The sequence below is a fragment of the Excalfactoria chinensis genome, chromosome 5, assembly GCF_039878825.1.
Source record: "Excalfactoria chinensis isolate bCotChi1 chromosome 5, bCotChi1.hap2, whole genome shotgun sequence".
Classification (NCBI taxonomy): domain Eukaryota; kingdom Metazoa; phylum Chordata; class Aves; order Galliformes; family Phasianidae; genus Excalfactoria; species Excalfactoria chinensis.
Window position 1 is genome coordinate 18356879 of NC_092829.1, and position 1119806 is coordinate 19476684.

A 1119806-nucleotide genomic window follows, 5' to 3' on the forward strand; every position below is an offset into this window, starting at 1 on the left:
ATATTCCCCCAGTTCTTTGCCCTACGCCAAGCTTCTGTGCTTTACGAGGGCCACACACCGCCCTTTCATGAGATGGAGCTTAGTGCTTCTGTGGTGTCTGCAACTAGCCTGCATTGAGAAATCTCTGATTTAGAGTATAAAGGAACCCCTATTTTCTTCATGAAGAACTAAAATCTGAAATCTGTCTCTTTGTCCCCCTCATACCACTCCCAGGGAGAAAAATAATGGAGCTTTCCCATGCAAAATTGTCTATAATTAATTGAGTTGGTCCAAAATAAATCAATTTTATTTATTTCTTTGTATAAGCTGTTTTTTTACTTAACAGCTATATCATGAGGGGAAAAAAAAAAAAAAAAAAAAAAAGAATGTTACTGATCCACCAATTCTGACATTTGCAAAGTGTTTTCTATCTATGGTGACTGAGGATTTTGTGTGCGCTCAGTATAATTTGCTGAAAGCCCAAATAGGACACACAGATATCTGTAATTTCCTGAAATGAGATGGCTATTTTAAACCAAGCTTGCCCCCAAGAGAACATTGTCAGAAATTTGAGAATCAGTAACATAGCTGCTTAGACGTCAGAAAAGGTAAAGCTGTGTAAAAATTAGGGATGTTGACTGAGCAGTTTTCACTGAATATAGAATTATAGTGGCATAAGAGGAGGTATGACAGTTAAATTAAAAAAATCCACCTGCTACCTTTCATGCTTCTACATGGTCATCAGCCATGGCATTCAGGTGCTTTATCATTGGTTTGACAGTTGCGGAAGACTGCCATTTCAGCAAAGAATGATATTCTTAAATCTGGAATAGCCACACTGATTTTTCTGGATTTACTTCAAATTCACACCTGCACATTTCTATGAGCAAGTGTGAATGCCCAAATCTTTTGATGAGAACTTCTTTTCTTCTGGTCTTTGGCTACACCTGAGCAGACCAGCTATCATGAGAAAGCACATAGCGCATAAATGAAAGAGCCAAACATTTGTTGTATGGACTGGTGCATGCAGAAGATCCCTGCTCTCAGAAAAACAGCCTGTGGCACTATTGCTAAGTGACTACCAGTGCCAGGGTTTGTGAAGGGTCTGTGGAGTACAAACTAATTATCTCCAGCAATTGTGTCTGCTTATTTCTCGCATGAATGGATAACATCTTCAGTGGAACTGGTCACATATCATCTCTCAGGTTTAAGGGCTGTTGATTGGATAGTGGATGTTTTGTGGCTATTCATAAAGAGGAAGAGTAAAAATATGGCCACTTTCACATTTTATAACTGAATCTGCAGTTCCAGGGTGATTACCTACTAAATACACTCTGAAATCTCTCCTAGTTTGCAGCAAGTGAGAAGTGCAAAGTACAGAGGATACAGAATAAATAAATGTCTCAGTGTTAACAAATGATTTAGGCACCTCTTTCCAAAATTAAAGCATCTCTCTCTCAGCTACTTTAAAGATATAGCCATACAAGCATTACAGTTAGTTTTGCACCCTCCAACTCTGGGCAGTTCAGTAGAACCTGATTCTGCAAGAGAGTGTGCTATGATTCAGTAGACTCCAAAGAGGCCTGAAGAAGCCTTCTAGAAAAGTTTTTTAGAAGTTCCAGGCAGTGAGTAATGTCCAAATCCTCAATCAAACTGTGGGAGTACAGGCTATAGCTTGAGTCTGCTGGTGGGTTCCTGCTTGTGTGCACTTAGAAGGAGACTGGGATCAAACGTCACTGCTGGAAGAGGATGGGAGGGAGGCTGAGCAGAAGACAAGAGGGAGTGGTAGGGCTCTGGATATCAAAGGCTCTCTTTACAGCTCAGGAAGAATTGCAGGTAGAGTCAGTGTTTTAAGAGGCCAGATGGCATAGCTGGAAAGAAAAAAAAAAAAAAAGCAAAACAGACAATCTTTCAGGCCTCTAAGCTCTTCTTGTAGGTTGAAAATGGAAGCAGCAGCCATCAAAGCTAAACATCCTTTGAATCTTATAGGACTAGATAGGAATCGGTTTTCTGGTGTTTAAAACAAAAAGATATCTATGAAGTGCCTAAGTAAGAAGGGCAGTTAAACTGTTGTCTTTGTGGAAAGAGAGGGGAACTCTGCAGTCCAGGAAACTTGGGAACTAATTTTGCATGTGGATATCTATACACATTTGCCTGCTTACTGAGGCTCTCCCTTCAGAGTAATGGCTAGAAGTGGGAAATGGAGTGATTGGAATGAAAAAAAGTGATATTAATGAGGTATCACATTTAAAAAGCCAAAACAAAGCTGAAGGATGGCAGTTTTTCATATCTGGCATAATGTACTGTTAGGAAAATACGGACAGTTACTTGACGTCTGGTTTTGTTTTTAAATCTATATAAGGGAGAACTACTTCATAGTACTTCATATTTCTGAGGATGTATTACTGAAGTCATGTAGTTGAGATCATCAAGACTTATCTCAGAAGGCTGGTGATAGTATAAAATAATTAGTATCAGTAGTATGTCATTTAGGAAAATGGGAAAAAGAATAAGAAAAGCTTCTGCCAATGTTGACTTCATTTTAAAAGAGTAAGGTGCTTCTGCAAGAATTTATATACTGTAAACCTACCTGTTTCAAACAGCCATTTCTCACTTCTCTCCCTCCCTTCTCTATTTTTGAATGACAGCTCCCAAGATCATTGCACTAAATCATATGAAAGACATTTCTCAAGGTGTCTGCCTTTTCTTCTTTTACAGTAAACTCATTTCTTCCAGAAGGAGAAACTGGGTTGTTTGAAGTAAGGAATCCTGTCTGTACTGGAGCCTGGTCTCCTCCGTGAACACCAAGTTCTGAACAAGACAGACATCTGGCTGCTGGGATACAGTCTAGGTTTGTCTTGTCCTGACTGCAAGCTGCTTTGGAACTCCCTGCTCTTTAGGTGGTTTCTGCTCCCTATCCCCACACACTTAACCTGTGCAGGGAAATATTTAGGTGGTGTTTGAGCACAGACCCCCGTGTTTTTCTTGTATATGTCCCTGCTTTGATTCTGCATGTTGCATTGATGGACAGTACTGCCTGTTATCTTTGTTGGAGGACTCTGATGACTTGTCACAAGAGGATGAGAGCACTAAAAGCCCTGAAGCTTTGAAGGTCAGTGAAAAAAAAAAAAAAAAAAAAAAAAAAAAAAAAAAAAGGAGAGAAAAAGCACCAGGATTTTTCTCTCTCCATCAGAACGAGCTTCTTATCAGAACACCATTATTTACTTGGACTGTTCATAATGCCTCCCCTAGCCTAAGCTTTGAAATTGATCTCTCTTTTTCAGGCTCACAGCAAATGATTCATCAGTATCTCAAACTGCTCCTTAGGCCAGAGCTTGGGACATCGAAAAGAGACAATGCAGAGGGGGTGGGAGATACTACCTTGAAGGAAGTGTCCTTCAGCTTTGACTCAGGTAAGTGGCCTTGTGTAATTCTTCTTTCTCTTCCTCTCTCTTCACCTTTCAGTGGTGGCTCTCACCGTGGAGCTGACAGCCAATGGTAATTCAGCACATGGGCTCTGTGCAGGGTGGGATCCCCTCTCCATATGGGGAAAGAGCCTCACTACAAAAGGTTATTAAGCAAATACAACACTGACCTTGTATCATGGAACAGCCATCAAAGGCAGCTCCAAAAATCATGGTATGTGGAGGAGTTCATCTGAAAAGAATTAAAATTATTTGTCATTCCCTGTATGAAAAATCAACCAGAGAAAAGTTATAGAAGGACTAAGATTGTGTGAAATTGTGAGTTGAACTAAAAGAAATATAAAGATGATGATAAACTGTTAGTACAGGTTGTAAATACACAATTGTTCCAATGTACTGTAAATATGCAATAAATATATGATAGAATTACACAAATGTGTATGCGGACCTAGGCTGCCTACTTCAGAACTTTATAAATGACACTTATGACAGTAAGTGTTGCAACTTCTGAGAGCTTTCAGGAATTCTTTATGCTAACATTCACACTTGTATAAAACGTCGTGTTATTTAAACACCTATATGCTCCTTATTCACAGATAAGTATGATTCACAGGCTTGCCAAAATCCTGTAGCCACCTAGGAGCGTAAGATTTCTAATTTTTCACTGAGAAATAATTACTGGACTGTGTCAAAGAAATAATCTAGACCAAGGCTAGGAACCCAGACTCATGGTGTTCAGCATAGGGCTTGTCAGGAAAATACTAATTTTACTAGAAAAAGTAGCTCCATCAACATGACATTTTCCAAACTCAAACTTATTTATCTGTCCCAGTATTCTCTTATGTAACTTATGGGAAATTGATCACTGTATTTTCTATCTATACTCTGCACAAAGCATAACATAGAACATGAGCTCAGGTTCAAGAAATTATCATAGCTGATCTCTTATCTGAGCTCCTAATTTCTCAGAGAAATCAATCTGGTGTTTCTCAAAAAGGCTCACCTTCAAAATGAGCCATACTCCTGACTTATAACATATGCAGGATGTATTTATTTACTTAAATCTATTTCAAGGTATATTAAGTTGGGTATTAATTAACTGTTGTCACTATATTCATAGTACAAAATGACAGTGTGAAGTAGAATGGGTAGTTGACTTGTCAAAGATCATAGATGTTATGTAGAGGTAGCAGGTCAGAGGCAAGACTTGGAGTTCTTGGCTGATAACACAAGATACAAGTATTTATCACAGGTATGGTTTAACAGCAACTTCAGTGAAGGGCTTTACTCCAAAAAACAAGCAACAAAAAAAGAAAAAAGAAAAAAAAACAAAAAAAAACCAACACCAAAACACACAAAATCAAAGTACAGTTATGGCTCATGTACTTGAAGTCTCAGGTCCTGTAAATGAGACAAGGTTGAAACATGAAAGATACTTATCTAGCTTTCTAAGGGTACAACAGAAAAATAGAAAAGAGGAGAAAAAAGATTGATCGGAAAAGTCAGTGAGCTTGACAAAAGGGTTAGGACTTGAGAAATGGATTAAAGATTAGGTTAGAGACTGATAGAACACAGGGGATGTCAGTGAAAGATACCAGTTAAGAGCTGGAAAAGGCAGCAAGCTGAGGACTTATCTCTCCTTTGGGTATAAAGGATTCAAAGCAGCTTGCCATTTCAAAATGCTGAAATTTGCAGATGACTGGGAATTATGAAGGCAGCAAGGAAAACTTGAGAAAAACAAGAAGAGGACTCAGGCCCAGATTTCTAATTCTTCAAAACTGTTTGGGTTTATTGTGAAATACATAAATTCAGGATTGTCTGATACGTGTCTGTGTTAATGGTCATTTTGTGATTAATAAGTAGAGAAATTCATCATGAGTTGGGAGCAGTTAAAAGCAGTTCTTCATTGTTATAACATTTCTCATGCAAACAGATACAAAAAATATTTCCTATGGTTTTTTTTTGTTTGTTTTGTTTGTTTGTTTGTTTGTTTGTTTTTCTGAATTGCATTACTTACCTTGTGAGTGATGTATAGTGACAGTTTGTATTAGGAACCACATAAAGTCTTGGCTGGTAAGAAAGATTTTCTGTATCTGATCAGAACTGAGGATTTAGGTCTTATAATCTCTCATGTTGAAAGCAGGACAAGACAGTGAAGTGATGTACTTTATAGGAAAAGTACCACAGGTCAGCTGGTGATTAAGCTTTTAAGGGTATAACAGTCAAGAGAAACTCTTTCTCAGTGTATTCTTTTGGGAATAAAAGTAACACTATCAAAATGAAGTAACTGACATGCAGGCCTGCTTCCATTCCAGGCTATCTAGGAAGTGTGGTTTGTGACCTCTAGTAATCACACTGGGAAAATGGATTAAGGTGAGATATAAGAGGAGAAATCTGACACAAAGTTTTTCACTATTTCTCCTCAGTAGTCCACCCTGCCCATCAGGGCTGTTCTTCTGCCCTTTGCTGAAAGCACAGGATAGCAGAGTAACTCCATCCAAGCATATGATGTAATTCTGTAAGCACTCTCTTATGTGTGTTTGATCTCAATCATGCAGTTCTTCCACCCAGTGACGCCAGTCTTGTTATTCCACACACACTGAAAAGCTAGCCCAATTTAAATATACCCCTGTTGTGATACTTTTATTTCTCAAATTCATCTTGAGTGTGTGGGAAGGAGTCACTGCAGCTTTTTGCTTTTCAGATGCAATCTGATCTCTCTCAAGACCTTCAGTCAGGACTTCCCATCAACAGATTTCAGTTTACTAATCAGTTCATCACTTGAGCTTCAGGCATTAACAATTTATGTAATCAGCCCTGATACCTAACTAGAATCTTTTAAAGGTTAGATTGCTATTGTTTGGCGAGTGAATGTCTGTTATTAGCTCAGGGTGCTTAAACCTTTCTGGACATTTTGTTTCCCTGTTGGACTAACATGGGTGTCTCTGTAAGCTGAAGCTTGGGGGTAGACAGACAAAAACGGCTGTTCATGGAGGCAGCTTGCATCCAGTCCCTTCCAGTTCTGGTTTCCCTAGGTTCAGTCACTCCAGTGCTCCTGCTCCTCAGGTTCAGCTTGTTGCTTGCAGATGCAGATTCTGACAACACTTAACAAACTCAGGCATGGTCCATTGACATCTGGCAGATGTTACATCTAGGCTCAGATGCTTGCCTGCACTTTAGGCATTGCTGTGCAGGGCCATTGCTAAAACTACACTACTAAGTCCACCTGGACTCAAGCTTTCTTGGAGTGGAAGCCGGTTTTTCAGTACTGTGCCCCCAGGCATGTGCAATAGAAATGATATTTCTGCATTGCCCAGAAAATGGAGAGCCACAGACCTATATGGAATGCTTTAAAGTTACAGAAATGCTCATAGGCTAGATGTTTACTATGTCCTCTTGTCTTCTCCTCTGAATTCCTGCCTACTTTTAGAAGTACCCGAGGTCCCATTGTGAAGTATTTTGGCCTGCTGTATTGGCTCTGAAGAGAGACAGAGAATTACACAACACTCAGCCATCCAGTTCCTAACATCTCCATTTTGACTACATACTGTAGTCCATATACTTAAAAAATGTTCCGGTCATAGAGTTCCGGCTCCCACCTGACCATTAGAGAAATTTGGAGAGGAGAAGCATCTAAACATAGTCTTAGCAAAATATTTAAACTGTCTTAGGTTCATTCAGATATTTTCTGATGGAGATGAAACATTCAGGAGCAGTATAGAAGCAAGATATTTATTCTAAAACTGATTGCTGGGTACAAGATCTTTTGTAAATCAAAAACAGTATCACAGCAATTGCAATATACCATGCTACAGGGAGGCTAAGGTTCTCCATCACTGATATTCAGGCAGACACAGGGGAAAAAAAAATCCTATTTGAGATTAGAATTTTAGCATGTGATGAACTTTTGACATATGTATAATTTTAATTAAAGGATGGAATGCAATACATGCTTGCATGTATAGAGTTTTTCTTTGGTACCGGGCCTTACTGTTAGAGATCCCAGGTATCTAGCTGCTAAGTGCCAAGATTAGTGAAAGCTGCTGAAGCCTGGCATCTCTATATTTCTGGGTGAGGGTAATTTAATCTAACATTCTAGTTCCTCTCTCCTCTAAAATAGTAATAAAGCCTCCACTTTTTTTATCATTAACTGATAACTGAGTGGAGGTATTCTTTTTATTTGTCTGTGAAAGTCATTAGGAGTTTAAGAGAAAGATTTATAAAGCATTGAGAGTTCATCCAACTTTTTTCCATATCTGAGAATTTTGCTGCTGCATTTGTCAGCACCAAATGCATTTCTGAAACCTCACTCTGTTCTCACTCACTCACAAGGTGCAGGACAAGTTGAAGTATTATGTTTGCTTCCTCTGCTTGACCACTGCATGTCCTCTGCATCTCTGAGCACTCTCTCCTGGGTCATGAAACATCAAATATATTTTGAAGGAAAAAGATAAAAGTCTGTCCTACATGGATTAAATACCTTTTCCTTCCTTTTCTCACTCCCTGCAGAATCTGAAACTGGGAAAGAGTGATCAGAAAGGACCCAGTCATACTTTAAGGGAGATTGTTTTCGTGTGTGCAAGGTAGGAGAAAGTACATTGGATGTGATTTTGAATAGGGGTCACTGAAAAATAGCAGCAGTGAACTGAGAAATTAGATTATTAATTAAATGAGAAAAATAAAAGGAGAGAGAGTAAATAACTGTTTGAATACATATGTGCTGATGCTGTGCTTTATCCAGTAGAAATGAATAGCTCCTTTGGAACAATAACAATCCATTGCAGATAAACATACAATTCAACAGCTTAAAAATGTGTATTATTTAGCTTGAGCACTAACAAACCATAGAGGTTGTGGAACAAAGTAGTCTGTCAAGGAAGGGATGTGTGTCTCTGGAAGCATGTGTGAATGCTCACACATCCTCTAAAGCAAACTCATTCACCAGTATATACAGTCTGCAAAGCTGAAGACGATTTCTTTTCTGTGAAGTACAACTGCTGTTGGCATTGCCTCAGGTCTTATGCATTTCTTCACATGTTCGCACTCAAACAAGTCAAGAGTTCATCAATACTTATGTGAACTGAGATACTGGGGGAGGTAGGGGGAGAAGGACTAATAAAGTGTATTCTACTTCAATTTTTCTTGAATCTAGTGGAGTGGAGCTCAGGCTTCCTAGGTACCACATAGAAACAGATCATTCCCATCTTGAGTAAAATCATTCTTATGGAAAGAGTTTGGTGTCATGTTAGGGAATATAGATAGTGTGAACTATTAAGTACTGTTTCTGGAAGCCATACATAATCCTGAATCAGTGTACAATTCAAATCCTTTCTGCTTCATGAGTGGTACTGCATATGCTGTTTTACTGGAACATTATTTTGGTTTTGAATTGACCTGTTCAAATCACTTAATTGAAAAGCATCTTCAGAGCCTGCAGTATCCACTGGATCTAGCATGGTGCTAGACCAAATACTGCATGCCTTTCTGACTCGACTGCAGAGAAGGTTGCTATTTATCCTGTCCTGTTGGTTACTGTGGGACCTGCTGGAAAAAGAGGAGGGATGTGACAACCTCTCTGATCTTCACAAAGAAGATGATTCCAAAGTGTCTGTGGAATGAACAGGAAAGTAGTGTGTATTTAGGCATTTAATGAAAAACAAAGCTTTTCCAGCAAATTAAGGACAGACACTGCCAAATCATGAAGCAAAGATGTAGCCAGGCTGAGCTTAAAGCCTTAGTGGGCTTGGAGTCTTCTCTAGTCCTTGACTATGACATAAAGAATTTGTACAAAGGAGCACCGAAGCAAAAATGGTCAGACTGTACAACAGCCCATCTCCCCCTTTGGCCACCTGTATGTCATGTAAGAAATACTGAAGAATAGACCTAATCAAACCAGAAATATTCATTTTCTTGGCCACTTCAACACACATATTTAAAGTATTACCATTGGCAATGTGACCAAATTCTGAAAACAGGGTTCAAGCTGGCAGAAAGGTAGAAGCCATTCAGGGTGCTGCTTCATTCTGATGCAGAGCAGCTCCTGCTGTTTGATCTTACTGTGCTTTATGAAAGCAAAACCTATTAAGTCTTTCTGACTATCAAATCTGTACTATCAGTCAGTGAGACAATGAATACTGCATTGTCCTAGCATCAATGCATCAGCAGTAGCAAAGGGGGAAACAAGGGAATGTGATTTTATATGTTTAGGATTCTTGCCCCAAGCAATTGAATTTGCTGTTACAATTCTTTTGCCCTAACAAAGCTTTGGACAACACCATGAATTTTCATTCTAATTTGTCACATTCCTTTTTCAGAGTTCATTCAATTATTTTCCCCATCAATTAAGATTTATGAATGTTTTCTATTATGTGATTATGTTTGTCAAGTAAATTATTCATTATTTTTCCCTCAGCCAGCAAATTATTTGTGAACCATCATTTTCCCCTTTGTTTTTGAACCTGCTTAGACTTCTAGAATGGTGATAGAGTTTATATGTTTGATAAATGTGCATCGTCCTTTCTCATAAATCTGTAAAATCTCCCAAAATGGTTTTTATGGGCTACAAGATTAATAGTTAAGTCTGGTTAAACTTAATAATGGACGCATCTAAGATTCCAGTAGTTATTGGCATGTATTGTGTTCAACAAAGATGAAGCACACTTTGATTTTGGGAGGCGTGTGGTAGATCAAAGGGTGGCCTTAAACACAGGAAATTGAACACTAGAGAAGGAGTGGACCTTGACTCTCACACTTGCCTAATAATTCGCTTACAACAAAACACTAGCCAAAAATGCTTTACATGGCTCCCTTCTAGAGAGCATTGAGTAAAAGAGATTGAGGTAGATGTTTACCAGCAATACTATGGTAGTTAAGGTGATCTCATGAGATTTAGTTTACATAATTTAAGTGGGGTAGGAAGTCTCTTACAAATGAATATCTACTAGACAAATCTACAAGATGACTGTCACTGGATTGTTAATAGCAATGAACCAAAACATCTTCCACCAGGAAATGATACCCTCAGGTATGACTGAATGTAAGAAAAATGGGAATATGGAAAAGACAGATCTGAGATGCAAAACTTGGCGTAAAAATTGGAGCAACTGTGAGAGTCCCAAGTCTAGGTTCTACTGCCAAGGAGCGGTTAATATGATTAAAGTGGACAAAACTGGATTAAGATGCAAAAGTATTCCCTGTGGCTTGTATTTTCTCCTATCACTGAGTTTTCTCCTATCACTGGTTTTCTGGGTTACATTTAAATGCAAGGCAGGCATGATTGCATTCTATGTTGTGCTGGTTATTGGCATCCTTCAAGGGTGAGGTACCAGTGCAGAATTATCATTCTTCCCAGTCATACCCACATCCCAGGTTGATAGCAGGGGAATTGTTTTGGTGTCTCTGTACCTCTCTGCAAGCAGGAGAGAATTCTCTGTCAGTGGTTTTGGGCTGGTTTGGCGCTGTTCCATGACTAAGTGGGGCAGAGGGACCTACAGACCCAGATCCTGGGAGGGGAAGAGGGGGAAAGGTAGAAGGAAGGGAGATGAGCCTAAAAACAAAACAGCAGCAATGAGCTAGGGGAGAAAACTAATTCATTCAATATGATATCAGAATGCAAGATAACACAATATAATACAATATAATTGGAATTGAAGAAAATAAACCAAATACAATGAGAGAGACTGTGTCCAAAAGCAAAGGCCTTACTCTAATGCTGAAGGCAAGATGGCTAGGAAGCATTAAAATAAAAAAGGCTAGTCTCGTGACTTTTAAGTTTTACCTTTCCCTCCAAATGGGAAACAGAAATGGAACAGTGACAGTCTTCTGGGATATATGGTTCTTCTAAGGAAAGTAGATCTGGAAATATTGACAATCCACAGAACTGGAGCATTAACTCTTTAAATCCCAGTGCACTACATAATAGTATGATGTGGAATACAAATAACAAAATTCATAAAACCATGACAATGTCTGAGAGAGAACTCTGCCATGTTTAAATCTCTTTTGCTTTGTCCATGCTGCAGCTCATTCTTAGATTTAGCTTGATATTCTGTACAAATTGTTATTTACTTGTGATCACCTGTGTAATATAAGATGTTGACACCCTGTCAGACCCTAAGGAACAAGTGCTTGGGTTGCATGGAACATGGTCATTACCAGCACTTAATTGCTGGCAGACTAAATTAGTGGGACCAAATTGGGAGGGGGATGTTACATCTCATTTGCATTTGACATCGTCGAACCATCAGGGAGGTAGTACAGTGCTAACCCAATGGCAACAAGGAGAAAAACGGCTTCAAGTTGGTCAGAACTGGAGCTAAATGAAAATGACTGGCATCAGCCATGCATATTCTGCATTTGATCTATGCATAAAGCAAGCCAGAAGCCCCATACATTTTCAATAACTTAGCTATTTCTATTGTTCTTGCTACAGCAATTGTTTTTCTGTTTCTTCCTGGTGATTTTTTATACTAGGCTGAGACTGTTTTTAACCTCTACAGCTATGGATTTTATCTCCAGTGCTCATATGAGAATGTTAAAAGAGTATGACATGGATGTGCATGTGTAAATCATCTGTAATCTTTAGCCTGCAATAGCAGAACTCTCTTATCTCAGGAAGAGGGAGGGGGAAATGAAATTGGATTTCTTGCTCCTCATGACAGTTTCTTTAACTGTAATGTGGTAGCCCCATCGGGTGTGATACAGCACAGCTAACCTAAGCTGCTTTTCTAATTGGGGGTAGCTGTCAGTTTCTCTTCTGATCTGAGCAATGTGAAAATATTTTCTATAAAATCTACACTTTCCTTTTCATTTATCATTCCTGACTTGCATTATGAAACTCTTCTCAATATTTGTGTCTCAAAAAACAAAAAAACAAAAAAAACACCAAAAAAACAAAAAAACAAAACAACAGACCAAAACAAAACCAACAACAACAACAAAACTCCAAGCAATTAAGAAAACAACTCCCACAGCTTTTTATGGGAACAACATAAAGAGGTTTTACTGCAACTGTGACCTTAGATTTCATCTGGAGAGAGATCAAGATCAGATAATGCACTTGAGAATGACAGAGAATTAGCCATGTATGGCATATCTTGAAAGCGTTGTAATGCATAGCAGAGACTCTGTTAACACCCACACTTTCAATGGCTCACAGCGTGCGCTGACATAATGGGAGCAATCAGATATTAGCAGAGGTGGCACATGAGACAGAGAAGCTGCAGCCCATCATCTTGCTTGTTGGAGGCAGCCTTCAGCCCACTACAATCTGCAGGGTTCTTAGCTTTCCTGCTTCCTGTGGTAGCAACTTTTGGGGCTTGTAGCTGTGGGGGATGAAGAAAATGCAGCTCAGTCTAGATATATGACCTAAATTAACCTATTCTCTTCCTTTAGGCTTCTTCTCAAATATCCCTGCTTTCAGTTGCATGGTGTGATACTGAAATAGTTGGCTTATCCTTTCTTTCATGCTATTTAATGAATGAGAGCCTTCCATCTTTTTACTGCTCTTTTTTTGTTGCTATAACAGAGATGAGTCTCATCCTTGTTTTCTGGTTAAATGCACTTTTAGTTGCTTCAATAAATGAACTTTAAATATATATAGTGAATGTTAATGTTACAGTTATGTAACATCACATGTAATAACAGAGATTCAAATTAAACGTTAGTAAAATAGGAACTTCAGCAGCTTGTCAAGCAGATATTTTAGCTTTAGCACTCCTCCCTCTGGGTTGGAACAGGGCTAATTGCTTATAGTAAACACTTGCGTTCAGCTGAACCTAGGGGTACTCAGCTTAGAAAGAGCCACCACAATTCAGAGCCTTACCAGCACAGGTGACAGATATTCAGTGATTCTAAAAGCCTCCTTTTAGAACAACAGCTAGAATATATTCCAGTGTCCTCTACCAAAGTTAAAGTCTTTATGTGCAGAGGTAGGGTTATTAGTAATGTTTTGTATTTCCACGATTATTCCACCCTACAAAGCACAGGGAAAGCATACAAGATGGTAATTAAACATGTTCTTTTCTTTCTTGGTACTCATACAGGGAAAAGGTCTCTGGAGCAACTGTTTTTGTTCTTTTCACAAATGAATAGTGAAATATGAGTTGGAATAGGAAGATGCCAGTTTCATTTTCTGACAAGAAAACATCTGAAACTAACAGTGGGCTGGTAAACTCAATCTGGCACTTGCTGTTTTTTCCTAACAAGTACTGAATTGTGAAAAGGGACAGCAAAGAACTGGAAAAAAAAAAAAAAAAAAAAAAAAAAGTAAAAAAAAAAAAGTTTCAAAATAAGAGAAAACATTGCTCAGTGAAAAAAAGCTAAAGAATCAGCATGTTTAGATTTATTTTTATTTTAAGCTTTAAGAAAATCTAGGAAAGCAGGGGATAAATGCCTACCTAAGGAGAAAATAGTTATTACCAAAAGGCTCTTATATTTAGCAGAGAAAACTTAAGACCAGGTGCATTCAATTTGGAAAGAAAACTCATTACTAAGCTTGAGGGCAGACTAACCAGGTATGAAGAGATCTTCCATCAAGTCTTCAGATGAGGACTGGAATCCTCCTGGAGAAGTTCTTGCTTTGTACAAGTAAGTGAGCAAAAATTGGTAGTGGGACGGGAACCTTGGTGTTTTATGCATAGACACTGATACTGTATTTGTATATTTGTACACACAAGCATATAGCAGAAGTGATGACTTTATGAGTCTTGATGTCTTTAGACTCTGAAGTAGAGAAAGTGTCGGGTAGCGGTTTCTGTGGCAGGATGAAGGTTGTATAGGAACTTTTTACACGAGACTTGTTGAAGATAGGTTGAAAGCAATTATAACTTCTGTTACTAATACTCTGTTAGGTACTAAAGCATTTATAAAATAATTTTAATATTTAACATAAGCATAGAGTGGTTTACTTTAGTAGGTGAAGGATTCTCTTGTAATGGAGCAACGATAGCAATTAAACTTTGTATTTCTATTATGTGCTCAAAATGTTTGTAAACTAGACAAAAGGTCTACAGTTGTTGCAAGGGTTTTCACATGTTATTATTGAAATCTGCTTGGGTTTTGAAAAGTTTGACGTAACCGTTTTCTCTTGGTGGATAAAACAGTGTAATTGTAATCAACTTTTTAAAGTATATTAAGGATCTGAAATACCAAACCAGTGGCTATACTATGCAAATGCATATATAAATTGTATAGTCAGGCAAATGTTCAAAAAAAGTGTTTTTGAAAGAAAATATATTTCCCATCTCTCCTTAATTTGTTGCTTGTAAGTGTTGGTAATAGCAGTAATGCAAGGTTTTTCTGGGTGAGAAGTTTTAGTTTATTAGTTTATTAATAAACAACTTTTTAGAATGTTATAAAATTCATTCCTGTAGTGTTACTTCTCTGCTTTGCCCATGTTCCCATTTCTTTGCTGAAATGAAATAAAAATGTTCAATTTATTTTATTCTGCAGAACTACAGTGTTTTGTATGATAATTTAACCATTTTCATGCTTTCTAAGGCTTTAGACGTGTTAATCTTTAAAAAAATCTTAGGGCCTAGTAATATTATAATGTAAAAGTGATGTTAACCAGCCTAAATAGGTTTAATGTGAAAGCATGCAGTATCTGTTATAATGACTTTTGTAGTTTTTATGCAACTAGTTAGAGGAAGATATCTAATTAATGAGCTGTTTTGGGTGGCTTGCTGAGTTGAATCTCCTCTGGTGCTGGTTGCAGCCTGGGCAGCAGCAGGAGGTGGTGTGTTGACATGCTCTACTCTTGTGAGTCTGCTGGCAGTGCTACATTCACTATGAGGGTTAGGGCTGCAGAAAAGGAAGGACAATTGGTGACCCCCAGGATCCTTCAAATGTGTAGTGATGCAGAGGATATCAGTTTATGTTAAAATAAGTTAACACAATGGTTGCAAGTAGCTAATATTGTACTGAACATTGTTAATTTGATGAGTATGACGTGAGTCATTTTAATTTGCAATGAATCATCTCCTTGCTGCCACATTCTCGCTCTGAAAAACAATGGCTATCTGGTAAATCACAGGAACTGAAGTGGCAGGTTCATCTGGTGGCTAACTTGGAATTTGCAGTACTTCCTATTCCTAACAAAACAGTTCTTAAGTAGGCTGGATAATTCATGTCAAACAGTACTGAGATACGTTTTAACTATTATTTATTCATAAAGAATCTATCTTCCTGAATCCTTTTTCTCTGTAATTGGTCTGTCATGTAGTAGGCAATGATGAGACCGTTGCTCTTTGGATGATCACTTCAGGAGTAATAATGGTATACTTCTTCACAAGTAAAGTATACATTCAATGAACAGCTCTTCTTATAAACCTGTTCCCTCCTCTGAATTATGTTCATCTACTTCATATTAATTTTGGAATAATTGCATCTACCTAATGAAAGGTAGTAAAAAATGAACACGATGTGTTTATCTAGGATTAAAGCATATGACCTGAATCCAGAGATTTTGTTCTAGACCTGCTTCTGATGCGACCTAATTGCAAGAATGCACTACCCAACCTCCCCACTGTTGTTTTAATGCCACTGTTTCTCCATGTATTAGACGAGTGATTACTCCAGCCTCCTTTCTCAAACACTTTGAAACTCTTAAAGTGGATTTCATCCCTTGTGATTTGTCCCTGTAGCTCATGTTTCATGTCATAATATCTGGGATTGAATTATGTGGATCAATCCTTTTCTAACAGCAGATCTTACTACTGTTTCTTATCACTTCTTGATATGGCTGAGCCCAAATTTGTGAACTGAAATCTGGAGACCAGTAACAAACTTGCCTCTTCAGACAGGTTTCTACTGTGTACGTTTCAAGGGAAACATGAAGATTTCTTGGTTAGAAAAATATCCTTGTACTTTGTGTACATCAGTGACTTCTGTTTTTGTAAAGAGCTTACAGTCTTGATTATGTGTGCACCAAGAAGACAATGACAGTGAAGTCACAGTTAGGAAAATAAATAAATAAATAAAAAGAAATTATTCAGTAAATTGGGCTTTTGGCTCAGGTTGGGGATGTTTACTTCAAAGGCTGAAAATAATAACAGAGCACCTGGGTCCAGTTTCCTGATAAGTTGCTACAGAACACTGCTCCTTCTGTGGGGCTGTTAGGTGTAATCAAATCAGACAGTCTTGCATGGAGCTGCTTCAGAATACTTCTGCAGAGCTACTGTCCTCCTGAAAAAAAATGTTTATGCGTCAAAATGTTCTGGAAGAGAAGCCTAGATGACAAATTCAAACCTAAAGGTATAGACCTCTCCCTGACTACCGTGTCTGCCCTGGGAAAACAAGCAGATCTTCTTTCCTGTTCTCTTCTGCTATTTTATTTTAGTAAATAGACTAGTAGTCAGAATGTTGTTCCTAATTGGACTGGACAGTAATAGCTTGTGATGCAAATTAGTAGCTCTGAGTGTCTCTGTGCAGCTCAGGGCAGCACGCTGCAGTGCTGGGCTGAGGGAGCTCCTGTTGCTAGCCATGCGCAACCAGAAGTGCAGAGCTGGGGCCAGAGGCAAGGTGCTGTGTGCCTGACGCTCAGCTGTGTGGCCAACGGTTGGGTGCCAGTTTGATCTGTGTGGATTAAGAGGCGTATGTTGTTTAAGTCTGTTGAATACTAATAACCTGATAGGCTTAGCGGCTTTGACTGTGAGCTGTAACCAGTGCATAGTAATAAGGATGTTGTCCGGTTCATCCTTTCAAAAGTCCAGTGCCTATACTTGTAAACAACCAAAAAACCAACGCCTCCCAAACTGTTAAGGTAGATCTGTTCTTAATACCTGCAGTATGCATCCCCAGGCTCTTCCTTATGGGCCCCTTGAATTTAGGCTGAGAACAACTATTCTGAGATCCACAGCCCAAACTCTTCTTGCTGTTCCTCAGTGGTCTCAGTGTTCTCCTTCTCTGCTCAGTGCCTGTGAGGCCATGCCTGTGTGTAGTTCTGAAATCTTCAATACAAAAGATATGTGGAGCTACAGAGGAAAGCCCAGCAAGGGGATGTGAAGGACAGTTTATGGAACTAGAGAATCATTCTCATGAGGAATGGCTGACAGAGCTGGAACTGTTCAGCCTGGAGAAGAGAAGGCCTAGGGGGGCCCCAGCAATGTGTACAAATACCTGCGGTGAGGGTTTAAAAAGAACTTTTTGGTGGCGTCCAGTGACTTGGCATGACAGGAGGGATAGGATAAAACAGCATCAGTTCATTTGTTTTCAGATAATACTTATGATATTGGGCTCTGTGTTCAGTTGAGGCAGATCCTACGCTGTGCCTGTTAGGCTCACAAGAGCATATGGACAGTAAGAGGATAATACTTATTATGAAAGGTAGTTCAGCAAAGATGAGTGAAGCTCATCTCTGTTTTAAAGGGAACTTTATTTGTTGACAAACAGTTAAAAGCAAAAATGCTTAATTTTGTTTTGGAGAGGTGGATTCTTCCCCAGACTTTCTTTGTTAGAGGAACATATTTTTAGACAAAAGACAACTTAAAAAAGTCTTCTATCTACAAGGTCACATTTGGCATTTCTGCAGAATGTTCGAGGACCCTTGTCAGATTTCCTCCCTTCAAACTCTCAGCTACTTTTAACCGTAAGATAATTTTGTCTCTAACTCATTTGTCACCATCCATGCCTGTTAAACTACCATGTAGCAACAGTTTGGTGTTAATCTCTGGCAGCACGTGCTGAGATCTTAATGCTGACACAGCTTTAAAGGGATAACCCAGCTACACAGCCGTAGCAAGATGTCTTTGGAGATTTATCTTGGATATGGAAAATAGGATAGGCTGGGAGTCTAATCTAACCTGTTTAGGGAATGGAAAAGAATTTGTGATTGAGAGAGGTACATATACAGGGATATAAGCATAGTTCTATATTTTAATGTGAATGAGTAAACAGTCAGTACTATAATAAATCTCCAAGGCATTTGATCCCAATAAACCATCTTAATCCTCAGGGCTATTCTGGCAGTGAGAGATAACTGCACAGAAGGAGAAATGTTCTTAGCATAAAACCCATATCTGTGTTTATTCTGCACGTTAGAGAGTTTCAGACTCTTCTCTCTTCCTCCTCAACGCTGATGTGCGCTTCATCTGCAGTCTGCCAGCTCCTTACTTTGCTAATAAGAGCCTTTTAATTTGGATATTTATTGTTGCCAGCAAGGGCCAAGACAAAAGAAAAATCAAAACATAGAGTAAGGCTTGGGCTGATGCTTCCCTGGTGGTATGCCCTCTGCTTCAATGATGTTTCTCTAGGGATAAGAGTCTCTATTTTTATTTTTTAATTAGCTATATATGTGAGCCTGTGCTATGTGGGAGAATGTATTTCTACACCTCTGCACTTAAAATGCCTCTGAGCTGAATGTTTTTGTGGCTATTGTCTCCTCATTGCTGCACTGTCTTCATTGTTGTCTGCATTGCAGACAGTGAGCTATGGCTCAGAAATGCACAGTCAGTAAAGTGCTGAAACTAATTTAATTTGTTGCCCTGACTGAAGACTGAATCACACTTTAATGGATGAGAGCAAGAGCACGTCCTATATCCAGAAATAGATATAGCTGGTCTTCAGGTTGTGTCACCACATCATATTTGCACCCCTCAACCAAAGACTCAGTTAAGGAGGATCACTGATGTACTGCAGTCTGCCTGCTATTAAAGACTGAGCCACATGCAAGGTGCTGTGATTTTTCCTTTTATTCTGACAGTCTTCAACTCAGCATTTGCCGCTCTATTATTTCAGTACTTGAGTCTAAGGACATTCCAGCCCAGAACATAATGTCTGATGGTGCTGGTCTGACACTGGTTCTCTTCTGGCCTAAACTGAGACAGAATTGAAACTGGGACTACTATTTATAGTTCAGAAATCTCCTGAATAAATATGAAAATTATTCCATCACTTTTGTTCATTGGTCAGTTAGTTTGTGAAATCTTCTTGGCTGGGTGGATGAACGGCTATTACATACTGGGCTTTGACTCAGCTCAGGATTGTAAATTAAAGCTGATTGTTGCCCCCCACAGGTGGATGATAGGGTTGAGGGGTTGCATAATATGAATTTTTCCTCTATTTTTTTCTGGAGTGTTTCTTAGAAAGGACAGTTATGTTTTCTGTATCTTGAGGTGTTTTAACACTCTTTAGCCCAGATGTTAGCATATGTTAATGTTAACATTAACACAACATGTTGTGTTGAGGGACATGGTTTAGTGGGAGCTATTAGTAATAGGTGAACGGTTGGACTGGATGATCTTTTAGGTCTTTTCCAACCTTGGTGATTCTATGATATAAATGTCATTAAAATAATACAAATTTACTTGACCCGTAGAATTTGGTTTATGCATTTGGTTTTGAGTACTTCAAGGGCTGGAAACGTGGTTTGAGTTCCTCTCATAGTTATGCAAATGACAATGTTGAGCAGGACAGCAAAAACATCAGCCTAGATGGGAACTGCTTGAAGTGTGGCAAAATAATCATTTTGCATAGAGTTAAGTTTAAATGTGAAACATCTATTTGTGTTTTTGGAACAGTCATCTCTAGCTTTGTTTGCTTTTGTATGGAAAGGGCTTGTAAGAATTTATATTAATGCTTTGAGATGTAACTACACAGGTGGCAGTGTCAGATGTCTTTTAGCATATGGGATACATTAGATGATACTGTTGGCCAGGATTTGTGTGGAATCCAAAAGGAAGATGTCACCAGTTTCCACACTTAAAGTTATGTAAGTTTGTTTACTCGGCTGTATAAATACTGGACCCCCATTCCAGTGAATTCGGAGCCTTTACTTATGAAGAAACACAAATAAGAGGTCTTACATGATGTCAGCAAAGGTTCTCAAAATCCTCACTGCAACTGGGGCTCCCCAGTGACTGCAGATATGGATGACGATAAAGTTTTAGGGCAGTTGGTAATCATAGAATTGTAGAATCATTATAGTTGCAAAAGACCTCTTAGATCATCTGGTTCAACCGGTGATGTATCTTTCTTAATCCCTATAGTTAATCATAAGTGTAGTAATGATTAGGTGCATTTCCACCTTCTGTTTTATTCTTGCTGTCCCTTTTCACTTATTGTTTTAGATGTATAGCAAAACATAGTGCTAGTATTATGTGTTATGTACTCATCTTACATGTGCATATTAATTGCAGTAGCCCAGTATGTTTAATGCAGTTGCCCAGCTGAAGGATTGGGTTTGCATTTGCCCAGAGAATTTATTGTGTTCCACTGTATGAGAAGACTGGCACAAGGTCAATGGGAAATAATAATACACAGTGATATCAGCTATAAAAACAAGAATATTAAATCTATTTATTGATCTTTTTCTATAGAAGAAATCTTGACGTTATTATCACTAAAAATTAGTTCTTTTGAGGGGCTCAGTAGTAGTTTTCTAGACACAGTATTAGCAAGTCTTAGGGAGTATAAACTGCCCTCCCTCCACAATTTCCCTTGTGCGTTACATTAGTTAACACTGTGAGTTAAATGGGGGGGGGGAAGGGGGGGGCACAGCATTTTAAAAGCAAAAGTTTCAGAGGATTACAGAATGAGCATGTGCTCTGTTAACTTTAGGGCAAGTTTTTCCATTAGCTTCAAAGAAAGGAAGTAGTATTAGGTTTGGAGTGCTTGTAATAGCTATAACCCAATTTATCCTGATAACGAGATCTTTGTTAGCTGGAATCTTGGCAACACTATGTGCTTCAGTGCAGATTGTGAAAGATAATCAACCTCACCTTCCACTGACCCAGGATTTGAAGAACTGTAGTATGATGAATAGTTTTAATTCTTATAATTATGTGTAATAACATTGTGTTGTTATTGACGTTATCATAATTGGTATAAAAATTGTTTATAGTGAAATATTACAGATTGAGGCTGTAATTTTCTGCAGGAATTTGCAGCCAATAAAGGATTTTGGTAGAATAGAAGTTGCTTTGGGTATTAAAATGAATTCAGATACATATGGCTTTACCAGTGTGTGTAGGTAAAAGTAAGTAGGCATTAAGAAGCAGTTGATAACCCAATACTTTCCATTCTAAAATGGTTCTTTCTTAATTTTAAAAGGGTTTGTTCTCTTTTTAGAAGTTCCTGTTTTTCTTTTATATGCTCTAAGTCTTTGAAAACTGACAGTCAGTGCTTTGTTTGGAAAAGCTAAAGTTAACGTGAGGACTGGATGTATTCTACCTCTGGCAGCACCACAGACAGTGTACTTTAGAGTCATGAGTAAAGAGAGCAGGAGTCTGGAAGCTTTGAGGGATAATCTTGTTATAACTATAGATACAGCCTCAGGCAGGACTCTGTCCTGTTTTCCACCCTTACACGGAAGAAATACAAGTGACAACTCACAGGATAACTATGGATGTAGATTAATGTCTGTGAATCTGGGAACTGATGGAATAAAACATCAAGCATTATATGATGCAGTGGAAATGTTGCCTAGAGAGTGCAAATAGACCTACTGAGTCTTGTTCTTTATGGCTAGGTGAGAGTGGGATTCAGGGTGAAAATGGTGCAAGTAACCTCTAGTCTATATGCAGATGGACAAAGAAGGCTTGATTTGAATTACACAAACTTTTGTATTGCTGACGCTTCTTATCTCTTACTTTCTTGGCTTTGGAAACAGAAGCCTGTAGTGTGCAGCCTGGAAGGCCAACTGTATCCTGGATTGAAGGGGTGGCCAGCAGGGAGAGGGAGGTGGTTGTTCCCTTCTGCTCTGCTCTTGTGATACTCCATCTTGAGTGCTGAGTCCAGGTTCAGACCCCCAGCATAAAAAAAGTCAGGGAACTGTTGGTGTGGGTCCAGAGAAAGGACACAAAGATGATCCAAAGACTGGAACACCTCTCCTATGAAGACAGTCTGGGGGAGATGGGCTTGTTCAGCATAGAAAAGAGAAAGTAGGAAGACCTTACTGTGGACTTCCAATACTTATGATCAGGAGGGAAACTGACCTTTTGCACAGTAGGATAGTGATAGGACTAGGGGGATGGTTTTGAACTAAGAGGGAAGTCAGGTTAGATGTTAAGGGAAAATTACTCAGAAGATGGTGAGGCACAGGAACAAGTTACCCAGAGAAGCTGTGGATGTCTCATCCTTGGAGACTTCAAGGCCAGGCTGGATGAGGCTCTGGGTAACTTGATCTAGTTCATGATTCTGTGCTTGGTAACCCTGAATACATCAGGGGGATTGGAACTAGCTGATTTTTGTGGTCCCTTCCAACCCAAACCATTCTATGAAACCAAAATCACAATCTTCACCTGCTGCTTCAGTAGGTGCCTTACTGAATGCTGCATGTGGGTGCTGTGTCTACCTTTCCATTTGCTCTTACAAATAACTGTCAGAAATTGTTCCTCAGAATGGACTTCCTCATACTCTGTGAATGATCCTCCCACTTTCTATCCCTCCACTAAAGATTTTTGTTACTACCACTTGCTTATTTTGGCTGCAAATTACTCTGCCAAACTGCGAAGTACTATCTGAACTGAGGAAATAATTTGAATATAATTACTGATGGTTTTCAGAACATTCATTTCTCCCATTTCCACTGTTGTTTTCATTATTTGTTTCAGTCTCATTTTGTGATCCAGTATTTTAACACTTTATGTAACTACTCTTGAAATCAAAGTAATTTTTCATAGCATACCAAAGTCTTTGGCAGGATTATTAAATATATTGATGTTTTATTAAATATCTTTTCCAGTGAGTTCATTTTTTTTGTGTACTTCAGCCAAAGCTGTTAGACATAGTGCCAAACTTACAAAACAGTGAAGAAAGAGTGTTTAAGTTTTTCCCAGATGCTTAGCTGTATGTTGAGGTTGCTCCTTGGTTGTCTTCTGTGAACAGATGGACAAGAGATAAATGGAGTGATAGATGAAAATTTTGAATGACTTCAAATTGTACTTGGTGGCAGAAGTAGAGGTTTGTGTTTCTGTTGGTTTTGTACAGAGCTTGGGATTGCACAGTTTCAAATGAATTTAAGCAAATAACATGCTCATACAGTTCTTTGCTTGCATGTTGAAGTGGACTTCTCTTTGGGTGATTTATGGCAGGCCTCTGAATTAAAGCCCTCTGAATTTGTCTCCGGTGGCAAGTAATATGGTAAACCATATGTTTACAGGGATCTTGTCCATCACTTACCTGCTGTACTTCATACAGTAAAAGCCCAAACAATTAACACTAGTTGTTTGACATTCTCTGACTATTACAAGTGAAATGACCTCAATTTTTACAGGTATTTGTGTAGCTGATGTTTCCTGTTTTCAGAAAGAATTATTCACTTAAATGCCTTTAAGCACTTTTTCGGGTGTATGCAGTTCAACACACTCTTGTGTGTGCATGCTCTGGTCCTCTCTCATGTTATCCATGTGAATGATCCATAAACATCAAGTCCCTGTAGACTAAAATGTTTACTGAATGTTTATGTTCAAATGGCACCGTATTTGTAGGTCAGTGAAACATGATGTGAACAGACTCTTGAGAGAATGCATTTGGAGACAGAAAATATTGCACTATGCAATGTGCATGATCCGAGGAGAAACTAGGGTGAGGTGAAACAAGTAATCTTGATGTAGTGTTCTGTGAAATTAGGTAAGTTTTAATTTTGTTTCTTAAACAGCCCGACAAAAATTGATACTCCTAATCGGTGGAAGTTTTCCAGTAACACTTAGTTAGGCAAGACCTCCCACTCCAACCTCCTACATTTATAATGATAGTTCTTGTTGGTAGTACTTTACTGCAATCATGGCAAGTTTCTCCTCAGAACCCAGGCAGGCAATAGTCTTTCTTCTCTTGTGAGTGTTTCTGGTCTCCTAAGGAGACTGAGTGATGCTGAGAGATGGATGCAAGACTTGCTGCCTTTTCCTCTCACTGCTTTAGCTTAAATGTGAGGCAGGGGTTTGTTCTGCCATGAAGTATTATCTTCTATGGACCATACCAACCTTAGCATCTAGAGACTTGGCATCATAGAATAGGAACAGCTACGCAGAACAGACTGCCCTGGGAAATGGTGGAGTCACTGTCCCTGGAGGTTTTCAAGAAATGTGGATGTGGCACTTAGAGACATGACTTAGCCAGCATTGTGGTGGTGGGTCAATGATTCGACTAGACTAAATCAGGCTCTTTTCTGTGGTGCCCAGAAAATAACAAGAAGAAATGGGTGTGCATCAAAGAACATCTCATCTGAACACAACCAAAAAGCTTGTTTACTGTGAGGGCTGTCAGACACCAAAGGGGTAGCCCAAAGAGGTTATTGAGTCTGTGGAAATATTCAAAGCATGACTAGACATGTTCCCTGAGGTCTCCAAAGCTGACTCAGATTTGGAGAAATAGAGCCTGAAGTAGGTGATCTTCCAGAAGTCCCTTTCATCCTCAACAATTCTGAGATTTTGTGATCAGCCAAAACTACACAATAAGCATACACTATTTATGCAAAAACAAAGCTTCCTTTCTAACATGTTCATTTAGCCCAGGTGATAAAATGTTTGCTACATGACAGAGAAAATCGGGAGTGGCTGTAGCCACAGGGTTGAGGTACTAAAGGCTGAAATGTATTGCTTTACATAACATTTCATAATTGTGTGAAGTATAATGGGTTTAAGACATTTTTTTATTTTATTTTTATTTTTATTTTTTTTTCCTCAGAACAATTGAACAGAGATTGTTGTTACAGTTAGACCTAGATCTTCCTCATGCCAAGCAACTGCTACAGTAGTGGGAATGTTATGTACCAGTCCTCACCAAGGACTGTCATGATTTTAGGAGAGGGACAAATGTGGAGACAAGTTTAGACAGGAACTTCTGGTTTAGAGCCTTGTGAGGATTCTGTAAGGTGTCAGAACGTGATTCATAAAAGAAACTGAATGTAGCTGAATGAAAAAGATATATATACATGAATATTCTCACCCAAGCAAACATTAGAACAAAAACATAATAAAACAAAAAAGAAAAAAAAAGGGGGAAAAAAAAAAAAAAGAGGAAATCTAAAACTACTCTTTTACCCACTCTGGTGATGATTGGTAGGTGGTATGAAGTAGACTCTAAAGTTGAATTTATGCATTGCAAAGGAAAGAATTAAGATTCATTGGATTAAAGAAAGAATAACAAGCATGATTTTGTAATCTAGTGATGAGACACTCATGGGGTACTTGCATTAGAGAATGCTTTTCATCTTTAGAGGGTTGGAATTTCCCTTAAAGTCTTTTGGAAATAAAAACCCAGCAACATCCAGGGCTTTGGGAAGAACATTTTATTGCTAAGCATATCTTTAAACAAAATGCAAATAAGAAAAGAAAAAGAATCAAAAAGGAAGAAGAAAAAGAACGGTGAAAAAAGCAATAACATCACAATAACTCAAATAAAAATTCTTAAGATTGTCCATAAAGCAACAGGGATATGGTAGAAGCCCACATACAGGAATGCACATGTTCCCAAAGCTGTCCAATAGAAACTTACACAAAAAAAGGAAAGTGTAATTGCTTTTTTCCTCTGAACTTAAAAAAGGAAACCAAAAAGGAAAGGAAGAAAGGAAATCATTTCACAAGACTCCAAGACTCCAAGAACAGCAATCTTTTACAGACATCAAGATATAATCAACTCTATATAGATTTGGCCAGTTAAATCATCTAAAATCGTGCTTTCATACCTTTTTAAAACCTGTCTTTTTTTTTTCATTTTAGTATAAAAAATAAAAAAGGAAAAAAAAGCTCAACCTCTCACGCACACGCACCACGCACACATACACACTGAAAATATTTGTTAACAAGAAAGCAGCTTCTCTAAGTGTTTGAGAAGGCTGTTTGTTTGAATTTAAGTTCCCATGTGCGTGTGTGTATTTGATGACACTTCTTCAAAGTCAAATATTCATGCGACTTATGAACACCAGCAAGAGTAGATTTCTAAACCTAAACAGCTGATTAGTTTTCATCTGTATACAGAAAAAGTGTGCATTTCTGATACTCCAGAGTTCTCAATCCATCTTGTTTTTTTGTTGGTTTTCTCTCTGTCTCTCTTTCTCCCTCATTTGGTTATTTTGTTTTGTTTTGTTTGTTGTTGTTGTTTTTTGCATGTGACAGGCATGACCATCACCATCTGGCTATTTTTCTGTAGAGTAAGATAATCCTCTTTACAGTAACTGGGAAAATGTAGAAACCAAACAACCAAATAAAATGAATTAAAAACAAAAGACATTCCCAATTTAACCATAAAACAGTATATACACCTTCAGGGTATTCGTATAGAAATTATACTAGCAAAAAAAATAGTAGTAAAATATGTAAACAAAATTTCAGATTTTTTTTTCTTGACACAGGTAACTGTGACGAAGGTAAAGTACACGCTTTCTTCACATTTTACGGTTGGCTTTTGTTTTCTGTTTCTTTTTACTTTGTTCTTCAAGACCATTCTTATTCCACATTAAGACCATAACAGAACCTCTGTTCCAGTCATCCCATCAAACATACCATGATAAATATATCTGTGTGTATATATATATTATATTATTAAATTCCTTTTTCTTTATTATTTTGTGTGTCACAGCAGCTTTATTTTCTTTTATATAAAAGAGAAGGAAAAGAGAGAATAGGGCAAATGGAAAGACAGAGATGATCTGTAATGCCAAGCTACAAAATTAAATTATTACATATGAAAAAAACGGTTTTATGTCAAAAAAGAAAAAACACTATACATTTTTGCATTCTTGTACAAGTGTTTAACTTTTCGTACATTTTATGGGTCTTATCACAAGTTGAACTCCAGTGGTGTCTTTCCGATCTCTTTATTAAACTGATTTATTATCATTTTTTTGCATGCATTGCAATCAGTCACAGAACTAGAACTCGGAGGAAAGCTCCTTTATTTTTGCATGGTATATTTAGCTCAGAATGACTAACTGTTTCTTAAGCATTCTTTTTCTGAGTCTTCAAATCCTCTTAACCATAGTTTGGCTGTGCTAATGCATACTAAGTGATATTCTCAAATAATTCCAATGATTCTGATCAGGACAGACCCAAACCCATTTATTCTTCAGTTCATTTGCAAATCCCGGAGGCAGATCCAAGGGGACCAGCTTTCCATGATAATTTTCTTCATCAGCACCCATCACACACTTTCACTGCATTGTTAGCAAATAACTTACTGCAAGACGACGGTTTCTAGAGACAACACAACCAGATATGTAGAGTAAACACCATGAGTAGCTTTTGAGTTCATATATGGCAATAGTCTCTCTTTATTTATTATGGATTTTTTTTTTTCTCCGAGATTTCTTCTCAACACATATCCCTGGTTCATGCTCCCCACCCCCACAACATTTTTCTCCACCCTTTCCTCCCACACCCAAAAGTAAACAAAATCAAAAATAAAACAACCCGAGAAACCAAACCAAAATCCAACAATCTCCAAAATCATTTATTCCCCTCCTCCAATCTCGAAAAATTATGTGTGCTGGACACAGCCAGATCAGTTTGTTTGATTTGTTTTTTGTTTTTGTTTTTTGTTGTTGTTGTTGTTCTTTAATAATGTTTGCATTCTTTTTCTTTCTTTCTTTTTTTTTTTCTTTTTTTTTTCTTTTTTTTTTTTTTTTAAATAACTAAACTGAAAAATTATTGATACAGTCAGGAATCACGAACATTGTTAAAGACTCACTTGGAGATATGAAACAAGTAAGCCATGAAGTCTTCTACTTTTGCAGAAAGTTCAGCGGAGGAGGAGATTTGGAGACATCCAAGTTCACTAACAGGGCAGAGCTGTATGCGCCATCTCCAGAACGCTAAGTGTGCTTTATAATACATTAGGGCAGAGTTTGCTGACTCCAAGTGATGACTGAGACATTAACAGTCACTGCTGATAATTTTTTTCCCAATACTTTTTCCCACAAATGATATCTCCTAATCTCGTTCACTGCAATGGTTTTGATAGTTAAATCTCATTAAGTATTTATATATTTATATATAAATAAGTATTCTTTTTTACACATAATACTCTTTGTCCTTGTTTTTCTGTTTCTTGTGGCCACTCTTTGAGCTCTGCTGCTTCTCCTTCATGAGCGTGCCGTTGCTCTGGGCAGAGTTGCTGATGTAGTTTCGCGTCTCGTCCACCTGATAGGACCCCTCGTCCCTGTTCCTGTACTTGTACATGGCGTACAGGAGGATGAGGATGCAGAGGGCGGCAGCAGCCACAATGCCGACGACCATCCCCGTTGTGCTGCTCGATTCACGGACCACCTCTGAGGCCCCCGGAACCCGTCTGATTCCTGGCTCCGTGGGGTTTGCTGTGGGCACATTACGGAACATGGGGGAAGTGATTAGCGGGCTCTTCAGCTTTGTGCTGTCTAGCTCATAGGCAGTGGGCAACGGAAGCAAGACTATGTCAGGCTGGGGTTTGAGCTCACGGTTATTCATTTTGCCAGCTGGCAATTTGGGTACCATCCCAGTCGAGGACGAAGCTGTGGAGCGGATCAGCTCAGGGGACAAAGACGTGGTAGTAGTCCTACCAGTTTCGGAGACTTTGTTAGGTCTAAAGTCCTTGGATTCCCACTTGGGTGCGTGTGCTTTGTAGCCACCTTCGAAGATTGAAGTGGAAAGACTCTTATCTGTTACCAAGGAGAAGGTGGTGTAAAAATCTTCATCATCAGTAGGGGGTAGGTTAGAGTCAAAGGTTTCCCCTGAGCCATACCCAGATATCACCAAGCCATCATCATCACAACCATCGCTGCCTTGGTCCGACAAGCAAGGTAACCCCGCCTCAGAGGTCATGGACAGGGAATCTTTGGTGGTCTCAATAATGGTGAGGAGGGGGCGAAAGGTAGGGGGAAGTGTAATGAAAGGTGCACGAGTAGCAATAGGAGGGATATCTAAAGGGTCTTCTACAAGTAGAGGAATAACTAATTCACCTCCTGGGATGGAAAAGAGAAGAAAAAAAAGAAGATTAGTACATGTTACTGATACAAGACACCATTTTCAATCTCTTAAGGGCAGTACAAGGACGTGGGCATTATTAATAAGTGTCAGGGGTCAGATTTCCTGCTCAGCTACACTACCAACAACTTTCCTGGGGGTTTCTTTGCTTCTTGCCTCCCACTCTACTTCTGGCATTGATCAATCGTGTGTTCTGTTTACTTTCACCCTAGCCTATGCTAGGTTTTTACAGTGAAACACTACATTTTTTGGAGACTCAATTTTTTGCTTTTGAAGATACTCTCAAGTGACTCTGTGGGCATCAATTTTTGGTACTGATCTTTCTTGAGCAATTGATTACAAGAGTGTTAAAATGAACAATTTCAGACCACCAATACATCTATGTTCTCAGAGAGATTTTAATGTTCATCTTACTGTTTTTTCCTCCTCTGGCCCTTTTCATTTAAGAGAACACTGGTATTTCTTCTCTGATTTTCAGGTGTGTTTTCCCCCAGTGGTATTTTCTAAGGCCTTTCCCTAAGGCCTTTCCCATTCATCCATTTCTTCTTGATTATTGCCTGGTTTTTAAATTGTGAGAACATTCATGAAAGTGAGGTATAGAATAAGAACCAGGTACTTACTAGGGTCCATGAAGGTACTGAGCTCTACTTGATGCTTGTTCATTTCTTTTTAATCTTACCTTTCAGTTCTGCATTAGACATACCCCTTGCCTTTTGTCTTCTTGAGCTATTAATGTCATATCATCTTGAGCTTTGGTTCTTCTTTATATCCCTTTAGTATAATTTGATTAAAACTTAAGAAAAGAATTAATTGTGATTGATGATGCAACTAAATAAGCATTCTGATGACCCAAATTAGTGCTTGAATCTGTACAGCAGAAATTGTCTTCATACCTGCCATTACTTTGTGATACACAGATATCAGTGCTATTTTTTCCCAGCAAGGTGGCTAGGTTCCTACAAGGGACTGAAAATGAGGTAGGTGCCTAACCTACTCTGGAAGTGTAATTTAGCTGTAGCTGTAATTTTTGTACCTTATCGAAGTATAACGTGAAATGAGAAAACCAGAGTGTCATTTCTAAGATGATTGGCTTCTGTGCAGAAATATTGTTATTCATAGTTGAGTAGTCTTGATTTGTCTATATATTGTAAAATGAGTGTATTATTTCCTCTTTTGAGCTTAGAAATAATTAACACTCCAGCGTTTTACTCTGATATGGAGGTATAATAATTCTTTCCTTTAATTCACTGAGTTGAGATTGCATAGTCTTCTGTTAACATGCAAGTTGCTGACATGTTTTTATGTCATTGCTTTTGAAAGTTTGTGTATAAATTTTCCCTTGGCCACTTCTCTTTGGTGAGTCAACTACTTAAGCTAGGTGTTGATTTAAATGTAACAGAAGATTTTCTTTGACACAATGAGTAGTCATCCAGATATGCTGGAATTAGCACAAGTCATATTTAAATATTTGTAGGAAAACTTTAGCTAATTTGTATTCACTGATTCCCGAAGAAAGAGATGCAAAAAGAATATTAGGTTCTAAATAAATAATTCCAGCTTTTACCTACATATTCATAATTGTTAATGAATGGTCTGGTATTGTTATGATGCTGAATGACAATAGGGTTTTGCTCTTTTCTACCTGCACTATATGTTACACACACTTGTTTCCCATTAAATACTGTCAGTAATGTCCATGGAATTTTTAAAAAGTCTGAAATCATAACCCATTCTAAATGTATTTGGAAAGCAGTATATTTGAACAAATCACACATTGAAGAGGATAGTAATACACTGAAAAAAAGGTACTTAAAAATTTGATTCAATCTGTATAGTTGAACTAGCAACACGGCTTATCCTTAATGAAAAACGGTGAGACAGTTTAATATATCAGTCAGAATTAACTCATAGATCCCACGGTAGAAATGAGGCCAAAATAAGGAATGTGCCATTTTACATATTCTACTAACATACCTACATGCAAAGTGATTTTTAAAACAAGATAAAAAGGGCCAATCTGAATATGCTGTTTGGTTTTTTGAACTTCCTCAGCATAGTCATACCATTTCTCTTACAGAAGAGATGCCAAAGAAATACATATAGCAAAAAAAGTAGAAAAGCAAAACGTATAGTCTGCCAAGTGGGTACATGGCATTTTGTTTTTGCACATCTGAGCTGTTTTCTGCTCAGTGCAAACTGGAGCATGTAATATGATTTAGATGTGTCCAGAAGCCCTATCCATGGTCAGAGCAGGGCATACGTAATCTATGCACAGAGGTGGTCTCAAGATAATCTTGGAGTACACCTCAGAGGGAAATATCATCTGTGAGTCTGCAAAAAAGATGAATAAAAATAGTATAATTTAATTGCTTATTACATCAACTTGCATGGATGTGTTATTTAAGTTCCTGAAAGGCAGGGATAAATAGTGTCCCCTTAAGTAACATTTTTCTTTTTTCTTTTTCTTTTTCTTTTTTTTTCTCTCTCTCTTTATTTATTATTTATTTATTTATTTATTTATTCAGATTCCTATTTTGCTGTTAAACAACAGTATTCATCTGTGAATTTCATGCACCATCTGTGACATCCAATTGGAAAAAAAAATGAGTTTGGCAGCTTTTAATTGTTCATCTAAGTCTTTGAAGTACCTCTGTTATATTATACTAGCAAATGACTTTAGTATGCAGCTCATCTGCCCCACACTGGGGCAATATTTTGGGTAGTTTTCTTCTAAAAATGAATAATTCCTGTCCTATTTACAATTAATTTCACCAGAAGATTCAGAAATGTCTCACAATTAGTTTGAAAATCTTTTTTTTCTCCTAGTAAGCCTTGAGCCTTGCCTTAAAAGCAGGTAATAGTTTTACAAGTAAGCTGTGGGATTTTGTTTGTTTGTTTTGGGTGTTGTTTTTATTATTATTATTATTATTATTTATTTGTTTTCAGTCAAGGACTTGAATCAGTGATAAAGACTGCTGCCATCATGGTCATCCTGAAATGTCACGGAAAGTTGATTGAGTTGCTAGGATAAGTGATGCACCACGTAGGTGAAGGAGAGCAGATCAAATCATTTTTTTCCTCTAGCAAGTCTGTTGGAATAACAGGACTGAATCAAGAATGAGTTTTAATTTCACACTGGATGGAAGAAGTAAAATACCCTTCATACCAGGAAGACTGGATGAACTTCAGCTTACAATTATTTAACCTCATCTCTAGTTTTATTCCTGTGACCAACAGCCATACTATTTTTGCTTAAAACTGTTAAAAGTCCTCAATTAGGAATCACTTCTTCATTATGTTCATTTGCTACATTTACTTAAGATAGCATACTTCAGGGCAGTGACTGGTAGACGGCTTTAACGGTCGGTAGTGATGGCTTGAATGTTTGTTTTTCCTTTGTTTGCAATGGAAAAAACTGTGGGACATGTTGGAGAAGGTAACTTGGAAAAAGCACTCTGTAAGTGTAAAATGTGGACACTGTTTTATTGGTATGTTAGGCACCTATGCAAAACTCACAGCAAGACAGAGTTTATATCTCTATTAGTATGCGTACACAATGAACACTTCTTGGGGTGTCTGGTTTATAGAGGAGTTAAAACATCCTTTAAGATGACATGTTAAAAATGCCTCTCCTTCTAAAAAAAGAAGAAAAAAAACGAAACTGTTATCTAAGGATGACAGCAAGTGTAAATTGTGAAAAACTCCACAGAAAGTGTGAGAAACATGATCACAAACATCTATGGAGGGGAACAAGTGCAAATTTTCTTACTTTGAAACAACTGTGTTACTGATACTGCATTTCTACTTGTAAGAAACACAAGAGGGAGTCTCATGACAGGCAGATGATGAGTGTGCATGCAGGGGGGGGGCATCTTTCATAGAGTGACAGATGAGACAGCAGGAAACTGCCTAGAGCCACTGAACCCTTTGATGGAGAATTGGTGCCTCTTGCCCAGGGCTCCAAGTTGCTTTAAAGGTAAGCTCTGAAAGCTTTAAAAGACAAAGTGCAACATCATTGCCAAGTCTCTTCGGAAAGGATTGCTGGACTCTGAAAGGTTTGCTGTGAAAGACAAGTGCTTTGAAGATTTGGGTCTCTGGAGAAAGCTAAGGAGAAGGCTCTAAAACACCTTACCTGATGACTGGAAAAGGGAAATACATCTGAGGCAGGTTTAATGTTTGATAATGCTATCAGAATTTTGGGCCTTAGATTAAAAACAAATATTCATATGAGATTTTGACTCTGTGGATGATATGGACTGTTCTCTGGTAGTTACAGGTTTCTTTCACCCCTTTTTACTGTTGGCTGTTCAGCACTAGTTAGTGGTATGCTGTCAGGGTTGCTTTTGAGTTCCAAAGATTTCACAGGGACTTTCCAGACTTCTGTTTTCTCTCCCAAGCAGGGAACAGATAATTCCCCGTAAGAAATATGTTTTTTAAAAGCTTGTTTTGTCAATAATTAAATGGAAGGGAAACAGATAAAACTGTTTCCTCTGCAACTATACAGATACAAAATTAAGTTGTCAATCAAAAACAGCATTGTGAAAATGCTACTGAACAGCAAAGGGACAGCAGCACTGTGAGAAGTGAGGTCTGTGAGGTGGGAAACCTTGTACCAAGCAGCCCCATGCTTCTCTTGGCTTTCTCAGTTCATGAAACAAACACAGCATGTATATTCCTTAAAAGGAGCCCTTAAATCTATCACATACACTATTTTCACAGAGTTGTGCTTTTCTTTAAACTATCAAGATCATTGGGAATATAAAAGGTCTACTTTAGCCTTGAAGCTGCCCTGCTTTTTGCTGTATGAGTATATTTATAGATATATAATTCATACCTCTGGGGTTGATCTCCAGTAAGAGTTCTCTGCCACTGGAAAACACAGTGTGTTAAAAATTTAATAGAAGCCTTATGAACTGTAAGGATGTTATGGGTGAATCATGAACGCAGAGGGCACTAAAAAAAGGGGAAAAATAGAAACTGAAAAACTGTAGCAGCTGCCAGCTTTCATCTTCACAGCCACAACTGCTTAACTAGAGACTCAGGAAGCAAACTGATAAGAGTATAATGGGTGCACAAAGATGAAATCTTGAGTGGTGTTGATAAGGGACACACCCCTAATGTCTCTTTCTTTTCCAGCTGTATTTGAAGAGCTTTTAAATTATATCCAAATTCTGCAGCCAAAGTTTGTCATTTGTATATTCTTCTTATGTTGCTCCTCTGAAATTTGACTGTTTTCAGTATGACATACTTGTCATAGAAAATAATTCCATACCTTTTCCCCTCTGAATCAAAGCAATATCAGTGCCAATAATTTCTTATTAAATTACTGAGTTCATAAAGTTCTCTCTAATGGTGTTTTACTTAACTCTCCTTTGAGCCCTCTGAGAATGAGAAGGGAAAAATATTCATAGGATGTTAACACAAAGCCTAGCAGATGAACCTTCTTAATATTATTTTCCACCCTTTGCAGACTGATTTAAGCGCAATTGACAGTCAGTAGTAGAGAGAGAAATATATTTCCCATAGTGGAATACTGCAACATTTCACCTTCTTTTCTTCTGCTGTGCTCAGAGTGATTAAAGGTGTATTTCTTGCAGTGGAGTTGATCATTTTTGCAGGCAGAATTTCCTATTTGGGTACCAGACACTGAGTTGCTTTGAACCAACTGGAACATGCTCTTGTCCACCTCCTATTATTAATTTGAACTCTCATGATTAATTGGTGACAGCTTCCTACTCAGTTAAATAATTTGTGCTGTTTTCAGCATCAGCTGTTGAAGGGACTTGAAAAGTTGAACCTAAGATACCCTCTAAGTACTTAGCACAGCATTAACATGCAGGAATGCTAAAAACGTGTGCTTTTAAAAGAATATAGCCTTTCTTACTTTTACCGAAAGCTCATTTTTGTTTAAAGAAATCAACCCAAGTCTCTTCTGAAAATTTCTGGACATAGTTTTCAGTAGGGAAGTATCTGCCAAATGTAATTTTTCTTGAAGATACTAGCAAGTTTGATACTAGTCATAATATGATGAGTGTGTTTACCTGGAAAGAGTACACTTGAGAGTATCAGTTGGATTGGGCATTAGGCAGATGGTCAGCAATCAAAAAATTAATAGAAATAAAACACTTCCATAAGAATAACATAAGAAAGATGTAGAACTGCAATAAGAAGACCTTGAGAGCTACTGAAATGCTTAAGAAGTCTCATCGGTTTTCCTTTAAAATGAAACCTACAGCATTGGGCTACATACAATTTAAGTATCTTGAAAGAAAGTAGCTTTACTGGTTTCTTTTTGGGAAGGGGGAAGGGGAAAGAAAGCTAGAGAGAGAGACTGATAAAGGAGTGAACTAGCACAGGTTCCTTTACCCCCTCCTATGCAGAATGCAATCCAGTAATAGACAATACACAAAGAGCACATAACACAAAAGCAAATAGAAATTGATTCAAAAATAAATAAGTGAACTTATATACTTTTTCCAAAACAAAATCATGTACTAGAAAAGAAAAAAGCCACAGCAACAAGATCAGAGAAAGGAAAAACATAAGTCAATCACTCTATCAGCAAAAAAAAGAAAAAAAAAAAAAAAAAAAAAAGTTAAAATCTAAAAGAACTGAAAAAAACGATGAAAATAAAAAAATACCTTTCTAGAAAACTAATCAAAAATACATAAAAATACTTAGAAAGCATACCACATTGATTTCATAACAGTCAACTTACATCAACAAATTGCCCGCATGTTTTTTGGCATGAAAAGAAAAATTTACAAAAGAAAGTTGTGTAAGAATGCTCTTGGACAAGTAGCATTGCCACATTCTTGTAACTTGCTTTTTTTTTTCGTTGTTGTTTCTTAAAAACTTTTTTTAGCAAAATGTTTATTATTTCTTTTTTAATATAATTGTTTTACAACAAAGGGCGATACAGGGAGGCAACAACACATACATCCACACCACATAACATGAAAAGAAAAAAATCTTGCACCTTACCAAATTCAAAGTTTTTTTTTTTTTTTTCTGCTGTTTTTGGTTGTAATGTTTTTGTTTTTTTTTTTTAATCTTATGTAAAGTTGTTAGCATATTACACTTGAAAAATCCTGTACATTTTACAGAATTTACTTCTGCTTGTTTGCATATCTATATATATAATGTTTTTTGAAAAGCAAAGTTTGTTGCTTTTTTTCTTTTTTTTGCCTTTTTGGTCAATTTGATATATATTTTTTTAAACATTTTCTTTTTTTCTATAATTTTTGTGTGTGTGTGTTTTAAGGAATGGATGACTGCACATAAAATTTTAACAATGCTAAAGAAAGGGGTGGTGGAGGGGAATTATGGGAAGAAAAAATGCCTAGGGTGGATGGAGTGGGGTTGTAAAAATCTATGAGTGTACTACACAGGAGATGAAGATGATGGGAGTGAATGTGTAAGTCAGTTGCCATGTCCATGTAAGGGCGGTACGGAGTGATCTAGCAGCATTAGAGCTTCTGGCTGTAAGGAAGGGATGGGCAATATACAAAAACAAATGAGCATATTCATGCCCATCAACAAAAAGAAAGAACAGAACTCTAACATTGACAATCTCACAAACCCTAAGCTGCAACTTCTTCAACATGCAAGTTACAAAAAATTAATAATTATAGTATTAATATTTACATTTTCATCAAATGTTCTCAAATTATAAAACAGTTTAAACTTTTCCCTACTAAAAATAGCAGTAAAAATACATAAACTAATAATAATAATAACCAGAGAGTAAAACAAACAAACAAAAAAAAACTAACAAAACAAGGAAATAAGTATTATGCATTGGAATTGGAACAACTTCATCTGTAGCTACCTACAGCTTCCATCTCTGAAGTCCATCATACTGATATGAGTACTCTCAGTAATATGAGACAATCATTTTTTGAGCACATCAAATCAATCACCGTTTCAAATGTAATGACCATGTTGGCACACCCCTGTCCCCACTCACAATTTAAATATCTTTTGCATTCAGATTCTGTGGAGAATCTCAAAAATACAGCTGTGGGATTCTGACAGTGAAGTAGTTCCTTATTTAAAGAGGGAATTAGAGGGAAAAATTGCAGAAAACAATTCATAACTCTTTTGTTTTTGTTTTTCATTATTAGATTAGAACAAACCAAATCTAAGATAGATAGAAATTCAACCATTGAAAAGAAATACATCAAACTATAACTATGTAGAGATATACTAAAAAAAAAAGCAAAAATGAAAATGCACTTTGTTCCCAGTAGGAAGGAAGATAAGAACAATTGTGGGGGTTTAAAATTTTATTTTTAAAGAAAAAAAATATTCCACACACTTTTAAAGATGAACGAACCAAATGCACACATTGAAAAGGAACAGACAAAGCAGTCTAGGGGCACTTTCATCACTTGGATATTTATTTTTCATTAAGAATTTGATTCCTTACCCTTCCCTCCCTCTGTCATTTAAATTTGTTTTCAGTTGTTGGCCAAAACCCCACCACCCTCCAGTGTTGCTTTTTTTTTTAATACATCTTTTATTTATCATCACTTCTTTTTAAAAATAAACATGGAGAGGAAATAAAAAAGAAAAAGAAAAAAAAAAAAGGACGTGCAGTCTGGATGTACGTCATAAATAGACATAGAAAAAGATAGAAGAAATTGGCTGAGATCGACAAATGGGTTATATAATAGCTTAATTTTACTGTAGGATGTTAATAATAATGCATGCTTAAAGTAAGTTGCATTTAGGGAAAGTAGAAAAACAGAACAGCAAGCAAGGAGTGGGGTGGGTAAAGGAGAGAGGCTGGCGGGTGGGGGGGATCATTCCATGCCTCTCCAGAAAGGGCAAAGCACATTCCAGTGGGTTCTCTGCATTTCTAGGAGAGGTCAGAAGGGGACAAGGGTCTTAAGCTATACAGGGACATTCTTTTTATCCTATGATACTGTATTTGAATAAAATGCTAAAACACATAAGAACTCCAGACTCCCAGTGTTATTTTGGACCTTATTGTCTAGTGTATTCCCATTTTTTTCCCATATTTTTTCTCCTGGATGGGGCTTACTATTCTAAATTCTAATCATCCTAAGTAGAGAGAGAAGAATTAATTCTTAGATATGTGCTCTATTCTGCTGGAAAAGGTGATTGCTGTAGTGCATATTTGGTCACAGTGGTGAGCAGTTGTTCAGACATGCTGCCCATGGCTACTGCTGGGAGCCCACTGCTGCTAATAGGATATCAGAATCTAGGTCAACTGAGCCACTTACTGAGGTAAGTATCAATTTGGTATGAACTGTCTGAAGGAACAAATTTGTTATTCGTGTGACAACTAAAAATTGCAAACTATACAATTAGTAGTATTTGGTAATAAGTCCACATGATTTTGGGTGAACAAACCTTCCAAAGTTACCATTAAGACTGAGTGATCAGTTGCTTCCATGATACAAGAGGATTTACAGTTCAAGAAGATACTGCTACTCAGTCTTATGACTCTTAATTGAACTCAATTTCCTACATCGGTCATCAGGTTCATTTCAGTTCCCCCATCTGATGTACCTATTTACTTTGTGCTAAAATCATCATGAAAGCAGAGTCCTTCTAAAAAGAAACTCATGGTCCTAGTAAAACAGTTTGTTTTTCTTGATGTTTTAGGAAAAGCCAAACATTTGGACCCCGTTCACACTGAATCTCTCCAGGAGATGGGAAAAATGGGCTGAAAGCTTTGTACATACATTTCCATCAGAAATACTCATGTGATCATTCCGTTATCTTAAAATCTTATACTTAAAGGCCACGCTACCACCAGTCAGTGGAAGTGGGTGGCTATCTTGAGTTTGAAATATCTGGAAAAAATGGGGCTATCTACCCTGTAAATATGGTCAGTGGTACTTTCCTTTAAACATGGAAGTAACAAACAGGATGTTTCAGTACCTATCAACATGAAGGGCAAAAGTACCTCTAAAGCAGATGAGAGATCAGTATTAATTCTGAGGAAAGTGAAATAAGCATAAATAACAAAAAATAAATAGCCCAGTTACTGAAAAGTGTCCAGTTCTGAGAGGAATTGTATGAGAATACCCTTAATTCCTACTTCAGAAGTGCTGAGGTTGTGCTGAACACCAGCACAGCTGGAATGTACTATGCCTGTACTGGAAGACTGCACTGGAACTATCTACTGCATCCTCTGGTAAGCATGTTAGGAAGGGAAGGAGTTCAACCAAAGAAGAGAAAACCTGGTCAAGGCAGTCTCAGGGACAGAACATGCAGGTTATAGGAAGCAAAACATTGGACTACATACTTCTGTGGATCTATTTGTGCATCAGAAAAGACTAGGTACACAGACCTCAGTTGGGATTTTTATTCGGTCAGATTTCAAAGTTAGTGTTCCTGGACACCACTTCCTACCAGGATTCTCAGCCTCTGGTTTAACTGTACTTAGGAAGCTTCACAAAGGGCATTTATGCTTTGAATTTTAATCAGTATTTGTCATGACTTGCAGCTGGATGTTCAGAACAGTGAAATAACCCCCTTCGGCATATTAGAACTGAATGCCTTCTCTTTGATGCAAAACAGACTGTAAGGCGTGGAGTATGGTTGCCAACTGTGCAGGCTATGTCAGTCCACTTAAGCAAATACTTATGCCCTATCTGATGATAAATGCCTAACTCATTGCATGAGGGACTGAAAAAGCCTTCTACTGCCTAGAAGATCAAAAGAATTAAAGAACCACAATTGGAACCAGAGACACTTAAAGAGATGACAAGATTTTGAAAAGGAAATCTTCATGTTTGTTAGACTCAAAAGAAGATCTGAACAATGTTAAGCAATTTTTTCCCACTTGGTCAATACATAAACTCTTGAACAGAAACATGGTGTTTTGGAAAATGTGGGTCCAGCAAATGCTGAACATAGAAAACTTCTCACGTCCTTTCAAAACTCTAGCACTTAATAGCCCAAAGTAGATGTTCTAATTTGGAAACTGAGTGCCAAATGTTCCCACATGAAGCCACACAGAGAATCATTCATTATTTAACATCTAGAAAATTAGTCCTCAGAAACCAAAAGTTAAAAAGTAGAACCAATACAGCACATTTGTATTTTCAGACTTTCAAGAGTTACAGGCCTCTTATAAGGCTTGGGACAAGACAGCAGAATTTTTCAAATGAAAAAGTCCATGTTCAAAAAAGGGAGGCATTTTTGTAACAAGTCTCTTGTTCAGCAGATTTAATTACACAATAGTTTTCTCAAATTTTGTTCTCAAGCTGCTTTTTCAAAAGCTACTGGTGAAGGTAACGATATTATCCTGTGTATTTCACATCAAGACTATAGATATAAACTAGGATCTTGGGCTGCATTACTGTCTCTGAGTTCAGGCTGATCTCTAAGTCTGCCACTGTCCTCAGGCTTCATCCAGCTGATGGATGAAAAACACCGGTACCAGATGCTTCTTCTTACCTAGTTGTCCAGCAGTACTGTCAATGCCTAGGATTCTCTACTGACCTATGAGCACAGAATGATATAATCAAAAGTCTCTACTTATTTGAGATATTTTTCTTTCCATATTTTTATATGCAAAAAATTGCAAAACTAGGATGAAGAGCATGCATTTCACCACAGGTCTTCCAAACTGTTGTTACCTTTGAGATTTTGCTTTCTGTATCAGGCAGCACCCTCTTGGGGTCATTTAGAGCCATACGCTTGGGCAAGGATTCTAATGACATACTTTTAAGTAGCCGATACTGTGAAAATATCAGTGAAAATAAAAGAGAACTTTCTCTGAACTCTAAATGTTCATTTTTTTTCTGGAAAAATTTTACTTACAAAATAGCAAGAAAGGCATTATTAGCTATGTATCTACTTTTAATCTCAGGATGTGTTGGCAGTATTTTCTCCTCTGGCTAGAATATAGTAAAAATATATGTTAAATAAATAGATAAGAGACAAAAATAACCCTGCAAAATTCTGCAATTCAGGTATATGTCTGTATACCAAGGAAGAGAAGAATCTTCCTAATTTTCAAGTATTTCTCCATAAAAGAAATACATACACACAGACTAAGAGACCAGTCGAGAACAAACTATGGCTATTTAAAAAATCAGTCAGTCTGTTGTATCATTTCCCTTTCACCAGCCATTTTTACTAGCAAAAACCTCCCTCACACTGAGCCTATGGGCATAGATGAAGCTACTAAAATAAGAAAGGTAATGTATGTTAAGAGAAAGTCTACATAGGCACCACTGACGAAGTGCCACACACCATCCTGTTTGGTTTTGTTTGTAAGAATTAATGAATGTGGCTTCTTTTATAGCAATGAGGAACTATAAATATATTAAATATGAAAACACAGGTATCAGAAGCTATGGAAATCAGCGGGCTAAACTGCCACAGCTCTTTGAGGTAAAGAATTTTTCAGGTGTTTACCGTAAGCTTATTATCTTTCCACATTCTGAACCAAGGAGTATTTTGATGCTTCCAGAGCTAAGCAGCTCATCCAATATCACTGGCCTGAATGCATTCTTTCTATGTAACTCTACTCAACCTTCTCTGCTCCTTCTCTTCCGCTCCTACGTCGCCTTCTCCACTCAGAAGTGTCTGCTTTTTTGAAAGACTGAAGATTGACATTTGTAATGAGCCCAGCTACGCTTTTCTATGTAAAGCTAAACTTAGTTCTGAAAGTTAGACACCAGGGAGTCTTTCTAAATCCTGAGGGATTTTACAACCACAAACTAAATTCTCATACTAACCAATTCTGTAGCAGAACTCCATCCAACAATCTGAGTGAGAGCAGGAACAGTTCACTGTCTACTACTTAAATCCTTGTAGCACGTGTTTCCTGTGTATTTATAGCATCACCTGAAAATGCATGTCATCGGTTTGCTAAAATGCTAGTGAATATTGTGCAACTACCAAATTCTTCCCTACAGTTATAACCCAAGAAATCTTAAACTGTCATACAATTTAATACTATCATTTGGAACTATATGGGAACTGTTGAGTCCCAGCCAGAACCACTGATTGAACACCTGGGAAAAAGACCCAGTAAACCCTGGGAGCAGGTGAAGGCATTTCATCTGCATGACTGGAAGGGCTGGAGCCTGTCTGCACCTCTCTTAGACCCCACTTAAAGATCTGGGGAAGGATCTCCATTTGGAAGTCCCTCCTTGGTGAAGCTTTCTCCTGTGAACCTGGAATTTTCTGACATGGGTGAACAATCTTCTTCACTTCCTTTATAGCGCTTCTCTGTTTTACAGGTCCTTCTGTCATCATGCCTCTGTTTACAACAGCCCTTTCCATCAAGTTGATCTAATTGCTACAGTATCCAGGCTGCTTCCAGTATCCAGGAAAAAAATCAACACAACTCTCAAGTATGCTGCTAAATGCTTCTAAATAGTACCTTCAACAACGTACACACTGGACTAAGGAAATGTGTGTTATAAGCTGTAGAAGAAAACAGGGATGTAACGAATGATGATAAATTCAGCTATCAGAAATGATAACAAATTCTATCTAATGACAATACACTATTTCCTTGGAAATCACAGAATCATAGAATTACCCAGGTTGGAAAAGACCTTGAAGATCATCAAGTCCAGTCACAGCCTAACCATAGTACCCTAACTCTAACAACCTTCTGCTAAATCATATCCCTAAGTACCACATCCAAACATCTCTTAAACACATCCAGGGATGGCGACTCAACCACCTCCTTGGGGAGCCTATTCCAGTGCTTAACTACATGTAGAAAAACAGGTACTCAGAGACTCAAAAGCACTTTTTACAAGGGATGGGTCCAGTGATACAGACCTGATCATAAAGTTATTCTGCATTGGGTTTTGGATGTCTAAGTATGTTCTTTCTGCTTTGGGTTGTCTTGATGTTATTTCCATATCAGAAGTGGGAAAAAAACACAAGCCCAAAATTGTATTTTTGTGCAAAATGCAATAAGGGAATTGATGAGGCTGGACAAAATCCTAAAGAATGCTGAGGAAAAAATGTTTAAGTGCCAGCTTCTGCAGTTACAATGAATTAGAAAAGAGGTACTAGAAAATTTTGACCTGCTGTTCTCCTCACTTGGACTCCAGAATTGAGGATAAGCCCCTCAGTCTCCTCAGCCAAGTACAGCTCAAAATGCTCCTCATAATCAATACAAGAATTGTCCCACAGTCAAACTTAAAAGGCTAAACTGAATTTTCCATTATCTATAAAATGGAGTAATACAGGTTACGCTAAGTCTATATAAAACCTTGTTACCTGTGGAAGAAGAAGGTTACCTTAGTATTGCTCTGAGACTGTTACTGATGAGAAGATAACTACCAAGCAGACTGCTTAAAGGTTCTACCGAATACCACTGCAAAATTGTAGAATATAGGTAGAATTGCTGATATAAAGTAGATATTATTAAAGCCACAACTCTTCCCCCAAAAAGCTAAAGAAGAGAATGTCAACAGTCTGAGCAGCATGTTAGGTGGTGTTCTCTCACATCAGTTCATAGACTGTGAGATGCTCTTTCCTTTTGATTGTACTAATGTTCAAAATCACCAGAATCCCCTTGAGACCTCAAGTAGGAATATTTGGAGAAAGAATAGCAATGATTAATAATCCATGCTTTGAAGTCAGTTTTACCAGGCAGTACTTGTCATTGCATCAAAACACAATGGTGCTAACTCTCGTATGAACTATCTAACTCTAAAACACTGCAGGGCAGCCCTTTGTAAAGCAGCTTTCAACATGTGAGCTAGTTCTGTCTATCATCTCGAAAAGACAAGAGGGAATACTACTGTGATCCAGGCATTTTGGGATGGAATTTTGGCAGGATTTTTTGTTTGTTTGTTTTTATGGGTAAGTTTAGTACTAGCTGGGAAGTGCAGAAGCATGAGGAGAGAGAGAGAGAGAGTTGTTTTTGCAAATTTCTTTTTTGAAAGTTCAGGATTACAGTGGTGAAAGGCTGCTGCAGGCAAGTTTGAATCCTCTTTTTCTACACAGTGAAAAACTGGAATAAACTCTGCAGCAATTCAGGAGCCAAAGCTTTAAGCTGTTTATCAGAGATTGCATTATAGAAAGAAAGTGGCTGGGAAGCGTGTTTGCTTTGTTTGCACAACAGATTGGATTAGAAGAGAAATACGTTGTTGCAAAAGTTAACCTTATTTAATATTGATTATAATGATCCTATTTGGGCATACTTCAGAAGGACATTAAAGATAGTATGTACATAAATAAAGCAGAGGAGCTGGACACCATAGACACTAAGGTCTTTATAAACAAAAATTCAGGATGACTGACTTCTGCTGCTGATTAATTCTACTCACCAGTAAGCTAGGTGGGTTGACATCCCCTCTCCCTTATCTGTACACCATGATAAGGTAAAATATATCCCACTCTAACAAATGTTTATTTGTTCTCTTTCTATCTAGAAATAATTTGGCTTTTTTTCATAAAGCAGCTAATATTCCTAGGCTGTTGCTGGTCAGATTGCTCTTGAATCACTATTTAAAGTGATATATAGTTACACACTTGACTGTATTCACCATTTGGCTTACTGCATTGACTGAAATATTTACATTTCAATTTTAAGGTTATTGTTAGGAAATTAGCTAAAAGAAGACTTTGCATAGCTATTAACTATCATGTCTCAGCTTCACAGTTCTGCAATTCACAGGGGCATAACAGTCATGAATACCTGTGAAATGAAAGTTAACTGCAAGCCAAGTCAAGTCTAATAGGATGGAACGTTAATTAATAGAAGCTAAAAAAAAACCCCCCCCACACACACAAAAAAAACCAACACAGAGAAAAATCCTTATCATATTCAGCTTTCCTCTGCTATGAAATAAGATATTTTACTATTAGATTTTAATAGGAAAGTCTATTACTTTCTCATAGACTCTAATTTCTTTTATCAGTATAAGGTACAAAATTTTCTCATGGAGAATTTTTTTTTGCTGATGAATTTATAATTCTTACTGCAAGTGATGGTCTTCAGCACAGTGAGAACAGAGACAGAATGGGAAGTGTTATGTTAAAAGAACAAACACTTTATTTGGGTAATTCTGCTATTGGCAAAACCTACAAATTTTAACTCTGTGAATGAATTAAAAAGCTATTTAAATACTTACCACAGTGCCTTGAGGTTTACTGGCATATTATGGTAGTAGTGAACAGCAGTATTTGAAGTTAGAAGAAAAGATTCACAATGTAAGACTCATTATAAACATCTGGGCCTGCTTGGCTACTTCTTTGCATTTTGAAAAAGGGTGCTAAACATGGACAGGCACATGGACCAACAGCGTTCTGAAGGAGAGCTGGCAATCTTACCAGTTATTGCCAGTGCCTGAACAATGCATACTGTGCTTTAATTGTAAATGTAAGGGCTTATTTCTACTACCTTCCACTGTAGTGAGTTAGTTATTCATCAAAATGGAAGCATGTCAGAAGCCAAATACTCAACTGTTTGCTTTCAATGACATGTTAAACAGATGCATGCAAAAGACTCTCTCCTCAATATTCAATTATGGTACCTCATTCCTAAATATGTGAATGCCCCATGCTTTGAAAATGTTGTCTTTGCCTTTTATTGGCTAATTACACTATGCAAGAAACTCCAAGCTTTCATTGCCACACTGCAACTCCATCTCAATTTCATATTATTACCTTATTTAAATTTCAGGTAATTTAGTAGTGGTAACAGCAGCAGAAAAATAGGGAAATAGGGAACTAATGCACAGCTGAGATATATAACTACAAAGAAAAGGAAGAATTCAGCACAAATGTACATGGCCTTGGAATAAGATAAAAGCTGCATGTGCTCTGTCTTCATAGGAATGGAGACAGTGCACAGGGTTAACTGGAGAAGAACTTCATTTCTGCTCTTTGACAGCTTTATCTTTCCCTTTTTTTTAAAAAAAAAAAAAAAAAAAAAAAAGCAATTCACTTTGAAAATTCTGCCATGGGGTTCCATGCTTATTATATCTCAGTGGATGCATTTTCAACTTAAAAGTATTTCATCTATTTCCAGCTTTAAAGATACTCTTCATACCAACTCACTGCCAACTCAGTTTTGGGATCTGAGCATCAAGTTCAGGTCTCCCATCATCACTACTCATAACTAAAGACTGTAGGTCAAAGCATGACCTCAACAGCCTCAGAGCTACCCTATTGCCTTCAGTAGATTTAAAGAAATATTACTGACTGAACTTGCAAATTGGATGTGTATAAGTTACTCCATCAATGTACCAATGAAGTGAGAAACAGACTAGAACCTAGCTTCAATCCTAGTGCCTCGTGGGCTCTGCAGGGACCAGAAGGATACAAAACCACTAAAGCCAGTGGAGCAGACTCTAAAAGCAAGCATTCATGTCAGTGAAGGAGAGAAAAGACTTTAATTGTTTGCTTATCTATAGCACTCAGGTATAGCCACAAGTGAAATAGCTCCTTTTCATTACAAAAACCCGTATTTGTTAAAGCAAAAAGAATAATTTCTTATTTTTATTTTTTTTTTCAGAAATATTTTCTCCTCTTTTGCAAATGCAATCTTTCTTTTCTTTTAACCTCAGTAATGCAATTTCCTCCTTCATCCTCTGTTACATATCCTACAAATCCTCCATGCATCTGTCAAACTTTCTGTGTATCTCCCAACTAAAGCTTGTTAGTGAATCGCCAAAGAAAGCACCTTTCTAAATTCTCTGATTTCAGTAACTATAAAGTCGTGACAACAGCATTCATCCTCCTCACTAAAGGTCTATTCTGATTTTTCAGTAACTGCAAAATATATTCAGTCTGAGATAAACAGTGCAACTGTACTAACTGTATATTTCTGGTTTAACACAATACCAGTCATTCCAGTTGGAGTGTTCTGTCAGATCTGACTGAGACAATCCAAGACATTATCAAGTGCAGAAATGAAAAGGGAAGTTGCAGTGGCTTACTTCAAAGACAGTTCATACTTCCTAAAAAAGCAGGCTTCATCTCTGCTCTCTTTTAGAACGTTAATAAGTAGAATATAAATGTGCCAACTGGGCTCAAAAAAATTAAATGAAAGTCAGAAGCTGCCTGGTCTCAGAAAATCAACAGGCATGTCCTATGTATTAAAGCCATGTAGAATAAAATAGAGCATTGTAATAAAATACAGTAAAAATGTGGATGATATGCACCTCGTAAGCACAAGATGAAGTAGTCAACAACTGAACTTTGAAATGCTTTGGCTATAGCCCTTACTGTATGTCACATCATACAGAAATAGTTTATTTTCATACCGTGATTTGAATCTGGATAAGTGATTTCTTTTTTTCCACCCCACAATATAGCAACTCAGCTAAATACTTTCTACCTTCATTAATCTCTGTAAAAATGGAATGTACTCAATGTTTCACAAGATCAGGCTGCCAGTTTTTCCAGCCATGTAGCTAATGCAAGTGATTATGCATGCATGTGTATACATACAGGAATTTACACACAATTTTTTTTACCATGAAAATATTTAATTTGCATCCAGATTCCAAACTGGAATCTGGATCAAATGCTGACTACTTTGTTTTCCACAACAAAATCAACATGACTTTCCTAATCACTCTAGACAAAAGGCTTGGAAAAGATTTTTAAACAAGTAAGGAATGCAGTGAAAAAGTTCTGCTCTTGGTATTTCACACTTATTATCTAACTTAATCTCTCTGGAATTCTTTCTGCAGACAGAATTTTGTTTTTTTCAATGCAGGAAGTGAATTTCACAATTCATTTCTTCAGATCTGATATTGAGGTCTGGTAAACTAACCTACAGCTGAAACTTAAGGGACTCACCTGCTACAGTTTCACTCTGATGACAGTGATTCTATGCATTGTTGCTAACTTCCATTGGCATTAAGGTAGAGAAAGTGTATAGTTTCTTACAGTAGGCTCACAGACCTGACATATGACATACAGTCCATCTCCTAGGGACCAATACAGAATATTACCAGCACTCTGCTTTAGAAGCTACTTGCTAGAAATATCTGAAATCTGTCACTGCATTCTGAAACTAAAGAATGATTTCTTTTCTATCTATGCTTATATTACATATATATGTATATTGTTAATATGTATTTGTATATATTTATACATACACATGTATACTTCCCTTAATTCTTATTTCCAGCCTCTTTCCCAGAGCTCCAGTCAGAGATGTAGAGCTCAGATTTCTTAGATTTTATAAAAGGAAGCTGAATTTTTCATCTCTTAATCCTCCATTGCAGAGAATCTCTTTCCTTCAAGCCAGACTCTATGTTTATTAAGCTTTCTAACTATTTTCCAAATTCGGGTGTATAAGCAGAGGCTTCACTGTAATGGAGCAGAGAGATAACAGTGCCTCTTTACACGGCTTTGTCACTGCTACCCCTGAAATGATGTATACAGCTCTATGCATTTCATTACTGGAAAAGAACAGCACAAGACAAACCGAAAGAGAAAACTGATAAAGAAGTGCTGTTAAACAAGGAACAATGATCATTGCTCTAAGCTCATGTCTGAAATCTTTAGCTTCACTGTAGCTAGTTCATTTGTCTTATTCTGCATTTGCTAAAATCTCTTTTATATAAGAAAATTAATGTGATGTGACATACCACAGTAAAAGCTGTCATTGCCCGAACATGACTGGATCCCCAGAAAAACGACCTCCTGGAGTGTGTATCTGACAGAAGGTTTAAGGAATCTGTAGGATCAAACTGCAACCTTTGTTTAAAAATGAAGGAGAGATTAATTGAGGTTTGAATGCAAAAGAAGAATTAAGACTCCAAGGCCTTATTTCAAGTCCTGTCATTCATACAGTCCTTAAGGGCTTGGTCCACAAATGGATTAACTATCTCTTGTCAGCATATAGATCTAAAATTTAGACCTCTGAAGCTGCACTAATATCCACAAAGCTCCTCTCACATGCTGGATAAAATATGGCAATAAAGCTACAAGAGATTGGACATCCAACATGCAACCATTCTTGGAATCAAGCTGCTGAAATATTTCTTAAATGCGTAAATGACATCAGAAATCAAATCACCAAAAATACAAGAAAGAAAACAATTGCTTTTATGGGAATTTTGAGGCAAAAACAGTAGGTAGCAACACTCACTGATATTCCAGTATAAACCTGGGCCTTCATAAAATGTGTTTTTCAAAGATGCTCAGATGCCTTTTGACTCATTTGGTGCTCAACTCCTTCAATCCACGATTATAAATTAGTAAGTATAAAAATGCTAAGAAAGTGTGACATGGAAAAACAAAACTGCTCAGGTTGCATAGGACACTGTAAACATTTCTATGTGAAGACAGTTTTCTCACACCAGGAACTCTAAGCCAGGCAGCTCATAAGAATTTCTTAAACTATCTATCTGAACTAGCAGCTTATGTTTAGACAACTGCCACCTACAAGACAGGCCAATAGAAAACTTGCAACATGCCATGAGGAAGCAAAGGTCAACTCAGAGGAAAAGGAAAAAATCTCCAGAAGAATAAATGAAGTAGAGATGTTTGATACTCATTTTTGCTAAGCTAACACTTTGTTTGTCATAGAAAGCACTATCTGAACCCACATTCTTCAGCAGAGAAGTGTTTAAATACCTTGAAAAAATGCAGGAAAACAAGCTATCTTTCCATGTTTCCTCACTTATAAGGTATAGAGGAAGCATTACTATGAACAAGTGAGCTAGACACACAAATGAGTGTTTTAATCTTTAAACAACCCTGCTATTAGAATAAAGGTGCTCCAGGCATAACATTTGCAGTTTGTTTCACCAGCTGCTTCTAAAAATATCGCATTAGTGAAGCCTTTTTTTTTTTTTTTTTTTTTCTTTTCCCCTCTCTCCCTCCAAAACCATTTTTGTTTGAATTTCCAGGGGAAAAATGATAGATATAAAAAACAACATATGCTGGAAAGATCACACAGCTTCGGGGATGGACTTTTACCATTGCAATTCAAAACATGACAAGCTATGAATGAAACAGCTGAAGATGCTAAAATATACTGGCCCGACTTCTTTGATAAATTTAATCAAAGGATTTATTCTTCTAAAACAATTGGTAGAGAACAAATGACAGATGTTTCCTATGGGGAAAAGAATGTTTTAATATTCTAGAGATCCTAGCAGGGGACAAAGAAAGTTAAAAAACTGAAAAGAATTTGTAAGAAACATCCTAAGTTAGTCAGTGGTGAAGGTTATTTGTCATATTTTAGACGTGACAAAAAAGAGACAAGAACAGTGAAATCCTCGCACAATCCACGTGACTACATATTTATAGGATACTGGATACTTCTGGGCACTCATCAGGGAAATGACTGTGTCCTGATACGTGCACATGTAGACAAGTCATGAGAAAGATCCATGAAAGGAAGGCATTACGGATTTGGAAATCTACACCAGAGTTACTGAATTAGAACCAAAAAACCCCTTCCACTGTTTCCACTTAGTTATGGGTAGTTTGTCACTATACTCTATTTTCCAGTTAACTCACAGTTCTGAAAATCATAGGAAGAACGTGTTGTACAGCAATATGCATATACGGATACCTTTTGTGAATTGTTTTGAGATTAAAACACGAAAAAGTTTCTTTTGCAGTGAAATACTTTGTTTGAATGTGATATTATTTTTTAAATTTCCTTTAAAAATAATTTTAATTAATTTGATTAAATTTAATACCTTTTTCATTTTAGAAGTCACATCATTTTCCTCATTTGAATTCAGAGTAAACTAGATGGTGGTTGCACAGTATTTTGTCAACATCAAATCTTCATGATTTACCAAAAAAAGAATTAGAGAAATACTTTTTTAACTACTCTTCTGGTCTTTGTACTCCATTTGGCTTTATATGATATGTTTAAACATGGAAGTAAACGGCTTCAGGGGAACCAAAAAATCTCTCAAAGCTCAAAAGTCATTAATCATTTCATGCTCAGAGCTCACTCACTCTACAACTATGTTGCACAGGTCACGGTGTTTTGTTCATGGGAGTCAACCCAGCAAAGCCCATCCTTCAGCTGCTAGAATAAGAATAAACCTGGTAGTATGCCCAACACGTAAAATTTTTTTTTTTTCCTTTTGATACCTACCTTAACAAGTTACAGAGCTATTTTTCGCTCTTTTTCTGCGTCAGATGTAAAATTTTGGAAGCCCTTAAGATTGCAAGCAGTAGTCACTAAAACTGGTATCTAAACTTACTCATACTCATTTCAGTACCAGGGGAGAAAGCAATATTGACATCCATTAGGAAGCACATGCATAAAACAAAAAACTATTAAGATCAAAATTGCTTTGCATGTCTTTTCTCTGGCAAAAACAGAACTGTTCCCCCTTTTAAATGCTTCTGTCATTCATTCTTTTCATATTGACACAGACCTAAAATTAGCGAAGGCACAAAAGCAATGGAATTTTCTTGTTGCTCAAAAAGAAGCCAGTTGTGAAATTTTGTATGCTTGGTGGTACAACAATTGTAGTTCCTACTGAATGCCAAAAGAGGAGCTGATGATCCTTAGAACACCACCCCAGGGAACCAAGTAACTTCAGCTTTCCTGAGACTCAGCAGAAGTCCAACAATGAATCCTTCTGTATGAACCATTTATAAGCTTTTAGTAACATATTTGTTAAAGCAATTAAAAATGTAGAATGAAATATTTTGTCAAATTAGTGGACATTTGAGACAAGAAATCAAGCCAGAGTAATTTTAATTTTTTTCTTCGCTTCCATCCCTGATTTCAAAACTGGCATGATCTTTGTCTTCTACTCCTCACATGACATTTAAGATAAGTAAGTATTAACACTTTGTATCACTCAAGAACTGGGATTCTCACCTATTTACAGATTAAATAAAGCACAGTTTTCTAGCTCTTGTGATTAATAAATCGGAAGTGAAACAAAGAGTCAGAATAAAGACAAGGTAATAAGACTTTTGATCTAATTATAAACTTGTGATCTACCTGGGTTAAAAATGGAAGTAGAATAGGTTTTCCTGCTCTGCTGAGATATCATTCCAGCTCTTGCTGTTCATGTGAACATCAATACTTCCAAGCTTCTAATGCAAAGGGCACCTTCAAGTCTAGGCATGATGACCAGAAGAAATACATAATAAAAGCCTTAAGGAGCAAAACTGTATTTCTGCCTATAGTATCAGTAAATGTTCAGAATGTTTTCTCTTTAACAGAATGCTATCCTAAACTCATAAATATTCACAAATATTATTTATCTTCCAGAAACCAGATAGCTCCTTCTGGTCTAAAGCTCATGAATCAGTTGCTACGGACATCTAAGGGTCTAAATACACATAACATTTGCCTTTGAGGCAAAATCTCCTCCTGAGTCATGTGCTACCTTTTCTCTTTCACTGAATTTGTCATTGCCTATTTTTTCCTTCTTTCCAATATATTTTATGAAGCTGAAAATCAAAGCTAACAGGGACAAAAAGCAAGTCCCAGCAGGTTGAAAATATCATATCTTAGTATTTTAGACATGTGTCAGCTTGATAACATAGGCACAGCACTAGAAGGACTGCCAGAATGTGACAGTGCACATGGCTTTGAGTTTAGAGAACATGCTTATAAAAAAGTCTGGAAGGCAGCAAGGGCAAGGTAGCCAGACTGTAGGTTTGATCCTGATCTCTTCCTGATCTTAGATAGAAAAGCAGGGATGCTTACACCAGCTAAATCAGACCAGAGAAACTGTGAAGCTTTTGAAGCAAATTTCTGACAAATTCAAATATGGAAGTTCTGATAGAAAAGATCTATATACTGCATAGTCTACTCATGATATTAACTTACGTAGCCTGAACGTGCTTCATTCCAATTGTAATTTCTAGAGGAAAAAGTTATATTTATTCAAAATGATACCATGCTGATAATCCCTGCTGATATATGATAAATATACCATGACAGACATAGATATATGATAAATGATACCATGCTGATAATATTTCCCTGATCTGGAAATATTTTTTTGTTTTTCTCACTTGCTTCCCTCGATTCTGCATTTCAGAGAATTCCTGTTATTTTTGTAGGTTTTAATCTATTTCATTAAAACACATAGTAATGTCATTTACCACAGCAATTGAGAATAGTAATAAAAACCTCAACAACAACCTTGTTTTCTTGTACATTCTTGCTAGTTAGCATTACAGTATCATTTTTCTGTATTGCACAGCAACCTGCACCTGAATATCAAAGTAAGTTCATTAAAATATTATGTCACCATCATTCCCTTTATCTCTACTGCATTTAGCTAAGCAGTATTTCATTTACTCTGTCTAGCAGGTAGGCAAATGAGCAGAGAAGGAACCAACAGCTGAGGGGGGAAAACCATGCCAGAGTTGAGGCTTTTTGTCATGGGCCTTAACACCTCGACCCCCAGCCCTCCCCCTTGCACAGTGAAAAATGGCACAGAGGAAATGCCCAGAAACAGAAGACAAGATATGAATTATTTAAAAGGCCCCTATAGACTCCACGGGATAAAAGGGAGCACAATAAGACTTGCAGCAGCAACACCCGCATTGGAGGAGCCTGTGGCTCTCTGCAGGCAGTACAGTGGCAACGTGTGGCAAACAGAAGCGGCCTTTCAGTGGGGCACTGCAGCTCACCCACAGCCCAGAGGTCAGCATCCTAATGATGGCAATTTTCATTAACTCACTACAATGCTTGGATGGGAAGGTTGCTCTGACCTCATGATGCAGACTAAAACTCTGACTGTGATGCACCAATAACACCTGCCACTTGAGCTAAACTTAAGTTTCTTTCACTATCAGGGTTTAGGAAGCCTGGTTGACTGTTCTGGTCTTTCTGACAGAGGGCAGCATTACACAGAAACATGTGATTGTGGATTCTATTGTAATTTTATAACCGTTGTTCCTTCTAAACAGTTTCCAAGAAAAAAGGTTTTAGATTTGGTAGGAATCGCAGTTGTGGAAAACACACAGAGATCTAAAATATAAATCTAGCAAGTTTTAAATGCTGATTCATTTTCACTGTAATTAATATCACTGAATAATGTCTCTCAAATTATATATAAGTTAAGAAAAGCAAAGAAGCCTAAGATGATTGGTTTTTACTGATGAAAGATAAGCTATCTATTAGTGTAAAATCAAACTAAATTCTAGCTAAGCAAAAGGTACATGTGAGTATGCTTTTTGTGACACCCTGCACATCATCTACAAGGCCTCTGTCTGCTTCTTCCCCCATTGAGCTCACGCCTATCCCAACGCTACTTGATGTATTCTCACATTCTAACATGGTTGCAGGAACAGAATTAAGGATACTGGGGAATTGTACAAGCCAAAGGATGCTTTTTTTCTAAAAAGGGTTCCAAGTCTAAGCAGACACTATCAAACTCAGCTTATCTTTTATTCTGCCTTACACACTGCCACACATTTATGATACTCATGGCAGAAGACACACTAGATGTCTTTCCAGACTTCAGCTTACACATGCTAACAGCAGCAAGGTGGTTTTTACCAGCATTGATATGGAGGAGATACTACAGAGTTACAAAGGAGAGGCTGAGCCTACAAAGATACACCATTTTTAGAATCTTACGTGCATCCTAGGTTTTCATATCCTAACTGCAAGTGAATTACAAATGATGGATTTCAGAAATACATTCACAGTGATATTCCACTCCCAAGACTGTCTTTTATGAAAAGATCCACAAACTTCTATTTAGAATATAGCCTGCATAGAGTTTTCTGGCACCTCAAGTACAGATAACAGGAGTTCTTACCCAATATACCCTCAAAATCTGGTTATGTATAAAAAATCACTTTAGTCTTTTGCCATTAAACCATTTATAAGAGTGAAATGATAAGTGTCTGAAAACCTTCCAGCTGCAAATTTCAACTTTTTTAGGTGAATGAATGCGAACGAACACCTTGTGATGTCCATTCCAACACCTTGGGCCAGTTCTAACAGCCTCATTCAAAGCTTGTGCCCCTTTGTGGACTTCCTGGGAAGGTTGGGAGGAAAAGAAGGGAAAGGGAAGAGGGAGAGGAACAATAGAGTGCTGGGGAGTTGAACACCAGCGTACAAACAGAGAACAGAATCACATAACGACACTGGACCAATGGACTTCAAAACACACTGACAAGACAGATGGACACAGACAAGACATAAGATTGCTACTAAGAAATTTAAAAAAAATAAAAGAGCAAAAAACCCATAAAATAATAAAGTAGATATACAACATTAAGGCTGCAAGAAACAGCCAGTGGTACTGGCATAACTCTTCCAAAAAGAAATTATTAGAATATAACTGAAAATGAAAATTAAAACGATATCCCCCTAAATCACACGCTATGGACTTGCTTGGTTAGCCTGAATGCGTAGCTCTGATGAAACACGAGATGGCATCATCACAGCCCATGCATGGATTAATGAAGGCCATGGTTAGTTAAACCAGCTAAACTACAGCATGCCACAAAAATGATCTTGCACTGACCCAGAAATAAAAGATACAACAGATATTCTGCATTGCAATAAAATTCTTTTTATGCCATCTGCAGTTTATAGGGTTTTTGTTTTTTGTTGCTGTTAGAGTACTTTTTCCAGGGAGAATGCTGGGATAAGGGAATTCTGTCTTTTTCATCTGGATACATCTCCTCAGAACTCAATTTGAAAAGAAAAAATATATATAAATAAATAAAAAAGGAGGAAAGGGAAAAGATAGGATAGAGATATTCAGAAGTTTTAAAAAAGGCAGTGAGAAAAGAGTAGAAAGAAAGGAGGGGGAGGAACCTTCATTCTTTTGCACACAACTTTCTCGGGGTGTCTAAAAATGTGGATTTCTTAAGGATGGCAAGAAAAGATTTTGTTGCCTTTATTAGTTTGCAGATCTATATCTCTTTCTTGAGATGATCAAATCATTGTTTTGTTGGAAGAACTCCAAAAGTACAAATCGAATACTATAGCAATGATTTCAAAAATTAAACAATAGCAGTATGGCACCATTAAGAGCCAAAAAAATGGGAAAGAAATAAAAAAGAAACTAAAATATCAATCACCAAAAATTCATGCGGCACAAGATGAGGTGAAACGACAGAAAATGTTCTTCAAATATATACAATGTATTCATCCATCTATATATACACAGAGTACATGTGTATATACTGATGGATATACCTGTATAATTTTTTTTATTCTCCCTGCCCCACCCTACCCAAGGCTAATTGGTAGATGAAACTATCAATTAAAAGTAAACAAATAAATAAAAGGAAGAAAGAAAAGGCTCCAACAAAAAAAGAAATTTACGTGCTTTGTTCATCAAGAAGTAACAGTATCATGCATCTGTCCACGCCAGCGGATGCCAGGGTTAGATGAAGGCATGAATTTCTGTGTAAACATGTGATTGGATGATAGGGGCTACTGCTGATATTGGTCATTTAGTACTTTAGTATATACATATATACATATGTAGGTATATATACACACACAGTATATAGTGCATATACAGATAAAATATCTTCATAGGTAGGGCCTTTGGAGTGTACGTAAGAGAAAAAGACCAATATACTGAAAACCAAACTCAATTCAAATTCCTAACATAAAAAGAAAATAAAACTTCCTGTAAATTGTCTGCATGATTAGTAAAACCTGTTTGTTCATTTGTTTGTTTTTTCCTGGCCATAAAGGTGTAGCTAGGAAATTCCACCAAACAAGTGTTGTTATTACACACTGGCAAGTGCCACAGAGCAAACTCCTTCCTTTGGACTTGTATGTCATTCAGTTGGCATTCAGTCTGGAAGATGAAAAGGCATCTTCTCAGCACACTTTGAGACATGCACCCAATTTTAAAGGGCATTCCTTGTTCACAGTATGAGAAATGGAACAGAACTCCATCTGCTTCACACATGGAGAGAATAGGGATAACTAAGCACTGAATTTGGAGACAGTGTTTCTCCAAATTGAGCAGTGAAAATTTCCGGGATGCTTCAAGAAGTCTGATAAAGATCATGGAGGTCAGGAGACAAATAAGCACATTTCTTGGCCTCTTCAGTCCAGGTTTCTCCACTATCAATATAGTGCTTTGTGAACTACATTAACTTCATGCAGAGGTTTGAAAGAGAGATTCTGCTTGCTTTCTGCAAACAAATCTGAGATCCTGGATGATCGCAGGTACCTTATTCTCCAGCTTACACGAGTGGGAGCTTGATCATTCTAACCCATAAATCAGAAGCCTGAAATGGATAGGTGTAGGCCAATAAATTACTGATAGACTCCATAACCAAAGGACACACATTTCTTTAGTGTAGGCATATGCTACACAGCACTGTGTAATTTCCAGTACAAAGTACTGTACTTTTTGGCCTACTCTATTGCTGTGTGCAGTATCTCATGGGAAAGGCTTCCTAAACTGCCAGCATTACGATGTATGCAGCCCTCTGGGAAACAAAATACACAGAATAAATTTGTCTGCTGGGAAAGTATTCACCTAAGAAATCATCAGTCAGATAGGAGGGAGAAACTGGCAACAAGATTGGGGAAGAGATGCAGCCTGCACCAAGCCAGGTAGCTGTGTTTAAGGGCCAACCTTACAGGTCTTTCATTCTCTGACAGCTGCCTAGTGATGAAACCACTGACACTGTGTTCAAAAGTTCAAACTCAGTACCCTGGCCTCAGCTTTGAGAAATCTGAAGATTTGATCGTCAGATCTTTGGAATATGCCAGAACAGATTTCTGTACTCATATCAGAGAAAAGCACCGTGTTTCTGGCACAGAAACCAGAAAGATTTCAAACATGTTTTGGGATAAATGACACTTCCCACAGAGGAAAACTGCTCTTGACTGTAAATAAAGGTTTCTTCAAGGTAGATGAACAGTTGGGTGCCCTTTATATCCTTTACAGTAAGTTATCCTGGTGAATCTCTAGATTTAAGGATATCTAGGCTTATCTGTGATAAGATGAATATCACACACTTTTTATCCCTAAAGCTGCAATGACTTCATTATATAAAGACAGAAGGTTTTTGGATTCACTGCTATCATTGCCACCACTTAAAATAATTCCTCATGCGCACATGTGCTTAAAGGGTATGCCTGCAAGCTGCATCAGTAAGGACAAGATTCCTGTTGCAGCTCCAGGGCTACAGAAATACCACCAGAAAGCAATTCTGGAAGCAGGATACAGGCCATAAACAGCCTGCTACAGTGAGTGACTTGAGGTAGCCAGGGAAATCCAGAGGGGAGAGGAGTGAAGAAATTGCCTCTATTCTATCTTCCTTTAAAGAGACGCAAATATGAAGATGTGTATCATATGTTTATTGTGATTCGGGGCTTGGATTCAACTGACAATCAGAGTTAAGTGGCAATAAGATCTAGCAAATGATTCTCATAAGATATTTAGCCTCAAAGAGAACATGTTTTTATGTCTTATGAACTATCTTTGAGTGTGTTGAAACCAAAGTCTTCGAAGAGACTCTGTAGGGTGCCATCTCTGATCCAGGACCAAGTCCAAAGTAATATATTGAGAACTTTTTATTCTGACTCATATGGATTCTGAACACTTTTGATTTGCAGGGCGGCATCTCAGCTGCCCTTGTCTTGGCTATAGCACAGCAGGATCGCAGTGATGTATCTCATATCTCACAGCTGCAGCACCAAGTTCAGTAACCTTTGCATTACTGGGCTGTAGCACTGAGGGTGATGGAAGGCCAAGTCCTGGTGTTTGGCAGAAACTCAAGAGCTTTTAAACTACACATTATCAGAGCAACAAAGAGGGGCCTGTGCTGGGTTGAGTCATTTCGTTTTCAATTTGCTGTAAAAGCAATCAGGCAAGCCAGAAGGCAGTGTAAAATACACTGACCTGTCAACTGAACAGGAGGAAGCAACTTCAAATGGGCCCAATTAAAAAAAAAACAACAGCAACAGACTCTCACACTAGAAAATACGGGCAAAATGATATGGCTCTTTTCTTTGCTCATTGTATATACATTTAAGTAGCAGACCTTGGCATATTGCCAGAATCCTGACTTGGTTGTTGAAGTGGAAAGGCAAATGTTAACTGCTCAGCCAAGCCAGCACCACTGGATTTTTATAAGCTGGCTCAGATTGCTTTAGTGCTCTCCTGTGGCACAGGCTGTGGGAGTGCTTCATTATCAAGTGCACTGCAGACACTGTTCTGCAATCCCTGCATGCAGTAGGAATGGTAAGAAAAAGACATTCAAAGAAACCTAAATGAAGAGCACCTCAGACCTGTCACTGTTCCTTCTCATCGTGATGGAATTAACTAAATTTACACTTAGAAGCAAAAGGGACCTCCATGTCCCTCTGCCTTCTGGCAACTTTTACACCCGTGCCTCTGAGAGCTGGGATCCTCAAAATCTGGAAGTGTAAATCTCATCAGCAAGGACCATCTGGGAGAATGTTTTTTACATATAATCAGGCTAACTTTAATTCTCAGTGCTACAGTAATTCCTGTGAAGAAATTCATAACTCAGTGGCTGATGAGAACCAAGCATCTGATGGAGGAGGAATAGGATGTTGTAAAAGAATACTTAGTAGCTTAGAAAAGTATCTTCAACAGATTTCCAGTGAATTATATTATTTTACATAGCAGTATTCAGATATCTGTAGGCACTTACAGCAGCTAACTGTAGTGCGTTGCAGGAGTTCTAAAATCAAGTCATTTGTAAATCCAGTTTGTACCTGTTTGTAGCATTAGATATCAGACTGTGTCAGGAGTCAGGTACTATTAGTACTGAAAACTTGGTACCCTGAAATTTCATGTTAAACATCCTGTTTTATCACATTTCTTCTTCAACTGATTTTTCCACTTACTGCATATGCTGAAAATAGTATTATTGCCATTTATAGCAATTGAAGTAACTGTGATTTCTGTGTTGCAACATAAGTAACAAAAATGTATGATTGGAGTCTGATAAAGGACCCACTTCCTCCTTTAATTGTAATTCTTGGCAATCAGAATAAAAAAAAAACCAACAACAAACAACAAAAACAAAACCTGACATCTCAAAATGATAGTGAAGCTTTAATGAAATGAGTCTTACCAACTAATTTGCAAATCATTGTGGTACATTAGCCCTCCTAGCATGGCCCTGTGAAACTCATGACTCACTTCAATGATAATCATTATGCTGGTATTTCACGACCGCCTTTATTTATAATTCTGGTACCAACACTATGCTTTACAATCCAGTAATAACTGGACTGCTCTTTTGCCGAGTGAGGAGTTAAAAACTCACAGAGATGGAAGTAGAGTGAAGTATCTGCTATCCTAGTCATCGTGTCACTCCCTTCCCTATTGAGAGTTCAAAGGCTGTTGCATGGTGGAAGTTCCCAGCTACAAAGCATTACCAATCTCAGATTACTGCAGAACCAAGTTCTACCAAAAAATGCAGGCATGGCATGACAAATTGAACAGAAATATGAAAGCTCTAGCCTTGGGTGAATTTTAGTGTTATTCTTGTATTAATTAAACGGCTTCAGGAAATTAGGGACAGAACATTTATAATGCATTCTGGGGATTTTTCTTAAAGCAAAATAAAATAAAATAAAAATCCCAAATAAATAATTAAAAAGAATAAAACAACAAGCAAAACGAAACAAACAAAAATAAAACACCTAAGCTATTTGTATGTTTCACTTTTAAGGACATAAGATTCTAAGCAAACTCCCTCTTTTTAAAAGATGTACACAGAAATTCGATGATGTCTGTTCTCTATTATAGAATGCTTAACTCATGGCAAGCCTCAAAAAAGACGACTTGAAAAAGCCTGTAAGAAATAAAATAGACTGCAGTTGCCTGCTGGATATCACATCATATATCTCACCAGAAAGAATAGCCATCAATTTATCAAAATGTATCTGAAAGGGAAGAAGTTGAGTCAGTTCCATACGGCCAGTCCTTCTGACTCTTTAATGGATACATTTTGAAGCATCATTGCAGATAACATGGCAAGAATTACTACTAATTTTGTTATGTCAGAACAATGTTTTTATGCTCCTCTATTTCTTTAGGCTCACAGAAAACAAAATTAGTATAAATATATTACCAGGTTAACTGCATTTAAAATCCCATGGACGAATGTATCCTTGCACAGTCCAAATTCAGTACAATTAATGAAGAGTAAATGGCATTAATATACCACAATTGTTTTATTTTTGTTTCCCTGCCCAGGTTTTCAAGCATTAACTCTCCCACACTTTATAAATCTTTATTATTTTCCTCATGCCACGTTAATATTTTTGATTTCCCAGTGTGTCAGTAAAGTGACTGCTACAAACATGTAAAGTATTAATTAGATAGAATCTCTTGGAAGAAGTACAGCTTTCTATGCAAACAACTTTATATTAACCAAACAGTGATGAAATATCTTTGTTTTGCTGTTGCCAAGTCCATGGGATCCGATGCTTGGCTGTATAATTTTTATTTTTATACAGTGTATATATACATAAGGATATATATATATACACATATACACACACATATATATACACATATATAATAATATATGTATACATTCACACACATATAAATATATGTATGCATTGTTTTTTGCAAATTAAATCAGAAAGCAAGCAAAAGAAGACTGACCTGACTTACCTGTACTGGGTTCACAATCAATGAAGTCTTCATCATCGCTAGAACATTCAGCGGATGAAACAATGTCATCTGTTGTCTGGCATGCAAAGGTCAGGAACAGAGGGAAAAGAACAGAGAAGAAAGGTATCAGATGCTTGCACATCAAGAGATTGTTTTAGAGGTGGCTAAGTACCCTACAAAAAATGTTTCACAATAGATAATTTCTAAAATATTTACTTTGCACCAAGATCTCCAGCTATGCCTGTGTAGCACAGAGCTGGATTCCCCTCCTAGAGGACTTGTGCTGCTGAATATTTCAGGTGGGCACAGGTGCAGCCTGCCATGTGGTTCCGGCTGGCAATGGATGGCACTGTGCTGCTGAGCACAGCAGGACAGTGGGTCCAACACCTGCTTGCTGGCACATGGCCCCAGCAGTCAGCAATGGGCCTGTCTGGAGCATGCTGGGCTCCTCGATAAGCACCAGAGCCACGTGGGGCCTGCCAGAAGGCACCCCCTGACAGCCAGGACAGATGAGGCATTCCCAGGATGAGAATGCTTCCTGCAAAGACAAACGTACAAGGTAGACACAGATAATACTCATCACCCTGGCAGCTAACAGAACTCTGCTGTGTTGTAAATGCATCACTCTCAGGCAGAGGTACTTTCTGCTCTGCTGATGCACCCCCTGGGATGGGAATCCTTTACATTTCCCCAGCTAGGACACATTTGTTGCATTGTAAAGAATTGCTTCACATTTCAGTTATGCCCAACCGACTTGCAGCCCAACCTGCCTGCCTGCCAGTGACCTGGGACCAGCCTGTCTGCGACTGAGCTGATGGCTGCTGAGCCAAGCCGTGACTGTTCGTGGCCCTAGCAAGTCTCATAACTTTTATTTGCATTTCCAGATGGTGATATTTTTCTATTTCTTTTTTCCTTTTCTTTTCTGTTTTCTTTTGTTTTTGTTTTTTTCCTTTTTACGTTGCGGCTGGTCTAATTAATGAGCAGCATGCTCTGCAGCATGTTAGAGAGAAATGTACTGATGTCTCCTCCCAGCAGCATCTCCTGCCTGTAATTGCTGCAATTAGTTGAATTAGTAGAGCAGACCATTAGGGAGAGAAGCTGTGGCAGCCTCTGGACACAGGTTGTAATGTTCCTGAAAACAGCACAAAATTATCCCAGCCCAGCAGTATCAGCAGCTCAGACCACAGCTTCTGCTGGAATTGCCTCCCTTTACACCTTTTCCCTGAAGAAAGCTGCACATTCTGCTGAGCAGCAGGACTGGTGGAATGATTCCTGGAAAAGAACAGACAAAAGGTCCCTCACCAGGCAAGGAGTATGGCTTAAGTCACAGTCCCTCAGGAGCAGGGTGGCTGTACTACATACAGTACATTATATCTCATTGCTCCAGGTGAATACTTCTGAGGATCTCACATCATAAAAAGCTTTTATGTTCTTACTCTAGAAAAAGACTCTCCAGATTTAAATAAGGTCCTCCTCCCAATCATATGACTGCTCTGTTGCCTTCAAAATGCTTTGTGTTGCCTCCTTTATTTACAAAACAAAGTGTTTTGAGGTCCCAATATTTTCTTCAGTCCCCTGTGGTCCCAATGCTAACAAGCTCCTCATTGTCCTGTACCAGGAGTACTTTATTTCTTTCTCTTTTTTAGGAAAAAAAATAAAAAAAATAGAAAAAAAATTAAAAAAATGGAACTGAGCAGCAGACAGCCAGAATGTTCACATCCAAACTGATGTGAACTTGATTTCAGTGACTTAAGAGTGAGACAAGAAACAGAACTATGATTGTTCAACTGTAAACAAAAATTACACAAACAGAGAATCCATAAAATCAGAGTCATAAAATAAGGGAATTCCTATTATATATATTACACACTACCTGCTTTGCACCAGCATTGTTGTGCAGCAGCATTCTGTAGGATGCAATCTTGCAGTAATCTCATGCTTAAATACTTCCACAGGGAGGCAAGATTAAAAGGAATTGAAGGTGACAGGTACAAAGTACAAAGTACAATTTCCTGCCTTATGCGTTAAGATCATTTTTTGGCAACTTCTCTAAGTCACAGAAAATGGAGGAAAGCTGTTGAAATTCCAGTGCTGAATTCTCTCTTAAAATGAAATGGCTTTAAAAGTTTCTCTGCTCAGCAAGAGGTCAAGAAAAGAGGAATGCACAAAATAAAAAATTTACTTTCCATAATTCTGGCTCTGTCACATACGTTTTATGAAGTACTATTAATCCCAATGAACAAAAGAATTTCTAAAAACAGTGATCACATCCTCCAACAGTGAAATGCAGACATCTCTGAGTAGAAAGATATCAATTTTTAATTGTAGCACTGTAAATTACTCTAGATTCTTAAGTCAACAGAAGAGTATCACAAGAAAATTTTTTAAGAAAGTCAAACATAGCTAGTGAATCCACAGATGTCTAAAACAACTTGTGTTAAGGAGTATTAAGGACAGCACTCTGAATAAAGAATGTTCTCCATTACCATCAGAAGACAGTACTAAGACACCAACAATATTTTTCTGATTTCCAGGTTGTATTTAGAGCATGTGGGTTTTGCCCTTAGCTGAAGATCTGACAATTCCCATACAGAATTTCATTGAAGAACAGCAATGATTTGCTTTAAACAGGAAGTGAACATAAAATTTTTATCAGTGTGTCACTGTCACTTACCAAGCGCTATGCCTACACATTTACCCACTTTACTTTCTCATATCTAAGGGCTTCATGCAATATTAACTTGAAATCAGATCCAATTGAATTGACAATCTGATTCAGTATTTGTAAAGAATAGAGAGTTCTTTTATAACTTTATTTTTACCCCCCCTTCATTATTAGAACAATCACTTCAAACCAGAGAGATAGACATATTAGAAAAAAGTGAGATTATATTTCTTCACACAACAAAAGATTTGTTTAAACTGAGGAACATCTTGTAAGGTTTAGATGCATTCTGAAAATGACTGGTCAAATTAAGGGTAAAAATACCCATCCACAGCTACTAAACACACCACATTTCACTTGGAAAGTCCCTGTACCACAGGCACTGAAGATCAAATAAGAATCTGTAGTCTACCTGACTTCAGCAAAGCCTTTGCATTATCTCCCACAGAATTCTCCAGGAGAAGCTGGCAGCCCATGACTTGGACAGGTACACTCTTTGCTGGGTAAAGAATTGGCTAGAGAGCCAGACACAGAGAGTGGTGGTGAATGGAGTTAAATCCAACTGGCAACTGGTCATTAGTGTTGTTCACCAAGGGTTGTTACTGAGGCTGGTTCAATATCTTTACTGATGACCTGGATGATGGGACTGAGTGCACCCTTAAATAAGTCTGCAGATGACACAAGTTGTGAGGAAGTATCAATCTGCCTGGGTGTAGGAAGGCCCTACAGAGGGATCTGAACAGGCTGGATAGCTGAGCTGAGGAATAAGTTCAGCAAGTCCAAGTGCTGGATCCTGCACTTTAGCCAAAACAACCCCAGTCAATGCTACAGACTTAGGGCAGAGTGGTTGAAAGATTGTGTAGAGGAAATGGATCTGGGGGTGTTGTCTAATACTCAGCTGAACATGAGCCAGCAGTGTGCCTAGGTGGCCTAGAATGCCAATGGCATCCTGGCCTGAATCAGAAGTAGCATGGTGATGCCTCAACCTTGAGTACTGTGTTCAGTTTTGGGCTTCGCTACAAGAAAGACAATGAGGCCCTGGAGTGAGTTCAGAGAAAGGCAACGGAGCTGGTGAGAAGTTTGAAGCACAAGTTTTATGAGGAGCAATTGATGGAACAAGGACTGTTTAGCTGGGAGAAGAGAAGGCTCAGGGGAGGTCTTATTGTTCTCTATGACTACATGAAGAGAGGTTATGGAGAAGTGGATGTTGGCCTCTTCTCCCATGTAACTAGCAACAGGACTAGAGGGAATCAACTCAAGTTTCATCAGGAGAGATTCAAATTGGGCCTTGGGAAAAACAACTTCTTTGAAAGAGTGGTCACATGCTGGAATGGGCTGCCCAGGGATGTGGTGGAATCACCGACCCTGGAGGTGTTCACAGAACATATATATGTTATATTGAGGGAACTGGTGTAGTGGGAAATACCAGTGATAGGCGGATGGTAGGCTTAGATTATCCTGGAGGTCTTTTCCAAACTCAGTGATTCTGATTCTACAAATAGAGAAGAGCACAGCCAAATTCAGACAAAATGTCAGCGTGTAATATGCACATCTCCCAACTTCAACCTGTATCTGTGTTTTCTTGCAACTAGTTCCACACTTGATTCCATCAATTAATTTGTCCCTACCTACCCACTGTAGGGTAGGTACAAATTAATAGCACTGTATGATATTTCCTCTGATATTCCAGTTTTCTTGGTCTGTGACTGTCTCATGCTACTGATTATGTATGTATAAATATGAGGGTTAAAAAAAGAGGAATCCCTGTAAAAGTGGAGTTAGACTAAAGGTCATTAATGAGATCTCTAGAAATCATGGAAGAGATAAATACTCCAAATCTGTCTTGCCATTTCCTGCCTTGTATTTTTCATCTCTGAATTTCATTACAATCCGTCAGCAACTGATTTTCTGTTCTCATCACATATTGGCTTGCCTTGCACAGATACCAACATCTGAATCATCCCAGAGGAATAAAGCTACTTTGAGAAGCAGCAGAAAATTCCTGACCACAGAAACAGAGATGAGGAAATCTCCATGAAACTGTAACTTCTTGTAACTGGAAACTGTACCTTTTCAAAGAGAATTTTCACTTGATTATTAAATTTCTTCTTCCACAAGATAGGACAAGCTAGTGAGCAGCAACCCCAGAAATCTCTCTACTATCATTTAATCTCATCAGAAATAGTTCACTGTGAGGCAATAAACAAAACCAACTATTCCATTTCTGGTTCTCTTTCACAGTTTTGAAAGTGAGCTGATTACACACATCCATTGGTCCAAGGGTAGGTAAATGGACTTATTTTTTATTGTCTGTCCAGTAATCTGTAGATGGTAAATGATAACCATTCTTATGTACAGGAGACAAGATACTAAAGAAAGTTTCCTGTGTGCTATGATGGAAACAATGTGTTTTCGTTGCAGAGGACACAAGAGAGAAAATATTTTCCAATTCTGTATATTAGCTGAATTCTATATTAAAAATAATAATTCATATGGTAGTATCTTAAAATATGTATTTATTTATTTATTTTTAAATCCCAGTTTTGAAATTACTTGGCCCTGTATTAAAGGCCATAAAACTAAAGACAGGTATTATAATAACTTTCAATAAAATCTCTCTCTGGCAGGAACTCTTTTTATTCCTTCCTTTGAAAGATTTTTTTATAGCATTTATATTATTATTATTTTTACTCTCCCTCTCTCTGGCGTTTAATGAAATTGCCTTGGAATAAAACCAGGGTAGGAGAAAGTGCTAAACTCTGAGACTACCCTTGAGGATTTATGAGCATATTTACCTTCAAATTCTTTCAATTTCACTGAATTGGTTCTCCATTCCTTTCAATGAATTATTAGTGCTGTAATCACCTCCTCCTAATTTTTCATTCTAAGGGCCTCTTCAATCATGGTGATAGTTCTACATCTTTGTTCATTAAATGGTACATACTGCTGTGGGATGTAAAGAGTAGAGGAAGTTGAGATGGCACGACAAGACCTGTTCAAGATGACTGCATTGTCGTTCAATCCTTCCAAGTGCTCCAAGTGCCAATTTATGTGTCAGATCCAAAACCTTTGCTCCTTTGTTCTATACAAAATGGCAGGTGCTGAATCTTCCCTTTTCCCAACTACAAAGTTTGTTTGACACCTTGCTCTTAGGGTGCACCATTATGTGAGAAAGATTAGGCTTACTGGGTAAAATAAGTCCTGTCACAGAACAGCTTTATGAAATTATAAATAACACACCCAAAAATGATGGAGCTCTCAGTTCTACTGGGAGAGAAATGACAAGGACCCATAAATTCAAACCCTGCAGACAAATTATTCTAGAAATACATACTTAGTTGTTGCTTCACCCTGTAAAGTAGGATTCACTTTTCCTAGTTGCCTTTTGCTTGAAACTCTTTTAGATACTACTTTCACTTCATTGCTACTGTTTGAAAAGTGACACTTAATGCTTTGTTGCAAGAGAATTTTAAATCCCTTTGCCACCAAGGAATCACAATTTACGATACTTCTTGAGATATGACCACCATAAACTGCCATGTAGAAATACCTTCCCAACACCAGGGAAATATAGTTGTATTTATGAGCAGTACATTTGCATTTCACACCTAAAGTGTAAAGAGGTGAAATTCAGCAATTTTTTCTTAAATCTGAATCCTTTTTCTACTCCCATACTGCCTTATTTCTTAAATATTTCAAGCTTATTATTGAATATGTACAAAGTATTATTTTTTGTGCATAACAGAATAAAGCATAGATGCTCTTCTATTCGGTCTTCTAGAAATCAAGGCACTTTCTGTCAAAAAAAAATCTCAAGATACTTTCTGCCATGTCAATGCAAGACAGAGGAAATATTTGTCTCATTAGGTCTATGCTCTAGCTCTAATATTCAACCTTTTCTACTCTGATAACTGGACTTCTCAAGGCATTTGTATCCTGTTCACACTACTTCAATTAAGAGAGAATCCTTCATCCATCTTTTTTACATCTTATGCTTATTTTTTACTTTCTACATAATCCTTACTTGCAAAATATCCTGGAGTTCATTACAGTAGACTTGAAGAACTCAGCCTGGTTGAATTAAAGCTACCACATACAGATAGAAAGAACCTGAATATTAAAGGAAAAATATAAAAATGTTACTCAAATCATAATGAAATATTACAAAAGCAGCTGCAAATTATGGCTGTATAAACTGTTACTGACCGTCCTGGATTTCTTATTGGTAGCTAGAGGGTATTAATCCTCTCCAGCTCATTAGAACCGGATAGTACTATGTACTTTCATGGATGACACAGCCACAAAGCTGTGCATGCCATTTTTATTCCACCCTCCCCACCCTGAGATGGTGCTAAGGTCATGTCTGTCTTCGCAGAAGCAATGTATTAGATAACATGAAACTAGTAATTTTTCTCCATGTAGCTTTTCTGAAGTGAAAACAAAAAGAAGGCCAAATATTTTGTTGGTTTAAATTGGCATTGATTTCAACTGATCTATAACAATTTACACCATTACACTCAATAAAAAGGTTGTGTACAATTCAGTGCTAAAAGACTCAAAGTAATTGAAGGCAACTCACAGAAGAACCACTGAAAAGATTAAAGTACTGGAGAGACGTATGCATGAGACAAGCTTAGTAGAACTAAACATCTGAGCTTACCTTAACAAAAACTATAGGTGTTTACAAGTGTGATAAAAATCAGGAAGATGAGCTATTTAGGGTGCTTCAGAAAAAGTAGCTAAGCCAAAAAAATTCTAAGAAGACTTTCAAGAAGAAAAATATCGACACTTCATAAGTGTGAAGTCTTCCCAGCAAAACATAAGAAAACCAACAGCAATGAGAGTAAGCAGTCATCCCAGACATTCAGATAAGAATATCATCAGTGTGTATGCTCTAGTGGAGGAGAGTTTGCCTCATCTATCTGTAGTCCAACCTAAAACAATCTAAATCAATCTGTCATCACTATGTAATAGAAACACATCATTACACATTTACTGCAATTCCAAAGCAGGTAGATAAGCTACCTAGCACAGCTTTCTGCTAGTTGCACTCATAGAAAGAAAATGCCACTGCTGTAGACCTGTTCAGACCATGGGAACAAATCCACCCCGACATTCTCAGGATCCTGTTTGGCTGGGAGCTAGGAGGTAACAAGGAAGCATGTACACCTCAACTGTAACCTGGCAAAAGTGCACTTCCTGATGGTGTGATCCTGTCTGGACATAAAAGCCGATGTGATTATGTGATTACATTACATCAATAAGCAGGGATTGTGAGAGCTACTCCTTAACAAAAATCAGTCATTTGTCCATTACTACAGCAGACAAGAGATTAAGTAACTAGTCAGTTAAATGAAAGTAAGCAAAAAATGATCCCCCCAGTTGTGTCTCAGTTCAGAGTCATGAGTGGTCATGGTTAAAAAGAGCCTTGAAAGCTGAATTAATCCATTGAAAACTGGAAGCCTGTCTCAACACAATCAAGTTCATTAAGACTGTAAATTCTGACTCTTTCTGATCAGTTTTGATGTCAAATTTCATGGACTTTGTTCTGTCCCTAAGCTGACTAATGATAGTGAAAAATCACGTTTCTGACTTTTGTCTCTATCTGCTGGCAATGGAAGGGTGATGATGTTATGAGGGGTATCAGCAGAGGCAGAAAGAGATGGGAGGACAAACAGATGAGAAAAAGAAGTGAGAAAGATTCATCCATCTCTTGTTATATGCACCCTTAAAGGGGAAAGAGAAGTATTTAACCACAGCAGCTTAACCCAGCTTCAATGTACCTTCCCAAAAGCTGAAGGAATGCAATGCTACATGGTGTTCTGCTGATAAGCAAATCCTTCTAAATCCTTTCAGTTTATTTCTTGGCCTAAAGAAAATTACATACCATTCAGAAGCAAATAAATGAATGAAATTTCATCTCCAGGAATCTAGATTGGATGCTTATTGATTGCATATGCATGCAGACACTTGCATTCCTTTCATCTTGATGTGGTAAGGATCAACTCTTAAGATTTGAAAGATTTTTGAACTGAACCATAAAATGTAAATTCTTGGCTTGGATACAAAAGATACAGTGTTGTCATGAGACAATAGACTTTATTCCCTCTTACTAACCTATTTCTCATTTTCACATTCATTTTCCTACTTTCAGAGAAGCACCTTGAAGATGAAAGTTGAGCCACCGAAGCCATTATCTGAGTATAGTGCTTCTCAGAGTAATCACACAGAAGGCATTTTCACACTGAGTGTCCTTTTTGTTATTTGATACACCTTGTCCCCCTTTTCTATTATATTATATTCCGTATTGTAACAAACTGAAATACAAGTTGCCAGCCCTCTGGTTTAAGCACAGCACTGGTTATATACAAGGTAGTAATGCAGGTGAAAATTCCAGAAGAAAGATACAACAGGTGAATATACTCCAACTAAAATAAATAAATAGCTTAATCAGTGAAACTAAGATACTATAGCTGAACACAAAATACCCACACTGAAATCTCTGAGAGCTGCTGAAAGGGCAAAAGTGCCAAAATTCAAGCACTTGGAGTTTCAGAAAATCACATCAATATAAACAGTGATGTTTCTCAATACTTGTCCAGGAATTTTCAAGTGGAAGATTTTTCACAAAAGCTGAATAATGATAGTCAGACTTACGTAGGTGAAGGGCAGCCTATTCTGCCAGCACAGACTTTAGCTTCTGATACACACAGTCTGATGTATTAACTTGAACTGCCACAGAAATAATTTTATTAATATGCTGGGCTATGATCTACACTATTTGGAGAACAAATGCTTTATCTACTCCACCAGAAGAAGGGCAGGGAAGACCTCTGGGGAGCAATAACTTCTTAAATTGCCCCAGCTCTAATCACCAAGGACACTGAATCTAAACCCTCATGCTGCTTGATTTTATATTCCTGATACTATCATAAATTCACTACTTGACATCAGGAAAATTGCCTCCTTTCCTCACACTTATGTTTATATTGCTATAAAATGGGGAGAAAACAATTTCTCTGTTTACTTGGTGCACAAATAGACTTTCAGTAAACATTTTACATTCTCAAAGCAAAGCCTAAGTAGAGAAAAATCCTTTACATTTAACAGAGGGAAGCCAGTGTTTCAGCAAGTGAGACTCCAATGATCTGAGATGAATCAGCTGCCCTTTGAAGACTCAGCCTCTAGTAAGAGTAAATGGGTTTTCTTTGCGTGGTAGCTTACACTTAATAACTGTGTCAGAAGAATATTTTTCATTTACACTTTGCTCCTTTGCTGGAAATCAATATGTCGTTTGCTGGCATTTTCTCCTGGATATCTTTATTTAGCTTGTCTTTCCTTCCTTGGAGGAGAGGCAGTTATATTTGATTTTGTTCTGTTATTGATTGGATCACTCTGAGCAAGAAATAAATAACTAAGTACATCACAGTAGCTTTAATGACAATCTCTTAAGCCTCAGAATCTGCCCACCATGTTGCACTCCCCCCTAACACATGATTTAAAATAAACAAAAACTGTAAAGGAAGATTACCATGTTTTTGCTACCAAGCAAAAACAACGCAATAGCAACAAATGCTATTTAACTGGCATTTCTATTTATGTTCTCATTAATAAAACCACATAAGTCCTGTTTCTATTTTTAAAGCAGTATTCTCATTGCCATATTACTCAATATTGGGATCGTACTATTCCTTATAAGTGAAGCTTAATGAGAAATTAGATACGTGAGAACTTCTCCTAGCAGACATCTTACATGCTGGAAAATCTGAGTGTGGTCACGCACCTATCACTCGTGGCAATTGATAGTAGGGGCTAAAAGTCTGCAACAGCCCCATCCGGACAAGTGATGTTGGAGTAGCAGATGCTGTGTTCTGGCTGCTCAGAAACTCCAGGCAGGCCCACAGCATCCCTCCCTGTAGAAACTAGACATGATGGATAAACCACAGTGGGAGATGAATTTTACAGGAGATGTATTACTAATGTTTGGAAAACTAACGGCACCTGAACAGTAGCCTGGAGTTTTGTTTAAACAGAAACTGAGTAAGTACTTTTATCCTATATGTTTTTCCTTTGAACTTCAGTTCAGCATTCCTAGACTCATACTGGACCATGATCCAGCGATCCCATCCACCAGCAGCTCCTGCATCCCACTGCAGACACAGGTGCACTGGGCTTAGAGTGCACAGTAATCTCTGCCATTTGTTTCAGCTGGGGTGTCCTCCTCCTCCTCCCCCATCTCTCTTTTAATTCCTGCTGCTCTTTCTTATACAGGTCACAGAAATCCAGCATACATAGTGGTAAATTCAGAAAGGAGTAAAAAACCCTGTTCTGTAGTCCAAATTCTGACGCTTAAATTCTAATGTGACAGAGTATGTTATCCGAAAAGTAACAGTGAACATAATCACTATGAATAAATGTGCCTTAAAACAGCTTTGGCAATTATCGTAAGTACCTCTGAGTCCAATAAGATAAGCATCTATCTTTGAATATTCACATTAATGCACTAGACTGCTCTTTCCAGGCAAATCTTCCTCTTTCTCTCCAAACATTAATAGATGCTTAGAAAATGGCATTTAAATGCTGCTACTCACAGAACACACATTTATCTCACAAGGGAAAGAAGATCACCACACACATTTAAACACAGAATAAATGTAACGCAGAATAAATAAATGCAGAATGAGATCTTGCCCAGTAGGTACACATCACCATCTAGAGTTGTTCTCTGAATAACATGATATATATGGAACAGTTTCAAAGGTGTATAGGCACTAAAGAACCTTTGGAGAAGTGTGTAAACAGTACACCAATTAAAAAAAAGTCCATAAATTGTTTTGGATTATAAAAAAAATAATCAAATTCATAAAGACAAAGGTCACAAAGAAGGCTGTGCTAGAATGTAGATTTCCTAGGATCAGTGATACCCCTTCAACCTGAAGTCCATTTTTCTTTTTCTAATATAGGATATAAGTTACTGACAGTAGCTAGCGTAGAAACACTTGCACACACAACTGTTAGCCTGTTAACATACTAAGATATTAACATTATCAAGGTGAATTCTAATAAAAATTAAGTTAAATGGCTCCATGCATTATTCCATCTGGGGCACCCTTGCCAAATACCCGATGCTTAAAAATAACTTTTTCCTGGCATTAGCAGCTTTTTCTCTCTTGTTGATATGGAAATAGACTTAACAGCTTTACTGTGGGGACAAGGACTGACTTCACACCACGTGTTAATGAAAATCAGCCAACAAATAAGTAGATAAATAATGCAGATCAGTGCTGCCACCAACAGAAAATGCAGAGGAAAACTTAGGGAAGTTAGAGGCAGATGTGATTTTTTTACTGATATTCTAAATAGTATCTACTGAAAGAGACAGTTCCTAAGACGAATGATTGAACAGACATGTCGTATTCCTACTAAAACTTATGGCTAGATCTCAAAAACCTACTGTTTAGTCACCAAAGGAAAGTTTATTTCAGCTCTACTCAGTACTTCATCAAACATACACCCATCAGCTTAAATATATTTGGTGATTGACGCAGCCAGATAAAATTTAACATCTGAGATACAACGTATGTCTCTGGGATCCCATTAAACTTGAACAGAATGTCACTTAAATACCACATCAAGTGGTCCAAGATGCAAATGGCTGTCATGCAAGAAAATTCTGCATTGGGTAGGCAGACTCCCATGCACAACAGGCATGGTGATCACTTATCCCTGCAGGGTTTCTCTGCAGCCCCCGCCTAATCAGAACATTTGCTCTCTGTGATGGATAAGAGGGCCATTTTCCTTGCTTATTTACTTAGCTCTCTATTGAGTTTGATTAACTGTAGTAAAGGCAAATCAATCTTTTGTGTTTGTGTAAAATAATAATAAAAAAAAAGGAACAAAGTTAGCTTTAATGGCCCAATAGATGCTCAGTTGGAATGCACTTACTGAGCAAGAGAGTTCAACAAAGGAATTCAGGCAGCTTTAAACACCACTGAGAACATGCAGAGCTCATCTATATTTCTACCTGTTTAAAGGAGAAAAAAAAAACAACAACAACAAACAAAAACAAAACAACAACAACAACAAAAAAACCCCACTCCACTGATGCAGCTTTAGATGTCTCTGCAAATCTATCAAGGCATCAAGCACTAGGAGGATCTTCTCTCACTCCCTTCAGCCTTCTATGGCCAAAGTTGGAACATGCTAGGAAACCAGTATCCAAAGAGACATTACCAGATGGAGAGGGCATGAAGCTCTAAAGCCATGAGAATACTTCCTCTGCTGTCAGTAAAGCCACTTCTAAATTTGGCTTTGTTCTGTTCTGTAATATTCCTGATATCAGTAACCTCTGGTCTGTATTGAAAGATCAAGTGAAATGCAAAAGAATGAAATGAAGTTTGTGCATTAATGAACTAGATTCACTTCATGGTAGCACTGTGAGAAAGTCTTTCTCTTGTACAGTCTAATCATGGTGTTGAATGGAGGAAACTATGCCTGACTTCATACATTACCCATTTGAAGCCTTTAGTAATACACATAAATATTCCATCCTTCTGGACTGATGATGGCCAAGCATTAGCCCACAGGAAACGTAACTTCAGTCAAAGGAACGCATAAAACATGACAGCTTAATCAAGACAGGGGCCAAAACATGATAAGATGCATTCTCCACATCCAAAACACTTCTGCTCCTACAACAGAAATAAATGTGTGCATAGAATCTTGCTGTTTGGGCCTCATAACAAGGAAAAAGAAGTAGAAAGAATTTTACCACCCTTGTTTTAAGAAGAAATTCGACATTCCCTCTCTGAAACAGCCATGGCAATAGCTTCAGGATGATGGTATCTCTCTTCCCAGGAATAAATCAGTTCACTATTTTTTAAATTCCTTTCTACGTCCTATCATTATTGTAGCTTCCAGAGACAATTCATGGAGCACTCTGGCATTAAAAGGTGATGCCTTCTGGCTTTTCTGACGCTAATTTTCAGATTTAGGGCTTATTCGTGCCAAGGAGCTTTACTGGCATTACAGCCACACTGTATCCAGGTTGGCAGAGCTGCTCTCCTCAGATTCAGCAATGCTGACAGGAGGGACTTTGCCAGCACAGTTACGCCACCTTTCAGTGTTGCAAGCTAAGCTGAACAAAAGTTGGTGTAGTTATAACCTGTTTCAGGTTCCAGACTGGCAGCAGCATTTAAAATCAAAGAATGTGCATTTTGGCACTCTGGAACACTGTAGTGGAGTTGGCAGAACTTCGTAGTAGAACAGTATTATTCTGAAATGCTTCAGATGGCAAAATAGTTGAAAAAAAAAATAAAAATAAAAATCTCTTAATTGACTCCACAGTTGTTACTAGGCATATAGATGCACTAACAAGAGTTAGGAGTTTGCAAGAAATGGATTGCAGATGATAGACTTTTTTTTTCCCCTTTTTTCCCCACTTTTTTTTTTCAATTCAGAGATCTTAAGGTCAGAAGGGACCATTATTTTTACCTAGTGCAACCTGCCCTTACATTTACAAGGAAGAGCTAGGTGCCAGGACACCTCTGCCACTGATTTGCAATGTTTCTTGACAGGGCAGCAAGCCTGCCAGCCCAGCACAGCTCACTCTTCAGACAAGGATGATGCACGTGCACCTCCTGGATGTAAATGTTAGCTGCTCTGAGAATACCTGAGGGAGAGTGCTGTGTAAAGTGCTGTGACTGTACCCAGTTTGTCATTCGCTGTAAGCTGCAAGACACACAGTCCAAGTTGATCTTTCATATGGTTGGCATAGTTTTGTGGGTATGGTGGAGATGGGCTGATTGCTTGACTAGACAATCTCAGAGTTCTTTTTCAACCTTAATGATTCTGTGATTCTATGATATGTAGTAAAACAAACTGTTACATGCCACTGAGGAAGGGGGAATCTAAGAAATAATCTCTCTTTCATGATTCTGAAATGGAAAAAGGATAAATGAATACTGGAAAAACTGCATATTCCTACACAGACAGATTCCTGCATAACAAGGAATAGAACTTCCCTCAATCTCTTTCAATAGGTGAAAAAAAACCTGCCTTGAAAATCTACAGAAACAAACCGCAGCAGAACTTGATGCCATTCATCACCAAAGGCAAATAACTCAGAAAAACAGCCCTGCCACAGTGCACTACCAGCACTCAAACCTTGCTTTCAGACAAAGCACAGCTTTTCCAACAGGTGCAGAGAAATGCTTTGTAACCTCTACACTATGCAGCTTTGAATTGCAGCACCTCATAGGTAGTGGAACAAATTGCCTGGCTGGTCCCAGGGTATTCCTTGTACCTAAGTCTCCCACTTACACACAATGCGCAAATGATCGAAACAAATGCTACAATCCGACACCATGGAGTTCTCGACAGCTGTCAACTCATTAAATTCTATTCACTGGCTTCCCACCTCCTTGCCAACGTATTACATAAATTGCTTTTTAGCTGGCAGCCTTTCCCTTTGCCTAAAACCAGTTTGCACTGAGCACGTTTGAGTCTGTTGTTTTGTAAAAAATGCGTTGATTCCCTTCCCTTTGGTGATTTGCCTTGCTCTGCAACAGTTTGAATGGGCTGCAGGATACTGTTTCATTATCAAGCTGCAACTGGAAATGAATATTTTATAGCAGCTGAACAAAGGTTTGGCTGTAAATGACTATATCATAATTAAACAAAAGAGAAAGAGAGAAAGACAAAAAGAAAAATGAATTTAATTAATGAAATACTGATGTAATTTACAGACAAAGGCCTTCCTATTTAGAAGAGCAATTCACATTCCAGAAATGTGAACGTTCAAAGAATTACAGAGAGTTGGAAGTTTACTACTTTCTTCTTTATTTATCTAGGGATGTTTAACAAATCACTTTTGCCTTTTATAAATGCCTGAAGGTATCTTTTGCATCCCACAGTACAAAGTCATTGATACAAGAGCCTGAAATACAAACACACACCTATCAAGACTGCCCATTAAGAATATGCAAAAGTAGAATGTAAGCATAGTCCTGCTAACTCAGGCTCTATCTTTGTTTCTCTCCTGGCACTGGCCAGTCATATGTGTTCATTGAAGAAAAAGGATAAAGGCAAGACTAACAGGCAGAAGTACTTTTCTGTCTTACTCGACATTTGCCAATTGGAATTGCATGTATAGGTTTAAGAAGCATTTACACCTGCTTTTTCATGCTTCACCAATTGCGTATTTCGTAATTCTTAAAGGGTTTTTCTACCACAAGCTGGCATAAAACCTGTCTGATCTCAGCCTGCTAGTGCTGCATTTCATTTCTTAATGTTTATTATCCCATAACCACAATTTCTTTGCACTATTTTGATTTTGGAAACTTCTGCTATCCCCGTTTCAGTTACCAGTTCTTCACCTTCTTCACTCTCACATCAGGTAAGAATGATTCCACCCTCCTGACTGTCCCTGTTAATCTCTTTTCTATGTATCATAGGTTAGTTTTTGAGAGGCAATACCCAAAACAGAGTGCAGCACAAAAGGCAAAGAAAACCTAGATTCACACAGTAGAACAATTTCCAAATTGTCTCTTTCCTAATAATTTTTAAATTCATTTTGTCATTTTGTCTTTTTGAATGTAAACATGTCCAAAAGTTATAAAATTTGGCCACCTGTCAGTATATAAACTCACTTTCAATGTTCAGTGTGATTAAGCATATACATAAAACAGTGACTGATGATGCATTTTCTCTGTTATGGCCTAATTTCCTAACATTTTAAACTTAATTCCAAATAACAGGATGGAATATATTGGTTCTTGCGATGCCCCAGAAGCACCCGCTCAATTGTGGGTTGCTCCAAAAGTAATGCCTCCTATTTATTTCCACATCCACAAATTTCAATACATGCAAGGACCAGAAGAACACCATTTGACAGAGCAAATTTTCAGCTACAAAGTGGTATTTTTCAATATAGGCACCAAGGCAACAAAACGTAATCAAATACTGGCGGTAAGATTCAACCTCTACTGTTATACCACCACCATCCACCCTTGACGTCATGGACCAACATAATAAAATAGGAGGTATTACTTTTAGAACAGACCTCCTATAAGGCAGTGGGGTCTACAAAAATGTGATAAAGCATTTGGGAGATGTTGGATTTTTCTGTTTTTCTATTCCAACAAGTGGGCACCTTTCTGGCACTGCAGAAGACTCATCAAATTCACATTCTCAGGAGACAGAAGTAACAGGCTGCAATGTGGCCTCACTTGAAACATGATGGAGTAATCCTTCCAATGCACATAAGATCAGTAATAGATGGAAGTCTCAGAATTTAAAGTAGAAATGTGAAATATATATCTCTATACTCTATACCTCCCACTAGGAGGGACATACTCTAGAATGTGCTTCTTAATTCTCCTCGTTCTTTTTGATGGTTAAAGCTTTTTATATCTTGTATGCTGTAAAGTGAATCAGGCTTAACAATAAAGTTAAAACACTGCCTGAACCTAATTAGTAGATGAGCATAGCCCTGAATTTTATAGAAAGCCACAGCTGTACTTTATAGCCCAGCAATGAGTGAAAATGGGAAAAGCTACAGCATTCATTTGCCCACAAGAATCTCTTCTCCTCATACCATTTTATTACTTTGGGTGATCACGACATTTTAATCTGGAGTGGACCTAAGGGAGCTGCATTGCAAATCACTCCTGAAATACTTTTAAGGAACTGCTTTGGTTCAAAGTTAGTAAGAACAAAGAGAAAGTGAAACAACAAATGCCGAACAACAGCCTTGGACAAAGCAGTTTTCAGAAACCCAGAACAGGAGCTACTGACTTTCATCAGGCCATCCATGATTTGGATAGCAAACATCAATAGGCAAATCTTTGCTGAAGGAAAAGAATGAAGTAAATAGGCAGGGCAAGTTTGGAAAGGAGATAGATACCTTTCACAGACTTCAATTACCTCCCTCCTTTTGCAAACCTAGCTAAGAGCTAAAGAAAAACTGCTACAGGGAGATTTCAGTCTCCATTTCCCAGTTTGTATTCCCACCTTCATCCCAGAGCTGTCAGAGCCTTTCTGCTCCGAGTATGCCTTGCACTATGTTGCAGTATTACTGAAGCTCATAGGCTATGCTCTCCCACTCCAGCATTACTCTTTTTTTCCTCTGCCATCCATTGTTCTCTGAGATACTCAGGAAAACTGAGTGGCTCTTTAGTACTTGTGACTACTGATCTCAACTCAAACACTGATTTTTTTACTTCTTCAAACTCCTCTTTTTTTCTTCGATAAGTTTACATGTGAATATACAATTGCTATTACCTGAATTTTAATAGTGATAATATTTACAGCCTTTAATCAGATCAAAGTCCCAGTATCTAGACACTGCAGTATGAGTGGGATGAAAGAGACCCCATTCTGAGTAGCACTATTTAGTCAAATATGCAACATATTTAGTACAGCTGACAGATGAGTAACAGCTCAGTTTTATGATCATTTGTGATGCTAAAGAATTAACTTCTGCTCCATACTGGCAGAAAACCAAATATCCTTTAAAAATTACTTCAGAAAAATAATTGCTTCAAATGTATCAGTTTTCAAATTACAATCTAAGCCTTTTTTTTTTTTTTTCTTTTTTTTTTCTTTTTAAATCTAAATGTGAGGCTCCTAGCCAGTATGTGCAGGACAGCAAAGCAGCCACAGGATGTCAGATGGTGCAGACCCTATAAAATGTCAGTCCTGTGAAAACAACCCATGCTTAACATCCACAGTGCTCAGTGGTTCAGACCAAGGGGATTTTCTCTTGGATCACCCTTCAGCTGGAGCACATGAACAATATCCTACAGCATTTCCTTCCCAGAACAGTATCCTGACTGGAGCTTGAGGTTATTAGAAAATGTCCCACACTCCCCCCCCAACCCATTATAGGGGATATATATGTGTGTGTGTGTGTATACATACACACACCTTCCTCTGCATCCCCCACCCTCTACCCATGCAGATACCTTGACATGAAGATAAAGTAATGGGATTAATGGCAGGAAAACAACTTTAGGAAATACTGACAACACTATTAACCGTGTGGAGGAAGTATGGACAGCACAACACTGTTCACCTGAACATAGATTCCTTAATCAGGTGAGACTGGAACATTTCTGAAGCAGCTAACAAAGGCTACTAAGGTGAAGAAAGCAGTTAGTGTAGCTTTAACGCTGAGACTATACCTTAATAACCTATAAAGTAACACTGCTAAAGATTATATACTTATGCTTGCAGGGCTTTATGACAAGAACAACTTCAGTAAAAAAAATAAATAAATGAGAGAGAGAACAAAAATGTAATTGCCTGCCTATCAGCTCCACTATCATAATTACTTTCAAACTCTGACATGGGTTGAATCAGATGAACACCAAATCAATTTTTGCAGCTAGCAATCAGTGCGTTCTTAGCTCATAAATTAAAATGTCACCAGGAGAATGAGTACAAAATAATGTCTGTTTCTCTACTTTACACTGCAGAAAGAGCAACTTCCTTCTTTTTCCTTCTGTTTGATTCAATAGCCCAGTGAATGTTGCTTGTATGTCCTTAAGCACTGTACAGTACATTACACTCATCTAATTCAAAATAGAATTGGCACAGCTGGATGCCACACATGAAAACAAGGGAAATTATACACTAGCTATAGAGTGGGGTAACAGTTACACCCCTGGGTATCCAGAGCCCTATTCTAGATGTGGGTAGATGGCAGCGTGAGTGTTTTTTCTTGCATCTGCACTTCATGAAATGTTGGGAATCTTCTGACTGCAGATGGCAGGGGAAAGAAATGCCCTAAGGCTCCACTCCACTGTCTTTCCCTTTATCCTACTCTGACCTGCCGTGAACCTCTTCAGGCTGAAGTGAGCAGAAAGCTCTCCAAAACAAGAAAAAATCTCACACCAAATATGAGCAGGTCAGTACCTAGTTACTGTTGCAATTTTCTTGTGGACTAAAATGAATGGATTAAACTGAACAATCAGTGATCTATGTTGAAATCTGAACCCTCCTAATAAAGTGCTTGATTTCATATAATCTTCTGGGCCTTATTTCTGAGTACGAGCATGAATGATTTCATGAGTTTTTCTGTGCCCAATACCCTGCCTGTCACTCTCTACTCTCTACTTCAGACCACAGACTGCTGCTGAGGGGCACAACTCCAGGCTGATGAGTTTATGTTGCATATAACTTGAGTCATCAAACTACCTCTTGTCCTCCATTTTAGGGACTTTCACACTCTATGAGTACTTTTTTACTTTAAGCACGTCACTTAATATTTTCCTAATGATTGAGATAGTTTGACTTCATGCAACATCACTAGCCAAGTTCCAAATCCACACTGATCTGAGTAGCTCTAATGCCATATTTGCTTTCCAAAAGAGAAAACTTCAAGCACGTTCCTCTCCCATCCAGCTGGAGAGAAGGTCTGAAGATCAATACAGGCTCCTTCAAAATTCTCCTCCAAGCCTTCAGCTCCTGATACTAGCAAACAGGGCAGCCAGCTGTACTAGCAAATCCAGCTAATCTTGTTTAAGGCAGTTCTGTAACAGGCAATGTCAGTACTGAGAATACTGCCTCAAGTGATATCTTCCAAGAGCTCAGGATTTCTCTCATGCTCTTTTGAGCCTTCTGAAGCAGAGCTATAAGCATACTGAAACCTGAATATAAAATACTTCCTTATTTATTAAAAATAGGAATGACTATTACTTCAACCCAACCAGCAGACAGCATACAGGATTTATGGAGTGATGCGTTCAGAAGAAGTCTCCTCTCTTCCTTGCAGTTGATTACTTAAGAAGAGAATTTTCACTCTAAATGGGATGGCTGACTCTTTATCTAATGATTGGGGTAATTTTACCTCATATGATGGGACCAGCCAAGCGAACAAAAGGTCTTATGTAGTATGTGTATCAATGAGTTGTCTGTAACTGTCTGCTGCATGTGTATTATTGCTCGGTTGCACTGCCTAAGAGCTGACAACTCATCACCTTGAAGCTTAGCAGAGCTGTATGACAGCAGGGCTCTGTACAGCATCTCTGTGATATTAATACAGTTCTAAAATGGCAGTAGGTGCAGACTCCTCATGTACACAAATCACAGGAAAACAAGAAGGAAACTCTGAACTCTTAAGAGCTACCACTCAGCTACTTTAGGACAACACTATAAACCTATCAATAAACTTATTCTCCTGGACACCTTCCTCCAGAAGAATCTCCTTTTGGTTAAGAACCCTTTTCTAATTTCCAGCCTCAGCTTATTCACAGCTAGGCAATGGCCATTCGTCCTTGAGCCATGCAGTGCTTTAGCTTAAATATATATTTTCCATACCTTCTCTTCGTAAGCACGATACAGTTTCAGAAAGCAATCATATCTCCTTTATTCCTTTAGTCTGCAAAGGTAAAAAAGCTAAATTCTAACATATTTCTTTTTCCTAAAACAGATTCTCATTCACAATTTCAGTCTAGAAATCCCACTCTGTACCTTCCTTGGGCATGAGAAGATGTACATTCAAACAGCACTGAACAAATTCAGGGAGATTAAAAAATATATTTTAGAGAACAATCCTGCTGGGATAAAATGGTGAGTATTTGTGTGATGAAATTTTTTAAGAAGTCTTTATTTTCACTGCTAAAGGAATGTTGCTAACTGTAGTCTACCAGACAGAAAGCCTATTTTGCTACCATTTTCAATTAGGTTGCCAGTGAGAAGTGAAAAGCTAGCTCTGTGGTTTAAATGGAATGAGAACCAAAGCTCAGCTCCACATACTCTTGAATGAATCCAAAGCAGAACATCTACAAAATGGCTGGAAAGAGGAATGTATGCACTGCATAAGCACAGAAGGAAGAGATCAAGTTGGAAAAAATAGGCAGTTAATTTTCAAACTGCCATCTTTTATCTCTGAAGAAACACAAGAGACAGAACTGATAACTGTCTTGATAAGTTATCGGTTATGATAACTACATTAGAGAGATGCAATACAGAGTAAGTAAGTCCTTAGAAATTCCAAACTTACTAACCAAATATAATGAATAACTGAGAAGGCCTCACTTTCCACTTCAATTCTGCTCTCCTTATCTACCATACTAACATTTAGAAAGTAATTATTGCTCTTGATGATTAGATTTTTTTCCTCTCTTGAAATAACTGATTTTTCTTTTGAAGTCTGCATTGCCCTGAAGGGAAAATCCATTTCTCAGCAGACTTTTTTCCTTTTTGCCTTGAAAGTCAAGGGGATTAGAAAAAGTAGAATAAAATGGGAGTAAAAAGCATGAGGGGGAATAGGAAGAGCAAGCAAGGAAAGAGGGATTTTTTTTTTATTTTTATTTTTTATTTCAGGCTCAGAAATGTCCCTAGGAATTTATGAAGAGAAAGACCTGAAAAGTGATGTGCTCATCTCACAAGGTATGGCACCCTGGGCTGAAATCCAGAAGTTCCTACATAGAGATGAATGAGCACTGCTGACAACTTATTGCTGGGATAAGGTCAAAATGAAGTTAGTATGACCAGACCAGGCACATTAGCACATGGCATCCTCATCATGCATTACATTTTAAGTTAAGAAATACAACAGCTGAGTTAGTTCTCCAAAGTGAAAAAAATACATCTTCTTCTATTGTCTGGCTAGCATGACCAAGTTAACATGCCCTGTAGGGAAGGGAATTCACACTGTAATAATAAAGGGAGACAGATTAATCTAGATAGTTGTATAATCATGTGAGCATAAAAATATTAAAGTATGTAACCCTAGTTACGATTATTAGATATTCATGCTTTTCCTAAGGTATACTTCATAATAAAAGGGAAAGTAAATAAAAATTAATATACTATAGGAGATACCACAAACAAAACATAGATCTATATGACTGTTTGTCCCTGAAACTTCTTCCATTAAAGTGGCATACTAATAAAATTGTAAATATTTTTGAGAATCAAAACCCACACATGGGAGTGTACTTAACCACCAGCTTGCCACCTCCAAAACCCTAGCATCAGAGCATATGAAGCCTAGCCTTCTAATGTACATGAACGTCATTATATGCAATATAATCACATCACGTGTGAGCACACCTCTGCACTGCTGCACTAGATATCACTGCTTCATACTGATTTTTCTAGAAAGCTAAGGTGAGCACCATTAAAGACAAAACAATGCAGAAACTTCAAAACATTATTCTGAAATAGTGGACAAAATGTCATATTTCAAACACATTTCCTTTTTCTCATTAAACACAAAGCCACAAACTCACCAAAAGTTATTTCCAGAAAATAAATAAACAATTTTTTAAAAAAGGAAAAATCAAACAAATGAGGCTTCCTAGAAGAGTAGAAACCGCCCATGGCTCTTAACTAAACTCCCTGACAGCCACTGAAGCAGCTACTCAAGGCAGAATATATTTCACACCAACAGGCTAGAAGAGGCTTCATCCAGCTCTGGATGAAGTGATTGTCTTATTTCAGAATATGAAGTATTTTTTCTTGGCAGTAAGCCATGCTGACTTTCACCTGCGAGATGCTATAAAGAAAGTTGCGCAGAAATAACCAGAAGTAAGAAAAACTACCAAGTTTGGGCTGTATAAGGATTAGCCATTCAGTGCACTCATATTTGCAAAGAAGCTTTATCAGTGGAATCCAAAACAAAATAAAGGTTTTAAGTTGCTAAAGAGGCTAAGCATATATTTCTTGGACATGTTGTTAGTACTTTGTATATCACCAGAAACTTTTGTCATTGGTGTCTTCTTTAATTTTAATAAAATGCTTATGAAATTAATAAAATGACTTGTTCCTCCCCTGTGCTGGGCCATTTGCATAATTATAAAAAGGGTTCATGGAAGAGAGTCAATCAGTTAATTCCCTTATGCAGATTAAAGATCTTTAAATTAAAATGGAAGGACTTGTGTGAAAACCATGCTAATGTAGCAGAAGATATCCCCAGTGAAAGTTCAGCCATCTGTCTGTATGTCAGGACATCTCTGTCTCACCTCACTTTCCCACTAGTGGCCTCTGAGTGGGTGGGAGGTTTATTAAAGATCTTTAATACAATGTTACTGTTGGGGCAGGGAAACAATGCCTTACTTACAATCATACTTCAGGCAAAGGTCAACTGGGTTGATCAAACACCCCTGTGCCTTGCCATACCAGGGCAAAATTGTGAAAAATGGATTTCCTGAAATTCTAGAAAGAATCTGATATCCAGAAAGGACTTTCTGTCACTGATCACTTTGCTTGGCATTCCTCTACTAAAAGCTGACCTTTTCTACACATCTTCTTTAATAACTCATGCTCTTTCCATAAGCTTTCCTTGCTCCAGGACCTTCAAGTAGCAGCCCTATAGAACAGCTTCTAAAAAGCAGGTATGAGAAGAAAATTACTCCAGATACTTGGTAGAATCTTTGGTTTTGTCTGCTAAAAGCAAAGAAAACAGATCTTTGGATTTCATAGATATAAACAGATGATGACCAACTTCAAAATAAGGATTTTATGCTTCCATGAGTACAGAGATGAAATACACACTGGTCCTTTATGAAAGTACCATATATTTCCTTGAGCTATGGAAAATACTAAAAACTGTGTACCAGAGGAGAAAGATCCCTGCTTTCTGCTGTGGCACCCTGACAGGAACCACGGAATGACTTTTCAGGAGCAGCTCTTGTACTGAAGGAATCACATTTTTGAGTCTTTTAGCAAAGCAAACCAAACTCTCTTCAATTTCAGGTGCCATCATCTCTTTGTTCCAGAATTTGGACAAAAAACAGGAGTCTGTAGGTCTGGAAAGTAAGTGTCTGTAACTGAGTACATCAGAACTGTCCCTATAGAGGCATCTGCAGCTCCAGCATTGCTCCAACCGCCTCTTTTGCAGCTGCTCCCAGCAGCAATGAGAACCCTCTGACTGCACCAAGTAGACATTCATTAAAATATGCATTTACTTAGATGATAATGGAATGTAACAATGTTAAAGAAAATCTGCTCTGGTATTTTAAAGAGAAGAAAAATGTATTTTCTTTTAGCCTGGGATGCTCTCGAACAAACAAGCACAAAAAAATAATAATAAAACTTTGAGAAACAGGAATAATCTCTTAACAGCTAATTGAGAGTATGAACTCATACTGGTCTGGGGATTAGCATCTCTCAGTTATACTAATACCATTACCAAACTACCCGAGTGAAAAAAATAAAAAAAATAAATTATATAAATAAGGTCCTGAAAAAGCTTTAAGTGGACTGTATATAATTCCAATCAGCCCACCGTAAGGTCTTCCTAGCAGTTACTCTACTTCCTACTATGAACTAGCAGGGAATGTGACCTGATTCCACTAAGAATCACATAATCATAGAATTGCTTAGGTTGGAAAAGACCTTCACAATCATTAAGTCCAACTGCAACCTAACCACACTACTGTAACTCTAACAACCAACCTCATAGATCCATAGAAAAAGCATAAGACTGGGAATCCTGAATAGCTGTCCTAAGGCCCGATGCTTTTCGTCCCTAGAGTTTATGTTGAGACTGTGGTGGGGTAGACCTCTCTTTGTCTGATCTCTGCTTTTAGGGAAAATCACATTATCACTCATATCTTAGTGGTCAAAATTCACAAGGGGATATTTTGGTGAATGAAACCATTTGAGACATAAGCAAAGGAAACCTGCTAAGTTTGACTGGGAGGTTTTCAGCTCCCACACTGTGCATATAGCCTTCAAAGTATTTGTGCTGTCATCCACATATCAGCATTTAAGAATAAAAAACAATATAATAATAATAATAAATTACTGTTTGCTTTCCTGTGATTCTGGATCTGACCAGTGTATAGAGATCAAAAGTTTAAACTGATCAAAAGTTTTGAATGCTATATTTGTGGTAGCCAATAAAAATCATGAGTTCATGCTCAGCAGTCTATAAGCTTTTTAATTATTATTAATACTAGTTGTTTTATTATGCGGTATTAGCAAGGTACACTCAAGCCTTTTCAGCACATTTTTACTTTAACAAAGCAATTACTTGAGTCAAAATCATTTATTAAATTGAGTAACTCCTAGTAAGAATTATATTTCTGACTTGAAGTCTTTGTTTTTCATATAGTAATGCATAATAACTTCTTGAAGAATTAGTAATCAATGTGTCACTCCTGTAAGTAATTATTTTACTTGAAACAAGTAATAAGTCTGTGTTCCCATTTGAGGGCACATGTAATTGTAACGTATTGTTAATTCTGCAGTCATTTGTATAGAATGAATATTCAACCTTACTAATCATGAGAAACAAACTATCTCTTGTGTATGTTCTCTTCAGAAAAAGAATAAAAAGAGGTAGCATACTGAGTATCTTTTTAAGTTTGAAACTTCTGAGAAAAACATTTATTGAAATGCACTCTGCATGTGGTGGTTGTGTACACTCTCTGCATGTTCTGTATTTTTCTCGACATTCTAAAAGAAAACTATAGGCCTAGTAGAGCTTGGAATCTGACATTCTTGTTTCTTTATGCTTGTCTCTTCCGTTGTACTCGCTGTCAGATCAGGAGTACAGCACAAGGCTCCCCTCTGCCTCAGTTTCTCCCCCTTTAGAATGATAAAAACTAAAACCATCTTAGGGGCAGAGAATATTGTCATCATGGTTTATTGTTTGTTAATCACTTTAAAATCAGTAATAGAAATTCTTAGAGAAGCACAGAGCATTACTTGTTTGTAAGAGGTAATAAATTAAGATGAAATATAATAAAACTTTGCAGCTGCAAGATATGTCTTCAGACACTTTTATATCACATTAGACCATGAAGTCATATTTTCAGATGCATGAAACAAAACAGATTTATTCCACTCTACACCACAGTATGAGGCAGGGCTTCCATCTTAGAGAACTTCAAGACTTGACTGGATGTAGCCCTGAGCAACCTGACATAATTAGTCTTGCTTTAGAAAGACAGCAAGTATAGTTCCTTACTACAGCACACTTTTAAGAGCCTTCCTGGGCTGGCCAGAACATTCAGCTCTTCACAAGTCTGAATCTCATATGAGTACTCAATTGGACAAGACAATGGTGAAAGCCTCGATCCAAGAACTTCACTTGGCAGCACAGTGCAAACAGACAAACCTCTGTTTTGAGCCAGCTCTGATCCCAAAGGTGATTACACACATTACTTCATGGCCATGCCTACGAAAATAAGTCTTGCCTCACAGCTGGAGTTTTTATGTGGGCATTGTCCTGTATTAATGCATCCAGATGGCCTCCCTGCTGCAGCTACCTCAGGGAGCGTGCACAGCTGTCTACACCTGGCCACATACACTGCCCAGAATGACTTCTACCATCACATCTATCCCAGACTCCAAAAGTACAGGTGCCACTGTTGTGTTTCTGTCATCAACTCTTCGAAGCCATGTGCTTTCAGCATTATCCTGGGGCTTTAATCATTTTCTGAGTGGAGAGAGAGAGCAGTAGCTACTCAGCCATCAGAGAAGTCTGTGATCACTCACGATGCACCTCCACCACAAGCCCAAGATGAGACCAGCTCTCCAAGCTGGACATTTGCATTATTCTTATTTTGTCTGTATGTGTGAAGTTTAATGTTTAGACTGTTAATTTGAGGGCAATAAGTAGCTTTTTGAGAAAACTAGTTTGTACACAGCTGCAATTAATCAGAGTGTGGAGAATAATGCAGCTGAGCCTAACACTCTGCTGAAACAGATGGCTGTGCTGCCCTTACACAGCCTGCATTCCTGTGGAGGTGAAGCCAAATTGCAGAACCCTGGGAATCTGAGCTTGCACATACCCTGACTCCCCCCACATCAGGCCTGTAATGGAAAAACTTGAATGATTTTCACCTGGAACCCTCCTGGGACTTGCAGCCATCACTTGAGAAGTTTAACAACCAGTGGTAGGAAAGAATGTAAAAAAACAAAAACAAAAAACAACCACAAAGAACTCATGGAACTTTTCCAGCCACGCAACTGAATTTAGCATCCTTCTTTCTGCCTGTCTTTCATATTCCACTTGATATCAAAACTGGCCTGGTATAAGACCAGGAACAACAGTTGTTGTGTACAACAAAGCAACCTGAGAAGTCAGAAGTCCTAGTGGTATGTACTGGTTTCCATCTGAATGCAATAACAAGTTAATTTTCACAAAGAAAGACTAATTGGGGTACACAGAGAAAAGTATAATGTTCTCCAGCTTCCAGAGTTCAGGACAGCTCCCTGCAAATCTTGGGGACTAACATGCAGCGTCAATGGAAAGGCTGATTTAATTGGAAACTGTGAGGGCTGGTGCCATGCAGAATTTATTTGCAATGAGAGAAAAAAAAAAAATCACCAGCACGACACAAGGCATACAATGGCTTACAAGAGGGCTATTTATTAGGTTACTGACCACTTGCCTGAAGCGCACCCAAGAGTTACCAGAAAGAGGTTTAGCAATCACCTTAAAAGTCTTGTGATTTAAGGCAAACAATGGGTGAAATGTGACTAGGCTTGTAATCTAAGCTTCTTTTAAATACAAAGATGCTCTTCTAAATAGTCACTAGAAAATTACTAATATCCTTAAGATATTATTACTAAAGTGGATCTTAAATACAAAAGAACAGTGACTGTGCAAATGTCATACCAATTATGAGTGCTTTTCCAAAGGTCAGCGTAAAAGGTCCTCTTTTGTGTGCCATTATATTAAGAACGATAGTCCCAAAAGAGACCAAGTAATCTCTCCTTTAATCTTGATTTCAAAGGTGCTTGCATCAATTTTCATGACTTGATTGAGAAACAAAAGGCAACAAAGAAGCCACATCCTGATGGATTGATGCAACCATGGGATGAGGATTCAACTCTGCTCCCCATTTTACTTTCCTGTGCAATGACACATGCTCCTGCAGCAATGCCACAAGAAGGGAAACACTTCAATTTGAGATTAAAAAGAAGAAAGGATGAGGAGTTGAAAACCTATCAAACTCCCTCAAACAAATCTAAATCTGATAATTTATGCCAGTCTTCTACTGTTCTATACCTTCCTGACTCAACAGCTTCAAGATTGCGGCTATTATCTTACAAAGGAGTGATGATAAAAAAGGACGCTCATAAATGGTTGCTTTTAGATGTTAGCTCTGCAGCAGACACTTGGGGAATTTTAGTTGCAGGGCAGAAAGATATCTGGATAGTTCTTTAAGGAGACAGGACTTGTGAACCTCAAAGCAGAAAAGTTTTTATGATTCTGCACAAGTCCTATGTACATTTCCTTATGCCCAAGACCTGGCCCTTCTGAAACGCAACAAGTAATTACAAAGTACAAGGATGATTCCAACAAAATTAGAGAGATCTTTTTTCCCCACTCCTTTACCCAATGAGCGTGTAAATGTATTTAATAGGTTGGTGTCATTGGCAGCTGTTGCAGACAAGGAAAATGCAACATCATTCCAAAATGAATCATAACAGTGGTGGTGAAAACAAAAACAAGGCCCAGAGTAAGATGACTGACACTTCCGAAGGTAAAGAGAGAGTTTGAGTTCTGGGCTGTAGGCAGTGACTGGCACATGGAACATCAGCTGAGAAACGAGGAGATTAGTAGGAGTTACCACAATACTCTAGCAATGACAAAAAGCCATGATGTTACAGATCCTATAGAACTAATTCATATTGTGCTGTTATCTAACTTCACTGAATACAAAGCTACAGATCAAGTGTTATTTAGTTATTTTAGTCAGAGACAGAAGCTCTAATTTCAGGTTTCCACTCCTGGTTCTGATATTAGACTTTATTGAACCACCACTACCATTGAACTTTAACATCTTTTATGATTTAGTCTCATAACTGATACTAAAGACTATTAACCTCACTTTCAGGAGGGGAACCAAGGAAGCAAGTAGCTATCTTCTGTAAGATAACATGGAAATTAATATCAGAGTCCATTCTCCTAAGACTCAGGTTTTGAATTGTCTTCGTTGCTTATATGCACTTAAATGGTCATAAGTCCAGCTAACTCTGGATAAAATAATATTTTTTTTCCAAGATGGGTAAGAAGGCTGCATTTTAAAGCCTTCTGAGTTGCTAGAATGAAGGGCACTACAAAAAAAAAATAAAAATCCAGTGCACCATGCAAATTACTGGCCTCATCTTGCAATAGGGAAACTCAATGATAAGAATACTGTATCATGCTATTCTTCAGATGAAATGCTCTTATTGTTTCTACTGTATATTTCTGCAGTGCTCAATTCCACAATAAGACTCTTTTTGTTTTCCAAGCTCCATGCCACAATTAAGAATCACCCTATATCATTTAACAAAAGAAGTTTTGCGTGGGTGACTGTGACCAGACAGCAAACAGTAGCAATAAAATAAATCTCCACATTTATTGCTATAATATACAAGTTTTCTTCTCTCCTAGAGCACTGACCAGGTTTATATTTTAGCCAAAGATAAAAAGTGAAGAATATACCACTGGGAGTTGTATACAAGCATTATGAAGCAACCTGATAAATCCTATTTGATTCACTGCACACTGATCAGAAGAACAATGAGAAAGAAACGTGAAATGTACTATTACGTTAAAAAGCAACAGCCTAATAGTGACCATACAGATTTCTCACTGCTTACATCAGCTCAGTTGAGGCTGAGCTCAATGCTGAACCTGTGATGCTCCACTTTTCTGTGACAGAAGTTCTCCCAAGAGAACTAGAAGAAAAAGAACCCTCAGGCGAAGCTGGCAGGAGTGTTGCTATCTGAGATGTACTTTTACAATAATAGAAGAAGACTGCTGCTACCAGCTTTTTAAACAGTTATGGGGAGCTAGCGTGTATCAGCCCAGCAGAACAAATTGCCTCATTAAGAGCTCTTTCCAGTAAAGCAATCATCACCCTCTGCCTACAATTTACATGAACTCTTCCTATCCACATCAGAGCTGAAAAGGAAATGGTGTGAAAGAGAAAAGCACTGATATGAAATAAAAGTTGCACAGAAGCCCTAGATCATATTCAAGTGCTTGCTGATCAATCCATGAACCCCCATTATCTCTCTGGTACAGAGTCTCCTTTATAGGGTTTACAATCTTTCTGCATTCTCCTATAAAAGAGAAAGACTGAGATTTTCCTGGAGGTGATCCTTCTGCCTTCACTTGCAGATGATATAAGGCTTTTTAAGGGCATATGCTAATATGATCTGATTATTTTTGTGCGTGCACATGGGAAGCTGTCTACTATGTATGCTAAGTCTAAGTGTGGAATTACGTACTTATTTCTCAGCACCTACAGTTTGCTTAATGAGATCACTACTTATGGGAAACAGTTTTCTGTACCTTAGTGCACTGATGGTTGTGGGTGAGGAACATGATACATAGAAGGGTATAGTACACAGACATGAGCACACGTATCTGTGAGAGATATCTACAGAAGACAGAATGACATGCCTGTGAACTTTTGGAGAACCAGTCTCTACTCTCTGGGCAAACTGTATGTGGTCATTTCAAGAGTATTGTAAGGAAATGTATGTGACTATTTCCCATCATGTACACAGAATATGCAAGAATGTGTAGTTTTTTTGGGAGGGTAAATTATGGAAAACTTTCCCAACATCACCAAAGCTCTTCCTTCCACAGGAATCGGGCAAGAAGCTGAGATGAGCTAGAACGCATGCCTCTAGCTACCTCACATCAAAAATTAAGCCTTCAGAGGCGTGTGCATATATTGACTTGCATTTCAAATGATTTTAATACCGTGTCTCCCCTGCAATTGAAAGGAAGGGCAACTTTTGCACTTTTGTTGCCCTTCCTTCTTAAGTTCCAAACTTCTGCTTGATTCTTGCAAACAATTGACTGCATAATGTCTCCCTTCTGTGACCAGCAGTCTGTGGGGCAAGTTCACAAACAATTCCTATCAGTCCCAGAGCAACTGAAAATCATCTGGAATATACAAAAAAGAGACAGAGATTGGAGTGGAAAGGAGTCCTTTTCAGCAGGGAGAAGACCTCAGAAAGAAAATAAAAAGATGAATAAACCTGCCATAGGCTTTTTCTTTATGGAGCAGTGGCACAGTTATTAGGAACTCGCAAAGAAGGCATGCTGGATATATGACTCTTAATACATCATCCATAATATACCACTGTGCAGAAGGCATACAACTCTTCAAACAGTTGTCAGAGGCAGAAATAAATAGAAAGTCTTAGTGGGAAAAAATGAGCAAAAGGATTACAAGAGAGCGTTTGGGTAGTACAAGTAGGAGTCAGATATCTATCCCTGAGAACCTGCTTTCATATATGCAACTTATCAGAAACATGAAAATTATTAAGCTTTTACTATTATTTTTCTCTTAATAGCTTGTGTGGCTTTTTATGGTTCATAAAATGTGACAGTTCAATAGCATGCACTAGAAAGAAAAGGCCACAAACACAAAGCTCTGCCAAACACACCTTCATCCACAACAGTGGCACCACCTTTATTCCAGACTACACTGAAATGTAGTCACAGTGTTCAGACACACTATACTTTTGAAACTGTTAATTTGACACACAGTCTCCCATTCTCAGTTATCCCAGACCTGAAAGCCCCACAAAAACTGCCAGTTGTTCTCACTGCCAATGTGCAACAACATACCTCCTCCTCTCTTCAATTCTGTCTTACTGCTCCAACAAAACAGAGTAGTCATTGCTTGTATTTCCCTGCAATATTTTAGGTCTGGGGTCAACTGCAGCATCCCACCTTATCCCAGTATCGATCTAAAGTTTATCTGCTAATGGATTTTGTTAGTTTTTAAAATCCATCCTTCTACATTCTCAGACAGATACAGTTTAGGCTTAACCAAAAAAGTTCAGCGTAATTCACACATATCAATACAAGTGTTTTGCAAGACATGGAAATGATATGTTCATGAATCTTAAACAATGACCAAAGGAACTTAGAAATCAGGAGTGGATAAGCTTAAAAATATCTGAGAGATGAGGCAGAAAGTGCACAGGGCAATATGAGCTACACTGGCTGGAGAGATGTGTCTAAATTGAGAACATCACCGGTAATTAATTTATACAGTTTCCTTTGGGAAAATGTATCAGCCTGGTGACTGCCTAATCAGGAGGCCTCAACTCAACTTCATCCAATAGAAATACAGAAAAAACTAAGTTGGAGGGTACTTCAGAAGGTCTCTAGTCCAACTCTTTGCTCAAAGTGTGACCAGCTTCAAAACTATAGCTGTTCATGACCACATCCAGCTGAGTTTCAAAAAGCTCTATATGTAAGCATCCCAGACTTGGAAGGGAAGATATCAACATATACAGATTAGTTTTCAACACACACAGGTGATGATGATGATGGCCATTTTAGGAATGTTCATGCGAGAAACAGTTGGTGTTTGTTATGCTGTTACTGTGTTGAGTGGGAGACACTGTTTTAAAATTATGTAGTAATACTTTGAAGTAAGTAATAGATTAAGTCTAAAAAAAATAAGTTACTCTGCTAAAACGTCTTTGCTATTTTTCTGGATAACATTCAGATGTTATCATTAATAAAAACCATATATAATAAACATAGATAATATCTAACAACCATCACCTACACTTTCATCACACCATTAGACCATGCTGCCTCCATGCTAACTAATAAGAATTGATTCTGAAATGAGAAGCTTGACAACCTTTCCTATTCTTTGTCCTCTAGCCTACCATTTCATATACGACAATTCACATAGGAACTGTTTAAAGAGTGTAGCACATCCTAGCCCAGATTTCTTTATAGGAAGCCTCATTCAGACCCTGGTCTGAAAGAGAAAATATAGCAATTTACAATGATGGATGATCTCAATAGCAGAATTCCACCTGACCTGCTGCTAAAAGCATGAAGCATATTACTGACTTGAGATAAGGTGGTTAGGATCAAATATATATTTTAAAAAAAAGAAAAAAATCCAGAGCCTTCAAATGAAGCTAAACTTGCACGTGAATCCAACATTTTCTGAGATTTAGAAAAAACATTTTTTATATTTCTTATGCATTGAGCAGTGCATATCAGAACTCTGGCTGAAACGACAAGTACCCTGTCACCAGCAAGATAAAATTTCCAATGATCAACCAAATTGTCAACACTTGTTCACTTTCCCTGCCCTACCTATCTATCATTCTCTCTCCCTTTCTGATTTTCTCCTCTGATAGTTTTCTTCCTGGCTTCATATTTCCCTCCCCCTCCACACAACCTTCTTCTCACTATTTCAATAAAACTACTGCACAATTCAATAATTTTCTCTTTCTTACATAATACCAACATGTCCTGAAAAAATACAAGTAATTTTCTGTGCCCTGAAAAGGAACTCATTTCTGACTGCAAGCATGGCAACTGGTAATCCTCAGATATGATACTCAAAAAAGAAAAATGAAGTCCTAGTATTAAAAGCACCAATAATATCAAAATCACAAATTGCATTTGTTTCTAACAGACATACAACCAAAATCAAGTACAAAACCTATTCAGTCTTAGAATACATCAGTTATTTCCTAGCTATGGAAAATACATAAATGAGATGTAAAACAAGACCTTGTTTTTTTCTTTTTTCCCCTACTAGCTCTATTCACTCTCATAATAGTGCTTGGAAGCCATCAGCCAGTTACTCTGAACAAAGATTTTTTTTAATTTTTTTTATTTTTTTTTTACATTTCTTTCTTCAGAACATATACTCTGGAATATACAAACCTTCAGTTTAGCTTTACAGAAAAGGCTGGGGCACTGAAGCAAGATTTGTCTTTTCAATAAGGGTGAGCGACATCTTCATATAATTAAGTCATTAATTCATTCTGCAGTTAAGCTTTATACACCTCATTTTTCAATGTAATATAAACAAGTTTTGTCGGTCGTTACTCAGACAGGTGTGATACATGCTGTGTCTCACAGATTTGCAGGCCAGAAAAATGGAAACTGGAACAGCAAAATTACTTATCTGCAAACATTTAGGAAACATTGTGAAATGTTTAATAACATACAAATACATTTCACATTTTTCACATTTTATTTTCTTTTGAAGTTAAATGTTTTTGTTCTTTACTCTTCTCCCCTTTCTTATCTTTTATACTTTATCAAAAAGAGCATCAAAGTATCAAGTGGGGAATGAAACAACTCATTTCTTTCCTAATTTCATAAACTAACTGCTGAAGAAATAGAACTTTCATTTCCCACAGATTTTATGATCTTGTTAATTTGAACCCTTCACAGCACAATCTGTTGTCCATGCCCAATGTGCTGTGCTTAGGGTAAGATGCTCCACTCAGCACAGTGATGGCTAGACTAATTTCTTGCTAATGTATAATCACATTCTGCAGTGTTATTAGTTGAGCTAATTCTGACCTCTAAAAGTCAAAATGCATATGCTTTTGCAACTCCATTAAAATAGCTTGAAAAGTTATTCTCCTTTAGCTTCTAGATACTGCCAACACACTTCTCCCAATGCACAAATAACTACTAGAGTCTGAATTCAAAACAGAAGCAGTTTCACTTAATTATCTTAATTGATTGCTTTGATTAGAGTACTTCATACTACAGGAGGAGCACCGACAAAGTCAGTTACTCTAACTCAACCAGGGCTGGCAATCTGTTTCACACTGCAAATTGTTTTACACAACCATAACTATAACTTCACCATCCTATATGCCTTCTTTCCACTGTGAAAATAAACTGAGATTTGAGCACCTTTGTACTCCCTATGCAAAAATTCACCAGATGAAATTAAAGAGATAAATAATTCATTCCATAACCTACCTGGAGATGCGTCATGCTGTTCCATGACTACAGTTAATGCTTCACATTCTTGGGTAACAAAGAATATTTCAATGTTTTTAGAGAAGCCTTACTTCTTTATTGGATAAGTACCTATAGAAGTCTGAACCAGAGATGCAATTCCTTATTCTGTTGCTTTTGCATTAAAATGGGGATTAACAAATGTAACTTCAGGTATTAAGCAGATTTGCACCTGCTCAAATCTGAACCAGCAGAGAACTCCTGTTCTGAAGTGCTGTGTGCAATTTCTGCACTTTACTACTCAGCTTTTGCACTCTGCAAAATTTAACTGAATATGAGAATTAAGGGAAATTAAGCCTGAAGAGACTAGAAAGACAAATATATAAACCTGCTAGGGATCTTTAAGTGAAAAAAAGTGCTGAGTAAATATGTTTTACTGCTACTTGAACAATTCTTAGTTGCTACTTGAATAATCCTTAACCCTTGAACAACAAATAGTTTACACTAATAACTTGCATTTGATACCCCTTCATTCTCAAGGATAGTAAAAAAAGAAAATGAATTAAACAAGTAAAAAAAAGCCCAAACAACTAGAAACAAAAACATTTTAGGCTAGCTTAGCTTCTCCCATGTAACTAGCGATAGAACTAGAGGGAAATGCCTCAAGTTGCACCAGGGGAGCAAAAGTGGGTTGCCTCTGTTGGTGCAGAATTTTTATGAGTAGGGTATGCAGGCTCTTGTTCATTACTGGTGAAAACCCATAGGTAATTTTGGTGACTACGCTGAAAAGCAGTCTTTACTGCCGGATAATTTCTCTACCAAACAGTGTTGTTATGCTCTTTGTATCTGTTCTAGTTTCCATATAAATAAACAGTAGACATTAGTTTTGGAGCAACCTACATACATTCCAAAGTAAAGGTGCCTATTCTACATAGCTCTGAAAGATAAAGCTATTTTTCTTTTTTATTGAGAAACTGATCATAGCACTACTAATGGTTAGTAGGAGCTTTTATAACATTCAGGTATACAGTCCCGCACGTATAGTGTAGCAAAACTACATAGTCTGGAGCTTGAGGGAAAAAAAAACCAACAACAACTGGACTCCAACAGAGTAAATTTGGAAACAAGAAACAATAAGGCCATGTGATGCTGCGAACTACCTTAGCTAATTTTCCCTGTTTCTCAACCACATAAAATAATCTGAACAGAGCTCTGGGCTGCCACAGTTAAACTGCATCATTCAGTGCCGATTTCCCCAAGTGAAGGAGCATAGGCCAAAAGGCGGTTTATTAGACTTGGGTTTAATAGCAGTCGGCGGTAGCCCAGAGTTAATGTTTGTAATATAACAGAACTAGGTTTGAAGAGGGATGTGAAGAAAAGAGAGTCTGCTTTGTGCTCTGTTGACCTGAGTGTGCAGAGCATGGTTTGCAGCAGTTCTGAATCATGTGAACAATTAATTGAAAATGAAGTCATGGAAGTAAAAGACAATAAAGTCACAATACTTCCTGGAGTAAGCCTCACTTACGACAAGCTCTACAATAAACGCAAAGGATGAAAGTTGGTATAGTGCAGTTGCTAGCAAGAATGCCAAGAAGAAATCTCTTGCAGAAAACAAGAAGGATGAAAGAATCTCTGCATCATGTCTGCAACATGAAGCTTTAATTAACATTTCACAAGCCCAGGCACATTTGAAATGTCAGTTTCTATTAATTATAGGAAACCTATGGGGTTTTGAACTCCAGATATGGCCATGACACAAAGAAGGGGCTACAATTAGGACAAAGCTGAAATAACATTAAGCTGCCTTTCCTTGTGGCCATGTGAATCACAACAAAAATAGAAGCAGTTTTTACTGTTGGTTTGGGTCACACTGGGGACAGCTATTGCTACTGGCAGGAGTAACTGGCTAGCTGATAGCATTGCTATAGTGGTTTAGCTGGCACAAATCACCACTTCCATCTCAGCAACAGCTTTATAAAAACACCACTGTTTGAAAATTTTTAGTGGGTTCAATTTCTTAACCAATTGCTTTCTTTAGAGATAAATATCTTTAGTGTTTTGGGGAACTGAGGCTCCTCATGACCCTTTTAGATACAAAGTAGATCTCAGGCAGTAGCACTGGAAGGACTGTATTTCAGCTTTTTTTTATCCTATTGCTAACTTAATCTTGCCTCTTCATAGCCAGTACAAGATAGTCCTGTACAATATGTTCAGCAATACTCAACACAGTCCAGATTTAAATATGCTAAGCAACAATGCTTTCAACTCTTTTCTGCAGGGATTGTTCCAGTTTACCATGCTCTGCTCTTCTGAAATTGCCTCCTACGTTCAGCCTAGACTTATCTAACCTTGACTACAGCCCAATGCTCCTATTTACGCAACCTTTATGCAGCACTGTGAAGAATTTACACTCTTTAAATGCTTAATGTCTATTACCACACTCATATTTCAGTATCATGCAGCAAACTAGACCTTTCCAGTTTGCATTATTTCTCCTCAGTTTGTATCATGTTTTAATTTTTTTCTTTTTTTCTGTTTAAGCATATGAAGTGGCATGCAGCAGCATAACAGGAGACAACTCCATTCAAAGTTGTTTAGAAATTCTTTCTTTGGTCCTGCCAAGCTCTGCAAACACCCTATCTGTAGGATGATCCATGGCCTACAAGTACAGCATCAGCTCACACAGGCTAGGAAATGTCTTGTTTCTGACATCATCTACAGCAGCAGCAGCCTACTTGATGAAACATCCCTATTTCCTTCTCAGATAACACTCACTGAAGGCTCTAATTCAGCTACTGCTGCACTAAGACATCAAAGGATTATAAATAAATAGTACAATGATTCCCTAATAGTTATATTTTTTGATTTTTTGTCTGTGTGAATCTTGCCTGACGCTGCATTCTCTCTGCAGCATCACTGTAAAGTTTAGTTGCGCATGGTTTAGCGAAGGCAGTTCATGAGTTAAGATTCAAACTGTGGTCACTATAGTAGTCACTTTGGAGCTAAATGCCCTTTTTCTCTGAACATGTTGTAGAGGCACTTCATAAAAATAATTATTTCTCAGTTCCCAATACACAAAGTACCTAGAAAGACCTCCACCTATCTTCACCAGAACTGTCAAGACCATTGCACTTCATGGTTGAAATACAGGAGTTTCCACTTCATTGCATGAAGTTTTGCGAGTTCAGGGCATTGTAACTTCTGAACTCTCTTATCACTTCAAGGATTAACAAATAAGAACACATTTAAGAACTAATAACAGGAAACAACATGGCAGCAAGAATAATTTTCACAGCATCAGGAGCAGCTGCATATTTGTACCAATGTGTGTATATATCACATATTTAAGTATGAGCCCAGAACTGCACAGAGGGGTTAGTAGAAAGTGGAAATGGATTTTCAAGCTTTCAATGTTGTAGATGCTTGATATGCTGAAGCCCTGCTTCCTTAACTGTCTGCAAGTCCTTGAATAGCAAATAAATGATCTATTCAAAGAATAGCCATAGTAGAACACTGCAATGAAGCTTAAGCTCTGTTTATGACTTTCAGACTAATTACATTCACTTTATTTATATCTGATGTATTTAAATGTAATGTATCTAGTATAATTTTTTATGCCTGCGTGCATACGTGAGTGAATGGGGAAGGAGCATGAAAAATTATGCATGTTGAATATGTGTAAGGATAAGCTCCTCCAGAGCTAATAAATGAAGTTTACAGATATATTTCAGCAAGCAACTGTAAGCAGAAGTGGGGATGAATGTGTGAAAGGTATAAAGAAAAGCAAAGGACAGGCATGTGAGTTGAAGTATAAATGTAAATAGAGGTTTTCCATTTGAATTAAGATCTTAGGTAGGCAGAAGCTTAGAAAAGCCATGGAATTATGTTCTTTTGTGAAGATTCCTTTTCAGAACAGTCCCTTAAGAAGCCTCTTCATTTTTGAATGATAGATTTGGGGGTTTCTTTTAATATCCTCACTCTTCCACAAAATATGTTGTGAAAATGATAATTATCTGTGAACCTGGCAAATTTGCCAATGAGAAAAACAGCTTTCAGCCCCACAGCCCATTTGGAGTGATAAAATATTGCTGTGGTCTTGCACTGGAAAGAACCAACTTCATTATCACTTTCAATGATGTATTTAACTTTACATTTCCTCAGTTCTGCCTGAAGGAAGAATGATACTCCTAATAAGCAATGAGCATTAAAGAAGCTACTTTCCCAAAGAGTTTAACGATAACTACACTATTTCTCCCTAAGATAACTATGAAACTAGTTACTTTCAATGTGCTTAAAACTGAGAAACTTGGTACTACTGGGTGCTGAATAGCACACTGGCTTGATTTTTTTTTTTTATACATCAGTATATTGGATTATTCCATGGAAGGATTCTGCAGTACACTTTGAAGGTAAAAGCACACTCTGTAAGTGATTTTTAAAAGAGTTTGTGGTCTTTTCTTTCATGTTTGTCAACAATGTAAATGACATCTGGATTAATTACTCATCTGCTGTGTATTTCACTGTTTCATCACATTAGTCATTTAACGACAGGAAAAACTTTAATTCTACCACAGACTACAACTTATCTTTGGTGCTCATTTTACAGCTGGTATTAGTGCTATGTATATGATTAGAAAAGTGAACAATTTTTTCAGCTCATGTCAATACACTGATGAGTATTCCTAGGTTCAAACCTCTCTTAAAATAGTTTCTTCAAATAGAATGTAATTATTATTATTTTCAAATAAATTATTGTATTCTAAGGAATAATGGGATTCATTCTGTCCCCAGTCATGTTTCAGTAAAATGGTAATTGTACTCCAGTACACTACCATTAACAAGATATACTACATTTAGCAATCCCTCAATGCTAACAAAGGTTGCCTGACTTGACAAACTCGCATTCTAAGCAGCAGACCTTTCTACCTGAAAAAGCAAGCCAAAAAAAAAAAAAAAAAAAATCAATCCTCTAATCTGATTTTACTATATGCCTTATACATTTTCATGCCAAGTTTAATGTCATCCTTAAGAAGACAGCAATTACTCAACCTGATCAGATGAGCAATCCATCATTCTACACCAGTACTAGGAGCTCCCAAGAGTGAAGAGAAGCAGCTGTCTCCAGAAGCCCACAACCACCATTTCAAGCAGCACTGGACTACAGTTACCAAATCTCTGCAATTCTACAGTGTCTTTCTGTTAATGCCTTAAAACAAATTCAAATCTTCTTCTAGGAATCCTACAAAATATTACTGAGGATTTTCTCATTAGTATGCACTTCTTTAATCCTCTTTTGAGCACCGATAAATTCTTTGGTTTAGGCTCTTTATGTAATTAATTTTACAGGTTTATTATCTTTTGAATACAACACATTTTCTTCTGTCTTCTTCAGATGCATCACCCCACAAATCCAATGAAATACTCCAGTCCTTGTATTTTTGGAAAGGACAAGTAAGAAGGTTCAATGTTTCCTTCCCAAACTATTCAGGAATTTTCACTGTGCCTTCATTCCTTTTTTTTTTTTTTTTTTTTTTTTTGCAGCAGTTGAAACTAACGCAGTATTTCCTGATGCAATGATGTCTTGTCATCTTGTCAACATCAGCAGCTGTTTTTTGAACTTGCTTTAGTTATACTATTTCATGATACTAAGAAGGATGATGCCACATCATTGGTGACAATATACCACTGTTTTATATAATGCCATGACCCACAGAATTTTCTAGCCCATTATTTCTGTATCACAGTGTAGTATTTGTTTTTTTGACTTCTGCTGTGCAATGAACAGATGTTTTCACTGAGCTGCAGGCAATGTCCCCAAGTTTTTTTTTTCCTCCCTGAATGGTTACAGTTAATTTAGAATCCAATAACGTGTACAGACAATTTAAATTATTCCCTGTAATAAGTATTACTTTGTCAACAAAGGTTTGCATGTCATGTTCTCTTCTGATCTTCAGGTGCATTTGAAATTTCTCAGTCTTCTCTAACACTGACTCCCATAAATAATTTCACATTGTCCGCAAATCTTGCAATTTCACTGCCTACTCCCTTTTTCACATCACTGATTAAATAACAGTGGTCCTCAAAGAGAAATTTGAGGCACTCTTCCATTAACCTTTAGCCCTTTTTCTATTAACCTGAAAATCAAGCAGTTATTTTTCCTTTCAGTTTTCTGTCCTTTGCCACTTTCAAATCAATGACAGACATTTACCTCTTATTCTCTGACAGCTTTGTTTCCTTACCATCTCTTAGAAAAAAAATGTAAAGACTAAAAGTCCTTTTCATTTGTTTCACTATAGCCACGGTAACAATGGCACAGAGCAAATAGTAAGTAGATTGAACAGGCACAGTTAACCCTGTTTCTCTTGTTTTTTCTACAGAAATGAAAAGCAAACTAACAAACAACCCTGCAAATAGTCTTTCTAAGGTCAGTTCCACTGAGTTGTATAAAACCTCATCAAAATCAGATACTTGTTTTCTGTTTCTGTGCTCAGCAATTCTGATGTGTGCATTTTTTGGTGGTGGGAGGATTGTTCAGGTACTCGATCCTCCATTCTATCAGAAGCCTTTTCTTAATTATCTAAGCACCTCTCCCTTTCAGTATTCTGACTTCCTGCAAAGAGCAGGTCTGGAGCACGCTTCCTTTACCATAGCTAGAATTGATTCTGAGAAATAACTAAGATAAGAGTACGTCACAGGACGCACACAAGTCAAAAAGTTATGTTGATGTTAAAATGGGGAACAATAAATAAAGATGTACAAACAGAGCTGCAGTTTATCTCACAAATGCAAGCCAGAATTGTACAATTGTTTCCTATTCAATATATTTAATATCAGTAAAACTTCCTCTTGAGCACTACAGAGCCTGTTACGATACAAGACAAATACCTGGAGACCATCAAGAAATCAGCAACAAGAACAACCAGAACTCTAGAAAACAGATCAGAAGAAAAAACACATTCTCTATTCATGAAGCTCTGACCTGGATATGGCAGCAACGTTGAAATATACAAAAGCATGCTGCAAAGATGACCACTTGCAATGTGGACGTGACAAGAATGAGCTTGACTCGAATGGATATTTCACAAACTAGGATAAACTTCCTGAAGGTTGAACACTACTAATAGTTTTTAGGAGGAAGTTGCAAAATCTTCATTTTTAGAACTTATTTTTTTTAAGATCTGTTTAGTAAAACATCTGTATGGATTGAACTTCATTGGTCTTATGAGCTTCTTTCCACTCTCACTGTATGCAATCTTCATTCAAAAAAAAAAAAACCACAAAAAAAACCCACAACAAAAAGAAGCACGACAAAAGAACAACTAAACAGCTTCAAGGAAAATCCTGAAGGAACAGAAACGCTCTTGTGCACATGGGAATAGGTCATGAGACTGAGGAAATAAGGTAGCACTGCATTAGTCAAAACGCTCATTTCAGTCCCCATTTTAAGCAGTGAGCAATAACTGAAATGACTACATACATCAGGGAGAGCACCATCTACTCAGAGTATGTGAGCTGAGTCACGTGCCTGGGAATCAACCTCTTGTGTGGCACTGATTCACTGTGCAGCCTTAGGCAAAATGTATTTGCTTTCCTCTCTGTGAAAGAAGAGTACACATCTACCTGAAAAGCACATCACAAGTACAGCATTGTAGGAGCCCTGATTGAAAAGGTTTGTTATCAAGGAAACTGAGAAAAAACATGTTTCTCATAACACATTTTCAGATAACTCAGGGGCAAGGGTATTGTTCTCTGCTACTTTTGCTGGTGCCTGCAAGGTGCTGGGTGTTTTGATCCTTTCAGGCAGGCTGTCAAAATGGCTGAAATCTTTCCATGTTTTTGTTGGAACTATTTCAGCAGATGGTCACTACTTACACTTTTAACTCATTTCTCTGTCTCTTGCTTGCCTGCATAGGGAGAACTATCACAGCTCTTTGTGCACTCCAAGGAAAGGCATTTTATAACTTCCCTCAGTGGAACTAATAGTTTCAATCCAAAAAAAGGTTGCTCTACAAAAGATTTCTATTCTGAAGTTCCTGAGCAATCCTAGCTCCCATGCCTCCTGCCTGACATTACACTTACTCACTGGAAGATCATTCCTCAGTGTACTTAATTTTTATCCAAATCTCAAAGTATCTTATGAATGTTAATATAACTGAACGATGTCCAAGGAGAGACACATATTTACACTTCACAACAGGAAAGTTAGGATTCCTAGTCACTAATTTAACACCATAAAGCTAAACTGGAACCAGGTTCTGATTAGTTTTATTTCTAGATGACTGCTCTCACAACTTATATGAGTTTTTATATATCCATATGTAGGCATCTGTAAAGCAGTAGTTTAGTTATGAAGATAAATAGAAGTGTATTAGTCCAATATCCCTTTGTAAGAATAAACTCCAAGTAATCTCAATTCCAAAAAATGCAAAGGGCAACCACATGTTTTAAACTACATACTTTAAAGAATAATAAACACTTAATCAGAATGGAGCCTTTAGAGGAAATAGAAAAGGTGTACAAGGTTGGCTAACAGTATTCCGAATGCGGTATTCCTTATTGAGAGAGCAAAGCCTGACATTCCTTTTTCTGGAAATCTCGCGTTCCTAATTTTGGTAGCTGCTCTCTTTGTTGACTACAGGACTGATCACTTTGATTTTCATACATGACTTATCTACTTTCTCTGTGCTTCAAAGCCATGCAGCCTGGAGGCATCTATTCTGGCCTCGGTCCAAGTCAGACTTCAATACTTAGTGGCAACTGGGGACATGTATAGTAAAGAACTCTAGTCCTCTGCTCTTGGATTTAATGGAAAAGGGTGAGCTTTCAGATACAAAAAATGAAACCCATGACAAGGCACAATATACATATACACAGAAAAGAACAAAAAATTGTGTTTTTGAAAGAATCTTAATAACAAACATTCCTGTTGCGTTCTGAAGCCACATCCTCCAATCTTCTACTAAGTGATTCATAACAATTTATAGTAGCCCAGCATTTGCCAAAGCAGATCAAAAACAAATTCCTCACGTACCGAGAGAGAACACCATCTTCTCTATCTTACTCTGTTTGATCACATAGTCTTGTTCAGAATCAGTACCCTAGACTCACAGCCAGCAATTACCATATAAATCTACATTATTACTCTGTTTACAGGCATTGTCACATATATTGCTTTATGATTAAGGAATTATGTTCTATATAAGAGAACTCTCATACCACACTACTGCAAACTCCAAGTGCTTTCCAACAGTGTATTAAAGACAATGATCATACAGCTGAAACAACTGTTTTACCTCATACTTTCACAGCCTAACCTATTCACCTGGGAAACATATTTTTCCCTCAGGAAGCAGGAAGATCAGAGCCCCTCTGATTGCAATAGTGATCCTGGGTCACTAGGAATAGAGACAGGTTAGAGAGAAGCAGGAATGCGCCAGGATTCAGGAAAAAAAGTGGCCACTAGCTATTACAAGAGATTGGAGATGGAAGTATTATTCCTTTTGGTGTTTTGCATCATTCACCAGATTGAATGAGAGAATTGTCAGGAAGCAAGGATCAGAGGAGGCGATCTGCACTTTCATGATTCACTGCAGATACAGAAATGCCCTACAACTCATTTTTACAAAATTCTGTTATAAACGCTGTTGATTCAGTAGCGGGTGGTTTCTTACACAGCATAAAATAGTGTTGCTTCAGGAATACATTAAGGCTAAAATACTTATGTGAATTCATATGCAAATTAGATGTGGCTTTCTGCTCCTGGAACATTGCTGAGTATTCCCCAATGTCAAAGACTTTGGGAGAGCCTGTTACGCTAGGATCAACCTACACATCAAAGCTCTGCTATTTCCACAGGGGATAGGAAAGTAAGCAGCTCTTTCTTCCTAGCCAGTAATTAATCATTTTCTGCTCCATAAGCTTCTGACTGGCAATATTATAAAAAACAGCAGGATGGCCATTTGATGGAAAATCATTCCCTCTCCTCTCCTGTGTATGACCACACTGACAGCTGCATAGATGAAATATATGAAAAACCTGTATAAGTTGCAGAGTTGAGAACACATTTTCTTCAACTCAGCTTTCAATAGCGTACTTCTAGCACAGGAAATATTCTAAGAACAACCCTTTTGAGCATCTTTAATTGAAAAAGTTTGGCAAGAGCACAGAACATGTCCCATGCAGCATGAACCTGGAGCATCTCTTATGACAAAAGGCTGAGAGACCTGGAACTGTTCAGCCTGGAGAAGAGAAGACTGAGGGGAGATCTTGCAAATATTTATCTAAAGGGAGCATATAAAAAAAAATGGGCCCAGGCTGTTTTCAGTGGTGCTAAGCAACAGGATAAGGGATAACGGGCACAAACTGGAACACAGGACATTTCACATGAACATAAGGAAAAATAATTTTACTTTGAGTGTGACAGAGTACTGGAACAGGCTGTGTAGAGAGGCTGTGGATTCTCCTACTCTGGAAATATTCAAAACCCACCTGGATGTTTTCCTGTGTAACCTACTATAGAAAACTTCTTTAGCAGGGGATTTGACTCAATCTCCAGAGGTCTCTTCCAACCCCTACAATGCTGTCATTCTGAATGAAATTCAGCAGTGCTGTAGACCAAAGACTTCTCATTGCAAGCAATCTTTCTTCAATCACTATGCCATAATCCCATTCCACAGGAATAATATCCTTTGTTAAAAGTATTTATTTCCCTAAAGCCATATACCCCTGGCTTCCACATTTAATACAAATGGTTCATTTACTGGATGCCATTTAATGGGACTGGTTCAATATCTGTTCTAGCCACGTTCTCAATATGTACACGTATGGGAAGTAGCAGTGAGAATATGTCAGTCATTAAGGTCCAGATTTTACCACTGCAAACAAAATGCTAGGTAATGATTTCACATTTAAAAGCTTTAACCCTCCTTTCTCAATCTGGGAGGCTTTTCAGGTTATAGGCTGTACAGACACTTAATGCTTCTTACTGGGATCTTTCATAAAAGGACAGAAGTTATCACTTCAAAACTTTAATACGTGAATATGCAAAATTATGACTGCTAGCATAACATATTCTGAGGAAAGCATCATATGCAAAAGTATGTATTAAATTCCATATACAGCAAATAATGAATTAGATTATCTGCTGTTTTTGACAGTTTTGGCTCAAAGACTGAATCAATTGCTATATTCTCTAATAAATTAAACCAAATAAACTCACCTACTACCACTGGATGTGATACTGTGCAATTGTCAGGCAAACAGAGGTTAAACCAGATGCTTTGTACAAAAGATTAACGTGATAGAAGGATAAAGGTAAAATGCTCACCGATATTGAAGATTTGCAGTAAACTCCACAGAAGAGCAATTTCCAGAGAAAGAACCACTGCCTTGGTGGCAGTCAGCCCTTAAATGAGATCTGGGAGAGATGGAGTCAAGCTCCACCCCTTCTGGTAGCACAGCTGAATTACCTTCACCTGTGCTCCTGCAGGTGACTCATTGCTTGCCTCAGGTGGTTAATCAGAGGTTCAGGCTGTGATCAACAGTTTCCCATATAGATACCCATATTATTTTACTAAAAATACCATACTCATAGTGTAGTGCTCTTCCCTAACATTCAGTTCATTAACTAGTAAATAAAATATTACTATTTCTCTATCATGTTTTCGTATCTATCTGCCTATAAAAGAAAAAGAAATCCTACGGAGTAACTTTGCTGTTCTCAGTTGTAAATGAAAAACCCTTGCATTATCAATGAAGTGCATAAATTAGAGGGAGAAAGGAAGAGAGACAGTGTGACAGGAAAAGTGTATGACTGATTGCAACACAATTTATTAGCTTCAAAGGTCAAGGCAGTCAGCATTTTTACTGGATCTGATACCTAGTGACATATACAATGCCTTGACCTGAAACAAACAAGTTATTGTGGCAGTGCTTCAATATATTTATGTAACTCCTAGGCTAATGTGATCATTCCTTCAAGTTCTAGTGTAGTACAGCTAGCTCTGTGCAATCACTGGTCCTAGCTGAAAATGCCAGGCAACAGACAGTACCATCAAATAAGTTCATCCAACCTTCAATTTCTTACCACTGGATCATCTTTGCCCCTTGGGTTGCTCTGGTGGCAAACATCCTCTACAGGCAGAAGGTGGCAGCAGGGGTTGTGCAAACCTACTTTCACTGCTAAGCAGCCACTAAGGAATTCACCTATTCATGCACCACAAACATTCCCTGCAGAGTTACTCCTTTCCTGGGGTACTTTGGGAATGATCTGGGATATTCACAACTGCAACTCTCTCTCTCTCTATTTATATATCTAAATATATAAATCAAACTAGGTGACCAGTAGCTTCTCAAGTGATTTACTTTCAGCTTCCATTCAAATTTTCAAGCCTGTGACTGTTCTTAAATTGAATAACTCGTTTAATAAAGAAGGATAGTTTAGGATATTGGAGTTGTCCAATTAATTCCACTAAAATTATAAAATTTCCTGTGGCAGTGGCTCAAATGCCAAGTTTAATGCCTGTAATGGAAGATGGCATCCCAGCTAAAACGACAGATGTTACAAAGGACTGACTTTTATGTTTAACCCACTTTTTTTTCTCAGGCTGCATAAGAATGTGATCAACTTGAATTTTCTAGATTGAGAATACAGACCTGAACGTAACTCCAACCTTAACCTTAGCAATTATTTTACTTAAGCCCAGTGAGAGTGATACAGGCAACCAGCCACCCTTTAGCTTCTCAAGTTGGGTTTCTGAGTCTCTTTCTTAGGGAAGGATTCCATGATGTTGCCAGAATACAAGCACTAGATCTCTGGCAGTTCTTAAATGCTTCAGCGTGTGGAAATACTCCAAAATGGAAAGATGAACTGTATGCCATGTCCAGTGCTTTGCATGAAAAGGGCAGATATTATCAATTTTCCTGTGCAGGTGAATGGTACTTTAGTGCCACACTTGACAACTGAAGGATCAATCTTATCAAACCATGGGTTAGCACTACCACCAGTTTCCAACAAATTGACCCAATGCTGCCTCACACCTGAACCACTGGTAGGTTTACTGAAAACTTCTACAGCTGAAGAAGGAAAGCAGTTAGAGCCAAGTGTACTAAATCAGCTGTAAATTATGGTACAATATAATACATACCCACCCACTTCACACAAACTATGAAGTCTAACAAATGACAATATCTGGATGTGTTTTGGAAATCTGGAAGCAATAAATATTGTCTCTTATTTATAGGCTTTTTCATTCCTTTCAAAAGCAGGTAAATTCTTGGAGGGGTTAAGAAAAAGCTATATACCACCAAAATGAATCATCTTTTATAATATTCCTTCCAACTCAGTGAACATAGTGGTGCTTACACACGCCAGCAATGCAGAAACTTGTCATCTAATAATAACCAAGGAAGTATTAGAAGTTGTTGTGATGCTCAAAGACTGAATCACCTTTAAGGTCCTTCCAGCTGGGGACAGTCTGTTTCTGAGACATGTGACTTGAAAGAGAGGAAATACAACATTCCAGCCTGAGGGTCCTTATGTATTCAGCAAAAATTAGGAAACCAAGAGGCAAAACTGTCTTGAGAGCATTGCTGTCAGGAGATGACAAAATTTGTTGGAGTTTCGAGTCTGCAGTGTTAAAGGAAAATTCCTTTCAACCTCTAAATAAAATGAATGCTTAACAGTGGGAAGATTTCACAGAAACTAAGACACAAACAAATTATCTCTGCATTAAAAAGTACTGCAAATATTAATTTAGGAAAAGCATTAATCCTTTCACTGTGTGGTGCAGATACCAGACATAAGAGCATGCAGTGGCTGATAAGAGGCAAATGGAACTCACTATGAAGTGACAGAAAGTCATTGTGAGACAGGAATGAAATAGTGAAGTTAAGAAATGACATTGAGTGAAAGTTCTCCCCCTTCTGATAAAAGTTTCAATGAGATATTTTAATCCAAACAGATAATATTTGGTAATATATCTTCATTTTCCAACACTGCCTCAAATATCAATCCAACATTTATGTTCAGTTTTGACATCCCAAACAGTTTCTAACAGCATTTGGTAGCTGCTAGTAACCATTAGGTACATGGATACGTTACACTTTTACATGGCTTGCAGAGGTATGTACAAGTATGTATGAGAAACAAACAAAAAAAAAAAAAAGTGAGAAAAAGTGTAATTTCAGCAACATAACTTGACTGTGGGCCTAAAGAGAATGATACCACATTTTGCTTGACAGAGAAAGTGCTCAGGATCTTTCCTAATTTTTTGTATCTCTAGCATGCAGCTAAGGCCACCCTTTTTCTTAATGTTCATTTTAATTAAACAAATGCAATGACTCAAAGAAGTGAATTCCAGGTCATCCTTTTAATCTAGTCTAGTTGATTTTTCTTTCTTTCTTTCTTTCTTTATTTGTTTTTTCAGGCCAATAGTCTTTTTGTGACTCCAGTCACAGAAAAGAGCTATCCACATTCTCTGCACTGGGAGAACTGTGTCAGGTAATATCCATGTAACCAGCTGCTTTTCTCCAGGTTTGTCCCAGAAATCCTAACCAGGTTGTGCTGGCTCTTGAAAGGCTCTGGAAGAACAAGGCTGGACAAGACTAGCAATCAGCATTCAGAAAAGAAGGAGAAAAGAAAGTTATTTTTTACATAACTCAGAATAGAATGCACTGCATGCACAGCTTGTCATCTGCTGTGGTGAGCTTCAAACCCAGCAGTGACAAAATGTGCATTTTCATTTATCTCTGTAGTAACAGGCTGAGGGAAGACAGCACCCATTTTACTATATGACCATGCTTGTGAACTAAGACAAGGGTATGTTCAATTTGCAAGTTAGTAAATGGAGTTCTATCAAGGGTAATATTCATTTCTACTGTGTCCAAAAATGAGCTCATCTCTTCTGACTGCTTGGTTCTTGTGCTCTAAATAAACAACTAGATAAAAAAATAAATACAAATAATTCCAAACAAGCTGCATCAGATATAAAGTAATAGTACTAATACAAGCAATCAATTAGTATTTTTTTCAGCCACGTCTGTAAACATTTTAGAAAAGAAGAATAAGGAAGTAACAACATCACATTTTATACTAGAAATACTAGGTGCACAGAGAGTTAAAACACATAGATTAATATGCTGAAATGCCAGGAAAAGTCTGGAAACAAAACGTTATTAAAGAGATCATAGTAACTAATGTCTGTAGTAGTCTTGACTAAGTGACTCATGTAAGGTTTTCCTGTAAGGACTACTATTATATAGTTCAGGCCTAGGGAGTTTAATCTGCTTTCCTATCCGCTACCCTGTACTAGAGGAGGAATACTTACTATCGGTCAGGCATATGTCAGTTAAAGAATGCAATGGGGCTGTTATCTCAGAAAAACAAAACAAAACAAAAACATAAACAGAAAGGGCAAGGGTTGTACTTTCTATCTCTGAACAGCAGGATATATTTAACATCTGAGAAGCGGGAGTAACCATGAAAATATACACAGGTAGGAATGAAGGACACAAGGTAGATTGCATGAAGGGTGAGAGAAGTGAGAAAAGAGTTTCAGTACTAGACATCTCCAGAGGCAGCTACTAGATAACTCCTATATAACTACTAGGTAACTGTTATAATCCTGAATGAGTTTAGAAGCATTCTTACTTTCAAATATAACTCAAAATTACATTTTACTGTTACACCTCTCTTTTTATGACTCAATTTCTAGGTGAATATTCAGAGGGCTTAAACGCATGCCTCTTGCTTTCCCAGCTACTTCAACTGATGAATGATCTCAAGCAATTCCAGGGGGCAGAATTCTGTTTTTGCTCTAGCACTCCAAGCATCAGCAATCAAGAATAAATGTAAGGCTTCCTCACCCTAGCTGCAAGTATCAGATCACAGTCTGTCTGCATCAAGAGCCCCTGAGACTGGACTCCTCAGCAGAAAGAAAGTCCTCTCCAGCAGGGAGCAGGCACTGAATGGAACAGACACAATTTTACAAATCCCACATTATTGTGTCTACCTATTTCCACAGTAATAAAAAATCCCTGATAGATGGACATTATTTCAAGAGAATAATGAAGCCTTGCTTTTCTAACAGAAAAGAAACAGGCCTTGGTTACACTAGGTATCACATATAACATAAGGCTTAGATTGTCATAAAGCAGCAGATGACAGCTACAAACTGGACCTTGAGCCTGTAATTTCTTCTTGAAGAAGAGAGCATAAAAAGAAAAGAAAGCAATTATACGGTAACAATTAGTTTAGAAGCTTGCTTTCTCATTATTCTTTTTATACATGGTTGTTTCTAATTCACATCAGTTTAATTTTTGTTTGAAAGAGGTTATTTTAATTTCTAGCTATCTGAAGACTTCAGTGCTCTATAGTCACAGTGACTACAATGAAGATATATGACTCAGCTTTGAAGTAAGCAGTTGTGGGGGAGTGAAAGCATTCTACGTAGAAGCATGTTGTTGAATGAAGGTTGACTTAACCTGCTTCTCCGCTATATACTGTGTTAGGCTGGCAGTCTTTATGGATGAGGATGGTTTAGTTTAGAAAAAGTGGAAGACTGAATTACAGAAAACATAAAATAATAGGTATAGTTGAGAGAGGTCTCGTTTATGCTGTGCTGTTAAAAAAAAAAAAAAAAAGACAAAAAAAAAAAAAAAAGCAACTGATTTTAAACAAATAAATGTCAATACTTTATATTTTGTGAAATGTACTGCTGCATTACCATGGCAAATTGCGTAATAAACATTCTGGGAGGATTAGGAGTTTTCATGAATAGTGCTTGCAGGATCCTTAGTCAGGATCATATTATGACGCAGTCAATCTTCACACTCTGGGAATCAGCAGTCAGGGATGGAATCCAAGAAAAACAGCATACATATGAGAAAGTAGGTGCACTGGCTAGGTAATAGTGTTCTCTTAAACCTCCTGCCCATTTCAGGATCTTAGCAACTGTCTGTTACATCACCAAAACTGGGAGTAGTCCTGCAAGGCAGATGCCTCCCATTGCCTCCAGGGAATAACTTAATCTCTGCACTTTGCAAACCTGCTAGAAGTGGGAAGGAAACAGCTTTTTCAAAGGGGAAAGGGATCCTGCAGGACTCCTAGCATTTGTGGGACTCAGAAAAACAATACCATATCCATGATTCTCTATCAGCAAGTTTTGTATTCAGATGAATTTACAATAAACAAAGGTGGAAGCACTGCAAAAGCAGCAGGGATTTGTGGAAGAGTTGCAAAAGAAATGCGAAAGACAGTGTGATGTGATGAAATGGCACAAGATGGGAGGAAAAAAGGAAACAGGAGAAAAAAAAAAGAAAAGAAAAGAAGCAAGCTGAGACAGAAAAGGTTAAGGCAAAGCCCTGACAGTCTAGCAATGGTACTGTGAATTCTTTGGGGGAAGACAGCTGCCACTGACAGCATGTAAATGCTCCACAGCAGAAAGGCTTCAGAAAGCACAGAGGAGGTCATTCAGAAGTGCAACACATCTCAGAAAGCCTTTTTTTAATTTAGAAGAAAAAATCCAGAGTTTGACACAAATGGTTTTTCTTTGATATGTTTTCCAGGTCTGAAGATAAAGACAACACAGAGGACTGGAAAGCACATGTGAACTCATCTTTTTACAGAAGCCTTGAACAGCACAGCAAGCATCTCAGCCTTAGCAGGAAGACCTGGCAGATATGCCATTTGAGGTGTATTTTAATCAGAAACATTGCTCTCCTGGGCAGGAAAATAATTAGGCTCACCCGACTTTTCTTTTTTAAAGAGATAGAAAGCCCCCAGAAGCCCAAAGATTTCAGCCTGGTACAGAAGGAGCAATGAATAAACCATTCTCATGGGATGCCAACTTGGTCTATGAGGTCAAAGCCACAGAACATTTTAATGAAAATCCTTGACAACTAATGAAAATCTTTCACTGGTTCAAGAAGGACTTCAAAGTGGGAGAGCTGCCACAGAAGAAATAGCACTCCCAGAAATAAGTTATTAGGTGAATACACCTAGCGAAATGCATACTCTGTTGAAGCAGTGCTGTATTCCATTGAAAGCTTTGGATATATATCTCCATTTGGCATTACAGAATATAATGCTATGCAGAGAAACTTCAACAAGGCATCCATCGCAGGGGCACTGAAATACTGTCAAATTAAGAAATAGCCTCATATATAGTAAAAAGCTCTGACAGACACTGCTTTTGACTCTGGAGATAGTGGTTTAAGATGAAAGCATCCCTAGCTGTTTACTCCACCCACCAGGCAGAGGTTAGAACCCTATCGGCAAGGGCAGTGAATAATGTGTGTCCCTACCTCCCTGTCTCCATTTTGGGAAGCAGCAAACAGTGCAACCAGCTACAGAGGCTAGCACTGAGCACAGCCTGTGACCTGAAGCAGCTCAGTGCAAGTGTATTTCCTGATCTGTCAGTTCTGCCAGGAGGCAGATTAAAGGAGAGAGTGGAGACTTCTGAATATAAAACTGCAGTATTTAGTACAGAAAGTCTTTGAGTCCCAAACATTTATGATTTGCTGTCTCACTGATTCTGCCACTGAAGCTGGCCACTTGTGCTGTCTTTACACTTGTGCCAATCTTAAATCCCAGTTCTGCTTCTGAAAATATATGCAATATAACTACTTAGCAATAAAATCATGTAAATCTGGAGTCACGTGTGAAATAGTTTGTCTGAACTAAAATTTTCTACTTCTCAATAATCACTGTTGCAAATTAGTATGGAAAAGGCTTTCCACTGCCTGAAAGGAGTTAATTTACACCTGATTCGGACATTGCTTCACTGTTGTCCAGACCTACCTCCCTTTTATTGGGAAACAAACACACAAAAAATATTAAAAAAATTTAAAAATTACTTGTTTCTGTGGAAGAAAACTGTTTGTGAAGGTTAAGAGGATACACAAGTACAGACAGAAAATTGAGGTGGAAAGGATTCTCTTATGTCAGAAGGGGCCACTGCTGAGGTGAGAAAGCCATCTTATTGAGATCATTTGACTATTCAGCAACCTTTTATAAAATTCACGATTTTTATTAAGAGGTGGTGCCCTGATGCAATGACAACTGAGTTAATTGTTTCTATATGTTTTTGCTCTTAGCCATATTGAACGCATCTTCACTGAACAGCACTGCTGGCTTAGTTATGCACTATTAAACAAGAATGAGGTGCTGTTGTATAATTAGCATTCCTCAGATACAGGTTTATAAGGTGCTTTGGAGAGAAATTTTGTTTATATTGTTTTCATTAATGTTAGCATACTCACACAATGCTCCAATAAGTTCCAGTTCATCTGTCCCAGAGGCTGAAAATTTTAGTCAAGGGGTTCTGAAATCCACACATTTATCTTGCTACAGAACAAAGAATCAAAGGTCTACTCGCTGCGATTTAGCTAAAGGGGCTGCTTTAGAAAATTCCCTCTAACTGCCGTCAACTGGATTACAAATTTCCCTAAATTACATGCAAGAAAGAAGGCAAATTCTGAGTTCAGAACAGGAATGACTGAATACCTGCGTAAATTTTGATGCCAAAGAAGGTCAATCAAGTTAAAGCTGATTTCACCAAAGCTGCCAGGTGGATTATAGCCCAAATGTCACTGCTTTGTCCAAACAAGAATTAGATCAGAAGAATTAAAATAGAGCAGAAAAGGCAACCAGAATAACACAATCCTGTTAAAAAGGAATCAGTATAAGAAAAGATAAAACATTGTCCAACTATGGATACCATATCAGAATTATAGGAGAGTCCATGCTTAACTCATCCATGTCTCTTTCAGAGTATATGTGAAAAACTTCCAGTAGCAAGCAGTTATGAACATACCCTTCTTCGGTTATGTGAACTTACTGCTATTGCTTGCTGTCACCTTTCCTTTGTTCATTAATGCTGTCACTTCATCAGAAAAGGCCACCAGACTTGTCAGGAACAATCTCGCTCTTACTGAAGCCATGTGGGATCACCTCCTTATTTCACAAGTGCCTTAACATCTCTTTCAGGAAAATCTTCTCCATGATCTTTCCAGGCACAGACATGAGGCTAATTGGCCTATAGTTCCCCAGGTTTACCCTTCTCCCTTTCCTAAAAGATGGGAGTAGCTTTTCTGTTTTCCTAGTCAACCAGAGACTTCACTTGACAGCCATAACTTTTCAAATATGATAAACAGTGGGTTGCCAGTTCCTTCTGGACCCTGCGATACACATCATTGGGACCCCACAGATTTGTACACATTTAGCCTTATGAGGCAGTCTTGGACTTGCTGTGCTCCTAGAGTTGGCGGGATTTTGCTCCCTCAACCCCAGCTTAGAAATTGAGGGACACAAGAGGCATGGGAAGCCTGACTGCCAGAGCAGACCAAGGCAAAGAACTTGTTGAGTACCTCAGACTTCTCCATGTCTAAAGAAATCAGGGCTCCCTTCTCATTTTTCATAGGCAAAGGAGTGTATACTCCCTATCTCTTCTGACCAATGTACCTAGAGAATCCCTTCCTGTTATTTTTCACATCCCTTGCCAAGTTCAATTCCATATGTGCTTTGGCTTTCCTGATAGCATCACTGCATGCCCAGACAGCATCCCCATATTTTTTCTAGGCTACCCATCCTTGCTTCCACTGCTTCCAGTTTTCCTTCTTATCCCTCAGTTTGACCAGCAGGTCCTTGCTCACCTATGCCAGTTTCCTGCCTCCTCTGCTTGATTTCATATGGTGGGGAATGGAGAGCTCTTGTGTTCTCAGATAAGTGTTCTTAAAGAGCTTCCAGCTCTGATTCATTTCTGCGTCCCTAAGGACAGTTTCCCAGGGAATCTCATGCAATAACCCCCTAAACAGCCACGATGGTTTTCATTAAAGAAATCTGACTTCAAGGAACAGTGATTATAGCCATTCCTAAGCTCTGATATCTTGGAAAATTTTGAACATAAAATCCATGTTAATGTATTTACTGTCATTTTTATTTATTTAAAAATAAAAAAGTTTTAAAAAGAGTCCAAAAGTTGTATTTTCTAGAACTTACACTCACTGTCAAATTTACAGTTCTACAGTAAAAGGGATCTCATAGAATCATAGAACATCCTAAGTTGAAAGAGACCTATAGGGATCATCAAATCCAACTCCCGGATCCATACAGGACATCCCACAGATCAAACCATATGACTGAGAACACTGTCCAGATGCTTCTTAAGCTCTAGTAAGTTCAGTGCCACGATCACTTCACTGGGAAGCCTGTTCCAGTGCACAACTGTCCTCTCAGTATAGAACCTTTTCCTGATATCCAGCCTGACCCTTCTTTTGTCATAGCTTCATGCCTTTCCCTCGAGTTCTATTGCTGGTCAGCAGAGAGAGGACATCAGCACTGATCCTCCACTCCCGCTTATGAAGAGCTGTAGGCCACAATGAAGCTCCTCCTCAGACATCTCTTCTCTGGGCTGAACAAACAAAGGGACCTCAGCTGCTTCTCATATGCCCTCCCTTCTAGACTCTTCCCCATCTTTGTAACCTTCACTTGGAGACACTGATGATTTTGTGTCCTTTTTGTACAGTGGCACCTAAAACTACACACAGTTCTCAGGGTAAGGTCACACCAGTGCAATGTAGAGTGGGACAGTCACTTCTCTCATAAGTTGGTAATGCAATGCTGGATGCACTCCTGGATACAGTGTGGCCTTCCTGGGCACACTGCTGACTCATGTTCAATTTGCTGTTGACCAAGATTCCTTTCACCAAGGCTGCTCTTCAGCATCTCATTTCCCAGTCTGTATGTACAGTCAGTGTCATATAAATAAAATTTACTGATAGGAAAAAAAAAAAAAAAAATCTGTCTTAAAGAGATGTAATTGACATGTATGTTGTTGATTTCCAGGTTAAGTACATAAGTGTTTTGAGCTAATAACTCACTTTTTCTCCTCAAAAACTTAGTTTGAATTTATAGACTATTAGATGGGCTACCAAGCTGAAAGACTCTCAGATGCCAAGGCAATATGCATGACAAGTATTGTAATTTGCCAGATGAAACTTGGCTGTACCTATGGATGCTACTAATCACTCCATATCTTTTCCATAATGCCCATTGAAAGTGATAATGTATGACTGCCTTATCACCGCCACAATTCACTGCCAGCACCAGGGTTGCTTCTCAGCTTCAGATGGTCAAAGAAGTAAGGAAGAAGAGCTAATAACAGAAAGAAGTTAAATGATAAGCAAGTGTAGAGTGTTGCACCTAGGTAGAAATAATTGCATGCACCAGTACAGGCTGGGGGAAGACCTGCTGGAGAGGAGCACTGCTGAGAGGGACCTGGGCGTCCTGGTGGACGACAGGTTGGCCATGAGCCAGCAGTGTGCCCTTGTAGCCAGAAAGGCCAATGGCATACTGGGGTGCATTAAAAAGAGTGTGGCCAGCAGCTCGAGGGAGGTGATCCTCCCCCTCTACTCTGCCCTGGTGAGGCCTCATCTGGAATACTGTGTCCAGTTCTGGGCTCCCCAGTACAAAAAAGACAGGGATCTCCTGGAAAGAGTCCAGCGGAGGGCCACAAAGATGGTGAAGGGTCTGGAGCATCTCCCCTACGAGGAGAGACTTAGGGAACTGGGTCTGTTTAGCCTTGAGAAAAGAAGGCTGAGAGGGGACTTGATCCAGGTTTATAAATACCTGAAGTGTGGGAGCCATAGTGGTGAGGCTCGTCTCTTTTCAGTAGTGCATGGGGACAGGACTAGGGGAAATGGGCTGAAACTTCAGCATAGGAAGTTCCGCACAAATGGGCGCAAGAACTTCTTTACAGTGAGGGTGAAGGAGCACTGGAACAGGCTGCCCAGGGAGGTGGTAGAGTCTCCTTCTCTGGAGATATTCAAGACCCGCCTGGATGCCTACCTGTGTGACGTGGTGTAGGGAGCCTGCTTTGGCAGGGGGGTTGGACTCGATGATCTCTAGAGGTCCCTTCCAACCCCTACAATTCTGTGATTCTGTGATCTCCAAATACTCCTGACCTTCAGCTACTGTTGTCAGTAAAAGAAGTCTGAATAGAAGACAATCAATCAATAAATTCAGAGTGACCAAGACTGACAGAAGCAGAGGAAGAGTCAACTTATGCCACTGTCTCCCTTTGTCTCTAGAATGATCTTTAGTGTTGTAAACAGCTATTTACATTGTCTGTTCTGTTCTGTCTGCAGCTCTCAAGGAATGTGATTGCACTGTCCTCCTTTCATCCGATTTCTTCCCTCACAGGAGAAGCTCTGATGCCATTTAATTTTCTAATCCTCTGGCAGCCTCTGATGTCCAGACTTCACTACTGCAACAGTAAGCAGAAGAGCACAAATTCCTGCCAAGACCTGCAGCAGAAGAGGTCCTCAACTTATGCAGAGAAAATAAGTGAGTAAGTGAATGGCAATTCAGATTCAGAATCTTAGCCAGGGAACTAGTTGGTATAGTAGAACAAACTGAAGTTTACTCCAATTGCTACACATCTCCTAAGGGTAAAGAAATATTGCAGATTGTGCTTGTTAGCAATCCACATCCAAAATCTTACCCCCCTTTCCAACCTTTTCCTTGCCTCCTCTCAGGGAACACATGGGGCAGGAGCTAACGCCATTTCCATAGCTTATGTTAAGGAAAGACAAAGTAAACAACTTGCAACCATTAACAGAGAGGCAGTCTGAGATTCACCAAGCCTTTTCAAAGCAGCCTGTAAGTTGTTCTTGGTTCTTGCCAGGTAACAAATGTTACAGCCAAACAACCAGAAATTTCCCTGTTACGCTTGAGTCCACAAGCAGAAGGACAATGTGTAATCAGCCATCTGAGCAAAGAATTATTCATCTTCAGGCAAGCAACAATGCCTTCCAATTAGTCTGATATGAGCTGGGAGAAGAAGCCCTCTACAAGCTCTCACCACTATTGATCTTTCTAAGCCATTGTGTCTAGGATTTGGACTCTAAACCTATTTGCAAGTCTTGAATCTACCCTATGAAGACAAGAGAACATTATGTCAACAGTGAAAAGTGATGAAAAAGAGAGCACTGAAATATGGAAATATGCTCCTATAGTATAGATACCAAGTCACTCTTTTAGTCTAATTGCATTTTTGGTACCTATCATAATAATGTCAGCAAGAGCAAGAATTATATTTTAAAAAAACAAGTGGCTACACTTGTTAAAACAAGTAAGAAAGAAATAAGGAGAGAGGAAATATGATCCTTAATCCCAAACAAATTATTACTATTATATGTGCTCCTTTCTGCATGTCATCTCAGTGGGAAAACAAAATAATGAATATGAAGCACACATGAAGCTTAGAGAAAGCATATAGCGAGTTCTTCAATAGCAAAAATTACATGTTGTGCACAGTTCAGTACCAGTGCCTATTTGGGTCATAGCTCATTCCTTAAGTCTGCTTTTTTAAGGTCTTGAAGAAGCAAGACAATTAAGATCCATTCCTTTTTACTCTGAAGACAGATGTTCTACTTACATCTAAGTGATACCAATTCAGAGCATTTTTTATTTTTTTTTTAATTTTATTTTTTTTTTTAAAGCATTACGTGCTTACCATGGTAGAGGCAACCACTGGGTGGCTTGAAACGTACACAGTACACCCGAAACACCATATTGGGTCTGGAGAGGCAAATCCTGTTGAAACATGACACCCCAGAAAGAACTGATAGTGGGATTCATATCAAAAATTCATTTGTGGATACCTGGGCCAGAAAGCATGGCATAGAGAGGGTTTATCATATTCCCTATCATGCACCAGTCTCTGGTAAGATCAAACGCTACAACAGGTTGTTAAAAACTACGTTGAAAGCACTGGGAGGTGGAACATTTAAGCAGCGGGAGAAGCATTTGGCAGAAGCCACCTGGCTGGTCAACACTAGAGGATCAGTCAGTCGAGATGGTCCTACACAATCCAGCTCCCTTCATACTGTAGAGGGAGATAATGTCCCTGTACTGGGAATTAAAGTGTTAATGTCCCAGTTCAGCACAGCAAAGAGAAGAAACTACATTCCCTAGAAGACTGTTCGCTGTGCTGATATCATTCCTGCACAGGGGGGAACAAATATAAGACGTTGGCGGGTCATCTGACACTCTCACACTTTCCTTCGGCTTTTCTCTTCATCGCTCTTCTCCTTTGTCTCTCTACACTGATGCCCGTCCCAACTGCACGCACTACTTCAGTATTACTGTAAGGCCTACAGCTTTCAGATACTCTTTCATTGTATTTGATTTATTAGCTTCAATTCCAATACCATATTTAGTAAATTTGTTTGTTTCTCCTCAGACTTTTGCCAGTTTTTTTTTTTGTTTGTTTGTTTGTTTTGTTGTTTTTTTTTTTTTTGTTTTTTTAAATTATTTTGGGGTTCCAGGTTTCCCTTTTCCAGAGGCATGGATTTTGTGGAATCCCTCTGCCCCACTAGTCACTGAACTGGGCCGAATCAGCCCGTAAACTGCCCATAAACTGACATAATCACAGCTCAGAAAAAAAATAAAATTCTGCTCTGTGCTGTGTGGATCTGTAGGATCAAAGCTAGAACTACAGGGTCATAGCACCACTATGATTGGATAATGCTAAGGACAGGGCAGGAGGGAGGGAGGGAGAATTTTCAAAGTATTACCCATATTATCAGTACAGTGCCTATAAACTTGTCTATGTGACAGAACAAGGACCGATGTATCCTTTTTTTATTTTTCTCTTTTTTTTTTCATTCCCCCTCTCCCCCAACATACAGGGAAAATAAAGAACAACCTAGAGAAGAGGCTTGTTGACAGCTTTTATGTGAAGGACCTGAACTTAGAAGCCAGTAGGTTCCTGGTTCAGGACCACTGCTGACAGCACTACAGCCTCTTGGTTTTCTAGGTAAAATGCCACAATCCCACAGCAGCTCAGTAGTTCACCACCTTCCTGCAAAATTCCTGTGTTCCACTTGCTAAGGCCTGAACTATTCATCTTCCTGTCATCAAATTTGCTCTGAACTCTCCTTCTTCCTGCTGTGTCAGTACATTAAGTTCTTCTAACAGGAGGAAAATATACTAAAGGCATAATAAACTGATAACGATAGTCTAAGAAACACATATTTCTTTCTCCATATTTCCCCTCATTTGATTAGTCTCCCAGCAAGAGCAGCATTAATCACTGGGGAAGTAGATGAAAGATAAAGACCAATTTGAATTTTGCTGTGTTCTACTGAGTATGTGAGTGTGTGCTCAGGCAGCAGGGAGGGAGGGAGGAAGATAATCTGTCATTTTGTATATTTATGCTGTTGGAGTTAGTCAGGACTGGTTCTCCATTGTTACCGCAGATTAAAATCATTCATGTCCTTACAGTTTCATTGGAGGTCATCTTTCAGAAAAGAAAAGGACACTATAATCAAGTTAAATTGAAACTATTTGAGCAAATTTCTCTATATAGCTTGGGCACTGAGAATATCACTTGAATCTTAGAAATACAGTATGTTTTTCTCCCTGCCTGACCTGACATCTTGTACATTAAAAGTGAGTTTTCCTGTTCCAAAGCAGTTAACAGAACAGAGCTGTAGAAAATGAGGGGAAGAGGTGGTTTTCACTTGGTGTTAGTAAAATGTATGACAGTTCAATCCAGCCTGACTGTGCACTGCTAGGGAAGAAACTACGGCTCCTCTAAGTGAAATGATTCCCTGCCAGTTTGGCAAAAAAGACTTCCATTTATCTGTAGTGAAGACAAAGAATGGCAGAAGGAGAGATTAAAAAGTGGAAGATTGGCTATTAAGCCATATGGATAAGAGTATATCTCTTTTCCAAATCTTCATCTAATCAAAATATAATTGCCCAAAGTATCATTCTACTGTTTGTGGCCATGCCACTCTCCACATTTAAGCTTTGTTGTTTCCTTCCCATATCTCTATGAGAAAGATATATCTTGTCCTTGTCTGGACCTTATTTCCTTTTCTATAACTCAATAGTTATAGAGTGAATGGAGAAAATTCATTTTGATACAATTAGCCACCAGGGTATTCCTAACATTCCCTATTCTCTGGCTCAGGACTCCTAAACAATTATCACTATGTCTAGAACTGTTCTTACTCACAATATTTTTTTAGGTATGCCCAATCCAAGACACAGCAAAAGAGGTAGCATAGCACCAGTAGAAAACCGCTAAGCAATAAGAGCAAAGAGGCAAAAAGACTAAATTTTCTCCAAAAGCACATTCTCAGAAAACACAAGGGGAGCATCTGCAACCCATGCAATACTGAGGAAACTGGAATACAAGTCCTCACCACTCAGGCTTTATTTTTCTGCTGAAATTTTGTAACAAACTGTAAACAAATTCTTATCTTTAAGATTATAATAGAAGTAATTTTTTGCAGTCAAAATGAGTCACATCCCACCATCTCTTAAACTGTCCAAAGGAAATGAAAAAGCAATGGTGGTTACATAGCTCATCTTCCTAATAGTTATTTTTATGGGACATACCATGATAGACATATCTTGTATTAGTGACAGTTAATCTACAGATGCGTCCACCTACCTACAGATGAAACTAGCAAAAATTTTTACTAGTTAACAACATCATAAAACCCAGTGCATTAATTAGGTGATTTCAGAAAGAGGATCTGTCACAACAGCTTAGAGGTTATTTTAAATTCAACACGGTCATCTATATGTTAGGTTAGGAAAAGTAAGTTAGGAAAGGTAAAAGGTACATTTACACCTCTCAGCCAGTCTTGAAAATAAATAAACAATCCAAATGGAACTATATGCACTGGAAGTTTTCTAGCAATGTCTGCAGCTTCTAGGCATTTTCCTTACATATAAAAATAGCAAGCAGAGCAGATATACTCTAAAAATTTGTGATCCAATCCTACAACTATATTTGAACTACAACCATTCATTCTATGTAATTTATTCCTAACCAGTTGCTTTTGCAGTATTGGGAGCCCTTATCACACACTGTTGCTGCACAACCACCCAAGAACAAAACACTTTTTCTATCCTGTCATTTTGCTTGTGATCAAATGAATAGTCAAATATAGTAGCTCTAATTCCTGAATACTGTATTAATCAGGTTTTGAAGACAATCTTCTATGTGACTTCTATGTGACTGCCCTTGGCAGGGCAAATGACATGTCTGAATGCACAAATGGATAATGTGCCTTGAAAAAAGTGATGTTATTTAAGAGTGCTTTCTGAAAAATGAATGACTGCCTGTCTTAAGCAGGTTCACATTAGTTTACTAGAGCTGCTGCTACAGCTTCTTATAATTTTATTACAGAAAAGAATGTGCATTTGGTCACCTGAAATCAAGGAAATATTTCAAGTAGCTCTTGATTAAGAATTTTTACCAGAGAAAAAATTAAAAAAACAATTGAAATTTCTAGGAAAGTGATAGCCTGGACCTCTTCCTCATACATTGGTCCAACATTTCATTTCAAAAATTCATAGTAGAAAAGAAATTAATTCCTGTTTCAAAACCAATTGATATTTTGCTGCAAGTCCCATACAACTGTACCAATCTGGATGTGTAAGACAATGTAAACTCAATCACTGTACAAATCAATCAGCTGACTCAGCCCTTTCTTATCCTGATTAACTAGAAAACATGGATTCTCAATAGGACCCATAGAGAAGTGGCTCAAGCAACTTGGCAAGACCAAAGAGTGACATTGTATTTGTCTCAGTTGACAGAAAAAGTCTAATTAGACCGACAAATCTGTGCTATTTTCCTTTGTGAGATACACAGCAAGAAAGGATTTAGCCTGTACCTGCATATTCTGGAAGGACATTAATCAAGATTATTGAAGCCTCCATCTAAAAATGAATTTAAGAGGCTGGAATGCCTAATGGTTAAAATCCAAAGTTGAGAAGCTTATTCTGAGACATCCAATGGGATGGACACTCTACAAGGGTAATGGGTAGAAATCCAATTCTTTATAGAGAACATTCTGCATACGATATATCATGTACTGTCATTTTATCACTTTAAGATCACAGATGAAAACACCCACAAATAATTCAATCTTATAAACTCCAAGAGACATTTGAACAGTTTGGCAAGCATTGTTATTGTTATCTTTAAGTACACGAAATTAAGACATGCACTAGGTCTTCAATAGGGTACATATTTTTTTGCTTCCTCATGGACAGCATAATCATAGAATCATAGAATCCTTGGAGTTGGAAGGGACCTCTGAAAGCCATCTAGTCCAACTCCCCTGCAATGAACAAGGACATCCACAGCTAGATCAGTTTGAATGGGGAGTTAAGCCAGATTCACCTTGAAAATTAATGGTTATTGCCACCTGACCACCCAGAAGCAGGTCTATGCTAAGTAGTGTGCTCATGCAGAATGAAAAGTACTGGGAGAACTTTGAACTCACAAAGTTTTCAATTGAAGTATAAAACATTATACTGCAAATAAATACAGGTAAATTGAGAATATAGAGATGAAAAATATGACAGTATTTATCAGCTTGTTAAACAGCTGCCTCAGAACATCATCAGCATAACCACTGAAAACGTTTTCAACTGTGGTTAAGGGAAGGTTTCAGTGACACTGGAATTATAACCCAGTGTTGCCTTGCAGATGGTAAACTGGAAGAAGAAAGACTCTTATGAACAAATTTAACAAGTGAGGGAAAAAATAAATAAATAAATAAATAAATAAATGCTGATCAGATGGAAAGGAAATGGGCTAAACTGAAAGGCCTTGAAAGTGAAGAAAAAATGTTTACTTCTGAGGAAAATAGAGAAGCTGGAGTAGGGTAATAACTAACTGCACATAGCCCTAGGTGGCTATATTTAACATTCTCCAAAGAACAAACTTGTTCTATTTGATTTTTCTACTGCTTAGATCTAAAGTTGTAAGCAGGCCTGACAATGGTGATGTCTAACACTAGCAAGATAAAATAACCATTAGCCATCTCAAAACCACAGCAGGAGATACTGCTCAAAAAGAAAATGACAATTTCTTCTTGCTTTTATTGCAGAAATAATGCAACGCAAGCTGACAGAATCAAATTCTACCAAAAGTAAGGAAGAAAGAAGAGCCGTTTGTGCCGTGACAGCAATAAAATGTCCCAGTATTGAAATGTAGAATGTTGTAATGGAGGTACATATTGACTTTTATCTTGCTTTCAGTGGGCAGCATGAAGTGTCAAAGAGTTATTGCTTTAATATCATCTAAGATGAGACCATTTGTTGTGGTGCATGTGTATCCAGGAAATCATTGCTCTAACCATGTTTTTAGAAGCACTTTGACACTTTATTAAATCTTCTCGATGCACTTTTGGCATACAGTGGTCTCCACAGGCCCACTGAACTACCACGTAGCTTAGGCAGGAAGCTTTCTGGAAGATTTCCTCATCAAATAAGGGAGGGTGATTTCCAGCTTCACTTAGACCACTAAGGTCCAGTACTACTCTCTGTTACATCCCTATAGCTAAACACAGTTCTGTTACCTTTATAAATCATAGAAAACCTCCAGTAAACTACAGTAGCAAGAGTAGGATCTGGTCAACATTTCATTCTTCTGAAGATGTAATCCTACAAAAATTCTCACTAAAATTTGAGTTAGCGTTCGAGGAGAATTCACAGTTTATGACAAACACGGAAGAAACCTAAAGTAATTTCTCTTTATTTGGCTGAAACTTTTAAAAACAATTACTGAGTGTTTGAGTTTCATAATTCAATCAGTCTCAGTCCTGCTACCAACTGGGTGCAGTGCCAAAGCTGTTGGGGTAACACTAAACCTTGGCTTGAAATTCATTTTTCTAATGCAGCAAAAATAACTCGCAGAACTGCAGAATGGTTGAGGTTGGAAAGGACTTCAATTTCCATCTGGTCCAATCCCAGCTTGAGCAGGGACATCAAGAGCAGACTTGGTGGCTTTTAAAGATCTCATTTTCAAGGATGGAGACTCAAAAGCTCTTGTACACTCTCACAGTGGAAAAATGCTTCCCTATGCTCAGATAGAACCTACAATGTATCAGTTTGTGCTGGTTGCCTCTTGTCCTATCACCAGGCACCACTGAAAAGAATCTGCACTGTCTTCTTTATATTCTCCATTTCTGTATTTGTACATATTGATAAGATCCCCCTTAAGCCTTCTCTTCTCCAGGCTGAATGGTTCCAGCTCTCTCAAACGTCCCTCATAAGTTAGACACATCAGTCCCTTAGTCAAATCAGAGGCCCTTTTCTAGGAACTACTCTCTAGTAGTTCTATATCTCTCTTGTGCTTTGGAACCCAGAATTGAACAGAGCACTCTGGGTGTGGCCTGACCTCTAATATAGTTAGAGGACAGTATTGTTTGTTCATGTCCTCAGTGACCAGTGCTAGGTTAAAAAGAGAATAGCCATATATACACAAACACAACCAGTAACTGATGAAATCTTCTGAAACAGTAGGAAATAAGTGTGTTACTTGCATGACTCCATATTTCAAAGTCCTTAATTTCATTAGGTTCTTCTGTTCCAAGCCGCAGAAATTGTTTCAGAGAAGGAGATGGAATCATTTGCATTTTTTTCCCTACCTATATGAAAATATATCTTTCTCTGGGGGTTTAATGAAGGCACTCTCTGGTCAACAATCACTAGATTGTGTCAAAAATCACTAGATAAGTGTCAATAAAAGCACATTGCTTCTATTTGATGAGGATCGTACATATATGAAGATTTTAGAACACGCATTTCATTCTAGTTGATAACATGATGGTATACTACTGAAATAAATCATTTTCAAATACTAATCCGCTATTCCAAACTGGTTACATACATTATTCTTTAACCAATACACACAAGAAGAGCAAATATAAGGTTCTTATTCCTAATCAATACCACTGTCCTGATATAGCCAAATAAGTACTACCACTGCATTTTTAGGTACAAACACAGTATATTGGTACAGTTAAGCCAGAAAATCTGAGATCTGTTTATCATAAGCACGTTTTTTACCAAAAATGCTGAAATTGCTCTCTGTTGCCACAACTGCATTTTGCAAGAAACTGATCTAGATGGTGTTTTCTTCGAATTTTCTAAGGGAAGACTGTAAAAGGAAAATGAAAAATGGCTCAACCAGGAAGTAATGCTCTACTTATTTTCTCTCCATTAGGAAGATCAGTGTTGCAGCAGTATATACTATCATAGTGATAAATAACCATACGCTCACCCCCCTGTAAGGTTTTGTAGCTCTCTTAACAATACATTTCACAGTATATCCAACTGTAGGAACATTTAAAATCTTGTTTTAATTTTCTTTGGAGCAATTTTACTTACCTAAATGAGGTTGCAGTCAAACAGAAATAAAACCTCTTATTATTACATTATTATAAATATGTGCAATTCATCGAGTTTGTTCTCCAACACAAGAGGACAGTGCATTGTGTGGTGACTTATCTTCACAATAACATTAAAATTTAGAGATATATGGAACATGATTCAGATAACAGTTCTAGTGAACTTAGAAGTGAGCAGAGAAATGATTAAGATGATTAAGCAGATTAATGATTAAGAACCCAAAGAAATGCAGAAGACCAACTGACTCACCTGGATGCTAGGTGGTGAACGATTTTTCCGGGTGGTCGTGGTGGCCATGGTAGTTGTGGTTTCCATGACAGTAGTAGACATTTCTGGTGGCATGGAGGTTGTGGGTGTTGTTCCCAAGATGGAAGGGACCTCCCCGACAAGTCGGACACTTCCATTGATTTTAATGTTAGGGTTGTTCTCTGCTGCCATGTTCAACACTTTCAAGCCATTGTAATAGAGACCGGAGAGTTGGCCTTGGAAGAGACGCCCTCTGTCTTTTCCTCCTATGGCTATTTGCGCCTGGGTGTTGAAGATCGTTAACTGTCGTCCTAGTGAAGGGGGGTGGAACAACATTATTGCTAGACATTTCCTTTACTTTGTACCTTACACTGAATCCTGGCCAGAAACAATAGACAACAAAGTTATAGATTCATTCTCAGTAGTGTTTATTAAGACTGTAGGGTAGAAATATAATATGAAAATGTATTGCCTATGAATCATTAATAATAGAGATTATCTTGAAAGCAAGAACACCTGAACCTCATCCATTCATAGCCAAAAATCCAGAGGAGCTTTGATTTGGTCAGAAGTTTAAACTCAATCCTTTAGAGTTGGACCAACCTTTAACTATTAAGAAGACTTCAACATGAGGCTTTTTTCCACTATCAATTCAAATCACAGCACCTGTCAAGCTTTAACGCATTAAAAAACCTTCCCTTTTGACTGGTCAGAGGGTGGGATTGTTTCATAAAGCCACTTTTAATAATGCAAAGTTGTTGAGAGGTTGCTTGAGGAGAGAACATCAGAAAAATTGGTGGTGGTCAACTGTGTTCATCATCATCTATACAAGGATTGTATATGAAACTTCAGATGGGCTTATTCATGATCTTCCACCTGAAATTTTTTGTTGTGAAGGCTCACAAAGCTAAAACCAGGGAAAAGCAAACACAAAACACAGTGATGTCTCTGAAAGAGCAAATTTTATGAAACAGTAAGGATAACAACTAAACTCCAGAAATCCTTACATGTGAATCCCGCTTATAGATGGTTACATTCAAGAGTAGGCAAGTTAAGTAGTTTATTCAAGGTCACATCTTGAGTATTAGGAGTGGACTGGTATCATATGTAACAAGAAATATACTTATTAAAAAATAAATCCTTATAACAATTGTCAATTCTGCTTTTTGCAGGCCACTTAAATCACATTTAGCTTGGTCTACGCTATAAATATTGCTTATGTCCCAGGCTGCATTAGACTGATTATGCTAAGAAATAAATTGCTTCATGCAGTGCAAAGGTAGTACCCATAATTTCACTCTTCCTCAGAATATTAGAGCCACACCAGCTGGAATCTATTGAATTACAAGAGAGACAGACTGGGCAGTGCTTTGAAGGATTATCAAAACAGCATCAAGACAATCACCATTCATATTTGTGTTTTCCTGCTTTTATGAAATCCGTACTATGTGTCCCCATCCCGTTCCCACTCCCCAGGTCTCACTCCTCCACTTCCTGACTAGAAGTGCACAAAGCCACCACTTAGCAAAGAAAGGAGTATAACCCACTGCTCATTTATTCACAGACAGTGGTTAAAGTAAATCAAAATACAAGGGGGAGCTCACCAATTTTGGTGGTCGTCGTGGCAGGTCTCGAAGTCAAGTGGTGATGCGGTGTTGCATCATCTTATGGTGACAGGATGGACCATGGGGAAGAGAATGGGGACAAGAGAAGAAATGTATCTGAAAGGAGTTCCTGTCCCCAGAGAGGGCCCTAGCTAACTGAGCAAAAGTATATGGAGAGGTGCAACATATGGACACATGTGGAGGTGAGCTGCACATCCCTTGTGCTCCTCACCCACAGATTTGTAAATGAAACACCAGCACTTGATCAGGGTGAAGGAACAGCACTGATGAAAAAATGAGAAATAAAAAAGGAGGGTGCCCTTCCCCTGGAAAATGTTTAAACACTTGACACAGCATTTTGCATCTATCTTAGGACGTTTTAAACTTACCAGAGGCTGTTTATGTATATCAAAGCAAAAACCATGCACTGGAGGCACAAATTCCCAGCATATAAAATCAGAGCAGTTTTTTTTTTTTTTTTTCCTCAGTCTCTTCTCTATGAGGAGAATAGTACTCAGTAAAAATATCCATCAAAATATACAGCTCTCTCAGACTAACTCCCCTCAAATCTAGAGGAAGTGGCACTGTACACTGCAGAAGGCCAAACTTGTCATATATTATGGCCTCAGAGACTGATTTACTTCCTAGTAGCTCTATCCTGTTGTACATTAGATTTTCTAATGGGTGCACTGTCAGTTCCTTACTTCAGCATCTTTTTTTTTTCCTCACATATTCTCTCACCCTAGAACTGCATTTCCTTCCATGCTGTCTCTGCACCTACACACCCAGACACTTCACTTGCATTGTTCCATCTTTCCCACTTCACTTATGTTACAGTGCCAAAAGATGGAGATGAGTTGGATACATAGCAGGGAATATAATCACCCATCTTCTTTGCTAATCTTGAAATGATACTCCTGAAAATGAAGGGAAAGTGCTGACCTTTCAAAACTTCCCATTTCCATTCATTTTCTCTCCTTGAACCAATACTGTCACTTTCTATCATCTTTCACCAAAGGGAAAAGGGGCGGGCAAGGGTGAGAAAGAATAATTTTTTACTGCTCCAGGAGGACAGCTCCCTAAACCAGGAAAAAAAAGGGGTTCCTTCCATTTTAATGCAGGATTACTACAAAGGATGCCATTCATGCCATTCACTCTAACCCAAGCCCACAGTCATATCTTTTGTTTGTCTTTAAAAATGAGAAATTAGTTCATTAAAAGTGTGTGTGTGTGGATGGGGGTGGTAGGGGAGAGAAATCACTTCTCTATTTCCAGGCTTTTTTCTTTTTTCCTGCATCTTCTAATGCTGACACTTTACACCAGGGAAATGGCCCCACTCCAGTAAAAACCAAAATTCTGATTGTGAATTTCAGCGTTGTCCTTGTTTGGTAAGCAGACTGCTAGTTCAGGACGATTCATGCACTGCATCATATAGTAAACACCGTAGACAACACTGGTACTAGAATTTTTTGCTAAAAGAACAATCACTTGATTGAGTTACCTACAATCTGTCATTCTTTCCTCTTCAATCTATGATGGTGTACACATGCATGAATAAAGACAAAAGGGAAATGCATATGGAATGAGAGAAAATTGTTGAGAAAATGTACACATAATTCTGCCACCACAGACCTCGACCTCTTCTAACCATTCTTTTGATTATGTGGTTCCGTAGCCCTCATTAAATGTGTAAGGGTTGCAAACTTATAGTCCATATTTTCTACAAAAAATTATTCCCACTGCTTAGTGCCACAGTACAGAGAAATGACAAGTGTATTCTGTTTCTCAGGTGTTCTGTAAATATTCTGTATAGTTCAAGTTCTCGTTTGTTTGTTTGCTCTCTCATTGACTTCTTCATTTGGAAAACTGAATACCAATAAGAAATTTCACAGAGAAATCTTATGAAATATAAGCTTTCTGTAATGATTTCAGGCCTGATTTTTCAAACTCTATTTCACATCAACAGTTCTTGCTTCAAAAGTGCAGTCTCATCAATGAGACTTCTCATGTAAGAGGAATTTGCAGAATTAAGGACTTCCAGAATCAGTCCTTTTGTTGAAATGCATCTGTGACTTTATCAACTCTTCACACTGCATAACAGGTAACACCTGAACCTTAGCAGGCAAGAGGTATTCTATTAATAAAATAACATGTTTTTATGATATCTGAAATTGAACAATTTAGATTTTTTATTTTTAACTCACAGTCTCAGTGAATTTAATAGTGTCTAACTGTTCACTTATTATTCATATAATTCAAGATTATAAATCTGTACCACTCTGAATACTGTAAGCAATTTATAAAATTAAAAAAAAAAACACAACTTCGACGTTAACAATGCCACTTCAAGAAGATGCTGCATTATATACATTCCATTATTATGAATTATATAATAGTGGTACCAAAATAATACCAAATCTATAGCATTAAAAAACTCAGTCAAAACATGTTTCATGTCACCTGACTCAAGCCAAGAACTAACAATGGAAGACAGTTTTTCTGCATGTTAATTCATCTATGAATCTGTCTATTCCTCCACCTATCAGTTCATCTTATTTGATTTTGATAGTGAGCTATGCTTCACTCATCATCTTTATACAGAAGGCATCCATGATTCAGCAAGTGTTGGATGGATGACCAGATGGATGAGCAGACTGGTGAACAGATAGGTAAATTCTTCATTCTGATTTCTTGGGTGCTGCATAATTTGCTGAAAATGTCTATCTACATTGGAATGAAGGAACGAAGATGTATTATCTGAGGTGTTGCACTGCATGATGCCATTTTCCTAATTAAAAATGTCAAGACTGAATTCCCTTTCATTCTGGAGAAATCATGCCTAGATGCATCTAGCCTAAAATCATTCAGTGCTTCAAGAGTGTCTGGATTCTCAAATATTGTCTTTCAGATCCTACCACATGTGTGATTGTCTTTTAACAAAGCAACAATATTCACAAAAGGTAGACTTCAGTTAAAATCTTTAGGATGGCTTACAAAGGGAAAGTATCTTGGCATGCTTATAAACTCAAACTTAGAGAAGCAGTGACACAAAAGAAATCAAAGAAAAAACTTGTAGAAAAACGAAAAGGAAAAAAAAAAAAAGATATGGAAGAAAAAATGGGTTCTCAAGCACATGAATAGCACCAAAGAATTCAACATGCATCATTTTTAATAAAATTGAGGCAATCACTGTCTTTAGTGTTAAAGGGACTTTAGCAATTCAAACTTACCCAGATTATACACTGTTTAATGTTAAGCTTTATTTATTTAATTTAGTTTGATCTTGTAAATTAACAGGGTAGCCCACTGAAACTCAATAAGCATTTTCTGTGTACCTGTATCTAAATATCTTCTTACTAGCCAGCAGAAATAAATTGTTCCATGAAACCACGGTGATTGAAACATATTTCTGCTTTAGTTAAACAATTTTCTTAGCTTTAGTTATAAGCGCATCAGTGTTGCAGCCCAAATCTGGAAAGTGGGCAACACTGCCAGCTGTCACTGAAATCAACAGGAATTGAGCATGCACAGCACTTTGAAGGATGAGATTCTTCACCAAAAAAAAAAATATTTTGACTGCAATTAGCCATATTTTTTATGGCCCTAACTTGATCCCTGCTGGCTTATTCAATTTTCTAATTCAGCTGTGGATAAAAGTTAAAAACAAAACATAGAATATATTTTTCTGATTTTACAGTATTTGATTTTCTCTCTTGGAAAATTTGGTAACACCCATAGACTAAGTCAACACAGAAAATGCAAGATATGAGTTCAAAGGTCACCCACTTTTATCAGCAGTACTTTCTTTAAAGGAAATCAGAGAAGACTGTGTTCTGTTTTCCAAGGCTTGAAGGAAAGAAACTAGCTCTGGTGATTTTTTAATTTAGATAACACATTTAGTTTAGAGGAAAATAACTTTCTTACTCTCCACAGTATTGCCAAGAGCCCAGCCTAAACGCTGCTGAAATCATTGAGAGTTATTATGTTATCTTCAACAAGTTTTGGAATGGGTTCCACATCCAAGATTTAGTCTTTCTCCAAACTCTTTATAAAAGAACATTACTGTTCCAACACAAGTCCCGTTTCAGCAGATCACTGAAGCGTATGTAAAATTCTCACTTAAGCCAATTGGACTTTTGCATATTGGTAAAACTTTTGTGGAACTGAGGCCAATTACTCCAGAGAAGCTCACAAAAGACAATAGTAGTACCTTAGACTATGCTAGGGAAGAATTTTAGCTCAAACATAAAAATGTATCATTTGAGTGTTGAATTGTACTCCACATAGAGAATAAAAATGACAGAACAATCATCTTTCTCTGTCTCCTCACTGTAGTTTAAAAGGAATTGTTAAAAAATGTTTTCTTTACAACATTTTTTAAAATTGTTTAGTTATTTGAAAACAATTAGAAAACACGTAGCCACAGTGGCTGGTCAGACTAATGAGAAAAAAAGAAATTTACAGGAAATGATTTAACAAGGTTTGAATATATATGTATTTTTTTTAAGAAAACTTTGATAATAAAGATGTGAATGTAGTTTAAAAACAAATCAAAACAGGAAGATCATGCAGTGGTGAAATTGCCATAATACATGTTGTTGCTCTTCTCCTTTCTTCATTTGGTTTTGTTAGAAAACGTCTCCTGAATTTTTGCTTGTTTGTCATTACTGTGATAGCAAGCTCAGAATTTTGTCCCTTTAACTGCATTTTAATAGCAATGTATTATAGCATGATTTATCAACATATGGCAGGTGGAAGCTGACACAAATTATAATGAAAATTAAAACAGTCATTTATGCAGCAGGCGATTATCATTTAAGAAACATTTATTTGCAGGCTTTAAAAATGAGGGTTTAGAATTGAATGGGTTTAAAATGAAAGTTTTAATGACTATTACCTTTTTCCTGCAGCCACTCCTCTACAGGCCGGTTATATTTGAAGGGGATTTTCTGTTTTACCATTTGGAACCGTTCACTATCAGTGTTGCCTTTAAAGTTTAAAAAACAGCTTAAAAACAATCTGAAAAGTCAATGCAATGGTTAAGACATCCTAGATTTTTTGTTTGTTTATGGCTTTATTTAGCTATAAATAAATAAGCACATGCGTGCATACATGATATATTTGAAAAGAAAGAGATTTATCTTTAGTAAGGTGGAGAATAGTTATACATTCAATTGCCTGAGGTTCTGGAAGGTCAAAGAAGTTAAATCCTATGAATAACATCTCTCCTTAATTTTCAGAGTATTTGCTTATGCAGATTGGTTAAAAGGCGTGTATAATTTGTCCAGGACATGAGACCTTGAGTGAACTCAGTGCCATGAGTTAAAACATTTTGAACAGATTCTAAATCTGATGGCAAAAGAATATAGCAGAATATGTAGAATATGTCAGTCACACAAGCATACAGATAGCAGCATTTTGATAAACATTCTTGCAGTAGTACCAGATATGTGTTAGGACTTGAAAGGTGGCAAAAAGAAAGAAAGAACTGAAGAAATTAAGAAGAAGAATTAATGGTGAAGAAATTAATGGTGAAAGGATGTAAAAGAATTAGATAAAACAAAACAAAAAACTCAAAAAGACTAAGAAGATAGAAAAAGGAAAGCAACAACTAAAAAGACGCAGAACTGTTAATTAAATATATGTGAGGACTTATGTCCAGTTACCAAAGACTTGGGCCATTTGCCAGAGAAAAACAGAAGCTTAGAAGCTAATGTGAAAGTGGAAATGATTACCTAAAGTATAAATTCTGGCAAGCGCAGTTCAGTTGTTTCACATTAATGGATAATTGCGTTATTCAGTAAAGTGTATTTTGAAGGATATCATATATCACTCACAGAGTGCACAATACAGATAGGGATAAGAGTTAAAGTTTTTGTTCAGATTCCCTAGATATTGAAAAAAAGCCAGGTACAGATCAGAAGGGTTGGTCTAATCTTTAGTAGAAAGGCACAATACGGTTTGATTATGTTACGAGTGATAAAAAACAAATGCCATCGTTCTGCTTCTGTTTTCTTCAGCTACAAGTCACTTTGTGACTCATTCTAATATTTGCTTCATGTTTTATTTTTTATAAAAGTTGTTTCATCAGGTAGTACAGGGTACCGTATACCACTTTATGGTGGTACACTACCATGAACAGATCCTGCACATCAGTGCTCTAACACACGTTTGGAATAGATGGTATTACAAGGATCACAAGTGCTCTGTGCAATCTGTAGTGCTTCTTTTGAAATCCCACAAATAAACAGTCTAACAGGGCTTTATATTAATCTGAATTTTGAAGCAGATGCTGCAATCTTTTTTCCAATGTAAAGACATCTTGAAGAAATATACATGTATATGTATATTTCCTTGACTACATGTTTATGAATAACAGCAGGATCCTTCATCTGGTCAGCAGCAGAGATTTTCAAACTGCAAGGATTATGACAGGTAATAGGGCTGGCTGTAGAAGGGAAAAGTGCAGTGAGTGGAAATTTCTCTGAAATAGAATATCTTATAAGAACAGGCCAGCAAGACTAAGGTAAAAAAAGGAAACGGGACAATGAAAAAGACATGACAGTTAAAAATGAATTTCTTGTAATAGAGTACTAGACCTTCAAGAAAGCCAGAAATGACAACTATTGCCCACCACATCTTTAAAGACTGTTTTAAAAAATCAGGTTTAATTTAATTTTATTATTATTATTAGGCAGATATATTCAGCAAGATTAATATATGTATAAAAATCATACCTTTAAAATCTATGAAAAACTGAAGGACATTAGAAAATTCAAATAGGTTTAAATTTCAACATTAGTATCTGAACTAATTTTTTTGTTTTGCTTTTAAATTTTATTTCATACGTTAGCGAGAATGAGTTTTAAATACATGTGCATGAGAACTTATTCACTGATGTACTCGGTTACAACAGAGTTAGAAAACAAGCTTTCCCTTTTCAAGAGCTTGGGTTGTTCAGCAAATACCATTAAACACATACAATTATTAATACTGATTTTGAGTTAAGCTTAAAAAAAAAATAAACACAGCATTTGATATGAGACTTCAGAAAGGAAATATCATGATTGCAACACGAAGTGATGTAAATATTCAACATGAAGTAAGTTCAGTAATGATCCTTTTGTGACCTCGGTGCAATGCCTTTCTAGAGCTATACGACACATATGCTCACATTTTTGAACAATCCTTTCACTCACGTTATCTGGACTCCCTTCCTTCCCTTTGAGTCCAGCTCTAATCTAAAGCCTTAATTCAGAAAGGAACACATAGGATAAAATCGGTCATTTCAGTTCAGTTTAGAAAATGTGCTTAATCCCAAAGTTCTTTTGCATTCAGAACCAGTGTTGGCCTCAAAGGCCTGCAGAACAGAATTAATTATAATAAAGCTGTGCCAATTGGTTTTGCTACTTGTGATTTACTAAATATTTTTCTGACCATAAATTCTAATTGTTTAAGTAATACCAGGAGAAATAGGAACTGGTCATTTAAGATAACCTCTGCCCTTTTTCTTTCTTCTGCAGGAAGAAATCCCGTACATTAATATAATCTGCTTCATTACTCAGTTTCATATATAACATCTCAAGCTCAGAAGTACATTCCTTCACATATTCCTCTCCTTTCTCATGCAAAATTCTCTAACACAATCTAATCTAGATGCTTGATGATCGAGGATAAAACAAGTCTATTATTCCAGTTAATACTCATATGCACAACTAAAAAAAAAGAAAAACACAAAACAACAGCTGTATCTCATAAGTTTATAGATACTGGAAATGCAAATATGCTGTAAAACCTCAATTTTCCAAAACATTGTTAAGTATCTAAATTCCTGTGACCTTAAGGTTTTTAATGGTAGCATTTTGAAATGTTCTTGATTCCTGAATCCTTTTTAACCTGAATATTCAAAATATCTCAAATACCACAAACATCCCTGATGACTAAGTATTTTGAAAGGGAATCAAACAAAAGCTCTGATTTATTTATTTTATTGTTGTTATTATTCCCCTGCCACAAGAAAACCTGGTACCTATATCATAAAATATAACCTGCTGGTTAAATACCATTGGTTGCCAGTCTTTTATCTTTTCATGGATGCTTCCACTTAACTGACTATACAGATACATAAATTAGATTTGCTTCTTGCTCTAGCTCCTGGTAACCTTCAATTAAGGTCAAACTGAAATGGGAAAAATCAACAGAACTTGCTTCTGCTAATTACTATTAACAGTTCACACAGGAAATGTTTTTGATTCAGAGTAGCATCTCAGGAGGAGATACTTAAAATTTTCTCCTGAGTAAAGAAGAATTATCTTCCAAGACCCTACAATGTTGGATGATGTTTTGCTTGTCCTTGCACGGTTCATGAAGGAAACAATTTTTTTTTTCACCTTAACACCTATTTCTAAACCAAAATGGATTCTTAAGCCAAAGAAATTAAGGGTGATTGAAGCTCTGAAAACCATTTCTTCTTGGCTCAGGTATCTATCACAATGATTTACTTCCTTTTGGTAAGAAAGAGAAAAGCCAAAAGGTTCCAGAAAATTGCACCACACAGAAAGGAAGTGCTTGCTTCCAGGTGTAACATTAATACAACCTGATGTGTTGTCAAGTCTGTAAAGATGCTAAGAAGAACATCCTAAGAAAACATTAATCTGTTCTAAATTATTGCCAAAGGCTGTTTTATGAAGAGAGAATACAAGCAACATTTCCTTCTTTGATTATAAGCTTTTAAAAACAATGAGAATGTTATCTAATGAGCAGTTAATAAAAGAAAGGCTATATGTTGTTACAAACAACTTAAGAAAATGCTTTGAGATTAGTGCTCAAGGTTTAAACTGATTCCATCTCACTTTGCCTTTTTTAGATGGAATTTCAGTGTAAGGAGGACTAGCAAATAGTTAGTGTTTGACTACTTTATTTGCACAGCAGCCTCTGATATCCTCTGAAACCATCTGAGATGTTACGGAGGCCCATAATCTCACTTTCTAAGATTTACATTCAATTAATTGACATCAGTGTGGGAAAGGGGGGCATGGTAGTTTGCCAAGTTGACCTTAAATACTGAAAAACTGAGCCAGTTCAATTCAGTCTGATGCCAAGTGCTCTGGAAAAGGAGGCTGATGTGCTTCATGGAGTAACTACCATTTAACTCTAATATTTAATAAAAGGCAGAGATTTTGCCATCCACAAAAGTTTCAGAAGCATGTCTGTGATAGGTACACACTGAACCTACTGAACCATTACTGTTGGTAGGCAGCTGCACTTACAAATTTACTGTATACTGAATTGCTCCATTTTCACATTTTCTTAAACACATATTTAGCTTTGAACTCTATGAAATAAAGATAACATTTGTTTATATTTTACATTCAGAGCTGCCTATTTTGTAGTATTAATACAAGGCCACACTGTGGCATATGTTATATAAAACAGGGAATGTTTTCATTAAAATTGTAACATGTAAAAAATATCTACTCACAACCGTTTTTATAAAACACTTGGAAAAAGTCCAAATCTGAAACCACAGATGTGACTTACACAGAAATGAAGCAAGAGGGCCAAGCAATTAAACAAAATAATTATAAGACTGATGATATGCAATCTGTCTTTGTAACTACCACAAATAGTCTCTCTACAAAGTCTTGCAAAGCTTTATTTTTTGCCTCGTGTAAGAAGGGACACTATAGAAAATTAATTCAAATTTTTGATTTTATTCTTTTTGTGTTACTGAAAAATAGCCAAGTCTTGATATTGTTTATTTTTATTTCAGGTCTCAGATATTTTGCAATTGACTTCTCATTTTATTTCTTGTCTTTGTTTTTCCCCTTAATCCTGGATGCCCTTGACTTATATCTTTAACTTGCTCAATTTGTTTGCCATGAGCCACACCTCTCTGTTCATTTCACTGTGGAATGGAGTTAAACATTGATCTTCACACTGCAGCTTTCCTCAGCTCACTGTCTTTATGACAAAAGACGAGATCTCAGTAGCATAAAAGTTACTCATTTGATCAGATGATTGTAGCTGCTTCTAAGTTCCTATCATCTCATTAAGAAGCTTTGTGCTGTTGCCATTCTGTTTTGGTTTATCTTCTCATTTACATTTTCATACATACCATTCCACTACGTCAGGTACTCAGATTTAATGTTAACTACAAAAATATTAAACAATTTTAAACTAAATAATTCTGGATTTATCTTTAAAAAACATAGGGTCCATGTTGAAAGCAAGGCAGCAAAGGCCACGCTCAATGGGAAATTCAGAGGCAAACTAGATTAGAATTTAAATGTCTGCCTACAAGGTGCAGTTAACATGGACCACTACAGCATTAATCAGACCAGAGAAGAGCTCACAATGTCATCTAAATCTGCCCCTCTGCCCCAGGAAAAATTCATAACATTCAATCTCTTAGATTAATCTTTCAGTCCTATATTGCATGACCAAGAACATAAATGCCTCAACTTGATATCTAACCCATAAGTACAACAGACGCAAAATGAAAAGAAAACTCAGCCCAGTGAATTTGGAAGGAGGTTAATCAAACTGTTTCAATGGTCCCAAAGAAAACTTAGTTTTGAGAAAACGTGACCTGGGCTTTATTTTCACATCAGATATTATAATGAATTGCTTCCTCTGAGATTATGGCCATGCAATAATTACAGTCTCCTTTAGCTTGCTCATGTTGGAGAATTGAACTAGGTTATGGTACAGAGAAGGCAGTTCCAGCTACAACCATTTTACAGATACGAAGAAATTTGAATGTATCTTCTCTGGCACATTCTGTAAGTAATGTACATATTGTTGTTTTTTTATGTCCATGACCCAGTTAAGCTCCATATCAGGCAACTAAGGCTAAAGTGACTAATAAAAAACAACTGAAACTATATATTGATCTTTCCATTTTAAACAAGGACAAATTTCATTTTGCACAAAGAGATATGAAACAGAGATTGGAATAAAGTCTGCTGTTATTGTCCCCACATCTCACTTCTTCAGTTTCTTAAGGAAAACACAGAATCTGATTTACATAGCCCTGTAGGACCAAGCAGTAAGAACAAAATGCCAAAACCACTTTATTTACACTGATATTTTAAAATCCATTAACTCTCATTTGTCTGAGTATTGTTTATCTTAGTTGTGGCTATGCAAGTCACACTGGAAAAACACTGGTGGAAAAACCAGCTGACAGGCATTCACACCAATTGACACTGGTGTTTAACACAGGAATGCGGATGTATGGCTTCCAGGGTACATCTATGAACAACTGCCTTATCATAGTGCATGGTCTGAGGAAAGAAATGCAATGCCCTTACTATACCTGCTTCACGAAGAGTTGGTGTCTCACTGTGGTGTTCCTAAAAACAAGTGCATTCAGGTAGATTGCTAGCTTAAGTCTGACACAGCCATCAGGGAGACAGTGCTAGGAATGTCCAAAATGGATTGTAAAGCTACCCAATTACAAATAACAGCAAGTTAAACAATTCAATTGGAGGGATCAAGTTCTCTAGGGTGAGCACAAGGAAATAACTAAAAGCAAGTAAAAGACTGATGAAAGAAGAAGGTTATTAAGAAGCTCTTCCTATGCAGATTACATACTAGGAAATGCTGGTCTCCTCAGGGAAATTCTTGAATTATTTAAAATTGTCTTCATAAACCCTAGAAGAGGATAGTGAGGAATACCAATTGATTATGCATTGGAATAAATAAGAGACTGAAAACATCTGCTTGGTCCTAATTGCTACAAATCAGCAAACTTTGCCTCTTCTTGAAATAACTTCTCCTGTTTCCTCCTGTTTGCATTAGCTTAGAAATAGGAAAGAATTCCAGGTCTCTGTAAGCCTTCTCAAAGACAGGTGCTATTCACAAAGCCCAGCCATGAACTAGAGGCACATCCAAATAGTGAAATAAAAAAACATAACTGAATAGCACAGTGCCAGAAGTAAGGTGGGTCAGTCAGAAAAGGTACTTGCAGGCTTTTTAGATACTCTTAACTTTTAGAACTTTTAAATCAATTGCCTTCTTGGAAATGACCTGAGTTACAGAAACTGCTACAGTAAAGGTCGTAGAGTTGAGAAAAAATGCAACTCAGTCTGTTATGCAGAGTGGATCTCACTGACTACAAATCTGTGGGGCTTAAGGAAAAATAGAAAAGATTTTGCAAGTCTGACACTGAAGCTTTCAGTCTACAGAGTGTTCCAGCTACTTACTAACCAATACTAAAAACACAATCCAGAAAGGTTTTTGTACTCAGTGCACAGCATGATAGTTTCCATTTGTAAGTCCCTGAGTTTAATGTAAAATGAGGCTTTATCCTAACTTTGCCTACTGGAAAACTAAGCCACAGAGCAGTAAAAGCATTGTCCAGATTCAGAGAGAATGACATCTATACAGTTAGGACTGGAATTTGGGAATTTCTGGCTTCCACTTCTATGCCTGGTCCTTTTAATTTCTGACTAGCTTTTCACACAGCTGCTCTGCTTTGATCCTTTGTCACATCACAAGATTTCAATGATTTTGTACTCTCCAGTGTCTTTAGAGAGCAGGGAGAAGGCTGATGTGGATGCATGAGCCCCTTCTGTCACTGAATGTCAGCTGTGTCAACCTGGGATTACAGCTGGCACTGTTCTTTCTGCAGGCAATAAGATCAGAACAGCACAAAGTTGTTGTTCAAGCCTCTTAGCCCTCAGGCCAGATGTTTGTTTGCTGACTCTGTGTGTATATTGGAGAGAGAGAAAGACAGGGACAGAGGGAGAGCTGGGAAAAGTGAGAGCAAAAAGAATGTTATACAGTTCCATGTGAGCAGAACTGAAACAGAACTAACCCAGGAGAGAAATGTAACTATATTAATGTCTGGGAGTTCATTGCGCTGTGCTATCTAGCAGAATTCCCACTATCCAGCAATCTTATTTAGCCTGATTCTCCATCTGAGAAATATTTAGAAATATTTATCCATCTTTCTCTGCACTGCACTATAGAGCTACATTTTATATATATAAAATCAGACGACTGAACCCCTAATAATTCATCTTGCTCTGGCAAACAAGAAATTCATCAAAAGTTTTTGATGATACTGCTCATGCTTAGTACCTGGGCATTCATACAGCCATAGAACACTTGACACAAACAGTTCACAGCATTTGAACATTCAGTCAGGACAATCATGTTTACATGAGCAATCACATACTTCAGTCTGGAATTATTAGCAAGACTATCAGGACATTGCTACATTTTTTGGGTGCAATTACTGTTTCTGGAAAACAATATGGTGATGACTTTATCAAGATGTATGCTGGATGTCAAAGAGATACAAGGGAAAATAACATGGCTTGGATCCCCCAGGGAAAGTTATACACCTGTTTTGCACCATAACATTTCTGGGACAATGACTCAAAGGCCTATAGTGACTATAAGAATGTAATCCCAGTATTTAGGGAAATCCCTCAGCCCAGAGCATTTATATCATATGCAAACATGATATAAATGGCTGATTTGGCTGTTCAATGTGCTCACAATATGGCACACTGTGATTGCAGCCATGATACACACATGTATTGTTTACTTGACCTCATGTTTCAGGTCACAAACTAAGCCTTAAAAGTATGATAAAACTTCTCAGAAATTCATATTTTGGGGCATATTTTCATTGTTGTCATAGTGGATGTGGATTTTCTATCATCTTCTGAAGTGTCAGCCACTTGTCTGCTCTGCAGCTCAAGAAGCTGATTAGATGTACAGAGGCTCTGGGAAAACAGAATAGAAATCATTCCAAATCCAGGACGATTGGATGGAAATGTCATTTGGACCATTCTACCAAATTTTCTTTTTCTTTATTTGGTATTCACCTGCAAATTGGACACAGGGGACATCTAGTCTGATCCAGGAAGCTGCAGGAAGAATGCTATACTAATTCAACTAACAAAGTGCAGCAAAATAATACGTATCCCTCTTCTTTAGGACTGCACTGCCAAAAAGTTTCCTCAAAGCATTAGTATTTTCTGACAGCATTTTCTTTATCCAGACTATAACCAAGATTTTGACTAGCTGAAATCTAGCAGTACTATTGTGCCGTATATTTACATTTTAGAAAATATATACATATATTCCTTTGTAACTGCTATACACCATTAGTAAAGAATACTGCATATAAATACTTCTTATTCTTCCACACATCTTTCCTATGTCTAAGGGACTCTCTGTGGGATCCTAAATGAGAATTAGGTTATCTGCATGAGAATACTATTGTATATGTGCATTTCCTTAGGTAAATTCTGCTCCTTCTCTCAGTCCTATCAATGTTAACTAATTCTGTACTAATTGATCTGCCTTGGTTAGCTTGCATTTCTTGATTAAAAAGAACCCCACAGAAAAAACAAAAAAAACAACAACATGCATCTCACTCTTTCTTGATGATAAGCTTATAGAAATACTGGTGCTTGATAACAAACCCTCATTTGGTCTTGAGGTATTTTGTGATGTTAAGGTTACATCTTCTGCAGACTGATTGAGTGCACATTCTAAAAGTCTGGAGCACCTTTAAGAACTGAAATTCTAACAGGTAGGATGAGTATTAAAAGTTGTAACATCATCAATTTTTTTCTTTTTCCCTTCTGTTTTTTCAATTCTCTGTCCTCAAAGACTGAATTTAGAAGACAGAAAAACCCTACAGTACTTTCACACAACTGTTTGGGCAATGTGGAAATGGATCACAATGTTATATTTCCTGTGGGAAAGCAAAAAACAAAGTACGTGGAAGTGAAACTGAGAGCATACTGGAAACATTTACATAACTTTTTGTGTCATCTCAGATGCTACCTTGTTATTAAGTATGGAAGCACCTGCATTAATGCATGTACATGAATTTTTCTGCACAAATTCCACAGCACATTTGTCTGTTGGTGTCTAAATATGTGTAGTCTTGATATGTCAGCAGATACAGGGGCACAAAACTGAGTGCTCATATCATGTAGCCATATTTATCTGCTTTCCTACTTTATATTATAGATTTTAAAGCCCTAAAGTGACAAGCAACAATCAAATTTTGATTTCATCAACTTGTCATGCTTTAATCATCCCTCTTGGCAGATCTTTCAACATATGTCAAAGTACTGCCTTCAAAATGTCCCTCTCCAAGTCTGTTTTATTAACCCTGACTTTTTATATGTTTTAGGCTCATTATGAAATGCAGTAAACCTGTCAAGGGTACTTTACATGCCATCTCCAACTCATGTTGATAGAAAGCATCTAAGAGCTCATTTAAGTCCCACAGAATGAACACAGTATGAAAAATAATACAAAAACAAAAAACAAAAACAACAACAACAAAAACCAAACAAAAAACACACACACAAAACCAAAAACACAAAGAAGCGTATGACTAGAACACTAGGGATCACATTCAACTCACAAGGCTCAAACAAAATTCAGTGCTCTTGTTCTAAACTCATTACCCACTCAGAGGGAATAGTAAAATATTAAGACCACAGTGGGATATGGAAGTGCCAGAAAGAAATCTTTTCAGCTCGAATATCAAATGCTAGTAAATATTAATCACACCAAATAGTAATGTTCAATATCCATGTTCTCCTTCATGGAAACAACTGAATTCAGCTAAGCTTCCTATTACCTTGATTTCAGTATCAGTGAGAAGGAGATCATAACAGTCCCAAACCTGACGGAGGGAATGGAAATCTTGAAGAGCACAAAAAGGCAGAAACTAGAGTTGAGGGTGGTAAAAAGTGGCTGGGATGAAGAGATGCCAAATTGCTTTGGAAGAGACAGAGGGAGTTTGGGGGAGGAAGAGCCAGGCTCAGTGAAGGACAGGAAACTACCTGTTTTCTCTATGGCTCAGCAACAAAATATCTGGAAACCACTCAAGCAGCAAGGATTGTAAGATGTTGCAATGACTCAGACATTTCACTTAGTTCTGCTTTCGGGTTTTCCTGTTAATGTCCCAATCAGCATTAAACTTGTCATTACTGAGCTCATGAGAACTAATAAAAATAATATTTGCATATCATTTCTACAGTCAGAAGACCTGTTAGTTGAAGAAAAGATACGCACTTTTAAATCCTCCATTAATCCTACTATTAGATCATCCAGAACTCTCTTACCATTCTTGGCTAATGCATCATAAATTAAATGGAGCAAGGATGGGAAATGTGATATTTCTTATTAGGGCAACTGGTGTATTTCTAAAATATAGGCCAGCTTGCAGAAACACAAAACATTAAAGAAAGCTGCTTTACAGTGGGAGAAAAAGGAAATGCCTCTCATAAAAAGACTCCTAGAACTTACATATTTAGAAGCAAGGCTGCTTTTTTCAGGAACCCAGCCTTGATTGCAATAGAAGTCTATTAAGGATACAACATACTACTTTCTCCATAATTAATCAAGGTACTCATGTTCTAGAAGATTTGCTCTGGATCGTATACTGGAGTGTTAGGTTAAGTTCAGATGGTCAGCAGCTACCGAAGTTCAGAATACAGCAGAGCTGGCTCAGTCCCTCTATTCAGCATAAAGCCCAGTACCCAGACAAGCATACACAAAGAATCTATATGCAACCTTGTGAGACCTCAAGTTTCAAGGACAAGATGAAGACTGATATATAAAATCAGCAGACGTGTCTGGGAGCTGTTTCATACAACTCCCCTCTATGCTTTACATCAAACAAATCCATGCTAAATTTTGTCTTTAACAACTACAACAATCACCGCATTATCTGAGGAAATTCCTCTTCATAACAAGCTCTTGTGTGCTTTGTGTAATTCCTTTACAAATAACCTTGAGCCTTGTGCATGTCCTCTTAATATCTCAGGAGAGGATCTCGCTTTTTCCTCCTCTCTTCCTCTCTTGCCTGCCCTCCCCCAGCCCCCAAATTATCTCTTGCTGTCTTCTGGGTGGTTATGTTTAATCTCAGGATTAGGCAGCAGTCTGCAGTTTGCCTGGAACATCTTATCAGCTTCCAAGAGACATTTACAGGGAGAAAAAGACTCCGGTTTTGATAGCAGTAATTGTATTTAGCTTGTAAGATACAAGGCTATTTATCTCAAGGCTGGAAAATCACAGAGGGAGAGATAGAAAATGTTGCTGATAAAAACTAAATAAAACCAAAAAGAATAAGGAAAAGAAAAGAAGCAGCTCCCTTCCTCAAAGTCCCTCCTCAAGTGGAGGGATGACATGGGTAAAGGACTTTACTGAACAAAACAATCATGCCACTTATAGAAGGAGATTGAGAATGTCAAGGGAAAGGTGATGAAATGCTTAAGTAGGACAAGAAATGACCTGGTTCAAAGAAGGCTCTGAACTCTAGTTTAGCAGTCATGTACTCAGGGAATTAGATTTGTAGAGACGTGAATAACCATTTTTTTTGAGATACAGACCACTAATATTCCATTTTAAAATAGCTCGTGCTGTGAATATCCAACATTTCTGAAAATTAAGTCAGTTTTTATTTTTCAAAGAAACTTACAACATACGCCCAATGAGAGGCACAGATGTCAATACAAGTTATCTTGCTTATTAAATGCCCTTTCCATTACACATTTGTAGTATTCAGCACCTTCTCCCCTAAACAGCTTAATCATCCTTTTCTCCCATCCCAAAAGCCTTGTTAAATTTCTGATGCTGATGTGACTCAAGTTCTATTTGGTCTACAGAACTACTGCATTTATAAAACCTCTGCAGTACTTTCAGGTCATACAGAAATAAGATCCAGACATTTTGAATTTTCTTAGGCTACAACCAACAATCCAATTTAGTACAATTTAAATAATACACATTAGGGCAGAGTTAATACCATCTCACTGAGAAATATTTAGCACTCTGTTGAAGTATACAGAGGCCTTTGATAGCAGGAACAAAAAACCAAACCAAAACCAAAACCAAAACAAAAACCTACCCACATTTCAAATATGAGAGGTGATAAGGTGAAATATAGTTTTAATATATATATATATATATATTTAAAAATATATGGCTGGACTTTTTTTCCAGAGCTTGTTTAATCACATTTCATTTAAACAAAATACAATTAATATTTTCTTTTGTTTTCATGAGTGTAAAAAACTGTTTGCTGAAAATCTTGAAGGAGCATGAAGTCATTCAGCCAGCTTTTTCCCCTCCCTCACATCCCCTCCCTAATACCAGCCGAGCAATTTCCAGTCTCTCCCCAGGTATATGAAAAGTATATCAGGACAAGAAAAACTTGATGGCTTTTATTTATAAGATAGGTAGGACCACTGTAATTTTAATGTGAGCTTCTGGAAAGCAATTTTTCTCAGACAACAGCAAGTAAGAAAGCCCTTTTATCACATAAACTACTAAAGCTGTATTTTAGTGAAGACTTTAAAATGACATAAGCCAGCCTTTCTAACAAAGGAAGTAATTTTATCTTTCCCCACTTCTTGACCAGTCATTTTCATGACCCTGTAGCCTCTTCTTCTGGACTACTTGCATGGTGAATAGTGTTGGTGAAATGACTCAGCTGAACAGAAAGTGAGAGTAGAAAACAGAAATTTAACTATTTAAGTAACATGAGCACAAGGAGTAATGAAAGAATGAACTTTGCTGTCCAGCTCCAACTGTAAACTGTGTTTCTGAGGTTTTCCTAGCACTCCCTACTTGCTGTGCTTTGGTTCACATACTAAAATGCTCTCAGGGAATGTGAAATGGATTCCTTTCAAATGAAATTAAAACGGAAGTTATGTTTCAGCTGTTTAGGGAATTCAGTCCTTGGGATTGGAGCTAGTCCAAAACCTCAGGCTGGCACCAGGGATCTTAGAGCCAAATTTTTGTTTTATAGGTATACTCTCATCAGGCCACAGTACTCACCAGAGCAGTCACAAAATCCCTGGAGTTCTGTTGCCAGAAGACAGCTATCCATATTCCTAAAATCCAACTTTCTCACAAAGGTGTACTTGATACAGAGAATTATGACATCTTTTTTGTACTTTTTGGTGCCAAAAGAACTGAAAACTAATGTCACTGGAAAGGGCAGAGATTCCTAAAAGAAGGCTAAGTGATCACTCAAGAGAATGATAAAGAAGAAAAATATAAAGTCTGTATTGAGAGAATGAACTAATGAATCTTTGTAAGGGCCCAACTGATAAATGATGTCCATCACATTTCTTTTTTTTTCTTTCAAATTATAAATCCAGGCTACAGTTCTCTTGGCAAAGTATGTGTTTCTTTAAATGCCAGCATATTTCTTCCTCTCACTTCCTTTCCTTTAATCTTCTCCCTTAAGATATAACTGCACTTAGACATTCTCTGGTTTCTTATTCTCTCTCATCATAAAGCTTTCCTTCACCTAGTTTTGTTTCTTTTTTGACTGCAGAAGATGTAGACAATGCGTGGATGGATGAACAGGAATACCAGGCTTCTTTCAACATACACTACAAATCTGGCAACATACAAAGAATTTAATTGCAGGCAGAGATAAAGAAAAGTCTGCCACTCAAGAACTAAAGAAAATTGAAGGACTGAGGTATTTCAGCTGTGCTTCAAGACAAAAGATTTGTTTTTAACCCTTCTGAGAACTGCTGATTTCCAAACTTCAGAATGCCTGAGTTAAATCCTTCTCACCATACTGCAAAGTGCCTCAAGTTTGAAGGGTTTTGCAAATCTTGAAACAAAAACATGTCACAGATTTCATTTGCTTAAACCAACTTTCCTATCTAACTCACTCTTATTCCAAAATGATACCTACTTTATCACCAAAAAGATGAATTTAAATTTAGAGTCATCTGTCAGGAACAACATAAAGAAGAAAATGGCCAAATACAATCTGTTATCTGGGATGTACACTAAGAGATGAAAGCAAGTGAGACAGCAGAAGAGAGACAGACCAGAATTCATATGTATTTGGTAACAAAATGCATACATACCCTGACTAAGAAATACATTGCAATGATCAGCTTGGTTATTTAAGCATCAAGGAATTGGTAATCAGTAGAAAATATAGATAAAGCCCATCTTCTTATTGCACAGTTGAGGGAGAGGAGAAAGGGGAAAATACAGATAAATCATAAACAGTTCAACAGTTAAGCCTGAACTAAGTCACAAAGATGAACAGCAAATAGGAGTCCCACTGTTAACACTGCTGCTTGCCATTACCCATTTTTCAAGAGTTCTGTCTCAGTTACCTGCACTGGATCACTGTTCAGAGTCTTACTGACCAGTAAGAGAAACTCTGTCAGAGTTTGAATGGTACTAAAACTGAGGGGTCATTTCTAAATCTGAGCCAACCTTAACTTCCAAGTTAATTCTCTCCTTTACAGTTTATCATAGAATACTTAGAGTTGGAAGGGATCTTTAAAAGTCACCTACTCCAACTCCACTGCAACAAACAGGGACACCACAGCTAGATCAGGTTGCCCAGGGCTGTAAAGTGCTTCTTCCTTATATCCAACCTAAATCGACCCTCTTTAAGCTTGAAACCATTTATCTGCATGTGCTCCTACAGGTCTGTGTCTCTCCTGTACTGAGGACTCCATATCTGGATGCAGTATTCCAGTTGAGGCCTCACCAGCACAGAGCAAAAAAGCAGGATCACTTCTCAACATACTGGCCACATTTCTTTTGGTGCAGCCCAGCATACAGTTGGCTTTCTGGGCTGCAAGGGCATACTTCTGGCTCATGTCCAGCTTCCCATCCACCAGTACACCTCCAGACCCACCCCCCACTGTCTTTTTTGTCAGGGCTATTAGCAATCCTTTCAACTCCCAGCTTGTATTGATAGTGAGGCAAAATGTAAGTATCAGAACTGTAGGTTTCCTTCTTTTTTGCTTCTCTTTCACTTCCTTGTCCTTTATTATGAAGCTGTAAAATACATCTCTGGAATCTTTCTCTCCGTTGTTTCTTTAATTTCAATTTAACTGAATACAGTGTTTTAAGGAAAGCCAATATTCTTTCTCTTTGCTCGTTTTATGAGCATCACACATTTATTTGCACTTTCCATTGAGCAAGTAATTATGAATTTAATTTATAATCCTTCAAGAACTAATAAAACTCAGAGAGGAGCATAGAAACATCATTAAGAATTCCACTCTGCTGCCACCACATGTGATGACAAAGAAACTTTTGCTAGTTTGACAAATTCATGAACACAGCTGCAACACCATGCAGAAAGTTATGCACACATTAAATTGTTCGTATTACAGACATCACAGCATGTCAAACATGTATGTGCCACAAATAAGTTTCTTTTTTAAAACACTACAAAAAATTGTCTCTTCCAGAATTGAATATTAATACACAAGCTGAATATGAGTTGCAATTTCAGTATTCTGTAGCTGAGACACACTAAATTAGTTCAGATCAGCTTAACCACAGATCTCACTCCGAAGCTGAGAGTCTGCAAATTTGTTTATTCTCTACATGAAAAATATTACATGAATGTTTGGTTTGCTCAGTTGTCTTCTAAACCATCAATTACGTAGAAAATTGAACTAATGAGGTGCAGCTTCTTGTAGCCATTCTCTCATTTAAGCTTTTCACAAAGAGACATTAAAAATATTTTTATATCTATCGATCATATAGGAATATTCAGGCTTTTAACACAAAGTGAGATCAAACCACAATCCTTTCGCCTGGAAGAATCAGGATAGTGCACTCTTCCATTGGCTATTTTCACTAGCCATGTTGGACTTGAATATATTTTTTTCTTTTTAAAAGTCTATTGTTCCTTCTGCCAGAATTTGGCCAAAATTTTTTAAAATTAACTGAAAAAATGAAGGATACAAACACACACAAAATAGGATCCCCAAAGCCCTATTTTCATGAGGACATGTTGAAAATACTACACCTATGAAGTGCCAGAAAGTGAAACACCTGCATGGAAAGGAAATGACGTCTGGTATATAAAGGTGTTCTTTTCCTTTGGGGTACAACTGCATATACTTAATTCTCGGCCAGACATAAGACCAGTGCTGATTCTATTAAACCATATACCTTCTAAAGAAAATGCAGGACTACTTTAATCAAGACAAACACAGAGGGTACTGAGGTATTCTCTGCATGTGATTTCTTTTCCCCCTTTTTTTTTTTTTTAAGAAAAAAACATCCCTGAAGCAATGGCTGAATGTTTTGTTTCTTTGCAGGAAGGACTTACTACAGCAAGTAATAAGAGAGCATATTCATGGGATTTTTATTGTCTATAATTGGTTGGCAATTGGTCAGAGGTATTTTACCATAAAACAACTGAAGAAAGGAGCAGAAGAAAGATGCTCAATTTGAGCACCTACAGCCACCCTACCTTTTCTTACCAACGGATAGTAGAGCTAGAATCTCACTCAGCCTGCTTGTCATTATTTTCTTAGAAAGCAATTGTTTCAATTATTAAAGTGTAATCGTTTGAATATACAGCATCAACACACTAAAAGAGAATTGCTGAATATGAAGTAATATCACTTGCAGTAAAAACTTCCCCATGCACTTTACGATTGAATAGAAGAGATGAAATTATCCCTTTGGAATAATTTATTAGTGTTTGAGGATATTGGGTATTCAGGGCTTGTGTCTATCAGTAATTTTTTTCCATCTTCTATTCCAGATCAGTAATGTATGATATAGAAAGAAAGAACTGGAAGTTGCTTACACTGAATACTTGGAAGCAACAAGATGATCATCATTTGACCTTAAACAACACAGTGTGAACAAGATGAATGTGGCTACACTTGGAAGCGTTTCCCTGTGTTTCTTCTGCTATTAGTAATTATCTCCATCACCACATCTCAGCTGTTTTATGCCCTGTCAACATTATGTACAGCAGCCTGTTTTTCACTGGGGGTGAGCTTAATCTTTTAACTTGGCAACATGGCTGTGTATCCCCAGTGGTGTGATAACACATAAGACAGTGATTCAAAAACCGCTTGTTCAGTATTCCTGGTGGGCCTGGGGTGATGACTTTCCAAGAGGTACTGAATTGCTGCACTGTATTTTGACCTAAAGTTAACTGAGAGTTGCCAGCTATGTCTAGATTTTGTGTCAACCCCTATTTAAGTGCAAACCTAAAAGAGAGTGAAAATCAGGTGATGAAAAATTGCAGCAAGCATAAGGTTCATTCAAGTATTTGCAACTTAGTTTCCCACATTCCTTACAGTTCAGCTGTGTCCCTACATAATCTGTATCTTGGGGGTAGCTAAATCCACCTCTTCTTCTTGCAAAGTGCATTCAAAGCTTTTCTCTCTTAACTAGCGAGAATATCACAAGTAGCAAAACCAAGTTTGTAGTCGAGGTGTTTTTTGTTTGTTTTTTCTTTTTGTTTTTACTCTCTGCAGAACCAAGAGTCACTTAGAGACCTCCATAATAGCAAAATCTATATGTATCATACCATACAGTTATAAAAGACCAACCCCATGTTTTCCAGAAGACAGAACTGGTCAGTTTGATACTGAGATGAAACCACAAAGATTGATATAGTAACCAGCCATTGTTAAATGTTATTTTGTAAATATGGGTAGACAGAAAAAACAGAAAAACAGAAAAAGCATGTACCTGTTGGATAGTGTTCATTCACTGGCCAACTGTCAACTTGAAGGGTAGCATTGCCGCCATTCCTGGTAAAGCGCACCACATGGTATTTGCCATCATTCACAGGTGTGCTTTCCTCTTTAATAGAGATATCCACCGTGCCAATATTGAAGACTACACCAATCTTGCCTTGTTCCTGAAATGAAAGAAAAAATGGGGAAAAAAAAAAAAAAAAAGCTTGCAAATTTCTTGTTCTTAGGAGAATGTTCCAGCCCTATAAATCTCTAATGGGTTCTTGTGCAGCTAGATAGCACTGAAGAATACACAGAAATATCATCATATCATAGTATTGTGCGAGTTGAAAGGGACCTTAGAGATCATCGAGTCCAACTCCCGGGATTCGAGCCCTCTGTGTAGCAGAGCGGCACTTCTACCCCCTGCTCCACAGCAGGGGATTCGAACCCGGGCCCCCTGGTGTTGCAAACGGGAATTCTACCGCTGCGCCACCGGAGGCACACAAATATCATTTTGAACTTAGTCAAGATACATTTTATTGGCTCTGCTTCAAGGCTAACATTGTCTTCCACACTCTTCTTTGCAGCTTTCACCTGAACATAGAGACTTGTTTGTTCTCTTCACTATTACAGAGTACAGTTAAGCAATCAGGCAGTAAAACCAAGGAGATGTGAATAGTTACTTGAACAACAGTTCCACTGATTAGTAGTTTCTTGTTCAATTGCTATCTGAAATACAGCCACATGCAGGTTGTATCCTAACTGTTTCACAAGCACAAAAACAAAATGGAACAAACAACCTCGCCCATAAAACAAATAACCATGGGAATCAGCAGAATGAATGCATTTACACAAAGGGCAGAATAAGAAATGAGCAAAAATGTACTAACCAGCTTTGGCCATTTGAGGGAAACTAATTGCTCCTAAACCAAATGGAAAATGCCCCAGACCTTCAAAGGACTGGAGTGACTGCATTCATATTTTTCTAATGAACTGTGAGAAATTCAACTAAACCTAGCTGAAGAAGGAGAAAGCATTTGCAACCTCCCCTTTAAGGAAAAGGAGAGAGTGTCTTTTACCATTCTCTTTTCCCAGGAGAAACACTCATAAAAGAGGCAAAGATAGCCCATGGGTGAGAGGAAAAACTGGGAAATAAAAAAGATTCTGGAAGCAGAGGACTACAGTCAGTGATACCCTCAAGCTGCTAGAAACAAGGGAAGTGAGCAAATTAGGGTTCTACCCTAAACAGAATGCCACTCACTCTCTCACAGTCATGGAAATACAGCCTTCCTAAAAGTAGCACAGCATTTTACTTCAACTGAAAAATGCAGAAAATTGTATAAAACACATCACTTGCACTAACTGAATGCCTTCTCCAGCTCTATGCAGTCCCTCTTCCAGCACTGTTTCTCACAACTTTCTGAGTTTTACAGAAGCATGACTTTACCAGATCTTGATATTCATACTTGGACTGACCAGGAGCTTGTCATGAAAATAGTTCTGTTCCAAACACCAGGATAGAACAAAACATAATGCTTTTAGTCTCCACCTTTCAGCCATCTTTTTATTAAACTGAAAGTCAAATAATTCAGACTGAAAGCATATAACTGTTCCCTGTGTGTAGAAAGCATTTTGTTTCAAAAACCAAGAGAACACCAGGCAGTAAGACAAATCCTACTCTGCACTGCATCTATATGGATCAATAGAAATCCTGTAGAAGAACACAGGACCCTTACTGATGCAAGAAAAAGAAAAAACATTATCGAGGTGAAAGGATGTATACGTGTCACTTAATTTTGGCAGATTTTTGAGAAATATTATAAGCAGTAGATCAACTATTGTTTTATACTTCTTGTTGCTGCTTCAAAATGTCAAACCTGATTCTCTAAATCCTCATTATGAACCTATGTATCCACAAAAAGCAATCCATATACAGGACAAAATAAATAGAAATTATTACTCTTAGGGGTCATGGTTTTTAAAAGAAGCAATTCTCACAGATACATAATTTATAAGGCTAAAAAGGACAAATGTTTTAATCTAGCCTGCTCTAAAATTTTATATGAGACTGTATATCTTGTCAGAATTGATCTTTTTTTAAACTAAGGAATATATTTTAGATCAACATGCAATTGTGATCTGAATATTAATAGCTGACGGAACAGTCATTACAGCTGAGTCTTTTCAGTTACTTCTTTGATAAGACTGGGCCAGTTCTGAACACAGTCAAAAAGGTAAGGGAAATGTCATGAACTGTAAAGAAATGAAACAGCATAGAAAAGGAAAATCTCTGTTAGAAGTTACTGGTCTACCTTTGACTTGAATTTTGGTATACAGTAAACAAAGCTTTACAAGCTCCCTCAGTAACAGTAACAGAAGAAATACAGAAGGTTCTAAAAAAATATCAAATCTGAAACTGTATGTATAAAACAAAAACATCATTATTATTTTAGTAACTGGAAGAACTACGAATATTCACTAAAATCATTTGGTAATAAAATTTCTTCAAAGGAAGTACATTCTGAGATAGTGCATAACTGAATTGTGCAACTCACTCTCACAGTATGTGTTGGATGTTTAAGATACATTCAGAAATATATAAATTCATGGGAGGAAAGTCAGTCATGAACTGTTGGACACAACAGTGTGAATATAATACCCTGTCCAGTAGGTCCTTAAAAGCAGATTGTAACTATTTATTTTAATTTTTACCATTTATGTTGAAAAGCTTCTAGCATCATGCTTCTATAAATGCCTTGGTAGACTGTGATCAAGTAAGAATTTTTTGAAGGTTGTTGCCAATTCTTAAGCATTTTATAAAGCAGGAAAATGCTGAAATTGGCAAAGTTTAATGATAACCCAATCTTTTCTACTGAAAGTTTTGAAGTGTGGCTTTGCTGAACATCTGCTGGGGTCAGGCTTGTGTATACAGCTCTGCCTTAGAGCAAGACAGTGCTAGAGCAGATGACAAAGTTCCAGCTTCATCTTTCTGGGATTGCCAACTGACCCCAACCCAGATAATTTGCCACTTGTCAGGAACTTTATACATCACTGCTTTTAGGTAACTAGTATACAATATAAATAAAATTAAGCTCAGGAATTTTTTTGAAAGCTGATATCATAAACAAAGCCTGAGACGTTTTGAAATTTTAACTTACTCAGAGAAGCAATCCAGTCAGTACACAGCTGAAAAGATTTGTTTCCTATTATTACTGCTGACCAGTTCTACCTTCAACAAGCCATTTGATTTGTCTTTCTAGATTACAAAGCCACTGGCTTACCATGCAGTACATTTGTATGGTATCTACCACAGTAGAACTCTGGTATCCAATGTGCCTCCAGATCTTGTAGTTGTACAAATATCAGATTATCTGATACATAATATCATCACAACCTTACCATGACTGGGACCCTTCCTAAGCTTGCCTAAGTTAATTTCTTCAAACTGGGGAACATGGGCATTTCCAGTTTCTTTTAAGAGAAGGCTTGTTTTTTGTGCTATTCAACACTCAAAGGATTTAATCCTTTCTTCCTCTGACCCATGAAAGTATTAGTGCACTGCTAGCTAATCACCTGGCATCAAAATACAATGTAAAATTTATACCAGTGTTTTCGGGTCACAAAATTGGAGGAAAATAATTGTTATTAGAAAGCGGGTGAAACCTTCAGCCATGAGACCATTATGTTTTCCTTGTGTAGGGATGTCACAATGCAAGTAAGGAAACAGAAATTAACAACATGATGAAAACAAGGCATTTCTTAAGTAAACAGAATGCAAAATGAATTATTAAAGCGATATCTGTCCATCATTTCACTGGAAAATACATACTTCAGATGGTTAATTTGTTCCCTAAGCTTATAATATGCATCGCAAAAGCCTGCCCTACATGATGGTATGAACTCCAACTTTAATTAGGATTAAACAGACTGCCTGTGTGTTTTCAAAATACTAATAGCATATTCTGGAAATTGTTGAGAAACAACACCTTTCAGATACGATGCTGGACTAGAGGAAAAAAAATCAGAAACCATTCTGAACGCTGATATCAGTTTTGATTTTTCTAAATGATCGAGACAATACACACCATGTGTTGTATTTTAATCTTAAATTAATCAAAGGCGTACCCCTTCTCCTGCATTGTGAAAGTCAGCTGATCAAAACAGGCCCTGTAGAGTCATGTAAAATTTCACTAGCTTCTAAAAATGTTATGTGCACTTAATGAGGAAAAGTCTGTAGTGGGAAGTCAGATTTTAGAAGGACACAAGAACAAGAAACCTGCACAGAAGCAGAGATCTTCCAGGATAAAACATCTCCATCCATCTCACAGTGTCTTTATTGGACTGTTAATCCACTGGGTAACACTGCCAAAAATTTACTCTGACAGAAGCTGAAGTGTCAGTTACAAAAATACAGTACAAAGATATGATACTTACCAGAAGCATAAAATAAACTGCATACTGTAACTACCAGGCTTCTTTATCACGAGACTCGATACAATTGTTTGATGTCTGAGGATGCAGCATCTATCACACACTCTGTAACAGCAATCAGAGCTGTCTGTCTCAATCCATAACCCATAGAAAATGAGCACTTGTCAGGACGATGGCATTAAGAAAGGACATTGCTGCCTGACAGGAAAGGTGATGAGAAAAATCAACTTGCCACCATCCAATTAGCCCAAGAAGAGAAGACACAGAAGTGCAAAGACTGAGGAAGATTTGGACATAATTAATCAATTTAAAATTTGTTTTGCCTAGAGCATGCTTGTAAATTCTATTTTAACCTCAGTCATTAACAGTATTGTAGGGTTTCAAAGAGTTCCAGAAGTGCATGCTTAAAAGTATTTAATTACACAGCACTATAATATCATTGTATTTTCCCTTTTCTGAGTGTTTATGTATTGATGTCTGATAGAGTTTAATGCATCCAGGGTCTATGCTGTATATTTCTTTAAAAAATAACATAAAAGATTTTGTCAACTATTTATAAAATCAACAGCATGTTGTAAACACAGCAGTATTCTTCTTTCCTAGACAAGAGCAGAGTTCTAAGGTTCAATACGCCTTTCCAAACAGACAAGATAATGAAGAAAATAAGGGTATATGTAGACACAAACAGTTCCTGGATTTTCTAAAATGTTATTTCTAGCTTTTCAAAGCTTACTTTTTTTAAGCTGCAAAATGATTTTAAAGAAGGTGTAGTGTGGCTAGACTCCAGCAGAAAGCTCTTCCAGTTTTGAATTGGGAGTAGAAAAGAGATAATATTATGCATGAACAGTATGTGAGCACTCCAGTATTCAACTGTACAAGTACTATATTTGTATTTCTAATGAAAATTTCCAAAACAATTATCTACAAAATTTACCAACTTTCTGTAACACAGCAGTACTTGGTACGGAACAGTGCAGTATTGGAAAGTAATGGCGATAGAGAAGATAGACTTCTTTTGAACACATCTCACAAAGACCACCAGTACTACCTGCATTTTGCATACTAGAAAGCAGAAATAAAAGTACTTGCCAAAACTTCACAGGAAACAGAAGTGACAGGAAGAGAAAAAATAATTAAAAGGCCCTCTAGTTCTTAAGCCAGTAACCTACCATTTACATTGGCATTACTACCACAGAATATTTCAAACATTCCGATTTTCTATGTGCACAGGATATACTACTAAGTCTATTCATGTAGAGTGCTCCCATTTTCCTTGGTACCTTTTATGTCTAGTTCAGTGAGTGTTTTTCCATGATACACTGTTGTGGGATCTCTGTGTCCAGAACTCTTTGGTGCTCATTTCTAGGCTGTTCAATCTGCCCTGGAAAGGGCACTTGGCTTTTTTATGTTCATCTTCACCAAAAGTCAATAGCTTGCTCCTGAATCTATGTGGGAGCAGTATTTTATACAAAGAGTGAATTTTCCTATAGACAAAAAATGTGAATTTTCATGAATCAAAATCAAGATGAACCTCTGGAAACCTCTGGAACCTCTATGATTTGCCATATGCATACAATTTTTGTTATAAAATTCACTTGCTGTAAAGCTGCTTAAAATGAGGTATCAGCCACACAGCCTTGCCAAGATTGTACTTCTCTGGTTAAATAAGAATTCCCGATGTCAAATTCAAACCTGACCAAACTATTTTCACATAAAGTTTAAGTATTCCCAGCACTTTTTTTTTTTTTTTTGACAAAGTAGGTGTGAAGAGAGTAGAGAGCTGATTAATGTCAGTTCCTATATATTTTTCATAGATTTTCTCCTCTTTACCTTCTAAAAAAAACAAACAAAAAAACCACAAATTACAAGATGTGATCGTCAATACAGTAAGGAAACTGCTTTTTTAGAGCTGTGCTGAGAGCCTAAACCTACTGCAACTACAGCTGCCCTTAGAAATTGTCTAGATTGTTCTACACTAAAATTGGTAAGAAAGAAATACAAGAGAATTAGATGTGAGGCTGCGACTCCTGATTTAGTTTCCTTCACTGCGTGACCAATCACTTGCTCACATTATTTTCTGTGGAATGAAGTTATGTTTCTTTAGGCCTGCAAGAAAAGATGAAGGACTACTTTCAGATCTCCTATTCATATATTGCTGTAGTTATCATTAAGAACACTGTGATAAAAATGTGTCAGGGCATGGGAGGTGAGATCAGTACAGAAAGTTATCACTCACGCATTGGGAAGCCTGTTTCTGTGAACAGAACTATTTCTTTGTATCTCATGTTGCAAGGATATCCTGTATCTGAAATAAAAATAGAAAAGGAATCTCAGAGATTCCTTTGGGGCAAGTGCTAGGCAGATGTTGGGAGAGCACGAAGTAACTGAGACCTAGACACAAGGATCACAAAATGACTTTGTAGTATGTTGGATAGGAGCAGATCACAGGTATCTATCTTATGACTAAGACAGAGTTTTTATGGGAGAAGACAAAGTTTTTATGAGAGAACTGAAACAGTCAATAGAATTATAGCTACTGGACTACTGTGATTTAGAATATACTGTTTGTACTTGCATACTGGAAGCAGAAATTTTCTTGCCTTTGTCCAGCGCTCTGTGGCTTGGCCACACTCTGTAAATATTACTCAAGCAGAAGAACAGTGCTCTCCTCACTCGCTATTTTGTCAGCATGCTAATGAAATTAATAGGACAATCCCTGACATTCGGGAGAAAGTTGTACAGGGGACCCAGATTTGAAAAAAGATTTTGCTTGATGCTGTATGCTCAGCACAAAATACCATAGCCTTGAGAAATCAAATTTTAAAGAGAAGCCATTTAGCTGAGAGAAATAAAAGATGTCCCTTATTTTATCTTTTTTTTTTTTTTTTTTTTTTTTTTTTTTTTTTTTTTCCTGTGAGAGGCTGGGGAGCGGGCCTGCAGTCATTCCTCCTTCCACACAAATTATCTACCCAGAGAGCTGATTGGAAGAGTCAATTAAATTGCAACAGGTTGATTGTGTGGAATACAAACTGAAGGAGAGATAATGGCAATGGATATCTCTGGCCAGCTATTACAGCTGTTGTCTGTGGCTGTTCTTCACAAAGATAGAGGACAGTACTGGCAGCAAATGGCATGAGAGTTCGGACTTGAAAGTCAAATAGAGCAGACTACTTATAAAAGGAAGTAACACCAAAGGAGTATGGTGGATAACAAACATGACAGACCAAACTATTGGCCACCTTCCAAGTTTCATCACCTCTATACCTTACTAAGATTTCTAGGATTCCATTTCCATTCCTACTATTTACCTTTTATTTCTGCCTGCAGCACAAAGGGAGTCAGGAAGGTTTAACTGATAAGGTCTAAGAGTCAGTAATCTTTCCATGAATTACTGATGCATCCAGACTACCTGGGTGGAAGTCTCATAAAATACTATGAATATTGCTTTGCCTTGAAAGCCTTACCATAACCATAATAATCAGATGCATCAGAAAACAGTCATTTGGGTGCTTCGGTTGGTGAGTAGGCGGGATATACAGAAGCGTAAGATGGAGGCAACTATCAGTTGTCCCTTGGCTAAGACTTCTGTTACAGCCTCAACAGTAAAGATATACCATTTTCCTGTATCCCAGGATTTGAAGAATCACAGGATGCTCTCTACATCACACAGTCATTCTGCCACTACTGCCATTAAGGCCAAAAGCTCAGTTTCTGGCAAAGCTGTGATCTAAGTTCCAAAATAGTACTGGTTTAATACAATTTCTTCTTCTCTTGAATGGTTTAAATACCGATCCTGTACAATCTTTCCTCTCATATGAACATAACAGTTTGGCCTATTTCTCCTCCCAGAAGATTCCCCCATTTTTTTCTATTTTTCTTTTTGACAACTTTAATCCTCTTCATGTGAGACCATCTCAGCTGCACTGAAAAACAGGAAAAGGTTTCTCTGGAGTCTGCAGGAAATTTCAGAATGTTTTGACCATCTCCAGATACAACTGATATTGTATCTATGTGATACAATTTCTGAATGTTTACATCAGAAGATGTGAGGCTGGATTTAATGACTCTCCTGTTGATAAGCTAATATCAAATGGGTCATTAAAAATGACTCATTTTCTCAACCTTAGAGATAGGTTTGTTTATGGCCATTCATAATAGTGTAAAAAGTCAGAATCCAGATCCCTTCAAATGCATCTGCTATACCTATGCCACAGATAGACTATGATCTTCAACTATCAACTAAAGAGCAACTATCAGCCAACTCACTAGAAACATTAACAATGCCAAATTGAAAATAAATACAGCAGAAATATAAGAATTTAACTCCTAGGGCTTTAAGAGACAAATAAAAGCATCTAAAGACAATAAACATCAGTATCCAAAATATATTATTCTGCAGTATAACAAAACATGATGAACCAACAAAAAAAAAAAAAAAAAAAAAAAAAAAAAAAGATAGATATGAACAGAACAGAAAAAGAAAATAAGGAAAGCTGGCATTTGTACCATGTATTTGTAACCATCTTATGTTCTATTTTTTCTCCTGATACAGAAGAAAGAAGAGTAGAAAAATACAACATAGGCTGTGCCTGCTTTCTGCAATATTCCTGTTAGTCTCAGTGGAATCTCATTGCTCCACTGAATAAACATCATTATCCATAAATTGCTTTGTATCTCATCACAATGTAAAATCATCGAAGACTTTACTTCAGAAAACGAATATCGCTTTTTGGGGGGAGTGAGTAATATGAATAAGTTTATGCAGATCAACCATACATCAGTTACGCTCTGGTAACATACAAGAGTGCACTACACGACGTAAGCGAAAGAAGCTCTAGGCAATACAAATAACACCAGTCTGCATGCAGGAGTAACCAATATTATAGCTTCAGGAGTGGATAAAACAAGCAGACTGTGGCTCTGTATCATGATATTGTAATGTTCTTTTTTCACACTAGAACACAAGTTAACTTAATTACAATCCCATAAACAGAGGGATACAAATGACAGTCCAATGCACAGCAAATTCCTAAGGCAGGGCTCTTAAAGTTTCAGAACTTCTTACCCTCAGATCTCACACACTAGCAGAGAATTGTCCCAGTGCTTGAAAGGAAACCATCCATCAATGATCAGAAGCTTCAGGGAGCACAACAGCTGTTTCAGTATTTCAGGGTTTTTTTGTAAGATAAATATCTGTCATGGTTTTGTAATTTTTGCTATTGGTTTTCCCCATCATAACATGATGTGGAACACAGTGAAGAACTACACGTCCCAGAGGACCTCACAGTCAGAGAGGGAAATACGTCACGGAAGTGGATCGCTCTCTCTCTCACTGCCTGGCAACAGGCATGGATGTGCTTCCAAGCTGTGCACCTTCAATATCAAAGTAGGCTTCTCGATCTTTGGAAACCTCTCTCTCTCTCTCTTATTTTACTTGATTTATTAGCCTCAGTTTCAATTAGATTGTATTATATTGTTTTACCTTTCATTCCGATAACATACTTAGTAAAGTAAGTTTTCTTCCTTAGATCGTTGCTGCTGCTCTGTTTGTTTCCTTGAGCCAAGCTCCCATCTCCCTACCTCCTTCCCCTTCCCATTTTTGGGATCAGGGGGCCCACGGGCCTACTACCCCCCTGTCACAGACATAGATCTAGATAACTCCGTGACAATATCTAAGATTTCAAAGAAAACAGATTATACTGTTTTATTGTGCTTGGTTTTCCTGTAGAGAAATGAAAGGCATATTACTCTTGCTTCCATTTTGTCTTTATTTTTTATCCTTCCCCTTCTTTCAAAGAAGATATGGAAAAAATTACAACATGAGAAATATTCTTATGATTTTAGTCATAAATTTTTTTATCCAATTTTCTAGAACAGAAACATAAAATCAGTTTCAGTGGAATATATTAAAACTTTAAACAAATGTCCAAATTGAGCCTTATTTTAATTTATTTATACCTTTTCTTCTCAATAAAGAGTGTGAGTTTCTCATCTGGAATTAGTAGCAGAGCAAGCCTCCTTGAACTGGTAACTAGCCTCTACTATTATCCTAAAATAAGACATACCATTATAACCTTTCTCAGCATTATGTACTTACTCAGAGCCCTCATGGCTATTTCTAAAGAGGTTAGCCTCACTTAATCTCCTGCCAAACTTTAGGCAGTGATATCTCAAAAGACAAATAAGAAAAACTACTATCACAAGAGATAACACTGCTGTCCTTCTAATAAAGACTCGTGTTGATGTTGAAGCAGGTGCTAAGCAGTAGCAAGGGAAAGTTATTGAGTATGTTCTGTTCTGGAGTTTGTTCAAAACCAGTGGAAGTGCAAATAGTGTACCTGGAAGAAAGAGCCTGGGCATACTCCAAATATGATACTAATTCTTCATAGGTTTTGCCCAGTTAGCAGGTTTATACAGTTTTCTGCTAGAACTCAACATTTTTATCTGCTACAACTACAGCAACGGAACAGGAAAAAGGTATCTTAAATGAAATTTTTCAAGTACTGCTATTCAGATACTACAGCTTTTTGGTGCTTTTAAAAATACATTTACCAATTCACTTTTACCACGACACACTTTCAAGTGACCTCATGTTAGATTGTTCGGGGTTTATTTTATTTTTAACATAGAATGTTAAATATTCAATGTAGTGTAATGATTCAGTATCACAGCCAGTGGTTAAAAGCTCTGCTTCAAGGTGATACTGGATACACATACTTTCTCAGTCTTAAGGAAAGTGTTTCTTCCTTTCTTTGTGAAACTGAGTAGGTGGTTTCAGGAAAAGGAAGCAGGGATGCCTTGTCCCCTTATATAGTAAATGCTTCATGAGGAGAATAATTTGAAATGGGAAAAAGCTTGAAAGAGGCTTTTTTGTTTTTGTGACAGAGGTTAATGGCAATGGCTGCACTTAAGAAAGAAAAGAAAAAAATGATGAAGGAATCAAAAAGCCAGCAGCTGTGTCTTGATCTGGATCAAAGTGATAGAGAGGGAGCTGTGCCAAGTATCTCCTGTGAAAATGTCTCCCAGTTTTCTGCATACTCAATTAGATTTAAGGAGCTCCACTGTGCATTACAGTGCATTCTAAAATCATTATTTTTTGAAGATTTGCTGTTTTACAACCATTATCAACTGGGCTGAGGCTCTTAATTCATTTACTGTAGACTACCAAATAGCTACAGAAGAACTGTGATCTTTTTGTACCTCTGTGGACTGCGTTCAACTGCTAACTAGAGAGGAAGAGCATTGTTTAATTCTGGCACTATCCCCTTGATAGTGATGTTTATCTGGAAACATTCTGGCTTAAAAACTGTTGCTTTAAATTGATTCTCTGAGTCTTAACACTATGAACTGTTGAGCACTGAGTATACTTCATTATTTTCTGAGATTTACCTGTGGCTTATTTGCAAAAGCCACCTTTCTATCACTGTATTAACACACAAATGGAACCTGCACTTAACCCTGCCACATTTGCTAACTGAGCACAAATCAAATATTTCCACTCTTCATTATCAAAAAGATGAACTATTTTCTGTCCAATTCAAACAGCACTTGTACATCCAGGTTAGCCATTTACCAGAACTGATATAAACCGCAGCATCAGGTCCTGACCACAAACACATCAGAACATTTCCCTGCTTTGACTTCAGATGACTGCAGATGTACACTTTTCTTGCTGTGACAGTCAACTTTGGGAAGAACATTCTGCAGGCCCATTTGTATATGTTGCTTTCTCTTTCAGGGCTTTACAGAAAGTAAATTATAGCATAACATAGGGAATTCTGTCTTGTACACTAGAGCTGCAACAGTGGTCTGAATTTCTCCTCACAAGGCTATCAAAAGGAAAAATAAGGGAAATAGCGGAGGAGATCAATCCACAAAAGCATCAACATTGTACACCAAACTACTACTGCTAGCACAGATCAGTGCCTCCTCTGTGTTTCTGAGATGGCTCAGAAAGAAAACAGATGCAATGACTCATGTTACTAAAGGTATGTTGCTCATAATCAGAGCCATTTCCTGGACTGTTAAATCAGCAACTTTCATGAGCACTGAATTAAATACATCTTAAGTGGTATTTCAGAATTACAGTTGGTTACATTTGGGCCTGCTGACCTTAATAACGTCATCTTAAGTATTTTCTTTTTAATTAAGGTAATGGCTAAATTCCGAGGATGAGTATTGTTTTTCACTTCATTAATTTTATTGTTAACTTGCAGAAGAGATATTGAAACAGATTAGCAAAGCAGAAAGACAGAAGGGACATCTCAGGTGGCCTGAACTGTACCACAGTATTCATGGGTCCAGAGTCCTAGTGCTAATCAAGCTCTGGGCACAGGAACCCCAGTCTCTAAATTGTTAAGCACCCACAGTTCAAAAACTGCCAATAGCTGATTTGGGTACTAATTACAGAAATAGTAAGAGTATGACAAGTGAAAAAAAGTTCCCTCACACTCTCATTTTGCACATCGCTCTTGCTCGCAGGATTTATTACATCTTAAAGGAAAATTCTCATTGAATCCACACCTGAAAACACTGGTAGCATATCACTGCCTTCTACTAAGAAGGTAAAGGGGGGCAGCTGGAAGACTATTTACTCTAGTAACCACAAAACCACAGATCATCTGCTTTTGTGAAAGGAATAATGGTTTAATAAATGAATTGCAGAGCTGCACATCAGAAGATCTTAATCCTACTCATTATGCTGGAAGGGACTTGCTTTGTGGCTTACAGGAAGCATAAAAACATCTGTGCCCCAATATCTTTATCTTTGATGTGAGAATAATTGTATTTTCATTAAACAGTTATAGACTTCTCAGAGATCTCAGAATTGGAGAAGTCTTGACAGCTGCAAACTTCATCCAAGAAATTCTGACCTCTTACCAAAATGCTTGCAAATGTGTTTGCAGGTTGAACAGCTCCTGATAGTGGGGCAGCTTGTTTCCCCGCAGCTGTTCTCAAGGGATACATATCACCATCGCATTTGTTGCAATGGCGATAATGATACCGTATGCACTAATGAAAGGCAAGTACACATTTCACTTCCTGTCAAGCTTGGTGCTTGGGCAACACTGCTTGCCAGCTGCCTCTGTCCACAGCTCAACCTGTAATTTAGTTAACAAAATCAGCCATTTCAGAGATCAATCATTATCCTGGCTGTCTTGATTCATTTACTGTTGCTGTCTGTGATAAACACAACAGGTTTCACAAACAAGGTATTTTTCAGTTGAAAAGGATCTAAAATAAACCAAAAAATCTGACATAAAGTTTTCAGATCCAGGTGTATGCTACAAAATCAGTTATTTTCCTAGGCAAATGAACTTCAGGGCTCAAGCAACATCAGTGGCCATAAAGAAACAATGTCTAACACTACTGACATTTCACCTTTCGTTTACATGACAGTTAAGGACAGAAGTCAAAACCTTACACTGACTCAGTTTTTCCCTCTTAATGGAATAGGTATATCAGAACAAAGCTCAGAGTTCAATAGTGCAAAATACAATACCGAGCACAAACCAGTTCACATCATGGTCTAAATCTTGAACTTCTCAAGCAACTACCCCTTTGTGTATATTTGACATTTGGTGTTGAATACTCTCTTAATTCAGTTTCCATTTATTCCACCCCTATCAACCAAAGGGGACTTCTCTTTTACAACCTCAAGTATTTGGACATCACAAGGAAGAGGAAGCAAAGAAGCTGTATTTTAGCCCTAAAGTCTTTGGAGTACTGTCAGAAGAGCCCTAATTCATTTTCAAGTGGCTACTTGAGTCTTTCATTGTCACTGCTGATGAGCTTGCGCTCCTTACACTGTGAATACAATCAGCTTAGGTTCTGAAGACTCTCCATCTAGTTTTAGATATCTGTAGTCATAACCTCACTACACAGACTTTTCCCACTTGGCTTCTTGCTGAAAATTCTAACTTCAAAAGAAAATTGAACCACAATTCAAATAAAGATACTGTATTGGAACAGAAAATGTAGAAAAGGCATGTTACCGGCCCTGGCTTTTCCACACAACAAAGAGTAATCATGTGCTACCATCTAATGGGAGCAGCATGCAGCTTACCCCATAAATAGCCGTTAAGAGCTGTGATAGTTACTGCAAGCTGCAGAAATTGTTGATATAATTAATTCTCTGAATAAAATACAAATGGCGGTGGTACTAAAAACGGCTACTTATGTACTTAATTTTTAAAAGCAAAATTGATTTTATAGAAAATTGTGCAATTTTTTATAAATTATCTTACAGAGTACAGACATTACAATACTGGAAAGTATCATATACTACCTCTTCTTCCCACTTCCTTCCTTCCTTTCATCCCCCCGACACACACAGGATTTATACAGTGCTCCTAAATATAAGAGATTTGCCTACCTTGTCATCCAAAGTAAATGAAGCAACTGTCACACATTATTAATATATGAAAATATAAAACCAATATTCATTCTATAAGTAATCAAATGTGCCAGGGTTTTTGCATTTACAAAGGCACAGCAACACTTACAAAACAAGTGTCAGCTGGAATTTCAAAAGGCTTTTTTAAAAAGCGTCTACTGAAAGACGCTATAAAAATTATAATAGGAGAAAAAGCTCTGTAAAAATTTAGAAACTGATAAAAAAAGACAGTAAACAGAAAGTCAGTCTAAAATTGTTGTTTTTGTTTCTCCATATGGCAAATAAAACAATGGAGAAGTTCTGTTTAAGAAGCCCTATCTCACATAATTACCGGTACTGTGGAAAAGGAGGTAAATAACTAAGAAACAAATCCACAGCTGGCATAAAATTATTTAAGTTATGTCTTAGTAGGAACCCTATGAAAACAGTATACACAATGGCAAACAAAATTTACTGCTGACAGATACATGGAAATGCATTCTGAAAATAACTAATAATCCATATCTGCTAATGAGTTCCAAATTAACTAGAAGCACCAAGGAAGAAGGCTCCATGCACATTTCTCAACCTGTCCAGGCCTGAACATGGAATATAATGATGGGACAAAGATCCCAAATGAGGGAAAAGCTCAGGCAGAAAACTTGAATATACTCTTAGATTTATTTTGGACAGGGTGGATCGTTTTTATTTTGTTTGTTTTTTGAAAATTCTCCTCCCGCTGTTCCCTACTGCTTGATATAAGATACTGCAGACACTGAACAAAGACAGAACACAAGTTGACATGGGATTAATAAATAAATAAATAAAAACAAAAGAGACAAACTAGGAAAAATATGTCCACAGGTAATATCTGCGTGTGAGGAGGCTGTAGCATCATCTACTCTGGAAATTTCAACACGTTCAGATGGATCTTGGCTAGCTGAACCAATTCTGAAGAATAATAATCATGCCTATGGCATTACAATGCAATCCAGTTTTGCCCCTGATAGTGCTTTGTCAAGGTGCGCACAGATGAGGTACATATTCAATCATCTTTCATTTTGCATTTGATTACAAAGGAGTCATTGCTCAGATTCGACTCATAGATTTTCCAGATTGTGACACATCTTTGATGGGTGGATGATTCACATGAAATCAACCAAAGCCATGCACAGGCTTACATCAGTGCTGGTAAGATGGCTCAAAGCACAGGGAAAATGTGTTTATTTCTCAGGGGATACCATTCACAGCAAGGCAAAAGACAAGCTTGCTTGGCTTTGTGGGCGATACAAACAATGGAGACAGCATTCACACCGCACAAAATGTTTTGTAACAACCTGTGAAGCAGAGAATGTGATCTGTCAGAGGAACGGATGGTGTAGGAGGAACAAACGATATTCTGAATTTTTCCCAGCATAAGCCTTGGATAAGCATATAAAAGACATGAAGCAGTAAAAGCATCTGAGAAATGGAGACTACAAAAAATGACTTCTCCAACTCACGGAGCTCCCAACTGACACAGTTTGACTAAAAAACCCAAACAGTAACAAAGAAAGAAATCCACACAAATGGGGCAGCAAACTCACTTCAGGACCTGATCTAATTAAAGCAGACACAGGGCTTCTCAGAACTAGGGTAGAAGACAAAGCCCAATGAACTCCCTTCTTCTTTTTTTTTTTTTTTTCCTTGTCTGGCCCTGTACAAGCATTTGCAGTTATGCAACTGTAATGGATCTTGAAAGTTACTAGAACAGGATCATTACATTTCTGTTTACCCCTTCTGGGATAAAAATAAGAGCAACATGCAACAATCAGGAATGACCTCAACACTCAAAATGAAGGAATATTATTAACAAAATCAGAACTGAACCACAAAGACTTTCTTGTTCCTGCACACTGTAAGAAGACAAAATTCAGATGTCAGAAAGAAAGAACACAAAGAAATGAAGGAAAGGATGAGTTTGAAATAGCTTTCAGAAAAATAGTCATTTTCAGATTCCTATTAATAACCGGAGAGATCAAATAATGTCAAGGGGTAGAGGATTAGTAAGCAGCCTAAACGTCCCTAATTTTACTTCTGTATCTAGTGATGTGCTGGATATACAACTCAGATCTGTTTAGGATGATCATGTTTTGGATGTCACCTACCCATCCACATCCCGCTCAGAAGAATGTATCTTTGGCATGATTTAAACTCAAAAAGATCTGATGACCTGGAAAAATTACGATATGAAGAAATAGGCTTGAAAGTAAATATGACTGTGAATGAGTTTAGTGGAGTAAGAAATAGGTTCAACCTATCTCTATATCAAAAAGGGAAGATGGGCTCTAACACATTGTCTTTTCTGCCCCTGCCTCCACAGCTTTATCCTAATAACTCTTTATTAAAGTACCAGGAGAAGACATTTCATATTTACTCCTTAAGATCAACCTGACAACTTGCCAGCTGTTTCTGTATTACTCTCCCACAACAATATGAGTAATCCAAGGAATGTTCTCACTGTCTGCCAGTAGAATGGTTACCTGCTGTTCATTCCTCCTAGCCTGTTCCCTGAGCAGGAGGTACCATCTCTTATGCTTCACATACTTTGCAAGCCATAAATTTAGATATAAGCACAATTTTATCCTCTAATTCATTCTAGAAGTTCTCATGCCAGGAAAACAGACTTCCAACCTCTTATTTCCAGCATCACTGCCCCAAACATATGATGGTCATTCTCAGTGTCATTACAATACCATGGCCTGAAGAAGAAATTTCTAAGTCAATTTCACTGTCTTCTTAAACAGGAGAACATAATTACTGAGCAACGAATAAGGGATAAAGGTAGTCAGCTTGGGGAAATATGCTCATCTCTTGGAGTGGATCCAGGGTAGGGCCACAAAGATGATTAGAGGGCTGGAGCGCTTCTCTTATGAAGAAAGGCTGAGGGAGCTGGGCTCATTTAGCTTGAAGAAGGCTCCAGGGAGACCTCATTGTGACCTTCCAGTACTTGAGGGGAGCTTACAAGTAGGAAGGGAACAGACTTTTTATACAATCTGATAATATTAGGATAAGGTGGAATGGTTTTAAGCTAAAACAGAAGAGATCTAATTAGATGTTAGGGGGAGATTTTTCACTCAGAGTGTGATGAGGCACCAGCATGAGCTGCGCAGAGAAGATGTCCCATCCCTGGAGGTTTTCAAGTTTGGATACGGCCCTGGACAGCCTGATTTAGTGTGTGACATCCCTGTACATCTCAGAGGGGTTGGAACTAAATGATCTTTAAAGTCCCTTCCAACATAAGCCATTCTATGATTTCATGATCTCTTATAAGCACATACTGGCATTCAAGCGTGAAAGGCAAGTGCAGAGGGCATCAAACACCTGTGGATCTTGTTCTTTCAGAAAATAAAACTTTTATAAAAAAAAAGTCTAAGAAAGTCACTACCTAGGACATGAGCCAATCCTTGTAGATATTGGTAACTTATCTTGCTTTGCATCACCTAAAGTCTCAAAGTCTGAAGAAAGTACATTTGGTATTCAAAATCAATAGCTGGAAGGACACTTGAAAAACAATGACATATACCCCAAATTCTCTGGTGTGTCTTGTAGGCTAACACTTGCTATATCCCCTTATATCAGCTTGATGAACGTTAAGAGACCAGAATGTGTGCAGTCTCATTCAATAAGTAATTCATTATCTTTTTTTCCCCTCACTCTTTAAAGAAAAGAAAAAAAAAATCTTTTTCCCATTGTTTGCTCCATTTACTATTTTCTGAGTAATTGTGTCTGTGCAGGTAATAGGCCTGAGGGATTTGCGTGCCCTTCTGGCAAATAACACAGGCATGTCCTAAAATGGAGAGCCAGACTCCCAGTGTGTTTGCCAGTGTCATAGAACTCGTCTTTTTTGGAATGCTACAAAACAGAAAGAGAAAATAGTGAAGAAGTTTGGCAGCATTTGCCAAATGTCATCTTCTGTCATATGCACACACTGATCTGGATAGTCGCTTGGGTGCAGCATAGAAAGCTATTAGCATCAGAACAAAAACAGGCATCCAATTTCCCCACCCACCCAGATGGAAGAAAATAAAGTACCTGACCAGTAATGGTTTTCAGAGAGAAAGGGATACAAAACAGGAAACAAAACAAGACAGACTTCAACAGCATCCTTTTTTTAGTGTGTATTTTTGTCCTCTCACTCTTTTACTGTCTAATCCATAAAAGAATCTAAATCTCATATAAAAAATACCACCTCTGTTCCTGGATGCACTTTAAAGGCAATGCAATATGAACAGAGGAAAGCACTGTAGTTAATAAAAAAGGACTTTCCTTTCTCATTCTTTCTAAGTACATAATATCTAGCACACCCAGTACATGGAGATAGATAATAGAAAAGAAGGAAGGCTCAGGATTGAAAATGCATAGCATAGGCTTCTTCAAGCTCCTCTGAAGCTTTTGACTATCTCTCTGGAGCTCCTTTGAAATAAGGTGATAATGTCAACGCTAATGATACTGATAACACTAACAGTAATAGTTTATCCTATGGCAAAATAAGAAGAGACCATCAAAAAAGTGGCCCTGCTGCCTTCAGTGACAGAACAGCAGTTGTAGCATAAAGCAAGCAACACAATGGGATGCAAGAAGGGTAATGCTCAGTTTCTCTTCAAACATGGCTTTATTAGCAGCAGATCAGATAAAGAAAGGATACTTGTGGAAGAGATGAGGAAATACAGACTGAGACGAAGTCTCAAGAGGGTAGAAGTAGAAAAGAGATGGATTAAACTACCCATCAACAGAGATGGCAGGAAATCTTTAGCTTTTATGTTCTCTTTAGAAGTTCTTTGAAGAAAACAGAATAACGTACTGTAATATTCCACAATGTTGTGAAATAATGTATTGGACCTCCATCAAAGTCCATAATACGTACAGTCTGTATTATTATTACTGTTTAATAAATCTTGCTATTCTACAAGCACACAGCCCCAAAACCAACACAAAGCAGTCTGAAACCAGGACATAGCAAAATGGCTATCAGTTAAATGCAGGCACAGCTGAAATTTGCAGTAAAAATTGTTGGAGCAATTTTGGGCTTTGGAATTAATTTGCTACCATGAAGTCAGTTCTCTCTATAAAATACTGGGAAGATGCCATAATAGGAAATAGAGGTTTCAATTGTAGGTGCCAAGTGATTACAGCTTAGTCTGAACTGGGCTAAGGAATCAGGGCTAGTGTACCTTCTGCTGTGAAAAACATGCACAGGTATTGGAAGAACATAAGCACAGTTAGAATGTCAGTTCTACCATCCGGTTATCCGGTTTTAATAGATTTGAATGCTAGTTTCAGGATCCTGGTAGCTCCAAGTATCTATGGCATCTGGAATTGTCTTTTCTTCTGCTCCTTTCCAACTTACCACACCTTGTTGGACAAAACAATACTGCAGCCAACACCACATTTTGTACCCAATGTTTATAAAACAATTTAAAATGAGATCCATATACATATTTTTACTATCAAGACTTGCTGTAGGAAAGTTAGTCAGCATTTCATACAAAAAAAAAAAAAAAAAAAAAAAGAGAGAGAGAGAGAGAAAAGAAAAAAGTAGTTGTGAGGGAAGAAAAATAGTTTAAGAAAATGCTAATAACAACCAAAAATGGGCTGACATTTACACGTTTCCAAAAGCTTGTTTAACCTGGGTAGGCAGCTTGTTAAGCAAACTCCATTCACAGAGCAAGAATCTGCAGATATCAGATGAGAACTGAGCCAAATTTAGTGATCTTACTTTTTAGAATGTATCTATTCCTTTCAGGAGCTCATTTTGATTTCAAGCCACTGTCCCAAAGATTTATCTTTGATAAGGCACAGTCGATGGTTCCAAAAAACTCTGTAGTAACTTTGAACATTTATGTCACCTAGTTTTTTAGCAGAGATAGATTCTCCATAGTTTTAACTAAGTATGAATATTTGAATTAAGCAAAGTTTTTCTCATTACCTTCCTGAGAAGGGTAGCTGCGAGAAATGAGAACATACTGTAAGTAAGAAGATGAAGTCTGACTGATGCCAAGATTATTAAACTGTGCAGGTTGCTGTCGAATGAAAACACAACCTACCTTCAAAGAAACCATTAATATGGACAATAAGTCATCCCTCTCCTTATATGGTGCCAGAAAACATAAAAAAAAAGAAAAAAGTTCTCACTGTGTGTAGGAGCAAATACTGTATGGGAGATAATGACAAGCACCAGAACCTCACACTGTGAATTGTAAACACTACCATATCCACAATATGTAAGCATTACTCACTGATGTATCTGGACAGATATCTCCACTGTTACTGAAATGAGATGGAACATTATAGTTCCTTAAAAGCAAATAGTAATGTGAAATATAAGTTTAAATCAGAAAAAAAAGTGCTTATTTTACCTTAGAATTGCAGAAATTAATTATAGCATAATCTAACACATATGTCAAGCAAATATATTACTCAGTGCTCTTGGTTTCCTAGCAATTCAGATCAGTGCTCCGCTCTAAGCCTCCCTGATACACAATGCATCTGCATCTGACCTGCGACAATGGGTGTCCAATCTTTGGCTTGCCTGAGTCACAATGAGTGAAGAGAAATTGCCTAGGCCTACATCTTTAATTTTTCTTATACTTTTTATTAAAAAAAAAAAACAACAACAAAAAACAAAAAACAACACAAAAACAAACAAACAAACAAACCTAGTGGGATATCTGACCTTGCTAAAATCACATAATAATGTTAAACATTTACAATCTTCTGGGGCTGCATTATTAGCTACCCAAGGATGCATGTGGCCCAGATGCAGCATGCTGGATAAATATCATTTAGGAATTCCTCATATAAGCACAAAATAAAATAAACTACCATTAGGTTTTGAGAAATACCAAGATCACAAGCAGGCACATGACATCTGCAGTTGTACATATACTTCAATGAGATACAGAAGAGATAAAAAAAATAATGGAACATATCAGGAGTATGTCACTCTGAACTGCCAACAATCTACTACAATACCAGAACTTCTTTGCATGGAAAGATGGGATTTCTCTATTTAGCCACTGAAAAACAGACACCTACTCAAACTTAGTTACCTAAAATCTTTCTATACTTAATAGTGATTAGTAACAATTTCAGAGTATCCTTTAATTTTGATGGTATGATCTCAATTGAACTGTCTATTCTTCTTTACTTGCTATAAACAGAACTCAGAAAACAGTAGGCTTAAAGTGCTTCAGACAGCTCAGATAAGTAACATGAATTTCACTTTACAAGCTAATCATTTTGCTTTCTACAGCTCTTTCCCATTATTTTAATCCCTGGGCTTTGTACCAAAACATGTTACAATTCAATAGGTCTTTGGCTTACTATTTTCAAAGAAAGATAAGATCTCAATTAATGTATTTACATGCCAGAAGGGAGGATGCACAGATGATGATGCCAAACTCTTTTCAGTGGTGTTCAGTGCCAGCACAAGAGATAATGGGCACAAACTGGAAGACAAGAGGTTCTGTCTAAACATCAGGAAGCACTTTGTCACTGTCCGCAATGGAACACAAGTTGTCCAGAGAAGCTATGGAGTCTCCTCCTTGGAGACCTTAAAGCCACTTGGACATGGGCCTAGGCACCCTGCTCTGGGTGTTCCTGCTCATGCAGGAGATAGACCAGATGGATTCAGAGGTCTCTAACACCCTCAGCCATGCTGCGAGTTTTGTGATCTCCCAATCCCCCAACTTTTGCCATCCTTTGTTATCCAATAACATTGCTTATTTACCTCAAGTGGCATCAGTTACATGTCCTCAAGATACTTTTTTTACTTCATTTTCCCCTATTTTTTTTTTAATTGTTCCAAATAAGTAAATACTTTTTAAAAATTGTCAAAATGACGATTCTAATAAATGTGTTGGGGGCTATGAACTACCCCAGTGAAAGAGAATCACTTATAGTAAGAGAGGGAGTTAACACATAGGTCTTGTCACTGAATCTGCCACGGTTCTGCTTTATCTCAGCAAACAAGTCTTTGAATCTATTGTGCATTCAATCCATCCTACATAAACAGGCATTACAGCACTCACCCACCTTGTTGTATTCTAAAAACAAAAAGATAATAAAATTGTGTAGTATTATAGCTATTTTCATATGACCATGTTTTTAAATCCCTCCTTTCCATATACTGTGTTCTCAATATATTTCAATGCAGCCAGCATCAAATTCCAAATAAAAATAGCGAATCTTTCTGAATCATTTTGGCAAAATCTTCCTAGAAGTGACTTTGAAAAGGCAAGATAAATTTTGATAACCTTTATCTTTTCCTGACTTCGAAACGTGCACTGGTACACACTTAATCCCTCCCTCACTTGTAAATGGAAACATATTTACAGCTAACATTTGATCACTTGCAGTTAGAAACTTCAAAACTCACCTTCCTAATATGTGCTTCTAATTAAATTTCAGTCCCTAACCACAGCTGCTGTGATTCATGCATTCCCTGTTAGGTTCAGTGTTAATTAATGAGGGCTCTTTAAATTCTCTGAACTGAGGTGTGGGAGGGAAACAGGGTGTATGCAAGACACTAGGATTTCTCACAGTTTGTTGTGGTGTATTGTGATGCCCCTTTGGGAGGGGGCTCAATTACAGCATGCATTCAAAACAGAATGAAAAAGGAGGTGGAGAACTGGGAACAAAAACCCACACGGTGTATTATTCATAAGCAAATATACAATTATGCAGTCTCATGAATTAGGGAACCGCACTTTTAAAGAAAGACAGAATCGTGTCAGATTGTTGTTTTGTGGTATATTGGTATGATATTCCCTTCTTCCAATGAAAATTGGAGAAAAAGTGGGATGTAGTCAACATGATCCGGAGGTGCCTGTGAAATTTAGAGTTAACTGCTGATGGATTCTGAGGTATTAAAAAAATTTATGGACTTTGGACTTCTACAATCCCTCTTGAGATTGCCAATCTAGACTGAAAATGAGACGAACCAGCATCTCTGCAGATAAGGAATTTCAAGGAATTTCCTTGAGTTTGTAATCATCAGGCTAAATAAGCAAAGCAGTTATTTCTGGCCTTCCTGTACATGAGTTCATAAATGATCATGGTTACTAATGGGTATGTGCTACACTCAGGCAGGCTACTTGAGACACCATGACTACTCTGTCATCAGTTAATTGGCTGCCAGTCAAAACACGGCTACTGCTCACAGTTTGTCCAAAACATTGATCTGAAGATGCTATAACTGGTTGCAGACAAGGATGAGCATTTGAGCTTTGTCATTTGTGCTTCAGTGGTTTGGTTTTTTGGGTAATTTTTTTTCCCCCTAGCTGCAGTATCTCCTTTAAAGCATCTCTCCACCTTAATGAGCGTTCTAAGCAATGCAGAAAAAACAGCAATTATAGCAGTGCACCATTACGAACTGAAAATAAGTACCTCACAGCCAAATGAAACATCAGAGGGGGTGTTAAGAAGAACACAAAGCAAATTCAGGAGGAAGAATTTGGCCTACATGTTCACAATGGCGCCTCTTAAAAAATATTATTTAGGAAACTTAACAGCCATGAATAGTTATAACCTAATGAACTAATGGTGGATAGAAAATAGCCATAAATTCTTTCAAAACCTAGATTTTTTTTTTCTATTAGTAGATAAACTGCATGGGGGAAATAAAATTAAAAACAATATCTATCCCAACCTAGATCTTACTGTCCCCTTGCTGCTGGTTTGGAAATCCCAGCTCAGGGACACTTGACTATTTCTTCTTAATGAGTACAATAATCTGATCATGACTTTTTGAGACAAGGTGAATCTGCCTCTGAGCTATGTACTTCATTTGCTTCAGGGCAAATTGCAGCTGTACATTGCATTTAGAAAGAAAAAAAAAAAAAAAAAAAAAAAAAAAGGGAAAAATAAGACAAGCAGTCTGAAAGCAAAGTTGTCCTGTTGTCATGGTCCAAGCAAAATCTATTCACTGCTTAGATCTAACCCTGAGACAACCTCAGGAGGAGCACTCGACAAACTTCTTCTAATTTTCCCCTAGGCAACGGTGGTTGCTCTATAAATATATCACAACAATTGATTTTTCTTACTGTACAGCCTCTTTCAGCCCACCAATTCTCAGTTCTGATTAATATCTTTTGGATTTTAATACATGGCCCTTGACTGATAAATCCAGAAATTGTAAACATACTGCCACTAGAGCTTTTTTACTGTTAGGGATAGCAAGTTGAAGGCAGCGCAGTGTAAGGACAGATGCTGGAGCCCTCATCATCTGAAGACCGATGTAAAGACAGGATGCTGTCTTCCGGCTATTGCCCTGCCTCTAAGGGGTAGCAGGTATTATCATTTCCTCTTTGGAAAATTTTGCCATTGGCAACCCCTTTCTTTCCCTCAAATGCCATTATAAAATGCCTAGCATTGTTTCTTAAATATAGAAATGATTTACTGACACTTGACATGGGAAAAAAAGGTTCAACTTGTTTTCCTCAACTTAATCAGAATGAGGTACCACTCCCAGCCTGATCACTTGGGAGAACAGTTTCTCTTCTAGCTATATTGAAGGCAGTGTCCAAAAACTGCATAATCACTAGTGATGTGTAGAATTGCTGGTCTGCGTTGATGAGCCCTAAATACTACATCAAATGACACCTCTTGGTGGAAGAGGAGCCAAGGTTTTGCAAACCAACTCCTACAATATGCTTGATGAATAGATTCAAAGTGGGAGTGTGTGTGTATTTTTATTTATTTTTTTAATGCTTTTGGGACAAACTGTAAAGTAAGCAAAGCAATTGGTATACTTATAACTTATCTGGTAAGTCTTGAATCTGCTATTACAGTTTTCTACATTTCAGATCTGTAATCTCTTGCTAGATTTTCCAAGAATTTGTTTGCATTCTGATTCTAACCCCCAGTATAGGCTGTGCTATGAGATGAGACTGCTCTTCTCTGAAATCTCTAAATCCTTAGATGCTATTACTATCAAATTGCAATATGGATCCATTCTTCTATGTGCCTCTTTGTCCTCCTCGTCTTTTGACCAGTACAGATCCACTGTCTTTCCAGCATTTAATTAGTTTCTGAAAATGTTATTATTTAACACATCTACATATTTCAGAGCTACAAGGAGTCTGGAAAGCAGAAAAGACTAAGTAGAAAGAAAACTAGATTAAAAACACTAGAGAATGCACATAAGAGATAATGTGTATGCTTCACTTTCATGCTACTGATTTTCTGAAACACTCTCAATTTTAAGCAATATGGATGACAAATAGTGAAGAAAACCACTTGCTTAATCTAGGCCAGTTTTGTTTTTCTCCACAAATGCAAAGGTTTTGTTGTCTACAGCGCACAGGAAGAAGATTCCTCCAACAAATCTGAGAGCATACAAAACTATGATGGAAGCAGAAAACCTTATAACATTTACACAGTATAGAATCAGAGAATGGTTTGGGTAGGAAGGGACCTTAAAGATCATATAGTTCCAACCTCCCTGCTATAAGCAGGGATACCTTCTGCTCAACCAGACTGCTCAAAGCCCCATCCAGCCTGACCTTGAATACTTCCAGGGAGAGGGCACCAACAACCTCACTGGACATCCCATTCCAGTGTCTCACCACCCTCACAGTAAAGAATTTCTTCCTAATCTACCTTCTTCCAGTTTAAAATAATTTTCCCTCATCCTGTCTCTACATACCCTTATAAAAACTCGCTCCCCAGCTTTCCTGAAGGCCCAGTACTATAGTGCTTACTTATTCCAGAAAATTATACAACAGATTTGAGGTTTATGGTAAAAGGGTAAAATCTGTGGCTGAAGGTGAAAAAAGTTGTTCCACCACAAACTGCCAAGTACTCATTTTGTTGCTTCCTCTAGGACCATTAATATAGCATTTCACAATGCTAGCATTTATTTCAAATAAACTGAAAATCCATTTAAAATAAATGGCAGCGCTCACAGACCTGAGTATATAACACTGCATTCCACTGTGCTTTTCCACAGCACTCAGCAGCAAGCCACAAGTCTCTTCTTTCTTTCTTAAAAGAGCCTTCCCCTATCATCCCACATCCCTTTGGTGTCACACAGCTTTTTTCACAAGAAGGGAAAGGTAGCATCAAGTCTGTTAGATTTCTTCTGAGGCAGTGAAAGCTGCTGAAAATGGCAAATCCCCTGAAAAGAGTCCCCTGGGCAACTGTTCTATTATCCCCCAAGACAAAGACAACAACAAAAAACGATGACTTTTTATGTAATTCAATTATTTCTACCTTTAAAGCCATATTAGGGAATGCTGTGCCACTGTTATGAAAGTGGCCATGAAATTTTCAGGACATGCGACTATTCTTCCCTGGGGATATGGCCATCTTGCCTTATATGATCTAATGGCCAGTGCAATTGTAGAGAGAGAAAAAAACACCTCTGATTAAAGAGGTCTCTAGAAAAGCCTAGAAAGTGTTCTAACACTTGTTTGAGGACAACTGTTGAATAGAATGTTTGCAATTCCTACAGTATTCTCCACAATGATGAAGAGCAACTGTGTGCCAGAAAAACTGAAAGAACAAATAAAATGTGTAAAAAGAAAATTGAAGCCTTGGCCTCCTTACAAAAATGCCAAAAGATAATGGAGTTTATTTATTTGGAATTTTTATATTTGGAGAAATTACTGCAGAAACAATACAAGGACTACCTAAGGAACAGTACAGTTGACTCTCCCTGCCAAATAATTCATGACACTTCCCTATTCAGACTTAAGGTTCTTACTTTGAAGGTCCTTACTGAGAAGAGGGATTGGATTTCAAGAAATAAAACACTGCTTCCTAGAGCTCAAAATGAACATGGCCAGGCCGTGCCACCATCTATGAAGACATTAAAAGCAGAAGGCTAAATGTTTTTCACCTTCAGTTTTAATGATGCATTGATGGTATGCAGAATCAAGTGGAATTATGGCTTCATCCCATGTATTGGTTTTTAATGTACAGATGGTAACAAATGTACAGAAGGTATAAGTGAATAAGTAAAGGAAAAACTCACCAATGGTGGTGCCTTGGCTGAAGAAGCTGGGGCAGTCCTCACTGGTGAGCGATCTCCAAGAGATACTGCTTCAGTGGGAGTCAGCCCTTAAATGAGGTCTCAGAGGGGATGGAGTCGAGCTCCACCCCTCCCGGGAGCACAGCTACATCACTCTCACTTGTGCTCCCACAGCTGACCCCATACTTGCCTCAGCTGATTAATCAGAGGTTCAGGCCGTGATTACCAATCTCCCATACAATCCCATAACTATTATTATTTTTTCCCCATTAGAATATAATGATTTGTAGTTTTATGAAGCCAGTACTTTTAGAACACTAAACAAGTACACATCAGAGATGTAATGGATGATACCTATTTTACTAGAATATTTTTCTTCCACAATCAATATTTCATGAAGATAATAATACTCTACCTTCAGCACAATACCCTGTATGAACTGAACGTTGACCACTTATAATCTTAAACAAAAAAGGCATTCAAGACTGCAACACATTCCCTGCAGTTGTTGACAATACAGCCATTCTTTTCCATACAAGATACCAAATAGTTATTAGAACGCTGATCCATAAACATTGCCAATCATGTAGTTCTCACTTCTTAGTAATGTAGAAATATACATACACACAAACACACACGTTGTGTATGCAGCAGATACAACTTCTTGTTTACAGAGATGTCCAGCAAACTTTATTCCATTCATACAAACTTCTACAGATTGAAAAGTACTAATTTTACCTACTGATCTCAGCTCTTACTCCTTGGTTTCCATACCTTCAAACAAGTCAAATTATATATATAAATGAGCAATTCAATATCTTCTCACTTATTAGTCAGGCTCCTAAAATCTATGTACAGTCTGCTAAAAAACAAATTCCTTTTAGAGTTTTTGTTGAGAGCAAAATTAAGCAAGGCAATAACACGTTTTTGGCTGAAATTAATGTTCATTTATTCATCGCTTTTTTTCACTCCTCTTCTGCTACAAGTCTGTTTTGCCTGTCTCCACTGACTACTAAAAGCTATGCAAATCTAACCATCACTTTACGCCTCAACACATTACAAACAAGACCATTAGACATCAAATCAAATCTTAAAGAACTAGCTGTTTCATTCATTGTGCCTTGAGATATTAGATAATAGTATTGAAGAGTTGATGATTAGCATGAGATTTAAAAACTAAGCATCCAGAACACAAAGACAAGCCTCTACAATTTCTTCAGCAATGTTTCTAGTCATGAGATATTCAATGAAGTACTTTACAAAACGTAATGGTAACTGGTCAGTAGACTCTTTTGAGAATTCTCACTTTATAGTATACGACAAACTACGCATTGCCATGGAAACATTTGTTCTTCCTGTCATTATAAAGATGTCTGAGAATGCATGGAAAACAAAGACAAACTAAAAATGCATCCCCTTTGTCAGTAAATACTGCTGGAAGATGTATAGAAAATGTTGCTGAAACAACTACTAGAGCAAGTTGTACAATGCAGGAGGTCTGCTTTACAGTTGGATGAAAGTACAGCTGTTTCTAACACCTTGGCTTATGAAACTTGATAGATTCTGTTTCAGTTCAATGAAATGTAGAAAGAACTACATTCCATGAGCTTGAAAGTTGTACTGGCAAAGATGCTTTTTCATAATAAATTATTTTTATAAGAGCAATGTTTATGGAAACACTGTGCAAGTGCAACCACTTCTGCAGTGGATGCTTTCACTGGAATAAAAAAAAGATTACAGGGTAAGGTTACAGTGATAGCACAGTATATGAAATTAATTCACTGGATCGCTGATAGGCAAGCCAGAAGCAGTCCACAAGTAACAGGATAAAAAAATATGTTTTTTATTTTACAAAAACAAGATCTTTAAATAGTAGAACCTTTACAGCACTGTGTAGTGAGATGAGCAGTGACTGAAAATCTTTCCTGTACAACACAGAGGTTTCCTGATTATCTCAGGGCAAAGTGCTTAAGAGGCTTTTGTACTTAATAATGAGTTATGTATTTCTCTCTTACAAAAAGACAAGTATTCCAAACTCACTAATCTTTTCTGTGACGACAAGTGGCTGACAGAAGTATGCAAACTAGAAAATATTCTGGGAAAAAAATAAATGCATAGTCTGTTCCTTCAAGGTAAAGGTGAGGTTTTAAGAAGAAGTGAGAAAGCAACTGGTTTTTGCAAGTAACTCAAACTATGGAGAGAACAACTTGAAAGGAGAAATTTGGAAATGCTTTTGTCATGTGACTTTTTTTAGATAAAAATATTTCACACACACAAAATTACCACATTAATTATGTTATCCACTTATCACACTTGAAAACAAACAAACAAACAAAAACAACAGAAAAATAAACAAGAATTTTGGAAGCAATTTTCTAAACTGTTAAAAATATTCCTAAGAAAGAGTGCAGTGAGTTTTGAGCTCATTTGTTAAAAACATAAAATGTAATACTTTCTAATTTTCTTGCATGAATAACTGATTGGCATCAGTGGAAGATGGAAATTTTATAGCTGAATTTCAATTAAAAAATCTGCATATTTGTAGATGAGCTTTAAAAGTAAGCATCATGATTTAGTAAGTACAGACAACAACACATTTCTCCTATTTGGATCTAAACATCGTTGCTGAGTATCTTTTTCAGCTATGACAGCCATTAAAATCAATTACCAAAGTAAGCTGAACTTAGAATCGAATTTCTGAATTTCTTTTTCACAGTGATTTATCAAGATTTTCAAAATGAAGCGTTTTTAACATAGTGCTCAATTGAGAGCAAAAAGGTTTGCTGATCCATCAGTGAAATAATTTTCAAAAAGAGTTTATTTTGCCTTTGCCTCATCCTTTTCAATTTCTATGTGCATTTTATCATTTACATAATGCTTTAGTACAATAATTTCTAAGTAAATGAATACACATATTAGGTGCATGAGCTCAACATTTTTTTACTGATAAGCATGCAAGATCAAGATATCTGGAGACCACTGCTCTAGTGTAAATAGTAGTTAAAGTCAGCAGTTAGAGTGACGTATGATCCATAGGACAGCATAGGATAGAGACTGGTTAGCAGAGTAAGTGAAAATACCATATAATAACACCCTCCAAAAAAGAATGATGGACTACATAGACAGCCTACAAAGAGCAGGAATTGGGTAAGCAACAGGTAAAGATTAGCCTGTGATGGAGCTAAGGAGGAGGATGGGTTAAAAGGCAGTAAGGATCAGCAGAGCAAATGGAGTAGTATCCTGTGGCATTTGCTTTATGAATTTGGAACCACAGACACTGGAATTTAGAACCATTCATACATCAGCTGTGAAATGCAGCTAAAGCTTTACTGCTGCTGAAATGCAATCCAATGAATGTCCTCTGCTTAGGTGACACAATAGCTTTATCTCTGCATATAAACATTGCAGTTGCTGCCAAGGAGAAATAAATAGATTCTCCTTTCTGAGCAATTGGAATCATATTTTTAAAAGCTTTCCACTGCCTCATTAGTAGGTCCTTGTGAGAGTGACTGAACCTAAAATAATGCCTTGTAAACTGCAGAATTCCATCAGTAAATCTATCAATCAAAGTTCCACTCATCATTCATCCCACACTTGTAGCAATACTCATTTCCAGATATGGGAAGTTGTCACACTTCTGCCTCACAGCTAGTTCTTGTTTTCAAGAACTAAAACTGCTCTTTACACACAACAGATCTTCTTACCGCAGTAAATAAATCATTGTTACGTGGCCTTCACTGATCTTCATGTTTCTTCATCATTCAAAGAGGGCAAAAATAACAAAGCTGTTTTATTGTGGTTTTTTGTTTGTTTGTTTGTTTGTTTTTTCCCCCCTGCAATCCCAATGTGACAACAAGAAAGCAAGGACAGAATCAACCCCAAAGGAAAAAAAGGTCGGAGAGGTAAGTACTGTTTGTAAGAACTCAGAAGTTTTACCTGAATACAACAGCATTTACATAAGGAGAATACTTTTGCTTGCTTTTTCCCATCTTGGCTATTCTTTAATACTGTAGGTGCAACACTAAACTCAGTTACACCACAGCAATTTCTGAGCGCAGCACATGCTTTGTACAGCAGGTGATATGTAATAAGATCTAAAAGCAGCTATATATGTTTATAAGCTCATCTTTTTTGCACTGTAAGAAAATCAGTAAATCCAGAACTACGCAATATAAAGTATGAATACAAAGAATTCAGAGGACATGTTTGGAAGCTACCATAGGATTAGATTTTGGTTGAAGTTGCTATGAGCAACAAGAAGAAAGCATAAGAACTATTGTTGTCATGACAATGTAAACTGAAAACATTACAGACTAACATGGTTCAAAACTTCAAAAGAATGAAGCAGAGGGGGCACTTAATTCTTAACTCCCATCTTTCACCAGTATACTCCTTTTCAACTCTCCAGAACAGCAGCTTTCCTGTTGGAACTAAAGTTGCATTTCCCTCAGCAGGATTTTCACATCACCCAAAATCTTGATAAAAATAATACTCCTTTATTAGTTTTGCCATGACAGTCTGCTTCCTCCTGATTTGTTGCAATCATCTCTGTGTAACATTGTGTAACATAAAAATACAGAGCTCAAGACAGGGAAGGACTGTTTTTGTCTTCTCATAATTGTTTCCACTGGGTGGTGTTACTAGTCCATACTTTGTCTGGCTTTGACCTGCCTCTTCAGTCCCACAGGCACGTTCATGCCTATCCAAGACCTACCATCTTGTCACTTAGCATATATCTACCTAGGTATTTTGTGACAAAAGAAGAGTGAACTCCAGACTTGCCTCTGCAAGACCACCTTTCTCACTGGAGCTAAAAGATCATTTCCATCAGCATCACAGGGCCTACACTCATTGAGTTACCATCAGTCTATTCAGAAATAAATAGTTACACCTGCAATAAACCATGAACTCACATGTCTACTAGGGTAGACAGTACAAAGAAAGTCCCTGGACACTTCATCTTGGTTTTCTTTGTTTGTTTTTATTATTTCTCAAACCATGCTTTGATTGCACAGATACTGGAGGTAGAAAAGGCTCCTTGTACTGCATATTGCCCAGTTTTATCCCTTTTTACAAGAGTTTTTCCTCTGATATTGTTCACGCTGCCATATTTAAATATTCAAAGATCAAAATCACCCTGGTTTACTCAAAATCACATAGCCAAAGGCAGGAATATTCCTCTCTGTATATGTTGTGTGCATCTTTGATTCATTTATCATAATTAAATCTACTTCATCTACTTCAAACAATTTTTCCTCAGAATTTGTAGTCTTCAGAGACGTTGATTATAAGTTATCAGTCAATATTTATAAATTTTTATTAGACAAAGCTTTCTGAGGAATGGCATCCTTATTCCCAAGATAGGAAACAGCATATCTCAAATACCATGGCAGTGCAGTTAAAGGTAAACCGGACATTACACTGACAAGCTTCTACTGGAAATATAGTTATCTTGTCACAGTACACCCTTAACTATTTTTCCAAAGATATACCTTTGTGAACACCACAAGAACCTATCAGCTGAATTACATAAATTCTTTTCTTGTAAACATCTAATAGGTATTTGAAATGATTCTAATAGTTAAACTTCCTTGTTTAGTATTCAGCACATTAACATTTCTGCTCTATGATTTGTTCATTAATGGCATTATAATAACTCAGCACCTTATGAGCTGCTCCAAACAACTACATTTTAACTAAATAATTCATAAATATTTATAATTAATAAATTAGAGAGCAGAAAGATCAATTGTTCTGCATGCTGTATGAAAAGTGTGTTCCATTAAAGCATCAACAGTGCTGTTGCCCAGGATATTAAAGAAGAAAGAACTGTGTATGGGTGGAAATGTAATGCCTTAATCTCAGTCTCTTCTTGTATACCCTTCATTTTGTACATTATTTATACTGATTTAAACCTATGTTTCTGTTAGATCTTTCCTGCTTACATTTAACACAACCTTGGTCCAGCCTTATGGCCAGCTTGTGTATAATATTTAGCCTTCATGCAGAACTCAGGGTGAAAGTTTTCTGCACTGTATATTCTAAAGCATTATATCTGAAATGGAACTCCTCAACTCCTCCTCACCCATTGCTATGGTATTCCTCCTGTAATTTTTCCTTACCCTTACAGGATTGTGAAAGTCAGAAAGAAGTACTTCTTCCACTCTCTCTAAGCCTCAGTAGAGCCGTGAGCTTCTCTAACTCTTTGGAAATGCTTCCCTCACTTCTCTTTGCCAGTTCTGCTAAAATTGCCTCTTATTCAGTTAATATAATCCCTTTTTTTTCCCTGCTTTTCTGATGGGTATTTTGGTCTTTTCAAGGACACTACAGAATGCTTTCCTTAAGGTTATCTTTGTGGTCTCTATCCTAACCACACTCTCTTCCAAAGTTCCGTTGCCAAGCTCTCTTTCTGAAAAATAAAGAAAATGATGCCAACTCCCTGCAAAAATTTCATTTTTAAGATTATTAAGGTTGTCCCTTTTATTTTTTCTCCTACCTAATCCTCTCTGTTTCATTTCTCCAATTTCAATGCAGCTTCCCATGATGTTACTATGTGCTTTGCATACACAGCATTGTCTTCTCTGCCATCCTAACATACAGAATTTGGCAGGACTCCTACCAGTAGAATCAACCTACTAACTGATTACTTGACCTGGTCAGGTTTTGAAGTCTATCATTTGGTATGAACAATAAACTGTATTAAATTCTGAATGTACAGAATATTGCATAAGATATTAGACTAAAAAAAAATAAAAATTGTTTTTACTGACTTCAGCTTTGCTATCCTGCACCAAATTATTTTCTATTTCACTTATTCAATACCTAAATTCTCTCTACCTGTGCTGAGTTGTAGTTTTTAACAGTCTCCAACCCCCAGATTTTTGCGTGCTACAAGTATGGAAGTCTATCACTGAAACATAGGCAACTCATGCATAATATATGACAGTTTGACAATAGACTACAATACTAAATGAAATTCATGGCAGGGAGCAAAGAGAATTCATTTAACTGAATTCAAAGAGATGATGATATTACTACCAGGCACAGATGTACTGGCATACCAAAAGTAATATACTTTTTATCTTGACAAACATGTTTGGATGACATGTGGACAAGTAGGTCAGCCAAGGAAGCACTGCAATGACTACAGCCTGTATTCACCCTTTTGACATCTACCTTCTTTATCAACCCCTCCAGCTATCTCTGCTGCTAATGTATGTGAGGCAGGGAGATGTTTCCGCATGCAATTCTGAAAGACCCAAGTAATTGAATTTAAACAAAGTAGAATATTTTTCCAATTATCTTTGTCATCAAGGAAACTATAAAAAAGAAAAGCTAAGAGATGCCTCCAACATGTGAACAATCACCTGCCATCAGTCACTATCATGGATTTTCTTCTGTCCCTGATCCTTTTGACTGACTGCAGTAGAATTAACCTATTAAATAATTAATTCCTATCTTTCTTGGCTCCTGAACAGCTGCAGCTCACCTTGAAGACATCTAATTTTGTTGCATGATAAGATTAAGCCCCTATGACCATTCATTTTCTCATCTATCACTTCCCAAAGATAACATGGTGTAAAAGCGTTTTTTACAAGAATCAATGACTCTATTTACTATTATTTATCTCCTATATTTTTCTTATAGAAACATAGGATTGCGGCTGTCTATTTCTCCCAGCTGACAACAACACAAAGAAAAACTTAGTATATTTAATTACAATTCAAAAAAGGAGGAATGGATAATGTCATTAAACAGTTCACACATTCTACTAATAACATAGTGTGTTTTACTACACTTTGCAAGGCCTGTAAGAACATACCAAAGCAAGAAAAATGTTATATTCTGGTTGAGATGTCTTTCTAACAAATGAGCAATAAATAGATGCAAGACAAAATCACTTATAATCATATCAGTGCAGAGCTGAATGTGTATTTAAAATATCTTGATTGGCATCTGTTATGGTCCTAGCACTGAAGCATTCACAAAATGAGAACAATACCAGGCATCGTCACCAGTACTGCTCTGAAATCAGGTTTATTTCATCTTCCATAGATCCTCAATTCTCCAGTGTTGTTAGGATACTCAAGTCTGTCCCTGCCTCATATATGGAATTAGAATTCATCAAAGTTATTTTGACTGAAGTTTAACAAAAACACTTGGCATCTCAATGATTAGTTACAAGAATGTAAAAGGCAGAGCTGCAAGACTCAAGAACTGCTGAGCTCGTCTAAAGATGGCTAAAGTAACATATTCATGGAAATAATCATGAAGTGAGGCAAGAGGACTAAGAACTTAAGCACATTAGGTTTTGCCTTGTCATGTAATAAAGGTGACAGACTCCTATATAATCTCCAGGTATCACTACAATACATCACAAATATCAAGAATGCAAATGTCAACTTGATGAAAGGTCACTCTTCAAATTACTGTTATTTCTTTCACATTCTTGGTGTAACTGTTACTCAGAATGATAGTTACATTTTTTATTTTTAGTTCTATTTAACACAACTCCTACAATTCTATTTGAGAAATATTCGTTCTACAGGCAAAGGACACAGTGGAAGTCAAATAACTGGTAAGGAAGCAGCAATAAAATTGGTTTTCTGAAACATGAATGGGTATTTAAAATACCTAGACATATCAACACTTACTGATCTTTTTTCCCTCGTGTTTGTTTTCCCTTTAGAAAGACAAGAAATAAACTCATTATGGTTCTGTCATACACATATTTTCCTCTCTTCCCAACATTCTTATTTCATGCTGTTACAGTTCCAGTAAATATCTGCATTTTTCTTATCTTTGCCACACCTACATTGTACAGTAAAAGCCTGCAGGCTGCAAAAGCAGTTGACTCTTTGCTAACAGCTTGCCTACAGATCACTATTTAGCAATGTGTGCCTTTCCACAGTATTTTGAACAAAATACACACTACTTAAGTGAATGACTTAATCCATGGAAAAAATAGGAAGAGGCTAGTTTCATGATAGCTTTTTAGAGTGTATTTTTGAAATCTCCTCATAAGAGCATGAAAACAGGATACAAACAATTATAGTTTGCAATCAAGTGTACCGTGAGCACTGACAACTCCTGAGTATTTTAAGAAATACTTATCAGAATTGCAGGGAGTGGAATAGGCCTCACAATCTGGTAATTCCTGTTACTTACAAGAGTGTCTTCCACACAGGGAAGATGTCTGCCTCTCTTCCTTCAGTCTTGAACTGTGTGGCACATTTTTTTCTTCTTTCCTACTTGCCTACTTATGCTATTGTCAATTATTCTCCTTACAAAAACTGAAATGAAATATATTTATTTCATATTGTATTTATGTACATGGTTCAATCTCTATCGGCTGTAGCGAGAACAGTCCAACTGTCTCATACTGTGTACAGCTGAAAAAAAAATTAGAGCAGTCTCTTTTTGATCAGAGGTTGACTTCTTTGGACAGAAATGTTCCAAGCTTATGTCTCAGAGATACTGTGACTGACACCACATGGCAATATAACAACAGGCAGGTGGTGACTGCATACAACTAAGAGGATTTATTCTGTGATTTCAGACTGAATGTTTCCAAAAATTATCATAATGCACAAATTCAATTTCACAGCATTAAGTTTACACATTTCTTACGTAACAATTTTATAGCAATACTCAAAGTAAATAGCATTCAGAGGTACACTGTGTATACTCACAGTATATACTTCTCAGTATACAGCCAATACAAACTTTTAGCAGTAAATGTTGCTTCTAATCCTATCTCCAAAATAGACTGCTTGCAGGAGCGTGTGTTACAAATAGGAATCACAGGGTAGCATGCATTTCACAGCACACTGAAGGACCAAATGCACCAAAATTCAAATGCCACCTAGTACTGAAGGTTTCTAAACTTTGGATACACCTCATCCAGTGTTGATGACAATACTGCTCTGGATTAGAGACTGTTTAAACCACCCTGTTTATCATCTCTTCTGAATTCAAAGGATTCAGTGACACCTTATAATTAGCAATAATTTTATTCCAAAGTAGTCTTCTTTACACTACCAGTTGGTTCATGCCACTCCAAGACATCATAGAAATAAAGAAATGCCAGGAAATCGTCTTTAGAGAGAAGCAAGATAGTATTTCTGGGAAAGGATAAATGTTGCTTACTTCGCAAATGACGCAAATGATACTGCATGTCATTCTCTTCATAGAACAAGTTAGTAAGGACCTCTGCTCATTTTTGCCATAAGAGAAAAAAAAAAAAAACAAACCACAAATAAAAACCCAACAATACATACATATATATATATATATATATATATATATGTATGCAAACAACACACCAAACACACCATTGTGGTATGGGAAAATGGTATCCACTACTTCCAGTACTTAATCTGAAGTAATTACACTGGAGTCAAATGAGTTGCTAAAGTGAAAATGCAAGAATAACGACTAATTTCAGGGTTGGCTAGCTCTTAAGAAATGACCATACTGCTGTTTGTGACAGTAGTGTCAAAACTACCAAATGGGACAGTAAATTGCCTTATTTTCTTTTGGCTAAGCCAGTATCTGTTAATTTAGCCCACATCCCAACCCAAATCAATTACTGTTTCTTCCTGTCCCTATACCATGATATGTATAATTCATTTACAGTGCTAGGACCCTTACCAACAAGCATTGCCATGTTAGCCAAGGTGTAGCCTATAGCCTTAATGTAATTCTTTCCCTTTTCTGTTTCCTACCTCCAGCCTATCATGCACTACACACAGCCCTTACTAGGAACTTACCCCAGACAAAATGATTCAGATGCAATTCAGAGATGGAGAAGCAGACATGTGACTAAACCCTACAGACCTTAATATTGAAATCCCATTATTTTATTAAGGAAAACGAATGCAGCCTTGTTGCTCTTTAATGTAACATTTTACTGGATACAGAAGAAGCAATTAGACTGCTGAAAATTGTTGCTAACCACCCCCACAACTCAATACTGACCATCATCCGCAGTGCAATATGTGATTAAGCTGATAATTTTGTGTACAATCCCTGTAATAAAACAGGAAAACAAACAAACAAAAAAACACAACAAAACCAAACACATTAAAAAAACTGGAGGAAAGACAAAGATTACATGGTATAGTTGTGGGCTTGCTTGCAAGAAACAAAACCGTGTTACAGAGAATTTATCAGCTATAACTATACCAAGCTACTTAACACAAAATAGTTCCTGCTGTGATGAAAGATTTTTGATATACTTACAGGAAACCTAATAACAACTGCATTAATACTAACATATACCAAGACAGACAAACATTATTCCCAGCAGAACTCTAACAAAAGGGGATTCCAGGCATTACAATTTTTGAGACTGTGTCATGAGATGGAATTTAGGTGGCTACAGAAGAAAAAACAAACAAAAACAGTTTAAAATTATATATCCTCTATAAATTGTCCTAATTAAATCAAACAAAAGAACTACATCAAAAAATATATCATGACTGAATAACAGAAGTGCCAACAGTAGCAATAGAAAGTGATCACAATACATGAAAGGAATAAACTCAAGGTCTGCCAAGCAGCAATGCACTGTATCATTGCATTGAAAGGGCCAGCTGCAATGAATTAAAATATAATAACAAATCCCAAGTATTTGCCCTGCAAATCAGAAAGGATCTTACTATTGGAAGGTTTTGGAGCAGTATACAGTGGAAGTTGTGAACTTTCCATTTAAGTATGCAGAAGTACAGCTGAAGTGAACAAAAGACAAATTGAAAAAAGCCAATAATTTCTGAACTACTTAGAACTGCAAGATCAGGACAGAAATACTAGGTCATTTCTAGAGAAACCAGAAAATGGTACTTTAGCTTGAAATTTATCCATGATAGTATGGTGCATTCAGATGTAAGTAGATCACATAACTAGAGGATTCTGGTTCCTTCTGAAAGTAAGATGTCCACTCTGAGAAACACATCTGTGAAAGACTATTCATAGCCACTCTGTACTCAAAACATTTTTGGAAGTCTGTACTAATTGGTCTCTCTGTTTACGCTCATAAATAAGTGAGCAGCATCTCTTCCACAGCCAGATGTCATATACACTTTCTCTCTATGGCTTCTGTTTGATTGAAATATTTATTTCAAATAGCTCAATTGCATTTATTTTACAAAAACAAACAAACAAACAGAACCCCCCCCCAAACAAACAAACAAACAAACAAAAAACCACAAAAAGAAAAAAACACACCAAACAAACTTGCCAAAAAAACAACTCTGAAAGGTGAAAATTTCTACCAGGATTTGTTTAATCCCTGGCAGTGTTCAAGAAGCGTCTAGATAGGGAGCTAGGAGATATGGTTTAGTGGTTTTCTGTAGGTATGGTAAGGGGAGGACAGTTGGACTAGCTCTTGTAGGTCCTTTCTAACCTTGTGATTCTATGATTCTATTTTTGTTAAATACTTCTTTAGATGTTCATTATAAGGCCCAAAGAAATATAAAATTAGCAGCTTCTCCCTACAGATAGCAGAAGTTTCCAGGTTCTCTGAGCTTTGCTGCTTCTATGTACTAAGAAAGAAAGAAGGAAAGAAGGAAACAGTTTCAGTGTTCTTGTATTAGGAATGTGTACATTTTATAGCTTAATAATTGAATGAACCTTTGTTGACAAAAGTTTAATAGAGTGTAGCAATTCTATGAATTTACTGATAGCCCCTAGCCAAACAGCTCTAGGTACTTTATGAATATTCATTACATAAATCTTACAAACATATTTTGAAGGAGGCATCAGGTCTATTTTTCAGAGAGGGAAACAGCAACACAGAAAAAGATTAAATTAAGAACTTTATAGGTAATATGTTCAAAACTGAAAACAGTTTTTCTAATTCCTAAATCCTGCACTTAATTACCAGCACATTGTTCACTGACACATCAAACTGTTATGCTTCTATATCACCTTTTCTCTGTAAGGTTGCACTGGAGTAATTCAACCAAGTAACACTGAAGCATTATAACATACCCTCCTTAACCTCTCCATTCTGTCTGCCTACTGTTGATTCATTCCTAATTTACAGATGTCTCTTTCTGCTTTTTGGCCTTCTGCTTGACAAGATGATATAACCCGTGATTTTTAGCAGACAGACTGACAAGAAACAATAGGAATGACCAAATATGCTTACCCGCATTTAATTAGCCTTCAACGTGACTGCTTCATGTGAGAGTGAGGAAGGTTCACAGAAGAGCTAAAGCATCAAAATAATCAGAACTCCTAATTTACTGCTGCCAGTGTCATGAAGGCCAGACACAGCCCTGAACTTAAAGGTCAGAATTTAGAAATGGTTAGACTGTAGGAAAGATCAAGTCCTACCATTTCCCTTTCTCTCTTTTTCTTTATTTAAAAAACAAACAAACAAACAAAAAACAAATCAAACAACAACAACAAAAAAACAGCTCTGTATCAAAGCCTCAGATAACCTGACTTCTCATACCACATTTCCAAAGAGCTATTCATATTTATAGACAGGGAAACTAAAGCCAGGGACAAGACAGCTGGGACATGCCCAGATGAACATACTGTAAAACAGTGGAAAGAAATATCAGCTCAGGAACACTTGCTTTCCTTTCCATTCCTGCTTAGACCACTAGCTTGCAGTGGATTTATAATACTAAAAAGTAGAAGTCAGATACTACATTGCATCCCTAAAACACACAATAAACAAAACTTGCATTTGTCAGGACCTGGAGTTTTCACTGATGTGCCCTATTTGTAGGCAAGTCTAGAGGGTAAATCAAGGTCAAGAACATTTCTGCATTAGAGCATGTTCAGCTTACCATGTGTTTTAGACGCTCTTAAGTTTTCCACTAAACATTTTCCTACATTAGAGATAGATTTCCAGAATGATTTGGATGGAGATTTGCCTAATGTTTTCAGCCACTGTTTAGAAAAGCCTTGAATGGTTTTCAAATTACTTCTCCCTCTTCAATTAATCTTAACGTACCAGTGTCTTTCTTCCCTGTACTCCCACTCTTTTCATTCCCCTACCACAACTACTCTGGTGTTGATTAGGTAGTAATGATGAAGAGAGTACATCTCCGCATTTCAGTTAGAGAATTTCACTTCAGGTAACAAAAAAACATTTGTTAATTTCTCTTTTGGGTGGATCTTGGAGACCTTCCAGGGCTCAAACAAAGAAAGCCTCACTGTTGACTTTTACAGCGTACAGCTGTTACAAAGCTTTATCTTAGATTTCAGGGATTTTTTGTTACCCATGTTAGTCAGTTCTTCCATCAGCTTGGCAAAATGCACTAGCAAGAACTCCTGAGAACATTCTTAGTGAGCGCCTCTTGTAACCAGGCTTGATGTCATAGTTGGCATCCTCTCCTTTTCAGTGCATGCCAGCAGCCAAAATGGTGCACACATGGTACCCTTCCCCCATCATCACCATCCACCTGCTACAGCATAAGGTGACTGCAACACAGGGCAGCAGGTGGACACACCAAAAGTCTGCCCCAACTAAAGGGGACCAGCATTGACATTGCAGCCAAGAAAAGGAATGCTATTGTCAGGGCAAAGAAGCAAGCAACCAAAATGCTGCACCCTGAAAACTCCTCCAGGCCACATCTGCTTCCACACATGCCAAAGATGGCAAATCTAAAGGAGTCACAGCATGGGCTCTGACAGCATTGCCAGGACATATATCACTGATGTCCGTTCTATATTTGCCTGTCCTCAGCTCACTGAAGTCATCCAACTGACTTCCTGCCTGTGATGCATGCTTCCTGCTGAATTCAATTGGACCCAAAGCGTGCCCCTGCTGAGCAGTACTGCATCAGCAGCACGCAGAAGAGCTGTGACAGCATAGTTCTTACCTGAGATAGGGAATTCTCATGTATGATGCATAAGGATAGCCATATGCTGGGAGGTTAAGCTCTATACTTGTCTGAAAGGTCTGACATATAGTTTCAGTGATGTGTTACAACAGTTAGCCTGCATAAGGCTCAAGTCTAAATGAACGAACAATCTATTTCTATTTCAATAATCACTGCCATCCAAGGACATTCCTTAGCTACAGTAAATACTTCATTACTGTCTGTCAGTAGGTAGGGCAAAATGATGCATCATGAATACAAGAGCCTGACTAACTGCTCAAGGCAAGGCATCACTAGCCCAGACATACACAACTTCCGCAGCCCTAACTAAGCCATTACCTGAGAAAGCCTTAAACAAGGCTATCTCAGAAGGGAGACAGTAAGCAAAATTGAATTCTGTATGGGAAAATGCAGTTGCTTCCATTTGTTGCAAAAATGTAGCAAAGTTTGTTGCCTTGTTATAGAAAACATTTTACCTGCATATTTAAAGTTATTTCATAGCAATATTAAATGCAGCTGATTAAAACTGATTTATGCAGATTTTATTTTTCAACACTAAATCTTCAAAGTAAGATACGAGAACTTTCACTTCATATTTTTCACAACAGTGTACTTTTTTCTCTTCTCTTACTCCTATGTCATTTTGTTACCATGCACTGGCAACATTAAAACTGTGTACTTTATACAATTCATGTTCACGGTTTACCTAGGTTTATCTTTACATTCTCACCTGCTTTTACTGCACGTTAAAAATGTGTTTTTGACTTTGCTGGTTACATCCTTTGGTCTCCTCATTTATCTCTCAAGATTAGTTGAAGAGTATTTGCAAAAATAAATGTTTCCTTTACAATTATTACAATTCTGCTGTGATTGTTTCTTGAGCACAGTCATGCTGTCACTGTGTCTTGAATTATTTGCTCTTTCTAGGAGTTCACAGAGATTCTGAATTAGAGATCAACACTGCAAAAGGTTTCAGGAAGCTGACACTGGATTAACACTGACTAGACTTCGAAATGAAAAACCTTACAAAGAAATTCAAGTTATTTTTACCAGGTTAAAGCAATGAAGATCTACAGGGAAGACAGTATTGAAGAGGCTTTACGTAACAGATGTACAGCTTTAGAACCTATACCTGTATTTCTCACCAGCAGTTCAGCATTCTGTTGCAGCAGCAAAATAACAGAAATGTAAAAGAATATATAAAGAATATATAAAGACCACATTTTACCCAGTAAATATGCATATATAACATGAATATATAACATCAATAGTGGAATTTTAACCATAAGCAATCTGACTACTTTGTTCCTCTGAACAGGAAGGAATAAAAGACTGGATCTCCCAGAGGAATAATTTGGATACACAAAAACTAATGTAAGCCATTTATCACCGTTCTGATGGTCTTTCCTATTGACTGTACTCCAGGTAGTGAAACATAACATGAAGATTAAGCCACACAAAGTCTTCCCTGGTACGAGGCAGATTTATTCATATAAAATGGTCCAACAAAAATAATAATTACTATATATATTTATATAACTATTATATTTTATTATATTATATATATTATACTATTATAATATATATATATGGATATATATTATTGGAGTTAAATTGCTGAAGAGAACAAAATATGAGATACCTATAAGAAGTACTGAAACTTCTGGCCTCAGGGTTACTAGTTCCAATTCTACATGTACAAAGAGAGGCTCAAAGTGATGGCTGTCTATCAGGTGTTCACTGGACTGCACAAAAACAGTAGGTGGATTTTAGTTCAGTTGCCAGTGGGCAGATACATCCATCTTACAGAATCAGTGAAGTAAGCAATAATCCCTTTCACTTGGTTTTGACACTTACAACAAAAAAAATCTGACATCAACCATCTCATGGATCACCAAGAAGCCAGTCAAACACATACAGAAAGCAGAGAATGTGAGAACTTTTCCAAATATTATTTCTGTGATATAATGCTATTCAAGCAACAAGAGATCATCACTGACTTTTACACAGTTGTTGCTAGCATTAAATTCAGCTAAAATACAAAGCAAAACTATAAAATCAAAATGACAATGAAATACTACAAAAAAAAAAAAAAAAAAAAAAAAAAAAAAGCAACAAAAACTCCCATAAACGTCTCAACTTCTGCTATTAAAAGTTGGTATTTGATAATGATTAACTCTTAGTCATTATGTCAGGGGAAAAAATGACAGGGTTTGATTTCTGCAATTAGTTTGTCTATTAAGGCAGATAAATCTATTACTTTGAATTAAAGTTAGGCACAAATTGCACACATCCCCACTAGCCTGAAGAATTTGATTCCTACTGCAATCCCCACTTTCTGGTTTCACTGAGCAACGAAGCTGCCTTTTCATTCTGCAGTGCTGAAACATAGATTCACTAAGGAAGCAAAAGTATCAGATTTGATTTGTTAGTTTGTAACACGGTTTCTAGAACTCATGAATCCTTCCCATTAAACAACTATCCATCATGTTGGAAGTGATTAACATCCAAAGTCAGATTTAAATCAGAATTGAAACTGCATTCCTATTAGTACAGCTAATTTTCTGTTTGATTGCCGATATGCCAGGTGTCTTCTATTGTTCAACGTAACTTAAAAAGTTTTAAAAAAATTGCAAGCATATGCTTTTCTTACTTCAATAATACTCTGGATTCAATTTTCTTTTAATGAGTGGGTGAGAGCAGTGGGAATTATAATAGTCTTGACCTTCCCCTCTGCGGAGGATGCTAATGCTGCAAAACAATCAATACACTAAGAAGAAAACCTAAAAAAATTAAGCCACATTTTTATCTTTCCTCCTCTAAGATTTTTATCCTGATGATATGCCAGGAAACTAATATTATATTAGACGAGTAACTCCTTCTATACAAAGTGAGTGCTACATTAGCAGTTGATGGTCTATAGGAATCAAGAGAGAACCCTCCAGAGAAGAGTGTGAATAGAGGCAGTTGGGGAAAGACCTGCACTGTTTTAATGAATACAAGAAATTAAGTTCCCAAAAGAACTGTTATCTACCAGAAACATAAAATTAGATCATACTACAATGTTCTAACACTGTAAATGTAGATAGAAACCTATGGGCTACTTTGAAAGGAGCAAAAAGCCTCACCTGTGTCTCAGCTGATCAGAATGAAGGGTGTATGAGCTTTATCCCTGTTTTGTATGTGGACAGGGTCTACACTTTGATTCTGACTCAAGTATAGAATCAGAGGTAGATTTTCTGTAGCCAGAATTTAGAAAGTCAGCTTTTGCAGAAGAATGGGAGGAGAGTGTTACCAGATCATGGACTATTCTCATAAGAAGAATACCGGGAAGTAGAACTTCTTGTTAATAGTACAGTATAGGGCACAGAGATGAGGTATCCATCAAATAAGCAAGTACTGTGAATAGTAGCCACAGAATATTCTGCACAATGATCTGAAGTCTTTTGCATTCAGCTAATTTTTGTAACATTAGTTTTGCCTGCCTCATATAGCAAGATAAAGTGATATAAACTTACTACTTTTAGTAATTTATTTCAGTGATTTATATCCTGAAGCCAAATGGGCACCTTCATCCAAATGAGAAAGAACCAATACTAGTCAGCAAACACCAGAAAGTTAAGCAAGTGTAACCTGTCTACACCAAAGGAGGTATAAGGATATCTCACACAGGCCTATTAGCATTCCTAGGATTTATAAATACAGTTCTTTAAAATACATAAATAAAAGAGTAAGAATATTTTTTGGGAGAAAAATGAAGGAACTACTTCAAGGGACAGAAATAATTCATGTTTGCCATAACACCTAATATAAATAGGTGTGTTTTGTCATGATTATCCATTATTAATTTAATATTTAATTATTCAGCACTTAAACAATTTGCGTCTTTGAGTACGTAACCACACAATTGGTTCAGCTGCTCCCTCCTTATATTTATTAATTTGTCAGTCTTGGCATTGGCAAGTTGTCAGGGCTAGGGACTAATTACTGTGTTCTATTTAGATACCTGGTATAATTTAACCTTACTACTTGTGTCCTGAAGACACTGCAGTATTAATGACAGATGACTGGGATAAACGTTGTCATCATCTGAAAATCCTACTTTATTCAAAGGGATCATAAATTGCCATATAAAAGGGGAAGCATTTTCGACAATGGATTTCTTGTCTTTCTTCTTATTATTTTTATTTATTGGTACAAAGAATGCCTAAAAGTTTTTATACATATAGTAGCTGGCCTCTTAACCCATTTTAAAACCCTGAGTCAAATTAACTGTCTTTCCTGGAAATAAATATAGCTTTATAGCCAATGTGCCAACTTAACTATGTTAATGGAACCACTTCTTCTGAAAACCAGTCTGGCATCCACACACCAAATACTCAATAGCATTTACTTGCTTTTTATTACAGCCTTCTGCCATGCTTTTGTTATTTTACTGTACAGTTCGAAGCAGCCCAATTTTGCCATCAGGGACTCATTAAGAGTGAGCAATTTGGTGCTTAATGAGTTGTTAACCCTGAGTAAATATATTAAAATAATAGAGGGATAAATTCAAATGGAATTGCATTGGGCTTGGTTGTTTTGTGTGGGTTTTTTTTTTTTTTTTTTGTTCAATAGTGTCTTCAATAGCAAGAGAAAGCAGCATTTAAAAAGTAATTTTCAGTAAAATGTATTCCAGATTGCTCACACTTAACTTTTAACACACTGCCAATCTTTCCTCAGTAAGTTCTCATCCTTTCATTTCCTGGAATTTCTTTTTGTTTTACGTAGGTTTTTTTAGCCATAGCATTAGCTCTGTGATGGAAGCGAGAAATTTTGGCTTAGTCTCAAACATAGCTTTTGAATGTCTGAATAATAATCTTCCTTATGTTGCAGTTCTACTCCAGTCAAAATCTGAAATAAAGTCTATGCATATTTAGAAAGGATCTACTCTTGTTTTGTCTCAGTTTGGATTTATAAGCAAAGCTATGCAAAACTAAAACATCAACACTCTGAGTTCTCTCTCCTGAAATTTTTTACTCCTAAGAACTGCTAAACCCCAAATTCTCTTAAGCTACTCCAGCTTCACTTATCCCCTAACAAGAGGCAACTACCATGCCCTACCATGTTCAAATAAACAAGGTCAACAGAAGAATAAAAACCAAGAACTGCTGGATGACTACAAGTCTTAATCCACTGAGTGATTCACTTAAGTGTCTGAACCGTTAAAAGGAACAGCATCTATGGCCAGTCCAAAATTACTATTGAGCAGGCAGGTACTGCTGTTCTGCATTATCAACTTTATCCAGGCACTGTAGGCCTTGAAGCCTGAAAGGAAGCAGACAAAGCCTCATTTTTCTAGTTATCACTTCCCCTTTCCTTTCCACTACATTCTTCTACTGCATTATAATGTTCCTATCTTGGGAAATACAACCAGAACTAAGAAGTTTCTTTGCTTTGTGAAGTAAAACTGCTTCTGCTTGTCAAAAATACAGTATATACATTACAGGCTTAGGGGTGAGAAGTACGAAAATTAGAAATACACCAAAAGAAAACTGAAGAAATACATTTGTGTTGCAGCCTTTGATGTTGAATCATAGGCAAGGCTGCTATGATGCGATTCTACCTCAAATGAGGATTTATATGTCAAGCATTTTTCATTAACTACAGTTCAGCTTCTCATAATTTCCAGCTTTGTCAAGTATCACACTACGGAGAAAGGCAAAGAAAGCAAGAGCTGCTTAGAACAACAGTGGAGCTTGATACAAATACTCAGAATTACATTTCATTGTACTGAAATGTAATTCAAACCTCCTAGGCATGACTCCTCGTGGTAGGTGGTAAGACATTTGTAATGAGTTACCTACTTGAAAAATTTTCAATGTAGTGAGAGAGACTCTACAAAATGAAAGTGTCACATAGAATTGTGGGCAAGCACTGCTGATTCATGCTTAACCTGTCTACTAGCACCTACAGTTCCTTTTCTGTGAGCTGCTTCAGGCTGCAGAATTCCTCATGGATCACTTCACAGCCTATGCTGCTGTATGTTATTCTATCCCAGGTAAAAAACCTTGTTTCCTTTGCTTCAACTCAGGCAGTTTCTGGTGGACTACTCTAGTTTGCCAAAACTCCTTTTGTATGGCAGCCTGAGTCATAGCACTTCAAATACTCCTCCATCATCTGTGACCACACAGAGGCTGGTGAAAATGCATAGCTAATAGATGGTGACTATGCTGAGAAACAGCATTTTGTAGCTGAGCCTTTGCTCTATCAAACAGTTTTAGTGTGCTCTTTGTAGCTTGTGTAATTTCCCTGGAAATAAATATGAGGCATTACTTCCGAGCAACCTACATACTTCCCTCATGTAGAAGAAGTAGAGAAATTAAAGAATCTTGGAACAGGTGCAAAAAAGGAAAATAGTAATTAATTTTACAGGTGGAATTATTCCTCAGTTCTAAAGTAAAACACTGATACTGTGTGTAACTTGAGAATATGGCTTTCATTGTTCACACGTATTAAGTATTAGTTGAGAGAGAACTTCAAAGTACTTAACATAATCTTGTAATATTATTTCTCAGACAGAACAAAAGAACAGCAGAGTTAAGAAAAAAGGGGAAAAAAAACAAACATTTAAGTTATCTTGTAGAATTAAGGTGGGGAAACAGAATACTCAATTCAGAGTTTGAAGCTACACAAGACTGATATCACTTCACTTGGGAAGAACTTTGAGTGATCTGAGCAAATGCAAAAGTCTGCTGCTTTACATCCATGCGAAGATGAATAGTGAGCTATTGCTTCAGTTTATAAAAAATGCTGCTAGGGAATTCAGTTACTTAAATTTAGAATTTTGATCACTTGTAATTTTAATATTTCTTACGCACTGTTTTGAAAACAAGATCTAAAATAATTGCTACCTTTATTGTGGCTTCACAGTGTAAAAAGAAAACTTTGAGGCTGCTCAGACATGCCAGCTGACACACTTTTCTCTAGAGCAGAAAAAGGAATGGGAGGGGTAAGAGTTCCTTCACCATTGTGGTAAATAATCAAATACAGTTACAAGAAGCAAGTGCAGCATCACATGCTAAACTGACTGTTCTGATCTATGTGTTGTTAATTCAGAATCAGATTCACAAATGGGAGCTGACGAGCAAGGGAAGTGTGTGAAGGAACTGCATGCTGTGGCAGATCCTTGCAGTGAAGACAACAAAAAATACATTCCATTCTCTCTAAAAGGTTTGCTAAATAGTTGATTAATGAAATGCAATCTCCTCAAACTCTGCTGGCTTGGTGTGGGCTGTATAACTTAACTGGCGGACCTAGTGTCATCATCTGATGCAATGCAGAGAGCAGCCCATGCCAACCTAGAGACAAAACAGAGAAAAGGGAGCAGAATGTGTGCAGTTTCTGATGGGAAACACTTTTCTTTCCACTGTTATACTCATTTAGGGAAGCTTGCTAATCTTATGAGATTCTATGGCCCATTCTAGATTTCTCTCATTGACACGAAGGCCCTTTTGTTTTCTGTGGACACTAAAGTACAAGTAAACCTGGAGCCAACTTTTAGCACTGTCATCTACCTCTGAAAGCTTAGCTTACCTATCCTCTGAAGTCAATCTTTTTTTGAGGAAAAAGGAATTAGCTTATTTGTTAAGCAGTTAGAAGTTTATGCTCCATCATAACAACAAAGTCTTCCTACCTTTTCCTTTACTCTTCTACAAGCAGAGTTAGCAACATTTTGATGTATAACACTGGGTTAGGCATAGACTGGTAAAACATCTTTTTTTAATGGGATAAAAATCAAGTATCTACTATTGATTCATCTATTAAATGTACTTAGTCCAGTACTACATAAGTGATATTTAACAATATTTCTTACAGAAAGTGGAATATGAGGTAGAGAGCAATGTTGACAAGTAAAGCAGAGAAGCAGTAACTTGTAATAGCAGAAAATTTTACTTACATATTATTACAAACAATCAGGAATTAGAAATGTTATAGATATTTAATCTACCTTTCTCCCAGCGCAAGACTGTCCACCTGCTACTAGCACCTTAGCTTCTCCATTACTAAGACAGGATAAGTGTTCCTCAGAGAAGACATGATGTTTATTAAGTATTCAGTTTATGAAGCATTTGGAAGTCTTTGGGTAAAAGAAATAACTAGAAATCTAGAATGTTTTAATTATTTAGTGCATTTCCTAATGCTTTGCCCTGTTTTATTTTATTGTTCTCATATCATTAGCAATACAAAAGAAAGTTGTAAAAATCCCAAATATGTAGCAAAAATAAAATAAAATAAAATAAAACAAAAAACAAACCACAGCAGCATTTATGCTTTTACATTCTCCATTTGCTCAATGTCAATAGCAGAGAGTTTATCCTCTTTAGCAATATCTACACTTTTCTATAATTGCAGTGCTTTCCTTCCTTTTACAACCTATTGAACACCCTACCAATTCTTTTCCCTTCTTGATGGTTACACTCAAAATGGGTTTTGAGAGAGGAAAATGGATGAATTCACATTTCCAGTGGAGTTTTAATTGCAAAGACTGAAAACAAGGGTATTGCAGCTATTTCTTGTACAATTTCAAAGACACAGTTTTCGTCTAAAATTCAATCCCAGGTAATTATTGCATACGAAGAAACTTGAATGATAAGAAACTGATTTCTGAGTAGCCAGTCTTCCCTGCCAAGCTTCCTTCTCCTGTGACATTGCTGATATTATGCTGCAGCAGGCCACAGAAAATTAAATGCCTGAAAAGTCAGACTACAAGTAGAAAATAACTGCATAAAAGTAAACAGTGCTTGGACATTCATCAGCTTTTCTAGGTAACTGACTGCCTCTTTATGATACCTTCACAGACATATGGCTGACATGACCTACAGCACACAAAAATACAGCGATGTATCCTACCTTCATCTCTCAGCCATCATCACTAAGGTAGCCGCTGCCCCACTACAGTCAGTATAAAAGTTTTAGAAGAGGTATGCAACACATTCACAACCATTGGTAGAATGAGAATAGTTTATGGACAATGGGAAGCTCACAGAAGAGCAAGTACAGGGATGCCAGCAATTTGAGATCAATGTTGAGGTACAGAAGTAAGTGAAAACAGTTTAACAGCCTAAGTACTGTGTTCTCTCCCAAAACAATTTTCATCTGCCTTTTTTGTTTTTTAAAAGGTTGGATGGGAATGATTATTTTGCAGGTAAAAAGGTTTGTTTTGACTAAATATAGCCAGACTGTGCTAGCTACATATATACAGTGTACATAAGCAATGCAGCAATAGGGCAGGTATATACAGCAACTTTGCAGCACTCTTTACTGTTCAGCCCAGTCTAGCCCTTCAACTGTAACGATTTATCTGTTCTAAAACTACTGTGAGTTATTACTTGCAGCCTCACTGCTGTGCCTCACTGTTGTTTCAACTTAAGGACTCAGATGCTACATTGCAATACTCCTAGTTGGACCTGCTTCTAGGGTGTCTTAATGCATTTAAGTCCTGACCTGCTATTCCAGTACTTAGAGTCATAGAATAGTAGGTACAGGAAGGGACATAAAAGTCATCTATTTCCAACACCTTGCTGTGGGCAGGGCTGCTCCTCACCAGCTCAGGCTGCTCAGGGCCACATCCAACCTTGAATTCCTCCAGGGATGGTTCATCCATAGCTTCTCTAGGAAGCCTGTGTCAGGGCTTCGCTACTCTGTGACTAAAGAATTTCTTCCTTAAATCTAATCTCAACTTAGTCTCTTTCAGTTTAAAAACATCATCACCATTACTGCTTGCCCTATCACCGCATGCCCTTGTAAATAAATAAATAGTCTCCATTTTTAAGTGCTAGAAGGCTGCAATGATGTCTCCCCAGAATCTTCTCTTTTCCAGGCTGAACAAGCCCAACTCTCTCAGTCTGTCTTCACAGAAGAGGTGCTCCAGACCTCTGATCCTCACTGGGGCCCTCCTATGGACCCCACTCCAACAGCTCCATGTTTTCTTATATTGGGGGCCTCAGAGCTGAATGCAGTTATGTGACATAAGAAAAAACAACAACAACAACAAAACAAACAAACAAACCCCAAAAAAACCACAAAACCCAAATGAACAAAACAGAACAACTAGGCTAACAAACTCCTCTGATCCCATTTGTCCTCCTTCACAGATGTATATCACAAGCACCACTACACATTATTCTCCCTTTATATGTCATGGACACATCTGTTTCTCACAGACCTGAGCACATGATTTGTAGTCAATTGCAATTCAACTTTGAGAATAAGTTGGGGAAAATACAGCTTCTGTTCTTTTTTCCCCCTTCCCCAAATAATAAAGCAGAAGTTATCCTTCTTCAAGCCAGGAAGAAATAAAAAGCAGAATCACTTAAAATACGCCCTCTTCTGATAAAATCATCTATAAAAGATAAGCACAGAGATACTTTCATCTAATGTGTCAGCAAATTAGCTGTTTATTTCTATAATTATCTAATTTTTAATACCTTTGCTAGAAAGAAGAGCCTGTAGAGATAGTTATGCCAAAAGTGTAGCTATACAGGGCAATGTAGTGCATACTGGAGAACCCCAAATCAAGGATATAGCACAGAGCCAAGTGAGTTCTGCAGATGCAATGATCAGCAGGGTCACAAGTGAGCTTAATTATTTCACAGAAATAGAAAGCTTATTTATGTGATCAACTGAAGTTTACAATTTTTGATGAATAAGAATGACAGGGAAATGGTAAGTACCTTTGAAAAATCAGCTGTCTTGCTGAACAAAATAGGAATAATACCATTCTATTAAATGATGCTGCAATGTTTATTTCATGGATGATTACCAAGCCTTTTCAAATCATTAGATCAAAAATGCACTATACTTATCAATTCTAAGACTTGACCTATTATCTATATGCCACAGTATATGAACCAGCCCAACACAGTAACACAGGTCAAAATAAAGCATAGATCAACTCAGATATATGTTCTTACCCACAATTATATCTCTTGAGCATATTATATATTCACCTTTTCTGATTAATTTATATCCAGGTATGTACTAAGATAATAACCATATCCTGATCAAAGTCAGATCTGTGATGAAGTTATAGGAAAAAAATAAAAATAAAAATCCAAACCTGCCTGCATGGGAAACACATAGACTTACAATGATTTGCGTAGTTTTTGTCAGTTAGCTTTTTCCACATCTACATACTGTCTTTCTGTGCAAGTTCATACACATCACTCTGCAGCATATGCTTATCTCTTTATGGCTGTCTATTTTCCTCCGTATGTCTTCTCATTTGTGGGAAGTCAGATCATATGCCTACATATGCTATACGAGTACTATCTTTCCCCATTTAAATTGTGAAGCCAGCATTAAGCTTTCATTAAAGTGAAGCCAGATTTTTTGATGGTGTCCTGTTAATCCAATTTTAGAGAAAACTCCCTGCATGCAGGCAATAGCAACCTATAAGATGGAATTCAGCCCTCATCTGCATCATTAATGTCTATTACAGACTGTTTAAATGCTAATATCAGAAAGAAATGTTAACAACAAAAATAATTAAAAAAGACATTTACATAGCATGGCTACACAGTCAAAATAAGAGAAACAAAGGCAGTTGAGAAATCATGCACATTTTTCCAGTGTTATTTAACACCTGTCTGCACTTAAGTCAATTTAACCTCCCCTATAGAAAATGCTCTTTAATATTCAATGCATGACAGATTCTACCCATGCAAAGGGAGAGAGTTGGTATTGTGAAAATCAGAATACACTGCATAACAGGAGGCCTGTGTTTCACCTAAATACACAGCAAGCAAACTGAAGGCTGAAGAGCTGTGCTTCTCTTCCCCATAAATTTCTCCAGAATGAAGAGGGTCAGGAGAGAGATAACTAAAGTAAAGCTAAAGGACAACACTGGCCCAAGAATAGATGACTCTAAAAAGTGCTAAAAACAAACTATGGGATCCAAATTAAAAAGTGTGTCTCCTCATTAAAGGATTTGGATTCTGTGACAGATTTTCGGTAACAAAGTAGAGTAAGAAATACAATAAGTCAAGAGACAAAGTTTATTACTAATGAAAACAATTTAATTACACAGCTACTTGCAACAGCAATGGCTTGGGTTTGGTGACCTACAAGGGCTTTTCCAGCATTAGGATCTATATTATAGTGAAAAGAAATTTAGCAACGGCAGCAAGAGAAGCCATTTATCGTGTCACCATCTAGATCACAGGACAATGTTGTAACTGAGCTCCCTGCTCTGACACATAACCCTGAAGTCTTGGTGAGCTTTTAGAAAATGAGCTCCCACCAATGACAGCCCCTTACAGGACAGGAACATGCTTGGTGATAACACCAGGGTTTGATCCCACGAGTTAGTAGAGATGCCAGTCATCATCAGGAAACTAACCGGGAAGATTTACTGGAAGACAGGAAGTATACTCTGTCATACCATTTATTTGCTATGAAAACTCATCAACTGGCCTGGCAAGCTATAATCTTCCTAGACAACTCAAAGTAACAGCAGGCTGACAGTACAGACTCCCTGTCAGAATAATGGCTATCATGCTATTATATGGCAGGCCATGTGAACCTGTCTGTCTTCATACTGGTGGCAGCTCAAGATCCTGCTGTGGGAAACCCATTTTCTCACACTTCCTATTTTAAAAGCCATTATCAACTAACATTCCCCTATTAACATCACTGCAATTGTACACTACAAATAGTGCTTGTATTCAAATAACACCCTCAATTACAGTGGGAACAATTTGAGCTTTCTGATGAGACTGAAATCCAGGTGGAAATTTTACATTTTTCATGTAATTATGTGTTTTCCCCAGTCTCTACTAAACATGGGAGATATACTTCGAAATTCCTGTTTAAGTAAGTTTAACAAAAATTACCATTTCAAGTTTTAATACGCTACCTGAGTGGAAGACAGCATCACCCAAGAACATTAATGTCTACTTTGACTAGAAAAGCCTACCAAGTAAATTTGAGACTGTGCAAATGGGAAGAAAATGTGAGAACATAAGTGTTACACAGCAGGACAGCAAGTTTTCAGGACAGTCTGAAAGTGAATAACCAGAGAGAAGGCTGTTCCAACAGTTTCATTTCCTAGTTGCAATAGCACTGGAGTAACAGCAAATGAGGGCTGCTTCAAAAATAATGCCTCCCATTTTATTATGTTGACCCATGAAATCAGAGGTGGATGTTGGTGGTACGGCAGTAGAGCCTGAACCTTCCCAGTAATATTCTGCTACATGTTGTTGCTCTGTGACCGACGTCAGCAGAGGGGCAATCTGACAAAATGGCATCTAACGTGGAAATGCATATGAAGTAAAAATTGCACTGAACTCCTCCATGCAGAAAAAAATGACATCCACTGGCATTCATCAATGCTTGCTAAACACTTATGGAGATTGAATGGTGGATGTGAACACAGAAGTGGGAAGTGGGTGGATGATGCATTTCAGCAGTGGCAACAGTGGGTAACCTGAGCAGGTGCAAATCCTTACAAGTACAGTATGCAGGCTCTTGTTCATCACAGGAAAAAATACACAGGTAATGGTGGTGACTTTGTTGAAAACCAGTGTTCTGTAGTTGAGCATTTGCTCTATTAAACAGTGTCATTTTGCTCTTTGCATCTCTTGTAGTAGCCATGGAAATAAATATGAGGTATTACTTTCAGAGTACACAAATTGCAGTTCTCTTACAGCACTATACTTACCTAAAACCTGTCTCCAATTTATGTCCCATGCTACTACTCAAGATCAGTGATGAAAAACAGAATATGTAGAGCCAACCATTTTGCTCCACTTCCTCCCCAAAGCTTATCAGTTTTTCCCCCCTCCCCAAACAAAAGGTTTCTGTTCAGACTGGATATTACTTTGTCCAAACCAAACTATATCAGAAAATGCTTGCTTAACTCTTAGAAGGAAAAGCTACTTTCTACTGGTTGATTGTTGTATTCCTCTGCATTACCTGTGACATGTACACAAATTAACTGATGCAAAGAAACAAAAACACCAGTCTTATTGAGTGTTTCATGTAACCAAGGGGACAATTTGCTCTGTCCATCCATGTTGGAGCACATGAAACACTCAGGGAGCACAGAGACAGTTTCCTTACCAGAAAGAAGAGAATAATGGAGGAAGCTCTGGCTGCAGAAAGACACCTCAAAGTCTATCCAGTCATATGAATGACCATCTCAAGGTGGCATTCTCTGTGCTGTACCGAATGGGTACCTTCAACAGGAAACCTTCACTTTTATCTGGTAGGCCAGCCAAAGAAAGTGATTTGTCTCATTTGCTTTCATCAAAAGTAAATCTTGCAAATACAGAATAATACCAAATCCCATGACTCCTGTAGAGCCCAAGAATATCCTAAAAGATGATTGTGTCAAAGGAAGACCCTTTATAATATTTATTAAATTGTATGCAGTACTTGAGAATAATAGTCCCTATTATGCAAGGCTTATAATTTAACGTTGCATTTGACATCTCCTTTGTATACCTCTGAAGCAAACAGGCTGTCTTTTCAGAATGGAACAACAGTTCTCATTTAATATATCTCATTGAAGCAAAACCACAATAGAAGGGATGAGTCTCCTTTGCACTACGTGCTGTGAAAAGATGTGTCATTTGCCTTTGCTGCAACAGCAAATGGAAAAATAACCAGCACAGCTTTCTGATCCCAACAGAATCTTTGTCTGCTAACTTCCACTTTTATGTAGTTGCAGGATGAAAGAAGAAGAAAGGAAAAATAGAGAAACAAGGAAATTCTTAGAAAATTTGAAAGCCAACACTTATCCTTCCAACTTCTGTTACTTCTTCATGCTAACTGGAAGACATTGATGGCATGAGTATATGCACACATGTAAATAGATTCCTTGCATAAGTGTAGAAGAAATCAATTTCAGGAGGGAAGCCAACTGAAAAGAACTCAACAAGCAAACTATGTCCATAAATAATCCCATAATGCTCTCAGCAACTCCCACAATGTTTGTTGGCCATCTTCCTCTGGTCAAGCAACACACAATTCTGGTAGAAAGCGACACTCACTGCAGAAGCAATAGGTTTAGGTCTGGCTGCTGCATAACGCCACCTGGGATACAATTTTCTTTCCCTAAGCTATGAAGTCAGGATGGCACAGAGCTAATTTAGAGGATGGTTACTGCACACCATTCACAACGTGAAACCATTTTCTTCCACTAATAGAAAAGAGAAAGACCCTGAACTAATGTAGTTTGTGGAAATAACTTTAGCTGCTTAACCCTACATCAACTGTAGTTTGCCTTTCAGTCAGAAAGGGGAAAAGAAATACATCATTAAATGATATTGGCATGCACACGACAGCTGGGAAAAAACAACAACAAAGCAAACAAACAAAACCCAAAACAATTTGTGGTGTTTTCTAGATTCTTTAATAGCACTGACAAACAAAGACAAAGCCAAGAACAGGCTTCTGCATGTCTACTATAAAGAAAATACACAGATCGATAAACTCAAAATATAACTTCATAAGTCAAAAAGGTAAGCATAGACAAGCACACATTATCACTATTCCAAGAGAAAGGAGAGCGCATAAAAACAGACTTTCACTTCCACACCAAACCTACAGATGATCATAGAGCTGAACTGCCAAGAATACAAGGATGCACAGGTTTTTGATGCCATATCCCACAGTTCACTTTGCTCTTTTTATCAAGGCTCCTTGAAGGGTAAACCTGGGGCGTTCACACTGCACTAGCTTCTGCATCTGTGCCAACCATAAACAAGCATTTGGATATGCAAGACCTGGAAAGACTGCCCTGTTAGATCTAAGGAACAGCATGAACTTTCAAACAGAACATTAAATACTCCCTGAAAAAACTCCCAGAAAACAGTATTTCCAGGACTACGCCAATGCCAAAGAGAGAACTCTGGAAAAGTGTTTGTCATATCCAGATAGCTCCAAATTTACATGTTACTTTATCATAGAGAGGAGACAAAAAACTCAGTGTATAAAAGGACAGGTCAAATTAAAAACAGATAACGATGACAACTTCCTGATGAAATACATTCTGGTGAGATTTCCGGTCTATGAGGCTCCTACAGATCCTTATATAAAAGACATTCACACAAGGCACAGTACACCAAAGCCTTCTCAGCTGTCACTGCTACAGCAGAATGGTATAGGAAAATACAGCCATAAATCAGCTAGGGAGCAGAGGCTACTTTTTGTTAGCACATCGTTATACTGGATCTATGACCTTTTCTCTGCTTCGGCTTTATTCAGTTCCCATGCTACATAGTATCCACCTCCACATCAGATTACTCACTTTAGATTTCACTGCCTTAAAGCTGGAGTTAGTGATCTTACTTTTTTCTTCAGTAACATAGTTAATACTAAGATGACAACAGCAGGTGCAACAGACACAGCTGAGATGTTATTTAAAGGACATGAGGCCCTATTATTCAGTTGTATTTGATAGAAGAAAAAATTACAAACAAGAACCATTCTAGATCGAATGACTGGAAACTGTAACACCCAGCCTCTCAGTCTCTTTCATATCTTCTATAGCAACCCAGAAGTGAGCAGGTTGTAATAAGAATTATCACACCTTGCACGTAATGCACCAAGGACAATGGCTTCTTCCATTACTATTTTTTTCCCTTCTCATGGAATTTGTATGTCACTGGGAGAGCAAATCATAGTGCTCCTTTATCATACCCCCTAGTTAAGTATCCTCCACTTCTCTCTGTCTTAGGTAGCTTAAAATGACATCTGACATCTTTTCTTTCTCCAAATATACAAGACTTTGTCTCTTTTTCCCTTCTTACTTTCTTCCACATCCCACATTCTTTATCTTGTTTTATTTAAAACTAATAAAGCTGTTATTCAGCAGCAACAATAAAAGAAATTTGATAAGACTCATCTATTGTTGAGACCATGCTGACCTGGATCTTTCGTTCTTCTATTTCTCTCCCCAGTGAGCTGCAGTAATAAGAGCTCAGCAACTCTAAAAGCAATCGATACAGAGATGATGTGGACAGTTACTAGCCTGGACAACTCAAAGGACTTCCAGTAAAATAACTTTAAAAAACAAACAAACAAACAAACAAAGGTCTAAGGCAGATGAGGAAGGCTGCAATGAAAGCATGAGAAGAGATATGCAAATTGGCACAACAGAAAGACAAGGATCCGCTGAAACAAGGACCAGACATGAGCTTGTTCCAGCAAATCTCCACTCTTCAGCTGTTCAGAAGTTAGATTCATGAAGTCTTTAGAAGAATGAGCAGGGTGCAACAGAAGGGCTAGCATTTGAACTAAAGATATGATAACTCAAAATCACATGAACTGCAGAGTAAAATGGGATTTTGCACTTGTTATAGGAATTTACACAGTGCCACTGACAGTATTTTCTCACAAGAAATTGTAATCCACAAGACAGGTATCGCAAATTTAGATTTTTAGCATGTTTTAATCTCTTCCTACTGGGGAAAAAAACATGCTTTGCTTGCTATGAAATTAAACTATACAGCAAGCTGAACTAGATGACAGCCAGACAGGCCTATACAAATTACAATTTCTCTATTCACAGAAACAAAAAGTACTTTTAAACATCTGGAATCATTTCAGTAGTACACTGAAATCACAAAGGCTAGAGATAACAGGCACATTTATACACAGACATAAGATGTCTCCATGGGTATACACTAGAATGCACAGCAGTCCTCAGATGTAGCAGTAGTGACCAAACTCATCTCTGGAATGACTCTACCTAAGTTACTCTATCCTCCTCACCTGAAATGCCATCAGACTGGGAGCAGGTCACTCAGTCAGTGACAGCTGGGTATATGTTCCAACTTCTTGGTGACAGTGCTGTAGGCCCTCCTGAGACCTCACCACCAGGAAACTGATTTTAAATACAAATGGACTTCCTGCACGCCAGTTACTTCATCTGGACCCTTTCAAGACTGGAGATGAGGGAATCAACTGCAGCTTAAAACAAAGTAGCTCTTTGAGGTCCCTACTTGGTATTTAGAGCAAGAGGAACTAAATTGTTTGCCTCTTCACCAGAGCCGTGCTAGTCTCACTACTGGAATCAAAAGCCAACATTCATTTGATATATTTACAAACTTGTAGTCATACTAAGACATACCTCAAGGACATTAACACAACCATTCCACTTCCCCTCTCTATTTTTCATCTCCAACTCGGAAAGCCTGCATCACCACAGCACACAGCTCGTAATTCAACACCACCCTTTCTCAAAGGGCAAGTCTGAATCTATTTCCTCAAGGAAGGCTGAAAGGGAGGAGCAGCACAGTAGTGGCAGCACCCCAAGGCTCTTCCATCAGTCTTCAGGATATTAATACAATCCCAGAGTTCTGAAAAAAGATAACCAAACCAAACATATATATATATATATATCCCCACAAAATATCACTAACAACAAAACGTACCAAACCATGTTCTTCATTTCACTAATGCTGCACTTCCAGCAGTCCCACTAACCTAAAATATTGCTTATTGAAAGGAATTGTTCTTTTCTGTACATGGGCTAAAAGAAAATTTTCACAGATCAAACTGTTTACATTTGTTTTGCCTGGCCAATTTCTTTCACTTTCCTGTCTTCCTCTTTTTATTTATATATACATTCCTCATTCCTACAGCTATCCAATTTCCTTTCCTTCCTTTTCCCCCTTATCTCCAGCAATGAGTGTCTGAGAAATCTGAAACTTCTCCCTCTCCTATCAAACCTGTACTGGATGCAGCAAACAAGATGTCCTGAGACTGAAGAGCAGCCCAGCGGAACCATCTATTGTAACTCATAGAGCCGCTCTGCCACATGGTGTTCTGCATCAAGCAGCTCTATGTTAACCTCCAGAGACCTCAGGGATTTCAGCCCAGGCTTCAGCAGCAGCAGGCAGAACATTTTGGGACTGGCTGACTCTAAAGTATTTACTTGGTCAGAGATTGGTAGAAAGAGCATAAGTACTTTTTGTCAGTGACAACAGAAAAGTGAAAAAAAAAAGAAAAAAGAAAAAAAAAAAGCCCACAATGTGGCATCTGCAAATGAGCTGAGGTTTAGAAAAGCTCATTCACATTGTAAGCACTTAAAATGTACTCACACTCTGGTATCCTCAGCTGCTTAAGATACTACTAACATCTGGGTAAGAGAACAGAGAAAGACAAACAGGGCAACACAGAGGAGTCTGTGGTGGGTTCAGAGCCTCCACCTCAGCATATCTCGCCTTGTTCCACAACTTCCATGAAGTTACATACAGGCTACACAGTGTATGCTCAGCTGTTGATAAGAGATCATAATATTGTTTGAGACCTGTAAAGTTCAGGAAGCAGTGACTAAAAGTGTAGACTTGCATGGTGTTACTGAAAGGGCAGAGGCTGGGTCAGGATTAATCTAAGACTATAGAGAAAAGTGAGGCCATGGAAGCTGTAGTACTGAGCTCTAAATGTGTTATTTCTGCCTATTCAATAACATCCACACAAGGTACCTGGAACTTCTGTTGCTAAGAAATCTCAGCAGTCATCACTGCTGCTGTGAAAGCACTAAGCTCACATGCCCGTACTGTGCCATAAGCACAGAGCTTGCCCCAAAGCAACTGTCCCCATAGGGACTGTGGTCACCATGGTTCCTGATATTCTGAGGTGGCAATAATCACACCCATTTTTGCAGCATGAACCCTTCTCCAGTAGGAACTGGACCAATCCAGTCACTCATGCATTGCTTTTTGAAATGGATAGCCATTAAACAGATGGCAGTGAGATGAAAATGCTACAGCTGACTACCCACTAGAGCTTAGTTGGCAGCCTTTAGAGAGTGCATCATTATCTATATAATCTCCAGTGCTTCTTCGAGACCATTCAATGGACAACAGCTTCTCTAAATGATGTTCCTTCCCTTTTGCTAAATCTCAGATGAAAAAGCAGTAGGAAAACTCCATTTATTTATTTATTCTACTTATTTTGTAAATGAGTGAATCATAGAGGTGGAGCTTTCTGTCTCAGGTCTGGATTATTGATGGAAAGGTTGATTAAGAGTTCTGGCTGGAGTGATAAACTCATATCAGAAAGTAAATCTACTGGAAAAGAAAAATCTATCATTCTTCGTCACAGCTTCAGAGGCTGAACTGGTAACTGTTATTTATTTTCCTAATAATGAGCAACCTAGAGACCTCCTCTGACCCCTTCTATCACCCCTCACAAAGTATCATGTTTATTCGTAAAGCAAAAATGTTCACCCTGATTCACCATGTCTCCCAGTTTCCCTCTTCCCTGCCTCGTTGTTTCCTTTGTTGGCTTTCTACGGTAAACTTTCATATATTACAAGTGCCACACACCTTGCCTACATCCTTCAGCCAAAGTCAGAGAAAAACACAACTAATGATGAATTCAATAAACTGTCAGGCCTACGGATGCTGTGAACTGGAACCTTCAAACCAGATTCCATTTCAAGTCTTCACAAACAGACTGCATAACCCCAAGTCTTATTATGAAACAGATCATAGGACCAGCCACAGAGTATCAACTGAAATCTTAAACTCTCGGTCCTTCTGTTTACAGAAAAATATTGTTGCACTTCTTTATTGGTCTTAATCACACATACTTTAATGGCAGGCACTTGTAGAGACAACTGAGCAGCTTAACTTCAGTCACTTGAAAACAATAGTCTAGTAGTATTGGCCAGTGTTTAGGGATTTATGACACTCAAAGCTCTCCCAACTAATCAACAGCCAGTGAACACCCAAAACTTTTTTAGGAAGTAAAATTTTATTCCATAATATTTCTACAGTATGATCTAATTGTGAGTAATGAATACATGACTACTAGTAGTTAAAATGTGACTACAGAGAACCAAAGCACATCAAAAGTTGCTGCATAACTTTTCATTCAGCCAGAAAATGAAGTTGTGCAATGTATGCACTTTGAAGCAAATCATCCGATTGTCCCCACTTACAAGGATTTGCTTCACATCAGAATAACCAAGCTGAAAGAAGTACACTTCATGTATTCCAATGATTGACAGTAATTCACTCCTCAGCACCAAATTAAAATCAGCCCAGAATAAGTCCATGTGGACAATTACATTATTTTCTCAGATACAACTCCTTCACTTCACAGTTATTCTCCCATAGTACTTTATAATGAAGACAAAACCATTGCTTACTCTTTTATTCCAGGAACCTGGCACAATTAAGCTGATGTGTAAAATCCCCCAGCCAAACACTAACTTCAAAAACACTAGCAAAGAAATTTACCACCTTCTCCCAATAAAAGCCTATCTTTTGGCATGCTATAACCACTGCTGTAGCTTCATCTCCCACAATATCATTATTGAACTGTGTCTCAAGAATCCAAGGCTTAGCACTGATACAACAAAGCTCCATAACCTTGAACCAAACAAACAGATGAGAAAGCTGGGAGAGAGACTATAGAAAGACAGAAAAAATAAAAATTACAGAGAGAAGTCAGGCTAGCAAGAATAAATTATTAAAAACTCAAAGATTCAAGACACGAAACGTCAACTCGGGAAGTTGAGAAATTCTAAAGAAACAAGCGGGGAGGCCTGCTACTATAATCAGAGACCAGTTTTAAATACGTCCACATAGCAAACATGATAGGCATCACCTTCTCCAGTCTGTTCCCTACATTCTCTAGACATAACTCATTCTGCTTCTAATGCACATGCAAGTATTTGTAAGAGACTGTACTGATGCATAAACAGGTATCCTTCAAGAAAGGATACACAGCTGCCAAAAGAGTAATTTAACGGTAGAAGTATCAAGGAGCTCATTACCTTCACAAACTATTGCCTATTTACTCTCATAATGGTCGCTACTACCCCTGCAGCTCTGTGCTCCCTGATGTACATTCACTCATGCTCAGGAAGCACATGCTTCACTCCATTGCAGCCTCTTACATTATGCTTACATCATAAGTTCAGTGAAGTAGGAAATATCTCCTGCTCTCTTTCCAGGATGGACAATGAGTTCATTTCATTATTAGGATTCCATTGCATTACAATACTACTTAGAAAAGTGAATAAAATTATCCGTGTGGCTCAGACGAGTCAGTGCTGCCTCATTAGAAACTTTCCAAAAAGAATAAAGTTTGGGCACTATCACTGAAATGTGAAAACTTGAATGGAATAAATACTTCCAAGACACTAATAATCATCCTGAAAGTCTTGCCAAGTGTATAAACATGAAGCTGCATGCTTTATGCTAGATTGCACCCAATCCAAGGTATATTCAGACTGCATTCATTTAAAGTATGTTTTAATTTGATTCTATGCTTTCATCATCTTGCAGGCACACTCTCACCTTCCCTAATCATCTTTTATTTCCTCTGCTGATCTCTGCATCTTCTAAAACTATTCTACACAGAAACTGTTAGTTTCATGTCTCCTTACACAATGCTTCCCTCAATACTCATTGTCATAAGCTGGTTTAAATGCACACTGCCCTTTATAGATCTTTTCTATTTCCGCCATTTCTTTATGATCAAACTCTCAACACTTCAAGTTGTTCTAATTTTGCCACTAGATTTTAAAAGGAAGATACATGTGGGTCCTTTATGATTGGCAGTCAGCATGTGAACTGAAGTGGAACTAGATGCTGGGAGAATTGAACACTTTGGAGCATGTACATATAGGATAAAATACCTTCAAAACATTTCATTGCTACCATGAGGTAGGAAGTAACAGAACACAACTTACTGAAGAAATCACAAAGATAGGAACCAGCATTAGCCAGAAAATAATGTTATTTCTATAATGTATGGACAGACTAATGGGAGGAGGAAGGTGAAACAACATCAGTAAGTTGAAAATGCTGGTGACAGCAGGGAATAGGTAAATCTGTTCTGACATAGCAAGAAGGAATCTAAACTTCTGTCTGGCAACTGTCTTTTTCTCCTTTGTTCCCCTTCACCCCAGTTTGCAGAGGCAAGGGAAAATATAGGGTCTATAACATTAGGCAATATGAATGGTACTTATTGTTTGTAGTTCTCTTGAAAAGACAGATCTGCTGAAGTAATAATGTTTGTCATTTTATATTTACAAAAACATCAAGGGATAAGCACATTCACTTTGTTCTAATTATATATATTGCTGTAAATATTTAAACTGTTGTAACAGAAAAGAGCGCAGGTCAGGACACAATTGGACAGTACAAAAATTAAATAAATATCACGGACTCAAGAACATACTGTAAAAGAAAAGGAAGAAATGAAGGAAAAAAAGGCACAGAAGGAAGAGCCAAGCATATGGGTCAGGGAAGAGACTGCTAAAAAAATCTGTGTTCTCTCCCTTTTTTTATCAGTCTCATGTTCCCTCCACCAATGAAGAACATAAGTTATGTCCTGTTGTCATAAATAAAGAGTTCACTGAGGGGAAAACTTCAAAATGCCACTCGTTACCTCCTCCACAAGTCTGGCTTTGTAGCTTAAGCCCACTTTTGCACTCTGCCTGCACAGAACTAAAGTCTATTATGCATCCTAGTATTCAATATCTTCTGTTATGAGAAAGATCAAGAATCATAACTGACTGGGGGACAAAAAACGGCGAACGGGAAGATGGGACTTGGAGCAGAGCTCTGCTGAGGAGTCCTGGTTGCTGAACGCTTTGCTCTAGCTCTCCTCTGATTTGTACCATAGGAAACAGTGTTGGTAATGCAAAATACTTAAGACTCTTTGTATTCCAACAGCAGATACATATTTAAACTTTCATCTGAAATAAGTGCTCCACAACATTTTGATGCATCCTGAAAGCAGAAGAAAGGGTAATTTCATCTCTGGGCAGGGGGAAATCAAGGTTTGAAGATGGGGAATTGAAAAAAAATCACTCATCTTCACTTACAGAATCATTTCTGTAAAAAATCAAGGTATTTTCTGTTTAAAGTACAGGTTCCTTGTATGAAAAGTATTTTAGCTTCCTAAATAAACTGCGATTCCCTAGGTGCTTAAAAATTGCAGAAGCCAAGCACCTATATAGGATCCTCTAATATTTCACAGTAATTAGTAACTTGGGTGTCTGTAGAACTCCCCAGGTTCACAACCAGGCAAGCTGTTAAGGAGTAATCATTATCCCGTAGTTCTGTGACTTTTTTAGGTAATTTGTTTAAAATGCCAGATTAAAAAGGATGTAGAAGCAGTCAGCTGGATGGGCACCTTTCAAGAGGCTAGACAGGTTTCCATTGGTAATGCATTGGTTTCTTTCAAAGACTTCTCCTCATCAGACGTACTCACATGGAAGAGTTTGCTTTTAGGGAATTAACATTTCCAATTAGAAAATCCTTGACCCTGAGCCAGCACTCATTAATCAGTATGTATTACTGACCACAGAGGACTAACACATCTGTGCACATTCCAACACACACTTCCTTCCCTCAAGCACTTGGATGTCCAAAACAGCGGGCTACAATATTTCAGAGAAGTACATGTGGCACAGCCTCAGGCATACTACACCTGCTGAAAGGGTTGGAGAACTGCCAAACACCTTTCTTTTGGAAAAAGAAAAAACCAAAAACCATTCACTTTAATATCTGCTAATTCCAGGAAGGAGGCTGTGTTTTTCTTGTTTTTTCTGAGTCTTTGCGCTTGCAGTGAACAGGAGGAAAGGATAAGTCAACCATCTGTGGGTGCTTCATAGAAAAATAAAATGCCTATTAGACGATGAAAATAAGAAGGGAAAAGAGGCAAAATAAACAGAATGCAATAACCTGAACTCACATTCTCTACAGTAGCCTTGTCTAAGCATTCCTGCTCAGACAACCTGGGAAGCCTCTGAAATGAAATCTAACATCAAAAGCTTTCAGAAAAAATTTACTTTTCCTTCCAAGCATTTTGTCCAACCTCTTTTCAGGGTAAGGGGATCCTACACCTCCCTACACATTTCCATGGTCCTGAATAGAACACTGCTTGGGGATCTGTCAGACATCAATGGTCAGATATATTAAAGGCATTTGCATTTGGCAGCTAAAGATACTGAGAAGCATGCTGTGGAATTTTAATATAATACATATGCACCTAATTGGAGATATTTAATTCTGTGATTAAATTCACTCAGCATCAACCTTAGAATTCATAACATGAGATGAACTGAATTTTTAAAGTCCCCTCCTTTCCTTCTATGCATTAAGGTATCTGTTCACATAAACATCACACTAAATACTGGCAAAAAAAATTAAAAAAAAAAATTATATATATAAAAACAGCCTTCCACCAAATATAGTCTCAAATCTCCTACCTTATTTGCATCTTAAGATTACAAGCATAAGACAATTCTTTCAGTACAAAACTAAGGCTCCAGACTAAGACAACAGAACGAATCAGCAAAAGAAAATGCAGCATCCTTCCCCATACCAAAAAGTGAAGTGACAGCCCTCCCTCTGGAGGCTGCCAGTAATGAATTTCTGTTTTAATTGAAGTTGCAGCCAACGCCTGAGCTCCAAATGGGCCTCCCTCTCTTTTCTCTCTCTTGGTGATGCTGTGCAGGAAAAAGCTTTTAAATCAGCCAGTGAACATAATGAACTTCAATTTCCCTTAGACAGGGGCAAAATTACAAACATACTCTTCACTTCCAGACAATTAATTAATTTGTTTACATGATTTCTTTGCTTTGTTTTACTTTCATGATTTTTTCCCTCCACTTCTTTGGGCTTTTTAACTCTCTAAGGTGTAGGATTAGCATCTGACCACTCGTCCTCTCTCAGGCTTCAAGAAACTAAATTGTAATGGAGCTGTTTGCAGAAAGGGAAAAGAAGTCTGTGCAATTACCTTCAGATTGACTGCTAACACCCAGTGACAGTGTTAAAGCACACATGCCCACTTAGCAGGTGACAGCACTTGCCCATCATTAGCAAGGTGCACACAGCTGTTGCTGCTTAGAAAGTGACTGGCCACTCACCAGCACAAAATGACACGTGTCTCAAACTGCTCCTGTCTGCAAAGACCACGGCTTGACTTTTTGAGATTAATGGAAATGACTTCCAGGGATAAAATCTTCCCACACCAGTGGGATGAAAAGCAGAAGGCAAGGAAGTAGTCAGCTGGAGCTGCATACAAGCTATCTCAGCTTTGCCTCCCTATGTTATACTCCCATTTCTAAGGAATAAGGAAACCAACCTGAAAAATACTTGAGAGAAGTAGCAGCAGGGAAAAGTACAGTGGAGATCATGGGTATAGAAATGCTGACAGATTTAAAATAGTGAATATGTATTATTTTCTTAAAGGAAAAATGTTTGTTTTAGATAATGCCATGGGCTAAATCCCTCTAGCAGTATCAATACTATCTACATTACCACAGTGGTGCTTATTTAATTTCATTTCTGCTACAAATATAAGCCAATGAATTTGACAACACATCTGTTATTTACTTGCACTCAACACTAAAGCATATTCATGGCATTCACTTTGCCAGTTTCAAATTTAACAGCTTCCCTTTTATTTATATCTACTTAGTGAAAAGTGCTTTGGTGACTTTCCATATACATGTGAGAAGTGCTGCACATGAAGCAACAGTAAAAGATACTCTTAGATATGGGTCATTACTGTACATATTCCTGATTACAAAGTTGGAAGCAGTGCAAGATGACTGTGTCCATTCATTTTAAACTTAACTGGTGCCTTTCCATAGCTCTAACATGCCAATCATCTCAACAGCTGCATGGAGACCCAGGAACTCATTTCACATGCTTTGGCTTACACCCAAAGAATTCACATCATGAAGTACTAGCTCATACCCACACCTTCCATTTTATGATGCAATTAAGGTTTTGTGTTAGAGTAAAATATAAGGGTGTAAGAAGCTGTGACTATGGTTAAAGGAAACACCTCTCAGAAATACTGCATTCCTTACAAGCACTGTGACTTGCGTTACAAATGCAGTGTGGGGAGGCAAGGAGCACATCTCGGTCACCGCAGAAGGACAATCTTAGCACAGGAGCGCTGATCGAGATTAGTGTCTCTCTCATGCTGCTGACACAGGGAGAACAGGGGTTGGAGCTGTGATGAGAGAGCACTACTAAATTGTTTTACTGTTATACTGCCCTGAGGTGACTTATCTGTCCCTTGTGGTCGTCTATCTTATGTCTCTAATATCATAAATTCTGTATTACAATTGCTATGGTCATGTAAGTTCTTGAACAGTTAGACAAATTACAGAATACCAATGAAGATGAAAATTCATAGAACAGTACAATAATGTAGATGTGAAATTACAGAAGAAAGATGACTTTTCCTCTCTGACCTCCAGCTCTGATTCTCTGCATTTTGATTGTACTGTGACTGGTACAAACAAATTCACTGACATTTAAAAAACCTACACAGTGATTACACGTTCACATAGAGTGACCTTTCTCCTTTGGTATTACTTGTAGTAGTTAACGGCAGACAGCTGATACCTTAAATAAAAGTTCACAAAGATATTAAAACAACTAAATAATTGTGCTATACTCAACAACAAGGCTCTCAAGCCAGTAGTCAAACATTATAGTTCCTACAGATTCAGGTATGGTCTGCTGCAACAAAAACATGAGTGCAAATTAAATACCATACTACAACAATCTGCAGTTCTAAAATAGCAGGTGTATACAGAACCACATACATCAATATACTTCAGAACAGCAGGTCTAGTGCACACAGCATGAGGTCTTTTAGAATCTATTGTACAGCTTTGCAGATAGAACAGCTTTGCAGAGAGAAAGAATAAACAGTGCAGGGAAACCTTCTGAGTGGAATCTGATACTGCAGCTAAACTGCAAATGTGTGTGTGGCAGGGGGCGCGTGGGTGATGGGGAAAGAACACAAGAAACACTCTTCCCTAGCTCTGCTTCCTAACCTGGAGAAACCTCATCAGCTCCAGTGTGAGATGCTCCATTTCTCCAGCTGCACAGTTCCACCATTTGCAGTGTTACTGCTGTTCCAAAGCTCAGTTCCAAAAAGGTGACTAAGTTATATCTACCTTGCTCTGCATGGGTGATTCTATCAAATAAACAAAGGTCCACTAGTTTCTAAATCATTACTCCATCAGTTTCATTTCATTTGAATTCTTAATAGCTTGCAAACATTGAACATTTTTATAAATAACACTCCAGTTTACAAAAATCATGTGCCGAAAGCACAGATGAGAACAGCACAAATGACAGGTTTTTCCATTACTGGATAATATTTTGTTTTGGATGCTGATGACTGATACCAGTTGAATAAGAATATTTTTTATTAAGTGAGTAATATAAGGTATTGATAAAGAACCACCTTTATCTGTATTACTTGGAGAAGGCTAAGAATTAAAATAATTCCCTCAATATTAAACTACCAAAACAGTAAAGTAATGTGCTATGAACCAAATAACTCCATGGACTATGTTACCAGCAAGAGTTCTCCCCATCTCACTATACCAAAACTCCATTTTTCACCACCACAGATTGCCATTTCACCAAGCTCTGTCAAAAGACTGAGCAAGATAGACTGATATCCAGAGGACTTCCCAAGAATTATGGCCATCATCTGTCCAGCCAAACACTTACACACAGATATTAGAAAAGGCATACCACAGAACACTTTGTAAATGATTAATAACAAAAAAGATTACAGAAGATTTTGTACACAGGGCATGAATTTTCAATTTGTTGCAGAACAAAACTTATATTTTCTGACTATCTCCACCAACTGATATGCAACTATTTTCTGCATTAAAAAGAAAGTATGAAGTACTGTAAAGCAGTTCCACTTATGGTTAGCTAGCCTTTGGCTTCACTATAGGGAAGAAAAAAGAAAAAGAAGAGGGAAAGGGAGGGAAGAGGGAAAGATATCTAAAGATAATGTCTGTGTCAAGTAAAACTGGACTTTCTCTTCAAGTTACTTTTACATCACACAAGTGAGCGAAGTGTTGAGCCAGTTAGTATAGTAAAAGTCTGTAAATGGCCATATATGCCACTGATTTATCTGTCATCACACCCATTTTATTATAATCACAGGATGGCTTAGGCTGGAAGGAACCAATGCCAGTATAGACAATGTGTTACATTTGGTCTTAGCTTAAATGCCCACAAGCAATTTTCAAGTGGAGCTAAAGGAAGCCTGGAAGAAGGAACATATGAAAGATCAGTTTAAGGCTTTATCGTTAGCTGAATGTCATTTACACACAAAAGGCTATTTTATTTAAATAATCTATCACTTTTAATTTGCCTTTCATATTCATTTTTCAGTTAAAACTGCATTCTAGTGTGACAGAAGCAGTCAGGGCAAGCATTGCAGAGTACACACGCAGTCTGGTATCAGACATTATTAATTCAGCCTACTACCTGTGCTTTTCCATTAGTTCAACTCTAGCCACACCTTTAACCACCTCTGCAGTGAGCCAAAGCAGTTTTACAAGTTTATCTCAAGTTTAGTTTTCTGCTCATATAAATAGTGTAGTCAAAGCTTTCAAGAACAGTACAGCTATTCAGTTCTTACACCATTTCTTTTATCATGTACACTTTGAGCTAGATCTTTGAGAAGCCCTTGGAGATACCCCAAATTGGTTTTAGTAACCATTTCTGGGGCAAGTATCATCAAAATCTTGTTCTTAGAGAGAGCTATAATTCAGTTTGGTGCCAATTACATTCTGGTAAGATCCTCAGTAGGATTCAAGGAAAGAACTGCAAGGCAACAATAAGCTAACACTTCAAAGGCACAGGCCACTATGCCCCTTTGCATTTGTGATATACCATAACATCTACCTTCAGAATCTGTTAAAATCATCATCTCCTGTGCACATACATGGCATACAGATTCTCTCTGCTTGGTGCAAATAATGTTTTTCTTAAGGATCCGCATGGCAGATTGAACCAGAAATACCTATTCTGCTGATAAAAGGAAAAGAGCTCTCTCCTGAGCCTTGATTAACACTGCTAGAAGAGAGAGTAGCCAGAGAGAAGCCAGAGTCCGTTCTCATTTTCACTGGTTTAAATCCAAGCTAAATCCTCTCATTTCATGGTAATTGCTAAAGGTCTGCACTACACAAACCTACAGGCCTATACTTCTTAACAACCATGTTTGAGAAGTGAGAAGCAAGGTTTCTTTAGGTATGTAAAGTTCATGAAACTTGGTTCAGCAGACACTGAAGAAGACTATGAGAACTGCATGAAGGATTTTTTTTTACAGAATCTTCAAAAGGTATTGAATGTTACCTATGTATTCCTTCACAGAAATGGAACAAAGCTGGTTTTCTGAAGTTTTACAGCACTGCTGATTGACCAGTGCTATTTTGGAGTATACCAGTGCATACTCCATAGAACTCAAGACTGCTTTCTGCTCATTTCATTATGGGCTTTCAACTGTGCACAAAAAAACAGGCAAGTCAGATCAGTCAGAAGCCAGGAGAATGGGCAGTTTCATTTCGAGATGACTAATGTTTATGTTACCAAAAGAGTAGTTTAAAAACAGTAAATTACCTAACTCCTGCAACTTCTATTAGGAGAACAAGCCACACCGTATGTGAAAGATATAGTTTAAGCAATACCTTCTTATTCTCTATACCAATTTGTTTACACTACTGGAAATGACAGAACCATACTCAACTGATGATCACCCTCCCCACCACCTTGCTTTGCATATTTTACTTCTACTGTATTGGAGAGAAATTGTAATCAGTTTGAATTCACAGAATTGAAGGGGTTAGAAGGGACCACTAATGATCATCTAAGTCCTACCTCCCTGCTAAAGCAGGTTCCCTACAGCAGGTCAGTTTCCTTATAAGTGTTCAGCCAGACAATATAAAAAGGAACAGCCAACAAAAAATACACTTAACAACATTTAAAAGCTCTCTAAAAATCAACACTGCTTAAGGACTTTAGAGAAATACTCCCAAGAAGAATTTTCATTGCATAATAGATACAGAATTAAATCAGCTATGGCTTTGGGAAAGTCAGAGCTAGTATGACTTGAGGACCAGGGTGGGTAACCGAAGTGGTCACACTGCAGTCTGTTTTGCTGAGGATTAAAACTGGGATTCTCAGCTCTCTATTAGTTCTAGAGACGAGGTTGAAGAATGTCCATTCAAATGAAGAAATAATGATAACAGGACAAAAGAAGACAAAGATTGACTGCCTGTTTCAGTAACTTTGTTAGTAACATTGAGTTATTTTTACTAAGTTTTGGGTTATAAAGAACACAAACAAGCAAGTTCCTCCGCCCAGATCTATAAGCAATAAGAAGCAATATACACGTAACAACTGTTGAGATGCATGTCAGTGGCTTGACTCATCAAATAAATGCAGCAAAACTCAACAGTATAATTTTCTCAAGGAAAAATAAATGTAACAACAACGCAGAATAAATTAATGCAGACAGGTGTAAAAGGAAACATGCAATTTCCCCCATCTTGTAACTCCTACTATAAGCACAGGATTTCAAAACTCATGCTCACAATCATTAAACCAACTTATTTTTCATTCACTGTCCCGTGCTGAGGAGGAAGGCTGAAATGAGACTAACTCCCTTGCTCACTGAAAACCAAACGTCTCTACTTCAGAGCCTCAGAATGAAATATATAACACTTTCTTACACCAGAATTCCTTCTCCAGTAAGTATCGCTTATGCTCACTCAAAAATTCCACCTTCTCTCATTTCACTGTGTGGCTCCACATTGATGTTTAGAATTGAAAATCTCTCTGACACTCAGCAAAAATCTCAGCAACTGTGAGCAATTTTTTTCTGCCTTAAGTCTGCTTTGTGTAGATGGACAAAACCTGAACCAAGACTATTTCATGTATCTTGGCCACAAAGTTCCAGACTTAGCAGATACCTCACACCTATAAGCAGAATTTACACTTATACATACAGAGCATTTTACATAGCACTCATGCTCTAGGTCCCTCTCTACTTTTTCTTCTCCTTCTGTCCCCACTATCTCATACACACACACACACACACACCATGCACAGGTAGAAATATTTACATGCATATTTACTCATGAATATGTGTATAGTAAGTATGCTTATTGGTTTAATTTGGGTTAATTAAATCTCAAAGTCCTTTTGTGTGACAGGTAAGGTAATTACTTGTGAGCCTTGCTTCTGAGATGTACTTCATTACAGTACAGAAGAAAGTAACTCCAAGCGGCTGCAGAGAAAACAAGCTATTGTTAAGATCGGTTGGAGCATTAAGATTTTGCTAGTTAGACAGCAGTATTATTAAATATCCATCTCTCAATAAGGGTGTTCCACCTGAAAGAATACACACATTCAGCAATTTTTCCTTGCTCCAACAGATTTATCTGCAGCAAGTACCTATTAGAACACTGGATGATTTTAGCACAACGTGGCAAAAGTCATTATAAATTATCTGGGCTTCTACCTTTGACTAACGCATTGTGTTGCTGGCACAGCATGAATGCCTAGATGGTTCCTCCTCATGATGTTGATTGTACTGATGCTGGAGGCAAAACAGTTCCATCTGTAGTGATTATATTTGGTACCGCATTGGGTAATGCAGAAAAAAATGGATTTATAAGCCTTTTAAACGCCCTGATATTCCAAATCATTTTATACAACAATATGTTTTTTGGTTGGAAGTGAAGTGACCGGACATGGTGAAAAAGATTCTAAAAATTCAAGAAAAGCCTGCTCAGACTCGGTGATAAAATCTATGTTGGTACAAGTTGCACCAACACCTGCTTTAATATTTGTTAAAGTATCAACATTGATCTGAATATGCCATTTGAGAATTTGTGCCTACTCTGATTCCCAAGTAACTGAAAACGCACTGCAGCAGCAGTGGTAACTACAACAAGAAAACTTCTCACTCGTTTATTGTTCAATTAGGTTGTGATCTTGCAAAGATCCCACGTAGGATAAGAAAGAAAAATGAAAAATAGGAGAGGTGGGCTTGTTTCATCAATACTAAAAACAAATACTGCAGTCCCAGGACATCCAAACAAATTATCAAACAAGTGTCCTTTCCTATAAGCACTCAAGTACATGTGAAATAATTCTGCACCCAGTCCTATAAGCCTTCAGATTTGCATTTGGTTTTGCTCATTTACTGATGTCACATGAAAATCTGGACTCAAATATCTTGAGCTGGGAGGAAGTCTGCTGATAGGTATGGCTTACATCATTATCCATAACGTATATATTCTGTATCCTACTACCATAGAGTATTGTTTAATGTATACATAATGGTATTCACTAGATACAGAGAGTTATTTTTGCCTACATGATTCATACAATTTGCAATATCTGCATAGATTCCTCTCACCCAAATGGCAAAGACCAGAACTTTCTGATAGAATAGTAGTCACCTTCACCATACACTGCTGTTTTCAGTGCAACACCCATGAAAAGTAGAGAATACACAAAATACAGATGGCTGTTGGTCTGCTAACACTTAGGATGGTATGACTTTCATAGATATCTTTTCAATATTACAACTGTAGGTGAAAAGAATCCACTATGCCCAGTTAACTGTACTTTATAAGAAAAGCTAGAAAACAACACTGATTTTACTTCACACAAGTATATGTTTTCCTTCAGGATCTCATGCACCTTCGTAAACAAAAAGATAAAATGCAGAATAAGAATAAAACAGACCAGTTGATGAAGTTCCTCTGAATTTAAGAGTTCATATTACAAAAGTTTAACAAGCCACTAACTTTTACAGTCTTCCAACAGCTGAAGATACAACACTAATCTCTGCTAACACTTCACAGCCATCTATAATTCTGCCACAAAGATTATTTTCCTAATCTGTCACTGTGACATGGCCACACGTCACAGTCTCTCAAGCTCTGCACTACTTCACAGATTTCTGTTCTCTGCTCAACTTGTATGAACTGTCTTTACTTTCATAGCTCAGCTTGCCTAATTTCTCTCTCTTAATTTAATAATTAAAAGAGGTCACCACAGATCCTTCAACAATCTACTGTGCTAGCTCTTAATCGCTAATAGTTCACTAACTCCCCCACCAGTTCACTAACTCCCCCATGACTTCTCTCAGCATTTTTCCCCAATTTCATTTAAGCTGTAGACTGTAAGGTAAAAAGACCAGTATCATCTTCTACATATGGACTTCTGGAACTCCTTTTGATGAAAACAGTTTCTTCTCTCTTAGAAATCAAGCATATTGAGAACAATGCATTCAGAATTTTACACATATAAACTTTTTAAAAATACATATATGATCACTAAGAATGGTTGGATTAGTTATAACTGAATGCCTCTGCTCCTAACAGCTGGGGCTTAGTCAGGAATGCAAACAAATGTGCAGGGAAATGGTCTCTCTGCTGCTGCCTACACTTAATTACTCTTCGCCATGAATCTATCATCCTGCATAATCTTAGTACATAAGAAAAGACAACACCATCCTCAGCTGGCAACAAAACAAGTCTCAAGGGCTTTAGCAAGGCTTTCAAACCTTCCCCAAGCTTGCAGAGAACAAGAGACTGGCTAGCTTTACTGACTGACTTGTGTTATATTAACATGATTTTCCTGTAAACCTTTTAGTAGTGGCATTTTTCAGGCATGCAGAAGGTTGGATTGAGATAAAGCTGTGCAGTGAGCGGGGTTCTCTGATACCAGGAGATTCTTGGATTCCACCCCTACCTCCACCAATGAATCCCTATGTGGCTTTCCTTTCACATGTAACACATCTGTGATTAATTTACTGTATCTGTAAAACGGGTATAATGGCGACTATCTAGCTTATCTCTTCCTGCACCTCAAACTGTGGTTTTCCAGGTAGCCACTTCTGCACAAATTTCACTCAGCCTTTCCTTCAGAGGCACAAACACAGGCTCCAAAGTTGATCACCACCCCACTTTTGTTTGCTTTTACAGAGGGATGCTTCTTTTCTGAAAGCATCTGTGCAAGCCAGCACTGTTGCACTCTACATTGCCAGTAAAGTGTTGTGAAATCTAACACATCTCATCTCTACTGTATGATTTTATGGCTCTGACTCATTTTTCACATACTGACTGAATAGAAACATTATTGTTTTCCTGACAGCACCTGCAAAGCTGTTCAGCTAAAAATAACCATTCAATACCTGTAAGGTCCTCATCAGTACAAAAAAAAGAAAAGAAAAAAAAAAAAGCCTATTCCATTCTTACGTAGCCCTCAGTGCAAAACAAAAACAAAAAACAACAAACACCACAAATGTACTTGCTTCCAAAGAAGGCACTAACAACACCAGCTCTAGGTTACAGCATCATCATCATCTTTTAACAAATGAGATACCTGTTGCCAAATGTGTGTTTGAAGAAAGAATATTCATAACCAAATGAGGGCAAAGGGAAGACAGACATTTATTATTACAGAAAATCACAAGACGGCTAGAGCCAACCCCCTGTTGTATTCAGGGCTGCCACCCAGCTGATTAAGCTGCTCAGGAGCCTATCCAACTTGGCCTTCATCACCTCCAGGGATAGAGCATCCATAGTTTCTCTGGGCAAACAGATCCAGCACCTCACCACCCTCTGAGTAAAAAAATTCTTCCTAGCATCTAATGTAAATTTACCCTCTTTTAGTTTAAAGCCATTCTCCCTTGTCCTACCAATATCAGACTGTGTAAAAATTTAGCCTCTCTCCTGCTTATATATGCACTTCAAGTACAAAAAAAACCTGTATTGAGGTCTCCCTAGACTTTCTCTAACCTGAAGAAGCCCAACTCTTTAAACCTTTCTTTTTAAAATAGGTGCTCTAGCCCTCTGATCATATTTGCGGTGCCCCTTTGTATCCATTTCACATATTTATTTTGTTGGGTGCCCCAGGTTTGGACAGGCAAGGATAGTAGAGAGGAAAAATACCCTCCCTTTTCCTGCTGGCCACTCCTCTCTTGACATGGCCCAGGATAAAACTGGCCTTCCAGGCTGGAAGCACATACTGCACAGGCTGGAATTCAGCTTTTCATTCACCAGAAACTGATGATCCATCTCTTCAGGGTTACTCTCAATGAATTCTTCTCCCAGTCTGCACACATAACTGGGACTTCCTTGACTCAAAAGTAACTCCCTGCACTTAACCTTGTTGAACCTCATTAGGTTCTCATGGGCCCACTTTTCAAGCCTGTCCAGATCCCTCTGGATGGCACCCCTTCCTCCTACTGTGTCAGCTGAACCCCTCAGCTTAGAGTCATCTGCAAACTTGCTAAAGGTGCACTTGATCCCCCATCTATGTCATTAATAAATATGTGGAAGAGCACTGGTCCCAAGATAGATCTCTGGTGGACACCAGCTCTGACTGGACTTCACCTGGACACAGGAGCTGTTGGCCATAACCTTCTGGCTGGAACCATACAACCACCTTTTTAACCACCTTTTTATCCATCAAATAGTCCAACTTTCAAATCCATATGCTCCCACTTTTCAAATATGATGCTGAGTGGTTTGGCAACCATATCAGGCAGTTCTTTCAGGATTCTGAGATGCAGGACATCTGGCCCGGCAGACTTGTACACATTCAGCCTCACAAGGTGGTCTTTGTTCTCCTACAGTAGGAGGCTGAAGGTGACAGTGTCCTGGATTACATTGTTACCAGTGACAAGGCACAGTATCACCACGGTTGAAATAATAGTCAATAGAGTAATGATCTGTGAATTCTTCATTGAAGAAAGTTCAGGGAGTAGTGAGAGACAACAGCAGGAGACACAAAATTGTGTAAAGAGCCAACAAATGAAATAAATGAAATATAAAGAAGGCACTAAATTAAAACTCCAAAGGGGAAGAAAAAAACAAACAAACAAACAAACAACAACCAATACGAAGACTTTTAAGTTACTGTTATAAAAAATAATAGTCACACCAGCACACAAGGAATAACCTAATAGTTTATCTTCAAAAACGTTCAACTAACCTCAGGCCATCTGTAAATGTACCACTATGAAAGTCTCATTTAACTGCTGCTTGTCACTTCTGTCTCCCTCTGTAATTCTGCTAATTACCAATGTGAAAAATACCCTCTGTATTCTCTCCAGTTTGTTATTGTGCTGTCAAACTTGCCTGATATATTTGATGGCATAATCCAATGTTTGAGATTTGACAAATGTTTCTGCAATATGAAATTACAACATAAAATGATACTGTCAAGCAACTTCTAAATGAGAACTACATTACAAGAATCAAAGCCTGAATGAGGGGTAAGTCAAATGGAAACAACAGATTTGTTTAGTACATTGAAGACTATTAATGAGGGGACTTCCTCCTAATAATGGTGCTTGACAATTCTCATTAAAATAACTTATTTCAAGCAATTATAATTTCAAAATCAAAAACATTTAGAAGTTTCTCATGCTGTATGTCTGTCTTACATCGTTTGCCTCATTAAATTTCAGCACCAACAAAATCTCTGCTCCTTGAATACTGTTCCTCTCTGAAGTCAGGATTAGCCTCTGCCACTTCCCAGACCACAGTATTTTTGTACTTCAAACACATATCTGTGAGAATGACTCATGCAATTGATTATCTCAACTCACTTTAGTGATTACCTAACACAAAGAACAGCACAATCTTGGGATGGTTTGTGGAATGAGGTGGTATCTTTTTATAAATAAAACTCCTATGGTAAGAGAAAAAGAAGCCACAGAGACATATAAGCCCCTTCTTCACCTCCCAAAGGAGGAAACATTGGTTTACTACTGCCTTCAGGAAGAAAATGTCATTTTCCCAGAAGCTTGCTGGCATTTGTCTACTAAGTAGTAAAAGTTACTGCCATACAAATCCTGCCTTGATCTTTAGGACAACATGGTGAAAACAAAAATAATGCTGCTCCCATCAGTTAGTATGCTAGTTCAAGTAGCAAAAGGAAGTGCTGTTATGACCAAAATTCCAGTCCTGTTATGACCTGGACACATCCATACTACGCCCTATGATAGAACCTCAGAGTTTTTTTAGCTTGTTTGGTTAAAGCCAAGGAAATTATGCACACAAAACAGTTATTTTTGTACAGTGAGTACTTACACAGTCATGTATTCAAACACAGTAAATAGATTTTACTAATCATTTTCACTCATCCTGTAGACCCTAGGATATGATTTGTAGCATAGAGCATTCACAGATGCAACTGAAAACAACAGGAGCTTCACTTGAATAGAGGAGATACTATCACACGCTATAACAGTTTCATAAAGGTAATAAATTTATCCCCAAATTCATGGATATTTTTCACTTTAAAATTTCGTAGTTCTAATAATGGTCCTCCAATACAGCTCTGTGCACTGATGGCGAGAGTAGATGTGGAGATATAATGTTAACAGGTATGGGTTTGATTCATTAGAGTAAGGATGCACTGGTATCCTTGCAAATATCAGTACATAACACTGAAGCATTATTCAGACTATTTCATTAGTAATTTATAAATATGAACAAACTTTGCCCCAGAAAGATTATGATTTCCATAAAGAGAAACTAGACTATAAATATAAATAATAACATTGTGTCAATATGCAAAGACAATAAATCCAAACAGTGCTATGTGATGTCTCGCTGAATGACCTTGCATCATGCTCATAAGTCAATAATGATGGCAATGGCACAGGGTGTCAGACTGAACCCTAATGTTGAATCAATAATCACTGCACTGGATCACAGCACTGAAACAGTCAGAGATCATTTTGCACTGTGATGCTGGATCACCCTGCACGATACTGCAAGGTCACTTGACATAAGTTCAGGGGTACCATGCCATGATATTGTATGAATATACATAGATGCTTTCCTGTGACAGCAAATCAGTATAGAGGAATGCTACATGGCTGCCATGACATTAATATTGATGAGAGAACTTGCATGTCGCAAGGCCACTGAAATTTTCCCTTTGCAGGACAAATTCAAGTGAGCATAAGTTGTAAATGGGCAAAGTTTTGCTAACAACAGCAAAGGCACCTCTTTTCCCAAGACCGCCCTTTCATATTTCTTCTCCAACTTGCATGGACAGCAGGTACTTCATTCTACTACACTTTTTAACTGCTCAGCCATTTGACTGAATGTGATTGACCTCACTACAACCCGTAGAGAGTAACAAGATTCAAAAGGAAACCACTGTGACAGGGAAATGGCCCAATTATGCTGAGACTGGCTTTTTCCTTAGAAAAACAGATTCAAAGCATAACACAAAAGAAAGCAGGCATCCAGTGATCGCAATTGAAGGAGAACAAGAACAAAAAGATGGCAATTATTTTAATCATCTTTCAAGAGGTGGCAATAGCATTTCTTATAATTGCAATGAGAAGCAGAAATGTCAATAGTTTCAACCAGCTTTTCTTTCAAGATGGAGCCTGAATCAGCTCTTCATTTAGGCTACCCAAATATCAACTTCTTCCCATTAAGCTGTACTTGGGTCAGCCTGTTCTGGTCTTAACTCAGCTTAGATGGAATTTTAGAACAATAATTGCTGTAAATTCACATCACTTTTCTGGGGGTGAATTTGTTTTGAGTTGTTGATATTATTTCCCACATATATCACTTCTTTCGTTTTATTTGTTACTAGCAATGATTGTTGCTAAAATAGATTTTTCTGATCTCCATTCCACTGGGTTCTATATTTAAACACAACGGAGGCTTATTATGTCAATGTAATCAAATATAACTGTTTTTTAAACCAACAGAGAAACAACCCAGCAAGACTAAATTGCAGATGGCACAACAATTGCTTTTTCTTTTGCCCTCATTTTCACTGCAACTGGAGAACAATAACTCAAGTTACCAGTGTAGACCCTGTAGTCCTCTGTTTTCTTCCTCTGCAGTGTGTAATAGGGGCATACTAGGTTGGAATAAGGGTCTTCTGCCTAAGATTTCAGTTTGAAACCAGCACACAAGCTAGTTAAGGTAATAAGGAGTGTAATTAAGTAATGAGACTCTGTAGATGAGGTATGTGGTTGGTCTTCATGATTTTGAAGGTCTTTTTCAAACTAGATGATTCTATAATTTTAGTGAATGTTTTGAAGAATATTCTGCTCAGCCAGAGAGCAAAAAATAGTAGTCAGAAACAAGAGAGCTCTTGGGTTAGACAAGGGAGCTCAACGGAAAGCACTTAATGTACTCAATGCACTACATCCTCTCTCATGCGGCATACAAAGACCTTCAGATTCCAGGATGAGTCATCTCCTACCTTTTCTTATTTACACAAATGCTGTGGTACTATAGGTGGACTGATCCAAAAAGCTGATGTAATAGAAGCGTGCGTAGTGAAGTTGGCACAAAGCAGTGAATTTTAAATAGCATTTTGCTCAGTCTCCCAGTACTGTGAATAACCTGGAGATCCCAGCACATCACTTCATCTTTCATTTTGACAGTTCAGTGTATCCCACCCCAAGTGCTTGACCTGAAAATGTAGACACATTTTAAATGAAACAGAAGGTTAATTACAAAGGCTGAAGCCATTAAAATGAAGGCTTATCAAATATTAATCAGTTTGTCCACTGTTCTCTTTTTCCCTATAAAAAAGTATTTATAAGACAGTGACAGATTTTTAGGATTGATGATGTTTCTTAGCAACTGTGTTCATTATCTGGTTGCATGATTACACTCAACTAGCAAAGTAGAAAAACATCAAATGTAATTTCAGACAAGATGCTACCTCAAATAAAGTTTAGGTGATGCAAAATGGAAAATTAATCCTTCAAAAACTTTCCCAGTTTCAGCGGGTTCTGTATCTAAATCACTGGGTCTTACCTATGAAGCACTGAAGCACATGGGCTTGGGTTTTTTAAATACTGTCTATGATGTTTATAAAGAAAAGTTGAAGCAACATTGGGTAAGTGTTTAAGCAAGCATCAGAGAAAGCAACAGATACATGCTAGGACAGTAAATAACTGGAAAGATCTTTGCCCACAGACAGTTATTTTTGAATAATTACAATCAGTGTTGAAAGCCATCAGAACATTAGCCCAGAAGTTTTCAAAATAATAAAGCAGAGATTCTATTAATTACTTTCACATATGTGAAAGCTATTTCCCTTGAAAAACAAATCCCTTATTGAGGAAAATGTTTAATTAAGTAGTATTAATAGAAACATGTCTTTGCAACAATTTATATTAAGATTTTATTACCATATTAAAGATTAAAGCCTATTCAGATGTGAAATCATTGCTTGTATGAAGTGGTAAAGTCCTCATAACTTGTTAGCAGTAGAGTAAGTGCAAAAGACCCATGAAACACAATGCAATCTGTCTTGAGTTGAAATGATGGTTACATCTGTCTTTTCTCATTCCTGAATTCTTCATTCCAGCTAAAAGTACAATATCTTTCAGCTGCCTTTTTTCAAAACTTAGTTTTCTTCCACCTTATTTGGTTTTTCTTTGTGGTATTACAGCTAAAATTTAAAACACAATTTAGATAATTATATATATACTACTTTGCATCAGATACCCTAGCACCTGTTTCCAATAAACAAATACACAATATTCGTATGAGTTTGCAATATGACAATTTCCCTGCCCTCAGATCATTATAAAAATAAACTGAACTCAAATCTAGCTAAACAGAAGTCCTTTTGAACACCATTCTTAGCCTATTTCAGAGAAATTTCTGTTCCTTTTTACACCAGAAATCTAGAGAACAAACTTTATCTAGTTCTATACTTTTGTAATTCACTACACGTTCTAATTTTTAGCTTTTATCCTTAGAAGACAGCTCTCCCTGAGGTTTCCACTGCTTGATTGTTCCAAGTACCCTGCCCTGTAGACTATCATCCAAGGTAAAGACTTAGATAAATTTTACAGAATATATATAAGATCAATATGATGGTTGGATATCTATTTAATCCTACTTTCAACTTCATATAAGTTGTTGCTTGCAATTTTTTGCTGATGTTTGGGACTGTTTTACACCTTAATTTCTCTTTGTATAAAGTCTTAGGAAAGCCTGGCCTATTTTAGGTATTAACTTACACCTCCTGAGAAATGTAACTCATGTTTTTGAGCACGTAAAGTGATATGGCACACTTATTCATTCTAAGGTAAGTCTGTCCAACCAAGGACATGAGTAACACAAATCTAACAACAAGAATTATAGAGGTTATTGCTGAGACCTTATCAATATCAAATCTTGAAATCTAATATTAATGTGAGTATTCTCAAAAGAATATTCTGCTCCTGAAAGCACTCTGATTATTTTTAATAGAAGAGTCAGACAAAGTTCGTATTACTACAATAAAACACCCTTTCACACCTTGAAGCAACACTAAAATAAAAGGTAATTCCAGGTCCTTTTGAGGACTTTGACGTTCTTTCAAACAAGCAAATGAGTTGTTGTTCCATGGCCTCAGCTAAATTCACCTAAAATTTGGTTTGCTGTTCACCCTCATAAGTATACATTTCCTATCCAAGCAAGCAATACATCTTTAACAAACAGATGACATGTAAAGAGAGAGGCAGGAACACACAGATCGTGAGAAGCAGCGCAACTCCAGACAGCATGAGACACAGTGATGAATCTTTGAAGACTAAATTTATCATCAATGAGACACAAACCTTTACTTACCTTGGCCTATTTTCCATCCTCATTATAAAAAACAAAACAAAACAAAACCAACACACTGAAAAAACAATAAAAACAACAAAACACCTTCAGACTCACTGCAGTTTTCAATGTCAAATTTAGCCAGTGCCACACTAGGTTAGCTCAGCTTTACTAACAAGGGCCTTAAAGAAATTTTACCCTTCTAATTGCACATAGTTGTGCCACTAACGCTTGGTGGTGGGTTGGCTCTGGTGGAATTCAAACACTTTACTAGCTGCTTATTTGTTTTCCCCCTTTGGCAAACAAGGGTATCAGATTTTAAGCCAGCAGTAAGAACAAGGAATCTCCATTTCACTCTCATGATTGACAAAAATACACTCCAAATGAAGAGAGTCAAGCACTATCAGGCATCTCACTAGAAAACAAAACAAAGCAACAATCTTAAAAGGGAGCACAACCTGTCAGACAAACACTCTGACCTGTTTGCCTGATTTCAGAAAGGGATAGGAAAGAGGCACAAAATTTGTTCTAGCTGAACTACAGCCCCTCCCAAAACACAATGGCATTAAAAATGAAGGACTTACTAAAAAGCACTGAACAACGTTCAGCAGCTAATCCTCTGAGCTCTAGCTAGTTTGAGTGTATTTCTCTGACCTGGCTTTGCTCTGGTGGTACAGGTGACCTCCAAAATCTCCAAACATCAACCTCTATCAGCAGTTTTGGGGAAAGAGCAACATACTCACCCTCCCAGAAGAAAGGTGGCTTTTGACATAGGAGAGCAAACACTAAAGTATGAGAGGCGAGAAGCTTCTATAAGAGCTTAAATCAATTTTTTTTATTTTTTTTTTTTCCCACTCTTTAGGGAAATAACTATCCCCTGAATGATCAGCGTCCACTGAAACCTTCATGGGTAAGTTCAAATGCCAGCAAGCACTGTGGAACATGCATCATTAATTGAATACTGTCACAGTTCCATGAACCCTGACTGAGAGATTTTGCACTCAAAATAATCCTGTAGAACTAAAAACTTGCCTCAGTAACTTCACTGTATTTAAGCTATTTAAGAATTAGAATTTGTCACTTTTTTTGAAGATCATATTTTATTCAAAGAAGGCAGTGAGAGTCAGGCACCATGTGCATCTCACTGTATCATCATCAGCTGTACCAGTTATCATCAGTCCTTTTGTTTCTTTGGTCATGATGTGTGTCACATCAAGATAATTAAAGAATTATAACAAAAGCCCTAATGCAATATGTAAATGAAGCAGGCAAAATAGCTCCCATTTCTACGTTTTGCCTACTTCCACATTTTAAATTAAAATTACTCTTCTATGCCTCTATAATACTATTACTTTCTCAGTTATCATGCCAATTCTGTAACCTACATTTTTCATTAAGTAAATGGAATTATTCTGCTAACAAGTAGCTTTTGTGACAGCAAGGGGATAGGAACAGGGCAAGTAGGAAATGCACTGGGCAGCTGCTAAGGGATGTTAAAACATGGCCAGACTAGATCAATATTGGGTGTGCGACTTCAAATTGCATGTAACAAAGTATTACCCTCCATCCCCAAAGAGTAGCAATCATCCTTCAGTGCTGCTGCTCACATTTCAAGAGATGTCTTTTCAATTATCTCAAAGGGCAGATTTACCATGCTTTATTCACAAGTTCAGAAGCCCATTAATAACTATTTCAGGAATCCTGCATATCATGTGATTTCCAGTCTGACACTTATCTTATAAACTGAGCCAGCATGTCTCCTAACATGTCAAAATGCTTATCATTTCCAAGACAGACAGTTGAAAGCCAGAGGACAACCCATCTTTCTTTTAACTCAGCATTATCTCTGAACACAATTGCCACTGAAAGTTGTACAAATGAGCAATCAAACACAACAGTGCATACATACGAAGTACTAACATCATGGTATGGGACAGCACATTGGAAGGGAACCTAAAGCATTTGATTAAGAGTTCTTTAAATTGACCACATAACTTCTGCATAAGGATTCTGAAACAAAGACAACTGAAACACCACTATAGTGCTTACTTATTCCCTCTCCTTAAAAGGAGAGGGGAATAAAACAATTAAAAACAGGCTCAAGGGTAGAGATAAAAACAGGAAGAACACTTATCAATTACTATCATGGGCAAAAGAAATTCAGTGTAGGAAGATTAATATAATGTATTGTCTGTTATTAACAGACTACAGAAGTGAGAAATTAGAGGTGACCTGAAAACACCAGAGGCAGCTGCTGATCACAGAGGTCACCTGCTACCAAAACCTCGCCTCTTAACCCTAGTACATCTACACAGCCAAGCATAAACCAAATATATATTATTAAGATACCCAAAGTAACTTGCACGTATCCATCTTGGACCAGATTAGAACTCAAATCAAAAAGGATTTTAAAACCAGTTTCACTTTAGAATCTGTATTAAGGGAGAAAATTTCACAATAAGACAGTCTGAACTATGTGAATGGAGTCTGCAGGAAAAAGGCAAAGTGACTAAAGAACATTTCATTTAAAAACCCCAAGGTAATTAACAATAATAATTACTGAAGAACTATATTCAATCTAGGTTCCCACATTTTAAGATTTAAAGAAATATTTGAGAAACCACAACATACCTCCCTTCTGCAAATAACAGACAAGAATGCAGAGTAGGGACTTGAAAATATCACCAACAATAAGAATTATGTTTATGCATTAAAAGAAGCAGAGACAATTCACATATGTAAGACAACAGATTTTTCAAAATAAACACAAGAAGAGAATTACTCAGTTTCACAACAAAATTTTATCATATCACGGGAAAATCTTTTCAGTATAACAAAACAATGCACTAAAATTGCTCTTGTAAAACCCTCTCAATGCTGTAAGGGTATAGAAAGAAGTTAGGTCTTAGTGGTAATTAAATGTGACAGTTTTATAAAACAAAAATGGTGCTGACAGTTCTCCACTCTACGTGATGTTGGGGGTCACTGAGTATAAACTTAGGCACTACACAAAGAAATCCATTCATGTCAAAATGACCTTTCCTACCCCAGCTCTTCAGTACACTTCTATACCACCACCCATAAAACACCACCTGAAATAAACCCACCTCTCCTTCCCTTGAAATCAACCCAGCTGTACAGCTTTAATACCTTTCAGCAGGTTCTCAATCATTTCCATATGTTGCCCAACTGATTACCTTAGCAGGTACAGAAAAGCTCTCATGTTGTGGAGGTGCACTTACTTCAGTGCTGCCCACCTGAATCACACCCAAAGATCACCGTACAGAGAGAAACAGTCTCTTGAAATATATTTAAGCTACAGCATCCCATATAAAAAAAGGTAACAAAAAATAAAATAAAAAAGAAGAACATTTTTAAAAAGCTATTTTAACTGTGCATTCAAAGCAGTCTCCAAGAAAATGTAGATTCTGTTTCCCTTAAAGAAGAGGAAACGCCTGTAAAGTTTGAGGATCATCCCTAACTTTAGTCAAAATTGTATAATAGAAGCATGTTACAGTTCTCCACAGAACTATATTTAAAGCTGAGCAGTATCACAGTAAAGGGTGTGATGCTAGAATTTTACACATCCAAGCACTGAAATTCTGTATATGCTATTAGTTTTCATATGAGATTATCTGGAAATGATAGAAGAGATAACAGAGTAAAGGAAGCTTGAATTGTCACAATATACACTTCTTTATCATACTTAATTATTTCTATTACACAGATTTCATAGAATGCACTCCTGACAACAGTAATTGACACGAATAAAAAATAAGCTAAAACTGGGACAATGTGCACGGAAAGTAAGTTTAGATACTCAGAGCTAGTAGTGTGCATAGTCATCAGCAGAGGCAAAAAAGCTCTCAGCAGATGCTTTACACTGGCCCAAATTGCACTAGTTATGAGGCAGTCTCTGTAGTCTGCAAATTGCTTAAACAAAGCATCAGAAATTTAAACGTAGAAGAGAAAAAAATAACAAACATATTTAAGAGAGCTTTCATACTACATAGGATTTACTTCAGCTGTGTTTGGGACTGTGTTTGCAGTCTTCCCATCCAACTTCTTTTGGGTAAGAAGAGGCAAATGCCCCTATCATGTATTTAATATAAATGCCCCTCAAACCAGCAGGAAGCTCCCAGTTCAATCAATTAACACTCCTAATTAACAAATGGGAGAGTTATTGTATTGGTCTTTAATGTACAGATGGTAACAAAATGTACAGAAGGTATAAGTGAATAAGTAAAGGAAAAACTCACCAATGGTGGTGCCTTGGCTGAAGAAGCTGGGGCAGTCCTCCCTGGTGAGCGATCTCCAAGAAATACTGCTTCAGTGGGAGTCAGCCCTTAAATGAGGTCTCAGAGGGGATGGAGTCAAGCTCCACCCCTCCCGGGAGCACAGCTACATCACTCTCACCTGTGCTCCCACAGCTGACCCCATACTTGCCTCAGCTGATTAATCAGAGGTTCAGGCTGTGATTACCAATCTCCCATACAGTTATATTAGCACAAATCATACTATTTCAGCCTATGATCTCAGCAACACAAAAGCTAAGCAAGTTCAGGACCCAGCATATTTGAATGAAGAGGAAAAAAATGAAAACAACACACCACACACCACGATGCCATAAAACTGGCCCTCAGCTGTTATGGGTAACAGCAGCTTTCCAAGGGTACTACCCTTTCCCAGCAGTAGGTACTGTCCCCCTGAGAGTGGTTCAAAAGAGGTACTGGGAAAGAGGCCTTACTGTTTTATAAAAAGAAGACCAATCAGAGATAATCATCTCCAATTCCAATGCTGCATCTTTAGTTACATCATCTAATCTCAATTTCCAGTTTTCTCATTTTATAAGGACGTTCATGTATACCTTTCAATCGCATACTGTGATCGTATAGATATTTTGAAATAAAATACACATGCATTTTTAATCATTATAACAACCATTAAGGCAGTGGTTTTGAACAAGAACCATGCCACCTCATGAAATGTGTGAGAAGTTGGATGCTGGAGTCCTAGCAAAACTAGTTCTGTGCACTCTCTCCTTTAAATTCTCTCCACAATGCCTTTTTAGAATGGAAAAGGTAGCATTCTTCATACATTTCCCATGTAGAACTGTGTTGGACTAGTTTTTCACGCTCTATAGAAGAGTTTATTTTTATCCTGTAACCAGCTGCACGCCACTGATTAATTTATCTTTTATCCAAGCTGTATTTTGAAATCCTTGGAAATTAAAGTTGTAATGCAAAAATGTTACACAATATTTGGATTAGATAAAGTTTACACTTTGTTAGTAAGATTCAACACTATGCTTTCTTTTAAGATGTTCTTCCTAGCAGCTTAATAGAGGAACAATTCATTTCACTGTAACAGATGTAGTACCAAGCAGTTGTTAACCTTTGATGAGAAGGTTACATCAGATACCAAGTAAGGGGTAAATTAAACTGACGATTGCCCTTGTTTAATTGCTTTTGAGTAGTACTCAGTATGTTTGAATACACTGTGAATTATTACCATACCCTGCTGCTATCCATTAACACCAAGATAAAGAATTTTTTTATTTTTTTTTATGCAGTCATAGAGAAGGTGATAAAGGCTTTAATTACAAGCAGATTTAATTTAGAATCTATTAGTGCAATTTATCCAAGCATACAAAAGGAATATATTTTTCTCTGAATTACTCAGTAGGTCTAGTGTTTCTTGTAAAGAAATAAGACCACCAGTTGTTAGTGTAGTCTTCAAATAGCAAAGACTTCTGCTTCCTTCACAATGAACACTAAAAACCTCAGACATTTTCTTCAAACGTTTGATATTTCAAGAAAAGAAATGCACTGGATCTTAACTCAATTTCTTCTTACTTGACTCAGCTTAAAATAAATAAAAGAAAACCATTTCACTATTGGTACTTAATTCTTCAGGAAAAAAGACAGCAACACAACATGCACAACAAAAAGAAACACATTAAGAAATCTATAAACTTTCTGAGCATCAAAAAAGACCTAATATTTTGTGGCTCATTGACACTCATTGACAAACTGTTTTACAAAATGAGAAAATCTTCAAATCTTAAAAAGCTCTCAAATGTTAAGGACTGCAAAAACAGTAAAGACAGTTCAGCTCAAGTTGTATTGAAATTACGATATATCATAAAGCCCAAGATGAAGTATTCCACAAACATTAAAAACAGGCTAAACAAGAATAACCATTTAGCAAAACACTGTATTTATTACTTTGCTTTTCATATAAAGAACAAGTGATAACCTAACATTTAATGTTATATAATCTCATACAGAGTCTCTGGATGGCTACTGTGGGAGACTGAGAACTGATCATTTAACAACTCAGTGATCCAAACAACCAGAACAAAACTTAAGTTATTGTCACAAATAAAACAGGTTTCAAAGCTTCATGATATATTTTAAATAGAAGTTGTATACTTAGGGAATAATGTCTCAGACATCAGCTATCTCGCAGATTTTTTTCTAATTAGGAGGGTTTGCTTTGGTTTGTTTTTTTGTTTCTGCACTTACACTGACATATTAGGGTCCACCTTTCCTAGATGCACTGCACTAAAATGAGCAAGTTTGTACTGAGGTGGTGTTGCTCATTATACCAAAGCATTATCTTAGGAATAGAAGCCAGCTTCTCAATGAAACAAAATAAGATAAAGCAGCAAACCCTTCTTCTTATGGAAAAACAAAAACAACATATTTAGTTAATCACACATTTAATCCACATTTTACAAAATCATTGATGCAACTTTCCAGTTAATCTCCCTTCCTATTCTTAGGTTTCTTCTCTCTTGTCAAACTAAACTCAAACTGGCCCGCAGAGCTTATGCCCAAAGATTCTTTTCTTTTTCTAATAAGGTGAACTTCTGGCCCAATTTGCATTTTTATCATTTTTGCTAATATTGCCCTTCCAGCTCTTTCTACAATATCTCAAATTAGTTTCACAACCTTCAGTAACAGTGAAAGCACTAGGATCTATGCATAAACTGTTTCTGAGTGAAGAGTTAATGAGTCCTCATATCAAAGCACTGAGCTTCCATGCTGCCTCAGTGGAACGAGGGATCTAAAATCTATCATCTTTATCCACAGGATATCGGTGTGCTATTTCCTGCACTACTGCATTCAACTACATACATCCATTCATACACATGGTGCAGCCACTGGCAACAAAGTAGGGACTTAACCTCAAAAGGACATTAAGATCACTTGATGAGGTATAGTGACAAGCTGTGCCAGCTGTAAACAGCATACCAGGGTGAAAAGCTCCTTAACCTTTAAAGGTTTACTCTTAACTCCTTGCCAGATACATAGAGACTGTTTCCCAAGAGCTAGTAGATAATACACAGACAGTTCCTATGCATAGTATAAACCTGTCCAAAAACATGAAAAATGATTTTTTTAACTCTCTTTTCAAAATAAAAGTAGAAGTAACAATAACATGTTTAAAAGCTGTTTTGGAAACTGTAGGTCAAATTAGTTTTACTTTATTTACTTGTATGTGCTCTAGGGAAAAGTAAATACAGCATGCACAAACACATGGGACTCCGTGGGTCCAATGAGTTTAGAGGACAGCATATGACTTGAAGGCACTTTTGGTCAGAATTCCTGAGTGTTTAAATAGAACAGTTTCATCAAATATAAGTAAATTGAAAACCCTAACAATATTCTACTCGCTGAAAAGTAGACAGTGGTGCATATCTCAGATTTGAGGCTCACTCAAATTGCTGCAGTTTGAAGAATTAATTGCGTGACATCCCTCCCTTCCCACAGGAGAACGGGAATGCAACAGGAAAAATGACTTGACTGACGAAAAAAAATGACATGGAATACTGATAAAACAAGGACACAGCTTCTGATGTGCATACTTCAGACTTGAGGCTCATTCAGATACAGCTTTTGACATGCAAAACAACAATGCAGACGTCTATTGAGTTTGCTGTGTCTTTCATTCAATAAACCCAATGTAAGAAAGTACGTTCATGTTATCTTAGCTGTATTTTTTAATGTGGATGAACTGGGTATGTGTGCATCTTTGTACACTTAAATATTTTTCAAGTACATAGTCAGGAACAGTGACCTTCTTCCAGTTAAAGATTACATGAAGCAGGCTCACCCTGGCCATTATGGATTCCAAGTAGGTCTTTGCTAATGTGTACATTTTCCAGCTATTCTGCTAATTAATTCATCTCCTAGGACACCATCTAATAATGACAAAAGGTACTTCAAATACTCTATCGTGGTAGACTATCAAATTAGTCACAAAAAGAATCCAACTAATTCATATGGAATATCAAGAACTTCATCTTTGCATAATGCACCACACCTTGATAGATCAACAAAAAAACTCAGCACAATTAAGATGCTAGTCTCAGCTGAAAATGACAGCCAACCTAATCAAAATAAAGAAGATATGGCATAACATTTATCTGTACCAATAATTACAATAGAAGACACTTGTAATGCACAGTGTAATCCTCAGAATATGTTTGCAATACAATAGCTCAAGCTATGTTCTAGCATTAAGTTATCCAACATTGTTAGGGGACAATACTCCAATACCAAACATTACAGTGCCAAAACGTGACCTAGTACACAGAGATAACTTCAAGAACTGGCAAACAAAGGCTTATTTTTAAAAAATATACGCAAATAAATGAAAGAGAAACCCTACTAAAACTTCATATCCCAAAATTAAACCAGAACAGTTTCAACTCCTTCATTCACTTCATTTGCTTTCTTGCCTGGAAGGTTAGCAGTCAAGCTTTCAAGTCTTTGTGCATATGTTAATCCCCAGGTTGCACCTATTAAAGATAATGCATTGAAAAGTCTGTGCCAGAGAACTCATCCATAATAGAAAGTTGCATTCAGGCAGATTTTATATGTGAATAATTATAGGAGACCTGCAGAGTAAACCCTCAGGTAAGTTGGGTTTTGTCTTGGTGGAAAATGTCTTCAGTCTGTTCTCTTAGACTTTCTAAGGATTGAGACAATGTAACATTTTGCTTGAAAACCCATCCTTAACCAGTAGGAGTCTAGCCATTCTCATACATGAGTTGCTTCTCTTTCTTAGTTATGCAAGCATGCATCACACAAGACATCTCCTGCACCTAGCTAGTTAGTAAACAATTCTTTGCTTCACTGAAGAAGCCCCTGTCTCACCTTATCTTTTGGTGATCTGTTGGCATGCCTCAGTGTCTGAACTCAATGCAAGACATTTTGCAACAAGCCTTAGGAGCTCATAATTTATTTAAAAAGACAGGAGGAATGTACACAGATCATTACTGTATCTTGAATAAAATGGCACATGATAAGCACTAAACTTCAGAAATGATGATAACCTTTGTATACTGATGCTCAACTACTTTTGGTATACTCAAAGCAGCATACCAAATTCAAAGACTTATTTTACACTGGTTTAAGGCCTGAAAAAGCAAGTGTAAAAGCCCTGTTCTGAACTCATAACTCTCTCCTTGTTTGTTCTCTGTAAAGACTTTTTTATGTTGTAAAAGCCACAAAATAGATGTTGTGGTAGCATCATGTGAAAGATCACACAGAAACATTCAACCATAACCCAAATGTGCAGACTTTTAAGTCTCCACTGTAGAATGCAATTTTCTGGTACATATTTGGACTTGGTTCTTTGAATGAATTGTCAGAAGAAAATCTTACAAGAAGGGATTTGAAGTTGCAACAACAAATTCCACATGGTACAGTTAAAGATGTTCACACTAACACCTCATGCTTCATATACAACATCAATCTGAAATGCATGCCACCCATTTTCCCAGCACTGCTGGCTTATTCTACATTGTAAATCAGGAGATAAACAAGTTTCAGAGGTTGTAATTGTTTGTCATATAATAGACAGTTTAGTTAATGAATTTCCACAATGTCTGAAGAAGTCATAATTTTAAAATGAATCCACACAGAACAATCATAAATTAAACAATATCCAAGTCTTCAATAATGATACCTTCTTTGCCTCTTTATCTCTCAGAAAGATTATAACGAATGCTTCAAAACAGTGTCAAAAAAACCAACCAACCAAACAAACAAAAAACCACATTTAAACTATTAAGAAATCTCTCTAGAATAACACAAGCTCCTTTAACAGCCTGGTACAATGTATAACATACAACCCATACTATGACTGGGTTGTTTTAATGCAGTAATGTACATTATAAAATGGCCACTAAGCAACTTTTCTGATCTATTATAATCAACAGAGCAGCTAAGGAAGAGTGAGAAGGCCAGAATTTAGTAAATACCATCCTTAAAAAATAATAATTTTTATAAATAAGAAGTCTAACTGGCATACTCAGAAAGGCCCCAAAAGAAGAAGCCTCTCCAGTACTCGTTCAAAAATATCCATCAGTCAAAATAAATAGAATAATTCCTCCCCAAAAGTCAATTTATTTTGTTAAACATACATAAAATGAGTTAACATCTGTTTTGCATGATTTAATACCTATTTTAATTCACTTATGTTTAACATAGTTTCATAACTTTTTCCTGATATACAAATATATTTCTGCTATATTTTTATCATCATTTGAACCACTGTCTTGTTGGTGTTTCTTTTTTTGTACTGGAAGACTGCCTAATGGAAGGACAAGGCTTGAAAAACAGAAGATGGACAGCATCTTTGAACATGACAGCACACAGCATGTTGTAATTTTCAGTTATCTAGGAAGACTGATCTCACGGAAAGCTTGCATATGTCTTGCAAAGTAAAATGTCATATGTGGTCTCACATTTCCGTTGCCAAGACACACCTTTCAGATTTCATCCTTTTCCAAAATAGTTTTGATGTTAACTCACTTCTGTGACTTTCAGTAATTTACATAAAATAATTAAATAATTATACATAAACTAAAAATAATGAACTAGAAATAACAAAGTTGTCTCAAAGATATTCAAGAAGCCAGTAGCAGTTTCAAAGATAAAAAACTTATCTACTGTATACAGTAGCATGAGGCTCAGACTATGTTTTCTATTTGAATATCGGTGTTGTCAACAACAGACATGGTAAGGGAGAATTACCAGACACAGAAATGCATAGCAGTATACCTTTGCTTTTCACAAACAACTGGCAAATCCTCCTAATCCATGATGACCATGAAAGAACAAGAGAAAGCTCAACTACTGCATTTGCTGCCAGTGAATATCTTTAGGCATAAAATTGGCCAAACTGTACCTGGAGTGGCCAAGAGAACTTTTAGCACTAATACCAACCACAGTTCATATCTTAGGTATCTATGTCTCTAGATCTCTGATTATGCTAAAGAGACAATCCATCAAAAAAAAAAAAAAAAAAAAAAAAAAAAAAAAAAAAATAGTAATTCAGTTTGACTCATTTGTAAGGAAGAGCTATTAACACTGAAGACCAAATGACAGAGAAAAGCCTGTGCACCTTTGTCAATGATGCTGAAAAACTCATTATGCACATATTCCCATTGTTAAAAGTTCTCAGTAAAAGAATAAAATTCCCTGTTGGTACTTGTGCGCATTTTCCCTCTTCCTTCTATAGAGCACCACCCTAAGAAGAGTCTGACTTTTCTCTGTAACACCCTAGAGGCCAGCCAAGAACAATAAGATGCTATCTTTTTTTCCCCCTAAGACCTAACAACCTCATATCTTTCTGCCTCTTCTCACATGTCTTGCATACTGTTTTTCAGTTAACTAACAACCTTTTACAGAAATTTTATATATTATATATAGCTAAAGAATACAGTTTCTTCTTGAGTCATGTCCAACCACTTTAGCTTGACAAGTTACAGAATTCCAGCCTAATAGTGCTTCAGTTTACAATATCTTCTACTTTTCAGTGTGTGGGTTTTAGTTTTTGTTTTGTTTTGTTTTTGTTCTGGAAAAAAAAGTAAACATTTCTTAAGGGGAAAAAAGAGAAAATGCCAGGCTTTGATCTTACTTTCATTCCAACACAAAACACAAATGGAACATTTGGAAAGAACACAAAAAGAGAATCCAAAACTGGTGACAGTGTAATGGTTCCAGGCCATGCTCCAATCATTTTAAACATCTGAGCTTTATAACAAAAAATCAAATTGAAACCATTTAAAATGCTGGCAATGAGTGTGAGCCTTATACTTTGCTTCAGAAACCTTCTGCAATATTCCTTGCATTTCTACAAGATTCTGAACATTGTATATTCTTCTGTACCAGATTAAGACCTTCAGTCATTCATGTTAGGTCTGTATATTGAACTGTGACATTCCTCATAGTTATTTACACCTTCTCTAATCTCCAGTGAAACATCAGTAACTCCCCAGCTCAATCAAACCCTGAAAATGTCACATCCTTCTTCCAACATGAATTAATGCATACAACAGTGGAAACAACCATCAAGCAACACAACCAGCTTTTACCTCTAGTAAATTTCTTAACTACTTAGTTAGAAAGGAAAATAAACCCAATAGTGTTTCGCCCCCAGCCCTCTCCCCACCTTATAAGGAAACACACACACACACACACACACACACACACACAAAAATGGCTGCAAAGTTACCTAGTCTTAGTCTCATTTTCTCACAGAAACCCCAACTTTCACTAAAGCCATCTTCATCCAAGATGTCCTTCATTAATATTTGCTCCCAAAAGAAAAATAATTCTGCCTTCTTGCAAAGCCATGCTATTTGGAACTACCCTGCAATAGCAAACATCAGTTGTATTGACTCCTTCCACACTAGGTAAGAATGTGGTCAGTTCTTACTTAACTTCCTCTGTGCGAAAAAATAATTCTTCCTCTATTTCATTCTTATCCTTCTGAGAAGAGCAATAATCCACCAAAAATTCAGACGTATTGGTGATAAAACATCTGTTTTTACAATTCTTGAATACATTCTATTGCTACTGAATGCCATATGCCTTCCCCTCAGTCTCCATTTTTCTGGCACCAAGATTTGGCTCCCTGTTGATCACATTCAGCAATTCTCACAAACCCTGAAGACTACCTAACCTAAGGCAGGTTAATTTGGTGAATATTGAAGATACAAAAAGGACTGAGAATGACATACGCTATTTCATCATAATAGTTTTCTTTAAACATATAGAGACGTGCAGGTTTGACATAGACGTTGGTTCAGCTATACTCACTATGTGCAGTTGCAGAAAATCACCAAGTCCGGGGGCACTGTCAATCCGTACAAGAATGCCATCCTTCACTGTTGTGCTGAAGCCCACAGCAAGACGGTCTGTCCTTGTGCTCGGTCTGTCATTAGCTGGCCAGGTGTACAAGATGAGGCCTCCACTCTTCCCAAATATGTATGTGGCACCAGCTAGAAAACAGAAAATTCGAAGAAAAAAGCATTAATGACACATTTCATCTATTTGTCAACTCTGGAAATAATTCCATGGCTTCTAAAAGGAATACGCACAAATATATGCTTTCATTAGTTAACTTTTTAAAAATCAAGATATTCCACTGATCAGGCTACTGATAGCACATCGAAGGAATCAGGAAAATCAAGTAGATGATGAAAATATACATTTACAGACTCTAGTTGGTAATAACTGAGGACAATGTACACTAAAATCTTATCTCTTTGGCAAATGACATTGTGAGCCCTCTGAAATTGATAATGTGCATTATAAGGTGCACAAAATAGTTATTTAGACTGCCCTCTCCTGCTTAAGACGTGCATTCTTCCTTCTATAAAGACACAAATTTTCCTTTGTGGAGCTACAACTCTGGAATGCTAGACTAGACTATTTTTCTGACAGAAAGAGATATGAAGGTAAAGTAGCTTTTTAAAAATCAGACAAAATATATCTGTTCCTCCACTATTAGGCTCACACTGTTAGACTCTGTAACTAAAACTCAATTTCTTCCTTATGGAAGGTGCATCTCTCACATGAGCACGGACAAAAGAATGCAAATACTTCCAGTAAGTAAACCAAATGTGGATGTATGTATTCAGAATATCCTAATGTTCCTACATGCATAACACTGGGAAAACCACAAGCAAATTAGCAGCCTTCTACTTTTGGTATAAATCACTCCAGGCATTTTTACTGTATGCAATCTGCTAAAGTATATTTCAGGTTCCTAATGAAAGGTATTTCAGTTCCTAAATAAAGGCAAGCAGTCTTTGAGATAAAGTGAATTGCTTATCAAGAATTAATGATTTCATTAGTGCTTAGTATCATCCCAGACAATGCCTGATAGTACAAGACTTGTGAAAGGTGAGGGAGGGAACAACACAAAAAATCAAAAACAAAAACAAACAAACAAACAAACAAAAAAAAAAAACAAAAAAAAAAACAAAAAACCACCCAAATCAGACATTGTTTCAGAAATTCTGGATTTAGTTTCATTTGGGGATTCAAAGAGAATATTTGGCCTCCTGGAAGCTGTCATGTCTTCAGCTGACAGCTGTTCACAGCTGAGGACTTTTTTTTTTCCCAAAACTTTTAAAGATTTTTGGATATCTAGGACAGGTGTTTCTCTTTACAGTTAGCCTGGAAATGTGTTCCTTCACCTTGTGTTTTGTTTTGTGCTTTTTAAATTTCTTTTTTCTGGTTTATTTTTCAGACAACAGCAAACCTTCACAAAGCTGAACACTGTCCTCCACATTCACAATGGCAATCTCAGCTCAGTAAGACACACAAGTGAGGAATTTCCACAGCAGATAAAGAAGCTGAGAAGCAGTATTCAGAAACCACTTTCTCACTTGTACTCAACACTCCAAGTTACAAGCAGGATTTTTATGACCCAGCCTCTGAGTCTCTTTGAAAACACAACTAAAATTGCCATCCTAGATAGAAAACTTCAGGTGGGTCAGAAATACATCTCAATGCCCCAGCTACCAACTGCACCCGAGTTTGTAAGCACTATAATAAAAGATCAGAAGCTACAAAATAGAAACTCAAACCACTCAGCTCTCACTTCAGAATCAGGTATGAGAAATGCAGGAAGTATGGGGAAACTAGGAACATTTTTTGGTCTGAGAGAAACCACGTCTAATGCTATTCTTTATCCCCCCAGGTGTATCAACCAGCAATGTGCATCAAGTAACCCTGAAGAGAACAAGTGTAGTTAGATGCAGAAAGAGGTTGTATTTTATATTCTGCACTTCATCTCTACACGCACTCATAAAGCTGCAGCTCCATTAAAGCTGAATATTACATCTTAGTGGAAATAACTGATACACTTTGCCCTAATTTAAAAGGCTTCTAGAAATCTCAACACACACCAGGACAGCAAAGACTCAAGCACATAGAAGGAAAACTTACAAATAGCATACTCAGAGTGAAAATGTATCCATGTTCTTGTAAACTGCATACCTACCATAACATACTATCAGTAAATTCAAACAAATATGTCCGAAATCATAGTGAAGTAAGAAATTTCCCTCAGTTCTGACTTAGAAGAACACAATGGCATGATGGAACTTTGAACACAACATTTCATTTTAAAAAAGGTTAATTCTACAGGCTGAACTCTATCTGTTGATTCAGCTTTAGACTCAGGATGGGGAACACATAACTTGCAAAATACATATAAAACATTTTTCTAAGTTTGTTTTACAATCCATCCCCCAGCTGTATATGTTAACTCATCAAATTAGTTGGCAATGACTGGTAATTATCTATAGCTTCTGCCATGGTCTGGGAAATCAACTGCCCACCACAATCTATGTTACAAATATCCTCCTTCAATTCATTAGCTTGTTCTGAAAGTTGTGCATTGCATTACAGACTAAAACGAGGCACAGCAGTTCATTAAGTAAAGCAAGATGAATTTATTTATTGCTAATGAATTCATGGATTAAGATTTGCTTTCCAAAACTCTTCTCACTTGAATTCCAAACAGGTCTATATACAAAGACAAACTTGAAAGACAGTTCTGTAGTATTTATAAAAAGACAGATGATTTTGTTGCCTCTCTAAGAGCCATTTGGATGCAGGTAGAGCATGTCAGAACTCCTGTGAATGCCAATTATAACCAATTATGTCTTCATAGGCCTGTCATGGGACATAACTGATTAAGAGAGCTCATTTTTCCCCCTCAAAGAAAAAAGACTTCATTTCTAGGCTTGTCTTGATGAAATTCAGTACTCGTGCACATAGCACAATCAGACACAACAACCGAAGGAATACTAGCCAAATTAACTTGATGACAGAAAGCTGATAGCTTGCAGTTGTTTCCTTACTCATAGAATGGTTTGGATTGGAAGGGACTTTTGAGATCTTCCAGTTCCACAACCCCCTGCTAGAGGGACCCCCTGCTAGGATGCCACCCTCTAGATCAGATTGCTCAAAGCCCCATCCAGCCTGGCCTAGAATGCTTCTAGGAAGGGAGCATTCACAGCCTCATTGGACCACCTGTTCCAGTGTTTCCCCACCCTCACAGTAAAGATGCCTTCCTGATATCTGATCTTAATCTACCCTCTTCCAATTTAAAGCCATTTCCCTTTTGTCCTGTCACTACATGCCCTTATAAAGAGTTCCTCCCCAGCTTTCCTGTAGGTCCCTGTGAGGTACTGAAAGGGAGGGGAAAATCTTTGATACTGTCCATATCAAAGTTACTTGCATGATAATAGTTGGCCTGGTTGGCTTATCTATGCATACCTGAATACACAACTATTTGCTGGGTACATCAATGTCCCCTCCCCTGAGGCTAGGCAGGATGTGCAGTGCCTTGTTTGGAAGCTGATGGTACCTTAACCTTACACCAAAAACATTTCCCCAGAAGTATGAACAGAATAGTTTGTCTAGTCTAAATACAAAGTACAGACATTAAGTAAAAACTGGAGAGGAAGGATAATCAGAGTTACTACTACAGAGCCATCACATTAGGAAAAAATATATATTCAAAAAATCCAGAGATTTTACTTGAATGCTTCTATTCTATATGTAGCAGCCGTGACTTTATGGAGTTTGAAACAAGATAACTGAACAAAACAAAAAGTAAAATTACAACTCTAGACTTCAGAAAGGGAGATTTCAACTTCATTACAGCATGACAAGGCCATAAAATCTCTGACTGGCCTTGTTTAAGCTGGAGCAAATGAGCAGGTTCGACTAGTTTACATACAGTCTTAAACCAATAATTATGTTTTCTTTGTTGCGCAGTACACAACTGTAGACTAATTAAGTAATAGTAGAGTTAAAAAAACAACTGAAATTACTGTCGGTTCAGCTTGAGATCCCCTTGCTGTACCTAAGCTTTGTTACACACTTCTTCATTATGCAAGGGCATGCATTTCTTTCCCCCAAAGGCATTCTCTACTTATGACTGACAATTGATAATACACTGTTAATGAGCATCTACTTGATATTTAGTTTTTCCTCATTGTTCCAGGCTTAGTTATATACCTCATTTAATAACCAACTCCAAAACTGCAACTACGCCCTGGAAACAGGGAATTCTGAAGGACTGATTAATTCTACGGTATTTGTCATTTCACTGTTTCCAATGAATTGCTTACACTTCATTAAAAAAAAAAAAAAAAAAAAAAAAAAAAAGTGCACAGAGTTATTTCCCTACTCAGTTATGATTAATCCCATTTCTCATAGTGCCCTGGGCCACATTCCCTGTACTAGGTGAAGAATATGCTCAGCTACTGTGCTGGGATGCTGCATGCAAAATTTAGAGGTCAGAGAATACAAGAACTAAGTAGGTTGCTCTGAAAGTAATGCTTCCTATTTATTTCCATGAAAACTATTACAGACACTACTACAAAGAGTCAATAACAATATTTGCTAGAGTGAATTTTCAGCTATAAAACACGTCTCAACAGTTAGCACCATTAGCTATTCACGGCATTTTTGCCAGCAATGAACAAGAGTCTGCATGACCCACTTAAAAAACACCTCTACACCAGTGGAGGTGACCTGCAGTCATCACTGTTGAAATACATCACCCCTTGTCTCACTGTGCTAAGATTTGTTGTTTGGTCTCCATAGATCTGCAGTCAGTGCGTGCTATTTCTTCCACATGGAGAAGTTTGGTGACACACCTTTGTTTCATGCATACTGCCATGTCAGATGATGTTTGTCAGTCAGCCTCTTTGCTGCCGTCACATGGCAATAGCATGTAATGGAATACCGTTAGGAAGGTTCAGCCTCTAACGCCATATCACCGGCTTCCACCTCTGATGTCATCAACCAACATAATAAAATAGGAGACATTAATTGCAGAGCAGCCCAGTTTAAGGCAAAAAGCTCACCACAGAAAATTTATAACAAGAATTATCAGTAGTTATAATGCATAGCAAGAAAAACCTCTCAGTGTGTTGTGTTAGGGCATATTTACTTGAAGTTTGTACAACCACCTTTAATTTTAAATAACTGATCACTTTTCTAATCATCACTCAATTTTCAAAACATATCTCAAGGAAGAGTATCCTTCAATCAGTGCAGAAGAACTGCAGCAGCTCTATCCTGCCTAGAATTAATCCTGTAAAGCAGTGGAGAACAAGTCTGCCACATTTACACATGATATAACTTCTCTTGTCCCTTAGGGATCCTGCAAACCTCCTGATGTTAAATAAAAATGTTCTCTATTTGCATCCACTAAGCCACTTTGTCAGCAGTCCATTTTCTGAGCTACAGCACAACTCCAACACACTCCTAACTTGCTGTGGCCGGGAAAATGCAATTTTGACAGATATTACAACCTGCAAACTAAGTGGCAACTGCACACTGGGATGCAAGTATGAGGTAAACAGACTATGAAAGTATAGTTCCAATTTTTAAAACCGGAAAGTACCTTTAGCATAAAATTTACTAATGGATTCAGGCCAATTTAAATGTTGTAATAACTATCAGAGTTAACAAAACAAAGTTTGCCAGGATCCCACTTTCCTTCAGTTTCAACAGTCTCAACTGGTATAATTTCATTTACATTTTTTGACAACTAACAAACTTCTAATTAATGATTCAAGCATAAGGAAATAAAGGCAACAAATAATTAAATGAATACTTCAGGAAAATTCCCTTCCTCCCCCTTCCCCAGACTAAAGTGCTGGTCTCTACAGGCCTTCCAAGTACCTTACACTCCACACCGCAGGGATGCCTGACTCTCTGTGACTTGATAACACACATGAAGAAACTGAAACCTAGACAAAAGCAGTATTCATCAGAACTAAAGTCTTGCCCCTCCTTCTCTGAAATGCCCTCTCTCTGGCACTTACTAGTCTCTCAGTGCCCTAGTTCATGTATTCCCCAGTCCTCGAGTTAAAAAGATCTACTAATGCTAACACCTGCTTAATAAGAATAAAAGGTGGTTAAAAAAGTTTACAGGGAGTTAATCATCATAATCTGGCTCACTTCACTGTTCTGTCACAAGATCCTCCATGGAAAAAAAATGAAGACAGACCCGATACCTCTTATTTAAGAACTGCTAAAATATTCTTTTATTTATTAAGGAGTTTTAAATTGCCCTTGAAGAAAGTAATCAAAGCCATGAAAAATGCAAAGCTTCCCGTCTCAAAAAAAGCAATCTTCTGTTCACAAAAAGAGTTCACATGAACAAGCTTTTTCCTTTCGGGACATTCACTTGTCTCTTGACTCCAAGACCCAGATTGCATACTATACCCATCTCATTTCTCATGTATTGACATGAAATACTTATTTCCACCTTTAAAATGTGAAGGGAGATGCTTCCATACAAAGAGGAGGAGGAGTTAGGAAATCTGCAAGACTAACACAAAATGGAAGCAGCAATTCAGATCATGCCTTCCCTCTTTCTTTGTCTTTTTTAATGACAGCAAATTAATATGAGTCACTTTCCTCTCAGTATGTGTGCATCAGCTAGCAATCGAATCAGACAGTATGCTGCTTCTTATTAGTTACACTGCATTAAAAAAGATGGGAAGAAAAGAGGGGGGAGGGAGTTTTCCTTTAACTACTAAACAGTCCAAGAAAGCTTACACTTTATGAATTCCACCTAAATTCAAGATAGTGGGAATACTGACTTTTCCCCTCCAATCTGAATTTGTGATGGGGATATTTGCCATCTCAAAAGGAATGTGAGAATTAGCTGCTGACTGAAATGGACCCAAGATGGCCAATAGCATATCAACTTAAACATAACAGATTACAAACAGGAAATAACCTTTGTAAATATTTTCATTTACATAAAAATGTGTGAACTAGTTCATTGTCATGTCTTCAGCATGACTACCATCTTAAGCAGACACCCAGGGAAAACTAAGAACAGAGCAAGCTACTTCCTTAAAGTACCCACCCACACCGAGTCCTTTTAGCAATTGATTCAGCCCACTGTGGTTTGTTTACACAGTAATCAGACCTCATTTCAAAGTACTTATCCAGGCTCCCCTTGAAAGTGCAGAAAGCTTTGTATTCAAAAAAATAGCTTACAAACCTTTACAGCACTCACATAATTCTGCCACTGATGTAGTGAATTGTACACCAGACAGCCATGTGCCCCATCAAAGAGCTTCTGACAACATCTTGTACTGTACTAAGAAGACTACAGCCAGTAGACAAAGTAAGTATTCCCCTTTAATCAGTGCTTGCTTGACTGCAACTAGTGTAACGAATACAGTTTTGAAGGCTCTAATAGAAGACAGAAATTGACGAACTGAAGTTCAGTGGGGTCTGAGGATGGGCAGGCAGTCAAAGAGGTCATCCAAGGAGATTTAGGATTCTCCATGCATGGAGTACTCAACATATGACAATGTGAAACCCCAAGCAATCTGACCCGACCTCACAGATTACCCTGTTCAGAACAAGGGCTTGAACTAAAGACTTTTTATGGTCTCTCTTCAACCTGTTAATCATATAAACAGTTACTTTCTTCATTTTTCATAGTTGCACTTTCTAAACAGACTGGTCGTACACTACTTCTCATACTGAATGACACAATAATCTGTCCCTGTGTTTATTCCCACAGTGTCAACCTTGCCTTGTAGACTGTTAGAACTCTTAGCCTTCAAGTCCTCTCTTTCAACAGAGACCAGTTGAGTCAACAAATTCAGCCCCCGCAGTTTTAAGCAGACATAACAGACATCACAATCTAGAAAAGGCTCACAAGGGCAATACCTCCAGGACTTCTTTGTGTACTGGAGCAAGAGAAAAAAATATCCTACTAAAAACATGCATTACTCATAGCGAATACAGAATTTGTATTAGAAGAGGACAAAAAAAAGCAAAAACCAAACCAAAACAACAACAACAAAACAGCAACAACAAGAAAAAACAGCAACAAAAAAGGAATGAGCCGAAAGAGATAAAAAAAAATTACCAATAATACATTTGAAAAATAAAATACAAAATTTGCTGAGTAAAAGTACACAGAAAACACTGACCAGTTACTCTGATTTTTGCAAGACTGGTCTAGGAGCACAGATATCGGGGACAAAAAGTCACCCGCTATCTGGAGAGAAACTTCATTAGGTCCAACTGTGACTAAATTCAGCAAAGGTAGATGGAAATACTTCTTAGTTGCATTCTGCTGCTGGAAGAGAAGCTGGGATCTGAATGCAATTTCTTAGTTCTTGGCATTTCCTAATAAAACAGCCCCACAGAGAGAATGTCCTTGGAGAAGCCCAGAGGGCAGTGTGCCAGAGGAGCTGAACTCAGAGACTGCTGTTAGCAGACAAAAGCGCAGTAGGATTCATAGCACATTTGGGGCCTGAAGTGAGAATAGGTATGTTAGTTTACTACAGTACCTTTAAAGAATCTGAATGATAAGAAAGTGCACTAGGTACAGCTCATGATGAATGGAAGCCCAAGTGTTACTACTGAGCACAGGCAATTCAGGCCTTCTCTAAAAAACTCTTTAGTTTTGATCCTTAAACTGTGTCTTATTGCATTAAACTATAAGGAGAAAACAGAAGTACAAACACAAGTTCTGTTTTCTCACTTTCATTTACTATTCTCATGAGTCTTTAGAAAGACAACATCTAGCTTGCAGACTACAAGGTTTTGCTTAATCATAGGTAAATCCTCATCCATCCTTACAAATCTGTTTACATTTTTACTGTCACAGGTAATAAATAAGTAAACAGAATTTACATTTATGGCTTCCACAGCAGAAGATCAAAACCAAAACTTTCAGGCTTGAATGCCAAAGAGGGCTGGACTCAAAATACTAGCTATGGGATATTTCCCAGAGCCACAGAAAGCAGCTGAATTACTTAAGTTAACAGCACAGCTGAGAATACGAAGCAGGTTTTCCAAGGTCTAACTTGCTGGCCATTAGCAATTCAGTTTAGATCAGAAGCATGCTACCAAAATTACTGAATTCCATTCTGAAAACCCACTCTCATGCTACTTATTATAGCAAACAAACCAGTTCTTTTCAGATAAATTTAACTGATCTGGTCTCCCAAGGAAACCTAAGCTCAGAGTTCTGAGCTTTTTAACTTCATATCAAATAGAACATCATCCCAACACAACTACTGGAAGGCCAGTAAGAGGAGAAATGTATGATTAGAAGCTTACCTCTCTCCCGTAGTCTCTCTAACCTTTCCCCAAGGTTGCATAGTTGGAGTGTTAAAGCTATCCAGAGCCAACAGCACAACACACAAACCTTTCCATAAACAATATGCATCTTCTCTTACAGTTTTTTGTTGTTGTTGTTGTTTTTGTTTTTGTTTTTTTTTCCTTTTCTCACTACCATGGAAAAACAGATACCAGTAGGAGAGGTGGATCTATGCGAGCATTATACAGGCAATCTCTCTAAAAGCTATTGTACCAAAGTAAAAGGCAAGTGTAATGGTTGTTTAATCATTCTCACCATGAAGTGCCAATTCTTTAGTCTCTTATGACATTCATGAATGATGCAGAGGGCTGGCATGATGAATGCAGAGCAATTCCAACTGACAGATACTTTCAGAGAATTTATATCCTTCCCACACTCCCAGGACAAAAGGACTCTTGAGCTGAGTTATCATTTGTTCCACGAGAGGATTTACAGTCTTGCCAGTAACTCCTTTCACCTTAGCCTATAAAACATTTATTTTGATATACTGATTGTGACCATTCAACAACAATTGTATCTGAAAAAAATCAGCTAGGGTGAGAAAAAGCACTGTGATTCTGAGTAACTTGCTCACCTTGACCTAGGACTTCAGTCCCCTCAACCAGTTTGCTTTGTCTTCGATATCAGCTCTTTCCCAGTATTCTCTGCTGTTCCCATTACAATTATAATATCACTCAAGGGAGACATCTAATATCCCATGGCTGACTACTTTTCTTTCAGAGTAAAATATGAAGTCTAGCCAAAAAAAAAAAAAAAAAAAAAAAAAAAAAAAAACACAACGACCACAGACCTTTTTTATTCCACTAGAAAGTAGCTTTGCAAGGCATCAGTTTTCACACTGCACTGAAGTGATCTATAACTTACAGCCATGAATCTTCAGTGGCAGAGCTGCACCCAGGCCTCATCTGGAGGAACAGGCTGATACAGGCACACAACACCACAACCCCAGGAGCACTAGACAGCTAAAATGTTCCTACTGCTACGATGAGCACATCATCAGATTGTGCAATGCATTTTGGCCTGCAAAAGGCCAACACTTCTTCCCTCTAGCAGAGGCTACCAAGGGCTCTTACAGCTTTGATATTCATCCACTATGAAAGTTTTTCTGACAGTATGTTTTCCTCAAAAGCTCAGCAGTTAAAATTTAGACTGTAGAACGCATCATCTCAGATGCCTAGAGTCCCTGGCCTCCAGTTGCATGGAACAATATTCTCACTTGTGTGGATTGAAAGGGTTCACTTGTGTATGGAAAGGGCTGTGGGATGCCCATGTTAATCTAATGGTAGCAGCAATTCCTCTGTGCTTCATTTTGAAAGTATTAGATGACTTCAGACACAAAAACAATAAGTTTCTATGAATATTACAAATAATACCCATAGCATCCTCACAGAAAAAATAAAAAATACAGTGTATCTCTTAAGAAGTTTTAATTCCACTTTTTGCTACATTTTTGCACCTGTATGTAGCAGTTGACCTTAAGTGCACTGGCACATCCTACTTTTGAAGGGAATTCTATAAAATAAAGATGAGGAATTTGAAACACCATTGAAATTAGTTTATCGTTACATTAAAAGGCAATGCATCACATCACCACATAATGCTATGGTAGACTACTAACATATGCTAGCCAAACACCTACCTAGGCAAGGAGAATGGACTCAGTTATCTACACAGCATTTGATGTGTATTACTAAGAAGCTTTAGAGAATTTAAATTAATAAGGCTGAGGAAGAAGCTAAAGCTGGGCATACACCACCTCTTACTCTCATAAAAAAAAAATGTTTCCTTCACTCAGATCATTTTAGTGCAACTCCATCACTGTTTCATGGTCAATTGCCAGCTGTAGTCCCAATAAAGCATATATATATTTCCTCCCAAATAAATGATCTAGTAACTAAGGAAAGAATGCTTTTCTGAGTTCACCTTCCAGATGCCAAAGGCATACAATTCTACAAAAAGTTCAGTTTTTCACTTCCTAAATATGGGAGAGAAGAAATCTCTCACAAATAATCCAGAAAAATAAATCCTAGTATATCTTTTACTCTCTCTTGTGCTGTAAATGCAAGCTATTGATCTTTCTCTTGCTTTCACGCCTTTCACACACTTCAGTAATACAAAAGGATTTTTTTCTTCATCCTTTCATCTCTAGTTCTGTATGACTCTTACGCTCTACATTAAGGGTAACTCATTCTTCCTCAAACTGCAACATTTGCATCCTGCAGAGCCCTACAGGTGACATAGAGCATGCAAGTAGCACATAATCACTTACCTCCTGACTTCTTTGAAGAGTGGAAAATAAAGAAAAAAAACTTTAAAAAGTACACAAAAAACCCAACACCCTACATGTTCCAACTTGATATCACTTACATTTTGTGTTCTAGGAACATCCTTCTGAATACAACATACAAATAGGATTTGGCCCAGGATAAAAAGTAACTTTCAGTATCTGCACTGAAGTTCAATTAGCAGCAATGAACAACACTGATGGTATCAAAAAACATAACTTCTTGCTCCTACTGAAAACAGAAATCATATGGGTTGCCTTCCTATAATTGCCTTGAAACAGAGAACCATAGGATAACTGGAGAAATATCTAGAAGGTGATGATGCCCTCCTTTCCACCAACTTGAAGTAGAACTAATAAGGTTGTTTAGGCACTTAGCCAGTTAAGTTGTGAATATCCCAAAGGAAGGACATCCAGCTACTTCTCCAGTGTTTAATCTCCCTAGTAATCAAAAACAATTTTCAATATTCCATTTTGTGTTTGTTGCTTCTTCTATTACTGCTGTGGGTCTCTAAGAAGAGTATTCTACAAACTCTTGTTCTGGCAGTTCAAGATAGCAGTACTACTCCTTCCCTCCCTGCTGTTCTCTTGCACTCTCTTCAGACCACATTCTCCAGCAACTTCATTGCAGGTTAGCAGCCTTCCACCAGACTTGCTCCATTGCCAGTATCCATCTGACACCGTGAAGCCCAAATTTGGGCACAGTATTTCAGATGTGGTCTCAAAAGCGCAGAGGGGAAAAATCCATCCCCTCAGTCAGCTGTCTGCAGTGTTATTAAGGCAGATCACTGTGAAGCTGGACACCTTTGCCACCAGGAAACATTGCTGACATATTCAAATTGTCATCCATCTTTTCCAAACAGCTGTCTTCCACTCATTTGGCACTAGCCTGTCCAGGTTCACGGGGATTCTCGACACCACATACAGAAACATTTGCTTCTATCAGACTTCACAGGGTCTTTGTGAAGTCTGATGATGATGGCTTTGACTTGAGACTGTTGAGGTCCCTCTGAATCACAGCTGTGCCCACTAGCTCATAAGCCTTTACCCATAAATTGGTATCACATGCAAGACAGTTGAAAGTGCCCTCTGTCACATCTAGAACATCAGTATACACATTAAACAGTGGCATCAGCATTGACCTTTGAAGGACACCAAAGTCATAGGCTGCCTGTTGGACTTATAAGCACAGACAACAGCTATTTCAGTTTCCCCGCACAATATTATCTACTTATCTATTCTGTCTCTACCTGTTTGGCTACAGGTATACTGCTGCAGAAAATATCAAAACCTCGATCAAGGCCAGATCAAGGCAGTACACAAAGCCTGTCTCGTTGTAGAAGGCAGTGAGGTTGATCAGTCACAGAAAACTTATGTTGGTTCTTCCATGTTAGTATTTTCTTTTTTATCTTCTAGGCTAATTCTCTCTGTAATCTTCCTAGGAGCTGAGGTTAAGTTGATTGACTTGCAGATCCCCAGTATCATCCTTCTGACCTTCCTTGAAGATATGATATTTCCCTTTTCCCCTCCTCAACCAAAATATATCCTTAGTAACATTTTCATTGTTTTGTTTTTCAACTGCTTTCTCTCTGCATCTCACAACTTCTCATTATATACACTTAAGATCAAAGCAGAACAGTAAAGCTCTTGGATCTTAGTATTTCCTCTATTACAGAAACAATTTCCTCTCTTAGAATGTACTATCCTCAATATTCCCATCAAAACGATCTCCCCTTGTGACAACTCAGAAAACCACTTTCATAGTATGGAAGTCTTACTTCATCTATTGAAGGACATGCAAACAAAGGGAAGCTCCTGCTTCAAGGTCTCACACTTAGTTCAAATAGCAGAACCTGCTCCTGAGCTTTGATTAGCTTTCACATACAACACATCAAACAGTTACCAATGTTCTACATATAACAATGCCCTAATTTTTTGCAAATCCACAGACTTGTCTTCCTTTTAGTGGAAAGGGCCTAGAAATCCAGTTTATTCATCTGACCTTTTCTCTTTCACTGTGACCACATCAAATGGTTTCTGATGTAGCACACTTGAAGCTATAGACTGGTTCTTCAGATTCAGGTATTCTCCAGATCCAGCTCAGCTTTGTTCCACATTTAGCAGAGAATAAGATTACTACAGAATTGTTTTGCTTTTCTGTAAGAAAATGCTGTTACAAGATACTCACAAAGCCTATGGGAGCTGTGGTTTCTACAGAGAAATTCTTTCAATGTGTCATTCTGACAACTGTATCTTCCCTACAGTACCACTAAAAATAGTGGAGTGTATATTTAGAAATATATATATACATATATCCAGAAAAAGCCAGTTTTCTTCTACAGACTTCAGTAGTGCAGGTTGCTATATGGTCTCATTTTCAATTGTTCAAAGGCTCAATGGCAATTCCAAAAGGTGCCTTCCACACATTGCAAATTTTGAAATACTGAAGGCATTTATTTCCTCCAGTGTGCACTTCCCCTGTCACTTTTGCTAATTCTCAAAAACATTCTCATTTAAATGGGAGTCCCTGTATTTTATTCTCTCTATTTTATCCTCCAGTGAAGCTACAGAATACTGACTTGGTAAAGCCACAATAACTTCCACCAAAGAACAAACATGAGGAAAGGGAGTAACGTTCTGACTTTGCAACAAATGTCTAAACAGAAAAATTCATCTCTGGCTAGCAACTAAAAAAGGCAAGTTTTCTTTTGTAACTAAATGTGCGTGTCCATTTGCAGTAATTCAAGATACTATCTTCTTGCAGCATTGTTCTTATTCAAATACAATACATTCTGTAACTTACTGAGGAAATAAGGAAAAAAAATCACTGGGAAACACAGGTTGCTACTGAGTTTTCTAGATCTTATGGGATATACAAAAAATTCTCCCATCAAACACACTTTTCTGTAACAATGCATTCCACAAGTACACAGGATGGATCATTCTTTCATTGCAATCTTCACATATTACTGTCAGAATAGATCTATATCACACAGGGAAGTGGTGTAATAGACCTTTTCTGACCAGTTATTTTGGCATTAGACATAGTCTACAGCAGTCAATTACAGTTATAGTAGAGAAAGTAGATTTTTTAAAAGAAAAAAAACAACAAAAACACAGCAGCTACACCACACAGTGAAAAAAAAAACAAAACAAACAAACCTAGAAACCAAACAAGACAAGCAATGCAACAGCTGCAAAATTCTATCCTTTGAGTTAGGTTTTTAACATTTGCTGCAAAAGAGTTGAAGACTGTCAAATTAACACAAGTTAATTAGCACTGCAATAGCTGTGGCTAAGCTACCTCAAGCAGTGTGTATAAATAATAATTTACAAAGAAACACACACAGATTGTTTGCAAGTGGATGCAAAAATAACTGCCTTGTGTCCTCACTGAAGATCAAGAAATCCAGATACTGAGCAACTATGACATTTCTGTATTCAGTCAGTGATGACTCACAAAAATGGAACTCTCTTAATCACTGATAAACAGAGTCAGTATCTAAAGAATGACAGTGAAAACAAAAAGAGAATTAGATTTTTTTGTTTGTTTTTACAGGACTCGTGATTGAATTCATGGTTTGTTTTAATTCTTTTCTTTCTAACAAAAACGAACAACAACAACAAAAACAATCACAACACAGCATAAACATAAATAAAAGCTTGCCATGTAAGTTTCCAAAAGCACAAGATTCAGATCCCATGGCAGTAGTAAATAAACATGCTTCCCCAGCAGAAATACATGAGCCACCTCCCAGACCAACCCTCAACAGCACATCAGCATCTTAAGTTCAAGAAAGCGTACCTCTAAAGTCATAGAACAAACCAAACTGAAAAGGACCCACAAAGCTTGAATTCAACTCCTGCAACAACTTCCACATTATCACTCAGCCCTTACTCTTGGATGAGGAGATTCATAACAATTTTATTTATTTATTTATTTTTTCATAAAAGGGGAAAGGCTAAAAAAGTGTCTTCTTTCAAACAAATGGCAAAAATTCACTTTTTCTTCTCCAGCAATATTGACCGTTTTCACACCTTTATCCCTCCTTCCACACTACCCTTTGTTTACAGAAAGACTAATTCCCAGTGTTCTCTTCTCTGGATCTTCTCCCATGACACACATACTTGATTCCCATGAGAAAATGCTTATGAAATGATGATTGAGGGTAAAGGGCTTTTAATAAGGCAGAACAATACTAGTTCACTCCAAGTCCTTGTTAAACATGCATACCACTTAAAGCTGGTCACTGCTTAAACTATATCAGTACAACCCAAACTTCTCTTAAAATATATCCTTTCTGGAACTCTTCAGGAACACTATCCCATTACCACACCTCTCATAATTTGTCTTTCTTCCTGCTTCTTACTATGATCATTTGCATATAGTTTCATGTTACAGAGTAGCACCTCCGGTATACCAACTGAAATTAGTCATTTCTTAGTCCAGCACTGTCCAAGGGGATCCTGATGTAACAAGTCTTTTAACTGCCACAAAGCATGGTCACCAGATTATATCAAAATGTTGAGATTTGAGGAGTATTCATTTTTCCTCATCCACTTGAGCTCAAATTATTAACATATCTAAATTTGCAAAGAAAGAATATAGGTATCTGCTTATAAACAATTATGTATATTATTCAGAACTAAGGGAACCACTGATGAGATTTTTAAAATCTCTATATTATATGTATTGCTCATCTAAGGGGAGTCTGAAAAACGTAGACAGTGAGAAAAGGGATAAACTTTCAAAGTGGCACCAAAGCCAAACAGCTAGAAATTATCAGCTGAAATCAGGATGGTAGATATGAAGAAATGATAGCTGAGAATCAAGGACAAAAAAATATACGCAATGAACACTCTCCATCAGTGGAAGTACTTTCCGGTTAAGTACTTGCAATGGCCTGACAGACCACTGTGCCATAATTTCTGATGTAACAAAACATTTTGCTTCTTGCCAACAGTGAGACACAATACTCCCTCACAGACCTTCACGTGACCTTCCTTCTCACTTCAAGGATGTAATGGCTAAGCCTACCATCAAATTTTCTATTCACTTTTCCAAGAGACACAGAGAAACTCTCCTGCAGAAGTGCCTAAGTGCCCTGAAAATCCAGTGCCAACACTTGTTCTTTCTGGAGACCAATGCATGTTCCTGTGTAACTACTGAAATTTTATACAAAACCTGTAACCATGGCATCCCAACACCATTCAGATGTGTATTTAAAGTATTTATTCTTTTCAAGAGCCAGTTCAAAGAACATCACCACTACTGTTTGTTTTTTCCTCCACCCTTCCACCTTCCCCCCCATCTGGAACCTTTTGCTTGGGGGCTTTTGTTTGACACTGGTATTAGTTTTACTGCTTTTTTTTTTTTTTTTTTTTCCCCCTCCCTACTGATGTCTGCCAGAGGCAGCACCACAGTGACTAAAAGACCTCCTGAGAGGATAACAAACCCTTAAAGTTTTCCTTCAGAGCAGTCTCCAGCTGTTGCTAACTTTATCCATTTATCTCTTCACAGCCTCAATTAGAGCAATTGCATCCTGGAACCAATTTCCTCCTCCCTCCTACTGAAAAGTCTTTGGTCCACTTGTCAATTGGCATCCGTGTTTCATTACTTTCTGGTAGCTCAAAGAACATCTTCCTTCCCCCGGCAAATTACTCCTAATCAATTCCTTCTCTAGTATCATCTCCTCAGCTCTTCCACACACAGGCACATACATAACCTTGCATGCTGGGAAGGGGCTAGGAACTCGGTGCATGGGATACCTTCCCAGGATTGCTGTTTGTTCTGGGAAAGCAGATGAGTTTCAGAGCTTCTCTCTATCCTTCTACAAAGTAGGGAAGAGAAATACTTCTATCTTTACAGGGTGCTTGAGAGACGTTTACAGAACAATGATTGATCACTTCAAATGCAAAGTATTTGGGCAAGGATCAAACAACCAAACACTGCATATTAGTCAACACTACAATATACTGATTGTTTGCCCACAATGGACTTCTTAATAGCAGTTTCCTAAATTTTAAATCAGTTGCTCTACCAGACAAATCCTTTGGATCAACTCCTATTCTTCATCCCCTTCTTACACCAATAAGCTGAAATACCCAATATTGCAGAACAGCTACATATTCTATATCCAGTAGGGAAAAAAACAAACTCACCACTTTGATGCATCATCTAGGGAACCTTAACCACATTAAGTGAACCAGGCTGCCTGATTCAAAGGCAGAAAAGACTGACATCATCATAAAGCGTGACTTGTATCAACAAAGACCATTATATCTTTCTTTTCTGACAGGTGGATGCTGTTGCATCCTGCTATTTCAATACTTCTTAATATCAAATCTATTATGTGGTTCTGTACTACTTCCCACACATCAGTTTAAAAGAAATGTGCTCTAAGGGAATTTATGTATGTCTTTCTGTGCACATGTCTCCTCTGTTTTGAAGCCGTTGGCTCTAATGCTGCCAGGAAGGAATCATAATTAGCTGTGAAAACACAAGTTTTTAATAGTTTGTCAGAGTGCCAAAACACATTGAAAGCACGTGTGAATGTAGATTCAGACTCATCAACTGTTTCCAAGGGATGCAGAACACACAAGGGCACATTGCAAAGATTTAAAGGTTGTTTTTGGTTTTTTTTGTTTGTTTGTTTGTTTTTTTTTTTTTTGCTAGTACATTTATAACTGCTGAAACTGAGTTGACACAGTTCTGAACAAGGATATCTGCCTTCAAGTTTATTACAATGGGAAGTAGCCACAAAGGTTTTAACTACACAGTTTCCAGTACTCTTGCTACTGAGGCATGAAGTGCTTGGGCTGAGAACTGAAGTTCACCTTTGAATTGTGTTCACTCCTGGTTGTCCCAGGTGAAGTTGTCAAGAAGTTGAGAAAAGTCATAAGTGAAAAATCAGCACTGTCAAACAGATGCCAGATGTACCACCTTTTGCCTCTGTTCTGTACAGAGACAGCACTAAGCCTTTAAGGGTCAATACATTGCCATGGAGTAGTTCTCCTTCTGTCTCCTCATCATCAGTAGGTTTTCCCTCTCTGTCCTGCAGAGCATGGAACTCCATTATAAACACAAAGGTCAGAATTAGAAACATTATTCCATAATCATATTTTTTCCAATGTGGAACTAAAAAAACACACCACTATTATACACTAAAATGAAAATATTTCTGGTCCCTTTGTCACAATAACTGAAAAAATAAGTTGCAACCCTTACTTTTCTTCTTATAAGTACCTCAGAGCCCATAGGATGTATGTTTTTTGTGTGTACTAGTAAGCATATGACAAGTGTAAATAATTACTACAGACTGACTGGATAAGCCATATATCAAAGTTCTAGTTGGGGAAATCACATGCTTTGTACTAATATCCCCAGAGACAGAAGCCTTTCTAAACAGTAAGTAGCATCTCATTTGGAATTAAAGGGAAAAGGTAATAATATAAAATAAATATAAAATCTATGTTGGCACACAAAGAAATAGCCTAAAACTATTCATTAAAGGGCAATGAATGACTCCCTGGAATCTGTAATAATAAATGTGTTTAGAAACAGAACCTGACCTTATAATTTAGATGAGGTATTCTGCTGTCTCTCCTTCCTACTCAGAAAAACAATTATCACAGATTATGATAATGAGATCTCATAATATAGTTACTCCAATAGACATACTATCACACACATGCACACAGCAACCTTGAATGAGATCACCCAAGAAAAAAACAACTAGCAAATAACAGACAAAGAATTTATGATTCCTTTCTGCTATATTTTCACTGACTCCAGACACCAAATATAGCTCCAACATCACATTGCAGCAGCCCCACAAAGTTTTAATACAGCAGTTTCCTCACCCAGAAACATTCTGTTAAAGTAAATTCCAATACAGCCCAAGATTTCACCTTGCACGTCTTTATTAAGAATACCTGCATGACACTGTCTCTATAAATCATGATATTATCTCCAACCTGTAATCATAACACTGTGCAATTTGTATTTTTATGTTTCACGGTGCTTAGGAAGAATAAATATCTTCATTTGACAGTCAGGGAAGAAGGAACTCAGTATTCCACAGTTCCAGAAGAACCTGCAATTCTAAGTAGGTTATGTAAGAACTGCAGAAACACAACACAACTTCAGCCCTACATGACTTACCAAGCACCACAAAGTCAGTGACACAGCAGAGAAAGAATTCAGAATTCCCAGCTAAAGAACAGGGATTCCAAAGGTGGCCCCAGAATGCAGTACGGGCTCATCTAAAATGGGTCTCAAAGAGCCATGTAACTGTAATTATGTAACATGTAATTTTTCAGCCACTTTGATGGGAGCCTATTTGATATCAGTAACAGCTTAGGATGAGAAAGAAGCATCAATGAGAGGTGACAAAGCCCTTTTCATGGAATCAAGTTTGCACAGAAGGGTCCCTAGTAAGAAACTATGAAGAATTACAAGTACTGAAAATAGGAGATGCAAAGAATACTGTCATTCCTTACGTCTTTTCCCTCTGAATATAATCAATAGGACCTCTGTTACTCCTTAACTAATCTCAGAAGCATCTTCAAATCACAGGAAGGAAAAAATTTCTCCTGTCCTACCAGGGACAAGAAACCTAAGCAAAGCTGCTGTTCGATATTTGAGGTCTGTCTTTGTTTAAAACACTATAATAGTATCACAGTGATGGGTTTTTTTTGTTTGTTTTTTCTTTTCTAAGAGAAAAACAAACATTCAACAACAAAGAGAAGGCTGGGGATGGGACAAAGCATACACACAAACAAACACTAAGACACTTGACATTTACGATTCAGCGGGCAGTACTTTGTTTGCTATAACTGCACTGAAGATCCCCCACCACTGCTCCCTGTGTCAGAGACTGGGAGATCTGAGATAGTTTTACACCCAAGGCAACTTGTCTTACTACATGAATCCATGTCAGGTAGTAATACAATTGCAGTCTCTCCATAAGAAGTAGCAGAAACTAGATGTTATTCAACAATTACAAAAATTGCAGTCAAAAACATGCTGCTCAACAGTAGAAAGGGTGCATACAAAAATGCACTGAACTGGAAACAGCACCACAGAGCCCTGCAGCAGAATGGTCAGGAACATCTAATTAGCTGCTGCTGAACTCAGTTACTTTAACTGAAATTTTTCCTTTTGGACTCATTTGTAGAGATTTTTAACAGAGTAAAAATCTTCCCCCCCCCTACCTAAAATCAGAGAAGAAAATGAATTTGTGGGATATTTACAAGAGATTACATTGGTGTATTTGTATAAGGGTTGTTCCATAAGTAACACCTCCTGTTTCATTACGTTGGTCTACAACATCAGAGGCATATGTTGCTGGTATGGCAGCAGAGGTTGAACCTCCCCACCAATATTTCATTACATTTTGTTGCTGTATGACAGATGGCAGCAGAGAGCCTGACAGAATGGCATCTGATGTGGAAGTGGAGGTAAATAAAGGCATGGCATCAAATTCCTCCATGCAGAAAAAATGGTACTCATTGACATTCATCAGCACTTGCTGAACATTTATGGAGAGCAAACAGTGGTTGTGAGCATCACAATGGGGTAAGTGGTGTTATTCAGCAGTAGCAACTGCAACAGTGGATTGCCTCTGGTTACCACAAGGTAAGTGTAATTTCTTCCTGTTGCTCAAGCCTCTATATGTGAAACCTCTAAGGTATGACAGATCAGTTTTGTGTTTATTTCAGTTGAGGGAAAAAAAAAAAACAACAACATTTGAAAACATTTCCATTGGTATTAAAGCCACAGAAGAGGAGACTTGTTACAAATCATCTAAAATTGATTCACAAATAGAGTTATTACTAAAATGTGCAGGAGTCTTATTACCAGTAACAGCAGTAAATAGTATATTCAACCACTTGTACACATAGCACTCACACAGCTCAAAGTATCTGAGATGGGAAGAATCACAAAATATATATGCCGTTCCATTTGATGGAAGCTTTACGTGATCATGTAAATCATTCTCATCTTCCTTATAACTTTCAAACATTACTAAACTGATTATCTGTGCCCAACAAAGCATAAGTTTGGGCCTCTTGGGGTTCTTCTGCAGCAACAGGCAGCATATGGGACCTTCAAGGAAAGAAGGGAGCTTGTGCAGTATGTACCCTCTCCAGGTGAGAAAGTCTTCAAGCTGTCGTCTAGAAGAGGAACTATATAGTTCTAAACAGTTCAGCTTACTTAAAAAGCCTGTGGAGCTTTGTAGAGCATTGTATGTACATACATACTGGGGGGAGGGAGGAGGGGGAGAAAAGCAGGAGTGTGATTCCCATACTCAGATTATTCTGATCAGATATAGACTTAAAAATACAAGCATCCTTCAGAACTCACCCTGGAATCCTCTGCTAGGAACATCAACAACAACATAATATTGCAACTTGGAGATATCCACCAAAAGCAAATTGATGAATTTTATTAATAATATATTTTCACACAATATAGAATGAGCAGTTCAAAAACTATAATCTGTTGAAATAAAGTATTCCTCACAATCCTTCTCTACAGCTCTCACTGCACACCATCACCCAAGTATTAAAATATTTCCAACAATATTGTTCTTACTAACATATTCACCACAAACAGACAGAAAAGCTTCAAATGACAAGTACAATACTAAGCCATATGAGCCATATGGGATTCTTACTAAAAGTTCTTCCTTCCCTACATAAACAGAGCTCTGATCCTGCTCATGACAAACTCAGCTGCAGACCTTTCAGAGATCCTCAGTGCATCAAGAGGCACTTAATGTTTCTCATCTGAGTCTTCTTTAAGGTCATCTATCACACCTTCATGTTACTTTACATACTGCGTTTTGAACATGTAAATTGAAACATGCTTTTTTTCTAATCCCTCAAGTTATAGAGATGCAAATCACAGAAGTATCGAAACTACAGTCTTTGATCCAAACCCTGTTGAAGTCTATGTGTACAATATAGGATCACTAATGCTTTGAAGGAATCTCAAATAAGCCTCCCATTTATGTTAGGGTTATTCTCCATGATAGAGTTATTTAAGGTAAAACGATACATATTTGAAAAACTCTGACAAGTACATTGATATAGAAAAGATAAAACCAAAAAGATTTGAGCTCATCTTCAACTGCTATTATTTCTCTCACCTATATTTAAGTAGCATCTGCCAATAGAAGACTTTAGCCAGGGGAATACAGCTGCTCACAGTACACTTCATGCTCAGCTCTGACTTAATTGTATATCATCAAACACCCCCCGACTATCACATTCAATAGCTGATGAACCTGCTGATGAACAAACTTTCTCAAGAGCACTATGAGAATTAAAATCCCCCAAAGAGAGTAATGATGGATATATATCTTCACACTCCTTGGGGAATACCATTGCCATTTGATATTTCAGCAAATGGGTATGGGTAATTCTATAAAGAAAATAATAAATAAAAATAAATAAAGCATATTTTACTGGGCTGAAAAAGATGTATTTACTGGCTTGGTACTAAATATTTCAGCTTCTTTAGTTGTATTCTAAAATACAATTCACATCATCTGATGCCCATTTTCTAAATTTCCTTTTAGTTTGCAATACCATAATATTTGAACATGTGCAAATTGGGGAGGAGGCACATAAGCTGAAAGCAGTTATTAACTTGGGACAGATGCAGCAGACAGGGGGTTGCTTGTAAATTGCAGTCATCGGTCTCCAACCTATGTAACCACATGGCATAGAGGAAAGGATACTGGAGGGAACACTGAAAGGGGGAAGTATTAAATAGAGAGTAGCTTCCCAGTAGGTAGAGCACAGGAGACATAACTGAGGGTGTAATCAAGATGCTTGCAATTTTCTCCCATTGTGTTTATGCAACATTTAGTTCAGAAACAATTTGATACATCTAGAGATAGGCAACATATTACAGAAACTAATATGTGATAAAGCATTTTGGGAAAAGGACTGCCTTGATCCTATTCTTCAGGTATACAGCAGTGCCAGGACCATAACAATTTTAAAACACACTTATATTTAACAAGGTTGTGACAAAAACTAAGACCTCTTTAAGAAGACCTGTCAGTGCCTTTAGATGGGAAATAGAGAAAAAACCTTGATCTATCTATCTACATATCTATATATATATATATACACACACACATACATGCACCCATTTAAGTAAACTGCTTCTAGATTAAGACTGCAGCCTAAACTTAATGTATACTCAGAACTGCTTAATATATTTACTTAGAAAAATAGCAGAGTAAAGAAAAGGCTATGCAATGAATTTAGACAAAAGGCTCATTGAACTAGTTACAGAACAAAGACTAGTTACAGAACAAAACCCACTGTGAAGGTTAAAAAAAAGAAAAGCCCACGGCAGTCCACTGAAGAACTTATCACAGCCAAGCAGTGCCCCAAGTACCCCAGCTCTCCTGTTGCAATCAAGACGCTATAAATAGAAGTCTTCCCATTTCACTAAGGGAAGGATCTTCTCTTCATCAAGTGATTTTCTGGAATAAAATCTAAGCCAAAAATGAAAGTTTCTTCCTTTCGTCTCACTGTTTCCAAAGAAACAATGATACAAATAATACAAAGTGAAGAAAAACCAGAAGACTTTAAAACCTACCTCCCCATACAGTCAACTGCATCACTTCCTTTCAGATCTATTTTTACATTGTTTTAATGAAGTGGATCATACCTCCTTTTAACATATTGTCTTCTATCTATATATATATTTTTTATCCAACCATAAGAATCTAGAATCACTTGAAAATTCATTAACACTGACATTTAAACAACATAAAGCCATTTCAATTCAATTAAGCAAACATAGCATGTTAACCTTCAGAAGTAGTAGTAGCCGCTCATTTTTATAGGCTGCTGTAAACAGATTTCTGGGCTTCAGAGCCAAGATCAATAAAGCTTCTGCAAACAATAATAATCTCACACACTCTGCATCGACAGCTGCTCAGAAAATATAGCCAGATTCTAAGTCTTAGTGATTGGGTGCTTTCCCAGTCTTTTCTTCTTGCTCTCTAACACTGGAGTGCAAGACCTGAGTGAATTCCTTCAAAGCATCTAAAAAAGGAGCTCCATATCCCAGAGCATGATTACCTACTGTGAGAAAATCTTAAAAGGGGAGGAAAAAAAACTTAACCCATGTGATTCATTACTAGAAGTACGATTCTACTACAGGATGAGTCCTGAGAGTCCATGTTTACTTCTTAGAAAATTGCCTTGTTTCTCAGAAAGATGGGATACAGACGGTATGAAGAGAAACTTGGAGACTTCCCCTGGTCTTCTTCTACACGCCACTGTAGAGTTGACACTAAAATTGAAACTGTACTCTCTGATTAGAAGAGAGACTAAGGATAAACTGAGTAGCCAACATGATGGGTTTGGAAGGTCTTTGCAATTCCTCAAAGGTCAATTTAACTTCTGTAATGAAAACACACAAAAAACTAACACCACAAAAATCGTCCTTGTGTGACAGTTCCCTACAACACCTGAGTTTCATCCTGGATATCAGGATATGAGACATAGTAACCTGACGTGGTGAGATAAAGCATTACTTAATCATACGATTCAGATAGGATACTTTGTCCATTGTTCTATTGAAAACATCTATGTTAACATCTATAACGTTACAGCAAAGCAATTTGTCTAGGACTTCTAGGTACAAGCCTGTGACGTCTATAGAATTTACTTCTCTCTTGCTGATGGAACGAGTGCAAGATTTACAGTTTATCACTTACAATGAAGTTTATACAGAATCTTATAAGGAACGTAAGTACTCCAGATACCAGCACAGTTGAAAAGATGGCACTAAGTTGTACAGCTGGCAGCGTTATTTCTGCTTTCAAGGGCATTCACCAAAACATGAGCCACACAAAATGTGAAAGCAAATGCATTAAATCTAATAAACATTATTTGGATAATTTCATAATATGTTGCCATTAATTATGGATTTGCAAGCCTACTTGGTTCTGGCTACCACTTTTGTTAGGTCTGAGATTATGAATCTAGACAACATTATAATAAGAATACATATTCTGAAATAAGAAAAGATGGATAAATATGAACTCAGCAATAGCATAATTATGAAGGAGTGCAGATGCAATTTTAAGGAATGAAAAAATTTTCAGTCCTATTGCATAGGACTCATCTGTCAGTGAATAAAGTTGACTAGAAGTGTACTGTCTAGACACGAAATTATAAGCTCACTTCTTCACTTGATGAAGGCAGTACATCATACCTCAAGTTTAGAGATCAAAGAATTAGTCTGTTGTCAATTAGTTTAGCATTACTAGACCTAGTCTAAATGGAGAAATCTGTCAGCATGAAAGAGCATGCTTTGTACTTTTTTTCTAGTAAAGACACTGAATTTCGTAATTCATTTGAGAACTCAAGTGGCTAGCATCTCAGTTTTCTGCCTTTGCATTGCAAAAATACGATTACTTTACCTTGGAGCCCGTGTGAACAGAGAAGATACTTCTTATCACATACTTGTTTCTATGTTATCTTCACTTATGGTTACACTATCATGAACAGCCAAATTAAATCTACACTTTGAAAAAAACAAGATTTAAAAGTCATCTTCCCTATCATCCCATAAAATCATGCTAATGATTAGAGACTAATTTGCATGAATCACACAACTTGACTCCTTGAGACATTCACCTAGGAAAGTCATCCATGAGTTGTAAGTGATTTCACCAAGTACCAGCAAAGAAAGCCTCACAGCACCTGCAGGCATATTACCATGGGGATAAAGCATTATTTGTAAATCATCATAGACAAGATAAAATGGAAGATAATAATAATAATAATAAAATCTCTGGTATAGTATGTTTTGCTTGAAAAAGCACAAATATTATACACCTATACTATTTACTTATTTTGAATTCCATTGTAATTCCTTTCTTTATTCTCCTTCAAACACAGTCAATGGGACATCAGCTCAATCAGAAAAAGAAAAAAAAAAAAAAAAAAAAAAAAAAAAAGAGTTCTAGCAAAAGGGATTTAAAGTCAGAGCAGAAGTATAAAAGAAGTGCATAAAACAATTCAAGGTTGATGTTTGCTCTGAGCAGCATTTTCTTAAATAAAGAAGCCATTAATAACATGCACCTTCTCACAATTGGTGATTTTTCTAGAACAGGATAAAGAAGTGTAAGGATTTCCTAGTGGTTTTCAAATCAGACATCAAGAGTAGGAACTACTGAAGTTATCACAGATGTTTTAACTGAATAGAATAGAAAGTTCAGAATGGATTATTTCCCATTCACTCTCCCCAAACATAATTTAGCAGACCGTTTTTCTCCAAACATATATTGTGAAAGCCACACAAAATGCATTTGATTATCTGAGACTTCCACATTTCCTGTGATTTCAATTGATTTCAGACTTGGTGCTTCACCAACAATGTATATATATACACACAGAAATAACAATTACCTCACCACTTCTCAGAGAAAAGCACTCCAATTTCCTCTTCACAAAGCATTGCTTATTACACTCAGCAATTCAGATCTTGCCTTCCCAAAAACATTCAGGGGTATTTTATGGGAGTAAAATGAGTTAACTAAACAAATTTAATTATCTATTTGCTATTTGGAAGTAGCAAAACGAACAGAAAAGTGCTCCTTTAAAAATACCTGCTGTCACTTTGCCTATCTTACATACAAACCAAATGTACCCAATTTTCATCATACTTAGAAGAGATACACAGTTTGTGCTAAACTAAGATCTAATAAGGAAGACTACTTACTATAAAGAGCTCCATGATTGTAGGTGAACCGCTAAGTCATGGCCTGAAACAGTGACCGAGTATCTTGTGAAGGGGCATAGCCAGCCCTGGGAACACAGATGTGAGCAATTCACCTGCATTACCAGAAGAGGTGGACTCTGCACCCAGCTCTTCCTAACTTCATTTAAAGGCCGGCAACCAAAAGGAGACAAATCTCCAAGTAGAGATGCTTCCCCTTTTGATTTTCTGGTGAGCCTTGTCTCTTAAAGAGAGTCAGCTGTTCCTTCTTTGCTACTAAAATTGTGACCTCTGCTTTTCTTGGGCGATCCAAAACTGGTTAAAGGCATCAGCTGCCTTCTATCCTTAGAATGACTTTGCATAGAAAAGACCATCAGTTTCCACAGAGCTTTATTTTTACCATCCCATGCAACTTTCTCAAAGGAAAAAATAGCTTTTATGTAATTTATCACATGGTATAAGAGACTCAGAAAAATGCCACATCATTCCAGTGCTCCCATTTCTTTCATCACATTGGCATTCACATCAGGAGCACTTAACTAATGTTCCAAACCTACAAAGCTAATGATGCATCTGCTTAAGAAAATGTTCAAGACAGCAAAGTTGCCAATCAGAAAGTGTTCTCCAAGCTTTCAGAGAAGAAATCTAAATCTAGGAATTCTATTCCTTCCTACTTTCTTTCTATACAAAAGCAAACACACAAGGAGTTGGTGGCTAAATAAAGAGACTTCACTTTAAATAGTCTTCTCCTCTTTCCACTACTCTGTTACAGCTTCATTAGTGGAAATTGGAAGAGTAGTAAACGGTGCTGTGGTTCTGCTCCAGAACATCATGATTACATGCTCTCACAACAACTGTCAAAGGAAAAATAAATACATTCACCCAAAAGGTACCAGCAAATAGGCAGCAGCGTGTGTGTATCATGTTGGATGCAGCAAGTAGTTAGCAGGACCAGTCAAGTGTATCAACTTTGGAACAGCTTTGTTCTTGGAGGGGGAAAGTTGTAGAAAGATGAAGAAACATCAGAGGAGGCACATGACAAAAACAGACACAATGAAAATAGTGAAGAATTGAGGGGATTGGAAGAAAACTAGTGCAGGCAATAAAATAAGAAATAAGTTCTTTCTATGTAGAAGGGGGATAAAGGGAGAAAAAATAATAACAGACACTCTGTTACAGTAGCGGACCATGAAAATAACTCTTTCCAGAAACACCTGTGTCAACATTTTATGGGCTGGTCTGGCCCAGTTCTGTGACAAGTGGGATGAAGGGATTTCACAAAATACACACTTTCAGAAAAGGGAAACAATGGACCCCAAAATAATTAAAAACAGTGGCAATGATCTGAGGAGAAACAAACTAATTTACTGAATATGGTATCAGAATGCAAGATAACACACTATAATACAATATAATTAGAACTGAAGTTAATAAATCAAATATAGTGAGAGAGTATCTGAAAGCTGTAGACCTTGCATCAATACTAAAGTGATGGGCACAGTTGGACAGGCAGCAGCGAGGAGAGATGAAGAAGAGTGAAGAAGAACCAGAGAGCCTGATCAGGTGACCTTGCCAGGAGTTCTATCTCCTCTCTGACTGCAAAGCCTCCTAGGGAATGTAGTTCTTCCTCTTTTCCAGCAGGCACCCAGAACTGGAGCATTAACACTTTAACTCCCAGTGCACTACATGACGTTATGATGTGGAATACCAGTAACCAAAATCATAAAACCATGACAACCTGCCTGCCCTTCCCAAGGAGAGGTCACACACTGATCTTCTAGATTTAGTAGAAATCTAAACAGCAAGTTCTCTAGAAATAATCACAGTTGTAAAAGGTCCACCTACAGCCACTAAGAAAGAAAATCACAGCCAGAGCACTCAAACAGTATTTCAGTATGCTTTAATGCCTCTTGGAAAAACTATTAAGTGTGCAAGTCTCTACAATGGGTTTGATGACTCACTAGGAAGTTGTTTGTTTCTTTTTTCTTTTTTTTTTTTTTAAAAACAATCTGCAGATGCTGCATATGCTTTCATGAGCTGCTGCTTGACTGCAAAACACACCACACAGGCTGCAGGTTGTTAATTTAATCATCTTGCCAACCAGATCTCCTTCAGAAAAAATCTTGAGGACATGCCGATGTACTATACAAAGTAAAGTTCTCAGTCAAGGCAGTGGGTCAAACTTTCAAGGACCTGCAGAGATTATGATTGATAATTATAACTGCTCGGGAAGTAAGACTTGAAGAAAAAGATTAAAGTAATTAGAACTTAGTTATTTCAGTTCATTGCTTTATCCATTCATCTCTAATCCATCTACTCTTAGATTAATCAATACCTAGATGTAAAACAGCTTCATACATACAGTAACCTTCAAAAATATTCTGATAGAACGAGAACTATTTAATCACATTCTACACACAAGAACATGACTATTTGCTGCAAACATTAAGAACGGTTATCAGCTGAAACAAAGTACTGAAATCAAAGCAGTGTATTTAGCATTAACACCAAATACAGCCTACCTGCAACATATCTGCTTTCCATTTTCTTTGTCAGGGTAAGAGTTTAATCTTTGCCCCCACATCCCCCTTCCTCATTTTTTGTTTTGTTTTGCTTCCATTGAGATTAATAGTTTGTAGACAGATGTTTTTTTTTTTTTCTTTTCAAGCTTACTATCCACTTACTGTCATGTCTAACTCCTAAGCACTGAAAAAGAGCAGAAAGAGACAGTTTCATTTTGGTTTTTCTGCTCTTTTTAAGCTTCCAAAATTAAACCTTCCCATCAGTCACCACTAGCTGCAATTATTTAGGTGAAATACGTAAGTTCAACAGGTAATTCTTCTCCCTGACTTTCATCCTCAGCTGTTGTTCAGCCCACTTCAACATTGCACTTTTTTTCTTTTTCATCCCAAAGTGGTTTATCCAAGAGGACTGTACTCCTAGCCCATATACAGATGTCATGACGGCCTTATCAGCAATACCACTCTCCACACAAAGCCTTTTGTCTCCGTGAAAGATAGTGTGACAAAATAGACCCTTACTCAGTGCACAAGGTCTGCCCTAACAATCACAGCTCCTACCTTTTCAGATTGGCTATACATCATATTGTTAAATTACACCTGAGCTCCAACTTCAGAAAAAAATATGCCAGTATAGAAAGCAGACAAGTCTTACTGTTGTGCTACTGGAAGAAACCATAAGTAAATAAAATCCACATGATGATAAAGATACACACAGTGTGTTTCCCACTAGCCATATATTTAAATATTTCAAACAACGATCACAGGCACTTCAAACTTCATCAAGAAACATGCTTCCATTTCTGAAGATGGAAAGAGGAGGAAATCTCAAGCACAAAATTAAAACCTGCTAGAAGCTTCAAAATGAATCTTGAAATCATCAGTGAAAGGAAGTGTTTATACTTCGTTAATGGATTATCCAGTGCACAGTCCCTTAGCATCGTAATGGTCACATAACAGGTAGTAACATTCTAGTACTTCCCTTGTGTTTATGATCCATAAATTCATATTTATAAGCTTTTGCTTCAGATCGTTTTGCACATGTTTCATGTTGCATCTGATCTTGGAATGCATTGGTCAGTTCTGAAAAATGGGATAACAATCTATGCAATCCAGAGGTCACAACTAATCAGACTTCCTAAGTTCTTGTAAAATTTCTCAACTCCTACTGTACCTATCAGACAATGAAGTGATAATAATTACAGTAATTACTGATGGAAACTACCCAAATTTAGCAACCTAGTGAAGTGCTATGAGACCTCTTGACAGAAAAGCTCAAAAGCAACTGCTGCTCACTGAAGCATTATCAAAATGTCTGAGGAGTATTGCACACGACAGGCAACAGGGAAGAAGGGCAGAGCAGCCAAACCACAACAGCCTGAAAAGCCACACAGTATCTCAGACCTGGGCAAGATAAAGCGAAGTAAAGAACAACCAGCTTTTAACTTCCTACCCACTGTGTGAATCCAGCTAGGAATAGTCCTCTCTCTGCAAGACATAAGCAAAAAGGGGATAAGCAGGAGGGCTCTGGCTGCTATATACTGGGACTGAACTGGCTGATAAACTGCAATGCCATAAGCTACTATCACAATTTTATTACTTTCATCATTAGAGGTGCTTGATCTGCCTACGCCAATCCTTTCACATCCTTCCTCCAAGGGAAAGATTGTAAAGAAAACTGAAAGAAGAAAGGGGAAAGAGACTCACTGCAGTTAAGGATTCAAAGCTGTTGAAGTACAAGTTATTTTTAAACACTGCTGTGATATTGGAATGTGCTAAAATGCTTAAAAGATGACATCATGAAATACACTGCCTCAGATTCTATAAAACAAAAGTACTTCCAACACATTAGTCAATGTGTTAACAGTTGAGCTTCAGGATTTATTTTTTTTTTCCCCTCTGAAAGACTGCTCTAATATTCAAACAAGAATATTAAATACTTCACTGAAGAGAAGTGTCCTAGGGCTCTTCATCTCCTGTTTATCACACTACTGTCTACTACATTGATTAGACTGCACCAGATGTTACTTTTACAACAGTGTTCACTCTGGCCTTCTACATATACAAGAATTGTCAGGCCAATTAGGACTAATGCAGCCAAAGCCCAAGTTGTGGTTGTTTGATTACTGCAGTCCTAAAGAAGGGACTCTGGTGATGCAACAGTTTCAAGAAAAAAAAAAACTTGATTTGAAAATTACTTGACAGACATTACTTCGTATTCAGAAAGAGATGTGGTTGATTTTCAGCTCTTTTACTTTGTGACCTTGAACTGGATACTAGAAGTCTTAGCATCCATATTACAGGATTTGAGAACCTTGGCAAAGAGATAAAAGATCCATAGAAAATTAAGGCCTATTTCTAGAGCACAGGTGACATGTTCTGTCAGTTCAGTAAAGGACACTAAAACTTAAGCACAATACCTCTACACATAGTCCAACTTCCCCCTTACCCCTTTACCTCAGGCTCCTTAGTTACCCCACAGAAAGATGCAAACTGACAGGCAGCCAGAGAAACTCAAGCAGCATTTAAGACCTAACACTTAATTTATATTTATTAAGTACACTGAGCAGATAGAGAGTGGCATTGGTTTGTCAGGTTCCACAGATCCCTGCCCCTCCTCTACAGTTACTTTAAAGACAATAAACTTTATAATGAAGTATCGATAACATCTTCCCATTTAGGCTAACCGGCTTATCGTGCGCTCCACCACAGAGTATGCTGTTTTAATTAGCAAGATGGATCTCAGAGCTGATACATTCTGCTGTGCTATAATTTCTGCCTTTACAGTAATTTTCTCCTGTTTTTCACACTATAATGTGCTATAAATCCTACTTAAGCTGCTGCACTGGCCTATTACTGCTCAGTCTATCTTTCTGGCCCCGCATTTTTGTAACAACTTCCATCCCACTCCATATACTCAGCTGTTCCAGGCCCTTCAGAGATGCATGCAGCGCTCATGGGCTCCCAAAGCCAGCCCTCTGCCTCCAGTGGGTTCAATGTGCCTGCCCCACCACTGCCTGGCTGAACCCAGCCCTCTTTCCACCCCTCTTGGATAGGGATAGTGAGAAGTAACACCAGTTCAGCTGATTTTGTACCAAGTGAAGTGACCTCTCCATCCAGTCTGCGTTTTTTTCTTCCATTTTCTTTCTTTGTCCTGCATCTCCTCTCCCTTGCTTAGCCTCAGCACACAAGTCACAGCACACAAACTTAGTTCCCAGCCTCCATTCTGTTGCCTCTCATCTGTGTCCCCATTCCTCCTTCTCTCCTTTTTTTAGTATACCCTTTCATTGCTTATTTTAACTTATATTCTGCAGTCCTTCCTAAAATACAGGCTTTTATACAGAAACTTTTATAACATCATCCATCAACTGATTTATTTGCACCCATCATATCCTACCAATACTCAATTAAATTTCAGTCACTAAAAAGATGGACCTTCTTTTCCCCCTCCCTTTTCCTACTGACCTCCTTATTTACTTTTTCTTCAGTCTCACTTTGAGTAGTTAAACATTTCTGTTATCTCCATACAACTGATGGGCCTGCACAAAATGGAAAGTTATCCATTCAGTTTCAGTTGTCTTTGTTTGGGTATGACATTAAGGCATCACACTTACATATGCCAGACTTAAAAACAAACAACAACAAAAAACAATCAATCAACCAAAAAACCAATTACTTGTACATGGGAGGATGGGATCATTCCCATCATTTACCCTCCCAAACAAGAAAAAAAAAAAAAAAAAAAAAAGCTCTACAAGGCAACAAATGTAGTCCAAAGGCATGAGACCATGCAATATGAAAGCAAACATTATTTAATGATGCTATCAGATTATTGATGCAGCTGATGAAGTGTTTTATGACTACTATAGACAGAGGACTGCAGGTACAGAAAGCGATAGAAAAACTTCCTTATTTGGTAGCACCCCTACACGCCTTAGATTTCAAGTGGCACTTCCAACTCCAACACTAGCTTTCTTAACAGAAACCTTCATAGGGAAGCAGAAAGCAAAAGTCACAGCAAAAGAACCGGGATCAACTAAGAACAATTTCTATAAAGAAACCTTACCTTACCTGGGAGATCTTCCACTACATTCTCTGTTGTCTCCTGTGCAGTTTCAATTTAATATGCACTAATTTTTACTTGCCTGAATGTCTGGTGAAGTATGGGTTGTAATTTTACCTTTTATTATTTATTATATATTACTTCTGATAAGACCAATTTTAAGGCTAGTAAAAGGTGATTTACTTCAGAAGGAGGGGGTAGCAAATATTAAAAAACAATAATTTCTATTAAGGAAACTAAATTATAAATTACAGTTCTCTTTAGACCACAATCACTTATGTCATGAAGCCACTTTCTGGAATTCCCTACTTGTATCTGTCAGGATATTCTTTCATTTTGTACAGTACAAATTCAGCAGTTGAATGAAAGTTTTCACATATTCAATACTTACAGGAATTCAATCACTAAGTGCCTTACACTGTACTCTCTATAGATAGTTTAGCATAACACATTTGATATAGTCATTACATGAATCTCAGCACCTCCACAAAAAAAAAGAATGAACCAGCCTCTCTTTGAACTGGAAAGAGTATTGAAATGAAGCCATGTTTTAGATGTACTTTCCCCTTTTACTCCTTGATCTATTTATAGTTTTACAACATGACTTCAAAACTCCCTGGCATAGGGATCATCTTTGTTTAGAGAGATACAATAAATCCAGTTTCTGAAAGTGTTATTTGAACTGCCACTGCTGTAATAAAAACATTATTATTATAAATTACAGTTTTTAATACATATAAAGAAGCATTCTACATCAGATCTACACTGCATTGACTCCAGTGTCTCATCTTTGATGTTAGTAAGTACCAGATAATTCACAGTATCTACTTTAACCCACTGGTTAATTCCTACTCATAGTATTGTTCCCCTCAAGCTAGAGATTTAGAACATCCTTCATTTTAAAGAGAACCAGAACTGCTCAGACGTGTCTCAGTTTCCATACTTCAAGACACTGACTTGCCTGAACATTTAATCATTTCTCCAGGCTATGTACATTAAAACCATAGAGTGCACATCTACAGCTGTGTTTATAGGGAATTAGCTGAGATCTCAGGTGCTCTCACAAAGGCTTTCCATCCACATGATGGAAGAACCATTCATTTTCAGCAAGACAAAAGAAACTTCAGAGGGTAAATCTTATGAGAATAGCGAAAGCTACAATTTTAGTTCACCTCCCTCAAATGGTTCATGTACTCTTGCTGCTGCTACCCTAGATGTTGCTGTACTTCAGTGATTAGTCACAACTCTACCTAGCACAGGCTGTTAACTAACAACAGAATTTCCAGGTATATTGGAAAACTGGAAAAAGCGTGCACCACCGGCATGCAGAATTCCTGTTGTTCAAATAAAAACCAAAAAAAAAGTTGCCACACATATACCTGTTCAGATGCATTTCTTACATTACAGACCACTGACAAATCCTATCATCTCCTTGATTTTACTCAAAACAGACCATCACCAGTAAATTTACTCAATTCCAACAGTACTACACAACACCAGCTCCCTAGTACACACAAATCGTAGATATTCAAGGGTATGATTATGTGAAAAATTGCCCCAGTGCTTCTCTGACAACATCCCTGCTGAGAAGTCTCCTGGAGCACTGAAAAGTTGTGAGGGATTTACATCTACTTTCTTTATCTTGCAAATAGCTCCCAGCCTCACTCAGCACTGCAAAAGGATGACATGCTAATGATTAGCCAAGGCCTAGTTAACTGTTTTAAAATTGATTCTATGCAGACTTGCCAAAATAAGTGGAACACGACATTTTATCCATAACCATTTGATCTCCATAAACATTCAGCAAGCATCAGTGAATGTCAATGGGTGTCATTTTTTTCCTGCATGGAGGAATTCAGTGCCACACCTTTGCTCCACACACAGTTCCATGTCAAACACCATTCTGTCAGACTGCCCCTCTGCTGCCATCTGTCACACATCAACAAAATGTAAAGTAGTATTGGTGGAAAAGTTCAACATCTACTGCCAGATCACCAACATCTGCCTCTGGTGTCATGGGCCAATAATAAACAGGACACAATTCTTTCATAGCAGCCCTCATAGAAACATATTAGGTACTGTAACATCAGGCATTTTGGAAACAAAACTATCCATAACAGTGTAAGGTAACAAATTCAAGAAAAACAGTAGGAAATAATGTGCAAATAAGACATCTATTTCAGCATCCTCTTGTTCCAAGAGCTGAGCAGTATCACTGAGGAAGCATACACTTCTTATAACAAAACCTAGAAAAAATACTAAAGACAAGTTTTCTACTCAATATGCATTTTAGAATACATTTCTCTCAATTACTGTATTTTGTGCATGCTGTAAACAACACTACACGTAGATACAGTTAAGACGCTGGTTAGCTGGAAGTATATTCTAGTTAATAACAGAGCTTACACTCTCAAGGTTGTATTAAGAAAAAAAATAAAAAATAATAAAAAAATAATAAAAAAAATAATAAAAAAAAACCACCACAAAACAAAAACAGGTAATATGTTTACAAGTTCTGTTTCACTGAATTTCCATGAAAAGGTTTCAGTCTCCTGGAACACACAAGTGCAGAGAAGCTATTTCTCAGTATGAAATTGTACATATTGTCTTTGGGCCACATGAGGAGGATATGCTGCTGGGACCATATGCTGAAGTTCAGATTAGGCTCCACAGAGCACAGACATGCCAGGCACCTGAGGTCAGAACTGCAGTATTGCAAAACTAAACATTGAAGTCTTTAACAGATTTGGACTTTTTTTAAAGCCCAAGATAAAACTTCCCATAATAGACTCCATTAGTTCACTGTTATTAATTTCCAGGTAAATAACAGTCAATTTCAATGTCCCCACATGCATATTAATTCAATAAACCATTTCACAGCTCTCATGAGCTACAGCTCTCTGCAAGTTAAATACCACCCAATTTTAAAACTCCACTATACCATATATACCTCAGCACAATTACTGCAGTTCGTTCTGTGACATAAGTCAAATGATGTCAGAAATCACTTTGCTTATGTAGCTGAATGTGCGTGCTTTACTTTTCTCTGTATTAAGTTTTATGGTCAATTTTAGTACCCATAATAATATTTAGTACTTATAGGCCACTTCAAATTTATAAACATTAACTAACCAAGAAATAAGAAGTGGGAGCTACCTGAGCAGACCTTGCCCTTTCTCTCACAGGCTACTGCAGGAAGTATAATGCACCTTTTCTGTTCCAGTTCAGTGCTCACTCCAAAATGTCTTACGTAAGTGTTGCAGTCTCAGAAGACGAAGCTCCTCTCTCGATGTCTTCCACATCCACCCAGACTTGGCAACATTGCCCCTTCTAGTCAGGGACAATCCTTTCTATCTCTCTCAGCCATCTTCTCCTACATTAATTTAAGCCTATCCTTCCTCAGATGCCATACTAAGATTCAAAGAGCTCATCTTCCTTGGCATCTTGTGCTCAAGTTTATCAGTCCACTCTGACACACATTTTCAGGGTACCTCACAACCCAGCTGTTTCTACTCTTAAAAACTAACACCAGAAATACACATTGCTTTCCTCTTTATTCCACCACTTCTACTTCTGCCTGCACACCCCTCCTTTTCTGCTCTTACTTTCAAGTTCAAGAAGACTGATTACATCAAGTTGCATGTGGTTACATGTAGTGGCTCACTATCCACAAAAGAGAGGGTGCCAGCCACTTGAAATTGCCATTTAAGCTTCCTGCTGAGCTTGCAGGCTTTCAGAGTCAAGGTGCTCTGAAACTTTGACAGACATCATGCTACCACTGAGTGTCTTATTTGTGTCTGTGCTTTGCATCAGGAATGTATGTCAGGTGCTCAGTCTGTGATGACCTCGTACCAAGCAGTGTGATGTGACTCACCAAGGCAGAGCTGATGGTCCTTCTCCTCAGCCCAGATAAGCAGATGTAAAATGTTAGAGTTAAGATACCTTCACAAGTAAATTATGCAACCACTGACTCAGGAACTCACTTCTGCAAGGATCCATTATCATTTGAAGAAATCTTAATCATCCTGGAGGTAAGAACTTCTCTTGCATTCTGCACTCTTCTAGACCAGAAAAAAAAACAGCTTGGTTTCTGCACCAGACTGACCAAGCAATCCACCATGCACAACTTGCTCATGGTGGTTCACTGTGACTGCAGCCCACTTTTGCTTCCCTGTTTCTTCTCTAACACCAGCATAAGATGCACTGCAACCAAACTGCAGCCTCTATGCAATAACACGATAAAAGTATCAGACAAGAGAAGGCTATATGCGATAATCCCAGGCAGGCCAGATTCCTGGCTAGGCCTCTACTCCCACAAGTAGCTAGAATTACCCAACAAAAAAAGCTTAAATGACACTTTGCATCAATTACACAACCAATCTCAATATCCTCTATGATACAGAAATCCAGAAAAGATTCAAATGCTGCAGATGAATTCTAATGGATGAAAATATTCAGAAAGAGCTACACAGTGATAAGCCAGGTACATTCATGAAGCCCTTTCTTGAGTGGTTGCTGAATGCAGTTATTTTGGCAGTAATCCGGGCAAATTATTTTTAAACAATAAATTGTTGTACTGATCATCCTTGTATAAGGCGACCAAGTCACCCTGATAGTGAGAGCAAGGGTGTCTCCGGACTGGTGAACCATTTAACATAAAAGAAGGTATCTTTCTCACCTATAGAAACATTGCAGGGAGGAAAAAGAAATGCATAGGTTGCACAAGATCTGAGGCAGAGGACAAAGAAAACAGAAGCAGCAGACCCCAGGAAAGCAGAAACCCTGGCTCAGCACATTGTGTATGTAACTGCTTGCAAAGATTTGAAGTGTGTAAAACAAAGTCAAATATTTCTTAAGTAATTCTCAAGTAGAAGAAATGGGGGAAAGGGAGGAAAAAAAAAAAAAAAAAAAAAAAAAAAAAAAAAAAAAGGTGAAATTAAGCACAGGAAATTGTAGCCTGAGTTTGAAAGTATTTCATTTGAAGGTTTCCTTGTTCAAGTGATTCAAGAAAGCATGCTGAAAAATCATTGAAAAGGATAATCCTGAACTGACCACTTAACATGTTCAGGCAAAAAACAACAACAAAAAACCCAGCCTTGCATAATTTTGTTACCTTCAGCATCAGACAGATGCCAGAATAGCACTCAATATTAAGCAACTGCTTCATACTGGCACCTTTGGAAATGAGCTTCAGAGCTTTAATTAAGCCAATACATCTTTGGCAGTGTCTATAACCTTTACATAGACACAGCAGTGAGAATCGTGCAATCATGAAACCTAAGCAGGAAAACAGATGGTCTCAAATAAAATAAAAACTTTGCCTGCAATTTGTTTTGCAACACTGTGTGAGGTCTCAAACTTGATAAATAAAATAGGAAGGAGCAGTACTGAAAAGTCCCTTGCCTGTGAGCTCCTGTGTTTAACATGGATTCATAGATTAAAATGAAATAGAAAATGCATAAAACCCAAAGCATCCAAGAACACATTGGCCTATATCAAAGAACTGAGATGTAGTTTATTATGATGGGGAAAACCCTCAGGACAGCAACGTGATAATTTTCATTAGTGCATTTCATTTTCATCAAGAAGAAAACAGCTGCAGACACAAGACAGAACCATCATGGGTCTTTGCAGGAACAGGCCACAAGTTCAGCTTGAACCACACAAGCAAAACTGGGCATGTCAGTAGTCAAGCTTTTCAAGGCCAGAATTTCAAATTAAACTCCTACAATTTTCTTAAGGAGACCATGCTCACATTTCAATGAACACTTTAATTCCTAGGTCCACTGAGAAAACTGTAAGAGTTAAATAGAGCCAAGGAGAAGAAGCTGTGCATGTGCAGAAGGAACTTAGAAGAGGGTGGGAGGAGCAAGGAGAAAGAAAATGTTACAGACAGATCAGAGACATCAGTAAGTAATCTATCCCACAACACAGCTTCCAAACATGTAGCATCAGCGTATCATTTATGAAAGCAGTGAACTCCATCAGTTTGGAAAAAGAAAACAATTAATGCCAAAGTCAACATCTGTGACATCTTGAAATATGATTCTGTGAACCACAGGAGTGTAACTTAATAGTTGAGCATTTTGAAGCTCTCTAAGGTTTATTCGAGCATTACAGGAGGAGCCTTTTAAATTTAAGCAAGTCATCCACAGCGTACAGACTGGTACTGTGACGTGCACCTGGGCTGCTGTTATAGAAGCTGTCACACTAACATGAACAAACACATACAAATTAAGGTGTCTCAGGAGGGTGCATGTTTTAAAATCTGAATGAATTACTCATTACTAGCAATGCATGAAAATGGAATCCATAGACAAAATGCAAATGAGACCAATAGTTAATGGCATTTATTCACCTTCAGCCTGCATAACTGTTGGTCTCAATAACAAGCGCTCTTCCCAAGATGCCCAGACATGACAAGCACTCCTTTGACACATTTCTCATAAAAGCAAGACAAAGAAAGACAGACAGATATAAGATGTTTACCCTGCATACTTTTTCCTCACTTTTGGGAAATCTTTGCTTTTTAATAAGCATTTTTATAAAAATACATATTACATATAAATTACATATATATTTATTTATTTTTTAAGAGATGCAGGGAGGATTCCAGAAGGCATGCAGAAGTCTACCATTAAGATGCCATACAGAAGTCTGTCTTCACAGTCATCGTAAATTCATGGACAGCTCAGAGTTTTCACATGAAACTGTTGTTGCCACTGACAAGGAGGAAGGAAGAAGGCAGGAAGTAAAGGAGATGGTACACAGGTGTTGCTAGTATTTCTATTCTTGAGCAGCAATAAAAGGGAGTAAAAACACAAGGACCTGTGATAATGAGTCATAACACAGGATTGCTGAAATCCTGGAACCTCAATACCACACCAGATGGCAGATTGAGTAGACTTGGGCTTCAGCTTCTCCCCTGGCAAAGGGCCACACACAGAGGTCACCCATAGAAACTGTCTCTAGAGCCAGTGAACTGCCTGCCCTCTTCCTCCTCCCACAATTGCCTCTGTATCCTGTTCTGACTTTACACACACAAATAGCACACTACCTTGCTCTTAATGAGCAACATATGAAAAAGAAAGTTATCAGTGAGGCTGAAAAGCATTCCAAAAGGGTTAGTGTAAATGAATCAGAGCCAGAGATCAGAACAGCAAATGATATGAACAGTTCAAACAAAAGAAATGAACTTACACCAGAGAATAAATAATTATTCAGTGCTGAACCAAGTATCTGACAAATCTAACATCCACCCAACCTGCATTCCTGAAGCATCCCTCATAACCAAGAAGCTTATACTGTCTTCCCACAGTCAAGGCAAGGAGCATCTCCTACACTATCCTTGTTCCAAGATTTAAAGCAACTGAAGGAACTGGGGCTGTTTAGTCCGGAGAAAAGGAGGCTGAGGGGAGACCTTATTGCTCTCTTCCAATATCTGAAAAGTGCTCAAAGCAAGAGTGGGGTTGGTCTCTTCTCACTGGTGACAGGATGAGGGGAAATGGCCTTAAGTCTCATCAGGCTAAGTTTAGGTGGGATATCAGAAAAAAACTTCTTTATAGAAAGGGTTGTTAAGCACTGGAATAGGCTCCTGGGGAAGGTGGTTGAGCCACGATCCCTGGATATGTTTAAGAACTGTTTGGACGTGGTGCTCAGGAACATGATTTAGCAGAAGGCTGATATGACATAAGGCAGTATGGTTAAGTTGTGGTTGGACTCAATGACCTTGAAGGTCTTTTCCAATCTAAGCAATTCTATGATTCTATGATCTAAAGTAACAAAAGCTAGACATCGATCTCATCTCTTTTGACTATGTAGTTCAGAAATCACTAAATTACTTATTTTTCAGAAGAAAGGTTCAGAATGAAAACTTTCAAGTTCTGACAAGAGCTGTGCACTGCATCTGTGCACTGAGTAGTTTCAGCATATACTTGGCCAGAATTAATCTGTGATCTGCTGACTGATTTCTTTACCATTCACCATGTATTACTGGCATGATTCATCAAAGGATACTTTATTTCTTATTGATGAGGTGCAAGACTTCCTGCTTACAAACTGCACATAAATATTCTCAGTTCTTCTCTGAATACTATTATTCTCTGCCCATCTAGTTGCTCATTAGTGCTCACAAGCAGATAAAAACCTGACCATTGGGTAGCATTAAAAACAAGTGCAAGATTTTCTTCCCATAGTGAAAGCACATTACTTCCTGAAAGACATCTTAAGTTTCTCTTTGTAGAAGTATGGCCCTCAAACACACCACCAGAAATATTTAAGTGAGGCTGATGTGCCTGTACTTGCTGAGCATTAATTTCAATTATAGTCCTGCTGGAACACCATGAAGCAAATAACTTCTCGTAGTTTAATAGGGATTGTCATATCATTAATTTATAAAGTGGCTATATGTTGTACTTAGCCCAAGAGCAACAAGTTTTTCCCTTCTACCCTAAAGATTACAGAAGCTGTAGATAGGAATTACTCACTACATATTTGTGCTCTACGCTTTGCTGATCTCTGATATTAGACAGAACTCACCCACAGCCTCCAATTAATATATATATTCTCACACCACCTATTCTAACCATTGAAATCTCTGATTTAGACACATTGCTCTTTTTACACCATCTTAAGTAACTCACCACAGGTTTGAAACCAAGCCAAAAAAAAGTTTTCTTTATGCTTCTCTGAAGGGTTCAAGAGACTGATTCCAAGATTCTGAGCATGCTTTCAATACCATTTCTGATATTGAGCAAGACTGGTGGACTAGATAACCTCCCAGGGATTCGTTCCAACCTAAATAATCCTGTCCTTCCACCAAAAAGGATGCAGTTTTATAAAATAACTTCAAAAGGAAGTTGAACTAGCAAAAAATCAGCTTCATTTTTCATTCTCAGCCCCCCTTTCTTCTTCCACTTAAAACAGAAGTCCAATTGACTACAATTCATCAGCATCTAAGAAAGCATCTGAACTGAGTAGTGAGCAAAAGCATAGCGCCATGCAAACCACACAATAAGGTATGCAAGCTTACACAGAAGATGATACAAACTTTCAGGGACTTAAGGAAGAGACATACTTGGTCATATTCTCTTAATTCTCAAAGTTGTGACCTTAAGACAGAGCATAATTTTTATATTTAGGGTTAAAATATGTAGACCCATTTAGTGTCTAGAACATACATTCACTCACCATTTCCAGATAAACTGTACTTACACATACTTGGTCCAAAAACCTCTTAGATTTTACTTAGTAGTCATATCAACAGTCTAAGCTACCTGTTGCTTACTTTCTTCCTCCCAACTCTTACTCCAACATAAAGAAAACCATGAAGTAAGATTCACCCAGCTGATATTTAGATTCCTTACAGCCTGTCAAGAGTGTTAAGAACTGTAGCTTGTAAGGAGCACTGGAAAGAAACTGCAGCTTTTAGACTAACATATTCATAGTTCTCATGTGCAGCTCATCTGTGCTGGGTAGTCAATCAAGCTACGATCCTGAGGTTCTGCAAGATGCACTGATCATGCCCTCTCTAGATTAACACCGCTATTGTGTATCAAACACCTCTTATCCACATCTTTCAAATACACAGATCTGTCTCCCCAGCCTCTAATCTATTGCTACTCTGGAAAATAATATTTAGGTAAAATTTAACCCAAGAAACACCATGTTTGTAAGGAGGCTAGGTCCTAAATGGGAATGTTAAGTGTCAGTCTGTGTTTTTTGTCACCTAAGGCAGTTTTAGCAGAATACTACTCATGATCTCTCAGAAGGTCCAATAAATGATTTGAAAGCTCTGGAAGAATTAGAAGTGATATGGATTGTCATCCACTTTTGGGCCAGGAGGGTTGGCTAGTATGTCCATATGGCATTACCAATGCATGCAAGAGGGGAAAGAAAAGGAGAAAAACAACAGAATGATAACCAAAACACAATACGTTCTATCACATTAATGAAAAGAATGTGAAACTCACGGTTTTCAATGGCAGGGATATGGAAAGCACCAAAGCAAATGGGTTCAGCTGCAGGGATTGCTTTTATTTTGAAAAATGCACTCCACCACAAAAACACTGAAAATAACTTTTGCTTTTCAAGCGTGTCCCAGTGACAGCAATACAAAAATAATTTAGGACTAACCATGTAATTATGTGCATTTATTTCAACCTTCCATTACCGCAGATAACAAGATGAATAGTGAAATATGAACTTTAACAATCCTATAATTATAGCCACTGAATCGTATGTCATTGAAAGAATTGTGCAAAACCCAGATGCAGAAGAATCAACGGGGTATATAAACAGAAATAAAACTGTAAAATAACCAAGTGATGAAGTAATGTGCAGTACTAAATAACTTCGCAGCATCTCTCACAACAGTACTTAACAAATATTTCAGTTGTTTTGATTTCTCCCCTCAGTTTGTTACCCTTTGCACAGCCATATACCGTTCGGAGGTTATTATTACAAGTAACCCAGCAGAAATTACTTTGATAACTGCTAACAACAATCAGTTTTAAGAAGAATTATGGGACTACTGCAGGATCTTTTGAGAATTCAGTTGGCACAAATGAGAGACAATTGAAGAAGCTATTGCAATTGACCAGAAATTGCCCCAACGCTTACCAGAATACAGAACCCTTGATATGTAGCAGCTGTCTGACTTTGAGAGGCTGAGTTTCAGCACTCACGTCAGCTATAAAGTCAGGACACCTGAAGGGCAGCTCTAGAGCCAAGCTACAGGGCCCTAAAGAAAGAAGATCATTCTCCAAGTGACTTTTCTGGCATTGAAGTTTGTACACAGCACAGACACCTAATTTATGGACATTCACTCAACACTCATTTTCTCTACAGCTAAGAATGACGAGGACAGTTTTTTTTTCTTTTCCCCAGCCAAGCTATCTTGTGATATACAGTAACCTGTATTTCAAGTAGTCTGAAGCTATTTCAGCCTACGGAAGAGGAAAAAACATTCAACCAGAATTTTAACCCTTATTAAGGCTTCTCAACCTCCTGTGAGCAGCCACTATTTCATTTAACCTACTGACTTCTAATTCAGTGGTACAGACTGATGCTATCAGATATTTCCAGCAAGGTCCCCCTTCATCGTACACACCTCAAGAAAAGAAAGCAGGAAGCAAAGCTAATACCTAAAAATGCAAAAAACAACAACAACAACAAAAAAAAAAAAAAACAACAAAACAACAAACAACCAAAAAAACCAACAACAACAAAAAAAAACACACAACAACAAAAACCAACAAGAACAACAACACACCCTCACATTCAAAATTCAAGTCCAGACCAGTACTCAACTATTTAGCCCAGTAACTGTACATTAAGAAATGGCAAACAACCTGCAACTATTGTCTATGAGGTTTGAAATAAAGACAACTAATTAATCTATTTATTCAAGATTATACCCCACAAGTAAGCAAACTACATAGCCCAGACACAGATCTCAGAAGCCACTGCTGTGTTCACATCTCTTATTCTCAAATACAGAAAAAAATCCATTGTTCATTTCCTCCTTGTTACTTGCCTCAAATAAGTAAGTTTCATCACACAACAATAACTCAAGTATCTTTCCAGTGCCAGGATCTCCACTTCTCCCTACTAAACAGGCTTTACTTCTGCCCACACTACCACTGAGTATCAGATAGAGGAAATAATGAAGCCATGACTTAACCTTCAACAGGCTGCAGCTGTGATGTTCTCCCCCTGCCACTTAAAGGCTTAAAAACATTTATGGAGTAGGGAGTGAAATGATCATGTAAATTAAGCATGTAAAAAAGTTACATGTGCGTTATTTTAAACTACTAATTCTTGGTGGGTTTTGTAGTCCCATACGCCTACACTTGACTGAGATTTACAGTGCATTATCAATACTGAGTAACCAGAGAACAGCATTAGGGACTTGTTTGCAATTTGTTTCACCAAGTTTTGTCAAAACTTATGGGAAAAGATCATTCTGCATACTTTAAGTATTATCTAGCAACTGAAAGTGTCTCCTTATTTCTCAAGCCTCAGAACTTTTGCTGTTATCATTAAAAATACACAGCCTTCAATTAGACACATGATCAGGATACATGCAATAAATAAATAATTTCCAGTGAAAAACAGAAGGAATTTTTATGTACACTCCTCCTGCATTTTATTTCCCGCTGTTTAATTACTCATCCTGTGTTAATTCAGCAGCCTCTAATCAAAGCAGCCTTTGTGGCCCCATTTAAGAATACCCTGCATTAGAGATCAAAGACCACTGGATCATCTTTTCCTCCTTCCTGTTGTACCTTCATGCTCATTTATCCCAGCTGCCACTGAAAGAGCAATCAGACTTCATGAGAGCTGACATTACATTTTTCCCATCTCCCATTAAAACATTTGAACACTTCTGTTTGATTATAAATGCTATTAGCAACAGCAGAAAGAAATTCAAGCATATTGGAGCAATTGGACGGATCAATAGAACGGGAAAGACAACAAAAGCAAGATGATGGAAGGACCAGCACCATAGAAAGGAAGGAAAGAAAACTGCTCACCTGTATAAGAAAATTTCAAGTTCACAGAAGAAAACTTCACCAAGAAGGGATCTCCAGAAAGAGATCCTTCCCAATGGCAATCAGCCCTGAAATGAGGTCTAAGAGAGGTGCAGTCTCCACCCCTTCCAGTCACACAGCTGTCCCTTCAGCACAATTTATTCAGTGGTAAAGTAGACTGCAGACAAATCTGGGGCTTGAACAATAGAGTAAAGCTATGATCAAAAGACCCCTAAGGGATGCACTTAAGCCAACTGACTAAGAGGGATAAGATGAGTGAAGATCAAATAACCACATTGTACACTATGAAGCCAAGATACTTTGAGAATTTCCAAGCGTTCAAAAATGCAACACGTTACCAAAAACCTGCATTTTTTCTGCCATATTTATACTTCTCTTTTTGTCACAATAGCAGCAGACATATTGTATATGTTATACTTTGTAGTTTTAGTAGTTAATGTGATTCAATATTTTATTTGGCCTACACCATACAAATGCAAGAGACATATGAACTACTGCATAGCTAGGTGCTCATAAGCTAATTAACACCATTGTTGGACTAAGCTATGACAAGTTGTGAAGCATATCTAGAAAGGGATGCAAAAGGAAAAACATACCCACACAAGGAGGAAGAGAAGATCAGATTAGGGTGGGAATTAGATAAGTGGGAATAGCATAGCAAGCATTTTACAGAATCATTGCTTTGTTGTCTGGGTGAGAGAAGGTTAAGAGAAAGGCAGAATCTGTTTCTGAGCTCCTGTTTATTTCAGCAGATAAACAAGTTTGGATTAAAGGGGAAAAAAATTGAGATGTCAGCATACTTCAAAAGCAGAGCATTTTACTCAGTACGGTTTCCATTAGCTGGATTGCTTCTAGCTGTCTCTCCTTCTCCCTAATACATTTCCTCACTGATTTCACTTGTAATGGTGTCAATGACAAAATTGAAGTTAGTGATAAAAGCATCATGGAATCGGCCTAATCTATACAGCATAGACACACTTTTCCTTAATTATAGCATGTATTACAGATGGGTAATTTTTTGCACAAAGCCAGGAAAATAAAAAAGGCTCAATATCTTTTTTTCCCCCCCCCCTCTTTCTCCCTCCTTTTTAACCTGTCCTTTTGAGGTAGAAAAAAGAAACTAAGTACAAAAATTACAATGTATGATCTGGATAGCAGAGAGGGGGAAAAAAAAAATAAGCCACAAAAAGACAAACAAAAAAAACTCTTGCATGTTATATTTAATGTTTACCAACAAAATCTGAGGCCAGATTCCATTTTGGTATAAAATGCCAGTAAAATGAGACAAATCAGAGTCATACAACATCCCAAGTTGGAAGGGACCCTCTAGGATCACCGAGTTCAACTTCTGGCTACACACAGGTCCAAAATTCAAATACTTTATCTGAGAGAACTGTCCAAATGCTTCTCATACTCCAGCAGCTTCAGGCTGTGACCACTGCCCTGGGATGTCAGTTCCATTGCCTGACCTTTCTCTGGGTGAATAACCTTCTAACACTCAACCTGACCATCCCCTGATGCAACTTCATGGCATTCCCTCAGATCCAAATAAATATGTAGATACAGACTACCGAATATTCTAAATTTGATTTTTTTTTTCTTTTTTTTTTTTTTTTATTTTCCCAATGTTTGAGAGCTGTTTTGTCTTGATATTTCTTTCTGCTTTCATCGCCACTCCTTTTTCTCTGTATACCTATTTTTGCTGTCACTTTATCTAGAAGAACAGTAGGAAGACATGATAATAGTCTCCAAGTACCTAAAGGCTGCTGCAAAGGATATAATAAGCTATTCCCCTGGTCAAGGATGGATAAGACAAGAAATAATGGACCTAAACTTCGGCAAAGGAGATTTAAGTTAGATATAAGGAAAGACTTTCCATTACTTAAGTACTGCAGCTCTGGAACAGACTGCCTGGGGAGTTTATTGAGTCTCTGTCATAGGAAGTCTACAAACAGCCTAGATCACCATCCATCAAGAATGACGAAGGTATAGTTTATCCTGCCTTGAGGCAAGAGGACAGATGAAATGATTTCTTAAAGTTTCTTCTTATCCTGAACTTCCGTGATCTCACAAGCTAAAAGGGCTAGATTTGGTCTGGTAGGTACTTGGAAGCCTGGTCATCTGAGATATTAGCTATGGAGTGATTTTTGAGAGTTCTTATCCCTCAAATCAGTATTTAGTCAGTGCCCTTACTAATGTACTGTACCACCTAAAGGGCCACTGATTCAGCAAAAAAGAACTTTCTTTTCCACTTTTCCTTTATTTGATGTCACAATGCTGCCAGAGTGGTCTCTTTTTTCCTGATTTTAATTTATTTATGTTGAATTATAAATCCTGGTTGTAAATTGAGGTATGAGCCACACCTGCCTGTTTGTGGTTTATCACCTCAATAAGTCCTTGATTTCTTTCAGTAAGTGCTTCAAGATGTGCACTGCACAGAGATCATCATCTAACAGGTGCTTCGATGTGGACAAAGCCAATGAGTAGCACAACTGAAGGTGCGGTCACAGATCCAGCAGAAACTGGAAGCCTGACAACATCACACACAATTGAAAATAAAGCAGGCAAAAATCCATTAGGCATAGGGCAGATGTGGAGAGAAATAAATCTGCATTTGCTTGATTGTTTTTGTCCCAGTTACTGGACGTGAGTTCTGAAGTCATATAAAGCATAACCCTGGAAACTTTACTCAGCCACATGAATTTTGCATGCAGTAGCTACTGATCAAAAAGCTATACTGAAAGTTCAATGAGACAAAATAACACAAGAAGATTTTAAGTATGGGAAATCACTTTGCTTGGAGGCTATGCATCTCTACTGCATTAAAAGAAAAAAAAAACAAAACAACAAAACAAAACAAAAAACACCTCTAATTACAGCTTGAAGCACCTGCTGGAGCAGCAAAAGGAGGAGATTCTCACCTTGCTGCAATATTTCTTATGTGCCTAGGTGCACTCACTTCATTTCGGTAAGCAAACCTGCAGCATAATAAAACAAACCACAGAAATGTTTCTCTTCAGATTTGGAAGGCAGATCATCCTTAACATCACAAAATCAAAATAGCCCAGTGTGAACAGATCAAAGTCACTATGGAAGAATGTCTAGGAATAAGTTCTTAAAAATGTTTTAAGAATCTGCTACATTTATTCCTTCATTTATTGCCATAGAGTACAACCTAATTTTGCACAGCCTTAAACAACCAAATCATACAAACCATTCTACAGACTGTCATTCAGTTTTTGGTAAGTTCTAGCTAAAATAAACACAGCAAGAGAGCAATAAAATTCCTATAGTTCTCAGCCACATTCCACAAACACAAGGACAGACACTAACCAGACAAGGCTAACCAGAACATTACTGAACACACAGACTCCAACACCATACCATTACTACGGTATCAAAGGTCCTATCTTGAGCTACACTGTGGGTAAACATATACAGAATATTGTTCATAGCAAGCACACTAGAAAGCTACTGTGTTAAAAAGCTCATCTCCACTGGTTGCATGGGAGTTACACAGGTGTAAAATCTGTGAGAGAAGAGTCAGTCAATCCTGGATGAGGACAGTAGGGAACCAGACTGTTATAACACAGTGGGACTCGCCCAGCATCTCACAGGGATGATGCCAGTGGTGCAAGATAGGATCACGTCTTTCTGTGCTGGAGGCACCAGAGCTGAAGCCAGTACTCCAAATGGGTTCTTGTGAGAATGCAGCAGAGGACACCTCTGTCTGGAATAAATGAGAATCTTGTTTCTACATTATAATTATTTTTCTATATATTTGGATTCTGTTTCATTTCATTACTGCTTTTTTTTTTCTAGTGATATCTATTGCCAATGACAGCAGTGAGAACGCTTGAGTTCATTTTATTTTCACCCTGGACTTGTCAGAAACCTGTTTTTGTGATAATATGAAGAATATTCAAGGCTCAAGCCAGAGCAACTTCCCCTTCCCTTGTTTACAGAACATAACTATAACATGTGCTTATATAAGGTGCCCATACAGTCATGAAGGGTATTCAAAGTAAATTGTACTATGTACTGTACGCAAGATAGCTACGTACCAATTAACTAGGATTAGATTAATAAATTGCCAGGATCTGCAAGCAAAGCCTATCAGCTAGAATACAAGCTGTACAGCTATTTGTATCTACTTGCAGTGTCCTTTCAGTAAGTAATAATCACCTCTTTGATTCCATATTTTCAACAGAAAACACCATGAATTACATTCTTATATCTTATATGTGGGAACACATTATTCAGTACTTTGATTACATCAATTCTAGATCAGACATCTACAGTTCTACAGATCTACACTGTGTCCCCACAGACAATAATACAGGGCAGGATTTAGTAGACTTAATTCTGCTTGCAGGATACAGAGATACCACATACAGCAATAAGCTTGGTCACTTTCTCATCCAGATTTCTTCCATTGCCACAAAGTCCCTATAAAAATTTTTCTTCTTGTGAAGGTTTCCAAATTTACCTTTCCAAATTGCCTAATACATAGAGTATGTTTTGGCTGGTCGACAGTTATTATTGAGAAATTTATATGAAAACAGAAGAAAAAGAAAAAATGACTGTGTACGAGAAGAAAAGAGAAAATGTCAAAGATGGTATGGGAAGAGTGAAAAATTGAGAGAGAAAAGATGAAAATAGGTCAAAGCAATTCGTAAGAAAAAAAAAATAGGAAGGGAGGGGAAGAAGAAAAGATAAAATACATTTACTACAGGTTGATATATAAAAAGAAACATATGCACCTCATTAGAATCACACATTCTGCCTGTTGACAATTCACAACAATACAACATCTCACTTCCATTATTCCTTTTCAATTTGCTAAACGTAGATGTCAAGACAAGAGATGCTAATGTATGGTATCAATATTTCCCTACAGCCAGGGAGCCCACTATCGGCACTGATAAACCTGTTCTAGGATACGTTTCTTATCCGAATATAAGGCAAAGAACAATTTAAAATTGTGCTGGATCGAGTAGATATCATTGTTGCAGCTTCCTTACAGCAAATGGAATAGCATTACAAACATATGTCAGAACCAAAACATCACCTTTGCCTCTTTGTAGATGGGTACTATTCTGCATTGGGAATCAGTATTAAAAGGCTATTGCTGACCCATGCCTGCTAAGATACCCCTCTACTTGTTTAAACACCAGTATTCTGTTCCAGCCTTATCCTTTCTTTGAACTCCAGAAATAGACAGGCAAGATTGTGCAATTTTTGGTAAATAAACCTTGTGAGGCCTGTGAATTACATCTAATGAGAACTGTTCTGTTGTTAACTCCTGGGAGCATAAATACCAGCTACTGACAGCTAGAGATCTATTCTAAGGCCAGCATTTCCACACCGAAGAAAACACGGTTAATTACAGCATTGCATTTGTTTTTGAAAAATTCAAGGGGAGTAATAAAAAGAGAATTAAGGATCATTAGTGAAAAAACTTCTTGACAGTGAGCTCTATCTGGCTATTAAATTCTTCCTCAAAGGAAAATCGTAGATGTCTTAGTCCATTGGTCATTTTAACCGAAAAGGATAAAAATCTAATAGAAGGTAATAGGACTTGATGCAATTCACCAAGAGCTTCAGAAATTAAACCTCAAGTCTCCTGAAGAGATGTTGTTTTTGAAGTAGGTTTCTACCAATGGTCTTAAAATTCATAGATAAAGATTATAATTAATAAATACGGGAAGTACCATATGAAATCATCATTAACACTATATGTATTCACAAACCACACCTGACAGAGCTTATAAGGTCAGTCTTCTTATCTCTAATTTACACACCAATATTCATGGAGCCTTCTACTTTATTATTTCAAGTCCATACTCTGAAATACCATTAATAACATTGAACTATACCAATAGATACTGGACATTCATGAATTTGGAACACTCGTGAGAAAAAACTGGTGCAGTTTTCTGTAAACTACCTCTTTGATTTACTAATGAATTCCATGCTCTGGATCAATAGATCCTCCTGAAGGCACTACTAAAGCACACAGAAAATAAAGATGAGGTGATTGGTGGTAACCAACATGGCTTCACCAAGTGGTGGCCCTTTATGATGGAGTTACCATGTCAGGAGATAAAGGAAGAGCAACTGACATCATCTACCTGGACTTGTGCAAAGCGTTTGACACTGTCTTGCATGACATCCTGGTCACTAAATTGGAGAAAAATGGATTTGATAGATGGACCCCTCACTGGATAAGGAATTGGCTGAATGGTCACACTCAGAGAGTTATGCTCAATGACTTGGTGTCCTAGTGGAGACTGATGACAAGTAGCACTCCTCGGGGATCAGTGCTGGGACTGGTGTTGTTTAACATCTTCGTAGGCCACAAGCACAGTGGGCTGGAGCCCAAAGAAGAAAATGGAGTTGTTGGAGCAGATCCATAGGAGGGCCATGAAGATGATCAGAGGGTTGGAGCATCTCCCCTACAAAGACAGGATGAGTGACCTGGGGCTTTTCAGCTTGAAGACATGAAGGCTCTGAGGAGACCTTATAGCAGCCTTCCAGAACCTGAATGGGGAGTAAAGGAAAGCTGAGGAGGGACTTTTTTTATAAGGGCATGTATCAACAGGACAAGGGGAAATCGTTTTAAACTGGAATAGGTTGCCCAACAAGGTTGTGAATGCTCTGTTTTCAGAAGCTTTCAAGACCAGGCTGAATGGGGCTTTGAGCAATCAGGTCTAGAAGGGTACTGTCCCTGCCTATAGAGATCTTTAAGATCCCTTCCAATCCAAACCATTCTATGATTCCAGGATAAACTCTGTGGCTCCTATAGGGGTAGGAGAACTTCTGGAGTTTGCTAAAATGGCTGCTTTTCTCTCACTAGTCAGTCCCTTTTATGGTCTGCAAAAAAATCACAACTCTTACGTGTTCCCTGAAGGTGATTTCCACTCACAGGAGAAAGGTTAAGATATAATTTCTATAAACTCCCGTTTAGCAAGACTATGAAAAAAATGCATGTAGTAGAGTATTTATGCTAGTCTCACATATGGGGAAAAGACTCTGCAAATAAACACCAGTACTTGGCATTTTCAATTCTGGAAATTGATCAAAATATTTTACAAGTTCATGTACCCAATCATTCCATTGAGGTTAATGTTATTTTAAAGGAATTATCCCTTAAACATAGGTGGTTATCTAACCTTAGGTAACAAACCATGGCACTGCATTCAACAAGCATTAGAGTTGTACAGAATCCTTGGTTTTCTTTTCAGTCCCCTTTATCCTCCCTCAAATCTCCTATGGGGACATAGAGAAATACCATTTCATTTCCCTATATTACTTCTTTTCTACAATGACTTATGGTAAAGAGTACCTCTACAACATATGAGCCCAAGTATTGTTGTGTGATGAGAAGAAAAAAGGCTTAGTCCACGAATGGAAGGGACAATGATTCAAATCCTAGGTTATTCATTATTTTGTCTATGAAAATAAGTACAACTTCTATACAGCTAGATAGATTAGTTAAAATTGCAGCCTGAATTTCCCTGATACCCAGCTGTTCTAGTTAATCTCTAAGGCTTTGAAATCCTTGCAGCACTTTTTTGTTCTGCTTATACCACAAGTTGTTAGAGCTGGTGAAGCTTTGGGAAAATCTCCCTCTTTTTCCTTTAACCTAAGAAAAGGTCTATAGCAGCGTACTGATGGGGTGAAAATATATATATATATATAACAACAACACCTGCAACAGTCCAGTTCACTCCTTGCTGTGGCATAATCCAAAGTCCTCTGAATTTCAAAGATTCTGTATGACGGCAGCGGGATGAGGATAAGCTTTTTTAAACTACAGTAGAAGCTGAAGCTGAGTCTACTGTGGAGAACTTGAGTCTGCACTTATCATTATGCGAGTTTGGGTCTGTATCAGTGCCCATCAGGTGTGCTTAGAGGTGTGCTTCAGGTACACCTTTAAGCAATAAAGGGTAATCACCAGTGCTTGAAATTGGCTGCCTTTTACTGATAAGCAGTACTTCGAACTGCATATATTTCAAACACACTAGTCCTTCCTGCAGAGGAAAAATGATCCTAGTAGAAGTCAGATTCACCTCACAAAGAAACAACAGAACTAGAGAAGGTGCAGGAATGTGCAAATTGAAAAAGGTTGATGTAAAAGGATAAAATAAATTGACAAAGATTTTTCAACTTGGAAGACATGATTAGGAAGATTTACGAGAGGAATAAACAATGTTATGAAAGACACAGATAAAATGAATAGGGAACAATTAGTAACTATTTCACAATAAGAAAGAGACACCATAAGAGCAAGCCAAAACTTTACAGAAAATAAATAGAAAGGCTTTTTCCACAGAATTCATAATTGCAGTTGTGATTTTGATTTTCCAGGATGGAATGTTGTTTTGTACCACAAAAACAAATAGACTGAAGAAGTCGTCAGAATCATTTACAGAAGAAAATTCCACTGATGATTTAAACTCAGAGATTTAAATAAAACTTCTGACCTTGGAAGATTTTTTGGAACATGGGAATATACTTCATGAAAATAAGGATATTTTTGCACCATTTTTACAATTTCTTTTCTAAGTACAGTGCTTTAATTTTGACAGCTGACAATGACCGTGATCAGGAACATGTAGCTGTGTATTACAGGTGATTAACACCAAAAAATCCACTTATTTAACTTACATAGTAGATGCATAAGCTTTTGGAGCAGAAGCTCTTGCAAGCAGTACTTAGTACTCTGGACTTCCAAGTAATCACCATGCAATATGAAACTGCAATAATAATGCAAAATATGAAATGCGTATTGAAACACAGTGTGGCAAAATACACCTTAAAAAAAAAAACAACAACCAACAATAAACACCATGATTAGACCACATTATATTTTTTACTTTGTTCTGCACTATGGACTAATAGTTCCACTTACTGTAATTTTAAGAATACCTAAGAGTTAAGAGGAAAGGACTACACTGTGCCACAGTATAATAGAATGCTTTTTTCTGCAAGGCCTTTCCCATAGCACTGACAGCATATTTTAAATATGAAACCAAAGTCATCATCATAAAAAGCTAAATAAATAAATAAATAGATTTGTGAGACAAAGCAGAAATGTCCTAGTTGTGGTCTATGGAGCACAAAGGTTACATACATTTCTTGGCTGTTTGGGAAGAATGGTTTCATCACAAAGTTCTCCCACAGTCTCCTAATCTTCAATTATGGAACTCTATTAAAAAGATAGAAATACATGTATTCCTACTCCAACTTTTCCTTGCAAGCAGTTGATACTGCTGTTGCCAGGATGTTGTGGGTTGAGGATCAGTGAGGAGAGGTCCCAAAAGATATTTAAAATACTGTACAATCTCTGTAAAAAAAAACAAAAACAAAAACAAAACAACAAAACAAAACAAAAAACATAACAGCATGTATAACTTGACTAAAACCTAAAAGGCCCAGTTTGGGAGTTTTCAGCTCAGCTGGTTTTAGTGCTGAACTTTCAGACCTAACTCAAACTGAGCTCAAGATCTAAACGTAACTACTTACATATAATTTTAAAAAGCTAATTCACTTTTGGCCGAAGTACTCTCAGGGTTTTGTGAAAATTACAATCCAGTACAAGGTATTTCCATTCCAGGATAAATGCTCTAAATAATACGGCTATATAATCTTCTATGTACCCACTAACAATCACAACTTTTGAACATGGCTGTATAGTTCTTACAACTCTCACATTCAGAGTTGCTTTTCTACTCCAAGATGAATGATTGATAGCTTTTCATTTAAAAAAGTTACAGACTAATAAATTCATAGATAAATACTTAGGCACATAATCACTGTACATTTGGTAAAGTAAAGCTTCAACTCGCCCGCTCCATGTAAAGAAACCAAGTACATAAAACAAACCACACTTGTACAAGTCTATAAACCACTACATGTCCTTCGCTTCCTTTCCCAGGATCCCAAGTTATGAATACAACTCTGAATCAAAATACCACAGTTCATTAGTACAATAAATAAATAAATAAAAGAGAGAAAAAAAAAAAAAAAAAAAAAAAAAAAAAAAAAAAAAAAAAGAGGCACAATTGACTATACAGATAGTTAACAAACAGCAGGCCAAAAGAATTTGAATTTATTCTGTCTGCCTACATTAGTCTAATTCACTCACCCCATCATGTAGCTATCAGGGGCTGTTCAGTGCAGAGGAGTCTGGCAGGGCCGTGTGTGATCAAAACCTAATGCTGCATAGTGACCATACTGGTAATGTCTCAAACTGGCAGCCATACCCAATAACTCATGGATCCCAACACCCTCTCTCTCTCTCTTCCACAGTTTGTACAACTGCCTGCCTCTAAGAATAGTTTTTTCCTGGTGCAGCCAGCCCCTTTTTCCAGGTGGAGATTAGCTGCAGTTATGATACCCTTCTAAACATTCAGTTGTAGGAACAGCAGAGATTGTAAAGGGTTTTAACAAACGCGGAGAACAGAGAGCTCCCAGTTGGCTACAGCCTATTAAAAGAGCAGCTCTGCACATAAGCAAATAAATAATAATACATTCACATAAATATAATAGATTTTTCTTCTCCATCTATGGTTCCTTCACTCCTGCAATTATTTCTGAGTGAAGTGAAATTGTAAATAGCTTTACCCACTAAATGATCTTGAGACTATTATTTCAGAAGTGCCACAGTGCAGCTTGGGGGCTTTTCCTGATCACTTTGTGCTCAGATGATTAGCTCAGAGCAAATTTTTGCAACTATGCTCACCAGGGCAAAAACACATTGTGAGGAATGACAAAGGCAGAATGTAAGTCACATCTGATAGAATATAAGTCACATTTGATTTTCAGCAGCAAAAGGCATTGGTCTAGGACTGCATAGATGCTGAAGGCCATGACAGAAGTGCTTGCAAGAGCTGATGTTGTGAACTAGAACAGTCAAAGCTGCAATTGTCCATAACGGACTAACAAATTTACAAACATCTCTTCAGCTCAGGAAAAAGATGACAGCCTGGACTGTGTGGAAGCCAAGGACAGTAGTGAGCACTGCATGTCAGAAATGAAGTGTACTGGAAATAGTGCCAACCAAATCCAGGTTGGGGCAGCACGGAAGAATGAGCAGACCTGGCAGAGCTGGGCAGTACCCCCTGCGTGGTGCCTGGATCTAGCTGGCAGTGCTCAACCTTCTCACTCATGAAAGTACAGTAGTAAATCCATCCATTTTGTGGCTTCTTTAGCAAGTCTCAATGCCATTTAACTTTCTAATGGAGGCATCAAGGAAACTGAGTGGTTGCCTACCTATGAATTCCTTCCAGAAGATGGTAGAGATAAACAAATGATTGAAGACATTCCTGTGGCTAAACTCATCTTCCACTTCATTTCCAAAGGTCCTCCGTGGAAATGTGATAGCAAAGCTGATCTGACATGAGAAATGTGCTGCCTTGGTCAGAAAGGAATGTTTTCTGTCCACTGTATTTCTATCAGATTTACAGATTCCCCTATTTTCTGCTATAAACTTATAACTCAAAAGAACTCAGAAGCCACAAAAAACCTACTTTGTAGTCACTATCTTGGTTGCTTTCTTAACAAAGGGAATCATTTGCACAATGCAGCACTTTGAAGAAAAAAATCATCGTAAGCTATTTCACAGGAGGAAGCATATGTTATTTTTTATAATGAAATTAATTGGGATTTAACTTTACCTTTTCTTTAGACTGAGAAGCAGTTTTGATTTTTATACGGTCCAATCATTGTTGTCTGGAAAGTATGTAATCCCCACTTAGAAAAGCAGACAGGTCACATGAGCTGCGAGATATACTGAAAACCATCCATGAGAGCAATCAATGTTTCTGAGAAATCTTTAAATATTATATGCCAAAGATTAGAATCTGCAGCACAACTGAAAGACCAGAGTACCTGTGAATGGGATGTATGACCTTCTTTGGCCACTCTAGCAATCACTTTCATATCTCAAGAATTTTGTCCCTACAGTTTAACATATCTCAGCAGTAATCCCTCTTTGTCATATATACACTACAGTGTGTGTGTGTATATATATGTGTGCATATGTGTGCGAGTGTGTATGTGTGTACATACAAGTGTTGCAAGATAGAATCAGAATTAATTAATCATATTCCATAAGGGTCCACATCACCTGAGATCAGTGTGAACCTCCAAGAAAGAGAACAAGCGTATCTGTGGAAAAAGAATTAACTTTGATTCTCATAATTGTGAGGATATACACAGCTTCATTTTGTTAACAGAATGTCTAGATGGTAACCTAAGTTGGCTCATTAGTTAATGATTAGTGTTACCCTGCTCATTACTTCTCTTCTTCATAACATACATGCAACACTGAGATAACTGCAGTAGTCAGGTCTGTACCCATTAGCCGATTTATCCAGTGTAAATAAATTGTCTGTTCAGGAGGCTCAATTACTGAGTTAAATCTTCAACAATAAGCAATAGTCAACTATTGGAAAAAACATAGACAGTGATGCAAGTGTTGGTCTCGCCCCTTACAGGGCTTGCAGTTACAAGTCAGTGCCTTACTAAATACAATCCACACTCAACCATCCCAGCAAATGCTTGAAGGAGATAGTGGGTTGAAGGCTAGGTTTACCCTAGTAGAATTGGTGTGGCAGCCTGTCAGATGGACTTGGGTTACTTCTAACTTCAGGGACCACAGAAAGCCTCTTCAAGTGGGTACTCTATTTCTTAAAGTTCTTCATGACCAAAGAAAGATCTTCATCTACACATAGCCCTATGGGAAGGAATAAATGTAAGGAAACCAGAAATGGTCTCTTTTACCTTCTATTTTGATAGAAAAATTAGGAAGTGGTAAGATTCAGCAGACACATTGCTTTTGTAAGAAACAGACAGTATAAATGCATGTGTTAAAATGGGTTTTTAAATGTATGTTGGCCTGAGGGAAACAGCTTTGCTCACATCTTTGTAAACAACTACTCACTTTCTCCTTGCCTCTTGACGTGGATGTTCATTGAGCTGTGAGGGGGGAAAAATATGCACGTCTGGGATGTGTTAAAGATCTGCAGCCTCATCAAAAGGTTCAGGTACATCTTTTGTCACTATGATGGGTACAGCTCATCTCAGCTTACAGTAAATTAAAGCCGATCTCAGCAGCTGAGACTACACTATGTCAAGGAACTAGGTGTGCAACAGAGCAGAAGATGCAATTGGAATAGCCATCATCCCAATAACAACACATCATCTGCTAACAAATGATTCCTCTGATCTTCAAGCTCATTGCTAGTTTATTCCAAAGCCTCATTTATTGAGGAATATCTTTAGATATCCTCTTGGATTTCTTATTTCATACTCAAAACCAAATACTAATTTTAGATCCACGCTGTGTGTTACATACTTTTAACATGGGACGCTTTCCCTAAAGCTTGAACAAGTTGTAGTGAGGGGGACAGTGTTCTTCCCTGCGTATAAATACCTAATGAATCAGTGAAATAGCAAGAACACAATTCATTAATTTTTATCAAGTCTCTACTTAGCATAAAAACAAAACAGTAGGTACACAGCCGTATCTACATCTAAACAATGCGTTCCCACAAGCAAACAGGGTGAAGATATTTCAGGACACTGAAGCCATCTCCTTAAAAACTTTCTTCCAGGAAAAAAAAAAAAACAGAAACCACTATTACTTTTGATATTTTTGAGTAAAAGATCAATAAAACTTTGTATTAAAAATGTGCCCAATTCTGTAATTGAATTATTCTAGATTCATCTTTAGTTACTGGATTGGGTTATATTTTGATCTGCAGATTAAGGATCCCTTTAGTGCTTAGTATTTTCTTCCCTGCTGTTGCCAGGTCACTTAAATTTTTCTTTACTAAGATAGTGTTTTAATACTGATGGATCAGTATTGCAAAAAAAAAAAAAAAAAAAAAAAAAAAAGTAAGGAGGAATTAAATTAATTAAGTTTTAATATAAAGTAAACATCTGCGAAAACAAATCCTGAAAATAAAAAATCCAGATTTTTCTTTCGACCTTGAGATTGCAATTTGCGTGTTTTCCAGATCCAGCCCAGCAATCTGAAATCACGCATGCTTGCATTTAGCCATGCCAGCAATGACGAATCTAGAGGGAATATTTAAAGCTGTCAACTTACATTAAAGCTATATTTGTCCTTCAAAACACAGATGATAACTGATGACTTCTTTATAGTCAATAACTTCTTAAATATAATAGTAATCAAAAGAAGCATCATGTTTAATCAGTTACTTACAAAAAAAAAAAAAATCTCCCATGCTCACCTTCTCTGGTAAGGTGAAAGCAGCAGCAATATAGGTAGGAACATATTATTTGAAGATTTACAGAACAAAGTAGCTATCCCAGGGCACCAATTCAAAAAAGTCAATGAGTTCTAACCAACTACAACAGTGCATTGCAAGAGCTTTAAGCTCACACTTCAAGTTTACCTTATGCTCGTACATTGTGCTTAATGGAGTCATAGAGAAAGAAAAGGATATTTTAGATGCTATCAACATTTTCTAAGTAAAATTGTTTCTACCCTAAGTAATCAAGTATTTCTCATTCTAATTTGTGTGACTTGGGAGTCCACAAATTCCCCTCTTTACTTCCCAAACTGTTCTACATCAGAATACATCTTCCATTTCAGTTTCTCCCACAGAATAAAAGGAAATGGAGGAAAACACAACAGTAGTTGCACAGGTGTTCCTACTTCACAACTGAAGAGAGAACAATTTTGTTTAAAATATTTTTGGCATTAAGAGTGAGTAAATTACCAAGAACTGAAATAATTCTGTTCTTTGGAAACAACTCCTTGCCTAAAGGCTGTTGGGTGGTGTTGTCTTTACGAACATGATTTGCAACATGACTTGATCAAACTGCAGCAAGATTAGTATTGGTACAGAGAGCTAGACTGTCACCCCAAAAATATCACAACCACAGTATAAATACAGCTTGTACTATAAAGGAGAGTTTAATAAAGATTCCTGGGAAAGCCATTTCCCAGTAAGTATACAAAGTTTCCTTCAGTTTTTCAGATGAATCTGTCTTTAAAGATGTCAGCAAACTATTTGCATTCTTTTTGAAGTGGGCTAGGTACTAGACTACAGCCAAATCTTATTCTTTCCACTAGAAACTGGAAAAAGTCACCTAACGTTGCACAAGTAAATAGTCATTTGATAACTATCACCACAGAAATGGACTGGCATTTACCGCTTTTATTCTACATTCTCCACTACTCCTATCTTGTTTTAAATACCAGCAGTTCCCATTGAACACAATATGGGAAAATGATGAATTGAGATAATAATTACCACTGTGTAGAAACCTATGACACTTACATATAGCAGGTTATCAGGTCAAAAAATACATCCCTTAAGCCAAATAAATTACGTATGCACCATACTCGAGGTAATCCATAAAGCAATTACTTCTTCTGCTCTTGTGCTTATCTGTGTTAATTTAGATAATGATAATTGATGATTTGCCACATCAAATGATTGAAATAAATCCATGAAGTTTTATCCTATCAATCTGCTCTTCTCAATTAAAGAAAGAACAGCATTAATCAAAATCAAATTTCCCAAGGAGAGCTTTTCTACCTAGTGTTGAACTGATAAGAGGGATCAAGAGGTCACAATCTGAAATTTACCTGGAGCTCTCAATAGAGCTGTTACCACTACTGCATCAACTGATAACACAGTTGGTGTGGTTTAACTGTAGTTTACACAGTGCAAATATATCTTAGAAATACAATAAACATGGTTTATTTCCATATGGTGGGTAAGTGCCCTGTACTAAGTGATAAATTAAAAAGATTAATCAAAGTACTAACTACAATAAAAGCAGCTAATTTAAGAAATTCAGCTCCATATTATCTATTTTTTATTGAACTTTAAAATCTTCCCTCTGCTTCAACTAATGATACCCCTTCAGATAAAGATAGGTTTCTTAACTCTATAATGGTTGAGAAAGAACAATTTATCCTCTAATTATGCATCTCAAATAGCATTTTCCTTGTGGACTGCAATTCCACACTTGCATACAGATCTCAGCCTGCCTAAGTGCAGGGCCGTCCACACAGCAGTCAGCTGTCAATCTCCTGCAGGTTAAAGAGGCTGTCAGCATGTCAGCAAAGGCAGAAGTAATTCCCAGTGTAAAGTAGAAGGAGGGAAGAACAGAAAGAGCAGACTGTTAAGGCCACAGAAAACACTCAAGTTTACAGAGCTTTTCCTATTACCTACAAGCCTTTCAAAACATATTCAAGAACTATTATTAAACAATAATAAAACATCCTTCAATTAATGAAAAACTCATCAAGTTCTTTTCAAGCAATCTGTCCTTTTTGCACTCCACACTTAACAAGTGGCATATGATGACAGTCAGCTCATTCAGGCTAATTCACTCCTGGAAAGCGGTGAGAATTCCAAAACTGGATTAAAAAGCCAAATCCTGCACTGCCATCCACTTGGTTGGTCTTTTTTACCTCCCCAGCATCTCCCTAACTGCAGGTTATGAATTTTCCCATTACAATTCAGCATGAGAAAGACAGAATGAGAGAAACATAAATCCGTACGGGACATAGACTTTGCTAGAAGAGGGCTTTAGAGAGACTGCTGTTGCAACTTCTTAAAATCCACAACATAGATTCATAGCATATCTTGATAAATACTTAAATTAGAACTCCTTACTACCATTAATGGGATAATAAGCTGGAGACAAATTCTCTCCTTTTGGGTTAGCATAACCTGGGACCAATAGGAAAGATTTTTATATTCATCCCAAGAAGCATTCAGCATCAGTTTTCCATACCTGTAGTACAAAAGCAGCACAAAAGGCATTTAGCTTGAATACAGACTACGTCTATACAAAAAAAGACATAACTACATTTCAGTCCTGTCTGTACTCAGTGTTGGCTTAAAATCAACCAGCTGCAGCTCCACAGATATATTACAGTGGTTCAGTGTGTAGGCATCCTCCCGCTCAGCTGGTCTCATTATCTGGGTCACAGTGCCAGGCTACCACAGCTCTGCAGCTTCTAGATTAGATCTTACTCATCTCTGAGCACTTAAATTCAGGCAGAGTGATTTCATACCTTTCTCCATCCATCCATTCTTTCCTACTCAGATCTGTCTGAAAAATTATCCAAGCTCTCTTAGAAAGTTGGTTTTTTGCCCCTTTTCTTCTTACCCATCTTGCTTTGAAAACTGTCCAAAATAAATTAATCAGTTTTAAGGGTTAAGAATCTTCCCCTCAACTCTTCAACAATCATTTACTGTGAAGGACTTTTCCATTCCTTTAATAAATCTTGAATGTCTTCCATCTAGCTCTCCCAGAAGAAATGCATCTTCATCAAAGAGGAGTGACCAGAAACATACACTAACACTTTGGGTCTAATCCATCTTTTCTATTAATTCAAATATTCAACACAATTTGACAGTATAACTGCACCAAATTCTTTCCAAATCAACAAAACTAATCAAGTTGCCTTTCTGAAAGAGCTAATCAGACAAGGAGAATATTCTCCACCTCCCTTAAAAGGTTTACTCATTCACAGTCACTTCAATGTTCTTTTTTGAGTAAATCAAACACAAGAGCATTCTGCTCTCAGAACCCCCTTCATGCTTTTTGCACTCCTGCTACAACGTATAAGATTATTGCAAAACCAATGCGGTTTGTCAGCCAGGATCTAACACCAGCCTCTGTCTCTCTTCTCTCTAGTGGCTCTTGAAATTCAACATGAAGATGCTTCAAGTGCTGCTGGAGGGAGGAAGGGCATAGCTATGTCATCCAAACCACATTCCGGATAATTGCTGAAGAATCCACAACAAATGACACAAAATAATCTCTTCATTACAAGATTTAACCATCTCCTCTCTGAAACGCGATTAAGTTCCATCCCTATTAAACAGACACTGCCAGGTATTTTTCATTACTTTGAATTATTTTTCCTCTGACCGTCTTGAGACTTCTTGTCTGCTGTGAAATTGAATCTGATTTTGGGCCATGTTTTAAGCCAAGCAAAGTCTGCAGCTCTGCTGGAGTCATTTCACACAACCTGAAAACCTTTACTTCCCTGCATAGATTTTATTTTTTACCCAAATCATTAAAGCCACAAAATAAAATATTTAAGTTAACTGCTTTATATTTGAGGTCAAATCCAGAGTACCAGCAGCAAACTTTATAAGCACAAAATTCCTCTCCTGACAGGCAAATTCCAGTTGAATAGAAGGAAAGATGTATTAAAAACGTACATGACCTAGTTACAAATTCCTCACTATTAGTTAAAATTCTCATTAAAAACAAACAAACAAAACAAAACCACAAAGTTTTTGATTTCAAATTCTGCAGTATTTGCATTTTTTTCCTATTCTATTTAGAAAGAAAGAAAGATGTTGTGGAATAATAGCTCTGCTCTGTCAGACTAAGATGGGCCAAGTGATGGATGAGTGGCTGGGGACACAGCACAGCCTATGAAATGCTAACTCGGGGAGCTGAATGTTATGTGCAATTTCATCAACGATATGTTTCATAACCCCAAATACCTTATCTCTTGTGTCTCAGTTTACCTGTCTGATAAACAATTATGATTCAGATTCCACTTAGGAATTTGAAATTCAGAAATAAAAAATGAAATCTAAATTCTGAACACTTATACATGAATATTTCATGTAAAATAACTTTAAAAAATAATAACAAACCCACAAAACTGCACTGAAATTTTGGAGATAGGATTTTCAGTGCTCCCATAACGCTTCAATACCAGTTCTCCTTAAGCTTCCTTCAGCTCTGCTGTATTTTACACAGCTATCTTCATGTTGTTTTATCTTTGCTTGGGTGGGTGGTAGTTTTTTTTCCCAGAATACAAGATTTCCTAGGTGTTTTTTACATTAACAAATGGCCTTTGAAGTAATCCAATATAATTTCAGCTTTTTTAATTCAATCTACTTTTTATCCTTGAAACAGTTTTTGACTTTGCAGAAGCCAGTACTGTAAATTGCCCTTAAGTGCTTAAGAATTAGTTCCAGACCGTATCTGGCATCCATTTGTCACATAAAGGCAGCAACTATAAGTTGTTTTTTTTTTTGTTGTTGTTGGTTTGTTGTTTTTTTTTTAGCAGCAACATCCAACATTCGTGTCTGAAAGCCAGTGGAGGACAGCCAAATGGCAACAAATTTTGTTTGACTATAACAAACAAAGTGAAAAATTCTGTAGCCAGCTAACTTAGCAAGCCAGACAGTTCCCATCACACACATCGGAAACCGTATCTGCTTGAAATTACTCAGTACTTCATCCGTGATTTGGCACATGCATATCATACTTTGATTATCAGCCTCTAGTTCTTGTTGAATTAATTTATACGCACATTAGAATACTCACATTAGAATCCCATCAGATTAAGATCAGCCCACAGATCTTCTGTGAACTAGATAAATGGACACAAGCCACTACTACTGCCCATACACAGGACTTCAGTTTGAATCTCAGAACAATTCAATTGGGAATGCTTCCACTGAACTAAACAAAACAATGGCAGAATAGGCTACTGCTTTCTGCCTCCAAGTACATGTGCCATCAAGTCTCATTTTCTAGATGTAAAACCATAGTACTTAATTATTAAGCACTTACATCTAAATTAAATGATTTCTTAAAAGTTTGACTTTCAAGATAGAAGAATTGTAGCTCCACTGCAGATGGAAACTGCACCCATAAGAGAAAAGAAAACATATGTTGATGTAATATTGTGATTTAACAATGCTTAATCATAAATAAGAGAATAACATAAGATTTGAAAAAGAAAGGTACACTAGCTTAATTAATGCACAGAGGGTGGAGTTGAGCACACTCATCCAGGAGGTGCTCTAGCTGAGCCACAGGGCTCAGAGTGAATCTCCTAACTTCATACACTCCTCCTCAGGGGAGCTAAGGTGCACCTGAATCCACTTCTAGCCCCAGACTTGGTCAACACTTTGTATCTAAAGGTGGAGGATGCTCTCCCATGGAGTCACAGGGTTCAGAGTGGATCCCCCTGCTTTTTTAAACCCTCGAACCACAGGTAAGGAACCTTGGTACATCTGACTCCTCTCCTAGTCCCAGACTTGGTTAAAGTTCAGTTTTGAAGGGATTTTACATGCACTATCAAAGATATAATCTTAGTGAAGATAAAGTTAAACTTGTCAAATCACTTGTCAAGAATCTGTACCCAGCAAAGTTTCTCTTGATTTCAAAGTGTAAGGATCTCTGCAGCAGGCGTGACCTCAAGAGGTGCCCCTACGTGAGGGCAGATTCTATCACACAGCCTGCTACCATGCTGAAGTAGCTCTTGGGCTGCTCACTATTTATGAGGTAAAATGGTTGACCCATAATCATAGCTTTGATGAATATTCAGTTGGCCTGCTATTGAACTGGTAGTGTCCGCTCTTTCAGATCCTAGTTTGAGATAGATCTGTGGTTATTATCTGTATCAGTAAGATCTTGAAAGCTACCAGTACTGTTCTCACTGCTTGGGCAATGCCTTGTGTGCAACAGCCAGGCCTAAGGAGGAAGTTGGTGGGGAAAACTACTCAATCATAAGTTCTCACTGATGACAATTATGGTCAAAGGCTTTTATGCTTAGATCATTAATGGCACCGAGCTACACAACTCTCTTAGTCACTTTTCCACTTTCTTCTGCTAGCAGATAGATATCTAGGCAGGTGCTAGAAACTGTTGCATGTGTGAAATAAATGGAGAAACGAGTTCCCTTACCATCCAAACCTCATACTCTTTCTATGCTGCCATAGCATCAATAATCCCCATGACAGCTGAGAAATCCATGAGAAAGCCTCCTAATTCTTTTTTAAGGGCCAGTTCTTCTAGACTAGAACGTTAATGTTTTCTGTATATGATTCTTGTTATCAGCCTCCTAAGTTCAGCTTGTTTCCTATTCCCACTTCTCACAACTTTCTTTGAAGATGAAAGGACAGAATTTTTTCTTCACTTTTCTCATGCAAAATAATTTGGCAGTACGAGGTATCAAACTGTCTGCCTTTAAAATGATTGTCTTTTGTAAAAGAGTGCTGAAAATCTTTTGAAAGAAAGGAAAATTTCCTTTACCCTATATTTGATGTGGTAAGTAAAGGTCTTCATTTGTGGGTAAGCAAAGAAAAAACTATCTTATTGAAGAAACTTCACATAATCAAATGTACAAGTACTACAAGTAGTACATTTAACCAGGAATGATTTTTTAGACAAACCTCTTGAAACTAAGCACACTAAGAATTGGTCCAAACCCTCTTGCATCCATACCACTTTCATTCTGAGGCCAATTTTCTAATATCTATAAGCACTCTTTTCAGACCACAGCCATGTTTGGAAAAGAACCAAATCTAACAAAATTACCAGCTCATAAGCAACGTGAATTCAGCCTGGGGTTTATGAAATCACTTCCGTGCCACATGTCCATCCATTCTTCCTCTGCCTCATTTGCTGAGCAAATGAAAAAAATCACTTTCCGTGAAAAAAGCAGCAGTAGTGAAATTATAGCTGTGAAGGTAACCTTAGCCCACTCTGATTCCTGCATGCAACAGACTGCTCATGGTGGCTGGGTACCAACCTCATTAACTTTGGCTTCCTAAAGCACTAGGACGCTACTCTGTTTCACCTGAGCCTTTCTTGTGTGTGTCTGGTGATTCTCTCTCTTCTACTCTGTGGGTATTAAACTGATAATGACGTTCAAAGGCTTGGTTCAATCAATAATTCTGTTTTTTTTTCCCTCCCTTCTGAAAAAGTATGCTAATTATTACAATACAAACTGGAGATCAGGACTCCTGTTTTCAGTGTCTCTGCTTCTTTGTCATGTTATCCACATGCTGCTGTCAAAAGAGTTAATACTTCCCTCCCTTCCCAGGAGCACCAGGAGGCCCAAGAAGTCCTGGGCTACAGCCAGAAGGCTGCATGGCACTTCCTTCCTTCTCTCTCCCAGCAGCTTCAACACAACAGAAGCACAAACGTGCCTAGCTCTAAATCTTCTACTTTCCTTGAAATCTAGTGGATGCTGGAAAGCCTCCCCTGCCTGTTTTTCTTACACAGGCTTCAGCATATTTGGACAAACTACTGGAAAATAGCTCTGGGAACCATGCCCCATCTCTACAAGGACACAGGTAGAAGGATGAGAAAGACACAGTTGAAAAGGCAAGTATGCATCACAACCACAGACAGGCTCAGGTTTGTGTCAAGTCCTGCTCTGGATTTCAAACTCCCACTGGAATTTGGAAGTACCACTTTTAAGAACTCAGAACCAGCTCAGAAAGAGAAACAGCAGTGCTAACAGGAGCAGGTAGCAAAGGTGGCCACTTGCTATTTTCTCAGGACTTTGAGGTAAAAGAACAAAACATGTACAGTAAATCCTACCTGGCAAAGAGAAGACAATATAGGCAGCAAACACTAGTGTCTCCTACAAAATGACCAAAAAACAACACAGAAGAAAAAAAAAATCATACAAAAAGACACTGCACTGCCAGCAAGAAAGGGCTGCTGCAGAAGACATCAGCAAAGAGACAGAAAATAAGACCCAGGGATTTTAGAGAGAACAAGATACTGGTACAGGAGCAGAGTTTCACTACAGTTCACACTAAACAACTGAGTCTTAATACCTACGTTTTTTTGATATTATTTGTGATAGAAGCTCTGTAGGAAAAAAAAAATAATAATCTGAAACATACAACATATACATATGATCACTGTCCTAAACACAGAATAGGTTAGACATCTGCCCAAGGTGGCATTCCCATCTAAAAGCTGCTTGTATTAGAAACCAGCTGTAATGAGATCTCCACTGACACTCTCATGCCATTCATCTCTCCAGTCATTATAAGACAATTGATAATGCACAGAAAATGAGGAAGGGCTAAAATACTAAATGCTCCTCCATGCTTTCAGTCAGTCATTACAGTATTTTCTGCCCAACTTTTCTACTTGAAAAGCCTCTGTGTGCTTTTGGGAGCCCTATAAACCACACAGCACCCTACAGATGTTTAACTTCCTCTAAATACTGCCCTTTTTTGGCTATGCCAGCCAAATGCAGGTCAGCCTGCATTCAGCACGTGATGGTCTAAATTCAGATATAACTGGCCAAGTTCAAGTGAGGTATATGCCAAGCTTTGCAAAAACTAAGATGATATGAACTTAAGAAAACGTAAATCGAGTCAACTTAAATCAAGGAAATGGGTTAAGACACAACCTTGCTGTAGAAATAGAAAGAAAAAAATGTATTTTGAGCATATATTGGAAAATGTCTGGGACACATTCATAACAGCATGATATCTCTCAAGGGCATTTTCTTAAAAATACACAGACTAGAACTAGCCACAGAGCAGCAGGCTGAGGAGGGAGCAACAGGAATTTGTGACAAAAAGGGAGAATGATCTAAAGCAGTCATTTGCTAGAAGGCTGAAAACAAATCTGTTCACAAGACTAACACCTGGATGGTATATAGTGGTCTATGCAATGCACACGCACCCTCAGATCTGATCAGTGTTAGAAATATTGATTTATTTGTGGAAATACAGCAATGCATTACGACAGCTGCTTATTACATGTTGCCTTAAGGGGGTGACTGACAATACAAAACTGCCCTATTTATAAATTTATAAATACTTATCTTAAATTCTATGAAAGAAGTCGCTGTGTTTGGGAAGTGCAATTTCACTACTTTTGAGGATTCTGTTACCTACTTCAAAGGTGGTCAATGGGATCCTGACTTTTTTCTAGCTATTGGATTACACACTGTACTGCAACTGTATTACTCATTTCAACCATCGGGTAGGATTTGGTAACTATGCCTTTGATACCCTCATGGTGGATAAAGCATGGCTCTGCTGTGTTACTTTTACATTTTACATTTGCTCTGTTACTCTGCTCATAGAATATTTCCTGACAAACACTGGGAACCTCTTTAATTGCCACACATGCCTCTGCTCTAGAAAAATCTATCCATATTCTTAGCACATTTCTTTCCCCGATGTGTCTTCATTTTGCATAGCTTTTCAGGCTCCTCTGTATCTCTATCTATTATTCCAGCTTCATAATCCTTCTGGGACTGAGAAGAGAATATGGCAATGTGTCTCACCTAAGTTTAGAACCAAATGTGGCACAAAGGGAACAAGAAAAGGTCAAATAGCATTTCACTGCTAGACTGCTGGCCTTCAATTGACCCAGGGCAGAATCAAAGGAAAGTGAATCACACCTGACAGTTTTTCAGAACCCTTCTGACGTGAGTTCTGTAGGCTGATCCAGTCCCCAATGATCAGATCAATCCAGCAGAAAGCATAAAAACCTACTGTTACCATACAAACACCAGGAAACCAAGGAGAAATGTAGTCCTTTGAGGAACACCTCAAGAGAGAATACTGAATCTACAACAGGGATTCTGCTTTGGGCCAGATAAGCCAGCTCTTTAAGGCAGGGTAAATGTAAATGGTGACCTTACATGACTGGTATTGTACAAATACACCGTAAATAAAAAGAAAAGCCTGATAGAAAGGCTGCCAGTTTAGTAGCGTACCCATATCAAATCAATTAAATAACATAACAACTCAGCATTTAATTCAGTCACAACACCATACTGAACATATCCAGAGTATCCTGCCTACACTAAAACTCTCTGAAGGCACTAGGAACAAACTAATTTTCTCTCAGCTGGAACCAAATACATGACAAGAAGAAAATAATATTGTTTTGTGGATGTTCTTTTGTTTTGTTTTTAATTGCTTATTACAAGAGTAGCCATGCAGTCCTGTTTAAATATTATCTTCTAAAACTGATAAAAGGCAATGAAAGGGGAAGTTCTTCAGATAGCAGGGGACTAGACAAAGCTCTTAATTACAATGTAATACCCAAGAATTTCAAGACCATATTTAAGCTCAAGAATTTAGTCCTTTATACTGATATTCATCCCCTTATGTCCCTTTAAAAAAAAAAAAAGTCTACACATCATAATTCTCTATCATGTTTTTAAAGAATTTTAAGAACATTTCATGCACCAGTTAGTTCAAAGATACTGCGATACATTAAAAGTTCAAAGCCACAGCTTCTCTCTTTCCTTTTACACAGCATTTTAAGAAGCAAAAGCTCAGCCAAGAGAAAGTTGTGTGCAATTTAATGCGCCTCTTTTACCAGGGTTTCTACTTGTTGCTCTTACCTCAGAACCACTGGACAAACACTGAGGAGAAAACAACACACAGTATTAATAGCAAAGAAACTGAGAGAGATCACATGCTTGAAGGAACATGGAAAACACAAACCAAGAATGCGACATCCACAGATGAGCATAGGTCAAGCACCTCAACCACCTGCACCTGCTCAGTGAGCACCAGCTGACAGCTACACAGCATCCTAAATGGTGCATCACCACAGCCGAGAGAACAGGAGCAGGTGGTGCAGCACTACCTCCAATTCATCATCTTAACCAGTGACATATAAAAGGCAGTGAAACATAAAGTGCTATTAGACCTGAAAAGCTGCCATAATTACAATAGTGCTGCTAACTAACCGTTCAGCCCCATGTTCTGAGTAATTAGGGCAACAGTTTACGACCAGCACTCGGTGGCATTAGCAAACGTAACAGGAGATTAAGCATGACAAGTAGGTTGGTAAAGAGGAGGAGGAGGAGCTGTAAATTATGGCTTTAAAGAATCACCTGTTAAAAAAAAGCACCACATGTTTCCTTCTAATCAAAAAGAAACAAGTTCCCCATATCTAATGAGGAGAAGGGATTCAAGACAATGATAAGATGCTGGGCTTCTACAAGAATGCTTTTGACATTTTTTTCCATCTCATATATGGGTTATATGATTTTATTCTGACAAGTCAGCAGGAGAAAGAAAAGTTCAGTAGACAGGCTTTTGGAAGATAAATTCTGTCTGCTTAAATGATTTGAGAAATTTGCTAGCTTATTTCCTGTTAGGATGAAAAGCCTGATGCTGTAAGTCACCTATGCTGCAGTTCTGTATGCAGCAGGAGGAGGCTGGGGGAGTTCAGTAGGGAAAGAAATACGAGGGAGAGAGTAGAAGTCTTTGTGCCCTCAAGTGCTAGGCCCACAGCAGCATGGATTCTGCAGTAGATGCAAGGGATAGATATTCATAACTCTTTCTCTCAGAGCCATGAAGTAATCTGCTCTGAATCCCAGCATAACTCTAGATGAGTTATGCCGTGTAAGTTAAGCTGCATGACTGCCTCGTTTTAATTTCCACTTGAAGTCCAATTGCTGTGTCTGAACCACAGTATTTCTTTTCTTAACCTTTTGAAGGGAGAAAGAAAAGTGATTTTTGGCTGAAAACTGCCGGCAATGATGACCCTCCTGCAGTGTAGGAAACCACTGTATTATTACTTCATCTTCATTCTTTAAGATGTATAGACTACTTTTAGTCTGTATTAGTCTAGCTTAAATGCCCAGCTGCATCACGCTTTTATTTTTAAGAATTTAACAGCCATCTATGATTAAATTGCTGCTCGCTATTTTAGGTAATTTTGATCATCACCCCACACATTCTCTTTTCTAGGTGGATATCTTTCATGTCTCACTAATGAGTAAATTTTCCAATCTTCTAATTAATCTTATATACAGGAGTTAACCCCCTCTGATATAATAGCAGATGAAAGCATGAGAAACTGATGGCAGTCACACTTGTGCCAAAACTAAGTATATTTATTTCTACTCAATAATACTCTCTTGTTTACATAGCCAGGGTGAGATTTAGTCCCTTGGTCATAGCATTATCCTGAGCGTTCATATTCATCTGAGTAACAGTCACAGTCCTAAAGTCTTCTGCAAAAATTGCTGCTTCCTAAAATACTCTGCAAGAAATGCCCTGCTTTCTTTGTTTTAAAACTGCTGCTTTTCAACACAGTGTTTTCAAACGTATCTTGCTCAACTGCCCTCAGTTTACAATCTGACTCAGTGTAACAGTGGCATATCTTCTCCAAATGTTTGGGGCGCTCTGTTTGAGCAATTCAAAGCCAGCCAGTCTGTGAAGAGGATTCACAAGACACCACTTACCTATGCACATACATATGCTTTTCTTCTCCAAACAGCTGCTGTTTGGAGAATAATGTACACCCTCATCCTTTCAGAAGATGCTGAAATGGCTAGCAGTGACATTGCGAAGAGGAAAGAAAATAAGCCAACTCTGCTGGATAAGGCATAAAGTAATGTTCATGCTGGGAGGCTGGCTCAGCAGAAGGGAACTGACAGATATGACATAGGAGGGAAGTGGGGGTGGCCCTTCTTCACATTTCACATAACCTTCCAGTGGAACTGGGTACCTCTCTACATCTTAAAAAGCAAACTAACACTGTCATGTAATTCCAGGTCCAGCATAGAGAATATGTGGCAAGGGAGTGTCAACCAGACTAGCACGGAGGCAGAAGCAATGGGTCTAAATAGCTTCCATTTTTTAGATAAGATTTGATTTTTTATGAAAAAACCCACAAAACCCCAAACTGTTTCTACCTTTCTGTTCCTATAACAAAAATAATCAGATTATCAAGAGCAAAAGCAGAAGCATTTTTCCTGCTAAAAAACACGTCCTTTTCTTATGGGGAGTTGAAGTATCCATAGCCTTATCCGACCTGCCACATAGGGATGTGTGCCACATAACAATATGCCCAGGGAAGCTGGCAAAGGTAATGACATTTCCTGGGAACTGTTGAAGTTGGATAAAGAAAAAGAGCACTCAGCCCTTCCACCTCTTTTAACTGTCACAGCGATGCACTGATCCCATAAAACAAGGCAAGGGGCTGCTGGAGAATTCACAGCTCTGATGTAGCTCATTTCCATCCTATAAGAGTTGGAGACCTAGAAGAAATACTGTTGCAAGCACAATAGCAAGACTGGAAAGGGAAAAAAAGCGTGCTTCTGGATTTGTAGCCATTTATTCTGAATCAATCAAGAGAATCCCAGGTAGGAGGATGAAGAACAGAGGTGCAAAATTAGCCTGCATTTAAATAACAGACATGTGGGTTTGGATCCCCCCCTACCTCTTGCTCTGTTTAAACAGCCCAGTGTTGCCTGTGAACAAAGCCTAAGAAGATTATGCTCTGTGAGGATAATCTCAGCTTTCTAACGCTGTCTTGGCTTCAGAAATACAGCATTCCAGTTTTCTCCCAGGGTCATTTCAATTCCTTTCCCATTAGCTCCTATATGCTTCTCCAGCTACCCCTGATTTCTGGGGTGAAATGTTTTTAATGTTATAATTATCAAGGCTTCTTGGATTTTCCTGCCATTCAGGCTTTACAGGGATGGATTCCCCACCTGAAGGTAACAAGATTAGGCAGCAAGGAACTTGCTCAGCAGTCCAGGCACCCCCAGAGCAGAACTGCAGTGTGTGGGGAGCCCAGAGTGCCTTGTGACCCTCTCGAATGCATTATTCCATATGAGCATTGGATTATGCAGAAAATACTCCAGTAGCTCAAATGTTGAGAAATGGTAATGATGTCATTCTGGAAGAATGTATGAGTATCAGTACAGATGGAGAGCATTTGCAAGGAAGATGAGTGAGAGCAGGAGACCTTCTGTTACCTGCCCCATGCAGTGCCAGGGCCAGCAAGCTGGCTCCACCTGCAGAAGGCTCACTGCTTTCTGTAGGCTGTGGGACATACTGCTGTCCTGGCCAACCTTTTCCTGCTCACAGGCTGATTTGTTTTCCTTCCCAGCTACAGGAAAGAAGGGTAGTGCAGAACAGCCTGGCCAGCAAGTGTGTGCGTTGAATTCAAGCACACTGAAGCCAGAAGACCAGTGTCAGTTTGTTTGGGGCCCAAATCTGGCTCTGCACCTTCCAGAACACTTCACAACATGCCGTGGTGCATTCTGGACTGCTTTTTAGCAGGATGCATCTGTAGGTAAACGAATGTTAGGGTTGTCTTACAGGAGTGAAGCGTAATGTGCCCTGGCTATAAACCCTGTGAGTATATTTTGGGGTACACCATGCCCTCATTTATACCTACTACTTCTGTACAGAATGTAAACACAACTATTGAGAAAAAATGATTAAAATGTGGGAGAAAAAAATAAAAATAAAATAAAATAGAAAGAAAGCAATACAAGGACCAACAGCAAAAAAATCCCTAGGAGTTGAAGCCTTCTCCTAAGACAGAGCCTGGAATACACAGAAGGAGTGCAAATCTCTTGACTTCCTTGTATCAAGACCACGGGATGGATCTCATCCAGTTCTTGCATATCATATCACATTAAATTGACTGAGAAATGCACTTTCTTTCTCCAATCTAATGTAGACTAGTCTATTCTATACTCGGTCTTTTTTGTGCTACCTTTAGGGATTCTTTCGGCAGTCAACACAGAAATTTGGCACTGACACGAAAGCAACATGCCAAATAACCAGCATCACATAAATAACTCATAAGTGCTCCTTGTGGCAACAAGTCCTATAGTGTCAACAATGAACAAATTCCTTTGACTTCTACAGATGTTTGTACTTGTGGGCCGACTGCCCCCCTGTCATGGGTGCAGGTAGATTTTAGGCTAACCTGTGACAGTACTGAATATGGATTGACTGAATCAGCCTACATACCACAGACTGCAGTGGAAGTAGAGTGATAGAGGAACAAAATGAACACGAACTAATATGAAGTTAACCTTCAGGCTTCAGAAAGATTGATAACAGCTAGCACAGTGCCTTATTCCATCTTACCACCACTGATTTGGAAGTACTGCATCAAAATTTCCCAGAGTCTTTCATATTAATGCTCAGGGTAAGAAATCCCAATTCTCAGTAAGGCTGCATAAATGCCAAAATTAAAAGTGCTGGGAAAAAAATGGGGGTTTAAAAAAAAAAAAAAAGAAAAGAAAAAGGAAAAAAAAAAAAAAAAAAAGCAGCAACAACCAAAGAACATATTCTAATGTGATTTCCTTTTCACTGACATATTGCAATGCACAGCCAACAGCACGCCTCCTACAGGAGAATCCCAAGGGCACTGCGTAAGGTTTCCTTCATTCCTTACAGAAATTGCCAAGAAATAACCTAAGTATTACAGTATCATTTCCTAAAACCTGTTGGAAAGCTCAGATAGATGGAATACAGTCTCTATAGTAAACAACATTCAATGAAAAGTACTCCATCAGGATGCACACAGTCTTCCTGAGGTGGCAGACAGTAGGTACACTCAGAACAGAGGACTGAAAGAGAGAAGAAGTATTGATGTGCTTCAGAAATTCTGTAAGAATATATTTTATCCCATCAGATCAGACAGCTGGCCTCGATTTTAAGATATGGACACCAAATTCTCTGGGTCCAGCCGGAAATGCAACCTGCCAGGTGAGTAGCCAGACAAACCATTCCTGTCTCTAAATGTCCTGAGGCTAGAGAATCAGTTTCCCTGATGCACAGGCTCCTGCTGATGGCAGTGCCTCTGTCATGGGTCAGCCCCTGATTGCAAACATTTCACTTCCTGCCCACAGAAATCAGATTTGAAAGCTTCGTGCCACATGTTAGAAACAATATACCAGTAATGTGAAGTTTGATGGCACTTGACGACATATGAAAAGAGTATGTAATTGTGTGTGGACGTGCATATGCACACCCCCAAGAGCCTGTATTTGCTGAGACTTGTGTCCCTCACAAACTCCATGGACAGAGGATCAAAGGAACACTGCCCCTGGCCAAGAAAGAAAAGAGGTACTAAAATGACAGCCACTTTGCATATTTTATGGGGTTTGTCTCCTTACATGTCCTTATACATCCACAAAGCTTTCTCACTGCTGCTTCAAAGTCCATCTTGTTTCTCTCAGCTGCTTAGGAAGTTTCATTCTTTCCTGTAACCCCTCCTTTGCACCTGCCCCTTTGTCCTTGGCATCAGCATGTCCTGACAGCAGCGTCAGTGGTGCTCTCCTGTCTTTCTCAAACACCTCTGCAACTACTAAATTCTTTGTGCTGTCTCTCACAAATACTTCTGCTTCTGCACAATCCACCCCAGGTAGACAGTAAGGCCAGCCCTTGCCAGGCTCCCTGTTTCCTCCAAGCCCCAGAGGAAGGAGCAAGCAGTAAGTCCTGGGGAGATTTCATGTTCCCAAGTTCATGTTTGCACCCTAACACTGTCCCAAATCCAAACTAGAGCAAGAACTGGGTACATGTCAACCCTCCCACTTAACACCCTAGTTTTCATGAATGGAAAACCTGGAAAAAAATGAGACAGTGGGAAGGTGATATATGGTCTAATTCTGGTTAAAGATTTAGATGATTGGAAGACATTCAGTCATCTTCATGGGGCAACACAGTACATGTGCAGTGGTAAAATAAACTATGATCTGACAGTCTTGATTTCCTGCTTGGAAAAAGAGATAACTGCACTTCCTTAATTAATCATGAGTATCAAGAACAAACAAAAAAATTTCTTGAAGCACACCATGCTGTAACAGCACAACTCACAGAAGCACTAAAGACCATAGACCTACTGTGACTATGGTAAGGCTCTGCTTAGTTGACAGAAGAAAGCTGATTGCTTCTCAAGTTAAAGAAAACCACCTTAAAGCTATACAACCCCCAGAACATATCTAATAATACTGGACAACCTCTTTCAAAACCCCTTTTGACCTCTCTTTTTTCCTCAACCAGTCATGCTAACAGAATTCAGCAGCTGAGTCTGGGTAAATAGTTTTGTATTCTCTACTAACACCAGTTGAACAAATTCTTCATTTCACCAGACTTCCTCAAGGCGTACCAGCTCTGCCTTTTTACTTCATACCAGAATTTGAAGTTTAGATGGTCTTCTGGGCTCCGAGAGGGTGAAAGGCTTGTCTATATGTCTAATATTTCAGGAGCAGAAAAAGCATCAGAAACTAAGATCATTTAGACTCTTGGACACTTAGTTCTCCAAGCCTTCGGTGGATCAGTAAATCATTCTTCATACCGGCCACATAAAGCCTTGCTGGTTCCTATGACAAATCATTCAGACAAAAGTAAAGGGACCAAAAAAAAAAGAAGTGTGGTGCTTTTCAGGAAGGACAAGCAAGATAAAATAGTAAATTTATTTAGGTTCTTTTTGTAAAGGACTGGTAATGTAGCAAATTACAGTTTCTAATCTATGCAGCACTGCAGCCTCATAGTAAAGGAAAAGTTTTAGTGAGCAAGCTGAATCCTTCTGGCAGGTTTATTCACTCATAAGGAATTCCTTTCATTATTTAGCACAAATAAAGATATACCTTTCTGAAAGACTTCTGCTGCTCATGCTGCTCACATTTATATTATAGAAGAACAGAGAGCTTGAGCCTCCTGCTAGTTCCACACCAGCGTGCAAGAGAGATTCTCCTGTGAAACTGCTGATTTTTCAGAAGAACGTTGGGTTTACATACAAAATTGGACTGATGGTCCATCAAATCTTGCCTTCTCTCTCTGAACTCCAGACAGGGAGTTAAAAGAGCTTGCAGCATGGGCTCATCCAGCAGCACTAGACACCACTGGGAGAGGTGAGAGACTCCTTCCTGACCTCTTCAGACTTGAAGCATGCAATTTGATTATCCCTCTGCTAGAGCCAGCATGAGCTGAGGTACATCCATGAGGGCAAGGAGTGATCTGGAATTTCAAACAGGAATTCTCTCCCTCTAATTCTACTTTGGGTTAAGAGGATACTCCTTTTATATGCCTTCCCTCTGCCTATTCTTGCTCTTCAGGGAATGGCAACACAAGCCTGCCACCATGCTCAGTTACCAAAAGGTTTGGAGCTAGGCTTCAAGCAAATGAGGCAAGGGTTAATTTATCTCTTGTTCTCTAAAAAGAAGACTGAACTAAATCAAGAGTCTTACACTAGCAGCCGTTACTCCACCAAGAGAATGCTGGGCTCCACTAGGATCTACTGCACAGTGGCAACAGGTATTATTAGGATACAGGCTTTGTTCAAAGAGCAAACTCTCTGAGTGACTTGCTGGCCCTTTAGTCACACCTTACTGAAGAGTTTGAAAACTAAATGCTGATCATTTGATGTCTCATCCTTCATAGCCCTAGCACTAACAGTTAGCTAAGAAGTCTATCTGTTCTCAAAGCCAAGTAATCTCTTTTTCAGTATCTCCTCTGCTTATAAACGTTAATAGTCAGTGCATCTTTTTCCCCAGATTTTGTCAATGCTAGGAAGTCTCAAAGTAGAAGTCTGTGCTCTGATTATGCCCAAGCCAAAAACTGCAAGTGCAGAAATCAGTAGGGGAAACTGCTACAAAATAAACAGATGAATAAGATATTCAACATTTTGCAACCTCATAAAAAGCTGAGCTGGAACAGAGGGGGCAGGAACAGAAGGGCTGAGTGCCAATCTGGATAGCTGAGGGGTCTGTTAACTTATACCCAAAAGATTTCTTCCTCCCTTAGGTTGCATCTAATAACACAAACTCCTGTCTAATGCCACTAATGCTATTATGCTGGAAAGCCCAAACCTAAGGAGGGAAAAGGCAGCATGTGGCAGCAGATGCCAGCAATCACACAAGATCAGAGGGAGAGTATGTCTCCAGGCTATAGGTATGAGATAAACGTTGACTTCATTTCCATCTGTATCCCCCATACTCTGCTACCGCCCTTCCCCCAACCCCCCCACCCCAAACCTCCCAGTGTCTTCTTTTCCAAAACTCTGCTCTATTCCCATTGAAATGATAATTGTTAATTTATTCTGCTTTCCTGGTTCCCATGCTAACCCAGAGCTTGTGCTGCTTGGTGTCTAAGCAGCTTGTCCTGGGGATATGGTTAAACCTGCCTTTGATCAGCATTTAATCCTTCAAGGTGCTCAAGGGGCTGGAGTTTAGTTTCTATGTGGAAGCAATTAGAAAAGATGGATAGGACGAAACAGGACTCTCACACCTCCCCCCCCCCCTTTTTTTTTTCCCCATATCTCCATCTCTCCTGCCTCAGAAAGAAGGGGATGCAAAACATTTATCATGGACTGACATGGCTGTTACAATGGAGAGAGATTTGCTCCATGGGTCTGGGCCAGATCTGATTAATGAGAGAAGTGGGGACTCTGGCCACCAGGAGCATCATCTGCCTACCTCCAGTAGCCCAGAGATCTGGGTTATATTGTTCTTCAGCTAAATGTAAGTGGCTTGTCAGGAAGAGAAGGTTATCCTTCCCTCTCCGCTCTTATCAAGAGGGGAAGTAGAGGTAGCATCGTTAACAGAGAAGCCAAGTTCTGCAAGGGAGTCTTTCAAAATAAATAAATAAAAAGCAATGCATAGTTCTTAGTTACAGCTAGATATGTTTGGCTAAATAAAGCCCCAACTGTAGGGCACAGCCATATGCAAGGACATGGAAACTGAAAAACAAGGGGAGGAGCTGGGAAGGAATTTGAGAAGGAACGACTAGATTGGATGAAAAATGACAAGTACTGCCAAATATTCCAGAGAAACCTACTATAACAGGATTCTGTTAATGATGTAGGACAGCACCTTTAGGACAAATCCACACACAAAATCACTGAAAATGAAAAGTGGTGCAAGGTCCACTGCACAGGATTTCCTTTCCTCAAAGAGGAAAACACAGCATCTGCTTTGGCAGTTTACAAGAATTTGGAATTTTAAAACAAAGATCAGCACTAATGACACCTTAGCTCCTGTAGACTCACTTGTCCTACATACTTTTGGTCTCAGAATCACAATTTAGAGGCCACAGACTGACATTTCCTGGATGTCGCTCATCACATACATCCTATCAGCTGAGTTCTTGGTGTAATCAAAATAAGATGCAATACAGTTTCTTATCTAGCTAAGGTATTTCTGGTGTGGTGATCAATGTAGCTATCTAGGAAATTTAACAGTAGAATACTGAAGTTGGTTATAGGTTATCAAGTGCTGTGGTAGCTTACTCAACTGAAGCTTAAAGGTGTAAAACTGAAAATATCCAGAACCACCATCTAAGAAGGATTTTGTCACTGTTAACATTTACTTACAGCTCAGTATAGTAAACTGGGGACATGTTATAGCTCCTGGATTCTGCTTGTTCTGCAACAGAACTGCTTTGTGCACCTGGATGAGATGCTTCCTCCCTCCAGGCCTCAGTAATCTTATGATACTTAGTTTCCTTATGAAACTCAATTTCCAATGAAATGGAATTAACAATACTGCCTATTTTTAGTATAACTGTTTTAGATGGCTCTAGACACACAAACAGATGTGAAACTGAGAATAAAAATAATTTATCTCATTTGCACTTACTTATAGTTACACTGTCACAAATCATTATACACCGGTATGTATTTCTGCTCTGTAACTGGAGACAGGAATTGGGATTTTAATCTGCCCTGGTCACATAATGAAGTGTGAGTCACTCACCTCTTGCATCCAGAAAAAAAATGCTTGAAACCATAGGTAATTTCAGAGAACTAAATAAACTTCACTGCTTGACCTCAGCCTCACAAATCTTAATGTCGCACAAAAGGATTCTCTTAAGCTGAATGAGTAGCAAAGAAATCGTAATCCCTTAACAGCTAAATAAGTGACTTGTTCAAATACCATGCAGGAGAAACATTTTTTATCAGGCATGGCAGAAATGAGAAATATGTCAGCCCCATCTATACATACTCTGAACTCTGTGAAACATATCTATCACACCTAAAACACGTGGGAAATACTGATGATACACAGTTAAAATGGTCTCAGGCAGAAGTAAAACTGATTCCAGGGGTAACACTGCAGCACCTCTGCTCTCTGCACTGCCATCTGTGCCCTGCTCCAAGGTTCAAAGCTGACCCAGGGTAGGAGAAGCCCCTTCTTTCCCTCTGTCTTTGCACAGTTCACACAAGTCCTGCAGCCTTACAAAAACTCCTGCTTTCACATCTGTTGTGCTGTGTAGCCCTAAAGAAAAGACTGCTGTGCTCTCCCTCCTCTGCAAATACAGAGCATTAAATTTGCTGCAGAAAAATAAACAAATAAATAAATCACTGTTACCCTCAGCACACCCGCAGAAAAATGAGAGATATTTGAAATAATGAGTTAAATCCACTCCAAAAGCGTGTCCAACTCCCCCTTACCTGAGCTTCAGCTTTTCTCTTTTTTTTTTTTTTCTCAGGCTTTTTCAGTATAGAAAACAAATAAATATATAAAGCGTGTAAAGGAGGAGAAAAAAAAGAAGAAGAAATAAAGAAAAAAGGAAAAAAGAAAAAAAAGGAAGCCAGCCAGCTGGCTCAGCAGGAGCTACATGCTGATGAGAGAAGTTTTGCTTTGGGGGTGCAGGGTGGGAGGAAATGAAGCAAATAAATGGTATTAATCTTTTAAACCTGAGAGTTTTAGCTACTGCATTAAAAAGTTGGCAGTGGTATCTTCTAATCCCAAAGCCCAAGTGCAGTGTATTATCCAGCAGACTGCATTCCCACACTTGACACCTCCCTAAAAGCTTTCCTGCATTTGTGCGAGTTTTATCAGCTACCTGGAGGACTGAAAGAGAACTCTCTCACTAATTCCCAACCTTAGAGCAATCCTGCTCTATCCCTTGCATAGCAAGGTGAAGAGGGCACTGACTTTAGAAAACCTTTGCTTGTTCAGTTACACCACTTTGCTTTGCTATTAGCACTGAATCAAACCTGAATTACTCAGTAGTTGCATCAAAAGAATTCAGTGGTGGTTTTATTCCATGCTTACTGCTTTACCCTTAGGTGTGACTGCCTCTGTCATGGGGCCTGAAAGCTGATGAACAGTTCACAAAAGCACAAGGGAACAGAGTAGGCCAGGAAATTAAGAGTACATCAGTATCCACATAAGCCGCAAGAAGAATTTAAGAAGCCAGGATAAAAATAAGAGAATTGAGACACAGCCAGAAACTAACATCCCAGAGTCTTGAGAACGCACTAGACAACTCCAGGGACAATGACTAAAGAGGATTTCCATTTTTTTTGCCTAATAACAAGAATGACTCCACAAGTGACAACCTGCTTGCGATAACTAAGAGTTGTAAGCTCGATGCTGAAACACCGTAAGGGCCATTTCAGATGAAATCTAGATCCATACAGTCCAGTGTGTGCCCACAACAGTAGCCATCTCCCACTGACAGGACAGTAAAACCTGCCATGAGAGAGAATTAATGCAGTTTAATAGAACTGATGTAGTTAGAAAAAGCAGGCATGATTTCAGCTGAACGGCTAGCCTGCCATAATTGTATCAGGTAATTTACTATCCTTGCTCAGGTACACACTAACACCATTACAGCCACAACAATACTATTAACTGCAATCTGCTCCGGTCAGATTTGAGAAGATTTGCTTTTGTACTTCTTAGGTCTCATCCTCATTTCTACAGATAAGCCTTGAAACAGCATTTTTCTTAGTAACAGTAAAAGACCTGTCATGCTGCCTTGTCAATGGTCCCAATGCAGCACAGCCCCCCAGCCCCACAGTGACCCATCTTCTGGGTCACAGTCAGACAGAACAAGGAAATACCAGTTTAAAGTAGAATTTAACATATTTTGTATACCTAACATTGATGCTTAATGATTCCAAATCCCCTGTTCCACTGTGAGTTCATCCATAAATGCAATATTTCTCCAGGTCTGTGAGGAACATTCCACCTGGCTTTTGATCTTTTTTGAGTTACAAAATAAGATTTCTTTATTAAGATCTGTGGGGAGGGACAAACTGTGTACTACGCTGTCTCACTGTAGCATTACAATTTATTCAATGTATTACTTTTCCAAATCACAGCTTCCTTTGGATTCTGTCATGGAATGGCTGACACACCGGATGGACCAGGGAAGAAATTAGATCATATGCAATCTGTTTCTCTCCCTCTCTTTCCTTTTTTTTTTTTTTTTTTTTTTTTAATAAGACACCTGAAGCAGATAAAGAACAGAGAGAGGGTGTCAGATGCCCACTGGGTATAAGCTGGCATAACTCTGCTACAGTCACTAAGTAGAATGAGTCAACATATTGATACCTACTGAGAAGTTATCCTTTGTATCTTAAAATATGAACACCAGAGTCAACGTGAAGCAAAATGGAGAGGGGCTATCACATCATCTGTTCATATTTTTGTCATAACGAATGTACAGCCTGCATATTTGCCAAAAAGAGACTGTCTGAGTCACAGAGAAGCTGTGGTCCCAGCCCACCCCAGTCGGTCCCCCTCCTCCACCTCCTGACCCAGGGCACTGCCCTGCTGCCACACGGATAAATGCAGCAAAAGTCTGCTGCACTAAAGAAGAAATAAAAATAACACTCTAAGCAGACTTCTAAAGCTCATTTCTCTACCTACAAAGATTTTATTCACAAGTTAAATGTGGACTCACATTCTGTTGTAACTGATATCAACACTAACCTGCAAGATCCTTGTTAAAGGCAGCAGACCAGGTCCAATTTATGTCGGTATAACGAGGATCAAAAACAGTATGCTCCTTTTGCATCTGAACTAACAGCATTTTGGGGCAGTAACATAATGTGCTAATTTTAAACACCTGATCTAGGCAAGGGGATTGGACTGGATGATCTATTAAGGCCCCTTCCAGTCCCTAACACTCTCTGATTCTATGTGATTCTGTGCTCTAACTGCAGAATGCTGCTCCTCCTCCCCTCCCAGCCCCTACTTCCTTTGGCAGCATTCTGGTGCAAATTTTCTTAGATAATATAGTTGCTTTTATGTCTTCAAACTAAAGGCTTCATAAATTGAAAAATGGTCTTTTAAAAACTGCAATATTTTTACTTTCCAACATTTTTTCATTTTTTGCAACATTTTAAATGCTAATTCCTTTATCAAAAATACTATTGGAACTGTTATCAAAATGGTTATAACTGTAGTAAAAACCCTTAGAACATGAAAAACATCCATTCCGAACCACGTGAAACAGCAAAAGCATCAAAACCTCTATATTTAAAGGATAAGTTGAAAAATGTTTTTCAGCACAGTGCTACAGAAAGGCAGTTAACTCTTTCCCTGCCATGCCCTCTCCATTTCTTCTTTTTCTGCAAATACAAGCACAGACGTGAGGCTGGCATTCATTCCCTCTCAAATATGGACATAACAGTCTAACTTTTCCACAGACTACCAGCCCACCAGCCTACTTACCTACAGACCTACCAACCAATGTTTCTGAAGTGCTAGCTATTTATGTGCCACAATTTTATGTACAAAGCATCAACTATATAGCTTATGGACACTTTTCACTCTTAAGCTTTACTTATGTATGCTTTGCTAGAAGATACTCAGACTGTTAAGGGCCATGACCACACAAAGACAAGAACTGCTGCTGCACACACACCTCAGTTGGTAACTGCTTGGGTCTCTTTCCAGGGCTTTTTAGGCTATATGAAGTAAGACCAATGAATAAGAATTGAGATACTATCTGCCTTTTACCTTCAACATGCCAGTGCTAGTGAATAACTGTATGGAAAATTAACAACTAAATAGGAGAAAATAAAACCTTTCTTGAGACATGAAATAAGATGTTTTAAAATTTCAATACAGTAGTACATAGCTGTCACAAAAGGCACTGCACTGTGATCCTTTCTATCCCTCTTGTTTAAATGCTCTCTGGGAGCACAGCCTCACAGAGGTTCAGTGCAACAATTAAAAGTGTTGTCATGTTTAATGGAGCCCATGATGGCTCTATTCCCTGCTAATCATTTGCTCTTGCCAGCATGGTAAAGTTGAGCAACCCAAATGTCTAGGACAGTAGTGTTAATGGAATAAGCAAAAAAAGTCAAGTGAGATGCTATCTGAGCCTGCCTGATGAGATTGCAGTCTGAAGACAACCCTGGTTTATCTCAGATGATGAACTATCGGGGATAAGCAGAATGCATCATGTCTATTTCCTCAAGACCTTGACTTGCTGGTGGTAGGGGAATATGAATAACATCTAGGCAGCTCAATATAGATTAAATATGGAACTAGATAAGATCATAATGTTAATGAATGTCCACTTTAAAAATACCCTCAAATACCTAGTCCAATAACCACACAATGCAGAGGATTATGTTTCCAGTATAAGCTTTTTGAGGAAAAGTAAATTAAAGGTAAAATCAAGGGCTCCATTCTATATATAATATGCACATAGGTCACTCAGAATGTAATGCCCCATATTTATTTCCATGGAAACTATAACAAATACGAAGAGCAAAACAGAACTATTTGATAAAGCTGAAAAAGGCTATATTTCAACAGTCGCTACCATTAGCTATGCATTTTTTGCCAGCAACGAACAAGAGCCTGCATGCCATATATATAAAAGTCTGTACCAGTGGGGGTGGCCCACTGTTGACGCTGATGAAACAACACCCCACCCTCCTCACTATGCTCACATCTACTGTTTGGTCTCCAGAAACATTCAGCAAGCATCATTGAAAGTCAATGAGGGCAATTATTTCCACACAAGGAATTCAATGGGACACTTTAACTTCCTACACACTCCCACCTCAGACACCATATAATCAGACTGCCCCTCTTCTACCCTTTGTCAGCATGGCAGCAATACATAATGAAATACTCTCGGGAAGATTCAACCACTACTGCCATACCACCAACATTTGCCTCAGACATTGTGGGCCAAGATAATAAAATAGGAGGCCTTACTTTCAAGACTGCTCTCAAATCTGAAGACAAATACCATTCTTTTTGTGTGCAGACTTACTTACAACAAAATGTGATTTCTGAATAGTCAAAATTATTATGTATCTCAAAAGGCTTTACAAATCTAGATGATTACTGTAATTCCCATAGAGATGAAGAAACTCATTTAACTAAGATTACAAAGACAGAAAATTGAATATCTAGAACAGATTCAGACTTACAGATATTTTAAAAATATTGGTACTATATATATATTGATATATATTATTATTATAAATATTGATATATACTATATGTATATATATAATATATACATATTGATATTTTAAAATATCAATATTAGGTGTAATGTGTAGATACATCTAAGGATTATTCATTTATGCAAATTTTACTATTATATTTGCCTGACTAAAGTATGGTAAAACATCACATTAACATATTATAACGTTTATCTTAAACAACATATTGCCTTAACAGTGAATTGTTTTTGCTTTGGCAGGGGGGTTGGACTCGATGATCTCTAGAGGTCCCTTCCAACCCCTATAATTCTGTGATTCTGTGATTCTGTTTGGACCTTATATTTATTTATGTTTATGCACTGGAAAAATATGGTATAGTATCTAGCAGTGAAGATGGGATTGAGCTACGACTCAGGCTTTTTCCAGTAGCAGCTTATATACTCTAAATTCCTGGTTCAGAATTAGTGTAGAAGTACACAGTGAAATACTCTCAGGATCAACAACTCTTGGAGAAACCCACAATCAGCAACTGGAAAAACCTACAGGATTGGGTTTATTTCATAGTGACAGTAAAAAAAATAACATTAACTTGTTATTGATACATGACACTGCTGAGCCTCTGAATGAATCCTCTCAGAATCCTGCTTACACCATTTTCACTTTAAAAATTCTTCTTCAATTAAAATTCTTCAATTAAAATCCTAACATCACTTTGCAACATGTGTTTAGTTCAAGGGTTAAAATACTGAGAATGATTCAAACCATTGGCTTGAGGAGCCCAGTCACCTACAAATAGTATTCATACATATTTCTCATTTCTTTCACTGCACAAGCCACACTGTATCAAGTAAAGAAGAAACAACAGCAACTATTTTGGGAGCCTTCTAAATGAATGAATGCTCACTAACCCAAGCTTTCAAAATGGTTTTAATGGCATAGATGTGTGCTTATGTTTGCATTTTTGTCCAAACCGTTTTATGACTAGCACGGGCTGAGAATTTTCCTCTGAAAGGTAATTCATCAGAACTCAGATATTTAAAGGAATTTTTCTAAATTCATTTTTCTAAAAAGTTTAGGCAGTTAACAATAAGGTTTCAAGTTTCATTAAAAACTTTTTGTTTACAAACATTAATTAATAAATAGTTAATGAAGTTTAAAAATGTCAAAGATTGAAATTCTTTTAGTGAATTTGTTACAATCATGAAAATTGAACAAGGTTTACCTGAAGTAGTCCAACTGGCACTGAATTACAAAATACAAAACAAAGATCAGATGTGAAAGAGCAACTGAATTATTTAAAGCTGCATGCAGGTTTAAACTAAAACTCTGATTTGAACATGGTTATGTTAAGAAATTGGTCAATTTGAGAGAACAGGTTACTGTTATGTTTAGATCAGCAGGGAGTGATACTAACAAAAGGAAAGACAATATGATCTTTCCCTTAGTGGGAGAGTGAGAGAACTAATTATTATCTATAGGACATAAAGCATTCACAGGCAACAAGATATAAGAAGAAATGTAACATACTATAAATCAATATTACCATACTGAGACCTTGATTTTTAGTCTAACAGAGTTACAAATCTTAGTTTCTAGGATCTTCTTTTGAAACTATTTTGAAGGATTCCCTTGAGGGTCCGGGTTGATAGATTAGAGTAGATACCTGTGAAAAATGTTTTTCCACTATTAACAGGCTGGTTCTATTTACTGAAGGTTTGAGCTAGCTTACCATGGTACAGGACAGTTTTCTGGACTCACTGGCTAAGATTCCATGAGGTCTTTTGCAGTGCTGGATGAAGGACACCATATTGTAGACCACAAGAGTTAAATGCAAGGCTTTGTTTGGTCTTACTGTGCCATGTTGTACTTTGGTGGCTGCACAAATCAGGCTGTCTGTGCCTTGGTTTCATTGAATTAATTTTATTTCTGGTAATTAATTCACAGTAAAACTATTGTGGAGGTAGACTGAGGGCTACAGACATTTTAGGAAAGGAATGAATTATGAAAAACAATTTAAAATTATTTTATTTTTTCCCATCATTTTCTGTTCAAGGTCCTCCACATGATTTTAAGTCAAGAGCAAATGTACACAGTGGGTATATTTCAGTATAGCAATTTTCTGTGAGATACTTGGATGTCTCGCATAGAGATAGAAGCTATCTATATCCCTTGAGAAGTAGATGTTGAAAGAAAATACTTGGACAAATTCTCTCTAAATTCCCTGGAATAGCAAGCTCAGTACTTTCAACATTTTCAATTTATCAGAGCTTGTCTCATTTCATAGAATCATAGAACATTCCCATTGATGTTCTAGGAAAGAGACCTACAAAGATTCTGGAGCATAGCTCCTGGCTCCACACAGGACCACCCAAAATTCAGACCATACATCTGAGAATACTGTCTAAACTCTTGTTGAACTTGGGCAGATCAAGGCTGTGACCACTCCCCTGGGGAGTCTGTTCCATGTTCCTAACACCCAACCTGACCTTCCCCTGACACAGATCCATTCCATTCCCTTGGGTCTTTTTGCTGTCACCAAAGAGCAGAGATCAGGGCTTTCCCTTCGTTCCCCACATGCAGAGCTGTATGCCACCATGAGGCCTCTACTCAGCTTACTTTTTACTGGGCTGGACAATCAAATGACCTCAGCCACTCCTCATGTCTTACCTTCTAGACCCTTTACTATCCTTTATGATCCTCTGACACATCTGACACATTTCACTGAGTGAAAAAAAAAAGAGAAATATTATATAGACTAGTTTGGAGGATAGCCCTTCATCTTCTGTAGCCTGCACAAATTACATCATAGATTACAACAACTGAGGGAAGTCCTTTCTGCCCAGTCCAGATGTTCCCTAGCATTAGCTTATTTATTTATTTATTGCTGCCGAGTCTGCCAATCTCTAGATAAACACAAGAGCTCTGTATTTTCACACACGGCTGGCAAAATGTACTCAAATGCTCTGCATACTACTACAGTTGAGGCTGAATCTGAGATCTGCAGATCACAGTTACTCATTTGGCCATGCAGGTACAGACTGTGCTGACAAGGGCACCTCTAGCCACCCGTGAGCACTGTGCTAACACACAAGATTCTGTTTTTGTGCCAAATGTATTCTGGATTGTAATGACAAAAATTATATGAGGCTGGTTATGCCTTCCAAACCTCTAGGAAATATACAAGTATTTCATTACTACTTCCAAGTTTACAGAATGAAGAGGTAGAGCTCTGCTTTAGCTATAGGAAAGATAGGGTCAAAATAGGACACATATTCAGAAGTTGATAACTTTCATATTCATTGCTTAGATCACTCTACTTCTGTCCCTATGGGATATTCTTATCTGAAAGAAGCTTTCTGGGAGGCTTACATTAGTTTAGAAGAAAACACTGAATAGAAAGGACTTAATTTTATGCACCATAGGCTGCAACTGAAACACAGTGAGTACATGGCAGCTGTTGTTTGAAAATGGACGCAACAGGCTTAACTTTATACAATTTAGAGGCAGAAGAGAAGACATTTCTGGCAGCATTTAGCAAGGCTAAGGTTGTTTATATTACACACAAGTTCACACAAATCCAGCTTTTCTGCAGAGCAATGCAAATTGTCTCTCTAACACATGCACACACATTGTATTTCCAATCCTCTGAACAAACTGATGTGAGTTTCTATTAGGAAGAGAAAGAGGTGTGACTGCCATTTACACAGATTTCCCAAAAGACATCTTATTCTTCTACCTGGAAACTCTGGCTGAGGAAGCTGGAGGGTTGTGTGCATGCGTTTGGCAATTCTAGCTTTGCTCATGCACAAGCTTCTGCTAAAATGCATGCGCAATGAATCAGATCTTCCAGGAATACCCAATGTACATATGTTTGCCCACAAACAATAAATGACAAGCAACTGCGACAAGCTGGAGTTGAAGTATACGTGTGGATTAACTGAGCAGAACACAGATGATGGTGAGCACTTCTTGGTAGCATGACACTACATATGTGCCTCCTTTCCCCATGACACTCTTTTGCAAGGAAATCCAAGGTAAAAATAGTCATGCCACAAAGCTAAAGTAATGTGAACAGCGCACAGGACAGAGCAGCACCAGAGGCAGGTTCTAGTGACAAGTTTGATTCTCTGTACAATCACATTCAGATATCCTAAACACTATTAACCACAGAAAACTACTAATTAGGAACCTCAATGGTCTGGAGTCATGCGACAAAAACAGTAACCCAAGGACTTCAGCAGAATTCAGATTGTTTAAATGTGGCAAAAGTTTCTGATTCAGAAAACTGCTTTGTCTATGCCCCATTTTCTCTTCTTAGAATAGGAAAAAAAAAAACCCAAAACTGGTTGCTTGCCCTCTATGAGTGTTATGATGCTGTAAGTTGCTATATTAAATGCTTTGAGATAACAATATAAAATAGCTAAGGAAAAATCTTCATAAGAAATAGACTCATTAATAAGAATGACAAGTGAAGTTATTATAACTGGATAAAATTGCAGTAAGTCTCCTTCTCTGTTCTTTACAGCACAGGATGATAATCATTTGTGAGGTCAACCTGGGAAAAAAAAAAACCAACCCTCCCTTGGGATATACAATTAAACACATCAAATAGATTATTTGCATCCATCTGTAGCATCTGGCACTGGCCACTGCCAGAGACGGAATACCAGACCAGATGGACCAATGTACATGGCAATTCTTATCATCTTGTGTGATTAATTTCTTCCTTCAGGTTGGTATGTCTCCTCTAATTGCATATCAACATCTAACCAAAATTGGTGCTGACGTATCATTGATTGTACTGTGAGTTTATCTGCAGCTCAGCATTCTGGGACAGTTTAGCCCCTTGCTTACATTAACTGTAATGCAGGATTTCTTTATCAGTGAATTTCTACATTTACTTGTACACTTTCCAAGTCTTGTCCTCAGAGATTACCAACAGAGTGCATGACTCAACTGTAATTTAAACCAAAAATCTTTTTTAGTTCCTGAATCTCTGCTACTCCAGCACTGTAGCCCACAAGACTGTAGACTGTAAGACTCCAAATGATTTTCTTACAGCTGCAGTCTTGTCTGTGAATTTATAGAGCCCAGACCTTCACAGCAGGATCCTAAAACCTTCCCACAAACTCTTTTGGAGTGACTGTGACAGTTCTGATCTTTCTTCAGTGAAACATCTTCCTTGCTCTCAGTGCCTCAGAATGAACCACAGAAAAACAGAAATCTCATATTTTACAAAATCCATCCACTGTGCTTTTATAATATGAATATCATATAAACAATTATAATTACTTAATTTTACATTTCTAAAAATTACATTTTTAATAATTATAAACAGAAACCAATAGCACTGCACCATAAAATGATGATGTTGCACTGTGAAATCACAGCAAGGTGATGATTTTCATTGCCATATTTTAAAGCTCTTGACTAAATAGTACTTATGCAAACCCGATCCAGTTCAGGTATATGGAGGCCAGAGACTGAAGCAGCTTGTCTAGAAAGTGCCCTTGAATCCAACAGGAAATCTGCAAAGGCTGTATAAAAGTGTTCATGTTGTATGCCTGCTTCAGCTGTGGAATGACTTAGAAGAATCAAATTGCTCCTTCAAATGCAACTGCTTTGTCTAAACTCAGTGTTCGGGGGAAATATTCTACACATACAGCCTCTAGCCTTTTCCTGAATCTATACTCAGCTTCCCTATGGACATGAATTACGCATAATTCTAAACCTCAACAGAAACGTAAAAGCCAGACACAGCTTCTGAAGTGAAGCAAGCTTCCCTGAGGAGAAATACTACAGATTTCCCTACGCGCACATGCAGGGGCGCTACAACAGAAGCATTTGTTCTCCAGAAACAGCACTTAAAGAGGACTGCTCCTATCTCCTGATATGTGGAGATGCTCCTGATACACTGGAGCATAGGCAGGGCAGGGGCAGTCTGGCCCCACTACTCCCTGCAGTGCAACCCAGACGCAACCTGGGCCCAGTGACCTGCTCAGTAACACAGGTGAAGTACTGTGTGGCTTTTCGAGACTGAGCAACAGCAGAAGCTGCCCCTTCACCCTCCACAGAAAACACTTTAAAAAACTTCTCTGACACCTTAGATCAGTTGGTAACAAATTAAATCTATTAATATCTTGTTCGAGATGTTGGCAATAAGACTTCTAAGAACTCAGATAACAGTTAATAAATAAATAAATAAGCTACGTGAGTGTTTCCACCATCACAGTAAGCTGGGTTTTATAAAAGTAATGCAATAGTGTGAAGTTTAGATCCAAGGTAAAATGAAAATCATGTGGCTAAAAGACCACCGTATAGTGACTATCAGGGCTCTGAAGGTCGAGGTGCAGAACCTACAGGCTTCTTCAAAGCACGCTAAACATCTTCAGCTCAGACCAACAAGGCAATCAGACTGCTGAGCTCTTAAACTCCTCTTTCATTTCCATTTCCTTAAGCTATTTCTTTCTCCAACTTCAAACTGTCTGCATCTTTTCTTGAGAACTACTTGGATTTTAGTGATTCTTCTGATAACCCTTGCCTCTTTTACTCCTGATTAAAAAAAAAAGAAAGAATGGGAATTGTACCCTTGACTGCTTTACACTTCAGTTTAATTTCCATCTTCCTCCTCTTCCCTCCCTGCTCTGTTCTTTCTTTTGCCAACTGAAATCACCTGGATAATTCAATTCACAATTTTTGATAAGATGAACAAATTGAACAGTTGCAGAGGTGACCTAACCTATGACAGAAGGAGAATGAACAGGGAACACTGAAAATAGAGGCTGGAACGATTTCTGGGTCTCTCCAGAAATTCCCTGAAGTTCTGGAATTGGTAAATGAAATCATCAATGACAGCTGAGGATCACCTGATCCCAGGAAGAAATAACTGAAAAAAAAACACCCACTTTATTCAACCATGCAGTCCAGGCATTTCCATATTTCTGGCACTCTACTCTTGGGGTGAGGATTAGTAATTCTCTGTAGAACTGCCTACATGAGAAGATGTAAGGTATAAGACCTTCTTAGGGTGCCACAGGGATGAAGTCCCAGCACTTCATGTAAAGTCAGAGCTGTAACACTGTGATGTTCCCAAGATTCAAAGGACAAAGCAGTCTGGCTGAAGTTTGAAAATCCCCTTCCTGTGTGTTGGGAGAAAACAATAACAATACAGTGCACTTCCCCTTCAGATTTATTCAGGGTTACGCCCGGATCACATCACATTTCTGCATTACAGCAGAGGGAAACTGAAACATTCTGAAATGTATGATACAGCCCTAATATTCACCATCCAGTACACTGAGGTAAAGCAACAGCAGAGCTAGAGAAAACTTGCAGGGGTTCTTGCCCTCAGTTCTGCCCACTGCTGCTGCCTAGGAAAAATGCCTTCAAACATTTTCCATCACAAAGTCAGATTTGTCTTCTGTGACATCAATGGCAAATAGCAGTTCTCCCCAAGGAATGTGAAAGGGCTCATGATTTCACCATTTCTGTAAAACAGCTATCAAGTATTAATCAGTCCAGTAGGGGAGGCTGCTCATTTTGCCAGTGTATTTTTGCCTAATGACTGGACAGGAAAAGTAGCCTGAGACTATGGCTTGCTAAGTAGAAAATAACCTGTCTGGAATAACAATTGTCTGAAATGAAATAAGCTTAAATATACACCACTGGCATTCATCTGGGCAGGATTTGCCACATGGATCTTTACTTACATGACATATCCTTTTCTTCCTAAGCCAGCAAACATCCATTCATTCTGAAGGACAAACACTCCTACCACCTTACTTTGTTCCAAGCTCCTGCAAGCCTGGCATGCTCACAGTGTAACATGTCAGAAAATCACCAGGTAAAGGGATGCTTGCAGGGCACAGATATTTCTTTTCCCTAAATATATATGAGCATAGCAAAATAATAATAACAGTAATAATAATAAATGAATAATAAAAAATGTTAGCTGTTTCTCTTCTTTAAGCCCTTGTTAGGTACTGACTATATTTCTCAAGGAAAATTAATTTCTTTGCCTTTTCCTTGCCTCTAATGAACTGCCTCTGAATGCATGAGGGCACAGGAAGGAGAGCAGACTGTGGTGAGATAATAAAAAGTGAAAAGGCATTCAAAGCCATCAGTATCTTGCAAACCTACACTGATAGAAATATGTTGGACTGCAGACAGGGGAGAGACATCAGGGAAACTTGGAATATCTTTGGCATTCATTATCTAACTGCAAAAAAACAGACAGCACTGAGGATGCAGCAGGTTATGCAGTCCTACAGAGGTTAAGGAGACAGATGACTCTAGATATAAGCCACATAAATTTAAGATTTCTCTATGTCCCGTCCAGGCCACCAGCATTTCTTAACACTGCACTCAGTGGTTATTAGTCCACAAACTCCTCTGTGAAATCCTAGGACAACATAATTATCAGCAGAATAATGAGAATGTGAGGAAAGTGTAACATAGGTAAGTAAAACAAGAATACACCTACTGCTTCCACTTTCACCTCACCAGGTACTAAAAGATCCACAGCATTATTAAGTCAGAAAATGTGTCCATATTTATGTGCTCATGACAGCTTCAGTAGTTTCAGGAGTGATATCATCTCAGATGATCACCATAATTCAAGGAAGTAAGAAAAGATGGAGTACAAGTAACTGAGACGTTTAACTCCAACAGATAAGTGGATTTCTGAGTGTTCAGACACATTTCCTTCCTTCCTTCCTTCCTTCCTTCCTTCCTTCCTTCCTTCCTTCCTTCCTTCCTTCCTTCCTTCCTTCCTTCCTTCCTTCCTTCCTTCCTTCCTTCCTTCCTTCCTTCCTTCCTTCCTTCCTTCCTTCCTTCCTTCCTTCCTTCCTTCCTTCCTTCCTTCCTTCCTTCCTTCCTTCCTTCCTTCCTTCCTTCCTTCCTTCCTTCCTTCCTTCCTTCCTTCCTTCCTTCCACAATTTTGTGTCAAAACTTATTTTATCAAACATGTTCTCTTGCCCTGCAGAAGGCAGGCAGATCTCATACCATTTTAGAATATCTGCTAGTACAATTACATGCTTAAGCCAGTGTTCCTGAATGACAAAATGAGCATTGCTGATATTTTTTTTATATTAATAAAATACTGAAGCTTTTGGCTTCCCTATAAACTTTAAGTATGCTCTGTAGCTAAGGAGAAACACTTTCAATGACCAGTGTCCTGGTTGTCTGCTGTGTTTTCTCCTTTAACCAGCCTGGAACAGCCTTTCCAATGCTATTCAGGAAATTTCCGTGCTCAGCTGCTTTGCCCTCATAGTATGGCTGGAAGCTTCACCAACAGGGGAGTGCATTTTTGCACTGAAACATCTGGTACTGAAACAGCAAACCTGCAGCACCAGCTAAATAGAAACATTTCCAGACATCGCATCACTGCACCGTCTCCACTGGCTGGGGTCATTAAGCAAAGCAGATGGAGTGGGAGCAGAAGGCTGCTGTAGCTGCAGGATCCAGCCAACACCAAGAGTCAGGAAAACACTCACCCAGCAGAGCAGCAGGTGAGCAGGGAACCAAAGGGTTCACCAAACAGGTCCCAGCAATCGACTGCTGGATCCAGCATGATGTTAAAGATCAAACTGTTAGACAATAAAAGCAAACTTCATCTCCTCTCCCAATCATTTCATCTGCTGGATGAAGATAAACTGGATCTGTTCTAAATCCATAACTGGTTCCAAGGATAGAATGGAGACTGATGCACTCCACAGCTGTTACATGGACTCTGACCTGGGGATAAGAAGCCCGGTGATACTCTTCTCCTAAGCTTTCCAGATAACAAAGCCTTTGCTGATTCTTTACCATGTGGTATTCGCAGAATAAGCAAGGACCTTTTTTTAGCAGCATCTTATGTCTTTCTGATTCATTCACTTTGTCCCTTGAGCTTCTGCAACACATGGACTGCTATAGTCTGTGAAATACTTTCTCCCCTCCTCCTCTCCATCATCAAGAATGCAAAGAGATGAAAGGTGCAAAAGTAAGGAGATGATAAAGTAAACCTTAGCACTGGCTCCATTTAGTAATATCCTTTATCAGCCTGCTATTTGTGCTTAGCAACCACTGTATCTCACACCAACTTCATTTTCATTTTAATATACCATACAGAAAAGCAGCCTAAATATACATCCCCAGATCTAAAGCGTATAATCTGTAAACTACAGGAACAGGCAGATCATTTCCATTAGTTTCTTATGTAGCAAAAACCACAATTTACAACCAAAGCATATAATTATATTCAAATTCTAAAAGACAGTGTCGGAAGTACTTTAAATTCATAGTTTGGGGGAAAGTCACTCAGGGGTATACGCAGTTATGTTTTAATGTGCAAAAACAACACAGGCGCATGCAAAGAGAGCACAAGAGAAGTAATTGGTGAGTGGCAAGGGAGCCATGGCAGATTGCTGCCCCTGGCTCCAGCAGCTGACTTCTTCAGAAGCACCAGCAGTGGCAACTGGTGCTGGAGCCCAGGCAGGCTGTGAGCCAAAGGGGAAGATGGTGCTGGGCCCAATGTCCAGAGCATGTGAGTGTCTTGTCTGTCATTCAAGCAGAGAACAATGCAGGCTGTTCTTTAACATCTAAAGCACAAGGGGAATATTAGGATTTCATATGCATCTGCAGCTCACTGCCAGGGATCTCAAAGCACCAACAATGCACTGGCACTGCTCACCTCACCTAGAGGAAGAACAGTCCTGTCCTTGTGCTATGAATGGAGAACACAAGCCACAGAGAAAGACCACAGAGATTCACCACGGTCACACACCAAACCTGAGCCACTGATCAGCAGTATGCAGTCTCATGTATACAGGTTACACAGAAGACAGGAAAATCTCCTTTTTCTTTTTAGTGCAAGTAACCTTTCACAATGGCCAAAGCCCAGCAGAACAATAGAAATACAAAACCAATATCTATCTGCCACACAGCATGAGGCTGGCATCCTGAGAAGCTGCACACAGAGCCAGTCTAAAGTCACAGCATACAGAAACAGAAAACACAAGGGCAGTCATCCACTGCACCTCCCAAACAAAACTTGTTTCTTGCACTTACAAGCTCCAGTTTTTTGTGCAGTTACCTCCTGTGTATCACACTGCCAAACTTCTCACCTCCAGCTGAAGACTGTCCTGTCCTCTTCAAGATTTGTGCCTTATGTTACCCAGGTGTTTTTTCCTGCTTTTGGTAAAACTTGTGTCAGGAATGAGAGGCTTCCAAGAGCACAGTGTGCAGTAACCTAGTGACCATCGTAACATTCTTCAAGCAGGTATTTTAATGCTACAACAAAAGATGAGGAAAAAAAAGAATAGAAGAAAAACTGGCCAATATCTTTAAGAAAATCGTCTTCTCCTTTTTCAAATGCAAGAACAGCATAAAAAGTACCATTCCCATCCTGCAGCGTTCTGACTGTGCAGCTTGAGTCACATATCCCAATATTCTTTACAACTTCAATGCCCATACAAAGTATACAGCAGGATCCTTCATCTGCCTTTGAAACACCATCACCTCTGCAGTAGAATGTGACATTTGCTTGACAAGTCAGGGCTGCATTATCCAAAGGCAGAAATAAAGTGAAGAAGGATTCTCACTTCAGTCTAAATTGAAACAAAACAAAACCAAAAACAACAAACAACCAAACAAAAACATAGAAGAAGAAAAAAATCCTGATCTGACTCAGGATTAAAATTCCCACTTATGCAAAAGGTACCACGAGGTACTGAGTAAGCACTCAGTATGTATCAGAAAGGTTCTCTGATCATTTCCCAAGTAACATCACTTTCAGTAGCACCAGTCTGAGCAGTGTTTCAAGGGGCACAGAAACACATATTAAATCAGTGTGACAGGGTTCAGCGGTAGCGTTAGGCTTCTCTTGTCCCAGAGCTCATAAGATCACTAGGATGTCACAGGATCGAGTACAGGTGAACAGACTTAAGCTTCAATTGTACAGAACACCACAAGCTGTTCCAGGTTGGGAACAGCTAATACACAGCACTCTCTGGGACAGAAGAATTAGAAGTCAAGGCACCCCATCTGTTTCATGCAAATCATCAGACAAATAGAAAACTCATTTTGAGGAAGCAGCCTTTGCATAACTGTGTAACTACCAAATCCTGTGCTTCCTCAGAAAAGCTCCCGGGAAGCAAAGATGAATTGTGGTCACTTAGCCAAGATACAAGGGACAGTGAATTTGGATGCTTACATTTCTGAGCAGTCAGCTTGAGGGAATTTGGAGACCTTACCTTTCTTTAAAAACACTAGTCATTGTTAATGGTTCTGAGGAAGAGAATCTAAATACTCAGGATACAAAATCACTTGTCTTCACAAAAATGTAGGCTTCACTGCTGTTATGGACCAGCTACAGAGAGCAGATTTCTGGCTTTTCACTTCTGCAGAACTGAACTGCAACCCTAATTTAAGCTCTGAATGAAGTTAATTTTATTGGATCACTGACTGTTCTGTATAGGATGATTTCTTCCCTTTTGTTAAAGCTACAGCCATTGCTCAAAGTAATCTCCTGATGATGGGAGAACATGGAAGGTCCTGCTTGGCACCTAGGAACAGGCAGTGCTGGGGATGGGGAATTAGTTTTCCATTGTACAATACAGGCAGGATTGGAGTAACAAAGACACCTCAGGAATAGGTCACTTTACAGAAGCAGAAAGGAGTAGCATATATGTACTGTAAAGAGAGTGCACAGGCACATTTATGTGTGGCTTTAATGCTGGTTTGCAGAATACCTCCCTGTTTCATGGAAACCCTCCTTGATTTGTCCAAGTGTTCATTCTCATGTGCTAATTTTAAAAATGACATAAGAGACAAAAATGCTTCACATAAGTGAGAGGACTTGTGAGAACTGACGAAGGCCTGCCAGTTACACCTACAAGATCTGGTGACTGCTCACAGCCAGTCCTCATCACAACCTTTCACTTTTTGCTGGGACTCATTCAACCGCCCAAGCAAGCCTCAGCTCTGCAAAAATCATAAGAGAAATGTTCCCCACATCCCCTATTTCTCCCACAGCTGCCCTCACACAGCCGTACTGTAGAGGCTGGGACAGGCTGCTTCACCTCTCTGCACCCCTGCACCCCTGCCCATGGAGGAGGGCCAGAGAAGATAGCTGGAGGAGGAAAGGAGAAATCAAATTAATTAATTCATCTCTAAGACAAAACACGCAAAAATCACTTTATTTTATCTGTCAACCCAGAGGCATGCATTATTCAGCAGCTGAGGCGATGAGGATGTGGAAAGAGGGGCTGTGAAGCCACTGCTGCAGGCTCTGGTACAGCAGCTGACCCAGTGGGGTGATGCAGAGCCAAAGGGAAAAGGAGAACACAGCACATGGGGACTTGCAATAAATACAGTCCAAAGTTTGTTCCATGCTGCTTTCATCCCTCTGCCCCAAAAGGTGCTCCAGGAAAAAAAAAAAAAAAAAAGAGGAATTATGGATTTCCCTTCCTTCTCTTAGGAAAGCAAGATTCTGTCAGTCTGGGAGAAGTCCTCTCATAGAAAACTGATTCCTTCTGACCCACAGAGTGGCTCTGCCTCTGTGGGTTTGCTACCTGCTGGCAGTGAGTTACAGCTGTCCAAATGTTTGCAAGTTGAAGATCAACCATCAGCAAGCAGTAGCCCAGTGGTTGCAGAATTAATTCTCCTTATGCCAGCACTGCAATAACTGCAAGTCTGTGCCCGCTCCTGTTCAAGCTAAACCACGAGGTTTTCTGCTGATTTCAAACAGACTCTAAACAAGAGTTCATTGCTGGGGAGACATTTACTTTTCCACTATTCTGGACACCACTGCACTGCTTTAAACAGATTCAGATCTACTAGATGTGTCAGGAAAAGAGCACAACACGATACAGCACTGAGTACCAGTAGTCATACTGCAGGGCTGGAAGGCAGTACTGGGGCGGGGGGGCTGAGCCTACTCCCTCTGTAGTCAGGGAGTATGGGGCCACCCAGTAGGGCAGGGCTTAGCCTTTATGTTTTATATCCCTGTAGCAAAGAAAAAGAATCAAAACCCAAGAAGCACAGAGACCGTATAGCCTCGCAGGGATCTGAGTCCTCAATACTGTCACAGAACCAAATTCCAAGGGCCTCTGTTGTGCAACAGAGAGAGGGAACACACAAATAAAACACGCGTGTGTTTACAGGACCAGCTGTCTATGTGGTCCTTTTTTTTCCCTCTCTCTCTCTTCCCCTTACTCATGGCCAAAGGCAGCTTCCATGCCAGCTCTGCTACACGGCATGATTAGGAAAGGAAAAAAAAACTCTCCTGCTGGCTTATGTGCTGGCCTGAGCTCCAGAGCTCTCTATTTCCCTTGATTCCTTACTGCAATGAGGACACAGAAAAATGCCTGTCTCTCGCTGAAGTTGATAACAGCTTTTGCACAGGTCTCTTAAATGAGGCTTTACTGGGCTTTCAGGGCGATGGAAAAGTCATCAAGGAGAAAAGAACCATCATTTCTTGACCAGGACACAGGCAATGGACTCTTCAGCAAACCATCACCTGCTGTTTTTGTCAGGGCTTGCCACTATCACATTTTGAAACATCCTTCTCTCCTCTCCTCACCAGTGACCTATGCACCAGCCTTCACCACCCCCTTTCAGCACAGAGCACTCAGCTAAAAAGGCACCCACACAGGGTCAGCATCAGAAGAACTGGTGTCAGCAGGGAGGGAGAAGACGCTCTGGCAGGAGAGGCACAGGGACAGGAGAGCACCAGAAGAGCAGGTGGGAATGCCGCATGGCATGTCTGCAGTGGGTGCTGGCAAGGGTGTGCCAGCAGGGCTGGATCAGGGTTATGGAGATGGTAAAACTAGGAGCATTGCAGCCAAGCCCTCAGATGACCAGAAGAGAAGCAGGAAGGGGTCAGATGGCACAGAACGGGATGGCCTTCGAAGGAACAAGCTGAGGTGTGCTGGGGAGTGCGTTAGCTCCGGAAAGGAGACAGGAGGACATACTGGAAGTCAGAAGTGAGCACCGGCAGAGTAAGCCCGAGACAGCAGGAGGTGCTCTGCAGAACTACTGGAGGGTGCAGGGAGCAGTGAGCACTGCAGGACAGGCTGCAGTGCCTGGCAGCATGGGAGTGAGAGCCTAGGGCAGTGCAGGACAGCCCTACACAGCAGAACCAAGGGCTCAGGACTGGCATGCTACTGGTCAGGGTGGAGGTGTGTGGCAAGCTCTGCAGGCAGACATGGCAGCATCCTGTCAGCATGTCCATTTCCTGCTTATGGAGTTTACCTTCTACCTAAAAAGCACACAAAACATTCAGGCCCCAATAATGGAAGGGAAGCAGTGCTATGCCAAACAGTAAGACCATCTGTTTTAAGTACCACCCATAAGAAGCTCAGTTAGCAGTTATTAATCATTAGCAGCACGAGCCCTGCCGGTTACAGCAATGCCCAAGGACCATGAGACAGCCCCCGCTGTGCCCAAGTGACAACTCAGCCTGCCCCTGCCCCAAAGGACTCCCAGCAGGAATAGCTACAGGAGATAGCAAGCAGGCTGGGAGGGAGAAGCTTGGTGATGGGATGATAGAAGATTTCATCCCCCTTTCCAGTCTATTGCTGCCTTTACACTCAGAGGCGGCCAAGCAGAGCTACTGCAGGTTCTCACTTGAGCCAGACCTGCCCTTGACCTGTACCACAGGGACGGCACAGGCCCTGGATAGCTAGCCTGTCAGAAGGAGCAGTAGGACAGAGGTCGGGGCAGCAGGAGGGGAGACAAGGAGGAGAAGGGGGACACAGGAGGGGGCCCCAGGACGACCCGGCCCAGGCCAGCTTCTCCTAGCGCAGGCAGGGGCAGCGCAGGTCCTGTATTGCTCGACATTCCAGGGGCAGGACGTTGGCAGGTCCCCCTCCCACGGCATCACCCAGATCCCCCTTTTCCTTCTCCCTTGCTGTCAGAGCTAAAGCCCGCTCCGGAATTTCCTGCCGCGGGTTTCCCGGGAATCCACTGCCGGGTTCCAAGCGGGGAGCACAGTGCAAAGGTAAACAGACGTCGCGTCTCTCTCTGCCCTCCCCAAGTCACCCCGTAACTTCGGGGAGGCAGACTGAGCGCATCGCATCATTCCCGGTTACCGGCCGGCACACAGCGGACGCACGAGGACGGTCAGGAACGAAGAGCCGCGAGCACAGAGCCGGGGAACTGCCGGTCCCCGGGGGACCCCCAGCCCCAGCGGGATGGACGCTGCCTCCCGGCCCGGCCCCCCGCCCTCCCGGGAAGTTGGATCGACAAGCGGCCCGACCCTAGCGCCTAGAGGGTTAATGGGGCCGGGGGACCTTCCTCCGAAGTCACCGACACCATCTGCAGGGTGCTCCCCGGACTGCTCTGCAAAAACGTTAGAGAGAAAGAAAGAAAGGAAGAGAGAGGGAACCCACCGTGTCCTCCTCGGAGGGAGACAGGGGAGCGGTAGATAGAGATAGGCACAGAGTGGTGCTTGCTGCCGTGGAAGTGATGCTCGTACTGAGCCTGAGATACAGACGAGGAAGAGGAGGCAGAAGAAGCCACGTTAGAGGAACTCCACACAGAGCTGACGATACATCCCCAAAAGAGGGAGCACATCCACAGGGTCCAGGCGGGGCGGCGTCCCGGGCAAATGCTGGGGTTTGTTCTCAGGTGCATGGTCAAGGCACGGGGCGCCTACAGCCGGGCAGTCTGAATTCCAGCCAGGGAGAGAGGATAAGGTTCATGATGCCAAGGGACCCATGCTAGCAGAGAGGAGAGCCGCTTCCGAGGCTCTGGGGCGTGCGTGTGTGCTCAAGAGGCAGAGAGACAGCGTGTGTCTGCTAGAGAGCGTGTGCGGGAGGGGAGGGAGGGGGAGGTAGGAGCACACAGCAGAACAGGATGCGCCGCTTCCAGGCTGGCTCTACAGTGCCGGGAGCCCCGCGGCCGTTCCGAGACTCCGGGAGAGCGCAGGAGCGCGGCACATGGCAGCGGGTCCCGGGGATCTCGCTGAGCGCTTCCTGCAGGTCCGCGGGGACTTTCCCTGCCTGGAACCCCTCACTGAGCTGAGGGGCGACTGGAAACGGAAAAAAAAACAAAGAAGAAAAAGCCAGAGACCCCAGGTAAATTTCTGATTATTATTATTTTTTTTCTTTTTTTTAATCCCGGTTCCAGGGGGTTTCTGTTGCTTCTCCACTAGCACTGTTGCAATGCAGAGTTGCTAGCCACGCGCGCGCTCATACACACACACACACAGAGAGAGAGAGATCTGGTTCGTTATCCTCCTATCACCGGATCCAGGCGACCGACGGCTGAAGCCGATTAACCCTGAGGAGCCGGGGAGAACAGCACCAAGGCTCCAGCACCAAGGCTCCAGCACCAAGGCTCCAGCACCAAGGCTCCAGCACCAAGGCTCCAGCACCAAGGCTCCAGGCGGGCGCGGAGCGGGGCCGGGGCTGCCGTGCCCGGCGCGGGGGCGGGCTGCTGGCGGCCGGCGCGCCAAGTGCGGGCAACTCGGCGGCGCAGGTGAAACGCAGCCGGGGCGGCCGAGGAAGCGGCTCCGCGAATGGGCCAGCCGTATGCAAATGTACCGGCCGCAGCCAGCCAATGAGGGAGGCGGCAGCACTCCGCAGAGGGACTGGCTCGCTCCGGGAGGGGGCGGGTCCGTCGGGAGACCCCGCCCCCACCATTCATGTGCCCGAGCCGTGCACATGCGGCCGGCGCCAGCGCCCACCCCGCCCGGTTGGTCCCGGGCGTCCACCGTAACTTAGCGCTTCCCTCGTGTTATGCGATTGGCTTTTAAATGCTCCTTCAACAACACCCTGAGTCCCCAGCCACGTATTTGAGAGCGAGAGATGCAGTCAAGAATCCGTAGCCCATAAATAAATAAATACACGGAGAGGCATCTCCGAGTAATGAAGTGCCTATCAACGTGCATGGCAAATTCTCCAGCCCCGGTGGGAAAGCCGGACACCAGCAGCGGAGGGACCTCCAGAGCTGGTATGAAGCGCCGGGAAAGGCAGCGACCCATCCTGCTCTGCCCCTGCTATCGATCGCTACCCCAGATGGAGGAACAGCTCCTGGCTGCCAGGTTCCCTGCCTCCTCCTCTAGATCCACGTCCGGGGGTGTGCACACATGCTTCAGAAACCTGCTTGACTCATAGCATGAGTACCTCTCTAAAACAAATTCCAGGTTCACGCCTTCGATTGCTATTCACAGAATCATAAATGTTGGAAAAGACCTCTAGGATCATCTAAGTAGTACAACCACCAACCCATCTCCAACATGTCTGTTAAACCATATCCCTCCATGTACAGTTCTTGAACACCTCCAGGGACTGAGAGTCCACCACCTCCCTAGGCAGACTGTTCCTACTACCACTCTTTCTGAGTTGAAATCGTTCCTAATATACAACCTGAACCCTTCCTGGTACGACTTAAGGCCATTCTCTTGTGTCCTGTTGGTGCAGCACATTGTGCTGTCAGCCCGAGTTCCATATCTGGAGCTTCCCAATGACCCTGATACACTCACAGCTTATTTACTAGAGATGTTCAGTTTAAGTGATCTAAACCAGTGGCTCAATCAGTCAAAAATATTTCAGTGTTTTTCTGAGCTTAAGGTGCTAAATCCGGAAAGCAAGAATATGACTTTCAAATTTATCCAACATCTGCCACCCAAGAGTCTGAGAGTGCTTTAAAATCTTTTATTAATGAGGTCATCCAGCAGCTTTAGGTATTACTTTGTTGTTCTGCAGATAAGAAAGCAGAGGCTCAGAGGTGTTAAGCCAATGAGTGCCTGATAGACATAGGAACTGAACAGAACAGGCCCCGGGATCCTCCGATCTGAACAGCACATCTCACTGGGATACACATCCAACTGATGGGTCAGGGTGGCAGACCTACAGTGCCCTGCAGCACCACAGTGTAGGGAAAGGGACAGCTTCATCTGTGCACAAGTGTTTCTGTCCCTGAGCTTTGCTGAGGACCCTGGAGTTGTCACCTTGCAGGTTGCAGGATATCCTGGAGCATCATGGCTTGGAGAGGAAGTCTCTCCCTTCTAACTGTACTGTTAAACTTTATCTCCCACCTCCTCTCCCAAGATGCCCTGAAAGGCTGCTGACCTCCACTTTTTGCCATTAGAGAAAAACACAGGAGAAGGTCATTCTTTGTCAACTAAGAGCAGCATCCCTGGGGCTCTCAGGTGCCATTTAAGTGTCCAACAGATCACATACTCTTCTCTACTTGCTTGAGCTCCTCATCACGTTTGCCACCTCCTGGGCTGCTGTGAGAGGACAGAGCCTTCAATGCTCAAAGCTCCAGCCCAAATCACTGCTCCTTTCATCTTTCACTTCGCTCACCCTTTCCCACATACAATTGTAACAGTGTCACCCACACTGCCACCAATCTTTCATACCAAGGCATCAGTTTACCTTCAGGGGATATGTGAAATAGCTGAGCATCATTTCAGACTGCCTGGCCTAAGCTATAACGTGCCTGGTAGTCCTGAACAGGAAAAGCAGAGCTGCAGTGTATTGTCCCTATGCTGGGGAGCCATCCTGTGTGAGTTCTACCTACTGACCTTCCTTTCCTACAAGCCACTGGGTAAACTGCCTTGGGCAAAAAGGAGAAAGGCCAAGAGAGCCAATCTGTACAACATAAAAATAAAAAAAATAAAACAGAAAAACTGTGAAGCTGGCTATAAATACATCACAGGGTTCTGGTGACACCATAAAGCACCGGAACTTCACTCTGCCTTGCTTTATGAGGTGCCACTGGATGTATTTACTGCCCTGTAATTCACAGGTGACGCATTCATTTAGCAGCACCACTGTGGGAAGAGGGCAGATTTCAACTCAGCTTTGCCCCTCGGGAGGTGAGGGGAAGTTTAGAGTCAGAAGTGAAATTTCAGCAACATTATTCCCAATAGGTTTACTTCAAAAGAGTCATAGTTACTTCCCTGCTAGTTACATTCATCTGGGTAAGGATAGCCTCTTTTTAAATGTAATGGTATCTTCAGAATTGAGATGGGCGCCTTCAAGGATGTTGGTTCCCATCCTAAGTTGCTCCCCATAGGTATGAGATAAGTAGTTTTATTTCTTATACAGTTGTGTTGTTTTTTTTTCTTTTACTACAAGAGCAGTGGGACGACATATTTCTGAGAGATGAGAAACAATAAACCAAATGTTTCTAGGTTTTAAAATCCCAGAAGGAGACCCAGTTGGCTTCAAGCTCTGGAAAACTTTGTACTCTACCTTATTTGTGTCAGCAAGTCTGATTCTATATATTATATTTCATATTAAATCTTTGTTATTTATTTTGCTACATTGAGAACTGAAAAAGCACCCAGCTCTACTCTAAAATCAGATCCAAAAGGAAATCTCCATTAGTTTTTAGCAGTACATGGTGCCTGCCAGGGAGATGGCTCCACGCCATAGAGGCTAATGAGGGACAACATCAGCCAGTGCAAGGCTTCATCATGAGGTTAAGAGAGTAAGGTCAGCAAGAACAGGCTGTGACCCAAAGCTTTTTTGTGACTCAGACTGGTTTTGTCAAGATTCAAAATACTTACTTTTTTTTTTTTTTTTTTTTTTTTAATGTACTTTTCCAAGAACAAGACAGAGGGTGAGAACAGGTTCTACTTACGATTCTAAAATAGAAACTTAAATAATATAAACCAGGAGATTGCCATGTGTAGAAAGCTTAGGAGTGGAATGCAGGCACCATTGTCCTTACAAAACTACCAAATACTGCTGAGGACAGCAGTGACCACAGACCCAAAACTTCTTGCCACTGTGGGCAGAACGAGCTGCGCTGGAGCAGACTCAGTGCCCCTGCCCACCAGAGCAGCACTACTGTGCTGTGCTTTTTCTGCATATAACCAACCAGCAGCAGTCTGACCAGCTCAGAGCAATCAGCTTTCAGGGCTTCCATGTTTTCCTTCAGCATGCAGTTAAGTCAAGTTACCTACAACAGCTGAGACATAAGCCTCTGTTACTAGTGACACAGGACAGGTCTAATTCCCTTTCCAGCTCAGCCCCCAGGGACCATGGTTTGCCATAAGCAACTAATACAGTAGCTTTGGAGCCTAGTTCCTCTCTCATTTATGTCAGGGTGAGTAAATTCAACAGATCCAGCGGACTGACATCAGCAAAGGGCAATCAGATGCTTGACATTCATTTGGAAGGAGAGAAATGCAAGTTGATTGCAACCTGTGAGCTTGGGCTAGCAGGAAGTTAGCCCAAAGCAATAATAACCACTGGGAGGCTCTGACAAGTTGAGGGACACAGATTCACTTCTGCCTAGAGTTCAGTCTGTGGGCCAAAAATCTTGAGAAGCTCAGATCTTTTCTGAAATTTTGCATCGACTGCCCAGTGTTGGTGGAAACAAGTAAGAACAAATGAGGGAGGAACATCTCATTTTCATAAGCATTAATCAATTGTAATTTGGAAAGAGGTAATGTTGGAATTTGCTAATGCAGACTGACAATAACAGGTTAGAATTGGCCCTGTTTAATAGATTAATGTACAAAGGACAGTTCAGTGTACTCAGCACTATGTAAACTGTAGAAGCAGACAGTCCCTTCCCTGGAGAGCTTACTGTCTTGCTGTAGAGGCCAGAACCAACATATGTTGGGCCAACTTTATGAGCAGGCAGTTATTTTCTGGTTCCAATATGCTATTCTATAAACATAAGAGAGTTGAAAGGTTTAGGTATTGGCAATAGTGACTTTACACAGGAGTGCCTATAGCAACTGCTTTTAGCCCCAAGATTATACATCTCCTTTCTGTCTTCTCCAGGTACACCCCTCAGATGTCTGCACATGGCCCCAGCAAGCCTCCCCTTCCCAAATGCTGCCATAGATTAGGATAAGATTCTTTTCATACTCCAGACCTTCAGCAAGATCAGTAACTATGAACATGCTTTGTGTTAAATGAAGGATATCTAGGTTTGGTTTACTTCAACCATCATAAAGATCGCTTCTATTCAAGTATCCAGCATGTCCCCTTTTATCTCACAAGGGCTTTAACCTCTGCACTTGAGTATTCTATTAAAGTGTGCTAAACAGGCTGTGCTCTGGCAGCAATGTGTTGAACACACTCATCTGACACAAGGAAAGCACTCTGACATGGCTGTAGAGCTTTCTGAAGAGCATCTACCCCTTTTACTTTTAGTACAGGCTAGGCTCAGTGACAGCTCTCAAATTTCCTCATGCAGAGAAACAGAAGCTACTTTTATTTCTTGGACCTGTTAAAGCAATGTGCCTTTCTATCAATGGTTTTACAAACTCAGAAAGGCTACAGAACTTCAAAGAATGTCCGAATTTGAAGAAATCAGGGTTGCCCACTGCTCCACCTTTGATAGCAATTCAACTACCAGTGTAAAAGAGTAGCCTGATGGATTTCATTTCCTGAAGCTTCTGTCACAGAGGTCACACTTAAGTACCACTACTACCTATGTTTCACTGAAGATACCATAATAAAATGGCAGTGACCTGTAGCATGTGCTGAGAACTGCACATCCATCATTCATAACAGCCCCTCTCACAGACAGGCAACTCTGCAGTTAGCCAGGTTTTATACTGAGCCAAATTCATCTCTAGCTTAACTCCTAGCAACAGATACTATGGATGCAAGTAGTTACTGTGTTCGTGGAAACAAAGGTATAGGTGTACCTTACTCTCCCTATGCCTGGAATTAGTGTTGGCCAGTAAGGCTAGCTGTCTGTTACCAGCCTAGGTGTGGACCTTGCCTGGGTTAACCCTGCTGCAATCCCTTTCTGCTGCTGATCCTCCCAGCAGCGAGAGGTCAGATACATAAGCAGAGTTCAAGAGAGAACACGTGACCTATCGTTGTCTTGACTCCACTATTCTTTAGGTCTAGATTTAGGTGTCCAAGGGATGCTGGTCCAGCACCTTCTGTGCTAGTGCTAAATATTAACACTGCAAAATTAACATTTATGGCATGAATTTTTAGTGTGGAAGAAAAGCACTGGGAAATTATTTCTGAAGAGCTCTGAATTCTAAAACTGAAATGGTACCTCAAAGGCTGAATTAGAAAGAGAAAAGAAATAGATGGAGCTAAAATTTCTGCTGTGATAAATAGGGAACTCTTTTAATTTTTACCCACGAGAACAGAAGGGAGACTTTTTATTTTTTTCTTTTACCCTCAAAGAAATCTTGTCTGGCACAGAAAAGCTGGAAAAACTGTTGCTTTTTGCTCCTCTAAACTGGCTTGTGTGCTAATGAAAAGCGAGCTCTCTAATAGACACTGCACAGGTTCCCCTTTGCTTCTTTCCTCTCTTCCACCTATCATCTTCCCTGGCTTTTGCCTGTAATCACCTGTTCATCTCACAGCAATAACTGCCAGGTGACTGGTGTTTGCTGTAGTCTTCCAACTGCTGAAAAAAAAAAGAGAAAAAAAAAAAAAAAAAAAAAAAAAAGAAAGATTTAAAAGAAAAGCAAAGAAAGATGTAGGGGGAAAATCCTTCAGTGATACAAGTGTCTCACTGCCAGCCAGACAAAAAGTGAAGCATCTCCTGTAGCCAAGCCTGCTCGTGTTGGAGCTGCTGATAGGTGTAATTTCCTAAGATGTATACCTTGTCAGTGTGCAGAAGATGAAGAAAAGAAGAAGGTCAGAGCAGCCAAAGCTTAAAAAAAAAATGGAAGGACAAAAGGAGACACTGTGAAGAATGATTCTTCTGCTTTTAACTCTGATAGAGCCCATGCTGCAAAGCCCATGTCAGACCAACTTGCTGGCTGTAGCAGTCGCTTGGCCTGTGAGATGGGCTCTTCCTTGTCCAGAGGAAGCAGCCATTGCTACCAATAATGCCTATGCTACATGATCATGTCATGGATATGCCACAGCCCAGGCATGGCACAGTATGTGTTCTAGCTGCTCTCAACCATGGTAGGAAAATAACTTTCCCTTCAAGCACCTAGGCTGATAACAGACAAGGCAGGCAGGAGCCTCTTAGTCTGCCTGCCTTAAGAGGCAGAAGCCTCTTAGTCCATCCCTCTGCTCCAAGGCAGAATAACCTTCACATTCTTGATGATGCTGTCTAACTTGAAATGAGGAAGAATCAATGCTTCTGGAAGCTCTCTGTACACGGTGCTGAACTTTCTTTGTCAGCAGAATTACTGTGGTTGTTTCTTTTTCTTTTCAGAAATCTTCTGTAGTTGAAGAAGTGAATTCTGACATCTAAAAATTAAAAATCTTCAACGAGCTAAAATCAACTTTCCTTGTGTCCAGAAAAAAATGTATGGAAATATTATAACAATAGGATAAAATCACAGAATCACAGAATGGCTTGGGTTGGAAGATTGTCAAGCTCCAACCCCCTGCCATGGACAGGGCTGCCCCCAGCTAGATCAGGCTGCCCAGGGCTCCATCCAACCTGGCCTTGAGCACCTCCAGGGATGGGGCATGATTAATAATATATCACAATACTTCTATGGTATGGCATTTCACTGAATTTTTGAGCAGCATGAATATCAAATGAGAAAACCATGTGTTTATTTGCCCATAGGAAGCACCCACGTAACATGAAGTTGCAACATAAAGAACAAGGTCAGTACATAGGTGGGACATCCTACTGAATGGACAAAAAGAATGGTGAGATGAGATGGGAAGGAGTGGAAAAAGGTGAAAGTGGTTGAGGATCCCACTTTTGAGAGGATGAATTTAGGATTAAACTTAAGTTTAGGATTAAACACCAGGCATGAAAACAGGAATTGGATAAGGAAGAAGACAAGCCAAGCATCACCACCAGCTTCTCTCATCCTTCTTCAACTAAGGCCATCAAGGACAGTACCTGTCAGTTCTAACAACAGAGAACTGGCTCTGTAGTACTGTGCAGTCACAGTTAATTTGAGCATAAGTGTTAAAGACTAACGTTTCTGTATATTAATTAATAATTTATGATAATGAATGATAACTGATCATTAGCACAAAGCATGCTGTTAAGGAATGAATTTAGTGGAGAATTTTTTAAAGTTTAAAACTTTCCCAATTTATCAGCCTTCAAAACATTCCCATCCTAGCAATCTGTAATGCCCTTATACACACACACATATTTTCAACTGCAATATCAGTCTGGTATTTATTGCCCTCTCATAGAAGAAAGACTATTTCCTTTCTCTTTGCAGATATCCTTTCAATATTTGAGAACTTCTTCCTTCTTCTGTATCTTCTCTCTACATAAAGAAATTTGTTTTAGTTCTCCTTAGAGATCCACGGTTCTTAGACCGTCATCATTATTACTGGTTTCCTAGAGACCTTTCTTAAATATATACATTTTTCTTGAAGAGCAAGACTTCCAGATGAAACCACCTGAGCACTGCATACTCCTGCATCTCACTAAACAAGAACAATGACCTCCTCCATCTCACCAAAGGTACTCCTGTCTGCATTACTTGTGGGATTTCTTTCCCACATGGAGGCCCATATTCACATCCTGCTAGCTAATTCTTGTTTTATAGTCTCTAACATTTAATATATTGACTCAGAATGGCTTGAGGAAGGAACCTCACAAATGCTTTAATTTTAACCCCCCTGCCGTGGGCTGCCCAGGGCCCTCTCCAGGGATTGCACAACTTCTCTGGGTAGCCTGTGCCAGTCCCTCATGGGTAAGCCCTAATCCTGGGATCAGCCTTTGCACTGAGATTTTTTAATAGGTTTTGCATCTCAGAAAATGCAGCATAGGTCACTGTGGCATGCTGGGATGGGATGGGTGGTAGTACAGTATCAAGTTCCCACTCCACACTGGTGCATTTCATGCCACCAAGGCCTAGCACTGGCTTCAGGACACCCAGCACAGCCACACAAATCAAACAGGTCAGAGCAAAATACAGCACATGTCCATTGGTGGCACCTGGTCAGAGGATTTACTGGGAGATCCAGTCTTTAGCAGAGAAGCCAAACAAAAGCACAACAGTGAGAACAGATGTAAGGAGCATGAAGTACTTTAAAAACACCTCACTTGCAAAGCACTTCCCCCCTTCTTCCATTCCCCAGTGCTTCAGGCTTCACTCCACCCCCACAAGCTCATCCAGAGTTGCAGGTCTCATGAGTCAACAATTCCCTTGCCTTGTCAGATAAACTACCCTGACTGTGATTCAAACACCAGTGTGCTAGTCACATGGATGCACAAAGGCTGTTTTCTCAAACACAACACTTTCCTTTATCCAGCTCCTTGTCTCTGAGAAATGTAAAGAGCTGAGGAGAGTAGGGGGAGGCACCCAACAGTAAAACAGCCCAATCGGAGCTCAAAGGCCAACACCAGAGCACCAGGAATACATAGGCTATAACCACCAAGCAACTGTGAAAATCATGAAGTGGAAATAAAGGAGGGGAACAGCAGCATGCTCCCTTACTGATAGGCTGTGTACAAGAGATAAGGCATAAACTGCTCCCAACACGGATGTGCTATTTATTGGACAGGACAGACAAAAACTCCAGCTACTCACTGTAAAGCGTCAAGGGAAAAACTAATTATAGGGATGCAGGGATTACGTTTCAACTAGTCAGACGCACACAAACACATGTGCATGCACATGTATTTCTGTTCCTCTCTCTCCTCTGGAGCCTCTTATCACTTTCTCACACTATTAATGAGGATAACTACAGAAAAACCAGAAAAGGGGAAAAACAAAGAAATACCTATGAGCTGCTCAGAGGGAGCTCACTTGAAGGATCACACTTTTTTTCCACTACTTCAGAACTTCTGTTGGTCATTCAAAAGCCATCTGCACTCTGTACCAATGCATCCTTGAAGACATCCCTTAAGGTTAAGTATGCATAGTTTACTCTAGATGCCACATTTCATCTCCTTCCCCTTTGCTTCCTTGTTCTCTTTTTATCAGTCACCAAAACAGAGCATTCAGCATAGCTGTCACTGACTCCTTCTGGGTACTGGCAGAAGGATGGTGGCTATCCTGGGGATAAAAGAAAACTGAGTGGTCTTCAGAATGACTAACTCTGAGTCACATTGTCGCTGTCTTCATCCCTGCGTTCTCATCTCCTCCTGCACAAAAATCAGAACATAGCTATTCTGTGACAACCCAAGCCACCAAAAACCCATAAAAGAGACAGACAACAGTATGTGATCAACAGAACACGCAGATATACAGGTGCTTGGTATAACACCTTTTCTTGCACTGACACTCAGTTGCTTCTTGCCTTCTACCAGCTCCTACACTGGATGTCATCCTCAGAAACTAGGCAGTAGGCAGATTAAAGGAGGACATCTGATATTCCTGTCTACTTAGAAAGAAGTTGTTCTGCAAACAGTGGAACTACAGAAATAAATGAGTGGGAAACTCAGTTTCATGTTTCCCCTTTATCACTGTAATAACCTCACCATATCACACTCCACTCTCCTCTTATTTTCTCTCTCTCTCCTGACATTCTCAGATTTGTGTTCTATTTTATTTCCCTGCAACACCTTCCCTTTTCCCTTCATGCCGTGTTCTTGCAGAGAAGAGATGACCTGTGCTGTGCACATTCAGAACCGTGAGCCCACCAGCTGGAATAGCAGCCCTGAGCCTCAGCAAGGATGAGGAAGGTGCTGTAGGAATTAAACTCTGGGTCTTTTTCCCACAGAGGGTGGTGATGGACTGGAACAGGCTGCCCAAGGAGGTTGTGGATGCCCTGGAGGCATTCAGGGCCAGGCTGGATCTGACTCTGGGCAGCCCGGTCTAGTGGCTGGTGACCCTGCACATAGCAGGGGGTTGGAACTAGATGATCATTGTGGTCCTTTTCAACCCAGACCATTCTATGGATCTATTATTCCTGTCAGTATTTGTTGGCCAGACAGTCAAGGAGACAATGGCTACACAAGGTTAAGTGCTACTTCCTTAGGTGACCATGCTAAAACAATGGTGTACTTGTGGATGCCCCCTCCCTGGAAATATCCAAGGCCAGGCTGGATGGGGCTCTGAGCAACCTTGTCTAGAGTGAGGTGTCCCTGTCTATAGCAGGGAGGTTGGAACTCAAAGGTCCCTTCCAACCCAAACCATTCTGTAATTCTATACTTCTGCTCTAGTGCACTATAGCCTTGGGTGATGTGATCACTTAAGTTATAATACGCCAACTTCTCACTAAGGGCAATACTGAAATAAACCTTTTGTAAAACAAGGACCAGAGCTAAACAATATGGCATGAAAGACAGTTAATTCAGCTGTACCATATATGTATGGTAACGAAGTACGTTTTAGTTAAAGGACTATAGAAAGAGCAGCAGCAGAAGGAAACCTTCAGAGGTGAGTAATTCTGTGCCACTTTGATCAAGTATTACTCTCCACTGCAAACAGGTTTCATTTAGTGCTTGTAACAAGACCCAGCCTGGATGGAGCTAAAACACAAGGAGACTGCCAGTCTTTCCCCATATGTAAACACTGCTCTGGTATCAGAGCCATGCACTAAACTGAAATTGCACGGAGAAAGAGAAATAAATTATCAAATCCATTTTGATGAGGTAGCAGGAAAGCATTTTGCAAAAGTAAATTCCAAAGCCAGTGTGACAGGGCACTTCCACTTTCTTCAGGGATAAATATGCTGAAAGAAATCTGTTCTTATCAGTTTAATATTTGATACGTCCTCGATGAGAGGAAAATTATTTTTGTCCCCCAGGGGTCTGTGCTGGGTCCAGTCTTGTTCAACATCTTCATCAACGACCTTGATGAGGGGATAGTGGCCACCCTCAGCAAGTTTGCTGATGACACGAAGCTGGGAGGATTGGCTGACACGCCTGAAGGCTGTGCAGCCATTCAGAGAGACCTGGACAGACTGGAGAGCTGGGCAGTAAGAAACCGGATGAGGTTTAACATAAGCAAGTGTAGAGTCTTGCATCTCGGTAGAAATAATTGCATACACCAGTACAGGTTGGGGGAAGACCTGCTGGAGAGGAGCTCTGCTGAGAGGGACCTGGGCGTCCTGGTGGACGACAGGTTGGCCATGAGCCAGCAGTGTGCCCTTGTAGCCAAAAAGGCCAATGGCATTCTGGGGTGCATTAAAAAGAGCGTAGCCAGCAGGTCAAGGGAGGTGATCCTCCCCCTCTACTCTGCCCTGGTGAGGCCTCATCTGGAATACTGTGTCCAGTTCTGGGCTCCCCAGTACAAAAAAGACAGGGATCTCTTGGAAAGAGTCCAGCGGAGGGCCACAAAGATGGTGAAGGGCCTGGACCATCTCCCCTACGAGGAGAGACTTAGGGAACTGGGTCTGTTTAGCCTTGAGAAAAGAAGGCTGAGAGGGGACTTGATCCAGGTTTATAAATACCTGAGGTGTGGGAGCTATAGTGGCGAGGCTGGTCTCTTTTCAGTAGTGCGTGGGGACAGGACTAGGGGCAATGGGCTGAAACTCCAGCATAGGAAGTTCCGCACGAATGTGCGCAAGAACTTCTTTACAGTGAGGGTGACGGAGCACTGGAACAGGCTGCCCAGGGAGGTGGTGGAGTCTCCTTCTCTGGAGATATTCAAGACTCGCCTGGACGCCTACCTGTGCGACGTGGTGTAGGGAGCCTGCTTTGGCAGGGGGGTTGGACTCGATGATCTCTAGAGGTCCCTTCCAACCCCTATAATTCTGTGATTCTGTGATTCTGTGAAAGTGCTAGGAGTCTCACTTCTTGGATTTAAGTAGGATTTTAAAAAGCCTGTAAGGAACAATCTTGCACATATGTCTGAGACAAAATTCAAGACAACATTTGTTTTCACAATATCACCATTTTTGTGAGCAGTGTTCTACTCTATTATTATATTATCAGCGCTACTTATTCCCTGCTGATCAGTAGTAATGAGAAGAAAATGGATCCTGTTTTTCAGCACCACATAAAAATCTGATAGGAAGGGAAAGAATTGCAGGAGCCATTTAGAGTAGGAGGAGCCAGAGATCCTCACTCTATGATCAGTGACATTTGATACTTGATTTTCCAAACAGAAACTGGTCAATTTTGAAAATGTGTCTTGTTTTCATTGTCAAAGAAACTTCCAAAAATCCAGTTTTCCTTTTTCTTAATTTGACTCAAGTGAACAATGTGCATTACATGCAGGGTAAGGGAAAAGGCAATTCCACTTCATTAAGAGAATTGAGATTTTGGTAGTCAAACTTATTAGTCAACCTAATTAAAAACTAACACTTTTCAAAGGAAAATATGAAAAGCAAGAATAGCCGTAACTATCCCCTGTGAGCCCCTTCATTAGGACAGACATGTGACATACAGGCATACAGTCTGGATCCTCTGATTCAGGCATTTCCTACTTTTCAGATAAAGCCCCTAACTCTGGCTGACAGTCACTCTTTCCAGTTTAATCTTACCAGCTAAGCTCACTCCCCATTGTTAGAGATCATTAAAAGCTATGAACTATACACCAGGCAAGAAGAGATTGACCTGACAGGTCTGAAGGGAGGGCATTCAGGGAATACATGAAATGCAGACTCGGATCCCTTTCCTGACAGGATGCAGCATTACAGCCTGGATCTGTAGTATCTGAGGAAAATCCCCAGTCCAGCCTCTAATACGTGGGTTCTATGAGACTCATTCCCAAAAACACTGCTGAGCTTTAGGGAACTTCTTAACAAAATTTTAATCTGAAGAAATATGTCCCTGAAAAGCTTCTTCAGCAAAAGGTCTTTTCTTGGAACGCGGTATTGCAACAAATCACACTCATCATAGGGTATTCTTGGGTCGCTATTTCCAGGCTGAAAATAATACATACCTAGATGTCAATACAGAACTTAGCATAGCCTAGGTTACATACGTCATGATAAAAAAATGTTTAAAGCATTAAAATCAGACTAGACAATGCACCAAGACTACGCCGGGCAAAAATCCCACACCATCCAAGTGGGAGAGTTGGTATTTAGCAAGTATTTTTACCTACATCCATCTCTGCTTTTCTCTCTCAGCCTCCCATTTCTGTAATTGCCCTTCCCATCCTGCACACGCACACACACAGGCTCACCCACTCACTCCCATTTGCCAAGAAGAGCATCCTACGTGGGACTCAGTCATTTGTTGTCCACGAAACTTCTGGTGTGTGTGTCTCTAAATAGCTGACATCTGGAGGAGCTAGATGCTACTTATACCCTCTTTAGCACAATCAGATGCTGCTAAGGAATGTGAACAAAATGTCTCATTTTTTAAATAGCTTATGTTACCTTCTCTACTTCTTCCTAGCAGCGGTTATGAGGATCCACAGTCCACTACACAAATTAGCTGGCTTTCAAAGTCATTACTCTTGTAGACATAAACAGACCAATATGAAAGTATGCACTGGTAACAATCCATCATTTCTGCTGCTTAGGACTCCTACAGTGTGCTCACTTGTTTTTTGGAAGAATGTATCACTCTCAAAACCTGCTGTAGTGACAGGAGTATAATGTGACATGAGTAGCCAAGGTAGAATTCAAGGCATTTAATTATTAGGCCCCCTCCTTCCTCTTCATTATCCAACACTCACGTCATTTTTATAGCACCCAAAACACACAGACTACAGCATTTTCTAACTACATAACGTGTTTCAACTACTGATGGTTACCGCCTCACAAACAAATCAGGAATCCACAATAACATGTAAGTCCTGTAATTAAAGACTGAAAGGAATGTAGAAAGGAAAAAAACATAATGTTTACTCCCAGCATGCCTCAACTCTGTATGCTTGATTTTGCGTCAAAATACAAAATCACTCAGAACAGGGCTGCTGGTGGCTTTTTTAATGTGTTCTCTCTCACACACATCTATTCAAGTGCGTGTGTAATCTGTACTGCAATGAATTATGCCTTCATTTAAAAAAATACAGATAGCACATAGATGGCTGAAGTCACCCAGGCAAAAGAAATACAAACAGCCAGCAAAGTGATGGGTAGCACAGATGCACCTAAATTGATTAAATTGCTGTTGCTAGAACACACACACTGCAATCTCTTTCCCTTCTGCATTATCCAGGGTACCCTGTTATTCTTCTCCACTCCTTCCAAAGTGCTCTTGTTAGCAGGCAGGGAGAATTAAGTTAAGTTGACTCGACAATATTAATGGATCTAATTCAACAGTGGCATGTTCAGAGAATGCCACCTGCCTTCTTTTTAAGCAGAAGATACTGAAACAACGCTTTGCCCAGCTGTTTCAAAAGCTAAAATTAGACACACCTGTTTTAGCAGTTGTTTCGGCAGCTGGACACTGAGATGTGGATCAATAAGATTTACTCACAGCTTTCTCCCCTCAGAGCCAACAGTGTGACTTCAGTGTTTAGTGAAATTTGTGTTGCCAGGAATAGTGTGCATGAATCAAGAGACCAGGGTGTTCTTCTTCTCCACTGCTATACCTTGCCACAGTGCAAGAAAAACTGCCTATTTGGTGGACTAGATGATCAAGACATAACACTGGTCTTGATCTAGTAGTATATGGGGACAAAATCTTGAACCACATATAAACCAATGCAGTGATAAGCCTGCAGGTATCATAAAACTACAGGCTTGTGAGGTCTGTACTCTTCCATTTGCTGCAAAGAGTTGTTAACCTGGGCAGCTAAAGCCAACAAGTGAATCCTGCCAACTTTTCCATTATTGATCCTAGAGTAATCCAGCTAATGTGCAAAAACCACTTCCCCAGCATCTAAACCTCAGTGCTCCCACCAGTTGTCTCCTCATTCAGTGAGCACCTCTGCTGTAGGAACATAATGCATATCAGAAACGGTAAATACTGAGCTGTTAGAGAAGAACTGACTGTAAAATTAAGGACAAATTAAACCAAATCTTAGTGAGATTATAGTTTAAGCATTAGCTAGAGCTACCATGTTTCTCTGTCTGACCAAGTTGCTTGAGAATCTCAGTACCTTCTCTTAAAAGGAAGACAAAATTTCCTAAAGTTGCTGTATTTCACAACCTAATTCTGTTTGCCTTCTTCCCCAAGGCAAAATCAGTTTATTCAGTGCTATCCAGAGTCACTTAATCCCAAGCCAGTGGCAACCCCTCTGGTATGACTGTGAGACCAAGCAGTAAAAGAAACTCCACGAATTTATGTTGCAACAGAGAACAAGATACATGAGACAATTCTCAAAGTTACAGCTCTCACGGAAATTTTAGAGGTGCCATAAATTTGTAGGTATGAATGCACTGAGTGTACAAAGTACTGTACAGTAAGTAAACATCGCCCAAATTATGTGCTTATCTGCACGCTCTCCTGGGATTTGCACCTGTGCGTTTTTGCAGAAAAGACACATGTACATTCATCCATATGAATATAGAAAGGTGTATGCACATCTAAAGATATTATCTGTAATGTAAAAAAATAATAATAATAATAATAATGCATGAAAGCATACAAGCATGCCCACACAGCTTGACAGCCAGGGGAGCAGATGCCTCAGGAGATGCTGCACACCATCCAATTCCAATCAACTACACCTCAGATTTTCCCTTTCCAGCTGAAGGAGAGAGGCAGACAACTTGGTTGTCAAATCCAGTTAAAAATGTTTGTTGAGAGCATTTCTGATGATATCTAAAGATGCTTGGAGAAGTGAGGCCATTACGGTCAAGCTGTACAAGTTGAATTCAAGAGCACTGAAGACAGAAAGAAGCAATGACACAAAGACTTTTCTCCTCTGTCTTTCTGGAAAATAATGAGCAAATCCTTCAGAGTGATTACTCTGTTACACCTGCTGGCCTCACTCTCAAGTCTGTATTAGAAGATGCTCCTATCTCCCATCAGATTAAATGCACCTAGCAAAAAGCCATCAGGGATTGGTACGATAATTATCTTTCCTCATTAGAAAGAAAGCCCTGGATCTGACTGAATATGACTCCTCCATCAAGCCCTTTGTGGGCTGTAATAGTGCTCAGCCAACATCAACAGGCACAACACTTCATGTGAAAAAGACAAAGCAACATATCAAGTGATCTTGTCTTTTTATTTGCTTTTTCTCCTCTAAGCCTGCTGAGTGAGGTGGGAAGGTGCCAAATTCCTTTTTAACTTGTATAAATGCATCTAAATGTCACAGAAGAACCTTGTTAAGTGAAAAGCTTTCCAAATGTTTTTTCTCTGACTAAAATGGATTGCTCTTTTTTTGTTGTTGTTGTTTTGTTATGTTTTGTTTTAATTTAAAAATTGCTCTCTCTCTCACTGCTCACTGTCCTTGGCTGTTTCCAGAGCCAGCGACCCACAGCAGAGCTCCCAGCATTCAGCTGCAGCAGCATCCACCAGGCAGGACATGGTTCTTCCCAGGGGAGTGGGAGGGCAAGAGGACACACATGAAAAGATGAGAAAATCCCACCAGGGTACAGACTGAAGGGACCTCTCTCACAGAACAGTAGGACTCTCTCCATTAAAACAAATAAATAAATAAAAGCTTGAAACATATTAATTGCTTGGGTTTTTTTTGGTTTGTTTTTGTTTTTGTTGTTGTTTCTTTTTAGCTAGGACATGCTGAGGAAGATGGGTGGTGTAGTAAATTGCTATGAGAGCTAAATACCAGCAGATGAGTGCAGACTGCTGGTTATTCTATAAAAGCAGAGTATTAGAAAGTTGCAGAGTTTATGCTCAACAGTCTCTATGAATCACCTCCTTCCCTTACAGCATAGCCATGGCTCTTGTATCATCCCAAAGGTCACTCCTTGTTTAGTCTGCCTCATTCCATAGTGTTCCCAGATTAAATAATAATAATTGTTCTATACTATCGATTCAATTTCTGATCTTACAAGAAAGATGTCAGAAGGAACATCAATTTTGTTCTGCAGCTAACTGTGGGGCTCAGAGAAAAGATCATATCCTATGGCCTGTTCAGCAAAACATGCTGCAAAATGGTGTCACTATGCAGAAGCAGAACTGTGTTAAAGCACTGCTATACCCTGCACCATCGTCAAGTGAGATGTGCAGCCCCAAGTCATAAAGGTGTTTAATCAGATAGAACTTGTTCTTCAAGTCATTATATCATCTTTGAGAACATAGGCTATCATGTACACTGCAACATAACCTGTAAGAGCAGAGTCAGATGCTGAATTTTCTAGGGCTGTTATTGCAGGAGAACCTCAGGTCATTGCAAAGCAGTCCTGCACACTATGCCACTGCAGTCTGTGTCACCCCTAGATCTGCTAGCACAGCTAGCTCAAGGGGGACTTCTACACTGGAAAAACAAAACCTCATAAATGTCATTTTCCTCATTTCCCACCTTCCACAGTGAGCCCACTCAGGCAGAAGTGGGGGCTGCTCCACTCCAGGCTGAAAGGCAGAAAGAAAGAACCCACCAGCACTGAAGGTCCTAGATTGGAAGCTGGTTCCAGTCTGGCCCATCCAGTGTAAAAATGTACATACATAACAACATTTGTTTTATTTGCCTGTCCTTTTGAATCTGAGAAAGGGAAGAGGGAAACAGATTGTTCATCTGTGTGCTTAAAGTACATCTGTAATAGCTAGAAAATTTCTATTCAGAAGTATTAAATGAGTAGATATACTAACACCACGTACTTGCAGGAGCTCAAATTTTCAGATACATATCAGACACCAGTGGCCACAAAATTAAATAATGCACTAGCAATAAGAAGACATCTCACATTTAAAAGCCAGCCAGAATTCTTGATCAGTGAACATTTCAAAATGTCTTTTCTACAGAGGCACATCCAGGTGTTTTCTAGGCAGATATAACAGAATGTTTCGTTACTGGAGCGGCATGTAACTGCTGTGATCAGTTAAATATGCATTTATTTGCCTTTGGAGTGAGGAAATGGAAAGTTAAAATTGAGTTACTTTGGGTCCCTGCTGCTAGTTACTGGCCTCCTCTAGTTAAAACTTAGCTAGGCAACAGTGTTCTCCTTTATGCTGCCTCAGCTTCCTTGGAACCCATCTTGCTCAGGAAGGTAACATATCTCTTCTGTCTTCCCTGTGACCAGCTGTCTTGTCCTTTTACTTTTTTCCTTCCCATGTCTCCATGTTCCATGGGCTACAGTGGGACAAGGATCAAGATTAGCACACACACAGCCCCACCTCTTCGCCTTGTGGCCTGCAGCATTTCTCAGTTCCAGGAATGTTCCCTTTTCATCACTATTGCCAGCCGGCACCTTATTTGCATAACAATGAACAACACAACCATGTTAACTCTCTAACTCTGCAATACCATAGTCTGCTGATGAGCCTGAGTAGTTTTAAACAAGGTTATGCTTTCTCTTGTGCCCTCTTGCAATCCTGGTGCTCTGCCAGGCAGCTGCAGAAGGGATGCTCTGAATGCTGAACATTCCCCGCATGGCAGCCCACTAGCAGCTCCGAGGTGAAGACACATCCAGGCTCCTGCAGCTAAAGTCTGGCTAAAAGAATGAGCCTTTCCACTGCCTTGAAAATGATGGATGAATGCAGAGGTTTTTCACAGCCTACAGCCGTGTGATCCCAAACACCGCCCCTGGAGCCCTGTGTGCAATATAAATTGCCACACAAAGAAACATAGAAACATACTCAATAGCACTGACCTTAAAGGTACCTAGAACAAGAGGTAATGGGAAAGGCAACATAACGCCACAGAATCAACCTTTGCTTGAAGGGTGTGTTTACGGGTATATCCACATATTAGATTCACTACTGGCACTTTCACAGATATGGCAAGAGATAAGACTGTCTCGTTCCTTTTGGACAGGATAAGAAGTTTTCCATTGGTTCAAGACTTCTTGAGAAACATAAATGTTTCTCTCACAGATCTCAAAAGGCAGTAAATTCTAGAAATGGTGAGAAAAGTCCTCCTTTTGGTACAGTTCTAAAGGGAATTCTAAAATTACATACATTTTCTTACCTAGGAATTAATCAGATCAAAAAAGCCTTCCGATGAGAGAGAAGTGTGGGTTTGTTTTTTTTTTCCTAATTGTCAAGACTGAAACCTGAAAGAAAAGTTGAGGTCACATCCAGCAGGAAAGGCTACATTACAAAAACTGGTGTAGTTCAACCTCAGCAGTACCCTTCCAATAGCAGCCATAAGAACTAAGAAAAAACAGATGTCAGATTCATGCAAAACACCAAAATACGCAGTGGTAGCAAGAAGATACCTCAGAATATCCTGCTCCAAAGCTAGAACCTTCTACATTGCAGAAGGTGTGATCTGGTCAGTTTCATTCAGGACAGTAGCAGAACACAAAATTTTATTCTACAGTCTAGGTGTGATCCTGACAATATAAGAAAACTCCATTCCAAAATGATGTTCAGCATCCAACTATTCCAAACAGTGCATATAAATCAATTGTTAATTATCTCCAATTTATGGAGAGCAGGACTGGGGGCAAAATGGACATTGGGGGAGCCCCAGCCATTACACCACTTTCACTGCACCCAGCCCATCCCACCAGGAGCAGCCACTATTACCTATAACACTGCTGATATCCAGGCATACATTACTGTATAACCTCAGCATAAAAGCAGTCCCTGGTTTTCATGGGTGTATGGTTTGATAAAGCCTCTAATTATGTGATCACACACCATTCTTTTTGTCATGACCTTTCTTTCACACAGTGCACAGGAAAAATAATGCCTGTTGAAGGTGCGCTTGTTTGATACTCTGATTTATCTTCATTGCTCAATTTGTAGTCCCTTTTCCTGCACACCGTACTAATCCTGCTCTGAAAAGTAGTTTATATCCAAATGGGCTTTTCTGTGGTGCCACTCAGAAAAGCACTGGACTGTTTTGCAAAAACTAATTACTTTGGACATCATCTTTCAGAGGTGATAGGCTCATTTTACAAATGTAGAACTCAGAAACAGAGGAATTAAATCAAAATGCCCACTAGTTTTGAATGCACAATTTCAGATCGCAAATTCTGATTACACAGCACCTCACACATTATAAGCACATTTCATGCAACTTGATTGCTTTTTCAGAGCACACTGTTGATTCCACCCAAGCTGTAGGATCTTCTGTCGAGGACCAGAAAACAAGAAACACAAAACTCATGGGTGGTTTGGGAAAAAGACCTGATTTTAGTAACACCTCCATCATGATACCATGACTCTGGGGAAAAAAACAACAGACAGAATAAAATGTCCCATAGTGCTTTACCTCCCTCCCTGGTGCAAATCCCTCTTCACTACAAACTGAAGATTTGTTAAATAAGGTAGAGTTTTAAGATTCAAACATAAACTTACATATATATTCATATAAGTAGATATAGTTATGTATAGATAGATGTATTTGTAAATGCATACATAGAAATGTATACATATACACAAAAAACAAACAGCCTTCTGTGAAACTTACTTAAACTTCCAGTGAGTTCTTTGATTTAATGAGATGCTATCATATCCACTGACATTTCTGTTTTACATTTTTTATTGAACAAATCTCGAACTGAAAACTAGATTTTCTTCAAATTCCCCTACCTGCATGATGCAAGGAAATGAAAACGCCTGTCAGCAAAAGTAATGTGTTTAATACCATGCCAGCCCTAAACATCAGTAGAGATTTCTGTGTATTGCAGATAATTCTATCACCAAGCCATATTGCTCTGTGATGTGCTTTTATCTTTGCTGTAGGATAATATCAATATTTCAAGCATGAGCAAAAGAATGTTTTATGAGATTGATGTGGGAAAATACAGTGACAAGTACATAAAAAAAGGGCAGAGAAAAATGCCAGATAGTCATCATAAATGCCTTCCATTCCCACCAGAATTTGTCTAGTTTATCCAACTCTAATCAACAGGTTGAGGTCCACTGAGGTCTCAGTGACTTTCATTATATTTTCAGCACCAAAGAAGAGCAGCAAGCAAAACAGGGCACATATAACGGAATGGGGTGGCTGTCCAATACATCCTAGCAGTCTGCACAACATTTACAGGCCAGAAATATGCTTTTTGTTAAGCTTTTAAATTAAAAAGCAGTGATTTGTAGAAGGAAATAGAATGAGAAAATATTGTATTAAGCCATTTGCTGTATTGCACATAAGCGCCTGGTAAGGACAGGATCGTGCAGGGCTATGGCAATGCAAATATGTTCAGAGGGACAATCTTTGCAAACCCAAGACAACTCCCCAGGTAGGCAGCTATTTGTACACCCAAATGAGAAGTTCTCCCTGTATGAATCTGGTGGGAGAATTTTCCATCTCTTGTCTATCTTTGAAAAGGACATGGCTCATCTGAGGAAAAACTGTGCTATGAACATGAACAAACAAAGTGGTTTTCCACAGTACAGCTACCTCTGCCCCACACTGGCAGAAGTTATAAACTAGTTGTATAAGTTGTGATTCTAAGTCTTTTGGCAAATCCTCCAACACAGACAATTTGTCAGATTGTTTCTTTCCTTTGGGGTTGCAATTCCTCCCTGTTCGACAACAGTGCTGATGACTATTACTTAACCCCTTTCCAGATTAACACTGCAGCTATTCAGCCAGACTAATATTTTCTTACAGTGTAGTGTTAGTTTGGTATCTCAGTATTTGGGTGTCCAACTAGCAAACCCTTACAAAAAGATGAGTTTCAGAAGACTGAAAACACTTTCTGCAACCAGTTTTTACACCTAATTTCCAATCATAAAAATCAAGGTAATCAAAACCACTACTTCTGTAAATCTTGACTGTTTTGATTAGGAGCAAAAGCAAATCTTGCAGCCCAATGTTTTCTAAAGTGCCCTCCAACTCTACTCTCCTCTTATCTCTCTGACTCAACATGCTGTCCCTGGGGACATTCTGCTAGTTTTTAGTTTATCTGGAACAGTGCTCATTTCAAAGCAAATTTAAATGAAATGCCTAAAAACCTCATAGAAAATAACTCTCATAATAAGCACTGTACCTTTTATGATGTTACATTATTACCAAGCAGTAAATTCATTTGTTTCCCCAAATCCCTTACCAACATCTTTTAAATACATAAATAAAAATGGGGAATTTCAGTAGATATTATTTCACAATACATGGATCTGAGACATTTTAATAAGAAATGCCCCTCCAGGCTAAAAGGTATGAATTGTACACCAAAGGGAATGGTTTAATAAACAGTTTAATGCTATCATCAAAACTGATGATAGCACGATGGATTTTATACATTTTAACATTTCTTCAGAGCTTCTTCAGGAAAAAAATGAGAGTAAGAATCATAGTTGTATATTAGCTAAGTGTCAGAAGTACCAATGAACCAGCCAGGTAGCACAGAGCTCCTACAGCATTTCCTCCATGACCAGAAAGTATTACCTGAACAGAAAAGATCCAGGGATTTCCTCTGAAAGCAACCCTTCTGCCCTCCAGGACCACTGTCTCTCCACCAGATCATATAGGATCACTCCCACCTACCACATCCTCACCTCATAGCCTACACTGTGTGTATTTTCAAAAGCTTTGCCACGTAGACAAGGTAAGACCTTTGGATAACAACATTCAAAACAGAAGCAGACTGGGTCTAAACTGCGCAGGCCCTAACAAGTGTTATTCCGTACATCACTGCTTTACCTTGCTTTTACATTCTTCTAATGAACAGGAAGGCCCTAGGGTCCTGTTAATAGTCAACAATAAAGACTGCTTGCACTTGTCAACAGAACAAAAATTAAAAACAAAACAAAAACCAACCAAACAAACAAAAGCCCTAGCAATGCAGTATTTCTCTACTTTACAATATGCTATTTGTTCTTATTTCTATACTTTTTAAGACTTTAAGACCCTTTAACACTTTCCACATGTTCACTGGGGGTAATATGTAGATCCATTCTGTGCCTGTCCTGTGGAGGAAAGGGATCTGGCTTCTTCCATGGCACATCATTATCTTCTTCAAGACTAAATAGTCACCTTCTAATAACCAGGCAACATTATCTGTGTCAGTGTTATGACATATGGAGAGTATAGGAGAACTGCCCAATTTTTTTTGTTCTTGAGTTCCTGGCAAAACAGCAGTTCCCCGTTCTCATCAGCCAAGCTAAGATCCACAACAGATCTACAGCAGTAGAAAAAAATCTAGGCTAAGATGGCATAGAAGAACACATGACAGAAATTTCCAAGCTGGCTACAGGCTTGAAGTGTGCACATGCCCCTTTCTTCTTCTAGAGAGCATGTTTCCTCCATGTCAGAAGAAAAATGCAGATTTCACAGGGCAAAACTTGAGTTTTTTCCTTTCATTTTTTTAAGAAACACAAGTTGATTTTGGTCTTAAAGCTATAGCTAAATCTATAAATCTATAATTAAACATATACTTGTGGATTCTCTTTGAGTGCTGAACAGGCAGAGTGCTTTTCCTCAGCTCGGCATTGCTGCTCTGTGATTATGTCACAACTGATCTTTAACTGTTCCATCTGTGGGTTATTCATTGCCTCTCCTCATGCTCGTCTGCTGGCTATTTATAAATTAAACTCCACTATCACAGCATTCAGTAGCTTCCCTAGAAGAGTCTAAATTTGCAGAATAAAATGCTGAAGTTGCACAAAAACTCCCTACATTGAAAAAAAAAAAATAAAATCTCAGAAACTGTGGATAATTGAAAGCATTTCTACTTGGGTCTATTCTAAGTATCTCCATTTGATGCAGCCATTCTGGGCTTTCAGGAGGTATGAGGGCACAATCTAGCTTACTGAGAAACATTTGCACATTCGATGAAGTCCTGGCTTGCAATATTTTGGAAAAGCAATTGCCACCAGTAGGTAGTTTAGCTTCCTGTAGCTTCGGAAAGCCTGTGAGAAAGTGTCTGGAAGCTGAAAATCCCTAGGCATCTTATAGCCATACTTTTCCAGAAATAAGCCCCACAGACCAGATCCTCAGGTACAAGTCAGCATATTCCCATTGCCTTTAAGAAGTCTTATTTACACCAGCTGAGGAATCTTTTATGTGTGTAGCCTGTAGCCTCCACAATTCTTCTCCTAAGAATAAAATGAGAATGATAAAAGCTAAATGTGTGTGAGGGCATGAAAAGGAAGCAAGTCCTGCTCGGTCTTATACTAGTAAAATTCTGAAAAAGGCAGAGCTTGGAACAGTTCCTTCAGGTACACAGAGCAAAACCTGGAGCCAAGGCAACCTTCAGAATTAGGAGCATGTCTTCTCATCTCTGCTAGACTCACTTTATGACCTTGTGGGTAAGCTGATTAACCTTTCTTTTCTACGTTTTTCTGACTGTAGTATGACTCCATACCTCCCATAGAGATTGTGGTGCTTAATTGACCAATATCTCTAGAATACCTGAAGTGCTTTGGATGAAATATGTTACGCAAGAGAAATAACTTAAGTCAATGGAGCTGTGACAACTGACACTAGCTGAGGATCTTCCCCTCAGTGTTTAACAGGATCAGAAGGCGGCTCAGCTGAAATGACAGAAAGCCAGAGACATTTGGTGGTAGTAATATCACAAATGAGTCAAAGGGTTTACTATTTGCTATGGTAATACACGGCATTTTTCATCTTCTAGTCACTCCAGTGGCATCCATTAATTTCAGACCTCCCCTTAAAGAGAGATCTATAAATAAGTTCTCCATTATAAGAAAAGTCAGGCAGATGGGTGACGTGACTTATCCTACAGAACAATTTTTGAGAAATCAAATTTGAACCCCTTGCTCCTAGGCCTATTCTCAGGTCTCCCTTTTCACCGCTCTTATTACATATATAATACCTTATCTTTCTGTGCCAGGGGTAAAAGTTCGTTTATTGCTCCTTTCTCCGTAAGCATCCCTGCCTAATTCCCTGCTAGATATTCTCCCATAGAATTCTCAAAGCCTGCATAGAAAAAGTGAAGGCAAGGGGAGTATTTCTGGGCTGAGAAGCTCTTCTTGTCCCAACAGCCCCTTTCCTCAGCTTCCAGGAAATAAGTAACAGTATTTGCCCTTGAAAATGGTTTTCCTTGCTCACTGTTAATCCCACACAACACCAAGAATTGCAACCACTGCTATCTTTCATCTCAGAAGCACTTCTTGCCGGAACATGCCAGGACAGTGTCTGTCACTTCAAACTGCCTACTGCTCATTTCATGAAGAAATTCATGATCTGCTTAAGCTGATGGGATAAATAATTGTTGTGGCTATGGTTCTGGAAGGCGCCTGATGCTGGAGGATGCAAGGCTGAGGTTATGTAACTGTGCTGGCCCAATCCAGCTGTTTTCAGGGAGCCCAGCTGCTCTGTGCTGCTTCCATCCCCATCTGCAATGGGTACCAGGCCTGGCTATTGGGTGCTTAGTCTGATTAATAGCCTCGAGGGGAGTCTCCACAGATTAGTTTCTATGTAGAAAGAATAAATGCATTTGAATCGGTACCCTACTTGAAAATGCAAAAATATTGTGTGCCTGGATGCTGCTGTGATAAAGCAGCATGGCAGATGGGAGAGTAACATGAAATGGGACAAATTATTCAACTGTTATAATGTTATCAATCTGCAACAATACAAGAGAATGCAGTTTACTTTATAATAAAGACTTCCGCTGCTGCTTACAACAAGCATGCTACAGCAATATTTGGGGTAATTACTCTTGAATGCTGGACTTTTTTTAATGCTGCATACTCTAGATTTACACTAATAGATCAGAAAGCAGAGCTCTGGATACATTAATTTTACTTAAACAATAGACTAAAACAGGATGAAGGAAAAAATGAACAACACTACCCAATCAAACCTCAGCACATACTTTTGATAACACCACAATGATCTACACTTGCACGTCTCATTTTCTGGCTATATTCCCTTTTTGCAGAGGGAAAGTAAAGTTGTTTTCTTTGTTCCATTAAAAACAAACAAAAAATTAATTGCAATAAAAGTGCAATATTTTTTTTTTCCGAATTAAGATTGCGATAGCAAGTAAAATGAATGTGTGTGATAATTACTTCTCTTATTTCTCTCCAAAACAGCAAGGTAAAGAATGTTGCATATTTGCACTTGTTGACACACCTGTACTTGGATGATGATATAACTCTTCTGGTTCATCTCTATTTTATATTTTAAACAGATAATATCAGACACAGAGACTGTAAAGTTCATAGAATTACAGAATGGCCTGGGTTGAAAAGGGCCACAATGATCATCTAGTTTCAACACCCTGCTACACGCAGGGTTACCAACCACCAGACCAGGCTGCCCAGAGCCAGATCCAGCCTGGCCTTGCATGCTCCAGGGACAGGGCATTCACAACCTCCTTAGGCAACCTGTTCCAGCATGTCACCACCCTCTGTGTGAAAAACTCTAGCCTGAGTTTAAGACCATTCCCCCCTGTCCTATTCCTATCCACCCTCATAAACAGCCATTCCCCCTCCTGTTTATACACTCCCTTCAAGTACTGGAAGGCCAATACTTGAGACTTGTTCTTCATACTCAGATGATATAGCAATTACAGTCAGCCAAAAGAAAATCTGTGAAAGAAGACAGAATTACTGGTGCCATCTCCAGCATTCTTTGCTTACAGAAGCCTAAGTATCGTTATCGTAACAAATTTTGTCATATTTCCAAAACTTTAGATGTTTAATTTGCATATTAAGTTCATATCACATTAAGTATCATCTGTTACAAAACAAAAGAAATCCAGGATAGAAGTTTAACTCTCAGAGCTAACAGAAATGGTTCATCTGGAAGGGACTCTGACACTGACTCCCTGTGGTAAATTTCTTGTGTTCCTCTACAGGGAGCTATTAGACTCAACTCACTAACACACTTACTTGTGATTTAAGACCATCAAACTGAAGATCTTAAAGGAAAAGCACCACAATCATAGACTTGTGTTAAATTATCTTAACTAAGTGAATGCTATGTTATCTTTAATTACAAGGCAGAAAAGGTAGGAAAGCAGATTCACACTATCTGATAACTCATGCACTGGGGCTAAGAATGACGACTAGATGAACAGATCCACAGCAGCTAAAACATCTGAGCTTTGTGCAAAACTACAAGTGAAAGCAATGGCATGTTTCACTTAAAGACTTGCTCAGAGCACATCTCCTAATGCTGTTTATCTAAAAAGCAGAAGAAAGAGAAGGTAGCAATTACTGCCGGGGAAAACATAGAAGATGACTGCTATGTGTGTGTCAGGCACTGGGGAAAATTACTACTTTGTCTTTAGCACAGAGATGAGATTCTGCAGCCAAACAGAAGCTCCACTGTAAATGCAAAGTCCAGCTACATTCAATATGAAAAGGTGACAAATTCAGATGGATCAGAAACAGGTTTGCTCACACAGTATTTCTGGCAGAGAAATTTTGCTGATAGTCTAGACTGCACACCCATTACTTAGAATGGGTGGTGGTGCCACCTCGCCTGGGGAGGTGTAGAAGGTTAGTGGTGGGAATTACCTGGGATGATGATGGGATAACAAGGGAGGTAATCTCAGTTGGCTCTTGGCTTTTTGAATGGCTCTAGATGAAAGATAGCTCTGTGTTGCCAAATGGAGAGCATACTTTTAAGTTTGGGGATTGATTCTGGGTTTCTCTTTTCCCTTGGTAGTATTCATCTGAAATTATGTGTAGTGATCCAGGTGGTATACCCCAAACAAACCAATGAGTTACTCGGCGTGTTATGAGTTATGAGGCTTTCCACTCTTAGGCCTGAGTTTCTCTACATGTCTGCTGGCTTGGAAGGAAAGACCTTAACAGTCAAAAATAAAAATAATAAAGAAACCCAGCACAAAAGCCCAGGGGAAATGGAGCTGGACTGTAATGAGAAAAAGGAATAAATAAATGGGAAGCAATGTGCAAGCAGCACTTATGTCTGTGTGAGGTTAATGCTAACCACTTACTCCAAGCTGAATAAATGCTGCCTGGGGATTGTGATTAAAGCAGGCAGCTCAGGGGAGGCAGGAGCTCCTCAAAGTTGGAGCTAGGAGGAAGCCCTGGGATCTTGGCAAAGCAGAGAGCATTTCTGAGCACCATCCCCATTTGACCAAAGGGAACAAGATGTTCGCAACAAGGGTGTAAGCACTTCACTCCATACTGCATCCATCTAATACAGTGCCATCGTGCCAGATCATGCAGAGTTGTCATGTCATTGTCACATTACCGTCATGTCATTGTCACATTACCATCAGGAAGTCACAGTGCGACTGGAGCTGTCATATGCCCTGCCCAAACTGACCACCCTGTGTAGGCAACAGCATGAAATGCCTCTTTACCACTTTGCAGTCCCGGCTCAGAGACAAATGAGCAGGCAGTCAAATGCAGATCAAAATCCTCTTCTGAATTAAATGCCTCTTGTAATACCTCTGCTTTCTCAGAAGCAGGTATTGGATAAGACTACTCAGGCATAGCCCAGAGACAGAAGAAGCAGACAAATTATTCATTTACTTGTTCTGATTCTTATTACATTCTACCTCCAGGTACGTAATCAGGCTTTTATTCACCTAACTGCTTTATCCTCTAACAAGCTATTCATCTGAAGAGTTTGCGCTGCAGGATTTCCCCTGTAAGGATCTTTCTTTGTTGTGTTCAAGATAGAATTCACTGCCTCAGTGCCATGCTTTTGCTCATTAAAAATAATTTCCCAGTGAGTTTGGTTTCAGAAGCTCTTCAGTCATATTAAAGGCCCTATTGCAGCATTAGCTCCAGAAAGCATGTTGAAGACCAGCAGGGAAAATGAAAGGAAGAGGAGAAAACAAGAAGCTGGAAGGACAAGACTTGTTGCTGACAAATGATAAGCAAGCCCAGATGTTCTACTGCCCACTGAGGCAGAGATTCCAGCAGCCCTGGGAAATGTGTTTCACCATACGATCAGACTATGTCCTCACAGGAGTTCTCCCCTGCTCCAGATTCAGCTCTCTGCATTTTCTCCTGCCTCACTCTCTTCCCTGCTCTTCCCTCCCCCTCTATGCCTTCTTTGCTTTTTTTTTCCTTTACTACTACAACTCCAGTGCTCCCTAGAGATGTTTTGGAGTTTGTTATCCAAACATCGACTCTTTCTAATTTTGTGGAAATTTAGTACAGGGAAAGTCTGTAGCTTACAGCAGCAAACTCACTAACACAAGCCAGTGAGATGGGATGTGCCAAGGTGAGTAAGTTTACATCAGCTCCTTCACTTTTACAGTAAGCAGCTCCCTCACCAGAAAGTTTTATACGGGTAGTTTGGGGAATGTCTGCCACAGCCTCCATGTTACAGTATGTAACACAAATTGACAGCTTTCACTGTATCTCTGTTTTCAAATAAATAAGAGAGATGGCACAGTCTGGTGGCAAAGAAAAATTATTTCAAGATACAAAGCATGTTAATCTCCCTCCTTTTGTGATTTGATCAGAGGTACCAGCTGATGATCTATTGCTAATATACAACATAAATAATGAGTCACATTATTCAATGAAGCATCAATTCAGACAAATAAAGGAAGCAGCAGTGTACTACTTTTCATCAAGTGGGCCAATTTCACATCCAGTATGAACTGGAAGCCTTCCTGAGGCTTTTCCTCTGTCAAATACAGCTCTGTTCAGAACCAAACCAAAACCAAACAGAACCACCAAAATACAGCAACTTGTAAGTCCCTTAGCATAGAAGTGCTGATTGCTTCAGGGGACTCAGGGTAGTATAATGCCATCTTCTTCCCTTCAATAAGTAGAACTGGAGAAGTGGGGCAGCCTGTCATGGCACTCCTGGACACAGAAAAACTAGTATGACTGGCCACTGTTCAGCCTAAGGGAATCACTAAAAGATATGAAAACAAATGGCTTTCCTTGCATTGAGAGGGAATATTGCTCTAACCCTAAGATGGAAGCTGCAGTGCCTGAGGTGAAACTGGGAGACATAAAACCACTGGCTTGTAGCACAGAGGGAGGCTTTCTAGACCTTCCCTATCTTTAGTCTTGCTGAACAGAGCTGCCCCGCTCACTGCAACCATGTAATCTACTAGGACTGCAAGGGAATATAAATTGGGGCCTCAAGGCCTGAGTGGCTCACATCACTGTTCACTAGCGCCTGTCTGCTTTGTTCCTGGGCTGCACCACAAGAAGCCTTTGATTCATCTCTAGCTTCCTGCTATGCTGGCATTGCTAGGTGAGAAGTGGCTCCTCCACCTGCACTGAAGCCCTCAGGAAATAGTGCAGTCTGGTTTATCTCAGATATCCACTGAACTGGTATAATTGGCTTGTTTCCCAATGAAGCAAGCAAGGAGAACCAAGTATCCAAAAACATTACTGAAAGCAGAAAATGTAAACAAAATCTAAGACTTGAAGTTAAAATTTTAGACACTCTCTTCCAAAATCTCATCTGTCATCTGTCAGCAGAACAGCTGGTGTGGGAGCACAGAACATACTGGGAGAACTGTCCTCAGACTGGTCCAAGGGATGGTGCTGGTAACGTTCAGAGAGAATCTTCCACCAGAAAGGGGAAACAGTAGATTTTCCATTCAACAAAACATGGAATTAAAGCAAAGAGAATATAAAATGCTGAAGTCAGAATCAAAGTGCAAGCAGAGGCTGAGCTGAGGGCATAAACAGACCTTCTAGATGCTTGGCCAGTACCTCTCTCTCCTAGAAGATGTGTTTTATAAAGCAGTTAAAAGAAAAATCTGCAGACTGTCCAATAGAACAGACATCCCCAGAACTGTGGAAAAATTTCAGAAGGAAAATGCTGTAAACACCTTTTCTTTAAACAAATAGGTAGTTCCAGCCCTTGTAAATGCGTGAATATATGATTACCCAGAAAGAAACAACCATGAATTTGTAGTATAAGCGTAAGAGACGGTCTCATAAGTCACTCTGAACTCTATCACTCTTACCTATTATTTACTGGTTGAAATACATGGTTTCTAGCTAGATTTGACAAGAACAAGTATGGTCAGCATGTGGAAATACAGAGGAAAGCACTGGGCACTGGCCAGGACTACAGTGCCTGACTTTTGCTTCCTGCAGCAGCACAGTAAGCACCACAGTCCCAATGGCTGGGACTCACTTGTCTTCACAGTAGCCTCTATCTGAGCAAGCCAGACCTCCTTCAAGGCTGTGGGGGCATTTTCCAAGGCTGGATTCAGCTGGCTTATTTTCTATGTCCATTTTTGAAAAAAGGCAGATACCAAACCCACATGGAACTTAGGCTGGAAATCTAAATTTAAATGTGTATCAACATTGTGTACATGCATACATCCTTAACTGAATGGTATGCCAGTTCTAAGATGAGAAACAGGGATTCAAACAACATCATGTAAAATTAATCAGTTAAATTGAAATTATACAGAAGGTCCCTTGTATCTTAAAAGGAGAAGCTTGTGTTCCACAAAGACCAGCAATGATAACACACTCCTTCAAATGCATTCCCTTGCATTATTGCACACTGCCAGAAGCAAGGTGGCACAGAATCTGCGCTGTGTTCTGCATGCATCAGGATGTTTGCCACCAAATCTAGAGTACAGTGGAGTAATTGCAGTCTGTCAACAATAAGGCTGGTTATTACATTAAAACCTGCAACAGCAAATTGAAATTAATTCCAACTGTTCGAATACCAGGACCCGGATTTAAGCTAATGTACATGAAAGTTAGTTTGACAAATCCAGCTTTATTGTTAGTTCAGTGAAAGAAAGGTCATTAGCAGTGACTAATCTGAACAGTCTCTTAGGGAAATATAGAACTTAATTACCCCGGTGTACTATTCAGTGACTTCCCTAGACATATACCACACACTGAAAGATACGTGACAGTGTGGGTGCTGTAAAGTTGTTGTCATCACGAGCTCAGGACAGCCATGTTCGTAATTAGTTTGATTCCTGTCTCCCTCTTTCCCAACACGCATTAGCACTATTCTATGGGAATAATACCATTAGAACAGACAGGGCAACCAGACCAACTCGATGCTTATCCTAAATGATGCATCACCTAGGCAGAACTCTAGCTAGGTCTACCCACTGGCATATTAACTAGTACAGGTCCACCACAAGTGGCCTGAGATGTGTTTCTGTACAGAGGATGTAACTGAGAGAAACATTAATTTCCTTACTCTCGATTCATGGTGAGTTTCTTACAAACTACAGCATGACAAAGACAGCAAACTGCAGCACGCATGGCTGCAACAAATGGCAACGTGGTTTTCAGTAAAGGAAGCTTAAGGAATACCTTCCTGCTGCAGAAATTTAAGAATTCTTCTCATGAATTACAGTATCACTATAATTCATTTAGTTTTGTTTCTTGCAGTTCTGCTTTTGAAAGGAGGCTGCAATAGATGCTACCTCAGCTGGATTAAGGGACTCACAGAGCAGCCAGACTTTTACCTTCTGTTGCTGAACACCATTTACCAAAGAAGACTGACATACAAATACTACCAAAATCAAACTTTTTTTAACAAAACAAAAAAGCTAATTTCTAATGTCTGTCAAATTCCATATTCTCCATTAAAATTTTTAGAGAAGAGCAATGAAACAACAACTTCCCTGTTCAGTTATATTTGTTTCTGTATCTTAAAGCAACAACTGCCAAATGTTTGCAACAAGATGCAACCAATTTCCTTTTCTGCTGCAGAATTTCGATCCGAATGCAATGTAACCTGTATTTTCAAATTCTTCCTGATCACAGCCTCTGATCAATTGATTTGGTAAAGCTTAAAAGGATCTGAAATATTCACCAAATTGCAAAGCACTTTGAAAGCTATGAAATAATAGTAATAATAATAAAAGAATGTTGTTTTCCAACAGGAATGTAATTGTGATTGATTTATCTTCCCCAGTTTTTCTTGGTCTGTGTTCATTCAATAAATAAAGCGTAAGTTTTGTACCATCATAAGGAAAGCAATAGTCTGGATCTCTTGTGAAAGCCAAGAAGTGAAATACCTTTGCCTTAACAACCAGTTCTACACCATTGTAGAGACCAAAAAGAGTTGAGAAATCTCTGCAAAACCTCTAAGAAAAAAGAACTGTAAAACAACGTGAATATTAACTTTAAACAAACTGCAGCTGCAGAAGTCAGAACATGTGATAACATAAAGGACAACTAGCCACAACAAGATGGGCTTGTGTATGATTTGCCTTTTTCTTCATAGCTAGAACATGTGAAATGCTAAAAAACCTCTACTGTCAATAACTGAAGACATTCCAGCATGTCTTTTCGCACTTTACAATCAGATCCACAAAAAAAGTTTCTGTAGCAGTGATCCCCATTTTGAAGATACTTCCATGTTCTAATAATTTAATCTCTAACAGATGAGCATTATGCAGCCATGTGGCAGTATTTGCCCCCCTGTCATGGGTGCAGGTAGATTTTAGGTTAAACCGTGACAACTCTGCATGGATAAGGCAGTATTCTGATGTACGGATGCTACAGGTTGGCCTTTCAAGACAGATAATCCTGGGCAACTCTGCAGCAGAAGTAGGATGAGTGCATCTACATCTGCCTACATCTCTCCATGTCTTATTCCTATGTGATGCCCACATGTTTGAGAGGAAAGTCTGCAGAGATAATGACTGCAATTTGGAAGGTCTCTCTGTATTTCCCTTTCCAAGCCTGCTTGCTGAGGAGGAACTGATTACAGAACAAGACTTCAGCTCAGGGTCCTTGTGAGCAGAGCTGCCTGCTCCCGAAGCTTAATTCCCTGCTTCTTGACCTTGGAACAGCAGGGACAAGGGAGTAGAGGGAACATAACCGACAGTTGTTGCAGTGAGGATGGCAAAGTGGCCTCAGGGCTTAGGACACAGATCTTGTCCTCAGCTCTATTTTCTGCTGGATGTCAGCTATGGACATCTCACAAAACCCTTCCTTGACTTTTTTTGTCTCTTAATGGGGATGATCAACTGCTTTGAGATATTCAGAAGGCAAGAAATGTAAGACATTCTTGCAGCATTTCATTATTAAATATAGGACTAGACAAACACCTCTGAATTTTATTATTCAGATAGATAAATATAGAGCTGGTTGCACTGAGTCCCTTCTGTGTTTTCCTTCAGTGAATGTTACAGCAAGTGACAAGCAATGTGGAATGAGAAAAAAAGAAAATAAACAACAAAACAAAAGAAAAAACAGAGAAAGAGGTAAAAGGAACAATTTTAAATTTGTATGAGAAACTGTTTACAGAAAATTAATTTTGACTGTGTTACCTTATTTGCATTTGAGGCCTGACTTTAAGAGCTACAGCTGTCTTATAGAAAAAAACACAATGTGATTTTACAGTAAAAGTAATAAAAAACTGATTCTAAAGTCTGCTGAACTCTCTCTTCTATATTCAAATCCCTGAGTAGCTTCCTCTTGTTTGACACCTGAAGAATCTCATTTCTCTTCAAGAAATTAGTGTTGTGTATAGCAAAATAAAATTGCATCACACACAGGAAACTAAAACCACATATTTGTACCAAATGGGCTATTACTGTTCAGGAGTCACCACTAAGGTACAAACTGAGCAGGGCAGTCAAATCCTAAAAGCTTAAGCAGAATAGTGTAAATGGGAGGAGAAGTGTCCATAAGGAAGATGAGAAGACAACATGTCTACAAAAAAAGGGTAAGGGAAGAGTATTTTTGCTGACTAACTCAGCCTTTCAACTGCACAGAGCCAGAAACATGGAGTCAACAGGAGGTCTTCCTTTCTGCCATAATTGCACACCTGCATCCTGATGAGCAAAGAAAGGCACAGAAAATTTCATCTCCAGACAAAAGAGAATCAAACTTCCAAGCAATATTCTTTTGGTTTTGGCCCCTCCACTTCATCTATGCTTACTGCTTATGACACAGAAGTAAATGGATGAACACATGGCTAATTTTTGGAGTCTCAAGATAACTCCAAAAGACCATTGTACACCGTGCAGGGAGATCTTTGCCTACTCTTCATTTTGAAATATCCCCACTAGGACTGACAGGAGATTTATAATTACTGCATACTAAGCAAAAGATCAACCTTCAAAGCAGTTTTATATCAATGAAGACAGATAGACATCAACATGCTGAGATGAGAGAAGACTATGTTGAAATAACTCAAGAAGCACTGCCCAGTTTTACCTCTCTTTTCTGGTTTGGGGTGACCTTATAGGTACTAAAATAACAGCAATAGAAAGGCTGTGAGAAGAGCCTAGAAGAAAAAGATGCATTAGTATAAAACATAATTTAGTACAGAATAGCCAGAAAATGACAAAAAGGTCATGAATGAATACAGAAGGACTCCTGTGTTTTATTCCTGGATCTGCTACATCTTTAACAGCTCACCTTCAGTACATCACTTACATGTTTTTGCACCTTCTATTCCTAGTTTATAAAAAGGATAAATATACTTTTTGAGGCATTTGGAGTACTTTAGGTAAGAAGTGTTGCACATAAGAAGGGTGTTAAAATTATTGTTATTCCATTGGGCTTACTCTTATCAACAATCAACTCAGAAGTCCAACTTCGGAATTCTGTAGATAGAACTTGACTATGATCTTGCAAATGCTCAGAAGGTATTTCTGAAAATAATATCCTCCTATGAAACTGTTGATGTAGACAATCTTCACAATAAATAACTAAATAGATAGATGGATAGATAGATAAATAAATAAATGAGCACCCTGCTATAAAGCTTTAAGAGCAAAGAGCCAGAACTGTAAATGCTCTTGAAATGACAGCTTGTTTGTTGCATTGCATTGGCATTTCATGATAACATTTTGCACTTTTATTCTTTACTGTGTCATTTGATTAGAATGAGCCTTTGTAAATCCAAACAGAAGCAAGTTTATAACAGTTAGTACTTCCAAATTAAAAGAAAAAAATCTTTATCACCTTACTGACAAAGATATGTGTATGTGTGTATATATATATATATACATATATATATATATATATATACTTAATATCTAAGCATTTCCATTCTATAGTTTTAATCAAGAAAACTCTATACCATGCTAACAACATTCTGATGGTTGTTACTGAAAGAAGCCAACTCCTACCTGACATCCTTAATGATTACTGAAGGGCTCTTTCTAAGCATCTTCCAACATTTTTACTGTATGAAAATATATAATAATATGTTTTTCTGTAATAATATGTAGTGACATATAATAGTACTGCAATATATAATATCAGAAATACAGCTAATACTTCTGACTTCTACTGTGCCATGGGAATCATTTGGAGATGTAGCATTTCCACAGAATATTGCAAAACAGTAAGATTTGTAGTAAGATAGTTAATAGAAATGGTAAAGACAAGCTTGGTATCAGAGCTGCTTTCCATTTATACATGGGGCCTCATCTAGTCAGCTAGAAAAGAACAGTCCCCTTCCATATTCTCTGATTAGCACATATTAGCAGCTGTACGAGAAAAGCATGGGCTTAGCACATTGTTCTGACTACACCAAGATCTACTCAGAGCTGCTAATAACAAACACATAATTCCTGTTCTGTATTACACAGATACTGCCTTCATCATTAGAGTTGCTGAGCATTTGAAGTGAAATGCTACCTTCTTCATTTCTTATGTTTCTCTTTTTAATGATAGGATTTCTTCCAGGCATTTTCTAAAGTAGCAAGTTTCCACAGACCAAGTGTTCATTATTGTCACAATTTCAGAAAGGTTGTTGCCACAGCATATTGTGTTGGTCAGAACTGTCACCTTTATCTGTGTTGTCCCTGACTGCTGACCACCTCTGCCTATCTTATTTTTAAAACAGAATCTCCTTGGGAAAAGGATCACATCTTTGTAACATTTACCCACAGACTAATATAAGGCAGCTGCAATACGAATAAAGAAAAAGTTGTCAAGAATGAACAGAAGAACAGAGGGCTTCACCGGCCAGTGATAGCAATGATCTTTAAAACCCAGAGACACCTGGCTTCATGTACTGTGCAAAGGGTTCAATTTCTCAATAATAAAGTTTGCATTTCAGCGTGAAGAGCTTTAGAACAAGCACTGCTGGCATTTGTCCATCTAGGAGGTACCAACAGTGTATTATATAAGGACCAAAGATAAAATTAGATTGAGAACAATGTGTAGCATCTTCTAGAGCACAATGACTCACATCCACACATGAGACTGTCAAGCTGGAACACAGTCACACAGAGTGTAAAAACAAGGGCACAGCTGAAAGTACATCTCTATATTCTTTTGTAGAAAAAAATGGAGAAGATGACAGAGCTAGAAACATGCAAGTGCTCTCTGGCTTATTGATTCCACAGGCCACAGAAATTCATAGATCATAGAAGATAAATAATATCCCCACCTTATTCCCCACACTCTGAAAACCACTATGCAGAAAGAATTCACAGAAGAAATGATGACAAAACAAAGATAAAGTATCCCTAAGAGAAGTCTCACAATAACCTGTTTGGAAGATGAAACCTATTCCTGTAAATGGCATGATATTTCCATGCTGCTTTCTTTGTATAGCTTGGCAAAGCCTGGAAAATGTGGGATTCTGTACAATTCTGCCGCTCAGGAAAAGCATATTATTCCCACTACAGTACACAAAAAGTGAGTAGAGATGAGTAGATCTGTTTGCAACCAACCCATCATTTTAACAAAGTAAGAAATATTGTTTAACCTCATTTCAGATCATCTTCCATCCCAGTAATTGTTGCAGAGCCTTTCTCATCAACAGTGCAATCAGAGTGTGGAAAGATCACGTTTACCTTCCAGTCTGACTTTAGCAACTTGAGTCCACAGCCACTGTTGTTTTTATAACTCATCAGAAAATAGTCCTTCAAACAATTGCCGAGTCCTGACTAATGTCAGTGCCTGCAGAAAATACTGTTAGGAACCACCTCCTGAGTACTGTCAACACCTTTCAGTGAACGTGTTCAAAAGATGTTTCCCAGCTTCTGTCAAGAACTATCAAAAGATGGGGTCCAGTCCACCATGCAATAGCTGGTCAAGAGCACCTCCTGGCAGATGTTGACTCCAGATAGACAAATCACTTGTCTTTATCTGTGATACCTAGGCTAGCAAAGAATGCCTAGAACATGAGAACTATGGCACTGCATACCAATAAATGAGAATTACTCATCCATTTTGTCCAAGTGTGAATTTAAAAAATTACCGAAACTATCACAACACATCAAGCATTTATTGATATGAGATTTACTCTGCATCATGTTCAGCTGAAATTTCCTTAAGATTTCTCTTTTTCCTCAATTGTACCTATTCAGATATGGCTCACTGTAAGTAACATTTCTCACTCCTCAGTTTGCAATAATTATCTCATCCATACTTAGTCACAAGTTGATTCAAGTTATACATATTTAGTTTGTTCATATAAATTCACATGCAACTGTTTGACTCCCTTAGGAGATGTGAAAAGCAAGCTGTGCTTTTACAGAAAAAAGAAGAGCGACAGATTGTCCTTCAATGTGTGTGTGTATATATATATACACACACACATACAGTGTATGTTCTGGCACATGGTAGGGTGTATTTACTGTATGAGGCCATATGCTTGAAGAATTAGAACAGAGAAAAAAAGCCAGTTTCTGAATGTTGTATGTCTACTTTACATATTGTCAAATAGATTCTAAATATATGGGAAACACAGTTCATGAAATTCACAACATAATCCATACAGGACATGCAATCTTTTACATGTGTTCAGGAGTCAGACTGGCAAGGAAATAAGGTGCAGCACTTCTCATCTGTATGAAGAATTACCACTGCTTCTATCCCTTTGCTTTCCAAAAAACCTCTCTCAAAGCTGAGTAAGCTAAGTGTAATGGAAGTATTAACACAGTCCTTGCATTATCTGGATTTACTGGACTACATTTTGATCAGCTCAGTGATCTCTGCACCACACTACATCAAATATGTAAGTATGTCCACAGTGAACACGTAGACTCACTCAATGGATAGAAACAATGGGAGTTAGGCAGCTTTCAACTTAACAGAAAATTGCATAAGACAAAGAATTGGCTGAGAGCTGTAAACTGAAGTGAGATCAATTCTGATGAGAAAGCGCGTTCACTATCTCCCACAGCAAGGCTGAATAATCACTTAAATAAACTACCAAGGAAACTGAAAAATCTTCCAACTTTTAATATCTTAAAGTCCAGACTGGATGTTCTTCTGCAGGTTTTTGCCTTACCAACACAAGATACAAGACAGTTCCAGTGCTATGAAATTCCATTGCCAGCTCTGTACTGAAGGTCAGATTCTTTCTGGCCTTAAAATCTAGGAACCCATTACAGCAATCTTGAATTTTATCAGCTAAAAAGTAAAAGAGAGTGTCTGTCCATAGGTTCTCTTTACATTTTTTCTCATTTTACTCACTCATTTTGTATATCCCCAGTTGCTACTGGAAAGAAGCTAAACTAATAGCAAAAATAACTGATTGAACACAAAGAAGAAACAAAGAACATTAAATGAAGCAAAATACTATGGAATAGTAGGTACAGAGTAAACAAGACTTTTCTGTGAATTAATTCTGTTAAAACCAACCTCAGGCTCCCCTCAACACCTATTAAAAATAGGAAACATTTTCCAGTTTTTAGTAATGCTGCAAAATGATCTGGCTTCTTTCAGATTTAGAAAATGTAGCTATACTTGTAATCAGAATAAATATAAATATTCACAAAAAGTAACTAACGTAACTAATATGCTTTCATACCTTTTGTTGCCTGTGGTTTTGCTGGATTAGACACTTCTTTTATGCCATTCTGTTATTAGGAGGGAGAATTGTCCATGTTATTTGACGTTTCCTCCATCCCACCAGTATTTGAGTGGAAAGAGAGGAGGCTAGTCCTTCAGCAGCAACAGTTTAAAAGTAACAGCCACAATAAATGCATTTATGTCTGTTTACCCATGTCAAGTCTTGCCTTGTAGACTTATCATTAAAACAAGACCTGGGGCAATCGCTGTTCTGGGGAAATTCAAGACAGGAACTTGATCTCCTCTTTAGGTTTCTTAGCTTTATAGATAATAGGACACACTCTTCTCTGCTGCATCTTCTCTGGAATCTTCTAACTGGATTACATAGTGCCATTGTAAATGACCAGCTCTCTGATTTTGTGAAGTTATTGTGTTAAATTAACAGTTGAGAATAATTCAAGCTACTAAAAGGCATTTTAGTCCAGCAAAGTGTGGCAATCAATGATTTCACACAGCATAAAATCATGATCTCTTAAAAAATGTTCCTAAACCACAGATGCCTTAATAGGTGATCTTACAAATAAGGTTCCTCAAAAATAAGATATTTGAAGCTCTGGTGCTTTCAGGGAAACCTCGTCTACTGCTGTGATGACACTGGAGATCACTTATACAATATATCTCCTAATATTTCAGTTAACTTCTGCCCACAGTGTACACTTCTGTAGTCTTGAAAGATGTAACTTCCCATTCTAATCTGGCCACTGATTCTTTATAAAGCACAATGCCTCTTCCAATTTCAGTACTGCAGTTTCTCTTGCTTTTAAGTAGGAGTACAGTGTTTTCAGTTTCTTCCTCAGAGGGCTTCTGAGGATTAATTCTCAGACCACTTGAAGTGTTTTGATATTCGTGTAGAAACTATGAATGACTAGCGGATGTTGTTAACACAAGAAAATTTCTAACATTTCAAATCTAACTTACTATGTGAAAGGAAGATAGAAAAACACCTCTTATTTTCTACATCAGATCTCAAATTGAGGATTGATTTTAACCTTCAAGTTTCTTTTAACTGTATCGGGCGGGGAAAGAAGATTGAAAGCAGGGGCTAGAAATGAACTGGAAATTCACACAGAACCTCTTCTCTGTCCTATTAATAACCACTTCAGATCCACGCAACTGACCGCTATTAACTACTAATAGAGCAATTTGCCCCACTGGTTTGAAGAGCTTTTCTCCCACTGTGCTGAGCAACCATGGTGTCCAGTCAGCCCGCGCATATGTGGGACTCAACACATAACATGAAACAAACAGCAACAGTGACAGGACAAAAGGGCCTCTGACAGAAAAAGATTGATGGTGGCAAACAGAGAAGTGTCACAAAGCCAACCTCACACTTGCCAAACTCCAAAGACACATTTGTCATCTGTGGCACTTTCTCCCTAGTGCAGGCTGCCTGTCAAAGGGACTAGTTCGAGTGTTCAGCAGGCGAGGAGACGTGGAGGTGAAGAAGTGAAGACATCATTCTTCATTACTCACTTCAGAAAGGGGGAAAGGAAAATAAGAAAGAGTCGACCACAGCGCAGTCTTGATTAATTACCAGACTTGGCAGTGACAATGAAAGCAAGAAAAGGGAGAATTTTATTGCTATATACACCGAGTGCAAACACAATTTCCCCAAGAACTACTAGATAAAAGAAGCAAGAATTAGCACCCACACATGAAGGCTGAAAACACAGACCTGCAGAGATGTCCAGCTCCCTGCACAGTTATTCTAGGTCTCAGGACTTTGTGGTGGACAAAACTCATGGACTGTCAGCAACTTTGGCATTCATTATAAACAAGATCTTACATATGGAGTTTATAATGCACAAGTCCCCATGTAGAGACAATGAGAGAAATTCTGAAGCATAAAACGGAAATGGCTAGAAAGAACATTAAAAAACATTTAATGTCTTATTCGCATACAACTCTGATGTTTTTACTCAGGCTGATCTCTTCCCTAATTTCAACAGACTTTTGTTTGAAAAACCTACTGTACAGCCAAAGTTGTCAATAACTCGTCTCTCCTTAGATATTATATAAAGCAATTTAGAGTGCAAATATGCTAGAAAAGATACTCATAACAAATACCATTATGGCTCTCATATCGTGTATAGTTAGTGTTCAAGAAAAAATATATATTTTTTTCCTTCCCTCATTGCAGACATGTAAACTCAGCCTGCGATCCAAAGTTTTCACCTTTCCAGCACATACATCATCTGAAATCAATTTTTGACTTTTTAAACAATTACATAAAATGTGTAAAACTTGAAGGAAGACATATATTTTTTTCTCCCAAAATTGTGCCAACTTTTGTAAGAGTGAAAAATACTTCAAATGTACCTTTATCTACATATCTCTCAGCTCCAAGTCTGCAGTCAGAATAGATTATGAATTGTTTTCATTATTATGTATTTGAGTAAAGGGGCTTGAAATCATATTCCACCAGATTTCAATCACAGTGGCAGTTACAGGAAACCACTTCTCCCATGTACATTAGTAGCAATATTGCTTTCAACAGTGACTGAGTGGGATGAGACCAACCAATGACAACCACAGGTAAATGACTGGTCATTTCCCCAGTACATAACAAAGCCCAAATATCTAGAGGTCTAGTGTTGGTAAATAGTCCTAAGTATGCATCTCTCTAGTACTAAAACTAAAGGACTCGAAAGACCTGGTCTGTGAACTATATCTTTTCACAACCCTGAAACAAGGAAAAATTTCCAAATTACATGATCTGGATGGAGGTAGCTTACCCACCAGTGTGGCCTCTCCTGTTCAACCCTTTCCTATCTATGAATGCAGAGAGACTGGACAACAGAAAATTACACAGGTATTCAATGCAACAACACTTTTTTTTCCAGGAAGAATTAGTCAGTTTCAGAGCAAAGGCAAACTTCTTTCTGAAGCTTTGTAAATCACTGCCCTCAGCACCATTTTCATGTAAAATTACAGTACCTGTTTTATTAGAATTTCTCACAAAGTGAAATCTGAGTGCAAAATCCTGAGAAGGATGTAAATTTTTGAGCATTTTTATAGCAATTTTAATTTTTCCTACTTCTAACTTAGAGCCTAAGGTGCAGAAAAGATGCAGTAATACTTGGAATCTTTCTTTTCTCTGACACATCTTGTTTACTGATCCCCTGCAAGGGAATCCAGTTCTTGAAAGACCACTCCACTTCAAATCCATTTCTCCTGGTTCCCAGTCCCTCCTTAGAAGTGAGGCCTCAGTGCAGCTCTGAAGATCATCATCATCTTGTCCTCCCTGCCATCAACCCCACTCTGAAAGCACCCAAATCTGTTCTCAAACAAAGAAAAAGAAATGCACCTTCAAATCCTGAATGGGTTTCCCTTAACTCTTCCCCACAGGTATCCATGCACTGCCCTTTCCACCTAAGTCTCCAAGTCACCAGCACAATCCTTCTTGCCATCCTGACAGTGAAGCTTCATAACACTTCATCTTACATCATAATACCATCAGCCTTTGTGAGTGACATCACAACTCATGGCTTGAACATACAGACTACCTTCAGTTTGAGTTTTGGACAAGATGTAGGAAGTTCTTCGTTTCTCTGATGCACTGTACATTCGTATATAACTTTCTCTATCAGCTGGAGTAATAATCTCTCAGCTGTGTCATAACTCCTCTCCCTGGATGCTGATTCTCTGTTAGTTCAAGCATTAAAACTAATCATTCAGTATTTTGAATTTGTACATAACATAATATATGGCTTCTGCCTCACCAATCTAAGGGTCTAAATCTCATTCTTGCTGTTACTGCAGAACACTGAGATGGACAAACCATGCAGGAGAACACTAGCCTGGAGGCTGTGTATATCTGTTGTATTCCTGTGCTCAGATAAAACAGACCAGACCTTTTTTACAGTGCTCAGTCAGTTGTCACTGTATAGCAAGGATGGGATTCCTATGGGTTTTATACATAGTTTGCTCCATAAGTAATGCCTCCTATTTATTTTCATGGAAACTACAGCAGATACAGAGTACAACCACACTAATTAATAGAGCAAATGCTCAGCTACAAAACACTATTGTTCAGCATAGTTACTACCATTAGCTATGTGTTCTCACCAGTGATGGACAAGAGCCTTCACACCTTGCTCATAAAAATGTGCACTGTGGAATGTGAACCACTGTCATTGCCACCCCTGCTGAAACACACCACCCATCGCCTCACTGTGCTTATGCTCACTGTTTCATCCACAAACCTTCAGCAAGTGTCAATGAATGTCAGTGAGTGCCATTTTTTCTGTATGGAGGAATTCAATGACACATATTTGCTCCATCCACATTTCCATTTCAGATGCCATTCTGTTGGACTGCCTCTCTGCTGCCATCTGTCACACAGTAACAACATATAATGAAATGCTGACAGGAAAGTTTAGCCTCTACTGCCATATCACTAACATCCACCTCTGGCATCATAAGCCAACATAATGAAATAGAAGGTATTTGTTTCAGAACAGTGCTTGTAGAAAAGGTTAAAAGTAATTTCATATCAGAAAGAACATATACAAACTTATGCAAAAATACCGAGTGGACCTTGGCTATCCCTTAGTCCTGGTGTTTAAACAGAATGCCCTCCCTGTACCATGCTTTCCTGCAGCTCTATCATGTAAACAGCACATAACTCTGTATTCTTTCTACCAGGTGCCAAACTCCAGGGGACATAGGGTGAAAGAGAAATGCATCCCCCTAGGCTCAATACCTGCAAAAGCAGCACCAAAGTCTTGCCATTTAGTGTGTGTTCAGGTGTATTTCCTCACTCTGCTTAGGCTGGTAAAATGTATGGATCAGATGCTTAACGCTTTTAACAGCCACCTAACAGTACAATCAATACTGCCAAATGCCATGGGTTATCCCTTGTTAATGCCTTCACATTAGGGGTGTCTCTGATTTAAGATACTTTTAATGGCTTCCAACATTTGATCTATACACTTCACTTGTCTAAACAGAAAGAAACAAACATCTTTTGACACTGTAAAAAACATACATGTGCTATGCAACTATAGAACAAGCAGAGTATGAACACTGGGTAGTGGCTGCAGATCAAAGTCACACTCATCGCTGTTCCTGGCTCTAATTAACAGACAAAATTGCAAAGATCTAGCATAGAAGTGGGAGTGAAAGTCGGGAAATCAGAGAATGAGAATAAGGAGGAGAGTAACTTTCATGTGACTTCTTACAATTAAGGAGTTATTTGGGGTGCCATAAATATGAGGACTGCAAGAAGGCTCTGACTTTTCCTATCTGGGGCTTGTGCAAAAATAAATAAAATAAAATAAAATAAAATAAAATAAAATAAAATAAAATAAAATAAAATAAAATAAAATAAAATAAAATAAAATAAAATAAAATAAAATAAAATAAAATAAACAGGTTTTCCTTCTCTGGAACTTGTGCAAAACCCACTCCCCTCCTGTCCCAATGCTGTATCACACAACATAAAGGTATTTCTATGGGATGACATATGGTAGTACCAAGTGAATACGCAACTACATGGGGACACTCATGGGCCTCCTGTGATGAGCTGATGGTGTGACTACTCAGCACAGGTACTCATTGTCCTACTGCATAACAAAGGGACAGAGCCAAAGAAATAACATACAGGAGATCCGGTTCCTCAGAATTACACAGTAGGTATTGCGTATACTCTGTTTTTGTGTGTGTGTGTGTATAAATATGTGTAGATACACACATGCACACAAGATATAGTCTCTAACATCCATAAACTAATTAGAGCCTTGACAGGTCTGTCTTGATCCAGCTAAACTTCACTCAAAACCTACATTTTCTACAGCTGCAGTTCCAGATTGCTACATTTGTGGCCACCTCCCAGCGAAAAGCATTCTTCTCTAAAGGTGACATATAGCATCCACATACCATACTGAGTTTTGTTATTATGACCGTATCATAGCATCCCATGTTTCTATTCCTGGGATCTCCAAGGAAATTCCTTTGCACATTCGTGCACTTTGTTAATGCTGGATTTTAGATTCCACTATGACAGATACCAGGCTTTCCATTTCCACAGGAAATTCCAGTTTCTACCCTCTGCTTTATCAACCAGCACAGACCTTGCACTGTGAAACAACTCTGATGAGCAGATGATAAGACACTGCTCCTCCCTGCAGTTTGGCCTACGTACTACTTTATATTAGATCAAAAATTGTATTCCATACACAGTGGCAGCCTTTTGCAATAGCTACTTCCCATTTAAATAAATCTTTCACACTCCACCTTTTCATCATGAACTATTCAGTAACACAGTGTTCCCTGCCCTGTGGAAAACAAGGGGACAGGAATCTGAGAGTCCCTTGCCTCCAAGGGAGTGGTAAGCTGTGCTCAAAAATGCACAGAGATTTCTTCTAATTTATTATCATCTGTAACTCAGTGGAAACTTCTGTTTCGCCTCTGACTCTATCAGCCTAATTTCTTTCCAGTCTGCACATTTCCAGTTCCCCTTCCCTTAAGGAAGGACACAGGACAGAGATGGTACAGAGGAGGAATAGGAAGGCAGCCCATGCTGCCTATTTTTCATAGCAGAAGAAATGTGTGCAGGGGATGGGGTAAGGTTCAAGCTATAATCCAATAATCACAGCTCAGGGAGAAAAGCTTGCACTTCGAGGAGTGCAACATCTTTGGAATGTGATTTTCACTTGATAACCATATTTTCTTTCATTTTCTCTTCCTTTGCCTGGTTTTCTCTCTCCATCCTGTAGCACATGGGAATATTTTCCTTCTGTTATTAAAGTGGAGTTTTTTCTCTCATGTTCTCACCAATGAAAGAAAAAAAAAAAGCAACATTCTCCTCAAATCCAGCTAGAGAATCTCAGGAAAGCAGCTAAGTTGGATGGAACAGGAGACAGAAATGGAGAGCTTCTGGCTCTGCTCTCCCCCTTGGGGATTTGCTGTGTGATTTTACGTTTTGCAGTAAAAGTCCCAGGGAGAGCTTTCAGGCTGCTGCTCTGTAGGCTTTGGAAGTAAGAACTGTATTTCCTATTTGCATAACTTCCCTCCTTCATTTTAATGTTTCAAAGCCTTTAGGACTCAGCATCATCATTACTTGCCCTGTGCAAAGGGGCTTGTGGGCAAGTACAGTGAATCCAGGAACAGAAGGGAGCAGCCTGCTATTGTGCTGCACTGACAGAAGTTCAGTCAGAGGGAGGGGAAGGAAGAGAAAACATTGCTGCCATCCATATGAATGACAAATACAGTCTGGTAGCAGGTAGCACAGGGTCTGAACTAGCGGTTGGGTAAATCCAGTTGTGCCGTACTGGTCACGTTATAGCACTTCTCCAAAGTTCAGTATCTCCATCTGTAAAACTGGCATGCACTGGCACTGTTCCACAAAGCACAAAGATCTACAGGCTGCCAGATAAGTGTTAATTATCATTAAAAACATGCTTCTGTCCTAACTCCTTCAGACACACATGCAGCAGCTTAGAAAGCGAACAGCACAATCTCAGTAACGATGATCACCCCAGCAGCAGCGGTATGCTTAGCTCTGTATAAATCAGGCCTGGCAGTTTGATGAGTTGCAAGGAAGGAGATATTATGTCTCAAGAGGAATGGACAAGTGCTGACAGCTCACCAAGACTTCCTCTACGCAGACATTAAGTAGCTTTCTGCAAATGCTCAAATTCCCCTGAGAGAAAAGAACAGTGGGGAGGGAGGAAAAGAAAAACATTTTGTAAACTTTTTTTCTCGATTGTTTTGACTTCTGCTGCTGCTCCATCCCTCTCCCTAGCTCTTTTTATTACAAATTAAATAATTACTGGGCTGTAGCCCAAAACACTGAAGATTTCACATCTTGTTTGGTCTAATTATATCAGCCGGCCTGACAAAATGGTTTCATCAATGGAATTGCATTGCAGGAGCTCTGGCTAATCAATTCTTTGACACTTAATTAAGAACTCTGCTGGTCTGTGAGGATTCAAGGAAGAGGGGGGAGATGTTGGGCAGTGGAGTGTCTGGATATGCATTGTAGAGCACAGGTTGTTAAAACTCCTGGCACAAATGGACCTCTAGTTCCTTCACTGCTCTTGCTCATCTTCCAGCCTTAATATCACACCTCACACTTTATTCGTCTCTAACCACTCACTTCAGGTTTTTGTGTTTTTTTATTACTTTAATCTCAGCCCTGCTACCAGTAATGGCTTCAGAACCTCTCTAGGGCCTTAGATCTACTTTCAGACAGATGTTTCCAAAGCAAGCTGCAGCTAGCTCTTCAAGCAGAAAGTGTACTGGACCTCACACACTAATTAGCCTGCAGTTCAGGCAGCATTTGGAGAGGAAACCTCCACAGAGAAGCCAGGCTGCCACCATGAGAGGAATCCCAGAGGGCCCATGTACTTCTCCTGAGTCAGCAGCTACCTTCTGTCCCAGTGTGCACATGTCGTGGGTTGCCTGCAGATTCTTGCCAGCTGCAAAGGAAAGCTTTCCTTTGAAACACACTGCTGCCAACGTGTGAGGTGGGTATCACCCAAAAGAACAATGTGTGGTCTATGTCTCCTGCAAGCTCACGTGGCTGTGTTTCTTCAGAATGCCCAGCAGTTTCAAAAGAAGAAACAGATAGCATCTGATCCAGCATAAATCTTGCAGTTCACTGCAAAGTTAACCCAATGACACATTCTGAATAACTTTATACCAGCCAGATAAATTTAATCTGGATCAGTTGGTGGCTGTGTGCTTTGATCTAGCCCCAGAGCAGAAAGTAAAACCTGGGAGCTGCTTAAAAGATACCATTTAAGAAAGTGGAATTAAAGAGAAATAAGATCAAATAACAGAAAACAACCAGCCTATCCAAGTGAAGTTTAAAGAAAGCACATGGGAGTTGCATCCCAATGGTATTTCAGTTGCCAAAGCTATGTTACCAGGCTATCTCCACAGCTTCCACTTGCTGCCCCTGTCATGGAAGGTCAGAGCTCAGATTATGCAAGAAATGTGAAAACAGAGGGCCTAACAAATGTATCATCTGCTGCTTTCCTGTAAGATAACAGAAAATCAGATTCAGGTCATCCTCATAATTGCAATGTCAACATTCAAATGAAAGTGAAACAACAGTTCACAAGAATTACTGCTTCTGCACAGAAAAAAAGCATGGTACATGGAACACTGAAACAACCACAAAAAGGGAAATGCAGCAGCACAGAGGAAGGGCTGTTCTCTCCAGATTACTAGTATCTGCAGGATTGTGTATCTAGGGCCCCTTATTGCACTTTTTAAAGATACTGAACAAGAGAGAAAAAGCAAGAGAACTAAGCAATAACAAATAAATATATGAACTTCTTTGGGAAAGTATGTGTATATACATATCAGACTGCAGAAATTTCCTGCTCAAGTCTAAGAAAAGGTGAGACACAAGGGAGAAAAAAATAAAATAAATGGAGACACTCTGGCATAGCCAGATTTTCATTAAAATACCTGGGTGGAAAAGTGGACGAGACCAAAAGAGAACAAGGTGGAAGGCCAAATCATTCACTCCAAAGAATGCAACCACCAACAGGTACTCCTTCACTCTTCTCCTATTTTAGAGGACCATGTGAGCAATTAATACCTTTCCATGTTGAACTCCCCAAATTTCACAGTTTAACTTAGAAATCTTTGGATGAAAGACAAGCATCAATAAGCTTTAACCTTTTAAAGTTTAGAATTAAAATTTGAGAATTGCCTTTCAGGTCCATCAAATAATCAGATGCTTGTTAGGAAAGGATTCAACTAACAGGAAATGAGAAAATTTACCAGCATTTTCTCAACATCTGAAACACAACAGTTCATAAACCTAAGTTATTCATTTTGTTAGGTGCATTCCTGGAACGAAAATCCACAAGAGTCCACGTAGAATGAAAAGAAAATCTATGTTAAAAAAAATAATAATCCAATAGCTAAGTGAAGCTTGTCTAACTTTTGTCATACGAGATTATAACACTGACACACATTCAGGAGACCTCTTGCATCCATTGTCACAAATGGAAATGCAAAATGCTTATGGTAGTTGAGTCAATGCATACACTCGATTTAAGCTACCAAAAACATTCTATAAAAAGCCAGCCATAGTGTTCTGAACCAATACAAAACTAGGAAAAAGAAAGCAAACATCTTCCTCCAGTTCTCTGCTTCTAAGAGGGTTAACATCATTTAAGCAGCATCAAGAAGAACTGGTCTAATTTTCTCTTTGTCAGCCTTTGTCACTGTCCTTCTCCCAGCCTCAACATTGTCTGTAGGAGATCTTTTCCCTTTGCACCTCATGCTAATAGGAAATGCTTTCCTATATTCCCTTCTCACTACCATCAAACTTTCCAATTCCCCCTTTATCCCCCAAGAAAGCACAATACCTAACACCTCCACTTCTTTATGCTTTCTTTCACTGTCATCAGTGAAGATGGGTCAATTTACACAATGGAAAACTTTATTTATACTAGAAAATAAACAAAATGATGAAAATAACAACTGAGAAGTTCTTTTATCCACTGCTATAACAGGTATGAGCTTGTCGCTTGAAACAAATTGTGACTTTAGAGAAGAACAAGCTGACTATCTGGATCAGCTAGTAACAAAAAAAAAGAGCACCTAAGAGCAAACAGAACATGAAACTAGTGAAAATGGAAACTGAAAATTAATTATGAACAGAATCATAAAGATAAAAAAAAACACTTTTATATAGCTCCATGTTGACTGCAGCCTTTTGGCGTTGCTTGACTGTCAGGAAGTTAATATTTTGTTGTAAGAAATGTGCAAATCCTTCACATTTGTAGTTTTCTAATTTTTGGTGGTGGGTTAAAAAAAAAAAAAAGAGAGAGAGAGAGAGAGAAAGGTCCATTTGCTTCTTCCCAAAGAATATGATTTCAAATTTCAATTAAAATGAAATGAGCAGCACGATTATCGCTATGGAGCAGGCGCCTGGTAGCGGCAATAGGCCTCTTTCACTGCCATGGCAACCGGCCCTCATTGTCACGGCTACCCTGGCACTGCACGTATTGTCAATGTGTGAGCCTGACTGATAATACACAATCAATACCCCATAAGCAGCAAACATCATTTTCAGTTTAGACGAAAGAAAAAAAGAATAGGGGGAAAAAAAAAAAAAAGAAAAAAAAAAAAAGAAAAAAGAAAGAAAAAAAAATGTCCGCAGAAAAGAAGAAGGAAAGAAGAACAGGGAAAGTGAGAAAAACAGAAGGAGAGAGAAGAAGAAGAAGGGATACCTAACTCTGGAGCACTTTTCCTGATGAGACCTGCAACTTTTTTTTCTATAAAACAAACAGCTGGAAAAATCCCACCATCATGTATGAGCACCAGCTAATAATATATGAAGTTATTGTTCACATCAACATTAGTAAGGCATTAGCAAAACACCACATGAACCAAGAGAATGCTTTTGCATGTAATCAACAGTAATTCTGATAATGTCAGTTTCTCAGGAAAGAGATGGCACTTACAGCCCAGAGCAGGAAGCTGTATAGATCACTGGGTTTTTGATCACTGAGCATAAAAACAAATAAATAAATAAAATGCTCAGGGAACAAAAAGAATATGAAGGCAAACGGGGAGTCTACTCTTCAAACATAGAGGAAAAAGTGAACCGTGATGTAAGGATGGAAGCAGGAGGATAAGCAAGGGAATAAAAAGTCTACTCAGCATTAATATCTTCTTTCAGACTATTTTTATGTAAAAAAGCATTTTTACATAATTCTACAAGAAACTACAATCCTACAAATTCTACAAGAAAGACATTTTGCTGGTATACAACAACTTCTGGGTTCTATAGCAATACAGAGGCAGATGATGGCATGATATGAAACTGATAAGTTTAGAATTTCAACACTAAGCACATAATAGAAAGTCTTCCTAATTCCCATGAAAGAGAAAAAATTCATAATAAATCTGCTACACAACAACAGAGAAGAAATCCCGAGGTGACTTGGCTAAGCATGGGCAGATGTCAAATCATCTCACTTTATGGTTTATCCTTTCTTAAAAATCAGCATTGCATCTACTGCACCTACAGAATCCAGGCATACACTTCTGCTGTACACTGGCATCTCTGCGCTGGTGTGCTCATCTGGGGTATCAGAGACAATGTTAATTAAAACAAACAAACAAAGAAACCTGAATGTGCATTCAAATAAAATATGGAAGTAAAAATATGCTCTTGAATGAGACTGTTTAGATAAGAGTTCCTACGACCAGCTGTACAATGCGGCTGTTGTTAATAGTTCAGCTTTCCTAAATAAGGGACTCCTGTAAATACACAGCAGCATAACTCCCAAATACAGCATCAATCAACCCCTATGTGAAGGATAAGCCAATCATATGGACATCCCAAGTCCAGGAAGAATTCTGAATTAGTACTTTAGTAGTATACTTTGCATTCGCATACAAAGAAATCTGACCAAAGAGAAGCTACCCAGAACAGCTTAAGCCCTTCTCTTTTAATTCCATGTCTGAGGGAAAAAAAATAAAAACAAAGGATGTAGGTCTGACTACACCTTATCTAAAGACAACCATTGGCACGTATCATGCAGCCCTGAATCTTTTATATGCCTTTATACGCCCTTTGCTCTTCTGAAACCATATGATAGCATCTTCATAAAACATGCACTCACTAAGGAAAGATTAACTGTAAGTTGCACCTTTATTTGTCAAATTCACACTGCATTACAGATAGGATAATTGGGCCCCAGTTGTCTAACGTTTATGGAACAAACCTCTGATAACAACGCACTGATTGACAGCTCCAGTTGCAGAACACAAACACAGTCTGTTGGATTGTAATGTTCTAACTGTTAATGCTAAAGGTAGAAAAACAAAATTAAGCAACAATAAAGGACATACTTGATTTAAAAAAGAAAAAAGCAAAAAAAAAGAAGAAAAAAAAAAAAAAAAAAAAAAAAAAGGAGTGACAGAGATAGATATTCTCCCTAGGGTTTCAGTGAGGCCTAATAACGTTATTCTAAAATAATATTTTCAGAAACTATAACCTCAGGCTTGCCAGGGATGTCTCTTATCAACTCCTACCATCTCAAGAACTACTTTCCAGATACTTAGTAAGCTTTCATTTTATTTTTCCTTTAAGGAATTGCTCTCCATCTTACCTTCTATCTCCCCTCCCGACCAATCCTACTAAATCACACAGTCTGAAAATGGATATAAACCCACAGTAGACGAAAGCAGCAATCTGTTCAGTTTTGGCTCTTTGTCAGATTATCTGATCTAGTCTGACTTTCAAGCTCTGTTTGAGACAATGTGTCAGCAGAAGCAATCAAAACCATTTTTGTTGACTGTATTCTTTTTAATAATTACAGCCTTTTATCACTTTTCTAAAGACAAATGATTAACAAGATCTAATTTGTTCTATAATTAGCAGAAAGAAATAAATTAAACAGTTGTTCTTTTTCTCCAAAAATAATTTTAAGAACATTTATCAAGTATATTACATAAATTTAGGATACATAAGTAATTACATAATGTGACCTTGTAGCTACCAAGGTTTGCAGTCATAGATGCCTTGTCTGAACAGCTCATTTCAGGACTAAGGCCTGATATACAGAAAAATCCTCTGTCCTGAGAAATGCAAGTATATGTTGCTTTTGGTATTTAGTTCTTGAAATACACTGAAGAATGCAACATTCCAGCTTTGCATATTTTACAAATGTTTGGAAATACAAAAAAAGTGAAAAGAAAATCTGCAGTACTTCAAAACTAACAACACTCCTGAGCCCTGACAGGATGCACACAGTACGTGGCAGGCTGAAAATACAGCTGGAAAGAACAGGACACACAGGAAAGACAGCAGTCTGACTGAAACACTGAAATCCTTTCTGTGAACTTTCTGTGTCCAAAATGAGATCCAGACTCTAATCTGAAAATGTATGGCTACTTATTTACTGTTTGTCCTACACAAAGTAGAAAGTGCAAGAGCCACACAGTGGAAAGTTAAGTTCCATATAGAACAGAGAGAAAATTTTGCCACCGATATGCTCAGTTGATAGCAAAGCCCCAATGAACCTCATAAATCATTTTCTATTACAAAGCCTACCTCTTCCAAAGTGATCTAACAGGCAGTTCATCTAAGCTGGCATAAGCAACACCCACCTGAAACAAGGAATCAGAGCCAGGGTTGAATGTGACTGGCTTCCTTGGGTATACAATCCCTCTTGTGCCTCATAACCTCGACCCTGTCCTTACAGCTTAGGGAAAGAGACTCCAGCATCCGATGGAGGTAATGATTTTAAGTCAAAGTTACAGCACAAGCTGCTTGTAGATGAGGCTACAAGTGATTGCAGGGGATGTTTGACAAAACCCATCTGATGGCTGGAAAGGCAAGCACACAGAAAACAGTCTGCTGCAGCAAATGCCTACAAGGCACTGAAGGGCATGAAATGCAAAGACTGCAGTGGGGGGAAATAGGAGATGTGGAAGGAAGCAATTCTTGATCTTTCAATTAGGAAGAAAAAGACACAAAGAAACACACCAGAGGAGTGTTGAGATGCACTTTTGTTTGGAAACAAATCCCCTGGAACAGCCTCCACAGACTGATGATGGAAACTGTGTGCCTTTCATAGTGATTTATAATTAGACTGGGTGTATCATTGGTGAAAATGACATAAAGAACAAGCCTGCAGCAAATGCCAAGGGAAGGACTGGATTGCGCAGGTGTCTTATGTCTAAGACACCTTTCACTTCACCTTTAAGTGCTTTCTAGTCTTTCTGTGTAAACTTGTTAATCCCACTATGCTGGCAAAAATCCAACTTAGTAATTAGTTTCTGCCTACCTTACATTTCTTCTTGTGGCTTTGATTTGTTATAGCATTCATTATCATATCTTGCCTTAAGTGAAGTATAATATTGTGCTGCCACATTCCACTCCAGAAGTAGTTGCTAACGCACACAGAAGTGGAATGTGGTGGCTGTTTAAAAGAACTCAGCAAACATGAAAACGTATGACAGCGAGTGGAGGAGGAGATCGCAGCCAATACAAATCTGCTGCAGAAACTAAGCAGAAAATAGCTCCTCAAATTGGAACTAGACCAGAACCCTGGATTTAACATATCTACAATTGTGAAAACTGACAGAAGATCTTTACAAACACCAACAGCCGGGAAATAGGCCTATGCTTTATCCCAAAAGGGCACTGGAATGAGTAGCACTTTGAAGGGCAAAGGACCTTCTACTGAAGTCATTACTATTACTTCCTGAAAGTAAACAAATAAACAAAAACAAATTGAAAAAAAACAAAACAAAACTGTTTTGGTTTTGGTTTGTTTTGAAATCTTCTCCTCAAGTCCTGAACAACTCTATGCAAAATCTGGTAAGGTCACAGCACAATACAGTGAAGCTGCAAGAAGTCAACTGATTTCTTTGGTAGACAACTCCCCTGTCCTGATTTTTTAGCACACGTAAATCATGGCAATCTATGAAACAACAAAAACCCACAGACCATTTGAAAAAGTAACTACAAACATTACAAATAAGATGTTGGGTTCTTTTCCTCTCAGCTTAATTATTCTGCAAAAACTTCGCAATTTAAGTTCCTAGTTGGTTTGTTTTTTTCCTGTTAGAAATTCACCCACTCTAACAGCACACAAGATTGCTTACTTTTAAAATGCAAATGCTCAAGAAAAACACAGAGCAGGAAAAAAAAAAAAAAAGAAAAGAAAAGAAAAGAAAAAGAAAAAAAAGGATTATTATTTCTTTTCTCTGTTCTTCCCAATGAAATAATTTGCATGTATACCACATGCAGAAGCAATCCCTGAGAAACCACAAACAAGGATCTCAGAAAGCAGAAAGCATGGGAGAGGAACTGGAGATGACAGTATTTTCTGACATCTATTACAGTTATTGTTCACTTTTTTTTTTTTTTTTTTTTTTGTGAGAATAGCATCGATACTGAAGAAATATGAACGATTTTTATTTTTTTTAACTGCAAAGCAAAAATAAATAACTGCATTAGTTAAATCCATTCTCACATCTTGAGAGGTTATTTATTTTCTCTGAGGGCTGATAAAAGTTCCCGATGACATGCTTTCTAATTTTAAAATCGCTCTCACTTCACAGTTCTGAAAAAGCTGATGTCAGGGAGTGAGTGGGTGGGTCTGTTTTAAGTGTGATTCACACATTAGATTCTCCTGTCAGCTCATACATATTCAGAAGTGCTATCCACAGGCCTTGAGGTTCACAGGGAGTCCAAGCAGGAAAGGGTCATTTTGAAGGAGCTAATTAAGATAGGGAGAAGAAAAAGAGGAAAGTTGTTACACCATCTTTGTGTGTGTGTGTGTCAGGCATGCAAATGATATGGGCCATATCTACGCTGCAGTAGAATATTTCCCACTTGCAAATAGGTTCTCCCTGTCCCTAGACCTGTCTCTCCTCAGCAATGTATGCCTCTCAGTAACGTAGAAGTAAAGCCAATTATTTCAAGGCCTTTTCCATAAACGGAACAATGTTTTCAAATGTGCCTGGGACTGCAGCACAGAACTACGTCTCAAGCCAAGGCCGGTTCGCAGTGTAACACTGGTGTAAGTCTTGTGCTTCTGAGGCAGCCTGATATAAAAAGATGTCCTGCTGACACACCATCTCCTCTGTACACATTTTTACATACTGTCTGTTTTTAAGGTGGGTCTGGACAGGGCATCTCTTTGCCAGGATAAATACTTCTGTGAAAAAAACAAAACAAAACAAAAGCAACACCATCCTGAGACCTTAGATACATTACAGGAAATAGGAAATTTTGAGATATCTGAGATTCAACTGGATGATGACATCAGTTGCCCAGATAGAACTCTAATGTGGGGCTACTTAACTCTTAAAACAAGTTGGCCTGGTTCTCAGATCAACAGAGTTGCTAGCAAAACTACATCTTTGTTTCTCCAAAGTCCTTTGCAAGGCAGAAGTGTTTTGTCTCCTCTCTGCATTGGACAAAGATGCTATGGAATGATCAGATGGAAAACCTGTGACATCACCACAGGAGAAAAGACAAGATTCACACGAGACAGCTTTACAAGATGAATCTGTATGATGGCTTGCTGGATGCAGATGTTTTCTGAGGCACTCTCTGACACTCATTCAATAGTATAACCCACAGCAAACAGCCTCATCACAAGGTCTCTGCAAATCCTGCTTTAGCCTAGGCAGCTGGCAAAGTGCAGTACGCATCCCTTGGTTTTCAGAAGTTAGTAAGCACAGCTGAGGTGGGGGAGGTAGGAAGGAGGCTGGGTGATGGGGAGGGAACGTATATGATACAGACACACACAACACTGTAATTAAGGGTAATTTCAGAAGCATTTACCTGTATTTCAGTGTCTAACAACTTTTCACTTGTGAATGCCGTAAATGCATCAGCTCTACAGACTGATTTCGTTTTTATGATGCTGGGATGGGAGGAGCAGAAAATTGAGTCGTTCTCAGAATTAATTACCTCCTCTGATTTGAGCAACATGCTCAACCAGAATCCAGACAATTTAACTCTTACTCAAAAGGTTTTAAGTGCATACACTGAAACAGAACTGAAATGGAACAATGCCTGGTATGTACATACATGGAGCTATTGAAGAGGCTCCCCTATCTGCAGAGCATAACCAAGCAGCAGTGTCACCATGTGGAAAACTCAGCAGTTTTGAAGGACTACACTGAAATGTTAACTTCACCTAATACAATCTTTAGTTAATAAATAAGGTACCATAAACCTCTCCTTTGCTCAGTCATCACCCTAAAAATCACTCCATGATTTCCACCTCTCCTGCTGTACTTTTGATCACCCCCATCCCTTTCCTTGGGACTGAAAATGGAGCTGGAAGTGCTCAAGTTATATTCCTAATTTCAAAACTATGCTAACTCAGGGTATGTTGTATCTTTTCTTTCCATGCCTGCTCCTGCTTCTTAAGGCAACAGCAATATCTTCCACCATTGTTGAGAGCTCTGAGAGCTGGAATTCAAAGGCAGAATCTGAATAATGAGTACCTTGGAGTAGTTCAGGATTAAAAACTTGTCAGGATAGCAGCATTGTAATAGAATTCCAAAGATCTGGTCAAACAAGCAGTACTAGCTTCACTTTACTATTTTCTTATTTTTTAAATTAGCTTAACAAGTATGCCCCAGGTCCTGACCCATGGTGTCAGTCTCAGTCATGTCAAGATCCGTAGGTTGCTCTGAAAATAATGCCTCCTAAAGATTTTTCTTGAGAAGGCCATAGCATGGCTACTGCAGCATGACAATACCTGCCTTGTTCCAGGGCAGCATGCAGAACTCATTCACGCATATATGCCATTTTCTTTACTTTGCATATATATTTTTTAACTTGGATTTTCATACATCTCTTCCCCCTCTCCCTCCCCACGCCCTGTTTTTCAGAGCAGTAGCAACAGTACACAGCTCCACTAAACACCATGTAGCTCACACATTCTTTACAAAAACAAAACGTAAGGTAATGAGAAGACTAAGGACGTTTATGACCCCCCACCTCTTTTACTCAGAAGTAGCAAAATCTTTCTGCAGCAGTGCTAATCTTTCATTGACAGCAGAGGGTACCACAATCAGCTGAGAAAACACCAAACAGGTACTTGAACTACATGGTAGAAGCAATTAATTCTGGGTTATTGTGTCTGCTTCTGAGGAACAGCTCAGCTGGGGCCCATGTGAATATCAGAGTGCCTGGAAGATTCTCCAGCTCTTTTCACACATAGGCAACCCTGTGTATGTGCCCCCCCACCATTCACTACATGGTGCTGTCCCTTTGGGACACAGGGTGATGAATACTCCCACAGCTTTATCTCAGTCCCATAGCATTCCCAGCAGTAAGCAAACAATTGTAGCAATAGGCAGAGCAGCAAACAGGAAGATGATACCTGATGGTGTATGCCAGTGAACTGTAAGCAAAGAGAGTCTTCTGTAAGGAGGATGCAACATTCAGGGTGGCCTCTTTCCTACTGAGCTAAATCAAGAAATGACATCAGCTTTTGACACACCTTGAACTAAAACATACAAGAGAGAAGATATAAAAGGGAAAGGAAGTAGAGTAAGTACTTTGCATTCACCTTTACTTTCATGAATTGATTTAACTGTTATGAACAAAATATCATAAGCAGCTGGTCCTTCACTGAAAAATATTAGTGGCTGGAAAAATCCTTCCAGACACTCTTTGGCAGAGCAAACCAGGTCCAGCAAAGCACACTAAAAATGCGATATCTTCAGATCTGGAAACCAGAGGATGGGTTGCACTTCTCCAAGCTCAAGCACACACCACCTGGGATAACAAAGCAGGGAGGAGCAGAAATTCACACTGTGTTTATAGGTACTAGCATCCCTCTTCAGAAGGTGATTTGGGATGTGAGTGACATCAGTGCTCAGAAACTCCCTGAAGGATCTCATTTCTCTCCACAAACAGTACTGAGTCAAAGCATCCCTGCACTGTGCTTCAGTTACTGAGTTGCATGAATACACTCCAAAAGGCACATGGATCAATCTTAGGCCCTGTGAGCTTATAGAGTGACAGTAAAAAAAAAGAAAAAAAGAAAAAAAAAAAAAAAAAAAAAAAAAAAAAAAAAAAGAAAGAGTAAACAGAACTCATTCTTCTCTGACTGATGGTTAATACCAGTCCCCAAGTCAGCACTTGCCCTCCTGCACAGCCTTCTCACTTCTTACAGGGATATTCATACAGTAGCCCCATAAACACACCAAGTGTCTCCTTACTGGAAAGAGGCCACTGTCTCCAAGATGCTGATTCTGCTCCACTGATTCTTCTGGTCCTGCAGAGAACTCCTACAAAGCAGCCCTTCGAGAACAGACATCTTACATAAAACCGCAGAGACCAACGAGCAGTGAATGCAAAGGCAGCAGCTGCTGGGATGGCTGGGTGTCTCTGATAGCACAGCAAGTACTGCAGCCTCTCACTGCTCTCTGTTTGGAACTGAAACGACCATTTGTAAATCATTTTTAATTGTCATGTTAAAGAGCAGAGAGTGCAGCAATCAGAGTGCTCCTGGTGCTGGAAGCCTGACATGGCCATCAGGCACGGATCAGCAGTCAGGAAAATGGAGGAGAGCTGCAGGCTTACATAAGCAGCACAGGCAACTGAGAGGCAAAGGAGGGTGAGAACAAGCCCCTTCCCCATCTCCTTCTGGAGTCTGTTTCTGTGAATTTCAATGGCAATGAGCTTTTTATGCCTTATATGAAGTTGTTCCATACAAAGACATCACTCAAAATTACCAGGAAATTTTTCACAGCAAAATGTCTACATTATCTGTAAATTCTCTTTTTTAAGCAACAGGAAATTGAGTCTTCAGTTCTTAATAGTTCACCTCTACCCTGACTAGAATGGAACAGGAGAGAGATTGCAGCTAAGGTTCACCAGCTCTTAATTTAAACAGTCCCTAGAAAACCTCACTAAGTAGATCTTCTTTCTAGAAGACAGAGTTCTCCAGGAAAAAAAAAAACACAATGGAAAGAAGACCAGCCACTCTGAAAGTATCTTTTCACAAGTCGTATAATGCATGGAGGAAGATTAATCAACATATAAGCTATGTTGACCTAGAAACGAGGGTTCAATTGCATCCCATTAATTTGCCTGCTTGTGGATATTTGTGAAACACCAAATACTGGCTTGTATCCTGTAAGTAGAAAAATATCTGTGCATAATAAAGAGTGTTCATTGATCTTCATAAGCTTCTCACAACATTACTTACTAAAAAAACAAAAAAAACAAAAAAAAAAACAAAAAAACAAAAAAAACAACTGTTATTTACTAAAAAAAAAAATAAACTAAAAAAAAAATAAAATAGTTGAAACTTATTTGCAGAGACCAAATACTCAGAATCCTTGTTCACTTCTGTCTTCTTTTGCTCTGAGATAGAATTCATTTTTTTCTAGTAGTTGGTAAGGTGCTGTGCTTTGGATTTAGCATAAAAATAATGTTATTAACACACTGATGTTTTAATTGTTACAGAGAACTACTTAGACTAAGTCAAGGATGATTTAGCTTCTTGTGCTGCCCTGCCAGAGAGGAGGCTGGGTGTGTACAAGAATCTAGCAGGGGAAACAGAACTAGAAGGGGTGACTCACATCAGCTGAAGAAATATTCCACATGACATGACATGACATGTGGTACCTCACATGACACGATTTCCCCTACAACACCTTTGTGTGGTACAGTCAACATGCCTGAGGGATGGGATGCCATTCAGAGAGACCTAGTGAGGCTCAATCAGTGGGCCTAGGAGAGCCAGATGATTTGACATAGCCAAGTGCAAGGACTTGCACCTCAGTCACAGCAACCCCTACTAGCAGTACGAGATGGAGTATGAAAGGATTGAGCACAGCCCTGCTGGACATGAGAAAGCAGTGTGCCCTCACAGCCCAGAAAGCCAACCACACTTTGGGCTGCATCAAAAGGAGCAGTCAGAAGGTCAAGGGAGGTGACTCAGCTCCTCCGCTCTGCACTGGTGGGACATCACCTGGGGTACCATGTCCAGTTGTGGAGTCCTCAGTACCGAAGAGACACGCACCTGTTGGAGCACCACAAAAATGATCCAAGGAATGGAAAATCTCCCCTGCATGGACAGGTTGAAACAGCTGTATCTGTTCAGCGTGGAAAAGGCTCTGCATTGACCTGATAGCAGCCTTTCTGTATCAAAAGTATTATAAGATAGAAGGGGACAGATTCTTTAACAGAATCTGCTGTGCTGTGATAGGACAAGGGGAAATTGTTTCAAATTAGAACAGGTGACATTTAGATTGGATATAAGAAAAGAGGTGTTTTGGGGTGTTTTTTTTTCTTCTTTTTAAACTCTAAGAGTAGTGAAGCACTGGAACAAGTTGCTCAGAGATGTGCTGGATGTCCCATCCTTTGAGACATTCAAGGTCAGGCTGCATGGGAGTTCAGAGCAACCTGATCTAGCTCTGGGCTTCCCTGTTTATTACAGGAGTATTGGAAGGGTCCGTTCCAACTCAAGCAATTCTATGATTCTATGGCATCAAGTTGAACAATAAAAGTTGGGGAACAAGCTGGGGACTTGCTGCAGAATGTGGATTAGCTGGGCATCAGCAAGTGGTGAGCAATTGCATTGTACATCCCTTTTTCTGTACATTCATTTATCATTACTATTATTTTCCTTTTGTTTTCTGCCCTATTAAACTGTCTTTATCTCAACTCACAAGTTTTACTTTCTCCTTCATTCCAATGAGGAAAGTGAGTGAATAGCTGTGTGCTGCTTAGCTCCTGCCAGGTTAAACCACAACCACCTCTCTGATCACTAGATTACTGCAAGAGGTAGCAAAGCACAAGCTGAAAGCAAGGAACCACCCTTCATTCTCCACAGACTATTGTAATAAGAAGTCCTGGGTGCAGCATCTCAGTAGGTATAATCATTATGCAAAACAGCAGGTAGCAGGAGAAAGGCAGAGAAAAAGGTTCTGCTTCACTGAGGATTCTTATTACTGCTTAAATACCGAAGATTAGATTTTCTTTCATTATTGCTCCCCAGGAGGCCACGGGCCTTGCAGCTCTAGGATGCTTAGTAATCTGACATAAGGGACACCTGTTTGTTTCCAACACATGGATTCACTCAGCAAATACTCCCTGGTTCTGCTGTGAACAGCAGAAATGCTATCCTTAGCACAGTCTGAGGGTGGAAGGCAGAAATGGCTAACTGTTGTCCATCAGTCTCCATGAAGTTGCTTGGGTTGCTGTTATCGTATTTATAGGTACATAAAGCTATTTTGGCAATCTACAGTAAGAAATATTGGTAACAGTCATAACCATGCCTACCTCTTCTACAGCAGCACGTCCCTGTTGCATCATCTGCTAGGCAGAAATTAGCACCAAGACAAGTGGATTTCATAATAAATAAATACATGCAAAATTGTAAATACGTATTGAATTTATCTATTATGAAAGCAGCAGAGAGAGGCTCTAGAATTTGGTTCATTATATTAAAGAACAAATCCAAAGCAAAGCTAAAGCAAGTCGAAAGCTTATCACTAAAGAATCTGTTTTCTGATACTCTGGCTGAAGCTCACCCAGCCTTAAGAAACACAGTTAATGCACACAGCAGTCATCGCCAGTTCCCAATGCCTATACATGTTTTCAGTGGCCTGGTGAAGAAACTTCCACTATTTGTAAAGGAAACTCCTTCAGAAACTTTGATCACTTGGATTTACCTTTTTCTCCTTCCTTTAACTCCTTAATTCCACCTGTGCTTTCACATCTAAACAATATGCAAACAGGCAAAAGACTGGAAAACTGTTTTGGAAGAACAGGTTTGGCTTTAGTCTTCATTTGAGCATAAAATGATTAAATTTTTTTTCTTAAGGATTCAAAAATACTGTTTGGGGTTTAGTTCATTTCAGTACCATGGTACTACATACTGCGTAACTCTCTACGGATAATAAACCTCAGGGTAGAAATAATAAAGTCACCAGAACTGTTAAGAATCTGTCCCAGTGGCAGAGCTTGACAGAGCCCACAGAGATAGGTAAGAATGAGCAGGCTATGGGAAGTGTGGGTTGTCCCCACACAATTCTACAGAACATTGACACTGAAGTGTACAGGTGACAAGTTAAGTGTTAGCTTTGTGAATTGCTTCACTTCTGATTACATTAGCAAGAATATCTAATTGTTCTTAGACTTGAAGTAGAACCTGGGGATAACACCGCCTACTTTCTTCCCAACTTCGGCCTGAAGTTCCCAAAACATTATTCTGACAGTATAACAAAATAAGAATAGCAAGAAGTCTTACACAAGTACCCAGAGAACTCTTGCTGCAAGTCCAATTAACAAATAAAAAAAGAGTCCAACAAATAAAGATAGATAAAGGATTTGCCTGTCACATTACTTCACCAGAATTTCCTCCAAAATTAAATGAACGACATGGGAAGTATGTCTGTGCCTTACATGTTGCTGGTCACAGTCCCAACCAGCATCTTAACACAACCTCATCTTCTCTGGTGGCTCTTTCTCGGTTGCAAGACTACGAATTTATAAGTGACAAAGCTGATAACCATAAGCACAGGAAAGCGTCCTCATCTATTGTGTTCAATACACCTAAGTCTGCCAGAGTCTACACCTTTGGATACACTGAGATGATTCAGGTTATTCTGCCTTCAGTATTCTCCTCTGTTCCACTCAAGGTCTTACAACAAAACAAGGGTGTACAAACACATCCATCAGACCATTAAGTTACTCAACCAATATTTAGTTTGTCTTTGGAATTGCTGAAGTTTTCTTATACTGCTGCTGTCCTTTCACCAAGAAGCATGGTATGAAAGTGACGAAAATGGTTTTGTTTTCAACACATTCAGTTCTGCGACTGTTCTAAGATGAAGATAAAATAAATACAGGGAGTAAAATGCAAAAAAAGAGGAGTACAAACAAAAGGATTAACTACAGAAGTGAGAAAAATAAACAAAGGGAGGCTCAAGATGCTCTTCAGCTCAAATATTTTTAAAATACAGCAAATATGTTCCTTAAATACCTTGATTTTGTGTATGAAGTTGGGGCTTGCAGGTTTACGCTTGAGGGGAAGAGGGAATGTTACCCCTCCCATTTGCAGTTTTCTTCAGTTCATTAAATGAAAGAAATTGATTTGGCGAAGCTAATTTTGTAATTAAAAAGCTTATCATGACTTTCTCTAATGAGTTAAGCAAACAGACAGTAATTCAGTGACAATATTTACACAGCGCACACTGGGGGATGTCTGTTTAGAAAATTAAATAATAGAAGAAAATGAAAGGAGGAGAGATGGGAAAGTGAGTAAAGGAGAAGAGGTCAATTCAAGACACAAGTTCATCCCATGATGTTGGTCCTCTGATGACATGTCCCTTTTCCCTTTGCCACACAGCAGTAAGAGGAAGAGAAGAATGTAAACGACCTATGTTATCCACCATATGTAATTAGGCTTTTTTTCACTTACTTGTATTTACTGTGCTCTCATCTCCAACTGGGACAATAGCCAACGCTCTGTTAAGGACTTCAGGGAACAGCCTTATACACACGCAAGGCCAAGAGCCACCTTTACAAGATACATCTGTTCCTCTAGGGCACCAGAAACCGCATGCATGCTGGCTGAGAGCATATGAGAAAATACAAGCTCTTGAGAAGTGAAATGCTTGACCCTACTTGCTTCAAAAGCCTTTACTATTGCAGTAGAGATGATACTTGGAACAAAAACTACCCCCTTTTATCCTTCAGAAAGCAAGTAAACATCATGAAGAATCTGTCTTAAGCAAAGCTTTGTGTACTGCAGGTTAAAAAGGAGATGGGAAACCCAGAATTTCCCTAAGGATTTCTATTCTCTTGGTCTACACCATTATGTGAACATACACCACTCTGGTTCTAGGAGAAATCTTCCCAGAGGAAAAAGAGGAACGTCTCTACTCCTGTGCTTCTCTTGTCCTCCAGAGTCTGCACTTCCACCATCTCCTCCTGCTCTGTGTAGCCACATATGAAATGTCTGGTAGCTTAAGAGTGGAGGGGAAATGAGCTCTGAAACAGTCCTTTTTAGTTTTCTGAGTTTTGCATGCTTACAAGGCTGTTCCATGTATGCTTTAAATGAAAAATGGCTCAGAAAAGATGAGTCCTAAAAAGGTGAGCAGAAGATCAATTAAATACACAGTGGCATAGAGGTAGGAAAACATGCAGGAGTTAAGCACCTAGTTGAAGGAGCTGGATGGAAGCTACTCATACCCCCAGCCAGAAGCTCACTCCCACAATGATGGCATGTGCCAAAGGATAAAATTTCTGACATGGATTGCACAGGCACAGGGCAAGGCAAGAAAGCCAAAATCAACAGTAATATCTGTGTGCAGCTATAACAGAGCTCAGCATCATTGATAATCCATAATCCCTCACCCTAGAAAGAAGACTTTAGTTATTTCTCTCTTACATCTATCTCTGACATGAGGGCATGATCACACAATCATTAATAGCAAACAGCCACACTGCCTAACAGTACTAATTTGATGCAGATCAGGCATCAGCCCACAGCTGCACTACTGTTAAATTAGTCAAAGAATATGATAGAGCATTTAGGCCAAACACTGTACAAGCTGGAGGTGAATAAACCTGATCCAGAGATATCAGAGATGTGCAAACAGTACAAGATCCAGAATAAAGTCTACTGGTACACAAAAAAAACCCTTTGAACAAATCTGCAAGGGCAGAATGAAATTATCAGTGCCACATGGTCCTTTTGTCTGTTTTATCTCAAATGTCCAAAAGTTGGATCAAATATGTCACTGGAACATTTTCATTACAGATGGCAGCAAGAGCCTCTTTGGGTACACAAGCACAGAATGTGTTAAGAGAGACCCAGAATTGCCCCCACTTGCTATGACTCACTGCCAAACATGTTGAGAGATTTAAAGTTTGTGAATTTCTGCGCTCCAGACTCAATTCCACAAGCTAACAAGCACCCCATGATTTAAAGGAGTTTTAGGGGTGCTCAGTTCACAACACTGGATAATTGTTTGTCAATGAACTGAGTAATTGGTTGCCAATGAGACTTCTCAGGAAATACTTTTTGGATTACACTCTCCAGCATACCTTCCTCTCCTCTCTTTTCTCTCCCTTCACCCATCCTTACCGTGTTTTTGAGTCCAGGAGCAGTCCATTAATGACAGCAAAGTTAGCCAGTGACAATTTGCTGACAAGAATGCAGATGAGCCCAAGAAGTTGCCTACCTCAGGCCTTCAGGCAAAGCTATGCCATTTCATTAGCTGGAATGGCAATGTGAAACTCCCACTGGTGTGCCACAGTAATATGTAATAAATGCCACCTTTATATGTAACAAAAAATCCCTGCAGATTATACTGCTAGATAACAATTCTGCTTCATACTTAAGTGAACAGCCTACATGGAATTTGGCAAGGCTTTTCCATCTCTTACCTCTGTAAGAAAGCAATTACTTTTTTTTTTCTTTTCTTTTCTTTTTCTTTCTTTTTTCTTTCCCTAAACAATTAGTAACTGCTTTGCTTTTGGGAGCCAGTGCACATCAGCCTGTATGGCTGTTCCCATAAGATGCAATCGGAGCTGCTCCAGTAGGCAGCATAGCTCACATGCTTAGACTACGAATATGAAGCAGAGGGTCTCCCTCAACTCCATCAGTGGCAGTCTTTGAGTTTAGGAAAAAAAAAAAATGCACCAGACATGTAGAACACCGCTATATCATCTTGAAAGGTCTTTTTTTTTAGTTATTTTTTGGGGGAGAAGTTAGAAATTCACCCTGGATTTCTTTTACTTGAAAAAAATTGTACCTGAGTACTTGCTACACAGTGAAAATTATCAGGTAATGACTTAAAGACCTGAGGGGCAAGCTGAAAAGAAGGAACAGTGGGAGAGCTATTGAGAGCGGCAGAAGTGAAAAAATGATCCATGCATCCCACCTTCCTCACAACTCACAGTGTCTTTTTTTCCTTTTTTTTAAATTGTGGGAAGTGAGGCTGTCGTGATGAGTCGAGAATGAGGTGGCTGTGAGGTTTCTCCAAGGAGTCTTTAACTACCCTCTGGGTATATTAGTGCCTGCCTGCAACACATGAAACACTTGAGTATTAGCTTAGCTCTCTTTCTCCAGCTAAAAGCATTAAATTGCAGATGCCAAGTGTTTTCTTCCCCTCATTCTCTTTCAAATTCCTGAAAGCTTAAGTAATTTTGTCATGACTCACATTATAAAAAAGAACAAGTGATGTGACTGCTCCCACTTACGCACATGTACAAAACAAATATTCTCTGTCCGCTCTACCTTTACTTGCTGGTGACTGCAGTCCTATCATCATAGCCATCTGTTTAAGCATCGACGCCAAGTTCTGCTCCGTGAAGTACTCTATTTTTTTCCCCTTCACATTGTGGAAAACTCACCCTCCTGACACCTCATCCCAAATGATCTTATAACACTCCCACTACATTCAATAGGCTCAATACATGGTATTAAATGAGAAGAATTTGGCAACAGAATGAGTAAAAGTCCTGAGCGCTCACAGAAAATACCCATTCTTGGATCACATAGACTGGACAAAAATCATGGTGCTGAAACATTGGAGAAACTGCAAACAAGCGCCTCCCAGGGTTTCATCCACAAACACTTATTTCCCAGAACACAGGTTTGATTTTACTAGACTTCTAATGAGCACCATTCACATAGTAACATAATTTGACTGCTATTATATTTTCTGTCTTCAGCAAATTCATCAGTTGTGGAAACAATTACAATCATTACCATTCTGCATTAATAACAGACTCTGAGATAACTAGAGATGTTTTACATCAGGTTCACAAGCCAAAGTCATCTCAGCTAAGAGAGTGGTTTGTTTCCCACCATACTGAAAGGAGTATCAGCTTCTGGAAAACAAGTTCCCCATCAACCTTCTTTGGAAAACCATCCTGCCCCTGCTCCTTTCAGCTCCCACGTCATAAAGTTACCATTTTTTCAGTCACAAAGGTACTGAATGCACGATCTAAACTGCAAACAATTTTATAAATGCATATGGGAATACACGTGGTTAATTTTCATTTGAATTTACTTTTCAAAAGTTACAACAAATGATGGAATTTAGCCATGTAGCTTAGGTATCATATTTGGGACAAATAACGAACAAAATTTTCCAAACTCAATAAAGCAAACTCCTTAAACAGGTTTATAATTAGAAAAAAGTTCTTAAGTAAACTGCTTACAAACTGCATCATTTTTGCAACTCCTTATGTGATTTCTTCTCCTTGTGAAACAGCAAAGCGCTATGATCACAAACCTTTGACTATATATAGCACCTTTGAAACTAGGAAGCAATGAAAATCCAGATTCTGGTGGCAAGTTTTCTGACTGATACCAATTCATGTAAGTTAAGAACGAGCCCCTGAGCTTCTAAATCCTTGCTAATAAATTCAAATGGCTTTAGATCTGTTCCCATTGCCAGCGTGTGAGCAGAAAGGGAACGCTACCAAAGGCGTCTACACAGCTACGTATTTATCATAATCAAATTTCAAGCTCCAGGTTCGCCAGACTTTCTGAAGGATTGAGAAATGGTTAAAAACCTATAGCATAACTTTCTAGCAGTTTGCCTTGCAGTACACACCTAGATGCAGCTGGGGAGCTTTCTCCTACTACATTCTACATACTGATACATCAGTGGAAACATGCAACAGCACAACTCTGCCTTCTCACCCACTCTCTCTTATGACTGATAAAGGTTTTACAACCTCTACTGAAGGCATAATTTCTAACACACTTTTGCAAAGCCTTTTGTCATCGACAGTATGTATAACATATGAAATAATAATGGCAAAAGCTAGATAAATCATTCACTGAGATTAAAATTCAGTTCAAAATAGGTCCTCTTCCCCCCCCCCCCCCCCCCCCCCCCTTCATGGACTGAACCAGATTTCTGTGAATGGATTTGTTGTTCAGAAACAAATGCCAAATAGTTCATTTGAGCACATTTCCGCCTCCAGAACATTTGCAAACTGCTTACTTCAATTATTCTCTATCCATAGCCTACAAGTGGTAGGATAGTATTGTTTCCAGTTCTTGGCAAGAGGAATAAAACTTTTTAAATGGGTGGACTGATAAGTAGTAAATGCTAAATCATTGTTCATAAATAGCATTCTAAGTTAGATGACTTCATGATTCCACACTCACATCAAAGTCCATTAAACTCATAAAACAGAGAAATGTTTTTACAATTATTTACAGGATACCACATACAGCAGAGGTTATATTCAATACTTCAAAAGTATTTACAAATTGCTTATTGTATTAAGCAGCAAATCTTAAAATCCAAGAGAGAGCTTTTTAATCTCTCAGGCAGAGATAGCATACTAAAGAATTCATCATTATCTTTCAGTGGGAAAGAGCATCCAAGAAAACTCAGTAATTTTAAAGCATCTTTAACACCTTTGCAATTTGGTAACCAACGCCGCCTTCTTTTCTTATTTTGCATGCTCTATACATATGTGAGCAGTTCCATCTTTCTCTCAAAGCTGTGATGCTAAGAATTCCCTCCCTCACCAATTTTTCCACTGCCTTCTAACTAACCACTGCAAAGTTCTCTTTGGTTAGAGCCAGACGTAATCATGACCATGAAGGGAGACAGCCAAAAATTTTTTGGTGTAAACCTTAAAAGCTAAAGGTTGGTTATTCTATCTCTGGGCCAGCAAAACGAAAGATGTACTATATAATCTAGTGAGTGGATAACAGCATAATGATGCGGGTGAGCTGTAGTATCACAGTGCTTACAGAGTGACATTCAGATGGCTTGACTGATGAGGTCCTTTTGTTACACTGAGTTTCATAGGGTGTGGCTGTGTCATGACTTTGCAACAGGGGATTTTGCCTTTTTTTAAGGTAAGGAATTGTGAAGAAGCTGTTTGAGCTGTCAGAAGTCAGAAATCAGACAGATAAAATAAGTACCACTCAAGCCATCTACAGTAACAGAATCTGTTCCTTCTGAGTCCCCTTTGCATTTTTACCTTAAACCTGCAGTAATAAATGTAAAAAAACAAACAACAAAAAAAAACCCCACAACACCATAGCCAATATCAGGAGAAAACAGACAAAAACCAAGACAGTGAAAGGCAACAAACTTCCTATGCTCCTGTGAGCCTAGCTATCCTATCCTCTGTTGCTCCTCAAATCCTTCCTCCTGTTTGCCAATACAGATGCAGCCCCTCATTCCTGTCATCAACATACACTTTTATTTAAAATAATAATTTTAAAAATAATAAAAAAATAATAAAATAAAAAAATAAAGGATGAAGAGCCAACTGGATTCCAGGTCTGATGGAATCATTGATTCAGTGCTAACTTCAAAGGGAATGTGCAAGGTGCTTATACCTGAGTGACATATCATTGCTCTCCTGTGCTCAGCATGTCCTGATGAATAATCATGGCAGCTTTTAAACAGACGCAAGGAATGCTGATCACAGTTTGTCTCTGAGTCAGTTGACATTTTTTATTTTATATAATAAAGCAAATGGGTGTGGGAGATACAGACAGAGAGCAAGTGCCAGCCCTTTCAGATCTCATTTAGTCTATACTACAAAGAAGCTGAACTTCATAACCCTGGACACCAAGAAGGGGCACATAACCCTCCTCTGCTAAACTGATCAATCTTAACACAGCTTAGGGAAAGGACAAAGAAAACTTACAGTCTTTAATGTGGATATCTGTGTCTCTGTATGCGTGATGAGATTAGAGGGAGGAAGCTGAAGGACTTGCAAGAAGTCAGCATGGGTGCACACACACACTTTTTCCTAGGTTAGGAGTTATTCTAATATCTGACAGAAATAACCTGGCAATCAGATTGGACACAACTGGTGAGAATATAAACAAGCTTTCCCTGCAACAACCCTTCCACAGTGCCCAAAAAGTTCTGTTATCCTTGTGATGGTCCTCCAACAAGTGATTTGGATTTAAGGACAGTGATGGAGAGTGAAATGCAGCAGGTTGACAGGAGGAGAGCAGGGAATGTCAGGCCTGCTGGAAGGTTTGATGTGCCACCACAGCTCCTTTGCATTTTAGGGTCATCAGGACCATGCTCCTGGGAGACAGGAGTCCTTGGTCTGGCTGGGTGTTTGAGGGCACAGTGACCACCAACGACCAAAATCCCTTTTCAGAGCTTTTGCCAAGCATAATATGAACTTGTGGAAGTTTTAGATACTGGTTTTCAATGAAAACTTCAAAGTCCTGATGCTACTGTTCCATAAAGATCGCCTTAGCCTCCATCCTCTTTCCATCTAGTTATTTCTATTGTATTTTGATACTGATTTTATTCATAGTACATCGGGTCATTTTTCCTTGTTTGTGTTGATGGATAGCTGCAATTCAAAAACTTGTTTCCTTCTAATTGCATTTTTATCAGAATAACCATCAACATCTTTCCACCCTGAGAGCAGGCCAGTGGTTTCACGCTTTTTCCCAATACCATTTGAGGGACATTCCACTAGAAAAAATACCTTCATTCTGTTAGAGAAAAGGACTTCTCTAACTAATCAACCTGTGCCAGACCTGACTTTCATCAACACAATAGCTGCCTACAGGATGACTTGCAATTTAGCACATGATTACCTATTTCCAGCAAATCCTCAGTCTTCACAGCCTAAGCAGTCTGTGCCGAGAAATGTTAAAAACATCAGCACACAAAGGGGAGGAGTGTGTGGACTGAGGAAAGGATATGGAAGTAGAGTAATTTACTAAAGAGAAAAAAAATGAAAAGAAAAATGGAAGAAATACAGAAGTGGAAAAACAATATGAGGAAAAGCAAAAGTTGGGATACAACTGAAGAAACACAAACCAGTCTCAGTGTTTCTTAGCTGCAGTTTAACTGACATGGCTCCAGTGCCTCAAAACTGTCAGCTTGGGTAATACATGCATCCAGCTCCTGGCCTTCCTCTGTTTCAGTGTAGGAAAGGTAGCAACAGGTCTATAACATGTTCCCTCCCAATAGGCATAGCACTGGCAGAAATTCATCATCGAACCATCTTATCCTGCTGAAGTCACTATACAGCGTGTAACTTCAGGACTGTGAGCTGCTGCTTGGTCTTAGAGCCATGGCCTCTTTGCACTTTACAGTTTGACATGCCTGATATACACATGTTATCAGATGATTTGCAAAACAGAGACTATGTAGAGGTGCACATACATGTGCATCTCCTTTTTGGTGCACCTTCACATTCAAAGCAAGACACCCTCTTCCAAGCACTTCAGGGCTCAAATTCATTGATAAAACTGTTATGCTTCCACTGTCACCTCTACATACAGTGGGACCTGCCAGCATAAGTTCAAATCAACCCCCCCCCCTTTTTTTTTTTGGCTGAAGCTCATCAGTGTTTAAAGCATCATAGAGCACTTCAAGTTTCACCCTAATGACCATCTCAAAAAGTAGGCAGTAGACTGAGAAACACCAGCACCATGTCAATCAGGAACCCCACAAAGAGCGCTCCCCTCAGCCACATTACAGTAACAGGAGTTTACCATGACCTTCAAGATGCCACTTCAGCTCCCTCCAGAGACTTAAGCAGCCTCTCTGCTATTAAGATGTGCCTTCATTTGTCAACAGAAAAGCTGCTAAATTGCCACCCTGAGCAAATTTACATAGAAATTACCAATGATGCTCTGCAAACAGTGGGGAGAATTACAGCAGAGCTGCCCAGCAGAAACACTCCGGAATACACAGCCTACTAATAGTCACTGCTCAGACAAAAAGAATGAAAATGATAAGAGGAAAATGCACTGGACTTGCATTCTGCACTGTGAGATCTGTTTGAGCTCTGAGTATACTAGACCCACAAGAACTTTCCCAGGGCAGGCAGCAGATATTGCTAATGTTTTCTCTCTATCTGCCAAATATTTCAAAGTTCCCTCAGCATATCTGTCCTATACAACTGCATCTTTTTACAAACCTGCAGAGAAAGCAACAGCCTAAAAAGCAGCAAATTGCTGTCCCATCCTAACAATGGATGTCTGGGTTTTCTGTCTGGTACTCTGAACTTTCTTCTGTCCCCGGCAGAGAAGCCCTGCTGCCACCTCTACTGTCTTCAAGGAGATTGTTCTCTCCCAGGCACACTGTTCAGCCTCTCCACATACCCTGAGTCTACACCACCTATCCTACAGACAAAGTAAGGGTCTGATTAGAGTGAAATGTTCTTTTTTTTAATTTTGTGATCTCCTTTCTAGGGCTCTTGATGTGATTACAAGGGGTCTTCATTAGCAAAATAGTAGAGATGTGCAATCTTAAGAGAATTCTTCTGTCACACCCAAGTTGTGGTTGCGTGCAGCCTCTGAAGCCCCATAAGAGGGATCAGGCAATCACTGAGGAAACACAAAGCTGCCACAATTGCTAGCCTTGACCAGCAGCACAGTTGGAACCCTGTGTATTTATTTGAATGGTATCACAATTCCTGAGCTGCCCAGACTCTGAGGGAGGATGTCTTCTGTTGTGCCTAAAAGTCTCAGTGTAGGGTCTTAGGAATGTAAATCTTCAGACAAACATCTTAGAGACTTAAAAGTGATCAAGTCTGAGGAAAAGTAATGGTTCTGGACCTTGTCTACCCAAAGAGGACTACTTCAGGAGACAAACTAAAGGATAAAAGAAGCATATTTACATTTCTTCAGGCAGCACACTGCAGTACAGACTGCTGGATCAGGATTATGGAGAAATCGAGAAGAATCAAACAACAACCTGTCTGTGAAGTAGGTTATCTGCACAGGTATGGTTCATACATGCAAGCACATACAAGAGAGGGAAAAAATCAGGTCATGGGGTATCTTATGCTTATGTGAACCTAACACAAAATGACTGTACAGAGAGGGAGAAAAATCCCATTTCAAATAATGATCAAAGCCATCACAGGGGAATGAGTGGCTTCCACTTCTTAAAGCAAACAGCCAGCTAATATTTATTCCATAATATAGACAAAACTCTGCCTTCTGTCAAGGGGAAGGGAATAAATTGTTTTCCCATAATGGTGTTTTCTTTTCAATCAATTTCCCTTCAAGCTTGATTTAAGAGGATGCTATGTCAGAACCTCAAGCAAATGGAAGAAATCTAAGACACTCCCCCATCAAAGAGGAAAATGATGATGCAGGCAAACTTGAAGAGCTCAGTCTGAACACCAGTGCTGCATATTGGTGCAGTCACACATTCCTCTGCCTCCTTCTCTTCAAGTAAAAGGTTTGCAGCAACAGAGCCAGCAATGAGGATGAAGGAGTTCAGAACACAAGTAGTAATAGGAACAGATATGTTGGAATGCTTAAGGACAGAGGACAAACAGAGAAACCATGATTATAGGTCATTTTGCTACACACACACACCCATTTATATGCTGCGTTTGCATAAAAGTAAATTTAAATCAAGAGCTTTATAGATATTATAACCTTATAACAAACACATGTGCATGTAAGAAAGAAGAAGAGTTCCACTTGGTAATACCCCAGGCTTCTAACAAAAGACGTGGGGAATGAGAAAGAGGAAGGCTACTCTCATGGCATTACAGGCATTTAGCTACTTGCAGAGTTAAGGCCATTGGGAACACCCCAGGCTCCAAAAAACTTCTGCCTTGTTAAAAATTGTGTGTAGTTTCTAGGGTTATGGACAGTCCCTTGCATTGGAAAAATCACAGTAGTTTCTATTTCAGAATGAAACTGATGTTGCAGAAGCTTTGCCATCTACTTCTTTTAAATGCAAATTGCTGGAAAGACTGCTTCCAGGAGGAAGGGAATTTAAAAAGAAAATGATTTTTAAGTCTCAGAAAGATTTTGACAATTTGACCCACATTTAGTATGAGCATTCAGAATAGTTCTGATAGCATCTGAACCAAAACACTCAGTCTCAAAATATCAAGTAACGTTTTACCAGATGCAGATCTGAAAAAGAGAGGATCCTTTACTTTCTCTCTCCAAGTTCATCCCAGGATACAGCTCCCACTTAAATAAATCAGCTTCTCAAAAGTCATGGGATTCTTACTGTCACATTTGAGGGAGGGGATTGGAGTTTAAATGTAATTCCATCCTATTTTCTTCATTTGGACTGTTGCTGTCTTGAGATAGGAGAACTTTGACTGTTTCAGCACAATGGTTTCCTCATGGCAGTACAGTAAGTAAAGAGCTAGCAAATGATTTGGGTGTTCAATGGACTTTGCAAGCAAGATTCTTAACGTTACTTAAGCAAAAGCTAATGAACACTTACAGCAATGACATTCCCATTTCCTACCTCTAATTCTCTCATCACTTATCCACAGGCACAAGATGCGTGCAACAAGCATTAGCATCACATCCATTCAAAACCAGAAGCACAAAGGTTGATCAGAATCACAGCTGCTGACTACTCTGGAGAAAGAAGGGGGCTCTGAGGGTATGCTGAACTAACATTCAGCATGGCCAAAGGACTAGCAATGAGAATCTGATCATACTTATGCACTTACATGCATACCTGTAAGTGCACCACCACAAAGAGAGCTTAACAGGAATCCTTTCATGGTTTTCTCCACAAATATAGGCCAAGATTTTCAAAAATAGATGTCCAAAGTTAGGCATTCCAAAACCCATATTTAAGCTTCTACAGAAATGGCCTCATTCTCAGTAGTGCTGCAATTGTCAAGAGCTGTAAGATGTTCAGAACTTGAAAATCAGGCCACATCTTTAGGCTCTTGGATCTGTTTTCAATAACCTAAGTTTAGGCATTTAAATTCTTGGCTCTAAAATATTATTATCCACACATGACCTATTATAACCCATCACAAATACATGACATTCTCAAAAGTGTATTGTACTAATTTCCCCAGATTTTCTGTTGCAGCTGAGAAGTGTATTGTCCAGCTCAGGAAGGATCCCAAAGCAGCTACTGCTCTTCTTCACCAGCTTCCACTGTGGTTTCTATGGCAGAAAAGTACTGAGACTGACAAAAGGGGCCACCAAACCATTATAGAAGATGTCCTAGCCCATATTCCCTTTCTCTATTCTCAGTCTCTAGATCATCAGGAGAAAGAATGGAATCAATGCAAGGCTGCACCAACCAAATTAAATAAGGGCTTTCTCAATAACAAACTAATCATCCATGTCCACTTATTTCACTGTTTGAATCTATGCAACAGAAGGGAAATGGGCTCTATACTCTACCTGTGCCAATCACTAAACATGTGAACAAGGTATACATGTTTTCATGAATGTTACCAAGTAGAATTTAGTAAAATCTTCTGAATCTCACAGTGGATTCTCCAGCTCAGGAAAGGTTAAATAACAGTTGGATATGATGGAGTTCCAGCAGGGCAACCATTTCTCCCTGTGTCAGATTTGGTAGAAGCAGAATAAAAAGTATATCCCAATATTTGACAGAAACATATTAAGGAACAGTTTATCACTGAAACAGCAAATATATAGAAGGTTATTATTTTTATTGCATTGATAAAACTTACTTTGTTTCCTTTGAACACCAGATCGTGGCATTATCTCCATGATGTACAATAACAAAATTCTTTGTATGAAATGAGGTCCTCAGAGTACTTTCTCCATACTTCAGCAGTATTTTTATGCAATTGCTACATCCGGTAGCTTCAGTGCTTATGAACTTGAGAAGACATCATATTCCACATGCTGCACCTGTACTCAACTATACTATCCTACACAGCTGGAACCACCCTCTGATGAATAGGCTAACTGGAAGCATAGAAAATTATCTTGAATGTGAGGTCATTCATCATATCTGACAACACCTTAATAAAACAGTAATGAAGGCAATCATATCTTTGTAGCTTCTTTCATACAAATGTTCCTCATTCTTTCCTACTGTTTAGCTTTTAAATGTATGCTGTCTGTATGCTTAAAAAGGGTCAAATTCTAAGATGTCCCAAAACAGTGGTATTCCATTAACATTTTTTTTTGTTTGTTTATTTTTGTTTTTTTAAAAGCAAGCTGTCATTACTTTAAACAAATAATCTGATCACAAATTCCATTTCTGGTACAGGTACAACCACTGTTTAATGGCACAAAACATCATCTAAGACCTCATAGAAATAAAGAAAAAGATCTCTTTGCAAAGACACAGCAAGGGTAAATTAACAAAGAAAATAAATCCAAACTGGCCGAGACATTTCAATATATTGTTTCAACGCTATCTCTAGGAGAACAAAACACCTACTAGATCACCCACAATCACAGGCATAATTCAGTTTAACCCTCAATATAACATTTGGGTATGACTGCTACCTACCAGGCATAATAACCCTACAGGGACTTTTGCTACTCCCTCTGCCCCACCAACTCTATTTGGTGAAGCCCCATTCCTCTGGGGGCTACTCCTTTAAACCATGAATATTTTCAACAGCACTATCTCTGTTGTAAGCAAATGCCTACATCATTCCTGAATACAAAGCAGAGATTGCTTACTCACTGTCTTCCAAGATGCTTCTGAGAGGCTAAGATTATTTGTTCAAGCACAGGACTGGTTATATGGCTTCCAAACCACACTGTTTACTCACTAACATGGCTAGATGTAAAGCAATTTCAAATATTTGTTTGCCAGCCGACAACCATGCAAATTTACCCTTAGGTCATGTGAACCAAAAATACTCCAGTGCAAAGGTGGTATCACTGAGCTCTTTATAGAAAAGAAGTCTTTTTCATCTACTATATAGCCCAATGACTCATGAACTAGAAATAAATTCCCAAAGTATAATACATGGGAAGTTAATTGAGCTCTAATCTCCTTTTTCTGTTTTGTTTTTTTTTTTGTCCAGAAAGTTCCCCCTTCACATATGTTGCTACAGATCTCTTTTTCAAGTATATTAGAAGGATCCTGCCAAGGAATATCTGAATGAGATGAAGGTGATGTTTTGGACACAAGAATAAGACACGTCAAGACAGGGCATTCATGTGAAATATCTGTCAAAGCATTAACAACGAGTTAGAAAGAAAGAGAAGTATGATACTGGAAACTGATAGTCTGATCAGAGATGGACAGAAATCACAGGAAGCACTTATGCGGAAATGAAAGAAAGAATTTTGCAGAGCCCTGGATGACAAATATGATTTAAGCATGAAATGTAAAGCAATTGGCTGCTGAGAAGAAAAAAATGGGAAGAAAGCATGATGGGCACAAAAAGGTTGCTATCTCAGCAGCCACTCAAGTAAGCTGTACTCAAGGAAATCCAAAGGAAGATGGTCAAAGCAACGATTGCAGTAGAAGGCAGAAGTATGAACAAAGCTTTTAGCTGGAAATTGGAAAGCCTACTACTGGCTACTGCTACAATTATTATCAGCTGTGTCAGAACAAGAACTGGGCAAGTCATAACAGGGGCCCAGTTACCTACTCCTTCCTCTGAGATGAGCCTCAGACCAGCAGAGGGCCAAAAAAAGGAAACCATGCATAGCTACAGACTCTGCTGAAGGGGTTCTACCCATCACTGACAAAGGATTCGCATTTCATGGCTTGTAGTTCTGAAAGAGTAAGCTGCCTATGAAGTTTAGCAGGTCTGCATGGCAGAAGGTCCCATGATGTAGCTATTCACACAGCAATGCCAGCCCCAGGTACTTCAGAGTAAGTGTTCATACTCATAAATCGACTCAATCTTGAAGGCTATCCTCAAGGAAGGAGGGGAGGGAGGGAAGGAAAAAGGAAAGAAAAACATTCCACTTAAAATTGCATAAGAAGTGCCAGAAAAGACAATGTCAAAAGCAGTAAGTGTAATTGGGGACCACAGAAAGCCATTTGGGATGAAGGCTCAAGACTCCTCTGCCATATATACTTCAATCTTTATATTGTAATAAACAAAATATTTTCCTTACTAGGAAATGCTTTTTCTGTTCCCTAAGTACTACGTTATCAACCTTGTGTTTACAACACTCGTTTTCGCCTTTCATTAGCTCTTATCATTTGCCCTGGGCTGCTGCAGGTACTTTCAGCTGCTAGGAGAGCCAGAGGCTTGCAGCAGCCTCAGTCACAGAGGATTTATGCTCTTCACTACAACCCCGTTATCCTGATAAACACTCTATCCTTCCTACTTCTCTTCAGAGTGCTGACTCTCTCTTCACAGAAAGAAAGAGCTACAGTAAAGAAGAGATATTTATCATTTGCTCCATTAGTTGGTAACTGCATTATTAAAAAAGACAAAAAAGACACTTCTAATATAAATTCCATCAAATTCCAACAAACGTACAGACAGTTGTTACAGATCAAAGCTGGTGAATACTGAAAACAAGTTAAGCTTTGAGTGGAATATGGTTCACTAGTGTTCAAATTTGCCTCATGGCTTATGCTACAGAGAAAGTACATCTCATGATAAATAAACAGGAGAAGAACGAACAGACATTTAGCTGTTTGTTGCATTACCAAGAATGTACTCCGGAGTTACTAGTAACAGATGCTCCAGTACAAGAATACTTCCAGTAGGTAGTTATTGAATACCTGGCCTATATATATTTCCTCCTTACTTGATGACTTGCTTTTATTTTAAAATACTGAAGTTTGTATTTCTTAAAAGGTTTTCTAACCAACTTTCATTTTTGAGAGATTGCTTAATACTTTCATGTTGTATTCCAGAGAAAAACTCTAAAGCAAGATTTTTAACCTCCACAACACTGCACAGCAGTAGGTTCCAGAAGCTGATCCTGTACAGGAAAACAGGGATTTCTTTACATTTCAACATGCCATTTCTTCGGGATCAACTGGAAATATGCAACAATTTGCTCTATCATAGCATTCTGCTACAACATACTGCTACTCTGCATTTAGGAAAGATGCACAATTACTAAATTACGGCATATCTTAACAAGTTAGAAGAAAGAAGAATAAATCTACCATCTCTCAAAAGAGGCTCAGAGCACACTGCAGAATGAAGCTAGTGCTGTGATTTCAGTATTCAATTAGAGAGGGAGATATGTTCAATTAAAAAGTGTGTTTTACACCAGATTAACATCACTTAGGTTACTGAAAGCACACCAAGCTCCAAAACTTATTTTTCAGGTAGGGGAGCTCTATTAAAAATCTGCTTGCCTTCTTTAACTTAATCCCATCTGAAAGGGCTAAAGATAAAACCTGTAGAAGAGTTTTCACTGTTGGATTTCTCAGCTCTCTAATTAGGTACTGCACTCCACAAAACATACGCTACAGAAAAGCAGCAGAAGAACTGGCAGATTGAGGCAGATTGAAAATGTCTTAATCCTTCCGACCTTTACCATAATTTTCCTTCTTCAACAGAATACACAGCTGACCTTTTCTACCAACTGACAGCACAGCTTATGGCAGATTTCCATTAACCAAAGATCTCTAAGTTCACAGCAGCTACTGCTGGTAATCCAGCTCAGTTCAGCAAGGATATTATAAAGCACAGCTCACTCAAACCTTGACTGTTGATTGATAACAGCTCCAGAAATTCACAATGGCTATGCTTGCATACCTGCTGTCTTTCCAGATGTGCACAGAGACAAAGTGCCTACAAGAAAGCCAAATGTTACAGATGTACCCAGAAGAAACAGGATTGAAGCATGAGCAGTGCATCAAACGTGTTCACCTGAATCATCAGCTGCTCTGGGTTGAGGGATATCTCACAGTTTGGCTACCTGCCTAACACAGAGAACATCATCCCCTGACATGACACTGGGAAAGTCACTAGACTTCTATGGCTCCACTCTTCATATGTGAAATAGGGGAGGATTGCATCTCCTTACTTCAGAGTGTTATGAAACCCTTGAAGACAGTGAATCATTTTCAGCTACTCTTGTAACAGGGTCCAGATGGAGATATTTGCAGAATATTTTAGGTGCACAGTTTATCATTTAAATATGGAAGGAAAACAAAATATGGTTGGATATGGTATAAAGGTTTTATTGAAATGAGTTGGATATGGGTATTATTCATGACTAGAAAAGCCCAGAGTGAATCATGAAGGTCATATCACCTGACTACCAGTAAAATCTTTATGCCCAATGGTACCATCTCTGTAAATGTCTCACTTTTATTGAGAAAACCAAACACTTGTGATAATTTTATATCTTTTCCACATCTTTTTAAATTGAATCTATTTTTAGAGCTCCAGCTGTAAAGCCAGACTCACTTAGTAACCATGTGTCCAACTACAAAGCTCGCTGAGGGAGCAAAAACAAAAAATAAAGTAATATTTTTATTCCAAAAATAACCTGAGCTCTTCTGCTTGCTTTCTCTCTCTCTCTCTTTTTTTTTTTTTTTTTCTTTTCCCAATTAGATTCAATGTAGTTGCCTAAAGCCAAGATTCCTTTCAGTACTTATCATATGTCTTGACAGAGAAAACCAGAAACTAAGCAGCTGGATGTTTCAGATCCATGTAACTGTAACGTAACTGTAACATACCTCTATGGTCAGCAAAGAAAAAGAAGCTGGGGTCTCCTGCAGAATCAAAGGCTGTAAAACACTGTGGTAAAAGAGAAGTTTTCCTCTACAAGTTCAGACAGTGGCTACAGTGCTAGTGGGGGAAAAGTATTTGTGACGTTGGAAATCCCTACTTACTCACTCCAACTTTCCTAGGGATTTCCGTGGGGGAGTGGGCTGCACAATCCCAGGGGATGATGTTCTGCAGCCTCTAAATTATGTTCCATATATTTGATCTGGCACAAGCAAAGCATAAGAATTCCATTGGTTTGACTTATATATTCCTATTGGAAAAAAGTATTTTCATTTCCCCTGCAGACTATATCCTTTATAGGATGACTGCTATATTTTGCATTTGTATTTTGCCCTTCAGTAAAGCAGCCACATTGTTCTGTGTTGTGATGACACAGAAAACACTGTTCATTAAGATTTACACAAATTAAAAACATCTACTCCCAGAACATGGCATTACAGGAAAGTGTTATTCCAGATTTTAATGGAACCAGAGCCACTACATATTTTACATTCATTTAATCTAGAACCCTACTGAGACTAGTAGCTTATTCTTCATTAAAATGGATTTATAATATGAGTGTCATGAAAAATTGCCCCTCGATTCAGAAAGAATTAAGAATGAACAATGTCACTCATGATCAAAATATAAAAAAAGACAAAATACTATGTAAGATGTTATACATATACATAGTCTTACGTTGTACACAGATAGCAAGTATATTTATTAGCAATTTTTCCTTCTTATTTTTCTCCATTTACTGTTCATGCAGAGAGGGTATTGCAAGTAAATTCAGGTAGGCAGAACTCATGGTTCTTTCAGAAAAAAGTAAGTTTTAGAGATCTTATTAAACAAACAAACAAACAAACAAAACTTGATTTCTCAATTGAATTTCAACTTCTTTTTCTTTCTTCCCCTCTCCCTTCCCAGCCCACAAAATCCTTGGAAAGCATCTACAAGACTGACCATTTTTTACTTAGCTAGTAGATTTGCATGCATTTCCTTTTTTTGTTTTTCAGACTCACTAAAAAATACTGAAGGCCCTATCGGACAGTGCTAATCAGGAAACAGACACCAAGGAAATCTATGATTATCTTCGACTGGTTTAAGATGATAGTTTCAAACCTTAATATGAATTTTCTAGACTAATGTAATAAAAGTAGTAAAAAGCTACAATCATGAGATGCCTAGGAATGACAAAAAAGCCTAAGCAAGAAAAATTCATAATGGAGAGCATTCACCACAAGGTGAGAAGATGCTATGGTATTATTATTTATTCCTTGTAATGTTTGTCATAGAACCTCAACATTGGATCATGACGTCTCATGTCTCAGAGGATAAGAATCTCATTACTGAAGACACTTTTAATACTAAAACACAGAAGAATGGGTTGGAAAAAAAAGCTGAGGTGGCCTGACCAACGTGCAGAGTAACATAAAGTAAGTTCTCGATTTCAGAACTCTGTGGTTGTAGCAGAAGTAGAAGATTTATGCATGCAGGGAAAAGGGCACTGCATTAGAGGGTCTTATATCTCTACAGAAGTATGATTATAGAGGTATGATCTTCCACTAGTAAAGTATATATTCAGGAAGGTAGGATAAATCTTACAAACACACTGAAACATCGCCAACAAATGCAGAGACAAGGTGACTTTGCTAAGCAAAGGCCACAGATTCAGGTTAAGACATTTTTTGTTTTTCTTTGACAGTTATCTGAATATACTACCAAAATCTGAAGCATCACTTAATCTTCAAGAAGCTCCTGCTCTGGGCTCTTCACTCTTTCCACTTCCCACATCTGAACTACTTCTCAGCAACAAAATGGTGAGATGCTACCTCAGCCCATCTCCCCATGATCATCTTGAAAACCCAGTTCTGGATTTGCCACAATCAATTATCTTATCTGCTGGCTAGAACCTTGGGCACTTTAGGCTCACTCTGCATTATGGAGAGAAAATCCTTTCCAGTGTCTGCCTCTGACAGTAATTCTCAATTGCAAGGGAAGATCAATGAGAAAGAATTCATCTTAACACCCCCATTGGAGGTGACAGATAAAGAGTTTGAACACTCCGTTATTTTCCCTAATCTGTTACTGATAATGCTCAGCATGACTCTGGCTGTCCCTGGGAAGAGCCTTAAAATAAAGCAAAGCTGCAACTGTGAGAAGTTGGACAAATCATTTTTTTTTTCTTTTTCCTGGAATATTTAGTTACAGCTGACAGAAGTTTGCAAACATCTCCCACTTACTCAGCAGTTTGGATGCGCATTGAAGTCATGCTCTTATAGTAAAGCCAAGGAAAAAAAAAAAAAAAAAAAAAAAAAAAAAAAAAAAAAAAAAAAAAAAAAAAAAAAAGATTAATAATCTTCCTTTGGTTTTGCATCAAATGCAAACTTTACAACTCACAAAGCTGTAACAACTGCATCTTCCCTCATACAGGGGACTCAGAATACAAACATGAGGTAACAATGAAGTTGAGAGGGGGAAATCACTACTTAAAACAAGCTGAGCATTAAAAATGTAGGGCTTTTTGTTTGTTTGTGGGTTTTTTCTTTTTCCAAATTTGTTTTAAAAGCATTAGTTAGCAACTAGTCAGCTGCTTGTTTGGCATTTGGATTCAAAGCCAAGCACCAATCTCTCTTTCAATTCACATTATTCTTGAGAACAGAAACAATAAGCAAGCTGAGGCGTAATGATTCTGCAGGTTGGGTCAGTCTGCTAGAACAAAGCAGGATGATTATTTTTGGAGCTACCCCAGTTTGAAACAGTAACTATACAGGGGGATAACTAGCAACAGTGAAGTAAGGACCTGCATAGGTAACTCATTCAAAGGATTTCACAGCCAGTTACTCCCTCATGGCTTCTTTCATTCAGCTAATGGTAAGATACCACTGCCCAAGAACAGGCAATGATCTGCAGACCCAAATCAGCTCACATCAGTCTTTGGCAGAGCTGCAGTGGAACTCCTGGGCTGAGGAGAAAAGACTGAGCCTCCAATCCAAGAGCATATAAACACCGCTACTTCTGGAGATACTTGCTTCAAATAAAATGTGTACTATGCAATGCATAAAAGGAACTGGAGATTGAAAATCCACCTCCACAGCTCTAAACTCTTTCTGTAACTATCAGTGAACAGAATTTTCTGCTAAAACCTAAGTACATGATAAGTACTGGCTTTCACCACTAGAGCTGAAAAGAACCTCCTGTAACTGTATTCAAGATGTGGAAGTAAATAGTACTAGATATGACAACACTCCACCAAGCAGAGTCTCAAAAATAAATAAATAAATAAATAAATACATAAATAAATAAAATTAAAAAAAATGCAGTGCTGTGATACCATCATCATCCAATCTCTCTTATCCAGACCTCATTACACAGACAATATTCTGGGGCACAGTTCATATTCTTTGTTACTCAACATCCTAACAGCCTTCTTTCATTTCCTCGCCCTCCACAGCCCCAAAGAGCAAGAGAAATGATAACCCATTAACTCAAGAAATGCTCAGATTTCAAGGTGATAAGCAGATGGAAGATTCTGAAGGCACACTAGATTAGTACCATGCACATATCTTTGGGCCATCTAGAAGAGGAATCTGCAATTATTCTATGACAATTTAATGAGCTTTTTAAAATTTTACCTAGCAACCCATTCCCCAAGCTGCAAAACAACGGTCTGAGAAATCTAAGCAGCAGACAAGTGAATGGTTAAAATCCTGCTTGTGACTTGCTGCAGACACTCTCCCTAGAAGTGTTTGAGCGTAATGGTTCTGCGTAGGAAGGAAAAAACTGTTGATATTTTAGTCAACTCCATATATTCTAGTTTGTTGGGGGCTGGGGGGCTAGTAAAATAAAAATAATTATGTGCAGTTAATGACTGTGGAGAAGTGGACTATTATAACCATTAAAAATAATGCTCGTGTAGATTGTCATCATCTGCAACATCTCTCAGCACGTGTGTGGGTTGAAGATGAGCACCATGGCCAGTAGGCAGGGTCTTATTTGGTATAGATGGGGGTGTACATTAAAACTTTAATGTGAATTAATCAGAATAACTTTTAAGTCATCCTAACTTTCCTAACTGCTTAATTGTTCCAGCTGTTAAGATTCCCAAAAGAAAGTTGTGTTCAGTATTCGAGAAATGCATTTTTTTGAACTAAACTGAGAATCACCAACTCAAAATTAGGCTAGGGTTTTTTTTCACCTACTGGTTGTCAGAGCAATAGTCAGAAATGTAACTTCGTGACAGCTCTGCATTTCACTTTCTGATAATCTCTTTCTCTTGAGGTTACATATTGATAGAATTCAAATTATGTAATTTAAGCTCTCTTGGGCACCTTCTAAATCCTCCATCTACGAACATAAGCACTGAGGAAATTCAACACAAAATGTTTATCCATTAGCATAACAGCAGGAAACAGAAGAGGTGAAAGGATTTTGCTTCACAATTATTTTTATTTGAGGTGTTCAAGGAAAATCCCCCTTTCTTACACTATTGCTTGTCCCACTAACATCTGAAGAGAAAAGCAGCACCATGGATTATGGAGTAGTCATGGCTTTTCCCTAGTAATTTATCCTTCTTTAACTACACCTTCCACTTCACTGTTCTGCTAATGCTTTCTAATGTTCTGGGGTGTGTCCATTCTAAAACGTAACATCCTGATTAGGTTCTTTTCCTGAGGATGCTGAGGGAGCCATTTCAATCACAGAAAGTTTTCTGAATGTATGGAGAATTAAAATATTACAGATATGTTTACATTTTCACTCCTACCATCTGAAAAAGGCTACACAGTGTTTCAAAAAAGTCTTCGCCATTTCATACAAAAGTGAAAACCTCAATTTAAAATTTACCTAAATTCTAAGAAGTTGGTAAAAGTAACACCTAAGCATTTCTTCAAAGTTTAGCTCAGTCATTCAGGGGAGAAAAAAAGACCAGTGCTTAGCTTCTTCCAAACCTCTGGTTTCTATTTGTATCAACAAACTTAAAAAATAATAAATAACAAAACAACTATTTGAAATTCTACCCTATATGCAACAATTTAAAAAGCTGTGTTTGCTTTCCAAACTTCTACTTCTCTATGGAATCATTATAGCTACACCTGTTTCACTTAGCTGTATTACCTTTTATGCCTGAAAGACTGTCCAACAAATGCATTTTATTTCCTAATTTGTTGAAGAGACAGACCATATTTACTTTCACCATTCAACTGATTGGGAAATACAGAGACATTACTCATGGCCAGGCAGAAGGGTTTAAAAATCATCTCTCTTGACTTTAATTATGGTCACTAAATACTCATCCTCTATTATTACAATTGACTCACAGGCACGTTCATGCTATTGAAACTGCCAATATATTTCTATATGACATACTCCATAAGCAGAGCACTGAACTTGCTTTAACAAACTCCTGCTACTCATCTTTGTTACCTTAGAACCATTTATATGGGGGTCTCACATGATCAGTTCTGTCAATATAGCAGTAACATGTACTACTACTCTAGAAATTTGTTGTTTTTTTTCTTCCTTAACAAAAATTAACATTCTGAACTATCACTGTGATGTTACTAAGCACAGGACTGGCACTAATAGAAAAGAGACCAACATATTCATTCTCTCCTATAATAACAAGGGCACAAGTGAACCTTTCTCTGCAGAGGTGAAAGTCTTCCAGACACTAAAATAATCCAGTCTGGCAGCTTTTGTCAGTTTTTATTTTTTATTTATTTTGTAATTTTAACTGAGATTGGTACTCGCAAAAATATCTCAGACTGACAACCTTGGAGATTACGTCCTTCATAACCTAAGTAACAGACAGAGTTCAAGCAGCAGCAACTCTTTGAACTCCGATCTATTTTCATTTCTGTCTTAAACATGCCCTTCGATTTTTAATTGACTATAGTGACATTTCTCTCCACTAGCAACATTCTTTATTTTTCTCTAGAATATACCTAAGGTAACTCTTTTCAGCCTTTTATTATTATTTTTATTATTATTTTAAATAAACCTGAATAACTCTCTTTAAATACAGATTGCCTCTTTGTAAATACATTTATTATTGTGTATGCCAAAGAAATCTAAAGGTTAAGTAATTGGTGGCCAAACATTTCAGTAGGGATATTAACTACCAGCTATATTAAACACAAGTATCATGTCAGTTATATTTTAATAGCTTTTTGCTTTGTCAGGAAGATTGTTCACTATAACCAAAACTCATACATGCAATGTGGAATAGAAGTCCATGAAAGAAAACAGGAAATTGACCTTTTTAAGAGGTTGGTCATCATATGCAAACCTGTACACATATCACCAGCTACCATATTGTTACGAAGCCACTTTTTGAGGCAGAACAAAATGTAATAATAGTAAAAGAAAATTCACAACCAACATCTGCAGGAGTCAAAAGAGAAGGAAGGTGAAAAGGATCATCTATCAAGTAGGCAATTAGTAATCTGCTAAAACCCAGGCCTGTTTATGCAAACATAGAAGCTAGTGTGCTGCAGCAGCCTGGATCGCAAAGCAACAGTTGTCAAGACCCAACCACTGAGGCAGACATTCAGGAATTCCACAGTAGGCAGCAATGAAGCAACTGTATCCTCACAAATAAGGTACCTTCCTAACTGCTAAACTTAATCTAAAGCACGAAGTTAAATACCTTTCAATTGCCCTGTTCCTTCTAACAAGACTATCCAAAGCTATAGTAATTATCTATATAAACATTATCTCTATCTGTAAATCGCTACACTCTCAGTCTCAACAACCTGAAGGTAAATTACACATTGTAAGACCTAGGTTTACTTTCCTACCATATCACAGATTTCTTGCACGTTATGCATACATAAAATCTTCAAAGACAATTAAAAAAAAATCCAAATCCTTCTTATTATTATTATAATAAAATTGTAAACAGATGACATGTCCTTTCTAATCTATTTGATCCTGTTCTCATGAAAGAGACAACTGCACCGTGCAGCTTTACTTATCTTTCCATCTCCAACACAGATTGTAAAAGCTTTCACTAATTGAGTAACAAGTATGCAGGTGTATAAGGAGCTGTAGTTGCTCTGGCACAAACTTTACCACAGAATTTTTAAGTAACTACAAAATACAATGTTGTATTAGAAACAACATTAAAAACATGCTTTTCTTTTTTAAACCAGGAGATAATATGACACTTAATATTTTAACGTTAACAACATCCACTGAAGACCTAGTAACATTCCTAAGCATCTGCAGGAAGAATGTAAGATGAATGGATGGAAGGAAAAAAAAGATGAAGAATAAGGGCTGCATTCAGAATATCTTTGACAAAGGAGTCCCAAAACCTAATGATGGACCGAAAGACTCAACATCCATTCAAAATACCACATTTTAAAACAGAGAATGCCCTCATTTAGGATTCAAATTTAGTTCCCTCCTACTTGGATCCTTGTGTCATCTTGTGTGCTTATGATAAATTATTTACACGAGAATTGCCAAGTCACCAAGCAAAAGCAGAGGAAACTGCTATTTATGTCAAAGGAACAAAGCCTGCTGCGTGTTGGTATTTTATTTATTTTTAAACAAAACATTCTGCTACATGAGTCAGATAATTCCAAGTAGGAGGACTGCACTCCAGCAGACTGTGGTGGAGCAGGTGGAGCCGCAGTGACAGCTTGGGCATATGCAGCAGCTGTCTTCTTGGGCTTGGAGAAACCAGTGCTACAAAAGCTGTTTTTGCAATCTTGCACTGCTAAAAACCCAGGGCTTCAAAAGCACTGCAATTTCTGAGCTCTTTTCTTGCAACTATCCATGACTGTCTTCCTTTTATACCCTCTTTTGTAAGATGGGAATAAATCTCACATATTTACCTCGCAGGCCAGTTGTAGGAGACTACTTCTGAGAGTAGGTGGCATATTTTGCAAATGGAAATTAGACTATTCCCTGGACACACAGCAGACTCAACAATGTAGAGACAGTATTCCTCAGGGGGAACTTAGTATATTTCAGCTAACTTATTTTCCATGCTTCCAGACTAGTGACTTTATTCTAGCTCTTTACTGCTATTGCTTTCCAGGTTAAAGTAGTGTCTTGTGGTAGATATGAGCAGACTGACATGTAAACTCAAGACACAGGTTTCTACAAGGCCTTATATTCTTCCACATTCATCAGGAAGCTTTTTTTCTAATATGGCAGAAAGTTTCTGGACTTAATCATCTGATTTATTCCATTTCCAGGATTATAGAAAGCCTGGGTCTGTTTGTTTGTCCTTTCAATTAAATTGGCATGAATAAGCAATAATGCCACTGATCTTAGTAAAGTCACATCAGTGTGAAAGAAAGCGTCAGGTCGATGGTGAGGCAATCAGTCCTTGCATTAATGTAGCCCCTTCAATGGATCAGCAAGTAATTTAAAATAAATAAATAATAGAATCAAGAGACAGCAAACCCAAATTTGTATAATGAGATCTTTGGGTTCGCTGCTGCTTGGAATATTACTCAATACAAACAAACAGTAGCCGCAGGTGCTCTCAAATAATCCCAGCATGCTCCCTAAAGGTTTGTTAGTGGACTGCTTGCCTGGGGGCCACTGGATCTATTACAGTCTTGCTATTGCTTCCTGCTGAAGAAATCCTTTCTGAGAGACACCAGCCTAGTAACAGGCAAGTCAAGTGAGAGTTCCAGGAAAACACTGTGGAAACCCCAGGAAGATGTGAGTATACTGCGCCTAGCCAGATGACAGATATTTGACAGCATGGATCACATCTTGTTTGTAATGTGCATGAGGGGCTTTTAATCAAGGTGGAAAGAAGCATCCTCTCTCTTTCCATGGCAAATTGCACAGCAATACACAAAACTAGTACTGGGGGATGAGGGAAGATCCCCAAGGGGAAGAGCAGTGATGAAATTGGTGTGATTGCTAGTGGCTTCTTGAGGTGTCTGAACAAGTAATTCAGAAAAACAAGCTTGTTAGAGGAAAACAGGAATGGCACCAATCTGCCATAATGAGCAGGCAGCTGAACAGTGCCTCTGTGCCACACTCCATTCCAGGTTTGTGCCACACGCTACAAAGACTGTGGTATGATACTGGACGCAAATGAACAGAGCCTAATGATTTTTTCTCTCTTCAGTCCCCTCAAGCGAGTATTAGTTTACAATAGGAATCACAAAAGACAAAAGCAATGCAGCAAATTGTGGGCAGGCTGGAGCAAGGTTCCCATCAGCTACACTGTACGGACTTTAATCTGCCAGTGGAAAGGAAATGGAAGACCGGACTCTTTAACCAACTGCTTTGGTCTTGACATAAGGCAGTAACTCACATGGGACAGGGAATTTCCAGTCACCTCCAGTCTATGCACATTTTTAAAAATAATCACAACACTCCAGAGTACCATCTAGCTAAAAAACACTGTTCAGGGAGTAAAAACCCTTGAGATGATGAAATATTCCTTTTACAAATGGGAACACAGAGTCACAGAGAGATTAAATGACTTCCCCAGTATTATAAAGCAAACCAATGATAAAATACAGAAAAGAATCAGATGTCCTGATGCCCACTTCTGTGCATAAATCACCAGGCCGGCCATAGTTTCTTCTGCAAGATCATCATTTCCTCCTTTCACATGCTATTTTACTGCCAGAGCAGGATTATTGTATATGCTGCATGGAGCAACATTTTTCCAAGTCTAATTCAAAACCTGTCAAGCCATGGAGTTTTTATTTTATTCCCGTGGGAAATGATTCCAAAGCTTGACAGTTCAAAGACACATCTCTGTGACAGGAAGTTTTCCAGGACACTTACATTAAATTTTCCTATTCTCTACTTGTAGTCACCTGAATACCTTCTCTCCTTCCACAGTATTTACAATCTTCAGCCGCTAGCGGAGTTACATTTCCCCTTCTTTCTTCCAGCTATCGCTTAAGCAATATAAAACTAATTTTTTTTCTCTACAAAACAATTCTTTCATCATTTTTACTTTGTTTCCCTGAACTCTGTCTACTTTTTTTCAATATCAGACCCTTATTTCTGTCTTTCTATAGTGTGTTCTTTGACTGCGGTTTGTACTTCTCTGTTGATGGGCCAAACTACAGCAATACAATGGACAGAGAGAGAGCTGAGGTCTGGAGTGAGAAAACAAGAGCTCTAGTGTTGATGAGCTACTGCTAATCTCCCAGAGGAATGCTTACAATCTTCTACTGGAACTGGATGGAATGGTATATTCTCCATTAGATTTGGGACAATTTAATCAAAGGTCAAAGAAAGATCTATCTGTTTCCTTGCAAGTCATTTTACTATTTTATCACACTGAGTCAGAAGAAACTGTCCTTAAATTCTAACATAATATTTTTGTTGTTGCTGCTTTGCTGCCTGCCTAAATCAGGCTAAAAAGATAAATGCCAATAGTGGACACCCTTGCTGTTTCCTCATAGTCAGAATTAAGCTTCCAAAAAAAGGCCATCTCAGCAGAAATATTCAACTGTGGGGCAGCCACATTAACATAAGGCACAGCAGGCAGAAATTACTGCTGCCTCTAATCTCCAAACATTCAGGAGCTGAACTACATTCAGCAGAATGACCTGTCCTACATGATGCATTAGCATTTTCACTCACTCTAACTCTCTTACATTTGCTCTCATACACAAACAGAGTCAGTCCCTTTTAGTGTACAGAGATTTATGCTTTCTGGGTAAAAAAAGGAAGGAAAAAAAAAAAAAAAAAAAAAAAAAAAAAGCATAATTTTAAATCATCCTTCTCCACCTTGAATAATATAATCAACACGTGGCTTTTTGAAGACCCTGGGACTCTCACTTTAGGTAAAGATGAGAAAAACAGAATAAATGGGACCTTCAATTAGAGTTTTACTATTGCCACTCAAAATGACTCAATTATCCTAATTGTTCTACTATGAAAGAGATGTGAAATAGTTAACAACTTGAACAAAAAATGGAAGTAGTCTGAGAGAAGAACAAACTCTTCATGTGGGGACAGCAACAGCAGTTCTGCTGAGTCAGCCAGCAGTGTGGCATGGCTACAGAGAAGATTTTTTTTGTTTTATATTTTATTTAAGGAGACTTTATACAGTTCTTTAAAATAACAAACAAACAAACAAAAACCACACACACACACAAAAAGAAAAAAACACAAAAAAGATACCAAACTCCATTCATTTCTTCCCCATAACTGGAATGAACTACTACCCCCCAAATTTAGGCTAGCTGATGTAATGAAAAGGAGAACAGTTTTTAATAGGAAAGTAGCAGCAATAAATAATCTAGCACCTATTATGGCAATAGGGGCATGCTGCTGACAGTGACTGATGGTTACTTCTTGGAAATCATCCTACACAAGATGACAGATCGAATCATTTCCAGCTCTATGCATAAGGCCACACATTCAAATACTATGTTCTAAACACCAGGCAATCACAACTGGATAACCCCCACCCCAAAGATTCCACCATATTAGCTATAAACATCTACAGTTTCTCATTACAGCTATCATTAACAAAGAAGAAATGTTGATACTAAGGATCGATACTACTTCAAATCTACGAATTGAATATCTGAAAAGCAGTAGTTACTCATTAGTAATCATACTCAGTGCATTCCATTTAGCATTCAACATTAGCAAAGTGCTGCTGCAGCAAAAAGAAGTGTTAACCACAAATTTCAGGGCCAAGAAAGATCTGGAAAACTTGCTTTGGAGAAATCTTTGCAGCTGCTCTAAAGCACCTTCAACAGCAGCAGATTAAATCTGCACAGGAAATTGATGACATTCAGTGCTAATTTAGCACTACCTTCCTATTAAACTCTCATATACTTCAGTTTCAAACTCACCACATTTCCACCAAAATAACCGGACATGAAAAAGTGAATATGACTACACTTAAAGTTAACATCATTAGGATTTGTAATTATATCACCTTGAAATGAACAAACACAGTCCTAACATCTCTGAGGAGCGCTGTTTATAGGTTGCCCACAAATTTATTCATCTCTTTAGGAAGCACTTGAAAAAATAAAAAATGCATCTATGAGGCATATTCCATTAAAACATGTCAGTGACTATGTCAAGCATCATCCAGTTCTCCTTGCATTGACAACACTCTTTTCATCTAAGCAAACGTGGCATTCTCAACCTTCAGGTCTATTGAGTTATGTCAGAAACATAACCACTGTCCCTGTGTCATCCATGTCAAAGATACCCCTTTCTTCCTCACTCTTCTTCCCCAGATCTAAGCCACTGAGCATAGAAAGGTTGTCTACTTCTTTTATGTCTCAACTGAGGAATCGATAAATGCTCTCAGCCTTTCTAACTTTATGTTTTTATTTGACAACAGTATACAACAAGAACAATCTATGTGACATGGTTACAGCAGTCTACTCTTTGGTGTATGATTGCATTACTGCAATTGAGCAAGACACCATAAAAGAGATTTAAACTAAGTTTTACCTTGCCTTTGCAATGAAAAGTGTGGAAACATTTAATTACAGCAATTCACCCAACATGATACTGTGTGATGTAGTATCTAAATCCTTCACCAGCTCAACTTCAAGGCAATACACGTACTCTATAGAAGAAAAAGGCATCCAACTCAGTGTTATCCTAAATGCTACAGCTACTATATTACCATCATTCAAGAAAACATTCTCTATTTCAACAAGCACTCTTACAATCCCTCTCATCCTTCCTCCTGATCTTTTATATGTACACTGTGCCGTGCTTACAGAGTTCCAGCCATAAAAAGAGAGGTAAATAATAAAATAATACACCTTAGTATAGTTTTGGGCTACTTTCCCAACAACAGACCTCAGGGCTGGCCTGAGACTCCCAGTTTGATTCACAGAAGCTACAAGACAGCTATGAATACTTGTAGATACTATTACCAATAACACTATTTCTACTACCTCCTTCAGAGCTGAAGTGCCCCAACCTTGTCACAAGCACTTTGGATCCAATGAGACTATTTCCCTTAAATGACTTTCGTGTCATTCATATCCCTCCACTTACAGAAAACTCAAAATCAAACCTAACAAATAAATAAATAATCAAAAGCCTCAGTAGTTGAATATACAACAGAGATCATACAAATACCACTAAAAGGGAGAAGCTCAAGATTGTCACAAGATGCAAAGATGCAAGATGCAAAGCTAAACCAACAGAGCTATGTCAAACATATTCAGCCTGGGCTGCCCAACAGGCTCCTGTGCCTGATAATTATGTATTTGGGCTGCATTGCCATAACGCTGGCTTATGGCAATCTCTTTTCTTAAAAAAAAGAAAAAAGAAAAATCAATCAAAGTGAGCTATGGCTCGACAGGTCTGCAGTAAAGCCCAGCCATGTAGAAAATGGAGCAGCAGCTGCACTATAGGATCAAAAAAACAGGGTGAGCAAACTCCATCATCAGGCACAATTATCTCCCTTGGGGGGAGGGGGGGGGAATGTGTGGGGGAAGGACGAAGGAAGAAAATAAGAACAGATATCCCTCATCCCCTAACGTCTAACAATACCAAGAGATTCGGTATTCTGGTGCAAGATGTCTTTACAGGTCTATTCTTCTTCCCCACATCCCCGCCACCCCCCCCCCCCTCCCCTACAAACAGATTTAGTTCAGTATTTTAAGAAAGCAGTAGGGAAAAGCATGCATAACAGCAAGAAGTCTAACTTGAGAGACTGCCCTCTACAGCATCTTCCACTCACAAGGCTCCTGGAGGAGTCATCCTGCCGAGTGTCAAAGTATAATAACTCTTGGCAAACACTGGTTTGCTATGCACATCATGGCATCAACATACAGTAGCGTCTCAGTCACATCACAGGAACAGGCCCAAAACAAATCTCCACAGTCAAATAAATTTCTAGAGTGTTTGGGAAGCACAAAATACACGCTATAATGCCTCAATTGAAAAGCACTCCTAATATTTGCACACACACTGTAATCAGTGTATTAGATATTAAATTCTCACTACAAGATGTTTCTCTGAATGCAGTAAATTAGTCAATAGACTAATTTTTCTACAGTTTTCTACAAGGACCCTACTAAATCCTTTGGAGAAAAGGATTTTTACTATGTCTCTATGATTAATGACAGCTTTACTAGCCAATAACAAGAAATTTGAATTCCTTTGAATTCAGACATTGTTTTCCAACAAATGTCACTTAATTACATAAGTATTTCATAATTTCCCAAGTTCATTTCTCACACTACGTCCTGCTCAATTTTATTTTTATTTTTCCTGCCCGTTTCAGTGCATGAAATCCCTGGCTGCAAACCCTAAGGCCTCAAGCTATAGGCAGCTCTAGAAAATGTCAAATCCTGTGTTTATGGAACGTGCCCACAAACTTTATGGCTGGAATGAACGCTGTACAGCATTTAAGTATATGTTTATTCCTATATATATTCATGATTTTAAAAAAGCTTCCTCCAGGCCTTAAGGAACTACTTACAGGCAAGAAGTCACAAGAAATCATGTTAACTCATGGTGTTTTAGTATCTGAGCAGTATAAATACACACCCTGTAAGTAGCTATGAGACAAAACAACCACAGTGCAGACCTCTGAATTTCTGAGGCTCCACAACAATTCTGCTCTTCCACAAAATGTTTGTCACTCTGTCTCCAGCCTTGACATACCTCTTTAGTCTTTTGGGGATTGTCTGTCCTCTGCATACTTAGGAGGAGGGAGAAACTGCAACAGAGCCAACTATAAAGAGTAGAGAATAATGAGCAGAGACAAAATAAATAAATAAATTAGAGCCTGTACAACAGGAAAGCATTAAGTAGTCTTTGCTATAACTCTGCGCTGCAGAGAAATCAAACTGACCCATTGCAGTAGTGGACAAGTATGAGAAGAAATCCAAGCTCTATGAGATACACAGCAGAAAAAGCATCTCTACTCAGACACTCAGTGCAAGCTCTTCAGTCACTCAAGGTGTGTTAATCACAAGGTTTATAGCTAAGAGATTTCACTGAATCTCATATCGCCTATGATACAATCATGGCACAAAACAGTATGGCTAAAACCTGTAGCTGCAGCAAAATTAAGTGCTGAATATAGAATGATAAAAAACACACAATAAACCTCGTAAGGATTTGTCATTTAATCTCAAGTCTCTTACACTTAAGGCAACTCAGTTGTCTTTATCAGTCTTACTTTAATACTCTGAAAGTTCATTTCAATTGCAACACTTGAACTGTGCTGATCAATCATAAAAACGCTGTAACATTGAACTGGACTCCAAAAATACCTTCAGATTTGTACACATCTGCAGATTTCTCAAAGTAAAGCTGAGCATTGCCCCGCTGTAGCCATGCCAAGATAATAAGGACTGTCCTTTGGCATTGTTAAGCCCTTCTTCTTCACAGAATCCCACTGAACAGAATCGACAGTTGCTGTGCCTGCAAGTATGCACACTACCAACTTCTCAGGAAGCACTGGCAGTTGGCCTTTGTGAGGCCACAGGAAGCCAGAATTGGCCTCCCGTGGCCTCTCTTTCACACTCCAGTGCAATTCAACTGAAGCAAAAGCCTGTGTTAGCTGCGCGTCAGCAAGTTGTGGGCTCACCAGAGCAACAGGTACATGGATAAATAATAGAAGCCAACATGTCTGAGAGCAACTGGAGAGAGAAAAAAAACAACAACAGACAAAGCAAAGAAAAACAGCAGCATGATAAATACATTAGCCAAGCTGAATTCAAGTGTCATCCATACACATCAGGCCACTGCACACAAATATGTGACAACAAGACACGCTCGAGTTTAACTCTTCCTTTAGGGGTACGGCAATGTGATAAATTATCATTTGCTTCTGGGAAAGCAACTCTCATAATTTCCCCCAAAATTCCATGACATGGGAGTGGGTAAAAATGTGGGGACATTTTATCTGTGCTTTCCTCTGACAACAGTGGGTCTTTTTCAATTAGGCGAACAATCACAACAGAAAACCAAGAGTGGTCTGTACTGCTTCCTTGTGTGCTGCAATGCTCAATTCCAGATGACCCAGAATGCGATGCCACTAAGAACTGTAAAGACCAGATCTTCAATAAGAAGATCTCAATGCCATTCCTACCATTTTCACTGCGTCAACATGAACACTGGCTATAATGTTCCATATCCCACACAAATCTGCCCTCAAAGTAACTTTGTGACATCTCATTTACTTATTAGCAAAGAAAAATGACTTCTGGATGCACATAAGATCTTAAAAGAATAAACTGAACATGTGCGAATCCCGTTCTGAAGAGAAACAGGTATAGAGAAGAACTCTGTGTAGAGCTTCATCTTCTCAAATTCTGAAACCATCACTTTAAAGATGTGGTGGGTCCATAAGATACACTGATTTACTTTAATTTCAGGCTAATGCAACGGGGTCACAGAATTGCTCTAAGGCTATACAGTATTGGTGGTGTGCCACATGGCACAATCCCTGATATTGGCTGAAGCAGCTGTTCTTGGCACACTGAAGGCCTGGGCATAATAAACTTGCTCACAGACGATGCCACCATTCAAATCCATTCCTCCCCCTTGAGCTGGGCAGCAGTATCCTTACCTTTTGGTAGAATATGGTTGGTGCACTGAGGTGCCAGGGGAAGGTGCTGCAGGAGGAAACAAGGAGACTGCTTGCCACAAGGGAGGATCAACATTGCTCTTTTCAATAGCACATGATAAGAGACAATGGGCTTCGAATCAGAGGCTCAGGAGAATTTAATCTTCATGCATGGAGATTTTCAAAATGCAACTAGATAAAGCCCTAAGCGCCCTGTCCTGATCTCATAAATGACCCTGCTTTGAACAGAAGGTTGAGTTAATGACCTCCCAAGGTCCCTCCTGACCTGAGTTATTCTGGAATTCTCTGAAAAGCAGGTTAATTCTACAGTTCAGTAGGCAGCAGAGAGGACACGGTGCATAAATCCACATTGCATACCTTTGCAAAAGCTCAAAATGTTTGACACAGATTCTGTAGTGTATACCACATATACCACCATTCTATTAACAATTACTGGAAAAAAAACAGAGTGATTAGAAATGAAAATAGAAATGCTGTGAATTACATAATGGTTTGCCCCAGACAGTCCGGTTCTATCTCAAGACCACTTCTACTTCATAGATCCACGTGAAAACCCATCACTAATACACTCAACACAGAGCTCCCACCAGCATAACAGAAACAACAGAAATGGCAATAATGCAAGAACACATATCCGGAAGATAGAGTCAATACTCTATATTCCATACTCTATATTGCCATATAATGGCTTTGTTTAGAAGGGACCTTTAAAGATTATTTAGCTCCAAACTTCCTGGACAGGGGCAAAGACGTCTTCCACCAGATCAGGTTGCCTAAAGCCCTATCCAAAACCAGTCTTGAACACCTCCAGAAACTGGGCAACCACAACTTCTCTGGACAACCTGCTCCAGTGCCTTACTGACCTCATTGTAAATAATTTCTTTCAAATATCTAATCTAAATAAAACCTCTTTTAGTTTTAAAGCCATTATCCACTTGTCCTATGACTACACATCAGCCTATACTCATGTTCTTAATACAACTGTTTGCAGGAGCTACTTAGGTGCTACCGTAGCAGATGTTCCATAAGAAAAAAAAAAATAACCACAGGCAGAAGAAAAGGTTTCATTCATGTTAAAATGTAACATTACAGATTTATTTTATTTATTTATTTTTTAACCCTGCTTTACCTCTACCTGCTGGATGAAAAGAAATTTCAAGGTCACCACTTACCACCAGCACAAAAACAGTACCAGTAAGTGCTGCAGTAGGAATCACGTTTTTACTGCTAAATTATCCAATTTCTGTAGTTTTCCTTGGCATCCCACATGATTTGGTTATTTTTGTAGCCTTTTCCTAGTAGAGGAATACTCCAGTGTTGAAAAGATGCACATGTCAAATGGCATACTGCATAGATGATGCAAATTTGGCTCAGCAAAGTGGAGACTAGATGAGAAAGAACAGATTCACTAAGAAACATTTGCTGAAGAAGATCCTGAAGAGCGTGGTATTAAAAGAATTTTTCGATTTGTGCTAAACAAGAGAGAGAGGGAATTAGACAAATGCATCATTTATTCTGAACCATCTTTAAACTTCAATATTCACTTAGCAGCCTTAAAATACGGTTTGAAAATAACAATAGCTATATGCAGTCTTTTTGCTAAATATGGGTAGAATTTGCCTAAGTGGCCCTAAAATACCTAGCCAGAGAGTTGAAAAAACAGAATGACTACTCTTCAGAGGGATGAATCTTAGTTTAGTATCCACAAAGTACCTAAAGCACATTTCCAAGCCAGATTTCAACGCTAAACTGTAGAATTCCATGTGTATAAACTATATGGAATTCACAGACCTCTGAACTCCTAATAGTGCTAAACAAAATTGTTAAAACTCTAAAAAGAATAAAAGAGTTAGTCTTTGCTTTCACACTTGCACTAGGTTGACATTCCTAGAGGAATTTGAGATCATAGCTAGGATCTCATTCCAGGAATTCTGACTCCTATACATGCATACTTTGACTATTATATCACACGCTTTCAGCCCTCATCACAGAAGCCACACACCCGATGTTTCCATTCTAACTATTCTCCCAAATTCTTCTCCAAAAAGCAAGACAGTTTGTTGTCAGTCTAACACTGAGTGAAATCTAACAAAACCATCTATGCTTAAGATAGCCACTGGCAATTTCCAATTATTCCCAGATAGCTTGGCATCTCTTCATAGTGTCATTTAATGTTATCAGATAATAGCTTGTTATTTCTCAAACAAACAGCTAGAATCTAATCCCCTTGCCCTAACTGAGCTTGTAGATATTGTCTTCTAGATCATGTCCTGAAAATTCTCCCTTGGGATTTTCCTGTCCAATGGAACTGGCTAAAAGGTATTAAATATACTCAGAATTCATCCAGGCACTTCACATTTTCTCCATGGAATGTTCTCATGTAAAATAACAGATGAGGTTTAATAAAAGCAAGTCTTGCACCTTGGAATAATTGCATGCACCAGTATAGGCTGGGGGATGACCTACTGGAGAGGAGCTCTGCAGAGAGGGACCTGGGTGTCCTGGTGGACATGGCTGGCCATGAGCCAGCAGTGTGCCCTTGTGGCCAAAAAGGCCAATGGCATACTGGGGTGCATTAAAAAGAGAGTGATCAGCAGGTTGAGGGAGGTGATCCTCCCCCTCTACTCTGCCCTGGTGAGGCCTCATCTGGAATACTGTGTCCAGTTCTGGGCTCCCCAGTACAAAAAAGACAGGGATCTCTTGGAAAGAGTCCAACGGAGAGCCACAAAGACGGTGAAGGGCCTGAAACATCTCCCCTATGAAGAAAGACTAAGTGAACTGGGTCTGTTTAGCCTTGAGAAAGGAAGACTGAGAGGGGACCTGATCCAGGTCTATAAACATCTGAGGTGTGGGGGGCAAAGCAGCGAGGCCAGACTCTTTTTAGCAGTGTGTGGAGACAGGAGAAGAGGAAACGGCCAGAAACTGGAGCATAGAAAGTTCCGCACAAAGGTGCGCAAGAACTTCTTTACAGTGAGGGTGATGGAGCACTGGAGCAGGCTGCCCAGGGAGGTGGTGGAGTCTCCTTCTCTGGAGATATTTAACACCCACCTGGACGCCTACCTGTGCAACATGGTGTAGGGAACCTGCTTTGGCAGGGTTGTTGGACTCAATGATCTCTGGAGGTCCCTTCCAACCCCTACAATTCTGTGAAACATTATGCAGTACAATTGATTATGCTGTTACCATCAAACCAATAGGGGAGCAGTCCCTTGGACCTGGAACATACTTCAATATGGAACTAGTTAGGAACAAGGAGAGGCAGAACAGTAGATGGGCATCAACCGAAGACACACACAGAAAAAGGAAACAGTTGATTCAGGAGACCAGTACTCAAGTTCTTTCACTGCTTAAACACCAGATACGACCCTTGCTCATCAAGGTGATATGCTAATTAAAACTGTCTGACAAGTTGCAGCTTCTGATGGGATATTTACACCCCTCTCCCCAAACATATCAGAAATAGCTCCCCATCACAGGAACCTTAACCAAGTGTCCATGATCTGTAAAGGCTGAAAGAAATTAACTCTTACATTTCAGTGGTGAAAGTGCAGAACAGGAAAAATGGGAAAACTGACTTTGTTTCTAGTTAACAAAGGATTTTTTTCATGATTATATCATGTAAGTCTCCAGGTGTCTCAGTCCATCACCTTTCCTAATGCTTTCTAGTTAAAATAAATAAATAAATAAAATATAAAACAAATGGAAAAGCATTTGAGGCTTCATCATCATATTCTGTAAACATTTGCAACACAGTGTTTGTATTTATCTTTTCATCCAATCCTGATGTGAGCTGCTTTTGTAGTTCTCCACAGATCTAACACTAACATCTCAGGGAAAACAAAACTACTTTAGAAGTTACTCAGAAACGTATGAATATAATGCAGGAATGCTATTCTCAACCTTGATTTTAGTTTCAGAGGTGAAACAAAGTACATTAATGCTGGACTGCTTAACAGTTCTCACGAAACCAGATTTTAGCATGAACTTGGAAAAAGACTTGGTTTGAACTCTCTCTTGCTTGTATTTGCATTTTGAAACTGAAATTTCCCCTTGAAACTCTCAATATGTTTCTGTTACCTTCAGGGAACAATAAGGGAGCCCTCCTGTGGATAATGCATCACATTTAAATTCTCATGACGGGCAAGTAAAGACTATGTAACCTAGGGGATAAAATGGCTCTATTTCAGAGCAAAGAGCGTGAGGTGGTAATCCACTGGAGGCTGTAGTTTAATTTAAACAGCTATTAACTTTGTTCCATTGGGGCAGTTACTGTTTAACTCATACCACTTTTCTGAAGCAAAAGAAACACAGCAAATAAGCCATCTTGGGCTACAAAAGGTACCTAAACCAGTCAAAACTCTTGCATACATGAGGTTTAACTTTAGGGAGAATATTCACGTGAGGGTAATCGCATTGTTTACATTAGTAAAGTGAAGTACTTGCTTAAGGTAATTGCTCAGCCAGGACTCTACAAGTTTTTTAGTATACATCACTACTTCCTTTACCTAAAGCACAATAAGCAACATAATGCTTCCTTCTGCCCTCCCAAAACAACAAAATACTGAGAAAGGGAGAACGCAAGGACCCAAAACCAAGTTAACTCTAATGTCAGCCCTGGATACTTTACCTGGACTCTTCTAGTTCACTGGTCTTAATCAGTAGCAGCAGGTTAAGTAGCGAAAGGGCCACATTCTTCCTTCATAAGACACTTTTTCATTGTAGGCCACTGGGTTCCAAGAATTTAATTTGGTGAAGACCAACAAAACAACCACTAAGTATTTGGCCCTTCTGGAAGTTCGATGCTGAAAAAATACACCTGATTTCTACCCTAGCCAATGCTAGAAAAATGTACGTTTACTTTAAAAGTTCTGTGTAATCTTACACCACAGGCTATAGGTGCTGAGTTCCATTATACCTACTGCAACCTAGAATTGCTCAGGACTCTACAGGATGAAGCCTATTCTCTAAAATTCATAGCTGCTGAGTACATTTGTGCTCTTCAAATTTATACCTAGTTAAGCTCAATCCATTTCTGTCATATGTTGGCACAATTCTACCAAAGTCAGTTTATTTCCAACCGCTTTTACCAGCATATCTTTCCAAAGGAGTGTGAGGTAGTAAAAAACCATAAACTAGGCCCATTAACCTCCCTGCAGAAAGATGATACTATGCAGTATTCACGATCCAACTTCATATATTTCCACTCTTTCTCTTTAAAGTTTTTCTTTAGAATCTGTTATGTTCATTCAAGGTCTCATGTGACAGCAATCAAAGATACTTTCTAGTATACTTACCTAGGTATACTTCAAATTCCTCATATGGTGCTTAGATGATCAGCTGTACCCATAACTGTGCCTACAACACAACTTTTTATACCTGTCATATAGCCTTGCATCCTCAGTGAAATATCTTGTGATGCAGGCCTTTGAAATCTCTAAACACACTGCAATAGCCTTGTAACAGGAGTTATGTAATTTCCTAAGCAATGTGGATTTGGCAGAGCTAATGGTATTACAAGAACCAGCATTATAACTGTTTATAACCAGCAACATCAAAAGGTTGCCAGTACAACTTAGCTAGGTATTTAGCTTCTTCAGGGACCGTCAAAGCCACAATACAGTTTATGATCCTCTGCTTCTAAAGAGTAAATTGTAGCTTCGCCTTATTTCCACGTTTAGGGACATGTTTTAATGGGGAAATATCAGTGGCAGGTAGATGGTTGGACCAGATGATCTCTGAGGTATTTTCCAACCTTGGTGATTCTATGACATCTGCTAGAATTCTGATCCTCTCTGCTACAGCTGCTCAGGGAAAGCACCTCAATGCTTTTGCTGGCTTTTTAACACTCTTGTGACCTTGTGTTATCACTGCTAGGCACCAGCCTCATGCATTCCCACCAGCCTGATCAGCCAAAGTCATGCTCAAGTAACACCTTTAAGAAGTACAGACCGCTAAATTAATCATAGAGGCAACAGTTAGATGGCAGAACAGGAGACAGAGTGCTTACCTTTCTTTTTCTGATCTTTAAACTCCCTCTTTCACTCTTGGATTAACTCCTGCTTTTATTTTTTAAATGGTTGCACTCAAAATGATGATCAAAGAGAACGACAAAATAACATGTTTCAGCTACAGGGCCTCCTTACTGTACAGGAATCATATAGGCTGGTTACTTTACCAAAGAGAGAGACAGCTTTTTGGTTTTATTGATTTTTGTTTGTTTGTTAACAAGCACTCCGGCAAGGAACTGAAAAATATTCAATGCAACTGAAACCACAGGGAGAAAATAATAATTACTTGTAGTCTTTTTTGGTCAGAACACAAATTAATGTTCAGGTCTAGCTAAAAATACTACACAGTTCTTGTTGACCAGAAAGAAACAAGGTTCTGGTTCTGCCTCCTGCTGAGGGAATTTTCTCAAACTTTTATTAAACTAGAGGTAAAATTCAGCAATCTTTGTTATCATTAGACTCCTCTACAAATAAAGGGCATGAAACATACTGAAGTTTTTGCCTTTGATCTGCTTTCAGAAAAACTGCACGCAGTAGAGGATTTCTGTACCTCAGCAGACAAGCAAATAAAGAACAAGAGGTGATAACATGCCTTATTTCTCAGCTAGTCTACCACAATTTCCGAATGCACAGATAAGAGTGAAAAAAAAAAAAAATTGTTTCATTTAATTAGATTAGTACCAAATTCATAATGCAAGATATGGTTAATATGGTTCGAAAGTCAATACACAATCAAAGGTCTCAGAATTTGATCTGTACAGAGCAAAAGAAATAACAGCACCAGAGATCCAACAGCCACACTAATACATATAACATTTCAGAAAAATGATGCATTTTTAGGTATGTCCTCCTCTAATGCAGAGAAAGCTTCCACAAAAGCTAAATGTAGAATGAGACATCAGACATCACTCACTGTCTAGATTAGAACATCTACATGGATCATGAGCCTGATCATTAGCAAAAAACAAATTAATCTGTCAAAAGAACAATGGTATAATGCATGCAGTCAAGAAAAGGAGTAACAGACTCAGAATTCTGGATTAATAGTAACTCATACACAAAGGAAGAAGTATTTTCTGTCAGAACATTCTTTCGAAATCCTAATGCACACAGATATGTGCAATACATTCCCATAAGGAAGGAAGTCTTGAACTAAGGAGAAGAAAGCTTGAAGAAGCAAAGAAAGTGCTTTAGCATGTATAATAACAGAAAGGACAAGATGTAAGAGAGGAGCTCTACTACAGTATTAGCTAAGTAGATCAGTGACAGGCCAAACAAATTGTCCTGCTATCCACACAAATTAAACATTCATATCCAGAAAATAAATGTGGATCTCACACAGTGGCAGGTCTCTTGAGGTTTTCTAACAACCCCCTATTTTTCGGTCAGTCAAAAGTTACAAAGCTCTCCTTAAATAGAAATTTTCGGAAAGAACCTACCATGGAATAGAATTTCAAGAACACCAGAAGTTCTTTCAATACCAAAAATAAATAATTTCAAGCTTTAAGATGAAACCGCATCTTGCTGCTTGCAGCAACAGTGACTCATCAAAACTCACCCTAACACAGCATCAGAAAGGAGAAAAGACAGAGGTTAAAAAGGCATGATACTAAGCTAGTTTTTTTGTGCTTTACGCCTGGAGGTAGATTTCAGTGACTAGCCTTCATAATATCTCTAGCTCCCACCCTTCACAGGAGTAGGAGCCAGGATCACTGCAGCCCTAGAGATGAGGAGACAGAAACACACAAGACAGAAAGGTGGAGAAAATAGAATAACAAGAAGCTTCATGGCTAAATTTGGAGTCTTTGCAGGGTTTAATGTATCTTCTTAGAAATCTTAATTGCACATCAATCTTCTTCAGCTGGAGAATGAGAGGTAAACGTGAGATTCCCCATCTTATCACAGAGGGCAAACTGGTGTTAAAAGAGGAGAAAAGAAGGACACACTCAGTCCAGACAGCATTTTCTGCCCTTTTACTAAGAAATGAGGAGCTTTTCCTTAGTGCTTGCCAACACAAGAAAATTACTGCAGAACAAATAAGAATGTGACTTAATAGCTTTCTGTCCATAACTCCCTTATTCTATACCTCGAGTTCTTTCTGGCAGTTAAGCTTAATCCACTTCTAACCTACACAAAGGCAGGGTGCCCACACAAGGAATTACTGCAGAGTAAGTATGTTAAGCTAACAAGACCTCAGTGCAAAGTTCTTCATCAGTCTTCAGTGCCAATGTCATTCTTGTTATTCACAGAGTTAGATTACCAAGGTAGGAAAAAGAATTGCAAGAATTTTTTCTTCCCATTCCTGTAATCAGAAGGCAGTCAGGAATGCCTGATACATACATCCAAGTCATGCAGTCACATTCAGAGTTGAGCATCCAAAATAATCCATGATGCAAGTGAAGTCCAGCCTACTCTACGTTTAGATAAACCACTCTCTTTAATGAACAGGTCTGCTTCATTTACTTGGCTCCAGAAGGAGCATCTAAATTTCCTATACAACTTGCTGTGTAAACATCTGTGCCAAGAAAACAACAGCAAAAAATGGTTTCTGTCAAAGCTTGTCAGATCTGGACTGGAGACTTATGTAATCAACAAGCAGCTTAATTAGTACATATGATCTTGTTTGTCTATCAAAATTAGTAAAGTCACTAGTGTTGAGATGAATGTCCCACACTCCAGTTCATGGGTCCCGCTCTCAGAGTCCACATTCTTAGAGACACACAAACATAGAAATGACACTACTTCTGTCCTTACCGAAAATATTTTGCTCTAAGGACAGACAGGAGTCAAATATACTGACAATACACACCCTCTGTCACTCCCCTCCCCCATCTCAAAACAAAGAGCAGTGATAAGCATTCCATTTTCACAATGCAGAAGAGTCACACTTTGAACTACACGCTTTATAACACAATAAACTTAAGTTTCTCTTAAGGTTTAGGGATATATAAAACATCATAGATATAAATGGCAATTGCCAGGATTAAAATTATGTCCAACCTTTTTGATGGGCATACAATGACACATGCTCAGATGTTTTCAGATTGTCTTTCCCTTTCTCATAAGAGGGTCAGAACACATCAGAAGAATCTAGTTTAGCTTCCCCTGTTGGTGTTATCGATTTCAAGATAAGAGATGTGCAGAAAGAAACAGACAAACTGTATCAATCCATTCCACTTTCTACTTAAGAATCATTTTTTCTTGCTCACTAACCCAGCTTTCTCACATTGAAATTCTGAACACCAAAAAATGGAGAAATCTCTTCTGCTTCCAAAAATAAGGTCACTTAAATTTTTGTTTTCTATTTAAAAAAAAAAAAAAAAAAAAAAAAAAAAAAAAAAAAAAAAGTGAAACCGAATCTATGAGCTCTTTTAGGGGACAGGAAGGCCTTGTTAATTTTTAAAACTAAACCCACATTTTAAATGTAAGTGGCACATTTCACATTTCAGGGTCTGGCATCTCACCATAATGTAAAACCTGCACTAGCAAGAAGATTAAGAAGAAAAAGCACACTTGTCTGCCCTGGTACTCAGCTGCCCTTAGGCAGGAGCCAGAAATAATCCCAGAGGCAGGGTGCAAATGAAACGTCTCGTCAGCTCACAGGCCTTAATGCTTTTTACCTTAAACATTTACATTAACAGATGGACCCCAGAAGCCCTATAAACTTGCTCCTGAGTTCATTTTCATGTCACTCCAGTCCCCATTTATCATCAGCTGAACAGCAGAATGTCATAAGGGGGTTGAGCCAGAACAGAGGAAAGAGACAAGCTGTATGAAATGATTGGTGTCACCTACGTACATGCATTTGACCTCAGTTAGAAGAGAGAGGGGAAAAAAAAGAAAGGAAAATGAAGGAAGAATGAGATGATTAGAAGATCCAGTGCCACAAGGAGTATGAAAAATAAAAAATTAAACTATCAGTCAATATAGTCCTCTTTTTTGCTGAGGAGATAAATACTCCTTTTTTAAAGAGGAGCTGTGGTTGTGTGCTGAGTGAATGCCCTGTGCTGGACCATTAATTCAATGAGAGGAGACCCATCCAGCTTAGGAAGTGGCATGACACAAGCAGACTGCTCATTCCTCTCAATAGTAGAGATGTAAAACTCTCAAATCAGTCCAGCATCCATATACACCACTTCAGCTTTTGATTAATTCCTAAGGCAATCTCTAAATTCTCATCTCCGTCACAAAGTGATATTGGTTTAACCATAGGAAGAACAGAAATCTGAGCTCTGTCCTGGTAGGCTAAAAGATAACAGCTCTTGAGCTCATCTGTAGATGGGGATCCCTGTAGCAATGAAATACATTTTAATTTGTGCCATTTTTTCTTGGTCAAATGTCAGAAAGAAACTGTCAGAACAAAAATGCCTGCCAAAACAAAAATCTCAAGTACAAGAGGAAAAAACACCAATCAATCCAGTTGAACTAAGTAAAGGATAAGAACACAAATAAATAGAAGCTGGCACAAACTGAAACTTCCTTATTCAGGGTTTGAAGGAGACAAGTAATAGAGCTTGATCTATATTCTCACAAGCTATAGGTACTCAAACTGTCCCAGATGGATAATATACCGACTCATCTAAGAACACTCCTCTGAAGTGGGGAAATATCAACTCCATCTTACAAGCAAGAAACTGAAGAACAGTGTCAAAATTGCCACCCTGCAAAGATTGTCTATAGTCAAAAAGAGAAGTTTACTGAGTTATTCAAATCTCTGGGTCGTGCCAGCAGCACTCAGCAATGCTCTGACCACACACCTGTTCATCTTCCTGTGCTCACAGGAGGTAGGGACTGGGGCGAGCTAGTAACAGTTTGCTTTGCTGTGACTATAAGCCACAGACAACCCATCCCTTTATCTGAGGGATAATGCTTTTGCTTATTAAAACAAAAGCTTATTCTATTTCCTTAAGTTGCACGAGGAAATATTGTTCACTGAACTATCCATAGATTTTATGCTGTAAATTTGAATACCTTACTTGCCATGGTTTGACCGTTGACAGCCCTGCACTAAAGCTTCATCTTCGTAAGAAAATCCCATAGTGTCAGATTACAAAATGATATTATACTGTTTGAATTACAGGGAGTTTGGTTATTCCCATAATCTTGAAATAGTCTTTCAGTCTGAGTCAGGATGTGAGGTAATCGTTAAAAACATCGTCTTCCACCAACAAGTAATGCTACTACTTCATATTGGTTCTTTAGTGGCAATTTGCTGTCACCCTGCAATACCAATAAAGTTTTACCAGAGTATCAAGGTGTGTTCTGCAACAAGTTTTTCTTGAGCTAAATTCAGGATCCTATCCATAAAAATTCAACTTTCTACTTATTACACTTCCATAGCACCTGATATACGTAAGTTTTCCATGACCTCTGCACTTCAGAGGTTGGTTAATAAAAAGCCAAACTTCATGAAACACAGACACAGAAAAATTGAATTCTTCAAAGGTCTGATACCTTTATGATTTATGATTGTCACACATTCCTTTCTTTTCCTAGACCACAACAGCATCTGCCTTGAGAAATATCTCTGCCTCTAAAATGAGCCAGCTTTATTCATGATATCCGTAACCTCTGATTTTCCCTTCTGCTTAGGTAAAAACACTGCTGGTATCCAGCAGTTTATGCAAGTCCCGGTTCCTAGAACAGACATAAGAACAGACATTGCTGGAACTGCATGAAGGGAGAACCCCCCACTCTTCATCCTTACAAAGTTCTACTTTTGTCGGTCATAACTGAGGGACTGACTTGAGAAAGGAGAAGGATAGCTTTGTAGAGACTGCCAGTTAGATAATAGACGGCTATAACTTTTGAATATTAATAACAACATTAAACAGGTTAGAAATTATACAAATAAATATAATTGGCCAAATAGAAACCTGGCTGTGACCTTTACCTTGGGCATTTTTAAATTCAATCAATCAGTTAATTATTGGGGCTTTTGTCAGAAGTCTCATTTAGGCTTTGACAGGGCAGAAGAATATTCTTATGGTTTCATGCTGTACATTATGAGGAAACATTGGGAATCTAGTAGAGAGATTGTCTTGACAAAGATATGAAAATAAAGCAAATATCATTAACTTCAGGATGCCATGGCCCAAACGTTCACTGCAACGACATACACTTTGGCAGTAAAAGTGCAAGACTGAATGTTGCTGCTTTCCTCCCACACTGAAAACCCAGTGAACATCTCACAGGGCTGCAGTGAAATGACATAAAGAAGGGCAGCTCCTTATCCTGATGGCAGCCATCAAAACCTTCTCTAACCTTTAGGCCAGCACAGTCACCATACAATTGAGCCAGCACCACTTGCAGAAATCTCCTCTGGTCTCATTCCAAGTTTCCTCTTTCCTCCATGCTTCTCCATATTCTATCAAACTAAGAAACTGGGAAAAGAACATGACCCCAGAACTGCAATACTGAACACTTGATAAATATGTTTTCTAAGTTATGTTTTGTAAGAAGAAAACTATAGAATGTATCCTACAAGTTTCAGCAAACTGCATTTCTTAAACACTCCAGTAATCTGCAAGAAACCAGACTTTTTCAGTAATTACCTAGCTAGGCTTCTACAGTCCTTTTCCACTAATTGTAGCCTGCACTGAGGAGTGGTACAGGCATTACAGTATGTACTGCAGCACCCAGGGTACTGGCTCTAGGTTAATTTCTAGGCTATTTGTACACCTCTAGAATACACATGTCAACATGCAACAATGCTGAAATCAGCTTTTGAGTGTGTATCCTGGGTAGTTATTTCCGTAGCTCTTCTTGGAGCAAAGGGCTTCATAACATGGAGCACATTAGCTGTCTATATTTGAAAGCATTGGACTTTGTAATGATGACTACCGCATGCCCTCTGTTGACTCCTTCCCTGAGCTATCCCCAGCAAGTTACTGCCATGAAGAATTCAAGTCCTGGAATGAAACAAATGCATGAGTAGAGCTCTGTTCTTTGCAGAAGGCTTGAGCACGCTCTTGCTTTTGTTTTCATGTCATTTTTAATCAACTGCAAATGAAAGAAATCTATGGTGTTTGCTAATGGGTGAGATCACAGTAGTGAATATTTCATTGCCATTAAGGCAAACTTTTGCTCAAGAATCTTTTCTACTCCTCCAGTGAGCAGTGATTTAAGCAAGAAACATTTATAGCACTGATGCTACAGAGAAAGGGAGAGAGAGCACAGTGAGCTAGGACTGCAAGTGATGGGTCCCAAGGGAGCTAAAACACAGATGTCAAAAAGCCATTTCAGAAATTGTACACAAAGTCACAGCTGTGCAGTGGGAAGGAAAACAGGTGGCACCAGCATCAGGGGCTGGCAGCACATGGAGATAAACACATTGCCTCATGCTGCACCACAACACTGTCAAGAGCTATCTTCAAAAAGGACACTTTAAAAGGGGCCTCTTCCAAAAGACCCCCTTGTCTGTGCACTGCTTCTGGAGAAGATGCAGAGGTTAAGCACTACTCTTCATATAAAGCACCCCCAGAGCACAGAGTACATTTGTCCATGATCTGTAAATTTACACAAGCTACCAAAGACTCATGAAGTCAGCTGGAATTAAGTGCCCCTCAGCAATATACTAAATCAGTCCCACACACTCCCTGGAGTCCTCTACTTAGAAGCAGCTGCTTTTCTACTGCTTTTGTTCAGTTTTGCACCTCGAGGTTGATTGAGGCCAGTTATCCCCTTCACTCAGAGTCAGGGAATCAAGGTCAAGAGACATCAGCTGAAGCAACATAGAAGCCAGAGCCATCTCACTGCCACTTTCTCACTGCTCACAAAAGTAGGCTGCTTCCTTAATCTCTAATCTGTTATTTTGCAGACAAATTATCTCTGTACAACTGATTTTGAAGACATGTGCAGCTTCTTCTTCAGTGGCTAGACCAGGACAATGTGATCCTGTTAGGATGAGAGGTCATGTAATTTACTGTCATAAATCAGTTTCTTTGGTTTGGGTTTCAAAGGTCAGAGCAGCTCCATCAGAGCCGCATCACAGAGGCAGTGGGGAGCTCCACCAGTTCACTGACATTTGACACCCTGCAATATTTTTCAAGTATGTTCTGAAAAAGAATGCCAATAAAAATGGCAGTGTAGATCTTGCTATTGATTCTTCCTGTGATTTCAGACTAAATCATCTGAACACATATTCAAAAGCCTAGTGCATCCATCTGCACTGTACTTTGCCTATTACATCACCATCCACAACACATTTCCTGTTTTGGGGACACAGCTGCCAGTATTGTGTATTCACACTAAACACACTGGAATGTCCACTCTGTCTCTTTTGCTTTGCAAAGGTCCTAAACCTAATCCTTTTGAGAACGATACAAGCATCATCCACGTAAGTAAAAACTGGGACTGGATCTGTGGCATGTGTTTTCATATGGCCCTTTCAAAAATCCTTGAATTCCAAAGATCTGAAGAGCAATAATGTTACGTTTTACGTCTGACTGTGTCAACCTGCAGAAAGTGCAGATTAGTGTACCCAACCACTTCTCACAATTATTGAGGAAGAGGTCATGTAAAGTACAGGGATAATACACAATTAAAGAAGCATATAAAAAACAAACAAACTGGGGAGTATAAAATTACCTCTGATAAGTTGGAACCTTGATGACCTCTGCTCTGTGGAGACAGTGATGGGACCTGAGGGAAGGGCATGGAGCTGCGCCAGGGAAGGACCAAGTGTGGGTTAAGAGGGTATTCTTCACCAGATGGCAGTGGGCATGCAATAGGCTCCCCAGGGCAGTGGGCATCGTCCCAAGCTGCCAGAGCTCAAGAAGCATTTCAGCACCACTCCCAGGCATTGGGTTTGGATTTTGGGTCATTCTCAGTGGAGCCAGGAGTTGGACTTGATGATCCTTGTGGGTCCCTTCCAATTCAAGATATTCTGTGGTTCAACCTTTTGTCCAACAGCTACCAGTATTTTGACAACAAAACTAAAAACTCAGTCTGATAGATATAAACACAGGAACATGCCTGGATTGAAATGTACTTAACAGTGTTATTTCTATCTTTTTCCCTTCCAGTAGCTCTGAGAGGTAGTCTAGGGGTACAACATGCATCTCATGGTCACCAGACACACCAAAATTCAACCCACAGCAGTTACACATGGAGACAACAAAAACTTAAAGAGTGTAAAGAAATCAGATTTTAGATAAAAAACATTCAGGGCTTGTATGGGGATCACAACAGGAAAAGTTTCAGAAGTAAAAACCTCTCTTTTCCCATAGGTCAGTTCCACTAACAGCATTTCCAGCTGTGCCTTGGCTTGCTCCAGCTACTGGAAGCCTTGCTTCACTGTGAACCATTCTTTGATGCCCACAAAGACAGCATAAAGTTTTGCTGTTAATTTAACTTACAAACATTCTAAGGTATAGGAAATAGAAAAAAAGAGTTAACATGTACAATTAATAATAACTGACTCTAGAGAAATTTTCCTTTCCTTTCTCACTGCTCAAGCAGTGAAAAAATAAGAAACAAAGTATGAACCTGACCAGCCCTGCACACAGGAAACAAACAAAACCCACATAGGTTGGATGTCTAATGTAACCTTACAAAGAAATCATGGACCCAGGAGAGTACCACACTATTAAGCTTGACTCCTTAGTAGATTCCTTGAAACTCTGAAAAAGGTCATTCAAGTACTTTGCAGGTAAATAAGACTAACAGATTATATTTTGCCCAAAGATAATTATGGGTTTGTAAAACATCAATACATACAGGGTGCAATTTGAATATCCCATTTGTTTTCTGAGGGCGATGTACAGTTTTGTTCAAGGTAAGCACCTCAGATCTATTATGAAAGGCATTGAGCACACAATTCTCTTTAGCATCAGTGGGATGTCAGATTCCTCCTGGTAACTGCAGGGGTAACAAGGCTGCTGAATAAACCTTCTTATTGTGGTTCACAAACTTAGGTTCCTCCTATGTGAAAATCCTGATCTTACATTGGTAAGAAAAAATACTTGGTAATAGCGAATACTTCCCAGCCTATGGTGGCTTTGGCTCAGCCTTGCTACATATGTTTTTCACTCATTTAGCCAACTGTGGTCACACTCACATTTGCAATCAAATAATGCTTGGCTCTACTAATTTTTATATCTCACAGTAGTCCATCTCAAAACACTCAGCAGGCTAAGCCCTAACTATTGATTACTCCTTAGCAGAAACTGCTACAGCCCTGTTTGCCCACAGGCCAGTGATATCAGATTTCCCTTGCCACCTGTCTACCAATTTCTTCCTCCCTAGACCCACTTTTTTTTTTTTTTTTTTTAAATGATCAATTAGTTAACTGTCTGGCAGAGCCAGCGCCCTCTCTGCTTCTAGTCAGAGGGGAGTTAGTGGGGAGGCTAACACACCAGATAGCCAAAATGGCTCTTCGTAAATCTAATTGAAACAAATGCTATTGACCCAGACACATTTGCAAGTAAATCTGGTTGGACCCCAATCACAGAGCATGTGTTTGACACCAAATTATGCTTAAGCGCTGCAGCAAGAAAAATGGGAGCGTGTGCTCTGGCAGATAGAGAGACAAAAGGAGGACTTAATTAAAGGACTGAAACATATGCCACCAAGCCCAGCAAATGAGATTCAGAGCTGAAAAGAAGAACTGCAGAGCTACCTCTTACTATAGGAATTCTAGCACAAAGGAGATTTGCTGCCTGAGAACGCTTGGTCACCGAGAAAGATCCTACACTGCTATGAAAAGGGCAACAACTACTGACAGAGGCAAAGGAAAAGTTAACTACATTGGAAAAGACCTGAAAATGTCATTTTGTCTCGTAATTAGGGATCTTCCAGTCCAAAAGTGAAAACGAGGAAAGCAGCCTGCAAACACTGCTTCCCGGAGCTACCTTCATAAAGGCCACAGCACTGCTAAAATCAGTGCAATGCAGCTACTAGCCCTGTCCTCACCCAGATAATAAGCAGCCAAGTACTACTGAAACTAACATGAAAGTCAGCAAAAACAACTGCAGCAGATCGTCAAATCTCCTGTACAATAGCCCCAAACAGCAAAAGGGAAGGGCAGGTCCCAATGGGAAGTTCTATTGCCACATCAGGGCTCCTGGAACCACAATATTTAACAGTCAGTACTTGCAACAATTCAAAAGAAATAAAAATATTATTATCTGTGTCACCTTGTGGGGGCCAGAAGATGGTATGATGTTCCTTAAAATGACCTTGTCCATTCCTATTGCAAACAAGTCAAGGCAGCTCAGGTTTTTATTTAGCTATGCTCACTTGGGATATTTATGAAAATCACCATCCTAATATATAATCTAGTTTAAACATCATGCTTTATGTTGGCACAGGGAAAGATAAGGGTCCCCAACTCTTCAGAAATTATCACATTCTGCATATCTTTCTGCCACGCTGAAACTTCATTTTTCATTATAAATACATGAATTGGAATTAGAAAATTGTTTCTAGCACCTGGTGGAGTACATGGGAGCAAAATATCATCTTTCTGAAGGTACTTAGGAGGAATACCTCATAGGCTGGCGTGTACCTAGGAGCTCTTCAAACCTGAATCCTCTGATGCAGCCTTCCTAGAAATCAGCACACTGTCTGCTGCTGCCAGCTGGGTTCCCACTGAAGCAAGGCAGGTGGGCTCACAGATCAGCAGGCAAGTTGCGCCTCTGATGGGTCTGACTGCCTCATTCATAAACACAGCAAGTGAAGCCAGCAGCAATGGCAAGGCCGGGGAGTAGAGGGATTTGATACAGTTCACAGACTGCAGTGCACAACATCCATCACAGCAACAAAGCCAGGCCTCAACTCTCCAAGCCTGGCTCACACAGCAGGGCAAGGGGTTTCTACGGCTGCCCAGCATTCTCATGCCTCTACTGCTTTCAATTCAAGCCCTGAATCCCCAGAGCAGGTAAGAGCAGCATCTGATGGAACAGAAAAAAATAGCAATATATAAACAAAAAAACCCACAAAAAACAAAACAAACAAAAAACCCCCCACAGTTTTCAAGCACAGAACCATGCTTCTCTCACTGTGACCTAGTGGAGCGCGTGGCTTCAGCCTTCCTACGCAATTCATATCTTTCTGCACTTGCTACTTCTCTCAGAAAAGTCTCAACAAATACTGACCACCCAGGACACATTTACAAGCATCTCTGAGATGTCTTGCCCTGCTCTTAAGGAGAACTGAGTGCCTAGCATTACTCTGAAAATGAAAAACGACACAGGCTATGGTGAATGTCCTACACAAATATTCATCAGCTCTGAATAGGAATCACAGTAAATGGCCCCTGGTAAAGGAGGGAGAAAGGAAAGAATCACAGATAAACATTTTTGTTTTCCACAGTGGTACTGGAGCACTAGAGAAGTGTGAGTTTACTCTTGTGAAACACAGTCATCAGTGAAATACTAGCAAGAATATGAGCTTATCAGGCAACAACCGGCACCCACCTACCATCCCCTGTTAGCATAACAGGTGCATACTCAGAAAGGAAAGAGCACAAAGACAGCAAAAAAATTACTATATTCAACAACTATAGAACTATTAAAAAAATGCTTACGTGGGAGTGCTTCACTCTTCTTTCACTGAAATGCTATACCTGGGTGAAACTGGAATATTTTCCCATGCACTAAATCATACAAATGTGATGAAGAATTCCATAAAGAAATTTAAAAAATAAAAATTTAGAAAAAATAAACTGTCATTATACAGTTGGAAATTTGGAAGGACAAAATCCTATTCTTGCTAAGAAATCTTTAGGAACTGAAACCATGCCTGTCATGCTTGATAAAAAGCTGCAACACCAGCCCCTGATACCTGTAGCCCTTGCCTCAGCACTGTGCCCTCAGTCAGAGCAGGTGGGAAGTAAAGTGCCTGCCACCTACTTACTGCATGGTAAGTAGCTCTTGGTCACTTCAAGCATCAGCAGAAGTCATAACCCAAAGCACACAACTGAAGATTCACAGTTAAGAAAGATAGAGAAAAACAAAAGAAAAAGGAATAGAAAGCAACTGAAAAGAGAAAGGAAAGCCAGGTTGTACACCTCATCAGGTGTAGACAATTGAGATTTTTAAAAACTGTATCTCTGATGTGGAAACCATCAAACAGGGGCCAACACAGGTCTCACGCAGCGTCTGCCCTTAAAGATGTCACAGCCCTCATCAGCTCTACTACCGTAATATTCCTCCTGGAGAGGGGAGCTCAGCTAACATTCTGCCAGTCATCCCAACAACTGCTGACAGCTGCAGCAAGCGTAGGAATGGGAAACTGATGCCTGCGCTCAAAGGATGCTGTCAAACTCAGATAATAAACCATGCTGCAAGTCAGCATTGCCTAAGCATGTGTAAATACCTACAGGATCCATACATACCCACACACACATTTACATATCCTTGGCTGTATCTGTTGTGATGAGAGCAAGACAGTGTTGAGGCTGCACAAATCAAACAAGCCTGGGGTGGTATCGTACCGCACAAAGTGAGCTTATCCACATGACAGCTGCACTAATCCCTTTGATCTGCAGTGACTGGGTTGCCTCATTGCTATCTTATATAATAACAGAAATTAAGATTAGCTACAGTAAACAGTAATATACCATGAAATACAGTCAGGGCTTGTTCAGTGGACATTACAAAGACAGAAATAGCACAGAACCTGGAGAGTAAGAAGACTGCCCTAGGTTTTAATATGAAATTACTAAGCAGTACCTACTGGATGCTGCTCATCTCTTGCCCTCAAACTCCGATTACCTTGCATTAGTTTTAAGCATGTTGCATGGCAGCAAAATCTGAGCCTCCACCATTCTCCCTTTGCGTCCAAGTCAGAGGAAACAACAGTTCTTGGAGATTTTCCGCTAGTCAAAGCTGCAGTATTGGTTTCCCATCAGACTTAATACCAGGGAAAACTTGGTTACCTGCCACAACCTACATACAAGTAAACTAACCTGAAGAACAGGGCAAAAATATTACCCTGTATTTCCAATGGCCACCTGAGTAAAAGCAGTAAGAAAACTACAGCAATGGGGAAACATAGTATGACAAAGGCATTTCAGCATTAATCTATACCAGTTTTTTAAAGTTCTCAGGAAAGGTTGGCACTTGGCAACATAACACTACTGAATATGCTTTTCTGCCATGTCAGTGATGAGGATGGGGGCTGCTGACTTCGGGAGATGCAGTTTGTTGTCTCCGAAACATTGAAAATACTCTACATTTTTAATGTCATTCACTTTTTTTTCTTCTTTTACCAAAGGAAAAGGATAAAAGATCTATACCCTTTACAATCCAGCCCAAAGATTAATGTTTTATAAAGTAATCCACAGTGTGTAAATCCATGGGTTTTGTTACTGCCTAGGGTATTATGAAGGCTGACAACCAAGTTATCAATTTATGGACTACACAGCTTTAAACCAGCTAAGCAGAAGTGTATTTCACCCAGGACAGAGCTAATTAAGCTTTCAGCACTTGAGCTGAAATTTGGTGAGATAGTGGTTTACCAAATATGAAAAGAAATCAAACCTCTTCCTCCCAGAAATGCTGAGGTTGTTATTTTCTTTTCTGTTTCTCAGAAGGCATGTGAAGCAGTTTATTCCCCAGCATCACCAGTTAGCCATGTCCCAGTACCACAACAAGCCGAACTTGGAATTTTCCAAAACAGAAGTCAGATCTCTTCTCTCAAGGCAAAATATTTGTTTATCTAAAGTCAGCTGTACACCAAAATAAGTCTCATTAAGAACAATGAAATTAAATTAGAAAATCCACACTGAAGTCATTCTGACCGATGAATCTGAGATGCTCTCTTTGGTTCAGTGAAGGCTGGACGGGACGCATTATCATGTGGGCCCAGACTTGGACTTCCTGGCTGAGTAGAAAACAAATCCTGAGTTACCTCCCAGGCAACATTTTGAGACAGATGATGTCACAGCTAAGCACAGTAATTGGCTTTTGGAAGAACAGGGCAAATTCAAATAGAAAATTAATACATCAACCAAACCACCTCACTGAGACTGTGGCCACTGACTGATGTTATTATGTCTGTTCTACTGAAATTAGCATAGTGAATTTGTTGCATCAGAAATGGCATAGTATAAGCACTCATCTGAAGGACAAGTATGTATATGTATAAGCCCTATACTTAGTCTATTTAAGGACTCCTAGAAATGTCTGCTATGTCTCCATAAGAGAGCCGCTGGGGCAGTACACAAAAACATGAAGCAGGGGATAGGATATATGCAGGTTGAATGGCTTTCTGGCAGTTTATTTTGTTGCTGCTTCTGTTCTTTTAACAAAGCTGTTTTCTCTAGAGGAGTCTCCGGATGGCAGAGCATCCCCTGAATCAAACTAGATGAAAGGTAGCTACAGAGTTTCCAGGAAAGCCTGGCCAGCTTCAAAGCCAAGATTTACCACGTTCAAAGACAAAGTACAGAACCAAGAACCTAGGAAGCGGAGTCATCAACAGTTTTCCTGGAGAAACTGGTTGAGCTGCCTTCCAGAAACAAATGTGTCAAAGCAGGATAAGTCATAGCTGGGACTGGAAATGAAAGATTCTGCAAAGAAACGGAAAGGGGATGTGAAGAGAGGAGATCTTGTTGCTTAGGTAAAATATTGATTCTAATACTTCTGACTTACAAAGCTCCAAGAACAATGCAGTGCAAACTGCAAACTACAAACTTTATCTTCAAGTACGCAGTGTTCAAAAGACCATGTACCAGCACTGCCTTTGAAGGAGCTTGCACTCTTTCCAACTCTGATAAGACTCAGCTCCCTGTCTCTGGCTACCTTGCACCTTGGAAAACAAAGCAGAGGAGGTATCACAGCTGCTGCCAAAAAGCTGATGCCACTCTATAGAGCATAGACAGTTGTCTTCAGAGCTCTTCCCAAAGAGCTGACCTTGACCACCACTGCAGGAGGAGATCTGTGACTGCATGGTCAAGCTGTGTTGCTAGAAAGAGGTATTTTTGTTGTATCCATTTACCTTTGCTTGCTCCTGGCAGCACTGGTAGGCTGTCAGGAGAAAGAAATGAGCTAATGTTTACCAGCAGCCCCTTGCCCGCTGCTGCCATCTGAACATGACAAGCTCTGTCATTTCTCATATGTGAAAAATCAGAATAATCATGTCCCTCCCCTCCAGGATGATATAACAGCATCTGCATAGATGGAGAAGAGCAGCAGCAATTCTGGTATTCAGTAAAGAATGCAATATACACATATTAAAAAAACATCAAAAAAATGCACCCTAACTTTTTTTTATATATACTAAAGGAAATGAAGTTGCACATGGAAATTGGCTTACTTTATTACTGAAGGGGCAGGGTGGGGAGAAATCAACTGAAACCCGGTCCCTCAACACTGGTCCTTTCAGTAGCTCTGCCTGCCTAAATCAGAACTTCACACCTGTCCCCTCCTTGCTTCTTTTTTTTTATCTTTCAGTCTGGAATAGATAGCATGGAGTGTCCAGAAAACTTATACCACACAAAGACCTGCTAGAATTCCACAGACCACCACCAAAAAAGAAACTTGCTGCCTCCTGTCAATGCCATTGCCAAGTTACTGCCTTCTCATGGTTTATATTCTCTCAAAGACCTTATCCACTCTAGTACCTATGAAGAGTCACTAGATCACTTGACAGGATAAAACATACTTCCACACAGATTAAAACTGTAGGAGGCCACTACCTTCTACATCCTGTACACTCCTCATCTGTTAAGCCACTCTTCTGTGGACCTGGTAAGACCATTAAAAATGCTGATGAATATATATGTTGAGAAGTATGATCACTCTGCAAGTTTATCAACGGTACCATGAAAATAATAACAGCAAGAAGAGAAGGCCATCAACAGTTGGCTTAAGAAGATACAGGAAGTGTTTTGCCAAAATTATCTTAAGTACATCTGGGCAACTGTTTTCACTGCTAGTTACCAAGAAACTGGCTCCTACATAACTAAACTTGCTACACTTCAGTGCATAGGCCATTTCAAGAAGCCATCAGAAGGGTCCCTGTGATATACTGAATAAAGTGTGCAAAATCTCTGAGCAAATCTGACACATGCAAGAAAGCAATCACAATAAGGGAGCTATGCTTGACCCAGAAACACCTTCATATTACATGTGCACATGTATATTTGTGTATATATGTTTGCACTTACCACAACATAATCCATTAAAAACTCACCTTTGCCGTCACCCCTCTCTCCTATCCTTTTGTTCAAATACATTACACATTGTGACTGTCCTCAGTGATACAATTTCACTTTGTTCATTTCAGAATTAGCACCATCAATAGCTATTATGGCAAGACCAATTTTCCCTGCAAGAATCTGGAACACCAACAGCCTAGAAGTTTGTCTTCAGCTGGGTTCTTAAGTTTGCAACAGCGCATTAAGAAGATAAAGAATAAATGAAGAGAAAAAAAATAGGACAAAAAAGATGAGTGGATACAAGGTGGTCAGCAGACAGACATCAGCAGAATGATGAGAGAGGAAGAGAGACATGAAAAATAGAAGAATGAGAGGAAAGTAGGAATAGAAGTTTATTTTTATATTACAAAACCTTTGATTGCTCTAATTACACCTAAAGGAAAACAAAACCTGTCTGCTGGTACCAAGTGCATGAATAATTAACTGGAAAGGAAGGAAGGCAGGAAAGCTACAAACCATCCAAACAGTCTTAAGTTATGGGCAGTTACTCAGAGAAGCAAGAAAGAACTTCTGGTTTGTGGTGGAAGGACTTTTTGTTGTGGTGATTGTTTTTCATTCTTCTCCCTTCTTGTAACTCAAGTGATCTGAAATGCCTTTTCCTTCCCTCTTTCCCCACTATTCTTGACCTATGTTAGGTCTACCTCAGAATGTGAAGCTTATGCTTTCTACTCTGGTGTAACATTTTCAGTGTAACCTGGCTCACTGTATAGAATGTTTTGGTAAGAGTGCATCATAAAAAAATAAAAATAAAAATCAAAGATGATTTACAGAAAATAGATGCTATTTTGCTTTGGAAAGAAAAACCATGCAGTAGAAGAAATCCTTCAGATGTACAGTATAATTTGAGACGTCAATAACCATTAAAAACATAGTTGTGCTCTTCAAATGTAGGGGTGTCACCCCCTGCCAGACTTAAGACAGGAAGGTTTTTGGTTCCAATATTTAAACCTACCTAGAGCTTCCGTAACATTTATTAAGAAAAGTATGAGGAAGTATTAAGAAAGAGCACTGATGTTTGTGTTCCCTCCCCCTCCATACCATCTTTTAATTCCAGAAGAAGAAGAAAAAAAAAAGTATCCTCAGTAGTTTTCTTTTGTTGGAACATCAAATGGAAATGAAGTGTCAGGATTAGGAACATATTTTAAAAGACAAATCAAATAACAGCGAGCAAAATTCTACACCTAACTAGACAAAGAAACAGTAAAGACTACAAAATGGTTTGATGATGTACAAATAGAATACAGAGTAGACAAATAGGTCACTGTGTCTTCTTAGGAATTAAAGAAGCAAATTAGCCTAAGATGACTGACAAAAGATCAGATCTTGTCTTTGGTAAAGACTTTATATCCAGTACAAACAAAAACAAAAAACAAACAAACAAAGAAAACAAAACCAAACAAAGCTTTCTGGAAATATAAGCAGAAAGTTGCAGAGAAACTAGAGCAGATATAAAATGGGCAGGTTCATTGAATTATTAAGCAGTATAGAGAGAACTTCAGATGATGAAGTATTAATCATTTTTTCATTTATTTTGCTGAACCATCAAAAAAGAAAAGAAAAAAAAAATCAATTCCAACAAAAAGGTACAAATAGGAACTAGCAAAGGTGCCACCTTTCCAATCTGAAGTGATGTCTTTGCTGATCCGTAGGAAGGAAAACATTTGTTTGCAATTAATCAAGAGATCAAAAAGAAATTCTGATTTGTATTTCCTGGCAGCCAGAACAATGCTGTTATCAGTCACTTGATGTTGGCAATGGGCTAGGGGCTAAATAAAGCAATTTTCAAATTATGGACTTTTAACAAAATAAACAAACATTTATTACACAGCAGGCAGGAAGAAAAGACTGAGAAAGAGTTCTCCCTACATCTATTTATTTATTTATTTCATCTCCAGAAATAAAAGCTTTTTGGAGTGCAGAAATGCAATTGCTACATGCACCGTGATGGATTAGCTCTGGTATACTGAAATAAATAGCCATTCATCTTACCACTCTCATCGGCACCGAGTGTACTGTGTACAGAACTAAGATGAAAAGCCTACAGACCTTAACCTGGGGCCACACACTGGGAACATTTACAAAACAATTTTGGTACCAGAGCTAACTCTGAATGGCATTTTTAAGACTCAAACTGATTCTATTTGAATCAGTCACTCTACCTTTCTTCTCTCCCTTCACTGATCTTCACACGGAGCCACAGACACCCATCTTGGAAGTACTGAGGGTTTATGCTCCTCTCAAGGCATTTCAGGTGTGCCTTTGTCTACTCCTGAAATATAGCATCACCCACTTTACCATCTCCAATTGCAGCTGCAGCATTTTGCTTACCTAGTTTTTAAAGCCTCTTCTAAAAAATGAAGATGGAAATAAAATTATTTTAAGTCTCCTGTCACATACAAAAGATTTATACTGCCTTAGTTTTACTGATTTAGGATATATTTCCAAAAAGAAAAACATCATTTGAGCATTTATGGCAAAAGAAAGAAGAGAATAAATTAGCCTTGCTTGGATCTGAACTTCTGGTTTCATTATGATTTCCCATTTGAGGCTTAGAGTGCTGAGCAATGAGTCTGAGTCCAGGGTTTCATTTTCATCCTCTCTTGGAGATGAATAGGCTTGAGAAGGTGCAGACCTTTAGAAGCTTATTCCAAGGTCTTCAAAAATATTTCAAGGACAGCATTCTCTGTGAAAGGAAATAAGGTGCACAAAAGAAAGGATTCCGCTGAACAGAAAGCTGAGAATGGATACTGAGCAACTCTACTGTAACACATTTTCTCCCTGGAGCACCCAGGATTGATTTGCTGTCCCAAAACAGACTGTCACTCTTACTGATCCCTGAGAAGAACAGCAGACACCCACTCCTAACTTGACCTCAGCAGACATCATTAAACACTTTCAGGACAGAACTGGGTATTTGTCAAAGCATTTTGCTCTCAATTTCCCACTAGCTTTTTATGGTTTAGGTGAAAGAATTTAGTGATTTTTCAGCAGTGCAGTGATTATAATCTTGGTGGAGACTCTACAGGCAGGAGCTTACTAACACCTGAGGAAGTTTGATTCCAAACTGCACATCTCCATCCACCTGAAACAGTTGAGAACTGCAATTGCCTCAGGATATTGATTATGTACTGTCTTGTACAGGTGGGTAGCATGTGCTTTTCTTCCTCATCAGTAAGTGTTCATCAGAAATTTCTCTTTCCTAAATTCTGTCTTCAGCAGCAATAGTACCAGGTGCAGTTTGGCCCATCCTCCCCCTCGCTGCCCTAGGAGAGGATGAGAAGGAGCTCAGATGCTACCATCAAGGGCTGAAGAAAGACACAGGAACTTCATAAACAGAAAACTTCCTCCCTAAGGCTGTAAAAGTTCTACAAATCCACACTGAGGAGCAGTACAAGACACCCTGTTTGACATGCAAAGCAATCAGGAAAAAGAGAGACCTCTGCCTGCAGAAAGAAATGGTAATGAGAAATAGCAACAGAGAAGGACCCATACACCAAGTGCTGTTAAAAAAAAAACATGTCTGTTTTCTACATCTTTCATTTCCAGACCCTGAAAAAGGTGGCAGAGCCCTATGGCCACAGGCAGCTCTCCACAGCAGGAAGAGCCTGGAGTCCACATCCCATGACTCCACTCTCCTGCCATTCAGAAATCCTACAACTCCAAAGTCATTAAATACTACAAATAATAATCCTAATATTCATTTGCTACTCCTTTTCTGCTGAAAAGAGGTTTTCAAAACAGGGTGGCATGAATCAGATGTAGACGACTATTTACATGTAGAAATGCTGCTTAGGACAGGCAGTTCTTGCTAAGCTTTGTTAGTATTATTTTAACCTTCAGCTATATGTTTGTTTGGAGGTCTCCACTGCATATCAGCTCCACTTTGCATATTCATATAGCGATAATTCTATTAGCACATTTCACTGTTGAAAGACAGCTCAATACCTGTACCACAGACGTTTAACAAACTGAACAAGCTCCCACCCACCCGCAAGCTGAAAGGCAGAAGCATTTCTAAAACTGGGAACCAAACACATGCTCAGCTGTTGCATCCCTTCTAAATGCTCTGATTACACAAGCTTTTGCTCAAAGGTGGTTCTGTGACCACCCCAGTAGCTGAGATCTGCTGAACAAATATTAGTGAAGCTTTCAGAAAGCAAATAATTAAAAATGCCATACAACCACAAAACCAAACTGATCATGTTTGTTCTTAGATATTTTCTTCAGTTTAGATGCTCTTTTCAAAAGAAGACATCACCTACCTTTGGGCTGAATAGCGGTGATTTTCTGCCACTAGATCAACTGGTTATAGACCCCAGTTTGGTCTCCAGATGGACCCACTACAGGCAAGTAATTTACCAATGAAAAGCTCAACACTCCCTCTACTTGTAACCTTCCTTCCAAGAAGACAATACCAGGACTTCTGGAAAGACAATGTTAATCCTTCCTTGAAAAGAAGAACTCCAAGTAGCTAAAACCCCTAGATTTAACACTCAGAATACTTTGGCCATATCTTGCAGTCATTTTCTCTCTCCTGTCTCACCAACATCTTACATATATCCTGGTACAGGAAACACCCTTGAATTCCACACGCCAAGAAAAAAAACCTTTCTTGCAAAGTAAGAGAGGCAACCTCTGTTGTTACAAGCATTAACAACACTATGGATTACTGATTGTACCTGTGTGTAATGAAGAGGATCACACAGCCAGAATATACTCCATGCAACAATAAGCTTTCCATTCACCTAGTAGCTTTTAATAGCTATCCAACATTCCTTTTATACAGTACCGAATGTAGCTTTGTTGTGCACTGTCACACATCTGTCTCATTTCAACCCAGAGGTGGATACAATGCTTGAGTACAGCTCATAAATCGCTTCAGGCTTCCTTCCAGTGAAAGTGCTAGACAAATGAGAGCTATTATTAGCACGGACAGTGCCAACCACCAGCACTTAGGGCTAGCACTTTTGCCTGTCAGAACAAGGTCCTCCCCCTGCCACACTAATACCACATCTATCTTATGATGGACAGAGGAGCAGCAAACACATCAAGTTATCATGCTGTCAGATTGAAACTCAATGTGATGACCATTCAAAAAGTTCACACATTTCCTGGGACCAAAACCATACCCACAAGCAACACTAAACGCACACAGAGTTGCCTCATTAAAAAGAGAAAAGATCTCAGAAAGATGAAAGTGCCAGACAGCTGCCAATAAGCATAAAATGAAGGGCGGGCAGATTCTACCTGTCAATTCTGAGGCAGCTGCTAAGGTGTAGGACATAACTTTAAGATGACAGCCATTGAAATTAGCCAGGTGTGGCCTTGCATTCCGAAAAGAACAGTGTTTCTTGTAGGTTTGCCTCCAGGTGTACAGTTCAGACTACCAAACAAATAGATTATAACCCACAGTAGAAAGAAGAATCCAAAGAAGATGAGAAGTCAACAAGAAGTTGTTTACAGCATTTCTCTGCCAGCAGCCACATGAAAATAAACTCCACAAAAAATCTATTCATGTTTCCTCACATAGCTTTTCATTAAGTTGAATTTCCAAAGGTTCATGACTAGGCAGACTAGCTTTTAAGATCTGGAACAGACATTAAGCATCACGTAACTCTTTTCATTGTATGAGCTGTCATGGTCCATATTATTCCTTTCCCACACAAAGCACCTCACAAAGAATTTATAGTAGTATTATCTCTCTAGATTACAACTGAGCAAATTGAAGATCAGATTACTGATTCGATTTTCAGGGATGCTTAAAAAAAATCTACATTGTACAAGAGACACAGACAGGACATTGAAATGCAAATCATAAGCAGGAAAAATCCCTTCAACAAGAACACACAGTACTTTTATCAGACTTCCTCATCCATTGATTTTCAAGAAAATTAAAGAATAAAATAAAATGAAGGAAAGCACCATTATTCTGTATGATGGATAACCAGGAACAAAAAGAGAAAGTAAACAGACATTCCAAGATTGGGTACAAAGTAAATGGAAGTGCTGATAATAAGTGATATTCCCTAAAATTTCTCTTGGGATCTGACTGGACAACGTTGCCTGTCTTCTCTTAAAAACAGAAAGGGAATTAGTACTTCTTGCATCAAACATAAATCAGAATATGTATTTTTGAATTGCAGTAAACAGTAGAAAAGACTTCAACCTGTGCTTTTGCAAATGCAATGGTTGGCTACTCAGTGATATATTGCAAGCCAGAATGGCTACTTTAGAAATGCCTGGTTCATTCACATTCTGTCACGAACCAGGAAAACAATTCAAATTTCTGACAGTTCTTGAAAGAACTAATTATTTAGAAAGGGACAAACAAAATATAACCCTAGCCAATGAAAGCCATTTTATGCATTTTCTTCATTACTGTTACCTTTTTAATGTTGGTCTGCTGGCCACCTCCATAATAAAAAAGTGAAAACGAAGTGTGAGGCATCGAAGCAGGATGACGCCTCAACTCCAACTGCTCCCTAGAATACACAGTCTCAAAAGGACACTTGCAGCCTTCCAGGTGCCACCAGATACTGAAAGTGTTCAGGAGACAGTGCTTCAGCTCTGGAACACATCCAAGCAAGACACAAAAACAAAGCTGAAGAGGAAGACAAAATCCAAGCAAAATCAGACTTCCAAGTCTCCAACTCAATATACATGTACATTAGTCAAATGGTAGTGACTGCATGTCAGGACCTGACAAAGCTAACCGCTAAACAAAGTGATAGAAACAAAGACAACCTAATACTATTTGTTAAGGACAGAAAAATAGATGTGAAGATTGTGCCCTACAAAGCTTTCAGTGAAATGCTTTTCTGCATATGGAGAGCTTTCAAGTTCCGTAATACTCATTTCTGTACAGCTTGCCTTCAGATTAGAGAAAGACTCAGAGAAGATATATCCCATTACCTCCTCCAAATACAATATCAGTTTTATTCTACCTGTCACTACTCCTTAAATCTTAAATTTTGAACAAAGGAAGTTGCCTTTTCATGCCTTGAAAATGAGAGTGACATTTGGCAAACCAGAATACTTCATGTAACCATAACAAACTTACTCTGCCTTCTGTGCTGCCTCTGCTAGGGAAGCCAAGCAAGCAAGCCATCAAACAAACAAGAATAAACAAACGCAAACATGCACACACACACAAAACACCAAAAAACAAACAAACAAGCAAAGGAATACAATTTTTTTTCTTAACTATTTATTTTTCTTAACTATTATTCTTTGAAGCCTCATGAAGCCATCTGAAGAGATGAAAAACAATGAGTGCAATAGCTAAAATTTGGATTTATCTACTGTAATTAGGAGTTGCTTTCTGCCATAAATACAGCAGCCAATCATTTTTTGTTGCTGGGCAAGCAAGCAGAACAAATGCAGCCAAAAGAGAACACCAGGTATGTACACTTGCAAAGTTACTCTTGACCTGCAACAAATACAACCAATGTTTTAGCCTCTTTATTGTTTCTCCATACTTTTTTATTGTCAGACAGTAACAAGGTTCACATCCCTCTCTAAGCCAATGCTTTTAGCTATTCAGGCCATTAGCAAATGATATTGAGAAGAGATTCCATAGTAACACACAAACAACAACTTTCAGCAGAAAGTTTCCACATCAATGAAGAATGCTCCATATAAGAGCTTAGAATAATTTAAGGAAGATAAGAGACCTCTGCAGGTCATCAGGTCCAAATCTCATCCTACAAGCATGACCAACTCAGATCAAATCCAGTCAAGCTTTGAATTATTCCAAGGATGGAGATTCCATCCATCCTCTGGACAACTTGTTTCAGTATTTGATTGCCCTCACTAAGAAAATTGTTCATCTTACTTAATTGAAATTTTTCGCACTGCAGCCTGAGCCCATTACCTAACGTCCTACCACTGGACACTATGAGAATATTCCAGCCCAGTCTTCTTTATATTCTTCCATTTCGAAAAGACAGCAGTTAGGCCCTTCTAGGTCCTTCCCTTCTTCAGAAGGAACATTCCTTATTCTTTATCTCCTTCATCTCCTAAACGTCTTGGCGACTCTCTGCTAGACAGAATTCCATTACAGAACTCTCATGTCTTTCTTGTAATTGGGAGTACTCTTAAGAGAGGGGAATAGTCACTTTCATTCAACTGTTGACTCTTGCTAGTACAGGCCTGTACACAGTTGGATTTTTCATTGCAAGGTCACCCTGATGACTAACACTCAACTTCTGTCAGCAGTTCCAGTTTCTTTTCTCCTGGTCTGCTTGCTACCTAGTTAGTGTTCAGACTGTACTTCTGCATGAGTCTGCTTCACAATGTAGCTACAAGACTTTACATTAGCTTTCAGAGAACTTCCACAGGGCTCCCACCAGCCTGTATCTTCAGCCATTCACAGTACTGTTGAATTTCAGCACTGCCATTTGGAATATCAGTTGCTCACCCAGTATTATCTGGTATTACCTGCAAATCTAAAGAGAAGGCTTGATTTATTTCAATCCTATTACCTCAGCTGCTAATGAAGACACTAATGGATATCAGTTTTGACTCTTTAGGAACATTGCTGTCCTATGCCCACATAACAGCTCTTTCCATGCACTGAAGTATTAGCTATCTGGGGAGGAGTCATCAGTTCTGTAATTAGGAGACAAACCCATTTGCTGAGAAGGTAGATCAGAGCGTAACTTTTCAGGAGAAGTAAGTGCAGCACAAAAGAGCTCCGCTTTGTAAGTTTATGAGTTATCAGAGACCAATGCCAGTTGCCTGGATACACATTCCTAAAACCCTAATGAAGCTCTTTCTGAAGAAGTAATGAGGAAATCTGGAGTCTGACAAGAGCCATTAATTATAGAGTTAATAAGAAGCCCCTCTGTTATTTGCTGAGCTCTGCAGCAGGGGTGCCCCTTTCTCAACCAACCTGAATAGGCTTCTGCTTAAAGTGAACACTTGCAGTCACAATACACTTAATACTATGAATAGAAAGCTTGCACTATTTCACAGATTTCAAATGATAATAAAATGTATTTGGTAACATCAGCATTCAAAAGTGCCTATGAGGCACAGTCATGGTGCTAGTTGCAATTATTGAAATTTAACTATTTCTAGAGCTTAAACTGATACTTTAAATACAGCATTCACATCCAAAATATTGGTACTACATTCTAGTGTCCACATGATTCAGAAACACCCCCAAAAAAGCTGTAACTTGTTTCTAATTAAGGCAGTTTATAAATAAACAATGAATTACACACTAACAATGTTAGTTGTTGTTTGAACAAATGAGGAAAACGAAGAATTAATCACAGGGTAACATGGTCAGCTACTGCCTTGCTTGTGAACTGCCTTTACTAGGAAAAAGATAGAAAGTTTCATAAAGCAGAAGCCTTCAGATTATATTCTGAAGGTCTGAAAAGAATGAACAGAATCTTTAATAAAAAGGGGGCTCCTGCACTTGGGATAGAGTTAGAGCTGGACTATAAAATTAAGTCAACCCCAAACCAAGTCTGAGTTCAGAACATTTACCACCATATATTAAACCAGCAATTGATGGACCAGTGATTTGGACTTCTAGTTATGTATTCTTACAGCTCACACATAGCAGGTAATTTATAGTGCCATTTCTGCTCTGAGAAAAGCAGAAGCAATCAAACTTGAATGACTGACATTGTGTCTTCATGACATGACTTCATGCCACCCATCATGACTGCTGGCTACAGAAGAGTGTTGAGCTCCTGAGCCCTGCACTCATGTTTTGCCAATTATCCATGGCTCACTGGTCAACGCCCATTGCATTCTCAGTTCCACAAAGGAAAATCTCCTGCATAATTATACTGATGGGAAATGACAGATTTGGAGAGCACATGCTTTCAGCCCAAGTTCTAACAACTAGCCCACTGAACTGTTCTTGAGATCTGCTCCAGGCTTTCCTGGATGAATTCTAAAAGGAATCTGAACCCTCATGCTGGAGAAGAGGCCCATAATTTAAGGTTTCTCTTCTAGCTCAGCTGAGTCCTCAGCAAATAATAGTGATCCTTCTTCCGAGCCTCTTTTAGAAATGGATGTATATAGGGAAGCCCTGTAGAAGAGGTTGATATGAAAGATACTGTCTCAAAAGGGAACATGCAAGCAGATTTGCCTGTCAGTGCTTTCTAAAACTGGGTCTTTGCAAATATACTAGACACAAAAACAAAGAATTGTGAAATGTGTTCTTCCTGGTCATATGTATCATACCTGGAAAAGGATACAACTGATCTTGGGTTCCTGGCTTGTCTATCAGTTGCGAGGCTGGCAACCTTAGCATAGTGTCACTTCTCACCTTGTGCCTCAGTTTTCTTGATCATGGTTATGTGAGTTCTAACATTTATATTTAGTTTTCCAGCAGTGTTAAGAAACATTTCACAATAAGCATGGAAAGGAAACATCTTCATATTGTGCTTCCCTGCAGAAAAGCCAGGAACGGCTTCAGTCCAGGTGTGTTGTCACAACACCCAGCATTAGTCCAAGGAGGTCTAACTCCCACAAGCCTCTGCCTAAAAGGCCTGTACAGAGATAAACCCTCAATAAGGGAAGTCACGAGATGTGCTGGCATGGAGCGGCTTGCTTTTTTCAAAGCCTTAGAGGAAGTGAAATGATGCACATGACAGAACACCTGAAAGGGGTAAGAACCTCACATTAGCTGGGTATCAGCCACACTGCACAGTTTGCAAAGCCAGAAGACTATCCTTCTATGTAGCTGCTTAGCTCCTCTCAGACATTGCAGAGCTGGGGAGAAACTGCTAGATCGAGCTCAGTGGGGATACAATGGCAACAGTAAAAAGCAACACAAATAATTCTGCTTTGGAAAAATGTAATTAAATAGTCTTCATCCTAGCCACTTTTTCTTGAGCTTTGCATCCTCTGTTCACAGACAAAAAAACAATTCTTAACACTAGATTAAGTTTTATGTCCATAAAATTTTACCCATAGAAAATAAACAGTTTGTCTGCTTTCTGCCTTTTCTTAATGCATTTTTATGCCTCTAGGTCTCTCCCTGTTTAGACTCTAGAGGCTGTAAAAAGTATTCAGAACACTGTTACCTGGATAAACACTCTATAAATTACAACTGATATTTATCAGCCTTGCGGCAATTTCACTACAATAGAAATAGTATAGGACTGTATTTAGGTACAAAAGATACAGTTAATAGATTAGTACACATAGATATCTAGAAAAAAATGCATGTTCTGCTATTCTACACAAAATACACATACACAACTTTAATTAACTTGTCCTGCATTTGGAATTCCACCAGGACACAAAGCATGCAGGATCATTAAACCCTATCATATTTTCAGCCCAGCCTGATATTTCACTACAGCCATTCAAATCAATTTACCCAACAGAGATATTTGTCCCTGGCCTGTCACCATAGCCCGTACCAAGCGTCCTGCACTTCTTTATCTTTTGGCAGGGCCATCATAAACAAGTGACACAGAGGGTGATATATTGGAACTCAAATAAGTTATAAATCCTCCATCCCTTCACCAGCCATCAGCCTGAGTGAATTTACTCCAGCCAACACTGGCAAAGACTCCCTAGCTGCTCGCAGGAAGAAGTCAGATCTAAGATGATATGTTCTTCAAGGTAAAGCTCTTCCTTGTTTTTAGGAAAGAAGGCATTGTAATGGGAAGGAAACGACAAACTGCATATCTCTGAAATGCACTGCAATGGGTCTAAATACTTCTGGAGCCTATCTCATGTATTCAGATGCTTCTCAAGTCTTTAAAAAAAAAAAAAAAAAAAAAAAAAAGGAACTAAGAATTCCTCCCATTGAAAATTTAGCTGATCATAACTATTACACTTAACAATTTTGCTTTAAGAGACTGCTATTTTAAAACACCAAGAGTGAAAAAGAAAAGAAGCCCACATCTGTTTGAGCAGTGCAGAACTGCTATCAGTTAAGATGGACAGGCACTGCAAATTACTTTACAGACTTGGAGGAACAATGGAAAATTTACATAGCACCACTCCACTCTCTTACAGCAGCTACCTGGGGTTTCTTGCAAGGTCTTAATGAATACCCCTAAGGATGGCACTGGCACACATTTCCTTTTTGTGTAGCAAAACTGATAATAATTGAAGAATAGAGTAGCCACTCAGATGGCTATTACAAGAATCCTTCAGGGGCAAGGCATGCAGCTGGTCTGGACTGGTTAAAACAACTTCATTGCTAAAGCATCCTATATTTTCTTTGCATGCAAATGACATTCCTTTCTCTCTTATTAACTGTAGATTAAAGCAGGTACAGCAGTGTATCACTGCCATGATTCTCTTTTTACGTCATTGGCAGATACCACAGCTGCTAAGCTCCTGGGCCTGCACTGCTTCCCTGCTGATTTCAGCAAGCAGTAGTACATACATCAGAACTTGAGGAACATTCACATGGCCAGATAGCTAAGGGGTATCTTTGCCATGTCAGGTCAGCCTCTGGATATGAACAGCTATATTTGTGCAGCTACTGCATTCTGCACTCTCTAAGAGACAAAGCTCTGGAAGTGTATACCAGTGAAGACAACAGCCTCAGCCTTTCTCATGGTGCAATATACATGATGCTCACCTGATGACAAGTTTGATTGCAAATTTGATATTAAAGAATCCTATTTTTCACTATATATGTGATGTAAAACAAACAAACAAACACATACTAGCTGGGTGATATAAGTAAAATGTACAAAGACCTTCCCACAAAGAAAAAAAATCTGTTTTCTTCAAGACCTAGAACTCATTTATGACAGTATGGTATAATCACAGCATTAAGGGTAAGTGTAAGGGGTGTGTTTTGTCTGAAGTATCTGCCAGACTGAGTAAAGCCATCGGGCAACTGTGGTGCATCAGAGAGCCATGGTCATCGACTAGATGAGCTACAAACTGATTCTGAAAGCTCTTAGTACATATTCTCCTATCTTGGTATACTAAGAAGAGTTCAGATATGGGTATTTATTCACACACCAGCATTTTCTTTACTTTGGGGTCACACAAGACTTAGGAGTGGTTAGGACAGAGGGAGTGATTCGATTCTCAGGTATGGCCAATCTGTTCCAACATGAAACATATGCTGCAAACTTCACCATGACCCACAGAAACAGCCTCTCAGTAATTAAAAAATAATTGCAGTTCAAAGCATAAGCCATCACTGCAACATGATAAACAACTTTTTGTTCAGATAACAGGCAAAGATTTATTCATTTAAATTCTAACTTCAGTTTGGAACAAGTTTAGGTCAGTATTTATAACAAAAGTTCCTTCCTTGTAATAAGTTCAGCTATGAGGCTTTCCAGCATTTATCAGTCACCCCATCCTGCCCTGCCATCCACTTCCCTGCCCTGCATCATCTCATGAAAGCGCATGTGCAGACACACAGATCCACATATACACGTTTGTCTCAGTCACTCAATACCATCATAAAGGCAGCAGTTTCTTCCATGCACACATCTCATTATCCATCCTTAGTATACATCTTCAGTAACACAATTTACTTCAATGTCACCAAGAGAAAGACACTCCTCTGGGACTATCATTACCATAAACCACAATCTGCTGCCAATTTATACATCCCTATCTACCTCTTGTTTTATCTTCTTTATAAATGATGACAGCGTTCTGCACCTCCAGTCTCATTACATTTTTACATCTTCAGGAATTTTCTTACTGCTTTGCCTCTTCCCCCCCATCAACATGCTTTACTCTTTGCTGTGCTCCACATTCCTGTATCTTTTAGTCCCCTCTGTTGTGATACTGTTGTCCTGTGGCTGTACAAAGGTAGTTCCTGGCCTGTTACAATTAAACAGATCTTTCAAGTCAACACTGAGCAGCGTCTTCAGAGGGCCTCTTGCTACTGCCAGATGTAGCAGGACAGACCACAGGAATGGCTCATCTGTGAATAAGACATGTCAAACCATAGCCCTGTAACAGCGCAACAGGTGAAAGGAACTCTTGTTGTTTAGAAGATTTTAAGATCTCTACAGCATGGACTGCTTCTACAGCTTAGCTGCATAGTCGTTGGGCTCTAACACAGTGGCATTAAAAATAAACCACAGTGACTTTTTTACTTAATGGTGACATTCCTCTGTGCTTAGCATTTCTTTCAGATTGGGCTGGAAGAAAGAGACTGGTCCATTTTGAATCCTTGATCACATGTATACAGTAAGGGGAAAGCAACACAGCTGTAAACAGCCACAAAGCTAAGAGGAAAGAACCCTAAGAAAAGCAGTATATTGCAGGAAAAGACCATTTTGCCACTTCAGGATTTCATTAATGCTGATGGAAAGCCTATGTATTAAAAAACATTATTACTGACTTTTGCTAAGACTTACTTTTAGCTTTTTTTCTTGTACTTCTTGAACTTGTACTTACTTATCACAGTACATAAAAACTAATAATGAAGTATAAAAGTATGTTAGAATTACTTTATAAAGGGTTATATGCCTAAACAGCCAGTTCCACAAACAGTTCCTCATTATCTGAAGAGCATTACACACAGGAAATGGCTTCCTGTTCTTTAGTTTGAGGTCATGCCAACTGTATTTTTGGCATAGGAAAACAGTATATATTCCCTTAAAATCTTTAAAACTCCACATATGGACATTCCACCCTTCAATGGGCCTTGATATTCAGTAGATTTTGTCTACTAGGAGGGAGTTACTTCTATACTTAAAAAATTGTATGCTTAGCATTTGATGGATGCCCCACTTGGACAGACCACAGAGTAGTTATCAAAGAAATCAAGTAAAGTGTCCACTGAGTTAAGCCCCATTTTCCTTCAACAGTTCAATGCTTTCCAATACTTCTTGCTATCTTCATGCATTCGGGACTTTAAATTCTTGGGAACCATTAATAGTTACACCATGTATTGCTTACTTATATCTGTCACTCCCTAAATTCTACTCATTTACATCTGTAAACAGTACATTAGCTGCTAGACAGTTCCTAATCAGTCTTCCTTTTCATTAGGATCCATGTTATCTGCTGAATACTCTTGTAAGAGGCTTCCTTTCTAATGAAGTGGTTTAAAAAGTAGCCTGTTTACTCCTGAACGGTTCAGGGATAAAATAAAGCACATCAGCTTACTTCCTTACTTTCACCTACCTCTCCCCATTCCCTTTAAAAAAAGAAAAGTTATCTTGCTGTGCTGCTGGGAAGAACTGGCTTGTTTCCATGGAATGAACCCAACATTAGAGTAACTTTCTGAGTGAGAAATCTCCTTATGACAGATTTCTTCACTGTATTCCCTTTCAAACAAGCCACGAGCCCCTAACATGCTGAATCCATTCTGTCTTCACTTGCTACCAAACTTGCTGAGAAAAGTGGTAATCACTTGATCAGTTGTGGAGAGGTGCGGGAAAAGAGTTTAACGTTTTTGTGCTCCACAAAGAAACAAACTCTGGATTTCACCAGGATGCCAAAGGACATGCAATCTAGGATCACATCTGCACTGCAGTCCTTGAACCTTTCACTTGTTCCAGTTTTGTTGTGTTTTTCCTCTCCCTTCCTTTTGCTTTCTTTTTACCTTTTTTCCTTTCAGACATACTGTCAACTTCCAGCGGAGACTGAATGCTCTTTCAGTTGATGACAAAGAACAAATCTTCTCACAGTAATTTATTCAACCAGATGTTCATCTGCCCTCTGCTTTTCTGCATCTACCTCTCCAACTCCTTCCAAACTCTGAATGGTCCCACAGCCCTTTGTACTTTTCCTTATCATGTATCTGAAACACAAGTAACTGATATGAACTGTCCACTTTGCTAACATGGGTTAGAGAAACAAGTACTATTGGTGGGCTTAGTCAACTAAACTTCTCATTCTACTAATAAGGGTGCTCAAAAGTTTAGTTCATAAGACAGCGACTAACTTTATGTATTTTTTATTTAAGAATTAGATGATTTAAGAATTTAGATGATTTACGCCCTGGAGAATGTTGAACTTTATTGAGTTGGACTAGTTCAAGTGTGCCTACTTATCTCCACTAAGTCTGTAGGGTGACCAAACCTGACCAAGGTTTGCTTGTCATGAAACAACTCTACCAGCCAAGCCATCACCACAGAACACCTCTGAAGAGAACAGCAGCAGCAGTACACAGCTGCTCACTGAAATGCTAGGAGAAATACAACATACACTAAAGTTTACAAACAAGCCTCCATTTAGACTTTTGCCAGACACACTGTTTTGCCTATTTCCCAAACAACGAATAAGGTTAAAAAAGGCAAGCCAGGAAAACCAGTAGCACAGTCAAGATACAAGCTATATATCCATGCAGTGATGAGAAAAACCTACAGAAACTTTTTTTAAAAGTCAATGCTGTGCTTTCTAAGCATGAACAAATGCCAATGCACGTACAATACTGGTCAAGAAAAATGAACTGAAACAGATGCAGAAAAAGACTACCAGGGGACTGATGAGCCTATCTGATGAAGGAATATTAAAAGAGCTTGGCTTGTTCAGCCCAGCTAAATAAATGTTGAGGAGGGATACATTTGCCGTGCGCAAATACCCGGGGGTAGAAATAGCTGAGGAGTGGAAATGACTATTTAACTAAAGGACAATAGTGGTATGAGAACAGATGGTTATAAACTGCCAAAGAATAAATTTAGGCTGGAAATTAGACAAAGGTTTCTAATCAGCAGGGCACTGAAGCTTTTAAACAGCCTTCACAGGGAATGGGCCAAAAAAAGCTGCTTTAATTGAGGGATAAAGCTTCTCATATTACTGAAAATGTACAATGAAATATGGTTCCCTATAAAACCACAGTACTGAAGGCAATGACTTCTGAGGTTCCTTACAGCCTTCTGCTTCTTGGCCTTTTACACTAAAATCCATTCATAGCACCATCAACACATCAAAAGTACCATCATGAAATAACCTGATTACCCAGAACAACAACATGAAGAATCATTCTGGCTGGACTCTGATGAAGGGTGAAGTATGACAGCTTCTCACAGGGGGATTTCTAGGGCAGGTAATTCTGGGAAGAAATCTGGACATTAATTTTTACATTGCCTTACTAATAAAGCCACAGAAAGAAGGCAAATACAGGCAGTACAGATAGGTTTTTTTAGAGCTTTTAAAACAGAACTATTGAAAAATCTTACAGTATTCCTAGTTAAGGAAAACTTCTCATCACATGCCCACATACCAGAAAGCCCTCTTGATGACTACAGTCACTGGAAGATGCACTCTGGCCACACAATCCCCTTATCAAAAGGCTATTGGTTATTGTCCTCATCGACTATTTTTACTAAACTTTTCCATAAAACTCAAGTATGGAGCTCAAGATGAAGATCATGGCTGAGAACTAATAAACAGTCCTCATTCCCTATCAACAGGTAAAGTCATTCGTAGGCTCACATAGATTTGCAAATGCTTTAAATTTCCAGTGTGCATATGACAAAAATATTACAGTAGTAGGAAAATAATTTTCATTGCTCTAAGAAGTATCTGTCCCATCTGCTTCATTTCTTAGTCATGGATGCATGCCTGAGGATGTCATGCAATTATTATTTTAGGATCACAAAAAAAGCTCTGCTAAAACAGGAATGGACCACAAAACCTTATGTCATCTAAGCAACTTCTTGATAGCCACTTGTATGCCACTCTGAGTAGATGATCTCAGGGATATTCTGATGAGAAGGCCATAGAGAAGCCTTTTGGACTAGTGCTCCTCAGAAATTGTGGGAACAGTTGAGATTGGGTATTTTTTTATTTTTTTATTTTTTTGGTAGATAATTCATTTCAGTGTTTCTTCAGAAAATCTTCATCAAATCAGTAAGAGGTAATGTGTGGTTTCCAGTCACACGTTCAGTCTCACTGGGGAAATTCAAAGAACTTCTAAGTATACAGAAATAACTCTAAACTGACTTCTTGTTTCAAAACTGACTGACTGAATCCACTGGTGACGGGAGGTTTTCAGCTGCATGCCTGATTAAATGCCACCTATCAGAATTCCTGGATAACAGAAATTAAATTTTAATGCCCTTAATCTAGTTGATATTTTTTTCATAAGTCCTTCCTTCCCCTCCTCTTTCTTCTGCGTTATAAATGACCAATTACCTAATCTGAGGTAATGCAGACTCTGGTCAAGGCTAATGAAGACACAGTGGGTGAAATCCTGTTTGCAGCACCAAGTCCCATTAGAAAAGATTAATCACCCTCTAACTTACAATCCCACATTTTGGCTCTAAACAGTAAGAAGGCAGAGGAAGAGGCATCCATCACATTAACCAAATAATGCAGCAAATGCCTGGCAGCTGATCAGCATACAGTGCCCTCCTGTCAGGAAGTGTGCAAGTGAAGAGCAGCAGCAACAGTTCTGTGAAGCTGTTCAGAGATCTACACAAGAAGTCAGGGAAGGGAATGACCCCCAAATGTGCTACAGATTGTACATCAGAAGAGAAGGCTGTGTCAGCCCTGAGCATGAAGTCCATCACATTGTGAGATTACCTTTTCAAAGAAGTCATAACACAGTTCCAACACAGCATGCTTAACCAGCTGAAGGAAACTGAAGAGTAATAGTCTTAAACCTGTGTAGAATGAAAGAAACCACCAGCTAGGCACTGTTATTATATACTAGCAGAGCTCAAGGAATAGCTCAGGCAATCACACTGTACTATATTATCTCTATATCTAAACAATATTCATAATTTCTCAATGTTCATCCATGAAACAACCTTTCTCCATTACTAAAGTTAGAACGCACACACACAAAAAGGACCAAAGGATTTATTCACTGTGTGAAGACCAAACCTTGAATGGCCATACCTTCTTCTAGAGCTGTTTGGAACTAACCCTCATGACAGCAAGTTAACCTATCTTCAGAGAAAGACAACTGATGTATTTTATGAACCTAGACAAAAAGGTTGATGGTGGGAAAATTGGAGACATTTGCCTTCTGGTTAATTACAGACTAATGCTGTGTCAACTACTAGAAGTCAAAGTAATGGAAAGGAAAAGGGAAGAGTCTGCATCTTCTGCCTTCCTATATTCAACACCAGGAAGCACTGTGCCACTAGAAACACAGCAGAGAGGTTTTTGTGTGGCTTGCTTTTAATTGCTGGATTCTTTGAGAGTTGTTTTAGAATTGCACTATTCACTGCTATTGTTGTTTAAATTTCCTTCATTTAAACAGTGACAAAATCTCTACTTCTCATTCAGAGATACTCCAGAAAACTGAGAAATATCTTAATTGTGACACAGAAGGATCAGTTCTTGATCCTCTTTTTATTTACAACACTGTGTAAAGATGTGTTGAATGCCCTGTCCTTGGAGACATACAAGGTCAGGTGGACCAAGCTGAGCAACCTGATCTAGCTGTAGGTGTATCAGTTCATTGCAAGGGAGTTTGACTAACTGACCTTTAAGGGTCTTTTCAACTCAAATTTTTCTTTGATTCCATGCCTCCAAACACCCTCTTTGCTGAACATTCTCAGTTTTCAAGGTCCTTCAGCACCCTTGCCCAAATAAGGGATGCTTTCTTATTCTTCATATGAAATAACTTACAAACAAACTCTACAGTGTCAGAGAAAAGCTGAAATGAGATCCCCCAAACTAATAGTACATATTGCAAGAGACTGAAAATACAGACATTTTCAGTTATGCTTAGTCATGATCAAGTTCAGCCTCTTCACAGAGGCTAGGAGAATAAGCTGACAACACTGAGCACTCTATTTAGTTTGCAAAGTAGGAAGATGTTCCTACGCAATCTAAACACAATGTTTTAAATAGTTTAAAGTTTTCATTTGCAAGCTTGAGAAAGACATGCTTTTAGGTTCACTTATAAAGCAGAAAGGTAGACAAGACAAGCAAGAGAACCTTCCTCTTGGAGGCTGCAAACTCAGGTGTTGACCCTTCACAACTGCCTTTTAGAGAAGAAAATCTTTGCTTAAACTTCCACCAATTCTAGAAGCCAAGTAGCATGTTAGGAGAAGATATGGAAGAAAAACAATATAGGGAGCTGAAGTGACAGACAGATTTAAAATGTAGTTTGATCTCTTTGCAAATATGAGGGGTACACGCAAAACTAACATTAGTACAAAAGGAACAACAAAACAAACTGATTCAGGTGTATGAAATTTCTTCTTGATGAAGCTTAAAAAAAACCAAACAACACAACGAAACTTAAAATCAGTCTTCAGAGACTCCTCTGTGCCACAAGAACTTCAAATTATTTTCTAAATTTTTCACCCTTTACTTCCCCCAGAATAAACTTATTTTTCTTCTTTTTCTCAAAGCCTAGTGAAAAGCAAGAGTTGATAAACATTGAGCTTGCTGTTCTATCAAGAATTAGTAATCAAATTCCAATGTGTGCATATTTAACTTCAAATATGTGGTTTGGGGTTCTCAAGCTATGCCTACCAAGAGAGTTGACAGGCAGCAACTCATAGTGGGCTCAAAAGAAGAATTAAAAGGACCCAAGACTGCACCTACTTATGATGCAAACCAGTATAACTCAGCTGAACTCACGGAATGAGCAATGACAAAGGAAATACTCTAACACATTGACTGTGGCAGCCCAGGAGAACATCTCTCAAATGCCCTATGACTACAAACGAGGGGAAATCTTAGAATTCGCTCTCTAAAGATACACAGAAAAGGGCTCTGTAACTTCAAACAGAAATCTATTTGTGAGCTAAGTGATGCCAAAAAAATCACACCAAGTTCACATTATAGAAAAAGCTTGGGTTTTCTCAGAGAGTCCACCACAGAACTCTGTCAGGTAAGATTTCGTGAATCAAATGGGAGAAGACAGCTTTACTGCCCAGGTCAAGGCATAGGAGGTTTGCTGGACTTTTTATGCTCTTCTTCTCCAGAGAAATGGTTATTTAACAGGTGTATAAAACAGAAGAGATTTCTCAGATGGATTAATCAGTGTTATTCAGAAATGTCTTTGAGGATTACTGCATTGTGCAGATTACTGCCTGAAACTATAGGACTTCTAGTGTCAAGAACCTTCCTACTGCAGTTAGCAAGAAATACTTCCACTGTAAGGTTTACAAATGTCATTCTAAGAACATAAAAGCTCAACTTTTGTTTTCCGAGAGAACTATTAGTATCAAGTCAAAGACTGCAAAGGGCAAATGTTTGAGAGCATGACCAGCAGCTCCATCAAAGTTTCCTATTGGATTCCTAATAAATAATGACTGCACTTTTCAGGATTCACTGAGTAACATTTACTTACCTGGGAAACACTGCAAAAATTTTACTCAGCTTTTGACCTCTTTTCTGTGACCAGAAGCCCTAATGAGAGCCAGAAGCAAGGAAAACAGTTCTTATGTCAAAGAATCTCAAGAATTCAAGATCTTCCAACTTCTCAAAATGTTCCCCAGCATAAGCTGCCAATTTGCCACCAAAGGGTAATAGTTGTTATTTTCTTACAACCTGAGCCAAGTTTCTACCAGAGGAAAGCATGCAATTAACGCTAATCTAAATAACTAGTCCCTGCTATCTTCCAAGTACCTTTTGAAAAGGAAAATCCCTGGGACATGAAACAGTCTCACTGTCACTTCTAGTTAGCAGGTCTCACATTGAAAAGATGTACAGTGCCACCACCAGCAAATGCCAAAGGGAACTTAGAGCCATTAAGAAAACTATGGAAAAAGAAAAAGAAAAAAGGAAGGGGATGGAAAAAATAAATAAATAAATAAATAAAATAAAAAATAAAAAATAATAATAATAAAAAAAAAAGCAGCAAACAAATGAGAAAAGAGAACTTTGCTCAGTATATAATAGTTTAAAACTCTGTCCGTGGAGAATTCAGTTTCTTCTGCTCTGTGCTCCCCTGCTGTTTAATCATGAGCTCTGTGGACACACAGCTGCTGCTCTGTGCAAGCCCTGGGCTGTCCTCAGGAAGCACATGGGAAAGACAAATACCTTATCCCTCACTCAGAATAACAAACCCTGAATTAGAGAGAAAACAGCAAGAGAGAGGAAGTCAGAGTTATGCCAGTAATAACAACATGAGCAGAATACTTAGCTCATTCGATTGTGTCCTATTTTACCCATACTCCTGCTTTCACATCCAAAATGCTTTCAAAATTCCCTCACATCTAAGAAGTCTTAAACATCCTTTCCAATACCCTGTGCCTTGAACCTGTAGCTACTACCAAGATAAGTCAATCCCAGGCAAGGTTCTGGGGAGGACTTGTAAAGAAATAAACAAGCAAGCAATGTGGCCCAGTCCTCCTTTTTTGCTGAATTTCCACAGTCAGTGTACACTGACAGAGATGTGATAAGAACAACTTCTCACCACTTCTACTGTACATCTGATTACATTCAGTACTATTTCTGAAGTTGCATATGCGTATTAAATTTTGAACCACAGATCAGAAAGAAGCTTTGAGAATTCGAACACTCACTAGCAACTTCAAAAACTTGCTAGAGATACCCCAACAAAAAGCTTCTCTTGCCCCAATGAAGATGTGTTACGTGACATTTACATGCCTCAGCTCATGGGAGTTAATAGCTACTGGCAGAAATTTCAGCTCACCTCCAGAAAGTGTCCTGAGCTAAGTAAGAAGAGATCTTTACACAAATGAAGTCATCAGTTTAATTTAGTCCCTTAAATTGAGTAAAACGTAGTAGTTATGAAATTCTAAAGAATCCTGCTGAAAGGTACTTAAAACAGAAAACTGCTAATGACTTGCCTTGGAGTTGAGTTGATCCAGATCAATCAGCTATAAGGAGTTAAAAAGTGGGAGTGCAAAGTGGAGGTAAAAAGAATATTTGATCTCTGCCTCATTTAGTTATGAAAGGATTTTGTACTTATTTCCTACCTGTCACCTCAACACCACGCATGGGGATTTCAGACTACAAATTATAAATAAGGTATTCACTCACAGTTCAGCATAACAAAAGTAAGTGCAAGTTCAAGGCACAGAAAATACTGAGAACAAAAGCAGGAGGACAAGTAAGGATAGACCTTTCTTCACAGAAGGCTGAGGCAATGAGAGGCTAAGCTGCAAAGACACTGAACATGTACCTGCAGTGCATGAATGTATGTGTGGTAATCAAGAAGCAAAACTGGCAGGCTCCAGAGACCTGTAATGGGTGAAGAAGCCTTTCATGTCAGGAACCTGTTTCAGTACAGAATGAAGCTGCTATGAAGAATAAATTGGAGTTCTCCATGACTTCATAATTTGCTAATGAGTCACTTCCATCAATTTCCACACTGACATTAAAATCATTTTAGCAACTCAAGGGAGGCTAATACCCTGGCCAGCTTATAAAAAGTGACTTCTCTTATTCCTTAAGAGACTCTATGTTGTAAGAAGCACAGCAGAAACACCATCAGCCCTTTCAAACAGTGGCATAAAATGCTCCCTCCTTGTTAGGGCAGAAGATTCAGACCAGTATTTTTTCACTCTAATTCTGAAAGCAGGAGAATAAAACACAAGAGCTCTCAACTCAACAGGAAAGCACGTGGTGGGAGAACTGCTAATGATTTTAAGTAACATGATCAGATAATTGCAGTTTCCAGAGCTGAAGCCAAACATTTTCCACATAACAAAAATAAATATATAAACACAGAAGTAGACAGACTCCTGTGAGGTGTAATCATCCTCACCACTTAGCAGGCTTTCAACAAGGAGTGACCACAGACAAGAAGATGCACTCTCAGCTCCACTGCTTGCTCATTAATGCAGCGGTTCCCAAACAACGGCACCCTGAAGTACCTTCCCGTGGCTTTCCTAAGCCCTCTCAAGTCATAGCAAAGCCACAGTAAACAGCAGGGAAGATGCAAATTGTAGAGGGCACAAAGCCTTAGCATGATTTTGAAAAGTCTATTCGAGGAATTAATTTCAAGAGGAGAAAAAGGCAACTGGACAGAAAGACATCCTTTTAGGTTTTTGCATTCCAAACATCCACCAAAGGCCTGGGAAAAGCTGAGGAAAGCATTCCTAAGTCTGGTGGGAACACAGCACCATCTCGTGGAGCAAAGGGAAGAACTACAATGAACAAGAAATAATGATTTCAGCACTTGAGACGTCCACACCTTGCCTTTTTGACAGCCTTCTAACAGGTTAACAAATCTCTCTATCAAATTTGTGCTTTAAAAAAAAGTTCTCTGCAGATCTATAAAGAACAAATGAACAACAAACAACTCTCTATTTTTATCTCTCAAACTCATCACTGTTAACATAAACACTGGGGCCTCTTCATAAATAGAGACGTGTGGGCAGATAACCATCTGTACTGAATGCTATTTGCCTGCAGGCCTAGCACAGCTGTGAGCACCTTTTTCTTGCAAGTCTGAGTCTCCTATGCTTAAGGTGGGCAAAGAAAACAGGTCTCTTAAAGTTATATTTGTCAGGAACTGAGACCTGTACTTCTTCGTAAAAGAAAAAGATATTTCCCATTTAGAAGAAAGGCCTAGAGAAAAATTTAGACAGGAAGCCATTCCATGCTTTCCCAATAGTTCCCAGGTCAGAACAACTAATCTGTCACAGCCTCACTTCTGTGCCAGGGAAGATCACGGAACAGATCTTCCCAGAAGTCAGTATGCTAAGGCATGCACAAGACAGGGAGGTGATGTGAGACAACCAGGTTCTCTGAAGGTAAGTCATGCCTAACCAACCTAGTGTCCTTTTATGATTGCAATACAGTGTCAGTCAACAAAGGAAAAGCCGCTGATGTCACCTACCTGGATTTTACATGGTCCCCTACAAAATCCTCATCTCTCAAGTGGAAAAATATGGATTTGATGAGAAGACTGCTCGATGGATGAGGAACTGGTGACAAGTTTGATCCACTGACCACTACTTTCTGGGTACAATGTCCAGATGGTGATCAGTGATGAGTGGTGTCCCTCAGGAATTACTATTGGGACCAATGCTCTTGAATACCATCATCAGTGACATCAACTGTGGGATCGAGCAAGTCTGCAGATAATCAAGCTGTATGGTGTGGTCAACACACCTAAGGGACACCTGTGACAATACACTCCTTGCCACCCCACACAACCTGGTTGTTATGCTCAAGACCTAGCACATACAGTGAAGTACAAAATATCTTGTCCTTGAGACTGATAACAATCAAGGTTTCACTGGAGACAGTTAATGACCACCATATTGTCTCAAACTGGGTGCTTGGAGACTGATAATAGGTGCTTAATCCAGTAGATCCAATTCTAAGTATGACTACAAGTCAGTCATATTACACCATAAATAGCAAGAAACCTAGTAACTTCTTTGAGTGTTCTTCTTGCAAGCAGTTGGCCACACACCAGAATCTTCCCTTGAGTAGGAACACCTTGGGAGGTTACTTAACACCTGTGCAGAGAGTAACCCAGGACATAGTAATGCTGCCCTGCTGACAGATCCTCAGTGAGCAATTTATTGTTTTTACACTATGTTAGCTTTGATATGATTTGATCTTAGATTTGTTATGCACCCTCTACCTTCTGTGAAGTAAACAGTCAATGATACCTAGCCATTTCAAATCTTGTTAAGTCACTGACACCATTGTTCAAATTACCATATTATGTCTATTTTATAATCAATAAGTATCTTTTCCACCTTTCTCTTACAAGTGAAGCATGCAGTGCTTTAATCTTCATCGATGACTAGAAGAGATGACATTCAGAGAGACCCAGACAGTCTCAAGCAGTGGGCGGAGGACAGTCATTAAGCTCAACAAAACCAATTGCAAAGTCTTGCACTTCGGTCATGACAACCCCTACTATCTGGGGGATGAAAAGATTGAGCACAGCAAGCACTGCTGCAAAAGACTTGATGGTACTTGTGGATGGTAAGCTGTACATTGGCCAGCAATGTGCCCAGAAAGTCAACTGTGATCTAGCTATGGGTATCCCTGTTCATCACATTTAAAGGTCCCTTCCAACACAAACGATTCTATGATTCTGTATTTGCTCCCAAACATGGAAGCCTGCTTACAGAGCATGTGAGAGTGACCTCACTTAACCTAGTTCATTCACATCTTTCTGATCACACATAAGAATTTCCTGGCACCAATGAAGGCAATATGAAAACTAGATTAGTTTCTCTTTCAGTGACTGAACTCAGACAGAAATTCATCTCTGCAACAGAAAGCATACAAGTACCATGACTTCTGAAGGAGGTTAGGGATCTTCACGGGATGATGGAATTGATCCCATACCTTGCTACATATCAAATGTCTCCAGTTTAGCAAATACTTTATTCTTATTTCACTCTGGTCTCTAGGATAAAATCTGTTGAAAATACAGGAAGCATTATGATTAACTGTCTATTCACTTTGAGTAACTCATATGAATTTACTATAGGTCTCTTGTGTGATATCTGGGATAAGTATGTTCTCTAGTATGTCTAATTTAAGCTTAAACCACCTGATCTTACGAATCTTCCATGTGTCAGAACCTTCAGTAGTAATTCCATATTCTAGTGAATCTCTGTTAGGATGCTTTCCTCTGAGACAAAAAAAAAAAAAAACAAAAAACAAAAACCACAAACTAGTTAGCATCCATAAGAATAATCTGCTTCAGCAGATGAGGTAAAGGATTTAGGCCTTCAGCCCTTTCTAGCCAGAGCTGGAGCAAAATAGAGAAAATGTGTTTACTTTTTCTTTCCTTTTTTATTCACAGTACAATCACTTAGACACATATACAATTTGTGTTTAAACAACAGAAAGAATAGATAGATCTGTCTCACCTCAGTTCTCAGAACAGAAGTGTGTTTCAGAAGTCAAACATTACACACCCATGGACTTCTCTCTCACGTGCACACACTCTGAAGACCAGATTTCCTCTTACCCCTTGTCAAGTACCTGGAGTGCTGACAGCAGTCTTCCTGCAGCCAGATTCACAGTTAGTGTTTCTGAGAACTACTCACTCACAAAATCTGAGGGCTCGTGATCTGCTCAGTTCATTTTGCACTGCAACACAAGCAACCCAAGTGCTACAAATACAAAGCAGAAAGCTTAGTCTTTACTGATGTCAGCAACAGATCTGCCTTCTGAAATATGTATTTAGCTTATATCTGATCCTTAATTTAAACCCTGGATCAAAGACACTTTACTGACAGCCTGCATTTCCAGGTGCAAGACACCTGACTGCTGAAGTCTCCAGTATTAAAAAGAAATGCCAATATTACCAATATTAGCCCTCTCTTCAGCATTTTGTGGTCTTCAGTTATGGGAATACCTGTGACAGATAAACTATTAAAGACACAGGTGCTTCTAAGGGACCTATAAACCATATGACGGATGGCTTTTAATATTGCTATCTATCTTCATCATCTGCCTGAGATCAGCAGGGCAGAGAAGTAACAGACAGAAGGTCATTTAGTGCAATTTGAAAAAGAAAAGAAGAAAAAAAATATGACAGATAGCTATGGGAAGACGGCAAACCTTGCACCAGCTTTGCTGTGGTCAAGCACTGCAATTACATTAAAAAAAAAGAAAGGAAGAAAAAAAAAAAAAAAAAAAAAAAGAGAGGAGAAACAGATTTCCAACCACACTTTGTTCAAAACCAACATGCTAGATTCCCTTTGAAAGAAAAGAAAAATCTCATATTTGGCAGGTGTATTATTAAATCCAATGTCTAGTCGAGACGCTCTGATCTTGACGTCAGTTATATTACCTCAGACAGTTTCTCAATGAACACAAAACCTCTCAGGTTGAGGCTAGAGGCATTCAGAGAAGTACACTACAAAGATCAACTGTCTTTCTGCTTTTCTGGTGCAAGAGCCATTTCTTTCTCTTGCTCCAGTCCCACTCAAGATTAAAATCAAGCACCCTGCTTGCAACAGAAAACACCCTGCAGGCACCTTCCAGGTGAAGGAGAGCACCTAGAGCACAAACTTACACTGTGCCCATCTTGAGCACAGGTCTGGGAAGAGCCAGAGGCAGTCACACAGCAGCACCGTGACTAAAGCACAGACCTATAGGAGGAGGGTGATCTAAGGTCAACGCTTTGAGACTAAGATTGTCTACTTTCTCAGGTATTTAGAGGTCTCCAATAGTTTTCAAAATACATTAATCATTTCCATTTGTTTAATCCTTTCTCATTTTTATCTGCTCAGAACTATTCTAAGATTTTTACCAAAACACACATATAGCTAACTGGACACTTCCCTCCAATAGAAGTCCTGTCATTTGATTACTGTTCCCTTTTTTCTCAGAAGGGCTTTTCCTTCCACAGAAATCTGTCACCCCTAAATTTCAAGAACACCACAAGGTACTGCTGTCAGTCCAATGCTCCACTCCCACAGATTGCCAACACCTCAAATATCAGCATGCAGTGAAACACCTCCACAAAAATAATCAAATTCACTAAAAAAATGTTCCTCCATGCACAGCTTGTTTCACAGGTACCTAAGCAGCCACTTTCAATCTGCCCCTCAGGGACCATTATTAAGATAACTGTAATTAAGGTTTTGCATCTAATCCCCAATGTTCCACAGCTGAGATTATTATACTAGCTCCTGGGTAACAAAATTGCAATGTAACAAAGATATATCCCCAAATACAGCTAAGCTCAGCTGGAGATCAATAGGTAGCCTTATTCCAATGACAGGCAATAATTAGTACATTAGACAGCCAGGATAACGAATGAGAATCTCATTCAGGATCTCTCATTCCTCCTTTGTTTTTCCTTTCAATATTTCTCTCCAAAACGTGAACAACAACAATGGGGCAAAAAAAACCACAACAGGATAAGCATGCAAAATTTCTCTTTCTTCCCATTCATTCCAGCCTTCTTCCTTGAAAGCCCAAAAGCTGGCAAGTAGAAAAAGATTTCCAGCACTACCTGCATATCTCTTTGCATGTTGGCACTCTCAGATATTTTTGCCCTGTAAATACTTTTATGATATATATTTGTACATGCTGTTTATTGTAAACTTAAAGGTAACTTTCAGCCTAAAGCATAAAACATATCACATGCATATTAAAATAATTTGGCCTATTTGCTATACTGACTCAGGGCATTCCAAGCCAGACACTGATCTCAGTGATATTGTCATAGACCTCAAGTTAACTCACTGAAATCAAAATAATTTTACTGCTACAAACAAAATCTAGTCCATGAAATACATAGACCAAATTCTTCATCTGCTTGTTCCCACCCACCCAATAACACTGACTCCTCTTTGCAAACTGTTTTCCACATGAGCAACCTTGGAAATGAACATGAACCACCTCGCAAAGTCCTCAGGAATAAGGAATTAGATGTTGTGATATCCGGGAAAGCATTATGTGAACACCATTCCATCTCATTTACATCAGTACACTTCCTTCACCACACATTAGACTTAGAAGAATGACTCAAAAGCACATACATTTAACTTGACTGAGTATTACGAAGATGAAAAACCCAGCTGAGACAACAAAACCAGAGTAGACTACCGCAAGCGAGAGCTTCCAGGCAGGAAATTAGACCTTACATGGAATTCAAATTTCCATAACCATGACCATGAGATGAAGAGGCAACAGTTAAAGAGAAATCACCTGTGCCTTCACCTTGGTAGGTGACTGGAGTATCTTGTTGCAGGTCAACAGTAGAACAGCTGCCAACAGATTAACAGGCTCCTGCAACAGTTTGTTTGTTTCTCTGCACTAATTCAAATATCATCTGCTGAGGTCAGGTGCCAAAACACCTCATGTCGATGAAACCTGGTATAAAATTCATCTAGAGTGCTGGGTGCTACAATGGAGTATAGGAGTTTAACAGCACTACATGAAACAGAATTAGCTTAAAATAACGGTTATGAAGCTCAGGGTGACTTTTGCATAGAAAACCTAATATTACATTAGCCATCAACTAATGTACATCAATTAGCCAAATTCAGTACTGTAACAACTTCTCTATACAAGCTGATTTAAGAAAAGAATCTTAAAAGAATGAAGTTGATGGTTGAAGCCTATTCCAGTGCTTCCCTGGAGCTTTTACACATACTGCTTCGCAAAGGAAATATGGACATATATAGGAGACTACATGGAACAAGCTGCATTTAAAATCAATCAAATCCTTGTTATGTTTGACAGCTTTAAATACTTTATTTACTAACTTGCACTTAGCAGAAATATATATGCTTGGAAGTCATCAGAGTAAATGGAGTATGGAGTGACAGAACCAAAACAGATATTCTTACTTTTTTGTACCAAATTTTGCTACTGCTGTCAACGTACATCATTGCCCTCTCAGAGATCATGCTCTGAATGTGCCATTATCTTAAGGAACAATTTCCAAGACCAGTGCAACAAAATACCCAGTATCACTCACTCAGCTGCTTATAACACAGAAGGGGACCAAAAAGTATCATAAAAAATACTGTTATCAATGAAAGACGAGATCAAAACAGAGCTGCATTATAGGAACATTCAGCATAGCTGCTGACCAGTGTCAGGAAAAGAATTAAGAAACTAGTGAAATTTCTCAAATGCTGATACTGAAGCTGTCATCACTGCCACCTGTAGCAAGTCTCCCTCCTGTCCTGTTGAAGTTTGTAGCATGGCTGGGCCATAGTTTATGTGCTGACAGCAGACAGGTGCGCACAGATACCAGTGACTGATTGCAGTTCTCATCCTAAATGTTCCTTCTGCCAAGCTGTTGAAGCAATCGTAATTAAATCACTCACCAGAGACCAAACTGCATTTTGGGGATCACAAAAGGATAAAGTTGGCTAGCTTTCACATTTGGAAAAAGAAAAAGGAAACAGTTTTCTGTCAGGGCACCTTGAAGAGGTGTTGAAAAGTGCAGAAGCAGTGATTTCTAAAAGCATCTGTCACTTTAACTCCCTCTTTCTCACCCAGCACAGGAACACCCAAACTCCTCCCTGATTTTAACAACAGTACCCATCCTAAATGCCTCCCAAAGGGCACCTGTGGCAAGAAAGCTCTAGAGCTGCAATCTGATTTCATCCTCACAGCTATTACTCAAGGGAGGTGAAATGCCTTTCAGTAAAAAGCAAAGCAACAAGCATTCTTAAGCCACCTAAAATGTTAAAGCAATTGCGGGATATTACCAAGCAACAGAAATGTCCAGGGTGCTTTAGTAAAAAGTTGAGACAGATCACTGCTCTAAAGATGCTACAAATCTTGGAGTTGCAGTGCAAATGAAAATAAAAAGCAGTAAGAGGGGTAAAAGCAGGGTTCACAACCCAAATCACACTAATACAATTTGCATCATGTACTGAAGTCTGCAGTTGCATTTCCCTCCCCTTTGAAGTAGGGGAGGGTAAGTTCAGTCAGAGACAGAAGACCCCAGAGGCTTAGGGTAGGGACTACAAATGAGCCATCAGCCAGAAAATGCAAGTTATAGTAGAGGGCACATAAAAGAGCACAGAGTAAGTGAGGTCATATCATGAGGAGGCAAGCAAAAAATTAGACAGGGTGCCTGACCTGCTGTGAAGAAGTATGATTCACTCAAGATAAATCAGAGGTGACTCTTGCTTAATGTAGGGTGCCTGTCTCTGTAGTATCAAAGGCAAATCCCTCAGTGTGCTATTTAAACAGCTGACTGGTTTAGCTGTGCATGACTAATGAAGTCTATACAGATTTATTTTCTACACAGTAGCAACCTCTTGCTCTCTGACTCAATAAGCGATAAGCTAGGCACATTAGAAATCATTGCATGGTAATCAAACACAAACAATGAAAAGGGTTTCTGTAAGTAAATTAAGCTGAGTATGTTGGCAGCATACAACGCTATGCAGCACTGTCAAAGTCTGTACAAAAATTGGCCCAGATGGCAGCAAAACCAAAATATTGATGAGAGGGAAGACTATCTCCCAAATAGGGATCTGAATTCCTCTGCAGAAATAGCTATAATTGCTTAGTGGAACAAACAACATAAGAGTAGAGCAGGAGTGGTTTGTATGGATGTCAGAATAAAGTTATCACCATAAAGAAACAGCTAATAATTTAGCTATTCACCCTATTGTAAGCAGTCCCTTCTAATGACTATTCTGTCATACTATTTAAGCAGAAATGAAGAAAGCTGGTTCTGCCACTACCTTTTGGCAAGGTAGTCTCCATGCTCCAGAAACATCAATCTACTTACATATTCATTCATTTATGTGGAGCAGGAGAAGGACATGAGAAGAAGAAGGATGGAAGTTACTCTAGCATCCCTGCCCCACATTAAAACATATGCATGGCAGTAAGGCCAGCTTCATTCTTCCTCATTTGATCCAAAATGTTCTGTGCTTTACTCAGACATGTTACTTCTAGATTTGATCTGTTTTGGTTTTTTGTTGTTCTTTTTTATTATTATTATTTTATATATACACCCTTCATTTCAAAGTCCAGAAAAAGATCTTTGATACTCACTCAGAGATATGATTTAGCAGTGGGTTGTTAGAGTTAGGGTAGTATGGTTAGGTTGCGGTTGGACTTGATGATCTTTAAGGTCCTTTCTGCCTGAGCAATTCAATAATTCTATGATTGTAAGCCTCACTGACTGCAATTACAGAACTGAAATTCACAAAAGTTACTCCTATGCTAGCGCTAAACATAGGAAGAATAAATTCACCATGACTTCCTTTCCTCCTCCAAATGTGATTCATCAAAGTACAAAAGGAGTATATAGACTATATATCACACAGAAAGGAATCTTAGGAGAAGAATGTAATCATGCAAAAAGAAGAACAGACCTGTTGCACCTCCTAACCAACTAAATGTATTATCTGTGTGCAGGAAAGGAAATATCACCTCTGACTGAACAGATGGAAACAAGAAAAAGATAAGGAATCTCTAAAGCTGGACAAGAGTTAAATAGATGACATCTCAGGTAATCTGGAGTCTGTAACGAATACTATTTCATTTGAGATCATGGTAAAGAACTTGCTTCAGTTAAGTAGATAGGATGGAACTCCCTCACATGAAAACATATAATTAATACGGTGGGCTAACTTCCAATTATGGTACCTCAGCTGCTCAGTTACACGCTGGTACAGTCTGCAACACTTTGGAACATTTTGGTTTGCTTGTTTTAGATTGCACAAGTTATCTACACTTGAACCACTTTTGATGAATCCAGTCTAAAGAACGTGTAACTTAATTAACATACAAATGCCTGCACATATCATCAAAACTACACCTAACATATGAGAACAGGAAGTAAAACTTCTCCCTCGCCATAATGCATAATACTTCACAACAAGTAGGCAACCAGAAACAGAACTTTCTCTTTAATGTCCTGATACAAAGCAAAGGCTCTAAAAAGAAAATACACAGAAAGGTTATACGCACGTTTTGAAGATCCTGGTTGAAGTCCCACTGTGTTTCAGGAATGCATATGACTTACCTTTCCAGACCATTTTAAAACCCACAACCTCCTGTCAGCATTTCTAAACCACCAGACAGCCAGACACTAGGAAGCTGGCTACTACCTTGCTCAAAAGTCACCTCCTCTCAAATCAAACTACTATCTCTGCTCTGCATGGTTTCTAACCATCAGTTCTAAAAAGCAACAAGGAATCTTCAAGTACAGCCACAGGAACCTGACTTGTCGACATCTGAGAGTCTGCTTTAAACCATTAACAACAGCATAACAAGGACACTCAAACATTCTGGAACTGTGAAGTACAACAGATTAGAGACAAAACTGTAGTATCTCTTGTTAGAGATTTCCATGGCACCTACTTAAATGCATTTATTTTACACCAATGTTTTATAAGGTGTTACACTTAGCAAGACTAAACTGAATGACTGAACTAGAGGGGTGTGGGAATGGAAAACTGGATGTCCAACAGCATTTCTAGATCCCCTCTCTCACACACCTCTTATTAAAAAAAAAAAACAAAAAAACAAAAAAACAAAAAAACAAAAAAACAAAAAAACAAAAGAAAAAAACAAACGTAAAACAAAAATGCAGACAATCAATGTCACATCCTGTTGCTCTGATATGAAATGTTTCTTCTAGACTCATCCATTCCAGATTCCAAATCAATCCAAAAACAGATCTGACACTGGAGCCTCTAGATCTGTGTCTGTAGTACCCTTCTTACACACCCAGTGCTACAGAACAGAGAGGGGCCTTTTCACTGTTTGAGACAAGTATACCATGAGAAAGGGGTGAGCAATTCAGGTAACATTTCAATTGATAAAAGACACACAGAAATGCAGGCTTTCTGGCCTTCAGCAGCAGGAACAAACTGTCAACACTTGTTAAACAGTTTGTCATTTTTGTCATCAATTCAGCCATATCTCAACCTCCCAGGAGAAGGGATGCAGGTATGACACTGCACTAATATCACACACCTCACTGTTATTTCTAATAAATTCCCTCATAAATCAAAAGCAGCAGCTTATGAAATGCAGGTGTTCAGACTTTTCTGGCCTTAAAGTTTCTGCATACAATAAGCCAAATTATTGATTACAATTATGCTTATTACAACGCCAACAGTGTGTGCTTCTTCATTCCATGTCTTGGAGCAAGGAAGGAAATGGGAACCAGCTATCTGCTTAAATAACAGAAGCAGGGAGAAAAGTGATCTGCTTCCTACAGACAGGAGCAAAGGTCTTACGAGGATGAGCAGGCAAGCACCTGAGGGCCGATCTCCTCCCCTCCAAAATAGGGCTTCAGGTGTTTGTTTGTATTTTAGCAAAGATCTTTGAAGTCATTGGCCAATAACCTAACATCCAATATTTTGGGAAGCATATCAGTATACCAGGAAGCAAAACACTGTTTCTACCAACCAATTTCAAAACATTTATCTTTGCACACAGACAATTTAGAACAGTGCTAAGGAGTTTTATATCAATGTCATTAATCTGCCAGAAAAGTTTGAATGAAAACATCAAAGCATAATTCAGCATAGAAGATACAGATATTTTGTATCTATGTTAATAGTATACATAGTGCACACAAATCATTCTTGGTTTCTCTAAACTAAGAATTCCATTAACATCAATAACCATTATTGATCTGGCTGTCAAACGCAAAAACAACCACCTCCAAAATATACTTGTATCAATATGTGTAATATTAAATATTAGACACTTTCATTTTAGCAATGAAAAAATAACTTGCTGCACACTTCAAGAAACCTTTCCAGGCAACAAAACTTGGATTCACCATTGGAAAGGCTTTATTTCCACCATGAGTAAAACTAATTGTGTGTTCTCTGTGCTCTAATCTATCAGGACTTGCTGCTCTGTGTAATCAAAAGGAAAAAAGTGACTTACGGTCATTACACTGGCTCCCAGAATACGAAGTCATGGAGCAATCACAGGTGAAGCCTTCCCACTGCTGATTACAGATACCCTGATTTGCACAGGAATCTTCCTGGCAGGTAGTGCTTGGTCCTGGAGAAGGGATGACAAGAACAGAGTGAAACAAAGTTGAAACAATAAGTTTAGTGAGGCCCACAACATTTCCAATTCATCACTACCACCAACGTTCTCATGCAGAACATAAAAAGCACTAAACAGTTTTCCATTCTTAGACACGCAACAAACTTGAGTAAGAGCACACAGACAATTGTACACTCCACAACAAAACAGCAAACTGTAACACACAAGAAATAAGAAGAGTGAACAGCAACATATTCCTGTTCAGGCAGGCCTAACTTCTACGTTCTGTGCTCACTCAAAGCAATATACAATGTAATATGATAATGTGCAAGGGTAACTGAATCACTGCCAGGTACATGTGCTTCCCCTGAAGCCCAATATTCCTTTGTTGCAGGAATACAGGCTAGGAAACCAGTCCACGAACAATGCCTTATCCTATCTAAAGAATTATTATGGAGGTTCCTCTGGAAACGTAATGTTACAGAACAAAACAAAACCAACCAACCAGCTCCATGAGACTTCTTTCTATACTGGACAGCTTTCCATACCCTCGAGATGATTTCCATACCCTCGAGAGATGCAGCCATCATAACAGAACAGAACCTCTAACAGAACACTCTTCCACTGTCTCTGATTTGGAGCTAACTCTTGCTAACCTAAACCATATAAAGTTGCAAAGGCATAACTAAGATAACAGCAAAGAGTGATCTTCATATCAGAGGGACTCCAAATGACAGCCTGTCATCCACAAATCGGTAGCCTGATAAAGCACAGATAACAAGAGCAGACAACAAAACCCCTGAGAAAAAAAAAAAGATCTACTTATCAAAAAGACACAGCAGCAGACAGAGTAACAATTTGTTACCGCACTTGAATAAAGTTATGCAGAATTATTCAATACTTCTCTTTCCCCCCACACCTATTCTTCCCACCCGAGTCATTTGCAAGCTGAATGAATCCCAGTGAATCATAGAATCACAAGGTTGGAAAGGACCTACAAGACCATCTAGCCCAACCGTCCTCCCATTACCATTGCTACCACAAGCCACTAAACCATATCTCATAGCTCCTCATCCAGACGCCTCTTGAACACTGCCAAGGATGGCGACTCCACCACCTCCCTGGGCAGCCATTCCAGTGCCTGACCACTCTCTGGGAGAAAAAGTTTTATCCTTATATCTGATCTAAACCTCCTCTGGTACAACTTGCGACCATTTCCTTGGGTCCTGTTTGTTGCCTGGGAGAAGAGGCCAAGCCCCTCCTCATCACAGCCTCCCTTCAGGAAGTTGCTGAGTACAATGAAGTCCCCCCTGAGCCTCCTCTTCTCCAGACTACATAATCCCAGCTCCCTCAGCTGCTCCTCATAAGATTTGTGCTCCAGACCTCTCACCAGTTTCACTGCCCTTCTCTGGACACCTTCCAGGGCCTCGATGTCTTTCTTGTAGTGAGGAGCCCAGTGGTCTCACTGGCACAGCATGAAGGGAATAGATCACCTCTAGGTTTACAACAGTGCTGACAGAATGTAGGGCATGGGCTGGTAGACACATGCATGTACTCAGTTCTCCCTTGCCTCTATACTTATAAATGACATGGATATAACCAGACACACAGATACTCATCATGCTAGGGTCTGACACTTACTCTAAAAGTACTATGACCCAAGAAAAGAAAGGATGAAATTTAAGAATCTGAGATAGAACACTAGTCGTCATTTTGTCTAAGATTTATCTGAGGATAAGAACTGATTGAAGAAGAAGAGCAGAACAACATTTTCAATGACAATGTTTCTTCTCTCTTCTGCACTTATGTGAGAACACTTTAATCAGTTATCTGATTATCTGGATATCTGATCAACTGCAGTTGATAATGGGCATCATCAGATTGGAGATATCTTCTGTCCAGGTGCCACAAGAGGAATACTAGAAATCAAGGAGTAAGCTTGCATGAAGCCTTAGTAACTGTGGCTTGAGGTGCTGCCAGACCATAGGGCCAAGGCATTTGAATTATGCCCACAAATATGGTTTCTGTATCACATTTTACAGAAAACAACTGTGAAGATGAAGCTATTTTCAAGTAAGTAAGTCAAAAAAATATCCATAAGCACCATCTGATGAGGAATTTTGAAAGGCTAACAACAAAAGAAAGCTTGAAGTCAGATCTGTTTGTGACAGCAGAGCACAGATCCTGGGTATTATGCTATGCCTCACTCCTCAGTACTACAGGCTATTTGCATGGTAAAAGCGTCTTTGTCTCAGAGAGTTGAGCTATCCCTGCTGCTTACAGTCCTTGCCTGGTGTCATAATCCCCCATCTGTAGCAATGGAATTTTGTTCAGAGCAACTAACAGGAATGTCACAGGGGATTAGGATTTTGGATTAAGGACCAAAAGTGACAGAAGCACAGGAGGGCTTATAAAATGAAGACTGTTACCACGCACATGCCCTTTAGTGCTAATTAACAAGGAAAGGAAGACAAACTGTAGCAATAGAATTGGTTCTAAAACACCAATACCATCAGAGTTCAAGCCCATTTTTATTGTCTTTGGTAACACTTTCAACATTCTAGAATTATTTTCAAAGCAAAGTTTCAGATTGAGCTTTTGCATAATGCTGGATTCATCCAATAAGTCACACTATGCAGTTAATTAACTAATGCATACTGACTTACATTTTCTCCTTGAATTTGCAACATTCTGACAAAACCTGCTAATTTCCCTGACTGCATTTTATTCAGAGATATTGCCTTTATTATCTGTTTGGAGCTGGGCTTGACATAGCCTCTTAATCCACTTTCTATTGGGCATGTGGCATGAGCAGGTAGTACATGCAGAATAAGAATGGAAAACTCCACCAGTACAGAAAATCAACCCTGCTACAGAAGTGTAACTTGTTCTGTCTCCTCCTGTAATGGCAAAGCAGAAATACCCAAAAATGTCATTTAATCATTACTTTTCCATCTTCAATGCCTGCTGAAAAAGCTCAGGACCTGATAATTTGCAGCATCTCAGATTTTCTTGGGAAAGCATTCAAAATCCTACTTTTCTTCCAAGTTACATAGCCAGATTTATGATATATCAGTTTTTGCTACTACACATGTTAAGAAAATCACCTTGGAAGAGAACAGTAGCCAAATTCACCTTCCATATTCTATTGGGAAAAAATTACTTTGCCTCTCTAGCTCTTTCTGGCACTTTCAGCTGTATTGTTGGTTTCTCTTGCTGAAACTAAAAAGTATTGAGTTCTACTGCTGTGCACCACCACAACTGTCATGTCTCATCCAACAGGTGGGCGCTCCTCCCTTGCAAGAGGAATCATTCCTAAGCTCTTCACAGTAAAAGGAACTTGAGGAACTCCAATCATAACTAGCAATAATCTTCAAGCTAAAGCAAACCATTCTAGGACATGCACTTAACTTCTTTCCTACACTAAAAATTCATTCCCACTAAAAGGAACTACTCGTGTTCACATTATTTCTTTAGTAAGAAGATCCACATTAGGCAAGGTTCAATGGTACTATGAGTCCATTTTTACTTTCTGAGTCCCTAAATTGTCTAAAGCTCTCACCTCTCTATCCTTCATCACTAAAGAGGATAGAGATTAGGAAGAGATATGAAAGTGACACACGCACAACATCTTTACTGCCTTAGCAAAAAAAGGTGCTTGATGCTTCTTAGTCTTATGGTTCATCACATGTAAATGACACAAAGGCCTGAAATCTCTATCACTACCAGCTAGACATTGTGATGGAAAATTCATACCCATGTTAAACCTATAATCTTCTCTTAACAGCAGCTCTCTCTCCCCTCTTTCATAATCAGTGATATTACAAATTTAATATATGGACTCAGTAAATACAGCTTTTAGAGAGAAATCATGGCTTGGAAATCAGAAGCATTGGGAGTTATAAAATTCTGTTCTACAACTTGTTCTTAAAGCAGTTCAAGGAGGAACCTAAGTGAAACATAATAAGTTTACCAGTTTCACAATATATACTAAAAGAGATCTTTTACTTTTTTTTTTTTTTTTTCCTCCCAGAGTAAAGAGTAAGCAAAACTGATGCCGTGAGTTAGCAACACAACACAGGGTTCTTGTGCCAGGAAGATTTTTTTATTGCTGTGATGATCAAAATGTCATATATATATACGCTAAGTCCAATGGGACAATCACTTCATTGGATGAGCTGCACTTCATATGCTGTACCTATCAAATACCAATGGAAACATGTTGAATTAAGGTCCAGTGCAAGATTGAGAAAGTCAGAACTTGTATCTTGAATCACGGGTAATAAAACACAAGAATATATTGAAGTGATTTTAAGTTAGCAGACTAGAACCAGAGAAAATTGAAAATTACAGCAATTTTCAAAGATGGCAAAGTCATCTCTTCAAGCTCTTTCAGTTTCTGATTTTGCTAAGAACTCGCTATTTCTTTCATCACCTAAAAAAGTTTAGGCATCTGGTAGGCTCCATATTTATGTTATACACTGTCAGAAATAACTTAAAAGCCAACATTGTACAGTTCTCAGAAAATACAGCATTTCACACAATGCCTCAAAATCAAACCTGAGCTCTCCATTTATTTCACACCATGTCCTCCTTTTCCAAGAATGTAGCTGGTCTAAAACTTTCAATGGGAACTTAAATGGGATAACAAGTAAGTAGGTGAAATGAAAGCACATTTACCCTATGATGACAGAAGAAGGGAACTGGCAGCATTAATGGCCACACTCAAAGGGTGGATTTACAAGCTGAAACTTGGTACCTGCTTATCTTGCATTCCCCTATTGTCACTCTCCAAGCAACTTAGAAGGTCTTGAAAAAAGTGCTCATACACATGCTGGTTGTCATGGTTTTATGATTTTTGATATTGGTATTCTATATCATAACATCGTGTAAAACACTAGGAGTTAAAGACTTAATGCCCCGCTTACATGAACCACCAATTTCCACCTGGCTCTCAGAAGATAATAACTACACACCCCAGAGGACTTCACATTTAGAGGGAAAAGATAAAGCTAGCAAGTCATGGGACTCACTTTCCCACTGCCTGACAGTGTGTGGGTGTGCTCTCCAGCCATTTCGCCTTCAATTCAGAGTAAGGAAGGCCTTTGGTTTTGGACGCTCTCTCATTTTATTTGATATATTAGCCTCAATTACAATTATATTGTATTATATTGAGTTATCTTGCATTCCGATATCATATTTAGTAAATCTACTTTCCTCCTTAGATCGTTACTGTTGTTCTGTTTTTAGGCCCAGCTCCCACCTCTCTACCCTTCCCACTTTTCCTTCCCCTTTTTGGACCAGTGGGCCTGCTGTTCTCCTGTCACAGGCACGGACAGATCTAGATAATTCCATTACACTGGTGAAGGATGGGAAAAATAAAACACCAGACACAACAAAAAGTCAACTGCATAAAGGAAGTATGCCTGGATCAGATATATAGGGAACAGGGAAGTAAACAACATTCAAGCACAGAAAATAAAAGACAAAAGGAAAGACTGAAAGTGCTGTATGTGAAGAAGAAAAATACAGTCAATTGGAAACACAGTTTTCGCCACTGCAAATTAAAGCAGTGCAGAAGTTGTGCTACCAGGGCTCATGGTCTGGTGGGTTTTGTGTTCCAAAATAGTCAAGATTATTTAGCAAAGGTTGGTTTCCTGAAAAGGCAATAATCCACATTATGTACTCAAAAGAAACATTTCCCCTCAGGTGTAAATATGAACAGGTCTCTTAATCTGAAATGAAGATATTCATATGCAATTAAGGACTCTATACCAAAATGAAATCAAGCAAGAATGAATCTCAACAGCTGCAACAAGCCTTTAGGCTCTGAGGGCTCCTAAACAAAAAAACAAATCTGGCTCTCAGAGCTCTTCTTCATGTTGCATCTACATCACTGGAAGTCAAAAACTGAGCAAAAACTCCCAGGCATGTGTTCTGAAATCTGAGAGACAGACAGGGAAAAGATTACAGTGACCATTGTCAGAGAGACCCAATAGTCACTGATGTTTAACCCAATCCCCAAATTCCCTGCCACATTTTGAGTGAATGGCACAGAATACCTCAGTCCTAGAGCTAGTTACTCCCCCACATACTTCCAGGATGTTATTTCACTTTATATTAGTCCCAATCTATGCACCTTTTATATTCTTTCAAATTTCATCCTTTCCACTTATATAAATAAACTTCAGAAATCTCCTATAAGCAGCACCTAATACTTTTCCAAATCCCTCACTTCCGTAATACAGAGTACTTCAATCTTCTACAGCTGGGAACAAGGCAAAGATGCCAGAAAAAAAGTGGTCACAATCAGAAGCTCCACATGCACAGAGCACAACACATCACACTAACTTCCACCTTCCTTTAGGCTACCAAATCATTCAGATTCAAAGTTTCACATGCAACCAAAAACTAAAATGATCTCAGACTGTCAATATTGTTACCTGTTGGGTAAGAGTGTGCCACTGCCTATTAACATGTGCACACTGACGAACCAAAATTGCCTTTGTTTCCCCCAATTTTACTTATTTTTTTGCCTTTTCTACTGAGTCATAGAAAACTAAAGTATGAAAAAAAATAACAGACAACATTCTGAAACAAAGATAATTGCTACCTATCAACTCCCGGAATATAATACAGGAATATTTTAAATGGCAAATTGCGTCTAATTCACTAGATCAGAACAGCAACACTGCCACATCTTCAAAATAAGCATACTGAATAGAAAAGGAGTTTATGGAGTCATTAGGGCAATGGAGTTTTGTTGTGATGAAAAAAACTATGCATTTTCTCTTGCAACAAAACCTTAGAATAAACCTGTGGCTTAGTTGCAAAATTTCATAGTGATTAAGCCAACATTAGAACAGATGTCATCTGCAGCTTCAGGCCTGTTGAACAGAGGGAGTGTGCAAAGCCCATCATGCCCTTACACCTAAATTGATATATTCCTTTTCCACTGAAGAGAAGGAACATTTTAAGCTTCCACAACATTTAGGAACAAATTAATTAGCTATAGTGTAGTCCCTAGATAAGCTGGGAAGTCTACTTTCACTGTCAAGTTTAAAGGGATAGAATTTCAACACCCTAGAAGATATCTCTCTTGAAGCTGTAGGATCAAAACACTATAAATTTCTAACAAGCAGGTTTCCTTCCTTACTTCTAAGGATCTAGGGCATTTGTATGTAACAGTACTGTTAATCCTTCCTTCATTACATGTCTCCTAAGAATTAGCCTTCAAACTGGTTTCCTGTCAGCATCTCATCTTTTCTGTGATTAAAGTAGTATGTTCTCAACTGCTACCTGGCCTCTCCAAGAGATTTCGCTGTCTTCCTCCCAGTTATCCCCACTTTTCTACTGAAGCTATTACCTGTCCTGTTAATGGTTTTTACTTGTGTTGCCTTGGTATTTTAACACTATCCACATAAACTTCAGCATTTTGGCAGCCTCCAATGTCACTGATTTCTCCCTTTTAACTTAACAGATAATAATAATAAATCAGTAAAAACTTCATGCGTAGATGAACATCATGAAGGAGCCCTAGTTTCCAATTTTTCATGAAGAAGACATCTAGTAGGAAGTTGTAAGAATGACCTTGAAGCAGTGTTAAAGAAGACATGTATAAAAGTATGTGTCAATCAGGCATGATCATTTCAGCCATTACTCATGTTTGATCAATAATGGCTCGTAAAATGACATCAAACTAATAAGGGAATACACAGTTAGTATATTATTTTGTAAGTTAAATTCCATGAGGATATCTCTGTGGGATTTGTTGTTGTTGTTTGGGGGTTTTCCCAAACTTGTTTGTTTTGGTTAGTTTTTCTTCCTTCCACATTCTAAGTTACAAAACTAGCTTTCATGGTCTAGTGTCACTCCTAAGAATCAATAGTATAGCTGTCTCTTCTACCTTGATGATCTTCTGCATCTGTAATACACAACTGCTTTTTGCCTGAACCATCATCAACCTTTTCAGGAAATCAAACTGTGCTCTTACAGATGTTCACAGAGATTGATACAGTCAAACCTCTCAGGTCAACAAATAACATCTTCATGTCTTTCTTCAACCCATATGTCACCTCCAAAGGTATTAGTTCGCCTTTCTCCTCTAATCTCAGAGGTGTGACTGTATCCAGCAAAAAGGCACCAAATGTTACATAAAAGCATCTTTCAGTCCAAACCAGTAATGGGGAAGAAGAACCTTCTCTACCTTGCAGGTCAGCTTTGGTCAACTCAACTTTGTTAGCAAAAACAAAAACAAACAAACAGAAAAAGCAAAAACAACAAACAACAGGTTAGTATAAAGATAGATAAATCAGGGTGCCATCACTTTAAATAAAAGTAATTAGTATAACACCATCACAAACAATGCGCATAATCAATACATGCAGGAAGGACAACACAAGCAGCAAGGACATGGAGGGACACGGCTACCTCTACACATCACCACTGTAACAAAAGCAAAAAACAAGCAACAAATAAAACCACACAAGAGGGAGGAAATGCATTTAATTCACACACAAGGTCATATAGTTTACAGAATAGGAAAAGAAAAACATCACATTTTTAACACCAATTTTTCTGCATCTACTGACACTTCAAGATTTTGCTTCATTTGAGAAATACTTAGAAACCATTTATGCAAAAAATCTACTTGACTTTCAGGACTAGTCAGAAATATTTTTATTTTGTTTCTACACCCAGACTCAAGAACTGAACATAAATCTGCTGTCTGTCATAAGAGCACAGATTGTCTTGGCTCTTTGGACAAAGTGGATTCACTGCCAGAAAGCCATGTGGGATTGATGCTTCTGGAAGTAGACAACCTCTGTTCAGTCCCAGAACTGAACTTAACAGCATATGAACAGTAACAGTAAAATAAATAAATAAATAAATAAATCAACAAGAAAGCTCTCCGCTCACAAACTGTTTTATACTCATGGATTTCAACATGCTTTTAAGAAAGCCTGCATCATTAGGTAAGGAGACCGCTCCTTAGGCTTTAAACCCATGCATCTTTGGCATCAGAGCAATCAACAGATATAACAGCAGTGCAAGCTCATTTCTTCCTACAGGTGAACATGATCTTGTTATCAGTAGCAAAATCATAACAAAAGAGAACAATGAAGCTAACAAGACTTAATGGAGATCAAATATAAACTTGCTGAAAATTGCAGAGTATAAAAAAAGTAAAGCAAAACAAAACAATACGACCATAGTCTTTCATTTGGCACAGACCTATTTTTATTTTATTTTTTTTTTAATTCTTATTTTTTTGCAAATGGACAGTCCATTTTATGAGAAAGTCAAGTAGATCTTTGGTTTCTAATACCTTGATCCTAAGCTATTTTGGTTTGTTTCTGTGTTTTTTTTCAGCATGGAAAAAGTATGAGGACAAAGATGGGAGTACAGGCAGCAAATCCTGAATCCCTTGCCAATGAAGATAACACATTTTTATTATACATCACAATGGGAACAATGAAACACCAACTTACTGACCTCTCATGGTTCAAAAGATGTAAGTTAAGAAGTACACACTCACTCCTTTGTAACACCCTGTTCTCAGGAAGTTCTAATATTAATTGCTGATACTGAAGAGAGATCGGTAGCTCTCATTTTCTCATTTTACATTTAAAACTCAATAAACTTCAACTGGCATGGACAGATGCAAATTTTATGTGCTTTGCATGAGGTTTAACAAGTTTGAACTGGGAAGAGTTTTCTCCCACTTCTCTATACATCTTCCTAGACACGCAGTCCAAGAGAGCAATTTGTTTGTAACAAAAAAGCACCTTTCCCACCTGCCCATTTCCTCATTTTCTTTGTAGCTAAGCAGGAACAAAGCTTACATTTATTCCCTAATTCCAGTAACAAAGTAACAATGGAATACAAAATCATAAAGAATAGGAGAACTGTCAAACTATCATGGAGTAAATGAATGTTCCTCTCCTAAACAAACTCCGATTCTACAGAGAAAAGTGAAGTATAACCAGATTGAAAGTTTCACTACTAAGTAGATGACAGGTAAAATCCTTTTTGACATTATCTTGCTGTGAGATTCTAAGCATGAGATTAGATTTTCTTTTTTTCTGCGCACTGCTTGAGACGCAAAATGTGTTTCTGATTATCCAGCTTGTGTCATTCGTGTTTCTCACACACTAGTGAATTCCAAAGGTTAACTACAATATTTCAAGGAAAGTAGCACAAGATTATTATTTTACTGCAGGATTTGGAAGAAGATTAAATAAGGACAAAAGTCCCAAAACATCTGGAGTAAAATCACCATCTGGTTAAGGAATAATAAATCTCCTTTGTTAGAAGCTGTTTTCAGTGGAACAGGTGAGGAAAGGAAGAAGACACATTTCTAAACACAAAGGAAACTGCTTTGTAAAAAGTAAATGTTCTTTAACCACTGTTGTGAGATGCTTTTGGCTTTCTTTTATGTGGAAAAAGAGGGAAATAATTTAGAATTTCAGATAGCTCCAGAGCCTGTAGTAAGCAGCATGAAGATGTACAAATAATGGCAAGGAAAACATAGAACAAATGGGAAATGAGCACAGAAAAGGAGAACCACCTCAGCTTCAAGGGATACCCTCTAACAGTTAGGGTAACATTCATTCTTCTGTGGAGTTTCATATGTCAACTTAATTTCCATCAGGAACTGTGATGAAAAAGCACTAAGTCACTTAGTCTTGACTTTTGAGGATGGAATAAATTCAGGTTCATCTATTCACTTACTACTAAGAGCAGGAAATGAGACAAACAGCAAAAGAAAATGATTTTATGAATCCTGAATCAAGAAAGAGATGACCTCAAGTTTGAGCTGATTTACTTTTTGGGAAGACTATAAGGTCATCTGGAATAACTTCCTCCATCCGCCAACTCTAGCCTACACTCTACAGTGCAGAAATCTTCTATCTCAAGCTCTCCTGCATCACTCATAGTGCATGTCTGACACAAATGGAAACTGTTAGAACAGGCACATGGTGAAATGGAGATATGGAGAATGCTGTAAATTCAGAAATGAAATAAAACAGTTGTCTGGTAACATTTTTATTACTATTACTGTAGCAAATCCTAAATGTGCTGGCAAAGAAAATGGCTTCCTTTCCAGCACTTCCCTTGGTACTGAGCACAGATGATTCAGTAAAAAAAAAGAAAAAAGAAAAAAAAGCAGGGGTGCCATATTGCACGAGTAAGTCCTAGCAGAATGAAAGCCATTATTCACCTCCTTATCTACTTTTTAGGCTTATAGCTGCCTCCAACTTGAATCTCATTCAAGTGCTTTAGAAGAGAAGGGAAACACTCCTGGCATTTTATGAGAGTGAAACAATCTCCATGTCTAGGCAGCTACTCTACAAGTACTAGATAGGTATGCAGACAAAATAAGTGCCACCTTGCATGATCACGCACTGACATTAAGTAGCACTGGATAATAGGACACTAAAGAACTGCACTGTGTACAAGAAGGAAATCCAATAGGTCTCATAATGGTGTCAAGTCTTCTGGGAAAGCATCAACATTCTGATCCAGAAGCACACACAGAACAGATTAATCTAATGAAAAGTCCTTGAAGGAGAAAGGCTACTGGCTATACAGCCAACCAAATAAGCTAGTTTTAAATAGAAGAATTACCAGAAATCACTAATATTAAGAGAGGAGCTTTCAGTGCACTGAAGTTAATCGGAAAAGACATTTTCAAAAACCCCAAATGGATTTTTTTTTCCCCTTGAACCTCGGAAGTAACACCACAGAAGAGATACATTTCTTCTTTTAGCAATGTAGCTTAGCAAAGCCACAAGTTCTCTTATACTAAGCTCACTTCCACAAGGAACAGTGTGGTTAACACTTAAAGGCAGCAGAAAGGCAGAGAGAACAGCATAAAGCAGTGCCAAACTTATCAATACTGTGAAAAGGGAGCTGACACTGAGTGTGCTCTTGTAACAGGACACAAAAATCTCATGAACTAAAGTATTACTGTGGGAGTGTGGCAGCAGGGTCAAAGCATGAGAGTTCCCAGCCAACCAGAAGGCACATAAACAACTAAGAGATTGGATTTAATTGCAATGCCAATTTGGTGTTTCTTGAGTACTCTAAGATGGCTCTAAGATGGCACTTTGAGTCCTAGGAAGGGACAGTCTTGACAAGCGTCAACATATCAATATGATGTAACCTGAAATCTTGACATGGTAAGGAAATAAAAGCAAGTTCATTTGGTAAAGTCCTGTTTGTGAAGACCAGTTAGGGAGACACATCTTAAACAAGTAAACTATAAATCTCTTCTGATAAAATCTATTTTCCTCTAGTTTTTTTCCACTTCATAAGGGATTAAATAGACAAGAGAAAAGTTGCAGATGAGAAGACTCAAAGACTCAGTCTCCCCATGGAATCACAAATGCATGGAAACACAAATGGATTGCAGCAAAGGATTTCTTGAAAAAAAAGCAAACTGATGAAACAGACAATAAAGTAGACAAATAGATACACAGAAGGCAGCAAAGTAAAGAAGAGTACGTGAGAGGGGAACTGCTCTGAAATCAGTCATACCTTCACATCCACGTTCAATCTGCCCACTGCGGTGCAGAGCATCATTGATTAGATCAGGCAGACGCCCATTCAAGTCCACAGATGCTAGACAGCCCTGAAATCCATCACGTGAGGCCACTAGCTTTGGGAGGTTGCTGTACATGCCTTGAGCTAGACCAGCAATGTAGAGATCACCTGCAGGAGAAAATGGTAAACATACAAGAAGAAAGTTACATAACTTTAAAATTGGCTTTCCACCACTCCCAACATTAGTGAGCCAAATATCTACTTAGGAAAGGTTAAAAGTAAAGTAGGATACTGTAAAGGCCCAGAAGTCATTTCTGGCTATTTAACATGCATACATGATGTCTGACTGGTGTCCATGAACTGCATCCAGCTACAACCAAATCTTAACCTAACCTAAAGAAAAATTTACTATTATCACTGGGAGCCCTCACACAACTCCGTGTTTTATGTCACGTTATTTTCATGTGAGACCAAAGTAATTAGGTATGTATCTTACTTGCATAGCCCTAACTTCATGCAAATGAACTGGGTATAGCATGCTCACTGGCTTTGCTCACTTGCTTTCCCTTCAACAACACTAGCAACCCATATACCACAACCCTGGGTCTCCAGCAGTTTTTAACAAATTCTGTATACATCCCACCCCCCCCTCCAATCATCCTGTTTTATCATCTATCACCCGTCAAATGCAAGACATGCTGTGCACAGTGGTACTTCTTCCTCTGCTCCTAACAAACAGAAACTTAACTGCACTTCATCAAGGAAAAACCCTCACAATGACCATCAGTTTCCAAGGAAAAAGAAACATCAAGAACTATACAACTATTTATCCTGATATGGAAACCACCGAACAGAGAAAGAGAAAAATGAATTTGAAAGAAAAAAAACAAAACAAAACAAAAAAACAAACAAACAAAAAAAAACCCATGTCCTGAAACCCATGTCTTCAAGCTTACTGGTTAAGCCCTGCTGAAATAAAGAGAGGGATGGGGATACGTCATTCTTGTAGAATTTACCTTTAAGATCCAGATTTTTGGCACCATTGATAACTTGAGTGACCATCTTAGTGTCCACCTTCAGACTGTGTGTGTTACTGTTATCTCTGGTGATGACAACATTGTGCCACTGGTTGTCATTAAGAGGACGGTCACTGTTGCCTTTAATAACATTGGGTCCATTCCCAAGGTCAAACACATAGTGTATGTAGCTGTAAACATAACAGGTACCAGTTAAAATTAAACAACTCCAGCACTGATAAAGTAAAACATGCAAGTTATGAAATAAAGTGTCTCTGGATTAGAAAGATCAAGTTAGCCAAAATTTAGTCTCCTGATTCTGAAAGGTACAGTTCTTTCTTTTCTACCATGTGTAAGGGTTTATATTTTGAGAGATGACATCTGAAGTAAAACAATTGTAATAATATTCCTCTTTTTCACAATGCTCTTTCATACCCACAAAAACTTCTGTCTGTGCTTGTAATTATTTTAAATATTGTTCAGATCAATTGACGTAGTGGAGAGGAATGCTAGACATACTTATTTAGGGCACATATTCCCCAGATTCTGAGTTTTGAATAACCCTCTTAAAAACTTAATTGGGAAACTCACTCAAAATATTGCACTAAAATTCACATGAGATCCTAGGCTTATTCAAACAGTTGGAAAACAATTAGCAAGTCTTTTTGGAAAAATATAGACTAACAAAGTTTGAAGTCATGAGACTGTTATCCTGAATTGTTTATACAGTTCAAACACTGAAATCCACCTGAGAATAAATACTCTTTTCAGAAAATAAAGACAGCAAAATTCAAACCTCAACAGAGACAGGAGCTCGTGACTTTTTTTTTTTTTTTTAATTGACTTATTAGTAGTCAATGTCCCACTTACAGAAACACATACAAAGTTAAAAATAGAATGGACTGAACCTTAGTTAAATTAAAATAAACAGGACTAGTTAAGTATGTTTGTGGAATTTGTGTTTGCAGACTTCACGTTTGCAGTGTCTAGATGAGTACAAGACAAATATTTACTCAACTAATAAATGCTTTTTTTTTTTTTTTCCTTTTTTAAAGCTATAGGCCTTGACAGAAGAATACACTGGCTCAAGAGCAAGCTCAGTTCACTCTTCTTGAGCATCACTAGAAGGAACACAAATTTGGCAGCCCACAAGATCTCTTTTTTCCTTCAATGGAAATGGCAGAAATGCAACAGGTCAGTTGAAGGGAAGGAGAGGAAAAAAAGAGAAGGAACAAACTCAGAGCCCTCAGCATATTTTCTACAAGGCTAACAATAAATAAATAAATGTAGGCATAATCAAATCAGAAGGACTTCAAACTTTATCACATACTGTAACTATGCCTTTCCCTAAATCACAGTGAGAAAGTCAATGGTAAAAATCAGGAATCTTAAGTTACAGTGTTTACATCCAACTGCTTTGTTATACACCTCAGACAATAGAGAAGTGTGAGGTTAATTTCCTTAAGCAAGATTTTAAACTTTATCTATCAAATGAAACCCTGGTAGAAAAAAGCAGAATGCTCACTTACCCCTTGACTAGTTCAACTGCGATGAAGTCATTACCATCACCACTGTTAAAGAGTATGAAACCGTCAGCTGAAGTGGTCTTGAACTGAAAGAAGAGGTGCATGGATGTATAAGCCTGCAAGGTGGCCAGACTCAGGTAGCTGCTCTTAGTCTTGAATGTCACAGGGTCAGCTATAATGTTGCGGAGACCAAAGCGTGCCTTCAGCTCACAATAGTCAATATCACCATTCTTGCACAGATCAATGTAGAGCATTCCATTGAACATGAGGCTCTGAAGGTGACCAATAAAGCTAGAAGGGATGACAGAAATGTAACGTTTCTCTGTCATGATCCCTGTCTCGATGTTGTGGAACTCCAAGCGGGTGTGATCACCAACCATTGTGCCTGAAAGACAGGAAGAGGCAGAAAGCCTAGACATCAGTAACAGATTATATGGAGTCCCTCACCCCTTAGTTTCCTGACTTACAACATTACTAAACTAATTCTACACAAAAAACAAATGACAGTCTTTGTGAAGTCACTTGAGTATACCAGTTCTGAAAACCTGGACAAAGAGCTTAAGACAGGACAGAAGGGTCATGAAAGTCACAAGATCATAGAATGGTTTGGATTGGAAAGGACCTTCAAGATCATCCAGTTCCAACCCCCCTGCTATAGGCAGGGACACTCCCCACTAGACCAACCTGTCCAAAGCCCAGCACAGCCTGGCTTTGAATGCCTCCAAGGAGGGGTCATCTACAACCTCTCTGGGCAACTTGTTCCAGTGTCTTATCACCCTCACAAATAAAGAATTTCTTCCTAATATCTAGTCTAAATCAACTCTCTTCCAGTTTAAAGTAATTTCTCCTCGTTCTGTCGCTGCATGCCCTTATAAAAAGTCCTTCCCTAGCTTTTCGTGTAGGCCCCATTCTGGAAGGCCACTCTAAGGTACCCCCAGAGCTCTCTCTTCTCCAGGCTGAAGTGTCCCAACTTTTACAGCCTGTTTTCATAGGGAAGGTGCCCCAGCCTTCTGATCAAGCATTCTTTTTACACAGTCATTGGCCCTTTAATATATAACAGGAACGATTTACCTCATCAACATTTATTCATGCTTAATTATTTTCTCCACATTCAACATACATCCATTATTCAAATTCTGCTACAAACATGCAGTTGACTGAAAGCAAGGTACACAAAACTAGGCCTTTGAAAGCTGGAATACACTGGGATAGGAAACACAAATACAGAGGGGAATTAGAAATTGAGTGAATGAGGTTGGAAGAGGTGAACTCCAAGAAGACGTAAGAAGTGGGAAAAACGAGACTGGCTTAAGAAAAATAGGACAGCAATGGCAGTACAGATAGGAGAAGTTAGGCAAAAGGCTGGAAAGGGCATGATATTACAGGACAGAGGTGCCTTGTCGTAGAAGACCATGGAATGAAAATCTGGTTATGTTCTGGTCTCATCAACTGTCAGTCCTGGAGTTCACCTCTCATTTGCTTCATTCTGGTCTGTACAGAGTATTTTAACTACTACTGCATTCAGCAGCTTGTCAGTTCAAGTGGTAGCAGACAAAGATTTCCAGCCTCTGCTGTGGAATTCAGGTTCTAATAAGACATTGTGCAGAGGAATATGCCTGCTGTACTTACACATCATTTACCACTGATATTCAGAGGTCAGTTACAGTGAGAAGGGAGGTGAAGGATGTAGAAGAGATTAAGCAACAAAATGCTGTCCAGAGGAACTGATGATGACTCTGCCTTAAGTTACCTGCAGGAAGCCAGTAAGTCAAAGACCATGGCACATTTTTCACAGGTGATCATTAATTGTGTAGATGTAATGATGTAATTCCTCCAGTAGCAGAACTGCACTAATAAAAACCCAATTTACAGGCTGGCTGAATAGTCATACATGTAAATGACTGAAAAATCATGTCAAAATTGCACTAAATACACCTAACTTTAAACTGATGCCTCTGAAATCTGTAAAAGGTTAAAAAAAAAAAAAAAAAAAAAAAGACTCTGACTCACTTTATAAAACAGACACAGGAATAAATCCAGGTATAACTTCTTAGTTCTATACAAACATATTGATGAGTAGCATACACAAGGGGGAAAAAAAAATCAACAGCTCTATATTAAGAACAAAATTTAATCGGCATGCATTGTTCCAAACAAGCAATAAGAAAGGTGGCAATCAATTAGGTTACTTATTTTTAATGGGGGCCTAATTTAGACTTCTGATCTATGCCTAAAGACAGCGTGAATCCAGTGGAAAAATCTATGTGACCACATCATTTAAGACTATATCATATATCCCAGAAAGTGGAGTGCAGATTGCGCAGAAAGTCTTAACTCTGTTTTTGACTTTTGACTTCATTGTGGTGATCTTCTTTTAATAGGTATTTTTAGCAGCAATGCATCTTTAATTATGTAACTCATGTACATATGCAGATCCTATTTTAGTATAGGATTGTATCATTATTTTTTATAAACTCAGTTTCACAAAAAATGGACTACAAAAAACAGATGGCATTTCTGGGGACTGAGTTGCAAATGCAGAGAGTGCCACCTCATGGTACTTGCTAAAAAAAAATCATATCCAGAGAAACTGTTCTCCTAATATGCAAAAGTAAACAGGAGGATGCATTTACCTTCATGTTTCACTAATTCAGTGTCACTTGAATAAAATTTCATTTTCCTCCAGGTTAGTGTTGATCAAGTCTCTGCCAATTGCTACAAGAATGCAATTTCATCTTTCACATTCTTCTCTGATTCTATGTCATTTTCCTGCAATCCCTTGTCTTTGGGCTTATTTCAAAATCCTGCTCCTGGCCTACCAGACAATCTCATTGCCACATTACTTACAATTAATTATATTCACACAGCAATTAAGAACTTTTTGCAGAGATAGGCAGCTCCAGAAACATATATCTTACAGTAGCTGTTCTTTCTCATTGCTTTCTGAGTAGAAGCTTGTAGAGAGGGCTCCAGCATTTGAGAGAACAGCGTTTGTCACAAGTAAATGAATATACTCTTATCAATGTTGCACTAGCCTTAATGTTCTTTGTCATCCTATTCTCAGTCTCCATACTGCTGGTGTTTTCCTTAAAATCCCAGTTTCTGCAGTTGTACACTGCCATGAGAATTTTTATACTCTTATTCAAAAAATGAAAAAGGTTTCTGTCTCTTAAAGCTGTGGAGAAACAGACCGTAAATATTACATATAAAGCTCTGCAATGAAAAAAGAGATCACTGTACAGTAGTTTGGTTATTTTTGTGCAAATCTCCTAACTTGAGACACAACTTTTCCTCCTCCCCTTCAACTCCATTTCTACAAAAAGAAGCTTAAGTTTGAAAATACCAGAGAATGCAAGAAAGAAAACATAAAAACAAGACTGCCACATTCCGTGTGTTAAAACAAGCAATATTCTGGTGAGTTAGGGTATCCCCTAAACTCTTGAAGAAAGCTGAGAGCAAAGTGCTCTATTTGCCCTTTCTTCTGGGTGACTCTAAGCCATGGGCACAAGAATTCTAAAAAGAACAGTAGAGACAGAAGTCCACATTCCCTATCATACCTATCAAATGCAGGTTTCACCATCCAGGAAAAGTCTGTTCAAAGAAAAGTTTTAGAAGGTTTTAGCTTTCGTTCCACAGCACAGGAAATTGTCATGCTTGCAGCTCAGGAATGAGGTGTACTAAGAGCCTATCTAAGCCTGGCAGAAGAGTATTTGATGTTCAGCACCTTTGTGCTTTTGGCTATGTACAAGCTCATTTGTCTCCTAAGCACATAATTCAGATATGATTATCATCTCAGAACCTTCTGGAACTGACTGGGAACAGTTCTTCTCACAGAGCTGAACAACAGTTTTCAGCATAGCACTATTAATTACACAGAAAGTGACGAGCATCAGGAAAAAAAGGAGAGAGACACTAGGACAGGGGGAATGGATATAAAGGCAGAGAAGAGACTGGGAGCAGAGATATGAAAACAACAACCAAGCCTACTTATACATTGCACTCACCCTCAGCAACGTCATCATCCACCATCAGTTTGAGGCTCTTTCCACGTCGAACTACCCGAACAGTGTGCCACTCATTGTCGTTGAGTTTCTGCCCCGCATAAAGAGTTTCAGGTCCCTTGCCTGCAGATGGTGATAGGTGCGACAGTTAAGATCAGACTCCAAATTAGTTCAGTATTTGCCCAATTGGAAAAGTCACCAAAATCAACCTGGTGCGATACAAACTAGGAGACTGGGTATGTGCATTATAGCCTGCAATCAACCCCCACAGTACACCTTCACAGCTCAAAGGGAGTGAGGGTCACAAATTTTTCTACTCAGAGAAGTGCCTTCCTCCTCAGAGCCCAGAGGTCACACACATTTTACAAGAGGTACGGGGCAATGCAATATTAGAAAAATGAGTTGAGACAGAAATAACTCTAGAGTGAATTAACCATTTGTAATTTTTTCTCTCTCAAAAGCCTTGATTTACAATAGTCACAAGGGATTCTTTTCAGAGTTAATTGCACTGGCCTCCCAACCCTTAAGTATCAAACACCAGGCTGTTTTCAGTCTTTCAGTCTCAAAAATAAAGAATTAACTCAAAAAAGAAAAAAAATAAAATAAAATAAAATTAGTAATAACACTACAGAAAGGCTATCAATACCACTCACCACCTGGCTGATTGCTCTAAGGTTGTTTCACAGAGCAGTCTGGCTGTACTTACACAGGGTGCTTACTTTGCCTTGAGTTATGTGTCAGTAAAAAAAGAGGAACCCATTTCTCTCCAAAAAGTATATCCACAGTTGTCCTTGCAAGCAATGCTCCTGGAAAAACAGCATTTGTGCTGCCCATACATATCTAGTTTTGCTGCTCACCCATCACGGGTGACAGGCAATTACTTAAAACATTAATTGTTCAGATTATAGGACTGGAACAGTTCACTCACGTCAAATGGTAAGTGAAGAATGGTGTGTGCTAAATTAAAAAAATGTCTGTGCTCATTTCAGTACAGTACTTAAGGTTTTTGACAGGTATATCAGAGAAATGCAGAACGAGGACAGCAGAACTTTTTGCTCATCAAGTTTGGGCTCACTGCTCAAGATGGCAAAAGAGGAAACCAGCAAGGAAATGCAAGATATATTAAACACATTAAGAGCAACAGGGCAGGGATGACATCAAGAACCAGTACTGCACTGGTAAAACTAAATGTCAGATATGCAGGTTATTTCCCATCGTTCATTTATATATATATATATAAAGTTTTCATGGGATGGGTTACTAAACAGTCCAATTTCACTGAGAAAATGAAATGCACACATCTTGGAGCAAAGCTCTGCACAAAGGGGATTCACCCACTATGGCGTGTGTTGTGGTGCACACTAATAGTTAAGAGTAGCATATTATACAGTGAAACAGAACTGAAGGGGTAGGAACCATATCCAGGGCCAACAGGCAGTCCAGAGTATGCATACTACCTTAATCAGCAACATTACTTAATAACTTCATCTTCTCAAGGGGGAATATGGGCAAAGCTTGCAGCTAAGATATAACATGCTAGGGGAATCATTCAGGAAGAAACAGCAACAGAATGAATGTTGTGTCATTCTCAATGCGAGATCATTCAGTTCACATGAATAAAAATGCAGTGATTCCCTTTCAAATAAATCCTATTTCTATCCAATTTTAACACAGAGCAAGAGGAAAAAAACCTGTCTTTCTACAGAGATCTGAAAAATGAAAAGTCACTCTCAATTTAAAAGGCTGGGAAGTCATACTGCAATTACAGAAAATACTTCTTTGACAGGAAACCCGTAACCCCTGCAGTTTCCCCATTTTGTGCCAAAGGCACACTGCACTATGAATGCAATCCTGGCAGCTAGATCTTTGCGAGAAACCTTACATTCTGTTAAATTAGGTGACTTAAAACTCTATTTGATAGTTTCAAAAAATTATGCTAGATTTACATTAGTGAGAATATATTTTTTCCCCCAAAGTCTGTACTACAAAAAGGATGCTCATAGATGACCTGTAAAATTAATGTATGCCTCAGAACATACCGAATCAGTTATCCTAGTTTTACACAGCCACATCTTAGGTCCAATTGACCTCCCAGTGTCTCTTAAGATGCCACCTGACCAGATAATACAGAGCTTCCTGCATGCTGCAGGAAGTTGCATGCTTCCTGCTGCATGCAACTGTGTTCTGCATGTCTCAGCAGCTCAAGGTGACTGACTGCTTTTCAATTCTAGCCTGACAAAGTGTGAACTGACAAAAAAGAGCTTGTTTGGCTTATCACTGCCACCTTAACGTCCACTGTAACACCCTGAAAACTGGAACAATTACAGAAGTTACCTAAGTAGATCCACAGAAAATGCATGAATTCAGAAATGAATTAATAGAAAGTTGTAAGCTTTCCAACTTTTTTTTCCAAAAGAAAAGGTTGCCTACAAATGAGATTGCTATCTAGTTAAGTTTGTGCTAATGAACTTGAAAATAAAGCACTAAGAGTGCAAACAAATCCATGTTTACTGGTCCCTGACTTGATCAGTCAGTTTAATATTAATCAGTCTAGAAAAATTCAAATAGGAGCTTCTAATACTTTGTGCATAAACCTCCATTTTGTACTCAATAATAAGCATGGGCTTCTTTTCATGGAGTTTCCCAAACAATAATGCATACAAAAAAACCACGTACTCATGAGAATGCTTGAGATCATTCATCGGTCATATCTGAAATTCAAAGGAGTGCTTACAAACAGTATTTTACTGCTGTTTAAAAATGCTTTGAAGACATTTATGCACCAAGTGGGTTGACCCAAAAAGTTGCAAAATCATGTCCCAGTTTTTCAAGACAGAGCACAAATGAATTGCTGCTCCCTGCATTAAATCCCACTAAATTCAAAGCAGTGCTAGCAACAGCATAAAGTGATTGCCACATCTGTATGCCAAACCTCATCCCACTGAGCAGGGTGACTACACATGCTGCTATTACACAGACATGTGGTCAGTTTTTAAGAGGATTTGAAGATTCCAAATTCAATAGTTGCAGATGTCAGGAAATGGGCCACAAAGTGGTGGGGATCCAGTTCTCTCCCTAAATACCCAGTTAGGCACTTATATGGTCTTACATCTAAACACAGAAACAAGTGCTTTGACAAAAGATATTTTTTTCCCACCTTTCAAGCTGTCTTGCATATCACCCTTCATCTACAGTAATAGGAGGCAGCAAAGCTGAAGGGTGATTGGTCAGATAAAGTCAAAGATGTGCATCTTCCCTGTGTGTATTGTTTATCAGAAAAGACAAGGAACCAAGAGAACAAGATAGCACTGTCATTAATTGGATGCCTGGCAAAACTATTTATAGCACTTTTGATGAGATGACAGCTGGGCATTAGGCAATTTTTGCATTTTATTTCATTTTTGAGTGAGAACAAGTAAGGTGCAACTTAACAGGAAAAAGAACCACAGAATTCCTACTTCCACAATGTCTTAACTATTAAGTTACCAGAGTATGATTCTTCTGAATCTAGAAAACACCTCCAGCCTTCTTAGCCCTTCCAGCACCCTAGTGGCATCTAAGAAATGGCATATTACTCAGAAACAATCATTACCTCCCATTTTTAAACTCACATGAGGCAGGCTAGTATGTACCCCTTCACTGCAATGGCAAACATTATCTAATCAGGAGAAAGAAATAACTCACATGTCCTCATACTCTTTGACAGAATTAGTCTGGCAGCAGATTGAGTTTCCTGAGCAAAGATTACTTAACTCAGATGCAGCAGCTCCTCCTCATGATCCCATGAATCCTTTGAAATCTAGTTAATATTCATATGCATATAGATCACATGAAATAAGTATTATACACTTTCAAACATGGAAAAACTCCATCCACTTTGCCCAGGATGTCCAAATCTTTATTTCTATGTCAAAGGTGCACTGCTACTAGTTAATAGCTTGGTCCCAATAGATAATAAGCATCAAGAAGAAGAATGTGATGAGTATGTGCAAACAGAAAGCAGTTCATGCCTTTTGAAAATTGCAAGTTGCTTTCCATCTGGCCCCCCAAACTCACTCATTCAGAGCAAACAACTAGGCTGCGGGATGCATTTAAAACAACAGCTCTGAAAACATCACTGTTACCCACCCTAAGTGGCTAACAGCATAAAAAACTCCCTCCTGTGAAAGGCAAAGGATTAATCCTCTCACTATTTTCTCTCAGTTGGATCAAAGAGCGTGCCTTCGCCCTCAGCGTAGGCTGTAATCATCTGATCCCTTTATATGATTAAAACAGACTTCATGAAACAAGGCTAGTTTCATTATTGCTCATCTTATCCTACACTACAGATGAGGTCAAACATATTAGAAGAGACAACCAGAAAGGACTCTGCCTGACTGATGAGAATAAGGAAGACTTCCTCATTACAATTACAACAACAAATAATTCTACAGGGGTAAACAATACTATTTAGAGAAGACCAACAGTAACAATAAAGAAATTTATCTCTTTTTTTTATTATTATTTCTTATTTTTATTTAAAATACTCAGCTGCCATTTAAGCTTTGCTCACTGTCAGGAAACATTTTTGCATATTTTATTCTTGGTTTAGGAATGCCAACAGCACCCTGAGGCAAGGATTTATATTCATTTTTTCCTCTTGCTCTGGGGAGAGGTGTTTAGGTTGTTTTCACTGATGTGCTAACAAAATGTGATTCACCATGAAAAACATGTGCGCAGGCTTGTGAAACATGAGGATGAATCATGGAAACAAGTTAGATTCCCTCAAAGCTTAAAGGAAACTAATCTACTAATCTAGATAGACTTTTAAAGAATATTTAGATGCGACTAATTAAACTGCAGAGTTTTCCGACTGAGGCACAGAAAAAGAATGTTATATAGAGACAAAAGAAAAAACTGGAAAGCTTCTGCAAGATTAACATTAAGCAATTATTATATCACTTGAAAACACCACATCAAGATGTAATGCTTTTATCTGCTCTTAACCAAAGCCAAAATTTTCCACCTGTTTCTCATCTACAAATAATATTAATATTTTAGAATATGTATTTAGCAATGTACCAGAAATGATTTTACATAATGTTTTGGAATGGGGCAGATATTTCATGTAGGCATTACCACACAAAACACAAATCTTTTTAAATCTACTATCTTTTCAAGTGACAGGCAGAAGATATTCTAGACCCAAAGATACTCAGCCAAAATTACTAGAGTTAAGTTTAAGCAAGGCAAAAAGCAATCAGAATAAACAAATGGGAGGACAAAGGAGCTGCTAAATGTTCACACAACTTCATGGCTTCTTGAGACAAAAAGACCTCCTAAAAAGGACAGGGTAAATGTTTAAATATATGCATGGTTCACATGGATAGATGTCAGCTGCTGTAGAGACCTTCAAGACATTTTTGTCTCAGATGAGCACAATTAATAGAGTGAATTTTGTTGGTGTTTTCAGGCAGCACTAGTACGGTCAAGGAGTTTTAGGTACGTCTTTTTTTTGAGTGGGATTCACTGTACAACTCAGGAGCATTGTTAATTGCTAGGAAACAACTGGCAAACCCTCAGAGTACACTGAGGACCCAAGGAGATATCCCATTCAAATCAACACATTCATATACATACACAATTGTTTTGCTCATATACAGGTTTTAGAAACCCACTTTTTAAGAAAATACTGGCTGCCAACAAGACATAAGCAATTTCACTTCCCTACAGATCAGCACTGGGCAACCTTACCTGTACCAACCTTTCCATTTCCTCAAGGAACAGAACCGTCTTGTATCACATTAAACAAAACATACACTTCAAGAAACACTTTTAAGCAAGGTTTACAGAGAAGTTCTATTTACAGCTTTAAAGATCAACTTCATTGGGAAGTTAATATAGCTGAACATGATTTATACCAGCCTAACCAAGAAACAAAGTTTAATTATTTACATTTGTACAGCGATAAAAGAAGCGCATATACAAAAACTTACAGACACCTACAGCATCAGCTTCACAAGAGCAAATGAGAATTCCTCTCTTAGCAGCTAAACTATTCAAGTGCATGAAATTAGATTAAAAGCAATGTACTTTTTAAAACACAGTTACCACATAAATACAACCTTACTATATATGTATAAATTGATATATAAACACACATTTTCCTTTCTTTCACTACAAATACCTGTAACCACATATTGGATGACGGATGACCTTAACTTTCATTTATAGACATCCTAGCCAATAGATGTAATAGGACTTAACATGGATTCAAGTAGCATTTAACGCAAGCAAAGCTTGTTCATATGGCTCCATAACAAGACACTGTATAAATTCTGTTTTGTGTCTTTTACTCGGTATAAATATAACTTATGACTTAAGAATAGAAAACAAGAGACAACTCAGTCACATACATGGTACCAGTCATATAGATAGCAAAAGCTATGCTCGTTCTTTCTCCATAGAGGGCAGTGGGCTACTCTCCTTGTTTGCTGCAATTTCATTACCTTTGAATTCCAGTATTTCCACAGATTATGGAGCTATTGCTTATGGTTACCAAGACTAACTTTATTTATTTATTTAAAGAAATATCAGGAAAACATTTCTGCTAATCAGAAAACTGATGGGAGATGACAATTTTAGTGTAGGAATTTTCCAGTTCTTCCAAAGAAAATGTTATTGTGACTCAGAAAGCAATCCACCTGTTAAAAGCTAACATTAAACAAAATATGTTTTCAATGTTAAAAATATATATATTTTTTCTATTCAGTATTTTAGTAATAATAAATGGTTTTCCACTCTTACTAGGAAATTTATCCCTGGGCAGTTATTCCCACTCATAAGGAAAGTGATTTATACTCGCAACCAGAGAGGAGGTCAAAAAAGGATATGTAAGTACAAAAAAAAAAGGTTGTTTTTTTGATTGTTTGTTTTAAATCAAGCATTCATGCTTTTAAAATTAATATTTACAAAAGCTTAATTAAATTAATTTCAAAGTTAGTCCTGTCAGACTGGCATTACCTTTGCTTTGAGCTTGGGCTGCAGTATAAAACACTTCAGGAGCACAAGTATGCTTTTGTGACTCAGGGATCAGAACAACCAATGCTTCAGGTTAGGTATAGAGAACTCTGAAGCTGCCACACTGAGACTTATCTGCAATTTGCCTACAGAAATATGTGCACACATAGAACTGAGGAAAAGCAGAGCTCACATACTCTGTTAGTGCAGGCCAGGCAGCAGAGAAGCAAGGAGCAGCTGGCAGCAGGGTGGGCACTGCCTTGCAGTGTAACTGCACTGATGCATTTTGCTTTGAAGATGATCACATTTCAGCAATGAGTGAAATAGCTTTAGTGTTTTAATCCTGATGTACCTCCTTAATAGCAAATATGCATTCATTTCAGGGATATTAATTTAATGGATGCAGTCTGCCACCCACAGCTCACAAAGCATGCAAAGCTTCACAAAATTTTTACTGTAGGACATAATCTTAAGCCAACTGCCACAGCAACAATTGCTCACAGATTTTTACAGACCACAACAGTAGTGAAGAGGTAAAGAAATCCTAGTTTAAGGCCTCTTTACATGTTATTAGCTTTCCAGCGATGCAGCACTCGCCAAAGCCAGGTGCAGCATAATCAAGGAGAGACAATTCTGTTGCATTACTGGGGAGTAATAACAGTGTAGGTGCACAAACCACATCAGTGCTCTGTTGGACTTAATCAATGACTGCAGGTGCTAAAGCTGGAAAGCAATCTGGTGAGCCCTCACAAAGCCTAATGGCCATCTTCATTGAAAGGATTTACTTAAAATTCTGAAATTATCTCATGATCTTCATATATCCATTTATGGGGGGGGAGGGGACTTAGGGTTAGGGCTGGGGCGGGGGAGGAAAGCTATGGGAAAGGTGATGGTTGCTTTTCTATTTTTTTTATTTTTTTGCTTGTCTTATTTTTAAGTATAATTGTATCTACTTCTCATTTAAGTCTAAAAAGTGAGGAAATCAGAAAGCAATGCAAATCAGCTGAAATGGAGGAAAATACATGAATAGCAGTATGGTGCCTCACAGGGATGGTATATATACCTATATTTCAGCAAGAGATCAGAGACTACCTTAACAGTGGGACAGCATCTTTGTTCCCCTCTTTCAGAGCACAAAAAGCAATGGCAAAGAAAGTGGCTCCTTCATCTAAAGATCCACTTGACAGTGGGACAGTAAAGTCAGAAGGTTTTTGGAGCTCCAGTCATGTTACACTAAAAAAAATAATTTGGGACACACCTCACAGTCCTTTTTAGCAGCACAGCATCAGAACAGGCCTCATCCAGAAAATGAAAGTCCAGGAGGGCATATCCCCCCTAGTGAACAATAAAAGCAAGCTGGTAACAACAGACATGAGAAGGCTGATGTAGTTAACTTTCTTGCTCCAATCTTCTCTTATAACTGCTCGCCACACAGCCCTCAAACATTTGGTTTGGTAGGAGAGAACTGAGGAAACAGCATCCCTCCCACTGAAAGTAAAGACAAGGTGGAAGAATCTGAACATCCATAAGTCTATAGTTCCCGATGAGAAACATCCCAGAGTCCTGATGGTATTAGCTGATGTAGTCGGCAAGCTACTCCCAATGATATTTGGAAATTCATAGCAATCAGGTGAAATCCCTGGTGACTGGAAAAAAGGCAACATCAAACCCAGTTTTAAAGAAGGGTAAAAAGGATGATCTCGGGATCTACTGATCTATTAGTCTCACCTCTGTGCCAATAAAGATCACAGAACATGTCTTCCTGGAAGCTATGCTAAGGCACACTGAAGACAAGGAGGTGATACCAGCATGGCTTCCCCAAAGGCTAATCCTACTTAACCAACCTAGCAACCTCTTATGATGGTGTCACTGCATCAATGGACAAGTGAAGAACCACTGATGTCATCTATCTGTGCTTCAGTAAGGTATTTGATACAGTATCTCATACTTTCCTTCTCTCCAAATTGGATAGATAGGGATTTGATGAGCGGACTGCTCAACAGACAAAGAACTGGCTACACAATCAAGTTCATAGAGCGGTGGTCAATGGCTCAATATCTGGATGAAGATCAGCAACTAGCAGTGTCCCACAGGGTCAGTACTGGGGCCAATACTTTTTAATATCTTCCCCACTGTCAGTGTCATTAATGTCGAGTGCACCCTCAGCAAGTTTGCTGATAACACCAAACTGTGGGGCGCACTTAACATATCAGAGGGACTAGATGCCATCCAGAGGGACCTAGACATGCCTGAGCAGTGGGCCCACGTGAACCTCATGAGGCTCAACACATCCAAATGCAAGGTCTGGCACCTGGGTCAAGGCAACCCTCACTACCAAAAGAAGCTGGGGGATGAAAGGATTGAGCATAGCCCTATCAAAAAAGACCTGGGGATAGTAGTTAGTAGTGGATGGAAAGCTGGACTTAAGCCAGCAGTGTGCCATCACAGACCAAAAAGCCAACCATATCCTGGGCTGCATCAAAAGAAGTGTGGACAGCAGGGAGAGGGAGGCAATCTGGCCCCTCTATTCTGCTATGGTGAAGCCTCACCTGGAGTACTGCATCCAGATGTGGAATCCCCAGTACAGGAGAAACACAGACCTGTTGGAGCATGTCCAGAGCAAGGTCACTAAAATGACACACAGGACAGAACACCTCTTCTACGACAACAGGCTGAAAGAGCTGGAAGTGTTCAGCCTGGAGAAGAGCAGGCTCCAAGGTGACCCAATAGCAGCCTTTCAAGATCTAAAATGGAGTTACAGGAAAGAAGAGGGACAGATTCTTTAGCAGGCTATGTGGTGACAGAACAAAGGGAAATAAATGCCTTCAAGCTTAAAGAGGGTAGATTTAGGTTAGATGCAGAGAAAATGTCTTTTACAGTGGGGGTGGCATGGCACTGGAACAGAGAGGTGGCAGATGCCCCATCCCAGGACACATTCCATCTGAGGCTGGATCACACCCTGTGCAACCTGATCTAGCTATGGATGTCCCTGTTCATTGCAGAGGAGCTGAACTAGGTAACCTTTAAAGATCCCTTCCAATTCTAAGTATTCTATGATTCTACACTTATGCCAACAAATACATCTTCATCCAAATACCAAGGGTCAAGGTACATACATAGGACATACATTTTTCATTTAAGATACTATTCCCTGTGGCACTCAAGAGCCTAATGTGTTACCAATGAGTCAAGGAATAATTTCTAATTGCTAGGACTATTACATGAACCATCATCAACCTCTCTCTAACAACATAATGAATGCCATAATAGTTAGATCCAACTATTATAACAATATCATCAAGATTAATCATCTGCAGAGTTGCAAATGACTGCACACACAATGGAGGTGTTTGGTTTTTTTCCCCTTTTCAGTTTTACCTGCTGACTGAAGTCTACCACTTCTTTCAGTCTACGATGCCAAACAGTTTTTAAATTCTCTACTGTATTAGTCAGTATTTATAAGTCTACTTAGAATAGTCATTCTGAAAGTTAGAGCACCACATGCATATAAATGACAAATACAAATAGCAACCAAAATCTGAAGTTCCTTAAGTGAGCACATTGGTCCCCTCTGCCTAAATTGGTCCCCTCTGCCTAAAAAAAGACACTCTGGAGAGAGGATGGTGAGTAGTACAATCAGACCTAAAGCATAAGGCTCCTTACTTTACTGAAGAAACTATCATGAAAAGATCACTTACTCCTTCAAAGCTGAGGGATTAGCAGTGCAAACTGAAGTGTTCAAAGCGAAAAACATATAAAAGCTTAGCTATCTCAAATACACGTTTTATTTGTGAAATATAAGCCTTAACTGCTCTTATCGTTTTTACTTTCCTTCAATAGAAATGGTTTGCACAATACAGTGACTATGAAGCAACAGAGTTTACATTATCCTACCTGAAATCATCTCAATATTTCAAGTAGATAGAGCACTGCTGTGTATTTCACCTATTTAAGGGAAACCGTTTCACTGATTACTGCACATTTCCAGGTTATATACAAGGCAGCAAGTAGAATCTAGTAAAATACTTTGTGGTAAAATTTCACTGAATTGTCCTATTCAAGGGCTAAAGACATAGAACGATTTTTCCACATGTTCCCTTGATTTTTTTCTCATTTGTATTTTCAGTTGGTCTCCTCAAAGCCTCTCTTTTACATCTTAGCATTTATATAATTCTTCATTTTTTCAGGACCCTACAAAGTTAATGCATCTTCTAAATAAAGTTGAGAGATACTGATAGCCATAATTTCCGAGGCAGAAACTGAGGCAAAGTTGTGCTGCCCAGAGTGCCACAGCAAGAACTTGGATATTCCTGAATCAATATTTTCCTTTCACTTTAACAAGCTTTGTAAAACTGAATAAAATCTGACTGGAATTTGGAAGCCAAACCTACACTGACTTCGAAGTCTAGTTTCAAATAATTCATTTAATACTGTTTAAACCTTATTCCTGCATTAGACACAACATATACTCCACAAATAACTGGGACTCCACTAACATAAACCCATTCCCATGAGAACAGTAATACTCGTATTACCAATGAATAAGGTATCCTCAATACCTTACTTACATCATGTATGTCCAACATTTTGGCTTGTCTGGGCAGCATCAAAAATAGGGCAACAAAAATAAAACTAGACAAACTAGATATCTAAGTCTTACAGACACCTCTCAATCTTTAGTCTACTGGTAACATACACTCGTGCTCTTCATCAAAATTGAGGAACCCTGACAAGAAGGATGACGAATGCTACTTAGACCTACAGGCAAAAGACTCCTTATTTAGCTTAAGAAGCTATCAAGGAAGGATCACGTGCTTCTGGATGGCAGAGAGCTCAGCAGTGCACACTGAAGGATAGTTGAGGATTTGCAGATAAAGATGACATCTGAGGCAAGTATTGAGAACTCCTTTGAAATTCACATTTTAAATTCACAGCTTTCATGTCAGCTAAGGAGCGTGTAAAATAAAATAAAAAAAATTAAAAAAAAACACCCCTGTGGGAAGAAGAGTCATGGATGGTAAAGCTAAGTGTACGTGGCTTTAAACACATCCTCAACTCCTTATGCCCAGAGCTCCCAATGACATACAGTGTCTAATATCCAAACTGATGATGTCCTTCTCAAATACACCTCCTGAGTTACTCAGTTTCATAAGCGTACCCTCATGTAACCCCTGCCTGTTTCATACAACATCCACATGTAAGTCTGTTATCACTAGAATTAAACAGGATTACACTATAGTGTTAATTGGGGGGGGGGGGGAAGGAATAAAATAATCCTGATTCAGCTAAGGTTCAGAGAAAAGCCAATAAAGAAGCCTAGTAGATTTCTTACCACCAAATAGTAGACTTATTCCTGGAAAGGCACCATGGCAGGTACCTTTTCTCACCCAAAACACACAAAGTTAATACTTGCTTTCAAAAGAGCCGATTTCTGACAACAAAAAGAGAAAAGAAAAATCTTCATTGTACAAATAAGAAATCAAGTGCAAGGAAAGGAAGTGGTGACTTTACATTTCCTGAGACCAAGCGATGCCTATGCATGTTAGTTAGACGTTTTAGTTGCAAACTTTATCAATTCTTATTTATCACATTTAGAGTAGTAGCCAGCACTCTAAGATGCCATATAGATAGATATAAAATCAAGTTGTGTTAATATTACATATTAGAATCATAGAATCACCAAGGTCAGAAAAGATCTACAAGATAATCCAGTCCAACTGTATATTAGGTCAAGCTGTTCCAGAAGCACTTTAATAATGAGGATGTTTGACTACCAAGAAACCAACAGTATATGTTACCTTCCCACTAAGCTGCACAAAAAGGAGAATTTGATTAATGGCATTAGTTGGTCATAAGTATCTATCACTTTCTTTTCCCACTGAATGGTTACTGACAAGCATAGTCTGTTTTCCAGTGTAAATCTGTAGTGACAGACTTCTACTCTGTGAAAAGGTTACTTTTCCATATAGCCTTTAAAAAGACATACACATACACAATCAAAAAACCTCCTAATGCTACCTACATAGCCTCTCTAGGTCTTCAAATTGCTTATTAGGAAAGTAGCTAGGAAGTAACAGAGGAATACGTAGACTACACACACCTCTCCTCCTATGCTTTCTTCCCCATTATGCTTTTATTTCTAGCGAGTGAACAGCTGGTATCCTGCATTGTTGAGTAAACCAATATTTGTCTTATTTCTAGACTCCATAGAAGCAGCATGAGATCCATGCATGTTTATAAAGCATTCAGATCCTATGCTGTACAAATGCTGTAGCACTACTAACATTTACATAGTCATACCATTAGCATAACAAAGCTTGGAGAATGAAAATCAGACTTCAGAAGGGCCCTGTTCCCAAATCTTGAAATACACTTTTCTTCAGGATTCAGATTTCTATAGAATAAATACTTCAATCTGTAAAGTCATAGTATTTCTGATGTCACTAGGTTATTCTAAAATAAAGCACTGTGTAATTCTCTGTAGGACCACGGACCAAACATTTCTTCTCTATTGTATTGCAAATCAGTGCTTTAAGTCAATGACTCGTATTCTTTCATTAGTTTGTGAACTCAGACCAAGGACAGCCACTTCCAGGTAAAAAGTCTGATAAGGATCTGTATTAAACTGAGGGCCAAGAAATTATACCTACAATACAGTCTGAGATTAATCACTCAATGGTTAAAAAACTTTAAAGACTGCTTAGAAAACACTAATCCTGATGCTCCATATCTGCATGCTCTTCTCACAGCCTGAGTATTAATGTTCCCTCTGATTCACTTACAGTGGATATATCCTGGCAAAGTACTTCAGTGTCTGGAAAACAAATCACAACTTTTCATATCACCTACTTGGTCTACACCAAAACAGGAAAGAGGGCAAAGAAAACGAGTTTAAAGCCAAGCCTATCCAGCTACTCTATGCAGAACAACACAGAACAAGCAAAAGCCCCAAGCCCCTACCTTTCTGTCTTGAAAACAGAAATATCTCAAAATCATGCACAATACCCCCACTATTTGTTAATGTGTAGGCCTAACCCTGCTGCCCTGCCTTCTAAATGCTGGAGCTTTTGCATTTCACCCTTTCCTCTTAGGCAAGCTTTAGTATTACTGACAGCAGTATGCAACTCTATTTTTTATTTTATTTTATTTTTTCATTTTTTCCCCCCTTTTTTCTATCCGGAGAGAGAAGAAATAACCAAGTACTGAACCATTTTCACAAAAAGATTAATCAACACAATTTCGAATTGGTATAAATTCTATTCTAGTAAAAGCAGTGGAGATAATGTCAGCTTGATTTTCAGAGGTGCTGAATGGGAACAGAAAAGCACGCTGCTCTTGAAAATTAGACAAAATTACATAAACATAAATATTAAATATATTACAGAGCACCGCTACATTTCATCCCCAACTTTACAGGAAATAAACTGTCTACAGATTCATCGTTTATACACCGTAAAAGAGCAGTTTTAAAAGCTAAGAATTTGCATAATGCAGAGCATGCTTATAATGAAATAGGTCAAGAAATTTTATCTATAAGGCAAGCAATTTGCAAAACTCTGCAGGATACTGGGTCACTTTTAACATCACTTAGTGACACAGTGGTAATTTCAAGAGAGTAGAAAGTAGAAGAACTGCAAAGAGCTGCTATGATGAGCTGGAAACACAGGATTTCTAATTTCTCATTCAGCATCACAAAGCAAAACAACTCATGGCTTTATACCAGAGCTGACTTTTAACCATGTGTCACATCCAGGTACATGGTTTCATGCAAAGAGCAATAAAAAGTCTATTTGTATCAGAACACTAATCTAAGACAACCATCTGGATCAGCAAATTTAGTCTATTGTATCTGCAGTCAGCTAAGCAAGAGCCACACAGTAAAAAAGGATGCAGAAAACATCTGCTCTCTAACCAACACAAAAAGAAACACCCCTCAGCACATACAAAAATCAAATGTGAAAAGGCACCCTCTCTGTGAATTTCCTTTTCCATGAGTCACATCTGATGATCTACAGAGGAATGCTAGCAAACAGAAAATAATGCCACGTATCTTTGATTATGATATTAAAGAGAATATCTGTATTATATGCAAACATATGCACAGAGGAATTGGGCCAGAGAGGTACTGGCAGAACATGGATTACACTGCATGCTGAGGAACACAACAACCGAAGTCTTCTTTGGTTCAGTGAACGTATTGGAAACAGAGAAAGGAAAACAAAAATCACTTCAGGCTGATTTAAAATGTCCTTTAAAAAATAATAACAATAATCAAAATTTCCTTCAACAAGACAACTTGAGGAGCACTTCTGAAGTTTATAAAATTAAAATCTGAAAACAGCTGAAGTCAATGCCTCTTCACTGTGGCATTCAATGAAAGGTCTACTCTCCAGCTTCCAAAGTTCCTGACATGTATAAATTCAAGCGACCAAAGAGTTTCACAGAATCCTAAGTGGTTGGAACGGATCTCTGGAGATTATCTAAACCAACACCCCTGATAAAGCAGGTCCACTACAGTAGCATGCACAGGAAAGCATCCGGGTGGGTTTTTAGTGTCTCCAGAGAAGGAGACTCCACAGCTTCTCTGGACAGCTGTTCTCAAAGTAAAGGAGTTTTTCCTCATTTTCTTTGCAACTTTCTGTGTTCCAGTTTGTGCCTATTGCCCCTTGCCCTCTCACTGGGCACCACTAAAAACAGCCTGGTCTCATCCACTTGGCTCCCGTCCATCAGATAATTATAAGCATCGATAACACACTCCCCACAGACTTCTCCATGCTGAAAAGCCCCAGGTCTCCCATCCTTTACCTCACAAGGCAGATGCTACAGGCCTATAATCACCTTTCTCAATTCTTAATTTTATTTATTTTTACCTTTTTATTAAAGCTGGCACTGTTTTGAGCAGTTTTATGCAAATAAATATGAGTAAACAGAAGGAGTTAGCCCCTACAGAAAAGGCTCTTGCTATTATCTTCTTCACGCTGAGAGCTCTGTGCAAGAGCACCCCATGCTCCTCCCCCTAGCTAGTGTAGGAGGTATGTTTCATGTTATACTCAGACTTGCAGTGAAAGAATAAGATTGTAAGATTCTAGGATTGTAAGGCTGTAAAAGACAGATGCTAATATTGCAGTCACTTCCTTGGCTTTAGGACAAATACTTTGCCATGCCACCATCTTACATATCAAGGTTCAGCTACATGGCAACAAAAACTAAAGCTAAAATAATTCTCCAAATAGATTTAGCACCTTTTGTTGTTGGTATTTGGAGTGAAATTGTAGCACAAGCCTACAGTGAAAGTCTAGCTTTCATTAATACAAAGTGGATTTTTGCTAGCCAGTTCTCTGAAAAGAAGGAAGCATGCCAGTATGTCAGAACGAAGGATGGGAGAATATTAAGCAAAAAAATCAATTAAGTTCCCAGATGTTTCTGGAAGTTTCTCTACCACCTCCTCCCTTAATTACAGTTAATTTACATCCTCAATGGCAACACAGTGAATATGCAGCAGAACCACAAGCAGTCAGAATATAAGAAACAGCCCAGTCACACTGTGCAGTCTCTGTCACTCATAAAATATGTCCTGTGACTTCAGTTATTAAGTCTTCAGAGACACAAGGGAAAAATATCCCACTAATGATCATCAAGGCTCAGACAAACTTTAATTCCATTATAAATCTTTAGAAAGATGGAAATACACTGGAGCAAACTATATTTCTAATATATATATGTATGTATATGTGTGTGTGTGTATATATATATGTAACAACCATAGGAAGCCTTAAGATGCAAAACCATACACAAGAATGTTTTTGAAAGCATTGCAGACAATAACTAGGACAAAGGAATACCCTGGAAATATTCTGAGAAGATACATAAGTATTTTCAGCTCTACTGCTATTTTCTTTCACGTCCAGTGAAACTGAGACAATACTACAAAGGATATGAATCAGCTGGACGATACCCATTTAACAGCATAAATAGCATCCTAACTGTAGGCTAAGCACATCAATGAAAAGGCATAAATTATCATCAGTTATCTTCCAATTTAGCAGTTATCACAGACTTACAATTATCTTGAGTTGAGAAAATCTCTCAACTCTCATTTATCCTCCCCCTTCCCTCCCTCCTCCCCCCACCCCCAAAGTAAAGAATTCAATGCATAAAATAAGAAGAAAAAAAGAAAAACATTTCCAAAGACTCTTATGGAAAACTCAGCACTGTGCAGACAGACCACATAAGCCCTTGGGAATTCAGAATTGTGAATGCATTCAAAATGTATTCAACTTGCTTAAGTCAAACTTACAGAGTTAGTTCCAGCTGACACCTTGTGCTATCCTGTCACTACAAATACATAACAGATAGTTGAGGTCACAGAAGTAACCTCAAAGGCCTTTGTATTTAAATAGTCACAGTCTAAATCAGAAACTTTTCTGTTCTGCTTACAGTGACATTACAGAACAGAGAGGAAGAGAAATCTGAAATCCCCAAACTCAAGTTCCTCTGGATAGAGCAGGCAGAAGTTCCTAAATATTGCCATAGTGCATTAAAAGACTTCTTTCAAAATATTATGCCTCACTCTAATGGGTTTTTAACAAAGGTAAACAGTTGTTTCTAACTTAGAACATTAGTGGTTTATTTCTCCAGTGCCGACAGTGTTATGTTTCCCTACAAACAATGGCACATAGTGTCAGGGTATGGTTAGAAGTCACTAAATAAATAACTCATGAATATGCTAGGAGGATCTGGTACATTCTTAAGAAATTATTCACCCAAGTTTGCTGTTCTTCAGCTTTTTCAGTTCACAACCACCACTGAGTAAAATGGGAATCTGTTTCCAAAATGGTTTCTTGCATTACCCTGTGCACCTTTCATTTCTACGAGATTTTTTACCAAGATCCAGGAAGAACCTGAAGTTCCATCATACTAACAGAAAAACAACTAATTATGATGGTACTGAATGAGCTCAGGACACACAAGTAACTCTGGGGAGGTCATGTAAGCATGGAACAGCAAGGTTTGTCTTCAGCTCACAGATCACTGGAAGTGAATTAATTCCAGCAGAAATATCTTTGTGACTCATAAGTGTCTATCCCATCAGGAAGGAGGAAACTAGGTAGAGACCCTAAGTACAGACAGAAGTTTTTCTGAAAGTAATGACAAGAGTGGCCTACTCTGAAGCAACACAAGTGAACTTCTGGCAAACATGACTCAATATACCTGATGATTCCTAGTTCTCTACTCATTAAAATTTTTTAACACATTAACTAGAGCTGTAATCAGACAGCCACATTTTGATCAGCCTCTACAGATGAAACTCTTACTAACAAAAATTACAAGTAGTGTAAGTACAAGCTGTATATCTTTCAGATACAAAAGTGCCATATTAACAATATGGAAAAAGTCCCTGAACTATCAAGAATGCTTATTACATTGCAGAACCATACTACCAAACTAGAATATAGCAGAATTCCAGAATAGTTTCTAAAAATACATGACCTATGGTGGATTCCAATTAGATTTTTCTAAAGTGAATAAACACACACTTTTATATAGTTATTTATTTTAAACTAGCCATTCACGAATCTATCTTGTACATTCTACAGGCATAACAAACTACTTTACTAAGCCTTCCTGAAGCAGTGTACCTCTTCACAGCAGGCTAAATGAAAATACCACCCTACAGCTGAAATCAGGCTCAGACTAATTTTGATGGTCTCATCCAAGACAAATTTGGCTCATTACCTCTCAAATGATGAACCAGCACATCAACTGTCAATATAGTGCAGTGCCCTGGTGAAGCAAGCAAAAGGTGTCTTGCCCAAAAGTCCTTATCTTGGTGTTGAAATGCAATAATAGCCTGATTTTGATACAGAAGGCTGCAGGATCCAAAGATTCAAAGTCAGGAAAAAAAACTGGGAATGCCTGGATGCTGATGGACAGTGACTAGTCCACTATTTAGACACTCCACAAGATGAGAAAAAAAATCTAGCATCAAAACACTGTTGGTCCTTAAGGTGGAAAGAATCTCCACCCTTCCTCCTGGTTCTTCATGTTCTAAAGCACTGCTGCTGCATGTTTTTGCTAAACACTGCTTTGTTGAGGACAAGAGACTTCCACTGACATCCATTCCTGCAAAAAGGAATACTTTACATCTTTAAAAGCAACAGCAAAATGTAAATATAGATATATTATTATGTGGTAAACAAATGCTCAGTCACGGCAAGTGACATGCTTCCCTATAGTCTGAAAACAACAAAGCCAAAGGTACTAAGTAGGTTTAAATCAATTTAAAAGCGACTCTGGTACTCCCTTAAAAAGAAATGGCTCGAACAAAGAACAGATACCAGAAAAGCACTCTGTACTTTCTTTAAAAATAAATAAATAAATAAATAAAATCAGGCCGTTTCAAGTCATCACACAGGCTAAGATGGAACGTTTTGAGAAGTTACGTAGCCTTTCTTTTAGCAGCCTGTCAACTTCAGCTACATACATTCTCACCCAGCCAGCTGGACTCAAAACAAAATTTGATCACAATAATAACATTCCTACGGAAGTTAAAGTTTTGACCTTGGTATTCTGTTCATATGATTTGTCAGTTATATTTAGAAGATTTAAATGCCTATACAAATGATAAAGACTGGAAGCAGTTGTCCTTTGTTTCCTCCTGACATGAGTGACTTAACTGAGGATCACACAGATCAATTCAAGTGTGACCTCACAATAATGCAATATTTACCTACAGACTTCGTAATTCTGAGAAGCATTTCAAAATAAATGTAATTTTCAAGATTAATTTAAGAGGAAAAAAATCCAAAATTAATGTTTCTGGAGAAAGAAGGGGAGACATAACGAAAAGACAAGAGAAGAAATCCTGAAGTCTACAGGTCCTATGGTAAATTTCTTAGTTCTACCAGGCTTTACTATTAACATTTAATAAGTTTTCTGCAAAATCCCTTTCCTGGCAAAACTGGAGAAGGATGTTTTAGAACAGCAAACTAAAGACAACTACACCAAAGACAACCAAAGACAATCAAAGTGCATAATTATCTAAGTCAAGTCAAGGAGGAAGACACTGTTAGTTATCATCAACTTTCTTGCTCTGTATAGGCAGTTTAGGAATAAATGAAATAACACTATACCTCTGTAATATTTCCTTCAAAACCACTGCTGATTTGGCCAGATTAAGAAACTTTTTTAAAGACAATTTTTTTTATTATTTTTTTTCCAGACAGATCAGTGCTTGTGGCATTAAGCCAGAAATGTCAGTATTTTCTGCCTTTGAAAAATAATGTGGAAATCTTCATTAAATCATTTGAAATTATCTGCTTATTCCTGCAAATGCTGAAGATGCAATTGTTCTCTCCTGTACTATTCTAACCAGAATACGATAGAAGGCAAGGGAGGGAGGAAGACTCTAGAAGAAATGCTACTTATTACCTGCAATAGGACAGACAGCAGTCTGGGCTATCGCCCATAGATGCTGTGACTCCAGGCTAAATACACACACCTCCAAAGCTTAAAATCCTCATGGGAAAGTTACAAATAGTAGTACTTCATTGAAGAGTATAATCAAATATGTGTAAAAAAAAGACTAAAAGAAGAAGCTGGTACCAAAATGTAATACCATGAGGGGAACTTGTATGATCAGAGAGCAGACTTCAAGTTGGAATTAAGAAAACAGGTTTTTTTTCCCCCCCTCATGACTGCCTTAGGCAAAATCTAACAACACGGATATCAATGGATTATTTCCAGCTGTTAAATATATTCACTCATAATAGACTAATAACCTACAAGTATCAATCTTTTAACTCATCTTCAGGTTCTAGAAAGTGTAGTGAGGGCGAAGGAAATTGAGAGATCATTACCCAGAACCTCTGGCCACCTTTCAGCAAGATTGTACAAATTAAAGCATCCTCTTGGATTCTGACAAATCTAACTCAAGAAGAGAGAAGACAGTGAAGTTTCATAACTTCCAGAATAAGAAAAGCTAACTCACACTCACTCTTATTTTATGTTGACATCCCCCTGCCACCATTTACACTCTACTAGATCCTCCACGCTCTCCTCCTAATGCTGAGGACATTTATTGGCTACCTCTATCACATCCGGGGTAACAATTAAGTAATAAAGTTCACACAGGGGAATATTAGACTGAAAAGGAACACAGTTAATAGAATCCAGTCTTAAAATACTGTAAACATCCATGTGACTGCTATCTAGCTACAAAGTTCAGAGTACATCCCTCAGTAATACTCAAGTACCCTTGATCTCTAAAGTGCTTCCCAACATCACATAATAAATGCAGGTTTTCCAGTATCTTCTGATCTACTTTTATAGAAATCTTTCCAGGCATCTACTCAACATGGTTGTTTCTAGGCCTTGCAGTTTGTAATCTTCCTAGTATAGAAACACATCCAGAGTGTACTACAATATTTTTACTGCAGATACTAAAATGATCGAGAAAACTATAAAAAAGAATTACTGCTTCCCTGCACTGCAACAGAGCATTTTTGTGTTGAATTCAACATCTAAAAAGACAGCCACACTATAAAATAGAAACTCATACTTGATATTTTTGACACTCATATGACAACACTTCTTTCAGGACTTGAAATGAACTGACTTCCCCAGAGGAAACTTTCTAGTTGGAAGAGAGATGCTAATGATGAACAATGAAAATGTTTCTTAGCCAAGGGAGCTGCTTCATACTCACAACTCTGGACAAATGATTTCTTCATTGCAGGTGCTTCATTATACAAACAGCATCAGGAATCAATAGTGCTGATGTGTTGCTCAGACTCAAACTTCTGGGTTTTACACAACTCTCTATTCAACTCCCATATTTGCTTTTTGGGGGCTCTTCAATGTTTTATCCTATGGAGCTCATTTATCTGTCAGCATCCACATCCCTGGGATTCTCACAAGACCTTGCTGATAAAAAGCAACACACTCAGCTGCACACCGAGTACCACGTTCTCAAGGACTCCAAATGGATCCCAAGCTTCATAATCAGATTCCTCTCTCCATTGTACCTATTAACACCACATCTTTTGTACTGATTGCACCTTTGGGGGCAAACAAGGCTGGCTTCAGCCAAAACAGCAGCACAATAACCTCAAAAAGCTGTATCAATAGAAAATGGGTGTTCCCAGTTTTGACAGACTCCATTTCCTCAAAATAGACTTCACATAATGGATGGGAACAAGTTCTGGGCCTTCTCCCTGCAATGCAGAGAAAAGTGGGTTCTGAAAACACATCATATCCTTAGAAACTGCAAAAGCAAATGAACTTAAGTCAAGAAGTACCACTCAACTGCCAGAAAGAGATGGGACAACATGAAATTAGTGTCATAACTGATAGTTTGGGGGTCTAGCTGTCCACCTTGACCAGTTCAAAGGGCTGTCAGCAAGGTGAACATCATAAAAATATAACTCAGTGAAGCACTTACGTGATACTGGAGAACAGCTATTTCTAGATGCCTTTCAAGAAGTCAGTGAATGCTATTCAACAATTATTCTTCAGAAATCTGACAGTCTCAAGTCACAACAGTCATTAATAACTTAAAACATGTTTGGAGAAAATACATACAACAGAAGTTTCTCTCTAAAATCCAAGAGTAAATTAGAAGAGATGCAAGAATTCCAAAGCATCCACAAATGAAATCAAACCCTAGAAAAATATCATCTCTAATCTATAGGTGAAGAAACGCAACTCCAAGGATAGAGCTCCTGGGGAAAGGAAAAGAAGGATAACTAAGATCACTCAGCTGAAATGCCTCATGCAGGTTACCCTGAAAAGCCATCTGGAGACCTTCACACAATAATCCAATGCATATTCTCAGTGTGTCATGCTACTGAAGTTACTACAAATATTGCAAATAAGATTTAAAAGTCTTAATCAAACTTGTGTTACACTGAACTGTCTGTAAATCCATGTCTTGGTTATAATATTCCATTTATGCAAAGCTTAAAGGGACTAAAACCATCATAAAAAGTGACCTACAAATGTCAGAGCTTTAAAGGATAAAAGTCTAATCTATTTTGGAATAAAATGTAAGGATCAGGAAGGCAGAGATTAGCTTTTTCCTTCTCAAAAGGATGAAATAATTATTCCTAACAATCTTGATGTTTGCTTGCTAATTACAGATTGGCAATTCAATTGCTGGACACAGACAGCTGGAATTTATATCTGTGTTTACACACAATCCCACCAGCACTTGGATGATAGTCCTTTGAAAAGTCCATTCCAACACTCTCTATAAACCCTCAGGCAGAAAGAAGACAGCAGGGAGATGTCAAGACTATTTTAGTTTGGGAAAAGCAGAATAGCAGAAGAAAGAAAAAAAAACTTGAAGAAACGTGAGCTAATTTTACATGACACTTCCCTAGGTGAATAACCAATAAAGTCTCCTTTGTTTGCACATAAATTAGCTTAGTCCTAGATGATCAAACAAAGAACTCAACTGCCCACATTGTATTATGACAATCATATTAATGGAACTGAGCATAAGAGCTGTTATATTAATTCCCCAACCCAAAGCAACAGAGAGGGCATAAAAATAAGTCTCTTGCCAGTACTCTGATCTCAGTATTGTTGTGTCCTTCATGATACATGAAGGAATTCTCTCCACAGGATTCTTGGATGGATTTTTAGCACCTCAAAAGGCAATCTGCTGGGCATAACTAGGAAATGAGAAGTGGCTAGGGGAACCAAAAAGGATCCAAGTCCTCTGGCACTCTGTGATCTTATGATTCCATGAGAATTGCAGAGACGAATATAATCATAGAACGGCCTGGGTTGAAAAGGACCATAATGATCATCTAGTTTCAACCCCCCCACCATATGCATGGCCGCCAACCACCAGATCAGGCTGCCCAGAGCCACATCCAGCCTGGCCTTGAATGCCTCCAGGGATGGGACATCCACGACCTCCTTGAGCAACCTCTTCCAGTGCGTCACCACCCTCTGTGTGAAAAACTTTCGCCTAATCTCTAAACTAAAGCTTCCCCTATCTTAGTTTAAAACCATTCCCCCTTGTCCTATCACTATCCACCCTCGTAAAAAGGCGTGCCCCCTCCTTTTTAAATGCTCTCTTCAAGTACTGGAAGACCACAATGAGGTCTCCCTGGAGCCCTCTCTAAGCTAAACAAGCACAGTTCCCTCAACCTTTCCTCATAGGAGAGGTGCTCCAGCACTCTGATCATCAATTACTTTACCCAGAAAGCTACTGGAAGAACTACTCAAGTGTTTTCAGTCCATTTCTTACGTACATGAAAAAAACCTTCTAAGCTGCTTCCCAATCCCTGTCTTCCCACTTGCTTTAAAGGAGACCCACAGTTTCCAGCCAACAGAAAGGCACTGCCTTTATCCTGTGCCCTACTATTATGTAAGAAGGTACACACACACACACACAGACTTCTCACCTACCAGGACAGTCAGGTCCTTTTCCATAGAGCTCCCTTCCAGCAAGTGAGCTCCTCACATGTACTGATGGGTGTAGGATTTTGCATTTTCCCTCATGGAACTTCACATGGTTCCTCTCTATCCAACTTTCCAGCCTGTCCAGATCTCACTGAATGACAGCACAGTTTTCTGGTGTGTCAGCCAGTCCTCCCAGCCTTGCATCATCAGCAAACTTTCTGAGCGTGCACTCTGTCCATTCATCCAGACCACTGACAAACATGTTGAACAAGACCAGACCCAGCGCTGATCCCTGGGGTACATTCTACCTAAAGGACTCCAACTAGATTCTGTGATATTTAGCACAACCCTCTAAGCTCTGCCAATCAGCAAGTTTTCAATCCACCTCACTGTCCACTCTTCTACCCCACACTTCCTAGTCTTCCTTAGAAGACAGTTATAGGAGAATGTCTCAAAAGTATTACTGAAGTCAAGGTACACAGCACCCAATGCATTCCCCTCATCTGCCGAAGTGGTCATGACATTATAGGAAGCTACCAGACTGATCAAACATGATTTCTCCTTGGAGATCATGCTTGACTACCTCTGACAACCTCTTTGTATCCCACTTGCTTTGAGACAACATCCAAAATAAGCTGTTCCATCAGCTTTCTAGGGACAGAGTTGAGGCCAACTATAATTGCCCTATAATTGTCCTATAATTGCCTGGCACCTCCTTCTTGCCCTTTTTGAAGACCTGAGGGAAAACCAACATCACTCAAGTCTACAGGCACCACTCCCATTCTCCACAGCAATCACTTCTAATAGCAATTTCAACACTCAAGGGTACATCCATTGGGGCCAATGAATTTGTGTGCATCAAATTTGACCAGACAGTCTCTGACTGGATTATCTGGACAAAATTAAGTCCTATATATAAAAAATCCACGTTACCATTGTGATATCATGCAAAATTTGAGAATAATGATAATATCATTCCTTTTTGGTTTTGGATTTTTTTGTCATTGCATTTGGAAAGGATAAAAGAGACAAAATGTAGGCTTCCTATAGCAAACAAATTATTTACTAAGAACTCAGCAGATACTTCTAAAAACTGTTCAGAAGCACGCAAGATTAGATGTGAAGAGGATATCACAGTACATTGGGCTTCTAGTCCTGACTGACTAGCTTCACCTCTACTACTGGATTTAAATCTCCTGCATGATGTTCAGATTATCTAGGATATCAACTGTGATATAACTAATACTTTGAAACAACGATATTCCATAATTTTCTTCTCAAAACTACTCTGAAGTAGCGCTAATACTACTACTATTTTGACAGCTTAACTTATCAAATCAACATTTAAAGGAGTTCTAAATAAAACATTTGACCTCAGGGACATTAATTTTGTGAGCTGACAGTGGAAATATTTCTTTTCCCCTGCATAACTATTTCCAGGTTGTAAACTTCAAAGTAAGGAACACTGACATACAGAATGAAATAGCAGTGTGCAAATCCTGTCAATAAATCAATATGGACTCAAATCATCCCAAAGTCCTTCCATAGCATCCTTCTTTTTTCCTACCTTGCCTATGCTAAGTTCTGAGGTAGGATTACAGGTCACGGCATTGCCCTGCAGCAGATTCTGTGAGCAGGAGAAGGCATGTTATTCAAAAGCAACACAGCTCATAAGCATCGTGAAAGAAAGGGAAAAAAAAAGAAAGATAGAGGTATTTTCTGAATTTATTGCAAGTTAAATAGACATCATGGTAACGATACAACATTATCATTGCCACCAGCTACTGAAAAGCAGTCCTGAAACTGCTTGTTATTTGAGTGCTTTCACAGAAGGTCCATAAATACTTGACAGACGAGAGGCTGCCTTCTTTTCAGTAGTTCAAAAGGTAGCACCCCCTATTTAACATGGAAACTTACGGATTAATAGCTCATGCAAACACTGAGAAAACAAATCTCAAGTTGTCACAGACTCTTACAGAAAGCTTGGAATTGCTTAAGATTCACAGTGCACACATCTAGATTCCAAATTTATATCTCCTGAGCAAAGATTGATCAGATTTTGTTTCAGCATTTCTGCTGCTCAAACAGAATACTTCCCTACTGAGATATTCATATACAATTTAAAGACTACTTAGTTAAATCAGTTTGGTAGTTTTTTTTTTGTTTTTTTGCAAACTTGAGTGCTTCGCATAATTTTTTTTTTTACACTATTTCTTCTAATCTTTTAGAAGGATTGTTAACATTTTCTAGAAGCTGCTGCTGCCTCAGGCACATCTGTTGTACTCCATGATAAAAGTACCTAGAAGATGTCAACATACGGTGTATTTACAGTTTTATTGTTTCAATTGCCAACCAGAGGTCTTTTGGAAAAGTAAACATGATATACACTCACTGGGTCAGATGCCATATATAACATAAGGCACGCACACAAAGGGCTAATCACATATTCTACAGTCCACATTCACACACACTGAACCTGGATGCAGTATTTCCATTAAAATAAATTAGGTACACATTTACTCATCAGTTATGAAAAGTACTGAAAAAAGGTAGCAGAGCTTTCATCTTGTTTTTCTTCCATCTTCAGCAGTGAAATTACACTGAGTGGTTTCGCAATCTGCTTCTCAACAACTAGCAAAATACAGCATACTTTAGAAGAATACAGAAAAACAGAATATCGCCAAACAATATAATGCAATATGGAGAAAAAAAAAAAAAAAAAAGCACATTTGAAAGACGCAGTTTCATTACTGTCAGTATCAACTGATTTCAGTAGTTACAAGTGGAAATTGCTTCCTAATTCACCATCTGTGCCACTATTATTTCTCACTGTAATGCCATGAAGATGCATTTCATTGACTAAGATAGTAGCTCATAATCAGTACTGTTAGTTCAGCTCTCATTCCTCAATTATTTTCTTCATAAGTATTTTAAAAAACCTCTGGCCTAACAGTTCATGACAGCTAAATCCCCTAACTACTCACACACAGTTATTCCTTGCAATTTTCTAAGCAGCATAAAGAAAATGGCTATATTTAATCAAATATCTGAATATCACAAAAAACGAAAGCAACATGGATGCTTAAGAAAATTCTACCTGCTTTACTTTAAGTATCACATCAAACGACTTCCTTAATACTGGTGATGTTCCATCGCTCTAAGCAAATCATAACCTTTACAGTGTTTCATAATTTGAACTGTAAACTAACAAAACCAAGAAAGAAAAAAACAACACCACACCCAAAGCTCCCATTTTAAAACTACCAAATACCATTTGGTAGGAGGGGAGAAAAAAAAGAAGTGTAAAGATCCTTCACCTGATCCAAGCAATACATACAAGATGCACAAAACAAAGGCAACTTTTCCTTTGTTCTCAAAACCTAGAAGCTTTTCACAGCTTCAAATAGACAACAAAATGTCTTTCCTATAAGCCAACAGCAATTAATGCCTCTATCACAATGTAACGTCATCACCCTCATTTGGAGAGTCTGCATAGAGCCTTTTTTTTAGAATTTCAGTTGCTTTGACCAAGAATTGCATTCATTTTCTCTTATTCAGTTCAAACTAAGCAATTCTTTTCAGCTAGCCTGTGCAGACAGCCTCCAAAATATACCCACTTGTGGAAAGAGCTGTACAGCAGAAAAACAACTACTGTAAACTTTATTATCACACTTCTCTTTGATGTGCTCCAATTAGTGCCTTTTGAATCTGTTATATTTCACATTTGAAACTGACTTCGGTCACAAAACACATATAGGGGCAATTGTTTTTCCCTCTTCAGCCTTACAAAGCAGGGATTTACTATGAAAACTTGTCTATTCAGCCCTGCACAAAATGAGACTTGTAGGATAGTACTTGTAGTCCAGCTTTCTTGTTTCATTTTCTACAACCTACATATACAGCCTTCTTCAAACTATTCAGATATTGGACAAACAGGGCAACTGAGGATGAAAATCAATAATCCCAGTTTATTACACCATAATTTTACTGATATGCCAGTCAGGCTCTTATTTAAGTTAACAGGGAAATTTAAACAGTGAGTTTGAAAAGGTCTAAAAACAGATTATTAGTTAATGAATGAAAACATTTAGATCTCTGTTTCATACATGAATTCCCATTTCTTTCCTTTCCTCCTGCATTGCGCAGTCATTTACCAAACACATAAAAAGTGTGCATAAATATTTTTAACAACTCAATTGGACGCCCACTGTGTATATGTTAGTGCCTTATCTCTCTGGTCTCTTTTTTTGTTTGTTTTGTTTCCATCACTACAGTATGCTGGTACCCAAACTCAGATCTTAAAAGAAACTGCAATCGTGCAATCTCTTCCCACGAGCAAAAATGTTTTTCTCTCTTTCTCAAGGACCAGTCTCATCCCATTTGACAGAAGGTGCACTGTGGGGAGGATGTAGATGGCCCTGGAAGACTTGCATACCCTTAATATTTAAAGGATATAATTCAGAGCTTTTCCTTTCTGAATTCAAAAAATGGCTTTGCAAGAAACCCAGCACTAAATTAACCTTAAACAGAAACCAATTAAGTATATTAACATAACAAAAAAATGGTTCTAAATCTACACAAGAGTATATTTAGATAACACAAACAAATGGCCTCTTAAGATTAAGTGTAAATTTGAAAAATAAAGTACTAATTGAAAAAGTTATGAAAAGACAAAACAGTAATACTGACAGTGAGATTAAATAATGCAGTAATAAAGCAGTAGAAGAAAAAAAAAAAACAGTAGTTTTAGCGTAAGTCTAGCCTCTACTAACTATAACTCCTCAAATTTTTAGATGAGGAATGCAGAAAGGAAGCTGGTAGCATTGAGAAAAACACTGTTTTATCCATTAGTACCTGCTTTTGTAGCAGACCTTTTCTCAGAATCACAGAATAATTTAGGTTGGCAGTGACAAATTGATTTCACATAACAATCCAGTGGGCCCGCCCATCAGTATTGACTTTCCCAATCCTAGTCCTGGAAGATCAGATAGCCAGAGAGCAAGTCTATATTCCACAGAGATCACTGGCCCCTGAATCTGCCTCTTGGACTCTTCCTTTCCGTTCCCTCCCCCCCCCCTCTTTTTTTCTTTTATATTCTTCTTCAAATACCTGAGATCACCTATGATGTCCCCTTTAACCTACGCAATCCTCCTATTACTTCTCTCTTTCTACTTGCTGAGGTGATCTTGAATATCATCCAGCCAAAACATGTGCCTTTTCTTTCTAGCATGATATCCCATGGGATTCTTCCAAGCAAACCTCTGAACAAGTTGAAACCTGCTCTCATCAAGATCAGGACTGCTCTCCTGGCTTTTCCCCTGCTCACTCCTCCTATGATTCTGCATTCCTCAGTTTTGCAGATAATGCACACAAAACTGCCTCTGATTTTCAAATCCACAGCCAGCTTTTTCTTCTAAGTATCAGTTCCCACAGTCTCTGTGACAGGGAACTGTAAACACAGCACTGAATAAATCTGAGTCCTGCTGCACTGTCTCTCCAGCAGGTTAGAGTTGTTAGGTACCTCGTGAGGACCAGGGTCTGAGAATTCAAGGCTTCTTCCAAGTGTTTGAAGAATGCCTTATCTATCCTGACCAGAAAGCCCACAACAAATATTCAGTTCAACACCATGTATGTTTGTTGACCCACTGATCCTCACTCAGAAACTCCTGACAGACTCCTGACCTGTTCCAGAGCAGAGCTGTCTGTGTGCCAGCTGCACTCTTACATCTCTCAAGACTGGAACTGCACACACTTCTAACTCCTCCCTATGCTTCCACAAAAACATATCACATAACCAAAGCTCTCTCCCCATTCCCAAAAGTGGCAAGGAACTATCCCTTCTGCCATTAAGATCAATAAGCATCCTAATTCCTTATGGCTTCAGCATAACTACACAAGGAAGGTACGCATATTTCCTTTCACCAGTTATTAGCTGTCAGAAATATATCAATAAAAACAAGCTAACAACTATCAATTATATACTACACAACATCTACAGATAGAAAAACCTGACATACTGAGAAGAAAGATAAAAAAAGAAACAAACCAAAAAACTAGAGGCAATAAGTCAAAACGATGAAAGGTGAGGCCTAAAAGGCCATCAAAAAAGTGGTAGTTTAAAATACATCCCATAATGTGAGGTATTATAGATAAAATACTTGCTTTACACAACAGATGTGATGGAATGTTAAGACAATTTTGGAAAGTAGTCTTCCTCCTTTAACAGAAAGTACTGTATAAATTTGGACAGGGGTTTGTATATGCCTCCTATTAAACAGCATTAGCAGAAAACAGCATGCAAGAGGATTTTTTGGTGCCCTAACACAACAGCAGATTTTGAACTTTTTCTTTGAAAGAATGTGGAAAACAACAGATTAAAGAGCAAAAAAACCCACACTAAACTTGAAAGGGATAGCTGAATTTTTCTTCCACAGCAGATGGCATACAGGATATAAATATCCCCTCTTTTCTGTACAGTTTTTTTGTTGTTGTTTTTTAAAGAAGTAGCTCTGTTTAGTTGATATAGTCTACAGAATTATTTAACTGTACTCTCCTACTGTCCAATCTTTGATGTCAGCTACAAGCAGAAGGCCTAGGAAGCGGCTGTTGTGCTGCATGAGAATCTGTACTTCAGATGGCTTTTCTCAAAATAGAAAAGTTTTTCTTGGCCTATTTAGGTTCTCCCCTCTCTCAAGGTTATGTTTAGATTGCATTTGCTGCTACCAGCATCATCATGGACACCTCTGTTGTCACAAGTGCTGGCAATCATCTGGCATCAGCAGAAAGGCACTCAGTGTACACAAACTGTGTGGATGCGCATGCCTTGCTACCCAGAACTATTCTGCAGCCTCAGTTCTTACTGCAGTAGAAATGTTCAGCCACAACTATCCATACTGGAATACTACCAATAAACAAACTAATCTGAAATTAACTTGTCTAAATCTAGCTTGGGAACCAAAGGAAATGTATATTCACTTAGGCCGGGAGAGTCTTTGCTCTTCTGCAGCTCCTGAGTTACATTATTTTCACAGCAGCTGCTACAAATAGAGTGCCTTGGCAGTACAGACACATAGCTATACCATTAACTTTCAAGGTATTTGCTACACACTCCATTTGGTTGCCTAGGTGGCCTTCGAGCTTCTCCACATCTCAGCTCAGTTAATCTGGCACTTAAACACCTTCAGAGATGGGGCATCTCTTTGTATCAGCAACCAGAAGAGATCACAAAGTTCAGCTTTACAAGTAAAGATCACAGTTAAATGAGCTAAAAGACATGCTCTATTAATCCTGAATAATGTACAGGCCAGGACTCACAATGGAGCTGCTGGAGACCAGCATGCACTTGAAGGAGCCAGAACTCTCTGACTCTTCAGAGCTTTTAACCTCACAATAGCAACCTTCTGAGTCACTGACTGTAAAGACCAATATCAGCTTCTGCTGAAGATCACTATAGTTGCAGTACAACATTATGGTGAGCCAGAGGAAAATGGCCTGAGTTGATTTTGAACTATCAAACGAACATCAGTATTCATGTTGAAATATATATGATGGTATACATGAGCATATGAAGTTGAATTGTGAGTTAACAGAGATGAACTATTTTCATTGAGATTATTTTTCCCAAGCGTAGATAATTCATTAAAATAAAGCATGGGTAATATGATGTGACTAATACCCTCAAAGGGCTGGTTCATATTTTCTTCCTGTGTCACGGGGCTGGTTCACTTTTGCTTGCATTTTTTTCCCGTGCAACATCACCATGCTGCCCATTACAATGCATTTAAAATAATAAAATCATACCTTGAACCGCAGCCAAGGTGTGCATCGCTTGCACCTCGTACAAGATGCACAGGCAGGTTTTGTGCCACTAGATGGAGCTGGCTACACACAAAAGCCACAAAGCTGAACGTGATTGTAGGAAAGCACAACTTGGAGAAGCAATGCAAATCGATGTAACTTACATTCCAAGCTCTTTAGGTTGTTTGTTTCCTCGTTTCATTTTTTTTATTTTATTATTTTTTTAATGGTCCCATATGTCCTTAACAACAAATCACAACAGATTGATAGGACACCAAAAGCTGAAAATAAGACAATGTAGGTTTCCCTTTCCACACTGATTCTATTTTACTCATGCAATCCCCACAGCCGACTGATCCCCATACAAAGAATTTGCGCCACAAAAATTTGTTTCTGGGATCAATCTTTTCCATTGAGACAAATCTGAATAATAATTCTTACTTGATGACAAAACCAAAATCCAGAAAGTTGAACATCCTAAATTTGAATCCACTTCTGAGATTAATTCTATAGGTACAGTACAATACAGTTTGAGTTGGATGCTAAGTGTCCAGGTCCTACAAAAATTAAAACTCGGTAGGCCAGATCTTTACACAGATTTACATATTCTAATCAGCTTCAGTAGTAACCAAGCATCTCTAACTTTTGAGACCTAAACGATCTGACCGAGTTTTTTGCCAGTCTTGGGAAGAAATCAAGGTTTCTAGTTCTTGACTTAAGCCATAAGAAGATCTCTTATTAATAATGAGAACGGAAACTATTTCTGGAGCTATCTACTTCTTCCTAAAGATAAGTTAACAGACCAGGACACAGTGCAACAACACTCGTGGAAACTACAGTCTTCTCTGCTGAATGTTTTGGTTTGTTGTTGCTGTTTTAAATCAGAAGGTGAGTGGAAAAAAACAGAGCAGAAAAAAAGGGATTTAGTACTATTTTGGACCTTCCCCTCCCCTCCAAAGAAAACAGAAGGTATGAGGGGAGAGAGGTTTCTAAAATAAGACAACTCTACTTGATGAAGCCAGAAACGTTTGCAGCAAACAGCACTTAGTGGTCAATGGCCTGCTTTCAAAGAGCTCATATGGCCTTGCTGGTAGTTTACTTGTACAAAGTGTCTGATAGTCACTTGAGGAAGAGAGGAAACAACACACTGCAAGAAGTCAGTAGTGTTTCTACATTTCACACACGCTGCTTCCACTGCAAACACTCCAGTCTGCAGGAAGTGTAATTGATGGCACTTGAAGCACTCGTGAAACCTTTCAAAATCTGACGCAGGGAATCCGAGATGAGATTTCAGATAGATCTGGGTTTGAGTAGAGAGAACGGTGAAAAAAAGTCTACATAGCAAACAAAACACATTCCATAAAACATAATGGATTACAGTTCATTTGTGATGTCCCTATGCCTAAGTGCAGCCAATGCAGAGTTCTCATGCAGGTACAAAGAAAAGTTGCTATAAAGCAATCACTGAGGAATCTATATGTGTAAAAAGTATCTTTCAAGCCCCTCAGATGAAAGTTATGCTATAAAAATTAGTAAGTGCAAGTCTCATATCTCCCATTTGTATATTCTGCTCCATAAAAAGAAAATTATAATCTAATTCTAGATGCACTTTTATCCAGATAAATTTTCAAAGAGCTGCAGTTAAACTCTTTGCCTTGATGCTATCTTGTTCTAATGAGCTTTACTGCTTAGTTATTGAACTTAAAGAAATCATATTTTCAAATACTGTTGAATCTGCTGCCTTTCAGTTTAAATTCCACATACTTGGTTCTTCTATGAATTCCAGAGCAAAATAACACCATTCATTACTCTGAGAAGCTTTTGTCACCTTCTGTCACTCAGATCCTACATATTTTCTCTCTTAGGAATATGGCTTTGTTGCCAACCTTTCTACCATCATTTGTTTTTCGAAAGAACACACAGAAAAAACTATTATGCTGTCAGGAGGAATATTCCTATTCTAGCTGAAATTCACTTAAAAAATGAAAATATAATTAGAAGCAAAAAAAATTGAAGATGAAAAAGGAGGAATATTAGTTGCATCAAATGGAGAGAAATAACGAATTATGAAGGGTAATAGCAGTGAATATGAGCTACAAACATTAAGCACAGGTAGATCCTGCATCCTAACTGTAGTCAGACTGCAATTAGTGAACAAGTTCTGATGCTATTAATCCAGTATATTTTTGACTGCAGCCATTGCCAGTGGCATTGCTACAGGAAGCTCCACCAAGCAGGATTGTCGCATTCTGCTCTCCACATCAGGTCTCTCTCCAGCTTTTGTTTAAGGTTGACTTCCCTCAAATCTCTATGATAAACAGTCAAAAACAACCTAATAATTTACATAAAAGAGCAATGCTTTCAAATCTCAATAAACCCTCAACCTGAATGATTACAACAGTGTAATTAAATTGTGCTAAATGTGTCTTATTTTAGCAATTATGCATACTCTGTCAACCAATTTTTACCATGATTTCATTAGATGTATTTCTTAGTTTCATAAAGTTAAATGAATTACCATTTTTGTGTTGAACTATTCCCTAGTACACAACATTAAACGCTTGGCTAGCAACTATCTCAGGTTTTCAGAAATCAAGAATTAAGTATTTGTAGAAGCAAAATAAGTTGACAGAAACTAGAAGTGCTAAGTAGTTCTAAAATTGGCCAGGAGTTTCTATTTTCTCTCCCTTCCTTAGGTAATAGGTCAAGCAAAACTTGTTCTTCCAGCTACAGCAAGACCAAAACAATACAAAAATAAGAACAAAGATAAGAAAATAATACTGTCCTTTTATACATCTTCAGTCTCCTAGACACTGCCAGTTTTAACATCAAAGCCCAAATCACTGTGCATATTTGTATCCTAATAACTAGCTGGAGACTTGAAGTGGATTTTGCTCCATCTTTTCTCCTCCCATGTTTAAAGTGAAACCTATAACACTTCTCCAAAGAACAATTTTGATTACCATGGCCTCCAATTCTTTCTTCTGAAGGCAGAAAGACACAGAATAAAGAGGCCTTTCTAGTTCTTTATGTTTCAATAATAATAATAAATGACATTAAAAAAGACCCTGAAGTGTTGTGAAATGGAAACAAATAAATAGAAATGGAAGAGTCTAAAAAATAAACCTAAAAGAACATTAGTTGTTTGGGCTTTTTTGGTTTGGGTTTTAATTGTTGTTTTGTTTTTTTTCCCTGAGTTGTAGGCTTTTTTGGTTTTTCGTTTGTTTCTGTTTGTTTTTCATGAACACTTTCAAGGAACACAAAATTTAAATTGTTACTATGTCTTAGCCTCGTGTTCAGTTACCCTTCTCCAATAGTCTTCTGCCATAGTTTCTTCCAGAAGCACAAAAGGAAGAAGTCTATTCCACAACTCAGGACATGATTTTTACACTAAGCTCTCCATCTCCAGCCTGGCAACTGGAGCTCCAGCCAGGTTATACCTGGCAGCCACCCATCGCTAGCCATGAAGATGTCTAGTAACAGAGATGGAGAACACTTCCTGACAGGCTCAACCTGCAACATAATCACTCTTCTTCCAGAAACGAATCCACTTAGACAGGAGAGTCACTCAATTACTTGCAGCCTAAGTCACAAATCCAGACTCAAGTTTTGTTTCCATCTCCAAGACAACTATAATCACCCTTAGCACTTACTACTTGTAATCTGAACAAATTCCAGAGCATTTACACTTCATTGTTTAAATCAGCGAATCATTTAGTGTACTACTGAAATGCTGCAGTCTTTACAGTACAGCATGAAGGGCACAGCCAGCACAGGTGCCTGAATCAGGCTGAGGGATATGCATGAGGCACTACACAAAGGGCTGCAATGCTGTGGGCAGTTGACCATAGTGAGAAAAGTGGCAGAAATAACCCTGTCAGCCAGAAACTAGTCTGTCAGAAATAAATGACTAAGTACATGCACATGAAGCAGTCCCCATCATGAAGACATCAATGTAGGTGCTGCTCCACACACAGATCAACACAGGTCTCCACATGTTTCAGCAGGCTGAGCAGAGCCTAAAGGTTGCCTCTATGTTCACTTTTCTATAAGCACAGTTCTGAACCGATGTTGCTGAATTTGTTTTTTTCTATACACATAGCTCTGATCCCATGCTCAGATGATACCAGTGTTGAATAGACAACAAAAATACAGCTGGGAAAAATTAATCCGTAGAGTTGCAGTGACGTATAGCAACTAGAGCTACGTGGACAGTAAGTGTATTCAACCTCTCATCTGCCCCCTATGATCAAAGCATCTGAAGTAAGATTTGCCTTTGGCATTTATTTGATACAAAGTTAACCAACAAGTACTGGTATATTATTTTCAGTAACAAAAAGACATGGACAATCCACTGGAAACATTGATTCCAACAAGCAAGTCAACAAATAAGCTAAAAGAAAAGTTTCACTTGCAGACTAAGTGGGCAATGAAAGAACTTAAATAGAAGTAATGCTGTTGGAGCATTTTTTCTGGATTATATCTGTTACTTTAAAAAAAATAATAATAATAAAAAAAAAAAATAAAACTCAGCCTGTTCTTTATAAACTACAGAAATAACGACTGCAATTCCCAGTGTATCCCTGCATGACTCTAGTACAAGGTACAGCAAAAGACTGAAATTATTTCACTGTTAGAAAGCTCAGTGACTCTTTCTTTCTCTAAGAGAGATAACAGAGCAGATAACAGAATTGATTCTTCAGGCCCCGAGGTCACATACTAGGAATTACACTTAGATGTTCAGCATTCCTTGTGTTAATCCATTTATCATTTTATAAGGAAAAAAAGTTTTTCCACTTCTGACCTTGTAACAAAGCACACTGAAGAAAGTTTGTGAAGAACATATGCCCTTATTATCTTGATTGGCAAGATTGCCCTTAACAAATTCCAGGCCCCCAGTGAACACAACAAGCAACGCTTCCCTTGAACTGCTTACTGAGCACTTAAACAAGACACACACAGAACCTGATGAGCTACATTCACAAGCTGATACCACTACAGGGTCACACTACTATTTTTGAGAGGTCCTGGTGCATGGAGATGTTCTTGAAGACAGCAGAAGGCTGCGGCTTAAGACTACTTTGTTCAAGGCAAAAAGGAAGGTTGGGACAAATACAGGTCAGTCAATCTGTACAGTGATGATGTAGCAATTAGTCCGGAAAAAACTTTTCCAAACACATGAAGAATGAGAAGGTCCTGCTGACCAGAAGTCATCATCAGGGAATGACAATGGAGATGTCATGCCTAATCAACCTGATGACATCTTACCTTTGAGATGATGAGATGACAAGCTTAGTGGTTGAGCAGCAAATTTTGTTTACCTTGACTTTAGTAAGGTTTAATGTTATCTCCCATGACATCCTCACTGATAAGCTGACAGAGTCCATTTTAAATAGGGTTACAGTGAGGTGAGCTGTCTGAACAGCCAGGTCCAAGGGTTCTTGATCAGTGGTACAAGGCTACTTTGAGGACAAGTCACAAGGTTTTATCCTGGGGGCATCCACTGATTATCTGGATGCTGAGATATAGTGCACACTCATCACTGGAACAGATGACAAGAAATACAGATGAATGGATGTTACACACAGTTCAGTGGGATCTGGACAGACAAGAGAACTGGGCTGACAAGAACAGCAGGAAGTTCAACAGTGGTGAATGCCAAGTTCTTCAGCAGGGAGGGAGCAATCACAGGTATTAGTGGGTTCTTTCCAATTGTTTTGCTCCAGTGGCTTGGCTCAAAAGAACCTTGGGGTCCTGAGGAACACCAAGCATAGCAGGAACCATCAGCATGCCCTGGCAACACTTAAGTTCTCCTGGTCAGCATGAAAGAAATGGCTGCCAGTATGTTGAGGGAAGTGATCCTTCCACTCCACCCAGCACTAGTGAGATCACATGGAATGCCACATCCTGCTCTGGGCTCTCCAGTACTAAAGAGACATAGAGATACTGGATTAAGCTCAACACAGGGCTGTGAATATGATTAAAAGACTGGAGTATATTTGATGATTGAGATGGGACTGTCTAGCTTGAGAAGGCTTGGAGCAAGTGGATAAATACCAAATGGAGGGGAGTAAAGAAGTCTATGCCAAACTTCTCACTACTTCCCTTAGAGAACACAAAAGGAAAAGGGCTCAAACAGAAATTCTATATGAACACAAGAACAAAAAAAAAAAAGGAAAAAAGACTTGGGGTTTAGTGTGAGAGTGTTCAAACATGGGAACAGGTTGCTAGAAAGGTTAGGGCATTTTCATCCTTGAAGACACTGAAAATTCATATGGACAAAGTTCTGGATAACCAGCTCAAGCTGACCCTGACTAAGCTGTGAAATTCAGCAAGATGATCGCCAGAAGTTCTTTCCAATCCCAACTACTTTGTGATATCGTCATTACTCTTCACTTAACATCATTCAATGGATAGATATATTAAAAAACAAACAAACAAACAAAAACAAAACACCATAGGTACATTTTTAACGCACTTTAGTGGAAATGAAGCTTAAAAAAGGCTTTTCAACACAGCTTTTGCTCCTCCCAACACATTTCTTCCTTTGAGATGTAGTAAGGACAATACCTTAAAATTGATGCCTCAAAAAAAGAAAAGAAAAAGCCCAACAACAAACAACTCACAACAGTGTAAAAAAAACAAAAAAGCCAGATTACAAAAGATGTTTTAGAGGTACCCTATGACCAGGAGAATAGGTTGTTTTCTATAGTCTGTAAATTAACAGCTACTTTGCTGCCCAGCAGATCTGTAACTGTCAGTCATTTCCTACCCCTGTAATTTTTCAAAATAACAAGCTTATTCAATGTAACTCCTGCTTTTTCTAAATTATTCAGCTGCAGCCCGCACACCCCACACCCTTAGCAATACTCCATGAGAAGCAGCTTGCACTTTTTTTTTTTTTTTTTAAACATTTGCCTTTTTGTTGTTGTTTTAAAGTAGAAGTTATGTCTTCTGGATTGTATGTGAAATGACATACGCACTGGATTAAAAACTTTCTGCTTTTCCAGTCTCTGATTAACTAACAAGAAACAGATGAAGTAGAGATCAGTATTTTTTAAATGAAATACATACAGAAAATTACTTTAAAGGACTCAACAAGCCCTTCTGAGCCTTCCATTCACCTACACATAACGGTATTCTACGGGTGATTTACACCCTCCTTACTTCCAGATGACTACAAGGTGGATTGCAATGGGTAGATGAGAGTTAGATAACTCACCTTTTCCAGAAGCACCATTCACTGATGTTTCTCAGAAGTATTCTTTTGCAGAGTTATTTAAATTTCACTATGTAATACAACTGAACATATACCTACTTTTGGAGCATACATTCATTCCTTCATCAGCTACCATAGATCAGCTTCAGGATATAACATGGAAACAGGCATAGTACTTCTAACCAAATTAGAAAAAAGGGGAAGTTCATTCAAGTGGAATGGGTAGGAACCAGAGTAGAATGAGACTGACCAGAACATCATGCCAACAGATATCCAGGACAATCTTTATTAACACATTATGTATCATTGCAAACATGAATCTTCTCCAAGTGTAACTTACCAAAACAACTTCAGCCGCTGCGAGCCTCGCTGCTTTTTTATTTTGTTATTTTAAAGTGAAAACAAAAGAAACCCAAGCTACTCAGACATGCAAGATAAATTAATGCACAGCAGCATAAGCTGCATCCCTTAGTCAAAGGAATGGTCTAAACACCTGTTTATGAGCAAAACCAGTCATAAAAACAGCTGTAAGCAGTAAACAGGAGTGAACAACAACAACAATTTCCCATCCTTTTCCAGACACATAATGACATTTAAATCACATAGCATCACAGAAGAATTGTATAGAGCAGATCATAATTGACGTAATTACTTGTATGCATTTCTCCACTACATAGTGTTGTTCTGTAAACCCAAGTGTGTTAAAAGTAAACAGAGTTCTTGAAATCCTAAAGCAATAGGAAGACAATCCCTGCTGGATCCTTTTAACCTCTAGATGGAAAGAAAATGACTACTTTAAAGTTTCAAACCTTGAAATACATAATTTAAATCTCAGGCACACACTAAAACAAAACTTTTCAAGTTCCTTTTTGTTAAATGGGTTCAGATCAAAACAGAGATGAGAGACAATCAGGTAACACATACACAAATAACTTAAAATGACCAGAAGAAAAATTATAACCACTAGGGAAAAAATGTATTGCCATACATATACTAAAAAATAAAAAACAGAATCTTTCACCTGCAGATCTCTGATAGATCAGAGCAAAGGGGACAGAAAAGAAGTGAATCTGAATCACAGAAAACACTCTTCCACTGAGTATAACATTAGCAAAAACATAAGGGACGCAGAAGGACAATGGTTCAGAAAGACTTCAAGACTTTTTACTGAAGACAGCTTTTACTAACCAATCTTTCAGTGCTATGTATCTGTCAAATGCATGCACCTTGTACTTTTCTGGGGTCAGCAAACTGAAGTAGTTGTGCTCTATGTGTTAAATGTCTTTGGTTTCATACAGATGACAGGAAAAAAAATCCAGTTCAGTCTGATGAATGTCACATTTAAATGCTGTTAAAAACCATGTCTGGTGAAAAACTTCAGGGAAAAACAGTCCCTCACATATCAACAATAAATATTTAACTCTGGATACTAAACTATAACAGCCTATGTAGTTCAGCAAGTCAGAGGATCTTTATCATGGAATATCCTATATTAATCATATAAGATGCATCAAAAAGATGCAGCCTATTCTATTCCTCCATAAACAAAAGTTCCAAAGCTCCCTACTTGCGAGATGTATTCAAAGCAAGTAGCAGCTGGGAAAACATTAGTGATCCAGAGTATATAGTAAGCCCCTGAAAACATCTCAGTTTAGCAGTCTTAATTTATAAAAGTGAGGGCTACAGTGACTGCATTCCAAGCCACAACGGTTGACATATGGAAGGTGTCTCATTGGTACTTTCAAAGGATTAGGACAGTTGTGTATTTTTTCACTCTATGTGGCTGTTTAATGCATCTTACAACCTTTTAGTGATTGAACTTCCACCTTGGCTCTCTGCTAGCAGTTTTTTGGGATAGCATGTCAGATGACTCAACTTTGGTTTACTACATAAAATTTCAACAGCGAACCAAATAATATGTTCTCTTTGCATTTGCAAAATAGCCTTCCTGCCTAGCACAACCAACAGAAACCAAAATGATGCTGAAGTTGCACTAATGGGGCTCCAGTTCCATCTCCTCATAAACAGAATCTCATCCCCATAAAGAAGGGAATCAGGCCACATAACTTCAGAAGCCTTTGCAGGTTCTGTTTCTGTGTTACATGCATAGAATCGGGGGAAGATCTGCAGGAAATCCTGAAAGACTGCACACCAATGGAGAGATACAGGGCCGGGGAACTGCAGCACATGAGTACACTGGGTATGGGTTTCAAACTCTGAATTCTACCAAAACAAGTCAGAATAGTACATTTTCCTATAGACGAGGGTCCTAACAATGAGCCTGTACTTCCTCAGATTAAAAAGCTTTTCTTACAAGATAACCTCTGCCTTACATACTAACTACTTCTAACTCTGTGGCATAAGAACAGCTGCTGTTCCATCTTTACTATTTAAACTAATAAATACTTCAGACCTCTTCTACTGTGATGTAACAGTCAAAATTGAGTTTCTCTGTTCATCAGGGGAATAGGTAAAACTCCAAATTCAAAACCATTTCCATCTGCCTTCGTCTTAACTTCCTATGACAGCTATTACATTAGTGAAATAAGCTAATCTCCATGCATTACAGTCTTGGTTATCAAGTGGATATTTGCAGTGTAGAAGCTCCATTTATTTTAACCCATCGTTAGTTTGCATATGCATTGCACATTCTGTTCAAAATATTAGACAGATATGCATCAACTCCTCCAAATAACCACTGTTCTAAAGTCAGGAAAAGGAATAAAGAGATAGAACAGCAGACAAACTTTCTAATAAAATCTCATATTTTGTCAAGTTCTTCATGACTTCGTTTTAAGTGGTTTGTCTGTTCGTAATGCTCCTGACTTTCAGCACTGTCAAAAAGCCCATTATTTCACTGAAGCTCAGGTCCTCAGCAACTCTCAGAGGCAGGCAGAGGAGATTTAGAATTGACTTTCAAATAATAATAATAATATTAATAATAATCAAATAATTGTTCACCATTTTAATCAATTTATTTGTCCACACTCCCTCCCAGTAAGTGACACAGAGCAGAACAAACCTGAGATATGACTCATATTTACATGCTCTGTTATCAGTAATTCCACGAGCTAGAGAAACATTAAAATGCAAAAACAACTAAATACTGCTACTTTTTTTGGAGTCTTTTGAGGCTTTCAAAAAACACCCACCTTGAATCACAAGGAAGGCATTTTGCAGGTAGCATGCTGGACCACCACAAGATCCCTCATACCTCCAACCTTACAATATTAGACTGGGACACTGCCATCAGGGAAATGGGCAAGACCACCAGGAGCAGCATTAATCAGGGTCTATAAAACCACAGAGTACTACTACGGAAGAACAAGTTCCCAGATTTGACTGATATCTAATATAAAAGCAGAATTTGAAAAAGCCCACTATGGTAAATGAATCCTGTCCTTGCCCCATGGCAGATGAGTTGAAGTAGATGAGCTTTAATACCTCTTCCAATTCAAACCATTCTATGATTCAATTCATAAGCACTGCTGCCTGTTATTAAGCACCAAACAGTAAAACTTGGGACAACTTGAATTAATAGTATTTTCTCACACAAAGCCATCAAAACCATAAGAAAAAAAGTAAATAACTAAAACTATAACAGACAGTTATTCTGCCAGTTGTTCACCAAAACAGTATTCCTTTCTGTAGGATACACACAAACTCTCCAAACCTCTGGGCCTGCAGAAGTCCTTGGACCCTTTTTCACAAGATCCATACACAATAATCAGCTACACTGAAGTAGTATTAAACATGTTACACATCTCAGACAATTAACTACACAATCCAGTGTGGGAGCAAGACATCCCCACTGTCCCTACACAGATAGGATGGCCCCCTCACATAATCTGCCTTTTCTGTAAGTTACATCAATGGCACTACATCCAAAGAAATGTACAGCAGCATTCATCACAATGTACATCAACCATGTAATACTGAAACACTTCATGGAGGATGCCATAAAGGCAAATCAAAGTGCTTTGAAGAAAACTCTCTCCTATGCCATGAAATCTCATATCAGCAGCAAACATGTCAGCTTCAAAATTATAAATACGCTTAAAAGGAAAGATTGGTTTCAGTTAATTTCCTCTTTCACTTATTTACCAAGACTCAAAATGGATCAACAATATTTTGTATTTCTGCAAATCCCCCCCTAAGAGCAGCTCAAATAAATATTAATGAAAAATGTAATCGTTTCCATTTTACAGAAAAGGAAAATGAGAGATCCTAAGAGGCATGTAAATTATAATGCACTTCTTGAGCTAAACAGAACTCAGAAGCTTTATTCTCTGACCTTTAGCACAGACACCAGATATGTCTTCCTCTCCTATGATTCCATAATTATGAGAGCTTACCCATACAAGTCTGCTGTTGAGAAAGAATAATGGCTATGAGAAATTTAAGTTTTCCAAAGAAAGAAAAGACTGTCTTTATGCATCCAAGACACAGGTTTACATGGTAACAAGAGCTATTTGTGAATATTTACCAAAAACAAGAACTGTATAACTACATGAAGGCTTAAAATTGGACTCCCTACCATGGACCCAGAGGGAAAGCTGTGCTTAGCATTTAGAAGCCATTCACAAGTGCATGTAGAAGGGACAGCATCCATCAGTGTGCAGAGCAAAATCCCCAGCTCTTTACAAGAACAGAAAGAACAAACAAACAAAAAAACCAACAAAACCAGAACTTCCACATGTAAGAAGCTACACAGAACAGTTAAGACAGAAACAATAGCCAGAAATACTTAAATGTAGAACAGAAGTAGGATGATACACTGACTTGGATTGTTACAGACAATAAGACAAAAGGACAGAAATGCATCACTTCATAAAGCATCAACTACTGTTAAATTCCTAATGAGAGGGGTGTAAGGACCAAGATGCAGCATTACAGTAAACACTGTCACTGGGTCTGTGGCACCACAAGCACCAGAGAAGAACAGACTGCGTAAGTGTTTCAGCACTGCCCAGAAACCATGTTCTCCAAACACTCAGAAAAGTCAAATAATGGCTGATAAACACTAGAAAAATAACCTAAAGAAAAGAGGAATATAAACACTGCATTACTAAACAATCAAAATAACAAAAAAAAAAAAGTTCCAAAATGACTACCAGTAAAGATGTACTGAACAATAATGAGCCTCCTCTGGAGGAGAGCGGTAGAAAGAACAAAAAGCCAGAACAATTAAATTAAAGATGAGGAGGCCAATTATCTTGTGTTACTGAAGTGTTCAAATATATGCAGAGCCCTTCAAGACTGTTCCCCTGATACACTTGCTTAAGTTACTCCCAGAAAGAGAAGACTGTAAGTATAAACATCATCAACCACATCACTGAGTATGAGCATTACAGTATGACTGTGACACAGAATCCATCTGGCTTTCTCCTAGATCTCTACCAGGAGGATGACCATTATAGAAAAGCAAAAGTATGAACTTGCTTAACACCTGTTTATAGTAGGAAAGCTGAAAACACTTCCCCTCTTTTACTTCTCCAGAGATGCAGAATCAGCATCTTTAAGATGTTTCACAAATTCACTTTGCTCAACTAAACACTTGGTAGGAAAAGGCATCAGAATACCATGGCTCTTAAAATATTTTCCCAATAAAGCAAAACCATTTTTAGAGCATCGGATTTATGGTAAGTAATTCAGTAAGAGTGGGGAAGAAAAAAAAAGCTCGGAATTCATATGAACCCATCCTGCTCCTTAGCTTTTCATCTTACAGGATTTGGGTCTGATTATGCTCTTTTAAAAAATTATTTTGTTTCATTTAAATGATTATTCTTCTTTTTCCATCAGATCTGCAAAGGCTGGTTTCCCCAGCAGCTCTGTTTATCACATCAACTAGCTTTATCTTCCTGTCATCAAAGTCATCTTTATTCTGCCATTCAAAACTGCCATAAGAGATGCATGTTTTAACATAAAAGCACTTGTTTGGTGCTTGCTCAATTTTGCACTGTCCACCAAACCCACAGAGCATCCATTCACCCATTTCACCTCCTGCTCCCCATTGCGGTTTGGCTAGATAAAGTAATAGCAAAACTCAACTGAATGGCTTGCTTCTGTATCTCCTGTCTATAATACTGTGTACTGTTAAAAAAATAAATAAATAAATAAATAAAAGAAAATGTTTTAGAGAAGGGGTCAGTTAGGCCTAAAAGCCAAAGTAACAAAATGACTAGGTGTCAAAACATCCATCATCCTGACCTTTGTTTTCAGCAAGTTCTGCTCTAAAAATAAAATCTAATATGTATCACCTCTAGCCAAATGTCCTAAGAAAAATATTTCTCTTAACTCAGTTTGTCAGTGGGCATGTAGCTATGATGGGTTCCTTCTCCACTGCATGGGAGGGGATTAAGATATTAAGTATCCTGAGGATTTCATCCTCTTGCAGATGGCTCACGCTGTTCAGGACTAGACTATCACAGCAGTGTAGAAGACTCCTACTCCCACTGCACACATCCAAACTGCTTAAAGAGGAAGCACAACACTAAGATCCAAACCTCTCTATTCCCAAACACCCTTTTATTTTAAGTAATGTCATTTGGAAAATAAATAAATAAATAAACCAGCACCCTTTTGATCTCAGTCAAATCTGAAAGTACTTGACAGATCCTCTGCACAACAAAGTGGCAGCAGTACGGACCAGTTCTGGACACTGGAGAAGTTCCACATTCAGAAAGGATTACAGAAGCACCCAGGTATTAGCTCCAAAATGAAATCCAGGACTCACAGAGGCACATGAGCAGCACATAGGCTAATGACACTCTCTTTTTCCTCTGCACTGAAAATACAGTGTTTTGTGCTCCTAATCCAGCTTTTGGCACAGGAGAGCCTGTGCTTTAATTTGTGAATGTAAATTGAACTGTTGCTCAGCTGGGTGAAAGGCCATTTTGTGGTGCGAGTGTGATATACAGAGCAGCACCGTGATCACAGATATTAAAAGTTTGTTAAAAATCAAACAACTTTTTTTGGTTTTTTGTGTTTTGTTTTTTTTTCCCCAGCACTATTTATTGGGAAAAAAGAATGTAGAAATTTACTACCCAAACCCGTTGTTATCTTTTATACCTGGAATACTGCTGGTGAATTTTAAATGAGAACAGCAGCAACTGAAGCTGGAAGGAGCTGATGAGTTCTTTGCCAGTGTTTAAACCTGTCTCTGCCTTTCTAGAGAGATCTTAAACATTATGCACTGACATAGTCTGCCTTAAAGCACTTCTTGACAAGTAGATTTGCTTTCTGAAAGACATGAGCGGTGTTTAAACATAAGAACAGCACAACATTCATAGCCCAGTATTCTCTTATTCACCATTGCTCTAAGATCACAAATTATAGTTTAATACCATCAGCGGGGTGAATTACAACCTTTCCAGTGTTTTCTGACAGGAGGACTCTAACACAACAAGTCTTACTTTCCAATGCTTACCATTATGGATATGCAGCCGAAGTGGTAAGTCTCTCGTGTTCAGTCACTCAAAACCTGCATCAAACTGCTTTCTAGCCTTGGCTGCAGCCTTCCTCTTAGCAAACTTGCAGCCTTATTCATATGTACCATTAATGTTGCTAAACTATACTTAGAACTAGGGATCATCCCGCTAAGGGAGACACGGCCAGAGGGACTACACTCATCTCCAAGTGATGCTGAGCATTCCCACAACCAGCCTGTGCTACAGGAGCTCTCAGGACAGCACTGCTATGTACCTGGCATGGCTGGGCAGTAATGTATCAGGTCCCTATACACCACTTCCTACAGCTTCAGGGCACATGTACTGCCCTGAGAGCAAAGAGATCATGGTATCTACTTTATACATTCTCCTGACAGTATTTCTACAGCCTTCATATTTTTTTATTATTAACCAAGGTCTTGTACCTTCAGGGAGGTAAATATCAATCACCTGTTTACACAAAATCACCAAGTTTGAACAAGGTCAACTCTGGATGAGATGGGAAAAAATTAATACATTTTACAGGGCAGAATGAGTATTGTGATCATATGCACTGACCTCCTGTATAACACAGGCCAAAACATGTCAAACAGTGATTTGTAAACTAAGAGTATAACTCCAGTCTGAGCTAGACCTTATCTTTTAGAGAGGCATTCAGTGTGATTTAGAGACTTCAGGTAATGGAAAATCCACAATCAAACTAGCAAAAAATGTTCCAGTGATTAATTACCCAAACCATTAAAGATGGGCTCCTTATTTTAAGTCCCAATTTGCTTAGCTTCAACTTCCAGTCATCAATCCTCATTATACATTTTCTGCTCCCAGAAGATCAAGAAGCCTGCAATCAGAGATCTCTTTCCCAAACAAAGTATTTATAAGTTGTCATAAAGTCCTCTCAACTGTCACTTTCATAAGCTCTATAGACTGAGCTTTCTTAGTCTCATTACACAAGTTACTAAACTTCTGAAGTATGCTTCCTTAGTCAGTAAGATCTTGTAACACTTTGGTAGCCATCTTCTGAACCCTTTCCAATTTATGGGGAAGTGTTATTTACACTTTGCTAACGGTTTCCAGTGTCACCTGCAAGATAATGACAGTGACTCCTCCTGGATATTCCACTAGTATTTCCAAGTTGTCAACTGTATAAACAAGGCCCAGTTCCTTTTCAGAATCACTGCTATGAAAATGCGCAATGCTCTTTATCCCTAGAAGCATGAGTTTGCCACAGGGTAAATTAAGTCAATTACCAAGATGAGCCTACTTCACCTGTTATTCAAACAAATTCAGTTTGTTTGATCAGTCTGCACCACTGCTGATCTATCAGTTTTTTGGTTCACGTATATATTTAAACAGCTGTGTCCTTTATCTCCTCTAAACACTACATCAATTGTGTCTTTCTCACTCTAGATCAAATAAAAAAATAGCACATATATAAAATGCATGCATCAGTCTGCCATCTTCCACCTTCCTCAACTGCAAGATCTGTTACACAGTATTACAGGTTAATTTCAATATTTCATGGTTTACTACAAATCAGAAATTGCTTTACATAGTAGTAGTTACATTTTAAAACACGCTTTTGTTGCAATTATTTGATCCATGAAGGCTTCAAAATATATATATATATCTCACACTACACTTGCACACACATACTTCCTGCTCATTGACACTGAACTAATAATGAACTTGCACCGTCCCAAATAATGTTTGCTGCTTATCTTTGTTTTGCCCACACTAGAAGTGACAACCTAAAGCCTTCATCACTCACACTCTGTAACAAAATATTTCTTTCACATACTTAAACAATTCCTCCCCCAATCTTTAAATTTAGTCGTAGAGAAGTTTCTTTTATTTATAAAGAAAAAACCCATTTGATTCATACAGCTTCCCTTTTTAGTTGCCTGCACCGAAGCTACCAAATTAAACTGATTTCTATTTCCTCATCCTTTTTCAAAGATTCTTTGTAGCACATTATTATCACACACAAAGAAAAAAAGAAAAGCCACAAAAAGGTTTTAAGCTACACTACTCATAATTAATCTCAGTTAATATTGTACTACATCATACTTGTATCATCACGTCAGCCATGTAAGACTGAGGAAAATATAAAGCATTTCTCGAACACTATGAAGAAAGTTCGTGGTTTTATAACCACAGACCCCAGACTGGCTGTCTTCAAATAACTCAGACACTGACAAATGCAACACTATGCATTACTGAGTTTTCCACAGAAATAAGTCTTCAGCATCCAAGTTAGTAGGAGCAGAAACACTGGCAGCAAAAATACTTCGTGGCTACCAATGCATACATTAAAAGCTTCCTCTGCAGGATGATCTCTGAATACTACCAAATACCAGTTTCTTCATGATAAAAAGTGTAATTACAGCACACACACACGTTAAAAAAGTCACTTGTACTTAGAAACAGATTATCAGCCTCAACAGAGCAACTTAGTGATTAGAAGATACTGTAATCAGTTACTCAAGAAAGATACATAAATCACTCTAGTATTTTCTTCCACACACAAACTTACAAACACAATTGGCAGAAGGCTGTTCTAGTCACAATACATGCACACAAGACTCCTTGCTCCCTGAAGCCAGTTACATTTCCAATGAAGAGTTCCTGTAACAGAAGCTAACTACTCATTATTTGCCATAAATGGGAAAACACTGAACAGGGATAGCTATTCACCATCAGCAAATGGTGAAGGTAGGCAGAGACCCTCCCCTTAGCTGCAAACACTGAAATTTACACTGAAGTTCTTTAAGATAAATTTTCGAACTTCAATACAAAAGAAAGACAAAAATCAATGATTCTCTCCTTCAGTTCTTTTTCTGTTTCTCACCTTCAGGAATCTGAACTGATCCATTAATTCTGACCTTTTGTACTTAGTAATTTCATACATCATTCACAGCTCACAAATTCCCTATTTCACAGGTCACCAATGTCAGCATACATTGAGGGCACCTGGAGAGTAAGAAGTCTTCCAGGTTGCTAACCAGTGAGAGACATCGAAAAAATCATAAAGCAGATTTCACATTCTATTTGTGCTATTCCTACTATTACTATTCCTGTAAGCAGATAAATCTTTTCTAAAACATTTCTTATCTTCACTGTTTCTGCCAATGAGGCATACCAGATAATGTGTCTTCCTTGCAACTACTTTTCCTTATAGAGGTGACACAGAGTGAAGAAGCAAGATTTCTTTATACCTTTTTTACTACCACGAGAGAATGGGAGTCAGGAAAAGTCATTTCCACTGAGTCTCTCTGCTTATTGCCTTTCCCACTGAAACAAATAAGAGAAAGAAAGGAGGAAAAGAAAGCATTCACTCTTTATTCACAGCTCTAAGAAAGGGTTGTCTCTTTACAAGGGGCCTTCTGAAAAATAAAAATAAATTTTAAAAAAAGGCCAAAAAGCATCCATTTCAACTAATATGAGGAGAAACTTACAAGCATCACCTCAGCTGCACACCTCCAGTACAATGGAAAGTTTTACACATGCTATGACATAGCAGCTCCAGTACTATCAGCCTGCATGCCAAGACATAAGAACGCAGGACGGCCCTCTCATGCTAACTCAGTGACAAACCTCTGCTAAGTCAAATGCACACAAATAGGAAAAAATGCAGCAGTGAGACATTGAGACAGAGAGTAGTGGGGACCTTGAGAGCCTTGAACTGCCTGGGAAACCCTAATTAATTCAGCTGTAAGTGCTGGAAGAGGAGATTCAATTACACCCAAGACAAGTAACTACAAATACATCACAAGTGCAGTACTGGAGCTTAAGGAAATAACTTTATCTTTAGACACTATAAGTAAGTACTACATTTTATCTGTGTGGCATACTAGACTATTAAAGGTTTCTTTTAACTGTACCACAGGACAGACTACAGCTATCAGGATAAACTTTAAAGCCTCATCTCTGTTCCCTGCTGTTCCACTAGTCCTAGAAAGCTCATTCTTTTTCCAGCATTTATAGGAAAGCTGGAACAGCTTTCCCAGCCTACTTACGAGCTTTCAGTGAAGAGCAAGATTTCCATTTTGGAAGGAAGATTTTACCTAAAGCAACAGCTGCCTAAATGATAAAGCACCAATACATCCTCCCCTCAGACTCACTTATACAATTTGAATCCTTCAGGGTGAAGGGGGGGGGGACAAGCAGTAAAAACTACTGTACAAACAAGGAAAGCCATTCCCAAGTACCATACTCTCTGCAAAGCAGGGCTGAGCCAGGTAGAAGTCCCCCTCCATTCTTACTCACCTATTGCTGTACACAGTTTCACCACAGAAAAGACAAATCCTACAGCCAGGAGGAAGAAACGAACCTCACAGTCAGGAAAAGGAGAAGGGACTGCTTGTGAATGTACAGAGACCCCAAGCAGACAGCTGCTTCATTAGCACAACTCTTCTCAGCTGCAGCCCATACACCACCCTGTTTCCCACTGCCCCAGAACCAGCTAAACTTTATAAGCTGCACCTGTTGGCCTTTCCTCCCTCTTAAACATCAGGTAGACAAGGCTTAAAGCATAGCATTTACTAAGGATTGTAAGAGCAGAGATGATAGTTGGAAGGGCCCAGCCTGTAAAAGCTTTGGTAATGGGACATGCTGGAATGGTGTACAGTACTGTGCCCAACCATGTCTAAAGCAGAAAGACAGGGAAAAAAAATTGCCAGCACCTGCATGGCAAGCATGCTGCTACAGAACTGGGAGGGAAAGGTCTCCAACCAAGCAGACACAGGTGGATTACATTAGAAACACAATCTACTTTTCTAGCTGTATGGGTAGCAATTAGTGCTAGGGTTACAAGTGGGCAGCTTCAAGCTTCAATGCCCTACCAGTATCAAGTAGACCACCTCTGAGGTTGGATTGTCCATACACATAGTGCCAAATCATGTTCACCCTGTTCTGCCTCCATTTCATGCTATTTCAGTAACACTACTGAATGACCCAGCAATGCCAACCACACAGGGAAGGGGATAAACCTTATTTTCACTGCTGCAAACGTGATCTGGCAGTTAGTATTATGGATGAGAAGAAAAATAAATAAATAAAAATAAAAATAAAAAAAAAAGAGGACTTTGAGAACTCAGATTTAATTTGTAGCTGGTAAATGTCCCTTATGATCTTAAGGGACTTACAAATGCTTAACTTAGACATGTATTTTAAGACAAATGTGCTGAAGTCAGTGATGTATTCAGATATGATGTGTTTCTAAACACATATTTCAAAGCTCAAAGGGCAGTTACAAGCAGATATTACTAAGTCTCATGTCAGATGGGAGCTCAGAATTTATCATAATCATGTCTTCTGACCTCAAAATGTATGATGCAAAGCAGATGATGATAATGCCTGAAGAGGTACTGAACATAATATATAGGAAAATAGACAGCGTCAGACAATCCAGTATCTAAGTGTTTCACTCAAGATAGATGACTCAGAGGAAAGCTTATGTTGTTTGAGAGATGCCTGATGTTGAAGTGGATCGTATCATTTGTGTGCCATTGCCTCAGCTCTCCTAGGGCATGGTACTTGCTCCACCACTACCATGATTTTAAAATGTAACTAAAAAAACAACAGCAACAAAAAAAATAATCCTTACCATTTAAAACCAGCTCCACAGCAAAACATCTGAGTTTAAATCATGTTATTAGTCACACTGTCCCATCAGGGTAACGTTGTTAAGAACTCAGGGTTAGCCAGCATGTGAATCATTACTTTCTAGTAATGTTCTGTGAATAGCATTGCTAGAAGGAGACCTTGCAGCTTTGGTGCTGGATAAAGAAGTCAAGATGGAAGAATGCAGGAGTATCTCTCACTAAAAGGTGTTCTCCTTGCTCCAGTTTCTCCATAAAGAAAGGTGAGTATTATTTCCTTCAGAATATTTGAATCCTACTGTCAACCTCATAATTTTTGAGTCATCGGAGATTAATACAATGAATTAGATTCATTTTGCACCAAAAGGAGAGACCCAGTTGGGAAAATACAGTTTTGCCCTTTGGTAATTGTTTTTGTCTTGATGTTTCTCTCAAGCCAAGAATTGTATCATGGCACATATCACTAAAGGGGACCAATTGGCCACCTGCTGCAGTTCAAAAGTCCACAAGTATCTCCTTCCCACTCAACAGATCTAACCCTGCTTTCTTCACTCATTATAATAGTTCACCTGGTGACAATTCCTGCACTCCGCTGCTTGCTAAACACCAAGCTGTGATGCCTGTCAGCATCTTCTCCTCACTATGAATACTGAAAAAATAATACACAGGCTGAACAACTGCTGCTAAAAAATATTTACTCTCAGCAGGAATCTGGCTCTTTGTTACATACTGACACTGAATATTTAAATTACAACCTTCTAATCTTTCATTTACAGCATCTAGAGAATGTTGAATAAATTAAAAATAAAATGCCACAATATTCTGCCTTGACAGGAGATCTGACAAAGAACAAACATTTTCATAAATGTGGGTTTGGTTTTCTAGCATACGCAGCTCCCATCTTTGACAAGAGATGTGCAGTGTTCGATACCTCTACAGCCACATGTGTCAAAAGCTAAACACTAGTTTTGAACATCTAAGCCTGTCTGAAAAAGCACCTAGCACATTCTGCTCCCTCACACTTCAGATCTGATTTGATGTGTCCCTGCATTAGAAGAGCATATGGACTGAGTAAACAATTTGGTTCATGAAGGCTGCCTGCTATTAAAAATTCTCAGGAGCATTTCTGTGATAAAATACTGGCCAGATCTACAAGCCAGCAGAATTGGTCTTCATGCTGTTACTAGTGCAGGAAATAACTGCTTTAAAAGTGGAACTGTCTGTGAAGCATGGAAACACTGAAACCCCTTAATGTCCAGGGTTCCACTGTGGGCTGAACTCATGGCTGAGCACAGGATCCTCAAAACTGCATACCAGCTGTTTGCCTACTTGTGAAGGAACAACACTGACAAGAATTAAAAAAATTAAATGATGGTTCAGAGAGTTGATACCAGACTATTTTGTCCTTTCTATTAAGAAGAAAGGACAATTCTTGCACATCAGTACTAGAGAGGGTAGCATCCTTTGAATGACTAAAAGCAAAGATTTGGAGAAATGGCACTGGGTACAAAGTCATTGCACTGTCAGTCATGTATCAGATCATGCTGCATCTGAGGAGGTTTGCAAGACAATAATAATGCTGGATAGTTTAGCCAATGGAACCCTACCTGTCCTTGTGTTCACTGTGACTCCACAACATTTGTCTTTTTATGTGACTTTACACGTGCGATGCCACCACTAGGTTCTTTGTATCAGCAGCTCAGTTTTCACCTTAATTCCCCAACAGAGATAGAGCTTGAACTTCACTGACAATTTCAATCTAATTTGCACCTCTGCTTAAGATAAAAGCTGCTGAAAATACAGAAGAAGCCAAGTGCTTCTTCAATGAGCACTGCTAGTCACAGAGTATAAAACCTGGTGTTTATTTTGATTTAGGTTAATAAATACTTGCTCCCAATGAAAATTCCTACTGATTATTGCTACATTATTTCTGAAGAATCAATCTCCCTCCCACAGCCTTTTCCAGGAAAAGCAATAACCCAACTTTAAAAGCATTTCAAGCATTGTCTTCGAAACAAAATGTTTCAAAAATAACAGTGCAATTGAAGATGTACTCTTGCACTTTCATCTCTCCTGCACCCCTGTGAAAAGTTTTGCAGCACTGAGTCAAGTGAGTAAGCAAGGAAAAACAAAGTTAGCCTTATCATGCAAGAGACTGAAACAAAACAAGCCTGGGTCAGCCACTACAAGCACAGCTTCTTAATCCAAATAATTAATGAAACAGTTCCTGGTGATTTAGTAAATCTCAAGAGGCTCATTTCATGGCAAAAAGCTCTCATTCATCAACTCTGACACCCTTCCTGAGACTTCATGAAATACGCAACACCCCATGGTCATTTAAAAACAAAAGTAAAAACACCATCCCAAAGCAAGAAAAAACACTTCAGTTTTCTCGGAAATGGTTTCAGTGAGAGTAGAGATACATTCTTAATCCTGCTTTGAAAAGACAGGATATGTGAACTTGCTCTTCTTGTTCTGGCTACTTACGGAATAGTTAAAATGGCATCTTTTTCTCCATGTTTGGAACAAATAAGTCAATAAAATCATAGAAGGATTAGACAGACTGAAAGACCAAATGAACAACTGCCTCAAAAGACACATAGATTCTGAAAAGACACAAAAAACCATGCAGATCCATTAAGGTCAATATGCCAATTGACAGTTGCACTCACTGTACATGCACATGCTGCACAAAAGAGCATTCAGCAATTGCAGTAGAAAAATTCTAAAGACTAAATTTCTCCCAGGAGTCGGGAGGTAAAGAAAAATCACTCCAATCTATACCAAAAATTACATGCGCACACACATGCTGTGTTTTTGAGTATGATTCCCTCTTTTATATTCCAAAGCTGCTGCCTCACAGCTTTGTATGTTCAGATGAAAGCGGCAGCTGCCAGAGCTCGGCTATTGTTTGGGGTTATTTACAGAAGGGCTGAGAACAATTATTCTCTAGGTACATGGGGGGCTCCAAAACAGGTTGAGGCCAATCTGAGAGAATCTGAAAGCCAATTTGCCACGTGTTACATATTATATACACAGATCAAGAGTGCAAGTCCTCATTCTCTCCCTTTTCTAACTTGACAAGACTTATTTACTTAAAAAGAAATAAAGAAAAAAAAAGACCAAAACAAGAGTCCCATATACCTCTGATACTCCACTACTGTTTTTAAGATCTGGTGAAAAACTGGTTACTCTCCACTTTTAGATATTTGAAACTGACCTCCTCCTTCATTCTTATTTTCAGACCCTCCCTGTCTCTTTTACACAGCTAAGATGCCGTATCTTTTCAAACCTTATCCAATAACACATTTCATTCTGTCATAAAGGAGGCACATAATGATTACTGTGGTCTTGATACAAATTAATAAGGAATACTGTCTTTTTGTCCCGAAAAGAAGAGGGATCAGATTCCCATTACATGGGTGTCATTAAGCTCTGTATATGTACATATACATTTATATATATATTTTTTTATATATTCATATGTATGTGGTTATGCACATACACAAGTACGTGTGTGTGTGTGTAATCAAATGCTGGTCACGACAGAGTTAAAACCAGTAACATCTTGAGTGTATGTAAAGAATCAATAATCATGCGCTCATTCATGTATAAACACACCATAATTATTACTTAAAAAAAGAAATGACAGAAAAAATATGCTTCATTGTCATCTAACATTCCAGGATGGGAACTCAACAGAACTGTGAGGTTCAACGGTAGTGGTGTTTCATTAATATCATGCTGGTTGCCAGAGAAAGGAAAAGATGCAATTCTGGATGTTTCCCATAGCGTGAAGAAGAAAGACACTTGAAATGGCATTCAGTCACAGCTAAAGTAACATTACCCACAATGTAAAACAATGGGAAACTACACTGATATAAAACTCAGAGGACCCTTTAGCAGAGTAAACAGATCATAATGTAGATTTCACTACTGTTGTAGCATGGTGAGCAACTTGACTTGGATCTTATGTACAGGTTATTTTTTTGTTGTTGTTTTGATACAAGCAAATTTTATCCTGCCAGAGTATATTGCTAAGTATTTCTTCTTCCAGCAACTAGTCCCACTGAAATGCTTACAAATATAAATCAATTTCCTTTCTGCTCTTCTCAAGTAATGCTCAAAACCTGGCTCAGAACAATAACACACACACACAAAAACCTCACATCTATTTAAATTGATTTTGCTCTATCACATATTGCCTACTATAGCAAAAATAAGAACAGGCAGCATAGTAAAATAAGCATGATCATCAAGAGAATATGCTCTAAGTAATATAGAGAAACCCAAGTAAGCGAACTTCAGCTTTTACAGGCTCTAAGAGTTTAAATTAAATATTAATTCAGCAGCAGCAAAACACTAAGTTTTAAAACTCAGTGCTGCAAAGTAGCATTAAAATGTTCAGAGCAAAATCAGAGTGTGCAATGAACATAAGGTAACTGTATCGTTTCAACGTGTAACTACAAAAGAAGCAAAACACACAGGGGCAACATAACAAAGCAAGTAACCTGTTACACAGTCTGCAGATTTTTTGGCCATCCAGAATAGTGAGACATATAATCACGTGAAGGAGCAATACCATTTATTAATGATAACCTCATTATTCTGCCCTAATTATTCTGTCATTTTTATGGAAATTATGACCAAGTCAGAAGTACAGTGCATAAATCTCAAGCCTATAAAACAGTACATACTAACCATGCTTAGAACACTCCAGTTACTGTTGGTATAAGAGGCTGAGCATTCGTTTCATTTGTATTTAAAGATCAAGCCTATCATTTTTCATAGTTTTGATGACAAAGGCAGAGGTGTAAGAAACACAGCTATCTTTTTCAATGCGCTCTTATGGAAACTATCTGGAAATGCTGGCAATTTGGGGGAGAGGAGAAAACTGCTAACGCCGTCCTCATGTATCATTGTGAGATTTTTTGATAGAACACCAAATACATTTCATTCTTGTAAATACGTCCATTTCTTTCTGCTCATTTAAGGTCATTTTCTTCCGTTCAGTTTAGACTACCTCTTCTTTTACAGTTTATAAGCATGCTATTTTATATCAAACTAATGTTACTGTATTTAAATAACCTCATAAAATAAAAAAATAAAAAAATAAAAAATAAAATAAAATCAGGCATCCCATGCAAATTGATTTCTTTCAAGAAACTAATTGCCACAGATAAAAGGAAAAATTTTGCTTGCCTTCATTCCACTGAATTGCACCAGCAGGACAACCTGGCCTTTAAGATTTGGAAAACACTGCACTTCACAGAAGTTTATTACTGTAACATTGTGGGGAATAAGTGAGAATTCATTATTCTTTCATAAATACTGGACCTCTTTGCATAGTATCTTTGAAGTGATGATATCAGATCCATTACAGACATTTGTGAATTCAGATCCTGAAGCCTTCTGGCATGCAGCTGACTACCCTTAGCTTCACATAACTGGGAAGTTGAACTACAGGTAAATTACTTGCCCAAAGTCTTGTCACTGCAGAATACTGCAGACACAAACATTATTATCATTTGGGGGATCTTGTGTGATGGGCATTTGAGAAGTCTATCCTTTTCTCAATGAGAAATGTCACAGCAATGCTTGAGATGATCAGCCAGAAGGTGCAGGTAGCTCTGAACTGCCCATGGGGGGGGGGGGGGGGGACGACTTAGTTCACACAGTTCACAGCTCCAAACTATATTCTTGAATAGCTCAGTCCTCTCCAATGACTGCAGAGAGATCGAGTCTCAACAGACTAAAATTCTGGCTACATTTAATAACTAGACTAAATATAAAGGCCCATATGCACTCTCTGTGCCTTTTATTCTTGTACCCATTTGGTAAATGAAATCTTCAGTGCAGATTCTATTTCTAAGTTGTCCTGTAAAAATATGTCTGCTCACACATGGATAGCATTCTCATCAGCAAGAACTGAAACCAGGATTTTCCATGTCCAGAACAGAGATGCATAGCATGAAAATAGAGAAGGGAATGTCCTTTGCTCTGAGAGCATCAAGAAGTTGGCTGAACTACATACGTATTACGTCAACATACTGGTAATTTTATGACTTTAGAATAGGCATCAGGTTTCTTGATGTGAATTGGTTCACCTGTTTAAACTGATGTTCTGAGCATCTTCATCCCTTCTTAATACAAATATTACAGTCTCCCCTGTCTGTGAACGTGTAAAGGCTGATCATTGCACAACACAGTGGAAGCGAGGTAGGATTTGGGGAGGGGTGATATCTGGGATGTTAGATGCAGTCACTATCCGTTGTGGAGATCTTAGAAGCTACAGAGAGAATTCTCAGAGCTTGCAAGAAGTGTAGGACCCTCAGTAACATTTAATTATCCTTAGTGAGATTTGCTTCACTTTGAGACAGTTAAAGCAGACTTAAACTTCTGTACAATCTTTGAATCCTAGGGAATAAGGCCTGGTTTTGTTTCAATTCTGTATGTGTAGCCGTGGAAACCATATGCTAAGAATTTTGTTAGTGCTTCAGATCATTTTTCTTTAGAAAAAGCTCATCTTGAGATTTAGTTTCAATACGCTCAGGAAATCTCTCCTTCGATTCTCTTTTCACATTCCCTCACAAAAACCCATGTTTTACAATAGTTCTATTGAAGTTTCATGACTTTCCTGGCCAAAGAGCCCTGGAACTATGGAAATAAATTCACAAGTACATTTCACACAAGTACAAGCTGGACCCCTCCAATACCTGTGCAATAACGTAGCACAATAAGTAAATATGTATAATCTTTCGCTGCACTCAGACTTTCACCTCTACTAAAAATTGTCAAGCAGCAGAGCTGAAAAGCCACAACAAAGCTTCCCCTTAGTGCCAAAAGTGCTCAGATAATGGTACTGTGCAAGGGCTGGGCTGAAAGCCCATAATGTCACTGCTACTGTTTCTGCATGAAATGACTTCATGCTCTGTCCTTCATTAATTCTCTGGGGATAGCAATGCCACCACTACTGCAGTCTCCTAAGGACTAAATCATCAGCACAAAATAATACTCCAAGGATGAAAACATACCTAAGAATTCCTAAGAAAGGATTTTTAATTTCATCTCACTGTAAAATAGAACCAAATATCTTTTTTTTTTTTTTTTTTTTTTTTTTTGTGCTGTGACAAAAGATGCCAAAATGAAATAATATATTACCTTGCTTGATGACAGATAAAGCTACCATTTCCACACAAAAAAAGGAAAATGATAATTAAAGAAATCTCACAAGAAAACACTTTTATATTTAGATGTCAAATACAAACATCGTGTTGATCTCCAGAGGTAAATCTGTAACAAGTTAAAATACACTTTTTTTTTTTTATTTATTTAAAGCAATGTAACTGAGAGCGTCAATCTTCTCAGACTAATTAATTTTTCAGGTTGTGGCAATTAAATCCCATGGGAAAACACAATCCATTAGGTACACTGCATTCTACTTAGGTAAAAACTTCTATGCATTTGTCCACGTGAAGACATGATCTGTCTAGGGAGTCTTGCAATTACCTCATTTACTTCATAACAGGAAAAAAGCAATACATTATCTCCCACTTGCCATATTTACATATTACAGTGAGAGTGGGGCAGGTCTCTTCTCACTACTGACTTGTGACAGGACGAGGGGAAATGGCCTCAAGTTGCGCCAGGGCAAGTTTAGGTTGGATATTAGAAAGAACTTCTTTACAGAAAGGGTGGTTAGGTACTGGAATGGGCTCCCCAAGGAGGTGGTTGAATCGCCATCCCTGGATGTGTTTAAGAGCCGTTTGGATGTGGTACTCAGGGATATGATTTAGCAGAGGTTTGTTGTTGTAGTATTGTTTTGTGGTTGTTTTTTAAGAGATAGGCTACTGGTTAGGCTGCAGTTGGACTTGATGATCTTCAAGGTCTTTTCCAACCTGAGTAATTCTATGATTCTATGATTCTATGATTTACAGTTCTGAAAACTTCCCTTTAGTACTTGCTACCAGACCTCGTAAGAACTGCCTAAGAGCCTTACAGTTTGATCCTTCACAAACGCTGAGCTTCCAAAACCTTGTCAAAGTCAACACAAGCTGACTGTCCTCTCAGCCTCTGCATGTTACATCTTAAGCAGAAAAAAAAAAAAAAAATGTCTTAACTGACAAATGGAGTTGACTATTGAGTAACGTGGTTCCAGCAATCATGGAAGCAAAAGACCCAATTCAAAGTCACTGTTTGTATGGTGGTAAAACAAACAGATTTCTTGCACTTAACTTGACCCAACTCAGACAATGTCAAAGAAGGTTAATGGTAAAACAAAGCACAAGATCTTCTAGAGGTTTCAAGCCAAGGTTTTGGTTATAAAATGAATGGCAGATACAATTATAATATTAACCTAAGACTTCTATATTTGCTTAATTACTCCTGTTCATTATTTCTCAGGTTTCAATGCCTTAACCTGAGGGTTTGAGTTTACTGTAACATCATGCATTCCAGGCACTACCCTCAGCTTTTATCAGTCTCTGTATACACATGTGGCTGCTATAGTCTGTTATGGTCAAGTCTGGGTTAATGTGCTTTTAAAGCTTTTACCTTAAACTAAGGCATTCCAGTACTTAACCACTGTTATCCCCTTTTCTGAACTCTCAGCCAAATGGTCATGAGTGCCTAACTATCACCTATGCAAATATAACTCATGTTTTTTCTTATAGATGGGTTTATTAATTTTTTGTCCTCTTTTCCTATCCTACTTACCTGTTGCCTACCCCAAATCCACTCTAGGCTGTTTGCATTGCAAGAGATTATCCATGTATTTATAAGAAGTTTTAGAAAAAATAGTAGTTCTGTATTCCGTGAAGCTTCCAATATCAGATGTTAAACTTTCCTACAGCTATTCGATATATTTTAGTAAGAACATTTGGGGCACATTTATACAAGCACAATTTTCTTATTACCTCAAAACTGACCTTAGCTTTATCACTGGTAATGAAATACTATAGTTCATAGAATCATAGCACCCTTTCAGTTGGAAAGGACCCTTAAAGACTATCTAGTCCAATTCCCTGCAATGAACAGGGACATGCACAGATAGGTCAAGTTCCTTAGAGCCCCATCCAGCCTGACTCACATGGAAGATGTTCCACCCCTTGGATCACTTTTGTGGCGCTCTTTGGACGTGCTCCTACAGGTCCATGTCTCTCCAACACTGAGGACTCCACATCTGGACGCAGTACCCCAGGTGAGGTACAGTAGAAGGCAAGATCACCTCCCCTGACCTGCTGGCCATGCTTCTTTTGACACAGCTCAGGATACAGTCAGCTTTCTGAGCTGTGAGGGCACACTGCTGGTTCACATCCAGATTACCATCCACTAGTACTGCCAACTCCTTTTTGGCAGGTCAGTACTCAATTCTTTCATTCCCCAGCTTGTACTGATAGCAGAGGTTGCCACAAGCCAGATGCAAGATCTTGCATTTGCATTTGTTGAACCTCATAAAGCTGACCTGGGCTCACTGCTTGAGCCTGTCTAGGTCTCTCTGAATGGCATCCCATCCCTCAAGCATGCCAGCTGCACCACACAGCTTGGTATCATGCACAAACTTGCTGAGGGTACACTTTTCCTTGGTGAAGCCACGCTGGTTATCCCTCCATCTCCTCTTCTACATGCACAGAAGCACAGCATGCAGCTGTTTTCTGTGCTGATTAGCACTGTCCTGTGATACTGTCCACACTCACTGCCTACAGAGTATAACTGATATAGTAGCCCAGTGCTTATGTCCAGAACCCATTTACATTCAACATCTTTGTACACAGATCTGCCAATGAACAGAACCTTCTTCCAAGTTACCTTCCACACTGCACTCTGAACACATCTCCAAAACTTTCAGAAGGGGCGTGAAAAGCATTTGTGCAAAAAAGCAACATAAAACCCACAAAACAAACACAAAGTGATCACAACGCTACTTTGTAGATGTATATTTAAACTGCTCAGCACATGAACTGAGAACAGACTACCACAAGGTGGTGCTCAGTCCCCTCCGCAGCAGCGACGAACAACGAGAGAGGAAAATTCGCGTTAACTGGGAACTAAAGCGGGCATTCATAGGTGGAGTCACGGACGACTATCAACACAGCCCTGCTGGACACAGTATTCTTAGCAAAGTGCTGCTGCGCAGCTGGAGGGATCACCCTGCATGTAAGCACTTGCATCAAATACCACTGTGGGGGTGTGCTAAGCTGGAAGCTTGAGATCCAGCTGCATAGGCAGGGAAAGCCCTGAAGACTTGCCAAACTTTCCTGCTCTTTCAGGAAAGCAAGCTGCATGAGATCTATACAAAATGAAAAAGAAGATCTGTGTTTTCACATAGTTTTGATGCTGCTTTATTTGTTCTGTTGCATTTGAACACTTTTGAAATGACACAAATTGTGACAAGTGAGAAAAACTATAGTTAAGTTTTGACCTCAATGAAAACCTATCAACTTCATTGCCATTGCCTTCAACCATGTTGTCTTAGGAAGCAATTTACTTAAATGTATTCCCATTCAACCAAATTGTCATAATAAATTAGAAACTTCTAAAACAAAGCACGGAGCTGGCGGAACACACTATAGTAGCAATAGAACTGTGTTATATGCAACTACTGTTACATTGCAGTGATAACTACCACTAGGTGGTTTGGTCAACTGCATACCGGCTTCCAAAAATCTCAGCTGTATTCTACTGTCACGGAGTTCTCTCTCCAAAGCTCACTCCATGACAGCGGACACAAACCCGGGGGGAGAAGGAACAAAATACCTCCCCTCTCTAAAAGCGCGGTGAGGCGCGTCGCGGCCCGGCCACGTGCGCTCTGAGAGAGGGAAAGGGAAGGGAGATTGCGAATGGGTCTAGAAGGGAAAAAATAAACGATCTGAGAACTAACGGCTGTTTAATGAACCCAGTGACACTAAAGAACAACGAGAGAGTTTCAACAAGGAGAAAAACAAGTCCAAATCTCACCGGCAGGCTGTGGGAGGCGGGAAGGTTCCAACTACGCTGTCTTCTCACAGGGAACCCGGCAAAACCCCTTCCCCTTCCCGACTTTCCCTCCGGTGCCGCTTCCCTCCCCCCATGCCCATTTAAGGCAGTCCACAGAAAAGAGAAAGAAAGAAAGAAAAAACTTGTCTCCTTAACTCCCATTATCCCACATGATGTACTGATGTGGAATAGCAACACGACCCAAATTACAAAGCCACAACATCCATAAATATACTTTTCCCCTTCATTTTTTTTGTATTAAAGTTGAAATATTTCTACTTCCCAATATCAGTTTTAAATAGCAGATTGAACTCAAATGAGTTTTACCTTCAAAAAGAATGGGAGAAAAAGAAAACAACAGATCAAATGATGGTGGCACGCTAATAGTTCTCTAACATACAGTGGAACCGTTACTTTTTTCCCCTTCAAGTTTGCCAGTCATTCTCTACTTCACATTCACAAGCAAACAAAAATATCAAGATACCCTTGGATGACTAGAACTCTACCCAGTGATTTGGCCTCCCATTCCTGATCAGGCCTGGATACTGTGAAATCCACCAGGAGGAAAATCTATTTTGCCATAATGAAGTGTGCACGCATGACTGTTTAATACAGCAGCCACTGGAGTGATACAAGTCAAAAGAAATTTAACCGTGAAAATGATTTGAGAATTTCTCTCAGGCTTCCTAACTTTTCACATTTGGAATGAAAATGTTCAGCATATTGCATTATTCACTAGCTAGATAATGGTTTATGGTGATATAAAAATTCTTCACTGCTGATCAAACACATCTGTGGCATCTTTACCAGACTCCTTAAAGTATCAGAAGTCAAATATTCTCTTTGCATGGGAGAAGCAAGAAGCCCACAACTTTTTCCTTGGTCCTGAAATCTCAAGAGTCAGCTTTTCACTAGAGGACTAGAAGTTATGCAAACAAGAATGAAGACAGAGCTTTCAAAATGTTTGCTCATGGTATGTTTTTTGAGAAGTGAGAGCAACTCAATCACAATCCTTATATATACATTACACATCACCAGGCTGCACCAACTCAAACAAGTGGGACTTCTTCTGGGAGGAAAAGGGTTCTTGTTCTCTGTCATTCATTCAGTCCCTGCACACACAGTAAATATTTCTAAGGTGTTTCTTCCACAGAGAAACTGTAAATCCACAGCTCATCTTTGACTGGCTCTTTACAGGTAAATCAGTGGTCAAACATAGTGCACTGAAGGATATTTCTAAAGCGAAATTATCCCTTACTCCTCCAGCACCTTTGTGAAATTGTAGTTCTGTGCTCCCTGACAGAAATTTTCTACCAGCATCATCTTTAGCCAGAGCCATGCAATGCAAAACATAGGTAAAATAAGATGGGTCACAGCCCAAGATAGCTGCAGTCACTGCTTCAAGAGGTGCACAGCACAAGAGCTGTAATGCATACCAGATCTCCTCATATGGAGAGATAACTCAGACCTCTCACTATTCATCTCTGTAAACACTATCTAATATTTCTGTCCTAATACAGTTATTGTTTGCTTTTAAGATAGTCAACAGCTTGACACATCTTAATCCTGAAAGCAATACTGACTACACAGTACTACCTGACACTGCCACTCACACTGCGAGTTTCCTCATATCCAGTATCTTGAGCAGGAAAAGAAAAATCAGTGAAACAAACAAAAGACATCATCATCAACAACAACAAACATTTGACATCTAGAGAGCTTGTATTACATTTCTGTTCTTCTATTTCAATTTGAGGCAGCAAAAGCAATGACTTTTTGGCCAAATAATATGATATCCACAAACATGGAGGGCTACAGCCACACTCAGTTGCACAGGCTCTGACTGGGAGTGTTAGCTTTCTTCATAGCAGGACTTACAGAACTGAGCTTTGTATTCAAAGCCAAAACTGTGCTGATAACACACCAATGTTTTTGCTGCTGGTGAACAGTATTTACACAATGTCAAGGCCCTTTTTTTTCTCACTCTTCTTCACCTCAGCAAGTAAGCTGGCCTATCAAAAAGGCTGGGAGGGAACACAGCTGGGACAGCTGACCCAAACTGACCAGAGTAATATTCCATACCATATAGTTTGTCATTGTGCTCAGCAATAAAACAGGTGGAGAGCAGAGTTTGCCAGGGGTTACCAGAGCTCAGGGACTTGCTCAAGGTATTGGTTTGCTGGTGGTAAGAAATTGCTTTTGTTTTCCTTTGTTTTGCAGTGGATTTTATTCCTCCATCTTTTTTTTTCCTCAACCCATGGGACTTCTCACTTTTGTTCAAGTTCTTTCCACCATCCTGAGAGGGAAGACTGAACAAGCAGCTATTCACTGCTTAGCTGCCTACCAGGGTTAAGCCACAACACTGGGGCAAATTCAGGGGATGACAGTTCATCTGAAAGCAACACAAATAAATTTGTACAAATAAAGTGGAAAAATAACAAATTGAGACATGCAGAAGCTTTTCTATTAAAGCCTTTTTTTCCACAGACGCCCTGATCGAGATTCTGCAAACATGGCAACAGGAAAGAAGCAAGTCTTCCTGATTTCCATAAACAGACATGACAAAGGAAATTCATATCATAATAATAATAATAAAGGTAAGAGTAAACTGTGCTACAAGCAACTAATGAAGCATTAAAATAAAACGGAGCCTCACATGACTGCAAAAAATTTCCTACCGAAGAACTTTTTACCAAGTTACCCTAAGGTTCATTCAGGGCATCTTTCTGCTTTGGAAAAAATACAAAAATAAAAAGGCCCAACTGTTGCCTATTTCATGATCTGTTATAAAACTCAGAATTCCAATATTTAATTGAAATGTTTAATATTAAGTAATCAGTAGCTACCTTAGTAACTGACAGAATGATTTTGTACAGATGTTTTCACTCTTCCCCCTATGCATCAGCTCTAATTTTAGCTGTAATCCCATGAAAAGGGGTCAGAGGCTACAGGAATTAAAACCTGTGTGTATAAAAATGTACAGCACGCTAACTAACAATCTTTCATGAAGTGAAGAGGAACCAAGAAAAGCTCCTGTGGTGGGAAAAATAATCAGTAAACTGGTATCGCTGTTTTCCAAAATCAGGTCATTGATTCCTGACAGATGACTGCTGAGTTTCCAAGGTTAATTTTTCTTTCTCATCAGGTCCTACCCCACCAATTTAGTTAAAAATAACACAGAAAGCATTGCACCCAGTTCTGCTCTAAACAGTGTTGTCTCTCTAAATTTATGACCTTTGAAGATCTGCTGAAGATCTCTCCCTGTGCACCAGAAGGGAAGCATCAGACTAGAGCCCTTCTAAGGACATGACAATGTTAGCTTGATGATGAAGGCTAACTGCTGTGAACTAAGAGCCGGGGCTCACTGAAGTCTGACAACATGGACTGCCTTGCATTCACAGCCCAGAGGTAAAATATTGTGGGATGCAGGCACCTTGTGATACAATCAATGTGTTTTTTGACTGTAAAAATGAATTATGCTATAGCAAAACCTTGATCTTCGTGGCCCTGGATGAGGGGAATTAAAGACATGGAGAAAATCTCGCATTCATAACACAAAGTCTTCTGCACCCAATAATACAAATTACTCGAGCCTCTTTACCAGTCACTCCTTATCCAGCATGCACTGAATGTTAAGGCTCACTGATTTGGCTTAAAATTTACTGATAAGGCAGCACCCAACATAGCAAGCAGTGTCTGTGCTGATTAGCGTCTGCTTTTCTTTTTGACTATTCAGAGTCTCATAAGAGATGCTCTCTCTGTTGTTCTCAGACAAAATTAATCACATACAAAACACTCTCTTCCTCACAGATCCTAAAGCATGAGTCTTCAGTTTTGTGCCAATTTTCTTTGAAAGAAGGAACAAAGTGGATTTTCTAGCAATTAATTATGCAATCTAATCTACAGAAGACATGTTGTCTAGACAGCCACAGAGCACAGCAGCTTCTTATATGCTCTCCACCTTTTGCCTCTCACCCAGATAGAAGATCACCATGCACAACAAAGCTCCAGGTGACATGTTCTTTCCACTGCAATTGGTAACCGCAGGGATTTTGCTGATATCATTTAAAAAACAACTCAGGAGCACTGCTTCACTCTGTACCAAACAACCTTTGAGTTGACAGTTTAAGTCAAGAGGTTGTTTTCCCCCCGGTGACTCAAAGTAGACTTTAATCAATCAAGTTTGAGAATATACACTTTGCTTTCTATTAGCTACAACGAGGAAGAAAGATTTGCTAGTGATGAGACTCTATCTCATAGAGTAGAGACCATAGACCATATCTCCCTACTTAAATTCCATCCTGTCCAAAAAGAGATGGGAGCAGAACGAGACTGTTGGTGCTCCCTATGTTCCTGTGGGTGCTCGGAGTGCCTATCTGTGACCTGTGTGGCTGGCCATGTACATGTGAACACATACACGCACACGCACACACACACACACACACACACACACACATATAATGAATTTGCATGTTTTGTATGAATGTCCCTGCTGGGAATGCTTCTTCAGCCTTGCTACTATGGAACTGGGATCATGAAGCAGCAGCAACTCTACGTCTCTCATGGTTTATATTCCTAACAGAATTCATAGTTAATCATCTGCCAAAATATCTGAGAGGGCTGCTGTTTGATTGTCTGTCTGAAGGAAAAGTCTTCTGAAGACAGGCTTGCTCTCTTCCTAACTAACAGTGCACCAGCAGTACAAGGCCAGAGCGGTGCCTTGAGTCTGAGACTTCTATAAGGTGAGAATGTTCCCAGCTAACCTGTAACAGATGTGACAGACACGACGTTTGCTTTCACTGCTACACTATGACATACTAACAACTTGTCACTTTTCAGGCTGTGTAAGCATTCATTTCTTCCTGATAACATTTAAATGGCATTAGTAGATACTAGAGTCGCAAACATGATGTGTATGCTTAATCACACCTCTTCACTTTCCAAATAATGTTTTCATGTTAGAGCACTATTAAGCTTTTATTAAAATGACAGCAACATCCCTAAGAATCAGATAAGTGCACTTGTTTTTATAACATTTTGATTAGATTAGAGTTAGTATGGCTTCCTATTTACTTGTGATGATGGGAAGAAAAAAATAAAAGAAAAAACCTTTAAACCTTTCCCAGAGAGTTCCTCATTTTAGGTTCATATTTTATGTTGTTACAGTAGCACTTATTTAAATGAAACATTACCACTGCATTAAGGATCTAAATACAGTAAGCACAGCAACTGAATGGGAAGAACAAGCAGTCTTCTATTGTTAAAAATCATTCCAAAATTGCCTGGATCTGAAACAATGTGCTGTAGGACCCCATACAGACCTGTGTCTGTAGATCTAGATCAACTAGCAGTGATGGGACTGTGATTTTTCACCCTCTTCCATTTTTGCTTTTAGCAATAGCTAAGAAAAGAGAATCGGGATTTTCTGAGGTTTCATGAGGCACGTGAAAATAGGTAATGGCTTGTATGGCAGGCTTCCTTACTGAGAAGAAAAGGCTCATTATGAAATAACAAGCAAGAAGACAAAAATACTGTCTCAAAGGCTGCTGCTTTTGGAAGAGCAAATCTCCCATAAAGGCAGTGTCGAACTATGTGACTGTGACTAATATTGTGCCACATAAAAGTTTTGGAAGAAGTAGAGAGAACTGAATCAAGAAAAAGAATACAAAGAATATACTAGACACAATACGAACTGAAGACATTTCCCAAAGTTAGTGAATTCGTAGCATACACAGCCTCTGTACTTAACATTTAGAAAAAATCTGAAAACTATCCCTTTTGGACTGACATAGAATCATAGAATCAACTAGGCTGGAAAAAATCCACAGGATTACCCAGTCCAGCCATCCATGAAGCTGGAGTTTGTCACTGAGAAAGAGAATAAAGTAAAGTAGTATCATCAAAGATCTGACAAAAAATGAGTGTACCAGCTAGCAAGACACAAAGTATAAACTTATCACAACAACCCTAACTTTCTTTGAAGTGAGCTATATGCAAAGGTTGTTCCTAAAGTAATGCCTCCTATTTCTATTCATGGAAAATACAACAGATACAAATAGCACAACTCTATTTGATAGAGCAAATGCTCAGCTACAAAACACAATCTTCAACAGACACCACTATTACCTGTATATTTTTGCCAGTGATGAATAAGAGATGATGAGCCATGCTCATCACAATCTGAATCGCAGTACAGAAAATGGCTTGTCTTTCTTATCACTGTCACCACTGCTGAAATGCACCACCCATCACCTCACTGTGCTCACATCCACCGCTTGGTCTCCATAAATATTCAACAAGCATTGATGAATGTCAATGAGTGCCTTTTTTTTCAGGTGGGGAGATCCCATGACAGACTTTTGTTTCATACACACTTCCCTCTCAGACACCATTCTGTCAAACTGCCCCTCTTCTGCCATTTGTCACACAGCAACAACATGTAATGGGATTTTTTGGTGGGAAGTTTCAACCTTTACTGCCATATAGCCAACAACTGCCTCTGACATCATAGGTCAACATAATAAAACAGAACACATTTCTTCCAGAGCAACCTTCACATTTCAGGAACTAGTTTACAGGAGGTGGATTCTTTCTTTGGGAAATCCTATTTAAAAAAAAAAAAAAAAAAAGTATGCAAAAATACAGAGGTTTTTAGTCTATGCTTATTTTTCCCATAAATCCAGCAAACAAAGTGTAACAATCCATTATATCTGCACTACATTGAAGAGTCATTCAGTGCATCTTCACAGCCTATTCTGGGACACTGATCCTATTTTTGGTTATGCTGATTTTACACTAAGAGGAAAGAGAGTTACTGTCCGGTTATATCTGTGTTAAGCAAATGCACTGTTGTGGCCCTCTAAATTCAAACTCTGTCAGTGTGCAGAAACAGACAAGATCAGCACAGGAAACTACAAGAGTGAAGGGAGGGAATGAAATCAGTACTAAAATAAATTCAGAGGAAGTAAAAACTATTCCTTTTTTTTTTTTTTTGGACACTGTCAGTTTCCCATTCCAGAACTGTGAGATATGACAGTGATGAAAAACAAAGCCAGGATAAGAAGAAATGAAATTATGGAAAACAGTATTTGATATCAAGTTTATGATATGCCAAAGATATGCAAACAAAAATCTCTAATACTTTCCAATGAAAATTAAGAGCAAATACATATTGAAAACTAAATGCTTACCTGATGGAATATACTAGATTCCTCCCAAATAACATGAGCTTCAGTGTTTGCTGTGATCTTGCTAGAAAGCTAGCAAATGCCGTGAGATCCCAAAAGTAGTTTTGTTTTATAATCCTTGCATTCAGTTAGCAGTGATGACTGACTGAACTTCTTCAACTGACTGGTAACCCTATTCATCGAGTTAATTTAAAACACTTCTACCTATTTCAACAGATGTGGGCAAACATATCTGCACACGTTGCTAATTCGCTCTTCACAAGTAAATGTGCCACACACAAATCAGCATGCCTACGAGAATGGCTACAGTGTCATATTCTTGTCCAACTATATTTTATTCATACAAAGATTTACAGTTTTCCATCAATCAAGTCCCAGCAGGTTTTCTTCCAGAAAGGAGAGCAGATGACCTGAGTCATCACAACACACAGCAACAAAGCAAGGTGTTGGAGGGAATAGGAGAGGGGTTGTTCATTTTAGGCAAAGTATCATAAAAAATAAATTAGGAAAATCCAAAGTGTTTTTAAATAAATAAATAATCATCAACCTTCAGAGGAAGTCTCTTTAAAAATGCAGCAGCCTCATGTATTAAAAATGCATGGAAGCAAAATGATTCAAGATGCTTTGATGCTTATGGGGAAACTAACAAAAAGCATTGAATTCAGACTGTTTTCCCATAGATCTGATAATAGGATTCTCTCTCTCTCTCTTTTTTTTTTTTTTATATATATATATTTATTCCAATTACTGCTATGTTTTGCTTTGCATGAAAACCAGACCTTTGCCCCTTGTTACTAAAGCTATTTCCTGCCTGAAAACAGTCTCCTATTGATGAACCTTTAATAGCAAACTATCATTAACAGTTGAAGATTATGGCAAAAACATCAGATGGTACCAGAGCAACTGATATGGATGCTCAAATGACACAGAGAAACAAGAATTATGGCACATGTGTCTCAGTAGAGTTATGGGTAGCTAAGCATCAAGAGTACATGAAAAAGATCCTATTTTTTATGCAAATGCCCTCTGTCATTGCTGGATGAAATCTGACAATCCCAGCATAGATTCAATATGCATTCTCCTATTGCCAACTCCATCTTGAAATACAGCATTTGAACTTAGAAGAGCAAAAAGAAATTAACAAGGGCAGACAAGCTTTGAGTCATACAGGACCATCCCTACTGCAATAGGAAAAACACTCTAGTTTGAGGCCTACATCAAGCAACATCGAACAGTTCTTTGAAGCAAACAGAAAAGACAAGACCTTGTTTGCTCAATCACAGTATAAATTTGGATATGGTCTTTTAATATTATTTTTCATGCAAGGGTTATATGATCTTCCTATCAATCTGCAGCTTTCTTTGCTTTTATAGGCTGAAACCAACGAGTAGTAAAAGTCTACGCTAAAGACTCTCAAATAATTCTGATAATATCCTCGAAATCTAAGATCTAATTCTCTTTCTTCAAATAAAATAAAAATGACTTTGAACAAATATCAGATTGTCACCATTCTGAAGTAAAATGAGAGTTTGAGGTTTGTTTTTAAATACACAAGACATTTTGTAGTGGAGAAGTGCATACAATACCTGTTGTTACTCTTATGTGACTCTTTAAAAGCTTTCATAAAGACAACAGGTTACCAGTGAAAAATAACATCAGCTCATCAGGTTCTTCAGGTGTTCTTCTGCAAAGCTATGAAACAACAGTTCATCTCCCCCTTGGAGAAACCTAACACAAAATTTTCACATACAGCCACCGTGAAGACTTCCCTCCACCCCACAGCTTCATATTCTACCCAACCCTTCAATTTCAGAAGACTTTTTTAAAAAAAGAAGCAAGAAAACGAAAAGAAAAGAAAACCAGTTTATAAAACCACAAAGAAAATAAAGTTATTTTAATATATATATAAAGAGAACAAAATGAAACTTGAGGGAAAACTTACTGGCGTTACAGTTTATCCTGATACAGTCTAGATGGGGAAAAATAAATGAAAGATGAAATTGCATCCTTCAAGGTAACAGCTGCAGACATCCAAAAACAATCAGTCCACCCTTCCGGGGACAGACACACGCAAAGAGATGTGGCCATTTTATATTTATATGCAGTCTGTACAAGTTCAGGAGTGGATGTATATGTACAGTATATTCTACATAAATATTTGTTACATAAATATATATATATACGTACACGTATATATACACACATATGTATAGAGAGATATACCAATATACATATATATCCACACTTAACACTTTATTTTTATAGACTATGCATCTAAGAGTGTCTTTTACTCCAGACCATGAACTGATGGGATTTACGAGAAAAAAAAATTGATAATTAAGCACAGAAAAAAATCTCTCTTAAAATGCAAATCATACTCCAGTGTAATTTCTCTTTTAGAAAACCTTGAAGTTTGAAGTCAACCTTTACACTTGGATTCTTTTGAATTAGTTTGTATTGTTATTGCATAAATACACCATCTGTCCAACACAGAATACCTGTAGAATCAGTTTATGAGATTTGTTGGTGCAATATTTAACCCTTTCCAGCTCTCCCAAAGACAGACCCTATACTCATGTCCCCTTGTGCCAGCCCAGAACACTTTTTAGTATGTGCACAGGCACATTTAACACTGTCCATTCAGGTGAGGAAAGAGTTAATATACTGCCCAGTTGTGTCCTGTCATAAAATGGCCACTTGCAAACAGCTAACCGCACGAACGCCCAGCCCAGATTTCAGTTTGTTCTGGAGATTGGGAATACTTTTTTTGTTTTAATTGTTTTTGGTTGTTGGTTTGTTTTTTTGCTTGGTGGGGCACATGGGGAATTCTTTCAAAGGTTCTCAGCCCTGCCAGTTCCTCAAAGCCCAACCTCACCTTGCTGCCTGAATGCTAAGATCAAAAGGAATGCTCATAACGTTCAGGGAGAAGATGAACTGGGCAGTGAAGTGGCAGATCTGTGAACCTTCGCTCGCCCTGCTTCATTCAGCGGTTATGGACAAGGGAGCGAGGAGAAGGGGTATATGGAAATTAAAATAGAGTTATGAAGTAGAGCCTAATCAACAGTAAAATGAATGGAGGTGTGGGAGCCTGAGCTAGAGGGCTTCTGAGCATTGTTTCTTTAATTTTACACACTAATGCTCAGCATATCTCAAGATATGACCCATAGAATCTTACATTTATAAATGACTACTTACAGCCTTGTGAACAACTTTTACTGTGGTGTCCAATGTATTTGAAAGCTATTGTATCAGTGCTATTGCATATTTTGCATGATGCTGACCTTCTCTTGGGAAATCAGGCCAGAAATAACAGCATCATGCTACTAGACACCCAGGTAACTGAGGTTTGACCAGCAGAGATTGTTGTATGCAATACAGTTTGTATTGCAAAGATATGGCCCAGAGTGATTATACAGAATGGCCGAGAAATAGAAAGCAGTTTGCTGCTTAACTGGGCCAAATCTGTGTTTACTCAGGAAAATTATTTCAGCAGCTGAAACTAAATGCAATCTTAGAAGATGAGAAAGAGTAAGGACCTATAAATAAAGAGTTAGGGGTATACCAATCAGGAACAGCATAGCCATAAAGCATCTGTTTTCTACCAGAACTTCCCTTGAGAAAATCTGGGTTTGGTTTTGTGCGATTAGGTTTGTCATGTGTCGTCAACCGCAACAGAAAAGTGGGAGCAAACAGCCCTGGAGCAATTGGTACAATCGCCATACAGTGGTGGCTATATCCCATATAGCAGCTAGATGGGTTAAGGGGAGGTCTCACATATATGCTGGGGAATTAGCTACCCTTGCCTATACAACCTGAAAGAGAGGGAGTGAGAAAGACTCCAGAACCTCACTGCAAGTGAATGAGATCATGGCAGATAAAGCTAGAACAGGGGAATTATTTATGGGCTTAACAGTTACGTGTGACATAAAGGGAAACATGGCTGGTCCTCAGCAACATTAACCAAATTTAGAAACTAAAGCCATTGTTGTGATTCTGATCTCTGCAGAGTGGTTTTTGGTGTTCATTGTTTTGTTTGTTTGTTTTAAGCAATACTGAAACAACAACATGCCCTAGAACTTCCCTCCTAAGTCACTGGCTGCTCTGAGTGAAGGGATTGATGTCTCACACTGAAAATCAATGTAGCCCTTACCCTAACTAGTAGATTTCTATTTCAAAGTATAATGAGATCAGGCCACTGAGGGGGTGGCCCTGACAACTATCATAGTACCATCTGATCTCCAGACTCTGCAATGCCACAAAATAAAGTGCCAGAAAAAAACACCTGAGCTTGCTCCAGAATAATCAATTCCTGAACAAGCCTTGGTCCAGCTAGGTCAGAAGGATCTTGCTTGGCTCCTGAGCTCCTACATCTGCCTGTGGTACTACACCAGCACTGCCACACACTCCTGCATCTGGGATAACACTGATGCACTCTGCCACAAAGACTCTCAATCTACCACACTACTTATCTCTACAAAGCACTTTCTTGTGTATCAAGAAGGTACACAACGTACTTGGTGTACCAAGCAGAGGTACTCTAAGATCCAATTCCTTTTCTGTTTTACAAATGGAAGTTAGTCAAGGTGCTGTACTTCAATATCATGGCAATTGCCAGAAGAGAAGAAACTAGAATATCTAGGGAGCCATCAGGTTAACAGGCCTTCAAGAATTGAAAGCACATTGTAGAGAAAGACATTAAAATCTCACACTATTGCTGTTGGGCAAGCTATGGAAACTGCAGTTGCCCAGAATTAAAAAAAAATGAATAAAAATGAATCTCAAGTCAGTCACTGAAAAAAGAGGCATCAAAAGCCAAAGGTGCTACACTAAAAGAACAAGCACAATCTTTTTTTATTTCCTTAATCCTGATCCTTGCCCAAAGCAACAACAAAATTAAGATCATTAATACATGAAACTCTTTTCTCCCTCTTACATCAGTTTCTAGGAGTGAAGAAGATACTTGGTTTCCTCTAAACTAGCGCAACACTACAAAACCCAAAGCTAAAGATGCTTTCCCTGGCAGGAAAGTGCAGGGTTAATGCTCTGCAGCTGCAGAATTCAGGAACAATTAAAAGGACTACTCGAGAGTCACCCAGCAGTACAGTAAGACTTTTGATAATTATCATCTAAGGCTCTCAGCACTGTTATCAGCTTCTACTGATGTGGTTTACTTTGTTTAGGTATGGTTGTAATCCTGTCTTGAAAAAAAAGTTTCCTTTTCTTTGGGCTTCAAGGATGAGTGTGCCTAAACAGCTGTAAATCCAGGAAGCAGCCAGTTCTACTACTGAATGAGATGTCTGGAGGACAGTCATAAAGTAACTCCATTTCTGCAAGGACATGGGGAACAGGATGATCTGAAAAGAACTTATACAGTTAATTTCTGCAATTGTTATTCCTAATGTAAATCAGATGCTTCCTCAGTGCATGGGTGCTTAGGTTTTCCAAAGCATCTTTTTCCTTAAATCTATCACCTTTGCTATGGAAGGACAAAGTGTTTGGTCCTTATGAAGAGCATCCACATGTGGTTATGGAAGAGCACTTCAAAGTTAGATAGAACAAGATAATCAGGGCGTGACAATTTCTAATCAATCTAGGTTATCCCCTGTTGGGGAAGTCAGATGAGGCCCTGTGCATTCTTCCCCCATGCTACAATGCAGCTCTTTGTCTCCCTTACTTCTCAGACTGTATACCTACTTGTTAGTATTAGAGGGAAGATGACAGATATGTATATATATTTTATTGTAATAAAAAATACTGTATGTATTGAGTATACAAAAAAAAGCACATCTAGGAACACTTTTGCACATGTGTATGCATGATGCAGAAATTTGGTCTAAAAGTTCATGTATGTTTAAAAAAAAATAAAAATGTGTATGCGCTGTCTTTACTTATGAATTATTAACAAAATCTGTACATTTTGGAAAGACAAAGATGTCTTTGAAAACCCTAGGGAAAAAAGGTAGGAGACAGGCATAGTCACATTTCTTTGCAGGAGAACTGACTCAGATAACTGGTTGTGGGCAGAATTTATTCTAAACACCAGTGCCCTGAAGCTGAATCTATCCAACAAGAAACAAAACTAAAGTATTCTTTAATAAAAGTCAGTGAAACTATAATCTTCCCATTCACCAATGCGAGGAAAAAAAAGTGAAAGCATATCTTTCTACAGGACAAGCCATTTCTTTCCCTTTATGCAAATCTCAGCATCAGAAATTATTCCCAAGCATGTTCCAAGCTATTATGTGCTTCATCTCTCTCTCCCTCTCTCTCCTTTCACTGTGAACTCGTTTCCTCAGAATCCTTATCAACAGAAGTGAGATCTGCATCACATTTGGACTTCTATTCTTCACACAACAAACACTGTGAAACTTGCTGTCAACATGCAGACTGGACTGCCTCAGGGACTGACATGGGAAAGGTCTGAAACATCTTCCTCTCTCCTCTTTCTTAGAGAATTATTTACCACTGCTCTTATCCCTCCCTACCTTCTACAGCAAGCCCCCATGCCCACCCATGTCTGCTGTATGATGTATCCCCCAGCTGAAGCCAGGACAACACTGTGTGTTGAGGAGGTGGTGGGATATGCCAGCCCCTGCAGGCTGCTCTGTACACTCTGTTCTCAGGGCTGTTTGCTGTGCTGGCCGCAGGCTTCAGGCCTTTGAAGGGTTGAATACCATCTTTTGATTTACTATGGCTGATGGGGTATGGGAAAGCTTTACAACTGAAATACATAGAAGAGTAAAAAAATAATAATAATAATTAAAAAAAGAAAAAGAAAAGAAAAAAACAACACAGGAAATACCTAAATAACCACACAAATGATAACAAGTAATCAAATGGAATAGATCAAAGAAGAGACAACTCTTAGTAATAGTTTTAAATGACTTATAAGAAGAGCACAATTATATAATTCACCACTCAAAACAGTCTCTGTTTACACACACGTGTCATTGGTTCGATGCTCAGGGGGATGGTGACATGCAGCTAGTCAGCACCAAGCATGATCAGCTTCAGAGGGTGTTTATTACACTTCTCACAGGTAAGAGGATTTTGGCAGGGTCAAATGATGAAGACTTGGTTCTTATTTGTGACATTTTGGCTATAATCAGCCTCCTTAAAGTGTTAGGTGTGACTTCTAGTAAGCAGCAGAATTTAAGTGGCTCAGTTATGATCATTCCTCCTTAAACTTTCTTTCTCCAACAACAAGGTAATGCTGCTGTTTTGAAGGCAGGAAAGTCCTGACTAAAGGAAAATACCTTAGATTTGCAACACTTCTTTGGAGAATGACTTGAAAGAATTGAGTTCGGCATTCTTACAATAAGTTGAAACATTGAGAGATCAGTGTCAGCACTATTTCTGTTTGAGAAGCTACTATCATAGTTCAAGCTGACCTATTTCCTTTGCCTGCTACCTGCTGAGTATAGCAAATATTCCTAAGCTAGCTGGACACTCAGTGGCGATTTAAACTTTTCCAATTCAACTAAACAGAAACCATATCTCGTTTTGTTTGTTTGTTTGTTTTTGCCTTTTCTGTTTCATTTTATTTTCATAGTACAAAACTTGTCACTGTAACCCTTTGGACAGAGAGTACTGTTAATAAACATGAACTTGCTTAAGTGTATCTTCTCCTGTTTCAATTCTACCTCAAAAGCTAATGCTACAGTCTCATATGAGATTTAAAGAAAAAAATATAGAGAGAGAATTAATTTTTTAAAACAAACTGGCCACTTACTGGACAAGATATTTCCCAGGTGAGGATAAGAAACCTTAAAATCATCACTCAAGCTCAACTGTGGCACAGAAAGTCCGTGGTAAATTTACAATATCTACCTAGGACACGAGTTGAAAAACAAGAGCCAATACTACAGGTATGGGTAAAAATAAACACTGCTACACTCTACAAAATCACTGCAGTTTGCTCCTGATATCAACATAGTGGGACTTCCACAGTGCTGATGTTATTAGCTCAAAATAATGTCACAGCTTGCTCCTGTCAGATTTGGAATTTTGAAAGCTGGCACAAGCTTTTGCAGACCACGAACATCTTTAACAAGTTACATCAAGTACCCTGGACTTCAGAAGAGGTTTAACATTTTCCACTATCATGATAGTTCTGCATTTTGATCTGAAATCTCTTCTTATAGGAGATTATAAGAGATCTCTTATATTGCGTGATTCACATGAAGCAACAAGTTGCATAAGTGCAAATGAAAGAAAACTTCACCTCCTGTGCTCACGTTCTTTAAAAAGGAGGCTATTTGTCATTCACTGGTAAGAAAATTGATACATGATAATAAAACAGCTCACTCATTCTCTCAAAATTTTTTTCTATTATTATTATTGAACACATTTCTAATGGTCTTTTATTATTTTCTGTGACTCTAAGGAGACAGAACACAACCTTTTAGGCTGTGTGTGGGGGGGATGCACTTTCATTACTGTTGTCTTTATTTTAACAAAGACACAATCAAAAGATACAGGCTTTTCTTCTAGATACTAAAAGCCCTAAAAGCTGAAAGAAATTATGAAATAGAAATAATTATTAGTTTAGAAAAATAAAATAGTTAAGAGCAAGCTGGAGCAAACGTTGTCAAATTCTGTAAAAGGTTTGGGATTCACAAGACTTCTGCTTGCCACCATATCCATTTTGCTTAATTCTCACATTTGGCTTTGACTGTTTTGAGTGATGCTGAATGAATGAGGGATGTAACTGATCAAAAGATGGACCAAGCAGCATGTCTCACACAGAGCTCACCAGTCCCAGACCCAGAAAGGAAACTTAAAAACTTAGACTTTAAAACCAACACTGTTCATAACAAGGAACTAACAGCAAATCTCCATGCAGCAATACAAGTAAGAGTTAATCTCCACAAGAGAATATAATTATGAAGGTCTCAGCAGCTATTTTTGAGATCAATCCAATCCAATCAAACCAACAGAAATTAAACAAAATAATTTAAAAAACCACTAACCACAAGCCCAAACTAAGAGTGAAGGCAGTGGGAGGTTTTTATACGATACCTAAGTTGACCATAAGTTTGACACGGCCTCCATCCAGCTCCAGGCGCAGAGTGTCAGCAGAATCTCGTGAGGTGGTTGCCATCAACAGCCCATAGGCGCGCTGGGACATGAAACGGAAGGACACGTCTTCTGCCTCAGTATGCATGACCATAGGCATGATGATCTTCATGTACATGCTGCCATCATAGCTCAAGATAGAGGCCTCTGTAAGGAATCAGTAAACAATTTCAAAACAATGAAAAAAACCCACATAATTAGAAGTAGCAGAATGAAAATGAACATACAACATCTAAAGCAGGAGAATGAAAATGTTACTGAAGTTTAAGTTAGACTAAGAAGAGCTTTGCCTGTGGAAACTGGAAGTCTTCTCTGAAGGGGTAGAGTTAAAGTCTTGTGAAAGAAGTGCAGCAACCAGTATGACATGGCAATCATTGTTTCAGTCTATGCATGTGCTCTAAAGCACTTCTACCAGCAAAATTTACAAGTCTGCATAAATATGTTAATGTGTGAATCAGAGCATCCCCTTTCCCCAGAACCATTTCCTACCGAAGACTGATATGTAGATTACTTCATGTAGGACTTTTAAAACAAAGCTATGAATAAAAATCCCAGAGGTAGAAAAAGAAGACTGATTTAAACTCTGCAGGCACATGAAAGGAATCCTCTGTAAAGCACTCCTACCAAGATTCTCACTAGTCTCCCTACCTACACAAGGAAAGAAAATACAGCATCAACAGAAACAGCAAACATTTGGAATATACATGTTCTTCTTAGACATTTCCATTTTTCACATAATCAGCCAATCCCTCATGCTGGTAGGAGTGAAACTTCTAAAGGGAAACAGTAAGCTTATTAGTGATAATTCTTATAGTCCTCTCAAGGCCTAAATGTTTGGTGCTAGAGTAGGAGAGTTGGACGGGAAAATGAAGAACAACCACAAGTCCATGCTGGAAAGGATCCACAGTGGCTAGAAATAGACATGCAGTGTGGTCACAAATATGCAAAATAAGTGGTAAGCAATGTATATGGTTACAAAACATTTGATGGGGATCACTGTGGTTGAGCTGGTGCAGCAACCCATCATATTAACAGACAGCATGCAGCACCTCTGCTGGTCATGGGATATACAAACTGATTAAGAAAAAAACTTCTCTGTGAGCACCATTAAAATAATATGGCGGTGAACAACATCTTTATTCACCAGTGTTCTAAGCTGCACTCCTCATACATTGTTATGGTCTGTATGCACAAAGTACTCTACATGCAACACCCACTCAGCCATACATACACCTTCTGGGTACCAGCTGTCAGTGCTGCTCACATCTTCGCTTGGCCAAGAAACAGAGTGGGAAAGAAAGATATTTTTTTCAGGATTGGAGGAAATGGTTTCCTACTTTTCAAAGTGCAATTCTCTTCTCCCTCATGTCTGCAATTCTTTCTTACCACCCACAGCTGCAAGCTGGAACCAAACGTACTGTACATTATAAATACACTCAAAGTCAATGCGTATGTACACAGAAACCCTCCTTGCTCTCTCTCCTCTCTGTGTGGATTGTATTAGAAAATGCAGTCAAGCATGAAATGGCTCTTTTGATACCTTCAGCTCAGATGTGCCTTGCATGAAAAAGTTGTGAGCCCTAGCACCTGAATACCCGTGGGAAAGGGAATGGAGAGTATCAGGACCACGAGTGGGAGTCGCTGACACAAGCACCTCAGCTCTGCTGCTTTCTTGTTCACATAGCCATGCCTTGGGTACTTGGAAATATACAGGGTTTTTTTTCTGCAGACACTGCAAGATAATAAATCAAAAGAGTAGTAATAATGACTCTCTTCTAAAATAATTCATTTGTGCCCTTCAACTCCACTGACTCCATTGACAGAAGATTACTGTCTGTAGACAAGAAATGCAAATTGTTATTGTTATATTTGTGTAAGAACAATACGAAGAACACCCAGAATTGCTGAAGATGGCACAAAGATCTAGAACCCAGTGTTTTGAATAGTTTCTGAATTAAATTCTGAACTCAAAAATGTCAGGGGAAAAAAAGAAGAAGAAGAGAAACCAACTAATTGCCTAAATTAACCCCAGATTCAAATTCTATAAGTATGGCTTGTACTTGGAATGAATTACACAGTGACATAAAGCCAGAGGAGCCCCAAGGCTAAAATGCAATGTAGGAGGCAAAAAAGATCTCACAAAGAGGAAGATTTCTCCTTTCCACCTCTTGAACTCCTCGCTTGTTCTTCTAGGTATTCTTTGCTAAGCTCTGCCCACAGCAGTCTGTGTATGGAATGCAAAGAGAACCTGAGGGTTCTCAGTATAGTTCCAGTCACCATACTAACAGCCATGTCAATTTATAATTAATAGAGACAAACCAGACAGAGGAAAGCTGAAAGTACATTTCCAATTGGAAGGGATAATCAAAATTAATTTTAAAATCAAGACAGTGTTTCAGTTGATATTCAATAGTACCCTAAAGCAGGTATTACTTCAGTTTAAGTTAATGTCTCTTCTCTGGCCCATCTCATACAAATACAGCACTGAATCCTTGCAACAGCTATGCAGATAAAATCAAATAGCCTGAAATAGTTGACGCAGCCTCTACACAACCATGTGAGAAAATGAGTTTCTGCCCTTGTGTGTGCCCTGTGCTGACCTGAGCCTGTTCCAGTCCAGACTACCTAAGCACTTGACATCTTTTAAATGTAAGAAATGTCATTCTCACCTTACAAGTCTTCACCATCTGAGGTATCTAGAAGCATTTTCAGCTCATCTCCTTGCAAGCAGAGCGTTCCCTCTAACTGTAAGAATAGTTCTTCAGAGGGGGGTATTGCTTAGTAGCAGTCACAGAAATAAATCATATCTCCTTGTCCTAACAGCAGTCCCCAAAATTCAAGGATGGCACATTATCACTAAGCAACACACATAGAAAATCTGCTGATGATTGAATGTAACCTGGCAACAACTAGGTGACCTCAGACTCCTGTGCTGGCAACTTTTGCCTGAAAACAGGCACTCATTTGATTTTCTTTAGCCAACTGCAGCAAAGGGACTGTAACACTGATGTACAGCACCTTAAATAAAAGCAGCAGCAGCAACATTGTTATTCAAGTTAAAATATATGCACATTCCTTCCACCTGTCTACTTACAGGGTAGCTATTATATCTGGAGCAATGTGTAGTACAACAGATTTCACCCATGCTGCAGGGACCTGCAGTATAGACAAAAAGATCTAGAGCTGCATTTATCAGCGATCTCAAAGCCAGAAGCTTCATTGCCATTAGCTTGGAGATGGAAAGAGGAAGAAACCAGGTGCTAGTTCAAAACTGCCCTGACACAATGCCAGAGATCTGTGAAAATCGATATGTTATTAGGAGCAATTAGCTTCCCAGTCTTGTGCTCTGAGACCCTGCCAGCTTTAATTTTGCACTTAGCATCCAAAGGAGCAATTTACTGCTGCTTCCCCACAAAGCTCTGCATAAACATCCTAGGGAGGTGGCAACACGAGTATTCTTGCAACACAGAGACAGAAAAATATTCAGTATCTCTTCATGCTCTTTCTCTTGGTTTCTACCCTTTCTCCTGTATTAATCTCAATTATTTTCTGCTTTCCATCCTTTTCAGCTTTCCCATAGTCCTTTGTACTTCCCTGTGGTTTCCCCTGTCTCCCAGACTACAAAAGAGCTTTCTTTTTTCTTGAAATCTCCAAAAAGATGACCATGAAAGAATAAGGAAAAGAACATATATCCTCTTCAGGAAAAGTTCAGCTGAAGTGAATGACAGTAAATCAGGGCACACTATGCATTCCTCATACAGTCACATTTAGGAGAGTCAGCCATTACTCCCCATTCCCACTGAGTAGGGCTTCTAGAGAAAAAAGCATTAACAGCAGAGAAGCATAATAGCAAGGACCAAAAGTGAAAAAGAACTGACATGTTAGTTCAAAACTATAGGAAATACAGACTGTACATTTCCACTTTCCTGCAAGAATTCAAATATCCTTCAAGATTTTGACCTTAAGAAAGAGAGCCAGAGCTTTCTATCCACAAGCCAGAAAAAGCTTTCCAGTGAGTATGCAGCACAACTCTTTCCATTCCCATGCAAACATCAGTTTTTTCATATACCTGCTAGGAGACACATGGCCACAAATAAAAACAGTCTTGATTATTCAAAAATCAACATAATAGCTAAAAACAACACAACAAAATGAGTATTAACAAACCCACACAACTGAAAGAAAAGAAGGCCTAAAAAAGAAAACAATTCTCATTCCCATCTAAATAGATTCCATACAGACAAGAGTTAACAAGCCAAGCCCCTGAAATGAGGATGTACATTCTTGAATCAGCTGGGGGATGCATGCCTACACCTGGCGTAATTTGGACTAAGCTACAACAAAGTTTGTGTCACATGGATTTTAAAATGCAAGTGAGCTACAAAAAATGAACAGTTGAAAACATCTCTTCATAAATATTTTTTACACTGAAAAAAAAATCTGCGGTATTTCAAGGTAAATGCATATTTTACCTGCTCCTCCTGCTAGCACTGCAGAACCAGGAGCTCTAGGAGAGAATGGTTCTATATACAGAACTTACAGCTGTGCTTGAATTACCTTCAAGACTGGACCTACATGCTATCCATACCCATTTGGAATAGCAGCATAGCATTCAGTCAGTCTCTTGGTGCCAGCATATAGAGTGGGGTGTCCTGAGCAGGCTAACTAGATGGCTGCCCCACCACACTGCTGACTCAGTGCCACAAGGAAACCATAGCTTTTACAAGTTGAAAGGTCAAGAAGTAGGAATCAGTAACAGCTACTCACAACCACTCATCTCCAACAGGAGATGATTAAACCAAAGAAAAAGCTAGCCAAGATCTGTCCATAAACTCTTCCACTAGCCTCTAGCAAGTCCCATCTGTTTCATTAGATGGAAAGAAAGATTTTCAGGAGTGTCCCCATACACTCACAGAAAACACAAGGAGGTACAGAGATTCTGGGGGCCTAATCCAACTGGTCAAACTCTGCACAAAGAACAGGAAGAGTTTCGACTTAGTTCAGTGTCAAGAAAAGCATTTGTAACTGTAAAAACAAGTTGTATCTTACAGACTTCAAAGAAATTATGTTAACAGACATTCTCATGTAGCAAAAAGCACAATAAATTAACCATCACCCAAAACAATCACAAACATGCAGAAAAAGCAAGGCTTGATCCCAGAGCTTCAAGGCTTGTTTCCTCAAAAACTGAGTGCAGGAGCTTATTTAAAGTATGCAGCCTTCCTGCACAATAGGATCTGAAGAAAACAGTTTTGCCTAAGTGGAAGCAATGGAATCATCTAGGCTGCAATCATACTATGACCCAAGAGTTAATGCTCCTATTTTTGTGGAAAAAATTGTAACAGGAATTTTAAATACTCACAGGTGGTTATGACTTTGGATGTCACAGAGGGGCAGGAGCAGAGTTTCTCCTGACAGTTAATAGCCATGTGAAACCTGACAGGCTGGTGCAGATAGTGGCCAGGTCCAATCAAGGCAGCATCATTGCAATATGGGAGGTCCAAGGTCAAGTTGGGAGGTCTATCAGTCAGGCCCAGGCTCAACTACAGCGATCACTGGGCAGGGCAACAGCGAGAGGGCCAGGACACAAGCACAGCTGAGCAGACTCATGGCTGGAGGGCAGAGTGGTAGGGAGCTGGAGTGTGGCCCTGCTGGGACCTCCCTGAGGCTGGGACTAATGGCTCTGAGGCCAACGTTTGGTCTTGAACCTTGTGCAGGGTGTGGGGAGCTCTGAGGGACTGAAACAGTGCCACAGCAGAGTAGCAGAGGCACAGGGACAGGCAGACCCTAGGGGTGCCCTCGGGGCTCTGGTGATGTGGAGCCAGCAGTGCTTTAGTCCTTTTCCTCCCCTGGCCCAGAAAAGAAGCCCATGTCTGCTCTATGCATGACAATGCTTTTTTCAGCAAAGTGGATTTTTTCTTAATGTCTCCCACTGAAGTGCCACAGATCTCACCCCGTGTAGCCTGTCAAACAGGAATAATAACTAGAAGGGATGTAAATGCAATTCACCAGCATTTGCAAGGACAGTAACAGAAAACTAAATATTCACCTAAAGGGAACCGTTAGAAATAAGATGGAGTTTTATTAGTCTAGCAAAATTCACTGCAAATAGTACCACTAATCACCAACTGTAGGTTTATTGCACTAGCAAGAACAAAGCTGTTCTGCTTTAAAGATTTCATCCTGCCAAGATGTCAATAGCATCTGCATTAGCTATTATGCACTGAAAATTCATGAAGATAAAGCAGTTGTTAGAGAGAGAGCACCAGAATTATAAGGAACCTGGACTGTTTCTTCTGATGCACAACTACCTCACAGATCAAAGTATTTTTGTAACATTAATCCCAATTTCTCTTTTCTTCAAATAAAGACAATCACTTATTTCCCTATTCTACTTCCCTATCTACTATACTGTATCTATCTAATTTACAGAAGGACTTTCATATACTGAAGTTTTACATACCATTGCTCACAACTCCTCTAAAGTAAATCCCATTCACTCAGCAACTTCCAGTTTTTATTTTCAATAAGTTGCCTCTTCTGTTTTCCAGCTCTGATGTATCTCTGATTTGTATATTACTGTCTTGAATTCAAAAGCTCCAAATTTGAACAGTGCATGTCAGTTAAGACCAAATGAGCACTAAAAGTAGAATAATTACATAAGACACCCTTATCAGTACAATGTGTACAAAACATTTCCAAATGAGCAGCAAACGAGAGAGATAATGGAGCAAGCTTCAAGGCATTCATCACATTTTCAGGGATGCAAGAATACTGGTGGAGCAGTAATAATAATTGTCACTTATAAGGCCACAGCTACAGACAAAAATTGCTAGCAAATGTTTTCATAGATCAGATGACATCTGGATGAATATTTTTCATCAAATGTTTCTTTTCAAAATCTTGCAAAATTTATTGCACAGCATTATTTGGAATATTTCAAGACTTTCAACAAACACTTAAGTCTGAAAATAGCTTGGAAATGTTGGTGGGATAACATAAGAAGTTCCTGAAGAACATCTGAAGTACAAGCCAAACCTATTTATTTACCTTGAAAGTCAGAACAGAATAAACATCCTATTTAGCATTTCCTTTGCAATACCACTGTCTCCTCCCTGTTCCAGTATGTTATTTATTTCCTGTTTCCTACGTCGTTTTTTCCAAACACAAGCAGAAACATCAAATTACCGTAGGAAAAATTACTACCTACATATCAATAAAATGGAAGTAGCAAAGGTAAAAGAGGCAAATTAACAGCCCCAAGGTATCAAGGTGCAGGGTTTAGCACAAGCACTGTGATATTCTCCCCTCAGAGAAAAAAATTAGCTCAGTTGATAAAGTTAAGACCTCTAAATGACTGCAACAGCAGAAATTGATTGATTTTTTATTTTATTTTATTTTTCAGAACTACCCCAAATTTTTTACTAGAATCCAAAATGAACCACGTGCTTTTCTAACTTAGTACTAAAATGAGGTGGTGTGATACCCAAATCAAGTAAAGTAGCCCTGATAACCTTTAGCTCAAAGTGGATGAAATCTCAGGAACCTAAGTAAACCTGTGAAACACCTATCATTACAAAGGAAAATCACATCAGGTATTTGATCCTGAGGAGACATATTTGGAGACAGGATTATAAAGCCCCCTCCACTACTAGACCTCACAAGGCTTGGAACTCTGGATTCTCACTTTTATATAACTTCCATAATGAACCAGCCTTTCAGCTCCTGATGCAAACTCATGACTATTGTATACAGAAGGCTCCACCAATTTCCACAAGCATCAGGCTTATTATGTGCTTCCTCTCCTCCTGCCATGGTCATACATAAAAGAGGATAAGCTAACTACAGGGGTGAGGTATTGCCATGTAGTGATCTAACAGTAAACAAACAGACAAACAAATTTAATTCATAATGAAAGGTAAATGTTATCTGATAAACTTCTCTCCCTTCTTCAGGCTGCAGACATTTAATCTGGGCTGGGGAGGAGCTGAAGCAGCAATGAGCAGCATCGTGGAAATATTTGCAGACAGAGACTGTAGCTTGTAAATGTTAGTGCTAGCCCTGGGAGGTGAAGAGTGAGGCTGTGTTGCCATACTAAAGATTGGCAGAGACGCGGGGGAACCAAGGAGAAGTACACAGGCTCTTCAAGCTTACTCCAAATGTCACTCTAACATTTACAAAGCCGTGTGCAACTGTTTGAGAAGAAATCTCTTGCAAGAAGGCTTAGAACAGAAGAATTGTTCCTCAAAGGCTAGGAGTGGAATGAGAAAATCATAGGGAAATCTGCTGCTAGAATGAGGGTCTGAGAGTTTACATTATGTGAGTGACAGGGTATAGAAAATTGTGTGACTTCTCTTTAGCTCCAACAGCTCTAAGTCCTTTTTCACAGTACTGTCAAGCTTCATGAAGCATGTGATCACTGTCTTCAGTATGTTCACCAAGAAAAAGGGATTACAGTGAACATGGAGCTTGCCTCATCTCAGAGGTACGCAGTATAAGAAAAAGGCAGAAGATGATTTGCAGTAAGTGGAATTACAGAAAATTAAAAGGAAAAAATTACACATGGAAGGAGATCAGATACAAGGGAAGGAGGTAGAAATTCCACCCCTGGAGATTTTCAAAACTCGACTGGAGACCTGAACACCCTGTTCTACTCTTGATGCTAGCCCACTTCAAATAGGCAATTGCAATAGCCTTCCAGAGATCCCTTTCAACTAGGATTATCCTATGACAAGTGCCACAATGCCCTGATTTTACTGGTCAGTGAAACATTACAGAGACATCATACTACACCTGCAAATTGCTACTGAACCCTGAGCTAGAAAAGATTTTGCCTCATGTATTATAGTATTAATGGCAAAGTTGCCTACAGCACTTTGCTGTGACTGGAGAAACAGAAGATTTGAAGAAACAGGAGATTCAAAACTTGGTTCTCCTGCAGGCACTCTGTATCCTTGGGTAAATATTTACCCCGGCTAAATTGTCTCATCAGAATTACAGTTAGAAGAATACTATGACAGACTAACATAATCCACCTCTTCTGTGCCTTCTGTCCTTTTTTGCCCACAAGCTGGTATGCTTTCATTGAACAAACTGCCAGCATCTCACATGGGCTCCTGAATCACAGGTGAAACTTAAAAGGCTTAATTTTCCCTATGAGGATTCTAAGTGTGGCTCGCAGTATTCAACTTACTCCCCCAAATTTCCAGGAGGTATGTGCACTGCGATAAAATCCATATCTAGTGGGAAACCCACTAGAAAGAGAGTTATCATTAGCCTATCATCTTTGGAAAGGAAAGCTATGGTATGAACTAAATTTGTTACTCAGTGTAAAAGAACAGTTAACCTCCCCTCAGCTGTGTTTTCTGAAAATCATATTTTGCCTTTGGCTGTTGGCTTAAGGAAGGTGCACAGCATAGACCAAACAAGATTCAATTTTCTTTTTCTTCTTTTTTTTCATGTGATAGCCACTAAAGCCCAAACTTTGGGAAGTCCTGGAAGGGGTGCTTCAATAGGAAACTGTGCAGAGGGAAAACACGGCTCTACAAACCATAGACTAAACTCATCCACAAAAATCATACACCACAGTGTTTTTGAAAATGTAGCAGTTCTTCAACCTAGAAAATATCAAATTTAAGAGGCACCAGAAGTGACAGTTCAAAGACAGCCACGCTGAATATACATAGGCATGTGACCAGAGTAACTACTTATAACTAATTTAAGACCAACAGCTTAATAGAAAGAGGAACATCACAACACTCAGAAGGGCTGGCAGCAGGTCATCTCTGGAGGAAGCTCAATATAGCAGGTAGCAAACTGGGAGGGTAACATTTCACATGGCATTTCAGACCACATCTTCCAAACTTAAAAAAGAAGATAAAATAAACAGCATTTATAATAGTAGAACCTGCAGAAAGGTCCTTTCAGAATCTTCTTATCCATTACAGAGCTGCTACTTTCCCTAAAAACATTTGCAAAGCCAGCGGTCTAGGGGGGATGCCTGAGAGCAATGGTGCAGCACAGACAGTGCAGAAATGATGACACTAATTTACAGGGGTCCCACAGGCTCCATCCATTCCTATTCCTAATGAAGTCATCAGCAGAGATACAACAGCCAGGGCTGCTTATCCAGCTAATTACAACTACTGGCCAATTATTGCAACCACAATAAAGAGGAAAACAGAAGCAGAAACTAGCAGTTGGCATGAGATGGCAGTTGATATTGCCAAGATCATGAAGGCCTAAGTAAGAGATACATGTTTAAGCATGTAAATTTCACTAGCAGATAAAATAAATTTTACTATTACTTTCAAGCAATTAATAGGCACTGCCTTTTGAATATATGGTCTTCCTGCAGACCAAATTCCACTGTATGATTCTGGTACCTGCAAACAAATATGTTTACATAATAAAGAATATTAAATTTTAAAAGGGAACAAAGAGAATTGACATACACACACATGGTGCTTCTGTACTAATGCTAACTCAACTTACCCAGAATTTCTTTGTTTGGACGGTCAGAGAAATGTCCATGAGATATCCCTCTCTGACTGCAAACACAATCTAATGCAGTTTGCTTTCTTACAAAATCGGTATTTCTTGGTAAGAACAGAGTTAGCAATTCATAGTCCAAAACACTGGTTATAATTATGCAAATTCATGCATTTATTCAACTGTTTACAAGCCTATCTCAAAATGCCTAGGGCTGTGGTGCAGGATCTTTGAAGTGCATAGACCAGCATTCAGAAGATGAGTTTACATAGAATAGCAGCCAGCCTAAACCCTCCATCCAGAACTCAAAGATTCAAATGTATGGAGAAGGGAGTTCCAGTAACCTTTTTCTTCTTGCCTGAGCTCCTAGAGCCTCCAGTGGTTGTAAAAGATGATAAATCCTACTTCTTGGGAAAGCTGTGAAGGTTTAGTCAATGTCTGAGAATTCCTTGAGATCTTGAAGTCAAAAGAACTTTTGATGTATAAATTAAAACAGTAGCTGTGATTGTCAGCCCTTTTGTTATTGCGCTGCCCATTTCACTCACTTCAAAGCTCAGGGCAGCTGTCAGAATACGATGAAGAGTGTCATGTTTCAAAAACACTAGCCTGATGCCAGCTAAGTAAACTGATGAAACTACTTTAGCTGTTACTGTTAGTAGACTTGCTGAGATAGTTCCTGAGGGATGATGCTATTCTGACTCAAAATAAGACCAAATCTTAAAATCACCAGGTATCTTAGGCTGAAGTGTAGCCGAAGTAGGGAATTATGCAACACAGTTGTTGCCAGAAGATTCTCAGATCACCATCCACATTTTCTTTAACTTCTGCTGAAATAATAGGACCTTTCCTGCTCCTAACAGAATCTGCAAACCAGTCTAAGATCACCCCCCATTTCAAGACATTCTCATTCCCTTACAGACAAGCTTTGAGAATGAGTACACATCTTCTCTTTAACTTAGTTTTCCATAGTTTGTGCAAGTTTTGATGCTGAATTACTTGTTATTTATCCTACCTAAAGCACTTCTGTCCACTGTAATATATCCAAAGGTACACTCACTCTCCAGACTGCAAGCAGCTAACCAGATGTGATGTGTTTTGTTACAATATTTCTGATCCATTACATCAAATTATGCCAGATTAAATGCAGCCTGTCAGGGAAAAGGGTTGTCACAAACCTGTAATTTGACTCAAATCAAAAATTCAGCATCTGCTTATCAGTGTCTGAGCCTCCTGCATGACACCACTTTCAAAATTGCTTCTTCACTAAATGCTACGCAGCTTACCTGCAGAATTAACTTCTTAGAAAATAACTTAGTAACAGCTTGGCAGACAATAGAAAGCTTCATTTTGCCAGTGCTTTAAGGTTCTCTAGTTTCTTGCTCACACTTTTTACATTCTAAACCTAAAAGTCACACAGACCCATACCAAGGAAGAATCGGTTTCCCCATGCCACCAGCATTATTTACTGTTCAAAAGAGCAGAAAGGACAAACAATCAATATCCTTATCCCAAGGGAGATGCCCAGGGAGATGTGCTTACTACTGTGTTTAGTATAAAGAACAATTTGCATTCACCTAAAATGTCACTAAGACTCTTAAATGAAGGAAATATGGAACCAGGAGAGCAAACTGCAAAAGCCCTCCCATTTAACTGAGTTGGATCACAGCTAAGATCAGGATGGATAATCACTATTTACTGGAAACTACCTACAAAGGTAATTTGATGCATAATTCTCTTGTAGCAGTCAGCTCTTCTTGGTATTTAGTAGGCTGTAAGAGTTAACTCTGTAACAAGGGAGAAAAGAATGAATCCAAATGAAGAGAACAATCAAAGATGGAAGCCAGGGTATATTAGGGGATGGACAGACATGCAAATGTAGTTCTGGAAACCTAAATGCTTTTATGTGCATTACTTCACCAAACCTCTAAAGAGGTATCAAAGAAAGTGAGATTATTAAAACAGAGACCAACACAATTTAACAAAGCATGGCAAAAGCAGATGGGAGCGTGGCTATCAGATTAACCTTGCATAAAGGCTGTTGCAAATCCATCATGAGGTTTTTCTGAGACAGCCTGATGAGAACTGGCCCTACCAGTAAATTGTGTTTACTTCAGAGATGAAAATTTTTCTCTTCCCTCATTATACAAGGCTGAAAAGGGGGCAGGGGGGAGAGATTCTGACATTTTCTGCTGTTTTAAATGTTATTTCTCTGGAGTGATAAAAGCCATTAATCATTACCAATGAAAACTAGGAAGGAAAAAAAAAAAAAAAAAAAAAAAAAAAGTAATTACAACATCTGAAGGCAAAAAGTCATCTTGCAGCAAGCAACTTTATTTTTCCCCCTTCACTTTTTCCACAGTTTGCTGTTCTAGTGATATCTAACCCCTTTTTGTGGGCTTCCTACCATCTAAAGCTCTACTGTTTCTGTACCTGTACAAATGGGATGAGAAAGTTGGGCTGAGGCTCTGGAAAGACAACATTCAGCAGCAGGAGCAGCATATGGGGGCTGCTCAAGTAAGAGAGCTCATCAGAGCAGATCAGAGCTGCATTAGTTACATGCCTCTCACATCTGTCCATATTTCAGAAGAGTCACACAACCCAACATGAAGACAGCAGACATAAAAAGCTCTGTCTGTAAGGACAGAGTGGTACAGGAAGCCCACAGCTGTTACTTGGGATGGTTACATGCTAGTGGAATTGCATGTGAAGCTGGCATCACAAGCCTCAGTGACCCAGATGGCCTTTGATTTGACAAATAGTCATGACGTCATCCAGAACCCTTCTCAAAAGAAATGTAAAGCCAAGTCAAAGCCAATATAAGGAAACAAACTTGTCATACAGAAGATCCTATACAATTTCAGAAATGATTTAGACAGAAAGTACTTTATAACTACAGGAACAGTCTGAGCCTGAATGTAATAGCTGCCTACTGGGACAACTTCAGTTTGAAATTAAGTACATGCACTTCACCTGTCAGATTCCACCCTCCTACTGTTTATTGCTTCAAAATAATAATAAAAAAATATATATTGCCCCCCCTATCTTATATATTTTTCTTTTTCCTATTGCTGTGCAGAAAGCCTATACAAAGAACAGCAAAACTGGTCAGCTACTTGCACAAGACAAGAAACAGCATGTCAGAAAATTCCCACCTGTAAAACCGAAATGAAACCTCGTGATATTTTTCAAATCTCTTTTTCCAATTTCCAACCAACTTTGGAAAACAACAAAATAGAATATGCACAATGCTGCCAAACGCAATATATCATTATCTCAATGGGAGTGAAGGGGCTGACTTTGCCATTATGGCAATTTTATAATGTAGGAAAAACACTCTGCATGATATTAAAGCAACAAAAGTCACACCTAATCACATTACACCCTTTCGCCTGGAAATAGCATGGTTACACCTGCAGCTACTTGGCCTTCCAGAGCATATATCTTTCTCTTAGCACAACATTAACACCCCTCTGGTGTCAGCTAGACTAAATATCATCTTCATGAAGGGAAGAACAAAACAGGAAAATGAAGAGGGCAAAGCTCTCACTTTGCACAAATGGAAAGATGAGCTCTGACCAACTAAGAATGTGACAGCCGTGGAGTTTGATCAACCAGGCAAAATGAAATCTGTGCTATGCACCAGCAGGTGCCATAAAAATCCTACAAAATGTAAGCCTTTTCCATCATGTGGCTTAACTTTGGAGATACTGCACCTTGAGATGAACAGACTTTAAATCTTGTTCAGTATTTAGCACCTGGGATGCAACAGGAGTACTCTAAAACTGATGCTGATGGAAAAGCAGTCTCTCAACTGTAAGCTCTAAATTCACATGACATTCTGCAGTAAGACTGCAACAAGGAGCAGGGATTGCAGCTGGACAGCAAAGGAGAACTGCCAACTGATTGCTCTCCATTGGGGAACTTGGGAACGTGCACAATTTTACCTACACGTTATCACTCAGCATTATGCCACTGCACTTCACAGCCTATGGTGTGGAAGCCAGAGAGAGTTAAGACTTCCTCAGGTTTGGAAGGAAAAGAGGCAATTCTTCAGAGACTGGTAGTAAAACACACATTGATAGTATGCAAGAATAAGTGAAACTGCCAACTAACAGTGAAACTGCCAACTAACGGTGAAACTGTAGCTTGGAAGCAGGCTGAGCACTCAGCACAAAAGGACACAAATGCTGTTTTGACCAATGTCTTGAATGTGGATTGACAATTTTCTTCAACAACGTTAAATAATGCGGAGCTTCCTACAGCACTGGCTGCCAGTAAAGCAAAAGTATACGTTTTAAATGACAAAATATATCTTCATCAAGGTTGTTATTATTTTCTTAAACTGCCAGATGTGAATCTCAGTTTGATAACACAGATAAGAGACTACACAAGGAAGAATACAATAAAGCTCAAGCTCAGTCTTGGATTTCTGAGGAGTGATAATGAAAACTACTTGGACTAGAAGAGAGCAGAAATGCTGTTGAGCTAAACCATCTAAACTACCCCAATGATACTGATTTTCTGGACATTCAATTCATTCCACAACCAGAGCACATTTTTTTTTTTTTTTTTTTTTTTTTTTTTTCCAGCCACTTATCCTTTGCTTCACAAACTGCTGGTAAAAATTCCAAATTACTCTCTACTTTGCTGAAGCAACATTTGTCAGGACCTCTATTAAATTCATACTGAGCCCCTACTAACGCTGTGGGAATATAAAGCAGACACACAGACCGAGACTCTTAGCACCTATTCAGCAATTCACTTTATGATTTTCTTTTATTTGATCTGGAAGTAGGAAATAATAATCTGGAAGTAGGAAATAATATAATTTATCTCTCTTTAACAAAATATTTTCAGATCTTTACTTTAAAAATATATACATAAAACATAAACTGATATACTAAAAGAAAACTGAAAATTAAAAATTAAAAAATAGCTGAGTCAAGCATAGATATATCTGGAATCCACTTCTGACAGGTGTCAGAGCCTAACACTATACTGTCAAACACAGCTCAATTTACTTCCCTTTTAAATGTGAATGTAAGGGCCAGTGAAAATGTCAGGCTGATGTGATGGAAGAGCATCTAGGATACATATAGAAAAAAATGCTTCCTTCATATAAATCTCACTGCCGTGCTATCATCTTAAAATAACAGAGTCATTCAAGAGCAGAAAAACCCATAGCTTAATACATAAGCCATCATTCTCATGTATCTGGATTAAAGGGATGTTAGCTCACCACCTGCAGGAGCAGACATGCAGCCCCCCCTGTAGAAGGAAAGAGCCACTTTTCTCAATTTTTCACTATAACATGATTCATAGGCTTCTATACCAGGCTCAGTTGCATTCCATAGAGCTGCAATACAGTATTTGCCGCGTGCAGCAAACCCTGCTAGAAGCTTCCTCCTCAGTATTTGTGGAGGATCTGCAGAATACAGAGGGATGGAAAAGTTGCGTGCATTCAGGAAAAAATACAGTTTAGTATCTCTTCCACATCCTTCTGAAGTTAATAAGTCCGCAAATCTTTTCCCCCCTGAGTGTGCCTAGAGGAACTCAGCAAGTCAAGTGAGCAGCAAGCATGGAGTGATAAGGCTGTGGGGCACGGGGCTTTCTGCATTCCCCCAGACCCTGGGGCAGTGAGCGCTGCCTGAGGCTGTGAGATGGCGGAAGAGACTGCCTCTGCCTTCTTGCTTCTGCTGAGACTGCCGAGGAGTATTTGCTGTGTGTCTTTAGAAGGGAATAAAGACAGCAGTGTGTCTCATGGGGTGAAATTGAAAACAGAGAAAATAGGGAAAAGGAGCAAATCCCAGATGTCCTCCTGTAGGGTTTCTACGCCCCATCAGCTCCCAGTGCTGGGAGTCCTACCCACATCTGCCCCAGTGCTGCATCAGCAGATGGTGATTCCAGGGAATATTTCCCTAAATTGCACATGAAAGACCCCACCATAGAGAACATCCTGTTTTTTAAAATAAGTACCTGAGATACTCTGTGACAAACAGGAAAAAGGAGTGGTCTCCTAATGGGATGGGCCTCTTGTTCCCAATTCCCATTATATGAATCCTCCCGCACAATTTGAAAGCATTTGCATTCCCTCAGGAGTGCTTTTTGATTCTTTCACAGAAGAAACTGAGACAGAAATGAAAGCCAGGTTCATCCAGTGTCACACTGCAAAGCCATGCCAGTGCAAGGATGCAGCCCAGTGCTCTGAACTATTGCAGCACCAACACCATGTCACTCTTAACCTCCTTTCAGAATGCACCAAGAGCTACCTGGCCCCTCCTCATTCTGCTCTTCATCAGAATTACCAGAATATCAAGCTGAAATCAAAATAATGTAGCAGTCAACAGTCCTCTTGTGCACAGGGAAATAATTCAGAAGCATAAAAAAAAAAAAAAAGAAATCTAAATCTGTACAGAAAAAAAGGGCAGTTTTTGACATCACTTGAAACATAGATGGTGAGACTCTACACATACAACACCTGTTTCTCTTTCAAATTCTGCAGATAAAAAGTGAATCAAAAGGGAAAGAACTGAGGCGCAAGATAGTTTTTTAAGATTTCAATTAGCTTTTTATTTGGACTAGGACTTATTTACTGCAGAGTTAAGCATCTTTCATAGTTACAGATTCTCTATTTATATCTGCTAACGGTGCAAATTTCCTGGTTCCCTGATTCCAGACCAGCTGCTGGGCACAGCTGTGCTCCAACAAATGCATCAAAACCAGCAGGGACTGCTGCAGGACTGTCATACTTCCCTGATTCCACACGTATCTGGAAGAGGAAATCATACCGCTTTTCTCACGCAGTCCTGACACAGTTCAACAGAACAAAACCAACCTAATTAAAATACTTCTATATTTTTTAAGGGAAAAAAAAAAAAAAGAAGAAGAAAAAGACCATTCTGAGAAAGTTCCAAGATTTAACACCTTTCAAACATAGCACTAGCAGATCCCCCAGTGAAGTTGCCAATATAAAGAATATGGGAATACAGATGTACAGTCACTTGCAAAAATCTTGGTCAGATCAGAGGATATCTTGTTAGCAATTAGCAAAGTGGACAGATCAAGAAGACACTGAACTGCAAGCAATTTAATGTCTGGCACATAGTTTCAGTTTAATGGAAATAAGGGGATGTAATAGCAGAGCAACTAGCAAAGTGCCTCATCAACATGCTGCAGCTGTATAACCACATATTTGGCATCTAAATCTTGAAGTAGGCTTCAGAATGTAGATTTCATATCCATGTGGGCATCAAATTCTGTGCTGCAGCAAGAGCAAAGCTGCATCTGGGTGCAAGGACTCAGGTACAGCTTCTACCTGCCATGTACTACTGACTAGCTAGATCCTATCCATGCTTTCCTCAGCCACTGGAAGAGTCCTGGCAGTTGTGGGCAACATTCTTACCTTTAACAGACTTTGCTCTGAAGGCATGCCACTTATGCTTTGGAATTTTTCTGGCAACAGCTTTTCCCCACTCTACATTTCACAACACCTTTCCTAAAAACTTCCTTTACTGATCTGATAGCCTAACATACCACTTCATACTGTTTCTAATTTGCCTAATTCTAGATTTCTGCAATTCTTTATTAAGAGGTAGCAAAGAAGCTGTGTTATTTTATACATTTTTATTTTTACGCAACAAAATCTTCTACCATTCCTAATTCAGAATGAATTATAATAATTACATTAAGAATCAAACAAAATACACTTTTGGAATCAGTGTCTTGCATATTTTATATATTTATCCACTTTTTCACTAATTGGGAAAACATGCTGAGTTATTAGCAGGATTTAGAAAGAAAAAGAGATCTTCTGAAGTTAGAAGACATTTGCAGGTTTTCATTATTCAGAGGCATACATTTCAAAGATACATACAAGCTAGAAACAGAAAAGCCAGATAAAAAAAGCCAGAAAAGCCAGCTCTCATTGAGCTCCCCGCCTTCCCTTCCCTCCTACAAAGAACATTACACATTAAGGAATATAGCAGCCTGGCCATACTGTGCTCTTTCAGCCACTTTTATTTCCAGTGTTTAACTGATTATTTCCATCCCTACCCTAGAGTTTCTCAGAGAGCAAAGTCAAGCAAACAAACAAACAGAAACAACAAAGGACACATAAAGCGTATTAACAGGACATTGTGTTATTCAACACTTCCCTTTTTCAGTTAAACTTAATATTCCACAGCTCCTATAAACTTCCTTAAATAATTCCCCTTCCTTGAGAAAGGTAGTCCTTCCATCAGTGCAGATTAGATCACGGTCCTCTCCAGTTATCATGTAACCTTCTTTCAGTCTCCTGATTATATTTCAACTTCTTCTTAATTTTTTTTTTTTTTGCCAGTTTCTTAATAATTTTTTAATTTTAGCCTAAGTTACTCAGCAGTAGAATCTACATTTAAAAATAAACATATTTTAAATAGGGAATTGCCATGAAAGTTTGCTGGGGAATATACTTTTTATACTCATATTTCTTGAATACATATTTCTACCAACAATTCTCACTAGCATGCCTGTGAAAGTCCAACATCACTTCAATACGACACGATTTAACTGGTTAGGAGTTGATATTCAGGTTTATTATCTTGGCAAAGGTCAATGGGTAAAACTACTTAAGAATCCCTTCTTCTGTGCTCTGCAAATCTAGTATCACTATTGAGTTAAATATATCCAGCCAATCACTGACAAACCATACAAAATCCTATCATTTGTTTAGTGCTTCATAAAGGGCAATGAATAATTTTACCTTTTCAATGCCAAAGCAACTAGGAAGTTTTTCCCCTTGAGTGGCTCAAGAGGTATGACATTTGATCTACAAAAGATTGCTTGTATACCTCAAGAAAAAAGAACCAGTACTGCCTGAAAAACCACGCAAGGACTGCATTATCACTGAAGGTATAGAAAAGTAGCACAAGGCAGAAAGTCACTGTTGTTTTAAAAGAAAATTTCTGTGACCTTTAAGGATTTTTAATAAACACTGATGGTCTGGGCAATGCTGTTCTTTTGGGGATATAAACTCAAATTATTAATATACAAAAGCTGCCCACATTTTTCTACTGATGCATCATCTAGCAATAGTACAAAAATTACTTAGATAACACAAAAAGAAATATCAATCACTAGGTTAGATTTTCTACCTGTTCCCATGCCAAGGCATCCATTAGGCTCAAGAAAATCTATGAAATTGAAGGTCAAAGATTAACTAGAATCAATGTTTTAATGGTCTTCAGCTTTTCCCACCCTAGAATCTGAAACATTTAATGAGTCATGAATTTTTCACCTTACAACTTTTTTATGACTTAGGAAAGTCTAGTGTATCTGTTTTTGTTTTGCAGCTGTGGAAGAAGCAGCACAGAAAAATGCAACTTGTCTGAACTGTTGATAAACCAGAAAGAAAAACAAAAAGCATGTCTTTACTGTGTATCTTTGTGAAGCACTGAACTGGTTATATCCCATGTATGTCAAAGTTTGTTTTGTGAAAAGCCTTGATCAAATTTACTTATTAGCCCAGCAGAGACACTGAATTTATGTGACACAACAGCCCTGCTCACACAGCTCACCTGCAGGTAGTTAGCGGGATGACAGCCTTGCAGAGCAAACTGAGGACTGTGCACTCATATGGCGTGGATCTCTGTGTTGGCCATATCCCAGCACAGGTTCTAAACAGCACCTCCTTTGTAGCTTTGCAAAAGCTTTGCAAGTAACAGCATAGTTGCAGTTTTACCCACGGTCCCAGGGAGATCAGCATGTCTTCTCTCAGTGTCGAGTAACATTTCACGAATGTTCATTTATTCTTAAAGTTATTGACAGTGTAACTTAAGTTTTGTCTTATAAGCACATCTTCAGTGACTTCCTCCATATATTAGCTGTCCCTGAGTCCCCTGGATTCTGTCCAGGCATACAGGGAATGTCAGCTGAGTTAATGCAATGCAGGATAAGAGAGGCTGACCCATGGGAAGTTGCACAGTAATCAGCTTTTCATTACTGCTTGGCTGAAAGGCCTAAATGATTCAGCAGTGCTCTTCTGAGTGGGAAAACAAACAAGGAGGGTATGAAGGAACTTAGGTTCTGATATAAATTATCTTTTCCCTATCAGACTATGTAAGCATTTATCTCTAGGAATAGTTAATAAAAGATACAGGGAGTGTATCAGCATGCCCATTGAGGTCTGCAGGTATTATCTTAGAGTCCTCAGACAGCTTTTTGAAGGTGAAAAAGTTTCTTAGTGAACTAAGACTCTAATAACTAAATTATCTGATATCCTAAATTCAGAAATTTAAATCCCGGTGTAGTAAATTCACCCACCTCAGCCCAGGTCTGTGGCTAATTACTTTTGTAATCTTTATTAGGTAACTTAATTGCTCTGTATCTCAGTTTCCCAAAATGTAAAAGGGCAACGATACCTATCTCTTTTTGAAAACACTCTGCTTACATGCAAAAATGGCACTTTTCTGTGTAGGACCTTCACTTTGCATTCTTATGAATTGTTCAATGTGGTGGCAATTGTTTAGCTATTCTGACATCCCAAGAACAGATAGAGAGGTCAGTAATCTACTGGCGTTCCCTCAGCTATGACCTTGCCTATTTAAGTTTGATGGATCTCCCATGGGTTATTTGTATGCAAGTATACATAAAAAAAAATCACCTGTGCTTTTATCTCTGGCTTCCACAGAGAGAAAGAGGATAATACCGTAATTTGGCAGGCTCCACATTACTATGGCAGAAATAGTGTACAAATGATTGCCAGTGTGCAAAGACAGCTTCAGCATAATGTCGCATGTTCACTTTTTGAGTGCTTCTGCCACATCTCAGTACTGAGCATATCTTGATTCCAAACATAAAGAAGTCTAATGCCAGGACCCCTGTATCTCTTTTCCCAGTTATAGCATTTTGGTTCTCCTTCCTGCCCTGGAGTCCTCCTAGGTAGCCTTCACCAAGACATTACTAAAGTATGTAACTCAATAACAAAGTTGAAGCAGGAAAAGATATAAAACCGTCACTTGTAGGCATCCAAACAGATGCTGAGTGACAGTTCCTAGCACACACCATCCCTTCTAACAGGATACTTCTTTGCAAGGATCCATGTGGGAGAAGAAAGCTATAGGTGCTACACAGTTTTAACAGGATTTTGTCAGTCAGTGCTTCCGTGGAGCACATTGACCCAGTAGATCTTAAGAGCCTAGGGTCAGTATACCTCCCTAGTCTGAATGGTGAGATGTCTGGGAAAAAACAACTTGCAGTAGAAGGGACGTAGCAGCTGTTTCAGAACTTCTGAAACTTACTGAGCGAGGCTTTGCTGGTGGCACAGATGAAGGAATGAAATGTAGGCAACACACACACACACACACAAAAGGGTAAACAATTAACTTTTAACTTTTATGGTTTCTCCCAGAATAAAACAATAACTAAATAAATAAATAAATAAATAATAGACGGACTTAGCATACAGTAACTAGCCAGCAGAAAAAGGCAAAAGAAAAGAAGACATCACAGCAGTGTAAAACAACTAGGTGAGAAGTGAATAAATGAGGATACTGATTGTTAATCTACATCCTGTCACTCCGACTTTATAAGCAGATTAGCTCTTGAGGCCATGTGTGCAAAAGCACCCCTATAAAAGCACTGTCTTTGACACTCTCATCAGTATTCACAGTGGACCAGGTTTTCACTTTATGGCTGCAGTGTTCTTGTTTCTTCCACAGATCCATTAGTGCTGTGCATGCTGCACAGTCAATACCAATTCCAGCATACACTTTTCTGCCTTTTTTATTTGGACAGAAGTCTTTCTGTCTTGTGCATCCATTACTCTTTGACATGGCTTTTTGAGGTAGCCGTTTATTTTTCGCTTTACATCATTTTTAAGCAGTTCAAGTATCTTTGACTTTAAATAAAAAGAATTAAAGTGAAACCAAAGTGAGACATTTAAAAACGGCATAGTAAAACACTTCTGTTTCTCTTTACTGCATGTCTTTTCCTTTTGCCTGATTACTTAACCTAAAAGGGCTATAAAGTGACATGAGAATAAGATACGAGCCTAGATACAGGACTGCGATGTGAGTGACAGTCTGGGACAGCAGTAAATCTCCCTGTTGAACACTGCACAGTTTCCACCTTCCTCATCAAGGTAACTAATGCCAAATCCTCCACACTCCAGCAAGTCTCCCTGCGTCACACCAAAACTACTGGAAAGTATAATTCTGACTATTACCTGTGCCTTACTTTAGCCACACAACACTGCTCTCAAAAAGAAGAAAAGCTTGAATGATTAGAATTACAGCTTTGAGCAAAGGGCTTTGGCTGCAGTGCTAAATCATCCTCTAGAAACACATGATAGGGTGGGGAAACCTAAAACTCTTTACTGGTCAGTCCTCAGAGATGACAAGGCAAAAATATAATGCAGAATGAAGACTTGCACAAATAAAACAAAAGGGCTTACCACAGAAAATTTACATCAAAAATCCAAACCATAATAAAAAGAGAACTTCCATGGGGAGCTAGCAATAACATGGTAAAAACTTGGATGTGTTCCTGATTAGAATCTGAATTGTTAGGCTTCTGCTCTGAGTTCAGTACAAGAACTCCAGATTTTTGTGAGACTGCTTACCATCAGGGGAGTCTTTCTTTTGATCTCATTTTTATCCTTAGGCACAAATATTTATGCTAGAGATCTTTTTGAAAGGCTGTGGTAAAAGTAGTGAAGCACAGGAACAAGTTGCCCAGAGATGAAGCAGAAGCCCCATCCGTGGAGACATTCAAGGTCAGGCTGGACTAGGTTTAAATCTAGCAATAGATGTCCCTGTTCATTTCAAGGGAGTTGAACCAGATGACCTTTAAAGATTCCTCAAACAATTCTACAGTTCTATGAAAATATTTTGGATGTTTTCAATATTCCTGCCTCTTTCACACTATTCAGCAAGCATGTCCTTCACCAAATACTCATTCAGGGGTAAATCTTGTCCTAACATGGCAGATAAGACCCACAGCACAATCTCCATTCCGCTCTACTCAGCCCCAAACCTCCTTACTCTGTTCTCTGGACTGAATTCATGAAGGTCTCTAAAGGCTTTCTGTCTTCAGTTTCCCTCTTCTTGTCACACAAGCAAAAGAGCGGATATCAAATCTATAGAAGAGTTCTTTTCACCATTCTCCTGTCCAGCTCTACCCAAGCCCAGGCAGGTCAGAAGGACTGACCTACCTTCTAATCTCTAATGCAAATACCCTAGGAGAAGAATAAGGCATATAAAGGATAGCTACTCTGCATATATTTTTCATTCCAAGCACAAACATAGAACTGACTGAGCTGTCAATATAAAATGCTTTTCAGCTGAGGGTTGAAGAGTCATTTTCCATTTTACTCATTTAATGAACAGTACTTGATAAAAAATCACTATTTAAAATACCACATTTTCCTTTTCTCAACAGTTTGAAATGGTGGCTGTGGGTATTGGGGCGATCAGACTTAAAAGTACAATTCTATGTGACTTGATTTGAATCCTAAACTCTGATGCTTTGATACAGATTCCACCCGCAATTTCCTCCAACCACCCTGTCTTTCCGGTTCCTGTAGCAATATCGCAACATAAAGGATTATGATTCTTCCTTGTTCAAAAGCAGAAACATGTTAAGTTGCTCCACAGAACATAAGATCAGGATTGTAGGAAAGTCTCATCCAGAGGGATTTAGCATGACCACAAGACCATGCCTTAGCAGGCAGAACTTTACAAGTCAACACCTGTAGGCCATTAAAAAAAGAAGAGAGAAAGAAAAAAAAAGAAGAAAAAAAAAAGATGTAAAGAAACATCATGAAATGAAGAGCAAGATGCTGCTTTTCTTATATATTTTCCTGCTGCTTTACTTATGCAGTGGGATGGCCTTTGCATTAAAATCATGGATATGTCCTGAGTGTTAGATTTTACCTGTTCATCACCTGTAATTGCAAAGCAGGGAGTAGCCCTGAAACTTGTACTGAGAGTCCATTTATCAGGATGGAATTTCCCTCTTCTGTGCCTTACCCTTCAATTTGTTCTTCATCACACACACAAAAATGAGGATGCTGGTAATGAAACAAACACCAACAATGAAAACTCTCGTCCATGCACTCTTAGATCTTTTAGAAAAGTGAGAGAGAATGGTGTAACTCAGAAGTGTCCTGTCTTGGGCTCTAGCACCTAGTGAGAGTTTCACCAGGACCACCCTGTGAGCTCTTCTGTTGATTAACTGCCTGTGCAAAAAGGCGGAGAAACCAAGCAGATCTGACCGAGCTAATAAACACCACCAGATATGACCTTTCCACACTTGTGGTGATGGCTGTGCTTTTGAATATCCTTACCATATCACATAATAGCCTCATTCGATCAATCAAAGTGTCCAACAGATGACTGTCTGTCTCCACATGGAGAGAGTCAATTAAAGGAGCATCACGAATGCCAAGTTCTTCCTTTTCACTGAGATGAATAGAGAAGAAACGAGAGAGAAAATGAGAGTGCTGTGCCAAAGCCTGCCTTTCAGTGTGAAGGCTTCCACTGGGCAAAGCAGAGAGATAGAGAAAGCTAATTTCACAGATAACATCTCAAAGGCCTACACAGTCATTCCAAATGTTGGAAATAATTTTTGATGACAAGAGAACATACCTCATCCTGGCTGCTTCCATCAAGATATTCCATTAATTGTAGGGGCAATTGGTAGTCTCAGCAGAAATACAAAATGATCTGATTCAAGGGTATGAAAAAGGAAGGGGGGATGATGCCACTGGGACTCTGATCAGCCACTGAACAATGAAAGCCTTAAAGATATACATTGCAAGCAAGCTGGTATTATTCTGGATCATACATATGGCATGTGAGATGATTACGTGGGAGAGCTAGGATGAGACTGTGAAAAATAAATTCTTTTCTGAATGATGATGTATCACTCCAGATGATCCATGAGTTAGTAAACAACCTCTCTTCCCTTTAACTTTGGAGTCATCTGAGCAGCATCAGACTTCACTTATAGATAGAGGTATTTTGTGACTTGTATTAAGGAGAAGCCATTGATCTGAGATGCCATTTATAAAGAAGTTGATAAACAAACACACTATCACAATATCAGTCCTGTAAAAGTCTATACTAGGAAAAGTGTTAGAGTTTAAAAAGCATTAACTAAATGTTTTTCCTGATTCCAACCATGTAACATCTGTTTTGTTGTTCAAGTGCCCTTTACAGGAGCTGACAGTAGCACAAAATCTAATAGTTTTGCATGATTATATTTCTTCAGCTTTTCTTGTGAAAGCTACACTCAGCAATAAACAGCCAGAAACAAAATTTTAGAGAAAGATAGCAGAAATTATTTTTCTGTGGAATCAATTAACATATTAAGGTGAGTTAAAGAGCACCTGGAATACTAACAAATTCACATGCAGCAAAAATGACATACATGGCCTTAAATATCAAGAGCATATGATGATGGAGGCAGGATGAATGAAAAAGAAAAAATCACAACCATGTCATTATAGAATATAGGAGAGAGAATCAGTTGATTTTTATACGGTCTCAGATTTTCCAGCTGCTCAGCAGCTGCTGTTGGATATTGTCACATCAATGAAACTCTTCGAAGTTAAAGTTCAACAGCCTAAAGACCGTGAAATGATATTTTCCCAAAAAGATGTAATCTATTTGACTGCAGAATTAACTACACACTCTTCTGTACCGAGGACATCACAAAGGCATTACAAGGCCTCAAATGCCATCACTTGTTCCACTGATTGATATTCAAAGCAGAGTGGAAAGGCTCACAATATGACTCCATGGAACTGAAAGAAACTGAAATTGTTCCCTCATTTTGTTTCTGTTTCCTTACAAGATCCACCTTGACTGCACTATCCTTACTGGATACAAGTAGATTGATGGTAAATGAGAAAATGAACTTCTTGCACAAATGTCCTAAGCAAAGCTAACATGCCTCAGATAATATAGAATAGAGACTTCGCTAAGAAACTAGTATCAAAAAAATACAAATGGGCGTGAAGGGATTACTTGAACTTTTCCCAAATTCAGATGGAACTTTTCTTCTGCTGCTCAAAGACATTTTGGCAAACTGTATGGCAGGAATCTACCTGACATTAATAAGTCAGTGACAGAATGACTTCTGATTACATTTATGATCGGAGCTCTGGATCTTAAACATCTTTTACCTTATCTCATGAAATCATAGAAATTATTCTGATGTTTTGTTTTTCCTCAAGTCTTTGAATATTCAAGATCCAGTTAGGATTAAAAGCATTACAACACTGCAGCAAAGGTTTTATTCCCAGTGTGTCCAGCCACCCTCAGGATATAAGAAAATCTAGTCCCAGCAGTTACCTAGCTCATTTCACTGCAGATTCAGAAGGACTGGACAGTCTAAATGCGTTTTAAGCTTTTTAAACAAATCTCCAAATATGTAATCATCAAACACCTTCACTAAAATAAAAAAAAAATAAATCTATGCTGCTACCTGTGTCTGAGACAGCAAAGGATGTAGCACCTAAACCACGCAGTAAATGATTTTGTAGCATTTCTTATTACCAGTAATTTTACAGCATCTCTGTTTATTGCATAGATAATGGGCAGATGTTTGTTGTCATTAAACTGCTCTTAGCAAACATTACCATAAAGGTATTTGGCAGATAATAAAACAGAATGTGTATCCCTATGCTCAACATCATCATTGCCAACAGCAGGTATATTGCTGTTCACAAACAGTATGTTACAAAACACAGAGTAAGCCTGGTTTGCTGAGGAGTTAATAACTCATCTGTGAGCAAACCAAAACAGGAAGGGACACTGGTTCCAGCTTTTCAGAGAACAGGAAAGGGATATCTGTGTCTGCTGCAATGAGTACTGGGTGAAGAACAGAAAACGAAAAGGTCTCAAACACAACTTATCTGTCTTACCTGGAGAGGACTCATGGAATTTCCAGTTCTGAGCAATTAATTCCAAAGACTTAAAATCTAAATTTCAGTGCCCTTTATTTCAGTTTTAAGTACCAGGCAGCCTCACACTAACCTGCATTTTCTAATCTTATTACTATATATACCTCTTAATAAAAGAAAGGACAATCAAGACAGTTAACTAGGAAAAACCATGAAAAAGGAGTGATCAACAACATCTAATTTTATTGCCTTAGAACTATCTGATTTTCAGTACTATTTTGCCTTATGCCTTACTTCCTGGGCTTTCAGCCTCCATTGTTCCACAGTGTTTAGGGAGAAGGAAAACATGCAGAGAGCTTTCAGGAGCAAAACAGACCCATGCACCCTTTGGGGTTCATGGCATTTTCACTGCAGCTACAGGAAACAACTAACACAAATGCAACACACATTCATCTCCTCCTGCTTGCTTAATGCCAGGTCTTTGGGGTTCTTTTCAGAAAACTGTGGGTTGTGAGGAGGAATCTCTTTCTCACAGTAAAGAAGCACATCATGCTCCATTAGCCAGACCTTAACTTCTGCCCTTAAAACTTTCATTTAGTGCAATTAACAGGACTGCTGTGACCTGATGCTCTGGCTTATGTCAAATACTAACAAATTAGAAACCAAAAAGCGCAGAGTTTTAAGTACCTAAAAAATACTAAAGAGCCTTCACAGTAGCTGAACCACTTCTCTCTTTCCCACCCCTCTTGCCTGTCTGTATCATCTCTTCAGCCTTTCTTCTGGATTGACTAGCAAGTCACACAGATTTCTGTTGGGTTCTGTATCAGAAGATATTTCACAAAGAACAGAAGGAAATACCCTTTTTGTCATCATTCACAAAGATTGTCCTACAGTAGACTACAAGTGACTCAGAGCATCACTTAGAGGAGGCACTGTGTCTTCTCTGTCTTCCTCTTTTCTATCTTCTTTACTTTATTACCCCCCCATCCCAAGACATCCTTACTTTTGTTAACTTGGTAGTCTTGGAAGTTTGGCACTGTCAGCTTCTCCCCAGCACTGCCCTGACAGTGTGTGGCAGTACTGAATTATCTGACTAGAATCTTCACATAATCAGTGAAAGAAGATAGGCAGATCAACAGGAGGCGGCAAGCAAATCACATAATTGCTTTGGATTTCTCCTCAGAAGCCACTACCTCCCTTCTGTCACTTCACAAGGTGCTCAGGTGCTTAGCACAAGACCTCGATGCCAGCCTCTTTTTTTTTTTTATTCTTATAGTACTTATCAAAGTCATCCACATAAAGAGATCAGAATATTAGCTGAATTAAATGAATGCCACTTGCAAAGCCAGCAGAGACATCCTTTGTCTTCTTTTCTACCCCTGAGTACAGCCACAGCACTCCTCCCTTCCAAAAGTTACTGTGGGATCCCTGACATTTCAGAAACTTGTATGAAGAATGCAGCTCACATACTACCAAATACTATGTATTCACACTGCCTGAAAACAAAGTACCTAAACCTCTTTTCTATGAGACAAACCATTTCCTTTCACAGTCCTTTTTAGATGTATAACAGTCTTTTATATAGCAATATGAAAAATGTATAAGAAATATAGCATTATTGACAGAACAATTCTATATCTGGAAAGCAGGAGATAATACCATTACCAACAAGTGAATATCTACTTCTCTCTCTGGAGTTGCTGTATAAGTTTTTTGTATTTTTATTACTTTAACTAAACTCTAAGTGTATGCTTTGCCTATTCAAAATAAATGATTCTCCTGATAAATAACAGACATATAAGATCTCTTATCTTAGAATTCCCTGCCCCTTAACCTTAACCTAAATCTTGGGCTGCAAATCCCTTTCAAGAATTACACTCCCCTCTTTTAACAAACTAAGAGGGAAATCAAAGGACTGTAGCACTTCCCAGACACCAGCAGAGACTAGAAAAGTATGCCAGTAAATTTGCTTTATTAAAGAAGCTAGTGTGCTCCTTCATTCCTACCCTTTCACACCAGCCTTGCTCCTGTAGCCCTACAGCAGCTCTCTAGTCACAGTGCTAAGTGTCATTTTGGCACGGAATCATTTCCCACTTTGATTCCCCTCCCAGTCTCCACATTAACTTCTCACATTCCAGCAGTATTTATGTCACAGGCCAGCTGAAATCATGACTTGCAATAATCCTTGGGTGTCAGACCATAAGAATGAAAATTATCTTTGCTAGCCTGCAATTCTTCTGTTCGTAGAGGCAAAATCACTGTGCACCAAAACAGTCTCCTCATACCAAGTACTGTGATCACAGCAATATGATGCTGTTATGTAACACCACAATAAACACTGTAGAATCAAAAACTCTTCAATTGCAGAACTTTTTCACGTATACAGTCTACAGATACAAGCTGCTTCCTGTATTGCCAAGGAACCTCACATATGAAAACCATGTATTGCCTGATCTTGGGCCTAAATCAGTAAGAGGGCATCTAGTTACAGTAAAAATGAGTTTCTCAAGATGAGGACTTCTGCATACACATCATCTAGATTGTCCTGAACTATATCATCATTATTTTTTGTAACCTATAATAGTGTTTAACAAATGTTTTTTTCAGATCTCAAGTTCCCACATTGGTAAGTATGCATTCACACACATCTTTCACAGAATCACAGAATTGTAGGGGTTGGAAGGGACCTCTAGAAATCATCGAGTCCAACCCCCCTGCCAAAACAGGTTCCCTTCTTTTTTACCATCTTATGCATACTGATGGCTGGCCAGAGCATGGTCAAGTTATAGGTCTCAGGCCAGACTCGAGATTCACTTCTAGATTTTTGTGGTTCCATGCCCTTAACCTCCTGATTTCTCTGATCACATAAGCAACAATAGAAACATCTGACATATATAAGATAATTCTACTCTTCATGTCTTTGGTTACCTTTGGATTCTCTTCTGATTGGCAAGTTCATGAGACGGCCATGAGACAGAGTCCAGAAAGACCTGAATCTCAGAGCTGGTTTCTCCTGATAGCACATACGGACCAACGGCAAGCATAAATACAGTTCTGAGGGGAAATAATGTAAATGGCAGTGCTTCTTTTTATGTCTTTGTAGGACGTAGTTACGCAACAACTGGGCAAAACAACTCACAACAGTGTGGCTGACAAAAACTCTGATGTCTTCCAGAATCATCTACTCTATAGTGAGTAAGAGAGAACTGCTGAGCTGACATTGGCACAGCCAACATACATGAATTTTATGACAGTACATTTTCACCCATGTCCTCAACATGGATTGCAGTCTTGACACTTCGGCTGTTTTAAGGACCACTGGCAATTAACTGCTATCATTGCTTAGGGCAACAAAATACACACTTACTTTATTTCAAGGGCATCACCAGCACAAAAAGAACAGCAGCGGTTAATGGAATCACTTGCCATTTGAGAAACATATAGCTCAGATACCTTACATTTCTGAATTCATTTCCATGTGGCCTAGAACACATAAGTATGCCTGCCTGCACTAGCACTACTTGTCTCATCTCTCCAATCAAATGTCTTTCAATCACCAAAGAGTCACAGTCAGGGGCAGAGATTCTCCCACTCATTCCCTCAGATCTGTCTTAATCCCACATGTAAAAACAAGGAAGACTAGATAGAACTGTGTCACAGAGTTATCCCTAGATCTGTGTCTGTGGGAATGCTGTCCCACCCTCCACTCCCCTTCTGAGAACAAAGCACCATGGAACTGGAACATTAACTCCTTAACTCCCACTCATTTACATGATGTTATGATGTGGACTATTGACAACAACAAAAATCATAAAACCACAACAAACTGGGATATGTAATCTATCACATGCAAGAAAAATCACAACATTCCAAGTTTACACTTCATACATTTTCCAGTAATTTGCCTGAGATTTCTCACGCATGGCAGCATTTTCTGTCTTACAAGACAAACTGGACTCAAAGTGACCCCAGAACCCAAAGAAAATGACTTCAGGTTTAGGGAGTAAAGTAGCACATAAATGTAAGTTCATGAACTGCAAGTGGAAAAAGACTGGAAGGAAACAGTCAATGACAAGAGCTTTCCTCGTGTCAGGACTGGAACTCTGCATTGGAAAGATCAACAAGGGCACAGGAAAGTCTCATGAAAACATTAATTTTTGTTCTTAAATATCTGCACACCTTCAACTCTGCATAACTGATGTCAAAAAACTCAGCTTACCTCGCTCACATGTTCTCCCCCAATAGCCAGTGCCAGTGCAGTCACAAATGAAGCGGTTCCAGCCATCCTTGCAGACTGCGTTATTCTTACATGGGTAGCTGTCACATTGCTTGGTACTCAGGCGGGAGCAGGAGGACTTGACTCCTGCTGCATTCTGTGCCTCTGCCAGCTGCCGGATGTTCTTGCTTCGCCCATCGATGAACAAGTCTCGGATACAGCCAACATAACCATAGTTCAGCATTGCTGTCCAGAGCTCAGTGGGAAGGATGAGTCCTGCCCGGTTCTCTGGCAGCCCACCCAGGTACATGTCACCCTCCAGATCTAGGATCTCACTCTCTCCACTCGCGGTAAATGGGGTGCGTCTGCTGTTCACTGATATAGTACCTAAATGAGGAGGATAAGAAGACACAAATCAATGCTTTCACTTACAGCCTCAGTCACAGTTTAGTCCATTTCTTCCAATAATTCAGTACAAAAAACTAAATATTCTCCTCTACATGAATACATTTCTAACAGAAATGGTGACTCCCACAAAGCATCTTCTCTTGAATCACGGGGAATAAGAGTTTCCACACATGTGCCTGTGTGCCAATTTGTGATATAAGGTCTCTAGAATAGCAATGCAGTGTCTAAATAATAAGGTACAAACTGAGCATTACTCAATAGTATTCATCCAGCAAAGCAAAGACTCACTGAGGAAATATAGAATTTTTATGGTATCAGGAACAGAAAGGAAAAATTATAAGAGTATTCATTCAGGTGACATAGCTCTTAGGGATAACATTTCACTGGTACCTTCAAAGCTGGATATGGATGATGGGATAAAATAGACTCTTATCAAGGCAGTTGATGACATCAAATTGAAGAGGATGGTTAATGCACTGGATGAAGGACAGTTAGAGAAACCTTTAAAAGCCAGAGAAAAGGGCTGATAGAAATGTTTGATGTACAACAATAAATAGAAAATCTTGTACCAGGTGCAGAATAGTCTCACAGGTAATTACAGGCTACAGCCCAACTGAGTAAGGAGCAAGAAGAACCAGAGGATATGTTAGACAACAACTTGAACTTGAGCCAGCGGTGTACACTTGCAATGTCAAGAGATGCAGATCACCAGTTGCAATCATCACAGTTCTACTCCAAACATAGAAAGCCCATAAACAAATTTTGCACTAAATTAACTCAGTACTGTTTAGTTCTTTGTTATTTTTGTGTAAAAACTTGTATATTGCTCAATACAAACACTGTCTATCCATCCTTCTCAGTTCCAGTGGAATATATTTAAGTATACAGAAGGAGTGATTCTGCTGTCACCCCCATCTGCATAAAACAGGTGTAGCTTCATTAGGTCAATGTAATTTGCTTTGATGAAAACTGAAGTTTGAACGTTTTATTTCAAATTACTTTGAAACAATCTCCATAAGCTTAATCTCACAAAATTTCATTTTTTTTAATTGAAAGAAGAGTATGTTGACTTCTGGTTTCCTCATTTTCATCACATCTTTCCAGCCAAACAAATATTTTTTTTATGAGACCTAATAACCAGGTTTTCCAAAGACAACTATGGTAAAGTCTATTTCCAAAGCACTCAGCTTTTCATTTTCATATCCTGACATTTCATTCACTTTTCAACAAACTCAGTCAGGAAAGGCCCTCATTTTTTTATTTCAAGAGTCCTTTTAATCCAGGTCCTTCTTCCTGGACATAACACATCCTACTTTACTTAGTATAGATGGTAGAACTTGCAAGAAGAACAACCTTACTGCCCAGAAAGCCAACTGCATCCTGAGCTACATCAAAAGAAGTATGGTCAGCAGTTTGAGGAAAATGTTTCTGCCCCTCCAACTGTGTCTTGGTAAGACTTTCTCTTGGAGTACTGCATCCAGATGTGGAGTCTTCATTACAGAGGCATAGATCTGTTGGATCATGTCCAGAGAAAAGACACAGAAATGATTCAAGGGATGGAACACCTCCCCTACTAGGACAGGCTGAGAGAGCTGGGGCTGTCCAGCGTGGAAAAGAGAAGGCTCTGGGAGGCCCTGACAGTAGCCTGTCAGTGTCTAAAAAGGGGCCTACAAGAAAGAAGGGGACAGACTCTTTAGCAGTGTCTATTGTGATAGGAGAAGGGGAATGGTTTCATAATAAAAAATAAAAGAGGAGATATTCAGACTGGACATAAGGAAAAAGATTTGATGATAAGAGTAGTGCAGCACTGGTACAGGTAGCCCAGAGGTATGGTGGATGTCCTGTCCCTAGAGACAGTCAAGGTCAGGCTGGACAGGGTTCTGATCTAGCTGTAGGTGTCCCTTTTCATCACAGAAGAAGTGGACCAGATGACCTTTACAGGTCCCTTCAAACTCAAATGATTCTATGATTCTACAAAAAGGAATGAAACATTTTGATGACAAAAACATTTTGTCATCAAACACTGGAAACAGGACCCTCAGAGAGGTGTTGGAACCACCAGCCTTGAAGACATTCAAAACACAAATGTGCACAGCTCTGAAGGAAGCACACATTTCAGCAGAGTTTGGACTAGAAATCTCCAGAGGTTTGTTCCAAAGTAAATCATTCAATGGTTTTACAAAGACAGTTAATTATTTTAACTTGCATTTTACAAATGGAAAAGTTGCCTCTGAAGAACACTTACTGTTAAAACTGTAGTGGCCTCTGTACGTTGCAAGCAAGATGCTGGCATGCCTAAACTGAGTCCATAAGATAATCAGAACATACAATTGAAATGTAATCAGAACACTTGAAATGGTTGCAGAGAAGCAAAGTGACTTTTTTTTTAAGGTCAGACATCCAAAAAAAAGCAGGAAACTCAACACAGGCTTCTTGCATCCCAACGCAGCACACTCTTCATAAGAACATTTAGCAGCTTTTGTGATAAGGACATCTGCCCACCAGACACTCAGCAAAAAATTAGCAATTCACTCATGCTAGCAATAAATCATCACATTGAATTGCCTTGTCATTAACGAAGTCTGTCCTTAGAGAGGACTATCCACGTGTTAAGATTCATTCTACACCACTGCATTCTTATTATACACACCTAAAACAAGGTGGGAGAGTTTAGTTAATAGAGTCAGCTCTATTTTTGTGTCTCTGTGAAGAAGTGCAGACATGTATGTAAGCTTTTTTTTTTTTTTTTTTCAAATTTAATACATGTCTTGGAGAACAGCACATACAACAGAGAGACGAGGTATTTCATGTGTGTGAAACAGGAATAATGTAAAATGCAGCGGTGTGCCAGAAGCAATAGAAGCATTACAAATTAAAGGCTGACAGAGAACCAGGGTTATCTGATGAATCATTTTGTAAAAGCTAGCTGCAGCAGTGCAGACATTTTCCCTTTCACATTGTAAGAAAAGAGAAGATGTGCCAATACACCTATAATTGTGAAGGAAGTTTGTCACAGAGCCACAGGATCACAGCTACCTTTCCAACGTCTCCATTGCCACTCCTCAAAAGCAGCATACAGAGCACACATCGCCCAAAAGACTGGGACACAATGCTGGAGAGTTGAGCTCCACACAGGTGCTACTATAGAGAGAGCAAACAACACCTGGAGAAACCAGAAAGGTAAAGAAACCACCTAAAAGAGAAGAAATACCACTGAGAACTGTAAAACCTGGAGAAAGAGAATGAGATTGTAAAAGAAAATAAGCTAGGCAGCAGCCTAATCTTTCCAACAGTGCTTTATACTCTGCAAATATTTCTGTAAGGAAGCAATACTAGCTCCACTGCACAGGTCTTTTCAGTTCAAGCTACTGAGGTGGAAAAAAATTGAATTGATCCTAGGAAAGAGGAGCTCGATAGGCTAACATCACTCTGTTTTCCTCCCCTCGAATCCCATGTTTGTGACTGAGCTAAAGTAGATGAAATCCCAACTTGGGAAATGAAAAGTATCTATGCGCCTCCTTTCAAGGCCCTTAGAGACTTCACGCAGGGCTGAAGAACAAACAAACAGACTTCACGCAGGGCTGAAGAACAAACAAACAAACAAACACCCCAGTTACTGGTCTGAGCTGGTATACAAAGCATTGTGCAGATGAAACTGTAGAGAAGCTTCTAGTAAGATTTTTAGTGTCCTAGTGGGTGGGATATCATTTGTTTTGTAGCCAATGACCAACCAAAAATGTTGTCTCATGTAACATGCTCAGTGTTGCCCTGCTGGAAACTGTGACAGGTTTTGTAGACACTCGGTAGGAGCATTCCTCAGAGACAGAAAGGTTACAGGACAGTGGGCATCCATGTTCAGGCTGACAGATTCTGTCAGAGTACAGAGAAAAACAGCTTTTGTTCCTCTGGCAGGTAGCACAGACTAAAGCATACACAAAGCCTAAGGGGACAGAGGTGCCAGAGGTTATTTGAATAAGAGTGCTGTGCTTTCCCAGCACTGGCACTGCTGCCTTAGTACTGTTCAGTAGTGAATATTTGCATTTTGGGCTATTTTACTAAGCTCTGCAGAGCCTGAATGTTTGGACTTTTCTGCAATGGAAAGAGGTAAAGGAGATGACATATATTAAAGGACTGGCTGCCTTAGAAATAAGAATCCCAACATTTAGGAGTAGCTCATCAAACCCAAACAGCTATTTCAGTTTAATGTTAAGTTCATTATTTTGGTTCAGTTTTTACAAAATAGGTATTTGCATTTAAAAATGAAAACAGCAACAAAAATCTCTAGGGTGTAGCAATTGTCTGTTCTGCAAATGGGGGAGAAAAGCCACGGACTAAGCAAAAAGGGATCATGAACATCCTTCTCAGATCTAGCAAAACACCTCAAGGTAGAGGTATACCGTGGAGAAGTCAGTGTCAGTGTCCTGGATATCTGGGAGACACAACATCAGTCACTAAGGATCGTTATTCCAGCACAAGCTGTCAGCAGAAATAGCAATTAAAAACAAAAAAGAGAGAAAGTGTGAGAAGAAAGAGTGAGCAAATATGTTCATTTTGTCGAGCAAAGCGCTTTCAATTCAGAATCTGTTATCTCCAATCAGTGTTCAGGCCATCACAAACCTTTCTGTCAGACAACAAACAAGCTAGTCCCATGATCTCACCCACAAAGAAGCAATGCCATCTGTCACACCCTCGTAGATGAACGAACATGGGTCCCTCTTGTGGGATTTTACAACATTTTTTAGCAGAGAGTTTAGTGTCATTTCTCTTCCTCCTGCAGCTGCCTCTCCAGGGACCAGACAGTCCCCAAGTGAGTAAGCAAAACTGAAGGCAGTACTGAATGCTAGTAATTGAGTTTATTCTTGGAAGTTAATTAAATTTTAGCTATTCTAAAGAAATCAAAGCTCAACTTATTTATTTATTTAAGGCTTCTTTTATAAAACGCTCTTATCGATGTCTTCAGGAGATAGCAATATATAACCACATATATTAAGTCCTAGTAGAGCCTGATGTGAAGTACAGAAAAACTCCTTACATCATCAAAGGAAAAATGTGGCTTCAGGCAAAGACCTGTTCAAACAACGAGGCTTTGCACAGTAGCTGAAAGTCAGCTCTTTTGAAAACTCTTTTGAAAAATCCCACCAGTCCAGAAGGAATTCTCACACAATCATTCATATATTCTTCAGATGAAGTTACCTTATTTGTTTCTTTATATAATCACTGTTAGCATGCTAACGTCTACACAGCATTAGGAGCAAATAAAACACCTCTTTGTAACTGCAAGGTAAGTATATTAATTGAAATAAACTAAAACACGGTTTTCAAAATAAGAAGCTGTGAGGAAAAAAACAAAAAACAAACAAAAAAAATCCACTGCATGCTGACCTAGATATTTAGACTAGGATTTCTACAGGCTTGGCATACAGGCTGCAAGTAACAAAGAAACATAACCAAAAACTCCAAGATGCTAAGTGAACCAAAACAGGATTAAAACATTAATTCATCATCATTATTTTTTCACTGATTGTGCACATTAATTCTATTTTCCTTGTGACAAGATCTAAACCCTCTGTTCTTTAAAGGCATGAGATTCAGTAGTCGAGACAGATCGCAACAGGAAGTTCTCACTTGGTTTCTTCTCAGTTGCTTTTTGAACAGAAACCCAAAGTAAATCATTGAGAATTTCTCAAAACAAGGATGAAATAATGATGGTGCTGAAGGTTCTAAAACCTTACCATGGCCTACAAAGAAGTTACCATTACAATTTCATACAAAATTGCAAAGATAGGTCCAGAGTATCAGAAGATTTAGAATAAAGATTAATAGCCTCCCTCTGTGATGCTCTACCTGAAGTTCATATTAGACATTTAATGAAAATCTGTCCATTCACATCTTTGTTTTGCTGGATAAATGTCTTTAAAGTAAGACTAAGTTTTTGTAAGAAGTTGATTCATACATAGTAGGTCTAGAACTGAAGGATGAATCTACTACAGAAAAAGTCACCACTTTACCTGATCTTCCATCTCGCTGAATATCCACATGATACCATTCTCCATCATTGGCTTTCTTCTGCGTGGCTTTGACTTTAATAGTCCCAGAGCCCATGTCCAGCAACAAGTAGAGGTTCCCATCTAGAAGTTCAACTGCAAAGAAGTCTACCTTCGTGTTTTTCTGGCTCCTGGCATCTTTCCTCTCCTGGGGCTTGCCATGGGTGAAAAGTATCAGCCCATTGGGTTCGGTGGTTCGGAAATCAAATGAGATGGAGCCCATCCTTTTGGTGTTCCATTTGGGCAAACTAATATATGCCTCAGGTGTCTCAAAGCTGATGGGGTCCAGTGTAGCCACGTTCTCACATACAAATTTCACTTCTCCATAGATCTTCATCTTAGTATCACCAATCCGTGCCAAGCGAGACAGCTCCAGACGAATGTCATTATTCTTATAAACAACCTGCCAGACACAAAGAAAAACATCATACATCAATCCTGCATACTGTATAAATACTCCAATTACCTTCATCCATGGGAGATAAAGTTCTCCCAAAAGGCAGTGGGGAGCTGAAGGGAGACCACGCAAGAATGTGACATGATGACAGAAGCAGAGAACAGAATCAGGAGGGTGTACAGGAGTGACAGCAATGGGTATTCTATGATGACTATAGATCAGATAATCTGGCAGAAGAGAAGAACACTTGCTGAAGGACGGAGAGAACAATTAACTCAATCACAGGCTCACTCAGCTGTAAAAGCTTTTGTATATAAAATGCAGTGTATGTCTGGCATCACGCTGCTGTATTTGCATAAAGTCCATACCAAATACATAACAAAGTTTAACCTCTATGTCCATCTCTGCTAACCACAGCAGGGAACTTTGTGCCACCACTGTCATTTTTTTATTATTCTTGTAAACCTACTTTAGCACTAGAAGAGAGATGTAAAATAAATAAATAGGTAGATAGATAGTTAACCAAGTTCCTGTCAACTACTGGTGATCACCCCGTGGTTCCTAAAGAACTTCAAGAAAAAAAATAATTAATTAATTAAATTAAACAATTATCTTACAAATAAATCTTCAAACACAACTGGCACAAACTTGCAATAGATCTAACTGCATAACGCACAAAAATCTCTATGTATGAAGTGCCTGGAATCAAATACAATCTGGGGTGATGACCAGAGCTCTGGACTCTGCATAGTGCTGCATGAATGGAAAATATGCAAGAGGAGAGTCCCAAATAGCCAAATACTACTGAGCATGCCTAGCTAAGGTGATAGTCCCAACTTTCTCACAGATACAGAATTAAACTGCCATTGAAAGAGCACACCCCTCTGCCCCATGCTATCATCAGAGTCAGGGACTGAAGAAGGCACAGAGCTACATAATATTCATTAACAGATCTTCCTCTCAACAACCTTCCATGCTTCCTGAAGCTGGATGACCATATACAGCAAGCAGAAACATTTCTGCAAACAGCAGCTCTGCACTGCTACTGAAAACTTTGATTTCTTGTAAGGAGTTATTATTTTAAAGTACTTTCTACCCAATTATGTATGGCATCACACACATAAACACAGATTTGATTTCTTCTGCTTTCAAAATGCTAGCAGGATGAGTTGTCAGCAATTTACTAAGAAAAGAGAAAGGAAAGGAGATGTGTGTTGTTAATTCTAAAAATATCATCTGAAGTGGCGTATGGACAGGCTTAAAAACATGCAGATGTAACATTTGGACACGCATCTGTAGTACTCAGTCTAAAGGCCCAAGGGGAGTTTCTGACCAAAAAGATAATTCTTCACTGATGTTCTCTAGGCTGTAAACCCAGCAGTAGATTGAGGATAAGCAGATCAGAAAAGAAATTTTCCAGAATAAAGTAGACATACATAATCCTGGTGGCCACTAACAGAAATAAGCTAAGGAATATTACAGTACAGGAAAGGCAGAGAAAAAAATCAGCAGTAAATATTAAAAGGCATGTGATAGAGAAGATGGGGGACAAGATTTTAGAGATGACCTTAGGATATAAAAGAAATGAAATCACAATTCAACACAGTTGTAGCAAGTGAAGAACTTCCATCTTTTGCTAAGCACTGAAGGAGAATTTCTCCGGTGCAGTCAGCACGGCAGCTGTTCTCCCTGTTCCAAAGGCAAAATGCCCTACATCAGAGTGAAAGGAGAATCCAAGCGTTAGTTCCCATGTGAAGTCATGGCACAACACTGTAGTTCCTCCCAGCAGAGGACAGTATTGACCTGCGATAGCTGTAGTTATTTTGCTCTAGTTTCCTATGAGAGCACTCTGCCCTTCCACAGACTTCCAAAACATCAAGTCTTTTAATATCTGCAACGCGAATAAAATATATTTTCAATTTGTGGAACTGTAGTAGTTTCATTCTATGGATTAACCAGGTCAAATACTCTGGCTAGACAGACCACACACCTCCTTCCAGCAGCTCAGTAGGGAGGTGCATTGCAGCCTCTCCCTCTGGCAGACAAACAAATACAATGAGCCAGACAGCAGACAAGCAACGGCTACCCTCATATCCAGGAAAGGCACAGAGTCATGTTAGATGTACTACTGCCTGTGGGTCCAGGTGGTGACCTGGACTGGCAAGGACATCTGCACACACATTTTGTTGGGGCCATGTCCAGTACTTTCCACAACCACTAGCTTGAGGCAGTGCACATAGGCTCTCCTCTGCATCTCAAGGAAATGGTGGAATTGAGGGCTCAAAGGAAAATGAATGGAGCAGTGAAGAGCATGGAAGAGCTGCTTTATGAGGACAGGCTGAAAGAAAAAAAAATAAAAAAAAATAAAAAATGCCAGGGATTTCCCATTTAGACTATGGAAAAATATAATCAAAATTTATAGAAGATAATGGAGAAGGTGAACATAGGACAGCTCTGACACATCCAGCAATAACAGAACTGGAGGTATTCACAGAAATGCAAGTTTTAATAGATTTGTACTTATTTACACAGCGATTTCTGGATCATGCTACTACAGGAAGTCATGGAGATATGGAGCATCAGCAGATTCAGAAAAAGAAATAAGAGGAAGCATGGAGGAAAGTTTAACAAAGTGATAGAAAAGGAAGGTATAGACCTTCTAATTAATCCTAATCAGATGAGTGTATGCTGTGGGAACATAAAAGAAATGTAATGCTGATAATCACTATGCTCATGTCACAATTTCACATGTGATAGAGGGGGAGGAGAGGGAGAAGGCCTCCCTGACCCTTCAACCTCCCATGCTCTTCAGGAAGAAGAAAAACAAAAATGGTTCAATTAAGATAAGGAGATATAATGAATTGATTACAAATGGTAGAAGCACCCAACAGCCCACCACATGATGTCATGATACAGAATACTAATAAAAACAGGACAGCTCACATGCTCACTCTTAGTAGCACTTAAAACTGCTTCTATTGGAGGCAGAATACTGAGTGAATGGACTGATGGTTCTTCTGTTCTAGCAGGGCTTTTCCTGTATCCTTAATGCATGTGTGCGGTCTACCCCTTTGCCCCACTGCAAGGACAGTCTGGGAAAGTGAATAATTGGTAATGGGTTCTTGTGGACAGTCCTTCTAACAGTACTTACAGGACTGGTGTGACTCTGGTACAACTGCATTCATGGTTTCACCCTGTTATGGAGATGCATATGGGAGAAATAGAATGGCATGCCAGAATGAACAGTGACTATAGTGATCTCATCATAGAATCCCTCTCATAGGGTAGTATTAATAATTCTTCACATTGATGCTTGACTGAAAAATGGCATGAGTATCTGGACTTGATACATGAGAGGAGGAGAAAAGTAGCACAGTACTTACTGACAGTGTCTGGTGCAGGGCTATGTCCTGTATCAAGCTATGACCCAATGATCTACTCTCAGGGACTTCTGCAGGTTGTTGGTAAAAGGAGTATGTTTACATACACATAAGCAGCTTCCAGCTCCCAAGCTGAGCAACACACAAGTTATGTTTCCTGTTCTCATGTATTTGATGCTTGAATAACAGCTTCTTTCTGCTTTGGGGAAAGGCAGAGTCCACCTCCAAGTTTGTCTGGGGCTTAGAGCAGACTGCCATGCATTTCATTGATTATACCAAAGTCACAACAGAAAATCCACAACAAATAAACTTTTAAAGGGCCTAGAGAAAACTAAATGGAATTGGTTGTAACCTGGAACATCACTAGTAATTGTGAATCTGAGGGCAAGTCTGGAAAAAGACTAACAATGCAACTTCAAAGGAAGAACTACAGAAGAAAGGTGAAAGGGTACTGAATGGATACAAGCATTCTGAGTCCGGTCTTTTCAAAGAAGCAGATTCACCCAGATCCAAATCTCTGTTACTCAAGTATTTGTTGTTCTTCAGCATTTTCTTTAAATAAAAACAAAACAAACAGCAAACACAACCAAAACCTACAGTCTATCCTGAGAAATGTTAAGAACACCTGTGTATAAGGAAGAAGCACAAGTGTGATTATGTGGCTGCCTTTAGGTACCATTTACAGCCATGTTTGTGCATCAAAATCTTAACGTATAGTCAGGTACAACAGAACTCTCAGCGCTATAAACAAAAGAATAAAAATAATCCTTGAATGTGAATTGACCAGGTGAATTTTGAGCAGGAATAAAGAGACAACAGCATGTTTGGTTTGGGCAACGAAAAGCTAAGGCAGCTTCGGATATCTGCAGTTTGTCACACAAAAGTTTAAAAATGAGAAAAGAGAACTTAATTAAAGGATGGGAATGCATGCCCCATAGCAAAGAATATTCAAATTCAATCCTTTTAATAGGTAGAGGTTAAAGAGTGATCTGATCACAAACTACAAGTACCTACGCAGAAAATGGAATTTGACAATAGAGGGCTCTTCAATCCACACGACAAAGAAATAATGGGATCCGGGGGCTAGAAATTGAGTTTGAGAAATTCACATTTTAAAATATTATTACTTATTTTTACATGAGGGTAATTTGCTGTTGAAATAAATTACTACAGGTTATGGTGTGTTCTCAGCTACTGGCAAATTAAAATAGGAACTTGTTTTTTTTCTAAAAGACATAGTGAGACAGAAATTAATTATATAGCAAATCAGTCTAGATTAATCATAATGGCTCTTTCTGCCCTCATAACCTATGAAACTTTGTATTCTAATGAAATCAACAGATGCTTCACTGCAGTTTTCCCGGACAGATGAAATACAACTTTGCAAAATGTTAAAACTGCCTGGTAAAGGAGAGACCCGTGTTGATTCTAGTCAGACTTACCACCAGCACCTAATTCAGGCTTTGTTGCATGTTTGTGACACCATCTTGCAAAATTCCGCTAAAAAGAAAGACAAGTAAAAAGCCTAGGGAAGAAAACTCAATTCCATACTTCTATATAGATGAGCTTGAAGAGCTTCATTTTTACAAAGTCATCTGCTGCAAGCCAGAAAAGACTTTCAGTGAGGAAGCTGTCATCCAGCAGTATTACCTATCATCTGTGTAACTCTTCCTGCCTCATGGTTTCATTTTACCTGGAACCTCTGAACTAATTTGAGGCTTTTTGGGATGTTTCAAGACACTGATGGAAATTCTGCAGCTCAGGCCATAACTGATTCAGAGGACTGCCCCTTGCTAGAACGTAGCTTTCAAGTGCCCTTCTGAACACATCTTCTATGACAGCTTACCAGTAAGCACAGCAATAAGAGCAATGCTTATGAATTTGTCCACACTCATCAGATGGCTTTCTAAAAAAAGCTGAAAATGCCTGTTTAAAAAGAGCGGCTTATTTTTTTGCCATGTCTGATTATCTGTTTCAGAGAAGGTCAAGACGCCTAAGAGTGTCAAAGAGATGATGTCCAGTACAGTAACACAAATCCACTTTATAAGCTCTCCCTGGAAGGGAGGTAGAAAAGAGAAAAAAGAATGATTGTTTGATAAGTAAATTTTATTCTTCCAATCTCAGAAATCAGTTTCTATTCTCAAAATAAAACTAGCACAACAACAAAAGCTTTTTTTTTTTTTTTTCTTTTTCCATTGGGAGTTGTTCTGAACACAGTTTAAGGGAGGAATAATTTAATGGTTCAATCTGTCTTTGCTTTATAAATTGGGTTGTATAACAGGATGGTCAGGGAATGGGTAGTACAAATAGACATGATCTCTGATTGTCAGTAGTAGAAGAACTCCATGACATATGGGACATTCTGGGGGATAAAGAGGAAAAAAAAGATATACAGTAAATCAGGTTTTCTTTAAATCTATTGAGGAAAAAAAGAGTTTGTTTTAAGCTGAGCTAAAAAAAATTGCCAATCTGTTTTTGAGGTTTCTTAAAAATGGCAACGTTACAATTCTGAAGCATTCAAGGAACTTCTCCAGCTGAACTTATGATAAGAAGCTTCACTCATGGGTTAATGAGAGCTCTAATCAGATGGCTTTTCACAATGATGAAAAGTGTCTCTCTGCAATCAAGTGAAGATGCAGATAGAGAGTGAATAACAAAAGTGAGGAAAAAATGATGTGCTAGGCTTGGCGAGTAGCCAGTCTTCAGTTCCTCTTGAAGCTGCTGCTATTAAGCAGGAAATGTGTTATGGTGCAGGCTGGACAGCCTGGTGAATTAGAAGATGGCAGTCACAAACCATCAAGAAGAAAAGGTCAAAAACCTTAAGGCCACTTAAGTTCAGCTTGCTAGGAAGGTAACTGTGAAGGTCATTCAGAACGTTCACCGCTGCTTTTTCTCTGTCACAACATTCCCACTTCATGAACTGCCTCCATTACTTCTCAGAATTGTAACTGTGAGACATTCAGCCTAGAGACTTTCTAAGCTTTCTTTACAGACATCCGCATCACAAAAGATGTTGCAGCTTCGTAAATTATCAGTTTATCAGCTGGTACAGCAGAATGATGTGTTTCTAATCTGCCACAACTAGCAAGCAGAAGCAAAGGCACCAGCTAATAATGGCTTACTTTGCATTTGGGACAGACTGTGTGCAGTGGTTGAAGGCTTCAGTGATGGGGAACTAAAGCTGCTGTACCTATTTAAAGTGTATTTATTATCTAAGTAGACCGTGTATACCTGGTCTAACCATATTTGATGGTTCACTGGGATAACAACTGTATTCAGGTGTTTATAGATACACAGGCACCATTCACCACATGAAGCTTATTTGCCTGGCATGAGAAGCAGTGCACCCAGCATTGATAATAAATAAGTTAAACCAAACAAAAGAGACTGAAATACAATTTGTGCTGCGTTGGCTGAAGTAATGCAATCTTGCAGCTCATCTGGAAATGTTTAACAAAGAACGTGAGTTATTCCTGCTAAAAATAGGAATATGAGGGTTAGAATGCTTAAACAATAAATCCACCAGAGATTCTGAATAATTTTGAGTTTTGTTGAAAACTGCAAGAAAGAAGAGAGTCTCTTCTGAGTTTCAGAAGAATTCTAGGAAGATAAAAAGAAGCCTTCTCTGTAGTAGGATATAGAGAGCAAGAAAGAAAAGGTATACAAGGTGGGTGGGATTCTTTCAAATTCTCTATCGAGAACACAACAGTAAAAATAATAATCCAGAAAGAAACTTAGGCTAAAAAATAACATTTCCTGAAACTAATCCAGTTTCTGGATACCAAGAAAAGAAGACACGTTACTTCAGGTTGCAACTCTCCTTTGAGACTTAAATTAGGCCTGTGCATCTCTTATGAATTCAGGACATCTGAGTCTTCTCTGTTACAGCAGATTTAACATCTGCCCAAATAATTCACACAATATCTCAGAGAAATCTTAAATAGATTAAGGCAGTCCATCTTTCTGCCTTACCTTTCACTTAGGTATACATCAAGATAAAGACCAATTATTACTATGTACACATTTTTGGAATAAGATCTACAATTTTTTGCCTTATGACCCAAGTATACAGAAGAGAAATATTCCAAACATGTAATAAAAGAAAGCTGGGGGGTGGGGGGGGGGGTGGGGGGAAGAAAAAAATAATTGCTTTGCAGTACTTTCTTGAAGGTCTAGGATCTGTCTTGAGCTGTACAGTATGATTTTGCATATGCTGAGCCTGCTGCTTCTTGAGTTAGCTACAAATATTGCTCAACAGCCTTACATACTCTTGGTGTTGTATTGCAGCATCTGAGCTACAAAAGAGCACTGTGTAGTAAAGTGCCCTACTTCTTGGATTCCTTCCTTTGAAGTGGTAGCAGTAAGGAGATAATTTATCACATGTGGATTTCTCAACCTCCACACTGGGGCATCTTGTCTGCTAATTCATTTGGACTATTGTTGAAGAAAATCTTGATTTCAAAGGGAATAACGGACCCTATAATTGCATCTTAAGACAAAGATGACAAGGATGTGAGAAATAATATATATCATTTGCAAAGAAAAGGCATGATGCTGCACAAAGAAAGAAGTTGCAAAAGAAATGCTTTTGAAAGATTGTATTTTAACTTGAGAGACTGAAGTTGTTTCCTCAACTACTGAAAAGAGACAGCACAGGCAGTAGCAAGATTAAATAGAACTGGCTGCACAGATATCGTTTGCAAACACTGGAGTATGTGAAAATGGGGATAACAGGAAATAACATATAGTTTCCAGATTTCTTAAAATATTACTCTTCTGCTTCATAAACAGTGGTGAGGAAACTACCAAACCCCAAATGTTTTCCATAGTGTATTTTTCAGAGCACGATGACCAATTTGAGGTAATATAATTGGTTTTGCAGAATTGCTCATCATGCAAGAGCTCTAAGTGAAGACAATGAGATATTTTATCTTTACGCTGCTAAGCACTAATTAGAATGCTCTTAAAAATTAGACGTAGATTTCTTGGTTCTTAAAAACTGATACTTGGAAATATTCAGGTGTAAAAGTAACTGATATTTTACATATATTGATGCCATTGCAAAGCATGTAAAGAATTTCATTGTGGATTCAGATGCATAAATCCCTTCCTGCTTCTTGTTTTTGCTCACTTGGCCGAGTAACAAAGAAGAATGAAAGCTGCAAGACAGGAAAGTCAAGACAGCCAGATATGGTTCTCCTCATTTGTGCCACAGGCGTACCTCATGCTATCCCTGAACAGCAGGTTGTACTTGGGACATCTCTCTGAGTATAGAGAGATGCTGAGGAGGTATGTCAGTATTCTACCAATACTCATGAATAATAATGAAGAGATATGTTCTACACTAAGCTTGTGTAGTACAAAAGGGAAAAAAAAGGGGGAGGAAGGGTATGGGGGAGAAGCTGAAAGAAACATAGAGAACATAATTTGTTGGATGAATTGACTGAAGCATCCTGGAATATATGTGAAACATGGAAGGAGAGAGTGTTCTAGTCTGCTGGAGAACTTGTTCAGTTCAGCAAATTGAACTTCAAGAAAGGAGTGCGTCTATTTGAAATAGTCCCAAGGAGAGCAATGAGAGGAACTAGAGGTCTAGAAAATAAAAGAAAGATTGAAAGCAGTGCTTCTTTTTTAACGTAAAGAAAACTGAAACAGTTTTCAAATATAAAAGGCTGTTACAAAGTGAAAAGGAACAATCTGCTTTTTGTAACCATGATGAAAGGGACAAGAAATAAGGGGTAAAAATTACAGCAATGAAATATTAGAATTGATTTTGGGAAAAGCTTTTTAAATTTAAGAACAGCACTGGAAGAGATTGTCTAAGGAGCAACCATCGCTGGAGACCTTTAATTACAGGTTACACAAATTGCTGTCAGGACTCACGTGGTTGTCATTGATTTTTATTTTTTTTTTTTAATTTTTATTTTTTTGAGACAGTAGAAGCAGAAAGGACTAAATAACCTCCCAAGGCCCCTTCCAGCCTTATTTTCTATGATTCTGTATTTGAGGAGACAAGAAATGGGAAATAATCTATGTAGTTAAAGACTTTGATAGCACTCGGCTTTATATTAACAAAGATCTGATATCCCAAACATCCAAAGGGCTTAAATTTGCAAGAAAACTAAACTGCCTAGCTAATAAAGGTTTGGCTGCTTTTTAGAGTTAAAACAAAACAAAAAATAATGACTGTCACAGAAGCTTATTTACAAGCATTCATCAGTTGGTTTCAACTACATTCAGTTCTGTATTGAACTTATAGTTCGGTATTGAGCTTGTAGTTACAGAACACCCTGCTCCTCCCAAGTTCATCCTGAAAACTCAGATTTGTCTAGCCAGCACAAGCTAAATCTGTCTAGCTTGGATCAGTGATGAGTCTGTGAGGAAATGATTACTGTCAAGTACCTTAAGGATCTTCATCTGAAGAGCAGAAAGGAAATATTTTAGGATGGCCCTATTGATTGTTTAAGGCTTGAACTTTATTACACAAGACACTGAAAACTGTATCAGATGATGACTTAGCAAATAAACACTCTACTTACTGATTTTATTGTATTCCAAATCCACCTAAGGTTGTTCAAGTACAAAATACCTGCCTCAGTAAAATAGATCTGTTTAGTACGGCTGGGTGAATGTTTCCATCGGGACGGCTTTCTAACAGAACTCCATTTTCCTAATAGAGAATTAGCAATGAAATGCCTCACTTCAGGTTCTTGCAACTCAGAATGGAACATTTAGCTTTGCCAGACTTAACAAAAGAGCTTTTACATGAACCTGTAAAACTTTGTTTTCCAGGCATGGCATTTCCTTTCAGCAGCGGTCCCCACTTTTTACCCTGTCTGTACCCTTCAGAGAAACTCCTTTACGGGATGCAAAGAAATAAACGTAAGCTAGAAGAACTCCCTTTGGGACAGAAACTTTGCATTACACTTGAGTGATAAAATGCAGTGAACTGAAAAGAACAATATTTAAAGTTTTTGAAAATACTGAATAAATACTGCTTGCTTATAATTATGCAGTTTTTCTCTACTACTTATTCTCTTTCCCAGCCTATATGCCTTAAGCATGATTCACAAGAATATCCAGGGCAGGTATATTCAGGGCAGTTAGTTCAGTCTTTGTATGCCCATCAAGCATTATTCTCACTGCCTGGGCTTGCAATATATTAGGCAAAAAGTGTCAGCTGCAGTGGCATCTTCTATGCTTTTGTCACTTTTCCAGCAAGAAACAAATTGGAAAACGTTTGCTATTATATATGGGAGAGCATATGCTTAAAAGTGAGCACTGCTCAAATGATGATGTAATTGGGCAACAGATGAACTATTTAGTGAACTTAGTAAAAATTTAGTCCACAATGGTGTGTCACTATTTGTAGCAGAATGGTGTTACTGCCCATAGCTGATGATAACAGCTGGGAGTGCTGCAACCCACCATGTCTGCCCGGCTCAACCTGGCCACAAACATCACAGGAGCACTGGCACCTCCCCCTACCTGCAAAGCAGCCACAGTGAGAAGATTGTGTTCAGCCACACTCCTTATGCACGGAGAGAAGATCCTCAGGGACCACTGAGGAGGTGCAATTAGCAAGATGACATTATCCCAGACTAGCACCATCAGTCAGGTCAGAAGCATAGTGCACCATAAGAGGAGGTCCTGTTTCCATTCATCTAGACTAAAATGGTATGGGATGTTTGCCTCTCTTTTTTCCTTTTCTCATTGTTCTGCACAAAAACCTGCCAGCTCTGACAGCCCTCCAAGATCTCTTTACTCACCTCTGCTCAGGTTCCAGGGCATGGAACAAAATTAAGCCTTAAATTACTAAAATTTCCCAAACATTTATCTGCACTGGGTCTTATGTTATATGGAAACAGGGAGGTGGTGGGCTTAATATTTACCTGCATATTTGCTGGGGAAAGCAGGGAATGTACTTATTCTCCAATTACAAGTGACACCAAGAGAACCAAAAGCTCTTTTATATCTTTCTCCTCTACATATTTAAAAACTCTATATAACTAGACGTGATAGCTGAAAGATTCCAGCACTGAAAAACAGAAGACTCAATAAATGTATCTAGTTAAGGACTGCTACCATGATGCCAAGTCTCATCCATCTTTCCATTCAAAAGCTACCCTTCTGCAGCACGCACAACTTTAATCCACAGCACCACACTGCTTGAGACCAATAAAGGGAGGCTATGAACAGGATGATCTCCTTACCTGCTAACATGGTTCTCAGCCTTATTGATGAAGTCTTTTCCCAGTCCCCACACTATTTACAGGATTCCTTGAGGAACAACACTGAAATAGTGCAAGGGAAGAGCCCAATGACTCCACTGGAACACACAAGCTTTTGTGTGTTCACCACCTGCTTTGCTCTGGAAGCCATGGGCACAGAGCACAGGTTCAGCTACTGTCAGATGGTAACTGGAAAAAAAAAGCAGCCAGCTCAGAACACTGTCAGAACACTGCTGACACAGTGTGAGAGCATTAAGGAAAGCACATGAAAGAAGAAAGAAATAAAAGTGGATAAGGGTAACCACAGAAAAACTGAGATGAGTAGCAGAAATGGGAGCCAGATTAGGACCTAAGCATCCCATTTAGCACTAGATTACACTTCCTGCTCAAAGCAGGTGGGTGCTGCAATCAGGAATAGTGAGAGCTCTTCAGAGGTCAGGGCTGGAATCAGCACCAAGCAGCAAAGATGCAGCTAATGAGCTGGTTCCAGACATGCAGCACACAGGGTCTGATTCTTCAAAATGCAGAGAGCTCTCAAGGCCGTTTTGTCTCTGGAGTGGGCCTATTACTATACATATACATAAAGAAAAAGAAAAAAAGAATTTTCCCTGAAGGAAGATGGAAAGGATAGATCCCTCCACTGTAGAAACACTTTATAAGAAATTCCACAATATAAATAAGAAGTAACAATAAACTTTTCCCTCAGTTTGCTTATTATTCATGCAGTGCCATTTTAATGTGTCCAGGCACAATGTTCCCATGTCCTTGGCATGGAGCATTGTTTATATCCAGGAAAGACAGCCCTCACATCTACAAAAGCTTGCTTGTTATAAGCCCAACATACAATCTTACCTTACATTTTCTGTTTTGCTCAATTCTATCCTGGTACACAATTTCTTAAGCAGATCTATAGTGCTTATATTGTTCAAAGACTAACAAGCAAAAAAACAAAAGCTGTCTTAGTCAATTTTTGGCCAGAATTTTCCATTTAAAGCTTATGATCTTTTCTGGTAAACCAGAGTGCCCATCCACTATTGTTATTCACATCTCAACAATGTTTCCATGCTTTCACTGAGCAAATGTCTGCATGATTTTGAACTGCCTGCTGGGTTAAACCACACCACTTTGCTGTAGTTGGTATGGACAGCATAATGAATGGGACTTAGTAGGAGCAAGGCATGCTCCCTTACACATTTCTTTTTCTGTCACCTAGGCATGGTCAAACCTGAAAGGAGAACAAACTGGGGTGGAAACAAAGAGGCAAGAAAGGCTTCCTAGTATTTATAAGCACAGAGAGTCAGAGAACCACAGAATGGCTTGGTTTGATAGTGACCTCAAAGATCACCTAGTTCTAACTCCTGGTGTTAACTATCCTATATTGAGCATGTTCTTGCCTGAAAGTCCTGTTCCAAGCACAAATAACCCAGTGCCACTCTTGATGGTTCTACTGTAAAGCAGACAAACAAGAAAAACAAGATACAGTGCCCAGTGTAGAAAATAAAGAGGCATCAGTAACAATTATTTCTCAAGCACATCCGAAAGGAAAGGTAGATTACAGAGATCTGCCCAAGATCCTGTTAGTCTCTTACAAAGCCACAGAGAAACTTGAAGTCCTAAATTGCTGTTTCTACACTGTGCTAGTTTTGCCTAGTTAAGCTAACTTTCATCTTGAAGGGAGAAGAATCACAGAATCATGAAAAAAGCCCAGAGGTTCAGTGGTACCTCAAAAGATCCAACTTTTCATGAAGAAGAGAGCCGAGATGAAATTAACCAGCATGCTGAACAAATAAAGCAATTTGGATAATCAGTTTCTTGTGGCATTTCTCACTGCTTATGTAGAAGTATTATATTCTGGGAAATTAAATACTTAAATTAGCTTGAAGCAAGAGGAGAAATAAAGCTCCTTGTGGTTAACTGCATCTGTTGACATTTGCCTGCATATTCCTGTAAGAAGTATAGGAAGCACACTCATTGCTAGCAAATAGCATTTGAAGGCATTTCTCTGGTACAGGAAAGCATAAGGACTATTCTGGGACCATGTTGTACCACTTTTCAAAAGCTTAGGGCTGGAGGTTCATCCTAATGTCCTAGGATACTTTGTGAGGAAAAAGTAAGGACAGCAGGAGGAACATGGCACATTTGGCTTTAACCCATGCTCCTGATTTAATGGAACAAGTTTTACTAATAATGCTTTCCCAGTGCCAGAAGGCAGTATGCTGAGGAAAGGGCTGCTGTTCAACGTTTCCAACTTTGCATAGCTGGGCAACTGAGCAGGTTCCAGATACTGGCAGACAGTTTTGACACTAGTGCAGATTCTGGAAAAGGACAGATAACTATATATATATATTCAGTATAAGCATCACTTCAACATACATATAATCATACATACCTAGACACATTCTCATTTCAGTCCAGCCCAACACTAGATTACAGATTAAGGATCAAAGACTAAGTAACTCTCACACAATAGGAACCATATCTAAGCCTTGTAAATAGTGACTATGAAAAGAGTGCGTGTGTCTTGGTGCATAACCGACTGAACATGAAATGCCTTTGTTAAGCAGTTACTACGAGGGCTAATGGGATTCTTCAGTATTTAAGTAGGAAGCTATCAAGAAAGTACAGAGAAAAGACACTAAGTGTATATAGCACTAGTGAAACCATTTAAAGATACTGTGGTTTGTTATCTTGTCCATGCTTTTAAAAAGACGTTGAAAAACGTCAAAGAGCAAAGATTCCAAGTCTCAATATCATGCATTATGTTAGGCGAGCTATCTAATAAGTTCCACCAAATGGAAGGTTATGAGCTGATCCAACCTACATGCTCCAGCAATCTAGATGGGGACGCTTAATGACAGAAGATGCATCCTTTAATTTAGAGTACATAAGCATAATCAAGGGTAATCACATATATGGCTAGACAAATTATAACTATTCAATCTGGATGTAAGGTACAGTTTCACAGTGAGCTAATTAAACAGTGAATTCTTTAAATCATGTTAGGATAAATTAATAGCTTTAAAATTTAAAACATATATATATATATATATATATATATATATATATATATATATATCTTGATACAAAAGACCATCAAAGCCCCAAGAAGGCAATAGTTTATTTAAAATGCTTAGCTTATAGAATTTATGAAGTATGAACATTTTTTACTGTCAGATATAAATACATGAAGAATGTAAGTGCTTATATCACAAGAGGATGACAAAGTATTTTGCAATCTGTGAGAACAAAAGAGGATGCTGATCAGCTACCAGGAATAAATATGCTTTATTTCTAATTTCACAGACCTGGGTCACTTGCTCTAAAGAGTCTTAAATGAGCTGAATTGAGGAGATTTCTGATCCACTGAGGTTTATTTTTAATCTTGGAATAAGAGAAAGCCAGCAGAAGAATAAAGGAATATTAATGTTTTGTTCATGTTTTAAAAAGCCAAACAGAACAAGATTTTTAACTGTAGAAGGCTTTAGCCTGTAGGAAACATTGGCCCTGGAGGAAATAACACAAAAGCTTCTATCCAATATGCTTTATAAAAATATTAAAGGATAGGAATACAATACTTAATATCATTAGATCTTCCTGTGTAAAAAGACTTTCTGTCAAATAAACCTGATATCATTTGAATGACAATAGTAACAGCATAGATGAAACACTTTTAAAGTCATTTGACTGAATATCACAAGAGAGTTATTATTAAATTAGCACCAGACAAGAGCTAAACAGGACATATTAGATACACAGATAGTCTTCAGCTGACATTCTTGAAGTAGTCATCAGTAGGGCATCACTAATGAAAAGAGGCATTTCTAATGCACCATATGGATTCATATTTGGTGTGAAAGTATTAAACATTTTATCAAATTTCTGCAAGTAAATATAAAAAGCACTGAAGCTAATACTTAAAGGGATGACCAACCCTGGCAGGGTGCTAAATACCTTTAAAAGACAGAGCAATCTCAGAGAGTCATACATAAAGCATGATAGTCCATGCCCTTCCAACTCAAACAAATTTAAGAATAGTTGAATACAAAAGTGGATGCTCATAAGTGAGTTTATGAGCATGGATTACCAACCCCGACTACAGAAGCAGGAAGGAAAAGGTATGAAGCAGCTGCACAAAGCAGAGACATTGAAAACAATTTGGGAGTAAATGTGAGCGCTATAGCCCAAAGGGCCTGTTCATTCTCAGGAAACATGATTAGAATAAGCAATATCACAGAATTATCAAGGTTGGAAAAGACCTCAAAGATCATCCAGTCCAACCATCACCAATACTTCCCAGCTAAATCATATCCCTCAACACAACATCCAAATGTTTCTTGAACACCCCCATGGTCGGTGACTCTACCACCTCCCTGGGCAGTGCATTCCAGTGCCTGACTACCCTTTCCTAATGTCCAGCCTGAATCTCCCCTGGCGCAGCTTCAAACCATTCCCTCTAGTCCTAAAGTTGAGTTGTAATGTGATATAAGATAAGTACTAAAACACTACACTTCATGTCACCATTTGCTTAAATAAAGAACTCTAAAAATTGCAAGAAAATATCAAGCAGATTCAACATTATTTGAGAATTATACTATAAACCTTACAGTAAGAGACAAGGAATTGCATCTGTTTAGTTTTTCAAAAGGTGGATAAAGGGACATAATTACTGTGAAGAAGGACAAAACACTAGATTTCTGAGGCATTTTTGTTCCAGTATTGAACTTCATCACAAGAACAAACATTTGGGAGCTACTGTTAGAGGATCCAACTGGATATAAAGTCCAGTGTCTTTTAAGTGTAGGGGACAAATTAGACTTCCCTGCAATTTACAAAGGAAAGCAATTGATTCTTTAACACCTTCACAACAAAGCCAGTTAACACAACTCTCAAAAAGAAGACTTAGAACTATGAGACAATGTCAGGGAAGTACAAGAAATTAAGGCTTGATACTTGTTGCTGATGAGCACTGACACTGGGCATAGAGTAGGGAAAATTAGATTTTGACTGAATGCAGAGCCAAACATTCTTTCCATAGAATCATGGAAACATGGTTGGAAAAGATCACCAAGATCATCAAGTTTAACCATCAACCCATTACCACCATGTGCACTAAACCATGTCCTTCGTCTTAAAAACCTCCGACCTCTTGAGACCCTTACATGCCACAAATCACTCATGTAACAACAGGAGAGATGACTGCAGATTAACTTTGAGTAGTAGGCATTTGTTTTCTATTGAGTTAAGCAGCAGAACAAGCACCTGGCTTCTATTCCTGATCCTGCTACTCACCTGTTGGATGATTTTTCCACAGTTTATCTCATGATCTCTTAGTTGAGGAAATCGATAATTAACTAATAGTGGCAATGCAATCTCATTTTCCAAATAAAAATGGTGCTTTTGGGGATTTTATTTTTTATTTTTTATTTTTTTTATTTTTATTTTTTGTTAACTCTCCAGTATCCAGCATGCAGAGAAACCGAGAAACCCAGGGGCAAGGACAAGCCTTCCTTCTCCTTAAAACACATTTAGCTGAAGCACCAAATGGCACACAGACAATGAGAAGCACGGTACTGTGGTGAGTGGCTCTTTGTAGAAACAATTTTGAGTTAATACAGCAGAGAGAACAATGGCACTTCTGGCAGGAGAAAATGGACAAGGTGATCTAGTAAGTGTTTAATATTTCTAATATCTATGATTCTTGAGTCTGTCTTTTTTTACCCCTTTTTTACACAGCACCAGTCCACATTTTTGAGGCAGTAAAAAACACTCCTTGTTTTTTAAGTTTCTGTCAAAGAGCAACCTAACGTAGATTCAGAAAAATGGCCCAGCTGGGCAGTAATAAACCTCCTTAGCAGTTACATTCACAGTTACAGCCCTGGGGATAGAAATACACGTAATCACAAAATTAGTACTAGATGGAGAGATCCTTGTGCCTAAGTGAAAGCCTGAGAATGTCTACCTACTGCTTCCACAGCCCATACTGATTTGGAAAGATTTCCTCACTGCAAACGAATCTCCCTCCAAGCCCTACAGAATACCTGATTCCATACAGAGAATAATCACTCAGTATAGAAGAGCAAGCCACCTTTGCAATACAGCTCGGAGGTAGTTTTACAGCTCCACTTGTTAACATCCTCATTTAGGATTGATTTTTTGGGGGACTTTAACTATTACAAATGAGTAAAGGAGCCTGAACAACCTTATCTTGTATTTCTCTGCAGTGATTCAATCTAGTCTTCTTATTGCTTGTCGCAGTTAAAGCAACTTCCTCAAATACAGCCTATCTGATGCACAGACAACCAGCAAATATTTAAACATACCAACCTCCATACTGCATCTGACTGGCATCCAGTATCTGAAAATACCCATGCAAATCTAACAGCTACTCTCCTAAAACAGTTTTACAGATTCCATCAGTTTGGGCCTCAGAGATTTTACACGCAGAAGGTGATGTCTTCATATTTTACAGAACATCTAGGATATTTATTTATTTATTCCCTGCAATTACACCCCTCAGCAAGGATTGCCATTACTCCACTACTTGTTCTATTTGTTTTTATTTGTTTGAAGTTCACTTCACCTTTGTCATTTGAGGCTTCTGTTTGAAAACAGACAGTTCCCTTTGATTCCTTCTCCCATGCCATGCATGATTTCATCATATCCTCCTAGCCAATTTTGTCATGAAGAGCCATATAAGGCCTGTTTGGCCATTCCTTGTAAAGAAGTAAGTCTCTCTTCTGATCTCTGGTGATCCTGATTGCTTTTCTCTCCAGGTTGACAGTATCTTTTTGAGATTAAAAGAACAGAACTGCATCTAGTAGAGCAGTTTTATTTAATGACATATATATCTTCTGTATTGTTCTCTATTCCATTCCTACCACCTCATAATGCTGGATGTGTTTATTTCACCAATATTCATCAATGAGCAAATATTATTGAAAAGTTCCTTACTAAAACATCAGAATCAACCTGAAGTCCACTACTGCTTATGGAGAATTATTATTTTCTTTCCTTTCTAACATGCATCTCCTTTTGTATTTACACACAATTAATTTCATCACGAATTTTCATTCCGTATTTCAGCATTAATAGGTCATCCTCTGTAGTTTTGCAGATAATCCTCACCCAAATGTTATCACTCTCCTAGCAAAATAAATACCTTCCCCATACACATCCGTTTTTATTTATAATTCCATTAATGAATCTTCAGAATTTCATAACAACGAACTCATTGCTCTTCCCAGTGAAGCATTTCCATAGGAAAACCATTTAGTCCTACATTGTTTCTTACCTTCCAAATAGTTCTTCCACTGTACAAGGCCCTGTTTTTGCCTACTGGTCTACTGTTTTTTTATTTTTATTTTTTGAAGAACCTTTTGGCAGGAGGCCTAACTGAAACACTACTGAAAGATATGAGCAGTAGAGAATATCCAAAATTGGAAAGGACGCATGATGACCACTGATCCAACTCCTGACTCCACACAGGCCTACTAGTGTTGTTACATCATAAGTCTAAGAGCATTTTCCAAACACTTCTTAAACTGTACTGCTTGTGGCACTAACTACTGCCCCAGGGAGCCTGCTTTAGTGACAAAAAGGTACACCTACTTCTATCATATAGGGTATATCTACCCAAAATCTCTTGTTCCTACACTTACTGATGTATCAGGAAATCTCCAAGGAATTCTTTGGCTGCCTCAGTTAAAATGCAATGTCACAGAATCACAGAATTGTAGGGGTTGGAAGGGACCTCTAGAGATCATCAAGTCCAAAAAAATCAAGGGCCAAAGCAGGCTCCCTACACCACGTTGCACAGGTAGGCGTCCAGGCGGGTCTTGAATATCTCCAGAGAAGGAGACTCCACCACCTCCTGGGCAGCCTGTTCCAGTGCTCCGTCACCCTCACTGTAAAGAAGTTCTTGTGCGCATTCGTGCAGAACTTCCTATGCTGAAGTTTCAGCCCATTACCCCTAGTCCTGTTGCCACACACTATTGAAAAGAGACCATGTCACTACTAGTCATTAAGTCCTTGGCAACCTTATTAAAGATAATGCTGCACTTCTTACCAAAAGGTGTCCTCATACAAATGAAATATTTCCATAAGCTCTAGATGCAAAACCACTGTCTGAAAGATTTTCCTGAGGCAAAGGGAACATGAGCACTTATTTGTCCTTCTCTGCAGGTTGCACTGGCAAATCCAGGGACAATAGAGAAACCGAACTGGGACTGAATTTTAGAAAACTTGTGTGGAAATCAGCCATGGTTTCCACAGACACAAAACTCATGAGAAGGGATAGAATTGATTTATAAAACACACTCAAAGTCAAGGCTGTCATCTGAATTATTAATGTGCAATGTATAGACTTTATGTGAAGTTCACAGTTGAGATGAAAGTTATTAACCTAATAACTTACATGCATAATTAATTTCTCTTGTGATATACGATTTGTGAAGTTCTAACAAAATGTGTCACGGTGGCTATAAACAGGGAAACTAGCCTGAAGCCAGAAGAACTAAGCATATGCTAATTAAGAGAACATACTAGAAATACATACTAAGGAAAAAAAAAAAAAAAAACAGAGAAGGGAAAAATGCTACATTTCTATGTGATCTCCTAGCAAACAGTCAGGAGTAGGAAGTAAGTTCTGACAAGGTGAGACAATCAAGCACATTATAGTCAGGTGGAAGAAAAAGGAGGTATTTACTGTTCTTGTCAACACATAAAGGAGCAGCCTCAGGACAAATCAGCCCTGAAATACAAGCTGAGAAATGAAGGAAAGTGCTGATAGCTTGATCAGTTGTCTGAACAATGAAGCAATGGAGGAAGAACCCATTCTTAAACATGAGAAGAACATGTACTTCTGAAGCCTTGCTTTGTAATCAATTTCAGCATTGCAATTTAAATTGCATTTAAATCTTACCTGGACAAAATAAATTAACTGGACATTCCTAGACACAGTTTCCACTCAAGAAAGATGACAAACACAGAATCTGTGTCCTTTAAGAACAACTAGTCACAAGCATCATAGCCAGACAAACTATGAGAAAGCTACATCTGTGCTACAGATGATCTTCATAGTTCTTCGTACCTTCAGAGAAGGATGATACAACTGGCTCCTCCTTTGGGGGCTACAGAGACTCAAAGACTTCTCATTCAGCAATAAAAATTGTTACAAGGTAGATACAGAAAACTAGCATCACAGTGATCCCCATCATCATTATCGGGTGGATGGATGTTTCACTGGCAGTCATAAGAATTGTGGGTTTGGAGTCAAATGTGTAACAAGGCATACAGTATAAAGATTTTTGTGTTTTTTTCTGATGTTTATTTTTTCTTTGTTTGTTTTAATATTTTGACTTTAATCTCATCATCTGATTTGCTGGGAAGATATCCTAACATTATCGTTGAATGCTTGACTGAAAACCATATCAGAAGTCTAAAAGAGGACTGGCAGGAAAATAAATCAAAAGTTACCCCTTCTCCTACCCACTCAGAGAGCAGCCATGCTGAGCTGACATTATCCTTAAACATCCCAGTACCAAGCCCTTCAGGATCTGCTACTCTAAGTCAGCAGGAAACGGCGCAAGAAAAAAATGCTTTGTTTCTCCATTTTGTTGCCCTCATGCTCAGTGCAAGAATCTTCCCAGAAGTACAGCAACCAAAGATGGGCAAAAGGTTTTCCTTTCAGAGCCTGGTCATGAATGTTCCAGTGGTCTGCCCACTCCCAATTGTAAACATGAGAATTTCTGTGCTGCCCCTCAAGTATTTCACATCTTAGCTGCCTCAAGCATTCTGAATTCCATTCCTACATCTTTTCTTTGACAAAAGTTCAGAAATCAGCAACATATTCATCTTCACATTTGTTCAGGGCATGAAATCTACTGGAGCACTTCACAACCAAAACATGATCAAGGCAGGCAGGTAAGAAGCAGATCAAGAATGGGGAGGACCTGATTGGCCTCTTAAAATCACTGGCTTCATTCACTGTTGCTGCTACCACGTGATGATGGCAAGTGCATGAAAAAGCAGATTGCCTGACTACCCCCTGCCCCAATCAAGGGAACATCTTGCCTCTGGCTGACATCTCACTGCATTTAGCTGTAGAAAAAGAGGGAGATCTCAAGGACAACCAATCCAGCCAGGATGTTCTGCCAAGGCTGCTGTTCCTAGCTGAGGAAATGGCCCTCTCCATTTTCCTCAGCTAGAAAGAGGGGGAGAACATACACCCCCCCACACATTATCCTAAAGCCCGCAGGTGCCAGCAATCCAAATAAACGTAGAGCAATTAACAGAATTAACACAGCTTTAAATAGCTTGGCTCACCAGATGCAGGCTCCTAGCAGGGTTCTATAAAATGTAAAGTTATTACAGATAAAACCATTAATCATCTGTTCAGAGACTTGTTCTAGATGCAAAACCCATTCCACTTAAAATGGCTAATAACTAGAAAGAAAGGCACAGATTTAATGGGAATGATTATGCCATTCTCACGCTCCATTTCTAAACAGCATTTTTCATCTCTGCCACTTTTCCCAAACACATGTTCCTTCTCCTCACTAACACTGATACAGTAAGAAAGATTCACTGGCATCATCACAACTACCTCTTGGGGTACTACAATGAGACACAATCTCTCTATCACCTCCAGTCTGGCCAGAGGAGCTCTGTGAGTAGCACAGCATGCATCGCTGCTTTCCTGGATGCACTTGATACTGTTCAGCTGTGTGTCATCAGCTCTTTGCAGCTCACAGATAACCAATGCTCTCTCTCCAGTGTTAAGTGCTTAAGTGCTAAATCTGTGTTTACAAATTAGAAACATTTCAGTTTTCTCCCTTCTGGTGATGTGAAGTCACCATTAGCCATGGTATGCTGTATGACAATCCTCCTGATGTTTCCCTGAAACATGTTAAAATAATGAGATTCCTCATTTTGTTCAGCTACATCTATATCTCGCTAGCTACAAGAAGCAGAGGCAAGGGAACAGACTAACTCATCCTTCAGTGCTCATCTTACTATTTCTAGTGCCTCCACTTAGATAATTATATATAGCTCAGAGAGTATAAAAACTTGTGTTAAGCAATTCAGAGTTTACATCGCCTATATCTTTCCATATATCTGCATTATGCTCACTGATTTGCTTAGGGAACCTAGATACCTGGTAATTCTGAACTAAATCGTTTTTGTAAGTACAGCTTGAAAGAGGAAGAACAATGCCAAACCACAAATAATCAGCGTAACAGACAACATCAGTAGTAGAGCAGAGAGACTAGAGTCACGCAGAAGCAATGACAAGAATTAAAACAGAAAAAGAAAACACCACCAAATTTGGTTGTATTAGAAAGAGCCCACTCCTTTTCCATGCTGTTCTTCTAACAAATGCTGCTTAATTATTGCTTCCTACCCCCTCCTGTCCTGCTCACACTTGACAGCTAGCTGGCTCACTGCTGCAGAATAAGTGGTAGACCTGGGAGGAGGAGCCCAGCACAACCACTCAACACACAAACCTACAAACCTCAGTATCCTTTCTTGCCTCTCTGACAGCTGCAGCAGCTTGGCTCTTCATGATCGGTAGCACAGCTCAGTCTTTCCCCACTGCTCACAGCACACACACACAAACACGTTTCAGAGTCGGGTAAGATTTATTTAGTGGCTGCTGTTCCCAAAAACACAGCGCACAAAGCAGAATATTAATGACTACAGCCAAAAGACTACACACTAATTAAAGCTCTAAAAGACAAAACGCAGTTCCTGCATACCACAATTGAATGTACAACCTACCTGAAAGCACATCTAGAGTGCAATATACACTGTTGGGCTCCTTTGTATTTGAAGACTGAAATAAAATGAGGACTCTAACAGGAGTAAAAACATTTGCCAAGAAGGATGAAGTTTTAATGTTCTCAAGTCATAATGAGAAGGGATTGAGTTAGAAGTTCTAGTCTTAAACCCAGTGGTGCCTGTTCCTGCTAGTGAAATTAGCAAATATTTGCCAAAGAATTAAAACTGGTTTATTGAAAAGAAAGTATAATGGGAAACACGTTTACACAGGGACCAGAGACCTTTCAATTCTTGTGCCTGGAGCAGCTACCCAAAGCAGATGGAAAAGTGCTTCTCTTATTACAGCTATGTCAAGAGGCAGAGGGTGTATCCTGGCACTAGAGGATATTTCAAGCTCTTCACACTCCCTGTCATTAACTCTATGTTTGTTGAGCTTCCAGACTCTAAAAATCAAAAAATAAAGTGCATTTTCTTTTTGTCTTCCTTGGTGATAAGCATCCCAGTAACTTCTAGGCTGAAAAGATCTGTTAAGTATCTGTTAAGTAAACACATGTACTTAAATGCAGTGCTGTGCTGCTGACAATTTTGGCCTCAGCTATATTTCTTCGTCAGTGCTCTGTAACCTTCCTGAGTTTGTTTATTCCTGAACAGAGATGGATTAGACCACATAAGTGTGCAAAGATTGTTGCTTTAATGTCTCCGTTCTTTAGAGCCTGGTTTCGTTACCTTTATTACATGCCCAGAGCACACGTTATATTGCTCCAATCCCCATTACATTTTCTAAATTTGCCCATATGAATACAGTTCTACACCTGTAAACGCTCATTCTCTGAACAACAGCACATGGCACATCCCTTGCAGGTACAGAATCTCAGCAGGAGTCAAGTTCATTATGCAGGAAAGAAAAGTCTGCTCCTGATGGTCTTGCTGCAAAGCAAGACCATATGGCCATAGCACCAGGTCACACGTGGATGGCTCAGTCAGAGCTCCATGCTTTATTACTGCTGCAACACATCAACTGCTGGCAACACTGCCCAACAGTGACACCAACCCCTGCTTCTGGATTCTTCTCTGGGTACCTATCCTAGCAACATCTGGAAAGAGACTTTTTGAGGGCACATGTTGTTCTGTCTCCAAAGGTTAGCTTATGAGCATGGCGGTAGTACAAACAGCTCTGCAAAATGATGTCTCTTGAGCCTTCTGCACAGAAAGTTTATGTATCTGTTTGCTGTACAATGCTTGCTTTAAAATCTATGCTCAGTCTACATATATACTTGATTAATTGGACTTTGGCCAATTAATTTCTCTTAGAAACTTTCTACAAGCATATTAACGTCAGGAACACAGCAACACTTAACTACTGACATATGTAGTATGTAGGGACATGGTTTAGTGGGCAATGTTCGTAGTTGGTAGATGGTTGGACTAGATGATTTTAGTTGTATTTTCCAACCTTAACGATTCTATGATTATCCTTTAAATCAATCTCCCTACAAAACACATGCACTGAGACTGACCAAGACTGACTGAAAGCTTCTGTCTGCCTACTCATAAGAGTTCTCTATATATAAGACACTGTATTGCAATAAATGTGATCTTAACTCAAAACTGTATTTGTTTAATGTGTATATAGCTACATTACAATGTAAAACAAAACAGTTTGTATTTCTGAGCTTACTCTGGCTAGAATATAGAGTCTTTGCTATAAATTTAATCTCATTCAAGAAAAGAATTCCATAGATGCAAGGGCAACTCCTTTTCAACTCAAGAGACATCCCTGCCTTGCCTTATATTTTTGAAAGCAAATTAAATATACCACACATACATGGTTACACATTGAATGATACAATTCTGCACTAATTGGAAGCTAGGGCCACCATCAAAGCAGGTAGGATTCTTGCTTCATGAACTGGGACTAAATCACACACACAGAACCATGTCCTCAACTCCTTGACAATCTTCTGAGTTCTCTCCTTACAAATTGAACAATAATTGAAATTAGCTTTTGCCATTTTGCAGTAAATCCTTATCCAATATCATTATTTCAGCAAAACACTTGCTACGATTGCAAATATGCCAAGCTGACATAATTTCTTCCCAGTGTCATGCATGAGGCAATAATGCTAGTAGAAACCTTTCTGCTGTAGTGTAGGCACGAGCTAAGCTATGCAAGGAAAAGAAGCTTTGAATAACTCCCTAGCTAAGGCAAATCTGCAGCACTGGCAGCATGCTAATACACCTGACAAGACTATTGATTTTATTTCCTGTGGCCCAGGCCATTAATCCTTACTAAAAATGTGTCAACATGAGAATGTGAAATATTAACCTCTGGAAAGCACAGAGCACCACGTACTTCAGTGAATCTCCCCAAATCCAGCAGAAGTTTAAACTTTAACTGGGCTCATAATTAGAATAAGATAATTTCCCTTTCTAGTCAGACAGAAGAATCTCCAAAAATGCACTGCACTCATCATGCATTTCCTTCAGCACAAAGAAGCAGAGTAACTCCCATCAGACCCTGCTCGCTTTCAAAAAAGAACTGCAAAGCCAACTGTCTGCTCAGGACTGTTCTTTCTTTGATCAGTGCCCAATCTTAACTCCTATTGCTCTGATTGCTTGTGAGTAGGGGCTGTTCCCTGTATTTCCTCACCTGAGAATCTTACTGAGTCTGTTCACTGTGTGAACAGTCACAGTGCATCTGAGTATTTCCTAAAAGCTCCCAGAGCAGGATATTCTGCTTTCTTGGTGTTTATGAAGTGGGAAAGTTATGAGAATTCTCTCAAAAGAGCATTAAAAAGGAACAAGCTCTGAGGCTATAGGAATCATTAGATAGTTTGTGCCCTCTGTATCTAAACTCCTAGAATGTTGACATTGCCTTTTTGTAGCACAGAATGCTTTCTTCTCTATATATTTCATCTGTACCACAAAAACCCACCTCTGACCTTTAATCTCCCATAGACACTACATAGAAAGCTGAATCCCATCTTTCCTTTTCTCCTTGACTTACAGTATGGACGTAGACTTTGTGTTGGGATGATTGCCTTGCCATCATTCTACGAAACAAATGCTTCTGTTTTCTCCCATCTTTTTTAAATGATTCCATAAAAAAGCCACAAGCAAAGTTAACTGAATCAAATGCCTTTTTCAGAAGAGCGGGCATTCATCACACTGTTATACATTAGCATTGAGACCATGAACCACAGAAACCATTTATGGCTGGTTTGAGCAACATTATAGAATTTCTCCTACACTTGTGTACAAGGAAAATTCAACTTCAGTAGTTATACCTGAGAAAAGAGAGGCAGGCGTCATCCACTCTTTTGTGGCTATATTATGCTGTGTGCATGCAAGCGTATAGGCAAGCAAAACAAGGGAGGCACAGTGCCACTCCTTCCTGGCATCAAAAACAGCTACCTGGCAGTGCAACACATGTTCCTTTGGTAAGATAAAACTGCATTTGATAATAATCCTCCTTATCTTTTTCAGTGCTGCCAGAGAGCCCAGGAATAGGTGAGCAAGGTGCTTCAGCTCCCAGAGATTCAGTTCAGAGAACCTCTTGCTCACCTTAGCCTCACGTCACTCTCCACACTCACAGCAGAAAGCACCGAACATTCTTTACCACACACCACAAAGCCTTACAGGATTTATGACCAAGCATGCAACACCTGTTGGCAGCCATCAAGCAGCCTAGGAAGTGTTCTCTTGCCCAAATATGCAATCTTATTATACCCTTCCTGATTCTGAGCTAATACAGAAATAGCAAATGCAAACAAGCCTAGGAATTAAGCTTACAAATATTATTTGATGAGAAAACTTAATGATCTTCCCCCCCATCTTTTTTTTTCTTGCTATTGTGGAGTCTCTCCACTTCTTGCTCTGCATCATAGATGCAAAGATCTCAGCTTCCGTGTGTGCCCATTCCCACCTCCAAATTAAATCTTTCCAGAAATGTACTTTTTCTTAATCTGTTCACAGATTACAGCAGGGATTGCTCAAAATATTGGCAAATGTCTCCCCTGCTGCCTCTCTCAAGCCACAATATTGTTGTATTTTTACAATATGCGCACTTAAAAACATGATTAAGGTCTTGTTCCACTCAGTGCTCTACATATGGGCTGTGTGATGTTAGACTCTCAATAAGCACAGCCATAGATGTGCAGAAGCACAGTGATCCACCAGTACAGTGGCAATACAACTGGAATTCAAGAGCGATGGGCACTTTAAAATGTTACAGGCCTCGGGACCTGGAAATCTGGAAATGAGAGTCATCATCATCAGGGCTGTTTGGGATGCCATTGCAAAGAAAGCAATGGAAGGTGAAGATTAAGAACAAGACATTTTGAGAAAACGAATTATATTCATCTTTGGCTATGTTTTGTCTTCCTCTATTCAGTACCGCTAGCCCTTCTCTTTCTTTTTATTTTAAATATTAAAGTCACTAATACAGACAAGAAACAGACTGGGCCAAATACAACAGAGTGGTGTTGGATCCCGTGTGTAATTAGTGCCATTCACACCTTAATCACCTCCACAGAGCATCAGTGAAAACTCCCACACTGAAATTCCTGATCTGCCATTTTCATGCATTTCTGGGGCTCTGTTAGACTGCTGCTCTGGAATGGGAGTCTGAGCACACAAATGCTTCTGTCTATCTAGTCTCCCAGTTAGGTAGGGCTTCTTAAAACTGCAGCTTCCTCCACCAATCCTCTTTACACTTGGGCTGTTTTTCTCATCTTCCGTATTTTCAGGCCTCCTTCTACTTGCACCTCCAACCTCCTGTCCAATGCAACATTCCATCCAAAAGACCTTTTCCCTAAAGAGAAATCTTATCATCATTAACATTATGCATGCAAAGAGGCCTTAAAAAAATAAAAATAAAAAGAGCTGGCTTGCAGATAGCATCCGAGATGCATATGCAGCAACTGGGCACACTCATGAACCATTTGGAAATCTGGCTCCTGGCAGTTAAATTGCAGACAGACACGATCTAAGCTTCCACAGCTTTCTCCCATCATGGCCAGATGGTGCCTGACCCCTGCAATCATTTCTGCCATATTCCACCCATATGCAAAAGTCACTGCTTCCATCAAGCTGTTACTACCAATAAGCATTTTTAGAAATTGAGATTTTAATAAAGCATTAATAGAAAAATGAACAGAAAAATGTGAAGATTTCATACATTCTCTCACACACATCTACTCTTTAGGGATCACCTTAGGCTCTTCTAAAGCATCTCCATCTGCACTAAGCACTTCTCCAAGTAAATCTATCTGAATGGCTGGCTCCCTAATGGAGCCTCAGGAATATTCTGATTTTCTCCCTTCCCTAATGATAAGAGACTGAGATCCACTTTTCCCTTTTTGCTTACACAGCTCAACTTCCCACTCAGCCTCTTTCCTTACTCAACCATTATTACTAGAACCTCCGACCTGAAACTCTCTAGTACATACAAAATACGTTGGCATTATATTTCTGGTCCTGCCTCTTTCTGGTTGTCCAGAAACCATCCAGGTATTCTTAAATGTTATTAACAGATCCTTTTTCCTTTCTGTCTTTTCACAGTGCTTCTCCCTGTTTATCCATTCAATGACTGTTAAAGCAATTCCACTCCTACCCTGACACCCACTGAAGAAAACATTTCTGCTCACTTGTCTCAGATATGTCTCTGAACCTCCTCCTATCCCATCTCTATTGTTTTCCTCCATGACAAGCAAAATACTGTATTCTCTCCAAGTTACTCTAGAATAATTTATCTAAGAATGAAGGTCCAGGAAGCCTTAGGTATATTACTGCAAGTAAGGTAATGGAATCTCTTCAATAGGAACCTGCTGCAAGGAAAAGAAGAGACAAGAGAATATATTCTGTGGTGAATGGAGAATACATTGGTTCACACAATCCAGAAGGAACATGATTACCTTCACCACAGCATATCTAGACACTGCAACAGGAGAGACCTGAGACCCTTAGTTCCTCACCAGGAGCTCTCAGGAGACATGTTCCTCCTAATCAAGGCTTAGACTCTGACCACATGAAGCAACCACCCTACCAGAGCTGCCCATCATCCTCTCACCAACCCTACCAAGCTGCAAAGTTACAGAGAATCATCAGGCACTCTTCCCCATTGAATTTCAGCCCCTGCATTCATCCTCAGAGAACATGGGAATGCTCCAGGAGCCTTCTTAGCCCCAGTTTGGTTGCTGTGCTGTGGGGCTGACCCAGTCTAGATGAAATATGTGAAGTTATAGGATGAAATAAAGCCTCATTCCAAAGCCCATATCAATTCCTTCACCTTCCTAGGAAAACAAGGTGCCCCCAGGAACAATATTTATAGTTGTGGTCTATATTCTTCTTTTGTCCAATTTCATGAACACAGGACATTTTCTAAATAGTTCAAGTTCCTCCAATATTGATAAATGAAGCATTAAGTATTCTTCCCAGATGTAGAGAAAATAGGCTATAGGGATAGGTTTATAAATATAGTCCCATACCATGCTGAGAGCCAAATGAGTTCCCCTGTAAAGCAAACTGTGGAGACAGAAACATGACAGGCACATAAGCACCACAGTAGTTCTGCTCCAGGGACCAAATAAAGCTGCCCCCAGGGGTCATACTGATCCCTAAAGGCATTCTTGCTTCCTAGGAGCCAGCTCAGCAATTCTGTTCATACCATGCTGACATATCTTGACATTTCAGGACTAAACAAAGAAAAGACTCAAAGGTACTGCCCTCTATTTCTGGTAGATCTCACACTGATCCTACTACCCTTGTCATGAGTGTTTTCTTCACTAGCAAAAAGAGAGAAGAAATCAATCCCAGGAGGAATTTCACAAGGCAAACTCTTCTGCTCAATTCATCCCAAGCTCCACCTAATGAAAGCAGACACTTCTTTGATGACTGAGGATAATTCACTATTTATACAGTGAGAATCCTCCTCAGCCTTTACAGGCTGGCTGTTTGGTCGGACCCTGCTACTCATAAGTATCAGAGTTATAGATACATTTCCAGGTTTTACCAGGACACTGAAGGCCACTTAGTCTTCTCCAATTGCAGCTCCCCATGACCTCCTTTTGCCAAACAAGAACTACAGAAAAGCACAACTGTCAGTTTCCTTATGCATCCTACAGGTATCAGTGCTAATTCATTCTGGGACTTAATGGGTCTACAGGAACCCTGGGCTAGGAATGCAAAGTGCTAATTACAACATGGCTTGCTTTTGAAATGTTACAGATCTCCATTTATTCCATTTCCAAGTGTCTTCTCCTTACAGCCCTGTGCTACACTTTGGCTTGGTGAGTAACCTATACCATTTTTTTCCTCAGAAGCCAGGTAATGTACATTTGCATATAATTTTACAGCACCTGAAAGTGTCAGTGGGCCACTACTAAGAGCAGATTGCTATTATGCAGATTGTAACTCAAGCCCAGCCAGCACTAGTCTGTGTTTACGTCTAGACAGCACCTCATCCACATCTCCTGTCACAACCAAGGCAGGTGACAATGACAAAGTACTTTCTGATTATCTGCATTCTTCCTTTTCCTCTTATTATTAAGTAGTTGTCTGGTTTTTCTTCACACGGAGCTTTGTAAAACTGGGATGGCAATGTAAGCAGCTCTTAGCGCATTGCACGAGCTAATAGAATCCAAATGATTATATAAATAATAAAGCTGCTGAAGATTTTCTTGTCACTGCTTTCTCTGCTCCATTGGCTTGACTTAAAGCACACATAAAAATGGCCTCTGCTAAGTGTTATGTTCATAGCATCCATAAATACAATTAAGATCCTGATTTAAAGAGACACTAAGAAGCTGCATCTCCTCTTGATTTCAATCAAACTGGGATGCTCAGTGCCTATGAAAATCAGGCCCAAGGCTCTGTGGATGAAAACGGAAGAATTTGATCTCTGCATGACATTTTGTATTCAGCAAGGCAGTTTCATTTCTTCTCTAAGATATTCACATACTCATCTCCAGCATATATGCATCCCCTTAACAAATCTAGAGGTCAAGCAGGAAAGCAGCACCAGACCAACAGACACTGCTCACATCAGCAGACTGTGCATAAGATAAAATCCCTGACATCACAAGTCAAGCACATCTGTAGGATAGTAATCTGGCAGGCAGATATACAGCCCTAGAAGAACATCTAGCTCAACATCATTGTTTTCCATGAATCTGGCATGAAAACTCAGCTCTACCATCTCTCTGATATAAATGTTCATACCAGGATATTATGACAGCCATCTTGGATGTATATAGAATTAGACCCACTCAGCCACACTCCTTAAGGCATCTAAGGAGGATTGAAACACTTCCCTGTAAATGGCTGACAGCCTACAGAAGACACTTTGCATACTACACCACAGGTATAATCTGTGTAATTCAAGAACCAGCAGTCTGATACTGAATATAAGCTCATGACTTTCATGGTTGATATCTTCTGCCCAGGTGAATATTAAGTTTATCCTTACAGTGCTACTGTAGTATCAGTGTAAAATTCATCATGAGGGAAAGACAGTGAATGTGTAATAGCAGGCAGGAAAAAGCAATGATTTTGGGGAACCAAAAGCAATGAAACAAATAGTAGTTAATCTGAATCCCCTACCTCTTTGAGGCAGCCCATGAAGTTGTTGCTTACTGGAGAGCCAGGTAAATCAGCAGTACTGGGGCTCCCTCCCACATAGAAGAAGTCATCCGAGCCCAGCATGGTGTAGTCTTCCTGTGTGTAACCCGTTGTGGTAAGGATGCCATCCACAGAGATGGTCACCTGTTCAAGGGACACAACAAAGAAAATCCCAGCAATGACCTTACAATCCTGAAAAGAATGAGTCGCCTCCCTTATATTTTTATGTCAGTTTTATAAAGGATTTTGTTGAGATTTGGTTTGTTTGTTGTTTTTGGGTTTTTTTTTTTAGTTCAGCCAAGCTCCATTTTCTGGTCTGCTTCAACCACAATGGAAATCCTTCAGCATCTGTTTCTTCCCTCTCTAATGTAGTAACACTTCCAGGCTGAACCAGCAGTCTACACACTGAGATGCTTTCCATTTACACAGGCCAGAAAATGGAATTTTCCTTGTAGGAGATTTCTCATATTAGCTGATTTTATGATTAATTAGGTTTTATTTTAATGATTACAGTTAGTTATGGTTGTTAGTTTAAAAGAAAAGAAAAAAAACACTAATGAAGACGAAGTTGGTATTTTTTATTTTTTATGTTTCTTTTGCTCACAGCACACTGACAATCATGCATTCAGGGAGGGGTGGGGAAGGGATCTCACTTTCAATACATTATGGATGTGCATGCCGTGTACCTACATACATACACACCCACCACCCACCCCAAAAATAAATTTAATTAAAATGGTATTTCATAAATTAACTCAATCAAAATGTAAATAGGAAATAAATAAATAAATAAAAATAAAATAATTCAAACCACACACCAATGAGAGAGAGAGAGAGAGAGAAGCAGAGATGAGGAAGAAAGAAAACACAAAGCGTGCACATACTGCGCTTTGACACATCATGCCATTATACCCAGAGCCCAGAAAGTTGAGAAGAAAAGAAAAAAGCAAAGAGAGAGCAAGAGAGAAAAGAAAACTACTTCACACGTGCATGCAATCAAAAATAAAAATACCAAACAAACTCCAAGATAATAAAAAAAAAACTCAAAAACAAACAGGGAAGGACCCAAAACCTCTAATCCCAAATACATGGAGGGTGAAGGGAACTGGAAGGAGAGGGAGGGAGAGGAGCAAGTGAACTTGATGTGTTTTGCGTAGATGTTGTTAGTGGTTTGAAGGGAAGATGGAGGAAAATAGATTGAGGCTGGTGGGAGACGGGCGAGTCACCAGACGTGGACATGCCATGCAGAGTGTGTACTGAAACAAACAGCCGGCTGAGCTCCTTTTGGCCACGGCAGGTGAAAAGTCAGAGAGAGAGAAAGTGAGAGAGAAGGGGAGGAGAGAGAGAGGAGGGAAGGAATTAGGGAAAGTAGGGAGAAAGAGGACAACTCTGGCCATTTTGCCTGTAACAGCCGTTGCCACAACAAAAGGATGAGAGAAAAAGAGAGCCTTCACCACCACGGAATAGAGGCCCTGCAATGGTTCTGATCTAAAAGCCTTCAGAGTTAAAATAAATAAATGAAATGGATAAATAAATAAAAACAATCAAAAGGGGAGAAAAAATAATAATAAAAAAAAGGAAGAAAAAAAAAGAAAAAGAAAAAGAAAAAGAAAAAGAAAAAAAAAAAAAAAAAAAAAAAAGGAAGCTAAACTCAAAAGCAAGGGAGAAAAATAAAAGACCACAAAAGAACTAAAGAGGGAAGTGAGGAAACCAATGAAAGAAATTCCAAACCCCATTTCCAGAACAGCTGTGTTCATTGCTTTTGCTCTTCATATTTTCCATTAAGAAAAAAATAATAATAATAAAAGAAAAAGAAAAATGTGTTTTTGATGAAACTAAAATAAAATTAAAGAAAGAAGTAAGTATAAAGGAGGGGGGAAAAAGAGGGAGTAGGGGAAGGAAAAGGCAGGTAACACACGGCAAACCCAAAAAAAGAGACAATAAGAATGATATCTACCAGACAATGTAGTTTGTTTACCATAGCGTGTCCAATGCCTGAGTGCTTTGCGGAAAAGGGGGAAGAAAGGAAATTAAAAAATCGTGAACAGAACGATTGTTAATAAAAATAACTAAAAGCAAAGATGAGTCGTTAGGGTGTTAGTACATTAGTTGGTTAGTAAAAATGACACATTGCATGAATGGTCTAGTGTTAGTTCTCCAAAAAAAGGCGTGGGGCGCCTGACACACACAAAGTGAGAGAGGACAATATGACCAGGACTCTATGGGGAGCCATGCCATCTACTCTGTAAAGAAGAAGGGTGCTTCCTAGTCTTCCCACCCCAGTATTAGTCACTAACTTCAATCCTCATACACATTATCCAGGACTGAAGCAAATTTAAAACAGCGCAATACTTACCCTTCAAATGTCCATCAAGGTGCTTCCCCCAAGCAAAAATCTTATGCTCAGAAACATACACACCAGTTTGTCCCTTCTGCACAAACCCAACCATGACTCCTTACTTTCACCTACCATAACCCCTATATTCTTGCTTGTCTTTCAAGCCTCACTACACTTAAGCACTGAACCTTTCCTTAACAGTTTCAGAATCTGTGGGTTTCTTTACAGCAGGTAAATCTGTGACTTTCAGGAGAAGCATACAAAAATGCATGTACTTGGGTGTGTGTGTCATCTGAGAGTACAAGAGTTGAACCTCCTACTGTAAGGAAGAAATGTGTCGAGGAATTGCGTAGGAATAATTGTGTCATTTGAATCAAGAAAACAGAAGGTTGTATTTAATGTCTCTCGTTGTTATATTGCATCTATATTACAGAGCAAGGGGAACTCACCAATTAGTTCTTTTCGCTGTGTTTAGTAGAGCTACATGGATGCTCTCTAACTTCCCACAGAATGCAGATTCCAACTGTTTGAATCCGCACATTGTTTCTTGCTTGCTTTTTAAGCTGCTGAGGAACTCAAAATTTTTATGGCAGATTTTGCATGGTGATTAGCTTCAATGCTAGTACAGAAGCACAGGCTCCAGCTCCTTGTTCTGTCATGATCCAAGTTGGCAAGAATTACCGTGTTATACAAGTGAGATCTATGCTGCCCTATGTAAAACCACCTTGCAAATTTTGAAGGGCTGTGCATTGACATTACTGTGCAAGTAAATCCATTTTTACAAACAGGAAAGTTGGAATTTAGCATGGTATGGTAGGGGAACATGCCCTGAAAGTCTTGGTAAAATACAGCCATGATCCTATTTCCAGTAAAGGTTTCACACAAGTCAGAATCTGGACTTAGTTTTAACAGAAAAAATAAGATAAATAAACAAGGAGATTTGCTTTGACATTAACAATCACTACTCAAGGGAATCTCTGGATTCACATGATCTGTCTCTAAGGAGATTAACTGCTGTGATAGTCATTTGATCTTAAAAAAATTAAAAAAGAAACACTTAGCTACAAAGCATTTAACAATTCCAAAATGTACTGGGCAGAAGTCCAGCTATTTAAAGTTCTGCTCGAACTCCAGGAACAGACAAAAAATTATGCAAATCCTCCTTCGTCTCCTCCCCAGAAAGAGCACAGGAGGAGATCAATGACATCTTGAAGTTCCTGAGAATCAATTTACTTGGAATTGTTTTAACTTGGGATCATATTCTCGGAATCTCTACTCTATTTGAAAAATTAAGCCTCAATATTTGGGGTCAATTCTTGGTCAGTGCTTCTTATTTATTTTTATTTTTATGCAACATGTTCATGGTTGAAAACAGAACTTCCAAGTGGCCTGTATTACATTGCAAATTTACATGTGAATTTCTGAAAACCTGAAATAAATAAATAAAGCACTATTTCTGTCATTTCTGGAGTGGCTGACCTCAAACAGTTGGTGCATCACCCTCTACCAGCCTGATGGGAACATTTGAACAAAGTAGGATCATTAAGACTCATCCAACACATTAGAAAATAAATTTGCATCCATGTATAAACTGGTGAAAATAGACTAATGATGCCACTAGCAAGAACCCTGCTGTCTCATGGAAGTCTGATGACAACCGAAACATCATGAACATGTAGAAATACAAGTCACATGGGAAAGACCTTCACCCCCCCCAAAAGCAAATATTTAAAAGGCAGATATGAAATTGCTCAAACAAAAATCACTAACTGGCATCTATTGGTAGAGACTGCTTCTGATCCCTGACACTGCTAAGCCTATATCCACTGACATGCTTTGTTTTAGCTATCATAAATTTTTACCACATAAGATGTTTTCTCAGCACAAGACATTGCATAAACTTGGATAAAACTCTTAAGGCCTGTGTTAATATTTACATAAGTGAGCAAATAAATAGATCAGATTGTTGTCACAAATTGCTTTTAAAATCTCACTTTACATGTCATTTCTGACATCTCTACTAATCAGCATGATATCAAGTAGCTCCTATCTAGAGTGTAAACTTCATTTATCATGTGTCAGATGGGCCTTAGCGACTTGATATATTAACAAGTTTTCAGAGTAAGGTTATTTAATTTTATCTTATCTATATATACTTGAATTTATATTTCATGAAGAAGGCTTCAAAATTTTAAGTCTGGCCTAATACCAAATACATCACCTTGATAGAGTTGTCTGATTAGAAAGGCAGCATGCAGATGTGCAAAATTACAGTGGCAAAATCAGAAAAAAACTTTTCCAAAGTGGAATTGTAGGGTGTTGGATTGGTCTGGTTTTGCTTGGCTTTTCTGATCCTCCCACTTTTCCAGTCCTCACAGCCAACAGAAGAGTCTCATAGGCAGAGACTTAAGAAATAAAGTAGAATCTCATTATAGAAAGAAGGGGAAAAGTTAAAAGAGAAGAAAAGAACAGAGAATCAAGAAGACTCAAAAAGACTCCAGCCAATTAATTTCAAAGCTATAAAGTTAAAATTATTACACACGTACCCACCAACCTGCATACCTGCACGCTTGCATACACACAAAAAGGAAAATAAGAAAGTAAAGGAAAAAAAAAATGATTTTGAGAATTAGAGTTATGACATCATGGCAATGGTTAAACAAATTAACAAAACTTAAGAAAAAGGAGAGGAGTGTAGAGCATTGGTTCCTGGAAAAATATTCAATTCCCACAGTAATTAAATGTAACAAGAATATTACTGATAAGATTGAATCATAATCAAAGAAATAATAAAATAAAAAACAGCAGAACAGAGAATAGAGAAAAGAAAGAGAGATGAAAGTAAAGTCATGCACAAGATTTTATTATTAAATCAGACTGAGAAAAACAGAAAATTAATAAAGTGAAAATGAATATATTGCAACAGGGATAAATTCCTATTAAGCTTTTTTGTTTTTTTTTAAACCATCCACTATCATCATACCAATAACTAGAAGAGAAGAAGAAACTCTAATGATCTCACTAAGCATCCCCATTTTTCCCACATATCCACCTCTGTCCAAATATAAGAGAACAAAGTTTTCCCCAGCATTTTCTCTCCTTCAACATTACCTGCCGCAAGTTGCGTGTCACCTTAACGTCATGCCATGCGTTGTCATTGAATTTGCCATTGACAGGCTCCACAATGGCCTCGAAGGCCCCAGACCCCAGGTTAATGACCAGTGAGACCGCACCATCTTTCAGGGCCAGGTTGACATAATCAGCAGACTTGCCGGTGTGCAGAATGAGCCCATTGCGTTGCCATGTCTTGAAGGAGAGAGTGATCTCATCGCTGCTGCTCTGGATAGGGTTTTGAGACAGGTCATAGCAAAGGTATTCGGAACCACGGAAAGTGGCCATGTTCTCATCTCGTGCTATTAAAAAAAAAGGGGGGGGGGGGGGGTAGGGGGTGAGGGGAGAGGGTAGGAAACAGAAAAACTATTTAGCAGTTATCCAAGAAGAGATTTAAGATTGCTATGAAATTTCTGAGAAATCCCCACAGCACTATTAATGTTCTGTGCTGCCATATATCATGACATGCTAATGGCTGTATGGCTCCTGTTTCAATATGGCTATCAGGAGAATTAACAGCAGGGTCCTTGTATCCATAAATTTCAGTGCTGTGTTTGCAGTCTCACTGCAGCACTGTCACCATAGGGACCACTGAGAAGTATGCAGCAGAACCTATGATGTTTGAAAACTCTCTTTATAAGACATTTTACATCCTTAACAGAAGAATGATGGAAAACTATGCTAACAACAGCATGATTTTATCAGCTAAGTATTGTTTCTAAAGGTACCACAAAGACTCATATTTAGATTGATGGCAAAACTTTTCCAGTCTTATCCTAACATATCTATTACACAATCTAAGGAGCACCAGAACATGATCTTGATAGAACTGCTGCTTTCTTTCAACTGAATGAGAGATCAAACAGACAAGAAAACCACACAAAGTGTCCTGTAGTTTCTTTCTTTCCAAGGATGAGGAAAGACAACACAAAATGGATTTGTTGATAGCTCTAAGAAATTATACTGCTGCTAAACACATCCCAGAACTTTGCCTGTCTGATCACCCTATCCAGAGAGTCTTTACTATGCATACTTTTAGTACACCAAAATTAACACGGAGGCTTTAACACAGCATAAGACATGAAATATTTGCTCATTTAAAAAAAAAGTAATTCACCTGTGCACAGCAGGGAAATCCACTGAATTCATTTCATAGCAACCGGAGGTGGCATTTGAACACCTTACATCATTAGTGTGAGCTGGAAGTCCATCTGGGCTTCCATGGTCATTCACAATCAGTTCCTCCATACTGCACTGCTGTGACTCAAGTCAGCTATATAACTTGATTTTGTCCGTTTGGGCAGAAGTGCAGGACTGCGATGGTAAAGCTTCCAGGAGCGGGTGGGCTGGCTGTAGTCTCTACCACTGCAGTCTGGGGGAGAATTGCGCTTACAAAGGAGTCTACGTAGATCTACAGACCCCCCCCACACACACACACACACTCCACATGCTTTCTGACTCTCAGCTGTGAGAGATTCTGAGTAGGAATAACTGCACAGTACAAGCAGTTGAGCCATTGTTTCTTACAAACCATTGCATAAGGCAAGTGTTGGTGGTATAGCCACTGACAGTAATAGTGTTTTTCTGCTTCATCTTGTCTCATTTAGTAATCCTAATGCAGATTAGCCAGAATCTGTTAGTACAAGACTGAAGGGAAAATACTTGTCATTGCCTTCCTTGAAAAATAATTGTGCGGTGAAATCTGTGCCCTCGCAGCATGAAACAGTAGTGACAAAACAGTATAGTGTTACAAGAAGAACATACATCATCCTCTAAGTGATAGGTCTCCTTTAAAAACATACTTCTCTAATCTGTATTGAGGGTATCACAGAATTAACTCATTAAAAAATCTGGGCATTTTGAAGGCAGCAGTAATGTTTGTGTGTGCTTATAGAAACATACTAGGTGTTTATATATATATATATATATCTCCCTTTAAGCAAACAGTAAGACAAATTACTCCTCGCAACAACACAGGTTGGGAGCCAACTGCTCAAAAGCAGCTTTACAGAGTGTCAATAGTTTACAGGCTGGTTCAGACATTCTCTCTCATTTTATTTGATATATTAGCTTCAATTCTAATTATATTGTATTGTATTATAGTGCGTTACCTTGCATTTTTATACTTCATTTAGTAAATTAGTTTGTTTCTCCTCAGATTGTTGCTGCTGTCCTGTTTTTAGGCCCATCTATCTACCCTTTTCCCTTTCCTGGGGTGTTGGTCCATGGGTACCCCCCCTCCGCTAGTCACAGAATCAGGCCCAACCAGCCCATAAACCATTGCCAAGGAGAAAGACCTGGGGGTCCCAAAAGACAAGCTGAACATGAGACACCAGTGTGACATTTCAGTAAAGAAAGCAACTGCATCCTCAGCAGTATTAACAAGAATGAAACCAGCAGGCCAGGGAAAGCAATTCTTCCTCTCTCTGAGGGACTTAGTAGATCACATTTGGAGTCCTCTACTCAGTACTGATGATTCCAGTACAAAAGCAGCTTCACCATACTGAGGTGCATTCTGTAAAGAGCTACCAAAGCACCCAAGGTGCTGGGGTAGGTGGTGTGTATGGATGAAGAGGCTAGAAGAGCTGGCTTCATTCAGCTACAAGGAGAGGGAGCTCAGAGGAAACCTTGTTAGTCTTTGCAACTTCCTGATGTGAAAGCATAGAGAAGATAGGACTAAATTTACCTCAGACGTGTGCAGAATAAAAGTCAGAAAACAACTGACATGGCTAAAACACCACAAATTCTGATTCTGTATGAAGAAAATGTTTCAACTTGAGGGTGCTCAAGTGCTAGAAAGGACCTAGAAAGGCTGTGAAATCTCCATTATCATAGATACCAAAAACTGATCTGTGCATGATCCTGAGTTGCCTCCTCAAACTGCACCTGGTCTGAGCAGATGGTTGGACTAAGCAGCCTTTGGAAGTTTCTTGCAAATTACTTAATTTTCATACTCTCAGCTACCACCAAGGAGCACATATGGTTGTGTCAACATGCATCTAGCCTAAGCACAGAGCTGATGTTGATTTCTCTTCTGAAAGTCCAACTTAAGAGCTTTAACAACATTCCACAGTGATAATTCCCCTGCTTCATCACTTCTGAATCACTGGAAGGTAATGTGTTATTATCAAGTCAGACACATACGCTATACACCTGTGGACAACTCTGATCAAACAGTAGGCATCCAAGGGCAGAAGTCAAAAAATCATTATGGCCAAGTCATTTTCCTACAGTCATAGACCTGTAATGCACTGCGTTCACATTTGATATTTTAGGGGGAAGGAGGCACAGCTGGTTGGTTGTTCACTCACTACAAAACATATTAACAGGGCTCATTTACAGTTGCTCAGCCACTAAGACAAAATCTCACTGGTCTGCTTGACACCAAGGAGAGGCAAAGAATAGATTAGAAAGCTAAATGGTAATTTAAGACAACCACTGCAGACTCATCAAAACAGGGTGGAGAAAATTTAGAGGAAAGTTGCTCTTACATTCTTACTTGTACCCATGGTTTTAATGTAAAGCACTGTCAACCCATTCCTGCATGCAACTACATCATCTGCCTGTTTCTTCCAGTCACCATTGGTATAAATGGAATTCTATACCTGATCCTTCTTTGTATCCTTATTTTATGAAAGTAGATTAAAGGGGTTTGGGTGAATGTAACCTATTTCTGTTTCATATGTAGTTGTTTTTTTCCCCCTTTTTTCACTCAGCGTTCAGTATAAATGTTCAGATTCGCAGATGACCACACACTAAAATCTCTCTGGGGCTCACAGGCCAATGAAAAGACACACTTGTCCGCCCCATGTCTCACAAACACAACTCCCAAGGTTAACATGCCCCCTAAAAATACATTCTCCGAATCATTGCTTCCTAAACTGTAGTCTGTGGATCTAAACACATAGCCACATAAAAGGCTTTAGGGCACAGATTAGGCTCCAGGCTCCAAAGAGCTTAACTGCATATTCCTCCAAGCTACAACACAATAGACTGCATGGGGCCATGAGGCCTGACACAGGTCATAACCCTGACACACAAAAGGCTTTTTATCAAGCACAACCTTTCCATTCTGGCCTGCATCTTAGGATGCCCTGATGTATGTGATGCCTCTGATGAGAAAGCATGTGTAAATCACCAGAGAGCAGAGAATAGAAAACTAGGAATAGATTCTCCCTAAAAATATAATTCAGATGAAAAAATCCCTGAGCAGGCTAGAGATCTCATAGTACCTTCATGTGCTTTCAGGTGCAGCCTAGAGATACCCGCAAGACCAAAGAGTTGTGACTTATTTCTTATTAGTTAACTAGAGACATTTGTGATGTACATTCTGAATGCACAGACTATCCACAAAAGGAGATCAGACAATAAGGATTCAAAGAACACAGTCCAACAACTGTATTATGGTATTTATGCTTTTCATACTCTTTAAGAAGTGATAGTGTACCAAAGAGTTTCTGCATAGCAACATACCTAAACTATGCTATATTTATGACCCACCTCCAAGTCACAGGAAACCTTGGTTCATGTTACATGGAACAACAGACCAAACTCTGGGTATGTTGGGATGTGAAACGCTACATATGTAAATCATATTACCTTGAAGTAATGATCTTATTCAAATGTTGCAATGCAGCGATGCTTGCAACTGTATTTAGAATATGTTTGCAAACTCTTGATTTATACATGATTTTCAAGATTTAATTTCTAACTCAGTATTAGATAGATATACAAAAACAAAACAGAATGTAAAAACAGGTTACTTAACAGATGTAAGCAATTAAATCTTCCATTTCACTTGTTAGTATTAATCTAACTCCATTATTTATTTTAAAACACATTCACATAACTAAATTCCCTTCAACAGCTGGGATTTGCAGACATCTGAGACATGTTTGAAATCTCCCATTCAGGCTTAACCCTTGACACGTTCAAAGTCTCAGAGGATTCCTGCTTTGTCACTGTGTAAGTATGGAGATGACTAAATGTCTCAGTGCATTTATCTTTGCATCCTTTCTACACTAATTCTTACTGCCAACAGTAACTCTAAAATTCTAAAATTGTAACTGAGTTGAAGGAAGTTTTTTACCTGAATCATACTGAAGTCAGGAAAGTATAAATTCTAGATACAAACAGTAAGAACCAAGGGAAAAAAAAATAGATTTAGGGCTATTCTAGATGATGAGCAGAGAGAGATCAAGGCAACATCTCAGGCTGGGGTGGAATCCCTATTTAGGCAAAACCTCATGAAATCTACTAAGAGCTAATTCTGTTCTGGGCAGAAGGGTTGCCCTGGGAGTCACCTATAATATCTCTGATTCTCAAACATGTCATAGACCAATGAAAGATTTATGCTCTCTGAGTCACTTTTAAGTGTAACTGATGTTCTTTTAGAGGTTAAGAGAGGAGAAGCTGTACATCAGATGTCCCAGAAAATTAGTCAGATAGCACCTCTGATGAACACACACAAACACACGCAAAAAAAAGTGAATTGTTTCCAGCACTCTCTGAAAAAGTTGTCCAGTGACTGAATGCTGAAACCCTAATAAAAGCCCTTAGCCTGTTAGAAAAGGTTGGCTGTAAAATCATAGGAAGATGTTATAAGGGAGAAAACTTAATTACCGAGCTGGAGTCTCACAGTGAAGGGACCGGTTTTCCAAACACCTACTGGGTTTAAGCTGTTCTAGGTAATGTTAGATTATCCTGAAATAGTGTCATTTGTTTTTCCCTCCATCCCTTTATTCTCACTTGATCTACCTATATAATTTGGAATTTTGAAACAGAGAAGAATCACAGTAACATCAGAATCTCTATAGGTAAAATCAGTAGAGACGTCATTACATTTAACAATTGTGAAGAACAACGTAAGCCTGGGAGCCCAATGCAATGGTGAGATGAGCTAAAGACTGGTCACTGTGAGTGCTAAGCTTACATTATGCAGATGCCATAGCAAGCTCCAACCTTTCCAAAAGTCTCTTTCATTTTACCAGTAAGAGCAAAGTGAGTATTAACTTAGAACAGAGAACACCAACTGCATAGCATGAGTCATGCCCCCTCCTCCACTATCAGCTGCTTCACACATTATACTTCACTTTTAGATGAGAACACTTGTGAAAAGGTCCACAAATTGAAGCTCAGAAGAGATCGAGGAGACTTAACAATACAACAAAAGCTTGTCTTGTTGTCAAACCTGATTAGTCTACTGTTCCTCTGAACCCTAGAGCCCCTAAGGAAACTAGGAGGAAAAACTGCTTTCTCTAAAGACACCGTACTAGAGCTCTCAAGGCCCAATCTCTGTGTACTGTGTTACTGCAGAGAGCTCCTTAAGCAGGCTCCCTTGGAGACAAGTCCAACCCCGTGGGCTACAAATGGCACCCAGAGAGGGCCAGAGCCAGCCTTGCAAAATGATTTATTTTTCCTGATTGTTTTTGCCACTGAACAGCAAAGGCTGAGAGCAAAGAGATGGACAGTGCCTGAATCTTTAACCCAAAGGAATCCCTAAGGCTTTTGATCCTCTGCCACGGTTTTATTGAACAGTCAGCACACACTACCCAATGGAAAAACATAAGAAGCTTTCACATATCACTTTCCTGTGTCTACAGTATAACTGACAGCCTTCTAGAAGGATAACTGTTTTTTGTTTGTTTGTTTGTTTGTTTGTTTTGGGGGGGGGAGTTTACATCTATTAAATACATCACTGAAGATCCACCTAAACAAATCAAAACTTGCACAAATGAAAAGCTATTTTGCTCCTTAATCCTGAAAAACTCTTCTTCATTGAACACTACGATACAGTTCTTTCAAGGAAACCTTTTCTCAGAGGAAAAACAGTACCAGATTTATCACAGAGTATCTCCTAGTTAACACAGCACATACAGAGATTATTTAAACCTAGATTCATCAATACCATGAACTTCACAGCTTCTGATTCTCTAAGCTACCTTTTTCTGCCCATTTCTGAAGGGAAGCACAAGTCAGAAGAGTATCAGAGCAATGTGAACCTGTGTGAATGAACCATTTACTACAGAAAAAAACCATCATCATCATTTGCTTCAATATCAAGGAGAGTAGCTGGGGGAAAGCATTCATAAAAACTTTTAGCTAAAATGCTTTTACCGTAGAAGTATTAGTGATACAATGAAAATGAATAAGTTGGCATATGTCTAAAAAAGATTATAGCATACAGTTTGTAACATCATCTATTTCAACCATCGTTTAAATTGCTCACTAAAATTGATCTAAATGACAAACTACAGGTGTAGGAGTCAGGACCTAAGCATTTTCTTTCTGACTTTGCCACCGATTAACTGTGCAATGTGTGGCATTTAATTAACCTCAGCTTTTTCCATCTGTGCTACAAAGATAACAGAAACATAGGTTAAGTCCTTGAGATCTATGGAAGAAGAGTGCTCTATGAGTCTAATGAAACTTCTCTTCAAAACAAGAAAAGTTCCACAGCTGTGAGGAGAAGCCATGTGTCCATTCAGAGTATATGCAGTGCACAGAGTGTCCTGGTTATCCCTCTCTCCAGGTTTTCCATTGTCTTCTAAGTGTATACAACTGCACTGCTATCAGTGTATGATTTTGCCTTGCTTATCATTTGCAAAGAAACAATAAGCTTCAATCTAACTATGGTACTACGTGCTTAGGGGCTCTACACATTATCCACACTCATGTCAAAGAGACAGCAAACAATCCTGCATTAATGTTTTGCTTGGATGCAGATGAAATATAACATCTTAGTTTTGTGCTTCCTTAAGTACATTTCTTTCAAAAAACGTACAGCTCCACTTTAAAATAAAAGCACAAAGCTGTTTTATTTTGAAATGAGTGATATTCAGGAAATCAATTTAAAACAATGTATTTGCCTGAAACAATTTGATATATTCAAGTAAATTCACAGTTTGTTCTGGCTGAGTGAGATACATCTTTTTTTTTTTTTTTTTTTTTGACTGAAAATTTTGGTTCTCTCCCAGTTCCACTAGGTGCAAGAAAAGCAAGGCATTGCTACTGATTTTGTCATGAACTCAGACATGACAATGAAATAGCAGGTGTTAAAACCTACCTCAATTTCTCACGGCTGAGCATGGGTCAGGACAACTATCATTTCTGCTGTAGTCAGTTTTTCCAATGATTTTATTCTGCATTTCTTCTAGTTTACTTTTCTCCTAGTGCTTTGTTCCAAAACACAAGAATAATTTACAGTAGATTACCTAACAAATCCGGTGGGCTTCTGTGATGGAGTGATGGCAGCAGCGGACAGAGGAAGAGCAAACGATGTCATCTACCTGGACTTGTGCAAGGCCTTTGACATGGTCCTATATCACATCCTTATCTCTAAACTGGAGACATGTGGAAGGATTTGAAGGCTGGACTTTTAAGTGGATAAAGAACTGGGCGGATGCTCACAGATCTGAGAGTTCTTGTCAACAGCTTTAAATCCAGGTGGAGGCCAGTCACAGGCAGTTTCTCATAGGGGTCTGTCTTAGAACAGGTACTCTTCAGCATGTTTATCGAGGACATAGATAGTGGGATCAAGCATTCAAGGCCATGCTGGATGGGGCTTTGAGCATCCTGGTCTAGTGAGAGGTGTCCCTGCCTATAGTAAGGGGGTTGGAACTATAAGATCTTTAACGTCCCTTCCAACCCAAACCATTCTATGAGAAGATGGATAACCAACAGAGAAAAGGATGTGATTATCCCCTCAGTTCTGCCCTTGCAAGGTCCCATCAGGAGTATTGTGCCAAACACCAGGGCACCCAGAATGAGAAGGATGTGATGCTGTTGAAGCAGGTCCAGAGGAGAGTCACAAGGATGATGAAAGGGCTGGAGCACCTCTCCTATGAAGAAGGGTTAAGAGAGAGTCAGGTTTGCTCAGCCTAGAGAAATGAAGGCTCTGGACAGACCGAACTGTAGCTTTTCAGTGCCTGAAGGGACTTTAGAAGCAAGACGGGGACTGATGTTTTACACAGCAATAGGACAAGGGGGAATGGCTTTAAACTAAAAAAGAGGAGATTGAAGTTAGATGTCAGGAAGAAATTTTTTACTCATAGTGTGGTGATGCACTGGAACAGGCTGCCCAGAGAAGATGTGGATGTACCTTTGTAAAAGTATATCTACATCACAGTTGTGACATACTTCCTCTGCCCTTATATATAGAACGTGCATGATAGTGATATTGTGTAAGAGTGTGCAAGTGTGTAGCTGAGCTGTTTACTCAGTCTTTAACTCACATACTCTTATGGCCAAAAAAAGACTTGGGTCACGTAACAACTGTGAAGCAAGCTTTATGAAAATGTATATATGTATGTAAATATAATATATATATAAAATTACATTATATATATATTAATATAAATATATACATATATGTAAATATATATGTGTATGTATATTTTATAATAATAAATATCATTATATATATATACACACACATTATATTAATATAAATATATATAAAAATAAATATAAATATATATTATATTTATATATAAATAAATATAAATAAATAAATATAAATATATATATATATATAAGCCACCTCAGGAATATCTGTTATTTTTCAACAGCAGTTTTGGATGGAATCCCAAGTTTCACACTACTCTTACTCTTCTAGCCTTAACAAAAACAAACAAAAAAAGTATTAAAACTCCAAATATCCTAACTGTAAGTACATAAAGCTGTTTGTTATTGGGTGTGAATGAAGGAGCACTAATATTCACCTAACAACAAATTTGGCACATTTGTTCTTTAGAATACTGAAGAGAAGATTTTCCTCAGACTTTCTGAATTTGTTAAGTGACATAATATCAGGGAAAAAAAATATTAAGAACCTATAGCTGTCTTTCCAGCATGGGTGGGAGGATCAGTCCTGCTTGGGAAAGACCATGGGGACAGTTGATGGGAGCCTTCCAAAACTGTCTGTAGGAGCAAAGTAAGCTTGACACTGAAACAGAGTAAAAGAAAGGGAGGAGTGAATTTATATGTGAAGTTGATACAGCCTGGTGGGAGGAGAAACACCTGCTTCTACTGAAGGGCACTATATTGGAAAAACTATTGGAAGACCCTCAAGTAAACTCCTGGGAAGGCAGGAGCAGACAGGAACCATCAGAACAGGCGGACAAGTGCAGGCAGTGGGTGTTAGCAGCAACCTCCCAGCAGCCTTATGCCTGCTGCGGATCTGGGAAGCCCTCTGGGCATTCTTCCAGTTCGAGGCATGAATAGAAAAGTAGTTAGAGCTAATCACAGTAATAAGACAATAATGATCCTCAAAATTATCCTTTTTCAATACCAGAGAGCAGTACTGAAAGCCATGTCCATGGGAAAGGGGAGATAAGAAGGAAGGTGAAAGCAAAGGTGAGACAGAAAGATGCAGAGTGGGGTAGAGCTACATACACTGATGGTGCTAGACTGCTGTCAGCTCCTTGTAGCCTTGGTAGGATTGAGCAGCAGGTACACTCCACCCCCCAGTACTGCCTCGGTACCAAAATGCAGTGCCAAACACTACTGCTGCTCTTCACTTACATTCATCATAAGAATGCATTAGGACCATTTATGGAAGAGGCAGTCTCTAAACACAATTTGAAGGGTAATCATTCTCAAAACAAAGCCCAGGCAAGGGACAGATATAAGCTGGCAGAGCAGCTTTGCAGTAATTATTAAGGGGCAAAAACATGTCCATTTGTATGCAATGAAAAACACATTAGGCTTCTGCTGCAACTACAGAGCCTCAAGTTCATCTGTTTACCAGGGCAGTGGGGACATAAATGCAGGTACCAACAGTACAATTGCACAGCATATTCTAGTAGTAAAGCAGACAAAATGCACCTGAAAAACATGATAAAAATACACAGTGGGGATATTTCCCCCTACCCCCCCCCCCTTTTTTTTTTTGTTTTTGTAGTACAAAAGAAAGCATGCATTGGTGTGAAGACGGTATGACAAAGCACAAAGTCAGCTTTGAGCAGCTGCGCATTGCATACATGTTGAATGAGACAGACTTAAGATCCCTTGGGCACATTACAGTTTGTGCCCAAGAGCATGAATAAGCCCTATCTCCCCACACTGCCTCAGGGCACCATATGAGAATTTATACACCTGCATGTACACAGAGGAAAGAAACACATCTTGATCAGGTGTAAATGCAAGAGTGGATGCATGAATACACACAACCTCAGAGCATAAGCAAAGATGTCCGAGGAGCTGTGGAAATGCAGGAGTGGAGGAAGCCTACCGAGTTCCTGCAGTGAGCCTGGGGGCAAGAGGGAGGCTGTGCCAGGGCAGTCTGGCACTTGCTTTAACTCCAGCCTGGGCTTATTCCTTTCCGCCTCCCCTCCCACCCCCCCATTCCGCAATAGAGCAGACTCCATGGCTACAGGGAGGGTGCTTAATGAGTCAAATCCTCTTGACTGCCTTATCAGTTGTGGACAGGCATGTTTCTGACAACTGACCTTTCCCACCGTGTGCTGTTGAAATATCCATACCCCACAACAATTAACTCAGTGCTGAAAACATAACACCGAAGATTTGCAAAGCTCGACCATTTTCAGACAGCACCACAGACAGAAGGGAGAGAAGAATGCACTTAAAAGTGACAGAGCGTAGCCATACAAAGGTTTGATTCCACCTTATTTTGCCAGGCACACGCTTTATTACCTTCTTTACAGCTTAGCCGTAACAAAGCTGTGTACAAACACAAAGCCTTGTGAGACACGAAAGGAAAGCAAAGAGGAATGAGAACGCTTGTGAAGTGTCTGATGTCATTAAGACCACACACAAATAACTACATGTCTACATAAATGTACACAAATCTGATGGAAGAAACAAAGAACCCTAATAGAAAATGGAACTGGAAAGAGCAGAGAAGGCAAACAGGCATCACTCTGCCACCCTATACCTCTGCTGTTCTGGATCTTGCTTCTAACAGCATGTATATTAATACATTCATTAAAAGAATTAAATGGCACTCAGCTGAGTTAGGAACCTCAAGAATAACAAAACCTATCAAAAACAAGAAGGCTCATCCCATGAAGAGTGCAACTCCAGTTTCAAGTACAGAGGAGACTGCTTTTCTAAGGGGAACAAGTCCCTGAACATAAAGTCTCTATGAAAATCACAGGAAATCTGTTACAGCTGCATGTCACCAACATGCCTGAAGATCAATTCCAGCACGTCTCAGATTTCAAGAGCAAATCCCGCATATGCAGTATTAACATACAGATATGAAAAAGATACCAGTCATTTGCACAATAATCTCCCTGTATGTGCAAAAGGCAGAATTAACTACCACTAGTACATGTTTGGGGTTTTGCTATTTTTGCACCGCAGTGACAAACAGACTCTAAAAGGCCCTCACTCTTCCATTTTCGTGCCTTCCTGGATGTACAGAACAGGAGCTGGATGACACTTAAATTCACTGGATAAAAATCTGACTAAAGCTCCACAAAAATTCATCTGGACACAGCAACTAATTCATCTGGGCACTGGAGGAAAACATAATCATGCTTTTGAAGACTGAACATGAAATAGAGACAAGTTTGCAAAATAGGAGTGGAATAAGAGGTATTAAAGTCAGTTGAGGTCAGAGAGCAGAGGGAGATCTACAGCAGTGCAGTAAATGCTCCAGTTGAGCAGTAATTATTTCAGTTTAATGAACAGAGAAGGAGATTCTTAGGCAAAGGAGTTTAGTTACTAGAAGCATACAAACTCTTCTCTTCAAACCCCACAGAACCAAAAAGAAAATCATTATTTTCATTGTGGTGGTTACTTTGTCACTGCAAATTTTTGGGTTTTGTTATTTTTGTAGTTGTTGTTTAGCTTTTTAACTGAATTGGCTATGTAACATTTGGAATTGTTTCTTGGCTATTTCTGTTTTTGTTGTTGTTGTTGTTTTATATTTACATAATAAACACATTTATTTTAACGCAGTAAAGTTTATGTTGTTTATATACTCTAAATATCATTTAATAGTTCTCCGCTCACTTATTTGCATGAATTTCTAAGATGATCAAGGCTATTTGGAATAACAAACCACAATTAAACTATCAGATCACTCAGGATTTTTAGCCTCATATCATCAATTAAATGCCTTCCATATCTTGACATGATTTAACATCAAGAATGAGCCTCGCTGTTTTTCTTAGTTCAGTCTATTGTGTAGAGCAACCTCATTCAAACCATTTACACTTATTGATTCTGGATGTCAAATAAAGAAAAAAAAAGTTGAATCTGAGTTTCTCTTCGGTATCATAAGATCATAAGTCAAACCCAGATCCCACCAGTCTTAATAGAAATTAGGAATAATTTTATGGTAATCAGTGAAGGCATACTGCTAGATGTAAGATAGCAACCGTGCTGGTACCAGTGTTCATATTGGTTGTTTTTTTTCCTAGGCCCATTGTTAGAAGGTCAGAACTGATGTAATTCTTATTCGTACAAGCAGTGCCCAGCTGCTGCTAAAATGACTTTTCAAATCTCCCTGCAGGAAATGTGACACGGCTCTTGTGTTATAACTACTGTTGAAAAATATGTGCTTCTCTGAGTCTAGAAAGGTGCTATCATTATTTTCCCAGAGATGAGCTTGCCCTGAAGTGCCTTGATTTCTCTGTTTTTGTGGTGGCAGTGTATTTTCTTTTTTTTTTTAATACCAAAGACTATTATTCTAATCTGAACACCAGGGGGGCTTGTGTACTTTATAAATATTTTCCAAACCTACTTTACCTCTTCTCCCTGTTCCCTGCACTTTAACACCACCATTACTCTGTTGCCAGTGAGGTCTTGCCATTTTGGAACTGAAAGATGTTTGGAGGTTTTAGGAAGAAGGGATGGCAGGTTTGGCCAAGATCTCCAGGTCAAACCCTTGCATAAATTTATGTACATCCAGCATTGGGAATCATTTAAGCCCCTGGTATGTGGAGAACATCTCTATTTTCAAAATACAAGACAATTCTGAAAACAGACTTTGCCAGAGTAACCTTAGGGCCTTCAGGTTAATTGTTTCTTGACAGCTATCTGATCAAACATGCTCAGTTCCAGTCAGAATGTGTTGTTTTGTTTTCTTCCCTCCCTCTACCATAACTGCCAGGTCTAACAGTACTTTGTGGAGTCACGGTGTGGAATCTTCCTGCACACTGTCTTTGGCAACAAAGATTTGAAAGACCAAGTGTTATTCATACCTTGAAAGTGCCATGACCTCCTTATTGGGTTGCTGAAGGAGGACTGCTGTAAGAATCGGGCCTTGACCTTTTAATTTAAGAAGCTATTCTGTTAATACACATCAGAATAGAAGAAACTTTTTTTCACAAATGTTTTGGTTCTGTAGGGCTATGAAAGATAAGATAGAAGAAGATTATATATAATTATGTTAATTTATATAATTGAGACATTTATACGTATTTCTTTTCCTGTTCAAGCCTTACACTCAGCCAATTAGACTCAAAAAAAAAATAAAAAAATAAAAACCCAAACAAACCATAGAGAAGATCCATTAAATACATATTTTCTTCAAGTTTACATAACCTTTTCTTACTTTTAACTGTACTGTAATCCCAGAAACAAAAGGAAACTGTGTAACTTAACAACTCCAGGACAACAAACGAGCAAGGGATCTCACTGCAAGAAGCACATACTGGCACCAAAAGCTCTTGTACACTTACCTGACTTGTTATGGTATTAAGCTCCTTAACCTGCAGCCCATGAAGGATCACAGTTGTTCCTTCTGCTGTTTATGTGCATTTTTGGAAATTCACTTATCTATTTCTTTGTGCTACAGGCTACAGCCAAGGTTTTAAGTTTCTACCATCTGTTTGGTTTGACTATATCATGATGCAGAATTCATAAGCATTCAGAACTACTGACTTCCTTACCAGCCACGTCTCAAACAGCCTCTGCAACTAATGGCACTAAAAAAGGTCTAAAGCTGCGGTTACAATGAGTAGGCAAATATTGGTGCTGACTAAAGACTTCATTGCCTCCTGGTAGCTCAAGCTTATTGGCTCTAATATTCTGCATTTCTTAGCAGAGGTGAATTAATAACTCACTTTAAAGCTCTTAAAAGAATTGTAGCAACTTCATAAAGTGCCATTAGTCCTGTCTGATTCCAGTATAGTTTTTAAATATTTGCTGAACTCCTTTCATTTCACAGAACAGAGGTTGCTACGCCCCAGAAGATTAAAACAATCCTTGATGGGAATTGTAATTGCAGAACAATTACAATTTTTGACAGTCGTGCAGCTGCCAATCAGAACAGTCCATGATGCAGGATATGGGCACTGCAGCCACTCCTGTGCATCCTTCGGGGTGCTACAGACCTGTAGGCACTGCCAAACTTCACACCTGCCTACTTGTTCAGTCCTGATCTATTATTAGGAACCAGATCATGAAGGTGATTTCTATAGCACATAATATGCGTGTGGTTGCAAACAGGCTTTATGGCTTTATTTCAACAGGCAGAGCTACAACAAGCAGATTTTTGTTTGTTTGTTTTACCATCATGTATTGCATCATAGCAATCAGCTTTAAAGACCAGAGAAACAATGCATACTTGATTTTCCTGCTTTACTCTAAATAAAAGTCAAAATGCCCTCACAGATTGACCAATAGAAGCCAAGATAATGAAATCAACAGATGACCACAGGAAGCATGCTCAGGAGATAACAGAGCATCAGCCTCTCTGCTAGTTTTGCCAGCAAATTTGCTAAATGTTACTGAAGGTCTGCTCAAGCTTCTCTGAGTTTGCTTTCTGCTCACCGGCATTCATGTGGCTCTCAGTGCAACGATCACCTCTGTGAAACAGTCACGCATCTGTGTGGGAGAAGATGACTGGATGGGTCAGTTATAAATGATGCATACGTGACAAACCTGTACACACAATATTCAGTGCAACCCACTTGCTGACTGCCTTCACAGAACTGAATTATGGATATTACAATTCTGTCTAGAGCAACATTCTGAAAGACACAGGGCTCTTATGCACATCCATTTGCTGCCCATATGGCATTTCAATCAGTAACAACTCTCTTAACTTCCAAATTTATCTCTTGCATCAAAGAGTTTTCTGTTTCAGGTGTTAATTGTAAATTGGGACCATAAAGGATAAAATGTGAAAGGGACTGAAGAACAGAATAAACATTCAAAAAGCCATATGTGAGCTTGCCTTTTCCTCCCAAAAACAGAGTCACAAGAAGGGCTCCCTTTTAGGATGGGGTCTTTGTTGTTTCCTGTGTGAACCCACAACTTCTCTCATGCACAGACACAGCTGGAGCTTCCTCACCATTGCAGCACGCAGTGCCTCCAGGGCAGTTCTCATGACATTAACATCTCTTTTAGACTGAACATGTACATGGAGGAACATTCATTACAAATGTGTACCAAAGTCAGGTTTGCACTGTCACACCTAGCACAGTAGTAACACTGTACATGTAAACAGATGCGTGCATGATTACATACATGATTACATGCATTCTGTTTGTGTGCAGGCAGAGCCCATGTATTTGCGTGAGCTGTGTGAGGTTCCTTTCTCTCTTTCTTTTCTTCATTGAATGGGAAAAGGCTGTCAGCAATTTCCTTCTGTCAACAGCTGGGAGATGCTTTTCTGCAGTTAGCTGCAATTTGTTTCAATTATGGGTATTAATCATAGCCTGCTCCTGATGGTATTCTTCAAAAAAAATAAAAAATAAAAAAAATCAGGGCTTTTCTTTTTAACAAGCCATTTCCTCTCTCACGATGGCACTTAATGACTGACTGCACGTTTGCTGAGAGAGAGAAAAAAAAGAAAAAACCCCAGACACATCCCTGTTTGCTTATTTCATTAATAAGCGCTGTGGCTCAAGAAGCTGGCAGGGAATGTAACTGAAAGGGGTCAGTGCACTGATATTTCAGCTGTGGAGAGAGAGCTCTGGCCAAGGCTTATATAAAACAAAAATTTCTACCCTAAGAGAGATAGATGAAATGACCACAGTTAAGGATTTTTGGACTCCAACACACTTCCCTTGAAACCTAACAGAAAATCCACTAAACTCCACGGAAATCAGTTTCCTACTGTTTTAGTATTCTACAACAGAGATCAATTTGAAAATGCAGTGGATTTTACCAGTCAACATCTCATCATGCCGTGATGTCTCAAAGTTCCCTGTTTCATGTGTCAGTTCCAATGAGAGTTCTAAGAAACATGCTCCAAGTTTGCAGTGAAGTAGTAAATAAAATCATGTATGTAGGGTGTATACTGTTGTCCTGGAAATATTCTAATTAAATGAGCTGCATCAAAGGACCCCAGTCAAAAGGATCATTCCTTCTTCATCTATTTCCTTTTCTCTAGAGTTTATTATCTTACCTGTTATTGTATTAAAGATTCTCATTTGTGATTAACCATACTAGCTCAGAGAACTTAAGAGACACTGTACAGATTTTACTCAAAGGTGTAAACATTAAGGGAAATTGCTAAGATCTGAGCAACAGGTACTCACTGCTCAGCCCTGGAATTTTATATCAGATGAGATTCAAGTTGTGAGAACACAGATGATTTCCAAGACAGGATCAATGCACTTTTTCAAAGGTTGATTTAGAAGAACTCCAGGCCTGTACTGCTTAAAAATGTATTGCATTCTGTCCTTGCAAGACTAGCTTTCTAAGAATCTGCTTAGCAAGATCTGCATACTTCATCACACTTAGGGAAAAGAAGAATGATCTCAGTGTAGGTCCATATGGTACCTTGCACATAAATATTTCACTTAGACAATTTAGGCATACTCTTACCTAAAGATCAGATACACAGACACACCAGCAGGGTGAACCAAAAATCACAAAATAAAAAAGGAAACAGAAAACCACCATCTCCTCTAAACACCATATCAGCGATAACAAAAGCATGAGTACAGATGTAATTATATTGTCAGAAAATGTAAGTTGGCTGGTATAGTTCTGTTTGATAATGTACAAGACTTAAACTACTAGCAAAAGAATTCATAAACATCTGTCTTAAAAGCTGTTCTCTGCAGGCTGTGTCTGTAGACTCCTCCAGGCCTGAGCCTCAGAAAGGTTCTGCACCACACAGGTTTTCCAAGACAAACACCAAGCAGGGGTGAAGCAAGGGGAGCTGACACAGTCTTGATGATAACTGCAGTGAGGGGAACTGGGCTGCTGCCAGAGCTCTGCTACATTGTGTGATCAGGACATGGCACAGATGGTATGCATTGTGTAGGAGGAGAAAATGCTATAGCCCTCCCACTCTACTCATCAGATACATGTCTGGACACAGCCTACCAGCAAAGGTCACTTGCACAGACGCGGCTGTGCCCACATGACTATACATCTGCAAGGATTTCATGTTTCTTTGCATGGAGATGTGGAAATAAACTTCAGTGGAAAGAGTGAGAATGCTTTTGGCTGTATAAACTGAACCCACACCGAAAGACTCCTGATAATGTCTGATCAGCTTTTGAAAACCTACGTAACGAGTTTCAGAGCCCTCGTTTAATTCTCTTTAAAACATATGTACCTGAACATTCACAGCTTAGTTCAAAGCACCTGAAACTCACCCAGCAGCCTGTGATGCCTCACATCTGCAGCAGGACAGTCTTTCTCTTACAAGAGCTGCGGGGGATAATTTGCTCTCTGGGACATTTCAGATTCACAAAAGAGCAACACTTATTTAAAAAATAATAAAATAAAAATAAACAAAACAACCTTGGCAATCACAATGTCACGCTAACCGTGGATTATTAAATTGCAACGAAGAGACACAGGAACAATTTAGAGACCAACATGATCCACAGTCTGGGTACAGACTGCTCTATCTTTGGGCACCGTGGCCAATTGCAAATAACCCACCCAAACTGGTGCCAGAAGATCATCCCTTGCATTAACACCATCCGCCACGTTTGTATCACAAAGTTCCATTGCAGCATATTGAACTTGTCAGACCAAAATACAGCCCAGAGAAACCCGCCAGCTGAAGCCTCATCAAGCAGAGTTCATTCTTACCAGACTCCTACTGATATGGAAAAGTTGTTCAGCCTAGAAAGAAAATGAGAAGCCTGAGAGGGCAAACACTGGGAGCTTTACTGAACTCTTGGGCTTCAGACACTGCACACTTCGTTACCAGGAACAGGAATTTTCAGAGAGAAAGAGAAGGAAAGAGAGCAAAGAGATCAGGAAAAAAGAAAAGCAAGGCAGGAGGGAAAGGTATAAATAGTGGGAAGTGAAGGAAGAAGATGAGTCCACAAGCAGACGGAAACAGGAAAAGGAGAAGGAGGAAAAGGAGAGGGCATGACAGAAAGGGATAGACAGAAGGAGAGAGAAATCTCTGCTGGTACAGTAACAAATAAATCCTTGCAGCATGACAGGCGTCTGCTGAAGCATTTCATTTCCCCGCAGCATAATGGTGTGTTATTGCCCATTATCTGTTCTGTCAGTGCCAGAGTCGATATTAAATGAGGGGCAGCTGCATTTAGCTGCCATTTTTCAGCTGTCTCACCGTTACCATGGAGATGTGGTTGTTGGTTTTTTTTTTGCTGAACCTGGCTGCAAACAGCAGGGCTGCTGGGGGTGAACGGGGAAGGGAAGGGTGGGCAGGGAGGGAGGCAGGGGGGAGAGAACAGCCCTCAGTTTTGTGGGCACTGCAAGACAGCCACTGCCATCACTCCATTACTATGCAAAGGGGCTGATGATCAGCTCTGTGCACTGCTCCAACTTTCGCATGTGCTCACGAATGTCCCTTCATCCTCCTGCATTTCTCATTACCCTGCACCCTTCTTTGCTGTGATGAGAACAATCCTTTCTTCTCTTTTGTACCTCTGCAGCAGCCCCTCGAAGGCTACTGGAAGCAGTGATGAACTGAGCTTTTCAAAGGCCACTTAGCATCTTAAGAATCATTAACATCCCTAAAATAGAATCAAGAAACTGAGGCACAATGAAGCAGAGCCTTCCTCTCTCCCACCAAGGATTACTCAGCAAGCTGCTGGCCTGCACTGGTACAGAAACCTAGAAATCTCTATTCACTGCTCTCCTGCCTCACATGTAGCAATGCTCCCAATGCAAAAGCAGGGAACAGAACAGTGACTCAGTGAACTGAAGTCAAGCAGAGGACATCCAGGCTCTCTCCCTTGCTTCTTAAGACAGTGCTACAAACAACCATCACCTAAAAGGATTCCTCATTGGAGTTATCTTTCCTCCATATTCTTCTACTTCATCCAGATAATTCTGACACAAACAAATTGAAACAGACAACACTTTTTGTTTGTACTGCATCAAATACTAATAACTGTAAAACATGCAGTCCTTTACAATGACCCATTGCCTGCTAGTGTTATTCTAGCACCTAAGGAACAGCTTCTTAAATAACAAATGACTTCATTTAAAAAAAATCACAGTCACTAAAGTCCTACCTGAGCCTCCTATTCTCCACAGTAAGAGAAAAGGCAAAACTAAAGGGTCAAGGTGCTTTGTTATATTAATACTCAAATTAAGTGTTCATGTCCATGCATGAATGCACCCATACGTTCACATTTCTCATCAGATCCTCTTACTTTGGTGTTTTCGCATGTAGAGTAACTAACTTCACTACTTTGGGTCTTCCAAAACTTAACAAAACTCTTAGAAACACATTCTAGCAAGCAGCATTTAATTGACAATACTGAAGATCTTCCTCGTGGTTGATAATTGCTACCATTACACATCTCTATGGTAGTTCTCCAGCATAGCTCTTAATAAATCTTGCTGACTAGTGGTTTATTCAAATTTCTAACTGTGCCATGTTTAAAATAAAATAAAATAAAATAAATTATGCCTGAATTGTTTATATGCCAATCCTTTCTTTAGCTTCCCTCCCCTTTCATGACCTCTTGCTTTTGACTACAGAACTATCATAAGCACCACATTGGCCACCAGACAGCCTTGCAGATGACTTGCAGGATCTTATTTTTCTCTGTTTGAAGACTAAGTTCAGAATGTTTGATCAAAAACTTCTTTGTAGTGCAAGGGGATTTTGCAAACGGTAGTGAAAACAAACAGCTGATTGAGATTATTGAAAATACTAATGCTAATAAACATTTCATCCTGTTGGACCAATGACAGTAGTGCTTGGGTTAAGTAAGTCAGAGAAGCTGGAGGAAAAAAAGAAATTTGCCATAAGACTAAAGAGATTGTTTCAATGTAATCTCTGGTCAGCAAAAGGTTATGACAAGAATATGGATGGAGCAGTCTTTGAGACAAATGGGAAAGCAAGAGGTAAATTATACTGCAGTACTCTCACAAGCAACTCTGGTCATTTCAAGGAGTTTCCAAAGCTGTGCAGCCTGCAATTAGAGTTGTTTTATATGATTCAAATATGTTTGTTCCGCTCCTGTAGAACTGTCCCATTCAAGTTAAGGAATATATTCTGAAATGTTTATCTCCCACACTCAACAGCTCCATCAGAAGAAACACAATGAGGCAACATAGCTGTAAACGTGACATAACTGGTAGATATTACAGATAGATACTATATATTCAGCACAAGTTTTTAAACAAAAGTATTGATCTGTAACACCCTAGGGATATTTTGTGGAAAGCTTTATGGCAAACAGAAGTTCTTCTTAAGTTTTACAGAAAGAAAAAGATCTACCATTTCATTTCTTTACATCTTCATTTCCCTGTCTTCCTGAGATCTACAATAGCCATCACTGTCATTTCTACAGCCTGTTTTTTTGAGCCCAGTCAATAAAAAACAGGTATGGAGTGTTTGGCTTCATTTAATCATTTATACACATACAGTACAAAGCAACAGAGCTGAGGACCAAAATAATTTTCCACAAGTCACCAAAGCCCCCAGTATTTAAATGGAAGTGCTCGGTGACTAAAAATAGTTCATTACAGTAGATGACAGCCAGTGCCAAGACTATAAGCATCCTTGGAAACCCGTATCTTTAAACCTCTATTCTTTTTTACCCTGTGTATATGTACGGCCTGCCCCATGACTCTTCAAAGACGTTTCAAGTGTTGATTAGGCATTAGAACAAGGTTCAAGGGTATTAATATGCCAACGTGAATTTTCACTTTTATATGAAAGAATTTTGAGATGCTCATTTCCAGAAACAGACATTGGAAAGCATACAGAGATGACTTAATTTGTTTGAAATAAGAGACAAATTCTAATACTCTGTGGAAGAAGTGAGAGTTGCCAAATTTTCACGTCTTTGAGTTATGGTTTTCCTTAATTTACCTATTTACACTGATGCAGTACTAAGGAACAAACTTCTTTTACCATCATCCTCTACCATCAGGAGTTTGTGCTTCTGATGATGATAATCTTAAATCATATTGCTACTGCTGATAGTGGAGTGGTGCCTGTGGTTCTAAACAGCAGGCCATTTTTTTCTGCACATCAAAAAAAGGGTTTGAATATATATATAACTCCAAATACCAAGAGAAGCTGAAACAGCTCAATTCATCAGAAAGCAGGTCAAAGGGATAGACCTTTGAAAAGGTCAGATCCCAGTATCACAGCCAGTTTTCTACAAAAACTCAGCCTCAGTATCCACTAGTCAGGAACAGATTTTCAGCCTGTAATGTCTGGTGTGCTCAGCACTTCTCATCGTATGCCTGCTCAATAGTCATCAAGTCATTTGACAGCAAAGCTCAGAAAAGAAGACACGATGCTCCAGATGCAAGCCTTTGGCACCAAAGCCCTTCCCTCCCTATCCTAAATTGTCCTGGGAAACCATATTTTGTTTTGTGGAGTACTGAAATGCAGTCATGAGGAAGCATAAGCTATGAATTGAGTTTCATGACACAACAATTATTAGCATAATTCCCAATTGTGACTGTGTAGAGGCCCCATAAGAGCAATAATAATCATGTTTAATGGGCAGAGTGATAAAGAGACATGATTAGTCAGTTCTCCACTCCCTTCTCAGACTCCTCCTTTTTCCTTTTTCTACCATTGAGGAGTCTTCCACATTGCACAGAAAAAGAAAAAAAAAAAAAAAGAAGTCCATTTCTGGTGTCCCTGTGAATCTACTACTTGTGACCTCCTAACCCAACTGACCTGGAAACCCTGATACTGTTCAGAAACTCACTAGAATGCAGTACACAAAAAGATGCAACCGAGAAGAGGTATAGGGAAAGCTAGAAACACTGCAATAGGTTCCAGAATCACACACAGTGATGAAAGGAACCTATAGAATTTGAAAAGCATTTTCCATTGTGATCAGGAAGTACACACAGGAAGCTGAGATGTAGTTAGTGCCTTACCATGAACAGTCGCTTTGTAGCTTGCACCACCAACTCTAGGCAAGACTGTGCCGTCTAGGCACAAACAGGTGTTTCTGGATAGACTGGAGCATAAAGCTTTTCTTCTCTTGTGTTTAGATAGCACAGGCTTGCAGTGAGGACTTGGAAATTGCTCAGTTCTATGAGGACACAGTGAACAATTCTGTTGTGAATCCAGTGCAGGTACTCTGACACAGCATAAGATCTTTAGAAGATAGATGGTACCATCCACAGCAAACACAGAGCTGCTATTCAGACAAATACAAAATGATGCAGCTATTCCAGCTAGCCCGCTTCAGCATAATATTTTAACATGCATTAGCTATTTTCACTGCAGTCTGGGGACAGGAGAACTATTTCACCCAACTCCCTATGCCCTTTAACTCCTCCAAATATTAAAAGGAACATTTGTTTTCAAGTTGACTTATCAATTAACTTCATTCACTTCCATATCTATCTGCAGTTGCAGGTTCAGACCAGGTCCAGAACTGTCACTACAACACAAGGAAAACATTTCTCATAGTTTAAACTGTATTCTACATAATCAGGAGATTAGAGCAGCCAGAGACTCTGGGGTTTAATTCAAACTCAGACTCTCAGGCATGATTCTGTGTTGCTGCAGGTATTTCAACTTCCATTAGAGAGAGAAAACGAATAAACTCGTATATGGTTTCATATGCATTTGTTTTGATTTTTATAGCTGGTGAAAAGAGCTATATTAATAGCACAGCAGGGGCTGAACTGAATCCAAAGATCTGGAAAATAAATTATTCTCAGTGTCTATTACTTCAGTAATTGTGAATTCTAGCAAGATGATACTTCTGTGTGCTTATCACATAAGAGAAAAACATGACCATGGATTAAAATTGATTAAGAAAACCTACCTATTTACAGTAAATAACACAAATATATTTGCAGATTGCAAAAAGGTATTGCCCTTTGAGTCCTCAGAGCTTCTAATCTATTGGAACAAAAAGGAGGCATGCCCAATTTTAAATGCTCAAAGAGAAACTGGGTAAGACACTCGCAATCTGACATGCAACTGCTGCAGACAGACCAGCCTGACATGTGGAGCAGAGCTCTGAAGGCCTGACTTGTGAATCCAAATCTCAATCTAATTTTTTCCTTTTCTTTACAAGACGCCTGTTCACAATGAATCTGAACTATGAACATCATTAAATCACTTTACTGTCTCTTTCTGTATGTATACTGTGTATCCACTACAGATGGCTTGTAGCTAGAACAAGTTTTGCATCTGCATGAGTTAACCCATGTTTAACAAGGGTTAATTCCACTATATGACCATAATAAGTATAATACCTAGCTACAAGTTTTTTTGTGAAGTTATGTCATTAATTGACTGAGAAATCAGTGTTTTTCTGTTAGATGATCAGTCAGTGAAACAAGACTGATTTACAGCACAAGAAAAAACTGCACAATAACACTTTGGTGTGATGAATGTAGGAAACGAAATGGGAATGAATATGGCTGCAAGCTTCTTCTACTTTAAGACTGGTTCATATTTCTTTCCCGAAATAAACTCCTGAGAGCTAACAAATCTTGCAAAATATATATATATATGTATATATATATATTTTAATTTAAGTATTAATTAAGACTAACTCAAGTTGAACAGCTATCCAGCAACAATGAAAATTGACCTTTAACCTCTGGGTAAAAACAACCCTGAATTGTTGTGATCTGTTTGATTAAACAATTACAACGAACAGAACCACTTTGCAACTTCTAAATTGTTTCTACACCAAGACATAGCCAGGGCATTAACAGGGATATAAATCCTGTGTATTTGTGCAAACCTGCCTACAAATTATAGGTAAACCAGGGCTTATTTTCTAAAGAGATTCATCAATAATTTCAAGTTAACAAATTTCAACTTAATGACAATTAGTTTGACAGAAAAAAAAAAAACCTGAATGTCAAAACATAATGATCCAAGACCCATTCTCTCAGCTCCAGCTGGCACAGTGTTGGTTGGAGCCTGTGGAGAGTTTTCCGAAATCAAGTAGGAAAGGTTCCCTGCTGAGGTTTGTGAATCAGGCCCTTTTCCTACAACCCTTGCCCTTCACACCAATTACTGCCTTTGCCATAGACAAATCATTTTAGCTTTTAATTCGGTCTCTCTTTTTGTAAAATGGGCCTAATAGTACTCACTTATCTACTTCACTAGGATGCTTCAAGGATTAAAATTGATGTGTCCCTGCTTGCGTAATGTGCTATAATTACCTTGTTAATGTGCCCTCTCTCGGACAGACTGAAAATTGCTCAGTTGTGTCACAGTCATGGGCTGCCTCGACTATTTGGACGACCTCAGGAGGTTGGACAGTGACCACTCAGGCCACTACTACCGCAGTGGGACTGGAGGAAAGCAAATAGCAGCCCTGCACCCAGGGCTGCAGCAAGGGCTCTGCTTTACAAAGCAGACTCAAAGCCACCGGTTATTATGAAGAGGGCACACCTAACAGAATAGTGTGAGCCAAAGACTATTTTCTACTTACATGTGGGTAACAAAAATATACCAAAAAAATCTGCTGAGGTCTTCCTGTTCCTTGAACTACTGCCTCGATAGAAGCAGTCAAACAGTCATTCCCTCTCTGAAACCCACCTGTAGTATTCTATTCTATGTATGCTCTGACCCTTTTTTCCTTCCTGTGTAATTCCTCACACCTGCTCTAAACTCTAAAAAAACAAAGAAATATAAGAAATTATGTGACAGTACCGGGGGGAAAGTCAAGTATCTTTTCTATTTCTGAGACAAACATTGGGAAGAATCCCTCACAGAGATGTGAGATCTATCCCAGCAAGTGCAGGTCCATCTCTGCTACCCAGAGACATGTGCAGCCCCATTGTGTGTTTGCAGAAGCAAGTGAGGGAGGCTGTCAGGATGTGTCCCCATCCCTGCATCTCCAGACTCCCGGCTCAGCATTACCTCACCGCCAGCCAATCCAGCCCTGCCATGCCTCAGCACCCTCCTCTCGCCAAGGGCCGCACCCACCGGAGCAGCTGATTGCCATGGCAAGCACGGGGGAGTTTGGGTAATTGTACGTGGCCTGGCGGTTAGTGCTTGTGGAAAGGCAAAAACAGACAGTGCAGCTTAAAATAAAAGGTAGGCAAGAGCATGACGTTAGCATCTTGTGCCTCCAAAAATGCAATGAAACACAAGACGACATTTGCACACAGAGCAGCAGAAAGTTTTCTCCTGATAAATGGGTTTTCCTGATTTCACTGCCCAGTTAGATAACCGGGAATAAGGTGACCCTCCTCTCTCAGGAGAAACGTTTCAGAAGAGCAGTTATCAACTGCAACCCAAACAATGCAGTCTCAGACACCAGGCTGGGGCCCTTCAGCAGTACATGAGTGGCCACACACAACCAAGACAGCAAGGGCTTACTCCTCTTTACCTTTATTCAGCCCAGAAATCCCAAGTATCCAACCTTGCACGTGAGGCTCCTTCCTAAAACAGTGCTTTTACAGACCCCTGCATATCATCACAACATCAGACTCAGAGCGCTTCTATCCTATACAGACTTAATCTTTCTTGAAGGGCCTTCTGCACAAGGTACAGTGAGTACTGCTGTTCTTTTCTTTAGAAAACAAGTCATTACAAACCCTCATGAAGTATTCAGCACAAATATAGCAATCCCATAGCAATGACAACTCTGCATATTTGCAGTGTCCATGTACTGGTTAAAGCACTGTAGGCACCCACAAGTGGTTTTCCTGTGCTTTTGAGAAGTGGCCAGAAACACAAGCAATACTAAGGAGACAAAAGGCACAGGACTGTGGCTGTCCTGCTTGGAGGCTCATAGCCGTGCTAAGAGCAAGGGAAACCCCATAACTGAGATTGGCAAAGAGCAACCGTCTGCTGAAACCTACTCCAAACCAGCCAGATAAAAAAGCTCAGCTGACAGAACTGCTCAGACCTTTGCCTACCACAAAATCCCTGCTTTAACAATGCCATCATATGAGATGAAAAATCACCACAGCATCCCTCTGTTTGCAGGGTATTCTTGCAGTTTGCCTCAATGCAAGCTGCCCTGACAAGTGTCCCATACCGCTGGGAAGAACAAGGTTAACAAGCAGTTGCACATAGTGAGAAATAATCCCCAAAATATCCCCAAAATTTGGAGCTGACTTCATACTTTGAACTGACTTTTTTATAGTCTTTAAAAAACCATATTTGACATGACTACATAAAAACAAAGGACAAGTATATTATTTAAGTATTTACTAATTTGTAGTATTTTACTAAGTTTTTCAATTAAATTATGTTGCATAATAAGTTCCAGTCTTCCAGTGTGTTGACTGATATACAGGTATATATACTAATAATACATATGTCATTATATGCTTGTATAGCAATCAGTGCACAATTTGTATATGCTTTTATCAGTTTTTAACATCAAATTTTAATTTCATAAGTTCCAACTGTGATATGACTTCTCTCAATTCTGTTTTGTTTTCATGCATGTTCTTATGACTGGCAGCCTTCTCAAACTCTTTACACATACAAAAAATATATGCAAATTAATTTACATAGTTTCATGTAATAGAGCAGATCTTAACAGTTAGAATTCCAGGTTACTGCTCCCATTGACTAAAGAGGATTAAGCATGTGACTCATCTATATCAACACTAAAAATCTAGTACCAAGGTTGTTCTTGGTTTGTATTCTTCTGCTCTCAAGTTATGACTAAACCTGACTGCAGTTACCCAGAAAGCTAATTTTTCAGTGTTCTTGTAGCATATTTAAGGGCGAAATGCAGCTCCACATTTTTGGTATAGTTGTTGCACTCAGAGAGGCTGATGCCAGCAGAAGTACACTCAGTCTCTACAGGACACACACAGATTTTTTCATGAGGCAGCCAGAATGATCAGAGCACTGAAATGGGGCTCCACATCCACCCAATTTGTTGACTCAGGGAAGACGTGGCTGAGAGTTTAGAAGAAGAACAAAAGGATGAAAGGAGAAACCAAAAAGAGGTTGTTGAAGGGATTTGGGTAGTTATAAAGACTGGGAGCTCTCAGAAAACTGCCATTTCCACAAAAGCAGGTCGTCTCCCTCTAAAGCTTGGGCTGCAGCCAAATAGTACTTCCAGTGATTCAGCAAGAGGCATATACACATATACGTGCACAGATCTGAGACAGATGAATCCCAGAGAGACTGCTCACAGAACACACTGGCAGGTGGTCTGAGGTGGACAAGAACTTTGTCTCACCTCATGGAGAACAGAAAGGATTTTTATGCACACCTTCCAAAACCACATACTCTAGCCTGATAAACCTGAAAGTCTACTCAGTCACACCTCCATTCTGTAGCCCAGCCATATCACTGTCTGTGCTGTGACATATGGCTGCTTTCTGCCTTCTGCTAGCAAGCCTGGTGTATTACAAAATTCCCTGTGTGCCAAGTGTTTAGCAAACACACATGTTGGCAGCCAGGGTATTCCTAGAAAGGACATGTGTCTTGAGATGAAGCTGTGCCAAGTGCTGCTTTCTGTCATAATATGGAAAGCGCCCTGCTATCCAAGTTCAGCAGTGCAGGCACCGAGCATAAGTCATCCAAAAAACACAGAGCTCGAAAAAGGCCACGGAAAACAATCAAATTAATTGCATAATATCAACAATATGCATACTTTTGAGTATATATCTTTTTGAGGTATTTCCAGCTCTTTTCTCATTTTACACAAGAGACACCCTGGATTTGTACAGCCCAAGGTCAAACTAAGCGTGGGAAGCGAGGCAAAGAAAGTCAAGTAATTTGTATAAGAATATTGAACCGCTGCCCAAAAGCCAAAAATGCTGGTACTCGATCTTCACATACTTCAGTGATCAGCACAGCATCTGTATCTCAGTCATAAAGAGTATACAGTAGATAGTAGTTAAGCTGATGCCAAAGAGTTCAGTTCTCCTTTAATAATTAAAGTGTGGAAAAGAGAGAAATAATATTTGAGAAATCTGAAAAAAGCTAATAAATGTGTTTTTCAATGCAAAAGACAATCAGATATTAACATGATGAGTACCACAGAAATAAAATAATCCCAATAAATCCAAATCTCATCATTTGTGAATCTGATTTTTCCAAACTTTTTTGTTTCAATAACCTATTTCTGGGAGTGATTTGACAGCAGATCTTATTCTCTCCTGTTAAATTCCATTGTATTTTGCAAATATTCTGAGAAATGTATATACTAATACAATTGCAACTGCTAAAGATTTCATTATTATCTTACGCTACACAACACTGTAATCATTTGGAAACTGAATGCAAATGTGAGGGCAGCAATAGCACCCATAGGTTTGGAAAGGATTATTTTGTGACATTACTTTTGTAAAGGGAGCATCTCTCTAATAATTGGCATGGTTGTAGCACACATGACTATTGGCAACAAGATACAAGCATCAGCTAAGGCTTCGAATCTTCATAACCTAATTATTGTTAAGATGTTTATTTAGGAAAATGAGGAGAGGAGGGAACAGGCAATTACGTGCTTAGCTTTGGTCTTGCATGAGGCAAAGTATGGAAGGAATTACATACAGGCTTTGTGAATATTTTTTTTATATATAAAAGCATAGAAGCTACCTTCTCACATAAATGTTGTTATTCTCTCCAGACATTTGCAGAGTTGAATTAAGTAGCTTATAACAAGCTAAACACCGCAACAAACATTTATGTGCACTTTCTGCCTGCCATTAGCTGAGTGACTGACAGCTCCAGTTTCCTCTGTTGCAGCGCACACAGCTGCTCCTGAGCTTTAGCTGGGGTATCTATTTTGAAAAGCTGGGCGATAATGTCACCAAGCAGCAAATACTCCAAAAAGAATAACAGAATGGGAGTTTATCCAAACCACCTGCATCTTAGGTATGCAGCCCCTTGTTGACTGGTGTCCTGCCAAAGACAACTATGCCATGGCATCTTCCTTCCCTTCTGCTACACGCAACATCAGTCCTATAACTGCCCTCTCTGATCTCTCATGCTGTTCATTCCTAAATCTGCTATGACCACTGAGATACTCTTTTAATTCCAACCTACAAATGTTTTTTGTCAAATCTCTTTATAAAGCCCACATACTTAATAGGAACTTGGAAATCCCTTTTACTAAAGTTTGTTGGAAGCCTACACCTGACGTGTGTGCCACTGCATTTCAGATTGGAACATTCTTGCAAAACCTACTAGAATTATATTTCTCTAACAAAAGGAAGAAATTGCCTGATGGCTGAATTCACCACTAATACAAAAAACTCCTGCTGGCATCATCTTCTCTCAATGCATTTTAGGATTCTGTTTCTTCTAGCACCTAAATTGCACTATGCCTCTCCCCCCTAAATAAAGATCATTAAACCTCACCACAAAAATGTGCAGGCATTAATCATTTGTGTTTTTGTGTTCTCTCCACTGTCTATGCAAGATGATCTTTTCTGACATTTTGATTGCAAGATCCACAGTTTCAGATATTCCCCTAGAGCTAAAAGAACATTTTGAGCATGAAAACTCTCCTTAATAAACACCACCTTCTCAAGAGCAGAAAAGGAATAAACTACCTAATCTCATGCATCAGATTATGAAGAGTTTACCAAAAGCAAACCTGATTTTTCTATGGCAGTATTTCACTGTCTACAGCACCTTCCAATTGGAATAGAATATGCACTTTAAAATATGCAATTCATTTAGCTTCATACAGTTCACACTACTCGTGGGTTACTGAATATCAATAGAAGTATTCACAAAAGAAGCAAGAAAAAGATATGGATAAAGTGCTTTGTCCAAAGTCATAAGCAGAGACTTCTAAACAGGAAAAACAAACAAACCAACAAACAAAAAACAACCTTTAAGAAAGGTTTATAAAAGAGGCTTAACAAGGCCAAGTGTGAGGTGTTGCACTTGGGTTGAGGCAATCCCACATATGAATACAGACCAAGAGAACTCATTGAGACCAGCCCTGACAAGAAGAATTTGGGGGTTCTGATGGATGGAGAGCTGGGGAAGAGCTAGCAGATGACCCATCCCTGGAGGTGGATGAGGCTCTGGACAAGCCTGTTCTGGTGGCTGGCAACCCTACCCACAGCAGGGAGGTTGGAACTGGGTGATCTTAGGCCTGCTCCAACCTAAGCCATTCTGCGATGCAATGAAAAGCAAATCTTTCCATGCCCCAGAATTTGCCTTAACCACAAGACTATCCTCAGATGCAGCTTTGTCCTTCACAGGAAAGATTAATCAAATAATATCATGTTTCCTAAATTAAATGCGTTTCACTGCAGTGGAACTTCGTTGCACATACATCTGTAGGTAAAGTTATAAATAATTAATACGATTACATACAATACGTATTGAGCCTGCAGTAAATTATGTATGCCAGTCTCATTCAGCATCTGCTGGGATACTGTAATGTGATTTAACAGATAAAACACACTGTTTATTTAAAAGGGTTATCAAATTTTGAAGCTACATTAAATTATACATTGAGCCATTGTGTCTGTGGGGATGTGCTTATTCTTATAGTTTCTGTGTGCAAAGCAATCATGAATTAAGCTCCTACATGCACACAACCCAGAGCATTGGGCTGTGCAAGCAGTAAAAGCCAGATAAAGCATAAAAATATTGGGTTTCAGCACACTCAGCCTGAAGAAAAGTGTCAATGTATGACGGACATTTCCTAGGGAGAAGTGCACAGCTCAGGAATGTATAATACACCAAGTCTGCATGTTTAACTGCAAGCTAAAATAGCATCTGTGGTTGCATACAAAGCTCTTCCCATGTCTGCTGCTGACTTACTTCATCCCCTCCAGCAGATCAGGTGCTCAGCCCTCACTGACTTGTCTGGATGGCTCTTCAGCTTGCAATACATCATTGGTCACTCAGGAAATAAAATTTTCAGACAATAAAACCAAACGTCACAGGGAACACTCTCGCCTTGTGTTTCCCATTTGCAGTATTCCACTTTATTAGACTATGTGAAGGTTTCTCACACATATTCCTGCCTATCTGCTAAGGCCTGCACCTCCATCCTCCTGGCACTATACTCTCTAAGGTAAGGGCAAGGAGGAGAACTCTCACAGGTGTTTCAATCTGTGCCAGCTGGGACTCAGTAACCACCAATAAAGCATCTAACCCCATGATACTGGACAATTCATGTTGCTGGATGCATAAACACATGAAATCTGTTCTCTCACAGACAGTACTCACAATCAGAATATGAAAACTTAGTATAAGGAAGTGTTCCTACTGGACAAGGGCTATGTGCAAAGGCTGTGGGGCACACACATACATCTGCCATAGTACTGTTAACTGACAAATTTTTTCTTCAGATCTACGTTTAGTTTCTGGTCATTCGATCTTAAAAGGCACCAGAATACTTAGGAGAATGACAAAAACGTATGAGACAGAAGAGACGACTTTCATACAGAAAATAGTTTGTCTTTCAAATATAAAGGCTAAGGTTGAGGCAAGCAAAACAAAGAAGCATTATGTAGCAGACATGAGTCATATCTCACATTGTAAGAGTGAGAAAACTAAAGTATTTTTACATCATGCATAATAACAGATGGAACTCATTGCCACAGAATGACACCACAACTACCAGACATGACCATATGCAAAGTGCAATGAGTAATGGGAACCACTGAAGTCACAGCATGTCCCTATGAAGTGGCATTTCCAGAAAATGCAGAGAAACTCTGTAAAATACTTGCAGAGGTACCAAGTAAGAGAAGAAGACTGTCAGTGGAGATGCAGTAGGTAGAGTCAGAACTGCCATTTTCAACTGCCTTTCTTCAGGGGAATTGTAGCATCATTACCAATGTTACAACTTTGCAGGTGGTCTTTCTGAGAAGCATCACATCCAGTGGTCTGCATGCCAAATTGAAAACTGGCATTTTTTCCTTCATGAACATTACCTTTGCTACTGACATTTAATGCACATTCCTCCATATGACAAATGAGAATGTCAGGTCACTGACAGTGCAGTGGTTTGGGCTCCCTGTTACATGTAGCCTTAAATGGAAGACTCTTCCTGCTAATTACTGTACAAAGTAAGATCAAGGAAAGATAACAAGCAACGTTGCTATATTATATGACAACAAGTACAGTTGATGTATTTAGTTTGCTTTACAGCTCTGGGAGGCTCTGGCACTCTGGGCAGGGAAAGCAGAACTGCTGCTAAACATTTCTGCATTTCAATTCAGCTTCACTATTTCTACTACAGATATATCTCCCTTTTCCTGAAGGTGTTCTGCCAAAGTTTCCATAGGTTTTCCTATAACATCATTACCTGATCAGAAGGTGAAAGCAAGCAGATGTTATTTAGTCACTTCCTGAGTAGTTTGTCTTTAAAAAGGGCCATAACCTAATAGGAAATACAGACTGAGATGCCTACAGTTCCATGAGACCTACCTATCAACATCAGGGGAGCATGCTCTCATTGCTCCAGAGTCTGGTTAAAAAGTAAAAAAGAAAGAAAGTAAAAAAGAAAGAAAGTAAAAAAGAAAGAAAGTAAAAAAGAAAGAAAGTAAAAAAGAAAGAAAGTAAAAAAGAAAGAAAGTAAAAAAGAAAGAAAGTAAAAAAGAAAGAAAGTAAAAAAGAGAGAAAGTAAAAAAGAGAGAAAGTAAAAAAGAGAGAAAGTAAAAAAGAGAGAAAGTAAAAAAGAGAGAAAGTAAAAAAGAGAGAAAGTGAAAAAGAGAGAAAGTAAAAAAGAGAGAAAGTAAAAAAGAGAGAAAGTAAAAAAGAGAGAAAGTGAAAAAGAAAGAAAGTGAAAAAGAAAGAAAGTAAAAAAGAAAGAAAGTAAAAAAGAAAGAAAGTAAAAAAGAAAGAAAGTAAAAAAAGAAAGAAAGTAAAAAAGAAAGTAAAAAAGAAAGAAAGTAAAAAAGAAAGAAAGTAAAAAAGAAAGTAAAAAAGAAAGAAAGTAAAAAAGAAAGAAAGAAAGTAAAAATGAAAGAAAGTAAGAAAACAACATACTACTTCTACTTCTGCTCCTGATGACTGCACATCCCACTAAAAGCACTTACGTGTGTAGAAATGCTCAGACAATTCTCTTTCTCCAAACAATTTCCAGCAGAAATCCTGAAATGCCAGTTGTGGTTTTCTGTCTGATGACAGAGAAACTTTGCATAAACTTGATGTAACTGGCAGCAAAGATCAGCACACCATGGAAACGAAAATTTCATTCAAATGGGTTGACTCATCAGTGCCCTGTTTTCTGAGTGCAAAACATTTGTGAGCATCAGAAGTCATCTACTTCTATCTCCCAGGAGGGACCAAGTCTCTGCAAGATCAGCCCAGCACAGCCGCCTACACTTGCACAAATTAGTTTAGTAGTAAGATACCACTATGAGCCACACTCATCAGTTCCTAAATAGCTACATCTCTTGAGTTTAATATTCCCCAGCATTCCTGAAAAGCAATTTTTGCATTCACTTGGTGGTGAACTATCTTCCAGGGCTGCTAGATGGAGTTGGAGCACCCATAAGAGCAGAAGTAGTAATATGGATTAAGAATAATACTTAATGGTGCATATAGAGACCATCAAAAGCAGACTTTTCAAGCCTAAAAAAAAAGGAAAAGTTATAATACTGACATATTTATATTACCCCTTGCTGCCAGAGAAAATTGCTGGAAATCAGATCCCTTAGAAATTCAGTCTTAATGAGAGAAGCACATATTTCATTATAAAACACAATCCCTCCTCCAGGCCAGGCAGGTAGGTTTGGACTGTGGGGCACCATTGATGGCAGACCAGCTACCATGTAGAGAGAACCAAAATAGGAGACAGCTGAATGGCTGCTGTTCTTGAGACACTGTCATGACATGCCCACACTGCAATAACCACATTATTATACAAAATAATTATATTTTTGAATGATTTAATTCAGAAATTCCTTGAAAAAATCAGTGAAAATTAGAAAGAGTAGTTTCTTTCAGGAGGTTCTGGGAGTACAATTGTTCTATGTGCATACTGCTCACACACACGTTTCTTCCCATCCCTACAGCACAGGTGGTCCTTCCACCCATCTTAAATGGCCCCACCATGCCTAGCAAAAGACAGTGCCCCTCTTCATTTCAAGTTACAGGAAAAGACATGGATTTTCTGTAATGCCAAGCTCAAGTTTCCTGCATCTTGTAAAGGCAAGTCATCACACATCTCTGAAGCCAGTAAGTCCCATTCCTCTCTAACAACAAATCATCTACTAATATTTGGCCACCATTTAAAACCCAACCTAAAGCAGCATCAAGTAAGGTGGTCAGAGGTCTCAATTCCTTCTGGACATGTGGTTTTATACTAAACAAATGCTCCCACGGAGCTATGCAGCAGAAATTAAGGATGTTGAGCATCTCTGAGGAAATATTTGGAGTCAGACCTTTCAAGCTATGTGGGCAAGGTGCCCCAGGGCCTGTGCTGCAAAGGACAATCATGGGAAAACCAGCAAAAATAATAATAAAATCCCACAGGAAGAGTCAGTTAACGTTATTTTTCATGTAATAACCTAAGACATTGCATCTGTCCAATAACAGGCCCAACCATCGGGGTTTAGTCCAAAACTGAGCTGACTATTTTTAACCCACCATGTCTCCCTTACGCTTTTCTTTTCTACTTCATAGTTCTTTTATGTACTTTTTCCTACATCCCCTTTGTGGAAACACTGTCTGCTGTTACTGTAAAGCTAAGCAAGTTCCTGTAGGCTAGTGGTACAACACTGAAGGAAAGGAGAACAAGGCCCTAAATCCTCTTAAAACAAAGGCAATTTAAAGAGTTAGAAAAGCTCTATTTGCAGCAGATGCAGAGCACTGTACACTATATTTCTACTTTTGTAAAAAGCTGTAGAGGACTTCTACTGAGGAAACTTTAGCACAAGCATATTGCACCCCTTATCTAATCTTGAAGTATTTTGTGCACATAATCACAATCCGTGATCGACAATCTCACTGACAGACAGGGAATATTATTCCTCAACCCCAGAAAGGGAAAACAGCTTCTCTACAGTAATCCTAGAGGTCAATGGCAGGGTCTGAAAAATACCATGCTTCACCAAAGCCCTGCCACAAAGAGAACTTTACTTTTAAGATTAAAGGTACAGAGTTTAACTAGTCACACTGTGCGCAGTGCTTTGGCACTTCTTTGGAAACCTGCACAAGTATTTACTGTGCCAGGATCTACTCAAATTGATAGAGTGGGTACTGCCAGTGTCTTCAGGGCCATGAGAGGAAGGCCACAAGCAGTGTCCCTTACCTGTGTAAGAAGTTTCCATCAGAAAACCAAAAAAGAAACAAATCCATAGATTTTTCAAATCTGTGGAATACAATGAACTGCTTTCAGTGGAGCTTCGTGAATACAGTTCCATGTCAAGAGAAATAGCAGATGTGAAAAGTAATTACTTTTCTTTTCCTCTCTCTGAATTCTGCTCATGTTTTACAAACCATGACTGACATTTGAACAAAGGGACTGAAAAAATGCAAGCAGGAGCTATGCAAATAATGAGCAGTACTGTTTTATCACCACTGCAAGTTTGAAAGCTTGGCCTACATCTAGCTGGAAAATGCAAAGACTGCTACTCTATGAAGTGGACCTGAATTAACAGCAAGAGCAATAGCTAAGATACCCCATCATCAAGTTGATTTATGTTTATTTATAGCTTAAAGTTTTTGTTTGTTTTTGTTTTCTTCCTTTTTTGTTTGATTGTTTGTTTCTTTGGTATTTTGGTGGTGCTGGTTTTTTGTTTGTTTGTTTACAGAGAATATACTAGAAACAGCACTGTTAATTTGTTTTTACAATTGAGGTAAACTAAAGTGTAATGATTTATCTCAAATCAGCAGTAGAAGAGTTTAGTTCTGCTGCTCCACCCCCATACCATCTACCTCAAATCTCTCTCTCCCTCTTCCAAGTATGAAAAGGGCAAACTATTTCTTCATGACTTCAGTAGGATTTAGCTTGAAGATGGCAGAAGCCAAACAAATCATCCCCCCAGATACTAAACCCTAAAGAGGTCTGTAGCAAAATACACAATGAAAGCAAAACGTTATGCTGCCATTTCAATGCATTTGGGATTCTTATGCAGGTAAAATAATCACAGCAGCCTTCATGACAGATTCATGTAATTTACTAAAAAAAAAAAAAAAAAAAATAATAATAATAATAATAATAATAAAAACTATTTACTATTTCTAAGGAAGCTATAAAAGAATCTTTGTACAAATAAGAATCATATCACTGTGAAATCTGCATCAGCTCCTGCATGAAAATTGAGTAAGACACTGAAGAGGCTATCCTTTGCATTTGACTAAGATGGTGAAAGAAAATGCAGCTGGCACAAAAGTGCACAAGCTGTGTTCACGGACAGCAGCAACACACGTCACACAGGCCTGCCCTGTTTCCTCCCTCCCTCCTTTCCCAATTTGGACAGAAATAGAAAGTTTCAGGGAGATGCCAAAAGATCTCCCACACACTGAGATGCTATTACCATACAACAGCTTCCATCCAGCCCCTGCAGCTCAGCTTTAGCGTGTTGCAAATCATGAGCTTGCTGCTTACCTCTGTGAGCCCAAACAGCAGCTCAGGGAGTTAAAGGAATCACCAGCTACCCAGGAATAAAGTTCCCCAATCCTTCATGCCATAAGAACCTATTTTCAGTCATTTCTCAATTTGTGGTTTTCTAGTGTCAAACTATACAAACATGACTTGGCAGGTTGTGCTGTTTTCTGTGAAGAAGCCCTAGGACTTTCACGCTTTGGAACAAGAATCTGAATTTAGCAGATGCACAGCAAATGTATGTGCATCTTTTAGGCCAAGCTCTTGTATTAGAAGAAACATCTCAGTGAGTGTTACAAGGATAATGCTATTAGAGTTCAGTAGCTACGCCCTGGAATGAGATTCTTGCAGCACTGCCTCTGGCAAAATTCGTTATTAAATATCAACTCAGACCAGAGAGAAAAATTAAAATACCATATCGTATAGACTGTTGCCAAAAGTGATGGTTCAGTTACTCCCTGGAAGATGGGCCATATACCTCCACCTCCCTTCTCAGCACAGGAGCTGGCAGTCGCAAGGCTGCCCTGAGCTAATTAACTTTCAGATCCTGCTAAGTACAACATGAAATCTCACTACATTTCAAGTCTCATATTAATGATGCTCATTTGGTACAGTGAGGATTCATATCAGTCCCCTCCCTAAATCATGCAAGACATCAGTGCCTCTGTGAGAGCCACTAAAACACAGTTTGCTATTTAGAAGTGCAACATATGTCTGTGTCTCACTGCTTTTCTTCAGCACGGGCAAGCCTGTCTGCTTGTCTATTGCTTGTCATGAAACATTTTACAAATTCTTTCTTCTGCAATAATGCTAAATGGAAACATTTTTGAAATCCCAAACATTGACTGGGACAACAATCCTGCTTCCCACCTAGCTGTCCGCAGGACAGACAGTGAAGAATCTGCAGAAACACATGTGGTATTTAAACAGCCAGATGATGAGAAGCGAAAAATGGCAGAGGCTAGGATGAAAACACACGCCACAGCATCTTGCTTTTGTGTATCTTATTTGTGGAAATAAGAGATAGGTGGAAGATGTATACATTAAATGACATAGGAAAAAAAATAATAAAGAATGATTCTGCAGCATTCTTCCCGATGCACAGAACAGTAATGTGCTGTGGATGAAATGCCCAGAGCTACATGCACACAGTTTCTAACGTTTACTGAGTCTACAAATCAGGAAGAGCGAAGTACTGTAGGCAGCTGGGAAAGGAAATTGCGAGTTGTGACATTCGTGAGGAGAGGATTCATTTTGGTGATTCAGGTGTGCAAAGATAATGCCCAGGCTTTCAACACACCACATCAGCCTTTCCTCTCACAGTGGCCCTGCTCTCTTCAGCCCAGACCCAGCTTCTCACTCTTCAAGAAGATTCTGCATATATTTTCCATATCACTCCACCTTCAGGGTGAGCCCAAATGCAGAAAAAACAAACCCAAGCATCTCTGACACTGGAGGCCTGGCAAAGAGTGAAAGACCAGGACTGAGCAGCTCCTCGTGATCCTGCAGAGCTGCACTTCATTGTCTCCTGTCCAGTAAAATAAAAACCCTTTGCAGTCCTCTACAGAGCGGTGATGTGATTAATGCAGCCATGTTACGAGGTTTAAAATGGACACCTCAGCACAGTCAATTGCCTATATCTACTGTCACCCTTCCTCGTACCTCAGTCCCTAAGTGCCTAAAAATTCAGTTTAATCCTCATCACTGCTTAACCCTATTTCTTCTGTCGTTCATTTAAAAAGAGATCTGTGTCACTGAATCAGACAGTGGAGTTTTTTTACATCTGTGCCATTGCCTTTGTACAAGGCTAGGAAAAACACGTGACAACATTTACACTGCCTCAAAAAATGCAAGGCATTGGAGTGCTTCGATGAAGAGGTAAACTTAATAGCTTTCACAGCTGAACTGAAGCACAGGAAAAGAAAACCTCTTCATTAAAATTACTTTGCTGTCAGTGCTGGCCCCAGAATTCTTCTCTCTCCTATTATTATTAAATTATTATTAATAATACAATCCTTATTAAGTAGGCAACTGCCTTTCACTTGGTTTTTAAACAAAATTACAAGAAAGCACAGAGTATTGAAAATGTGTCTGCAACAGTAAATATCACCTCTGGCATATTTGTCCTGGGAGAACAGAGCACGATTTGGAATACCTAATTGAAATGTGCTACAGGAGATAAGGCTGGCTGTGGAGACTGACATTTAAAAGCAGGAGACACCAAACAAGACATGAAATATCACTGTTGCTGCCTCAAAGCAAAAAGCCACTTTTCCAGAGCTGAAGCTTTCTCCTCCTCACTCCCTCCCTGGCTCTGACAGACACAGTGAATAATTAACCCTTCTCTAATGCAAGCTGTAGCACCATTCCTACAAAGGCATGCAGGGTTGCTACCACTCCATGTAGCCCTTCCTCCTTTATGCAAATCACACAGCCTTGCAGCAAGCAGCTTGTCCTCCTCTGCCCATTACCACAGTGCAAAATCTTAGCTTCTTCCCTGCCATCTGACCCACCGCATCCAAATCCAGCACAAGAGATGCTGCCACCAGGCTCTCTTCCTGCCCACTGGCCTTTGAGAGGAAGAATCTGGATGCTCCATCTCAGGTGGAAGAGAATCTAGGAACGGTGCCAGCACACCAGACCAGAGGAAAAAAAAACCTCATATAGGTAAAATTACAAAGTCTGCCTGCTCTGTTTTTTCTGCCTTATCCAGAAGCAGCATCAGAACCTCAAAGCCACCTGAGCTGGTCTAGCAGGTAACAGTAGGGAAGATAACACAGCAGATCCCATAAATATACAGGTTACACCAACTGCATTTCAAGTAACAATTTAATTAGAAAGTCACAGTTCATTAAAGGAGCACCACTTATTTATTTGAACTACATGTTTTTTCCTATTCCAGGATAGCAGGGCAAAGACTGGGATGCATATCAGAGATGAGCACCTTGTGCTGCTCAGTGAAACATCCCAGTGTCTTTGAAGGGAAAGCTCTGGTTAAAAGGCTGTTTTGGAAAGAGCTGTCAGAAAACGTCCTCTGAAGCAGTTTCTGAGCCTTTGGACAGTCCATCTCAGCAGAATGATCATCAGCCCTGAGCAAAATGGAAAACCCTAGCCCAAGAGAAGGGAGACATTTTTAGGTTTATGGTTTAAATTTTAGATTTCTGGCTATCAATCACCTCCTTTCCTCCACAACACAGAATGGGCCAAATTGAAAGATTCCTTCCAGCCAAGGATAAAATGCAGTGTTGACAGGCCTGGTGGTCCTGCAGAGCTAGGTACAGCAGACCTACTTTCCGGAAGCTGTTCTCACTGCTCCCAGGCAAGCAATGCCACTGCACAGCAAGTACTGCCAAGTGAGAAGGTTCTGCTGTACCTTATAATTATGAACATTAGACAGCTGTACCAGTTAGGAGATCAGCTTGTGGCATGTATTTTGCCCTCTGTCAATGACTTTCATTTGCAGGATCAAAAACAATCTTTATAAAGGTTGGTGAGACTAATGAACTGTTTTCTCCTTCTTCATATAGTCACTGAAGACTGAGTTCTTTGGAGTAAGCTCATCACTGTTGTGTGCAAAGCAAAGGGGATAAATGACGTGACTGGAGCCAACAAGAAACAGAGAAATACAAATGAAGTATAAAACCAACAGCAATGCACATCATAAGCTTACAATCAAATGGTGAGATTTTGGATCCTGCTTCATTGCTGAAACTTGAAATTAATTAGGGGGAAAGGCAACTGAAAACAAATCATATACTAATACAACACAGAAGTAAGAACAGAAATCCTCTGCCCCTACAAACTAATTATTCCACAACCAGTATTCATCATATTGTGTTGATGTTTTTCTTTAAATAAGTATGCCTAAGTTCACATGTAAGACAAAAAGAGGGTTTGCTGGAGATGCTTTGTTTTCCAAAGTATCAGAAGATTAACCACAGATCTGCACATGTGTATGGGATAAATGTATTTTTTTCCTTTCCCTTAATTTACCAACTGATGTCCTGCCCATTTAGACTATTTTAGATCAGAATGGCTCTAGAAATAGAGTGAGCTATATATGGGTAATGAAACCAATCCCCTACTGTTTTAGGTTATCTTGATATATAGGGATCCTCACTTCTTCAATGGTATGCAAGATGAAGCTTCCTCTCTAGGATGGCTGCCTTCTTCAAGCTATTGTGGATTCTATTAACCATTAATTTTCCTTATTCCCACATATCTGTATTCTTCTATTCCAAAATTTCCTTACAGAAACTTCTCTTTCATTACATGTGACTACTGGCAGCCTTTTCATCATCTTCACTTCATCAGATGTTGTAGATTCTCCCAGTTGTGCAGTCATTTTAGGACCATGTAAAACACATCCCAGCAAATTAACTTGAAGTGCATTCAATGAATCTCTGTGGGAGACCAATAATAGAAACTGTGCAACTAAGTAAGGAAAGGAACCAGGGAACCACCAGGCACTTGCTTTATCTGAGAAGAATGCAAGTAGTAGCAGAAGAACTAGGGGAAGATGCAGTTGTACACTGAACGAAATGATAGTTTTCTTTAAAAGGATACAGGATATGAATCAAAGCAAGTATATTACTGAGTGAATCAACACCGTTATTAAACAGTAGGCCATCTATGTTTTGTTTTGCAGAAGCAGCTCAGCAGCCACCATTAAGCAAACATCAGCAGCACCATAAAGTTATACCACAGTGAAGGAAGAAATAAGAGGAAAGATTGACTTTCCATTCTCCCCTATCAAGAAATGGAAGAAGCATCAAGAAAAAAATAAATAAAATCAACAGACCTGAGATGGCCATGGCATTAAGACTGTTCTGCTATGAGATGACCTTTGAGAAAGACACGTTGGAAACGTTGATACTCACTGAACACAAAATGCAATTACATGGTGCTGCCAGTCAGAATAAATAAGCAAGTGCACTGTACTGGAGCCACTATGGCAGGTGAAGCAGAACAGCCCGAGCCCAGCACGCTAGACATTAACCTCCTGCAGCTTCAGAGCACACACTGGCATACAGGCCCTTCTCCTACTCTGGATGCTTCAGTGCAGGTTTGCTGATACTCTAGGAATGCCATGTCCCCTGTCGTCTTTTTTATGTAGAGTTTATCATGTCTTTTTTTTTTTTTTGCTCTGAGTTTTCTTTCTGAGCTGTGCATGTAGTGCCCATTGGCACAGTATCATGGTAAGGATTAGGAATGGCTTAGCTCCTTACCATAAGGATGACAAAGGTCATGCTGTCCCAGTTCTCGCTTCCTAATCATTTTAGTAGATAACAATTGTTTTGCTATCTATGGGATCCATTTTGGCCAATGCCTAAATATCAACCTAAGTAAAAACCTGCCTTTTTACCAGGAAACAGAGACAGCAGCAGCAGTTAAAACAACATAAGGACATGGGGAAGCAGTCAGTCTGAGGCACTCCTACATATTCCCACCCACAAGGATCTGCAAAGTAAACACCAGCTCACACAGTCGTGACTACTGAGCCTAGCAGGTTATTCCTCCTCCTCCTATGCAGCCTCCTTCCCAACATCCTCCTGACTGTATGAGGAAGATTTGCAGAACAAATGAAACTTTTTGCCATTTGCTGTGTGTCATTCCCTCTACACCACACAATACTTCATGAAATATACAGACAGACAGGGTCCTCCTTCTGTCTTTGGCCTCTCACCACCTCCCCCCCACACCACCACCTTTTTCAACTGTATACATCTCTGTAACCTTTTCTGTATTAATTATCTTAACAAAGGTCTGTTGGTGAGACAAACTTCCCTGAAGCCAGAAAATTGCTGAGATCAGTTTAATAAATTCAGACCTTCTTTAAAGGAAGAGAGATTCATAAAGTAGAGCACAGAACCACCCCAACTGAAATCTGATCAGTCATTTGTACAGTTATGGCTTTTACAGCATAGGACTGGGTGTCAGTAAACATGTATTCTATTCCTGGCTTGGCTGAAGACACATATGATGACAGACAAGTAATTTAACCCCTCTTTATTTGATTCTCCTCCTGCATGATTAATAGTACAAAAATGAAAGTCAGCAATGACTTTGTGACTCAGCTGTACCTAGAGGGTTCCTGGGAACAGTGGGCACAGAATGCCATTCCTTAGGCTCCAAAAGAGCAAAACCCTAATTGTCTGAGGAAAAGAAAAACTTATTGCCACAGACAATACAGTGATTCACATATCAGCCAGCTCATCAACAGAGAGCCCCTACTCATCAGTCACTGAAGGTTTAACAGTGCTCGAAACACCCTAAGATAGATGACAGCTATTATCTAAAATGTAGGCCATTACAGGATTTCCAACCTCATTTCCTACCCACAGATCTTTCTTAGGTCAAGAAGGGCCCAATGAACACTATCAAATTGATCTCTACTCAGAAAGCTACCAACACTGCAGCTAGACAAACAAGTCAAAATGGCTTCCAGGAATTGTCATCATGGCCAGCAGGGGATGAGGTCTCCAGTAAAGTACAGGACTTCGGAGAAATTCCAAGGTGATGGTTAAAGCCTGTCCCTGAGTCATGTCATATATCAAAAGCCAGAACTGCTAAGAAGTGACAAATTTCTTTGGAACCTCTTCTGGGAGGCCAATAAACTTGTGCAGCAGTGTGAACATGCATGTCATCACTTCCCTTTGGGAAAGCAGCTCTGATTTTATTATTGTTTTGTTTTAGATTTTGCTGACTTGCTGCCCAAAATAATAAAACAGATGGAAGTTCTGATTTCACAGGACAAGAGCAGTGTGTGAAAGTGAACAGTGGAAGCAAAGAAGCGTGGCAGGGGAGGGAGAGAATTCACCTTGACATTTGAATGAAGACCCCAGGCTGAATGGGAACGAAAGTTGTCAGAATTTTTGGTATGGAGATGGGGAGCACATAATGAAGACACAAAGGTATTGGAGCAAAATACAAGGAATGGCACACTGAAACAGGAAAATCTCCCTCAGAGAGGACAGCGCCTTTCAGTGCTAAGCATGTATGATCAGCTTAACAGAAAGAACGTTTTCATATCCACTCAAGCAACGTCTCAATCAGGGCTGGACACGGTTTCACCCATGAGCTGGCTCTGGCCCAGAGTGGGACTCAGTAGGCAGGTGAGAAAGGATTTTGCAGGTCTCCCCTCTATAATTAGTGTTAAGAAAGAATCACAGTACACCGAGTTGGAAGGGACACAGAAGGCACATAGAGTCCAACTCCTGACTCCACACAATTGTTAAACCACCTAAGAATCCAAACAGTTTTTGAACAGCAACAGGCTTTAGGCCATATGACCACCTCTCTGGGGAGCCTGTTCCAATGCCCAACAACACTCTTAGTGAAAAGCACTTTCCTATTACCCTATCTAAATCTCCTTAATACAGTATTAAGCCATTCCCTTGCATGCCATCTCCAGTCACCATAACAGCAGACAAAGGAGGATGAATCTCCAATATTTTTTCAAAACACTTGAGAGTAGAAATGACAAGTAAAACCCCAACCTCTCCAGTTAGCAATATATCCAGATAATATGATAATTAGATAAAAATACTTAATAATTCTATACAAAAAATGCATTAAAACTGTTACTTTCATATACAAAATTATTATACATGTATAGAGAGGGTAATATAAGCTAGTACTACATAAGAATAGGGAAAAACCCACCATCTTTAGACTAAGTATCCATATTCAGAGATCTAAACAATTTTCAAAGGTCACCAATAAGCAAAGCTCCACACATTCTTACAGTCTAGAAATTGAACCCTAGCTATAGCTCCCTACTTACAGACTACATAGCATTGCCCTTCCCCCCTAATTAAAAATCCTACTATCTCCTCTTATTCACTTTTACTTCCTTTCCCAGTATTAGCAAATGGCATGTCTACAAGACACAGATTCAAAGAGGCTGAGATAGTACATGGAGCTCATTTACTCTCTGTAGGAGGAGGAAAGAACTTACTTTCAATTAAATGATAAGACAAACATTTCAAGGAATCAACTCTTTTTCCCTTAAATTATAGCCCTAATTCACTCATTACACATAATTATTAAATTTGCTCAAAGTGATTAGATAGTCTTTACTTAGAAATAAATGGGGCTGCCAATGTTTTCATGCATCACTATGTAAAAAGATCAGAAGTTCCATTCAGTGTGCAAGACTGTTTATGGATGCATGTACACATACACTGATTTCAGACATATTTTTCAACACACTTGATCACTAATGGCAGATATAAGGTAACTGCATCTAAGATCTTTTGATGGTTGTTCACCAGAGTGAATGTCTTGGGTGACCTAGCACACGTGATAGCACTTAAATAAAAGTAAGTAAATAAAAGGAGAATTTGAAGCAATGATTAATTTCAATAGGGAGGACAAGCAATGGTACAGGAAATGCAACTGCACTGCAAAATGTTCAGAATAGAACAGACAAAAGGGATATTTCCAGAACTCTTTATCAGTGAAAACAGACCGTCTTCCATTATGATTTTGTCCACTAGGACTTAAACAGTAACAAACATATTTGTCTTATTGTAAATTATTTGTTTCACTAGTGGAACCTATGCATATATTTGAAAGATCTAATCTTAAACATGTGGAAAACTCTATTTACTAATTACCAGGAAATATATAACTATTCCAAGATTCATTTTCCTCCTCCTCTTGTACCAAAGCCATTAATATAGCGTACTTCAACATGTTTATAAAGGAAGTTGTGTAGTTGAAGGATATTTGCTGTGCAGTACAGTAAAAAACCAACAGACACATACATATTCACTATTACACTTATCATATGCATATACGATAAGACAGAGCTGCTCCTCTATACTCCTAAAGATCTCAAAGCAGGCATTAAACACTCCTGTACAGCAATGGCTGTTTGTGCCTTTGGAGAAGCATGGTTAAGTGAAGCAATGGAGGTCATACAGTAGGCAAGGGGCTGAGCTGGGGATGTGCTGTGCAGGCAGACCACAAGGTACTGCAGCTGAAGGCAGTCAGATGAAGTGGCTGGCATGGCATTTCCAATCCCAAGCATCAGTATGCACCCAATTAAGCTAGCTATCCCCATGCTGCAAAAACTGCAGGCTGCTGAGAACTCAGAGTGATAATCTATGTTTATTCAACAAGGCTACTTATCTGGAAGGGGTTTAACACACGAAGGGCTCTGCCACAATTGAATGACACATAAATTGACAAACCACTGCCTTTGGCCTGCTGGATGCTAGATGCTGACAGCCCTTGAAGACTCTTTTGCTCTCTGCTGCCCATCAGCAGAACCCGCTGCAGCTCACAGGCTATCCCAAAGAGGTACTTTGCAGGAGGGGTCACCAGAGAACCTGCTTGTGCAACTAGGTTTCAGGCAGTTTGTCAGCAAATACGGAACACGGCCCAGGACTGCAGAGGAAAAGCAGCAGGCTCTGTTTGAAGCTCTGGGAAAGCAAAATAGAGACTCTACTGCAGCCAGGGACCGAGGGAGAATATTAAACACTCCATGCCTAATCGACCATCTTTTCAAATTAGCTTGACTGCCTTATTTGCTCTATTCAGACAGAACAAAGAGCTGAAATGTTACAAAGCATCTGCGGCACTTGGGCTCCGCAGGCCCCCCTCCCATCAAGCGAGGCTATCTCTCCCGTGCTCATGCTGAAGGCAAGCGCAGACAGAACAGGCTGCAAATTCATCTCTGCTCGTTCCCACCAGCTTCCAGCAGCCACACCAATCACAATAGCCTTCTGTGGCTTGTGCATAAATAAGGGACCTATTTCAAAACAAATAGGTCTTCCCTTTTTTAAAACAAGGGTGATTCAAGATTATCTCACTAGATAAACTGTAAACATAAGACACACAACCCTGATTTGGAAATTAAAATGGGAACAAACGTGCTAAATGCACAAGAGGCATTTAACTCATACATAAGCCAGTAAAAATCTACCACTCACAATATAGAGGGGCCAGGTTGGAATGATCTAATAGCCGCTTTGGGGTTTCACATTCTTAACAGACCTTTCTTCTCTCAGTTTACCTCTCCAACCTAGATTCCTCTCCCTGTCATGTCAGTGCATGTCTGTGCTCAGATCGAACCACGGAAGCTACTGTTCTGAAACACAGGATAAGCTGCACTCTGCTCATCTGCACACATTGCTCCTCGCTCCAGCTGTTCCACTGGAACATGAGCCCTGGGCCCTCATGTTATTCAGCATAAACTGAAGGTGGGGCTTTCTGCAGAGCAGCAGTAAGAAATTTCTTGCAAACATGGCAGGAAAGTGTAATGAGTTCAAAGCAACCACTGTTTAATTAGGGCAGTACAAGCCACTGCAGCTTATTTAACACACCCAGCACTCCAGAAGAACCCTGCAGACCTGGGAGGATTTCTGCATTGCCTTCAGCTGGGCAGTGTTATGCAATAAGAATGCAAAAACAGAGGAAGTGCATTAGGGTTCCTCATGGTGGAAGGGCCCAAACATAACAGGAATAAAACACACCTTCTGGAATTCTGAACTGAATTTGGGAAGGCAGTGGTAATTTTCAAATCAGAGCAGCCTTTCCCTCATCTAAACATAACCTCAGAGGCAGAGAAATTGTTACTTTTTCAATAGGAAATAATCATGAGCTTCAGCAATGAGGAAGGATTGTTGCTGCCTTTGATAATCAATTAATTGAAGATATTTCACCCAAATCTGAAGAAACTACTTTAAGAGAAGCCTACCAGCAAGCTCAGCAAAACATACACAGAAAGAAAGGCCAGGTGGAGATGAGTTCCCCATTGTATCTTTCAATGCACATGACACTCAGTTTCTCTCTCCTTCTGAACCCCTTCATTTTCCCCAAACTGCTTTGGAAACTCTACTTTTTAGGGTGCAAATATTTCCCACCTAGAAAAAAGAAGTCAGAAGGCCTGTGAACGTCTATCAAGTTTACAAAAAGCAAATGTTGATTTAGACAGTGTTAGGTGTCTCTGCAAGGCTGAGCTGCTTGTTTACATCCCACATGCTGCTTGTTACCAACATAACAGCGTTCCAAATTGCTGCCAACACTGGAACAGTCTCAAGATCTCTACAGTGCTGTCCACCATTTATCTTGATCTGCCACATGCTTCCTCTAACTACAGTACAATAATAATTTAAAATCTTACATCAATCTGCTCAAGGCGTTATTTCAGTCACCTTAAGAACAGTCTGTGTCTAAGGGTCACCATGGTTTACTTGCAACTAAAGCACTTTCTCCTTTAGAGTTTTCTCTCTTTTAAAAAATTACAAGTATTGCATATAAAACAATCTTATTACGGCAAACATTTAGAAAGGCAGAGTTGCAGTGAGTGCTGTTACTAGATACATTCAGAAAGAGTCTTTCAAAACCACATTTCAAAGTATGGGTGACAAAAGAACCATGGCCAAGAGTCTTCTGATAAAGTATCTTCAAGCTAGGAATTCACTTAATCTTTTCCTTCCCCACTATATGCCAAACATCTTCACTTCCTGGGCTTACAACAGCCACCTGTATTCTCAGAGGAATAAGTTGAGTGTAGAGCTGACAAAGTGAGCATTTTTGGGTAGTGATTCATATGAAATGAGTATTTCAGTTTTAAGAATAAACACAAGAGATAACCATAGGAAATAAGTAGTATTTTCAAGAGTAAATTAAGGCTCTGGTAACTTCACATCATGAAGTGCGTAGTAAAGTGCACTCTCAACTCTATATCAAATTTAGATAAAATAAATGATAAGCATTTCCAGAGAAAAGCCCCAGTTTGAAGTAAGACACAGCACCTCAAACTTGCAGTACTCTATACATTTTTGCATCTCAGATTGTGTCAACTCAGTAAACACCGTAACATCCAAAATGTTGGATTATGCTTTCATCATGCTTTCTTGTTTGTATTCCTGTAAATCTTCCCCTAACACATATCTAAAGCTCTCCTAGACTCTTTTTTATCTTCTCCTGAAGCAACAGAAAGTGATCAGACACAACAGAATGTAGAGCTTAAAAAAATAAAATCTGATAATAGGTATGAATCCTCTGGAATTCATAACAACTTATCCCCTCAGCAGTAAGGTAGGGCTCAGTTCCCATGGATCTGACCTGTAGTCCCTATTCATGATGGGTTGCTCTCATTGTTTGAAAAAAAAGAGCTACTAAAGCTGATTTATCCTTTTATTGCCTCCTGTTTGGTTAGTTATGATCTCATTTTGTTTGTTACAAAGCTGTTTCCCAAATTCAAATGGGTACAAGGCTGTCAAAAGAGACTGTGTTATCCAACCCATCAATATGTTAGAGTGATGCGTCTCAGCAGCTTTTGTTGGAATCAAATCACATGGCAAGTCATCAAGAATAGTTCAGGCCTCACTATATTAGAGCTATAAATCAGTTTGAGCAGTCTGTATGTTTTCAAGACTGCAAGAAAGAACTGACAGAGAACAGAGCTCACAAGATAGAAACAAGTAGTTCAGCCTCTCCTATACACTCTTATCCCAAAACACCCTGACCAAGGAACAGCCTTCTGAGCCGAACCCTGCCTCATTCATCACTTAACATCTGGATGATTTTAGAAGTCTTTTCCAACCTTAATGATTCCATGGCTGTCTGAATTATTTAGAAGTTAATATAGAACAAGCAACCAACCATCTTTATGCCACTACATATAACCGTGGCTGTTTCTCACATTAACACGTATGATAAATTGGAAAAGTTCAAAGGACAACCAGGATGATTAACGGTGTGCTATGACTTCCAGGCAAATAAGAGCTAACTATGCAGTGTCTTCTAGATTTGGAAAATAAACAGCTTTGGAAGAACATGACAATAACAGAAGGAAACAGAGAGTGACTTTTCACTTCCTCTTCCAAGATAAGACCTAGAGAGTTTCAAATGAAACCATGAAGATAAGGGTTCAAAGAAACAGAAAAGATAGTTCTTCATCCACGTGAGCAACAGACCAGCTTTCACACGATGTTGCAGTTAAGCCCAAAAAACATTCAAAGAGAAAATGTCTAAGACCATGGAAGAGGAATCAGCTGAATTGCTAACCAAGAACATCATCCAGCTCAAAGTGTCCCTCCATCTGGCTGAAGGCTGTGTTGAACGGCAAGTATTCTGTATCCTCTGCCATTTTATAGTCTCCCACAAACATCAATCTGGGGATGCTGTTGGAAATAGGATACTTGCTTTGAGCCAGTAAGGCTACAAATTTTTGTCTCATGATAGACAGCTGTCATCAGCTGTTCTCCTCTTGTAAAGAGGTGTCACGGGGTTCTATGGCCTGATGCAATTCCTCGCATGAAGGAGAAGCAGAAGAAGAAGCTCTACAAGTGCCCTTCGTCTGGCTTACACCACTGACATGACTGCATGAGCTGCATGCCGATCCTGGTTTTCATGCCAGGAACTTTATAATACTATCTCTGTAGAGTCTAGGGCTCTACAGATAATGACTTCAGTCTTGGAGTAAAATCCAACAAGTGTTTGCAAACTCAGAGCACTTTTAGTTCCCATCCACTCAGTGTGGGGCACCATACCATTTGTCATGTTGAAGCAAGCTGAGTGCTGCTATAACAGAGCATACAGCACATTCTCATTTCCTTAGTCTCAAAGCAGCAGAGATCTTTGCTCTACAGCTCTCTGCTTCCTACCTCCATTAAATAGCACTTTAACCTGGGTGTTCTTGTTCATGCCATTCTCATTAAGCTGTGTAAACACTCAGTCTAACCAACCACAGCTTTCACGACGGTACCAGCTGGTGACAGAAACTGATATATAACACCAAACCACAAGGAATTGTCCTTTCTGGGCAGGATGACAAACAAATGCAGGAAAACGTACCCCTCTAAGTTTATTCATCCTAAGTCTGTACACCTTCTTCTACTGAGAAACACAATCTTCCACAAATGGCTCCATACTCACACAAACTTATCATGAACTCATCCAGCCACACACTGATAGGATTACTCTCACATCTGCATGAAGTTTCACTTCCACATAGTATCACACGCTCAAACTCGCAAACTTATACAAGCAATCACACAGACATACCCTCAAAGCACTACATCTGAAACTTCCCTTCTTTTTCCCCACCTGAACAGGCAGGGGCAGAATAGCTGACAAAAGATACTGTGAAGATCTTTCTGAGCTACAGCCACTGTGCAAACTTCAGGTACTCTGTGCATGTCCTGAAGTAAACCAAAGTGCAATGCCAAACTCAGGGAAAGCAATGAGTATGGTTGTTCAAAAGGTGTTGAAATAAGTGTACTTTCATAATCACATCCAGTCTTAATTAAACTGAAAAAGACAGGAATTTGCAGAAGAGCCAAAGCTGAGAAAGAATCTTGATGAAACTGTGCTGACAACTGACTGGTCTTGCAGGAGAGCTGTCAGGCTAAGAGGAGTCAGTAAGACTGCTGCTCAGGATTGTGCTTTAACACAGATCTGATTCAGTGCTTCTAGTAATCTGACTAGGCATAGGCAGCAGAAGCATCCTAGATAAATTTACTGACATTTGAGTACTGTTAATGAAAACAAGGACCAGAATATATTGAGAACAAGCTGGATTACCTCCAGGACTGGAATAACAGAAATGGGATGCCACACAATACTGTGCTACTTTTGGACATGGCAGATCCTTTCTGGACACACTGACCACAGTGGTGCCAGCTCACCAGACAGGGCTGACAGACTGCATGCTCCCACAGCCACCGTGCTCCAGAATGTAAAGCATTCCCTGGGCCTCGGTGAAGATGCCTACCACTGGAGCATCTTCAGACTCTCCAGGTTGCTGAAATTGGCTGTTTCCATGGAAACTTAATTCCAAAACCTGTAGCTTTCTAAGTGCTTTAACAGTCAAACATATAACTTTGCTGAAAGAAGAAATAAAGGCTAAGCAAGTTCCTTACTAGTTTTCACAGGGGTCACATCCCTCTACCATGGTGAAACTCAGTGCCTTTTATCCCCCTTCTTTTACAGGGCCACAGATTTTTTTTTAAAAAAAAAAAAAAAAAAAAAAAAAAAAAAAAAAAAGCCTCTGATAGCAGACACTATAATCAGAATCTTAAGACCTCCTTCCTTGCCTCTCAGCACCGTTCCTTTGTGTCAGAGAGGCTGCTTCCTTAACCTACACTGGTGTTTTATCCACACAGTGAAGACATTCTGTCTTCTTCACTAACCATTGTAGCTCCAAGCAGACCTTTGCTCATCCTCCATGCAGTCCTACACTGAGCCATTTCTCACCAGCATCAGGATTCAAAGGCAGCAGAATGAGAAGCATCATCGCTGGAACCACAGAGATGGTCCTCATCACATATTGTAGCAGAGAGAGACTGAGAGAAATAAGTTTGAAGAGGGATGGGTGGGCAGGGAGACAAGAAACAATGGTTCTTCCATTTGATTAAACTTCGGAGACAAAGATTATTATTAGTTTATTTTTTATTCTTGTCTTTCTCAAATGGTCAAAAGAGAAAAAAGAAAAAAAAAAAAAAAAAAAGAATCTGGAGCCAGGAGCTCTTTGAAAACCAAAGGAGCTGCAAAAGAAATTAAAATGGGTTCAATATTTATACAGTGCAGTTCTAATTAAATTAACAGGCCCACAGATGTGCTGGTGAGAGATCAGCAGCCTACCTCCTTCCCCTGAATCCTTTTATTTTTATCACTGCAAAATTTTTTAGCTAATTACTAACAGAATTACAGCTTTATTTAAAAAGAAAAAGGAAAATCCAGAAGAAAAAAAAAAAAAGAAAAAAGAAAAAAAAAAGTAATAATACCTCGCAGTGAAAAAGTAAAATATGAATTAAACCATCCTTCAAAGTATGTGTGTCATCTGGTAAATATTTGATAGCAGCGTTCATCTTTACAAAAAATCACAAGTTCTTCCTTTCTTTAGGAGCTACTGCAGTGGGGCCATTCTGCAGTCTCTGATAAACCACTGAATTTCTTCAATTACATTTAGAATCTGAAACCAAACCTTTCTAACAGCCATCCTCACAAACAGCCAGGCCTAGGATCTGGAGAAATCAGTGTTGCAAATATTCTTCAGCTGTTTGCTGGAAACTGTAACCCTGAATCTGACCCTACGCCTCCCCAGGATGCATTGAGTAAAAAGAATGGGATCTGTTTCATTTGGATATTACTAGATTCTTCATACTGGGGAGTAAACTAAAGTCCCAAGCCTCACCCATTTAGTGTTCTAAACACTCAGCTGTAGAGAAACACCCATACTTGTAATCCTGCTTTCTCTCATTCTACCCTCAAATGGCATAAATATGTAAGTATTTCAAGCAGAGAAGATTCTTTTCAGTATCAGGCAGAGAGTTATACCTTCCATTTCTGCATTATCTGCTAGCTACAGCAGACTGTGAAATGTTCTGTAACCAGTGGCTCCCAAAGACAGGACCTGCATTGCAGCCACCAGGGTGTCAGACAAAAAGAGACCTTCCGACGTGCAGTCTGCCATTTTAATCTTAATAAATATTAGCCTGAGTGCCTAGAGTATGGATGCCAGCAGATGCGTGCTGGACACTAGTGTTGATCAGCATTGTCAAAGAAATACCTCTGTACAGACCTTTAGGCATTTCAGGAACTAGAAAGCACAAAATTCAAATGACCTTCAGCATCAGGCAATAGTGGATAAGAAAGACATGGAAAATCTAGTGAGATTCTGAGCACCTGAAAGGCAGTTAAATGGCACCCAAGTATGTCAGAGGTTTGTTTGTTTGTTTTGTGGGTGTAGTCTGAAGTTTTATTTGCTGATATGCATTATTAGCTCCCAAAGATGTTTTATAGAACTGCATATGCTGCACATAAATAAATACGTTAATTCTTTCTACATGAGATTCTAGACACAACTTACTGTAAAAGAAGAAAAACAACTCCACTACCCAATGCATTATGCCTCTCTGTGTCCCACTTGCTTTCACTCTGGCATTATGAGTGAAATGTTAGTTACCCCCTGACATAGCATTAGAGGGAATTCCCAGAGCAGCACTTTGTGTAAGGCTGACCTACAACAGAGTCTCTCTCTTTAACCTCCATCTGCAATAATATAAGTGAGGTGCTCAAATTCATACAGACAGTGGCAGGTAAAATCAGGAATACATCTGATATCTTTTGACTTCTATTTTAGCTATCAGAGACAATCTTTTCTTCCATCTTTCCTTCCTTTTTCTGGCCTAAAATACTTATGTACATCTTATTTGCAAAAAATGTCTGAATCACCTCCTTGCTGAGAGGCCATGGATGCTAATGGGCCACAAGCACATTGCCACGAGCAATATTTGAGTTGTACATAAAATGTCTTAACCCCTACAGTTTTAATTCAGAAAGGTATAAAACTGTTTTGCAGGGAGAGAGATACAAGGAAGCTCTACAAATTCATAGAATCATAGGATGGTTTGGGTTGGAAGGGGCCTTAAGTAAGGTTCACCTACTTCCAACCCCCCTGCCACTGGCAGGGTTGCCAACCACCAGATCAGGCTGCCCAGGGCTTCATCCAACCCAGCCTCACCCACATCCAGGGATGGAGCATCCAGAGCTTCTCTGGGCAGCCTGTGCTTCACTCTCCAAGCAAATTTTTTTTTTTCCCCAATGTCTAACCTTAATTTCCCTTTGTTTAGTTTAAAGCCATTTTCCTTTGTCCTATCACTATTAGACCACATAAAAAGTCAGTCCAAACTCCTGCTTGTGAGCTCTCTTCAAGCACTTGAAGGCCACGATAAGGTCTTCCAGAGCTTTCTCTTCTCCAAGAGAATACAATACAGTAACATATACCCCTTCTTATTTGGCCTCTGGAGTTTGAGAATATTTCCATGGCTCTAGGAATGAAAGCATCCACCACACCAAATCTGAAAAGGCATTTGGATCACCCATAGGCTTATCTGTCCTGTACAAAGAATTTTCCTATACCACCATCCTCAGAAGGGAACTAAGGTGCACAAAGGATACAAGGGATGAAAGACTTCAAATACATATAATAATGGAAAAAGACTGAGGATAAGAATGAAGATCAGCATTCTTCCACTGTTTACCTATCACAGTAAACAAACAAACAACCTTTTAATCAGTCCCAAACTAAACTAGACACACTCAAATCCCTCTCAAGATCTAACTAGCACTTGTTAACAAAGCCACTGCCCATCAAAGCTAAGCAATCCAGAGGACCATAAATTACATGGAAGGTTAGCAAGTAGTAAAAATAAAAGAGAAGAGCAAGAAAATGAAGAGATCTGAGAGGGAAAAAAAAATAAGCTAGAAAAACATTCAAGCACAATTGAGGAAAGTAGAGGTCAAGGGAAGGAAGAGAAGGAGAATTTAAAAACAGACATCTGTAGATGCAATGGATTCCTGGAGCTCACGCCCTTACAACAGAACATATAAGGGAGAAGCAGACTTCGCTGCATAAGGGCTCCCTGGCTCATCTCTCTGTTGATCTCTGTCTTTTTGCTTCGACTTTTCTTCTCACCAAAGAGTTTGTTTTCCTTCTTGTCATCACTGTGGGCTTTTTTTTTTTTTTTTTTCTTTCTCCCTCAGAGCAGCTGTCACATTTACTCAGGTCTCATGAACTACTGTGCTGCGGGTGTGTGATTAATTATACCGTTAGCCTTCATTAAGTCCGTGGATTGGCACTCTAGCAGAGAGGCAGCGGGACCAGAAGGAGAAGCTATTGAGAGCCAGCAGGATCTGTGTCCTGCAGTTTGCGTGTATGCTGAGCATGCGGGGCTTTTGTCCTCAAAAATAGCATTATATGAGTAGGTTTTGTGTTCTCTTGCAAACCACAAAGCTTCTGCCTTGTTGCATGCAAGGCTCAGTAAAAAAACAAACAAACAAACAACACCAAAGCCCTAGAACATCTCATTACCCCAAAAATCTTGCTGTTGGAGACTGTCTTGTGCAGTGGACACAGATTAAGATCAGTGTAGTAACAGTGGCTCTCAGACATTAACACTCCGAGTTAAACACCTCCCCAGAACTGCTGTATGTTTAGCTCTTTCATACTTCTTGTAAACAATGCATTCAGTCTTCAGCCTTCCAGCAAACCTGGGGATGGAGGCTGAAGGTGAAGCAGGAAATACACCTGTTTTGTTTGTGGCACTGAATTAGCCTCTTCCAAGTAAAAGTACAGGAGATGTTCTCTGACGGTCAAAAATTGAAGAGAAAAGCTCAGTTTTTATTTGAGTTCTACATATTTATCTCAGCAGTTTCTACCTGGTCTGATCTTATCCCTGTAATTGAGACAGAAATGTAAACATCCTAGAGAATATGATAATTACAGCTTAAAGTCTCCAGGAGTTTTCTTATACTCTTTATTCTGCACAGCTTGGAGACAGGGTTATGAGATGTCACTGTTCTCTTTGACAGGTCCACTACAGAGGAGTTCCCCTCAAAGATGCTCCAGCTTAAAGCACAAAAGTAGTTTTCAACATCAACGGCATTATATTTTTCTACTCACTGATGATTCTCCATTATCAGCAAGGTTATTCAGATGAGGGCAATGGGGTAGTTTGACCACTAGAGTTATATCACATAGTTTAACTGAGAAAATCTAAAACAAGCTAATTCTCTCCAAAGCTGTTATTTTTTGCTTTAGTCACCACTAGAAGATCAAACTCTAAATGATTTACCACATTACACCTCATTCTTTGCCAGTTCAAGTCAACAGAAACTACTATATCACAAAAGTAAGCTTATACTGCAGTAACAGCTAGGACTGTCACAGTCCCTATTGTCAGTGCTGCACCACACCCAAGGGACTAAGACATGTCTTGACTACATCCTGAAGCTGTTTCAGACTAGACTTGAGGATTCAGAATAAGCAGAGTCCACTGACCCTATTTGGACAAGAGAATGCTTGATAGCTTCCTGGGAAAGGGGCAAAAGTGACTCCAACACGGGAAGCTTATCCAGATTGTTTGGGAGACAGAGAGATCAGATAAAAGTCCAATAAAGCAGATGCTGTAAGAGGATTAGAGGAAGCGGATTAGAAGCCTTGAGAATGCAAAGATCATCAGAGTCACAATTCCTCTTTAAACACAATCAGGAACAACTATCCCAACCCTCCCTCCCCACTAACAATACTTCATGTCCTCATTTCCTCTCTCTTCTCTCAATCCTTTCATGTTCTCATGACTAACATCATGTGATAAACCTACATGAAGGTATATAGGGGGAGTTTGTAGAAATGCAGAAGGTTCATCATAGGCTTGAGCAAGCAGAAGGACTATGGAGCTGGACAGGGACATTTCAAAAACCTCAGCTCCTGATTGAAGCAGCTGCATGCAGACAGCAAACAGTAATTCGAGATGGCAAGGAGAATGCAAGCCCCGAATGGATAAGGCTACTGCTAAGAACAGAAAAATAACTGTTCTTCTAAATACACTACTGTTCAAAACCATCCTGGTTTTGTGCCAACTTCATCTGTTCATTGTAGTCCTTTCATCCCTACTTTAAGTCATATAAAGAAGTCTCAAGAGCCCACCAACATCCACTGAAGAACTCTCACCAAGTTATACAATATCATTCTTCACTCCTCAGCCCTGAGTCTATCCAGTTTGAACTGTACCATGCTTATATACCAAAAACATTTTCCAACATGATTTTTCCAATGCTCTTCTAGAGGTTTGCACCTCTAAAAGTATTGGGAGATCATTATGTAATGACCACGTTATTTGGAAGGACATACTTGCTATTTGCTTACCTTCTCAACAAAAACTTACAGACAGGCAAAATCACAGCATGAAACATTATGTTATTTATAGTATGGATAGCACAGTACAAGAACTGTGTACATCCTATGGGCCAAAATAAACTTAACATATTCTCTGGACAATTACAAATCAATTCATAACAAAGATTGTGTCATTCATGTGCTGTAAAAATCTCACAGACAAAGTGATAGAGGTTGGAGGGACCTCTGCAGATCATCTTATTCAGTCCCCATGTTCAAGCAGGGTCACCTAGAGCACTCTACACAGGGTCATGTCCAGGTGGGTTTTGAATATCTCCAAGCAAGACTTGATAATCTCCCTGGGAAACTTGGGCCAATGCTCTGTCAACATCACAGTAAAGAAGTTTGCACTCATATTCTGATGGAATTTTCTGTGTTCTAGTTTGTGCCCACTGCCTCTTGTTAATTGCTACCACTGAAAAGAGCCAGGCTCTATCTTCATTGCACCCTCCCTTAGGATATTAGCACACATTGATAAGATCTCCTCAGTCTTCTCTAGGCTAAATAGGCCCAGATTTCTCAGCCTAATAAGAAACATGCTTAAAGATGACATTCAGTTGATCTGTTCCATCATCTTTCCTGGGATGGAGGTGAAGGACTAGCCTGTAGATCCCTGGGTCCTCTTTGCCCTTTTTAGAGAACAAGGTGAGACACTGCCTTTCTTCCAGTCTTCAAAAATGGCTGAATTCATCAGATCATTTGACACCCATAACCCATTTGATTCCATTCAAAGGTAAATCAGTACAACATCAGTTTTACATGTCCCATGGGACAGAGTCTAGAAGTTCTGGAAACCAATGTACATTGACTCTGTAACTATAAATATGCATGTACACAAATGGCAAGTCACCTCAAGGTATTTCCACAGCTGGTAGACCTCTGATACACTAAGCCATAAACCTACGTGTGGAAGATTTCCATCCACTATGTCTAGACAAACCACACTTAGATACAGATATTGCCCCTGAACTTTTCACAGCCTCCTTATCCTTTCCAAATTGATCTGCATTTCAAGCCACATAAGGTCCTCCTCAAGGTGTACCCTCCTTGGCCATTGTTTGTCCATCTTCTCTCCTGAAGCATGCCTTTTGTGTATTGCTCTTGAAAGCAAACACAGTCAGAACTTCATCTGAATGCTCAGTAGACTACAGTTTAGCTTTAGTCATAAATCATCACCAAACCTTTATTCTGTGGACTTAACACTTAAATGCCAATATAAAAAGTAACTTTACTCAAGATCAGCTGTATCAGACACCTTACTCTAGGATTGCCTGTAGGATCTATCTCCAGATTTAGTCTCTCCTAATTGACACTGAGAACATAATGATTAGTCCTAGTAAACAAAACCCAGCTATCGGGCTGTGAGAAGGAGGAGGTAAAAAGGAAGGGAAAACTGTGCCTCACATAAATGATTCTATCAAGAACTTAAATTAAATTGATTGATACAAGTTTGGCAGCAATAGGGATAAGTGACATGTACCTTCCCTAGCCTTGTTTAGGCTCTAAATAGTGAAGTAAACCAATTACACAAGGGAAGCTATAAATCTCACTAGGGTCTGGTGACAGGCACTGTGCAAAGCTATTAGAAAGGAAAGAGATTAGCTTTGGTATTCAATTCCTTGGTTTCTCAGTTCCTTCTCCTCTTCTGTTCCTTCTCCAAGGTCAACACCTCAGTTATTTCCCAGCACACACAGACACTTTTCACCCTTTATTAAATAAGAGCAATGCTGCTGGTGTGAGGTGACAGGTTTTAGAAGCCAAGGATTGTAAAGAAGTTGCCCCAGAGGAAAGTTCAGGACAGCTGCTGTCATTTCCTAGAGAAGCCTCAGACCTCAGGATCCAGTTTCTCTGGGACTTTCCTGTCTGTTCATTTCCAGGTTTCTCCATTGACCTCATGTACAGAGGCCAAGGGAACTAAGGTTGATTTTACAGAAATGGGTTATGCTACATTTGTTTGCTTCTGAAGGCAATGCACACATCAGAAGGTATTGGTTCAGGCCTGCTCCATAGGGCTGTTTACCACAATTCACATCACCTCAGCACTTTGTATAACCACTGTTTACCTGTATCTTCACTACAACTGCTGCTGCCCAGCCTTTTCCTATGGAATAAAAATTAATCATGTGTCATGGTCTTCCTCAACCAACTCTGTGGCCTGCTAGGATGTATATTTTTGGTCCTGGCAGTGGCCACTGTATGGCTGCAAGCCTGCAATCCCTGTTGTGCAAGGGTAGGAGAGATGACTCCACTGCTATCACTGGTGTACATGCTTCTCTCCACACCATGTCCTGGGTATCATTGCTCTCATCAAACTGCTATACACACCAAGCCTGAACAGCCTTCACATCGCTGCAGGCTAGAGTAAGCAGCAGCATTACCCACGGAAATCAGATTGAGGTGAGGAAGATTCCTCCGCTCTGAGCCTTACAGCAGCTACCTTTGACACAAGTAACCACTGCAGTCTTACCCTGTTCCATGAGAAAGAGTGGGGTTTTAAAAAAAATAAACAGGTAGGATAGCAGAATATAAAGAGACAACAGCAAAGATAGCCAGATGCAGTGGAAGTAAATTCACCTCTCTGAATTTATTCTCTACACAGTAGTTCCTCCTGACTACCCCAAAAAGTTACTCCTCCTAATGGAAAAGTATAAATTAGAGGCATCACTCCCTTAAGGTTGAAATCTGTGCTAAAAGCAGTGGCAAGCAGCAGCATTTTACAGAGTAGGGATGCTGTGATGCTCTCAGTATAAAACTGCAGTAGTCACTGTAAGCACAATTTCGGACGACATGTCTTCATGGGGCAGCTGATGGGGGATCAATTACACAAAAGTAACTGAGATCAGCATTGCAAAAGGCCATTTCATTTTGAACTTGGAACTCTGGAAGCTGCTTTGCCAAAGTACCCCAATCTGTCCCACTCCTTGAGCCTCTCTGATAGTTAGGCTCTTCCCTATGCCTCTCAGTCTTAAACTTAGCCAACTTTGTTAGGAGTGTGGTTTAAGTACCTGAAACCTGAGCATCCTCTGACTGCTGAACTACATAGCAATGTGCAACACATCAGAAGTGCAAACTTAAATTTAATGAACTAACGCAGTCTGTGAAGCTCAGAGACAAAGTACATCAGATTATCTGTGTTTGTGTGTCTCTATTGATAATCTGCTTTACCCTCTGCAGGGAGGTTTACCTATTTATTTATTTTCTGGAAAAAAAAGGAAGAAAAAGAAGAACGGGAAAAAAAGAACAGAAGAAAGGGGAAAAAAAAGGGAAAGGGAAAGGACTGTATTTGATAGAGAGAGATGGTTCCTGAACTCCATTAATGTAGAAGAGAGAATGAGACATCAATTGGGAAACATAGGAAAACAGAATGCCAGCTTGATAATAAGAATGGTGCCTCCTTTTGTGACCTGCTATGATGAAAGAGGAATAAGTACCCCCGAGATCCATCTGCACTCATTTGATCTTAACCACTGCGGCAGGAGCAGTGCTGACAGACTCCCATCTGCTGGTAGATCAGATAGCACAGAAGACAAATTGAAAAAGACCACAGTCTCCATTATTAGCAAAGAGTTATTTATGTGTTTATGTACACACACATCCCATCTCTAAGGTGACAGATTGGAAAGTGTATGAGGTATTTCCTGGGAAATTCTCATCTGCTTCTACTAGTGCTACTTCACAGTTGTTACATAGCATGCTTATTTACAAATGAACTTCAATCAACAGCTCAAAATAAACCAACAACAACAAAAACACCCTCCTGAAGCTGGACCCCTAGAATCTACTCCTGAAGCCTAGATCATAATCACAACTGCACTTTTCTATCAGCAGTTCTTTTTGTAGCTCAGTTACTTGTATGGGAGTGAAATGCTAGTTATGTCTCTTAGCATCTTGCAGTTCATTCACATCAGTCAGGTTAATAAAGCCTTCAGAGGACAGTCCCTGGTTTGATAGCTCCCTCTGAGGTATGATCCACATATAAACTCTAAGGATTTTCCACCAGAGACCATGATGGGAGATAGGCTTATACAGAGCAAAGGATTCTTTACTGCCTTGTTAAATACAGAAATCTGCAGCTGTAATTTATTGAACAGTATGACAAGCAAGAAATAAAATTTGTCCAAACACAACAAATAGCAAATGACCAAATTGGGTACCTATCAAGGGAAACAAAGTCTTTGGCTCAACAGCTGCCACGTTAGGAAAGGAGTTATTACTACCGATGTAAAGCAAGAAAATGTTAATAAAAATACACATTACACAGAGAGAAAGAAGGACTGGAGAATCATACAAGGACAAGCTATCTGTCATGGACAAGGAGACCAGTGACACACTGGAAATTACAAAGCAACTGGGTGTGGACACCAGAATCTGACAAACTCAAACTTCTGAAAGAATCCCAATCAAGTCCTGCAATCTATGTTCATTCTTTGTCATTCTAATCGGTAGTTTTTGTTAAACTGAAGAAGCAGGAGGCAGCCCCTGGGGCAGAGAGAGCATGCCAGGGCCATCCCTATGTGCAAGAGTATGGCTGAGGTGATCTGCCTGCCTCAGTCTGACTAATAACAGTAGGCGTGCAGCACATTTTATAAAACATTTTCACCATAGGAAGCTACGTGTCTTTATTCCCATAGAGTTAAGAATTATTATACTTCCAGGTTTTTGAATCACATGGGGCACTGTTTTGGCCTTTTTATTACCCAGTTTCTGAGCAGCAAAAGCAGAATAAATTTAGCAAATGCTGGTCTTACACAAAGAAATAAGGCTTCCTCTATGCAGGAGGACAAATTTGAAAATTGCATTTATATAAAGCTCCCTTCGATCAAAAAGATAGAAGCATAATTCCTGGAATACTGACACAGTGTAGTAGGGTCTGCCAGAAGCCTTTCCAGGCAAAGCAGGAGCTGGGTTTTCCTCAGGCACTGGCTCTAGCAGTTGCAGGTCAGGGGCCAGGTGGCAGTGAGAAAGCCTGGGCTCATCCGGGAGAGGGCAGTGACAGCCCACATTACCCAGATCCAGATGTCACAATGACAAACAGCTAGTATGAAATGAAAATAGGGATGTATATTGTCCCAATACTGCAGTAATTGGATAACTTATAAAATTAAACACTGCATTCTCCTTAACTAATGCATGCAAGCCATCAGTGCCTTTGGAAAACCAAGGCTATTCTCTATCAAGAACCTGTAAAAGCAAGTACTGCCAGGGTCTTGCATTTGGCAGCAGGAAGTACAGGTGAGCAGTGAGTTGTAGAGATACTATGGATGCTGCCCACAGAGCTGCTCTGAGAAATTCTACGTGAGTTCCCTACACAAAAGCTGTCATACAGCAATGCAAAGGTTTTTGTAGTCTCTGATAGCCACAAACAGCCTTCATGCTGTTCCTACAACTAAAACATCAGAAAAAAAATGGACACAGCAAGTACATTCACTTAGGGACTGTGATGAGCTTTCACCTTTTACAGAGCCATATCTCACTGTGCTTTCCAACAAATACACTCAGTCTTTGGCTCTTTTTCTGAACTCCTCCTTTGTTCCTCATCCCTTACAGCTGCTGCTCAGTCTGGGCTGTGACAAGTGAAGAAAGGTATCAAACACCTACAAGGCAGATTTCCAAGATATATATATATATATATATATATATTTAAACAGATGTCCTAGAGTTTGGGAATACAGACTTTCACCTGCAAGCTGTTATTTATCTTGGAGACCTTTCCGGGTTAAACTTTCAAGGGAGATATCATTGCTCCCCTGTTTCCTTTCTTTTGCAGGAGCTCCAAGCCCCTCAGGCCAGAATCAGCATGCTGCTTCCACACTGCGCAGTGTAACATTTGGGTTTAGTCTGTCTGCAAAACTGGCTCATTCTAGCTCTGGAGATGTCTTCTGCTCAGACCTTGCACTAGGCTCGTACTCTGCTAGGAGCCATCACCCACACAACAGTTCATGTTTAAGCTCCATGAGCACAGCGTTAACTCTTCCAAGAGACTGAGACATCCTACCTAAATGTCCCTGATGAGATCCGAAAAGCAAGGCTGCCCTAGAAGATAAGATTTGGGATCCTCATCATTTTGCATCACTTTCAACAGCTCTCGTTTTTCAAACTTGGCCACTGAGGACCCGTTTCATTTGAAGCCTCTGAGTCAGCCCACATAACACACACCCTTGCCAAATCTCACCCCAGCCAGCCGTATGATGCTCTCCTCGCTGCACGAGGGCAACGCTACTCCTGAGGTGTGAGTACAACTCATACAGATCATGCTGCCAACGCTTAAGGAATGCAGGGATTGTAGAGCAGCAAACATGAAGAGTTTCAGGAGCTCAGTGTTGCACACTACAGCCATTCACCACTGCCATTAGAGCCAGGGAATGATAAGGCTAAGATAAGAAAGACAGGATGCATCATTTTATAGCAACGTCGGGTTTGATGCACAGATGGGCAGTTTTGATTTCATCCAGTAGAGGGCAATACTGACACAGGAAAAAAAGTAAATTACAGTGGTTCAAACCCTAAAAATAAATAAGCAAATGAATGAAAGGCCCTGATCTTGCAGCTGAGTGCGGAGTAAAGCACTTTGCTGATCTGTGCACCCATTCCACAAAATCCCTTCCCCAGCTCGACACCTGAATAGCAAGTTGCGCAGCAATAAGTTTTCTTATGTTTGTTTCAAGTAAGACTTTTACTTTTCCCACTAAAACAGGGAAAAATGATTTCAGATGGAGTTCAGCAGAAACAAACAAGCCTTTCTGCTGATGTTCATTACAAAGAAACCAAGCTGTTCTAATTCTGCCCAACTTCAGTCTGCACATTTGATAGAGCCCAGAAGATCAATGCTTCATCTTTCTCCTCAGATCAGCCTATATGATATTAACCATTCCTTAAAGACAAAGCAATACAATGCATCGACATTTAATCTTAAATGTAATGGAACTGCCTCGTGCTTGTTAGGATCTGAAATTAACTTTCTATGGTCAAAGCTGCCACGTGCTCACACAATCATCACACATTTCTAAAACTTGTGGCCGTACTGTCACAAACTGCTCTCCAACAGAAACTTTCAACAATGAGTCCCAAAGGTCAATGACATTAAAAGTATATATTTTTTTCTATTTTATAGATAAAAGCCTCTGCTTCTACAGACTTTTCACCCCATGGAGTCAAAATAATTTACAAACATAAAGGAGGAAACCTCACTGTACAGCTTTGCTTAAGCTCCACAGAAGTAAACACACTTCTTCAAAGACTGAAAAATTGAGGCACATTAAGTGATAGTGGTTTTCTTCAAGGTCACGCCATGTATCTGCAATATAACAAAATAAATTAATCTCTAGCTCTGATTTTCTGTTTTAACCACTTAGTCTGTAATACCATTAATTATTTCTAGTACAAGATACTTTCATTTCTTCTCTGAAGTACTCCCTTGTCCTCAGATTATAGAGTTGGGAAATGGAGAGAAATTACTTTTCTGTTGACCATGTTCTGCTATTATGTTTATTTTAGGATGCTTAAAAACAAGATATTTTCTAATGTTTTGTTCATTTTGTCTATTTTTCCTTTCTCTGAACAAACACACCCAGGACTATCTTTCCAGACTTTTTTTTAAACCAAATGATCTTTTCTGTAAGTATCAGGTAAACCAAGCCCCACGACAACTAAATAAATAGAACAGAATAGAAATTGCATTGTTCAGTGTCAGCAGAGAGCAATCTACTGAAATCAATGTAGAAAGGACTGTTAAAAACAGAAATAACAAACCTCTGCACCTAGGAGAACGTGTTAGCAATGTTGTGGGAACTGGCCCAGATACCTACATGCATATTTCCACCTAACTTTCAAGGATGCATTTTGAACTTCCAACACGTAGCAAGAATAGGATGTCTGGGAATCTCTGTGAATATGTGCCTGAGTTCTTGCTCATCCTGCATCCAGGTGAGATTGGTCCCACACAGCACCATTATGGGTATGAACGCTACCTACTCTAATTGATGGTGATTCTTTAAGCCAACTATGATCATGCTTATGACCATTTTCTCTTATTACATCAAAGAGAAACTAATTGAGACACAGGGTTAGATATAATGATGCACCTGATACAACACAGAGTCGTGACTTAAACCTGTCACACAGACACAGTTATTGCATCTCCAAGTTACACACCAATAGCAACAGCATATTTACCATTCTTCCCAGGAACAAGACTGAAAGTATAATTCTACCACCTGGTGCCACAGATGATTTTCAAGTTCTTATCACAAAAGCACAAAAAAAGAATAACCCTGAAGGCAAAGTTTGGTTTCTGTCCTATATCTCACAGTTAGGCCCACACCCTTGCCACATCACCTCAACTTCTCTTTCTCAATTACAAAATGAGGATAGTGACATAACTGCCTTCCCCAGTAACGACACTATGACTTATATATAAATACACGGTGACAATATATTATGCTATCAGAGTGCAGCAAGGACAGGATTTACAGCCTGGAGTCAGAAGAGACCATTGGTCAGAAGACACTCACCAGACTAGCTCCTTTTGAGTCTGACACAAGCTACTTTAATACAGTTTCACGCAAAATAATAGAAAATACTGTGACAGCTATCCTGGTTGCCAACACTGCCTCTAACAGATGTCTTGTGCAGGGAGACAGCAAAACATTGTTTGCTTGAGCATTACAGGTTTATTTATAATAAAATAGTATATATTTAAATAAGGTATTTTTCTCCTACCACATAAAACAGAATCAACCCACAGTGTTTGTACATGCCAGGGGAGTTAAAGACCTTGCAAGCAAACCTGTAAGCATGTGGTTGCTGTGCCATCCTGCATGCGAGAGGTGTGGGCATCAGTATAGGGCTGTAGGAGAGCAAGGAGCTGGGCTGGAGAAGCAGCTCTATGCCCCCCCAGCATCCTCAGAGTGGTCATTGCCACCATAAGAGCACTTGACTGCAGCTGTCTTTGTTGTTACCCTCCAGCAGCAAAAATCTGTTGCTGTCTCAACAACAACCCTAAACTCTTACAGGCCCTGGAAAGCATCACACACAATGAGTAGAAGGGAACTCCCAGATTTCTAACAAAAGCAAATTTTAATGCTAAATAAGGTGATCATAAGTAGCCAAGCACACCAACCTATTCCCTATTTCTTCTCCCCCCGTCATCTCACCTGAAGCATGATCCCACAGACCTGTCACTGCCTGCCCTGCACTGCCCCGCTCCGGACTTCACTGCTTCAAGACATACTGTGCAATATCTAAGGCAAGGATTAGCTTAACCAGACTCATAGTTTGGAAGACCAGGTTCACAAGTTGCCAGGTGGCTGGGGCTTACCAGAACTGCCCAATGCTAACAAGGAATATCAGCTACAAATCTTGTTCTGAGGTGAAAAGACAAAATACATCCAAATTGCATCCACCTATCTCAGTTTCCACACTGAAAAAGAAGTACTGAGATTGTATTGAAGAAATGACCACATTTACCCCCACTATACACATGCATAGTACAGCATATATTGCCTTATCCTTTGATGCTAAAGCAAAACAATAACTACTACATAAAATAGATCAACAACTGAATGAACCAGGAACAAATGATAGCCATCCATAGCTAGTAAAATACAGTTGTTTTTTTTTTAAATAAAAGACATTGTGAAACATTTGGGTAGCTTTTGTATTTTAGCATTTTCTCTTCAAACTGCCTATTAGCCTTAAAGGGACAAATGGCAAGGCATATTTTAAAAACATGATAAATCTTCCCTTTAATTTTTAATTTCCCAGTAGACGTGACAGTGTTATCTCTAGAAACTCATGTGCTCAGGGGCATTTTTATAGTTTTCATCTTTGCATAAATTCTCCCCTGAGATGGCAAGGCCCCCTGACTCTCATCTGAACAGCATCTCACTAAACTGCCTATTAGGCCCTAATGCTCTAAAGAAAGAGGGGAAGGCATGACTCCGTGTTCCTGTTTCACCTGCCTCAATTCTCAGCACACTTCAGAAAAGACTGCAAGAACAGCCTGATTCAGGGAAAACCAGTCAGTGAGATGTGGCTTCAGGAGTTCAAGATAGCTCAGTGGTAAGCAGAGAAAGCGGCTTGAATGGGAATTTCACATGTATTTAATTATTATTTAGCTGTTTTTCCTCCTCTCCAGCTAAGATAGATGAGCCAGACCACTGCACAATTAACTATTTAGCTTCTGTAGCTCACTGTGCAATCTGCAATCTGTCAAATTCAATACCCTCTAAAAGCAACTGGAGATGACACAGTGAGAATCTATGTCAAACATACTCAGAAAACACAGAACACAATCCTGCATTCCAGCATTAAACATTCCCTGGCAAAAACAGCCTCACAAAGAGGATCCCTGCTGGTCTCTCATCTGCCAAGGCCCAGCAGGAAAGAGTCAGGAAGTCTTCCCCCATCTTTCATCCTTCTGCAAAAACACATTTCTTCATAGGATTGAATGTTTTCAAGGTGAGGGAAAACCCTCACAGAGGTGAGGGCAGTGGCACTGGACTTCCCACAGAGCTGTTTCCTCAGTCACTTTGCTTGCAAATTTATCTGCAATTCCAACGTTTGCTTCCCAAATCACACCACCACTGTTCCTGAGAAACCTATTTTGGGGAGCACTTCCTCACTGTGCCACTACTCACCTTCCTGGAGAGAAGAGCTCCAGAATTGTTTCCCTGCCCTGTCATGATAGAGACCATCCAGGATTTACTTATGTAAGGATGAATTTTTCTCTCTAAAGTAACATTACTGAGAATAAAGAAGCAAGCCTTGTGAAAATGAGCTCAGAAATGAGCCCCTGGCTTTCTGCACCCTGGGTGAGCCACAGAGAGAATGCTGCATGGAGAGCCACTTTGCTCAAGTGAAAGGAAAGCACGTGCTTCATGCAGCAGGGGCATCTCCAGCTGGTAATCTCCAAAACAAACAGCACTGTGGATTAAAGAACAATGCCCCCTACATTCTTCGCTGTACACATTTGCTGTAATCTTCCCAATGTGGAACTTCAACTAGGCTCCATTCAGAGAACATCACTTAAGACCTTTTAAACTTAACAAAGCAAAATGCATATGCCTTACAGAGCAGCAATGTGGGATTGAGCCAGCTGTGAAATGGACTGACTGGATCAGTTAGAGTTACTTTATATCTGATTTCAATTATTCTAGTACAGGAGGAGGTGAAGGTCATGGAACAATTTAGTGTCAGGGCTGAAGACAGATCCCAGGTGACTGACAGCCAGTCCCTCCTCCCCTCCAGCCCCTGCCTATCTCTTAGCCACCAAACAGCACAAGAGACCCTTATCAGCAAGTGACAGATGCAAGTGGGTCTCTAGGACAGAAAATGAAGAAAAAGGGGGGAGTCCTGTAGGGTCCAATGGAGATAAGAGGATGCTGGAGACATCACTTCTTTCACCAGCTGTTATTCCTATTTTTTCCACAGGATTCCTTAGATTGTACAGACCAGATATACTCGGCTATTAAGCAAAAGAACCCAAAAAGGATAAATTAATTCCTGACTTATGAACAGAAGATGCAATAATCATAAGGGGAAATCAGCATATTGCTCATGTAATAAATGATCATTTCATAGACAAAACTGGGAATAAGTCCAGGAATAAAGGAGAATGCAGAAGGGCTGTGGTTGTAGTGGTGAGGGTCTAATCCTCAAAAGAATATTATAGAAGACACTGCTAAATCAGCCACATGGAGAAGTACTGGTGAGTATCACCAGAAAATAAAGCATTTAAATTCACTGCATAGCAGGGCTAACCTAAACTAAAAGTTTTCACAATTCTACTATCAAACAGTGTACATATATGACCACACGTGTGTAGTATTTTGAGTAGCATATCCCATGATATCACTTCTTTCCCAGTCCTCCACTTACCTGCATTTCCACTAATGAACCAGAGACTTGTCTGTATCCTTGTGTAATTCTGTGTTTGACTTCTGTATGCACATCTACTATAGGGACTATGTAATGCTACGCTCAGTTCTGAGATATGGCAAACTTACCTCAGCTGTAATCTAACTCCTATATAACTGAGTGTGAGGTGAGATGCACAGGATCTGGGAAAAGTAGTTTGCTCTTACAGCTGAAGAATGGGATACTGAAGTTGATAACCAATAGTAAAGGGCCGAGGAAGAAGGAACTGCATCAGTCCGACTTCTACCAGATGAGTAAAGGCCATCACGTAGTAAAGATATGTAGACAAGAAAGTCTTCAGATACAGCCTTTGAAGATGCACTACCTAATATAAAAACCAAACATGCAAAGCTAACTGGAGCTTTTGTGTATGCTGAACACATGGACAAAATAATAAATCAATGACAGATGGGTAACAGAAGATTAATAACCAATAAGCAAGTTCCTGATAACCATTATATAAGGCATGCTGCCCAAAGATACATTTTAGAAAACCTTCTCCTGTTTGAGGAAAAGTAGCAAAGAAAGGCTAGAATGTTATTGCCATTGGCCTGGAAATTTCTATAGGCCCTGTGAAGGTGGTGAATACCAGTCTTACTCCACTTACATGGGAGTAAAACAATGACGGGTTAAAGGGCTTCCCCAAGGTCAGAGTGACTTAGCAGCTGAACCAGAGGTTGTGTTCAAGTCTCGTGCTTTAAACGCCAGTGAACAAACTCCTTCCCTGTTCCAGAAATAGAAAACCGGGTGACCTGCCTCTCAAGTAACAGCTTCAATCACTGAAAGGCTTTTTAAAATAAAACAGGAAAAAAGGCAATTAGAAATTGCACAAAACTCTGATTAATATCTCAGACATGAAAATGCACAACTGAGATAGCCCAGCAGACAAGATCCATTTGGGCCACATTTGCAGTGATCTCACCACCTTCTCTTTCTCAGAAACACATGGAAAAAGATAAGGAATATGAAGCATCCAGGGAAATTCACCTAAGTATCAGCTTCACCTCTGCTCTCCTGCCTGGGTCTTTTTTCAGTAGTCCTTAATCCCCAGTCCAGACTTCACAACCCATCCTCAGACCACATCTCCAGCAGTGCCAAATGCAATTACTGTAATTGATGTGCTGCTTTTGTTAAGACTATGGTATCAATAAAGGGGAGTAAAACAAGCTGCTAAGGAAGATGCAGGAAATTTATTAGAATGGATGCATGCAGTGGCTGGCATAATAACTGTTGATGGCCAATTCATAAATCACAGCTGGATTCCTTGGGAGACTTGTAACTCCCAGGCAGCTTTCCTCATAAAACTGCAACAAATGAAAGACTGCTGTTAAACTCAGTGCAGAGCCTTTGCTGTGCCAGTCACAGTCTCAAAAGTTAATAAGGATCCATTAGTTTACATGACCAGGCCCAGAAGCATCTCAAGAGCTGGCTTGGAAGTGTCACTACCATGGGTTCCCTTTCCTTCTTCTGCAGAAGCTGCACCTCAGAAATGCTCTCTGGCCTCTCTGAAGGCCTGCAGGTTTAAAAACCCAGAGACCTGCAAAGTTATCCAGTACTTACTGAAGGTGATGCTTTGCTCTAGAAGCTACTACCCTAATCCCTCCAACATACTGTTAGTATCACAGACCCAGACAGCCTGAGGTCCTGGTGTGACTGTGTCTGGCTGCATCAGAAGACACAGAGCAAGGCTGAGCAGCACAACCAGCTGGACATCAGCCTGCTGTCACAGTAGCAAGCTCACCAGGAGCAGAAATGCAGGCACTGCAACCTGGCCAGAGCAAGCTTTGCATCAGTCCACAAACAGAAATGTTGAGTTGTTCGGGTTGTCCCATCTCCCCAGGGCAGCTACAACATCTGCCCCATACCCTCTCAAATGGTAGCAGAAAGGTGGCAGTGCCCTGACCTGTGATCTCTGGCTCACAGTCTCTGGGTCACGCAGGGTCCATGACCAAGAGGCAACCAACTACACCAAGGCCAACAAAATGGATAAACAGGCAAGCTGGATAATGGCTTGGGCTGCTGCCTGCACTGGTCTCTGGAGTCCCCAGCTGTCCTATATCCTTCTGCCATATCTATGGATCTTGACCCATATCATCAGCAATTGAGGGAAAGGAAGGAGGAGGAGAGAAGGAAAAGGATACAGATGAGAAAAGTTCCATTGAAATTTTTAATGGCAGTAAATTGTCTTGTATTTTTATGATTATTTATTAATGTACTTACAGTAAACATATAGACTGGCCTGAGGTATCAGCCCACTGTATTAGAGGGTGTTGTTGCTTGGGGTGATAAATATCACCTTGTTTGCAGGAGATTTCTTATTATACTGCTTACCCTTCAGGGCACTGCACTGTGCTAGGACCAGGACCGTGTGCTAGGGGCCCTGCAAAGTAGGAAGATCCATTGCACCCAGCATTGAACTCATCTTCTCTCCCTAAAGCATCACCAAGTACACTTGTGGGGTTGTGTTGTGGGCTGAGGCCATCACAGTCAAAGCTCATTTTACCCCAAATGCATAAGTCAGTCTCAGCCTTGAGGCATCCATCTTGCACATCACCCATGCTGCTGGATGGTTCCAGATATGTGGCACTATTAGCTGTATCAAAGCATTTCAGCTTACTCTGCAATACATGAATTCTCTCAAGGGCTATATGTTTCTCCAAAATGTGGTACAACAATGCTACCATTTGGCATTTGCACTGCCTCTTTTATTCTGAAACCTCAGAATGCTTTTTAGCAGTATCAATATCTTCACTTAAAAGACAGGGAAACAGGACCACCAAGAGGTTAAGGGACTCAGCACACACAGAAATGCTTACAAAACCAGGAGATGATGAGAAAAACTGTGTGTACAAGTTGCTAAAGAGCTGCTACACCTGCCTGTATCTCAAGGAACATTTTCTCACATTACAGTAACACTGAGACATGAGCTCTGTTTTGACATTGAGCAAAAGCTACAAATGTGAACAAACTAAGGCATACTAAATATGCATTACACCAGCGCACAAAGGCAGGTTCAGAAGATGTTTGAAGTTTAGCATTGAACTGTCAGGGGCTGGGAGAGTGCCAAGATAATGGTCCAATTTAGAAGGAAGTTTAGAAGAACTATGGAAGATTGGGTTTTATTGTCACCCAGAGGCCTCTCTCAAGCTTGAAAGCTTTCTGGAAAAAAAGTCTACTGCAAGTTAGAGAATTGCTGCATTAAAAAAAATAAATAAATAAATATGGGAGTCTTAATCCAAGCAGAAAACAAAATGCAAGCCTAAAAAAAATCCAAGCCCCTACAAGCAGTGCCGAGAAAGAAAACAAGTCTCTGTCTTCCCAGAAGCTGGGCTTTCCAGATCTGATATTCCAAAGAAGTCTTTAAAAATAAATAAATAAATAAATCAAAATGCCCAAGCCATAACATACAGCTGTGATGTTTCTCATAGAAATAATTCAGCTTCCCAATTCTGAAAATCCCTTTTAATGTCTTTCTGCATCCTTGCACATGGCCTATGCTTTACACAGCTCTAAGTCTACAGATTGGGTAGATTTCCTGCTCCTGCAGAAGCAGTGCTATTCTACAGCATCACAATAAACATGAATTTCAATGTTTTTCTTCCACACGCTGGGAAACGAAGCACATAAATCCCCAAAATGTAAACCACAAAATGGAAATGGGAAGGAAAGGTTCTTCAGGTGATCCACCTTGATATATCTTACATCCAATAAGAGTAAACAGGACGCACATTCTGAAGAACTCAGCACTTACACACTACAAATCAAATCCAGATTTATAAGTCATTATGTATTAAACTGTGAGAAATGTGTCAGCCTAGCTATGGCCCTACAATCATTTAGAAACCATAGAATTCTTTGAGTTGAAAGGGACCCTTAAGGGACCCTTATCTGGTCCAACACCCTGCAGTGAGCAGGGACACCCACAGCTCAATCAGGTTGATCAGAGTGCCATCCAGACTTTGAATGCCTCTAAGGATTAGGTTTACAACACCTATCCGGGCAATCTGTTCCAGTGCATCAACACCCTTATTGTAAAAAACTTTTTCTTTATGTCCAATCTAATTCTCCCCTCTTTTAGTTTGAAACCATTTCCTTGTCCTATTACAACAGACTTTGCTAAAGATTCTGTCCCCCTCTTTCTTACAGCACCCTTCTTTAGGTACTGAAAGGCCGCTCTCAGGTCACCTCAGAGCCTTCTCTTCTCTATCCTGAACAGGCCTACTATCAGCCTGTCCTTGTAGGGGAAGTGTTCCATCCCTTGGACCATTTTTGAGGCTCTCCTCTGGGCACAGTCCAACAGGTTCACATCTCTCCTGTACCGAGGACTTCACATCTGGATGCAGTACTCCAAGTAAGGCCTCACCAGGGCAGAATATAGGGGCTGAACCACATTTCTTGACCTGCTGGCTACATTTCTTTTGATGCACAACAATTTAGGAACAGAATCATTTAACTACAAATACTCCACCACCCAGGCAGCAAGTACCTGTCGACACCTGCACCTTCAGCAGCCACTGTGTGCTTCAGGTCTGCAGAGTACAACACAGACCTGAAAGTGCCAGCTGTTGATGGTGACTTCAGCAGGTTCACTCACCGTTCAGCCCCAAACATGCAACAGATAATCAGTTAATAATAAATAACTCTAATAGATTTGATCAGGGCTTGAAAATTATCCCAATGTAACTGTAACCTCTCCTTTTTTATTTTTCTTTCCTTCCATACCATCAGCTTTGATGATGAAAGCAAAGAAATAAGGTCTACCAGTGCCATCAGGGTAATAGATGTGATAGACTCAGACTTACCACTGACTGGCTTATTGATTAAAATTTGTCAGAAGGTGCCTTGGAAAGGCTGCAAAAACCTTCAAACAAACAAAAAAAATATAAAACTTATTTCACTCCCAGAAGTGTATTTCAAAAGATTGAAGGTCAATTATCCCAGCAATTTACAGCCAGGCTCAACAATTTGGCTGGATTAAAGAGCATAATACAATGGAGGAGTCCTCCTCCTCCCTCTCTCTCTCTTCCCACCCTCCCCTTCTTTAGCAGCAGGTTTGGATGTTGGAAACAGCAGAAAGATTTCAGGGGACCTATATCAGTACATAAGGCAGCAAAAAAGCACTTGACAGTGGATCCTGGCAATTGGAGACTCAGAGAACAAATGCCCAACTAGCACAAGGGTGTAAAAAGTCTTAATTTTGGATTGGCCACAAATTAGCAAGCCAAAGATGGGTGCATTAAGGATTAAAAAGATCATTTGACTGGGGAAAGATTATCAGTTATTGAAGGAATATTTGGCAGTTGGAAAGTCTCTTTGCATGGGAGAAGTGGTAGTTTTGTACGTCCTGTTCATCCTTGACCATCTTCCTCTTTTTGTCCAGCAATAAGAACCTGTTAATTTTAACTGCTCACAAGAAGACTGCCAAGCTGGAGCAGTCTGCCAGACAGGCTGAGAAGCTGTGAGGAGGATTGCTATTTCTATCTGAAAGTCAGTCTAGCTGGGTTGGTCTTTTCTTGCCGCCCTAGCAAAGCATTCTAATGCACTCAGGCCAATCTTGAAAAGGCCAAAGCGTATCTATGGTGAGAGTATTTTGTCTACTGATTTCTGCAATAGGCAAGCACAACATGCCTTTTCTAACAACAAAGTGACAAACATATGAGGCATAACTCTGCCTGCCTGAGTGCTGAAGGAGGTGATGAGCTTTCTCTGCTCATTTCATTCATAGGTTATCAACTGCTTATTCCCTCTCTCTTCAGAGCAAACAGGAACAACAAAAATCTCTCTGACCCAGAGCACACTCATTTTTATTTCATTTTTCAATTCCCCCCAAAGCACAAACCCCTCCTCCTCCCACAAGGGAGCAGAAGGGGTTAAAAGCCCACCCTCCTTCTTGATGGAGGCCATCCAGCCATGACCCTGGCTAAGAAGCAGTCACATAGGAAGTAGATTATCAATAACTCTTTTTTTCTTCCTTCTTTTACCCTCTCTCTATACAACGTCAATGAGCTGGAAAATGAAAGGAATAATGCAGGTTTAAGAGGCCAATAATTAGGTCACAGCTGATCTCCGGTCGGATCAGCTGACAGCTGGTGCCTTCCTGCCTTGCCGAGCAGGGTGGCTTGCAGCTCTCGCAGGTTTAGGGCAGCTAACGCTTCCCTCTTCCTTTTACTTCTTTGTTCCCTGGCTCTTCAGAAACAAAACCAACAACCAGGAGTTCGGAGGTGAAGGAAAAACAAAGATAAAGTGTCCTTGCAAAATAATATTTGGGAAGAACAAAGGAAGTATTGAGGGACTCCACAAAACAAGATAAAGCTGAGAGGAAGAGCATCAGACACAAGGATCTAGTTAAATGAACTTATCTTGAAGGTATAGGGAAGGAGATGCTAGCTTAGCGCCGGCATGTAAATCTGGTTAGCTGGGCAGCACAAAGAATGATAGACTGTACAGGACACAAAGATAGTCCTAGTTAGGCAAAACAACAAAATCTGAACCTAGATTACAAAATAAACAAAGGAAATAAAATGTGTGTGTGGGGGGGGTACTACTTGGGGGATGGCTGATAGCTGAATCAAAAAGAACATGAACCCCAAATGCTTTAGCCAATGGGGAGAGGGAAAAGGACTCACTAGCATTGGGGAACAGGGATAAAAGAGCGGCCATGTCCCCCAGTACTTTGAGAGACCCCATAGGGGTATGCTGCATTGGACTCTCCCTACATTCAAATAAAGAAAGCTGAAGACTCTCCTCTGTCTTTTTTGAGGTTAAAAATGATTGAACAAGCTTATTTGAGCAGAAATTTTCCTAACAGGAGGTAAAAGTGACTTAGCATTCCTTCTGCGCACCTCAAATCCCCCTGCCTGCTGCCTTTTCCCCAGCAGTACCACTCTACCACTGTGCCCATCCCATACCCATCCTCCCCCACCTCTGCTACACCCAATCCCCAAACATAATCTCAGTGTTTGCTTGTTTTAGCTTCCATAATCCTGTTGTCTTGCAAATCTCCTCACCATAATCCTGCTTTTGTCTGTCAATACAATTTGTTTGCTGTGGGGAGGAAGGGAGGTGAAACAATTACTGGGAATGGAGGATGTCTTTGGTACTGATTTTCAAGGCTCTGCACATTTTCAAACATGCCATGTAAGACTGGGCACCAAAGCCCACTTCAAATCTAAGCAGGGTTCACAGCCTCAAAAATGAAGAGTTTGCTGGATCACATCAGTGGCTGCTGATGAATAAACAGCATAGTATCAAGGATGTGCAGCAGTGCTTGCATTCGCTAGAGGGACATCAGGAAAGAAAAGCAGAATAGAGGGAGAAGAGAAGCTCCATCCTCCCTCCGTGAGGATCTTGCAGTATCACATTTACCTGTCTAAAGCAGCTGTTAAAGCAAAGGAGGCTGTCACCACTGCAAGTAGCAGCAAACAAGGGAGGGAGGAACACACACCAAGCCAGTGGTGACGGGCAGACAAGCAAGCATAATGGATTGGTAGGAGCTGTAGCAATTTTGTGTGTTTGCATGAATAAAGAATCAGCTTAATCAGACTAATTCCTTACAGTCAAAACAGAAAATGGGCTCCAGAACTCAGAGCAAAACCCTGCTGCAACAGCCAAGCTGCGTACCAGAACAAAGAGGCTGCAAATTCCATGCAATTTAGATGTGGAAACGAGAGTCAGGCCAAGTGCCCAGAAAACACTTCTGAATTCAGGCAGAAACTGGATGAAAATGGACCACAATGCACAAAATTGGGTGAAGATGGTATGATTTGGGGTACATATGAAAACATTTCCAGAGAGACACAGTACCTGAGCAAGCTGCTTCTCAGGTCTCCTGAAATGGAGGGGATAAAATGGGGCTGCATACCATTCTAGGAGTGAAAGCAACCCAGCAGCAATGCTTTCAAGAGATTATGAAAAGTAACATTAACACCCCTTTCCTCATGTCAGCTCTGTACCTCGGGTCTCCTACTAGGAAAGGAAGCATTAAAACGTACATTCAGAATATCACTACCCCTTGGGGAAGTCTTGCTCAAGCTCTATGCAGAGAAAAAGGATTTGGGGATTTACACTGAGCTAAGCTTCAGAACCAAGTACTTGGGATGCTGAAAGCATGTTCAGATCAAGTTGCAGGCACTGGTCACCCTGCACTTCTTCCCTTTGCAAGCCTCACTGGATAAATGTCTGCTTTTTCCTCAAGTATATCACTTGAAGTAAGCAGCATTCTAGTTAGTAGTTTTCATTACTAATCATGTAACATTTTGATTTGTTTGAAATATTAGGGTTGTTTGGAACATTAGGGGTTAAAACAACTAAGGAGTAAAGGTTATAGGAGATTTTAAGACACAGCAAATACTCAATACCCATGAATTAAATAACTGTCAAATCCCAGCTGGCATTACCAGAAAACTTCTGCATCCTTCGAGGCAGTGTGGAAAGGACTCCAAGCCTAAAGGCCACAAACACATAAAGGTTTTGAGAAAGGCAGTAAATTTTATGAAGACATTGAGAAGTTTACAAGAACACAATACAAAGAGGGCATATTGCTGTTATGGGAACCTACAGCCAAAACTGATGGCTGCACAAGCAGTTTTCAGAATGGATCTCGGAGGAAGGGATTGTGAACAGAGCCTGAGATAGGTGCTGAGCTGCAAAGCTATTCCAGTGCTGCAGGAGTGGTCCCTGGCCACACTAATTTCAAGCTTATCAGGAATCTAGTTAATTCTAGAAAAAATGGTGTTTTAGCTTTCTCCAAGGGGGAGAGGAAGGGATATACCTTGTCCCCACTGCTACCTCCCAGGTACAGATGAGTATATTTGCTTCCATTCCTCTGATGACCTTGCCCACTAAAGTTTCCAGAGATAAGATAGATTTATCACAACTTTATCCCACTTTCATCCACCTCTTCTCACCTACCTAGGGCTGAATTCGTTGCATTTATCATCTTACAGCAGCGTATCACACTCCATTTAAATTTTGATCAGTCATCATCTAAAGATATGCAGTTCAATGTTGTGCATTTTGAATCAAACAGCATATTACCAGACAAGCTGCAATATTTTGCACTTAATTGCTTCAAAGTCTGGTAGGTCAGCAGCATCACTAAGCTCATTGCACAGACAAGGAACCTGAGTCACAGAGAAAGGAAGCATCTCCTCCTATGCCCACATTAGAGCCGGCAAGCAGGAGATGATACAGAACTAGATGATCCTAGGTAGTTACTTCCATCAGCATCCACAAGATTCATGCAGAGAGCATGTTCATTAAGCAACATCACTTAGATCGCACAGAAGGAGATATTTCCTCAGAGGTGATGGTATTTGAATAACAATAAATACTACTCCCTCTGCACACCAGGTCAAATCACAGACCTGTCACAAGGTGCCATCCTGTGAGGTCAGAATGCCTCCATCACCCCTTGAAAGGGGGAGGCAGCCATCTCATGGGAAGCCACTTACTCCCTGCACTGGATAGCACAAATTATCCTGCAAGAGGCTGCAACTGCTTGCTGGTTTTCAAAAAGGAGCAGCTTTTGATCTGAATTTTAATGAATGTTTAGGGTTCTTGTACTAGCTTATGGAGACACGTCTTATCAAAGAGCTGTAGACATGCCTAGCTTCTCCTCACTGACTCCCTGCAACTTTCTTTCCAATACCTGGATTTCCAAGCAAGAAAACTGTCCAGTTTTGAAGTTTGAGGAAGATCAGCTTCTCACTCCTTCACTCCCCCAAAACACATACCCACACGTCCTTCACATTTTCCTTATTGCAGAAGTTTGTTTCGGAGGTTGATAATATCCCTCCCCGATGGGAAGCAAAAGCAAAGCAAAGGCAGGAGTCAATGATAGGTTTTGAGAAATTTTCTATGTCCCTGTTAGAGTAAATGAAGAAAGGATTATCCTTCAGGGATCTGATCAGCTGACAATGGCTATTTAGCCCTCAGAGCCCAGACATACTCTATCAAATTCCAGGCATGCTGAATGGTATGTTCTGCTGCATCCAACAAATGCTAAAGGAAAAGGTATCATTTTTTACTACTGTAACTCCGTTCATTCTGGTGGATTCTGTGTCAGTTTGAAGACTATAAAAGGCTTCAATATCAATGAATATAACTTTTTTTTCACCTGCCATGAGACAGAGTAGCTGCTCTGTTGCATTACACAACAGTTCACAGCAAGGGAGAGAAAGATTCCGCATCAAGTGGAGAACAAGGGCAGAAGGACACTCAGACCAACAGGTGCAGTAAGTGCACTTCTTGTTAGCATGGAAAAACAAATAACTGACTAAAAAAGCATCACCACTTCTTCAATAGCAAACAGTTGAGTTTTAAAACAACATTGTTTTAAACAAAGGTGTGAGCTGTTGTTCAAATAATCACACAAGTAAACTTCTGTACATCGTTAGAATGGACCTCACAAAATCAAAGAGTTACATGAGGATTTAAGAACAGATCCTATTTTGACAGGCCAGAATCAAGGGCTTCACTGAATATTAAGAAATGTCTCAAAAACCAATCTCTGCTGCATCAGTGTAGCTCAAAACTCTCTAGTTCAAAAATCTTTCTTTGTTGCTAACCTGTGTAAAATGCATCATTGGAAGCTGCTTCAGGATCACTGCCACATTGGAATGAATATAATTTGTTCTGTAATCCACTTAACTAGGACATGCTTCCCCAAGGAAGAATGTTTACCTACTGGATTCCACAAGGACCTGATTTAAGCCAGCTAAACCTAATGGCAATAACTACCACTTAACAGAGACATTAATGCTGCTCAGTGGGGACAAAGTGCTTCTGCTGAGGAAACTTTGCTAAGACCTGTCTATACATAATAACTCAAGACCTCAGCAGGCTTACATTAGGTTAAGTATCTTTCTAACTGGGACAAACAGTTGCTCCGGGTGCAACGCTGAAGTCTTCTGTTGTGCTGAGACTATACAACCCGCACTGAAATAGAGAAGGATTTCAGGTGGCCCACAGACACACAGCAGCTCTCAGGAATGACTCTAATGATTTATTTTTTTTTTATCCCATAAGACACCATTGTATGGCATCATGGGCAGCTCAGGCATTTGTTCCAACAGGAGGAAGCCCAAGCTTGTACAGTCCCTTATTTATGTTCCCTTTTGAGACAGAAGAGATGCTGAGATGGTTTTAATAAGCGTACATTAGAATATCAATGCCATCAGTATTGCTGAGAATCTTTTCTTCTGCACAGCTGTGAAGCTGAGCATTTACCCTAACTTCTCTTTCACGCCATTTATGTTTGGGCACCTCTCACCCAGTTGGGAGACTGCCAGGGCAAATGGCACAGATAATCTAAACTGTGATATCCTGTCCTTACCTTATTAATCCCAACAGGATTTATAAAGTGAACATACTAGAGTAATTAGCAGGTCTTGAGTATACCTGAGAAAGTATGCTGGGGGCCACGGGGGCAGGAGACGGACATATTAACAAGCCTGGACAGCTCTAATCTAAATAATGTTTCACTGTTTGCTTTTCTGCAGTTTCTTCCGCACTAATTCACAACCACTGTAATGTCAAGACAAGCTTCCGTATGCTTCATTTACCGACAGTAATTAATTTCAGTCTCTCCCCACGCACACATACGTGCTCATTTTGTCTGACAAGCAAGTCACAAAAAAAGTCCACTCTCACAAAGAATAAGGGTCAGCTATCACATGCTGTCTTTCTTCACAGCATTGAGAATCTGATTGGTGCATCTGCAGGACCATGGCCACCTTTCTCACCCCCTGCACTTCACCTGGCACCTCCTGCCCTGGCTCAGGTCTCTTCCTCCTTCCAGGCTTCCCCCTGAACCAAAGAAAGGTTCTTAATAAAGTGGTTTCTTTCCAGATGAAAAAGAAATAACTGACTAGAAGAACACCTGGACACTTAGCTCCCTGCCCAAATAATGAATCCATTAATGACCACAAGAGAAAGAAATAAATGCATTAAGAGGCTTAGAAGATCACTGACAGAGAAACACAGACTCTGCCTTCCTGCTCTCCCATGCTCAGTGATAGTTTAAACCACACCACCAACAGTGCTGGGAAATGAAAAAAAGAAAGAAAAGAAAATACCAGTTAATTGATCCCACTGCAAAATGCTTTCTTTTATTATAAAGAAGGATCTACTTTTTCTGTGAAAAAATAGTTTTCTTGCTGTCTTGCCTTCTGCCAGCTGCTGCTCTAACTCTGTTATTATTCTATGTCTGTATTATTTATGATCTGTTCTCTAAGTCAGTACACCTCTTATGAAATTTGGTAACGGTATTTTTTGCTCTCTTGTATGTCTCAATATTGAAGAGAAAGAGAGATGAAACCACAATTCATAACACTTCTGTGATGGTGACAGAAGATCACACAACTACATCAGTAGTTGAAGTCCAGATAACACTACTACAGGGCTAAATTCACCATTACACGATTAAAGCTCACCTTTGCAAAGAAGCTGAAGCCATATGTCAGGCAAATTTGACAGGAAAAAGGACAAACAGTATGGGATTTTAGAAACTCTGTCAACCTCATTTTCACTATATCATCAAGCATTGTTGTTCCATTAGGATCACGCAGGCAGAAAATACAGACATGAAAAGTCCCAAGGAGATGCCATGATTCCTTAATTCTAAGCGGATTAGTCACCTACCTAGAAAATAAAACATACTTTAACTTGAAATTCTGTTAGACAAGAAAGAAACTGAGACTTGATCAATTTCTGCTGCCATTCCCAAAGAGACATACGCGTGAAAGGTCTCAGATCCTACATATACACTATCAACAGGTAGAAGAGGAGCTGAGACTGTCCTCCACCCACCCAAAAGGCTATAATTTGCTCAACTCCCTTTCTCTCTGGGGAGGAAGTGGTGAAAGCTTTGGTTCACTCCTTGAACATCTCTTCCCAGTCTTACTTTCATCTTGCACGTACATAATCTTATCTCCCTCCCACAAACTATGTCCAGATTTCTCACGTTAAACAACATATCCAATTGTAACAGCAACCAGATATTTGTATCCAAACCAGATATTTGTATCCAAACCAGATATTTGTATCCAAACCAGATATTTGTATCCAAACTTTCTAACTAGTCCTCCCAGGACACCTAGAAAACACTCAGTTCAGATTAAGAGTTCTTTTCACTGAACAGATAAGGAATTCAAATTTCCAGTGTAGTATTTACTGTAGAAACTTCTAGAGCTGACCAAGGCAAGATATCTGGGACACAACTTCACATCACTCATAACAAACAAAAAAATTAAGAACTGAAGTTAGGCATGAATCACATGCCCAAACTAAATACCCAAAGTCACCAGTTACTTCTGGTTTGAGGTCCAACAGCAAGTCTGTGAAAAGCCAGAAAAAAGAGTTGAAGAGTGCTGAAGTTCTCTTTAATTATCTGCAAAGATCATCTTCCCCTACTCTGCATCTTGCCAAACAGTTTAAATGAGCACAACAATGACTATAGGATTTAACCTCTGGAAATAACATCATAGGTGCAAAATTACTTCTCCAGTTCACATTTGAACACTGTATGAAGAAATGGAATTTTGTCATTCAACATTTTAAGATATGGTAATCTGTCTTGTTAGAAGAACAGCAGCAAAGGTGTGAGAATCAGAACATAAACAACTACTCATTCCAGAAAACAAACACATAAGTTATGTCCAGCTGAGCCATGCATATAGAAAGCCAGCTGGGTAGCTCATCATAGTCACAGATAGATATCTGGCTTGTTTCTAGGGAGAACCACAAGCAATAGCTGACCCACATGCATTCAGCTGCCCTTTTACTGCTACTGGGGCACAAATGAAATCTTTAGGTGACCAATCTTTTAGCTACCAATTCTAAGGAAAGCATTCTTCTCTGTAGAACGAACACTGACCTCTCTGAAAATATCCAAGAAGAAGAGGCTGAACCACAATAGAAGAAAATTGCCATCCGTTCTCCACTTCTTAGTTATATAAGAGCATCCATCTTTGGCACTGATAATTGAATCTTCTCATCAGTACATGGCCTACAGAACTTCCTGTGCTCCTGTAGCAGGCCATACTGGTAAGAGATATTAAGTGTCTGCTTAAGTGGATTCATTCCAAGCATGCAAGATCAAAATAGCATCTCTGTAGAAGAGAGTGTTGTAAAATGGCTACTGGATGAATGGGACACCAGTCTTATTCCAACAGGCAGAGAAAGGTCTCTAGAAAAATACTGTTTTGAGTTTCTCAAACAGGAGCCAGTGCTCATTCTCATTCCTATTTTATCTTTTCTAGGCCCTTCTATCCTACCTCATTTTCCATTTCTCTTCATCCATTTATCATTTTCTCCTTCTGTCCCTTTCATTCTCTCATAAAACAATTGCCCTTATTTTCCTTCTTATTTACTCTCCAGCAAATGAACAGCAGCAGCACCCACTACACAAGCCACCATTCACTTTTCCTCACTTCATTTTTCTTTTGGCTCAGGCTTGGCGGTTCCACCTCAGTGCTGCTCCATGGAGACTCCCACAGTAAGGAACGGCCCTGAATTTTGCCTCTCAAACTCCCCTAACATAAGAGAGAGCCTTTGAGGGAAATGAGTAGCTGCAGGAAGAGAAGAAACATCTAATACCTGCTGCAGTCAGCCATTTTGAAGGTCAGAGCCAAGAATCCCCTCCCCCCTGCCTGCCAGTTTGGAGCTGTCACTGGAACTGCAAAGAAAAAGCCTGTCAGCAAGGGACCGATGCTCCCTGCAAGCTACTGTCTCCTTTAAACAGGACCAAGAGAATGAATAAGCTCAGCAAGAAAGAAAAAATAAGGAGAGGAACAGCCAGGTGCTCAACCAATACCATGCTGACAGCAAGAACAAGGCACAGGAAAAGCAGACCAGCTACATACTAAATTTCTCACGTGCCTCGTATTCCTAAAGAAACACTATGTTCAAAGAGGGGACCCTATAAGCTCAGGCATTTCCTTCTCAGAGCTTTCATCTCACTGTGGAGACAACTACCATTGCTCTCATTACAGAGATGCCCGTGCAAACCTTGCTGTGCCCACCTTTCCTATTAGCATCACCTGGTAACAAGCCAAGCATCACACAACATACAGAGGCTCTCCCCATTTCAAAGAGCATGGAACCAAAATATAGAGCAGCTTTGTAAAAAAACACATAGAGAAGTACTTAGCCACATGATGCATTTTCTGTACAGTGGCTTATCTTCTCATTAATTCATCCCTTTTATGAACAGTAATCATCTGGAATGACAATAAACCTCCCTGGCAAAGTGATTATCTCCTCTACTCACAGATTTACTTTCTAAATGATCTTCCCTTGCAAATGGCACATGCATCTCCTCCATGTATATAAAATACCTACTGCTGTCAGGTATTTCGTTCTTGCTCAAGCAGTTTCTGCTGCCAATTTGTTGCATCCTATCTCAGCCTCACTGAGAAGTGTTGCTGCTTGATCTATCTGTGAAAATACCAGCTTCAAGTATGTCTTAAGATGAGGGCCAAAAGCATTGCACCAGAACATAATCGGCACTTCTGGAAGCAATGCCCAAAGTGACCCACTCACAGCTTCTAATCAATAGTTGAACCAGCACTGGGATATCTGAGGTCAGTCTCAGCTTTATCCTTACCTGTACCATCCATGCTATCTCTGAAATAATGTAAAAGCCTGTATGCCCAATGAAACTCTGACTTATCACTTAGTCAGCTTTGAAATGTTTTCAATCACACACTCTATGAGCTCCTCTGCAATCCAAACCTTTCTCACAGAAAGCAGAGCAAATCCAGAACTATACTGACACCAAAAACTAGCACTGCTAGTTCTAGCAAATTTCCAACATAAGGAAACTCAAATCATTTGGCTCATTATTAACTGTCCAGATGATGACCTAAAAGGTGATGCTCCTTAGCATTAAGACCTGCAAGGATCTCAACAGCAAACCACATATTGGCTAAGCTCATACCCAGTACCAGCTTTAATTGGTTGAGCAGCAATACTGACAAAATTTGCCCCTCAAATGCAGGGTTACCTTACCCTAAGGAAATTGAAAGAAAAAGAGAGATGAATATGCAAGAAAATGGGAGAGAAAGAATGGAGTAGGGGGCAGCCCAAGCTTACAATTATCATGGATAAAGGACAGTCTCAAATAAGGAGTGATTCAACCGTGTCGAACACCTTTTCTCCTAATCAGACAAGAATACGCTCATCAGCTAGGGAGAGGGCATGCAGCCAGCAGCAACTCAGAGACAGTACAAGGTTAAAATACCAAAGCAGTCAAGACAGCTGTAGGTTTGGAGGCATCTTTGGCCAAGTTTTTCACATATTATTGAAAAGCGGCTTTCACAAATCAACAGAGCCTCTCTTCATCATTTGGAAACAATGAACCCCCTTCACACTTACACAAACTTGTAAAAAAACTGAAGTCAGTAACGTAAGTCTTGAATAGTCTCCCTGTGCCCTTCCGTATTGGTTGGGTAAAATTCCAACACTAGCAAACTCAAATTTGTATTATTAAGGTCAGTGGAGCTAAGATTTTATCCCAAGCATCTTCAGAAGGTTCTTAGTGTCCTGTTATTGCCTTCCTAAACTCTGTGTAACTTATTCCATCTTCTGTTGTTACCTAGTCTATAAGTGACATAAAGTGTATTTCCTTCTCTCTTTACTCTTGCACAGCACTGACAAGCATCAGCAGAGCTCCGTGGGCACCACAGACTGGAGCAAAAAGGAAACGCTTAGGGTAGTATTGCACTGGCAGAAACGCACATACCATTGAACTCAAAACATCAGAAGGAGTTATAAATCAAGACTGACATATGTTGACAGAGATGCAAATAATTGGGCTTGCAGACTTTGTACCTGGCCCATGGCAGACACTAAATGCATTTTCATGAAGAATTCACCAACTTGGACTGGAAACTAAAAACTACAGAATGCAGGAACCACTGCTTATCAGACTTTTAAGCCTGATAACTTTTAGGATCACTGGGTTCTAGTCTGTTGGATTGGCCCCCAGACAAAGAAGAAAAAGGGAATGTCCCTTCCTCCAGAGAGTTGAGTCTCTCAGTAATGTTTTTGAGGGCATCTGATCTACTTCTGAATATAGACACAAAAGGACTGATTAATCTCACTACAACCCACCAAGAGCAGTAAAAGGAACCAGCCTAAGGCTTCTTAGCACTACTAAGAAAACGGACGTTTGAAGGAGTTGAGCAGTTTCTATCCCCAAAAGGAGAAGAGCAGAAAAGAATGGATAAGGACACAAGAACGAGCCCTGCCAAGACTGACCTGATGCTCTCAGAGCTGCTAGAAACATAGAAGCAGAGGCTGAGGAGCACATAACTGCTGGCAAGTACCACACTGCTGCAGGTGGTAACTCTCTCCTCATGAACTCCGAGTTCACCCCAGCAGCACCCAGTTTGGCTTCCTGAGCTGGGCACCCAATGTCCCAATGCTGGCCCAGCACTCTGTTGTACCCTGTGCCCACAAACACCAGCTGCTCTGCACATGGGTCTTGCACTCACATAACACCATAATCAAGTACAAACCGATTAGATAATGTGACATCAAGAGTGAGAGTTCAGAGAAAGGCAATATGAAGAATGAATAGGATGAATGGATTGATTTATAGAATATTAATCATGAGATGTTTTTATTGTGTCTTACTTTATCTTTAAAATGAGATTACATAAACCAATAGCAGGTGGGTTTTTTTGTTGTTGTTGTTTTGTGTTTTTTTTGTTGTTGTTTTGGTTTTTTTTTTTTTTTTTTTTTTTTTTTCCAGAGTACAACTCTGACTTTTCTGTTTGAAATTACAGATCCTGGTTTTCAGAACTGCCCAAGGAAAATTATTACAGCTCTGTGTGCAAAAGTCAGTTGAATAGCTTAGAAGTGATTTGTGATGGCAATTACTATGACTATTAGAAGGAACTGCTTGTCCATTCTGAGCACGAAAATCTGAATATTGACGTAAAAATATCCACTGATCTCATTCAAAGACAACATCCCCACCCAATTATTTAGTTTCAAGTACAGCCTTTATTAAAAGCACTGAAAGGAATAAAACTTAGGAATATATAATTTTGTGTTGTAAACTCAGCCTTGTTTAGAACTACCTGTCCTTACTGTGTTGAGCAATACACAGTTTTTTCATGTTTTATTTCCAAAGATTTCCTTCCAGTTTATGGCAGTTTTAAATAACAAGAATAGGTGAGAAAAAAAAAAGAAACAAAACAAAGAAGAAGAAAAAAAAAGAGAGAAAACAGATTTAATTAGTCAGAAGGAAAAAAGGTTATATTTCGTTCTCCAAATTTCAAGACAGACAACTTCTTTTTCTTTCCAATAGAAGTTTCTGGCAGAAATTGATCATGGTAGAAAAGGAAGCTTTTCAGCTTCTCACACTCATTACTGGTTTGAAGCAGCAGCAAAGATAATAGCATATATCAAATGCTACTTTATGCTTTCTGGACAACATTTTCACATGTGTGAGTTGCATGAAATGAACTCCACTGATTTACACAGTGAAGCCTTCAGTTTGCAGTTTTGATTATCAATAGCAGTTGATCCTGTATTGCCATTCACCAAACATCAGATAAAAGAGCTGGGATATTGTTAATCAGAGATCCCACAGAGATACGAACACTAACACTGCATGGTTGCTTAAAATCAAGCCATTCAACTGTGTCTGGTGCGTTTTCTCTTTCAAACTCAGCACTCCATGTGACAATAAATGGATCTATGAAACAAGGGCCTGCTCAGTTTGCTCCTCACATCACCAAGCTGAGAAGTAAAACCAGGGACATGGAAGGGGCTGCAGTGGCATACATATGATTCTTGAGGAGAGGGGTCCTCAAGGTTCTCCTAACATCACATTAAATTGATTCAGGAAGCAGTTCATCTGGAAAAAATACCTACTGACAATTTGTTTCAAACAAACAGCTGCTGGCAGCTCCAGTGGTATGCAAGTGTTTCACATAAAAGGCAGGGAAACTGAAATTGAAAATTGATCTCGCTGCAGCCACGCAGACTGGAAGACTGATTTCCTAGCTGCAATTTTAAATAATTCTTTTTTTCTCTCCCCACTCACCCCCAATATACATTCACATTTTACCCCCCTTCCTTATTCTCTGTCTTTTGTCAAACAAGAACAAAGACTTTTCACCATCTCTCTTTCCTCAGCCTTCTCATCAATATTCTACTACCAAACAGGGCTTTAGCTCCCTTTTTTTTTTTTTTTTTTCTTTAAATCAATAAGAAGCAAAGCAATGAAAGGGAAAAATTAAAAACTCTGGCAGATAAAGGAAATGGCCTTTAAAATAAACTAATCACTGCTAAACACTGACAGCTCGCTTAAGTATCACAAAAATCTTCTGCTACAACCTATTTCGTCCCACATGATCATGAAGCTACTTGGGGCTACCTTCCAAAAGGCAACCAAACCTGGAAAAAGAAGCCCAAAAATAAAAGCTTTAATTGTTCTTCAACAATGGTTGTCACCTAGACACAACAATCTGGAAGAGCAAGAGTTGTAAGCATCTGACTTCTGGGTTAAGGTAGTACTAGGGAAATCCCACAGATCATCAATTGTTTGAGTTGGACCAGATGACTTTCAAGGGTCCTTTCCAACTCCCTGCAATGAACCTATAGCTCGATCAGAGCCCCATCCTGTGTGACTTTGAATATCTCTAATGATGGGATTTTCACCACATCTCCAGGAAACTTGTTCCAGTACATCAACCCCCTTACAGTAAAAAAAAAAACTTCCTTCTTATGTCCAATCTAATACTTCCCTCTTTTAGTTTGAAACCATTTCCCTTGTCCTATTACAACAGACCTTGCTAAATAGACCATCCCCTTCTTTCTTACAGCACCCATCCACCAGTATCCCCTAGTCATTTTCAGTAGGGTTGTGTTCCATCTTTATACCCCCCAGCTTTTACTGATGACACACAGGTTGTCACAACCCAGTACAGGAAGACCTTGCACTTGCATTTGCTGAACCTCATGAAGTTTACCTGCTTGAACCTGTCTTCATCTCTCTGAATGGCATTTCAACCCCCAGACGTGCTGGATGCACCACACAGCTTGGCATCACCTGCAAACTTGCTGAGAGTGCATTCTCATTGCAAGGCCATCACAGTTCAGGCAGCCTCCAATCCTGATATCACCAGTCAGTTCACCCACATTGGTGAGCAACATGTCCAGCATTGCATCCCCCTTATGGGACTGTTTATTATCTGGGTCAGAAAGTTATCCTCAACACACTCCAGGAGCCTCCTGGATCACTTGCATCTTGTCATGCTACTTTTCCAGCAGATGTCAGAGTGGTTGAAGCCCCTGAACAAATGAGAGCAGTGCCTCCTGTAGCTGGAGGAAGAAGGCTTAATCGATGGGCTCTGTTTGACCAGGAGGCCTGTAGTAGACACCAACCACAAGGCTTCCTTTGTTGCCTCAGACTCTAACTCTCATGCACAGGCTTTCAGCTTGCCCATGACCATTATTCAGGGCGAAGACCTTCACACTCTATTTCATCCTTAATGTAGGGGGCAACACCTCCACCCCTCCTTCCTTGCCTGTCCCCTCTGAACAACTTGTAGCTGTCAATAGCCACATTCCAGTCATAGAAATCATCCCACCAGGTTTCAGTGATGGCAACTACATCATGGTTTTCACTGGTAATATGATATCACTGATACCTACCTATGCTCCCTCTGGAGACAGTGGCAGCCAAACATCTTAACAGCTTTTTCACTAAGGAAATGCTTCAACACCTCTCCTAGGTCCAATCCCTCCGTGAAACATCACGCAAGGAGCAGGCAGGATTCAGATGCAGTGTTTTTATACACGCTGAAAGGATATCTCCAGGATACACAATATCTAATGTTTTGAAATATTTATCATACATGTAACTAAAAAGACCTTGAAACTATTTAGAATGACAGCAAGAGGGTAAAAAGTAGGTCCTCATGAGATTTCCAGCACTACATATACAAAGTCAAGACACTGACAAGACCACTAACTGAAATGCTACTGCTTTTCAACTCTCAGTGATGTAAGTTACAAAACCTTTATTAGTCCCCCTGGATCGTTGGTTGGTACATCATGGCTGCTGTCCTCCAAAGATGTAGCTCAGTCACATTAGCTTCATTAAGAAAGCCACTGACTTACAGGAATGACCACACCAGCAGGCTGATTTCAGCTCTATCATTCTGTCACTCTTTCCTTGCAAAACAGTAAGGTTAAAATGGAAGAAATACATGCTTTTATTTTTACTATCATATTACCCCTTAAAGCAAACAAGTTTAATTCCCCAAGGCAGAAGCCAAGGAGAGACAGGTGAAGTGATTCAGGTATCTCCGACTTGAGACTGAAGATAAGGAACAGCAGTACAGCACTGCTGTTAGTAGTCATATGTTCTGTTATTCCTAATGTTTCTTTGCAATCAAAGTTCTTTGAGGAGGCACAGCTGGATGGACACACTATATGGCAGTGGAATGAAATTGCTGACTGTGGTAAAACTGGCTATGTATTTTCTACAGTAATAGCATTCAAAACTAGAAAGCAAAATTAATTCAAAGATACAGAAAGACCAGTAGGAAACCATTCAGTTTGGACTCAGCACAATTTCTCATCATGGAAGAGAGTACATTGCTCCTTTTTCTGCCAGTTAACAACCTCATTACAGCTCATACATCACACACCTGCCCAAGCACCAGCAATAGCCCTGCGTTGCCCCAGTGCCCTACTGTACTAGAGGGTACTGGGCTGCCTAATTTCTATTAGAGTGAAGGCAAAGAAATTCCATAATTCCCTGGGCCTTTGGTTTGCTACCCCATTTCCCATGTAGTAGAGTACAAAGCAGCCCACAGGTGACTTCCAGTGTCCCTGTTACAATCGGAAAGATTAACATGGTGGAAGAGTCATACAGGAGTGGAACAGCAAAGGGACTAGCGCATATGGAATGGTGTTACACAAAGAAAAAGGAAAGGTGCTCACCCATCTCTGAAGACCTAGGCTCACAGGAAAGTCTCAACAAGCAAGGGAGCTCCAACCAGAGATCATTCCCAGGGGCAGTCAGCCCTGAAATGAGGTCTGAGAGAGGTGCAGCTGGGCTCCACCCCTTCCAGTCATGCAGCTGAATTGCCTTCACCTGTGTGCCTGGGGCTGACTGGGTCCTCTCCCCAGGTGCTTGATCAGTGGTTCAGGCCAGGACTTAACAGATAGCATACAGTTCCCTTTCAATCTTCATCTACCACTCTATTATACAACAAAGTTTCTCAGGTTTTGTGTTATTTCCACACTTGGTAATGAGCAGCGAGTTGAACAGAGAAATTTCCTGCTCCAGACCAGCAAAGGAGAAAAGAAACAGTAACAGAACTAAGGGAGCACAACATGCAAGTCCACCCACCCTCAGATAGATGGCCATGAGACAGAGCCTGTTCTCACCATTCTCAATCATCATTTGTCAAAAACAGCTTACAAATCTTCTTAAGATTAGGAAAGACTCTTTTTCTTCACTCATGTTTAAGAGAGTAAAAGATTTTCAAGGAACAAAACAGTGAGTGAGAAGATGCTGCCATCACCTTTGTATTACTGCAACACATAGTGTGTTATTTCCACTTTGTGATGGCATGGCCTTTCAGGTATGAAAGGATGACTCCTGCATAAATACCTTGTAAAATATTTTTGAACTCTGTGTGCCACAGAGGAAAAATGATTCCAATCTTGAACTCTAACTTTAAACTAAACAGTGAATTTGATCTGTTTAGCTGGGACAAGGAGATAAGAAGGGACAGAACAACTCTGAGGACTTGTGCACATATCTCATCCCATGTTTCTAAGTCAAATCATCAAAATCAGAATAATGATAAACTGACAAACCTTGTCCCATTCCTGTAATGAAGAAATACCTCTTTTTTTTTTTTTTTCCCTAATCTCCTGTGTTTCCCTTTCAACTTCCCTACTACCATTAATGCAAGCCTGCTGCTTGCTCCCCAACATTGCCTCTTCCTGCTGCATTCATGTTTCCCTTTCCATTCCCAGACCCAGCACAAGCCAAGCAATGGGGAAACATGCCACACGTAGAAAAAACTATCAGGAAATGTTTACAGCATATTGCTCTTTCTGATCAAGTGAAAGCTGGCCAGTGATTAGGTGCTACCTAAATTTTTCCTGCTGAGCAAGCATTCAGCAAACCAGTCAGATGAATGAAAGTTCTAAAGGCCCATAATCTGAGTGCACCAGAATGAAAGGACAGAACTGGGCATGCGTCTCTCTGAGATCCAAAACTCATGGAAGTATACAAGAAAAAAAAAAAAAAAAAAAAAAAAGGGACAGTAACCTGGGTAACCACTCTCTGGTTAATCTGAGATGAGGAGGGGGAAAATGCTTCTCAAGATTAATAGCTAAAGTACTCAGGGATTAAGGATTAAGAGGAGAATCCTGTTTGGTAGGATTAAGAGGGCTGGGTTCACATGAAAACCTCAACCAGTGAATTGCTTCTAGCAAAATAGTGGGTTTTATTATGATAATAATTATTTTATTCTTCTCCAATAAATGAAAAACATCAGCAGGAGGGCAGCAAAATCCATCAAAGGTTTAGAAAATAAAATCTCCGAGAAAAGGTTAAAGGAACCTTTTCAAGATAAAAATCAGATATTAAAAACAAAAATCAGCCCATGTTATTACTAATGTGGCAGATTATAAAGAATGAGAGACTTAAAAAAAAATATAATCAACTTCACTTTCCAGATTTCATGCTGTGTGGTCTATTTCTTTGCCCTTAGTTAAGCCAGAAGCAAGTGAGCTGAAAACATGGTAAAACACATCCATTTTACACATGAGAAAAGTACAGTTTGAATACCTAATGGTCTAATGTCTCCCAGAATGCTAAGAGCTTCAGTTTGACATTCACTCTTGGTTGTTTGTCATTGACACACAATTGAGGCACTTACCTAAAGGGTAGAGAAGGGAACAGCAACAAAGAAAAAACTATGGTATATCAGATTAAGCTAATAAAGAGAGAACAAACATCAGTCAAATGTGAATCAAAGCATCCATCCAAAATGTAGGTTAAGCAGCTTGCCTGAAATAATTTCCACTGATAGAACAAGGAAAATGTGAGATCTACTCCAGTAATGTAGTAGGCCCTATTTCTCTTGTCTGCATCCTTGTACCAATAAGAACACGCAGTCAAAGAGGAATATTTTTTGTAAAAAAATAAATAAAAAAAACAAAAAACAGAGAGAAATTGTAGATGAGCTACAGAAATCAATTGCTCCTGTATATTCAAACAAACAGAACAAAAAGGTATAGGCTGGAGTTCCAGCAGGGGAAAAAGAAAAAAAAAAAAAAAAGAAGAGAGGGAAAAAAAAGAACAACACAAAGACTGTCAGATCCATGAAACTCTGGATGTGAGCAAGGTGTTTGGAGATACTGTAGCCATGTCAATGCAAGAACAATGGCAGGTTTGCACTGCACCTGCTGAGCTAAATATTCTGTGTGCTGTATGGACTGCTACTGGTCAGCCACTACAAATGCTCTCCCACCAGTCTGAGAGCTGGATGTGTCAGACAACAGAACAGCTAGCACATAGGGTCAGCAAAGAGAAGCAAGGCCATAACATCAAACTGCATGTAAGGACTGTGCTATTTAGTGACATGCTACTGAAAATGCTCCTCCCTTGCAGTGTAGGCCCACCCTTTACCTCGTGTGATGGCAGATGGCATCAAGCCTAGACCTTCTAGGCACAACTCACAAGGCTCTCCCATGAGAGTAAAAGCTCAGGAGGCTAAGGCCAAGAAATTAGCTTCCCATCATTTATTTCTCTGAAAGAACCTTGGTCCTTTGGGGCTCCTGAGGCTGGTGCAGCAGCATCAGGTGGAGATTAAACTGATTCACGGGGGAAAGCAAAGTGCAAGCACAGCACAGGTGGACTGAATTTGTACACACAGCTAGAACTTCATTAACATCCTGGAAACACCGCTGCCTCCTCCGCTTTGCCTGCAGCTGTCTCTCTGCTTTTCCCCTGCTATTCTTGGAAACAAGATGACTCACCTTCCCAAAGAAGTCTAGCTGGCTCTGAGCCCTGACCCTTTTCTGTAGTGCAGTGACTGGGAGCTGGAATTTGCTTGAACCATTTTTCTCTGCACTAAAGCAAACCATCACTGTCTGCACAGGCTGATGGCAACACATCTTTCCTACCACCAGCAGCACTTCTGCATGAGCAAGGAATGCTAATACTAAGACTCAGAAAGGCTGTGTATCTGGTTCACAGTCTACCTGCTTGCTTCCTGCTGAACAAGTAACATGCAAGGTTAAAATAAGATCTCAGAGGCAGCAAAGTGAAGATGAACCAGCATTGCAATAAAGCAGAAAGAAAAGGCAATTCTTGACAGATACATAAAAGACCAAGGTATACATGAGCCACTCTGTACTGATCAGCAACAGCTCCCACCCCGAATACTCTAATATTCCGGACACCGCAACTTGAGATGAGAGAAGGAAAAACACGGGGAAAATCAGGAAATTGCAGGGATAAATAATCAAGAAATATGACACGGAATTGGCTAATTTACAAACAAAGAAGTTTAAAAATAAAAAATAAAAAATGAACAGAGGAATTGAGAGGTGACAGATATGTATGTTTACAGGGAAATGCTCAATCAGAAAAGGTGTGTTCCACGGCTGAAGGGCTCAACAAGCAGATGAGAGACTCTAAAACTCATGATACTCCCTCCCAAATAACCACATGCTCTCCTTTCCTTTGGCTAGCTTTCAGACTTATTTCTATCCCAATCCTACTTGCACAACCTCCCTGCTGCCACACACTGCCATCAAGTCATGCTTCCCTTAACACCCCAATTCTCCCATGCATGTCAATCCCTACCTGTTCCTTCCTTCTCCCTTCACAAATACTTGTTCCACTCTTCCTTTGCAATACCAATCTGCAGTAAAGGTTAGGGAAGAATCCCTCCATTACAAGTTTTTCCCATCAAATATAATTTTTAAAATCTAAAATTGACTCTGCTCTCCTGTACACCTGCGGACAGCCAAGACAACTTAGCTCAACTCCCCTTCAGCCACCACACCAGCAGAACACCAGACTGCTTTTTGATCCAGGCTGAAGATCTGCTGTCGGAGACTAATGGCTTCAAAGATTAAGACACATGAACTACTGGCACTTAGTCTTCAATAGGGAATATGAGATCTAACATAAACATATTACAGCTATGAAGATAGCACTCCATGGGCAGGGGGGGACATTTCACAGCTCAGGAAGATTAAAGTGAAAAATTGCAGTGGTGTAAATGGTATTTACGCTATCATTAACACAAACAGGTTGCTATGATGCCATCACTGGCATGAAGGTGTGCTATAAAAGCATATAATTTTTCCTGTGAATAGGGAGCTGCCCTGTCTGCCACAATCACAGAATCTGGCAAAAGCAGGAAGGCTAAGAAAATAAGAATCTATTCCTGACAAAAATAAACAAAGCATGAAAAAAATATATATACCAAAAAAAAACCTCCCTTCAATTGAAGTAATTGAAAGTGAAAAAGCAGTAGACAGCAGAGCTCAATGAGTTTGGCTGAGACAAAAGTTATTTACAGCAAGGTCTGGCCTCTCACTGCCACCATGTAATTCCAGGCAATTGCACTTTCAAATAGATCTTTTTGGAAAAAATCAACAGTGGCTTTGCTTTCAATCTAGTGGAAAATGAAGTCCTGTGAATGTGTTACATAAACCCACAGCAGAAGGAGCACTGCACACACAGAAGTGTGCTGGTGTGTTGATGCCCTCGGGCTCAGTGATGAACTCTGCAGGACTCTGTTCACATCTCCCAGCTCTCTCCTTACAAGCTAGCATGCTGGGTATTTCAAAAACACCCCATTGATGCATCAGATTCTGCTGCACTGACAGCCTTCCATAGGCAAAGTCCTCCTACCTACAATAGTTCTGTCTACTGAGGTGCAAGGAGAAGTGCCATCACCAAGACTCAAAGCCGTGACCTCCTGAGCAAGATCCTTGGGCACTGATCCTCTGAGCAGCTGTATGAGGCATTTCTACCTGCCACCAAAGGATTGTTTCAGAATTTACTACTGACCATATCCCACAGACACTTTTAGCCAAAACTAGTGTATGCCCATATGTCCACTAGGCTGCTTCCTGAGCCTGCAGTGATCAGTACATTTCTGATCAATGTATCTGCTGCTCTAGACTTCTTGGGAAGTTCTGTTGCACTAGTGCTTTGTTAAACGACAGCTTTTGAATGTTAACTTCATTAACAGCACATAGAAAACTGTAGGAAACCGTTCCTGAAATAAGTAATCAAAATATTCCACTTGAGAATAGCTTTACAAGAGTGACTATCAAAAGCAAAACTAATAAACTACTGTTAAATGCATACATCTGACTTCACAGAGAGAGGACTGGAGGTCTGGGTTACCTTCAGATGCCAACATCATGAATACTACAGAGGCAGAGCAGTCAAACTCCAAATACTCCCCATACCAAGCTGCTCCTGGGCTTCATTCTCTCCCTAAAACACACACAGTGCTAGTCCCAGAATCCATTTCAGGCAAAGTCCAGCGAGAAATACAACACAGCTTCCTCACGGCAAGCCAGAGCTATGGAAATTAAAAGGTAATGCTGGACTTCGAAACCTCTTTAACCAGATCAGATACCATAGCATTTCCAACGCAGTAAAAGGAAAGGGTTTATTGCCAGTGCACATTCAAACAGGAGGATGTGTTAACTAGCATATTCCTTGGTTCAAGAAGCTGGGGAAAAAAAGAAAAAAGAGAAACCTAGAACCAGAAATTCTAAATAAAAGTTGGAATTGAGACAGATATAATAATTCTTGTTGTTTTAAAAATATTTGAACACAGATTTTGAAGCTTTTACCTGCATCAGCTCAGACTCCACAAAACGCATCCATACCACACACACCCAAACAACCCAGCCCACAGAACCCTCCCTCCCATACTTTTCAGCAAATATTAAAACACTGCAACCAGCAATTATGATATGCAAGAACAGACAGACCCTTGCCATCTTAATGTAGAGAAGAGGTAAAAGGGAGCCTCTTAAAATTTCACAAAACAAACCATACCCATTTTCACAGTGGAAGGCCATCAACAGAGCTTGACAATCTGACTGGAAGAAACTGATTTTTCTCATCCCAAATCTGATGACTGTTTTAATCCTGACATTGTGAACAGGATATGCAATCAGGCATTGGGGATAACACAGTGACAATAGGAGCCCAATACACCAAGCACAGTCTGCAGACTATCTCTACCTGAATCTAATCCACAATGCTCCAGAGAAAGATGAAAAAATTAACAGTCAGAAGCCTATATACAGAAAGGTGGAAAATGTTCTCTGCCCTAGACAATTGGACCAGTAATAAAACTCCTTTACGGGCTCAAACACAGATCTATTAACTACAAAGCAATAGAAACCTTTTCCACTTCTCTCCAGTACTGACAAAGGTAACTGCAAAGCGTCTGCAAGCAGGTACAGCACCCATATTCTGTCTATTTTTGCTGAGAGAGTAGAAAACAAAATAATTCAATGTAGGGAAGTAAATGCAAAAGGAGTTTCAAGAGACAGAAAACTCAGAAGCCTCCATTATGGAAAAAGAAATTAAAAATAAAATGAACCATAGCAGCAACTCCACAATCAATTTAGACTTGCCCGCCATCTCAATGCCACATAACATGGTCACTTGAGATTCCACAGAAGCAGTTCAGAGAATTCAGGATCTTCTCCAGAAGTATGCAACTATCTCTGCCACATATGTATCAGGGAATGTGCTATTATTTTGTTTTATTTATATACCCACTTTTAAGCTCTGTAAAGCAGAAGTCCTGACACACATAACCTAGTCTTTCCTGACAACACCCACTAAACAACTTCCCTACCCAGGAGGAATTAAATATACTACTAATCAGATTACAAAGAAATAGGGGTTTCAAAAGAGTCCTTCTTCTCCCACCCCGAGCTTTCTACAGGTAGAAACAATGCACAAACCAATAGCAGTGCACCCTATACGTGCATTTATCCTCCCAGAACACAAACAGCTTCAGTTCATTAATTGGCACACAGCCTGCATTTTGTGGGATTTACCAAAAACACCAACAGAATAACAGTGGGAAGCTGACACTATAAAACAAATGAGATCAGAGCCCTTTCAGGAGCAACAGCAGGGAAGCAAGCCAGGCTCCCTGAGACAGTTATAACTCTCCACAGCCTTTGTCTATGCAGGTCCCTGACCCACTCCCCCTGCTCTCCCCAGCAGATCTGACACTCTGCATCCCAAGCCCCCACCACAGCCCCAGGCCCCAGCAGCATGACACTCCCTCAGGGAGTAGCTTGCAGCCTTATCTTCAGAGCCATGCAACATCCTGGGTTTGTGCACAAGGAGATAACATCCTTCTGCAGCTAAAGGGCACCTCTTTGAATCTTTCATTGGAATACCCTCAAAATTGCTTTTCAGAGAAGGTATTTTAAGAGGAATGGATTTAAAATACAATTGGTGGCCATGGACTGAAGCTCTACATCACTGGGCAAGAAGGGAAGCACTATTCCATGCTGCTGCCTTAGTGCCAACCAAACAAAGACACAGAGACTCTTTACACGATAATATGCTTCTTAGAATACCTCACATGGCTATTTCTAGAAGTAAAAGGTGCAGCAAAGTAATTATCTGATGCATCATCATGGACAGGGGACCAACCTTCTGTCCTAGATAGCAATAAAGCTGTGAGATTTGCAGCACTAACAAGATCCACATGATCGGTTTGCACAGCAAGTTATGTGAGCCTCCAATAATGTCAACTAAAAACAAGCAAGAGCAGCAACAAACAGCATACTATTTTTAGGAATTTCTGCTAAGTAGATTCAAAGAGTTATAAATTAGAAGGCTAGAAATCAAATAAAGAGTGCTAACTCTGCCCTTCTTTCTCTCCGTTCTCTAAATGAATGTCCAGAGATACTGCCTGAATATGTTTGCATTTTGTTCAGTGTCCAGATCCAAGCCCCAGATAATCACTGTACTTAGTGATTTTACTGAAAGCTTTAAACCATAATGGCCTGAATCATCAGAGCATTACTTCAGCAATGCCAGTGCGACTTCAGTGCTTTTAGCAGTTACGCTAGTGGAAAACCAGAGTGATGTGACAGTAGAACTGAATGGCCTAAGTGTTTTACACAACTCTGATCTCTGTTCTAGGGAAGGGGATACAGAAACAGAATTCAGAGAAATGCTACACCACTGCTACCAGCTGACCTGCCTGAAAAGCAGTCTCTTATAACCTCAGCACCAGCATTCACGTCAGGTACTGATGATTTATACCAGAGAAAAACCCTGGAAACAATCAGAAATCCCCCTGAGGTCCAGTCTACACTAACAGCACTGCTGAGACAACCACAATCTCATCTCACCCTGCTACTTTCATCACTGTAACATACCCAAATATACATTATGTGTTCTGGCACTCAACTTTGCAATCAAACAAGGTCCAGACTCTCCATAAACTATGGTTATAGCAGTACCTGAGCAGCATTTTTGCTTGGGCTGATGATTTGCTTGTTTCTGGCTAGACACACTCATAGGTCATGTTATGATGGGAGGTCATGGTACAGGAATATTTCTGTATCTTTTCAGCAGGACAAAGGCTAGAAACTGTTTTGTGTGATCCTCAAGTTTGTTGGTGCAGTGAGCATAAGGAAGGGTTACTTCACTTAGCAAGAATAGTTCTGGATTCCGTAAATCTACCAGATAACAGTGGCAGGAGGAAGAACATGGAAATTAAAAGATGAAGAAATAACATAAATACTCATTTGGTTCCAGCTGTCAAGTATCAGAGGACTGTACAAGTATTTGCTACACTATATCCAGAATCATTTTAAAGAGTAGTAGCAGTGGGATTTCTCTCCTTTCTCTCAGAGAACTTTAACAAAGTTAAGAAATATGATGATAATTTTTTCCACATCAAATTCTTCACTGCTAGATTTCACTTTGCAATGAATCACAGAATGGCTTAGGTTGGAGAGAACCTCAAAGACCATCAACCCCCTGCTGGGAAGCAGGGTTGGCAACCACCAGATAGGCTGCCCAGAGCCCCATTCAACCTGGACTTAAACACCACCAGGGATGGGGCACTCACAACATCTCTATGGGCAGCCAGTGCCTCACCACAGTATGAGTACAAAATTTTCTCCCGACATCTAACCTAAATCTCCCCTCTTTTAGTTTAAAGCCATTCCCCCTTTTCCTATCACTATCAAGCCATTTAAATGTCAGTTGCCCTCTTGTTATTACACTCCCTTCAAGTACTGGAAGGCCACGAGATCTGCCCAGAGTCTTCTCTACTCCAACCTACACAAGCCCAACTCTTTCAACCTTTCTTCACAGGAGAGGTGCGCCTCAAGCCCTTTGATCATCTTTGTGGCCCCTCCTCTAGACCCAATGGAACAGCTTCACACCCTTCTTGTGCTGGGTGCCCCAAAGCAGGACACAATACTCCAGATGGGACCTTACAAGGGCAGAGTAGAGGGCAACAACTCATCTCTAATACCACCCATTTTGTGATGCAGCCCAGGATGCCATTAGCCTTCTAGGCTTTAAGAGCATACTGCTGACTCTGGTCCAGCTTTCTGTCCATCAGGACTTGCAAATCCTTTTTGGTCAGGGCTGCTCTCAATGAGTTATTCTCTCAGTTTATACTCATACCTGGGATTGCCTCAACCCACCCAAGTAGGACACTTTGCACTTAGCCTTGTTAAACCTCAATAGAATCTCATGTGCCCAATTTCTGAGCACATCCAGGTCGCTCTGGACGGTGCCTCTTCCATGAACATATGATGGATGTATAATGCCTCTACATGCCTTGAAGAAACTGAGTAACTGCTATTGCGAATGAGCTTGTATTTTTCATACAGTCACTACTCTCTAAGGAAAGCTTTTGAGTAATCCCCCAACATTTTAAGGCATTAACTATTTTTCTAAACACAGAACTTATCCTCTCAAAATCAGAATCCATGTACCTATATTTGCAAAAAAACATATGCCAGGAGTACAGGGTACATACACTCTCGAAACCACAATGTCTCTTGGTGCTTTGAGTTTTAAGTTATACACCAATAAAACATAGCTATTTCAGCTCACACTCATAAAAAGCCTCAGAAATAACAGATTGAAAGTACATTCACAGAACAAAAGAGTTAATTTCAATGAATTCAATGTGCTTTTATAAAATCCTAACTCCAGTATTATAACCACATTTCAGTTTAAATAATAAAGCTACAATGGATTTTTCCATAGCATGTCACTTGTATATATTCATCCCTCTTTCATTTTATGTACAAAGCTACAATAAATAAATCAGACAATAAAACACACAAGTAATTACACAGATTCCTCAATTTGGTCTGTAAGATTTGTTGAGTACTTTGAATAGGTACATGAGATGAGCTGCAAGTTATTTGTTCACTTTTACATTCATGATTTGTAGTTTTCTGTCCCCTGTATTCTCTCAATTCTTTGCACCCTACATTGCTTTACACCTTGCAACACATTTGTTAAGTACAGCATCTTGCTCTCATGACTCCCACGTCACATGCAGAAGTCAACTGACTGCAGGCTCAGCCAGCAGAACTGCTTGGGCAATGGAAAACTGCCTATGTCAGTGTCTTCTGTGGAACTCATGCACACTTCTCTCTATGATACTGGTTTTGTTAGCAGATCTACTATGTGCATCAGTAGGCAGACAAACTGAATGCTTGAGATTTTACTGCTTATGAGGAAATGAAATGGAATGACTCAGATGGGCCTCAGATCTGAAAGCAAGAATTCCCACTAAGGGCACTAAGGATTTTACCTCCTATACTGAAAAATCATGAGCTGTTTGTCATTACATTTCATGCACCAAATAGACACCATGTAAAGTAGCTGTGAATATAGATGGTCTAGATAATCACAAATTAGCTTAATTGTTCTCATCATCCTTCCTCATCATTTATTTCACACTTGCCTGCATACAGTTGAACCTTGGTTTTCATTATGAGGCACCAAGGGCATTGGTCTCCATTTTCATTTCTATCCCTCCATAATTAGTAGTTTAGGAGCATAGGAGCCAGCCTCTCTGGAGTTTTCTGGTTGTTGGCACTACAGTGCTTAGGTTAACTGGAACAGATACACATTTTAACATTGACTTCCAGTATTTACACAGAGCTTTACCTCTACCTTGGAATAAAATTTCATCCCATTAATAAAAATTATATACTCCACCTAAACTCAATGTGTATTCTTCACGTGCTGCATGAAGCAACAGGTCTGTGAGTGTTGTCATGATCTGGATCTCATGACAACTCATGATGTCATGATCTCATGAGCCAGAGATCTGATGTTGCAAGATCATTTGGTAACATCACAGCTCAACAGTAGGTTTATTTAGCATTCCCAAATACAAGTAACAAGACAGAAAGAATAAGATCAAAAGGAGATGCAAACTAGGCAGAGATGACGCACATGTGCAAGAGGCTAATGGCACAGCTTCTGTATGAGATCAATACAACATGCATTCCAAGGCAACCCCCTGCACATTGGGCATGGTATTTTTACCTAGACAAGTAACCACATGAGGTGGTTCCTCCACCATGAAACTCCAGCAACACCATCAACTGCAAGTAAGGGAGTCACAGAAACATAAAATTGTAGTCCTTGAGCTCAACCTTGAAAGCTCCCCATCAGAATCCGTATGTATGACAACTGCTGCCTATTTATTATTTCTTAGAAGCTTTGTATCTGCAAAACCAGTATCTGTTACCATTACAGACATGATTTAAACAAGATCTGTCAGTCCAAGGATGGAAAAAATCCCAGAAAACTCCTGTCAGCTTGTTTGTTGTCTTTCCATGTGTTAATATTTATATCAGAGACTATTGCATTTAAATATTTTACAAAAAAACAATTGGGTTTCCAGCACAGCACAACTGCCACAGGAATGTCAAATTTTATTAGAAGAGGAATGAAACAGAACAGACCCGAAGCCACAACACAAGCAGGTACTGATGAGCTTCCAGTTGTATACCGTGGATAGATCTGATGTTGAATTACCATGTGGCTGGCAGAAGCGTTTAGCGCATCTGAAAATAAAGCTGCAGTCACCAGCAAAGTTCAGATCAGTACAGTTCTGCCTTGCAAGGCCTGAGAAATTTTTGCTCTATCTTGCTTACTTCTTTTTAAACACTAGCCTAAAAACATACCACGTACAGCAGACCACACAGTACTAATTTGGGAGCCACTACTGATGAACTAGAGCAAATACTTGAAGAACCGGAGAGGACATGGTGGCTCTAAATACTGACATTCCTTCACAGAACTGTGGATCAATCACTCTACCCTTAAACTTCTGCTATAGATGTCAATAGCTCAGTGGTTTTAAGCCATTAACAAATCTCTCCTCAGAAACAGTCAGTGTGAACCTCTGAAGATGTCTTCATCAGATCTTCCTACTAACGCACCAGAGTAACAGGCAGCAAATACCAAAAACAACTTTTCCTTGTTGAATGAAGTTAGACAGACAATTTATTTCATATGATGCACAGACTTACATGAAAGACAGAATAAAATTTAGAACAGAATAGGAAAATGGACCACCTCACCCAATTCCCTACAAAGAACAGCAATGCTGGAAATACTGGCTACAGCTACAGACGTTAACGTTCTTGGATGTTTAACCTCCAGAGCTCCTGCTTCTGCAGAAGGAATTGAAAAAATCCCTACATGCACTTGCCTCTGAATTAGTTATAAGACAACATGCCTACACTGACACACCTTGCTGCAATGAATTGATCCATTAATTTGGTACTGGTCAGTTCTCTGACCTTAGGCCCTATCAACTGCAATTTCATACTAAAGGTTGAACTTGAGAGGATACCCCTGGAATAGATGGAAAAGTGAAGGCTTTCCCAACATGTATTTTTAAACATCTTATGAGCAACTAACTTTTTTCATATGCCCCAGCCATTTTCCAACACCAGTAATTATTTCTTTTGAAGTTTCAGTCAGATGGGGAATTTATCCATCTCTTCTGTCCGTAACTATGCAGGTTGAACTCCAGTGTGTTAAGTGACAAAACAACAGCTGCAAGCTGAATAAATCCTCCTGCCCACATAATTCTGAAAGCACTTCAGGATCCTTCAAGATGAAAGACATTTAAGAACAATTGTGGTGTGCCCATTAAGGCTTGGTTGCAACAAGCACTGCAATCTTTTCATTTATTCAATAATAGATTGATTTCTTCCCTTGAGCCAATTTTTCCCAGTGCCTGGGCCTACCTCTGATTTCCTTTTTTAATGCAACAGTAAAAGATTAAAATGCTTTCAATGCTCAGCTCCCAAGCACATGAGTTCTCTGAGGGTTGGACTTTAACTGGTTATCATTTGGTTCAATTAAATGACTTAAATAATAATAATAAAAAAGAACAATAAACAAACAGCAACAAAAACCAACAACCACTCAACAACCGCTTAACTGTGGTGGACACTTGAGACTGTACTTCCCCAGATCAGCTTCCACAAGTAAACTTCATATTTCTTTTAATATCTCAGGACTCTGATGGTGAGCAGAGGTTAATCTAGTAACTGTGGTAAAGTGAGAATTTGTTAAGCAACACACAGCAAAAGAACACGATATTATCAGCCCACCTTGTTTTAACACATTCTAAAACACAGAAGAGATTGAATGCAACAGAGGAAGAATTTTTTTCTCCTCCTCTCCATCTCATTTTTGTCTTAATTTCCTATCTCTTAAATGGGTATGAGGACAAACAGGGACCAAGTGAATAAGGTATCTCTTTTCCCGCAAAGTGTTCTCACTGTCCAGATAATGTTCACAAGAGATGGAAACTGTGGGACAACTTGCAAATAGAAGGTGGGCACAGTACTATCCTGTTTCTAAAAACACAAAACACTTCAACCTCACAGCAAGCAGCAACATCTCTGCTTTAGTGCAGGAGAGCAACAGTAATGGCCCAACTACTGGCACACAAACACCTCCAAAGATCAGTAAGAGCCTGCTATGCAGATAAGCTCTCTGTTCCATTCACTTTCAAACAGCAGAACTACTGGGGTGCTTTACAGACAGCTGGCTTTTTTGGCCACCAGAAGTAAAGATATACATAAGTTACTTACTGAAGTAGTCACTTAAAATATGTTCTAGGAGTGATGTAAAAGAGCTGCAGTGTACCTCCCCTTGAATACATACATAACATAGAGTTTCTGGGGGAACAAGAGGGACTAAGTAATCCCCTCTGAGAGCCCTGATCATTGTGGTTTGTCTAGCTGAATTATTGATGCCTTAGAATAATTGGAGTTTAGATACTTTATTCCTCAACATATAGCTTAAACATGTATATATTTCTCTAGTCAGCTACCTTGAAAAAATAATCCAAACCACAGTTCCCACTCTGCATCCCTGCCCTCTCTTGAATGATACTCTCCCACAAGCACAGACTTGATCAGGCAGCTAGCCCAGCTCCATGAAATATCCTCTAGCTCCACATTTGTACAGATACTGGCAGAATACATAGCTGCTTATTCTTTACCTGGGCTCTTCCTGGTGGGATATTACTAGATATAGCCACTGAATGTACTGGAATGTGGTGGAGTCCTAAATTAGCTCTGAGCTGGATGAGATCTATGCATGGCACAGTACAAAATTTTGTGGAAATAAGCTGAGACTGGAATTAAACCACAACATTGTTTGTCTTACACCTGAGCTACACATCTTGTCCTTCAGAGGAGTCAGCTAGCTGTGTTTGCACAGATGTGGCTTACGTTTCCTCCAAGTCCATAACTAGTTTGGTGGTTGTGTCTCTGCCTGACCTTTGTCCTTTGAGCATGACATATGCCATCAAGGATAACTGATTCACTGAATCAATTTATTCTCCCTGCAGATCAGCACCTCTTTGCATTTATGTTATTTGAGCACACAAGTCAATGCTCCAACTCATAGAAAAGGAATACTCTGAAATGTTTAGCAGAGCTCTTCAAACATTTATACCCATGCAAATAAACTTAGAAGACTTATTTGAACACTCATTCCATGCTCACAGTACCAGCTTCTTTGGTCTACTCCCTTGGAAATTACCAACTAACTCATCTGATGCTAAAACTAGTTAAGCAACCGTGTTCCCTTTGGGATAAAGATTAATATCTTTATTAAGAGGAGTCATGGCTTGCAAAAGTGCTAGGTTGATGGTCTTTTTCCTCTTTCTCTTTTTAATATTTAATACTTAAACAAATATTGCTGTACACAGTTTAATATTATTACATCCCTTTGCATTCTTCCAAGCTTTCAGAAACTTCACTGAAACATCCCATTTGCAGTATTTCCCCTTCTTCGCTCACAGCATCCATCAGCTCCATATGCTGTGGTGATCCAGTTAAAGGAAACAAGTTCCTGGAGAGCAGAGCAGTACCATACCATTTCTATTCATACCCCCCTCCTCCAGAAAAAGGAGATGGCTCACTTGTAAAGGTCTGGGCTAAAATCCATCCACAGGCAGTCAAAACTGATTTCTCCTTCTATTGTCACTGTAAATAAGAAACTGGCAGTATCACACAAAGGACTGAACTAACACAAGGCTCTCTTCTTCCCAGAAGCCATGCCATAGGGAGAGACATAAAAGAGGAAACAAAACATTCATTCTCCGTGCCAGGTGATAATCCAATTCATCTCACAAGTAGTTTAAATGAATCAAGTTTGGGGATGTCAGTAGCTGCAGCCACAGAGACACACACGCTCCATCCAAACCCCCCTTACATCTCTCTGTAAAATTCAAATTTTGCCTAGCTGTACAGAGCTTTCACATCCTCACTGCTCTCAGAGATGGAGCAGCAGAGGAAGACTGATCCTCCATGTAACACTTGCCTCTTCACATTAGCAGAAGCAGAACTCAGTCCCTACAGGAATGTAGTTTCCTCCCTCCCCACCGGGAGGATTAACACTTTTGCTCTCTACAAGCAACTGCTTGTCTTGCAACTCTAAAATAAGCACCTTTGAGGCGCCTACAGGATACACATTGCCTGCGGTTCCCTGCTCTCCTGTCAAGCTCTCAGGGTGATACAAACTGTCAGAGGAGGGAGTAACCTCGGTGCTCTCTACAGAGAAAGAAGGCTTTCTGCAACTGCTTCTAAAAGCAAATTCCATTGGGCCTAGGGGAAAGCAGAGACAGGCACGTGTCTGTACATACACAGAGGATGTCTCATTCCTTTCAGCTTCTCCCACACAAGCTTACTGACCTCCTACAGTATTAATGAATTCCTCTATCACCTCCTTGCTCTGACATCTGCTCAGGAGAACGGATGAGTAAGCAGGTAATCCAATTGGGCAGCAGCAAAGCAATGAGCCAATTCCCTTATATTACCCTACCGTTCTTTGCAACTGCCTGTCCCTAGTGGCTCATAACTCCCAGGAGAAGGTTTTGGGTTTCCTGCTTTGAGGGTGACTTAAGAGACCTTCTCTCACCTCTGCCTTATCTTACTGACCAGCAGGATAGTCTGACTTCTGTGGTTTCCCAATACCTCAACAGTGAAAAAACAAAAACAAAGCCTTAGCTTCCATTCATCTCCTTGTTTTTTATAAAGCAAATTAAATATAAACAATTACTTCCTCACCAAGTCAAATCAGATCAGACAGATCAAAAAAAGTTCAAAGACAATAGAAGCAAATCAGATCCAAATTAAACATTTTCAGTTAAATGAATTCTCAGGTGCCTTTCAGAAAGCTAAAATAGGCACAAATACCAGAAACTGGGAATAAAGGACAGAAAACATCCATGAAGCTGACCCAGTCCATGTCAAGGTTTAGAGAGAATTGCTCCATACACACTGCTTTATGCAGGCTTGATTATAAATACTTTAAGCAATAAAAATTCTATCAATCTCCTTCCAAAATGTATTTAGATGAAATCAATCTGAGAGCTAAGACATTTCTCCTCGATATTCAGATGAATTCTTCTCTCTTCAGACACTCCTGTTACCAATACTTTGCTTTCAGTTGCACTAAAAATGACTTTCTTCTCCAGTTTATGCACTTCTCAGCGTTCCTCTATTTGCCTTCCTGAGTTTTACAAGCATTCAGTCAAGAACCTCATGGTAGAAAGGTGGAGTTGTTTCCTCCCTTCTCTGCCATCTCCCATTCACACCTTATCACTAAAGAATCTCCTGAAAAAAGAAGCTTCAAGACTTTCAAGGAAAATAGCAAGAATGTAGTCTTTTTTGTTCACCACGGGAATGTGTTCATCTCTGCATGGCTCAAAATCGTATCTGACAAGAGTGAATCACACAGGTTCTGAAAAACTCACAAGAAAAAAGCCAAGAAATCTATAGCTGCCTCCCTCAATCTCATTCTCTGCCTGCCTTCTTATCGACTCCTACTGCCTGCATCAAGAACTTGTAGCTAACTATCTTCCTTCTGCAGAAAGGTACCAACCAAAATAAAAGAGAGGAGTGGGGAGAAGGCAGCAAGGGCCTCTCACACCATCTCTCTCTGGGAGTTCAATAAGGAAATGAACAAGACGGTTCTGTCACGTGCACCAGAAAATACAGCAGCCAACTCATATTAATAAATAACTGAACAAATTTTACCTCAATTATAAAAATGCTTTAAATAATCCAAATACCTTCACTAGCCAAGTTCTTATGGGAAGGAGAGAAGGAAAATATAATAAAAACCTCACTCTGGAATTGGCAACATCCAAAGTTCACGTCCTGAAGCTGATGCCTTCCCTAACCCTGAGAACAAAGAGACAACATTTAGGTTTACACACCTAAGATACTGTCAGCCTTCAGTGTCTGGGTACAGAAGTTAGGCAATACCTACTTTCGAGCAGATAAATCTCCATTCTTCTGTTAACTTACATTTTCAATTATTTTTTGTCAACTACTTTTCCTGATCCAGTCTTTCCTCTGTTTCCTTGATATAAAAATTAGGGAATTACACTTACTGACACTGTTTTTTGTTTTGTTTTGTTTTTTTTAATAAACATATCTAAACAAAGCAACCCAAAGATGAGATGCCACCTATTAATTTCAACAATTTAGCTTAGTCCATTTATTTTCCAGTCAGCAGGAAAAGTTCTCATCAAGCTTTTTACATTTTTTTCCTTTCCTTCCCCTGACTTCTTCTGTATTCTGATGCTTAAGACATTGCTCTTTCTGGAAGATCCTATGTTGTTGAAAAGTTGTTCTAGATTTGAAAAGGAAAACCACTAGAAAAGCATCAGCTTTTATGTGTACATATACACACGTGTGCTTATATATACATATATATGTCTTTCTCCACCTAAGAATGCATGTGAAAACACACGAGCAGTGATCTGTGGAATGACAATATATTTTTATGTATATGAATACAAACATACACATATAGATGCATAAAGATTTAAGTACCAATTGAAATAAGTTGGCAGTTTTAGCCGGAGGGGAGAAGCCATGTGCTGTGCACACAGCAGTTCTGGTCCCCTGCTACAGAACACTGCACTCCCAGTCCTGTCTGTGCCCAGAAGCTCTGCTCTGTGAAAACCAAGCCACAACAGGGACAGGGCTCATGCACACCCTGGCCTTGATCCATCATAGTCAGCAAGCTCCAGCAGTCACATCCCAGCATGAATGCTGTAAAGCATCTCCACATCTCCAGGTTTATGATTCAAAAGCCCAAGAGGATTAAGAGGGGAAAAAATGCAAGAAAATAAATAAAGCAAATGTTAGGAATTATTAGAAAAGGATTCCTGCCAAAAACTGAGAATGTCATTATGCCACTGGATTTATTTTTAAATCAAAAAGATGAAATACAAACACTCAGAACTGTGGTACTACAAAACTGTTTGATCATACTGATTTTAAATTCAGCCAATATATCGCTACGAAAGAAAAACAAACAGACATAGTACTATAATGATAAATTTGTTCAGATTTCCCAAGTGACAGAAGGCAGGCTAAAAGTAACATTTCTTAGAGAGCGTGCTTGAAAGCCATTCAAAATGTCTTACAAAATTTTTCAATTCAAAATGCACAAAAAAATATCTCTCTCTCAAGGAGGCTTAAGAAATACATACTTTGTTCTATTTTTGACAACTTAAAAGTCTGTGGCTTATTAGCATTGTAGTGGGTTTTTGAAGTTACGTGATTAATTCCAGTTACATACCAAACACGTCAACTATTGATCCTTTCAAGGTTGGTTTTATTAAGTATATATGAAGTCTTGCATGGTACCAGCACCGCAGACATTGCCAAACATCTACACTTCCCCTCAAAACAAGCAGTTTGCATGAAAAGCCTGCACAAACAGGCTGCACCCAACTCTTCTGTAGACATCATAATGAGGTTATGTAATCTGGGTTTTGCTGTGTCATGACACACTTGCAGAGAAAAGTCTAGAAGAGAACCTAAGCTTCAAAGAGTATCTTTGCCCCAAAAAGGCCTATTAATAGTGGGAAATCATTATAAATCTTTCTAAAGAGAAGGGCTGAAATTCCACTGCTGAGGTCATTTGAGGCAGCATTGGAAAGCCACCTCCACAGACTGCGCATAACTGGGTGAATGGCAAGCTCAGCCTTAATAAGTGTCTTCTGTTGTTCATGGTCTACAGCTGTCTGAAATATTTATCTTTCCGCTGAGGAGCACAGGGGAGGGAAAAACCTTTTTTGGATAGAGATCCATCCTGAGCAGCACACTGTAGTTAAATTAAGTCCATGAGTCACACCATAATGCCAAGGGAACTCAGATACACGGTTACTTTTCCTACTATGACCTTGATTCCATTCATGGAAGAGCAGATGTTCCTGGAAGACATTGAAAGGCTGGATACATGGGAGGGAGAAGAAATAACCTGCATAGGTATTTATTGGTTTGGTACGTCATCTGATGTACCTATCTGAACTCATCCAATCCTCCAGAATCCATCAGATTTATTACAGAAAGACCAGAACAAGTCATCAACCTAGACACCCAAAGCATCTCCTCTGCTAAGCAGCCACAGTTCAGACTCCATGCCTGCAAAATCTACCCAGAGGTAATATTTAGTAATACCGAGTCTCAGTACCAGCCAGTCAATTTATTAACAGAAATCTTAGAAGTCAGATCATTTTGCCTGTTTGGAAACAGAAGACAAGAAGGCTACTATTTCTCAGAAGGAAACCAAAAGTAACAGAGATAAAATACAAGGGTTTCTCATTGTTGTTTTCTAAGTGCAGCTGCCACCAGCCTGAGCATTCCAGTTTTACCAGCTGTTCCTTTGCAAGATCGAATACCAATGACAGGATTCAGCAGCAGTCAAATAAGTGGTCAAACCAGCAGCTAATAAACCAGGTAAAAACTCACATAAATCAGGTACTTGATAGAACACATTATAGGAAGATTCAATCAAAAGGTCTCAAGAGTCACCTGACCTACATGATGGATGAAAACAAGCTCCCTTTCCCAGTCCAATACTCCCTGCTGGATAGCCATTAACTTCCCTACCAGCAGCACATTGAGGTTAGTTTGTGCTGCTGGTCACCTGCAAATGTCACCGCCTTGCTCTGATGCCACTCTGTGATCTGATTCTTTAGAGAAAAAGAACAGCAAGGAGGTTGGAACAGTAACCAATATAAACAAGAGACCATTCAACAGAATAAAATGTACCAGAATCTCAAAAACACCTTCAAAATAAGCACACTATGCAGTACATGATAAATCTAAATACCAAATCACTAAAAAAAAATGTGATTGATCATGTCATGGAAATCTTTTTAAAGGAATTCCTTTTAAAAACAAGGAGACTGCACACATAAGGGACATAATGACTGCTCTGCGCTACTTGTTTTGATGTAAAGTACATTCTTTCGTGGCATCCAGGTATTTTCCAGGTGTCACTGAACTGACACCATGCAACTCCAACAAAGAAACTGAATGGGAACAAACTGTGCTTTGACAACTGAGTAGGTAAATAAAGCATCTTTTGGCAGTAAGGAGACAGGGAGGTAATTTCAGATTGTGGGATAAGCTTCTTCAAAGCAAGTCTAACTGCTGAAGTGGACAGTAGCGGGAAGGACAACAGTGCTGACAACTAAGATGTCATTTTAAGTTCAGTCACTGACAACATGAGCCCGCAAGTCCCATGCCTCTAAAAATGACTCTGTCAGGCTGCAGTCACAGGGCTGGCATCATTTTGTTATTTCTTTTCTGGTTATCTTTTTTCAGATTGTCATCTCTGACAGAATTTCTAGGAAAACAGCTACATTTTCAGCCAGTGAAGCCAGGCTTACACCAATCTAGGTGAGATGAGGAGCAAGATAGGCTACCAGTGCAAAAAACCAATTTCCAGATTCAAAGTACAGGATGTAACAGGAACTGCTGCCCTTCCAACTGGAAGTGTAGGTCCAAAAACCAGAAAGTAGGAAGTTCTACACAAACATGTTGAAGAACTTTTTTACAGTGAGGATGACGGAGCACTGGAGCAGGCTGCCCAGAGATACTGAGGAATCTCCTTCTTTGGAAACGTTCAAGACCCATCTGGACACCTACCTCTGTGACCTGCTGTAGGGAACCTGTTTTAGGAGTGGAGTTGGACTTGATGATATCTAGAAGTCCCTTCCAATTCTGTACCAACTCACCACAAAAATTATTGCTCCCTGAGAGACAGTGGCTACTACAGAAAGCTAGGTACCCTTACCATGGTATCATGATAGCCTCCTCACAGTGACCCAACAGCCAGTACAGAAAGCATCTAAAGTGGTAGGTGAGTCCAAACCAGAAGAATTTTACAATGAGATGAAAGTCTCTCAGGTCTAGATAGACATCTCCTCAGATCTTTCTATATACCAGGACAGGGTTCTGCCACAAATGAGATAGTTCACCACTGGCAGAGGCCTTCAAGTTCTTACTTATTTTACAGGCAGCAGAACTACCAGCATGGCAAAATAACCACCATGTGCTTTCCATGTGAGCATAGAACACATACCCTCAATTTCCTATGCTTTACGTAAGCTGTGGGCTGCTAGAAGCTAATAACTGTGTGTTTTCAGTTTTGTTTGCTTTTAATCCTGATAGAATTTTCTGGTCATGGCTCATAAAGTTCTTTAAATGAGTGTGAAGTAAAATATGCCAAAGTCCTAGTGTGTTGTTATGGCAACTGGAATATTCAAAGTTACCAGGAATTAAATATCTATTTGTTAACTTACTTTGCTACTATTTTTTTATTGGAATGTGGTTGCATTTTCTTCCTCCCAACTCACTTTTTGTTTTGATCACAAAACAGTCAAGAAAGGAGGTTATGACAACTATGAAATCTTCCCTGTGAAAGGATAATTTAAGGTAGAGCTGGAGCAAACTTGGTTGTGAAAACACCAGGCCGTTAGTATCCCTATTTTTGTTGATCACAAGACTTTTTCTCATGTAGTAACATATGCAGATCCAAACACACATCGAAGCTGAAGCATAGTGAAAGGAGATGGGACTTTTGTGCTCTACTCCAGACTGAGCTGGTCAGTGACCTTAAGCAAGACGCTGAGGCCAATATTTCAATTTTTACTGCTATCAGATGGCTTCATTGCATGCTTTAACTTGAAACACATTAGTCCTGATGCTTAAAGGCATCAAGGGAAATGCAATTGCTAGGTCACTGCAAAAAAACTCCCAAAGCAGACAGATTGGTTGTGTTGCAACAGAGATGTGACTTCACAGATATTTTTACCAATGGTCTTTAATCTCTCTGTGCTTTGGACTCCCACTGTCAGAAGGACCACTGATACTTACAGTCCTAACTGTACTTACTGAATCCTTAAAGGTGCGGGACTCAGATATCATCTTCTCCTGTTCATATACTAAACCATATACCAGGACTAAGAATTGAAATCAGTTCCTACTTAAGAAGGCTAACCTCCTATTGCTCTTAAGTCACTCTTCAAATTAAAGTCAAACCAGATGCAATCACAGCAGTATTCAGCTGCTGTTTCAGTTTACCTCCACTTTATCTATTCCTTTATACTGTCTTTATATCTTGAAAAATATCTATGCATTTGATGCATTTCCTTCTTTCTTTTAGAATTTCATTTATCTTTCCATATATACCACATTATATTTTCTTTCACTTTAATCTATCCCTATCTGGTTCTCCACTAAATCTTTCTTCATGCCAACTTATCCTACTTGCTTATACCAGAGACTCGCTCAACCATCATTCTCTGCAACCTGTCATTTCACACAAAGCCTGAGAAATTTATCAAGATCTTATGACTAGGAAACCAAATTTCAATTTGGTACTGTGATCAAAATGAAAGACTTGAGTAAAAAGAAAAGAAACACACCTTCCTGAAAATCTCCCCAAGGACCCATGAAATTTATTTCTCAAGAGACCCATGAAGAATAAATTTAAAATCAAGTAAGAGTTCCCAAACACTCTGAACTTCAGCCATGACTGAATTACAAGCAGACAGAGGAAGGCAGATGCTCAAAGTCTTTCCATTTCTATAGGTCCCACATGCAATCCTCCTTCTGCAGCTACCACCAAATTAAAACTTTTCACTGCTTGATTCCATTTATTCAGAAATAACAAAACAAACAAGAAAAACAATCTTTAAATGCAGACATATTTCAAAAATCCAATGGACTTTTTAAGCTACAAGCATTAAGCAACAAACATTGTTCTGGCTCTATAAGCTGCCAGTCTTGATTTTATCAAGCACAGCTAGCTTGCCTTCTTTAGTTTTTCACATAGGCAATTCAATACAGGTAGGTAGCCCATTCCTTTCCCTTATCACTCCTATTCAGACAGCACTGCAGAAGCGGTAGACTATCTCATTTTCAGATTCCCTGCACATTCTTTCTCCCATTCTTTCACACTGCAATTCTTTCAAAACTGGATCACCGAATGAATAGTATTTATCTGAGTGATCTTCCAAGAGAAAGCACAGTGTAGGCTCCATCTCCCTTAATTATTCTGCTGTGCCATTCTGCACGCTGAAAGGTACCTTTTCCTCTCTATGAAACAAATTTCACTGCCGAATTTCAAATTCAAGCAGTAGTCAATCTGCTGGCACAGGCCTTTAAGAGAGGCAGAGTTCCTAAAAATGAAAAATAAAAAAGTAACTTATTATTTGCTCTCTCTTTTTAATTGATTATTCATGACCATGAGACTCAGAATACTTACCTACTACAAATCCCACTAAGGAAACAATCAAGTTTTGCTAATTATAGTTTTCCTTTTGCTTGTCCAAGATTGTGACTAAAGTCATTTCTATGAAGACCAAAGGATAAGGAAAGCATTATCAAGAAGAGATACAAAAGTAGGCAAGGAAAGAACTGAACTAAGCTTTGAGAATCTTTTCAAGAGATCTAATTACACAGTGGTCATTAACATACATTCCTTTGTTTTGACATGCAGGTCACAATTATTTCTTACAGCAGAAACTCACAAGGGTTGTATAGTTACTGTGACTGTAAACTAAGGAGGAAGGCAACAGCTTGGACCACAAATAAATAAATTTCACTCGCAAGCTATCTAGATTCAATTTTCTGGAGCTCATATGGCACCAGGCTACCATCACAGCACTCTTTCCAGTACAAGAAGGCTAACAGCTAAGCATAGACAAGAGGATTCTGCAAGTGCAAGAAGTACAAGAACATAGTCTGTGACAGATCTTGTTAACAGTAGGTCAGAAAAATCATTGGTAACAAGCCCTCTACCTGAGTGAGAACTCTCAAGGTTGATGCACAGAGGATGGATTTACAAGTAAGCCTCCTGCAAACCATCACAGAAGCAAATAACTCAGGGCAGGAGTGAGATATTTCTGCAAGAACAGCATCAGAAAAGCAGGACACCAACAAACTCAGTCTTTAATCCTCAGAAAAACTCTTCACTGCAGACAAAAAAGGCCACCAATACAGCAATTAAACAGCACAAGTAAATAGAAGCACACAAAAGCAACATCTCCAGTGATGGCCCTTTTAGAGCATTGCACATTGAAGGAAATTGATACTAAACTACTCATACTTCAGTTAATTGGAAGAAGATGAATAGTAGAGTATCACTTTTCTCCAATGTACAGACTAGATCAGACTTCCATTCCACATTCATGACCACCTCCCTCTGACCAACAGCCAAGCAGAAACTGTGAGAGGTCACTGGGAAAAGTCTGCTATTAAACCTTCCCATTCCTTGAGCTAACCTCTCAGTTATCACAGCATGTAAAAAGAGAGCAAAAATGGACAAAAAGTGGTTGCTGCCACCCATTAAGAGAGCAGCAAAAGCCAGTGATATGTTTGATGTTCACTCAGTCTTCACAGCAGTAAATAAGAACTTTTGAACTGGTTCCCTGTGAGACTGTGCACACACAGGGTTGGCACCACATCAGGCTGCCCAGGACCCCACATCCAACCTGGCCTTGAACACCTCCAAGAAATGGGCTCACACAGACTCTCTAGGAATCCTGAGCCAGTGCTTCTTCACCCTCTGAGTAAAGAATTTCCTCCTAATATCTAACCAAGACCTCCCCTCTTCTAGTTTAAAACCACCCCCCTTTTCCCATCACTATCAAAGCATGTAAAAAGTCGGTCTCCCTCCTGTTTATAAGCTCACTTTAAGTTCTGGAAAGTTGCAATGTGATCCTCACAGAGCCATTTCTTCTCCAGGCTGAATAAATTCAGCCCCTGCAGCCTTTCACTCTAAAGATGGCAATTTTAACAGTTAATTAAGACAACCTGAGTATCCTAACTCAGCAGTAAGAGCACCAACAGCTCCTCTGTCCCCTGAGAAACGAGAGGAATAACATTATCAGAAGGGCTTACTGGCCAGAGCCCATTCTACAAATTCTAATAAAAAATGACAAACCTAAAGATTATAGAAAAGTCCAATTTAGAGTCCAGATCATAAGGCAGCATCCCAGTGATAAAGTTGGTCCAAGGTCAAACTGGGAAATCGTAAGTTGGGGATAGGATGAGGTCTAGCAAACACCAGCCATTGTCATGGCAATAAGGCTAAGCAAAAATGCAAGCCAGGCAGTCAGTCTTCAGGCTGAGATTCTGATCAAGAAGCTTTGTGGTCAGACAAGGCTACAACTAAACACCAGTGCTCTATCTCTAACATGACTCAAAAGGGATTGAAACTCAGGGCTGAGCTTGAAATCCCAGACCACAGGTTTGCAGCCACAGCTGCAGCTGATCAGGGCTATTAAGGCACTCAGAGCTCTGACATCCAGATCCACCTGTCATTTCACCTTTAAGTCTAAAGAACAAAGCAAAACCCCAATAACTAAGTCCAATGGGCCACGACAAGATCCAAACCTCATCCTAGTCTGGGAGAACTTTTTTCTGAATGTCAGTGTAGCTTTAATCAAGAGCCTCATAAGACACAAATCCATCATTATCATAGAACACTCTAGAAGTCCTAGCTATGGCTGCCTCCCATACTACAAGTCAGCCAAGATGAAAACTATCATTTTCATAGTTAACTTCCTTTGGTGATGTGTACCTATTCTGCTCATCATGGGTCACCAATTGGTATGAAGCCTGGATTAGCAGATGGAGTCAGTCTAAGCAGCACACAAGCAAACTATTTTAGGATTTTTTTCAGCACACTGAGACAAACTGATAATAAATTGGATCACCTAGCAGTCTTAACCAGACGCACCTCTATTCTCGACCCTCAATCCTGACACAAGGTATTTTCAACAGCTTTCAGTGCAGGGCACAGAAACCTTTGTAATAAACTGCCCTTTGCTGCCTCACAAGAACTTCCCAAGATTCCTGTGCTGACTGTAATGGAGTGCAGCACTTGTAATCAGCTGCAATGTATATAGAATTTGGACACCAGCCTGCAATCTCAGTTCTGGGGCTGGATCTTCTGCTCCTTGCAGGAGGAAAAGCATGCCAGTGGTCCAGGATAGAAGCTTTGCTCCAAATCTGATCTAGATTGAGGTGCCAATCTGTCCCCAGTTCAGTTAATCAAAACCTTTTAATACTGCTTAATTCTCATTAAAATAGGAAAGATTTAATTTCAAGGTCAAAATAACGATGGATAAACTACAGTGGTGAGAGCTGCGTAAGCCTTGATAGAGTCATTACTGAGTGCTGCATCAACAGACTTAACAACTTGGAAATCTTCTGCGAAGATTTCCCCCTGTGAATTCTGAGAAAGCAATGCTATTTCATCCACCCAGCTGGAGTCGCATCCCAAAAAGTTATCATTAGATGTTAAAAATGGAACACCTTTCCTTCCAGAGAACCTTGCATTTTCTCAGTCCCCTAAGCAGCTACGTGGCAAGTGTTCCTCAGCCATTCACCTCAGAAATAAAGACTCCATTCAGGGAGCAGAAATACGTGGGTTATGCATGGGGAAAATACATTAACATCTTAATTGTCTGCTCCATCCAACCAAGTCTTTTTTCCATAAAGAGTTCCCATGACACTAATTCCTCCCCTTTGAGCTAAGAATTTAATAAAAATCTGTGGCTATCAAAGCAGCACTGAAATGGAATCACAGGTGTGTGGAAGCAAGCTTGCCCTCAGTCATGCTGGCCCCCCCAGGCCCATGTTTGGGTTTCTTTGTTTCTCTCAAACCAAGAAAAGGCCAGCATCATTCCCACTACCAAGTAAAACCAGCAGCAGCCCAGAGGCCATTAGCCACGTTCTCACTTCCAGTCTGGGGCAGAAAACAACTCCTAGCTGCTTCACATATGCAGTATCACATGTGGTGCCCTATTGCAAAACTTCTACAGTCATTAAAACTTAGTGACAGAGTCAGATCTGGAGCTTTCAAGTAACTTTTTAATTAACAGACAAATCATAAGTCATTAAAACAGTGTAGGGCATATCCAAGTGTCAGCTTCACATTTTCCAATTTTCTGAAACTACATGGACATTTTTAGGTAACAAAAGAAAAGACAAGAAATCATTTTTTCAGCTTGTGTAGCTGAAATCAGGCTGGGAATTTCCTGATTAAAACAGAGGAAACATCCTGAACTTTCTATAGCAAGTCAATACACCACACCAAATGAAAAGCCTTTTAGGCTAGGATCCAAACATACAGAGAGTCAGTAATAACAGAAGAAAAGCATTCACATTCTCTTCCACCCTCAGGACAACTCTGAACATCACATTTCAAGATGGACAGTTGGTGTTTTTGTTTGTTTGGACATGTGGGTTTTGTTCATAACAACGGTATTTGTTAACCTTCTTTCAATATGAGGTGAAAGACACAGAACACAGATCTTACAGAGAACAAACCTATTAAGTTTTGAGCAGCTTCATACATGATATATAACAAAAACTATTATTTTTGCCAGTGGGCTGATATAACTACAAACTTAAATTTTAAAAATAAGCACAAATTTAGCTAGAACAGAACATTAAGTAGGATAGTAGCAACATATTTCAAACACGCTCCATCCTTTCAAGACTCTTTAAAATACATGCAAAAGTGATTTGCTTTCAGAGAAACAGGAATAAGCTGGGATTTTCTCAAGCTGATGGGGGCCCTCCTGCTGGATTTGTCAAGTAGTCTGAAAAATGGCTACCAATTTGCAGGTCAAAATGAGAGCTGAAACCCTGCAAATTGACCACTAACCTAAAGGATATTACTGAACTTTGTAAGATTGAATCTCTTTTTCCTATTGAACTGGTTAGGACTGAAACAAATGCCTGGCAATGAATGGCACCATAACATTTCCTGCAGTAGCAGTATCTGTTCTGTGTGCCAGTGTCATGTACCCCAGGAAAAAGGAGATCTATCTGGAAAGGTGATTTGCCACTTTGAATTTTAACATTTCTGGTGCTTCAATAGGTTCTTCTACTCTATGGGACTGACACAAAATCATTCTTGCTCGTTCTTTGGATCCTTCAAAACTTCCTGTAGCCAACTGCCTAACCCTGTTCCCATTAATGAAAACAAAACCACTAAAACATAGCTAAAATTGAGCTCTTAGATTTATCAAGAACAAAGCAATAATGTATCCCTTATCAGGTAGCGCATAGGGTAGATTCAAGCCCACATCTTTGAGATTTACATCCTTCTTTAACTGCAACTACTTGAGCTATTATCGATGATCCTGGGGAACACATACCTCTCTATAAAGACATAGTTATTAAAATCAGATGAGAAAAAACTATTAAAATCAGATGACTGGACAATACACCAAACTCTAGGAAGCCTGCTAATTTATGAAGCACTACATAAATTCTTTACTCTTGTCATTTTCTCTAAAATCATGAAAGGCCAGTCAAAAATACATATATCATAGCAGGCGTATGAACAAAACTTGGCAGCTATAAAAATACAAACTTGAAACATTTTTTGGTGTGTGTTTCTGTCATGCTATGAAAGTACACCTCTCAAAGCAGGTGTGGGAAGAATGTTTGCCTCTTGCACCCCAAGATTTCCAAAAGCAATGAACAGCCTACACTGGTTTCTGATACCGTAATAATCAGTGGGACACACCAGACTGCAGGGAAAGAAAGCTCATAACCAATGACCTCCCTATCCTCTTATCTTCTAGATACCTACTCATTCCTGAGAGTTAAGCTTTGAACTTTCATGCTGTAGCTTCAGATGGCCACAAGCAGTAGAATTCATCTACATCCACCTGTATCAGAAATCTTTTTAAAATGCAAGCTGCATTTCTAACTCCTTATGGACTGGAGAGGCCAAAAAGCCACAGGACTCTGACACAAGCATTCTCTCCCTGGTGGCTATTCAGGTATGATCTTATTCATAGCAGAAAGCTGCCTGCATTAAGAGACAACAACTGACATCAGAGAAACAGATCAAGGAGCCTCTTCAGTGTACACTAGCATCTCTCTTATTATCAACTTCAGTTTCACAAAACAAAAGAATGAAGTCCAATTTCTCCAGTAGCTTTTCTTTTAGTCCATGTTCATTGTTTATATCTATACTTTCTGAAGTACTACCAAGCACAAAAAAGAAGAAAAATACTCCCATCAACTCTTCCATGAACTTCATCAGGGCTATTTGCTCATGAGGTCTTCCTAGTACTTTCCAAGAAATGATTTTGAGTCAGCAGTGACAGAAATAACAACTACGTGTAAGGAATGACAGAACTGTGCAAACTCAAGTATTCAATGGGAATTCCCAAACAAATACTTTTGTGATAGCTCATCTTCTCTGCAATTACTTCCAGTTGTTTGTTGTTGTTGTTTTTTGTTGTTTTTCTTGTTTTTTGTTTTTTTTTTTTTGTATTTTTTTTCCTTTTTAATTATTCAATTCCTCATAAATAAATAAATAAATAGAACTACAAAAGTATATCAGTGCTTTCCTGGATGAAAAGACTGACACTAGCCATCCTCCTGCTAGGGCTGATAAGACCTCAGGTGAATCAGGACATCTACTCATCCAGCTCTGGCTTGTTCTTCCTGGATTAATCAGGGAGCAGAAAAGAATGTGAAGTGTCAGCTAGCATACTCCCGTCTCTCATACAAGGCAAACTCAGCTGTTTGAATCAATATTCGTTAGCAGGCAAAATGATCTACTTTTGAGAGTGTTCTAATTAGACAATAGAGATTATTACAAAACACCTGCAATGTTTGCAATCGTTTAAAATAATGAGAATCAATATTAGCTTCTAAAGGCACCATATGGTAAATGCTCATTGCAGGCAGGTGGTCTCTGATAGGATCTCAGTGTCTCAGAAACATTCATTAACTTTTTTTAATCTGAGTGAATTTGTTCTCGATTAATGCATCATCTGCTGCTTTGCCCTTTCTATTGCTGACCACAAGTAAAGCCAGCTTAATTGCTGCACCCCTCTTAGTTGAGCTTCAGGACCTGAGGTGTCTCCTCAAGGACTGACACACCACCAGGAGAACAGCCTGCCCTCCTTGCAGAAGCTCAAGGCAAGAATCTCAGATGTCCCACAGCAGCAGCATTTCCAGAGGGAACTGCCAAGGCTGCAGAAATGACTGGTGAACAGCTCTGGTTCTACATCGCAGGTGGCAGCATTTGAGTGCCTGCCTCATAAAATCCATGCCTATTTCTAAAAGATGATGTTTTCTACACTTAATGACAAAAAAAGTCTTTCCCACCATTCGTATTCACAGATCTATCTGCATGTAGTTTCAATGAGATGACAACTCTTCAAGACGCTGTTTTGTTTTCCTACTATAAGAAAAGCAAATTGTACACCCCCAATGCTGTGAAACAATAAATAATAACAAACATAAAATATCCCTATAAAGTAGTCTCCAGTGCAGAAGGGTAAACTGAGATACAATCCTTCCATATCAAGGTATAAATTATTATTTGACAGATAATAACATAGAGAAAAATCTTTCTACGTTGGTATGAATACTGGCCTCCATCTTTCTCCTAGGATCACCCAATATACCACTGCACTGGGACTGTGGAATAAGAAAAGGAAGATGAAGGAATAACTTCCCTAGCTTCTGCTTTTAGACCATAAAGAAAAAGAAATTTGTTTCCAAAAAAATCTAAGTATATCATTGTAAGGGGTGGCTAATACAAAGATGTTAGCATATCTGGTAAATATTCAAAGGTTATATGCAAAGGAAAACTCACCAATGTCGATGTCTTGGATGGAGAATCTGGGGCAGTCTCCACTTGGGAGCAATTTCCAAGAGATGCAGCCTTGGTGGTGGTCAGCCCTTAAATGAGGTCTTAGAGGAGGTGGAGTCGAACTCCACCCCATCTGGGAGCACAGCTAGATTACTCTCACCTGTGCTCCCACAGCTGACCCAGTACTCAGCTGATTAATCAGAGGTTCAGGCTGTGATTTCCCATACAATCATTTAAAAAACTAAATAAAGCAACTATTAAAGGTTCTCATCCGTGCTCTTAGTGTATACAACAGTTTAGGATTCCAAAGAGAGAACCAGAGAGTCAGGAAACCCAGGCAAACTGACAGAGACAAGTCTAACTTAGATAATAAGGCTCTTGATGCCAAACAATAATTGCACAGCACTATGTTTACCTAACAACTTTAATGCTTGGGATCTCTAAGCATTTTATTTACAAACTATTTAATCACTGTTCAGTAATATGCAGCCACTTCTGTTACAGAGCAGAGGCTGCTTAGAAGTATGCAGCAGAATATTTAAGACAGGTGTAAAGATTGAATTGTAATCAATTGAAGCAGTAGGGGAAAAGCAGAACAGCAACTGAATCACCTGAGATAGAAAATAATTAAGACAAGAGGTGAAAACTCTGAGGCTTCTAGAAGAAACACCAGTGGATTGTAAATGATTATAAGTGGAAAAAGTCATAATCTGAACTATTTAGTACCTGCGTACTAATCAGTAGCAGCAATGCTGGGCATTAGTTCTGAGTAAAGCTGGGGAAGGAAAGAGGCTAACAAAACCATCAGGATGGATTTTGTCCTAGGGCAGATCTTGCTATAACAACAATGATTGTTTGGCCTTATTATATTATTTAGAACTTTGAAAAACGTCAGTGCTTCGGTGAAATGTTTTGATCACTGAAATATATCAGGTACTTTTCCAGGTGATTAATAGAAAAGCAAAACATTTAAATCTATATTGCTAATAGAATATTTTCCTGCTGTGCCAAGAGAAAATAGGGGACAGAAATGCAAGACAGGATAACACCAGGAACTTCTTTTCTTTTTTTTATGAGACAGTAAAGCCAAACATAACAGTAAGAAAACCTGCAGAAGGATTTATAACAAGGCTCATCCACCGGTGAGAAAATACTCAAGGATTTCCATTCTATCTTCCTCATTCCTTTAGTTTTTAATATATACGGATTGTTGCTCCAAATTATAACACTGCTTGCTGGAGAGGCTGTGATCAGAAACTCTTTGGTACCAATATTTGTCATTGTGATTGTAATTCACAGCAATACATAAACTCTTTCAGCATAACTTCAGGGGGTTAATAAAACTGCTTTCCAGTCTTCTATCTGCTTCCGTTAATAACTTATTCATATTGTAATTGCTGGTACTCTGCACCCTATATCATATTACTACTTGTGCTGCATGTACATTCTGAGGCAATCAATCATCCCTACCTATCAGTAAAGTCCTTGCTCTCACCTGATGATGGAGCCAAGATAGCATTAGCATGTAGGGTTTTGTGCTAAACATTAACTGATGCCCTCCAACCCCACCTGGCTCCCACATCTATCATCTGGGATTTCTCTTAAGTTGGGTTTGAAACCCAACTGAGCTCACTGCACAGAAATCAGCTCTTCTTCGGCAGCATTTCTAGCAGACCTCCATATATGCTTCACATTGAGAACATTATTATGTATGATTTTTCCTGCCTTGGAAAACTTGGAGGCTGAGCTTTCATTTAAATAGCAACTCCATTGGCTTTACTCTGCATTTCACAGATGTGTGGCACAGCAGACTGCAACCCACTGCTTAAGGAGGTGGTGTTCTTTCCCAAAGCAAGGAAAAGGCACTACATACAAATACTCCTGAACAGTAGCAAGGTACCTAGAATCAAAGGCCAGTATCACAAAGGCAGATGAACTGAGGAAGCTTCTTTGACTCACACTCCTATGCAGTACAATCGAACATTTATTTGTAGCATCTATTTTTATCTATATAATTAATTTTATATTTTACAGCATCCAAAGTTAGGGTAGATAGTTTCTGAGATTTTAATGACAGTATGCACTCTTAAGACGTTCTAAACCAAATTCATATAAGACTACAGTGACATTAAGAAAAGGGGTGAGAAAAACCTAAGTCGGACTCAGACACATGGCAGAAATCTGCATGCTGCATAAAGATGAGGCCTTGTTTCTTTGTAAAAAATAGAATGGTGAGCTTTTATGGCCATGGTCTTTCTGCTTTCCTCTCAAACTCCATCCTTATATCTTTACAGAGGCTCCATGATCTGATCTGTAGCTTTCAGAATTACTCAAGACTTGGACATCACAGCAGTATTTTAATGCATCTCAAATACAATACTTCATTTCTTGAGTTCCTAGTGCTTGTTCTTTAGGAAAAGGATGACAAAGAATTATAAAAATATTATCATTTAAAAAACCAACAAAGTGCTCCAAAATACCCTGGTGTTTGAAGCACCAACATGTTTCATCAAGGAAGTAACTTACTCATATATCCTTTCTATGTATAGATCTTCATAGCTTTACATTGTTTTGTCTTTTCCTTCGTAAGCAAATTAATCCTCAAAGAATCCCAAAGCATTTGAAAGAAAAAACAAACAAACAAACAAGAGGGTAGTTAAAATATGCCCAAAGCCATACAATAAGTAAAAATGACTGAACTGGCACTATACTAACTCAAAAAATCTGAATCAAAGATGTACAACCAAAAGACACCTCAGCTATCTCTCAAAACATGGCCTCACCAGGAAGGACAAAGCCACTGGGAACTATGGGCACATCTCACATCTACCTGGTTTGCAGTGTCATTTTACAGTTTTTAGTTCAAGAATTATCTCTTAGCTTAACACACAAGCATTGCTGTCACATACATTGTTATGATTTCCCTAGCCAAATGTTATGCCACAACATCTCTCTCTCTTCCATCAGTGACCTCTCACCAATGTGGCACAATTTAGTATCATAACATCATGTCTGTTGTAAGAAATACTTTATTGGCTTTTTCCACAGACTGTCTCAGTCCTCTGAACATGTACTGAACCAGCAGAAATCTAAACTGTGAGGAAAATGTGGTGGGTCTCAGCCTAAGCACTGTATTATTTTTAGCTCCTGGCTGATTAATTTAATGCATGTGAAGAGAAGAGATAAGCATTTAATTGTTACTAGAAGTGGGGAAGCTTATCAGGGCTGAATTAGTAGAATCTGTGGCCTAATTTCATCATTGTTTTAATGTTCTAAAAATTCAGGGTCTGTGCTCCTGCCAAGATTAGGCAGGCTCCACTTCAGCCTGCCTTTTGCAACCAGTAGTACCTTCTTCCTCTTAAATTTATCACAGTTATTAAGGTTGGGAAAAACAACTAAATCAGTCCAACCATTCGCCTGCTACCAGTACTTGCCCACTAAACTATGTCCTTGAGCACTACATTTACACTTAAACACCTTCAGAATCAGTAACTCTTCCACTCCCTTGGGCAACCTGTTCCAATGCTTCGCCACTGTTTATAGAGGTCATTCCCTCTTGTTCTATCCTAGTTATCTGGGAGAAGAGACCAGCACCTTTCCATAACCACCTTTCAGGTAGTTGCAGAAAGAGTTTACAGAATCACAGAATTGCTGGGGTTGGAAGGAATCTTGAGAGATCTCTGAGTCCAACCCCGCGGAGCCTCCTCTTATCCAAACTAAACAATCCCAATTCCCTCAGCCTCTTCTCATAAGACTTGTGCTCCAGACCCCTCACAGCTTTGTTGCCCTTCTCTGGACACACTCCAGGGCCTCAGCATCCTTCTTGTAGTGAGGGGCCCAAAAATGAACACTATTCAAGAAGCTGCCTTACCAGAGCTGAGTATAGGGCAACAAAATTCACCTCCCTGCTCCTGCTGTTTTAGAGATCATAAAAAGGGAAAGAGTATAGGCAAGGGACAACAATTTTGTCTTTATTTCCTTTCCTTACTCTCCTTCCACAGAGGAAAGCCTGTCTAGAAAGGATGTTTTTTGCAAGGATTTTATTTAGTGGGAGACCAAACACCTCAAACTCTTTCTGGCACAAGCAGAGTCCTGGGAGCTTATCTCCTTTCAGTATGAGCCCCTCAGTACAAGGGAGAATGAGTTATTATCTACCAGGGAAAGCAGTAAGTGAAACGGAATCTCTCCCCACCTCCCATCACTTAAGACAAATCATTTATCTTCCTAGAGAGCATGAAGCGTACCAAATTCCACAGACTGCTTCTCAAACAGGAGACTTAGCACTCTCAGGCAGGACTTCCTCCAAACGAGATTGCTTCCCCTTTATAATTTACATGACCAGAGTCTCTGTTATTAGCCTGATATTTTATCTCTGACACTATGAGAAATATCACTGCCATAAACCCTGTTGCCCTTAGTAAAAGTGGAGCTACTTGGAAAAAGCTAATAAAATGAGGAACAATGATGACAATTGCCAATGAATACTTAAGCACCAAATGAGCCAGCTGCCAACACATACACACACACATACAAGCATTTCTTCATGTGATAACTATACCTGCAGAAGGAGTGCTATAAGGACAGTGCTATTTTCACTTTTTGCTGTACGAAGCAGTAGTGCACTGCCAGGGAGATGAATGAGGTGCTTTCACAGATCTTTAACTCTTATGATTCACAGTTCTCTTTACAAACATAGTTTAGTATCTAGCTTAATTTATTAAATTGTTTTGATTTCTTCTGGATTCTTATCAAAAAGAACATGCAGAGAAGATGGTGTATAAGAAGATTTTATCAATGCAATAGAATTTTGTTCTCTCTTTCATACCACTTCTACTTTGAAGAAAAGTTTAGAGTAATAAAATAAAACAGTTGAACAGTGGTAAAGGGAAATAGAACATTGAAATATACAAGGTTGCCCCAAACACGGGAACTAGTCAAGAAAATGCTTATGCCAACAGTTCTAGGATTGTCCAAAGAGCAGGAAGAATGTCTGAGCCCTGAGTATAAGAAACAGAAAGTTACAGAACTCACTTTTTCAACTGTGACGTCACAGAGTTTGATATGAGACATCTTGAATTCAAATTTCTTGAGAAAAATCAGCTACTCTCACTAACTTTTGCTGCTGAGGAATTATGAAAACAAAAGATCTAATAGTCAGTCCTAGAACTTATGCAAAATCTGAAAAGCTGCACAAATCTGAAAGTGAAGATCCAAGGAAAGACCACTTCATTAGCAAGAGTGGCCATATCTACTCTTCCACTTCTTGTGGGGTCTGCCTTGCAGGGTTCAAACAGGAGTACTTAGAGACATGACTATATAACATCTTTGCATTCCAGTTATCTTCCCCATTGCTAAGCCTGCAACTCTTTGGCAGGAGATTCCATTTGCTGCTAGAAACAGTGTTTAATATTACAACTGCAGATCTGCTCTCATTTTTTGACCCTAAGATACAGTAAGACAATAAACTTCAGTAACTATTTTTATAAACTTCTGCAACTACTTTATTCTCTTATAACACCCTAGATACCTGAAGAGCTGCATGGCAGCATTCAAACTCATGAGAAGCCTTCTTCCTCCAGACAGCTCTCTTTTCTTTAGACAGTAATTCAGCAACATTTTGTCACTACTTCCAACTCTCTTCTACCTTCTCCATGCAAAATCCCAATGACGATCAATCTCATTAAGCACATTACTGCACTAACACCTCCAATATATTTGTCCTCAACATACTTACATCACTCTAAAGACTTAAAACCCAGCTTTTGTCTGCACCTTGAAAGACACTCAACTGCCTGTGTGAATTTCAACTTTGGAGTCCTACAGCAACATCCATCACTGTAGCGCCAGTTCATATACTGACCTAATTCACCTACAGATCCTCACTCTTAACATACACCTACTCATTTTTGCAGATTTCAGAGAAAATATTTGATGCGGCTTCCTCAAGCTGGAATATGCCTCTATTTCATAGGCAAGCCCTCACCTTCTCCAAGAGACCTCAAAAAAAATAAAAAAGGACATACATGTACAGCATCTGAGTCTCTCTAAAGAGGAAGGAAAGAAGGAAGGAGGGAGGGCGGGAGGCCTTATAAGGAAAACACCTATCTTGTTCACAGCAGGAGTAAAATTCACCACTTCATTTTGCCAGAGGTCAATGAAGAACTGTCAATGGAAAAAAACAATCATTGCCAGTCAGTGTAACTATAGTCAGCGATGGCCTGAATGATAAAAGGTACAGATCTCATTTCCTGTTCCCTGATTCCACTGGACCCCCTTCTATATGTCTGCTGCCATAAAAAAGGATCAAACATTACAGTGATGAGAATGGTAAATGTAAGAGATAGATAACTTCTTTACTGGCTCAAAACCATAAACCGAAGCACTGACTAGCCCATCAGTACTTGTGGCCTTCCACACTGTGACCTTCCCACCTTTCTGCTCCCTTCTCCATTCACCTATCAGATCCTTCTTTGGCATAAATTAGTTTAAATCCCCTGCACTCCAAGAAAGTTGTCTCATTGTATTCCCTACAGAGCATGGCCTCTATGATTATGTACTAAGGTCCGAGTCAGCTCCTGTCCCAAGACCTGAGATTTATACATCGCCCAAGCCCCTCTTGGCTTGGCATTATCTGCTCTGCCAGTGGTCTGAGTCATTCCTTCTATGATACAGTGGCCCTGAAGTGGCAATGACAGGATGTGATGAAGAGGGGCAGAAGAAGGGGATAGATGCTCCCTTTATTTTGTCACTGCATTTACCCAAGCGCTGCGAGGGAAATGTTACCAGGAAGCTGTTAAAGGGCAACTTTTTCTGGAGTCACCAATACATCTACATGTGACATTTACTCTGCTAGGAATGATTTATCCCTTCAGAAAGAAAGGGTTGAGTCACAGCCCAGAAATAACAAATAAATCACCTTCTGGAGGAAGATAATGGCTCTACCTATCAGAGGGCTTTTTTCAATATTTTAGACCAAATTATACCCCATTCTTGATGAACAAGAGTACACATTCCATTAATGCCCCAAAATAAGTAAGAGCGTCTGGGTTTTATGTCCTGTGCTACTAATTCTTAAGGGATCCTTCTTCATCCTCCTCCCCTTCAAAGATGAGACACTAATCATTCTCTAACTCACAAAGCAATTGTGGGAACACAAATCAATACTGACAATGAAGCGTGACTCACAGGTGGGAAGTGGCTGTAGTAGAGTAAGGAGTACCAGCCTCACTCTTTTATACTATTCCAACACAAATATAATGGAAGGGCCATGATTAGGAGAAAGGACTCATGTTCTGAGAAATCCCTCCTATCACAAAACTCTTCCTGGTACAAGATAATCTGACTGAAGAACAAACAAACAAAAAAAAAAAAAAAAAAACAAAAACAACAGCATTAATAAATAACACTCACCACTAGGTTGTTCTTTATCCCCTTTCCCTGTGACTTACCAGGCTGTTCTGCCTGCTGTTCAACATAAGATTACTCTCCAGCTATGCATCCTCATTATTTCACCTAATCCACTTTGAAGTGATTTTGGCTTCAGTTTCTTCACACATTTAACTTTGATCACTTTAGACTGGAATCCTCCAGACATGCACATTTATGCAAGTACAAGGAAAAGACACAGAAGAAACACAGGGTCAGAGTTAAGCATGTACTGGCAAAGTGCTACAATGTGACCTAGACAGAATTACTGGAGGAAAGGCAAAAGTGATTTATACCTATTTACATTATTCTTGCTTCTAACTAGGAGTAATTTCTCCTTATTCTAAAACACTAAATTTCCTGTGAGATTTATTTAAATATATGGAAAATAAGCCTTCAGCTGAAGCCACTTCATCCTAGAAAATGATTACACAAAGTTCATGTCAGACGAGGTTAAATGCAGAAGGGAAGTCCAACAGCTGTACCTCCACAGGGGAGCTCAGGTGAGCAGAAAGCTTCTGGTATGATTCAGCATTGCAAAGAGCAGAAGTCGCACAAGACCAGCAGAGCGTGTGGTCAAATATTCTCACCTGCTGGGATGGCATGCAGGTAATCACATGGCAGCGTGCACACACCGTACTCAGTACAAAATTCTCCTACCAGTAATTGTGGGACTCTGACATGATCAGAGTTAAAAGGTGGATTGGGCAATGCTCATGTATCAGTGAGTAGGGACTACAAATGCTTTATACTCAGAACCTGCCTTGACTTTGTTGGAGGGCTCTTCCTCCACCCCATTTCAACATACAATTTAGCAATCTTCTGGGCTGCAACAGACCCTGTATCGGAAAATAAATCTATCCTTCCACTACCTCTGCAACCTTTGTTTACATCTGCCATTGTCCTTACACAGCCATGCTGTGCTGCAGAGCTCTGCCTACTGAAGTCTCTGCTAGCTCCAAGCACCTTCCAGAAGCTTCTCTATCTCCTGACACTGCTTCAGGTCCCACTGAAACACATTTTCCCTCATTCCGGAAGGTATTTTCTGAGCTCTCCTTGAAGGAGAGAATGATGGAGTATAGAGAACAGTAAGACAAATCCCATCTGTCACACAATCATTAAACAATTTTGCTCAAGGAAAAGCTACTGGATTTGGCCCTGCAGTACGTGCGGTATCTCTCTTCCTGCAACAGCTGAAGACTAACTACACTGGCCTATGAAAAGCCATTATTTCTTAAAAATTGTCTGAAGCAATGCTGAAAGGTCAAGACAGCACATCTTCCATTCAGCTAAAACACACGTCCAGCAGTCACTCTGATAAAACAATAAGGGAAGTCCTTGCTCTTTCCTGATAAAAATTCCAACATCACTAATTGGTTGTGAAAGCACACACAGACAATTGACAGATACCCCTGCCAAAGAAACGTGCATTCTCATTGCTAATGTCAAGCGACATGAGCCAGAATGTTTATTTTTATATAAGATTTCACACAGTCAATAAGGTAGTAAATTTACTTTCATTCCCTTCTAAACTGAAAGGCTATAATGATTTGTACTTCATGATACAGGTGGCACCTCGTCTTCAAAACTGTTTAGGAAGTTCATCCATGATACTTGCAGCCTGAGAAGATGCTGACACTACTGGAGGTTTCAGAAGAAGCCCACTGCATATAATGCTCTATTTCCATTATTGTTCACATTTGAGGGCTTCTTCACATGGATCCACGGAACCTTTCTCTCTTTGCCTTCTATCTCAAGCCCTTGGCTGCCTCACAAACCCAATGTCCAGACTGCTTGCTCCATTGCACAGAAATGCCATCATGCTGAGAGTCATTTGGCAACACCTGCCAGTGATGACTGTGTTTTATAACAGTCCATTAGCACAAGGTTCTTAATGAAAATGAAAGCTAGTAATGAAGCTAAAAGGCAGCAGCAGCCTCTAGTCTGGGGAGGGTAATTAAGCTAGAAGGGATGGGGAGAATGAAGAACAAAATTAACACATGGATAAAGAAAAAAGAGAACTGGTAGTGCATTAGCACTAATGTATTTATGGCAAATCATCCAGTTTCCTTTATGAAAACACTCTGCATGCAGTAGGCTATTTTTATACCAGTAGCTGATACAACATCAGTTCATTGCACCCTCAGAGATACAAATACCAACAAGTACACATGCAGGATTTCAATGTGGCACTTACAAAAACTCAGGAAAATGAAGGTACCAATCTGTCACATGGCACATTTAAGCTTTGAAAAATGGATAAGACTTAAATAATCTATCTTTAAGTAAACATTCCATCCACTAGGCGGCAAAGAGAAAGACTTGATCTCGAATTAAGAACTTCAGTTGTTTGGTATTTTGTTGTTTGTTTTTTTTAAACTCAATTATCAAAAACATAGTAGCTCCCATCTTTCCACTTGAAAAAGTGCTCCATAAGCCAATGTCACTGTTTTCACTGTTAAGATTATTCTTAAAACTTGACCTAAAACATCTTTTTACAATTGAGTGGCACCCCTTCATAGTCAATTCCTGCAAGACAATTTCTTGTCTTTGCATTTATGCTCTGTATGTACTTGGAGATGGCTTTCGTTCATATTTTGCCATTATCTCAGCGTTGAGTTTAGCTGTACGTACCAGGTCTCTCACTGTTCCCTCATAATCAAGTCCCATACAATTTTAATCATCAGATCCTTTCAAAATTCTTACAAACTGTTTGACATATCTCCACCCTACTATATTTAAGGCCCTTAACAGTTTAGTTTAGGTACAGCTTATCAGATCTCTTACAGATGAATTATCCACCTACTGCTTTATGAAGGATGTCACTGCACTTATGCGACATTTATGCTGTTTTCTATCCACAATGATGATTGCAATTCTTCCCATTCAAGTCAAATCTACACATTTCATTAATATGTCATTTCTTCCCCTTTTTGTGATCACTGAGAAACGTGCTAGACAGAAATGACAGTAACTTCCAATTTGTCTAGCCTCCCCAATTCATGAAAATACTGCTGCATTTTACACTGCTAATTTATTTTAGAAAACTCTTCATGTGAGAGCCAAATTTTAATTGTTTTTTTCTTAATTCAAGATTATATAGGGCTTTTTGTCAAATAACTCATTGAAGTCTAAATATATCATAACTACTGTCCTCCTTCCATCCATTAATTTTGTAACTCAGTCCAAAAGTAATCAAATGCCAGCTACGAGTTGTGTTTATTAAACACTGTTGATTATTGCTTGTGGTTCTGTCACTCTGTATAGTTACAGATTCGTTTTTCTTACTACTGTTTCCATTATTTTATTAGAGTCTGATAAGGCTTTTAAGAAATGGTTTGAAAGTTAATTCATGGAAACATTTGGGGAGGAACTACAATTTAGCTATACTCAGAATCTGTTAGAAAGCTGCCACAGTATCTTATTTTCCTCAGTACAGTACTCAGAACCACAAGAAACGAGAACAGATGAGAACTGCAGATTATGATGATACTGTCAATAAAATAGTTGAGGCATACACACGAGGAACCATAACTATCAGAAAAACCCGGAAAGGTTTGGCTGTCTCCCAGAACAACAGACTGAAGGGCCTAAGGGATTGGCTAAATTTTATGTATTTCATTCCTGTATGTCTATTTATTTTTGCTATTATTTTGCAAAAGCTTTTTACCCAAGTGCCTAGTATATTTTCCTGCTTCTCTTCACTGGTGCCTTTATCTCTTACAGTAATTTTTGACACCACAACTACTAATGTCATGTCTGTTCCTTTCTAGATCTTCATATACAGCACAAAGAGATCTTGTGGAGACAAGAAATTACAACAGGAGAGCTTGACTTTAAACTCATACTTTGAAGTTATGTCAGTAGTGTAGGAAAAAAAGGGTAGGTAAGAGGGGAACATGAGCCCCAGAGCCCCAAGCAGCCTGCCACATCAACAACTGAAAAAAAGGGGTACCCTGAATGGATTAAAAGGGACTCTGAATTCCTCTGCACAATCCACTGTGCCAATTGTCCCCAGCCCATTTTGCTTTATCATTGGTGAAAATTCAAATTAATATTTCTAAGACTTTCCATCAGCAGCTGAAATAACACCAGAAGAGAGCTCTGCTGCCTGAGAGGAAAGCCTGCTGCCTGTTTGGCTCTGACATTGTACCTGGAAAGCCTGGAGACCTATAACCTAACCTCTTCGAGTAGATTGAATAACTGGATCTATTTACAGCTGTTTATGTGCCATCCCAGAAGCCAGCAGGTAAACACCTGAACCCAGACAATCACTGACCTGTAACTAGAGCCTTGCCATGTAATAAATATGCTGCTCAGTAAAAGGACAGATAATCTTGTAACAAGAGACTCTTGAATCAGTCTTGTTCTTCCAGTGTTTCCTTCCTTCCTCTAAAGCAGTCTGTTAACAAAGTGAAACCTCCAAGTACAATGAAAGTTAATCTCCTTGTTCCTTGGCAAGCCAGTGTCTCATCTACAGTAAGGTTATTTTTATTAATGTCACTGACCCACGAAAGACTAAAAACGAACAAACAAACAAACAAAAAAAAGAAACAAACAACAAACCACAACACAAGAAAATTCCACATCATTTAAGATGAATATCATTGCTGAGGTCCATCTCTAAATATGGACCTGATGTAACTTGCTGTACCAACCTAGCACATTCAGCTGAAACGTATTCAACTCCACTTTTCTACCAAGAAAAATAAGAGCCCTTGGACTCTGCACCTGGCTCTGGTAGCACGCTATCTGCAGAACATCAGGTGAACTCTACCCTTCACTATCTTCTTCCATTAAGTGGGAAAGAAGTAAGGCTGTGAGTAGCTACACAATACCTCCTCTTCACAGCTTTAAAAGTTTCTGTTCTAGCTTTGCTGTCCCACCAAGTTCTCATCACTGAAGGTCCAGACTGAAGTGCCCCAACCTAACTGTGAGTCTGAGCAGTAGAATGGCAACAACAGCCCATATCAGGGTATAAAGAGACTCAGTACTGCATCACTGGCAACAGCAAGTCAAAGTATGTCAAAACCAAGGTTTGTATGGTAGAGCTGTAAGGTGATCTACTCGAGCAGGGTAACATAAGCAGATACTCTAAAATCTTTGGCATAGATACTTGAGACAGAAAGATACTGGTGGATTTTCTGATAAAAATGCATTGGAAGAAAACAGGTTTTTCCAATCACAGCTACCTGTCAGCACAAACAAGGAAAAACAACCTGTAATACTAAGAATAAAACCAGTACCAAAAATACAACAGAGATAAAAGTCAACAGATGGAAATAGATTGATCGAATATGAGTACCACAATATAAGAGGGATAAAAAAAACCAAAACATTTGAGAGAATCCAAAGGAGGATTAGAAGATGGTGAAGGGTCTAGAGGGCAAGATGCATGATAAACAGCTGTGGTCCCTTGGTTTGTTCAGCCCAGAGAAAAGGGGAGGCCTCATAGTGGCCTACAGCTCCTCACAGGGAAAGGAGGGACAGCGCTGATCTCTGCTTTCTGCTAACAGTAACAGGACACAAGGAAACCGCATGGAGCTGCATCAGGGAAGGGTCAGGGGGTTAGGAAAAGATTCTTCATCAAAGGGTGGTGGGCATGGAACAGGCTCCACAGGGCAGAAGGCACAGCCTCGAGCTCTGTATTTCAAGAAGCATTTGGATAATGCTCTTGGAAATATGGTCTGAATTTTGGGTGGTCCTCTGTGGAGCCAGGAGTTGGGCTTAATCATCCTTGTAGGTCCCTTCAGTGGTGATGTCCACAAGGTGCTGTACAAGCACAGGGCAGCCTCTAGGCCAGTCTGCAAATAAGACACAGCATGTCCCAGCCTTCAAGCCATCCCTCTGAATCCTGGGATATATGAGCCGCTCATCCTATGAGGCAGTTCCTCTCTAAATGGGACCAAGACCCTTTTCTAATAAACCTGTAGAAACCCTCTTTATACCAACACAGTATTGGTCCTACTCACTCCACAGAGGGAGAGGTGAAGAGGAACAGCCCTTCACCAGCAACATTTGACACCACTGCACTGTTGAATGTGACTGCAACATGGGGCCTGAGAAGAATACACCGTTCTCTTCTTTTGTACTTTTCACCCAATAACTTTGTACAGTTACACATTAATTAATTTGGTTTCATGCAGTATGAGACAGAAAAGCATCATCTCTCTTTCACAGGTGGACAAGAAAAACTTCACTGTGAGCCTGAAACAAAACCAAAGCAACCAAAAATTAAACCGAGGACTCTAGATCTTGTGCCTTAATACTACCTCTCCTTTCTCAGCATGATCTCCTCCCAAGCTGAGATGCTACTTTTCCATATTCAGAAGTATTACTTTCTTCCCTAGAGAGACCTGAAGGCTGAGCTGGCTTCTCTCTTCTTTTTGCTCATAGAAAAAGAAAACGTCATATCCACAAACACACTCCAAAGGCGCTCATATTTAATCCCAGTGTAATTCTCACTGCTCTTTCTTAATCCTTCCACCTGTGAGATAATTGCCAGTATTCTGGGAAGAACTCAATGCTAATCATAGGCTTGCATACAAAGAGACAAAGAACCAGATAAAACAGACTAAAGAAAATCACGGCCTGAATTAACTATGCATATACACATTTATTTGAGACTCCCTGCTGAACTAGCCTCTTCTACATCAGATAAAAAGCCCATTAATGGAACTGGAGGAGAAGGCCAAGAAAAGACAAACCTGCAAATCAAGGATTTAGTCTTCTCTTATATACATTATAGAATGAGATGCTAAAAAATAAAAAAAATAATCTATGAGCCTAAGTAAGCTACAAATATTAATACCCATCTACTTAAAATTCTGTAAAAAAATCTTTCCATCTCATTGAGTCCAGAACACCAGTGCTCACAACAGGTTTCACTCCCACTGCTTTGCCTGAGACACTTGTCCCAATCCTCCTGACTACTCTATTTGTCCCTCTTTCCACTGCAGTCACCTTACCTCCCTTCTTCATCCTCATAGCTCCTTGACTTTTAAGAACCCTCTTTCATAATGCTTAATCTTAAAAATCTGGGCACTTTTGCATTATCCTTTTTTAAATTATTCTGTAGGTTCTCATCAAGGGGAATACGTGTTGTTGTCTCTGTAAAATATGAGGGTTATTTATATGGTTATGTACGCATTTATCAATGGATAAATACTGTTTTAATCTCCTCAGAGAATTGCTTTAGCAAGTGGAATCTAATTGGGAAAGTATTTGGTAGAGCAAGCAAGTTATTCAGTGGTTTATAAAGATACTCTGCTCGGGTGGTTAAAGAAACAGTAACAGACAAGAGAACTGTGGCTTTTATTGCCTGGTCTCCAACTCTCGCTCTCTCTCTCCATGCTTCTGCTTATTCAACTATAAAACAAGGAAAACAAATAATTAACCTTCTTACTGGATGGATGTGAAGCTGAATGACAACGCTTTGTATTCATTGTGTTTTGCTCTCAGGACACTTTCTAAATCCCAATGCAGCAGCCTCCTTGCTCAGCGGTGAAGGGCTTTTGTCCACACTCAACTGCCACAGAGGCAAACGTTCAAAGGCCGGGACAGTTCACAGGGGAAGCCAGTCAAAGCATAGTACCCACCTGTCCCTTCACAGGTCACTCCATTAAGCACAAAGCTACTTAGGAACACACTCAGAGCATTTTCAAGACACTTCTCAGGACAGTAGATCAGTGGGATGTCAAAACATGACAGACGCACTGCTGATGACAAAGTATTTTTCTGAAGAGTAGCAGACAGAATGGTCTGGAAACAGCATAAGAGAGAAAAGCAACCACTCAAAAGAGTGGCACTGATAATTCAGCATCTCCTTAAAAAAGCTGCTGAGAAATGACCAACAGGAAATCCCAACAAATAGAGCTGTAATGAGCTCAGGGCCGGAAAGAAGGGAATCAGTGTCTATCCACTGAGCACATCAATAGGAAAACTTGTAAAGAGGTTTCAAGCTCTCAAATCTGTCAGATGGGCGAAGAGTCAGAGAAAGTGAGTCCTGAAATAAATTTCTTTTCAGTTATTTTTGGTAAAGGAGACAAAAAGGAGGGAGGTTGGTACATTGGAAAGCTGACAAAAATCATTATTCTCTATAAATTGCCTTGACATTGTATAGGCAGTGACCTTCACAGCGCTACCAGTTTAATGGCATTTACTTCAGCAGGAGCTGATTTCACTATTAAACAGGGATGCATAGCACACGATTACACAACTAAATCACTCTTGTAAATATTTAATATGATTGCTTTTCTTTTTTTCCTTTTAACAAATCACTATCAAAAGCAGAGCACACAGTAGAAAACACATTTATTTATTCTATACTGGAAAAAGCTTAGTGCTCATGCATTTTATCTATCTAGTTCTCCAAATGACTTTGACACTTGAAAGCCCTTGTGATAAAAACAGTCTGTAGGAAGGCAATTTTGCAACCATTTAAGAACTGATTTCATGCACTGATCAACATTTACCAAACTTGCCTGACAGAACAGCACAAAGTTTAACTGAGTAGATTGATAGTAAACACCTGAAAAAGTTAAAAACAACAACAACAAACAACTAAAAAAAAAACACCCTAGATATTATCCACTATTAAAAATTAAAATACAGTACTTGGAAAATTGAAGAGAATTGCCACTAACAGAAAGAAATCATACTTCTGTCTGACAATACACTAAAGCATCCACCTCATAACATATTTACTCTATTATGGACATATAGTGCAGCACAGCAGAAAATAAAGTGTCCACAGGTTTCTCTTAAGATACATCTATATTAAAGATGGAGCCAATAGGTGGAACAAATAAAGTAAAAGAATGCAGTAAAGCAAAATCACTAATGATTCCTCCCATATCATATCTAGTAATATAAAACTGGCTGAGAAATTGAAACAGTAAGTCTGGAATTGAGGACATTAGGCAAGTCATTTTTAAAGAGAGCCCTGTGGTTTGGTTTGTATATTCTTCCAACTTGTACATTTTTCCAACTTTAGGAATATAATTTTTTTCACGGTCTGGCATAAATGGTCTTCCACATCATAATAAAAATGATACCCTGATCCAACTGCTGATGAGAAATGCCAGTGAGTGTTCTTTACAGAAATATTCCAGGAAACAGATGAGCCTCTTCAGCAACTCCACAATGGAGGAAAGGATATATCAATAGATATTTAGGAACTGAATGAAAATAATAATTGGTAACCGTAGGGACAAAAAACAGACTCCGAGTGCAGCTTGTCTATAGACTTTGAGATTCTTTCTGGAGAAAGACTATATCACAAATGAACATGTGTAATTGAAAGTGGTCAGACAGATGTGCTATTGGGATGGAGCAGACAGTCAGTCCTGCAAGGCACTGGTGCTTGAAACATGCATGCCCTTTGTCAGAACTGGGAAATGCAAATGCACAGCAATGCAAGGTGCTGTCCTGGGTTTTGTAAAAGCTTGCAACATTTTTAATGCAGAGCTGAGCAAAACCCTGTAATCCCCAATGCCACGATGCAGCAGCGTGCTCTCCCCACACAGGACAAGCCAACAGCTATGAAAGATCCTTTTATCAACATTCACGGAGCTGGAAAATAACTGTTCACAGTTTGATTCCCAATGTTACTGAGTGAACCAGGAATTGCTCAGAGAACTGGCAGCTGAATACACATGTAAAAGACAAAGGTTCTTCAGTGATATTTATTCTAGCCAAGTTTTAATATTTCAAGGCTTATAGCAACTAACTCTCTACATAATCAGCTGTAATTGTCTGATCTCAGCTGGTGATCAGCACATTCTTCATCAACCTGGTCATTATTAATACACCAGTAATTAGGGGGAATAAAGGTGTGTGCTTTATAACACTAGCTTAATACAATTCTGCTTTACCTAACAAGTCCACAGATCCTGTTAAAATACAATTATTTTAACATTCAAATTACACATTTTTGTTGCCACACTAACAACTAACAATCACGGAGCCGTATGATTTTAGAACAAATACTGAAATGTGGTTTGTTTTTTTTTTGAGTCTTCAGAAAGAAGAATTTGTTCAATTAAAAGAAACCTTGTTTTGCTTTAGAAACAATCTGACCCACAAGCAGCTCCCCAATCAAACTATGATTTGAGAGAAAAGCTCTATTAAAATGCATGCAATTGACAGAATCAAATCGTAAACACTTACCTACATATATTCTCCTTGCTCTACTGTAGGAGAGAAAGTGATATCTCAGGCACCACGGTGTGGTACTGCTTGGCAAATGCTGCTGACTTTTTTTAATGGTGACAACTATGTACACAAATTCTCTAAGTAGCAGTTCTGCTTGAAGCCTTTCCCCATACAGCAGTGCTGGTAAAGGGCCATTTCTATCAAAGGTTTTGCAGTCTTTGACTTTAACAAGAGCAGAAATATGGTCATCATTTAGTGAGAATGATCCATAACCCCTCAGGTTATTGTCAGAACAGCCTCAGAACCAGATTCTTCCCTGAACTATTGCTTTTACATCACAGCAATTTCCCTCCTTCAGTATCAGTTATACCACAATAAAAGCTTGCAATTCAATGAAGAATATGGCTCCTCAATACCATTACATCAAACCCCTTGGTATATAAAGCATATAGGATGAAAGCAACATCTTATAGAAAATACATCTAAAACATAAACTGGGGACTTTGTCCTTGCTTGAACACAGTACATTCCTGGGTACAAAACACCTATCATTTCCACATGTTTCACTGGCTGCTTAGGGAACACAGTACCTTCAGCAAATCAACTTGCAGGATAAGTTGTGTGTAGCATAAACTTCCAAACAAAACTGCTGTGAGTGCTGGATTCACACCAATTCTTTGGTCTATGTAGCAGTATTTTTTGTCTTCCCTTGTTTATTTATCTGTCAATACCAAAGCTTCCAAAACAAAAGTGGAAATGAAAGCCAACAGTGGAAGGAGCTCTAGATCCATGGAAGAGGTGAGCGTGGCCAAACAAAGGCAAGGTGCTGGGTGTCACAAACCCATCAGCACGTGTAAAGGGTGTAACAGAGTCAAAAAACAGAATTTTTTGTTGCTGTTGTTAGATGGGGTGAAAAATCATACACCATCAGAAACAACTTAACTCAGACAGAAGATACTGCATGAGTTAAATCAGATGGTTTGAGAAAGCATGGCATTCTTCACAGAAATAGTTTTACTGCCATTTATACGGTATGGTATCCACTAATCTCTAGTCAAAATATTTACTAGCTGCTAAAGCACTGCACATAACACTGCTGTTTCTAAATGATTACTCCTGAGGCATAAGATCCAGCTTACAGAGCACATATTTTCAAAACTGTTCAATACCATAAGGTTGTCACCATAGTCCACAAAAGGCTACGAGCATTAAAAGGGAAAACTCCACTCTTTCACTGGATTTTCTATTTTTACAGCACCATCTGACGTGCGTGACAGGGGTCTATTTCCTATCTTTCTGCATTACCATAAAGGCAAGGAAATAAGCTATTACCTACCATCACTCCTCCCAAACATTATCACAGAGAATTATGCATTCACAAAATAGCATTAACTATGAGAATTAGAGTCCATTTAAACTGCAGCTGTTCCTTCATTCCTAAATAGGTTCCTTAGATCAAAACTTCTCCCTGACTGGTCTCATTATAAAACATCCCTTTCAAAGGGAAGAAATATACACACGTATATTGATTATTATTATTTTACAAGCATGTTTTACAGATAACACAGGGAAGGAATGTCATTACCAAGTAAATAACATTAAAATAAAGAACTTTTTCTAAAAATACAGCAGAGCTTTTATCTTTTAGAATTGTAAATTTAGATTTTGACTTCAAATCATTTCTGGCAAAAGAAACAAACATAATTTTTATTTTTTTATTTCTAGCCCACTTTATTTTCAGAATCTCAGACCTCATTATTTCAAGACAATATTTTCCTTTTTAATTGTAGCGATAAGTAGTAACCCTGACTTTGTTTTAAATATGAAATCTAAATGCTGTATATGCTGTGCCTGCTGGTGTTCCTTTCCGTTCTAAACCCATACCCCGGAAAAACCCACAAAGCTACACTCTGCTACTACCAAAGAAAATTGCTCATTATGTTTCATTTCCCTCCCTGCTTTTTTGCCTTTTTGTTATCATCCATTGAAAAGACTCCAATTTGCAGGGAAAAGCCACTCACAAACCTCCACTGAAAATCTTAAATGCCAGGAAAAGGCACAATGTCTCTTTAAGAGTCAACAGTAAATTAACTTGCCCATAAGAGTGCAATAATTAGCAGTTAGTAGCTTATTAAAAGGATGGCAAAGGCCAAGTTGCCATCTGGGATCTCCAGTTTCTTGTGATTGTTATTATGTCAAGATGTGCAACTTGCATTAGCTTTCATGTCACTGTTCTTGCCCTTACTTTACATGTAAATTTTAATGAAAGATACGGCACTTTAAAAATCAGACGTCCATCAAAAGCACTATTAGGTTGGCTTTTACAAAGCATATGGCCTGTTTTGCTGCCTCTGCATCTCTACACACCACTGAATGCCTCCAATTTTAAAAAGAGGGAGAGAGGGATAAAGAAAAAAGCCTTTCAATGATATCAATTAAATATTCTCTGAGGGCACAGTGAAACCTGAGCCCCATCAAAAACAGAAGACTACACCACAGCATGAGGGGACAATATTTTAGCTCCTGTTTACACACAACACAACAACAATGCCTTTAACTCTCCCAGGAATCATTCTTCTTCATAAAAATGAAAGCCAATCGAGAATCAGCTGTTTATTCACACACTGGAAGCACACAGGCTTGAAATAGAGCAGCAAGAAGGAAAAATAAATAAATTACCTACAAACTACAATGCACTGAACACATTTTTTAATGTTTTATGCATATACTTTATTTATAAGCACAAATATGCCCACATGCCCAAACAAAAACAATAATCTACCAAAAAAGTCCAATTGTGGACATATCCTAAGTGTCATTTTATTTGTTTGCCTTCAGAAATCTGTTAAGAAGAGGTGTAAAAAGAAGAATGTCTAGGAGGGATTTATTCTTTTCTCTTAGCTAATACTCAACATCTTAGTGGCTTTACTCACCAAAATCCTGAATTTTCATAAATCCTGAAATATACAGAAATAGAATGAATTTCTTGCTGAACTGTCCCCCGGTACAAAATACATCAACTATCAATCAATCATCTCTAATTACACCTAGAGGAATTAGAACGGGTGGGTGTTTTTTTCCCCTCAAAGAAAACGTGAAACAAGCAGCAAAGGTTTGCTTACAAAAAATAATTCAAGAAGAATGAAGTGTACATTTAAGAGGCCTTGGATCTGTCAAAAAGGTTTTATGGGTTGGCTATTTGCTAGCCATAAAATAAAATGCTTTATTTCTTCTCAAACAGTGATTAAAGTCGATCTGAAAACCGAAAGTCGTCATCCTTATAAGAATGCAAGAATCTTTATTTTTAAGAAGAAAACAAACCCAAAATTATACACTCTGAAAATACTAAAGGACTATAAGTGCTGAAACCAAAAACAAATGATATTTGTATTTAAAACCCTCATATTAAGATATTTTAGAGGGTAAACAGAGCTTAAAAACCACTGCCAAGGCTGGCAAGATGAATGTAGTGTTGTTTTTCCCCTTGTATAATTAGATATTCATAGAGCACAAATGATTTAATTTGTTACTGATGTTTCCCTTGAAAATTTGCATAAACCCTTGGCCACTCAGATGGACTTACATCACTTCAAAATCCCAATGGTATCACTGACAAAGAGCTTAAAATTATTTTCCAGACCAGTTCTTTCCTTCCATCCAAGTCTGCAAACATGATTTCATTTTTTCTATGCCATTTCTTCCTGATCAATATTATTGAACAATTCAAAGAGATTACAACTTCACGCTGCTCACTGAGAGCAATGCTGAACATTACAAGACTTACTTGGGGTAGAGTACTTAGTGCCAAAAGAGACAACGTGATCTAGAAAAGCTGAGTACTAAATGGGGAACTTGACAGTAACCTCTGGTCTACACAGCATGCAACCAAAATACCCCATCCAGGAAATATGCAAGTACCTTGTTTACCGCTGAGAATGAAGAAAAAAAATACAGAGAAAAACGCACTTTGTGTTGAAAAACTAGCATGTGGCCACACAGTTTGTCATCCTAAGCGCAGCCTAAGGCAGGAAGGACCCAGAGCTTTAGGGTAGAACCTGCAGGCTGACCAGTATCCTGGGCACACCCAGTAACCACTGCACCCCACTGACATTCTTTGTGTCAGAGAGGACAACGGGCACTCCTCAAGCATTTGTGGAAATCTCAGTTCTCTAAATGCAGTACTATTATACTTACTGACCATCATTACTTCAGCTCTGCGACCAGTTTCATACACTTAATAAAAACACAAACAGCGCCCATAAATTTTAATGTAAACTCAATATAAGTGGTGCATAGATGCTTTTCATTATTCAATGACACCGGCCATTACCCTAAAATACATACAACTTCATCTTCTTCAGCTTTGCAAGAACTTAATAAATAAATAAATAAAATGTCCAGAATTTTTTTAAAATGATAGATGCACAAGAAGCCTATTTACTACAGTGGAAGCAATTAATGAAAGATTCATTGCAAATGAGGAATGCAAAGTCACAGGCTGCTGCACCTTGTGAAGAGGTATTATGAAATCAAATACATCATACCTCTTGGCCACACACACAGCATGAGACACAGCGGCTGCCAGTTTTTGCTAACAACTACAAGAATGCCAAAAAATATGAACCTTCCAGCTACAATCACTGCGGCATCTGGTACCACTTTCTCTGTGAGCTGAAGGCCACGTGTGGGTTCAAAATTACACAGCTTGAGTCCTCTGAAGGTAATACCATTTGTCACATAGAGCGATGGTTCTCTGATGAAGTCACTTGCTATAAGTAGAGCTAAAAATTACACATAGTTGGGAACAGAAACAATACTTTCATTTAATGACTCAATAAATTGTTTCAGCACATATGAATTAATTGCAGACTATAAATTATAATCCTCGTTCATACAATCTTATGTGGGAGTTTTCCTTCAGAAAAGACTTTTCATTTAGTCCTGCACATTGTCCTGCAGCATAAATGTTACCTGAGAAAAGGAAGAAACATAAGCTGACATCACATTGTACACAACTTGTCCTGACTTACACTCCCCTTAAATCGCACTAAGCCATACGTCAGCTAACTCAATTATTGGCAGCTCTGTTCAGTCACAGTAACATTTTGTATGGTGTGCTTACAGCTTTAGGTTCTCACTTTTTTTTTTTTTTCCTTATAGTGTGTATATGTGATTATGAAGTTTTGATGTTCACCTCTTGCTACGAAGAAGGCTCTGAGTACAGCTTACATACTATCCTGGGTTGCCCTGGGCAACCTGATCTAGTAAATGTGTATGTTTGGTGGCCCTGCTAGGCAAGGGGATTGGAACTACATGACCCTTGAGGTTCCTTCCAACCCAGGTCATTCTGTGATATCCTACTAACCATTGAAATGGGGTAGAAAAGATATGAAATAAATTAGTGGAATATTTTTTCAACCTCAAAACTATTAATTATGTAAGGTACACCATCACAAAGAATCCATTAACACAAACTTGTTACAAGAGGGCAAATCCTCATGAAGAGGAATAACATGAAGATAAAGTGTTTAAAAAGCCATGGTGCTCCCCAGAATTCAGGTATGGAGGGAGTAGCAATCACTGGGAAGAGAATCCTAGTGCCTCAAAGAAAGTTTATATGAAAAAAAATCCCCTGAACTGTCATATCCTCCAAAATTTATCATAGTACAATTAGTCACTTCATCCTCCAATGTCCTACTGGCATGGACACAACCAGCAACCTCCAATGTGTTCAGATCCTGCTGATAGATAGATCAGACTCTTCAGCAGTATATTAGTTGAAGATGAGTAAGCCTCAGCATAATAAAACCTTTTAATCTCTTGATCTCATTGGAAAGTAGGATGAAGAAATGGATTTTATCCTAGCAACAGTGCTTGTAATTTATCAATTAATCTTCTTCCTTCCCTCCCTCCACTCCAACTGGAGAACCACAGCAGGTTTGCAGCATTTTGCATTTTTGACAGCTTTGATTAAGGATGGATGACTGCCCTCTACTTGCTTGAGATAGGTGTGAAATACTGAAAAGCAAGTCTGGAGCTCCACAGCAGCCTTTCCACTTCATGCACTGTGCTGTACTGAGCTGCAGAGCAAACGGGCCCTCTCTGTTTAGCAATGCTGATCATTCCTGTCTATTCTGCAGCTCTTTGCAACTCAATTCCTCCTTTAAAAAAAATAAAAACAACACAAAAAACCACCACAGCTTTTTGCCAGCAGGGAGAGGGAAATAGGCAGAGATGGAGAAGTGATAGCCCCAAAGACCTCCGTGTCAGAAGAGTACTTGACAAAAGTAGGTCCAGCTTCCACCCACAGCAGTGTCAAAATTCCCAGCAGAGTCATCAGTACCAGCTCACAGGCCCTGGCTCCATCTGACTGACTGAAGTGACTCTCTCACTTCGCCTCAGCATTACCAGTTGCAGACCACATGGCAGCACACAGCCTGCGCAGCAGCGTGAGCAGGCAGGAAATAATATCTCTGAAAAGGGCCTTAAAGCATTCATCTTAATAATAATTTCTTCCGTAGTACAAAGCAAAATGGTTTTTAAAGCAACAGAATAACATTCCAAGATGATACATGTTCATAAAAATATAAATTGTCCATTGACAAACATTTCACAAGCAATGAAGTCTTAGAAAGAATGCAATCTCTACCTTTACTTCTACCTACAGACAGGAAGATGCGCATCCAATTAAGAGGAGGAACAAGAGAGGTGTCCATCATGGAGTAGGCAAAAGAGGAAAAAGAAGCATAAAAAACAAAATTATATCACTGTATCACTGGCCATACATACGAAAACAAAATAAATAAATAAATAAATAAAATGAATGTATTTATGCAACAACCAAACCCAACAAAACAGAATCTTAAGGGAAAAAACAAGAAGCACACCACAACTAAAGCACAAAGCAAGACTTAAACAAGTGACAGCAAAACCAGCAACTGCCTGCTTAAGCCCTTCGGCTTTAATTTGATTTTCTACTGAAAAACGCAAACTTCTCATGCAATAGCACGGCAGTGATATGCCTCATTCCACGTCAAATTCAAAACAGCAAGGGAAATGGTAGAATAGGACAGACAAAAATAAATCTTGTGATAACATATTCGCTAAACACATTTCACCTACCAAAGCTAATGTGTTTGTATATAATGTTGACATTGCATATTTACACATACATACATTTACATATTTTATATCCGTCCTTATTTTTTTTAAAGAGAGTAAATATTTATTAAAAGGGAATATCTGTGAGTTGGTTGGCAAGAAAAGAGAATCCACTATTCCCTGACACATCATGGATAAATAAGGGCGGTTTCTTGACTAAGCACTGTTACCAACCATGAGTACAGCTGAACAGTAAGAGATCACAGAAGTAGCTCAATGCTTCCCAGAGCTTAGCCAGATGTTTCACATGGCAAGTACCATGGTCTTGACACCTGGTCCTAAAGAGCCTAACTTCCTACTATATGGGAATGCTAACTCACTGAACATTGAGTTCCAGCTTCATTTCTGTTTCTTAAGCTTTAATGACCTCGTAGGAAACATCTGCTTTGAACTACAGAATAAAAACTGCTTATGTCCTCAATATCTCTGATGTTTCATTGTCTTTTTAATTCAAGTAACTACTTACTATTGAGCCTTTACAGGCACTGTGTTCTTTGGATATGGCAAAAATGCAGTTCTATACATGTAGTCTAGAAAAGCCACATTGGGCTTCAAGAAGCAGCATTCCCATTTTTTCTCCACAGACAAATTGCTAGTCTGGTCTTTCTAGCACAGTGTATGTTTGGAAAACAAGTCTCCCTGTCCTGCTCTCACGTTTCTCCTCACACACCCCGACTACGACTTCAACAATATGACAGGTGCATTCATGAGATCAGAATGCATCTCCAGTGCTGCTAACTGCTCCCTGCGTACCTGTGTGAGCAAGATGCTGACTCTGTCAAGGAAAACAGAATCACCCCCTTTTTGCCTCACTTCTGTTTATCAGCTTCTCGCTCCACAAAATCCCACTATTGCAAAAGGGACTAATGATGCCATCATGTCACAACAAACAGATTCCTAACACAATCCAGTCTGAAATATTAAAACATGACATCTTACAAAGGCATAGACCCCATTTGTAGCCCAGCCTGGGGCTAGCCCTGTTCTTCTTCTAAACCTTTTTGTTCTGTGCATGTTTATTTTAAATTGCAGATACAGGATTTACGGGCCATTATACGCAATTTTCCTCAGGATTCATAATGAAGTAGGATCATTCCACGAAGGCTATTAACTTTTTTTTTTTTTTGTAATAATTGCACTCTTAAAGACCAGTGTTGAGGTTTACATTTACCAAGAAGGAGTGGGAGTCGTTACAGATGGCACAAAAAATACATGGGAACTCAGGTGGTCTGCATGAAGGGAGAAAACAGCCCTCCTTACTGTCAGCAGAATCATTTCACGCTCTCTAGACTCTCATTCTTGGGTCCCAGTCTGACAAGAAGCCACAGTTCCCAGGCAAAAATGCAAATGGTTTGACTGGCACCCAGCAAGTCCAGCTCCTTTTATCATGCAAAGCTGAGCTCAAAGAAGAAGCACAAAGCTCTTTTCACAATGAGTGACTGAAACAAAGATAAAGTAGAAGGACGTACCTTGTTCAGCCATCATGAGGTGTGAGAGGCCTTTGAAAGAGAGAGAGAAGAGAAAGAGGAAGTAAGAAAAAAGGAACAAAACAGAGAAGAGGCAGCTATATATACATACACACAGTTTGCTGTCCAGTGCCTCTCAGATTGTAGCTCACATACTTGATCTAGATCAAGTATGGGTGTAACACACAGAGCACACGTGTATTCAGGTGATGCTTTCCATACTGAGTATGAAAGCTTCCATCACAGGTAAAAAAGTGGGCTGTCATTTGCAGAATGGTATCCGAGGCTCATCATACTAGGGAGCAACTCCAGAGGCACTGCACACCCATATGGCTACATGGACTGGAAAACCCCAGGGCTTCAGTGGAGCTCCAACAGGAAGCATTGACTTCTCTGGAGAGCTGTAGAAATAAATTCCTTCTACTAGAGATTCAAAATTCAAAGCTGCAGTGGTCAGTGAAAGGGAAGCCGTGGTTCAACCACATCTGCCTCAGAGGAAATATCTGGGCTGAATGCATTTACACACAAAGCTATGCTCATTCATGAATATGATGGCCCTAGCGTGTATATATAGGAACAGCTCAACATTCCTCACACAAACCAGTACACCAGATCTTGCAAGGACTAAAAGAAGTACATCTAACCTCATGCTAATCCATTTATTTTCTGTTAAGAACTAGGGGTGCAACTTCTGAGCTCTATAGCTAAAGCTATTCCAGTTTAATAATTTAAGGTAAAGCCAGGAAGCAGTACAGCTCTCAAAGGTGATGGTCACTGCCAGCTCTGTAGATGGGTCTGTGGTGGTCCCTGGGCTTGCTGAAGCCTCTCTCCAGTGACTCTGACAAAACCTTGTTTGCCCCAATTACAAACAGTTTCCAGCCTCAGTTTACAAATGTGCTTACTGTACAGCTGTATTTTTACAGATATCCTTTAGACACTATTAAAAACTCTTCCATCAAACACCAGATGACCTGTTAATTATGTGGAACCAACACATACAAAAATCAAGTCCTACCAACTTGAGCCATGAGTGACACCTCCCACACACGGTTCCCTGACCTTCTCCTCAGCTTGATTCTTCTTCTACATCTCCTACCTCATGCAGCACTTAATACAGCAGAGATTTTAGTACATGCATAGATATGCACACACAGCCATCCCTATTTGAAGTGAGCTTATTGACCGAACAAAGCTGTGACTTTTTTACTTTCTTGGAGACTGAGAGGTCAAATGAGTTTATTAGAATGAAATTTTTCAACAAGCAGCATGCTGAGTTTGAATTTGTTTATCTCTCCTTTGTATTTTTTTTCTTATGCATTTGTTGGAGAAATCTAAAATCCAGATCATCCCAAGAGTATGTTCACCCACAGAGAACTCCAAGCCAGATAAGGGGATTTATAATTGTACAGTCTAAGAAATGCAAATATCTTAACATTCTTGAAGATTATTGTGGATTTAGAAAAATAATCAGAAACACAACATAGCTTTAGATGGTTTATAGTTTAGTTTTAGCTATAAATAAACATAGCAGATTTGATATTGTAGGATGTATTTCCGTTCTACGTTACAAGATATAATTTCAGTGATTAGTATTTCTGTGCTAAGAGGGTAGGTTGTATTTGCATCTGTATTTATGGCCACTGAGCCCATCATTCTTGAAAGGCAAATCTTAGCTTGACTCAACTGGGTGCTTGAAAGTCATACAAAAGTCACTGTAAAAGGCCAGGAGAAGACAAAAGCATAATTGTCAGGACCAACAACGCACAGATTTCCAGTAGCAATGGTGTCCAGTTGGGGACAAGGGATGCTGACAAAGAGAAAACTCCAGAGAGTAGATGGCAGAAGCTTGCACTAAGCACAATGGATCTCACCTTACATGTGACCTCTTTCTCTCTGAGGAAGCCAAGAGGAGCTATAAAAATACCCAAATGTCAGGTATTTCAATATCATCTCTGTTCCCATCCTCAGAAAGCCAGTGCTGCATGCCCCTTCTGCCAGGCCCATCAGCCAGACATGGTCCAAAATCCTTTGCCTGTAGCCCAGGGTCAAGAGCTCTTCCCAAACACATTCTCCCTTCTGGCCCCTAGCATGGACTTGGTGCAAATGTCTGTGAGAGGAAGCTTCTAAGGGAAGCCTTCTGACCCTGCCTCTTGTCAAACAGGAATTATTGCAGCTACAGGACCACACGTTCCACTCCATCTTCTAGTACAGACTGGGCAACAGAAGCAAAGAGACTAAGGAAAAATATAAGGTGCCCCCCAAACGTTTTTTTTTTTTTTTTTTTCCCCTTCTTAAAACAGAAAGGAAGATGGGAATGGATTTTGAGAAAAAGCAGGAAAAGAACAATAAGAGCTCTTAATTTGTTCACTGACATAGACCCCTGTTTTAAATAACATTAACACCAACAGAATTCCAGATTCATTATTAGATACGACACTTTACCAACTTTCCTCATCTGAAAACTTTCCTTCCTTGCATTGTAAAGTAGGCGTAAAAATAAGTGAATTTATCTCCAGTAAATTGTCATTAACAACCAAAATTTTTTGAGAGCTAAAATCTGTGACATCTCTGCAGCATGTGTAACAAAAACCTCAAATCAGCCACAGTAAAATCAACACAAAACTTGAACTGACATTACTGTTTCACCTTTACATCAGTGTCAAGATATGGCAAGGTACTAAATGATTTTCATATCAGAAAAGTCAAAGTCATCTTCAGGTGGCACAGGGTAGCACTTCTTGTTGTACTATGAGGGCATGCAATAAATGCAAGAGGTCTGATGAGTGCACAGACCTAAAAGCTAGACCAGATTTTACCAGAACATCCGTGACAACTATCACCATGCTATTTGGGCATCCACCATAAAGCTAGAGCTCAGCCAACTCAGGACACTAAATGAACTCATCAGGCTCCATAACATGTTATTCACATGTACAATCACTGCTTGTGTCAACAGAAATTCCAGGAGAACAGTGTATGAAATCTGAATCTTCTCCTAGATTTGGGTGAAGCATGCACTGTTTCAGCCTTCCCTTTTAATCCTAGATTTCTTCTAACAAGAAACCCCAGCTGAAGCCTTAGGGCTGTAATCCAGCAGCGTACAACTGGGAAAAGGTTAAAACAGATTTGCATGAAGCACCGTGGTCAAGAGCTGAGTTTTTTCTTAACAGATGTCATTGTATCTACAATAATCTATTGGCTACTTCCCAAGAAAAATGATAGGCAGCAAGTTCTCTGGAAAAGGTTGAGGGAAACCACAGAACAGAAGTCTTAGCTGCTGCAAAGGAACATAACTTCAAAGCCAGGGAGCTGGTAACTTGCTATTCTTGAACTTCAAATGTGAACTACAATAAGGACAAGCACGTGGCTTTGGAGGGAGGCTCTCAACAGGTTAGCATAAGTAGTATCTGCTTATCATACAACTCTGCTCGCTGGCCATGATCTACGCCTGCTACAAATGACTTTTCCTATTTAGACTTGGGAGTTTTTTTCCAATATTTCTTTCACCTACTACCAAATCAATATAATTTTCTTAAAGGTTAATATTAATCTCCCTTGATCTCAAAGCAATACTTCAAAGAACTACATTTAAAAAGAAAAAAAACCCACTGTGAGCCATCTGCTTTCCATATCAAAATAGTAGAATTAAGTAGCTCTAATTGTATAAAGTATCAAGGGCCAGTGCTGGATTCTTATGAAGCCAGAAGGACACTTTTAAAAGTAACTTCAGAGCACAATGGTATGAAAGAGCAATGTAATTAAGCAGCAGACTTGTCTTTAAGAATTCTCTAGGGGCAATCAGCAGAATGGAAGAGGGCATGAAGGAAACCTCGAAGCCGGTTTGAACTTCATCCCTCACTTCCCCTCAGCACTACGTTTGGGTAGTTAACATTTAAAATGTAAAACCACAAAAACCTAAGAAGGTGGGAAGAGAACAAAGCACAGCTGACAGTGACAGCTGATTGCAGAAACAACAGAAGATGGACTCCCTCATCTAGTTAATTACAGCCTGTCCCACCATACTGGGCCCATGCTCTGGGAATGAGCACATGTGAGTGGGTGTGCATGCACTACTGAATTGTTCTGTTAGGGTGGGCAGCCTCAAGATTTCTCTTGTAATGATGCTGCCAGATGTACAGCCCAAAAGCGCATAATGGAAGGAAAAGAGGCTGTCAGGCAGCAGCAGCCAGCCAGCTCTCCCCAGAGGCAGGCTTGTCCACATACGATGCTTTCCTGGGTGCCAGTCCCTGTGGCCCATTCAAACAGTAACAGGGCCAGAGGCGGTATGTGTCTGAGGGAGGGTATCATGCTCCTGGTCCAGCACACACATGCAAGTCCCTTATGGAGTTGGTAAAGCTAGAAATCATGCAAACCATGCCTTTTTCAAAAAATAAAATAACACATTCAATAAAGGAGAGCACCCTGATGAGCAATGGGTTCTGTTCTTTACACTTTCTATCCTAGTTTCCTAGAACAAGTACTTGCTTAAGAAACAAGCTTCTTTCCTCTCTGAACTTCCTACCTCATCTCCCTCAGCCATTCCCTTGTTTAGTTCAGAAGGAGAGTTTCTCCCCTGGGGTATTTAGGATAAAATAAGCATCTTGAGGTTTTATAAAACTCAGACAGTAAGGAAACACCCCTAAGAGAATCCAGATACCAAAACCTGTGCATTCCCAGTAAGGCCAAAATATGGGACTCGGGATAAGGAGCAAAAGCCTTGTATGGAGTGACATGAAGAGATGGCTAAAGAAGAAAAATCAGTCTGAGATCTAGTTCAAATCTCCTGCCTACTAGACAGGTCAGCTCTACCAAGAGGATGACCTGATTTGCTGGCTGCTGGCATGCACAACACCCATTTCATATAACCGAGCAAGCAGCAGCACAGGCTGGGGAGCGGTCGTTTTTGTTTGATTCATCTATGAGGTGCTCAGCAGCCAAGGGGCCTGCGAGGAGCCAGCTGGGAGCACAGTTCTGTTATTGTAGCTAGAGGCCCACTTCCAATCCAATTACACATAGCAGCTGTTCTAGCTCCAGTTTTCCATCCCCTTTGCTTCCCTTGCTATATAATTCCAGAATAGGTTTTGTCATTATCAGGAGTAGTAAATCAGCATGAGTGACAACAAGTTTGAGTGATCAAAAGAGAAACGGCATGAAATAGGAGCCAGAGAGAAAGTCATTTATCCTGAGATCCATGGGCAAAAGTAGAGATCAAATCACATGGGGAGGGTTAGGAAGATATTGGTGTTTGAAAGCATGAAAGTATACATGCAAGTGTTTTCAAAGATGACTGCATGCAAAAGAAACATATGCAGAAGCAAAAGCTAGGGGTGAATGCATTTTCTGGACAGCAGATAAGATGTCTATCAGTGCAAATCAGAGCACCTGACCAAATAGGTGCGCAAGTTGGAAAGGAAGTACTATTGAGCACAGAATGGGATTCCTCAGCTTAGAAATGAAATGCCTGACAATATAAAACATTCCCAAATAATATAGAACAGGTGAACAGGGCATTTTTATCCCCCTATTTGTCAGTAAACAAGGGGTTGAAAATTTCAGTGACTCCTACTAGCAGCTGTAACAAAAGGAACAACTTTCCACAGCTGCCTAATTAAAGAACAGGCCACTGTAGAGAAAAAATATATAAGCAGATAAAGGAAAGCAAAAACTGGAAGTGTCCAAAGAAAAAGGGTCATTCAATTACTGTAAATACACCATGATTCAGATGCAACATTGTCAGGTCAGAAAGTCCTCAGGGCAGTGACCAACAGAAACTATAAATGTATACCAGAAAAAGAGCAATGCTAGCTTTGTTTCTTAAGTTTTTTCCAGAGCATTTACTTTCAGACCAAGAGGCTTCTGGACCTGGAATTCTTGTTCAGAGCACAGTCATCACTACTACTACTTTCTTGCAAATGGATGTGCATAGAGCCACAGCCAATTCACAGCCATCTTCTCCTACTGGGGGATTAGCTCTGACCAATCTATTTGACAAGAATATTCATTCAGTTAGTCAGTGGTCTCTTTACAGCCGTTTCGCTGCCTGTGGGTAAACAGCTACCAACAGATCATAAAATCCTTAATTTATCTTGCAAACTGTGAACAGTTAAGCAACCATTTCAGCAGGACTCTGGGGCTCCATCCTCACAACTTGGGTACCTGGATGGCAGGGCACAGCTAAAAGCTCCATACAGCTGAGTAGAGGGAAGGTCCACAGCCAAACCTATGGGGCAGCCCAGGCATGCTGCAGTGCCTGTGTCCTCCCCAGAGGGAACTGAGCAGGTGGATTTGATATCCAGGAGCAAGCAGCTACAGAGCCCTATAATTAGAGGTGGGAAACTGTCAGAACGAGAATGCACACAGATGACTGTGACAGTACATGGAAAAGAGCATCCAAGTGTGACTACAAAGCCATGTGAGAAAGTACACAAGCAGTGAGAATGAGAACATATGCGTATGAGTGATTAGGAGAATTAAAAAAAAACCATACATCCAAGAATACAAATGACAAGAATAAGGGGGCACTGGGGCAGAAGAAGCCATCTGCAGAACAGAAAGATGCACTAATCCATGGGGCCCACAGCATGGTCCTCACTTTGTTGTGCTGCCTTTCTCTGCCTGCACTCCCATCAGTGATGCGATTCTCCTCTGCACACCTTGGAGATGGCACTGCTGTTTTGCGAGACAACACTTGCTCATGGCATTTATTGGTAGAGCATAGCAAGGCCATGCCTTCCCAGTTTAAGCACCCTCCACTGCCACAGACACCAACAGCTTCAGACTAAGTGCATTAAACCTGTGACACTGAGCCTTTGGTGCTTGTTCTGCCAGATCCACAGATCCCAAGAAGTGACAAGAGTCCCTGGACACCTCGGACTGGAGGAGGGAAGGTGCATGTTCATTCTTGTAGGTCATGGTGTACAGAGCCTGTTTTTTCTTCTTCCTAAGGCATGCCAAGCAACACTTGCCATTTGGCCACTTTCATTCCTATCACTGTCACTTGAGATGCACACAAACTGCAAGGCATCTTCGTAGAACAAGGTGACCAATGACAGCCGTCCCAATGGTTAAAAATACACCGAAATTACCGCCCTCACTGCACCTTTCTGAAAAGTTTCACAAAACTTAATTGCCCACTGGTAGAAAAGAGCAAACTGAAAGGAGAAATTGTTCCAGGCTCAAGTTGGGTTTAACAAATATTATGCACAAAGCAAAGAAAAAGCTTCAACTCTTTCATCACTCCACCACAGCCCTAACAATATGATTGCTTGGCTCTCATTTCGGTTTCACATAATGATAAACCAGGTGGTGCTGCCTGAGCATGAGGAAAAAAAAAAAAAAAAAGAGAATCAGTGACCAGCTGAGTAAGGTACTCCAGTTCAGTTAACTCCTGTAGCTAGAGCTTGGGGGAATTGGACCCTTGCAACAGTGAGAAAGCAATATGGAGAGGAAGGCTTGGAGTTCTCTGCAGTGAAATGCTTTCTGTGGGAAGAATTCCCCAAACAAATGATGCAATTCTTTCAAATTAATTATTTGCACACTGTGGGGAATAAAAGCCTTAAGACCTAAGTAAAATCATACATTTACATATGGCCAGAAACATCCTCATTTTTTAAGAAACCTAATATAAGTAAGAACAATAAAACCCTTTACAAGCAGAAATGAACATCTGGTGGTTTTCAGTGGGACTAGCAAATGGAGTAAACTATGCTAGGAACAGGAAAATGACTGAGCTTGATTGGTATGCCTGCACATATATGTCTAAGAGAAAAACCATACATGATGCAGTGTTAATGTCATCTTATTAGCAATACAACCAAATATTTTTATGGCATTTTCAATCAGAAAACATCCCTTTAACTGACCAACACAGCTTAATCTCAGAAGAGGAATGTTTTATGGCAGCAAAGTCACTAAGTCCTGCTTTCATTACAGACCTTACTATCCAGACCCTGTGATGTCCAGTATGGAGATTTGTGCTGAACACTCCCAGGAGGCCAGATGAGGTTTCCATCCCTTGTAACTGCCCACCACCACTTCTCAAAGAACAGCCCTTCAGCTTACTGAAGGTAACACTTACCTGGAATGTGATTGACATCTGTCAAGGTATTTTCATGGCAAGCAGAAGGGAGAAAAGGAGAAGAGAGAGAAGAGAGAAAAGCCATTAGAGATTCACACAGCAACTCAGCATCCTTGCATGGAAATCAATTTCATGCAAAACCAGAAGTAATTAGGTTTGTTAGAAGGCCACCCATCTGCAGCCATGCACCCAGCCATGCAAGGGAGAAGGCTTCGACTCCCTCTCCACTGTGCATGTAAAAGTGAATCCACCATCATATCTGTCCGGAGAGAGTTCCTGGAATCAGATAGATCCAAGCCACATCAGTTCCTGTAAGAACATAGGTTAAAATATTCTGGTTTTCACACACAAAAGGAAGAAACAAAACCTACCTGCCTGCAGTAGGTTTCCAGTGCACATAAATTCAAGCAAGTTTTCAGAACAAAAGGAAAATAACCTGCTCCCCTTTTATGAGGGGCCACGTGAATTTATGACCAGGAGCAAGACACTCAGTCCCAAAGTCCAGAAGAGAACCCATTCCTTTTCATTCCTTCTGCCCATCATTCTCAAAAAATCCCATCCTTCATTGCAGACAGCAGTAGTGGTGGGGGAGGAGCATCATTGGGTGGGCACATCCCATGTGTTGTGTTTTCACAGGATGTGGAATTCAGACCAAACGGCATTCAATACTTTCTCATTCATTACACGGGACCTCTGTTTGGACTCAATCACATAAATCCCAGAACAAAATAGTCTTTCAAAATACACACGAGCAAGACTATGTAAGTAAGGATAACGATCACAGAAAAGGCACATCTTTGAATGTAGAACCTGTTTTTTTGCAGAGCCCATCAACCCCAGGGAATGTGCTTTTAAAAAAGAAAAAGCCTCTTACATCTTTTCTAGCATCCTATGTTATGTCTTGCTCTGAATAGCCACACTTACAACGCCAAAAGGAAGAATCTCTGAAATATCAGATCAACACCTTCCTTCTAAGGCAGTCCTCCAAAGAAAAACATAAACTTGCTTGCAGAAACAGTAGGGCCAAGTCCCTATGTAGCATTCTTCCCCGGAGGCCTGAACCTTGCCCTGTTGCATGCACTGTTGCAGGCACCATCCTTCAAGAAAGGCTTCAAAGCAGTAAATTAACCTGTTTCCTACTGATCCCCAAACACTTCTGCCACAAGTCCAGGAGCGTGACATGCCAGGTGCTTTGGCCACACACCAAGGTCTAAGAATGTCTCCTTCCTAGAATATCTCCTCCAACTTCTGTCAGTATTCTTCTGTCCAAACCAGCAATGTTCCCATGAAACTACTTCCACTTGTCCCAAGACGCTTGCATTTTGGGGGTGAGTAAGCAATTCCTGTGCACGTTGCTTTTTGTTTATTACTTTGTAATGATTTCAGATTCATTTGAGGAAAAGTTTCTGAGGCACACCATACATATATCAAACCATCCTTCACTAAGGAAGTAATAACCCAAATAAAACAATGCACAAACAGAGCAAGGACTGTTGCACCACCTCATTTAATTCCCATAGTTCGTACTAGATATATATGCCAAACCTGATGGGTGGTTTTTGTTGCCTCTCCTTTTTAACAAATAACACTGTCTAGGGTCTGGTGTCATGGCATGTGAACCCAGACAGAAACCTAGTACTGAATATTTTCCTGAAATAATTATTTTTAGATAAGAAAAGAAAACAAGCATCAGGCAGCAGCACATGCACTAAGGATGGAAGGCCAAATAAGGTGGGAGCAAAAAGGAGTAGACCTTTCACCACCACTACAGAATGCAAACATGATGTGAAAGAAACAAATCCACTGGACGACTTGAGCTGAGGTGTTTGTGGGGAAAAATGAGAGTTGCAATCAGGGAAGCTGATCACATATTTCTGATGTAAAAGTGGGAACAGTGTAAGATACCACAATTGTTACTGATAACCCAGCAGCTGCTGTAACGTCTGCTCCAAACAAGTACAAGGCTCCAGACCCACATGCGCTCTCAGACAGCACCACCACTGCCAGGCTGCCTCAGGGCCCAGGGAACAAGCAGGCAGCGCCAGCAGAGCCTGTGCTCCAGGAAGAAACCCAAGTCTGCTTGGGGGATAAAGAGGATCACCAGAGAGAAAGGGCAAAAAAAGAAAGCAAACCAAGGGTGAGGAAGGGATAAGCACATTAAGCAAATAAGAGAAGAGTCAGTGGGCTGTAACTGATATACTGCTTTAACTAATACTTATTTAACTGTGTGTGAATTAAACAGGTCATGAAGTTGTTAAAAAGGGGAACAATTAAGTGTTAAGAGCTACATAAGCATCTTCAAAACATAGTTTTTCAATGCCAATTAACCGGGCATCCAGCAAGGATTTTTCCATTTACCTATATGCTTAATGCAGATTTTTCTAAGAGCAGGCACTTCTGAACCCAATTGGTTTTATACTTAGCATTCTTTTTCCTCTTTTGGGGAAGTCTCCACACAAAACAATCTATAACCACACTAATTGCATCAGAAAAGCCACTCTTTGCATTTCTGTGACAGTTTTGCAGTATTTACCTACTTGGCAGCCAAAGTCATTTGAGCTACTTCTTTTCTACACTAAATACAAAGGGAGTTTCTTGTATTGCAGACACCCCCCCATGTGGTATCTGCTAGCAAATGCTGCTTTTCAAAAGCTGAGATTATTTTTTACTCTTAAAAACATATGAGAAAGCACTGCTTTCTTTGGTAAGACAAAAAAGGCACATTGCCAGTAAGCCCCCACAAAAGACCTCACAATAAATATTATAATAGCATGCAATTGGAATTGCCATGACAGTCCTCCCAGGGAACCCCATAATATCTGTAGTGCACGGTTCTGATCAGCACTGGAGCACAATTAAAAATGTGGTTGCATATATCTACAAAAGAAACCCTTAAGAGTAACCTCTGCTGACGTGCCCGTACAGGGCTGGTATCTCACCAGTTAGAAGTCCTTGAGAATAAGAGACAGCAAATATTCAGAAAGGAACTATAGCTGGGGAAACGATTTAATTCTCCTCAAGTCCCAGTCATCTGAGGTATTCTTTCAAATTCTCTTTGTGTTTTTCTGATTTGTTTTTAAAATGTCCATTTAAACACATCACTTCTCACCTTCCATCAGCACCATCATCCTCCCACATCAAGGGTAGCTTACCTAACACACAGACTGAGGAAATGCAGCATTCCCCCAATGAAACAAAAACTCATGGCCAACAACCAACCTGTGACCATGGGACATGCTGCCATACAGATGGAAGTTTTTCAACTTTCTTCACGTCAGAGCATTTCAACCACAGAACAGCCTGCCTCTTCAGAAAAGACAAGACAAAGTTTGCTTTATCCTATAAGGAAAAGTCAATTTTTTGTGCCTCTGTAAAGGCAGGGGAAAGAGGAGGATGGCAGCAATCAGAAGGAACAAAGCTAACAAATCAGATCACTACAGCACCTCTAACAGAAAAATCTGAGGTATTTTTTATTCTAACATTGTTAACAAGAAGTTTAGTAATAATGGAAAATGTCATGAGAGCATCCCTTTCTTTCTACCTGGAAAACAGAAGCAGTACAGATTTCTGGCACACATTGGCCCTATCAATACACATCACCATGACTTGAACAAACATGTCAAACTATTGGCAACCACTGCTGATGCAAAACTGTACACATTTCTTGTCTTGTTCTTCAGGAAACAGTGATTCAAAGCCAGCTGAGAACATTATTATCAGTCTACATTGTATGAAAAACTGCCAAAAAATAAAAAATAAAAATACACTGCTTTGGTAAAAAAAGGTCTCAGTAGTAAGACCAATCCAAAGAACCAAGAATTGTCTCTGTAGTGTCTGTGCTCACAAAGAGAATAGGCATTTTGTATGCTATTTACGGCTAACTAAGTTGAAGTTTTGCCTCCATTAAGTTTATAACAGAGTTAGCATTTACTGTGATAGTATCATGATTTCATTCAATTTATTCACTTAAAATCTTTTGTCTTACCACTGATTTCAATGCAATCATGACAGATGAGTCTAATTCTATTTATTCCACTGAACATCCAAGATACTGTGACAAATCCAAGACCACTTGAGCCTATGATGTCAGTCACTGAGCCGCGTGCTGGGATCATGAAGAACATCACAGTACTAGCAGGTGTAGGCCTTATTGTCTCACTTCAGAAGAATAGAACCCTGTAATTTCTGTTAATGGAGTGTTGAACACTTCTGATTTTATTCAGCAGAGACAAGTGGTGACACATGCACAAACAAGTTCATTACTATCAGTTACTTTTCTCTGTGTCCTTTGTCCTATGGGATCTCTTAGGCTAAGCCTCTTGAGGATAGTATTCACTGATGTTTCATAGAATTGCATACATTTATGGTACTGTCCAGAGAGCAAATACTTGGGATCCCAAAACACTTATTAGTCGTGAATATAGGAATCATTCATCCAGTACTGAAATGCTGCCAGCTCTGAAGTGAAAGACGCAGATGTTTAACAGCTTATACAAACGCCAACAGTTTAGTATGTCAGAGTTAGAACAATAGGAACTACTCAAAAAGGCAGAATGAAACCTTACTCTAACTTGACTGATTCTATTAAAAGTACAATGCTATTCTGAAGCACTTCAGATTTTAATGAGGTGAAGAGATTGAATTTAAAATCTTACCTGAATGAATAACATTAATTTGCTGCCTCCCATTCTCCACTCTCAGCCTGGTTCCACCACTATGTATTTCAGTGGCACTCTACAGGACCAAATGACACCTCTAAAGCACCCTAGGTGTAAACAGATTCTGTACCTAATAAGGAAAATGGATACTTTACTGCAAGGGGCCAAACTTTCTCCTCTGAGGCAATCAAGATACTCTGGCAGAGTGCAGCTACCTGAGAAGATACTTGCAAGCAACAATGGGCTTGCTACAATTGCCTGGCCACTTAGGCGCTTTCAAAACAAGGTGATGTAGAGGTATTAAGTGTAGCTGCCACTCAAAAAACAAAGCATAGTTACTTTGCTCCAGTAAGAGCGAAAAACAAAACTAAAACATAAAGTCAGAGAAATGCATTCATAATAATCACCCTAATTAACCCTCTATCATTGCTATTCTTAGATAAAGCTGCTCACTGATTTCACAGCTTTCAGTGAAAGTACCATTCTCTCCCACACATCCCAATAAATATGTTCATATACATTCTTTAGAGTCCTGACTACATCGCCAGGGAAAAACTCTATTGTTCTGTAGCCTTTTACTAACAAAATAAATTAACTGGAAATTAATTACTCAATGCTCTCCAAGCAATGTGCTTCTCTTCACTTAAACTGCCTAGATATGTTGTCTGATCACTCCAGGATGAAGTTCCTAGTGTCTCATCCTAGAGGCCTGAACACTAGAGGAAAAAGATGTATTTCTCCCTATTTTACACAGCACCTCCACATACCTCTGTTCAGCCAGCTGTGTTCACAGTCCTGTAAAGCATACAGGGATACATAACTAAAACTTCTGAAGGGCAGGAGCAAGTAGAGTAAAACACCATGCACACCAGATTCTCTATAGATCAAATAAAATGAAACTTCTAACTTTCATGTTAGAAAATGTGGTAGCAATAAGATAGTAACCTTGGAATGGTATGGCTACTGGGAGTTAGCCACCAGCATCAGAGACTTTTAAGGGAAAACCTGACTGGTATTTGTCATTAATTTTCCAGGTACACCTGATCTTGTCTTGAAAAGACTTGGCCACTGGGATCTTTTCCAGTTTCATTTCCTATAACATTATTACACTAATTCAAAATATACTCCCTGGGCAGCTCCATCAATACCAGCCACCAAGCACCACAACTAAGAGCATTAGTAATGGAACAGGGCAAATGCCACAGTAAGACCAGACTTCTGACAGCAGCCAGGCCCAAGGACTCAGGGAAGAGTCAAAGAAACTGAGAAAATTCACAGAAACCTTATTTGCAGCTTCCAGCAATGAGAGACTTGCAGAGATTGCATCAAGATCAAAATATTTAATAGTTTTTGACAGACTCCACTCTCTTTGAATTTGCCTGTTCTCTTCTAGAACTGGAATTGATGTGGTGTGAAACTATTCCCTTTTGTTCACCTGCAGCTGAGTATATCACCTAGGACATCACCTACCTGTTGCTTTATAAAAAAATATGGGCAATCATTCTATATTCAGAACGATATCATCACAGCATGCCTGATTACTACCTTATGTCCTGCTTTAGTCAGTTCTTTCTTAATCGAAGAGTTTTGGCCTATCAGGACCTTCTGTGCATGGCTGCCATTCTGTGCCTATGGTGAAAGGCATCTACATCACCTACAGTTGGACCAGTTTTCAGTTTTACTCTGGGGTCAGTCAGTGATACAGGGCAGCACGTACATCCAGTAGATTTTAGCACAGACTTAAATCCATCAAAATCCTGTCCCACCCTGAGGGGCACACACTGATACTCAATCTAGCCAAAAGCCCAGTGAAAACCAGGTTATATTTCTTGTAAGAAACATGGGCTGACAAGTTTATGAATAAGAAATAAAGACCGTGTTCAAACAAATCAGCCTAAGAGCATTCTACTTCTCTCAAGGCCCTCATTCCTCACTAGGGCCTGGTGCAGATCCACCTCTACCTTCCCTTTCTGTTTACCAGTATTGCTCATACAGCCCTATAAAGCAGTACTGTGATCTAAAACCCACTTTAGAAGACCAAAAAAAGCTATACCTCTTGTGAAGGAGAAATAGAAACAAATCACGCCATAGAAAAATATGACTACTGTGACAGCATGTGCCCAAGAAGAGCACAGGCAGTACGCAAACTTCCACAGACTACAATTTGTCATCATTCAATGTTCTACGCAAACAGCAAAAGCCACCATATGGTTCATCATGTTACAAACTACAAGCACCAAAGCCTTTTCCACTCAAGGCCCTTTAGAAAAAAGTAGGAGACTAAATGACTTTCCTGCCTTTAACTATAATGTCTGGAATCACTATTTGTAAGCCATTCATGTATTATGAGATGTCACAAGATTACTTAAAAAGGGCTGTGTTCCTTTTTGTTTTTTTGTTTTCCTTAGGTCATCTCTAGTGATAAGAAGAGGAAAATGATCTCTCTTTCCCTCCCAATGAGTTCCATCTTAGATAACTTGAGAATATATGGCCTTCTAAAATTAGATATAACTTATACTTCTACCTGATCTATCACACTTATGAAACATTATCTAGGCATCTCTGTACCTCCTACCTTCATTCAGACTTCCCTTCAAGGCAGAAGGGCCTTAGGCTCCATAAAGCCTTTCAAAAATCACTTGCAAGACACAGGCATTCTTACCGACAGTTGCTTACTCATGTTCTAATTACAGCTGAAACCAGATTTTCATTATAAGCCTAATTTTCTCCCCAGTCTTGACTTTAACACATATTAAATCAACCAACGTGACACTTTTGTGGCTGCAGCACATCATAAAGTGGTATGTTCTCATAATCTGGAGGTGAGTCACGCAGCAAACCTTAGGAACCAGTTTTTCTCCTATGACCTTCCTATTTTAATTGATTGTGGTGGTGTAACACAAAAGAAAAATATAGCAATGACAGCAAAGTAGCAAGTAAGGATTTGCTTATATGCAACCGCTACAGGCAGAAAAGCAAAGGAAAGAAGCTGCTTACCTTTGGAAGGCCTCCAATAAGCATGGATCTCAAGCAAAATACTCTTGCCTCCACTGCCAGCTGTTAAATGAGGTCTGGGAAGGTGTGGATCCTGGCTACACCTCCACCAGTCACTCAGGTACATTGCTTGCACCTGAGCTCCCCAGGGCTGGCTCTGCCTTCCCACTGGGTGCTCAATCACTGTTTCAAGCACTAACAGCATTTCCAGGTGGGAAGAAAGGATGTGTACTGGATGGATCTCCCTACACTAAATATCCTCCTTACAAATAAAGCTTTCGCTTGATTCATCAGTGTAGCTACCCCTTCTCAGATCCAGCAGAGCAATAATATTAGGAGGTTATCAGGACATAAAGATGACAGAGAGCCTACTGATGATGATGAGAAACAGTGCACTTCCAGTGCTGAACAGCATAAGCAAACCTTTCTTGTTTTTAGCAGTTAGACTGAAGTATACCAACCCAAGAAGCTAAAACTGGCTTCACTGCAAGCACTCTGCTAGCTTTTCAAAGCATTCTAATTGGGCCTGCAGTGTTTCGCCACTATCTGTATCACTTGCAAGACTGACATGGAGACTGGAAACTGGGACATTATCCACTGTATGCCACAGAAAAAGGACACCTTCTGTCCTGCTGAGCAAGAACCTGCTCACATGCTGAGTATTTTCAGCTTTGTTTTGTTCTCAGACCATCAGCATGACAGGTATCAAGGGCATTTACTACCCCCAAATCCAGCGCAGTTTGTGCTATCTCCATCCCTCTCTTATCACCTGAAAAATGCTGGATAGGAATGAACTTGGGCACATTCCCTGTGACACAAGCAGATCTGATGACATTCAATAAGTCATAACACAAAAACAAAAAACAGTCATTAACACAGGGAGATTTGAAAAGGAAAAAAAAAAAAAATTAAAAAAAAAAAGCTATACGTAAGCACAGAAAGGGCTTGTTAAGCCTATGAAGTGGTCAAGGCTATAATCTATTTGCTGTACCCAGTCTTAGAATTAATAAAACAAATCCCTCGATAAGTCTGACAGAGTTATTAAAGGACTGATATTCCCCCTCAGAGCAATCTGAAGCAACAGAGCTGGAGTCACAGAAGGCTGTGCTTGGCTGAGTCAGACAAGGTTAGAGGACTAGAAAGAAGGAAAACCCACCCAACTCTTACTGTCAGCACTGCTTGCCCCTGTCCAGCCTACACTGGAAAGGGTCAGTGGCTATGAAACAAGAGCGAAAACTGCAAGGAAGAAAATTCCACATCCCCACTTCTGCTGCCAACCTAACCTTGCATGAGGCAGGAATAGAGATGCTGCTCCACTGGTGAGCGTGTGTGAGCTTTTCCCTGCTCACAGTGAGCTGAGATGCCAAGCCACAGTGGGTAGGACATCTTATACCACTGTCCTTGGCTGCTACTGCCTGAGCCCTGACCTTGTACAGCCTTGGAGGACAAGAACTTTGCCCAGCTGGACCTCACATTTACTTGTGCTGTATGCCAGTACTTCTCTTTTGAGGCATTACAGCATCCCAGGATAGAAGTGATATAGTACACCCCTCTGTGAGACAAATAGGTGCCATATAGAAAAAGAGACTTGGCATTTTCCACATTAAAAGGGACCTCCTGCAGACTTCACTGAGTATCCCAGATATCATATCTTCAAAGTAATTTATATGTATTTCTTGGAAGATCTAAGTGTGTCTTATTACGTCACTGAATCCAGTTCATGCTGGAAATAAAACTCACCCTTGCTTTCTCAGTATTGATTATAGCTAGTACTGAATCAAATCTAGACTTGCTACAAAATTCAGTGCTGGGAGCTATGCAGAAGACACTGTATTTAAGGAACTGGTGATCTTGACAAGGCCACACCACCCTGTTTGGCCTTGTGCTTAGGGCTCAAAAAGTCCATGTGTTAGCATGAGTAAGAGAATTTAAGAGAACCTTCTGGAGTGTCCCATGTTGGTCTGTGAATGATATGACAGAGATACAGTCTACCAGGAGGTTAGGAGTGTAGCAAACAAAATAGAAGGTACCACAGCATGGGAGCGAGAAGGAAAATTCAACTGTGGTCCATCTGGTGCCACACGAAGGCAGGGTTTACTGCATTTTCTGAGATGTAAGATTTATGTGTTATCTATATTCCTCTTTTAATTCCATCTTATTAAAATCGTTATTTTATTACTCTATTTGTTGTCAGGCCTTTCTTCCTAAGTCCAGAAAAATCCCTGCATCTTTTCTCTCTCCCTTACACCCACCCACTCCCCAGTGCAGAACAGTTCTAAGGGAAAAACTCCTCAGAAAGCCCGTCATGGTGCTACTCAGCCACCTTAGCTACTTAGCCTCTGGGTTTGGTATAAGTAAGTATCAACTAATTATTGATGCATTCATTCCAATTCTAATTAGGATGGAATTTCACTGTGCCTGTAAAGTGAGAACTCTATTTATTACACATAAAAATATATAGTGCATGCTCCTCCAATAATCATCCTAAATACTGCGTGAGTAATCAGAAGAAATACATCTTCTTTTCCTCTCCCTCCTACACCTACATATCATTTTTAGAGTAAATGTTAGTGGGTTTTGTTTTTCATGTTATTGCTGTATTTGCTGCCACAATATATATATATTTAAATTAAATAGGAGCCATCAAGAGGTTCCATTGGAAGCATTTGCTTTGTTTATTGTTGAAATTTGCTGCTTAGAAAAGAGTAACTGCTGACTTAAGTAAATGTGAAACATAATGATGGGAAACAGCTGCATTCTGCGTCTTTCAAAATGCTAAATTTCAGTGTACAAGTGTCTAAATGTAGACCTCCAGCATTCAGCAGGATCCATGCAGATGCAGACCCAAGTGCATAATCACAGGTCAGGGCAGGACCTCACACCCACTGAATTCAGCAGATGTCTCTCCTCACTGAATGGACTAGAATCAGACCCCTACAATTACTATTACAATCACCATGAAGAAACGATCCCTCTCTCTTAAATATACAGTACAAAATACTTGTGATTATTCTTAACATAATATACATAAGCTTATACTCAGAACTGAGAACAGCTAGAAACGATGTGGGGGAAAGAGCCTGGCATCTTTTAGGTACTGAAAAAATATTTTAGAATTTCTACTCTTTTTAAATTTGCGAAAAGGAGGAGTGCATGCAATAGACAGCTCCCATGCCCATTTTTTTCAGATCTGTTATATAAAAGATGTTGCTGAGCAATATGTAGCCTTTCACTTCCATGCCACTAATTTAAATCTACTGTATGTCAATAGAGATGGAAAGTTATTCTTAGACAGCAGTCTTTCCGTGGCCTAAGTGAAAGGAGACGAGAGGAATCCTCAGTTCATATCCTGGCCGATTTATACATCCAGAAAAGCCACCATCATAATTATTGGCTTCCAGCAGTGTATAAACATGTTAGCACTGCACAAACTGAGAAAGCATAGGCCCAAACCAAGGAGACTGCCAAACACGCTGCCAGACACTGACACTAATTGATATCTCACCAGGGTCTTAAGTACAGAAAGAAAGGATGAGAAATAATATGTTCTAAGCACAGTAGTTTTGCAGCTGAGCTGTGCCATAACATCAGAGCAGAAACAGAAACTTCCACCATGTGCTTGTTGTATGCCTAAAGGCTAGCTCCTTTCCCACAGAAACTGGTATTCTTCACCAGCTGGGGGTCCAGCTCTAAGTCTTCATACACCAAAAGCATGGAAAACGGTTTTATGAGCAACAGTATATACCAGGCTGTCCTAGAGTGTTTGTATCTCCACTTGTGAGATGAGGACATGGAAAGCCACAGCCCTTTTCTTCTTCCCCAAACAATTCAAGGCCCATACCAGAGAAAAATCAAGGAAAACCATTCAACCTACTGTAATTATATCTTATAGAGATTCATTCACTGCAAGGTGAGTAATCAGTCCCAGAATAAATAGCTAATAAAATTTTTCTTCACTAGGAAGACATAGATCTGAAACAAAATAATAACCTTTTAAGGAGCAGAGACAAAATTTATCTTTGGATTTCAATGACAGATATTAGAATTATTGCTGAGGAATCTGGAAGAGGAAGTGGAAGGGAGGTACTTTCTTTCGCATGAACTCTCATTACTAACAAGTAACTGACCTGCTCTCTCTTCAAGAACAAGTGTAGATTTCAGGGGAAATGGCTGGATATCAGCACCCTTTGAGGACAGTATGAGAAAAGCATTCCAAATACATCAAAGAAAACGGAAGTGTGGTTTACCTGAACTGGCACGTGATCTGGCTACCTTGTTAAGGACATAATGATTAACAAGAGTAGAAAATTCCATATTGCCATCTCACATGTTGCAGAAATAAGCACAAGCAACTGGTTCTGAGACCATGGAACCACAGAATTAGAAAGTTGTTGAGGCTGGAAGAGACCTCTCAAGATCATTTTGTTTGATCCATGCAGGTCAGGTTCAGGACATTGACCAGTCATATCTGGGATACCTCAAGGATGGAGACTCCACAACAGGTAGTGAAGTATCTGGATGAACAAAACAGCCCAGCTAATTAATGAAAGCTGGTTATAATCTCTAAGCAGTCCAGAAAGGCATATCTTTCATGAGCTAGACATAGCCATAAAGAGACAGGGAGATGGTCCCGGAGACATACTCCTTTTTCTTCCACAAACAATGCAAGTTTAAGAAGAAGAAAAGCACAGAAAAGTTTGCAGAGAATCCCAAGGACATGGTAGGAATGAAACTCCTGTTATGGAGTTTCAGTACCATCTGTTTGCAGTGGAAGGCTGCATGATACAGCTAGCCTTGAGGGGCTCAAGATGAGTTTTTGTACCAGAAGGCATACACAGGAAAAAACATTCAAATGTGGTTGTTTACTGCTGCTTCAAAGCAAACATTAGAAAGCACACTGTGAAACTTCAGGTGAAAGTCAAATCTGTAGCGGAAAAAAAAAAAAAAAGAAAGTAAGTATAATAGAAATCCTGAAGAACTCAGTGAGTTTTGAATTTAGAATACAAAATTGGACGTATCTGTGTAAATATGTGATGTATCTGTGTAAATATGTGATATTACTGCAAAGTGCACCCCAATAATTTCATATTAATCCAGCATTCACATGACCAGCATGTAGAAGCCATCTTTTTACCACATTTCATAAAGCCTTAAGCACTCCTATTTAAAACTTGCACTGTGTAGAGCTACTCCTCTTACTATTTTTAATAACAATCTCTTGAATGTATAAGAAGCAAACTGATGGTTTTACTCAGTTGCTTACCTCCCATCTGTCACACTCAGCAGCTACTCAACTAGAAATATTATCTCAGATAAGGCTGGGGGACAGCTGCATATCTACACTGATGATTTGGTACAAGCCAACAAGGAAAATCACAGCCTTGTACCACCTAATCTGGAATGCTAGCTAGCATATACAGGGAAGTAGTAGAAAGTAATGGGGAAGTAATACAAAACTACATAGACAGAAAATAAAGCCAATATATATTTGGCAAGTAATTTGCGCACAGGCAGTATACAGAACAACATCTGGGGCACATGGTATTTTCCTTTGTGGTAAATAAGTCTGTCATGGAAGACCTGTATTCACAAAATGTATAGAAGAATATTTACAAAGACTTTTTCAGCAGCCACCAGTTGCAAAATATCAAAAGTCTGCTGAGGAAGTTTGTCAGCTTGGAAGCATAGAGCAACAGGGTCGTTCTGTCTTGATAATGCTATTTCTAGAGCCCAATGATTCCCCAGTGGGAGAACATCAAGTACATCTCCTACATATTGCTTGTTAGTTGTGCCACCATATAATTCAGTGAAACAGGCAGAAAAACTATTCAAACAAGCCTGACAACTTTCTACTAGAGGGCATTAAGGTAACTTCCACTGCTTCTGAGTGCACATTATTCATCACTGCAGATAGTTAGTGAATATCCATGCCTTACAGAGATATTGCCCTGGAATGGTCATGATCACTGTCACTGCAGGGAGAACAATAACGACCACCTTTATGTAAAGTGCCTAAGCAGAATATATTGACCTCAAAGGACAGAAGGTGAAGCCTAACAAATACCAGCAGTTCTGCACACCAGTGTTTTAGGCAGCAATAACTTCAGACCAGTACAATACAGTTCAATCTCCACTTCTCAGTGTCTAGAGAAAACTATCAAAGAGAAGAAGGATCTTGTCTTTCAGTCATTATATCCATAAACTTAAATTGTTATGAGTGAAGGCACAGTTGTTGTACCTTCTGTCCACTGGGAGAAGTAGAATGTTCTCCTGCTTCTCCCCATACTGTGTGCTTGATGAACCCTCCTGCAATGACATGAAGAGTCTGAAAAAAAACAGGCCTTGTTTTAGGAACATTGAGGCCAACAATATTACATAAAGGAATGTCCTAGAAAACTGGTGATGGTAGGCAAGATCTGCAAGCTAGTCTTGAGCTTGGAGATGTCAGTAGTAAAGGTTCACTTTAATAGAATAATAGAATGGATTGCAGTAGAATGGAATTTAAAGATCATCTAGTTCCAACCCCCCAGCCATGGGCAGGGTTGACAACCATTTTACTATCCTGAACTTCAGATAGAAAAGGGCTTGTATGCATCCGCTACATTTCTTCAACCTAGAAGAAGGCAACAACCTTCTTTATTATTTGGTGTAATGTAGCATGAGCAAAAGCTGCTTATTCACTCCTACATAATCTCTTGTATGACTCTCAAAGGAATCAACACCCACTTCTATTTGGGGCAAGCTATCTTATGAGTGACACCCTGAAAAAGAACAGGAAAAGGATATAAAAGATTAAACTGGACAGAGAGCTACAGCCATGCCATGATTTACAAAATAGGATGAGACAGTCTCCAAAGATTTATTCACTGAACTCTGAAAGTGCTCCTAATCACTACTACAGATTTACAGGTGTAAAATGTGAGTGGGCTGTATTATTAGGGAAGTGGAAGAGTGTTATTCTCCAATATCTCACTAAAATTCTTGGCATGATACTTAGGTTGCTAAGAGAGTAAAATCTATTGATCTGAGTATTCACTGCAATTCGATGGCAGGATGCAAAACCCTAGAAAGCAGCAGTTGGGCCTTCCAGTATTTCAGAACATTAAGTCTTGTTTCCTACTGCAGTTATAAAGTCCTGACTTGTACTACAGCTGTAGTCTCAAAAGAGAAAATATTCAATCTTGGCCAAAACCTCTTTGAATACCTAATATCTTTGGTTGGGTCATTTGATATCCTCTAAGCTATATTAGAAGTTTCTGAAACTCTTATGAAAACTTCTGAGCACTTAGCAGCACCCTGATATACGCTAGTCTTCATGAAGATGACGAGGATATAGTTGTTCATTTGGTAGTGAGCATTATTACTGCTTTGTCACTATAACTTACTTGTCCCAGTTTTTCCCCATACCAATTTTCCTTCATCACAGATGCAGTGCTGACTTGTTTCTTACAGACTCACTCAGCAGTGCACTGCCTCATGAAATACAGATTATGATTCATTTGCTGGATACTGTCAACTTTGGGCCATCCTTGAGAAGGTCTGAGGCATGACCTCAGTGATGACCTTCAAAATACAGGACCTGGCACAAGTATTGTCTATCATCATTATCATAATGATGATTAAGATAGCCATGGTGTTGCTGCCTCAGCAAACAAATAATATCAGCTCTAGCAGCCTTCTACTTGCTGTCTTTTTCCATGCTAGTCTATGCTTTCCTCTCTGCCATAGTAGGCTCTACATGAAGGTGTACAGCCCTACAGACACCTATTTGCCAGAAGGTGTCTGGAGCTCGTCTCCAACAGAGCCTTCAAGGACTGTTCCAGCAGATGGAGCTTTTACCTCATGTCTTGCAAATTAAACATTCTTGTAGAGAATGACAATAAGGCATCTGTTTCTTTATGAAGTTTCCCAATACAGTAGGGATGCCTGTTGTGTCCAATCCTTTCAATGATTAAACTCAGAAAACAAAGAGCACCTAAACCCGACTGGCTGTGAATCACAGAGGGGTCTGTATGATTCAGATTAAACACACAGGAGCAACTCACAGCAAAAAGTCTAGGAGGTAACAAATAGACTAAGACTTTTTCAGAAATGACTTCAGCTTGAGCGCATTAGACATATACCAGCTTCTAGTTCTCTGTCATAAGGCCCAGAGGGAAATAAATGAAGGTCACAGCACTTTCAAGCCATCCCAAGAAAGGAAAAGGAGACTCAGAGCTCTTACAACTTCTCTAATTTCACGTACATGGAATGTGTGGACCATAGGATCCATAGTGACATTTGAAGACATGAAAGACTTCCCAAAGGCTAACTCGGAGAGCAGAAAATAAGAAAATAAGAAGACTATTGTAGGAAAAAATACTAAATAAATAAAGAGAGAGAGAGAGCCTGTATGGCTTCAATTTTCTTACACCTGGAAAGATCCTTGGGATTGCTAGGAAGGCATGAGGAATGCCTCTTGTCTAGTATTAAGCAGCCAATTCCAGCATGGAAATCCAATATCAAAAGGTGCGAGACTTTGAGCTTCACTAGTAGATAACCAAGGAAGAGATCCTTAAGTGATAGAGATGCTTTCACTTAGATAATGACAAATAATAGGACATAAACGTGAAAGCAGAGCTCTATCTTTCCAGAGGTGCCTTGGAGGCTGACAGGTTTCCCATGCGTGGGCACTTCCCACGTAAAGCACACAGAAATTGGGCTTTCCTTTGAAGACTCACTTTCCTTTTCTCCCGTTGCAGAGCCTGCACCCTCCCCAGCCTCCTTTAACTTTGCCTTACAGATTGCTTTGTCTCCCATTGTCAGTATATGAAAGCTGGCCTGGCCAGTCACAACCAGGAGACACTTCCCCCGCCAGCCATGATCATCCTGACAGTTCTGCTTTCTCCTCACATCATCTGTCACTTCTCTCTCTCCACCTTCCCTTCCTGAAATCATCCTCCCTCAGCAACCACATTAGGGTTGGGGTCAGAGGAACTAGGAACTGTGCCAAAGCCAGATCACTCTGCTTCTGTCCTACTCCCAACACAGTGATGAATCTGCGAAAGCCAGAGTTAAGTCAGGGTGGGATGATTAAGCTTGGGTAAAAGCAGTGAAAAGCAGCAGAGCCATAAGCAGATACAAAAATCAACTTACGATACTTCTGCTTTGGGAAGAAACAGACAGAGTATCCATATCTAGTTGTGGTTTGGCTCATGAAAGACTGCCAGAAAGATTTAAGGAGAAGATCCATATAGTCAGAAATCTGGAGACCATTCTTCAAATACCTGTAATGGAGTTAATTGCTCTAGCAATACATCTCCATCTGGACTGGACACTCTTTTGTTGTGAGTAACTTGAGTTTCACTTTGACAGAACTATCAACAAATGTCACTCTTGATCCTGGCATTACACGTTAGTTTAGGTATGTTTCCTTCTGGCTTAGTTCTGCTGATGAATTTTATTACAGGCCTGAAGGAATTACAGTGATGTGCTTCTTCAGAGAACAAGCCAGTAACTTGCAGTTGTGTATTATACTAAAACAATCCATAAGTAACGTTTACAGCTTCTGTAGTAAATTAGTTAACCTTGAGCAAAGGAGTCATACTCATGGCGCTGTTTAATGTCTTTAGCAATGTCACAGACAGTGGGATCAAGTGCACCCACAGCAAATATGCAAATGATGCTAATCTGAGCAGTACAGTTGATACAAAAGAAGGAAGGGATGCCATCCAGAGGGACCTGGACAAGCTTAAAACCTAATTTTTAGGCTTGTGAACCTAATGAGGTACAGCAAGGCCAAGTGCAAGGTGCTGCACTTGGGTCACAGCAATCCCAGACATGAATACAGACTGGAAGAACAACTCACTGAGAGCAGCCCTGCAGAGAAGGACTTGGGGTTGTGGTGGACAAGAAAATTGACAGGAGCCAGCAATGTGCACTGGCAAACCAGAAGGCCAGCTGCATCCTGGGCTATATCAAAAGATAAGCTGCCAGCCAAACAAGGAGGGCAATATCCAAACAGTGCAACACACTAAAAAGGGATAGGAAACAAAATGGTTTCAGGTAACAACTATGTGACAACAGACACAAAGGGTGGGATTTAATGGATATGGACACTTCATTCCATCAGATAGGAAGAAAAAAAATCAATTGACATTTTACAAGAATTCCTAAAATACGAAGCCTAATTTTTAGCTTCACACTTAATGTAAGCCACAGTATTTTGTGGCTTTTCTAATACACTTGGATGAAACTAGATAAACTACTATATTGTTTAATACTTAGGATTTAGTATTCTGAATTCCAATCCCACCTCAGGCAGCTTCTGACACGATACCCTTCAATAATTCACAGTCTGTTTGCCTCTCAGTTTTGCCATCAGTAAAATGGAGATAACATGCATTTTGCTGTGTGGTAGAGTGATGTGAAGGCTGACTGATTTATCAGTAGTTGTGAGATGCTTAGGAATACTCTGATGAAATGTGCCACATGTATGCACAATTTATTATTAACCTGACAGCATTTTAGCTCTTTTATTTTCCTGCCTTGCACACAATTCAAGTGCAGGATGCCTGAAGCAGATTTGAATGGATGCCATGTGGCATTTTGATTGTAGCGGGTACTATCATTTAACTCTGAAATTCACAATCTCAGCACCAAATTAAAGCAGGATTTTTGCAACTAATATTCTTTCTTCGCTCAGTTTTTAAATATATATATATACATATATATTAGTTTTCTATGAGTTCATTAAAGAATCTCAAACGAAAAATGTTCTTTAGGCCAAACCACTAGTGGTGAAAAAGGAAGGAAATAAATGTTATATGAAGGTTAAATGATCAAAGTAACAATTTAGTAGCCCAAGTTGGTCTCAAAGCTCCAAGGTACCTGGGTCACTTTTCAAACTGAGACTTAACAGTAGCATTTTTAAAAATAAGACCAACAAATCTAAAGAGATTTTGGTTCAGCTGTCATTTAAGCACATCTTCCATCAGTATGAATGAAGGCTTTTCTTGACTTAGTGTATGAGATTAATTTTGAGAAGAATACAATTCAAATGCTCAGATGTGCAAAAAAAAAATTGTACAGTGGTCTGTACATTCCATAAATTCTTACAGCACAGCTCATTAATGACACCGCATCTGAAGTTCAAGTAGTTCAGGCACCCACCCTCTACAGCACAGTCAGACCTTCCCAAGGAGAAAATAACTAGGTAAGGGTACACCTAGAAAATAAAACAAATGCAGTGTACATTTTGTTTCATTCCCAGACCTGAAAACTGTCAGCTTTCCACAACATTTTGTCACGTTATCAAGAAGCAATTTCATCTCCAGAAGAAAACCAGTAAAAACTGTTACAAACGCCCCAAAATAGTGGAATATAGATTCATAGATTTTTAAGGCCAGAAGGAGCACTAAATAGACCTACAATAAAGCAGTGACCTCCACTGTAAGTGGTAGCAGCGCTATAATTAAACACCATTGACAAATGAGGTCTGAAATCACAGCCAATTGTTCTCCCCAGACAGAGGATCTGAACAGTTTGGTTTAGCTATCTTTTGCCTCAGGCAAACTGGGAGTCTCCACACTGGCAGTGGCAATGACAGGGAAAACATCCCAGAGCACAGGAGTGGCTGTCATGCCATACTAGTGCAGTTCCCAAGTGATCTTCAAAGGCAGCGCCTTGCTCATCCAGCCCAAATCTCAGCTCCAGTTGGCTGCATTTCAAAATAATGTTTCTTGCACAGATAGATATTTGTTATGTTCTTCACTGGAAATGCCCATTGTCCAGTCCTCAGGCCCAGCTACACTGCAAACTGCCTGGGTTCAATTTTACACACTAAAAAGCTAAAGACCAAAGTGCTGACAATCTCTGCTTCCCAAATCAGCAGTTGTAGCTCTTGTTTAATATATGCAGCCTTGCTGCCTTCACCTGTCACTGCTGAGAGACTACACTATTCAGTTATAATAGGACATCTGAGACATCAATTGGGAATAACCCAGCCAAATCCTATCCACCCTAGATCATTCCTCAGGCCCTTCCCTTAGTGGAGCTCTTGACAAACAGCAATACCTACAGATCTGTCACTTCAAATGAACTTAAATGATAACAGTGCTTCACATCACTCTTCCCTCCTGGGAGGTTTCAAAGGGCATCGATGTGACTCATCATCCTACCTGTGCTTCAGGCTCCCCTGGCTAAGAGCTAGAAATATGTTCTCCCCTCTCTGGTCAAGTCAAACCTAAGCTAGGTTCCATTCTTCTGCCTCCACTTTTGGACCTGACAGTTCCCACAGCTGCATCAGAATGGGTTTCAGTTCACGGGTTTTCATTAGAGCTTTTTAGTCAGAGTGGGAGCACATGTTCCAATGTAAAAATTCTTCAAATATTTACTGATAAAGAACAGTAAGAAAAAAAAAAGAACAGCAGTATGTTCATATTAGGGATAATAATGCTAAGAAGCTACTGATAAAGATTATTTTCTCTGCTATCATCAAAATCAGTACTTTTTTCTAAATATCTTGATTTTAATGAAGCCATTATTCCTCTTGAGAAAAACAGTTCCAAGCTTTCTTATTCTGATGTCTTACCTGGTCCAAACGTTCCTTCATATGTCTTTCAATAAAACATGCCACAAGACAAGGGCAGTCAAAACACTACCTTACAGATATATGTTAATGTATGATGTGAAGCGGAGATAAAAATGTATAGGTATATATGTTCAATATTTGTTTAAACCCAGCAGGTCTTGTAGTTTCTTGATGTGTTAATTGTTGTGGTTGAGGCTGAGCATTCAGCTGAACAAAAGAAAACAGAACTTAGGAAAAGACAACTAAGCCAGTAATCTAAACTGAAATTAAGCTTCAGTGTCCTAATGTTCAGGGTTTGTTTGTTTGTTTCTGTTGATTTTTCATTTAAGGGAAAAAAATAAAATAAAAATAAAAATAAAAAATCAGATCTCCAACAGCAAAGTGCCCAGCAGAGGAATAGGAAGGATTTTTGCTATATTCTACAACATCACAAATTTTCTTGGAAAACCTTCTTTCTTTTTCTATTCAATAACAAACTTTCAGCCATACTGCTGTCATTGTAACACAACCTCCCATGCTGCCATGATCACACAGCCACTAGTACCTGAGCCAGCAAATTTTAAGCTATGTATGCCTGCATTAGTTGTGCCTCATCTTTGATACTGAACACACCTCTAGCTGTGGTCATCCACAGGCATGTAAGAAGGTGGCTGTTTCAGGATGACAATATATCCAATCCACATCTCTTTTTATGTTCATTGATCTCCTCTTATTTTCCCGAGATATCAAAGCTATCTGAATAAAAAGAACTCACATGGATCACCAGCTCCATCAGAGGTCTGACACAAATCACGCCAGGTAGTCCATTTGCACAGCATTCTCTCTCTTACAGTCTAAGTCCAGGGTAGCTCACACAGGAGCCACAGTGCAGAGGGCAAAATACTGAAAACACATAAATTCTGGGTAGTTTCCCAGCGTTTTCTTTCAGTTTGTCCTAAACAAGCAATTTAATTGCTCGGTTTTCTCTCCTCTACACCAGTCTCTATCTCTTCTTTGTTGTTTTGTTTTCAAAAGCAATTTATTAAATAATGATACCACAGACTTCTTCTGTCTGTAAAACAAATATATAAATATATAAACTTATATAAATATACACACACACCTTTGAGGAATAAAAGTAATATATTTTCAGCTACATAGAGAAAAGAGCTTAAGGAATTTAGCTGCAAACATCACTGAGCTATGAAATTCACAGATCACAACACAAGCTGCTCTCATCTCTGCTAGCCATCTCTGCCACAGCTGGGGCTTCTGAGAAGCCTCAGCAGACAAACCTGCATTTAGCTCCACACACTTCTTCTATGCTACCTGAAGGAGAAGAGAGACACTCTGGTCCTGAAAGCCAAGCTGGCAGGATGGAAGCATCAGGAAAGACCAGATGTGTGCAGAGGGTGACACACCAGAGGTTTGGAAAACTCAGAGAACAATATTTTCCTTGAGTACTGAGGCAACAAACTGAGAAGAAATAAAAATCCACCCAAGAGACTGTGGAGTCCAAGAAAAGTTTCTGAGTAAGCAACAGCCAAACAAAAAGAAAGCTCTGGGGCACACCAACAGCATTAACAAATTGAAGCCAGATTTTAACCTATAACTCAAACTTCTACATCTGCAAATGAACCATATTCCATTCTGATACAAGTCTGTCGAATACTCAGAGCCAAACCCAGTCCATTATATTCAATAAGGTTCCTTTACTGGCTAAATTCCATTCTTCACACCTGAAGAATAAAATCCTGATAACAAAACATCCCTTCCCTTCTTCACCCACATAGCAAACTGCAGATAAGCTACAAATAAGCACCTTGGCTATATCAAACAAACAGGTTCAGTCATGTTGGCCAGAGCTTACAGGAAAAGAAACATAGCAAGGTACCTTCCTTTACAGTGCCTTAGAAATACTAAACATTTGCCAGCTTTGGGCTAAGTAGGCAGAGGTGGGTTACTGCACAGGGAAAAGCATCTCACCAGCACCTGTGGTTCACAATAGAGGGCATTTGGAGGAAGTCAGTGGAGCAGTGGGACAGATACAAAAGAAAATCCAAAAGCTCTCCTCCCACTGTTCCTATCAGCACCCTGCAGTGCAGCACCTGCTCCATGCCACCCAATGAGCTGCACTGCTGCTGGCGCTCTGACTCCATCAGCACAGCTGCAGCCCAGGCTGGGACAGCTCCATGTGCACCCAGCATGACACTGCATAAAGCTGCAGGAAAATGGAAATTTCTGTGAAAAAGGAAGATGAGGAGCACTCCTCAAACGTGGCCACTCAACAAGGAAAGCTACTTTAATTTCTAACTGCAAGCCAAGTGAGAAACCAGATGGATCAAACCAGGTCACCATTCTCAGTGCTCATCATTTATCATCATTTAACTGCCCTGCTATGGTATTCATACGGTTTTACCTTTCTCATACAGAATCATATTGGGTTCTTAATTCTTAAAATAGGAAGCCCCATTGGCTACATATTTCAGATACAGAAAATGAATCATAAAGGGTAACCTAGTACACATCCCCTGTGAAGTACACTGAGGTGATTCCAGCCTGATTCCTTTTCTTTGCCAGCAAATCATCCCAGAGATGCAGGACTCCTGTGCCAGAAGCAGGAAATGAGTCTCAGGTGCTTAGCTAATGCTTTAACGATGGACCATCCCTTCTTGCCAAATACAAAAGTTCTTTAAACATTAAACCTTGATCTCCTCTCAGGATAACAGGGTGTGCAACTGCATACAGTAGCCAGCTGAAACAGCACTACAAGCAATGCCGTCAGCAACACTGAATGTTAAGTCAGTGTTCTCAGCTCCCAGGCCCACTGTTGAACAAACGCATTCCAATACAATATTGTTCTGCTTTGAGAAGTTCATGGCACCCACATGCCTCCCCCCCTCAGCTTGTGGGCTGTTTTGCACCCAGCTGCCAGCTCCTGGACCCATTCATATGTGGAGCATGGGGTATTGCTTTGCTCTGCAGGGCAGGTTAACAATGACAGTGAGCTTGTCTGCAATGAAGGATTGTGGGATAGAAACACACATACACCCCAAAATGACATTGCTGTCCCTGACAGCAATAACATGGCAGTTGCCTTGTTTTCTAGAGATGAAGAAAGAAGTTTTGCTATTCAGTGAGTTCAAAGTGGGTCAGCAAAGGAGCAAGAGGTGAAGTGTGATCAGAGGCTGGCCTGGAACAGGTGGCCGTTCTACTGTTCTGTCACATGGATTACCAGCCACCTCCTCCCATGTCGGGGGGCTCAGTGCTGAGGCTGACGTGCCGACATCCACCTTCTCAGATCCGTGCCAGTCTGTTGGATGGATGTTCTCCTCTGCTTCCTTCCTTGTAGCATTCTCAGGCAGTTTCCAGCATCTCAAGGTATTCAGGAGAATTATCTCTTCCAGTTTTCCACCAGAACTTAATAAAAATTACCCTATGGCAAATGACCTGCACGTGTCCATCTTGGAGTAGAGATGGAAGACAGACTACAGCATGTGTTGTCCTGCTCGGGGCTGTATTCACTGCCGACTGACCTTCATGACAGGCTGCCTAGTTCAGCAGAAGCCTGGACAGTAATAATAAACCACATCTTATTTTCCATTTTTTTTATTTTTTATTTCCTCCCCCCAGGGCTAAAACAAAGGAAAAAAAAAAAAAACAAACAAAACTTCCTCCTAAAAATCAACTTCCTGACCCTTCCTTTTTCTGGGTTGCTAAGGGAAATTCCCAGCTCCACACACTTCCATAGTTATTATTAGTTCTTTTCACCTTTTTAAACATTGTTACTTAGTAACACACCAAAGTCCCAGTTTAAGTCACAGCGGCACACATCCGGGAAGGAGCAGGAGCCACCATGCTGGTCTGGGGGCTGACAGAGGAGGCTGATACCCACGCTGCAACTACAGTAAGTCTTGCAGGAACTCAGCCCATTCAGATGGACTCTTGAAGTCAGTCAAGAACTGCTCTGTTACAGCATCAGGGAGGTAATTCTAAGACTGAACAGCTGTTGTAAGCAGCTTGCGTAAACTATGGTTTATTCATTTATAAAGAAACTTTTTTATCCTGTTTTCTCTCCATTCCCACCTGTACCTTGTGTACAACTTATTCTCACCCTCCGCCAGTTCCATCTCACAGCAAACTGCAGTCTGATTCTGTGCCCAGCTACAGCCTGCTTCGTTTCAGTGAAGGCAAGATCCAGGCTTTGCCTGGCTGCTGGCTACAACTTGTCTGTTGCCTGAGGGCTGCAGCTGATCTGCAATCAAGCAGAAAAGGATTGTAGCCTCATGGTCATCTATAATACAGAAGAACGAAACAAGAAGAATATAGCTGTCAGCATCTATTGCAGCTGGACAGAATCAGTGGCACACTTCATGCAGGGGCCTGTAATCTCCCTGTGGCTTCCCTACATCAGAAGCAGGGGAGGGCATGAGATAAACCCAGCTCAGCAGGAGCTGCAGGCAGAGCCCGCTGAGCAGGGAGGGGAGATGGGACCTTGGCCTTTTTTGTGAAGGAATCTGTTGGGTCTAAGCTGAAATTCTGTGGCTCCTGCTCAGCTGTGGTATTATTAAAGTAACCAGCAATGCTTAAACTGCACTTTGGAGTTTCAAAGCACCTTAGAAACATTAATTAATATCTTAATACATCATCTTTCTTTGGTGCCCATCTGGCAGTGTATCAAAAAATTACTACCAGACTGGAAAAAGAATCACTATTTTAAATAGAACCGAATGAACTCAACCTAAGAATAATGAGCAAGAGAAAGAGATGGGGAAAAAACAGAATTGTTACAGAACTATGTCAGGAGCAGAGTTTACACCAGCTTTCTGCCCAATAGCCTGAGCTGGAGCACAAGCAGATTTGCCTTTTGCACCACTTACTCCATAGCCCTTTGAGACTATCAATTCCAGAGTTTTACACTGAAAATCTGGGCCTCCACAGTGTGCCCCAGAGCTGCCTGCTGTCCTCAAGTGCAGAGCACAAGACCAAATGAAGGGTCTGCAGCTGTTTATTGCTGGTGAATTCAACAACCAATTTACATTCATCTATCAAGGAATATGCAAATGGCAGCAAATATTATGGCCATGTTCATTTGTTTCTGATTACAAAATGTATGATTTACATGATATATGTAATGCACATGCAAATTAAGTGCACCCATCAGGTTCATGGCAAAGTGCCAAATTAGCCCTTAGCGTTACAAAGTTCGCAGTGGTTGGCAGGGAGGTGTGCTGACTACAAGAAAGGCTAAGGCAGTCTTTTTAGATGCAGCCAAAAACTGGGCTGCTCCAAAGAGCAGGTGGAGGATAAATTCTGCAGTAACTTGTCTCTTTAAACGAAGCTGAGGGGCTATTGAAAAATCTGTTCCCGCTGCAGTTAAAAGTGTGATAATTACAGAGCAACGGGCTCCTCTGTCATTCAGCAGGCAGCATCCCCAGGAAATCTTGCACTGTAATCAAGGGAAGAGGTGCAATCAGGACCCTATTCAGGCTTCGTTTAGAAACAGCCCCTGCAGGCAACACAAAGGCTTCAGCGTGGTGCTTTGTGAAGCTGGTGATCACATCGCGCCTTGGTTCTGCAACTACAAGCAGAGTAAATGTCATTTCTGAGCACATCTATTGCACACCTTCATCCTCCAAGTCCAGAAGGGTCTTGGAAGAGGGGTGAGGTCATGGACCAAAAGAATTGTACCACCAATGCCACAACAATGACTTATCTTTCACATCTTGATGTGGAGGGAATTTCAAGCAGACTAAGCATGACAGTGTGGTCTAGAATGGGCAAATATGAGAGACAGGAGCTTGCACATCAGGCTGTTAGCAGCACTGTTTGCAAAATTTGAGTAGGAAATGTCCCAATTTGTTTTCTAGTTGGTTGGTTTGGGCTTGTTTGTTTGTTTTGTTGGGTTTTTGTTTTGTTGGGTTTTTAACTGACACGAACATATTTATCTGTGCTGCTCACATTCTACTGGAGCCTCATTCTCTTGGCAGGAGCCTGATCCCACAGAGACTGATGAGGTTCATTAGAGGGGAAGGTGTCTCCGACTTCAACTTTCATGTTTAATGGCACCACTGCCCAGAAACATACAAATTAATTGCTACTCAAATCAGCCATCCTTCGTACCCTACAGAGCTGTCAGATTCAATGAACCTGTTTACTCCAACTGCAATAAAAATAGTATCACATTTTATTCAAAACAGCTAGATCTTCTGAAGTGTGCACACGTTTGCACATGCATTCAAACACACAAATTGCACTTCTCATTGACCAGCAGTGACCAGCTCAGATACCCATATGGGCATGTAGCTATCATTGCACAGAAAATGCTGGCAACTCTGTATGCACAGTAAGTGCCAAAAAGCTTTCTGCACATTGGGGCGTGTTCTGGTCAGAATTTTGTTTTGTCTCATTATGGAATGGTTGCTCTCTACTAAGGTTCACTGTAGCTATACTTTGCGTTACAATAACCTCTAATACTATAAATGGAGCTTAATTCTATCAAGGTATGTGATCATCAGGTTCCACTCTCTACATTTTATTTTTCTGGCCATAGAATAAATGAGAGTGCTGTGGTTTTACCATCTGCAGACATAGGTATCAGTCGATAGCCAAGTAATGGCCTGGACCCTGTCAAGAGAAGTCATTATTAAAAAAGTACATTGCATTTAGCTGTTCAAACAGAAGTTGTTATTGATTGAATCCCATCAGTTCCCACTAAAAGAGCCAACTCTTGTGACCAAATGAAAATACACACACAGACTATGCACTAGTAAATACTATAATGGAGTTAAAGACCCTCTCCAAAAAGGGAGCTGTTGATATCCAGTAAAAAGAGCACGTCTCTTTCAAAAACAAGATTGAGAAAAAAACAACCATGTTGAAAATAATTCCTGCAAATATCCAGAGGCAGATTAAAGAAATAAAATAAAAGGGAATAGTTATAATGACAAACACTTCAATCTCTTGGAACAAAGCAAACACAAAATATGCAAGATGGTTAATGGCCAATCATGCTACAGGCAGGAAGAGCCTGTCCTGCCATTCCTACAGTGTTATACTGCTCATCCTGACATAGTTGGGCAATGGAAATCCAAAACCTTTGAAGTTTCTTAAGTTTTTCAAAGTCAGATTAAAAAGTAACTTGACTTCACTTGGCTCATTTTTTGTTTCCTCGACAATTTTCTTTGTCTGCTTGTTTCCACCTACTGAAACTCTGGTCTTCCCCTTCTCACAGTTTACACAGACACTAACATTTCAGGGTAACAGCATTTAACACACATAAATCACCACTGTGGTAGAACAGAGGGGACAGAAAACATGGCTAATTATAATATCCTAACATAATACACCATGAAGTAATACAATTTAAAACATAGGACTATACAAGGTGGGAATTGTTTGTGGAAATCTCTGTATTTCTTCCATTGGAAATGTCCCCTGCACAGCATCTTATGTGTGAAAAAACAGACCACAGTAAGGAGTGAGTTAAAAGTGTTTATTTAAGAAAGGTACACTGTGACAAACTTCTTTCCTCTGCCTTAATAGAAGGTCGAGATGAAAACTGATGAATCACTATAGGAAACAAACAGCAATGGTGACGCATGGTTTCAAAAGGTAACAATAGCACTGCATGATCTGCAGTACCTACAACAGAAATATTCCTGGTTTCAACAGAAGATGGATTTCATCTTGCTCCATCCTCCCAGGAAATACAGAAATTCCACAGCTGAGCCTTGGCTAGACTCAAAACTACCCCACAGGTGAATATGGAAGCCTCACTCACTCACAGTATTTTCTCTAGACATTCAATGAAAACCACGTTCTGTTGATGTCTTGACCTGTGAAGTCTTGATTCATTAGCTCAGCAGCAGAAAAAGGCTTATATCTGTATAATTCAGGCTCGACATGCCTCTTCAGCTCTCGTGATCTTCCATCACTCAAAATTTGTACTTGAGCACCAGGGCTCCAGTTATTCAAGTGCTAAGTCACAACCAGAAGTCTCTCCAACCCAACATGCTTCATGGCTTAAACAAAGGAAATCATTCTGGCTCACTGCAGGTTTAGACCAGACTGATGCTGAACAAAAAGCCAGGAAAAAAAAATGTGGAGTGTGAAGATTCAAGTCTAGTTTGGAAGACTTGGAAACTTGGACAAAAATGGGAGGAAAAAATGAATGTAGTCAGTCCCTTACCAGCCATTCTGAAAATGAGTTTATTGTTGCACTTCAGTTTACACTGCTACTTATTATTAATAAATACTTCAAATTTTATTACTGTACCTGAAAATTCACTGCAGGAAGGAGATGTTTTTTTAGTATACTATAGATCTCTACACACAGTTGATGTTATCCCAGAAATCATATTAGCCTTGTCTCTAAAATGGCTATTTCAGTCAAGAATGAAGAGTTATGTAAAATGGTAATGTATATTATTCTGTTATTTGGATATAAGTTTTCTTTTATCATTAATAGCACTTAAAATTAACGTACGTATAGATGCTGTGCTTGTTTTCCAAACCTTCCCTTCCTGTAAAAACATGCTTGCTCCTCCTTATTTATGCTGTAAAAGAAGAGCTGTATTTACACAGTATTTCTGTAAGAGTACTGACTTCCTTTTTGCTTACATGTCAACAGTACATAGATGTTACTTTCAACACTTTTCAAGTTCCACATACTAAATTCCAGTTAATCTACTTCCATTCCCAAAAGAAGTCAAGGAATGGTAGCTGTGATAAGTAAGACATTAATGCATTTTGACAAAATTTCAAAGTGGTTTTATTTCTTCTTCAGACTGGACGCTTCTTACCCAGTTTCATCTTTGGCATAAGCTCAAACTGTTGTGCTTAAACCCAAATGTAATAAAATAATGCTGAGATGAGATTCTCAAATTTACACTGATTTCCAGTCGATTTACTTAACTTTTTGCACACTGAGAGTTAATTACCATGACACTGCTAGAGATCAAGGAAAGATCCCTGAAATATTCTTCATTATGCAGTTTGCTTAAGACTTCTAGACTGAAATTTTCAAACACAGCAAGAAACAATGTAGAAACACTCAAATCCCTCTTCCTTTTGCAATACTAAAAAAGATCATTCAGCACTTCCCAAAGTAATTTAGTCAAGGGTGCTAAAACAATCAAAACACCATTCAGCAACTAGTGTGTAAGAAAATGAAGAGAAGCACGGGGCTTCCACAGAGAGCAACAGCTTGCACCAACTTTGGTGGCCTAACCTTTGAATGTCCTGTCAATCAATTATGTTAGCCATATACACATCGCTCATTTTAATAAACAATTCACTCAGTCTTGGTAAAATATTGTTGAATTCACCCAAATAGCTAAAATAATTTCTTACTAATGCTTTTATCAACATCAATACTGGGTATTTCTGTATTCACCAATTCACGCTGTATACCCTTATTAATAAGCTGCTGAAGAAAATCTGCCCATGCTACAAACGTAGCATATTTTCAAAAAGACACTTTTTGCAATTGTTCATGCTCACCATCTACTCTCATTTCATTATTCCCAGCTGGAAAGAGAACAGTGGAACTTTAATTCCTCTGATAGCCACCAGCAGGGATAAGAGCACAGTCATAGCCTTGCTGAGTGACAAATAAACTCTTTGGATTTTATAAACATCAATGGGAAGTATAGAAATATTTTCTTACCTTCAGAACACAGCTTGCCAGTATACCCAGTAGCTGAGCAGTCACAGTGTGGCTCACCATCCAGAAGAAAGCAAGTGCCACCATTTTCACAGGGGTTTTCTGCGCAGAGCCCTTCCATTTCCAGTCGGACTCCTTGACTGCCCAGGAGCTGAGGCTCAGAGTTGCCATATTTCAGATCCAGAATAAATCCTTGAAACGGAGGCTCACTCAGAACACCATCAAGGGTCAAGGCGGCAGGACGGATGTCCAAAGGAACTCCACCCACAAAAAGGTCGCTCACAATATTCATATACTGACGTTGTGGACGTACCTCACCTGCTTTGGCTTCACCATCCAGCACTAGCACTGTCCGAAGGTGATTGCGGCTGACCATCAGGAAGTGCCAGTTGCTGTCATTGACCTGCTTATCTGTGATAACTGTAGTCTCTGCACAGTCCACACTGAACTGGAGCTGGATGCGCCCATCAACAAGAGACAGACAGAGGAAGTCACAGACACCACCGTCATCAAAGTAGAGAAGCAGCCCAGCAGAGACATTGGTCTTGAACTGGAAGCTGAGTTCACTCCTAGTGCTGGCATCCCAGCGGAGGAAGCGGGCCCACTGGTTGGGGATGCCCATGAACTCCAGACCCAAAGAGAGACCCAGCAAGGAGCCCAGCAGCAAACTCACCTTCAAAGTGAAGTATACAGAGTGGAGAGTGAAGCCCATTGTTTCAAGAATCTGGTTTCACCAGGAGAAAAACAAAAGCCACACTACTGGGAGGACAACTCCAGCAGTCAACACTGAATCTGTTAAATCCAGCAGGAAGAGGAGAGCACAGACTGAGAGTAAGGAAGAGCAGTTGGAAAGGGAAATAGCAAGGGTACGTGATCAAGAAGAAATGCCTCCTCTCCAAGCAAAGATCTCAATTATCCAGAGGCCTTTATCTCAGATGTACAGGATATATGAAGTGGTTTCTCCAGCTGGTGTACTTCTGTGAAGGGCAAAGTTACCCACAGTGGTTTGTTTTGGTAGAACACAAAGGTGACACTGGTTGTTTCTTGGAGGGAGGAAAGGCAGAGATTAAGCCAAAGCCTCTGACTCTGGTTTCCTAGAAGTGATGACAATACTGAAGGAGGTGGAAGTAAGATGGAAGAGAAAGTGAATTCATAAAGTATGTGATCCTTGGGAGGGCAAAAGTGAAGTCAATCTTCATGGTGCACTGGTGGCACTCCAGCTCATAATTCAACGCTTGGCACTCAGAGAACTTGCAGGACCTGCAGAATCAAGAGAAGAAAAATATAAGGTTGGTCCTACTACTAACCATATCTTTACCACAGAGATTATTTAGCCCCGAATCTTCTTTACATTTCTTGATATTCCAGCCTCTTCTTTGTGCCTGCAGATAGCTAAACAGTCCTTCAAACCAGTAGGAATATCTACATCATCAAAACTAAGAGAACCAGGTAGAGAACACACCAAGAGGTCTACACACACCACAGCTCTAAGTAAGGAAACAATACAACAAATTATCTTACCCCTTTGATGAAGGTAATGTCAGTGACTAATGAGAGAGAAGCTTCCCTGCTAAAAATTACCTCTATCCTTTAGAGTATGAGAACAGATGAAGGAAGAATATTATCCAAACTTCTGTTCGACTTCCTAGCACACCAAGAAAACATTAGAGAAGACAACTCCACTGTCAGCCTGTCATGCAATAGCTGCTTTTACTTTACATGTACTTTAACAGGGACCTATGTAACCTGCAAAAAACGTGTTATCCAAAGTATGTATTTCAACCTGCAGCTGAGATGATAGGAAACTTGTAAATTAGATGATAAAAACTGTCTCAGCACTTACCCAATTGCCCTGGTCTAATGGTTTGGCAAAAAGGCCAAGTTTACCCCTAGATAAGAGCAAGCTTCTACACTGGGATTTAATTTACTTCTGTCTATTCACATGTGGGTGACTGTATGCCTAAGTTGGGAGAATGTTTTAATATAACAAGTAAATATAGCACAAAGCCAGGATCCATCAACACAAGCGCTTGTTCTCAGATATGGGCTAGGCATAAGAAAAGCTTAGGAAACAGCTAACACTAGCAAAGATACAAAGCAGGAAAGAAGGTGAGGTGAATCAAGGCCTTCAACCTCCCAGAAAACAGCATGAACACACATTTCAAAAACTGGGTCAAAAATACTGTGAGGCAGCACTTGCCTGGGACAGGTATTTAGTGATATGAGCGATGTGAGTTGCTGGAGATGTTGCTCCTGACAGATGCCTCCCAACCCTGACACTCACCTTGGTCCAGAGGTGCTGGCCCACAGATACTGTAGAAATAGGCAGTGCAGAAAAGCACAGTAAGTACAGTGCTTGAGCTGGAGGAGAATCAGCCATCAAAGGAGGGTATAGCTCACACAGTCACAGCCTCTGCCTTACCTGCCCTAAGAACTGGCAGGAGACTTAAGTCTCCGGGGCTGTTGATCTGGCAAATATAGCCAGCACAGAAAAACAAGTCACTTAGAAAACAAAATGGATCAATTAAAAGAAAACCCTCAAGCTAGAAAGAAACGTGAGCTTTTGGTGCCCAGTGGAAAGCAGGCCTGCTCCCTGCAGCTGCCTGAGTGGAGCTTGTTAGCTAAACTGCTATAAACACAAATAAAATCAAGTCAAAACCAGAGGGAAGATAATTCCTTTTAATTGTTAACAGCTTGGCTTGGGAGAATGGGAGGAAGAAAAAGGAGGTGTTAGGAGAGGTGTAAAAAGAAAAAGAAAAAAAAAAAAGAAAGAAGGAAAGAAAAAGAAACAGATCCAAATGCTCAAATCATCTGATTTCCCAAAGATCACAGTGTTGGCTCAATTCATGAGGGTTTTGGGGTGCTTAGAAAATCAAATGGAGGAAAAAGTATGTGGCTCTTGTCCATTTACCTTTCTCCTCTGTGCTCCCTGGTGGCTCCACTAAAATAGCCCATGATTTATGGAGAAGGAGAATAGAGTGAGCAGGAGGAAAGAGAGAAAGTGATGACCCAGGCTTGGCATTATTGATGAGATGGGAATAGGAATATAATAATGTGTGTAAATTAGCCAGCGATGTGCTCCCAGCAGCTCACAGTTCCCTTTACCTCAAATCTACCATAGCAGAACTCCCTGCTCCATCAGGTAGCTCTGTGCTCAGCTTGTGCTCAGGAGATGGCAAGCCCAGCACAGCCCCAATCTCCCACAGGGGCCCTGTGCAGAGGATCCTGCACAGCAGCTTCAGTCCTCTCGGTCAGGGCGGGTTGCAGTGCCTGCACCAGAAGCAGCCCTCAGCCTTCCTACTCTGCTCTCCCTGTTTTAAAAGACTGACTCTTTGAGGAGCAGTGGAGCACAGTGTACATCACAGCACCAGATGTAAGCAATCTAGAGACAATCACAAAAGAGATCTATATGCCCACAATACAACTGTACAAAAAGCCTGCCTATCTTTCCAAACCCCGTGTTGCTAAAAGCCCAGTTTACAGATGCAAACAAATCTAGGTCCCTATGGAATGCTTCAGTCCTTGGGATACTTCAAGGGAGCAATAAAGGGAGCAGAGCTGCCTTGTACATATCTCTGTAACATGGATACATGCTCATGGGTTAATGACAAAGGCAAATGAAGGAAACTTACACCAGGCAGTAACAGTTAAATGGAGAATGTACTGTTGGTTGAGTGAAGCCAAGGAAATCCTTCTCTATCTGTTCTAAAGAAGACAGGGCCAGGTCTGCTTCAGTAGAGGAAGGTGGCATAAAAAACAGTGAAATGCAGATGTAATTTTGAGCACTTCATTGCCTTCTGGACATTTCAGGGCAGGTTTTGGGAAGACTGCCCACACTCAACGGGCCAGGACTCCTCTAAAGCTCTGCCAGAACCCTGCAGCCCAACCCACAGCACTCTCTGCTACCCAAGCTCCATGTCCCACACAGCTCAGCCTGTGACAGCAAACTCCACCACACAACAGCAAGACCTGTAAAGAGCCAGTGTCCTTTTTAGTACTGGCCAGGATTTGATCTGAATCTTGAGAGCAAATTCTGAAAAAACACACCTGTGCTTTACTTATTTCCCATAATGAGTGATCCTCTTAAACACACTGAGAACGAATACATTTCTGCTCTTATCATTTTATTTTTAGCATAAATACTACCCTAGCAGCCTCATACAGCACACTGCTACCATAGCAATGCACTACAGTTTGGGACAATAACTATAGAATCTCATAGTATTTTCTTATATATACCATCTCTGGAGATCTCAAATTTTGCCACAGAATGAACACAAGAAAGAGGCCTCATGATGGTCACTGCCTCCTCCAAGCATGAAGCAGCAACATTCCTGTTCCAACTCCACTTATTGCTCACACAGAAAAGTAACACAACCATAGTATATTTTAGGCTTAATGCAAGTTAGCAGAACAAAGCAAGACAGAGAGTCTGGATGCTATCAGCCCTTCAGCAGACCAGCATGTGTGACAGCACTTTGAACACATGTTACTCTGAAGGAGTGAGTTTGCAGCACCCTGGCAGCCCGCACACCTCCCCAGCCCTCTCAAGAGTGGAAACAGTGAGAACACTGCCCAGGCAGCTCAACATCCTGCTTACACTGGGCCCACTTGAGGAAGCACTACACTTACACTATTCCAACTTCCCACTTACAGGTCTGACAGACTGCACAACTTCCCAAGCAGGGAAAGTGAGGCAGCCCTGCAGCAGCAAAGCCTACCCACCGCCATGCAGCTGAGGTCACAGCCATCCATTCTGCAGCCCACAAAGAGAGCCTGGGCCACATGCTGGAGTGGCTCTCAGCTGCTTATCAGCTGTATGCGGAGAGTGAATGACATTATCTAATTGCCAACTAATTTCCATAATTACTGACTGGCACACTCTGTATGCAGGGTTAATATCTCTGCAAATGTCTCACAACGCACCTGCTTAGGAAATGGAGTGAGAAGCCAAGCACTCTGCAGCTTAGTAGCCTGTTTACCCCACTGCACAGAAAGGCTGCTGGAGATGGGTTCATCACTGTCTCTCTCCCTGGTTACTAATTGCTTGGTATTTTCAGCAATTCCTTGTGCAGAAAGAATAATGGAGTTGGATGAAGCCTGGGATTGTCTGCCTTCCCCCACAAAGCCCTACCACTGCAAACCTGCATAGGTCATGTCGTTCCACCTAAGGTCACTAGACAAAATCCCACTTACACACTGATTGGAGAAGCTACTGTCCACTAGTCTGCCACTCATTCCACAACCAAAACTGCCCATTATGCCATACCTTGTGTGGAGTGCAAAAAACACATTAGTGACCTTAGATCCATGTATTTTTACCCAATGCAAAATCACCCTTGCCATTGCATTCACTGGGAAAGAAAATCAAATGGTTTACTCTTTTCTCAGGCCTGTACTGAAGCAGAGGACTTTGAAGAAGGGCCCTAATTTGGCTGTTTCCATATGCATTCCCCCAGTCAGCTCAAGTCACAGCAATCAGATAATTACAGCTCAGTGACATATGCCGCTTAAAATGATCCAGTGAAAATCACAATCAATAATTGATATTAAAAGCCAGGCTTGCCAGCGGCAGAAAAATGGAGAATTAATAGTATTTATTCAGCCTGTCTTCACTCATCCTGTTCTCTAGTGAAGAACGGGCTCCTTTTGGCTCATGGCTTGAGTGTGGAACTCCACAGACACCACTCTTTCTCATAAGAAGAAATCTTTCTGCCTGATCCATCCCCAGATGTATTATGGCTAAAAAAGATGAGAGAGAAAAACAACAACAACAACAACAAAAATCCTTCAGATGAAAAATATACATGGGAAAACTGTGAGTTGCTACCATCGCTGGGGAAAAGAAAGGAACATGAAAATCCACCCCATCTCACAACTTCCTCAGCAGGTACACATGGTGAAATGTTCACAGAGAACTGAGAGGGGCCAGGGAGGCTTTGAAATTCAAGAGACTAGAGAAAACCACATAGATTAATTTAGTTTGTATTTCCTCTAGTTGTGCTGGAGACGGCTCCAGGGTGGTGCCAGAAGAACTGCACTGAAGATAAACGTGGACTGCTTCACCCATGGGAGATCTTGGTGGCAGTAGGATGCTGGCAGGGGTCAGGGATAAAGCAGGATGAGCTCTCCTTAGTCAAGTGACTGAATATACAGTGGAAAATAGGGAAAATTTTGTCTGGTAAGGAGCAAAATACACCCAGCTCCTTGTTGAAGTTGTCAGAGCTTCACATGAGGCAGCATCTTACATGATACTGCTGGAGAGAAGCAAAGAGGAACAGAGGGAGCTTTAGGCCCTTATTTTGTATTTAGAGACACAAGGATGAGAACCAACATTTTCAGAATGGGGATTAGAGGTGACACTGAGTACCTGTTGGCCTCTTCTGATGTTTTGTTTTTTCCAGGGATATCACTACTTATGCCAGTCTCTGACATGGGGAACTGTACATGCCTTTGCCTCACCCCAAGTCCAAGGAGAGGACATATTCTCTTACACTCATTGGTTTTTCCCTCCACTGCTATGGCTTAGCTTTTCCATTATGGAAAGTGGGTATGGATTTGCTCCATTCTCCTTATCTGAATTCAGCACAGAGATCCTTAGGAGACGCTAGCAGAAAAAAAAACAAAAAACAAAAACAGCAGAACAACATATCAAAGCAAAAAGTAAGAACAGGAGGTGCTACTATTTAGGAAATCTACACTTGCAGTCCAAGAGTGTCTCTTTGTTTCTGCTCCCCTACAGCTGACTAAGACACACACGCCCACATATATACACTGTCAGTTATCTCAGTAGTCAGTGAGTGGGGTTCTTTGTCTCCCAGTGCCTGGGCACCCGGTTTGCAATCAAGCAGGTCAAGTCCATGAGACCATTCCTCCCTGTTCTTAGTTCCCACCTGCAGAGGGCAAGAATGGTTGTCCACTGCAAATCTCCTCTTGGAGCTCACCTTCAGAAATGCTATTGTTTATGTGGGCATGTGTAATACCCAAACTGTGTACCCACACCTGGGGGAGATGAACTCATGTGCATTTCCCTCATGCAGGAGGCACAGCTGGAACACTCAGTGATCTCAGAAGAGCTATAAGCAAGCTAGTAAAGTGCTCAGCTTTTGAACAAACATGGGACTGTGGCAGCAGAACCTCACATTTCAGAGCAGTCCAGCTGCTGAAAGAGTTAATACTGAATAACAACCACCCTTTAAAAGTCTAACTTCCCATACTTACTAAACTCAGCTCAGAACTGGAGTTCTTCAGAGCTGCACTAGAGGAAGAAGGGTTAAAGAAGCCTCAAGGGACAGCACTATTCCCTTCTTAAACACTCCACCCACCCCACAAGGAGTCCATGTAGTCCATGAGAGTGACCTTTAACTAGCCTACCTAGCCCAAGCTCAGCAGGAATGCAATTTACAGACCATTTCAGCTCTCCAGCTTTCTTAACACAAAGAAGAAAAATCAAAACCCAAGCACAATGGAAAAGAAAGAAAGAGAGAGAGAAAATAACCCTGCAGAGCAATCATGTCTGGGGCTGCTCTGATGGCTTTCTGTTCCCTTCCAGGACACAGAAATGACCCCCAGTGCGTTAATTACTCCCATTACCACAAACTTTCCACTAACAAGGACTAGCTAAAAGGAAGCATTGGCAGCAATGGAGCAGTTACTGCTCTGTACTGCCACGCAGGAGAAGCCAGACTCCTCCACCCCAAGCTGGTACTAACCAGGCGAGCAATTTCTGCAAAACACCACAGCTTTTATTGTAATTCCCAAGGCAGCTGCACTAGGAACGTTGGCCTTCCTTCAATTCCACCATCTTTAAAACAGAACTAAGAGCGCCCACTTTTCTAAAGACTTTCAAATTCAACAATTGCACAGCTCTGAATTGTTATCATGTATTTTACTGCTTCAGCAGTTGGTCTACCTCCATGCCCTGCAAAATCTCTTTCCTGCCACCAGGAAATCTGGATGGTCTGCAGCACTGTCTATCAGACCCTAAAATATCAAATGTGAAGAAGGGAGCTGCAAAAACAGAAATGGGATTCTGTGAACTGCCAGTGCTGGCATTACTGATAGAAGCAAAGCTTCTTTCAGGTTCCATATCCAACACACAAATTGTATTTCAGTTTTAATAAACGTCTCTTGAAAATGTGCTCAACATTACTGAAAACTGAATTCTGAATGTGTCATCAATGCCTGAAAACAAGCTAATTCCCAAGATCTTCCTGAGACCTGCAGTCTGCAATGGGTGTAATCTTCCCCGCCATTAGATTTGATATCGCAAACATAGACGTGTATCAGATGCTCATCGGAGAACAAAGCCAGAGTGTGGGCTTTCCTAGCTTTGAGGCAAGAGGAGGAAAGAAGTCACTGCTGCAGTGCTTTAGCAGTTACTTGGCATTAGGAAAAAGTACGGAAAAGAAAAACAGCAAAATAAAGCTACTGTCTGGCAAACCAATCAAGAACACCTTGTTCTTCCTCTCTGTCTGCTTCTTCTTTAGATATGTTTTTTAAGTTCTTCATGAATAAGAATAGTACTAATTCCTGTGGGGGAAAAAAAAACAAAAACAAAAACAAAACAAAACAAAAACAACAAAAAACCAGGAAGAGTTATTCAAAAAGACTAGAATAAAAATAAAGGTCAAATTCATTCTTTCCTTCACCTTCAGATCACACTGAATTCCCACTTTGTTTAACACTCTTTTGCAGTCCTGAGCCTGATTTCCAGTAAGCCAGGGAATCTGCATGTTTTGAAACACCATGATAGGTTATGACTGAAAGAGGAGACTGATGCAATCGGTTTGCTTGTTTTTCTCCTGAAGAAGGGAACACTGCACCTGGCCAGAGCTCCCTGTCAGTTGTATAGCCGGTAATAAGTAGCATCCTTCCATAAGCATCGAAAAGGAAATAGAGATTTATAGAGACTCTCATTACATAACCTATCACGCTCCACTTTATTGCAACTTCAAAATTTCACATAAAACTTTCTCCTGAGCTCCCGACCAAGCAAACCCTAACAAACCTAGCAAGAATGACAAGCTGTCCACAGCACGAGGCAAGTTCTGTCCTATTGCTAAGCACCTCAAATAGCTGATGTTCTGTTTAAAGCCAATACAGAAATGACTTTCAGGGTGCTGATTTAAATGTTCAGACTGGAGTGTGAGAGAGCCACATTCACACAGACATCATGACAGATGCTCTGTGGGAGCAAGGATGTTGGAAATCTCAGAAACACTAAAAGTCAATGGCCTCTGTGAGATTAGAAGCCTGCTTTCCAAATCACATTTCTCCTTTAACACTAGCTCCACAAACATTTCCTTTTGTGGGTATGTACACAACAACAGGCTGGGAATCCTCTTCTGTGTGAAATTTGTGCATTCTTCTAGCTCCCTGTTCTTTCTGTCTTCTGATATACAAAATTCACTCCACTATAACCCCCTCCCTACTTCTACCTAGGGACTATTGGGGGAACATGACTAGAAGTTACAAATAAAGAGGTTTCTCAGTTCCAGCATGCTGGGGCAGGAAGCAGAAATCTTTGCCAAGATAGGCTGCTAACGAAAATCTTTAAGCATCAGTGTCTTGGCTGGAAAAGGCCAATCTTTTGAAATGCTCAGGTTATTGAAAGCTTTCCAAATCAAGGAACCAGCTTATAGCTTTGCTTGACAGAGACCACTTTCTAAACTAATCAGCAATTCTGTCCCTGTAACACGATGTGGTGATCTGCCAGGGGGTACCAAGCAGTCCTGCACTGAGCTGGGACTGTTAGGCTGGAGGAGGACTGTCAATGAGTTAAACTCAGGCTTAAGAGCTCTGTGACCCCAGGAGGCCTGAGAACAGCAGGAGTTACATACTGGATACATTTTATTATTGTTTCTCATTTCATGTAAAATTTCCCAACTTGTATTTCTGTGCTTCACACTATTTTCCTCCATAACTTTTCTCTCCAGTTAGCTTTTTTCCTCAAACACTGCTAGGATGAAGTGTAGAAATGGATGCAAAGTTGTATAAAGAAAAAACATTTTTGCAAAATTCAGGTTAAAAGGGTTCACCTGTTTATTTCAGTGGAACCATCTAGATCATAGGATAGCTTGAGTTGGAAGGGGTTTTAAAGATCATCCAATTCAAACCTTCCTGCCTTGAGCAGGGCTGCCACCCAACAGATCAGGCTGCTCTGGGCCCCATCCTACCTGGCCCTGAATACCTCCAGGGATGGGGCATCCACAACTTGTATGGGAAAACTGTTCCAGTGACCCTGGCCTCCCACGTGACAGATAGGTATACTCACTACTATGATAAGGAGGCAATGACATTTCATAAAGCAAAGGGAACATAACTAGTAAAAAAGACAGGGACATAACACATGCAGCAAAGCATAAGCAGAATCACTGAGTGCACAGCATGGCAGAAAGGCAGACACTGGTTAAGACAAGCAGCCTAGAAGCACAGCCTGGGCTGCCAGAAGCGCCTGGGCACATCTGCAGAAAGGTGCAGGGAGAGCACCATTGACTGATACCTCTTTAAATGAACCTGGATAAAGCCACTGAGAAACAGTGTAACAGGAACTGGCTCTTCAATAGCTGAGGCACAGCTCTGAGCTCTGCCTTCACTGTGCAGCTCATGCCTGAAAATTCCACGCTAGGCAGCAGTGTGTCTGGGCCACAGACCCAGAGAACCAAACTTTTCCCAGTCAGCTTATTTTATCTATACCCCCAAGGTGGGGGGTAATTAATAGTATTATGGAAATGATCCCTCTTAGAAATTCTTTCAGGTTTTCTGATTGAACGTGGTAATGCCACTGGAGAAAATGCATGCTTTAAATAAGCTTTATTTGTTACACACTGATGAATCAATCACACTTGGTAGATCTAGAAAGAACTAAAAGATATATATTCTCCTACAAATGTTCCTTTAAAAGTCAGACGGTCTTTTAAAGAGCTTCCAGCCTTGGGACTCACAGTGCAGTGCCCTGGAAGACAATTGACATTCTGAGTGACTGGGCTGTGAATTCAAAATCCCAGCTCAACCTGCCCAAGTCAGGATCCAAACTCACATATTTTAAAAATAGGAAAGAAAAAGAAAGAGCAAAAGGGAGGGAGGGAGGGAGGAAGACTTGTATTCCTGTAGCTGCCCAAGACAGACTATCAGAACACAGATGCAATCACGGGCCAGGGAACATCCCTGTAATGGATACGCATGGGCCATACTTTGTACTTTGATGTACTAAATATGAATTTCTGTATTTTTAGCAATACAGCTGACAAGGGATAATTGTTATCTACGAAAGCCAATAGTGAAAAGAACAGCAATAAAAAAGATGCATTATGCTAAGGCACTTAAATTTAATTTTCTGTTTTTAATTTAAAAAGGAAATATTCTAATGTACCGGTGCTTTGGCTGTAGTAAACTCTGGTCACTACTGGCTCTCTTCCATTAAGAATGGAGAACAGAACAGGAAAAGTGGGAAAACTGAGGCTGCTGTATAAATAGCTTAATTCCTAGCAATTGCATAACTTTTCATTTCAAATCAGTTCTAAATGTGTTTCTTCCCCTTTCAACAAGAAATCTGCATATTCTGAATAATACATCCTTTCTGCTAACATTGTTTTCACAGCCTGAAGAGCCATTATTTTGACAAAAACACTCTGAGCAGCTCCTGCTAACAGAGCCCACTTTTTCCCCACCACTCCAAGTTCAGCACCTGGCTGGAAAGCTCTGCAAAGTTCTGCATGTTGTCAATGAGGTGGTAGAACTGATTTTTATCTTCTCCTTTCACATAAACTGCTCTGAAAGCTTTTGCTAGGCTGGTAGCAAATTGGTAGCCAATGAGAAATGTTGTGGGATTGGCCCTAGTTTCTAAATTAATACCACAAATCCTCTCACCAGGAGAGACTGTGATTCTTCTATTGTCCACTGAACATGGCAAGCTATGAAAGAACAAAGAAGCTTCTCTTGCATTGAAAGAGACACCCCACCTAAGACAAAGCTAAAATATGCCAGGGAAGAAAAAAGTCACTACGGTGAGAGTACTTGTTCTTGGGAGCCTGAGCTCCAGTCTCCCACCCCACACTTGTCACAGGGACAAAAATAAGCACGGGAGTGATGGAGGGAAAAGCTTCACTAATCAGCACTTAAAGGAAGATACCTGAAGTGCTCGTAATAGCCTGGCAGAACTTCTGTTTCCAAATTGCATTGAGTAACTGAGATTTAGAAGTAACGATGGAAAATGATCACTCGGTACCACAGGCAACAGATGGTTCCTGCAACCTGCCAGTTGCCAGATTCCAGGCCAAAATTCTCCCCCGTGTAACTTCATCACACATTAATTTAACTCATTTTATCTGTGGTACCTAGTTACTGGCTGCCAACATTTTGCTGCTCAGTAGTTCCTCACGCAATGGGATTTGCGTTCTAGCAGTCTGGGTGCATGAATGAGTCAGAAGGAAAAATCACATGGCCTGCCTGCATCTCTCTAGGCGAAGAGTTCTTTCAGGGGATACAGCAAAGACTACAGCAGCCACATCATGAAGTTTAATTACTGACTGTAAAGCGCTTGACCCATTCAGAAGACAAGCTAACATAAAAGCAACCTATTTTCTTTTATGACATTACTAGTCCCCTTTCAAATCAAGCAGAGAAAGCTCACCACAACAAGGTGCAGGTTTTGCTCAGGGCAGCGGTGGAGTGACAGAAAGCCATCCACTGCTCCACTGGTGACCACTTCATGACCTCACACTCCCCAGCTCCAGCGGAGGGGAGCTAAAATGGCCCACTTCTTCATTGGGACAGCCAGGCACAGCCACAAGATAGCACCCGCCCATGATACAGCTGGGATACAGGCACTCACCTTCCCATTTAAATACAAATCAAGTGAATCTACACCTTGGCCCTATGTTTTAAGCAGGAATCATGTTAATCAGGAATCTCAGCCCATGCTGGATTTACTGCTTAGGTAGGAAATCCTCAACCCCTCATTTTCGCCCATTCCTACTTAAAGGAAAGCTCATCTCAGGGGCTACAAAGTCAAGTGCTTCACCATTTGGGAGGAAAAATGGTAGATTTTGCTCAATTTTTTACCACTACTAATCTAAACCATCTGAAAGGCTCAGAGGAAGGGAAAGGTGTCAAGTATAGCAGGCTTCTTATAAGTAGCACTGCCAAGCGCTGAGGATGAGCTAAGTATTTAAGCTTGTTTTATAGACTCCTGCTTGTTCCTCCACTCTTCTGGGGTTTTTAAAAGTCAGAAATAAAGGCAATTTAAAAAGATGTGCATCTGATGCAAGAAAATCCCTGTGTACTCTATTTATGTAGTCAAGATCTAAATAACAAGAAAAAAAGCTACAAATCACGCCTGTATATTTATGTTAACCTTATGAGGAAATACAAGGATTTAGCTATGTTTAATCACAAACATTGCTTTAAAGAAAAAAAAAAGAAAAAAAGAAAAAAAAAAAAAAGGCCCTTTTCAAAGCAGTCAGTTTACAAATATGTGAAACGTGTAGGACTGCATAAGGCAGAACTGCTTCCACAGTTTACAGGAACAGGAAGACATGCACCAGTATAAAATGCTTTTATAGAATTCCAAACAGAGGATTTCCTATGAAATTAAATGAAAAAAAAAAAAAAAAAAAAAAGGAAAGGGTAGGGAAAACCCATCAGTCTACTGCTGTCTTCCAATTACCTTGCAAATACAGGCCAGAAGTAATCACCTGCTAAAAAATACATGTCGATAAAAGGTATACAGTTACTGCACAGCTCTGAGGCAGTCTGTTGTCTTAGACTGCAATGCACTGCTAGCTGTCAGATGTCTCCCTAGGGAATCCTATATGGCTTCACCACGACAAACACTGCTCATATACAGCAGTAGAGTCAGAGGCATTCAAAGTGTATCTCCTAAAATATCTTTTCCCAATAGCTTTTCCCAACTAGTGGAAGAGATTAAGACTGCAGCTACAGTACACTATACCTGCCATTCACTACCCAACTAGTTGATTTTATACCACAGGACTTCAGGCTGTTTGATGATGATGAAAATAAAGACTGAGGTAATAGTACTACAGAATCAAGAGCGCGCAACTGGGCAGAGGAAGGAGGAAATAGTGGCATTCAGCAGAATATTTGCTGTTAAGGTGGGAAATAGCAAAAGTGATGGAAAAATTCTTTAAGCAGCATTCCTACAGGGTAAAAATAAATAAATAAATAAATAAATAAATAAATAACCCACAAAACCACTCAGGTTCAATTGACTTCACAGACTTCAAGAAGAAGCTTCCATTAATCTTCACAACCAAATAAGCTAAGAATCCCACACCACAGCGCGCCATCTTCCTCACCAAGGACATTCATTCCCCAACAGACTCAACACTTCCTCTTCAACACTGCCCCCAAAAAAAACTCTGCTGTTGAAGGGTTTTCCCAAGTCACCAGGAGGGAACAGGTGCCTATCACTACCCATCCCATTCTCCTTTGATACTTTACACTCAAAACACAAGATCCTGCCCATGGAATTCAGCCAGTCTTTATAGCAGAAGCTCCGCATTATAGTTGGCCGTCACACCTTCCCTCCTATCATTCTCACAAGAGGACTTCCATATGCCACAGCCCACTGCCAGAGCAGAGGCCACCTTCCACTCAGCCACTTTACAACTCACTTCACAACACCAAAGCACTCACACTTTTAGTGAAGCCTCTCTTCTCTTTCTCAGTACCCAGAAAATCAGAGACCATATCCAAATTCTCCAGACCTCTGCGGTGCTCCCTGCCCCAGACCTCCTCCTCTTCAAAACCAGAGTACCAGCCATTCCTTGCCTCCAGTCATGGAGGGATCACTAAGAAAAAAAAGGGGAATTTTCTCTTAAATCTTGGTTTAGGCAGGATGAACATAATTGCATGGATCTCATAACTGTGTCATATTGGGCTGGGATCTTGATGAGTTTTATAACAGAAGAAAAAACATAGAAGTCCAAAAAAACCTAGCTGCCTCAGCATACTACTATTCAGTGTAATCTGGGTTCTCCTTTGGCTCTTTTACAGCTTCTGTCTTGGAGACATTCAAGTGCATAACACATTAAGCAACGTGCTTAGAATTTATCCAGAATGAGCCTCCCATTCTGTCCCAAGGGAACAATTACACTATTTTTAAAGGGCAAAATTAAAGCATTTGATTTGGAACTAGAGATCAACAAGTGAGAAGTCCTGTTCCCATCCTCGTACCAAACCTCCCAGCCAGAAAATATTTTTCCATTTATATTGTATATTAATTATTAATAAATGTATACACTTGTCTGCTACAAAATGACTGGGAATATTGATGCAGTCCCAAGAGCAGTAAAGACAAAGTAGCTAGTGCTGCAGTAGGTGGGAGCTAAGCTAAAGCAATGGACCTGCAACATAAACCTGTGTGGACCTCCAGGCACACCCTCCACAACTATAAAACAAAGAAAACATTCACCAGGTTATTCAAGGTGATAGGGTGACAGCGAGTTCTTTTCCTTTATCTATTTTTAGGTAAGAGATTAAGTATAAGTTTTTACTTGACCAAAGTAAGCTTACCACGGGGGAGTGATAGACCCTGGGAGAGTAGGCTCAGGTAAGTCAAAGCTCAAGCCTCTGTCAGAAGCCAGTAGGGGACAAAGGGGAGAGAACAGAGTGACACGAAGAATATGATTTGATCAATCAGAGTCTCCTGTAAACAAGCATTTTTACTCAACATTTTATTAATGATGTTATTTCACTGACTCCTGTATTCACGTTTTGTGCCCCTTCATTGGTGCTTTTCACTTATCAAGATCTGCCCACAATACCAACAGCCCAGAAAAGAAATTAGTTACTTCCCTTTTTCAAGAGCTTTGTTTGACTTTAATTACTTTTATACTTGCTTGGGAAATCAAATTTCATTCCCAAGAGGGTTAAAAAGGGGAAAGAGGAGGAAAAAGACATGGGGAGGAAGAAACAGAAAAAGGAGATACAATGGTATGCAGAAGAATCCAATTAAAAGTTTCTAAGCTCCTACTGCTGAAGTTGCAGCAAAATCTACTACTTAGCAACATGTTGGTGTGTGTTTTTAAACTATTTTTTTTTAAGTTTTATTTTATCATTTGTCTATTCAGAAAATTGCTGACATTATTCCTCAAGCACACATGATTATCAATCATTAGAAAATGCTTTTATCTGGAGCTGCTCATAAGAAATTGAAGTCTTTCCAAGATGAACTTAATGCAGATAGATGGTAGTTCAAGGCAGAGGAAAAAGAAGTGAACATAGGGATAGTCTGGTTATGTTTGTTTCCATTTGCATCAGTACTCAAGACTGAAAAAGCACAAAGGGCTGCAGTCAGGGATTGCAATCAGAAGATTCTACAGAAGTGGATAAGAAGCAGTTACAACAAAATGACCGCTTTGTGAAAAATACCAAAAAACAAGCAAACAAAAAACTTACTTCCTTCATCTTTTAGCACCAATAGTTTCTCAGTGACACAACACTCTGTGTTGCTTGTCCAAGCTCTATCCACGAATGCCAAAATATTTATTCTGTTGGTTTCTCTGGACCTGCTGATCAGCACTCAGCAGTGGCCAAACCTCCATCTTCCACTCCTTTCTCCCATTCCCACACTCCCTTCTTCCTCTCCTACAGCCTTTCATTCCTCTGCCATCACCCTTCTTCACTCCATTTTAATCAAGGTTCTTTCCTAATTAAAACAAACAAATATGAGGAAGCAATTAACATCTTGAAGGAAGCAGATGGTGGAATAGTGCCATTTCGTTATTACATTAAGCCTTAACTTGCAATCTCTTCAAACTTTTTGCTCTTTAATTAAGCACTGTTACAGGCAAGTTCAATGGGCCCTAAAGTAGGCTTTATCCAATTAGCTCCTGAGAAGCCGGTGGTGCACAGTGACACACTGAGCCAGCTGTGGGGGCAGCCCTAGGGCCATATGGGACTGAGAACTTCCCTTGCATGTGCGTAAGGCGAGGAAAGGAGTGAGAGGGAATCAAATGAGAGTGATGTGGCAGTTCTGGTACAAGTTTTTCACCATTCGTGTCACAAGACTCACTGATCCTGAATTCCACATGCACAGGTTTTAAGAGGCAGCAATGACTTAATGCCAGCTTCTCAGAGTGAGGACAGAAGCCTAGAAAACCTCTAATGCAAGTCAAGAGAACTGTTGATAATTTTCATACCCGTTTACAACCTTGAAATCTCCAGCATTCCCTCTGCTTCAGTCCTCTGCTTTAGTCCTCTGCTTCCATTTTCCCCTACATCTTTGTTTGCAGCTATCCTAGTATTGCCAAATGCAGGCCTCTGCAGATAAAGGAAGCACCAAAAGACAGCTGTGTCAGCCAGGGTCATCCTCACAGGTGGTCTCCATATACACATGCCAGAGAAGCAGACAATTAGAAGATGTTGTGACCTAATTTACCTCTGCCCTACTGCATTCTGGCAGGTGATCCTTCAACAACAAAGCCAAGTGTCACTGAATCCTACCTGTGTGCTTCTAGGAGCAAAAGGAAAACCATCCGGTGTGACCCAGATGGACACAGCACTACACACCCTGAGACTCTGCACAGATGCATCTCCTTTCTCTACACCCATATAAAGAAAAATACATTACATCCACTTATAGATTGGGACAAGAGCTTCTGACAATTTTTGTGATTCCCAACGTCAGACAGGGTTGTGTAGAGTAAACACACGTCAAACCTGTCTTTTCTGTTTCTCTCAAAGATCATCCTTTTTGTATAATCAAGGCTGGAATATGACTCATGGAGGGTTCAGAAATTACAAAGCCAAAGAACATCCCTGGGGTCGCCTGGCCTGGGAACTTTTCTGAATTAATTTCTGTTTGAAGCAGGAAGAAAAAAAAATCAAACCTGACTCAAAGATTTCTATTAATGGAGACTTCATAAAAACTCCTAGAACGTTAGGGCCTATCATGGTTAAAGACATGCTTCCAGTCCAAAGTTGTCTATTTCAGCTTCTAATCACTTGATCTTATTATATACCTTTGTCTGTACAACTGAAGAATCATCTATTTGCATAACTCCTTCTTCATCTCTTAAAGATAAAAGACAATATGTAACATATGCATTTGCTGAGGGATGAGACACATAATCATAGTGTGCTGGCATCATTTCATTCTAAGTTTCACACTCAAACAAGGAAACCACTGAACATAACACTAAGAAATGTAACCATCCTATAAGCAGTGATATTTTCCTTGCTGGCCTCTTATAATTGCACCATGTGCAATGCAAAGCTAATTATTATGCTGAGCATTTAATTGTGTAAAATTCAGAGGCTGTGAACATCCAGTTCCCACTATAACCATGATTTAGCATACATGTGCTGCGTGTACAAAAGCTGCGTGTTTTCCTGTAGATGCCATAATTACGGCTTGAACATCACTTTAGTAGCATTCAGAGAACAGAATTTCTGAATTCCCTGGCTTTGGTTATTTAAATCCTCAGTGATATTATCAATCTCTAGGGTGTTATATGCATACAATAGGGTCGTCAGCATCAGACTCAAATAGTTTTATATGGATGCTTAATCTTACTGTAGATGTGTATGTACATGTAATCATTTCACATCTGTCCTTATTCAAGGCATGTTCATGTTCCTGTGTGAAGTATTACACACAATTATGCCATGTTCTCAAAAAGCAGATGTTCAGATCCACATACTATCAAGAAAAGAATTACATTCTGTTACACTAAAGGAGGACCTATTTTGTACCAATCTTATCATCTGATTATTTATCCTCATAAATCAGTTTGAATATGCAGTTATTCTAGGTAGATGTTTCACAGGTGCATTAATAGGAAGTGATAGCATGCTGTCTACTAGGGTAAAACTGGCTTGCTCAGTTACATCTTAACCCCAGCCTACAGCCATAAGGAAATCCCAATAACATTTCTGGAGCAGGTGTTGAGCCCATGCTGACACCAGGACCCAGAGCCACTGTCCATGACACCAAAACCAGCCCGTTCTGCTCTCTAAACTCCATGTGATCTAAACAAATTTCTGCAGAGGTTTAGAACACAAAGGCTGTGCATCCTGAAAGACAGATCTGCACAAAAGTCTGGCAGCAAACAATCTTACAGCAGCAGCCGAAGCTCCACACCATGTCTGAGGTTGAACTCCAGACACTGTGCCAGACACCGGTCAGACTGCCCTGGAACAGTATGCATTCTTCCCATTACCTGGGCTCACAAAGGAGGAGGCCAGATGAAGTGAGCTTCAAGAACACTTCCAAGGGTGAACAGGAGAACCCCAAATCCTATGTCATAAGAAGAGACTAAGAAAACAAGACACTTCTACACTGAAAAGTGAAAGGTCAAGAACAGAAATGGCTACTGTCTATAAGTACTTCAGGGACAGGAAAGAAAAGAGACATAAGCTGGTGCTGAGACCAGAATAAAGGATATATAAACTGGTTATAAGTAGCTGTACACTGGAAATTAAAATATCATTTCTAATAATAAGAAGATGAATTCTGGAATAGCCACCCATTCAGAAAAGAATTAGATATCACAAAACTAAGTGGTTTTACTTTCTTGTAAAGCTTGTCATGGGAGTCAGGGGGTCTTCTGCAGTCCCATGTTCCTGTACTGAACAATATACAGATGGGAAAAAACTCGAGAGGGCACGGGCTGAGCCCTCCAAGGCCAATAAATACTAGAAATTATTTAAGATAAAACTGAGCAGTGGGGGGGGGGGGGGGGGAGAAAAACTGTCCCCAGTGTACAGTTCCCAAGAGAGGTTTAAGCCTCAAAAATAGCTGTACTGTATATGAGAATATGCTGCAGCTCATACAGCAAATCCCATTACACATGCAATTGGAGTAAATCATTATAATGGCCACCTCTGGTCTTAAAATCCATGGATCACAAGGCATGGTAAAAATGATACAAGCAACAACAGAAAACCCGAAATTCTATTCCCATTCACACAGCACTTGGAATCAGACAGCTGGTTCAGATCTCACAGTTTTTCCTAGCTGGGAAACACAGCCTGACCTAGAGTTCAGACAAAGGTGAAACAAATTCCAAAATCTGTATTTGGCAAGAGCCTGGGGATACCTTCACAGCACTAGGTTTTTACATTTCCTTGTTAACATTTAATATGATCTGGAGATGCAGAGGTTCAAATCCCTAGCTAAAATGAAAGAACACACCACTAGCAGTAAAATGTGTAAATTAACTACAGCAAATATAGTTTAACAGCATGATAAGGAGTAAAAAACACTTATCCTAAGACAGCGTGCATATAGACTGTGTACTTGCAGTTCTTCAGACAACACAAAATCACAACTACAATTTTCAGAAGACTTTCCACAGGAACAGAAAAAAGTTGGTCATTGTTCCACCTACATTTTGCCTTCTGCAATTGCTCTTCACCCCAACAAGCACCCTCTGTGTGTGAAACTGGAACACTCTTCAACCAGTCAGCCTAGCGTCAAATTTCTAGTAAAAAATACATTAAATCCCTTGAAAACACAGGTACAGTGAACATTCAGTTTCCTCTAGAAAATCTCCTCAGAGATGCAGTCTCCAGTGGACAAAGGCCAAAGCACACCTGTGACTTTAACTTGGTGCATCTTCCCTTTTGACCCTTAGATGAAATACAAACCTCCTTTGTCTGAGACTACCCAAAGAGTGTGACTTTACCCCAAGGGAGGGCAGATTCCTACAGCTGACTTCACATGCACACACATTCTCTACATGGCTGAACTGGCACAAAATCTAAGAACTTTGTGGATCTTCAGATGAGAGACAGTATATAAAAACTGCATGAAACAAATACTTACCGTCTATAAATACACACAGGCACATTTCTCCTTTTCACAGAGCAGAGACTCCCACTACAAAGTGTCTTGCAACATGTCAGACATATTGACAAAGCAAGCAGAAGTTTGTTTTTTTTCCTTGCTCTGTATTGCAAGGCCATGTTCTTTGTTCCTACTCCTCTGATATTTATCCCTTCCTTTCTTCTCCATATTCTGCCTCGAGCCATAGGCTTGTCTGCTGTCTCTTCATATTGGAAACATGCAAGCTTGTTTGGTTTAAAAGGTCAATCACAGCTTGTTTATACTCAGTCTTTCTCAAAAATCTCTTACTACAAGCTAGGAAAAACACTGGAGAAGAGCCAGTGCTGGATGGAGGAGTATGCCTGTAACCCAGGTATCACATCAGGGGCATAGAAACAGTTAAGACACTGTGACTTACCAAGACATCATCCATCAGCTGAGGGGTTTGTGACTCTCTCTGTGTTATTGGTCAACAGCAAATAATCTCATTTAATTCAGCTTATAGCAAAAAATGCTTAAAACATGTACAGTTACCTCGCATTCATCATAAATAAGAGCATCAAACCATCAGACAAACTGATAGCCCATATGTTAATCCAAAGTGACTGTGTCACAGAGTTTAACCCTTGAACATCAGGAAAAGGGTTAAAACAATGCCAGTTTTACAGAAGAGGAATGGATAGAGCTATCAAGGCTTATGCTTCCATTATCAAGAGTCATAACAGAGGCCTTGGCACTTTAAAGCTGTTCTGTGATTGGTTTGGAGGCTTTTTTTTTTATGCATAAAAAAAAAATCAACATAAAGTTTGAAAATGTACGTCATCAATGGGATGTTCTACTTCTTAGTTCAATGGCAACAACTCCCTTTCAAAATAAACTGGTCTCAGCGTGTGGTAATTTTACTTTATTCTATCCAGGTTAGCTATGCCAAGTTGTGTGTCATAAGCTCTTTATAGATTACAGAAAATTGGAATTTAGCAATCAGACTTTGCCCAGATTTGGAGCAGAAGATCCTACTCCTCGCTTGCTTTGCCATCAGATACCTTGTGTAGTCACAAATGATCCACCACATCTTTCAACTTAAAGAAGAAAATATTTGCAGTTGCTTCCTCTTTCCTAGGCCTGTCAGGGTATCTGCCATTGTAGAACCATGTCTTTTTGTGTGGACAGCTCATGGCACTACTAAGGCTGTGCCTCAGGTACTATGAGTGAGAACCCAAACCATTTCTCATAGCTAGGTACCAGCAGTAAAAAATCCATCAGGAACCAGAGTAAATACCCACTTGTATTACATACGCACCACAGAATACTTCATATTCACACTTCCGTGCTCCCAGAGCAGCTTTTTCCTATTGCACAGCCATCCATCCTGGTTCCTCCATGACCTTAACTGAAAACCTAACCAAACCAAGACAGGTCTCTGTCAATTCAAAGACTAAAAATGAGGTTTACTTTTAACTAGGCTTCACAGGGACTGGCTCTTGGTATGTTATTTCCAACATTTATTGATGGCCTTTCATAACTCAATTAGAGTCTCCATACTGCTCTGTCACTTCAGTTACAAGGTCATCTGTAACCACTGAAAATAAGGTAACTTGAGAGGGACCGGAGCAGAACCTCCCCCTCCAAAATCTTTCTCCACCTGTGTAGTCTGGGCTGAACTACAGCACTGAGTAGCTGCTCAGTAGTGCAGGCTTCAGCTGACACCCACACATCAGTGAGAAGCAGCGCTCCTCTCTTTGAACCAGCATGTTCATTCCAAAAAAGAGAAAAAAAAAAATCCCCAAGAAAACTACTACAGTTTCATTTTTCTTCTGTGTGAAAAAGTGCAAGTCCCTGTCCTGTATAATCAGAGACAGCCTCGGAGCAAACACCCACATAGCACCCTGCTGCTATTCATTACTCGCTCCAGCAGCTCACAATGAAATCCCCAGAGAGATTTTATAGCCTTCTTGTAACTCTACGCGTCTGTTTGAAGAGACCCCAAACAGCCGCACACACAGGCTCCTGTCACACACTACTAGATATCTGAGAGCTTGGTCTCTGTGAAATATCAAAGAGACGCTACTCATACCTGATCTCCCAAGAGACAAAAAAGGATCAAAAAGAAAAAAATCAGTGACCTCTTAGCTCATGTCACATGGTGAAATACAACCGTGTACAAACTGAACATACCTGCAGAGGGTATCAATGTATTTATTGCACAAGATATATTTGGAAATTTCAGTGAGGCGTATGATATCTGGAAATTTGGTTTTAGGAGCTAAATAGCAGCCTCTAACAGCTAAAAAACTAAAACAAACCAAGAGGTGTTCAAGGAAGCAGCAGAGAGATGTTCATTACTCCAGCAACACAACGGGAAAAGCCAGAAGTTACAGCTTCAGCAGATGACAGATCCTCCCTAGATTTCTTCTTTTTCTCACACACATACAAAGTGTAGAGAGTCTAGCTTTTGTTGGGATAAGAAAGTGATGAATGTTAACCACAGAATTAAAGGAGAAATAAACTAATATTCATCTTTACTCAGGACAGAAGCAATTTTAATTGGCCTAAGTAAGGCTAGAAATTCCTTTTTATCCCTTTTTATTTATTTATTTTTAATCAGCTACTTAAGGCAGGGGATACTTTACAAAGATACTAATGAGTTCTGAAAATGGAATTTTGAGCTGCTCTTTCTTCCTGAAATTTAATCAGGACATTTCCCAACGACAAGTGCATCTCTTCGGTATTCAGTTGAAATCAGCAGCGCCCCAAGGATGCCTATTCTACAGCAGGTGCAAACTGACACAGAAATACACTCTTCACCACCAGTCCAGCAGCCTCTTCTTCTGGTTCAGATCAGTCCTCTGTGTCCTTTTTCAAAAATTTTGATTGTAGATAAAGACATAAAATCTGGTTAACTCTTTTAGCTTTACAATATCACGTCACGAAATGTCATCTCAGTTTCCACTGCTGTCAATTTATGCCACAGCCCTTCGGGACTGTGTTCTTGCACTATCTATTCAGCCTGTCCCAGATGTGTACTACAGGCTACAGCATTTTTGAGCTATCTACCTTACCTGTGTACACACTCTGAAATGATATGAATATTACATGTAGCAGCACTTGCAGCAAGCAATACGTTAAGTCCTATATTTTTAATGCCACTTTTAGTATGCCTATAAAAAGACTCTATGCAAAAGATTGGATTATGTATTTTTGCACTGTCTGTGAATAGGATACGAGTGAGAGATGTGGCAAGTGGGAATGATCCCATCCAGGTGCAGCAGCCTTTGGCAACCAGCACTTACAGAGAATGCTGTAAAACATATCTTCCTACAGGCACCACAGCTAGTTAAACCCATAGGATTTTTACATCTCAGAAGGTTTCCAACAAGCTATCGCATAAAAAGTGCTGGTGAATGCTATCCCTTGCAGTGAGTGGATTACATGCTGCTCTTCAATTTCTCTGTATCCACTCAAAAATGTGACAATTTCACATCTCATAGTGAGCTCTCCCACAGCTCATAACAGAGGGCCAGAAGGAAGAGAAATGTCTGCCAGACACTTTTATCAACATTTGATGATATTTGGAGCCTTCTCTCATATTTTTCCTTACCTCTTGTGAACTAAATTAAGGCACAAGGACCCATTAGAGCTTCGTAAGTGTCTCACTTTCTTTCACATCACTCCTGTTTCTGTACCTCAGCTTTGGCCTGGAGAGACTTCCCCAGCAGCAAAGAGAATATTTAACCTCTATGATCTTTACAATGTTTGATTTCCTTGAGATAGCAAATGTACAAAACAAGCAGGACTGGGAGCACTTTAAAGCAAAGATAACTCAGATTACTGCAAGGCTTTTTTTTTCTTGGCATCATTTGCCAAGAGAGACATTCCTAGAACAGACAGCATTTCCTAACACTGCTTCCCCCAAATAACAGAGAAACTTACCAGGTAATTAGGTGATTAAAACAGAGAGCCTGACTCACAGTGAGAGATGAATCGATAAGTGACCTTGGAACCACTGATCAATGATTACTTTTTTAATAAATGATTCTTTTCCTGTGTCAGCTGGGACTTCTTCCCTCACCTATAGCATCAACATTAACCTTTGCCACACAGGGATTAAAGGAGATGACACTATAGAGAACTGTCAAGCAAGATGCCAGCAAGAGGACAAATGGCAAAACAGAAGCTCAACTGAAGGAAACTCACTCTTTTCCTTTGATGGTTAGCTGATGCTGCTCAGTTTCATCACCACCATTCCACCCTCTGTTTGATGTACACAAACTCTGAGATTGCAGGTTGGTCAGAGAAAGAAGGCAGGTAGGTTAAGGGTTAAGAAAGTTAGGAATTGAGGGATAACCAGTGAAGGCTGATGGGGCAAGGTGAGACATAACATTGCCATAACAACATGAATATATTGGCCACAGCATCACAAGAAAAATCAAGTTCTACAATTCCAAAGCAAGCAGTGATGATCCAATGTTTCCAGATCCTTAACTGATGGCAGGCACAACCCTGAATTATTTCTATTTCACTGGCTGGCTCCATCCCAAAACACTTCTGCCTCTATACATGCCAACCTGTTTGACTTCAAGGCATTTGCTTCTCCTGAGTGGACTCCATCAGTCACGTCAATCTGCAAGAGTTATTTGGTGAGAAGGGGAAAAAAGCCCCATAGGGAAAAGCACAGCTTATTAAATGTACTGCGCCTGGGACCTGGGTTCAGTCTTAACCCAGATCTCCTGGTATGAAGTGTGCACTAATCAGATGAGCCCTCTGGCACATTGCCCACAGAAAAAAGACCATCTGGAAAGAGTTTTTAAAACCTTAAACAGGTAAGCGTGATATGGGAATAGGAAAAGCTCAGCATTTGGCAGGGAAGCAGCTGCTCTGTGTTTTTAAGGGTGGTACCCTCCAGTATGGCTTCTGCTACAATGGCTCTGCTAGGTTCTCCATACACTTCTTTAGTTTATATGTCTCACAGGAGCTGCAGGGAGGATAATATGTTTGCTTCTCACACGGCCTGACTTCATTACTCCCTGTATATGTTGCACCATAGTCCCCAGTGAGGCAAAACGACCCCGTCTTGGACAAGTGCCATGCAGCCAACCGCCACTTGAGCCTCAGAGAAAGAATGAAACATACTGCAGGCGGCTCAGCCCTTAGTAAAATGAAACATTCAGCTAAAGGGAGTAATGTGGAAATCAGAGAACACCTCAATAAGAAGCCTCTAGCTCAGCTTCATACATCTTGTGCATGTGTGATTCATTGCCATCCATGACAACAGAAGACACCCAAGTACTGCTCAGACAAATCTGAAGCATCTCCCCACACTATTAGAGAAAGTGGGTACACAGTCAGCTGAAGACCCACCTCACTAGACATTTCCAGTGCAAAAGCAGCTTCTCTGTGGACAAAGAGATATGCCTTGTTCCTCCTTCTCTGGGATAGTAAGTTGCTAATTTTTTAAGTCACCAGCTTAATACGTCCAACAAAAACTTTGTCCTTGTCAGAACACCATGAATGCCTGCCATCTCCACAGGAGAGAACCACTCTGCCCATGGTGCTTCATATTGTTTCTGTCCACATAATAATACAGGAAAGAGTCTGGAAGAAATAGGAGGGGGATGAAAAGAAACCATTCCTACACAGAATCAGAGAAGAAAGAGTACTGGTTACCAGCAGTACAGATCTGAATTGTTAAGGTGAGGACTGGGAGCCTCACCAACCACTCAGCACAAGAAGAATCCACTGGATACAACAAAGCTCTCTCAAGTGAAGAAGAGAGTAGGCTCTCAAGTTTTTCCATAGCTTTGCATCAAGAACACTTTTCTTGATCGTGTAGGCCTCGCTTCCAATATACCTATCTGCTCACTGGTGTCTCCAAAGATTCAATCTGCACATGAAACTGCTCTGCACACTCAACTTCCTCTCTCATCAGAAGAGAGAGGCAAGGGATCACAGTATTAAGCAGATCTTGTATTTTAAACATGATACAGTGTTGCAGACTAAGAAATTTGATGATACACACCACTTCCATGTCACTCCATTTTTTGTGCTTCCCTACTGTACTCAGAAAAGTTGTTAGGCACTACTTCTTCACAGCTCCCAACAAGCAAGTCTCAGCAGCCTTGTCAGAGCCAGGAAACATTGCCAGCTGTGGCAACAGCAGCTCCCCAAAAGACCTTTCACTGCCGTACTGAGACAAAACAGAGTGGTTCCACAGGACAGCACCAGCCTATACCTCTGCATGCAGAGAAGCCGGAAGGGGTGAAGATAGATAATTACAGATTCTAATCTCACTCCAGTCATTTGATGGATGGTATGCTTTTCCATTCATTCATACATCCACACTTTGTCCTTCCAGACATAAGCTGCATACCAAGTCCTTCCCAGGCACTTGGTCAGACCAGTATTTGTGGAGATTGAAGAGCAGAAAGAAGGAACATCATCCTCTTATCCCACACAAACTTGCTCCCTCCTTCCATTTCTCTATTCCATATTCTTCATTTCCTGCCACCCTCTGTGTAGCTGATTCACATCTTACTCCTTCCTATGAACTATTAGCTTGTCCTATAAATCAATGGTCCAAGATTGTACAGTTCCTCAAACCACGGACCCAGATTTTGAGACACAGCAATTGAAGTGAGTGAAACCAAGGCAACTGATAATCATTTCATTAAAAATTCACATAATGGGGTTCTTCATTAGCAGGCCTTTAGAAACAAGTGAAAATTTCTAGATTTTAGCATCTTACACTGTGGGAGAAGTAGTGGATGCCCCATCACTGAAGGTTTTCAAGGCCAGGCTGGATGGAGTCTGGGGTAGCCATATCTAGTGGCTGGCATGGGGGCTGGAACTAGGTGGTGATGATTAAGGTCACTTCCAACCCAAGCCATTCTATGATTCTTACACTGTGATTTCCAGCATATTTAAAACAAAAACACACAAAGCTTTCTTGCTCTTTGTCTTGGACCTCAAACCAAATGGTGAGTGGCAAATTATATTCCATTAAAGGACACCAATTAAAGATAATCATGCTTCCATTTGAATACTTTTTATCTGGCATTGTTACAAGCGACATCTAAGATTAACAGAACTGAAGGATTAGAAGGAAGAATGCCTTTCACCTAAATGCTTACTCCATGAATCTGACAGCATTCCATGTCAAGTCAGTTTCACTGTTTCTGCAATAAGCAGCCAGCTCCCCTGTTAGTTGAGCTGGATTAGACTCATATAAATAGGAAAAGAAAAATACATATGGAAATGTAACTGCAGAAAGTCAAATATTAGCAAGAGAGCCCAAGGAGAGCACTTCTTTTTTTTTTTTTCAGCTGAGTAAAATGAAGCTGCTGGGTACTCCTTAAACAACACACATGCAGAAAATCCTCTGCTTCAAATAAACACACATTTCCCATCAGGCACAAAAACATATTCAACATTCAACAGACAGTGTCAATATTGGCAATGGCCTCTTTTATTCTAATTTCAGTAAAGTGAGCGAGCTGTTTTTTCATGTAGTCTACCCTAGAAACATGAAATGCCTATGATTCACACTGCAACCCACCTCTCCAGTCACACAATTGAGGGGAAGGCACACTGAATGTTTTGTAGGTTTTTGGTTTTGGGTGGTTTTTTTTTTTCGTCAAAGAATAAAAACATTAAAAACATAGTGGATTTTTTGGTATTTTGTTCCTCCTCAAAAGTAGTCTTGTCACTCAATGTTTCCCTTCTGCATTTCCCCACACTTCCCCCACTTCCAGCCCACTGCCTGGCACTCTTTCCCTTCTCAGACTTTGTCTCCTTCCCCACTGTGCTCCTTCGGGACACCCACTTCAGTGCTGCCTCCTGGCTCTCCACGCTGAGCTGACTGGACTCATGTGCAGCTGCCAGTGGGGTCAGCACATAGAGGTAGCTGTTATGTGCTTACTCCATACACCAGAAAGCTGCCTTTTGTGCTCTCAGTTCATTCTGTTCACTTTGAAACTCTTTCTATAGTCCTTCACCCTCCCTTCTTCCTTACTTCTCCTACTTCCCTACATCTTTTTCCCTCAGCCAAAGCTTGGCAATTTTTTTCATGTTTCTCTCTTAAAACTTCCCATTTCTTTCCCATTCCCCACCTAATTCCACTGGCTTATTTTGTTACTAGATTGTGCTTTTAGTGCCAGCCATGTCTCCAGTACCTCTACAACTGTATCACTTGTTAGACTCCTTCAATTTTCCCCAGTTGCTCATTTGGAGTCCCAGCACTGTCAGTTCTCAATCACACAAACAGCAAATCCACTCCCTTCAAAAAGCACTCTCCTTCACTACGAATTGAATGCTCCTATAGGAAGCAATCACCATTTTCACAGGGGTGCATCATGATGCATCAGTGTTAAGAGCGTGGCTTACTAAGAACTGATTAGAAGAGATGTGCAATGCTTTGATAATCAAAGCTGAATCTGCTTGAGGTTAAGACAAAGGTTTGGATTGTCCTTTCTGGAGGAACTTATCCCTAGAAACTTAAGAGAAAAAGAGACTCAGCTGAGATACTTAGGCCATAGACAGCGCTAACCAGGGCTAGTAAGAAATTCCAAGGCAAGAGGAGTCAAACCAGCTATCTGCAGCAACAATTTACCTCTTCAGGGTTCAAACTGTACACAGGAAACAAGCAACTGCATAAAGCTACTTTCTGGAAACTTAAGGAAACTAAGAGCAACAGGTGAGTGGTACAGCATTCAGAGCACTACAGTTTCCACCTGGAAAATGAGAGAAGAGAGCAGCACCTGTTCAGTAGGCTGAATGATGTGGTACAGCTGGGACAAAGACACAGACAATCCCCAAGTAGTGAGGTGGGATACAGCCTTTCAAATTTTGAGGCAGAACCCTCTCTGACAAAGTTGTTTGCGGTGACCTGTTGCTCCCTTGCAGCACAGGAAGGTTGCCTGTAGCATCACTGCATTACTGCAGTTTGCTCCTTGACATGATGCACTGCCCAGCCAGACACAAATGCAGGTGGCACAGGAGAGTGAACATGCAGGCAGCTGTGATTGAAAACTCTGAAAGTCTAAGGTCTCTGCAAATGCCTGAGTTAAAAGCAAAGGCAGCCTCCTGGATCGATTATGCATGCACGCCACTGAAAATACAGGCAGCTAAAGTACCAGAGCCCTGCTGGATAATTTATAGGCTGTTGTTAGTATTCACAGAGTGGTGGGCAGAGTTCAAAGGAACGAGGTGGGGAATAGAAGTTTGAGCCTTATGAAAACACTGTCACAGCCAGCATGAGCCTTTGCTCTATAGAGGGCTCTGCCTGTGCTAGGTACAGGCAGAAGCCAGCAGACATCAGCACAGCAGGAGCTGATAAGTGCCATCCTGGCACAGGGGCAAAGCATCCAGGCAGCGTGCAGAACCAGAGAGCACTAATGTGCAAACTGTGAGTGTCTGAGCACGTGGCTGCTTAGCTTTTTGGAGCGTACAGATCAGCTGTGTGGCAAACAGCCTGTGACTCTTTCCCCACGGTCTTTCCTCGCTATCCTTTGATTCTCCTACCTGCCATACCTCATGTTTTGTGGGCTACTTCTGCCATAAACACCAGGCAGGGAATAACTGAGGACTTTCAGATGCCTTTTTTACTGAATGGTTTCACCAGGTTTTGAAGCCAGGATTTCAGAGGAAAAAAATAATCATACTAAGCCACTTAAAACATGAGCTCTGTTCAGGTGAGCCTGAGTTTTTCAGTTTCACCACTGCTTGAGCAGTGTTATCGAAGAGAAAGACGGAAAGACAGTGAGGTCACCAATTTACCAAGCTCCATGTCTACTCGCTTTGGAGATTACACACAACACCAACAGCATTAGCATAAGTACTGGGTTGTTGCCTTAAGCAAAATGTAAAGCAAAGCCTCCCTCACCCATTTTCTCTCTCTGCAAGGCTCCTGTAAAACCAGAGCTTGCAGGCAGACATACAGGGGATTCTGCATGCTGTTACTATTCACCAACAACTACCTAGCACAGTCAAAGGAGTACAAGAGAAGGCATCATGCAAACAGATAAAAGGGGTTTGGCCAATTTTATACCAGCACCTGTACTTCCAGGAGCTACCTTTATAGTCCACTCTCACATCACCTCTCCACAGCACCCAGCATACTCCTTTTCAACCTTACACATCTCCCAAGAGTCTTGCCTGAAGGTACAAGTAATTACCTGATCTGTAAACTTTTCTAAATGAAGATCCCTAGCCTTTGCAACATGCATCTGAATGGAGAAGGCACACAGGAATTTGGTATCACACATTGTGCCGCTTCAGAGACACCGGTCACTTGTAATAAAAACCTTTTGTTCTACATTTGGACAGCACCAAACAAAACACAATCCTAGAGTATGACCCAGGATTATGGCAGCATAATTAAATAGATAACAGTCACTTAAACTAGTCTCCACTCCATAAGGGTTCAAATAAAACGTTTGGGTTTTTTTGTTGGTGGGTTGTTGTTTTTTTTCTCTATGTGGAGTCTGGAGGACTAGAATTGACCAAGGGATGTTCCTTTAATCATTAGAGTCAATTTTTAATTCTTATTATTATTTTTAAACAAAGAAGCTGCATCTTTATTCTCATGAGCACTGGCATGGACTCTCAGTGTAATATCAGCCAAAGCATTAAATGCAATATGTAACTTGATTAGCTCAATTTCTGCACATGTAATGGTCATCGGGGTCTTAGCAATTAATCTATAATAGGTCCATAACAATATTTCAGATGGATATTCAAAAGAAATGTTATTAAAAGTCAAAGGATAAACATACATGGTGAACAGCACAGAATTTTGAAGACTGGCAGCATCTGCTGATAAGTTTGTCAACCATTAACTTACAGAACAGTTTGGGATAGAATCTCAAATCAATCCTAAGATGAAGAGCACACAAAATGTGATTAAATAAATCAGTCCATTGTCTACGATTTTCAACAAAGAGAATTTAAACTCCTTCTATTGAATTTGAGACCCATTTTAGAGATAAGAAATAAGAGATAGCAATTTGCTCTTGTCACAAAACAACTCAATCGCAGAACAAAAATAAAGGTTTCTGCCTCCTGCCCCCTCCATTTGATTGTTTACCTCTGACAGCACAAAGAGTGGAGGCTTTGGGGGGGGGAGGGGGAAAGAAAAATAAAGGAAAAAAAAAGCTGTATTTAAATGCATGAAAAAAAATCTGGACAGAGTCTGGGGAAAAAAAAAAAAATGAAAAGGGGCAGTGGGGGAGCGCTACAGAGCAGGCAGAAAAGACTTGTGTGGAAATAGAGAGATTTAATGTGTTTAACATGCAGAGAGACAAAAATTACAAAGAACAACCAAATCTGAAATGACATATAAATCAGTTTACAAACAGAACCGTTTTCCCAGTACAATTATGGTGACAGAATAATCACTGGAGAGCTTTAAGAAATCATTCGCTGAGCACTTACATGGGATAATCTAGTGAGGGGACCCAAGAGACCTGGTTGATCTTCAAGAACAACCTCCTCAAAGCACAAGAACATCAGAATCGATGTGCAGGAAGCCAAGCGGGTGTGGAAAGAAGCAGGTGGCTGAATGGAAAACTCCTGATGGAGCTCAAGCATAAAAGGAAGAAAATGGAAAGTGAAAGTAGGGGTGGGCTCTCCAGAAGTAGAATGAGACTCTGCCTTGACACAGCAGGATGAAAACCAGGAAAGCTTGAAACTGCATGAAAATTCACAAAATTCGAAAGGTGACAAGAAGGACTTTGAAAAGCACCCTCACAGCAAGAGGAAGACTATGCAAACTATGGGCCCAGAGCTGAATGGGACAAGGTACTGTAATCATACAGGGCACAGAAAATACTTAGGGTCTTTACTTGCGATATCTGTTCTCAGCCTACCTGTTCCACATGTCCATTGGAATTATCCAGGGGAACAGAAACACTATCTGCAACAGAGGAAGACTTACTTATGAACTGCTTAAGCAAACACAGCTTACTCTGTTCCCTGGGACCAGACAAAATGTCCCAGACAAAGCAAGGTATTCAAGAACAGCTGGTGACCTTCTCTGTCTTGTATGAAAGGATTGAAATAGTGATTGGAAGAGACTCCTGATGACTGAAAAAGGTTAATGTCACACCTCTGTTCATGATTCCCTGGAACCATAACATCAGTCCCTGGAAAGACTGTGCTGCAAATCCTCCTGGAATGAGGCACAGGAATAGCCAAAAGACAACTGGGAATGACCAGGAGTTTATCTAAGGAAAACTTAGGCTGATTGCCTTGTGATGAGATGGATGGCTTGGTGAAGGAACAGCTTTTGAAACAGCTTCCAACAGGATACTAGTAAACTATATAGAGATGGCTGGAATCAGATGAGCATACTGCAAAACACGTGGAAAAAAATGACCAGATCGTTGAATTCAAAGGCCAGAGGTACAACAATCCAGTGGTAACCCATTACTAATGATGTTCCTCAGGGGGTCTTTGCTGGACTTCTCTATTTTGTCAGTGTCATCTTTGTACTGTACTGTGCTGCATACGGGGAAATAATCCCACACTACAACATACTGTGTGTGCTCTTGCCAACATAGTTCAGTATATAATTAGTTTTTACCACTGCAAGAATCATCGTGATGGGTAGGGGCTGGAGCATGATAGGCAAAAAGGGTGGGAGAGGTGTGCTCATTCAGCTCAAGACTGGTCCCCATTCTCCATGCTTTTCAGGTCTAAATCTGAAAACTCTACGCATGGCTGTGTAGAGCTATGTGTAGAACACCATTATCTAAGAGAGCATGAAAGACCAACAGAAACATGGAGATATGATTCAAGAGGCAAAATGCACAGAGTTTTTAAATTCTTAAATTCTTGTTTCCAAAAGTACATAGAAGTCTACAGGAGAGCCAGGAACAAACCCCAAAATAGTCCAACTCTCTTTTTCATAAAAGCTTGCCCCATAAATAGTTCTAGCACTACGGATCCCATAGTTTTGCAATTTGTCTGTACTGGAGGGTACCTGGCAATCAATTCACCCACAGAAAGTTAAATAAAACTCAACTGGACAATTAAAATGGTCTAAAACCTGAAGTTTTAACTAGTCATCATGACATAAAACACACCACTACAAGGCAAGCCAAAGTGGAAGGGAATGGGGTATTGCAACACAGTTAACATAGTAAAAACATTTGTAACATGCGTCGTGTCAGCATCCTATGTAACTCACCTCAAAGTTACCCATGTCTGTCCTACATTTTGTGGCCCTTGAGGAACCACTCAAAACAACCCCAGGAAGGGGCAGAGCTCTTACAGCCAAGCAAGCCCAAGCTCTCCAGACAGTGCAGTACAGCCTCACAACTGCAACTGCCGCTCTTTGTACAAACAATTCAGAGCCCTCCATGTTTTTGGCAGCCTTGCACTCATTAATGTACAGCAGCAAAGATATAACCTACATGTACTACATGATATAACCTAAATGTACTGTGTGATATAACCTACATGTACTCCTATGAATGGCATTAGATGTTTTTTGCATTACCTTGGTAGCACTTTGGCTAACAGCCCTCTCGCTCTGTGCCATGCACACTCATCCTGCTGAGAACCTGAGACATTTTTCTCAGCATCCTTCTGAACACTCAGAGTCAACATCATACTTACTGTCTTATTCTCTTTTATAACAATATATATATACATACATACATATATGTATATATACAATCACCTCCTTTTCTTTTAAAACCTTCACTAGTCACTTCATTGATGGAACAGTATGTCTCCCTACCTCCATCAGAAGGATGATGGGAAGTTTTGGGACAGAAAAACTTCCTCAAGTAAGAAGTAAGCTGTTTAAAGACAACAGATGGAAGACGCACAGACACAAACTCCAAAGCAAGGGCCGCAGCTTGAATTATTATTGTAATCCTTTGCCACATGCCTACAGAAAACTTGACAACAGCTAAGCTGTCAACATGCTATCATACCACCCATTCTGCTGACCAATCTTTGTTTTTCTGCACTCCCCCAGCTATCTGTGTCCATCTGTTGTCTCTTGTCTCATTATTAGCTTGCTAGCTCTTTGGGGCAGGGAATGTTTTTTGCCCTGTGTTTGATCCTGGATTGTGTAGGTGCTACAATAGGCAGGGATAATAATAACAAAAATAATTAGGTTATGTCTCACTAACTTCTTGGATTTGAATGTTTCCCTCCTAACTTCACAGCAGGGTTCACAAGTAATTATTACTTCACGCAATATGGAGTCTCATAAACAAACAGCTACACCCCAGCCTATCTATGACCATTTCATCAGTCACCCCACTTCATGCCTGCATGGGCTGAGCTCTCCATGCACTTCAAATGGTGAGTGTGTGCGCGCGTGTGAAATCAGCTCCAGAGGAAAATACTGTCCTTGTAGTGTAGCAGGACTAATGCCCTGGATATAACCCTTGGATAGATTTTCCCTGGACAGAACAACGTTCCTACACACAAACTGTTGCCTCCTACTGTTATGTGTCAACCCTGACTCACTTCTACTGCCAAGAAGTAGAGGATAATTTCTTCATCCTCCACTTTGAAAATGGCAAGAACCTGCAGTTACAACTTTTTTTAAAGGCAGAAAGAGGTTATACCATGAACTTCACACACACACAGTGGTCAATCCCAGCGTTGCCCTTGTTCAACAAGTATATATTCCTGGATGTTCTGCTCTTTGAGATTTGTAGAGGAACTGGATCTCTGCATTGGATTTGCTCAGAAATTCACCCTTGGGCCTGATTAGTGCCTGTTCACATAAATCCAAGGTGTAGGGAAAAATGTAAGAAAGACACCACATAATGTATTGAATTGTTTTCCAGTAGCCACTGAGGAGGTTTTGCTAAGCCCTCAGGGAGTTAGAACAGTAGCCTCTCTGGAAGTACCATCAGACCCTTTCACAAGTACTGAAAATCCACATCTTTACTGGACAAGACTTCAGGCTCCCTTATCTCTAGCCATCAGAATCTAACACACCTCCCTGCAATGCCTAGCGCACACTACTCTGCTTTAAGTAACTGGAAGAACAGTTCATTCCACAGATGGAAATCCTGTGCCTTTGTTCAATGCATTTCATGGAAGAGCACAGAAAAATCATTTTTCAGCAATGACAAACCACTAAAAACCTGAAGTGGATTTTAACAGGCAAAAAGAGAGGTGGAGGTCTTCTCTTTCATCTCCAAATTATTTCTCAAAATCTTTGCAGCGCAAGTTAATCAATATATGGGGGAAGAACCTCTAATATCTCCAATTTCTAGTTAGGAGAACATAGAAATCTGCATGAGCCCTCTGCTCTTTATCCACAGAAACAGAAGGACCTAAGTGCTGGATGCATATGTGACTCTGCCAAAAGCTACAAGCTTGCTTAGGCCTTTTTGGGACACACAACATAAAACTGATTATGCCAGGGACACAGCAGGTGCTGCTGGGGCACTGCAGAGGGAAGGTTTCACCCAGGTTCTGCCTCCCAACACTCTCACCATAATAGGAAGCAATGGCAGAACTCTACCTTTCAGGGAGGCCAGAAGGAGCTGGAGCCAGACGTTGGGGGTTCAGGAAACCCATTCCTCTCCTGAATACAGGAATTATAACAAAACCAACGAGATAAAATCTGGCAGTTCTATGTCTCACCTGATCTTAAAGCTTCCTGTGACAGAGGCACCACAGCCTCTCTCAGAAGTTATTTTCATGCTTAACTTTACTTTTCTTAGTATCCATCTCCACATCTTCCATGTCACAATTTAAGCTGATTACTCTCATCCCATCCCCATTTGACACAGAGAACAATTAGTCACTGTCTCTTTTAAAGCAAGCTTTCAAATACTGGTAGACTTTTCATGTCCTTTAGAATCATAGAATCATAGAATTACTCAGGTTGGAAAAGACCTTGAAGATCATCAAGTCCAACCGCAGCCTAACCAGTAGCCTATCTCTTAAAAAACAACCACAAAACAATACCACAACAACAAACCTCTGCTAAATCATATCCCTTTGTCAATCTTCTCATCTGTAGACTAAACCAACTGAGTTCTGGGATCTTCTTCTCACAGGTGACACTCGCTGCTCTGGGCACCTTCTCATCTCCTTCCACCATTTCTGGGTTTGCTGCTCATGCTGGACACAGTGCTTGGCTGTCGCTTCAGCTGTGGCTGCTAGAGTAGAAAAACTACCGCCTGTGTGCTACACGTGACATTTCTGTTAAATATACCCTGAAATGAGATTTGCTTTTTTGCAGTGTCACCACACTGTTGACTCACATTCTGTCTCTGACTCACTGTAGTGCCTCCCAGATCCTTTTCTGCAGTACCGTTGCCTGGCTTGTTATTCCCCATTTTGCATGTAGGCATTTGATTTCACCTTCCCAACACAGTACTTTTCGTTTGTCTTCAATGTATTTCTTCTTGCTGAATTCAGACCATTTTCCAGTTTATCAGGTATAAAGTCAATGCTGTGCCAAGATCAACTTCCTGCTTTGTGTTACACATGGGTAAACAGGGAGCGAGGAAGAACTTATTCACACAAACTTCTTAAAGGAGTAATTAAGAGAGTTATTGTCTTATAAAAAGCTTATCAATTTGTCACTCCCTTTTCACTCTGCATTTCTATGCGATACACCATGGTCTTATTAAGCAAACAGCAGCTCAATGAAGCCTTATAAAATGCATTTATTCAATAGAATTATAATCCACTGTCAGAAAAGGACTGCAATATCCCAAGCACCACATCACTCTGACCCAAGTGGGAACCAAACAGAGCTTCTAGCAATGTATCAGTGTATTAACTAGGTCATATCAACCAACAAGAAGGACAAAGGAGATATCTAAGTATATATATATATACATATGAATTGCGGTCCACTGTTGTTAGATACACTGTCAAATATGTATTTGATTAATGACTTGTATGAAAATACATGGGGGATCAATTTGTTTCCCTGTGTTTTCCCACGAAGCCCTCTGGCTCCCAGAGATGAAGCTGGTATTCTAAATGTATCTGCCTGAAATTCTGTTGAATCAAGCCCTCTTTCAAAGCACTGCATGAGCTAGCCAGACAAACCAGCAGATTTTTATTCTGGAGCTTCAACACAAGCATATGGAGTTCTTTAAGAAGGCAAATCCCACCACAGAATTCCTACATTCCCCTTTTCCATGCCCTAAAGTTTTTTTCAGTAGTGCCCAGGAATAGAACAAGAGCCAATAGGTACAAACTGGAACACAAGAGGTTCTGTCTGAATGTAATGAAACTCCATTACTGTATGGTTAGCTGAACACAGGAAAAAGCTGCTAAGAGCATTTGTGCTTTCTCCCTCCTTGAAGATATTCAAAAGCCATCTAGCCATGGTCATCTGCTCTAGGCGACCCTGTTTGAGCAGTGGCACTGGACAAGATAACCTCCAGAGATCTTTTCCAACTTCCACCATTCTTTGGGTTTCACCAGTCATCAACAAGTCAAATATCTTCCTGAAAAATAGCTTCTCTGTAGCTTAAGTCTGTTCCTCATTTTACAAAGGAAACTCCTGTAGTCTGATATTGAGGAATGGTACAGAAGGAAATTCAGCAGCCAACAACAATTCCTTCTTAGGGCAATTCTGCCATTTTGATTATTGCATAAACTGATAAAGATCTTTGCAAGAACACTTTAATTCAGACTTCTGATATGCTTAGAAAGGTCAGACAGGTTATTCCCTCCTTTCCATTATTTCCCACCCAGAACTGCTAAAGACAGAAAGCCCGCTGGTCAAAATAATTCAAATCAAATTGTTTAATGCCATACGAATGTACTGATCACATCAGCTGAAAGATTTATTCCAGATATGATCTCAAACTAAAGCAAGGACTCATCTTCCTTACAACACCCTAGCACAAGGGAAAAGGTAAGGAGTGCAGCAGCATGTCCATCCATTATGTCTTCCAGACTAAACAGAAGAGAGTTCAGTCAAGTAAAGGAGGGAGATATCATAATTTTGTCTCACCTTCCGTTGTTCTGAAGACCAGAAGAGAAAATGTTAAATATGCACATCGCAATTTTATACCTGTATTCAGTAACTGATTTATGTACATGCAACAAGTGAAGGTCAGTTGAGCTACTATATATCTGGAAGTAAGGAGAGCAATCACACCAGTAGGACTGGTCCTTTAACTTGCACCACAGCTTAATTCACCAAGGGATACAACAGTAACTACAAGAGTAGAAAAACAAAAGAGTGTCAAACTGATCACAAAGCTTCTTGAGTGATAACATTCCTTGAGGGATTCTAAACTTTAGGTGAGCAGGTTTTTTTGCATCCCCTCTGTTGCTTCCCTCCATGACTGGTCACAAAGACAGCTGACAGAAGGTCCTTCCACACATCCCTTACCAGATCCCATTCCTCCTTGCTCCATTTAGTTTCTGCAGTTCAAGCAGATTCCTTTCTTTTCCTGAAATCAATGTTTAATTAACACATTATTGGGAGGGAAAAAAAAAATAAAATAAAAATGAGGGTCTGTAACAGCAGACTGAAATGAAGCCAGCACCTCCCTACTCTGCAAATGCAGCCAGCCCCATCAAACAGTTACCCTGTTGGAGAGCTCTTCTTCCCTCAGCTGCCAGCAAACATCATCCTTTTCCTTGGATCCTTTGCATCCCCATGGGACTCTTCTTCTCCTTAGAGGTGGTACACAATAACATAAAATACAGGCTCATATTGCAGAAAGTAGATGGAAAGAGCAGCAAGTGCACTCTGGGTAGCCTTACACTATGGCCAGTGCCCCACCTTTAACCTTGCCATCCCTGGTGGAGCAGGGATTCCCCTGATGCCTTCCCCTCACTAATCACAGCAATAGGAAGAGATGTGCAGTTGATGTGGGACAGTAAGCTTTGCCATGAGCTCTCAGGGTCAAATTCACCAACAGATTCTTGGACTACACAGTTACATGTACCCAAAGGCAACAGAAAGACTACTGGCAGCTTCAAGAGATTTACATCAAGCCTCCCCCCCACACCTCCTCCCAGCTTCATCAATTATTATTCTAGCCCATTCTTTGGCTCTCATCCGGCTGCTGGGAGGTACTTGGATGTAGGGGATGCTGCAGCATTGTCAAGGGCATTTGCCTGGCAGTCTCTGGGCACTCTTCCTGCTGAGCACCCAGTCACCCTCATGACAGGGTTGGTACAGCAGGCAAGACATAAGAGTACCAATGAACTCCAGGGCTGCCCTGCCCTAGTTATAAAAGAGACATCGGGATCTTTGAAAGAGTCTACTATCCCAGCACTGCCATTCCCAGGATCCAAAGCTTCTAGTGTTAATTAGCTCCTGTGATGTGATGGATGACAAGCGGCAGGGCCAGGAATGACACAGGCAGATTGTGTTCAAAATAAGCCATCCCTTACCATCAAGGGCAAAGGAAAGGAATCTGGAGAGGACAGGAGCTAAGCACACTGCTGAGAGATGACAGGTATGCTGACAGATGCCCCCTCATCCCTGATATTCCCTTCCCATCACCCCAGATCACTCTTTCTGCCAGCAGACAAGAAATAGGTGGGGGAACATGCCTGGGAGAGAACTTGGGCACAGGGATGTGAGAGATAAGGGGAAAGCTTTGAGAATCAGCAACGTAAGGCAGATGAAGGGCTAACTCCCTCTGTGATAAGGGGCTACATTTCAGACAGAGCCGAGTTCCTGCTAGCTGCAGGCACACCTCCAGCACCCTCTGCAAAGCCTTGGTGCAGTGCCTGCAGCAACTGGGGTCCCAAGAGGCTGCATGCTTTAGCCCAGACAGAGGGCTCTGCCAAGCTGGCTGCATGGTGTGCTTTTTCCAGCTGCTGTCCACAGAACTTATACTGAGCGTTTTTCTGTGAATGACAAGAGGCACTGCATCTCCACCTTCCCTTAAGAAAGAACCCAGGATCTTCCAGTACCACTGAAATTTCCCCACTAGGAGTTCAACAGCCCAACTTCTCAGGCATAATGCTAAGAAGATATCACATTTAATTTCTAATAGACTTCAGTAAAACCATACCCAGGTTAGCCAAGCTCAAATTTATGACTTTTCCTTGCCAAATACTACAAACTGGTACAAATACAGATCGCTAAAGATGCCATTCCTCTGTCCACAACAAGGGAAATGGGAAAACTTTACTATGCTGTCTTTCTACAGTCCTGTCTTGTTCTGGCTGATTGGATCAATGGCGAGAGTTCAAAACATCATCTTTGATGCTCCAAGTCCTTTATACATTTAAATTGTCTCAGTTTATGTCTATGCAAGGAGGAACCAGAGAAAAGAAAAAGCAAATCACCTGTCTCAAGATTATATAGTGTGCTGGTTTCAAGAATGCAACAGTCCTACTAGCATCTTGGTTTCAAAAATGCTAAATAGTCTCCTCTCCATTTGCTGTATGAATTAAGAGCTGACTTTGCTAGATTGACAGATTCTGCTATTAACTAGAAGAGAAAGATGGAGGAGAAAGACAGCTGATAAAAGTTTCCAAAGTCTAACCAAAATTTGGATAACTTCTGGCTCCAGCTACATTGGCAACAGTCACAAAATAAAACCTATCTCCTCATCGTGCTGTGCTGCTGGGAGCAGGGGCATGTCTATTGAATCACTGTTAGAGATCATAACCTATCCTGGTTTTGGTCATCACAAAGTTCCAGGCTCAGTCATTTTGTTCTTGGCCATATGACTATGCGTCCTCATTCCTGATACAGCACATCCCCTGCATATCCAGAATGTGCTATAAGAGAGGAGAAGACAAAGGAAAACTTACCAAGGGAGTAAAATACAAGCTGCTTCTCTTTAGACAAACTGGAACATTGGATGAAGTTGCAGAACACAAAAGCAAGAAATTCAGTAGATCCACTGAAATACCACTACTGCCACACCAAGAAAATGATTGCATTTTCCTTCCCAGGAATGTGCTAGACAAGAGCCAGACCTTGTGTATTTTAAGGTGTCCTCTAGGGTGACACTTTGAATCCAGCCCTAACGCGGAGAGAGGACGAGTTGTCCGATGCCCTGATAACTGGCTCAAAAGGGGAGAAAAGTAAGGAAGTCTCATACCCATTTCCTTTTTGCTCAGAAACTTAGGTATTAAAATCCACTATTACTACCACTACAAATTACCTCTGGCACCACTGCTCACCCTCTCAGTGCTCTGCTAGACTTGAATTCTTCTCTCATCTCTAGGGTGCAAACCACTCAGGATCAGGAGTTAATTCCACCACTAAGTGAAGTTCACCCTGCACCACCAGCTATGCAAGCTCAAGGACTGACAGAGAAACACAGTAGACAAACCTCACTTTGGAGTCCTTGAGATTCACCTACTGTAATGTTTTTTTCCAATCTTCCCTGCTAACAAATAGTAAATACCTGAGTCAGTGGGAAACAGAGGAACCATAAGACCAGGGCCCACCTTTGCCCAACGGAATAGCAAGGTGGCAATCCCAGGTGGGTGCTGTTCAGCCAGCCACTGCATCACCTTCCTACTGGAGCCATGCTCACCCCAAAGCACATGGGCACCACAACAAGGATTCTGAAGCAGCTGAGGAAAGAGCAGGGCATGGTGAGACCAAAAGCAGCTCCTGTTGAGGCTAGGCAGCTGAGGGGGAAGTGGCAGAATATGCCATCTCTTTGGTGTTACCCACCACAACAGCAGTAACAGGCACACCCTACCCCACTGTCCTGACCCTGGCTTACCATTACACCCGAAGGTCAGACAGAAAGGATTAAAGCAGAAGGCAAACAATAGCCCTGGATAGACCTAGTTGTTGGGTTTTTGCTATTGCTCCACGAAGTGGAAAGATCCAGAAAGGCGAAGACCTGTGAGCAAGCACAGCCACATGCAGGAAATGAGAAGCAGTGACGAGCAGAGCACTGAGAGCCTTCCTCCTGTGGCCACCCTCTGCCGAGCTTGCAGGCAGACCACAACCCAGTGGGGAAGGTCTCCACACCTGAGGAGGAAGGTGCCAAGCAGGTCTGCAAGCCTCACTCCCCAGCCTATACATCCGAGGTTTGCTGGGACCTTCTTCTTGCTCCTGCTGGGGGAAAGGAAGGAAAGGAAGGAGGAAAAAAGGGATTACTGTCTTCCTTTCTTCTTCCTACCCTTTTCCTTTCTTCCATGCATACCTAAAAAGCCATGTCCCTCCTGTACATCCTATAACAGAAACATAAGCAGCTTCCCCTTCTTTCAATTCACCACTCTCCATCAGGGACTGCACAGAAATGGCGATGTTCCTGTATCGTCTGGATCAACGGCACGGACAAGCTCAAGGAGGACAAGGGAGGCTGGCATGGGAGGACAAGGCAGGAGGCTTTGTTTGTTGCTGGTTCCTCCCCCTCTTTCCATCGCAATGCCCTCCAGCTCGGACACGTGAGGAGGCGGTGGGAAGGGAGGGGGCCAGGGGTGCCTATGAATTTTGTTCCCCCCGTCAAGGGGACAGCTCACTCCCCCGAGCATGCCTGGCTCTGCTAGAGCTCCCTGGAGTAACCTTTATTCCAGTGTGTCGCAAGCATGTATTTCACGGATGGTTACACTGAATCATTATCACCAGACGTTCATTTGACCAAAATAATGTTATTAGCATCGTCAGGTCCATTCTCCCCCATCTCTCCCTCCCTCCCCAGTACATACGTGCTGCCTCTAAGCCCCGGGTCCCTTCCATCCACACAAGGCACACCCCTCCCCGGCACAAAATCTCATGATGTGTGACACAATGTCCTGGAAAAGAGAGCGGCGAGATGGGCAGGCGGAATGGATGGACGTGCCTTTGGCATTTAATGTGCTCCCAACGCTCTGCCAATGTTTATCAGCCATACACACGCACACACAAAGGCATGCACGCAAAAAATCAGGATTAAATCACGGCCCATCCTAGGTACGTGACCACAGGCACCTGAGTGTGTGCACGTGCGCCCGAGCTGTGGTCACAGACCTGCCGGTCTCCCAAATCTGCGTGGCATGAAGCAAAGGTCATTGTGCCACTGTTGTGATGCACTAAAAACCACCGCAGAGCCATCAGGATGTAACACAGAATTTTCTCGTCAAGGGACAAGAAACCTTCAGAGGGGTGGGGGCTGGGAGGAGGAAAGCGGGCGTGCGGATGGGGGGATGGAGGGAAATGGCAGAAAATGGGGAGGAAAATGAAGAATACAAAGCTCCACTTCGCTAATCCAAGATAGACAATCCATCCCTTCCCCCTCTCTATGCCCTCCCTCCCCCCGAAATGTTGGTGCAGATGGATTTCTGTATCTTGGTTTTGCAGCAGTGGGTCTAATGACTCCTATACCAAACCCCCTCGCTATCATAACCCCTCCCACTATTTTTTTTTTAGACTGGGCTGAAGAATAATGTGTTTTTAGAGATAATGGGTTTTATAAAAAGAAAGAAAAAGGGACGCAACGCAGACATTATGTGAGTAGGCTGCTCCCCGCATCACCCCCATCTTCTCCCAACCGCATATCCCGATTTCTCCCCCTCCCATCTTTCTCCAGCCTTCCCCATCGGCTCCCCCAAGGAAAGGAAAATAAAACCCACAACGCGATCTGGGGAGCCGATCTCAAAATCCTAAGCACTAATCCGCTTGAATTTGTTCTTCCCCTTATATAAGCAGCAGCACGTCAACATGTTCAGTGGAAAGGCAGCGTAAAATGAGGCCAGGCTACAGCCATGGAACGGGGCTGATATCGGCAGATATCGCATCTATCGAGAAGCCGTTCCCACCAGGACGATGAAAGCAAGCGTTGGGCTTTCAGCCCCTTATCTTCGCTTATTTATTTATCTATTTCTCAATGCTTGCTCTCATTTTATTTCATTTCATTTTAGTTTCACTCTACTTCATTTTCTAAAGGACGAAAGTGAAATAAATAATTAAAAGGCAGAGACATACCCCACCGGAAGGTGCCCGAATGCTCCAGAAAGAGAATCCTCACCTCCTAACTTCTTTTTCTCTTTCCTTTTTATTTTTCTGTATATTTTTTTTTAAATAAATTTACACAGTCCTGTTGCTCCCGCTATCCCCAAATATCCAACATCTCCATCTACTACGCCCTGCTCCCGAAAACCAGACACTTTCTTAGAGAGAGAGACAAATGTTTAGGAAGCTGACAAAGACCGAAAAAGAAACCGATAGAAAAATGGAAAATGAGCTCTACAATAGTCAAGTTTGCTCAATGGATAAAAGCACGCCCGGTCCAAAACCAACAGCAATAAGCTCTGCGACGTCCTTCCCCCAAAACAAGATTCACCCTCAGATAAACTTGCCCAACTTAACACCAATGACCATTTTAACTTAAACCAACAACAAACGTAACACCCTCCCGGCTCACGCTACGATAAATAACCAACTGTGTCGCCCCGGCAAACAAAACCCTTTAGGACAAATTTTTCCCCCACCTACCCAAAATCTCTCTCAGACTTTTCGCAGCTTTAGGTAAGAGTTTGCCCCCTCGAAAGCAGCCCCTCAAAAAATGCCATCAGCAGAGAGTGGTGAGCGGCCGCATCAATGCTCACCGCTTTGGGAGGGCTGTGTGCTCACCACAGAACAATTGCGTGCAGGAAAAAATACAGGAGGGACAATTGATGTTTAGAAAAAAGAAATAATTTTTCAAAACTAGCTTCAATGAAGCGTTGAACTGTTTGACCACGGAAAGGTAGAAAGAGCTTGAAAAAGCAGAGGTTCAAAGTATCCTTTTTAAAAACAATTTAGTGATTTTAGCCCGGGTTTCTCCTCCCCGGTGCTTTGGTTTTTCTGCCACTGATCTCACACCTCATCTTTTTTATTGTTTTCTTTGAGATGGGGGGAAAAATGAGATTTTTTTTGTTTGTTTGCTTGAAAGATTTGTTTTTTACAAAAAGCATCCTCGGAGAGACCTGCTTAAATACGTTATTTCCTAGCTACAAAGGACTGCAATTAAAATAAATTTAAAGAGTAAGCAAAAGGCAAGTCACCTGCAAAGCACCAGAGTCAGTGCCCTTAGGTAGGAGAATTACATCACTCCCTGACTGCACGATGTCCTCTTTTAAATTATAAAGCAGGTGATTTTTATTTTTATTTTTTTGACAGGGAAAAAAAAAATAAAGAAAAAAAAAAAAGAAAAAAAGTGGGTATTCCACATACATCTCGCACGAAGAAAGCATTGAACCAACCTTTAAGGTCACTCACTGCCTGAAAACCTACAGCAGCAGCTCACGGTGGAAGTTTTCAGGCAAGACGGCTACTAAATCATTAATACAAACAAATGGAAGGCGGGGAGGAAAGGCGCTACTGTAATAGATCCGAAGACTTGGAGGAGGAAAAAAATATTAAAGCACAAAAAAAATAAAACTTTCGTCTTCAGCCTCTCTTCATTCCTCATTAATAATTTTTCGGAAAAGAAATCCTTAAGCTTTAGTCAAGCAAGAGGCTCTCTCTAAGCGTCTCGCTGCCGTAATTCAGCGTAGTGCCGCCTTCTTTTTCACGAGGCCCCCCCAGTTTTTCACTCCGAAGAGCCCCGCCGCGAGAAGAGCGGTCACCCAAAAAGTCGGGGAGGGCAGCTGGGGCCGGAGCGTCCCGGGGCCGGGGTAGCCAGGCAGCGCCCAGCTCCGCCGGGGCGGCCGGGAAGGAAAAAGCCGCTCCCCGGCACTTCTCTTAGGGGTACAGCGGGAACCCGCCCGTAGAGCTGCCGGCCGGGCAGCGCCCGCTGTGCCGAGCCGAGACGCCCCCCGCCCCCTCTCACCTCCGCAGCCGGGCGGCCGCCGGCCGCCGCGCCAAGTCGCGACTCGCCTCCGCTGCGGGGCAGGGGGCTCCAGCGTGGCCCCAGGCGCGGAGGCTCGGGGGGTCACGGGGAGGCTGGGCTGGGCTGGCCGCGCAGAGCCGAGCCGAGCCGAGCGGAGACGTGCGAACCGCGGGCGGCCGCGGGCGGAGCTGCGCAGGGCTGAGCGCGCCGCGGTGCCGGAGCAGCCCGAGCCCCGCGCACGCCGCCGCCGCCCCCTGCCGCCGCGCCCGTCCAGCCCCGCCCGGCCCCGGCTTTTAAAGAGACCGCGGGTCCGCGCCCCGGCACGGCTCCGGCAGAAGCCGCCGCTTCTTGCGCGTCCCGTGGCAGCGCGGACGCCTCCTCCGGGACGGGGCTGCCCGACCCACCTCCGCGGTCCCTGCGCTTCGGCGCCGCCACTCCCGCGCCGAAGACGGTGGGGGATTTCAGTCCCCCGGCCCCGGTGGGGGAACGCAACCTGTTCGCCGGCACGCACGGAGCCGTCCCGGGGCAGGAGGTAAGGCACACCACTTCCGTCATAGCCCCTAGAATCCTTAAAGTTCATCCCTTAAAGATTTTTCTTCCAGCTCGGAGTTATTCCAAAGTTACTTGATATTTCATACTCGTTTATGCAGTGCCGCGTACCCAGTTCATTTAACCGGCCCCCAAATTACCCTATTAACTTTCTCAAACTCTTTACCCATTCATCCACTGCTAAAGCAGAGAAAAGGGCACCGCCTGATACCACGAACGGCACAAGGGTCAGAATTACTCAAAGTGTACATATATCAGTTGATGGCTGTTTCATCATTAACACTTGGCACAGTAAACAAACTCATTCGGAGTACCTTCTGTAGGGAGCATCTCTGGGAAGTTTCCGAGTGCATTATCGCACTGAAAGTCCATCTAAAAGAAGCACGTGGGAACACTAGGCATACAATGAGCATGCGTAAGTCAAAAAAAGACCCAGCCTTTGGGCCCTTCTCTCAAGCCCCCGGGACTTTGTAATGTTTGTGAAGGATGCTCGTCGTGCAAAGCCAGACACTAGGAATTACATTTGCCTGTAGTGCAGGCTGCAAAGCTGGTTGTCTTTCTTTCTCTTTCACATCACTACATAAAGGTTTTTGCCCTTTTCAATACTTTGAATAGCAGAGAGCCTACTCACAGCACTTGGTAAATAATAAGTAATTATTTTATACAAAGGTATGCATCACTTTGTCCACTATTGAAATGAAGCAGTGCCTGAGGTGTGCAATAGCAATGCAGAAACACTAAAAATCACGCTTTCAAGTAGCATTAGGAGTCCCCAGAGAAGCTCCTCTAGAAAACACAGTCCTCCACAGCTCCTAATAAATTCAGATACATGCACAGAGAGGCTAATGGGGACCTATTTCAGGGAAGCGGCAACAGCCCAGCAGAAAGGCACCTTCCAGACTCAAAATCAGGATCCCTAGAGCAAGAATTTATCCCGTTATGTCTGCACCAATGCAGGTTATTGTTGGTTTCCTGTTTTAAATGGACAGCATCACAGTGAGAATCATCAATCCCTCCTCAGGGCATGAGATTAGATCCTAGTCTCAATTACTGTGAAGAAAATCAGGTATTGCCTTATTTACTTCAAGAGTTAACTCCAGATTTAAAACGCACAACTGGCAATAAAATCTGGCTTCTGTACCTCTCTGCCCCTGCTGATAACTCCAGCAATCCCGCATTCTGTAGCTTATGATTTATCAAAGTAATGATTTGATGAGGCAGTCATCCGAGACTGCACCACCTCTGGCCTTTTACTCTCCAAAGTCTTCTAAGACCACGCGTGTCCCTGCATCAGATGATGGTCTGGCCACCTATCACAAAGTCTGACATGCAAAAATCAACATCAGACAGCACAGACTCCACTTTCAGCCTTAAATTAAACCTCCTCAGTTTTGTGGAGAGTGAATAGCTCATATCCAAAGAGAAAAAAAAAACCAAAAAACAAAAAACAAGCAATTGTGACTCATAAACAGTTTAGTCAAGAAAGTTTAAGCCTGAGCGTATTTGAGTTAGGTAAACTAGTTTTCATCTACTTCCTACTTTTTCAACTAGAAAATTCTGGACCCCCATGGAGAGAAAGCACTTATAAATCAAAAAGGGAGAAAAGAGGCTTCAGAGGAGCTATTCAAAGTGCTGTATATGAACCAAGGAAGGTAACAACTGCTTTGAAAAAGTCTTACTGTGCATAACTCGGACACATAGGCCTCTACTTCTGAATAATTGTTACAGTTAGGTACCAAAATAGCAGCCGTCATTTTAAAAATAGGTAGAGTAGTGGGAAAATATTAAGAGCTCAGGGAAGATCAAGGCTGCTTCCTTTTGCTGGAGTGCAGAACAAAACAGAGGTGAGAGAAAAGCAGTGCAGCGCAAGAAATTCCACACTCAGACCACAAGGCTCCCATTGCTCTACAAGGGAGTGGATATTTCTAGTTCTTCTAATCCTTTCTCTCCCATTTCTAGTCTAGCTCTGCAGTTTGCAAACAAGTCATATTGAGAGAAAAAAAGCATCAGGACAGCGAGCTTTCCAGCAGCAGTCTCTAATGTTTCTTCTCTCCCTAACGTACACCACCAGTATCTGACAATTTCACGCTACTGCATGTCCCTGTAGATGATCAGTAGACACACTAACCTTTTTCTGGTCTCTTCATCAAGAAGACAGCAAGATTCCTTTCTGTGGAGATTGGCACAGATTTATACACCTGGTCACAGGCACCTGGCACACCTCTGACACTGCTCCCACCACTGGCCAAAAGAGGCAAAGGTAAGCATACCCAAGCATAGGCAGTCATTCATCATCTCTTGCTTTCTTCCTTTAGAAAGCACACTTTTCACCAATCTCATGTATTGACAGAGACAGCCATAATGGTGCCATTAATTTGGGGCACTTATCAAGAAATTGCACAGTCAAACTGTTTAGCTTTGATACACTTGTGTTTCTCTGAGATCTGGAGGCTGGTAACTCAGGACAGTGGCTTTAGTATCCATGAGACAGCATTCACTCACACCTCTCAAGAGGAACAAGTTGGTTCACAGAAGCTCCTTAGAGCAGTGTAACCTACATGTGCCGTTATCATCATTTCCTGATTCCCCCTCTGCCCTACAAGGAAGGGTGATGATAGAGAAATCAGAGTTTGAAATGAGCCCTGGCAGAGTGAACAGGCAGAAGTTAGAGGCATTACTTGCCATGGCAGGATATCCAAATGATGCAACACTAAAATCTAGGTGATCCCATGTAAACAAATGCTCTGGGTAGGGCACTGAGGCACGGGAAAGAGAGGTTGCACTGCAATATTGTTCCATTTAATGTAATTATCTGGAGTTTTTCCTCTGTTTCTCTGAACAGAATCCACAAAATCATTGATTTCAAGCACATATGTGGTACTTTTAGTGGAAGTGAGATTCAAGGGGAATTTACCATGGAAAGAGTAGCAAAGCAGTCTGTGCAACAGGGCAAGAATATTCTTTATTCTTTATCTATGGCTCCTCTTTTTTTTTTTTTTTTTTTTTTTTTTTTTTTTGGCCACATTAGCACTTTCAGTGTCTCTTTGCCCAGAAGTTAATGCCCAAGGTGAATTTAGAAGCTACAGTCCAAACTGCAATCAGATCATCCTGGTTGTGCCAAAAAAAAGCTGATCTTATCTCACTTGTGACCTTATCCTACTTGAGAGAGCAAAAGTCATTACAATAATAAGCAAAAACAGATGGGAAAAGAGTAATGATGACAGCATCTGGTCAGAACTCACTTTACCATCATTTTGGAGGGGCAGTTCTAAGCTCTTCTCCTACAAACCTCATTTTTCCCTCCAGCAGGAGGTGCAACCTCCAAAATTATTTTGGCCCCTTGCAGGATGCATCTGCTTATTCTTAATTCACTGCCTTTTCCCTACTCCACCCAGCATGTTCAGTTGCACTTATTAAATAGCTACAGATAAGCTTCCTGCGTAGACTTATTTGCTGAGCACTTCCTTGTTCAGCATGTTGTACAGGGAACAGAAAGTATACAGCTACACTATTGCATATGTAGCAGTGCATGAATGAGAAAGCATGTGCCAAAAAAATGCAACTCATGTACTCACATGTAAGGATGAACAAATTCAGATGAGAATATTATTACTGGAGTTAAAATGTCTAAAGGGACTTAAGCGTGGCCAGTGTGTAAATACCACAGGAGCACAATCAGATCAAGTTGTGTCGGGAAAGAAAGTATGTATCATTACACACACTAATGTAATTGAAGGGGGGGAGGAGGGTGAAGTCCTTCTTGAAGTATTATATATATAGTTTCCCATTATCTTTAAGTGACATTGCAGAAGAGCACCTTGTTTACATGTACTTAAGAATAGGTAAACACAATGACAACTGATGATTCCTGCACATGAGTTTGCAAGAAAAGAAAAAATAAAACTATACGCACTTTTCAACTAAAGTATGTATCTAAAATGTGATGGTTGTTACATTGGTTTTTATGACCTCCACTACTGGGTATTATGTGTGTATATCTATACTTCTAAGACATATACTTCCCATCACATCCACTCAACAGAAAAACTTCCATTCCCATCTTTCATATTGTCAACAGTCCCAATACTATGACCCTGCCCTAGTGTTGGCTCAAAAGGAAGACAATCGCTTATAAAGCCTTATAAGCCTTCACTCAAAAAAAAGTGGAATTAACTAACTCCGCTTTGTGCTATCCATCAGGTAACGTCCAGTGAAATGGTCAAAAATAAAGGCACAGCTGAGTTAACCCATAAACCTTCCAATGACTATTTCCACCTTTTTGAACTCCATCCTTTCTTATTTGATAAGTCTTCTAACTCAGTGGGATCAGTCCAGTTTCTGCAATGTCATCAGCTGCTGCAAGACCCAGCAAATCCTTAGTGTCTACTGGTGTCTCCACTTAACTCCCTTACTTGTCTCTGAATGCTCAGATGGGGTTGTGAAAATGATCTGATGACATCACTATGCTTCCCTAGCAACAAATACTATATCCCACCTACTTGTTCATCAGTGCATTTAGGTAAAAACAGAAAATGTGGAAAGGAGTATGGACGAGTACTAAAAGCTATTCCTTGAAGAGCTCCAGTAATTCCTCAAGCAAGATTAAGTACAGTTTACACATTTCCCTTGATCTCTTCAATGACACTGAAGTACAGAAATCTCAATTGCTGAGTATCAGTGGTACAAGATAGGGATACTTCCTGCTGAACCATTCAATGATACTCCAAAACGAGGTAGGAAACAGCCATTTTTCAGGTTTTGCATCTAGTTCTGTGTTCATTCTTCTCACTTCAAACACTTATTTGTGGTCTGCTGCGCCTAAGACAGAAACCCTCCTCAGCCAAGAAGCACAGATGGAATAAAAATATTAACACAGGACAACACCATCAGTGGATCCTCACAGATGACAATTAACTTTTTTCTTTTTTTACATGAATCTATAACTAGATTTAAAATGAGATTAGGAACCCCAAACAGGACTCTGTTAAAAGTGGGCTGAGGAGAGGAATTCTCTCTATGATGCTCTGAAACACCGAAAATGGGAATTTTCTAACATAATCAAAGTCATCTAACAAGCCAATAAATGCAGTACATATCATCTTTCCATAGAGTTCTCCATGGCAAGTTTTGAAGCTGAATCCTAAGTGGCCTGGATCCCAACCTCAGAGAAGGTTAGGCTAGCACTGAATCCCAGCCACAAAAGCATGAGGGCAGTGAGCCAACAGTGCCAGTCTAGGCACTGCTTGCAGGACTGTGGCCCCTTACACAATACCCCTTTGAGCATCATGGCTCTGACTAAGGCCATGAGAGTGGCAGCAGGTCTGTCCAGTCCAGTTACAGATTCTGCACACCAACTCAGCCAATGTATTTGCTGGACTCAGCCAGGGCTTTAAAAAAGGCAGGTTGGAAAGCTAGACAAATGCTTGCATTTGAAAAAGGGACAGTACAAAATAGAGAGCAGTTCCCCTTCTCTAGCCTGGCCCCTATGTCCCAGACCAAATACAAAGCTTGCTTTAGGGCACTATATAAATTGGTATTATAAATTCAGATGGTGCACCAGGGAGCGCCTCATTCTGTATGATTGGAGTCATTCTCAGGAGCAGTTCAGGCACTCAGTCTGCCACATGTGACTGCTGCCCCAAGGGCTGCCATTACAGATGCATTATTACAAAGCTCCGCAATAAAGCATGAACTAAAACAACTTCATTGAAATGAAGATTAATACAGAACATGTGTTCACCTCCATACACTCAGAAGGAACAGTCCAGCAAACACAAGCACTACAGCACTAGAGCTGATGGGCTAAGGGAGCAATGCAACTGGCCGACCGTTGCTATTGCTGAAGGCAAGCAATACATTTCCATAGCATCTTCTAAGCATCCACAGATAGATTTAATGTAGCATCTGTGAAGCATAAAGTGAGGCAAGCAAGATACGTGGAGTGCTGGAACACACAGGGAAGCATGCTGTGTCGAAGGCAGAGAAAACAGAGAGGGATGCTCCAGACCTACAGAAGTAATATCATTGGCTGAAGAGTGATCCATGCCTTCAGATATCACAGACTTCAATGGGTATTAAGGATTCTCAGCACTTCAAAGTGTCATATCCATGTGAGAGTTACAGGTGAGAAAGGTCAACTAAGGTGATGGCTTATCCATCCCCCTCACAATCATGGAAGGATTATTCCCCATGATCTATTTGTTGATGCTGTTGTTGCCTCATTTTAATTCCCCCATACAATTCACAATATTCCTTTTCTGATGCCAACAAAGCCTAAAATCTCACTATTGGCATGAACTCTGGGACATTACATCTATATATTTCCTGGATCAAAGTAAATTCATGATACTCTGTTATGGTTTAATGGCTCAATTTTTATGCTTCCTTTCCCTGATGTAGGTTTTTCATTCTTCCTTTCCTTGAAAACAGTGTGAGGTTCCTATCAAAATCCATCTGTGCCTAGTGACAAGTCCTATGGGATTTCTTCCTTCATTCCATCAACCACATCAGCCCAAAACTAAGAGTAGTAGTATGCGTAAAGGCATCCAAGATAGACACAGTGCATCACATCCCAAATAAGCGAACAACTTTGTTGATCCTGAATGTACTCCCTTAGGTCCCTTTGAAGTCTCTGGGATAAGACCCAGTATGAAGGCATCAAAGGTGAAACGCTTTCTGACAAAAAAGAAAAAAAAGAAAAAGGAAAAAAAAAAAAAAAAACAGGAGGAAGAAATATAATATTCATGATATTTCATGGGAACCAATGATAGAAAACAGGATTGGATGTGCAACATAGTAACAAAAGTAACAGATTCATAATTAATCTGCATGACGAGTATTCGGCATTTGGCAGGGAAAAAGCAAATGTCTTCTCTGAGGACAGATCGCACTCAACTGAGACTTTGAGCCTTTGGAACCACCTGCACGCAAAGTCTTTTATTGGTTACTTAATAGTGCTTAAGACCTCGTAGATGGTCTATCTTTGGCATCGCACCCAGATAGGAACATTGTAATGGATGATACAGGTACTCAAAAAAAAAAAATAAAAAATGCAGCTCTGTATATAGGATGGAAGTGAGTGGGGAGAAAAGATTAATTAAGTGTAGAGAACAGATGCCCCCATGATGCTGGCATCTCCAGCACTTTCTGTTTCTGGAATGGAAAAAAAAAAAATCATAAAAATAAATGAACTGAGATCAAATATTTGAATTTAAAAAATGAGGAAAGATTGAAGGGGAGATAAAAATACACAGTAAACAAGCAAAATCTCCAGTTAGCAGGTTTGCTTTTCCTCCCCAAGCTGACTGGCACTACACCAGTGCACCTCAGAGAGAACAAGATCTGCTGCATGCAAATGATCCCTAACAAAGCTGAAACTCTGCATTTAACATGGACGAGCAGAGCTTAGGCAGCTGCCTTTAGACAAGGCTGCCATGTCACTGGTCATTCAAAGGGCAATATTGTAAAGAAACGGGTATAAATTAGATTATTTCACAGCAAGGTGCCATCCATTCCTACTTGCACTGCAATTTTGTATCCCAAAAATAGAGTAGCCTTCACAGCCCTCCTACAGTGCACCTCTCATACCACCACAGATACAGCTCCGTAATACTTCATTGGCATCAATATTCCCCTAACTGAAGATGACTTAATAAAACATTCTTAGAAGCCAATGAACATGGCTTATAATTAAAAAATGAACCAATGTCAACCTCTGTTGAATTATTGCTTTCTCTCAGCTCTTCACACCTCTACTACATCAGACATCATGCTATACTCCAGCATGGATCTGTGCTTAATGTCCAATTCAGAGAGGAGAGCAGATTCTCACTATACAGACCTCTTTTTTTTTATTTTTATTATGTAACTTCAGTCTTGCACATCTCAGACATATACCACATATAAACCCCAACATAGCTCCATTTACTGTCCTAAATGCCTGCATAGCCCTGATCCCCACGATGGAGAGAGATACGTGATTTTTGTGCAGGCTTAATACAGAATAACCATTACATTTCTGTAATTAGCACGTTCCTCCTAGGAAAATGCTGTTTGGATCCCTAGATTTCATGCTGGAAACATTGAATCTTCCTACCCTTAAGATCAGGTATTTGAAATGCAATAAAACAATGGTTATACCTGGCTAAATAATGAGGCAGCGCCTCTTCGTTTGTTGTAAATGAGAGAATCCTCCTACAGGAACTGATCCTTCAGGTAAAGAGCAGAAACAGTCAAAAGACCTGCTAGGTCTGCAGTGGCTATGTCTCCTAGATGCATCCTAATGAAAAAGGTTTTCAACAGATTCCAACAAATAAAGTTCTGCCTAGCCTGTCACTGCCACAAGAGGCCTCAGGGTTGAAATCAAGAGGACTACTGCAATCTGAACATGGCATGGGTCAGTCAGCAGAATCGCAGTGTCTTGAATGTACTGCACTCAGCTCTGCACAAGGAGTCACAGAGATCATATGAAGCACTGATTATGATCACTCTATGCATAAACAAATTCATAACGGAAGACTCTACATGAAAATACACTTTTGATTTCTGCCACTCTCCTACAAAACACAGGCAACAGATGACTTGGATTATCTTGCCTCTTTGTACCAGGCACAATCATGGGACTACAGCTAAATCTACTTATGGCACTGCTGATCATCACTGCAGAAGTGGCCATGCCATCTCTGAACTCGTTAATCAAATAATTTGCTTTATAACAAAAAGTTCATTCTAGTTCTTGTATGCATGAAAGTTTCACTGAACCTATCAGTCCAATTTCAGAAATCGCGTTAAACAAGCATTATTATTCCCTGTGCAGATGCTTGCTGCAGTACAGGAGTTGCTATTATGTTTTCCCCAGCTTAATCTCCTTTCCAAGTAATGCAGGATGGCACGAGAAAAGTTCTTATAACAAAACAATTAAGTTATACTAGCATATAAATTTAAGTTCAGACTTGCATATACCAGTATCACTACAGCAGGCAGATAACCCACTAGATATGGAGCTGTCATAGCCTTTTCTGCCGCAAGAAGCTACATCAGATAACAGCAATGACAGAGAATTATGACTGTTTCCTTGTTCTTGTTTCCTGCTTTGGGAAGGAAAGTGTGATTTGGTGTCCTGTTTAAACAACAGGACACTTAGACTTGACGATCCAGACACCATATCTGTAAGCCAGTTACCTTCTCTATGCTCCATCTTATCCAACTGTGAAATGAAGAGCACTTTCCAACCCTTCCCAATATATTTTCCAAAGGTTAACTTGCTCGTTCTGAAGAAAATTTATTCAGGCAAAAACTGATGGAATGCTGCATGAGAAAAATATTTTGAGACGTGAGAGTAATTAATGTTTTACATTTTCTTTTTGAAGTTATTTAAATGTACATGTAACAGATTTCCATGTTGTGGGTTCTCTGGCAGCTTCAGTAACAGAAACCTGGCTACCCTCCATCACTAAAGACTTCTAATATTAGAATATATACATATATATGTATAAACTATATATATGTTCTAATATTAGAATATACATGTATAATTAACATATGTAATATGTATATATATACACATATATACGTTATATATAACTAAATATGTATAGTTTACCTATAGCAAAATATTCACAATTACTCCTTCTTTATCCCTCTCTTTCTGTCTCAGAGGAAAATATTTTAAGAAAAATGGAAAAAAGAATAAAACAAACCTATTGTAAAGGGTTATGATGCATATTTAATGAAGGAGCCAAGAGAAGTGCCTGCCATACAAAGGAGCTAATCAGTCAATCAACAATCAGCTCACCAGACAGAAGCCGTCAGCACCTAACTGTTCCATCTCCACCTGTCCAGAGAAAACAAAACAGCATGGGACATGCCTGACAATCGTGTGCAAAATAGCACAAGCATTTACGTATTCCTAAGCATTAAGTGGGCAAGTCATTGCTGCAAATTAAAATTTTCAAGAATAGAAACAATAAACCCAGCACCTCACGTGTCCTGATGTGCATCTGAAGTAAGGCTAAGAGACTGCCTTTTATCCTTTCGAAAACACTCGCAGTCCTCACTATGCAGAGGGGCAAGAGGTGAGAACTGCTATAATTGGGCTAGATGGATTTGTATTTATTTATTTATTTATTTAGCCATGAGCTTGCCAATCTAAATCAGTTAAGTGAATGGTAGCCTAGGGAATGAAATACCTCTCTTAAAACCAAAATCAGCAGAGCTGATTGGAACTGTATGGCTTTCTATTTGCAAAAGTATAAGGGTCATAATCTTTACTTCCCAGGTCCGATACTGGCTTACTGAGCAGGCTAAGGCAAAACACATTTTATCTGCCTCAATTTCCCAGACCAGAAAAGGATAATGTAGCCTATCCCAATTATATGGAGATTATTTGGTTTTGCAGCTGGCTTCATTAATATTCATGAAGTGCTTAGAGATCCTTGCATGTAAATTGCTGCCAAGTACAGGTTTAAATTTGCCATTTTGCCGAGTGCTGTCGTAAAGAGCTTCGAATGTTCTGTTTTCCCAGCCCCACGCAGACAGGTAGGTAGGTGCTCGGCTCGCACCTGGCTCACGCCGCAGCACAAGGCGCACGCAGGGCCGGTCCCTCTCCGTGGTGCTGAAAGCAGATTGCGCGGAACGGATCTCGGCCCTGCCTCCCACCGGCACCTACCGCGCCGCGCGGCAGGCTGCGCTGCACCACGCACGTCCTGCGAGTAACACCGGAGCGTGTCACTGCGTTACTCCAATAGGAAAAGCCGAGTTGCGAGTCTGGGTTGTTTCAGATAATCCCAGCGTACTTTCACTCGCTGGCCTGGGGGCTTCCCACTGAAAGAAGCAGCACAGATCCTAACAGGTCTGTGGTATCACATCACAGGATACAAATCCATCCTGCCTCTTCCTTCACAGGGTTCATATACTTCTGCGGTCTAAATCTTTCTGGGTATGAACATCTGCTGCAGAGCATTTCAAACAACTTAGTTCAGCACAAAGCATGGTCTTACTTACATTCTTAGCCATTGTTACCATATGGTAAAGGAGTAAAGGCAAGAGCAACAAAAGTGACACTCCAGCTCGAAAAACTATATGTATATGTATATGTATATTATTTGAGTGAAGGAATAGAAAGGATAGTCAACATCCCTAGCTTATCCACCTTCCCTTTTTTTTCCCCAAGCCCCACCAAGTTAGTTATTTCTATGATCACAGGTACTCGGGCCAGCAGCAGGCTGCAGAGAAGCTGTTCAGCTGCTCTGCAGGAAATAGGCCACAAAACTGAGAGGGAGGGAAGACATCTCATCTCTTTCATCAAAAAACAATGCTTTAGAAATGAAAGTAAGCAGCCCACAGGCAGGGCTCACATAACAGGAAAGCCTACCTGAGCAGAGAACCATAGTGTGAGCCTCAAGGAAGAAGGGACAGGCCAGCTGCATAATGTACAATACTCCATACAAAACAAACTTGATATTTTGTTCATTAAATATATAGTGATTGGCCCCCATTCTGCTTGGTCTTTCTACTCACAAAGAACAAAGATGGCAGTGAGGGAAATGCTCTCATTTCTATCAAGTCTTCTGAGGCCCATTAAATTACCAAGTGCTTCCTAGACTGAATATTTATGCCTTTTCCTTGAGGAAATGGACAGCAACTAAAACTGTGCAAGGCACAAACTAAACATCCTCAACCTGTACTTCTTTCATAGACCACTTCCAGGCATGAAAAGGCAGCCGGGAAAGTGCTTCCTAGCCTCACAGAGGTGAGAAACTAAATTCAGTCATGTTTTAAGGCTCAGATATTACAATACAGGTCATAGAAAAAGGTTGTCGGGAAAATTAAATAGAAGATCCTCAGTGCCTACCTCTAATCTTAGGAAGTCTCAGGATGGAGAAGAGATAAATAAAATCATACTTGCTTTGAGGGTCAAGTCTGTGTCATGGCTAAAATCCAAACTGAGTAATTACATTCTGTCTCCCAAGTGTGCCCTTGAATTTTCTGCTAAGCATGTGACTTCCCTCCACTTCCTGTTGCCAAGTCCTGTTACATGTGCCTAAATGTCAGCTGTACTCACCCATACAACCTGACTTGCACTGCAGGAAGGGGAATGTTTTGTTCACCTCCACTCTGATATATTTTGACTAAAGGTCTTGCTGCATTTTCATACCTCGCATAATTCACAAGAGTTCCAAAGGCATTTTACTAGAGTTGTTTCTCTGTTAACAGCAGTGCCATGTTTACTCCATAGCACATTTTATGAATACCACTTCACAGTGACAGCAATACAGTGTGTGTGCCAAACTCCTAATAGGCACAGCACACCTCTTTACATTCCCTTGTTTAACAGATGCTGAATAGGCCGACTGTTTTCTGCACAGGGTTTACAGGTTACGTTTAGAGCAAATATTCTCTGAACTACAGAAAGGGTCTATAGACACCCCAAACAAAATCTCCTTGTGATATTAACAGAGCAATGAATTATCTCTCACAGACACATGTATATTTTTTATTGTATATTTACTTATGCTTCCTTCTTTACAGTGCATTTTTTCCTAACAGGATATGTGTTTTACATCCCCCCAGTGTCCAATTCTGAGAAGTCAGAATGAAGACGAAGTAAAGACAGCATCTACTTCTTAAAAACTACTCGACTTTCTTGGAATGCATCTTCAGCTTATGAAATGCTGGGAAAGCATTTGGTGATCAGGGCCTGGTCAGGTTAAGAATGTTGAATTAGAGCCTTTAATCCCTGAGATTTGAAAAATGTTGCTGAGACAGAAAAAAGTAAGAATAGTAAAGAATAAACTTGCTTCCCCTAAGCAGATTCCTAATCTTAAGAATATACAGGTACCTTATTCAAACTGGCATAGATAACAGAGAACAAGTTAAAAAAAATTAAATATCTGGGCCCCAGTATCCTTATTACTTTTTTCACTTGTCTTTAATTTTGACCTCTGGATCCTGCTGTCCAAAATATTGTATAACTTTATAAAATCTTGAGACTCAAAATCAGAAGGTTTCCAAAAGATGTAATAGTGCCATGGCCAAACTAGCTACCTACATTTCCTGGAACCCTGGAAGCAGAAGAATATAATTCTGAAGCTGAATCTGTTACCAAGGAATTTTATTTTTCTTTTAACCCAATACCATGCAGCAGTGGGGAAGGCTGCTTTTCACTACCTGGAAAATAATACAAATAATGAAGTCTGGTTCTTCATAAATGTTTTCCATCCACACGTGTCAGTAACCTCTATTAATAGAGGAGAGGCCTGTCTTACACTGAAAATCTGCAGACCCATTTAGCTTTAATAAAGGCTGTGGGCATCAGAATGAAAGCTAGACTAAGGCCATCTGACAGTACTTTGCTATACTGGGGGCAAGAAATTGCTCTCATCCTTACCAGTAAAGGAACCAACTGCCATACACAACTTGGTATCCCAAGTTTCTTCAAGTTTCTTCTCAAGAACTAGCAACACAGAAGGATACTCACCTCTTCTTGAAGGAAAAGATGAAAAAAGTGCATGAAATCCACTCTTTTGAATACAAGCAAAGCTCTGCACATCAACATACTTACATTTCTTATTTGCATGAACAGTTGGGAAGGAAGAAAGAGCAGCTAGTTCTCTGTGGATCTTCATAGTCTTAAACTGAAACCAGTCAAGGGACTACTAAGTGTCTACTACCCAGACTACTAAGTGTCTATGATGTGCACTTAGCTACTGGAAGGTCACTAGTCACTGCTAGTGACTGGAGTCAGTGGTCTAGGACAGAAATAAGCATCTGATTCCAACACCTCAGCAGTAAACTGAACTTTTCTAAACTTAACATACTTTATAATATTTCTGCTCCCAGGTCAAGGTGCCTGTTCACATGATTCAAACCCACCACTGTCATTTGTATGAACAGAAGCCACCTCCTCTGGGAAATGCTGAAGATGTCCCACAACTGAGCTGAAGTCATTTGACAGTGAAAGTAGAAGCAGTGAGCTGCTCTAAGGCTGTGAAGTGCAATGACAGCACAGACTGACATGGAGTAGTATCCTTCCTTCAAGAGAATAGGTCACTGCTTTGCATCACTTTCTCTTATTCATGACATAATCCGTACTCCATAACTTCAGTTAATGATCATATTCTATGCTTTACTCAGACTAGCTACAAAAGTGAAAAGGCTGGAGCTACATAAAGACAGCACATTCGCTTATGTCATATCTGATGACTGCTTACTAAAAGAGTACAAGTAACCTCGTGATCCCCACCTTCAGCCCTGTTTTGTCACTATATGGAAGTCACAGCACTGCACACTCAGAGGACTGATGTAAAAATCCTGCAGTACATCATCCACAGTTCACGTAGGATAGATCTTTAACTAGCCAATACAGACTTCATCATTGCTTTGTTTCCCTATGTTGCCTCATCTCCCCTGTTGGACTTTGCTTTGCCTCAGTGAACTCCCATTGTTCACAGAAGAACATGAAGGTTGATAAATTTATCCTCACATTACTCTCCGGAAGGCAGGGAAGTGTCAACTTCTCATCTGCAAAAGGGTGATAATTAAATGCTGAGAGAATAAATGACATGCACAAGGTCACTTGGGAAGTAAGTAGCAGAGCTGAAAATTAAATGCAGAACTCCAGAGCTGCAGGTCAAGGCCTGGAACACAAAATCTTACTGCCCCGCTAGCATAGTGGAGATCGAACTCCAAGAATAAGGCACTCTACAGGAATGTGTTTTGTTCATCTCCCTTAAAACTCTTTACATGCAGTTTATCAGTAGGAAGAACTGGATGAGTATCAAAGAATCAAATAAATATTAGAGATCAAGGAAACAGGAAAACATCCCTAAATCTACCTGAAGAGCTACAAATTGTTTTAATCAATAACTTATTTTAAAAAAAAAAAAAAAAGATACATATTTATAGGCTTCTTCTATTCTGCATACTGCTGGTCCAGAAAAAGAGCGAATATCAACACACAGCATTTAGTTTTCAAAAGTTACAGCATGCAACCATACAGTTGTCTTCACAATTTAACATAAGGCATACTAGTAGGTATAACACTTTTAAGCAGTTCTACGGATCGACGGGGTTACAGTCTAATAATTGTCTATCTGCACTTTCTTCTTGTTCTCCATACCAACTCCTGCTAAGCACCCTCATTTAACCTTCCTTCTCTTTCCTTTGCAGATGCTCCCTGCTGCTCCGTATGATAAGATTTATCCCCTTCCTTGAGTGCAACACGTTGTTTTTTTCATAATTCTCCCTAAAAAAACTTTCTAACCTAGGGCTTTTTAAGGAAACTATAATCTTAGCTGCTAATATCCCAATGGCGCAGCTATATTGGGTTCCTCAACATGTTTGACAGCAAACAGTATTACCATTACTAAGTATGATTCAGCTGCTGCACTCTTTCCCTCTGACCTGCACTCTGAAGCCTGACTTGGCCTCACTTGCATCTTTTTCCAGATAGTCACGGAAAGGCCAACACTGGAAGGGATCTCTAGAGATCATCATACTCAATCCACTTGCTCAAGCAGAGCTACCTGGAGCAGGTGACGATGCCCACAACTTCTGTTACAACCTGTGCAGGAGCTCAGTCACCCATATATGGAGCATTTCCTTATACGCAGACAGAAACCAGTGTTTCACTTTGCACCCAGTGGCTCTTATCCTGTCAAGGGACAACACAGAAAAGAGCCTGGCTCTATTTATTTCACATACCACATTAGTAAGATCACCCTAAGCCTTCTCTTCTCCAAGCTAAAACAAAACTAGTTCTCTCAGCCTTTCCTAATATGTTCCAGTCCCTCAGTCATCTTTGGAGAGACCAGCAAACACCCCTTCAATAGCTCTGTGTCTTTCTTGTACTGGGGAGCCCAGAACTGAAATAAGTACTTCAGGTATGGCCTCACCACTACTGAGCAGAGGGAAAAATGGATAACCTTTCTCAGCCTGATGGGAAAGCTTCTCCTAATACAGCCCAGGATATCACTAGCCTTCTTCATGGAAAGGACACACGACTGACTCATGTTCAGTTTGGTGTCCAACCTCAGGTCATTTTCTGAGAAGCTTCTTTCCAGCCAGAAAGCCCCCAGCACATACTGGTGCTTGGAGTTGTTCCTCCCTAGGAGCAAGACTCTGCATCTTTTTTTCTTTTTAAAACTTCATGATGTTTCTCTCAGTCCATTTCTCCAGTCTGTTGAGGTCCCTCTGGATGGCAGCATGACCATCTGTCATATAGCTAGCTACTCCTCTCTCAGTTTCACAGCCACAGCAAGTTTGAAGATGATACATTACAGAATCACAGAGATCAAGTCCAACCCCATTGCCAAAGCAGGTACCCTACAGTAGGTCACACAGGTCAGCATCCAGACAGGTCTTCAATATCTCCATAGAAGGAGATGCCACAACCTCTCTGTGCAATCTGTTGCAGTGCTCTGCCATCCTTACCATAAAGTAGTTTTTCATGCACATTAGTATGGAGCTTCCTATGTTCCAGCTTTAGGCCATCACTCTTTGTCCTATCACTACACACCCCTGAGAAGAGCCTGGCCTCATCCACTTGCCTCCTACTTCCTTTTATATATTTATAAACATTTACCAAATCCCTTCTTTTCCCCATGCTGAAAAGACCCAGGTTACTCAGCCTTTCCTCATACTTGGAGATGCTCCAGGCCCTTGATCACCTTTTTGGCCCACTGCTGGACTCTTTCTAGGAGATCCTTGTCTTATTTGAACTGGGGAGCCCAGTAAATGCAGCCTCACTAGAGCAGAGAGGAAGGATCACTTCCCTCAACCTGCTGGCCATCGTCTTTTTAATGCACACATTCTGTTCTATCAACTTGTTAAAGAATATGTTAAATAGGTCTAGACCTATTAAAGACTTCCGCATACACTGCTTGTAACTAGCCTTCACAGCACTGATCACCACACTGTGGGTCCATTTGTTCAGCCAGCTTTTAGACTGCTTCCCTGCCTGCTTGTCCAGTCCATACTTCATCAACTGCACTTAGAGTCATAGTGAAAACAATGTCAAAAGCCTTACTGAAGTCCTAGTAGAGGATATCTACCACTTGGTCCTCATCTACCAAACTAGTTATTTCATTATAGAATAATACCAGGTTGGTCAGATACAACTTTCCCTTGACTATTCCTAATAATTTTGCTTTTGGTCTTGTGCCCAATAATTGTTTCCAGGATTAACTGCTCCTGTTGTCACAGGGATTTCAGTGGTGGTAACTTGCCTGTAGTTCCCTGGATCCTCCTTCTTGAAGAGGGGAGTGATACAGAACACATTCCCACCATCTTCCCAGAGCTTTAGAGGAAACAGGCTCTGTAGCCCATAAAGCCTCCGTAGGGAAGCAGGCTGTCAGGAAGATTGTCAGCTAACAGTGCACGCTGAGCTGCTACGAAAATGGAACCTGAGAAGGTTCCTAGAGGGGAGCAGGTAAAGAAACAGGCAGGGAGTTGGGAGAGGAAAGAACTGATCTCAGTGGAAACCTGATCCAACTGCATCCAAACTCCATGTTTGATTCCAGAAAAATCAAGAAGAATGGAATTGAGAAGACAATAAGACTGATCTTGAGAACTCCCACAGATCTCCATCCAGAAAGCACAACAATATTCTGGAATTTATTCATTCTTGACCCTTTTTGGATATCAGCACCACAAGGAATTTTACTGGTCCTTGCTCACCACAAACCCCAGCACATTTCATCTCAGCAGCGAATCTTCCACACGTGTAACACAGCTAACTGCACCACTTTGCTGCTATCTGAACTCTGCTGTGAAGTTGCAGAGCAATCCTTGTTCTTAATGCATGCACAGAAGACGGTCAAATGGCAATATTAAACTGTGACAATAATAATAAATCAAATGCTGTCACCACAGTCCTTGCAAATTTCTACCAACTTCAAAAGACCTGCATTTGTATTCAAAAAACCTCTCAAAAAGTTCTGGCAGCTTCACCTCAACATTTCAGTCTTTCATATTACACCCATTTCTACCCAATGCAATGGAGAAAGTCTTCAGCTACAATATTTTTTTTACACCATCCACTCCACAAAAGAAGCAGAGTTGTTCTGCTGGTTTTCTGTGTCTTTGTGTTCATTGTTTTGTTTGGCTGTTTGTTTTTTATTTACTTTTTTTTTTTTTAAAGGAGTATAAGCATTTATGCTTAGAAGAAATATCTGGGATGAAGAAAAAGGTCAAACAGCTAGGGAAAAAATAAATAAATAAATATATACACACACACCCAAAGGGGCTCTTAAAATTTAGTTCAGTTTTTTTTCCAGTATATTAAATTATTCATGATTTTATATATATATTTTTTCCACTCTCAAACAATGCATTTATTGCTCCAAAGTAAGTACATGGGGGTGGGAGGGAGAACAAACATATTTCTTTGAGGTCTTCTTTTTAGAACAATCATCTAATGTTCTTCACCCAGCCACTAGAGCACCTCATCAAAATATAATTTTGGATATTCAGCCATACTAGAATTCTCTCAAAGACCTTTCCCATCTGAGACATCTGCACTGCTCTGTATAAGAACCTGACTTTGCTCCCTACATGCGTCTGAATATTGCACCCACAGACAAAACTGTTTTTATTTCAGTGAAAAAATACAAGCTGCTGCCCTGCCTTGCTCCTGATTTTACAAATGTATTTGTTAAGAAGAATATAAGCCAAGTAAATAACCTTAAGTTTTTTTCCTCCCCTATTCTTGGAGAATGTATATGCTGATACATAAGGATAATGCCAGACTATACTCCACATGACATTTTTATTAATATCGCAGCAGTACAGCACTGTACCCCATCAGTTCTATGTAACCATCTGCACACTGACTCCAACTGATTACATCCTTTTACAGTGTCTAGACATAGATAACTTTATAGACCCAGCAGACAAGAACTGCCAATGGCCCAGAGGTAATCAGTAGATTTTGCTGCTAGAATCAAAGCTTCATACCACCTTTGCAGCAACATCTCCGCTAATCAGAAGGGAAAGAAAGGCTTATCACATTGGTAACATTAATGAAGAGACACCCTTCTCGATACCTTCCTTTTCATCCTTCTTCCCTCTCATCCAAATTCACTGCCCTTAGCCACTGCTCCTAGAGGGAAATTCCTGTAGGACTGCATGTAACAGCAATGCGAAACAAATAGAAAATACTGAACCCAGCTAGGTCAGGACTAATACCTCCCACAGAAGAAAAATAAAATATTTTTAGTGTTGGTAGGGAAACTACAGGAGTAAGGGCTGTAGATAACAACTCAGGCTGGGCAATCCTTCCTGCAGGCTGTTACTTTAATACTCCTCAGAGAAAACACATTCATATCTTAACAGGACAGCATAACCGTTATAAAGAGAGGATCCAAGCTCAATGTAGGCATACTCCATTTAAGAGACCACCAAAAGCAATGGAATGTCCTGTTGAGCCCAGAAAAGCTTTTTCAAGCACGTGAATCAGACCCAGAATGCTTCCACACAGCAGATGCATGCTGCAGTTGATTTTGCACCCATGACATGCCTTGATAACAGCACAAAGCTGCAAGTGGGGAAATGACATCTCGTTTCCATGGAACTTAGCTTGAGAGGTTGTCTCCCAAGGTAACATTGTGAGCACACATAATTTCTGACCTGCCAACCCCAAGTGCACAAGAGACTGTAATGAAGGCCCAAAGTTAGGCACACAAAAATAATTTACTTTCAAATCCTGAAGGTTCCTCCTATTGGTGTAAATAGCACTCCCTGTTGCCACAGTGTCAGTATTTCTTACTTTCTAAGGAAGCCGATTTTGAAGATTCCTATAGAAGAACAGAAAACTTTGGACGGGAGTCAAAACTTTGACTTTAAAGTGAGAAAATCCCATGCAAAATGGGGAACAACTGAGAAACATGGGCAGTCACACCACCTTTTGCAGTTCTTGCCTTCAGCACACCCACCTTTCCCAGACAGAAGAGGAAAGGCACACAAGTTTCAATATGGCCTTGCTGGAATCAACAGCTTCCCACTATAGAATTCTGCCTAATACTCCATTATCTCCCACTTCACACCTTCTGGTTAAACTTCTTCCATCACCTTTCTTCTGCTTCCCAGCCATCGCCTTTCTTCTCTCCCTCAGTTTCAGGTCATACTCTTCCTAGTTGCCAGCACACTCTTTCCCTCTCACAGATGCATTTTGCTATCTCAGCATTTTTCACCACCATAAAAGCTCATTTTGAGCTGCTCTCACCCATACAACTCTTTACTCTCCCACTTCTCTGCACTAACCCCTCTCCTTCCAACCCTTTAGTCCTAACACCTTTATCTGCTTTCCTTGTGCCATTATCCCTTTCCCTGCTCTTCTCAGCTTTAGTCCACTCCGCAGCCCTTTCACTCCCTCAGCCCTGATCTCTGCCTACATCATGCTGGTATTTTTCAGGCCCTCTTCAGTTCTCCCTGGGGTCACCCCTCCCATTAAGTCAACTTTTTCTGCCTTTTGTTTATTCATCATCAGGTCTTCCCCCTCACCCCCCAGCTTCACACAAAGATTTGCCACATTTAGAGAGTAACCGTGACCTACTTAGGGTCTCTGACCTAGTTATAGCAAAAACACTGACTCTAAATACTCAAGGAAAAAAACAAAACAACAACACCAACAAAAAGCAGCAGCAGAAGAAAAATATTATTGGTAGAAATGAAAACAAAACAAACTTACCAGCACAGGACCGCTGATTTATGCCAACTCTGCCCTTTCCCCAGGGAAGGTAGATCAGCAAAACACCTAACATTGCAACAGTAGTGTGGTAATGGATCACCAGGTCTAAAAGTTACCTGGAAACGTAGCCTGTATTCCCTTACCAGCAACTCATTTTTGTTTTTGCCTTTTTTTTTTTTTGTTCTAATATCTTTTTTCATGACATTCTAGAGAATTTCTTCAGCCTCACCCAAAGCGTTTCATAGCAAATATCTCCTTGCTTGTGACTCCAGGCTGCAGGAGCAGCCCACTTCACTCAAGAGCAATCTTTCTGCAGCTGAACTTCATTTGAAGCAATGCCTTACAGCTGTTCACTTGACCCCCTCCACCCTTTTATCCTTTTTCAGCTACTATCACAGCCGTTTTCCCCATTCCCCTCCAACCTGTGTCATTTATCCACCCTGCTTTTCTACCTGATTTTGTGTTGCAATGTTGTTTCCTTTTTTATGCATCAATTCTGGATGTGGCAACAGTGATAATAACAGTGGTACTGAAGTAGAAAACATGACTAGAAGCAATGGATATTTTCCTGATCTAATCAGGAGTTCACTTGTGTGGTTTGTTCAGTGCTCATGGTGTAGTGGCTAGGAACCACTTCTTAATGGCTGGGTCTGTGATAAGCTCCTAGCTCAGCTTTTAGTTTAGCCATCGTTAATGAATTTCCCTGTAGTGTTCACATTTTTGCAGTCCTATTGGCCCTGTAGTTCTGTGAATGAACTCATTAAATCAAATTACATCTTCTTACGGCTGACCTTTTGTTCCCCCATATAGATCTGGCGCCCTATTTGATGCTGGAAGCTTGCCCTCCACCCTGAACCCCCAAGGTGCTTCCACCACTACTACTTCAAATCCTGCTGAATAGTACAATGGAGACTCCCTTCCATTGCCAAAGCCCTGTAAAGAAAAACAGTTGAACACACTGCAGTTCTCCCACAGCTTCATCGTTTGTATCTATGTGGACATGTCAGTGTAACTCAAGCTGCTTTTCCTGTGTGAAACAGTCAGTTTTCAGTGTCAGCCACAGGTGGTCACTAGTCATTCTGCATCCATTTATTTTTCACCTGTTTGCAAGCTTCAGCAGAAAATGCTTTGCTTTTTTTTTTTTTTTTTTTTTTTTTTTTTTTTTTTTTTTTTTTTTTTTTTTTTTTTCCCTATTGATTTTCTGGGTTGTGCACTAATCTACTGTGCAAATAGCTTTGGGTATTTACTATGAAGCCCCCCAAATCCCTGTGTTGCCATCAACTGCTGCTTGCTCACTGTGCACTTCTGAATATATTGAGTTGCAGTTTGGGCTCCTGCATTTCCTTTGTAGCCTCTGATTTCTCAGATCTGCCCCTTCACCCACTGGTTTTCCAATCCTTACTGTTCTGTACCTATATTTGGACATGTTCCTACAAAGGCACAGCTAATCCACAGTCACTTCAGCCATGCTCAGTTGACTAACAGCATCACGTGTCAATCTCTGGTGTATCCCCACATACCTATGCTACCCTGGTCTATATCACACCAGCTTTTCCAGCCACAAGCCAACACACCACCCTGAGAGTGCCTCTCTCCCCTGACCTGTATCACACCATCTTTAGTCGGACAAAGGTCAGATTCTCCTAGAACACAGAACTGACATGCCAGCTCCATGATTTTGACCACTGGTGCCCCCTGAACCCACTAAAGTGTCTCCCACAGCAGTAACATCCAGTGTCTCTATGGGTAGGAACACCTTGCATCATCACCACCCCCTACTTGCATTTCCAGACTACCAAGAAGGGGTAAGAGGACTGTAAAAGGACACGGTTGTGCCTGCACAAGCTATGTACAGAGGATTTCTGCCAGCTTCTCAAGACAGTATAAAACCAATGAATTAGACAATTCCAGACATGCTGATTACATTTGCCATTGCAGTTTCTGATGGGATTTTCAGATGTCTCTGAGCATTCTCTACCTGGCATGTGTCAGCCACACTTCACTGCTGTCTTTATGTTATTAGTATTGACAGCCAGTCAGTTTAAATGGAGGTTAGGATTGAAATCCTGTCTCTTTGCTTATCTCTACCTTTTTATCTTGTTTGTTTCCATTCGTTACAGAGAACTCCTTTTCATAAAGCCCCCTCAAATACCTCAGCAAACATGAAAAGACAATGCTAAATGGATTAACTGGGAGGTACTGGGGTCTGAAGTGTGCCTGAACAGATGCTCCTGTATCAATCAGCTTTGCATACCAACGCCAATGGTCTGAGTTCCTCTTGATCTTTTTAGCAGTTCAGCACGCGTCCTGTGATGAGGTGGGTGTAACTTTTTCCTTCCAGGAGAGGCAGAAGGGAGGAAGAATAACTAGTCTGCAAGAAGGAGCTAGTTATTCTGTAACACTATAAACCACTGCAGGATTTCAACACTCAGCAATGGCAAAGGAGTGGGTGTGTCACGACTACAGATTATTATGCCAAATTTGATCATCTCACTTTTACCTTGTTCTCTCCCCCGTTTTCTGGTTAACCACCATATGCTACAGAAACTGTCATTTTGTTCTTTTGGAAGCTGTTTGTGGTAGGGACTATCTTTCTCTTGCAGGCGTGCAAAAAGCTCAGCACAGTGCCAGTCAAGTTCCAAAATGAGGCCTCAAAGATATTACTGCAATATCAATAATGTCAGTAATGTCCCTCCATCTTTTGGTCCTTACAGAACATTTTTCAGACGTTAAGTTAGTCTCCAAACATCTCGTGGCTGTTATTGCCATACTGTCCATCTATCTTCTACCACTTATTTTAGTATGTAATTCATTCTAAAGCTGAGGCATCTGACGGAGAAAGGGGACTAGGGCACAACACCATGCATATCCCAAAAAGTCTGTATCCATGCAGACACTGAGCACAGGACTGTATGTCCAGCTGGCTTGGAGGGCTTCTGAGAAGGTCTGCGGTACCTTGCTATCGAACTGCCTCAGAGCAAGCAACCCAGGCAGTCCCTGCTTTTGACAGCTCTGTGCAGTGTACCCTAGACATCAGAGAACTGCCCTCAGAGATTCCTCTAAATGCTGGCAGCAAACTGCAGAGGAAGGGAAGCACTGTGATTACAGGACCAAAGCTGGGTGGTGTGCTCACCTGTGCCTCTTAAAACCCTATCTATGAACCTAAAACAGTATGAGAGTCTAATTTCCTTCATGGCAAGGATGACTCTTTCCAAAATGAGCAAAAAGGTTAATCCAGCCCTCGATCTCTGCTGAACAAGGAGGTTACTACAGTATGCTGTGGTTTCTGAGGGTTTCTGGCACATTGAAAACAGGATGAGATGCTGCTACATCAGCTGACTCCTCAATCAGTCAGTAATTTTGACAGAGTCTACAAGAACAGCTGAGCTTGCCTTAGCACATACTACTTATATTTATTGTAGGGACAAAGTGAGGAGGTAAACCCCTCACCACAGCCAGTAGGGTAAACAAAGTCTCACTTTGTGCTAAGATGAGTAACAGATCAGAAATAAGTTTTTTAGGGCACAGTGTCTCTGGTTTGCTCAGCACCATGGTTGTCAAGTCAGATACCACTGGTAGTATCATATTTTAAACTCCAAGTTCCCACATATTATGGTATCAGCTGAAAAAAGGAGGAAGTTAATGGCAGTGAATAAAGCAGCTCACCACAAGAAAGTACACCTGCACTAATACTACTTAACAGCCAAACAAAGGGTCAATGATGAAGTGGAAAACCAGCACAAGTACTAAACAAACACTCTCTAAACAAAAGGTTTGACCAAAACAAAACAACATTAATATTGATGTTCTTGAGGTCTCTGATTACTACTGAGCACTAGTAATGCAACAACCTGTCTTGCATGAACGTGAATCTGTTTTACTTTTTAAATCTAACAAGCAACTTTATATAAGCCAGAACATGGCACAAGCTACACACTCCAGGAACCCAAACTGCAAGGAAAGACAGTCCACTGCACACTGTTTCCTAAAGCATATATGAATTAGGCAAAGTGTAAATTCAGTGCTTCCTCGCTTTTTAATCCAGTAGCTGAACGTGCACTCTTGCCTCTGAAAGACTGGTAGGTACTAAAAAGCTAGCAACTGCACTGAATGAAAACTGCTGGTGCATCACTTGGTACCGTGACCAACTAGTGTGAACCATCTGTACACAACTGCCCAGACTAACCCACTGCACACATGGAAAGCAGTTAAAGGTAATATAGAAGTCATATTAGCAAACTGAAAACATGTGGCATTCAGGATATAGACAAACCACACCTGCTGGCCAACTGAAATGCCCTGAAACCTTTCTTTCTACAACTATTTAAAAGCCCAACAAAGGCCACAGTTGGAAACATGCCACTCCCAACTCAATATGTTTAATGAGAGGTTGGTAATGAACACTGATGCTGCCTAAGGGCATTGGAATAGAATAACCAAATGAGAGGTTTTCAATCGTTCTTGTAGAAGAGCTTAACAAAGCTTTAACAAGAAGAGGAGACTATGTTAACAGGAAATATATGCCAGAACAAGAGAACAGGGGTGATGGTGTGTGAGCTGTAGGAGGAGTTACAGAATAGAGAAGATGTAGCATGACTATCTGTGATCATCAGTTCATAGCATTTCTTAGCTTTTACACACTACATGTTTATGCAGAAAGGATACAAAAAGTAGTAGCTTCTTCTTGTGTTTGTGGTCAGGCTACAAACCAATACCTTGCATTTTAAATACAAGCAAGATGGGTTTGACCACTTTGGATATTACTTTGAGCTGCCCTTCCAACCTTGATGAGCCATTTTGATCACCCCTGAAGTTTTCCTTCTCCTGTGCAGTAACATCTTCATGATGAAAACTGACAGGCTGCCTGAGAAACAAAAGCAAAAGAGCAGCTTCCATCAAAGCAGAAGAGTGACTGCTGCCTGCACAAGGCCTGCTGCCCATGTCTCAGGGAAAGCCCATTCCCAGAGCAGTTAATGCATACCACCAAGAAAGGCACATTGGTGTTGCGGGCAGAAAAGATTACTGACATGGGGGGATTTTCAATTTGACTTCTGGAAGTTCTAATTATGAACTCTGGTATTGAAAGAAGCAGACAAACACCTCAGGAAAGCAGTTCTCACCTGTGCCAAACCTCTCTTCCCCTACTCTCTTCTCCCCACACCTCATCCCCTCAGAGTCACACCTCCTGGCTATACTCAGGCTGCTGCTTCACAGCTGCTCTTTCCCCGTGGATCCAGAGAAGAATGTGGCTTTCCTTCTACCTCCTCTACCTTCCTACTCTGGCTTCAAAGTTCCCTTCATTTTGTGCACACCACTCTATCTCACATGCACCTTCACAGAGGTGCCAGAACCTGCCCTGACTGCATTAAAGGCCCCACATGTGCCCTTGAAGAACTGTCCCATGGTGGGGCTGGCCAGAACCAGCTGCAGCTGGAAGTGCCTGCGATTGGCAGTAACCAGACATCCTGGGTGGAACAGGCTGGGGTCATCCCCAGAGGAGTGTACAGCTCCTGCTGTCCTCCTCCCCTGCAGTCATCTGCAGTGCACGATGGATTTTAGGAGCAGCCCAGTGGGCCACTGGTCACTCCAGTGTTGACTGATGCATACATTTTCCATCTATTAGATGTACATATTGGTTTTCAGAGGAAAAAAGCATTTATTGCTTTTAGCACACTTTGGAGTTTAAATAAAAACAAATGTATCTATATTGACTATAGTTATTATGCTTGGTTTCATACAGTGTAAGTGGTTCAAATAAAAATAGATTGGTTGGAGTGAATGTGCATCAGTTCCAATAATAACACAGGCAGCTTCAAGAAGCATATAAGTTTCATTTAATGTGCGCTGGGCTTACAAAGGAGAGGGAAGAAACATTGGTTTAGAGCAGCTTTTAGTCTACATTTTCTGTCTAAATGCTTCTGCATTTACCCAATTTTTGAAACAGAATGAGAGTCCATAAAGAAGTGGAGAAAGAGGTTTATTAGGAGGCCCGAAGGGGGTTTACAAAGGGAGAAAGTGACCTACAATAAAATATGACCGTGAGGTAAAAATTCCCAACTTTATTACCCCTCCACTGTACGTCCCTTACTTACCCTTACAAGGTATTTATCTCCTCACGGGAAGGCTGTGCTTCCTAGAATCACAGAGTCACAGAATGGCTTAGGTAGGAAGGGACCTTAAAGATCATCTGGATATTTCAGATCACTCCCTCGTTTCACATGGACCTTAAGATCTCTTCCAGAAGGATCAACTCTATATTCCCAGGCACGGACGTGAGGCTCACCAGCCTGTAGTTTCCCAGGTTTTTCTTTCTCCCTTTCTTAAAAATGGGAGTGATGTTTCCTTTCTTCCAGTCACCAGGGACATAACCTGACAGCCAGGATTTTTCAAATATGATAGAGAGCAGCTTGGCAACCACATCAGCCAGCTCCCTCAGGACCCTGAGACGCACATCATTGGGCCCCATAGATTTCATACACGTTCAGCCACATGGTGTGGTCTCGGACTTGCCCTGTTCCTACAGTGGGAAGGATTTTGCCCCCCCAACCCCTGATTAGAAATTCAGGGACAAGAGAGGCATGGGAAACCTGACTGCTGGTGAAGACCAAGGTAAAGAACTTCATAAGTACCTCAATCTTCTACATGTCTGAGGAGAGTTATCCCCATTAGTTGGAGAGTTTACACTCTCCCTTGCCTGTCTCTTCTACCCAACATGTCTAAAGAATACTTTCTTGTTAGTTTTCACATCCCTTGCCAAGCTCAGTTCCACTTGCTTTTCTGACCCTATCTCTGCATGTCCAGACAGCATTCCTATATTCTTCCCAAGTTGCACATCCCTGCCTTCACTGCCTGTATGTTTTTTTCTTATCCCTCAGTTTGACCCCTGCTGTAGTGAATGCAGCAGCTGCTGTGATCCTAATGGTTCCAGTCCATATTAATAGAAAAGGAGAAGCCATCTCTGAGAGATATCAGATGTTCTGTAGAAAATGTCCAGGGAACAATCTCAGAGGTAGGGATTCATTTCCAGGAATGGATGCTGATAGTTGAAAGGGTCGTTTCAATCTTACATCTCTCTTGCCCCAGAATATAAATAAGAGAAAAAAGTTGTGAATGTAACTGAAGAGCAGATATTGAAAGAGATTCTTTCAAATCTACATGAACTCACAACAAGCTCTTAAAGCCACAGATTTACACCCCAGTCTGCAGTCATGACAGAGATCTTCTGTGGTCTTACCCTGGGTAGTACAGGAAGAATATCTGGGGGCAAGAGGGTGTTTTGTAGGGACAATAGGAAAAGGTTCATATTTCATGCTCTTCAAGTCTATGTATCACATTAATTTCCGTGTTGATTCCTCTGATTTCTTGAATGTCCATTAGAAAGGAGGACACTGCATGTATGTCAGAACACACTGCTTCGCCACAGGTTAGGACAGGAATCTACCTAACTACACATGCTGACAATGAAAAAGGATTTTTCATGGTATTAGAAAAGTACCAAAGGAGAATGCCTTTAGAAGAGATCTGTAAAGGGTGGTATCCCATCTCCCACCAAAAGCCTCTGGAAATTCCCAGCTCCAGGGCCATCTGTCCCCCAGGGGACCATCTGTTTCTGGTGAGCAGCACTACAGGAAGGTATGTTTACTAAGACAGGCAGATTCAAGCTTGGCAGGGTCTGTGAGTAAGCAATAGGTGGCCTTTAAATGCAGACTTTCTATTTGCAGTACGCGGAGTGTGCATATGTGTGTTTCCTTCAACCACCCATATACCACAGGGGAGAGAATTAAAAAGAGGACTCAAAATAGAACAAATTGTGTGACTCACAGCCCTGCCCCTGAGTTACAAACTCATCAGAAATCCCAGGCAAAGCAGTGTTAGGTGCTACAAAGACCCCACACTCATATCAGCAAGAGATCGCGAAGAAAAATCTACCCTAAATGGGTAAAACAATGCACTGTGTGTTAAAGGCACCTCACCCAACAGCACTCTTATCTCCAAATGGTCCAGCAGCGCACTATGGAGGTTTGGTTCTGCTGGCTACACCAGATCTCTTGTAAGAAATGGCTAAGAGTACCAGCTCCCTTTGGTGAGTGAAGTTCAGTCTCAGTTGCATTCAAGAACGAAGGCATGACATAAATACAGTAATATTAACACCATTGTCCTCAGCCACATTTCTATTTCCCTGAGATTTTCAACAGAGGTTATTCTTCACTTTGACTCCTTAAAGGTGTTGCTGTGCTGTTTGATACCTGCCGTGGTCCTCCTACAGAACTTCATGCTTTAGGGATCAATGAAGCAGGTTTTTGTCTAAAGAGAAAAAGAGGTCCTTGGGAATTGCCACTTTTTGCCTGGGTAATATTCCTTTCCCCGTCAGATAAACAGCAATCAGCTCAAAATTTTCTCTGCAAATACATTTCTGATAAAAATATTTTGACAAGTTTCTTGACAATTTTTTCGAGATCGTCCAGCATATGAAAATATTTTGGCCTCTATTAAGAGTACTTAAAATAGCAAAAGAAAAACAACAAAAAAAAAAATTTAAAAGCAAGAATGAGGAAAAACAAGGATTTTCATTGCCAAAACCCAAAAGCCTTGAGGACTTTAAGAAAATATCAGTAAAAATTTTGTCTTGGAAAAAGCTTATTTTACAGTCGGCTCCAGCCATTCCCTTTTGCACCATGTTGGCCAGGTGGAATGAGTGATACAAATAGCAAACAGGTTTTCTGTGTGTACTCATGTCTCTCTCTAGTGGAAAGCCCTCATCACTGCACAAGTACAGATAACGCATGGGATCTTCAGTTCACTCAGGGGAGACCTGCTCCCCAGGGACATCTCGAGGGCTGATGCTGCTGCACGTCTGGGTCAGAGCTCTCCTTTCTTGCACAGGAACCCACTCATTTTTCCCCTTGCTCCAAGTCAGGACTACGCCATGGCATAACATAACCACAGTATTTTGGAGGGAGGGAGACTTTGGTGTCATACCCAGAGCTAAATCATTACTCAAAAATTGTTGGCACTTAGAGATTTGAACCAGATCCATTTGCATTGTGAAGAAGAACAATAATTAAGAAATCATCAAATGCCTGCTTAAATGCTCCAGGTAGGAGCTACCCCAAAGAAGGAAAGAGACTTCATCCCAGTTCCCACAGCTGGACAATCATCACCTGCCAGTCCACTTTGCTGATACTTCCTCACCCCTAGGGACAGAGAGGCAATACACCTGGCACAGCCTGCTGGCCTGGGTCTCTCTTCACATCCCTACGCAGCCACCCTGCTTTAGGCTCAGCTGCAGCAGCTCAGATGTGGAAGGCACTTGTTCCCTGTCCCTTGTTGCATTGGGACCCACTGTGCCCAGAACTGCTGCAAAGCCTCCAGGACAAGCTGCATAGGACCTGCAAACAGTGTTCTGTTCAGCCATGTTTAGTGCCAAGCAGAGGCAGCCTGTCGAGCAGATGCCATGCTTGCACATGGCTGAGTTTTCCTCTCTGAGGTGACAAATAAGCACCATCAAACTGGTGGAGGTGGGAGCAGAGCTGTGCAGAGAGGGCAGCCGGCACTTCAGCCTCTCCTCCTGCAGCACCAGGGAGCCAGGGTCTCCTGCTCACTAGGGAGATGCTCCCTGCTTTGCTGGTCTCGGCTCAAATGTGCTGTTCTCCATTCACAGAGGGACAGGAAGCTTTGTACTGCATTTGTCCAGGATGATCTGGGGAGCAGTATTTTAATGTGGAAGCTGAAGAGCCACCAGAAGATAATTAGGGGCCCAGGGAGCAGCCTGATCATAGACAATCTAGTGACCAGAGAGTTCCTTAATGGAAGCACCAGAATCCATCTCTGCATTGTGCTGGGCCTGAGGACATTGCCTAGAAATACTGGTCAACCATGGGGCAGCTGGAGGCTGCAGGAGGCTGCAAGGGTCTAGCCCCACAGGCAGGGTGCACAGCCTGTGGTGGAACCTAAGAGCCAGGTTTCCTCAGGAGCACTGAGTCAACCACGGTTTCCTTGCTACCACACTGTGTGAATAAGCTATTCTGGCCTCGAGGCTAGAATTAGAGGCTTCCCACTGAGCTGCTCAGCTCGTGCAGCATTGCCTCTGTTTCAAAGAGTGGAAACCAAGAGTCACTGAAAGCAGAAAGCCTTCATTCCAACTGTGAGATGCCTCACGGCAGGCCCAATGGACTGGGTGGGCAGAGCCGTTTGACCTGCAGGAGATCCACTCCTGGGTTACCACTAATGAGGCACTCCAAGTAACTGGGCAGTTTTGAAACATCCAAATGATATGGCTGAGGTAGCAGATGATGAGCAAGGCATGGCCCTGGTATTACCATCATGCCTTCCCCTCCTGTGAGCCAACATTTGACTGGAGATCTTACCATACTCACTGGAATCTGATTGAATATATTAACATTTATTCCATGTTGGAGATCAGTGCTAGGTTTCTAAACAGTTGTATGTATTTAAGTATTATGTATTTAAGTGTTCTAAGTATCTGGAGTATGTTAAGAAGAGGACGGTGGGTGCAAATAAGTACTGAGAGCACAAATGCCCTTCAGCTAAGTTTCATGTACAGTACCCTTTCTGCTTAGACTAAGCAAGGCTGAAGATTGTAATATACTTTACATGGGAGAGATGACTTTACACAGCATGAGCTTTGCATTGAAGACTAACAGGCATGAAGATATTTACTCGTTTCATTTGGAATACAAAGTTAAGGGGCTACTCAAGAAAAGATAAAAGCATTTCAGAGGTCTTGAAACTCCCCCTGGCTTGTCTGTCAGAAATTGGCAGAAAACCTGAAATTGTACCTCTCATTACCTGCTCTGTGCTATTCCTCTAACACAGGATGACAGCAGTGACTGGCAAGGCAAGTGCCTCCCTTGTTTGAATGCAGTATTTGCTGCTTACTAATAAACTAATTGATTGAGCTTGGCTGTTGAAAGCTGAATTTTGTCCGCTTTGAACCCTGCACATACTAACGCCTATCAGCTAGAAGTCAAATAACAAAGGCATTTTCTCTCTCTCTTTTCTTCCCAGCCGGAACAATTTTTAAGTGATGAGTTTAAAGATTCACACCACCTTTTGTTTCCTAAACAATCTTTTCCTCACATTCTTTCAGTCACACCTTATCTCCAGCAGGATCTAAACAGCAGTGATCAGCCAGACTCTAAATCTCATCCAGCCCTGCCTTTCCCCGTGGCCGCAGAGGGAAATCCGTAGTGCCAGCCGCTCTGCCGCTTCCTGTCGTAACACAATATTATTTCATCGTAACCTGTCCAGTGAGCAAATTGCCTCTTTGGTCCCCTCTCCATCTCTGAGCAAGGGCTGGGCTATTGATTGTAACACTGCACTGGTGTGTGCGGGGCAATTCCAGGAGAATAGGATCGATGAGAGTGTAATTGCTACCTTGCTGGCAGCAGCTGAGGAAGGGGGGCCAGAGCATAGCTCAGCAGCAGAAAAAGCTGACGCTGCTTCTGGAGTGTCTTCCCCCTGATGTCCCACTGCAGGGCCAGGGATACAGCCACAAGGCCTCCTGGGGAACAGGCAGAGTGCCTGGGTGTCCCCGGGCAGCAGTTTTGCTTACAGGGAAGCCTCTTACAGGGAAGCAGAAAGCTGTGGGCCAAGTATTCCTCCAAGGTGTGTGTGTATTGCAATCACAGAAAATCGGTTAGGAAGGGAGACTCTGAGGGTTATGCAATCCATCCTGCTGCTCCAAGGCAAGACCAACTATACTTACACCACTGCAAGGATGCAACTCTGGCTCAGGAGAGCACGCAAATCTATAAAATGAACCATAAACAAGAGTTCTCACCTGTAATATAGGAGTATAAGCTTCAAGACTGTAGCATACAGAGTGACCAAAGTCATGGCAATCTATTATGTGTTAAAAAGGACCGTGAAATAGGCAGTACCTATGTACTAAAGACAAACAAAGGAAACTTCGTATGAGTCCATTGGCTTATCTTGCTTGTATCTTCCATGTTTTAGGTACCAGATGCTTCAGAGGAAGTTCCCATCACTAACAAAGAATAACTATATATCACGTTGCCTAATTCTCTGATGACCTGGATGGCAAAAAGTCCAAAGTACTAATCAAAACAATGGCGGTGGCTCAATGGGTAGTGCTGGGTGCTTCATTTCTCAACCTTGCACTGCATTCTCTCCACTAAGAAAATAGGAGAAACAGTGTATATCTCTAATGTAGAAAAAATCAAATTGGTTAGGTGCTACTGATCACAAAGGTTCATAGTTGCAGATCTTACTGTAAAAATTAACACATGTGACAACATATCTGTCCAGAAAGGCCTGAGATGAGACAGTACCCAAAAAAGGAGATGATTTTTTGCTGGGTGGGGTTGTATTACAATATACCAGAACAAAATTCTGCTCAAGGAGAAGTGAACGTTCCATCACTGACACAGACTGCTGTTTGCACTTCTAGCTTTACGCACTTGTTCAGGGAGTAAATGCTGGTGATTTATTGCCTGAGAACCTACTGACAGCTGGGTACTCTCATGCACAGACACATCCAGGGACAGAGCATTTTATCTCACCTCCAATAAACCAACCAAACCTCCAGTACAGGCTCACACCAGTGATGCCCAGAAAGGAGCAATGTGGTGGTAGAACAGGACACTGAGGTTCAAGCAAGACTATGGAACAACTTTGCACCATTTACTCCTGCAGTAAGGACAGACTGGGTCTATAGGATGGACTCAAAGGCATCCTGCAGATTAGGTAATCTGGGACCAAAATTAGCACTGGATTCAAACTTCTTCAGAGTGTTAGAAGTGGGAATCCAAGCTAGTTTTCACTTGCACTTTACAGGCAGCAGATTTTTGCCTGTAAACATCAAGGCTGGAAATCTCTTCCTCAGATCTGTGTAAACTGCTGTTGTTTTCACTGCCTCAGTGGAATGGTAACTGAACTTTGTCTCAGAGATACTACTAAGTGCAGAGGAGCTTCCACTGGAAGCAGGGCTCTGTGGGAATCAAAGACTACTTTCAAAAGTCAGGTACACTAGACTGAACTACATCCACTTTCTTCTCTGTTTTTATTCCATTCCAATGTCACAAGTCACTTTCTGCCAAACTGATGAAGCAAAAACATAGCAATAATGGCACAAAGAATGAGGCTAGGGCACTATAGCAGCTCTCAAATCCATGTGGAAAACCAAAATTCAACAGCGACTTCATGCCAGCAATGAGCCTGAGATGACAGCCCAGTTTGCTTCCAATGTACTTTACTGCTTTTCTCGTAATACTATGAACCATGGCTTGCCTGGCCCAAAAAGTTCTACTTCCTCTTACAGGCCTTGTGGACTTTGTGTCCTGCATGAGAGATGAATTACATAGAAAAGCCCCAGCTTCAGAACTTCAAGTATTGCAAGAGCCAATGTTTGCTCTAAGTGCTGCCTTTGTCATCCTGACAGAGACTGGAGAGGAAAGAGCCAATACATCAGTAGTATCTCCAGCTCCATCTGGAGAAGGTAGCACCAGAAGTCCCACCCCATAAAGCCAGGCTTGGCAGAAGGGCAGCATTGGGCTCCAACCACTGGCAGCAGGACATAGATGAGGCTGAACAAGAAAGGTTGGTATTGAAACAGAAGCAGTAGGCTGAAGGAAAAAAAACTAAACTCGGATCTTGGAGGCTCACTTTTTCCTACTGTAATATGCAGAAGAAAATGGGACCCAGCCAAAGTTTAGCTGTGCTGTTGCCCTGCTGCAACACCTGTCTGTAGTACAGCTCAGTCCACACACACTGGGAAAGAAGGACAGAAATGGTACACATGTTCTTACATGAGGTTTAGACATCTTTCGTCTCTTCACTTGTCATATCACATCATTCTAGGTACTGGTACAATATATGTCCTTATGTTGAGTTAGTGTAGAGTTGCAAAGTCAGTTGATAGAAAAGATTTGTTAACTCCCCATTTTCCCCAAGCTTCACCTAAGCCCTGCACAGATAGCAGGAGGGAGGGAGAAGGCAGACATGTCACTTCATGTTTTGATCAAAGACTTAACTTTGTTATTGATTCATCCAAGCCAATTTACCTCCCTCCCACATCCAAATTCTTCCGATCACCACTGACTCTGTCTCTGGTACTTAAACATCAAGCCAAAGAATTTCCTCCTCAGAACCGCTTGATGTGAGAAAGCAAAGGCAATGTATCTTTCTGAGAAACTCGGTGCCTTCCATCACACACTGTCCTCCTGCCTTCAGGCTCAGCTTGCAGCAGGGAACAACTTTGTCATCACTTGTAATCAAAGGGCTTTAATGCAGACATCACTGAGGGAGAATAAGCACAATGCACAGCGCTATTTTGCAGTGACTTCTCAGATATTCCCAACAGTATGTACCACTTATGTGGTGCTTTTTCTCCTAAGATGTCAAGGTAGCAGCCTTGCTGTCAATTTGATCACAAAAAGGGCTTCTGAAACAAAATATAGAGAAAGATGCCCATTGGGAAACAATTCTTCAGGCTGGAGGGGACTCTGTGCTTCGCCCATGCAAAAGGCAACAAAGCTGCTTTGGCTTCTGAATGAATCCAAGCATAAATCCTCATGAAGATTTGGCAATGATCTCATACTCTATATCACATCACATTTAGAGAAAAAATCCAGATCGATTGCTATTCACATATTAGATAGGGAAACAGACAGCAGCTGCAGTGTCGCCCACTTATTCTGAATTAGCAACGACTGTATTGCAATTCAGCCCTTGAGCTTTTCTAAAACACAAGAAGGGAGAGACCATCATAATGTCTGTCATAATGACTGGGCGTGAGGAACAGGGAGCTGGAAATTATTTCTCCTAAACTCCTTTCTTAGAAGAGGACATGTGTTCAGATTTGGCTGGTTTGTCTGAAATTGTGCCTGCATTCATCTCTGCTGCATACTCAGTTTGTGTACCAGCACATATCATTATGCTGATTGCCATTTGACTATCACATCAGAGAAGTAAAAATCACACTTTAAACCTGCCTTCTACTGCTACATTATTTAATAATTTAATAACAATTATCAACTGGAAATTACAATTATACCAAGCAGGAGCCTGGATAAGAATGCCAATTTGACTGCACACTCAGAATATCTCTGCTTTTCAGAAACACAAACAAGTGTCTGCTGTAGATTAACATTATGGACCAAATCCCAACCCGGTATGAACTGGCAACATCATTTGCTGTACCAGTTCAGATGTACTGCTGAAGATGGAGTCTAGTGATGTTCAAATAACCAGATCAGCAAACTCATCCACAGCACTTAGCAGAGCCATACACTGGTACATATCACATATATACCTGGTCATTGTGGGCTGTGTATTTATAAGGCAAACCCAGTGTGAAGAGTGTGCACTGTGATGCATCCTGTCCTTTAATGTGAACAACAGAGGTGATGCCGCTGTTGTACTAAAATTGGAGATGAAGGCACGAATGTGCAGATATGGCTGGTTATCACGTCAGCTGTGCTAATAATGAAATTTTTGTGCAGTGCAGGATGTACAAGAATCTGTAATTTTCTTGCACTGTGAAAATACTTTCTGCATCCTCAGCTCTAGCCTATTGGTATCTGAGGGCAGGGGAGCATATGTATGCCTGTGTATGACATCCTTCCTTGCAGACTTCAGCTGAGCGTAGTATGAAGTTTGATATGTGACTGCAATTCTATGGGATACAGGGCAAAAAGAGTGCCCTGGTCTTCCACATTCTGGACTGAACACCTTCAACAACCTAGCTTCACAGGAGAGCTACAAACACTTAGGAGACAGCCTTTCTCTTATGCTGTTAGACAAACCAAACAGGAGCAGTCCAAGTCTGCATCACCAATGCACACCCTCACTCTAGCCCTTAGCTGGCTCCTGATCCCCCTTTCCATCTCACACAAGCAATCCAACTTACAAATACCTGCAAAGGTAAAACCACTTCTTGTGGTGTCTGCACAGCTTTGCCTCTATATCTAATTAACAATGCAAAGCTGCACCCAGAGCAGAGTCTGCATTTAGACCTAATGCACCAAAGAAGTGTCCTATTTTCTAATGCGCTTATTAGCATCAAATACCTTCCCTCCTTACACAGATACATCACTGGGAAAGCAGAAGACAAGGGCTCTCTCCTTTGTGCATAATCAGGCAGGGCAAGCTATCTGACCCACGCATGCCTCCCCCCGTTCCACTTAGTGCTTTCGTCACGCCAAGCTCCTGCGCTGTGGTTTCCAGGCGAATTTCCACTCGGTGCTCAGAGAGCTGAAACCTTTAGATTAATCCCAGATCTGTCAGCCTCCATCATTTTCAAGCAGGGCTGCGAGCTCCAGGGCACTCAGTTACTTTCTCTACCACTGAGGAGCCCTAAGCCTCTTGCTCTCACTCTCCTGGAGAGTGGACAGCTTCATTCCTCTCCCTCCCCATCCTGAGATGACCCTGAGTCTGTGGACAATCTATTGCAACAGATTCTCTCTGAATCAAGTGATTTGTTTCCTCTCCTTCTGTGAATTTTGACTTGATCTGTGAAGCTGAAGCCAAGCAGGAGTCAAACGCTGCAAGCACGCCCCTTGTTTCCTCACCCATGGCTGACCCAGCCTTTGAGCTGCAACCACTCTCACTGACACCATGATCCCACTTGTTTGTTGCAGTTGTGGAAACGAGCCTAAAAACCCCACATGGAAACTCTGCAGTGATTTCCCTGATTGCTCACCACTCCTGGAAGGGTCAGGTAGGTTGAGTTTTTGTCCAGATCTGGATTAGGTTAGACCAAACCTGATTTGTCTGTTGGTGACTGACAGCCAAGGAAATTTCTATCTCCTGCCCAGCAGACTATCATTGCTAGTTATTTACCCCATGCCCCTCCCCCTTCTAAAAAAGTGTTCAACAGTCTTTCATTTAGGAAATTTGCATCCTTCCCCTTTGCTTCTTTCTGCCTATTTTGTTTTGCTCTACTATGAGCAACAGCAGTAGCAACTGACCTGAGGCTGCAGGTCAGTGCCTTGACTGAGTGCCCAGTGCCTAAGACAATACCACGTGGTCCCTAAGCTCTTTGTGCCCATGAATCATGGCACTTGGGGAATACTTCCACCAAGTTCTTATCAGGGCAAGAACTGATCTCTGCCCCACTGTCCTATAATCCACCATGGTATTTCTTTCCAGACTGTCCTGGTCTATGGAAGGAGGATACACTGACCAATCTGAGACTGGTTATGCTAACTTCCTCTCTTCCACTGGAACACAGTATGGGTATGAAAGCACTCTGTGAGAGGCTACAGAGAGACCCCTACAGAGGTCACTGCTGGCTGGGCAAAACCATCCTGATCCTGCCTATTCCATGTTTAATGTGGCCTTCCACCAGCCTGGAGTCTGATGTGAGCAGCTGGCTCCTACAGAGATGTGCACCCCTGCACAAGCTGCTCAAAACCATCTCAGTTCCAAGGGCCAAGGCCTTTCAACCAAGTGCCAATGACAGGGAAGAGGTAAGCAAAGAGAAAACATGAAGTCAAAACCCACTGAGGAGGCACAAACTGAAATAAAACACAGTGGGTGGTTGAAAGGTCCTAAGTGATGCTAAGAAAGACAGATAACATGAGCAGAGGGTTATCAGTAACTGCTGCTCAGGACTCTGGAACTTTTCTAAACTGCTCACCTTCACAGAGGTGCACTGGGATGGACCAGAGGCACCTGGAAAAAGCCCTGTGTTCTGGGTACCAGGCCATGCCCCATAATGCAGCACCACCAGAAATCAGAGCAATCCCAAAGTCCTCCATAGGAACTGCTTGAAGTTCCAGGTATAATCCAGAAAGCAAACCCCCTTGGACTCCAGCAGGGATGCTGAGTACACGGTTAGCTGTGACCCAGGCCAAGCAGGTGATTGCCTCACACACAGAGAGCAGGTCTCCAGCCCACAGACCCCACAAGCCAGCCACACACATGGCCCAGGCTGCAGCCCTGCCCTCCATGCCCCAGTGAGCAGGGACACGGAAGCTGCTTGAGGTGCCAGGCTCACTGCTTAAGCAATTATCCTTTCTGTGAATACCTCCTTGTGTGTGGAAAGGAGAGATACTCTGGCACTGGGCACTGTGAAAACAGTTTAACCCTTCAGCTTGTAACAAATAAATCCCATTATTCCAGCTCCCTGGCTAGTGCTCCCTCCAGCCTGCATTCCCTGAATCCCTTTCGAGAGCAGCTGAATCAATGTTTGACTTGTACAAACAGCCGCCTGACTGCAATTTGGAAGGGATTCAGATGGGGATTACGGCAAGGCAGTGGATAAAAATCTATTACATGGCAGTATTTATTCTAGATCTCGGTGGCACTCACTGTGAACTTTGGCAGCATCTTCTGTTCCTTATGCACTGGCACATGTGCAGGACATTGAAAAGAATCACTCTGGGGAGAGCATGGAGCAGAGCAGAGGGAGAAAAGGGCCAGGATCAGGACTAAGTACACATATCCAAGCCAGACTGACCTGGCCCTGCAGTGCTTCCTCCCAGGGGTGGGAACATCTTTGTTTGAGGAGAATTTGCTATTGGTAAAATTGCATTGTTTTGATAGCCTGGAGGACCCGAGACAGCCCTGTTTCACCAACAAGAGATAATTCTGGCTCAATACAGTTGTATCTGAGATCAAAATGCAATCCTGCCTTTCTGTTCAATCACAGAAAAGATCCAAGCCCCCATTCAGCGCTAGAAGTTCCCTAGGGATCAGGAAGGCTACCAGCCAGCTCTGGGACCACAGCAGAGCCTTTGCAGTGAATCCCACACTGCGGACTGGTCGTGAGGGGAGCAGTGCAGGCACCTGAGGTGAAGTCACCTGGGAACAGGACTGCAGAGGACCCCTCATTGCCCCAGGGCTCTCCACCACACCACTGCTGTCAGCCTGACCCAGCTGCCTGGGTGCCAACTCCCAAGATGCACAAGCAGCCCACAGACTTCAGCCTCTCACTGTGCACACACACACAACCTCCGCCGGCATGAGGGAGGGAGCGTGGGGAGCACCAGGGCAGCGCTGCAAGATGCGGTTGACTTAACTGGCTGTGACAGGGCTGTCCAGCAGCAAGGAGCAGCAGCAAAGCCACTGCTCTTGAAAAAGAAACAGAGAGGAGGGGTCTGATGGGGCTGGATTACTCGACTCTGGCTTCAGCTTTTCTTTTGTCCAAGTACCAGATTTTCACCTGCCATATATATGCCATATATCAATAGAAACAGAGCTCTCTACCTCACTGCTGCATTGATTTCTCTGCAGGAGATCGCAATAGGAGCAAAATGAGCACTGGTAGAGGCCTCCTTGCCTTGCCTTGCTGCCACCAGTAAGGCAGCACAGCACAGCACATACAGCCATCCCACTCCCTGGCAGCATGCATTTCTGGGCTGAGGGATGCAGAATTGACAGTAGCAGATGGGCTGAAGAGGGGCTGGGGGAGTCTGTGCCAGCTCAGAGGGGCTCAGTGAGGAGGAACTTGCCCTGAGCACAGCCACAGAGTGCAGGGCCCAGGGGAGCCATGTCCGCAGCACTGAACAACTCTCTCTGGGCACCACTCAAACAACTGGGCCTATGCTGGCATCAGGCCATACAATGAAGGAAGCTCCCCCACAAGGTGCTTGCACAAATAGAGAGCAGTAGCATTTGCTAGCAGTGAGCACCACAAACCTCTTCTTGCTCAGCCATTCCCCAGGCCCTGACTTGAGCTCTCCTGTATGGCCACACAGGTGACTGCCTGCATGGGTGGGCTTCACATCAGCTGGCAGTGCTGGGCCTGGGAGCTGGGGCATGTTCTTGGCTCAACCATCTGAACTTTTAGTTTGAATGTTGTTATCTGTAAACCAGAGGCAAACCTGTCCTGTAAAAACTGTCAGAAACCTGGTATACAGTTTTCACTGTGCTTTAAAATCACCATGGAGGAGATGAATGAGATGGGCAAAATATTATTACACATATAACATTTATCAGATTATAACAAATTTTAAAATAATTCATGCTCCTATCCCATAAAGATGAGTGTTACCATACATTATTTCTTAAGGAACCCTCAACTCTCCAAAAAGAGCAAAACTTTCAAAGGAAGCTAAGAAGAAAGCACAACCCACAGATTTCTATTGCAAGACTGATTCATTCCACATGGTCTTCTTTTCCCTCCTCTCTCCTTCTTTCATTGCACAGTTTTGTCACACTCCATTTCACCCTATCATTTTCCTTCCGTTGCTGTGAAGCAATTGCTCACTGGGTTTTGCTTTCATGAAGGAGCCAACAAGAGTAACAAGGAGACACGAAGGCAACACCACCATGACAGCAGCATTTGAATCTTATCCTCCAGACACACAGATTGCCCTTTGAAAAAGTGCTATAGCTATGAATCTGGCTCTCTCCAAGTGCTGTGGGCACACAGGTTTCCAAAGGAACCAGGCTGATGTCCCTCTCAAGGAAATGTTCACCTTTGTGCCATGGGGGAGCCTCCATCCTTGTGAGCATAATGTGGTCCATGCTGCTCAGGTATACCCAAACAAGCACAGCAATTCCACCCAACGGGAGGTACTTAGACACTACAATATATATTACTGCTAATGAAGTTGCTTTGTTTGTTCTATTGCTTAGGGGAATAAGTTAATGTGTCGGAATGCCCTTTAACTATTTGGCTTTGTTTATTAAATATTTATTTTGCAAGATAAATGTGGATAAGGAGTTCCTGTTGGGATTCCTTCTGGGAGGAGACTCAGAGTTTCTGTATAAAATGTCTGTATGATGCTATGTTTTGGTTCTAGGAGAAAAATAACACTAAGCAGTGTTGTACAAAGCCAAAGCCATTCCCGTTTCTCAGGCAGTACTAGCAAAGGGCTGGGAGGGGACAGAATGAGAACAGATGACTTAAACTGGCCAAAGGGATATTCTGTATCGTATGACATCATGCAGAAGGAAAGCTTTGAGGGAGGTGGGAGTTCTCTCTCTCTTCTGTTGCTCAGGAACCTATCTGGGCATCGATTAGGGGGTGGTGAGCAACTGCTTGTGGATATATTTATGCATGTATATAACAAGTGATATATATATAATATATATAATATAAATATATATAATATATAAATAATATATATATTGTCCTATCATCCTTTTCCATTTCCCTATCTTAGTAAATAGTTTCATTTCAACACACAAGTTCTACTTTGTTTTTTTTCCATTTTCTCCCTCATCCCACTGGGAATGAGGGAAGCAAATGAATGACTGCATGGTGTTGAGCTACCTGCTGGCTTAAATGGCAACAATCATCCTTCCTTTATATTAATGTAAAAGATAAACAGCTTCATCTTCCTAATTCTCAGTTTATCCCCAATAGCCAAAAGAAAGTTGATCTCACATGCTTGTGGGCATTGTGCTTTTCTCTGCCTGAGGTCTGATATTCTTCCCTGCTGTCAGTGATGTGAAATTATTTCTTTTTCCCTCACCTAGAATGACCCCTTACTCCAGGCAACTTGAAATCATGCAAGGCAGAAGGGAGCCAGGCCATAATATGTGGGTGCAAAAAAGGAATGCAGCTGCAGCACGTGCTTCTATCCTGTTCTGTCAACACTTCCCCTTCCCCCAGTATACTCTGAGAGAAATCTGCACTGCTCTCAGGGCCACAACTGACATGGTGCCTATGGGTCTTTAACATCCAAATGCCAGACTTCACCAAATAAGTTTTCCTGAAATAGTTGGTGTGGCCATTCCCAGCACCCTTCAGTTCCCTACATAGCAGTAAGTTGATGGGGGCAGACTCTTTTCGGTGGTGAGCAACAATAGAATAAGAGGCAACAAGCAGAAACTAGAGCACAAGAAGTTCCATACTGATGCAAGGATGAACTTCTTCACTGTCAGAGAGACAGAGCACTGGATCAAGCTGCCTAGAGAGGTTGTGGAGTCTCCTCTGGAAATGTTCAAGACCCATCTGGACACCTGCCTGTGTTCACTGCTGTGGGGAACTTGTTTTAGCAGGGAGTTGGGCTTGCTTATCTCTAGATGTCACTTCCAACTCCCATAATTCTGTTCAAGTTTCATAGAGATCTACAGAATCCCTCCTCCTCTTCTCTCCCCATTGCTTCTCTCTCAGCTCCTTGGAGAAGAAAGTCTTTTTGGGTGTCTGTTCCTAAGGGCTGACCTCAAAGTCCTAAAAGTATCCCAACTCAAGCCTTTAGCAACAGGGAGGGCAAGATTCTGGTTCTCCTAGAGTGAAAGCCAGTGCCCCAAATTCTACGGTTCATGAACCATGGGACAACCTAGGTCCAGGCAAAAAGGACACAACAGGTAACCAAGGCCAAAAGAAAAGGATGCAAGAGGCAACGAACACAGTGACACAGACAGAGCTCAAGATGCTCATGCCACTGAGTAACTCCATTGGATTATTAGACACTTCCCAGAACTCTGAAAGGGAATCCTCCAGGTTGCCATATCTCTGCTGCTGATACAGGTTTGGCAGGCAGGTGGGGGCAGGGGGGGAAAGCAAGACTGCACTGGTATAGAAAGCCTTCAGAAGTGGGAATGAGGGAAGGAGAGAGTAAGAATCGCATGGATGGAATACAGCTAGTATTACGCTGCTCACCAGTGAGGCTGAAGGTAGCCTACACACTTGCCGAGCCTTTCTTCAGTATCTCTGAGTTGTGAATGAGTGGACAGGGGAAATACAGATAAATGCAACAGGTTAAGCACTTGTGATTAGAAGTCAACACTGCAGGCTATCCCAAAGCTTTACAGGGAAATCACAACAACTTCCAAACTCCAGCCAGGGAGAGTTTGGTGGGTCCCTGCAGCCTAAAACTCACAGGATCTGCCCTACAGGAGTGACCTAACTGCCATCCCAATTTCCCCTCTTGGTTCCTAATGCCTGGAGAGGATGTGGGAACTGGCACTGCTCTTCTGCATATCCATCATATCAATCAGACAAAAAATGCCATCTCCTCTCTGCCCACGCAAATGGCTGGGATTTGATTCAGGGCTTTCTGATCAGAGCCCATTGCAGCTATTGCAAAGAGGATCAGGCCCATTGTGTCCTCCCACTGGCAGGGTGACTCCCTTGGCATCTCAGGGCTGGGAGCAGCTGGAAAGAGGAATAGCCCTCTCTTCCTGACATGCATGGGAATAGAGCTGGGAGGGAGTGGTGTGGATTCAGCTTCTAGACACCTGCTGTATGGAACGGGCAGATCATTATCCAGAGAGCTCTGTAATTTTGGTTTGCAAATGCTTGCCCACTGGCATTGAGCCTGAGGAGGCAAAGTAGGTTGTTAGCAGCTCTGCATGCCAAAAAGGTACTTTACCATGCATTGGGCCACCAATGCTTCTGCAGACAGAAGACCTTGCAGGCTTAACCCTCTCTGCTGCTCCCCAAGGCAGCTGTTGGTAAGAGGTGGGGGAAGAAGAGGGAGACCAGGAGAGAAGAACAAGGGGCTGCTGGAAGAAGGAGTGATGTAGGGCAGGGAGGAAGACATGATGTCTGGGGAAAGGGCACGTGCAAAACATGGAAATAAGTGGTGAGAGAAGTCCCTGTATGGGCTGTCATCATGAGAGTGAGAGGACTCCATCCCCAGCGTGCTACATACAACAAGGCTTCCTCAGAAGGCCTTGTTTCTGTAAGTATATTGTTTACAACTGCAGCAGTCTGATGATTCCGTTGCCTACCCCACCTCCCCAGAGCTTGTACATTTGTGGGCAATTTTCAGCTAAGTATTTGACATGGCTACATCTCCATCTGCCATTATAATTTTGCAAGTTTTGTGAAAACAGGCAAATGGACAGCAGAAAGAAGCCAAGTTTCTATGAAGCAACACGCTGAACTGTGAATTCAACACTTATCACAGAGCAGAGAATCCCAACAGGGGAAGTGCTGTTATGAAAAAGTGTTAAAACAAAGTTCAAATTCCAACTCAGAAAGGTAGATTTTTAGCCAGTCATTGGGAAAAATCGTTCTGATTTGAGGATACTGGACTTCCAGGAGCTATTCCATGCCAATACTTGCTCTCTCACCAGTCTGAACATGTCAACATCAGAAACACCTGGGGGGAAAAAAAATGTAAGCTGGAAGGAAGCAAGCCTCTAGAATCTATGGCCAGCCACTTGTCTCCTTACAACGCAGCACCTGTTTTCTACATCACAATCGCTCCCAACTTCTAACAGCATAAGACACAAAAAAACTAGATCTGTTGAGGCTGGCTGATCTATTGTAACAGTAAATATTCATCCCAGTTCTGCTGGTACTATTATATGCTCCAATAGCACTTGTGGCTTACAGCATATTTACAATACTTAAAGACACTTTAAGAAGTAACAAAACGGGGATGTAATTTGATGACATTTTGATGAGTCAAACTATTTTATGACAAATTTGCATCAGCTCTTATTTTTCTAATTATTTCTAAAAGTGCGCTATGAGTTTTTCAATAAGCTGGATATGGAATCATTGCCCCTGAAAACCTCCAGTTTGAGCCCCTTGATCCTACATAAATACATGGAGTCTTACTTTCAGCATCCTGGCTTCATGTACAAAAGCTGACAAAGGATGGGACTGGGACAAAATCCAGGACAACCAGGGGAGCTCTACATGCTGGTGGTTAGAATTTTTTTTTCTTCCTTTTCTCCTGAATCTTCCATCAAGATCTCACCTACTTGCAACGTAGTGCAGTGACAGGTGAGATTTTACTTGGCAAAGCTGAGAAAATAAAAACCTTAACATCAAGATGGAAGAGTCCCTTCAGTCATGCTAACACTGCCCAGAGTGATGTTGGAATACAGCTGGGAATTAATGGGACAGAACAAAAAGTTTTCTCCAAACCAGAAAGAATATGTACTGGTGTTGAATTGCTTCATTTCTTTCCTAAGTACATGAGGCAAAGTTCTAATCAATAAGACTTGAAGAAAAAGAAATTGTTAGACTTTCCATGTTAGCAGTTTCTTCATCTATTTGCTAGAAATACCTAAATATACTTATTGGGCAGATCAGCATTTTACCATGCAATTATCACAGCAAAAAGAGAGGTAAACAACCACAATCTGAGATTCCTTGGCAGCTGTCTGAAGAACTTCCATGCCTGTGTTACAGATGATGAGGAACCCAGGAAGCAGGCCTGCTTTTTTGGTGCTTGGGATTCACAACCTGATCCCCATTGCAGGGTTAAGATGTAAATTATTTCTTCAGGGAATACAGGACTTTTTTTCTTTCAAGCACCACCCCTTATGGCATCTGCTAGGTGCCCAGCACCTCATGCAGCAGGTTGGGAGCTGCAGACCTGAGCTGCAAGCCTCTTTAGCCAAAGGGGTTTTGGTAACCACAGTCAGTCCCATCTGGTGGCTGCATCTCTGGAGAACGCTGCTGTGGGACTGTGCTGCCCACATGCATTAGAGCATGCATTCTTGCTCACCCATGTTACATTTTGCACTCAGACCAAGAGACAAAACTTCAAGGATCAGATTTTAGGTTCAGCTTCCTGTGTGCGTAACTGATCATGACATCAAGGCTTCCTGGGACACAGACTTCCCTTCAGTATAAATAATATTAGAAATTTTAGCAAGTAACTACTTCCAAGTATAAAGTGGACTGTATCAGTATACAACAGATACTATACATAAAGATGCTGAGTAGTTATTGGTCTAAAGTGCTTACCCATATCTTTTCAATAGGACGGGAATGGGAAGCTAACATAAAGTTATTCTTATGAAGCAGCTTAACAGCCAATATGGATTTGAAAGAGTAACTCCGGTTGCAGTGGTCTACTTTCCCTTCCCAGCAGAATAGCAGGTTTGGGAAGTAGCAGGTGCTGTGCCTCTACTCTAGTGAAGCTTTTGACATTTTGACATCTGACTCACACTAATCAAGAAAAGATTGTCTACGTGAACCTAATGTGGGATAATAACTTCTAGTTAGAAAACCATTTCTTGAAAATGGTTATCATTATTTCATTGCCAGATGAAAGATGTGTTGAGTGGATTCTACAGGTGTTTGTTGGTGAGTCCAACACAAGTCAGTGTTTCATTTAATGACTTGGATAATGGAATGAAGAGTACACTTATTAAATCTGCAGATGACCATCAAGCTGGGAAGGATTAAATTCACTAGAGGACAGAAATAGAAGATGAAACAATCACAGCAAATTGGATAAATGATCTCAGAACAGAAGCTGAAATTCAACTGGACGTATTCGTGTAATTAAACTTAAGCAGAAATAATCAACTTCATAAATACAGAAAAAGGAACAGTTGGCTCGGTGGCAATTCTGCAAAAGAGTTTGGAAGTTATTCTGTATCACAAGCTGGAAAGGAGTAAGAACCATGTCTTGCTTTCACAGGATGGAAGTGTCATATTGGGTTGTTGAAGTTAGTCTGCCAGATCTGAGATGTAGGTTTTTCCATGAAAGATTATGTCCAGTGTTGGGCAACTGACTCCAAGACAGAGGCCAGGTGGAGAGAGTCCAGGAGAGAAGAAGAAGGATGGCCAAAAGCTTAAGGTCCAACAAGAGAAGACAGAGCAGAGAGAACATGTTTAGGTAAAGGAAAGATGCCTGAGAGGACACCGTGAGAGTTCTCAAATGTCCGTAGAGCTTCTACAAGGAAAAGAATAATCCGTTTTCCATGCCCGTGGTAAGAGATATGATAGTTAAACTTCAGCATGGAAGATGTACATTAATCTGTTTAGAAAAGGAAAGCACTGGAATAGATGCACAGAATTTGGTCAAAATGTTGTCATGGGCAACGGAAGGGCAACTGTAGGTGCCCAGAGCAAGGAGATGGTCTAGATGATTTCTCAAAGCCCCTTCCAATCCTACTTCCTATAGGGATTTTTGATCCTTGGAAGTAAGTTTAAGCAGAAGCAGTTCACAGAACTCTCCATTCCCCTTCCTTCATATCAGATATTTTTCACAATGGTTTTTAAGTTCTTACAGAACAGTACAATACTCAGTAACTACACAGATTCAGCAAATCTATGGGCTGTAGTCATAGCAGTTTCTAAATATACCAGCCACGTATTTAGGTGCTCTCAAGTCTATAATGGAACAGAGCTTGGGACATGAATCTTACAGTAGCAAAACATGAGTCTCTTCTACCAGGCCTGTGTAACTCTTCTGAGCAGTGACCATACAGCTGCACAGCCCTGTACACACTTTCCTCTCAGCAGCTCTAGCTGGGAAATGTACTGTCATCCCAAGGCACTGGTTTGCAAATTCCTCATCCATTAAATCTGTAATACACGCCCAGTAAGTGAGGTTCACATCTGAAAAGATAATAGAATCCTAAAACTAGTATTGGTCTCAGGTACTGCTGTGAGGTCTCAGCTGCCTCAGGGAGGCATGTGGAAAGGCTTTGTCTATCATGCAAGGGGCTGATCCCACATATGCATAGCATCCTCCTGAGATCAAGGGGAAATGGAGGCTGTGGGCAACCCGTGATATTCCATCTGGGGAGATGGAGGTCACTGTAGCTGGTTTGCTTTCCTCGACTTCAGGTCTGGCTCAGAACTGAGCTTTCCTTATTGCCATGCTCAGGTGGGCAGTGGGGACCCACAGGGCCAGGGGCGTTCCTTGCAACTGGCTATCTTTCTTCTCCCATCTCTCGCCCACAGCATCTCCATGCCATGTTCCCAGTGCTGGCTGTGCCCCTGCTGCTTGAGTTAATTACAGTAATTATACCTGCGCTCCTCTGCTCCAACTCCCTTTTGTTGTCATTTCCCTGCCCCTTCATTTGCAAATCTAATCGCTCCACGGATTTGTTAAAAAGAAAAAGGGTATGGAGGGCAAAGATACAAATGAAAAAAGAAACTACAATTCCTGTAGCAACAACAGGAATTGAGGAGCCACTGAACAGCACCTGGTGTTTTATTTAGTGTCCCTGGGACGGCTGCATGCTGCTCTCTGCTCTGACAAAAGGGCTGGGCTCCAGGCACTATGTCTGAGTGGGAGGAAAGAAAGAACTGCATCACCCTCCCCCAACACCTACCAAATTGCTTCCATCAGGGCTCACAGCTCAGTATGCTGCCCAGTCCTTTCATGGATACACTTGCAGAGGGCAGGAGAGCTTCCTAAGAAAACCACACACCTCCTCCACACCTCTTCTCAGAGCTCGGCCCAACGTATTTCTTAAGTAGGTTTCCTAGGGCATTGGGTGCTGCAATATCAGACATCTGGTCTCATGCCTATGAGCAAATGCTTTCCAGAAGTCACCCTAGGAGGTGAGCATGCAGTTCAGGTCATCCATCTGATAAGAAAAGCTCTGAGGTCAATACTTTGAACAAAGTGGTAAAAAAAAGTGTAGCTTGAACAAAGAATAAGGGGAGGAGAATGGTTAGAGACATTAACCAAAGTATTTTCAGGCCACTCTGCGGGGTACCCTGCCAGTGGACACTGGGGCCCTTCCATTTACAATCCTGTATCACTGCCGCAGGTCAGTAAGGCAGAGCAAGTGGTTCATTTACCCTGTACTGTGTATACAGGGTATATCAGTTTCCAGGAGAAAAGTACAAAATGGAGTTATTCTCATTTTCTAGAGCCAAAAGACAGACAGAGTGAAAGAGAACAAGGAAGAGGCTCCCTGTGCACTGCAGTTTAATTGCAGTGAACTGATCACCCCAGGCCTTATCCAGTTTGCCAGTGTAGCCGTGCAGTCTTGATCTTGTTTACATTACCATGCTTGATACCAGAATCACTCTTGGTGCAATGTCTTGCTGCTTGACTCTGGGGGTGATTTCCCTCAATTTTCTGCTGGACAAGCAGCCCAGATGGCTGTGGAAGTCCAGAGGTTTGAGTTAATTCTCTTGATGCCTGAGCAAGTTAGAAAATTTCTAGAATATTGAAAACAGGTGATATTTCTCATGATCAGAGTAGATGTTTCTGAACCATATGCTTTGCACATAATACATACTGTGTATCCACATAGGCAAGAAGGAACTTCTAGTGAATAGATAGGAGCAGAGACCTTTAGGGAAACCTAAACACTGTGGGTGAGCAGAGAGGTAGACAAGGAAAGAGGTCTGAACTGTAAAGCATTCCTATGTTCAGGTAACACAACTGGACCTTTTTTTTCTTAATTGTGAAGTGAATGCAACAAATTCATTTTAGCATAGCCACCCTCCCTCTAAAAAGCAAGCAAGCAAACAACAACAGAAAAAACCCTTCAAAGCAATGCCTTGTTTCTGGGCAAGAAATGTGAAGCAAAAGTCCTGCACAGCCCCGAGCAAGATGTAACTGCAGCACAGCAAAGCTGAGTTTCCAAATCCTGCAGATGACGTGCTCAAAAGGCTTTTCCATCTCCCAGGAGGCTGACTGAAGGAGGAGGACAGAAAGGACCTGCAATTAGATTAATTAAAATAGTGGTCCTAGTATGGACTGTTCTTCACAGTTGCCAGGAGACTAGAAGGCTGGGATGAATTGCTCAACCTTTTTGTGACAAAAATAGGTGTTTACTTCCACACCATATGTATCAAGGCTGTGTGCTCTCTGTTAGTTCTCCAGGAAAAAAAATAAATAAATCTCACCCTAAATTTGCTTCAATAGACTTGGGGTGAGTTTACCAGTTTCAAAAGTACACCAATACTTCCCTGCCCTGTGTTCCTGATCAGTGCCCAACTCCAGGCTCAATGCTAACCATGGCTGTTCTTGCAAGTTTTATATTATCAATCCTACCTTTCCTTCCTGATCTGAAATCTAGTTTTGGATAGAAAGATCAATTCCAAATTACTTGTACCCTGACATAAATAGGCTGGCTACAGGGCTCAGCTGATGGGTGAAGACATTAAGATGAGCAGCCACTCACTGGTTAATAGTTGAACATGTGCTACCTGCAATCAGTTTATGCTGGAAATAGTTGCTTCGAGGAACATAAGATTCTGATGTAGCAAACAAGCAAGACTGTCTTACCAACTTACTACACTTTCTCCCTTCCTCTTCTCAAATGATACAGTGGAAGAAAACAGAGTATACTGGTGGGAGATGGACATAGTCTGAAGCACAACCCCAGCCTTCATGACCCTTTTGGGGACCATCCTCAAGTTTACTAAAAGGAAAATAAATAAAAAAATAAATAAAAGAACAAAGAGAAGAAAGAGAGGAGAGAGAAGAGAGAGAAAAAGAGACTGTAGCAGAGGTTTTCCAAAATCAAAAGCACGAAGATCTCTTTGTTTCAGTGTGTTTCTGTAGCCTGATTTGTGCTATTTGCTCCAAGAAAAGTCTCATCTTTCCTAAAGCCAAGTGCATTAATGAAACTTAGCCAATGTGCCTTTCTTATGGTTTTCTCTTGTTGATCTGCTGCTATATGAACTGTCTGCCAAGCAACGCGTTTCCCTTTTCAATGCCCTGTTGCCAGCATCTTGAGCAGCAGGCAAGGGGCTGTGATAGATGGATGGACAGCAGGCTTGACACAGCTTTGGAAAGAAAGAACAGAGACCACAGTGAAAGCAGAAGATGGCAAAAACAGCAGTAAAATTACTTCATAGCTTAGGTCTCTGATACAGATGCTATAGCACATATGTGGGGGAAGGGAGTTTGAATACCAAGAGACTGAGGATTCCTCACTCCTGTTAACACAGCAGCAATCAGGCAATAGCTGGGAAGAGCCATTTAAATCTCCCTGTGTATCCGTGTTGTAACACAGTACATAATTACTCATCACGCTCCTTTCCACAGCCTCTATGCTGGAAGAGCTGTACTGCACAGCCAGCTCAGCACAGCTTCTTGGGCACCATTCAGATCAGAGGGAGGGGAATTCATGGGCACCTAGAAGTTTCCTGGTAAATCCTACAACTCACATAAGGCTTCCATAGTCTCCAAACCAGGTTCTCAGCCTTCTCATTCACAGGAAAATATAGTCTGCTCATCCAAACAAGGGCAAGCAGCAGGATTACTACTAGGAAGACCGCTTTGGTTCTTATTCTTCAGGCGCTTCACTAGACCTGGCCTGGACACCAGCCCTGTTAGTGCCCTTTCTCTGCATTTGCTCAAACACAATCACCCACCATTGAGAATGAGAGCAGGGACTTTGAAAAGGGTGACTGGGAGCACAAAGGGCACTTTAGCGGAGGTTACAAACTGACTTTTATTAGGACAAGAAGGAGAGCCCTGGACTTCCCAGTAGCATTTTAAGAGAAGAGTAGATGCTTCATAACCACCCTGACTGGATGTCAAGTACCCATTATCAAGGCAGGTCAATCCAGGTGTAAAGCAATGCTGCATACAGATAGCAGCTGGAAGCCTGTCGGAAGCAAAAAATTCAAAGAACACACCCAAGAACCTTAAACTCAGCAAGTTCAATGTGGGATTACTAAATTAATTGCTTCCTGCAACTTCAGACACTAATTACTTGTTTAGTTTAATTCTCGTACTTAACATTCTTCTGTCCAAGTTAATCTAATTTAATGCCCCAACACAAACAGTCTCCAATTGTCTTTTTCCTTGAAAGTATTTCCTGCTGGCTGGTACCTTGCCATCACTCCACAACACCATTCTTTTAGCTCCTGTGTGGCTTTTGTCTTATGAATTGTGAACTTGGAAGAAAGACAGAAAAATGGTGGAAAAACAGGACAACTTTTGCCACTGATGAGAGGAAAGGAGGACATTTGTCTCAGCAAATACATGGCTTTGCAGATGCAAAGGAATCCATGAGGTTATTGAGTAGCTGACATGAGAGGATTAACTAGAGCATGGGTTATCTGGGTAATAAATACAGCCTGCCATGGATCTCCATATTAAGAGAAGCTTCTCAGGGTCAGTAGGCTCAGTAGTTTTGGGTCAGTCAATAAGACCTAATATTAGACTCAGAAAAAGTGTCAACTCTTGCTTATTACAACATGGTTTATGCTTTTAAGTCTCCCAGAGACTTTTATACTGCAAGCTGCAACTCATGTGGCCAAATCCCTGCAGAGTCCAGGGAGAGAGGAGAGGTGCTGGTGTGACACAGGCAGTAGTGTTTTGAGTCTGAGTAATGAGCTGAAGTACAAAAACAAAACTCCCCTCAGCCATGTGTGGGGAGAAAGAGAACAAGAAAGTGGAAATCAACACAGAACATGGCACCCTCTAAAAGCCAAAACACTGCTTTGCTTTCTGCATACTTTCTCCTGCCTGTCCTCAGTTGCCATCACACACCACCCCAAACAACAGCCCATGCCCAAGACAGCATGAAACTCCCTTCACATATTCGTTATCAGACTTGCAATTCCAAAGAGAGATATGCTATCATATGTTCAAAAGTAAACACCGTCTCCAGGAGTAGCACTTTCCCTAGCCACCCTTCCCTTGACTTTTTGCCAGACAGAGAAGCAAAGAAACACTTGCCTTCCTCCAGATCAACCACCACCCTTCTCCTCGGGAAAGCCCCACAGCTCCTGGCTCTGCACCTGCCCCTTTTTCTCTTCTTTCTCCACATCACGCAGATGTCTTAACAAAGGAGATACTGAAGCTTTCAGACACTCATCTCTAGAGAAAGAGGCAGCAATAATAAACCCAGAGCTTCAGCCTCATTACAGTTTGTAATGAGCTGATGGGAAAATATTTCTGCCCAATTAGAATGTTTAACAAGCTGCAGATTATTATGAGTGCAAGTTGGCTGGCCCTGTGTTTTGTCCCACCTGAAATGGCAGGACAGCTTCCAGCATCCCTTCTGAATCTTCCTCTTAGCCTAGCAGGAAGAGATACACGCAGTCCTCACCGATCTGCATTACACTTTGAAAGAGGCAAAAGTGAAATACTGCAGGTATTAACACAGTGGCCCTTGCTGTAAATCAAGGGTTAAGCTTTCCTGCTGCTTGGGAAAGAGCTTTTAGTCACTAGCAATGTCACCAAAGACAACACTGAATCATGCTGCATCCCAGAGATTGTTGGGATTGGGGTTTTAAGATCTCTTAGCAGGTGCTTAAAACCTTAATGCTGCTCTTCTGTTATATTTTACCTATTAAAAAAACAAAAACAAAAAACAAAACACAAACACCATCTTCCATTGAGCAAACAGAGGAAACAAACAGAGGAAAACGGCACAATATGTATTTACAACAAAAGTATGCAGTCAATACTGGCCTGTGCGGTAAACATGGGCATGGGTCATGTAAGGCACTGCCTTGCATCCCCCAAGATGTCCTCCCCATTGGCAACTTCAGAGGAGGGCAGGGAGTCTGGAGATAGGGAATGTCCCATCATCCTAAGGAGGATCCCCTGTAGAGCAGGTTTGAAACCCTGTCCCTTGGCAGCCTCCACATTCCTTCAGCACTACAGGTCTACACGGGTAGAATGAAACAAGCCAGCCCCTCTCCACCTCACAACTAAACTGAAACTTTATACCATGGAAGAATCCTCCACCTTCAGATCTGTCCATTTGCCTCCACCTCAAGGCCCTTTGCTCCATCTCCTCCAAATTCTTCAATCAAGAATTCCCTTGCTGCTTTCCTTTTTGACACCTTCTCCAAGTGCCACGACAGCCACCAACTCCTCTTATTAAGCTTTTCCTTTCCTCACAACGAGCAATGACTTTTCTCCAACTTTCCAACAGGCCTTTCTACAGCCAGAAGAAACCCAAGGGAAAGCATGCGAGGTGACAGGAAAGGCTCTCCAAGTCCAACTTACTTTGTAAAACAAGCTCATACAACAGTTCAGGGATGCAACAGTCACAGGCTGCAACAATTTGGGTGAATTGTTCTGATTAAATATTAAAGGTGGAGAACAACTTATTGAAGTTTTAAAGGCCATCTTTTGAGTTTACCTGCACTTTACTGAAGTGACCAATCTTATCTTGGGAAAGGAGATGCCTCTTGGGGTCTCGGTGATTCAACCCCAGCCCACGTACCTCAAGCATCCAAGATGATCTGGTGATGTGAGTGAGTCAAGTGACTCATAAGACTAGGAGAGCCTGGGCAGGACATTCTGGTGACCACTCTGAGTCAGTGTTTGCCACTGTTGTGTCATAAGAGGTGCCCAGGCCCAGATATACACAGTCAATTGGTTAGTCATTGCTCTGTACCGATTATAAAGATTTCAAAGTACTCAGTAATCACTGAAAACAGTCACAGCTACATTATATGTTAAGACATATATATTTATGTATATTAGCAAAAGAAACAACTTCTCTTGTTAAAAGTTCAGGTTTGCTACAAACAGAAGTATGGCATAGAAGGAAACTTCTCTAGCTGGCAACTATTTAGTTTTGTCCATTCACAGGGCTTTTCCACTTTTCTTGGGACCAACCAGAATGAACTACTTTTGGAGCCTGCAGCCTGGGCTAGATAGAGCACTGGTCTTATACTGACAGAAAAAGTCCGGTTTCATTTTTGAAACGGTAGCTATTAATTACATGTAGTGTTAATATTTTAATGACTTTAAATCACTCAGACACGTCACTGTGGCTACATATAATGGCAGATACTCAGGGTATGTAGCATGTCCTTCCAGCAAAGAACCAGAATATTTGTACCTGGGAGTATTCTAAACGTTTTTTCTCTTTATGCAGCCCTAGAGCTGGTGGTGAAGAGTGTCCAGTGGCTCTGCTGAAGACATCAGCTAATAGAAGACCAAAGTAGAACAGAAGTGCTTTACAAGACTCTTCCTCTTAGGGCTTCTGGCTCTGCCCCAAACCTTCCTAAACCTCTATGCCACTTAACATCCTCCCACAGCCAAACAAGAAAAATAACTTGAAAGCCTATACACAGCGGGAACATCCACTGGCACATGCCTTAACAATATAAACATACTCCATCTCTTGACACTGGCTGCATGTTTTCAACTGAGACACTTATATAACTCAGCACTTGTAATTCTTTTAATCCATATATTTCAAAGAATTTCTGTGGAAAGACAGATACTGAATAGGCTGGTAGGAGCCCAGAGATAACCCATCCAGATTTGGTAACAGTGGCTAATATACTCATTGACCCAGTTGAAGATGCATACAAATGGGACAACATTCTCTGTCCAACACACAGTTTGTTTGGTGAGAAGCCCAGAATGGCTTCTCTGGAGTAATGTAGTGTGGAGTTCAATAATATTTTTATGTGAGTACAATAGTAACATAGAGATGCCTTCATAAGTTAAATCCCCCTGACTCTATGTATAGTCTCCAGCAGAATTTGCTGCTTGAACCTGTAAGGTATAGAATAGCTATCTGAACACGTCTTACTGCCAATCCAATAGAGGCGATGGGGAGAGATGTTAAACGGCACTCTATGCTCTCAGTGATGTAACCATGTGGCATAGCTTTCTGTGCAAAGGCTGCACAGAAATGTCACATCCCACTGCAAAGGTATCCCGAGCAGCTCTTTCCCACTGAACATGTGAGAAATCAATGACAAAAGGAGGATGGTGGTGGAGGCTGAGTCCATCCTGCTGCAATACACCAGCCTTGTTCTGACCATCCTAGCAAACAAGAGCCCTTGATTTTCTCCTGTGTGTTGTTTTTTTTTTGTTTTTTTTTCCCCAATGTACGATGACAATAATGAAAAGATGGTAGTAAATACCCGAAAGGTTATTTACAGGAAAAACTCACCCATATGGAAGCCTTTGGTCTCCTGGGAACCGCTGAGGCAATCTCCACCAAGGAGCAATCTCCACCAAGGAGCAATCTCCACCAAGGAGCAATCTCCACCAAGGAGCAATCTCCACCAAGGAGCAATCTCCACCAAGGAGCAATCTCCACCAAGGAGCAATCTCCACCAGATGCTGCCTTAGTGGTGGTCAGCCCCTAAATGGGGTCTAGAGGAGGTAGAGTCAAGCTCCACCCCTTCTGGGAGCACAGCTAAATTACTCTCACCTGTGCTCCCACAGCTGACCCAGCACTTGCCTCAGCTGATTAATCAGAAGTTCAGGCTGTGATTACCAGTTTCCCATACACCCTTTGTTTCCTTTTGCTCTCCAGACTGTGGTGTTCTCTCTTAGACCTCACCACTCTGTCCTTCTCTGACCATTGTCCACACTCAAACACGCTCCTGAAAGAAGCCAGGTGAATATGCCATGCTACAGCAACTGTTTCATCTACTTCCATGCTCACAGGGTCACTTGGATTGGACAAGGAGCAGGCAATGGAGGCTGGCACAGCCTGTCACAGCTGGGCCAGCAGCAGGTTCCTGTTCCATGTCCTTTGGGTGAATAGAGTGCATGGCTGTCTATGATCAGATGTATTTGATACACCATTTGCTTGTGTGATTTCCCTTCTTGGCATTATTAGCATTTAACTGTACATTAAAATCTGAGACCACCACAAGCATTTAAAAGGCCTATTCATCCCTCATAAAGGAAAGAATCCTCATTCCTCTTCACACCCAAGGAGACTTTATACTCCACACTAGCAATACTGGGCCAACCCCCTAATGAGGCCACATGTTGCTTCTAATACTCCTGCTTCCTGTGCAAGACTTCCCACACCATCTCTGCAAATAAGCTCATGCCAGGTCACACCCTGACTCCAGCAATGGCTGTGCTGGCATGTGAGTGCCAGCCAGTTCCTTCAGAAGCTGTTGGACTCAGTGATACTCACAGGTCCCTTCCAAGTCAGGATATTCTATGAGTCTATGACTGTGTCCAGCTCCCTGCAGATCTTTCGTACTCGGCTTTGGAGAACTCATTTCCCTTCTGAAAGGAGAAGGCAGCCCATAGAAGGGCATTAGCACTCCCATTTGCACTGAAACCTCAGCAGTGCCAGCACACTGAAAATAGGAGTTGTATACCGTCTTCTGAAACCAGAAGAGTTAGGATGCTTTCCAAGACTAGAAGCAAACTTAAGGCCAAGAGACTGCTGCCAATTAATTTAATGAATAAAATTCTCTCCTTCAGTTGTGCCCTCTGTATGCAGAAGAGCCAGTTTGTTGTTTTTTTTTTCCTGCCCCAGTTCTGGGTAGCAATTTTTGTTGCATTCACTAGGAGACATCTGTCTGTTTTCATGCCCACAGTGTAAGCTGCATCTGCAGAGGAGCTGCTGTACTCCATTATCCTGGGGGCTATTTCAGGGCAAAAATGCCTATTAACTGCTTACACAGAAGCACACACTCAACAAAAGCATGAGCAAAGTAGGTAATGATGCATCGCACTCTACACGCAACTCACCTGCCAAGGCCATGCCCACATGTTGTGGCAATGAGGCCTGGAGATGCTGTGCCCACCCCTCACCACTGCCCAGAGGTCTGGGTGGTAACATGGGGCTGTGCAGCAGCCAATCCCCATCCCATGCCTGGAGCTGTGAAATGAAATAGGAATGAGCTCCCAAATGGCAAACAAAGGTAAAAAAGAGCAACAAAAACCAGAAAGGCTGGGCATGGCGTGTGTTTCAGGGTATGTGGCTGACTGGAAACAAAAACAAAATCCTTGAAAACTCAGAGGAAAGAACAAAAGGTGGGAGAAAACTACAAAAGCAATACGAGGCACTGAGGAGAGGGGCTCTGCGTATTGATGTTTGAGACGGGCTCTTTAAAAGGGAAGATAATGACACTGGAAATTATTCTGAGCTTTTCAAAGGCACAAATGACCAAACTGCCTCCTGACTCCTGAATTACATTATCCAGAAAGAACTTAATAGCATGTTATTATCGCTTCTCCTCACTGACAGGATTTCGGCACTGAAAAGACAAACAAGAAGCGCATTCACAATGGCAGCCGCACTCACCTCTTTATCCCACCGATGACAGCTCATTTTGGGCATCCATCTAGCAGTGTTCATAGGGAGGCCAGCAGTGCTAATTGACCACCATGGATGGGTAACTGCCCCAGTCACTGCCTGGGGGATGGGATGGGTGTCCCAGGGTTGCAAGGATGGGTGTCCGGTGTCCTGCAGCTGCAAGGACAGGCAAAGCCCTCACACATGGCTGCCAGGTGCTTGGCCTGCATCCCCAGGGGCCTCCATGTAGGCTACAGGGGCACAGTGCAGCACCCTGCCCAGCCCAGCAGCCTGTCTCCATAGCAGGGCTGACAGGAAACTGCAAGGCACAGTCCTCAGCAGCTTTTTGTGGCCCTTCACCACACAAAACAATTCTCCCATGGCCCCGGCTCACACCTGTGTGTTCTAGGTGTTCTGAGACACCAAAGCAAACCCCCAGCCCATGCCACCACGTTGCTCAGCCTTCCATACATTCTGTGCAGAACAGCTATTTCACTACTGATCTCCAGTGCATCTTCTGTGATATATGCATCTTATATTGCTGGGCATTCCTTTCAGCCTTATCAGCATGATGGATAGTTCAAGCCTGATGAAGGACAAAATAGTAATAACAATGGCTATGATTACTATTTTTCATATTTTCTTTAGGAGCAATATTATATTACCAGACAGTACATGTCACTTTGTTTATTAACTACCATTTAGCAACCTCTTCTGTCATTGGTTTATTAAAATCAGAGGCACTATGAGGCAGTCAGCTGAGAGGCCACAAGAACCTGCAGTCCAAGCACCACAGAAGACAGCCTGCAGGGACAGCTCCTCTGGATAGACATTTGCTTGGTCACTTACATCCACACTAAGCCTACAGCTGCAGGGCTGCAAACTAGCAGCTAACCTGCATTTTGCATGCACACAAACACACACACAGAGGAAAAAATAAAGGAAAAAAAAAAGCCCTTCTCCCTATTCCATATTGCTTGTGCAGGCTGAATGGATGAATGAGCAATTTTTACCAGAACACTGAAAGTGAAAATACCTGGAATACAGCAAGTTGGGTCAAGAGGGAACCGATGCAAAGGCTGCTGCCACTGATCTGACACTGTCACTGATCTGAAGTGCCACAGAGGACTCCAAGCAGAGGGAAGCTCTCCGTGTCACACATGACAACCCAGAAAGGCAGTTCCCGTTTGAGAACACCACCTTGAGCTGCACTGAGGCTCCCGAAGGAGGTTGGTGCTCCTGAACGTGTTGCAGGTTCAGTGGAAGCTGCACAGAGAAGTGCACAATCACCTCTTGCCTGAGTTGCAACTTTCAGGGCTCCTTCAAACTTAGCCAAGGGTGAACACACTGCAATGATTCCTGGAGATGACAGAGACTTGGATCCCTACCCTTAAAAGAACTGGCTGCAGCCTCCCAAGGAGATGAAGGGAAGGTCTCAGTTGTGTGCAGCTCCTGCAAGAAAAGGCTCAAACACCCTCAGACGGAGAAATGATGAGTGTTTCCTCCATGGGCCCCAATTCCCATCACACAAAAGTCACTTAACGTCCCTTCAGATCACTCAAGAAGATTTCAGCTGGATGCAAGCAGAATTTACTCCTGTTTTAATGCTTGAGGCAGCCTTGGTGTAAACAAATGGGCTCCCAGCAGGATCCTGGAGAAGAGCACACACCCCCTCACATGAATACACCTAAATATGTGGATTCCATCTAAGTAAGAACCAAGAAATGCCTGGCCAATTCGAGCTGCAAGGTGAGCTACCCAGCCTGCCTTCAAGCCAAGGGCACCCAGGCTCACAGTCCCAGTATGCAACAGAACCAAACAAAATGGCTGGCAAGCAGTGGCCAGGGCATTACTTCAGGGGAAAGAGAAGCCCAGGGTGGGGTTTTTCCTTGCTTCCATTTCAATTGTCCAAAGCATAACTTGTGGCCATTGGCCCACACTAAATTATCTGGCACTGCCAAGATGAGTTTGGTTCTGTTGTCTCTCTAACGCCTACTCAGTTGTTACCCATTATCAGGACATCCTTTTACTTCACCTTTGCCAGACTAAATAAGCCCATCTCCCTTTCAGGCTGTAGGAAGCAGATCCTGGCCATGCTGATAGCCCTCCTCCAGACCCTGCCCAGTTTATCAGCATCTTCTTGACATGAGAGCACTGTTTCAGGTTTATAGTCTTGAGCAAATGCTGAAGTAATCCTGAAGTAACAAGGATGTTACTCCAGGATGGTCCTAGCCTGCAGGCTTGCTGGTGGAGCTGGAGCCAGGTGGCCAACAGGGGCTGCAGAGCAGTGCCGAGCTTCCCAGCTTTGTGCCACAGGGAGCCACAGCAGGGCCTACAGCTGGGGGCTTCAAATGCACCTGTCACCCCCAGCAACTGACAGCTGCTGGCTGACCACCTGGAACAAAATGGTTAGGAGAGCCCACAGTCCCATATGGAGGAGGGAGGGTAACAGCCACATTAAAGCTCCAAGGAGACAGAGCCAAAAAAAACCTGAGATGCCTGCAAATGGCTGTGCCTCAGCATTACACCACACTGCAGTGGCACATGGGGCTGTGAGAAAGGAACTCTTCACTTTGCCTGCTCGTGTCTGGGCAACCTGCAAAACAAAAAGCAGGGAGAGCATTCCAGAGGCTTTTAAAGATGATGCATCCGTTTCCAGACACACCAGTTTTGGGTACTTACTAACTAAACGGGAGAGACAAGATATCTTTCTTTTTAAATTTTCCTTTCTCCTTTCTTCAAGTCTCCTCCCCTCCAAACCCCAAGCCCCCAATCTGAGCTAGAAACATTAAGTGCTGGAAACACACAGCATCACATGGAACCTTGAGCTGCTCTCCAAAGAGCTGCCTGCAGCCTGACAGGACTACCAGCACTGCTATTAATGGCCCGTAGTGAAACAGACAAAGCTGGTCCCCCTTGCAGGCAGTGGGGCAGAACAGCTGTTGCCTGCCCAGCCAGGAGTGCATGAGGACCAGCAACCAGAAGCAGAAAGCCTTTGGGCTTTGCATACTGGCCACATGTAGCATAGTGTGAGTCAGTGAGTGTGGAGCAGCTGTTGCCTCCAAAGACATTTGTAGAGGGGAAACAGACAGAAGAGGGGAAGAACTCTGCCAAGAGCTCTGTAGCCCCAGTAGCCCTATTTGTGAACAACTTCAGTGGTGGCCAGGCTGAGCGCTGGTTGCAGTTTAGCTGCTATGAGATGCTGACAGTGGCTCATTTGGAAAGCCTCTACACTGTGACTGCACCAGGTTAGCAGGTCCTCCAAGACGGCAGAGGGCACAATGCAGCCTAAATCTGTAAATCTGTATGCAACCAACCCATCATCATTAAAGTTCACTGCATGCGCTTGCTAAAGCTCTGGTGGTTAGCCTGGACTAATACCCTCTCACTTTTTCTTGATCTGGTTATGAAAGAAGCCTGTTTACTTCCTGCAGAGCTTTGCAGGGCAACATCATTCTCACTGACTACCCCCATTTTCCACCTCAAGCCAACCCAATGATGCACATTTAAATACCAGCTGAAAGGTTTTTTTGCCTTCTCAGCACATCTGAAAGCACCAAGAGCTGTTAGGAGGGGAGACATTAGCAGGCTATAGTGCAGTATTTTATACTGCGGGAGCAGAAAGTGGCACATTAGTTTTGCATCTCTGGCCTCAGCTCAACCACCCCAGTTGTCTGTCCTGAGAAAGAGTTTGTGGGTACAGGAGTCTGCTTCAAAGCAAATGCACAATGCCTGCACCAAGCAGAGAGCACTGTGAAATTTCAGTTCATTCACAGCTGAACCCAGGCAGAGTGTCAACTGTAAGCAGAACAGCAGAGACTGCATTTGCTGGCACTGAGAACACCAATAAATTCAGGTTGGAAGAAGCCAAGTGCACAGAGCTGATGCAGGTTACCCATGTTTGACAAGTACAGTTGTGATGAGGAGGTGTCTTTTCAAAACCCTTTTAACACATTCACCTTTGAGAGCATTCAGCAAAAAGACAAGGCAAAAATGTTAAAGGGTCAAACGCTGGGTTTTTGCTTGTTCTTTCCTCAGGCAAACTCTCATTGATTGACTCTGGGAAGGGTGAGAGCTGAGCAAAACTGACTGAGGAGTCCCACTGCAAATTCTGCTGCATGCCGCCTCCTGGCAGAAACTGTCAATAGTCAAAGCTCTTTCAAATATGCCCTGCTGCCTGACTGCTGCCTGCTGCCAAAAATGAGTCTAAGGGGGCTGATGACTCCCTTCCACGTTTACAGCTCACACCTTCCTCAAGCAGCATTGTTAGCAGTTGTGTAGCTGGGTTTTGGTGGGATGAAATAACAGGCTTGGCTGGGAGCAGGTTGTGGTTCAGCAATCAGTGCAGATGTCAGCTGCAGGATCCTCAGGAAAGGAGGGATATGACTAGGATCCCACTGAGGGATGAGCTTTCACAGATCTTTGAGAGATCCAAACAGTGCTCTGGTCAGCATATCCAGACAGGGTTAAGCAACAGTTTTTGCAGAGGCAGCTAAAAGAAGGGACTGCACAGTGGAAGACCAATCATTAGAAAGTCTCCTGAACTTCACTGAGTGCACTTCACCAATTTTTTGAGCAGGGCTCCGCTTGTGAAGAGAATGAGACAGGCATACCCCCCAGCGGCCAGCCTACCAGCTTTAACTGCCCAAGAAAGGTACTGATTCAGCAAGACTGCTCACATGAGCAGTTTACTCACATCCAGACTGCAGGATCAATACCTTGGGATCCCTGTGACTCTGTGTCGACTCAGGAGTCTCGTCATTGCAGTCACCTCCACTCTATTCCCTGATGCTATTACACAACCCAGAAGCAGGGAGAATCTCTGACTTGTCACTGCACAGGCAGGGGACAAGCTTTGTGAGGACATTTGGTCTTAGTTTGCTTTCTGTTTTTGCTCTTAGCAAATATGGGAAAGCACATCACTCCTGCTTGTCCCCATCACAGGGAGGGCTCAGGCAACTGACTGCATAGGAGAGCAAAATCCCACATTCAGTAATTCTCCACCAATGACTCTGCCAATCACATACCACTTCACTGCCCTGAGCCAGCTGGCTGTGCATGCACACAGCACACACACAGGCACTGTTGTAAGCCACATTTCCACACTTACTAACTCAACATGCCCAAGTGCACACCCAGTAAGGTACCTTTTGTGAATAAATCCCTTCCCTCTCCTGCACAGCAAGCAAGAGAGTCGGTTCATTGAGGACTCACACAGGTACTCACCCATCACTTCTGCCCCACACTTCCCTTCACACACGAGTGGACACGCTGCAAGGTGACATTTCACGACTGTGCAAACTGAGAAGCAGTATGCAGATAGGAGGACTACACGCCTTTCTTGTGCCCTACTCTCAGGCGTAGCCTTAGTGATTCAGTAAAACTCAGCTGAACCTGAACAAGCTTGCTGGCAGTGAAAGAAAATTCCCATTCCATCTTTGGTACTCAGAATGGAGCCCCTTTTTCACCAAGACAGCTGGTGAAATAGCTGAAATGACCTCAGCAGCCACCTCCATCTTGCTGGCTGGAGGAATCCTTGTAAGCAGTGGGGACATCTCCTAGGATCGACTTAAGAGATACCTCTGGGCAAGACTTCTTGGTAACCATCCCACAGCTGCAGTGAGAGCCATCAGACCTGTCACTTGCACCACCGAGCAAGTGGCAGGTTTTCATCTGAGGCAAGAGCAGAGAAATGTCACAGGCAATGACAAGGCAAAATGCTCAATGTGCACCATGGGGATGGTGACGTCTCACAGATGTGCTGCACCACACTTCTGCAGACAGGGACGAGGCAGGCATGGTATGGATTTGGGTGGCCAGGAGTGGTGTGTCCTAACAGGGGGACGGTATCCACTCCTCCACTCCATCCCAACATACTTGATGCAACAGCAAAGGATCTGGACATGGAACAAACCTATTGAGCAGAGGAAGGACCAAGATGGCATTTCATTTGCCTTGGAGTTAACAAGCACTGCCTTGCATCACTTCATGGAAAAATGTAGACAGGTCTGAGGTTAGAGGTCACAATATCATCCTGAGTACAGAGCATGGCATCTTTCCTACAAATGTTTTTGATGCAACACATTTATTTTGTTGTGTGGCAGCACCTGTACAGTACACACACATTACCAGCAGCTTCAGAGTCCTGAGTTGTCCTTCCTCTTGCTTTCCCTGAATTTAGAAAAAAAGGTAGTTCCACTGTCTCCTTCTTCATTCCAAACACATGGAAACAGGACTGGAAAAGTCCAAAACCACACAGGCACTTGCTGACAAAACAAGAGATGAACCTCAGGAAGCCAGGGTTCCAGTCCATTGCTCTCATGATCAGGGTGTCCTAGTGCTGGAAGTAAAAGCCATAGTGGCAGCTCTCCACAAGATCTCACTTCTCTCTGTGAAACTCTCTGCACATTTGAGCAGAGGTTAGACTAGGGAGACTCTGCAATAATTAAAATAAATCATAATGGAATTTAAAGCGATGGAACCTCTCTTTTTGAAGGTCAAATAAATGTTTTGGGGTATTTTAGGCAGGGCAGTGATTCTCTCAGATTTTGTAAGATTGTTTAAGAAAGAGCCTAGAAAATTCTTTTGCTTCCAGTGCAGTAGCACTGGAATCTATGTGGAATTTCCCCAGCTCAAATGGGGAAAGAAAGTACTATGCCTTTCCTGACACACAGTATACCACACCTTCCTTTCCTAAGCTATAAAGCAGCAGTACCCTCATACCTACTCCACCTCTTGCTGCCACAGAGAAAGCTAATTCTGTAAGCAAAGACAATGCAGCATGTCACAAGGAGCAAGGCCCAAGAATAGCCCACAGAACAGACAGAAACAGTCATAAAGGCAAATGTGCCATGGAGAGTAGACGTGACAGCAGGAACACTTGAGCCTCTCCCACCAGTTCATATCAGTTACATGGAATGGTGCATCCGACTCAGGAAAACAACAATCCAGTTCCCCAGACGAGACCCTTTCAGCCACAGGAAGAGTTCATACAAGTTGATTTGCCACAGACTCAGTGCTTCTGTGAGTGAGATGTGTATCCTCCTGTAAAGTGAATGACTTTTGCTCCTCTGATACCTAAAATGAGAGAAACAGCTGCATTAGATCCAGCAAGACACAGCCCAACAGGAAGATGGCCTATCCTGCCATTTCCTTCTGTACAACCAACCCTTCCCCAGGGGAGTCAACTGTCCCACTCCTAGATAATCACCAGCTGTCACATCTCCTAGGAATACAAATTTTCTCCAAACAGAAGCTCCTGAGGAATTGGGATCTCCTTTTCTTGCACAAATCTGGCAGAAGAGACAGCCTGCTTCTGAGCAAGCTCAGTTTCCTTTGTGCTGCACACAGTGAGCCCAGGTCATGGCATCCTCCATGCCCAGCTTCACTTCAACAGGGACAGGTGTGTAACCCTGCAGCCTTCAATGGCTGCACATTCATAGCAGTCCAGCAATCCTGACACATTGTTTGCTCACATATTTTCTATCAGACCAGTCCCTTGGCCTGTTGGCCCTGGGATCCCCCTTGGGCATCAGAGAGCAGCCAGCCCTCCATATCTGGAGGCTGCTCTGTGTCTGGGCTCTGGTGTCTGGAGAAGAGACTTACGTGGACACAGCTCTGATGCAGCAGCGAGACATGTTGAGGAAGGAACTGGCACTGGCCCGTGTGTGCAGAGCTGACTCAATTCCCCTTAACAAGTCATTGGTCTTTAGCAGCAGCAGCATCTGGCGGGGGACATTGTTGAGGAGCTGGGTGATCTGGGGTAGGTAAGTAGCAGCGTTGGACCGGATCTCCACATCCTGCATTCACAGCCAGGTCATGTCAGGAAGAAAGGATAGAAAAGCTGAGAGTGCAAAGGAAACCCATGTCTAGACACAGCTGAGATTTGGAAGAAGGAGGCAGCATTTTACCAGACTATGACTCTAGGCCAGGTACTAAGGAGCTCTTCCTGCTGTTCAGCTGCAGACATCTGGCTGTCCCAAGTACACACGGCATAGGCACAAATCACTCTTGCTATATCCCACCCGCCCTTCAATGAGATAAGGCCCCTTCTCCTCACTGACAACATTACCAGACTCTCAGGAGAACAAAGAATTTGCTTCTATCTCAGTTCTTCACCCAAGCAGCCCACAGCAATCATATCTGATTATCAGCCTTACAGCTTTCTCACTGAGTCTCACTCCAACAGACCCAATGCTAGCAGAGCTCCAGGTACCACAAGACCACTTGGGAAGGTGGACGTACTTCAAGAACAACCAGGCTGGTTGTTCAGCACGTAAGACAGTCAGTCCTCTGCTTAGGGCTTTCTGCTTCTTACATCTAACAGCTCCACCATCACTCCAGTAGGACAGAATGGTAGATCTGATTCTATATACACTGTGCTCTTACCTCTTCCTACAGAGCCCATGACATGAATCAGTAAACCCCCCAAAAAAGTCCCTGAAACACCTGAAATAGCCAGAATCCAACAGGACAGATGCAGAGGGCAGTAAATGACTTCTTAAAGAGAAAGAGGATCCTTTGTAAGGAAGGGAAAGGATTGCTAAAAACACCGTCTCCTGTCAAATGAGGGATGGTGTGAACATACTTCATGATATGGAACCTCACACTCAACTTTTGTGAATTTTAGACTCAATACAGAAGAAAAAACCCACACAAAAGCAGCATGCAGGCCGTGATGGTCAGAGGTGTATCTAGCTCAAGCACCACCATGGTTGCTTTGGTGTTGACAAATAAATTATAAATGATGTCCTGACTCTATCACTGACCAACACACAAAGCTTCAGCAAGAAGATGCTTAGTTCTCCTAAATGTTGAATGTTTCTTTCCACTATTTGTTGGAAGAAAATTCTCTGCTGATATTCATTATCCTCACCAGCACCGCAGCAGAGGGTACTTTATCTTCCACAAAGAGGTTTTGTTTTCTCTTTCTTTTTATTTTTAGCTCCAGCTGTTTGTACACATCACAAAGCAGCCACATGATCTGTCATCAGAACTGTCATTTTCTGTCAGGAGTGAAGTCTGTGCATGGAGGAAGAAATGAGCTATGCCACAGGACCTGAGAAAAGCCCCTTGGCTGCAAGCACAGAGATGGCTGCAGGATGCAGCAAAAGACAATCATAAAATCTGATGAGATAGAGCTAGCAGCCACCCTGAGCAGTCAGCTGCCTGCCTTGGCTTAAGGCATGAACAACTACACCTATAGCAAACCTCACACATTTGCTCAGCCTGCCCTTAAAACTCTCCAACGATGTGACCAGCACCCCCCACAGACCACTGCACAGTATCTCCCTACCGTTCCCATTAGATCTGGCTTTTCTTATGTTCTTACCCAAATCTTCTTAGCTGAATGTTATTCTCATTACTTCCTGTCCTGTTTGCAGCAGTCTTTAACAGACTGAAATCACACACATATATTCTCAATCTCCACTTTTCTAGACTGCTTCTACCCTGACTTACTTACCTCCTGAAATAGATCTGCTTGACCACCAGTCCTAAGCTTCCCACTGGCCTCTCTCAAGCTCCATCAAACCTTCCTCCAGGGGCAGTGCCCCAGACTGGACATAGGACTGCAGCTAAGATTTTGTATCAGAAGGGTTTACTTGTCTCACAGATTGTTCTCCAGTCAATCCATCCTCACACACACTCTCACAAGCTCCTAGCTGGTGGCACTTGCCTACAAGAGCCAATTGGCTTTCCCTGCTGATATAAACTTTCAAATTCACCTCTAAACTAAGGCAAACAGCAGCTCATTTCCTAATGCCACAGTAAATCTGCTCAGCTCCCCATTATCTGCTACAGGATTATCCGGTTTCAGCATTAATTGTGTCATTTAGGCAGAGGCAAGAGAGCTGGCTCCATAAAAGCAATCCAGTTCTGACAAAGTTAGTTAGCCCACAAGGCACCATGTGGCCATGGTTATATCTCTAGCATAACTTACATAAGCCAGTTTAGGATAAACAACGCTTACTAGCTCAGATTCAACACTGGCCTTGAATTAAGTACTGTGTTGGCTCACTTTGGTGCCTCTAAATTTTTTTCTGGAGCTACCAGCTTTAGAACTCAGCAGACTAAGCAAAGATCTGCTAAACAGTCATTAAATTATTTCTAATATGCACAAAATTAACTTAGTTAGGAAGCAATCAAGTTACCAGGGGTGCCCCTTTACCCAAGGTATCTGGCCTACTCATTACTGTGCATAACAGCAAGCCAGCAGAGCAAATTCAGCCACATCCATCAAAATGAAATGCCAACCCAAAGGAATTTCCAGAAGAGAATTTAAGAAAACAATATTTTAATGCTACTTAAATTATTTTCATCCTATCTAAAACAAATGCGTGCAGATAAGAACAAAGCATAGAATGCAGCATGTTTCTCCCTACAAACATGGAAATCACATCAGTATATGCTCACCTCTAAAAAAAAGCACAGCTGGCAGGGGCTGCTACTATTCTTAAGGCATTGTGTGCATGTAACGAGTGCTAGGAGGTGTGAGAAGGATCCCAGCATGTGCAGATAGGAAAGAGGGGGGAGAATGTAAGTGGCAATTTCTGAGATTTGTAGTGATTGAGTTGACAGAACCTGCAGTTAAGCAACCTTGACTTCAAGTTAATAGGTTTTCTGATTGGGAGGTAATTTCCAAGGGTTTTTAGGAGTTTGTATCAGTGCTGATAGTCATTTACATGAATAGTGATAATGCATTATCCTTCTCATGTCTTCTTCCCACTAAGCCTTTATGTCTCCTCTGCCTCATCCTATCCTCCTTGTTGGTTGCCTGCACAGCTGCATTAAACACTTCTTTTCAAGAAAAGGCTGATTTGCCTTCCCAGAACTGGTGAACACTTACCCATTAAAATATTACACAAAATTTAAGCAGCCCATGATAAGCAAAACCGGGAAATTAAGTTCAGCCACTATAAAACACACTGCAGAAAGATTCCTCGCTTTTTCCAGCTCAGCTGTCAATATAGAATTTGCTGTGGAGCTGCCAAGGGTTGCCCAGTACCACTGTGGTACCAGCAATGCAAGTGGTTAAAGCAAGGGAAGGTACCCAAGAAGAAGGAAGGACTCCCAGTATGGAAGGGCCCATGGGTCCTACCTCGCTGGCTGAGACTGGTGACTGGTCAATTCCCCTGTTGACAGACTCCCAGGACCTGGCAGTGAGCATGCAGGCAAAGAGAGGGTACAAATCCCCTGCCCCGAGCCGCCGGCTGTACTTCTGCACCCTCTTCATGTCAGCCTTGATAAGGGCCTGCCAAAGGCGGCAGTAGTCCATGCGGAATGATTCGCTCAGCACCTGAGGAGAAAGACATAGCCCCTCAGAAGCCCACAGAGAAGGATGGAGGAGGAGGAAAACCGTGTCCCCCAGCCATGCCTTAGCGTCTGTGTCAGAGACAGGAAGTTTCCTTGGAGAGTCACAGGAGAAATAGAAAAAATTAATTCATACAGGCTTCAAGGAGCAACAGTGTAGCTGGTTATGATCTTCCAGCCTGATATTCAAGGGAGGCCTGCAGATCCCTACAAACCCCCCCAGTTACATACCTGGTATAGCCCATGGTCCAGGAGGATAATGTAGGCCTTGCCAGAGTCTGGGCACTTCTTCACCAGCACATTGCCTGGGTGCGGGTCACAATGGACAAAGCCATTCACAAAGATCATTTCACTGTAGAGTTTCCCCAGGTTGCGAGAGATCTGTGATGAAAGAGGAGCTGATCACACAGTGCCACCCACAGCAGGGTGCCTGCCAGGGACAGGAGCAGTCCCTGTATGACTCTGCAGGACCAAAGGGTTGGCACAAGCCAATGTCCTTATGCTGTCATCAACTGCAAAGTGATCAAGGGTGTTTAGGGAAGGATCCACACAGGGGGTATCATGAAGATGTTTGTGGAGTCAGAGGTTATTTTGGCATAAGAAAAAAAAAAAAAAAAAAAAAAGAAAAGAGAGAAAACATCTGTAGGTATGAATAGGGTTATAGGGTTTCTGGTAAGTAGGAGGAAAATGAGATGGAAGATATAGGTGGACGAACATCAACAGTGAAGGCATGGAAGAAGCTGCCGAGAGGGGTTGTAGGAAGACTCATGTTTCCACCCATGAATGATAGCAGGAACGAAAAGTGAATGGGTGGAAGGAGATTCAGACTATCTGCTTACTAGAGCAAATGTGGGCTCCCTCTGCCCTCTCTCCATCACACCAGTCCCCACTTTCCCTCTTCCTTTCTTCTGTCCCACACTAAATGGATTTATGATGTCTGCGCAGATGAAGCAGCACAGAAAACCTGTTTAAGTCATCCTACCATTGCTGTGTGCTTCCATGCCTTAAAAAATCCCTGAATCTTGTTTTTCCCAGTTCCCCAGCTTTCTACTTCTACATCCCCAAAGGAACGGTGAAAGGGGACCTGGGCAAGGTGTGATTTTTGAATATACATGGGAATAAGGTACTTAAAACACTTGTGGAAAAACAATTGGAAGAATCTGTCATCTAAGCCATCAAATTTCCTATACATGCTGACCCCTGTTTTGCTTTCTCTAGTACAGTACTCCATCACTATTGGCCTTCAGTGCACTCTTACTGAAAACGCCACTGGATAAATAACCTATAAGGAATTCATTCTGGAAGAATGCAGTCAGGTGAAATGAGAAAACAAACACATGAAAACCTCTACTCTGGTGAAGAGGGGAATTCAGCATGCATTTAGGCTGCGTGAGACCTTGGGGTGAAGGTGCAGAGCAAATTAGACAAAAGGTTGCAATGATTTACAGTAGCAAAACCAAAGTAAACACACAGAGACATTTTGTTATGACAGGAGAGGTCATCATTCCTCTCCCTGATTGTCATTCAGCATGAGGTCCTTATAATTGCCAGGGTCTCCCAGCTTTGCTCTACTGAATGTAGTAAAATAAATAAATAAATAAAATCACCCTTGGAATCCTGCATTCACTTCAAGACATCTCATTAACAGAGATTCAGACAACACGGAATGAGTTTACAGAAAGCAAATAAATGAGCAGCGTGCATGCAGGAGGAATTTACTTAGGAAAAGGATTAAAATAGCTGAAGATTCTGAAGTTGGCTAAGGAATAGCAGGGGAGAAGCACTCAACAAAACAATTTTTAAAGGTTTGAATACCAAAGAAACAGAGGCACTTGTAGTGCTGAATGTGCTACAAGAAATGCAACCAGGTTAAAAAAAAAAGGGTGTAACTAAGAATGGGAAAATTCAGGCATAACATATAAGAAAAACAACTATGCTTGTCAGCAAGCAGAGCTGAGCTTGATACATCAAGACAACACCAGACTCTGGCTCGGGCCAGAAGCATGTCCTTGCCTATTGCCAGAAGGTATGTTACTGCTTAAAAGAAGTTCAACTTGTCCACCTGTGCCACAGCAGAACACGATGACTATAGGCACCAAGTGAGCCTGTGTATTCACCAGCCAACACAAAATGCAACCTCCCATCACCACAATACGTGATGTGATCATTACACTGTGTCAGGCAAGCTGCACATTTTCAATTCATTGCTTTCTTTTTTGAAACAGAAAAATGTAGCTGAGGAATAAGTAAACTGTATGAGGACTGCTCCAAAATTAATGCCTCTGGCTTTGCTATGCTGGCCTATGATGTCAGAGGCAGATGTCGGTGGTATGGCAGTAGGAGGTTGAACCTTCCTACCTATATTCTGTTATGTGTTGCTGCTGGGCAACAGATGGCAGCAGAGGGGCAGTCTGACAAAATGGTGCTGGACAGGAAAGTTTATGAAGGAAAAGTGACATCCATTGACACTCGCTTAACATTTATGGAGCTGAAATAGTGGATGTGAGCACAGTGATGTGGAAGATGGTGCAGATTTTTACAAGCACAGCATGCACGCTCTTCTTCATCACTGGCAAAAATGTATCATTACTAGCGGTGACTGTGCTGAAAAAAACTGATTTGCTGCTGAGACTTTGTTCTATGAAACAGTGCTAATGTGTTCTTTGTATTTGTTGTGCTTTCCATGGAAATAGACACATTACTTACAGAGTAACCTATGCAGATGACAAAAAGGAGAGTCCAAACCTCCATCAAAAAGGATGGAGTGACAGATATATGTGCACCAACCAGACTTAAGGTATTTCTTTCACAAACTAAGCATGGAATGTTCATTTTATGGGCACAATATAACAAGGATGCCAAGTGTCACAAACTGTCCTGCTTAAGTTACAAGCCAGTACAGAAGAAAATAAGAATGCAGTACAGACATCAAGGATTTCCTCAAAATGTGAGACTAATTTCAATCACATCCAGTTTATGTCCACTGCTTCCTTTCCCATCAGATTCCTTGAGTTTAACTTGTCCTCTCCCCCTACAGTGTGCTTACCAAAACAATAATCATTAGCATAATTACAGAATGAATACAGCCCCATTTCTGCAGAATGTCCCTTTATCTGATGTGTTGAAGGAGTCAACCTACCTTTAACACAGTCACATCATACTGGAAACATGCACTCTGCCAACTGAGTAATATCCTGAATTTAATTCTAATATGTCACTTTCCTTTGATGAACTCCCAACATTTTTAAGAAACTCTTCTCATTAGTTTTAAGAGTATGGCTTTTCACTCGGTATTTCTCATTTTTATCCCTTTCTATCACTTCAGTCCTCAAGGCCTCCAAGTGCTATTGCTACTTTAATCCTTTTCTATAGCGACAGAACCTCCCAAATTAGCGCCATCTGCAACCTCCTTCAGAAAGTTCTGCTCATGTCAAGGTCATTACTGAAATTACTAATAAAATCTGTGTGAAGGGCAAACCTCACAAAGCTCAGCTATAGTAATATTTTTCCACAACTGCCTCTATCCATTTCCTACCGACTTTGTGGCTTCCCCACCTTACCTTGTTATCTGACTCATACATAGCACACCAAGTGCTTTAGCAAGTACACCTACTGCATTTCTGTCACCTAATTCAGAGGACCTCAAGCTGCACAACTGCATAGATAGCAGCAGCGATGTATTTCTTCTTGTACATACACATAGCTTTGAAGCTTTGCTGCCACCAGAATTAACCAGCACTGCTGGACTACAGGTGACAATTTGGAAAGTATAGACAGCATGCTATCTTCATGTTTCCCACTACTTGATGAACTTGTATTATATATCCCCTTGCATATAGCTCCATCGCAGCGAAACTCCAGTCACACGCCAGCCCCTGTAAGTAACCTACACCTTAACAAAACAGCACACCCAGCTGACAGAACAACAACAACACTGTTGTTCACCATTGCTCATCACGAATAAATACCCTTACAAATACTAGGGAAATATGCATAATAATCAAGAAAAAAAGTGAGTGCAAATTTAAGCCTATGTATATCCTCCCTAGTAACAAGATGGCACACACATCACGTTCATTGGCCGCTGCAATGCAACCAACTGGCTAGTGGCACCCAGCAGAAGTCACTGACACTCTCCTGGCCTCCTGACCAAGCTGCAGAGGTCCTGGCTCCATGGCGCCAACTGACACGAAGATGAAGGGCAAAGATAAAAAATCTTGTGACATGGTCACTGTAGAGCAGTCCCTGCCCTGATAAGACCCACACTGCCTCATAGGGCATTATCCTTTCCTGTCCCACCTCCATTTGTGACTGTCTCTTTAGATCAGGAGCAGATACTAGTCTCTGGCCTTAATTTGGCTGTAATATTTGCCAATTATTTTAAGAGATGGCGACACTAACTTCTATTGATCTCATTAAAAGTAAAGGTCGTTGTGCAGCTCATTTCTCAGGGCTCAATATTACCTCCTCAGGCCAAAAGAATAGCATTGATTTTGGAACCTTAATCGAAGGTTAATTGGATTGAAGTGTGTATTGGGTTTTTGCTTTCTTTTGCTGTTGCTATTATGGCCATCATCTACAGGTTTGCTTAATCCTGCCAGGACAATCCTGCCCAATTAAACTGGTGTCAAATTAGCAAAGGGTGTGGATGGAGAATAGCTACAATTTGGAGCCTGCTTTTTGTCTCTGCTCTGAAATGGCTCCTTTCCACAGAAGATTAGGATGCTCACACACAAGAGATCCTATTTCACACTTTGTCTTTCATGATGCAGTTGTGAGGATCTGAACACGGTGCTCTGTAATCCAATACCATCACCATGCACTGCTGGACACATAAGTTGTCATTAAGAAACGGGAGTAGTTTTTAGGACTCAAGGGGTGTACATCTAGCATGCCCTAACCTCTCTCTTGACCATCTTCCTCACTCTTGTGCTATCTTCCATAGCACATAAGTGGAGAGAATTATTCAGACTTACCTGGCCAGGAAACTGAGGGATTAACTTGGTAAGTTTCTACAAAAAAGATTGGTTGGTGTTTATCTAATTGTTACTTGCATATTTGCCAGACCTCAAATAGCTAAGGGGTTCACTGACTTGGCTTCAAATGTAGTTGTGTTTCCTTGGATTTAATGTAAAGCATCTTGTTGAGATTCTTGAGCCATATACACTCGATTTACACTGATGATTGAGACTGATTTTCAATGAGAGAAAGGTTTGTATGTAATTTAACTCTTTATGTGGTGTCTTTTGCATCTCCCTGGATTAAATCAGCAGGCGCAAGAATAACCATTTTCCCCAGGAACTCCATGCTCCATTTCATCTAACACTCGAGTTTTATAAGCACAAGTACTTGAGACATGAGAGTTTTCCACACTTGCATTGACAAAGGGATTCCAGTAGAGGAAATCCCACTTAAATTTTGGCAGCTTCGAGACAGCAGCTCCTGCCCCTGGGCAGAAGGGTAAACTCCACACTAAAAGCATATTTTAAGTTGCAAAGCTGTTAACTAACTGAAGGTAGTTGGGCTCTTTATCAGACTAATAGATACTGTTGCAGAAAGGATTCTATTAAGTAACTGAAGGAAGCAGAAATCCACAAAGGATGGGGTGACAGATGGCAATAATTGCACACGGTAGCTCATCTTAAGTACTTTAGCTGTTTGCTCTCACTTCTCAGCTGGACAAAACACTGACTTCTGAATCATCCACAGACCGTGAACAAGCTCTTAGCAAGCTGAAACACACAACACCATTTCCTTTCTCTGACTCAAATGTAAGCCACAGCAATCATAGGGAACACCTAACACCTCCTCCAAGCAATTAGAAGAGAAGGTTATTAGGAGTAGTCAACATGGATTCACCAAGCGTAAATCATGTCTGACAAACCTGTTTGCCTACTATGATGTCATCACCAACAGGGTTGGTGGGGGTTGTGGATGTTGTGTACCTTGACTTCAGCAAGGTGTCCAACATCATCTCCCACAACATGCTTGTAATCAAACTTAAAAAGTGTGGGACATATGAGTGCATGGTGAGGTAGACTGACAAATGGCTGATTGGCATAGCTCATCAGCAGAGCAGAGTCTGTCTGGAGGCCTGTAACTAGTGATGTTCTCCAGGGGCTGGTGATTAGTCCAATCTTGTTCAGCATCTTCATTAACAACCTTCTGACCCAGCAGCCTCTGCTAAAATAGGCTTTTAGATATTTAGGAGTCTAAAAGGATGGACAGGGTGGACACCTATGCAGCAGAACCAAGATAACATCAAGATTTGTACATGGACAAAATCTTTCTAAATTGATCAGATAAAATCAGAATGGGTGCAAAAGAGGCATTTGTGCCACTTGGATCTTTAGAAGTTCGTGCTCTGCTCCATTCTCTCTGGTATACAGTATGCTACAAATGTGCTGAGAGAGCTCCACAGACTCTTCCTTCCTTCTCTGCTCTACTAAAATCCATCAAATGTATCTTCCCAAGCAAGAATGTAAATAATGTCCTGAGACAAGAATGACTCAGTTTCCAAGTGGTGCCTTTTTCAACCCTGCTATGGCCTGGACTTCTCTCAAATTCATACCAGCTTATTTCTTCATAACTTCCCTCTTCAGCCTTCCACCCCACTGTCAATATCCTGCATTCTCATCCTCTGCTACACTTGCACATGAATAAGTAACTGTTACACAGGCAGATATTTCAGTGTTTGCACTTGTCTTTAGAAATCAAAGCCTTCTCTGATTAAATGCCATTACAGTCCAGCGCTTGGATGGATCCAGAGAGATTAATGTGCTCTTGGGCAGCTTTAATGATAATCCTGCTACAGACGGTATTAAGTAAATGTCAGTAACCTGGTTTGAAGGGAGCTTTCACCTCAGGGATCTTTTCCATTTAGAAAAGAGAAGCTCAGCTTGATTTCAAGGCTGCGTTGTCACAAAAGAGAAATCCTGCTTATTGAAGACTTCTCTTTCTCTGCTCAGTAAAACAAAATGGAGTAAGATGATAGAAGAGTTGATAAACAGATTGAAGTGGTATATGGAGAACTAATGCATCTTTTGAAAGCAAAAACTGGTATATAAATCACATCATAGTTTTGGAACTTTTGTTGTCCACCCTCCTCATGTTCCTTTCAGTGCTTGCTGCCTTTTGCTCATTTTGCCACCATGCCATGCAGTTCCTTACCCAAAGCATCAACAGCAGCAGCCAATACTGGATTCTGGTCATATCTGTCCCCATCTGCTGCACCTCACACAGTTCCTACCTCATCTTATTGTGGCCATGGTAACAGACCTTATATCTCATCATATGTTTCTGACAGGACTTATGCCCTCTCTTTTGTACTATTACTTTATTGGCAATCAGCATAAGATAATCATTAATTTGGAGGGGCGGGGTGAGAAAGAAAGGAAGAACAGCTCAGGACAGGTACTGAAACAGTTGGCAGAAAAACTGTGATTCTACCACTGAGATGAGTAACATCACACACCTGAAAGACTACCTGAAACCTCTGTGGCCTATACTTTGCCATAGTAAAAATCTGTTGAGAACTTTTTTTATAATTGCATTTTTACAGAACAGTAAAATACGTGGTTTCATTGCTGTATGGAACATCACAAAACAACCTTTCCAAAGGGGTGGGTGAATAAAAACAAGAGCTCAATTTTCACTCTAAATCTCTTCTATAAAAGCAAAGGCCCCTGAAAGTTAGAAAAAAAAATGAAAACAGCTTCTTCTGTACTTGATTTTGACATATACTCCCAGAAAAATAACCTATTGAAAAGCTGAAGCCATTGAGTTTTCCACCCTGGCTGGCTGGAGAAACCCCGGAAGATTGCCAAGAATGCACTTCCCTGGGCTTCTCCAGAGAACTTCGCTACCTCCAGAAGTTTGAAAAAATTCAAGCAACTACAGTCTCAAGAAGATCTGCTGGGCTGATGACAGCAGTCTCAGAATGGATCTGCTGTCCAAGAACTTTGAGGAAGCCCTGCTCATAACGTGAATGTAAATACTGTTCAAGAGTCCTCCTGCTAAGGCATCAAAATGATCATTTCTGACTACTGTGAGGCTGGATATTGCAAAATACTTAGTTTTGTATCTAAGTGCTGTGGGCTAGATTTGACCTTTGCCTGTATAGCAGAAAAAAAGGACTTACGTAAGATATATTTGCTCAAAGAAACAACTCACTTTTGACCAGTTGTTTTGTCTGGGAGAATGGAGCTGACTGGTTGTTCTGCAGTCGAACTAGGCTTTTAAAATTTCAGATGACACAGAAGTCCACCAGCTATCATGTTCTTCTGAGTCATACAATGATGCTCTACAGACCAGATGCATCATACAGGAACCTACCTCAGTAAATATAAAGGAAGATTATCAGCACAAAATAGACACAGAGAATTGTGTCTACCTCTGATCAGCTGACAATCATTTCTCTGACTCCCTGATGGGAGTGAGGAGAAAATCTAATGACCAAAATGTTCCAAATGCTTCCTGAAGGAGATGTGAAAGAAGACAGACTGCATTATATACAAGTAAGTCATTCAAGAAGCCTCTTTAATGAAAATTGATCAGACATCTTTCAGAGAAGAGAAAGTCATTCACTATTGTCCATTGACCTTGACTTGTTCATCATAAGTAGAATGGAAAGAGAGACTCAGAGTCTACTTTAACCTTTGAATTTTCTTTCCTGTATTTCAGCAGAAAAACAAGAAAAGGTCCCTGTCTTTTCCTGCAGTAGTTACTAGAAAATAATTTATTGGCTTCTGCTGGGTGCAAGAGCAGAGAAAGAAGTGTTCTATACAAAGAAAAAGGCAGGTTGCTTAGTCCTCCACCAGAAATCTTTCTGATATCATGGTGACTCAGAGAAGCAACTGAGAAGATATATATAGCATTCTCTCTTTGTGAGGCATACCAAACTCACTTTTCCCTTCCCCTGAAACATCTTTGGTATATCTTAACCAATGTCACAAGGACTTTGCCATAGATAGAAAGAGGAAGCAGAGAGGAAGAAGAGGAGAGAGAGAGGAAGCATTCAGATGTGAGAATTAAGTGGATGGACAGATTAAGCAGAATTGATTTTGTTAGCCCTTTAATAGCCAATCAACCAAGTGTAGCTTTGAGATTCATGAATAGGGCACAATAAGAAAGGCAAAAAGCACTGCCTCAGTCAGCATTCACTGACCAAGAGAGGTGGTTTTTCACATGTTGACTGGCCCAAAACTCTTTCCTCAGGCACCTTAGCTTTCTTGCAAGTAATGCCTTGTTTCCTCAAGAATCACTTAGCCACAGAGAATCCAAATCTTCCAATTTAACGCCACACAAATTATCATACCCATCAGAGAAACGTGGCTTCCCCAGGGATAAAATCTAGCAGCTGTCTAATCATAGAGTCATAGAATCACAAGGTTGGAGAGGACCTACAAGATCATCTAGTCCAACCATCTTCCCTTTACCATACCTACAGAAAACCCCTAATCCATATCTCCTAGCTCCCTATCCAGATGCTTCTTGAACACTGTCAGGGATGGCGACTCCACCACCTCCCTGGGCAGCCATTCCAGTGCCTGACCACTCTCTGAGAGAAAAAGTTCCTTCTTATGTCCAGTCTAAACCTCATCTGATACAACTTGTGATCATTTCCTCAGGTCCTGTTTGTTGCCTGGCAGAAGAGGCCAAGTGCCTCCTCATCAAAGCCTCCCTTCAGGAAGTTGTAGAGTGCAATGAGGTCTCCCCTGAGCCTCCTCTTCTCCAGGCTAAACAATCCCAGCTCCCTGAGCCATTCCTCATAAGACTTGTGCTCCAGATGAGCACAATAATGAGAGGCAGGAAAATTACACAGCAGTATAAGACCAAGAAACAAAAAGAAAACTGTATTGAGTTACATTCAAAAGAAAGAGGAAGATTTTGGAAAGCAGAACTGAACAACACACAGCAGAATATTATGCAAAACACCATGGGTCAAGTCACTCTAGTAACTATGATCACACAAAGCCTAGAATTTGTACTTGCCCAAGAGAAAGTTAATGCAGAAGAAAGAGAGAGGAAGAAGAGAGACAAAAAAATCAGAAGCTGAAGCTGCTCTGTTAGGATAACAGGAACCGTCATGTTGGAACTTTGGTGTGCACAATGTAAAAGCATGGTTATCACTCTGAAGATCTCTCTAGCTGTAGTAGCAGTAGAATAGTGTTCCCAAAAGAGATTACATACGTTTCCAAAAGCAGAAGAACTGAGATCTTTCAGATTGATTACTCTCTTCATACCTGTATATGCTCCCTTTCCTTCCCTTCCTGGCCTATCAGCAATGGTCTAACATTGCCCATATGCCCAGCTCAGAGGCAGCTGAAAAAATACCTCATTGACATCAATGCCATTCTTCTCCATGTATGCCTTGTCATTCACCTGTCCCCCTTCCATGAACTCCATGAGAAGAACACGCCTTGTTGAGAGCTCCCAATAGATTCTGGGGACCTGAAAAGGGAATAGGCTTTGGTCAAACAACAGGCTGGGGAAAGGAAGGAGAACATATCACATACAGTTCAGAAAAGGAGTGAAAAAGCAGGAGGTTGAAATAAGGACTTATTTTTTCCCAAACACGACAGAGTAAATCCATCTAATGGCACTGCAGGTCTCTTCCCTAGGACAGCTTAACATGTGCAAGAACAACACACCAATACAACAGTAGAAGAGCCTGCTTGCAGAACATTTCAGGCACCACTCTATGAGATTTTGACCTCTTCCCACACCCACTACTGTCTGATACCTCTTCTTTATCTGTTTCACAGCTCCTACAACTGGCTTGCTCAGTACCAATTGCAAGTTTCTGAATCACTCACTTGGTGCCTTTAGACAGGATCTCCTTCACTACACACAAGGCTCACTTATGGAGTTCTAGAAAGAATAAGCCATCGTCATAAATTGCATATCAGCAGTGCTCCTTGGAAAACGAGCGCATTTGAGCTGACAAACCCCACGTACTTAGGCCATCTGCAATCAAACTGGGAGAAAAATCAAGTGTCACAAATAAAGGGCTTGTCATAGAAACCCTGGGATACCCTTAACTATCTTATTGCCAGTGTGACACGGTAACGAGTGTAAAATGTCAAAGCACTTTTCATTCAATCTGCAGTGAATCAGACTGAATGAGGTCTAAGTAGGAGGTTCTGTGTCACACAGGGATGCAGTGACATAGTATAACAGAAGTCTTAACTCAGGCAGGCTCCCCCATTCCCGGTCTCTATGACTGGGTCTCTTCAGTCTCTTCAGCTTTCTGTGCTGAAGCTTCCACTGTCAAAAGAGTGATATTACTGAAGTCCCCTTCAGATATTCCTCACATCATTGCGCTTCCGGTGTCTCAAGCTGTCCATATTTATCTTCACACACAGGAGAAATCAGAGAGGTACATTTTATCAAGGACATAAGAGAGCTCCATCTATCCCCATTACTGTGCCCCTGGTTCATAGAATCATAGAATTGTCCGAGTTGGAAGGGATCTTTAAAAGTCATCAAGTGGTATCCTAGGCTCTATCAAACCTCCTGCCCAGCAAGGTTGTGGATGACCGTTCCCTGGAAGCATTCAAGGCCAGGCTGAATAGGGCTTTGAGAAACATGGTTTAGAGGGAGGTGTCCCTGACTATAAGAGGGTTGGAAATAGGTGATCATAAAGGTCCCTTCCAACCCAAACACTACAGCTCTCCTCAGACCAAAATCCTACCACATAAGTCCCATACAGCAAGCTGCCCAGCTTATCTGGATGTCCACTCTTTACAGAGTTAGATTCATGAGCAAGCAAGCAAACTCCAAAACGAGAAGTCCCTGAGTCCCTCTAGATGCTGTGGTTTGCCTCCTAGACTCACAAATCCTCACCGCCTTAGATCATTTCAGATGACACTCATTCTTGTCTCAAGATTTACAGGAGCAAGACAAAGGGCTTATGAAGAACCATCTATGTTCTTGGAAATACCTCTCTCACTCACAGATGAATTCTTCAGTGATTTTTTTTTAATTGCTCACAGATGCTTGGGTGTAATGCTAGCACATGGAAACAATTTATCTCTGGCTTTAAAAGCTCAACCAGGTTCACAGCACAAAATCCACTTCTTGGCTTTCTTGCGTGTTTAGGAAAATTAATGATACAAGAGCCCGATTCTTCTGTTGCCTTTGGGTGATGAACACGTCTCTGAATTGGCAGGTCAGACGGGAGGATCCATTATTTAGCCATCTCGAGCCATTTGTTATTGTTACACATATTGATATCATGATAGCTCCTTAACCCAGCACGAAAGTGATTGGCCGTCTCCATGGGGATTTACTTCACAGTCTCCTAGTTACAGCTGCAACGAATACAGCTCACCAAGGTACATCACTTTTGGTAAGTGCCCACCCAGCAAAATCATTGGCCTTTGGCCTTCTGTAGCCCTGGCACCTTTTAGCTATCTGTGTTTCCGGAAAAGCCACTTGCTGCCACTGAGCTTCAAAAGGTCTGCCCCAAACCTGGTGACATGGAATTGTAGCCTTTGCATGGAGGAAGCAAGGAGAAAATGGACACATAGGTCTGTGAAGGCTAACAAAAACTCAATTCAATTCAGACATCTACCACTTTCATCTTGGGACTTCTGCATAAACAGGAGATCAAAACCTTGTGTTAATGTCTGCATGCAGGAGGGTCCAAAAGAATAGGGTCTTTTTGCAGTCACTGGGTATGTGCAAATGCAGTTATGTCAGTGACTGTGGCCACAGGACTACAAGCACTTGAGCATACCTGGGTATTTCCAGGATGTACACAGCAGAAGCACTACGGGTGCAGTTTTGTTTGTGAATGAAGGTAACAGGAACGCATCAGCCATGGATGCGTATGCACAGTGTATGCCTACTTCCAGAGAAAGAATATACTGTTTTGAAGGAGGAAAGATACACACAAACATGTTTCCTCCTGAAATATACACACAGTACACCCAACCCTTCTTGACATCCTCAGCTTCATTCTAGTTTTGTGGTCCATATCAGCAGAGCAATCTAGGAAGAACACAAAAGGACTGAACACCACTCTCCCTCCATACAGTTCCTCCAGGTGACGAACAAGATGCATGAGGGATGTAAAGTGAGACTACTAATGCACATACATACATGGGAACACATATTCCCTCACCTTCAGGAAGTCAAAGTTCTTCAGCATCTGAGCAACCTTTTCAGCATTTCTGCCCTCATTGAGGAAATCCAATTCCAAAGGCAGATTCTTTTTTGCTTCTTCCACCAGCCACATGAACTCAAAATCTGGAAAGATCTGCTTCACAACTAAGAGAAGAACCTGAGAACAATGAAACAGACAGTGAGCCACACTCCAGTTCCAAAGCCACACAGCTACCACAGTGCTGAGCTGGCATCTACACAAAGCAGATGCTGTTTTGACAGGATTATTCCATGCAACTTACAAAAAGTAAAAATAAAGAAATCCACCCTACGTACTTGTAGGGTTTCTGCAGCGTTGTAACACAATATATGGCTTCATGCCTTGATTCTGCAAAAAATTTTGGCTTGCCCTTCCACATAGGCACATCCAGGAGTGAAATAATAGAACAGACACAAAAGAGCAGCAGCCGGAACCCATCTGCCTGCTTCCTAGAACTGAGAGAGCAAAGCCCTGGAGAAGAGAGGACAAAACCACATCTTTCCAAGCAATTACTTTCCTCTGAATCTTGAACTCTTTTAATTCTAGAAGTCATTGTTTGGCCTTATTGGAACAGTTCTCAGATAACGCAGAAGAAGAATATCTAAAACTAAGATTTTTCACCTCTATGTTACTGTTAGCAAAAATTTTTGCTAATACAGAAAATCCATCTGGCAATCCAGAGAAGACAGTGAAATTCAGATACAGGGAGTAAGCAACATGTCTTTAAGTGACACTTTGGTGGGAAGTGAGTTGCCCCTCAGCGACAGCAACTTTGGGGCAGCATCCTCTTCTTCTAAGAGGAACGAGGCAGCTTCACATGGCTTTGAAAAGACCAGCTGAAATGATTCTGGAAATGTTTGTTTAGAGCAACGTGTACCAAAGGAGCCAGTGAAAGGCAGTCCTTCCTGAAGCAAATCAAGATTATGTGTCTGGATGGCATAATCACAGCTGCACAGCAGCCAAAAATGCTTTCTATTCAGATGAAGGGCCAGTCTCTCAGCCAGTGTCACAAACCTACAAAAGCTGACAATTTGCACCATACATTAAGGAAAACAAAAAATAATTTTATTTATTTATTTTTTTTTTTAACTACTGAGTCATAAAACAAGAATAAATCTTAATTTACTAACTTTATCTTACTTGTTTTGTATGTCCACCTGAAAATGAAAACAAGCATGCTGTTGTGTTCCTGGACAGTTTTCTTTCCTAGATTTCCACCAATGAGGTGGGGATTCCTGTGCTGCAGGAGAAACACTAAAACATGCACAGAAAGCTGTGATCATTGAAATGTATGGCAAGAAATAAATCTGTGAACCATCACTGCCACTGTTCAGCTGTGTGAAAACATTTATTCTCCACCTCTCTCTCTACTTCTCTTATCTAAATGTCAGCTCCAAACTCAGTGTTCCTTTAAAGTGTAATCACCAGGTTCCAGACACTACTGAATGATTTCTACTGTTATATCTAAACGCATAAATCCTTACAAATTTATGTCATCTAAATGAAATGTAACCAACGATCTTCACGAACATGTACATAAACTTCATAGGAGCTATTGATGCTTGATGTGAGAAAATTCAGACATTGTTTTTGCTTTCTTTGAATGCTCTTTAGAATCAATTTGCCAATTTGACCATCAGCAGTGACATGCTTTAAAAATATTTGGCTTGTCACTTTTCTGACGTCTGTCTAACATATCGTTCTGAAATAAGTATTGATATAAGAGCAGAGGGATCCCTCTCTGGATTTATCAGATGGTGTCCTGATTTTTAAAGAGTCAGAAAATCATGTTATGAAACCACAAGTGAATTCAGGAATGTTCCATCTATATTCAGATTCCTTCCCATCAGTCTCTAAAGAAGACTCTCTCCAACAACATTCAAATTAACTTCCTATCTAACTGCAGTGGCTGCCTGATTCTTAAAGGACCAGAACCTCAGCAGATATAATCTAGCTTTAAGTGCAACCTTGTCAAACACAGCTCCACACAAGGTTGCGATGATGCACATGTAAACCAACATTCCAGTGGAGAACTATTAAAAAAAAGACTGAATGTATCAAGTTGTGAGCTATTTTCCCAAAAATGCACATACACAACAGAGCTCCAGTATAACAAACCAGACTGCCTGCAAAAAAGACAATACCAAACTGACAAAAGGATGTACACTGTTTTAGTTTTACGTTTCCAAGAAGAAAAGAGAAGAATCATTGAATTATTTGTCTGAATGTCTCTTAGCATAATTACCTATCACAGTCTCATCTGTGGCATCCACTGTTAACAGCACAAATATCTCAAGGTGAACCCGGGTCTTGGCTCATTCATACACAATTCTCTTACTGCACTGATCCTGGTCTTTCTTTATCTTGTTCACTCTTGACTGCTCAGTTTCCGCTATGCTGTCCTGAGCAGGAATGAAGGATGCCATACACCCACTGAGAACTGCTGTGCATATGACATCTCACAAAAGCAAAGTCATGGGCCAGACCACTGCAATCAGTACTGCAGAAAATCTGAATCAATTCCAAAGCTGCAACATGGAACCGAAGCCAGTTCAAACCATTCTCAAACAAGTACAGAATCAAACATATTCCATATTAACAGAATATATTTATTGAACACCAAAATTTGTGCTACTACTAATTCAAAATACATGACGCTACAGTTTGATGTGCTCTAACTGGAACCAGCTCTGTTGCTTTGCAGACTACCCAACATTGCTCAGAGCACAGTGTTTTATTTGCCTAAAAAGTTTTAGTTATGCACTCCCCTCTGAGAGGATGCTGGTTCTTTGTTTTCTGAGCTGCTGTGATGGAGAAGTGTGCCACTGCATCAGTAGTATCCTTAAAACTCTTATCAGACTTCCTGAGCTTCAACCTCCCCTTTTTAGTCCCAAGGACATAATGTCTACCAATAGATGTATTACTTTGCATTTCTGCTGTACATACAGATACATACTTATTGAAGAGCTAAAAGCATTAGTATTACCACTTACAAATCTAATCTTTCACCTCTCCTACCTTGCCCCATTTCCATTTCTATACCACACTACTGGCATCTTTGATTATTACAATGCAAGAACAGTGGCACAGCTTTTCTCCAGTTTCTCTCCTCATCGGACTAGATTTCAGGAGATTGAGAGAAGCCACAGCACTGTACTGGAAGCATGAGCAGTGCCTACTATTCAGGAAAGGAACTTCTTTCTAGCCAAACCCCTCCCTTGTGCATCTGCTCCTGTTACGTTACATTCTCCGTATTTCAATGTTTTTATTTCCATCATGAATCAGGTCAATATTAAGGAGCCGATCAGGAAATAGTACTGAATCACAGCAGCCTTAACCAAAAAAACACAATGACATTGTCGAACTATTACTCTTTGGTTACACAGACCAGAATGCAAGGGGAACTGTGACCAGTATAATCTTCCAGGTAATGGGCACAGACATTAGAGAGACTTCTGGGTTTACTCTAATGTCCAGATCTCATAAGGACTTACTCAGTTCTGATTCATGTTTTACCTGTCTATCCTGCTCTCCTCCTTCACTCTGAAACTCTTGTTCAGTCCTTCCATTCACACAATCATCCTCACAGCAATCTTCAGCAACTTTCTGTATTATTCCCATATGACAGCATTTATGTCTGTTGGAAGTTCCAAAGCTACAGAACTGATTGTTGTTACACCTGCTTGCACCTTGGTTGAATTTGGACCCCTCACATTTGCATGACAATTGCTCAGTAAGTCACAAGGCATCTTTACCTCCATGAGGAAAATATCCTTGGAGCTCTGAGCTTGAACCTTTGGGTGCTGGATTTTCACTGCCACAGTTCTTCCATCCTGCAGCACTGCCTTGTGCACCTGGGCTAGTGATGCTGCTCCCAGAGGCGTGTCCTCAAAACTCACAAAGAGTTCTTTTATCTGTCAGGAAAAGGGAGAGGCATTAGCTTGGGATGCTGGAAACTACTCATAAGGAAAGTCTGGACCGCCAGTCAGAGACAGTATGCACCAAATCTGAGCAAGCTCAGTTCTTTCATCATTCCTATGCCCCCTGCCTACCCTTTCCATTGCTTGGCCTCCCAGTGAAGCCTGCCAAGCAAAGGAGTATTCTCACAGATGGTCTGTTTATGGAAACCAGTGTCAAGAGTGTGAGCAGCATGTTTCATCTAGGACATGGAATGGCCAGGCAACGTGTGAGGAACCACTTCAGGCTGTCTTGAAAGCAATTTGAAGCAATTATGGTCAGCATCCTTGGCTACCAAGGGGAGCAGTGGCCATTATTAGCACAGAAGTGTGATTTTGTCCTAGCAGACTAGGCAGGCTCCTCTGCACAGTTAAACTAAGAGGAGTGCCAACGTGGTTATGTTGCTTTTGGCAGAGGTAGTTTGTGTAGTGCTGACCAGAAATTCTTGTCCTGCTCTGCAGAGCAAGGTGCACACAAGCTCTAAGGTATCCATAAGAATCAACAAAGGGAACACTTCCCATCTTTTCCCTGAGCTGGACTGATTTCGGGTGAGCAGTTGAAAAGCCTATAATTTATGCAGAAAAAATTAAAAAAAAGATAGAAAGAACATCAGTGAATTTTTATAACCTGCTTTTTAAAAGGTAATTAAAGATGGGAGCTGCAGTGAGCTAGTAATTAAGTATGAATAAAGACTTTCTGAGCAAAGCTTCATGCAAAGTGTTAAATGAATATTCTTTTTGCTGACAAGGAGAAAAAAATACTACACAAGGAGCAGCTTGTTCCCCTCTGCAGCTGCTAGGGAAGGAGCCCCCTCCCACACCACCCTACCCCTTCTCTCCCAGCCCCAGAAAGCCACAGAAATCTATTGGTAGCAAAGAGCTGGAGTATTTGCAGCAATTAGATTCCAACAGAGGCTCAGCTGCCTCCAGCAATTCACGAGGAAGGTGTCTTTTACTTATTTATTTAATTCTGTTTGGTCCTGGCAGCAAAACCAATTAAGTAAAACAACAGCATTTAAAAACAACTAGTAATGTGCTTTTTAATTACAGCAGGTCCATAATTCAAACCTATTGACATTCCTGTCTCGTGAGAGAAAACGTTTTTCTCTCTTCCTCCTCCCTTTCTTTTCTCTCTCACTTTGCTGGATTTTGAGATTCTTGTTTCAGATTAGTATAAAGAAAGAAACACCTACAGGATGACAGATGGCTCAAGGAATGTGTTGAGACACAGATTTCTACCTTTGTGTGAAGTTTGTCTATCAGACGAAGAGGCAGCCTGTTAAGGAGAAAAGACTTAGGGTGCCAGGAGGAACACGTTGGAGACTACGATATTCTTAAGGAAAGAAAAACCACCAAGAGAGAATTTGCTACTTGAGGTCAAGCTGGAACTTTCTTCACCTCTTCCACTACTCTACATCCTCACATTAAAGGAAAATACCCTTTTCAGGATCCCAGCCAAGATTACCTGTCCACCTGTCACAAAGACAGTAACATCTAACATCCTCTAGAGGTTAAAGCACAGAACTAGGAGTTCACTGGCCTGAATCCACTGTAAGGTACGTTTATAGCAAAACTGCACATAAACTGCATAAAATTCCAGTTGCTCTGGATCTCAAAAGCTTTTAATTGCCTACACTGTCAGTCCAATCATTTTCACCACTACTGAATACATGCAGGGGGAAAAAAAAGCTGCACAGATTCCTTCTGGCAGGACTAATATATACAATGGTCTTGTGTGACCAAATTTTCCAAGGAAATATCATTTGAATAAAGCTGTCTCGAGAAATTCTTTTAGGTAGAAGAACTTAGTTTAAAATCTTTTTATTAAGGACAGGAAAGCCAGGTTAGCATTCCTGTCCACTAGAGCTAGCCCAGTGGCCCTGCTGCAGTTCAAGGGAAGTCTGTGCACACCCACAGGATCCATGCCAAGGCACCAAGGGGAAGGACCGCAATGGGGTTAGAGAATTGATGGCTCCTACAGGAGCAGAATGGGGAATGCATGAACATGGGGGAGGGAGCAGATCACAGCCAGACCATTATTCAAGCAGGTGTGAGGCTGAGATAAAGCAGAAGCACAATTACAGCTGGGCTTCAGGACCCCACTTAGCAAACTGCCCTCATTCATTATGAAATTGTCCTTTTGCAGCGTGCTGGAGGCAACCAGTGCCTCTGAAGAGAGCTGCATGTCCCAGAGAGGCAAAAGTGAGTATGCTATGGAGGCAGAGAAGGGGTGAGCCAGGCTCCTACACTGCCTGTCACAGAGGTCCTTCCCAAGGGAATGGGTGCACCCAGTTCTTGGAGCAGACTGTGTGCTCTTACTGCTCACAAGTATGCAGTGACCCTTAAGAAAAACTCTACCCACCATTTCTGTGGTGAGTAATTAGCAAGCAAAGGTCTGGGGCAGTTTTGGAGCCCACCTGATGTGACACTTAAAATTTCTTCCAGGCCACAGCTCATCTCAAAGGACTTTATCAAACTGGTTGTAACCATCTGCAGTCCTAGCAGGAGATTAAACAAACATAGTTTCCAGACAGGTTTAATAAAGGTTTAAAAAAAGAGAAAAGGAACTTTAGTGTTACTCTTCCAAATGAGCATGTCAGCCAGCTGCAGGTTTACAGCTGCAGAGGTGGGCAGCATCCCTGCACACAGTGGTTTCCCTCATTAGCTTTCTGTGCATCCCACTCCACACAGGGCATGCGTTCAACCACCAAATGAATATGTCATTGTACTTCATTGGTTGTAAACACAGCCCTGACTGCTTAGTTCTAAAGAATGAAGCTTGTTTAAAATATGCAAAATCTTTTCATGATTGTTGGTATTAGTATTCACACCTTAAGGAGCTTTTGCAGGACCCATCTACTCAGATGCTTCTTAGCATGCATTTGTGCTGAGGTTGCACCTAAACACTGTCATTAAGCCCAGAGTGCCACTGTATGAGGTGCAGAGCCATGCAGGCCCCACACAAGCTCCCACATTCCAGGTGTCCCAGGCTGTCACCCACAATCCTCCTCTCACACTGAAGCACCTTCCCAAAGCGCACACTGCTCTGCCTGAGTTCCATGGGACACGTCAGCTGATGCTGCAATGTTGAGCACCAGAATGCCTCAGTGTTTCTTGTGAATCTTGTCCTTAAACACTTAGGAAGTTACTGGAAATCAATTGGATTTAAGATCCTAAATCCTAAATCTTTTCTGAAAGCATTGCCTTACATGACCTGCCCAGCATGTTCTGAGAAGTCTTTGGCAGAGCTGGGATTTAAACCAGATATCCTGAGTTACAGCCCAGTGTCTTAATCTTCAAACCATAAATGTTAAATGTGCACATCTTGCTAGCTAATTTCTTTTGAAATATACTGCTTCTTAATCCCAACCTTTTTATATCAATGTGCTGCAGCAAATGATCAAATATTGCTGCCTGGTTCCAACCTGCCCACTCAACACTGACACGCTTCTTTCACCCTCCAGAAGGGCTGCCAACAAGCTACCCTGGAGCAGGATCTAAGTCATGGAACCCCTTCCTGACCCAGCACTGAGAATGCTGGTTTTCCACATCTGTTTACAGAAGAACCCTCCCCAGCTCCGACAGAGCCAAACCAATATGGTACAGGTGAGTGACTCAGTAGACTTCCAAATGCTCAGCATTTCCCTGGGGAAGGGAGCCCTCCAACAAAGCACTTCAAGACTACCCTCAATTTTTTCAATGGGGAGGGAACGTCACAGAGCACCTCAGTCATAGAGAATAGGATTGGCACCATTCGTTCATTCTGCAGATAAAATCAGGAGCCGCAAACTGTCAGTTAACACACAAGATTAGCTGACAGCACCACTAAAAACAAGCAGGGGGGGGGAAAGTATTTTTCCCCATATTGTTGAATTAAGCTATGGAACTCATTACCGCAGGGGGTTACAAATTCCAGAATTCCTGGTGGGTAGAGAAGTCAGTGTAGAAATTCCAGCACAGGTTGCAAAAACACTAAGATACAACCTCTGGCTCAATAAATAGCTAACCATCAGACTACAAAAGGTGGAAGATCATATCAGGTAAAGCTTAACTGTATGCCAGCCATGCTTTAATAGCCTTTCAATGGCACTGAACACTCCCTTCTAAGTCACAGTTCCAAGGATGGCAATTTGCTAAGGCGAGCAAGCTCGGTCTGCAGGAACCTTCTGAGGTTTACATACGGATTGTGCTGTCCACAGCCTCCCAGATGGGACAGCACGGAGCACAGGGATAATGAGATCTGTGGGTTTGCTGGAAGACAGAACCACACACAGGAAAAGAGCACATTTCCCAGGGAAGTTTTGGGGGTTGCAGTAGCCATCTTTACACAGCTTAGCACAGGGTCCCCCTGATTTCTCATGGCTGAAGAGTTATTCAGCTCTAGGCCTGACACAGCATTTCAAAGAATGATGGCTCCTAGATCTTACAGAATTCTCCTTATCAATAATGGGACCCTACTGCTTTCAAAAGTCTGGATGCCTTTCCTAAAGTAAGTCCAAGGGATGTGAACCTCACTGTTGACTGGTTACCTTCTCAAGAACATAGACATAACTGTCCATGGCACCAAAAAACCAACCCCTGCAAGAGTGCAAAACCATAGTTCCAGACATGGGAAAATGTTACACTGGGGTAGAGTAAGCTACTTCCCAGACAGCAGATGAGGGTTTTTTTCCTATTGCCCCAGCCTCTTTATCCCCTCTACAAAAACAAAATGTGACAGCGTTGCTCCAAGAATTATTAAGACAGCAAAAAACTGAAAGATTAGATTTATCGCAGCAGACAGTGGATTATGAAGAATAATTTATCAAACGTCAGAACAAACAGCCTACAATTTATAGGAGGCTTTGTTGAGTCAGTGAAATCTGATTGGGCTTCTCCCCACCTAACGAATGCCAAGCTTAATTGATGGTTCCTAAATGCATCTGCCAAGAATATGTATTTATTAACTCAATATATTTAATAATATTGCAGATATACACAGGCCAGCACTTCTCTTCTGAATGGATTCCATCGTGTTCATATTACATACACACAGAAGTGTCCACGTATATAGAGGTATATACTGCAAACCAAATGAGTCCAGGTAAAAGGAGCGTGTGTATTCTGATGCACCAAAACAACAACATAAGGCTTATTACACAAAATTCCTATGTCTTTCAGTGCACAGGAGGGAAAGCAATGCAGTCTCTTTCAAGGAGAGATCTGACATGCATTATGATGCCTGCCTAGAATTCGGCAGAGCTGAGTTCTAACATTGGTTCTCCCTGATATCCTCCTATGGGATGCTAGGTGACACCACGTTGCAGAACATCAAACAACCACATTCAATGAAAACTGAGGTCAGATTATAACAAACCAAGTCACCTGGTTCCACCAACCTATGCTGCTGAAGAGGTAAGATGGTAAATATTGGCGTTTGTTCTAAATAAAGGAAACTGCAGTACTCAATCCAGTAAAGGCAAGGACTATCATGGCCAGATTGGAATCCAGCTGTCTCAGGAACATCCTCCTGATAAGGAGATAAATGTTTTTTTTAATTTATCAATGAAGTGATCAGGTGTCCTCTTACCTTCCTGAGACACAGAATGCCAAGATTAACACAGCTCAGCCACCCAAAAGTAAACATTTAACAGCTGGACAATTCCTCTTCATTCAACATAGCCCAGGGAAGCCAAAAGGCTGGACACCCATGACTAAACCAGTCAGAAGCTGCAAGTCCACTTCCTTTCCTTGGAAAGCAGGAGAAATTTACATAATTTAAATGAATTATTTTCTCTGAATAGTAACAAATTGCTGTCCCCTCTAATACATTGATATGGACCTCTTTCCAGATGCAGTTAATCAGAACAACCAGGCTCCTTCAGCATCCCACTTTCTTCCACCTCAGAAAGTATATCTGGTGCAGCTAGTCCCCTGTCTGCTACCTTAAACTACTTCCACAACTCACTCTATCTGTAACTTGCCTTCAATAGCGGCCAGTGTTTTCCAATCTAAAGCCAAGCTAGTCCACCAGCACCTGTGCTTTTGGGGAACAGAAGGTGGAAGATATGCACTCTAAACAGCATCACTGCACACTGTTTTGCACAATATAAGCATCTTAGCATATGCAAAATGCACAGAACAAAGCAGAGCCATATGTATGCTTATATATTCCTGTTCACATCCTTCAATTTCATCACACTTGTGAGCCGTTCTCTCTCTCTCAAATGGTGCAAGCAGAAAGATGCCCCAATTTGCCCCATGTTTCATGCCCTCCCTTTGCACATATAAACGATATCTTTTTTTCTTAATTTGCTCTTTCATCTTGAGCTGTCTCCCACTTGGACTGAACAGTGTTCATTAAATCCACTCTTTTATCTCTGTCGTTTTTGAGAAACTTCTCTTGCATCCTTCCTGTCAGTGAGGATGGAGCCACACCTGTCAATCTTTGAGATAGATTGGAAGCGCAGTTCTTCAAGAGCACACAACTTGTCCACTCCGTGCCATTTTTTGTGTTTTAATTGAAAAGACTCTCTTTCTTTCTCTTCTTTTTTCCCCTGCTAATGAGGCTCCCCATCCTTGTTAAACTAGCAAGCAGGGAATGTAGGGCAGAAGACAACTTTCTGCTGGCAATAAATGATGTTCTTTTGCATCATGTCTGCTCAAAGGGATTCTCTTACTCTATGATTAAGGAGAGGGACCCCTTTCTACTGCGTTCCCTGTAAGTTCCTCTTCTGCTCCCAACCAATACAGCTGAAAGTGCTAACAGCAGGAACACCCCTCTAGCTCCTAAGAAAGACATCAATGGTCTTCTGCTTTTCTAACAGATTTGTTAGCATGTCTGAGCAGCATCCTCATCTCCTTCCTGGCTTTCTAGAAACATTCCACCAAGCTCTGCCCACAGACGCTACCTTCACCAACACTTCCAGGTCATAACTCACACAAAAGTCTCATCTCCTTTCTGATGACTTGTAGTTCGACCTCTGTAGCCTAGATCGGCCGGCTACTGGCCAAACTAAAATTTTCAGTCTCTCTCAGACATCTTACAGATGTTTATCTCTTTGTTCACAGACAACACAGCAAGAGTAAGTTCCCTAATCCACTCACACAAACCATCCCTCCTGTTTCCTTTCTCACTGCAATAGGTAGCATCACCAACATGTCAAGCATGCCTGCTGGCCTTTTCTTCAACACTGACCTCCCTCTAGACATCATCTCCAGGCTAGGTCTAAACCTTGCACGTTTCTTAAGAACAACCCCTCCCTCCCCCAGTGGTCTTTGCAACACTAACACTCATAAATACCTATAGGCTGTGTATCAAGAGGCAGGCTCTTTCCAGCAGTGCCCAGGAGCAGAACAAGTAGAAATGAGCACAAACCAGAACATAAGTAGTTCCATATGAACATGAGAAAATTTCTGCCTATCAGCCCAGTTTTTATCCTGTCACACTTGGATAGTGAAACACCTTTTTCCCTGGGGTTTAACATACACACATTGGTATGGCCTGAACCATACCTATTCCAAGACAAAAAATAAAAAAAAATAAAATAACTTCCTCAACTCACTCTGTCTTACGCCTTTGGCCTCATCAAGACCTGTTTATAATCTTCCAGTAACCCCTTCTATCTGTTGACCAAACTTGTCTGTTTTCCTTCACCTTCAAGTCTTCATGACTTAATATCAACCTGGTAGTCCAGGATGGTTCTTGCCTTTGATGCTGTGCTTGTGTTGATCTGCTGCATTCTATCTTACATCAAGTCTGCAAGCTTTCTAGGACAGAAGCTGATTTTCACTCACACCTGTATAGTGTCTGGCACAGTAGACACCTTACAATGACTAGAGCACTGAGTACTAGTGCTCATAGGTGACAGCAATCCAACTGTTCTGCCCCTTCCCACTCAAAGCTCCCATTCTTCTGAAGCCACACATGCAGCAAGATGCATACAGGTCTCCAATGCTCTCATAACCCCTTAATCACATTCCCAAATACACATTCCAATCAGCATCTCTCTCCTACAGATATCAGTGGTCTGCTGCACATTTGGAAGGAAATGCCACAGAGATGGGACTAAGCTGGCACATTAAGCAAGAAAGTGAGATTTAAGAAAACACACAGAAGCAAATGAACATTCAAGACCATTTTGACTTCTGGCGTAAATACATCCCTGCCACAAACTGGCTGAAAGTAGAGTAGGAAAGGGTCAATGGACCCACAACAACAGGCTCAGCTAAGTCACGGTCAGGAAGAGGTAAGGCTCTGCTGACTGCAAAGACACCCCAAGGGCCCTGTCAGCAGTAAGCCTGAACAACAGCAGCAGTCCTGTGAGAAATAACCAGCTGCCAGGGCCTGAGGATATACAGGGACCTTTGGGAGCAGACATCACCTGTTCCTCATCTTAAACACCTCTGATTCAGTTTTTAATACCTGGGGGATTTGAGGAGCATAAGAGAGAAGGGGCTGGGAGGAAATCAAGTTTATGGGCAGGTTTATGTGACTATGCAGAGTGGTGAGGAGGTATCTAGGGATATACAGTTGAGAGAGATGAGTTACAAGCATCTTAGCAACATGCAAATCTGCACACAAAAAAGGAGATGGCACAGCAAAGTGCATTTACATGCAGTTTGTGTGAGGAGTTGTAGGCAAAATCCACAGAAAGTCAAGTAAAGAAGAGAGCCACGATGGGTGCTGGAGTATCTCTGAAGAGGTAGAGTGTGCATGAGAAGTAGAGTGCTGTGCTGCAGGGTACATATCTGGGAGGACAGCACTGCTTACATGTGAGTGTGTGCTACAACAACAGACCCATCTACTCCACCTCCTAAAACTGACAGGAAAGGGGGGTGGAGAGAGATCAGTGCTCCTGTGAGTACTACAAGGATCACTTCTATGTGTTTCTTCAGAAAGAAATAACGTAAAAATGCTTCCATGCGTAAGATAAAAAGCAGGAATGGCAGAAGCTGCATTGCACTGCCCAGCAGCCTGTCACCAAGGTAGACAGAGGTATGACACGATGAAAACAGGCAGAGGACAAAGCCCCGGTCTAAGCTAGATTCTGTCCAGCTATGTTCCTTTGTTGGGTTTTGGCCATTAATTACATCAGTGCAAGTGTGATGAAGTGTTACGGATGTACAACATTATCCAGAAAAATATGAAAGGGTTTTAGGAGAGCAACTTTGAAGTAGACATGGAAGTAGATGTAGCCTAATAGATATGGCTATCAGTTTGCACGGCATGCATTTCAAGAAGTGGATATAATGAAGTCACTACATTAGAAGAAAGATGCTAAAAGGTAGTGAAGCCCTGCTGGAAATGTTAAACTCATCATAGATTGATTTCATTTGGAAGGGACAGGAACACTTGCCTCTAGACTACACTGTTCAAAGCCCCATCCACTCTGATCTTGAATGCTTCCATGAATGGGGGATCCACATCTTCTCTGGACAATCTGTTCTAGTGTGTTACCACCCTCATAGTAAAGAGTTTCTTCCCAACATCTAACCAAAATCTGATCTCTTTTAGTGAGTCAGTTACTGATACTGATCATGCTTTAATGAGATACTGAAACACCTGAAAAAAGGCACAGCTGTTTAGTCTACCCCACATAAAAAAAGAGTGCAGTGACTGAAGGGAAGCAGAGGTAGGATAACTGTATGGGACCCTGGAGCACAGCAAATAAAATCCATAACTGATTCTCTGCCAAGAACATCACTGACACCCTGCTAGGGAAGGGCAGCAATGCTTCCCCTAATGATGAGGTATATGAACCTATGAGCTCAGAGCTCTCTGCACTGATCCAGGGAAGAAAGTCCTGTGCAAAGCCAGCTACATCATTTCCTGCTTCCTTCTTGTCAAACCACCCTTTGAATATCAGCCTCTCCTTTCCACTCCTGTCCGTATTTCCACTACTATTCATGGCTCTACTCTGATCCATCTGCTCTTTTTACAGTTTGTTTATTCTCCGTCCCTTCCTCCTGTTCCTTCCATGTTTCTTCCCTTGCCCTCAGATCTTGTTGGGCTGCCAGGTCTCTAGTTCAATGACATAACTCAGCTGATTTACCCTCCTTAAAGCAGTGTCTACTCTCATGTAAATCACCCTCCAAAACCCGCCTGTGAAATGGGCTTGTTCACTAAACTCTATGAATAGGAAAGTAGGCACAGCTGGCCTATTCATAATCAACATAAAAAATAGATTAGCACTTTACAGATTAAACATTATCGTTTCAACAGTTAACATAAATCAACCGCACTTACAGATCTAGCATTGCTGCTGCCACTACAAGGTGACAGGCATTGCAAAGGGAAAAGCTGCCAGTCCAGGGTGCAGTGGTGAACAGCTCATCTGTCTTCCACCTTGATAAGTTCTCATCTGACACCCCAAGGGTGCACTGCCAGAGGTTGTTACAAGGAGAAAAGGTGGCTAGGGAAACAAAGGCAGGGGGTTAATTTTTATTAATTCACGCACATTTCTGAGCAATCCAGCAGCCCACAATTCTAGGGCCAAAATCCAATTGCCCTACATTCCTCCCTAGGGCTGACGCAACACAAAAACAGATGGAGCAACAGAGTCAACTCTTGGAAGAGAAACAGAACAGGGAAGTTCTAAGGAGTGATTGGTATCTAGCTCTGTTTTCTATAGCTCAAAATCATTGTGCCCTTGTAGCTGAAGCAAAGCATTCTATCAAATATAAGCAGGGACACCCATTCCAAAAAAAAACACCTCAAAATCAACTGAGGGAATCATCTCACCAAAGAAGGGCCAAGGACTGAGATTCACTCCAGATGTGCCCTGTTGTCAGCAATGCCAGAAGAGTGGACCAGTGTCAGCAACTGACCAGGCTGCACTTCTTCCTTCACCAGGTAATGGACACCAAGTCACTGGAGCTGTTTACTCAAGCACACTGCCATCAACATGCTGTGGCTGTGTAGTCAGTGGAGAGGATAAGACCGACAGAGCCAGTGTAGTCAGTATCATTCCTTTCCACCCTGCTCACACACTAAGAACCACTCAGTGTCCCAAAAAGTTCACTTGAAAAAGCCAACCTGAAATTTCTGAGCTGGTCCTGGTGATTCTGAGCATCTTTAACAGGAGATGCTCTTAAGAACTGGTCTCACAGCACTTTCAAACAAAAATAATAAAGAGAAAAAGAAGAGTAAGGTGCTAAGTTATGGCCCAAAGGGCAAAACCCAGCCTGTGACAGGTGGTGTGACACACAGGAGCCCCTCAGAGACTTAGGTTCCTCCTTGCCAGAAGGGTCAAAGACACCAGCAAGTCACAAAGGACAGGGCAGCAAAAGTTACATGGAGAGACTTCTTCAGTATAGCCCCATTTAACAAGCCCTGGTAATTTTAATTGCTCTAGCTTCTTTCTGCCCTTTCCTGATAAATGAGAATAACAGTTAATAGACCTGAACCAATCCATTACCTCCAATAAAACATTTGGCAAAAATTAGCTTTGTTCTCCACTCACAACTGATACCACTATGGTTTCATCCATTATCAGAAATGAGCCAACTAATGGATATTTTCTACTAATTTTTTGGAATTTGGAAGGGTTGGTGCTGAACAGCCTCTTCAAAGAATTTGCCGGTTTGAGATGGAGTGGTTATGTGAGGTCTATAAGGGAAAAAAGCATTGGTTTGCTTCAGCTGAGCTCTCCTGGCGCAAGCTGTAGGTCACGTGATTTTATTGCTTCAGTTGTCACAGACAGCTTCATATGTTTGGCTCTGAACCACGCATCTTGTAAAACCAAAGCACTGCAAATCTTACATAAAATAAGTGCACAAAGTGCATAATGCTCACAAATGTAACCTGATTTCCACAGAGAACATTAGAAAAGTTTCCCATTTCTGGCTGGCCTGCTTAGTGCAGACTGAAACACTTGGCTCGCTAATGGCAGAAAGAACTTTGAAACCCTCGAGATCCCAATTCTTGCTTCAATCTTCAAAACACTTTTGAAAGTAAGGCTTCCCATGTGGAGGATTTCTCACGTTCCCACCCCCAGAAACTCTTACACAAGAAAGAAAATCTTCAGGCAAGATTAAAGTCCCTTCTATAGCTCAGCATCCCTTCACAGAATCATAAACTCTCAGACTGATTCCATAGTACCAGAAAACAGCTCACTAGATTGCCTGCACACCTCAAAAATTCATAAAAATGCTATGTCTATTCTGTATCTTAGAAAAACGCAGATAAACCAAGCTGGGGCCCCATAACTCATTATAATATAGTTCATATATATATTATATATATATATTTATATGTATCTATTACCATAGAACTCATATATGTCCTTTGTTTTGCCTGCAAACAACCTTTTGCCAAAAGATGCCAGTTTCACCACGTCACGTTTTTATGTTCCTGATGGGTCAAGAGCTAAATAACTGGACAGACCTAAAATTCAGAAAGAAAACAGGAGATGCAAATGGGGCAGAATCAAGTAGGAAATCAGAAGATCAGTGGGTGGGCAGATGACAGGATTCCCTGCTCCCTAAGAGAAAAATCAAGCTTGCTATACCCAGCCTGTGCCTGTATCAGAGCATCGAGCAGGAGTACTTCGGAGCGTATCAGCAGATACAGAAACCTAGAACTGGAATGGTGACCCATGCGCTGATGTGGTTTCTGCCTATGGATGTAGCACTGCTGAGCACATCCACCACTTTTACAGGATAAAAGCATGGAGCACAACCTGGCACAGATGTGCTTTGCATTGCCAGACAAGATTTGCACCAGGGCAACACTTCAGGTGTCATCAAATCTCTCAGAAAACTATATTGAAGAGAGCCTACCATCTGCACACAAGACACACTGAGCCAATAAATTCCATGCAGGTAAGCTATATATTAACCCCTATGCACCTAACTAATCTGTAAATTAAAGAAATGAAGGTCACTGAGCATGCAAACCAGAATCACTCCTTACTACACCATTCTTCATTGCATTTTCTGATCTCAAATATTTCAGTTTCTTGAAAAAGATTAAAAAGAAAGTAATCCCTCAGAAAATCCACTGTCCAACTTCTTGTATTGTAAATCAGTAAAGTTAAAGGAAGCCAGAGAAGATTAACTTATGCACTTATGCACCAAAACCTTCCTTTTTATGGGCAATGGGGCTTAGAGCATCCGGGAAAAGAAAACAGTCTCCTCACCCAGGGCAGAAGGGAGCACTCTGTCCCAAAGCTTCCTGGGAATAAGGACACAAGCTTGTCACTGGTGTGGCACTAAGGATCAATAACAGTGAAGCCTGAAAACAGAGCATGCAGGAACATGAGTGACAGAGCAAGGAGGACCACCTAACCCACACAAAGTTCCCTATTCGCTTTCCCTCTGCATTTAGCACTGGGGCCCTGGTTTCGGGTAGCTGGCACCTGCATGGTCCCAGTGCAGGGGCAGGTGTACCGAGCTCCACCAGCACCAAGAGGCTCATACCCAGAGAATGACAGAGATGGGGCACAGCGGAGGCTGTCACAGCAGTAGGGCCCATACAGTGGCTGTTCCTGCCTTCCAGTTGAGTAATGCAGGCCCATTTGTTCTGGGTGACACTAATGCTATTCACCATCCATCTAGAGACTCTTTAAATTACCTATTTATGACCCAAATCCTTTTCATAATTGATAAAAATCTCTTTTTTATAACTCTAGTTATTGAAAAAAGTGAAGATTTTTATTCCTCATTATAATTTTAATGCAAATATGTTTTTTATTGACAGCTGCTTGAAAGCCCTGAAAGGCCTACTCAGAGAGACCAGAGGAGGGGTGGGAGAAGGGCCAGATCCTCCTGTCCCACAGTTAGCCCTGTGTTCACCACAGCAGCATGCAGTCACTGCCATCACAGCCCCACTCTGGGGGGTAACAAAAGGCTGGCAATGGCACAGAAAAACAGGGGATTTCCTGTGCTGGACACAAAACCCACAGCAAGCATAAGAGACTCTTGCTGACCTAATTGTAATTTCCCCACGTATATGAGGGCCAACTTCAAAGTGCATACATGGGACAGCATTACTAGAGGGTGCTTAAGGTGTAGTTCTAGAATCAGAATCACAAGCAACAGGAGACCTGGACTCAGAGGTTTTGCCTTGGCATATACAGCATGTTTGGGAGAACCGTCTGACATCAGATGCACAGCATCAAGAACAAGAGCAACTGTGCACTAACAGCCACAGCAGCAGATTCAGGCAGAACACTTTACCACTCCGTGCAGTGCAAACTTGCGGTAAGCAGGCAGCTCTCCTGGCATCCTGGTCTGGTTTAATAACACTGCCAGCCTGAGAGGTGGCTTTCTGGAGGCATATCAGGATCTTCAACATCATAATCTGAAGACCTTGTCATCCAGTAGGGTAAGTGAATCTTTTCCAGGATAACATATGGAGCCAGCTAAAGTGTTTCACATTCCCTTGAGAACAACTTGGATGCTGTAAGACATGCAGTGTAATACCCAACAGCATAATGAAGTCTTTACTACTCTCCCACAGTGTCGAGCACTGCTTCAGTGGTTCTGCAGATCAGAACTAAGCACGTCTTGCAGCGCTTAAAGAGCAGATAAACAATTTGTGAAATAAAGGAATCAGACTGTCCTCTCTGCCACTGCTGGCACAGCAAAGGCTGCCATGCTGCACCAAGAGTTCCTACAGAAATAATAGTGAAAAAAGATTTTCCTATTCCTGCTGTCCTTTCTCAGACTGCAGCAGCTCAGGGGCAGGGAAGTTTCTTGCTGTAGTGATTTAAGGCTGTCATGGCAAAAGCCAGGGCATTAGTACCTTGCTGCATCCCAGCTCCTTTCCCTGGTAGGTTCACATGGCCATGTGGCATTGCTGTGCATCATTGCAGTGATCATGCTCCCCAGGTGTACATGCTTATATTTAAACAGGGGATGAATAAGGCTTATGTACTCAACAGAGAAACTGTTGGGATCTCCGTGAGCAATTTAAAGTAGAGGAACAAAGGACAGCCTCCCTCCTGGCAACAGTTTTTGTGCGGGGATAACAACTTCTCAGACAAGAAGTATCTGTTTCCTCATGCACAGGCTAATCATGCCATTAGAAACTACTTCCCATTACCTGTGCTCGCACAAAGCAGGGCTGAACTGACATCATTCTTAACATACAGCTTTACCTCTATTCAAGCTCCTTATATGAGCACCAGCTTCTCGGTGTCATCAGTCCTCCTGCTACTAATGACACATTGAGAAAATGACAGATGTGGGGCAGGGAACATATTCCTTTCTCATTCACTTTCCACAGCTGGTATCTTTTTTACTTTCATGGAACAAGGGAGATGGAAGTAGAGGTAAGACAGACAGATTCTTTCATTCATATCTTATCACCCATTTTTATGCACTCAGTTTTTTCAAACTCAGCCAGGGAATTTATCCAGAGCAAGTCCAACCTGTGATGTCTCCACAGTCTCCCCAACTGACATGTTCCAGCTCACAGTCTCCAGCATGCTGATGGTACAGAGCGAGAACTCAGTTGCCAGAAAGTACACTGCAATTCTGCATGGTGACAGCACCACCGTGTCAAATAGCTGTAAATCCACCTCACAAGCCTTTCTCCTTTGCTCAAAAATCTGTCCCATCAGCATGCTCTCCATTTAGACCATCTTTCCCATAAATCAACCCCCCTTTTCAATCATTCAAGTCTCTGATAAGATTATCAGGAATAGGTTGCATCAAAAAACAGACTGCTTCTAGCAGACTGAAGATACAACGCTTCTACATGTGATAATAGTGGGGGTTTATTTATTTTCATGCCCTTTTGCAAGCTCTTGTCTAATCTGTCAGCTTGTCACATTCCTCCCTAGGCATACCTGTTTTTTAAGTTTCTATTTCCCACATTTATTCTGCACTAATCCAAACTATGTGCAATAAGACTGCATCAGAGGAGCTTGCTCTTGAGCCTGTTAGGGACAACTGGAAATTTTACCACTGAATTTGAGAGGGTTAGGTCTAGACCTCTGGGAAGATTCCCTCACCCTCAGTTTCTCTTTCTGAATTAATCTGCAAGTTCCCAGGTGCAATGCATGGCCCCTGGGGGAAGGTTTCTGTAGCAATCTTTGTACCTTCCACTGCTCTGATACTCCAACTTGCCCTTTTGCCATCTATATTCCAGCTAAGTGCTTTGTATTTAAAATGTACTGAGGATGTAGCCAGACTGAAATTAAATTTACTCCTGAAGTATCCCTATTAAATTCTCTCAGCTTGAGTAAAGACAGCTTTGATGCATTAGGTTCCCTAAATCATTACAAAAACAAACAAACAAAATCCTTAATTTACCACCTTGTAACTAATAGCCATGGACCCAGTTTCACCAGGTGTTTTATTTTCATACATTCCATTCTCTTCATTTCTCTTTTCTTTCAATCTCTATTATCTTTCTCTCTTTAGCGTTTCTTCTTTCTCTTCCCATTCCTACCTTTTTTTTTCCCCCTCTGTCTCTTTAAAATTAAATATCGCCCAGCACTGCCCATGTGGGTGCCATGAATACTAAGAGGGAAGGGCTGCTGTGGAGACTGGATTCAAGCTGTCTCGGTGGGAATCAATGAGGCATAGAGGGCTTGTCTAGCTCCCAAAATGCTGAAAGAAACCAGGGTATATCTGTGGCAGCTGAATATGCATTTGAGAATAAAGAAAGGGGCCCACGTTTTAGTACGTGGCTCTACTTCCGAGAGACACCACACAGGCAGACAGAGGTGGCTGTTTTGGTCAAGGTGGTTTTCCACATCTGCAGAAGTGAGACTGCTGGGTGGAGCCCCATGGAGCAGCAGGGCTTTGCAGGGAGCAGACAGCCTGTCCTCCTCCATCTGTCCACTGAGCTATGAAACACAGCTGGTACTGGCCATGCTCTGAGGACACAGTGATGAGAAAGGAAGCATCTAGCTTGCAGGAAGGCAAAGGGAATGCAGGCCACGGTGACACTAATCCTGCCATTAAATTTTAGGGAGATACAAACTGTTATTCTTAACTACACCCACCACATCCAAATCCATCCACAATATATCCACTAGGAAGGTGCAAATACTTCACTCAAGCCCCCTTGTTCTCCCCATACCTCCCTCCTCACCACACAAACAGACTTCCTGAAACACCCCCAAAGAGCCCCATAAACCTCTTTTTATCAGCAGCTCTATGTGTACACACTGCTTCCATTCTTCAACAGCCTGTCTGTCCCCCAGCAATTCCACCTTTTCGGCTATTGCCCTTGCAGGGTTTTCTCATCCCTCCTCCCCTCCCTCCCACATCAGCTGTGCTCCTTGAAATGCCTCTCATCAGCCTGGGAGTTGTAAGGGGACCTCATCTCATACAGGGCAAAACACAAAGCAGCAGAACGCTCTCTCTAAATATCACAGTTACTTTCCTTATATCTGATGAACACAGACACCCACCTCTGATCTCAGTGCTGTGGCCTGCTGGGGGTTAATGGTGACAAATTCCTTGGATATTATGCTACCTGACCGCAAGAACCAGAAGTGATTTACGCTATTATTTTCTTTGAAGGTTAATTAGGGGCTCAAAAATGCAAATGGGTTGTCAGCGCCAGCTGGAATTGGTCTACTGCAGCCAGGGGAAGGCAGTCTTTCCTCACAGAGCCCTGCTAACGCACCTTTGTCCCGAGCAGCCCCTACCTCTTTGCCCAGATCCTCACGGATGACTTGCTCGATCTCTTGCCTTGTGCTCTGTGGGGCCTGGCTGTGCAGCACCTTGAGCGTGCGGGTGTACTCCTCTGGCAGCAGGTAGTCAAGTGCTCCCAGGTGCTGGCCCACCTTGATGAAGGTGCCTCGGTTGGCACAGCACAGCTCTCGGAGGCGCTCAGCAGAGCGCAGGTGCACCTGCAGAGAGACAAAGCATCAGCCAAGCCCTTTTGTTACCTATTACACACACAGATCCACATGTACACCTTCTATTTATCTGCAACTGAAACACTCTAGGAATTTCCTTTCTTGATTTTGATAAATTAGCTATTAGGACTCCACCTTGATTTAGTGGGACAGAAGCAGACCAGGACAGAGCACAAGGGGCTTCCATATGTATGTGCACAGGCACCATAACAAGAGACAGCAAATCAGCTTTTGGCTCTGCCCAGGGCCACATCCTCACCCAGATCATGATGTCTACCATCATTACTATCCACCACCGTGACACACAGGGAACCTTTGTCAAAAGACAAATGTCAGTACTGCAAACAATACTGGACACTCTTTGAAAGAACAGAGAATTAAAGTGAGAAGAAAACCACAGATACCAAACAAGGAATACTCAGAAACCTGGGAAAAGAGTCTGCTAAAAAATTATTATTAAAAATAATTAAAACTACAGGTATCTCTGGTAGTGAGGAAGGACAATACGCGGGAAGTTCTTCACACTCCTCAGCTCACTTCAACATACCAAAAAGGGAAATGACACCACTCAAGTTCAGACGTATCATAGTCATACTGCTCACATGGCCAACAAAGTGACACCAGTTTTATAATCTAGGATTTGGGAGACTTACTGGTTTTGCTTGTGCTAACCAAAAAGCACACAAATGACAAAAACTATCACCTACCACTTGCCCACTCCTGAGTTTTACTCTGCCTCTCAAGAGCCGACCAGCCACCACATCTTTTATTGACAATAATTTTTTCTGCTTTTATTACTCTCAGTAGGAAAGCCTCCTGCCAAGGACAGAGCTGCACTCAATATTCTTTCATAATCTTCAGATAAGCTTACCCAATACGTTAATAAAATCTAAGCAAATCAATGACAAAAAGCAACTGTGCACCCATCTCCTGGTAGTGCTCAGCATCTGTCTTAATAGAGGCCCTTAATTCCTATGGTTTCCATGTTGTAAGTCACTGAAGGTCAAATCCTGCATGTGCAGACCTCATCAGTCCAGGAAACACCAAGATACTGTGGTAAGAGACTCTACTGAAAGCCTTAAAGTATACAGCAGAGATGAACACCATCACAAAAACGCAGAAATACCACCACACACATCCACACCCTCCATTTAGTGACCACTTCTGCCCTCCACACAAAGCAGTGCTATGCCACATCACAAGGCAGGGCGAATGTCTTGCTTCTGGGAACGTCAGAGGACAGGCTGGGTGCTGAGCTGCAAGTGCATGAAATACGGGCCAGGGGGAGTGTGAGGAGGAAGCCTAATGTGAGAATCTCACACTCTGTGCGTGAGATCTGAAAGCTTGATGCACACATGCACGCACACACACATGCTTTCCTAGGTGGCCACAGGCAGGCGAGCGTAACTGCACAAAAAGCATGCTTAACTCAGCATACTGCCTGCTCAAAAGCTCTCACAGATGCATAGGTAGAAAATAACCTCCACCAGCAGCCCTGAAGCCTCTCATATTCCTGTGCCACATCTTACACATCTGCTTTAAAGCTCCTGCTGTAACAAGCAGGGCACTGTCCTGGTTGTTTTCTGCTCTCCCCTTCCATGTGCAGAGGAAAAAGCAAGACAGAAGGGAATAAGGAAAAGAAGCTGTGAAAAGGACAAGAAAGCAAAGAACACAGAGGGAGTAATTGGATGAAAGAGGAAAGCAGTGGGAAGGAGAAAGCCAGAGCATCTAGGTATTTTGTCACAGCACAGGCAACTCAGTCCATCACAGGGAAGCAGCCTACTGCAGCTCCAATAACTGCCCTCTGCACACTCCTCCAGCAGCAGAGGAACCCCTGCTGAAGGCTGAGTGGGGCTGGCTTCCCACAGATGCTGGGTCAGTTGCAGATGCAGGACACAGCACCAGGCCTGGCTCCTTACAGACACACTTGAAAGCCTCCAGCACCAAGTGAGGGCCAGCACATGGACTGTGATCCCCACAGGATGCAGCAGGAGCCCATTGAAAGGCTCTGGGCTGCTGCATGGCTCAGGGCAAAGCACCAGAGATGAATGCCAGGGCTGTAAGACAGGGCTGGGCATGAAGCCTGGGTGGCCAGCTGGGACCAGAGGCACTGGCCCCAGTGCATTTTGCCACCTTGTAAGGATCACTGGGGAATGGCTGGGTGGGTAAACGACCAAAGGCAGCTGGTAGGATGGAAAACTCAAGTAACTGCATATACAATTGATGCAGACACACTTGGATGCAAGGTATATCTTCATGCCTGTCACTGCAAACATAAGAGGAAATTTCAGCCCTCCCAAACTTATCCATCCTGCAGAGAACCTAGTTTGCCTTGTTACCACAGCAATCCTCAGCAACAGAGACAATGGCACTCTGACAGAAGAGTTAAATGGATCAAAAACCCCACACCCAGCATTCTCTGCAGCACACTTATGACTGGCCTGCCTGACAGTCTGAGAGACATCTGCCCTGGATGCTGTCAGAATCAGCTCCTGCCCATTAAAGAGAGTGTTGACTGCACAACATATTTGGTAAGAAGAAAACCTACCTGTAGCCTTCAACTTAACAAAACTTCAGTCTTTGTTAAAGGTAAAGGTGAGAATGAAGCAGGACTGTGAACCTCACTGTCAAGGTACTTTTCTTATCAGACAGGACAAGGTGTTCAGCAGAAAAACATTCTTAATGCTATTAATTGTCTTGATCACCATAAGCCAGGTCACTGTCCAGACATAGCATTTGTTTCTTTCATACACAATCTTCTCCTAGCCATAAGCAAAGTAAGAGAGCCTTACTCCTCCTACTATGACTGTCTCCATTGACCCACATTTCTGTTCTATCTCAAAGAAACTGCACAGTGAATGGAAATCCCCCAGAATGGCTCAGAGCTTTCTCCAAGAAATCTCACAAGATATTGCTTTCCTACATAAGCAGTACCTTGAAAATTCTTCTTATTGGGGAAAGAGCTAGGAACAACAGCTAGACATAGACCTGCTTGTATGCACCCTGCCTAGGAGCATGCTGCAAAGTAAGGAAGCACCTCACATATAGAGGATTACCAAGAATAAGCTTCCCTCTGGAAGCACTTCGGATCACAAATGCTGTCTGAGTGTGTAGATGACTCTTTCCCCAACCCACATGGGCATCTCTTTCTCACTCCACACTCTCCCCAAATTTCAGAAGGATCAATTCTCCATTAACCTACAGCATGGCTATCAGACCTACGTGGCTTACCTAAATCCTGACTAGACTGGGATTAACACTGCTTACTAAAATGGTTCCATGTAGGCCATAATGAAAGCAGAAATTCTCAGATGTGGAGTGGAGACACCTCTGGAATGAAGCATATATTCTGCACGCAGGAGAACATCCTTGATGTAGAAGCAGATCTGGCTTTTTGATGCTTTTGAAGAAGTCTTTGCTCACAGAGACCCTGGCAAAGCAGCAGACATGCAGGTGCCACAAATGAGCAGATATAAATTTGGCCTTCAAATGAAGGAACTGATTTAGAAGATAATAAACACCAAAGCTAAGAAACCCTGGTGCCAACTTGAGTACTTTATTTAGTGATAGATCTGCCAACAAAAGAGCTCCAAAAGGCCAATTAGGACAGTAAGGTAAGTGGTGGAAGCATTCTTCATATGAAAAAATCCTTCAGAAAAGTCATTCCAACCCTGAGGGGCACATTCATAGCTGGCAAAACCTGAAACAAGGATTAGGGATGCAGAGAGAAAATCTGAAATGCAATTAGTCAAAGACATAACAAACAAGTCCCCAGAAATTCCTGGTGATGAGAGCTGCCCCCAGGAATACTGCAAACATAAATTCCTCAGAAAGGCCTTCAGGCTGGATTTTGATGAGAAGATGGGTCTAGAACAGCTGCTTCTTCCTCTTACCTCCACACAGGGCAGCACACTTGGACAGGTGAGCAGGAGCAGTTCCAAATTGCTTCCTGACCATTTACTTTCACTTCAGCACCAGGTTTGGTGAGACTCTAGGCAGCGGAGTCTAGTGGGTGGCAAGTCTGCCCACAGCAGGAGGCTGGAACTTTATCTTTAAGGTCCCTTCCAACATAAGCCATTCTACAATCCCACCTATACTCAACCTGAGCAAGGGAGGGGGATGAACATACCTTCTCTTGCTACTGCCAGATGCTGAGAAGTCTGCCATAGACCTGCCCATCATTGCTAACAGTGGGGATACACTCCCCACATCAATATTTTTAAAAAGCTGAACACATCAATCATGTAAAAATTGCACAAGATTTCAAAAGGTAGCTGAAACGCTAATAATGATAACAAAAAAAAAGGACTGTGCATTAAAATTGTTAGTTTCCAGAGAACTGAAGGGGAACAAATGTTCATTTGCTTTTAAGAAATGTCCAGAATAACCTGGGAAATTATAATCCTGTTAGCGTTTATTCTGTATCAACTAAATTAGCTGAGACAATAATTACAAAGAGTACTAAAAATCACCTTGCTATCTGTGATACAGATGAAAAAAAGGCAACAGGAATTTGGAGAGGATAAAAAAAGAAATCATTCTTCACCAGTCCACTAAAATACTCTGAGCACATTAATGCAATAGTCAATACAAGAGAAAGGGGAGATATTCATCAGGGCTTTCTAGTGCCTTTCAATAAATTCCCCCACTAAAACTGAAAGGAAAAACAAGAAATTATTGGACAAGATGTAAGAGCACTCTTCTACATCTTTTGCTCAGTTATCCCATTCCCTGCTCAGAATTCCTTTTTCACAACACCAAGCCCGGAGCACTACAGATGGTAACAGTGGGAGACTCTCAGGATAGGACAAAGGTGCAACACGTAGTGTTGTTTTCATCACAGCTCCATTCCCACCTGCTCTGAGCAGTTTTAGGCAAGGTGATACTGCAGAAGTCCTGTCCACTTTAGCACCTGCAATACTGTTACTTCCATAGAGGCTGACCTAGCAGCAAAACCAACAAAAAATATGCTAAAAAGGGAAATGGGTACAGGTAGCACCCACAAGGCAGAATGGGCTACAATGGGATATCCTTCATCACTGCTGAAAACTAACAGTAGTGTCCTGCTAATCCCCTCTTATGCTAAGGTTTAATTTCCCTGCAAACAGTAGGAAGGAGAGAGGGAAAACAGAGCAGTGACATAACTTGCAAAAGATACAAAAGAAAGTATTCAACACTATGGAAAAACAAGCCCTGCCAGGTCCCTCCCAAAGAGAGGTAAGCAATCAATAGACTAGCAGATCACCTCAGCACCTATGGCTGCAAGGTTATATGTACCAGAAGGAGCAATTTATCCTATCCGCACTCTGGTGGGCTCTAAATTACTTGCAAGCATTGAGCACTTGCATCACGTTGCTGTGGATGGCTCAGCAAAGGCACCTGCTCAGTGCACTGTGTGGGCCTCAGAAAAAAAAAAACAAACCAAACAAGCTGTGTAACTATGTAAGGAAAGAGAAAAGATATCAAAATGCCACTGCATAAACTGAAAGCACAAACCTAACCTTAGAATCTGGACATTCCATCACATAATGAGGTAGAGGAAAAAAAGCAAACAGGACAGAGAAAGACAAGAATAAAATTAACACATATTTGAGAAGTAACCATAAAGAAGAGATCTGAAACATTAAGGGGCTGTTTTGATTAGAGAGAGTCACTATTCAAGAGAGAAAGGGGTTATATGAAATAATAAAAGGCAAATCTACCATCCCTATTTCCAGCTTTCACAACACAGTAAATAATATGGTATTCCACAAAATAACAATCTTTTTTAGACATTTTTTTCTAAATACCATTTTGTACAGCATTAACCAGGGGTGCTGGCTGTCAGAGGACAGAAAAGCCAAGAGCTTAATAGTATTCAAAAAGGCTCAGACATTCATGATAAAACAACCATACCTGATTTAATATGGAGCTTTTCATCTCTAAAAGTGCTTTTACAAAGCTCTTTACAAAACTCAGGATTGCTGTCCCCCATGTTACAGACTCATAAGAACATCACCTGTAATAAAATGTGTAAAGGGCTGTAAACGCTCTTGCTCAAGGCATCAAGACCAAAATCGATCAGCCACAGTGAAAGACAGGATGCAAAGAAGGTGCACTGATGGCTCCCATCATCATTAAAATCTCTGAAGAACTCATCTGGTGCATGCAGCTCCCATATTCCAATAATGCTGGGCAACCTTTTTGCTGTGGCTCAATGGGTTCCCAAGGATTTTCTATATGTATTAAATTCTCTGCCACTGCAAGGGCTTGGAAATCTTGATAATGGTGGTTCTGCATGCACACGACTAGTAGAACTATAGAGTAGAACAACAGAGAACCCAGAACCCATTGAAACAACAGTGTAGTTGCGTCCAAGGGGCTGTTATCTCCTTTTTCAGTAAGTGTGAATAGCATCCAGTTAATATAAACTACTACAGCCTTCCCTAACACTATCAGCCTAGTAATCAAATTGACTGACAGCAGGGATGAGGCACTGAGACACAATTCAAAATGGAATTCTTATTGCCTCCTTTATATACTACCTTTTATTCCTACTATTTACAAAAGCTCATTCATATGCACACCAGAGACTTCCCACTCAAATGCTTCCTTCCATTAATACTAACTGATCGCACTGCTGATTGCAAGCTGAATGTGTATCTTTGGAACTGGAATACTCCTGGTACAATGCAGCCCACAATCCAATAATTCATTATTTGTGTAAGTCTTGTACAACACTCACGGAGATTTCTCTGTGGGTTTCTGTCTGCCCATAAGAGATGAGGGCATTCTACATGTTCTCACTTAAGCAAGTAGGTTGGTACCTTTTCAGTCCTGTACTTCTCAGTCAGCTCTCTTCAGCAGTAAAAGAGCTTTCCCCAAAACCTAGTTTGGACTGTCACACCTCATAAGAGTCCTAGCAGAAACCAAAGTCCTTCAAAAATTCCAGCACAACCATAGGTAGCCAGTGGAACAGCCAAGAAGTGGGAAAGAAAGAGTTATGGCAGAGGTAGGGCAGTAGAGGTTGAACTTTCCCACTGATACTCTGTTACATTTTGCTGCCACATAAAAGACAGCAGAAAAGGGGCAGTCTGACAGAATGGCACCTGATGTGGAAGTGCAGATGATGAGAAGTTGCATCACGGAATCCCTCCACATGAGAAAAAAAATGGCACCTACTAACATTCATCAATGATCGCTGAACAGTTATGAAGACCAAACAGTGGATATGAGCACAATGGGAGATGAGTGGTGTGTTTCAGCAGCTGCAAGACCTCCTCTGGTGCAAATTTTTACAAAGCTTTTGTTAATTGCTGGTGAAAATGCTGATAGTGATAACTACGTTGCAAAATTGTATTCTGTAGCTGAAAACTTGCTCTACCAAACAGCATTACTGTGCTCTTTCTTATCTGTTGTAGTTTCTGTGGAAATAAATAGGAGGCATTACTGTTGGAGCTACCCACCTAGCTTGCAAAGGATTAAGGTCAGAAATGACTCCTCAGACTGAAGCGCTCACTTCTTAGCCACCCAGTTCCATGAACACAGAAGCGAGGTGCCACTCAGCTAGCATGGCCAGTGAGCTCTGACCAAAGGGAAGGACATAAACAGTGAATCTATGTCAGCTGAAATATAGTGTTGCTGATGGGGCCTTGCATCACAAATGCTTGAGCAGCTGAAATCAAAGCAGATAAACACATTTCATTACTTAGGCAAATCTGAGGAAATCAGGAAAAACTTTTCCAAACAATTCAAGGCAGCTCACTTGCAGATATACAAGCTACCACCCTTGGAGTCAGCAGGACCACAAACGTCCATGCACAAGCACACACAGACAGCTGACCTCACACCTACAGTGCACATACTCTCACACTAATACCTTTATTCACAGTATGGTTTTCAACAGTAAGTATAGCTCACAAAGGGGAGGGCCAGCACCAAAGCCCTAGATCAAGACACCACATGGTTAGGGAAATATTTCTACTTAGCTGAGGTACATCTCTTCCAGCAGTCAATGGAGAAGAAGAAGCAGTGCTGCTCGGCCACAGTCACCTTGCTGAACTCTACCCTTGCTGACTTGTGCACTCACAGCCAGTGCTGATCATCTGCTCATGTTCCATCTTCATTTTGATCCAAGCTCGGTCATTTGTGCTCTGATTATCCCTCATTACTGACGACCTTGCTGTAATGAGTTTTAATCTGCCTCATATTAATTAGAAACATTTTCATTAGCCAGCTCAATTTTAGGTAAATAGCTAATAGAAGCAACTGAGCAGCAATTAGTTATCTGTGGGGCAGTCCAGGAGAAAAATCAGAAGGGAGCAGTTGATTCCCCTCTAAACACCTCTGTGACATAAGACACTGTTCTTTCTAAGTCTCCTTAGCAGAGAGAATAAGCAGCATAGGGAAGGGATGGCCAGATAAAATAACTGGGACGTAGCACTTGTACTGCTCCAGCATTACCTGCCTGTTCTCACCCACTAATGGTTCCAGATCAAACTCTTGAGTATGGTAATCTGAGAGTGATGTCAAGTTGAGCCCTTTATCTACAGACATCAACTCCAGTGGGTGTGTGACAGTTGTGCCAGTAAGATTATTGATTCGATGCTGCAGGCAAGAGGCCCATACCTCAGACACAATCTTGAGGGCTTGAAAGTATAAACATTCAGAAAACTAAATCTCTGCTGCAAGGAACAGCTAAGACACACTTCGGCATAGATCAGCAGTAGAGTTCTTGGACACCTGAGTAACTTAACCATAAGGAGGAAATAAAATCAGTTGTCATACTGTGAGGTGTATTTCCTCTGGTAGGTACAGGCGCTGAATATACTGCATATATAATATATGGCAGTACTGGACAAAAGCCATAAAAGCAGCTGTCAGCACACAAACCAGAAGAGTGCCCAGTTCACCAGTTCATAGCCATTCTGGTTTCTGCAAGATTAGCAGGAGTAAAGTCTGCAGAAATTTAACACAGAAGATCTGATACATTCAAGGAGCCAGTGGAGGCAAGAACAGTTACGCACCATTGGTAGAAATATACTTGAGTTCCAGAACAAACTTCAAGTAAGCATTCATTCCGGATGGATTCGGAGACATCTTCTGCCAGTCAAAATTTGAGTGGGTCCCCCAGTACTGTCAGGACTGGGAATAAAAATCAGCTCCCTGTTCTGTTCTCTGTGCTAGATTATCTACCCAACACACCAAAAGCAAGAAGACAGCTGGAACTGAACAATAAAAGACCCTCTGTTACTGGTTAGAATTCTCAGAGATACTTTTTCCTTCTGGTTTCTATGGCTGTTTGAAATGATCTCTCCTTCGCAATTAAAGAAATTGATGATTTACTGTAAATGGACACAAAGTAACACCAGAGCATTGCCTCACTAAAGATACGGAAGTGAAACTTTGGAAGGTAAGAAAGGAAGAAGAATTTACAACAGAACTATGTTCTAAAGCCTCTGAGTAGAATGGTGAACACATATTTCAAAGCCTAAGCTACTTCACGGGAAACTTGGAGGGCAAAATGAAAGCTAGTTGCCATTCCACATGCCAAACCAGACTTTATATTTCTCACACGAGTGAAACTTTCTCATAGTTCTGTGCAGCTCTGTGCTCACGCCTTGATCTCAGCCTGCTGAGGACAGTGGGTACACAAGGCTGTCACGTGCTAAACTACAGTGCACCCACAAAGGAAAGCCACTCAACAGCATGGCTGCAGAAAGCAGAGCCATTTACAGAAGCTGCAGTGAAATTAGGCACGTGTCTCAATCCATTGATCACAGTGCCTGCAGCTCCTGTTACAGAGGCAGGTGAAACGATAATAAATTTGACACAGTGCCTCTCAAATTCTTGCTAGCAAAATTAATTCAGCTCAGCTTGGATCAAATCACGTGGACTAACAGTAAAAACAAGCTGAAGGTTGTGAAGACACCATCTACAATAGTCCTGCCTTTACTGGTGGTGAGGGGGCTCCTAGACATCACTTCTATTAAGTCCTGCTTTAATCACTTTTAGTTGTTGTAGGGAACAAGATCAATCGAAGTGCATTACATTCAGAAGTGTTCCCTAAACAAGAACTGCTGACACACCCTACAGAAACTGGGCATTAATAACCTGATGGCAGGAGGTGATTTTTGCAGCAAAAATGCTCCAGGGGGAGAACACTCTCCAGACAGTTATACCCATTGCAAGAAAACACTGGGTAGGAATTAGCATGGGAAGTGAGTGCAGGTCCTGGGCAATGGAAAGGGAGGGAAAATTAGCTCAAACAAGGCCACAGTAGGATTTAGTTGCCATTGATCTTCAATGGCTATGCACAAGGAGGCTTCACAATAGGGACAGGGGTGCAAAGATGGTCTTTGCACTGGAAAAAAAAAATAATAATAAAATAAAAAAATCCCAAGTCACAGGTAAAGTAGAACAAGCAAAATGAATAAGGCAGGGTATGACAGGAACCACTGCAAGACAGCTGAGCCAGGATGGTATTGATGAGAAGGAGTTTCACGATTTGCCCTCCGTAATAAAACCAGTGATACCAAGAGGATTAACATCTTCCAACTGCTCAAGTAACCAGACACTGTAAACAGGAAGGGAAACATACTGAGTATTATTGGGGACAGTGAAGAGATGGAAAATGAGATGAAACAAATATCAAGTTAATCTGTCCAACGTTGAATACTCCTGACTGTCAAAGAAAAGTGACAGATCTCAGTAGCAAACACGAGGATGGACACTTGATTGCCTCTTTCCTTAGTCTCCTTACCCCTTCCTGCAGTAAAAGGCAGATGGAAAAGATAGAGTCTAGAGGAACCTCTAAGATATGGTGACAGATGAGATTTATAAAGATGGATGCCCTATACAGAGAAGGAAAGATGAAGAAAGCTCAGCTAAGCCCCCATCTAGTTCAGCAACAGTGGCACAAGACAGGGTAGCTTCACACAGTCTGCTCTCCTAGTGTGGGTGTGCAGGGAAGAAGGAAGAGCAGAGGCAGCCGTTGCTGCTGGAGGGGAGAAATCATCACATCCACTTTGTCAACGCCGAAGAATCTGGGCTGACATTTTTTTCTTCCCGACAGTCGAATCCCACCCTACCAGCTGCATGTCACAGCTGACCTCCAGTCAGGACCTATCTCAGTCAAAGTCAGGCAATTAAGCCATGTGACAGCAGTTTCTCCCCTTCTACATATGCAGCTTCACTCCTGGCAGGTCACTACAATGGCCAGGAAAGCACAGAAAACAGGCGTAATTCCTCAGTGACAAACGCATACCAGCATTTGGTTTGGTCACAGAATCCAGAAAGAAGAATTTCCATTGCAGTCTCTCTAGAGATCTCAATAAACTGTTCCCTTACCAAATTAACACAGGCAGATTCTTCTCCCCTTCTTTAATCTGAGATGCCCTGGCCTTTAAAGTACAGCCCTCTTCCCATAGTAAAAGGGTGCCTGAAGAGAAGAAAGACTGCAATACATGAAATACCTAGAAGTGATTAGATTAGATTCACTAGGGACTCAGGAAAGATAACAACCATGAGATTATGCTGTCGATTCAAAAAAAATTGCAGCAACTGTCATAGCTCTACATCCAACCTACAGAGAATGGCTGCGGTGGCACTAAGTCATCACCAATAGTAAAGCACAGTTCTAATTTTAAAAGGGCCTATGTTGGGAAAAGAAAAAAAGTCCCCTTGTTACTCAGCAGATCTGATCCCCTCTGGGCATCAGTCAGAGTTGCTATCTTCAGTGAGAAATATATAAATATCTCCAGTTTTTTTCCTCTAGTTAAGAGCACACAGCTCCACACCAAGAAAGAGCGCTGCGTCTATTAGCATCCCAGCAGTGACACCACTATGGAGACTGAGCTGGTGCCTCTTCAGATTCATGTACAAACAACAGTCTTGCTAAACTGCAATTAGAAGGTCAGATCCTTCCCCATAGCCACTCCTCTGCTTTCACACTGGAAACAGCTGGTCTGCGTAGTTGCCAATGGAAGCAGAATCTGGAAAAAAAAACACACTCACGTGGGTGCCCCTGAAAGTAGCATTTGGTCTGCTGAATCTTCATGGAACACAAGAACACAAGAAACAGTGAGAACTTACACTGACTTTGAGGGTGCCACTTAAAAATAGCATGTGGTAGCAGTTTAAAAAAGTAAGACGTACAAATATTAGACATGGCATCACACTGAGATGAACAAAAGGGTGGCCCAAGTGAGCCTGTATGTTTAGTCACTACCCAGAGCACATTATTTTTTGCTCCCACAACAGGTAGAAGGAATGACCTTCAGCAGTGCCAGAGGCAAATAGTCTTTATTGTATGTAGTATCACAACAAAAAGCACAGCATGTGTTAACCCTGCATGTTGCTATGGCTCACCTAGGTTATGAAGGCAATGAAATTTTAATGTACGCCTATATATTCAACATTTTGCCCTTTCCATTGCCCAGTTGTTGAGTTTTACCTCTCACCCAGGAGATGAATGAGCATCCACAAGGCAGGGATGTTGCATTTGAAATGTAAAATATATTATAACAAGAGTGAAAAAGTTAGTAAAGCTGATGGATGTCTTATTTCATTATAATTTTAATAAAATGAAGTACCCCATCCCACTGCAGACTCACTGTCAGCCATTATTTTACTTATGAGGAACTGGGTATGACATGAAATAGTATCAGCACACAGGGAGCTGGGCACACATTCAACAAGAAAAGGAGCAGAAAGACTTCATTTCTTCATTTTCAGGTTACCTATCCTATCCAGGAGCAAAATGTTTGGTCAATAGTCATTAAGAGTGGTTCAAACTAGGACATTCTAAAACACATCTTTTCTTAATTGCCTGTGGAAAAATATCACCATCTTTACTTCCCACTCTGCCAGGGAAGCAATTACAAATAGCAAGAAATGGGATTTATCCAGTGGAAATCTAAGACAGATCTTTTCTTTATATAAGAAATGTCAATTACTACAGATAACTTTTGCAGGTAGCTGAAGAAACAGGGTAAGAAAAGCTTGTTCCTTCTTTACCCAATTGGAACTCCTCAGTGGAGAATACTGCAAAACTGGCCATACTTGTCACAATTTAAAAAACAAACCACCATCTAGACATCCAGAGGCTTCAGTTTGAATCTCACACGAGCAAAAGTCAAGGTTTTCCTTTGTCAAAAGGAGAAGAACCTGGTATAGGAGGCTAACACTGGACAAGAAAAAACAAAGACGATACTGCAGTGGAGGCAGGCAAGTCAAAACCAGGCACCTTCTGAAGTTGACTGAAAGGTAAATAATAAATTTCAGATAAAAGGCCTATTACAGAGTCAATCAGTATGAGACCTGACAGAAAAAAATATAATGAAAAGATTCTCAAATGAATCTGGCAAAATACAAATCGTGGTGAATAAAACCCAAAGACAAAAATTGTCATAGGTTACCCTAAAATCTACCGGCACCCATGACAGGGGTATAGACGGCCTGCAGGGCCGCTATCCCAAAAGGAAAAGAAAACAGGGAAAGAGAAAATAAATACAGCGGCAGCGATCTAAGGAGGCACACTATTTTACTAAATACTATATCGGAATACAGAATAACACAATATAATGCAATATAATTGGAATTAAGGCTAACAAATCAAGTAAAATAAGAGAGAGTGAGTCCCGAAACTGAGAGGCCTACTGTAACTCTAGGCGAAACGGCTGGAACGCTTCCACACACTCCCCCATGGCTGGCAGGATCCGAGAGAGCGAGTCCAGCACTGAGGTGAGATTATATAGTCCTGGTCATATGACTGACCGTGGTGCTCCCTGGGACATGTAGTCTTCTTTCTGTGAGCAGCAGATTCGTCAAAATTATCTATGCTTAACATGATGTTATGATGTGGAATACTGATAGCAAAATTACAAAGTTGCAAAACCATGACATTCCACCCCTTATTCTACATCATTACATTATGCTTATTACACACATACACACGTATATATAGTTGTGAGCAATCAGCAACCTTATTTTCTTAACAACTTATATCTATTTCATGCAAATCCTTAAGCTGGAAATAAAACTTCATAGCTTAACACACTATTATTTACTAAGTCAAGGAAATGACAAAACTGCCGGAAAGAGGAACATGATAACGGTGGAGGGAAGAAAGGGAGAAAGGCAGCACTAGCAGGGCGTCCCCCACATCAAGGTGCACTCATCCTTTCCCTAAGCTACAGGGCCACTGCACGGAGGACTTCTTGGGACTGTCCTCCTCTGTCTCCATCAATCTGGATGTCAGGCAGGAGCCCAGAGCATAAGCAGAGCGGAGAAGCAGACCAGCATCACTGCTGGTGGTATGGCCATCCTCCAAGTATCTGTTCCTTCCAGTGGGACAGAAACATCAAGGAGAGGCTCATCAAGAAACTCCCCAGCAGGTGATCACAGTATCACAGTATTGTGCGAGTTGGAAGGGACCTTAGAGATCATTGAGTCCAACTCCCGGGATTCGAGCCTTCTGTGTAGCAGAGCGGCACTTCTACCACTTGCGCCACAGGGGGAATTCGAACCCGGGCCTCCGGCGTTGCAAGCGGCAGTTTACCACCGTGCCACCGGGGCACACGTTGGTGCCAGCAGCTTCACATCCTGGCCTGGAGAGTTCAGCTCCAAACCCTCATAGGGGAACAGCGAACTCAGGCCTCGTGGCTGCAGGATGACCCCCCTCACTGCGGGGTGGCTCACTTGGCACATCCACACCATCCTCACCATGGGCTCCTGCTTCTTGCCCAAGTGTTAGGGATAGGAGTGGAACTGCTGGGGCAGTGTCTGGAGTACCATGCCTCCATAGAACTTGCTTCTCCAGCCCTAATATGGTATTTCGGGCGATAGCATGGGGTACTGGTACTGTGTATGTTACGAGCTACCCAGTGGTTGCCTCCACCATGGTGAGCACATAACGCTTACCATTGCGAGATCATGGCAAGGTGATATAATCAATCTACCATGCCTCCCCATATTTATATTTTTGCCATCGCCCTTCCCCCCAAAAAGTTTTCATCCTCTTGACTTCTTTAATTATGGCGCATATTTCACAGTCATGAATGACCTGAGCAATAGCATGCATAGTTAAGTCCACCCCTCGGTCTATGGACCACTTTTATGTTGCATCTCTTGCTTGATGGCCCGAGGTCTCATGGGCCCATCGAGCTAGGAATAATTCGGCCTTGTTCTGCCAGTCCAAGTCTATTTGAGCCACCTCAGTTTTGGCAGCTCGATCAACCTGATGGTTATTTTAATGTTCTTCAGTAGCCTTACTCTTAGGCACGTGAGCATCTACATGGTGCACCTTTACAACAATGTTTCTTATTTGGGCAGCAATGTTTTTCCACAGTTCAGCAGCCCAAATAGGTTTACCTCTTCGTTGTTGCCAGTTGTTTTGTTCCCACTGCTGCAACCACTCCCATAAGGCATTTGCCACCGTCCATGAATCAGTATAAAGATGAAGCATTGGCCACCTCTCCCGTTCAGCCACATCTAAGGCCATCCGTCATGCTGGACGGCCGGGCCTCCAGCGGGCTGGATGGGGGGCAGCATGACCTCCTGCCCCGTGGCCATAGCAGCGGGTGCCTGCTCAGCCCGGAAGCGCACCAACCCCTTCCAGATATGGAACAGACCCACCGGGGGAGCCGAGACCGGTGTTGTCCGCTTGGGGTTGCGCTGCTCCGCTACAGGCTGCCTCGTCTGGGCTCGGGAAGGAGCCTTGCTCTGACCGGAGGTTGTTACACTCGGACTGGAGGGCGTCGTGCTCAGACTGGAGAGTGTTGCACTTGGACTGGAGAGTGTCGTGTCCAGACTGGAGGGTGTCACACTCGGACTGGAGAGTGTCACGCTTGGACTGGAGAGTGTTACGCTCGGACTGAAGGGCATCTCGCTCAGACTGAAGGGCGTCTCTCACAGACTGGGGTGCGTCTTGCCTGGACCAGAAAGCATCAAGTTCGGACCGGAGGGTGTCACGCTGATATAGGAGGTCATTTCTCTCAGCTCTGAGACTCTCCATCTCAGCTCTGAGACTCTCTCTCTCAGCTTCAAAAACTTTTTCCCTCTCTGCCTTTTCAGCTCTGAGACTCTCTCTCTCAGCTTCAAAAACTTTTTCCATCTCTGGAATGGTATTGAATAAGGCCTGATAAGCATTAGCCAGGCCCCAAATCATTTGTGCCTCCTGAGATCTGCCTGTGCCGCAACATTCCTGCCTCAAATATGCGATAAAGCTCTCAGGATTCTTCAAGTGTTCAGGAGTAAAGCTCCATGACACTGAAGATGTCTGCCTTTTTAAAGTCTCCTCAAAGCCTCTCCACACTCCCTGCCACTCAGTATTCTCTGGTTCTGGGGAAGACTTCCTCAGAATGTTATAAATCCAGATACTGAGTGAGATTAATAAAATAACCAACAGTATGTTCAGGGAAATTAACAGTGTGGTCAAATGGGCATTCAAAAACTGCATAATGGATTCAGGGAAGGGACAAGGAGCATGCAGTCCCCTGAAAAGCAGTTTTACAAGCAGTTTTAACAGAGCACACATTTTTTTTTCCTCTCTTCAATAACGAGATAGCAGAGCTAAAAGTTTACAAAATATTCTGGGGTATTGGCAGTCCGCCTGGACTTTCAAGGTCAAGCTCCCAGGTGCAGAAACGTAAACTTCAGATAGCTCCTTAACGAAAAAAAAACTCGTAGCTCTGTAAAAAACTAAAAGGACAGCAGGAAAAACAGCAGCTTTTGCAGTTTTTGCCCACTTTTGCCCAAATTATGCCCACTTTTGCTGGCAATCTGCCCGCATTCTCCACCAATTATGTCATAGGTTACCCTAAAATCTACCGGCACCCATGACAGGGGTATAGACGGCCTGCAGGGCCGCTATCCCAAAAGGAAAAGAAAACAGGGAAAGAGAAAATAAATACAGCGGCAGCGATCTAAGGAGGCACACTATTTTACTAAATACTATATCGGAATACAGAATAACACAATATAATGCAATATAATTGGAATTAAGGCTAACAAATCAAGTAAAATAAGAGAGAGTGAGTCCCGAAACTGAGAGGCCTACTGTAACTCTAGGCGAAACGGCTGGAACGCTTCCACACACTCCCCCATGGCTGGCAGGATCCGAGAGAGCGAGTCCAGCACTGAGGTGAGATTATATAGTCCTGGTCATATGACTGACCGTGGTGCTCCCTGGGACATGTAGTCTTCTTTCTGTGAGCAGCAGATTTGTCAAAATTATCTATGCTTAACATGATGTTATGATGTGGAATACTGATAGCAAAATTACAAAGTTGCAAAACCATGACAAAAATCTGAGCAATGAAAAGGACCACAGAGAATTAAGCACTGCATAACACGGTTGTGAAGCAAGCAATGAAAGCATTACTTATGGATTATCAGCATCTGATATCTATTACTCCTTGTATATTTAATACAACAACATTTGCATACTTCATATGGAAATCCTATAAAAAAGATGAAGTTAAAATTAAACGTGGAGTTGACTCCAGAAAGCAGGTTAGCAACGAAAATGTGATAGATATTGTCTTGATTTAGTCTATAGAAAAGAGTGGAGCTTCTGTCTTCTCCCACTGAGGAGATCGTGGCATGAACGGGGACTGTGCCACTGAGGATTTGATCCTTTTGAAGGAAGAGAGAGAGTGCTGGATGTACAAACACTTGGCTAGCACTGAAAAACTCAAGAGAGAGGATGCTGGTCCCAGTGAGATAGATTCTGCTAAGTCACCACTGCCTAATAACTTGAGTGAGACTTCCAACAAGGCAAAGCTGACAGATATGAACAGGGCTTCTTTAAATCTACATTATGCCTGTTCCAAAGCCTAACACAGACTCATTTTTAATTGTATGCTCATCAGCACATGTGATCTACTAACATCCTGTAGTAGGCAGTCAATGATACACATCTAACTGACTCTTGGAAAGCACAAATAAGTCCGTATAAATTCCTATCCTGACTACACTTAAGTTGAGTGAACTTCTAAACACAGCCATGAGCCATTCAGTTATTTCTAACTCTGCTCTCGTGGGCTTGAACAACACAAATCTTATGTCCTTCACAGCAAGAACCTTTAGTGAACAAAGTAGTTCGAATAATGACTTAGTGCCTCGTTCTAAAACCCATCAAATCCACAAGTCTATCATTTCTCACTTCTAAGCCTTCATGATGCTGCTAAACCAAAATCCTACTGGTTCAATACCAATCATGAAGACCTCCCCTCCATATGGCAGTGCCTCATCTCATGCTTACTTTGGCACATGATACTGGAAAACCAAAAGCTCAATTAAAGTAAGCTTGGAAACACACTCTATTTCCAGTTTTGTAAATCCCTCATCTCCAGCAAAGTAAGTTTTGGTTTACAGAAAAACACATGATCCTAACAGTTATATGGGAGCTGTTAGACTTTACTATTCAGTTGTTTGAAAGAAGGAAAAGAAATCTCTGTTGGCCTATTAATCTGTCATAACGAGACTCTTCATAATTAATTTGTCCCTAACAGTTGCTTTGTAATGATAGCAAGAGAATATTTCAGGAATGGCAATTACCTCTGGTGTCAAAATGATGAGGAAAACAAATGTTCAACCATCAACAAAATGCAGTGCCTTTCCCACTCCCATCCGATGGCGGGTGACAGCACTGCACATCAGAATTACAGTGCGGTTAATTACTAGGTATGTTGCAATTGAGAATTCATTTCCCTTGTTGAGATGAAATTTCTTGAGCAATGTGGGTAGGAGGAGGGGCATCTGTTACTGGGATGGTGGTTGTGTGACTTATCTACACATTATTTCTTTAATTAACTACACATATGTCCAACAATTATAAGCAGTGAACATTTTTTTTTTTGAGATATTTTAAGCAACCTTCCTTCATTAGCCACACATATGTCCCACCATTTAAGGGATTTTGCAAAAGGACAAAGTCTGTCTTTTCTTGTTGTTGCTTTATCTAAATTTAATATTTTTCAAATAAAAGCCACATGTCTGTACTGGTCTTTCATTACTAATATGCAGCGTAACAGCTTTTGTAGACTGTTTACAATTGGAAGAGTTTCTCGTGCTGTGAGCTCATCAGATTTCAGCACATTATGGAACCTCACACTGAACTGTTTCAGGAGTGAGATTTCCAGAAAAGAAGGTAAGGCAAACACAAGTGCTTGTGACTCCAGGTGAGGACCAAGCTCCGGCACTGCTCAGAACACTACTCCAGAAGGGAACTGGGAAGGGGAGAAGTCCTGGCTCAGCTGCCTTTGACAAAAACATGCAAAGCTGCAGCATGCGAGTCCTACCTGAACCCGGCAATGAAACCACCCTGGGCCTGGGTCTCGATTTTCTCTGAAAATTAATCTTGTGGCAACCCTTTGCCCTGTGAGTAACCAAAGAGTGCAACACTAGGTGAAGTAAGTCTGTATCCCATCTGCTGGGAAGCAGAGAGCAAAGGAGGTGACAGGCAGTGCTGGAGCATAAATGGTAGGAGTTAAAGGCAGAGCTGCAGCAGATCAGAGTTTGAAGCAGAAGAGCAGGATTCTGTTAAGTGAATCCAGGCCTGTCCCTAACCTGACATCTCCAGGGCCAATAGAGATGAAGGGAAGCTGCAGTGAATCTATGACCTGCCAGTCAGGAGCAGGTATAGACTTGGGACCTTTTCACAAGCTTTAGGCTGCAGACATCTCATCTTCAAGCAAACAGCTCAGCACAAGCACCAACACAAAGTGAGGCAAGTGTGGTCCCTGCTAACATCCCTGCTGTTGCTAACTCTTCACTGCATAGAAACCATCACTGGCAGCAAACGTTCAGACTACAACAGTAAAACCTCGGCTTACTTCAAGAAATAAAAGTAAGGAAGAGATACAGAACAAGCACTACCAGGGCATTTCAGAGATGAAAAACCTCCTGCTAGGCTCTGGAAATGCCCAGCTGTGCTGCCTGACTATGAATACAACAGAAAGAGCTCCAGGGAAGAAACCGTATCTTCCCTTCTTCACGCAACAATTCCACAATAAACAAGTGGGAGTGCAAAGCCTGCTGCCCTTCAGCAATCCTCAAAAAGACTTGTGTTCAGAGAAGCCCTATGATAACAAACTGGAGTCACAGTTACACAGTTCACAGGCAGCTCAAAACCAATACGTTTTCAAACAGAAACTGCAGGGGCAGTGAAGACATTTTAGGATCTGGCTTGTTGTTGTTTTTGTTTGTTGTTGTTTTGTGGGTTTTGTTTGTTTGTTTTTTAAAGCAATTTTGCTAGTGACCTTTTCAGTGAAATTTCCTCTAAATTCAGCAAAGTTGGCAAGGTAGTAAATGAATCCAGGCTTGGCAGGAGGCATCTCATAAAGCACTGTGCACCTGTGTTTATGCATGGGCTTACACTCAAATTCATTGTTAAAGTGGACCTAGGAACAGAGTTGAGGCTGTATAAAGATGACCCCTGTCACTATGTTTATCTGCTCCCCGTGGGCCCCTTGCAAGTCACATCAGCTCAGTACACTGACAAAAACAAGTTGTTGCTGGTGTCAGACCTGCCAAGATGATGCTGCTGCAGAGGAAGGAGCAGCAAGCTATTCTGAAGGGTGCACCATCAGCAGAATTTGTGTTCACTGAGACTGGACTCTCTCTCAAAAATAATAATAATAAAAAAAAAGCTGGGGAGAAACCCCAAGCCAATCCTGTGAGACCAAAGTAGGCTTAACTAGGCAGGATGTCAAGATTCGCTCCACCAAAACCACCTTTGATTCTGCCTTGGAAGTGGCTATTTCAACACAAATAAATCCCAGACACAAAGGCACATACCTACAGGTGGACAGACATGCCAAGCCAGATGCACTAAAATGCAGACATACTCACATCAGCAGATTTCTAGGCAGAGCATCTGAACACTCTAGTCAATAAATGAAGGGGTTGCTTTTATACCTGGGACTGAACTCTACATTTTGTTTTGTTTCTAGACTACATCGACTGCTGCTCCAGCTCAGAAACATACTGCTCCCTTTTTTCTAGTCCACAAGTCTTCCCCAGCCTCACAGACTCCTGCCTGGCCCTGAGATGGAGGAACACCAAACAGTTCCCAACAGAGGCACTGTAACCTCAATGTGCAAACTGGGTAGCCCCAACACATGTGAAAGGATTTGCCTGAAACCCACTAAGATGCCTTCAATACTGCTAAGAACTTCAGGGAAATGTTTGCAAGACATCAACCACCACAGCAATTCCCTCAGCACTCACTTAAGAGACTAAAGGAAGACACTGGCTTGACAGGTAAGATCATTGCATGCTACCCTTCAGCACACTCTTTTATCAGATACGCTTTGGGGATAGTGCTGTAAGGTCACTAGTTTAGCATATCAAATCTACAGTTTTCAGCCCCGCTCTGAAATTCTTGGCCTGATATATGAAGTATCTTCCACATGCAACACCAGCCTTTTTACCTCTGTTTTTATATCGCCATACTCTATCCTCACATTGAATGACATCTATTTTTACCAGTCTCACATAAGATTATTTCAACACTCAAGCCAATTGTCTTCCTATTTTTAAAATAGGTAAATCACTGGTTATTTGTTATCCCTTCTGATTTTACAGGCAACCTACAACAATCGAGTTCTTTTAGCTTCTGCCAGTTTCCATGAAGGGCCAGACCTGGTGGTCTTCCAAGGTCCCTTCTAACCTGGGCTGTTATTGGATTCTGTTAAGTTCTATAAACCGATTAGTAGTAGCTGGACACCTCCCAGTCCCTCACTAAGAAAACATTCCTACATAGGTACTGATCCAAAGTCAATTACAACAGTCTTAAGTTACATACAGTAGCACCCTAAGAGATCTCACTTTCTTTCTGCTTCCTTCCCTCTTCAGTCCTCTGAGAAATCCTGCATGCGTATCTATTTGCACCTTTCATATCCAGGGTGAAAATCCAGGCAAACAAGTCATTCTAAACCCTGAGTTCTTCAAAGCCAACACCACCTCTTTCTAAGTCTCTGACTTTGCACCACTGAGTGTCTATGTCACACCAAGACTCAAGATGTAGTCTAAACACTAAATAAAACTATTTCTCCATGTTCCAGTTGCTCCTTTCATGGCGCTCCTCATGATGCAAGCTCCTTGTAACCCACATCCCTCAAGAGCTTCCAATAGGTTCCTCTCTGCACCAGCTGAAATGTTCTTCAGATGTTCCTCTGGCTATTATGCACACCTCAGCAGCTATAAAAAAATCGAAGTAATGAGGACCTCAGGGATTCAAATGCAAAGGGATAGCCCCACCTGGAGGAGAGAAGGCAAAACACTCCCAAGGCCCACAGTTTCACTCCAGCTGGGGAGGTGCCCTAAAGACATGACTGCTTAGGCAAACCTTGTAGATCAGGGACATACCTGATACTGGACACTCATGCTCCTTGTGAGACATTTCAGGAATGAGAGTGCTGAGCCAGCAAGAACAGTGCAATAAATTAGGTATTATTTCCCCTCACTTCTCTCCTTCCCTCTCCTCCAAAAACACCACAGTGAGATGGCCTATTTCTCTGAAGAAACCTGCACAGAGGACTGAAAGACACCCTTCTTTCTAGGCACTCATCCCAAAATTGACCTTCCACACTACAGAATTAAAACCTTGAGATGCTGTGACCATAACATGTAACTGACCAAACTCTAGAAAGCAGGAGGAAAGGGAAGTGTCTTAAAATTTTAAGAGCTATTTTACAGCATGTCATGTGTTTTTGGTGCAAAGCTTTCATGCTTTATGTGCCAGCAGAAAGTTTGCTAGACAGCAACACTTCTAAGTGGAGTCATGAAGGAAAGAGCTGGCCCTATTAGTAGCTTCTTTAGGCTGCACTACTGTCCGTCATTCCATACATATAAGACTTATCTACAAGCATGAGGCAATCTAAAACGATCAGCTCAGGTACTGCAGATGAGATGTGAAGTTCTTTACCGCTCTCACTGGTTCCCATTTAGTTTGGTGACAGAAAGTCACTGCCACCTAACAGCTACGCCACGTCTCCTATGGAAATTCACAGAATCACAGAATCACAGAATTGTAGGGGTTGGAAGGGACCTCTAGAGATCATCGAGTCCAACCCCCCTGCAAAAGCAGGCTCCCTACACCACGTCGCACAGGTAGGCGTCCAGGCGGGTCTTGAATATCTCCAGAGAAGGAGACTCCACCACCTCCCTGGGCAGCCTGTTCCAGTGCTCCGTCACCCTCACCGTAAAGAAGTTCTTGCGCACATTCGTGCGGAACTTCCTATGCTGAAGTTTCAGCCCATTGCCCCTAGTTCTGTCCCCACGCACTACTGAAAAGAGACCAGCCTCGCCACTATAGTTCCCACACCCCAGGTATTTATAAACCTGGATCAAGTCCCCTCTCAGCCTTCTTTTCTCAAGGCTAAACAGACCCAGTTCCCTAAGTCTCTCCTCATAGGGGAGACGCTCCAGGCCCTTCACGAGACAATTCAATCTTCAGACTCTGGTGAGCAGGCTCAGAAGGCAAAAAGAACCACCAGCGCATGCACCAGCTGTGGTGCAGAACAACCCCTGGCCCTCACTCAGAGCTGTCAGTTTGAAGGACTGCGTGGAGACCTCCAAGGCATTTCTCTGCAGGCACAGTCTAGATCCACCGTAAAGAAACTATTTTGGTATCTCCCTTCCTATAATGACACACAGTATTACTGAATCCTGGTGGAAGGCCACAGACAAAGGCTATTTTGCTGGTCTGAGGTATCAAGAAATGTACAATATTTAAAAAGAAACCAACCAAACATACACAGGTACGCTCGTTTTCTTTCCTGGGTGGCAGTGTCCTTCAGTCAGGTAACATCACCGTGAGACTTCTTTTTTTTCCAAAATACTTCCCCATGAGAAACAAACCTGACATATGACCATAATAACTCTGAAGGAACAAGAAATACTATCTTGTGTAAGGATGGCACAAGGTCACTAGGTTTCACCTTCAAAATATTTGTCCAGATACTGAAAGCCCAATAACCATGAGCCTGATGAGAACATCCACATTCTGTTCTCAGAAAGAGGAAGTTAATTAACCTCCCCAAATGGCTTTTCCCTGACAAAGCAATTCTATTGCCAACAAAGTTAATTCAAGAATGGATTCTTACTGTCTCCAGAGACACCTTGACCAGAGATCTTCTCTCTCCTTGCTATCTCCTCTCTGTTAAAAATAAAAAATAAAAATCTGTATCCACAATTGCAGCAGTAACTTCTGTCCTTACATAATAAAATGACAAAATAAATGCCCTGCTCAAGATTTTCACCGATGATCACTAGTGTAGAAATTTGCAAGCTGAATGACCCACTGCAATCCTCTTACTTTGACGAGAATAACATAGAAGTCCACTGGTGCCAGCTCTTAAACAAACATGTTTTGAGATACCACCTGACAGCAGGATCAACAGAAATTGATGCCAGCAATATAGGAAGCATCTAACAAGGCATCCAGGTGCTATGATGAGATGCACAATGAAAACGTCAAAGGGTAGGCTGACTCAGCACTGATGAAACAACTGCTCAAGGAGGCAGGGGAACATCAAAGAAATGCAGCCCTTCACATAACAAAATTATTTGTTGAGAAGGGAATAGGTAAGAAACATCCCACCTGGGAAAGGGCACTGTGCCCAAATGCTTCCTCTGATTTTCCATACAACCAGAGGCAGGAAGAGAAAGAAATGCCCAAGCTCATACATGCAAAGATGGTTGGAATCATTTAATGGAAAAGCCATATACTGAATACAGCTTGTACCTTCCCAAAATTCTTCTGGCACTAGATCTACAGATATCCCGTGTCTTGAGTTTAACCCTGGCTACCACTGGCTTTGGTATTCGTACCCTGGCAATACCTTCACATGCAGATCAAGGACAGACAGGCCAGAAAAGGATTTCTATCTAAGGTTGAAGACATTGGTGATGAGGCAAAGCACACAATGTTATGGATGTGAAGTCTGACTACTTGAGCTGGTTCACCCCTGCTACAGGAAGCAACAGCAGTGGAAAAGATAAGACTTCACTGCTGTTGAAGAAGGGCTATGAGTGCCTTCAGGAAGGTGGCTCCTTGTATCTCATGGCTGCTGGGAAACACACAGATGCATAAATGATAGAATCAACCCCAGGGACACACAGTGAAATTCCAGCTACTGCTTCTCACCCTGTAGAAAGCAGCAAATACTTCACCAATCTACTGACCATAAAAAGATGCTTAGAACTGACTAACTGAGAACATTAGCATCAAAGGGGCCCATGAGGGACAGAAAAATAGAGTAAGATTGAAGAGGTTTCCTTGGAGCTAAGTGGGAACCTGGCTAAAAGCCCCTGGGGAACCCACTTCCTTCTTAATCTGATTTGCATTTAATTGCTTCCTAATGACTATGGCCCTGTTTCACCCCAACAGGCTTAGGGACTGGTGCTGCCACTGAAGCTTCTCATCTCCCATCTAAATTACCCTGTGGGTAATTTAGAGGCCCCGGTTTAATGGCTGACTGGGAATCTGAGGAGAGTCAAGTATTATCATTTGCACTCAAGCAGCACCCACCAGTATACTGAGTACCAGGAGAGCTACACAGAAGGTAGTCCTTTTCAATTCACAGCTATCTCCACATCTCAGGCACGTATGCAACTGCATGGATGCCCTCACCAGAGGAGAGGCACAGCAGCTGCACCCAGACCTGTTGGTACTATCCACAGCCCCAAGGTCACTAAGCCCATGCCTCGCAGAAACTCTGTTCTAAGTACAGCACAAAAAAAGAAGCTGGAAATCAGTAACCAACTCATGCACATATTTCAAAGTCCAAACTCAGCATATAGAGAGAAAGTTAGCCTGGTTTCACAAGAAGGACAGAAAGGCAAAAGAATGCAATTTATGGCCAAGAGCACCAAAGATCAATCAAGGACAGAGACAAGTACAAGTAACAAGTTACACAGAACACTTAAGAAAAGCATTTGTGTTCTCTTAGTCTCATCCAGCATCTAACCTTTAGAATCAACTTCTTAAACGTTATCCTCTTCTGAGCTGGTTCTACACCAACAAACTTCTTTAACATTTGCCAGCAGGACAGGCCTTCACAGGTCAAAGGGATTTGCTAATTCACACTATTTCTGCAAGTACTCTCTTCTCTCCATCTCCCTGCTCATTCTACTTCATGCAGCCAAAGGCTAGTGTTGGCCACACCACTGAGCCACTCACGCTGCCACAGACAGACACTGACTCAGCTAGTCTTGGCAGCCACGCAGGGAGAGCACAGCTCTGAGCAGCGCCAGCAAACAGGGCCTGGACCAGTTGCAAGGGCATGAATTGACAAACCATTGAAGCCTGCATGACAGAGGTTAATGAAGTCATGGAGACATACAGCAAAAGGTCAAGAATTTGCAAGGGCTGCTACAAAAAGCTGCCAAATAAGTTGTCCACAGTACTGATGACTCCATAACTTGGTTGTTGCCCAAGAAAGCTACAGGCAGCCTTTCTGCAAACCAGGTTTCAAAAGCAAATGACAGAGACATGGGCAGATGGAAAGCAGAACTCCGGAGTCCAACAAGCCTATCCCTACATTATGTCAGGGTATCAGTGCCACTTACTTGGGATGAGACACTACAACACAGCTGCTTAGCATCTTTACATAGGAGAGGATGAGAACAAGCCTAGAAAAGCTGCTATGTGAATTATCCTGAAAACACTTTCGGACCACGCTGTTGGTGTTGTTTCTCTGCCAGAGGAACCCAAAGCATGCTTAAGTCCAAATGCCATTGATTTCTAACTCTGGGTGAGGTCTGAGCCGGTATGGCTGGCACAAGCCTTGGCACAATGCAGGCACAGACCACATTTCTCACTCCAACTCCGCCTTGAGCTTGAATAGAAGAGAGACGGTGGCTACACGATATATACTGAAGTAAAACTTGGGATTGATCACAGATCAAGATATTGTAGGGCTGCAGGATAGAGGGAAAGGCATAGCACAGGTCTCAGAGAAGCAACAGGGATGCTTATACTTCTCACCACAAATGCATCTTCTATTCACGCTAGTTGGTTATATCAAAACACAACAGAAAACAGTCTTAAAGCAAGATGTATCATTGCCCAATTACTTCTGATTTCTTGAAAGACTGACAGACCTAATTCATCCCTATTACTTCCTGTCCAAGACTCTGCTTTTACTTATATCTCTCAGCCTTTGAGCATTACCCTGCTTGGATAAATAGTATAAGAAACCACTGACAGACCATTCTCTGCCCCTGACCTCCACACAGCCACTCCAGGCAGCAGGGAACTGGTAACAGGGCCCAAACGCATCTTACCCCATTCAATAAGAACTTGAATCTCTAATAGGCATAAGCAAGCACTGGTTGCACGTGCCTATTCTTGACATAGGAACTTCTCCATTCAGCAATGCAGGTATTGCCTGATTGTTATCCAGAATGCTCCACAGTTTGCCTCTGTGGTGATCAACAGTTTGGTAGAAGGCATATTGAATCATTAAGCTGACAGCTTGACAACTTGTTTTATAGCAATGGCTCTGGAAACATACCTGTGCCTGAAAGAGCTTCTGAGGAACACAATTCAGTAGTACAACCTACCTGTGATTTGAGGAAGTCATATTCCTCTGAACCATATGGGACATTGCGAAGGGAGGTGAGGTAGTCATAGGTGATAACTGCTGTCTGCAAACAAAAACAGAAAAGCTGATCAAGCTCTGAAGTTATCTTGGACTAAAAACCAACAAACCATCTGTTTAGGAAGATGTATGTAGTTCAAGTTCCAAAGCTTAAGTTCCACAGCGGAGTTTACATTAATAAACCATAAAAAAACAACAACAAAAAAGCATTAAACATTTAGAGTAAGCAGTGCAGGGATCTCAGAGGCATGCAACTATCAAAAACAGCCAATGCTCGGCATTCCTATACTGTCTACCTCTAGAGAAGCTCTAAGTACTTACATAATCTCTGTACTGCACCTTGCACCGTGGGCTGCCATCTGGAGTTTCCACAATAAGGCCTGTGGTTAGTAACACAGATCACAAAGTCCTGTTTGTGCTCCACCCATTATCCTACACCTGATCTTCACACGTGCAGTTAGACAAGCTGGACACAGGTGCACTGGGAACTCGGTCTGGAAAGATGGCTCAGAAGGGACACAGAGTGGCTTAACGCAGCCTAGTGATAACCACAAGCAGTAGTACTTGCTGGGATACTCAACTTCATGAAGGACTAGAGGGCAAAAGGGTCAGATACCCAATTGCAAAAGTACAACATGGCGAACCAGCTGAAGCTTATTAGCTAGATGTAGCCATAGGCAATAGAATGAAATTCCTAAATGCCTTTATTTCTGAAAATGAATATTGGGTATTTCACAGTTTTAACCTTTGACTAAAGTTCCTCTCTTTCCATAGTCAGAAGGCCAGCAAATGGAGCAGAAAAACACAGCTCATGCCCTCAAAATTTACTTGGAGGGTGAGTAAGGAATGTCACTTAAAGTTTAAAGATCCTTGCTATGAAGAACTATTTGCATATAACACATCTAAAGCTTTCCTAAAACCTCCCTAACAAAGGGGTAGCATCTCACTGTGGAATGGGATACTAGGCCTTCTTTCACTGCACATGTGCCTACGAAAGGCACAGATGAAACACCTAAAGCACAATCAGTGTATAAGGAAGGTCAGACAGAAAGGGAGATTAAATCTGTTTCAAAACAGAGGGACTGGAGTCAACAAAGGAGCAACAGTCAAAGGCTTGGAGATGCATCCACAAGGAAATCCAGCTAGGAATGAGACATAAGTGGACATATTTTTTCCTTGTAGAGTTTAGGTTTCCTGTTTTCCAGACTAGGAACTGAGCAAACCCATTTTTTTCTTCTGGCTTTTCAGCTTCTCTTGCCCCTGATGAATTCAGAAGGTGCACAGCTACACAAACATACACTCAAAAGAAAAACTTTTAAAGTATCGTTCCAACCTCAAACAACAACAGTGAAGTGAAAGGATGTTCAAATCAGTCTTGTATGAATGCTTCAGTTGGTTCGTATTTTATCTCTAGTCCATGAGGGTAATTATCACCTCCAACTTGAAGAGAAGCAGCTAACAGATTGGCCTGCATTAGAGGACGAGGGAATTAATTAAGTATTTGCTAATTACATCATAATCTTAAACACTAAATTAGTATTATGATGATCCTGATAGGCAACACTGACATTGCCAAATCCCTGTTACTGTGTGAGAAATATTCCAGCTACAGTACATAGCGTTCATTTCACATACCCAAAACAACTTGGGCTACCTTCAAAGAAATATGGCAAACGTGCAAAGCTCTGCCAGACTCCTGACTTTATCAGAACACAGAAAACTGCCTGAAACATGATGCTGTCCAGGCTACCAAATTCATTCTGAACCAAGAATAGTGCCATCGTTCACACTACAGAATGAGACTGAATCTCACAGACACAATAAGACCAACAAGATCAACTGGTCCCTTCCCACTGCCAGATTACATTGTTAGATGTCCCAAAGTCTTGGCCTTCCATTTTGATTCTATTAACTCTCAATTCCTTACGCTCTTCATACCGCTCCTAAAACTATCCTCAGATCTCACCTAGTCATGACACAATGTTCCCTCAGTTGTCTATCCACATACAAACAAAAGCCAGTTCTCTCTGGGAACTGCATCAACTTTCTGAATCTGCAAAGGACAACAGAATCACTATGTGTTAAGTACTAGCACATTCAAATCTTTCTATTCCAATTCAAATGAAATTTGTCTGAAGTGTCATAGTTCTAACTCAGCTTTCCTGACTTCCACTCATCCTTTCTTCCAGGATTTTTTTTTTTTTCTTTTGTACATCATACCCTATCTTAGATTCTTGCATCTGCTGCTGCTGCAAAACTCCCTTCTTAAATATCAGGGATGGGGCTATCCCTATCTACTTCGCCCTCATGAGATCCCACCTGGAGTTCTGTGTTCAAGTCTGGGGCCTCCATCTCAAGAATAATGCAGTTGTTGCACTAGGTCCAGAGGAGGTAACGAAGACACTCAGAGGGCTGCAACACCTCTTTGATGAGAAAGGGCTGTCAGCTGAGCTTGTTTAGCCTGGAGAAGAGAATGCTCCAGGAAGATCTCATTGCAGCCTTAAAGTACTCAAGGGGAGCCTGTATGTAGGAGACACTTTTTGCAGTATCTGACAGTGACAGGACCAGGGGGAATGGCTCAAAACAAAAAGAAGGGAGTTTTAGGTTAGCTGTTAGGAAAAAATTCCTCACTCAGAGGGTGGTGTGAATGCCCCATCCCTTGAGGCATTCAAGGCCAGGCTGGATGGGGCCCTTGGCAGCCTGATCTAGTGGATGACAACCCTGACCAGAGCAGGAATTTGGAACTGGATGGTTTTTAAGGTCCCTTCCAACCTAAGCTATTTTATCATTCTATGAATTACAGCCTTTCAATTACAGCCTGTTTTGGGGTTGGATATGGTCCAATGATTAAGAAACCTGGCCAGAGCTAAATCAAAGGACAGACAGGTTAGGTCCACATAGATTCCACCAATATCCAAAGTCGCTTGCTACAGAACCTCAGTTTGCATTTACAAAATGAGCAAGCCCAATAAATGAACACGTATAATTGCTCTACTAGATTCAGCCTGTCTGTGGTCCAGAAATAAAACCAGTCTGGGCTGCCAGCTCAGATTAGAGCAGATCCCAGACTTTCCAGTGAGGATCAGACCTCAAAGTAGAAAGGTGGAGATCACTGAAGCAGCAGATATGAATCTCTCAAGACAAATCTGACCACATACAGTCCCAAGTAGTAAAGCAACAGAATTCCAATCAAGACAGAAAATTCTTGCTTGAACAATATACAGACACACAGATACAAACACATTCTGCCATCGGAGCATTGGTAGTATTTTGGGGAGGTCACTTCTAGCAGCAATGGGCGCAGAACCTTCAAACAGGTTTAAAAGCAGCGCCAGCAAAGGTCCATGACTTGTGACTTTACTGAAGGCATGGAATGTGAAAGTCAGGCACATTGTGAAAGTCAGGTTTGAAAGCATTTAAATTAAAAACAAAAAACAACAGGCAGTACTTCTTCCCTGGACATGTGGGTGAGCACTGGCACAGGCTTCACAGAAGGGCTGTAGAGCGCTCTCCTTGGAGATCTTCAAAAGCCACTTGGACTTGGTGCTGGGCAGCCTGCTCTGGGTATCCCTGCTTGATCAGAAGCTAAAGCAGATGGACCCAGAGGTCCATGACAGCCTCAGTCATCTTGCAATGGGTGAAAAGAAAATCTTCTTTCTCCTGCCCCCCATTCTTCAAGGAACTAACTTCTCCTTGTCATTCAAAACACAGACCAACTGTACAGCCTCATTATTGCATGCTTCTCACTTGCTTTTTGTCTTAAACAGATTACAGTCACAAAAAACCCCAGATTTCAAGCAAGATAAACAAACACTTATCAAGCAGGCAGAACTCATGGGCAGATCAGACTGCCCAAACGGCCCAGACAGCAGATTTCCCCAATCACAATAAGTTACATTCCCTCTTCAGGCCTCAGCTTCATAGTCAGTAAAAGGAAGAGAGCTGCTCCGTATCACCAGGCAATGCTTCCTTATAGTCAGGGACAGAGCACAAAGCCTAGCACTTGCTTTAAGAAGAAAAGATTAAAGTTTGGATTTCAGCCCTCACTTTTTTGGAATCATACAATTGTAGTGCTATAAGGTGATGGAAAATATAGCAATAATAGCAGGGTGGCACAGTCTTTGGCTACAATAAATGAGGATAAACCTAAAATACAGCAACCACAGATACAGAAATGAAGGGAAAAAAAGCTGCTTATCTTAGGAAGGCTTTGTGTAGGCAAGGATCTTCAGCAAAGTATATTTACCTCCCCTCCCAACCCTTAAATGAGGTCTATGAGGGGGATAATCCTGACTCCACCTCCTCCAGTCACTCAGGTGCATTGCTTTCCTGGGTAAAAGACTGGGTCAGCCCTAGGAGCACAGGTGAAGATAATTCACCTGTGTGACCAGAAGGGGTAAAGCCTGGCTCCACCTCTCTTAGACCCCCACTGCATGCACCTGAGCTCTCCTGGGTTGGCCCTGTCTTCCCATCAGGTGCTCAATCACTGTTTTAGGACATGACTTAGCATTTCCACTACAAGAATCATCAAGGTTAGAAAAGACCTCCAAGATCATCCAGCCCAACTGTCCACCTACCACCAGCTTTCCCCATTAAATCATGTCCCTCACTGCAACATCTAAATGTTTCTTTTCAAAATAAACACTCATTTTTCACAATAGTTCACAGTGCAACCTGCACATATAAACAGCATGGCACCTCAGCCAACCAGCAGAGCTTGTTTCTTATTGCATCTACCCTCGGGAGCTGACTCCCTGTAAAACTCATTAATGAAGTGCTTAAAAGTCATAGAATATGCAGACAGCTGCTTAGCACTGGGGGTCTGCAAATGGTGGAGACTGTACACTGAAATGACAGGTGCATAATCCAAGTGAGGTACGGGGAGACTGATACGCCCCCAGCCTCTGTTCTCCATGTTTCTGGCTGTTCATGTATTCATCAGTGAATGTCCTCAAGAAGGCAATAATGTGGCTGGTTGGCAGACTCCATTCTCAGCTCTTCTGAAGCTGTGATCAACACAACTGAGGAATAGCAGAGATGACAGGGTAAAATAGCAGTCATGCTAGCAAGACTTGGGGTTTATTTTCTGAATCTGAAAACCAATACAGGAGATCATAACTGTGCAACTAGCCTTGAAGGGGGCTGATGGAGATATATGAGCCCTCTTCTTCTGAAGGTCCCACTCTGTGCAGGGAAACAAAGACTGCGCTCTGCAGCCCATTATCTCCACTCATTTCTTTCCAAAGCGTGCAGATGACAGAAGCACTGTGTTCACAACATGATGAGCTCCCAGCTGACCTGTTGACTCTTGGAGTTCACAAATACTTCTGATTCTGTATTTGTGAACTCCAAATCTCTGAACACCGTCTAGGAATCCTTCTTTACTGTACTACTATGAAACTTACTGTGGCAATGGCTCGGCCCACACGAACAACTCCAAAATCATTGGGATCCATTAACTTGTTTCCATACAGGTAGATGCCAGAAGCTGCTGCTGCCAGCGAGGCAAGTTTCAAGGCCCTTCTTGCCATGACTGGTGAACCCTGCTGAGACACAAAACAGCAACAGTTACATCAGAGAAAGACACAGAGATGCCTGGAGGGATCCGATAATTCAAGTTTTAATTGCTCCTTTGCTAACGATGCGCTGCCCCCAGTTAAGAACTCACACAATCACACAGAAGCAGAATGCAAGCTGCTCTGCTCTGACTTCATTGCTTTTCTGACTCCACAGTGTCTACAGGCCCCTAGCTCAGAAGTGCTACACTTTGCACATCCACCACCACAATATTTATTCATGATCCCAAACATTTTACAACAAGAAACAACAGGTGGGCAGAGAAAAGGCAGCATATGCTCACCATAAGTCAGTTCTTTATTATAGGATAGGCTGCCTCCTCATTGCAAATATTTTGAAGGTACCATAGCATAGTGAAACTGTAAGGGTATATACTAGGAGAATGAAAAAAGCAGAGTTTAAAGAAAGTTATAACAATATCAAAAGAGCCCAAAACTTATTGGAAACTGCTGGGCTGCTTGTGAAAACTCCTCAGTAGTGATGAACACTAGAAAGAAGACGTGATGCTTTCCTGCCTGTGGCTCCAGACAGCTGCATCCAATGCAGGGGATGGGGTCCTGATCAGTGACCAAGTAAGTGAAACTTGCTTTCTCATCAACTCATCCAAACGTCAGCCTAGGAACGCCCTGGCAGAACAGACAGATGCAGGTACCAACATCTCAGGCCTGGCTCAACCGTGGGCCTGGAGTGCATCGCTGTTTGCCTCAAATCCCTTTCTGCTGGAAGATGGGGGCAGGGATGAAGTTGTCAACCACACTAACCCCTTTCACAGCACTGTATTCCTTACTTACAACATGTAAGGTAGAATAAACATGTTGTTTATTAAATATATATTTATATATATATATTGTCTCTTTCAGTCACTTTACGGGATTTAAGCCTGAGAGAAAAACTACAGATTAGCAGTATTTCATTCTCCTTCCTCTTAGACAGAAAACACAACTGAGTGGTCTTACCGCTTACACCATGAATCAAGCAGCACGGATGGCTGCTTCACACCGCAAGCTCTCAAGAGCACCTTTGACAATGCAGGATTTTTACCCCGTGGAGACAGACTGCACTAATTCCCTTCATTGCAGAAAGTTTCCTGCTTCTCACTGTGCCCCTTTAGCAGGGTCACCGGTTCGTCTCAGAACCAAAACACGCATGCAGCGACACAGGTCACTATTACCAAAAGAGCATCCGCTATTAAAACCACGCTCGCGTCCTTCAGGCCCACCGCTAACCCCGAGCTGTCGGGCCTGGCACCGAAGGGATCCGGAGGGCGACCGACCGGGAGGAGCTCCGCCAAGGGGCTCGGAGACCGGCCCCGCCGCTCCTCCCGCTCGGCTGCCCGCAGGAGGCAGCGCGCAGAGGGGCCGGCAGCAGACAGCGCGCACTTACCGCACCGCGGCACCCGGCGCCCGCTCCCCCCCGCGCCTCGCACGTGTCGCGGCGCTCCCCGCGCGGCATGCCGGGACGCGTAGTTCCCAGCACCGGGATTGCGTTGGGGTGAAGCCGCCCAGCACGGACGGAACTGTCCCCGTGATCATAAATGCCTGCACAACGCGGGCTCACTGGTAAACAGTCTCCTAAGAAACAAAGCAGCTACAGCTTAAGAAAGGCAGAACTACGTTCGTGTTAGCTCATTCGCCACCTCCATGGCTGAGGCTGATATTCGGCATAGCTGTGAAGCATCCATTAAGAAACTATCACCTTTCTGCATCGAAAAGATCTGAAACAGGGGCTGTGTCCCCAGCACTATCTCTGATTCCTGAGCACAGCTCGCTGGTTCTACCCAGGATGTCCAAGAATACAGCCCGGCCAATGCCCCGCTCTGACCATTACATCACAGACATCTGCCTCGTTCCCAACAAAGGGAGCAGGTCAGACTTTGCCAGCCTCTCCTGGAAAATCTGCGTGAGGTTCCTCCACATTAATGCTGTTCCTCGCAGCTCTCCATTAAACAGACTGATGCTGGGTCTGCTGGGGAAGAAAAAGAAGAAAAGCTTTTGTAGTCTAACAATGCGGTGTGCTGAAGTGCAGTGGGCAATTTGGTAAGCAATGCTCAATCTTTCCATAATTAGAACAAGCACCTAGTTAGAGTGATCACAGCTCTTTTGTCTGAGCCTCCACAGGGTACTCAAGAAAGAGCCTGGCTCAAAAGAAAGATGCTGGCTTGATTTCCGCTTCCCTTTCAACCGGTGAATAAATTCAATCTCAGATTACCCCAAATTGCTGTGGAAGATGAAAAGTGAATAGTGTTTCCTTCTCTTTTTTTTGACATCCCAGGTGTGCGTCTTATGAAATGCTGAACCATACACAAAGCCTCGGGCCTCTCTGTCCAAGCAAAGGAGTGGGAAGTGCGATCCGATTGCTTGAGCAACAGGACCAGCCTTCACTGCTGAGAATCAGCATCTTTTTTAGATTTCCTGTGATGAAAAATACAGAAAGCTATATGGAAAGTCACACCGACACCTACAATTTATCATATGTGGGAAAGAAGGAACAGGGAGAGACTGAAACAATCCCAGAAAGCAAAGGATCCTATGGCTTTGCGGACCCAGGATGTCACAAGGTACAGGGAGAAACTGGTACCAGCAGAGTGAGAAGCATGACCCAGCAGGCCCTACTTTGCTTTTTGTATCTGTCCTGTCGTTCTATGGATGGGTACCAGTAAAACATTGAGGCAGATCCATGCTCTGCATCTATAAACAAGTTCAGCTCCAAAAGTCAGTGTAGCAATGCCAATCCATACATGCCAAAGATCTGGCTAGCAAAGTCTCTGCTGCTAGAAATCTCTACTTCTGAAACATTTTCTGAACCTTTTCTGGTTAGTTCAGATTACCAGAAGATAAACAACAAATACCCCTGTATAAGGCTTGATAGATGTGCAAAGCAACATGGAAGACAGGAAGCAGAATGACCTACCTAAAGCTAACTCCAGAAAATAACATAATGTACTCCCACGGGTCTCCTGCAGGGCCAAACCCACCCACATCCTTGGTCCAGTTTTAAATGGACACTGACAGATTTTGCCTCTGTCTCAGCAATGGAATGCACAGAGCTGACTCTGGGAGCCATCCCATTTTAGGTTACAGTCTTCCTTCATATTACATTGTACAAGGCCAAAATTTGGATGAGACATCTCTCGGTAAAAATGCCTGTTACCCCAGGTCGTGTAGCTTATGCAAGTCAGTAACGAAGGTTGTCTAAATGTGACAACAGAAAGAGACGTGCTGCTTGGAGAGCAGTGCTTAATGCGAGCTGCAAAACCTACTTGTACTACTTTTTTATCCCTCTGCAAGAATCAAAGCCTTTGCTCAGCACCGTTGCCCAGATCAGTTTAGACGATTGCACTCCACTTCCATACCCCTCTCTTATAATTTCTGCAGGCAAAAAAGTTCCCTTGACTTTGCTTTCTAAAGATGCTTGAAAATTTCAGCAGGTCACCACATCCTCTGGCCAAAGAGGGTATTTATTAGCAGTGAATGGAATGCATAACAAGCTTTACAAAACGCCATTGTAAAAGAAAGGTGTTACAGAAGCATCTGAGATGATTTTTGCCTATCTGCAAAATTGTACTCTTCTAAAAATTATAATGAGTATTAGAAATTAAACCAGTCTCCCTTTAAGTCATTCCAGATAATACAGACACGGCTTGAAGAATTTAAAGATTCCTCCAAAAGCACTAATCTAAATAGACCTTCTGAGCTTTTTCCCCCAGCTATAATTATTCCTTCTGAATACTGTCTGTAACCCCAAAGAGAATGTGAAGAGCAGGGGTTGCTGATGTTGCTGAACTTTTCCATCTAGATAAATCTCTTTCTTTTTCACTGTTTAGCATCTTACCTGTGGCATAATTTATCCCTTGAGTTAAGAAGTGTCATTTATTTTGATCATTTTTATTCCACAATGCGCAGTGACTATTAGGCATACAGGTATCCGATATTAGCAATAGCTTATTCCATTACTTTGTATTGTCATCTTCATTTGTTACAAGATATTTCATGAGCCATTTAATTCTGCATTTGCAAATGCGGAAAGTGCTGAAGTAGATAAAAAAAGATGGAGAGGATTTAATAGCCTACATCTACCCCAAAAGACTCCTTGGAATGCACCAGAAATACACATTAAAGGAAGTGTTCTCAAAACCAGCTGTGGTATTCACATGAAACTAAAAATGTCCCCACTGACAGCCAAGCCAACGATGAAGTGCCTGAACACTTTACTCACCATACAGAAGATTATTTTGGTCAACTTGTAGAAATTGATGCACGTGGAGATCTGACAGCTTTCCTGCCCAGAAATGCTAAGCAAAAAAAGATTATGGTAAAAGAAAAATGAATTAATCTTTCTTTCCTAGGGATACATATCCTTGGGGAAAAATGGGTTTAAGGATCTCAGATCCATTCCTTGCTTATTGTTTCTTCTTATCAAAGAAGAATTCACCAGAGCTGGTATCTCTGAATTAAAACTAAGTCTGGTGCATGCAAAGCCCAGAACTAGGGGATACATGAAGATGCATGGAAACCATCAGCTCACAGAGCTGGGAGAGAATACTTTTCTTGCCTGATGCTGTATATACTGTGGGACACGATGTTTCACCTGCCTGGTTATGTACAGGCCCCGACTCAAGGCTTGCCCAAAGGAGATCTTGTAATACTGAAAGCATCTCTTCCCAGAGTGCTTTCAGCTTTGATTAGAAGGTAACAAGAGATAAAGAAATAAACACTCTTCACAGTTTTCCAAAGGTTAATCATTCTCTTTGTTAAGCATTTCTGCCTAATTTCTCTTTTGAATTTCTCTGATTTTCTGTTTTCCAGGACAACACATTCTGTACTTAACCTCCACTCCTGCTTCACAGAATCACAGAATTGTAGGGGTTGGAAGGGACCTCCAGAGATCATCGAGTCCAACCTCCCTGCCAAAGCAGGCTCCCTACACCAGGTAGCAGAGGTAGGCATCCAGACAGGTCTTGAACATCTCTAGAAAAGGAGACTCCACAACCCCCCTGGGCAGCCTGTTCCAGTGCTCCGTCACCCTCACTGTAAAGAAGTTCTTGTGCACATTCGTGCGGAACTTCCTATGCTCCAGTTTCTGTCCATTTCCCCTTGTCCTGTCTCCACACACTGCTGAAAAGAGTCTGGCCTCAAAACTTTGCCCCCCACGCCTCAGATATTGATAGACCTGGATCAGGTCCCCTCTCAGTCTTATTTTCTCAAGGCTAAACAGACCCAGTTCACTTAGCCCCTCTTCAAAGGGGAGATGCTCCAGGCCCTTCACCATCTTTGTGGCCCTCCGTTGGGACTCTTTCCAAGAGATCCCTGTCTTTTTTGTACTGGGGAGCCCAGAACTGGACACAGTACTCCAGGTGTGGCCTTACCAGGGCAGAGTAGAGGGGGAGGATCACCTCATCCACACACACACACAGTCTGCATGGAGACAGCAACTGTGCAGCTGTGAGACTGAGGAAACAGCAGAGGAGCAGCAGCAGACAGCTAATGTTCTGTTTGAATTTGTGTCTGCCTTACAGGTTGTGCTGCAAAATAGACCCCAAAGCTGTGTGTTTCCCACACAGTAGTAGATGACACACCACAGCACAGGAAAAAGTAGGAACTGCAGGAGGGAGAATAGGTCATTCCTCAACTCCAGATGGGAACAGGGAAAGGGCTCCTGACCAGGCGCAGTACTGTCAGACAACAGCAAGTCTGCTGCTCAATGACTGACAGGAAACGGTAGGAGAGATGGCAGATGAGCTCTGCTGGTGACAATTATTGATAAGCGATACATGTCAAAGGCTCGTATCCTCAGCTTTGTCTGAAGAACTCCTAGGAGGCCAGCTGTCCTGGACAGAAGGTGACATCTCTGTCACTCACGGAGACGATGACAGAGCTGCTGCCACCAAAGCACAAACCCCAAACCCAACTCCCAGCGGAGATGATACACGCTTTGGTACAGGGCTGCATCAGGAGCTCCTTACCCTCCTTCAGCCTTCCCTTCCTAGCAATTCTGGCGGGCGAATGCGGGCTGCAGGACAGCGGGCAGCGGGCACAAAACGGGACACGGTTGGTTCCATCTTTGGATTGGGGAACACGCTTCCACTGTGTGTACGGCAGAGCGCCGGCACGGGCTGCCCACAGGGGTGGGTCTATTCACCGCAGATCTTCAAATGCCGCCTGGACGTTGAGCCACACGGACCCACACGGACCCACACAACCCCGCAGCCTCGTCAGCCCGGTGGCCCCACGAGACGCAGCGCCGCCCCACGCGCGACCCGCGAACCACCACACTCCGCACGCGCAGCTCCCAGCAGCCACCGCGCTCCCGTCGCGAGGACGCGCCCATTGCCCGCTGTGACGTTTCCCTGACTACAACTCCCGGCTGCTCGCTGCGGCGCATGCGCATCTGCGGCGCACCCACCGCCACCCCCCCCCCCCCTCGTCCCGCGGCCTAACTCCGAGTCGGCAGCGGCAAGATGGCGCTCACCAGGTGCGTCCCTCCGGCCTTCCGCGCCGTTCTGGTCGCCGTGATGAGGCGCTGCTGGCTTCTGGGGAAGCGCTGGGTGCGCGGCCTGCCGAGCGGCCCCTCCTGGATGCGGGCCTACGGCCGCTGAGCAGGCCGGGGTGCGGGGCGGTGAAGGCCGGGCCTGCGGGAGCTGCCTGCGCTGCTCGCTTTGTGCGGCCTAGAGCGGGACGGGGCCTCCGCGCCGCTGCGTGCGTCGGGGTGGTAACGCGCGTGTTCTGAGGGAAAGGATTGGGGCTGGTGGGATACCTGTGCTCTTTTCGGCTTTTCCTTTCCGTGAGCGGCGTCTTTGTTACGAGCTGCTGCCCCGAGAGCGCGGCTCCGCGGCCTGCCCAGCTGTACAGAGCTGGGAGGTGAACGCGAGTGCGCGAGTTGTAGCGTGCCGAGTCGGGACGTGGGAGTTTGACTGTGTGGCTTTGGACCGGAGATGCCCGGTTGGGAAGAACCGCTCGTAGGTTCGTCGGTGGGAATTTACCTTTTTAAGAGTTGTTTTTTTTATGTGTCTTTTTGGTGGCTGTCTGGGGACGTGCAGTTTTTTGCCAGCTCCAACCCAGTTGTCCCAAGACCAGCTAGAGCTGGAAGAAAGAGCGAGGGCTCAGAGATCCAGGCAGACTGCTCTGGTCTCATCACGAAGGGAGCCTCCCCCATACGGCTACCGGAAAGGATGGATACCGCGGACATTAGAGGTAGGTGTTTAAACTCACCATACTATACATCTGTGTTAGTGGGTAAAAGTGCGTCTTTCCAGAGTAGAGGTAAACTATGAGGTTTCTTGAGATAATCACAGGGAATCGTGCAGGTCTACATGCAGAATTTCCATCCAGATTAATGCATTCTTTGTTTGGAGGAAGCTGTTCCAATTCATGCTGTTACTTCAAAAGTTTGGTGGTAAACAGCAAATTTTAGGGTTTCTTGTCTTGTCGTGGTAATGTGGAAATAGGTCTGTGGTCCTTTCTATTTAAGGTCTGAATGTAGTGACCCTCTGAGAATGACACCCATACCAGCCCTCTGTCATTATGTGTTAACTATGTATCTGGATTAGAAGTGGGATAAGTAGACAGGTGATAGCAGGGGAGAGAATGCTCCTCATGTGTACTGTGTTCTTAAGGTAGCAAAAGGTAACTGCTCTTGGGGGGTGTTAAGTGAGAGGAATTTGTCAGATGTGGGAGTGCTAGATAAGGTGACTCAAAGCAGTAGTTTCAGTGGCTTTCTAAAGTAAAATACTTTTATGGAATTTTGGCATTTAATAAAGGATGTGGTATTAAAATGTATAGTTCAGTTTTCTCCTTATGCTGCTCATTACTAAAGCTGCTGTTTGAGTACTTGCTCTGAATGTTAGGGGGAGAAGGGGGAAAAAACCTGACTTAAGTTAGTTCCATCTGTTCCCAGCATCACTGGGCCAGAAAATGCAGCACATCTCAGAGAGAATTCCCTTTTTGCCTCATAGACAAAACCAAATAGTAATTGCTTGCAAGTATAGACTTTATCTGCTTATCCAGTAATGTCATAATTGAAAAACAGCATCTGTTCTTAATAGATTTGGTCACGTACTAAAATCTGAGGGATGGCTGAATTTAGTTCTGGATTATACTTCGGCACCGATTCTGTATCTAACTGTTGAACTGGATGCGGGGCATCCACTGGAAGACTTTAAACAACTGAAGTTGAATTTCAGTGTGCACTTGAGGCTAGTGTGAGCACGTGCTGCTCTGGAAAGATGTGTTCTGCCCAATTATTCCAGTCTCAGCCCATGCTGTCTGTTGTAGTGGTGTTAACTGTTTGGTCTCATGGTGAATATGTGGGGATCAAGCTACCCAAGACAGCTACTCAAGTCACCTGGTTTGCTGTCGGGCAGAATCAAAGCCATTGCAGCATGGTGAAAGGGCACAATAGTGTTGATTAGAGAAAATGCTTCTCCTGGGGTTTTGAAACCGTAGCCTGAACTTGGTTTAGCAATTGCGTGCCGGTTGTGTTTGCATCTTCAGTATTACTGAGTCACAATGGTCTGCTTAAAGAGGTCTTCAATTTATTCTGCTCCTTAAATGGTTTTACAGCAAGCAGTTGAACGAGAGGAAAAGTAAACTGTTAAGAACATGAGGCTATTGGTTGTTTGTCCAGTTTTCAAGTTGTGTCAAAATAAGGAAATTGCTGTCTTGGCATTTGTACCATTGTAAAGCAGTGAGCTGCAGGCTTGAGAGGGTTGGAAAGCTTTATAAATGTCTTCACCTAATTATGATAGGATAACTAAAATTACAAGAATAGCAGTTCTGGGATGAGAATCTGTAGTGGTTAATTTTTGTGTATTTCAGCAGTTGCTTTATTGCAGCAGATAAATTCTAGAAGTTGTAATTAATAACTTGCATGTGAATTAAATACTTGATCGTTTACCGCCTGTCATGCTGTAGTGCCTGCACATCCAGCCAGTGATATAAGCAGTTTCTGTGTAAGAAATAATTGTAGACAGTTTCCTGCAGGATGTCTTTGTATTTCCATTTCACAAGTGTAAGGTGTAGTCAGCTGTTCTCTTACAAGCCAGAACAGTAATGCTGCTAGAGCATTTTTAGCAGTGTTTCATTTTGTACCTGGTTTAGTACCAGATCTGGAGGGTGGTGGGTCCTACTTGTGGGTTGGAGCTTGATGATCCTTAGGGTCCCTCCCAACCTAAGCCGTTATGTGATTCTGTACTTATACCATGCTTTTGTCTTTCAGTCATTCTCTACTTTTTTTTGTGTGTGTGTGTAGGATTTTGGAGATGGAGGTGCTTTTCCAGAAATTCACGTGGCCCAGTATCCATTGGATATGGGCCGAAAGAAAAAAATGTCCAATGCTTTGGCTGTGCAAGTGGATGCAGAAGGAAAAATAAAATACGACGCAATTGCTCGACAAGGACAATCAAAGGACAAGGTAATGCTTTTTTCAAAGGTGTGGATTGTGACACAGACCTGGAGAAGTTGCATGTTGCACGTACTTGTGGTCATTGGTTTGGTGTTAGATAAATTAAATGAATTACCTCCTTGAAATATGTTCTGGTTTTCCTTAAAGAGCTGAAACGATGTCAGACAGATGTGAGCATTTAGACTAGGAGGATAGGATGAGCAAGAAGTTTGTTGCCATGCGCGTGATCCTGTTTTGCAATTAAAAAGATGAGATAGAGATGATGAGAGTCTCTAAGGAAAACTTAATTGATGGCATAACAGCTTTCATTAGAGGGCTTTCCCGTGAAAGCAAGAAGTTGAAAGCAGGCCTGGTCACAGGTAGTGTTATTTCAGTGTGGAAGGAAAAGGGGCTAAGAAGTCAGAAAACGCAGTTTAGCTTTCAGAATACTAAAATGCATCTTGTGTTTTCCTAATGTAGTATTTGGAACTCCTGTCTCTTCATCTGTTGTTTTTCTATTGTTTTGCAACAAGTTGCAGCAAGAAGTATTGCTGGTGTTTATATAGTGGAAATCTTGTGTTAAGTTCTGCGATTTCACTGAGTTTAATGGGATTCACCTTTCATTCCCCATCTGCAGCTCTTTCTAAAAACAAAGAGGTTATATTTTGTCTTGTGCAATTCAAACTAGTGTTGATGAAACAATTTGTTTGGGTCTCCCAAGTTCCTTTTGTGGAGTATCTTATTTCTGCTTTTTCAAATATAACAAAGTGGACTACATTAAAGCTTTGATTTTGTTTTAATTTCTTCTGGTAAGTGTTGGTGGCTGGAATTGAGGCATGACCAAAAGTTTGACGAGCTCCTTGTTATAGAGAGCATCTCCTATAAGGAAAAGGGCAGCTCAAACAAGCAAAAACATAGTGATTATTGTAGTTGATAGATGTAAATAGTTGTTCTCAAGATAATATTTCAGTTTCTCATCCTTTAATTTAGATTGTCTTGAAAAGCTTATGGGTCTGTAATGTGCCTGTTAATGCAAGGAGAGGAAATTAGCTAAACAGAAAAGCATTGTCTCACAAACAAAATAGGGCAAGCATTAGAAGAATATCAGTGGAATTCTTTTATTATAATGGGCTTTTGTTGTTTTCAATTGATCCTGCAGTAGCTAAAGTTGCAGAGAGTTAATGCCAATAGGATTTCATATTTAACTAATTCTCAGTTGGGTGTAAAAGCGTTACAAGTGGTATATCCTCATCTCGTGCATCTGAACTTACTGCAGCACCTTTGGGAAAAAGAAAAAAGTTCCAATCAGTCAAACTCCATGTCATACAGATGGGGAGCAGTCTGAGAGAAAACAAATCTAAATAGTGAGGGGACTTAGACTGGATTTCAGTCAGACCTTGTATAGCATCTTGAAATATTTGTCAGGAGAAAGATGCTAAAATATTAATGGCACAAGGAGAATTTTGTGACATTGAGTACTTGATAAATAGAAATTTTACTTATCCCAAAATGGGATAAAAAATAATCTGGGGAAGAAGAGTAGGTGGGAAGTAACAATCATACCTGTTATAGGGGGAAAGCTTTAAGACAAATAAAAAGGGGGGGGACGGAGAAGGTATACATAAACCTCAAATCTTTACAACTTGGTCAGAGATACAGATTCATTTATAGGATCAGATTTAATTTTCATATAATAAGCTTATTTAGATGAATGTCAGCATCTAAATATATTTTTAAAAAAGTTAGAAATTATAATAAACTTAGGAGGGGAAAAAAAGACCAATCTGCTGCTGTGCATTATTTGGTTCGGAATTAGGGAAGTAGTATAAAGAACAGATCTTCATAGTAGTGTGCCTCCAGCATTCCTTTCATCTGCTCAAGAATATCACATATCAAGCTCTTCTAAGCTTTTAAGTACTATTGGAAAACTAGGAGAGTTGTAGTAAGTTTATCTTCATGCTGTTAATGTCTGTCATACGAGTTCCATAAAGATCTGCACCAGCATTCATTAAATAACTCATCTGTTGGACTTGGATAAAGAAGCAGGCATGTTCTCATTTTGTGGCCATAGTTAGTGTGGCATAGCTTTTCCAAGACTGGGCTCTGTTAGCAGTTGAACTAGAATTAGGGTTTTCTTGCTTCTTTTCCTCAGCTCTTCCTTCTGGAGCGCTTTTAATTCTAACTGCACCCAGCTTGGATGTAAATGCTGAGATTAAAGGTGTGATGTTGTGATTCAGGGAGGAGTAAAGTTGCAGGAGAGTACAATATTTGGAACAGTTTCACTGGAAATAACAAGTATTATTGCTTGACTGGTTTTGCAGAATACCTGATAAAGTATTAGTAAACATGTCATGGAGAGCTGTTCTTTAGTGATCTGGGAGAAGCTGAGTAATGTGTTTTCTGTATGGTAGAACTTTGGATAGTGCGTATCAGCAGGATTACATACAGACATCTTATTATCCTGAGAGCAGCAGCTGTAATTCAGATATTTCTTCAGTCCTAATACTTAGAGTTAAGAGAAGCAGATCCTTAACAGACTACCAGGAATGAGAAGGATTTTCTGATACTGTTCTGTGAGTTACTTGGTTGGACTGAGCTTTTAGTTTTGCTTTTGCGACAATTTATGGCTTGTTTGATGTTGAATTTAGTATTCTGCCTTCTTGTAGAGGCAGCAGTTCCATCATCCAGACCCCGTATCTGGGTGGCTTGTCAGCAGTTTGTACTGTTGCACTGGTTCATCTCTCTTGCATCTGTTCCTTTACATATTTAAAAAATAGTTGCTTCAGAGAATTTTCCTTGAAAAATGCTGACATGATTGAGATTGCCTTCCCCAACCAGAAGGCTTATCAGTCTGAAATTCTGCCAGATACGAAACGCTGGGTAACATTGATGGATCTGGACGTGCGACCTTACATATATGAGGATGAAGTTCCAGGCTGTTATCCATAGGAAGGACTCCTAGCACTAGCTGTGTCATTCGTTCCTGAGAGTTCTTCCAGTACTTCCTGCTGAAAGTCAGGCTGAAGTAGTGCTTGGAGCATTGATCATTGACATACACATTGGTGAGACTGGTACACCATCTCCTTACTGGGCGGGAAAGAAGGGTTGTAATTGCTTACCGTGTTCTTATTAGGTCAGTAAAGGAACTGAACTATTAGGTCTGTTAATTTTTGTAATGGCAAGAATGTTTTTTTCTGTGCAGGAAATGGATTTCATCTTTGTGGCCCAAGGCTGTGGCTTAGTTGTTAAAGGAGAAGAAAGGAGTGACAAATCTTATCAGTTTACTCATTATTGTGAATTCAGTTGAAGCATTCACATGCATGTAGGTATTCCTGTCACAGCAATAGGACAGGTTAAGAGACCATGAACTGAACTAAAGTAATCTCAGAAGTATTAGTTTCTCATAACGTGTTTGCCTTTTTGGTGGGGTTTGGTTTGAGAGCTTGTTGCTAGTTTTCCTGTAGTATGTTAGCTAGGCTTCCAACCTGATAACTGTAATGGCTTCTAAAATGGTCTGTACTCTGTATGGAGAAGTCATTCTTTGATGAAGAAGGCATTCAATCTGCCACGCTTAATAGTAGCTTCTTGACAACATGTGGGATTGATGAGAACTATACAGGGCTGCTCTGGATAGATAGAATAAAATGTATTGAGGAGAGATGTTCTGAGTGTTAAATTAAGAAATCGCTGTTAAGATACTTGCCTCTATACATTGTCTTTTGGAACTCTGAATGTGACTGATGGCTAAATCCTGCCATGAGCTACTTAGGTGAAACTGTTCTCTTTCTCATGGCATGTGGCATGCAGATTTCTGGGTGCTGCCTGAGACAGTAAAGGAATTGCCTGTCTGTACCAAAAATTGAGCCTTTAGTTTGTAGCTAGAAGGCTGTTCTGCTTTGCAGGCCAATGCTTCCTTTTAAATCCCCTGCATGGAAATAGGAGGGAATTAGAATAACAAACTGTCCCAGTCTCTTCTTTATCCTGGATCAGTAGGACTTCTGAATGTTAATGTTGAAATAAGGCAATGTCTAGAAGAACAACACAGTGCAACATCTTTATCTATACCAGCTCAAAAAGGACTCCAGTTAGAACTTGCAGCCATATCAGGCTTTTCAAATTTTGATGGAGACAAAAACCAAATCTGATATTCTGATATTTATTTTTTTTCCCATATTGCTGTGGCTTTCCTTTTGCATGCAGTATTGTATGGCCTAACTGGTTCATGTAGCTCATTCGTACCTCTTTATGCAGTGGTCTTCAGAGAAGCTCTTAGGCTTTTCTTTTCCTTTTGTCTTCAGAGTTCTTGCAGCATCCTTAGTTCTTCATGCAGCAAGACGTTTGGATTTAGTTACATAGAGAAACCCTGCTCTTCAGGTGTCCCTCATTTGCAGTACTGTTGTTACTAACCTAGAGGATTGACGTGTTAGCACTGTTGGATGAGAAGCACTAAATGGTTTTTGCATGCCAAATTAATACTGAGGTGGAAGGTCAGCTTCCTAGTTAGACATGCACTTATATAAGCTTCAAATAATAGGTATAATGATTTAACTCGTTGAAGACTTTCTGATGGTAATGTAATGGTTAAATGTGAGACATTAATGCAACGGAATGGAGCTTTTTCCCTGTTCTTATCTAGTTACCTTCTTTCATTGTTTTTCAAATTGGGCCTTCAAAGCTATTGATACCCAGTTGCACATTGTATGAAGACTGAAGTATCCGTGTAAGCATTGAGAGTGTTTCTCAAATTTTCCAGGAATGAACAAATGAAATGAAAAGAATCTAAATGCTAAAAATGGCACATATGGAATTAAGCAAGCCTTGAAAAAAGAAATAAAAATGCAAATTTTCTGCCCACTGTGGGTCCTGAAAAAGGAAAAATGTGGGGAAAGGAAGCAGAGGTTTGTGCCTAATCCCAGCTCTGAGAGTGATTTCCATAATTGCATTCAGTTAGATTGGTTTTCTGTGATTGTTATCTGTAAATTGGGATGAGGAGCGTATCCTTGTTCTGGGGAAGTCACTGGAGAATGTGTAATTGTAAGTTATTTGTTTTGTATGGGAGCTTTAATTAGTACCTAACCTTTAATCTGGGGCTGAAATATTGATTATTGTTTTTTTAAATACTTCTATTTATTCTTGTTTTCCAACACTAATAACATATGTTGTCTTTTAGATTATTTACAGCAAGTACACGGATCTTGTGCCAAAAGAAGTTATGAATGTGGATGATCCTGAACTGCAAAGACCAGATGAGGAGACAATTAGAGAGGTGTTGTATGCACTGATGTGCCTGGCTCACCAGAAGTATATTGTACATCTCGTGTGTTTGAGTGAGATGCAGACTGTGGTATTTTCTTCTTCAGATAACAGAGAAGACGAGAGCAGCCTTGGAGAAATCAGTCTCCCAGAAAATTGCGGCCGCGATGCCAGTTCGAGCAGCGGACAAACTGGCTCCTGCACAGTACATACGGTACGTAGTGCTGGTGCATGCCTAGGTTGTTAGGTACAAAATTAGGATATTCCCTGACATTCAAGTCTGTCCTTCTGGAGGTACTGCAAAGCTGGTTTGTGTTATGAATTAACCTGCTGATGGTAACTTGGTTTGAAGTGTGTTGAAGTATGTCTGAGTGCATCATGAGTGGCAGCGCTTCTAATGGCTTATTGCTTTAGCGATAAAAATAGATTTGTTGAGGAGGACAATGGATGATGCAGTCCTGGAAATAGATTCCTTACTGGGAGATTCAAGCTGAAAGAAAGTTTGTTGCAAGATTCATCCTGTAAATAAGAAGCACAGCTGAAAGAATTTGTAATTGCCAGGAAACTAGTACTTGTGATAGTTTGGTGAATCCACATTTAAACAGAGAATAGAGCCCTGGGGAGATGCATTCTATGTAGTGCAGTTGATTACCTGCATATAGACAAGTGTTCTCTGTGAGGTTACTTGTTCCTGGCATTTACAGTGGAAATGCCTCCCGCTGGCTGGCATGGATAAAGCTGAAATGCAGCTAGAGCAGTGAACTGAGGGAAAACTGAGGTAGGAAGCGAATACTTGGCTGCCTGCAAAAAGCTGAAGCACTTTGTTTTATTCAGGTACACTCCATCTCAGCAAGGTGTTGCCTTCAACTCTGGAGCTAAACAGAGAGTTATTCGCATGGTGGAAATGCAGAAAGACCCCATGGAGCCTCCAAGATTCAAGTAGGTATTCAGAACTTCTTCATAGCAAATAAAAGACTCTGAAGTGTATTTCCATACAATGTTCTGATTGCATTTGTTTTGTTAATTGTTCAGAATTAATAAGAAGATTCCACGTGGACCGCCTTCTCCTCCAGCACCTGTGATGCACTCTCCTAGTAGAAAGGTACAAAATACCATAGCTGCCTGCTCACTTCTAGCTTCTAGGTGAAATCCCAAGTTCTGTGTTGATCTAGTTCATTTCTGTGCACCTTTTCTTCTTTGTCTTGTGATATTTTAAGTGATAAATGTGGTGCCTGGTACAGCCTCTTTTACTTCATTTTAACTTTTTCAATTTGGACATTTCTGAAACTACCTCTTCTCCTGCATAACTCATCAAGGGTAGAGTAGATTTCCCATGTGTAGGTTTGCATTGCAGGAGTTGTCTGTGGCATGGGCGAGTAGAGCCCTTGTGTGTTCTTTCTGCTCTTAGAAAAGCAATGGGTCATTTCTTGTATTGAGAGGAATTATCTGCTCTCAGAGGTAAGTGTAGACATTCTTCAGTTTCCTGCAACTTGAACTGCCATTTAATGCTTAAACATTAACAATCTGACTGTAAGTTCCAACCTGTGTGATGGAAGCTTAGGACTATGGCTTAATAGCTATGCCATAATTTTTTTCTCTGTTAGCCAAGGTACCTTGCAGAAACATTTCATTGCTGCTAAGAAGGGTTGTTGGTTTGGGGGTTTTTTGGTGTTTTTTTGGCTACTGTTGCAGTGAGTGCCCTGAAGCTCATTAACGTTAATGGTACTACAGTTGCATTTGAGAAAGAAAACTATTTCCTTTTGCTGTAAATCTAAAAATTACTTTGTTTTCTCACTTAAATCAGATGACTGTGAAAGAGCAACAAGAGTGGAAAATTCCTCCATGCATTTCAAACTGGAAAAATGCAAAGGTAATCAAGTTGTCATAAAATTATCTTGCTGGTAGACATGTTATTCATTTATATACTGGTCTTAAACACCTAGAGTTAGATAAACTGGTTTCTCCCAGCTCAGAGAATACAGGCTGTACAGCTCAGTTTTTTTTCCTCTCTGGCACATTAGAGTTGTCAAAATGACAACAGTACAGAACTGAGAATACATGGCTGAGATTATACACTTTGAAAGGAAAAAGTATTACTTAAAATCCCCATAATAGTGCTGTATATGAATCCTAAAACCAAAGTCTCTGGAGCTAATACAGTAAAGCCATCTGATCTGAAAAAGGAAAGGGAAGTTCTTAGAGAACCAAGCAGGTTTCTTTTAATACTAGTCTGAATCTTCAGCAAATTATCCTTGCCTCATATCCTATACTCATTTTCACCATAGGCTAGCTTAGCTAGTTCTTGTTTGAGTAGGTATATCTTGTACCTTTGGTTGTATCAGCAGGTAAGTTTATGTTCAGAGAGAAGGGAAAACTTAGAACATGCTGCAATGACCAATCTAGTTCTAGAACTTTAGCTTTTGTTGTGAGGCAGCCTCTTCAAATGGAGGAAGGACAAGCTGCGTGCACTGATGTTATTTTTCCTGCCCCAACACAGCTGCATCACTGGGACTGACACTAATTAGTAGATCAAATTTTAGGTTACAGATGCCAAAACCAAAGCAAAAATTTTGTAGAGTTATCTAAAGAATCTTAAAATATCTATAGATAGTTGCAGATTTCAGCTTCCGAAGGCGCAGCAGGCGGCATCTGGAGTCTCTTGCTTTTGCTCGCACCCTTGGCCCTTATTTCTCATTTTTGAGTCAGCCGATCTCTTAATAGGTTTAAAAACAGTTCAGGGAAGTCGAGTTTTAAATACAAACAGTAAAACTGCTTAGAGAGTAGGAACGCTGTCATCTGGAATTCTTAAAGCAAAAGGTGGAGCTTATTAATCACAAATTCATCCTCATTTGTACTTGAACTGAAAATGTGATCTAGATTTGGGGTGGGGGTGGAATTGCTTAGTATTGCCTGGTATGCATTTGGAATACATCTAAAGAAGGCCCATGGAGGTAAATTAATGATTGGCTGACTTCTGTGATAGTGGGTTTTTTTTGTTTGTTTTTGTTTTCTTACCAAATAAATGTAATAAAAGTTTGCTATTAAAAGTCTGACTAATTTTTGCAACTGCTCGTCTCCTCTTTAGGGTTACACCATCCCATTGGACAAGCGTCTGGCTGCAGATGGAAGAGGACTGCAGACTGTTCACATTAATGAAAACTTCGCCAAGCTTGCTGAGGCTCTCTATATAGCAGACAGAAAGGTCAGGTGGTTGTTTAAGCTGTTCTGTTTCATGTGGTTTTACCTTCATTATGGGCTTAATTCCTTGGGAAAATCAGCTGGGAGAGTCCTATAGCTTTTTGGTCTGTCCTGCTTCTAGGCTACTGTAACGTTTTTATCCCCAGTATGTTTGAATCAGTGGCTCAGTGTGGATTAAGCTATTGCAGGTCATGGCTGTTGTTCCTCAGCTTGAATTGTGGTATTTTTCTGGTTTTGAACTTTAACTATAGGACTCGGTTCTTCCCATTTACCGTGTAACTCCAGGACAGAAGATCTGCATCCCAGGTGCTAACTAGGGGTCTTATGTGTGCAGGCTCGTGAGGCTGTGGAGATGCGTGCCCAGGTGGAGAGGAAAATGGCTCAGAAAGAAAAAGAGAAACACGAGGAAAAGCTCCGAGAAATGGCCCAGAAAGCAAGAGAAAGGAGAGCAGGGATTAAAACCCACGTTGAAAAAGGTACATTTTGTTGCTGAGGTCTGTGGAGTCGTTTGGTTTTTTGTACTTTCTGAAGTGTAGGTTTGCAGAAATAACCTGAGAAATTAAAATACCAAAAATGTGTTTGCTTAATTCATGGGGATCTGAATTTCAACATCAGTTTGAAGGAGATTGTTGAGAAATTGATCACTGTGACTGGATCAGTGCAATGTAATGGCTTTCATGGACTGTTCTAATTTGATTTCTTTTTCAGAAGAGGCTTGTTTTGACTTCTTCTATGAGCACTAAATGATCTTTAAGTTTTCAAAGATGGTAAACACAGTATTCTGTCTCTGGTGTTGTTATAATTGGTCTTAAAGAGAAGTAGCTTTGGCTACCAGGCTCAGAATCTAATAACCTAACTAAATCATAGCCATTGTGGTGTGTTATGTCTTGATTGAAATGACATTTCAGAGATCAGGGCGCTGAACTTACAAAGCAGTTCTCTTAATGTCACTTAAAGGTGGAGAATGTGGTCATATACTGCAGCTGGGATGGACTAATCTGTTTCCAGCAGTACAGGCTGAGAACTAGCAGGCTGCAGAGCAGTTCTGTTCAGAAGCACCTCTGGGAGTCCTAGCGGACAGTGTGCTGAAGAAAAGCTATTGCAGCATGCCCTGCAGCATTCCTAGGGGCATGCTAAGCTGCATCAACAGGAGTGCAGCCAGAAGGACAAGGGAAATAGTTGTTTTTCCTTTACTGGTTATCTGCTAGGCTGCATCTGGAATAGTGCCCACTTAGGGCACTCTCAGTTCAAGACAGACATTGATGAACAGGAATGAGTTCAGTGGAGGGTCACCAAAATGGCCAGGTGGCCGGAGCATCTGCGTGGTGAGAGAATGAAGCATGCTCTGCCTGCAGAAGAGAGAGTGTGATGGTAACCTAATGTCAGCCTTCCTATGGAGAGATCAACAGCTACACTGTGGAAGAATGAGATAGTGGTTAAAAGCTGAAGTGGGTACTTCCACCAGTGTACAGGGAGAAACAGATTTCATCATGAGGACAAAAAACAGTGGAACAGGTTGTCCAGACAGGTTGAATGTCTATCCATGGAGTGTTTCCTCACCTGAAGTGGGGAGCTCAGAGCAACACGGTTTGATTTCAGCATTGATCTTGCTTGGAGCGGGAGGTTAAAATAGACACTGTATTGTAGCCCAAGCAATTTGGTGATGCTGAGTCACAGAATGTTCTTCAAGGTGCTTGGAAGATGCCTGTATTAGAATGACATTTTTATACTAACATGTAACAGAGAAGAGGGCATGAGACAGTCAACTGCAGTTGTTCGGGATATTAATTTGTAGGTGGACAAGAATTCTGAACTCTTTAAAGTTCAGAAAACATAGTTGTTGTGTATTTCTGCTGTAGCTCTTGTCAAGGACATTTAATTGCTTGTGGCATGAGAAAGTTACTGTTCTCCTTATGTCCAATTTGTTTAAAAAGTAACATATGGTGCTAAGGATCCCTTCTCTTTTGGAAATGAATATTGAATCACTGTGCCAATGTATGTGCTGTAGTTAATTCAGACTTCAGTAGCTGTCTGTAATAAGCAATCTTGCATGTGTTCAGAGGATGGAGAAGCTAGAGAAAGAGATGAAATAAGACATGACCGGCGCAAAGAGAGACAGCACGACAGAAATCTCTCCAGAGCAGCTCCTGATAAAAGGTGAGTCGCAAACAAAGAAGCTGCTTCATTACTGTGCTAGTACAGGATTCCCCACTACAGAAGCTATTACATACAGCTTTCTCCATTTCTTTGACATCAGTGCCTGAATTTTACCTTATGGAGATGCTCACTGGTGTGAAATGGTGTTATTGTGTTAGAATATGGTGGTGTTCCTGTGATGAGGGTTTAAAGCTCTCCCTGTTAACTTTGCTGGCTATATACAGGAAATAGATTGCAATCATAATATTTAATGAACATATAGTAAGTATTTTAAGTTGAAAGAAAGTGTGGGGCTAGCCTGCGGTAAGTGTTAGTCATTGATATAGCACTTGTTTGTAGAATCCATGTCTTTGGAAACTTAGACTATACGCAGTCAGATGTGTCTGACTCAAGAAATGTTGTGAATTTTCCAGATAAGAGAAAGTTTTAGTTATTTATTGTCATTTTTGTTGTTTTGGGTGGGGTTTTTTGTGCTCTTTTAGAGGGAGGGGAGGGCTGGTTTGCACGTATTCTGCAGCGTATTAAGGCTTGATAACTGTGTTCACAGCCAAGAGGTTGGTACCTGTACCTTTAGGGAGACCGAAATACAATCGGTGCATTTTTCTTGAAACTGTTCATCTAAAGTGAGTTTAGATTTATGAACGTGAGCTGAAGCAACTTGTTCACCCAAGCTAGTGAGATTTCCTGAGGACAAATGGTTTCTGGAGGCTTAAAATCTCTAGTATCTTAAAATTAGATTGCCCAGCCTTTCGAGAATATAATTACACTGGTTTGTGCAAAAAAATAAGTATGACATTTTAGACCGAATCAGCTTGATATAAATTGCAGATAGTGGAAAGTAAATTTAAATGTCATGCTTAGCCTGAATGGAAGTTTCCCAGATGTTTCGTTTGCCAGGAAAATGTTACCTAGTGAGCAACAGTACCAGTTAAAATGTGGTATCTGGGGCAAATAGAGAGCAGCTCATAGAGAACTGGGTTGCAATTGAGCATATAAAATATATATATATTTTAAAAAAGGTTTATCTGACTTGATAAAACTCGGAATTTTCATTTCAGGTCAAAGCTGCAGAGAAATGAAAACAGAGATATCAGTGAAGTTATTGCACTGGGCGTACCCAACCCCAGGCCATCTAATGAAGTCCAGTACGACCAGAGGCTGTTCAACCAGAGCAAGGTAAAAATACATGGTCACTACTGAGTAGTTTTTAGTGAGAAGAAGCAAACATGTTCCAGAGGGCACAGCTAAAGTCCAAAAGGGACCTTGTTTTAATGGATGGTGTGGATGAGCTCAGAGAAATCTCTACCTAATGGGCAGCAAACTGCTGATTTCCAAAATCCATAGCTGATGCAACAATCATTGGGATATCCAGAAAGTATAACTGGTCTAAAGTGGATTGGGTCAGTGGGGAGAGAAGCAGGAGAAAAAAGCTAATTTGTCTTCAAGTTGTGGTGATTTTGCTTTCTTTTGTGTGAATGTAGTGACTGAATAAAGAAAACGTGCTCTGAAAGAGAAGCAAGTAAATACTTGCTGTTCTCATTACTGTTTATATTAAAAAAAACGGAATATACAAATAGTTGACAGAAACATTTGTCTCTGAAGTTCTTACTATTGAGAGATTAAAAAGAGAGATTATGCTTTTAAAAGTCCCAAGATAGTCTTGCAGTTGATCAGTCAGTTCCTTTTCATGCCTCTAACAAAAGACTTGTGGGCAGAAGGGAAAGCTGACAAATCAAAATAGAACAAGCAGGCAGCTCCCCTGCTTCCGCAGCTTACATAAATTAGCGTGTGATTTAGATGAGTCAGCTTAAATCACATTTGCCAGAAATTCTGTTTAATGTGCATTTCTGTATGGTTGCACTTGGCTATTGTAGCCAGCTGTACTTGCAGGGCAGGCTGAAACAGTGCATTACTCCAAGATAGGAATAACCTGCAGTCCTGCCTGCTGCTTTGTGCCAGCGTAGAAGTGGTCCTGACAGGCTTGTAAACATGGTGTTATGTTGCCTGGACTTAATATCAAACCCAAAACTACTCATAGCATATGAAGAGCTTGAACTGATAGAAATAGTAGTAAATCATATCACAGCATGTTTTTATATCTGCGTGACAGCAAGCCTTTATCTTGATGTTAAAATAAATTAGCTAAATTTTGGGACTTATTTGTATTATACAGCTGTACACCTTTCTCCTTCACAGGGCATGGACAGTGGCTTTGCTGGAGGAGAGGATGAGATTTATAATGTTTACGACCAGCCTTGGAGAAGTGGCAAAGATATGGCTCAAAACATTTACAGACCAAGTAAAAATGTTGATAAGGATATGTATGGTGATGATCTGGAAGCTCGAATAAAGACCAACAGGTAAGAAAATAAAAACAGAATACTCTTTGTGCTCTGAAGTCGTGAACAGCTGAGTACAATGTCTTCTCCCACAGGTTTGTTCCTGACAAAGAATTTTCTAACTCTGATCGTAACACCAGAGGAAGAGGCAGAGACGGACCAGTTCAATTTGAGGAGGATCCTTTTGGTTTGGACAAGTTTTTGGAAGAAGCTAAGCAACACGGTGGTTCTAAACGGCCATCTGATAGCAGCCGCCCTAAGGAACATGAGCATGAGAGCAAAAAGAGGAGGAAGGAGTGAGTGCCTCTGTACCTTGAGTAACAAAGAAATGGACTACAAGCTTGGACTTCATAAAGAAATATGTTGTTAATATCACAGTGGTATATAGGGTGATGTCATGTAAAGAAGCAGTTCAGAACTCTTGTGCTGTGTGGAGATGCATATACACACTAGTTCCTCTACAAAGGACAGCTACCTATGAAGAGTGGAAGAATAAAGACCACTTGAAAACATTTCAGAGGGGAACTGTTCTACAGCAAGTACTCTGATGTTGCTAATTCCCTGTTGCCCAGCATCTCAGGGTAAGAATGTAGCCCCTTCCACCACAATAGTTTTATTAAGTAGCTGAAGCTTTTATTTCATTTGTTACAAGCTCTCCCACTGTAAATAACTACTGTCTCATGCTGTAATAGATGCCAGAGAGCTTCTACCTGTGTTTCTGTGTTGTTCCATAGTTAATTTGAACAAGGAAGGGAAGCAGCTGGATTCTGTTTTAAATCCAATACTCACAGTTTCTCCATAATCTTTATTTCAGTTTCTTTACATTTAGTGAAATAAAGCCTCTTTCCACAGTTCACTCACATTGATTCTCTCTTTGGTTGAAGCTGTCTTCTACTTTGCTGCTGTCTGAGCGTTAGCTGAAAGCAATAGAAATTGTTCACGTTAGGCAAGAAGCTTTGACTTCTTATTTCTGAAACATCTGTATGGAAGGTGGGCGTTAATGTGTGAGAGCCACAGCTGAGTCCTGCAGGGAATGTTAAATAAAAGTACTGATAAGACTAGCTGTGCTCATGCACAACGTCTTGGAAGCTTGGAATTTCAGGTGAAATTAACAGCAGTGCTCTTATTCTACCTTCTGTTTCATAAAAAGAAGGGACTTAGCTCTTATATCTCCTGTTAACAGTCCTTGGCTTCACTGGCAGGTAAGTGAGCAGGGATACCTTGCAACTTCAAGAATGAAACGCAGCAGAGTTTCCAAGAAATTGAGAAACTCACACTAAAGATTTACCTACAGTAGTCACTGTACTTATTTTGGTAATTGCCTACAGGTAACACCCCATGTTATTTTCAACTCAATTTACCCAGTATTATTGCCTGGCTCATCGCATCTTAAGAGTGAGTTCAGTAAACTACTACTGAAGGTTTGCTGCTCAGGTCAACTTGTTAACTCACAGGTCAAGTGTAAGACACTGTGAAGTAACGACAACAAGCAAAGGCAGCTGTAGTATGAACTATTTAAACAAAAGGCTTTACCATAATCAACATACGACAAGGCCCCCTGCCATCTCTTCCAAATCGGCTGTACTCTTAACATTGCTTGTTAGAACAACATGGCCAAATTCATACTGAGTATCTGAAGTCATTAACTGATAATGCCTGCTCCAGCAGCCCCCAGGGTAGCTCTTTAGCTAGGTCAGCTGAAGTGCATGCAAGTCTACAGTAAAGTCCCCTTAGTAATTCACCTTAGACTATACCAAAGGTAAGCTTCCAGCTGTCACTGCACTGTCACTTGTTTTTGCTGGTTTAAAGCTTAACTTTGTATTCGGTCGTATTCCCCCTTCTCCCCTAGAATACAAATTCTATGTTGGAGTCTGCCTGCAGAAAGCTTTATTACAGACAGACAAAGGGATGCACAGCAGTGGCTCAAGAATTTCACCACGTTTGTGTTCCTTTAGTTTAGAAACACCCTGAAAGTATACTGAAGTGGTAAGGTGCTTCATCTCACTTGGATAAGTATGGCATTAATTTGATGTTCACTGCATCCAATAGGGAGCAGAATTAAAGACCCAACTCCATAAGCTGCTTCACTAAAGGAGTTGCAGTGTTACCTTGGCGCCTTCCAGTATGTGGGAATCCTTCTGCAGCACATTCTGAACCTCTTCTGGAGATGAGAATTTAATCCAGCCGTAACGTTTGTGAAAGCCTGTGTTTCTGTCCTAGTTAGGGGTGAAAGGAAGAAGCTGGTTACTGTAGGAAGTGTTTACACGGGCTGTTAAATGCTATTTCTGGATGCTTAAATTGGACACAATCAGAAACAAGTACAACCATTTCAGGAGTCTGCTTCATACTTTAAAACATGAATTTCCATTGACATTGGGAGGGGCAGTGGGGGCTGTCAGAGGCTGTTGTGAATCCCCTTCTCTCGAGTCTAGCAATGAGTTAAATTTAAGATTCTAAGTTATAGCTGTAGGACTGGAATAATGAAGGGCTGGTAGCCTCAAATCGTGGCTACCTACTATTAGGTCAGTCACAATAGAAGCGTCATTTAAATAAATGGCTGCCTAATTTGAAAAGGAGCCTGCCCCACTACCTGCAGGTTAACGTAGCGTGTGCTCGTGGCACTGATAGTTCAGCGCCTGCCAGGTAAAGCCACAGCAACCCGGCTTGGAAAGCCGACGGCAAACGTTAACCTTGAGAGGCCTGGGGCGGCGCGGGGGAACCGGTGCCCGGGGAGGTGAGAAGGTGCGAGCCGAGCGCAGCAGGTGGGGCCGGGGGGCTGCGGGGGCCAACGGCGGATACTCACGAAGGGCAACTGGCACCTCTGCACGGAGCCGAACTGCGAGAAGTACTCCTTCAGCTCCTCTGCGGGAGAAACGCACGCCCGGTTACGCGGCCCGCAGCTCCAGGCCCTGCGCCATTAGGGGATGGAGCCACGGCAGCCCCAAGCGCTGGTAGGGAGGGGGGGAGTGAAGGAAGGAGCCGGCGCGTACTCACTGCTCGACACCGTCCAGGGAACCTCGGCCACGAAGATGTCGAAGATCCGCCGTGACTGCCGCACCGCCCCGCGCGCCGCCGCCATCTTGTGAGCCGCGCCGCTCCTCAGCCCCGCCCCGCCTCGCGTCGGTAGCGCGCGCCGTCCGAATGCGGCGGCGCAGCCAAAATGGCGGCGGGGGCGGCCGCGGCGGCGCTGGGCCGGGAGGGCGGGGAGGACGCCTTTCGCCGGCTGTTTCGCTTCTACCGGCAGCGCGACGCGGCGGACCTGCGGGGGGTGGTGGACTTCTCCGCGCCGGGGGGGCAGGTAACGGCTCGGTGTCGCTGCCCTCTTCGTGCGGGGCCGGGGGCCGCTGGGTGGCACGGCACGGCGAGGCCCCGTCGGCCCGCCTCCGCCCGCGGGAGGATCTGCGCGCAGTCCCCGGGCTTTTCCAGCCTCATCGTAGGGTCGAAGGGCCCGACGGGGCCGGACGCGGGCGCCTTAGGAAAGGCGGTGCCTGCGAAGGCCCCGCGCGATGGACGGTGGCGCCCCCCGATGGTGAGGCGCGGAGCGGCCCGTGCCCGGACGCCGCCTCGGCCGAGCGCCTCGTGTCCGGGCGCCACGAGGGGTGATGGCGGAGCCGGGCCCGTGGCCGAACGGGTGGGATGTGGCGGTGTGCGGAGCTCCTGTGCTGAATGTGCTGGGCCCGGAAACGTGGGGAGAGTCAGAGCAGGGTCAGGGTGTGCTTGTCCCACCCGAGGAACATGTGGCCAGAACCGGCGCGGATTTCCTCTCGGTGAAGTTTCTTTTCCTGCTGTCTCAACAACCATCTGGTTTAGCCACGAGTGGGAGAGCCTCTGAAAGATGTGTCTTTGCGGTTCAGTGGTTTCACCACCTGAGTGAAAGCATCACGAGCATCCGTCCTCTCTTCATGTCTTTCTCTTGTGCCTTTTACCTTCTGGGATTAGCTGACAGCTTTTTAGTGAAAGAGTCTTTGATTCCTCTTCCTCCCCAGGTTAAAAGCATAGAGTTTTCCCCTTAAAGAAGCACTGCAGGCCAGCCAGATCAGCACAGATACTGTTGTTGTTCTTCTTCTCTCAGAAAAGTGCTTCAAGTGATGGAGATTTCCAGTGAAGTGTGACATCCGCAGCTGCTCTGCTACAAGGCATGTTTTACTAGTTCAGCATATATAATCTCTCAGCGTAGGAGCAGGTCTTGTTCTTGGGAAGCCGTGGCAGCAGCCAATGTGTAAGCAGTTGGAGAAGATGGGAAAGCAGTAAAGGCTCAGTCAAAGGAATTTCCCCCCTTTGTGGACAGGACTCGGAATAAAGCTCTTCGAGGCTGGCAGTTACAGAGCTGCTGCTGGCAGAATTGAGAAGCTGGTAACACTGAGCATGTTGCCAGAAGCTGCCTCCCAGCGCTGGTTTAGAGTTGTCTTCTCAGCCTGTAGAAACTGATTTACACCTCATTTGCCACTGCAGGATGGGAGCGCTCGCACTTGGGCCTTAATTTCATTAAACCAGTACAAACGAAGTCTTGTTTACCTCACAGAATCACAGAATCACACAGAATCACAGAATGACCCGGGTTGGAAGGGACCTCAAGGATCATGTAGTTCCAACCCCCCTGCCTAGCAGGGCCACCAAACATAACGCCTTTACTAGATCAGGTTGCCCAGAGCCCTGTCCAACCTGGTCTTGAACACCTCCAAGGACGGGGCATCCACAACCTCCCTGGGCAGCCTGTTCCAGGACCTAACCACTCTCCTAGTAAAGAACTTCCCCCTAACATCCAACCTAAATCTTCCCTCTTTTAACTTAAAATCATTTCCCCTAGTTCTGCTATTATCAGCCCTTTCGAAGAGTTTGCTCCCCTCCTGGGAGTAAGTTCCCTTCAGGTATTGAAAGGCTGCAATGTGGTCACCCCGCAACCTTCTCTTCTCCAGGCTGAACAAACCCAGCTCCCTCAGCCTGTCCTCATAGGGGAGGTGCTCCAGCCCCCTGATCATCTTCGTGGCCCTCCTCTGGACCCTTTCCAACAGCTCTATGTCCTTCTTGTACTGAGGGCTCCACACCTGAACACAGTACTCCAGATGGGGCCTCACAAGAGCAGAGTAGAGAGGGACAACCACCTCCCTATCCCTGCTGACCACCCCTCTCCTGATGGAGCCCAGGATCCCATTTGCCTTCCGGGCTGCCAGAGCGCACTGCTGGCTCATGTTAAGTTTCTCATCTATCAGGACCCCTAGGACTTTCTCTGCCGAGCTGCTCTCAAGGACAACTCCTCCCAGCCTGTACAAGTGCCTGGGGTTCTTCCGGCCCAAGTGCAAAACCTTGCACTTTGCCGTGTTGAACCTCATTAGGTTCACCCGAGCCCAGCTTTCCAGCCTGTCAAGGTCCCTCTGAATGGCATCCGTTCCCTCCACCGTATCGACTGCACCACTCAGCTTGGTGTCATCAGCAAACTTGCTGAGGGTGCACCTCCCGCCACTTATTTCCCCAGTTCCTAATGTAAAGCTGCATTTCTGCACAGCTGTATGGGGAGCAGGACTGGGGAACTGAGCCGCAACAATAGCAATGTACCTCAACGCTGTCCTCCCTGGGAGAGTTCCTGGTCCTGAGGAAGGAAGGCAGTGAGAGTGTGGTGGATACGTTTCTTTCAGTAACAGCGTGGGCTTATTACAGCTGAAACAGGTATCATTGCAATCCAGTGTAGTACACTGAGAAAATACATCTTGCTGACCCTTGAGCTCCTTACCCTTGTGGTAACAATGTGGTATTCAGCATTTATAGGGTTTCTGCAGGCCTTCAGACAGTTCTGGCAACTTCATCGCTGTCCCTTTTCTCCTGTAATTATGGATGAGAACAGTCCTCTGCCCTGTGGAATTCTGAGCAATAACTGTGATGCTTTGAAAAGCAAAGAAAACGCTTTGAAGGTGTACAGCGTTACGAGGACTACATATTGCTCTCTCATGGAGACTGATACTCAGCAGAATGACTTTCACAGATTGAGCTGTAATGTGGCAATGGACAAACAGTGCAGAGTTTTTTCTTAATACAGACCATTCTTTATGAATGAAGGACATCTCTCCCGATTCCCAAGTCTTGTAAAAGCTGTAGGCACTAACTGTTAGCAGCTCTATGTGTCCCGTCCTGGTCACGGTTGTTCAGACAATAGTTCCCTTGTTTTCACAAGGTTCCCCTTATTTTAATGGAATATGGTAGCACTCTCTGGGTGCTGTTTTTGAATGAGTTTTGCATCTGTTTCTTCTTTCACCTCCCTTTAACAGATCTGCTTTCTTTTACCAGGTGTTCAGATCACAGCTCAGCATTTCTTCAGTCAGTGACCAAGATGCCTGCAGGGCAGGACTGCAGCCAGTTAGCCGGTGGAAAGCCTATGGCCTCAGTGGGTACCCAGGTAGGTGCCTCTGAAGAAATAATTACAACTTTGTTGCTTCTGATTCAGGCATCCTCCATTTTATCTTTCTTGTCCCATAGGAAAAATCTCCTTTGGTTTGCCTCAGCGTAGTCTAATGGTTGTGATGGTGGTTTGGTGTTTTTTTTTCTTGTAGTTTTGTTGGTTTGCTTCCTTTCTTTTTTTAAGTGCAGGAGGACAAACACATGAGTTAGAGGATGAGATGTAGTGATACATGGATGTTAGAACAGAAGAACCAGTAGTTTTGTGGTACCTTAACCAAACAGACCATCCCTTGTAGGAATGAATCCATATTGCCATAGCCTTTGATAGAAATGTTACAGTTCTGCAGCATCAGCTCCTCCTCAACATATATCATAAGCATTAGATAAGAGACTGAAATACAGCCACTTCAGGCCTGAAGTGTGGCCTCTATTTACTGGTGTACAGGAACTGAATATTGACCTCTTGTCCTATGCAAGGAATAGAATAATTTCATTAGACACATTATTTCAAAAACTGAAATTGATATTAGACTTTCAGATCACTTAGTAGAGTCACAGAAAGATGTCAGGTTGGATGGGACTTTTCAAGCTCTCTGTTCCATCCTCTCTGCTTTAAAGCAGGGCCAGTTTGAGAGTTAGATCAGGTTGCTGAGAGCTTTGAGTGAGTTCAGCTTATCTCCAAGGACAGAGATTACTCTCTGTGCACTTGATCTAGTACTCAGCTGATCTGATTGTGATTGTGAGTTTTTTTTTCACCTTTTATCACAATCTGCATTGCTGTAAGTTGTAACTTGCTTCCCATAATCTTGCTATGCATCCTGGAGAAGAGTCTGGCTCCATTCTTTGCAAGCCCCTTAAAGTAGCTTTTAGTCACATAGGCCAATGTGCAATCAGCCTTAATTGCCACAAGGGTGCACTACTGACTCAAGCTCAATTTGTCCTACGGGATGAACTGGTTTTATGACTGGTTGTTCTTGTTGACACCGGCTTGTCTTATTGAGATTGAGGCAGGAGACCACTTGTGCTAGGCATAAGTTCATACTTAGTGTGCTGCTGTACGAAAACTGCATCTGCATCCTCAAGGCAGAATTTATTATCCCTAAGGAATTCCTCTTTTGCTTTTTTCACTTGGATTAACCCTTTCAAGGCCAAAAATATTGCCTTCAATGCTTGGATTTTTGTTCTCACTTCTGTGTAATTAGCCCTCCACGCTTTAATTCCTTCACTAGTACTTGGAGGCGATACATCTCTATTACAGCGTAATTCATATAGGTAGTAAAGTGTTTTGAAAACTGCATATCAAAAGCTGTAGACAGGAAGGGCAACGTTATTACTCTGTTCTATACAGAGGCCAACAGAAAGTAAATTTAATGTGTCTGGCAAAGAAACTTGTTAGAATCAGACCTGTAAGGAAGCTACCTGTAGACTGAAGGTGCAGGGAACAGAACAAAGTGAATGACAGTGTCTTATTACTACACTGAAGGCTCATTTTCTAACCACTTAATTTAATCTTCTGAGGTCTGTGAGATATGCTGGCAGGAAGATTTTTCCATGCTTTTATTACTGCTTTATAAAGGCCACAAGGCAAGCTTGCGTCCTACTGAGACACCTAGACTTGCTTCTTCCTTTTTCATCTATTTTTGTCTGTTTACCTTGATATGACTGAGAAGTTCAAAAAGACAGAATAGGGCAAAACCTTGAAACCTCCTTTTCCTTCATTCCTGCCGTATCCTTATCTTTCTTTCAAAGTTCCTGCCCCTTTACCTGCAATCTGTGTACCTTAAGCAGACATGTTATGGCCTTTTTTGTTTATTCAGACCAGCTCTGAGTGCCTGCCATGCCTTCTAACTTACAGGGATACATTTTTTGGACTGAAAAAACAGCAGATCTTAACTTTTCAGACCTGTTAATAGATTTGTAAGGTGTTCTCTCAGTACCTCCAACCCTTCTTCTCTCTGATTTTATTAAAAATAGGGATGTGTCTAACCATACTTTCTCCCCCCCCTCCCTCCCCCTTACTTTTTCTCTGTGGTCAGGGTTTATTTTCATACAAAACCCTTTCCTTCCGGGCTGCCAGCGTCACTGGGTGAAACAGTGTCTCAAGCTATACACCCAGAAACCCAATGTCTGCAACCTGGACCTGCACATGGCTCCTGAGAAGACTGCTGATCTGTGGGGGCAAAGCAAGGAAAAGCTGAGGTGAGTCCAGAATAACCTTTGGTCAAAACTAACAGAGCCAGAAGTGCTCAGCTCTGAGAAGGCTGAATTAAAAATAGCAAGGAAAGGAAGCTGAAAAAGACTGTGTATGTGTTGGCAGTATACAGGTCATGTCAGACATGTCAAGTTAAAGATCTATTTCTATGATGTGCATCCTTGCGGAATCTCTTCTTTTACATTAACAACATGATTTTCTAGTAGCAAATCATGCCAATTCTATCAGTTTAGGGTAAAATAGAAACCCTGGCTGATGTTGTGGTGCTCAGAAGCTTGTGAAGCTCAACTACAAGTGGAACTATGAGGTCCCCTTAGACCTCAGTTTTCCTGAGGCAAAATGGGTCCTGTCCAAACACACTGTGCCTGCTAGCTCTTCTTTCCAGTCAGCTGCTGGATCTAGTGCGCTGTAATTGAAAAGCTGTATATTCACTTTTTTGTATATGCACTCAGATCAACCAGTTTCCATCTCTTGATTTTCAGATTTTTTTCTTTCATCCATTCTGAGATAGCAATTAAATGGGTGCCATTTTAATGTCAACCTTGTTTACTTTGAAAGATTCCCACCGGATCAGAGTTCTGTGGCAGACAAAGCTGCCTTTCTTCTACCTGATTTGGAGGTTAATAGAGAACTTGTCCAAGCTTTAAAGTGCAACTGAAAATGTTAAAATCTAAGCACTAAAGCTGTTTTTTTTAAGTAATAATTGAAAAATGAAAAGCAGTTCGATGCTGTTTACAGCATACAATCATCATTTATTTAGATTTTACCACTGTTGATTTAATTGCTTATTTTTGATAAGATTGTGTCATGTGCTGGAGTGAGCGGATTTTCCTGCAGCTCTCATCTTCCTCTACAGCCTGTCAGGAAAATGGATGTGCGAGATTTTTCTTAAAGGAATATTCTTAACATCCACAAGAAATGGATTTGCCAAAGCAAAGTGTGAGCTTCTAAATATTCATACCTGGGAGAGACATTAGATTGCACTTGAGTTTTCCAGGCTTAGTTGGAAAAAAGTTGGGTACTGTTCCAGCTTGACAGACCTTTCCCAGCAGTACCTCCTGCATACATGGGATGATCAGAACAGAGGTTAATTTGCAGCTGAATCTAGTTCAGTTGAAAACAGCATTTGGAAGAGCAATGGCTGGCAGAAACACCACCAGTTTTATTAAGCATTTGGCTTGGTCTTCACATCTGCAAAGTGTGGTGTCTGTGCTTACCTAGGAGGAAGCAGATCAAAGTAGCCAATTTGTCTGGTATTAGGAGTGAGAGCTTTTCAGAGAGTGGGGAAACAGCATGCTTAGCTAGAAGGAGGTCTGTTTCCAAGGCTGGATATGGCTTTCACGCTTTTTATCTATCCATCTTCTTCTTTAAGGCTTTTTAATCTTCCTTCAGATAGATACCTAAGCATATGATGACATACCTGCTGCTTGCAGGAATCATAAGGTAGGGAGAGTCCATACAGTTCCTAGAAACATATGCTGTGCTCTCCCTGCAAAGTGGAGTATTTTCTTAAAGTGTGGAGGACGCGAGTCCCTGTGAGGGATATACGTGTGTGTATATGCAAGAGAAAGGTTGGGGGGATTTTACAGATGGAATCATTCATCAGCAAGTAAAGAAAAAAAAGAATGTTTCAGAGCATCTCCCCACATAATCTTCAGTCTTGCTCTCTTTCTAATGTAGCTTAACCTGAACTTCTCAGTGTCTTCTTGCAGGAGCACCTGTACTACAACTTAGGAACTCATTGTTTCCAAATACGTAACACTCCAGACTTTCCCCTTCTAAACAACCACATATGAAATCGTACGCAAAATAATAAATTCTGGGAACTTAGGCCTTCTGAGCCAGTGTTCCTGTTCTGTGTGAATGTTAGCACAGTAGCTAAAGGAGATGAAGGGCACTTTCAAAAGGCAGGTGCTAAAAATGTTTAATTATGAACATTAACTTATCGTTTAGGAGATGCAGAGGAACGAGTTGTGGCCTCTCAATTTTCTAAATGTTCTTACTTGTTAATAGGCTCCATAAATGGTTCCAAGCAACATGTAGTTGATGCTTACTGTGTGGTTGCATTATGGCAATTGCAGTTGCTATTAACCTGTGACAAAGAAGGAAACTGGAAAGATGACTTTCTTTCAATGTTCAGTGAACTATGAAAAAATCACTACAGGTAAAGAAACTGGCTTTTAGCTCTTATTCCTGGTTTAGCTTACGAGCTACTAATACTAAAGATCAGTGAAGTGAAGGGCAGAAACAAGCTGTGCATCCAGTAGAAATGCACATTGAATGCACATGCTTGGCTGACAGTTGACCATGGCAGCACAGATACTATTAATTCACGTTTGTAATGGAGATCATGCCTTGCTGAACTAATGAGGCTATAAATGAGAGCCAACCATCTGGCGCTACTGTTCTGTTCTGTCTCCTCCCTTTCCCTTCCTTCTTTACCGTATCTCATGACTAAGCATAAGAAAAGAAACTGAAATTGCTGGCAAAAGTGGGCTAGAAGATATATGTGTACGTTCTATTTTGTCTTTGTCACTAGCATGCTTCTGTCTGACTTATACAGTAGTACTCTGATGTAAGTTTGTGAGGACTTTTCTTTAAGCCATAGTAAAAGCCCATCCCTGAGGTCTCTTCCTGCCTCCCACGTTTTCAAGCAAGAAGGGTAAATTGTTGTGAGGTTACGGGTCACTGCATTAAGGTTGTCACTTGAGGAAAACAGTTCTGGTATGCATTATGCTGCTCTTGCCTTAATAATAATAAATCCAGTGTACTTTTTGTCCTCTGTGACATCCTGGATAGAAAACACCCATAGTCTAGATTCCTTGACATTACAAGATGCATATATTCATATCTAAAGCCACCTTACAGAGCTAATTCATCCTAAGCAATTCATGTAAAAGTACCAAGCAGTAGAACTAATGGCTTTTTGCTTAGGAGAGTGTTTTACAGCTTCATGTACTTTGCTGTCAGCTTACACATTTTTCTTTCTTGTAATTTTCCACTAAGTGCCTGGAATAGTTCATTCTTGTGTTTATAAGTTTTACCTCTTCATAGATTCAGCTGCACTGAAGTAATTCTGGCTTATAAGTCTGTGCCAGTTCACTGCGTTGACTCTGTCTGATATCCCAGCTTAGGTACCAGAGAGCAAATACAACAGCAATTGGCAGTAGACTCCACAACTGGTGCAGGTTGCATGAACTGAACTTTCAGTTCTGAAATTCAGTTTGGAAACAGAAATTTCAGCAACAAACAGTGGCACAAAAGTAAAATAAAATAGAAGTTTAGCATTGATGGTTTTCAGAGGCTCGTGTGGATGAATGAATCTCATTACTGCATGCTACAGTGCAATGAAATCTCTCAGAAATTAGCATGCATCCGGTTTCTTTCAATTTTGTCTTTGCAGAAGGAAAGGTTCCAGTAAATGTGAGCCCCGAAGCTTACTGGAGAAGCTGCGCTGGGTGACCCTTGGTTACCATTATAATTGGGATACCAAGGTATTGCAATTTAATTCTTTTCCTTTTCTTCAATGTAAGTACTCAGAATGGCAGACACAAAGAGGGTATTATGGAACAAAGTTCAGTAAGGTTCATAGAATCCTATGCAACAGTCTCAAGGAAGGGCTGTAACTCACTGTGCTCCTAAGAACATTTTAATCTTTCTGGATTCACTAAAGAGGAATTGACAGCAAAAGCCTTCTTTGCTTCAAAATGTAACACAGGAGTGTACGCTTTGCTCTAGACCTGTGACTCCATTTCAGGATAAGTGAGCATTTTTCTAAAAGGGATAGTATCAAGAGCACTTAGAGCAAGATTGACCTTTCGTGCTCAAAGACAGGCACTTCTGAGAGAGGCTGCTCCTCAATGGAGGGGTGAGAGCAGGAAGAGTCTGCTTAGGATGTGACTTTGAACTTAGAATCTGAACCAGTATAGCACAGTCTCACCAAATAACAGCTATTTTGGGGCTCCTCAACATCGTGGAGACATGAATAAACTTGTTCAGCAGATTGAGTCAGATAGAGGCTGAGAAAGGACAGCAGGGTGATTATGTATAGTCTATCAGTGTATTACAGATACTTAACCAAATCGGTTTGCAGCCTTGTATTTACCAGATCAGCATATTATTTTGAGGCCTTAAGAAAACTTGATTACTCCCTTTCACTCTTGTCAGTCAAAATCACTTGAGGAAGAGAGGAAAAAGTGGGTTTGCTATTGATGCCTGTCTGTCTTCTCCTTCAAAGAAGGAGCAAAGATGTTTGTTTCAGAGCTCTGCAATGAACTCTGTTGGCAAGATACAGAACTCTCCATTAGCAGAATTAGGTGGTGACTGAATGACCTGAGGTAGATCCTCAGGATGTTGGTATTAATGTACCAACTTTGAGTTTAATTAGAATGTGCAACTCCGTGATTAAAATGAAAAACTGTTAATTCAGGCAAGTTTAGCATGGGCCCAGAATTAAATGATTCGAGGAAAACTTCTTTCTTTATGCCTATGTTGTAGTCCTTCTTTATGACTATCAGCCAGACTTCTGAGATACGATTCCTTGTTTGTTTCCGGTTGCATTTGCTGTTCTGATGTTCTAGGTTTGCTCTTTTTCTGTTTTTGTTTTGTTTTGTTTTTGTCACTTTCCTTCCTCCAGAAGTACTCAGCAAATCACCACACTCCTTTCCCCTCAGACCTTGCATTCTTGTCAGAACAAGTGGCTGCAGCCTGTGGATTCCGGGGTTTCCAAGCCCAAGCAGGGATCTTGAACTATTATCACTTTGATTCTTCACTGGGAATTCACGTGGATGAGTCTGAATTAGACCATTCTCGTCCCCTTTTATCATTCAGGTGAGTCCATTTAAGTGTTACTGAAGGTGCGGTGGATTTATTTACTTATATTCACCATGATCACACATAGTTATAGGAAGTTAGTATGACGTAATTAGCTAATTGAGCATATAATCTTTATTCTCCAAAGACCTGAACATTAGGAAGGTGTAGCTCAGGGACATAGATTTCTTGAAGACTGCTTGAATGGTACGGATGTGGCATCTCAGTGGAATTGCTGTCAGTACAGGGCACAGCTATGCTCTAAAGCAGCAGTGGCAATTTGGGTACTAAGCAGCAAGCATGAAATACCTCAGCAGAACATCAGAACTGGGCAAAGCAACTGCTCACACTGTGTCTAAAGTAAACTAGTCCTCTTCATCTGTTTTCCATGTTCTCCGTGTACTAACAAGGAGTCCATCAGCATTTTATGGCTTAGATTGTTTTTGTTGTAGTTTTCTAAAGGAATACAGTTGCTGCTAATATTTTCCTATTGTACATACAATTTTCTCTACCTTGATTTGTTTTCTCTTTTTATCTTCATACCATCTTTAGTTTTGGACAGTCTTCTATATTTTTACTTGGGGGCCTGAAGCGGGAAGAGGCCCCAACAGCGATGTTCATGCACAGTGGGGATATCATGGTGATGTCTGGCTTCAGCCGTCTGCTGTACCATGCTGTCCCCCGTGTCCTTCCCAACCCTGAAGGGACAGCTTTGCCTTCATGCCTCGACCAAGCACTTTCTTCAGACCTTCCTGTTGGCTCAGTCATTGAGCAAAGCTCTGATGAGGATTGGCAGGTCTGTGCTAAGTACCTGCAGTCTTCCCGTATCAACATGACTATTCGACAGGTGTTGGCTGAGGGTCAGAAATTTCCAGAGGAGTCTGGGACAAACACAGAGAGTCAGACACCCTCTGAAGACAGTCACCATCAGGAGAACAGCAGAGCCAAGAGACATAAACCAAATTTTGACAGCTGAGACCTGAAGATTGTGCTAACGTGGACTGAATGGACAACATCAGTTGTACTAGAAGTCTTTGTCTATACAGGCATTAAGAAACAACTGCGGAATAAAAGCAGTCCCTGCTGCTTTAAGGAAGAGGTTGGGGTCTGGGATAAAGAAATAAAATGGGAAAGAAGGATAAATATAGGACTGGGACTCAGAAGATGAACTTCGTTGTGGGCATTTATTGTACTTGGTTTCTTTTACGATGTATTCCCTGCAACTTTCTGACCTGTTTATCAGAACCGTAAGCTGGGTTCAGTTATGTTTGTAAATTATTTTGAAATAATAGGGCAGAAAGTGCTAGCAAATGATACCACTGCTGTTTATTAAAGAAGCTAATCAGGCTAGTAAAGCTCAGCTGGAGTGCATTAACAAATGTGAGGGAAAGTAGGTTGCTATGAAACCTACCTGCAGCATTTCCAAGAGAATTACTTCTACTGCAAAAACTGGTTCAGTGATCAGAAACTAGCAGCTCCCTTGAGCAACACGTGGTGAGCTTGTTCTAGCCTTGTGCTCTCCTTCTGCCTGCTTGCAGCCCCTCAGCTGCAGCAGAAAATGATTTTGAGTGGATCTGGACTTCTTGCATACCTCAGCTTTTAAAGGGAAACGACATGGGGTGATATTAGAATATCAGTTGAGTATCCTAAACCCCCATTCTTTCACAACTTCCTCCTTTAAGTGCCTGCAGCTTAGGGTCCTGCAGCCTCAAGCTGGCATCTGTACGTTACAGAATGTCTTTCAAGTAAAAGCAATGAAGTTGTAGACTGAGTACATAAAAAAGACAATTATCAGTGAGTATCTCTGTTGCCAAAGATAAATACACTGAAACAAAGCAAAGTACTGGCTTTTGTTCTCTTTCTCCTTAAGACTCAGACCTTCCTATCAGCTTTTTAATGCAGTTTTAATTGTCGGAGTGGAATGCTCTGTCTGTAGGGTATTTTGTTGCACTTTCCAATGAATAAACTTACCCAGCTTTTAAATTAAAGATCTCTATCGGTTTGGGGCTTTTTTCTTTTTCCCTTTCTTTTTCTCCCTGTTGGTTATTTCAATGTATTGTTCATGCTGCTGCATCCCTTGTACTGTTTCCTCCAGGCATCTTTTAGATCTATTGCTCTGCCATCTGCCAGCTCTGGCAGAGAAGCCCTACGTGTATGTCTGCAAGGCCTCTTTGCTTAAGAGCTCTTTTGGGTATGTCAGGTAGTTTCTGAGGGGTACGGCCTGTGGTATCCAAGTCCAATTTAGTGTGTATATGGCATCTTTTCCTCACTGGGCTAAGTGTGTTGGATCTGCTTATTTCACTGCAGGTGATTATTTGTTTGTGCATCTGTGCAGTTAATTCCATATACAACACTGCAGTGAGTTCCAGTAATTTAATGACCAAAATAATCGGATACAGTGTTTAGTATCTCACTTCCAAGTTCTGCGCCAGAAGATTGTCTTTTCTATACCCGTGGGTTTGGTGTAGTTACAGTTAAGCCCTAGAAGAGTGCATACTGTTGCAGAGAGAGGTTACAATGTAACTGTCTGGGTAGGTCTCAGAGAGCAGCCGAGTTCCTTTAGTGGCACCTGTAGGTGGGGACAGGGAGAGGAATGCTCGTCTCCCTTACAGTGAGAAGGCAAACTATGTTCTTAACTCAGAAAAAAACAAAAAATCTACCTACACCCTTATCACCAAAGCTTAGAGAGGATCTAAGATCTAGGCTGTTAAAAACCAAACTGGACTGTAGCAGGCTGAGGTTGAACTATCTTATATTTTCATTTCTTAAATGTCTTCAATTCCCTACAAACATAGATGGCTTGGAAGGGACCTCAAGAATCATCAAGCTCCAAACCCCCTGCTGCAGGCAGGGCCACCAACCTCATATTTAATACTAGACCAAGCTGCCCAGGGCCCCATCTATCTGTGATTCAAGAACAAGAAACCAGACTGTTTGAAATAGTAGTAAATGCTGGAAAACAGCAATAGCAATTATTGATGTCTTTTTATTTAGATGCTGCTGTGCTGAAAACGTGAGTTACAGACTTGCAGTCAAGCTTATTATCTAATGCTACTGAGAAATGTACTCAGTATAATTTTGTATCAAACACCCAAAAAAAGAACCTAAAAATGGGCATATAAAAATGACCCCAAAGAATTAAAGTCATCCATGTGTGTTTACTCTGTGTGCCCCGGTGGCGCAGCGGTAGAATTCCCGTTTGCAACACCAGGGGGCCCGGGTTCGAATCCCCCCTGTGGAGCAGGGGATAGAAGTGCCGCTCTGCTACACAGAGGGCTCGAATCCCGGGAGTTGGACTCGATGATCTCTAAGGTCCCTTCCAACTCGCACAATACTATGATACTATGATACTATGATGTGTGAAGACTAGGAATACAAGGCAGGAGAACTAGTTCTTAGAAAGAAGAATTGCCCAAGTGCCACAAGCTCAAATGCTTCAGTACCACAGGTATCAGTCTAGTAGGATGCCCTGCTATGTGCAGTTGAGGGGAAGGAGAGGTCATCTGGGCTAGTTCTGCAAGAAAACGTGTGTAATGAGCTGATTGCCACATGATAATGATGTGTTTAATTCAAAGCCACCTGAAATGAAGCACCTTGTTTAGCATATGTACTCTGTTCATTGTGTGATCTATAGATGAACTATCTGTCCAAAAGAATATGAACAACTAGTGCTACATATTTTTGTAATATTCTACAGCAAAGGAAAAATAAAATCTGCAGCGAAGAGGAAACTGCTTGTACAAACTTTGCATTTCAGTCCTCCTGGTAGCACTGTGCTAGAGAAATCCACTGTTACAAACTGGGCTGCACAGTAGTGCCCAAGACAGATTTACTACATGTCCTTTTCTTGGCAAGCAGGCAGTAACTTATTGACAATGCAGTCCCTAGAGCTGTGCCTGCTGCCTTAAAGATTCTGCTCCTAGGTATTTTTCCTTTGAGAGCCTGTTGACATTTTCTTCCCCTCACTGTTCCACATCAGATAATTCAGCAGACAAAAGATGGACCTAAGGAGTACAATGGATCTAACCCCTGCTGTTTGTGCTCTGCTGAGCTAGTATATGGGAGAAGCTGGTAGAATGAGAAGAATCTAGTTGGTAGGAAATACCCACATAGCAGCACGGTATCTCAATCTTACTGCCATGCCTGTAAGTCCATGCCTGTAAGGTAACTGGCTTGCATTTTACCAGCTTAAGACAAAAACTTGGATTTATCTTCACTTACATAGGCCACTGCCATTCTCTGCATCACAGCTCAAGCAGGGCAGATTTAACACAAAGAAGGAAGTAATTAGTGACAAGACTTATTTCTATTTAATTAGGATAAAAAATGGAGTTACAGCGCAGTGTGCTCTAAGCTTACTGTAGTTCTGATGAAATCAGAAGACTTGCCTACATCTGAACATATTAACTCAAAAAGTCAACAGATGTACACAGAGTGTGGGAAGTAATGATGCAGAAAAATAAGTTGCTGGAGGCCTCAAAAGACCACTACATTAAAAAAGCCTTGATAGAAACTGGTGACATTCACTCACACTCTGCCAGTGCCTCTATTCATCCTAATAACCAAATCTGCTACAAGTAGCACAAGATGCTGTTGAAACAATTATAACATGGTACAAAATAAGTTTAGCTATTTATACTTAGCAAATGACAATCACAAATACCTTAACAAAATAACTTTCCTGTGCAAATAATGGAAGACTGCCTAATAATACGTTCACATATGCTATAATGGAGTTGAGGTGAGATCAAAGTTGCCATTGTGCAAATTACAGCTTAGCTCATACAGACTCCTTCCTTGCATCAATTGATATCTGTAGTCAATGGACCACAGAAACAGTGGTCTTAAGGCACCTCTAGAATTGTCTAGTCCAACCTCCCACTAGAAAGATTGCTGTTGCCAACTCTGGACAGTGAAAATTTTAACCCTATTAGGCATTTCCCATCTCATTTCCATTCCTTCTCTGACCTTTTCCTACATTGCTGTTATATTCCAATGTTGCTGATGAGCACCTTCTTCCACAGAAATTCCCATGTGCAGTGGACTGCACCTTTTATACTATCTAGAGGTTTCCTTGGGTTGACTCCCTGTTTGTGTCTGTAATAGCACAGCTTAGCACTAGTGTGAAATGAACTGAATGGTAGAATCCTCCTTCACCATCACTTGATGCTTATTAACACAAGTACTTGGTGTTGTTGACTGATCCAAAGGAGGACATTTGCTCACAATGCAGCTTTTCTAATCACTTTCATGTTCATATCTCAAGGCTATTCCAAAGGTTAGGCCAAGACCATTACTCTTTGGAAAGTCACGAGCAAGGCAAATTTATAGCAGAATGTGCTAAAACTGAAATAGAATTAAAGCAAGGTACAAAGAAACATTTGCCAGATGTTTCTGTTCAAACTACACAGAATAAAAAAGTGAATCAGGTGAGAAGACGCAATTTCTTTATTCTTTTGTGTTGGGAAGTCAGTGCTTGACACTGGCTTTTAGCTTCCTTCTAGGTGAATTTAAAACTCATTCTGTATTTACTGAGAAAAGCCAGAAGAATCAATAAAGGGCTCGGCTTTCTAGACCTGATCTTCTCACCAATCATTTCTGTCTCTGTTCTGTGCTAAGGGCTCAGATAAGAAGGCTTTGTTTTTGTTTTCATTCTCCTTAATGGATAGGTTTCTTAATTACGATGGGGGAAAAATGACTGCAATTTTGCAGTGGTAAATTAAAACCAAAATGAGGTAGCAAAGAGCAGGGTCTGGAGGGGAGGGGTGCAATCAGAAACAGCTATTGATTCTGAAATGATGGAGGAGGCCAGGGGAGAGCGCACAGACTGGAAAGGAGACTCATCTTTCAAGTGCTGTTCCTGCATAAAAACAATCAGTCCAGGCAGAGGTGTTGGTTGTTGCTGAAACTTTAACATTAGCTTTGTTTTCAAACAGAATTTCAATTCTGGAAAGACTTTGCCTGTTCATAAGGGGATGGCTCCTTAGGCAAACCTTGAGATGATGGAAACCTGAGCATGAAGAAACTCTTAGCAGTACTAGTAACAACAAAATATTTGGAGATAATTTATTCGAAGAAAAATTGTCACTGTTCACAGCCAAGTAGGCAGAGAAAATGCAACACTCGTATGCAAAACACAGGACAAGCTGCAGGATCTAACACCTTTCTCACCCACAGTTATTGCATTGTACATCCCAGCTCTTCTAGAACAGAGAGAACTGATCTGGCATTGTCTAACTTTGTTGCAGCGACTGAGACCAAGTGTGGGCACAGCTTTCTGCCACTCTGGTCAGCCCACTTTCATATATACTGGCCTTTTTCCCTTTAGCTTTTCAGACAGCATTCCTTTAACAATGAAATCAGATGTTAGCCTGCCATTTTGTCTAATACAGCTAGCACCTGGACAGACTGTGCAAACAGCACTAACTGCTTTGTCTGATTGTTCTCATTGCCGTGGTGAAACCTCACTTCATAAAAATGCTGATTATCAGGTGCTTGTGGCATAGAATCAAGAAGACTTTAGTCCCGCTATTGCAAATAACATATAGCCATTCTAAATACAGCTGAGTGCTTTAAGTAAATCGAGCTCTATTTTCAGCACAGACTGCTGAAAACACCTTAGAGGTCCTCTGGAAGCAAGAGGTTTGTTCCACCATGCAGGAGACATCTCTTCTACTCTTTAGACTAACATTGCTCTAAAAACATCCTCATTTCAATGCTGGTGACAACATGGTATTTCTCTTGCTCCTCCCACAGGGGCTGGCATTTTGTAGGAGCATGTCCTTGTTCATAAGCAATTTTCTTCCTCTCATTCTCCACCAAGCAGTGCAACAAAATCTGTTATTTTCCCACTTCCTCCATCTTTGTAGCTATTCTGCCACATCATCTGTTCCCTGCCTGCATCCCAGCAGTAGGTAACATGCATAATTAGCTGGCAGTGAGAGCTCCTCATCCTCGCCTAATACACTGTCCTCAATGGAGCATGGCAGAAACACACCTTTCCAACAACTGTATCTGTGGCTGCTCCTGCCTTTGACAGCTGCTCCTGGACATCAAACTGAAGTGCAGGACAGATGTTTCTAAGCCCTTCCTGGCTGTCATTGTGCTCTAGGAGAGATCTGAATTTGGCACCGTGCTTGGATGCTTCGATACTTACCTTGGCCAAAAGTGGAATCAGTCTGCAGATATCTCCCTTATCATCACAGGAGTTTTATGCAGCAGGACAAGTCTTACATAGTCTTATCACTACCGCTGCCTAATTCACTGTCAGTTCTTCTCCTAGGACAAAACAATAGAAGTTACAGGAAAGGAGGATTCCAGGTGAGCAAACATAAGAAGTGAAGATACAGCATGCTCCTGATCCCTCTGGCCTACTTACCCCTTTCCTGTAGCTGCAATGACCACTACATGCTTTTTAGGGAACGGCAGAGGCTGCTTAATACTGACGGCTGCAATCCCTGGCTCCACAGATCTCTAATGCCTCCTTTCCATGTTATTCACACAGGAAATGCTATTTTTTCAGGTGACATGGAGCCTACCACGTAACTCTGCATCCCATCGTTTGATTATGTGTCCAGGTACTCAGTGTTTTTATCACTGGATATTATTTTCTGCAACAGAAAAGCAGGAGAGAGAGAAAGAACAATATTAGTCAGACTTATTTAATTGAGATCTAATAGCCAAGGTCAGTGCTAAGCCAAGAACAGACAGCACAAGCCTCCCATGATATATTTTTATGATTACATGTTCGTAGCACACAGACTGATCTATTATTGGTTTTGACTATGAAAAATTTAGCTATTGCCTGGAATATACTCAAATCTATTTTGCATTATTTCCTTGATTTTTCATTTAAAAATATGTTTCTAATGAGGCCTCATGACTGTGTGAATTAGCAAGTCTCTGCTGAGTAAATTGTTTCACCTCGCAGAACTGCAGCTATATGTTCTTCTGCCAGACCTCTGCAAGATGACAATGCCTGTTTATCTGAGCCCAGCATGGTTTTCTGTGCTTGAAATAAAAACCCTTAAAGGGAAAAGGTGGACACTCAATTGGCATGTGCTACAACAGGCACATCTGTGAAGAACTGAACCATTGCCTCTAGTAGTGTTCTGCACATCTGTAATGTTACAGTGCAACAGAAGGAATGTGATGTTCTACAGCACCTCTCTGGTATTCTGTGCCACTTCAACCTTCAGGCTGGCGGGACCACCTACTTGCTTTATTCTTTCTAAAATTTGCACACAAGTCTGCAGAAGATGCATCAGTGCTTCTCTCCAGCCCAATCATTTCCAGACATCTTAGGCTACAAAGCCTCACAGATGTGTGAATACTAAACCCAGAGAGCTGATGAAAGAGTAAAGTCCTCTGAAGATGAAAGGAATAAGGTCTCCAGTGAATGCATCTTGGGACATCTATTCCCTGGAAGATGCAGCTCTTCTTTCTTTGCCAGGGCCTATAGCACAGGACATGGTCTGATCCAACTCGGTAAGAGCAGATGACACAGTCTGTATAAGCATCACAGCGAACATGAATACAAATAAGTGCAAGGAAGCATTGTCTTCTGATGCACAGTTACCTTGTGTCTACCTTAGAGTCTTCCAGTACCTACCACTGGAGAACTTCAAGCTCCTACTGCTGCTATGGCTGAAGCTGTTCACTGTGAGCACCTCTCTTGCAGTATGTGTGCAGTGTCCTCCAACAGACAGCTCTTTGCACACACACTGTGTACCTAAAAACTGCCAGCTGGCTCACTTCACTGCTCCTGAGAACACTGTGTGGATGATGATGTATCACAGCATTCAAACTACAGTCCTTACATTTCTGTGCTGCACCAGCAACTGGTGTGGAAGGTGCCCAAATAGTAGCCCTTTTTTACTACACCTCCATGTTCACCACTTCTCCAGTCTAGAGAGAGAGAGCAACACAGCCCTCAAATATCCTTATAAGAGCAGGAGTGGGTCCAGGCCTTCCAGAACAACATGAGAACATTATTGCCTGGGAGCCTGGTGTCTGGCATGGAAAGGAGAGGAGAGTGTGGTCGCCATGGTAATGCTGTGCCTCATTTAACTGCAAAGCAACCTCTTGTGTCCTTACAGGCAGCCATTCCCGCACATCTGCCCTGCGTGTAGCACAGGCAGCAAGACTGTACATGTAACCAAACACACACATTGTTTCTCTGCCCCTGGCCACCCCACACAGGGAGGGCACAGATACATTGTAACACCTCCACTATCCCTCGTGAATGATGCAGACAACACGAAGTTGCTGAGCAATACACATTCTCTCAGCTCTCTCCCATTCATGCGCTTTATGTCTCCAGGGAACCAGACAGGCTTTCAGTCTCAGTTCCTACAGCTATAAGTCCCTCTGCTGTGAAGGTATAAGATGCTTTATAAGCACAAAATCAATGCACAGTCTGCCAGCCACCAAAAGCTGGCACAACACCTGCCTATATATCTTGTGCAGTTTATTCTTGGATGCATTTTGTTTCGATTCCACGGCATGAGCACAGAATAAATGGAACTTTGTGTTATTTCCTTTCCTCTGTTTCTCCCTGAGAGAAAAAAGGCCCCAAGACACTGATCTATTACAAAGCCATATGCCTCTGTGCAGTACAAAACCCAAGGGAAGCTGGTGGTTAAGTCACTTGGTGCTCCTGACTGGACCACGCTGCTCACATTTCTTGGCAGTTAACTACAGGAAATCAACATCAATCCTGTTTCTCTTCAACGTACCCCATGGGTCCCTAAAGGAAAGTCCGACTCCCTGTTGATAGCAGGGAAGCAGGAGCACTGCAGCAACTGATTTCATAACACAGCAGGAACAAAGTAGGTAGAAACTGTGAGCTGCAGCCCTAAACCCTCTGCCATACAACAGTCAAGGTATCAATATCAGGTAACAGTCATAACAAACCACGCAAACTCAGCTTCCATTTACACCACCAGGCAGCCTGGAGACATATCCAGAGACACCAGTCACAGCATATTCCATGAGTTCTTCAAGAAGGTGCTAGCATAGCTAGAGCTTGGGCAGTTGTTGCCATGTGCTTCCACAGTTCAACCACCCCCTGCCCTAGATTCTAGCATTGCCCCCCACTAGGGCCAAAAAGCCACCATGACTCAGCATGATACATGGCAAAATGGTGTTTATTGGGAGTAATTAACACCTTATATATTTTAATCACTTTGTCTATGTCCTCTAGAGTGTACGTTTGAAATGTGCACCCAAGATCCATCACAAGGTAAGGGACAGAACAGGGGAGGTACTGTCATGTCACAGCCCGAATCCTCGTTAACACCTACAATATCTCCCCCTCCCCAAGCACAACAAAGTTTTGCCCACTTACAGCGCGACCGCTAAAATCCCAATTATAGTCTTTTGCAAAGCCTATAGTATTCTATACACTAATGGAAATATGGAAATACTTAAAGAATCCTAATTGAATTATCCATCTAATTTGCTAAACCTTAATGTGCTATGTATAACTTTAATATATACTCTTAATATAACTAAACCTTAATAAACTCTATATAATATAATCAGTAGCATAAAGCACAACAGTGTTAAGAAAAACAGCACCACAACTGGATGGAGCAAGTAATTAAATAGTCCTCTTGCCGTCAGGAACCATTCGAGAAACAGTTCTCATCCATGATGTTTTCTGTCCCTCTTCATTCTTCGTAGGCATGATGTATCTTCTCTGTATGGTGAACAGTAGTCAAAGATTTCTGTCCATAGCCTCAAATGTGTCCATCATCTCATCAGCACACAGCAACAGGCAGTACCACTGTGGTGGACACGAAGCAGCCCTCACTGAGTTCAGAGAGCAAGTAGAAACTCCTCAAACACACCTAGATGACAGCTCCAGCTAACAGGGCCTGTTGGCCCCAGCAGGCATAAACTCGCTGGAACTTGAAGTTCCCGTATCACACAGTACCAGTGCCCTTTTCTGCCTTGTGTTGAAGAGTTTTAACTAGCACTTGGCAAATGACCAGCAACTAGCAAATGATGAGGTAGCTCATACTGTGACATCTACTGTGGTCTAAGCAGTTGCTAGCAACCTCGTTCCACTTGCCACTACTTAGCTTGTGTGCTCTACACATGTGGCCTCTAAAATGCTCAGAAAACTGCCTCAGGTAACGTCTCCTTAGACTGCAGGCAGGATGCCTGCCCATAGCCTATTGGATCTACCCTGTTCTTTGTAATCATCTCAAGCTCCCCGTGCTTACTTCAGCTTACTCTTGAGATTCCCTGCCACTCCCAAAAGCACTCAACACTCCAGAAGGCCCTAATCGAGTGTGATCCAGCTAATGGAAGAGTGATCCGATGTATCTGTTCAAGCACACTGCTGAAGCAGATTTCCCTACCTGGCTGCTCAGGTGTCCCCAGTTATTGCAGTACTGGTCAGGATTACACAGCACATCCTCCCCACTCTCCAAGAAGTGATAAGCACATAATTCATATGCCCATACATCTTCTTTCTCTGTCCACTCCCATCTTCACTACAGTATGCCTGACTATGCCTGACCTCGGGTACCTCTCAGGAAGCAGAGGCCCCCTCTTGCAGCCCCACACAGGAGGCAGAACACGGGAAGGGTCCCTGCTGCCTGCAGAGCCTACAGCCAACCAAGATGAGACTGCTCTGGCACAGAGAAAGGCATCTAATGCCTGAGCACACACTTCCCCCTCATGGCTATGTGTGATATAGCAACCGCTCAGACCTGCAGCACCTTCACCAGGCTTGTGATCTTCCCATGAACATTGACGTTTCCTATAGTTGCCTCTTACACTTGCCACACGCACATCTTTCTTCCTTCTGCACTTCGGGAATAAACACAGAGCCACTCTTAGCAGCCTGTTTGGCGGATGCAGATCAACACACATGGTGAGCAGCAAGAGAAAGCAAGACAACTCCAAGCACTCCTTCCTAAGGTGTCACGCTGCCCCTCTGACAGAATCTCAAGCATCCATCCCTGGTCCTAGGGCACACTTCCCCTACTGAAAGATACAGCACCGAACATCTTTCCTTTCCCCAGATTAAACATGGCTTTTACTTTGAATCTGAATTGAAAATTTTTAATTAAATAGTTATGATTACTCCCTCCCATTGCATCACGTGGCAGAGCCTCTCTCTTCTTATCTGAGTAATAGTGTCTTTATCAAAAGGAGAACCAGCAGTCTTTACAAGTCTTCTGTTTTCCAGTGTCCATCTCCTCTGGACTGAGCTTCAGGTAGCTGTTTCTCTCTATTCTCCCATCACCTCAAATCCCATATTTGTAATTCAAGAACCATTTCCTTCACAGGAAGGGAAGTTTCCTCTAACATCTAACCTATGGCTACTTTCTCCTTTCCCCACCCATCTCCCATTTCTGTTCACTGCTCTGAAGGAAAATGAGTCAATATTCTGGCAGATACTTTTCTGTTGGATCAGTGAATTGAACTCTGTTGCTGATGGAGACTAAAGTACTGCATGCTTCACTTATAAGAGGAAGGCAGATATTTATTGATATAAATAGATATAGCAATTTGAACAATGAAGACAGCAACTTAACAAGATTCAAAATGGCTGGATATCCTTGACAGTTTGTTACTGTATAGGTGGCTAATATACAGATGTTAGCAAAGATGGTAGCAAATGTACAAAGGTTATAAGTGAAAGAGAAACTCACCAGTGGTGACACCTTAGCTGAGGAAGCTGGGCAGTCTTCACTCAAGAGCAATCTCCAAGAGATGCTGCCTCAGTGGGGGGGGGGGGGGGGGTCAGCCCTTAAATGAGGTCTCAGAGGAGGTGGAGTCGAGCTCCACCCCTTCCAGGAGCACAGCTACATTACTCTACCTGTGCTCCCACAGCTGACCCCACACTTGCCTCAGCTGATTAATCAGAGGTTCAGGCTGTGATTACCAGTCTCCCATACAGCTATGCAGAAGGTAGGGGGCGCATAATGAATCTAAAGTCAAATCTTAGTGAATCTAGTAGAGCTTAAAAACAATAAATCACTTCTCATCAGAAAAAAAGCAAGAAGAAAACCTACTGACCCATACTGCCAAAGGAAGCTCTATCACACTTATCAAGGATCTGTTGGCAGGGCATCACCACATAACCATGAAGCTCTGCTCAGGCATGAAATAACCTTGAGAGGTGTCCCTATTCAAGGAGAATTCTTCTCATTCTGGAAGTAGGAAGCTGGGTATATATAAAACTGCGGTAACATCAAATCTTTAAGCCATGTCTTCTGTCAAGTTTTTTCCTCCCTTCATCCAGGTTTTTCTAAAGAGTAGAGGAAGGAGAACAAAAACCTGCAAAACTGTGGTACCCAAAGGGGGACAAGATGCTCCTTCCTTCATTCCTTCTCCAAGCTAAGGATTGGTCACTGCTCACATGTTAGTGTATCATCCTCGCCACCTCTTTCTTCTCTACAGGATGTCCTCTTCTCATGTATCATCTATGTAAAAGCATCAGGAAGGGATGAAATGAATCAACAAAGACACGTTTTCACACAGTGGAACACTGCAGCCCCGCATGCCCTCCTATTCCAGTCAGAGGACAAAATGCCCAGTCCTGACTCCTAGATAATAAACATGAAATGCTTGTTGCCACTAATTCCCCAGCTGATCAAACTCTCTGACAGACTGACTGACTTAGCTGGATCCCACACTGTTCCTCACAGCCTTGGCTACCCACCCTCCTTCTATGACCTCCTTTATGGCACCTCTTCAATGCAAAATGCCTAGGTGAGGAGCTGTGATTTACTTAAGGTTAAGTAAAAGGTTAAGGCATGTTCAAAGGTCAGTGATTCTTCACATTCCTCTACAGACTTGTACCGAGTGCTCAAGGCACTCCCAACTGAAGGGAATTATATTATACCATGATCTTCACAGTCAGAAACTGGGGACTACAGGGACATGGAGTTGAAGCAAAAAGGCTGAGCCATGGGACCAGGGACAGTGGCTGCAAAGGAGAAGGCTTCGGCAAAGGAGAAGCATCCTCTCATACATGCTGCAACCAAGGGGCTGCAAAAGTCAGGGGCTGGCACAGCCTTTCACAACAGGAACAAGCATAGCCACCATCCCAAGTGACACTGCCACTTCCACTCCCCTATCAGTAGTGTCAATGGCCCACAAGGGCTTTTAGTTCTGCTCTTCACATAGGACCAGGTGAATAGGGGGGAACTTGACCAGTTTCCTGCGGTACCAACAATACTGTCAGAACAAGGAGAACCAGCTGCAGTTCTCTTTGAAGTCAGCCACAGCACCCTGTGCCAGGCTCGGCGCTTTTACCCGTTTCTCAAAGTGCTTGCAGCTACTGATAAGGAAAGGCCACATCTGTTCTGAACTTGTTTGCCAGGGTATCAGTGGGAGGAGCGTCTGGTTTCTCTTCCATACAGCTAAGTCTTAGGCCCAGACTATCAAAAGCATTTAAGTGCCTAAAAAGAAGTTAGGAATTAAACTATGATGAGGCTCTGGGTCCTAATGAGGACACAGTTATATTGGTATTGAATGGTTTTTGCTGATTTGGCTGACAGTGCTTGGAAAAGTTCTGCTAAAAAAAAAAAAAGCACCCTATTCTGCTGACATAAGCTGCCTGCACATAAGGAGGGCTTCACTGGTACAACTCTGCTGCTGCAGCGATATCACACGCATTTACATGTAAATTAGGGCTTTGTTTATTATACAGCACAGATGCAGCCTTTTCACTTCATCTTCCATGGAGAGGGTAATGGTCTCAATAAACTCATTTCATGGACTAAGAAAGTAAGCCACAAAAAATAAAAGATAAAAATCAACTCATTGGCTCAGTGACAACAGAAAAAGCACAGAACCTGGTCAGTGCCTACAGGAACAGGACCTAACTTAGTGCTAGAGCAGGGGAGACAAGTGAGCATGCCATTAAAAAGGAGCCCACATCACATCAATTATGCAGGATCAAATCCTGTGTTTGAGGTGGGGGAGCTAAGAGTGAATGCTCTAAGGAGCCCCAAAACTGAAAAGAGACTGAGGCCTATTTGGATGCAGGAAGCACTATGAACAAGGAAATGAATCCGAGACCTAAGGACAGTTTCTACCACACCGCTTTACCACTCACCGAACTGAGCAGCCATCAGCACAAGTGACAATGAATGTCCATGGAAGAACATGAAAGCTGGGGCAATACAGGTGACTAACCAAGTACCACAGGAACCACATAAGAGACCAGAAGCTGCTGTAATTACCACGCTTCCAACCACTGTTTTGAGTATATACCCTTATTTCACCCCCTTTCTGCCAGTACTCCTGCACCTTGACCACAGACTCTGTCAGACCATATTGCCGTTAACAAAACATGACAAGAATGATGATAAATAATGGGTTTCACCTCAGCTGTTCATTCCCAAACCTGCCACTCCTGCTCTTTAACCCAACTCACTGTTTTTGCTAGGATAGTTTTAACTCATATCAACTCTTCTCAGTGGTAAATGCAAGAGTTCCAGGAACTACAGCCTTTATTGGCACTATAGTGCTAGAGAGAGACTTGAGAGAGGACACATCACCATGTAGTTCCACTGTGATGGCATAAGAAAAGATTCAGACTTAAGGCTCCAGAAAAAAAGCAGGTGCTGCCAAGGGCTAGATGAAACAGTGAAGGTATGTGAATGTTACTGCTGACCAACAGTTCAGCTCTGCTATGAAGAAATGTCATTCCCCACTCTACAGTACTACACAAGTCACTGACCAAATGAAAGGCAAACATCCACAAGCCTGAATTGGGTGGATGAAGGAACTTTCTGAATGCTATTTTGTACTGGAGTCTTGAAAACGGGGGATGCAAAGAAAAACAGATAAATCACAAAGAAAGCTCCAGACAAGACTAGGATGATCTTGGCAGTCAGCCCCAATTGAAACTTGCAGAATAACATACCTTTGGTACAGTTAGTTACCTACTTCTTTCTTAACTGAAGGATTAAAGCTGTATGTAAAAGGGATAATAACTGTAGGTGGTTAAGTAGGTGGTTAAAGTCATTAATCTCTTCTAATAAACTGGATTCCCTCCTGTATTGGTTTTAAATGTACAGATGGAAACAAAATGTACAGAAGGTATATAAGTGAATAAGTAAAGGAAAAACTCACCAATGGTGGTGCCTTGACTGAAGCAGCTGAGGCAGTCCTCCCTGGTGAGCGATCTCCAAGAGATACTGCTCCAGTGGGAGTCAGCCCTTAAATGAGGTCTCAGAGGGGATGGAGTCAAGCTCCACCCCTCCCGGGAGCACAGCTACATCACTCTCACCTGTGCTCCCACAGCTGACCCCATACTTGCCTCAGCTGATTAATCAGAGGTTCAGGCTGTGATTACCAATCTCCCATACACTCCACCCCTTCACAGCGTGAACCAATGATTAGGTGAGTTTTCCCTTATCACAGAGACCCAACGCGACGCTGATACAATTTCCCGTCGCACCGAATGCTGATGTTATTCAAATGATGATTGGATGGGTATTCACGATCTTCCGTGGGCCAGTGCTTGATAGATGTTACTGGAGACAAGCCATCTCGAGGTGCAGGTCCATTTGCGTTTCATCAGTCCACACAAATTGTTCTCTGATGGTCCTAGAGGCTTAGAATCTTAGGGAGAGTAATACAGATGTTTCAAGGGTACCAGGAGAGGAAGGTCTGCCCTCCAGGGCAAGATACAGGCCGTATTCTTGTCTTGGGTCAATACTTCTGCTCGCACTGGATTATGTCCCGGCCTCCGATACCATACCCTCTGGCCAGATATCTGTGGCTGTATAACTATATCTGGCACCAGAGGAGGAGTCCTGATCTGCCATAGGGACATGATGGGTGTCCCTTTAGCAATAAAGACCGGAGTATTGACCACGATGTCAGTAGGCCATGTACCTATCACCGAGGGGGTAACTGAACCTCCCACCTCCAATAGTCTCCCCCAAGGTGCAAGTAGGCCACACCACTTGGGTCCTACTTGCACCTTCCAGGGCCAATTTATCTTATGGATTCCTGGTTTTAGATTCTCAGGGGCAGGGAGCAGAAGATTATTGTCATTACCAACCTGCGGTTTTACCTCATTATCAGCACCTGTAATTTGAATCCTAAGAGGGGAGGCCCATATAGTGTGTAACATTTTCAGAGCACTGGGTCTGCCATCCCGAGGTCTTTCGTTCAAGTCCCGCAGGGTTTCGTATAATCTTTTTGTCCACCCCTGCAGGGACTGGGAGTCTGTCTTCAGGGCAGCCTTAAGAATACCATTGTAGCGTTCAATAAGGCCTGCCCCTGTTGGATTATATGGCAGATGGAATCGCCATTCAATGTTGTTCTCTTCTGCCCAGCGCTGTATCATCGCTCCAGTAAAGTGAGTCCCTTGGTCGCTCTCGATGACTTGAGGTGTCCCATATGCAGACATCAGTTTAGTGAGTGCCTTAATTGTATATGCTTGATTTGCCTTTGGTACGGGATAGGCTTGCAGCAGTCCACTTACAGTATCAACGCAGGTCAGGGCATATCTCGCCCCCTCAGACCGAGGGAGGGGCCCAATGTAATCAACCTGCCATCTCTGAAGAGGACTATATCCTCTAGCAATGTGGGATGTTGTTTCAGGCAACGGTCTTGGTCTCATCTTCGAGCAAGCGTCACAGTCCTGACATGCTTGGACGATATCAGATAGCTGTACAGGCAGCCCCCATGCTTTAGCAGCTGCCCACATTATCTTTTGTCCAGCATGCCGTAGCTTCTGATGTAACCATCGGGCAATATTTTCGGATTGTGAATTCCCAATCCATCGAACTCGGGCCAGTGTGTCCGCTTCATCGTTTCCTGGTGACTGCAGGGGTTGATGACCAGAGACATGGTAGACACATACCGTCCTGTGTTTGACTGTATTCCAAATGTCTACCCACATGTCTTTCCCCCAGATCGGTCGGGCGTGGATAGTCCATTCCTGGGTAGCCCACTGCGTAATCCACAGAGTAAGCCCCCGGTACACGGCCCAACTATCCGTACAGATGTTCAGGATGCCATCACCAGGTTCTTTAGTTATAACCATCCACACGGCTCGTAATTCTGCCCATTGGCTGCTCTGACCATCCCCCTCATCAAACCAGATTGTCTCAGTAGAGGGATGGTATGCTATAGCTCGCCACTTGCTCGGGTTGCCTCTGCTGGACCCATCCGTATACCAGGCATCTTCAGGAATAGGATATCTTCCTTCCTGAACAGGGCTCTTCTCTGGTGGAGCGACCATTGGTTCTTTCGGCGTATCACTGCGATATGTCACTGGGCCTAGGATCTTCTGTAATTCCTCCTTGAGTGGAGACGAAGACAGGCTGCTTCTTTGACTTAGATAGGCGACCCATCGTGCTACCGTCTGTGCTTGGGCCACCCCTGTCTTAGGAAGGTGAGTTAGATCTCTTACCCACCCCTGGATCGGTAATGTAGTTTTAACTATAACCTCTGCTGTTTGCGTTATTGGCTCTACCGCTTGTAACGCTGAATAGGCAGCCAATAACTGTTTTTCAATCATGCTGTATCTTTCTTCTGCTCCGTGCCAAACCTGAGACCAGAATCCAATGGGGGTTCGAACAGAACTCTGGCGTTGCCACAGGCCCCAGCCAAAACCATCCTGGGTAACATGAACGTCTAGTTCAGCTGGGAGGGTCGGATCAAATATACCCAATGCCTGGGCTTGTTTAACTGCCAGCTTTGCCTGTTGGAAAGCATCTTGTTCTACCTTCCCCCAGTTCCACGATTGACCCTTCTTGGTAAGCTTATACAATGGCCTCAACAACTGAGCTAAGTGAGGTATAAAGGAGCGCCAATACCCCAATATACCTAAGAACTCTTGTAGCTGTTTCGATGTTGTAGGGACTGGGAACGCTTGGACTTTATCCACTACTGCACTGGGTAGTACTTTGGTTTTTCCGGACCAAATTACTCCCAGGAATTTTACAGATAGCCCCGGACCTTGCACCTTCTGTGGGTTTATAGCCCACCCTCTCTTCTGCAGATAAGCTATCAATAAATCTGCTGCTTGTCTCACCGCCTCTAATGAATCGGATGTTAACAGGAGGTCATCAATATAATGATATAAATTTACATTATGTGGCTTCTGCCACTTAGCCAGATCACGCGCCACCAAATTATGACAAAAAGTAGGTGAATGCACGTACCCTTGCGGCAGAACCTGAAAAGTCCACTGCCTGCCTTCCCATGTGAATGCAAACTGGTCTTGTGATTCTTCACTAATTGGAATACTGAAGAATGCATTCGCTAAGTCTAGGACACAGTGATACGTTTTAATTTCTCTACTTAGTGTGTCCATTAGGGAGGCAATATTGGGTACGGCTGCATGAACGGGCGGCGTGACCTTATTTAATTCCCTGTAATCCACTGTCATCCTCCATGTTCCATCCGATTTTCGCACTGGCCATATTGGGGAGTTGTACGGGCTATGTGCAGGCCTTATAATGCCCACTTTTTCTAATTCCTGCACTGTTTTTGTTATTTCATCCTGCCCACCTGGGAGTCTGTACTGTTTTACATTAGTAATCCGACGTGGCTTGGGCAGACAAATAGGCTCATGTTTTGCATGGCCTCTCAATATTGTCTGAATTGCCCGGATACTAATGCATCTCTGCCGCAACCGGAACTCTCCCACTGTTGTGTGGAGAGCCAGACCCCACAAGATATCAATTCCCAATATGTACTCCGGAATTGGAGCAATAGATACCTTGTACTCCCGTGGTGGGAGGCGCCCGACCCCCAATTTTACCCAAGTTTGGGTGACTGGAACGGTCTGTCCCCCAAAGCCTCCAATCATTACTTTGTTCCCTCTGAATTTTGTTGGGTCTCCATATATTATAGATGTTTCCGCCCCAGTATCAACGAGGGCCATAACCTTCTGCACATTCTCTCGGGACCAATATATTGTCAATTCCACATAGGGCCTCCGGTCCCGTCTAGAGGCCCTAGGGTGACTGACGTCCCTCATCACGCCATAAACTGGGCCAGATTCAAGTCTTTTACCTCTGATGCCTCTGGTACTGTGACCCGAGGCACCTGAGGTGGCCTCTTTTTCCTATTTGGCACGACAAAGTCTTCTAGATTCCAAACTGTTGTTGGTCGTCGTTCTATAAGCCTTATCCCCGGTCTTTTGGGGCGGTTTTGAAATTTTTGTTCATCCTTCAGCTGTTTCCACAACTGAAGCAGAACGTGATTGGGCTGCCCATCAATTTTGGCAAATTGAACACCTGCTCGGAGTAGATCATTAAACATTTGTTTTCGGGACACCCTAATGGGTCCCGCCCGAGGGGTTCGTGGAGCCGATCTCCTGGCTCGGGTTATTGGAAAAACTTCAGAATCTTCAATTACTCTAATATTGCGCTTGGTTCTCAGGCGCTCAGTTTCTCCCAGGTCCGCTACCAATTGGGCAGCATGCTGGACTGCTGCCTCTGCGGCCACTAAAGGATTCAATATAGAAACCAATGTTCCATACATATGTGAGGGAGCCTGCTGTAAGATTAGGTCCCTCATTCCTGCGGAAAACTTCACCATGTCCGGACTAACAGATGCATCTTCATAGACAGCCTCTCGCATGCCTAGTTCCCGGATATAATTTTGTAGGTCTTCCATAGAAGACCACATTCCTGTATGTATTGGCATGTCTGTTTTATTTGACCATACCATACGGCAGGCAGCCATTATCCAGTCTACGATTGAATGATTCTCTTCAGGGAACTGGGACCCTGAGTACAATCTCTGCCTCAGGGCAGGATGGACTGTTATTGTTGCTAGTTTAGATACCTCGGGGCCGCTAACTATTACACTTTCTGCTCCCGAGTCCCATAATCGTAGCAGCCAGGCTGGGACACTTTCCCTCGGTCTTTGCCTGAAGCGCTGTACTAGATCCATAAGTTCGGTGGGTGTGTATGGACGTGCTGTTACGTGTAAATAGGAGTCAGCAGGGGTCCATTGATCAGGAGGCACCCCTGCTGGTCGCTCCTGGACTTTTTTTGTTTTTTGAGTTACCATAGGACGGACTTCTAATAAGTCCGTCTTAAGTGGCTCTTCTAGGTCAGATTTAGTGACCTTAGTTTGATCCGATGTTTCAGGATCCCTACTATCATCCATTGTAATATATCTAATTTGGGGGGTGTTTGAAAAAAATGATGAATTTTTCCCCGTTAACAGATTAATTTCGCCCTCCAATTTTTCAATGCGGGCTTTTAATAATTGATTTTCATGTTCAATCTTATTTGATTTAACCTCTGCCTGATTTAAAGCATTCAATAAAGGCCAAGCAGCCATGGATGCAGCCATTTGCCTTTCCTTGGTTGTCAAAATATCTTTTTGCAACCCCTGAAAGTATTCAGTTAGATGGTAAGGGGACATATTGCCCGTTACCCGTAAGGGCCCCCATTGTTCGATAATCGTCGCTAATTGAAAATATGGGGACGCCTCAAACCCTGGTATTTGTCCAGGGAGGATTTTCCCTAAGGGGGTGATCTTCTCCCCCTTGAACCAGCTAAACACATTCCATAGGAAAGACATTTTTTTTTTTCTGATATTTGCAGGCTCCTGCCTGGCTCGCCAAATGTATTGGTTTTAAATGTACAGATGGAAACAAAATGTACAGAAGGTATATAAGTGAATAAGTAAAGGAAAAACTCACCAATGGTGGTGCCTTGACTGAAGCAGCTGAGGCAGTCCTCCCTGGTGAGCGATCTCCAAGAGATACTGCTCCAGTGGGAGTCAGCCCTTAAATGAGGTCTCAGAGGGGATGGAGTCAAGCTCCACCCCTCCCGGGAGCACAGCTACATCACTCTCACCTGTGCTCCCACAGCTGACCCCATACTTGCCTCAGCTGATTAATCAGAGGTTCAGGCTGTGATTACCAATCTCCCATACACCTCCCATGCCTAGTTTTGCTGGCCAGCACCCTGATCCTACACACGTCATCTACCCCATCCTACATCAGTTTTATTACAGCTTATCAGACCCATATTCATACACATATTTCAGTACCTACATCCTTTCAAGCCGCTTGCATCTCCAGTCACAAATCTCCCACCCTGACATCTTTCCCATTTCACTGCAAGCCTGGCTAATTTCTCCAGACAAACCTACTGGGCAGCAAACACTCCACCATATTTATAAATTCTGATCCAAACCAGTGTGCGAAAAGGTGAAAAGGTGAAAGAAAATCTGTGGTGATCTTAAAACTGTGGCATTCACCACAGAAGGCTTTAGGGAGAGAGAGAATCTTTCCAGAAGCAGAACCATAACTCTCAGCTAAGCTAAATTTAAACCAGCTAATTTAAACACTGCTAAAATAA

At 40.0% G+C, this 1119806-nt stretch overlaps 5 protein-coding genes across 56 annotated transcripts; 2 read left to right on the top strand and 3 right to left on the bottom strand.

Moving 5' to 3' along the window:
* Window positions 1–25620: 25620 nt before the first annotated feature.
* Window positions 25621–923808, bottom strand: NRXN3 (neurexin 3). Of its 43 annotated transcripts, none has more exons than XR_011903708.1 (25): window positions 923582–923808; window positions 877112–878368; window positions 847240–847257; window positions 839166–839195; window positions 837185–837196; window positions 689010–689311; window positions 685539–685562; window positions 683543–683704; window positions 651120–651558; window positions 644707–645090; window positions 613055–613258; window positions 605976–606002; window positions 533398–533517; window positions 529397–529778; window positions 527868–528058; window positions 526846–527019; window positions 514195–514314; window positions 252930–253111; window positions 154737–154908; window positions 136138–136227; window positions 131241–131300; window positions 129640–129947; window positions 61828–61903; window positions 36015–36778; window positions 25621–29274 (listed from the first exon to the last, which is right to left on the bottom strand). XR_011903708.1 is itself a non-coding variant. In XM_072337897.1 (24 exons), the coding sequence occupies exons 2-24, from the start codon at window positions 877818–877820 to the stop codon at window positions 28349–28351; spliced, it is 4488 nt and encodes a 1495-aa protein (XP_072193998.1). In that variant the 5' UTR covers window positions 877821–878368; window positions 923582–923806; the 3' UTR covers window positions 25621–28348. The 43 variants fall into 43 exon arrangements, 39 of the variants coding, with proteins under 39 accessions (XP_072193998.1, XP_072193994.1, XP_072193978.1 ...); XR_011903707.1 differs by having other exon boundaries at window positions 61819–61903; XR_011903709.1 differs by lacking the exon at window positions 131241–131300.
* Window positions 923809–988413: 64605 nt separating this feature from the next.
* On the bottom strand, window positions 988414–1068743 carry ADCK1 (aarF domain containing kinase 1). 10 transcript variants are annotated; one of them, XM_072337066.1, is made up of 11 exons: window positions 1068725–1068743; window positions 1061574–1061711; window positions 1056131–1056214; window positions 1028363–1028566; window positions 1010571–1010729; window positions 1006795–1006953; window positions 1004001–1004117; window positions 993897–994046; window positions 993454–993651; window positions 989961–990154; window positions 988414–989432 (listed from the first exon to the last, which is right to left on the bottom strand). In XM_072337066.1, exons 2-11 carry the CDS (start codon window positions 1061697–1061699, stop codon window positions 989264–989266), a joined length of 1560 nt encoding a protein of 519 aa, XP_072193167.1. In that variant the 5' UTR covers window positions 1061700–1061711; window positions 1068725–1068743; the 3' UTR covers window positions 988414–989263. The 10 variants fall into 10 exon arrangements, with proteins under 10 accessions (XP_072193167.1, XP_072193166.1, XP_072193164.1 ...); XM_072337065.1 differs by lacking the exon at window positions 1068725–1068743 and adding an exon at window positions 1068214–1068710; XM_072337063.1 differs by lacking the exon at window positions 1068725–1068743 and adding an exon at window positions 1068214–1068710 and having other exon boundaries at window positions 1061574–1061714.
* SNW1 (SNW domain containing 1) lies at window positions 1068091–1084724 on the top strand. The gene is made up of 14 exons (XM_072337067.1): window positions 1068091–1068216; window positions 1068782–1068935; window positions 1070992–1071153; window positions 1076294–1076389; window positions 1076484–1076590; window positions 1077211–1077315; window positions 1077409–1077478; window positions 1078181–1078246; window positions 1079462–1079578; window positions 1079909–1080050; window positions 1081635–1081731; window positions 1082790–1082907; window positions 1083928–1084091; window positions 1084166–1084724. Exons 1-14 carry the CDS (start codon window positions 1068203–1068205, stop codon window positions 1084368–1084370), a joined length of 1617 nt encoding a protein of 538 aa, XP_072193168.1. The 5' UTR covers window positions 1068091–1068202; the 3' UTR covers window positions 1084371–1084724.
* Window positions 1084725–1084861: 137 nt separating this feature from the next.
* On the bottom strand, window positions 1084862–1087218 carry SLIRP (SRA stem-loop interacting RNA binding protein). The gene is made up of 4 exons (XM_072337069.1): window positions 1087065–1087218; window positions 1086874–1086932; window positions 1086179–1086286; window positions 1084862–1084987 (listed from the first exon to the last, which is right to left on the bottom strand). The coding sequence occupies exons 1-4, from the start codon at window positions 1087147–1087149 to the stop codon at window positions 1084928–1084930; spliced, it is 312 nt and encodes a 103-aa protein (XP_072193170.1). The 5' UTR covers window positions 1087150–1087218; the 3' UTR covers window positions 1084862–1084927.
* A 12-nt stretch (window positions 1087219–1087230) lies between these two features.
* Window positions 1087231–1100637, top strand: ALKBH1 (alkB homolog 1, histone H2A dioxygenase). Its single transcript, XM_072337068.1, has 6 exons — window positions 1087231–1087368; window positions 1090350–1090458; window positions 1092497–1092659; window positions 1096076–1096166; window positions 1097309–1097502; window positions 1098037–1100637. Exons 1-6 carry the CDS (start codon window positions 1087231–1087233, stop codon window positions 1098458–1098460), a joined length of 1119 nt encoding a protein of 372 aa, XP_072193169.1. The 3' UTR covers window positions 1098461–1100637.
* The last annotated feature ends 19169 nt before the right edge of the window (window positions 1100638–1119806 follow it).

Bases quoted from the DNA above. Each gene is read 5' to 3' on its own strand.
- SLIRP (XM_072337069.1), bottom strand. From the start codon at position 1,087,149: ATGGCGGCGGCGCGCGGGGCGGTGCGGCAGTCACGGCGGATCTTCGAC. The intron at 1,086,933-1,087,064 runs GTGAGTACGCGC...TTTCTCCCGCAG, and splicing joins TCCCTGGACGGTGTCGAGCA to AGGAGCTGAAGGAGTACTTC. The intron at 1,086,287-1,086,873 runs GTGAGTATCCGC...ACCCCTAACTAG, and splicing joins AGAGGTGCCAGTTGCCCTTC to GACAGAAACACAGGCTTTCA.
- NRXN3 (XM_072337877.1), bottom strand. From the start codon at position 877,820: ATGGGCTTCACTCTCCACTCTGTATACTTCACTTTGAAGGTGAGTTTG. The intron at 154,909-252,929 runs GTGAGTATAGCT...CTTTCATTTCAG, and splicing joins ATTTTCTGCAACTGCACATA to GAACAAGGCAAGATTGGTGT. The intron at 129,948-131,240 runs GTGAGCTCCCCC...CCCCTTCACTAG, and splicing joins CACGACGACCACCAAAATTG to GACGACAGTTAACGATCTTC.
- ADCK1 (XM_072337056.1), bottom strand. From the start codon at position 1,063,197: ATGCCGCGCGGGGAGCGCCGCGACACGTGCGAGGCGCGGGGGGGAGCG. The intron at 1,056,215-1,061,573 runs GTAAGTTTCATA...TTTTGTTTGCAG, and splicing joins TGGGCCGAGCCATTGCCACA to ACAGCAGTTATCACCTATGA. The intron at 1,006,954-1,010,570 runs GTAAAGATGCCT...CATTGTTCTCAG, and splicing joins AGGATATTTTCCTCATGGAG to GTTCTTCTCTTAGTTGTGAA.
- ALKBH1 (XM_072337068.1), top strand. From the start codon at position 1,087,231: ATGGCGGCGGGGGCGGCCGCGGCGGCGCTGGGCCGGGAGGGCGGGGAG. The intron at 1,092,660-1,096,075 runs GTGAGTCCAGAA...TTGTCTTTGCAG, and splicing joins CAAAGCAAGGAAAAGCTGAG to AAGGAAAGGTTCCAGTAAAT. The intron at 1,097,503-1,098,036 runs GTGAGTCCATTT...TACCATCTTTAG, and splicing joins CGTCCCCTTTTATCATTCAG to TTTTGGACAGTCTTCTATAT.
- SNW1 (XM_072337067.1), top strand. The intron at 1,076,591-1,077,210 runs GTACGTAGTGCT...TGTTTTATTCAG, and splicing joins GCTCCTGCACAGTACATACG to GTACACTCCATCTCAGCAAG. The intron at 1,082,908-1,083,927 runs GTAAAAATACAT...TCTCCTTCACAG, and splicing joins GGCTGTTCAACCAGAGCAAG to GGCATGGACAGTGGCTTTGC.